We start from the raw sequence: 1,153,433 nt of genomic DNA on the forward strand, positions 1-1,153,433 counted from the left end.
CCTGCCTGGAGAAAAGCAACCACCATGGCACAAGCTAGGGCCACACTCGAGGAAAAGGGTAAGTCCTGCAAATTCCACAGCCTGGCTTTGCTAAGTGTTAAGTACTGGACTAGTCATGCTTCGGTTCATGGGGATGTCTCCGTCAGCTATACTTCGGTCGATGCAATGTGCTATCATTCATGGTCCTTCAAATCAGCCTGCTGCCTGCGCTGTGTGAACCTACTCATGCCACCCACCCTGCCACCTTCCCCTCCTCTGCTGCTAACCATATGTCTGTTCTGTTATATTTTGCAGAACTGGAGGCCAACCCTGACGATGCAGAAGAAGATTCAAACACGGATGAGCCTGAAGAGGAGAACATCTTCCAATCCCACCTTCCAGACGAAGAGCATGGGAGGGAGGGGGAGGTGATAGATGAAGCCCCCCCCACTGTTGTACTCAGTCTGGAGGAGGTGCAGGTACTGCCCATTGAGGTGCCAGCCCCTTTCCTGAGTGGTACGAGTGTTGTTGGGACATTCCATGGTTTCCCACAGTACAAAGCTGAGGGTCTCAGTGGGATGCAGCGAGGCACAACCAGGGCCCCACCATCGCAGGCTGCGGTTCCCAGTGGGATGCAGCAAGGCACACCCAGGGCCCCACCGTCTGAGGCTGCGGGTTCCAGTGGGATGCAGCAAGGCACACCCAGGGCCCCACCGTCTGAGGCTGAGGGTCCCAGTGGGGTGCAGCAAGGCACATCCAGGGTGAGGAGGGGAAGGAGAGCTCGACAGCGCTCTCCTGAGGTGCAGGATCTAAAAGATGTGGTTCAGATGATGGCAATGAGTGCGGAGAGCATTAACCTTACACAATCACTCCTGGACACCATCAGTAGGGTGGGTGAAGTGGTATCAGGATTGTTGGGAGAAGTAACAATGTTCACGAGAAATGGGAACACTGTCCGGGAACATAAGTGAGGGAATGTCTCAGGCAGCTGATACAATGTCGGTGCACATGAGGAACGGAATGTCGCAGGTAGCTGATGCGCTGTCAGTGAACATGAGGGAGGGAATGTCACAGGTAGCTGAGATACTGTCGGCAAACATGAGGGAGGGAATGTTGCAGATAGTTGAGACACTATTAGGGCACATAAGGGAGGGAATGTTGGAGTTAGTTGCTGCAAAAAGGGAATACGCCCAGACGCCACGCCCATTGACATAATCCCCAGACCAGCCTCTGAATAGGCCCAAGCCGTGCCTTAAAATTTACCGCCTGCCACCCCCCATCAAGAAGTGCGCATTACCCAAGATGTTCGAAAGAAAATACTTGGTACCAACCCGAGAAACGCTGTGCCACCGCCTGTGGGCAGGGATGGAGTCAACAAGACCAAGCGCAGCGGGCGGCCTTGGAATAAGTGGAGGCGAGATGGGTGCAGCCTTTCTTTGTTGCTGGTGCTCTTATTATTATTGTTACTGTTGTAACTGTTCTCAAATTAAAAGTTTTTTGTAAGTTAGGTAAATTTACAAGTTTAAAAGTTTTTAAGTGATCTTAAAGTTTGTAAGTGATCTTAACTGAAAACTTTAAAGTTTGATACAAGAATATTTTTATTAAAGTTAAGTACAAACAAATGTTTGTTAAACCTTTGAATAAAATATGTTTTAAATAATTATAACTGAATCATTTCCATGATTTGTTCCAGTATTAACACAACTTTTTGAAGTAAAGAAGAATAATTTCCATTATTTGCTCCATTAAGACAACACAGCATTACTGAACAGGTCCAAACAATAAACATGGTCCATTTGGAATAGTTACCGCTGAGCCTTCAGGCAGCAAAGCATTCACGGATGAACTGTTGGTGCAAGGCTCGAGCAATCATTAAAGGGGCATGAGAGTCTGCCCTCCTCCGCCGTTGTGCTCCGGGTTCAGGTAGTTGCATGGCTTCCTCCTCCTCCTCCTCCTTGTCGTCATCTGCATCTTCCCTCTCACGATCAGCCACTCTCACCTCAGGTGGTTCTTCTACTACCAGCTGCTGCTGCCTCATGATGGCTAAGTTATGCAGCATGCCGCACACTACAGTGAACTGACCGACGATCTCAGGGGAGTATTGCAAGTAGCCTGTGAAATGGTCCAGGCATCAGAAATGCTGTTTCAAGATGCCAATAGTCCTCTTTATTATGCTGCGCGTCGCAATGTGCGACATGTTGTATTCCCGGTCAGCTTCCGTCTGGATTATGTGTAGGGGCGTCATGAACCCTTTGTCTCCCAGTAGCCAGCTCTGCCCTTCTGGCTGCTGCTGAAACATGGCAAATATAGCGCTCTCATGTAGGATGAACTCATCATGGGTGCTCCCAGGGTATCTTGCATTAACTGACATGATGCAATGCATGTTATCACATGAGTTGCACATTAATGGAGTGGAAGCCATTCTGTTCCTGTACATCTCGGAATCCTCCAAAGTTACTCACAAGGCGATGTGGGTACAATCAATGCAGCCCTGTACCTTTGGGAAGCCAGCAATCCTGAAGAAGCCCACTTCCCTTTCACGCATTGCCTGGGCGGTCATGGGGAACTTTATGTAATCATTCTTCCAGGCATATAGTGCAGCAGTCACCTGCTGAATGCAGATATGTGTTGCATGTTGAGAAATGGCACACATCCCCAGTTGTGGCCTGGAATGATCCAGATGCATAGAATGAAAGTGCAGCTGTGTAACCTTTACTTCAACTGACAAAGCAGTCCTCCTGACGCTTCTAGGTTGCAGGTCTGCTTTTACTAACTCACAGATCTCGGTTACAACTTTTTTGCGGAAACGCAGCCTTCTCACACAGTCTGCATCACTCAGGTGCAGGTATGAACGCCTATCTCGATATACCCGACGTGGGTAAGGCCTCCTGCCGATCATCCTACGTGCTATGAGGTTCCTCATGCGATGACGCTGAATCAATTGTCTCCTCTGCAGCATTATCATGCAGAAGGCTTGCACAGGGTATGGCATTGTCACTATTGCCCCCATGATTAAATTGTACCTTTGCAAGAAGCTCAAAGCAGCAGGCAGGACAAGCTTCTTTGTTGTCTCTCTCCCCAAGGTCGACACCCTAATATGGACCACACCCAGGTCTGAGCATGCGCAATAGGCTTGCTTAGATCGGGAAACACCCCCACCCCACCCAACCCCCGGGTTTCATTTGATGCTGCTTGCTGCATAGTGTAAGGGTTCTCATCCCTTCATTTGGCCTCCCCCGCCCCACCCTACGGGCTTCAGTTCAAGCTGCTTGCTGCATAGTACAAGGGTTCTCATCCCTTCAGTTCGGCTTCCAGCCCCCCCCCACCCCCTGCGCAAAGCTGAGCCCGTGTTCGGGTGAGGAATGATTCTGTCGGGCGAGGAACGATTCTGCCAGCCGATGCTCCAACCCTCAAGTCCGGTTTGGAGATGTTCGGTGGTGGCGTGCACTTTTTTAAAAATCCAAAATTATAGAATTGCATGGAACTTCCATTTTCTGCATTTTCAGTTGGAAAAATTTAAGCTTGATGAGGCATATTCAATGTGTTCTTGATTTCCCTCCAAAACTTCACCTAAAAACAATGGCGTCTTTCTACGACGATTTTTTGATGTGTGCTAGTTTTCCTGAAGTGCCCAAAAGGTTTTTTTAGGAGTGGTCACATACGCCGTCCGAGGAGAAATGTAAGTTGGCCAAACTTGCATAAATGTGAAAAACTGGCGGACATCAGGTTACCACCTCATGATGCAAAAAAAAAACGGCGCAGATCACTGGGGAAAATTGAGCCCAAAGACTCCAGTTTCGCCTATTTGAAATCCCACACACTTTGGGAGATATGATTTGTAACACTACGCTACCTGCTTGATTTATGCACTCAGCTTTTGCAACTGCCCTACTCTGTGGCACTAATTTGCAGGTATCTGTCTACTCTAATCCCCGGGGCCTAGAGGATTCCCAAGTGGCATCATGAGGCCTTCAGAAGTGGAAGCATTGAGCTGTGTGAGGTGCAATCATGAACCTGTTATTTGTCAATTGATCTCAGGGTGCTCAGTTGTCTGAAATATGTGGGTTTGAATGAACCTTGTATGGACAGGAAACTATTACATGATGGATGATTTCTAATCATATACAAAAATACTTGTTTGTATCTAACAAGACCACCGAAAAAAAAAGTTAACTGTGACAAAACATGAATATTGGGGAGAGCAGCAGGGTGATTGCAGATTGTTACATTGTTAATGTTACATTATACCTGGAGGGTCAGAGCTGCAACCTCAAAGATACAGTTTACAGTATAACAAGTCTTAACTTCTGTTAACAGAAGGAAGCCTTGTTTAAGTCTTATGTTGTGTGACTGATTCTGTTAAGTGCAAGGAAGGATATAGAGGAGGAGGAAACTAAGAATCTTATATACTCTATGGTTCCTTCTCAATCATCTCCTTTTAAGACATGGATCCAAGTTTTTCCAGCATTTTCTCATAACCCACTCCTCTGAAACGTATCAGCCTACCTTCCCTTCTCTGCACAATCTCTAGGGCTTGGGTATTCCCCCAGATGTGTATCAAACATATTCTATAAGTGGCAGGAAGTTTTGACCTGCAATGCTAATTAACATTGTCATATCATTTTTTGTTATTACCATATTTTAGCCAGAGTGACTATATGCACTTTTTTCTGCGCCTATGTCCTCTGGACTCCGCCCCTGACACCTCTCGCACATGTGCAGACTCCTTGGATTCGAAACTGGATTCGGAAGTGGGGCCCTGACAAGTCCACAAGTATTCCGCTGCTGAAACATTGCTTCCAGCCTTTGCATTATTGTGACCTTCTGTTGGAGAGAAAACATCGGAGGTAGTGGGAGAGAGGCAGGGGGGAAAGAGAGGCGGTGGGTGGGTGGGGGGGAAGAGAGAGGCGGCGGAGGGGGGGTGGGGGGCGAGAGGAGCTTGGGGAGCAGGAGGTGGGGGGGGAGGGGGAGGGAGGGAGCGAGAGAGAGAGCGACATGGGGAGGGTGGAGAGAGATGGGGAAGACGTAACAGATTCTTCCAACCCCCTTTACACCCACAGTGGATGAAATCCAGAAGTCATGACACTCACTATTCACTTCATACCCAATAAACCTGTTAACAATCCGTGACCCCAATCAATGCCCTTCTATGGCAGGGCCGAGGGGGAGGGTGGGGGGGTAAGGTCAGGAACTTGGACTGTGGGGGGCATGAACTTGGGCTGGGGGAGGGGATAAGGAACTTAGGCTGGAGGTGTCAGGAACTTTGGTTGGGGAGGAATGCACTCGGGCTGGGGGTGGGGGAGATGAACCTGGGCTGAGGGTGTCAGAGACTTCGGCTGGGGGAGGAATGCATTTGGGTTCTGGGTCAAGGATTGGAAGGCTTTTGCTGGAAGCTCTATTCTCTCTGACTGCTTGCTGGGGAGTTCTGAAGTCAGAACGGCTCGTATTACACTTTGCAAAATCATTCAGAACTTGGGCTGAGCTTTTCCAATTACACGCTCCAGAGAAACGTGTGTGTGTAACTTATCCTACAATCGGCAATCAGGTCATGTGATAATAGAGTGCCAATCAGCTAGAAACAGTGCAAATAACTGGATCCTATTTTAGCTGCAATTGACCACAGTGCACAGGAAGGGAGTAACTGAGAAAACACAGGACAAAAAGATGTGAGTAACAGCAGAAAACATGTAATGGACACAGGGCAACAGACAGAGATGGGAGAACAAAAGGGGCAGAACAGCAAGCACATGGATGGAGTAATGAGAAGGGGAGAGCAACTTCTACTAACCCTATAAAAACTATCATTGAGTTGGAATTCTGTCCAGACTTTGATTAGTTTAATTAAAAAGATAAGCAAAGCTAGTCTGAATATTATTGCTAAATGCCTGATATTTTTGGTAAAATAAGATGCTAAATTTAACTTATGTTTAAATTTAGTGTCAGCTGTGGCTCAGTGGATAGCACACTCGCCTCTGAGTCAGAAAGTTGTGGGTTCAATTCCCACTCCAGGGACTTAAATAAATCTAGGCTGACACTCCAGTGCAATGCTGAAGGAGCGCTACACTGTTGGAGGTGCCTTCTTTCAGATGAAATGTTAAACCAAGGTCCCGTCTGCTCTCTCGGGTGGACGTCAAAGATCCCATGGCACTATTTCGAAGAAGAGAAAGGGATTTATTCCTGGTGTCCGAGCCAATATTTATCATTCAATCAACATAACAAAAAACAGATTATCTGGTCGTTATCACATTGCTGCTTATGGGAGCTTGGTGTGCACAAATTGGCTGCTGTGTTTCCCACATTACAACAGTGACTACATTCCAAAAGTACTTCATTGGCTGTAAATCGCTTTGAGACGTCTGGTGGTCGTGAAAGGTGCTATATTAATGCAAGTCTTTCTTTCTTAAATTTAAATTTTCCTAAACCTCCCTGTCTCTCTACTTCTCTCTCCTCCTTTAAAATGCTCCTTAAAACCTACCTCTTTACCAAGCTTTTGGTTATCTATCCTGACATCTCCTTCGGTGTCTTGAAGTCAAAATTATTTTTATTGATAACGCTCTTGTTTAAGCACTTTTGGAACATTTTGCTGTACTTACACTGGAATGGACAATCCGGAACTTTTTCTGATGAGTTTAGTGGGTAGCTATCACACAAGTTGTTGTTGTGTGAAGCTGAATTATTCGTATCAATTGTGTTTTTCTGAAACTACATTTCTATCACTCGCCTCTTGTCCAGCCCCGTCTGGTTTTAGTTTTGGAATTTAACAATAGGTGGCAACCAACTCCTTGTCTCTACTGCCAGAAGAGTGGGGTATAATTTAATTCCTCAGTAATTATTATCATAAGCAATAGGCAATTCCTAATCCTACTTACAGAATTGTAATTTCAGTAGTTATTAATGTTTAAAATTTCACAATCTTTTTACATAGCAAACAAGTAAATGATGCAACCTCATCAAGGAGATTTTAATTAATTTGTTATTGAAAGTATAATGTGAGATGTGCAGGTTTGTGAAGAGAATTCATTTATAAAACAGAGTAATAGAATCAGTCAAAGAAAAAAGGAAAGAAAGACTTGTATTTATATAGCGCCTTTCAGGACATCCCAAAGCGCTTTACAACCAATGAAGTACTTTTGAAGTGCAGTCACTGTTGTAATGTAGGAAATGCGGCAACCAATTTGCACACAGCGAGGTGCCACAAACAGCAATGAGATACATGACCAGATCATTTGTTTTAATGATGTTGGTTGAGCGCTAAATGTTGGCCAGTCCTATGCCGAGATTTGTCTATTTTTTTTGTTTCCATCAGGAAGCTATATTTAAGATTCCCAGATGGCTTAACAGATTTGTCAACTGAGTAGCTGAGCCATACAGGATGTTCCTACGTTTGACCCTCAATCTGTGCTGTTAGCTGCCCTCAGCAAAGGCAGATGAAAGGTTTCTGCAATTAGCCACAGATCCCCAGAATTAAAGAGGGGGAAGTGGTCCGGTGTTCCTGTTTCTGACTGCCATCCAGCAAGCCCTGAGGAAAGGGCCCAATTGAGAGGACAGGATTGGACTTGGCGCTGATTCTCCTTGCAGTTAAATGACCTGCCAACACTGACTGCAAATGCTCATACATGAAAATTGTTGCTTCGATAAGGTACTGGAGTCTGACTTAGGCAAAGTGAGAATGCCTTCAGGAGATAAAGGGAGGGTGAAAATTGGCAAGAAAATGCATTTATGCAGGAAACTCAAGTTTAAGCATGAACATAGAAATGCTTATTTTATGACATAATAGTGTAAAAATAGCTACAATGAAAATGAGGAGTAAATCAATAAAGTTAAATAATTTCAAAAGGTCATGCTACTGAAATGCTCTCAAGATGGACTGAATGTATTATATGAACTCGAAATACCACATTGTAAAGGATGAATCTCTCAGCACTTTGTAGTGCTGTAACATTGCCCATATTCATTTAACACTAGTACAGTTTCAAGTACATAAAATAGGATAGCATCCAAAAACAGATCTTTCTGAGCCTCCAGCAGTGATCACAAGTGTCAGCTATTCTGTACAGTATATATCTCTTTAATGTTGCTTTCTTCCTTCAGTGCTGTCTGTGTAGCATTAGCTCCAGTTGGAAGGTGAGGCCGACTGTTCTAATAAAGGAGCTAGCCCATGTAGGCTTTGTGTACATTGAGTAGCATAATATGGAAATGTGTCAAAGACAAACATTGATCAAGTAACTAAACCTTAAAAGGACACTGGGCTGGATTTTTGGTTGCTTAAAGCCTCAATTATCGGGAGCGTAAGAGGTTACTGACCAGGCGCGCAGCTTTTAGTGCCCTGACCAAAAATTTATTAGAGGCTCACCGGGAGCAAGTAGCGTCTGGCTGATGATGATCAGTGCGATCCTGGTGCAATGCCCATGCTTGTGCCCCAATCAGTAAATTAGGTGCAGCCGCCTCATTTAACGGCCGCCAAGAACAACGTCTGGACAAACAATCGGTAAAGGCTTGCAGAGTCGTTAACTGATGGTTACTTGGAGAGATGAAGAAGCACTTCCCTCGGAGATCACGGTCAGTGCAACGTTTACACACAGCACGGTGGTGAGCCTGAGTTTGCGGTGGCAGACATACTAGTTGAGCTCGAGAGAAACTTATTTCTAAACCTTTAACGGAGGCATTATTAGTTCGTCAGCGTCGCATTCTACATGCTCTAGCAAGGCATTGTGAAGAGAGAAGGGCTGTTGGCGGCCAAAGGAGGAGAGCCCCTAGATGTCGGGGCAGGAGGCCTTATCCCCCATGGCTTTACCGGCGGCAACGTTCATACCTGGACCTGTCCGAGGAGCAGTGTGTCAGAAGGCTGCGCTTCCGAAAGGAGATTCTTAGAGATATGCCATATCCTGCAGGAACACCTGCAGCCTCACATTGGCACTAGGACTGCGCTGCCCATCGCAGTGAAGTTCATGGTGGCACTCATCTTCTATGCCTCCGGCTCCTTTCAGGCTGCATCAGGGGGACATATGCGTCTCACAATTCGCAGCACATCGCTGTATCTGCGATGTCACACAGACTCTCTACTCACGCAGAATGGACTTCATTACCTTCCCAATGTCCAGAGAGAAACCAGATGTGTGCACATGTGGATTTGCCAGGATAGCTGGCTTCCTGACGGTGCAAGGAGCAATTTACTGCACACACATGGTCTTGTGAGCACCGTTCCAAAATGCAGAGGTATACAGAAAGGGATACCACTCCCTAAATGTACAACTGGTGTTCAACCACACGCAGCACATTCTTGCAGTCAATGCTCACTATCCTGGAAGCTCACATGACGCCTTTATCCCGCGGAAGAACATTATGCCTCGACAGTTTCAGCCCCCACAGTAAGGCCGAGGCTGGCTGCTTGAGGACAAGGGATAAGGCCTGGCCACCTAGCGAATGATCTTCCCCCGCTCCCTTCCCCCCCCCCCCCGCAACCCCACCACACAGCCGGAGGAACGCTACAATGAGAGCCATTCCTTCACCCGCAACATCATAGCGTGGACAATAGGCGTCCTGAAACAGCTATTCCGATGCCTGGACCGCTCTGGAGGCAGCCGTCATAACTCCCCTCAACAGGTCTCATTGTGGTGTGCTGCACACTGCACAACTTGGCCATCATGAGGGCCCAGGCCTTGCCAGTGGGGATCGCAGGCCCACCACAGGAGGACGAGGAGGAGGAGGAACAGCAACGCGTTGAGGACCAGCAGCAGCCATAGAGGAGTCAGCGTGCCAATGTTGGCGGTGGCAGCGGCTTATCAGGGAACACTTTGTTTAAATAGAGTGAGCTGAGGGATGCAGCTAATAATGAGCGTGTATTGTGGCACAATAATGCCACCTCTCCATTACAAGTCAACAGTCATACACCAGAGGTTGAAGGAAACGTTGAACGTTACATTTTATTGCAAACATATCCCTCAAACCCAAACACCCCACCCCCTCAGAGAAAACAAAATGGGGCACCCGCACCTTCAAATAATACAACAGATGAATTACAGTTAGACCTTTTCAACATAGGGCCCATGCCGACACCTTTGATCAATGGGTCCTGCGTAGATACTTCCCATCCCTCTGTCTCAACCCCCTCCCTCACCTACTGCTCTTCCTCAATGGGTCTTCAGTGCCTGCAGCAAGGCTGCTTGAGGGCTGCTGTGTGTCTGAGGGAGTCAGGACAGATGGCCTAGCATGACGCCCTGGACCAGCTATGGGCCAGGAAGGCCTGACTGTTGACAGCCCCGTCTGAGAATGGGCAGCAGCAGTGTGGGCTGGCTGCGGTACAGACCGCGGCAGGTGGAATGGCAGTGTCAGGAGACTGAATGATGTCCTCCCGAGAGAGGACTTCAGGTACCATCTGAACTGACGGCCTGCCACTCCCCTGGGGCAGAGCCTCAGCATCCATAGTAATCTGGTGGAGTGCAGATTGCTGGTCTACTTCGGCACCAGTACCTCCCAGTTGAACTGATGGGGCCCAAGACGCTCAGGACTGGAACCACATATGAAGAGGTGAAAGGTTCCGGTAGGTGAGCTCAGGCTGGGAGAGGAGCTAGAAGGTAAGAGACGCTTGGATGGGCAGGGCATGTCTGGTGAGGTGATGAGACATCTCAGGCTGGCTTCAGCAATGAGGAGCATGGCCTGGTAGAGATAGAGAAGGGGTAGGCAGTGCAAAACCTTTACATTGTGTGGGACAGTGAGGTTCACATGAAAGCATTGGAAAGTGAATGGAAAGGGTACTTGCCCTGATGACCATAGTGAGGCCATTGAAAGTATTGTGAAATTGGGTTGCTGTTGTGGGCACCACTCTCCAGGCTGTAACATGTTCAGCCACCTCCTTCCAGAGCCTTCTAAAAATCCCAAGGCGCTCGCATTTGTCCCCCTCCAGGCTGGAGGGTACTCCAGCAACTCTCCACGGCCTCCAGCAAGACATCAGAGGCGGTGGGTAGAAAGCTGGCATCCTCCTTGCTCCTCTATTTTCACGCTCTGAAGACCTTGTGGAGCTGGAACTGTGCATGCATGAACGCGAGTTGCCACGCCTTTAAGAGTTGGCTGTTCCCGGGGTCTGACTCGGAGTTCGGCGCGTGCGCAATGGGTCCGCCAAATTTACCGACCAAACTTTTGTTATGGCTCCCCCAGTTCTGTTGTGCAATAGCTGATTTAGGGCTCCTGTCAACTCCTCGCCCGATTCTGACGAATTTCTGCGCGGAGGGCAAACTTTTTCAAGGTGGTAAATTTACCGCTCTGCCTGGGTTACCGCCCCAAATAAGGCGCGACCGAATTTCCACCCCATTGTCTTTAGTGCTTGGCATTGTCTTTCCTATTTAGGGAGGGAGGATTGTCAGAATAGTTAATCACCATTTTTATCACTGGATATCATGTGCAAGTTATTTAAAATGTAATTTGGAGCAGGTTACATCATTGCATTGTGAAATTAGTAACCACATTAAAAAAAAAGCTTGCCAAACACATTGTGGGAGCATTATCACCACAAGGACCATCTCAGTTCGAGAAGGCCCACAAGCACCCTCTCAAGGCAACTAGGGATGAGCACTAAATGTGGTCTTGCTTGTGTCGCCCATATCCCAAGAATAAATTTGTAAAAGGAAGTAAGGTTTCTAGACCACAAGTGTGTGTAGACACAAGCATTTAACATATGTAGTTAGACTTTATTCTTTAATAAAGCTACAACTTATAGTTGCATTGTTTATAATCAGGGCATAAAAATCAATAGTAGTAAAATCCTACCTAAAAAATATTAATTTAAGAGCTTTACTATTTTAAGAAACGTATTTACTAGGCCAATGCATTGGTAAGTGAACAAAATTTTGCACTCTGTTTATCTGCATAGCTAAATGTCAACTGCTTTAAAAATTCAAGAATTAAATAAATGATTTATCTCCAAAGGTAATAGTGAGAACTGAGTGCAGATCCATTGCCTTTGATGCGCTTTCAATCAGACCTGTTGACTTGAACTGAATTTGATTTAGGCTCAATATTTATACAGATTATTCCTCAGACATCAGGCATGAGGCGGCAGTATTGCATCACAATTCAATGCATATGTTTTTCCAATATACTGTGGCGTTTTACTCGGAATTGGTGTACTTGGTCATAGACATTATTTCTTCTGTTGCTGCATACTTGGCTAACTTACCAGAAGGTGCACAGTGGTGTGGATAGTTCAATGTTTGTTGCAATGAGCCAGTCAGGGAGCCTGGGACACCGTATGCTCGAAAATATCATTCACAAAAGCAGTTCATAATGCCCATGGCCTTGGTGGAAATATTGGGTTAGAATGAACCTGCTTCATTACTTTGTGCACATAGATTGATTAACTCCCTCCTTGACTTTGCATCCTTCTTGTTGCCTTCTTCACAGCTTTAGATGGATCATCTTCCCTGCTATAGGTTTCCTTTTCTGATCAGACATCATGAACCACATCATTGTACTAGTAACTGGTGGCCAAAAAGAAAAATTGTGTTCACACAGAGGGTAGTAGAACTTTGGAACACTCTCTCCCAAAAGGCTGTAGATGCTGGGACAATTTGGGCTTTCAAGACTGAGGTAGATAGATTTTTATTAGGTAAGCTTATCAAGGGATATGGAACAAAGGTGAGAAAATGGAGTTGAGGTCCAAATTAGCCATGATCTAACTGAAACAACTGCCCATCCTGCAATTTAAAAACCTGTCACCCGCCTCTGCAGCTGCACCTCGGCAGAGTCCTTCCTTAAAGTCCTTTTAAGCAGTTGATCTTCAGAGAAAATGTTACAATTGTCAATATGTCCAAGTTCCACCACCAGAAGAAAGGGAGAGCAAGGTGAGTGTCTTACCTTGCCAGCCCCAGTCAGGTCACAGAGGTCACGCTGAGATCCAGTGCCTTCAGGCATCTTGGCTAACTTTACAGGGCGACTTGGCCTTCCTGTTCCCGAGCTGCCTAATCTTCCTCAGCTCAATCTCTCCCCAAAAGGCCTGTGCGTCTGTCTCCTAGAAATTGCCAGCCCTCTTCCTGGCTGATGGCTCTTCTGTAGAAGACAGCTCTGTGAAAATGGAGATGCTGCTGAGACACTGGAGACTATTTTGAAATTACTTTTTTTTTTAAAAACCAAGGAAAGAAAACCGCCTACACCTAGCCACAGCAAATCCTCACTCTGAGGAATGCCATTTCTGCTCTCCGCTGCCAACCTTTCCCGGGACACCTGTCAACATTTTTGTCATTTCCGAGATCAGGGTTTTACGCCGCTTTGTACAACGCCGTATGTTAATGAGATTTCCAGGAAACTTGAGTCTAAATTGTTGTCGGCATAATTATCGGCGCAAGTTGCTGATTACAGTGCTCTGGAAATTCCGGGTCGTCGTGATTAAAAAAAAAGTGTCTTTCACAGGATAGACATTGTAGTAATAATAAACACAAATAATTTATACATAGTAGAGTACTGTCATCTTATAGAGCAAATTGTTAAGATACATCTGGGGCTTTAAAGCAAAGAGTGGAGTTGATCTAGTGATTGTTCAATAACGCGCTTTAAAATCTATCAGTGGGCAGGTTGAACAGAAGGATTCTTTTATTTGATAACTTGAAATGAAACCTGTAAGATATTTTAATTGAGGTATCTTTAACTTTAACGCCATGAGAAGAGGATTAGAAATAATTTTGTCAGTAAACAGCTGCATTACAATAATTATGAACCATAGGGAACTAACTCAATACACTACATGGATTTTAATTATTAGATACAGTTCCATATCTCATTCCCTACAGCTGGTTAGACATGATGCCTCTTCCTTTCTACTCCTTTCTTCGTTACAGGTACTGAAGTTTTAGTTTTGCTTAATTTCAGACCATAACCTCTGCCCATATTTTTTTCCCCTTTCCTCCTTTTTGCACCCCCCCCCTCTTTTTTTCTCTTTCCCAGGGCAGCTGGTGATGACCCTGCCATTCACACTCCATCTAGACTCATCTTTTGGTTTCTTAACTTGTGCCATTACCATCTAATTGTTGCCCATCGTCCCTTTTGGCTCTTAAATCTCTTCTGCCTTTCACCTTATCGCAGACCTTCCCTGTTGTTCTTTCCTCCCCTCCCCCTTTCACTATCCCTGCACTTCTTAAGAATCTGTTATATCTCGAACTTTTCCAGTTCTGATGAAGGATCACAGACCTGAAACGTTAACTCTGTTTCTCTCCACAGATGCTGCCTGACCTATTGAGATTTCCAGCATTTTCTGTAATTTATAATTACACCTGCTGCTATAGTTCAAAATGTAATAACATGCAAAAATAATAGAGCAATAGAGCACTATTATTTTTGTATTTCATTACATTTTGTACTGTAGCACCTGGTGTAATTATAACCTACCTTACCACAGTAGCAAGCATGATGGTGGAGCAGAATTTCGAAGCAGACTGCTCAAGGTAGTAATCCTGGCTAAAACTTCAGAAAGAGCAGGTTGCGTTTAACCAATTTACTTTTGTTGAGTAAGTTACTGATTTGTTGGAAAAGGAAGAGGCTCTGGATGTTATCTACTTGGATTTCAGAATGGCATTTGGCATTGTCCCACTTATAGACTAATTTACGAGATGCATACCCATGGGATAGATGGCAAAGTATTAGGTTGGATTAGTCATAGCTGACAGCAAAGAGTTGTGTTGTGTGGGGAGGAATTACAATTGAGTTCAGCAGAGGGCTGTGTTGAAGCTTTTGTTTATAATTTTTGTAAATAACTCGGCATATTGCCCAAGGTGTCCAGGTTTGCTAACCGCATCACATTGGGCACAGTGACCAATGATGCCAACCAGTGTGCAATGATCACACGCTGCGATTTTCAGAGTTGTTAGTTCACACTAAGGAACCAGATGGGAATATTGGATGGGTAGATTAGATGGACCGATGCTCCTCTCCTGCTCAAAACGTTACTGTGTTACTATATTCTGACCTGACATCAGGGTGGAAGTCAGATGAATTGCTCAGAAGGTGTTGGAGTTTGATAGCAGAAGCCATATGCGCAAGCTCCTTACCCCAAATTCTGGGCAGGGTGTTGGAATAGGTGAGTCTGCTGCACACCTCCCCACACCCAGTGCCCGGGGAGTTCCTGGACTACCCAAAGAATTCTGCCCATTACATCCTGATAAGTCCTTAATGGAACTCTTGCCTTCTGAGCACTGGTGTCAGTTTTGTTGAGGCTCTTGTCAAGACCCAAGCTCTTGCCCAGCCAAATGTAATGAATCCTGGAGGGGATTAATTACCTTTTATTTAAAATGATTTGTTCTCCCTTAGCTGGTGAAGAACAGAGACCTTAATTAAAAACTCTTTCACCTGGCACTGGTCTCCAAGTAACTCAGGAGAGCAGCTAGCTGCCATTCTGTCCTTGGAGCTGTGCTCCCTTCTTGTAGCGATGTTGGCTTTGCACATTTATATTTACAGCATGGACATGAATTTTACTTAAAAATTCAAATGTGTAGACTTTCACAATATTAAGAGAAGTGTACATGAAAGAATTTTGCAAAAAGAAATCTTAATCTCAAATATTGAGCCTCTTTAAAAATGTCTTTAGCGTTTCCAACTTTAATTCCACAGGGGGGCACTACTGCAACATCATTTAAGTGTCAGTAAACTGTACAGCCTTTCCATGTGAACTTGTAATAAGAGTGGAGAATTTTACAGTGTGTGATCTTCAATCCTTGTGTATTTATAATGTAATCGGCCTCAGGAGGTACAGTAAATAATCCATTCAGTAAAGATTGTGTAATGTTGATAGTTTTGTCAGTGTTACTGTAATACAATTAATGTAATAATTGCATAATGAACAAAAGCAAAAATAAACTGATCATGGAAATTTACAGCACGGAAGGAGGCCATCTCGGCCCATCGTGTCCAATGATTCTGCATCATGACATTTATTTAACATTTTAATCATACATTTATATTTAAAATGATGCTGAAATATAAGTCAACACTTATTTGGCTGGATTTTCTAACAATATGTGTTCATATGGTAAAAGATGAACAACAACAATAACAACTTGTATTTATATCACGCCTTTAACGTAGTGAAACGTTCCAAGGCGCTTCACAGGTGTATTATGAGATTTTAAAAATTTGACACCGAGCCACATAAGGAGAAATTAAGGCAGGTGACCAAAAGCTTGGTCAAAGAGGTTAATTTTAAGGAGCATCTTGAAGGAAGAAAGAAAGGTGGAGAGGTTTAGGCAGGGAGTTCCAGAGCTTCGGGCCTAGGCAACAGAAGACACGGCCGCCAAATCTTGAACAGTTATAATCAGGGATGCTCAAGAGCACAGTATTAGAGGAGTGTAGACATCTCGGGGTTGTGGAGCTGAAGGAGATTACAGAGATAGGGAGGGGTGAGGCCATGGAGGGATTTGAAAACAATGATGAGAATTTTGAAATCGAAGCATTGCTTAACTGGGAGCCAATGTAGGTCAGCAAGTACAGGGGTGATGAGTGAGCGGGACTTGGTGTGAGTTAGGACATGGGCAGCCGAGTTTTGGATCAACCCTGGTTTACATAGGGTAGAATGTGGGAGGCCAGCCAGGAATGCGTTGGAATAGTCAAGTCTAGAGGTAACAAACGCATGGATGAGGGTTTCAGCTGAGGCAAGGGCGGAGACGGGCGATGTTACGGCAGTAGAGTTCACAGCCTAAACTCAATTTTTAAAATGATGAATGATCTTGGAGAGCTATTTTCTGGGCTTTAATAGTTTAATGTCGAATCAGTGCCATTGGGCTTCAAATGTTCTTTCATGTAGCTTAAAGGTCACATTATATCTTTTGATGTGGATTTAAGTCACTGTTAAAAGTTCACCACTAATAACAGGCAATTATTTAGAGTGGTTCTGATCAAATCAAGTCTCACTTCACATACAATATATGGTAGCCGAAATTCCTATGTGCATTGAGTGTTCACACATTGCCTTATGCTGCATCTTCAAACAATGGGGGAGAAATTCAACTTTACCTTTGCTCGCTTACAAATGTAAAATGATTGCAGAACCAGCAAATTTCGGGTGGCCAACTCCCATGCCTGATCTGCCCTGTAAGTAAGCTGGTTGCGATATTGGGAGCGGGCAGTCTTTTAATTGTCCAGATTTGTCTTAGGGTTGATTTACAAACCAACTTGTAAGGTCAGTGTGGGGGTTTGCCTTTCACCAACACTACATAGTGTAAATGCAGCTAAATTAGGCAAAAATCATTTTCCACCAATGCTAATCTTGTAAATGAACCATTCCATTTATTTTTGTTGCAAGAAGCAACCTCACTGTAAAATAAACAGATTGTGATCTATCAATTATGCTTAACAAATTGGCCCAGAAAATACACAAGAGTTTTGCTGAACTTATACTGTAACTCTGGCAGGAGTCCAGTAGAACCCACCAGAACAAGGCGGAGACCTGGTTCCATTAGGTCCCTGCTGAGTCTGGGAGTTCCCAGTCTAGCCTTGTAAAGGGTGGAACCTCTGTCCACCACTTAAGGCCAATGACACCAAAGGGGCAGAGCCAGGGGTGGGAACTACCTACATAAATGTTTCTGCTTCCCTGGCTCAGTATGTATCTGGCACATTACTGGTATGTCAAGAGACATGAGGCCTCCAGATGGGTGCAAGCAGGCCCCCTTATTGGGGGTCTATTTGACAGGAGTGGCCTGGACCCCAAGGGAAGGTAAGTTTAATAATTATTAATAACATTTGGATCAGCCCCCTTACAAAGAGAGCTGAAGGGGAGATACATGGGTTCTCGGGGCAGGGTGGGCGGCTGGTAGTAGGGGCTTGGGCACCTCTCCCCCAATGGTCACATGGGGCAGGTGGGCAGCAGAGATCTGCTGGCAGCATGCAATTGAGGTGCCTTTCCACAAGCTCTGATAGGTTCTGCGTTGGATACACCAGTGGGCGGAATCCTGATGTAAATGCTGGGATTGTGGCCCATGGATTTTTGGGGCCATTGTAATATCATTTGTTCTTTTTACAGATCTTAGGCAATGGCTTCCAAACATTAAGATGACTCATTGCTCAGAACTTCTGCATAGAGCTCTATTCATAATTAAAGCCATTTCAACAAGAGAACCTCAAAGAATATCTGGTGGGCCCTGCATCCCGGCCTTCAGAGGACATGAGAGATTCTGAATAGCAACATCCAAGAACTGCCCAGAGCAGGTATTCTTCACCATGCTGATTGGAGAACCAGACTTCTATGCCAAGTGAACCTACCTATGTATCCAGATGTCCAGTGGCACATACACTTTACACTGTCTCATGCACAGATGAATGGTCTCTTCTAGTATGCTCTAGGTGTGAGGTGCAAGTATAGAATGACCAATACCTGTCCACTTTTTTATTGACAATCTTAGCCTCACTACCTCCTTTAACCTCAAGTGGAACTTCCATATCCTCTCCATTGCTAAAGTGGTCTCCAAGAAGTTTCCTCTTTTATCCCAAACTAATTATCTCCATGCTTTACTATACATCATTGTCCAGCACATAACAATGAATTTAAAGATGTGAATATGTATTTATGATAGAATAATTTACATATTTTAATCACTTACTAGATTCGGTAACCTCACAAATTGTTTTGAATGGCTTTCCCTTGCCAAGGATTTTCTTGGTAGACAGATGATATGCTTTGAACTTTCTGTGGCACAACTGGTGTGCCTAGCTCAGGTGAGAGAGGGGCAATTCGCTTGGTGTCACAGTGCAAGTGGACTGGCTGCCTGCCCGAGGAATATAAATTTCAAAAGAAGTACTGCGATGTCAAATAATCTGGTTTCCATGCCGCAACCGATTGCTCTGCATCCCTTCCGCTCATGTCGCTATGGCACAAATGTCGAGAGATATGGTGTCTTTTCCCCATTTCTGTGGTGTATTATCTATTTATTATTTATTTACTCCAAATGCAATGCACATTTCGGTGGGAGGAAAAAAGAGCAGGGATCTGGCATAACTGAGTCCTTCCCAAATGTCCACCTCTGTCCAACAGGAAGACCAAGAAATTCTCAGGGTCAAACCCTGGCCTGTGCTGAATTAGGTGACCTTATCTGGCCTACTGTAAGGGGATTGTGCCCTGGGTTAGGGAAGAGAAAAATCCATAGAATTGCAATTTGGGCAAGATTCCAGAGGGTAACTGATAAATGTGAGACAGTGTTCCAAAGAGTTAATGCCTTCAGGAGAGGAAGGCGGAAATTGGCAGAGAAAGGAAGCAAAAAACAAATTACACTTGTTGACAGATGTTTCTCTGGTGTTGCAGTATCCACATTCAAGAGAATACTAGAGCCAAGTGCTCTGGATTTCTTCTCTCATATCCACATATAAACACCTTAATCTGGGTGGAAATTGGGGCAGGGCTCAGTTATGCTGGGTTCCTACTCCTTTTCTCTCATCAGAATTTGCATTGCATTTGAGAGTTGGCACATAATATGCCATGCAAATAAGGGAAATAAATGATACAATGTTTTCCCACCATGTGCATCCTAGGTGCAAGGGATGCCTGTGGGGGAGGAGCATTTACAATTTAAACAATTGTTTTTCCGATTGTAACCAATAGCTCTATTTTAAATTAGGCACTTTTCTTATTTCTTGAATTCCCTGGTGGCACAGCCAGCCCACTTACTCCGTGACAAGGTGCTGTGATGAGTTTCCACACCTGTGGCAGGTGCAGCAGCTGTGCCATAAATGGCTTGGGCACCTGTCCAAAATACATAAATGCTCCAACCCCAGAAAGTGGGCCGGATTGGGGCACAATTAACAGGTGTACGGAAGTCATGCCTATCTGAGGATCGACTGCCATTGTGGCAGAGAGTAAATTGGATGCTTGACATTCAAAAACAATCAGCTGGTGCAGGACAAACCTTGAACACAGCAGTGCAATCTAGCCTTGTTCTTCAGAAACCACATAGCAATAGATATGAGGCTCCAAAAAGGCAAAACTCCAATTCTTCGCTACATCAAAAACAAGGTGATCTTTGTTCTACTGTTTGAAAGGTACAATGCAGATCTAGCATTAGTTTCAACAGAATCTAATAGTCCTCTCTGCTCCACCCCTTGTGTATATGCCACAGGTGGGAGCAGACTTCTGGGGTGCTTAATCTGGATACAATGGGGTTATCCAGAAATTGATATTTTGGCCACTTTCTAAAAATCAGAGGGTAGAATACTTTTGCTGCAGGAATTACAACAGCCAGGCAGTGACAGTCAATAGTCCATCACCTTCTTGAAGGAAATATTTTAACAACACCCCCATTTCTGTTAATTTGTAAGATCCTCTACAAGACTTCAGTGATAATCCTATGCTGGACAATGAAAACTCTGACCTCTTGGAGGTGAGTGTTGGTCAAACTCTGTCTGCTCCACTGCTTCAACCTTCCAGTCAATTGCTGGTAGCCTGCAGATTAATGTTTTGCAATTCTAAATAGGGTGAAAATGTGTTGTGCAGTATTCGCATACGAACATGTTAATGTACTCTTATAACATTCATGTTTCTGCATTTTACCCATTAACCATTAAAACAATGGACAGAGAAGCTTCATAGCAACGTGTTAATGCAATCGCATACTAATATTGTACAAAGGGATTTTACCCCACAAGTGTCATGTTTAAATATGGTTGGATCAATAATGAAATAACTTGCACCTTAGGTTGCAGATAACTGATACAGTCTGAGACTGTATCTGAAGTTTATACTGTATCTGTAGAGTGTGCCCTTCAGTGAAGCATAATGTTTGGAGCATCTTTCTACTGTTTGAACTAAGATTGGTGAAAAAGGGGCACTGAGTGAACTCATGCGTGGATTTCTGCTAAGCTACAAAATTATGAGAAGCAAGTTAACACTAAAAAATAAATGTAAAGTAATATTCTAAACCACCTAGGAAGCCCAATGGATCGCCTGGGCATTTTACAGGTGCAGTTCTACACTAAGCTAATAACGCTGGACGTGTGTCAAACTGAAGCGACCCTCCTGGACTTAGTATTCCGGGGAGAGAGGTCACTGCCATTTCTGCATTGGTGTGAATGCGAGCGCTTTGCATCGAGGTGAAGGTGGCAATATACCCTGAGGAACTGGTCTAGTTCTCCTCAAACCCCATCTCTCAGGGGGTCGAGCACAGATGTAGCAATGGGAAATACTATTTCAGTTACTTAAGATGTATAAAGCTGAAGTTTGTTTTTAAAGCTGTTCAGTAATGATATTAAAGTGCAGTGAGATTCCATGTTCATTGAGTCTCTGTCTGACACGATCTGAGCTGGTGCACGCGTGAGAAAACAATCGCAAAACGCAGTAAGAAAATGAAAACAAGCAACGCTGGGTGACCATGGGCACTGTGGGCTACAGGCTGCTTCCAACAGGACGAGACAGCTCGGCTTTCTCAACGGATGAAATAAATTCTACTCAACCTTGCGTCAAAGTATAATTACAGAGACGCGAAAGAGTAAACTCCCTCCCCACAAAACGCCATACAGTGATAGACAGGGAGTGAAAAGATTTCTTAGCCGCTCAGCAAACTGTACCTTAAACTAAACTAACCATGCTGGATATATGAAATGAGAGCGATCTGAACGTGCTGTCCTTTATTATTTTAATGGGATGTGTTTATGTTCTCGGCAGCAATGTCTGGCTGGTTACGTGCACGCTGCCTGTGGTTTTGCTGTGTACTTTCAGCAGGCCGCCGACAGGGACCGTTAGCCGCTGCCTTGTCCAATAACACGAGCTGCAGAACCCTGAAACCCCCACCGCTCGCCCATAAAAGATCGCGCTGGCGGTCTCTTCTCAATCACACTCCGCCGCACGCCACGTAAACACGCGTTTGGTACGTGCTGGGGTGGTTCTGCGAGAGCCCGAGCCCAGGAGAGCAGAGCCAGCCACTTTATTAAAGACATCGACGCCGCGAATACACTGCCGGGAAAGCTTTAAGCTTTCAGACCCTGCGAGTTCAATTTCCATGAGGTACTGTGGAAATGTTTCCAGTCTGGAACAAGGGTTAATTTTGCATCTAAAAGTGCCGATTATGGGGTGTATAGGCTCCAAAACAACTATTGGTAAGCTTTGCTTTCTTATTGTGGACAGGGGCAGGGTATAGTTCTAATGCACGGCTTCTAAAACAGCCAAGGGTTATTGGCTGCTGCTCCTCGTGATTTGAGGGACCAGCTTTACCAGGTGAAGGGCAGTTTTAAACAACGTGGACCTTTCTGCAGCTTTAATGTTCTCCAGCATTCCCTTGTATCTGCAGAATATTGTTTCTTCTCCGCTATCTATTAAGCTATTATTATAATAACAATTATCCTCAACTGCATCAACCGAAGTATCCAAGTAGCCACCCTCAGCCTAGTCTGGCTTTGGAAGGAATCAACCAGCCAATTAGTATGCGACCATGATTTCCGTTACCAAGTAACAGACCTCACTCAGAACCCTGCAGCCTGTTTATGCCCCCGAAACACTGACCATGTTTTACGCAATAGGGCCAGAATTGCTTTCATTTTGAAATAATTTGTCCAAATTGATTGTTTTTATCTTTCATTTTTCAACAATTGTGCAGCCTAAATCGAGCGTTTCAATATGAAAGTCTCGATTGCGCCCATGGACGCTTTCCATTTACACAGTGGATAGTGAGGCAAAGTCTTCAGATCGCCGCCTTTGACTTTATTTGCCCAGCCTTTGTTGAACAAGCAGCGGGGGTTAAATTGCTTTAGATCGCAAACGGCATTTTACATCCGATTCGAGAGTTTTGGTAACAAGCAAGGGGAAAATGATTAGAAATAGATTACGCTGTGCTGGAACCGAGCGGAGTGAAATCCGTGCCATTAAATGTTTAAATTATCACTTCCCGTTTCGAAGCATGCCACAATACAAGGTGAGATCATCTTACCAGATGCCGTGTACTTCACTTGCCAAGAGCTTATTTACACTTGCTAAGAAAGGTGCTAGCTAGTAGTATTATTTATATTTGTGGGCTGTGTGATATTGTATTGTGAGGCCAAGTCAACACCGGTGCCAGAGTTTTATGAGCAGATATTCGACGTGGTCAAATTAGATGAGGTGGTGAAATGAACTTTACATAACCACAAATTGGGAATATGGGATAAATCAGTCAAAGAAGAGAATCGGCGAGGGCCACAGCTGGCGACATCTTTCCTCTGGGCGTGGCTCATCTTGGAGCCGCCGATTCTTCCATTGATATTTCTCATTCACTGCACATTTGGCCAGATATCCGCGCACAAATGTACAGCGATTGAAAAATGATCCAACGCGGCATTCTCGCAGCAAGGCCAGCAGCTCTGCGGTCCTGAGAACGGCCACCAGTCCAGGGCGGGCTCACAGGATGGCGAGCTTCTGATTGTTGCAGAGATGAGTCGTGGTCGCAAAGCTGGACTTGAGCAGAGCGAATCAGTCAAGTCCGGATAAATGCCATGAAAAAGATATTTTGCAATCGGTAAATGTCATCACCTCATTGTCCAGACTATTGTCCGGAGAGCAGGGCTCGCTCCCTGCCACTACCAGAATAGATGGCGCCGATTTCCTTGTGTTTTTTAATTAGTTCGAATATATTTAGATCAGGTTAACATAATTTTGATACATCTATATTAACACAATCTTGGCTTTTGACCGCCAGGGCTGTGAGATGATTTGATATGGATTATAAATACAGCCGATCACTAAGTGTCCAGTGTTCCAGACTTTCCTCACATATAATTCCTGTTTAATCTTAAAATACCAGGAGCGGTAGTAAGCGGCCATTTTCTCTCCAGGGAGCATTTAAGAATTTACTTCAATAAAGGATCCGGTTACCATGAAAGCGGCTCACAGTTACAGCGGAGCTCGACCTTCCCCCGCGGGAGGGTTTTCTCCCGCCCTTTGTCAGATGATTAGATCCCAGGAGAATACTTTATATCCGTCGCATCGTGTGCGTTTTTTTGTCAAATTGCGAGGATTGCAGATGTGTTAAGATTGCAGGCATTGGATGGAACTAGAGACATTGTCATTCAGCTGCCTACTTTTATTGAAAATATGTCACGTACCGATCTACAGTCATTGCACTGATGGCAACAGAGGATTGCAGATAGCCAGTGGTGCTGATGTAACAGCGAATAAGCTTCACACTGACACTTTGCATTTTTCAGACCGAATATTATTCAGCAATTGTGACAAACCAGAAATGCACGCGACTTCTGTGCTATTCTGTCACTGATAAATGTCCACCTCCAGCTGCTTCTTTCATAGATTCCTCTTTCCCGCCTCCCTTTTTTGTGAATAAAGCCAAATTGTTCATACAGCTGCATTGAGTTGAATTGAAAACGCACGACATGTGGGAGTATTCTCACTACATACAACTTGCGTTAACATTTCAGACTACCTGTGTCGAGGTTTGTGCAGCCGGACTGTGGTGTTGACGCCTGGTGGGTTTGGCAGTATGATGTAGGCCTCGCTTTGAGAATGACCAGACTACCCCATTGACTTAGAAAAGTGCAGAAAGAGCCTATGATTAGGACTACTTGTTGATCTGGCTATATAACTGTGCTTTGTCGTAAAGGTTTGCTACATAGTCAAAGCACAAGACCCTCGTGAAAGATTTGCTGAAACGACAATGATGATTACAAAGGAAAGGATACAAATGATTAACCAGTGCGAGAAGGAACGGATGGGCAAGATTTTAGTGGTTGCATAAATGTGTTCAAATTACAGCTCTGTGCTTGTTCACTTTCTGGGGATCAACTTGAAGTGGAATGGAACGCGTATTTCGGAGTCGTAAGCAGATACAGATATGTTACTTTGTATGATCAATTCACAGACTAGGACTGTTTACGAAACAAGAAAAATCAAGGCTGCGAAGAGGTCAGCGGGTCATTCTCTTAAAATTAACTCTCCCATTCTGGCGTATAATTGTATTTTGAGCAACTTCATTTTTTGCCTCTATTATCGGGTTTTGGCAAATTATTCAAAACATTTATCACTGAGTAAAGAAGTTTCTTCGTGACACCTGTTCCAAAGTTGCTTTTCACTAATTCCATTAATGTAGTTTGATCCTACTTGGTGTACTTTGAGAAAATGGGTTGACCGTATTTATATGTAAATGTACAATGGTGACTATCCAGAACGGGCAGAATAGTTCTATTCATTAGTAATAGCAGATACTTTTTATTTGAATCGATCAGTATTTTCCAGCAGAATACTGTGTTGGCATAAGATTTCTATTGTAACAGATCCATCCAGTTTATTTAATTGAAAACTTCGTGTTTTTGATTTACAGTATGTTCCTCTGTATTTACTGTAGACTGGACCACCGTTGATTTGTGTCAGTAGAAGGCTGTGAAGTGTCCATGTGGACATCTACTGCATGTATACTGATATCATCTTCACTAGGGATCTTCCCACATAGCTTTAACCGACACATTTCTAACCAGAATGGATGAGAGATAAACCATCTCGATCTGATGTGTATATTTAGGCAACAGGGTAAATACAGCACTGAATAAGATGGAGTTTGATTTGTTTAAGCTTCTAGCTGTAAAAAAAATCTTTAATAACAAAATCAATGTTTATTCGACTGTGTTAATTGCCTCATATGAGAACACTGGAAGGAACATTCAGGGTACGTCTCCAGTTTCCTGCTATTTTAGAACCAGTCTGGAAAAGCAAACATCGGCACAGCAGTGTCAACAGCGTTAGTCCGTGATTGATTATTAAATATTATGGATGCAATTCTAAACATTTCAATATTGTTACGTCCAAACAATGTTGTTTCTAACGCGTTGTGTAACCTTTTGCGATTCCAATTAGACATTGTTTTGAGTAGCCCGGTTCTGCAGGTCGAGATTGCTTGCTGTGTCCCTCGCTTCCTTTATATATTGCCTGTGTGGGAGTTGCACATACAATTGCAAATCGATGCGTTTCCTTAGCAACCTGCATTGCCGTGTCCCAGTATTGTGCTAATCTGCCCGGAATCTCAGCATGCTATTGTTTTGGAGACAACAAGTCAGCAAGACTGCTGCTTCGACGTGTGCACACATAGCCATCAGAGATGCTGCGATAACTGCGGTCGCTTTGGGGTTCATAAACAAATTGATTCAAATACACCGAATTAACTTGCAAGGTACTGGAACAAAAAAGTGCCAGTTTATTAAGTTTAATGGAAACACGCATGTATTTCACCTGTTTAAAAACGTGGACCTTGTTCAGTTGGTATTAATCGTGGCGAATGGCTTTAGAGTTAAGCCAAGAGCGGAAGAATCGGGAAAAGTCGACTAATTGCCGTCAGTTTTACCAAAACAATTAATTGTATATTTCTGCGTTGCGAAGCATCTGTTTTCTCAATATCCTGGATGAAGTAGTGTTGCATTCTGTCTTTCACAGTGGCAGTTGATACTACCTTACGCGTGGAGTGGAAGGAAGTGAAGTCAGCCGCAGCTCTCTTTCCATTGGGAAATACTACAACTTCTCTGGTGCGAAGGCTAGCACACCAGACATCAGTAGACAGCCCGGAAACTGTTGAGGTGCTGCTTTTTTCCCTTTTGGATGTGCACTTACAGAACAATAAAGGCATGATTGTAGCACAGTGACACCGATTTTAAACTTCTCTTTGGTAAATCCCTAAGTGACAGCAAATATTTAATCTATCGAGGCGAAATCAGGCAAACTAGATAGATGCTTAAGTCGTTTTAAAATATGTGTAAAAATATATAAATCTGAATATTTGACATAGCAATCTTTTAAGTAAGTAAAATGTCCTATTGATGTGGGCTCTAGTTTGACCTGCTGTTGAAATGAGTGGTCTGGCATTGGAGCGATGGAATGGATGGTCATTTGCTTTTTGGGATGGAAGGCCATCTTTTCAGAAATGTAACTTTTTTAAATGGAATTTCCTTGGATTACAGCAGTCTTGTATTATGAGTTGATCTGATCAAACTTCCACCTTGTACAGTGAAAAATGCACGCTGTATCAAAAGTAATGACGTGACAAGTCTCTCAGCAGCATTTCTGGTACAATGTTATTAGTTGGTTAAAATTATGGTTGATTGATAAGAGATCATTGAACATACCTTAATTAAGTAATGGCACAATAGGTTTGCTAAAGCTAGTAACTTTAGTCTTCTTTGACCCATAGTTTAAATGAGTGCACTGCATTAATTTCCTATGGCTGATTTCTTTCTAAATGTGTTTGTTGTAGAGTTTAGTTTTGGGTTATGAGTGTTCTCTATTGGTTTCATGTGTATAGACCTAGAAATACATGTTTATGCATCAAAAGCCAAGTATGCTAATACCTGTATAACCAACCTATGAAACTTTTACATGTATACTCCAACTATTTCCCACTAACATGTTATTTAAAACTAATTGCTGGAAGAATCATGTATCGCAACAATTTTGATTTTATCCGAACATCATGGGCCCAAAACATATTGCATGTTCCATAATTAAGATTCTACAGTTACAATAACTCATTCTTTACCATGACACCAGTTTATATGGGCAGAAATGCCTACTCATGTCCTCCAAACCTCACAGAGCACCTCAGCTAACTTGAGTGTTTCATTACAGTGCTAAATTGCTCCTTTTTTAAAATAGTTTATGTTTTAACATTTTATAAGCCCAATACATAACCATAAAGAGTGGGTCATAGATCTTATTCAGCAGGGTTTAAAAAAAAATCCTTTGGTAACGCACTCGTGTAACATTACTTTCTATTCTATTTTAATGCAGTTGTTAACTTGCTTAAAATTGCTTCTACAATTTTATTTTCTGTAATGCACCCTCCATATTTCTTAATTTCCACATATTTTGATGGAGTTTGTGCTGATGAAGGAAGTCCTGGAAAAGGGAACACATTCCCATTTCAGGCATCCATTGTTAGCATCCAGGGCAGTGTGAGGCTCCTTCTAATCTACCATAACAATGGCCTAAAAATTACAGTGACAGGCCAATGAAAGGTGCCTGTTTAATGTTGCTGGTATTTTGCGTGGCAACTTGCTGAAAATGTGAGCTGGAAATGGCGCAGCACCCTCTACAAGGCATCTGGGATCTGAGTGAGCAGGGAAAGCAACTGTATTTCCTTAACCAATCAAATTGAAGGATTGTAAAATTAACAGCACATTGTCTGAATGGTGAATTTAACGTTGAGTCAGGTACAGAAAAAGAAAGCGAGGGAAAGAAAGATTGGATTATGAGAGAGAAAAAAGAGACAGTAAGAAAAGTAAAATCTCCAACAACAATTAAAACCTGAAGGAATGAGACGCCACACTTGTAATAGTTAATTTTTCGTGCCAGTGAGGTTGTCTGGCAGTAATTAACACTTATCACATCATTTAAAAGCGTACTTAGATTTGACTACTTTCTGTGGAGAGTTTACTTTGTATTTACCATGCGATTACAGAAACTTCACACCATTCAATGCACTTGAATGGGGAGCCAGACAGCGCAATGCACTTTTCGTGAAGCTAATGGTGGATAGAGCGTTACATCTCTGACAGCAACTTCAGGAGTTTTACATTTTATCGCACCTGAAGTTGCTGTGGCATTTGAACATAAATAACGTCGAGCTATGCTATGCTGTTATTTTGACAAGAATTTTTGGGCCAGTGTGTTTTAGCCCAACTTTATAATGGTACCTTAACTGCTGCACCAAAATGTGATCATTATCTGTTTCCTACACCAGGCATTCCAATGGCTTTTTTCAGCGAGGTTGCTAATTTAGGTAATGGGGGTAATTTTCATCTTCGCCCCTTGGGCAACAAATTGATGGAGTGGATTACCTGTCCATTGTAGAACCCGCCCAATTGTTCATTACCACTACGGTTGTATAATGGACGGACAATCTGCTCCATCAGCTTACCTCCCCAAAGCAATGAAGGTAAAAATGATCCCCATTGTTTCATCAAGCTCTTCTACCTAATGAGCTGCTTTCTTTCCTGGAATCAATTGAGATGAATGAAATAAGGTTTCGCTTTACAACGATAACAGATTCAACTTTTGTATTCCAACTCATGACCAGTTAACAGACTTTTAAAATAGAAATGGATTTTAAGTAATATAGATTGGTGTGGAAGAGGAAAATATTTAATAATAAAGGAGATGATAAAGGAAATGAAGAAGGAGACCGTACAGAGGCAATGTTTTTTATAATTGTTCTCGAGTTTTAATACAATAATAAATGCCATTATTGTTGTAATGTTATATAATTCTTAGACATTGCAGAGTGTGGGTGACGAGCTTAAAATCTTTTCAGGACGTACAACATTCCTTGAAGGTGCCAGCATTTTTAAGGGTTAAAGGAGGGTAACTATCTCAGCTGGGAATAATGCAAAGTTACAATATTTCATAATAAATCATGGAATCTTTCTCATTCTATCTGATCATGGCAATTAACTTATCTAAATTGTATGGCTGCTATGTAGTGCTGAGATCTAGAAAAATATGAATGCCTAGGGGACTTAGCGCTAGTGTGCAAAACAGATTCTTTGGGGCTGATGAGACTGAATCTTGCAGATGAACCACTGAATAAACAAGCAATGAAAGTATTTATATGTTGGTGGATTGCATGCACAAGCTTCTTTAGATTGTTATAATTTGTTTTCTTTATTTGTTACATAATCTGTGAAATTCTGCTATATTAGAAACTGATTACCACATAACCATGAGTATCTCCAGAAAATAATTTCTTGTGTATCATAATTTACAAAAATAGTAATATTATGCTTAAAAATGGTATTTTTCCTGCATAAAGCCACAATTTTAAATTGAAAACATTTAAATTTAGTCTTATATTTTATGTTGTCAGGAAATTATTAGAACTAGGATTGCAGTTGATCGATAATAATGAAGAAAATGCAAGTTGAGGAAAAAGGGAAAAAAACATTTAACGCAACATCTAATTAGCTCCCTAATTTCTGTGTTTTTTTTAGTTATTTGCTCCTCTGAAGGCACTGACCTCTGCGATTATGGTTCTATGGGTGCTGGCATCTTGCACAGATGTGTGAACCTAGGCACCGAATGTTGGTGCACTATTTGATCATAATCTCATGGTAGGATGAATTACGGACGAGCCTCATCCTCTCCTCACCTAGTATCCATGCGTGCTGTTTCCTGCAGTAGTCACTAGTGGTTCTTTCTTTCTTTCCTCTTGTCTATCTGAGGAGCAGGAAATCCAATTAAAGTTAGCTAATTTAGGAGACTGGGATCTGTATTGTCCAGTTTCTCACTGGGCAGTAAATTTACCCACTGGTTTTTAATAGTCAATTGTCGAGATTGAAAATATTTCCTCTCCGCTATATGCAACAAAAGGACTGTTCTGCCATTTGTGATTTAACCACTGGGTGGCTCCTTAAACAAATATTTGTGGAGCACCACAACTGCATTTGCTACTGCAATAAGAAAGCCAATGCCAGATAATGTTTTACAAGATTAGGTTTTAGAAAAGTTGCCTTTCAAATAGTGATCTTAACCTCCTAGTCAGTTTTACATTTTAAAGAGATAGCCAAGTCTATTTAGTTAAAGCCATTGAGAATTAAATGTGTGTCTTGTGACGTCAGTGCAGCCTCTGGGAGAAATCAGTCCATAGTTTCTGGTTACTATGGAAATGTACCATTGTAGCTGGGTGACATCTGTTTGTAGTGAAGGACGAGGCATGTTATGAAATAATTTGAATGCAAATGGTTGACTAAATAACTGATTCAGAGTGTGTCTTGTTTGGTGGAGCTCTTGTTTTGGGAAGTGCCATTTTCTAGTTTTGGTCATATGGTAGGTAGGTGGCTTATCTGCGTTTTTTACAATCAACTGTTGACTAGAGTGGTTGTTTGCTTAGCATTGTCTTTAGAACCTTGAGTGCTGCTGCTTTATGTAGCTGAAATGCAGCCTAAGACTTGCATTATAGATTCTTACAAATACATAATGTAATGCTGTTTTATGACCAGGTTTGGCGCAGATGGTTGTTTCCCTGCAGATAATTACTATTTAATTTATCTTTTAAGTTTTTAGTTTGGTGATAATGTCTGAACAAAGAGTTAAAAATAACTGGTATGCAAATAGTATCATACTGTAATGTTTCTATTTGAAGGAAATAAGATGTGTTTTTATTATAGTTATGTTTTAAACCTTGAGAAACAGAGAAAATAGGTGCAGGAGTAGGCCAGTCAGCCCTTCGAGCCTGCACCGCCATTCAATAAGATCATGGCTGATCATTCACCTCGGTACCCCTTTCCTGCTTTCTCTCCCTTGATCCCTTTAGCTGTAAGGGCCATATCTAACTCCCTCTTGAATATATCCAATGAACTGACATCAACAACTCTCTGCGGCAGGGAATTCCACAGGTTAGCAACTCTCTGAGTGAAGAAGTTTCTCCTCATCTCAGTCCTAAATAGCCTACCCTGTATCCTAAGACTGTGTCCCCTGGTTCTGGACTTCCCCAACATCATGGACATTCTACCCGCATCTAACCTGTCCCGTCACAATCTTATACGTTTCTATGCGATCCCCTCTCATCCTTCTAAACTCCAGTGTATAAAGTCCCAGTTGATCCAGTCTCTCCTCATATGTCAGTCCAGCCATCCCTGGAATCAGTCTGGTGAACCTTCGCTGCACTCCTTCAATAGCAAGAACGTCCTTCCTCAGATTAGGAGACCAAAACTGAACACAATATTCCAGGTGAGGCCTCACAAAGGCCCTGTACAATTGCAGTAAGACCTCCCTGCTCCTATACTCAAATCTCCTAGCTATGAAGGCCAACATGCCATTTGCCGCCTTCACCGCCTGCTGTACCTACATGCCAACTTTCAATGACTGATGAACACCCAGGTCCCGTTGCACCTCCCCTTTTCCTAATCTGCTGCCATTCAGATAATATTCTGCCTTTGTGTTTTTGCCACCAAAGTGGATAACCTCACATTTATCCACATTATACTGCATCTGCCATGCATTTACCCACTCACCTAAGCTGTCCAAATCACCCTGCAGCCTCTTAGCATCCTCCTCACAGCTCGTACCGCCACCCAGTTTAGTGTCATCTGCAAACTTGGAAATATTACACTCAATTCCTTCATCCAAATCATTAATGTATATTGTAAAGAGCTGGGGCCCAGCACTGAGCCCTGCGGCACTCCACTAGTCACTGCCTCCCATTCCGAAAAGGATCCGTTTATCCCAACTCTCTGCTTCCTGTCTGCCAACCAATTCGCTATCCATGCCAGTACATTACCTCCAATACCATGTATTTGATTTTGCACACCAATCTTTTATGTGGGACCTTTTCAAAGGCCTTTTGAAAGTCCAAATACACCACATCCACTGGTTCTCCCTTGTCCATTCTACTAGTTACATCCTCACAAATTTCCAGAAGATTTGTCAAGCATGATTTCCCTTTCATAAATCCATGCTGACTTGGACCGATCCTGTCACTGCTTTCCAAATGCGCTGCTATTTCATCCTTAATAATTAATTCCAACATTTTCCCCACTACTGATGTCAGGCTAACCGGTCTACAATTACCCGTCTTCTCTCTCCCTCCTTTTTTAAAAAGTGGTGTTACATTAGCTGCCCTCCAGTCCATAGGAACTGATCCAGAGTCGATAGACTGTTGGAAAATGATCACCAATGCATCCACTATTTCTAGGGCCACTTCCTTAAGTACTCTGGGATGCAGACAATCAGGCCCCGGGAATTTATAGGCCTTCAATCCCATCAATTCTCCAACAAATTTCCCGCCTAATAAGGATATCCTTCAGTTCTTCCTTCTCACTAGACCCTCGGTCCCCTAGTACATCCGGATGGTTATTTGTGTCTTCCTTCGTGAAGACAGAACCAAGGTATTTGTAAAATTGGTCTGCCATTTCTTTGTTCCCCATTATAAATTCACCTGAGTCCGACTGCAAGGGACCTACGTTTGTCTTCACTAATCTTTTTCTTTTCACATATCTATAGAAGCTTTTGCAGTCAGTTTTTATGTTCCCAGCAAGCTTCCTCTCGTACTCTATTTTCCCCCTCCTAATTAAACCCTGTGTCCTCCTCTGCTGAATTCTAAATTTCTCCCAGTCCTCAGGTTTGCTGCTTTTTCCTGGCCAATTTATATGCCTCTTCCTTGGATCTAACACTATCCTTAATTTCCCTTGTTAGCCATGGTTGAGCCACCTTCCCTATTTTATTTTTCTGCATTAATAGTGTGGCACTAGATTTAAAGAAATTAAGTTTTCTTAGTCAAGTATGCACTACAAACAAAACAAAGTAATTATCAGTAGCTCTGTCCCATTTTTATTTCTTGATGTGGTGTTGCACATTTGCAATCTCAGAAGTTGGCTTTATTTCATGCTGACCTGCTCGCTCACCTATATTGGTTCCTGGTCCAGCAATGCATCAATTTAAAAATTCTTATCCTTGTGTTCAAATCCTTCCATGGCCTCTCCCTTCCCTATCTCTAACCTCCTCCAACCCTACAACCCTCTGAGATCTCTGCATTCTTCCAATTCTGGCCTCTTGCACATCCCCAATTTTCAGCACTCCACCATTGGCGACTGTGCCTTCAGCTGCCTAAGTCCAAAGCTCTGGAATTCTCTCCCTAAACATCTCTGTCTCTGTACCTCCTTTTTAAGATGCTTCTTAAAACTTACCTCTTTGACCAAGGTTTTGGTCACCTGTCCTAATATCTCTACATGGCTCGGTGTCAAATTTTGTCTGATAACTGTCCAGTAAAGCACCTTGGGATGTATTTACTACGTTTAAGGTGCTACATAAATGCAAGTTGTTGTTGTTAAAGATCTAAACTGAAACTGCTTGAAATGTCCAAAGAAAATTATATAATCTGAAGGTTAATGCTAGAATTCTAATCCCTTCTGTTTACATAATTTTAGTAATACCTAAAGGGTTTATGTGCGTAGTGGAGACAGCAGCATTACGCACTGACACAGTCTTAGTTACCAGAAATACTAACTAGTTCTTCTACAGTTTAGTTAATCGAATCAAGATATAAGATAAGTAATAAATACAAATTTTCAGTGGTACTTACCGAGCTATTGTGACTGTAGTACATAAATAACCAATTGGGGTTGTTGCATCATTATATAATTGCTTCTGCAACTGTAGGGCAGTATTCTAATATTTTTGATGCACGGATGCCGCGAAATATTCAACGACAGGTCGGATTGGTAAGTTGGCAATTTAAACAAAATGGTGGCACGCACCTATGCTTTAATTTTTGCCCCACGAGCGGAGTGCAGCCCAGTTTGCGACCTGCAAGGCTGGCGCGAACATCACCCACGGCGGCCTCCCTGGGTGCTACCCAATTTCCACTTCAGGGAGAAAATGGTTCGCTGCGCAGGTGAGCGCAGCGGCCCGGGGCACTACCGGCGGAGGTGCTGCTTGTTTGCGCCTTTGCTAACTCCCGCACAATTTCCCCGGGGGCACTAATGGGAAGTGCAAACAATGCGAATTTCTCCCTCATGGGGTGTTGTATCGATTTATGGTGTAGTTATACATTTATTTTTATCTTTGAATTGATTGTGATGACATGACTTAATTAATGGCTTGGCTTAAATCATTCAAAGGAACACCTGCTGATCAAACTATTCAGCAGCAAGTTTGGTTATTACAAACTTGCAAAGTATTTTAACAATGGCTCTTCTACTGGTTTGTAGGAGTTTCTGCTGGATTCATAGGAAATGTTTATAATTTCACTATGTATCTGTGCATTTGCGCTTGGAGATGTACAGTAATATTGAAATGAAGGTTGGTTGTAATAAAGAATTGAATAAGTTTCCATTCTGGATCCAGTGATAGTATCATTGTACTCACAGATCCAATACGAAGCAACTTTTCCTGTATTGCTAAACAATTTATATTGACCATGAAACATATAAAGGCATACTTGCAGCAGCTCTGGTTTGACCTTTCTATTTGTATAAGCTTTTTGAGCAAGATTGCCAAATCATCCCAAATGGCTAAGTCAGAAAGGATTGGTTTTATGCTGTTGGCCCGTTCAGTTTTCCCTTCCTCCTACGATCAAAGGGCATTTGAAAGTCTTGTATCTTCTAACCAAAATTGCTGATTGATCTCATTTTCACTCCTTAAACATATGGCAGTTTTGGAATTCGGAATTTGGCTGCTGCTCAAGTCCCAGATCCATCCAGTTGAAGGGTTTACATGGGGAGGATTTCCTCTCTGTGCTATATAGAATCATAGAAACTTACAGCACAGAAGGAGGACATTTGGCCTGTCGTGCCTGAGCTAGCTCTTTGATAGAGCAGTTGCGCTTAGTCTCTCAGCCCCGCCTTTAAGTTCCTCCAGTACCTGTCCAACTCCTTTTTAAAATTACTTATGGAATCAGCTTCCACCACCTTTTCAGGCAGAGCATTCCAGATCCCGACAACTCCGAGTGAAAAAAATTCTCCTCATCTCCCCTATAGATCTTTTGCCAATTATTTTAAATCTATGACCTCTGGCTATTGATCCACTTGCCACTCTTATCAAAATCTTATCATCTTGAAAACCTCTATTAGGTCACCTCTTAACCTTCTCTGTTCCAAGGAAAACAGTCTTAAATTTTCCAACCTCAGAACTGAAGTCCCTCATCCCTGGTAAACCTCCTCTGTATGCTTTCTAATGCCTTTACATCTTTCCTGAAGTGGGGTGCCCAGAATTATCCATAATACTCCTGCTGAGGACTAACCAGTGATTTATAAAGTCTATCATGATCTCTTTGCTTTTATATTCTATTCCTCCCTTTTATAAACCCAAGTAACCCATATGTTTTTATAGCACCTTATCAACTTGCCCTGCCACCTTGATCCGTGTATATGGACACCAATGTGTCTCTGTTCATCTACACTTTTCAAAATTGTGCCACTTATAGTAATACAATTATACGGCCTTATTTTATTTTATAAACCGGTTTATGATTCTGTTGCACATAGTGGACACAGGCAATCTCCCATTGTGATTCTCTAGCTGGAGCTAATTGCAATAGGCTCCTGTGCTACTGTTGTCAGAAGAGGAACAGTTCAAAGCTCTATTCTATTAATAATCTCATATGGACAGTGGTTTTGAAGTATTACCAAAGCACTGAGAAAAGGGGAACAGTACAAAATGTTCTACGAAGAACCTACGTTTGGCAGGAATGCAAAGAGCATAGAATATAAATGATGTGTACTAGATCCTACCCAGAGCAGCAAAGCCACCACAACAGTCATGGCAGAAGCTGAGGCTTACAAGGAAGGCTGTGACTGAGGTTTACCACCTGGTCAATGAAGACTTGTAGGAAAATTGGAATACTGTGTCCAATTTTGGTCTCTTCACATGGTGGGCGATATTGAGGCTCTGGAAAGGTTGCAGAAGAGAGCCACTAGACTAATTCCAAGTCTAAAGCATCTTCTTTATCAAGATAGGCTAAAAGAGTTGGAACTTTATACCTTTAGAACAGGAGGGGGAAATTATATGATTGATGTTTATAAGATAATGAAGGGAATAGACAGTGTTCCAGCTGACAGTTTATTTCAATTAAATAGGTTAGGCAGGACCAGGGGTCACACATTTAAGTTGTATAGGGCTATAGCTAGGTTAGACGCCAGGAGGTGGTTCTTTTCCCAGAGAATAGTAGACCTCTGGAACAAGCTGCTGTTTCATGTGGTGGATGCAGACTCATTGAATTCCTTCAAGCGAAAGCTGGATTTGTTTCTGCCTGCAGCGGAGATCTCCTCTTACAGAAGCTGGGTACTGCAGGGAATTTAATAGCCAGAGTGATCTCCTGGATTAGTTTCAATTGCCAAGATGGGTCGGAGAGGAATTTCCCAGCTTTCTCCCCCCCCCCCCCCAAATTGGCCTGGCTTTTTATCTTTTTTTGCCTCTCCCAGGAGATCACATGGTTTCAGGTGGGGTAGAGTGTATGGGCCCAAGTTTCGGGTGGAGTTGCTCCTAGTTTTTTGGAGCAACTAGTTTAGTTTGGAGTATGTTAGAAATTGCAATTCTCCGGATATTAGTTTGCTCCAGTTCTAGTGAGTTAGTTTAGGTTGGCTTTAGGTAAGGTACTTTTTTTTCAAAAGGGGGTGTGTCCAGCCACTCAGGCCAGTTTTGCAAGTTTCGGCAGTGAAAACTTACTACAAACTAACTTAGGATGGAGTAAGTGTCCACTTTTGTAAGTTCTGAAAAACCTTACCTCGAGTTAAGTTTAGTGCAGGCACAGCTAGAGACGGCGGGAGGGAAGCATTAAACACAAAGGACACATCAACATCACAACAGCGGGGGGTAAGGGAAGTTAGAGTTCACAACAACATTAAAGAAGCAAAGTACATTTAAAGCACTAAGCACTAAACAAAGCAGTACATTTAAAGCACCAAGCACTAAATGAAGCACAAAAAGTAATAAGCAATTAATTAATAAAAATTAGAAGGAACCCTGCACCTAAAGCACCAAGACCAAAGTAATAAGAAATCAATCAATAAAAAATAGAAGTCCTACCTTTATGTGAAGGGAAGGTGTCTCTGTCAGTGTCTCTCTCTAGTGTCTCTCTCTCTCTCTCTCTCTCTGTATCTGACAGTGAGGGGTGCAGGTGCGGGTGCGAGTGTGTGTGTGTGTTCTGTGTGTGGGGGGGGGGTGTTGGGGAAGGGTGGGGTGTGTGTGTGTGGGGTGGGAGGGGGTGTATGTGGGGGGGGGGGCGGTGGGAGGGGGTGTGAGTGTGTGGGGGTGGGGGTTGGGGGCGTGTGTGTGGGGGGTGGGGGGTGTGTGTGGGGGTGGGGGGGGTGTGTGGGAGAGGCTGGAAGGAGGCACCCCTGCTCTCTCCGGCCCTTCGATCATTGAGTGCCCCCCATCCCACACTCCCTTCTCTGGCCCTTCAATCATTGAGTGCCCCCCCAACCTACGCTCCTCCATCCCTGTTGCCACGCTCTTCCCCCCCCCTCCCCACCCCGGTTGCCACGCGCCCCCCCACCCCATCCTGGTATCCACGTTCTCCCCCCCCGGTACCCACGCTCTCCCGAGCCATTGCGCAGGCGTGCATGCTCCAGCGCGCCTGCGCAATGCTGCTGGCTCTGGGAAGAAGGCAGGCATGATCCCTAGCCCCACCCCCCTGCAGGCAGTCTCCTCCCCAGGGAGACTACGCTGCGCCACGCCATGGTCCAGGAGGACCGGAGAATTGCTGCAGAATATTCCGGCGCACCTTCGAGCCCAGGCAGGTCACGTAAGTCTCGGAGGTGCGCCGTTTTCACCAGATGCCGAAACTTCGGCCCAATATGTTGTGATACACAAGGTATCACAATTGTGTGGGACAGGCTCGGTGGGCCACATGGTCTTTATCTGTCCATCATTGTTCATATGTTTGTAAAATTCAGTCATCTGCATTACCAATGGTACTGTAGGTCTAGCCATTCGACATAGGCTTCCCAGTCCTCACCCTCCGAGAACTTCTCCAGGATGCCCACAGTTTGCTGCATCTTTGCGTTGGATTCGTATACTCGTCGGCAGTTGTTGTGTTCCTAACACAGATGAGACTGCACACAGGGAGGTTAAAGTGACAGTGAACTCTGTCTTTATTAAGACACTCTAGAGTCAGGAGCAGGCCTTAGGGGCCGACTTATATACAGTGCTCCCAAGGGATGCTGGGATCCCTTGGGACTTCAGGGGATGCGCTCCCTGGTGGCGGAACATGAGAGTGCATGCTTTACAGATCCACAACAAAGGTAGTATCTGAAACCTTTGTATTGTCATGCATCCAGCTATTTTACACCTTAGCACAAACCAGCCATTGCAAACAGAGACAGGTGCACAAGGGTATCTTTGTCCAGTTCTTCCAGTTAGTCTTGTGATTGGCTACTCTTTAATTTTTTGGACATATTCACAAGCACAGAACTGCTATTTGTGACTCCCATTTAGCCTTTGTTGTGTAGCCCCGTGTTTTGCTTGGATTTTAGCTAACTGGTTTATTTTCTGTACAATGAATATATATATTTCTGGAGGAAAATTTCTACTTGTTTCCGCTAGTTTTGCATCCAGATTTCAGTGTAACCAGCAAACTAGCTCCAAAAATTTGGGAATTTATAACTTGGGTGAGTTATGCCCAAAACCGCTTGTGCTCGTGTTTTCCATAATCTTTTACGCTGATTCAAGATTCAATTCACCTGGATCAGGCCCCACCCACAATTGATCACACCCCAACTCGAAATTGAAAGATTCTGCCGATTGTGCTGGTTTGGGAAGGCTTTTCAAATTGGGCTCATTTTCTTGGGCACTAGTAGGCACATTTTAAAAGTTTTTTCATATCAAAAAACATTTAATTTGCAAAGAAACTGACTAGTGTACACCAATAAGAGCATTAAGTGGTTCAGTATAAATGTCATTTTCAATGATTTTAAATCTGGTTACTCAAAGGTGGAGGACTTTATTTTTGGTGATAAACCCATTTTCAACTGTATTAATAACACTGCACCAGGTTGCCACTCTTTAATATATCAAGGAATACTTTTTAATGGGACAAAAATAAACCATTTTATGTTCTGTGATGCTGCCCAATTGTGCTGGTTCATTGTTGATTTTATGTTTGTGATTATGCAAATTAATTTTAGTGGAAACTTGAAGCATAACCTAACCAGCGCAATTTCAAGCTTATTTTGGGTGCAATTTCCTGATTGCATCCAAAGCAGAAATTCCATAATATATATCTACTTTGTTGTATTAAATACTAAAAGTAGTGCATGTGTAATATATTGTGTTGCGAACTTGTTGCTGGTTGCAGATGTCATTATGTATGTGTTAGCATAATATATTGTGCAAATCTTAGAACCTATTATTTAAGGGGGCGGGTGGTGGTGTTTGGGGTGTGTTGTGGATCTCTATGAGGGGGTCAGGTTCCCTTCTGACCAACTTGAGCGGTTTCGAATCGCTCCCCCTCCCTTGGGTTCTGTACTCTGGATTTATTTGGGAGGTGTGACAAAAGTGCAGAGGACGCTGGTTTGATGCAAAGAATTTAGGTTTTATTACAGTCAGGGTAATACAGGCTTATTACTCTAGTAAGAAAATACACGGCCAAACTTATAATCACTCTAACAAAGAACAATACAAGGAAAGGGTACAAGGTCAAACTTAAAATCACTCTAATAAAGAACAATACACTACACATTCAAAGGGGGTTGCAGTAAAATTATACTTCCCACCTCCCAATACATAATTCTAGCTAGGTTAGACTCCAGAGTGGCAGGGACTTATGCTTACCAACCCCTTTGATAGTTAATGGTGGATGGTGATGTTCGTTCTTCCTTCCTTCAGGACTTCAAGGCTGGAGAAGTTAGTTTTACAACTGTCACGTTGGTTTCTCTCCTTGTCTTGATGATGAGGTAGTAGTGACCACCCCTCTCCCCCACTAACCTCTGTTGAAAACAGGGGCAGTTATACGATTTCAGTGTTCTAATCTTGCCGCCCAATCTGTTCACAATCCTTTGTAATATTTTGGTGGGCTCGTTAAAGTTGATATGTCTTGGGTGGGTTGATCTTCGAAAAACTGTTTCCTGATGGCAATATTAGTTTGGTAATTGCAATGTCCTTTAGTGCTTAGTCTTTCGCATACAGGCTGGATTGGGCCTCTTTGTGATGTATATGTTGGAAATGGTTTGTCCAGACCCATGTTGATGGGGAGCTATCTCTGGGTGATGCTGTGATGATAATGTCTCTTGTGGAGGAAGATTTCCAAATACTCATTCTTCGAGACAGGTTACCTCAATCCTCACATCCAGACAGTCCCAATAATCAAGTGGGCTTCTTTTGTTCCCTAGGACTGCCCACAGGCTTGAATTTGTCTTGTAAAAGTTCATAATTCTATTAAAGTTCGTAGTTTCTTCCATAAGCACTTTAGAGTTCCAAACTTTTCGGCAGATAGGCCCAAATTAAATTTCCTTTCGAATGAGCCCAAACATAGTGGGGTTCTGTTGAATTTTGCTCACTGCAGTCCCCCCTGTTGACACTCTACACTCCTTGAGTGTCAATGAAGGTAAGCAAAATTCCTGCTCCTGAGAGTCAACCTTCCCTGCATTTATACTAGCTAAACATTACCCTGCATCCTCCGTTGAAATGCAATGCAATATACAGGCCAAATACAGTCATTACAATTCGGTTATAGCATAGAGGTGGTATGATGTCCCTCGGCAAGTGAGACACCATAAGTAAAGTATAATCGCAAGTTGACAAATAACTAAAGTGTGGGAAGCGATTCGGATCCAGACTGGGACCTCTATATTTCTGAAAAGGTCCCACCAAGGCGGAATGATGATCTCAAGAATCTTTTTCCCTATCTCAATGGTTTTCTGTTTCAGAGTATAGAAATGTTTTTGTGAGATAATTACGGCTTTTAGCTGAGTGGTAAGATGTTCGGGTAGAGGGGGAATTGCAAAGCCAAAATGTACAACATAATCTTGCAGGTTTGTAATGTTTTCCTTCACACTGAGGTGGACAGTGGAGGGTTCAGGAATGGGGACAATCCGTTCCTGGGCCACTTGAACTGATGCCTCAGGTTTGAAGCAAAAACTGCTGTCACTTACCGGACACCAGAAGTGTCCATGTTGGTAGTGGGGTGCACTGGTGGTGACACAATATGTCCCACCCGCTATGTATGCTACCTATGGAAGGACATGGTCGTGTGCCATTACTTCCATGGTGCAGTTAATAGGCTGTGCGCAAGCAGCTTTAAACCCACACTGTGACTTTGAATGGGCACTTAAGTACTGGGGACACAGTATTACATGTGCACCCCGGCTCCGGGACCCGGAGAGGTCAGTACCCGTTACAGTGTGCTCCCACTTTATGACATAGAGTGGGACTGCTGCGAAACGAATGTGTGCACCTCCCTGAATAACTCCAATGTTCTCCACCCGGTATACCCATGCGGGTCGAGCTGTCCCACCCATGACCGGCATCCTTAATACTATCCCCATAATGGTGTGATTAGATTTCCCACAGTCTACTGGGACAGGGTAGGCTTCAGAGGCTAGGCGGAGCTGGCATGGGCTTAGTGAATTGCTGCACGGGTGGAGGACTGCGAGGTGCTTGTTCCTGATCCAAGAGGGGACTACACCTTGTTTTAAATTCTCCAGGTTGCTGCGGCCCTCGCCCAACAACCATGCCCCATACAATACGCACACCTCGTTCTGTGCAGCCCGGTCCGAAGCGTTTCTATCCTCCCGTATAAGTACATTCACTGTGCATGTTTTTCCAGCTCAGCCACTATTTCTTTTAAATGGACAGTCATAGCCTGGTCCTCGTGTAGTTCTGATCCTACTATGGTATTCTGTTTCAGGATTTTTCTCAATTGGGTCTTTAAACTGTTTATCTGTGTTTGTAGTTCTATGTCATCTAGGCTATTTATTACAGAGGATGCTGTATTGTAGGTAGTGAAAATGTCGTTTATGATTCCCCTTCTAGGTCTCCCTGAGCCCATGGTGTCCCTAGCGTTTAGGGTGTATAGGTCTGCTTTGTCTACATTTCCAAAGTCTAACATAAAATTTCTTGAACATGTCTCTAAGTAGGGCCTGGTATAGCAGCTCTGTTTCCTTCCGACACCGTGCAGGCAGGCATATCTTGGTAAGGTTTAATATTACTGAAGCTACTGCATAATGTACCCCCTGATATAACACTTTTTCGGTCGGTACCAATACTAATCCGTTCCCAGGTCCCTTGGTGGTGATAGAACACCTTTCTATCACTGTGCGTATTAGCGGGGTTGTGGGTAGGGGTTTCTTAATGTGTGCTCTTAGTTCAGTGGCGTTAATTGGGAGTGGGGAGTGTGGGACCGCACATCCATGTAGGCTAGAATCCCACCCCATCCCTTCCCCTTCATCTTGCCATTGCCTGGTGAAGGCGATCGATATGCCTGCGGGACAAATACTCTGATCCCCACATGCAAACATAAATTCCTTGTTCGGATTCCCACCATTTGTCCCAACACACTTTTCCTCCTCCCCATGTCCCCGTGATGGTGCGGTACGTATCATTACCGAGTCTTTCCCAGTCTGATTCTTGGTCCCATGTGTCCTTGCTGAGTTTTCTGAGCCACCACCATCTTCCCAGGGGAATATTCCCTTTGCAAGTCAAACACACACGCTTTCCCTCTGTAACACTGACTCGGGAAGTGATGATCCGCATTCGAGGGCATGGAAGTGAGGCCTCCCCGTAGGTAACACCTTCCTGGCTGGAGTAGCGGGCAGAATTAGATCCCAGCCACCCTGGCCATCTTCCCTCGTGGGTGTAAACGGCGAGTTCTTCCACGTCTCGGGGGTCACCACCGGCGGTTACGATCGGTGCTCTCCCTCCTGAACACCCGTAAATGAGGGATTCTTCAACATCTCCTCGGTCGCTGCTGCTCATCCTTATCAGGGCGAGCAGGAACAGGATCCTTCTCATTCTGCTCTCATTCCTGTAGGGGCACATAAAACAGATTGTCTAGCCCTGAGAAAGCTCTCTGGCTTGACAAAGGGAACTGGGTTCCAAGTTGGGCTCATAGTCTTTAATTGACTGGCTGTCTTATTCAGTTCCTTGTGGGCTGATTGCTTTTAACTTTATCTCACAATCGTTCTGCTTGTTATCTCACCGGTGCTTCCTTAATAGCCATACCGGTAGATTCTTCTTACTCCCGGGGATTACCCGGCCTGTGCTTCTTTTAACAGCTGCATAGGTAGATTCTTTTCCTTACCCCAGTTAACTAATACATATATACTTATCATTACACAGATAAATCTTACACTATTCTAAACTTATTCACTAAACATACTTAAATTCATATTGCTAAACATCCTTAAATTCACATCGCTATATATGTACATCTGCCACCCGTCTCTTGGTTAATTCCTGCCCTCTCTTTTTCTTCTTCTCCCGCTGGGTGTCCAGCGAGGTAGGTGATAGGGTTAGACAGTGCAGACCGATCTAAGTACCCTGACCGGACGTGGGTTTGAGTCCCACACTATCGGGGGAACGTCTCCTCTGGTGCTGCAGCACACCGCTCCTTTGGGGGTGGCTGCCTGGTTCGTTTCTTCCCCTGGGGGTTCTGCCTGGCTGAGGGCTACAGGCTGGGGACTCTCACATGGTGGCTGTTCCACCGCTGTCTCTTCTGGGGGTCCCTTGTTGCCCGAGGCTACCGGCTGGGTGTCCCTGCTCGTGGGCTGGTCTCTGACCTTGGGTGCCCTTTTGCGGCTGGTCCCTTTCCCGGGGCTGAACCATTTAAGTTGGTGACCACAGTGACTTTGGCCGTGGTGTGCATGGTGTCCTTCTTAAGGCTCCGGTTGCTGGTGGTGCGTCCGAGTCCCAAATGATTTGGGGGACCGCTCCTCCGGTAACACAGTTCACCGCCCCTCTAGGTGCAGTCTATGGGTCTGCCACGTTCCCTGTGGGATTTCCACAGTCGGGGGTTGTTGGCTGGGGGTCTCTGTCTTTAGTGCGGTTTACAGTTTTTGTCTGTCCCTTATGTTTAGCTGCTGCCTCTGGGTTGAAAAGTTTGCACTGATATATGTGGAGCCACTTTGTTCGGCGGGGCAATTTTATGGCATAGATCATGGGGCTTGCCTTGTCGGCAATGTGGTACGGTCGCATGTACAGTGCCTCAAAGACCCCTACTCTAGCGTAGTTTCTCACCGTAACCTGGTCCCCTATCTCCCACTCGTGGTGCTTGCGGGTTCTAGCAGCAGTCGGTTGCTCCGATGCTGTTTTCCCATGTTGTTAGCAGCCTGCCGGTGAATCTGTTTAAGGTGTTCAAACAGATTCCTGACAAAGCTGTCCCGGTTCGCTTCCCTCAGCTTACCTTCCGTGAGTACCGGGGCTAACACATGGGTGGGGGTTCATATGACTCTGCCAGTCATGAGCTCATACCGGGAGCACCCTGTGCTCTTTGACTGGCTGGCCCGGATCCCCATGAGGACCAGTGGTGCGACCTCTACCCAGCCTTTGGGTGAGTCCCCTGCCTCTTTGCGCAGCCTTTCTTTGATAGTGTGGTTTAAACGCTCCGCAGGCCCGGATGACTGCGGCTTGTGGGCGACATGCCATTTCCCTTTAATGCCGAGTACCTTAAGGGTCTCCTGCATCACCTGCCCGGTGAAGTGACTCCCTTGGTCGGACTCCACGTATTGTGGTAGTCCCCATCGAGAGAACACTTCTTTGACCAAGATCCTAGCTGTTCCCAGGGCAGTGGCTGTTCAGCATAGGAAGGCTTCCACCCATTTGGTGAATACATCCACCAATACTAGGCAGTACTTGTAACTTCCCTGGGCAGTGGGTAGGGGCCTGATGTAATCGATTTGGATCGACTGCCAGGGTCCCTCTACCCTCCTGGTATATCCCATAGACACCTTTCTTTTCTGGGGGTCGGGGTTGTTGGCTGCGCACACCAGACAGCCAGCACAGAACTTGCGAACATCTTCCCTGAGTCCCGGCCACCACCAAGTGGTCTCCAGTCCGGGGTGTCCTGCTCCTGGACCCTCGTGGGCCAGCTGGAGGAATTCTGTCCAGTGTTGTTGCGGTACTACCCATTGCTCCCCCCTGAACATCATGCCTTCTTTAATGGCAATTGCTGCGGTGCCGTACGGGCCGTCTATCCTTTCCCCTTTAGCTAGCATGCTCAGGACAGTTTTGAGGACGGGGTCTTGGGTCGGGACCATTTTTAGGTCCAAGGGCAAAGCTATCCCTGCCTTCCCTGCCGTTTCCATCTTGCCCCTGACTGCTGCTATGGATCCTGAGTTGTACGGATCCCAGAGCTTGCCCGTGCAGGCCCCCTGCTTGGCTAACATGTCAGCCTGCTGGTTTCCCTCGCTACGGGGTTCAGTGGTGGAATGTGCCTTCACCTTATGTATGTAGATATTCCCTTCCTCCCTTATGGCTTTCATGGTCTTTTCCAGTAGGGGCTTAATTGCCAGGGGTCTCCCATCTGCAGATGTGTATCCGTGGCGGGACCAAATAGCCAGGTACTCCGTACACGAATTTCATGTGAACATATTGTCCGAGCAAATCGTGTATGGGGTAGGGAATTCTTCGGGGTTTGTGCTGGCCGCTCATAGTACTGGTGAGTTTAATCGCCTGGGCAATGCCTGCCTCGGGGTCATAAACTCTGCAGCCTGTGAGTTGTTCACCTGCAGATACCGTGCTTGAACTGTCCACATAGATCTCTCGGCCTGTGGGGTGTAACCCAACCCGAAAGCCTATGTTAATTTCCCATACCTCTTCTACGGAACACCGGTGGGCTGTCCCTGGATAAGTCATGTTGGCTGCAAGTCTAGGCTCGCAGAGACCCTTTACCCTTGGGTCCATTTGAGAGAGGAGCAGGGTCCAGCGAGCAATGCGGGCACTGCTCACTGTCCTGTCCTTGATTCTCCCGTCCAGGAGCATTTAGGTGGATGTATGGTGGATAAGGAGTGTGATAGGGGACCCCCCCCTGTGAAGATCACTGATCTTTTCACAGCCCAGTGAATGACTAGGAGGTGCCGCTCACAGTTGGAGTATCCCTTCTCCACGTCCGTGAGTATCCTGGAGGAGTATGGCGAGAAAGCAGGAAGGGGGTACTGAAGCTTCATGTTCAGCCATGAACTCATTGAATGGCGGTGCAGGCTAGAAGGGCTGAATGGCCTGCTCCTGCACCTATTTTCTATGTTTCTATGACCACTGGTCTCAACTGGCCGTGCCGCTCTTACAGCAGTACTGCGCTCAGGCTGTCCCCACTGTCTGCTACCTCCAGGAAAAACTCTTCATTCCCCTCTGGCCCCTAGAGCTGGCGCGGTCTGCAGGTCTTTCTTGAGTTGGATAAATGCTGCCTCGCAACCTTCGTCCCATTCCCACTCTACTCCCTTGTGTAGGAGTCGGAGCAGAGGGGTTGCTGTGGCTGCATAACTCTTAATGAAATCTCTGCAGTACCCGGTTAGCCCCAGAAAAGATTTTACTGTGTTGGGGGCGGGTAACTTCTGCACTGCTTCCCTTCTAGCTTTGTCTATGGCTCTTTCCCCAGCGCGCACAGCCAGTCCCAGGAATTTTACTTCCTTCAGGCCGATCTGTGCCTTCTTTGGGTTTACTTTAAATCCTTCTTCTTTCAGCAGCTCCAGCAGCGGGCCATGCTCCTCCCCCTCATCGGTGAACAGGAGCAGGTCGTCCACATACTGTTGCTGGGGTCTGCTGAAACTCTTTAAACAGTTGGCCATACACTGATGGAAAATTCTGGGGCTTAAAGGTATGGACCAGAACCCGTTGGAAATATCCAGCACCGTGAAGGTGGTCGCGGAGGCTGGGATACTTCCAATGAGGTCGGCGACAGCAGCAACAGTAGGTGCACAGGCGGGGATGTTACGGTTGAGTACTCGATAGTCCACCGTGGCTCTCCAGGCCACAATGGAGAGTTCACATGGGTAGCTATTGGTCTCAATACCCCTTGTTTAACCAGCGAACCCAAGGCTGTTTCCATGTCTGCCTCCGCCTCCCTGGGGAAGTTGTACTGTTTCTGTGGTCGGGTCATGGGGTCCCCATCTCTACTAACCTCGACCCCATTTATTCTCCCACAGTCGTGTTTGTGAGTGGCAAAAGCTGCAAGGTTTTTCCTCACATACTCTTGGTATTCTACAGGGGTGTTACTGACCAGTGATTCAAGGTCGTAACCCTCTTTTGGTTTCATGGTGCACACTGTCCTTTGTCTTTTTTCCCTGTTTTCCCGGGATAACCATCACCTCACTCTCCTGTCCTGTGCAGACTGACCCCCAAAGACAGTGGTTTCTTAAAGCCACTAGGATTCCATGGCCTAGGATGAAGTCAGCCCCCAAGATCCCTCTCCCTTCCTGCTCCCACTTCATCAGGACACAAGTCCACTTAGTGTGGAGTGTACCTAAATGAATGGAGAGCGGAACGGAGAATGAGCCAGTCTGTTCAGTGCCTGTGAAACCCACCAAGCTGTAGGGGATCCCGTTAGACAGAGGTGAGGTGGCGGGGTTAGCTGCATAAACAAGGATGCTTGAGGCACCGGTGTCCAGCAGGTAAGTCCCTTTCACCTTTTCCACTTCCATCTGTACGGTCGGTCTCCCCCACGCATCATACTCGAGGGCACACAGGTGGACAGGCTGCGCTTATCCTAGTCACGGTTTTGCTTGGGAGGGGGCAGATGGGGTTTCGGTACCTGTGGTGGTGGCTACCTTTCCAGGGCCATCTAACATGACTTGGAGCACAGTTTAAAAAGGTCTCAAATGAGTGGGGAAGAACTGGCTTATCTGTCTTGGTCTTTTGGGCAGGGGCTGGAGAATTCTTTCCTGTGCTATTTTTACAATCCTTTCTCCAGTGCCCACTCTTTTCGCACCCAAAGCCGGTACATTTTGCATCGGGGGAGTTGCCCCCCTCGTGGCGCTATTCCCTCTTGTTTGGTTAGGTCGGATTTCGTGAATCTTTCCCTTTTGTGGGTGCTCTTCTGTCCCTCTGCAGTTTCTGTAAGCTAGGGTCAGTTGCCTAAGCACTCCCTGCTCTGTGGCTTGGGGATCTCTGGGGTCGAACCAGGCCTCAGCCTTGGTTCTTATTCTGGGTAAACTGTTAGCTCCCAGGCTTTGGAGCAGTGTGCTAATTCGTCCAGGTTTAAGTGATCTCTGTCTTATGTTCCCACTACAGGCGCTTTTGTACACCGGCCAGTCAGTCTGCGAAAGCCTGTGGGGTTTCTCCTGTGAGCTGCACCGTTTTCTCTACTCTAGAGAAGGGACTCCCATCATTGCAGCCCATAGCTTCTAAAATGTATTTCTGGACGGCAGCAAGTGTTTTCTGTCCTCTTTTCCTCTTCGTAGAGAGGCACTGGCACAGTTTGCTGTCTAGGGATAGGAGAAGCATCTTTGCCATTTCTGCATCATCGCATCCATTAATATCCCCTGCCTGTTCCATTTCCACAAAGTGAACCGAGGGGGTCTCCCTTTGGAGTTAGCTTTCCCAGGTGGCTTATCATAGCCCTAAGCTGGTGGAGAGTGTGGGGGACCACAAACTGACTTTCCAGGGCCTTGGACCCCCGTTCAGGGTGGGCGGGCCAAACTTCTGTTGCCGGACCAAACACATTGGCCCTGGTTCTGGCTCTCCCTGTTCTGACTTGCCTCCCTCTCTTCCCTGTGGCCAAGCCGAGCTGAAACTCGGTGCTACAGGTGGTGGTGGTTCACTATCCCTGTCCGCCGTGCAACTGATTTGCCCCTCCTGCTGCTGAACCGGTGCCACAGGTGGTGGCCAGGTAGTTTCTTCCTTCTCTTCCAGGTTTACCTGGGGCGTACCCGGGCTTATTAGGCATACCATGCCTTTTGCCTTGGACAGAGCAAGGTTTAAACTTTTAATTTGTTGCTGGCAGAGACCGTGGTCTCCCGATTCAAACCCATTAGTGCTAGCTACTTTATACGCTGCTTGTACATCTTTTAATCTTTCACTTGTCGGGTGAGGCGAGTGCTTTTCTCCCTCAGTGACTTTTCATTACTTTTGGCCTCGGTAACCTGACATTGAAAATAGTCCTGACTGTTTTTAAACCTTTCCGTTATTTGGGTCCTTTCCTGTTTTAGCTTACAGACTTCTCCTGATAATCTTTCTTCTGACATAACCCTTTCCTGGTAGCTCTCTGCACATTCCCATAATTCTGCCTGCAATATTTCATTCATTCTGTCTAGCAGTTGGACCTGTCGCTGTAAACAGACCAACCAAATTGCTTTCTCTACTGCTTCTTTGTGTCTTTACTTGCTGCCCACTGGGCTGCAGCGTCAACCGGACGCTCAGCGCGCAGTAGACTGAGCACCCATTCCTTAGTTACATTCACTTTCTTATACACATAGGAGGAAATCCTCTCTTCCATTTTGGTTCTTTGCCCCAAACCAGCACTCTCTACATCACACCCCGTGTACTAGAGTCATGCCATGGTCACCATTTTGTAAGGGGGAGGGGTGGTGTTTGGGGTGTGTTGTGGGTCTCTGAGGGGGTCAGGTTCCCTTCTGACCAACTTGAACGGATTCGAATCGCTCCCCCTCCCTTGCATTCTGTACTCTGGACTTATTTGGCGGGTGTGACAAAAGTGCAGAGGACGCTGGTTTGATGCAAAGAACTTCGGTTTTATTACAGTCAGGGTAATACAGGCTTATTACTCTAAGTTTGGCTGTGTATTTTCTTCTTACTAATCACTCTAACAAAGAACAATACAAGGAAAGGTACAAGGTCAAACTTAAAATCACTCTAATAAAGTATAATACACTACACATTCAAAGGGGGTTGCAGTAAAATTATACCTCCCACCTGCCAATACCTAATTCTAGCTAGGTTAGACTCCAGGGCGGCAGGGACTTATTCTTACCAATCCTTTTGATAGTTAATGGTAGATGGTGATGTTCTTCCTTCCTTCAGGACTTCAACACTTCGAGGCTGGAGAAGTTAGTTTTACAACTGTCACGTTGGTTTCTCTCCTTGTCTTGATGAGGTAGTAGTGACCACCCCTCTCCCCACTAACCTCTGTTGAAAACGGGCAGTTATACGATTTCAGTGTTCTAATCTTGCCGCCCAATCTGTTCACAATCCTTTGTATAATTTTGGCGGGCTTGGTTCTTCTTTGTAATATTTTGTCGGGCTCGTTAAAGTTGATGGCCCCAAGTTTCCACATCATTTGCTCCTGATTTTTAGGAGCAACTGGTGTAGAACGGAGTATCTTAGAAATCGGAATTCTCGCCATTTAGTTTGCTCCAGTTCTAGTCAGTTAGAACAGTTTCACTTTGGAACAGAACTTTTTTTTTCAAAAGGGGGCGTGTCCGGCCACTTACGCCTGTTTTCAAAGTTTCGTCAGTGAAAACTTACTCCAAACTAACTTAGAATGGAATAAGTAAAGATTTTTGTACGCTCAAAAAAACCTTGTCTACACTTTAGAAAATCAGGCGTAGGAATGGGGGGGGGGGTTTAAAGGGAAGTTTACAAACATTAAACACTTCAGTTTTACAAATAAAGAGCCATCATCAATAATAAATGATAAATACATCAATAAATCAATCAAAAAAAATTAATAAATAAAACATTTTCTACTTACCGACTGCAGCATCAGGAGCCCTCCAACAGCGTGCTGGATTGCCCCTCACCCCCCCAGGGTGTCTCTGTCAGTGTCTCTCATTCTCTGTCTGTCAGTGTCTGTGTTTCTGACAGCGAGAGGAGGGGGGTAGAGGGAGAGAGAAGGGGGAGGGGAGGGGAGGGAGAAGGGGATAAAGGGGATATGTGGGGGGGGGAGAAGGATATGTGGGGGGGGGAGAAGGATATGTGGGGAGTGGGGAGAAGGATATGTGGGGAGTGGGGAGAAGGATATGTGGGGGGTGGGGAGAAGGATATGTGGGGGGGGGGCAAGGAGAAGGGGAGGGGGGAAGGAGAAGGGGGAGGGAGGCTGAATGGGCCAGGCCCGTCCCCAGCATCAGATTTACAGGTCCGGAGACGGGGTGCGGCGGGAGTCGGGTCGGGTCTGGGGTGGGGGTGGGAGTTGGGTCGGGTCCGGAGGCGGGGGGAAGCGGGAGTCAGGTCCGGTCCGGTCCGGGGGGGAAAAGAGCGGGAGTCGGGTCCGGTCCGGAGGCAGGGGGGGAGCGGGAAGCGGGTCCGGTCCGGAGGCGGGGAGCGGGAGGCGGGTCCGGTCAGGAGACAGGGTGCGGCGGGAGTCGGGTCGGGTCTGGGGTGGGGGTGGGAGTTGGGTCGGGTCCGGAGGCAGGGGGAAGCGGGAGTCGGGTCCGGTCCGGAGGCAGGGGGGGGGAGCGGGAGGCGGGTCCGGTCCGAGGCGGGGGGCGGGGGAGGCGGGTCCGGTCCGGGGGGGGGAGGGGAGAGAGAGCGGGAGTCGGGTCAGGTCCGGGGGCGGGGGGGAAGCAGGAGTCGGGGGCGGGAGTCGGGTCGGGTCCGGTCCAGGGTGGGAGCAGGAGTCGGGTCGGTGTCGGGTCCGGAGGCGGGAAGCGGGAGTCGGGTCGGGTCGGGAGGAAGCAGGAGCTGGCCATGGGAGGAGCCTTATTCACGCAGCCCCAGTGAGGCCATTGGGCCAGGGCTAGGGGCTGCGTGCTTCGGCCCCTCCCACACAGTTTCGGGCGCCTGGAGCTACTGCACTTGCGCGCCCACTGTAGCGCGCATGTGCAGAGGTCCCGACACTGTTGTCAGCGCAGGGACCTAGCTCCGCCCCCTACAGCTCGTGCTGCGCTGCGCCGAGGGCCAGAGGACCTGCAGGGAGGTGGAGAATCTGGAGGGTTTTTTTAGGCGCACTTTGTGGCGCGAAAAACGGGCGTCCAGGTCAGGACTGCGCCGTTCTAGGCGCGGCTCGAAACTTGGGCCCCATATGTCTTGGGTGGGTTGATCTTCGAAAAACTGTTTCCTGATGGCAATATTAGTTTGTTAATTGCAATGTCCTTTAGTGCTTAGTCTTTCGCATACTGGCTGGAGTGGGCCTCTTTGTGATGTATATGTTGGAAATGGTTTGACCAGACCCATGTTGATGGGGAGCTATCTCTGGGTGATGCTGTGATGGTAATGTCTCTTGTGGAGGAAGATTTCCAAATACTCATTCTTCGAGACAGGTTACCTCTGTCCTCCCATCCAGACAGTCCCAATAATCAAGTGGGCTTCTTTTGTTCCCTCGGTCTGCCCACAGGCTTGAATTTGTCTTCTAAAAGTTCATAATTCTATTAAAGTTCATAGTTCCTTCCATAAGCACTTTAGAGTTCCAAACTTTTCGGCAGATAGGCCCAAATTAAATTTTCTTTCGAAAATAGTTAGGAAGGACATTAGCTTGGATGATGTGGAATCTATATGGGTAGAGCTGCAGAACACCAAAGGGCAAAAAACGTTAGTGGGAGTTGTGTACAGACCTCCAAACAGTAGTAGTGATGTTGGGGAGGGCATCAAACAGGAAATTAGGGGTGCGTGCAATAAAGGTGCAGCAGTTATAATGGGTGACTTTAATATGCACATAGATTGGGCTAACCAAACTGGAAGCAATACGGTGGAGGAGGATTTTCTGGAGTGCATAAGGGATGGTTTTTTAGACCAATATGTCGAGGAACCAACTAGGGGGGAGGCCATCTTAGACTGGGTGTTATGTAATGAGAGAGGATTAATTAGCAATCTCGTTGTGCGAGGCCCCTTGGGGAAGAGTGACCATAATATGGCGGAATTCTGCATTGGGATGGAGAATGAAACAGTTAATTCAGAGACCATGGTCCAGAACTTAAAGAAGGCTAACTTTGAAGGTATGAGGCGTGAATTGGCTGGGATGGATTGGCGAATGATACTTAAGGGATTGACTGTGGATGGGCAATGGCAGACATTTAGAGACCGCATGGATGAACTACAACAATTGTACATTCCTGTCTGGCATAAAAATAAAAAAGGGAAGGTGGCTCAACCGTGGCTATCAAGGGAAATCAGGGATAGTATTAAAGCCAAGGAAGTGGCATACAAATTGGCCAGAAATAGCAGCGAACCTGGGGACTGGGAGAAATTTAGAACTCAGCAGAGGAGGACAAAAGGTTTGATTAGGGCAGGGAAAATGGAGTATGAGAAGAAGCTTGCAGGGAACATTAAGACGGATTGCAAAAGTTTCTATAGATATGTAAAGAGAAAAAGGTTAGTAAAGACAAATGTAGGTCCTCTGCAGTCAGAATCAGGGGAAGTCATAACGGGGAACAAAGAAATGGCGGACCAATTGAACAAGTACTTTGGTTCGGTATTCACGAAGGAGGACACGAACAACCTTCCGGTTATAAAAGGGGTCGGGGGGTCTAGTAAGGAGGAGGAACTGAGGGAAATCCTTATTAGCCGGGAAATTGTGTTGGGGAAATTGATGGGATTGAAGGCCGATAAATCCCCAGGGCCTGATGGACTGCATCCCAGAGTACTTAAGGAGGTGGCCTTGGAAATAGTGGATGCGTTGACAGTCATTTTCCAACATTCCATTGACTCTGGATCAGTTCCTATGGAGTGGAGGGTAGCCAATGTAACCCCACTTTTTAAAAAAAGGAGGGAGAGAGAAAACACGGAATTATAGACCGGTCAGCCTGACATCGGTAGTGGGTAAAATGATGGAATCAATTATTAAGGATGTCATAGCAGTGCATTTGGAAAGAGGTGACATGATAGGTCCAAGTCAGCATGGATTTGTGAAAGGGAAATCATGCTTGACAAATCTTCTGGAATTTTTTGAGGATGTTTCCAGTAGAGTGGATAAGGGAGAACCAGTTGATGTGGTATATTTGGACTTTCAGAAGGCGTTCGACAAGGTCCCACACAAGAGATTGATGTGCAAAGTTAGAGCACATGGGATTGGGGGTAGTGTACTGACATGGATTGAGAACTGGTTGTCAGACAGGAAGCAAAGAGTAGGAGTAAATGGGTACTTTTCAGAATGGCAGGCAGTGACTAGTGGGGTACCGCAAGGTTCTGTGCTGGGGCCCCAGCTGTTTACACCGTACATTAATGATTTAGATGAGGGGATTAAATGTAGTATCTCCAAATTTGCGGATGACGCTAAGTTGGGTGGCAGTGTGAGCTGCGAGGAGGATGCTGTGAGGCTGCAGAGCGACTTGGATAGGTTAGGTGAGTGGGCAAATGCATGGCAGATGAAGTATAATGTGGATAAATGTGAGGTTATCCACTTTGGTGGTAAAAACAGAGAGACAGACTATTATCTGAATGGTGACAGATTAGGAAAAGGGGAGGTGCAAAGAGACCTGGGTGTCATGGTACATCAGTCATTGAAGGTTGGCATGCAGGTGCAGCAGGCGGTTAAGAAAGCAAATGGCATGTTGGCCTTCATAGCAAGGGGATTTGAGTACAGGGGCAGGGAGGTGTTGCTACAGTTGTACAGGGCCTTGGTGAGGCCACACCTGGAGTATTGTGTACAGTTTTGGTCTCCTAACCTGAGGAAGGACATTCTTGCTATTGAGGGAGTGCAGCGAAGGTTCACCAGACTGATTCCCGGGATGGCGGGACTGACCTATCAAGAAAGACTGGATCAACTGGGCTTGTATTCACTGGAGTTCAGAAGAATGAGAGGGGACCTCATAGAAACATATAAAATTCTGACGGGGTTAGACAGGTTAGATGCAGGAAGAATGTTCCCAATGTTGGGGAAGTCCAGAACCAGAGGTCACAGTCTAAGGATAAGGGGTAAGCCATTTAGGACCGAGATGCGGAGGAACTTCTTCACCCAGAGAGTGGTGAACCTGTGGAATTCTCTACCACAGAAAGTTGTTGAGGCCAATTCACTAAATATATTCAAAAAGGAGTTAGATGAGGTCCTTACTACTAGGGGGATCAAGGGGTATGGCGAGAAAGCAGGAAGGGGGTACTGAAGTTTCATGTTCAGCCATGAACTCATTGAATGGCGGTGCAGGCTAGAAGGGCCGAATGGCCTACTCCTGCACCTATTTTCTATGTTTCTATGTTTCTATGAATGAGCCCTAACACGGGGGGGGGGCGGGGTTCTGGTGAATTTTGCTCATTGCAATTATGGTACTGGTATCTCCTCCAACCTTCAGTCACTAAGCCTCTTCAACTCTCACCTCCTTGAAGAAATCAAATATTGTTTCTTCATATGAAGTGAAATCCTTAAGATCTGCTGCATGCTGTGCCCTCCTGTTATGAATTTCAGAAATGGTGATTTGGTCCATTGAAATGCTTTCCTACATGTGTAATATAATTTGTATAACACTGCTATTTTCAGTTCCAACACTAGGGCTCAATTTTCCCTAAAGCTTTTTTTGGGCAAACTTGAAGAGTTATGCCCGTTTTTTGGGGGGCCCAACTACGCCAAAAGAAAAATCCAACTTTCCCCGTTTGAATTGTTGATTTTGGCGCCGCCTATCCTGTCGTTTAGCTTTGGGGGTGGAGCCTAAGATCTGTTCCAAAAAGATCGGGTTGCCAGGGTAACTAAGGACACACTGCGGGCTGAGGCTGGAAAGTGACACATACAACACATTTTGGCCAGCTCACAGCAACCTGCACAAGCATATTGCAGCAACTTATCAGCATTAAATTATTAAAGTATTTATGCTCAAAGTCTATTCTCCACCCCCCCCCCCCCCCACACAATCCGCCAGGTGCCACTACTAATCCTGGCCAAAAAGCCTCCCTCCCCTGCCGGTGCCAGTACCCGCTGCTAGCCCTGGCTGAAGGGCCTCCCCCTCCCAGTACCCGCTGTTAGCCCTGGCTGAAGGGCCTCCCCCTCCCGGTACCTGCTGTTAGCCCTGGCTGAAGGGCCTCCCCCTCCCAATACCTGCTACTAGCCCTGGCTGAAGGGCCTCCCCCTCCCAGTACCCATTACTAGCCCTGGCCGAAGGACCTCCCTCCCTCCTGGTGCCGGTTGCCGCTTCTAACCCTGGCCGAAAGACCTCTTTCCTCGCCCCATCCGCCCTCTCCCCCTCTCCCTTTCTGCTGCTGCTGTCCGGGCCATGGAACTGTATCTGCCGATTTTCTTTACTGCCCGGAAGGTTTTTCCACAGCGGTCACATACGCCGTCCTAAAAAAAATTGGAGTAAATCGGAGCTGGCCAAATTTGCTTAAATGGCCAGAATTGGCGCGGGTGGCAGGTTACGCCCCCAATGAAGTAAAACAATTGTAACTGAGTTACACTGGCGCACAATCTTTGGGGAAATTTAGATATTTTAATTTAGGCCAAAAAAACGGCGCAAATAACTGGGGTAAATTGAGCCCTATGATGCTGTATTCTTGTTAAACTTTATGGAGGCCACAGCAGGAATTTAGTATTTGACATCATGTGAAATGTTGGAAGGAGGGGACAAATGTAAAGGATAAGTTACCATGAGATGGAGTTCAAAAACAGTATTTGGGTTGGAAACAAATGCAGGAGTTTGGGATTGCCTGAACATGTGGACGGAGCCTTCTCTACTAATCCAATTAAAATACCGTCTATAGCCTAGAATTGACTGTTGACAGCATTAGTGGATGAACACAACGTGCTCCAGATTGATATTCCTTTATCTGCTATTGTAGTGTTAACCCATTTAATCTGAACCAAGAACTTGTTTGCTAATATCACCAATAGGAATTTCTAGGCTTGTGACCGAAGCAATTGCTTTAGGCCAAACAGCATCAACTATTATTTGCTATTTAGTCAACATTCATAATTTATTGATATTTATCCCTTTAGTCCCTTGCTGCTGTCCATCATCAGCTTATATTATCTATCAGATAGGAGAGTGTGATGGCTGTGGAATTGATCCCAGTGATGCAGAACAGTGGGTGGAAATGGTCATCCAGTTTTCCCTGCATTCTTACTGCAAATTGCTCTATCCAATAGTTTGGTTGAAAGTTATTTTATCACATTCCTGTTTCCTTTCATTTGTTCTTCATTTGTCTTAGTTCCAATAGCTTTTAATGATAAGAACATAAGAAATAGGAGCAGGAGTAGGCCATACGGCCCCTCGAGCCTGCTCCGCCATTAAGTAAGATCATGGCTGATCATCAACCTCAACTCCACTTTCCCGCCCGATCTCCATATCCCTTGATTCCCCTAAACTCCAAAAATCTATCTATCTCAGCCTTGAGACTCAGCATCCACAGCTCTCTGGGGCAGAGAATTCCAAAGATTCACAACCCTCTGAGTGAAGAAACTTCTCCTCATCTCTGTCCTAAATGGTCTACCCCTTATCCTGAGATGGTGCCCCCCTAGTTCTAGACACTCCAGTCAGGGGAAACAACCTCTCAGCATCTACCCTGTCAATCACCCTCAGAATCTTGTATGTTTCAATGAGATCACTCCTCATTCATCTAAAGTCCAGTCTACACAATCTCTCATCCCAGGAATCAATCTAATGAACCTCCGTTGTACCGTGTCCAAGGCAAGTATATCCTTCCTTGGATAAGGAGACCAAACTGTGCACAGTACTCCAGGTGTGGTCTCACCAAGGCCCTGTACAATTGTAGCAAGACTTCCTTACTCTTGTATTCCAACCCCCTTGCAATAAAGGGCAACATACATTTTCATTCCTTATTGCTTGCTGTACCTGCATGCTAGCTTTGCGTTTCTTGCACAAGGACACCCAAATCTGTTTGAACACCAACATTTTGAAAGCTGATTAAAGCTTTAAGAACTTCAAAAGTGCATGTGCATGGAGATTGAAGGACATAATGTTTCCTGGCTCACTGTTGCTGGTAGAAATGGTTAATAGTGATTGTAATGGTCGCAACACATTGAAAACAAACACTATTTTTCAATGTTACTTTTTTGCTTTTGAGGAAAGTTCTCAAAAGCAAAGGAAAGATCGGCTTGTTCACTGGCCCTGCCCTCCCGAACCATTGTGGGTGATTCTAGATCTGCACATTCTTAAGAGCGTGGCATCACATCCCCTGATCATTCATGGTTAATCACCAATTTAAAGGATTCACTCTCGTGATACTAATAAAATCTTGAGAAATGCACGACAAACCTGCTTAGCTTTGGTAACTTTCTAAAATAAAATTAAATCGTGTCAAATAAGAATTTAGCTGTAATGTTAGTTTTTGTTTTACCAAATGGTGTTCCCTCTGTGGCTTTGAAATTCAATGACCCTTCCAGTGGGTCACACTGCAACTCCAGTGCAAGGACCAGAAAACAGGCAGAGACCCAGGTATACTGGGCCCTGGCCTACACTGCCAGTATCCACAGGCCTTTGCGAGGTGTGAAACCTCTGCCCACCCCTTTCACGGTCACCTGCATCAGAGTTGGCTCGGCCAAGGGTGAAAACTCTCATCGCAGACGGCTTCTATGTCCTTCGCCTCACAAAAATCTAGTTGCCTTGGAAGTCGGTACAAGTGCCAAGGCACACTGGCCTCTTCAAGGCAGTAAGTGGGAACCGCCATTGGGATCCAGGCCAGAGACGTTCCCTGGCCACCTTACCCAGACCTGGAAGCAGAAGCCGGAATTCCCAGCAGCTTGGGTCCATCGGGTGCCTGAGATGTACCCATAGCAGTGAGGGTGCTCCCCAGCCCAATGCTAACTAGGTGCCTTCTCCGATCCCATAGTCTCTGGCGGGATCAGTGCTGGAGGGCCCTGCTGTGCACCATTGTGCAAAGGCCATGGCCCATGCAATTGTGGGGTCTGTATGCATCTGGAAGTACAAGGCAGTAGCAGCATGAAAACCTGTTGTGAATTTTACAATAATGACCATAAAAACAAAATGATCCATTGAGCCAATTCCTTCCAAAAGACCATACACAGTTTTCATTATTATTGGCTCTACCCCATTTACGTAATCTGAAAAACACAGTTAAGACTTTTTAGAATAAAATTCCTGTGATGTGTGTTTGACCCAGTGAGATAATCTAGCAACACTCCAGAATATCTGACGAATGATCTCTGACCTGAAACATTAACTGTTTCTCTCACCACAGATTCTGCCTGACCTGCTGAGTATTTTCTGCTTTTATTTTGGATTCCAGCATCCGCAGTATTTTTCTATTCTCTGGAATATCAATCTGACTTTACAATCTAGAATATTCAGTTTTGACCAGTTGCATTCCATAAAAGAAGCCACCATGGTTCCAGCGTTACAGGCATTGAGTATTTCCTCATGTGATACTGGGCAGGACTGGAACCGATATCCTAGGGGGAATGTTTGCTAGTGCTGTTGGGGAGGGTTTAAACTAATATGGCAGGGGGATGGGAATCTATTAAGGGAGATAGAGGGAAGTAAAATGGGGGCAGAAGCAAAAGGCAAAAAGGAGATATGGAAAGGTGGCGGGCAGAGAAATCAAAGGCAAAAATCAAAAAGGGCCACATTACAACATAATTTTAAAAGGACAAAGAGTGTTTAAAAAAACAAGCCTGAAGGCTCTGTGTCTCAATGCAAGGAGCATTCGTAATAAGGTGGATGAATTAACTGCGCAGACAGCTGTTAATGGATATGATGTAATTGGGATTTCGGAGACAAGGCTCCAGGGTGACCAAGGCTGGAAACTCAACATCCAGGGGTATTCAATATTCAGGAAGGATAGCCAGAAAGGAAAAGGAGGTGGGGTAGCGTTGTTGGTTAAAGATGTGATTAACGCAATAGTAAGGAAGGACATTAGCTTGGATGATGTGGAATCTGTGGGCTAGAACAGCGCACATCGGAGAGGCCCGCCTAATTTGTAGAACAAAAATTGCGCCGAATACTTACCTTGCAATTCTCCGATATCTGTAGGCCTGTTTCCGCTCGGCGCGGCGCAGCAGGAGCTGCTGGGGGCGGAGCTACAGCCCTGCGCCAAAAACCGTGCTGGCAGCTGTGCGCGTACGCGCGCAATGGAGGCTGCGCACCGTGGAGGCTGCGCGCATGTGCAGTAGCTCCTGGCCCTCCCAGCGTGTCCAGTCTCCGGGCAATGACCCTATCCCCAGCCGAAGGGACGTCGCCCCTATCCCGGGCTGAGTGGCCTGACACATCTTACCTCGTTGGCTGTGGGGCCGCCCGCCCGGCATCTCACTGGGGGCGGGCCCTGCCCAAGGTCCTCTGTGGCGGCCCAGCGGCGACGGGGCCTGTTCAGCCTCCCTCTCTCCCATTCAGCAGCCCTCTCCTCCGCCTCCTCTCCCCTCCCCGCCTCTTCTTCTCCCCTCCTCTCCCCCCCCCTCCCCCACCCCTTGCTGTCAGAAACACAGATAGACACTGACGGAGATAGAGAGAGAGACACCGGGGGGGCCCAGTTCCAACATGCTGTTGGAGGGCTCCCGGTGCTGCAGTCGGTGAGTAGAAAGTTAATTTTTTATATATTGATTTTTTTAAATTATTTTTTTACTGTTTAATTTTTTTGGATTGATTTATTGGTTGATTTATTGATTTATTTATCAGTTGTTATTGATGATGGCTCTTTATTTGTAAAAGTGAAGTGTTTAATGCTTGTAAACCCCTCTTCTCCCCGCCGCCCCCCCCCCCCCAATCTCTCGTTCCCTACGCCTGATTTATAAGTGTAGGCAAGGTTTTTCTGAGCGTACATAAATCTATACTAACTCCATTCTAAGTTAGTTTGGAGTAAGTTTTCACTGCCTAAACTTGCAAAACAGATGTAAGTGGCTGGACACGCCCCTTTTGGAAAAAAAATCTGTTCTACAATGAAACTATTCTAACTCACTAGAACTGGAGCAAACTAATTGCCGAGAATTGCAATTTCTAAGATGCTCCATTCTAAACTAGTTTGCTCCAAAAAAATTGGAGCAACTCAGGCCAAAACATGAGCCCTGTATGGGTAGAGCTGCGGAACACCAAAGGGCAGAAAATGCAAGTGGGAGTTGTGTACAGACCACCAAACAGTAGCAGTGAGGTTGGGGATGGCATCAAACAGGAAATTAGAGATGCATGCAATAAAGGTACAACAGTTATCATGGGTGACTTTAATCTACATATAGATTGGGCTAACCAAACTGGTAGCAATACGGTGGAAGAGGATTTTCTGGAGTGTATAAGGGATGGTTCTCTGGACCAATATGTCGAGGGACCAACTAGAGAGCTGGCCATCCTAGACTGGGTGTTGTGCACTGAGAGAGGATTAATTAGCAATCTTGTTGTGTGAGGCCCCTTGGGGAAGAGTAAACATAATATGGTAGAATTCTTCATTAAGATGGAGAGTGACACAGTTAATTCAGAGACTAGGATCCTGAACTTAAAGAAAGGTAACTTCGATGGTATGAGACGTGAATTGGCTAGGATAGACTTGCGAATGATACTTAAAGGGTTGATGGTGGATAGGCAATGGCAGACATTTAAGGATCACATAGATGAACTTCAACAATTGTACATCCCTGTCTGGCGTAAAATTAAAACGGGGAAGATGGCTCAACCGTGGCTAACAAGGGAAATTAGGGATAGTTTTAAATCCAAGGAAGAGGCATAAATTGGCCAGAAAAAGCAGCAAACCTGAAGACTGGGAGAAATTTAGAATTCAGCAGAGGACAAAGATTTTAATTAGGAGGGGGAAAATAGATTTGAGAGGAAGCTTGCAGGGAACATAAACACTGACCATAAAAGCTTCTATAGATATGTGAAGAGAAAAAGATTAGTGAAGACAAATATAGGTCCCTTGCAGTCAGATTCAGGTGAATTTATAATGGGGAACAAAGAAATGGCAGACCAATTGAACAAATGCTTTAGTTCTGTCTTCACTAAGGAAGACACAAATAACCTTCTGGAAATACTAGGAGACCGAGGGTCTGGCGAGAAGGAGGAACTGAAGGAAATCCTTATTAGTCAGGAATTGTGTTAGGGAAATTGATGGGATTGAAGGCCGATAAATCCCCAGGGCCTGATAGTCTGCATCCCAGAGTACTTAAAGAAGTGGCCCTAGAAATAGCGGAAGCATTTTCCAACATTCTATAGACTCTGGATCAGTTCCTATCGATTGGAGGGTAGCTAATCTAACCCCACTTTTAAAAAAAAAAAATGAGGGAGAGAGAAAACAGGGAATTATAGACCGGTCAGCCTGACATCGGTAGTGGGGAAAATGTTGGAATCAATTATTAAAGATGTAATAGCAGCGCATTTGGAAAGCAGTGACAAGATTGGTCCAAGTCAGCATGGATTTATGAAAGGGAAATCATGCTTGACAAATCTTCTAGAATCTTTTGAAGATGTAACTAGTAGAGTGGACAAGGGAGAACCAGTGGATGTGTATTTGGACTTTCAAAAGGCCTTTGACAATGTCGCACACAAGAGATTAGTGTGCAAAATTAAAGCACATGGGATTGGGGGTAATATATTGACATGGATAAAGAACTGGTTGGCAGACCGGAAGCAAAGAGTAGGAATAAATGGGTCCTTTTCAGAATAGCAGGCAGTGACTAGTGGGGTACTGCAAGATTCAGTGCAGGGACCCCAGCAGTTTACCATATACATTAATGATTTAGACGAAGGAATTAAATGTCTCCAAGTTTGCAGATGACACTAACTGGGTGGCAGTGTGAGCTGTGAGGAGGATGCTAAGAGGCTGCAGCGTGACTTGGACAGGTTAGGTAAGTGGGCAAATGCATGGCAGATGCAGTATAATATGGATAAATATGAGGTTATCCACTTTGATGGCAAAAACAGGAAGGCAGAATATTATCTGAATGGTAACAGATTAGGAAAAGGGGAGGTGCAACGAGATCTGGGTGTCATGGTACATCAGTCATTGAAAGTTGGCATGAAGATACAGCAGGCGGTGAAGAAGGCAAATGGCATGTTGGCCTTCATAGCGAGAGGATTTGAGTATAGGAGCAGGGAGGTGTTGCTGCAGTTGTATAGAGCCTTGGTGAGGCCACACCTTGAATATTGTGTACAGTTTTGGTCTCCTAATCTGAGGAAGGACATTCTTGCTTTTGAGAGAGTGCAGCGAAGGTTCACCAGACTGATTCCCGGGATGGCAGGACTGACATATGAAGAAAGACTGGATCGACTAGGCTTATATTCACTGGAATTTAGAAGAATGAAAGGGGATCTCTCAGAAACATAGAAAATTCTGACGGGAGTGGACAGGTTAGAAGCAGGAAGAATGTTCCCGATGTTGGGGAAATCCAGAACCAGGGATCACAGTCTGAGGATAAGGGGTAAGCCATTTAGGACCGAGATGAGGAGAAACTTCTTCACTCAGAGAATTGTGAACCTGTGGAATTCTCTACCACAAAGTTGTTGAGGCCAGTTCGTTAGATGTATTCAAAAGGGAGTTAGATGTGGCCCTTTCGGCTAAGGGGATCAGGGGGTATGGAGAGAAAGCAGGAATGGGATACTGAAGTTGCATGATCAGCCATGATCATATTGAATAGTGGTGCAGGCTTGAAGGGCTGAATGGCCTACTCCTGCACCTATTTTCTATGTTTCTATGTAATACTCTACTTAATCGTGTAATCTTCAATCCTTTTCCAAGTCAGATGTTCATCCATTTCCTTTTCGAAGTAGTTAATCATCATAGAATTAACTGCTTTTGATGGGAATCTGTTTTACATATCCAATACTTTGTAGAAAAAAACGAGGATTGTTAATTTTATACTTGTGTCCTCTAGTTCTGTGATCAATTCAAATAAAATTTGTTGTATCTACATTGTAACATGTCTTTCAGCATTTTAAAGACATCAATATTCTCGTATGAAAACTAGTTCAGTTCTTTGAGGTTGCCTTCATAATTTAGTTATCCTTGACACTCTTCTCAGAACCGTCTTCAATGCCTCAATATTCTTTTGAAGGCATGATGCCAAAGTTGTGATCGTAATAGTTCACATGTGGCTTATGGGTAAAAATACTGTTTTGAGTTATAATTTTAATTCATTCTTGGAATGTGGATGTCTCTGGCAAGGCCAACATTTATTGTCAATCATTGCTTGCCCTGAGAAGGCGGTGGTGGGACCTTCTGCTGGGGAGGGGGGGGGCGGTGGGGAGGGGGGCTTGATAAGTCACTTCAGAGTGAACCACGTCAGTGTCACGTATCGGCTAGACCGGGTAAGGAGAGCGGGTATCCTTCCCTAACGGACATTAGTGTACCAGTTGAGTTTTTAGGATAATCCAGCAGTTTTATAGCCACTTTTACTGATACCATACCAGTTTTTTATTCCTGATTTTTTAAAACTGAATTCAAATTCTCAAACTGACATAGTGGGTTTTGAACTCGCATCTCTGGATTATTAGTCCAGTAACGTAACCACTATATATAGTATCTTACCCGCTGAAGGTATAATGAAGGGCGCTCCATCTGCATCCCAGAAACGTATTAATCTCACATTGCCATAATTTTTATAAGACGCATTTAATGTTATGATGCAGTTTCAAACATGTGAAGAAGCATTATTGGCATCAGGAAAGAGGTTGCACCGACAGAAATAAGACAGGTTCTTAAATGATAAAGGGTTATGGGGAGTGGGCGGGGAAGTGGAGCTGAGTCCATGATCAGATCAAATGGTGGAGCAGGCTCGAGGGGCTGTATGACCCATTCCTGTTCCTGTTTCTTATGTTCTTATGTTGTGTGCTGGCAGGTAGAACATTTTAAGTACGTAGGAGCAGAGATTTGCTTTCCCTTAGTTTTAATAGTTGTACAAAACCTCTAGGTTATGTATAACTGCACCATTAAAGTGAATGGTTGATATTTACATTCAAAACGACTTTATTTTCTACCTAATGGATATTGATACAAAATAGGAACTACTTACTGAGAAAAATTCATACTTCCTGTTTCACTGTGTATTACTTATCACTTATCTGCACCATAGCCCCGATTTTAACCTGAGGCAGCAGTTGTGTGGGCGAGGGCCGAGGCCCAGTTAAGTTCCCGCCCAAATCTGGCAAGAAGCACCATCTGATTGGGGCCTGTCAGGTGGCAAGAAACCATTGCCTGGGACTGAAGGAACAGTCCCCAGCACTCAGTAAGTTGTTGGGGTGGGGGGGGGGGGCTTGTGATTGGGGGAAGGAGGAAAAGCCTGGGCCAGGGGAGGCATAAATCTTTCCTTTGAGGGGCCTGCAGCTGCCCTCCTGCTCCTCCTGGACATACAAGGAAAGTAAGGTTAATAAAAAAAATTCTTTGTGGGTCTTCTCTGGCCTCGGCTCTTCCTGTCAGGTTGGCCTGGTGGGGAAAGTCACAACAACTTCCCCACGCAGCCCTCTGATTAAAACAGCAGTTGGGCCCTGATGACGGCATTGGAACCTGATCATCTTATCTAAAGAAGGAACCCACCGGTTTCGGGCAGGCTGAGAAGAATAGGTTCAAATTGGAAATTTTTCCCCATGGTGCCTCATAAGCAATTTTTACAGGGCTCAATTTTCCCCAAAGCTTTTTTTTGGCGTACTCGAAGAGTTATGCCCGTTTTTTTTAGGGCCCAAGTACGACAAAAAAAAAAGTTCTATGTTGCCCCGTTGGATTTCTTCATTTTGGCGTGGCTTAACCTGTCCTTTAGTTTTGGGGGTGGAGCTTTGATCTGCGCCAAAAAAATCAGGCTGCCATGGCAACCAGGGACACAATGCGGGCTAAGGCTGCAAAGTGAAACATACAGGTGGCTCCCAACACATTAAAATACATTGCATCAATTTAAAAACATTAAATACATTGCTGCAAGTTACCTCCAATTATTAAAGCCAGTCCCACTCCCCACGCCTAGCCCTGACCGAGTGGTCTTCCGGTCTGCTACTGCGCCCCTAGCTCTGGCCGAAGGGCTTGCCGGTGCGCTCCCCCGCCCCTAGCCCAGGCCGACTGGCCTCCTGGTCTGCTTCCCCGCCCCTATCCCAGGCCAAATGGCCTTCTCCCTCCCAGTTCCCGCACCTAACTACACCCGAAAGGCTTCCCCCCCCCACCTCTCTCTTGCCTTTCCTGCTGCTGCTGTCCTGGCCTCTGCTGCACTTACCTGCACCGATTTCCTTACCTGCGCCAATTTCCTTACCTGCGCCGATTTCTTTAACTCTCCGTAAGGTTTTTCTGCAGAGGCCACATACGCTGGCCTAAGCAGAACTGGAGTAACACTCTAGCTGGCCAAACTTGCCTAAATGGCAAGAATTGGTGCGGGTGGCAGGTTACGCCTCCTTTGGCTGAAAAAAAAACTTGCCTAAATAAATCTTAATTGCGTTACGCTGGTGCAAATTGATTGGGGAAACTGTGGATTTTTTAAACTTAGGCCAAAAAAAGCAGCCTGCTCAAAAAGAACGGCGCAAATCATTGGGGAAAATTGAGCCCATAGTATTAATGAAAATACTTAATCAAAAAAAGCTAACTTTACAATAGAATATCACATCCTCCAATTTATCATTCAACAAACAGTATTTTACATTAGTACTGTTATATCCCATTCAACATTTGTTTAACAAATGTGGATGTCCAAAAGAAATGGAGAACACCTTAAGAGATGCATGGACAATTTCCATTATATTTAAAATAGTTATTTAAAATAGTTTAACCAGCAGGAGACTTAAAACAGACCTCTGCTGAAATCTACTGATCACTTCCTCCACATACAGCCTTGTTCACTTATGATCACATTCTTTCTATTGCCAAGTTAGTTGATATTAGAGGCTGAATTTTGCAAGAATTGTCTCTCTCGTCTGCTGCAACTTTGATGATAAACCCTCGCAAAACCTGCTATCGGGGGCTTCCACAGCTCTTCTGCTGAAGTTATGGCAGGTGAGCGGGAGAACCTGTGTGGAAATTTACCCGCAGGTGTCTAATTCAAGGAGCCGCCTTTAATGGCCTTACATGGATTTGTGAAATAAAAGCAGTAAATGCTGGAAATACACAGCAGGTCTGCTATTATCTAAAATGTGAAGAGATAGGTTAACATTCTGAATATAGATAATGTAGATCCTTCATCTTCATGGGGATCTTATTTTAGAAAATTTTAAATGTGATGTTTTATGAAAGGTTTCATACTTCAAGGTTATTATACTCCAAAAAAGCATCATTGGAAAGGTCCTAGTAGACTTGCATTTCCAAAATAGCATTTCACATTGCCAATTGCTGATCTAAATTACCATAATAATGTTATCCCACACTCTTCCCATTGAGTCTTCATAGCTATTTTGAAAGGCAAAGTCCCTCAAATACAACACAAGTACCTGTAGTAAAATCTAAATCCAAAATTATTTACCTTAATGAGAAAATATCCGTGTCAATGTTGTATGTAAGGTATATGGGGCATGTATTTATCAAAATGTTTGGTATGGATCAAGAGTCATGTTTACTACAGATAATCTCATGCAACTTGATCCTCTTGAAATGAAGAAAGATCAGATTTAAAAGCTCACCAGAAAAACCTGTAGTCATTTCAATTGTGACAATTTATTTTTTACCTGTCTACATTCATTCATTCAAAGTCTTTATGTGAAAGTGCAAATTTGAATCCAGTGCACAATCCTATAACCTCTACATAAAACTTTGATCTTCCTTGTAGTTTGATGTGATACAGTTCCACAAGACAGACTACGAAAGCATGACCAATGTAATATAATTCCCCAGATACCTAACTTGGTGCAGTTTTAACTTTATTTCATTGATTATGGCATGCCCCCCTAATGCAAATTGTGGTAGCGAGAGGGTCTGTTGCTTTTATAATGAAGAGTCAAAAGTCACTTGGATTGTTCCCAATCGTCATAGTGAAATTTTGCTCTGCTGCACGGACCTAGTTGTCTTAGGTAATCCTTGCCCCGGACCAAGACTGGCAACGGCCAGCACACGTTTAAAAGAAATCCACGCACAGGCATCTTCCGCCCTTGAGGATGTAGTTCGGGTTCTTCTTTTGAAACACCTGTGAACTCATCCTTTTTTTTGGCGTGGAACTATATAATTAAAATATTAGAGTACAAGTTCAAAGAAGTCATGTTCTGATGAGACTACTCCTCAAACGCTGACTGTTATTGGTCTCTGAAACTCATGGGGCTTTCAAGTGCTGGAGGCAGATCAGAGAATAGCCACAAGGCTGATCTCTAGATTTAGAGCTCTGATGTATGAAGAAAGACTGGCTTGGCTTCACCCTTGAAGGGAAGCATCTGAAAGGTTAATTTGTAGAAGTATATAAGATAGTAAATGGCATAATGGTAAAGGCAAATCTGGAAAATTACTTAAAACTAAATTGTGAGTAACAATAGGTTACAGGTTCAAACTAATAAAAGGCAAATTTAAAGCGGCTATCAAGAAGTTGTTTTTCATACAAAGTGATTAATATGTGGAATGGGTTTCTGGACAGCAGTGGAGGTAAAAATCTTGGGATTATTGTAAAGAAACAACTGGATGTTACAATAGGGGAACTGTAGGGTCTGTCTGTGTGGATGTACTAAGAAGGCCAAATGGGCTTCATTTGTATTCATCACATGGTCTTCCTGTCAGATTGGGAATCTATATTTAATGTACTCTCAGATGTTTTGATTGCAAATGTTTTGAAAATAAATCGATACCCTACTTTAATGGGCACATTTTAATACAGTTGGTAGCACTCTTGCCTCTGAGTTAGAAGGTTGTGGGTTCAGGTCCCACTCCAGGCACTTGAGCACAAAAATCTAGGCTGACACTCCAGGGCAGTGCTGAGGAAGTGCTGTACTGTCTGAGGTGCCGTCTTTCGGATGAGCTGTTAAACTGAGGCACCATCTGCTCTCGTGGGCGTAAAAGGTCCCACGGCACTATTTTGAAGAAGAGCAGGGAGTTAAAGAAGAGCAAGGAGTTATCCCCGGTGTCCTCGACAATATTTATTCCTCAATCAACATCACTGATTATCATTATCTGGTCATTATCAAATTGCTGTTTATGGGAGTTTGCAGTGCGCAAATTGGCTGCTGTGTTTCCTACATTACAACAGTGACTACCCTTCAAAAATACTTCATTGGCTGTAAAGTGCTTTGGGACGTCCTGAGGTCATGAAAGGCGCTATATAAATGCAAGTCTTTTCTTTTACAAAAGTGAAACCATGAACTAGTTGACAAGACAGCAATTAATTTTAACAATATAAACTCCCTAGAAATTACTTGATTTGATGTGTACTGTAGTGCTCTGAGTATAAGTCAAGAAAGCAATAATTCATTTTCTACAGGGTGTATTTTCTGACCAATAGGAACAGGAATTTGAGTGGGTAACCCATTTTGCAGGACTCCACCCAATTGACACATCATTGATCTTCCAGCCAGTCATTTAGGCTCTTGCACAAAATATGATATTTTAGGATTAAAATGCAATTGCATGATAATGTGAAATTAACATGGTGTTCTTTGCAGGTACCCTATTGGTAGGTGTATGTGAGGTGGCTGGCTGCTCTGTTTCAGTAGGTAGCCCTTTGCCTCTTCTGCTGGGTATTAGATAGCCCTGAAACTGCTTCCACCATATCCACTGCTTCAGTAGCTGGCCAGTCCTGCCCATGTTCTTGCACATCTACTGTAATTTGAGCTGGGGTGCGGGAGGGCTGAACGCTGACCAGAGATTCTTTTGCAGCCCAAGCTCTCCATACCAGGAGTGTGAGCAATCACAAGAGATATTCCCATTGTGCAAATGCCTCTTTGATTGAAAATGCCCTTGGAGTTTTCACACTCTATGGTATCTGCAGTTCCGATAATAGATATATGCATGATTGCAGAGATGTGGGTGATGGACTTCTCTACATTCATCACCACACCTTCAATGGTATTTAACACACACTCTGGTGATTGCATGAAACTGATGCTCAGATAGGTTCAGGTACATCTAAATCCTCAAAAACCAGTCATAGCGGTATTTTCTGAATTTATAGCCCATAGATCATTAAAATGTCAGAAACAGGTACAAAAAATAATCAAAAAGGCAAACGATTGCTGGCCTTTATATCTAGAGGACTTTGAAGTTTGGTCAAAGAGGTATGTTTTAAGGAACGTCTTGAAGGAGGAAAGAGAGTTGGAGAGGTTTAGGCAGGGAGTTCCAGAGCTTGAGACTTAGGCAACAGAAGGCATAGCCACCAATGATTGAGCGATTATAATCAGGGATGCTCAAGAGGGCAGAATGAGAGGAGCGCAGACATCGCGGGGGGGGGGGGGGTGGTTGTGGGGCTGGAGGAGATTACAGAGATGGGGGAAGCCATGGAGGGATTTTAAAATAAGGATGAGAATTTTGAAATCAAGCTAGTGTAGGTCAGCGAACGCAGGGGTGATGGGTGAGCGGGACTTGGTGCGAGTTAGGCCTACTAATAATGCTAAATCTGAACCATTTGTCTGTAACATAGAAATCATATGGGGGTAGAAGTTATGTTGCAGCTATTCAAAACCCTGGTTACACCACACCTGGAGCACTGTGAGCAGTTCAGGGTACCACAACTTAGGGAGGATAATGGCCTTGGAGGGAGTGCAGCGAAAGTTTGCCACAATGATACCTGAACTTCAAGGGTTAGGTTACGAGAAGCGATTACACAAATTGGGGTTGTATGCCCTAGAATTTAGAAGATTCAGGGGTAATCTGATCGAAGTTTTCAAGATATTAAGGGAACAGATGGGGTAGATAGAGAAACTATTTCCGCTGGTTGAGGATTCTAGGACTCTGGGCGTAGTCTAAAAAATAGAACCTGACCTTTCTGGAGTGAAATTCGGAAACATTTCTACACACAAAGAGTGGTAGAGTGTTGGAACTCTTCCAAAAATGGCAATTGATGCTAGATGAATTGATAATTTTAAAGCTGAGATTGCTAGCATTTTGTGAGTTCAGGGATATGGGCCAAAGGCGGGTATATTGAGATAGGTCGCAGATCAGCCATGATTTCACTGAATGCAAAATAGGCTCGAGGGGCTCAATGGCCTACTCCTGTTCCTATAGTAACCTCTTAAATGCAGGCCCTGTGAGATCTGAATCTCAGGGTTTTGAAGCTGAGGAAGAACATAAACTGGCCCTCTGACCAGCAAGTTCCTACTCTTGCACCACCTGCTCTTGTTCATGTGTGCACCCCCATACTGAACCTGACAATCCTAACACCTGGATATACCTATCCTGGTGCTTGCAGTGGGTGGAATGGTTAACATCAAGTACTGTGAGATGCTGAGTTGTGCTACATTATTAGGCTGCAATCTGATATTTCTCTTGCGCTGTGCACCACACGCTGTGCTCATAAACAAGCACCCGGTGCTCCCTATGGACTGAAGTGTGATTTCACATACATAATATCTGCTAATGTAGTGTTGCCTCGGGGTTGAAGAGCAACCCTTGTTATATACTTAGCTTACTGGATATGATACAAACCCTCTCGTGATCTCGGCTTTGGAAGATAGAATATTAAGCATTCTATAGGCTATGAACTACAGAACAGGTTTATTAAAAGTATCAGCGAACAGTAGCATAGACACTGTCTCTACAGAACTTATAATTTGTGCACCCTCCTTGGGTACAAGATTAAGATAACTAACACAACAACAACTTGTATTTATATAGCGCCTTTAACGTAGTGAAACGTCCAAGGCGCTTCACAGGAGTATTATGAGATCAAAATTTGACACAGCTGCATAAGTAGAAATTAGGGCAGGTGACCAAAAGTTTGGTCAAAAAGGTATGTTTTAAGGAACGTCTTGAAGGAGGAAAGAGAGTTGGAGAGGTTTAGGCAGGGAGTTCCAGAGCTTGGGGCTTAGGCAACAGAAGGCATAGCCACCAATGATTGAGCGATTATAATCAGGGATGCTCAAGAGGGCAGAATGAGAGGAGCGCAGACATCTCGAGGGGTGGGGAGGTTGTGGGGCTGGAGGAGATTACAGAGATAGGGAGGGGTGAAGCCATGGAGGGATTTTAAAATAAGGATGAGAATTTTGAAATCAAGCTAGTGTAGGTCAGCGAACACAGGGATGATGGGTGAGCGGGACTTGGTGCGAGTTAGGCCTACTAATAATGCTAAATCTGAACTATTTGTCTGTAACATAGAAATCATATGTGGGGACTCAATACTGCCCATCCATATGAGTTGCAGTACTGTGGTTTGAGTGAATATGAGCACTCCACATGGATATAGCAGTTGTACTCTTTGAATTTGGAAACTGCTACAGAAAAAACAAAAAGGTCCAATTTTACATCCTGGCTGGTTTTGGAAGGGTGAGTAGAAGTGTGATAGAAACTCACCCACTGCTCCAGAAATAATGCCTGGGATATTTTAACAAGGACATAAATATAACAAAGACCAGGGTAATAGATTGGAGAAAAGCTGATTTTGAGGGTCTGAGAATAGAACTTGGGAAAATCAAATGGACAACAATATTGGCAAACAAATGACATAGAATAGCAATGGGAAACATTTAAAACTGTGTTCAACAGAGTCCAGGAAAAATATATTCTGTTGAAAAACCAGAACAAGCTAAATACTAATGAGACACCATAGATAAATAAAGCCATAAGGGAAAACTTGAGGGTGGAGAAAGAGGCATACATTAAGTACATGGACAGCAGGGGAGAGTTTGATTAGGAAAATTTAAAGATATTAGGAGAGAAGTCAAAAACACATTGGGAAGGCAAAGAGGAACTATGAAATTAAATTATCAATGAACATAAAACAAAATGGCAAAATATTTTACAGGCACAAACAAAAAGGAAGGTTGGGATGGGAATTGGGGGCCTTGGGGATAGACAGGATAATACCACAGGCAGTGATAGATATGGCAGAAATATTATATCATTACTTTGCTTCAGTATTTACCAGGAAGACAGAACTGGTTGATGTGACATTGGATCATTAAATTAGTAATGAAATAACTGCATTTAAATTAAAAACGGGAGATACATTAAATAAACTAATCAAACTCAAAAACCCTGTTCTGAATACATTTGCATATTTTAAAAGAATCTAGGGAAGAGATAGCAGAGGGATTACTACACATATTTAATCATTTGTTTTTTTTTTTAAAGGTGTAGTGCCAGACTGGTGGGTAACTAACATAATACCTATATTTAACAAGGGAGATAGACGACGTCCAAGGGACTATAGATCAGTCAGCTTGGCATCGGTGGTAGGAAAAATAATGGAATTCCTTCTAAAGGAGAAAATAGAAGAACTAGAAGCCAAAAACATAATAATGAATAGTCAGCATGGATTTCAAAAAGGAAAGTCTTGCTTGACCAACCTCATTGAATTTTTGGAAGAGGTAAAAGAATAGACAATGGTAATGCAGTAGATGTAATTTATCTAGATTTTCAAAAGGCCTTTGATAAGGTACCACATAATAGACTGATGAATAAGGTCGGAGAATGCAGAGTCGGGGAATAAGTAGCAGAATGGATGGCTAGCTTGCTTCAAGACAGAAAGCAGAGAGTAGAGGTAAAAGGTAGCTATTCACACTGGCAGAAGGGAATGCTGGGATCACTGTTGTTCACAATTTATATTAACGATTTAGACTTTGGAATCAAAAACACAATTTCTAAATTTGAGCATGACAAATTTGAAGGGGGATAGGTAATACTGAGGAGTACTGTAACAAATTACAAGAAGACATTAATAAACTTGCAGAATGGTCATTTAATTGGCAAATGAAATTCAACACCGATAAATCTGGGGTATTACATTTTGGTAGGAAGAATAGGGAAGTCATTTATTCCATGGAGGGTGCGAGTCTGGGCGGGGTAGAGGAGCAAAGGGATCTGAGTACAAATACACAAATCACTTAAAATAGTGATGCAGGTTGCAGGCTGTAAAAAAGCAAATCATGCACTAGGGTATATTTCTAGAGGTATGGAATTGAAAAGTAGGGAAGTTATGCTGAACCTGTATCGATCTTTTGTTAGACTACACTTAAGAGTATTGTGTACAATTCTGGTCGTCATATTATAAAAAGGATAGAGGCACTGGAGAGGGTACAGAGAAGATTTACAAGGATGATACCAGAAATGCAAGGGTATATCTAATCAGGAACTGATGAACAGGCTGGGTCTCTGCTTGAAAAAAGAAGGCTGAGGGGTGACCTAATTGAGGTCTTTAAAATGATGACAGGTTTTGATAGAGTGGATACAGAGAGAATGTTTCCACTTGTGGGGTAGAGCATAACTAGAGGCCATCAATATAAGATAGTCACCAAGAAATCAAATAGGGAATTCAGATGATACTCCTTTTACTAGAGAGTGGTGAGAATGTGGAACTCCCTACAATATTTGAGGCAAATAGTATAGATGCATTTAAGGGGAGGCTAGATAAGCATGAGAGCTGCGAGGAGGATGCTGTGAGGCTGCAGAGCGACTTGGATAGGTTAGGTGAGTGGGCAAATGCATGGCAGATGAAGTATAATGTGGATAAATGTGAGGTTATCCACTTTGGTGGTAAAAACAGAGAGACAGACTATTATCTGAATGGTGACAGATTAGGAAAAGGGGAGGTGCAAAGAGACCTGGGTGTCATGGTACATCAGTCATTGAAGGTTGGCATGCAGGTGCAGCAGGCGGTTAAGAAAGCAAATGGCATGTTGGCCTTCATAGCAAGGGGATTTGAGTACAGGGGCAGGGAGGTGTTGCTACAGTTGTACAGGGCATTGGTGAGGCCACACCTGGAGTATTGTGTACAGTTTTGGTCTCCTAACCTGAGGAAGGACATTCTTGCTATTGAGGGAGTGCAGCGAAGGTTCACCAGACTGATTCCCGGGATGGCGGGACTGACCTATCAAGAAAGACTGGATCAACTGGGCTTGTATTCACTGGAGTTCAGAAGAATGCGAGGGGACCTCATAGAAACATATAAAATTCTGACGGGGTTAGACAGGTTAGATGCAGGAAGAATGTTCCCAATGTTGGGGAAGTCCAGAACCAGGGGTCACAGTCTAAGGATAAGGGGTAAGCCATTTAGGACCGAGATGCGGAGGAACTTCTTCACCCAGAGAGTGATGAACCTGTGGAATTCTCTACCACAGAAAGTTGTTGAGGCCAATTCACTAAATATATTCAAAAAGGAGTTAGATGAGGTCCTTACTGCTAGGGGGAATCAAGAGGTATGGCGAGAAAGCAGGAATGGGGTACTGAAGTTGAATGTTCAGCCATGAACTCATTGAATGGCGGTGCAGGCTAGAAGGGCCGAATGGCCTACTCCTGCACCTATTTTCTATGTTTCTATGTTTCTATGAGAAGAAGGGAATAGAGGGTTATGCGGACAGAATTAGATGAAGAAAGACTGGAGGAGGCTCGAGTGGAGCATAAACGCTGGTTGGGCTGAATGGCCTGTTTCTGTGCCATATATCCTATGTAAACTCCTGTCCCTCGTTTAAATCCCCCCCCCCCCAGCTGATTTCCTGCCTGGATGCGAAGCGGCAGACAATAGCGTGGCCCGGTTAAGCCCTCACCGATAACCGGTAGATGGCGGGATTGGATGCTGGAAATGTCCCGTGATGGTCTTGTAATCGGGAAGCGGGGGACAAGTCCAAGGCGGGAGAGGTGTACCCTTTCCTTATGGGGCCCAGATCACCCAGGAAAGTAAAAATACAGTTTTAAAAACCTAACCAGTTTGGGTTTCTCCTGGACCTGGATCCTCATCCCCGCTATCTTCACCTGACACAACCAAGTTAAATTGCAGTTGGATCTCTGTTCCATCATCGAGTCACAACATGCATATGTAAACAAAGAACCCTGCTGGCTTTCGGTATGTACCTTGCTGCCTGCTCAGTTGAGCAGGTTTTAAATTAGCAACAGTCAGCTCCCAGCAGTTCTATGGTGGGTGAGTGACCTAGGCAATTTGAACTGTCCATGTACTTGGGTGGGTAGGGTTCATATTGCCCCTCAATGGGCCCAAATTTCGGGACGCGCCTAAAACGGCGCAGCCCGGACCTGGACGCCCGTTTTTCGCGCCAGAAAGTGCGCCTAAAAAAAACTTCCCTATTCTCCGGCTCCCTGCAGGTGTTCTGCACGAGCTTTTGGGGGCGGAGCTAGGTCCCTGCGCTGAAAACAGTGCCGGGACCACTGCACATGCGCGCTACAGTGGGCGCGCATGTGCAGTAGCTCCAGGCGCCCAAAACTGTGTGGGAGGGGCCCGAAGCACGCAGCCCCTAGCCCTGGCCGAATGGCCTCACTGGGGCTGCGCGCATAAGGCTCCTCCCACACCCAGCTCCTGCTTCCTCCCGACCCGACTCGACTCCCCCCCACCCCCCCGGACCTCCGCGACTCTCTCTCCACCCACCCCCTCCCCCCGAAACCCGACGCCACCTACCTGTAAATCTAGCCCAAGGTCTTGGGCCCGGCCATTCAGCCTCCTTCTCTCCTTCTCCTCCCCCCTCCTCCCTTCTCCTCCCCCCTCCTCCCTTCTCCTCCCCCCTCCTCCCTTCTCCTCCCCCCTCCTCCCTTCTCCTCCCCCCTCCTCCCTTCTCCTCCCCCCTCCTCCCTTCTCCTCCCCCCTCCTCCCTTCTCCTCCCCCCTCCTCCCTTCTCCTCCTCCCCCCTCCTCCTCTCCCTCCCCCCCTTTCCTTCCCTCCTTCTCTCCTTCCCCCTCCTCTCTCCCCTCCCGTCACCCCCTCTCTCCTTCCCTCCCTCCCCCTTCTCTCCTTCCTTCCCTCTCTCCTCCCTCCTCTCTCACTGTGTCCTGCTGCAGTAATGGCATGGATGTGAAGCTATTAAAGAGCTATAATATTGTCTAAGTGTTTGGTATGCAGCTTCAATCCAGTTGTAACAGATTGAGAGGAAACTCTCTTTGACGTTTATACTCTGCTAATTATACTTGCTAAGCAAATCTGCTGGCCAGCCCTACTGTGACCGATTTCCAGAGGCTGCTAAGTGCCTTCCTCATCTAATCCCAGATCTTATATTGGAGACTGCGATACCTCCTCCCATGTAGTCTGCATGACCCTTCTGTCCACGAGCTGTAGGAACAGCTCCACAGTTGCAACACTGAATGCAGGTGTTCATCACTGTTGTTAATTTAATAGCTTGTATAAAAAACAAAGGTTTTGAGCCTGCGATCTCTCATCTACTTGGCAACAAAATGAAGCTCCTTTTTTAAGTACAGCTGAGTGTCTTTTATGAACTGTTGTTGCACACAATTTCCAGCCTCTACATTGTGAGCAGGCCAAACCAGGGGGGGGAACTTGCCATGACTAACTAATAAGGCCAATCCTGAAAGACTGAGCAAAGTCACCATTTCAAACATGTGGATGCAAAGCTTGCAGCATGGCTCTCAGATAGTGGGATTGGAAATGTACCCTTGTAACTCTTTTTTCTTTGATAAAGGTGAACCATTAGATGCATATAAAAATATATTTTAACCAATATTTTCAGAATTGCCACATTCTGAAATCCTATCGAACAATTATTGACAATTTTCACAATTTTGATATCTGTATCTGAAATTGTCACCTTATTTTCTACTGATTACATTGAATCACACTGACTTGACTAGTTGGGGCTATTGTTTACCTGCTTTCAGCTGTTCTTTTCTAGTCCCTTGCTTAAACATTTGTTTGTGTTGCTTCTGATAACCAACTTGTACGCACAGTCTAAGGTAACGTGCAGAAAATGGACAAAATTCAAAGCATTATTTTATGTATACTTGGCATTATTACTTTGTGACTTTCCATTAAATACAGTACAGCTATTCCATTTTCTGCCCTTAGCAGTGTTACATGGTTGGACGGCCCCACCACAATGGGGGCAGAGACTGGGTAACTTTGGGCCCAAGTTTCGAGCCACGCCTAGAACGGCGCAGTCCAGATCTGGACGCCCGTTTTTCGCGCCACAAAGTGCGCCTAAAAAAAACCCTCCAGATTCTCCAGCTCCCTGCAGGTCCTCTGGCCCTCGGCGCAGCGCAGCAGGAGCTGTAGGGGGCGGAGCCAGGTCCCTGCGCTGAAAATAGTGCCGGGACCTCTGCACATGCGCGCTACAGTGGGCACGCATGTTCAGTAGCTCCAGGCGCCCGAAACTGTGTGGGAGGGGCCGAAGCACGCAGCCCCTAGCCCTGGCCGAATGACCTCACTGGGGCTGCGTGAATAAGGCTCCTCCCACGGCCAGCTCCTGCTTCCTCTCGACCCGACTCGACTCCCGTTTCCCGCCTCTGGACCGGACCCGACACCGACCCGACTCCCGCTTCCCGCCCCCAGACCCGACCCGACCCGACCCGACTGGACCGGACCCGACTCCCGCTGCCCCCCCCCCCCCCCCCCCGCCTCCGGACCCGACACCGACCCGACTCCCCCCGCTCCCGGACTGGATCCGACCTGACCTCCCTTCCCCCGACCTGACCTCCCTCTCCCTCCCTCCCCCCGACCCGAACCGAACCGACCTCTCTCCCACCACCCCCCCGACCCGCGCTCCCCCCGATCCGACCCAACGCCACCTACCTGTAAATCTGGTGCTGGGGACGGGCCCTGCCCGAAGTCTCGGGCCCGGCCCGTTCAGCCTCCCTCCCCCTTCTCCTTTCCCCCCCCCCCCCCAATCTCCTTCCTCCCCCCCCCCGCAATCTCCTTCCTCTCCCCCCCCCCCCAATCTCCTTCCCCCCCCCCAATCTCCTTTCTGCCCCCCCCCCCCCTTCCCCTTCACAGCAAGCTACAGAAACATTGGCCCCAAATTTCCACATGATTTGCTCCTGATTTTTAGGAGCAACTGGTGTAGAATGGAGTATCTTAGAAATCGGAATTCTCGTCATTTAGTTTGCTCCAGTTCTAGTCAGTTAGAACAGTTTCACTTTGGAACAACATTTTTTTTTCAAAAGGGGGCGTGTCCAGCCACTTACGCCTGATTTCAAAGTTTCGTCAGTGAAAACTTACTCCAAACTAACTTAGAATGGAGTAAGTGAAGATTTTTGTACGCTCGAAAAAACCTTGTCTACACTTTAGAAAATCAGGCGTAGGGAATGGTGGGGGGGGGGGGGTGTTTAAAGGGAAGTTTACAAACATTAAACACTTCAGTTTTACAAATAAAGAGCCATCATCAATAATTAATGATAAATACATCAATAAATCAACCAATAAATCAATCAAAAAAAATTAATAAGAAATAATTTTTAAAAAAATCAATAAATAAAACATTTTCTACTTACCGACTGCAGCACCGGGAGCCCTCCAACAGCGTGCTGGGATGCCCCCCCCAGTGTGTCTCTGTCAGTGTCTCTATCTCTCTGTCTGTCTGTGTGTCTCTCTGTGTTTCTGACAGCAAGGGGGAGGGATGGGGGAGAAGGGGGAGGGATGGGGGGGGGGAGAAGGGGATAAAGGGGGAGGGATGGGGGGAGGGGGGGAGAAGGGGATAAAGGGGAGATGGGGGGGGGGGGAGGAAGGAGATTGGCGGGGGGGGGGGAAGGAGATTGGGGGGGGAGGGGGGGAGAAGGGGATAAAGGGGAGATGGGGGGGGGGGGGAGAAGGAGATTGGCGGGGGGGGGGGGGGAAGGAGATTGGGGGGGGTGCGGGGGAAGGAGAAGGGGGAGGGAGGCTGAACGGGCCGGGCCCAAGACTTCGGGCAGGGCCTGTCCCCAGCACCAGATTTACAGGTTGGGTCGGGTCGGGGGGAGGGAGGGAGGTCAGGTCGGATCCAGTCTGGAGGCGGAGGGGGGGGGGGGGCGCGGGTGCCGGGTCCGGTCCGGGGGCAGGGGGGGGGAGCGGGTGTCGGGTCCGGTCCGGGGGTGGGGGGAGAGCGGGTGTCGGCTCTGGTCCGGGGGCGGGAAGCGGGAGTCGAGTTGGGTCAGGAGGAAGCAGGAGCTGGTCGTGGGAGGAGCCTTATTCACGCAGTCCCAGTGAGGCCATTCGGCCAGGGCTAGGGGCTGCGTGCTTCGGGCCCCTCCCACACAGTTTCGGGCGCCTGGAGCTACTGCACTTGCGTGCCCACTGTAGCGTGCATGTGCAGAGGTCCCGGCACTGTTTTCAGCGTAGGGACCTGGCTCCGTCCTCTACAGCTCCTGCTGCGCTGCGCCGAGGGCCAGAGGACCTGCAGGGAGGTGGAGAATACGGAGGGTTTTTTTAGGCGCACTTTGTGGCGCGAAAAACGGGCGTCCAGGTCGGGACTGCGCCGTTCTAGGCGTGGCTCGAAACTTGGGCCCATTATTTCCTTACAAGAAGTGGGCCATAGTCCAACACCCACTAAGAACTGGGTTCAGACTGCACCTACTTGATTCATATAGGGCTCTAGCTAGCAGGGAGAGGGGACTGTTGTTTCATCAACACAGGGTGGGTTCTTTCCTAGCTCTTGGGAGATGAAAAGAATATATTAACTTGATGAAGTACTCAGTGCCCTTGATCTATTCATTTTGAAAAATCTTAATTCTTAATTGGCTATTGTGTTTCACTATAGTATAGAACAGGAGATGGGTAATAGTGAGAGTCCTACAGCTTTGCTATAGAATTAAAAACTACAACAGACAGCAAATTATCCTATTAAGGCAATATTGCACTTCTCACATATTTTGAAGTTGACATTATTGTAAATAATTTTTCTATATCGCTCACATTTCCGCAATCATTCTTTTACATCTTTATCCATATCTTTATTGTTTATGAGCCTGCTAAAATCTCTCGCACATCTAAATACCTCAGTGAAGTGGTAATTCTGTTAAATTAGTCACACAGGTTGTTATGTGTGTTATATCATAAACACATTCAAAATTCTGTTCTACAGTTTCACTACAGATAGCTACCAGAACAATTCCCCTTCCAAATACTTTGTTTCTGATCCTGAAATTAAATAAATGTAGACTATGTAGTAGCTTAATATCAGTTAAGCATTCACATCAGCACTATCGCTATGCATCAGTATTCTTGTCCTGCTCCTCGTGAGTAATTGATTTATTGGTGAAATTGATGCTGCAATCAGCAGACTAAATGAGAGAATGTTCAGATCCCAGTCAATTGGCGAATAATGTCAACAACCACTCCTCCTGCCAGCAGGCCCAATGCTGCGAATGCTACAACTTAATTGTTGAGGGTCTCAGCAACGAAGCATTCACACATCAGCACTATCGCTATCCACCACAAGGTTGACATAATACAATAGATTAATTGGGCCTCTGGTTGTTGGATTAGGCTTGGTATGGGATGCACTGTATGCAAAGCATAGCCAAGCAACCTATGTCCTTGGATGCAACTCATGTCTTATCCACTAATCATTGTGATGTTGTTATACAGGTTGGTGGTTTTAAGATGGCAAACATATAAGCCACCAAGTGAAACTTGGGAAAACAATCTATTCCCATCTTTTTCTCACTCAGCTATCCATGTCGACTTTAATAGTCACCATACAGACTGGGGTTACTCTCAATCCAACAAAGACAGTGATCAGTTACAAAGTTGGACATCTGTAAATAACCTTGCCTGGATCCATGACCCTAAACTATGAGGCACCTTCCACTTGGTGAGATGGGGTCAAGACTACTCCCCTGCTGGGCTACATCAACCAGTCACTAACAACCAGCATCATGCACTGTTTTCGATGGCTTTCCACGCAATCAACAACGTCAATCACTTATCCACATCGGCCTATGATTTCCACTTATCAAAAGTACAAAGAAACCCCAATGGAACTTCAGGAAAGCTAATTGAACTTTGTTTGGAGAGACTGTTGACCAAATTGTTACCATCCCACAGCTTAGCATGCCAATTGCCAAGTTTACAAATGCTTTTGTGGCACCATCTACAAAGCTCCAAAACCCACAGCCTCATGTGACTTTCTCCCCCTGTACATGCTGTACCTGGACAAAGACTGTGCTGTCCTATTGAAGCTCTCCGCGGAATCTGGTGACTCTCATAACACAGATCACCTATTTGAATCACTTGATGCTGCTTGGCGACCCTGTTGGGAAGAATCAACTTCATAGATGGACTTTACTTGCTCAAGTCAGATGAGCTGGAGCCTCATCCATTGCTTGGGAGCTGTTCAACGTGCACCAGCACATCTGTGTCACTCAATACCATTGCCTGACACCACTCAATACCATTGCCTGACACCTACTAAAAGTGGCAAGAGCCCACTACAAAAAGGTTTTTGAATAGAAAGTATGTGTTGAACACCGTCACTTTCGTTGAAATGTCCTGAACCAGGACCTTCTTATTCTCAGAACTCAACTCTGTGCTGCACGATATAAAACGTGGTACTGCAGCCGGTTATAACAACATACACCCTTGAAGAACCTTGATCCACAAGCTTGTAATTGGCTCTCGCTTCTCTTCACTCCTGTCGTCCTTAAACTCTCCACTGAAGACCCAAAATAAACTAATCACCAAACGTGCTGACTCTGCTTGGGACCAAATGCCTCCACACTCTGCTGTGGAATATTGTGCACCTGCCTGAGCTTGATCACCGCACACAAAGCTGGTGGATATTCAGCAGCAGACTACTGTGCATTTTGTGTCACGAACATTGCACTCTACTCCCTGCCCATAGGGAACAGTCCTCCGAAACATGGTTCCTCCACATCTTTGTCATTCAGATGCAGTAGCAAAATTGGTGAATTAAAATGATGACAAAATTAAATAAGTTCTGTCCTCCAAGAGCATGACTCTCTTGGAGACACCCACTATGGTCAACCTTTCCCGATTGCCTTACCAATCCACTGATATGAAGAGTGAACAACAGATGCTCTTATAAATCGCCATATCATCTCTGACCCAACAGACCGTCAACTGACCACATCTTATTTGGGTGCTTCTTAACTTCTTTGGAACTGGATAGGGACAGTGTGCCTCAAGGCCTATGGGGCATTCGTGATGACAACAAATGTCCTTGCAGACAAATTCAAGCCATGTCCCATATCATTGAATAATGTCCACCAACCAAACTATCTTGTGACCTATACGCTTTGCATGTTGGTGATGACAATGCTGAAGATGGCTGAAATTTTATGCTGAGATAGTATGTACACATTTTCTACCTAATATAAGGCATTGTTACTGTAAGATTTCACTATAGCTTTCAAAAAGAAAAAAGATTTGCATTTATATAGTTCCTTTCATGACCTCAGGACGTCCAAAGTGTTTTATAGCCAATTAATTAAGTACTTTTGAAGCGTAATCACTGTTGTAATGTAGGTCGGAAGAAAGGCAAAGCCCAGAATGATTGTATGTATGCTGTTTTAACTTGCTCAATTAATACACTAATGTCATTAGAGTTGAAACCTGTTAGATGAAATTCGTAGATTAAAAAAGAATCCCATTCATGGGATCATTCCCATTAATTCAATTATACTGACATTTTCTTTTGATGTGTCCCTTTTATGAAGTAATACCTCATGCCGACTAACTCATCAATTATAAACTATCAAGATGATAGCAGTGCAAAAGGATGACATTATGATCAAAAGCAAAATATGATTTTTATCCAGTGTGTCTCCCAATTGTAACAAGATGAATAAAATTTAGAATTTTACCAAGTGCCATATTTAGATTTTTTTTTTAAAGATTTGTTTTCCTTTATCTACCAGTCCTTGAATCCTTACTGGGGTACAGTTCCCCCCTGGTACTTCGTCCAGGTGACTGATGTTCATGTGTGTGAGTGGACAGTGAGTATCAGCAGGCTACTTGTTCAATGTAGACACCACAGCCACGCCTTCTCCTGTCCTCCCCTCAGTTCCACACACGTGCACTTTCATCAGGGAGGTCGGGTTGCTACATTATAAGGTTCTGACTGTATATAAAATTATGGATTACATTGTAAATTAGTAGTACAGGTAATGTGTATCAAAGGAATTACAAGGCTGGACTTCAACTGAGGCGATCTAATAACACAAAATAAAGGTGGTTGGTTTTCTGAACATTAGCAGAACCTTGAGATTTAATTCGAGCTTTCAACTTTCTCAACTGCAACTGTTCTTGAATATCTTGTACACTATAGCCAAATCTTGTAACTCCTACTGTTAGAATTATTGCTGCTTCTGCCCCTGAGTGCTCTGAGAAGAATGAAACTGCTGCAATCAATGTAGAGGCAACTTTAGTAAAAAGTTATAACAGCCGTCAGTAATGTTTACAGAAAAGATTTTAAAAGGTCACTTATTTCACAGGATGGCAAAATAAGGCTGGCCACCTTTTATTATTTAGGGAAAAATCATATAGTTAGTATTTTGGGTTAGCAAACGGTACAGGATTTTCCAGCTTGGTCAATTATTATCTTGCAGTGTGCAGCACCATCTGACACAGACAGTTAGAGCTCAGACATGGGAGGGAATTTAACAGAATGGATTCTTTGGTGAGAGAGGCAAGTACTCCAAAATCATAGCGTGGGGTGAGCAGATGACCTGTTTCAAGAAACATTTTGTAATATCATTACCCCTGTACAGGAGGATAATGGTGGAAGTGGTCAGGATAATGGTAGGACAGGCAAGCTCTGGGAAGGTGGTAGCAGCAGTGAGGAGGAAAGCAATTGTATAAGACAGGACTGGATGTGAAGGAGTGTGCAAGAAGCTCATACGGTTTGATCCAATTGTTTCTCGATGAATATTGATTTCAGAGGAATTATTGCAAACTGTCTCATAAAAGTTAATGGCTTACCCGATAAGTCTGTACAGTCTATGATATTTTACTAATCTGATCTCACTAGTACTGTTACAAATGAATGACCATGCATATACATCGCTTCTTTTTTGATGCTGAGGATGCCATTCTACTTCTAACAAAATGACCTGAAATTGTTTGGCAGTGTTAGTTGCAGATATTAAAGATCATATTGAAAGCTTACGTAATAGCTGGACGACTAAATAGCCACAATGCAAAAGTTTGAGAGTAACTTGCCGAAACTAGAGTCTTAAACTTAAATAAAACCAATTACATGGGTATGAAGGGTGAGTTGGCTAAGATAGATTGGAAAAATAGATTAAAAGGTATGGCAGTAGATAAGCAGTGGCTAGCATTTAAAGAAATATTTCATAATTCTCAACAAAAATACATTCCACTGAGAAACAAAAACTACACAGGAAAAGTGATCCATCCGTGGCTAACTAAAGAAGTTAAGGATAGCATTAGATTGAAAGAAGAGGCTTATAATGTTGCAAAGAATAGTAGTAAGCCTGAGGATTGGGAGAGTTTCAGAAACCAGCAAAGGATGACCAAAATTGATGATAAATGTAAAAAATAGACGAGGAGAGAAAACTAGCAAGAAATATAAAAACATATTGTAAGAGATTCTACAAATATGTGGCAAAAGTAAACATTGGCCCCTTAGAGGCTGAGGCAGGAGAAATTATTATGGGGAATAAAGAAATGGCAGAAACGTTAAACAAATATTTTGTATCTGTCTTCACAGTAGAAGATGCAAAAGGCATACCTAAAATGGTGGAGAACCAAGGGTCCAATGAGGGTGAGGAACTTAATGTAATTAATATAAGTAGAGAAAAAGTACTAAAGAAACTAATAGGACTAAAAGCAGACAAATTCCCTGGACTTGACAGCCTACATCCTAGGGTTCTAAAAGAGGCATCTGCAGAGATAGTGGGTGCATTGGTTTTGCACGGGCTAGCCCACACTGTGATATGTGTGCGCATTAGGTCTGTGCAATAGAGCAGGTCTCAGTCGTCCTGGTTAACCCTTGCCACTGGATAAAGGCCTAGCTCTATCAAGCCCATGTGATGGCTGATGTGCAACGGTCACCACATGTTAAAAAAATTCATGCATAGGCATCTTCCACCCATTCAATTGGAGTTCAAGACTGGAACATCAGGTCCTTCATTGTAACATCTATGAACTCACGTGGAAGCAAGTCATCCTCGTTTGAGGGACCGCCTATGATGATGATGATTGGTTTTGATCTTTCAAAATTCTCTAGATTCTAGAGCGGTCCCAGGTAGAAAATGTAACACTGCTATTCAAGAAAGGAGGGAGAGAGAAAATGGGGAACTACAGGCCAGTCAGCCTAGCATCAGTCATCGGGAAAGTGCTGGAATCCATTGTTATGGAAGTAGTATCAGGGCACTTAGAAAATCATAGCATGATTAGGCAGAGTCGACATGGTTTTATGAAAGGGAAATCGTGTTTGACACATTTTTGAGGATGAAACTAGCAGGGTAGATAAAGCAAAAACAGTGCAAGTAATATATTTGGATTTTGAAAAGGCCATTCGATAAGGTGCCACATAAAAGGTTATTACACAAGATAAGGGATCATGGGATTGGAGGTAATGTATTAGAATGGATAGAGGATTGGTTAACGGACAGTAAACAGAGAGAAGGGATAAACGGGTCTTTTCAGGTTTGCAGGCTGTAACTAGTGGGGTGCTGCAAGGATCAGTGCTGTGGCCTCAGCTATTTACAATCTATATTAATGACCTAGATGAAGGGACAGAGTGTAATGTATCCAGGTTCGCTGATGATACAAAGCTAGGTGAGACAGTAAGCTGTGAGGAGAACACAAAGCATCTGCAAAGGGACATAGATAGACGAAGTGAATGGACAGTTAGGTGGCAGATGGAGTATAATGCAGGGAAATGTGAGGATATTCACTTTGGTAGGAAGAGTAGAAAAACATATTTTTTAAATGGTGAGAAACTTTTAAATGTTGGTGTTCAAAAAGATTTGGGTGTCCTTGTGCAAGACACACTGAAAGCTAGCATGCAGGTACAGCAAGCAATAAGGAAGGCAAACGGCATGTTGTCTTTTTTTGCAAGGAGTATAGGAGTAAGGAAATCTTGCTACAATTGTACAAAGTCTTGGTGAGACCACACCTGAAGTACAGTGCACAGTTTTGGTCTCCTTATCTAAGGAAGGATATACTTGCCTTGGAAACGGTGCAACAAAGGTTCACGAGACTGATTCCTGGGATGAGAAGGCTGTCTTATGATGAGAGATTGTGTAGCATGAAACTATACTCTCGAGTTTAGAAGAATGAGGAGTGATTTCACTGAAACATACAAGATTCTGAAGGAGATTGACAGGGTTGATGCTGAGAGGTTGTTTCCCCTGGCTGGAGTGTCTAGAACTAGGGGGCACAGTCTTGGGATAGGCCACTTAAGACAGAGATGAGGAGGAATTTCTTCACTCAGAGGAGTTGTGAATCTTTGGAATTCTCTGCCCCAAAGGGCTGAGGATGCTGAGTCTCTGAATATATTCAAGGCTGAGATAGATAGATAGAATCAAGGTGATATGGAGATCGGGCGGGAAAGTGGAGTTGAGGTTGGTGATCAGCCATGATTTGATTGAATAGCGGAGCAGGCTTGAGGGGCCGTATGACCTAATTTGCTCCTATTTGTTATGTTGTGTTGTTTGCACTACACCAGTCAAGTAAATAGCTTGGACCAAAGCTCAAAAAAGGAGTATTAATTTTTAAACTAAATGAATACAGTTGTGATCATTGCAAAAATAATATTCCTGAAATCTATACCTCTATTACTTTTCTGTACTTGACCATAAAAGCAGGAATTCCACATTCTGCAGAAAAACTCTGCATTCTCAGGAGATACTGCCACACATAAACAATGTTAGACGTGTCCAACTTCAGTTATTAAAATTAGCAACTAATGTACATTTTTACAGAAATTGAATTGTAACAAAAGCAGATTAAATTATTAATTCTTGTAAAGTGCAGTGCTTCAGAGGTAGGGAGAAAACTAAACTTGGATATTTTTATTACTGATAAAGTATAGTCAGCAGTATTCAGAAGGATGACACTCCTATCTCACAGATTGACTTCTATTTTTGCAGGTAAATGTTGAAGACACTATTGAAATGTTACCAAAATCAAGACGCGCGCTTACAATCCAGGAGATTGCTGCACTTGCAAGATCATCTTTGCATGGTATGTATGCATTAGTAATAAGCAGGATGCTCATTTGGATAAACACACACTTTGGAATCAGATGATCTAAAATTTGAATTCTCTGAAGTGTGAAAACTCAGACAAATACGATTGGAGATCCTACATCGATAACAATTTGCATTTTTATAGTGCTCCAAGTGTGAAAAATGTTCTCCAAGTGGTTATGATTAGGATGAAAAGGATGCTGTGGATGCACATCATGGGAGAGAAATAGAGGCTAGACAAATGGGAAAACTTGAATGCATTCTCTTTGAGCCCACCCCCTACATCAACCTAACCCACTGGACTCTTGGAATCGAATGCAAATCCAATACCACATCAGGAAATCTTGACAAATTCTCCTGACATCCTTGGTCTAATAGAGATATCTGATATCCCCCCCGCCATCGCCTGCACCCCCCCCCCCCCCCAGATTGTCAAATTAGATATATCCATTGCTTAGCCATGTGATAATTGGGCATAAATCCACCAATAGACTACAATAATATTTGGGTGAATTACCAACCATTAGATTACCATGAAAATCAGGTAGAATAGAAATTTAAAAAAATATTCACGGGTTTTTTGTGACGCAATTGTCAGATTTCACACATGCAAATTTCTGTGTCACACTTTTTAAAAAAAAGAGAAAGTAATCAATTTTTCAATCGTCCGGGAAAGCTTCCAGGTACAGAAATAGCTTTAAACTGACTTCAGGAATCACATGAACATACAAAAAGAGGAATGGGGGAGGGGATCTGGGAGGGATGAACCATTTGTTCCATCAAGTCCACTCCATCCATCATCATATGTGGTCCCTCGAACAAGGATGACTTGCTTCCACACCAAAAGGGATGAGTTCATTGATGTTTCATTGAAGGACCCGATATTCTAGTCTTGAACTCCAGGGGTGTAAGTTGCCTGTGCATGGATTTTTTTAACGTGTGGTGACCTTTGCACATCAGCCACCACACGGGCTTGACAGTGCTAGGCCTTTATCCAGTGGCAAGGGTAAACCAGGATGACTGGAGACCTGCTCTGCTGCACGGACCTAGTGCGCACACATATCGCAGTGTGAGCTGGCCCGTGCTGCCCCTGGGCCCTCTGCTCCTCTGGGCCCCGCACCACCGCCATGATCTCTCGCCGCTCCTCCGCCACAAACATTCGCCGCATCTCCGCCGCGATCTCTTGCTGCTCATCCGCTCCGACCTTCCCGCTCCTCTGCTGTGCCTGGGCCCCGCTGATGTTTCTGCCCATGCTCTAACCGGCGACCAGGGCCATGATGACGTCACCCAGTTGTCCACCTCAAAGTCGTCGCACACTTGGGACGACTCGCGCTGGAAATTGTAGCGGCATGCTCTAGCTCTTTATACTCCCGACCTGCGGTAGTGTCCTCTCGCAGGTTGGAGTGGCCCACGATGCTTCAGGTCCCGTGCTTCAGGTGCCATATAAAAGGTTACTTCCTTCCAACTGCCTGATAGGGTGATGGAGGCAGACTCAAATCACAGCTTTCAAAAGGGAATTGGATAAGTACCGGAAAGAAAAACATTTGCAGGGTTACGGGGAAAGGGCGGGGCTGTGGGATTAGCTGAGGCACTCTTGCAGAGAGCTGGCATAGACTCGACAGGCCTAATGGCCGCCTTCCGTGCTGTAACCATTCTGTGATTCTATGAGAAGCTAGTCTTCAGTAAATTTGATTCACTCCATGTGATGTCAAGAAACAGTTGAGCGCATTGGATACAACAAAGGTTATGAGCCCCACAACATTCCAGCTGTCGTGCTGAAGACTTGTGCTCCAGAACTAGCCGTGCCTCTAGCCAAGCTGTTCCAGTACAGCTACAACACTGGCAATTACCCGACAAAGTGGAAAACCTCCCAGGTATGTGCTGTCCACAAAAAGCAAAACAAATTCAATCTGGCCAATTACCGCTTGCATTCAATAATCATCAGCAGTGTGATGGAAGATGTCGTTGACAGTAGTATTAAGCGGCACTCTCTCTCCAATAACTTGATCACCAATGCTCAGTTTGGGTCCCCCAGGATCACTCGGCTACAGACCTCAATACAGCTTTGGTCCAAACATGGGCAAAAGAGCGGAGTTGTTGAGGTGAGGCGAGAGTGACTGCCCTTGACGTCAAGGCAGCATTTAACCGAGTGTGGCATCAAGGAGCCCTTGTAAAAGTGAAGTCAATGGGAATCGGGGAAAACTCTCCACTAGCTTGAGTCATACCTAGCACAAAGGAAGATAGTTGTGGCTGTCAGAGGCCAATCATCTCAGCCCTAAGACATGCTACAGGAGTTACTTAGGGCAGTGTCCTAGGCCCAACCATCTTCAGGTCATTGAGGTGAAGGTACTTCCACAGTAATGCTAGGAAGGGTGCTCCAGGACTCCGACCCAGCGACGATAAAGGAAAGGCAATATACTTCCAAGTTTTTATTTTACAACAATTCTTACTGTTGTTTTAGAGACTGGATTCAGCAATTTTGTCCATTTTTGCATGAAAAACAAAAAACATGGATCTTGCTGCTAATGTGAATTGGCAAAGACAATGGTTTAAAGTAAATCCTCAACCAAATGGACTTTTAAAAATTCTGACAGTTAATGGATCCTTATTAAAATACACCAGCAACACAACTGAAAATGTACATTCAGTATTTATAATTTTTGTATATTAGAATTTTAAAAGTCTGCCGAGAGTGTTAGGGCTTTACTTTAAAACAAAAACCTTACCTGTATCCATGCTCTCACCTCTATCCCCTTTGACTGCTGGTACGCCTCTTTCTCCTGGTTCTTTGTGGCTTTGCTTCATCCGATGAACCACGTCAGCTTGATCTCCATGGGGAAGTGCTTGATCATCAGCGGTGAAATAATTTAACACGTGCACCTCATCGACTGCATCCAAATGCAATGCAACTATGCAACTATTTACCCACCCATTAACAAGACTTTAAAAAAAGTATTAAACCAGAGAAAGAATCTTCTCATTTCTGGCTAGTTTTTTTATGACCTCTATTGGCCGTAGGATCTGCCAAATAGCAATTATCTTCTAATTGACCTCAGGAATGCAGAGATAAAATCAGATTACACACCATTTACACACAACTCTGCTTTAGCAGCAAAATACTACACGGCGTCCATCAAAAAATATGAACTAAAATTGCTTTGTATGTTTGGTCTGGCTATTACTATTTCTCTATCCTGGTCTGTAAATAAAATCTAACTGCCGAAGAATTTTGATTTTTTTTGTCGTTTACCTGAGGGCTAGATTCTGTAGCAGTGTTCTGTTCGAATTTTTATATGATGTTACAACCTGTTCCTTTCATTTTAACATTGATATCGTTTTTTATTTTGGTTTTCCTGACATCAAAGGCACAGTCTACATTTCTCGATTGCCTTCTGTCCATGGTGAAGCCAAGACTGGGAGAGCTCAGCTGGCTCTTTGGCTTCCCCTCTTGTTTACAGGTCGCATCTGTTGTATCGTCATCCTGTACCCTGATTTGGAAACTGATCACACTTGCTTATTGTGATGCTTGATAACTCCTCTGTACACATGACATTGTTCACACAATGACACATGGTAGCACAGTGTATACATTATTGTTAACATTTACTTTTTTTTTTAAACACAAATTTATTGAAAAGGAAATAAACTGGAATAAGGAAATAAGAGAGATAAATTATTAAAATTAACTGGTTAGTTTGGGGTCTGTGCTGATAAGCTGTACCATTCTTGCACACATTGGCCCCAAACCTAATTTAGGATTGCATACACCTTTTCGATTCACTTGGATTTACTTCACCCTGATTACCTAGGTGTAACTGCCTTACTGATGCAGTTTTAACAGTGACATTGATTGTTTTGTGGGCTTATTCAAAATAATCCCTTTTTCCACATGTCCCTTCGTCTAAACCAATTTATTTTTTTTGTTCAGGTTTTTCCCAGGTGGTAAAAGACCATGTAACTAAACCTACAGCCATGGCTCAGGGCCGAGTTGCTCACCTCATAGAGTGGAAAGGCTGGTGTAAGCCTATGGAGTCTCCAATGACTCTTGAGATTGATTTCAATTCCTACTCAGACTTAAGCGAAGGAGAACAGGAAGCAAGATTTGCAGCAGGTAGATCAACTTTTAAACCCAACCATTAAATATACGTATCATTTGATGGACTACCAGTCCCATATAAACATGTTGACAAAACCTGCTTGATCCTTTGTGATGAAAGCGATGTATATTTTGTGACTTGTCATGTGTTTGATGAGTATTATGAATGATAATTGTGCTGTCGGCTCGTGTGGAATACTGATTCTAAGAACTTGTAGAAAAATAAATAAGGAGATGAAATGACATGTATGGTGTGAGAATTTTATAAGTAATGGGAAGAGCTAGAATAATTTAGCTGGATTATTAGAATTGGTCCATTCATTTTTAATACCATTTTAGAAATCTCCTTTTAAGTGCAGTAATGGATCTTAATTTTATGTCCTCCTTCTAAATATTTCCATTTTCTGAAGATTACACTCCTTTTAAATGGTATTTTCTCCCCTTTTCGTTCCTTTGGTCTCCCCATGCCATACACCATCTGGGCCAATGTGATTTGTTACTTTTATTCAGGCCATTTCAGTACTTTTTGCAGGGGCGGAAACCCGATTGGAGGGATTCAAACATGGAGTTGCAAGAATGATGGGCAGCGATTTCGAAGCGATACTTCAAGTACTTTGAAGTGGAGAGGGAGATTGGAAATGGAATGACAGTTTGCAAAAGAGGGGTCAAGGGTGTTTTTTTTGTGTGTGGAGCGGGTGATGACGCACTTTTGAAAGGGAATGCAACACTACCTGAGGAGAGGGAACCATTTAAAATGTCGGCCAGCATGGGGGCCAGAAAGATAAGTTTGGTGGTCAGTAGTTCAGTGGAAATGCATTTAAGTTAGTAGGAGATGGGTCTCATATACAAGGTGAGGTTGGCGAGGGCATGAGGGTAGATAGGAGAGAAACTAGAGAATAGTGTAGGTTTGGGCTAGGGCAGAGGAGAGCCTGGGGAGGTTTGGTTTGGTGGGCAGCAGGAAGTGGGATACAAATATCAGAGGCAACTGAATGGATGGTCTCAATCTTGGTGACAGAAGCCAATGAGCACTTTGCACTTGTTGTGAGTGAGGGTGGAGAGAGCAGAGGAAAAGGGCTTAAGAAGATGGTTGATAGTGAAGAAAAGAAGCCAGGATTTTTATTCGTTCATGGGATGTAAATGGCGGCCGGCCGCTTGCGGGGTGCAAGTTCAAGGAGAGGTGTGGGCCATTACAAAAATAAATTCCGACGGTTTTGACGAGCGCCCCATTGATGCTATGAACGCGGGGTCTGTGCCACGATCAGTCAGCCCGGCACTCTGCTTGAGTGCCCGGCTGTTGGCAAGGCGGTCCAGATAGGACCATTTTTATAGTGCAGAGTTTGGACCTTGGGGCCTTTCCTTTAATTAAGGGAGGAGCCCCTCCTACGTGGCCCAGTGCGTAGCATTGCACCCCGCTCCTGACGCGTCAGCCTCAGAAAGGAAGTGGAGTGCGTAATTTTGTGCTCCACTTCCTTTTGGGGACGGTAACCCAAAGTTAGCGAGCAGGGCGGGACTTCCGCGCCTGGTGCAAAATGTCCCGCCTCTCAGATGTTACTGCCCCCAAATGAGGCGCAACGGAATTTCCTCCTGCCTCCCAAGTGTTGCTGCCAATTCAGAAATCAAGTTTGTTGGAAAGACTTGTGTTCAACCATTAGTAAACAGTGAAGATAAAGGATAGTGCCTCGTAACTGTTCAGAGGAATGTCTAAACGGCAATTATTTTTCTTTAGTGACTGAATATCGTAAATAATGCCTGTAGCTTTATGAACATATTGCAATGAAAATAAATGATACACTTTATATTCGACCATATTTCTGGATTTTATCAAAGACCTTTTAGTGTGAAGCCCCTTAAAACTCACTTTTTCCTTCCCTTGATGTGTTCTAGCCAGATCTGGTGATTGATTGCTAAACCACTTATGCACCCTTCAGCATTGAGGGGGGAAAATGACCAGAATAGGAGAGAGTAAGGGTTTTACTGGGGACAAGGGCATCAATTGTGGAGGTGAGGTGGACCTCTGTTAGATCTCCCAGTCTTTTTTTGCTCCAGTGGGAATAGTCTGTATCTGAAGTCTCATCATCACAGTACTTCTTGCTTTTCTTCTTAAATATTCATCTGGTATAATAAATTTTTAATTACCTGCTTAATGGGTTTAAAAATAAAGATCTGTATGCACTTTCTATTTTTTAAACCTATAAATGCATCAAATAATTCAGAACCGATGCAGAATGTTTGTGCTTTGCAGGATCTAAAATAGTTGAGTCATGTTTGCCAGACTTAGTGCCGTTTTCTGGAATACCTCTCAGTGCCATTGATGATATCCTCCCTGCCAATCATTTTTATGCTACTTTATTGCCGTACAGAAAATGGTAGCGTACAGACTACTTTGTGTATTACACTAGCTCAAAATTCGGATATGGATTTAATAAAGTGTAAATCTGTTATGTATTTAAAACCATCAATTTAGTCAGCTATAAGAGCTGGATCCATTAAGTTTAGTTATGCTACAAATGCTAAATAGTTATCTGCTGCAACTACTGAATTATAAATCACACTTGATGTAGACCTTAATCTAGGGCAGATGAGTGATCCTATTGAAGTTTAATGATTTTCGCGTACATGCCAACCTACCAAACTCATAAGCTGACTAACAGCTTTAAAAAAAATGTTGACACAGCCCCAAACAAAATGATAACTAACAAGAAAAAAAATGTATTCCTGGAATTCACACATTATTTCTGCGTCAAATTGAATACAGTCTGAGGGCTAGAAATTCTCCAGGTTTGCACCCGTTTTACCGCCATTTTTGAGCGGTAAAAGTGTGTTTTTCGGCAGTAAAAAATTTATCGCCATTTTGCAAGTTTCGCCAGTGGTTTAGCACCAGATAAAAATGATTGCCTGCCTTTTTTGCCATTTTTATGACATCAATCGTGGTGCAACGCTCCGCCTATCACTGTTTCTGCAAAATTCGCCGATATCACCATTTTTATTGCTGGCAAAGAAACCCGACCGAAAAAATCAGGTTGGACTCACGGTGCTAACGGTGCCATCTTGAAAAACGGAGCAAGAGTTCAGTGCAGAAAAGGATTTGGATGGAAGGCTGCGTTTTACAGATTGAGCTTTTTGTGAATTTATACTTTGTTTCTAAGGACATTTACAAGAATGGGGCCTATGCTATCTCTGCCATTATTGCTGGCTGCTTATTCAAGAAGGCTTATTCAACAGCATTATGAGCGTAATCAAAAAGCTCGCAGACGTATGAGGAGGCGGCCTTCCCCCCAACGAATTTACAGGGAAAAGCGCTCATACTTGCACCCGTCTGAGGCACAGTGCATTAGAAGGTTGCGCTTTCGAAAAGAGGTGGTCACAGATATGCCAGCAGAAAAAGGCAGACCTACAGCCTACCAGCGGGAACAGAACTGCACTGCCTGTCGAGGTAGAGGTGACTGTGGCACTTGCCTTCTATGCCTCCAGCTCCTTTCAGGCTTCAGCAGGGGACATATGCTGCATCTCCCAACATGCTACACATCGCTGCATTTGCTAGGTGACTAGTGCACTGTATGTACGCAGGATGGACTTCATAAAGTTCGTTATGACCAGGGAGGCACAGAATGAGAGGGCTATAGGTTTTGCATGAATTGCTGGCTTCCCCAAGGTACAGGCTGCCATTGACTGTATGCACATCGCCCTGCGAGCACCTTTAGAAAATCCAGAGGTTTACTGAAACCGAAAGGGATTCCACCCACTGAACATACAGATGGTGTGCGACCATAATACTCAGCGCATCATGGTAGTAAATGCACAATTTCCAGGGAGCATCCACGATGCTTTCATCTTGCATGAGAGCAGTGCCTCACAGCTGTTTGAGCGACAGCCACAAGGCCAGTGCTGGATGCTGGGGAGCAAAGGTTACGGCCTCGCCACCTGGCTCATGACCTCTCTCCGCAACCCTCAGACAGAAGCCGAGCATCGCTACAATAACGACCATAAAGCCATACGCAATATCGTCAAAAAGACAATTGGAGTGCTCAAGCAGCGCATCTGATGCCGGGACCACTCTGGAGACTCCCTGCAGTACTCCCCACAGCACGTCTCTGAGTTCACTGTGGTGTTCTGCATTCTGTACAACTTAGCCATCATGAGGGGACAGGATTTGCCAAAGGGGATTGCAGGACCACCTCAGGAGAGAGGGGGCGAGGATGAGGAGCCTATTGATGAACCCATGCCACTACCACCCCAACCACGACAGAGGAAGCCTCGTGGAACTTTTGCCACTGCAAAAGCCTTGCGTCAGCAGCTGATAATTCAACGCTTTGCACGAAGGCTGAACGGCACGTTTGATCGTTGACTGCCCATTCTATCCCAACACATTAACTATTTCCCCCTGTTATTCTGCAAACGAGACACTACACAAGATTGGTTAAGGTGAAAAAAACAATTTAAATTTATTAAACATTTTTACATTAATGAAACTTTGTAAACTTTAATTTAGTAACGTCAATAAAATGTTCAATTATAAAATGTTTGTAAACTTTACTTAAATAACATCAGCAAAAAAACAACCCCTGCAGCCACCTTTACCCTCCCCCACCCCCCTCCTAACTTGACCCCCCCCCCCTTTTACCAATGCACCGGGGGGGGGGGAGAAGTAGGAGACGCCATTGGACCCCCTGGAGAAGCTGGGGTTGTGGAAGGCCTGACTTCTGAGTGTTGAGCCTGTTGCTCAGCCTCACCATCGTGCTGTCACTCTGGGTGGCATGACTCTGGGGACTGGAGTGCCGTGAGTTGAGACCGTCAATTGCTGCTGGGCATTCACAGCCTCGGTGTTCTCCTTTGTGTCCGCAGATCGTGCTGCAATGTTTGCGGAGACCCCACCCAGGACCTCGAGGAGCTGTCGGCTGAGCTTGATGCTCTCCCCAGACAGTCCCACCAAATCCAGGTGCACATCTGCCTGCCTTTCACCAGACCGGCTTTGCTGACTCAGCCTCCACAGAGACGGCATACGGGATTCTACCCTAGGGGTTTGTTACTGCAACCCACTTGGACCCGAGGCCTCGGATGCTGGATAACCACGGAATGCGGTGTCCTCATCCGACGAACTGGTGACTGCAGCTGAATCCTTAGGTGCCTGCGTGGGCTCTCCTACACCATCAAATTCTGCCATAGCATCCGGTGAGGTGGGGGCTTCCACTCCTGGATGTGAGGTCTCGGAATCCACATCTGCCAAATAGAAAACAACAGGTGACTGGTTAGCAGCAGGAGAGGGGGCAGGGTGACATGAGTAGAGTCTCATAGCGCAGGCTCATTTGAAGGACCACCACTACTGCATTACATGTCGACGACAGACAGTATATCGCATTACCCGAACCCTGGCCCACAGACAATGCATAACATTGACCCAACCCAGACCGTGGATTTTGCAGGACTTACCCTCACTGTCAAACAAGGGCTCAGCGCCCCCACGGGTAGCTAATTGCTGCGAGGCACCCATCAGACCTGCCACACGACTCTCAAGCTGGCTGAGTGGGAATACTTTGGCCGAACCGCCGCCTGTGCACCGCTACTCCTGGCAGTTGTGCGACAACCTTTCCTGCAAAGATGACAATACAAATGGTTACCAGAGTGCGTTCTGCTCTTGTGGCACACACAGATAGTCATCAAAGCACTTATACCATACTGTGTACATTTAATACAGCCCTGTGATTAATGGCCCTGGTAGTTGCACATGAGGAAGCCATCGAAGTGCAGAAACATCTTTAAGATGTCAAAAAGCAGTCTTTAGACCATTCATGGCAAATAAGTTGCACCACTAAGCCTACCAATACCAACCTGTATTACATTTACAATTTAAGTAATTGAAATGCATCAATAAAAATATTACTTACTCTGACGACCCTGCAATAGTCATTCACCTTTTCCGACACTGGATGTGGTCCCTCCTGATACAGTCGACTGAGGAAACCTCCTCATCCACACTTTTTCACGATTTACACTGGCTGGGGGGAGTTTTGCACGACCCTTCTTTGAAATCTCCCCCCATTTGCTTTCTTCAGCAGTAATGAGGGCCTCATTTGCATCAGGAGTGAATTTCCTGGTCCTCTTCCTATTGAAATCACTCTGCATTTTTAATTTCTCCTCAACTCTGCTGTCTTCCTTCCTGCTGTTTAAAACAACTCTCAAAAATGGCAGCTTCAGCCCTGGCTGTACTGCACATGCCCTGACATGTGACCAGGATCGCGGGGAAAAAATGGCTGAAAAAAATCAGCGGAAAAAATATTGCCACATGGTCCGTTTTTTTTAACTTCGGTAGTTTCGATTTGGGTGCACAAATGTAGTTGTGCAACATTGCTTTTCACCGCCATTTACCATTTGGTGAATTTTGCGAGCTTATTTTATAGTGGTATTCCAGCGATTTTTTTAAAAAACAACAATAACCGCGATTAGCGCCAAAACAACGGTGATAGCGCTAATTGGCAAATTTCTAGCCCAGATCTATATTCTACAAATAAGGCTATGTAAACGTGTTTGACTGCTTCACACAAACGGATTGCAATTGGGAATAGAGATGCTTGCCTTATCACACTACTGTGATGTTTCCATCCATAACACATACTGCAGACTTTGAATTGACAAAATACATCTTAATGAGTGCGCTTGGAGCTTTTGTAGCCAAATTACAAATGATCACATTGCCACTTAGATACCAACAGAAATATGACTATTTCAATAGGTCCCCTCTACATACAGGTGTTATAATAATATTGAGGAGTAAGTTGGAGTTCAAATGATGAATATTGCACCGTTTTCCAGATCGTCTGAACTCTTTGATTCGGTAGCACATACAAGTATTTTTGGTTTTATACTGATTTACTAATCTCTGCTTACATACTGATTTAAAATAAAGTATTTGTATTTCAGGTGTGGCAGAGCAATTTGAAATTGCAGAGGCTAAGCTCAAAGCATGGTCATCTGTTGATGGTGATGACTCAAATGATGACTCGTATGATGAAGATTTTGTACCAACTAGTGACAGCACACAACCAGCTGGTAATGGTGATCCCTTCTAAAAACTTTTGTTCTGATATCATTGTAGTATTTATCACTATTCTGCACATACAAAAGTTGTGATGGTGCTGCTATAGAAGTAATTGTATTTTTCCTGTGTTTACTTGGTTCTCCTTATGTATATTCTCTTGTATGCATTCAAGTGTGAATACAGCAGAAAAAGTATTGGAACAATTGTATTTTTAGATTTCAAACGAAGTTTATAAGTAACAGCGTCTATACCTTATGACTAACTTTTTTTGTTCCCTCTGTTTTGCTCCGGCTTTTTCCACCATATCATTTCAGTTCTCAAACTCTTCCAGGAACATTCACTGTTGCTGCTATTTTAGTAACTTCACTAATCATCACTAACTCATTTTTTTTAATCTTCCTCCAATTCTCTCTCCCCCACCCGCCACCCCAGCCCTATCCTATCCCACTGGGCTATGATTCTATGGCTGGTTTTGAATCTTTTATATCTTACACAAGTAGCTGTTATTTATATAGTGATCCTCAACAATGATTGTAGGTAGACTGGAAGATTTCAAGCCAGGGTCATTCTTGTCCTTATCTGATGTTCAGACACAACCACTTCTAGTAGAAGGTCACTTTCTAATATCAGGAGCCGGACCACGACGAGTTTTCCACACTTTAACCTGGGGACTTGTGGCCAGATGTATCATCAGTACCACATCAAGGCTAGATTTCCCACCCTCCCTCTGCTGATTTTTCAGCATAACTGGAGTGGCAAATGATTTGAAGATCTGATGTGTTGCCTCACTGTCATTTTTAAGTCGGTCTGATTTCCCATCAAAAGTGATTAGGGAATTGTATGTAAATGAGGGAAACATATCATTTTAAATTACTCCAACACTGCCCATAGCAATGCTGGATGTCCAAAACCGATAGATGTCCTTGACATCCACCATTGCTATGGGCCTTGTAACATAAGAACATAAGAAATAGAAACAGGAGTCGGCCATATGGCCCCTCGAGCCTGCTCTGCCATTCAATAAGATCATGGCTGATCTGATCATGGACTCAGCTCCACTTCCCTGCCCGCTCCCCATAATCCCTTATCCCCTTATCGTTTAATAAACTGTCTATTTCAGTCTGAAATTTATTCAATGTCCCAGCTTCTACAGCTCTCTGAGGCAGCGAATTCCACAGATTTACAACCCTCAGAGAAGAAATTTCTCCTCATCTCTGTTTTAAATGGGCGACCCCTTATTCTAAGATCATGCCCTCTAGTTCTAGTCTCCCCCATCAGTGGAAACATCCTCTCTGCATCCACCTTGTCAAGCCGCCTCATAATCTTAATACATTTCGATTAAGATCACCTCTCATTCTTCTGAATTCCAATGAGTAGAGGCCCAACCTACTCAACCTTTCCTCATAAGTCAACCCACTCATCTCCAGAATCAACCTAGTGAACCTTCTCTGAACTGTCTCCAAAGCAAGTATATCCTTTCGTAAATATGGAAACCAAAACTGCACGCAGTATTCCAGGTCTGGCCTCACCAATACCTTATATAGCTGTAGCAAGACTTCCCTGCTTTTATACTCCATCCCCTTTGCAATAAAGGCCAAGATGCCATTGGCCTTCCTGATCACTTGCTGTTCCTGCATACTATCCGTTTGTGTTTCATGCACAAGTACCTCCAGGTCCCGCTGTACTGTGGCACTTTGCAATCTTTCTCCATTTAAATAATAACTTGCTCTTTGACTTTTTCTTCCAAAGTGCATGACCTCACACAACATTATACTCCATCTGCCAAATTTTTGCCCACTCACTCAGCCTGTCTATGTCCTTTTGCAGATTTGTTGTGTCCTCCTCACATATTGCTTTTTCTCCCATCTTTGTATCCTCAGCAAACTTGGCTACGTTATTCAGTCCCTTCTTCCAAGTCGTTAATATAGATTGTAAATAGTTGGGGTCCCAGCACTGATCCCTGCGGCACTCCACTAGTTACTAGTTACCAACCAGAGAATGAACCATTTATCCCGACTCTCTCTTCTCTGTTAGTTAGCCAATCCTCTATCCATGCTAATATATTACCCCCAAACCCATGAACATTTATTTAAATGTCTCTGTTACAATTTGCCATAGTTACCTTCTTTGGTTCAATGGTGTCAGTTGCTCCTATAAATGGTCTGAATGCATTACTTTTATGAGAGCAGCAGTTATGATCAAACTCACTTAATTCAATCAGTACAGTTTATCTTTGTGTAACAATACAAATTAAATAACATGCTTCCTCACATCAGTGGGTCATCTGACTTGACTTATGCACTATGACTTCTAACTGTTTTCCAGCATTTCTAACCTTTTTGGTCTCTGTGAAAGCCCTTGGAGCTTTCTCTTTAACAATCTAACTGCCTGTGCTTTTAGCCCTGAATTTCTGCAGTAGTTTCCCTCTTTGCATCATTTCTCCAGCAGTTCTGCTAATCTCCTACCAAAGTAATGGTGAGAGATTGGGACACTCCCCTGGAAATTCAGGACCCTGGTCTTCCTATGTTTTATCTTCCTCTGTTCATAGTCAGAAAGAAATCGAAGGCTTTTCAAAAAATGTGTACAAGATGTTTTGTGATTGCCGAGACAGGCTAATGAATTGCTTATTACTTTTAGGGCTAGATTTTCAGCTCAGTTGCGCCCCATTTAGCGCCATGGCGGGGCGCAATAATGATTTTTGGCGGGCGTGAAACAAGGCGCACAAGATTTTGTGCCCGGGCGGAATTTTCTCCAATGGTTTTGCGGCGGTGCTAAAACTTAGCGCCCCACCGCTGTTTTTGACCATTTGGATGACGTAAATCATCATGCATCGCTGCGTTAGCGCCCAGGCGGAACATTCGAGCATTTTGCCCAATTTAGTGTCCGCTTGAGTACCCGTCCAGAAAAACCAGTCCCAAGAATGTCACCTCATCCTCCGAGGAGCTGAGTGCCGATGGTAAAACAGGGGTGGATTGAATCTGTGCCAGAGTCGGCTCATCTGTATCCTCCTCTTCTTCCTCCTCCTCCACATGATGGCTTGACGTGGAGTGTTCCCTTGAGGGATGCTGCACCTGTGTCTGGTCATCTGGAAGTAGAAAGCAACAGAAGAGTGGTTAGCAGCAGGGGAGGGGGCAGGGTGACGTGAGGAAAGTCGCATAGCACGGGTTCATTTGAATGACTGCTGCTATCCATTATATCTAGTCCAGAGACACTGCATGACATTGGCCCAACCCTAGTCCAGAGACACTGCATGACTTTGCCCCAAGCTCAGGGTAGGGAGTGTACAGGAATTACTCTCAGTTTTCGACCAGGCATCAGTGCCCCTAGTGGCACTTGCCCGACCTGAGATGCCGATGAGGCCTGGCACGCTCTCCTCGATGTCGGTGAGTGGCAAAATCTGAGGTTGTTCGCGGTGATTGTGTGACTTCTTTGCCTGCAAAGATGAAAATAGGAATGGTTACAAGAGGGTCCATCTGGCACGCTGTCTCGAATCGTCGTCCTCCATCATCAAAATCCAAATGTAAAATAGCTGATTCAGCCCCAGTTGTACTGCGCATATGCACAGACCATGCCCTGCATTAGCGTTTGCGACAGGAGACCTGACCAAAAGCATGGGAAGGAAAAAACAATTTGCGCATGTGCAGAACGGCCGTCTGCGGAAAAATTATAAACATGTTTATTAACATCTTAGCTACCTGTCATCTCGGAGGCCGTTTTTTGTTTTAACTTGCATGTGCTTTATACTACATTTAAAGGCAACTTTTTTTCCCCCCGAAAATCTCTGTTTAAAAAAAATGGTTAAAGGATTCTGAAATGTGACAACCCTTAATGCTATGCAATCAATCGCTGAGTGATTGATTGCATAAACGTAGCTGCCTAATTCAAAATGTTTTTGAAATGTTCAGTTCCCCAGAAGCAGCACTGCGGCTAGCAGCAATGTTATGCAATGCTAACACATCCGAGACCTATCACAGGTACACTCCATCCCCACTCCAGGCGGACTTTCTGGAGCCTCCAAAAAATACTTAAATGATCTCCAGAATCGTCCAGGATTTGTGGTTGGTAGAAGTCCTGCTGTTTCAAGTTATGCTCCACAATAGTGAAGTATTTGGCCCCAAGTGTCCAAATTAGCATGATAAAGGAGCTTGGCACACACGTGCATGAAATGCATTTCAAGAAAACTCTCCCCTCACTGTGGGGTATCTCGGGTAGCAGTGACAGCAATTTGACTATTAGAAAGTCTTGCCTTTGTATGGCACACAAAAAGGAATAGAAGTATCCATTATTAATCCTATAATCAGGGTGACCATAGTATGTCCTTGTATTACAGGATCTATCACTCCCAAAATTGTTTACATAACTAAGTAGTTTTTGTAGCTATTATAATATTTGGTATTGTATTTTGGTCTCCTAGAAGTGCAAATATTTGATCAAAAGAGCAGTTCAGAGCTTCCCTTCACACTGCTGTGACTACGGCTTTAATCCCAAGGTTGACTAAAAACCTCATCTGCCAGACTTGTATGAGATGAATTTCATCAGTCTTTAGCCCTTAGTCCATGTAGTTCATGTGGAATGTATCCTGGGATATCTCGTGAAGCCAAAACAATCTGTAATTTTATCTTTACACCTCAGAGGTTTACCCTCTAACAATAAAACCCAGCTGGGTGGTAGGCAGTGAGGCTCTGTGGGGTGAGCAGCTTTGATGGGGAAAGATACAAATCCACCTCAATAATACATCAGTTGTTCTAGAAGCTGCTTGAAAGAAATGCATTTTGTATCCTATTCAGATTTTATCATTAGAACACATTATCAAATGCTCTACATGGACCTCTTTCTGTTGTGAAGGACTTCTGGCCAGCAAAACTGTGCTAATAATAAGACTATAACTGTACCACTATTTATGAGATGCAATTATCTTATTGTTTCAGATGCAGCAGGGCAGTATCCTCAAGTGAATTACTCGCGAGACATGCTGCATAACCATTTGTGCCAACTTACAATGAGACAGGCATCACCTGAGCAAGAGAGTGATTCCTCCCAAACTGTCTCCCCAGAGACCCTTTGTTCAAGTCTGTGCAGTCTGGATGACCACCCTTTGCTTAAGATGGAGCTAGGGTCCCCCACCGACTTAGCTGCAAAACTGTTTGGTCAGATCAGTGCAATGACTGGTCATGGGGACGTGATCTCTCCGATGCAGCCGAACAGAAACACTGAATGTGCCTTTAGGAACCTTATCTGTGAGGACTCCTCTTACTCTGTGTCTTACGCTGAATCTTGTTTTACTCCGGAAGAAGATGATCTGTCATGCCAAGACTACAAAACCATTTCTAAGGAGGATGGCGAGTATGAAGGACATAGAAAAGTATCAGACGTTGCTTCCTCAGGTGTAGTATCTCTGGATGAGGATGATGCTGAAGATCAATGAATCCTTGTGACCCTGGCATGCATTTCTCCCTTTGATACTGGCCTTGAGGCGTCCAAACAATCTGCCTGTATTTTGTAAAAGACTAAAAAAAAAAGTAACCTTCGCACAAATAATTGCCTGAGGTTTGATGCAAAGGTCCAAGCACTTCATAGGTTTGCATGCTACGAAGTGCCGAAATGAACTGTTTGCTGAAATGTTCTTAGCACGGTATGTAGCTCAAGCTTTGAGAATCTTTCGTACTGATCTTTAAATTACATGCTATGTTATTTTTCATGCTGGAAAGCACTCTCCAGTCACAATGGCATGGCTATGTCTTGTACTCAAATGGCCAAATTATAATCATCCAAGATTAAGCAGCTGCTGGAATGTTCTTAAAAACAGACAAATTATGTCTTTTTAAAAATATTTCACATAAGAGGTATTTGCTTTTAATCTACTAGTTTTATACCTTTCAACATATTACAGTCTGATGAATAATTAATTTTCAGTGGTCTGATGAAACACATGCAAGTGTCTAAATCTTTTAAATTCCCACAGTTGGATCCTCTAATTTTGGATAAAATAGTTTCCACTGATGCAGTAAAGGAAAAGTGCATTATGGTTCAAATTTTATATTTTTGTATTTGTGTCTGCATCGTGTGAGGTATTGCTGTAAATTGGATTGCACGGGGCTTCAGTGTTGCTGTAGGATATTTCTTTGTTATCACTGTGTGATATAGTCTACAAACAAAGAATACTGTGGTATTTCTGACTTTCATTGTCATACTGTTTAAAATGCAAGTGTTTTAACAAACATCTGCTTAAAATACAGGAACCCTTCTACTCAAATAAAAAACCCGTGTGACTGCCTGAAATACTGATTGATGAGGCACATTCAAAAGATAGATGTCTAAAATTCAGAAAAATCTAAAAATAAATTCAGTCTGGAAGCGCATTGATTTGACGACCTCATTGAATAATTTAATGATGACGATACATGGTGCAATTTTTTTCTTTCAAATTCTATTCAGAAAGTTACAGTATACAGGGCTCCCATTATTTTCTATTATACTGCATCAGATTGTGCACTCACACGTGAGGAAGATTTTAGTTGATGACAATTCTCTGCCTACGGCTTCCTTTTTTGTGTTGTTGATGCTTTCTTGGCATGATAATAGACTGGCAGTGGAAAGAAAATTCCCCCATGCAATGTTTTTTGGCAATGGCTGTTTTACTGCAAATTTATCAGCAGCTCATTTGCTTCAGATTGCCCTCAACTATGAGTTTGCTGCACCAACAGTGTTGTTTGAATGGGACTGGCTTTTTATTTGTAGTTTAATGCTGGATATGGTTTGTAAATGTTAATTTTCCGAAGAAACATTGTCTACCTTGAATGTCTACTAAAACATTTCAGGGCTTGAAGTGCTCTCCGATTGTGCAGCATAAATATTCAGTACCCCCATCTTCCCCAAAATTCTAGAGTAGTTTGATTGGAAATGCTGTTCAAGCAGAAACAGAGAGGTAGAATATATTCTTCTCCTGGTAAAACATACACAAACTGAGTAACAATTGTTACAGACCAAAATCGGGATATCAAGCCCTATAATTGGAAAAGCTGCAAGATCCATCACACTTTGGCTGTAGACATTTGATCATGTTGCCTGTTTGTTTTGGATGTATTTGAATCTGCAACTAAGTAATTGCTAGTCTTTGTCATACTTCTATTTGCTAACAGAATTGTAGAGTGGGTGAAAGTGGATTGTCTTTCATTTTGATTAAACGCAGGGCTATTTTGCTATAACTGTGGTTCTAAGAAACCTGGCTGAGTAAACCACTCCAAATTATTTTCCACAGGGATTAGCATAGGTTGCAGATCTCTCCATTACAAGTTGTGCAAAAGTTTTAGTAGCACTAAAGGTTTTAAAAATTCCCAATTCAATGGAAGATGCCACTGTGAATGTTCCTATGAAATCTACTTGCACTCATTTATTTTGCAATATTGTAAATGTAGTATGTGGTACTGTTCTTTAGGATATAACTTGTGTCTTCTTTTGTCTATCATTTTCTTTGTTATAGCAACAATTAAGAATTCCAAATAAACTATCGGTAATGTTCCTTTGTTTGCTTCAAACAGCTTGTGGACTTTTCTTCATAGTTCTTTCAACTACTTTGGTAGATGTAGAGCTTCTCAAACCTTCCATTAATGTCTATAATTAAAAGCAAATATGTTATTTAAACATGAAATTGAGATTATTATGACTTCCTGTGCACAATGGTCCAATTGCTGTCACTGCATTGGAAACAGTAATATTTAGTGAGAAATGTTTCCTCTTTCCGTGGAAAAAGTCTCCAAGGTTGTGGGAATAATTCCATAAGCACATGAAATATGAAAAATTAATGCTAATCCTCTGAGATTTGTTTCTTTTTCTTAGTGACAGTACAGTTCCAAAAAGTAGTGAAAATTAAAAGATCAGTTAAGAAAATCTGCACATGTCAAGCATGGAATGTGCATGCACAAAATGTTGGAGAATGCACATTTGTTCCCGCCTTTCTTTTGAACTCTAGAAAGAGAAGTCACATAAAATGACTAGTCCAACTGGAACTACTTGAACAGCGACTAGGATAAAACTGGAAGGAGAAGAAGCACATGGACTGGTGGCAGCCATGCACCAAAACATTGGGGGATTATCTGCCAGAGTCTGCACTAGAACTTTACATTTCGAGAATTCATAATAAATGCCACTGCCATTTCTCCCTTCCCCTCTCAGTTTAACAGAATCATTCTACAGTATAAATGAAGCAATTTTGCTATAAGAGATACACTACAAACTGTATTTAGAATGGGGCACGATCATAAATACAGGAGAAAAACTGTTTTTGGTTTCAGAAGTAAAACCTGTCTAGTGATTGAGTTGACATGTGTCTCTTTCCCTCACTACACAAAAAAATTCTTCTGTTTCAGTCAGTACATTTTGAACAAAGTATTTCAAGCTTAGTCAGACCTCCTTATAAGATGTGCTACTTGAAAACTCCCATTGTATTTCTTTATTTGATCTAGCTACAGTTCTGCTAAAGTCGCGAGAGGAACTCAAGCCAGGAAAAGATAAGCCTCTGCTATAAAAAGGTACTTTAATCTCAAGTTTGTAATGAGATTTAACTTTAATTTTTTTCTCGATTTAATAATTGTTGATTTCTTAAACGTAAGTCGGTCCACTGAACTATTAGATCTATCTCAAGGGTTTGAAATATATGATCTCGATCACTTGAATACAAAAAAGCTGAAAATACTTCACTAATTTTGTGGACTATTAATCACATCACTTAATCAATCGAAGGCCATCAAATTAACTTTCTACTTTAATGGCACTAATTGGCATTGTTTTTAGACCATTAAAAGGATATGGCCATTTGAAAGCAGAGCTTTGTTCTGCTTTGGAAGGAATATTAAGATTGACAGTGGATGGAAGGTAAATGCTTGAACATCCAAAACAGTATTTTTAAATAACTTGCAACAAATAAAAATCTAAAATAAATTTTAACTTGGATTCTTGCAGTCCTGGCAGCAGGAATCCATTTATTTACACATATTGGCATCAACACCAGGGCTGGAATTTTACCGGCGCTGCAAGTTTGAAGGCGGGTCAGCTGTCAAAATGGCAGTGATTGACAGCAGGGTGGACATCCGCTCTGAACCCGCCTCCATGTCAGTTTCCCAAGTGCCAAGTCTGCCTGCACATCACAGATCCGACACCAAGTGGCGGGGGAGCCAATTCAAATCGTTAACAGCTTGTTTAAAAGTATTTTAAAAGTATTTTACCGGGTACTAACCATTTTTCCAGCTTTTTTTTTACAAAAGGTTCCTGGCACTCACGTCAGGTAAATGTGTCAGGTACTCAATGACTCCATTGCTGAGAATTGTTGACAGCTGCAAAACTGGTATAAAAACCACCATTTCACAACTGTTCCATTTCCAATCTTAGAAGCTGGAATCTTCATGATTTTGAAAACACTTTTTTCAGCTTTATGGAGGTTTGAAGTGTTTGCAGTGAACTCTCTATCCAGTGCCACCTCCTTGGAACAACCTCTCTCACCATTGACAGATCGCTTCTGTCATCTCAACTTCAACTGCCATCTATTCCAACAGCATCATGCCCTTGAAAAAAATCTCACCTTGGTCCTCAGAAGCCTACCACGATCAGCCCCAACACCAACATCACTAGGCAGACCAGCATCAACAACACCAACCATCTACGCAATCACCCGATACTGCACAGGGCATCAGCACCTGACAACACTGCCGCCCGGGAGGCCAGGAATAGCCTTGCGATGGCCAGATTTGCTTCACTTGATGCTGTACACTATGGCTGCCACATGATGCGCCAGGTAGGCACCACACCACACCAACACCATAAAGCATCCCTACAATGCCCAAGCCATTCCTTTCACATGCAGCATCATTGGGGGTTACCGTTATGTCTCACCATTCACTGCAACTTACGAAGACACTTCCAAAGGTGCACACAGACCTTTCCAAGAATGATAAGTGTTGAAAATAAAGATTTCAATGCTTAACAACACATCAACATAAACTTTACATGAACATTGGCTAAAAGACCCAAGTGCCTACCCTTGTGTGTTAGTTGGTATGATTGGACAAGGATGAGTGTAAGGGATGGCTAGCGAGTTGGGAATGTGATCATGTAGATTAGAAAGGGGTGGGTGGAGGTGAAATGTCAGTTGGTGTGAGTGAGGATGTGCAACAGTAGAGTAGGGAAGGCAGAGTGATGGGGATGTGATGAGTGGCACAGCAGGATGAGGTAGACCTTGCATTGCAGTAACGTTTTGTAATGACTGAGATAGGAAGGTTTGCGCCACTGCAGTCAGGTCCTCCTGACGACATACCTGCTTCTGCCCTCCTGTACAATGGTGCATTGGTGTCCTGGGGAGGTCTCTCCGCCCATTGGAAGGAAAGAGAACCTCCTTGCGTGCTGTGACTCCCTCCAGAAGCATATGGAGGGAGTCATGGGAGAGCCTGGGGGCAGCCGTGCACCTCTGTGCAGTGATTATCAAGGCTGCAGAACACTGACTGCACAACTTTCAAAATAATGTGGGCATGGTTCCTTTAAGCAAATGACATCATCCTTTTAATTGGCTGGGAACCTCACAGGGTGGGCTTAACCATCAGAGGAAAGTCATAGGGGAGCTAACATGGAGCCAAGAGTGGGATTGCAGCCCGCACCGGATGTCATCCGCCTCTCTCCCGACCCATTCGGAAAAATCCAACCCCAGAATTCTGCTCCCAGCCAATGCGGTTTACCTCCGGCGTTTTCCACCAACTTCAGGGTAAACAAAAAAGAGAAGCCAGTGAAAAGAGGACAAACTCACCCCTCTTTCAACTAGCCAGCTGCATTTTACATATTGTGAATGTTAACACCCTAGCATTACTAACAAACACACTGGAATCAAATTCTTTTTTGGTACACTAATGCTGACTCAAACCAAAAATTTGTGCCATGTTAAAAAAACAAGCCTGAAGGCTTTGTGTCTTAATGCAAGGAGTATCCGCAATAAGGTGGATGAATTAACTGTGCAAATAGATGTTAACAAATACGATGTGATTGGGATTACGGAGACATGGCTCCAGGATGATCCGGGCTGGGAACTCAACATCCAGGGGTATTCAACATTCAGGAAAGATAGAATAAAAGGAAAAGGAGGTGGGTTAGCATTGCTGGTTAAGGAGCAAATTAAGGCAATAGTTCGGAAGGACATTAGCTTGGATGATGTGGAATCTATATGGGTAGAGCTGCAGAATACCAAAGGGCAAAAAACGTTAGTGGGAGTTGTGTACAGACCTCCAAACAGTAGTAGTAATGTTGGGGAGGGCATCAAACATGAAATTAGGGGTGCGTGCAATAAAGGTGCAGCAGTTATAATGGGTGAATTTAATATGCACATAGATTGGGTTAACCAAACTGGAAGTAATACGGTGGAGGAGGATTTCCTGGAGTGCATAAGGGATGGTTTTCTAGACCAATATGTCGAGGAACCAACTAGGGGGGAGGCCATCTTAGACTGGGTGTTGTGTAATGAGAGAGGATTAATTAGCAATCTCGTTGTGCGAGGCCCCTTGGGGAAGAGTGACCATAATATGGTGGAATTCTGCATTAGGATGGAGAATGAAACAGTTAATTCAGAGACCATGGTCCAGAACTTAAAGAAGGGTAACTTTGAAGGTATGAGGCGTGAATTGGCTAGGCTAGATAGGCGAATGATACTGAAGGGGTTGACTGTGGATGGGCAATGGCAGACATTTAGAGACCGCATGGATGAACTACAACAATTGTACATTCCTGTCTGGCGTAAAAATAAAAAAGGGAAGGTGGCTCAACCGTGGCTATCAAAGGAAATCAGGGATAGTATTAAAGCCAAGGAGGTGGCATACAAATTGGGCAGAAATAACAGCGAACCTGGGGACTGGGAGAAATTTAGAACTCAGCAGAGGAGGACAAAGGGTTTGATTAGGGCAGGGAAAATAGAGTACGAGAAGAAGCTTGCAGGGAATATTAAGACGGATTGCAAAAGTTTCTATAGATATGTAAAGAGAAAAAGGTTAATAAAGACAAACGTAGGTCCCCTGCAGTCAGAATCAGGGAAGTCATAACGGGGAACAAAGAAATGGCGGACCAATTGAACAAGTACTTTGGTTCGGTATTCACTGAGGAGGACACAAACAACCTTCCGGATATAAAAGGGGTCAGAGGGTCTAGTAAGGAGGAGGAACTGAGGGAAATCCTTATTAGTCGGGAAATTGTGTTGGGGAAATTGATGAGATTGACGGCCGATAAATCCCCAGGGCCTGATGGACTGCATCCCAGAGTACTTAAGGAGGTGGCCTTGGAAATAGTGGATGCATTGACAGTCATTTTCCAACATTCCATTGACTCTGGATCAGTTCCTATGGAGTGGAGGGTAGCCAATGTAACCCCACTTTTTAAAAAAGGAGGGAGAGAGAAAACATGGAATTATAGACCGGTCAGCCTGACATCGGTAGTGGGTAAAATGATGGAATCAATTATTAAGGATGTCATAGCAGTGCATTTGGAAAGAGGTGATATGATAGGTCCAAGTCAGCATGGATTTGTGAAAGGGAAATCATGCTTGACAAATCTTCTGGAATTTTTTGAGGATGTTTTCAGTAGAGTGGACAAGGGAGAACCAGTTGATGTGGTATATTTGGACTTTCAGAAGGCTTTCGACAAGGTCCCACACAAGAGATTAATGTGCAAAGTTAAAGCACATGAGATTGGGGGTAGTGTGCTGACATGGATTGAGAACTGGTTGTCAGACAGGAAGCAAAGAATAGGAGTAAATGGGGACTTTTCAGAATGGCAGGCAGTGACTAGTGGGGTACCGCAAGGTTCTGTGCTGGGGCCCCAGCTGTTTACACTGTACATTAATGATTTAGATGAGGGGATTAAATGTAGTATCTCCAAATCTGCGGATGACACTAAGTTGGGTGGCAGTGTGAGCTGTGAGGAGGATGCTATGAGGCTGCAGAGCGACTTGGATAGGTTAGGTGAGTGGGCAAATGCATGGCAGATGAAGTATAATGTGGATAAATGTGAGGTTATCCACTTTGGTGGTAAAAACAGAGAGACAGACTATTATCTGAATGGTGACAGATTAGGAAAAGGGGAGGTGCAACGAGACCTGGGTGTCATGGTACATCAGTCATTGAAGGTTGGCATGCAGGTACAGCAGGCGGTTAAGAAAGCAAATGGCATGTTGGCCTTCATAGCGAGGGGATTTGAGTACAGGGGCAGGGAGGTGTTGCTACAGTTGTACAGGGCCTTGGTGAGGCCACACCTGGAGTATTGTGTACAGTTTTAGTCTCCTAACCTGAGGAAGGACATTCTTGCTATTGAGGGAGTGCAGCGAAGGTTCACCAGACTGATTCCCGGGATGACGGGACTGACCTATCAAGAAAGACTGGATCAACTGGGCTTGTATTCACTGGAGTTCAGAAGAATGAGAGGGGACCTCATAGAAACGTTTAAAATTCTGACGGGGTTAGACAGTTTAGATGCAGGAAGAATGTTCCCAATGTTGGGGAAGTCCAGAACCAGGGGACACAGTCTAAGGATAAGGGGGAAGCCATTTAGGACCGAGATGAGGAGGAATTTCTTCACCCAGAGAGTGGTGAACCTGTGGAATTCTCTACCACAGAAAGTTGTTGAGGCCAATTCACTAAATATATTCAAAAAGGAGTTAGATGAAGTCCTTACTACTAGGGGAATCAATGGGTATGGTGAGAAAGCAGGAATGGGGTACTGAAGTTGCATGTTCAGCCATGAACTCATTGAATGGCGGTGCAGGCTAGAAGGGCCGAATGGCCTACTCCTGCACCTATTTTCTATGTTTCTATGAGAAGTAATTTACTTGACATAGATGTAGAACCTTCCTAGGATGCCTACTTTTGACAATAATCTATTGACTAATGGGAATAACTAGGGCCATCTAAGGGGATGTTTAAGTTACTGAAGAGGCAAGTCCATGTTTAGGATTTCTGTTGGTTTTAAGTTTGCATGCATTTAGACTTTGAAAAAGTAACAGATTTTATAAATAAAGGGAATGTAAGAGCTATAGATTTTTCAGAAGTTTAGGCAACAATCAACTGTATAAAAGATAAATTACTATTGATACTCAAAAGCATCTTGGAAGTTCAGAGAAAAGCTGAATCTAGAAAATGCATGTTGAATTCATTTTAAAATAATAGAGCAGTTTTAACCTGATTACTGGCAGTGAATAGTATCCTGTCTAGGCATTGTGCACAATATTGAGACTGATGGAATATATGGGCACGTTCACTACAAAATTCCAAACGGCAGGAATTTTTTGTTTTCATACTCCACATTAAGGCCACGATTTCGCCACATGCGGCGGAATCGATGCGGCTCGGGTTGGTGGCGTGCAGTAAGCCCGCTCCCGACTCGAGCCCGCCCTCTGTCCCGAATCTTCCGATGGTTGTTCTTGTTAAGCCCGCCCTGCGGGCTTCCTGGCCAATTAAGAGGAAGTGGGTCTGATGACATCATTTGATGATGTGTCATCAGCCATTTTCCTTAAAGGACCCATGCCCACATTGCTTTTGACAGTTGTGCTGTCAGTGTTTTGCAGCATTGAGGTGCTGCAAACACTGACGAGCACTGCACAGAGGTGCACGGCTGCACCCAGGCTCTCCCATGACTCCACCCAGGCTCTCCCATGACTCCCTCCAGATGCTTCTGGAGGGAGTCACAGCATGTAGGGAGGAAGGGACCTCCCCAGGACACCAACACAGCCTGGTTGCACAGGAGGGCACAAGCAGGGATGTCATCCGGAGGACCAGACTGCAGTGGCGCAAATCTTTCAATGATCTCAGTAGATCATGAAACGTTACTGCAAAGGCACACTCAACCTCATCCTGCTGTGCCATTCATCACATCCCCATCACTCTACCCCTGCACATCCTTACACCAACTTACCTTGCACCTCACCCATATATCTATCTCTCTCTCTCTCTCTCTCTCTCTCTCTCTCTCTCTCTCTCTCTCTCTCTCTCTCTCTCTCTCTCTCTCTCTCACCAGTACCAGTTCCCCATTGCACTAGCCACCCATCACCATCACTCTCATCCTTGTCCAATCATAGCAACTAACAACACACAAGGGTAGGCACTTGGGTCCTTTAGCCAATGCTTATATATAGTTAATGTTGATGAGTTGTTAAACATTGAAATCTTTATTTTCAGCACTTTGCATTCTAGGAGAGATTTGTGGGCACCTTTGGAAGTGGCTTAGTGAGTTGTAGTGAATGGTGAGACACAAGGTAACCCCCTCAATAGTGATGAGTGTGAAAGGAATGGGTTGGACATTGCAGGGATGTTTTATGGAGCTGGTGTGGGATGGTGCCAACCTGGCGCATCATGTGGCAGTCAGGGTGTACAGCGTCAAGTGAAGTAAATGTGGCCATGGTGGGGCCATCACTGGCCTCCCGGGCAGTAATGTAATCGTCTGCTGATGCCCTGTGTACTGTGCAGCATCAGGTGACTGTGAAGAAGATTGGTGGTGTTGGCAGTGATGCTGGGGCTGATCATGGTGGGATTCTAAGGGCCAAGGTGAGATTTCTTTTCAAGGGCACCGATGCTGCTGGAATAGATGCCAGATGAGGTTGAGATAACAGAAGCGCCCTTTCACTGGTGAGAGAGGTTACTCAAAGGAGGTGACCGTGAATAGAGAGTTCACTGCAAACACTTCCAAAGTGCTCAAGTCTCTTCCAAAACCTTAAGGCTTCAGCTTCTGACATTGGAAAGTGAATAGCTGTGAAATGGTAGCTTTTATACCATTTCTGCAGCTCTCGACTTGCCAAAGCAATAGAATCACTGAGCACCTGACTCAACTTACCTGGCGTGTTCCCCGGGGGACGACAAACCCCTCAAATGGTTGGTAAAATTGTAAGTGCCTGCTTTTAAGCTTCTTTAAATACCGTTCAATAATGTTAATTACCTGTCTCGTCGCTTGCTGTCGGGTCTGCAATCCAAACGCAGATCTGACGGGTCAGAAACTGACACGGAGGTGGGTTCAGAGCGGGACCCTGGCCCGCTGTCAATCAGGGCCATTTTGACCGTGGGCCCGCCTCCAAACCCGCATTCACAGGGCTGGGACGATTCTGGCCTAACTGTCATTCTGAAACTGAAGGAACAGACGTCTTGAATAATTAAAGTAATGATTTATTACTATAAAATTAACTAGAAATAGATTGTTGTAAAGTAAATGGGCATGAACTTTGGCACTTCAGCGAGGGTATTTAAGGCTGCTATGGAGAAAGAAATGGCATCCACCTCGCTTCCGCCCATTTCCAGTGTGACCTGTATTGGTCGCCATCTTGGTGAGGGCGATAGCGCAGGTGAGACGTGCATGCGCTAGCGGTATGCAGAGTCGGCAGATCATGACATCAGTCATAATTTACATAATTGATGCATGGCCTGCCATTTTCGACATCGCCACTCCAGTCAACGCCCCCCTAAACATGCACAGCTGAATATACGTTCAGCTGTACAAGGGACCCCCCCCACCACCAGCGCTATTTTAAAAGGATGCATCCAACTTGCAGGTAAGGAGAGCATTTCTTTTTAACTGGCTCTTGCAGAGTTTGTATCAATACTGGATTGTTGGAAGACATTTATAAAGTGTGCAGGGAGAGCTGGTGGGCATTGGGAAGGTGTTGGTTGCTACTCATCATCATCGGCAGTCCCTTGAAACGAGGATGACTTGCTTCCAAGCCAAAAAGGGATGAGTTCACAGGTGTTTCAATGAAGGACCTAATATTTCAGGTACCGAACTACATCTTGAAGGGTGGAAGATGCCTGTGCATGGAATTTTTTAATGTGTGGTGGACATTGACAGAGCTAGGTCTTGGTCCAGTGGCAAGGACTAACCAAGACGACTGGAGACCAGCTCTGCTGCGTGGACCTAATGCGCACACATATCGCAGTGTGAGCTGGTCCATGATGCCCCTGAGCCCTCGCCTCTTCTGGGCCCCGAACTCTCGCCTCTCCTGGGCTCCGATCACGTCCCTCTATGAACTCTTGCCACTCCTGCGCCCCGACCTCGCCGCTCCTGTTGTACCTGCCCACGCTCCAATCAGCGACCTGGATTATGGTGAGGTCAAAACAAGTCACCCTCTTCACGGCCGTCGATCTCCTGCAGCAGTACGCACGCTGCTCCCTGCAGTGGCATGCCGCCGTACATAGCTCCCTCTAATGGCCCCAGCCTGCTGATGGTCTTGCAGGCCGGGACCAGCCGATTCCATGCTGGGGTGCAGCACGTTGCTCTCTCTAATGACCCCACATGGACTGGAAAGCCTCTGACTACACCACTTGCTCCCAGTCATGGGGGCTTTACTTGCAGTCACCCTCGCGCTGCAGCATGACCGGGAGATGGAGTAGAGGCAGCAAAGACAAGCTACTCATAGAGGGAGGAGGATAAGGTGGTTTAGGAGGGCTCTCTGTAGAAAGCCTTGCCCACCTAGGGTCTTCAAGGAGCACTTCTCCTACCTACACCTATGCCAGGAGCAGTGTACTTTGCTGGCTCCGCTTCACCAAGGAGGTGGTCACAGAACTCTGCCACCTCTTGCAACCAGACCTGCAGCTGCAGAGCAGGGTGACGAGGGCTCTGCTAGTGGCCCTCAAGGTGAACGTGATCCTAAACGTTTATGCCGTTGGATCCTTCCAGGTGGAACAGGTGACATAGCAAACATCTTGCAGTTAGCTGTCTGGTGCTACATCTGGGAGGTCACAGCGGCACTATACTCGAGGAGAAGCGACTTCATTTTCTTCTCTCTAAACAGAGAGAAGCTGCAGGAGCGTGCTTGTGGCTTTGCTAGGATATCTGGCTTCCTCATTGTCATGTATGTACTTTTGGGATCACTAGCCACTAGGTGGTGTCACTAGCCACTAGATGGCATCACTGTTGGAGGCCATTGGGCTGAATGCACGTGTGTGCAGCCCAAGTATAAAAGGCCAGCCATTTTGTATATTAGTTACTTTTGGCCTTAAAAAAGCAGAGCCAAGGTCATACCTCTTGGAGTTAAACAGTACTCCATCTAACAGTTATTGCATACACAACATTTGGTGACGAGGCAACAAGAACCTTTGCATGCAAAAATGAGCACAATTGGATTGTTGAAGCGATTTGTGGAAGGAGAAGATTGGGCAGACTTTGTGAACCATTTGAGACAGTTCTTCATGGCCAACAAAATGGAGGAGGTCGGTGACTCGGATCGGCGCTGGGCAGTGTTCCTCACGGTTTGCAATCCAAAAATTTATGGCCTGATTAAGAATCTACACCTGCCTGTGAGTCCAACAGAGAAGACATGTGAAGAATTGTGTACACTGGTAGAGGACCACCTTAAGCCAAACGAAGGCATCATCATCATCTCAAGATACAGATTTTACACGCACGTTCGCTCAGAGGGCCAGAATGCGGCAGAATTCGTTGCCGACCTGAGACGTCTAGCGGGATCGTGTAAGTTCGGGGCTGTGTTGGCAGACATGCTGCAGGACTTCTTTGTAATCGGCATCAACCACGAGGTGAGCCTGTGTAAACTACTGGACTTGAACAGGGCCATCACAATCGCTCAGTCATACATGATGACGGATAGAAGTCTAAAGCAGATATCAGTGAAAAATCGAAACTCGGCAAATATTGTAAATATGATTGATTCGGCATTCGGCAGAGTAGCACATGGCAGGGCCTACCCGACTGCTTACGCGAAACCTGTGGCTGCCCAAAGTCCGCCAGCGGGAATGCATCCGATTTTTCCGTGTTGGCGTTGTGGGGAAAATCATCGGCACCAGCAGTGCCGATTTAATCAATATAGTTGCAAAGACTGTCTGAGAGTGGGGCATCTCCAGTGCAAGTGTCCGCAGATGAGGAAGAGTGCTGTGACACACCATGTGGAGGATGATGTTCAGACTAGCGCAGATCTAGATACGCAATCCGAGATACCAGAGGTGGAAGTGTATGGACTATACTCGTTCCTAACTAAGAGCAAACCGATAATGATCAACATGAAATTTAATGGGGTGCTGGTATTGATGGAACTGGACACGGGGACAAGTCAATCGATAATGAGCCAGAGGGCATTCGACAAGCTGTGGGATACTAAGGCTGAGAGGCCCAGGCTGAGTCCAGTCAATCCCAAGTTGCGCACATACACCAAAGAACTCATAATGGTGATTGGCAGTGCCACAATTAAAGTGTCGTATGACGGTGCGTTTCACGACTTACCATTATGGATTGTTCCAGGCAATGGCCCAATGCTGTTCGGCAGGAACTGGCTTGAAAAAAATCAGATGCGATTGGAACGACATCAATGCATTGTCGTCGGAGAAAGATACATGTGCCCAAGTACTGAGCAAGTTCCCCTCACTGTTTGAACCAGGCATCGGCAACTTCACAGGAGCCAAGGTGCAGATCCATGTGGACTCGGATGCAAGACCCGTCCATCATAAAGATCAGGCAGTTCCGTATGTGATGGGAGAGAAGGTCGAAATCGAACTGGACATACTCCAGCGTGAAGGGATCATATCACCGGTTGAATTTAATGAATGGGCCAGCCCCATTGTTCCTGTGCTGAAAAGTGATGGCACAGTCAGAATCTGTGGAGACTACAAGGCTATGATCACAGCAGGGTTTCGAAACAGGATCAGTACCTGTTACCGAAGGCTGATGACTTGTTTGCAACGCTTGCCGGGGGGGAGGGGAAGTCGTTCACCAAACTGGACTTGACGTCGGCCTACTTGACACAGGAGCTGGTTGAGACATCATAGAGATTTACGTGTATTAACATGCATAAAGGACTGTTTATTTATCACAGGTGCCCTTTTGGAATTCGCTCGGCTGCAGCAATATTTCAGAGGAACATGGAGAATCTACTGAAGTCTGTTCCCAGAACCGTCGTGTTCCACGATGACATCCTGATCACAGGTCGTGACTCCGAGGAACATCTGAACAACCTGGAAGAGGTTCTACGTCGTCCGGACAAAGTGGGACTCAGACTGAAACGCTCGAAGTGCGTTTTCATGGCACCAGAGGTCAAATTCCTGGGGAGGAAAATTGCTGCTGACGGCATCAGGCTCACGGACGCGAAAACCAAGGCCATCAAGAATGCACCCAAGCCACAGAATGTGACGGAGCTGCGTTCATTCCTGGGTCTACTCAACTACTTCGGTAACTTCCTACCTAAATTGAGCACCTTATTAGAACCACTGTACATGCTGCTAAGAAAAGGCGACAACTAGTTGTGGGGTACATCTCAAGACAGAGCTTTTAAGAAAGGCACTAATCTGCTTTGCTCTAAAGTTGCTGGTACATTATGACCCATGTAAACGTTTAGTATTGGCCTGTGATGCTTCATCATATGGAATTGGTTGCGTACTCCAACAAGCTAATGAGTCGGGTAAACTTCAACCAGTCGCGTATGCTTCAAAAGGTTTGTCTAAAGCGGAAAGAGCCCACAACATGGTAGAGAAAGAAGCACTAACCTATGTGTATGGGGTTAAAAAGATGCATCAGTACCTGTTAGGTCTTCGGTTTGAACTGGAGACAGATCACAAGCCACTCATTTCACTGTTCTCTGAAAACAAAGGTATCAATACCAATGCTTCATCCCGCATCCAGAGGTAGACGCTGACATTATCCGCTTAGGTCTATGGCGAATGACATAATCATAACACCGAGAATTGTGCCAATGCTTTGAGCCGTCTGCCATTGACCACACTGGAGATGGAAATGCCACAACTGGTGGACCTATTGTTAGTTATGGATGCTTTTGAGAGTGAAGGAACCCCTGTCATGGCTCAACAAGTAAGATCTGGACCAGCCAGAACTCGATTTTATCGGTGGTGAAGAGTTGCATCCTCAAAAGTGATTGGTCTGCCATATCCAAGCGAATGTGCGAGGAGACCAAACCTTACATTCGTCGCAAAGACGAATTGTCTATTCAGTCAGGTTGTATACTGTGGGGCAATCGTGTTATGCCCAAGAAAGGGAGAGAGAAATTTGTGCGAGAGCTACATAGCACACATCCTGGCATTGTAATTGTTATATGTATACTTGTATTTACTTTGTACAGCCACCAGAGGGCTCATCCGCTGGAGTCCCATGGGATCCCATAATCCCTTGGGAGCACAGGTATTTAAGGAGGCTTCACAGATTGGAGAGGCACTCTGGAGACCTGCAATAAAAGACTAAAGTCACACTTTACTTTGAGCTCACAGTGTTCAGTCTGACTCTTTATCCATACACTACAACTGGCAACGAGGATGGGATCCCTTGGCATGCCAGGGGATGAGCCCTCTGGTGGCTGTAAAGAGTAAATACAAGTATACATATATAACAGTAATGAAGAAAGCCATTGCCAGGTCTCATGTATAGTGGCCGGGAATTGACTCTGAGCATGAATCATACGTGCGTCAGTGCAACACCTGCATGCAGCTCAGCAAAGCACCAGCGAAATCACCACTGAGTCTGTGGTCATGGCCATCCAAACCATGGTCCAGGATCCACATAGACTTTGCAGGTCCCTCCTTGGGGAAGATGTTTTTAGTTGTGGTGGATGCATATTCGAAGTGGATAGAGTGTATAATCATGTCATCCAGCACATCCACAGCTACCATTGAGAATCTTAGTGTCATGATCGTGATACATGGTCTGCCTGACATTGTTGTTAGCAACGGATCATGCTTCACCAGTCAGGAGTTTCAAGAGTTCCTGAAACTCAATGGTATCAAACATGTAAGGTCAGCACCGTTCAAACCTGCATCCAATAGGCAAGCAGAACGTGCTGTCCAAATCATAAAGCAGAGTATGAAGCAAGTGACCCAAGGGTCACTGCAGACTCGCCTGTCATGCATATTGCTTAGTTACAGGACAAGACCACACATGCTTACTGGGGTCTCGCCTGCTGAACTAATGATGAAGAGAGGTCTTAAGACCAAGCTATCCCTTGTACACCCTGACTTAAATAATCATGTTGAATATAGAAGACAAAGTCAGCAAGGGTATCATGATCGCGCAGCTGTGTCACGCGATATTTCTGTAAATGATCCTGTATATGTTCTGAATTATGGTCAGGGTCCCAAGTGGATCGCTGGTACTGTCATGGCCAAGGAGGGCAACCGAGTATTTATTGTCAAGCTCAAAAATGGGCAAACATGCAGGAGACATATGGATCAGACAAAGCTGCGGCACACAGATGAACCGGAAGAGACAATCGACGACCAACCAACCTACCCCCAGTCATCAGAGAACTTAGTGGTCATCAGTGAATCGGGACTTTCAATCACTGATATGTTCAATGAGAGTGGACTTTCAATCCCTGACATGGCCATTGCTACTCTCACCAGGCCAGCCACCCAGCCACCAGTCACAACAGACTCTGAACACTCAGCCAAGGCTGGAGTTGAACTGAGATGGTCAACCTGGGAGCGTAAAACACTGGACTGTCTTAATTTGTAAAAGACTCTGTTAATATCTCAGAGGTGGGTATTGTCATGTATGTACATTTGGGCACTAGATGGCGTCACCGTTGGAGACCAGTGCGTGCAGCCCAAGTATAAAAGGCCAGCCATTTTGTATATTAGTCATTTTGGGCCCTAATAAAGCAGAGCCAAGGTCATACCTCTTGGAGTTAAACAGTACTCAGTCTAACAGTTATTGCATACACAACACCCATGGTGCAGGGCACCATCCACTGCACACACATGGCTTTGAGGGTGCCGCATATCATTGCTGAAAACAGGTCCCACTCACTCACTTAATGTGCAGTTGATGTCCAACCACATCATGATGGCAAATGCCCAGTATCTTGGCAGCAGTTATGATGCCTTTATCCTGTGCCAGACCTCTGTGCCAGCAATCTTCCAGCCACCATGTCTAACCTGAGGGTAACTGATAAGCAACAAGGGTTATCTGCTCAACACCTGGGTGATGACTCCCCTCCGCAACCCCACCACTCGTGGCCAGCAGTTATAACGCCAGCCATACTGCCATGGGGAACGTCATTGAGCATTGAGCCGGGGTACTCAAGCAATGGTTCTACAGCCTTGAATCCCCAGAGTGGTTGTCTCAATTCGTCTGTTGCATCCTCCACAACCTGGCCACCATGAGGGTGCCGCCCTTGCTGCTACGGGTTCCGCGACCACCTCAGGAGGAGGCAGCCTGCAAATCCCCATTCTGGACGAGCTGTCCATGAGCGCATCATCAGACTCCAGTTCCTTTGAATGAAACCCCAGATCGCTGTTGCTCAGCAATATCCCACTTCACCATCCCACTGTCACGGAACATTACACCGTCCTCTTGGCCAGAATGCTGAAATGAAAGCCACTACAAAACAAACATAATTTATAAAAGATTATTTTGAATCTTGCATAACAAAGTCAACAAATCACCCTTGAGCATTCCCTTGTCTTTTGTGTGCCTTTGCCTATCCTAGTGTTCCTACACCGAGCTACCCAAGTTGCTGCAGCAAGACTGATGTAAGGCTGCTAACTTTCAGTGGGGGAGACTGCAGATGGCCTCAGAGGATGACCTCCAGCAGCTCTGGGCCTAGAAGGCTTGGATGTGGACTGCACCACCTCGCATGGGCGGCAGCAGTATGGGTTGGCTGGCTGGCTGACAGGCAGCAGGAAGGGCACTGGTGGAGTTGCAGTGGTAGAAGTATGAATGCTGTCATCCTGAGAGAGGAGACAGGTTCCTGCCCCACAGAGTCAATGCCACTTCCCCAGGGCAGCGCCTCAGCAATCCTAGTAAGCTGTTAGAGGACAGATTGCTGTGAGACACTGCAATCCCCTATCCACACTTGTAGACACAGCCACACTGGCAGCAAGCTGAGCCTGCATGAGAGCAGTTTGAGCTTCAACTGCAGCACAAAGATATTGGGTCGCCTCGGCTTGTGCTGCATTGGAAGCTGAGACATCACCCATCACACCCAGCATCATGGTGGAGTCCACATGTGCTCTGATGAAGTTGCTTATCACTTCCATCCTGAAAATCATGGGCTCCAAGCTCTGTGTAAGGTTGGTGCCGGACTCCTCCATGCTCCTTGACAGTGACCAGAGGCTCACTGGCAGGTCTGCCATTGCACCAAGCATTTCTGTGTGCATGCCCATCACCCTTCTTCTGAAGGCTGCCCCATCCCAGTCCTCAGCAGCAGAATGGTGCGCGCCCTCACCCTCCGGGGAGCTGGCAGCTGCGCTACCCTTTCCCCCTGCCCTGGCTGCAGACCACCCGTGTCCAGTGACTCACCACATGCAGATCCCACCTCTATACTGCCCTCTAAAGTTTGCTCAGGGCCATTTTCTAAGCTGGTATCTGGGACTGTCCGATCGAGTGGATGGTGGCTCTTCGCCATCACTCTCCTCCTGTAGTTGTTGATGGACTGGCTGGGCTGCTGGCAACTCTTGGGTATCTGAAAGGGTTGTGATGAGGGAAAAACCAAGATGTGCATGCTTACACCATCCGCAGCTTGTAATTGAGAAGAGATTGTGGGATGAAGGGAGAGTGGGATGCGAGAAGAAAGATTAGGTATGAGCATACTGTCATCATCAACACTTTCAGCCCCGCAGCTGGCCGCATTCTCCATGACCGCCCCTCCAATTATATCCAGACTGTCTCTTCCAGCTGGGTCAAGGTTCTGCAGCTGTGCCTATCCCCTGCCTGTTTGCTGCTGCTTGCACCAGTTATGCACCACCTAGGCTTGCAAGAGAAAGGGTAGTGTGTTTGAGTGTTGTGCCTGTCATGGTTGAATAGTTGGCAGTGTGTGCAAGTTGTGAGATGTGGGTGTGAGGCTTACAGCAGTGGTCAGTGTGTGAGTGTGAGGTGAAGCTATGATTGGGAGGTATGAGTTGTGGTAGGTGAGTAATGGGGGTGTGGTGCATTCAGCAGTTACTGAGGCAGTTGGTGGGATATGGCATTTGACCGCTCGTGTGAGATCATTAAACTCCTTTCGGCACTGGATCCAGGATCTGGGGGAAAGACTGGTGGCACTGACCCTTCAGCAAACTGCTCCCACTGCCTTCGTACAGTCAGTCTGGAGGGCCTTCTGGCCCCTTGCGGGTAGAGGACCTGTCTCCTCCTAAACCCTACAGTGCTGCGTCTGACAACTGAGGTGCCCTTTCTCTGCCTTGTTGCAACATTGGTACCTTCCCCTTTTCTTAACTCCACTAAGAATGAGATCCTTCTTTCAGAAAGCACCTCCCCTTTAAGTGCAGACAGCATTTCACTCTGAAGGCAACCTTTAAATAGAGATCAGACTCCACACAATATTGGGCCCCCTGATGACTGCTGAGCCAACCAACAGCACATTCAGTGCTGGGCTCAGTGCTTCGCTCATTTTTGAGCCTTATCAAATTTATTTTTACAATTGCATCTCCAAAGGCTTCTTCACCTGTGCACATATAATCACCTCTGTCCTTGGTCCCTTCCTTTACATGCTACCCCTTGATTGACATCATTTGGAAGCACAGGTTTAGCTTCCATATGTATGCCTACACACACCCACGTCTACAACTCCACATTCTCCATCAGTCCCAAGGCCGATATAGCGTCCGCCCAGGCACCCGCCAGCAAAAAGCAATCGCACCCAGGGTGCACCCGGCACTAACGGCGCCATCTTTAAAACGGAGGATAAGTTTTAAATCTAATGCTGTTCAAAATTGTTCAAGTTAATAAAAATGTCAAAACTTATTACAGTGGTGATCCTTTTTTCTGTAACTCAAAACCTGAGTATATCTTTGGCATTTGGAAGGAATAGGTAATGCCACATTTGACCTTGCTTTAGTGACTAATGATATGTTGTTAAATTTTCGGTTCTGAGCAAACTTTTTCTTGTGTTTATGGATCACCTCTGTCAAACAGATGTTGCTCAGTTCATTGGTATTATTGGGCTATTTTCTTCTCTTCAAAGCCAATAATGGTTGACCACTGTCCTGGCTGAGATCAGCAAACTTTACACAGGCAACTAGGTTAAGCCTGAGACCTTTATGATCTGCAGACCAGTTGTTAATGTTCTATTTTCTTCATCTAGTGAAAGTGAGAGGAGGGGTGGGGTGGGGAAAGGGGACGGACAGGTGCAGCCTGTTCTGACTCATCATCCATACATGTAGAATTTCTAGAAGGTTCACTAAACCATCTGTCATTGTCTTGGGATATAAGCCAATTATATAGTGGCCATTGCTATCAAAGGATTGGGAGAAGAACGTTATGTTTTTCATAGCGAAGTGTTGTTAAGGACATTTTAAAAGATGGGGGCTATACTATGTTAGCCATTATTCCTGGCTGCTATATTTATACGGCATCAAACTGCAAGAAGGCTTATTGAGGATCATTTTGAACGTAATTGAAGAGGTCGCAGATGTATGGGGAGCAGGTCTTCCCTCCAAGTTTTCAGGGAACAGCGCTCATACCTGCAGCTCTCTGAGGCACAGCGCGTTAGAAGGCTGCACTTCTGAAAAGAGGTAGTCACAGAGATATGCCAGCTCATAAAGGCAGACCTACAGCCTACCATTGGGAACAGGACTGCACTGCCCGTCGAGGTGAAGGTGACTGTGGCATTTGCCTTCTATGCCCCTGACTCCTTTCAGGCATCAGCGGGAGATATATGCTCCATCTTGCAGCACGCTACACATTGCAGCATTCGCCAGGTGACTACTGCACTGTACGCATGCAGGATGGACTTCATAAACTTCCCAATGACCAGGGAGACCCAAAGTGAGAAGGCTATTGGTTTTGGATGATTTGCTGCCTTCCCCAGGGTTCAGGGTGCCATTGACTGTATGCACATCGCCCTGTGAGCACCTTTACCGAAAGGGATTCCACTCCATGAACGTAGAGATCGTCTGCGACCATGCTCAGCGCATCATGGCAGTTCATGCCCACATCCAGGGAGCATCCATGATGCTTTCATTTTGCGTGAGAGCGCTGTCTCAGGCCTGTTCCAGCGTCAGCCACAAGGCCAGAGCTGGATACTCGGGGACCAAGATTATGGCCGCTCCACCTGACTCATGACCCTCCTCCGGAACCCTCAGACAGAAACTGAGCATCGCTATAATGAGAGCCATATAGCCACCGCAATATCGTCAAATAGACAATTGGAGTGCCCAAGCAGCTCTTTTGATGCCTGGACCACTCTGGAGGCTGCCTGCAATACTCCCCTCAGCAGATCTCTGAGTTCATGGTGGTATGCCGCATGCTACACAACTTGCAGGAGAACCTCAGGAGAGAGGGGGAGAGGACGAGGGTGAGGAAGAGGAGCCTGCCGAGAAACCCATGCCACCACCACCTCCTCCACAACTACAGGGGAGGTATCACGGAAATTTCACCGCTGCAAAAGCTTTATGTCAGCAGCTCATAATTGAACACTTTGCTTGAAGAGTGAACGGAATGTTTGACCGTTGCCTGGCCACTCAATCCCACCATGTTGACTATTCCCCCTCTTATTCTGCAAATGAGACTACACAGGAATGGTTCAGGTAAACAACAAATTTTATGAAAAATTTAACTTTGTAAACTTTCAAACATTGGAAACTTTAATAAACATTCAGAACTTTTAGAACTTAATATTAACATGCATCTAGGTGTGACACTGAGGATTCGTGTCACTGGTGGAGGCCATCAGTAACGGGTGGGCAATGATGGCCTCACAGGTTTCGCAGCTCGCACCAACAATCTACGACCCTACCTCCGTAATGGTCGCAGTGAGCTTTTCGATGCTTGCGGGAATCCTACCCAGGGCATCGAGGAGCTGTCGGCTGAGCTGGACGCACCCCCTGGACAGTCCCACCATGTCCAGTTCTGCGTTTGCCTGTCAGCAGATTGACTTTGCCGACTCACCCTCCAGGGAGACAGCATACGGGATTCGACCCCGAAAGTGCGTTGCTGAATGCCACTAGTCACAGGAGCCTTGGATGTGTCAAAGCCCAAGTATGTTACATCATCCTCGGATGACATGTTTCCTGGTGCCAAAAGAGGTGTGGAGTGCATCTGCCCCCTGCCCCCCCCCCCACAGTCGGCTCCTCACTGCTCTCTTCCTCCCCTCCCCCCCCACATCATGGCCTGATGTGGAGGGTTCATGAGAGGCATGCGGCACCAGTGACTCTTCATCTGGAGAAAGACAAGTGGTTAGCAGCAGGGGAGGGGGCAGGGTGACATGAGGAAGGTCACATAGCACAGGCTCAGTTGAAGAACCACTGCTATTCCATTATATGTCATCCAGATACACTGCATAACATTGCCCCAACCCTACTCCACAGACACTGCATCACATTGCCCCAACCCTACTCCACAGACACTGCATCACATTTGTTACGTATGGAAGAACTCCATAAAACTGAGTACTGTGAGTTAAAACTGATGCGACCTTAATCTCTTTAATACAATTCCAGAGTGCCTAAGCAGCATGGCAGACAATCTTTTATACTCCCTTGCATGAGGTGTGCAGGTGACCCTTGGGCTCCAACAGTTGCGTCCTCTGGTGGCAAGTCTTACACAGTTACAATGTTTACATACATAACATCACTCCCCGCCTCTCCCCAAAGTCTTTGATACAAATTATTTACAAGTTGAGATGATCCGGGGCCCTACGCTCCCTGGTTGATCGTCTGAGTTCAAACTCTGGCATGGGTGAGTTGGTCGGACCATTGCTGTACTGCGGCGCGGCTGGTCTGACAGGACTGTTGGGAATGGTGGGTTCGTCATCTTGATTGACAGCGAGGTCAATTGTTGGTTGGGTGTGTGTTGGTGGATCAGTGATGGTGATGTCCTCATCAGGTTGTTCCTGGTTGTCAGTGAACCACAGTTTGGTCTGATCCAAATGCTTTCTGCACGTTTGTCCATTCAATAGCTTGACTATAAACATTCTATTCCCCTTCTTGGCCAAGACAGTGCCAGCAACCCACTTAGGACCATGACCGTAATTCAGGACAAACACAGGGTCATTAACATCAATGTCACACGATACAGCCGCGTGATCGTGGTACATGTTTTGCCGTTGATGCCAGGTTTCCACATGATCATTTAGATCCGGGTGGACTAGGGAGAGCCTGGTTTTGAGTGCTCTCTTCATTAACAATTCTGCAGGGAGAACCCCAGTGAACGAGTGGGGTCGCGTCCGGTAGCTGAGCAGAACCCGAGATAAGTGGGTCTGCAAGGAGCCTTCCGTCACGCGTTTCAAGCTCTGCTTGATAGTTTGGACTGCCTGTTCCATTTGACCATTGGATGCGGGCTTAAGCAGGGCAGACCTGACATGCTTGATGCCATTGTGGGTCATAAACTCGTTGATTTCCGAGCTGGTGAAACACGGTCCATTGTCACTGACAATGACGTCGGGCAAGCCATGGGTGGCGAACATAGCCCTGAGGCTTTCAATGGTGGCAGTGGATGTGCTGGATGAAATGATTACGCATTCAATCCATTTAGAGTAAGCGTCCACTACAACTAAAAACATCTTTCCGAGAAAGGGGCCAGCAAAATCTACGTGGATCCTGGACCACGGTGTGGAGGACCATGACCACAGACTCAATGGAGCCTCCCTTGCTGCATTGCTCAATTGTGAGCACGTGTTGCACTGGTGTACGCATGACTCTAAGTCCGAGTCAATGCCGGGCCACCAAACATGCGACCTGGCTATGGCCTTTATCATTACTATGCCTGGGTGGGTATTGCGTAGGTCACATATAAACATTTCACTGCCTTTTTATGGCAAAACCACTGAGATTACCCCATAAGAGACAATCCGACTGGATGGACATTTCATCTTTGCGTCGGTGAAACGGCTTAATTTCATCTTGTATTTCCCCGGGAACGGCCGGCCAGCTCCCATTGAGGGCGCAACTTTTTACAAGTGATAGCACAGGTCCTGATCTGGCGAGCAGTGACGAGTGACCCCCTCGCTCCCAAAAGCATCCATGACCAGAAGCAAGTCAGCGGGCTGTGACATTTCCACCCCGGTAGTGGGCAATGGTAGCCGACTGAGGACATCAACACAGTTCTCCATGCCAGCGAAATGAGCGGTTCATGGTCAGTTTCAAACTCAAACCAAAGTCCAAAAAGGTATTGGTGCATTTTATTAACCCCCTATACACATGCTAACACCTCTTTCTCGACCATACTGTAGGCTCCTTAAGCCTTAGACAGACTTCGAGACGCGTATGCAACCAGTTGAAGTTTGCCCGATACATTGGTTTGCTGTAACACACAGCCGACCCCGTACGAAGATGCATCACAAGCTAGCACTAATAGTTTACATGGGTCATACAGTACAAGTAACTTATTATATTTACCCCAAACCCAGTCGTCACCCTTACGTAGCAACATGTGCAACGGTTCCAGCAAAGTGCTCAACCCTGGTAGAAACTTACCGAAATAGTTGGAGTGTCCCAGGAACAAATGCAGCTCTGTCATGTTCTGTGGTCTGGGTGCATTATTGATGGCCTCTGTCTTTGAATCCGTGGGTCTGATGCTGTCTGTTGCAATCTTTCTCCCCAAAAATTCGACCACTTGGGCCAGGAAAACATACTAGGAGCGTTTCAGCCTGAGTCCCACTCTGACTAGTCGACTTAGAACCTCTTCCAGGTTGTGCAGGTGTTCGGTGGTGTCACGACCGGTGATCAGGATATCGTCTTGAAACACAATGGTGCGCGGAACCGATTTCAGCAGACTGTCCATGTTCCTCTGGAAGATGGCAGCAGCCTAGCGAATCCCAAAAGGGCACCTGTGATATATAAACAGTCCTTTGTGCGTGTTGATGCACGTCAATCTTTTCGAAGATTCAGCCAGCTCCTGTGTCATGTAGGCGGAGGTTAAGTCCAACTTGGTGAACGACTGCTCCCCCGCTAACGTTGCGAACAGATCATCTGCCTTGGGTAGCGGGTACTGGTCTTGTAATGAGACTCGGTTGATCGTTACCTTGTAGTCTCCACAGATTCTGACCGTGCCATCACTTTTCAACACCAGAACAATCAGACTAGCCCACTCGTTGAACTCAACTGGCGATATGATTCCCTCTCGTTGAAGTCTGTCCAGTTCGATCTCGACTTTCTCCCTCATATATGGAACCGCTTGAGCCTTGTGATGAACGGGCCTTGCATCGGGGATTAGATGGATCTGCACCTTGGCGCCTGTGAAGTTGCCGATGCCTGGTTCAAATAGCGGCGGAAACTTGCTCAGCACTTGGGCGCACGAGACATCATCCACTGAAGATAGTGCTTTGATGTCGTCCCAGTTCCATTGAATCTTTCCCAGCCAGCTTCTGCCAAATAGCGTTGGGCCATCACCTGGTACAATCCACAGTGACAAATCATGCACAGCTCCATTGTACGATCCCTTAACTGCTGCACTGCCAATGACTGGTATGAGCTCTTTAGTGTAGGTGCGCAGCTTTGTCTGAATCAGGCTCAGTTTGGGCCTTTGTGCCTTGTTGCCCCACAGTTTCTCAAAAGCCTTCTGGCTCATAATTGACTGACTCGCCCCCGTGTCCAACTCTATTAATACTGAAATACCATTCAATTTGACTTTCGGCATGATAGGAGGGCTCTTGGTGGTGAACTTCTTCCTCGGGTTGAGTTGCCTCTCTTGTTTGTTCTGCGTGATCCGTGTCGGATCGATTATTCTCTGCCGACTCTGCCACATGATGAGTTGCAGCACTCTTGCACATTCGCTGGAGGTGCCCCATTGTTTCGCAGCCTTTGCACACGTGGTGCTTGAATCCACATTGATGGGCTTGATGATTACCCCCACAGCGCCAACATGGTGCTAATGGATTTGCATTCACGCACGATGGCGGACTCTGAGTCATCCTAGGTCTTGCAGCTGCAGACGTGTAGGCCCTGCCATATCCAGTTTTGCCTGCTAGAGATGTTATTTCATGCACAGTACTTGCTGGTGAACTTGGATACTGGGAAGATATCTGTCTGGTATTATCGCTCGTGGATATGAATGCCTGGGCTATCGTGATGGCCTTGCTCAGGTCTAGGGATTCAGCAGACAGCAGCTTGCAAAGAATGACCTCGTGGCCAATGCCAAGCACAAAAAAGTCCCACAGCATTTTCCCCAAAAATCCAGCAAATTCACAAGTTCCCGCAAGGCGTCTCAGGTCGGCAACATAACTCGCCACGCCCTGGCCCTCGGAGCGGTGGTACATGTAGAAGTGATACCTGGCCATTAAGACGCTCTCCTTTGGCTTGAGGTGGTTCCGAACCACCATGCACAACTCTGTATATGTCTTCTCCGCTGGTTTCTCCGGTGCTAGCAGATTCTTGATGAGGCTGTATATTGTGGACCCACACATGGTGAGGAGAATCGCCCTGCGCTTGATCGCTTTATCGTCCCCATCCAGCTCGTTGGCCACAAAGTACTGGTCGAGACGCTCAATGAAGGCTTCCCAATCATCACCCTCTACAAATCTCTCTAAAGTACCAACGGCAACCATGACCGCGTGAAAGTTCGTAATCTGTTACTCGTCATCAATTGTTACATATGAAAGAACTCCACAAGACTGAGTACTGTGAGCTACAATTGATGTGACCTTAGTCTCTTTAATACAACTCCAGAAGCAGAATGGCAGACAACCTTTTATACTCCCTTGCACAAGGTGTGCAGGTGACCCTTGGGCCTCCAACAATTGTGCCCTCTGGTGGCAAGTCTTACACAGTTACAATGTTTACATACATAACAACAGTGCCCCAACCCAGCCCAGGTAGTGTGCAGGACTTACCCGCACTTTCCAAATGGGGGTCAGTACCCCCAGCAACAGTTGCCCCACCTGAGACGCCGATGAGGCCTGCCACTCGCTCTTCCACGTGAGCCAGTGGGAGAGTGTGAGCCCAACCGTCACCTGTCCGCCGCTGCTCTCGGCGGTCATGGGACTTCTTTGCCTGCAAAGATGAAAATGCAAATAGTTACCAGAAGGTCCATCTGCTCTTGTGGCACACACAGATCGCCACCAAAGCGCTTATACCATACTGTGTGAATGTAATATAGTCCTCTGTTTAATGGCCTTGGAAGTTGCACGTGGTTTATGAGGAGGACATCGAAATGAGGAAACATCTTATGAGAACTCGGAAAGCAATCTTAGTAATGTGTAAAGATTATTCATAGCAAATAGAGTGCCAGACTAAGCCTACCTATGTGTGATGCATTTTAGGAGGCAACCCACAATCTGTTGACCCAGCAACAGCATCAGAACAAATAGTGTGTCAGATTTATAATTTCAGTAATGAACAAGTGCATGAATAAAAATGGTACTCACTCTGACGACCCTGGTCAGATAAATTTTTTGGACACTGGGTGCCGGTTCGAGGAATAGTGCCGGAGGCAGAGACCTCCTCAGCGATCTCCCTCCAGATCTTCTTAAATATTGGTGGGAGGGTCTACTTCCACCTCTCCTGTGGAATTCTGCCCATCTCCTCTCCACAGCACTCACTAGGGCCTTGTTTGCCTCGCTGCTAAACCTCCTCACCCGTTGCCTGTCCTCCTCCATAAATGCTCAATACACCAAAACGAAAGTGAAATGGCTGATACAGCCTCGGGTGTAAAGCGCATGAGTGGGTGCTCCCTGCCTGCATGACCATTTGCGATCGGACAGCTGACCAGAAGCACGGGAAGAAGCAGCACGGGAAGAAGAACCCCTGCGCTCCCCCCCTGCAAAAAAAATCATGTATGCGCAGAAGGGCCGATTTTTGTTCGGGGCGGAACTTTTGGCTCCGGCACACAAAATCTGTTGTGCAATGCCAGAGTTAGCGCTGACGCTCATCGGCAACTCTCATTTGGCGAAAGTTGTGCGCTCTGCCCGAACGCTAACCTGCCGCTAAAAAAAATGATTTTGCCGCGATTTGCACCCGAAAACGAGCAAAATCGTAAAAACCCGAAAATCCAACCCAAAATCATTGATATATACCACAAAAAGCAAGGGACCTAATACTGAGCCCTACTGAACCTCACTGGAAGTAGCCTTCCAGTCACAAAAACACCTATCGACTATTACCCTTTGCTTCCTGCCTCTGAGCCAATTTTGGATCCAACTTGCCATTTTGCCACTTTGCCTTGGATCCCATGGGCTTTTACTTTCGTGACCAGTCTACCAGGTGGAACCTTATCCGAAGCCTTTCTAAAATCCAAGTACACTACATCAAACACATTACCTTCTTAGACCCTCTTTGTCACCTCCTCAAAATATTATCTCCTCAAAAGTTAGTCAGACACGACCTTCCCTTATCATCATCATCATAGGCAGTCCCTCGAAATCAAGGAAAACTTGCTTCCACTCTAAAAGTGAGCTCCCTGTGACTGTACAGTCTGCTGCGAGAATACTGTCTCTGTCACAGGTGGGCAGACAGTGGTTGAAGGAAAGGATGGGTGGGAAGTCTGGTTTGCCGCACATCCTCACTTCTGACCTTATGATGTGGGGGGGGGCGAAGGTCATTGAAGAAGCAGCTGAAGATGGTTAGGCCTAGGACACTGCCCTGAGAAACTTAGTATGACTCCAGCTTGTGGAGAGTTTCCCCCGATTTCCATTGACTTCAATTTTACTTGGGCTCCTTGATGCAACACTCGGTCAAACGCTGCCTTGATGTCAAGGGGAGTCACTCTCATCTCACCTCTTTTGTCCATGTTTGGACCACGGATGTAATGATGTCTGGAGCCGAGTGGTCATGGCAAAATGCAAACTGAGCATCGGTGAGCAGGTTAGTGGTGAGTAAGTGCCACTTGATAGCACTGCTGACGACACTTTCCATCACTTTGCCGATGATTGAGAGTAAACTGATGATATGGTAGTTGGCCGGATTGGATTTGTCCCGCTTTTTGTGGCGAGGACATATTTGGGGAGTTCTCCCAGACCTCTTCATCTAACCCTATCAGCATAACCTTCTAGTCCTTTCTCCCTCATGCACTTATCTAGCTTCCTTTTAAATACATCCAAGCTATTCGCTTCAATTACTCCTTGTTCTACATTCTAATCACTTTCTGAGTAAAGAGGTTTCTCCTGAATTCCCTACTGAATTTATTAGTGACTACATTATATTTATGACCTCTTGTTTTGGACTCCACCCACAAGTGCAAAACGTTTCTCTATTTCTACCCTGTGAAACCCTTTCCGAATTTTAAAGACCTATGTCAGGTCACTCCTCAGCCTTCTTTTTTCTAGGGAAAAGAGCTCCAGTCTGTTCAGCCTTTCCTGAAAATTATATCGTTTCATTTCTGGTATCATCTTTGTGAATCTTGTTTTCACCTTCACCTCTATATCCTTTTTATAATATGGAGACTAGAACTGTTCACAGTGTGGTCTAACCAAGGCTCTATTTAAATTTAACATAACTTCTCTGCTTTTCAATTCTATCCTGGAGCCCAGCTTTGCCTTTCTATGGCCTTATGAACCTGCATCACTACATTAGTGATTTGCTAATGTGTACCACAGACTCTTTTGCTGCTCTACCCCATTTAAATTCATATTATCCAAGCAATATGTGGCATCTTTATTTTTCCTATCAAAATGCACCATCTCCCATTTATCTATATTGAAATTGATGTGCCAATTACAGAGTAGATATAGAGAAAACTGTTCCCATTGGTGAAAGGGTCGAGAACCAGAGGACACAAATTTAAGGTGATTGGCAGAAGAAGCAAAGGCGACATGAGGAAAAACTTTTTTACGCAGCAAGTAGCCATGATCTGGAATGCACTGAAAGGGTGGTGGAAGCAGACTCAATCGTGGCTTTCAAAAGGGAATTAGATAAGTATTTGAAGGAAAACATTTTGCAGGGCTACGGATAAAGGACGGGGGATTGGGACTAGCTGAAGTGCTCTTGCAGAGAGCCGGCACAGGTTCAATGGGCCCAATGGCCTCCTTCTGTGTTGTAATGATTCTATGATTCTACATGCTCATTCTGCAACTTTAGTAATGTCATCTTGTATTTTGTTCCAATCTTCCTACACCCACCCCCCCTCAAATTTGATGCCATCTGCAAATTTTCAAATTGTATTTTCGAGGAAGTCCAAATTGGTAATGTAAATTGTGAATAACAGTGGTCTGCACCGGTCTCTGTGGAACAGCACTTCCCAGTTTTTGACAGTCAGATTAGCTATCCTTCACCCCGACTCTATTTTCTGTTTTGTAGCTAGTAACATAGAAACATAGAAAATAGGTGCAGGATTAGGCCCTTCGAGCCTGCACCATTCATTCAATATCAAGGCTGATCATTCACCTCCGTACCCCTTTCCTGCATTCTCTCCATGCCCCTTGATCCCTTTAGCCTTAAGGGCCATATCTAACTCCCTTTTGAATATATCCAATGAACTGGCATCAACGACTCTCTGCGGCAGGGAATTCCACAGTTTAACAACTCTCTGAGTGAAGAAGTTTCTCCTCATCTCAGTCCTAAATGGCTTACCCCTTATCCTTAGACTGTGTCCTCTGGTTCTGGACATCCCCAACATCGGGAACATTCTTCTTGCATCTAACCTGTCCAGTCCCGTCAGAATTTTAGATGTTTCTATGAGATCCCCTCTCATCCTTCTAAACTTCAGTGAATACAGGCCCAGTCAATCCAGTCCTCCTCATATGTCAGTCCTGCCATCCCGGGAATCAGTCTGGTGACCTTCGTTGCACTCCCTCAATAGCAAGAACATCCTTCCTCAGATTCGGAGACCAAAACTGAACACACTATTCCAGGTGAGGCCTCATCAAGGCCCTATACAACTGCAGTAAGACCTCCCTGCTCCTATACTCAAATCCCCTAGCTATGAAGACCATTTGCCGCCTTCACTGCCTGCTGTACCTGCATGCCTACTTTCAATGACTGATGACACCCGAGTCTCGTTGCACCTCCCCTTTTCCTTATCTGCCACCATTCAGATAATATTCTGCCTTCGTATTTTTGCCCCCAAAGTGGATAACTTCACACTTATCCACATTATACTGCATCTGCCATGCATTTGCCCACTTGCCTAACCTGTCCAAGTCACCCTGCAGCCTCTTAGCATCCTCCTCACAGCACACACTGCCACCCAGCTTAGTGTCATCTGCAAACTGGAGATATTAAGCTCAATTCCTTCATCTAAATCATTAATGTATATTGTAAATAGCTGGGGTCCCAACACTGAGCCCTGCGGCACCCCACTAGTCACTGCCTGCCATTCTGAAAAGGACCCGTTTATCCAAACTCTCTGCTTCCTGTCTGCCAGCCAGTTCTCTATCCACGTCAGTACTTAACCCCAATACCATGTGCTTTAATTTTGCACCCCAATCACTTGTGTGGGACCTTGTCAAAAGCATTTTGAAAGTCCAAATACACCACATCCACTGGTTCTCCCTTGTCCACTCTACTAGTTACATCCTCAAAAAATTCCAGAAGATTAGTCAAGCATGATTTCCCTTTCATAAATCCATTCTGAATTGGACCGATCCTGTCACTGCTTTCCAAATGCGCTGCTATTTCATCTTTAATAATTGATTCCAACATTTTCCCCACTAATGATGTCAGGCTAACCGGTCTATGGGCCCAAGTTTCGGCCTCAGTTGCTCCTGATTTTTGGAGCAACTGGTGTAGAACAGAGTATCTTAGAAATTCAAATTCTCGGCATTTAGTTTGCTCCAGTTCTAGTCAGTTAGAACAGTTTCACTTTGTAACAGAATTTTTTTTTCAAAAGGGGGCGTGTCCGGCCACTTACACCTGTTTTCAAAGTTTCGGCAGTGAAAACTTACTCCAAACTAACTTAGAATGGAGTAAGTGAAGATTTTTGTACGCTCGAAAAAACCTTGTCTACACTTTAGAAAATCAGGCGTAGGTTACAAATCAGGCGTAGGGAATGGCGGGGGGGTGGGGGGGGGGTTTAAAGGGAAGTTTACAAACATTAAACACTTCAGTTTTACAAATAAAGAGCCATCATCAATAATAAATGATAAAAACATCAATAAATCAACCAAAAAATCAATCAAAAAAAATTAATAAGAAATCATTTTTTTTTTAAATCAATAAATAAAACATTTTCTACTTACCGACTGCAGCACCGGGAGCCCTCCAACAGCGTGTTGGGATGCCCCCCCTTCCCCCAGTGTGTCTCTGTCAGTGTCTCTATCTCTCTGTCTGTCTGTGTGTGTCTCTCATTCTCTGTCTGTCAGTGTCTGTGTTTCTGACAGCGAGGGGAGGGGGAGGAGGGGGGTAGAGGGAGAGAGGGGGGGCAGGGGGAGGGGAGGGAAGGAGGCAGAGGGGGAGGGAGGGATGGGGAGAAGGGGGAGGGAAGGGGGAGAGGAGAAGGGGAAGGGGGGGAGGAGAAGAAGGAGAAGGAGGGGAGGAGGAGGAGGGGAAGGGGGGAGGAGAAGGGGAAGGTGGGGGAGGAGAAGAAGGAGAAGGGGGAGAGGGGGGGGAAAGGTAAGGAGAAGGGGGGAAGAAGAAGGGGGGAAAGGAGAAGGGGGGGAGAGGAGAAGTGGGGGGGGGGGAAGGAGAAGGGGGAGGGAAGCTGAACGGGCCGGGCCAGGCTGGGCCCAAGACTTCGGGCAGGGCCCGTCCCCAGCACCAGATTTACAGGTAGGTGGCGTGGGTCGGGTTGGATCCGGGGTCCGGGGTCGGGAGCACGGGTCGGGTCGCGGGGGGCGGGGGGGTGGGGAGGAGGGAGGGAGCGCGGGTCAGGTCGGGTCGGTTCGGTTTGGATCGGCGGGTCGGGTCCAGTCCGGGGGTGGGGGTGGGGGAGCGGGAGTCGAGTCGGGTCGGGAGGAAGCAGCAGCTGGGCGTGGGAGGCAGCCTTATGCACGCAGCCCAGTGAGGCCATTCGGCCAGGGCTAGGGGCTGCGTGCTTCGGGCCCCTCCCCCACTGTAGTGCGCATGTGCAGAGGTCCCGGCACTGTTTTCAGCGCAGGGACCTAGCTCCGCCCCCTACAGCTCGTGCTGCGCCGCGCCCGACTCCAGAGGACCAGCAGGGAGCCGGAGAATCTGTAAGTTTTTTTAGGCGCACTTTGTGGCGCGAAAAACGGGCATCCAGGTCAGGGCTGCTCCGTTCTAGGCGCGGCCTGAAACTTGGGCCCTACAATTATCCCTTTTCTCTTTCCCTGCTTTTTAAAAAAGTGGTGTTACATTAGCTACCCTCCAGTCCATAGGAACTGATCCAGAGTCGATAGACTGTTAGAAAATGATCACCAATGCATTCACTATTTCTAGGGCCACTTCCTTAAGTACTCTGGGTTCCATTCTGCTACCTGTCCCCTGACTCCATTTACTCTGAATTTAGTTATGAGTCTACTATCCAGTACCTTATCAAAGGCCTTTTTGAAATCCAAATATATTGCAATCCGTGTCTTCTCTTTCTGTTACTTCTTCAAAGAATTCAATAAGGTTGGTCAAGCATGACATTTCCTTTTGAAATCCGTACTCACTGCTCTTTATTATATTTTTGGTTTCTAGATGTCTTTCAATGACATCCTTGAGTAAAGATTCCATTATCTTTCCTACCACGAATGTTAAGCTGAATGGTCAATAGTTTCCCGGACTTGTTCCATCTCCCTTTTTAAATATTGGAATCTTGATAGTTGTCCGCTAGTCCTCTGGCACCATTCCCATTTCTAATGACTTTTTACATATACGTAATAGTCTCTCTGCTCTCTCTTCCCTAACATCTTTTAATATGTGTGGATACGATCCATCCGCACCAAGGTTTTTAATCCTCTCTAATTTTAATTAGATTCTCAATTATCTTTTGTGTATCTTAAATGTCTTTATATTCTTTTTATTATCTTCTTCTAATGTCATGCCCACCTGATAAATACTGAAGCAAAGTATCTATTTAATATTTCTGCATTTACCTGTGAGTTTATATTGTGCATCCCTTGCAGGCCCAAACCTATCCTGGTTTTTCTTTTGTTATTTATATGTCTGTAGAATACCATTCATTTTAATATTTCTTGATAATTTAATTTTGTAGTTCCTCTTTGTTTTCCTAATTGTTTTTTTGACTTCTTTCCTAACCTCTTCACATTCCCTTCTGTCATCCTCTCCTTTATTATCTGTATTTAGTATACGCCTTTTTCTTTCGTTTCAATTTTACCCTTGTGCCTTTATTCATCCATGTGTTTCATTATTGGCTAATTTGTTCTTGTTTTTAGAGGAACATATTTCTCCTGAACTCGGTTGATCACCGTTTTAAATATTTCCCACTGCTCTGTCAATTTTATTTATCCAGATTACCCTTCCTAAATCCATTCTCATCTCCACAAAATTAGTTTTTTTCTTATCTACCACTTTGGTCTTTGTCTTACTTATGCCTTTCTCAATCATTATTTTAAAGCTTATGATATTAAAGGCAATGCACAGTCTCTAGCTCCAGAGGAGCTCTATTATTTTAATATTTGCATTTATGTAGTGCCTTATTAATCAAAACATCTCACTGCTTCACACACAGTTACTTTTGAAGTGCAGTAATGGCTATGTAGGTAAATGCACAACCATTCTCTGACGTATAAATTTCTCAGTCTTCACTGTCAGTTCAATAGCAGTTGTTTTAAAAAAAAATCTGAATTTGTAAATTCCCCCTGGTTATCTCTTACTATATGATATAGAATAGAATCATAGAATGGTCACAGCACAGAAGGAGGCCTTACGGCCCATTGAGCCTGTGCCAGCTCTCTGCAAGAGCACTTTTGTTTATCCAGATTATCCTAGTCCCACTCCCCCACCCTTTCCCTGTAGCTCTGAAATTTATTTTCCTTCAGGTACTTATCTAATTCCCATTTGAAAGCTACAATTAAGTCTGCCTCCACTACCCTCTCAGGTAGTTCATTCAAGATCCTAACCAATCGCTGCGTAAAAAAGTTTTTCCTCGTGCCGCCTTTGGTTCTTTTACCAATCATCTTAAATCTCAAAGGGCTTAACACCCAACAAGTACTTTTGAAATCTAGTCACTGTTGTAATGTAAGGAAACATGGCATCCAATTTGCAGCAATGAGATAAATGACCAAATACTTTGTTTTTGGCTGTTGAGGGATAAAAATTGGCAAGGACACCGGGAAATCTCCACAGCTTTTTTCAAATAGTGCCACGGGATCTGTTACAGCCACCAGAGGAGGCAGATTGGGCCTCAATTTAACATCTCATCCAAAAGACATCACCTCTGACAGTGCAGCACTCCCTCAATACTGTACTGAAGGGTCAGCCTAGATTACTCTGCAGTGGTGCTTGAATCCATGACTTTCTATTTCTATACTTTGAGGTTGTAGCAGGGTTTCCAACTCAGGTTGGAGTCATTCCTGGATGTTTGATCAAGCAATATTTTGACAAGATGATATCTGACCACATGACATCTGCAAATGTTATTGCATTTCTCTTATAAAGGATGGGTTCCCTGCAGTTGAGTATTTTTGCTTGTGGTTTTGCGGCAGCAGTTGTTGTGCGAGACATTTCGACAACCAGGAGGCCACCCATGAACTGGTGAAGAAGGGAAACTAAAAGTGGGAGAGCAATTTGCAGAGGGAAACAAGAAGTGGGAGGAACTTTGATTCCACCAGTAACTAATAGTAACTCACTGAAATTGCACCAATAATTTATAGTAATACCGGGAACAAAGGAACAGGAGTAGAGCATTCAGCCCCTATTGTGCCATTTATTAGATCTTGGCTGATCTGTATCCTAGCTCCATTTACCTGCTTAGTTCCATATCCCTTAATATTATGACCTAACAAAAATGTATCAATCTCAGTTTTAAAATTTTCAATTGGTCGAGCCTCAACACTTTTTAGGGAGAGAGCTTCAGATATCCAATATCCTTTGTGTGAAAAAGTGATTCCTGACATCACTCCAGAATTGCTTAGCTCTAATTTTAAGGTCTTGTTCTGGATTCTCCCACCATAGGAAATAGTTTCTCTCTATCTACCCCATCAACTCCTTTAATCATCTTTAATACCTCAATTAGATCATCCCTCAATCTTCCATATTCAAGGGACTAGTCTATGAAACTGGTCCATATAATTTAACCCTTTTAGCCCCGAAATGATTCTGGTGAATCTGTACTGCACACCCTTCAAGGCCAATATATCCTTCCTGAGGTGCTGTGCCCAGAACTGAATGCAGTCCTCCCAATGTGAGCTAACCAGAGCTTTATACAACTGTAGTATAACTTTCACCCCCCCCTTTGTATTTTAGACCCGTTGTGATAAAGGCTAACATTCCATTAGTCTTTTAAATTATTTTTGTACCTATCCACTAGGTTTTTTTAGTGGTATCTGTACATGAACCGCTAAATCTCTCTGCTCCTCCACAGTCCACAGCTTCTCAACATTTAGAAAATGCTCTGATCTATCTTTATTAGGTCCAAAGTGAATGACCTCACACCTGACACTGAACTCTATCAGTCACAGTTTTGCCCACTCACTTACTCGATCAATGTCCCTTTGGAACTTTCTGTTCCCATCTACACAACTTTCTGGGCCACCTAATATAGTGTCGCAGCAAACTTGGACATAGGGCTCTCTATTCTTTCATCTTACCATCATAGGCAGTCCCTCGGAATCGAGGAAGACTTGTTTCCACTCCTAAAGAGAGTCCTTTGGTGGCTGAACAGTCCAATGCGAGTGCCACAGACCCTGTCATAGATGGGACAGATATTTGTCGGGGGAAGGGGGGGATGGGACTGATTTACTGCACGCTCCTTCCGCTGCCTGTGCCTGACCTCTTCACGCTCACGGTGTTGAGATTCAAAGAGCTCAACGCCCTCCCGGATGCACTTTCTCCACCTAGGGCGGTCTTCAGCCAGGGACTCCCAGGTATCAATGGTGATGTCGCACTTTACCAGAGAGGCTTTGAGGGTATCCTCGTAATGTTTCCGCTGCCCACCTTTGGCTCGTTTGCCGTGAAGGAGCTCCGCATAGAGCGATTGATAAATATAGTGAAAAGCTGAGGTCTCAGTACAGATCTCTGGGGGGGGGTCGGGGGGGGGAACACTACAATGCACATCCTGCCAATTGGAGTATATGTCCCTTATCCCTACTCACTATCTCATATCTCCTAACCAATTCCCTATCCATATAATTCAGTTGCCTCCAATTCCATGCACTTTCATTGTTGCGGAACCTTATTGAATGCCTTCTGGAAGTCCATATAAATAACATCCATTGGCACTCCTTATCTACCATGTTAATGACCTCCTCAAAACAATTGACTAAGTAAGTTAGACATGACTTATCCTTTATAAATCCATGCTGGCTCTCCCTGATCAGTCCATATTTTTCCAAGTACACAGTCACTCTGTTTCCAATGATAGATTCTATTAACTTCCCCACAACACACGTTAGACCAATAAGTTTATAATTTTTGGGTTGCTCCCTCCCACCCTTTTTGTCATTGGAAATTTTCCAATCTATGGGGCCAATTCCTGAATTAAGTGAGTTTTGGAAGATCATGACTAAAGCATCTGCAATTTCCTCACCTACTGAGGCAATGGCAGACATTTAAAGATCACATGGATGAACTACAACAATTGTACATCCCTGTCTGGCGTAAAAATAAAACAGGGAAGGTGGCTCAACCGTGGCTAACAAGGGAAATTAGGGATAGTGTTAAACCAAAGGAAGAGGCATATAAATTGGCCAGAAAAAGCAGCAAACCTGAGGACTGGGAGAAATTTAGAATTCAGCAGAGGAGGACTAAGGGTTTAATTAGGAGGGTGAAAATAGAGTATGAGAGTAAACTTGCAGGGAACATAAAAACTGACTGCAAAGCTTTTATAGAGATGTGAAGAGAAAAAGATTAGTGAAGGCAGTCAGAATCAGGTGAATTCATAATGGGGAACAAGGAAATGGCAGACTAATTGAACAAATACTTTGGCTCTGTCTTCACTAAGGAAGACACAAATAACCTCCCGAAAATACTAGGGGACCGAGGGTCTAACGAGAAGGAGAAACTGAGGGAAATCCTTATTAGTCAGGAAATGGTGTAAGGGAAATTGATGGGATTGAAGGCCGATAAATCCCCAGGGCCTGATAGTCTGCATCCCAGGGTACTTAAGGAATTGGCCCTAGAAATAGTGGATGAATTGGTGGTAATTTTCCAACATTCCATGGACTCTGGATCAGTGCCTATGGATTTGAGGGTAGCTAATGTAACACCACTTTTAAAAAAAGGAGGGAGAAAGAAAACAGGGAATTATAGACCAGTTAGCCTGACATCGGTAATGGGGAAAATGCTGGAATCAATTATTAAAGATAGTGACAGTATCGGTCCAAGTCACTATGGATTTATGAAAGGGAAATCATGCTCGACAAATTTTCTGGAATCTTTTGAAGATGTAGTGGATAAGGGAGAACCAGTGGATGTGGTGTATTTGGACTTTCAAAAGGCTTTTGACAAGGTCCCACACAAGAGATTAGTGTGCAAAATTAAGGCACATGGAATTGGGGGTAATGTATTGATGTGGATAGAGAACTGGTTGGCAGACAGGAAGCAAAGAGTGGGAATAAACAGGTCCTTTTCTGAATGGCAGGCAGTGACTAGTGGGGTACCGCAAGGTTCAGTGCTGGGACCCCAGCTATTTACAATATATATTAATGATTTAGATGAAGGAATTGAATGTAACATCTCCAAGTTTGCAGATGATACTAAGTTGGGTGGCAATGTGAACTGTGAGGAGGATATTAAGAGGCTGCAGGGTGACTTGGACAGGTTAGGTGAGTGGGAAAATGCATGGCAGATGCAGTATAATGTGGATAAGTGTGAGGTTATCCGCTTTGGTGGCAAAAACAGGAAGGCAGATTATTATCTGAATGGTGACAGATTAGGAAAAGGGGAAGTGCAACGAGACCTGGGTGTCATGGTACATCAGTCATTGAAAGTAGGTATGTAGGTACAGCAGGCAGTTAAGAAAGCAAATGGCATGTTGGCCTTCATAGAAAAAGGATTTGAGTATAGGAGCAGGAAGGTCTTGCTGCAGTTGTACAGGGCCTTGGTGAGACCACACCTTGAGTATTGTGTGCAGTTTTGATCTCCTAATCTGAGGAAGGACATTCTTGCTATTGAGGGAGTGCAATGAAGGTTCACCAGACTGATTCCCAGGATGGTAGTACTGACATATGAAGAAAGATTGGATCGACTAGGCTTATATTCACTGGAATTTAGAAGAATGAGAGGGGATCTCATCGAAGCATATAAAATTCTGACGGGATTGGACAGGTTAAATGCAGGAAGAATGTTCCCAATGTTGGGGAAGTTTAGAACCAGGGGTCACAGTCTAAGGATAAGGAGTAAGCCATGTAGGACCGAGATGAGGAGAAACATTTTCACCCAGAGAATTGTGAACCTGTGAAATTCTCTACCACAGAAAATTGTGGAGTGCAGTTCATTGGATATATTCAAAAGGGAGTTAGATGTGGCCCTTACAGCTAAAGGGATCAGGGGGTGTGGAGAGAAGGCAGGAGTGGGGTATTGAAGTTGCATGATCAGCCATGATCATATTGAATGGTGGTGCAGGCTCGAAGGATCGAATGAACTGTTCCTGCACCTATTTTCTATGTTTCTATGTTTCTACTTCTTTTAATACCAAGCCAGTAGTCTAATGATTAGTTTTCTTGTTGAATTTAGTTGGGATCAGTAATTGCAGTGAGGGTTTCAGCCAGCCAAAACCCTGTTTGCATTCCTTGGCCTGACTGTAACTGTAACTGCCCTGTTTAAGAAAAAGATTTGTGCATAGTCAAATACATGCATGCACAGACTTCTCACCCAATAGTTACAATTTAAAGGATTAGAGAGTGGGAAGGCAAGAAGGTAAAAGAAAATAAAAAAGATGATTTAAAGACATGTTATTTTACACAATTGTATAAAACTGAAAACAGAATAAGTAAAATAAATAGATAAAGTGCATTTTTGTGTATTTGGGTACCGTACGCATCAATAGATTGGACAGAGTAAAAGCTTCCCTGCAAGATCTGCGTTTAAAGAATTTAAAGACATGTTGATTTAAACTATCTAATTAGACAGACTGATGTCACACGGTTTAAATCATAACAGGGTACAAATTATTTGCCAAGTTCTGATTTGTCTCTGTGGGTTATGCTGTTGTTTAATTCACTGTCTGAAGTTAAATCAGTGTTCTTAATAGCATCATGCTGTTACACAGTGTTTGAAAGAATCTGCACAATTATTGTCTTATTGATGTGGCAGCAAATTTGCCAAAGACCTACAGAGGTATTATAACATGTGAAGCTGTGCACAGAGGAAGAAAATCTATGACAGCAGCATCTAAAAATGCCATTATTTTACTGTTGTTTGTCCCTGCTAATTGTTAACCTTTTAGGATGACAATTTATTAATATGGATCTGGCTTGATTAGCACACCACAGTAAATAACTTAGTTAACTTATCTAACGTATTTACCACAAGGAAAAGTACATTCAAAAAGGTAATTAATTACCATTACAAACAAAGCAGAAAAAAAAACAACAAAAATGATCTTAATTATTTCCACTAGGGCATCTATCCTAATACCATTACGTTTATTTTATGGATGGCATTCATCCATATTTTGATTGTTGCATTGCAGGAAGCAGCAGCAACACAGACCCTCTTCTGGTGAAACATAGAAACATAGAAAATAGGTGCAGGAGTAGGCCATTCGGCCCTTCGAACCTGCACCGCCATTCAATAAGATCATGGCTGATCATTCCCTCAGTACCCCTTTCCTGCTTTCTCTCCATACCCCTTGATCCCCTTAGCTGTAAGGGCCATATCTAACTCCCTCTTGAATATATCCAATGAACTGGCATCAACAACTCTTTGCAGCAGGGAATTCCATAGGTTAACAACTCTGAGTGAAGAAGTTTCTCCTCATCTCAGTCCTAAATGGCCTACCCCTTATCCTAAGACTATGTCCCCTGGTTCTGGACTTCCCCAACATCGGGAACATTCTTCCCGCAACTAACCTGTCCAGTCCCGTCAGCATCTTAAACGTTTCTATGAGATCCCCTCTCGTCCTTCTAAACTCCAGTGAATAAAGGTCCAATTGATCCAGTCTCTCCTCATATGACAGTCTAGCCATCCCTGGAATCAATCTGCTGAACCTTCGCTGCACTCCCTCAATAGCAAGAACGTCCTTCCTCAGATTAGACCACCAAAACTGAACACAATATTCCAGGTGAGGCCTCACTAAGGCCCTGTACAACTGCAGTAAGACCTCCCTGCTCCTATACTCAAATCCCCTAGCTTTGAAGGCCAACATATCATTTGCCTTCTTCACCGCCTGCTGTACCTGCATGCCAACTTTCAATGACTGATGAACCATGACACCCAGGTCTCGTTGCACCTCCCCTTTTCCTAATCTTCCGCCATTCAGATAATATTCTGCCTTCGTGTTTTTGCCCCCAAACTGGATAACCTCACATTTATCCACATTATACTGCATCTGCCATGCATTTGCCCACTCACCTAACCTGTCTAAGTCACCCTGCAGCCTCTTAGCATCCTCCTCACAGCTCACACCGCCACCCAGTTTAGTGTCATCTGCAAACTTGGAGATATTACACAAAATAGAACATTTCAACCCCGATTTCTCACAACAAAGCTCAGGATTCTGCTATTGGCTGAATTATTGACATTCCCATTTTTAAATGAGTTTCAGTATCCACTTAAAGAATAGCAGACTGAGAAAACACCATTCTCATTATACTTGTATGTGTGGAGCTATCACTTTTTGTGAGAACGAGAGTGGTGGTATATGAAGCCCCTGAAAAATCAGTCCAATTGTACTGTATTGGAAGTGAATGAGTGATACACAGAAACCGACGCATTTAAATTTCAAAGTTTTACACAGCAAGTAAATTTCTATTCAGAAGATCTAGCAGATATGCTCAGTGGTGAACAGTAGTGTGGTAAAGGATAAATTCATGCAGGAATACCCTTTTGTTCTTTCCATCATCATCATCATAGGCAATCCCTCGGAATGGAGGAAGACTTGCTTCCACTCCTGAAGTGAGTTTTTTGGTGGCTGAACATTCCAATACAAGAGCCACAGACTCGTCACAGGTGGGACAGACATTCGCCAAGGGAAGGGTTGGGTGGGACTGGTTTACCGTACGCTCCTTCCACTACCTGCGCTTGACCTCTTCATGCTCTCGGCGTTGATATTCGAAGAGCTCCAGGATGCACTTTCTCCACCTAGGGCGGTCTTCGGCCAGGGACTCCCAGGTGTCAGTGGTGATGTCGCACTTTACCAGGGAGGCTTTGAGAGTGTCCTTGTAACGTTTCCACTGCCCACCTTTGGCTCGTTTGCCGTGAAGGAGCTCCGCATAGAGCATTTACTTAGGGAGCCTCGTGTCTGGCATGCGAACTATGTGGCCTGTCCAGCGAAGCTTATCGAGTGTGGTCAGTGCTTCAATGCTGGGGATGTTAGCCTGGACAAGGACACTGATGTTGATGCGCCTGTCCTCCTAGGGGATTTGCAGGATCTTGCGGAGACATCGTTGGTAATATAACCCCAGCGACTTGAGGTGTCTTCTGTACATCGTCCATGCCTCTGACCCATACAGGAGGCCGGGTATTACTACAGCTCTGTAGACCATGAGCTTTGTGGTAGATTTGAGGGCCTGGTCTTTGAATACTCATTTCCTCAGGCAGCCGAAGGCTGAAGGATTCATAGATGGTGAAGGATGATAGCAGTTGTCTATTAAGACAATAAAATAGGAACTAATTCATTTGGGATGTTAAAGAAAATGGGTGGATCTTGTGTCTATAAATATTCCACTTTCAAACACTAATCTGTCGAATGCTAAGCTTGATAAAGAGACTTTGTCATCAGAATCTTGCTACTTTTTGATGGTAGAAAAGCTGAAAATTGTACATGCAAATATTCATATATCTGTAAACTCTTATTCGTGACAAAAGTTTGGAAAAGAAGTCATTATATTTTAACCACAATTTATAGACCCTGGATTCATTAAAAATAATTGAGCAGAGTGGAACTTTCCATCTGTGCAAAACACAAATGTAGACCAATATAGCCCATACACTGAGAACAAGCAGATCATGCACATGTGCAAATAACAAAGGCATAAAAAGGTAGACATACAGTGTAGTTAGAAAATGCCACAATAGCTTTCTTACAATAAATTTATCTACTTCCAAGTACCATTTGCCGGTCCATATAAGTTCCTCTTGTTACGTTTTGAATTCCACGAGTGATTCGATAGCTCTACCATCAATCCCTGTGTACAGAGGACAATAAAAACATTGATTACAGTTTTAGTCGTTGAAATGCTGAATCATTTAGAGGGTCCAATTAATTGTGATCATAGCATAACATTATTACTGTACTGTACACTTTATGTCATTGCCAGAATCACTGGAGTATTATGTTTGCATCTTAACCTCCCAGCTACTAACAAGTAATTTCCATTTACCATTATCTTTATTTCAGGCTCAATTTCCTCAAATTCATCATGATGTAAAACCCTTGCATATGACACACACTACCTGTCCACATACCTTACTTCCTATGATCTGATTTTGAATCACATATTTGTGTCAATATTTAACATTGAACATCGCTATGTAAATATTTGTCATGAGAAGATCGATGTAAAGATTTGGACATCTCTTATGTAAACACTTCGCCATCATAGTTTGTTGTTGAACCAAGAAAATCAGTCAAAATGCTTTAAAAAAATATATATTTCTTGTCTGCCATTTTTTTTGCTCAGTAATTGAAATTTCTAAAGTTCAAAACAAATTTTAAAAAGTTAAAAAATAGAAAATTACATATTTCCCAATAACATGATTAAATGTGTCTATTGTAATTGGTGTCTTTTATACTTTCTTTAAAGTTTTTATTTCAAGACCCCAGCCTTCCACAGAAGCCTCGGCTTCTACTGATTATTTTTATGTTACAACAGTTTCAATCACATCTGGGAAAATGCAGTTTACAGAGTTCCCAGCAAGCTGACGGCGCATCAACAGGAGTAAACAGTAGAAGGGTGCGTCCTCTTGCATTTGAAAGTTTAATAAGAACATAAGAAATAGGAACAAGAGTAGGCCATACTGTCCCTCGAGCCTGCTCCGCCATTCAATAAGATCATGGCTGATCTGATCATGGACTCAGCTCCACTTCCCCGCCTGCTCCCCATAACCCCTTATCATTTAAGAAACTGTAAGAAACTGTCTATTTCTGTCTTAAATTTATTCAATGTTCCAGCTTCCACAGCTCTGTGAGGCAGTGAATTCTACAGATTTACAACCCTCTGAGAGAAGAAATTTCTCCTCATTTCTGTTTTAAATGGGCGGCCCCTTATTCTAAGATCATGCCCTCTAGTTCTAGTCTCCCCCATCAGTGGAAACATCCTCTCTGCATCCACCTTGTCAAGCCCCCTCATAATCTTATACGTTTCGATAAGATCATCTCTCATTCTTCTGAATTCCAATGAGTAGAGGCCCAACCTACTCAACCTTTCCTCATAAGTCAACCCACTCATCCCCAGGATCAACCTAGTGAACCTTCTCTGAACTGCCTCCAAAGCAACTATATCCTTTCATAAATATGAAAACCAAAACTGCACGCAGTATTCCAGGTGTGGCCTCACCAATACCTTATATAGCTGTAGCAAGACTTCCCGGCTTTTATACTCCATCCCCTTTGCAATAAAGGCCAAGATTCCATTGGCCTTCCTGATCACTTGCTGTACCTGCATACTATCCTTTTGTGTTTCATGCACAAGTGCCCCCAGGTCCCACTGTACTGCGGCACTTTATTGCAGTTTATTGAAAGTTTTATTGTAGAAAAGCGATGACATTTATTAAGAAATGCTGTTTCCTGTTATAAACTGATCAGACAATGTCTGTGAGAGACAGCGTTTGTGATTAGCAACATGTGATTGGGTTTCTTTGTTGGTTAGAACATCAACTGTATAGATAATAAGCTTGAGTTTTTTGTTTGTTTGTGGAAATGTATTTATTAAAGACGGTATCGTACACTAAAGGGTGAATTTTCTGATTCTGTGCTCCTGGTGTAGGCCAGGAAATTTTTCACCTCAGCCTGTGATTTTCCCTCCATTCATTTTAAGAATCAGAAAATTTGCTCTTAACTTCTTTAAGGCAGGAAAATAAAGCTAGGAAAGCAAAATACTGTGGATGCTGGAATCTGAAGTAAAAACAGAGAATGCTGGAAATCTCAGCGGGTCAGGGAGCATCTGTGGATAGATAGGAATTGGATGACAATGGGAAGGTTGGAGGGGAGGAGGAAGAGATATCTGAGGGTGTAAAATGGGTTGTGGATGAGTCAGCAGAGAAGGCTAATGCACAGGAACATAGTGGGTGTTGAAGCCTCACATTTCAAAAAGAGCTTTGCAGAGTTCACAGCGGCCATCCCCTTTAACTAAAGGGGAGGGACATTGTGAGGCTTCAGTGCGACCCGCTCCTGAGGACACCGCATCCGCCCCGACCAAAAAAATATTCCAAGTCCTGAATTTCTCCAGATTCTTTGCCCCATGGATTGGGACGGAGAAAAACTTTAAAAAACAGTAGGTGCACCCCATTTGGGGCAGGGCTCAATTTCAGTCCCCTAAACTTTTATAGCTTCTACAAATTCTCAGAACCACCTTCTGCTTGCTGCTGCTATTCAAAGTGACGCTGTTTATATTATCACCACATATTTCAGCTTCTGTATTTATGATGCACTGAGGAGCATTTATACCCATCTATTTTCAACAGTCTGAGCAATGATATGCAACATTCCTAACCCCCATTAAGTTTCTTGTCTCACAAAAATACATAAATTATAGTTGGGGTAATCATTTTACTCTTAAAGTGTTATTTTTTTTTAAATCCTGGTGACTGTGGTCCCTCTATAGAATACTTATGCACTGTATCCATTCAATGGCATTTTGCTGATATCAGAGAAAGCTGAGTTATCTCGCATTCCATGAACACTTTTCCTTTTTTGTTATCATGACTTAAGTAGTTTGAATCGTTAGGCTTATTTGTATTGGACACCATTAATTGTTCCTATATTTGGAAACAATTGAAGACTTGTTTTTGGGTGTTGAGGCATTCCTTCAGAACATTACGGACCATTTGACTTCTAGTCAATACATGTGAGATTTGATGTTATTATCCCTGGTTACTGTCCATACCCAGACTGTGCTTCTCGTGCAGTGCTACAAATACAATGTCATCCCTTAGTTCTTCCTCAACTTTCAGATCTGAGCATTACAGCAATTACAGTCGAAAATCTTCAGGCGATCCCTGTTTCGACCAATACATAGACGCAGCTCGGAATTTATTTGACGATGAAGTGGAAAAATCAACCTTCAGGAATGGCCACTTTGTAAGACCTAGAAATGAATCTTTTGGATATACAGGTTTGGATTTTAATGTTTCTAACTTCCTTGTCTTTGACTTCAGAGTTAAGTAGAAATTTTCCAGATCAATTATAGCCTTTGATTTTGTAATACAAATGAATAAAACATATAGCATATTCTTAAAACTGCTATATTAATTAAAAACAAATTCTGCATCATATCTTTAATATACATGTCGTTACTTTGTGTAATGAGAAATTATTAACTATCAATTCTTACCATATGGCAAAGAATAGGATTGTTTAAATTGCACAGATTGCCAAGTAATTCTTCTATGACACTTTTTAAATTATGACTAGGACAAATGGTTTATTGTAGCAAGTGATTGTTTTTTTATTGCTCGGGGCTGCTCAGATGTTGTCATTTTCACTGCCTCCCAGATATTTTATACAAAATCAAAGTGCGTGGGTAGCAAATCACTATAGGCACTATGGGCTAGAAATTCGGAAAATAGCACTATAACCGGTTTTTGGGCGGTATTTGAGGATTTAGATTTTTTTTAACCGCCGGAATACCGCTATGACGGAAGGCCGCAAAATTCGCCAGACAGCAACCAATGGTAGCGAAAAAATCTGGTCTTGCACGATGGATTTTGTGCGCCGGAGCTGAATTCAGCGATGTGAAAAAAAAAGGATCTTCTCCGCATGCGCAAATATATTTTTTTTCACCAAATTTTTTCCCCCCCACAATTCTGGTCAGGTGTCAGGGTGAGTCCGCACATGCGCAGTACACCCAGCTCTCAATCAGACATTTTTCAGACACAGGAGAAGATGCAGCACGTTGATTAGAGCAGCCAGAGGGCCAGAAAATTTAGCGGATGCGAATGAGGCACTTATAAGAGCCATTGAGAGTAGATGGGGGGGGGGGGGGGGGAGTTTAACAGGAGGGGTCGAGGTAAACCCCCTCCCCCCACCCACTGTAAGAAGATTTTGGACCGCTGTTGCAGAGGTGTCCTCAGCGTATGACATTCCCAGGGACTACCAACAATGCAGGAAGAGGTGGAATGACCATTGCAGGGTCGTGAGAGTAAGTAATATTTTTATTCATGCACTCCTTGATTACTTAAATTGTAAATCTGACACATGTCGCTGTAGGTAGGCTTAGTGTTGCACCTTATTTGCCATGACTGATCGTTACACATTATTAAGACTGCTTTTTGACATCTGCACGTTGATGTCTTCCTCATGAACCACGTGCAACTACCAGGGCCATTAAACAGGCGACTATTAAATGCACACAATATGGTATAAGTGTTTTGATAGCTATGTCTATGCCACAAGAGCAGAAGGGCACTCTGGTAATCATTCCTATTGTCAATTTTGCAGGAAAAGCTGCCCCACAATCAGCACGAGCAGCGACGGACAGGCAGCAGTCCACACAATACTCATCCCTTGACAGACTTGGAGGAACGCATGTCAGTCTTAATCGGTGCCCTTGAGAGATCAACTACCCATGCAGGTGCTGGGCCCATGGTCGGAACTGAGGGTAAGTCCTGCAAAATCCCTGGGCTGGGTTGGGGTTGTAAGGGGATAAAATATGGTCACTAAAGTGGATACTGTAGGTAGTGAATTGATCTGACACATGGTCCAGATTGTAGGGCTCATCAGTATTAGGAGGTTCTGAGGAATCTGGAGTTCCTCTGTCTTACGGTAGGGATTGTAATTGTATGTAAAACTCGCTTATGTATGTAAAGCACACTTATACACTTGCTTGAATGGGTTTTAAGAAGGGGAAGCAGCAAAGCTTGCTATGTTGCAAAGCTTGATGGTTAATGATCCATCCGGTGTATTAACCTTGGTACAGACTCATGGAAACTTACATATTCAGTACAGAACAAAGAGAGTAAAATGTTTGGGAACTAGTTATAGCAGCATGGGAACAGGATGGTATTGATTGGTAGTTTTGACTAGAGTTCTTGGGAGAGGGATAAGGAGGCACCACCCTGAAAAACAAAGTTAATCAACACGTAATGAGGAACTGAGGCAAAGTTGACACCACTGAATAACACATTCCGGGAGGGTGACATGTGATGGGAGATGGACAGGTGGGAAGAACCACTCAGAGCCTGTCTGATAACGGTCAAAAAATCAATATAACTTCGCTGATAGCAGTAGGAGGGTCACACACCTCGAAAATCTGTATAATTGTAATTGTAAAACCTCTGATTGGAGAAGTGTTCATCGGAATTCTTCCCTAGCATGCTTGAATAAAAACCGGTTAAACCAAGGATTCGTTTGAGTGATTCCGTGGTCGCTATATGGACGGGCGGGGTGTCTATTCCTTACATCAGAGAGTCTACCTTGAAGAAGGGAATCTTTCTACCCCAACAGGGTCATGTCATGTAGTGTCTGTGGACTCAGATTCAGGATATGTGATGCAGTGTCTGTTGTTTCGGGTTTAGGCAATGTGATGCAGTGTCTCCTGACGACATATAATGCAGTAGTGGTGGTCCTTCAAATAAGTCAGTAGTGGTGGTCTTCAATAAGCCTGCGCTATGTGACCTTACTTATGTTACCCTGCCCCCTTCGCTGCTGCTAACCATTCATCTGTTGTTTTCTATTTTGCAGATGAGGATTCTGAGGCCTATGCAAGCCTCCACCTCAGTCTGTCATGTGTGGGTCAAGAAGATGATGAGGGGCATGCTGAGGAACACTGGGGAGGAACAACATCCTCAAGCTGTTGCGGAGGGGGGGGGGTTTGTTGTTCGTGGGGGTGGAGGGGGTGCTGGGGGTGGAGTCAGCACGTGTTTTAGCTATGGCCACAAGTTCCTCGGAGGAAGCCACATTTACAGCTTTGTCCCATCCGAGGCAGCGGGTCCAAGTCGTGTGCAGCAACGCACCCCCAGGGTTGAACCCCGTATGCTATCTCTGAGGTGGTTGAGTCGGCAAAGCCGGTCTTTTGAAAGACAGGCAGAAGCACACCTGGGCATGGTGGGACTGTCAAGGGAGAGTGTTGAACTTGGTCGAGGGCTCCTCCAAGCCCTGGGTGGCATTTCCGGCAACATCACCGCACAATCTACGGCACAATCTGTGGACATGTCGCAGATCGCTGCTGCAATCCAGGAAAACACCGGGGCTGTCAATGCCCAGCGGCAATTGATGGTATCGACTTTTGGCACTGCAGTCCCCAGTGTCATACCACCCAGACCGACAGCACCTGTGCGTGGGGAGGCCGAACAAAAGCCTTCTGACTCAGAAGCCAGGCTTTCCATACCCCGAGCTTCTTCAGGGGGTCCAATGGCATCTCCATTGTCTCTCCCCCAACAGTAGCGCTCTGTGCCTTGCTACATACCATCTTGGTCCCAAAACAGGTAGGGGTAGGGGCAAGAAGTGAGGGGGGGGGGGGGGGGGCGGTTAAAATCAGTGGGGGAGGGGAAAGGTGACCGCAGTTAAATAGAAGTTCAGTGCGGAGGGGGGGGGGGGGTGTTGTTGTTTTGTTGCTGTTTGTTTCGGTTATTTTTTTTTTAAAGTTTTACAAATTGTTGAGTAAAAAATTTATTTAAGTTTCAAAATTAAAGTTTACCAAGTTTCAACAATGTACAAATGTTACAAAAATTTTACAATGTTTTACAAATTCTTTTGCTCATCTTAACCATTCTTGTGCAGTGGCTTATTTGTAGAATAAGAGGGGTAATAGTCAACATGGTGCGATAGAGTAGGCAGGCAAAGGTGAAACGTGCCATTCACTGTTGAACAAAGCGTTGATTTATGAGCTGCTGACGTAAGAACTTTGCAGTGGCGAAAGCTCCACGAGGATTCCCCTGTCGTGGTGGCGGTGGCATGGGTTCATCGCCAGGCTCCTCGTCCTCCTCCTCCTCTCCCCCTCCTCAGGTGGTCCTGCAGTCCCCAGCAGCAATTCCTGTCCCCTCATGATGGCTAAGTTGTGTAGCATGCAGCACACCACAATGAACTCAGAGACCTGCTGAGGGGAGTATTACAGGCTGCCTCCAGAATGGCCCAGGCATCAGAAGCGCTGCTTGAGCACTCCAATTGCGATATTGCTTGTGGCGAGATGGCTGTTATTATAATGATGCTCGGCTTCTGTCTGAAGGTTCCAGAGGGGGATCATGAGCCAGGTGGCGAAGATGTAACCTTTGTCGCCCAGCATCCAGCTGTGGACTTGTGGCCGACAGCAAACAGGTCAGAGACAGTCCTCTCACACAGGATGAAAGCATCATGGATGCTCCCTGGAAACTGGGCATTGACTGCCATGATGCGCTGCGTATGGTTGCAGACGATCTATACCTTCAGCGAGTGGAATCCCTTTCGGTTTCAGTAAGCCTCTGGCTCCTCTAAAGGTGCTCGCAGGGTAAAGTCCGTACAGTCAATACCATCCTGAACCTTGGGGAAAGCCAGCAATTCATGCAAAATCCATAGCCCTCTCATTCTGTGCCTTCCTGGTCTTTGGGAACTTTATAAAGTCCATCCTGCGGCGTACAGTGCAGTAGTCACCTGGCGAATGCAGCAATGTGTAGCGAACTGCGAGATGCAGCATATGTCCTGTGCTGTTGCCTGAAAGGAGCCAGAGGGATAGAAGGCAAGTGCTGCAGTCACCTTCGCCTCGATGGGCAGTGCAATCCTGTTCCCGCTGGTAGGCTGTCGGTCTGCCTTTATGAGCTGGTATATCTCTGCGACCACCTCTTTTCGAAAACACAGCCTTCGACCACACTGTGCTTCAGACAACGGCAGGTATGAGCGCTGTAAACTCGTTGTGGGGTGGGGGGTAAGGCCTCTTCCCCATACGTCTGCAAGCTCTTTGATTATGCTCAAAATGCTCTTGAATAAGCCTTCTTCCAGTTCTATGCTGCATAGAAAAAGCAGCCAGCAATAATGGCAGAGATATTATAGCCCCCATTCTTTTAAATGTCCTCAATTGTCCTCAAAATGTCCTCCAATGTGCTCAAATAGCCTCAAGTTGCCTTAAGAATGAACTATGAACTCACATGAAGTTCATTGTGTAAAACGCAGCCTTCTTTCAAAATCCTCTTTAGCAGTGAACTTCTGCTCTGTTTTTCAAAATGGCATTGTTAGCACTGGGTGCGTTGTGGGTCCGAGCAGGTAAGACTTGAGTTTTCACGGCGGGTTCTTTGGCAGGCGATAAAAATGCTGGTCTTGCTGAATTTCCCGCACGTGGCGATAGCGGGTCATTGCACACCGATTTACATCACAAAAACAGTGGGGAAAAAAGGGCGGGAGGTATTTTTTAACCACTGGCGCATAACTGCTGGCGAATTTTCCACTCTGGCACTAAATATTGTTTGGCGCATTTACCACCCAAAAAATTATTTTTTCCACCCAAAAACGACAGTAAAATGGCGGTAAATGGGCACAAACCTGCTGAATTTCTAGCCCTATAAGTGTAGAAATTAGTGGGATTTGTTGCAGGATTTTGTATTGCAACAAATCTTATGATACTGAATATGTCACCTGCTACTCAAGATATTTCCCAGAAATACATTGTAATTAATAATGATTTTTTAAGTCAAAAAGCCACACACTAGTTCTGGTAAAGAATCTACTTACACATAATACAAAAGTGAAGACGACATAAAGCAGGAGAACCAAAGACAAAGTTGGCTAGTACACTGTGCTTCACTTTTGGGACCATTGGATGAATGAGTCTTTCTGATGGTTGTGAGTGCCCAAGATGGCGGGCGGGATGGCAGCTCCCGAGGGAGCTCCGTCTGAACAAATTTCACTCCGGCCATCTGCTGCCAACCTCATTCTTCTCTCCCCCAATCTCTCCTCCCCACTGTTTAAGCACAATAGTGAGTGCATTTTTTTTACCCTAAGTATTTTCCTTACCACCTAAATCCCATGCTGCAAGGGCAAATACCTGAGCCCACTGCCCAGCCCCCACAGGCCTAACTCACACTCCCCGCTGGACGTGGCCAACTCAGATGCTCCACCCGATCCCCGACAGTGCTCGGTGAGCCTCCAAACTGCTCCGATAGTGACCTCTTCACGCGCGAGCCTCCCCTCCACCGGTGACCGGGCCTCTCCTCCTCCACCGGTGACTGGGCCTCTCCTCCTCCACCGCGACTGGCCCTTTCCTCCACCAGCGACTGGGCCTCTCCTCCTCCACCGTTGACTGGGCCTCTCCTCCTCCACCGCGACTGGCCCTTTCCTCCACCGGTGACCGGGCCTCTCCTCCTCCACCGGTGACTGAGCCTCTCCTCCACCGGCGACTGGGCCTCTCCTCCTCCACCGGCGACTGGGCCTCTCCTCCTCCACCGGTGACTGAGCCTCTCCTCCTCCACCGGTGACTGGGCCTCTCCTCCTCCACCGGTGACTGAGCCTCTCCTCCACCGGCGACTGGGCCTCTCCTCCTCCACCGGTGACTGGGCCTCTCCTCCTCCACCGGTGACTGAGCCTCTCCTCCACCGGCGACTGGGCCTCTCCTCCTCCACCGGTGACTGGGCCTCTCCTCCTCCACCGGTGACTGAGCCTCTCCTCCACCGGTGACTGAGCCTCTCCTCCTCCACCGGTGACTGAGCCTCTCCTCCACCGGTGACTGGGCCTCTCCTCCTCCACCGGCGACTGGGCCTCTCCTCCTCCACCGGCGACTGGGCCTCTCCTCCTCCACCGGTGACGGGGCCTCTCCTCCACCGGTGACTGGGCCTCTCCTCCTCCACCGGTGACTGGGCCTCCTCTCCTCCTCCACCGGCGACTGGGCCTCTCCTCCTCCACCGGTGACTGGGCCTCTCCTCCACCGGTGACTGGGCCTCTCCTCCTCCACCGGTGACTGGGCATCCTCTCCTCCTCCACCGGCGACTGGGCCTCTCCTCCTCCACCGGCGACTGGGCCTCTCCTCCTCCACCGGCGACTGGGCCTCTCCTCCTCCACCGGCGACTGGGCCTCTCCTCCTCCACCGATGACTGAGCCTCTCCTCCACCGGTGACTGGGCCTCTCCTCCTCCACCGGTGACTGGGCCTCTTCTCCTCCACCGATGACTGAGCCTCTCCTCCACCGGTGACTGAGCTTCTCCTCCACCGGTGACTGGGCCTCTCCTCCTCCACCGATGACTGAGCCTCTCCTCCACCGGTGACTGAGCCTCTCCTCCTCCACCGGTGACTGAGCCTCTCCTCCACCGGTGACTGGGCCTCTCCTCCTCCACCGGCGACTGGGCCTCTCCTCCTCCACTGGCGACTGGGCCTCTCCTCCTCCACCGGTGACTGGGCCTCTCCTCCTCCACCGGTGACTGGGCCTCCTCTCCTCCTCCACCGGCGACTGGGCCTCTCCTCCTCCACCGGTGACTGGGCCTCTCCTCCACCGGTGACTGGGCCTCTCCTCCTCCACCGGTGACTGGGCCTCCTTTCCTCCTCCACCGGCGATTGGGCCTCTCCTCCTCCACCGGCGACTGGGCCTCTCCTCCTCCACCGGCGACTGGGCCTCTCCTCCTCCACCGGCGACTGGGCCTCTCCTCCTCCACCGGTGACTGGGCCTCTCCTCCTCCACCGATGACTGAGCCTCTCCTCCACCGGTGACTGGGCCTCTCCTCCTCCACCGGTGACTGGGCCTCTCCTCCTCCACCGATGACTGAGCCTCTCCTCCACCGGCGACTGGGCCTCTCCTCCTCCACCGGTGACTGAGCCTCTCCTCCTCCACCGGTGACTGGGCCTCCCCTCCTCCACCGGTGACTGGGCCTCCCCTCCTCCACCGGTGACTTGGCCTCTCCTCCTCCACCGGTGACTGGGCCTTTCCTCCACCGGTGACTGGGCCTCCCCTCCTCCACCGGTGACTGAGCCTCTCCTCCACCGGTGACTGGGCCTCTCCTCCTCCACCGGTGACTGGGCCTCTCCTCCTCCACCGGTGACTTAGCCTCTCCTCCACCGGCGACCGGGCCTCCCCTCCTCCACCGGTGACTGAGCCTCTCCTCCACCAGTGACTGGGCGTCTCCTCCTCCACCGGTGACTGAGCCTCTCCTCCACCGGTGACTGAGCCTCTCCTCCACCGGCGACCGGGCCTCCCCTCCTCCACCGGTGACTGAGCCTCTCCTCCACCAGTGACTGGGCGTCTCCTCCTCCACCGGTGACTGAGCCTCTCCTCCTCCACCGGTGACTGCGCCTCCTCTCCTCCTCCACCGGTGACTGCGCCTCCTCTCCTCCTCCACCGGTGACTGGGCCTCCTCTCCTCCTCCACCGGTGACTGAGCCTCTCCTCCTCCACCGGTGACTGGGCCTCCTCTCCTCCACCGGTGACTGAGCCTCTCCTCCACCGGTGACCAGACCTCTCCTCCTCCACCGGTGACCGGGCCTCTCCTCCACCGGTGACCGGGCCTCTCCTCCACCGGTGACCGGCCTCTCCTCCACCGGTGACTGGGCCTCTCCTCCTCCACCGGTGACCGGGCCGCTCCTCCACCGATGACTGGGCCTCTCCTCCTCCACCGGTGACTGAGCCTCTCCTCCTCCACCGGTGACCGGGCCTCTCCTCCTCCACCGGTGACTGGGCATCTCCTCCTCCACCGGTGACTGGGCCTCTCCTCCTCCACCGGTGACTGGGCCTCTCCTCCACCACCGGTGACTGGGCCTCTCCTCCTCCACCGGTGACCGGGCCTCTCCTCCACCGGTGACTGGGCCTCTCCTCCTCCACTGGTGACTGAGCCCCTCCTCCTCCACCGGCGACTGGGCCTCTCCTCCTCCACCGGCGACTGGGCCTCTCCTCCTCCACCGGTGACTGGGCCTCTCCTCCTCCACCGATGACTGAGCCTCTCCTCCTCCACCGGTGACTGGGCCTCTCCTCCTCCACCGGTGACTGAGCCTCTCCTCCTCCACCGGTGACTGGGCCTCTCCTCCTCCACCGGTGACTGAGCCTCTCCTCCACCGGTGACTGGGCCTCTCCTACTCCACCGGTGACTGGGCCTCTCCTCCTCCACCAGTGACTGAGCCTCTCCTCCACCGGTGACTGAGCCTCTCCTCCACCGGTGACTGAGCCTCTCCTCCTCCACCGGTGACTGAGCCTCTCCTCCACCGGTGACTGGGCCTCTCCTCCTCCACCCGTGACTGGGCCTCTCCTCCTCCACCGGTGACTGGGCCTCTCCTCCTCCACCCGTGACTGGGCCTCTCCTCCTCCACCGGTGACTGGGCCTCTCTTCCTCCACCGGTGACTGAGCCTCTCCTCCTCCACCAGTGACTGAGCCTCTCCTCCTGCACCGGTGACTGAGCCTCTCCTCCTCCACCGGTGACTGAGCCTCTCCTCCTCCACCGGTGACTGGGCCTCTCCTCCTCCACCGGTGACTGAGCCTCTCCTCCTCCACCGGTGACTGAGCCTCTCCTCCTCCACCCGTGACTGGGCCTCTCCTCCTCCACCGGTGACTGGGCCTTTCCTCCTCCACCGGTGACTGAGCCTCTCCTCCTCCACCCGTGACTGGGCCTCTCCTCCTCCACCCGTGACTGGGCCTCTCCTCCTCCACCGGTGACTGAGCCTCTCCTCCTCCACTGGTGACTGGGCCTCTCCTCCTCCACCGGTGACTGGGCCTTTCCTCCTGCACCGGTGGCTGGGCCTTTTCTCTTCCACCGGTGACTGAGCCTCCCCTCCTCCACCGGTGACTGAGCCTACCCTCATCCACCGGTGACTGAGCCTCTCCTCCTGCACCGGTGACTGAGCCTCTCCTCCTGCACCGGTGACTGGGCCTCTCCCACACCGGCGACCGGGCCTCCCCTCATCCACCGGTGACTGAGCCTCTCCTCCTGCACCGGTGACTGAGCCTCTCCTCCTGCACCGGTGACTGGGCCTCTCCCACACCGGCGACCGGGCCTCCCCTCCTCCACCGGCGACCGGGCCTCCCCTCCTCCACCGGTGACTGAGCCTCTCCTCCTCCACCGGTGACTGAGCCTCCCCTCCTCCACCGGTGACTGGGCCTCCCCTCCTCCACCGGTGACCGGGCCTCTCCTCCACCACCGGTGACTGAGCCTTTCCTCCTCCACCGGTGACCGGGCCTCTCCTCCACCACCGGTGACTGAGCCTTTCCTCCTCCACCGGTGACCGGGCCTTTCCTCCACCACCGGTGACTGAGCCTCTCCTCCTCCAATGGCGATCTAGCCTCTTCTCCTCGAGCATGCGGTGAGCACAATAGCTGTGTACACCCTGACCTCTCCTCCTTCAACTCTGAACACCCTGACTGTTATGTATATACTTTTGGGATCACTAGCCACTAGATGGCATCACTGTTGGATCCATTGAGCTGAATGCACGTGTGTGCAGCCCAAGTATAAAAGGCCAGCCATTTTGTATATTAGTCACTTTGTGCCTTAATAAAGCAGAGCCAAGGTCATACCTCTTGGTGTTAAACAGTACTCAGCCTAACAGTTATTGCATACACAACATTTGGCGACGAGGCAACAAGAACCTTTGCATGCAAAAATGAGCACAATTGGATTGTTGAAGCGATTTGTGGAAGGAGAAGATTGGGCAGACTTTGTGAACCATTTGAGACAGTTCTTCATGGCCAACAAAATGGAGGAGGTCGGTGACTCGGATCGGCGCCGGGCAGTGTTCCTCACGGTTTGCAATCCAAAAATTTATGGTCTGATAAAGAATCTACTCCTGCCTGTGAGTCCAACAGAGAAGACATGTGAAAAATTGTGTACACTGGTAGAGGACCACCTTAAGCCATCTCAAGATACAGATTTTATACGCACGTTCATTCAGAGGGCCAGAATGCGGCGGAATTCGTTGCCGACCTGAGACATCTAGCGGGACCATGTAAGTTCGGGATTGTGTTGGCAGACATGCTGCGGGACTTCTTTGTAATCAGTATCAACCACGAGGTGATCCTGCGCAAACTACTGGCTGTGGAGACGTTAGACTTAAACAGGGCCATCATGATCGCTCAGTCATGCATGACGACGGATAGAAGTCTAAAGCAGATATCAGTGAAAAATAGAAACTCGGCAAGTACTGTAAATATGATTGATTCTGCGTTCGGCAGGACGGCACATGGCAGGGCCTACCCGACTGCGTAGGTGAAACCTGTGGCTGCCCAAAGTCCGCCAGTGGGAATGCATCCGATTTCTCCGTGTTGGCGTTGTGGGGGAAATCAATGGCGCCAGCAGTGCCGATTTAATCAATATAGTTGCAAAGGCTGTCTGAGAGTGGGGCATTTCCAGCGTAAGTGTCCGCAGATGAGCAAACGTGCTGCGACACACCATGTGGAGGATGATGGTCAGACTAGCACAGATCCGGATAGGCAAACCGAGATACCAGAGGTGGAAGTGTATGGACTATACTCGTTCCTAACTAAGAGCAAACCGATAATGATCAACGTGAAATTTAATGGGGTGCCGGTATCGATGGAACTGGACACGGGGGCGAGTCAATCGATAATGAGCCAGAGGGCATTCGACAAGCTGTGGGATACTAAGGCTGTGAGGCCCAGGCTGAGTCCAGTCAATGCCAAGTTGCGCACATACGCCAAAGAACTCATAACGGTGATTGGCAGTGCCACAAAATGTCATATGAGGGGGCAGTTCACGAGTTACCACTATGGATTGTTCCAGGCAATGGCCCAACGTTGTTCGGCAGGAACCGACTTGAAAAAAATCAGATGCAATTGGAACGACATCAAAGCGTTGTCGTCAGAGAAAGATACATGTGCCCAAGTACTGAGCAAGTTCCCCTCGTTATTTGAACCAGGCATTGGCAACTTCACGGGAGCCAAGGTGCAGATCCACGTGGACGCGGATGCAAGACCCATCCATCATAAAGCTCGGGCAGTTGCATATATGCTGAGGGAGAAGGTCAAAATTGAACTGGACAGACTCCAGCGTGAAGGGATCATATCACCGGTTGAATTTAATGAATGGGCCAGCCCCATTGTTCCTGTGCTGAAAAGTGATGGCACAGTCAGAATCTGTGGAGACTGCAAGGCTACGATCAAAAGGGTTTCAAAACCGGATCAGTACCCGTTACCGAAGGCTGATGACTTGTTTGCAACGCTAGCCGGGGGGAAGTCGTTTACCAAACTGGACTTGACGTTGGCCTACATGACACAGGAGCTGGTCGAGACATCGAAGAGACTTACCTGCATTAATATGCATAAAGGACTGTATATTTATCACAGGTGCTCTCTTGGGATTTGCTCTGCTGCAGCAATATTTCAGAGGAACATGGAGAGTCTACTGAAGTCCGTTCCCAGAACCATCGTCTTCCAAGATGACATCCTGATGACAGGTCGTGACTCCGAGGAACATCTGAACAACCTGGAAGAGGTTCTACATTGTCTGGTCAAAGTGGGATTCAGACTGAAATGCTCGAAGTGCATTTTCATGGCACCAGAGGTCGAATTCCTGGGGAGGAAAATTGCTGCTGACGGCATCAGGTCCACGAATGCGAAAACCAAGGCCATCAAGAATGCACCCAAGCCGCAGAATGTGACGGAGCTGCGTTCATTCCTGGGTCTACTCAACTACTTCGGTAACTTCCTACCTAAATTGAGCACCTTATTAGAACCATTGCACATGCTGCTAAGAAAAGGCGACAACTGGGTGTGGGGTGCGTCTCAAGACAGAGCTTTTGAGAAAGCCACTAATCTGCTTTGTTCGAACAAGTTGCTGGTACATTATGACCCATGTAAACGTTTAGTATTGGCCTGTGATGCCTCGTCATATAGAATTGGTTGCGTACTCCAACAAGCTAAAGCGTCAGGTAAACTTCAACCAGTCGCGTATGCTTCAAAAAGTTTGTCTAAAACGGAAAGAGCCTACAACATGGTAAGGAAAGAAGCACTAACCTGTGTGTATGGAATTAAAAAGATGCATCAGTACCTGTTTGGTCTTCGGTTTGAACTGGAGACAGATCACAAACCACTCATTTCACTGTTCTCTGAAAACAAAGGTATCAATACCAATGCTTCATCCCACATCCAGAGGTGGGCTCTGACATTATCCGCTTATAATTAGGTCATTCGCCATAGACCTAACACCGAGAATTGTGCCGATGCTTTGAGCCATCTGCTGTTGCCCACACCGGTGGTGGAAACGTCACAACCGGCGGACCTATTTGTTAGTTATGGATATTTTTGAGAGTGAAGGAACCCCTGTCACAACTCAACAAGTTAAGACCTGGACGAGCCAGGATCCGATTTTATCGGTGGTGAAGAGTTGCATCCTCAAAGGTGATTGGTCTGCCATACCCAAGCAAATGTGCGAGGAGACCAAACCTTACATTCATCGTAAAGATGAACTGTCTATTCAGTCGGATTGTATACTGTGAGGCAATCATGTTGTTATGTCCAAGAAAGGGAGAGGGAAATTTGTACGTGAGCTACTTAGCACATATCACATAGCGCATTGTAATGATGAAAGCCATCGCCAGGTTTCATGTATGGTGGCCAGGAATTGACTCTGAGCTGGAATCATGTGTGCATCAGTGCAACATTTGCATGCAGCTCAGCAAAGCACCAGCGGAATTACCGCTGAGCCTGTGTCATGGCCGTCCAAACCATGGTCCAGGATCCACATAGACTTTGCATGTCACTTCCTGGGGAAAATGTTTTTAGTTGTAGTGGATGCATATTCGAAGTGGATAGAGTGTATAATCATGTCATCCAGCACATCCACAGCTACCATTGAGAATCTCAGTGTCATGTTCGGGACACATGGTCTACCTGACATCGTTGTTAGCGACAACGGATCGTGCGTCACCAGTCAGGAGTTTCAAGAGTTCATGAAACTCAATGGTATCAAACATGTAGGGTCAGCACCGTTCAAACCTGCATCCAATGGGCAAGCAGAACGTGCTGTCCAAATCATAAAGCAGAGTATGAAGCGAGTAACCCAAGAGTCACTGCAGACCCACCTGTCATGCATACTGCTTAGTTACAGGACAAGACCACACACGCTTACCGGGGTCTCGCCTGCTGAACTAATGATGAAGAGAGGGCTTAAGACCAAGCTATCTCTTGTACACCCTGACTTGAATAATCATGTTGAATATAGAAGACAAAGTCAGCAAGGGTATCACGATCGCACAGCTGTGTCACAAGATATTTCTGTAAATGATTCTGTATATGTTCTGAATTATGGTCAGGGTCCCAAGTGGATCGCTGGTACTGTCATGGCCAAGGAGGGCAACAGAGTATTTATTGTCAAGCTCAAAAATGGGCAAACATGCAGGAAACATATGGATCAGACAAAGCTGCGGCACACAGACAAACCGGAACAGTCGGAGGAAGAGACAATCACCGACCAAGCAACCTAGCCCCAGTCATCAGAGGACTCCGTGGTCATCAGTGAATCGGGACTTTCAATCACTGACATGTTCAATGAAAATGGACTTTCAATCCCTGACATGTGTTGTGTATGGAGAAAGAGTCAGACTGAACACTGTGAGCTCAAAGTAGAGTGTGACCTTAGTCTTTTATTGCAGGTCTCCATAGTGCCTCTCCAACCTGTGAAGCCTCCTTAAATACCTGTGCTCCCAAAGGTATGGGACCCCTTGGGACTCCAGAGGATGAGCCCTCTGGTGGTTGTACAGAGTAAATACAAGTCCACATATATAACACTCCCCCACCAAAGTCAATAGTGTAACGATTTACAATGTGAGTCGATCTGGGGCCCTTCTTGCCCTGGTTGATTATCTCGGTGTGAAAGCTGGTGTTGTTCAATCATTTGTTGGGCCCTCGCTGGGCTGCTGTGGATGATGGGTTCTGCTTCGTGGTCAACCGTGGTGCCGGTTGCCATTGGTGTGTATGTTGGGGCATCAAAAAAGGTAGGGTCCAAGGTGGGTTGCTCAGGATAGTCCGTGAATCTGAGTTTGATTTGATCCAAGTGTTTCCGGTGAATGAGTCCATTTGAAAGTTTGACCCGAAACACCCTGCTCCCCTCTTTGACCACGACAGCGTCGGGAAGCCACTTGGGACCTTGTCCATAATTTAACACAAATACAGGATCATTGATTTCGATCTCGCGTGACACATTTGCTCTATCATGATATGCACTTTATTGAATCCGTCTGCTCTCTACCTGTTCACGTATATCAGGGTGAACTAACGAGAGCCTTGTCTTAAGTGCTCTTTTCATGAGCAGTTCAGCAGGTGGGATCCCAGTGAGTGAGTGGAGTCTCGTGCAGTAGCTAAGCAGGACTGGGGATAGGCAAGTCTGCAGTGAGCCTTCAGTTACCCTCTTCAAGCCTTGCTTCATGGTTTGCACTGCTCTCTCTGCCTGACCATTGGACGCTGGTTTAAACGGGGCAGATGTGACATGTTTGATCCTGTTACGGGTCATGAATCTTTTGAACTCAGCACTGGTAAAACATGGCCCATTGTCGTTCACCAGGACACGGGTAAGCTGTGAGTGGCAAACATGGCCCGCAGGCTTTCAGTCATGGCAGCGGACGTGCTTGCCGACATCATCTCACATTCAATCCACTTGGAGTACACGTCTACAACCACAAGGAACATTTTACCCAAGAACGGGCCTGCATAGTCGACGTGTGCTCTAGACTACGGTTTGGAGGGCCAAAACCATAAACCTAGTGGCGCCTCCCTGGGTACATTGCTTAACTGTGAGCATGTATTAAAGTCCTGCGTTCACAGATGTAAGTCCGCATCGATACCGGGCCACCACACGTGGGATCTGGCTATCGCTTTCATCATTACGATGCCTGGGTGGGTACTGTGGAGGTCATTGATGAAGGTGTCTCTGCCCTTCTTGCGACCACTACTCGATTGCCCCACAGAAGGCAGTCTGCTTGTATAGACATTTCATCTTTGCGCCACTGGAACGGCTTTATCTCTTCCTACATTTCCACTGGGACACTGGACCAGCTCCCGTGAAGCGCACAGCTTTTGACTAGCGATAATAAGGGGTCCTGGCTTGTCCAGGTTTTGATCTGCCGGGCAGTGACAGGTGATTGCTCACTCTCAAATGCTTCCATAACCATGGCTAGACCTGCGGGCTGCACCATTTCCACCCCCGTGGTGGGCAATGGCAGCCTACTGAGAGCATCGGCGCAGTTTTCTGTGCCTGGCCTGTGGCGGATGGCGTAGTTGTATGCGGACAACATGAGCACCCATCTCTGGATACGGGCCGAAGCGTTGGTATTTATCCCTTTACTCTCAGAAAACAGGGATATAAGTGGCTTATGGTCAGTTTCCAATTCGAATTTAACCCAAACAGGTATTGATGCATTTTCTTTACCCTATAGACACATGCTAACGCTTCTTTTTCAATCATGCTGTAGGCTCTCTCAGCCTTAGACAGACTCCTGGATGCATAAACAACCAGTTGCAGTTTCCCGAAATCATTAGCTTGTTGCAATACACACCTGACGCCATATGCTAGTACCAAACGCTTACATGGATCATACAACACAAGCAATTTGTTTGAGCATAACAATTTTCTCGCTTTTACAAAGGCATTTTCTTGGCTTTTGCCCCAAACCCATTCGCCCCCTTTTCATTGTAAGACATGTAGTGGTTCTAGCAGTGTGTTGAGACCCAGTAAGAAGTTACCAAAGTAGTTCAAGAGTCCCAGAAACGACTGCAGGTCCGTCACGTTCTGTGGCCTCGGTGAGTTCTCGATTGCCTCCGTCTTCGCATTGGTGGGCCTGATGCCATCCGCCGCAATCCTCCTTCCCAGGAACTCCACTTCAGGTGCCAGGAAAACGCACTTCCAGCATTTTAACCTGAGTCCCACGTGGTTGAGTCGACTAAGAACCTCCTTCAGGTTCTGTAGGTGCTCGACTGTGTTCCGACCTGTGACTAAGATGTCGTCCTGGAAGACCACGGTGTGCGGGACCGACTTCAGTAAACTTTCCATGTTTCTCTGGAATATCGCCGCCGCTGATCGGATTCCAAACGGGCATCTGTTATAAACAAAAAGACCTTTGTGCGTGTTGATGCAGGTGAGGGCCTTCGATGATTCTTCCAGTTCCTGCGTCATGTAGGCTGAAGTCAGATCCAGCTTCGTGAATGTCTTTCCTCCTGCCAGCGTTGCAAAGAGGTCGTCAGCCTTTGGTAGTGGGTATTGGTACTACAAGGAGAAACGATTGATAGTTACTTTGTAATTGCCACAGATTCTGACGGTGCCGTCTCCCTTGAGGACTGGGACAAAAGGACTGGCCCACTCACTGAACTCGATCGGTGAAATGATGCCCTCTCTTTGCAGCCGGTCTAGCTCGATCTCTACCCTTTCTCTCGTCATGTACGGTATTGCTCTCACCTTGTGATGGATGGGGCGCTCCCCCGGAATTTGATGGATCTGCACTTTTGCTCCTTGGAATTTCCCGATGCCTGGTTCGAACAGCGAAGGAAATTTGTTTAAGACCTGGGCACACAAAGTGTCGTCAGCGGGCGATAGCGCTCGGACGTCGTCCCAGTTCCAGCATATCTTTCCCAGCCAGCTCTTGCCAAGCAGCGTGGGACCATCGCCCGGTACCACCCAGAGTGGAAGCTTGTGCACCGCTCCATCGTAGGAGACCTTTACGGTAGCACTGACGATTACAGGAATCTGTTCTTTTGTGTAAGTTCTTAGTTTCACGCGAAGTGGAGTTAAGACTGGCCTTGAGGCCTTGTTGCACCACAACCTTTCAAAAGTCTTTTTGCCCATGATGGACTGGCTCGCGCCCGTGTCCAGCTCCATTGACATGGGGAGTCCATTTAGTTCAACATTCAGCATTATCGGGGGACAATTCATGGTGAATGTGTGCACCCCATGTACCTCTGTCTCCTCAATCCAAGGCTCTGGTTCGTTGTGATCCTCCGTGGATCTGTCCTCCTCTGCAACATGGTGGTTTGCAGGTTTAGCAGGCTTTGCAGCTCGCCTGCACACTCGTTGGAGGTGTCCCATTGTACCACAGCCCTTGCAAACGTACTCTTTGAATCGGCATGAATGGAAACGATGGTCACTCCACAGCGCCAACAATGTGTTAATGGCCTTGCATTCATCATCCTTGATGCTGGACTCTGAGTCATCTGCGGACGTGCAGCTGCAGGTATGTGTGACCTGCCCTGTATGTTACAATTCGAAAACAACATCACTTTGCTCACAGTGCTTGTAGCAGCACTTGTGTGCTGAGAGATTTGCTTCATATTGTCACTGGTGGCAATGAAAGCCTGGGCTATCGCTATGGCCTTACTCAAGGTTGGGGTCTCTACAGTCAAAAGTTTGCGAAGTATGGTTTCGTGGCCAATGCCAAGTACGAAAAAGTCTCTGAGCATGTGCTCCAAATGTCCTTCAAATTCACAATGTCCTGCAAGGCGTCTTAGCTTAGCGACATAACTCGCCACTTCCTGGCCTTCAGACCTTTTGTAGGTGTAGAACCGGTACCTTGCCATCAGAACGCTTTCCTTCAGGTTCAAATGCTCTCGGACCAGTGTGCACAAATCGTCGTAAGATTTCTCCATGGGTTTCGCTAGAGTGAGCAGATTCTTCATGAGGCTATACGTTGGTGCCCCACAGACGGTGAGGAGGATCGCCCTTCATTTGGTAGCGCTCTCTTCCCCATCTAGCTTGTTGGCCACGAAGTATTGGTCGAGTCGCTCCACAAAAGTTTCCCAATCATCCCCCTCCGAAAATTTCTCTAGGATGCCCACTGTTCTCTGCATCTTTGGGTTCGCTATCTGTATCCCGTTGCCAGTTGTTGTGTCTGGAGAAAGAGTCAGACTGAACACTGTGAGCTCAAAGTAAAGTGTGACCGTAATCTTTTATTGCAGGGCTCCAGAGTGCCTCTCCAACCTGTAAAGCCTCCTTAAATACCTGTGATCCCAAGAGATTATGGGATCCCTTCGGACTCCAGGGGATGAGCCCTCTGGTGGCTGTACAGAGTAAATACAAGTCCACATATGTAACAACATGGCCATTGCCACTCCCACCAGGTCAGCCACCCAGCCACCAGTCACAACAGACTCTGAACACTCACCCAAGGCTGGAGTTGAACTGAGATGGTCAACCCGGGAGAATAAAGCACCGGACCGTCTCAATTTGCAAAAGACTGTGTTAATATCTCAGAGGGGGGTATTGTTGTGTATGTACTTTGGGGATCACTTGCCACTAGATGGCGTCACTGTTGGAGGCCATTGGGCTGCACGCATGTGTGCGCAATGGCCTCCAACATACATAACACTGACCGCCACCCCACAAAATGACCATCCCAATGCCTGCCCCCAACCAAGCCTCAGATCACCTACCATCTCACCGAAGGGCGCTACTCAGCGCCGAGCTTACGGCCAACATCTCTCCGTAGGCAATTAGCCTGATATAGTAGAGCCTGGTCTCCAGTTTACTTGGATCCCCTTGCCACTGGATCAAGACCTTGCTCAGCTAAGCCCATGTGGTAGCCAGTGTGCAATGGCCACCCCACGTTAAAAGAAATCTTCCACCCCGACAATATGAAGTTCAAGACCTGTAATGTCAGGACCCTCATGGACAACTCCAACAGCGACAGGCTGGAACGCCACACCGCCATAGCTATCCTGGAACTCAGACGCTTCAATGTTGACATCGCTGCCCTAAGCGAGACCCGGCGGGCAGGGGAAGGCCAGCTCAAGGAACATGGTGGAGGTTACACCTTCTTCTGGAAAGGCAAACCAGAGGAAGAACGCCACCTCCACGGAGTCGGTTTCGTTATCCAGAACAAACTGGTCGACCGCCTCAGAGACCCCCCCCAATTAATGATCATCTCATGACTCTCCGACTCACCCTATCCAGGAACCAGTACCCCACAGTTATCAGTGTGTACGCCCCATCACTCAATGGAACAGATGAGGCCAAAGAGGGCTTTTACTCCAGCCTCGAAAAATCCCTGTCCTGCGACTCTACGGGCGAGAAAATGATCCTCCTTGGTAACTTCAACGCCAGGGTCGGCAAGGACACAGTCTTCTGGGGAGGCGTGATCGGTAGAGAGGGTCGGGAAAATCAATTCCAGCGCCAACCTGTTCCTGACAAAATGCCTAGAGCACGACCTTGTCATCACCAACACCTTGTTCCACCAGATGGACAATTTCAAGGCATCGTGGCAACACCCTCTCTCCAAACACTGGCACCTGCTCAACTATGTCATCGTCCGAGTCAGGGATCGCAAGGATGTGCGCAACACCCGCGCCATGACAGGAGCTGATGCTTGCTGGACAGACCAGCGCCTAATCCGATCCATCATCAACATCAACATAGCCCCAAAGCAGCGACGGCAGCAGAAGCAGTGCCACAAAAAAGTCAATGCCGGGGCACTCAAAGACCCAGCTAAGAGAGTCCTATACAGTCAGCGCCTCACAGCTAACCTGGCGTCCCTCGTTGACCCCGAGACACAGAATGCCAACAGCGCTCGGTCTGCCCTCCAGGCCTCCATAACCAATGCCTGCGAAGAAACGCTCAGTCACTCAACCAGGAAACACCAGGACCGGTTTGGTGAGAATGACCAGGAGATCCAAGAGCAAATAAATCGCAAGCGCAGGGCATTTCTGAGCCTAAAACAACAACCCAACTCGGGAGCAGCAAAACAGCATTACAGGCGCTTTAAGGCCGAGGTCTAACAAAAAACCCACGACCTAAAGAACAGATGGTGGGTGTAGAAAGCACAGGAAATTCAGCAGCTGGTCGACAGCCATGATGTGCGAGAATTCTTCACCGCAGTCAAGGCCACCTATGGTCCAAACAGCCAAGGCCCCACCCCACTGCTGGCCAAGAATGGGAAGACACTGAGGCAGTCAGGACCCGCTGGAAGAAGCACTTCGAAGATCTCCTTAACTGAGACTCTGCCTTTGAGTCAAGTGTCCTGGACTCCATCCCACAGCATGCTACCCGCCACCATTTCAGCAAAACCCCAGCCCTGCACAAGGTAGGAAAGGCCATCCGTCAGCTCAAGAACAACAAGGCATCGGGAGCGGATGGAATCCCCGCTGAGGAACTAAAGTATGGCGGAGAGGCACTATTGGCACGAATGTATGACCTCATCTCTCTCATCTGGAAGGAGGAGAGCATGTCGGGAGATCTCAGAGATGCAGTAATCATGACCATCTTTAAAAAGGGGACAAGTCCGACTGCGGCAACTACAGAGGAATCTCCCTATCAGCCACTGGGAAAGTCGTCGCTAGAGTCCTCCTCAACTGTCTTCTCCCTGTGGCTGAGGAGCTCCTCCCAGAGTCGCAGTGTGGATTTCGTCCCCAATGGGGTACAACGGACATGATGTTTACAGCGTGACAACTGCAGGAAAAATGCAGGGAACATCAACAACCTTTGTACATGGCTTTCTTTGACTTTACAAAGGCCTTTGACACTGTCAACCGCGAGGGGCTTGGAGCATCCTCCTCCATTTCGGCTTGCCCCCAAAAGTTTGTCACCATTCTCCGCCTGCTGCACGATGACATGCAGCCCTGATCCTGACTAATAGATCCATTACAGACCCAATCCATGTCCAGACCAGGGTCAAGCAGGGCTGTGTCATCGCGTCAACCCTCTTCTCAATCCTTCCTCGCTGCAATGCTCCACCTCACACTCAACAAGCTCCCCGCTGGAGTGGAACTAAACTACAGAACCAGTGGGAACCTGTTCAACCTTCGTTGCCTCTAGGCCAGTTCCAAGACCGTCCCAACCTCTGTCGTCAAACTGCAGTACGCGGACGATGCATGCATCTGCGCACATTCAGATTCTGAACTCCAAGTCATAGTCAACAGCTTCACTGAGGCATACGAAAGTATGGGCCTTACATTAAACATCCGTAAGACAAAGGTCCTCCACCAGCCTGTTCCCGTCACACAGCACTACCCCCCAGTCATCAAAAGCCACAGCGAAGCTCTGGACAACGTGGACCACTTTCCATACCTCGGGAGCCTGTTATCAACAAGGGCAGACATCGACGACGAGATTCAACACTATCTCCAGTGCGCCAGCGCAGCCTTCGATCGCCCGAGGAAAAGAGTGTTCGACGATCAGGCCCTCAAATCTACCACCAAGCTCATGGTCTACAGGGCTGTTTTAATACCTGCCCTCCTGTATGACTCAGAGACGTAAATCATATACAGTAGACACCTCAAATCGCTGGAGAAATACCACCAACGATGTCTCCGCAAGATCCTGCAAATCCCCTCGGAGGACAGACGCACCAACATTAGCGTCCTCGACCAGGCCAACATCCCCAGTATCGAAGCACTGACCACACTCGACCAGCTCTGCTGGGCAGGCCACTTTGTTCGCATGCCTGACACAAGATTCCCAAAGCAAGTGCTCTACTCGGATCTCCTACATGGCAGGCGAGCCCAAGGTGGGCAGAGGAAGCGTTTCAAGGACACCCTCAAAGCCTCCTTGATAAAGTGCAACATCCCCATTAACACCTGAGAGTCCCTAGCCAAAGACCGCTCTAAGTGGAGGAAGTGCATCCGGAAGGGCACTGAGCATCTCGAATCTCATCACCGAGAGCATGCAGAAACCAGGCGCAGGCAGCTGAAGGAGCGTGCGGTAAACCAGTCCCACCCACCCTTTTCTTTAACCACTGTCACAGTTGGGACAGACAGAGACTATAATTCCCATATTGGACTGTTCAGTCACCTAAGAACTCATTTTTAGAGTGGAAGCAAGTCTTCCTCGATTTCGAGGGACTGCCTATGATGAGGTGGTAGGATTTCAGGCAGCACAAAATTGGCCAAATTTGCAATCTCACTCAAGGATACAACAAAATTGACTGATATGGAGAAAACTCATATTCTTCTGAGATAGGGAATTATTTTAGATTACTTCATTGGATTATAGGGAATTTTATTTTGCACCTAACCCGTGAACCTGCTTTGATGTGTTAGCTTAACAAGAAATACGAGCTTGAATTTTGGACAGAAGCTAAAAAGAGGCCTATGAGTAGGTGCTTGTGTTGACACTAGATGTCAAAATTGAAAAACGATTTAATTTCCTGGCACAAATATGCCTCATTTTGATAAGCATGGAACAAAATGACCAAAGACGAAACAAAACTAGAGTAGTATCTGCTGTTGCCCGTTGATGCTCTGTTACTATCCGATCATATCTGATAACCTTAGCTCATGATTTCAAACATTTGATTTTTCTTCCTCCATAGATTCATTGGTTATTCTTTTTGTTGTTCGCATTCAATCTTTTTCATTTGTCAACCTCAGCTTCATCAATTACTTTTGCCTTTAATGTCTGGTTTTTTTTGTTGCTTTCTCTGCAGTTTGTTTTCCATCTTATTTTCGCTCGTGTGGGATATATTCTTGGTTTGTTATTGGCTTTCTACCCTATTGTGATCGGGCAGAACCTCCTACAATGGGAAGTGTTGGGGGACAATCTTATCTGTCTTCACTGAAAGAAAGAATTGCTTTTAGACTGTGCATAACCAGGTCTTTCAGAAAGATCTCAAAGCATTTCTCATAAAATATATTACTTTGAAGAGCAGTGATTTGTTATATATACAATTATAGTAGCCATTATGAGCAAATTATGAGCAAAGAAAAATCCCAAAAACAGAAATTAGACCAGGGGGCGAAATTCATACCCGCCAGAAAGCTGCCGCCCATTCCATTTTTTAAAAGTTTTTAAAAGATCCTTAAAAGGTTGACGGTGGATAGGCAATGGCAGACATTTAAAGATCACATGGATGAACTTCAACAATTGTACATCCCTGTCTGGAGTAAAAATAAAACGGGGAAGGTGGCTCAACCGTGGCTAACAAGGAAAATTAGGGATAGTGTTAAATCCAAGGAAGAGGTATTTAAATTGGCCAGAAAAAGCAGCAAACCTGAGGACTGGGAGAAATTTAGAATTCAGTAGAAGAGGACAAAGGGTTTAATTAAGAGGGCGAAAATAGAGTATGAGAGGAAGTTTGCTGCGAACATAAAAACTGACTGCAAAAGCTTCTATAGATATGTGAAAAGAAAAAGATTAGTGAAAGCAAATGTAGGTCCCTTGCAGTCAGAATCAGGTGAATTTATAAATGAGGAACAAAGAAATGGCAGACCAAATGAACAAATACTTTGGTTCTGTCTTCACGAAGGAAGACACAAATAACCTTCCGGAAATACTAGGGGACCGAGGGTCTAGCGAGATGGAGGAACTTAAGGAAATCCTTATTAGTCAGGAAATTGTGTTAAGGAAATTGATGGGACTGAAGGCCGATAAATCCCCAAGGCCTGATCGTCTGCATCCCAGAGAACTTAAGGAAGTGGCCCTAGAAATATTGGATGCATTGGTGATCATTTTCCAACAGTCTATCGACTCTGGATCAATTCCAATGGACTGGAGGGTAGCTAATGTAACACTTTTTAAAAAAAGTAAGGAGAGAGAAAACAGGGAAATATAGACTGGTTAGCCTGACATCGGTAGTGGGGAAAATGTTGGAATCAATTACTAAAGATGAAATAGCAGCACATTTGGAAAGCAGTGACAGGATCGGTCCAAGTCAGCATGGATTTATGAAAGGAAATCATGCTTGACAAATCTTCTAGAATTTTTTGAGAATGTAACTAGTAGAGTGGACAAGGGAGAACCAGTGGATGTGGTGTATTTGGACTTTCAAAAGGCTTTTGACAAGGTCCCACACAAGAGATTAGTATGCAAAATTAAAGCACATGGTATTGGGGGTAATGTATTGACATGGATAGAGAACTGGTTGGCAGACAGGAAGCAGAGAGTCAGGATAAACGGGTCTTTTTCAGAATGGCAGGCAGTGACTAGTGGGGTGCCGCAGGGTTCAGTGCTGGGACCCCAGCTATTTACAATATACATCAATGATTTAGATGAAGGAATTGAGTGTAATATCTCCAAGTTTGCAGATGACACTAAGCTGGGTGGCGGTGTGAGCTGTGAGGGAGATGCTAAGAGGCTGCAGGGTGACTTGGACAGGTTAGGTGAGTGGGCAAATGCATGGCAGATGCAGTATAATGTGGATAAATGTGAGGTTATTCACTTTAGTGGCAAAAACAGGAAGGTAGAATATTATCTGAATGGCGACAGATTAGGAAAAGGGGATATGCAACGAGACCTGGGTGTCATGGTACATCAGTCATTGAAGCTCTCATAGAAACATAGAAAATAGGTGGAATAGGCCATTCGGCCCTTCGAGCTTGCACCACCATTCAATAAGATCATGGCTGATCATGCAACTTCAGTATCCCTTTCCTGCTTTCTCTCCATACCCCTTGATCCCTTTAGCCATAAGGACCACATCTAGCTCCCTCTTGAATATTTCTAACGAACTGTCCTCAACAACTTTCTGCGGTAGAGAATTCCACATGGCTGATCTTCGATCTTAACTCCATTTCCTTCCACCTGCCCATTTCCATATTTATTGATTTCCACTAGAGTCCAAAAATCTATCCATCTCAGCCTTGAATATACTCAATGATTCAGCATCCGCAGCACTTTGGGGTAGAGAATTCCAAGATTCTCAGCAAAGATGAATAAATGGTAATACACGTTCAAGTCAGGATGGTGCATGACTTGACAGGGTACTTGGGAGGTTAGAATGGTTATCAAGTCCAATGGCATGGGCAATCAAACAGACAACTCTGTTCTGGATGGTGTCGCAATTCCCGATTAGAGAAACATCCAAGCCAGTGGTGTGTGTTTCATCACTTGAATTATGTAGCTGTTGGAAAGGCATTGAGGTGTCATTGTGACAGAACACCCAGCCTCTATCCTGCTCCCCTACCCTATAGCTGGTCCAGTCAACGCCTCAGATAAATGGCGACCCACACGATGTCTAGGGACAAATTGATCGATTTTCATCTGTTTGTCCTTTTTTTCGGAGCGTACCGGAAGCCAGTCATAATGGGGGTGGAAGTGCGGCGGTAAGTGCTGCTAAGGGGTGGAAGTGGGGGTGTCTGCGTCACCACTTATCTCCCCTGCTTTAAAGGGGAGATAATTGCCGAATATTTAGGATCAGCCACTGGGCCACCAGGGAGGGTTTCTGCTGGGCCAGCAGCCTGGCACCCAAGAGGGGGTGCCATTCTGGCTGTTGGCAGCCCGGCTGAACCCGGGGGCACAACAGACCGGCCGACATGGAAGTCGGCCGGCAAATAAAATAAAATGGCAGCCGCGACAGTGGACCCTTGCCTTTAATGGCCGCTGCGCAGCCAGGGCTCGCAGTGAGACGAGAAGGTGCACCGACAGAAGAAGCTGGCCGGGGCACCGCTCGGCGGGATTCGATTTTTTGGGCTGGATATGGACGGAGGTAGATGATCCCGGTGATGCATGCACTTACAACCGCTCGGCAGCAGCGGGTCAGAAGTGGGGACCGCCAGAAAAAAAAATCCCTGCCTAATTTAGCTTGCAGTGGCCATTTGACCTTAAATCGGCGGCCATTGGATTTCGCCGCAAGGCAGCCGCAAAACGGCGGTAACGGGCTTTATCTGGATCCTGAATTTCGGCTCCCAGATGTTTTACTATGTTAAAGGCACAAGTTGTTGTTATTGTTGTTAGTTGAGGTTGAATATTAACCAGGACACCAGGAACTCCTGCCTTTCTTTGTTAAGCACCTTGTCAACCTGAACATAGGAACAGGATCATCAGAACAGGCAGAAGAGGCATTGGCTTAAAATTCACTTAAGAACAGCTCCTCCAGCAATGAAGCACTCCCTAAGTACTGTACTATAGATGATTTGTACAAACCCTGAAACCATAACCTTCTTATTCAGTGCCAAGTGCACTACCATCTATTGAAGCTTTTGCTGGTCTTGGTTACCTGCTAGGGGCTTGGAAATTACTTTCCTGCTCATTTTTTCCTCGTGGGAAAATGCTGGCCTTCCATGCCATGCATTCCCACAGCAAGAGGCTGAGATTGGGAACCAAGTGACCTGTAAATCAAACCAGCATGACACACCAATGGGGCATTGCCCTTTCCACATTCTATTATGTCTAATGATTTTAATCAGCATGTCTTTGTCAGCAATATACACATACAAGCCTTTCTTTCCCTGTTGCTTTTCACTATGTTTTTTTTCAAACATCACAGCTCCAGTATCTGGGCGTCCAGGAAGCCTTGGAAACGTCAGAACCATTGGGGATGCTTATCAAGTCACAGCTGATGTCAGTCAGTTTGACCCAGAAGAAGTCATTGTCACAATGTACAATTACCATATAGTCATCAAAGCAGAAAAGGTCCAAATGATTATAGCTTGTATTGTCATATATAAAATATTAGAAGTAAAACTTGTAAAAGTTCAGTTGAGGAAAAGAAGCATTTTTATTTATATTTAATAATTTCTCCAATGCCTACCTTTACTGCACAATATATGGTATTACATCACCACCAACAATTGACTACACAAGAAAACATCATACGTTTTAGATGCAGCGCTTTCATTGATTTTCATGTTGGTAAAAGAATCTGGGCATTGAAGAATGAAACTAGCATCAATATAATCTTCAGGGCAACAACTCAAATAATATGTCATGTCAATCAGAGGGTAGAATTATTGAAGTAGAAAATCTCTACATACGTTGGGAGCACTGAAATGAAGGGCTTTCAGAACCTTCGAAACAATGATGAAATTTACAGAGCAGACACATTGGACATTTTGTATAAAGTGGATATGCAGTAAAAACAGCATTGTGAGTCAATCAGACTTTGATTCCCTTTATTCAAATGTAACATTCTGATGCCTTGAGGCTGCTGTTGTAATGTTCAGAGCTGATGAGAATATCATCTGTTGCAAGTGAAAGTTGAAGCATTATTGTGCTTGCAGCACAAAGCTGGATAAAGTAAAATGTACCTTGACAACAAACATGCCACTTAATTTGCCTTTACAAACCCACGATTTATAAACAGAATAAAAAAACATTGACAAAAAAAGAGTTGCCATCTCTTTCACTGGTCTGTGGTTAAACATCCATTCATTTCAACATTATTTTCACACTTTAATTCAGGTTACATTATTTTATTAAACCAATAAATACCATTATTGCTCATGTAGGCTTATAAAATTTTGCTAAGAAACTGTAAAGCATTTGAATGCACGTCAATGATTTTTATGCAAAATTATTGCTTGTTAAATGAAGCATGTTTTTGTTTAGAAGAATTATTTGCAGACCATGACTTCACAAGCTAACTAGATTTTGCTTTTAGGTGGCTGAGGACGGGACCATCATAAATACCTTCACTCACAAGTGTCGGCTTCCTGAAGATATGGATCCTACGTCTGTGAACTGTTCACTGACAGATGTCGGCATTCTTATAATCAATGTTAGAAGGAATCCACTGAAACAAGCAGAATCACCACAGCCAGTTTATAGAAGTGAAGTTAAGATGTAGATGCCTTGATATTGTCTAAGCTGCTTCGGCAATATTAATTAAAACACGATTAATATTTCTACTCAAACTCTGCATAGGTTTTTATTTTAGTGTTATTGTGATGTTCCTGAAGTGTGCACTCAAATCAACACTACTTTTCTTTGGAAGTAAAGAATCGATTTTAACAGCTAAACTCCGCAATTTCATTCATTTTCCTTCTTGCCTTAGTTTTGGTTTTATTTTATCTAAAATCAATGTAGCCAAAAATAATGAAAGTCATATTCAGAAATCCATCACCCAGCAGCCTGATAGTAACGGGCTTGTATCAATATTGCCTATAGGTTGAATTCATGAATGGAGAGAGGAGCTCTCTATTATACATATGATGCATTTCACCAACCATCAGTAATTAGATACTGGGGCTTCCCGGCAAGGAAAATACATTTTTGATGCTTCTAAGAATCTTACAGACAGATGTGCGCAGACTGATTATTTTTCTGGAAGCTTTGGAGGAATCTGGAGTTTTGCTTCTGCTATTTTCTCGGAAGGAGGTTAGCAGTGGCTGTACTCATTGTAGAAAATGCATATTAAAGGGCGTATATTCAGTCAATCTGAATTTAGTAATTATGAAACACAATGGCCTGGATCTTCCGGGACCAATGGTCACATACACACAGCATATGCCATCACAAGTGCCCCGCAAGTTCCGCAATTCTGCAAGTTTCAACTTGACAGATCATACAAATGTGTGGGAAATGGACATTTGCTGACGCTGAGTTGGGCTATTTTCCCAACTACTGCCCAGCAAATGTCCATGAAACTCTTACGCTTGTTAAAAGCATGCATAAGGCCTTTTGCCAGCATATGGGTTTAAATAAATATTAAAATACATTTTTAAAAATCATTTAAACATTCAAAAACCTTTAAAATTAGTTTAGGTTATGTTTGGTCCCTTTAAAAATGTTTACATTTATTTTTCAAAAATTAACATTTTTGTTTTAAATATTTAATTAAATTACATTTTGATTAATTTTTAATGTGATGATTTATTTTTATTCAAGTGGAGTGAAAGTATGTTTTTTAGGGATTCCTATTATCCTTATGGAGATGCAATATGTAAGTGGACTACCCATAAGCATAATAAAAATCCCCCTGTGTGATTGGTTAGGCTGACCCACATGATCCCAGGGACACTTATGAAACGCATGCACCCCTGGAATACATGGGCCTTTATGCAGTATTACGCCTCAGGACCAGAAGAGACCAAAGATATGGAGGTACTAGGTTCGTGCACACTTTTCGTGCAGATTGGAGGCATTCGCCCGCGGGAAGCCTCCGACAGCAATTTCCCGCACAATATTTCAGGATAGAAATAAATCGTAATTTCTTAATATAGAGGCCAAATTTCTAGTGTGGCTCTATGGTATCCTGCAAGAACCAAATTGCACTCAGATCGTAGATGATGCAGATTAGAACATTTCAGGTTAGTTTAGGAATTCCTGAAATTTGTTGAATTTAAGTTGGAATAATGCAGATCTTTAAACAAAATAGCAGTAAAGACAGCAAGAGCTGAGATGGATAAGCACATTGAAACACCATCATGTGGCACAGAGCAGTACAAGTAAAATAAATTATAAAATGAGGTAAAGACATGCTTTAATAGCAATAGCATCTAATCCTAGCCAAGAGGGTATGATGTCAAAAATAACTTGTACCTGTATTTAGAGAGCATCTTTCACATCCTGTCATGTTAAAGTGCTTCACATCTAATAAAGTACTGTTGAAGCGTAGAGACAGTTGTAATGTAGGTAACTGTAACAGCCTACATGGGTAAGGTGTGAGACTGAATACCAATCATGTTACCTGGCATGCAAATTTCTTCAAAAGACTAGGGAAAACATTTACTGATACCAAGGAGTAGAGGCAGCCTGCTCCCCTTTCCCCATTCACCAGAACTGATCAACCCAACAACTTCCAGTGAAACCAAACACATACTCAGCCACCATACTACCATGGCTCCGATGTCACTCACAAACAGCAAGGAAAATAGGCAGACAAAGGATTTGATGAGACACTCATTCAAAAGTCTATCAAGGATTTGATATACTCTTCCACCTGACTACCAAGGAAAATAAACATTTGCTTAGCCAGGGTTCTGTCCCCATCCCTACAGCTCAGGGTGTTACAATTCCAGTTTTCTCTAAAATTGTTAACTTTATATTCACAGATCAAAGGAAATTTCCATAAACAGACCCGAGTCTCCTATCAACTGAAAATCGTGCCCTTGTATATAATGCAAATGAGTTAGCAATACACCCTTTTAACATAATGTTTTGTACCAGAAAACACATGGGATTTATAGCATGCTCTCCAATCTACCTCAAAAAATGTTAAATATGACAGTCAGATTGCATTATTCAGGCTAAAACAAATAGTTGAATTTATTTATCAGCAGGTTAATTACACAGAAGTAGAAACGCATAGCAAGAAACTAGCAGTAAAATGCTTGACTTACTACATAAAGGGCTGGATTTTAATCATTTTTTTGATCAATACCACCCATTTACCACCGAAAATACCACCGGTGATAAATTCATTGCAGATTACCACTGATTTCATAATTTAGCATCGAAATACCACCGGTGTTAAATTCATCAGTGATTTACCACCGGTGGTAAAAAATACCACCAATCTTATTTTTTTCCTGTTTTTATGATATCATTAAGTGTGCAACACCAAAATATCATTGAAATTAACACCAGAGGTGAACTCTTCAAAACCACCATTTTTACCACTGGCCTAAATTACCACCGAGAAAAGTGCATCTTATCTGATCGAATCCAGTGCTACGGACACCATTTTAAAAAAGGGAGCTGCAGTTCATTCCACATGAGAGAAGGCAGTGTTTTACACAGACATCTTTATGCGAGTTCAGAGTTAGATTTTAAGATTATTTGAGGTTTTTAGTGGATTATTTGAGTAAATTGGAGGATATTTTAAGGATATTTAAGAAAATTGGAGAACATTTGAGGACATTTTGAGAACATTTGCAGGACATTTAAAGGAACGGGGCCTAAAATATCTCTGCCAATATTACTGACTACTTATATGATACAGAATAGAGCTGGAAGAAGGTTTATTCAAGAGCATGTCCCTACAGTGTCCCATGTCCTCATGCCCCAAGGGATGCCATGGACGCCGCTAGACCGGGCCGGCTGGACGAAGGGGCCGAGTCAGCAAGGGTGCAGGGGAGCAACGCACCCGTTGGGTGGGCTTTGTAAGCACCTGGTGTAAGTGGTGGTGGGGAGGGGTGTCGCGGGGGGAGGGGGCGGAGAGATTGGGAGAATTTGGAAGGAGAGCATGCTGCCCCAGCCTTGGATAGAGCACCGGAGGCGGCGGGGAGAGGAGGAGCAGCCGGCCCAAGGTAAGGCCAGGTCGAGGAGAGAAGGAGCGGGCGGGTACTGATGACGCATGCACAAAAATATCACCCATTGTACTTCCAGTGTTGCATGTTGAAAAATAAGAGTGAAATACAATTAATCCTCCCACCGGTTTTATTTGATGAAAATAGTGTCTTTTGAGTGAGAGTGGTTTTTCGATGGTTAAAAAAAAAACAATTTTTAATAGCACCGAAATACCACCAGAAAACCAATGGTAGAGCTAAATGATGAAAATACAGCCCAAACTGTTTAAAAACATTAAAGAATGATGAATCTTTAGAAGTCCAATCCAATAACTTTTGAACCAAGCCTCCCGTGAAACATTACATCGATTAACACCAGAGAGCTTATTTTACTGCCTTAATGTAGAAAGTGGGATCTGGAGGTGCAGGGAAAGTGAATACATCTCATATAATTCTTCTGGATTTTCAAAGACATATTTCAATACCCAAGATCAAGTTGTTATATAAAGTAGTGACACTGTATACTAATAAGCAACCCGACTCATTAACATCTGTATCAGATATGCCAAGATTTAAAACAATGCATTTTGAAATTTTGACTGAAGTGCAACTTTGTTGATGGTTCAACCATAAGTGATAATGACTATCATCTGCTGTGTCTGCAAACTTGCATACATTAATGTTTCAAAGACAGGAGGTAATTTATGATGCAATTAATTGTTGAACACAGGAAGTACCATCAGTGTAGTGATTTGACTAGGTCCGATATATATGAAAATATGAATACCTCCAGAGACCTCTGCATATTGCTTTTCTCCTCACAAAAGCAAAAGAACGCTATGTTTCAGCCATAGCTGCCTGATGTCAATTTTGAAACATGTTATTCTGACAATTCTAAAGTGATTAAAAATAAATACAAAGTACATAAGTTTTCCATTTTGAGGCATGGTAAAGCTCTACTTACATCACAAAGGACATTTAATTGGCACATGTGAATAGGGTAAGAATTAGTAAATTAGATCGCCAAGAATCCAATACCACTTACCAAACTAAATAATTAAGAAAATACTGGAAGTTACTGCCATTTTCTTTAGCTTCAACCACACATAACAGCTGCATCACCAGCTGTTGTGATGATAGAAACCTAATGGCAGGATATACACACTGTGTTAGAAAGACTTCACTTAGAAATGATTTGAATTTGGCAAACTTCAGGTACTGGTAAGTTAATATGAAATGAGACCATTTCAAGTAATTTGGGTTGTGAATTTCATTAACTTCTAGCTCTAGCAGTAATCTCATAATAAATTGTTCTACAAATTCCCCAGCTCAAAAATTCTCACACTATCAAATAAAAATTGAGCTGGACTTAAACTTATTTCAGGATTGCGGAATATAAAACTCAAGATTTTGTTTTTTGAAAAATAAACGATTCAGCATCCATTGCACCAGGTAGAACTCATTCTGCAAATTAATGATCTTGGGCTCAATTTTCAGCCCTTCCAGAAATGGAGTGATAGTGCTCCAAAAATGGTAGAGAATGACCTACTTACTGCCGTGACCATGGCAATGTTCACTAGGGCCCACTGCTGGAGTCAGGCGATGGGCCATTTTAAGATGCAACTCGGTGTCCCATAACATCAATAGGACTCTGATTCCCATTTTTGGATTGAACTGAAACATGTGCCGTGCACGCTCCGGCCAGTATCAGTGGCTGTGTGACCCAGGACGATCCCGAAAGGTGAGTTGTTCTTCATTTTTGTGAGGGTGGGCAGCAGAGCTTCTCCCTGCTCCATCAACCCAGCCTGGGCCGCTACCACTCTGGGTCGGTTCACTTGATATAGTGGGGGCCGGAGACCTGTGGGCGCTGGCTTTCTGTCCGCATCCCACCGGACCTGATCCTCGAGATGGATCACAACTCCCGCCTGGAGTACCGGCTGGCCTGTGGCCTGTGCGTTCCACAGGCCAGTTCCTCTGGGGGGGGAAATCCACTCCCTTGAGTTTGAAGCTACTGCTGAAGAGGAAAACTCAAGGGAGCCAAAACAAGGACCAGGTTAATAAATTGTATTGAACCTCACAGTGTAATGTAAGAGGCAAAACCTATTTTTGTTTTAAATACAAAATTGGTTATCTCATTCCCACAAGCAAGTCCCTGCTGCACTGTAGAGGTGATCATTTTAGGATTTGTTGTCTTGTAACTTCATTAATGCTCATGTCCTCATCCAGGCCAACATCTCCAGCATTGAAGCACTGACCACACCCGCTCAGCTCCGCTGGGCAGGCCTCATAGTTCGCATGCCAGACACAAGACTCCCAAAGCAAGTGCTCTACATGGAGCTCCTTCACGGCAAACAAGCCAAAGGTGGGCAGCAGAAACGTTACAAGGACACCCTCAAAGCCTCCCTGATAAAGTGCGACATCACCACTGACACCTGGGAGTCTCTGGCCAAAGACTGCCCTAAGTGGAGAAAGTGCATCCGGGAGGGCGCTGAGCACCACGAGTTTCAATGCCGAGAGCGTGCAGAAATCAAGCGCAGGCAGCGGAAAGAGTGTGCGACAAACCAGTCCCACCCACCCCTTCCCTCAACGACTATCTGTCCCACCTGTGACAGAGTCTGTGGCTCTCGTATTGGACTATTCAGCCACCAAAGAACTCACTTCAGGAGTGGAAGCAAGTCTACCTCGATTCCGAGGGACTGCCTATGATGATGATGATAACTGAGTAAATCACACACCATTTCCAAAAGTTTTGAAGATTAAACTACAACAACAACAACTTGTATTTATATAGTACCTTTAACATAGCGAAACGTCCCAAGGTGCTTCACAGTGGTAATATGCGATAAAAAATTTAACACCGAACCACATAGGTAGACCAAAAGCTTGGTGAAAAAGGTAGGTTTTAAAGAGCGTCTTGAAGGAGGAAAAAGAGGCAGAGAGGTTTAGGAAGGAAGTTCCCAAGCTTAGTGCCTAGGCAACAGAAGGCACGGCGACCAATGATTGAGTGATTATAATCAGCGATGCTCAGGAGGGCAGAATTAGAGGAGCGCAGACATCTGGGGGGGCTGGAGGAGATTATAGAGATAGGGAGGGGCGAGGCCATGGAGGGTTTTGAAAATAAGGATGAGAACTTTGAAATTGAGGCATTGTTTAACCAGGAGCCAATGTAGGTCAGTGAGCACAGGAGTGATGGGTGAGTGGGACTTGGTGCGAGTTGGAACATGGGCAACTGAGTTTTGGATTACCTCTAGTTTACGAAGGGTAGAATGTGGGGGGCCAGCTATCTACAATACAAAAGAGCAGTATTCTGTGGGAAAAAAGTATTATGTTCGGTAAAAGAAAAAACTAGCAAAAAGATCAAATAAACAAATGGAAAGACTTACCATATTTGAACAGTTCAGCAATCTTAGAGGAGATTGTTGCCCTTTCAGACCTGTATCTTCCAAAGTAATTGATACATATGTCTGTATTCTATTAATGTAGTATGATTTATACATTTTAAACAAGCTTCGAGTTTATAACAAATAACTTATTTTAAGTCATCCATTTTATTAAAGTTTTTTCTTTATCTCTCCTACTTTAGCTTCCCCTCCCTACTCCCGTGTCACATCATTACCAGGCTAACATAGTGAGCAAGTGACCAGCTCACAGACCTCTGCCAATGCTGCTATGTTTTATGACAGCATCCCAGGGTGACTCACCAATTATAGAATTTGCAGTGATGTAGGTAATCATTGGAACAAACCCATGTATTGCTCCTATGTGTAGCATACCAACTATCTCTCGAACATTCCAAAATTCAATTAATTAGTTCTTCATTTGTTTGCAATAGAGTAAAATCTCAACAAGAAGAGAATTGATGTGCTACACAAACCTCGTTATTATATTTTACTCTCTGGCATCACAACTATAAGTAATGCTGCCTGACCAACAACATCCAGTTTACATTGTTGGCAGTCAATGGCTCTCCCTGAATCTTAGAGAATCACAACTTATGTGCAGGCATCTGCACATGATGCTTGGTGCAAATAATATATAAAGTGTGTGTGTAGTGGAACAAAGGCACAGGAGTAAGCCATTCAGCCCCTCGAGCCTGTTCTGTCATTCAGTTAGATCATGGCTAATCTGTATCTTAACTCAATCTACAGCCTTGGTTCATTAACCTTTAAAAATCTATCAATCTCAGTTTTGAAATTGTCAATGTACCTAGCCTCAAAACTCAAAGCTTTGGGCTGGTTTCAACTAGCTATACACACATTTAGCTCAGGGGTAGGGATCACACTTACAATACTAAGTAGTGATTCTAAGTCTGTTATGACGTGTATTGGTCTCTGGTGTGCTGTACTGGCTGCAGCTGTTATACTGATGCCGACACAGGTTGAGCCACCTACATAGTAAGTCTCGTTGGAGGGAGAGCAGCTGGATTTTAACACAATTCAGTGGTTCTATATTAGAGTTTTAAAATAATAAATGCCATAGCAGATGTAAATTCCCAATATACCAAGAGCAAACAAAGGTGTGGGGCAGCAGTGGTATCCCAGAGCCAAAGGTTACCCATCATTTTTTTTTCTCGACAACATTAATTATTAACAATTCTGGAACATCTGTTTGAAACTACATCAAACACTTGCTTTGTTACAAGCCGCCTGCCCTGTTTTGTTGATGCTGTTTAGAATTAATGATGTCAATCTAGATGGTAACAAATAAATAGAAATCAAGCTCCCAGATTAGTAAATGTCTCTGGGAAATCATATTAGGGCAACCGTTAATCTCCCTGTCGATAGTAGACATTGGAGAGATTTCTAATGGCGATAAGTATGTATTTAATTTTTAAAATGAAAGAGGGAGGAGCTTTAAATAAATAGTGGAGTGCATTTTCACTGTGTGGAAGAGTTGTTTCTAGTGATCTAATAAAAAAATCAAGTGACAAATGCACATGAAGAAAATCCAGTACCTATTAGATAACTTTTTAACAGCACCTTGGAAGAGGAATGATCCTTGTGACGTAATACGATCACTGTAATGCTTCACCAGTTTCGATCAAAGCAAACGATTGCTTGTTCACCCAAAAATTTCTACACACATTAATACACATCTCTAGAACTGATACAATGTTTCCTCTTGTGAAAGCCAGGTGAAACTCTATTTCTAATGCATGAAAGGTTTTCAATAATAATTAAAATATGACAAGAATGCTTGGAAGATGTTGCACAGGATTGTTTTCTCCTCCAGGAACTTCACTTATCCTGAATGAGAGCAATAACTAGTTGACAGGTGAAACTCGGTAAGCAGGCACACGAGATGATGATGCCGGCAGCTCTCCTAAGGCAATCTCCCAATTCTCTTAAGTACCATTAAGCAATATTGCCAAATTGTTTTGTTCAGCTTGCATTAGAGTTGGCACTGATTACATTTCACAGCTGCAGATAAGATAACCTAATTTTTGATTATATTTGCATTTTCTTCTAACGCACTTGTAGTTGATGTCATAAAGGTGAATGAAGGCCATATTGGGGAATACAGCATTAAATGATGAGGCCTTTGGGCCATATTAACCATTTCTACTATGATGATACAGAAAGTTACTGTTATAATGAAATTAATTTTAAATTTAAAATGTTTTGTGTGCATGTGCTGTAAATATCATCAGGGTAACAGGTAGATCAATGATCAGTCTGAAAAAACAACATGGATTAGAAGCTACCTCAAATAAAAAGGCCAGGAATTTTTTTTTCTTGACTTCAGTGTGTTAGATTTTTTTGTTTGCAGTTATGGGCCAATTTCCCCTGCCAATACCATCAGTAACCCTGTTTCATACAATTTCACTATTTTTAACCAGATGATAGTGATCAACAAATTTAAACACCAACATATCTTTTGCATTACAGGGAGCACTTTTACTGCCGGAGGGTCCTTCCAGTGTGTAAACAGATTTTTATTTAATGTTTTTTATTTATGAAAAATATAGGTGTAACTGGAGTCCTACTCTGCTGATAATATTCTACTGACTGAAAGCAGCCAAGTAGCCATGATAAGCACTTAAAGAAAGACTAGGATATATATAGTACCTTTCACAACCACTGGACGTCTCAAAGAGCTTTACAGCCAATGAAGTACTTTTGAAGTATGGTCACTGTTATAATGTAGAAAATGCAGCAGCCAATTTGCACACAGCAAGCTCCCACAAGCAGCAATGTGATAATGACCAGAATATCTATTTTTGTTATGTTGATTGAGGGATAAATATTGGCGATGACACCAGGGATAACTCCCCTGCTGTTCTTCACAATAGCGCCATGGGATCTTTTACGTCGACTTGAGAGAGTAGACGGGGCCTCGGTTTAACATCTCATCCGAAAAACGCACCTCCGACAGTGCAGCGCTCCCTCAGCACCGCACTGGAGTGTCAGCCTAGATTCTTGTGCTCAAGTTCCTGGAGTGGGACTTGAACCCAGAACCTTCTGACTCAGAGGAAAGAGTGCTACCCACTGAGCCACAGCTGACACTTCGAATATAATACAAAGGCAAAATACTGCGGATGCTGGGATCTGAAATAAAAACAGAAAATGCTGGAAATTTCAGCACGTCAGGCAGCATCTGTGGAGAGAGAAACAGAGTTAATGTTTCAGGTCGATGACCCTTCGAATGGTCATATTACATACATATTAAGTACATATCCTGTCTGCTTCTTAGCTGTTAACCCACAATCTTCTGATTCAGAAGCAAGAGTAATACACACGTTTCAAATCAGAAGGTTGTGGGTTTAAACCCCAAGCTGGTACTTGAGCATATAATTTAAGCTGACACTCTAGTGCACTGAGGAAGTGTTGCATTCTTAGAGGTGCTGTCCCTCAAGGTTATCAGTTTTAAAATAAAACATTTGTAAATAAATAAATTCACTTATACATAAATGGTATAGAATTTAAAGGTAATGAAGTTATGCTAAACTTTTATCGAATCTTGGTTAGATTACATTTGAAGTACTGTGTGCAATTCTGGTTGTCATATTATTAAAAGGATATAGAGGCACTGGAGAGGGTGCAGAGAAGATTTACAAGGATAATACCAGAAATGCAAGGGTACACTGATCAGGAAAGGATGAACATGCTGGGTCATTTTTCTCTTGAAAATCATGAAAGGTTTTGATAGAGTGGATACAGGGAGAGTGTTTCTGCTTGTGGGGAAGAGTAAAATTAGAGGCCATCAACATAAGATAACCAAGAAATCAAATAGGGAATTCAGAAGAAACTTCTTTACCCAGAGATTGGTGACAATGTGGAACTCATTACCACAGGGAGTGGTTGAAGCGATTAGTATAGATGCAATTAAGGGGAAGCAAGATAAGCATATGAGGGAGAAGCGAATAGAGGGTTATGCTGACAGAGTGAGATGAGGAAAGATGGGGGGAGGCTCGAGTGGAGCATAAACGGCAGCATAGCCTGGTTGGGCCGAATGGCCTGTTTCTTTTTTCTATTCATTCCGGGAAGTGGGCGTCGCTGGCCATCCCTAATTGCTCTTGAGAAGGTGGTGGTGAGCCTTCTTGAATTGCTGCAGTCCTTGTGGTGAAGGTACTCCCATAGTGTTGTAAGGGAGGGAGTTCCAGGATTTTGACCCAGCAACAATGAAGGAACGGCGATATATTTCCAGTCAGGATGGTGTGTAACTTGGAGGGGAAATTGCTGGTGATGGTGCTCCCATACGCCTGCTGACCTTGTCATTCTAGGTTCTAGAGGTCACGGGTTTGGGAGGTGTTGCCAAAGAAGCCATGGCGAGTAACTACAGTGCATCTTATAGATGGTACACACTGCAGCCATGGTGCGTCGGTGGTGGAGGGAGTGAATGTTTAAGGTGGTGAATGGGCTGCCAATCAAGTGGGCTACTTTATCCTGGATGGTGTAAAGCTTCTTGAGTGTTGTTGGAGCTGCGCTCATCCAGGCAAGTGGAGAACTTTTCATCACACTCCTGACTTGTGCCTTGTAATGGTGGAAAGGCTTTGGGGAGTCAGGAGATGAGACACTCGCCACAGAATACCCAGCCTCTGAACTGCTCTTCTTGCCACAGTATTTATGTGGCTGGTCCAGTAAAGTTTTTGGTCAATGGTGACCCCAGGATGTTGATGGTGGGGGATTCAGCAATGGTAATGATGTTGAATGTCAAGGGCCGCTTGTTGGAGATGGTCATTGCCTGGCACTTTTATGGCGCGACTGTTACTTGCCACTTATCAGCCCAAGTCTGAATATTGTCCAGGTCTTGCTGCTTCATTATCTGAGGTGTTGCGAATGGAACTGAACACTGTATAATCATCAGCGAACATCCCCACTTCTGACCTTATGATGGAGGGAATGTCATTGATGAAGCAGCTGAAGTTGTTTGGACCTAGGAGACTGCCCTGAGGAACTTCTGCAGTGATGTCCTGGGGATGGGAGTATTGACCTCCAACAACCACAACCATCTTCCTTTGTGCCAGGTATGATTCCAGCCAGTGGATAGTTTCCCCCCTGATACCCATTGACCTCAATTAAACTAGGGCTCCTTGATGCCACACTCGGTCAAATGCAACCTTTGATGTCAAGGGCAGTCACTCTCACCTCAGCTCTGGAATTCAGCTCTTTTGTCCATGTTTGGACCAAGGCTGTAATGAGGTCTGAAGCTGAATGGTCCTGGCGGAACCCAAACTGAGCATCTGTGAGCAGGATATTGGTGAGTAAGTGCCACTTGATAGCACTGTCAACGACACCTTCCATCACTTTGCTGATGATTGAGAGTAGACTGTTGGGATTTGCCCTGCTTTTTGTGACTAGGATATACTGGGCAGTTTTCCACATTGTTGGGTTGATGCCAGTGTTGTAGCTGTACTGGAACAGCTTGGCTAAAGGCACAGCTAATTCTGGAGCAGAAGTCTTCAGCACTATAGCCGGGATGTTGTTGGGGCCCATAGCCTTTGCTGTATCCAGTGTGCTCAACCTTCTTGATATCATGCGGAGTGAAACAAATTGCTTGAAGACTGACTTCTGTGATGGTGGGGACCTCAGGAGAAGGTCAATATGGATCATCCCCTCGGCACTTCTGGCTGAAGATGATTGCAAATGCTTCAGCCTTATCTTTTGCACTTGCGGCTGGGCTCCACCATCATTGAAGATGGGGCTATTCATTGAGCCTCCTCCTCCCGTTAATTGTTTAATTGTCCACCACCATTCATGCCTGGATGTGACAGGACTGCAGAGCTTTGATCTGATCCGTTGATTGTGGGATCGCTTAGCTTTATTTATAGCATGCTGCTTCCGCTGTTTAGCATGCATGTCGTTCTGTGTTGCAGCTTCTGCAGGTTGGTACCTAATTTTTAGGTACATTTGGTGCTGCTCCTAGCATGCTCTTCTACACTCTTCATTGAATTAGGGTTGGTCCCCTGGCTTGATGGTAATGGTAGAATGAGGGATATCCCGGGCCATGAGGTTACAGATTGTGGTGGAATACAATTCTGCTGCTGCTGATAGCCCACAGCGCCTCATGGATGCCCAGTTTTGAGCAGCTAGATCTATCCCATTTAGCATAGTGATGGTGCCACACAACACGATGGAGGGTGTCTTCAGTGTGAAGATGGAACTTCGTCTCCACAGTGACTGTGTGGTGATCTCTGCTAACAATAATGTCATGGACAGATACATCTGCGACTGGTAGATTGGAGAAGATGAGGTCAAGTAGGTTTTTGCCTCGTGTTGGTTCTCTTACCACCTGCTGTAGGCCCAGGCTGGCAGCTTTGTCCTTCAGGACTCAGCCAGGGTGTGCCAGAGATCCAGTGCTGTATATCCATTAATGAACTCATTAATGGATGAATTTATGAACTATTTATTTCTTCATTTTTTCTAGAATGTCTGCTCGGTCTGCGATTGCGCTGGAGGGGCGAACTACTCCTTTGAACTTGTCACCAGTGAAGGAGCAGGGGGGAAAAACCAGAGGGACGATTCCGATTCCATCCCATTCACCCCCGCCTATGAGCAAGTCAGCAGAGCACATCTGAAGTTTTAATTGGCCAAATGTACCCCAGGCACAGACCTGCCCTACAGCAGGGTCCTGTGCCTGCAAATAGAGGCATAGAGGCATCCTGAGTGGCCTGCAGCAGTGGTAACAGCTGCTGTCTTTAGGCCCTTTTGGCTGCTGTCCAAAAACAAAGGTTTTTACACACATAATAAAGGGCAAGTCTTTCTTAGAAAATAGTGACCACAAACTTTTTTTTGCCAAAAAATGTAGCATTTTAACAAACTTTGCATTTGATTTGGTCTGCTGTTCTAGAAAAATAGAAAATAGATGCAGGAGTAGGCCATTCAATATGATCATGGTTTATATATTTCAGGTTTGACTGAGGATTAATTACTGGCAAACCTAGTCAAATAACTAGGGTTTAAACTAGCTAGGGAGATGGGAACCTGAAAATAGATTCAGAAGGGAGGGATGTAAAGCTGGAATTAGAAAGCAAACATAAAGAAAGTGAGTTTGAAGGAGAGAGGAAATAAGCAGGAATAAAGGGTAAAAAAAAACAAACTTAAAGGCACTTTGTCTAAATGCACATAGCATTTGTAACAAAATAGATGAGTTGACAGCACAAATTGAGACAAATGGGTATGATCTGATAGCCATTACAGAGACGTGGTTGCAAGGTGACGAGGACTGGGAATTAAATATTCAGCGGTACTTGACAATCCGGAAGGACAGATAGAAAGAAAAAGGAGGTGGGGTCGCTCTATTGATAAAGGATGGAATCACTGCAATAGCAAGAAACGATATTGGCTCAAATGATAAGGGTGTTGAAACAGTTTGGGTGGAGATATGGAACAATAAGGGGAAAAAGTCACTGGTGAGCGTAGTCTATAGGCCCCCTAACAATAGCAACTCCAACTCGGATCATAAACCAGGAAATAGTGGGAGCTTGTAAAAAGGGAACAGCAATAATCATGGGTGATTTTAACCTCCATATTGATTGGACAAATCAAATTGGTCAGGGTAGCCTTGAGGAGGAATTCTTAGAGTGCATAAGGGATGGGTTCCTTGAGAAGTATGTAACAGAACCAACCAGAGGGCAGGCTATTTTAGGTCTGGTCCTGTGTAATGAGACAGGATTAATAAACAATCTCCTAGTAAAGGATCCCCTCGGAATGAGTGATCATAGAATGATTGAATTTCAAATTCAGATGGAGGGTGAGAGAGTTGGATCTCTAACCAGCGTACTAAGCTTAAATAAAGGAGACTATGAAGGTATGAGGTCAGAGTTGGGTAACGTGGACTGGGAAAATAGATTAAAGTGTAGGACGGTTAATGAACAGTGATGTGCATTTAAGGAGATATTTCATAACTCTCAACAAAAATATATTCCAGTGAGGAGGAAAGGGTGTAAGAGAAAAGATAGCCATCCATGGCTAACTAAAGAAATAAAGGACGGTATCCAAGTAAAATAAAGGCTACAAAGTGGGCAAAACTAGTGGGAGGATGGAAGAGTGAGAAATTTTTAAAAGCCAGCAGACTAAAAAATGATTAAGAAAGGGAAGATAGACTATGAAAGTAAACTCTCGGCGAGAGGCGGGAGTTCCGGGGATCGGAGAGGCCTATAAAGGCCAGTGAGACCAGGAGCAGCACGAGTTCGGCGAGAGGCGGGAGTTCTGGGGATCGGAGAGGCCTATAAAGGCCAGTGAGACCAGGGGCAGCGCGAGTTCGGCAAAAGGCGGGAGTTCCGGGGATCGGAGAGGCCTATAAAGGCCAGTGAGACCAGGAGCAGCGCGAGTTCGGCGAGAGGCGGGAGTTCCGGGGATCGGAGAGGCCTATAAAGGCCTAGCTTGTGCAGCTACAGGGAGAAGGCAAAAAAGAAGTAGAAAGAAATAGAATGGTGACGTCACAGCCAAGGGGGTAAGTGATTGGCTGGTGATTGGTGAGTAGTTTTTCTTTTTTCTCTTCTATAACAATGAGTAAACTTTAGCATTGTTGTTGCCAATTTAAGTTAATCTAAGGGTTAAGTCATGACAGGAGAGTTCGGTCACGTGATATGCTCCTCCTGTACCATGTGGGAACTCAGGGACACTTCCGGTGTCCCTGACGACTACGTGTGCGGGAAGTGTATCCGCCTCCAGCTCCTGACGGACCGCTTTGTGGAATTGGAGCTGAGCGTGGATTCACTCTGGAGCATCCAAGATGCTGAGAACGATGTGAGTAGCACGTGTAGCGAGTTGGTCTTACCACAGGAGAAGGGTTCACAGCCAGATAGCGAATGGAAGACCAGCAGGAAGAGTAGTGCAAGGAAGGTAGTGCAGAGGTCCCCTGGGGTCATCCCCCTGCAAAACAGATACACTGCTTTGAGTACTGTTGAGGGGGATGACTCATCAGGGGAGGGCAGCAGCAGCCAAGTTCATGGCACCGTGGCTGGCTCTGTTGCACAGGAGGGCAGGAAAAAGAGTGGGAGAGCGATAGTGATAGGGGATTCAATTGTGAGGGGAATAGATAGGCGTTTCTGCGGCCGCAACCGAGACTCCAGGATGGTATGTTGCCTCCCTGGTGCAAGGGTCAAGGATGTCTCGGAGCGGGTGCAGGACATTCTAAAAAGGGAGGGAGAACAGCCAGTTGTCGTGGTGCACATTGGTACCAACGACATAGGTAAAAAAAAGGGATGAGGTCCTACAAAACGAATTTAAGGAGCTAGGAGCTAAATTAAAAAGTAGGACCTCAAAAGTAGTAATCTCGGGATTGCTACCAGTGCCACGTGCTAGTCAGAGTAGGAATCGCAGGATAGCGCAGATGAATACGTGGCTTGAGCAGTGGTGCAGCAGGGAGGGATTCAAATTCCTGGGGCATTGGAACCGGTTCCAATGGGGGAGGTGGGACCAGTACAAACCGGATGGTCTGCACCTGGGCAGGACCAGAACCAATGTCCTAGGGGGAGTGTTTGCTAGTGCTGTTGGGGAGGAGTTAAACTAATATGGCAGGGGGGATGGGAACCAATGCAGGGAGACAGAGGGAAACAAAAAGGAGACAAAAGCAAAAGACAGAAAGGAGATGAGGAAAAGTGGAGGGCAGAGAAACCCAAGGCAAAGAACAAAAAGGGCCACTGTACAGCAAAATTCTAAAAGGACAAACGGTGTTAAAAAAAGAAGCCTGAAGGCTTTGTGTCTTAATGCAAGGAGTATCCGTAATAAGGTGGATGAATTAACTGTGCAAATAGATGTTAACAAATATGATGTGATCGGGATAACGGAGATCTGGCTCCAGGATGATCAGGGCTGGGAACTCAACATCCAGGGGTATTCAACATTCAGGAAGGATAGAATAAAAGGAAAAGGAGGTGGGGTAGCATTGCTGGTTAAAGAGGAGATTAATGCAATAGTTCGGAAGGACATTAGCTTGGATGATGTGGAATCTATATGGGTAGAGCTGGAGAACACCAAAGGGCAAAAAACGTTAGTGGGAGTTGTGTACAGACCTCCAAACAGTAGTAGTGATGTTGGGGAGGGCATCAGACAGGAAATTAGGGGTGCATGCAATAAAGGTGCAGCAGTTATAATGGGTGACTTTAATATGCACATAAATTGGGCTAGCCAAACTGGAAGCAATACGGTGGAGGAGGATTTCCTGGAGTGCATAAGGGATGGTTTTTTAGACCAATATGTTGAGGAACCAACTAGGGGGGAGGCCATCTTAGACTGGGTGTTGTGTAATGAGAGAGGATTAATTAGCAATCTCGTTGTGCGAGGCCCCTTGGGGAAGAGTGACCATAATATGGTGGAATTCTGCATTAGGATGGAGAATGAAACAGTTAATTCAGAGACCATGGTCCAGAACTTAAAGAAGGCTAACTTTGAAGGTATGAGGCGTGAATTGGCTAGGATAGATTGGAGAATGATACTTAAGGGGTTGACTGTGGATGGGCAATGGCAGACATTTAGAGACCGCATGGATGAACTACAACAATTGTACATTCCTGTCTGGCGTAAAAATAAAAAAAGGGAAGGTGGCTCAACTGTGGCTATCAAGGGAAATCAGGGATAGTATTAAAGCCAAGGAAGTGGCATACAAATTGGCCAGAAATAGCAGCGAACCCGGGGACTGGGAGAAATTTAGAACTCAACAGAGGAGGACAAAGGGTTTGATTAGGGCAGGGAAAATGGAGTACGAGAAGAAGCTTGCAGGGAACATTAAGACGGATTGTAAAAGTTTCTATAGATATGTAAAGAGAAAAAGGTTAGTAAAGACAAACGTAGGTCCCCTGCAGTCAGAATCAGGGGAAGTCATAACGGGGAATAAAGAAATGGCAGACCAATTGAACAAGTACTTTGGTTCGGTATTCACTAAGGAGGACACAAACAACCTTCCGGATATAAAAGGGGTCAGAGGGTCTAGTAAGGAGGAGGAACTGAGGGAAATCCTTATTAGTCGGGAAATTGTGTTGGGGAAATTGATGGGATTGAAGGCCGATAAATCCCCAGGGCCTGATGGACTGCATCCCAGAGTACTTAAGGAGGTGGCCTTGGAAGTAACGGATGCATTGACAGTCATTTTCCAACATTCCATTGACTCTGGATCAGTTCCTATGGAGTGGAGGGTAGCCAATGTAACCCCACTTTTTAAAAAAGGAGGGAGAGAAAACAGGGAATTATAGACCGGTCAGCCTGACCTCAGTAGTGGGTAAAATGATGGAATCAATTATTAAGGATGTCATAGCAGCGCATTTGGAAAGAGGTGACATGATAGGTCCAAGTCAGCATGGATTTGTGAAAGGGAAATTACGCTTGACAAATCTTCTGGAATTTTTTGAGGATGTTTCCAGTAGAGTGGACAAGGGAGAACCAGTTGATGTGGTATATTTGGACATTCAGAAGGCTCTCGACAAGGTCCCACACAAGAGATTAATGTGCAAAGTTAAAGCACATGGGATTGGGGGTAGTGTGCTGACATGGATTGAGAACTGGTTGGCATTCAGGAAGCAAAGAGTAGGAGTAAATGGGTACTTTTCAGAATGGCAGGCAGTGACTAGTGGGATACCGCAAGGTTCTGTGCTGGGGCCTCAGCTGTTTACACTGTACATTAATGATTTAGACGAGGGGATTAAATGTAGTATCTCCAAATTTGCGGATGACACTAAGTTGGGTGGCAGTGTGAGCTGCGAGGAGGATGCTATGAGGCTGCAGAGTGACTTGGATAGGTTAGGTGAGTAGGCAAATGCATGGCACATGAAGTATAATGTGGATAAATATGAGGTTATCCACTTTGGTGGTAAAAACAGAGAGACAGACTATTATCTGAATGGTGACAGATTAGGAAGAGGGGGAGGTGCAACGAGACCTGGGTGTCATGGTACATCAGTCATTGAAGGCTGGCATGCAGGTACAGCAGGCGGTTAAGAAAGCAAATGGCATGTTGGCCTTCATAGCGAGGGGATTTGAGTACAGGGGCAGGGAGGTGTTGCTACAGTTGTACAGGGCCTTGGTGAGGCCACACCTGGAGTATTGTGTACAGTTTTGGTCTCCTAACTTGAGGAAGGACATTCTTGCTATTGAGGGAATGCAGCAAAGGTTCACCAGACTGATTCCCGGGATGGTGGGACTGACCTATCAAGAAAGACTGGATCAACTGGGCTTGTATTCACTGGTATTCAGAAGAATGAGAGGGGACCTCATAGAAACGTTTAAAATTCTGACTGGTTTATAGACAGGTTAGGTGCAGGAAGAATGTTCCCAATGTTGGGGAAGTCCAGAACCAGGGGTCACAGTCTAAGGATAAGGGGTAAGCCATTTAGGACCGAGATGAGGAGAAACTTCTTCACCCAGAGAGTGGTGAACCTGTGGAATTCTCTCCCACAGAAAGTTGTTGAGGCCAATTCACTAAATATATTCAAAAAGGAGTTAGATGTAGTCCTTACTACTAGGGGGATCAAGGGGTATGGCGAGAAAGCAGGAATGGGGTACTGAAGTTGCATGTTCAGCCATGAACTCATTGAATGGCGGTGCAGGCTAGAAGGGCCAAATGGCCTACTCCTGCACCTATTTTTCTATGTTTCTATAAAAACAGATAGCAAGAGTTTCTATAGGTATATAAAAAGGAAAAGGGTGGCTAAAGTAAATGTTGGTCCGTTAGAGGACGAGACTGGGGAATTAGTAATGGGGAACATGGAGATGGCAGAAACTCTGAACAAATATTTTGTATCAGTCTTTAACGTAGAGGACACTAACAATATTCCAACAGTAGATGGTAAAGGGGCTATGGCGGGGGGAGAGGGGAAGAACTTAACACAATCACTAGGGAGGTGGTACTCAGTAAGATAATGAGACTAAAGGCAGGTAAATCCCCTGGACCTGATGGCTTGCTTCCTCGGGTCTTAAGAGAAGTAGTGGAAGGAATTGTGGATGCATTGGTTGTAATTTACCAAAATTCCTTGGATTCTGGGGAGGTCTCAGCAGATTGGAAAACTGCAAATGTAACGCCCCTATTTAAAAAAGGAGGCAGACAAAAAGCAGGAAATTATAGACCAGTTAGCCTAACATCTGTGGCTGGGAGAATGTTGGAGTCCATTATTAAAGAAGCAGTAGCAGGACATTTAGAAAAGCAAAATTCAGTCAGGCAGAGTCAGCGTGGATTTATGAAGGGGAAGTCCTGTTTGACAAATTTGCTGAAGTTCTTTGAGGATGTAACAAACAGAGTGGATAAAGAGGAACCAATGGATGTGGTGTAGTTGGACTTCCAGAAGGCATTTGACAAGGTGCCACATAAAAAGTTACTGCACAATATCAAAGTTCAGGGGGTTGGGGGTAATATATTAGCATGGATAGAGGATTGGCTAACTAACAGAAAACCGAGAGTTGGGATAAATGGTTCATTCTCTGGTTGGCAACCAGTAACTAGTGGGGTGCCGCAAGGATCAGTGCTGGGACCCCAACTATTTACAATCTATTTTAACGACTTGGAAGAAGGGACTGAGTGTAAAGTAGCCAAGTTTGCCAAAGGTGGAAGAAAAAGCAATGTGTGAGGAGGACACAAAAAATCTGCAAAAGGACATAGACAGGCTGAGTGAGTGGGCAAAAATTTGGCAGATGGAGTATAATGTTGGAAAGTGTGAGGTCATGCACTTTGGCAGAAAAAAATCAAAGAACAAATTATTATTTAAATGAAGAAAGATTGCAGAGTGTTGCAGTACAGCGAAACCTGGGGGTACTTGTGCACGAAACACAAAATTATAGTATGCAGGTGCAGTAAGTGATCAGGAAGGCCAATGGAATCTTGGCCTTTATTGCAAAGGGGATGGAGTATAAAAGCAGGGTAGTCTTGCTGCAGCTATATAAGGTATTGGTGAGGCCTTGGAATACTGCGTGCAGTTTTGGTTTCCATATTTACGAAAGGATATACTTGCTTTGGAGGCAGTTCAGAGAAGGTTCACTAGGTTGATTCCAGGGATGAGGGGGTTGACTTATGAGGAAAGGCTGAGTAGGCTGGGTCTCTACTCATTGGAATTCAGAAGAATGAGAGGTGATCTTATCGAAATGTATAAGATTATGAGGGGGATTGACAAGGTAGATGCAGAGAGGATGTTTCCACTGATGGGGGAGGCATGATTTTAGAATAAGGGCCGCCCATTTAAAACAGAGATGAGGAGAAATTTCTTCTCTCTGAGGGTTGTAAATCTGTGGAATTTGCTGCCTCAGAGAGCTGTAGAAGCTGGGACATTGAATAAATTTAAGACAGAAATAGACAGTTTCTTAAACGATAAGGGGATAAGGGGATAAGGGGTTATGGGGAGCGGGCAGGGAAGTGGAGCTGAGTCCATGATCAGATCAGCCATGATCTTATTGAATGGCGGAGCAGGCTCGAGGGGCTGTATGGCCTACTCCTGTTCCTATTTCTTATGTTCTTATATTCTTATAATTTTTAAAGCTTCGTTGCACTTATGGCCGGAGTTTTCTTTACCTGTGTGGGCTTGGTGTGAGCAGTCGGCATGGTGGGTCGCGACCCCGTTAACCTTTTTATCGCATTCTTCAGAGCTACTTTCCCTTAATGGCGCCCATTAAGGCAGGTCTGTGCATTCCCGTCCCCATTAAATGGTGTAATCGATGACTCATTTCCAGCTGTGATATTTAAAGGAGCCTTGGCCACATTGCATTTGAGGTTCGTGTGCAGGCATTACAATTTAGCATTTGGGTCTTGCCTAGCCTTGCACACATGACTACACAGAGACAGAAGGCTATACCCAGGTTCTCAGATGACTCCCAACATACAAGATCATCTTCTTCCCTTATGATGGGCACAAGACGCCTCCCCAGGAGATCAAAATGCCTGGTTGAAGATAGCAGAGGAGGCCAACAGCAGAGATGAGGTGAGGTGGACCTGGGTGCAGAGGCGGACGGGCTTCAATGATCTCATTAGATCAGGAAAGGTGAGTGCAAAGCCACACAGGGGCCATCGAGAAAGAGGGTAATTCTGGAGGTGCAGCAAGAAGTGCAGAGGGCTCTGACAGGATTTGCGATGTTTGCAAATGTTCAGAGAATGGAGGAATCTAGCTCAAACATGAGCACCACCGTGTCATAGGCGATGATGATTGTAGGCTCTTCCATGGAAAAAATGGTCACCTGCATGAGGCAGCTAATGCGCCACACACATGAGCATATGCTATCTATGGAGAATAGATGGCAGAGGCTTATAGACCTCCTCTCCAGGAGGGATGTCAATGTAGACGTGTGTCCTCATGGCCCCACTGCTCTCCCGTGGCCCTGGACAACGAGGACCATTTCCCATATCTCGGGAGCCTCTTATCAACAAAGGCAGACATTGATGCGGAGATTCAGCAACGCCTCCAGTACGCCAGCACAGCCTTCGGCCACCTGCGGAAAAGAGTGTTTGAAGACCAGGCCCTCAAATATACCACCAAACTCATGGTCTACAGGGCTATAGTAATACCCACCCTCCTGTATGGATCTGAGGCATGGACGATGTACAGAGGGCACCTCAAGTCACTGCAGATAGATCACCAACGATGTCTCTGCAAGATCCTGCAAATCCCCTGGGAGGACAGGCGCACCAACATCAGTGTCCTCGACCAGGCCAACATCCCCAGTATTGAAGCACTGACCACACTCGATCAGCTTCGCTGGGCAGGCCACATAGTTCGCATGCCAGATACGAGACTCCCTAAGCAAATGCTTTATGCGGAGCTCCTTCATGGTAAACGAGCCAAAGGAGGACAGCGGAAACATTATAAGGACACCCTCAAAGCCTCCCTGGTAAAGTGCGACATCACCACTGACACCTGGGAGACCCTGGCCGCAGACCGCCCGAGGTGGAGAAAGTTCACCCGGGAGGGCGTTGAGCTCTTTGAGTCTCGACACAAGGAGCACGAAGAGGCCAGGCGCAGGCAGCAGAAGGAGCATGCGGCAAACCAGCCCTATCGACCCCTTCCCCCGACAAATGTCTGTCCCACTTGTAACAGGGTCTGTGGCTCTCGTATCGGACTGTTCAACCATCAAAGAACTCACTTGGGGAGTGGAAGCAAATCCTCCTCGACTCCGAGGGACTGCCTATGATAATGATGATGATGACTGCTCTCCAGCTCCTTGCTAGCAGAGAAGTGCGAGTGGCCTAAAAGAGGGATGACGGTGAGAGGGGGTAATGACCAGATAATCTATTTTTTTGTTATGTTGATTGAGGGATAAATATTAGCCAGGACACCGGGGATAACACCCTTACTCTTCTTCAAAATAGTGCCATGGGATCTTTTTCATCCACTTGAGAGAGCAGACAGGGCCTTGGTTTAACGTCTCATCTGAAAGATGACACCTCCGACAGTGCAGCACTCCCCTGGAGTATCAGCCTAGATTTTTTGTGCTCAAGTCCCTGGAGTTGGACTTGAACCCACAACCTTCTGACTCAGAGATGAGAGTGCTACCCACTGAGCCACAGCTGACTTGCCCAAGTAGTTGCACAAGGGTAAGCACATGGGTATTTAAACAACTGTTACGGTTGAGGTTCCATTACTCTTATGTCCAAAACTATTTATTCTCACCACTTTCCAGTCATGCCCAATTTTGTCCGCTACTTTGGAAGTGGCTTCATGCGTTGCAGTGAATGGTGAGACACAACGTTACCTCCAGCAATGGGGTCAGTGTGAAAGGATTGACTTGGTCATTATAGGGATGCTTTATGGTGTTGTTGTGGGTGGGGGGGACATAGCGCAGCATGTGGCAGCCATATGGGTGTAATGTGTGAAGCTAAGTAAATCTGGCCATGATGAGGCCATTCCTGGCCTTCTGAGCACCAATGTGCTCGGGTGCTGGTGGGATCTGGACTTCAGGTACCTCCTGCTCCTCCTCCTCCTCCTCTGTAGAGGCTGTGTGCTCAGAGCTCCTCATGCAGCGCTAATCTTTGCTGCTGTTCTATGTTTTACAGCACGTAGCCAACAATGATGATTCTGGAGACCCTGGCTGGTGTGTGCTGAAGGGCTCCTCCAGATTTTTCAAGGTATCTGAAGCGCATTTTTAGCATGCCTATTGTTTGCTCTGTGACACATCTGGTGGAAATGTGGCTTTCATTATATCTCTCCTCGGCCTCAGTACTTGGCCTCCTCAAGGGTGTCATGAGCCACATATTCAGTGGATAGCCCTTCTCTCTAAGCAGAGCAAGTAAGTCTGTTTGGAGGTGCAAAGAGCTGAGAGAGTGTGGACTGGCACAGCACAAAAGAATCATGACAACTGCCAGGGAATTTAGTGCACACATGCGTGTTGATCTTCCTATAGATGCAGACCAGCTGCACATTGAGGGAGGGGAAGCCCTTGAGGTTCACAAACACTCCTGGGTGATGATGGCTGCACCCATGGGAAGCCAGCCAGTGCAGCAAAGCCCAGCGCCTGACCAGTAACACTGGCGTCATCAGTGGCAAAGCTGATGTAATTGGCTTACTTGTCAAACATGGCATCAGTGACCTGCGTGATACAACTGTGGGCAGCCAACTGCGAGATGCCACAAATGTCTGCTGCAGATCCTTGGAAGGAGCCTGAAGTGAAGAAGTTGAGGGTGCTGATGACTTTGACAGCCACGGTTAAAGCATGTCCATCAGATCCTCCGGGCTGCAGCTCTTGATCCAGCAATATGCAAATGTCTGTGACAACCTTTGGCACTGTTGCTCAGTCATATTGAGGAAGCTCATCCTCTGCCTGTATACTCAGTGTTGGGTGTATTGACCTAGCGCAGTGCAGTCCTGCACTGATGCCTCTCTCCTGTGGAGCATCAGATCATTGAGGAGATGGTTGGTGGTGTTATTGGTGGTGTTGGTGTGCCTGGTGTTACTGCTCATCCTGGTCTGATTGAGAGAGAATATAAAAGGCATCCATGCTGATGTAATAGATGGCAGGTCAAGTAAAGATCAGAGAAGCAATCTGTTAATGGTGTGATAGTATCAATGAAGTGACAGTGGTTTCCAAATGTGCAGAAAAGCCTTGCAAACTCTCGACACCTAAATCTGTGCTGAAAATGCACTCATCACAGCATTTCCCTTTGGAAAGTAAGCAGGTGTCAGGTGGCAGTATTTATTGTGATTTCCATGTGATTTCCATGCTCTGCAATAATGAGCTCAATCAAAGGCCACTGAACTTGCGCCTCAGGTTGGCAGACATGGTTCCTGAGCCACGTGATTCCTGTGGTCATGCAGTGAATTTCAAAAGGTGTGGCTAAAAAGATGGTGAAGCTGATAATGACAACAAGCTGATAATGATCTAAATGAGGTCGCCTGCCTCTGCTGTTCGGGTCACGTCCGCGCTGGCAAACACACCCGAGTTAAAGGCACGAGGACGGCGGGTTCCTGACCCGCTCCGATGTATTTCCACTTTTACGCCCGCCCCGCCTCCAATCCCGTACGCACAGCAGCATGAAAATTCCGGTCTATGTTTTTATTGTTGGTCAAAATGTGACATAGAAACATAAAAACATAGAAAATAGGTGCAGGAGTAGGCCATTCGGCCCTTCTAGCCTGCACCGCCATTCAATGAGTTCATGGCTGAACATGCAACTTCAGTACCCCTTTCCTGCTTTCTCGCCATACCCCTTGATCCCCCTAGTAGTAAGGACTACATCTAACTCCCTTTTGAATATATTTAGTGAATTGGCCTCAACAACTTTCTGTGGTAGAGAATTCCACAGGTTCACCACTCTCTGGGTGAAGAAGTTTCTCCTCATCTCGGTCCGAAATGGCTTACCCCTTATCCTTAGACTGTGACCCCTGGTTCTGGACTTCCCCAACATTGGGAACATTCTTCCTGCATCAGAATCTTAAACGTTTCTATGAGGTCCCCTCTCATTCTTCTGAACTCCAGTGAATACAAGCCCAGTTGATCCAGTCTTTCTTGATAGGTCAGTCCCGCCATCCCGGGAATCAGTCTGGTGAACCTTCACTGTACTCCCTCAATAGCAAGAATGTCCTTCCTCAGGTTAGGAGACCAAAACTGTACACAATACTCCAGGTGTGGCCTCACCAAGGCCCTGTACAACTGTAGCAACACCTCCCTGCCCCTGTACTCAAATCCCCTCGCTATGAAGACCAACATGCCATTTGCTTTCTTAACCGCCTGCTGTACCTGCATGCCAACCTTCAATGACTGATGTACCATGACACCCAGGTCTCGTTGCACCTCCCCCTCTTCCTAATCTGTCACCATTCAGATAATAGTCTGTCTCTCTGTTTTTACCACCAAAGTGGATAACCTCACATTTATCCACATTATACTTCATGTGCCATGCATTTGCCTTTTCACCTAACCTATCCAAGTCGCTCTGCAGCCTCATAGCATCCTCCTCGCAGCTCGCACTGCCACCCAACTTAGTGTCATCCGCAAATTTGGAGATACTACATTTAATCCCCTCGTTTAAATCATTAATGTACAGTGTAAACAGCTGGGGCCCCAGCACAGAACCTTGCGGTACCCCACTAGTCACTGCCTGTCATTCTGAAAAGTACCCATTTACTCCTACTCTTTGCTTCCTGTCTGCCAACCAGTTCTCAATCCACGTCAGCACACTACCCCCAATCCCATGTGCTTTAACTTTGCACATTAACCTCTTGTGTGGGACCTTGTCGAAAGCCTTCTGAAAGTTCAAATATACTACATCAACTGGTTCCCCCTTGAAAAGATTTTTTAATTATGTGTCAGAAGTGGGATTCGAACCCACGCCTCCAGTTGGAGACCAGAATACCCAGGACTTTACTCCTTGAGTCTGGTGCTTTAGACCTCTCGGCCATCCTGACACTCATGAATAATAAACACCCCACGTGGGATTTGAACCCATGGCTCCAAAGTAGCTTTTGAACTGAACACAGCACCTTTGACCACTCAGCCATCCTGACTATTGCACATGGTACTATGCAGGCTATTTCATTTAATGGAAGAGAAAGCAACAATTGTTCCACTGCTGGTAATCCAAAAGATAGCTGCAGAGTAACATTACATTTCCAACAGGAATTTATCAAAAAAAAGCTGATTCATAGTTTTAAATAGAGTTTTGCTGGTAGGAAGAGAAATTCTGCTGACATTCTCCCAATAGATCATAATGAATGTGAAATAGTTCATAAATCCATCCATCAGTTAGTTCATTCAGGGATATAATTTTATGAATTTATACAGTTTAAGATGGATTTACAGATCAAACCATTCATGTAGAAGTGAATTTATTTATTTATTTACAAATATTTTTATTTTAAAATCAAGCTATGAATTTTTAATGATAGATATTCTGTGGAACTGAATTAATTAAAGTGCTACATAATTAAATGCTTTTCCTTGCTAATGTTTGCTAATTACAACAGTAGGAATAATTTTTGCATGTGCCACTTTTAACAAATAAAAGCAAATAATCAGGTAGACATATTGCCAAACAATCAGCAACAAGAAGAGTGTGTTCTCAATTGTCTATGCAAGTTAAAACTCAAGAAATTCAAACATTTCTGGTGAAAGAATTTTTTTTTGGATGCCTCTGGTTTATTTTTAAAAACCTGCTTGGTACTATTGTTAAAAGAGCTCAGTTATGAACTCATAACTTTCAAAAATGACTGTGAAATGTTTCACTCTACCCTTTAAAAAAATATAGATTTACATATTTCCCATTCTTTAAATTCTTGCTCCATAATGTGATGATGTAACATGGAGCCATTCTTCCGCATGGTCACTGGTCAGTTGACAGGATGTGTGCTTTAGTGGTTGAGGGAGTGGGGTGGGGTGGACCAGTTCAGCCAGGAGATGTGAAAGGTAAAAAAAATCAATTGGGGGTAAAATGACTCATTCAATATAAGTAAGTACCAGTCTCTATTTATTGTAATTTTTAAAAAATGGCCTGGAAATTGGATTATGCATGTCCCTATTGGAGCCTGCGGCAGGACAGCAGCAAGTTGGTCTGTGGGCCTCATTAGGATAGTTCCGGCAAGCTGCGGGCAGCAGTCACATGAGGGAAACCAATTCGCCCTCGGGTCAGTTCGATGTGGGGAGGGGAAGCAATTTGGAGTGGGGCCGGGCTTTCACCGGCAGCGACCCGCCATTTTAATGTGGAGCCAGGAGGAAGTCTCCATCACCTCCCGCCTCCCCATTCAGGTAAGTAATTTAAAAGAAAACAAACCTTTTTGGTGGCAGCCTCCAGTAGTCCCCTTAAGGATAGCTGGTTAGGCCGAAAGTAGACCAGATAATCCTGAACGCAGCAGGCTCAACACCTTACCACCACCTGGGCAGCACCAAGTACTGTGTTCCTAACACAGATGAGACTGCACACAGTGAGGTTAAAGTAACAGTGACCTCAGTCTTTATTAAGACACTCCAGAGTGAGGAACAGGCCTTAGGCCACCACTACTAGGAACATTTTACCGAAAAACGGGCCCACATAGTCGACATGGATCCTCGACCATGGTCTGGAGGGCCAGGACCACAAACTTAGTGGTGCCTCTCTGGGTGTGTTGCTCAACTGAGCACACACGCTGCATTGCCGTACACAGGACTCTAAGTCAGAGTCGATACCGAGCCACCACATGTGGGATCTGGCTATCGTTTTCATCATTACTATACCCAGGTGTGTGCTGTGGAGATCCAAGATGAACGTCTCCCTGCCCTTTTTGGGTATCACTACGTGGTTACCCCACAACAGGCAGTCTGCCTGAATGGACAGCTCGTCCTTTCGCCGCTGGAACGACTTGATTAGCTCTGGCATTTCAACGGGGATGCTGGCCCAGCTCCCATGCAGTACACAGTTTTTTTTACTAGCGACAGCAGAGGATCTTAGCTGGTCCAAGTCCTAATCTGGTGGGCCTTGACAGGTGATTTATCATTTTCAAACGCTTCCATGACCATCAACAAGTTTGCAGGCTGCGCCATTTCCACCCCCATGGTGGGCAATGGCAGCCGACTGAGAGCATCTGCACAGTTCTCGGCGCCTGGCCTGTGGCGGATGGTATAGTTATACGCTGATAGCGTGGGTGCCCACCTTTGTATGCGGGCTGAGGCATTAGTATTTATCCCCTTGTTTTCAGTGAACAGGTATATGAGGGGCTTGTGATCAGTTTCCAGCTCAAATTTGAGGCCAAACAGGTACTGTTGCATTTTCTTTACCCCGAACACACACGCTAATGTCTCTTTCTCAATCATGCTGTAGGCCCTCTCGGCCTTAGACAAGCTCCTGGAAGCATAGGCAACAGGTTGCAACTTCCCCGCAATGTTAGCTTGTTGTAATATGCACCTGACTCCGTATGATGACGCATCACATGCTAGCATGAGTCTTTTACACGGGTTATACAATACAAGCAGCTTGTTGGAGCATAAAATGTTTCTGGCTTTTTCAAAAGCAATTACTTGTTTTTTTCCTCATACCTAATTCTCACCTTTACGCAATAACACATGTAGGGGCCCTAAGAGGGTGCTTAACCTCGGTAGGAAGTTACCAAAATAGTTGAGGAGTCCCAGGAACAACCGCAGCTCCGTGACGCTCTGTGGCCTGGGCGCATTCCTGATAGACGCCAAGACAGAGGCTGTGGGTCGAATGCCGTCCGCTGCGATCTTTCTCCCCAAAAACTCCTCTTCTGTTGCCAAGACGACGCATTTCGACCTCTTCAGCCGCAGCCCTACGCGATCCAGTCGCTGGCGGACCTCCTCCAGGTTTTGTAGGTGCTCGACGGTGTCCTGACCCGTGACCAATATGTCGTCCTGCAAAACCACCGTGCATGGTACCGACTTGTGTGGCTCTCCATGTTTCTCTGGAAGATCGCTGCAGCCGACCAAATTCCAAACGGGCATCTGTTGTAAATGAACAGTCCCTTGTGCGTGTTGATGCAGGTGAGGCCCTTTGAAGACTCCTCCAGCTCCTGCATCATGTAGGCCAAAGTCAGGTCGAGCTTGGTGAACGTCTTGCCTCCTGACAGCGTCGCAAGTAGGTCGTCTGCCTTAGGTAGCGGGTATTAATCCTGTAGGGAGAAGCGATTAATAGTTACCTTATAAACGCCGCAAATCCTGACCGTGCCATCACTTTTGAGTACTGGAACAATCAGTCTGGCCCACTCGCTGAATTCCACTGGAGAGATGATGCCCTCACGTTACAGCCTGTCCAGCTTGATTTCCACTCTCTCCCTCATCATGTGAGGTATTGCTCGCGCCTTGTGGTGAATGGGTCGTGCCTCTGGGACCAAGTGGATCCGCACCTTCACCCTGGAAAAGTTTCCAATGCCTGGCTCAAAAAGGGAAGGAAATTTGTTAAGAACCTGGGTACATGAGGCCTCATCAACATGTGATAGCGCTCAGATGTCATCCCAGTTCCAGCGGATTTTGCCCAGCCAGCTCCTTCGAAGAAGTGTGCGGCCATCGCCCAGGACAATCCAGAGTGGCAGTTCGTGCACTGTGCCCTCGTATGTGACCTTGACCATGGCGCTGCCCGGGACAGTAATGAGCTCTTTGGTGTAAGTTCTCAGTTTCGTGTGGATGGGGCTCAGGGCTGGTTTGAGTGCCTTGTTGCACCATAGTCTCCCAAACATCTTTTTACTCATGATGGATTGGCTAGCGCCAGTGTCCAGTTCCATGGCTACAGGTAAGCCATTCAATTTTACATTTAGCATTATAGGTGGACATTTCATCGAAAATGTGTGCCCCTGTGTGCTTCAGCATCTGCCTCCTCTCTCTGAGGCTCGAAATTGCTTTCATCCACCATGGACTGATCTTCCTCTGCCACATGGTGGTTAGCAGGTTTTGCAGAGCTTGCAGTTCGTCTGCAAGCGTCCCATTGTTCCACAGCTCTTGCAAACATACCCTTTGAAGCGGCATGAATAGGTTGAATGGAAGTCTCCACAATGCCAACAAGGTGTGAATTGCCTTGCATTCATCTTTTGTTGCAGATTCTGAGTCATCTGGGTCACCTGAGGCCTGCTGGCAGTTGCAGACTCGTGGGTTCTGCCCTGTACATTTCTGCTCGTAAACACAGTTCCAGTTAATTTATGAACATTGCTAGCACTTGTGTGCTGAGAAATTTGTTTGGTGTTATCACTGGTGGACATAAACATCTGTGCTTTCGCAATGTCCTTGCTGAGGGTCAGTGTCTCTACAGTCAAATGTTTTCGTAGGATGGTCTCATGGCCAATGCCCAGTACAAAAAAGTCTCTGAGCATTTGCTCCAGGTAGCCATCAAACTCACATTGTCCTGCAAGTCGCCTTAGCTCGGCGACGTCGCTCGCCACTTCCTGACCTTCAGATCGCTGGCACGTGTCGAACCGATACCTCGCCATCAGCACGCTCTCCCTCGGGTTAAGATGCTCCCGAACCAGTGTACACAGCTCCTCATACGACTTATCTGTGGGTTTCACCGGAGCCAGAAGATTCATGAGGCTGTAGGTCGGTGCCTCGCAGACCGTGAGGAGGACCGCTCTCCTTTTTGCAGCGCTTCCTTCTCCTCCAGCTCGTTGGCTACAAAGTACTGGTCTAACCGTTCGACATAGGCTTCCCAGTCCTCACCCTCCGAGAACTTCTCCAGGATGCCCACAACTTGCTGCATCTTTGCGTTGGATTTGTATTCTCGTCGCCAATTATTGTGTTCCTTACACAGATGAGACTGCACACAGGGAGGTTAAAGTAACAGTGACCTCAGTCTTTATTAAGACACTCCAGAGTGAGTAACAGGTCTTAGGGGCCGGCTTATATACAGTACTCCCAAGGGATGCTGGGATCCCTTGGGACTTCAGGGGATGCACTCCCTGGTGGCGGAACATGGAAGTGCATGCTTTACAGATACACAACACCAAGTACAAGGGGAAAGACAGTAACCACCCCTATCTGCTGAGCTCTCGGAGACAAGGGCCAGAATTTTCCCATTTCCGAGCGTGTGGATTTGGCGGCGGGTCGGCAAAAGAAATTGCCGAACCCGCCGCCATCCCGCCGACTTCCGCATTTAACTCCGACACGTTTCCCAGCGCACCACATACCCGATCGGGAGAGGCGGGTGACCTCATTCAAGTAATGAAATGCTTGTTGAGAGACACTTGAGGGTTTTTAACAGCAACTTTTGGCTTTAACATCAGGAACATCGGATTCGCGCAATTCGGGAACCATGCGGAAACTCAGTGGCCATTAACTGAGAGCTGGAAAAAAACACCTTCTCCCACATTACACCCGAGTACTTCACTAATGGAAAGGCTCTTGTTAGGTCATTTCTACAACCTTGGAAGCTAATCTCACCACATTGCTAGTCACGATCACAACAATGAGGGATTTGGTCTCTGATTTTCACTTTACCCGACATCTATTACATCAGCTAACGTGCCGCTTATACTGCCACAGCAGCAACCACAACAGCAGCTTTCTCCTCAGCGACCTGATGCTCCACAGGAGAGAGGGGGTCAGCACAGAGCTGCAACATGCCGGAGGCGATACCCCCAACACAGGGTATACAGGCAGAGGATGAGCTTCTTCAACATGACTGAGCAGCAGTGCTTAAGGAGGCCCAGGCTAGCACTCCAGGTCACCTCAGACATTTGTAGCTTGCCGGAACAAGACCTGCAGTCCAGAGGACTTGGTGGACAATCCTTACCAATCCTTACTTGATGCCACGCTTGACAAATCAGCCAATTATGTCAACTTTGTCACTGATGAAGCACCCCATTATCACCCAGGAGTATTTGTCAACCGCAAAGGCTTCCACTCCCTCAATGTGCAACTGGTCTGTAACCATCATCATGCATGTGTGCACCAAATTCCCTGGCTGCTGTCATGACTCTTCCATCATGCACCAGTCCACCCTCCCTCAGCTCTTCACACCTCCAAACAGACTTACCGGCTGATTGATGGGAGACAAGGGCTATTTACTGAAGATGTGGCTCATGACACCCTTGACGAAGCCAAGTACTAAGGCCAAAGAGCATTATAATGAGAGTCACATGTCCACCAGATGTGTCATAGAACAAGCTGAAGATGCGCTTCAGAAGACTTGACAGATCTGGTAGAGCCCTTCAGCACACACCAGCCAGGGTCTCCAGAATCAGTGTCGTTTGCTGCAAACTGCACAACAGCGCAGCAGTGAGGATTGGAGCTGCAGGAGGAGCAAGGCGCAGAGTGTACAGCCTCTTCAGAGGAGGAGGAGGAGGAGGAACCTGAGGTGGAGATAGCAGCAATGCACCTTGCTACGTGGGAGACTAGGGATGGCTTCATCATGGCCAGATTTATTTTACTTGCTTAAATGCACCCATATGGCTGCCATCTGCTGTACTAAATTCCTCCCCCCTCCCCCACCATCCCACCCTAAGCAACACCATAAAGCATCCCTGCAATGAGCAAGCCATTCCTGTCCCCCAAACCCCCATTGATCGAGGTTAAGTAATATCTCACCATTCACTCCAAGTGACAGCCATTTCCCAGTTAGCAGGTAAAAATGGACAAAACCGGAAAGTGGTGCAAAAACATACATTTATCTGCATCATAAAGGTAACTGAAACTTAACACTAACATTTGTTCATACACCCACGTGCATACCCTTGTGCATCTAGGATTGTGCCTTTTTTCTTTTGTGAGTGCTTCTACAAAATGCAACCCCTGTGGCTTCAGAGAGGTAGAGACAGGCTGCTCACTTCCCTGCTGCGACTGCGTAGACACTTTTGCCGGATGTCCTCTGGGTTTTGGAGCCAATGAGGCCCCTGCCAAAGTCCGTTCCTCCTGCAACAGTGCAGGGGCAGACTCGGACATCGGGATCCAAGGGGCCATGTGCGGCTCTGACTGAGGGTGTGATATCTTCACAGAGCACAGCACACACAGCTTCCAACATGGCAGGCAGCTCTCTCGGAAGCCTCCGGAATCTGCCTGGTTCTGTTTAATGATTAACTCTGCAGTTGCAGTACACAATACATTCAACATCCTCAGTGTGGAGCTACAAACATTACAAGCTTACAGACATTACACTTCTCCCTCCTTAATGAAGAAGTTATTATAACAAACATCATACATAACTTTCATGTTTATACATAACACAGGATATAAACTTATTTTTTTCCATATTTACAAATTTTAACTTTACCCCTTGTTTTCTGTTTCGAAGAGGATATCTTCGCTCTCGAACAGAACCTTCCAAACCTGGTGTCGATTTCACACTCATCCGAGGCTCATCCTGAGGAACGTTTTCCTCCAAGGAATTTCCTTGATTTTCATTTGAACTCACTCTAACTTCAGACTCTTTGTTTTCCTGACTTGGACTCAGACTTTCATTCTGATTCTCTCCTGGATTTGTTTCCAGTACATTGGATTTAGGATTTGCTACTGGTGTATCAAAACTATCTGATGAGTCAGAAATAATTGAATCATTCCCACCTTCAACTCCTTCTATGTCTGTAGGTAAAATATGATCAATATGAACAAATCTAACCTGTCCATTATCAAACATCTTTACCAAATATGTGTGAGGACCACATATCTTCACCACTCTTCCTGGTAACCACTTTAACCATTTATGGTGATGGTTCTTCACTCTCACCTTCTGGTTTAATTTCACTCTTCTCTCTTTTACTCTACCTCTATCATGATTCTCTTTCTGTCTTAATTGTGTCTCTTCAACGGACTGTGCCAATTTTGGTTTTAACAACGAGAATCTGTCGTGGCTGTCGTTTGAGAAACAACTCTGCTGGTGTTCTACCAGTAGTTGTATGAGAAGTATTTTGATATGTAATCAAAAAATTAGCCAATTTGTGATCCAATGACAACTGTCGTTTCCTTGGATTTGGATCTAACATTTGTTTTATGAGGGCACGTTTTACAATTTGTACAGTGCGCTCTGCTGCACCATTCGAAGCAGGATGGTATGGTGGAACCTTGGTATGTTTCACACCATTTTTTTCTCGTGAATTGTGCAAATTCTTCTGAACGAAATTGTAGTCCATTATCCAAGACAATTTCTTCAGGGAGGCCCAAATGAAGAAAATAATTTTCATAAAATGTCCAATGTTTTATTTGTTGTTATTTTCCACATTGGAAACACCTCAACCCACTTCGAATGGCTATCAATCACAATGAACAATTGTTGTCCTTCTAACTCAGCAAAATCAATATGTAGCCTTTGCTACACCCTGGGAGGCCATTTCCATGGCTGTAATGGTACTGGTGGTGGTTGTTTGCTTGCCGATTGATATGTCGTGCACTGACTCACGATATACTCTATATCTTTATCAAGACCTGGCCACCATAAATAACTGCATGCAAAACCCTTGGTCAAGCACATTCCCAAGTGCTGGTCATGGAGGTCTCCTAATAATTTGGACCTGAATTTATTTGGTATAACCACTCTTGCACCCCACATGATACAATCTTTATTGACAGATAATTCATGCCTACGAATGAAGAATGGGTGTGTATCTTTGTCTGTTACGTGGTTTGGCCATCCATTTGCAATATACTCATACACCTTTGACATCACTGGGTCATGTTTGGTTGCTCTACCAATCTCTTCAGCTGTGACTGGCAGTTCATCAATGTATGAAAAATAAAACACTTCTTCCCTTTCGGGTGTAACTTACGATGGGGAAGGCAATCTAGACATTGCATCACCATTACTGTGATCAGCTGATCGTCTGTATTCAATATCATATGTATATGCTGACAAAATCAAAGCCCATCTCTGCATTCGGGCTGCAGCTAATGTTGGAACTGGGGCCTTTGGATGGAGGATTGCTGTTAGGGGCTTATGGTCCATAACGATGGTAAACTTACGACCATACAAGTATTTATGAAACTTCTTGACCCCAAAAATTAATGCCAAAGCTTCCCTTTCAATTTGTGCATAATTGCTCTCACCGGCACAGAGCGCGTGAAGCAAAAGCAATTGGTCTCTCCTCCCCACTACATGATACATGAGAGATTATTGCCCCAACTCCATACGGAGAGGCATCACATGCTAGCTTAATCTCCTTAGATATGTCACAGTGAACTAACATGGTGCTCTCTACCAATTTGCTTATACACTCCTTGAATGCTGTATCGCATTCTTTTGACCACTTCCAATGGATCTGTTTTTTCAATAGTTCATTCAGGGGATGTAATACTGTAGCCAAATTTGGTAGGAACTTCCCATAATAGTTCAAAAGACCCAAGAATGAACGAAGTTCAGTGATATTCCTGGGAGTGGGTGCATTTCTAATTGCATCCAATTTTTCCATGGTTGGATGTAAACCATCTTTGTCTCTTCTGTACCCTAAGTACTCCACTGAGTTTTTAAATAACTCACACTTACGAGCAGACACTCATACTCTGTGCTTCTCTAGCCGTTTGAGGACTTCATTCAATATGTTATTATGAATTTGCCTATTTGGTGCTGAAATTACTATGTCATCCAAATAACATACTACCCCTTCAATACCTTGCAAAATCTGGTTCATCACCCCTTGGAATATGGCAGGGAGGGAAGACACTCCAAACGGTAGCCTATTAAACTGATATAAGCCTAGCTGAGTATTTATAGTCAAACGTGACTTGGACTCCTCATCTAGTTCAAGCTGTAAGTAGGCATTCGTAAGATCCAATTTTGAGAAGATCTGACCACCTGTCAGTGTTGTGAACAAATCTTCTATATTCGGCAATATATTGGGGACATTACCCTCTCGAACCTGGTTTACGGTTATTTTATAATCACCACACAATCTTACCTTACCATCAGACTTAGGTACAACAACAATGGGTGTAGCCCAATTACATCGATCTATCTTACAAATAATGTTCTCAGTCTCTAGTCTTTTGAGTTCTTGCTCAACTTTCGCCTTGAGTGCATATGGTATGGAACGTGGCTTGTAGTAAACCGATCTAGTGTCCTTCTGTACCCTGACACTCGCCTTGAAGCCTTGGATCGGACAGCCCATTTCACAGAATATCTTTGGATCCTTCTTGATAACCTCATCCGCTGATGAAAATGTCGCTTCCACACAGAAAATCTTACTCCAATCCAGCTTCAGTGAGCTCAACCAATTTCTTCCCAGTAAGGCAGACTTGTCTCCTTTCACTACTACTGGAGGCAAGTTCTGAAATTGATCTTTATATTTCACCGGTACAGTGATACGACCTACCAAAGGAATTTTCTATCCCGAGTAGCCTTGCAGATCTATCTTGGATTTCTCCAGTTGAAAATCACGCAATTTGTCGCGATATAGTAACTCTGGTATTACACTCACTGATGCACCCTTGTCAATTTCCATTGGTATCTTGAATCCCGCAACATCTATGTAGATTTTGATGCTTTCCGAATCGCTGCCGTTAACCTCGTGCTCCTGATGACGTGTAATTCTAACATCTCCTCGTCCTGTTGTTGTTCTTCCATGCTATGTAGTCTCTTGGGATTTCTACTCATAGCTTTGAACGCTGGACTCATAGCTTTAAAAACTGGTTTACCCTTCAGTCTGCATGCCTTCGCAAGGTGCCCAGTCTTTCTGCAGAAGAAACACCCTGCCTTCACGTATGGACAACTTTGTGCAATGTGTTGTCCCAGGCACCTATAGCACGACTTCGGCGCTCTGTTAGAATTTCCAGTTTCACAAGCAATCTCAAAGGTCAAGTCATCCGTCGTCAATAACTTCCTTCTGATCACATCATTTTTCACTCCACAAACAAAATGATCCCGTAATGCTCGGTTTTGAAAGTTTCCAAAATTACAGTGCATCGATACCTTTCTTAATGCCACGATGTAATCACTGATACTTTCATCAGCCTTTTGATCCGGATCCCGAAATGATAGCTTTCAGCAATTTCTAACGGTTTGGGGTTATAGTGCTGCTCCAGCTTCATTAAAATCTCTTTAAGCATTGTGTCCTTTGGCTCGTCAGGCACAAGCAGATTTACAAGGGTTTCGTACAATGTCGGACCCACCTCCGATAAGAAGATCGCTTTCTTACGTTCCAACACAACCTGGTTCTGAACTGCATTGTCTGGAACTTCGATTATGTTATTTGCAGTGAAATACATTTCTAGCCGATCCACATATGCTTTAAAACGTTCCCGGTCGTGTCTATATTCACCCAAATATCCTATTACACCTGCCATTTTAATCTCTAGTTGTTCACACCGTGTGCTATATTTTACCTCGGATTTTGTAGCTTTTTTCCCCAAAGACAGAAACTTCCAAAGTCTCTCTGTCTGCTGGCTAAATCCTTCCCCAACAAAATTTAAGCTTTAATTTATCCGAAAAATCCCATCCCGCCGCCAAATGTGATATCTTCACAAAGCACAGCACACCATAGCTCCTAACATGGCAGGCAGCTCTCTCAGAAGCCTCCAGAATCTGCCTGGTTCTGTTTAATGATTAACTCTGCAGTTGCAGTACACAATACGTCCACATCCACAGTGTGGGGCTACAAACATTACAAGCTTACAGACATTACAGAGGGGGATGCAATGGGGGAGAAGTGCGAGCACTTTGAGAAGAGCCCCCACTTCTATGTCCCCTCTCACCATAAACCCTCTTATGGGCCGCCCGCACTTCCCTGCTAGCAAGGAGCTGGAGAGCACGTTGCTGCATGGCAGCAGAATGGTGAACACCCAAGTCTAAATTTATACCCCTTGTACAGAGGAGGTCTATGAGCTTCTGCCATCTGTTGTCCACAGCTAGTATATGCTCATGTGACTGGCGCATTAGCTACTCCATGCAGGTGGCCATCCTTTCCATGGAACAGCACATTCTCGCCATTGTCTGCGACATGATGTTGCTCATGTTGGAGATGGACTCCCCCATTCTCTGCACATTTTCAGACATTGCGGTTGCAAAACCTGCCAGAGCCTCCTGCATTTCTCAGTTGCCCCTCCAGGATCACCCTCGTTCTCGATGGCCCCCCCGAGGCTCAGCATCTGCATGCAGCTCAGCAGAACTTGGAGCGTCCTGTGCCCTCCGGCGAGGAGTCTCCACTGCTGTCCCTATCAACATCATCTGCTCTTGCTCATTTGTGAAGTGTGAGACACCAGAAGACAACATCATTCTATCTCGCACAGGACCCACGGAGATGTGTGTATCTGCACTGGTGCTGGCTGCCCTTGGGTCTGCTGGCATTGCACCCTCGGAGCTTACTCTGAGGAGTCACCTTCCTCCTCCAGCTGGACAGTGATGGGGGAAGGGAGGGCATCTGATGGACCTGTGGGTGAATAGAGAGATGATTTAAAAATGTTATATTAAGAATGGGTTGCGTTACCATTATGCACATGATGAAAATTCATTGGCTGCTGTCACCCGTCACCATATGAGTGACTGCTGTACACCATGTGGCTGTATGCGATGTAAATCTGTCACCAGGTTTCTGGGATGTCCCCCTCTCTCTGTCTCCTACTGCCAGCAGCTCTGCAACTCGAGGCATCTCCAGGGCCTCCTCCTCTGCTGCAATCAATTGTGTGAATATTGGAGGGCCACCTCCTGTTCTCTGTCTCTTCCTATTGTTCTGGGCTCTCTTCTCCTGCAAGGAGGGAAAGAAGTGAAGTTTGAGTGAGAGTGATGGAATGAGTGTAAGGAATGGATGGGTTACATTTGTAGAGGATGACTATGAGGGAGTGGCGTGACATTGCCAAATGGCCTCCTTCTGTGGTGTTACTCTGCTATGATTGCATTTGGATGAGGCTGAGTATCACTGGTGGTTAGTCAGATGGGGATGTGACTAGGTACATAGACAGAGAGGGATGGGTGGAAGGTTGGTGTGAGGAATGATGCGCAGGAGAAGGCAGAGTGATGGGGATGTGATAAGAGGCTCATCAGGATGAAAGTGAGGGTGACATTGCACTCCCCTTTCCTGAGATGAGTGAATCTTTTCCTGCACTGGCTCCATGTCCTCCTGACAACATCCCTGCTGCTGACCTCCTCTGCGATCTCCAACCATGCACTTTTAATTTCTTTGGGTGGTCTTTTACACCTATCAGCAGGGAAGAGGACCTCCCTGAGTGCTCTCACTGCCTGCACCAGAACATGGAGGGATGCATCGCTGAGCCTTGGTGCAGCTCTCTGCCTTTGTGCATCCCTGAGCGACACTTTTTTCACCTTGGTAATAGTAGCCAGAGCTCTGCAAATGACCTTCCACACTCCTTCATCAACCTTCAAATGAGGTGTGTGCAAAACTGTTTTAAAGATTAGCGCTGGAAATGGGTCATCGATGATGTCAGATCTGCTCCATTTAATTGGACCGGGAAAAGCGCACGAGTCTTTCAATTGAGACCATTAAGTAAAAGTCGCATTGAACAAGGTGCTGCTCACAACGTCGCGTTTCCGACCCACTACGCACCCCGCACACACAAAATCCGACTCCAAGGTTTAGATTCTGGCCAAGGTCATCGAGGAGCATTTCAATTAAATCAGCACCCCCATTTCTAGACAGTCCCACAATCCTTACAACTCTTCTTACAACCAACATCCAATTGTTTTCCTTCACTCCAAACGTATTGGTTTTGCCCACATTTCACTACTAAGAAAAATACCAATACCAAATCCAGATCAAAAAAACAAATTTACCAAACAAATCATGTCAGCATTTACAAAAAAAAAGACGAATCACCCTTGTGCCTCTCGTGTGCTTGTTTCCTTTCCTGGTGCTGTTAAGAGGTGCTTCCCCAATGGCTACAGTTTGGGGTGTGGAAGGCTGCTGAATTTCTATTGAGGATATTTCACACGGCCTTGGAGGATAACTTCGAGCAGCTCTGGGCCTAGAGGGTCCGGCTGTAGACTACAGCATCTGGGCCTGTGCTGCAGCCGTTGGGGCTGTCTGGCTGACAGGCACCATCATTGGCAATGGTGGAGTCTCTGGCAGGGGACATGCTGTCATAAAGAGAGAGGACAGCAAGTGTCTCGCCCATGGAGCCAAGGCCACTCTCCTGGGTCAGTGCCTCAGCCCTCCTAGGGCTCTGCTAAAAGGGAGTGCAGAAGTGAAATTATATCCTGGAAGCCCCTTTCAACAGTGACCCCCAAAGCCAAGATGGCAGATGTCTGAGTTTCCATTTCACCATTGTGAACTGCCATAGTAGCCATCTCAGCTTCAATGGCAGTACAAACTGTTAAGAGTTGTCATAAGACCCTCTTCATTGGCGAGTTCTACTGCAGTGCTGATGGAGCTGATCACTTGGTCCATGTTGGACAGAATGTTCTCCATACTAAGCCTTGCTACAAGTTGGAGCTGGACTCCTCTATGCTCCGTGATATTGGGCGCAAACTCTCTAGCAGACTGCCCAGTGCACCAAATGTTTCCTTGTGTTTGTCCATGAGCTTTCTTTGGTAGGCTAGGCCCTTGAAGTCAGCATCAGAGTCCTCTTGGCAGAACTAGTATGGAACCTCACCTTATGGCGAGCTGTCACCTGTGACACCCTATCCCCCTGCCCTAGCTCCTGCTCACTTGTGCTTGGTGAGTCACCACGTGCCGATCCCTCCTCAAATCGAGCCTCTAAAGTCCATGTGGTGTCAGTATCTGAGCTGGTCCTTGCAACAGTCAGATCAAGTGATGGTGCATCTTCCCCACTACTGCACTCCTCTTCCTCCACATTCTTAGCAGCTGAAAAGAGTGGGACAAGGATTAGTTTATGGTGTGAGTGACAGCAGAGAGAAGTGGGTGGTAAAAACATCTGCAGCTTGTCATATAGTGTGTGTGGTGAGACAGAAGTCAGAAGGGACAAAGAGGATTAGGTATAAAGAAACCCTGCATAGCGTCTCCTCCAGCATTGCCAGCAGCCAAGGCCTCCACTCTGTCCCTTCTCGTTATAGCCAGCACACTCTCTTTAGTGGGAGAAAGGGTGTGCAACAGGCTCTTTCTGCTATTGTGGTGGCTTGTTGCCTGGTGTCGTGTCCAACCGTCTCCAGTAGGAAAGAGTGAAGTGTGTTAGCGAGCGTCTAGTGAGAAGTTTGCCAGTCATAATGGAATAGCTGACAGTGTGTGTTTGTGTGAGTTACATGGAATTACTTAGAATTTACAGCAAAGAAACATACCATTTAACCCAACTGGTCTATGCCAGTATTTATGCTCCACATGAGCCTCATCCCTATCAGCATACCCTTCTATTCCTTTCTCTCTCATGTCTAGCTTCCCCTTAAATGCATCTCTGCTTTTTGGCTCAACTACTCCATGTATCAGCAAGTTCCACAATTTTCTGGGTAAATAAATTTATCCTGAATTCTTTCATTGTGTGAAGCTGCTGTCTTATCTTAATACGTCTAGTTAAATCATTAAATTTTTTTCTGCATTGCAGCCATGTTCTCAGTGATCTCTACCCACTACCTCCTGAGTAGAAGCCTGGAGAGCTTCCTGCCCCCACCTCCCCCAGGGGAAAAGGATGTCCTTCTCCTCTCCACTACCTGCACCAAGGCCTCCAACGAGCCTCAGAGAACCTTAGTGTCTACTCGCTTCCTCCCTCAGCCATTTCTTAATTAGGTTGTGCAATCTTTTCTGTCAGAATGCACCCCCCCCCCCTTTTGGAGGTGCTGACTGTCTTTTAGTAACATCCTGGATATAGGTGCACCCCCAACACAACAACCCCCCCCCCCATTAGACGTGCTGCCAATGAATGGCGTGGGTAACGCTGGCTGCACGCACAAATCAGTAAACAGCAAGTAGCATGGATATCACGTGCTGCCTGCATTGGTTATAACTGGTGCAGTTCGTCCGTATCACACCCCCACCCACCCATTTTCGATCCGATTTCTAGGCCACAGACTTGTAAAGACTTACTAAATTCTAATTTGCCCTAAATATTTTAATGAATGTTTTCACAATATATTCCTTTCCTTTCAACAATGACTGCAAGAGTCACTAATTAACATATGTAAAGTTAATGATGCATTGCACAAAGAAATTCCACTTCTAAGTACTGTACCAACAATAATCATCAATCTTGCACTAGGTTTTTTATAACATTAATTGACCATAACCAAAGAGAATCAATTTTCTCAAATAAGATGACTACAAAAGCAATATATATTGGTTTGAATTTATTATTTCTTGTAGTTTCATGATAAACAAATTATTTTTTTTAAATAACACTGACATTTGTTAAACTCTGAACTGACTCTAATATACAGAAATTATTTTACAGAAGATTCTGGAACAGATCAGAAAAAAGTTCAAACATTGATAGCACAAAAAAAATTTAAAGGCTGAAATTTGATCAATTACAACTGGCAGTTTAAACAAACAACTATCCTTGATACAAAAATGAAGTTAATTGAATTAATTCCAGATATAGAACTGTTAGGCAAAATTTGCCATACAGAATAATTATTGCACAAGTGGTGATTCTGAGGCTAATATTATCAGCATGGAGTACCCATGTAATTTGAAAATTGAGAAAAGCTGCACAAGAACCTGAATAAACACAGCTTCCATTTTAGAGCACTGATCCATATTATGTAGAAAAGATATGTACAAACTAAATTACAGCAACAGAAAAAAACTCAAACATTAAAATGCAATCCAATTGTTATATTTTAGGCAACTTGTTACAGTAGTATTACGTCATACTGTTATTTAGTGTTCTTAAGATTTCATTAAAATATTTCAAATATTTAACACTTTTTTAAAAAAAAGGTTGTCTAAATTGATACCTCATTTTAGAATCACATTTTTGCTCCACTGTTACATAGAATTACAAAAACATTATAATTTTTTCTGTGCATACTACTGGAACCGTGGAAGGGCAGTAGGGAGTGGTCTAATAATACATAGCATTGAATTTTTAATTCTTATACCAACCCTACAGGTTGCAACACTCGTCACAGTATTCATCATAAATTACATAAATTCATGTAAAAAGATTATTATAGTTTCCAGACTTGCAGTTGCTTTCTTGAACTTAGTCACTGATTCAAAGGGAGATTACTTAAGATTCTAGAATATCTGCTCAATTTACTCAATATACATCCAATATTTAATTATCTTAGCAGTGTTTACAACTTTTGTCAAGTTTGAACTTTTCTCAAGTTTATCAATCTTAACAGTGTTTACAAAACTGCAAACTTTTATATTTCTTGTGGATAATCTTAATTCTCCAGAATATCACTGCCACCATTTTGTAAATCGTTAGTTCCATTATTACAATGCTCATCTGTTCTGAATTTAAATTATATTTAACTGATGAACCTTGTCATTACAGGAGGAATTCTTAAAGACAGTTGCAGAAAACACAATGATGTATCTATTATTGACTCCCATTTCATTATGGAAAGGTCTAGTGTAATCATGCAAAACAGAATTGAAAAACTAAATCCAATGAGAAATAAACTAAAATAAATGACACCGTAGAACTAGAATTTTGTAATTTGGATTGAATTAAAAAAAAACATAAAACCACTATTACAGGATGGAACAATCAGAAACACACGCATTGCTGAAAGACCATCCAAGGTAATCTTTTGTATTCCAGGCTTGCTTTTAGCACCACTCACATAATGTTCAACCATTGTTCTTTGTAATCAATAATACTTTTGAAATGATTGCTACAGAAGAGTCTGCAATTGCACAATGCAATTCAAAGCAAAGGATGAATTGTGAGAAATAAGCTATTGGTCAACAATATGAGCAGCAGATTTACTAAAGATATCTTAATTGAAAGGCTCCAGAAAGCCGATGGTAAAAACAAATTCAAGTTTAATTCCAGAATGTATGTTTGTACAACATATGAAAACAGAAGTATGAAGCAATTTAGTTTAGATGTACAGGGTATATGCTAATGGCACCCTACACAGTTAGTAAGAAGCTTAATAGGCAATAAAAAACTGTGAATATATCAGTCAAACCAAACCAGAAGTAGAGCCAAGGTTCCCAGGGATAAAATCTGTCTATTGTGTTTACAGTGTCTGTTTCCATGTGCAAGCTCTAAGCATTAAAAAGGCAGATCTGTATGGGGAGCCAGCAATTAAAGTGATTCTGGCAGTGCAACAGTTAGGAAACCTACTTCAGACTATTAATCATGAAGTGTAAGCTGACCAAATTACCCAACAGTAAATACGCCTCCTATTGGCTAAATGATGAAGTAGGAATGGTACAGTCGTCAGCTGTCAGTTGCTGAAGGGTGCAGATGCAAGTGAGAATGCAAAAGTAGATAAAGTAGGGGGATTAGCACTGTTTTCTTATTTTATATAAAAAAAAGAAAAAAATGAACCAAGCCAGAAAAACTCCACGTGAATTTGGACCAGTTTCTCCTGTGGAATGATTGTTACCTATTAATCTAGTCTGAGCACTCAAAGTGTATTCAGTAGTCAAAGGAATTTGGCAAATATCCAATGAAAGACTGATCATTTCAGAGAGATCATGGATAAGCCAAGTGCATGAGGATTCTGCAAATGAGCTGCTTTGCATTAAAAGGATATACAAGAAAGGAATCTAGGCAAAGGACAGCAAACAAGGTAATAACTTACTGAATAAAAGGAAGAAACATAAAAGGTACAAATCTGCAGTCCATAACTGGTTAGGTATGCACAAATAGTAGTTAAATAAACACCAAGTAATAGCTAAGGATAAGGCAGAAAAATACCAAAAAGGTTTAGGACACATTACTGACACTGAAGTGATGATAATAAGCAAAGCACAGAAATGACACACAACTTATTACATCTGTAATCTTCCCCCACAAGATGTGTGTAGCCGATCTATTTACGGTGTGCCTCTGTCTTTAATTTCGGTCGTTTTTAAATTTTACACTATAATTTTCTTTCCATTTAAATTTCTATTTTATAGCATGTAACATGTTAGTACAACATGCATACATTTCATAGAGTTAGGTAACTGATTTGTATTTATTTCACTTAAGACAGTAATTAATGCAAACTAATATTATTAGGTTCTGAATAGGTACTTTGCTTTTTCAATATCTTTAACCAGATTGATTTCTATAGCTTTATGCAAGTCCAAAGGAGCTCTATTATCACTTTGTAAATTACCATTCCAGGTCTAAATTATTTCAGGATTATCTCTTACATGTCATTTTTGTGGCAACAATCTCTCACAGACATTTAAACAAAGAAAATCTTCAATATGGAAGAAAAAGTGAATAAAAATCTGAACAGTTAAATAGTCTTAGTCGGAACAGTATTGTGGTGAGAATGAACAGAAATGGAATTGGGAGATTACCCTTTAAGTGCAGACAGGGTGCAAGAGAGACAATTCTCATGTCAAGAGTGACAAAAAATACTAAGAGACATAAAGACCATTGTAAAGAGGTACAGAGACAGGACAAACCCATAAACACAGTATATTTGAAGAATTATAGCATGAGATCCATGATATTGTCACAGATCCATTTTGTACATTTCATAAAATATAAGGTGCATTTTTTAAAATTAACAGAATGTCTGAATTGTATAACTGAGAAACATCTATAGAATCTCTTATTAAAAATATGTGAGCTTAGGTTGATAGTTCATAAGAAATGACTATCCCAGAACACATGCTAATTAGTGTAATTATATTATTATAAAAAGGATAGGAAGAGGTAGAAACTTAGAGGATGTCCTCATTGAATATTGGAAAAAACGTAATTTTCTCAAAAAAAAATATTACAGGGTACCATAAATGGTTTGGATATAAGAAACAGCAATATATCTGATTGGTTACAGAAAGGTGGAGCTTAGGTAGATTGCTAATGCAATGTGCATCTTCTTTGCAGCATTGTTTGAGAAACTGCACAAATATTCAGTACTTACAGTGGAGCCCTCAGTCTCCTCAGGTGAATTCTTGTTTGTAAATGAAAAGCTGCTGCAAAACGAACATACTGCTCGCTATGGCCATTACTTCACTTGTTAAATACATCAAGAGTCCCTTTCAAAATGTGCTAAGGACACCCAGTGAAAGTTAATAGTTCTTCATACAGCAATTTGATAAAACCCATCAATGGCAAGAAGTCACCTTTAACACCTTCACTTAACCATTAAAATTCATAGAGAACATTTTGTTACACAAATCTTAATGGTTGAGGTTCAAAAGTTTAATTTTCTGCTCTACACTCCCTATTCAAACAATGTTTTGATTAACCTATGACAGGATTTCTACATTATATTTTTTCACTGTATGGACAAGATAAATATGCATTAGATATTGGGTTCAGATATATCCCTTTGTCTCAATGTCAAGGGATCATTTATATACAAAAGTGACCATCCATACTTCTACTGAGAGTCGTCTAGCCTACTTTGTTGGTGCCTTGGCCTGCATTCATAAACTAATTAGGTCAAAGTTTGTTTGGTGGCTAGACTGGCTCTCTCTTTGAAATATTAAAGTATGTGTGTTCACAGATTGGGGAAGCAGACAATTTCATTATCTCTAACAGTTAACCCATAAGAAAGACTCTTGGGAGGAAGATAATGAATAGGGTAAATTCACTGAAACTCCGCTTTCAGTGTAGAGCCTCATTGGATGGGAGTGTGGACCGAGATAGGTCACTTAACAATTTTGTGGCTCATGCACCCATCCTGTGAATGTGTGTGCTTTGCCCTGCAGAATTTACCCTAATGTCTCAATATTAATACTTATAACAAGAAAGATTTGGGGGGATAAAAAGGCTTAGTTGCTCAACTTTAATTCAGTTTGTTTGTGAAGCTGAACACTGTGGTCGACCTAGGAATCGCCTCATCTATGTATGCATTGCATCCAAAAGTCTGTTTCATTCAAAAATTAGCAAATTATCTGCCCGTCTACTAATAGCTTTAGTCCCACATGGACTGATTTTATCTTTATTGTTTGTACCATCAGTTTCATAGGTTGTCTTACTGCTTCTGATTATTATTGTACTCGTAAATAAATCTGATGATTAGATTTAGCTTGAGCACTGATAGTATGGTATCTATCACCTCTTGCAGAACCAACCACTGGTATATAATGAAGGGGCAACTGTTAGTCCTGTAGCATGCTATCCCAATCACAGCAAGGAAAAGGATGCATGTTTTTATTTCTAGGAGACTTGGTCTGCTTATGGAAACTGGACTGGTCTTCTGCTCTGAGCAGCAGCTAAAAGTGTTGGGAGAAAGCCAATTAAAAATAAAGATTTTGAACATAAATGACACTGGACTAACATTTGAGTCTAAAATCTTTGATCTAAAGCAATTTATCATGAGTCATTTTTGATCGGAAGCTGGACTTGAGCTGATCCTAGTTATGTTAAGTAACCTCTCTGGTTTATGTATAGGTCATGATTATCAGCTGAACTGGATAAAACAAATCCAATGAGGCTGATGAAAATGGCCTTTGATAGTTTCATATTTACCCATTAGTCTGACAATAAGTTTGGATTTCAATATAATTTGTTGTTTGTTGTACTTTATTACTCTATATGTTAGAGGCACTAAAATGTAAAAATATGAAAATCTCTGTACAGTGAATATGAATATATTTCTGCACTAGAAAGACTGAACTGTAGAAATGACAACACATCACATTAAAATTGGTCCGTGAAAAATCAAAGTACATCTACCAATACTGGCTGTCATACTGGGTGTACACTAGGCTTTGGGTGTACACATCACCAGCCCAAGAATAGAATTCCAATATACATTTGCCAATCATTCCCATTATTTAGAGATTTTCTGGATTTTAAATAAAATGAATATTTTACTAGTAAGGGCTTAAAATAAGCTGATAGCTAGATTCCACAGCCAACGATTCATCCCCTGGGTACACAGCACATTATGAGGTATTAGCGTTTAAACAGACCTGCTGCCACGACTGTGGCACTTTGCTCCTTGAAATATGCACTCTGTAATTCAGAGCAGAACTTACAATGGGAATGTTTTGGGATCGGTAGGAGCTTTGCCAAACCATTGGCTGCCACACAAACAGCAACCAGATTGAGTTTCAGTAGTAGAATTTAGTAACTGGTAGGCAAACAAGACCATATATATAAAACCCCTGAAAAAATAATGGTCTTCATTACATTATTAGACAGAGCGATCTGTGTGTTTTACAACTGTGATAAGAATACAACATTTCTTGCAAATTAGCTGCTTGCATTCAAATAATATTCTGGACCCGACTGGTGTGCGTTTCTATGCAAACAAAAACATTGCACATTAATACAGCTCGTGCTATGAGCCTATTTCACTGGTACACGAGAATGTATAGTGTAGGTCGAACAGTACAGTACAGGAATTAGCTTCATACATCACTTCAGCAACACAGCATATTACCACATTTTACTAACTTTCCAGACATGCTTAAATTCAAAATAAGTTTCTGAGTGCTTCTGCCATCATCCCACATTATACAAGCTTGCTTTGTAAACACTGGTACAAACTGAATATGGATATGGATGTAAATTGCGAAGAAATAGTTCTACATATTAATTCCTTGTGGAAGTGAAATCATTTTGTCAACTATTGCATTTCCAAACTCAAAAATTCACGTATTTATTTTTGGACATTAACTTATCAATTTAAAGATTAGGCTTCATACTATTTTGAAAAAAAGATGTTTGTTAACATATGATGACCAGAAAAGCTCTAGAAGCTTGTCAACAAAATGTATAATCAGTGCTTTTAAGGTTTTACAACTTCAAATTACTCTAGTGTTTAGAAGTGCATCATACAATTCCCAAAACTTCTCACAACAGCTGAAAGAAAGATTTCATTTCCTCATCCAAAATCAAGTGCATTAAGTGTGAATAGTGCAGTTATACTGAGGCAATTTGTTCCTCGCAAGGCTTGTTCAGTGTGATTTGTCATCTGTGTCTGATGGACTGGATTCACGGGGAATTGTAAGGCTCTCCCTTCTGTCCCACAGTTTGTGAATCTCTGTGGTGTCGGATTCACTGCTGCTGTTGGCACTTTCCCTGAAACTAGCCAATGGCGGCCTCATCTTCACTCCTTTCGACGTGACCGACCCCTCGATGGCTTTTCTCAGCTAAAATTAATTGAAACAAAGAGAATTGAAAGCTTTCTTCACAAAACAATCATCTAATCTAATAATTTAATTAATAATGGGCACACATACATCTTTACTAAATAGATGAGAATAATAGGAAATAATGAGAATATAAGTAATAGGGACAACAGTCATTTGTGAGTTATGAAGACTGCGGGTTGTGTGTACACAATTTGCTAATATACGCTCCAATAGGCCAGGCTCTGTCCCAGAAGCACGCATTTGGAAAATTAAACCTAATATCATGAGAAATAATCTTGAGCATTGTTGCATGTATTAAGTGATCTGGTACTTAGCAGTTTCGTTTCTTGATATAATTTTTTCTCATGCAATGTCTAATGTGCAAGTGACATTCCTGTTCTATGGCTAACAAGAGAAGTTAAAGATAGTATAAGACTAAAGGACGAGGTTTGTAATGTTGCAAAAAAGAATAGTAAGCCTGAGGATTGGGAGGATTTTAGAACTCAACAAAGGATGACCAAGCAATAGATAGAGAAAATAGAGTAAACTAGCAAGAGACATAAAAACAGATCGTAAAAGCTTCTCTCGGTTAAAAAAAAGGAAAATGTTAGTGAAAGTAAACATAGGTTCCTTACAGGCAGAGACAGGAGAAATTATAATGGGGAATAAGGAAATGACAGACATTAAACAAATATTTTGTGTCTGTCTTCATGGAAGAAGGCACAAAAAAGATTCAGAAATGGTGGGGAGCCAAGAGTGTAGTGAGAATGAGGCACTTAAAGAAATTAGTATTAGTAAAGAAATAGTACTGGAGTAATTAATGGGACTAAAAGCCGACAAATCCCCAGGAGCTGATGGCCTACATTCTAGGGTTTTAAAAGAGATGACTACAGAGATAGTGGATGCATTGGTTATCATCTTCCAAAATTCCATTGATTCTAGAATGGTTCCCACGGATTGGAAGGTAGCAAATGTAACACCGCTATTCAAGAAAGGAGGGAGAAAGAAAACGGGGAACGACAAGCCAGTTAGGCTGACATCCGTAATAGGGAAAATGCTAGAATCTATTATTAGGGACATATTAAAAGGGCACTTAGATAATCATAATATGATTGGGCAGAGTCAACACGAATTTATGAAAGAGACATCGTGTTTGACAAATCTGTTTTTTAAGGTTGTAACTAACAGGGTAAGTATGGGGGAACCAGTTGGATTTTCAAAAAGCATTCGATAAGATGCCACAGAAGAGGTTATTTCACAAAATTTGGGTTCATGGGATTGAGGGTAATATATTAGCATGGATTGAAAATTAGTTAACAGACAGAAAACAGAGTAGGAATAAACGGGACATTGTCGGGTTGGCAGGCTATAATTAGTGGGATACCACAAGGATGAGTGCTTGGGCCTCGGCTATTTATAATCTATATCAATGACTTAGATGAGGGGACCGAGTGTAATGTATCCAAGTTTGCTGATGATACAAAGCTAGGTGGGAAACTAAGTTTTGAGAAGGCCCCAAAGAGGTTGAAAAAAAATATAAACCTGGTTGAGTGAGTGGGCAAGAACATGGCAGGTGGAATATCATGAGAAATGTGAAGTTTTGCACTTTGGTAGGAAAAATAGAATCGTTTTTAAATGGTGAGAGATTGGGAAATGTTGGTATTCAGAGGGACTTGGGTGTCCTTGTACATGAATCACTGAAAGTTAACATGCAGATACAGCAAGCAATTAGGGAGCCAAATGGCATGTTAGCCTTTATTGCAAGGGGGTTGGAGTACAAGAGTAAGGATGTCTTGCTGCAATTCTATAGGGCTTTGACGAGACCACACCTGGAGTACTTGTACAGCTTTGGTCTCCTTACCTAAGGAAGGATATATTGCCTTTGAGAGGGTGCAATGAAGGTTCACTAGATTAATTCCTGGGATGAAAGGACTGACCTATAAGGAGAGATTCAGTAGAATGGGCCTATATCCTCTGGAGTTTAGAAGAATGAGAAGTGGTCTCATTGAAATGTATAACATTTTTAGGGCTTGACAGGGTAGATGGTGAGAGATTATTTCCCCTGGCTGAAGAGTCTGAAACTACAGGTCATAGTCTCAGAATAAGGAGTTGGCCATTTAGGACTGAAGTGAGGAGACATTTCTTCACTCAGAGGGTGGTAAATCTTTGGAATTCTCTACCCCAGGGGGCTGTGGATGCTCAGTCGTTGAGTATATTCAAGACCAAGATCGATAGATTTTTGAATATTAAGGGACCATGGGGATTGCAAAGGAAGGTGGAGTTGAGGTAGAAGATCAGCCATGATCTTATTGAATGGTGGTGCGGGCTTTAAAGGCCAAATGGCCTACTCCTGCTCCTTTTCTTATATTCTTATAGGGATTTTAGACTTCATGAAAAACAATACCAAAATAATTTTTGATGTCAATTAAAATATTAATTCTTAATACTTCAAGGATGTTATGTATGCAACATCTTGTAACCAGCACTCTACCGCTACCAGAGGGCGCATCTGTTGGAGTCCCAAGGGGTCCCAGCCTTGGGAGCACAGCATATAAGCAGGTCTCCCTGTTTCTATAAGATCACCCCTCATCCTTCTGAACTCCAATGAGTAAAGACCCAGTCTACCCAAACTATCATCATAAGGTAACCCTCTCATCTCCGGAATCAGCCTAGTGAATCGTCTCTGTACCCACTCCAAAGCTAGTATATCCTTCCTTAATAAGGTGACCAAAACTGCACGCAATACTCTAGCACTCTAGAGTCAGTATAAAGAGACTAAGGTCACACTTACTGAAGTCTACAGTACTCAGTCACATTGCTTTATTTGTGACATAACAAGGGACATTCAAGTATTAACTTTACATCTAATCAGCTTTGGCCAGATGGGCACCAGCACCATTGTGGGTGAATCTTAGGCACCCATCTGGCCCAGAATGCCAGAAAACGTGCCTCTGCTGCCTGGGGAGCCTTTTGAGAGCTCCTTCTGGAATTGTGAGACTGTGCCCCCATAGGATCCCATTGCCAAGGTGTTCTAAAACATTTTTTTTTAAATTGACTTCATCTCCTGGGGTTCAAGCCATGTCGCAGGCTTGGATTCCCAATGTGGATGCCACTTCACCGTCCATGTGGTCAGTACATCTCATCCTTCTGGGACTAGGTTGGGGTCCCCACCACTGGCGCTGCCCCCTCTGTACCTTAGTATCACTGGCCTTGTAAGGGATGGACGGAGGCTGGGCTCTTTACAAGGCTCCACAGAAATCTCCATGTAATGCTGGGACCTGACATACATTTGTCCCAGTGGTGTTTGTAGCCATTCCAGTGGATTCCCGCTGGAGTTACAGCAGCAATCCACCATAATGGCTGAGGAACTTTTGGCCCCTTAATGTTTAAATAAGATGTTTGAGCAGGCATTTTACTGAGGGAACTGGTCACACATTGTGTGTGGAATTTTCTAACATTTTGTTACCTTTGTTAATAATACTGTGCCAAGAATATTAGTCCAGTTAGGGTTGCTAATAATCCTGAAAATGATTAACATAAAGTCCACGACAGCTGCTTTTATTTTCTGGGTTGAATTTATTCTTGCTGCCAACAAACTCACCTATCAATTGTACAATTTTGCAAAGCCCAACTCCCAGTATGGAGCTTCGCTAGATGGCAGGGTGGATGCAAAATCAACCCTGTGGTGTTATAGCTTTGTATCTGACTGCAGTGCCACCTAGGATGGCTCCACCGTGGGAGTTACATCTCACAAAATAATCTTTTAATATACACAGTGTGATGTGCTGTATTGCTCCAGTTAGATACTTTTGTACTATTTCCCATTTTTGCCTGCTTCAGAATTTACAAAAACACTAGCAAATGCTAGTCTGCATTCTCCTTATAGGCCATCTTTCAGAATTACACATTGCTACATTTTAGCAGTTTGGGCATCATTTCACAAAATTGATCCAGATGGGAGTTATGTTAAAATGTGTTTTGATTTAAAGGTTGCTTTAAAGATGTTACCTTCTCAGGATAGCCCCATGCTGGATTATGAGTCCAAAGTCAGATAAAAGGTAGTTAATATGCTAATCAGAAGTTGTTTTTCCAGAGATCCAACAATAAGCAATTCGTTCGCTTGTTCAAATAGATGATAAATACCCTGCACCTAGTACGTTGAAATGGCAATGATCGATTCCTGACTGTGAATCTTTAACACCCAAGATGGCAAACTGGCATTTGAAATAAGAATTGCAGTCAATCAGGCAGTAAAATGTAGTTTGTTGCTCCATGTGTCTCGGCTTACTGAATAAAGCAGCTCAACGGTCTGTACCAATCTTTGCCTCACCTAGTGTTAACTTGGTCAACTTTCGGAGAGATTGAATAAACACACGTGCAAAGAACATAGATATCGGTCATGAGGGAGTTCAATTGTTAGTTCTCTAGGTTGTGCTACCATACAAGTAGGTATAGTACAGTGTCAGTCAACTCCCATAAAAGATGCACAGACCACTTATGGATGCAACTGACTCCACTGAACCCAAGAAGGTATCTACGGAAGAACTGAATTTGTAACACATGCTATGGGCCAACTTTAGCCTTGGTGATAAGTAGGATGTCACTATTAATTGTGCTGTCTCTGCTTGGTGGTGACAGGAGTTACCACTGTGGAATGTCAGTCTCTGAGTTAGGTCTATAGATGAATGAATCCATCTTCTTTTTGACAATGCGACTAAGGGAGGTGGAAATAAAGTCCATTTGGAAGGTGGTCTTATCTGTTCTCCAAGAGGGTATTCCTGGCCTGACTATTTTGCCTTCTCCATTTCCTGCTCCTGCCCTCCATTCTACACATAACAGAACAGCTGGGATCATGAAATGTGGGGAACAAGAGAACAAGTCTGCATCTTACATTTTCCGACTGAATGGGGTTTAGACAGGAATCCTGTCTGCAGCCTTTACTGCAGACTCTCAACTTTATGTTGCCAATAAAATGTAGAACATCTCACCTCTTTAAGAGCTACCACTCCTATTAGCTTTCCAATGCTGGTGACGTAAGCATGGTTAAGTCCCAAGAGGGAGAACATGGTGTGAGTCTGAAGAGAGACAAGAATCTTTGATCAGATGGTTGATTATAATTCAACAGAGGCTGCATTTTAGCATATTGATTCAATTACTTAGTTTAAAAAAAACTCTTTAGTACATTTCAATAGCAGTTTTGCACCACTTAAAACATGATTTGAATGTTCCATTTTCTTCACAGTGGAGTGCAAAACAATAATCTATGTGCTATTCAAATTGTCCACAATGGTCAGCACAAATTTTTTTGCTGACATCATTTTGGGGCCAAAATAATGGAAATTTTCTTTCATGATAAAATAAAACATCTCGTCAGTCAGCATTGCTAAAGAATAAAGGCAGGTTATGATGTTTTGGATGTGTAACCTTCATTATATGATATATTCACAGAGCACATGGCAGGCAGCTCCTAACATGGCAGGCAGCGCTCTCAGAAGCCTCCGGAATCTGCCTGGTTCTGTTTATTATAACTCTGCAGTTGTAGTACACAATACATCCACATCCACAGTGTGGAGCTACAAACACTACAAGCTTACAGACATTATACTTCTCCCTCCTTAATGAAGAAGTTATTATAACAAACATCATACATAACTTTCATGTTTATACATAACACAGGATATAAACTTACTTTTTTTTCCAGATTTACAAATTTAACTTTACCACTTGTTTTCTGTTGAGAAGAGGATACCTTCGCTCTCGAACAGAACCTTCCAAACATGGTGTCAAATCTAAACTCATTCGAGGCTCATCCTGAGGAACGTTTTCCTCCACGGAATTTCCTTGATTTGTTGTTATTTTCCACATTGGAAAAACCTCAACCCACTTCGAATGGCTATCAATCACAATGAACAATTGTTGTCCTTCTAACTCAGCAAAATCAATATGTAGCCTTTGCTACACCCTGGGAGGCCATTTCCATGGCTGTAATGGTACTGGTGGTGGTTATTTGCTTACCGATTGATATGTCGTGCACTGACTCACGATATACTCTATATCTTTATCAAGACCTGGCCACCATAAATAACTGCATGCAAAACTCTTGGTCAAGCACATTCCCAAGTGCTGGTCATGGAGGTCTCCTAATAATTTGGACCTGAATTTATTTGGTATAACCACTCTTGCACCCCACATGATACAATCTTTATTGACAGATAATTCATGCCTACGAATGAAGAATGGATGTGTATCTTTGTCTGTTACGTGGTTTGGCCATCCATTTGCAATATACTCATACACCTTTGACATCACTGGGTCATGTTTGGTTGCTCTACCAATCTCTTCAGCTGTGACCGGCAGTTCATCAATGTATGAAAAATAAAACACTTCTTCCCTTTCGGGTGTAACTTGCGATGGGGAAGGCAATCTAGACATTGCATCACCATTACTGTGATCAGCTGATCGTCTGTATTCAATATCATATGTATATGCTGACAAAATCAAAGCCCATCTCTGCATTCGGGCTGCAGCTAATGTTGGAACTGGGGACTTTGGATGGAGGATTGCTGTTAGGGGCTTATGGTCCATAACGATGGTAAACTTACGACCATACAAGTATTTATGAAACTTCTTGACCCCAAAAATTAATGCCAAAGCTTCCCTTTCAATTTGTGCATAATTGCTCTCACCGGCACAGAGCGCGTGAAGCAAAAGCAATTGGTCTCTCCTCCCCACTACATGATACATGAGAGATTATTGCCCCAACTCCATACGGAGAGGCATCACATGCTAGCTTAATCTCCTTAGATATGTCACAGTGAACTAACATGGTGCTCTCTACCAATTTGCTTATACACTCCTTGAATGCTGTATCGCATTCTTTTGACCACTTCCAATGGATCTGTTTTTTCAATAGTTCATTCAGGGGATATAATACTGTAGCCAAATTTGGTAGGAACTTCCCATAATAGTTCAAAAGACCCAAGAATGAACGAAGTTCAGTGATATTCCTGGGAGTGGGTGCATTTCTAATTGCATCCAATTTTTCCATGGTTGGATGTAAACCATCTTTGTCTCTTCTGTACCCTAAGTACTCCACTGAGTTTTTAAATAACTCACACTTACGAGCAGACACTCATACTCTGTGCTTCTCTAGCCGTTTGAGGACTTCATTCAATATGTTATTATGAATTTGCCTATTTGGTGCTGAAATTACTATGTCATCCAAATAACATACTACTCCTTCAATACCTTGCAAAATCTGGTTCATCACCCCTTGGAATATGGCAGGGAGGGAAGACACTCCAAACGGTAGCCTATTAAATTGATATAAGCCTAGATGAGTATTTATAGTCAAACATGACTTGGACTCCTCATCTAGTTCAAGCTGTAAGTAGTCATTCGTAAGATCCAGTTTTGTGAACAAATCTTCTATATTCAGCAATGTATTGGGGACATTACCCTCTAGAACCTGGTTTACAGTTACTTTATAATCACCACACAATCTTACCTTACCATCGGACTTAGGTACAACAACAATGGGTGTAGCCCAATTACATCGATCTATCTTACAAATAATGTTCTCAGTCTCTAGTCTTTTGAGTTCTTGCTCAACTTTCTCCTTGAGTGCATATGGTACGGAACGTGACTTGTAGTAAACCGATCTAGTGTCCTTCTGTACCCTGACACTCGCCTTGAAGCCTTGGATCGGACTGCCCACTTCGCAGAACACCTTCGGATACTTCTTGATAAGCTCATCCGTTGATGAAAATCTCGCTTCCACACAGAAAATCTTACTCCAATCCAGCTTCAGTGAGCTCAACCAATTTCTTCCTAGTAAGGCAGACTTGTCTCCTTTCACTACTATTAGAGGCAAGTTCTGAAATTGATCTTTATATTTTACCGGTACGGTGATATGACCTACCATAGGAATTTTCTCTCCCGAGTAGCCTCGCAGCTCTATCTTGGATTTCTCCAGTTGGAAATCACGCAATTTGTCGAGGTACAGCGACTCCGGTACTACACTCACAGATGCACCCGTGTCAATTTCCATTGGTATCTTGAATCCCGCAACATCTATGTGGATTTTGATGCTTTTTGAATCGCTGCCGTTAACCTCGTACTCCTGATGACGTGTAACTCTAACATCTCCTCGTCCTGTTGTTGTTCTTCCATGCCACGTAGTCTCTTGGGATTTCTACTCATAGCTTTGAACGCTGGACTCATAGATTTAAAAGCTGGTTTTGCCTTCACAAGATGCCCAGTCTTTTTGCATGAGAAACACTCTGCCTTCATGTATGGACAACTTTGAGCAATGTGTTGTCCCAGGCACCTATAGCACGACTTCGACGCTCTGTTAGAATTTCCAGTTTCTGGGACTTTGGGCCCCCACCGTCTTTTACTTTGAACCTGCAAGTGACTTACCTCGGTTGACTGACGTCCATAATCATTATTTAATTCTCAGGAATATTGTTCGGCTATGCCCATAGACCTCGCTGTCTGACAAGCAATCTCAAAAGTCAAGTCATCCATCGTCAATGACTTCATTCTGATTGCATCATTTTTCACCCCACAAACAAAACGATCCCGTATTGCTCGGTTTTGAAAGTTTCCAAAATTATAGTGCATTGATAGCTTTCTTAATACTACGATGTAATCACTGATACTTTCATCAGCCTTTTGATTCCGAATCCCGAAACTATAGCTTTCAGCAATTTCTAACGGTTTGGGGTTATAGTGCTGCTCCAGCTTTATTAAAATCTCTTTAAACATTGTGTCCTTTGACTCGTCAGGCACAAGCAGATTTACAAGGGTTGCGTATAATGCCGGACCTGCCTCCGAGAAGAAGGTCGCTTTCTTATGTTCCAACACAGCCCAGTTCTGGACTGCATTGTCTGGAACTTTGATTATGTTATTTGCAGTGAAGTACATTTCTAGCCGATCCACATACGCTTTAAAACATTCCCGGTCGGGTCTATATTCCCCCAAATGTCCAATTACACCTGCCATTTTAATCTCTAGCTATTCACACCTTGTGCTGTATTTTACCTCAGATTTTGTAGCTTTTTTCCAAAGACAGAAACTTCCAAAGTCTCTCTGTCTGCTGGCTGAATCCTTCCCCAACAAAATTTAAGCTTTAATTCATCCGAAAAATCCCATCTCGCCGCCAAAATGTGATATATTCACAGAGCACAGCGCACACGGCTTCTAACATAGCAGGCAGCTCTCTTGGAAGCCTCCGGAATCTGCCTGGTTCTGTTTATTATAACTCTGCAGTTGCAGTACACAATATGGCCACATCCATAGTGTGGAGCTACAAACACTACAAGCTTACAGACATTACACATTAGAATTAGTGTCACTAAAATTCCTGTTAATCTTTCAATCTTTAATTCTGTGAAGGGTAAAATCATAACCCGTCTTTTCTCTTTATAAATGCTGACTGACCTGCTGTGCATTCCCAGCATGCTCGGTTTTAATTTAAGACTTCCAGCATTTGCAGTTTTTACTTCTTATAAGAGACATTGAACAAGTTGAAACATATGTGAGACGACTGTCATTTTAAGGAGTTTTACTAAACTCCTTAAGTGTTACTATTCCTATAAATATATATTACTATTGCACCATTTACTTTTTATTTATGTTCAAAGGAATCTCAGGCAAGGTGCCTTTAAAGATTGCACAAAAGAATTGAAAAGTGCACCTCCTCAAGCAGCTATCACCATTGCTTCCCAGATCAGCAGTCTTGTTCCATCTTGCAACCTCTGTCAGGGAACAGAGTAAGATCGACAGGAACATACAGCGGCTATTTGTTCATCTCACTCACCATTGCAATGGAAGCCAGATAAACTGGTTGGTGCTTAATATTGATGGTGGTACCCTCTATAACAATTCCGCAATGTTTACGCTGTTCATTTGAACAAAGACAGTTTAATTTTTTTATTTTAAGTATTTGAAAATCAGAAATCATCATAAAATACTGGAAGGCACACTATCCTCTCTAGTTAACTGAACAGAAGAAAACATGCCCCCAGTGTTCTCTATTTTAGGACACTCTTGCCTCGACTTTCACAATGTAACTGCTGGTGATGTCTCCGTATATTTTAAAGCATAATTTTCAGACTTTTATGCTTCAGAAATGAATGATATAATTGACAGGCTTAATAAAAGTGCTCTGATATTTCTTTCCGGTCATCCATTTGCACTTTAGTATTGTTAATGGACTATTCATTGTTGTGCTAATCTGACTATTCCCATCCCTCCAAAAATGGGCTAATGAATAGCAGTGAAAAGTGAGAAAAATAGCTTAGTTTTGCCTGTTGAAGTTCTTCTGTACCCAAGGAGCATGATAGAACTGTAGTTTATCCCCAATGGAGAATTCATGGAGCTCCGTTCAGCTTCAAAATTAAAAAGTGCTTGCTCCAGCTCAAACTTTGTGTTCGTGAACTTAATGAACTTGAACAACAACAATTTTCTATTTATATAGCACCTTTAATGTAGTAAAACTTCCCAAGGCGCGTCACAGCAGTGTTATAAGACAAAACATAAATTTGACAATGAGGAGAAGTAGTTATGACAAAAGAGGTAGGTTTTAAGGAGTGCCTTAAAGGAGGAAAGAGAGGGAGAGAGATGGAGAGGTTTAGAGAGGAAGTTCCAGAGCTTAGAGCCCGAGCAGCTGAAGGCACGGCCACCAATGGTTGAGCAGTTATAATCAGGGATGCTCGAGGGCAGAATTTGAGGAGCGCAGACATCTTGTGGGGTTGAGAGGCTGAAAGAGATTACAGAGATAGGGAGAGGTAAGGCCATGGAAGGATTTGTAAACAAGGATGAGAAGTTTGATCGAGGAGTTGCTTAACCGAGCGCCAATTTAGGTCAGCAAGCACAGGGGTGATGGGTGAACAGGACCTGGTGTGAGTTAGGACACGGGCTGCCGAGTTTTGGATGACCTCAAGTCAGGAGTGCATTGGAGTAGTCAAGTCTAGAGATAACAAAGGCATAGATGAAGCTTTCAGCAACAGATGAGCTGAGACAGGCAATGTTACGAGGTGGAAATAGGCGGTTTTAGTTATGCCGCCAATATGTGGCCGGAAGCTCATTTCATGGTCAAATACGACGCTTAGGTTGCGAACAGTCTGGTTTCGCCTCAGATAGATGTTAGGGAGAGTGATGGAATCGGTTGCTAGGGAACATAGTTTGTGGCAGGGACCAAAGACAATTGCTTCGGTCTTCCCAATATTTAATTGGAGAAAAGTTCTGCTCATAGAAACATAAAAAATAGGTGCAGGAGTAGGCTATTCGGCCCTTCAAGCCTGCACCGCCATTTAATATCATCGCTGATCATTCCCTCAGTACCCCTTTTCTGCTTTCTCTCCATACCCCTTGATCCCCTTAGCCATAAGGGCCATATTTAACTCCCTCTTGAATATATCCAATGAACTGGCATCAACAACTCTCTGCGGCAGGAAATTCCATAGGTTAACAACTCTCTGAGTGAAGAAGTTTCTCCTCATCTCAGTCCTAAATGGCCTACCCCTTATCCTAAGACTATGTCCCCTGGTTCTGGACTTCCCCAACATCGGGAACCTTCTTCCCGCATCTAACCTGTCCAGTCCCGTCAGAATCTTATACGTTTCTATGAGATCCCCTCTCATCCTTCTAAACTCCAGTGAATAAAGGCCCAGTTGATCAATTCTATCCTCATATGACAGTCCAGCCATCCCTGGAATCAGTCTGCTGAATCTTCGTTGCACTCCCTCAATAGCAAGAACGTCCTTCCTCAGATTAGGAGACCAAAACTGAACACAATATGCCAGATGAGGCCTCACTAAGGCCCTGTACAACTGCAGTAAGACCTCCCTGCTCCTATACTCAAATTCCCTAGCTATGAAGGCCAACATACCATTTGCCGCCTTCACCGCCTGCTGTACCTGCATGCCCACTTTCAGTGACTGATGAACCATGACACCCAGGTCTCGTTGCACCTCCCCTTTTCCTAATCTGCCTCCATCCAGATAATATTCTGCCTTTGTGTTTTTGCCCCCAAAATGGATAACCTCACATTTATACATATTGTACTGCATCTGCCATGCATTTGCCCACTCACCTAACATGTCCAAGTCACCCTGCAGCCTCTTAGCATCCTCCTCACAGCTCACACCGCCACCCAGTTTAGTGTCATCTGCAAACGTGGAGATATTACACTCAATTCCTTCATCTAAATCGTTAATGTATATTGTAAAGAGCTGGGGTCCCAGCACTGAGCCCTGCGGCACTCCACTAGTCAGTGTCTGCCATTCTGAAAAGGACCCGTTTATCCCGACTCTCTGCTCCCTGTCTGCCAACCAGTTCTCTATCCACGTCAGTACGTTACCCCCAATATCATGTGCTTTGATTTTGCACACCAATCTCTTGTGCGGGACCTTGTCAAAAGCCTTTTGAAAATCCAAATACACCACATTCACTGTTTCTCCCTTGTCCACTCTGCTAGTTACATCCTCAAAAAATTCCAGTAGATTCGTCAAGCATGGTTTCCCTTTCATAAATCCATGCTGACTTGGTCCAATCCTGTCACTGCTTTCCAAATGCGTTGCTATTTCATCCTTAATGATTGATTCTAACATTTTCCCCACTACTGATGTCAGGCTAACCGGTCTATAATTACCCGTTTTCTCTCTCCCTCCTTTTTTAAAAAGTGGTGTTACATAAGCTACTCTCCAGTCCATAGGAACTGATCCAGAGTCGATAGACTGTTGGAAAATGATCACCAATGCATCAACTATTTCTAGGGCCACTTTCTTAAGTACTCTGGGATGCAGACTATCAGGCCCCAGGGATTTATCGGCCTTCAATCCCATCAATTTCCCTAACACAATTTCCTGCCTAATAAGGATATCCTTCAGTTCCTCCTTCTCACTAGACCTACTGTCCCCTAGTACAATCGGAAGGTTATTTGTGTCTTTCTTCGTGAAGACAGAACCGAAGTATTTGTTCAATTAGTCTGCCATTTCTTTGTTCCCCATTATAAATTCACCTGAATCCGACTGCAAGGGATCTACGTTTGTCTTCACTAATCTTTTTCTCTTCACATATTTATAGAAGCTTTTGCAGTCAGTTTTTATGTTCCCTGCAAGCTTCCTCTCGTACTCTATTTTCCCCCTCTTAATAAACCCTTAGTCTTCCTCTGTTGAATTCTAAAATTCTCCCAGTCCTCAGGTTTGCTGCTTTTTCTGGTCAATTTATATGCCCCTTCCTTGGATTTAACACTATCCTTAATTTCCCTTGTTAGCCACGGTTGAGCCACCTTCCCCGTTTTATTTTTACTCCAGACAGGGATGTACAATTGCTGAAGTTCATCCATGTGATCTTTAAATGTTTGCCATTGCTTATCCACCATCAACCCTTTAAGTATCGTTTGCCAGTCTATTCTAGCCAATTCACGCCTCATACCGTCGAAGTTACGTTTCCTCCAGTTCAGGACCCTAGTTTCCAAATTAACAATGTCACTCTCCACCTTAATAAAGAATTCTACCATATTATGGTCACTCTTCCCCAAGGGGCCTCACACAACACGATTGCTAATTAGCTCTTTCTCATTACATATCACCCAGTCTAGGATGGCCAGCCCTCTAGTTGGTTCCTCAACATATTGGTCTAGAAAACCATCCCTAATACACTCCAGGAAATCCTCTTCCACCGCATTGCTACCAGTTTGATTAGCCCAATCAATATGTAGATTAAAGTTGCTCATGATAACTGCTGTACCTTTATTGCACGCATCCCTAATTTCTTGTTTGATGCTGTCCCCAACCTCACTACTACTGTTTGGCGGTCTGTACACAACCCCCACTAGCGTTTTCTGCCCTTTGGTATTCTGTAGCTCCACCCATACCGATTCCACATCATCCAAGCTAATGTCCTTCCTTGCTATTGCATTAATTTCCACTTTAACCAGCAACACCACCCCGCCTCCTTTTCCTTTCTGTCTATCCTTCCTAAATGCTGAGTACCCTTCGACGTCGAGTTCTCAGCCTTGGTCACCCTGGAGCCATGTCTCCGTGATGCCAATTATATCATACCCGTTAACTGCTATCTGCGCAGTTAATTCGTCCACCTTATTCTGAATACTCCTCGCATTGAGGCACAGAGCCTTCAGGCTTGTCTTTTTAATACACTTTGCCCCTTTAGAATTTTGCTGTAATGTGGCCCTTTTTGTTTTTTGCCTTGGGTTTCTCTGCCCTCCACTTTTACTATTCTCCTTTCTATATTTTGCTTCTGACTCCATTTTATTTCCCTCTGTCTCCCTGCATAGGTTCCCATCCCCCTGCCATATTAGTATAACTCCTCCCCAACAGCACTAGCAAACACTCCCCCTAGGACATTGGTTCTGGTCCTGCCCAGGTGAAGACCGTCCGGTTTGTACTGGTCCCACCTCCCCCAGAACCGGTTCCAATGCCCCAGGAATTTGTATCCCTCCCTTCTGCACCACTGCTCAAGCCACGTATTCATCTGAGCTATCCTGCGATTCCTACTCTGACCAGCACGTGGCACTGGTAGCAATCCTGAGATGACTACTTTTGAGGTCCTGCTCTTTAATTTAACTCCTAGCTCCCTCGTCTCGTAGGACTTAATCCCGTTTTTTTTTACCTATATCGTTGATACCTATATGCACCACGACAACTGGCTGGTCATCCTCCCTTTTCAGAATATCCTGCACCCGCTTCGAGACATCCTTGACCCTTGCACCAGGGAGGCAACATACCATCCTGGAGTCTCGGTTGCGGCTGCAGAAACGCCTATCTATTGCTCTTAAAATAGAATCCCCTATCACTATCGCTCTCCCACTCTTTTTCCTGCCCTCCTGTGCAGCAGAGCCAGCCACAGTGCCATGAACTTGGCTGCTGCTGCTCTCCCCTGATGAGTCATCCCCCTCAACAGTACTCAAAGCGGAGTATCTGTTTTGCAGGGGGTTGACCGCAGGGGATCCCTGCACTACCCTCCTTGCACTGCTCTTCCTGTTGGTCTTCCATTCCCTATCTGGCTGTGGACCCTTTACCAGCGGTAAGGTCAACTTACTAAATTCACATTATTCTCAGTATCGTGCATGCTCCAGGGTGAATCCACCCGCAGCTCCAGTTCCGCAATGCAGTCCGTCAGGATCTGCAGGCGGATGCACTTCCCGCACTCTTAGTCATCAAGGACACCGGAAGCGTCCCTGACTTCCCACATAGTACAGGAGGAGCATAACACGTGTCTGAGCACTCCTGCCATGACTTAACCCTTAGATTAACCTAATTGTGCAACAATGTTAAAATGTTACTTACTGATAAAGAAGAGAAAGAAAAACTACTGAACAATCACTAACCCCCTTGGCTATGATGTCACCTTTCGGTTTCTTTCTACTTCTTTTTTGCCTCCCTGCTGCAGCTGCACCGGTAGGCCTCACCAATGAACTCCTGCCTCCATGAACTCCCCAGACTCCTCGTTCACGGGCCTTTATAGGGCTCTGGCTCCTCGATCTCCCGCCTCACCAACGAACTCCCGTCTCTACAAACTCCCCGGACTCCTCGCTCATGGGCCTTCATAGGCCTCTGGCTCCTCGATCTCCCACCTCACTAACAAACTACTGCCTCTACGAACTCCTTGCTCACAGGCCTTTATAGGCCTCTGGCTCCTCGATCAGCCACCACAGCAACGAACTCCCGCCTCCATGAACTCCCCGGACGCCTCGCTGGATGTTGGACAAGCAGTCTGACAATTTAAAGACCATGGAGGGGTCGGTAGAAGTGGTGGAGAAGTAGGGTTGGGTGTCATCAGCGTACATGTGGAAACTGACTCCGTGCTTTTGGATGATATCGCCAAGGGACAGCATATAGATGAGAAATAGGAGGGGGCCAAGGATAGATCCTTGGGGGACACCAGAGGTAATGATGCGGGAGTGAGAGGTGAAGCCATTGCAGAAGATTTTCTGGCTACGATTAGATAGATAAGAATAGAACCAGGCGCGTGCAGTCCCAGCTAGCTGGACGATGGTGGAGAGGCATTGGAAATGGACGGCGTGGTCAACCGTGTCAAAGGTTGCAGACAGATCCAGGAGGAAGAGGAGAGATAGTTTACCTTTGTCACAGTCACAAAGGATGTGAACATTCACAATGGTGACAGAAGTGAACAGTGTATTGCCGATTTACATTAACATGTTTCCTGATCAACTATTCTCATCTAAATGCTGAGTTGCAGAGTTAATGATTAGATAATTCATTAAAGGATCTTTATTACTGTGCTAGTTGTGATTGGCTACTAGTTAGAAAAAGGGCATTCCCACAAAATTGCAGACTTTGTACACAAGCCACCTGCAAAGGCACATATTCCTGTGATATTGTTAGTGGGCCATTGATTCTGATGAAAAATGGACATTAAATCTATTTTGTGACAAAGGGCATATTATTAATTTCCCTCTCACTCTCCTGCAGTTTGGAAAGAGGAATGATCTGAACCTTTAACTTTTCCATGACATCCATTAATAGTATTGTGTGACTATCTGGCAGAAGGAACGCTTCAAATGAAACTGAATGAAACATCATATGCTTCAGAACAAATGAAAACTTTGAGTAGCACTGCATCTTTAAGTAAAAATACTGGTTCATCATCCTGTATGGCTACACGGTAGGAGAAATGTTATATAAAGTGCAATAGTAAAAACACTACACAGAGATGGTAAAATATCAAGAGCTATTAATAACCCTTCATCAGATCAGGATAGCGTCACACTGTTCTGACTAATAGTCTCTGTGAAATATTGCCACATTATTGTATCACTTATAAGATCAGTATTTTAACAAATGCACATTCTCATTAGCATCCCGTTCAGAAGACATTACTGGTCACTTAACTGATTAGACACTGTACACATAGTGCCACATGAAATTTAACACGGTGGCCTTAATAGAATCAATTGTGCATGTTGTACATAGTAATAGGATATCTTCTAATGATTGAAACTGTGCTGTTGAGTTGGTATGTAAAAAAAAAACAGTGCATCGTTCCATTTCAAAATTTATTAATATTGTACTTCCACCCCTCTGTGGAGACAAGGAACATGTTACTTTATTATCTTCCTCTTTTAGATATTTATGACAGTAATTCTACACAGCATTATTTGCAATGTTACTGCACTACATGATGAATAACGTGCCTACTGCTGCAACGCACACTCACAAATCAGAGATTTAAACAATGAGACAGCAACCTCAGTGCTGTCTACATTATGAATTATCCACATTAAGACAATTATTTTTACTTGTAGCAGTGTTTGCTGAAAACCACAGGGAAAATGCATCATTTGCTCTACTGTGCAATATCAAGGCCTGTATTTTTAATAGAATTACGACTAATTTTCACCGTAACCTGCACGTTTCATATATGAAATAAAAAATGCATTTAACCCAGTCAGGAGTTTAAGTTGCATGTTCTGTAGCAGAATCCTTTATGTTTTTCTAACAATAAATCTCGAATAGCAGTGGCAGTAGGTATATATGCCCGTAGCAGAGGAATCATGACTATCAAGAACAGTCTGAGTGGGCACTGCAGCGGCCATCGCATCATTCATCATGCAATGTAATAACCATGCAAATATTAACAAGGTCAAATCTTTCAGACACTACTAAAGGAAACCACTGCTTGAAGAAATATGAACAAATGAAAAGCAAAGACTGCAGATGCTGGAATTCTGAAACAAGAACAGAAAAGGCTGGGATCTATCAACAGGTCAGGCAGTATCTGTGGAGAGATACTTGGGTTTGGGCCCTTCTTCAAAACTGAGAAGTTTGTTCCTGCTCCCTAAGTATTCAAGAGAAACTCCAGAATATCCATCTAATGCTACAATCTACATTACTCATCCTCATTTTTGAAGATTTTTTTAAACATCATTTTCATCTTTACTGCCTGGTGGAGCCGCTTGCCCATCCTTTGTATTTATTCCTACATTACAACAGTAACTACAATTCAAAAGTACTTAATTGGCTGTAAAGTGCATTGGGACATCCTGAGGTCATGAAAAGCGCTGTATAAATATAAGCCTTCTTAATGGGATAAAAATCGGGTGGGCTCTACAACAGACAGGTGATCGACTCCACCACATTACTGCCCAGGTGGCAAAGGTGAATATTACTCCCATAGTTTGAAAAAAATAAGATCTAGTTTCTGGATAATTGCGTATTCATGCAAAACAGTACCCATCTGTCAGATAAAATGCTTCATTGACAATTGTTTCTAAATGTCATAATTAATTTTCAAACACATTTTTATTAAAATTCTAATTGTGTTTGAGTAATATTAAACTAAAACCCACAGCACAGATCAGCTATTTAGCTCATAACCTGTTCTGCAGCAACTTTTGTGGATTTGACGAAGTGGATTTAGCAATGCAGCAAGCAAAAGGAATCTAATGTTTCTTGCCTTGTGTAGAGATGTCCATTCGACAAGTTGGAAGGGTGCTGGGTCGATCTTACAATTGTTGAAGTCCACCTCTTCATCAAGCTCTTTTTCCTCCCATTCAACAATCTAGGGAAATATTTGTAATTATTAAGTTGCTGTTAGGGGTTCACAACTGAATTCAGTGCAGCAAAGTGACACAGAATTCCAATCAGACAATGACTTGTGGCACTTTGCTGTGTGGTGTAAACTTTGGAATACATTCATTTCGCCTAGTATTTCATCTGTTATTACTGGAGATATGAAGTAAAGGATATTAGGACACCTTAGACATTCTAGTTCCTTATAGGGACAAACTCAATATGAATTCAGTAGACACTAATAACTTCACTGATGCTTTGCTGAGATTCTTTCTGACGTTTGTCATCTTGAAAGCAAGTTGGAAATCCCAATCAACTTCTCAGTTCCTTTAACCACTCCAATGCCACACAATCAATCATTGGCAAGGAAGTGGCTAAGTAAAGTTAGTTGAAATAGTTGTTTGTTTACTACTAGCTCTTTAGTTATACATGGAGGCAGATTCCTTATAAAGAAATGCAGTACAAAACAATGGTCACAAGATTTTAAGCCACCCCATTACGTATTGGTGTACTTGTCATTACTTAACCCTACATTGAATTTTATTCAGTTCAAACCAGCAGTTAAATAAGAAAATCAATATTCTATTGGAATTAATCATACTCCACTGACACAGGCTAAATGAATACATGCATAATTACATACATACATACATAATCCCTACCATACTGCATAGAATTAATTTGATCATACTGTCAAAGGTCACCCACAGTTTTAATCAGAGCTGGTCTCACCGACATCAACAGAAGAAGCACTGGTGTATGATCGTTTCTCAGGTGGGTAAAAAGTGGTCATTATGTTGCAAGGTGTGCTGGAACATCAGCATAGATGTAGTTAAAACCAACAAGAGGATCCAGAAGATGTTTGTTCCACTATCTGTCAAACTATTTTAGATTTTATTAGAGAAGCCAGCGTTATAATTACAAGCTAGACACTGACAAACCCTCAGCTCTTTTTATTTCAGCATCTGGCTGTTGAAAGATCATTAACTGCAGGGCTGTATAAATAATATGGTATTAGTCCCACTACACATTTCCCACTTGCTGTGTTATCTTTTTGACAAGCAAGAAGTAAGTAATTTGCCAAAAGGCTCAATCTTCAATGAAAGTTGAAAGGAGGTGGAATTAATTACCTAAATGGAACTGGAGTGGCTTCAGGGGAAAGAAGTTTGCACCTTCACTTTAACAATAATCTTGAAAGGATTTAGAGTGAATAGAAATCTTCGGGGTAGATAATCTTTAAAAGTTACAAATATTATTCTGCCGATATCAAATCGATACAGCTTTTTAAGGTAAAATGTATATATTTGGTATTTTGTAAAAATGGCTATTGTAGCTGAATTCATCTCAATGGCCCGGATTTTGCTATTAGCAGTGAAGGAACGGCGGTTACTGTTCACCTCGCTGATAGCTGCCCACAAAGCTTTCGTGGGGTTTTGAGCAGAGACTTTCTGCTATTGGCTGTCTGATCCAGTGCGGAGTCCTCTACAGGGGATCTGCGGTATCTGTGAGTGGGTAAGCAACAGCAAGGCTCTTCAACCAAGCAGATTGAAGAATCCTCACTGAGACACGCAGAGTCTAAACCAGAAATTATAAACTAGGAAGCATAAATAAGATTTAAATCATTGTAAAATCATGTACAGAAAGCGTAAAATCATGTACAGAAAGCAAAGTAAAGATTGGAAATGAAAGATGGGATTAAGAGAGAGAGATAAAAGATAAGGGAAAAAAAGTGGAAAGAAATTTTAATTAAAAAAAAATCTTCAACACTAATTCAATTCTGAAGGACTGAGACTACACACTTGTAAAATTAGTGAGGTTGTTTCATAGAAATTTACAGCACAGAAGGAGGCCATTCAGCCCATCATGTCTGTGCTGGAACATACGTTCAAGGAAATGCCAGGGATTGAACCCAGGGCCTCATACAGGCAAAGCATGCACTCTACCACTGAGCTACATTCCCACTTCTTAAAAATCTTAAGTCAAATTCCCAAACTGTGAAGTTTGCCAAGGTGGGACATGAATTATTAGGCCATGCTCATGTCTGGACTACTAATCCAGTAACATAACCACTACACCACTGCACTCCTTGGCAGTAATTATGACTTATCACACCGCTAAAATTCACTTACTCCTGAATGCAACACCAGTCACCTTTTCTAGGGTGTTTAGTGGGTAACTAGAGGCTAAGTACCCCAACTTCATGCCCTTCCATTGATTTTAATGGCGAGTCTGTCAGCGAGATACTGTTATAGGGCTGCCTGTGGAGCAGCAGGGTAACTTGGACCGCAGCTTTCGGATTTCGACATTTGTCTCCGCAAGTGTGGACTCCAGAAGTTGCTGTTCGATTACTCCATAATAACAGTGAGCGATGTTAGCCTCAGCGCTACTCTCAATGCAAAATCCTAGACCTTTAATGCAGAATGGTTTATTGCAATATGTGGTGTGGGAGACTGCCATGATGGTTAGTTTAAGAAAGGATTTGTTGAGCTTAGTACCATTTAAAATATTCCCTCAGGAAATTGCACTTCCACTGGAATGGGTATGGATGTAACATGACATTAAAAAAAAGACAAAAAAAAGGTCATTTAGCTCATCAAAGTCATCTAATATCCCATGTTCCGTCACAGCCAACTGTATTTTGAACAACCTGAATGTTTGTGTCTCTACTAACTTCTTAAAGATTAGTCCAAACATTTATCACTCTTTTAAAAAAAAGGTTAGAACCATAGAAGTTTACAGTGCAGAGGAGGCCATTTGTTCCACTGTATCTGTGGGCTCTTGGCTAGAGTAATCCAAAACTGATCCCACTGCTCTGCACTTTCCCCACAGCTCTGTATCTTTCTCTGCTTCAAACATTTAAGCATCCTGCGCCATACAGTGCAGTAGTCACCTGGCGAATGCAACTATGTGTAGCGAACTGCGAGATGCAGCATATGTCCCGTTCTGATGCCTGAAAGGAGCCGGAGGCATATAAGGCAAGTGCCACAGTCACCTTCACCTCGACGGGCAGTGCAGTCCTGTTGCCGCTGGAATGCTGTAGGTCTGCCTTTATCAGTTGGCACATCTCTGTGACCACCTCTTTTTGGAAGTGCAGCTTTCGAATGCACTGTGCCTCAGACAGCTGCAGGTTTGAGTGCTGGTGCCTGTAAATTCTATAGGGGTAAGGTCTCCTCTCCATATGTCTGCGAGCCTTTTGATTACGCTCAAAATGCTCTTGAATAAGCCTTTTTCCAGCTCGATGCTGCATAGAAAAAGCAGCCAGCAATAATGGCAGAGATATTATAGCCCCCATTCTTTTAAATGTCTTCAAATAGCCTTAAAAATGAATTATAAACTCACAAAAACCTCAATGTGTAAAACACAGCCTTCCCTTCAAATTATTTTTTATACACTGAACTTCTGCTCCATTTTTCAACATGGCGCCGTTAGCACCGGGTGCGTTGTTGGTCCGACCTGGTAAGACTTGATTTTGTTCGGGCGTGTTTTTGGGCGGGCAGTAAAAATGGCGATATCAGTGAATTTTCCACCTGTGGCGATAGTGGAGGGTTGCATGCCGATTGACATTATAAAAATGATTTTTAAAAACGGGCGGGCGATAATTTTTATCGCCGGCGCAAAACCGCTGCCAAATTTTCCGCCCGGGCGCTAAATTTTTTGCACCAAGTTTAGCACCCAAAAAATTACCTTTTCTGCTCCGCCATGATGGAAAACAGGCGCAATCCTGCCAAATTTCTAGCCCTGAAAGTCACAAGCTAAGTGGGTTAGCTGATGGGCTGAATGGCCTTCTTCCGTGCTGCAACCATTCTATGATCCTATGATTTATTGCCCTTGGTGGTGGTGAGCCAGCTTCTTGAACCGCTGCAGTCAGTGATATTTCTTTGCAGCGGTTTGGTACAATGGCCCCAAGTTTCGCCATGATTTGCTCCTGATTTTTAGGAGCAACTGGTGTAGAACGGAGTATCTTAGAAATCGGAATTCTCGCCATATAGTTTGCTCCAGTTCTAGTCAGTTAGAACAGTTTCACTTTGGAACAGAATTTTTTTTTCAAAAGGGGGCGTGTCCGGCCACTTACGCCTGTTTTCAAAGTTTCGTCAGTGAAAACTTACTCCAAACTAACTTAGAATGGAGTAAGTGAAGATTTTTGTATGCTCGAAAAAACCTTGTCTACACTTTAGAAAATCAGGCGTAGGTTACAAATCAGGCGTAGGGAATGGTGGGGGGGGGGGGGGGGGGCGGGGTTTAAAGGGAAGTTTACAAACATTAAACACTTCAGTTTTACAAATAAAGAGCCATCATCAATAATAAATGATAAAAACATCAATAAATCAACCAATAAATCAATCAAAAAAAAATTAATAAATAAAACGTTTTCTACTTACCGACTGCAGCACCGGGAGCCCTCCAACAGCATGCTGGGATGCCCCCCCCCCACCCCCCAGTGTGTCTCTGTCAGTGTCTCTATCTCTCTGTCTGTCTGTGTCTCTCATTCTCTGTCTGTGTTCCTGACAGCGAGGGGAGGGGGAGGAGGGGGTAGAGGGAGAGAGGGGGGGCAGGGGGAGGGAAGGGGGAAGGGGCAGAGGAGGAGAAGGGGGAAGGGGGGGAGGAGGAGAAGGGGGAAGAGGGGGAGGAGAAGGGGGAAGGGGGGAGGAGGAGAAGGGGGGAGGAGGAGAAGGGGAAAGGGGGAGGAGGAGGGAAAGGGGGAGGGAAAGGGGGAGGAGGAGGAAAAGGGGGGGAGGAGGAGAAGAGGGAAGGGGAGGAGGAGAAGAGGGAAGGGGGGAGGAGGAGAAGGGGGAGGAGGAGAAGAGGGAAGGGGGGAGGAGGAGAAGGGGGAAGGGGGGAGGAGGAAAAGGGGGAAGGGGGGAGGAGGAGAAGGGGGAAGGGGGGAGGAGGAGAAGGGGGGGAGGAGGAGAAGGGGGGGAGGAGGAGAAGGGGGGGAGGAGGAGAAGGGGGGGAGGAGGAGAAGGGGGGGAGGAGGAGAAGGGGGGGGAGGAGGAGAAGGGGGAGGAGGAGGAGAAGGGGGAAAGAAAAGGGGGAAAGGAAAAGGGGGAAAGAAAAAGGGGGGGAAAGAAAAAGGGGGGGAAAGAAAAAGGGGGGGAAAGAAAAAGGGGGGGAAAGAAAAAGGGGGGGAAAGAAAAAGGGGGGGAAAGAAAAAGGGGGGGAAAGAAAAAGGGGGGGAAAGAAAAAGGGGGGAAAGAAAAAGGAGTGGAAAGAAAAAGGGGGGAAAGAAAAAGGGGGGGAAAGAGAGGGGGGGAAAGAGAGGGGGGGAAAGGAGATGGGGGGGGAAAGGAGAAGGGGGGGAAAGGAGAAGGGGGGGGAAAGGAGAAGGGGGGGGAAAGGAGAAGGGGGGGAAAGGAGAAGGGGGGAAAGGAGAAGGGGGGGGAAAGGAGAAGGGGGGGGGAGAAAGGAGAAGGGGGGGGGGAAAGGAGAAGGGGGAGGGAGGCTGAATGGGCTGGGCTCGGCTGGGCCCGAGACTTCGGGCACGGCCCGTCCCCAGCACCAGATTTACAGGTAGGTGGCGTTGGGTCGGATCGGGATCACGGGTCAGGTCGGGGGGAGCGCGGGTCGAGGTCGGGAGCGCGGGTCGGGTCGGGGGGGTGGTGGGAGGGAGGGAGGTTCGGGTCGGGGGGGGGGGGGGGGGAGCGGGAGTCGGGTCCGGTCCAGAGGCGGGGGGATTGTGGGAGTCGGGTCGAGTCGGGAGGAAGCAGGAGCTGGGCGTGGGAGGAGCCTTATTCACGCAGCCCCAGTGAGGCCATTCGGCCAGGGCTAGGGGCTGCGTGCTTCGGCCCCTCCCACACAGTTTTGGGCGCCTGGAGCTACTGCACATGCGTGCCCACTGTAGCGCGCATGTGCAGAGGTCCCGGCACTGTTTTCAGCGCAGGGACCTGGCTCCACCCCATACAGCTCGTGCTGCGCTGCGCTGAGCTGCAAACGACCTGCAGGGAGGTGGAGAACCTGGAAGTTTTCTTTAGGCGCACTTTGTGGCGCGAAAATCAGGCGTCCAGGTCGGGACTGCGCTATTCTAGGCACGGCTCGAAACTTGGGCCCAATGAATGACTATTTTAGAGGGAAGATAAGAGTTAACCACATTGCCATGGGTCTGGAGTCACCTGTGGGCCAGACCAGGGGTGGCAGCAGATTTCCTTCCCTAAAGGACATTAGTGAATCAGATGGGTTTTTCCGACAATCTGGTAGTTTCACAGTCACTGACACTAGGGGCTAGATATTCGGCGAGGCACAAATTTTTGGAATCTTGAAAAATTGGCACTAGGCGCTAATGATTCTGAGCTTCCACTAATTGGCTAAATCAAACACTAATGACCTCAGTAAGGTGTTAAGGGCTCTACCAGCAGAGCGATAATGAATTTCAGGTGCAATGCAATCAGGAATGATCCTTCACACTGGTTCCTTCCAGCTCTTAAAGGGGAAGTTCCATCATTGTGCGGATCCTCATTATCAACAATGCTGGCTGTGAAGGCGACCTGCAAGCAACTGAATCTGGTGATCGTCATGGCTTATCCCACTCCCAGAGATCGAGCTTGCCGTTTCAGTGACCAGGTATTGGAGGCATTGATAGCAGGAGTGGAATGGAGGAGGGCAGTGCTGTTCCCGGCCACTGGAAGGAGGCCATTGCCACAGGTCTTCAGGGCAACGTGGAGGGAAGTGGCCCAGGAGGTCTCGGCCAGTAATGTGGTCGTCCTGAGCCTAACACAGTGCTGGAAGAAATTCAGCGACCTCACTCAGATGGTCAGGGTGAGTACATGCTTCGGCATGTCCTGCATACCTGCAGCTGAAGTGCAGTCTGTGTACACTGCACAAACCACCACACCCCCACCACTCACCCACCAAGCATCTCCATCCACATCTCCCACCTTGCCTACAATTACAGCTATTCAACTATGGCATGCGTATCTCCCAAACATATAGCTGCTCTCCCACCTTGCCTACAATTACAGCTATTCAACTATGGCATGCGTATCTCCCAAACATATAGCTGCACTCTCACTCACACACATTCATTTCTCTTGCAGGCCAAGATGGCCCACAATAGACGGAGCAGCAGAGAATAGGTGGGGATGATCCGCAGCTCCAGCAGCTTACAGAACTTGAGGAGCAACAACTTGGTGGCAACAACGCTATCTTCATCCCCCTCTCCTTCCACTTCCCCCTCACACTACAAGCCTTTCTCACTTTCTAGCACCAGATACTGTCTGCATTTCTTGCTCCATTCCTGCCTCCCTGTCCTCACCTTAATGCGTATCTTGTGCTGGAGACAGCTTTAAGGTTACAAAAGCTGCGTGAGGTTTTGGTGCTAATTTACAGAAACATGGGGCCCGAGTTTGATCGACTCACCGTGGGCTGCTGCTGAGTTTTCTCGGCGGTCTCAATGTTTTTTGGGCGCTCTCCCCTCCGAGCGAGTTTGGACAGATCCTCACGCCGGCGGTGAGAGAAGACCGCTGGGGAGTGTCTGCTGGTGTGCACCGGTGTGCAACGCCCACAAGAGCCCTCCCGCCCACTGAGTCCCCAGTTTGGTCCGGGCGGTTCTCCGCTCCATCAGCAGAAGAGACCGCCACATGGAAGCAGGTCTTACCTGAACGGTAAGTATGAAGACCTGCAAGAAAAGGTTAGTGTACTTCTTTTCTTTTATTTATTTTGCAGAGAGTTAAGTCGATGGAGTCCTCTGAAGGATTTCTGGTGGGTTTTGTTTGTTTTGAAAATGTTTTAATTTCCCCTGTTTCTCCCCCCACCCCGGCCATCCTCGGCGATAATTTGCCGAGGATCGCATTTGGCGCCCAGAATGGGACCTACCGCCCGCTGCTGCCCAGAATCGGCATGCAAGGCCCATTTTTGCCACGGGGCGGTTTTTCTAACATTTTTTCACAAAACTTCCGCCCAAAGTACCGTCAGGATCTTAGTGGTCCTTTGGCCAGTAATTGGGTGGAACTTAGGTTTCACCAAACTCGGGCCCTTGGAGACTACACTTAAAGTTCTACCAACTCATTTGTGTTTCTTCAGTAGTAAATTTTGCATAGGTCTGACAACCCAGCCACATCTCTCGAATATTGTAGAGGATGTATTCTGACCGAGTCTGTTGGTCTGCAATTGCTCAGGGCTGCACTGAATCAAAGAATTAGATTAGTAAGTAGTTTTTTGCAACCTGCCAATCAAGGTGACAATATTCTAGCACTTGGATGAATTTAGTTTTTTTTAGGATATCAGAGTTGTTGATAATGACAAGTCAAGCCAACATTTTGTGAGGATTCCAATTCTTCTATGAGCTTTTCCACTCACTGGTTTGCTTCAGTGCCGATCAGATGCGATGAACAAGTCGAAGAACTGAAAGTTTGCAATTGAAGAGAGTTTGCAAGCATTTTAGAGGATTAAACATATTAAAAGTATATTGGCTTCATTAATAATCATTGAGAACATAAGCAAAAAGCATGAATGAAGACTACTGGACAAATCAAACCAACTCCTTACAGTGATCTCACATGATTTGCCCATGGTGGACTCCATCAACTTATTCAGTCTCCTGAGAAAGGCATCAATCTAATATTACAGACTAGAATATCCAGCCCTGATCAGCTGTATTGCAAGGTTGACATTTTCTTGATCCTGTTAATGCAAATGTGTTGCCCCACTCCTAATAACATTAGCAGAGAATGTATTCATCATGGTCTATCTTTATCCTTATAACCTTCTATCATCTTCTTCAACAGGTACTGATTCAGTTACTTCTTTAAAAAATGAATTAATTAACAGCGTTTTCTGGAAGTCTATTCTTCATTTGCTAACGTAAGCAAAAAAAGTGGAAGAAAATATAACTCACAATTAAAACTCTATAGATGGCTGGCTTACCTCAGATGCAGTCATGTCATCTTCAATTTCATATTGATCCTGAACCAAAAGAAATAAACATCAATCAATATTTAACAATTTCATATATGCAAGATGTAAGTGGCCTCTTACAATATGCATGCGCATTTTGGAACACATCCAATCTAGAACCTTGCAAACAAAAGTGTCTTGACATAACAATAAAATTAGAGGGCAATGCACAACAGATTGGCCATTAATTCATCCATTGGTGTACGTACCACGCGATGTTCTTCACACATCCCAAAGTCACTCTGGAGATTGAAATAAAGAGAACCTGGCAGCTTCTTTGGATCAGGGAGTACAATGGTAATGATATTTTTAGTACTAAGAATAATGGTTTGATCTAGGATTCTGCAGCTCAAGTCTATTTGTACTCTCAATGGGCTCAATTTTCCCCAGTAATTTGCGCCGTTTTTTTGGAGCAGGTTGCTTTTTCTGGCCCAACTTAAAAATCCACAGTTTCCCCAATCAATTTGCACCGGCGTAACTCATTTAATTACGATTTTTTTAGCTAAGTTTTTTTTTTCATTCAAAGGGGTCATAACCAGCCACCTACGCCAATTCTGTCCATTTAGTGAACTTTGGCCAGCTGTTAGTTACTCCATTTCTGCTTAGGCCAGCGTATGTGGCTTCTCAAAAAAACCCTTGCGGAGAGTTAAAGAAATCGGCGCAGGTAAGTAAATCGGAGGCCATTCGGCCTGGGCTAGGGGCGGAAAGCAGAGCGGACCAGGAAGGCACTTGGGGTCAGGAGAGGGTCGGCGGGGGAGGGAGCGGACTGACCAGCAAGCCTTTCAGCCAGAGAGGTTGTTGTGCAGTAATTAAGACTTACCACACCGTTAAAAGGATACTTAAGACTATAATGGACACACCTTAACATTTTGTGGTGAGTTTAGTCCGCATCTACAATGTTAAAACAGGAACTTCACGCCGTTCAATACAATTCAATAGGTGAGATGCCATTTTTGGGATGCCTCTCCTGGCCCCGAATGCCTTGCCGGTCCACTCCGCTCCCCGCCCCTAGCCCAGGCCGAAGGGCTTGCCGGTCCGTCCGCTCCCTCCCCTAGTGCTTTCCTGGTCTGCTTCGCTTCCTGCTCCTAACCCAGGCCAAATGGCCACAGATTTACTTACCTGGGCTAGTGGCGGGGAGTGGAACACTGGGCCAGGGTCCATGGGGGAGGGAGTGCTTCTCTGTAAACCCTGTAGAATAGAAATAAAAAAATGCGCACTTACCTTAAGCTGCTGCGCCCGCTTGAGATCCTGGTCCCGGTCTGGAGGCCTCTCGATTGCCAACTCGGAGCTGTACTGCGCATGCGCATCCATTGCAGCGATGTCAAAAACGTAAGATTTTTTTCCCGCGCATGCGCAGAAGGCCCAGCTGTGTTTTTTGGCGCAGACCACAGGCTCCATCTCCCCGAGGCGACTGGCCATGCTGCGCGGCTCCGGATTGCAGTATAAAGGTCGGGGAAAGTTTGGACATGTTTTTCTGGCACATTTCTGGACCTAAAAACCCAGCGTAACTCTGGCAATACACCAGAAAAAGGGCTTGGAAAAATTGAGCCCATGGTGCCCAATTTTCATCACTTCAATGTATTCAAGGAATAAAAGGAAAAATTACATTTGGTATAGTAATAGTGTTCTGCTTCAGATGTCTTTCCCATGTTATATAGCAATCCAGTATTTACTTAATGCACTGTTGACACAAACAAAAGTTAACCCTTTCGTTTTGACAGTCTGTCATATCTGGATAGCTTTGTTCCCATCTGTGGTGTCTAACTGAAACGTTAGCAGCCCATAGGCCACCTGGACATGATCTAAACCCACCACTGTTGAGAACTAAGAACATACCAGTGAGAGATCAAAATCAAAATGCAGTAATATTTCATAATAGAACAAAAACAAATTGTTAATAAATATAAATTCAAGTCTTTCTTTCTTTTCTAATTAAAATCCTGTATAGGAAGTTCTTCCTGAACCCAAATACTATTCCCATCATATTAAATTAATATAGAACTGCTGTATCCATAATGAGTGTGATCATTCCTGTTGCCCATATGGAATGTGATACATCATAAACAAAATTTACAATCAAGTGTTTAAATGATATATTGCCATATTGCCTCCATTTTGTCAAAAATTAGTCACCTTTATTAAAATGAGTTAAATATTTGGGGAGCTGATCTATTTGATTTCAGATTTATGAGCACAATTCTCACTATCAAGGGTCGACAAAAACAATACAACAGGAATAGGTTTTGTAGACAGACTGTGGAGGCAGATGCAAGGTTTTCAATATATTATATACAATTCCTCTTACGCTATTTCCTATTGTTATGATAACTTTGATGACATTGGCAACACTTAGAGGTTAATGCCTGAAACATAATGGCGATACCTACTTCTATGATAACATTGATATGCCGACTATTCACGCCCCACCCACTGGTAACGTGAGCCGCCCACACCTGCTTGCCATTTTGTCCTGTTACAACAAATACAGCTTAAAAAAAGGAACATTTCCTCCTCCTAAGTATGAATAAAACCACTGAAGTATTTTCTGCCTTTCCTTGCGAGCTCCACCTCCACAGCTTTGATTTCAGAGGCTGTGGGAAACTGCAATGCCACTTCTGGACAGAAACTGCATCCCAGATAACTCCAGCAACGCCACCAGGACAGTGATACATAGCAGGTAAGCGCTGCACCAACAATCTCCATCCCCCCAGATGAATTTTGTTCAGTTAGTGTTGCAGCCATTAACTCCTTTTACTGGCTAAAATGGATTTCTCTCCCACAGTCTATTTATGAAAACAAGTCTCGCGGTGCGAACACAAGGTGGAAGTGTTGGGATGAAGTCTGAACCAAACACAGGTAAGTTAGTGGAAATATTGGGCTTGAAGTTGTGGTGGTTTCAACAGCTTACGCTGTCAGAAGCCTTCAGAAATTCCTTGCAAGTTACAGCTTTCCGCACGCATTGCGCATGCGCGAAAACCCAGACCTTGCAATCTGTCAGGTTTAGCTTCGACAGATGGTTCCAATCCGCTACAAAAACCCTTTCACTGCCGCAGAGTATTTGCCCAGCGAATGCCCATGAAACCCTTATGCCTAGTAAAAGCAGGTGTAAGGCCTTCTTTTACCAGCGTAATGGTTAAAATAATTTTTTTTAATGGATTAAAACGTACACATACATGAAAAATTAGTTTAGATAAATTTTGGCACGTTTTAAAATGTTTAAATTTATTTTTCAAAATTATTTTTTTATTTTAAATGCTTAATTAAAGGGTCTTTTAATTAATTTTGAACACTGGAACATTATTTTTATTTCAGTGGTGTGAATTCTTATTTATTTGGGGATTTCTAATATGCTTATAGGGATTCTGTACGTAAATGGAATCCCCAAAAGCATCATAGGAATCCCCATTTGTGATCGGATGACTTGGCCCATGTGATCCCAGGGATGCTGGCGAACCATGTCCGCCCCTAAGGTCCTTGGGCCTTTGCGCAGGTGTACGCCTGCAGGCCCGAGAAGGAAACTCTCCGTAGCTGTGGAGCCAGGAGGCAGATATGGAAATATTTAGCGGTTCGGAGGTGTACTCCAGAGGTTTGCCTCCAACAACAAATTCAGGGCCATGATGATTCTTCACTCATCATGCAGATAATGAAAACGGAACTGCTACAAGATACTAAAAACCAGAGTTTTTTTTTAACAAAATTACTAAATGCTTCCACTCCAGAATATAATCAATTTATTTTTGGACTTCTTGAAATTGATTGCACCAACTCCGAAAATCCAAAGTGTGAAAGCCAAGGATGGAATAGCTTAATAGAGTACAAAATACAATCTTGATCTCATTTACAGTGTGGCTCCTGATTAAGAATCTGATTCTTCAAGTTGAAGTATCTATGTTCATTTTAGTACAATCACTCCATTGATTTAACATGGCCCCAATAAGGAGCCTCCACAAATGACCTACACAGTGCATTCACATACATAAATACAGGTAGTAGCTCGCAGTGCTGGCATCTCCGTGTGCTAACATCGTTATTAATAGGCCCCTAGGCCAGGTGCCAGTATGAAGGTCCAGGATGTAGCAACGACAAGACTGCCATGAACTAATTATCACCTAGAAAATTGCTGTGGATAAGGAAGCAGCTCAGAACTTACAAGATAAGATGGAAAACTTATCTAGAATAGACAGAAAAATGGCAGATGAAATAATATAGATAAGTGTAAAGTAGCATTTTGGAAGGAAATATTAACAATGCACATATTCTGTGAATGTTTCTGCAATAGCTAAGGATGAAGTTAAGAGACCTAGGAATCTTAATAAACTCAATGTTCCACATGTCCAACCAATGCAGAGGATCAATCAACAAAGCTAATAGAATGTTGAACAAATATAGCCAAAACAGTAGAATACAAGTCAAAAGAAGGCATTATCAAACTGTATAATGCTCTGGTCTGACCACACAATGACTACTGTGTTCAGTTCTGGTTACTGAGACACAAGGGAGACATTTACGTGCTGGATGCAGTGCAGAGAAGAGCCACGAGGCTGATCCCTAGGACGTGATTTTTCCTACCAGGTCAGGAGCGAGGCGAGCAACTTCAGGTGTGAGCTGGAACCTTGCTTCCTTCTTCATCCACCTCTGTCCAAGTCATTTTACGTGGACGGGGCTTGTTAACCCTGCACTACAAGGTTCCCGGCCAATTAAAAGGAAGCGAATTTGATGACGTCATTTGATGACACATCATCAGCCGGTTTCCTTAAAGGGACCATGCCCACATTCATTTTCACAGTGTGCTGTCAGTGTTCTGCAGCATTGAGGTGTTGCAAATACTGACAAGCACTGCATAAATGTGCATGGCTGCACCCAGGCTCTCCCTTGACTCCCTCCAAATGCTTATGAAAGGAGTCTCAGCATGCAGGGAGATTCTCTTCCCTACCAAAGGGTGGAAATTACCTCCTCAATTGGAAATTACCAATGCAGCCTGGTTGCACATTTTATAGGAGGGCACAGAAAGCATGTTGTTAGGAGGACCTGGCTGCAGTGGTGCAAACCTTTCAATGATCTCAGTAGATCACGAAACGTTACTGCAAAGCCACACTCAACTTCATCCTGCTGTGCCACTCATCAAATTCCATCGCTCTGCCTTCCCTACCCCTGCACATCCTTTACTCACACCAACTTACCTTGCACCTCCACCCATCCCTTTCTCTCTATCCACAGCATCACATCCCCATCTCACTAGCCAGCCCTCACACTCACCCACATCCTACTGCAATCATACCAATTAACAACACACAAGGATAGCCACTTGGCTGTTATCGCCAATGCTCATGTAAAATTTCTGCTAATGTGTTCTCAATCATTGAAATCTTTACTTTCAACAGTTTGCCTTCTTGGATAGTGTGCACCTTTGGAAGTGGCTTATTAAGTTGCAGTGAATGGTGAGACATAACGGTATCCCCCAATGATGCGTGTGAATGGAATGGCTTGGGCATTGTAGGGATGCTTAATGGTGTTGGAGTGGGGTGGTGCCAACCTGGCGCATCATGTGGCAGCTAGGGTGTACAGCATCAAGTGAAGTAAATGTGGCCATGGTGAGGCCAACCCTGGTGTCCCAGGCAGCAATGTGGTTGGGTGCTGATGCCCTCTGTCCTGTGCAGCATCAGGTGATTGCAGAGAAAATTGGTGTTGTTGTTGGTGATGCTGGTGTGCGGGCTGATCGTGATGGGATTCTGAGGACCAAGGTGACATTTTTTTCAAGGGCACCGATGCTGATGGAATAGATGGCAGATGAAGTTCAGATGACAGAAGCGATCTGTCAATGGTGAGCGAGGTTGCTCCAAGGAGGTGACACCCAAGAGAGAGTTCACTGCAAACACTTTAAACCTCCATAAACCTGAAAAGTGCATTCCAAATCCTGAAGGCTCCAGCTTCTAAGATTGGAAATTGAACAGTTGTGAAATGGCAGCTTTTATACCACTTTTGCAGCTGTCAACAGCAATGGAGAGTCAATGAAAACCCGACACACTTACTTGATGTGATCCTCGAGCGCTGGGAACCTCGTAAAAAATATGGAAAAATCGTTAGGACCTGTTAAAATGCTGCTCAAATGCAGAGCCGGCCCTTGAGAAACTGATATGAAGGTGGGTTCAGAGTGGACATCCGCCCCACTGGCAATCACTGCCATTTTGATAGCGCACCCGCCTCCAAACTCGCACTCACAGCGCCGGTAAGATTCCAGCCCTAGTGTAATTCTGAACTGCAATGAAAAACTTAGAAACTTGGGCTTTTCAGCTTTGTGGGAGCGGATATGCAAACAGCATAGAAAATTTATATATTTTTTTAAATCGGGCATTGCTGGCAAGTTCAGCATTTATTGCCCATCCCTAATCGCCCTTGAGAAGGTGGCGGTGAGCAGTCATGTGGTTCTGATGGTACTACTACTGTTAGGGAGGGAGTTTCAGGATCTTGAACCAGCGACGAAGAAGGAACAGCAATATATTTCCAAGTCAGGGTGGTGTGTGACTGGGAGGGGAACTTGAAGGTGATGGTGTTTCTATGAGCCTGCTGCCCTTGTCCTTCTAAGCGGTAGAGGTCTTGGGTTTGTGAGGTGCTGCCAAAGAAATATACATAAAGATATTGGGGAAAATTACTTTAAACTTAATTCACAAATAAGACAAGGGGAAATAGGTTCAAACTATTAAAGAGCAAGTTTAAGACCAATAGCAGGAAATTCTCCACACAAAGAATAAATAATAAATGAGAGACAGTGGAGGTGGAGACCCTTGAATCTTCATTTGTATTACAGGTTGAACCTCCCTTATCTGGAACCCTCAGGACTTGGCCTGTTCTGGATAAGGGATTTTTCCGGATGAGGGGTGGCCACGTTAAATTGGGTGGTACATGTACTGAGCAAGGAGATATCGAGTATCGAGGCTGGCTGGCTTGTAGCTGGGAGTGCGCCATTGAGATCATTGGGGGGGGGGGGGGGGGCGGTGGTGGATCGCGGGGTCAGGCCAGCGATTGCGGGAGTCAGCAGTGAGGAAGGACTTTAATTTGTTCATGTCGGAGAGTTCTGCGCATGCGCCACCCGGTGGCCGGGAATGGTTCTGGACGAGGGGGAGTTCTGGATAAGGGAGGTTCAACCTGTACCTTATAACCTGATTTACATAACTGTGCCTCCAAATGCATGAAACCTACCATGGAAGATGTTTTAGTTAATAATACGTCACACACGGAGCACAGCAACACATACTGTTGTTCTGTGCAATTAGAAGTGAATTCTACAAGGTACTGTTATCATTTCGGCATCAAATTGAAAGTGTAAGTGGCAGATCTATTAAACCTTCAAGGTTTCAGTGGAAGGTTAGTTCAAAACTTTGATTTTAATTTGGAGTTGCTGTAACTACACAATTGACCATAGCTCTGTAATCTAATCTCTGACAGAACCTGGGAAATCTCCTGCATAGCTCGTGAAAATAAACACAGAAGAAACTGCCAGCATACACCAGAGAAAGTAAAAGTCATTGGGATTAACAATTCACGTTCTTCAGTATTAACTTTCAAACTCACTTTTAAACTTACCTTAATGGACAAGGTTTTTAAATAAAAATAAGTCATAAAATTAATTTTTTCTATATTTTAAAACTCTTAACAATGGTAAAAGCAGGCCTTATGCCTGCTTTTACCAGGCGTAAGTGTTTTAAGGACATTCGCTGGGCAGGAGTTGGGCACTCCTGCCCGTAGAGGCCCTTCATTTTCACATTCATACGATCTGTCAAAAGAAATTTTGGCAGATCGCAAGTGCCGAGTTTAGGCGCATGCGCAGTGCACGCCTAGACCCGGAACTTGCGAGGCATCTTCGGGCACGTGTGCACATTGAACGCACCCGGACAGTCCGCAATGTATGGCCCATTAGGACAGATGTAGGTTTTAAGCAGCGCCTTAAGGGAGGAAAGAGAGGCAGAGATTTTTTAATTTTAAATTTTATTTTCACTTAATCAAATTTGTACACCAACAATTGAAAATAATCACCATGCACGTTCAGCCAGTCTCATTATTCAAGGGCTGAAAGGCTATTATGTAGTCAAAAGAGAGAGAAAATTTTTTTTTAAATATACATGGCAATGCTCAATTCAGCAAGTGTTCACTCATTCAGCTGCTACCCAGTTACGTATGTACGAACATGCACCTTAACTTATACTAAACTGATCCATATTCTGTTGAAATCTATAATCAATTTGCCTAGCATCACCTTTATAGTAATGATAGAAAGTGCGATCATGATAATTTTCTGAGCTTAAATCACAAATAGTTATGAATCTATTTAACAAACACAAGTCACACTAACCACCTTAATCAATATCTCCTAACTACCAAATTCCAAATATTCAATCAATTTCATGGATAAAAAGTAGAATGCGAGCAATGATCTAGGCCTTGATGAATCAGGATTGTATAATATTACCACATCAGCCAATACCACGAACTTCTGGTAACCAATATAGCCTTAAGGGCATTACTGTTCTTACACCTCAAAGGACAGTAGAGCGCCATTTTGGACGCAGCCATTATTTCTAAATGTTAAGAGGAAAACACTGTGCACTCAAACCTTGTTACAAAATCCAGTGCCGTAACAAACCACTTAAAACCTCAACAACCCTGATAAAGGCCAGTTCCTGTGCATTTGTATATTCTGGGGGGAAAAAATGTTGGCATAATTTTCACTTTTGTAACAATGACACATAAAAATCAGCGAGTAAATATAAGATGGTAGATTTTACTCTTCTCTGCACCTGTGAAATAATGTTCCCAAGCAAAGCAAAGAGAAAAAAGGGTGGGAGATCCATTGCATCAGGTGCAAATCCCCACTGCACTGCCCTGGGATTTCCTGGTGCTTCCCTGATAGACTGGGCCTGCACTTGCAGTAGGTGCAGCCCCCCCCCCCCCCCGTGTTCCCACATAAATGAGGCAGCAGGTAGCGTTCCTGAACTTCTGCTTAAGCTTCCTCTCTCTACACTGATTGGATGCCCCAGCAAACAGGCACCTTAAGATGGATGTCTCCAGAGCACTGCACACCTGTAGATCTGAAGTTCAGGGGACAGGCTGAAGATAATGCAAGAAAGTGATTAAGTTTTGCTGAATTCCCCCTCCAAAGGATGATCTGAAGTCTCCAGTGGTGGCAGCCAGAAGCATATGGCCCAGCCAGGGGTTGAGAGGCGGAAAAAAACCAAGGTATCCACCGAGAAAATCTACCCTAAGAAGTCTAAAGATCAAATGCTTTGCATCATGCATAACTACATCCTAATCCATAAAGCAAAGATTAATCCATAAATCAATTTTGCCCAAACCCATTTTCCAGAGTTACCAGAGTTACTCTCGTTTTTCTAGGCCAGAAATGTACCAGAAATATTTTGTCAAAATTTCCCCGATGTATAATTCAAATTTGGCGCTGTGCAGCATGTCCAGTTGCCTTGGGCGGTGGAGCCTGCTGCCTGTGCTGAAAAAATGATGCGCGACAAAAAGTGAAGTTTTTCACGTTATTTCAATGGACGCGCAGACGTAGTACAGCTCCACCCCCCAGTCTTGTGACTTCGATCTTTCTCCCCATTCCGCCCCCAACTCATTGCAGTCTTGTGACTTCTCCCCTTCTCCTCCCCTCCCACAAACTCATTGCAGTTTTGTGCCTAGTGCAGCATCCTTCCGATCGGCACCTTCCTCCCCGGGCTCAGTGCAGAAGCCTTTCGATCGCCACCCGCCCCCCCAGCGCTTGTTTTCCAGCCAAGTGTCCGGGCACGGGGCCGATTCTGACACCCGACGCTACGCCCTCCCTCCAGCCCTGCGAGATGACGTTCAGTGGTGGCGTGTAAGTAAAAAAAAAATGAAAACTTCAGAAATCCAAGAAACTTCCATGTACTCCGTTGAAAGGTAAAAAAAGTCGAACTTTATTATGGATATTTCAAGTGTTAGAGACTCCCTCCTAAAACTTCAATGAAAAACAATGGCGTCTTTCAGCGCCGATATTTCAAAGTGCGCTGCTTTCTGTTAACTGACCAGAATGTTGTTCGGGAGTGGCCAGATACGTTGACCTAGGATAAAAAATTTGGGGGGCAAACTGCGAAAAATGCAGACATGAGGGAACTATGACGTCAAAAAAACCTAACCTAGAAAAATCGTAACTAAACCAGTTACACTGGCGCAGATTCCAGGGGAAAACTTTGAATTAAATAATTACGCCAGAAAAAAACGGCACATGCCAAAAAAACGGCGCAAATGACCCGGAAAATTGAGCCCATTGTTACTTACTATAAAGTGGTTGGAGGACATGCCTGACAGGATGTATTATTCAAAAAGTGATCCATGATATGAAATGATTCACTGTGAACCTTATTAGATATTTCTATTATCTTGCTTAAATCCTAGGACAAATTTTGAAGCAGTATTTATATGTTAAACTTTATTACTCACTAAGTGAAAATTGTTTTTGATGAATGTTGAATATATCTGTTAAATATTTAGATAAATGTGCAATACTTTAAAGGGAAGCATAGAAAAAAAATTGTATCCCTCCTTGTAGTATTTTTAAAACTGATGATTTGGTATTTGGTCAAGAACGCTTGGTCGTGAGGTAATGAAAGCTCAATCTATTGTTGTGTGAATTCTTCCTTTGAGTATGATATAAGAATAGATACCGTGTCATCCAAAGGAAAAATGCAGCCTGTTGATATGAATAATATAATGTTCTGCAGTCTCCTGGACATTCCATTCATCTCACCACATTCTATATTTAAAACGTAATTAAAATGTTCTTAAGATTAATGAAATAATTTACCAAGCAAAAGTGAGATGGAGATGTGTAGCTATTGTCACTTATCCACCTCAGTCTGATTGGTATTAACGCACTTCAGACACTTCAAGGAGTGCGTGTTAATGATTGGTTACTGCATGCAGTGTGGGGTCACATTGAATTTGTACCACCAGGTGCTGACTTTGTGTCATACACACATATTTCAGATTATCACAGATGTCTGAAGATATAGCACTCAACGACACAACTCAAAAAGCACTTCAGCGATGATGGAAAATCAAAGTTTTTCTACATTAAAGGGTAGATATAAAAGAAAGTTGTTTGAAAGCACGGACGTGCAAAGCAACATGAACAAAAAGTAATGAGAAGGAAATTTAGCCCATAAAGCTCGCTTCTTCTTCAGATCATTTGAATTTGCACTATCCAACTTTTTTTTTTAAACTCCTGGATGTTGTTTAAAAGGTTCTGCAAAGTTTCTCCCCTACACCTCAAAAGGTAACAGAGTGAAGATCCAGGGTGGCTTTCTTAGCTTACAAACTACATCATTCAACTTCGGTTGCATTCCTTGACATGGCATTTCCACAGTTCATACAGTATTTAATCATCTTGAATCTAAATATTTGTGTGGCTGCCTTTTCCACTCACGACATTTTGATTTCCCCAAGCCCTGCAATGGGGGCAATGAAAATCTTAGCCACGATTTTAAACCCCCCAAGTTTGATGAGAACAGGGGATATGGGGGTTAAAATTGCAGAAGTTCGTGATGCACTATCGCCAGCCAAAACTTTTACACCTGAATTTTATAAGGTGCACTGCAGACAGGCGAGAGCCTCATTCACGTTCATGTCAGGGCCAGATGACATAATTTGGACCCCGAACGAATTTTAAGTCAGGCACAGTGCCGATTGGGTCGAGGAAAACTGTTGCAAATTGATTCACGACCAAGAGGCCCAGATAAGCACTTGATTTTCTTTTTAAAGGTTTTTTTTGTGCACCAGGTGGCGAAGATGTACTCTTGGCCTCACAAGAAAACCTTGGGCCTCCCGTGCCCCAAGCTTTCCTTCCCTTTCCCATGACTGGACCCCGTCCTCCCCTCCATCACTTACCTTGCCAGGAACCATTTCCTAGGTCCCTGGCAGCAGTCTTCTGCTGCATGATTTTCCTCTCCCACCCGCTAGCCATCTTATCATTCCAGCTAGCTTTGGGCAGGAGTCTGATTTGAAAAATTAAAATGAGGCCCGTATCTTAAAATGGCTCGGACCTCTCACTGGTGTGGCCATACTCATGTCAAGTGGAAATCTGTTCCATTCAATGCCTCATAAGCACAGTTTCCCATGTCTCTCAGAAGTCTAACCAACAATTACCACTTAACTTTGACGGACCCATCTTTAGGCCTTCTTCATCTACCTACATTCTTGGCCTCACCATGTTGAATGAAATTCCCAGAGCTTCTCCATTGCTAAAGCTGATTCCAAGAAACACTTTTTTCGCTCGTGTCAACAGTTTTTTCCCCCCTTCAACAACATTTAACTTATAAAAATCTGAAATCCAACCAAGATTTAAAATCTTCTTCCATATCTGGGGAGGCTTCTCTAATGCCACTCTTACACTCTTGACTAAGATACCAGAAAGATCCTGTGATCTGATCACAAGGATTACACCATGGGTCAGCTTTGTTCTATTTCCATTCCTGCATCTATTCTGTATCAAGCGGTCAGGAGTGGCTCACCCCTGACTGGACATGAAGGCAGTGCCAACAATGTATTCTTTTTGAGGTGTGGAGGATGTGTATGTATCAGTGATGTACTCAGTGGCATCCTCTGCCAAGAACAACTGGATCAAGTTATGTGGGTTTTTTACAGGTCTGTGACAAGTTAGTTTCTTGCTGGCAGACCCTTCACTTGTTTGACTCGAGGACGGTTTGCATTTTCTATCCTTGAGTTCAGCTGTGTCCCACGGCCAATGAACCTGATTGAGCTGGAAAAGGCGGCTCATTCTCATTTTGGGAGGTGGTCAGGCTTTCATACTGGGGCAGGGTCTTGGTGATCAACTAGTTGGTCGCCATCATGATATGACACAAGCTATTCACCTTGATTCCTCCCTCAGGTTTTGTCATCAGGTTCAAGAGAAGTTGATTGACTGCTTCAGGGCCCAAGGAAGGTACCTGGTGTCTGTAGGTCTTCTGAGGTTAACCTGTGAGGAGGCTGTATAGTCTCTTATCGGTATACTCTACATAATTATTAGTACATAAGCAGTCTCTATTGCATAATGCACTGGTAACATATTCCGACCTAGCTGCATAGCCTGGGATACAACAGGCAGCTGTTGCCCAATTGAGGTATTTTTATTTGCATCTGCTGAAAGTCTGGAACTTGATAACCTCCACAGCAAGGATACTCCTCCAACCAAAGCACTGGCTTTATTCAATGACTTGATGATTCCCAGTTACCCTGCGCATTTATCTTGTTTGACGAACATAAGCACGTGAGACATACCCTGACTGCAGAGTCACCGGAGCCGCAGATGTATTGGATATTGGACTGAACATCCCTGGAGGTATTAGCTGCCAAGCTGATTTCATGCTCCATCTGTCCTGCCGTGATGACAATATTTTTAAAGGCGTGAAATATATCGCTGCAGGATTATGTTTTGACCAAACTCACAATTCCATCCACCTATCGTAAAAGTAGGACATTTTAACAGAAATATTGCACGCTTCCTGTCGCAATATTTCCTTTTTCCATTTGCTGAGCTTGCCCAAATTCCTTTGCATGCTATCAATTTCCTTTATATTCATTACTGAACTTTATAGCTTGATGTCACAGTAACTCGAAGAAAAATGTCCAAAAATATTAGGGCAGGTTTTGTGTCTATTCAGCACCAGGGTTGTGCAGCCAACTTGCTATGATCAGTTTGTACTGCTGCTGGAGGCTTGTAATGATGGCACACTGGAGGCTCCAAAATTAGGCTCCTGAGAATGCAGGCTCCCTATTTGTCATTTGCATGGTTTTACCCTGGGGAAACATTATCACTGTTGACAAGAAAGAAGATGGCAAATTCTGAAACCCATTTTGGGCGTTTGCTGAGTTTGAGAGATTATAATTCTTTTGGCAGTGTGGGTTGCGTTTGCTGTACTCAGCCAGCTTCATTTGCAATTCAAGAATTCCAGCTCAATAAAATAAAGTGAAGCACATGCCTCCACAAGGATACAAAAACAACATACCACAGACATACGGAAGGAAAGAATGCACCACTTGGAAAGATCTGGTAGTGACATCCAAAAGTGATTGTAATGTGCTGCATGCTCACAATTCTGCTGCCAGAAAAGAAGGCACTGTGTCACAGGTGGAAAAGGACAGTAAGGGAGCCCTGAAGACAATAAGCATGAGGTTGAAGAGGTGCCAGCTGCAGTAGAGCTGCAGGCAGGATGGCAAATCTGGCACCGTCTAATAGAAAATAATTTCAATTACATTTTAAATTAACCCCAGAACAAGAATTGCTAAATACATGTTGCCAATGAAATGCCCTGACAGTTCATGTACTTTATGCCGGTGTTAAATTTCTGATTTGAATTTTTGATGGCTAAAATCAGTAGACCACCAGCTCAGACCAGGCAGGTTGACTGCAAGGGCTTCACAAGATGCAAAGTCTAAGGGGAAAGCATAATAGGCAGTTCCAAGATGTTAAAAGCTTACATAGGTGGAACCATCATATTCGAACACTGACTTCTTTCCCATTGTTAAAGATGGACTATGCATTGAATATTGATGGATACATGTCAGGAGTGTGATGGAATACTCTCCACTTGCCTGGATGAGTGCAGCTCCAACAACACTAAAGAAGCTTGACACCATCCAGGACAAAGCAGCCCGCTTGATTGGCACCCCATCTACCACCTTAAACATTCACTCCCTCCAACACTGATGTATTGTGTCTGCAGTGTGTACCATCAATAAGATGCACTGCAGAAACTTGCCAAGGCTTCTTCGGCAGTATCTCCCAAACCCGCGACCTCTACCACCTAGAAGAACAAGGGCAGCAGGCGCATTGGAACACCACCACCTCCACGTCCCTGACTTGGAAGTATATCGCCGATCTTTCATCGTCACTGGGTCAAAATCCTGGAACTCCCTCCCTAACAGCACTGTGGGAGTACCTTCATCACACGGACTGCAGCGGTTCAAGAAGGCGGCTCACCACCATCTTCTCAAGGGCAATTAGGATGGGCAATAAAAGCTGGCCTTGCCAGCGACGTCCACATTCCATGAACGAATAAAAAAAAACAATGTAATTATGAGAGATGCAGTTGTCTACTGCCTTTTTTTTCTGTAAAATTTCAAAAGGTATAAATCATATTTTTGTGGGCAAGAGCAGTCCCATGTCAGTCACATTAGAGAATAATGGGTGCTTTTCCTTTGCCCTGTTTGGATGGGCACAACACAGAGGAAAATTGAGTGCTAATCCATTCTCCTTGTTCTCACCTGAATGGCTCAAACCTGAATTTCCTCTATGGCTTTTCTGGTCTCTGCACATGACTGTGCTTGAAGAGGATGAAGCAATGTAAAGTACATACAATTATCAGATGAGTTTGCACATAGATTTCCTCCAATAGTGTGAGGTGCAAATCAAGGGCAGACTCCCCCCATAAAAACCTGGTTTCTACTGCATGCTAAGCTGCCATTATATGTTTTCAGGTTTAAAGTGACAGGTTGGTATTGTGAGGAAAGGGCTTCATTTTTAGCTTCATTTTTTGAATAGAAAATGGTATCGTTGTTTCAGAACCTGTTTCTGAATGCTATTAGTCTCATACAATAAGTGATATCCGCCATGTTCAGTACTGTACCACCCCACCGCCACTTTGATGATATGATCTATTTGCAGCATCTTATTGTAATATCCTAAGACGAAGGATGTAGTAGCCACTCCTGAATGAACACGGAAGAAATACTAAATTTTATATCTGTAAGGTCGATTATGCAGGTCATAAAAGGTTCAGCTCTAAAGTTTATAACTTTTTCATTACTTTTTACTGGCAGCGTGACCCAACTTGAATCCCAATTTTGTGAGCTTATTATACAAGTGGGTTCCTGTCTAGGGCACTTGCCAGTAATGCCACAGTTAGATTCTATCGGAGGCAGACTACACCATCTTCAACAATCTCATTTTTTTCTTGTATGGTAGAAAATAAATCAAAAGGTCCCTGAATGTATTGCATTGCTTTAGGCAAAGTGAAACACACTGAACAAAAATATGAATGATCACTATTATGTGTGCTGCAGGAAATCTCACGAAATTTAGCCAGTGCTCAGCCTGGTGATTAACCGTGTATTATATTTTGTGAGTAAGAGATGATTTTCATAGCACTGCTCAGCAAAGTGTTGAAGTATTGATAATAGAACTGTAAATTGAACAGCATATCAGAAAATTAAATTAGATATTTTAGAGCTCTAAATTATTTCAATACAGGCACCATGTTTGGAGCTTCCACCCCTGACAAGGTCCCCAGGAAATTCCCAGTAAAGGTCGTGACCTGGCCTATCTGGGTCCTGACTCACTTCCGGAGTATTCCGCTGCACGTCTGCTGGAGTTATTGTGGGCGTGCACCTGTAGGCTTGTGAATTTTTTTGGGCCCTGATCCCTTAAACATCAGATTCAGTTCAAGACCAGAAAACAAGACTGGAACACAGTTGTGACTAAGTTCACTCGGCAAAACTTTCAACTTCGGGGGAGGAGTGTAAAATGACAATAGTGGATCGGCCGCCCATTGATTTCAATGGAAAGGAAAATTGGCCGAGGCCTATAATGGACTATGAGCCAATATCTTCTGATTTACACCAGCATAGTTGAAAGTTCCAGTGCATTGTTTCACTCGATGTATATTAGACTTTTCAGTTTCAATAAGAGTTAGCTATAATTACAAAATATAGCAGGGTGCATTGGCGACAATATTCACTTATACCTAAATTTAGATTTAATATACATTTTGGCATAATTCATTACTAATTTAGCTATTTTTCCTTGGAAGCACCTTGCTGAAGGGTAGTCGCAGACTAGTTGTTAGCATAAATCTACTATTCATCACTTCTGATTTGATCCTGCCTTTCAACTGATGCCAGGGAAAAACAGCATATTGTCAACCATTTTAGTGAAGCAGTGAAGTCCATTATTGCTTCAGGACCTCAATATCCCCAGTGCTTAAAGCTGGCTCTGCAGCCCCGCATCTGTCTTCAACTATCTCTTTTGAGTCCTATGCTTCAGAGCTACTCCTGGCAAAAAGAAGCACTAAAACCACCATATTTTAAGGAGGCTGATGCTATTTGAACTTAAGTGAGGAAGGCCAGTCTAATCCAAAAGAGCAAAGGCATAATAGGTGTTTATAAAATACCAGTAAGGTCATGTAAAAAATCCTCACAGCTTGCTAAGTTTGTATTTTTTTCTAAAGTTGCAGTCATTGCCACATTAACCTCAGTTCAGCTCTACAAATTAAAACAAGTATTACTATTGTATTTCTTTGCAATTGACAAACAACAGAGTATGACCTATATGGACCTCGAAATCCAATCGCACCATGCCCATTTTTCAGGTGCAAAATGGATGCCTAAAGGGTCCAATCTGGTGAACAGCGTGCACGCGCCTGTCCCACAACCCTGCCATTTTGGATTGGACTGCTCTGTCGGCATCTTGGGCATGTGTCAGAATGATTCACGTATCTCATTATAATATTTAAATAAGTGTGCCATGCTGATTATAGGATCCCTTTGTGAAATTGGTCTGCGGGGTCCAAGGTGCCATAGTCTGCACTCACATTGCCCTCCAAGCTCCGCATTACCAGCCTAACATTTATGTCAATAGAAAGGGATACCACTCCCTGAATGTACAGCTTGTTTGCGACCACAGGCAACGCATTATGACTCTTCGGCCTGTCTCACGACTCCTGTCAGGAATCAGGGCACATGCGCAGAGCATGCCTACAATGAGAGCCATGCCACCAACAGAAATATCACTGAGCAGATCATCAACGTGCCCAAGCAATGCTTCTGCTGCCTGGACCGTTCAGGAGGAGCTCTGCAGCACACCCTTGAATGGGTTTCCAGATTTGTAGTCATGTGCTGAATAACTTTGCTACATTGTGTTGCCAGCCCTTACAATTACCTGAGCAGTAAGAAATGGAGGAGGAGCAGAAAGAGGAGGAAGAGCAGTTTCGACCACCAGTGCCCCTAGCTGCCCGAACTCTGAGGGAGAAGCTCATCCAAGAGTGTTTCACTTGAATCATCCTTCCCATCCCCAGTATACCAATAGTCCTAAAAACTTTATCATCGCCGTCCTTACTACCACCATTCGATTACCTTCCTTCAGTCCAGCCTCATGGGCCTTGCCCTCAATTGATGATAAATATGAACACCAAATTCAAAAAACATACATTTTAATTCAACAACTCACTTCAGATTTGAATAAAAGTTTACTGGAATAATTAAGAATCTACTTTGTGCAAGCACCTAGTGCCCGTTTAGGTGCTCGATTATTATCCAGGGCTCCAAAATGATATTCAGCCATTTCTCACTTCACAAGCACTCTCCGCCTGTCTGCAGCTACAGTGCACCTCCTCTTTAAGAGGTGCTGGCTGCCTTTAAGTGACATCAGAGTGGCCCAATTTCACCCCACTCCAAAACAGGCGCAGAGTCAATAACCAGTTGTTATTGCTTGTTGTTAAGATCCATATGACAAGCTGAAAACAAACCTTTTAAATGATCATCCAGGTGTGACAACTGCTGTCAGATATTTGAGTGCAGCAGGAGACCATGGCCCATCATGCCAGTGCTGGTGCTAGCTCACAAGAAATGTTTTTTTTTCCTGAAATAATTATATAATTCTCACTTGCGTGTTGCCTGATTTGACTTCAATAATTGCTTTGTGATCCATCTTGTATCTTTTGCATAAAAAATCTAACAGCCCCTTTCATGCTTCTTGTACTAACCCTTATTCCTAATTCATTGATTACTGGTAATCATCTTTCACTTTTTACACTCTTGTATCCTTCAAAAATGTTTAACACTTCTATTAGACCCTCTCCCTCCTTTGCTCCAGTGAACAAGCCCTAGCTTTTTCATGTTTCTAAATCATAGCTATATAGGGGAATTCCATGCTCCTGGTGGGAAGTCATATGTGTCTGCTGTGGCTCAGTGGGTAGCACTCTCGCCTCTGAGTCAGAAGGTTGTGGGTTCAAGTCCCACTCCAGGGATTTGAGCACAAAAATCTAGGCTGACACTCCAGTGCAGAACTGAGGGAATGCTGCACTGTTGGAGGTGCCGTCTTTCGGATGAAATGTTAAACTGAGGTCTCGTCTGCTTTCTCAAGTGGACGTAAAAGATCCCATGGCACTATTTTGAAGAAGAGAGGGGAGTTATCCCGGTGTCCTGGCCAATATTTATCCCTCAAAAAACTGGTCATCATCACATTGCTGTTTGTGGGAACCAGCTCGTGCGCAAAAATTGGCTGCTGCGTTTCCTACATTACAATAGTGACTACACTCCAAAAATTACTTCACTGGCTGTAAAGTGCTTTGCGACGTCTGGTAGTCGTGAAAGGCGCTATATAAAATCCAAGTCTTTCTTTCTTTCTATTTAATTGCTTAAACATTGTAGCTCTATCTCCGACCCATACTTCATACAAACGTAGCTTCCTAGCTAAGAGTGTGTGATCAGAGAATCACTTAGTAAATATTTTTCCATTCCTGATATCACCCTAGAAAATCTACATGGCAGCTTTTTCATCTCTCCAATTTCCTTTCCATAACTACATACAGTTTCCAACTGTGGCACAGCCAACATTGCCTTGATATCCATTGCCCCAATATATAAAGCCCGCAGACCAGGGAAGGACTAGAATTGAAAGACATATACAAAACAGTGAGTGACATATTTAAGCTCCCAACCATTGCAGTTGAGATTAAAACCCAGCCCTGATAGATATTCAAACTCTCGTAGCTGTTGGTAGAGTTGCTAATTGGAGCATTGTGCAGCAGTGGAACACTCCATTGTAAATGGGGGAAACTAGCAAGATAAAATGGACAAATCTCATCCTCCCAAAGCAACCTTAGTGGCCAATCAAAAAACAGCATTGAAAGGGGCCTTGGATGAGTCGGCAGTCCAAACAATTCTGTTTCTGTGCCACATACGAAGCAGGGTAGCAGGAAGTGGTAGCTGGAGACTGAAAGCAGTACAATAAGAAAAAGAGCAGCAAAAGATCGTCAATACGTATATAATAATAATACAGAAATTCTGCATGATTTCTTTCATTGAATGCATCAAAGCCAAATGAAATCAAAACATATTAGTAACTATGTGAATAGATGATTTAGAAAAAAATCAAGTACAAATAGATCAGATCAAAAAAAATTGAGAAATCAGCCATGGTCAAAACTGGTCAAACTTTTAAAATCAACTGCATTTGCTCATACATTGATTGATTATTTGGTTATTTTAGATGGAAGCATCAGCATTTCAACAGTCAGCACTACAAATTATGATGGTAGCTATCTCCAGTGCTGATGCTGCCACAGCTTGAATTCAGCCATAGATAATTCTTTTTGAAAGCCTTACAGCGCTGAATAGCATCTCTCCTCTCGACAAAGTATTGGTGCAGCACGAGAGCAAATGTCTCTTTCAGTATGAAAATGATTTTCATGTGTGTAAGTATTTATTGAAATGGTTATCCCTTGAGCTCTAAAGAGAATCTTTTTGTGATGCGTATAAATATTCTATCCAATTAGGTGCCCTCAGATGGAGTAGCTAACCCTTTTGGTTATTGAAATGCATAACATACCATTACAGCTGGTTAGTGTAGATTAGCAAACTGACCAATTTCAACAGTGCAATAATGATCTATAACCGTTGCTGCAATTGGAGATCATGATTAATTGTCAGTCTCAGAGACTGTGGGGGTATTTTTCGGTATTTTTAGCTTTTTCTGTTAGATTTAGGAAAGTGTGACATTTTCCTTACTTTTCCAAACACTAGCTTTTATGCATAAAGTCAATTTTAAAAAGGATAAATGACTGCATTGCATATAATTGTCCTTAAATTGGCCACAAGTGCATAGAACTTTGTGAAAATTATTTGATTAATCGGAGGAGGAGGGAGTTCAGTGTTCTTTGCTTAAACTGATTTTTAATAAACCCCTTCAGCCATCTTGTTTGAAATTAAATATATGAATACATAATGAAATGAGAATTTTGTTGAAGAATTACAGTCACAAAACTATTTACAGAATGTTCTACAGATTCTGCATTGTGTACCACATTCTCCAAACTGCCTCAAGTCATATCAGAAAACAGATACTGGGAGGGGTGGGGTGGGGCACCAATATTGCTGCTTAACTGCACTGCTCTGTTTCTATCTCTACCTCTCTTTTGAGCTCAAAGGATAAAAGTGTAATGATTTTGCAGGTTGTCCTGAGCAAAATAAAAGAAATCTGGATTAATTTTGATTGGACAATGCGGTTATATATTGATGATAATGGTTTGACCGCATGTCATTTCCTCACTTACCACTATAGATATTCGTACACGTTTCGACTTTCTGTGCTCTGACATTGCCTGATTCTTTGATAGAAAGATAGGATAATGCAGGTTATACATCTCATGTAGCATCATCTGGGGAGAAGCCTTACATCTGCTTAAAACTAACTATAACATTTTTGGTCAATAGATGATTTCCTTTTAACAGTTGAATTTTCCAACGGTCTATTTTCCCTCTATCTACCAATCATAATGTTTCAAATTATTTTTTAATAAAACAGCCTGTTGTTGGTGCCCAAAACAACAAGTAGCATTTAGTAGTGATGCATTTCACTGAACATCTCACGTCACTGGAGGTTATGTTACAATATGACAGCATGCCACAATAGGATCTGTAAGCTTTTCTGCTTCAATTTATGAAAAATGACAGATCTCATACAAATATAGCAGCACAGGAGATATATTACATAATAAAAAGCAGGCACATCACATGAGGAGGAGTGAATGGAGCTTTTTTACTTGTCATTCACTAACTGGTTTCACGGAATCGAAAGCAACATGATTTATTCACAGTATTCTCAGCAGTTTGTTTACCCTAATTCTTCATATTAGGGGAAGAATTTAAAGCAAAATCAGATGAAACAAAAGTCACACCTTATTCATTGGAATTTTGTTAACATGTGATCTCAATATCTCAACCTCTTAACAGCAGCCTTCTTATTCCAATAGTCCTATCAACTGTTTCGCTTCATTTGTGGAAAAAAATGTCTGCTCAATTCATGAAGCACGACGCCAATATAGTTATTGGGGTAGAAATTGATGTTTGTTGTGCTGTTTCTTTGGGCCCCACATTAATTTTTACCCCCTCTTTTTCTCCTACTGAAGAGCTACCTCTGGGTTTGCAAAACTAATTTGAAAAAGAATGGAAAAAACAAAACCCATCTGGATGACTTCTTTTCCATCTCCTTTAGAAAAATGCGTATTATTCATTCTCAGTGTGATGAGGACAGCGCTGCTCATCGTTCCCAAAATATTATACAATATTATTCAGCTATCTTACTTCTGACTTCGCTCTCAATACCAGTAAAACTGTTAATCAACTCCACACCCATTAGAGAACTGTGATTCAAAAGGTGCAGCAAGTTGCCCGATAAGTTAGCATCTTTTAAATGAATATTGTACTGTAACTACAAACTTACTAATCGATTTAGAAGAGTTTGTATATGTTATAATGCAAAGAGGTCCATGGTTGCATTGTTGTTATTTGTCAAATATACACAATCCCATTCACAATTCTACTGCACCAAAGAGAAGCCAACTAATAGCTAAATATGATTGCCATCTTAGTTATCAGTTGATATCTATTATGTTCAGAGATAAACTGGAGAAGGTGCAATAACATTGTTGAGAATCAATCATGCATACTTCATTTTCTGCTTATTTAGAGTTGGATGAGACATGTTGAAGTTAATCTATAACCTACAATTAACAAACATTTATTATATTCCAACATAAATTCAAATTATCAACAAGTTAAAAGGTTTCATCATGAAATGGCAAAGTGACAGAAAAAATCCACTACATGTTTGATCAATACCTTGTTAAATAGGATGGAAAGCACTAGCAAATTTGTAGCAAAGCTTACATCAAGAGATGAGGGACAAGGCTTTGCTCAAAGCTCATTTAATGCTGAAAATAGTTTTCATTGCTGGTGGGGAAAATACAGCCTTTTCAAAAAAGATTGACAGATGAAGTCTACTCCTGGGCACCTGCAGAGACATTTTCCAGATTCTCACAGATGTATATGTGCTTTGAATGGCACAGCAAAATTAGCAGGATTGAATATGCAGCTACAGATGATGATGGAGATACCTACCTCTCCTGGTTCATCCATTGGGTTCACACAGAACAGGCTTTTCAGTGCTATTCCCGTTTGATCCAGGGAACCTGAAGAAAAAAAAATCCGCATTTATTAAAAATTCCACTGTGAAAATTGAAATGAACTCATTTTTTAAAATTGCAGTTGTCCAGATCGGGGCAGAAAGTGAGTGGGTAAAATCGATTACTCCATTTTAACTGCCCCTCCCATTTTCGCCGGGCTGGGGGTGGGGTTAAAATTCCCCCCTGTATGCGTAACAGTGGATCAAAGCAGAAATCATTTCACACCGACACTAAGTCTATACACCGAGAGTGGGAGCAAACTATTCATTATTGTATTAAGGCTGATATTTTAAAAAGCAGAAATCTAGTTTAGTCTTGTCTTTTAAAGTTGAAACAATACAGTCGCCAATAACTTCTGCACAGATGACATTACTGAACACAACACAATGTTCACTGCTGCAGATAGTTTTAGAGTAAAATCAAGATCTAAGTCAATGAAATGGAATCTGAGCAGAATTAAAACGGAGAGAGTGCGCTTTTAAACAATCTTTGAAAGAAACTGTCAAGGGAATCCATGATGACAGATGGCGACTGGGAGCAAGTTAAGCAGAGCCATTGGCAACTAAATGATTAAAGGTGTGAATTAGTATTCTCAGCAGCACCTTCTAACCAAGCCTAGATTTGATAACCTCATGCAGACATTTAATTTTTCCTTTACAAGGTGAATCTCTGGCTTGCAAAACCCTAGATGATAATTTGATCAAAAATCATAACTTTTTCACAATAAACTTTTCAAAAAGATTGTGAAAAAAATTTAGATTTTCACACCAAAAGCAATTTTAGCTCCTTCCAAAATAATGTAGGTTTGAAGTTCACACTTAAGCTCCCAGTAACTACTGACATGTATTAATATAAAGTTTATTCGAGTTGTCTACCTTCAAACCTAGAATCATAGAAATCTATTTCCAAACCGAGAATCATAGAAATTTACAACACAAAAGGAGGCCATTTCGGCCCATCGTGTCCGCACCGGCCAACAGAGAGCTTTTCGGCCTAATCCCACTTTCCAGCTCTTGATCCATAGCCTTGTAGGTTACGGCACTTCAAGTGCACATCCAAGTACTTTTTAAATGGGGTGAGGGTTTCTGCCTCTACCACCCTTGCAGGAGTGAGTTCCAGACCCCCACCACCCTCTGGGTGAAGAGATTTCCCCTCAAAACCTCCTGCCAATTAATTTAAATCTATGCCCCCTGGTTTTTGATCCTCTGCTAAGGGAAATAGGTCCGTCCTATCCACTCCATCTAGGCCAGCATAATTTTATACACCTCAATTGGGTCTCCCCTCAATCTCCTCTGTTCTGAAGAAAACAAACCTAGCCTATCGAATCTTTCCTCATAGCTAAAATTCTCCAGTCCAGGCAACATCCTCATAAATCTCCTCTTTACCCTCTCGAGTGCAATCACATCTTTCCTGTAATGTGGTGACCAGAACTGCCGCAGTACTCTAGCTGTAGCCTAACTAGTGTTTTATACAGGTCAAGCATAACCTCCCTGCTCTTATATTCTATGCCTCAGCTAATAAAGGCAAAAAATTCCATATGCCTTCTTAACCACCTTATCTACCTGGCCTGCTACTTTCAGGGATCTGTGGACATGCACTCCAAGGTCCCTTTGTTCCTCTACTTCTCAGTGTCCTACCATTTAATGTGTATTCCCTTGCCTTGTTAGCCCTCCCCAAATGCATTACCTCACTCTTCTCTGGATTAAATTCCATTTGCCACTGTTCTGCCCACCTGACCAGTCCATTAATAGCTTCCTGCAGTCTACAGCTTTCTTCGTCATTATGAACCACGCAGCTGATTCTAGTATCATCTTCAAACTTCGTAATCATAACTCCTACATTCAAGTATAAATCATTGATATAGACCATAAAAAGCAAGGAACCTAGTACTGAGCCCTGCGGAACCCCACTGGATACAGCCTTCCAGTCACAAAAACACCTATCAACCATTACCCTTTGCTTCCTGCCTCTCAGCCAATTTTGGAACCAACTTGTTGCCACTTTACCCTGGATCCCATGGACTTTTACTTTCGTGATCAGTCTGCCATGTGGGACCTTATCAAAAGCCTTGCTAAAATGCATATACACTACATCAAACACACTACACTCATCGACCCTTCTTGTTACCTCCTCAAAAAATTCAATCAAGTTAGTCAGACACAACCTTCCCTTAACAAATCCATGCTGACTGTCCTTGATTAATGTCTTTCTAAATGAAGATTTATCCTGTCCCTCCGAATTTTCTCCAATAATTTTCCCACCACCGATGTTAGACTGACTGGCCTGTAATTACTCGGTCTATCCCTTTCTCCCTTTTTAAACAAAGGTACCACATTAGAGGTCCTCCAGTCCTCTGGCACCACACCTGTAGCCAGACAGGATTGGAAAATGATGGTCAGAGCCTCTGCTATTTCCTTTTTTGCTTCTCAACAGCCTGGGATATATTTCATCCGGGCCTGGAGATTTATCCACTTTTAAAGCTGCTAAACCCCTTCATACTTCCTCTCTCACTATGTTTATCTCATCTAATATTTCACACTCCTCCTCCCTCAATGCAAAGTCTGCATCGCCCCTCTCTTTTGTGAAAACAGAAGCAAAGTATTCATTAAGAACCATATCCATGTCTTCCACCTCCACACACATATTACCTTTATGGTCTCTAATAGGCCCTACTCTTTCTTTAATTATCCTCTTGCTCTTAATGTATTTATAAAACATCTTTGAGGTTTCCTTGCTCATGCTCTCTCTTTGATTTCCTAATTTATTTCTTAACGTCACCCCTGCACTTTCTAAACTCCTCTAGAGTTTCTGCAGTATTGAGCCCTCAGTATCTGTCATTAGCATCCTTTTTTTCCCCTTTATCCTTCCCTGTATGTCCCTTGACATCCAGGGGGCTCTAGATGTGTTAGTCCCACCCTTTTTCCATAAGGGAACATACTTGCTCTGAACCCTCCAGATCTCCTCCTTGAATGTTTCCCACTGCTCTGACACTGATTTACCTTTAAGTAGCTGTTTCCAGTCCACTATGGCTAAATCACATCTCAGCTTATCAAAATTGGCTTTTCCCCAGTTGAGAACTTTTATTCCTGGTCTTTGTCCTTTTCCATAACTAACCTCAATCTAACATGTGGGGGAAATTTAACGGCAACTGATATTGCAATGACATAGTATGAACATTTATAAACACTCTTTTATTTCAGTAAGGTCTTGTTTTGTTCAGGCCAATAGGATGGCTTTGAGCAAAGCTACAAGGTACTAAATGAGCACCTTGCATCTGTTTTCACAAGAGAAGAGGATGCTGCCAATGTAGCAGTAAAGGAGGAGGCAGTAGCAATATTGGATAGGATAAAAACAGATAAAGAGGATGTACTTAAAAGATTGGATGTCTTCAAAGTATAAAAGCCATTCAGTCCAGATGGGAAGCATCCTAGGTTACTAAGAGAAGTAAGGGTGGAAATTGCAGAGGCTCTGACCACAATCTTTCAATCCTCCTTGGATATGGGGGTGGTGCCAGAGGAATGGAAGATTGCAAATGTTACATTCCTGTTCAAAAAGGTGAGAGGGATAAATCCGGCAACTACAGGCCAGTCAGCCTAACGTCAGTGGTGGGGAAACTTTTAGGGACAATAATGCAGAACAAAATTAATTGGCATTTGGAAAAATATTGGCTAATAAATGAAGGACAGCGCAGATTTGTTAATGGCAAATCGTGTTCGACTAACTTGATCGAGTTCTTTGATGAAGTAACATAGAGGGTTGATGCGGGTAATGCAGTTGATGTTATATATATGGACTTTCAAAAGGCATTTGACGAAGTACCACATAATAGAAAGCAGAGAGTAATGATGAACGATTGCTTTTCAGACTGGAGGGAAGTAAACAGTGGTGTTCCCCAGGGGTCAGTATTAGGACACTGCTCCTTTTGATATATATTAATGACCTGGACTTGGGGATATAGGGCACAACTTCAAAATTTTCAGATGACACAAAACTCAGAAAGGTATTAAACAATGAGGAGGATAGTAACAGACTTGAGGAGGACACAGACAGAATGGTAAAATGGACAATGTAGACATGTGGTGGATTAAATTCAATGTAGAAAAGTCTGAAGTGATACATTTTGGTAGGAAGAACGAGCAGAGGCAATATGAACTAAGTGGTACAATTTTAAAGGTGGTGCAGGCACAGAGAGACCTGGGGGTGTAAGTACACACATCTTTAAAGGTGGTAGGATAAATTGGGAAGGCTGTTAAAAAAGCATACGGTATCCTTGGTTTTATTTATAGAAGCATAGAGTACATAAGCAAGGAAGTTATTCTAAACCTTTATAAAACACTGGTTAGGCCTCAGCTAGAGTATGGTGTTCAAGTATGGACACCACATTTCAGGAATCATGTCAAGACCTTGGAGAGGGTGCAGAGAGATTTAGCAGAATGGTACCAGGGACTTCAGTTATGTGGAGAGCCTGGAGAAGCTGGGATTGTTCTCCTTAGAGCAGAGAAGGTTAAGGATAGAGATGTTCAAAAATCATGAATGATAAATAAGGAGAAACTGTTTCCAGTGGTGGAAGGGTCGATAACCAGAAGACACAGATTTAAGGTGATCGGCAAAAGAACGGCAAGCTATATGAGGAAATATTTTTTTTAAACAGCAAGATCTGGAATGCACTGCCTGAAATGGTGGTGGAAGCAGATTCAATAGTATCATTCAAAAGAGAATTGGATAAATACTTGAAGGGAAAAACAATTACAGGGCTATAGGAAAAGAGAAGAGGACCTGCACTCACAACTTGAGAGGATTCTCGATGTATAGATATCTTTGCAGGGAGTGAGGTGGAAAGTCACTAAAGGATGTGCAGGCACACTAGTGACGAACCCACCCTCCCGAAGCAGGAGATCAGAACTCCTACAGAGATCAGGAGAAACCAAGCAATTTTCTTTTAACATGTTGGTGACAAATTCAAGAGGAGGGATCGAATTGACCAACAGGTATCAGAACATAGTTGTTGGTTTATGACCAAGGATTCTTCCCCATAAGAAAGCCCTCAGATCAATCCTGTTCAGTATCTGAGTCAAGCAGAGACTTTCAGCTCCAGTTTGGTCCAAATTGCTAGCCTGACGTCCTCAGTGGAACTTAGATAAACTCCAAGATATAATAGATGGGTGTTCCTCCAGCTGCCCACATGGAGCTTCTCCGATGAGTCTTCCTGCCACTGGCCCACTAAAAGTCCAGAGCACTTAACCCACTCGATCCTTGCAGAGGATGTGACAGATACACCTACTAGCACTTGAGCATTCTCCACAAGTCAACCAGTTCTGTCACCATGAGGGGTAAGTCACTGGTGTGAGCTGAAAGGATGGCTTCCATACCCAGTGCAAACAGAGTCTGTCATAAAGGCCTCCAGTGCAAGCAGTGGAAGAAATGTTCCAAACAGATGTAATACAAATGCTTGGACATGAGGCATCCCTGACATACTCCACTCCTAAAGCAGAGGGGGACCATCAAACTTGGGGAGCATGGAGATGTGGAGGCTTGGCTAGTGGGCGTTGTAGGAGATAGTAGGGAGGAAGTCGCAGTCATGGACTGGCAGGATTGGTCTCTGGCATTTAGGTAAGTGATAAAAGGGGCAGGGCGGGGGCGTGGGAGGCGAAGGTAATTGGGAGGCTTGTGGGAGGGGGGGGAGGGTGGAAGCTCCAGACCAGATGAATGTAAGCAAAGAGAACTAGGGACCATGTTGGATTGATCCCGGTGGATCACGTAGACCAGCACTAAGTGAAGCTGGTGGACATGCTTTTGTTTGCATGTTATAGTCTGTGCTGAAGAGGGGATGTAGTCAATTCCTAGGACGTCCCAGAATACCCTGTAGAACTCTGCGGTCAACCTGTTGAAGGTTCAGTGTTTTGATGTGGGGCATATGTTGAAGTTAAATGGACAGCTCCCTTAGGGGTTGCGGTCCCTCAAACCACCTGACACGCTCCGGGTTGATCTTCAATAGGTTCTTTCACAAAAGTCTGAAGGCACCTTCACTGGTTGGATCCGGAGGGATCTGGGGAGCATCCCTTGCCACTACGGGTTCAGCGACCACCTCAGGAGGAGGGGGAGGAAGATGAGGAGGAGGATGAGGATGAGGAGGGAGAGGAGGGATCTGCTCGTGGTGAGTCACCAGGCACAAGTGGGCTGCAGCCAGGCCGGAGGAAAGGGTAGTGCAGGTGCCAGCTCCCCGAAAGGTGACTTTGCACACGAGCTCTGCTGCACAGGATTCAGATGAGTTCTTCATACATGTTTTACAATTTTTTTTTTGACAGGAAATAAAAATTAGAGAATGGGTCACCCTTTGTCTTCTCTCCTGCATCAACAACAGCAAGGGGTGATGGATGAACGGGACTTGGTGCGAGTTAGGACACGGGCTGCCGAGTTTTGGATGACCTCAAGTTTACATAGGGTAGAATGTGGGAGGCCAGTCAAGAGTAGTCAAGTATAGAGGTAACAAAGGCATGGATGAGGGTTTCAGCAGCAGATGAGTTGAGGCAAGGGTGGAGACGGGCAATGTCACTGAGGTGGAAATAGGCGGTTTTAGTTATGCTGCAGATATGTGGTTGAAAGCTCATTTCAGGGTCAAATATGACACTAGAGTTGCAAACAGTCTGGTTCAGCCTCAGACAGATGCTAGGGAGAGGGATGGAGTCGATGGCTAAGGAACGGAGTTTGTGGCGGGAACCAAAGACAATGGCTTCGGTCTTCCCAATAATTCATTTGAAAAAATGTCTGCTCATGCAGTACTGGATGTCAGACAAGCAGTCTGACAATTGAGAGACTGTGGAGGGGTTGAGAGAAGTGGTGGTGAGGTAGAGTTGGGTGTCATCAGCATACATGTGAAAACTGACAGCGTGTTTTCGGGGCAACATATAGATGAGAAATAGGAGAGGCCAAGGACAGATCCTTGGGGGACACTAGAGGTAACGATGCGGGAGTGGGAAGAGAAGTCATTGCAGGTGATTTACTGACTACGATTAGATAGTTAAGAATGAAACCAGGTGAATGTAGTTCCACCCAGCTGGACAGTGATGGAGAGGCGTTGGAGGAGGATGGAGTGGTCAACCGTGTCAAAGACTGCAGACAGGTCGAGAAGGGATAGTTTACCTTTGTCACAGTGACACCATCTTCTGATTGCCAGCTTAAAAGTAGCATTGGTTGAAACCTCCTGGCTGGGAAATGTGTGGAGGGTTGGTTGGTTGTATAGGGCAGGGACATGAAAAAGTGGGTATATGTTCCACTTGAAGTGCAGCCACAAATGCTTAGCACATTTGTATTATGCTGCTCTGTGTGCTATTCTTAGGCAGCTATCCTGAAATGGTATTAGGGTGGTAAGCATTCATCAATTGGAAAACATATGCTAAAATTACGAGAGAAAACTGATTTTCAACTGACATTTATTAACGTACCATAGTTCATAGGGAATGGCAGAATACATGATCTAGATGATATGAGGGACCAAAAGCACAATTCTAAAGTTCATTGTTGACAAAATATGGTGTGGGATGCATGATACTTAGAGATGATTCAAAAGGGATCTGGAGAGCCTCAGCTGTTGAACTAATGTTGCTTAATGCAGATAAATGAGAGTAGTGCATGTAGATACAAATCAAATTAACTGTGATTACAAGATGAATGGCTGAACTTTGATGGAGGTTATTCAAGAGAAAAATTTCGGAGAGGTTGCAGATCTGTATTTACAAAAGCAGTCTAATGGTCTCACGTAGCACCAAATGAGCAGTTTCAGAGTGGCACTGGCGGAGACAAAGGAATAGATTGCCTGTCTAGCTTCATTGATAGCTAGTAGTGCAAAGCCTTGAAGATGTGAGAAAAGAGCTTACAAAAAATGGTGACAGGATTCTCTTTGTGGTGTGAGATAAAGTAATAACAGATTTTAACTGCATTATTAGGAGCTATGAGCATGGGATCAAGGATTAGGTATATACTCAATATAATAAACATTGAGAGTCACTGTACTTCCAAATGGACATATATGCATTTAGAAAGGAACAAAGGCAAATGGTACTGGAAGATTTTCCCTGTGCTGCGTGTATTGCTGTCTTATCCACAATTATAAGAAACATACTGACAATTGCATTATACATCACACACAAAGGAAGTATTCCTAGCTGGACTTAAATAAACATCCTTGTTTCATTTCAGGATTATTTTGACCGGTGTTGCACAGAAAGAATTTGAAAAAAAGTTATGTTTCCGTGTTGAATTTTTAAATAAAAAGTGGATTTCCACAGGTTTAAAAAGGAAGGCCACAAGCTGCTGAATGTGTATTAAAGTTAGACATTGACATCATTATCAAGAATGATGGGAAGCAAAGGAGCAACTAACAATCAGTAGTGCGGGGAGGGGAATAAAATATTCATGTGCTTTACATGAAGCTACTTTCAAAGAAAGGCTGTGTGGTAGAAGGCTTGTCCAGCAGCTCTTCTGGCCAACCCATACACAAAGGAAAGGGGTCAGGAATGAAGCCCCCATTTCCGGTGGGGACAGGAAAGCAGTGAACAGCAGCAAAGGTTTGTTAAAGGAAAAACTGATGTAGTCATGCAGCAAAGTGCTGCAAGAATGATGCAATACAGGAGGGAGGAGTTAGAAAATAGCCTGAAGTCAAGCAAGATGCTGGCGCAGTGCAGCATGTAAAAATTTTTTATGTCATTACACAAAAAATAAGTTTTACCAATTAAATTAAGTGAATTTGATAACTGTTGCTCTGTATGTTCACCTCATTGTGCACTAAAGTAGCTTAATAATTTATATCAAGCCTTGCCTCATCTTTTTTTTGATCCACTTGGTGGTTTGGTGCATAAGTCATGCATGTTTGGGGTGCAGGATCTCAAGAGGATCTTTTATGACATGGGAGTATGAGTCTAAGCCCATAAAAGAAAAATGCTCAATCTGCTTAAGCGGCGACTGACACCACTGAATGCAGGACGCATCTATGGCAGTCCAAAATTTGCAACAGACCTACTGAAACATACTAAAGGATCTAAGATTATACGATTCAGCAAAATGAAGAGTGAAATGAGAAAGGATCCAGGTTTCTAAAAATAAGGGAGGAGATAAAATTGAATGGAATGAATTATTTGATCTGAATCTGGATTGCAGAAGAGAATTAGTTCTAAGAAGCTATTGATAGAGCAAAGAGTTTAATGGCTTCTTCTTGTACAGGGTTGTTAACTACTAGTTAAATAATTTTCCCACACAGAGCAGAGAATGTTAGGTCTGTACATTGCTTAAAAGGGAATTGAACAGATTTTCTAATGTAGAAGAGGTATGAGTTTATTGAAATGTAGTGATAATTTGTGATTGGATTTTAGCAAATGAGAGGATAATAAAGGATGGAGATGTCTGCCTGCAGCATCGATGTATTATTTGGAATGTATCATAAGATTGATAATAATAAGGAAGGATATTCATTTTATCTTGGCTAATCCAAGCAGAAAGACCCTAACCCAATCACAGATTCCAACTCTCTCAACTGGTTCCAGGGGTTTTGCCTCTATCACCCTTCCCAGAAGTTTACTTTAAGTATTAACAACTTTCTGACATTAGTCTTAGATTTGCATGTCTCCAACTTGAACCTATGCCCCCTTGTCCTATTGCAATGCTTTAAACTGGCCAGTGTTGTAGATTTAACTTATCTATACTGTTTACTATCTTATATACTTCCGAGGCTCCCCTTTAGCACTTTCTTTCAAAACTGAAATGCCCAAGTTTTTTCTTATAACTCAGCCTTCTGACAGGAATCATCCTCACTGACAGTCTACGTTGCCTTCTGTTGTTGCACAGAACCATATGCCCTATACTGTCCCATAATAGGGATGGAGTGTGTAGGGGTTAAAATCCTGGCATATTTAAAACCGGATTCAGAATTCATTCTAATGGAAAGAAGTATGCATAAGACGCTCGGGGCCCGAATTTGATCACCTTACCGCTAGTTGCCAACTCGGTGGTCTCCCTGTTTTTTCGGCGCTCTCCCCTTTATGCGAGATTGGTGAAGCCCTCACGCCGGCAGTTTGAAAGGACCGCTGGGGAGCATCCGCCGGCATGTGCCGGCGTGCAATGCCGGAAAAAAAATCCTCCTGCCCGCTCCCACACGAGATTCATCCGAGCGGTCCTCCGCTCCTGCAGGAGAAAAGACCGCTGCGTGGAAGCTGTACTTACCTGGACGGTAGGTATAAAGACTTGCAAGAAAAGGTTAGTGAGATGTTTTTCTTTAATTCTTTTGCAGTGATTTTGTTTGAAAGGGTCCTCTGAAGTTTTGGTCATGTTTTGTTTTTTATTTGTTGAACATTTTTTTTGTGCTCCCCCTCCCTGGGTCCAACTCCAGCCTCGCATTACTTTGCCGAGGATTGCATTTGCCACCCAGAATCCGACCTACCGCCCGCTACTGCCCAGAATTGCCATGTAACACCCATTTTTTCCATTGGGCATTTTGTTTTTCATTCTTTCACCAAACGTCCGCCCAAAGTACCGTCAGAATCTTAGTGGTCTTTTCGACGGTAAATGGGCGGAACTTGGCTTTGATCAAATTCGGGCCCTTTTTTTCCACATTAAAATATTTCAGGGAAGTTAACAGTGGGCTGTAAACATTGCTCATATACAAAAATAATGTATGTATTAACAAACTAAACACCACAGCAACAAATAAGGGAAAATTCATTTTTCATATGAGTTGAGTTAACATTAATCAGATTTGCATAGAAGTGAATTTCACTGTATTACCTTTTAAACTATTTGACATTTAAATTATACCTCTAAACACATTACAGATTCATCAGACGGTCACCAAATATTTTATAGCTGCCCGTACAGCTGCAATGTTCTGATTTGATTGAATTGCAAATCATCTGAAAACTTATTATATCTCGTTTAAAAGGTTAAGCAGAATAAGAGCTACATTTACATTAGACATGAGAAAGCAGAAAAATAACAGATAAAAGCTAAGTTGATTCAGATGCTTCAGAAGTCCCAGGTTTGACATTAAGGCAAAACATTGTGCATCTGGAAAATTAGCATTAACAAGATTTGAAGAATTTTGTTACTTGACTAATTTTCTATAACATTTTAAATGATATTGCAATTATGAATAAAAGTGACATCTAAAAGAAAATCTGATTTGCTAAAGGTGTAGTATGGTTTGAAATAACGCCCACCTCTCAGTCAATCATGTATTCCCTGCTGCAAGCAGCCCCCCCCAATCTAACAATATTGAGCTTTGGTCACCCCACATTAGAAAGGACATTGTGACTCTGGAGAAGGTAACAGAAGGACAGCAAGGATGATCCCCTGGCCTGAGATCATTGAGCTATGAAGGTAGACAATCAAGCTGTGAATGAGTCGATGATGCAGAAAGAAAGGTTGCGAGCGAGCATGCGGCAGCACACAGTGGAGTGGCAGGATTTCATGAAGCGGTCAGCGGAATGTTGAATATCATGAAGATCCTGGTGATCATTCGTGGATCTGAGAAAAGAGTGAAATTTGAGCCAGAGTGCTTGTGGAATAAGTCGGAGCTGGAGACAGATGCTGCAAAAAGAGATGTGTCTGTGTGATTCCTCTCTCCATCTCTCATGATGAGGGTCTGAGTCAGCACTGCTTTGTCACACTCTTGCTCTGATCTGGAGAATTTCATTTATTATTCTTCAAATTTCCACCCATCCCTTATCTTTACTCTTCCTTTCCTGGACAACTTTCACACTCTATCTCTGGGAATGGATTTTTAGGGCTTGAAATTGGCCTCCTTTGCGCCTCCCGTTAGCACCTCCGGGGTCGATAACAGGGCGCTACCAGCTCTGCGACCGGACACGGCAAGATTACCGATGCCCGCGAACTTGCTGTGGAGGTTTGCGGCGGCGGTAACCCCTAGCGCCATGATCTCCTACACCCCGGAGATCGTGCCGTCATCTGGCTGTGCGGCGCCCAGGATCCAAACTTTGGTGAGCATGCAGAAACCAAGAGCAGGCAGCGGAAAGAGCGCACGGCAAACCAGTCCCACCCACCCTTTCTCCCAACAGCTGCCTGTCCTACCTGTGACAGGGACTGTGGTTCTCGTATTGGACTTTTCAGTCACCTAAGAACTCATTTTTAGAGTGAAAGCAAGTCTTCCTCGATTCCAAGGGCCTGCCTATAATGGAGGATATTTAATGTACAGCCTGCAACGATGGCGCTTCCCTTTAAGGGAGGGAAGGAGCCTCCGATCCCAACAGTGTGCACTCGACATTGTGCAGTGCTGCACTGTTACCGCCCCTCCTGCGTGACTTAGCACTCCAAGGGAAGTGGGAGCGCTTGATTTTGCACTAAACCAGAAGTTTGTATCTGCTGGAATTGGATGGTGCCCGCTCTCGCAAAAGTTATCACCCCAAACATGGCGCTGTGCAATTTCTCTCTCTTAACATCAATTACAAGCCAACCAAATCCTAGAACTACCTGAATTATACTTCTTTCTATATTGCTTCCTGTAAGGACTCTATGCACCTGCTAGTTTCTCCATCTGCTCTTATGATGCCACTTTCCACACCAGAGCTACTAAAATATTCTAGTTTTTTCCTCGGCTTAGGATTCCCTCAACATCCTGATAGGTAGGAATCTCAAGCAGATCCATCCTGTTCCTAGTTCTTCTCCACTCACATTTTAGCCGGCCCCCCTCCTCCCACCACCGTCACTGATCCATGTTAGAATCTCCCTTGTCCTCATTTTCCACCCCATCAGCCTCCGCATCTGCATTGAACAGATCATTCCCACCATTTTGTCCACCTCCAGCATGATTCCATCATCAAACACATCTTTCACTCTCCGCCTTCTGAAGGGATTCTCCACGACTCCTCCACCGCCCTACTATCTGCTCTCCTTCCACAGGTACCTTCCCATGCAAGCTCAGGATGCTGCCTGACCTGCTGAATGTTTCCAGCATGTTGTGCTTATGTTTAAGGTAGTTAATGTCTTGTACTCGCTAGAAATACAGTGACCTAGAGGGGATCCATTATAGGTATTTAATGTTAAAGACATGAGCACAATGCAAGTAGACAGCATGTTTGAGGTGATGGGCTTGGGCAGAAATGGAGACTGCAGAATGATATAAATTGAAAAAGCAGAGAGTAATGTTGAATTAAAAACAGAAAATGCTAGAAAAACTCAGCAGGTCTGGCAGCATGTGTGGAGAGAGAAACAGAGTGATGTTGGATGTTTGGAAGTTTTACTTTTCCCAGACAATGGTCAAACTGTGGAAAAGTATTCCTTAGGAATTCCAGAGAAATCCCCTCCTATTTCCTATCTACATACTGCCCCTCAGCGACATCATCTGAAAACACAATGCCAGTTTTCACATGTATGGTTCAACCTCATCACATCCTCTCTCAACGCTTCCACTGCATCTGATTTGTCACGCTACTTGTACAGCATCCAGTATTGGATGAGCAGAAATTTCCTCCAATTAACAACAATTTGCATTTAACATTTTGAAGACCGAAGCCAATGTCTTTGTGCTCCGCTATAAACTCCGTTTCCTAGCCTCCGATTCCATCCCCCTCCCTGGCCACTATCTGAGGCAGAACTAGATTGTTCGCAAGCTCGGTGTTTATTCATTCACAGGATGTGGTGTCACTGATGCGACCAGCATTTATTGCCCATCCCTAATTGCCCTCGAGAAGGATGTGGTGAGCCGCCTTCTTGAGCAGGGAGTGGCTTTTCAGAGGGCAGTTAAGTGTCAACCATATTGCTGTGAATCTGAAGTCACATATGGGCTAGAATGGGTAAGGACGGCAGATTTCCTTCCCTAAACGGACATTAGTGAACCAGATGGGTTTTTACGACAATCCGGTAGTTACATGGTCACCATTACTGATACTAGCTTTTTACTCCAGATTTATTTAACTGAATTTAAATTCCACAGCTGCCGTGATGGGACCTGAGCCTGAGCTGAGCATCCAATTCCATATCATCGCCATCACTAAGACTGTCTATTTCCACTCCCGCAATATCGCCTGTCTCCACCCTTCCCTCAGCCCATTGGCTGCCAAAACCCTCATCCATATTTTTGTTACATCTAGACTCAACTAATGCAATGCTCTGCTGGCTGACCTCCCATCTTCCCTCTGTAAACTTCAGCTCATCCAAAACTCTGCAGCCCGTGTCCTAACTCGCACCAAGTCCCGTTCCTCCATCACCCCTATGCTCGCTGACCTACATTGATTCCCCGTTCAGCAACACCTCGATTTGAAAATTCTCATCTTTATGTTCAAATCTCTCCAGGGCCTTGGCCCTCCAGATCTCTGTAACCCCCTCCAGTTTGACACATTCCGAGAACTTTGCGTTTTCCAATTCTGGCCTCTTGTGCATTCTTGATTTTAACCGCTCCACCATTGGCGGCCATGCCTTCAGTTGTCTAGGCTCTCAAATTCTCTCCCTAAATCTCTCCACCTCTCTGTCCTCCTTTAAGATGCTTCTTAAAACTTACCTGTTTGACCATGATTTTGGGACACCTGTTCTAATATCTCTTTGTAACTTGGACAAATTTTGTCTGATATTGTTCCTGTGATGTGCTTTGAGATGTTTTACTACGTTAAAGGCAATATATAAATATAAGTTGTTGCTGTTGTAGTGAAGACTGATTCTTTACAGACTTTCGACAGGGCATTAGAGGAACTTCTGGGAAATTAGGTGATCACAACATGTAGAAGGTAAAAGTAAATTATTTTGGAAAATAATTAAAGGATCTGGGACTCGCCTGAATGTCCATGAGGGGTTATGGAGCGAGAATTTTATTTGATGAGGCAACCAATCATTGAACACTTCTAGCAACTTGCAGAGCAAAAAATTTGAATTCAAGGGTGAAGGATAAAGTCCAACTATGGGGTACATTGCGAGATAGCCCGCTCCAGCAAAATCAGGACCATTATTCTCTCACTTTTATGATAATGATAATTATGTAATGTTCTTCTCTATCCACCAACACAGAAAGTTTCCCAAAACAGATCCATGAGTTGGAGCTCATTTAACAAAGGATTTTACATAAGAACATAAGAAATAGGAGCAGGAGTAGGCCATCTGGCCCCTCAAGCCTGCTCCGCCATTCATTATCATGGTTGATCTGATCTTGGCCTCAACTCCACATCCCTGTCCTCTCCCCATAACCCTCGTCTCCCTCATCATTCAAAAATCTGTCTACCACCATCTTAAATATATTCAATGATCCAGCCTCCATAGCTCTCTGGGATAGAGAATTCCAACGATTCATGATCCCCTGAGAAAATAAATTCTTCCTCATTTCCGTTTTAAATGGGCGACCCCTTATTCTGAAACTATGCCCCCTAGTTCTAGGTTCCCCCACAAGGGAAACATCCTCTCTACATCTACCTTGTCAAGCCCACTCAGAATCTTAGACATTTCAATAAGATCACCTCTCAGTCTTCTAAACTCCAATGTGTATAGGCCCAACCTGCTCAGCCTTTCTTCACATGACAACCCCTTCATCTCAGGAATCAACCTTGTGAACCTTCTCTGAACTGCCTCCAATGCAATGGTGTTAGGGAATCCATAACGCATACCTATTCTATAGGATTCATTAATGCTTTTATTCTGGGTGAACCCCTGTTCCTTGAATTACCAAATCTCTGTGAAATCATGTGCAATAATGACAAGGAAGCAAGAAAAACATTTCAGCTTTAGGCATTTTTGTTTATCCCGGGAGAATGCATCACTGTGAAGTAGGCAGAAAGAGTATGAGGCCGCACTATGTTTGCATGGAGCAAGCTTGATGGACCACTTCCCCTTTTTCTGAACCTTTTCTTTGCATGTTCATATGTCTGATAGATTCCTAAGTGATTGATGTACATTTGAAGATTCAAGCTGATAATGCCTTGGTTATTGATATGGTCCAGTGTGGTGGCCTCAGTCACCACAATGGTTATTGGTATGGTCCAGTGTGGGGGGTCTTAGTCACCACAATGGTTATTGGCATGGTCCAGTGTGGGAGCCTAAGTCACCACAAAGGTTATTGGTACGGTCCAGTGTGGGGGCCTCAGTCACCACAAAGGTTATTGGTATGGTCCTTTGTGGGGGGTCTTAGTCACCACAATGGTTATTGGTATGTTCCAGTGTGGGGGCCTCACAAGCCACAATGTCATCAATGGTACAGTGCATACCTCATCAGGACACTTACAGTTATTAAACCAATGTTAAGGATTGCTTTTCAGTTTGAATTATTTGAATCCTTAACAGGCTGTGGATCTTGACTGTTGTAGAAATATTCTTGAATGGCAATTATCTAGCTATAATTTTTAAAGAAAGGTTGGAGTGACCAGCGGTGCAGGAACATTGCATTTGCCATGGGTTTGCAGCTATGATCCCCAATTACTCAGTTCACAATCGCAGTTGTATTGTTGTGAGGAATGATCAGGAAGATCAAAGATGCTTCCCAGAGAGGTGGGAAAATTGAACTGATTCATCTTCTTGCTACTCTTTCATACTGGGTCAGATCAGTAATCGTTGAGGCAGGTTTTCTCTCAGCCCCCGCTGGCGCATGATATGTGTAAAAGAGTACAGGAATTCTTATAGTCATACTTACAAAGAAAGATAAAATACATTATAAACAAGTGATCCATAAAGTACATTTATTAATATCAATCAGGTGCTGTGTATTTCTGCTCATACTGATTCTGATTATAAAAATTATGTACTAATCTTAAGATTTCCAAGACATTATTGAAGACACATATACTATCAGATATTTATTATATGTAAACAATAATTCATGTTGTATCAAAGTCTGAAAGATGAAAAAAGTACTGAATGCTTATCCTTAATTTATGTGCATCAACATATTTGTACTAATTTTATTTATAAAACTTCCATTTAGGGTAGCTGTTAAGAAAGTACTGAAGAATTTGCATGCTATTGTTTTGACCCAGTTTTATTAGCAATTAGCATTGGTGGTTCAGGGGTAGAAACCTCGCCTGCCTAGCGGGAGGCCTGGGTTTGATTCCTGGCCAATACAGAGCTTCTGCATTTATTAAAGGGAAGACGTTACATTTAAAAAAAAAAGTTATATGAGTCGCTGTTTAAAGTGCGGGAGCAGAGAGGAGTGGTTGTTTCAGATCAGCCATAATCTTATTGAATGCCGGAGCAGGCTCGAGGGGCCAAATGGCCTACTCCTGCTCCTAGTTCTTATGTACTTTCATATGGATAATTCTTTTTAACTAAGATTGTGATGAAACAAGACCTCCTCAAGAATTTATAAGTTGAGTGAATGATAAATTAAGTTAATAAATTATTCTAGTTGATCCCCTGTGGCAATGCACACACACAGAGGCAAGAACAAGTATAGCCTTCAGGCGAAGCAGGTTTAGAAGGTGAGAACCAGAACATGCAGACATGATTCAGTTCCCATTTTAAAGTCATATATTGTGACTGTATTTTTGTATTTCCATCCTAAATTCCTATGTCCACATTTGGGGGGGGGGGGGGGGGAGGAACTTAACACAATCATAATCACTAAGGAGGTGGTACTCAGTAAGAAAATGGGACTAAAGGCAGATAAATCCCCTGGACCTGATGGCTTACATCCTAGGGTCTTAAGAGAAGTAGCAGCAGGGATAGTGGATGCATTGGTTGTAATTTATCAAAATTCCCTGGATTCTGGGGAGGTCCCAGCAAATTGGAAAACTGCAAATGTAACACCTCTATTTAAAAAAGGAGGCAGACAAAAAGCAGGAAACTATAGACCAGTTAGCCTAACATCTGTGCTTGGGAAAATGTTGGAGTCCATTATTAAAGAAGCAGTAGCAGGACATTTGGAAAAGCAAAATTCGGTCAAGCAGAGTCAGCATGGATTTATGAAGGGGAAGTCATGTTTGACAAATTTGCTCGAATACTTTGAGGATGTAACGAACAAGATGGATAAAGGGGAACCAGTGGATGTGGTGTATTTGGACTTCCAGAAGGCATTTGACAAGGTGCCACATAAAAGGTGACTGCACAAGATAAAAGTTCACAGGGTTGGGGGTAATATATTAGCATGGATAGAGGATTGGCTAACTAACAGAGAACAGAGAGTCGGGATAAATGGCTCATTCTCTCTTTGGCAACCAGTAACTAGTGGGGCGCCACAGGGATCAGTGCTGGGACCCCAACTATTTACAACTTATAGTAACGACTTGGAAGAAGGGACTGAATGTAACGTAGCCAATTTGCTGATGATACAAAGATGGGAGGAAAAGCAATGTGTGAGGAGGACACAAAAAATCTGCAAAAGGACATCAACAGGCTAAGGTGGTGGGCAAAAATTTGGCAGATGGAGTATAATGTTGGAAAATGTGAGGTCATGCACTTTGGCAGAAAAAATCAAAGAGCAAGTTATTATTTAAATGGAGAAAGATTGCAAAGTTCTGCAGTACAGCGGGACCTGGGGATACTTGTGCATGAACAGCAAGTGATCAGGAAGGTCAATGGTATCTTGGCCTTTATTGCAAAGGGGATGGAGTATAAAAGCAGGGAAGTCTTGCTCCAGCTATCTAAGGTATCGGTGAGGCCACACCTGGAATACTGTGTGCAGTTTGGGTTTCCATATTTACGAAAGGATATACTTGCTTTGGAGGCAGCTCAGAGAAGGTTCACGAGGTTGATCCCGGGGATGAGGGGGTTGACTTATGAGGAAAGGTTAAGTAGCTTGGGCCTCTACTCATTGGAATTCAGAAGAATGAGAGGTGATCTTATCGAAATGTATAAGATTATGAGGGGGCTTGACAAGGTGGATGCAGAGGTGATGTTTCCACTGATGGGGGAGACTAGAACTAGAGGCCATGATCTTAAAATAAGGGGCCGCCCATTTAAAAAAAGAGATGAGGAGAAATTTCTTCTCTCAGAGGGTTGTAAATCTGTGGAATTCACTGCCTCAGAGCTGTGGAAGCTAGAATATTGAATAAATTTAAGACAGAAATAGACAGTTTCTTAAACGATACGGGGATAAGGTATTATGGGGAGCGGGTGGGGAAGTGGAGCTGAGTCCATGATCAGATCAGCCATGATCTTATTGAATGGCGAAGCAAGCTCGAGGGGCCGTATGGCCTACTCCTGTTCCTATTTCTTATGTTTTTATGTTCTAATAGAAACTTGTCACACTGCATTTAGATCTTGTTGCACTGCCTCCACTGGGGGTAGGGTGTAATTACTTCTCCAACACAGTTTCCATTATAATTGTGGATATAAGAGTTCATAATAGAAACTGTTGAGTGGAAGTGTGTGAAGACATTATTCTTTTAACATATTATATAGATATTCAGCACAGGCATTCAAGCAATGGCTTTCAAAATGGTCAGAAACAGATTAAACCTTTGTAACCAGGGTTAATCCCACAGAAAATGTATTTTAACTGTGCATATGAGATTATTGAACTGGCTATCAAATATCTGAATGTGACCTAGTTAACTGATGTACATCAACATGATGAACAGTTTTGCATAATTTCCCACCAGACACAGAAATCAGTACTCTGTGTTATTGTAGGTATATGTCGCCTCAAAGAGCAAGCATTTGAGAAAAATCCAAAGCTCTAACAGCCAATGAGCTGTTTCCAAGGAAACAAAGTGCTCTGAGAACATTTGTCCACTCTCAGTTTATGCTTACCTGTTCCAGATTGAAGATCATAAGAACTGCTTGGCACTCGTTTTAATGCTGGTTTCAGTGGCTTCTGTGATCCACTTCGAGTTGGAGAAAATGTTGACTGCTCAGTGCCAATCTTGGGAGAAACAAATATTAGTTGTTCAGAAAAGCACGTGTTAATGCAGCACCCTTCAAACTAACAATTCTGCAAATCCTATCTTGTGACCTGATGTAACCTTCTAGTGAAACCCCATTTTATAGGTCTTCGTCTTGCGTATCTAATGCAAATCAACCTTAGAGGAGGTTGCTTTCCTTTTAAAAACTGATTTGTGCCTTGGCAGTTTCTAGATGACCTTCGACCGACTTCAAAACATTTGGTAGCAGAAAGAGCTGTGGATTTAAAATATTGTTCATACCAATCCGAGATGTTAATACAGAAATAATGAAAATGGCACCCATCACCACTGAGCTAAATTCAAACTGTAATAACACATTGCAACAACATAAGAAGTGATAAAGACCTATATTCCATAATTTTCTAATGTCACTTCATAAGACAACAATATAGGTGAACAGAAATCCAGAATTCCTAATAATTGTTCCACTGCTGAAAGGACTGCTCCAGCTATTTCAAGTAATCTCATTTTTTTATTGTTATAATATGAAGTAAAGTTTGAGAATATCCAAGCTTCAATTGAGAAAATATGGCAACTTAAATTATTAATGCCTTCTACAATCGTGTTTATTCTCTGCATACACTAAGTTACGTCTATCATCTAACCAAAAGAAATTCACAGAGTCATGCAATCTTCCTCGCTGATACATCGAAGAAAAGCCTTACTCGTAACTAGTCCTACCGATTTTCAAAGCAGATAGCCTATAGTGCAGTCTATGCTGACATAGCAGAAATATCAATTTAAGTATTAAATAATGATAATCAAGTACCCCAAATTAGAGTCAGAAACAGTGGGAAAGTGGTTTGGAGCAAATCATATACAAAATAAACGAAATTCAAAGAATTAGAAAGATCACACTGGATATGGACACATTTACCTTTTTCCTGATTCATTTTCTCTACAGTTCCAGAGAATTAAGCAGTAATGCCAAAAAATGCAGATAAGCTAACTATGATTCAACATAAAGGCTTTCCTTAAAGATTAATGCACCTAGAAAGCCAGACTACTTTGAAAGATACTCTCAGGCAATAATGTTTAATAAAGCTCTATCAGACTACCATAAAATGGAATTTTGAGTGACATAGCCTGCTCCATAGGTCACAGCTTTAGTGAAATGTGATTTAATTTCTTCTGGTGCTTTCCAACCTGTTCATTCAAACAGTTCACAACCCATCACGGAATACACTCCTTAGGTGATGAAACTTGAGATTCTATTACAAGATGAAAGGAATATATATAGATCTATGTAAATATTCAGTCCTATTAGTATCATATCGCAAAATTGCAAAGATTTCTATACAGTGTCTTCGGTGAATTATTTTGCAAGCTTGACTAGCAACACAGTATTTTAAACATCAATATATTTGCAACCCTTGTCCTAACTCTTTTAGCTGGATATTCCATTGAGTGTTACAATTGCTTCCCATTCCACAATAGTTTTACCTGATAGCAATACTTTCCTCCAAGTACAGCAATTTGCTGACATTGGTAAAAACAGTTTCCCGCGAGCATGGGTGGCTTAGAATAATTAAGGGCAAGGTAGAGGAATTCACAATCAATTCCAAGCAACAACACACCATGATGGAGGTGAGAGACTTTGAGTTCAGTAGAAAGTGGCATCTCATGTATAAAATGTAACAGAATCGGCAAACTGTCCCAATTAACATGCCTCTTCCGATGAAGTATGCTTTGAAGCCTAGTCACTGTTGTAATGTCGGGAAATACGGCAGCCAATTTGTATGCAGCAAGGTCCAATAAACAGCAATGAGATAAATGACTAGATAATCTGATGTTGACTGAGGGATCAATATTGGCCAAGATACTGGGAGAACTCCCTTGCTCTGCTTTGAATGGGATCTTTTACATTCAATTGAGAATGCAGACAGGATCTCAGTTTAACCTCTCACCCAGAAGACAGCACCCTCTGACAGTGCAGCACTGGAATGTCAGGCAAGATTATCTGCTCAAGTCTCTGGAATGGGGCTTAAACCCACAACCTTCTGACTCAGAGGTGAGAGTACTATCACTGAGCCAAGTGTGACACCCAATGCTGGGTAACCAGTGTTCCTGCTCCAACTCACAAACACTCCAGAAAGGTCGACTCCAAGTGAAGTATTTTGGAGTCAGACTCGAGATTCAATGCTCATCGCTCGTGAGGAGATTTTGTTGCTCGTATTTAAAAATTCAGCCTCTACAGATGACCCAAAAAACATATTGGGGTACATTTTGAACCTGCTATCCAGGCATAAAACTTGTGGTGTTGCAGATTGGCCGCTCGTTCTCGAACCCCCCGAGGTTCATGGTCATTGACCCACCCTGCCAGTTTACCACCGAAGGAAGGGGCGAGGGTGAAACTTACCCTCGTTGTCCCTTTACGGTCAATTTCACAATGACCTTTTAACAGCTGGTTAAAATCAAACAGCTCATTTGAAATAATATGAAATCCAGAAATGAATGGATTGCTATTATGTGCATTCTTAAGTATTTAGTGATTAAAGGTTTCTTTATTGCTGCTCCAAATCCTCACCTCAAATCTGACCCCAGAATCATGGGCATCATTATTTCCTTCATCAATAATTCTGTGGCTGTCAGCATCCACTTTCTTCTCGACCTGAGCTTTGTGCTTAAGATAGTCCATCCTCCGTTGCCGACTCAGCTGATTATCAACAAGAGCTTGCAGCTGCGTCCTTTCAATGGAGCCCAGCAGAATCATGGAATCTAGCGAGAAAACCGGCCCCAAAAACGTTTAGATATTTACAGACTATAAAGTCAGCACTGAATAAAAGCGAGAACCATGAATATCAGCCTGTCAATTCATCACAGTATCACTCTCGATTAGCTTATATAATCTATACTTGTTACAGACCGGCATCTGTGCTCACCTGCTTCCCTGCTTTCATATTTGCTTTACTAACATAATCCAGAAGACAAGACCAAAAAAAAATCAATATCCAAGAAAACAGAGGTCATTTCAACAGCCAGTGTGTTCAGAGTGCGTTAAAGTTTTAAAGGAAAGGTGAAATGTTTTTACTGAATGCACATGGATTCCGCTGTAATTTAAAGTATACCGTATTCAGAATGGAAAAAAAATAATGTATTTTCAGGCATAGCAATATTTACGAAGAGTTACATTGTGCAACTGCCCAGCTAGATAAATGTTATGCTGTAATAAGCTTACAAAAACCAGGGTGAGACATTGAAAAACACAGGAACACTACAGTTCAACATAATGTGCAGCTTTCAAAGGTGGGTATGGGTTCTTTTATCATGGCAAAAATAATGAAAAATGAAAGTGTTGGATGCAGCATAGTCACCTGTTTTATTCGGAATACCAGATTTATTAATCAATGCAACATTTAAGAGTGCAGCAGTTAGGAACACAGGGCTGGATCTTAAGGAGGAGGGCGGGTTGGGGATGTGGGGGCTCCGAGGCAGTCAGGAAACCCGGGAGGCCGGCAGCCAGACAGACTGAGCGGCTGGCTGGCTGCGGGCGGTTATGCCGCGGCACTCGGCTGCACAGAGGAGGGAGGGAGGGCTGGCTTGCATGGGGGCCGGGTGGTGGAAGCACAGATGATCGGGGTAGGTGGGGGCAGCGGGAGGGGGGCGGAGGGGAAAAAGAGAGGATCGGGGCCGGATGAGCGGGAAGAGAGAGGGAGGTGTGATTGGGGCGGGGGGGGGGGGGGGGGAAAGGATGAAGGGAAGATTGTGAATTCGGGGCCGGCCACCGGAGGATTGGTGGGGGGAGGAGGGAGAAAGAGAAGATTGGGCCCGGCCACTGGGGGATCAGGGCCAGCTCAGCATCATCATTGGGGATGGGGGAGACCTGGGGGATGATCGGAGTCCTCGTGAGGGGGTCTCCGATCACGGGGGGTGTGGGCTAGGCAGGGACCATTGTTGGGCCGACGCAAGAGTCGGCCGACAAAATAAAATGGTGGCTCGGGACACTAAAGGCCTCCTCTTTAAGGGGCACTCTGGCGGCGGATGTCCGCCAGCTTTACAACCCGCAGGGCAATTTCCTCCACTGGGGCAAAGGGGTCGGTGTGGGGGCGGTAAGGGATCTGCGCACACGACGATGGCATCATCGGCAGGTGTGCGCCGCCCTGGGGCACGGCGCTACCAGTACATTGCCCCACAAACCTCCGGGGCAATTTCCCCGGAGGTGCCATCATCCTCTCCCCCGGGCAATAAACCCATTGCCCCCGTTAACACCCCGCCGGAGGCGTTAATGCGGCTATAAAAAGGAGCAATTTTGGCCCCTTTATCTATCTGCATTTATGGTTTCAGAAAAATATGTATTTGAACCCCTTGCTCTCTTCTCTTCATCCACAGCCTTCCAATGTCTTTCTACTAAATTTATACATTTATTCTTTGCTTTTTCCTCCCAAAATGTATTACCTTGCACTTATGTACATTAACCTGCATCTGCTACCTGTCTATTCAATCTGCACACTGGCCCTGTTGTCCTAAAGTATTCCTTGTTGTTTGCCAAATCCCTTACTTTTATTCTGTTAGCAAGTTTTGAGAATCTGTGCCCTACACCCATGTTCCAAACATTTATATACAGAGAACAAATGTGAACCCATCACTGACCCCTGAGGCACCACTTCCAACCCATGTCCAATCCGAATAAGATCCATTTATCTTAACTCTTAGCTTCTTGTCTGTCAAGTGACTTTCTATTCATTGCGTGGCATTTCCTTTTGTACCAAATGCCTGATTTTTTCTCTCAACAAACCTCGTGTGAGCCATCTTATTGAATATCAACAGAAAATCCATACACAATATTACTACTGCATTTCCTTTATTTAACCAGTCATTTCTTCAAAAAACTTATTAAATTTGTAAATTGCAACTTGTCTTTAACAAATCTGTGTTGGCTGTCGTTGATTAAACTATGCAAGGCAAGTTTCTTGCTCCAGTGTCACCATGATGCTCATGGCCACCCTTCTCTAAGTTGTTGTCACTGTCCACCTCATATTTGTCAAACACTATTGGACAATTCCATTCACTCAGTGATTCCCTGTAGCTGTGATTTCTGTCGCCCTCCATTACCTGTTGGATGGTCACCCACTTATCTTTCTACACTATCCCTGTGCCCTTTTGGGTGACCACATTCTGGAGAGTATGATCTAGCAGCCCCTCATCCTTTTCTATGCTGCTCTGCTCCAGAGATTCAATTTCAAGTGCAAATGTGATATTCCTGGATTCACTGAGGATCCATGAATGTGCACATATTGTACGCCACACACATCACAAGCGTTCCTCGCAATGCCATCTCTGTGTCTAAAATGTAGCCTGAACCCCCACGAGCAGCAAATTCCCAAGAATCAAACTCCTCTTACTTCACAACTATTAATTATAGAAAAAAATACAGTAGAATGGCAGCTCAAGGCTGGAATCCCACTGAGGCTAAACTTCGCACTCCACTGGTTTCTTGCAGCTCGCGATTGAGCTTGTGCTACTCAATTCAAATTTATACTGTCTAAATTACCACAATAATCCAACTGCTGCAGGAGAAGACAGTCAGAGAATGGCTAATCACACCTCTCTTGTAACCAATTAATTATCCATTACTGCCTCAATCTGGTCCATAGTTAAGGCACCAAGTAAACAATTTTAAAAGGCTCCTAGTATTGAGCAGCTAAAATGAAGTAAAGAAAAATTAAATTGAACTAAAAAAAAATATCGTAAAACACATCGATGGAAATTTCAATATTTGTGTCCCAATTACTCCTGCTGATGCTAATGGACCTCCACTGTTAACAGAACAGGATACAATTAGGGCAGCCAGCAAATAGGATTGTTACAATTTTACCTATGGGGTAACTTTAGCTTTTGATGATAGTGTAAAATGAATATTAGATCTGCTGCACATTGTACACGTTGTATATGAGGTTTATAACAGCTGTCCAATTATATAATGGCCATTTTATACTATCGCCAAAAGTTTAAAAAAAAGAAATATTTCTTAAGTAACTCCATTTGTCTGCTGCTCTTGCCTTAAAATGGAAATCTCATTCTATAAAAATCTCTTACTTTGTCTTCTAATTATCTTTTCTGTTCTAAAATGATTTCCAGATTGACAAGCATGGTTGATGAACCCACTGAGCAGCTGTATTTCTTGAAGAATTGTTAAAGCAAAGCAAATCTGACAACTGAGAAAATAATTTGGCCTGATTTTAGTATTCTTCAGATAAAGCTCAGCCCTTTTAGCGGAGAGAGATGTCTCTGATTCTTAACCCTATAACATAAATTAAGTGCTGTTCTTTTTCTTACCTGCCGATTCAACAAGAGGAAGGTGTTTAAGTTTTGTGCAGTGAAGGAGATCTTGCAGGTCCCTATACTTGCAGTTTACAATGACAAAGCGGATGTCTCTTACCATAATATCTTCCACACGGATGTTATATTTCCTGAAAAAGAATATTTCAATTAGGAATAATCTGTACAAAACAATATTCTCTCTGTTTTAGGTCAATAGAACTTAAGGGCTGGTGACAGCAAAATTACCCTCTTCACAGATGCTGCCTGACCTGCTGAGTATTTCCAACATTTTCAGTTTTTATTTCAAATTTCCAGTATCCGCAGTATTTTGCTTTTATATGTGAAGTTTGTCACTTTAACTTTCTACCCTTGTAAGTTTTGATTGTCCGTTATCCTTTCCCCAGAATTCGGGTCACTGGTTTCTGTATATCACCAGCATATTTTGTCACTGATGTTGCTCTGACTGACAGTCACGACATGATAGTCACTCAACACATTCAAGTGGAATTATATAACTCTAACTCTGTCAGGTGTCACACATCCTGACAACAATCAACCAATTCTTACAGCAATTGGCTATGGATACTCAGGGATGCTTTAAGATTTGACAACCTATTTAAAGATCAGTGTGCTTGTGATCCTGACACAGAGGAGGTGAAATTGCCCTTTTTTATAGCCCCGTTAGCGCCTCCAGGTTATCGCCTGGGGGAAAGGGTCGATAGCGTCTCTAGAGCCCGGAGGTTTGAGGGGCCAGTGTGGCGTTAGCGCCACGCCCCGCAATTTGCACCCCGGGCTGGCCCACGTACGATGATGGCATCATCGCCATGCGCGCTGACACTTCACCGCCCCACGCCGACCCCTTTACGCCCCTCGGGGGAAATTGACTGCGGGTGGCGGAGATGGCACTGGCCCATTTCACCGCCAGCTTTGCAGGTCATGAAGCTGGTGAACATCTGCCGCCAGGACATCCCTTAAAGGAAAAGCCATTTGCACTGTGGGCGGACATATTTTTCTCTCAGCTGACACTTCTGTCACCTGACCCTCGACCGGGCCACCATCCTGCAGCCCGCACTCCGTTATGGATGCCGGGCTGTTGGCCCGGTTGGTGCATCCCTGGTGGCCCAGTGGCGGCAGCAAAAGGGACTGCAGAGCGCGCAGTGGCCCTCCCTTTAATTGAAGGGGAGGGGTGTTCTGCTGCGTTAGCTCCGGTGCGCGGCCTTGGACTCAGCGCCATCCTACCGCCCCGGGAGCACCTCTCCACGGACGTAGATCGCCTCCGATAGCACTCTGCCTCCGTTGAGGGGTGGAAGGGCCAAATTCCGTGCCGGGGGCGGAACTTCCGGGTCCTGCGATAAATGTCCTTGCCCCAGAAAGGTACCGCCTCCAAACGGGGCAATTTCACCCCCAGAGATCTTCAAATCAATTAAATATCACCACGTACAAAGTTCTTCAGTAATTTGCAATTAGCACAGATTTGAGTCGTCAGAAACATTACTGACATAAAGTTGCTGCTATTTTCCCCCAAACTAATATGTTGTTTCTGATTGGTTCGGCGGCTGTCAGTCAGAAATGGTCTCGCACATAAGGGGAAAAAAATGAATAAATCATTTTCTTCTCTCCATAAGTCGAGCACTTTCTCAGATCAGGCCTGTGTGTTCAATGTGAGCTATTCTACTGGCCCATCAGTTTGTGATGTACAGCTAGAACTCAGCAACAGTCACCATTTCGGCACAATGTTCAGCTGACAGCTCTCAGAGGTTTAAGCTTGTGTCAGAAGATTACAGATCACGAGTGGGCAACTGAAATACCGAAGACTTCAGAAAAATAAAATATGGAAGGAGGATAACATTACTCTGCTTAGGATTGTTTGTGCTCTGGACTTAATAGGCATTTTTTAAAAAGACCAGATAATGTTCAAGATTATATAATGTAGCAACAAAATACAAATAATGCACAGCAATGCAGGGCTTCCCACAGTGCTGAAGGAAGGAAAGCAAAAGTATTTCCTGGCGATGCATTATGCACTGGTTGAAGTTGGTCTTTTAATATTGCCACACTACGAACATGTCAAACACTTAGCAAAGGACTGTGTTTGTGAGCAACTTTTAAAAATGGCCCTTCAAAGAGATGATAGTAATTTTCCAGGAAAGCCACCTGGTCAATATTTGCAGACAGCCAAGTCAAACTATACATGTATTCCTATTCCAGATGAGGAAGAAACTGCCTCAGCCAGAATAGATGAGAAGACGACCCAAATACTTTTATGATGGTTATTAAGCGCTAGAACTGAATAGCAAGCATGTTTTTTCACTGTGCCTGGAATTATTAATAGGCAAAACAACAGGACATAATAACCTGGGTGCTCAATTGTTTGTAAAATGGTCCATTCTGAGTCCACAGAAGCTCACTGGGTCACCCGGCCACAGTTGTCAGATCACTAACCACTAATATAATCCTTCCCCTTTTTTGAGATAAAAACCTTCAGGGGTTAATGCAAAGTAAGCTAGCCTGACACCTTTTACCTCAGAAAATTACTTATTAATTTGATTAATGATGCGTTAGTAGAAGTAGGTCTATAAGACATTTTTCATCCTCAGATTTGCCTGTCACTGTTTAAAGGAACATGTATCTAACCCTGTCACCAAAACAAATTTCAACATACTGAAGTTTTACTGGCTTCACCCTATTTTTCTGTTTCCATCTCTATTTTCATCTTTGGTTTAGTACGAACTTTCACACCTGTACCACATTCTACAAATGAAATAGACATCAACCAGAGGCACCCCAATGGGGAATTTCAGAAAATTATAACATATCAGTAATTGACAGGAAATTAAAAGTTTCAAATGCAGCTTCATAATAATCAGAATGTGATAGCACAGAAAGTTGTAATCAATCACATCCGGCCAGTAGGGGTTAATAGACTGAGTGCAATAGGCAGAAACAACATGGTTATATGGGGCTCAAAATTGGCCAGGAGTTGTTCCTTTTTTTTGGAGCAACTTGATTTTTCTGGACTATTTTAAAAATCCCCATTTTGCACATTCAATTTGCGCCAGTGTAAGTAAGTTAGTTACAATTTTTTTTAGTTTAGTTTAGTTTTTCTCAAAAGGGGGCGTTACCAGCCACCTACGCCAGTTTTGGATATTTAAGCCACTTTGGCCAGCTAATAGTTACTCCAAATCTACTTAGGCCAGCGTATGTGGCCACTTCAGAAAACCCTTGCGGAGAGTTAAGAAATCAGCGCAGGTAGGTACATCGGAGGCCAGCAGAACTTAATGACTTGACTAAAGAATGTGAATAGAATCAAACAGCTATACAGGACATCATATGACAAACTTCGCAAAGTTAATTTACTATACAACAGAAGCATTCATGGAAGCTTAAACTACAAAAATAAAAGTAAAAGATAGTTGAATTGCCCTAATCTCACAACTAATTTAAACAACTATTTGTTTGCAATGATTATACTGGGCCAAAATTGAGCCCATATTACTAAATAAAATGTACTACAATAAATAAGATATTCTCTCAGTGTTCCTCCGTCACTTATGTTCTTCTTTCACAATAGCACCAGGTGAATAAGCTTGACAAATTGTCACCACTATTCACAAGAAACAAAACATATTTGCATAATCTTTTCAAAAGTCCAGGAAAATGACAAGCCATTAAGAAAGTTCAAAAATAGCTACAGTGCATAAAATTTCAAACCTGAAATCGATTGCACCGGGAGGCCACTCGGCCAGGGATAGGGGCGGGCATCGGGACCCACACACACAGCAGCTGCAACACGCACAGAGAGAGGCTGGGGGCGAGGAGCTACTGCACATGCACGGACACTCCACTGCGCATGTGCAGACGTCCCGGCACTGTTTTCACGCAGGACACTGGCACCGCCCCCGACCGACAGGCCACGCTGCGCGAAGACCGAGGAGAGGCTGGACAGCGGCCAAAGTGGGGAGCGATTTTTTTCGGCGCATTTATCAACGGAGAAAAGCATCACATCTCCAATAAGTGCGCCGAAAAAATGGGTGGACCAAATTTGAGCCCATGAAAAGGAAAGTGTGTTTGACAAATCTATTAGAGTTTATTGAGGGTGTAACTAGCAGGGTAGAGAAAGGGGAACCAGTGGATGTAGTCTGTATGGATTTTCAGAAGGCATTGGATAAGGTGCCACGCAAGAGGTTGTTATACAAGATTAGGGCTCATAGGATTGTGGGTAATATATTAGCATAGATTGAGGATTGGTTAATGGACAAAAAACAGAGAGTAGGAATAAACGTATCATTTTTCGGATGGCAGGGTTTAACTAGTGCCGCAAAAATCAGTGTTTTGTCTTGAGTTATTTACAATCGATATCAAAGACTTAGATGAGAGGACCGAGTGTAATACATCCAAGTTTGCTGATGATGCAAAGCCAGGTGGGAAAGTAAACTGTGAGGAGGATACAAAGAGGATATAGACCGGTTAAGTGATTGGGCAAGAACTGGCAGATGGAGTATAATGTGGGGAAATGTGAAATTATCCACTTTGGTATGAAGAATGGAAAAGTAGAATATTTTTTAAAAGATGAGAGATTAGTAAATGTTTGCATTCAGAGGGATTTGGGGGTCCTTTTACACAAATCACAGAAAGTTAACATACAGGTACAGCAAGCAATTAGGAAGCTAATTGATATGTTTGCCTTTATTGCAAGGGGATTGGAGTACAAAAGTAAGGAAGTCTTGCTGCAATTATATAGGGTTTTGGAGAGACCACTTGTACAGTTTTGGTCTCCTTACCCAAGGAAAGATATACGTGCCTTAGAGGGGGTGCAATGAAGGTTCACTAGATTAATTCCTGGGATGAGTAGGCTGTCCTATGAGGAGAGATCGCGTAGAATGGGCCTATATTCTCTGGAGATTAGAAGAATGGGAGGTGATCTCACTGAAATGTATAAAATTCTTATAGGGCTTGACAGTGTAGCTGCTTAGAGGCTATTTCCCCTGACTGGAGAGTCTAGAACTAGGAGTCAAAGTCTCAGAATAAGGGGCCAGCCATTTAGGACTGAGATGATGAGAAATTTCTTCACTCAGAGGGTTATGAATCTTTGGAATTCTCTACCCCAGAGTGCTGTGGATGTTCAGTCGATGAGTATATTGGAGATTGAGATCGATAGGTTTTGAGGCATTAAAGGAATCAAGGGATCTGGGGATAGGGCGGGAAGGTGGAGTTGATGCAGAGGTTCAGTCATGATCTTACAGAATGCCGGAGCAGGTTTGCGAGGCTGTATGGCCTTCTCCTGCTCCTATTTCTTATGTGTTACTTGGGACGGGAGTGACTTAGAGAGGAGGAAGTGCATCAACAGTTCACACCAACAGCACTTCATGCATCAGATAACTTCAATAATATTGCCTTACTTGTCCTCCTAAATTCATCTCTACTGTTCATAGAATGATACAGCACAGGAGGCCATTCGGCCCATCGTGCCGGATCTCTGAAAGAGTTACCAATTAGTCCTACTGCCTTCTTTTTCCCCCACAGCCATGTAGTTATTTCCTTTTCAAGTATTTACCCAATTCCCTTTTGAAATTTACTATTGAATCTACCTCCACCGCCCTTTCACGCAATCCATTCCAGATCATACCAACATGCTGATTAAAAAAGGTTCTCCTCATGTTCCTGCTGGCTTTTTTGCCAATTACTGTAAATCTGTGTCCTTTGGTTACCAACTGTTTCCTGCCAGTAAAACATTTTCTCCCCATCTACTCTATCAAAACTGCATATCATTTTGAACACCTCTATTAAATCTCCCTTTAACCTTCTTTGCTCGAGGGGAAACAACCCCAGCTTTTCTGGTCTCTCTACATAACTGAATTCCTTCATTCCTGGTACCATTCTGGTAAGTCTCTGCTGCATCCTCTCCAAGGCCTTGGCATCCTTTTTAAAGTGTGGTGCCCAGAGTTGGACACAATACTGTAGCTGAGGTTTAACCAATGATCTATAATGGTTTACTACAACTTCCTTATGTTCTTCTCTCTCGAATCCCATGTCCATCTCTGACTGTTCCTCAGAAAATGAACATGTTTCCCAAATACAGAAGTTCCCCAAGAACGAGAAGAACTTCTTAGATGATGTCAAACAACATGTCATTTTTGCCTTTACAGAAAATGCCTGCTTCCTGAACCACCTGCACATATCCAAAGTAATGGGATTTGAGCCACATTCTGAACAACTAACCAAATTAAATTCATTCTACCTACAAAAATAGCGGAACTGGTTGATGCTCATTGGTTGCTCAGCAACAGTATGAACTCTTTTATATAGAAGACAATAATACATCTGCTGGAGATAGATCTGTTGAACAATACACACAAGTATATCAAAATTAATAATAAACTAGAATTAAAAAGCAAAATACTGATCAGTTGTCTAAACAATGAGGGAACAGCATATGATTATTGAAAATACCTCGTAGTAAACATTAATAGCCAGCAAGCTAATAAAATACAATAAAATGAGATCTACTGTCTCCAGACGTTTGTCTGGGTGTTGTTCTATCAGTCAGTTGCCTCCTTGATCAGTCTGGCCAGAAAGCAATTTAACAATATTCTGCTCGAGTTATTTCAATAGTTAAGCTGCAGAGCCAAGTCTTTGCAAATGTTTCTTCAAAAATATTCAATTTAATAATGTGTTGAATTCACAAATGAGTTGTGAATGTTTTGTAAGTCAAATTATATTAACATGCTTCTTTCTGCAATAATCCTTTGTGGACAGTTGTAATATGTGGTAATGTTTCATTTTGTGGATGCTTTTCATGGTCATCAAGTTGGGAAAAGAGAGCTTTGGAAAAGTAAACATTTTCTTTTTACAACTTGGCCAGTATTTCTCCCTCAATATTCATCCATCAATAAAATACAGATCATCTGCTTATTGTAACAAGGGACTTTGCTGTGTCCAAATTGGCTGCCATGTTTCCGACAAAAATGACTACACTTCAATAGTTCTTTAAAACTGTAAAGCGTTTGGGACATCCTGAGGTCTTGAAAGGCGCTATTTATGAGAATACACTATAAATACAGATTTGGTTGATATGGTTTACATCCATTAAATTGCTATAACTAGCAAAATATTTAAATAAACAATTTTTGTGAAACTTAAGACAGTGAGGAACAGGCTGACTGCTATAGGATGAAACTTATTCCTTACTCAAAACAGTTAACTGTTACTCACATTATTTCAAGGGTGTAACAAAGTGCCCAGGCATTCCTCCAACATTTGACATTCAGATTATATTTGACAGAAATACAAGTGAACATTTCACAGAAGGACACAGCTCAACAAATTATGCGCATTTCTGATTCAACAGTCCAGAGCTTTATTAGATTCCGAGCTTGGTAAGGTTTACACTAAAGTATTAACACCATCTTGTATATTACAAAATAGTATTTTAGGTAAACGTTTTGTTCTAAGTAAACCCCTGCTGTATATGCAGACAATAGTATCAACATTTAATATCAATGAAAATGAATTATAAGCTAAAAGAGTGAATGCAGTTTTTTCAATTTCCTTTTAAGAACAGATACATCACAAAATTGGGACTTTTTCATACTTTTTCTATTACATTCAATTGAAACAAATATCATCTGAGGACACAAAAACACTACAAATGAATTGTTCATTGGATTTCTTTTTCTAAATGTTGCCTGTAATTAGCGAGTGAAGTCGGCTTGGTTTGTTTGGTCGCACTCATGCCTTGAGATCTGCTGGTTGTATGTAGTTGTATTTTGAGCCTTTAATCTAGGCTGACACGCCAGTGTAGTACTGAAGGAGTGCTGCATTGCTGGAAGTACTGTCCTTCAGACAAGATGTTAAACTGAGGTAATCTCTGCCTGTTCCTGTGATCCCATGGCACTATTCGAAGAAAAGCAGGCAGTTCTTTTGGCTACTTCACTCGCTAACTTCAACCTCCATCTCAATTCATCATGCTCTCTCTCCTCTGATTTCACTAGCCTCCTATCCTCCCTTAATCTCTCCGTCTATGTAAACTCCCCAACCCACATTCACGGCCACCCCCTCGACCTTGCCATCTCTGCTGGCCCCGCTTCTCCCATTGTATCAATCACAGATAAGGCAATCTCTGACCACCGCCTCGTATTGCTCTCCACCCACATCCCCCTTCCACCCCACCCCCACAATCCCACCTCCTTCTCTGTCTGTCCCTGGAAAAAACTCTCGCCCGACTCTCTTACAACTGCACCTATGGAATCCCAACTGTCCAGTCTTTGGCCCTCCATTCACCATGACATTTCTGCAGCTACCGATCTGCTCAACCACACCCTCACCACCACCTTTGATGCCCTAGTCCCTGTTAAAACAATTACTCTCTCTCACCCTAGTCAATCCACCTGATCTTCGCTCCCTTAAGTCCAAGGAACGCAGACTTGAACAAATATGGCGGACAACTAGTTTAGCCATTCACTGCCAGATCTGGCTGGACCACAAAAAGCATTATCGGGTCCTGCTCTCGTCTGCCAAAATTGCTCACTATTCCAGAATCGTTCTGAAATGTAAAGATAAACCCCGGCTTCTATTCTCTACTGCTAACCGTCTTTTTAAACCCCTCTTCCTTGTCTCCACCCTCACCTCCGACAATAAGTGTGAGGAGCTCATGGACTTCTTTGTCTCCAAGATTGAGACCATCCGTTCGGCTGCCTCTGCCTCTTCCCTTCCTTCCCCTAGCCCACGGGCCAAACTTCCTGTAAGCAGCCCTTTCTGCCCTAGCCCTGACCTCACTTCTTTCTCGAGTTTCTCTCCGACCTCTCCTCATGACCTTTCCAAGCTCATCCTGTCCATGAGACTCACTTCCTGCTCCCTTGACCCTACTCCCACCAAACTGCTAACTACCCAACTTCCTTTTCTGGCTCCCATGTTAGCTGATGTTGTTAACAGTTCTCTCTCCTCAGGTACTGTCCCTCTCTCCCTTAAATCTGCTGTCATTACCCCTCTCCTCAAAAGACCAACTCACGATCCATTTGTCCTTGTAAACTACCGACCCTTTTCCAACCTCCCTTTGTTCTCCAAAGCCGTTGAATGTGCTGTCGCCTCCCAAATCCATGCCAATCTTACTCGCAATTCCATGTTTGAATCCCTCCAATCCGGTTTCCGCGCCTGCCACAGTACTGAAACTGCTCTCATCAAAGTCACAAATGATATCCTTTGTGACTGTGACAAAGGCAAACTATCCCTCCTCATCCTTCTGGACCTGTCTGCAGCCTTTGCCACAGTTGACCACTCTATCCTCCTCTAACGTCTCTCCAGTATCGTCCAGCTGGGTGGGACTGCACTCGCCTTGTTCCATTCTTATCTATCTAATTGTTGCCAGAGAATCACCTGCAACAGCTTCTCTTCCCACCCCCGCATCGTTACCTCTGATGTCCCCCAAGGATCTATCCTTGGCCCCCTCCTATTTCTCATCTACATGTTGCCCCTTAGCAACATCATCCGAAAACACAGCATCAGTTTCCACATGTACGCTGATGACACTCAGCTCTACCTCATTATCACTTCTCTCAACTCCTCCACAGTCTCTAAATTGTCAGACTGCTTGTCTGACATCCAGTTCTGGATGAGCAAAAATGTTATCCAATTGAATATTGGGAAAACTGAAGCCATTGTTTTCGGTCCCCACCATAAACTCCGTTCCCCAGCCACTGACTCCATCCCTCTCCCCAACTTCTGTCTGAGGCTGAACCACACTGTTCACAAGACTGGTGTCATATTTGACCCTGAAATTAGCTTTCAACCACATATCCATAGCATAACTAAGACTGTCTTTTTCCACCTCCATAACATTGCCCATATCTGCCCTTGCCTCAGCTCAGCTGCTGAAGCCCTCATCCATGCCTTTGTTATCTCTAGACTTGACTATTCCAATGCACACCTAGCTGGCCTCCCACATTCTACCCTACGTAAACTGGAGGTGATCCAAAACTCGGCTGCCCATGTCCTAACTCGCACCAAGTTCCGCTCACCCATCACCCCTGTGATCGCTGACCCTACATTGGCTTTTGATTAAGCAATGCCTCGATTTCAAAATTCTCACCCTTATTTTCAAATCCCTCCATGGTCTCGCCCCTCCCTATCTCTATAATCTCCTTCAGCCCCACAAACCCTTGAGATGTCTGCGCTTCTTTAATTCTGCCCTCTTGAGCATCTCTGATTATAATCACTCAACCATTGGTGGCCGTGCCTTCTGTTGCCTCGGGTCTAAGCTCTGGAATTCCCTGCCTAAACCTCTCCTTCAAGACGCTCCTTAAAAGCTACCTCTTTGACCAAGCTTTTAGTCACCTGCCCTAATTTCTCCTTATGTGGCTCGGTGTCAAATTCTTTGTCTCATAATACTCCTGTGAAGCACCTTGGGACGTTTCACTACGTTAAAGGCGCTATATAAACAATGTGACTATTTGAACTGTCCTTTTTTGGTCCTTCTGCGCCTGCGTCCCCTCAAGACTCCGCCCCGATGCCTGCTGCCTGAAACCGGAACCAGAAGTGGGGCCCACAAGCCGGAAGTGGGATCCTGAAATCAGTCCGACCACGTTCCGCGAGCCTCTGCTGACCGGGGTAGAGAAAGAAAGAGAGAGAGAGAGAGAGAGAGAGAGAGAGAGAGAGAGAGAGAGACTGACTGGGCGGGGAGAGAGAGAGAGAGAAAGAGAGAGAGGCTGGGCGGGGAGAGAGAGAGAGAGAGAGAGAGAGAGGCTGGGCGGGGAGTGAAAGAGAGAGAGAGAGAGAGAGAGAGACTTGGCGGGGAGAGAGAGAGAGAGAGAGAGAGTCTGGGCAGGGAGAGAGAGAGAGAGAGAGAGAGGCTGGGCGGGGAGTGAGAGAGAGAGAGAGACTTGGCGGGGAGAGAGAGAGAGAGAGAGAGAGAGGCTGGGTGGGGAGAGAGAGAGAGAGAGAGAGGCTGGGCGGAGAGAGAGAGGGTGGGCGGGGAGAGAGAGGGAGAGAGGCTGGGTGGGGAGAGAGAGAGAGAGGCTGGGCAGGGTGAGAGAGAGAGAGAGAGAGGCTGGGCAGGGTGAGAGAGAGAGAGAAGCTGGGTGGGGAGAGAGAGAGAGGCTGGGCGGAGAGAGAGGTAGAGGCTGGGCGGAGAGAGAGATAGAGGCTGGGCGGGGAGAGAGAGAGAGGCTGGGCAGAGAAAGAGAGAGAGAGAGAGAGAGAGAGAGAGAGGCTGGGTGGGGAGAGAGAGAGAGAGGCAGAGAGGCTGGTTGGAGAGAGAGGCTGGGGGGTGGGTGAAGCTGGGAGAGAAAGAGAGAGAGAGAGCTTGGGGTGGGTGAGAGAGAGTCTGGGAAGGGGAATGAGCGCTTGGGGGGGGGGAGGGATGGAAAGAGAGAGGGCTGGGGGGAGGTGAGGGAGAGCTTGGGGGGGAGGTGGGGCATAAATAGAGAGCCTGGGGGAGAGAGAGAGAGTTTGGGGGTGGGGGGATGGAGAAGAGAGAGAAAGAGCGAGCCGGGGAGGGGGGGGGGAAAGAGAGAGCTTGGGGGTGGGGGAGGGGGGGAGGGTGGAAGGAACAGAGATAGAGCTTGGGGGCTGGGGGGGAGAAAGAGAGAGAGAAAGAGATGGGAGAGGGGTAGAGAGGGGGACGGGGTGGGGGGCGAAGAGAGAGAGAGACGGGGAGGGGGGGGATCGAAGGGTAGAGAGGTTCTTCCAATCCAGAAATCACAAAACTGTCACCATTCAAATCATACCCAATAAACCAGTTAACAATCCACACACAATGCTCTATCTATGGCGGGGGTTAAGGTAATGCACTTGCGCTGGGGTAAGGGACTTCGGCTGGCACTTGGTGGCTTTTGGGGAGAGCTATCCTCTGCGTCTTCTGAAGTCAAAATGGATCAGGTTACAATTTGCGAAGTCAGTCAGAACTTGGGCTGGGCGGTTCCAATTGCACACTCCACAGAAAATTCAGGGTGTGGCTTATCCTCCAAAGGGGACCAATCAGCAATAGGTGCAGTGAAATTGAAGAGTAAATCAGAGACAAGGCAGCCATTTTGGCAGTACAAATAATTGTGCCCCAATATAAATACAAGTTGTTGTTGTTGTCGTGACCAAAATTATTCCATTGTCCAACACCATAATTAAAACACATTAATTGGTCACTGATATCATTGCTGTTTGTGGGACATTATTGGTGCAGAATAGCTGCTGCATTTGTATAGCGAGTTGTGGCACACCAAAAATAATTCACTGTGTGAATTACTTTAAAATGTAGATTTAATAAGGTGCCATATCAAGAATTTCAAGTTTTTTTCCCCCCAAGTACTTCAATCATATTTGGATTGTGGTATATTTTAACTATGGTGAATAAGCAGGCTAACTGGTACGGGAATTTGGAATAAAGATAAAGGAGGTGAAATTTGGTAGTGGCCCATTTGGGGGTGTTACCTTTCAAAAGTTTGAAAAGTTAGCGCCATGTGCAAATGATTGCTAACTTCTGCTAAATTGGGCTTTAGCACCCCTGGAAGTCCTAGATTCCACAGCCAGGGGAAACATCCTCCCTGCATCTACCCTATCAAGCCCTGTAAGAATTTTGTAAGTTTCAATGAGATCATCTCTCATTCTTCTAAACTCTAGAGAATATAGGCCTAGTCGACTCAATCGCTCCTCATAGGACAATTTCCCCATCCCAGGAATCAATCTGGTGAACCTTTGTTGCACTCCCTCTATGGCAAGTATATCCTTCCTTAGGTAAGGAGACCAGAACTGTACACAATACTCCAGGTGTGGTCTCACCAGGGCCCTAAGAAACATAGAAAATAGGTGCAGGAGTAGGCCATTTGGCCCATCGAGCCTGCACCACCATTCAATATGATCATGGCTATCATGCAACTTCAGTACCTCACTCCTGCTTTCTCGACATACCCCTTGATCCCTTTAGCCATAAGGACCACATCTAACTCCCTTTTGAATATATCTAACGAATTGGCCTCAACAACTTTCTGTGGCAGAGAATTCCACAGGTTCACAATTCTCTGAGTGAAGAAGTTTCTCCTCATCTCGGTCCTAAATGGCTTACCCCTTATCCTTAGACTGTGACCCCTACTTCTGGACTTCCCCAACATCGGGAATATTCTTCCTGCATCTAACCTGTCCAATTCCGTCAGAATTTTATATGTTTCTATGAGATCCCCTCTCATTCTTCTAAATTCCAGTGAATATAAGCCTAGTCGATCCAGTCTTTCATCATGTGCCAGTCCTGCCATCCCGGTAATCAGTCTGGTGAACCTTCGCTGCACTTCCTCAATAGCAAGAATGTTCTTCCTCAGATTAGGAGACCAAAACTGCACAATATTCAAGGTGTGGCCTCAACAAGGCCCTGTACAACTGCAGTAAGACCTACCTGCTCCTATACTTAAATCCTCTCGCTATGAAGGCCAACAGGCCATTTGCCTTCTGTACCTGCATGCCAACTTTCAATGACTAATGTACCATGACATCCAGGTCTCATTGCACCTCCCCTTTTCCTAATCTGTCACCATTCAGATAATATTCTGCCTCCCTGTTTTTGCCACCAAAGTGGATAACCTCACATTTATCTACATTATACTGCATCTGCCATGCATTTGCCCACTCCCCTAACCTGTCCACGTCACCCTGCAGCCTCTTAGCATCCTCATCACAGCTCACACTGCCACCCAGCTTAGTGTCATCTGCAAACTTGGAGATATTATATTCAATTCCTTCCTCCAAATCATTAATGTATATAGTCACTGCCAGCCATTCCATTTATTCCTACTCTTTGCTTCCTGTCTGCGAACCAGTTCTCTATCCACGTCAATACATTACCCCAATACCATGTGCTTTAATTTTGCACACTAATTTCTTGTATGGGACCTTGTCAAAAGCCTTTTGAAAGTCCAAATACACCACATCCACTGGTTCTCCCTTGTCCACTCTACTAGTTACATCCTCAAAAAATTCTAGAAGATTTGTCGAGCATGATTTCCCTTTCATAAATCCATACTGACTTGGACCGATCCTGTCACTACTTTCCAAATGCGCTGCTATTATGTCTTTAATAATTGATTCCAATATTTTCTCCACTACCGATATTAGGTTAACCGGTCTATAATTCCCTGTTTTCTCTCTCCCTATAATTGCAGTAAGACACATCTCTCTATAATTGCAGTAAGACATCTTTACTCTTGTACTCAAATCCTCTTGTAATAAAGGGCAACATACCATTTGCTTTCTTAATTGCTTGCTGTACCTGCATGTTAACTTTCAGTGATTCATGTACAAGGACACCCAGGTCCCTCTGAACACTAACATTTCCCAATCAGCAAACCTGAAAATATTACATTTGGTCCCCTCATCCAAATCATTGAAATAGATTGTGAATAGCTGAGGCCCAAGCACCAATCCTTGTGGTATCCTACTAGTTACAGCCTGCCAACCCGAAAATGACCCATTTATTCCTACATTCTGTTTTCTGTCCATAAACCAATCCTCAAAGCATGCTAGTATATTACACCCAATCCCATGAGCCCTAATTTTGTTTAATAACCGGTGTGGCACTTTATTGAATACCTTCTGCTAGTTACAACCTCGAAAAACTCTGAACAGATTTGTAAAGTATGATTTCTCTTTCATAAATCCATGTTGACTCTACCCAATCGTATTATTATTTTCTAAGTGACCTGTTACCACGTCCTTAATAACAGATTCTAGCATTTTCCTTACTACCGATGTCAGGCTAATTGGTCTGTAGTTCCCCGTTTTCTCTCTCCCTCCTTTCTTAAATAGCGGTGTTACATTTGCTACCTTCTAACCCTCGGGAACCATTCTAGAATCTATGGAATTTTGGAAGATGACAACCAATGCATCCACTATCTCTATAGCCATCTCTTTCAAAAGCCTAGGATGTAAGCCATCGGGTCCAGGGGATTGATTGGCTTTCAGTCCCATTAATTTCTATTCATGATTTACATATTCAGGGGCTGAATACCTATTTCAGGAGGTGCCTTGCACACTTAGGGATTGCCGGCTTTGAATTCGACAGCCTTCTGGGGAAAACCGATCATGACCCCAAATTGATCTCCCCAATTGTAATATTTCACTCAAAAAGCAGGCGCATTTCTTCCTCCACATGTCTCTTGATATTTTAAAGACCGATATCTTGATCCTCAAGTCATTTTTTCTGCACTGTAAGGAAGTGAAATCTGCAAGTCTCTCCTCACAACTAAATGGGGTGGATGAAGACAGCCTTCTCGCGGCCTACCCAGTCACGTGATAAGAACATAAGAACATAAGAAATAGGAGCAGGAGTAGGCCGTAAGGCCCCTCGAGCCTGCTCCGCCATTCAGTAAGATCATGGCTGATCTGATCATGGACTCAGCTCCACTTCCCTGCCCATTCCCCATAACCACTTATCGTTTAAGAAACTGTCTATTTCTATCTTAAATTTATTTAATGTCCCAGCTCCCACAGCTCTCTGAGGCAGCGAATTCCACAGATTCACAACCCTCAGAGAAGACATTTTTCCTCGTCTCAGTTCTAAATGGGCAATCCCTTAACCTAAGATCATGCCCTCTAGTTCTAGTCTCTCCTATCAGTGGAAACATCCTCTCTGCATCCACCTTGTCAAGCCCCCTCATAATCTTATACGTTTCTATAAGATCACCTCTCATTCTTCTGAATTCCAATGAGTAGAGGCCCAACCGACTCAACCTTTCCTCATAAGTCAAACCACTCATCCCCGGGATCAACCAAGTGAACCTTCTCTGAACTGCCTCCAATGCAAGTACATCCTTTCGTAAATATGGAAACCAAAACTGCACGCAGTATTCCAGGTGTGGCCTCACCAATACCCTGTATAGCTGAAACAAGACTTCCCTGCTTTTATACTCCATCGCCTTTGCAATAAAGGCCAAGATTCCATTGGCCTTCCTGATCACTTGCTGTACCCGCGTACTATCCTTTTGTGTTTCATGCACAAATATCCCTAGGTCCCGCTGTACTGCAGCACTTTGCAATCTTTCTCCATTTAAATAATAACTTGCTCTTTGATTTTTTTCTGCCAAAGTGCATGTCTTCACATTTTCCAATATTATACTCCATCTGCCAAATTTTTGCCCACTCACTTAGCCTGTCTATGTTCTCCTGCAGCCTCTTTATGTCCTCCTCACACATTACCCTTCCTCCCATCTTTGTATTGTCAGCAAATTTGGCTACATTACACTCAGTCCCCTCTTCCAAGTCATTAATATGGATTGTAAATAGTTGGGGTTCTAACACTGATCCCTGCGGCACCCCACTTGTTACTGAATGCCAACCAGAGAATGAACCATTTATCCCGACTCTCTGTTTTCTGTTTGTCAGCCAATCTTCTATCCATGCTAATATATTACCCCCAATCCTGTGAACTTTTATCTTGTGCAGTAACCTTTTGTGTGGTACCGTGTCAAATGCCTTCTGGAAGTCCAAATACACCACATCCACTGGTTCCCCTTTATCCACCCTGTTCGTTATATCCTCAAAGAATTCCAGCAAATTTGTCAAACATGACTTCCCCTTCATAAATCCATGCTGAATTTGCTTGACCAAATTTTGCTTTTCCAAATTTCCTGTTACTGCTTCTTTAACAATGGACTCCAACATTTTCCCAACCACAGATGTTAGGCTAACTGGTCTATAGTTTCCTGCTTTTTGTCTGCCTCCTTTTTTAAATAGGGGTGTTACATCTGCAGTTTTCTAATATGCTGGGACCCCCCCAGAATCCAGGGAATTTTGATAAATTACAACCAAAGCATCTACAATCCCTGCCGCTACTTCTCTTAAAACCCTAGGATGGAAGTTCCTCCCCCCCCATCTTAAATCACAACTAATGTAATCTCTAAGGACACTGAACTTGTTGCTAAATCGACCTCCCGGTGACAGTAGCAAACCAAGCAAATAGAACAGCCCTCTTCCGGACTAAAGAAAACTACATATAGGCCCAGCCATCCGAATATGCCAACTTAACATTGAAGGGATCTCTCATTCAAAATGCAAATACCTCGAAAGGTTACTGAAGAAGCACAGCGTCAATGTCCTGGTACTTGAAGAAACACACATTGAACACATCCACCAGTTCGACACAAGAGAATGTATCACAGGTGACCTAATCGCTTTCAACCACCATAGCCTGGCGTGCTTATCAAAGAAGGAAGTGAAGGCTGCACTGAATTCTAGCATACCAGCATTGCCGGAGTTTTTACTACAGCAATACTCGTAGGAGAGCTAACAATCTCCAGTGGGATGTGGTGTATTTGGATTCCAGAAGGCATTCGATAAGACGCCACATAAAAGGTTAGTGCACAAGATAAAAGCTCACGGGGTTGGGGTAATATATTAGCATGGATAGCGGATTGGCTAAAAACAGAAAACAGGGAGTTGGTATAAATGGTTCATTTTCCGGTTGGCAAACGGTAACTAGTGGGATGCCGCAGGGACCTCAACTATTTACAATCTATATTAATGACTTGGATGAAGGGACTGAGTGTAATGTAGCCAAGTTTGCTGATGATACAAAGATGGTTGGGAAAGCAGGTTGTGAGGAGGACACAAAAAATCTGCAAAGGGATATAGACAGGTTAAGTAAGTGGGCAAACATTTGGCAGATGGAGTATAATGTGAAAGTTTGAGGTTATCCACTTTGGCAGGAAAAATAAAAAATTTTATTATTTAACTGGAGAGAAATTACAAAATGCTGCAGTACAGAGGGACCTGGTGGTCCTTGTGCATAAAACACAAAAAGTTAGTATGCAGGTACAGCAAGTAATCAGGAAAGCACTTGTAATGTTGACCTTTATTGCAAAGGGGATGGAATATAAAAGTAGGGAAGTCCTGCTACAACTGTACAGGGTGTTGGCGAGGCCACACCTACAGTACTGCATATAGTTTTAGTCTCTTTATTTAAGGAGGGATAAACTTGCATTGGCGGCAGTTCAAAGAAGGTTAATGAGGTTGATTCCTGAGATGAAGGGGTTGACATAAAGAAAGATTGAGCAAGTTGAGCCTATACTCACTGGAGTTTAGAAGAAGGAGAGGTGGTCTTATTGAAACATATAAGATACTGAAGGGGCTCGACAAGGTAGATGCAGAGAGGATGTTTCCCCTTGTGGGTGAATCTGAAACTAGGGGGCATAGTTTCAGAATAAGGGGTCGCCCATTTAGAACTGAGATGAGGAGGAAGTTCTCTCAGAGGATCGTAAATCTTTGGAATTCTCTGCCCCAGAGAGCTGTGGCGGCTGGGTCACTGAATATATTTAGGGTGGAGATAGACAGATTTTTGTGCGATAACGGCGTGAAGGGTTGTGGGGAGTGAGCAGAGAAGTGCAGCTGAGCCCTAGATCAGATCATCTATGATCTTATTAAAAGGCAGAGCAGGCATCGAAACCATGATGGAACTTCAAAAAAGCAGAATGGGAAACCCACAGGGTCCTGTCCTGACACCCATATTATTCAACGTTTACACAGTGACCTGCCCGAAACAGAGTCCTGCAAATTCGTATACACTAATGACATTGCCTTGGCCACGGAAAACATGAATCTGTCCAGCACCAAGGAGACCCCAACCAGTGGTTTAGAGAATGGAGGCTTACTTCCGCTGATGGCGACTTCGGCCAAAACCACAAAAGACCGTCACCTTGGCATTCCACCTCAACACTCATTAAGCAAACCAAGCTTTAAAAGTCTCCTTTTGCGGCGCAGAGGTAAAACACGCCAAAGAAAACTCCTATTTACGAGTCACAGTTGATCACACCTTATAATATTGACATCATCTCCAGAACCTTGGGAAGAAACTAAAGCGTGGGGTCAACTTGATCCAGAAATTCGCCGGATCCACATGGGGAGCAGACGCTCAAACCCTCCGTAAGGCAGCACTCGCCCTGGTGTACTCTACAGCGGAGTACTGCTCTTTGGCATGGCTATCAAGTTTGCATGTAAAATCTGTTGATGCCCAGCTGAATTCTACTATGAAAATTATCACCTGTACGCTTTTATCGACAACAACACCTTGGCTGCTCTTGCCTGCAAACATCATACCACCATACCTACGCCACGAATATGCAGTCTCCAGAGAATACAAATGCTACATGACGATCCAGGTCAACTTGAACAAACTACTACCAACCTATCTCAAATCTAAAAGGCCATTTTGGACCGTCGCCGAAGCCCTTCAGCGATCTCCCCTCAGCCTTGATGACTAATGATGAAATGCTTGGAAGAACTGTGATATATGGAATGGATTCCTTATAGAGAACCCCACAGTACAACCTGAAGGATCAAACTTTCCTCGCAAACAGTGGACAACCATCAACCACCTCAGAACTGGTCATGGTAGATGCTGCCATCTTCTCCTTAGATGGAAGATTAAAGTATCCCCATCAGGCGACTGTAGAGCTCCTAATCAGATCCTTGAGCACTGCCCTCAGAGGAAATTCGCAGGCAGCCTACAAGATATCCATGCTGTTACACTGGAAGCTTTGGCCTGAATATCCAACTTAGATATTAACATTTGATTTGCTTTGCTACTACTATACGAAAGACGACGACAACTAAATGCAGGGGAAAAATGTACAAAGTAAATTACACTTCAAAAGTACTTCATTGGCTGTAAAGCGCTTTGAGACATCCGGGTAATCATGAAAGGCGCTATATAAATACAAGTCTTTTCGTTCCTCCTTTAGAACTAATGTGTTCAGTTGGGACGTAGAGCAAAAATAGACACTAAGAAGAACTAAAGAAAGTCACAAATGTTATTCCAACAGAAAGTAAAGAGAACTGTGTGAGGAAAGACTGTTACCAGAGAAAATAACTGATGTAAATAAAAGACTTAAGTAGGAATAATTAAAGACACAGAACTGATGGAAAAATAATTAAAGCAGAGAATAAAGGAGCAAAAAGGTGCAAATCTTCAGTGTCAATGGATTTTTAGTAGTACAGGGCAAAGGGGTCAAAACTGTATTTAATTTTTTAAATCCTTGAAAAAAATGGGAAGAGAAGCAGGACAAAAAGAAAACCTGGTAAATTCTTTCGTCATTTAATTTTTCTGAAGTCCTATTGGCCCAGATTTTGCAGTCAGCGGAAAAGGAATAGCGCTCGCCGTTCACCTCACCGACAGCTGCCCACAGAACTTTTGCAGGATTTTGAGCACAGTCTTACTGTCATAGGGCATCTGTTTCAGTGTGGCACCTTCTACAGGGGATCCGTGGCTTCTGTGAACAGGTAAGAAATAGTGAGGCTCCTCAACCAATCAGATTGAAGAATCCTCACTGAGACATGCAGAGGCCGAAATTCAAGGTCAGTAAGACCCATTACGGTCCGTCTGCAGCGGCCATGTGGTGGAATCCCGTGGCCGCCCGTTTGCGGTCAACTGGCCGCCCCGACCCAAATTCAGGTCAGGGATTTTTTGGCCTGTCCCCACTTCCGTCCCGCTGCTGCCGACTGCCACAAGCACGTCATAAAAGCGTGCACCGCCACTATCGCTCACCTCCATTTTATTCCGACCGAAATTCAACTAAAAAAATCCACGAGTCGTTGGACGGTGCTCCCGATAGCTTTTTCTGTCGGTGCACCTGGTCTCCTCTCTCTCAGCCCTGACGTTGCGGCGGACATTACAGGGGAGGGCCAAATGCTGCGGCCACCATATCATTTTTTTTACCGGTCGACTTCCATGTTTGTTGGACTATTGTGCCCTCGGGTTCGGCTGGGCCGCCAACAGGCAGCCTGGCAACCCCTCTTGGGTGCCAAGCCACTGGCCCGGCCGAAACCCTCCCTGGTAGCCCAATGGCCGAAGTTAAAAAATTCCCGATTCTCTCCCCTTTAACGGAGAGGCGAGACGTGGTGACGCACACGCGCAGTGACATCACCACCGTTCTGCCGCTGAGTGACAGCGGCGGAGATTCGATCCCGCCTGAACTTCTGCCCCTCAGCCTGACTTACTGCCGCACTTCTGCCCCCTTTATGACTGACTTCCGGTCCAACGTAAAAAATATCTTCAAAGACCTGAAAATGGATCGGATGGCCACCTCCACACTCCCTGTGGTAAAATCAGGCAAGAAATCATAGGAGCACCAGCTTTCTGGCATCCCTGAATTTCAGCCCTGCAGAATCTAAACCCAGAAGTATAAAGCAAGAAATATAAATTAGATTTAAATGATGTACAGAAAGTGAAATAAAGATGGGGAAATACAGATGGGATTAAGGGAGAGAGAAAAACAAAGAAAAGTTAATGTTAATTTATTTTTAAAATCTCCAACACTAATTTTCTTCTGAGGGAATGAGACTCCACACTTGTAAAATTCATTTTCAAGGCCAAAGGGATTGTTCAGCAGTAGTTATCACTTAACACGCTGTTTAAAAATGCACTTATTCCTGAATGCACCAGCCTTATCTTTTCAGCTGGTTTTAGTGTAGAACTAGGGGTCAAGTACCCCTAGTTCATGCCATTGCAGTCATTTCAGTGCTGAGTCTATCGGCGATGACTGCAACAGAGATACCCCACTCCTCTCCTGTGGAGAAGTGGGGTATCTCTGACAGCAACTTCCGGATTTGAGCGTTTAACTGCGGATGCGTGGACACCAGAAGTTGCTCTCCGATTGACCCTGTTATAACGGTGAGCACTGTTAGCCTCATCATTATTCCTATTGCAAAGTTTGCCCCAATGAAACTACTCTAACATTACAATACAAATATTACTTTTTTTATATACCAATTACCATAGGATAGCTGTCACGTCAGTGTTCTTGATCAGGCCAACATCCCCAGCATCGAAGCACTGACCACACTTAGCCAGCTCCGTTGGGCGGGCCACATTGTCCGCATGCCCGACGCAAAACTCCCAAAGCAAGCGCTCTACTCGGAACTCCTACATGACAAGCGAGCACCAGGTGGACAGAGGAAACGTTTCAAGGACACCTTCAAAGCCTCCTTGATAAAGTGCAACAGCCCCACCGACACCCAAGAATCCCTGGCCCAAGACCGCCCTCAGTGGAGGAAGAGCATCCGGGAGGGCGCTGAGCACCTCGAGTCTCGTCGCCGAGAGTATGCAGAAAACAAGCGCAGGCAGCGGAAGGAGTGTGTGGCAAACCAGGCTCCCCACCCACCCCTCCCTTCATCCACTGTCTGTCCCACCTGTGAGAGAGACTGTAATTCCTGTATTGGACTGTAGAGTCACCTGAGAACTCACTTTTAGAGTAGAAGCAAGTCTTCTTCGATTTCGAGGGACTGCCTGTGATGATGATGGGATGATTTACAGCATATTGAACATTTATTTCTAACAATACATTGGTGAAATATCTTGTGAAAAATCCTATGTCTGAATATCATATGCAGCCATCAGTTCACACAGATGACCAATCATCAACTGAAAGGACAGTTTTTAACTTGCAAGTGCAATGTTTCTTTAAAGTGCTATTTAATGGATGTTTACAAATTATTGAGTCTTGCACAAATGACTGCTCAATTATGCAATGCTCGTTATAAATTTTCCTACTGTGCAGTTCAATATAACTGACAGCATTTTGTCTCAAAACAAACCCACAATGCTACAGCAAACCTTCAAGCTCCAAAAACAGATGTTCTGACAGATTTCACATGGACCACAATATTTAAACAAGTTTAGATTCTGAAAATGTGTTGGGCAATTTAAATCAAATATAAATACATTGTCCATGAAGCTCCTTGGGCTATTCATTAATTAAAACCGTTACTTTGGAAATCAATTTGTGATTCATTTATTAAAGTTGTTTGAATGGGTTTATAACTGTGAAATATTTTGATCGGAATTTGTGCAATTTCCAAGCTGTGGACAAGAAAGTCACTGACAGAAAGCTATTAACTCTTCAGACATATTACTAAATTCAATCTATGTGGAGCCCAGTCTCCCTTCCCGAAGCCTGAAGTGTCAGTTCTTACATTTGCAAATGTGATTACAAATATAATCTGAAGACAAAAGTAAACAAAAGTGATTTAACAAAAAAATCATTTAATATTTTTCAATTGTTATTTCATTTAACTGTTGTTCCAGATTTTGCTTTTAGATTATTAAACTCTATTTTCCCCTGAGGGCAAGCAGGGGGTGTGGGGAGACTGTCCCTTTTGTTTTAATAAAGGGTTAATTGGAACCCTTTCACGAGGTAGGTTCTATACATTGACTATATTTACAAGGTTATAGTCTCCCCCATTAATAAACAGAGGCATCGAGCACCTCATTAATTTAAATTCTGACAAACATTACATTTCGTTAAATAAATCAATATGGCTATAATCTGTATTTATGAAATTGTTCTCCAACTAATTCCATTTACTTGTTCCCATGGGAATGGCTGTGATCTGCTGACTGTGAAAGTTGTTTTGAACTAGGTTGGAAAGAATTTGTCACAGTGTGAATTTCTGTGTGACTCTCCTGCAGGACAGCAACGGGCACACATGGATAAAGAAGCATTCAAACTCGCCACTGAGCACTCTAAACTGTATTAATAAACTTTTGTACATGTATACTGGTTTAGTGCTTTGATAGCTGGTGCCTTGGTGAATTTTGTGTTTCCCAGTCGTGTGCTGAAGGCCAAGCTTTCTGGATATGATTTTCACATAGAATCACAGAATAGTACATGTCTGTTCAAATTAGGGGGAGAGACTTCTGTCAGAAAAGTTGGACTGGCCCATTCCCTGCACTACTGACACAAATGCGTCTGCACCACTGGTGCACAGTCCAGTTTTACAAGGTTCACAAAATTAGGCCTTTCGTGTCTAAGGGCGACGTCATACTGCACTTTTGTGTGAACACAATCTGGTTACACACGAATATCACTTGTTCCTCATCTGACACTCGGTTGCAATAAAGCCAAGTGCTATAAGCACGCTCTAAAAGGCCATCTTCACACTGCTTCAAATTTGCACTGGCTATTGGAAATTGCACTGGCAACTTTACACTGACTAGATCTGTGCATTTTAAAGTAGTCCATTTGTATATTCATATTCTTTTTGTGTTTGGTGAAAGCAAACTGTCCCACCCATACTGTCGTAAAATCAGGAAACAGAGCATATATTGAAGTGTGCTGTCACACATGCTCGCACACACGCACCTCTGCGCGCTCACTACCTTGATGCTAGTCAGACTCAGATATGTCTACAGTATAAAAAGGTTTGCACTTCACAGCCAGCAGATACCATTCTCAGAGCAGTGCTGACAGTATAACTGCAGTCTAAATTACTAGCTATTCACATGGTTCTCGGTTTGATTACTGTTGGTGAACTGAACATGGATAAACACCACACTACAGTAATGATGCAGATTAGTTATTTTAAGGAGTGGATTGATATGGTCAAATACTCACACAAACCAATGCTTCATTATAATACACAGCTTCTTCTCAAAGTAATTTGTCCTCTTGGTGATAGATCTTATAATTTAGGCCAATTTTACCAGCAGGAAAGAGTTAGCAAAATCTGAGTGCCCCTCTCGTGCACCTACCACAAGAACTGCTGAACAATCCTTCCCCACTGGTGCACATGGTGTATGTGTGGTTTATAAAACTAAAACTAAATTATTTTTGCATTTTTAAATTGGGCAGTTGATGTCACTTGCCTGGTTACCACAATAAGTCAGGTACGTTGAATTGTGTTGTTTACACTACCAAATGAGATTCAAAAATCATCCATTAATTTGTATAAAATATAAGAAATTTCAGGTCTAAAAGTCATTGTTGCACTTATTAAACATGTTATACTGAATTAATTAATTATTATATCAGAACAGTGAAAGGGAAATACGTTTTTCAAACAAATTCATATAATGGGACAGGTATACATGTGCTCTGAGTTACAAAGTCAATGTTATTTCCTAAGTAACCATATTTGCATTTCTAAATTGTGAAGTTTTGAAAAATAAGATGTGTGAGTATTTGCAGGAAGTATAGATTAGCAATAGTGACACGATCCTATTCTCTGCTATATAGGCATCTGTATAGTTCTGCTGGAGTTTTCAATTTGTTGGTTGGATATAAACTGAGCTTCAAATTTGCCTGGCCTCACACAATAGGTTTAGCCAATGCACAGTCGGCCCTCTAGATGGAGCAATGCACAATACTCAGTCTCAAGAGGAGCAAAAGTTGGCTGCTCTGGGCCTGTGTCGCAGAGTGCAATTCAGAATGGGGGTATGGGTAGGGAAGGTACATCCTATAAGGTGAAAAGGCACAGTTATAGACATGGATGGGATATTTGCAAGTGTCTGCAGTGCTGTGAGATGACATTGCATTATAAGGCAAGGGCAGTGTAGTTCATGACATTGCAGTGCTCCTGGCACACAGTGAAGAATTATGGGGCAGGTTATGTGTCCCCAGCAGCTCTTGAAGGTTCCCCTTAAAGTTTTCTTGCTACTAAATGGAAGAAAAGGTTCAAGCAATTTGACACAGCAGAATGGTTCAGTCCAGCATCAGAGGACCAAGCTCAGGGGCAGTTTCAACTGTTAGGCCCAGGAATCTGGACCTTACAGGGCCTGCCTACAACTGTAGTTTGGTAGTTCTGCATCAGCAGTTTATGCAATCATTTGGGAGTGAGCCATGCAGCCTGTAAAGTTTGAGGACATCTCTGGAGATGTCCACCACCCACAGCTGTGAACTGCTGCATGTCTGCCTAACCAAGCTGCACATCTTCATGGTGAGTGTGACTACCCCAGGGCCCTCTGCAGCAGAGCCCCACCCCCCACCCTCAGCACCCAATAATGTGTGTGCTATCAGCACATAACATTGCATTATTGGTCCTAAAATTCTGTAGCTGTCACAATTTGTCAGCAAGCATTTTATAAAAATCTACCAGATCTGTTCTTAAAATGTTCTCACTAATTTTGTCCTCTCCTTTCCTTCAGGCATTGGCTTTTTGCTGGGGTACAGTTCCACAGGCACCAGTCACATCCAAATACCACATCCAAGTGGCTATTATCTCTACATGAACCCTGATAGTGAGTGATGGCAGGTTATTGAAGTATAGCTGTCCTCACTCACATGCTCTTCCAGCAGGGGTCACTGGATAGCAATCAGGAGCACTAAAGTGAATTGTAAAGCACCTACTGCCTTCCTAATCAAGAACAGCTAACTCAATGACCAAAACTTGCATTAATAATGTAATAAAAAATACTAAAGTGCTTCACAATGGCAAAAATAACCGAACATTGAACAAGTTATGATTAGCAAGGTAGGTTTTGAGGAGTATTTTGAAGGTAGGGAGAAAATTAACACAGCATGGGGTTAAGGGAAAGCATTCCAAAGGATGGGCTTGTGATAGCTGAAGACTCTGCTGCCAAAGGTGGGTTGGTGGGAGGAGGATTGTAAAGGGGGCCAGAGGGACATGGAGGCAGCTTCTGCAAGAGCGTTGGGTGTGTGCTGGAACATAGGGCTAGAGAAGGTTGCAGAAGATGGGAATTATAGGATTGTGCAGCAATTTGTAGATGAGGACAAAGATTTTGAAATTGATGCATTGGGGGATGAACACAAGAACATAAGAAACAAGAGCTGGAGCAGGCCATTTGAACTTTCGAGCCTCAAGATCATGGCTGATCTTCTACCTCAACTCCACCTTCCCACACTATCCCCATATCCCTTAATTCCCTTTGTTCCCAAAAAATTATTGACCTCTATCTTGAATAATACTCAATGACTGAGCATCCATAGTTCTCTGGGGTAGAGAATTCCAAAGATTCACAAACCTTTGAGTGAAGAGATTTTTCCTCATCTCGGTCCTAAATGGCCGACCCTTTATTTTGAGACTGTGACCCCGTGTTCTAGATTCCCCAGCCAGGGGAAACATCTTCTCAGCATTAACCCTGTCAAGACCCTTAAGAATAGGGCTGTATTTTCAGATTTTGGGGCAAAAACGGTAGCGATACGTGAAAATTACCGTTTTCGCTGCATTACCGATTTTAGGCTGAACTTTCAGCCTTTGGGTTCATCACAAAGGGAGACGTTGCATAATTATTCACAGCGCAAAACGTGAGTTTCGGCAACTTTAGTGCGGGGTCATTTGCGTTGCAAGAGAGGCCTTGGGAGCGGGGAAAAAAAATTCAAACAACATCAACAGCCTTAGCTAATAAATCGCTGCAAAAAAATTTAAAAATAAAAGCTTTAATTGACCTTTTTTGCAGATTTTCTAACTTACCGCTGGTGACAGGACTGCACCGACAGGTTTTATCTGTCGCTGTTCTGGGCGCAGTGTGCGGGTCGGGAGAGAGCCGAAACTCGGACGGTAATGCAATCCGCGTCGCTACATGTCCGGCGCAGCTCTCCCCGGCGGTACTTCCCATCACCGCCGCAAACAAGGAGCCGAGGATCCCGCCCGGGCTTTGCGACCGGGTTTTCACCGTGGAGGATCAAAACGCGGCAAAAACCCAGTCGCAAACCTCTCGAAAATCCAGCCCTTTATGTTTCAATTAGATCACCTCTCATTCTTCTAAACTCCAGGGAATATATGCGGGAGGGGGCTTTAATGGGAGACATACCATTTGATTTCCTAATTGCTTGCTGTCCCTGCATGTTATCTTTATTTGATTCATGTACAAGTCCCTCTGAATGTAAACATTTCCTTGTCTCTCGCCATTCAAAAAATATGTTGCTTTTTTGTTTTTCCTATAAAGTGGATAACTTCACACTTCCTCACATGGTATTCCATTTGCCATGTTCTTGCCCACTCAGTCAATCTGTCTATACCTCTCTGCAGCCTCTTTGCGTCCTCCTCGCAGCTTACTTTCCCACCTAACTTTGTATCATCTGCAAACTTGGATACATTACATTCAGTCCCTTTATCTAAATCATTTATAGATTGTAAATAGCTGAGGCCCAAGCACTGATCCTTGCGGTACCCCGCTAGTTACAGCCTGCCAACCCAAAAAAAGTCCATTTATTCCTACTCTCTGTTTTCTGTCCATTAACCAATCTTCAATCCATGCCAATATAGTACCCCCAATCCCATGAGTGGTAAACCAATGAAAGCTACAGAGGACATAGATAATAGAGGAAGATAAGACCGTGTGGGATAGGATTCAGGTGGCTGAATTTTGGAGGAATTGCAATTTATAAAGAGTGGGACTCTATAGGTTGGTAAGGAGGCTGGTGGACTAATTGACAATGGTGACAAAGACATGCATAAAGGTTTCAGCAGCAGCAGTGAGGCAAGGTAGGAACAAAGTCTGGCAGTGTTGTGGATGTGAAAATAAGCTGCCTTGGTGGTGGCTATGATCTGGCTCAAGTCAGAGTTAAACAGGACACCAAGACACACACTTTCTGTCTGGCTCAGCCTGACAGACATGGAAAGGGACAAAGTCAGGGGCTGAGACTTATTGGTGGGAGCCAAACAGGATGGCTTTGGTCGTTCAGGTGTTGAGTTGAAGGAAATTCTTGCTCACTCGAAACTTGATTCTGACTAAGCAGTTGGACAGTATTGAGGTGGTTGAGGCATCAATGGAGGAGACAGAGGTAAATGCAATGTTATCAGCATATATGTAAAAGCTGATCACATGCAAAGGGGCAGCATGTAGATAAGGAAAAGGGGGTCGAGGATAGAGCCTTGGGTCATACATGAGGTGAATGTGTGGGAAGTGTGGGGTGGTGGAAGAGGAAACCATTGCAGGAGACGTGCTGATTTTGTTGTAACGGGCAGGCACTGAACCAGGCTAGGGCAGTGCATGGAGATAACTCAGGCAATGGACTAAACCTAGGATTTCCTGGTCTGTATGGCTAGCTAAGAACTGAATTTTTTAAAAGCTTTAAAATTGGACATTTTAACAAGAGCAACAGAAGTTTCTTTAATATATGTGTATAAACTGAAGATACTGCCTTAAGAGATTCAATATATCTTTGAGATGCTTATTTTGATTGAATTTTAATATTTAATATTAAATATTATTAAATCCATGTGGCTGAGTAATAAATTTATCAATGATGTAACTTTTTATTGCCCAACATGTCCCGAAGGGGTATTATTTTGAAAGGAGTGCAGGTTTTCTACGAAAAGGCAATTTATTGGCACATTTGTCCTCATTTCCTCTTGTTTCTGAATCCTCCATATTGCATCAGAATCCTCCATATTGTTCATCTTTTGTGTTTTTTAGCAGAATGAGAAAGCCTGTGACAGCAGCCCACTCTTTGTGTGATTTAAACATTAACAAAAAGCAATTTAGCACAGCACTCCTGTGAACTACAATTGTTACATCTAGTTCTTGTGAACTTTCAGGATGTTGGCTAAATTATCAGTGCTTTGTGATAAGCTTGATCCTGGAAAGCTAGAGCTCCAGTCATTGCAAGGTTGGTGTGCCTGTGCCTGCAGATTTGATTGCTAGCACCTTGCTGGCTTTTGATTGCCCTGGCATGTTGTCTTTCATTCAATACCACTGAAAGTACGACATACTGTGATTGGGAAGTATCCAGCTTTATAATTCGTCAGACATTCACTTCTTAGTGGTTCCCTCGGGTCTGCTATCTCAGCTTCCTTTGGGAATAGGAACCTCTGCATGCACCAATCATCTGGCAAAGCGAGGTATGTTCACCTCTGCTTTTAGGTGCAAATGATCTTGCACTAATGGGTGGGCACAGAGCACCTCTTATACAGCTTGACGTCTTGATCCCTCTGTCGCTCTTCTTCTTCCAAATGTCGCAGATGGGAATTCGTCGATTTCAAACTCCTCCATGGCCTCGCCCCTCCTTATCTCTGTAATCTCCTCCACCCCCCCCATCCCACCCCCGAGATATCTGCGCACCTCTAATTCTGCCCTCTTGAGCATCCCTGATTATAATCGCTCAACCATTGGTGGCCGTGCCTTCTGATGCCTAAGCCCTAAAGCTCTGGAATTCCCTGCCTAAACCTCTCCGCCTGTTTCCCCCTTTAAGACGCTCCTTAAAATCTACCTCTTTGACCAAGCTTTTGGTCATCTGCCCTAATTTCTCCTTATGTGGCAGGCGGGTAAGTGGAGCTGAGTCCACGGCCAGATCAGCCATGATCTTGTTGAATGGCAGAGCAAGCTCGAGGGGCTAGATGGCCCACTCCTGTTCCTAATTCTTATGTTCTTATGTGTCAACATTTTTGTATTTTGGGATGTTTTACTACATTAAAGATGTTATATAAATACAAGTTGTTGTTGTTGGGATAACCCATTGGTGCCAGTAATGTTAGCGGGGAAAAAAAGACAATTGGCCGAAAGGCTCATGAGAACCTAAGTGCCATCAGAGAAAAAACAAGAATAATGAAAAACTGTTATGAAATGGTTAACATACACTTACCTAATGTTATTGCATCCATCTCATGACTTTTGATTTGCTTATCAAAACCTAACAACCCTGGATGTTCTCTTCCCATGGGTGTAATTTAGAAATGATGTCCTGCATGCCAGAATGTTGGGAAATGGCATGCAGGACATCCTGGCCTCAAATTATTATTTAATTAAAGTTCCTGCTTGTTTAAGGTGGGTAATTTTACCAGCCCATAGGAAACTCCACATGATGCAAAGTGAGCGGAGATCTGACATAATGAATTTCCACCCATTTTACCCAATCAAGTAGACCCATTAGGAAAATCTAGGCTCTTCGCTTCCATTAGGAAGTTATATCTACTGCAGTCTAGGAAGTGGAGTGCAATTTGGGCTTCTACAGAGATGCCATGACCAAGAAAAATACTAATCAGAAAGCATACAAGACCCCAAGGATACTCCTGTGAATTGATTTGTGCTTCAGTAACACACAAATCTGTATATTGTCACTGTATCACCCACTGTTTCTATTCAGTGATGCTGATGTTCACTGAGTAAGGCACCAATTCTAAGTGGCAGCAAATGTGATATGTGATAGATCACTGAGGGATTGAGAACTGAACACAGACTACCAACGATTATTATTTAAGACATGTAGAGAATAAACCAGTGCAATCTACCCAAAGACTGTCGGTTCCAAGTGATTTTAAATAATTTATGCTTTTAATGTTTCTTATGGATAGATGCTGGACTTTAGGAGGCACTTTTTGTCTCTCTATTGCTCCACAATTTCCCGCCGTCTGTACCCGCTTCAAAAGAAATTATTATAATTAATAGTTTTTTATGTGTTATTTTTGTGCCTAGACATTGAGAGATCACAGAATTAATATCAGTCACCAATGTAGAGTGCTTCATTTATCCTGAAACTTCAGCTCTATATATGTACCACAAGGTTCAGTAATTCCCATAATGGTGGGTGGTAAGATTCTATATTGATAAAATAATTGCCTCATTACTGGGGCATGGCTCCATGGTGCTAACAACCCGTCAATATCTTCTCCTTGCCATTCTTCAAGGGCAAGTCCAGGGAGTGCATGTCAAGAGGCTATTCATCTAACAGGGGCATCACACACAAGTCAAAGCCAGTCTATCATTATACAGCAGGGATCATGGAAACAATAAGGAGCTGCAACTTTGGCTGTTATTTTCCCCTCATTAGCTGTAGAGTACTGAGGCCATTATTAGCACCCTTAGTGCCATCTCAGTTAAGATCAGCTAACTCAGCACAAACTAAGGATCAAACCCAAAATCTAAAATCTTCTTGGGTTTATAAGGGTCAGTACTGCACCAGGTGGCATACTGATCCATTGAACCAGAGGGGCCCATATAATGGTTTCAAATACTTAATTAAACATTTACATTTTGTTTAATCTTCCATGTCAATTTTCTCCTCTTCGAGAAGCATTGATTTTTTTCGGGATTACAGTTCCATGGGGTCTGTTTACCTCCAGTACTTCACAAAAGTAACCATTAATAATGAGTAAATCTTGACATTGTTGGTGAGGTATTTTACCATGAAGGCCATTATAGCCCAGCTTGTATCTGCCCTCAACTCTTGTTCACACATGCAAACTTCCAGTAGGGGTCATTGGAAAGCAAGCAGGAGTGGAACCCTGGTAAATATTCCCCTCTGTAACCTAGGAGACTGAGGAGAATTGCAACACCTTATTCACTAGCTGATCTGACACCAGGTAACTCAGCACAGGACATGGATCAAACTTGGGACCATCCTGGTCTGTAGAACTGCAATTACTCACCAGATAAACTGACTGAACGATGCGCTTTCTTTCTAAGTAAGTGCCACACTATCAAATAGGATATTTGCGACTGTATTTTAGCCATAAAGCTCCTTTCATTTTTCCTAAATTTTGAATCTATTGCAACTCCTGCATAGAGGCCAATAAATGGAATAGTTTTAAGTGATGGCAATAAATGGAATAGTTTTAAGTGATGCACATAGTAATTTTATGTGATTTTGTTAAAGTTTTAAAATATAATTCATGACAAGAGATATGTTAATTTGGATGCATTGTTGGAAGTACAAGGCAAGACTTTCAAAGGAAATTAAATAAATTATCAGCTACATAGAAAAGTCATAAATTGTGAAAGTATTGGAGTAAAGGTAGGGGACATCATAGACAACAGCAATAATGGGAAAATGAGTAGAGTTTTAAAAAAAGCAAATGCAGAAAGGTTAAAATGCACGTATTTCATCGTGCAGATTGTGGGGAAAGAATTAGGAGAACTGGAAAGATTTATTTTACAGGAAGATCAAGCTATAATAGCATTAACGGAATCCTACCTGCAAACAGGACAAGAATGGAAAATAAACATATTGGGATTCATATTTATAGAAGATAGATAAGATAAGAAAGGAGGTAGAGTGGTAATATTGTTAAAAGAGGGAATACATGCTGTAGGGAGGGTTGATGAGGACAAGAACGTGGTACAGACAGAGTCTATATCATTGGGCCTCTAGGATAAAAAAAGGGATCGCCAGCAATAACTTGCTCACCGATGCTCAGCTTGGGTTCCGTCAGGACCACCTGACACCAAGCCTCATTGCAGCCTTTGTCCAAATATGATTTTAATGACCCATTATGGAAACAGTTCAGGTTCTGACTCAGGAGGAAATTATACGTTAACAAAGCTTTGAAATCTAGTGCTAGCATGGCTGTCAATAGTTTTAAACATGGATATGAAGCTGGTCTTCCCTTCAAAGTTCTCCAAAATGCATTTCTTCCACCCTTCAGCCTCAGAATTCCAGCTTTGTTGCTCCCTTGGCAACATTAGAAAATGCCAAGATCAAGATGTAGGGTGCTTATTGTTAATTTACCTGCCAAATTACTTCTTCAATTCTGTAATTAAACTCCTTTGAAGCTTTAAATGTCCTGGTATTTCCAATCCCTTTAAATAGTAGTAATTAGTAAGACTACTCACTCAAGGTGTCCCCAACCGAGCTCAGGAAGGTATGGAAGTTTCTTGATGCGAATGATGCTGTCATAGACAGAGGGCTGCAGACTTTGCGAAACAGCGTTGGCGAGGATGACTGCTATCATAACCGGCAGGATGTGGGAGATCTGGCCAGTGAGCTCGAAAACAATCACTGAGGTGGAAATCGTGTGGGTCACTGCACCTGACAATGCTGCAGCACCTGTGGAGAAAACCGGTGAATTAAGCACCTGGCAGGAAAGCCCAGATTCATTTGGCATAAAGTGTGCTCATTTATTCTTCTGTGGTAGCCAAACATAATGATGGCAGACAGAAAAAGCCTCACCTACAACAGCGTATCCACCTGGCACAATACGATAAATACTACCATCTGCATGGATGCCATCAGGAAACCAGGCTGCCATGCTTTCTCCAACAAGGCGACCAAATGCAGCACCTGAAAAAAAACACAAATAGCTGACATGAGAAAGCAGCCACTGTTCACTGATCAAGAAATATATGTATATTTGTTCAAATCCAACATTGAAAGAAGATTTGCCTGATCACTATATATGTAGCAAAAACCCTACACACTTTTTGAATGCATTTACTGTGTTGTTACACATAGCAATCAGAGCAATTCTTCCCCCTTTATTTGTTCCATTCTAATTCCAACTCAAAGGGGCCCTCTCTGTGAAGTACAAATGCTGTAAATACCAGCATTTCTTTCAAATTGAGCATTTAACATCCACATTTTATTCAGAAATTGTTTCAAGTCTGAATTTCTAACACTGAAAGTGTTAATCCAGCAAAAGGAAACCACCTAGACCCTTAGGGCTATGATTCGCCCCATTGTTGAAAGATAATGTAGTATCGAAATACCTGTGAAGAGATATAACATTTTCCTGACAGACTGTGGGAAAGAATAAATGTCTAACACTTGCATTCCATCCTCGCTAAAATTTTATCAAAACTTTTCCAGTAATAAGTATATATAACATTTTTGATTTAAACAAGAAGGTGAGCACTCCCCATATAAAGGGCTCAATTTTCCCCAGTGATTTACGCCATTTTTTTTTTGAGCAGACTGCTTTTTATGGCCTAACTTAAAAATCCACAGTTTCCCCAATCAATTTGCACCAGTGTAACTCAGTTAGTTATGATTTTTTTAAGGTCATTTTTTTTTTCATCCAAAGGGGGCGTAACCTGCCACCTGCGCCAATTCTGGCCATTTAGGCAAGTTTGGCCAGCTGAGAGTTACTCCAGTTCTGCTTAGGCCAGCGTATGTGGCCTCGGCAGAAAAACCTTCTGGAGAGTTAAAGAAATCGACGCAGTGGGGGTGGGGGAAGAGAGGGGGTGAGCGTGGAAGCCTTTCGGGGGTAGTTAGGTGCGGGGACTGGGAGGGAGGAGGCCATTCGGCCTGGGATGGAGCGGGGATCCGACTGGCAAGCCCTTCGGCCTGGGCTAGGAGCGGGACCAGTAAGGCACTCGGGGAAAGGGTCGGGCGGGGGAGCGGACCGAGAGGGCACTCGGGGCCAGGGTCAGGCGGGGGAGCGGATCGGCAAGCCCTTCGGCCTGGTCTAAGGGCGGGGGACCGGGACCAGTAAGGCACTCGTGGCTGCGGGACACACACACACACCGGCAATCCCTTCGGCCAGGGCTAGGAGCGGGGGACCAGCAAGACACTCAGGGCTGGGGGGGGGCGTGCCGGGACCTGCAAGGCACTCCGGGCTGGGGGCGGGTGGGGGAGCTGGAGCTAGACCGGCACAGGCAAGGGGCTCGGGGTGGCCTAAGGATTCGCGGTTCGGCTATAAAAAAGCCGTGGGGGGAGAGGAGAGGAGCGCGAGATAGCCAATCAGAAGGCTTGGTGCCCAGGGAGGAGCGGGGGAGGGAGAGAGAGGTCACTTCCGTAATGTTGTGTTTTGTTAATGGAACATGAATCAGTTTTAATGTAAAATATATTTTATTCAAAAGCTTACAATGTACTTAACTTAACTTTGCTCTTTAAAAATGGCCAATTGCCAAATCCGAGCTGTACTGAGCATGCGCGTCCATTGGAACGACGTCAAAAACGTAACTTTTTTTTCCGCGCATGCGCAGAAGAGGCGACTTCATTTTTTGGAGCAGACAGCAGGCTCCACCCCTCCCCCTCCCCCTCGGAGACTGGACACGCTGCGTGGCTCCAAATTCGATTTATAGATCGGGAAACTTTGGAAAAATATTTATGGTGCATTTCTGGCCTCGAAAACCCGGCATAACTCAGGCAATATGCCAGTAAACGGGCTTGGGGAAAATTATGCCCCAAAACTCTCTATTATGTGGGACTAAAACATAGTGCAAAATCTTCTAATCATCTTTAATTATTGATTTTCCCTCTTATTAAATCCCACCACTGAGTCTACATAGGAGGAAGAAGCTTTACATATATTAGTTGACGCGACTTATATATGTTTGGAGGCCACTCTTAGGATGGCTCCTAATGCTCATCCAGAACTGACTTTTCCTAAATTGTACCAGATTGGATGCCGATCTCTGGAATTTCCCACAGATCTCAGCCCTGATGTGTCTGACACCAGTCTAAGCAAGGAAGGTTTGCCCTCCCATTTCCACTCTGGTCTATTGTTTAACAGTTACTCATTGATCATGAGCTTTCTCACTTATGCTGATTTTGCTCGTGTCAATAATTGGTTCATCTTCAGTAATTTTTTAAACTAACAGTGACTCTGATTGATTTTGACCTAACCTGGTGCCAGTTCCATTTTGATCATTTTCATCCTGCAATTATTAATTAAAGGCCATTGCTGATTATGTTCTATGGATTTAAAACCATCAGTCTGCAACTGCAAACGGTAAGAATGAAAGCAAACAGTGAATTAATGCCGGTGAGAAATTATGAGACAACAGGTTGGGAGAGTGTGGGAAATCAGCAGTAAATCAGTATCAATATGAAATTACAATATGAGGTCAGAAATGAGAAAGCGAGAGCAGGCAAGTCTGAGGAAAGTCATATGAACCACAAAAGAAATGGCATGGGAAGCAATGAAATCACTAAGTCTGGGTGCTGGGTCAAGAGCACTATAGAAGGATACCAAAGGCACTTGAAACTCAATTCAGGTCTTAGTATGGTTGAGCTTTTCAGAAAGAGAACTGTTCAATATTTATTGAATATAAAGCGAAGGAAAGAGCGCATGGGCATGTGTGTGCTTGGAGGTGCATTTGTGTGTTTGCATCAGTGCAAACTGTGTTTGTAAATTGCCTGAATTTGTGGTGGAAGTGGTGGAAGGCTACATTCAGGAGGTAGTCTTCACCACTTTGACTTCACACTGGCTGTGATAGATCTGGAATCTGTGCAAAGCGCTGTTGAAAAAAAATCATTCACATGTTTTTTAACATTAGTAGCGTGCTGACTGTCTCAACCTAAGGCTTTGCTTTCTTCCTATAGTCTACAGATTTTTAAAATCTAAGATGGGTGTCTCTCAACTTCTAGATTTAGCGTTACTTCTCTCGTAGTCTTTCCAAACTAGGTGGCGTGCTACACAATGGGTTTTGGCCGTTCACCAAAATTTGTAAAAATTCAAAACATTTCATTCAGCCCCAAGACTGATAAAAAAGATACTTATTTTAATCCTTATTTTGAAATCCCTCCATGGCCTCGCCCCTCCCTATCGCTGTAATCTCCTCCAGCCCCACAACCTCCGAGATGTCTGCGCTCCTCTCATCCTGCCCTCTTGAGCATCCCTGATGATAATCGCTCAACCATTGGTGGCCATGCCTTCTGTTGCCCAAGTCCCAAGCTCTGGAATTCCCTGCCTAAACCTCTCCGCCTCTCTACCTCTCTTTCCCCCTTCAAGACACTCCCTTAAAACCTGCCTCTTTGACCAAGCTATTGGTCACCTGCCCCAATTTTTGTTTATTTGGATCGGTGCAAAATTGTTTTATCTCCTATCACTCCTGTGAAGTGCTTTGGGACGTTTCACTATATTAACAGCGTTATATAAATCCAAGTTGTTGTTGTTATTAAATGGATGGAGGGAATCTGAAGCAGTGCTCCAGACATACTGGGAAGGGGGGGGGGGGGGAAATCACAAAATTGCTGTTTATTTTTTTTAGTTACCATGCATTCTCATGAAGTGAGAGTTGCCTCCTATGAATTTCTTTTCTTTTAATGTAAAGAGCAGCAAAAGTCCAATTTCTCAGCTTTTTCTCCATTTTTGACAGGTTTTTTTTGTCCAGTAGTGAAAGTTTCACAGTAAAAGTTCAAAGTGGGTTGATTCCAGTATATGCGAGTGTTGAAATAAATACTTTACACTATAACTACAAACTGTGGGAGTACCATCAGAACTACACAACCATAGTGGTTCAAGAAAGCACGAGCTTCTCAAGGGCAATTGGGTATGGGCAATAAATGTTGGCCATGCCAGTGACGCCCACATCCCATGAATGAATTAAAAAGGAACAAGGGAATGCCACAAAAATTAGGTCAAAAAGTGGACACAAAAATGTATTTAAAATCTATGTACAAAAATGAATACATAAACTAATGATTCAGAGACACTACATCTAAATCTACAGAACCTAAACAAACAGCTTGAAAAAAGGCTGATGCTAGAGTGTGTGAGCGAGTGTGAGAGAGAGTGTGAGAGAGAATATGAGAGAGAGAGAGAACGAGAGAGAGAGAAAATATTGGCTCTGAAATTGCTGGAATGGGGCATCTCAGGTGAGTTAGACTTGTTCCTACATCCTTTAGCTCAAAAATATTTTACCTACAGAGTTGCTGGAAATGCGAGCTGATAACGGCGTGGCGAGGGCAACAGGGATCTGGGACCATAATGATCGATGGGATCAACAATGTATCTCCTTAACAATGAGATTTAACGATTGAGAAATAAACAGAGGAATGACAGAGAAGGAGGGTGAATCAGAGTGGGTGAATTAATGTCAAATAAGGTATGGAAAGAGAAATAAAGTGAGGGAAAAAAAGACTGGATTAAGAGAGAGAGAGAGAGAAAAAGAAAAAAAGACAAAGGAAAATAAGTAAAAGAATTAATCTAAAATTTGACACTTAAAAAAAAAATCTCCAACAACAATTCACTACCTGAAGGAATGAGACTCCACACTTTTATTTGTTCACTTACTGAGCCAGAGAAGTTGATTGGCAGTCATTAATAATTATCATGTCCTTAAGAGTATTTATGCTATTAATTACTAGACTTAACTTTCTGTGGTGAGTTTAATGGGCAATTTATGTGCAAATACAGCAAATTCATATAAATCTTGGGGAGGTTGAGGGCGAGATGCCGTTTTCACAAAGCTAATCACGAAGTGGCACAAATCAGCCAGCAACTTGTGGCGATTCGCAATTCACAGGGTATCTCTTCTTCAGTTGCTGGCTGATTTGTACATTAGTAACGGCGTTCGGCGTTCTCGTGCTGTTATTTTTTTGACAAATTCCAGCCCTTTTGAAATAATTGTACATATTATTCCAAATGAATGCTGAGGCCTCACAATAATTGAAATAATTTGGCTTAATACAATTTTTTAAGTATCTTTCTAAGCTCCACATCCAGTCCTATCCAGTCAAGTTTTGAACTTGGGAAAAAGTAGCAGCCCTACATGAAGACTTGGACAGGTTTGCCTCTAGCCAGCAGTCACTGAAGAGCAATTGCTGCCTCTTCTGGATCTAGTGTTGATCCTAACACTGAATTACAATTGAAAAGTTCCTTATAGCCTTTAGAGCAAAACACTAAAGAAAACAAAATATGAAATAGGAGGCATGGCAGAAATTTTCCAAACATTCATTAGAAATATGAAGGATATAAGAGGCCTGGATAACAGAAAAGGCAAAGGAATGATCAAGGTAAACATCAACTGCAGGAAATGTTTTAACAGTGATTGTGGGGATGAATTACTGAGCTTTCAGGTGGATTAAATTTGATAATTAAAGGGCCATGTGGCTTTAATAAAGGTCATAACTCAAATGTATTAGATCTTTCTGAGAATGTGATAACGTTGATAGATAAAGCTAATTCAATCAGTATTATTTATTTAGACTTTTGAAACAAAACATTAGCTTTTTTGGCTCATGAAATTTAAAGTTGTATAGAAAAATTGAAATAGGAAAAAGGACGTGGTTGTAAATTGCTGCGTGACCTCTCTTTGAAGCAGTGTTTAGTGGAGTTCCTGCAATTAATCCTTGCCTCGCTGCCTCTCTTTATCTACAAGCTGCAGAAGAGAATTAAAAGCCCATTCCAAAAGTTGCTGACAATTCAACATTTATGTTGGATGCCTAAAATGTATGAGGATGGTGGAGATTATACAAAGTGGATTTACAGAGACTTAGCAACGATCAGATGATTTGAAAAATGACACAACGGCATATTTTCTAAGTTTGTGCTATTGATGAGGAGCCTCATCTTCAGGCTACACATATCGGAACATTGTGATGTGCTGCCCTTGATGTTCTGTCCATTAACATTAATGAATGCAAAATTGTGGGAAGCATAACCACGATTTCTTGATGTGGACAAGTAAGGCTCCCAGCAATACAGATGTGGGAAATTATCAGAGTAAATCAATGTGAGGAAGAGGGCATCACTGCGAAAAACATAAAAAATGATTTAAAGTATAAAGGATGGAACCTTGCCGGCTAATACAGATACAAGAATTTGCTCAGCGTAACAAACTCTCACGCCAACAGGCACCAGCTCCGTGCACTCGCACACCCAGCTCTGCGCACCCGCTCGGCGCACACCCAGCTCCGTGCACCCGCTCGGCGCACACCCAGCTCTGCGCACCCGCTCGGCGCACACCCAGCTCCGTGCACCCGCTCGGCACACTCACCAAACTAACACACTGCAGTTCTACATTATCACAAAAAATCTGCAAGATAGGATAACATATTATCCAATATATTTAGAGATTCAATAAGATCTCTCTGGGGGACCACTTGAGAGGCAACTTGAAAAAATACAGCAGTCAGAAAAAAAGTATAGAACAATGTGACAAAGTAATTCCTGAACTGCTCTTTTATGATGACTGGCAAAAGCAATTTTGAATTAATCTGTTCAGGAAAGACTGTGGGAAACCAAGATCTACATATTTAAAACAACAGGGAATAATGGACAGGACACTAATGTGCTCTTTGTATTAAAGCTAGAATACAGATCTAGGTAAGATGACTCAAAAAAACATTAAAGACAAAACTCTCAGAGGGCTTTTAAATTGAGGAATATATTTGCCATCTATTGCACTGGAGATTAAAACTGAGTTATTAATAAAACAGGCTCATTTTCACAACCAGGAGAAAATTGGAGTGTATGTGTTTTTATCTCAACCGCAGTATAATAATGTTTAATTCATGTCTCCTTGTTCTACATTTAAAATTTAATATTAGAGTTTATAATATCCACACTGTGTATATACTGTGAAGCCCGAGGACCAGGAGTGGTAAGGAAGATAAATTAGAAATGATTACGTGTGACATTTGATCTATAGATCTGGATTAGATAGAGACAATCTCAATGGATTAAATCGTCATATTGTGCATGTGTGAATATCAACATAAGACTCCCACACAAAGTGATGTACAAATTTGCTTTTATATTATATTTCTGCAGCCCTGCTTCTGTTGATGCATTTCTTTAGGTTTAACAAATCTTTTATTATAAATAAGGACTTTTAAAGTCAGTTTATATTGCTAATTTAAAAAGCTGGGTTGCTCGGATGTTTTCCAGTTTTTATTTTTCGCATCAAACACGGAGAAAATTAGGGGGGCAAGCACCCCAAAAAACAGAGTAACTTGGGAGACTATCAGTGAATATCACTTACTATTTTGAACAGCATTAAACCTCAAGAAAACAAGCAAGGTGCTACCAAAGTACAGTTGAGCTAAATGACAGCCTACAATTATTTAAACAGTTCACAGACAATAGCTTTAATCACCGTTCAACCCACCTCCCAATCCCCCCGCCACACCCTGCCCCCACTGTCTGATGCGAACAGGTTACTGGCCCACAATGTCTTAACTTACCAATCAAGCATGTATGGGCCACCCTCCCCAGAGAAGCGGGAACATAATTTAAATGGCGAAGTTGTGGTCTGATTACATAATTTGGACATGCACGCCATTTTAACTGTAGGCTGATTAAGGGCCACACAGTCACAGGCTACCAACAAAAGGCGGTGGCAGGCAGTAAGCTGGAGCCAACAGAAACGACAATCAGAGTGTACCACAGGCAGGGATTCCAAAATCGCCCATTTTACACTCCTGTCGACATTGCAAGTTCCGCCCTTGGAACTGACTGTCACCTGGGATATTGTAAATACGAGTCTTTGCCCATTCAAAAGGCAGTCGAATGTTGTGGAGGAAGGGGAGAACTTTCACTTTCAGGACACTTTCACTAACAAGGCCCAAAAGGCTTTCCCTTCATCTTGTGATCATACTGGATTAATTGGGCCAAATCAGTTAGACTAAATCTTCAGCCCAGTCCCAGTTTTACACAGGCAATAAGTTCAACCCAGACTTCTTACCTGGTTTAAATTCAATGTTTTATGGCATATTTGATGAATTTTCCTTTCCATGAGAAAATATGGGAATTGGGAGCACATATTGGAAATTCAGATGAGAGGTCAGTGCATTCAGTTTAATGGATGGAAAATCACGTGGTCTACATTCCTGATACGCACTCTTGGTGCACACCTGGTGCATAAAACTGCATACCATGAGCACAAATTCGTACGGCCAACCCTTTTGTGTTCTGTGAAGCTTGTCCACAATCATTATGCCCAAGATTAAATTCTCTATAGTCTGCATCGGTATTTCAAGGTTCATAAAAGGACTTTAAGACAGAACAATTCATTTATTGTTGAACGTCACACCAGGGGTTCCATATAAACAATGAACCTGTTTATACTGGCAGCCTCAAAAACAAGTCTCACTTTAAAAGTTGTCTATAGACACAGTCAGATGAAGTAAGGATGTTTCCGTATATAGAGAACTTTGATGGAAAACAGCCAAGAAAGGAGTCTCTGCCTCTGGCATACAAGGATTTCAATCTTTGAAGTTTGAATTATACGTAGAGCATGGTGCAACAAACAAGCACTGGACGACTTAGCAGAAAAACCTCACTAAATTAAAGAGTATCTAATAAATGCATCAGCTTTGAGGTATATTGAATGAGTTGGTTATACAGAAATTAAACTGATAAAATTTCAACTGCTCTCTAAACAGAGTTGTGCTATTTTAGTAAAATATAAAATGGAAGCAAATTCTGGAACCACAAAGGTTGAAGGGCAACGTAACTGTGTACTTGGAATGGTACAATAAGTATTTACCACTGGATGTGTCCAGAGTATTTTCTTCTTTTAAAAAAAAAACATAGGGCTGATTTGGGTGTTGCCACTGCTTGTGGTTAAAAATAGGGCAGCAACGGAACCAAAACCAAATGGTGGGTAGTCACACCGACACACTGGTGTTGGCGTCCATCCTGATTTTCAGGTGGATCTGCATCCTGGTGACTGGATCTCTGTCGAAAACAGGTCGGAGCCTCATGAATATATGCAAATAGAGATCAAGTGATGCAATTAAAACTGCAGCACCATTTTCATCTCTGCCTGCTGACTACTGCCAGTTCTTGTTTCCACCCACCAACCCTGGGCAGTACGAGACAGCAGGTGGTCATCTCCAGTGATAATTGAACATTGAACAGATCCTCAGCTGTCAGATAAGGCTGGATGGAGCCTTTGGAGACATTATTCTGACAGTCCCTTGTGGGTTTTGCACCTTAATATATTTGAAATGTTATGCCATTGCTGCCGTAGGTTCTGTACACATATTGCTTATTGCTTCACAGTGCTGTTTATTTTTGATCCCAACACTAAATACACTGCCCTGCCCCATTTCCCACCTCCAAATTGATGAACTGTCTATTGGGTTGCGCGTTTTGTGCTGGCGACTTGACCCCCGCGCTTTAATAGAGGCTCACCACGAAAATCCATTGGGTCCCACCCACGCTGCCTCCCCCAGGTGGCAGCCCCACTCATCTAATTAATGCCAACCAAAATCACCCTCATTATTCTCATCTTCAGTGCTCCTCCATGGAGCCCTTTATAGCCTCAGCAGCTAGATATACTGGACATAATGTAAACTGGGCAAGTGCCCGTTTCTCACTGACAGTCAGTCTGATTGGTCAGTTCTCAGACCATTGCCTGTCTTATTTTTCACTTTCTGCTAATTATTGGCTCAAACATAACTGTTTCAGCACACAGATACCAATGTAAGTACATGCACTCCAAAAGGGCTTACATCACTCTCCATCTCATGCACTGTATGGTACAGCTGCTGAAGTGGATAATGTGTAGAGTTTCATAGAGAAACTTGTTCAGTGGGGATGTTTTATTTCGAACACATATTGTAATAATATCATTTAAATTTATATTGAAGTCCAGAGATTCTAAATATACAGCTCTGGACAAAACAAAAGGCTGAAATATGGAAGGGTATATAAATTCAGTGAAAAGCAGTTCTTATATTTATCATGTTTACTCAATACAATAATGGTAAAAGGTAACAGACCTACAGCCCGTTTAAATAAGTTACGAATATATAGTGATCATGATACTTGTTATTTCAGGGCTAGAGCTCCACCGATACTCAGCATTGCCAATCGTAATGCAATGAGATACCAAGCTGACCAGCTACAGTGACAGAAATCAAGGAGGACTCTACATGCTATTCATCTCAGTTGAAGAAAGGACATTTGAAAACATAGCTAAAATGAAGGATGGTCCAAAATGATAAATTGAAGAGCAAATGGATAAAATTAGGGCTAAATAAAAAGGAAAAAATACAATTGGATATCTCATGCGCTTTACATAATTAAAAAGCATTTCTAAAGAATCCAATCCATCAGAAAGAAATTAGCTCACCAATAACAAAGACTGGCATGAAGGCCCCACATGGTACAGGAATAGTTGTGGCCAGTGCAGACATCCAGAACTGAAAGAAAGAAATGGTTTCATTGCATTTAAAAAAATGAAAAAAGACCTTAAAGGCAAACAATACAACTCAAATTAAATAAGCTAATAAATAAATTTAATGTCACTGTGGTCAGACGATATAATCGAAATATAATAGGAAATTCAGAGACACATTTATCAGATTAAATAACAGGATCCTAATCTGTTGTTCCATCACAGGCGGTTAAAAGCACAGAACGAACATGAAAACAAAGCCCTTGTCGTAACTGTGATCACATACCTTAGGTGGATACTTACACAAAGTAATGAACGATTTAATTTGCCACCCTACCCTTCATAATTGAAATTTTCCACAGAATCTGCTTGCATACAATAAGGCTACTGTATCTTTGAAAGAAATATAAGATTCAAATGCAACATAGCATGAAAATCTGCTATATAATTTCTAACATCTCTATCAACCAACAAGCCTACGTAGCTGTTGGAGGGCATTTCCTAAGGCAAAGGCATCTGCAAGGTACATATAAAATGGCTGCCAGAGATTCCGCAAAGCATTAGGGGGACTTAGCTAGCCGACTTGACTACATTCCTAGTTAACTGACATAACTGCATTTTCTCTCACAGGAACACACAAAAAGGCACGTTCAGCAGAATGTCTCAAATCAACAACCTCCAGACTCCCAGACAAGATGTCCTGGTAAAATGCTAAACAATGGTACTCCTGTAACAGTGTTAAAATAAGGAGGCTATGCGCACACAGAACCCAAGGACAGTAGATAAAGGGGGGCATGGAAAACATCACGAGACCATGAGTAACCCCCTAGCTGAACATGAAGTGATCACGCAGTCCCCTGCTGCTTAGGGGCCAATTCCATTGGCCCAAATAAACCTGTATGTAATCTCTAACCGTTATGACTGGATTGTGTCCAGCCGAAATGGGCAGAGTAACTGTTGTAAAACATATAAGTATCGATGAATTTCTGTGTTCCGCGGAGAGGAGTGCCTGGTGATACCCAGAGGCTTTCTCCCCGCCGGCGTAAATAAAACCGTTTTGACATTTGGAACCGACCCGAGTGATGAGTGATTCTTCCAGGATTCATTTACGCTAACAGTAGGTGAGAGAGAGATCCTGAATTGTTATATTGTTTGACAATGCTGTTGAATTGTACTTGGGCCTAAAAATGCAGGACTGGTGCTCTTCAATAACATGACAAACTAAGCTGTTATTTTATAAATGAATTTAATAGCACAAAATTCAAGCACCTAGGGGTGGGCGTGGAATTGATGACATTGCATGTACCGGAGATGAGGGGGTTGACTTATGAAGATAGGTTGAGCCTATACTCATTGGAGTTCAGAAGAATGAGAGGTGATCTTATCGAAACATATTAGATAATGAGGGGGCTCGACAAGGTGGACGCAGAGAGGATATTTCCACTCATAGGGGAAACTACAACCAGGGGGCATAGTCTCAGAATAAGGAGCTGCCCATTTAAAACTGAGATGAGGAGGAATTTCTTCTCTCAGAGGGTTGTAAATCTGTGGAATTCTCTGCCCCAGAGAGCTGTGGAGGCTGGGTCATTGAATATATTTAAGGCGGAGATAGGCAGATTTTTGACCAATAAAGAATAAAGGGATATGGGGAGTGGGTAGGGAAGTGAAGCTGAGTCCATGATCAGATCAGTCATGATCTTGCTAAATGGCCTACTCCTGCTCCTAGTTCATATGTTCATTAAATATTCAATATTTTTGGTCCATCCCAAAACACCATCCTGAAGAGCAGTTCTGCTTTTAGTGACACAGTTACAGAACCACATTTCTAAATTTCAATAGTTCTTCTTCATAGCCCTCAACAGGACAAAAGTACAAAATGGAACAAACTGAATGGCACCAGGTCACACCACACAGCAGCAGCTTTTGTCAGCCTTAATACAAGTACCTTATTTCCGTAATTCAATACTACTCCAGTGTAGGTTTTAGTTTTACAATACATCCTTTTGTTTTTGTTTTAAATAATAGTCTGCTCCTCTTAATTAAATGTTACTCAATAAATCTGGTAAATCAATTTTCTTGGCACTACATTCCCACTTTGCTGAGTAATTTACATTGTTAATTTCAATGTTTTGGATAATCCAAAATTTTTACTGCAAATTTGAATTACCAGGAGCAGATTGAATTGGGTGCTCCTTACTCAAATGTTTAAGATTTTTGCATTGTCTAGTGCTGTGGTAACTTGGTAATGTCGGTGGGTTCTTAGTGGAAATGTACTCGAGGTCAGCATCATCAGCATCTATGGGCCCTGAAATTCCGATCGAATGTTTCCTTCAGACGAACGCCTCTGACCCGAGAATTTTTTACAAAAGTACCTGGTGGTCCCGGAGGTGCCTTCGATTGCGGTGGGAGGCCTTCTCTTCCCGCGCTTCTGAGAGCGCCTCCGTCCTCGAGGTACACACGTGGAAGCTGGAGTCACGTGTGATTGGACAATCAATCACGGTACAGTATTCTCATTGATAGCAATGGGAACTCCGTATCTCCGAGTTCTCATTGCTAACAATGATTTTTTTTAAAAACACCCAAACACAACAACAAACAATAAAAACACTTCACAATTCCAAAAGAAATTGAAATTAAAGTTAATCAAATGTTGTATAAAAAATATTTTTTTTCCCGATTTTTAAAAAAATGTCTTTTAATAGGGTCCAAAATAAACTTACTTAATGGACAGGGCCCCCACTCTAAAAATGTGTGTTTAAATTTTATTTTTGTGTGTTTTAAAACTCTTATGCTGGTAAAAGTAGGCTATGCACCAGACACAAGAGTTTTAAGGACATTCGCTGGGCAAGAGTTGGACAAACAGTCCAATCTCGCCTGCGTGAATGGCCTGGCTGCGGGGATGTGGAGGATCTGTCAAGACAAATCTTGACAGATCGGATAAGCCGGTTTTCGGCGCATACACATTGTGTGCCGAAAACCGGCTTTTGCGAGGCCTCGCCGGATCCGTATGTATTCCGCATGGACCCGGTGAGGCCGGGATTTTTGCCCCATGGCAACAGCTTGCCCTGTTCACAACAGGGACCTTCATAGAGCGAAACAAGAATGAAAAACGAGGGACAAAAAGGCTCTGGGGTGATAAGATCATTTTCTTTTTTGACTATGTCTCTGTAATCCAACTTGGGATATTTTTCTACAACAACCACAACTTGCATTTATATAGCACCTTTAACATCATAAAACATTCCATGGCGCTTCATAGGAGTGCTATCAAACATAATTTGACACCGAGACACATAAGGAGCTATTAGGACAGTTGACCAAAAAGCTTAGTCAAAGAGATAGGTTTTAAGAGAGGAGAGAGAGGTGGAGAGGTTTAGGAAGGGAATTCCAGAGTTTAGGGCCTCGGCAGCTGAAGCATGGCTGCCAATGGTGCAGCGATTAAATTTTGGGATGTGCAAAGGTGCTATATAAATGCAAGCAGTTGTTGATGTTGAGTGATAAAAAAAGGACAAATGTTAAAAAAAGAAAAACTTGGATTTATATAGCGCCTTTCATGACTACCGGATGTCTCTCAAGCGCTTTACAGCCAATTTGCGCACTGCAAGCTCCCACAAACAGCAATGTGATAATGACCAGATAATCTATTTTTGTTTGAGATTTTCAGCATTTTCTGTTTTTATTTCAGATTCCAGCATCCGCAGCATTTTGCTTTTGCAATCTATATTTGTTATGTTGATTGAGGGATAAATAATGGCCCCAGGACACCAGGGATAACTCTCCTGCTCTTCTTCAAAATAGTGCCATAGGATCTTTTACCTCCACTTGAGAGCAGACAGGGCCTCGGTTTAACGTTTCATCCGAAAGGTGGCACCTCCAACAATGCAGCACTCCCTCAGCACTGCACTGGAGTGTCAGCCTCGATTTTTGTGCTCAAGTCCCTGGAGTGGGACTTGAACCCACAAACCTCTGACTCAGAGGCGAGCGTCCCATAGTCAGAAGACGCACTTGCATGCATGAAAAGAACAAACCAGGAAAAAGGTCAGCAAGCAGCAGGAGAAAAGGCACCATCCGCCAGCAGGCTAGTGAAAGCTATTATGGTCGGGCCAGGAGTGGCGTGTGATCCATAAATCACAACACTAGAAGACAGGAGGAAGAAAATGTGACTCAGCCCTTCTAACTTGCCCTCTCATTGAGGTCAATGTTCAGCACATCATTTTCCCAGACAGCACATGATAGGCAAAACCTGGAGACAGAGGCTTGGAAAAACAAGGTCGACTGGATTAGGTTTTGTTAGTGCGATTCTAAGATAGAAATAAAAATAAAATAAAAATAATGCTATGTAGTTAGATGAGGGTTGTTTAAAAATTACAAAAGTTCAAAGTAGTGTGCCTTCTTTTTGTTTTACCATCAAGAGCAATCTTTCAGAGCACCAGATAGAGCCGAGTGTTTACTGAAATTGATGTTAAATTATTTGTTTCTATAATTACAGCTGAAATGACTTGGACAACTTATATTCATCAGCCTATCGTATAACACAGCAGTTACCGAAGCTTGACATTTTATTAAGATCCAATGTTTTGTGAATCTCACTATCTTTCGGATAATAAACGCTTATTTATTAATGAATTAATTTTAAGTGGATAATGCCTTTAGAAACAGACAAGCTGGAACAAATCCAGTGGAACCCCACTGAATCCATTAAATCTTCGCGATACATATTTAATTCTAGCATGGGTTTTGCATCAAAAAGTTAATTGAAGTCACTTAACATTAAACTGTTATGCCATGTCGTATCTACGGTGTAATCTTCTCCCTCATATTTACAGCAAATGTCTCAAAATTGCATCTCCATTCATGACCAGTGCTAAGAGCTAGCTGTGAACAAAGAAAATAAATATTTACAAGCTGATAAATGGAGAAGGCAAATAACTATAAAATCTGTTGAAGCACTCGGAGGCTGAAATTGCCCCCTTTTTAAGGCCTGTTCCGACTGGGGACAGGCGGATAGTGCGACCCATCCGTAATTGCCCCAGGGCCGGGAGTGGCAGAAATGGGTTTTCAATCATGCCCCGTGTTTCCGCCCCGCCCAGCACTCCGACCCATTGGCGGCCGCATGCCGACCCCATACCAACTGGCGGCAACCCCTTTTCTGCCCCGCGGGGGAAATTGTCCCGCGGGAGCGCAGTTGCCCCCGGTTGGTGCCCCCGACAGCTTTGCACGGCGGGAAGCTGCCAGTGGCTGGGTGGCGTGTCTGCCATTTTCTTTTAATTGTCGGCCGACTCTGCAGTCGGCTTGACAATGGCGACCACTGGTTCAACCAGGCCACCAACAGGCAGCCCAGCACCTCCACTTGGTGCGCCAGTGAGTGCCATGGATGCCTCGCAGCGACCCTTCCCTTCAAGTAAAAAATAGTGCATTTTACTTCCTGGTTTGCTGTCTGTGAAAATTGTTCATTGTTATTGGCTGCTTAGCCAGCTTGTTGCTGGATGCTGGAAACCCCCTTGGCTTGGCGCCAGAATCAAATTAACGTCGGGACAAGTGAAATTCATGCCACAGAGATCTTCGAGGTCAGCGGCGAGTGTTGTTGCTTCACCGATGACCGCTAAATCCGGGCCATCATCCCAAGGCGCTTCACAGAATAAGCATATACAAAGTGTGCTATGTCAGGTACAGTACCAAATATGGAGAAATTAAGTTGGGTCACTAAAAGCTTGGTCAAAGAGATTGGTTTTGAGGAGGTATTCAAAGGCGAGAGAGGTGGAGAGGCAGAGATCTTTAGGCAGAGAATGCCAGTAGGTTGGAACGAGCAATTAAATGCCCTACCACTGATAGTGAGCCAAAGGGATGGGAATAGAGACTGGAGTTAAAGGAACAGAGTCTTCAAGGAGGGGGATATAGTGCTGGAGGAGATTGCAGAGGTAGGGTGTGTGGTGAGGCATTGGAGGAATACACATTGAGTTACATCGAGGCTACAGCACAGAAACAGGAAATTCCACCCAACTGGTTAATGCTGACATTTATGCTCCATACATTTTCTTTACGTCTGCCCTATCAAACTCTTTCATAATCTTAAAGACCTCTATCAGGTCACACCTCAGTATTCTCTTTTCGAGACCTGTTCAGCCTTTCCTGATAAGTATATCCCCTTCTAGTTCTGGTTTCATCCTTGTGAATCATTTGTGCACCTTCACCAGTGCCTCTATATCCCTTTTAAAATATGGAGACCAGAACTGTGCACAATACTCCTAGAGTGGTCTAACCAAGGTTCTATTAATGTTTAGGATGAATTCCCGGCTTTTGAATTCTATCCCTCTAGAAATGAACCCCAGTGCTTGGTTTGCTTTATTTATAGCCCTATTAACCTGCATATTTACGTATCTGTACCTCTAAGTCCCTTTGCTCCTCTACCCTATTTACACGCTTATTATCCAAACAGTACGTGGCTTCCTTATTCTTCCTATCAAAATACATCACCCTCACACTTATCTATATTGAAATTAATTTGCTATTTAAACATCTATTCTGCAAGTTTATTAATGTCTTCTTGTATTTTGTCGCAATTTTCCTCTGTATTAATGACACTCTCCAATTTGGTGTCGTCCGCAAATTTAGAAAATGCACTTCCAATTCCCGAATCCAAATTGTTAACGTAAATTGTGAACAACAGTGATCCCAGCACCGATCCCTGTGGAACATCACTTTTCACCTTTTGCCAGTTTGAATAGTTGTCCTTATCTGTTTTCTGTTTTGTAGCCAGCTTGCTATCCAGAATATCACAAAACAAGGATGACATTTTTAATTTAGTGTTGGAGGAATAGGGGACTGACAAAATGTATTTGTGCATTTCTCGTCCTCATACCCATTTCAAATATCATTTTCTCCATTATCGATTCATTATTCTCCAATCAAAAGATGGTTCAGTGACCTACAACCTGGTCTTTGCAATTACTGCTTAATTCAGCCACTCGGCTCGCAGGTTGACTTCTTCTGTTTTCCTGCTTTTCCCGTGAGAAAACACATTGCCCCAAATTTCCACAGGGGCTGTTCTGATCTCCCATCACAACTTTGGTGGGGAATTGGGACAACCCCGCAGAAATGCAAGGGCCTGGTCTGTAATATTGGTTAGCAACAGAAAAAGGGAGATTTGTAGTACAAATAGTCTTTGTTCAGTTGTACTTGAAAAAAATGTATGAAAAGACATAAGCTAACAACTGTTGCCATGCTGTTATAAACCTGGTGCAAGTGCCCCCCTCTCCCTCATTCCCCCTACACCTAAAAACATAAATAAAAGAAAAGTATGACTGTAACCAAGAGAAGGCATTTATTTTCAATACAATTTGTTCACTCGAAAATTGAGGTAGTTAAGGTTGGCTTCGTACAAGGGGCAATGGGTACATTCAAATGACTTACAATTAAATAATTAGGTAGCAAAAACAGTCCCTTGGCTAATCGCACAATTCTGACCAACGCAGGTAGTTGCTGATCATTCCAAATGCATCAGCGTGACATTATTTCAATATAAAATATTCAATGCCTGACTGGTTAAGTTGTATATTGCACTTTTATAAATAGAGAGACTCAAAGGACATTTCCTGCCATTAGCAAAAGACAGATTTGAAAATAATAGCTCACAGAGAGATATATAGAATATTCACACAAGGTAATTTGCAGGAGATCATTTGACAAAATGTTGCCTTTAATTTGCGGATTGTTCAAACATCAACGCATGTTAAAGCATTCGTGCATTTTAAGCAGGGTGAATAATTTTCTGATGCATGAACATGCACTGAAGCTTCAATAATATCTATTTTGACAGGTCATCTTCAAAAGATTGCTTCAAAGTCTATCAAAACACAGCGAACATACATGGACAGTTAAATTTATTTCCACTTACAAAAGGTACTTCTGTAAAAATGAAACATTATTTCGACATATTATTGAGGAAGTAAGGAACAATGTACAAATTATAATGCTGATTTCACAGGTATGTTTCTAAATTCAGCCTTTTAATGAAGTGTATGCAGCTGTTAAAGCCAAGCCTGAAACAAACTGATATCTTTTTTTTTTGATTTTCAGGTTCCTTGCACTGTATTAAAATAATAGTGCATCGAACCAGCAAGTCCCCAAAACATCCCAGTCACTGAGTAGTCCAAATAGTACTTACTGTTTTTCTAGGAGTAATTTTTGCAAATAGAAATAAATAGCGCATTTACACTGACAGTAGATGCAGGTTCATTAATAGTTTGACAGCATCCACATCCAGCATATTGTGAAAAGAGTATATCTACTTGCTGTCACTGATGTAAAATGCAAGGAATTGAGATATTAATATAAAAACATTTGCAAAGGAATTGTGTCTACAGGACGAAAGTTGGAAAGGATGGAAATATTGAATATTTAAATGTGCCAGTGTTCAAGGCTGATGTTACATTAGAGATAATGGCCAGACACTGATACATGTACAGAGTGATCCACAGCTGGTAGACTCAAGTTATTTTTATGATTGAACCTCATTATAAGTCGCACTGAGCTTAGAGACAAAAGAGATCTGCATGTGCATGTTTCATTACACAAGTCGCGCACAAAGGTTAAGAGTTCCCAGAAGATCTAATCAACCACCTGGGCACTTTTACAATGCGACTCTGCACTACACGACAACTGATGCAAATCCCAAGTAGTTTAAAACTACCTACTAGGTGTTCTCATAATGCTTGGCTTCAGAGTAGTTTGGGGTCATTTCAGTTCCCATTCCTGGCTCAGTCCCCACTTTGTGGTAATGTGCACCCATACAGAACTGGTAACACAAACAGCTCAGAGGTGCATTATGGGTGTTAGCCATATCTGCATTCCTGATACATTTCTGACCTCATTTTAATTAATCAAAGCAAAATAAAGAAGATAGAATCATATAATAAAATACTGTGGTTTGATCAGCGTAAATTAAATAGTTTTACATTCATTCGATCGATAGATTTTTGGACTTCAGGGTAATCAAGAGATATGGGGATTGGGGTGGGCGGGAGTGGAATTGAGGTAGAAGATCAGCCATGATCTTATTGAATGGTGGAGCAGGTTCAAAGGACTGTATGGCCTACTCCTGCTCCAATTTCTTATGTTCTTAGTCGTGAGTAGAAGTAATGATAAGAGATTAATCCAGATTCCAATTTCAGATTTGTTAACTGTGATTAACCTGTTGTAATGGGACAGAATTAGCCAGCTCAAGATAGCTGACAAGGGTAACAGAAATTGGTCATGTGTGTGATGAATCCTGGAGTCAGAGTAAACAATTTCTAACATAGACTATTACTGCATCCCTGTGGAATCTCTGTTGTACTAAGCAGTGAGTGTTAGAACTGCATTTTTTCTCATAACACAATATATTACTGTAGAGACACAGACATTTTCACATTGGGACAGATTCTGCTGTCAAAATAACAGTGAGGCTGATGGAGCTAGCCGTTATTTATGGGTAAACGATACAGCAATTTCAGGCAAGGAATAGATGCGCGGTTAAATGCGACCATCCAATAGTTGTTGTCCGAGATGCGCTGCTCTTTCGTTAGCTTTGCGAAAATGGCAGCTAGCTGTCTGCCTTATCATTGACATATATCATGAAGTTGATTTGCGCAGTATATACAACTAAACTTGCCAAAGAAAGTTAAGCAGTGTCATTACAAGTGTAAGTGCCCTTTTAATGACATGATAATTGTTCATTACTGCCAATTAGCATCTCGAACTGAAAATTAACTATTACAAGTGTGGAGTCTCATCCTTCTGGTATTAATTATTTTACTTTTCCTCTCTGTCTTTTTTTTCTCTCTCTTAATCCATTCCTACTTTCACTCTTTTGATTCCTCTTTCTGTACCTGAATTTACTTTTCCTTCTCTATCCTTGCTCTGTTTATTTTTCAATCCTTTAATCTGATTGGATAAGGAGATACCCAGTTGATTGCCCATGTCCCAGATGCCCTATTGCTCTCGCTGCGCTGTTATCAGTTCATACTTCCAACAACTTGCGATGCAAAAAACTCTTAAAGCTTAAACGTGTGCGAGCAAGTCTAACTAATGGCAGATATTACAGCATAGTCTAGGCCATTATTTTCTCCTTTATTGCTGGAAATACAGAAATTAATTTGATGTTTACACAAAATAATTAACTTAAATTTCAGTACTTGTTCTGCTGTCCCAGTGATGTTAGCAGATTTCTAGAAAAGGTCTCAACAACAATACCTGTATTACATAGTATTTACAGCACCAAAACAGGCCATTTGGCCCAACAGGTCCATGCCTGTGTTTATGCTTCATTCGAGCCTCCTCCCACCCTTCTTCATCCATCCCCATCAACATATCCTTCAGTTCCTTTACCGATATTGAAGGATCCCCACTGTTCTGAAATACTGTTGGGAGACCAAAGGAAAATTGAATAAATATTTGAGGCAGAGAAAAATACAAGGATATGGAGAGAGTGCACGCCAGTGGGATTAGTTTTAGATTGCTCCAGAAACTAGCTGTATAGATGAATAGCCTCCTTCCGTTCTACAGGCATGTATGGTTCTAAGGTCAAGAGAAATTAAACAGGAGTGCCTATTGGTCACAGATGGCAATAAACGTCAATTGGCAAAAGTGGATAAAGAAAAGGCATAATTATCAATCATTTGAAAAATAGTGAATATAAGGTTCAGGGCTAATCCAGTACAATAAATGTCCCTTAAAGAGTTTAAATGAAAACAAATATTTTAACTGTTGAACTTATTGTTAAAGCCAAATTAAGAATACCTTGGAAAGGAAATTGACAGGAACTGGGTGGCACTGTAGGTTAGATACTCACCTTTCACCTTTTGAGACCCGAGTTTAAATCCAGCCCAGACGAATGGAATACAAGTCTCTTCTGTTTGCTGGCTGCAAGAGTCCTATGAAATGAGTGTGGGCCTAGTGGGCATACAACACCAGCTGGGCAGAATTCAGCATTAATTGGCAGTCTCACTCAGAGAGACCCAAAGGTGGTTGGTATGGGAAAAATGTCACACAGCTACCGGAGGGGATGATCTTCTGAGGTAGGGGCTAGGGCATGTTACTGGGGCAGGGTAGAGGGAGCTTCATGCTGTACCTGTGATTGCTTGATGCTGATATGGGTGGGGGAGGGGGGTCTTTAATCCAACCCACCCAGTGAGAAACTGATGCAATTAGGTCAGCCATACTTCCCAATTTTACTTTCCATTTACTTGGAAAAAAAAGGCTCAGAGAAACGTTGTAATTTTGGGCGTTTTGCTTTTGGGTATTGGCTTCCTTTTAATATAAAATAAAGTGGTCAACATCCATGATGGTGCAAATGGTTTGTTAGTAGTGGACCTGATGGGCCAAGCTTGCTTTGAACTCTTATTGTTCCATGATTTTTTTGTTCCTACATTTTAATTCTTAATCTTGACCGTGAAAGCTTATCAGTATTCAACAATCCACAGCATATTTTTCCAACCTTGTGATTAAAATGTTTGCAGTAACATGCTGTCTTTGCTCTGATCCCCATGAGAAGTTTGTGTTATAAATGAGTCCCTGGTGAGTAGAATAAGTTTGCACGAATAAGGTTGGACTTCAAATTAAAAGTCAAGAAATTGACTTGTTAAAATTGTTATCTTCCGAGGATTATTTATTACAAAGATGTTGATGCTTTTGCAGAAAAGTCCAATTTCAGTAATACTCAACCTTATGTAGTGATGCATTTGCCCTTCGCTCTTTGGGCTGTAGGTCTCCGGCTCTGGGATAGGAAAGGAATTCAGGAACTGCCAGCAAGAGTCAGAGGCTTGAGGACATTTCTGGAATTTAACCATTGAAAAAAAATCCTGCCTTCATAATAAAGACATTTACTTGAAGTACACATACAGATACGAAATAAAATAACTTTATGCCATCAGGTATTACAACATCACTAAAATATGATGCAAAAATAGGCTGTGTGGTTGATAATGAAGAAGAAAGCTGCGGACTGCAGGAAGATATCAATGAACTGGTCAGGTGGGCAGAACAGTGACAAATGGAATTCAATCCCGAGAAGTGTGAGGTAATGCATTTGGGGAAGCTAACAAGGCAAGGGAATACACATTAAATGGTAGGACACTGAGAAGTGTACAGGAAGAAAGGGACCATGGAGTGCAGGTCCACAGATCCCTGAAGGTAGCAGGCCAGGTAGATAAGGCCTACGGAATATTTGCCTTTATTAGTCGAGGCATAGAATACAAGAGCAAGGAGGTTATGCTTCAACTCTATAAAATATTAGTAAGGCCACAGCTAGAGTACTGCATGCAGTTCTGGTCACCTCATTACAGGAAAGATGTGATTGCACTGGAGGGGTACAGAGGAAATTTACGAGGCTGTTGCGTGATCTGGAAAATTTTAGCTATGAGGAAAGATTAAATAAGTTGGGTTTGTTTTCCTTGGAACAGAGGAGGCTGAGCGGAGACCTTATTGAGGTGTATAAAATTATAAGGAGCTAGATAGAGTGGATAGGAAGGACCTATTTCTCTTGGCAAAGGGTTCAACAAACAGAGGACATCAATTTAAAGTAATTGGTAAGAGGTTTAGAGGAGATACGAGGGGAAATTTCTTCATCCAGAGGGTGGTGAGGGTCTGGAACTCACTGCCTGATAGGGTGGTAGAGGCAGAAACCATCACCACATTTAAGGGGTGCTTGGATGTGTACTTGAAGTGCTGTAACCTGCACAGCTATGGACCAACAGCTGGAAAGTGGGATTAGGCTGGATAGCTGTTTGTCAGCCAGCACGGACACGATAGGCCAAAATGGCCTCCTTCCGTGCCGTAAATTTCTATGATTCTATGAAAAGATTATTTGGCCATTATCTCATTACTGTTTGAGGAACCCTGCTGTGCGTAAATTAGCAGCCGCGCCTCCTACATTACAACAGTGACTACACTTCATAAGTACTTAATTGTCTGTAAAGTGGTTTGGGACATCCCGAGGTCATGAACAGCGCAATAGAAATGTAAGCAATTCCTTTTTTATTATTACTTGTTTAATGACAGGCATAATGGTCATTGAAAAGAAATAGAAAAGAGTCAGTATGTAAATCATGTACCGATTTGCATAAATTTGGAGTAGGTTTTGCATGCTTCTTCAACTGTTTATAAGCAATATCTCAACTGTCCAAAACCAAACCAAACAAAATTAATTCCCACCAGAATTATTCTTCTGTGGGTTACACAAATATATTTTGTTCTGCAATTTCAGTCTGCTATTTGCAGAATAACATTGAGAAGGCTATTTCGGAGCATAAATATTGTGAGAGGGATTACGACTGCTAAAGGAATGAGCAGATCCACATTATTCAATGAATGAAGGTAATACTAACCCAGCACCAATTGACTGGATGATAGATGGATTTATTTTTCTGTCAATACCATGATTTAATTATAAACAATATTATGTATATATATCATAAATCATCACATCCCTCAGATAACAGGTCTGCCTACTTCTATTAATTAGAGTGAAAAGGTTTTAGAAGAGAGTTCCAGAATGTAAAGTCATGAAGGTTGAAGGCTTCTGACACAGATAGTGGAGCAGATATATAGTAAACTAGATTAGCAGATGACATGAGTTGCGATTTATGCCTGGATGAGGTTGCAAGGGTAGGGCATAGTGAACTCGTGGAAAGGATTTTAAATAACAATGAGAATTTTGATGTCAATGCTTGAATGGTATCCTGATGCATCTTCTTAGGCGTCTCACGGAGTCAAGGATGACTTGCTTCCACAGTAAAATATGTTCTCAGGTGACTAATGAATGTAATGCGGGACCTACAGTCTCTGTCACAGGTGGGGCAGATGGTGGTTGAAGGGACAGGTGGGTGGGGTGCTTGGGTTGTCATGCGCTCCTTCCGCTTGGCTTCCGCGTGCTCCCGGCGAAGAGACTCGAGGTGTTCTACGCCTTCCTGGATGCTTCTGCTCCACTTTGGGTGGTCTTGGGCCAGGGATTCCCAGGTGTCGGTGGGGAAGTTGCATTTTTTTCCAAGGAGGCTTTGAGGTACTCTTGAAGCATTTCCTCTGACCACCTGGGACTCGCTTGCCGTGTCAAAGCTCTGAGTAGAGCGCTTGTTTTGGGAGTCTAGTATCGGGCATGCGGACGATGTGGTCCATCCATCAGAGCTGATTGAGCGTGGTCAAAGCTTCGATGCTGGGGATGTTGGCCTGAGCGAGAACACTAATGTTGATGTGCCTATCCCGCCAACGGATTTGCAGGATCTTGTGGAGGCAGCGTTGGTGGTACTTCTCCAGTGCTTTGAGGTGCCTGCAGTACATAGTCCATGTCTCTGAAGCATATAGGAGGGTGGGTATCACTACTGCTCTGTAGACCATGAGCTTGGTGTCGGGTTTGAGGTCCTGGTCTTCAGACACCCTCTTCCTCAGGCGACCGAAGGCTGCACTGGCACACTGAAGACGGTGGTAGATTTCGTCATTGACATCTGCACTTGTTGACAGTAGGCTCCCGAGGTATGGCAAATGGTCCACATTGTCCAAGGCCTCGTCATGGATCTTGATAATCGGGGGGCAGTACTGTGTGGCGGGGGCAGGTTGGTAGAGAATCTTTGTCTTACAGATGTAGTGTAATGTCCATACTCTTGTACACTTCGGTCACGGTATTGACAATGATTTGGAGTTCGACCTCCGACTGTGCACAAATGCAAGCGTCGTCTGTATACTGTAATTCAATGACAGAGAATGGGACGGCCTTGGACACTGGACTGGAGGAGACCGAGGTTGAACAGTTTCCCGTTTGTTCTGTAGATTAGCTCCACTCCAGTGGTGAGCTTATTGAGGGTGAGATAGTGCACTGCAGCAAGGAAGATCGAGAAGAGCGTTGGTGTGATGACACAGCCTTGCTTGTACCTGGTACGCACGTGTATTGGGCCTGTGATAGATCCATTGGTCAGGATCACGGCTTGCATGTCACTGTGAAGCAGGCCGAACTTTTGAGGGCAGCTGAATCTGAGGAACACGCTCCATAATCCCTCATGGTTGACAGTGTCGAAGGCCTTTGTGAGGTCAAAGAAGGCCATGTACAGAGGGTTGGTGCCGCTCCCTGCATTTCTCTTGAATTTGACGCACGGTGAAGATCATGTCCATTATGCCCCTTAGTGGGTGGAATCCGCATTGCGACTCTGGGAAGAGTTCTTCAGCCACTGGGAGAAAGCGATTGAGGAGGCTTCTTGTGATGACTTTCCCTGTGGCAGACAGCAGGGAAACTCCTCTTTAATTACCGCAATCGGACTGGTCACCTTTCTTGAAGATGGTCACAAGTACAGCGTTTACAGCTCCCGATTACAGGATCCTGGTGAATTCGGCCAATTGTAATGTGCAGCCGGTTCGCAGGCAAGTCCTGCTGGAGAGGGAGTGAGTGCAGGTTGGCAGTATTGCTGTGGAGCCAGGAGGAGCACCTTTTCCTCTCCTGGCTCCACATTAAGGCAACTTAAAAAATGAAACTTAACTGTTCTTTGGCGGTCTCCAGTGGTCCCTTTGAGGCCCCTGTAGAACCAGAAAAACTGAGTGGAGCACGCATGCACCACCCAGATTTTGCTGAATGTGGCAGTGAGATCCCCAAACTAACATTAGGCCCGTGTAGCAGTGCTGTTCCTGTAGACGGGTTTGACCTCATGCCACCTTGCAGCACATGGCACAACTTATTCACAGTCTCCCTTGTGAATCGCAGCTTTACTAACAGTTGCGAGTAGTGCATCTCAGTCTGTAAAATGCCAATACCAGTGAGTGGGTGGGAGCAGAGCAAATTTGGTCCAGCTGGGCCTGTCCTCTTCTTATTCTTCTTCCTTCTCTAAAAAGTACAAATATGAAGGGTTTCCCGGGGAAACCTTTGTGACCCTTTTGGGGAAAACAGGCTATACCACAAAAAAAAACAAGACAATGTTTAGAGTAATGGGCATCTTGTCACAGGGCTCTTTGCATGAACTTCTGTACACGTTTGTGCTTAATATGTTATAAAGGCAAATTGCAATAGCTGTAGGTTATTAATAAGGTTGAAAATAATTTACTCAAAAATAGAACTATTGTTACTGTATAACATTTGCAATGTTATTTGACATTAATCACTCAATAATTTTACAAAAGATTTAGCATTGTAAAATTCAATTGCAGACTGAATTGCACTATTTTTGTACAATGGATTCTTGTGTAACGTACAATATCGTGGTTCAGAAAATGAAATATAAAAGAATGACTTTTGACCTAATTACTAATTGATTTATGTAGGGTCTCTTATATTCTTAGCAGTTGACGAGACTCGAGTCCGGTGGTAGTATCCAGGCAAACTTTATTGGCTCAGTAACGTTCAGTTACATCTTGCAATTACTAAGAATAAAGCGCACTCTACCGCGTGTTACAGCTTCAGTTATGGTCGTGAATGTGGGGTCTTCCCATTCACTGATTGGCCCCCCTGCTGTTACTGGGATCAGTTTGTCGACTCCGGACTGGCCGCTGGTTATGACCCAGCTGTCCATTACAGATAGCAATCGCCTTGGTCATGATATGATTCCCACATCATGCCCCTTCCTCCTGCTGTTCACTGTTTCGCAGCATGTTCCTGTTATCTGGTTGGAACAGTGCTTAACCCTGTGACTGTGCTTTGGCCTCAACCACGCTGCAACCTTTTCCATTGTTAGTGAGCAAGTAAGTACACAGCACACAGCTACTCTATAATTATAAATTAATAGGTCCCACAATTTATAATGCTCCACACTGCAACCTACACTGATCAGGGGTGTAAAACAGATTGTAACTTGGAGTATGTGGTTGTAATGATAGCAAAACTGTTAGCATTCGCTGTCATTAGTCTGTGAAAAAAATTGACAGCAACCTCTGGAGTCTGCACATGTGCATTTAAATGTGGAAATCCTGACGTTTGTATCAGTCATACCCTGCTCCTCCACATGGTGCATTGTTGCAATCCTCTCAGATGGAATCAATTAGAAATCACTTAATCTCACGTGAACTTCCACATTTTGCGCTCGATTCTTGCTGTAAAAACCCTTGAAAAAGTTAAGCCATGTTGAATGAGGCATAACTGAGTGTTTAACGGCATAATAAGTCATAATTACTGCTGAATAACTTCTCTGGCCCTGAAAAATTAATTTTATATTTGTGGAATGTCAAATTTCTCCATTCCATGATAAAAATTCCATAGCTTTTTAAAATAATAAAAATTCATTGTTTTTTTAATTGTTTAAGCTTCTACCTTAATCCCATGTTTATGTCCCAATCTTTATTTTGTTTCTGTAAAATTATAAAAAGTGGATGACCAAATCTGCTCATTACTTCCTGGTTTGCTGTCTGTGAGAATTCTTCAATGTGATTGGCTGCTTAGCCTGCTTGATGACATCACTGTTGCTGGATGTCAGAGATCCCTATAGATGGCGCCAGCATGATATTAACGTCAGGAATGGTAAAATCCACACCACAGAGCACACTGAATGTTTGTGGGCAACTTTCTTCGAGGTCAGTGGCAAACTCCGATACTTCGTCCCTGACCGCAAAAATCGCGTACATTAAACCACCTCAGGTCTGCAGAAATTCTAATCAACACATATGCAAAAAAAGAAACAACACCACCGTAGCAGACGTTGAAAATTATCTTGATATATAGATTCACTTCAATTGGTCCCCCGTGTGAAGTTCACAAATAAGAAATGAGAGCAGAAGTAGGCCATACAAGTAATGTTTAAACTCTGGTCACATAAAATTCAATAAAATGCAAATAACAATAGCATGTGCTACAGAGCAATTACACTGCTTTAAAATAGTCAGGAGGAAACAATGTAATGGAATAGGCTCACAGCAAATTGATTTTTCAGTGTTGTTGGCAGTTGTGACTGGGGCATCAAATCCAAATTCAATAATATCTCACTTCAGCAGGAGTGTTTAAAATGCACAGCATGCTGCTCCTGCGGCGAGCTGGATCAAGAATGCGTCTTTGGCTAAAACTCTGATGTCAAAGGGGGGAAAATTTTGCCGACCAAAATTAGCTGTCTAAGCAGGAATGTAATGGTTTCTCACGGGTTCTGAGGCATCTGACTCAATTGTCCTTGTAGAGAATAAATGAGAGTGAAGCTAAAGTGCATTTTGGGTTCCTGAAAATTAAGCAACCTTGAAACCCCTCAGGCTAAGAAGAAAAAAATCTGAGGTCAGAGCAGAAATGTTACTCTGCGATGCATTTATCCAGACATTATCCTTACAAACTAACCATGAGACACAAGTTCAAAGCAAGATTAGCAATCCAAAATTGCTCAAATTCAGTTGTTTCAGATCAACATAAACAAATTGGATTTTAGAGGATTTCTGATTTACATTTCATTTTACCCAGCTCGAATCCATAGCTCCCAAACAGAAAAGAACGGTAGAGTATGCATATAATGGTCACCTCAATATTGCTGTGGTTACATGGTAGTGTCTTTTCACCATTAGTTAAATAATGTCAAACATCATGTGACCAAACACATTTTGGCATTTGAGTGATGATCTGTTTGAGAAGCATATACTGTCAACTTGTTAGATTAACATTTAAAACACTTCAACCTGGATCTACCTCTGTACAGTAATGCTAACCTTCAGTTACCTCTGATTCTGGTATGATAGCATGAGCAACAAGCCAAGTGTTGCTAATTAGCCGTGCTCCAGACTGAACTGAATTGTAATGAAATGCCACAATTTAATTAAAATTAAATAAAGTAGAAAGTCAAACTTGTATTTTCTAAACTTTTTGAGACAGTAAATGTGTTATGAAAAAGTTACATTTGGAATAGAGTTTGACAGCTCCCATTCATAATGCTGCAAATCTCTAACCATTAATCTGCTATGAATCATACAATTATAGGGCATTATTATTATTTACCTTCATGTTAAAACGAATGTATTTTAGGCAACATGAGTAACAATATTTAAAGACCAATCACAAATATATTAGAGACTAGAAACTACATTAATGGCTGAACACAATGGGGGGGATCGTTAACCGACCCCGCTCCCCTTCCCCCTTCACGGGCGGCTGAGTGTCAGAGTGGGAGTTAAAAATTCAAAACGTAACGCAATCCCAACCTACCACCAACCATTTATATGGTGGTGGACTGGATGGCGTACCTATATCCCACTCTTGAGAGGCAGGACACCTCAATATTTAAATCAAGCTCCCATAGTGCAGTTGGCAGCCTGTTTTAAATTTAATGCTGGCTGGCCTGGTTTCCCAGGTAACTGTATTTTATAGCACTGCTTGTGGGCCAGGAGAAGCAGGAGTGTTCCCTCGAGCCCGTCAAGCACATCTACTGCCGCGATCAGCTGACCCGCCCCCCCACCCCACTCCAAACCCACATTCCCGAGCATTCTGCCACGTGATTTCTCCTGGTCCTCCCCCTCTTTCCTAAATGCCAGTCCAACCCAGCCACCCGCTCCCCCCACCCCCGATCTTTCCCGGTTTCCGGTGACTGTCCCCAATGGTCCTTGGCTGCAGCCTTCTACCACTGCCATTCTCGGCCGCTAGCTTGCCAGCCTGTCAATCTGGCTGGCTGCTGGGTGGGAAACTGAATTAAAAAAAATGATAACAAGGTCCTGCTGTTAAATTCGGTAGAACTTCCACGTTCCAGGAATTTTCGGGTCTTCCTTCCGCAACCACGGGCCCCCCTCCCCATAAATATAAGTGCCAATGGACCCAAAATTCCACATTGACGTTTTTTGGCGTTATTTCAGATTAACGGCCGTTTTTTTAGTCCGAAATAATGCCAAAAAAAGTCACCAAAATTATTTTTCATTTTGGCGCAGCGCAGAAACACCTCTGGTTTTGAGGGTGGAGCTAATTTTTTGCGCCGAAAAAGTGAGGCCCATTCTGCACATGCCCAACTATTTAGGTTTCCAGGGTAACGCGAGACACAATGGGAAGGAAGGAGCTGTCTCTCTCCGGTTCCCGGGCATGGGAGGAAGGAGGTGTGGACTGAGGGCTGCTTTTATATAATTGTGTAGAGGGAGCTTTAGTCTGTAGCTAACCCGTGCTGTACCTGCCCTGGGAGTGTTTTGATGCTGAAACGTGAACTCCCTGTCTGAGCCACCAGACTCTGTCGATGGCTCGCAAATGGCCCGCTGCGGCCGTCCCTATCCCTGGCCAAATGGCCCGCCAAGTGTTTTATCACAGTAAATATTAAGTCCTAAAATCAAAATAACTTTCTTTTATAATGAAGTAATTCAATATTGCATCACTACATTCAATCGGAACATAACAAATACAGATCAACAGAACAAATCAATCCTAAGCCTCTGTTAACGCCGATTTCGATCGGACTCCAACTTGGTACGGTAAGGTTTTAAAAAGTGGTCCTTAGCGCTGTCCTTAAAAAAAAAAAATCCTTATTGGTGAAACTCGCAAAGAACGGCGTTATGGGTGGGTTTGACCCCGAGTGACATCAGAAAAATGGTACTTAAAAAAGCAGCCATTATCTGTTAGGATGCCATTATACCATTGGCGAAACTTGCAAAATTAAGTTAGTTCAAAAAAAATGGAGCTAAATGGTGGCGAACTTTGGGCCCATTAATGTGTTTGTATATTCCTTTGTCTGCTATTTAAAGCAACTGTTACCCCACTTACATTAGATGAATTAAGTTAAGCCTATGCCAAAATAGCAAAAAAAGGAACATCTTGCTTAGCTTTTGTTTGCTAATATTAACAGTCATTTCTTGGCTTACCTGACAAATGTGTCCAAAAAGGGAAAGAAGAATATTAACTTAATTGGACATTTCACATTAAGCATTGGATTGCACAAAATTTGTGGCTTGCTAATTGGTGGCCCAGCACTATTCTTGCAAGTCTTTCATTGTTTCCAATAATGATCAGGAGGAAAGTCATGAGATGTGTGTCCTTATTACTGTTGTTTCCATTTTTGCTTTCTTATTAGTTGCTTCACCAAGTATATAACAAAATCTGTCACATCTGAGAATTAGGCTTGAACCTCCAAAGTCTGCTGCACACTCGCGTTGTCTGTCCTAATTAGTAAACAGCAGTTTAGCCAGCCAGCATTGTCTCTGTCCGTTCGCACTTGACATGCACTTTACACAAGTTGACCATTAGCTGTTTCAGTTGATGTTTCGATGTCATTAGTTTAATCTTTGGACACATATCCTAAAGTCTTATCAATTCCCTTTTCGTCAGGTAATAATTTTGTCTGCAATACATCTACGCAAATTCTTTCTCTTTCGTCCTATAGGGCTGATTTTAACTTGTGCTGTAGACTTAGCATCCTGTTAACACTGACAATTGGCCTCCTGCTATTTTCACAGGAGCCTAAATTGGGCGGCTGAAGCATCTATCAGTTGCAGCATGCACTGTGTACTCTCCGACCAGTTTCTCCAGTGATAGAGCCAAAGAGGTGCTAGAAATCCTCACTAAAATAAATCTGGGCTGCTGCCATCCCGGGCTCCCTGCTTTGTAATCGCCTCCCAAACTTACCTTGCTGCTGGCCCTGCGGCCTCTGAGGCTGCCCCCGTTATTGGATCAGCCAGAGTCCAGTATGCTGCATTGGGATGTCCGTTGAGCACCCAAAACCGATTCAGTCTAAATGAGACCGAGATGTCGTCTGTCCAAAAGTTAAAATTGACCCCAAGGTGCTTGTGTGCTGGGCCTGAACCCCTATTGAACACATACCACCCATGCTGGACATTTTACAAAATACTTAGGACTGTCCCAGAACTACAACTTGGATAAGATGATGAAGTTTGCACACGTACTTCTATTAAGCGGTGCGTGAGCTCCAGTCTAAGTAAGCTTCACTGCGCTGAATCATGTTGTGAGCAAATTATTCTCCAAACTACCTGCATCCTGATCAGGGACTATACAAGTCTCAGTAAAGAGTGTTCAGACTCCTTCATGATATTGGAACTCTATCCAGAGATACACAAACTACAAACATTTTAACTGCATTGAAATAAAAACTAATGCAGATGCTCGTCTCTAACACAGACTAATTAAAAAAACAATTCCCAATATTCCCTGGTCCTTTCTGTCAATAATCTAGTATCCACTGTCTAATTTACTAGTATTCCACAGAGTCAATCCGTGTATTCTTTCGACTATGGCAAAGGCAAAAGAAAAGCGTCCTTCTGCAAATTCTCAGTAATATCCCTTCAGCAGGTTCCGTCAGGAATGGGGGTAAAACTAATTAAAAGCTGAGGCAGAGTGTAATGTATGAGACAAGCTTCTCAATTCTGGTATAGAATTGCATTATAGTCCTAATTAGATGACCAGTATCAGCCTTTTAAAAAATATTTTTATCATTCAGTTTTTTTTGCATCATGGCATGCCCAAGTCTGATGAGCTGACTAGTGGTTATTTAGAAAAAAAAGGACATTTATAGCTGCAATGAGTGCGTATTTTATGATGTCAAAGCAGTATTATGATGATGGTTGGTGAAAAAATGGCTGATAACTGAGTCTGCACAGCAGGTTATTCTGGAGTGCAATTACTGGGAATGCTTTCTGGCACAAGTATTGCGTTCCTGGTATTATTTTCATTAGACTCGTAACACACATCCATAATCTGTTGACTAATGAATATTATTGATTTGATTGGCTGTCCAGTGGACACTAACTTCTCGTAGATTCATAGATATTCAGAACTTAATAACAGCAAAACATAATGGGGAAGAAATTGGTATATGTTGTGCCCGATTTGCGGGAGTAAAATGGGCACAAAGCATACCAATTTAGTAGTGGGACGTCCTGCGCCCAATTCATGGGGCCCATTCTTTAGGCATCCCGGACAGACACCTAAACAGGCATTATTAGGCCCCTTGAATGTGCAAATTAGAGGCCTAACGCCTTTTAAAGGACCCCTTGAAAAATTAGTAACATATGAGAGGATCAGGCCTGCCCCGGTCAGAATTCTTCAGCGGCGCCTACAGCTGCAAACTAAAGGCAAGTTTGAAGGTAATTGGCAAATGAACCAGAGGCCATATGAGGAAAGCATTTTTTTCATGAGTTATGATGATCTGGAATGCTCTGCCTGAAAGGGTGGTAGAAGCAAATTCTAAAGGGGCTTTGATAAATACTTGAAGAGGAAAAGGACTAATTGTATAGCTCTTTCAAAGAACTGGCACAGGCAGAATGGACAGAATGGTCTGTTTCTGTGCTGCATCATTCTATGATTCTGTGAGGTACTTAAAACATTTTTTTTAAAGAAACACTTTTCCTGTGGAGTCAAGAAGAGTAGGGGAGGGGTGCTCCCTTGACTCCATAGGAGTCGTGATCTTATCCCTCTCTTCCCACCCCCCCCGCCGCCACACATTTGTAGCCTGCTCCAACCCCCTTGTGGGACATGCCTGAAGGCTGCTGCCAGTGAGGCAGGGGGCCCAAAAGTGAAGTCTCCCACTGGATGAGCTGCCTGTGGAGGCACGACCAGTGCTGTCAGCTCATCCCAGTTATTCAGATTAGGCCCGAGGACCAATTTTTAACACTCCTCGGGCTTTTTGCTTCAGGTTGCTTCTGTAGCACTAAGTCTGGGCCCGTAAAAAGGCCCAGACTAATGTATACCCCAATGTGTTTGGAGTGTTCTTTTAAAATTCAAACTGACGCTACACACTTTCTAATATAGCTCCCCACTAATAGCTACAGATTCAAAATATGCAGATTCAGTCCTGGAATAATACACCTTAAGCAGATTCAGTCCTGGAATAATACACCTTAAGCAGATGAAAACAAAAGTATATTGAGTTAATTAGTCCTCTGCCATTTACTCCTGCACAGAAACTGCCTGTTGACACACTATAGCCATATCAAAGAAGTTAGTAATTCAAATTTAAGCATTTGATTGTTTAACATGTACTTACATGTCATGTCTGTATTTCCAACTTAACTTAAACAATCATGTGGCTTCCTAGTCACTCTTGTCTCATTTTACGGTGATTATTTAGGTGATCTGTAAGACTCATTAAATTGTTAACACTGGCAATCTTCTCCACTTTTGGCATTCAGTGTCAATATTAAGCACTCGCAGGCTTGATACATCATAGGTCACAACTAGGCTAAGCTCCCTCTGTTCTGCCTTAATGCACTCTAATGCCAACCCCAGAAATTGATGATCTGACTGAGCATCAATCCAACTGCAAACATTTCCGGTTTCCACACTAGCCTTCGCTGTGGTTTCTAAGTGAAATTGCTAATTTCATGCCAATTCATGTTTAATTCTGGGCTCATGTCGAGCGGAAACTGTTTAAGACTATTCAAACTGATTTCACGTAGGACCCTGACAGTAAAGGAGAATCTTATAGCTTAAAAATAAGACATATTCAGACACAGGCTTCAGGGAGTTAAAGCAACACCTGAACCCTACAATTCCTAACTGGAATATGCTGAACTATCCACAACCAGAAGCTGTACTGCAAAATAAGGGAGCGTGAACTAGTTAAAGCATTAAAGGAATTGGTTTGCTCCCTTTTTCAGCATTGAATCTCACATTCCTAATCTAAAATCTTTATTAAAAGATTCAATGGCCCAGAAATCCCTGTTTTTCCTTCCCACGGGCGTTCAAATGGATTTTAGAAAAAAGATGCCCACCTACCTGAAGCAGCTGTGGCCACGCGAGTTCCCGGTCCTGAGGCCTCTCCTGACTGCGCACCACAGCGCGTGCACGTCAGGACATGCGCAGGCCTGGAGCTGGAGTCACATGGCTCTGGGCAGCCAACCAGATGTAGTATATTCTCATTCATAATAATGGGAACTCCGTAAGTTGGAGTACCCATTATTATGAATGAGAACCCCCCTAAACACCAAAAACCAATAAGATAGAAAAAATGCACAATATATTTTTATTATTTAAGTTAAAGTTATTTATGTATTTAAAAAATATATATTTTTCCAATTTTTAAAAAAAGTTTTTTTTATTATAAACTTACTGTAGTGGGAAGGGTTTTTAATAATAACATGTGTTTTAAACATTTTATTTAACAATGTTTTTGTATGTTTTAAAACTCTTATGCCTGTAAAAGTAGGCTATGCACCTGCTTTTATCAGGCTCAAGAGTTTAGAGGACATTTACTGGGCAAGATATGCGTAAATCCCGCAATCTTGCCCTTGCAAATGTCCTTGCTCCCGATATGCGTGAGATCTGTCAAGCCAGAAACGTGACAGATTGGAAAAGCCGGTTTTCAGCACATGCGCATTGCGCGCTGAAACCCGGCTTTTCCGATGCCTTCCCGGGTCCGTATTGTCCCGGGGAGGCGGGGATTTCTGAACCAATATTACAAAGCCCTTGCTCTAAAATCTTAGAATAGAGTTACATGACAATGACAAAAAAAAATCCTAGGCTTTAAATCAGATTAAGCTGTTGCTAATTTATTGAAAAACTGAATTAGTAAGCTTAAATGTTTATCAACTGTCAGCTTTTCATTTAATTTAATTATGTGGTTTGAAAGCATGAAGCTATTAAGTCTGGGCCAGATAATTTGCTATGATACTCTCTGTAAACACATCAGTGGCAGCTGTAACACCCATGCAGAGTTCTGATTCTGCACCCTTTGTTTGCTGGATGAGATTTTAATACTCAGGTTTTGGTGGGCTTGACATAGAAAATCAGTGAAAATAAGCTTTGATCTACTTTACAGCCTCCTCATTTCCTACATTACAACAGTGACTACACTCAAAGTACTTCATTGGATGTAAAGCGCTTTGAGGTGATCGTGAAAGGCGCTATATAAATCCAAGTCTTTCTTTCTTTCTTCCAACCTATGTGCCAGTGAGTGTTCTCCATTCTTCGACTCTAGCTTCCTTGGCATTACCCCCTCACCACATATTTTGTGGTAGAGCTTTCAGCTATCTTGACCCCTACACTCTGGAACTCTTTCCTTAAACTTTCCTACCTCATTCCTCACCTTCAAAAGCCCCCTCGAAACCTACTGCTTCAACCACCATTGCTTTCCCAACACTAATACTCACCATCCATTTTAATATCTTTATAAACAAATCAGTATCTCAGTAGGTTAGTCAATGAAAAGGAAACTAATTACAACTCACCAAGTTTGTTCATGCAAGTACAGACAAATAAATCACAGGAACTGATTTGGGATGTGTTACACTCATAATAAATGGTGAGACTGAGTACTGTGTGTAATGAGCAAGTGTGACCTTAGCTCCTTTAATAAGACTCCAGAGTGCAGGTACCTCGTGGATGGCCTGCTTATATACTCTGCTCCCAAGGGATGCTGGGATCCCTTGGGACTCCAACAGGTGGGCCCTCTGGTGATCAGGTGTGATGCAGGTTACAAAGGGTTAAATACATAACAGTATGTGAACTCCTAAAATGCCAATTAGTACCAAGTACACTTGGTGAACAAGACTTCAACCCTCCCAAATCATTTTTCACGACCAAAAACCAATACTTGGATTCAAATGAATCCTAAAAAAAAAAGAATACTTTTGGCATCAGCTAGTCAAAAGACTATGGAGGAGCCACAATAGATTCGAAACATATCAGATACAGTTGAAAATGAGAAAGTGAAACAATAAAAGATTCCCAATGGATAAACAGGTGCTTTGTTTTCAACTCGTAAGCAGCTCACCCCAAGATTCAGTATATATTTTCCAGCTCTATTTATTATTTTTTAATGTTTTTGGTAATCCTAAAGACGATTCCTAAAGATTTACTCATATTCTGCGATTGAATGTTATGTAGCTATACCAACATTCAGGCAATTTGATTGGATGACAATGAATGGATTCCTTTTCTGAAATATATTACCAAGGGTTATGACTTCTGTATAATACTTATAACAGTGACCTGTAGTTGGTAGATCGCATATGAATTAACAGTTTAATAAATCAATATTTTAACTTGAAACTTTAACATGACTTTGTTTATGTTTCCACTGGCAGGCGCGTCAGTCACCAGAGGATACAGATTTAAAATGATTGGCAAAAAAACAAGGTAAAGATGAGGAGAAATTGTTTTACGCAGCAAGTTATGATTTGGAATGCGCTGCCTGAAAGGGTTGTGGAAGCTGATTCAATAGTAACTTTCAAAAGGGAATTGAATTTCTACTTAAAAACTAAAACAATTCCAAGGCTACAGGAAAAGAGCAGAGGAGTGGGAGTAATTGGTAACTCTCAGAGAGCTAGCTCAGACATGATAGACCGAATGGCCTCCTTCTGTGCTGTATGATTCTATAATTTATACTAAATTTACTATGGGGTAACACAATGTTGGACCGTGCCCATTCCTTCAGCTTCAGTGTTGGATTTCATTATCAGGCAAGTCAAATATGCATAACCACCAGGATATCCTGTGGTTCGAACAGTTTAGGTGCCAAGTTCAACAACTATAATCATTTATATGAAAATTTATTTCCTGTGGAAGCCGATGCCTGCATCTTTTCTGTGTCTAAACTTTGCTGCTATGACGCATTAGCTATTCCAATTAGTAATTCTAATTGCAGTTTATCATGCAAAACAATCAAAGTTAGTTGTATCTTCTGTTTGTAATATATAGTATTAAGTGCAGTCCAGACTGCTTGTAATAAGTCACGTCGATGATCAGTGCTAAATGGACATTAATAACAAAAATGTGAAAGCAGATCATTTTCCTCAAAATACATAGTTTCATGATTATTCTGTTACAACCATTACACAATATTTCAGATTATAATACATAATTTTCAATATCTATGTCTATTAAAAATCTTACATCTGCCGCATTTTCTATCTGCACAACCAGAATCCCTATTGTCATGTTTTTGATGCATTTTTTATGTCAACCTTTTACCATTATAAATTCCTGTGTCCACATTTATTAATTTTGCCTATGTAAACTTTTATCATTCAGATTGTGTAGGTTGGCCACGGAGTTCCTACAAATCATTCAAAATGCTTTCTGAATTTCTTTTTATCAGCCTTTATTCCCTCAGTAATTGAAATTTCTAATATCCAGAATAAGGGTTTAAACAACATTTCAAAAATTCAACAAATTACATGTTGCATAATAGCTTGATTAAGTATATTCTTTGAATTGTCCTTTTGTCTTTTAATAGGTTTGGTTTTTGACCCGACCCTCAGCCTGGCCCAAAGGCCTGGACTCAGACCGGTGACTCTTGAGCTGAATTTGGGTTGTACAGGCTGAACACAGCAGTAGTGTAACTAATTTCCCAGGTTGCATCAGTACTGTTCAGTCAGCTGTATTGATGCAATATTGTAGCAGCTTCTGTTCAAAGGCTTGTCAAAATTATTTGAAGAAAAGATAAAGGCCAAATTTCAAAATCTTTATTCAGGGATAATTTCTAATGAGTATTTTTTTAATTGAAAGGCCGTGGGGCCGAAATTGCCCCTTCCGATAAGGCCTCTGACCACCTGAGAGCGGTGGCCATGGGGTGGTGCAGTATGACCGGCAACTCTCTGTGCAGGGGCCGCCATTTTGTAAATTGCTGTTCCTCAAATGCGAAGCGGTGTCCGGGATTACTCCGCCCGTTTTCACACCATGGCATGCACGCGCTGACCCCTTACCATCTGGTGGGGATCCCCTCCCGAAATTGCCCCTTACCTGAAATTGTCCCTTATCTGAAATTGCCCCATCGGAACGCCGCTACTAGCCGATGCACTCTCTTTGAAATGGCGGCGGAGCGCCCTTAAACTGAAGGGGAGAGACGTTGTGACGTGCCAGCGCAATGACGTCATCAGCGCGGTGCTGATGACCGACAGCGGTGGACATTCCATCCCACCCCCACTTCCGCCCCGCTAGCGACGGCCACTCCGCTCCACCCCCACGATGAGGGCCACTTCCATCCCGCTGGGAAAAAACCCATGAAGAGCTGAATTTCGACGGATAGACCACTTCCATTGCAGCGGCCAGAACATTTCATAAATGGTAGGTGCGACCTGTTTTGAGCAGAGGTGAATTCTACCCATGTGTTTTTACTTAAACAGGAGCCTATGTGGTGAAGATGAAAATTACTCGCAATAGGTCTCACTGAGCTTAATACCCTTTTATCAATTATATAGGACACAAATTAAAAGTTACCACAAGTGTGTAATCAAGTAGCCTGTCTTTTTTTTGTATCACTCACACTGTTTAATTAAAAACACGGCCTCTCAAATACAATTAAATTCAGCAGAACCTGAGAGAACCCCGCTCCCCCAGGTTTCCTGACCGCTTTCTAGTGCCTCCGCTTCCAGCCCACATCCAGATTAAAATTTGGTCCATTTTGTGAGTCAGTGTCAGAGGCACGTCATGGAAGTGGTGATTTTAATTCTGCTCTAATGGAACTACAATTTACAAGAGTTACTGTGGCAACCAGGCAGAAAATGAATGAATAATAACTGCAAGGCTCAAGTGCCAGCACTTAAAAATGAAAAGATTTTATTTCTTTCCTGGGTATTATATAATATAAGCAAGTTCATAAATATTCTGAGTTAATGATATTGTTTGGGAAGATAGTTTTTGTGTGTCACTGAGGGGAATTGTTGTTTGTACCAGAGCTAGAGGGGAATGTTTTTATGGAATACTTTGATACTAGCTTTGGACATAGAGGCTGGAGTCAGTCAGCTAGCCAGGCCCGGAACCATGGTAAATGATTACCTATTCCTATGTTGGTGATTGAAAACTCAACAGTGTGATCAATCATGCTGGACAGTGCAAAACCAACCACACAGCTTCAGGTGTGCACTCCCCACAATATTCAGAACATTACAGAGAATAGATAAAGGGAATCCACACAACAATGTTCAATACTAATACAAGCTCTACGCCAACGGGACATGTTAGTTGAGAAAAGTCTCACGTTCATCTCTTTCAAGTTGCTTGTTATTATTTTATCTACTAGTGATGTCAACCTCAGAGCTCTTGGTTAATACTAGGATACAACAATTTCTTCATGTTGAGGGTAGAGATTATGTGGTATAGCCTCTTCAGGAACACAGTGGAAATGGAGGACGCTATAAATTTCAAGAAAGCGATAGGATACATTTTTGGCAGACACAGCTAATGAACGGTGCAGGACATAATGTGGGTTTGTAAGTCTGTGGGACTGTCGCAATGGAGAGAAATGCTCTTTTCCGGTGCTGTATAACTACTATTTTCCGAAGGAAATTGGTAGACTTTGGAGGAAAAGTTAAGTACACCCAGTGCTGCATTATGGACAATCATGATGTCCTGATCTTACAAAAATTCCCAACCACAGTATGTAATGGCATTCAATCTCCTGGAGCAGCAACAGGAGGCAGGAGACCAGCAATGGCACGGAGCAAGGAGGCTGACCCTAAGAGCAACACCGATCTTTATTCATTAACCTAACGGGGCAAATCTTCATCTTCAGTGCCTAAGCAGTAATCTTGCAGATCGGATCATCTGCCCATTATAGAATCCACCCAATTCTCAATCCATTGATTTCTAGGATGTAAAGATGACTATCTACCACAACAAAGGCACAGGTTCTTGAAAACACATGAAGTGGTCACGAAGGCATAAAATGGAAAATGTCAAACTGGTGCAATTGGGAATGATTTTCTGATGTTAATGTTGAGACATTCTTTTAATGCAGTTTAGAGAGGCCTTACTCTTCACGTACACAAGGTATACTCAATATCGAGAGTGCTTGATGCCAATTACAATCAGATTAGCTATCACCTTCATGTGCAATGAGCTCCACTGAAATTTTGCAACTACACATCTTACGTCTACTTAATTTATTTTAAAGACTTGGATGATTTTTATTTGTGGCTCGAGCTTTATAAATCTTCAAGTACTTAATCTTGATAAATATTGTTGGCTGCCATTAATTTGTCAGCTTGGCTCAGCTGGGCAACATTCATGTCGGAGTCAGGAGGTTTTGGGCTCACTCCAGGTCTTGGGCGCTGACACCTCAATACAGTACTGAGGGTGTGCCACAGTGTCAAAGTTGGTGTCCTTCAAATGAAACATGACCATATTTGCATGTTCCAGTGGTTCAGGTGGTCATAAAGATCCCATGGTACTTTTCAAAGAGGATCAGTTATCTAATTAGCTGTTTGTACGACCTTGTTATATGCAATTAGTACTGTCTTTGTCTGCTGGCCAACAGCGACTGCCCTTGAAAAAGTAATTATTTGAATGCAAAGCACTTTGGGATGTCCAGACTTGCCCCAAAGTGCTACAAGGCACTAATTATTTGCAAGTCCATTCTTACCTTAATTAATTCCGATGTGTTCTTTACTCACCTGCTTGGGAATATTTCCTACATCTTTTCTGTTGAAAACCACCAGAAAATCATTGAAAAGCTCTGCCATAGTGTTAGCATTCTGTACTCACACTTTCCTCACTTATTCTTCACTTGATACAGGTGTTCCCAAAGGATACTTTTTGTTTCCCCAAGACATCTTCCTCTGTTATTTGGAAGATCTGTCTGGCCCCTGAAATTTAGTATTTTTTTTTAAAAACAGAAAACTATCCAGTGCAAACAAAGGTTTAAAACATAGGGCTCAATTTTCTCCAGTGATTTGCGCCACAATTTTATTTTAGGTTTTTTTTTCAGCCGAAGTGGGTGTAACCTGCCACCCGGGCCATTTCTGGCCATTTAGGCAAGTTTGACCAGCTGAGAGTTACTCCAGTTCTTCTGAGGTCAGCGCATCTGCAGAAAAACCTTCTGGAGAGTTAAAGAAATCGGCGCAGGTAAGTGCAGCAGATGCCCGGACAGCAGCAACACGAAAGGTAAGAGAGAGGGGGAGGGGGAGAGAGAGAGAGAGAGAGAGAGAGAGAGAGAGAGAGAGAGAGAGAGAGGTGGGGGTGGGGAAGCCTTTTGGATGTAGTTAAGTGCTGGGACCAGGAAGGAGGAGGCCAATCGGCCTGGGATAGAGGTGGGGGAGCGGACCGGCAAGGCACTCGGGGCTGGGGGGAGGGGGTGACCGGGAAGGCACTCGGGGCCAGGGTCGGGTGGAAGAATGGACCGACAAGCCCTTCGGCCAGGGCTAGGGGCGGGGGAGCGGGACCGGCAAGGCACTCGGGGCTGGGGGGAGGGGGTGACCGGGAAGGCACTCGGGGCCAGGGTCGGGCAGGGGAACGGACCGGCAAGCCCTTTGGCTAGGGCTAGAGGCGGGGGACCAGGACGGCAAGGCACTCGGGGCTGGGGGGCGAGCTGAAGCTGGACCGACACCGGCAAGGAGCTCGGAAAGCAGACCGGCAAGCCCTTCAGTCAGGGCTAAGGGTGGGGGAGCGGGACCGGCTTTAATAATTGGGGGTAAGTTGCTGCAATATATTTAGTGTGTTTTTAAGTTGATGTAATGTGGTTCAATGTATTGGGAGCCACCTGTATGTTTCACTTTGCAGCCTCAGCTCGCATTGTGTCCCTGGTTACCGTGGCAACCTGATCATTTTGGCGGAGATCAAGGCTCCACCCCCAAAACTAAAGGATAGGTTAGGCTGCGCCAAAATGCAGAAATTTAGAAAAAAAATGTTTGCCGTTCTTGAGGCCCCGCAAAAAACGGGCGTAACTCTTCAAGTACGCCAAAAAAAAGCTTTGGGGAAAATTGAGCCCATGAAGCTGTTAATCGGTTTGTTTCTTATTCCTAAACAGGTATGCCACAGGGAAAGATCCTCAGAAAAAAACATTCATGGAATGTGAACAAATTCCTGTAGAAGTTAATACTATAGAATGGATAGCACGGGTTTTAAAAAAATATATACTAGGGCTGAAATTTAGCCTCCTGATAAGGCCTTTGCCTGTCGGAAAGTGGCGGCTACGCAGCAGTGTCGAATTCCGCCGATTTTTCGTCGAATGGCTGCTACTTGCTAAATTCTCAAGGGTTTTTCCAGCGGTGACCATATCCACCCCACTCCCCGCACTTCCGCCCCGCTGCTGCCGAAGCCTCCTAAGTGCATCAACAAAGCCCATACCGCCAATGTCCTGCCCCGGAAGCTAAATTCAGCTGGAAAAGTCTTCCGGCCGGTGCCCCCGACAGCTTTTTTCTGTCAGTGCACAGTGTGTAAAATGGCGGTGCGGTCACCATTAAAGGGGAAGATGCACTGACTGCCAGGTCGGACCGACAATTATGCCCCCAGGTTCTGCTGGGCCGCCAACAGGCAGCCTGGCACCCCCCCACTGGCCTGGGCGAAACCCTCCCTGGTGGCCCAATGGACCTAACTTAAAAATATGTAGAGCTCGTAGCGGTTCTCCCCTTTAACGTGGGAGAGATGTTGTGATGCGCCAGCACAATGACGTCACTAGCCCGGTGCTGAAGATTGACATAAGAACATAAGGAGTTATGGGGAGCGGGCATGGAAGTGGACCTGAGTCCATGATCGGATCAGCCATGATCGTATTAAGTGGCGGAGCAGGCTCGAGGGGCCAAATGCCCTACACTTGCTCCTATTTCTTATGTTCTTAATAGTATAAATAAACATGACTGAAGAATTACAAATATTTAAAGACATCTGATACTAACTCCACTTTCTCCTCAGCTTTGATTTAGTGAAGGGGGCAGGCACTGACTTTTTCTTGACTCCGTGAACAGTCTTCTGCATCAGTGGGATGATTGTGAAAGAAAATTGAGGTTTTAATGTTGGACTACTTCAAATCTGATGCGCTCCCTTGCTTAAAAGATGACAAAACCTCATACCAAGGTTTTCCATTTATACAAGCAATCATTACTGTCACTCATACTGATTTATTGAAATGTGCCCTGAATTTTGTATTAGAAAACACAACGTTTAAAAAAAGAAAATGCTAGTTGGGGCTTTTAAAGCAAAATAGTGAAGCTGCTATGAAGAACCCAACAGATTTAGCAAAGCAGTGTTATTATGGGTACTGTTTCTATCTTTTATATGTATGGTTACTAAAAAGGCATAGCTTCTGGTAAATGACAAAGTTTGCAGATTTTTAAACTTTCTCACAATACCCTTTAAAAATCAGTGGGGCCAAAATTCAGCCCCGCCAGAAGTGGGTTGCACCTACTGTTTTTGTAGTGTTTTGGCCGCCACAATGGATGCAGTGGCCCATGTGCGAATTTCAGCTCTTTGTCGATTTATTTTGAGCGGGGCAGATGTCGGTCATAAAGGGGCGAAGGTGAAGCCGGGACTATCATTGATAGTACAAGTGCTGCAGTTAAAATCTGGAACCCTCAGGGCCGAGGCCGTTCCGGATTCCGGGCTTTTCCTGATTTTCGAATCCGGAAACACCCGAGCCCTGTCAAGGAGGTGTTTGGGCGGGCCCCGCCGAGGAGGTTGTCGGGCGGGCCGGCAAGGAGGCCCAGAGGTAAGGGCAATGGCGGCGAGGCGAGCGGGGTGAGACTCCGAGGTCGGGAGGGTTATCGGGCCCAGATTCCGGAACATTTTACGGATTTCAGACCACACTGCCACCGATCAGTCCGGAGTCCGGAACTTCGGATGCTCGATGCTGCACCTGTAATGGGAACTCGTAGAGAGTTCCCATTTTTATCAATGAGAATACTGCTTAGTGATTGGTGGTCCAGGCCCACATGACTCCAGCATATACGTACATACCTCGAAGTCAACTCCCCGTACGCTGCGCAGAAAATCTCGGCCTCCGCCTGGGATCTTACATTCCTCCAGGACCATCAGGTACTTTTGTAGATTGTTTTGGGTCAGAGGCGTTCGTAAAAAGGAAATCTCCGACCGCAATTTTCCCCCCATAATGTTTTCCCTTTTAAAAATGTTTCCGTCCCTCCATGCACTGTGCCCTTGTCCACGATCACCAGACGTGAGTAGACCACTGGATGTCAACCCAGAATTCAGAGTCAGAGTTACGGTCTACAATTGCTGGGAATGTCTGGAGCGGGCTTTGAACATTGTACCTTTTGGTTTAGAGGTGGGAATGCTCCGAATAAGCCAAAAAGCTTACTCACATGACTCTTAGAGACTACTTCACTGAGTGAATCTGATTCAACAGTAAAGAAAAATAGCAAATGCTGGAAATATTAGTGTGTCAGGCAGCATTCTGTGGAGAGAAAGCAGAGTTAACGATGACCCTTCGTCAGAACCCCCTGTCAATTCTCCACAGGTGCTGCCTGAGCCGCTGGGATTTCCAGCATTTTCTGTTTTTATTCCAGATTCCAGCACCCGCAGTATTTTGCTTTTGTAGTAAAGAACAGTTAATTGAGGAAGGAGAACAAAATACTTTAATGTTTCTTGACCTTTTCCAGCTTAAAAGCACTTTTAATTGGGATAGAATTTAAAAAAAACTCTTGCCAGCTGACAGATTATTTGATTCTTACATCGGCAGTATTTATAGCCCAATTCAGAGCAATTTAATTTCCGCTGCTTGAAATACTAGTCACAATAACCTCCACACAGTAAGAAAGTATTTAGGATGTTAATTAGCCCCAAGGAGATCAGAGATTCAGTAGCTTCTGTATGGGCCACATCGTCCGCATGCCCGACACAAAACTCCCAAAGCAAGCGCTCTACTTGGAACTCCTACATGGCAAGCAATCCCCAGGTGGGCAGAGGAAACGATTCAAGGACACCCTCAAAGCCTCCTTGATAAAGTGCAATATCCCCACCGACACCTCGGAGTCCCTGGCCTAAGTGGAGGAAGAGCATCCGGGAGGACGCCGAGCACCTCCAATCTCGTCGTCGAGAGCATGCAGAAAGCAAGCGCAGGCAGCGGAAAGAGTGTGTGGCAAACCAGACTCCCCACCCAACCTTTCCTTCAACCACTGTCTGTCCCACCTGTGACAGAGACTGTAATTCCCATATTGGACTATACAGTCACCTGAGAACTCACTTTTAGTGTGGAGGCCTTCCTCAATTTCGAGGGACTGCCTAATGATGATGATGATGTATGAAAATAGGCTCTATATATTGCAAAAGCTGGTGTGCTTCGAGACATGTCGCAGGTAAAGCCATTTCAGAGGACAGTTAAGAGCAATGATGTGGGACTGAAGTCACAGTTAGGCCAGAGCAGGTAAGGATGTCAGGTTTCCTTCCCTAAAGGACATTAGTAAACCAATTGAGTTTCAAGACAATCTGATAGCTTCCGGATCACTTTTATGCATAGCAGTTTTTTTATTTCCAGATTTGTAAAAATCACCATGGTGGAATTTTAACTCATGTTCTCTGGATTATTAACCCAGGCTTCTGAATTACTAGTCCAACTCCCAACTATCCAGCCTTGGGCCCTCCATTCACCATGACATTTCTGCAGCAACCGATCTGCTCAATCACCACCTAGTCCCTGTTAAAAGAATTACTCTCTCTCACCCTGGCCGTTCCACCTGGTACAGCTCCTCATCTTCGCTCCCTTAAGTACAAGGAACGCAATCTTAACGGATATGGTGGACAACTGGTTTAGCCATTCACCGCCAGATGTGGCTGGACCACATAAAGCACTATCGGGTCCTGCTCTCATCTATCAAAATCATTCACTATTCCAGAATCAGTCTGGAATGTAAAGATAAACCCTGGCTTCTATTCTCCACTGCTAACCGTCTTTCCAAATCCCTCTTCCCAGTCTCCACCTCCGACAATAAGTGTGAGGAGCTCATGGACTTCTTAGTCTCTAAGATTGAGACCATTTGTTTGGCCACCTCTGCCTCTTGCCCTCCTTCCCCAAGCCCACCGGGCCAAACTTCCTCTATGGAAGCTCCCTGCCCAAATCCTGACCTCACATCTTTCTCGAGTTTCTCTCCGATCTCCTCTCATGACCTTTCTGAGATCATCATGTCCATGAGACACACTTCCTGCTCCCTTGACGCTATTCCCACCAAACTGCTGACCACCCAACTTCCTTTTCTGGCTCCCATGTTAGCTGACATTGTTAACGGTTCTCTCTCCTCAGGTTATGTCCCCCTCTCCCTCAAATCTGCCGTCATCATCCCTCTCCTCAAAAAATAACCCTTGACCCCTTCATCCTTGCAACCAACCGCCCCATCTCCAACCTCCCTTTCCTCTCCAAAGTCCTTGAACATGTTGTCGCTTCCCAAATCTATGCCCATCTTTCCCGCAATTCCATGTTTGAATCCCTCCAATCCGATTTCCGCGCCTGCCACAGTACCGAAACTGCTCTCATTAAAGTCACAAATGACTGTGACTGTGACAAAGGCAAACTATCTCTCTTCATCCTTCTTGACTTACCTGCAGCCTTTGACACGATTGACCACTCTATCCTTCTCCAACACCTCTCCACCATTGTCCAGCTGGGTGGGACCGTGCTTGCCTGGTTCCATTCTTATCTATCTAATCATAGCCAAAGAATCACCTGCAACGGCTTCTCTTTCCGCCCCGCATCGTTACCCCTGGTGTCCCCCAAGGATCTATCCTTGACCCCTGCTATTTCTTATCTACGTGTTGCCCCTTGGTGACACAGTGTCAGTTTCCACATGTACTCTGATGACATCCAGCTCTACCTCATCACCACTTCTCTCGACCCCTCCAAGGTCTCTAAATTGTAAGACTGTTTATCCGACATTCAGTTCTGGATGAGCAGAAATTTTCTCCAATTGAATATTGGGAAGACCAAAGCCATTGTTTTCGGTCCCCGCCACAAACTCCGTTTCCTAGCCACTGATTCCATCCCTCTCCCCAACTTCTGTCTGAGGCTGAACCAGACTGTTCTCGCAACCTTGGCATCATATTTGAACCTGAAATTAGCTTTTGACCACATATCCGCAGCATAACTAAGACTGCCTATTTCTGCCTCCGTAACATCGCCCGTCTCCACCCTTGTCTCAGCTCATCCGCTGCTGAAGCCCTCATCCGTGCCTTTGTTACCTCGAGACTTGACTATTCCAACGCATTCCTCGCTGACCTCCCACATTCTACCCTCCCTATCTCTGTAATCTCCTCCAGCCCCACAACTCCTCCGAGATGTCTGCGTTCCTCTAATTCTGCCCTCTTGAGCATCCCTGATTATAATCGCTCAACCATTGGTGGCCATGCCTTCTGTTGCCTAGGCCCCAAGCTCTGGAACTCCCTACTTAAACCTCTCCGCCTCTCTACCTCTCTTTCCTCTTTCAAGATGCTCCTTAAAACCTATCTCTTTGAATAAGCTTTTGGTCACCTGCGTTAATTTCTACTTATGCAGCTTGGTGTCAAAAAACTTTAATCTCATAATACTCCTGTGAAGTGCCTTGGGACGTTTCACTACGTTAAAGGTGCTACATAAATACACTTTGTTGTTGTTGTTGTCCAGTAATATAACCACTACAGCACCATACCTGAATCATATATTCTCTATCACAAAAACCTTGATAACATCATTTGGCTTTGCGCTGACCTTAGCTCATCTCTTGCTGAAAGCTTCATTCATACCTTTGTCACCTCCAGATTCCTAGCCAGCCTATGATCTTTCACACTCAATAAACTTCAGCTCATTCAACACTCTGTTGCTCGTATACTGTCTGCAGCAAGTCCTGCTCACCCATGACCCTTGGCTTCACTGACCTATGTTGGCTTTCAGTCCTCAATAGCTCAAAATTTTAATTCTCTTTCTTGTGTTTAATTCCCTCAATTCCTTGCCCCATCCTATCTCTATAAACTCCTCCAGGGCCAGAATCTCCCAAGCTCTCTGTACCTATGACTCCAGCCTTTTGTGCACCCTCTCCCTTCCCTTTGCCACTGGTGTTCATGACTTCAGCTCCCTAGACTCCATGTTCTGGAATTTCCACTCTAAACCCCTCTGTGTCTCATCCTTTATGACCCTCTTTAAAATCCACCTCTTTGATCAAGCTTTTGGTAACACTTTACAAACTTTTTTGCTTGTCTCAGTGTCTGTTTTTCCTTATACTTCTGCGAAGGTCCTAAAATGTTTTTCTACTTGAAAGGTGCTATACAAATGTTATATAATGTTTCCAGAGGGAAGGCAAATACAACAACTACAAATATAATATTATAGCACCATGCTTTGCAAATTAAATTTGAAGAGATGACAGTTTAACTAATATAGGTGCCTTATGGGAGCAGTTAGGTGTCATTTTTCTACATTCCATCCACAATGGTATGTCTTTGTTATCACAACACATGCTAATTTGAACCTTCTTAATGTACAAATATATTGTCTTTCAACGGCCACCACACATTAAAAAAATTCACGCACAGGCATCTTACATCCTTTAACATGTAGTTCAGGACAGGGAATATCAGGTCCTTCGTCGAAACACCTGTGAACTCATCCCTTTTTGGTGTGGAAGCAAATCATCCTTGATATGAGGGACCGCCTAAGAAGGAGAAGAAGATATTGCCCTTCCATATAATTAGTCTTAGCACTTCACCACTTGTTAGATGTCCTTGATAACTGCATGTGTTAAGCTCCTTTAATTTATTGGTCCTAAACTCATGCTTCAAGCCATGTTTAATTACAAGCTCAACCTGCAGGGTTGCTTCACACAAGCTCCAAAATCTGACAGAGTATTAATACTAGGGCTGCAATAATTAGGCAGTTATAGCCCTGCTGTGACTGACGTCAGTATGAACCAGCAGTGAATCAGGGGCATGTATAATTAGCTTCATTTTAGGGAGGACATTTATACCCTCAAATACTCCAAATTATATAAGGAGAACCTGAACCAAGACAAGACTGACGAATATGTAAGTGATTTCAAAGCAACTTAAAACTGAATTTAAATTATAGTTTAAAGTTAAGGTTTTATCCTTTTTAATAATCGACAAACTTTTTCTTCAATAATTAACACCTCTTGAAGGCAATTCTATGCATCTATTTACTATCAATCACTGAAATCGTTTCCCACGGAATATTTTGCATAACTCGAGGCTGCCAGTAATTTTGCCGAGACACTTTTGAGACATTTTGCTGGGGGAAGTTTGATTAATCATGTCAGCTGTAGCAAAAGGTAATTGCTGTAATACAGCATTTCTCATCTCAGGAAGCACAATAGGAGATCAGCTTATAATCACACTTCATACCAAGTAGAACAAAACGACATAAAAATTTAAACACAAGAAAACAAAATTTAACAGAAAATATGGAAATTCCAATTGCTTTCAGCAGCCTCTTTTATACTGGTGCTGTTTTAGTTCAGGTTCCAGCATCTGTGATCTGACTCCCTGCTAATTCCAGCTCACTTATCTGAACAGCAACCAATAATTTGCATTTGTTTAGTGCCTTTAAAGTACAAAATATTCCAGGGTGCTTTATAGAGGGGAAGGGGAAAAAAAAGAAGAAATAAACAGAATGGATAACAAGCCACGGTGTGCATTAGGCGAGGTTACCAAAATTTTGATTAAAAATATGTGTTTTGAGAAGGTTTTAAAAGGTGGAAAGCAATTTTGGAGAGGGGAGTAATTTAGAGACAGAATTCCAGAGAAGAGCAGAGATAACTGAAGGCTCGACCACCAATGGTGGATAAAGGAAGGAGGGCATGAACAAAAGGACAATGTTGGAATACCGAGGGGGACAGGAGAGAGTGTAAATCTTGATGAGGTTGTAGAAATACGATGTGGTGAGACCTTGGAGAGATTAAGTGGTGAGGATGAGGAGTTCAATTCAAAGGATTGGGGCAAAGGAGCCAATGTAGGTCGGAGCGGACAGGTGTGATGGACGAGTGGGATTTAATGCAGGGCAGAACATGGGCAGCTGAATTTTGAACATGTTGACGTTTATGAAGGATGAAGTACAGGAGGCTGGCAAAGAAGACATCAGAGAAATCAAGTCGAGAGGTGACAGATGTGTTTCAGTGGCAATAGAGGTAAGAAGGGGGCGGGGGCCGGTGATGTTGGAAGGGTGATCTTGTTGATGGATAGGATGTGGTGCTTGAAGTTCAGCTCTGGGTTGAACAGAGTATCAAGGTTTTGTATGGTCTCCTTCAGCCTGAGCAAGCCATTGGTGCAACCAATAGGAAGGAAGCAGAGATAATGGTGGAGCCAAAAACAATGGCTTCAGTCTTCTCAATGTTCAGCTGGAAGAAATTTGACTCATCTACAACTTCATATCTGAGAGTGCAGGGGTGGTTATTGTTGAGGGACATTTGATCCAGGGAAAGAGTGGAGCACCAGAATGAAGCCTAGGAAGCGAGTGGTTAGGATCTGGAACTCACTGCCTGAAAGGGTGGTGGAGGCAGATTTAATTGTGGCTTTCAAAAGGGAATTGGATAGGTGCCTGAAGGAGACAAATGTGCAGGTTTACGGGGAAAGGGCGGGGGAGTGGGACGAGCTGAAATCAGAAACAGAGACCAGCCCAGCAAACCAATGGCATGGTGAAGATCAACCCAGGAAACCATCAGATTGAATAGAGCAATAGACTTCTGCCCAAGAGCCTATACAACAGCAAAGTAAACCCTGTAACCAGAAACAGACTCGTAGATCCATGAAAAACAGAATCTACCTTTTCCGGATAAGGGAGGCAGCTTTAGCAAGACTTGGCCTAGAAATTCAGTTCTTGTAAGCGTCTCTGAGGGGCAATAATGGGGCTCTACCAGCTTTGCGAGCTGGCGCGGCGAGAGTACCGACGCAAGCGAAATTCCCGTTGAGGTTTGCGGTAACCCCTAGCGCCATGATCTCCTGCGCCTGGAGATTGTGACGTCATCGTGCTGCGCATCACCCCGGTAGCACCCCAGATCTGAACTTCAGTTCCGCCCCTGCAGCATTGCCGGGCGACAACACCGACAGCTGCAGGAGGAGTTGTTAGGGAGGCTGGGAGCTTCTGGAGCACTGTTTAAAGGGGATGATGGTTGTGTGAAAATGCTTTTTTTACCCTAATGCCTAACGACCACTTTGAGCATTTTCTTCGGCTGCAATCGATCAGCCTGCACTCTGCTCGAGTGCTTGGGGCTAATCTGGCCGGGTCACGGCTGCCAATGGTGACGAGGTACCTTGTTCCAATGCAGAGCCTGCAGCGATGGCCCTTCCCTTTAAGGGAGGGAAGGAGCCTCGGTTCCCAGCAGCGCTGCCCTTGACATTGGGCAGTGCTGCACTGCTACCGGCCCTCTTGCCGGCTTTCGCACTCCCAGGGAAGTTGTAGCGCTTGAATTTTGAGTTAGCGCTCCACTTCCTTCCTGGAGAGCTAAACCAAAAGTTCGTGTTGGAGTCGCTCGCATAGCTACCAGAAAAGTTAGCATCCCGTTTCAATTTCTCCCCCAAGGCTTTTAGATGTTGGACTCTGGGAAACCGAATTCAAACTGCGCCAGTATAAAAGTAGTCTGGACATTGTGCAAGGTCTGGATTTAAACTCAGGGGGAAGACTGATAAAGCAGAATTTTATTCACAGTGAAAGTTTACAAAATATACTGAATAGTTATTTTGTTTTCCAGTAGGGAACTATCAATCAATGGTCACTGGGAATATGGTCATCATTTATAATTTACAGATTTTGAATGGAGAAATAGCACTTCCCATACTGTGAACACCAGAGAAAGCAAGACTGTTATAATGCTCATTTACTGAAAAAATTGGTCATTGTTTTTCTTTTGAGGAGTACATTGAAGACAGTGAATGATTTTCCAATATGCTGGAATTAACTCATTTATATTTGAAACACCACAGCATACTTAGATCAATGTCATTAAAATTAGACTCCACACAAACCACGTACATTTATATATAGTGGGGGAAAAATTCGGTCATGCCTCTGTTGCGTCATTGTCCTGGGCGGAGTGGTAAATTTTGCAACGGCAAGTGGATTGTGTCTGCCACTGCAAAATTCAGCAGCTGGGCCTGGAATTTGGAATGGAGCTCTAAGGGAGGTATTGCGCACCTCTTCAAGGGCGCTATGCAGGCTTAGCAAGTGAAAATTCCGAGCTAAACAGCCAGCCTTAGAGCGCTCTAAGAGAGGTCTCGCGGGAAAAATAAACCTGAAAAAAAACACGAAAATCTTTCCCAATACATAACTCATGCCACCACAACATAAATCGCAAAAAATTAAAAAAAACACTCACACTTACCTGAGGTAGCCATTACTCACCTTGCTGCTGCCGTTACAGCTCAGACCTCCAGCTTTCACAGGCAGTCCCAGCAGGGGGCGCTCTACGGAGTGCCACGGGTCAGGTGCCAACCAAAAATTGAGCCGGTGTCGCAACCAGGGTCATTGCACACCAGCTCGCCACTTCCGGGCGGTAATGCTCCGTGTTCCCTCGAAACCGGCACTAAATGTCCCGGGGCACACTGGAAGCCGCCCCTCTGGGGTACCAACAGGGGCGGCTGAAGATTGAAAATCCAGCCCACTTGTCTTTGTTGTAGAAAAACAGTACAAATCACTGCCAGCCCCACAGGTAAAACTAAAGCCATTACCTGTTTTCACTTTTCTTTCTGCTGGCCAGTTTGCAACTTTTTCAAACAGTTTGTTTGATTTATGGCACCATTCTGCTTTTTAAAAATAACACCGGCTTGAGGGTGGTTTTTATCTTTAATAGAGTGCCGCATCAATTTCACCCACAAATCTTAGCACATCCCTGTATATTCAATACAAAAAATTGGATTGCTATTTTTGTGTGTCTAGGACACACATCATTTGAACAATCTGATTGAAGCAATCTGTTAGATGAGGTCCTTACTACTAGGGGGATCAAGGGGTATGGCGAGAAAGCAGGAATGGGGTACTGAAGTTGAATGTTCAGCCATGAACTCATTGAATGGCGGTGCAGGCTAGAAGGGCCGAATGGCCTACTCCTGCACCTATTTTCTATTTTTTCTATGAAGCCATGAACTTGCAGCTACTGAAGCAGCATGTAAGCTTACTTTTACACATGAGTGTGAGCAGACAGCTTTGATACAAACAGCCTTCAATGTATAATTTACATGAGATTGGCATTAATGTATATGGAGCTTGAGGGACAACAGTAATAATAGTAACAGACAGCAGAAGGTTCTTAAGAATGTGAGAGATAGACACTAGGTCCATAAATATTAGCTGCAAAAATGACAAAAGTAGTAATCGGATTCAAAATCCACCCCGGGTTTGCCATTTTGGAACAGAATTGTGGAGTGAAACTGAAACCCAAGAAATTCTATTTGCCGGGAGGGAAACTGCAAATTTTACACTCAGCATTCTTAAATTTGAATCAATTGGCTCAATTCCCCGAAAGTAAACTTTAGGTATGTCAAGGAGTCACACTCCCCAGAAGGGAAATCATTCTGCTTTTCTGACACTTTGGCGCAGGACCCATCCAACAATGACAGAGGGCGATAGACGGTGACTTTGAATGGATATTAATCCTATTGTTAACCCGAGCAACTATATAGTACCTCATCACATCAAACCAACAACTTGCAGTTATACTGTGTCTTAAATGTAGAAAAGCATCCCAATGTGCATTAGAAGCATAATCTGAGACAAAAATGGTGCCAAGCCAAACAAAATCTCAAAGGTGATCAAAAGCGTGGTTAAAGAGGTGGGTTTTAAGGAGGATCTTAAAGGAGGAAAAGGGGATGGAAAGGCAGAGGAGTTTAGGGAGGCACTTCGAGGAAAAAGGGGGTAGGATGCACAAGAGGCCAGCGTCAGATAAATGTGTGTTCTGAAGAGGTTACAGAAATAGGGAGGGGCAAGGCCACAAAGCGATCTAAACTCAAGGATGAGAATTTTATATTTAAGGAGTTGGGGGGGACCAGAAGCCAAAGTAGTTCAACAGGGTTAGTAGTAATCGTTGAGCAGGACATGCTCCGTGAAAGGATATCAGCAGCAGAATCTGTAATGAGCTGAAGTTTACAGAGCATGGAAGATGGTGGTGGTGGCGGGGGGGGGGGGGGGGGGCGGGGGATGGAGGGCGGGCCGAGCAGGCCAGGAGAGCATTGGAGAATCTGGAGGTGACAAAGGTATGGATGTGATTTCAGCAGCAGATGGGCTGAGGCAGCAGTGGAGGCAAGCCATACCCGAGACATTGTCCCAATGCTAACAGACAGCAGGATTCTACTAGTGAACGCAACACCATATTTCGTCCCCCCCCCTCCCCCACCTCCCCATTTCTGCAAACTCCAGGTTTCTCCTCCACAAAATGTCCTAACAGGCCTTGACCTACAAATCCCAGGACCATACCTCCATTGGCATCACTCTTCAATGTTGCTAAACTCCACGACCTTTCTCCGTCCCCTCAGTACTGCTAAACACCAGGTACTTCCCTCCATCCTGGGACATCTTAATGTTCATCCTCAACTTTAAAAAGGTACGGGTTAAAAATTAAATACACAGATAAAGGCATATATATAAAATAAAGGCTGCTCTTATTAATCACGATCATTGATGTTCTTTACATAGACTAATGAACAGTATTGGAATTCAATCCCCCAAAGCACTGATATCTCAGAATACTATGTAATAAAACATAATAGGACTTATTCAATCAATGTACATGACCCTGATAACAAATTGGGCGCAAAATTGCCCTGCGCCCAGGTTGGGGGCGGTAACCTTCCGGGGCCGGGGACTTTTAGCACCCGGCGAGGAAGACCCACCCCTGCCGCTGAATTGGGCTTAACCCCCCTTAAAGGAAGCGGAGCGCTATCTCCGGCGCTACAGTTCTTTTGGGGGCGGGCCTGAGCGCTATTGTGGTGAAATGTTCAGCGCAAGGCGGATGCTCTGCGTAACGCCAACGTGCTTCAAAGCCCCTCCCCTTCGATTAAAGGGGAGGGCCGCTGCATATCCTGCACAGACTCTGATGGCTACCATTGAGCCACCAGGGCAGCGTGCAACCAGGCCTGCAGTCCGGCACCCAAGACGGAGTGCCAGGCTACACAATGGCGGCCTGGATTATGCTAGAACTACCATGGTCGAGCTGACCTGAGAGTCGGCCAACAAAAAAAAATGGCGCCCTCCCCTTTAATCACCATCCCGAGAGCGGATGTCCGCCAGCTTCGCGACGCACCAAGCTGGCATTGACATCTGCTCGCAAGGCAATTTCCCCTGTAGTGCGTTAAGGGATCGGCGTGGGGCAGTAAGGGGTTGCGGCGCACGGTGATTATGTCATCACCGGTTGTATGATGGCTTGGGGCGCTAACCTGGGGCGTGGCGCTGCCGTGCCAGTGCCTCTGTACCCTCCCCCGGGCGAAAAGTATCTTGTACCTCATTAGCACCCCCCTGGAGTCGATAACAGGGCTATAAAAAGTGCCAATTTTGCCCCCATTGTGTTTTATATAGCAAAACACCTCTACTGTTATAACACAGTGCATCCTCTGACTCAGGTGAGCAATCCCACTGGAAATCTGCCTGTTTGTGTAAGTGTGTTTGTTGCATATCACATTAACATTTTAGGCAAGGAATCTTCTATCTTGTGGCAGAGATCACCACTTACAGAAGGCAAGTACTGCAGGGAATTTATTGGCCAGCACGATCTCCTGGACTAGTTTCGATCGCCTAGATGGGTTAAAGAGAAATTTCCCGGATTTTTTTTCCCCGAATTGGCCTGGGTTTTTTAATCTCTCCCAGGAGATCACATGTTTTCGCGTGGGGTGGAGTGTATAAGTTGTGATACACAAGGTCTCGCAATTGTATGGGACAGGCTCGATGGACCAGATGGTCTTTTCCCGTCCATCATTGTTCGTATATACTACTCAATGTAGAATTAATGCTGTACATCCTATTATAACTTAAGCAGAATCAAGGTCAGCAGATTATTGACAGTTAGTCAATAGTGGATTTTCATTCTGTTTAGAAAGCCACAAATCTGGAAATACTAGGGGACCAAGGGTCTAGCAAGAAGGAGGAACAAAAGGAAATCCTTATTAATCAGCAAATTGTGTTAGGAAAATTGATGGGATTGAAGGCCGATAAATCCCCAGGGCCTGATAGTCTGCATCCCAGAGTGTTAAGGAAGTGGCCCTAGAAATAATGGATGCAGTGGTGATCATTTTCCAACAGTCTATAGACTCTGGATCAGTTCCTATGGACTGGAGGGTAGCTAATGTCATCGCACTTTTTAAAAAAGGAGAGAGAAAACAGGGAATTATAGACCAGTCAGCCTGACATCGGTGGTGGGGAAAATGTTGGAATCAATTATTAAAGATGTAATAGCAGCGCATTTGGAAAGCAGTGACAGGATCGGTCCAAGTCAGCATGGATTTATGAAAGGGAAATCATGCTTGACAAATCTTCTAGAATTTTTTGAGGATATAACTAGTAAAGTGGACAAGGGAGAACCAATGGATGTGGTGTATTTGGACTTTCAAAGGCTTTTGACAAGGTCCCACATAAGAGATTAATGTGCAATATTAAAGTACATGGTATTGGGGGTAATGTACTGACATGGATAGAGAACTGGTTGGCAGACAGGAAGCAAAGAGTAGGAATAAACAGGTCCTTTTCAGAATGACAGGCAGTGACTAGTGGAGTACCGCAAGGTTCAGTGCTGGGTCCCCAGCTATTTACAATATACATTAATGATTTAGACGAAGGAATTGAATGTGATATCTCCAAGTTTGCAGATGACACTAAGCTGGGTGGCAGTGTGAGCTGTGAGGAGGATGCTAAGAGGCTGCGGGGTGAGTTTGGTGAGTGGGCAAATACATGACAGATGCGGTATAATTTAGATAAATGTGAGGTTATCCACTTTGGTGGTAGAAACAGGAAGGCAGATTATTATCTGAATGGTGACAGATTAGGAAAAGGGGAGGTGTCATGGTGCATCAGTCATTGAAAGTTGGCATACAGGTACAGCAGGCGGTGAAGGCGGCAAATGGCATGTTGGCCTTCATAGCGAGAGCATTTGAGTATAGGGGCAGGGAAGTCTTACAGCAGTTGTACAGGGCCTTGGTGAGGCCACACCTTGAATATTGTGTACAGTTTTGGTCTCCTAATCTGAGGAAGGACATTCTTGCTATTGAGGGAGTGCAGCGAAGGTTGACCAGACTGATTCCCGGGATGACAGGACTGACATATGAAGAAAGACTGGATCGACTAGGCTTATATTCACTGGAATTTAGAAGACTGAGAGGGGATCTCATAGAAACATAAAATTTTGACAGGATTGGATAGGTTAGATGCAGGAAGAATGTTCCCAATGTTGAGGAAGTCCAGAACCAGGGGTCACAGTCTAAGGATAAGGGGTAAGCCATTTAGGACTGAGATGAGGAGAAACTTCTTCACTCAGAGTTGTGATCATGTGGAATTCTCTACCACAGAAAGTTGTTGAGGCCAGTTTGTTAGATATATTCAAAAGGGAGTTAGATGTGGCCTATAGGGCCGAAGGGATCAAGGGGTATGGAGAGAAAGCAGGAATGGGGTACTGTAGTGCATGATCAGCCATGATCATATTGAATGGTGTTGCAGGCTCGAAGGACCGAGTGGCCTACTCCTGCACCTATTTTCTATGTTTCTATGTTAAACCTGAAAGCCATTGATGCATTGACAGTCAGTTCACTGATGTGTGCGGCATGCTGCATAACTTAGCCATCATGAGGCAGCAGCAGTTGGTAGTAGAAGACCCACCTGAGGCGAGAGTGACTGATGAGGAGGAAGATGCAGATGACAAGGACGAGAACGCCATGCAACTATCTGAACCTGGAGCATGACGGCGGCGGAGGGAGGGCGGTCGAGCCCCTTTAACGATTGCTCGAGCCTTGCGCCAGCAGCTCATCCGTGAACGCTTTTTTGCCTGAAGGCCCAGCGGCAACTATTCCAAATGGACCATGTTTACTGTTTGCACTTGTTCCATTATGTTGTGTTGTGTTAATGGAATAAATAATGGAAATGATTCTTCTTTACTTCAAAAAGTTATGTTAATAATGGAACAAATAATGGAAATGATTCAGTTATAATTTAAAATGTATTTTATTCAAAAGTTTAACACTTGTTTGTAATTAACTTAACTTTAATAATAATAGTCTTGTAGCAAACATTTAAGTTTTCAGTTAAGATCAGTTACAAACTTTTGAACTTGTAAATTTACATAACTTACAAAAACTTTTAATTTGAGAACAGTTACAACAGTAACAACAATAATAACATCAATAATAACAGCAAAGAAAGGCAGCACTCATCTCTCCTCCACCTTATTCTAAGACCGCCCGCTGCGCTTGGTCTTGTTGACTCCACCCCTACCCGCAGGCGGTGGCACAGCATTTCTCGGGTTGGTACCAAACTTATTCTTTCAAACATCTCGGGTAATGTGCACTTCTTGATGGGGGGTGGTGGAGGGAGGGGAGCGTGGGCAGGCGGTAATGTGAAAGGCCCGGCTTGGGCCTCCTCAGAGGCTGGTCTGGGGAATGGAGCGGAATGGCAGTTGATTCTGTCAATGGCTGCAGGGTCTGGGCGTGTTCCCTTATTGCAGCAGCTAACTCTGATATTCCTTCCCTCATGTGCCCTGACACTGTTCTCAACTACCTGCTACATTCCCTCCCTCATGTTCATCGACAGTGTACCAACTACCTGCGACATTCCCCCCCTCATGTGCCCGGACAGTGTTCCCATTTCTCGTGAGAGTGTTGTTACTTCTCCCGACAGTCCCGATACCTCATCAACCATTCCACTGATGGTATCCAGGAGTGATCATGTAAGGTCAATGCTCTCCACACTCATTGCCATCATCTGAACCACATCTGTAAGATCCTGCACCTCAGGATCTCCTTCCCCTCCTCACCCTGGATGTGCCTTGCTGCACCCCACTGGGACCCGCAGCCTCGGACAGTGGGGCCCGGGGTGTGCCTCGCTGCACCCCACTGGAATCCCCAGCCTCGGACTGTGAGAAACAGTGGAATGTCCCAGCACTCGGAACACTCAGGAAAGAGCCTGGCACCTCAATGGGCGGCACCAGCACCTCCTCCAGAGTGAGTACAGGAGTGAGGGCTCCATCCATCCCCTCCCCCTTACCCCCATGCTCCTGGTCTGGAAGGTCGGATTGGAAGATGTTCTCCTCTTCAGGCTCGTCTGCATCTGAATCTTCTTCTGCATCGGCTTCAGCCTTGTCAATGTTGGCCTCAAGTTCTGCAAAACATAACAGAACACAGACAAATAGTTAGCAGCAGAGGAGGGGGCAGGGTGGGTGGTATGAGTAGGCTCACACAGCACAGGCAGCAGGCTGATTTGAAGGACCACGATGAATGATAGCACATTGCATCAACTGAAGCGTAGCTGACGGAGACATTTCCATGAACCGAAGCATGGCTAGCCCGCACAGTACTTAACATTTAGCAAAGCCAGACTGTGGAATTTGCAGGACTTACCCTCTCCCTCGAGTGTGGTCCCAGCTTGTGCAGTGGTGGTTGTTTTTCTCCAGGCAGGACCCATCAAAGCAGCGACCCTGTCTTTCAATGGTGTCAGTGGGTGCAGATTTGCCGGGTCTCCTCCTGTTCGAGTTCTTTCTCGTTTGTTGTGTGCCACCTTCCTCTGCAAAAATGAAAATCTAACTTTTTAGAGAGGGGACGTATACAGCTGGTCATATTTATAATTGCAATTCCAGTGAATAAATGAAAATATTACTTACACTAACTACTTGACCAAGGTCCTGCCACTTCTTTTTGCACTGGCCTCCAGGCCTCGGGATGGTCACCATTGCACAGTAATCTTCTGCAAGTTGGTTCCAGTGTTTCTTCATTTCTTTTGGTGAAACTTTTGTGTGACCTCTGCTGGTGTCCAGCTCATGCCATCTGACCTCAATTACAGTAATTAGTGCCTCCACTTCATCCTGTGAGAAATTCTTGGTCCTTGAGCCACGTTGCATCTTGTATTGCAGCTCAGATTTTTCCACTGAGAATTAAAGTTCTCACACACAACTGGCTCTTTAAAAATGGCCGAATGCAGACCGGGAGCTGTACTGGGCATGCACGCCCATAGCAATCACGTAAAATGCATCATTTTTTGGCACAGACATTAGGCTTTACCCCCATGAAGCTAAAGGACAGGCTGCATGGCGCCAATTTCAAAAAATAGAACGGGGAAACTTGCTACTTATTTTTTTGGAGTAGACGGGGCCAAAAAAACGGGCGTAACTCTTGCAATACGCCAAAAACAGCATTGGGGAAAATTGAGCCCTATAAATGTAATTTAAACAGGAATTGGAAGGAAGAATATAAAATGATACAGGAAGCACAGGATCATCAATGTTATTTATTATTTGCCAGACTTTGCTGTAGCAGGGCACCTAACAGCATTTGCCACGAGTTAGATTTGCCCCTGCACCCTTCAACTCAAACAATTTTGGCCCACAAAGTTGCTGAAAGTGTGAGCCGATAACGACGCAGTGAGGGAGACAGTGTACCTGGGACCTGAAGAAACAGGGCAACCAACAGGGTATCTCCTTAACCAATGAGATTTAAGGATTGGGAAATAAACAGCGGAAGGACTGAGAAGGAGGTTAAATTAAAAGGGGTAAATTCAATGTCAAATCAGGTACAGGAGAAGAAATAGAGGAAAAGAAAGATTGGATTAAGAGAGAGAAAAGAGACAGAAAGGTAAAGCAAGAACATTTGACATTTTTAAAAGCTCCCCAAACAATTCAATACCTCAAAGAATGAGACACCACACGTAATACGTAATTTTCAGTGCCATAGAGGTTGATTGGCAGTAATTAACAATTATCTCGTTGTTAAAAGGGCACTGATGTTTGTAATTATTAGCTCTAAATATTGTCACAGTGAAATGCCATTTTCCCAAAGCTAATGGTGGAGCAGCCCAACTCTGAAAACAACTTTTGGATATCCGCATTTAACCACACATCTGTGTAACAATGAGGTAATTGTTAATTACTGCCAATCAATCAATCTCTATGGCACTGAAAATTAAGTATTACAAATGTGGTATCTCATTCCTTGCCTGAAGTAGCTGCACCATTTACCCATAAAAGTGGCAAGCACCATTATTCTCACCGTTATTTTGACTCCAAGATCTGCCCCAATAAGTTCTTATTTCTGAACATTTACCATTAAGGTTCAATATATAACCTTCTTTATTAATATAACACTGTTATATTAATGCCCTATTTTTGACTCGTCATACAAAATCTAATGGCAAACCGTGCCCACTACAATATTTTAAGGAACTAACTAGGATATCATTAAAAAAAAAAGTTATTGTTCTTTTACTGAAAAAACAGTGCAGTATCATTGTTTGTTAATATTCACAGTTAGAAATAATATATTCATGGCCTACCTTCATCAGGATGAATATCACTAGGGTTACAAAGACATTTGCTCGAGGATTCTTCCAGGCCTCTGAAATCCCAATGTAGTCAAATTCCTCAGCAATTCCTTGCTTTGCCCAAGTCCTGTTATCAAACAGGGTGACCAGTGTTTCCTTCTGGGTGAGCTACAGGCCAAACACAGTTAACTCACTTAATAGATTTGACAGAAACATACCAACAAACAAAAAACAAGCAAAAGCTGAGTGAATTACAAGAATGTGCTCAAGACATCTGGCAGCTGAGGATCCAGATGAATTGGCTTTGAGACTGAACATCAGCTCTCCAGCTGTTTAACAACTGGGCACTTAATAAAATAAACTAAAATCAGCTTAACAACATCACTTTAAAATGCAACAATGAACATAACAAGGCTGCATGATGGCATAATATTGGGTTGTACCCTCCTCTGTTCATTAATTCCATCAAAAGGTAAATGTGAGTGTAAAATGGAGAACACAGAAGAAAATATGTCCCTCTTACCAGGTCAAAACCATAACAAATATTTATCTCAATTATTTCAGATCTTCATTTTATCCCTCAGGGTAGTCTACAGGGAACACTGGAACTTATGTTACATCTGAAGTGGAAGTGATCAATGTTGACACTGGATTCCAAACCTTCAAAAATGGTTCAGTTCTCCAGCAGCAGTATCACTAACCTCGAGCAGCTCAACATTATGCATTTATAATGTGCGTGCAAATATGTGTCAGTGGATATAAAATATATATTTCCATTAATATTGAATCATAGTGATAAGTGATGAGGACTGCTGGTTAGGATGTATCCTCATATTATATACACACACCACTTAGGTTTTTGGATTTTTTTTGCACATCAAATCTGTTCTGTCAGAAATATATCTTGCAAATACCAGTCTTCTTGTTGACGATGCCTTCAAAGGATTGTAAAGTCGATTTTAAACCTGTCTGTCCAGGCAGTTAAAATGGCCAGTGGGTCTACCCATTCCGAGCCTGCTGCCTTCCCGCGGGTTTTGATCTTAACTTGCTCTTCTGAGCAGGTGAGAAGGCCAACGGGACGTTTTTTAAATGTTTAGATCAGGCTCCGATGACATCAGGCCTGACACCCATGCATGAACAGAAGCAATTCTGGCATTTTATAGTACACCTCTCTTCCCAGGATTTCCAAAATAATTGTGGTGTGGTGCATGCTCCACAACTTCAACAACAACAACTTGTATTTATATAGCACCTTTAACATAGTGAAACATCCCAAGGCGCTTCACAGGAGTATTATAAGACAAAAAATTTGACACTGAGCCATACAAGGAGAAATTAGGGCAGATGACCAAAAGCTTGGTCAAAGAGGTAGGTTTTAAGGAGTATCTTAAAGGAGGAAAGAGAGGTGGAGAGGTTTAGGCAGAGAATTTCACAGCTTAAGGCCTAGACAACAGAAGGCATGGCCACCAATGGTTAAGCGATTACAATTAGGGATGCTCAAGAAGACAGAATTAGAGGTGTGCAGATATCTCCGGGGGGGGGGCTGTGGGGCTGGAGGAGATGACATAGATAGGGAGGGGCGAGGCCATGGACGGATTTGAAAACAAGGATGAGAATTTTGAAATTGAAGAATTGTTTAACCAGGAGCCAATATAGGTCAGCGAGCACAGGGGTGATGGGTGAACGGGACTTTGTGCGAGTTAGGACACAGGCAGCCGAGTTTTGGATGACTTTAAGTTTACAAAGGGTAGAACGTGGGAGGCCAGCCAGGAGTATGTTGAAATAATCAAGTCTAGAGGTAACAAAGGCATGATAAGGGTTTAGCAGTAGATGAGCTGAGGCAGGGCAGAGACTGGCGATGTTACGGATGTGCAAATAGGCGGTCTTAGTTATGCTGCAGATGTGTCGGAAGCTAATTTCAGGGTCAAATATGATACCAAGGTTGCGAACAGTGTGGCTCAGCCTCAGACAGATGTTAGGGAGAGGGATGGAGTCAGTAGCGAGGACTGGAAACAATGGCTTTGATCTTCCCAATATTTAATTGGAGAAAATGTTTGCTCATCCAGAACTGGACATCAGACAAGCAGTTTGACAATTTAGAGACCGTGGAGAGGTCCAGAGAGTGGTGGCGAGGTAGAACTGGGTATCGTCAGCGACACGTGGAAACTGGCGCTGTGTTTTTGTATGATGTCACCAAGCATGTAGATGAGAAACTGGAGGGTGCCAAAGTTAGATCCTTGGGGGACATCAGAGATAACGATTTGGGAGTGGGAAGATAAGTCGTTACAGGTGATTCTCTGGCTACGATTAGATAGTTAAGAATGGAACCAGGCGAAAGCAATCGCACCTAGCTGGACGATGGTGGAGAGGCGTTGCAGAAAGATAGAGTGATTAACTGTGTCCAAGGCTGCTGACATGTCAAGAAGGATGAGGAGGGATAGTTTACCTTTGTCACAGAAACACAGGATTGATGAGAGCCATTGTGATACTGTGGCAGGGGCGGAAACCTGATTGGATGGATTCAAACATAGGAAAGACAGGCACAGACTTGGGAGGCAACAACATGTTCAAGGACTTTGGAGAGGCATGAGGTCTCAGGATGTGTCTTGATGACCAGGATGGCATAGTCATGGCACAGTAAGGAGGTGAAAATGCCAGTGTGCAATTAACAGCTGTACTAGCAAAGCAGCAAAGAGGACCTTTGCACCAGTCACAGTTCCAGATGCATTTGATGGAGTACCACAGCTACCCCATTTCTTAAAAAGAGCAAATCACCTCTGCCAAGTAACTGTATTCAAATCACTTTGTCCCACATTTTACTCAATTCTTCAAATGTCATCTACTGCCGTAACGTTCTGGGATCCACGAGATTATAACCAATGACAAATAAATATTCAGTACAACATTCAAGTCACGTTCATTACTATGTATCGTGTGAATGCGAGCAGCTCAAGTTACAATGATGCTGCCCCTTACTGCATGTGCTTTGTTTTAGATGTGTGACATCTAACCTACCATTTCTTCAAAGTAATTTCCTTGTGGAAGGGGAAGTATGTTGGCTAGTTACGGGATTTCATCGACATTTCACAGAAACATAAGGGGATATAATGCATGGTGAGCCAAAGAAAGAGATAATAGGATGGTTAGCCAAAAGCTTGGTTGAATAGGTGGTTTTTAAGAAGAATCTTAAAGGAGCAAAAGTGTGTGTAGAGGTGGAGGGCTTTAGGTTGTTAATTCCAGAGCATGGGGCCTAGGCAGCTGAAGGCATGGCAGCCAATGGTTGGAAGGAAGTGAAAGAGCTGATGTGCACAAGAGGCCAGAATGAGAGGAATGGAGTGTTTGGGGGTGGTTGTAGAGCTAGAGGAGGTTACAGAGATAGGGAAGCCGAGGTCATGAAGGGATTTAAACACAAGGATGAGAATTTTAAATGGCAACAAGGTAGGAGCAGTGACAGGCAATGTTACGGGGGTGGAAGTAGGCGGTTCTTGTGATGGAGAGAATACTGGGTAGGAAACTAAGCTCAATTTGCAAACATTCCAGCTCCACCTGAGGTAGTGTCTAGGGAAGGGGATGGAATCTTTGATAAATGTATGGAGTTTATGCCGGGGGCTAAAGGTGATGGCTTCAGTCCTATAAATGTTTAGCTGGAGGAAATTGAGGTTTATCCAAAACTGGATGTCGGATAAGCGGTCTGACAACACAGAGGCAGTGGAGGGGTCAAACCAGGTGGCCAGCGTATAAATGAATGCTGACCCTATGCGAGTGGATGATGTCATGAGAGACAGCATGTAGATGAGGAAGAGGAAGGGGCCAAGGCAGATCCTTGGGACACTCCAGAGGTAAGAGTGGCGGGGTGGGAATAGAAGAGAAGCCATTGCCGGAATTTGCTCTAGCCATAATTGGATAGATAAGAATGGAACGCAGTGAGGGCAGTCCCACTAGGCTAGACATGGAGTCGAAGTGTTGGAGAAGGATGGTGCAATCGACCAGGCCAAAGTCTCGAGAGAGGTCAAGGCGGATGAGGACGAATAATATACATGGTCACAGTCACAGAGAATGTCATTTATGACTTTGGTTTTATGACGTTTCCGTGCTGTGGCAAGGGAGAAAACCTAATTGGAAATACTTAAACAGGGAGTTGCAGAAAATATGGACACAGATTTGGCAGGTAATGACATGTTCAAGGACTTTGGAAAGGTGAGAGCTATTGAAGATGGAATGTTAATTTGCAAAGACTATAGGTTCAGGGTGGGTTTTTTTGAAGAGGGAAATGATGGCAGTGGTTTTGATGGAGAGTCACAATACTCGAGGAGAGGGAACAATATCAACGTACAGAGCATCAGCAACCAAAAGTTTCATAGGTCAAAAACTATGGGAAATACACCATATGGGCATATGGCTGGGTGGGGGTAGTCACTCAAATAGGAGTTGTGTGCACAAATGTATTTAGCTTAAGGAATACAACAAATGCTAGAAACACAAATCAACAACAATTTCCAGCTTTATAAACACGCTGCCAACTTTTATCAAATTCTTTTACATGCAGATTTTTAGATCAGTGTGTAAACACTGCCTTCTTTGTTGGCAAACTCCAATAATCTTTGCAAATTTGCACATAACCTTGTTTTACTCTGACTGTTTAACAAATACAATGGCATTTCAAAATGTTGCATTCACCAATGTTGCAATTCTAGAGGATAAATAGCCTTCATTTTCACATTTTACTCTGAATAATTGGATTTATCAATCTATAACAATGAAAATGCTGTTTCTATTGATCAATATTTTAGTCTGTGTGATAGCCCCTCATGAGCAATTCTATGCAGACATGTTAACCAATCACAGATGGTGTTGGGCAATCTCAGCTCATTGTTTTGCATTCTCTTCTATAAAATGCTTAATTATGAAACAGCATAATAACCTGATTGTAGCCATCTGCTCCAATTTGCAAGAAATATGCATTTATTAGTGACTTCTAAAATGAAAGAATATGGGTTTAAAGTCGATTTGATTAAAATAGTGCCCAAGGCAATCTGAGAAAGGGATTTCAAAAAAGGGCACTGCAGTGATGAGTCACCAGGCAGATAACTGAGGAACAGGCTGCCAACTAGCCAGCTCACATACCCGATGTTTATTGCAATGATAGATTAAAGGCTTAAGAAAATCCTTCATTCCAGCCGATAGTATAGTATATTCAAATGTCACTCGCACAGGAAATAAGGGCACTAATTCATTTCTTTCAGACAAGTTAAGTAGGATTTTAATAGTTTATATATTTGAAATTTAAAAGCTGGCTGTGTTTCCTTCCAAAAGCTGCAAATGAAATAATTAAGTCTCCTTGCTGCAGCCGATAGCTGCAGATATATTTACAGCACTTGCATTAAACACCTGTGCTTTGTATAATATACAACAAAAATATTTTAATAAAATGAGCGAACAACAGAGCATTTTATGAATTAAAGGGACACTAGGGAGGTGAAATTGCCCTGCACTCTGATTGGGAGTGGTAGCCTGCTCGGGGCAGTACTTCCTGCGCCTGGCGGGGAAGTCCCGCCCCGGCCGCTGAATTGGCCTTACCGCCCCACAGAGGAAGTAGAGTGCATTCTCACATGCTCTACTTCCTCTTGGGGTAGGCCCACATGCGCTAACGGTGCAAGATCGGCAGCGCTTTGTGGATCATCTGCGTAGCGCTAACGCGTTTCAATGCCTCCCCTTTACTTAAAGGGGAGAGCCGCTGCACAGCCTCTGATGGCCTCCACTAGGCCACCAGGGCAGCGTGGTACCAGGGTTGCAACGGAGTGCCAGGCTGCACGATAGCAGCCGGGACCATGCTAGGAGACAAGAGTTGGAGCTGACAGGTGAGTTGGCAGAACTGCCAAGATGGTGGCGTGGGTCTTTTGTAACCACCCTTTTAACTTCCACCCCTCCGAGCAGATGTTGGCCCGCTTCATGACCTGCGAGGCTGGTGCTGCCACACGCTCCTGCCAGCCTCGCGGGGCAATATTCTCCGCGGGGCAGAAAGGGGCCGGCACGTGGCACTAAGGGTTCGCTGCGCACGGAAATTATGTCATCGCTGTTTGCAACGTGGCTCGGGGCAATATCCGCGGGGAGCGGTACTACCATAGCAGCGCTAACTCCTGGGCAATTTCCCGGGAGCCGGTAGCCCCTCCCGCCCTCTCACCGGGTAAAAAGTGTTTCGCGCCCCATGAATACCCCCGGAGGCGTAACAGGTGTCGCTAAAAAGGGCAATTTCGACCTCGTATTTCTTTTGGTGGTTTACACAGATTGGATTTTAACTTAGTAGTTATCAACAATTGAAGTTATTAACTGCCCTCTTTTGCACATTTCTTCCTCAATGTTCAAGGTACCACAGATAATTTGGTTTGAATAGATGCTCTGTTTAAATTCAGCCAATTTTAATTCCAGAAACTGCCAACTTTTAACTACATGAAACTTTTCACAAGGTTTGGTCTAGGTCTTTGAGGGTGCACTTAAACTGTCTGTTCAGCATTAGTGTGAAGCAATTTTTGCTTTGCATCAATATTAAACCTGAGTCGAGGTTCAACCTGACTCCGGAGGCAAAGCAGATCAAGACCCTCTGGAGGAAATGGCCTTACAATGGAATAGGAGTCAGTCATTGAGCCCCTTGAGCTTGTTCCGCCATTCAATGAGATCATGTCTGATCTGTGACCTAACACCATATACCCGCCTACGGCCCATGTCCCTTAATATCTTTGGTTAACAAAAATCTAGCATCAATTGTCATTTGCGGAAGAGTGTTCCAAACCTCTACCACTCTTTGGCATCCACACCGACAACTGCAGGAGGCGTTGTTAGGGAGGCCGGCCGCTTGGGGAACGGTAGTTAAAGGTGATGATGGTCAGGTAAGTAAAAAAATCTCTTTTCAGCTCTTAGGTTTTGTTTTCTCTTTGAGTGCTTGGGGCTGATCATCGCGGATCGCGACTGCCGTTGGCGACAAGGGACATTGTTCTTATGCAGAGCCTGCAGCGTTGGCTCTTCTCTTCAAGGGAGGGAAGGAGCCTCGGATCCCGGCAGCGCTGCACTCGACATTGGGCAGCGCTGCACCGCTCCCGCCCCTCTTGCCGGCTTTAGCACTGCAAGGGAAGTGGTAGCATTTGATTTAGCACTCCACTTCTTTCCTGGAGCGCTAAACTGGAAGTTTGCGTCAGATTCACTCGCATAGCGTCCAACAATATTTTTGCACAACCGCAAAGGTTATCACCCCAACCGGGGTACTGTGCATTTTCTCCCCCTTTGTGTGCAGAAGTATTCCCTAATTTCACTCCTGAAAGGTCAGGCTCTAATTTTTATACAATGTCCATAGTCCTTGACTCCCCAAACAGCAGGAATAGTTTCTCTCTATCTACTCTATTTGTTCCCTTTAATATCTTGAAAACATTGACCAAATCACCCCTTAACCATCTAAATTCGAGGGAATACAACCCTAATTTGTGTAATCACTCCTTGTAATTTAACTCAGAGTCCAGGTATCATTCTGGTAAACCTACACTGCACTCCCTCCAAGGCCAATATATCCTTCCCAAGGTGTGGTGCCCAGAACTGCTCACAGTACTCCAGGTGTGGTCTAACCAGGGCTTTGTATAGCAGCAGCATAACTTCTACCCCATGTATTCTTGTCCTCAAGATATAAAGACCAGCATTCCATTAGCCTTTTTGATTATTTTCTGTAACTGTTCACGACATTTTAATGATCTATGTACCTGGACCCCCTTGTCTCTTTGGACCTCCACTGTTTTTAGCTTTTCACCATTTAGAAAGTACCCTGTTCTATCCTTTTTAGGTCCAAAGTGGATGACCTCGCATTTACCGACATAGAAATCCATTTGCCACAGTTTTGCCCATTCACTTAATCTATTAATATCTCTTTGTAATTTTATGCTTTCATCTACACCGCCTATCTTTGTGTCATCGGAAATTTTGATATGTGGCATACACTGCCATCATCAAATTCGTTAATAAATACTGTGAATAGTTGTAGCACTAAAACAGATCCCTGTGAGACACCACTAATCACATCCTGCCAACTAGAAGACCTGCACATTATCCCTACTCTCTGTCACCTGCCGCTCAGCCAATTTCTGAACCAGGTCAATAATTTGCCTTCAATCCCATGGGCTTCAACCTTAGTTAACAGTCTCTTGTGAGAGACTTTATCAAAAGCCTTCTGGAAGTCCAAATAAATAATATCCATAGCATTCCTGTCCACTACTTTAGTCACCCCTTCAAAAAATTCAATCAGGTTTGTCAGGCATGACCTACCTTTCACAAATCCATGCTGGTTCTCTCTGATCAGCTGAAAATTTTCAAGGTGTTCAGTCACCTTATCCTTAATTATAGACTTGAGTAATTTCCTGACAACAGATGTTAGGCTAACTAATCTATAATTCCCTGGTTTCCCTCTCAGCATTCTTAAATAGCGGAGTGACATGCGGAATTTTCCAATCTAAAGGGACGATTCACGAATCGAGAGAACTTTGGAAGATTATAGTTAGGACATCTGCAATCTACTTCCTTTAAAACCTTGGGATGGAAAGCATTTGGTCCTGGTGATTTGTTAACTCTTTAGAGCCCTTATTTTCTTCCATACTGTTATTTTGCTTCAACAAATTTTATTGAGTCCCTGCACCTGATTCAATATTAGTTTCCTTGAGATTTACGGCACGCTATCCTCTTCTTCTACTGCAAATACTGATGCAAACTAATTGTTCAGCATGTCTGCCATTTCTTCATCATTGACAATATCATCAACATTGCTCTTGACCACCCTTTTTTCCCTAATATAATACAAGCCCGCTGTGTAAAATGATTTTCCCCTATTGGGTTTGTTAAACCCACTCAGTGCGTTTCCCAGCAATTGAAGGAAGCGGGTCTGATGACATCATTTGATGACGTGTCATCAGCCGGTTTCCTTAAAGGGACCATGTCCAAATTGATTTGACATTTGTGCTGTCAGTGTTCTACAGCATTGAGGTGCTGCGCTGCACCCAGTCTTTCCCATGCACGCAGGGAGGTCTCTTCCCTTCCAATGGGTGGAAGAGACCTCACAAGGAGTCCAACGCAGCCTGATTATACATTGGACAGGAGGACACAAGCAGGGATGTTGTCAGGAGGACCAGGCTGCAGTGGTGCAAATCTTTCAATGATTTCAGTAGATCATGAAACGTTACTGCAAACCCACACTGAACCTCATCCTGCTGTGCCACTCATCACATCCCCATCACTCTGTCTTTCCTACCCTACACATTCTTACTCACCTTACCTTGCACCTCCACCCATAGCTCTCTATCTATATTATCACTTCCCTATCTCACTATCCACCCCTCACACTCATTCTGGTCCAATTATACCAACTAACAACACACAAAGAAAGGCACTTTTGGGTGTTTTAACCAATGTTCATGTGAAGTTTCTGTTAATAAGAACATAAGAAATAGGAACAGGAGTAGGCCATACGACCCCTCGAGCCTGCTCCGCCATTCAATAAGATCATGGCTGATCTGATCATGGACTCAGCTCTACTTCCCCACCCACTTCCCATAACCCCTTATCCATTTAACGTTTAAGAAACTGTCTAGTTCTGTCTTAAATTTATTCAATGTCCCAGCTTCCACAGCTCTCTGAGGCAGCGAATTCAACAGATTTACAACCCTCAGAAGAAATTTCTCCTCGTCTCTGTTTTAAATGGGCTGCCCCTTATTCTAAGATCATGCCCTCTAGTTCTAGTCTCTCCCATCAATGGAAACATCCTCTCAGCATCCACCTTGTCAAGCCCCCTCATAATCTTATACATTTCGATAAGATCACCTCTCATTCTTCTGAATTCCAATGAGTAGAAGCCCAACCTACTCAACCTTTCCTCATAAATCAACCCCCTCATCCGCGGAATCAACCTAATGAACCTTCTCTGAACTGCCTCCAAAGCAAGTATATCCTTTCATAAATATGAAAACAAAAATTGCACTCAGTATTCCAGGTGTGGCCTCACCAATACCTTATATAGCTGTAAGTAAGACTTCCCTGCTTTTATACTCCATCCCCTTTGCAATAAAGGCCAAGATACCACCGGCCTTCCTGATCACTTGCTGTACCTGCATAGTATCCTTTTGTGTTTCATGCACAAGTACCCCCAGGTCCCGCTGTACTGTGGCACTTTGCAATCTTTCTCCATTTAAATAATAACTTGCTCTGATTTTTTCTGTCAAAGTGCATGACCTCACACTTTCCAACATTATATTCCATCTGCCAAATTGTTGCCCACTCTCTTAGCCTGTCTATGTCCTTTTCCAGATATTTTGTGTCCTCCTCACACATTGCTTTTCCTCCCATCTTTGTATCGTCAGCAAACTTGGCTACATTACACTTAGTCCCTTCTTCCAAGTCGTTAATGTAGATTATAAATAGTTGGGGTCCCAGCACTGATTCCTGTGGCACCCCACTAGTTATTGGTTGCCAACCAGAGAATGAACCATTTATCCTGACTCTCTGTTAGTTAGCCAATCCTCTATCCATGCTAATATATTACCCCCAAGCCCGTGAACTTTTATCTTGTGCAGTCACCTATTATGTGGCACCTAGTCAAATGCCTTATGGAAGTCCAAATACACCACATCCACTGGTTCCCCTTTATCCACCCTGTTCCTTACATCCTCAAAGAACTTCAGCAAATTTGTCAAACATGACTTCCCCTTCATAAATCCATGCTGACTCTGCATGACCAAATTTTGCTTTTCCGAATGTCCTGCTACTGCTTCTTTAATAATGGACTCCAACATTTTCCCAACCACAGATGAAAGGCTAATGGGATGAGGTCCTCCGAGACGAATTTAGAGAGCTAGGAGCTAAATTAAAAAGTAGGACCTCAAAAGTAGTAATCTCGGGATTGCTACCAGTGCCATGTGCTCGCAGGAAAAAGAGTGGGAGAGCTATAGTGATAGGGGATTCTATTGTAAGGGGAATAGATAGACGTTTCTACGGCCGCAACCGAGACTCCAGGATGGTATGTTGCCTCCCTGGTGCAAGGGTCAAGAATGTCTCGGAACGGGTGCAGGACATTTTGAAAAGGGAGGGTGAACAGCCAGTTGTCGTGGTGCACATTGGTACCAACTATATAGGTAAAAGAAACGGGATGAGGTCCTACGAGATGAATATAGGGAGCTAGGAGTTAAATTAAAAAGTAGGACCTCAAAAGTAGTAATCTCGGAATTGCTACCAGTGCGACGTGCTAGTCAGAGTAGGAATTGCAGGATAGCTCAGATGAATATGTGGCTTGAGGAGTGGTGCAGAAGGGAGGGATTCAAATTCCTGGGACATTGGAACTGGTTCTGGGGGAGGTGGGACCAGTACAACCAGGACGGTCTGCACCTGGGCAGGACCGGAACCAATGTCGTAGGGGGAGTGTTTGCTAGTGTTGTTGGTGAGGAGTTAAACTAATATGGCAGGGGGATGGGAACCTATGCAGGGAGACAGAGGGAAGTAGAATGGGGGCAGAAGCAAAAGATAGAAAGAAGAAAAATAAAAGTGGAGGGCAGAGAAACCCAAAGCAAAAAGCAAAAAGGGCCACATTACAGCAATATTCTAAAGGTGCAAAGTGTGTTAGAAAGACAAGCCTGAAGGCTCTGTGCCTCAATACGAGGAGTATTCGGAATACGGTGGACGAATTAACTACGCATATAGCAGTTAACAGGTATGATGTAATTGGCATCACGGAGACATGGCTCCAGGGTGACCAAGGCTGGGAACTCAACATCCAGGGGTATTCAACATTTAGGAAGGATAGACAGAAAGCAAAAGGAGACGGGGTGGCATTGCTGGTTAAAGAGAAAATTAATGCAATAGTAACGAGGGACATTAGCTTGGATGATGTGGAATCGGTATGGGTGGAGCTACGGAATACCAAAGGGCAGAAAATGCTAGTGGGAGTTGTGTACAGACCACCAAACAGTAGTAGTGAGGTTGGGGACAGTATCAAACAAGAAATAAGGGATGCGTACAATAAAGGTACAGCAGTTATCATGGGTGACTTTAATCTACATATTGATTGGGCTAACCAAACTGGTAGCAATGCGGTGGAGGAGGGTTTCCTGGAGTGTATTAGGGATGATTTTCTAGACCAATATGTTGAGGAACCAACTAGAGAGCTGGCCATCCTAGATTGGGAGATGTGTAATGAGAAAGGACTAATTAGCAATCTTGTTGTGCGAGGCCCTTGGGGAAGAGTGACCATAAATATGGTAGAATTCTTTATTAAGATGGACAGTGACACAGTTAATTCAGAAACTAGGGTCCTGAACTTAAGGAAAGATAAGTTCGATAGTATGAGACGTGAATTGGCTAGAATTGACTGGCAAATGATACTTAAAGGGTTGAAGTGGATAGGCAATGGCAAATATTTAAAGATCAAATGGATGAACTTCAACAATTATACATCCCTGTCTGGAGTAAAAATAAAACGGGGAAGGTGGCTCAGCTGTGGCTGACGAGGGAAATTAAGGATAGTATTAAATCCAAGGAAGAGGCATGTAAATTGGCCAGAAAAAGCAGCAAACCTGAGGACTGGGAGAAATTTAGAATTCAGCAGAGGTGGACATAGGGTTTAATTAGGAGGGGGAAAATAGAGTAAGAGAGGAAGCTTGCCGGGAACACAAAAAACTAACTGCAAAAGCTTCTATAGATATGTGAAGAGAAAAAGATTAGTGAAGACAAACGTAGGTCCCTTGCAGTCAGATTCAGGTGAATTTATAATGGGGAACAAAGAAATGGCAGACCAGTTGAACAAATACTTTGGTTCTGTCTTCACGAAGGAAGACACAAATAACCTTCCAGAAATACTAGGGGACTGAGGGTCTAGTGAGAAGGAGGAAATGCTGGAAATTCTTATTAGGCTGGAAATTGTATTCGGGAAATTGATGGGATTGAAGGCCGTTAAATCTCCAGGGCCTTACAGTCTGCATTCCAGAGTACTGAAGGAAGTGGCCCTGGAAATAGTGGATGCATTGGTGATCATTTTCCAACAATCTATCGACTCTGGGTCAGTTCCTATGGACTGGAAGGTAGCTAATGTAACACTTTTTAAAAAGGGAGGGAGAGAGAAAACAGGTAATTATAGACCAGTTAGCCTGACATCAGTAGTAGGGAAAATGTTGGAATCAATTATTAAGGACAAAATAGCAGCACATTTGGAAAGCTGTGACAGGATCGGTCCAAGTCAACATGGATTTATGAAAGGGAAATCCTGCTTGACAAATCTTCTAGAATTTTTTGAGGATGTAACTAGTAGAGTGGACAAGGGAGAACCAGTGGATGTGGTGTACTTGGACTTTCAAAAGGCTTTTGACAAGGTCCCACACAAGAGATTGGTGTGCAAAATTAAAGCACATGGTATTGGGGTTAATGTACTGATGTGGATAGAGAACTGGTTGGCAGACAGGAAGCAGAGAGTCGTGATAAACGGGTCCTTTTCAGAATGGCAAACAGTGATTAGTAGAGTGCCGCAACTCTCAGTGCTGGGACCCCAGCTCTTTACAATATTCATTAATGATTTAGATGAAGGAATTGAGTGTAATATCTTCAAGTTTGCAGATGACACTTAACTGAGTGGCGGTGTGAGCTGCGAGGAGGACACTAAAAGGCTGCAGGGTGACTTGGATAGGTTAGGTGAGTGGGCAAATGCATGGCAGATGCAGTATAATGTGGATAAATGTGAGGTTATCCACTTTGGGAGTAATAAAATAAAGACAGATTATCTGAATGGCGGCAGATTAGGAAAAGGGGAGGTGCAATGAGACCTGGGTGTCATGGTACATCAGTCATTGAAAGTTGGTATGCAGGTACAGCAGGCGGTGAAGGCGGCAAATGGGATGTTGGTCTTCATAGCTAGGGGATTTCAGTATAGTAGCAGGGAGGTCTTACTGCAGTTGTACAGGGCCTTGGTGAGGCTTCACCTGGAATATTGTGTTCAGTTTTGGTCTCCTAATCTGAGGAAGGACATTCTTGCTATTGAGGGAGTGCAGCGAAGGTTCACCAGACTGATTCCCGGAATGGCTGGACTGACATATGAGGAGAGACTGGATCAACTGGGCCTGTATACACTGGAGTTTAGAAGGATGAGAGGAGATCTCATAGAAACATATAAGATTCTGACAGGACTGGACAGGTTAGATGCGGGAAGAATGTTCCCGATGTTGGGGAAGTCCAGAAACAGGGGACACAGTCTTAGGCCATTTAGGACTGAGATGAGGAGAAACTTCTTGACTCAGAGAGTTGTTAACCTGTGGAATTCCCTGCCGCAGAGAGTTAGAAACATAGAGACATAGGGCCCAAGTTTCCACACGATAAAAAAACGGGCGCCACTCCAAGCTGGGCGCCCGTTTTTTGCGTGATTCTGGAGCGCCCTGCAGCTCCATGTCTGCTTGGCGCGGTGCCCAGGGGTGCAGAGCCACCACTCGCGCTGATTTTGTAAGTGGGAGGGGGCGGGTACCATTTAAATTAGTTTTTTTCCTGCCGGCAACCCTGCGCGTGCGCGTTGGAGCGTTCGCGCACGCGCAGTGTGAAGGAAACATTGGCACTCGGCCATTTTTGTAGTTCTTTGTAGCTGTCTAATTTTTGAACATTTTTTAATAAAAGCACATTGCCATCAGCCCATCAGCACTGAGGCTTCCTGCAGCAGTGAGAAGGCTGCAGGAAGCCTCAGAAAGTTGAGGCAGCCGTTTCCCTCCACCCTCCACCCGCCCGCCGTCGGGAACGGCTGCCTCCTTCTCCCCCCCGCGGGAACGAACGGCTGCCTCCTTCCCCCCCCCCCCCGCGGGAACGAACGGCTGCCTCCTCCCCCCCCCCCCCTCCCCGCCGTCGGGAACGGCTGCCTCCTTCCCCCCCCCCCCGCGGGAACGAACGGCTGCCTCCTTCCCCCCCTCCCCCTCCCCGCCGTCGGGAACGGCTGCCTCCTTCCCCCCCCCCCCCCGCGGGAACGAACGGCTGCCTCCTTCCCCCCCCCCCCCCGCAGGAACGAACGGCTGCCTCCTTCCCCCCCCCCCCCGCGGGAACGAACGGCTGCCTCCTTCCCCCCCCCCCCCCCGCGGGAACGAACGGCTGCCTCAACTTGTGAGGCTTCCTGCAGCATTCTCCCTGGCTGAAGCACTTTCACACAGGTAGGAGGATGGTTTATTTAATCTTTTCTTTGCTTATAAATTTTTATTTGTATTTTATGGATTTATTTGTATAAGTATAAATAAGGATTTATTATAGAATTTAATGACTTCCCTCCCCCCCCCCCCCCCCCTCGTTCTGGACGCCTAATTTGTAACCTGCGCCTGATTTTTTAATGTGTCGATAAGGTTTTTTCAGTTCTACAAAAATCTTCACTTGCTCCATTCTAAGTTAGTTTGGAGTACGTTTTCACTGTGGAAACTTTCAAATCAGGCATCAGTGGCCGGACACGCCCCCTTTTGAAGAAAAAATTCTGTTCCAAAGTGAAACTGTTCTAACTGACTAGAACTGCAGAAAAAAAAATGTGGAGAATTGCGATTTCTAAGATAGTCCGTTCTATCTTAGTTGCTCCTAAAAATCAGGCGCAAATCATGTGGAAACTTGGGCCCATAGAAACATAGAAAATAGGTGCAGGAGTCGGCCATTTGGCCCTTTGAGCTTGCACCACCATTCAATGAGTTCATGGCTGAACATGCAACTTCAGTACCCCATTCCTGCTTTCTCGCCATACCCCTTGATCCCCCGAGTAGTAAGGACTACATCCAACTCGTTTTTGAATATATTTAGTGAATTGGCCTCAACAACTTTCTGTGGTAGAGAATTCCACAGGTTCACCTCTCTGTGGGTGAAGAAGTTTCTCCTCATCTCGGTCCTAAATGGCTTACCCCTTATCCTTAGACTGTGACCCCTGGTTCTGGACTTCCCCAACATTGGGAACATTCTTCCTGCATCGAACCTGTCTAAACCACTCAGGTTTCTATGAGATCCCCTCTCATTCTTCTGAATTCCAGTGAATACAAGCCCAGTTGATCCAGTCTTTCTTGATATGTCAGTCCCGCCATCCCGGGAATCAGTCTGGTGAACCTTCGTTGCACTCCCTCAATAGCAAGAACGTCCTTCCTCAGATTAGGAGACCAAAACTGAACACAATATACCAGGTGAAGCCTCACCAAGGCCCTGTACAACTGCAGTAAGACCTCCCTGCCCCTGTACTCAAATCCCCTCGCTATGAAGACCAACATGCCATTTGCTTTCTTAACTGCCTGCTGTACCTGCATGCCAACCTTCAATGACTGATGTACCATGACACCCAGGTCTCGCTGCACCTCCCCTTTTCCTAATCTGTCACCATTCAAATAATAGTCTGTCTCTCTGCTTTTACCACCAAAGTGGATAACCTCACATTTATCCACATTATACTTCATCTGCCATGCATTTGCCCACTCACCTAACCTATCCAAGTCACTCTGCAGCCTCATAGCATCCTCCTCGCAGCTCACACTGCCACCCAACTTAGTGTTGATGCCAGTTCATTGGATATATTCAAGAGGGAGTTAGATATGGCCCTTACGGCTAAAGGGATCAAGGGGTATGGAGAGAAAGCAGGAAGGGGGTACTCGGAATTATCAGCCATGATCTTATTGAATGGTGGTGCAGGCTCGAAGGGCCAAATGGCCTACTCCTGCACCTATTTTCTTTATTCTATTTTTGTTGCTTTTTGTCTGCCTCCTTTTTTTTAAAATAGGGGTGTTACATTTGTAGTTTTCCAAACTGCTGGGACCTCCCCATAATCCAGGGAATTTTGGTAAATTACACCCAATGCATCCACAACCCCTGCTGCTACTTCTCTTAAAACCCGAGGATGAAAACCATCAGGTCCAGGGGATTTATTTGACTTTAGTTCCATTATCTTACTGAGTACCACCTCTTTAGTGATTGTGATTGTGTTAAGTTCCTCCCCCCCCATAGCCCCTAGACTATCCACTGTCGGAATATTGTTAGTGTCCTCTACCGTAAAGACTGATACAAAATATTTGATCAGAGTTTCTGCCATCTCCATGTTCCCCATTACTAATTCACCGGTCTCATCCTCTCAGGGACCAACATTTACGTTAGCCACCCTTTTCCTTTTTATATAGCTATAGACTCTTGCTATCTGTTTTTATATTTTGCGCTAGTTTACTTTTATAGTCTATCTTCCCTTTCTTAATCATTTTTTTAGTTGTTCTTTGCTGGCTTTTCAAAGCTTCCCAGTCTTCTGTCCTCCCACTAGTGTTGTCCACTTTGTATGCCCTTGTTTTTAATTGGATACCATCCTTTATTTCTTCAGCTAGCCACGGATCGCTATCTTTTCTCTTACACCCTTTCCTCCTCACTGGAATATATTTTTGTTGGGAGTTGTGAAATATCTCCTTCATAGTCTCCTTTATTTAAGTTTAGTACGCTGGTTAGAGATCCAACTTTCTCACCCTCCATCTGAATTTGAAATTCAATCATGCTATGATCACTCATTCCGAGGGGATCCTTTACTAGGAGATTGTTTATTAATCCTGTCTCATTACACAGGACCAGATCTAAAATAGCCTGCTCCCTGGTTGGTTCCGTTACATACTGCTCAAGGAACCCATCCCTTATGCACTCTATGAACTCTTCCTCAAGGCTACCCTGACCAATTTGATTTGTCCAATCAATATGGAGGTTAAAATCACCCATGATTATTGCTGTTCCCTTTTTACAAGTCCCCACTATTTCCTGGTTTATGCTCTGACCAACAGAGTTGCTATTGTTAGGGGGCCTATAGACTACGCCCACCAGTGACTTTTTCCCCTTATTTTCCTTATCTCCACCCAAACTGTTTCAACACCCTTATCATTTGTGCCAATATCTATTCTTACTATTGCAGTGATTCCATCCTTTATCAATAGAGCTACCCCACTTCCTTTTCCTTTCTGTCTGTCCTTCTGGATTGTGAAGTACCCCTGAATATTTAATTCCCAGTCCTGGTCACCTTGCAACCACGTCTCTGTAATGGCCATCAGATCTTACCCATTTGTCTCAATTTGTGCCATCAACTCATTTATCTTGTTACAACTGCTACGTGCATTTAGACAAAGTGCCTTTAAGTTTGTTTTTTTACCCTTTTTTCCTGCTTGTTTCCTCTCTCCTTCAAACTCACTTTCTTTATTTTTGCTTTCTAATTCCAACTTTACTCCCCTCCCTACTGAACCTGGTTTCAGGTTCCCATCCCCCGGCCAAGCTCGTTTAAACCCTCCCCAACAGCACTAGCAAACCGCCCCCCCCCCCGCGTGGATATTGGTCCCGGCTCTGTTGAGGTACAACCCGTCTGCCTGGTAAAGGTACCACCTCCCCCAGAAGCGGTCCCAAAGCCTCTGAAAACTAAAGCCCTCCCGCCTGCATCATCTCTCCAGCCAAGTACTCATCTGCTCTAGCCTCCTATATCTGTACTCACTAGCTCATGGCACTGGGAGTAATCCGGAGATTACTACCTTTGAGGTCCTGCTTTTTAATATCTCTCCTAACTCCCTAAACTCTGCCTGCAAGACCTCATCCCCTCTTCCGACCTATGTCATTGGTACCGATGTGGAACACGATCTCTGGCTGTTCACCTTCTCCCCAGAATGCCATGCAGCTGCTCAGTGACATCCTTGACCCTGGCACCAGGGAGGCATCATATCATCCTGGAGTCATGTCGGCGGCCGCAGAAACGCCTGTCTGCTCCCCGACTATTGAATCCCCTACCACTATAACTCTTCCATTTTTCTTCCTCCCGTCCTGTGCAGCTGAGCCACCTGTGGTGCGGTGGACTTGGCTCTGGCTGAACTCCTGTTATGTATTTATGCTTGGGGTCACCAGACACCAGGGGGCACCACTGTCGGAGGTCATCGGGCTGTACGCGCGCGTGCGCGGTCATTGTTATATAAGTGCGGGTACCATGCCACGCGGGTTACTTTGGGCGCGAATAAAATTGGATCAGATTTACAACTGAGGCAGTTGACAGTAACAAGTCTTTTGAGTCATTACATTCATTACATTTGGCGACGAGGAAACTTAAGAACCTTTGCATGTACAATGGGCACAATTGGAGTTATTCGTGGATGGCGAGGATTGGGCGGATTTGAGCGACCGCCTGGATCAATATTTTGTGGCTAACAAAATGGAGGGAGAGGCCGACGCAGTTCGGCGCAGGGCAGCTTTCCTAACCGTTTGTGGTCCAGAAATTTACGGACTCATGAAGAATCTTAGAAACATAGAAAATAGGTGCAGAAGTAGGCCATTCGGCCCTTCGAGCCTGCACCACCATTCAATAAGGTCATGACTGATCATCCACCTCAGTACCCCTTTCCCACTTTCTCTCCATACCCCTTAATCCCTTTAGCCGTAAGGGCCATATCTAACTCCCTCTTGAATATATCCAATGAATTGGCATCAACAACTCTCTGCGGTAGGGAATTCCACACTTTAACAACTCTCTGAGTGAAGAAGTTTCTCCTCATCTCAGTCCTAAATGGCTTACCCCTTATCCTTAGACTGTGTCCCCTGGTTCTGGACTTTCCCAACATATTCTTCCTGCATCCAAACTGTCCAGTCCCGTCAGAATTTTATATGATTCTATGAGATCTCCTCTCATCCTTCTAAACTCCAGTGAATGCAGGCCCAGTCGATCCAGTCTATCCTCATATGTCAGTCCTGTCATCCCTGGAATCAGTCTGGTGAACCTTCGCTGCACTCCCTCAATTGCAAGTCCTTCCTCTGATTTGGCGACCAAAACTGAACACAATATTCCAGGTGTGGCCTCACTAAGGCCCTGTACAACTGCAGTAAGACCTCCCTGCTCCTATACTCAAATCCCCTAGCTATGAAGGCCAACATCCCATTTGCCTTCTTTACCGCCTGCTGTACCTGCATGCCCACTTTCAGTGACTGATGAACCATGACACCCAGGTCTCATTGCACCTCCCCTTTTCCTAAACAGCCACCATTCAGATAATATTCTGCCTTTGTGTATTTGTCACCAAAGTGGATAACCTCACATTTATCCACATTATACTGCATCTGCCATGCATTTGCCCACTCACCTAACCTGTCCAAGTCACCCTGCAGCCTTTTAGTGTCCTCCTCACAGCGCCACCCAGTTTAGTGTCATCTGCAAACTTGGAGATATTACACTGAATTCCCTCATCTAAATCGTTAATGTATATTGTAAATTGCTTGGGTCCCAGCACTGAGCCTTGCGGCACCCCACTAGTCACTGCCTTCCATTCTGAAAAGAACCCGTTTATCCCAACTCTCTGCTTCCTATCTGCCAACCAGTTCTCTATCCACGTCAGTACACTACCCCCAATACCATGTGCTTTAATTTTGCACAACAATCTCTTGTGCAGGACCTTATCGAAAGCCTTTGAAAGTCCAAATACAACATCCACTGGTTCTCCCTTGTCCACTCTATTAGTTACATCCTAAAAATATTCTAGAAGATTTGTCAAGCAGGATTTCCCTTTCATAAATCCATGTTGACTTGGACCGATCCATCACTGCTCTCCAAATGTGCTGCTATTTCATCCTTAATGATTGATTCCAACATTTTCCCCACTACCGATGTCAGGCAACCGGTCTATAACTACCCGTTTTCTCTCTCCCTCCTTTCTTAAAAAGTGGTGTTACATTAGCTACCCTCCAGTCCATAGGAACTGATCCAGAGTCGCTAGACTGTTGGAAAATGATCGCCAATGCATCCACTATTTCAAGGGTCACTTCCTTAAGTACTCTGGGATGCAGACCATCAGACCCTGGGGATTTATCGGCTTTCAATCCCGTCAATTTCCCGTCTAATAGGGATTTCCTTCAGTTCCTCCTTCTCACTAGACCCTTGGTTCCCTAGTATTTCCGGAAGGTTATTTCTGTCTTCCTTCGTGAAGACAGAACCAAAGTATTTGTTTAACTGGTCCGCCATTTCTTTGTTCCCCATTATAAATTCACCTGAATCTGACTGCAAGGGACCTACGTTTGTCTTCACTAATCTTTTTCTCTTCATACATCTATAGAAGCTTTCGCAGTCAGTTTTTATGTTCCCTGCAAGCTTACTCTGATACTCTATTTCCCCCCTCCTAATTAAACCCTTTGTCCTCCTCTACTGTATTATAAAATTCTCCCAGTCCTCAGGTTTGCTGCTTTTTCTGGCCAATTTATATGCCTCTTCCTTGGATTTAACACTATCCCTAATTTCCCTTGTTAGCCACGGTTGAGCCACCTTCCCCGTTTTATTTTTACTCCAGACAGGGATGTACAATTATTGAAGTTCATCCATGTGATCTTTAAATGTTTGCCATTGCCTATCCACCGTCAACCCTTTAAGTATCATTTGCCAGTCTATTCTAGACAATTCACGTCTCATACCATCAAAGTTACCTTTCCTTAAGTTCAGGACCTTAATCTCTGAATTAACTGTGTCGCTCTCCATCTTAATAAAGAATTCTACGATATTATAGTCACTCTTCCCCAAGGGGCCTCGCACAACAAGATTGCTAATTAGATCTTTATCATTACACATCACCCAGTCTAGGATGGCCAGCTCTCTAGTTGGTTCCTCGACATATTGGTCCAGAAAACCATGCAGAATACACTCCAGGAAATCCTCCTCCACCGCATTGCTACCAGTTTGGTTAGCCCAATCAATATGTGGATTAAAGTTGCCCATGATAACTGCTGTACCTTTATTGCACGCATCGCTAATTTCTTGTTTGATGCTGTCCCCAACCTCACTACTACTGTTTGGTGGTCTGTACACAACTCCCACGAGCGTTTTCTGCCCTTTGGTATTTCGTAGTTCCACCCATACTGATTCCACATCATCCAAGCTAATGTCCTTCCTTACTATTGCATTAATTTCCGCTTTAACCAGCAATGCCACCCCACCTCCTTTTCCTTTCTGTCTATCCTTCCTGAATGTTGAATACCACTGAATATTGAGCTCCCAGCCTTGGTCACCCTGGAGCCATGTCTCCGTGATGCCAATTACATCATACCCGTTAACTGTTATATGCGTAGTTAATTCGTCCACCGTATTCCGAATACTCCTCGTATTGAGGCACAGAGCCTTCAGGCTTGTCTTTCTAACACACTTTGCACCTTTAGAATATTGCTGTAATGTGGCCCTTTTTGCTTTTTGCTTTGGGTTTCTCTGCCCTCCACTTTTATTTTTCTTCTTTCTATCTTTTGCTTCTGCCCCCATTCTACTTCCCTCTGTCTCCCTGCATAGGTTCCCATCCCCCTGCCATATTAGTTTAACTCCTCACCAACAACACTAGCAAACACTCCCCCTACGACATTGGTTCCAGTCCTGCCCAGGTGTAGACCGTCCTGTTTGTACTGGTCCCACCTCCCCCAGAACCGGTTCCAATGTCTCAGGAATTTGAATCCCTCCCTTCTGCACCACTCCTCAAGCCACATATTAGCTGAGCTATCCTGCGATTCCTATTCTGACTAGCACGTGGCACTGGTAGCAATCCTGAGATTATGACTTTTGAGGTCCTACTTTTTAATTTAACTCCTAGCTCCCTAAATTCGCCTTGTAGGACCTCATCCCATTTTTTACCTATATCGTTGGTACCTATGTGCACCACGACAACTTGCTGTTCACCCTCCCTTTTCAAAATATCCTGCACCCGCTCAGAGACATCCTTGACCCTTGCATCAAGGAGGCAACATACCATCCTGGAGTCTCGGTTGCGGCCAAAAGCGGTGTATCTGTTTTGCAGGGGGATGACCGCAGGGGACCCCTGCACTACCTTCCTTGCACTGCTTTTTCTGTTGGTCACCTATCCCTTATCTGGCTGTGTACCCGCACAAGAGATTGGTGTGCAAAATCAAAGTTCATGGTATTGGGGGTAATGTACTGACGTGGATAGAGAACTGGTTGGCAGACAGGAAGCAGAGAGTTGGGATAAACGGGTCCTTTTCAGAAAGGCAGGCAGTGACTAGTGGAGTGCCGCAGGGCTCAGTGTTTGGACCCCCAGCTATTTACAATATACATTAATGATTTAGATGAAGGAATTGAGTGTAATATCTCCAAGTTTGCAGATGACACTAAACTGGGTGGCGGTGTGAGCTGTGAGGAGGACGCTAAGAGGCTGCAGGGTGACTTGGACAGGTTAGGTGAGTGGGCAAATGCATGGCAGATGCAGTATAATGTGGATAAATGTGAGGTAATCCAGTTTAGGGGCAAAAACTCGAAGGCAGATTATCTGAATGGCGGCAGATTAGGAAAAGGTGAGGTGCAACGAGACCTGGGTGTCATGGTTCATCAGTCTTTGAAAGTTGGCATGCAGGTATAGCAGGCGGTGAAGGCGGCAAATGGGATGTTGGCCTTCATAGCTAGGGGATTTGCGTATTGGAGCAGGGAGGTCTTACTGCAGTTGTACAGGGCCTTAGGTGAGGCCTCACCTGGATTATTGTGTTCAGTTTTGGTCTCCTAATCTGAGGAAGGACGTTCTTGCTATTGAGAGTGTGCAGCGAAGGTTCACCAGACTGATTCCAGGGATGGCTGGACTGTCATATGAGGAGAGACTGGATCGACTGGGCCATTATTCACTGGAGTTTAGAAGGATGAGAGGGGATCTCAATAGAAACGTATAAGATTCTGATGGGACTGGTCAGGTTAGAAGCGGAAAGAATGTTCCCGATGTAGGGGAAGTCCAGAACCAGGGGACATAGTCTTAGGATAAGGGGTAGGCTATTTAGGACTGAGATGAGGAGAAACTTCTTCATTCAGAAAGTTGTTAACCTGTGGAATTCCCTGCCGCAGAGAGTTGTTGATGCCAGTTCATTGGATATATTCAAGAGGGAGTTAGATATGGCCCTAACGGCTAAAGGGATCAAGGGGTATGGAGAGAAAGCAGGAAAGGGGTACTGAGGGAATGATCAGCCATGATCTTATTGAATGGCGGTGTAGGCTCGAAGGGCCGAATGGCCTACTCCTGCACCTATTTTCTATGTTTCTATGTTACCCTTTACCTGCGGTGTTACCAACTCACTAAACGTGCTACTCATGACATCCTCAGCATCGTGGATGCTCCAGAGTAAATCCACCCGCAGCTCCAGTGCCACAATGTGGTCTGTCCGGTGCTGCAGGCGGATGCACTTCCTGCACATGTAGGCATCAGGGACACTGGAAGCGTCCCTGACTTCCCACATAGCATAGGAGGAGCATGACACGTGTCCGAGCTCTCCTGCCATGACTTAACCCTTAGATTAGCTTAATTTGGCACAATGCTAAAAGATTACTTACTGATAAAGAAAAGGAAAAACTACTCACCAGCCAATCACTTACCCCCTTGGCTGTGACATCACCCTTCTATTTCTTTCGACTTCTTTTTTGCCTTCCCTCCCGCTGCAGCTGCACTAGCTGGCCTTTTGTAGGCCTCAGCGATCTCCCCCTCCGCCTCCTGACTCGACGCTCTTTTCTCTCGCCTTTACATCCAACGAACAAAGAATATGGGGATGTGTGTGCTTTGGTGCGTGACCATCTTAAGCCAAAAGAGGGGATCATCATCTCACGCTATCGTTTCTACACGCATGTTCGTGCTGACGGCCAGGATTTATCGGCATTCGCCATCGACCTGCGACGTCTTGCTGAACCGCGTAAGTTCCGGAACGTGTTGGAAGACATGCTGCGAGATTTTTTCATTATGGGCATCAACCATGATGTGATTCTTCAGAAGTTATTGGCCGAAGAGAAGCTGGATTTGCGCAAGGCCATCACGACAGCCCAGGTATATATGATGACTGATGATAATTTGAGGCAGATATCATCAGAGTTGGAGCTCCATGGCAAGTACTGTAAACAAGATTGTGTCGTCATCTGGCAGAGCTGCTTATGGCAGGGCCTACCAGACTGTTTATGTGAAACCTGTAGCTGTTCAAAGTCCGCCAACTGGTACGAATCCGATTTCACCCTGTTGATGTTGTGGGGGCAATCATCGGCCTCATCAGTGTCGGTTTAAACAGTACTCCTGTAATGGCTGTTTGAAAGTGGGGCATCTTCAGGGAATGTGCCCACAACTGAGCAAGCTTGCTGCCGCTCATCACATTGCTGATGATGACCAGTCCAGTGCTGGCCCAGATACACAACCCGAGGAGGAAGTGTATGGTGTGTATTCATTCTTGGGAAAGAGCCAGCCGATAATCGTTCACATGAAGCTGAATGGCGTGCCTGTATCAATGGAGCTGGACACGGGTGCGAGTTAGTCGATAATGAGCCAAAGGACATTCGTCAAGTTGTGGGACACTGAGGCTGTGAAGCCTAAGCTGAGTCCAGTCAATGCCAAGTTGCGTACTTACACTAAGGAACTCATACTGGTGATTGGCAGTGCAGTAGTCAAGGTGTGATATAATGGTGTGGTTCATGATCGACCATTATGGATCGTCCCAGGTAAATGGTCCAACGCTGTTCGGCAGGAATTGGCTTGAGAAAATCAAGTGGAATTGGAATGATATCAAAGCCGTGTCATCACTTCATGTGCTCGTGTTGAAGAAGTTTCCTTCTTTGTTTGAACCGGGCATTGGTAATTTTACTAGAGCCAAGGTGTAAATTCACTTGGATTCTGATGCAAGGCCTGTCTATCATAAGTCTCGGTCTGTTGAGGGAGAAGGTTGAAATTGAGCTTGACAGACTCCAATGTGAAGGGGTCATATCACCGGTCGAGTTTAACGAATGGGCCAGTCCTATTGTTCCTGTGTTGAAGAGTGATGGCACGGTCAGGATTTGTGGAGACTACAAGGTTACGATTAACCGATTTTCAAAACAGGATCAGTACCCATTACCCAAGGTTGATGACCTGTTCGCCATGCTAGCTGGTGGAAAGTTGTTCACCAAACTGTATCCGATGTCGGCCTATATGACACATGAGCTTGTCGACACTTCGAAGAAACTCACCTTCAACAACACCCATAAAGGACTGTTTGTCTACAACAGGTGTCCTTTTGGAATTTGTTCGGCTACAGCCATATTTCAGAGGAATATGAAGAGTCTACTGAAGACCGTTCCTAAAACTGTCGTGCTTCAAGATAACATTCTGGTCACAGGTTGCGATACTACTGAACAATCTTGAAGAAGTCTTACATCGTCTGGACAAAGTGGGACTCAGGCTGAAACGTTCAAAGTATGTCTTCATGGCACCTGAAGTTGAATTTCTGGGGAGGAAGATTGCTGCTGATGGCATCAGGCCTACTGATTCGAAAACCAAGGCCATCAAAAATGCACCCAAGCCTCACAATGTGATGGAGTTGCGTTCATTCCTTGGGCTACTCAACTACTTTGGTAATTTCTTACCCAGATTGAGCACTTTGTTAGAGCTACTGCACGTGCTACTCAGAAAAGGCGACAACTGGGTATGGGGTGTGTCTCAAGATAGAGCCTTTGAGAAAGCTAAGAATCTGCTCTGTTCAAACAAGTTGCTTGTTCATTATGATCCGTGTAAGCGTCTTGTATTGGCCTGTGATGCTTCATCATATGGGGTTGGCTGTGTACTCCAACAAGCAAATGAATCGGGTGAACTACAACCTGTTGCGTATGCTTCGAGAAAGGCAGGAAGAGCTTATAGCATGGTAGAAAAAGAAGCTTTGGCCTGTGTGTATGGGGTCAAAAGATGCATCAGTACCTGTTTGGTCTTCGTTTTGAACTCGAAACGGATCACAAGCCACTTATTTCATTGTTTTTAGAAAACAAAGGGATTAATACCAATGCATCATTCCGTATCCAGAGGTGGGCGTTAACATTGTCTGCCTATGATTAAGTTATTCGTCATAGACCTGGCACTGAGAATTGTGCTGATGCATTGAGTCGTCTGCCGTTGCTCACACCTGAGGTGGAGATGCTTCAGCCTGCAGATCTACTGTTAGTAACGGATGCTTTTGAGAGTGAAGGAACATCTGTCACTGCTCAACAAGTTAGGATCTGGACCAGCCATGACCCTATTTTATTGGTTGTGAAATGGTGTGTACTCAGTAGTGATTGGTCTGCAATACCTATGGAAATGTGTGATGAGACCAAACCTTACAACCGTCGCAAAGCTGAACTGTCCATTCAGTCAGATTGTTTACTGTGAGGTAATCGTGTTGTTATGCCTAAGAAAGGCAGAGAAAAATTTGTATGTGAACTACATAGCACTCATCCTGGTATTGTCATGATAAAAGCCATTGCTAGGGCTCATGTATGGTGGCTTGGAATTGACTTTGATCTGGAATCATGTGTGTATCAGTGCAATACTTGCATGCAGCTAAGTAAAGTACCAGCAGAATTTCTGCTGAGTCTTTGGTCGTGGCCATCTAAACCATGGTCGAGGAGCCACATCGATTTTGCGGGCTCCTTCCTGGGAAAAATGTTTTTTGTTGTGCATATTCAAAGTGGATAGAGTGTATTATTATGTCATCCAGTACATCTACAGCTACTATTGAGAGCCTTCGTGTCATGTTTGCTACTCATGGTTTGCCTGACATTGTTATGAGTGACAACGGATCTTGCTTCAAAGTCTGGAGTTTCAAGAGTTCATAAAACTCAATGATATTAAACATGTGAGGTCAGCCCCATTCAAACCTGCTTCTAATGGTCAAGCAGAGCGTGCTTTTCAAATGATCAAACAGAGTATGAAACGTGTAACTCAGGATTCACTGCAGACTCACTTGTCCTGTACACTGCTCAGTTACAGGGCCAGACCTCATCCGCTTACTGGGGTCTCCCCTGCTGAACTACTGATGAAGGGAAGTCTCAAGACCAAGCTTTCTCTTGCTCATCCTGATTTGAGTGATCATGTTGAAAACAGACGTCAAAGTCAGCAAGGGTATCATGATCGTGTTGCTGTCTCACGTGACATCTGTCAACGATCCGGTTTATGTACTGAACTATGGTCAAGGTCCAAAGTGGATCGCCGGTACTGTTACAGCCAAGGAGGGTAACAGAGTGTTTATTGTCGTGCTCAAGAATGGGCAAACATGCAGGAAACATCTTGATCAGATAAAACAGTGGCACACAGATGAACTGGAACCTCTTGAGGAAGATGCAATCAGTGACCAACCAACCAATGTTCATTCATCAGAGGACTTTGCTGTCACTATTGAAACTGGACCTCCAGTCTCTGATGTGGTCATTACCACTCCCATCAGATCGGTTACTCAGCCTTCAGTCACAACTGACTCAGACGCCTCGCCTCGAACTGAAGTTGAACTGAGACGATCAACTCGTGAGCGGAAAGTCCCAGACCATCTTAATTTGTAAAAAGACTGATATTAAGATCTCGAAAGGGGATGTTGTTATGTATTTATGCTTGGGGTCACCAGACACCAGGGGGCACCACTGTCGGAAGTCATCGGGCTGTACGCGCGCGTGCGCGGTCACTGATATATAAGCGCGGGTACGATGTCACGCGGGTTACTTTGGGCACGAATAAAGTTGGATCAGGTTTACACCTGAGGCAGTTTACAGTAACTAGTCTTTTGAGTCATTACATTCATTACAACTCCCGTGAGCCACCATCGCCCCCACCGGTACTCAGAACAGAGTACCGGTTGGAGAGCAAGATAGACTCAGTGGACTCCTGCACTACCTGCCTAGTCCTCCTCTTCTGTTTGGCGGTCACCTATTCCCTCTCTGCCTGCACACTTTTAGTCTGGGGGGTGACCGCCTCTAGAAACGTGCTATCCATGTTGCTCTCAGTCTCACGGATGCACCGCAGTGACCCCAGCTGTCGTTCAAGCTCCAAAACACGGAGCTCGAGTCGGTGCAGCCGGAGACACCTCCCGCACACGTGGTCGCCCGGCTGCGTGAAGCACCGGGACTTCCCACAGGATGTGCAATCCACGGGACTGAGCTGCCCTGCCGTCCCCCTCTAGTTACACTCGCAACTATCGAGTAGAACTAAACTCTAAACCTTAGCACAACACACCCAACTGCTACTCAGCAAACAGCCGATTTAATTAACTGGCTCTTCTTAGATAATAAACATCACATATATTTACTGGCAGATGCTACTTGCAACAATGCCAAAGGTTTCCTCCCGAAAGGAAAAAGAAAAATACTCACCAATCCACCAGCCAATCAATCACTTACCCGCTTGGCTGTGACATCACATTTCGATTTTGATTTAAAAAAAAAACTTTTTGTCCCTGCACCAGCTGGCTCCTCTCGATCCTCCCACTCCTGCTCCTGTGGCTCCTCCCGACTCTCGGGCCCCTTTTATGGGCCTCTTGATCCCTCCATTCCTGCTCCTGTGGCTCCTCCAACTCTCGGGGCCCCTTTTATGGGCCTCTCGATCCTCCCGCTCCTGCTCCTGGGCTGTCAAACATTGACATCTTTATTTCCAACACTTTGCGTTCTTAGACAGATTTGTGTGCACCTTTGGAAGTGGTTTAGTCAGTTGCAACGAATAGTAAGACATAATGGTACCCCCCGCAATGCTGATGAGTGTGAAAAGAATGGTTTGGGCATTGTAGGGATATTTTATGGTGTTGGTGTGGGGTGGTGCCAACCTGGCACATCATGTGGGAGCCAGGGTGTACAGCATCAGATGAAGTATATCTGGCTATGGCGAGGCCATCCCTGGTGTCCCGGGCAGTAATGTGGTCGGGTTCTAATGCCCTCTGTCCTGTGCAGCATCAGTTGATTGCAGAGAAGGTTGGTGGTGTTGTTGTTGCTGCTGGTATGTCTGATGATGCTGGTGTTTGGGCTGATTGTGAAGAGATTCTGAGGATCAAGGTGAGAGAGTAGAAAGTGCTGATGGAATAGCGGGCAGGTGAAGTAGAGATGACAGAAGTGATGTCAATGGTGGGCAAGTTAATGAGGTCAGATTGGATGGAGACTTGAGTACAGACATACAAAATGCTGAATCTGTAGTAAAAATGCGGTTTAGAGAAGCTAATGGCTAAGGGAAGCTATCAGAATCAGCTGGGAGCTTTGACTTGACAGCTGAACTCATCAGCTGAAATAATGGCAAGTGACCTCCCAGCTCAGCTTCACAGACAAGGTTCAGGCACAGCAGGAAACCGGTTGGCAACCTGTCAAATTCAAAAAGCTGGGAAAACCCATTGTTAAGTGACTGTAAACAAGCCACTATTGATTTTAATTGCCTCCCCCGCCGCTGCATATCGGGTACGCTCAGCACTGGCAGCCCCAACATTTGGTAAAAGTACGTGGTGGCAGGTCGACAGCGGGGTCCCGACCCATTGTCAACAAAAAACTTTCCACCTGACCTGCCACCGATCGTGCCCACTGACGCCCCGGAAAATTCCACCATTAATTTCAAGTTCAATATTTAGTCTCAGAAGCAATAACGCCATAAAACCTAAAATGTTACCAAGATCACTAATAGTTCAACAAATCCACGCAGGTTTTGAAATCTTGAGTATCACAGACCTAACTGCTCCCCCGAGTGAACAATTCTTTTTGCCTCCATTCTGATCCTGCTTTTTATTTTATATATTATCTGCAACGAGTGCAGTCCTTTAGAATTGTATGCATCAGTGTCTCAGATATATCTTAGATTGCAGCTTGGGTCATGTAGAATACCAGAACTTTTAGGATCTTGAAGGATCAAACCCCTGGCCTACCACTTTGCATTTCCCACCTTTAACATCGGCCGATACCTTCATCCCCAGTAAATCTTCCTTAGCTTGAAAAGTCTGGAAGGCTTTTTACCCAGTCTCTCTCCTGCCTCCCTGTCACAATTAATGCTTTGGATGGTTTGTTATATTTTGCCTTCCCTAGGTTGAGTTTTCATATTGCTCAACTCAGTCGTTCAGAATTCCATCACGATGAATGCAATCATATTCTTCTATCACAACAGAAATGTAGCAGTGGTGCCCTGCTTGCTTCCAAAGTTCATGACTCATTCAAAGAGGATTGATTTATAAAGATCTGTACGTACAATACAAATAAAAAATAAAATGTACCTCTCCGGCCATGAATTGGCCAAACCCCGGAGGAAATGAAAGGGTGGCAATCAGCAAAGTCACCAGTGCTGGATAAAGCAACCGCCTAGGAAAAAGAAGTTTCATTGAACACCATATAAACCACCAGACAGTATGTTTGTACATGTATTTTTCCAGACATTATTCTCAGACCAAAACCCCATACCCTCTACTTTGTCCCAAGTCCTTGGCAGCCTACACAAAACTGATATTAATATTTGAAAGTTGGTCCAGTTCAGTAGCGTACTTTGAGAAGATCTACCAGAGCAGATAACATGTTTTGGTTTTCAAAAAAAAAATCATTTATTATAAATTTAATGTACTGGGCGCAAAAAATTACAAATGGCTTTCCGAGAAATTATTATAGCACTCAGACATTTGTAACAGCTATTTTTAATGTTAGTTTTAGTTTATCTCCAGCTCTGCAAGCTAATTTAGAACACGAGCATACTCAAAAGATCTGATTTTAAAAACCTACTGCACAGAGGTAAAATAATATCAAGCATTTCATCATTCCAAATGATCCAAAGGCTTTCTGAGATGGCTTTCAATACAGTGACTAAGTTAGGCATTACATTTTAAACTTGAAGGTCAATTTTGTTTCATTCTCCCTTCAGTATATTTGGTTCAATTTATTCTTGAACTTATATTATACAGAAATAGAAAATACACAACTGACCACATATTGAACAGCTGATAAAAAGCTGCAAGTTGGCTATACTGGCCAGATGATATAAACGCCATATATGATACACATGCAAAAGTGCCATTTCACTGGCATCAGGTTTATTTTTAACATCAGCTTTGTGCAAATTGTGCTTAAGTTGCATCTAAAAGCAAATAGATATTTTCTAATTTGGAATTGGTAAATGCATATTTATAATTAGTAAGTCTATATTTATTGAGTCTCATATTTAATTCAGATTTGGGAACATGTGCTTGCAAAAAAAAATGGAAAGTTAAACAATATGGCAATTACTCATGCTCATCTGTGTTTGGAGCAGCAGCAATCTTGTTTCATTAGAAGAGAAAACTTGGGTAAATCCTCTTTTTGGCCCAAAAAGTTACATGGGCTCATTTTGGTTTTATCTGCAATGTGGTTGTGGGTAAACACGAGAGGAAAATGGTTGCTGGCCTTAAACAACTTCCCTTAGCTATACTGCTGGCATTTGAGTGACAAAGCAGGTCTGGTGAAATGAAAACCTTGGCCAGCACCATTGGCACACCCGCCGGAAAACTGTTCTTGCTGGTGGAGCTAACATGAGTGTGACTACCACCAGGGGAAAATTGAAGTTATGTTGAAAATTTAAACAAGCCTTAATAAATTAAGAAAAGAAACACAATTTAGTACTTACTTTTTCATCAAAAACTTATTAATGGTTTTTTGTTTTCTCATGATTGCTACTATCTTTCTGTGGAAGTAGACAAACAGGGCTCCACCAAAACCACTGGCAATCCTGCAAGGAACAGGAAGAGTGAAATTATTATTTTTTTAATTATTTATTTCTGTAACACACTGCGACTGATTTCCCTCTGCTCTCGTAACACAACTTGCAAATGCAAAGCAAAAGAAAAAGTAGGAAAGATCCATTACACCAAGCCTCTGCCCCCTTTGTGCTCCACTCTCATTTCCAGGGATTTCCTTGGGCGCGGAGGCAAGTGTATTTTTGCCTGGATCAGGTGGAAGCAATCAAACTGAATGCAAATGAAGCGAGTGATGCCACCGTCTCCTTTTCCTGCACCTCCACCTGGTAAAGGCCCAAGTGGCATAACATCCACTGAAAATGGGCCCTGGGAGGTTTCAAACATCCCATTCAGACTGGAGCATCAAAGGAAGGATCAACAGAAACCTCTTCCCACCTCCGACCATGTAAAGTGTTTGTTACTTCAGGGGCTGCAGGAGTATCATAGGGACTTGAGGCTTTCTAGCTTCTGCTTTTGGACAGAAGGAGGAAAGAAAGACAAAAAGGAAAGAAAGAACAAAACTTCCATTTATATAGCGCCTTTCATGAATTAAGGACATTTCAAAGTGCTTCACAACCAAAGATTTACTTTTTGAAGTGTAGTCAATGTTATAATCTAGGGAAATTTGCACATAGCCAAGTCCCACAAATAGCAGTGAGATAAATGATCCAATTATTTATTTTTCTTAGTGATGTTGGTTGAGGGATAAATGTGGGCCAGGACTTTGGGAGGACTGCCCTGCTCATGCTTGCATAGTGCCATGGGATCTTTTATGCCTATCTGAGAGGGGAGACAGGGCTTGGGTCCAACAACTCATTTGAAAGGCGGTACCTCCGACAGCACTCCCCTTAGTACTGCACTGAAATGGCAGCTCAGAACTGGGGCGTGAACCCATGCTGTTCTGACTGCTACCGCTGGGCCAAGGCTGACACCCAAGACCCTAAAACTGGTGGTTATTACCTCCTGCACTTTTGGGCACAAGCCCCTTCCATAGTGCATTCCTGACACGCTCAGGTGGAGAGGAGGTGAGGAAAAGTGGTCCTAATAAGTTCAGTCACTGACAATCAATGTATAAATCTGCATTAAAATATTTCATAGGATCTTGGAGAATATACCACATGGAATCTAAAGGCTATTTACAGACATTGTTATGCAAGCTATCAGCACAAAATGTTAGTGAAACAGTGATGGGCAATAATTCTAGGAATGTTCAATTTGCAGATATTTCAATAGATATTGAGATACATGGGTGGTGTGTTGATAGAATTGGTTTAGATTTATCAAGATCAGCAGAGAATCTTTCAGCATACTTTGCAGACTTCAATAACACTCGAGCCAAAGTTTCAACCAGCATCTATGACCTTCCCCATATAAACACTTCAGGTTGCAGAAATGACCAAAGCAGTCAACATAATTCAATAAAATCTTTAATTCTAAAAAGAAAAGGTGCACAAGTTGAAACATCTAAACTTCAAACAAATTGATTGTTACCATTGCAACACAAATAGCTGGATAGTTCCAGAGGTGACTGAAGGACAAAGCTTTATGTACATCTAGCAATATTCCTAAATCGGGTATGATGTGGTCAGCATGGCAACGGCAGTCACTTGTAGCGTTACTTCAATTAATGTATTCTAGGCTCAGATTGTTGTGCCAAGTGACTCATTCTCAAGTCAACACATTCATGTCAACCTCTTGCAAAAAGACAATCAAATCAAAGTGGGTTTTGCACTCTGGCCAGAAATACATTATATACAAGATAAAAGTTGTTCAGCTTGCACAATGCTGCTCTCATTTCACTTTCCCAACCCCGGCAAATGTTACTCACTCTTGGACTGGATTTTGTTTAGGAGAGGAGCGTTACATTAACGTTTTGGACAGTGTTATTAAATGTTTGATAAATTGTACTATGTTGCAATTGAATGTTATAATATTTAGGATTTCTTTTTGAGTGGATATGGAAAATATTGCATAAAATAGACTTTATCTGCAATATTCCTGGCATTGAATTCCTTAGTATTTAAGAGGTCTAAAAGTGCATAAAAATCTTGATGTACTTTGGCTGCACCTGTGTACATGGCTGCAGCTCTGTCTAAAATCAAAAGAAAATAACAGGAACAGATCCCAATCCCGATCAGGGTTAAAGTAATGTCATATCAGAAGTAGTTCTGTTTAAAAACAACACTTTGAACAAATTTTAGAAATAAATGGACTTATGATTGGTTGTGTAGACATGTGTCTATACACCCCATTCACCGAGATAGCCATGACTGACACCAATGGATGTGGTGTAGTGTAAGTGCACCCAGCTACAAACAAAGAATTATTTCAAGATATGTGACTGGATGCAGAATAGATCATCAGAAACAACAAAGTTGCTCAGTCTGCACAATAAATATAAGATGTGACTCAAAGGGGGAATTTTAACGCTGCCCACCCGGCAGATATCTGACCGAGTGGGAGTTAAAATGGAATGATTTCAAAGCTGCAGTTTTTTCGGGCGGCTGAGGGTCCTAGCTGAATCAGACAGCAGCCTCATACATTAATGAAAATGGAGTAAGATGGCATTTTAACTGCCGAATTTCTGATATGTGCAGTTGGTGGGTGAAACTCTCCACCCACAGCATGGATTTGTACAATAACCTCTTAACAACCAGCATGCTGCAAATTAGACGTATGAAAGGAATATGTAGAACAATGAATGAAGTAAAACACCCAGTTCATATTATCCGTCCACTCTGCAGTGCCCTGTAAATGCCATGCTCCCATTATCCTGAATGAATCCATGACATGCTCAGCCTGACTTAAACCGAGCTCACTTTGTGGGTGACTTCTTTCCTTTCTCAGATGCTGTGCCACCTGTCTACACATTCCACAATGTTCCTCACAAACTGCCATGGTAATGAATTGGCTGTCTGCTCCATTTCCCATCTTGAGCTATCTCCATATTCCTCCAAAATGTTACTCCTGTTTTGAGACTTCATCCTCCACAACCCCTCTTTGCTTCCCTTTGCACTCCTTACTTTTACTGCACTTCCAAGTGCCCAGCAACTTCCTCATCAAAGTGTCTTGCCTACTTTCCACAGTTAGCCCGTGTGAAGGGACATCTCAATCTGTGAGTTCAACCTACATGATGAGACATCCCTGTTCTCTCTCCTCCTCCTCCTGCTTTTACTCTATACACACATCCAAAATCATCCCCTAAATCTCATCATCACCCAAGGCATCACAAGCTCAGAGGTCTGGCCCTCCACTGCTAGATCAATCCTGAGTAGGGCAAACACCATCACCTCTCCCTCTCTGCTTCTAAATCTTTCTAGAATTGCAGAATCATTCTGGAAGGTTTGGGGACAATCCCAAACTTATTTTTTCCACCACAAGCCACCTCCTTCAACTGCTTTTGCTTGTTCTAACCATCTTCACTTCTGATGCCAGGTGCGAGGGATTCGTGGATTTCTTTGTCTCTAATAATTAAATCAACTGCTTTGCTGTCTCACCTGTTGCGCTATCTCCCCGTTTTCTTGTTCTCATTGTCGTTCAATTCTGCCCCATTTCTCACATTACTGTCGGTTTGAATCCCTTCAGCCTGCCTTTCATCCATCTAACTTCATTTCTACAAACACTAGCATGTACCACTAAATGGTAGCTGCATTAGCAAAACTGTGATGTCACCAAGAGAGCAACATTGGGCCAATGTATTTTAAGATAAAAGTAATTAGAAGTACAGTCAAGTGTCCATGGCTGTGCTCATCTTCAAACATTGATGCATTTTGATTTTCTGCGCTATACATGTCCTCATTTATCGCATTTGTTAGTAAGTACTTTAAAAAAATCACTTCATAAGCTTTAAGTTCTCTTTCAAACTCAAAAAACCTTGCACGAGTGGGAAAGTTCAAAGTTAATTTATTTCTTTCATGAATTTATCTTCATATATTGCAGAGAAGTCATTTTGACCGAACCTGCTCATTGAAAATATACAGGACATAGCAGGTTAAAGTTTCTGTACAACAAAAAACGTACTTGGTTTGGCTCCCTAAGTGGAATGCTGTGCCATTGCAAGGTACCCTATCTGGTCAAGACCTGAAAAAACACTTTTCAATTGCTTGGCAAATTATGCTAAGTTTTAGAGTATCTGCTTCAAACTTAGCTCTAGCCTCGGTCCATGTTATCTTGCTGGGAAGTGCATGATTCTATTTAGACAGAGATAAGTACTGTGTCCACTCTAGAAGTCAACACACACATGTATATATCAGAATATTGGTGTTTTAAGACATCACAATGCAATTTCCTCCACTGACACAAAACGATGCTAATGCAGATTTATTTACCCTGATATACACATTTACGTGTATGTCTATCTGAATAATGCCATTTTGGACCCAAGTGATAAATATACTACTTAAAAGAACGCATCTGAACATGCAACTTCAGGACTTGAATCTGGTGTCTCTGGATGGTGAAGTGTGTACACTGAGCATGTCCATCCACACCTACACTTGATGTAATTTCAATATTCAAGAAGTTTTACAGAGTTCACTCTTACTGCAGGTCTGTGGTGATTTATACTTTCTCAAATTAATATTTATATATTATTACATAGCAAGTGGAAGAATTGCAACACTATAATTGGCAATCGGTGTTGTGAAGGCCTTTGGACACAAGGTCAAAACATTTGGTTGAATTGCTCTGGTCAAATTCCAGTTCTTCTCTCTATACACCTTCTTGCAGTTATTTGTTTGTTTCTTTCAATATTTTCTTATTTAAGTTGGTTTTAGCACTCTGCTCTATCCTGGATCTGACATGCCAGCAATTTTATCAGATGCATGGTTTGCTGTTTATTATTGTCCAAGTATTTCGTAGTATCTCAGTCATTAATTAATAGGCCGCGATTTTGCAGTGGTAATGACGATGAACTGTCAGCGTTTACCGTCATTACCACTCTGAAACTGACCGTTTATCAAGATTTAGCGCATGCGCACAAACGTGGAAATCCTGAAGTTAGAGTCAGTCATTTCCTGCTCTGCCACAGGCTGCGGTGTGGAACTCCCCATAACCAGCAATCACTGAAATGAGTTGAATTGATGAAAATTTAAGCTTTATTGGAATAAGTGTAACTGGGGTTTTAACTGTGTATTGACTGCTAAACAACTGTTCTGGCCCTGAAAAATTAATTTTATATTTGTGGAATGTCAAATTATGATAAAAATTACTAGATTTTTAAAATATATATTTTTTATTTTTTTAAGTTTATGATATTTCAGCATCTACCTTAACCCCATGTGCATGTCCCAATCTTATTTTGTTCTCTAAAATGTTTTAATGTGAATTCATAATCTGTGCTTTTTATTTTCTGGTTTGCAGTCTGAGAGAATTCTACAATGTGATTGGCTGCTTAGACAGGTTGATGACATCACTGCTGCTCTATGCTGGGATCCCCTTTTGACAGCGCTGCAATCAAATTAATGCCGAGAAAGCTAAAGTTTTCACCACAGATATCGCAAAATCTTTGTAGGCAGCATTCTTCGACTGCAAATTCCGGGCCATAGAATTTAGTTTGCAGCCATTTTCTTGCATTGTGTTTATATTCTTATTATAATACTCAATCTCCACTGATGCATTTATTTGCTCTTAGTTTAACAAAAGACAAAAAAGAAAATAACCAGAATAGGCTGTTAAAATCTTCAACATTATCCTATGGGATTTTACCACTGCATTTAGAATTCCTATGTATCTGACGTAGCCTACTTTAAAATTAAATGACAAACCACATTTCAACAAAACATGCATCTTTAATTTCATTTGGATAGCCAACAACCTATGTAACTGCTGAGATGAGATTTAAATCAGGATTACTGTGGATCGTAGAGATGACTGATGTTGGCAATGAGTTTAACTCAAGCAATTACAGAAGCTGCATTCTTCCTACTGAAGCCTACCGCTTGATATACTCTATTATACATGATAATGTATGAATGACTTTTATGAAAAATAATCAAATAACCTTTACTTTAAAAAAAATCCTAAAAGCTTTACTCAGTCACACTAAGCTAAACTATCCTGACAAATTGGCTCAAATGTACTTGTGTCCTTCATGTTTGTGCAAATCGAGTTTTCCATCAGCATATTCAAGGTATTTTTTTTGTCTGCATCAGCATCAATGTTAGGAAGCTACATATGAAACAGATCAGTCAATGGTGGAGAGTGTAGGGATTCCTTCCATCCACTTCTCTACTTGCTGCCATATAATAACCTAATTGATGAAAATCACCATTCACTACTGTTTGGTCTGAAATATTGTTATGGACTATCTAACTTTAATGTGCCTTTTGTTTAACTAAACTTGCTAATAGGCAGTTCATGTACACTGGCTGAATTTTCCAATGTGCAGCCAGAAAGCGTTCACTGCCGGTGGTGAATTTGAATATTTATTGCTGATAGCTAGTTTCAGCTCCTGCTGGAAAGCCCCGTTTTTGAATATTCTATTCTTGCACCAGCAGTAATCTGTGTTTGTTTTTTTAAAATGGCAAAAACAAAGGAAAAATTCCTAAAAAGGAAAAATAAGAGGCACAGTGGACAAGTCTTTGCCATTTTTAATAATCTCTTAATTCATTTTAAAATTAGATTCTTCAAGGGTCTCCAAGATAACATCAGATCCTCCAGTCCTCGGTTATTATAGACTCACGTTATTTCGGAATCTTGGTAGCCATCATGAAAACAAAAATATGTTGAGGCTCAGTCAGGGGGTGATAAGGGAAGAATAAGAGAATGAAAAAAAGACAAATGGAGAAAGAAGGTGTAGGGCTGAAAGCAAATGTCCACATGTTAAAATATATCCTTACATCCAAATAGTCTCACAGTTTAGTAGCTACCATGCTATTCTGATGTCTCTTCACTCGTGTGGATCCACAGGAGTAACACAGAACTTAAAACAAATCCATGAGATAGAGATAGAAGCCAGCATCACCTGGGAGCTTTGAATTCGACTTCACCAAGCAGCTAAGATCTGGGGCAAGATCCCAAAATACTGGTCATGTGTTTTGATTGTAATTACTTATTGAAGGAATGCATGGCAAACAAGTCTTCTGCTATTCTAATGGTTACTTCCTCCTGTCCCCACACCGCTCTCAAATTTACATTTTTATGTTGAAGCAGTGTAGTGAATTCTGAGGCTTTTTAAAAAATGTCAATATTCATCAAGAAAATATTCAAAAGCAAATGATGAAAAATGAAATAGCTGAAGCAGATCTCAGACAAAACCATTATTAATAATACCACACCACCTTTCTCCATTTGTCTTTTTTTCCATTCTCTTATCCTTCCCTTATCACCCCCTGACTGAGCCGCAACATATTTTTGTTTTCATGATGGCTACTAAGATTCCGAAATAACATGTAAATGAGATGGAAAGGGGAAAAATTCTGACAAGTTGCAGTGTTTGAACCACCACTGTAAATTCTGTGCACCCTTCAAATGCTTTCACAGGCTGATTAACACACTGAGTAGACTGCATTTAGAATTTCTTTTTTAAAACTATTTTCACTTTTAGGTGAATATAGCAAAACAGCTGATCAAGGACTTTCAGGAAAAATACAGGAAAACTGTGCAGTATATACGAAAAGCATGATTACATTCAAGGAGAAAATCTATATTACTCAGCTTACCATTACATAACACAAAAGGTTTTGAATGCTAAAGGATGATTAATTGCCCAATATGCTGATTCTTCAATTTGCTCTTTAAAGTTAATCACAGCTAACATTTGCAAAGCTGAGGCCTTGATCTTCTTCCCCCGCTTCCTCACTAGGAGAACAAACTCCACCTCCGTATCTGGGTTTCTATAGTAACTTTCCATGGTAATTATTGCATATGCCCAGGTAATAAAAACAATATTTGATCATCATTTTACTGCTGAGAATGAAGACAGTCTCTTTTAGTTGTGGAGTACCCACCGATCCTGTTTCCATTGTTGAACAGTGAGGAGATATTGTCTGGAATTTGCTGCTATGATGATATTGGCGATGGATACCATGCGAGACCGTTGTGTGGCCAATATCCAGAAACAATTATAATAACATTTCTAATATTTTTTTCTATTTGCAGAGGATCTTGGTGGGGCCAGTACCTCAATTCCAGAATAATGAAAGCTATTATTCATTTGTGTAAAATTTTAATTTCAGGAATCTCTGTCTCCGTCCAAAATGGCAATGGGCTTTTTAAGGGCAGGGCTTTAAGTGGGTTTTGCAGGAAACTGATGTACCATGACACCCAGGTCTTGTTTCACCTCCCCTTTTACTAATCTGTCACCATTCAGATAATAAGCTGCCTTCCTGTTTTTGCAACCAAAATGGATAACCTCACACTTATCCACATTATACTGCATCTGCCATGCATTTGCCCACTCACCTAACCTGTCCAAGTTCCCTTGCAGCCTCCTCGCAGCTCGCACTGCCACCCAGCTTAGTGTCATCTGCAAACTTGGAGATATTACCTTCAATTCCTTCGTCCAAATCATTAATGTATATTGTAAATAGCTGGGGTCCCAGCACTGAACCCTGCGGCACCCCACTAGTCGCTGCCTGCCATTCCCACTCTTTGCTTCCTGTCTGCCAACCAGTTCTCTATCCACCTCAATACACAGAAAGTGACTATCTGTGATCAGGGTTTTGCTTGGATTCATGGCTCCGTGAGTCAGGCCCGAAATTGGGTTTTGGGCTTTATCTAAATAGTGTGGACAAGCTGCCAGCACCAGTCATGCCTTCACAGCAAGTTGCTGGTTTGAATTTCATGTCGTCTGACTTGCCAGCACCAGCCTTCAGCCGGGAGGAGCAGCACTCCACAAGAATATTTTTGGGGTGCAAGACAGCGGTCGCTGAAATTGGGCCACATTTCCCCTGATGTACAGTCGTAAATTTCTACCCCCACCCTCACAGCCTGGGAAATAAATCTTCCGGCTTCCTCAAATACAAATCACATTATTGTTCAGCTGCAGCAGCGTGAAGAATGGCTTAAATGCATTAACTCGCCGTCGATTTTAAGGGGATGAAGCCATGATAATTACTGTATAGCTGTTTTCGGCTGCGCCCCAGGAAATTATGGCGTTGTGTAAGTAATCGGTATGCCAAACAATTTCCTGGAACTTTAAAAAAAAAATTCAATCTTGGGATTTGGGTGTCATTTATTGCCCATCCCCAGTTGCCCTTATAATAGCAGTTTGATACAACTGAGTGGCCACGTCAAAGGGCAATTTGGTGTGGAATTGGAGTCACATATAGTCCAGACTGGTAAAGGTCAGTATTTCCTTTCATGAAGGACATTAGTGAACCAGTTGGGTTTTTACAACAATCTGACAGCTTCACCATCACCTTTACTGATAATGACTGTTTATTTCCAGAGGTTTTAAACTGAATTCAAATTCTCAGTCATTGTGGGATTTGAACTCACATTCTCTGGATTATTGGTCCAGGTCTCTGGATTGCTAGTCCAGGAACATAACCACTATGTTACCATACCCAGTTTTCCTTGTACTTCTGTCCTAGAATATAGCCTTACACCCTAGATGCGCCATTACTATGGCACAAGTTTTCAGCAAGTCCCGGGCCAGTACTGCCACAGTACTTAGACCCCTGTTCTCTTCACACATCCAAAGATATGGTATGGCTTTTTTATTTACATTAGCAGGTGGTTAGGTCAAAACAAACTCTACTGGGATTCATGTTCAAGACCTTCTGGTCTCGAGTTCAACCAACTGATGTACCTGACCGTCTTTTCACTTTTACATGTATCTCTAATCCCAATATCTGAAGTAGAACTAATTGCTAGTAATGAACAAATGTTCTGCCCCCCCAACCCCGACACCTATTAACCCATTACATGGTTGTAAATTAATTTTAAATCACTCTTTAGCTGGGGAGAGGTGCGCCAATGTGCAACGACACGGAGTGCATTTGCGTCGAACTTTTGGCTCTCTCCCGACCCGTACACCGCGCCCAGAATACCGGAGCAGCCCTACCAACAGAAGTAAGTATGAAAACCTGCAAAAAAGGTAAGTTAAAGTTTATATTTTTGCATTTTCTTTCAGCGATTCGACAGTTAAGGGACTTGTAAATGTTTTTTGGAATTTTTTTGTAATTTTCACCCCGACCGATCCCCACCCCCACCGATCCCCACCCTCCCCCCCCCTCCCACCGCGCTCCCAGCTCTGGACTAAATTTGTTGAAACTTGTGTTCTTGCGCTGCGAATCCTCGTGCAATGCCCCCTTCACCGATGCGCCCTGGCGCAGACGTAAAACCCAAAAGTTCGGCCTAAAAACGGTAGCGCAGCGAAAATGGTAAGTTTCATGTATCGCTACCGTTTTCAACAAAACAACCCGAAAACTGAAAATCCGGCTCATAAAATTAGATTGTAATCAAATTTATTTGAACATTTTATATGAGCACAGTAAGAAGTGAAAAAACTATTTAAAATTGCAGGGACTCCTGTGAATATTTAGGATGTTTACATTTAAACTGCCAGGCACCATTTTGATTTAGCTGCTGACTCTTGAAGATATCTGACCACTAACACTATTCAGGCTGCGAGCACTATTTCATCAGCTGTCACTGAGCTCACCAATAAATGATTTAAATTCTATACTAAACTGTTTATTTGTTCCACTGTATGGCGTCTTTGGCTGGTTCTTTTCTGTTGATGCTGATCACGACCTGATGATGTCAAGCTCCTTCCCCTTATTTGGTTACAGAACCAGATTAAGGTACTGGCAAGCCATGGCTTTTTTCAGCAAACAATTGGAAGGTTGGTGACACCAAATTCAACCTATAAAATCTAAGATGTTGTAATATGAGGCACATATCATGCAACATTTAAAGGTCGAGATTTTTTTCTGGGTGAATAAAAATAATTTTTTCTGGGCGTCAACGTCAGCAACATTGCCACTGCTGGCTCGTCCCATTTCCTCCTTATCTGGCATCAACATAGATGTCAACTGTACAATTGTTTCACAGATTGTCAGATTTTTTGAGGTGCTATGTGTGTGCTAGTGTTTGCTACCTAATATCCTATTTTGTTCTTCCCCAGCAGCACTTTGGGCGGACATGTGAAGTTCCAAACACTTATAGATCCCGTGCTCACTCATCCCTGTAGGTAGGATTTAGAAGCAATTTTTCTTCTTTAGTTTATCCCTTTCATTGGGAAGGTCAATACTTTTTCCATCTTGGATTTCAGTTTGAGAAGCTTCTTGCTGTCGGTTATCAGCTTCTCTGTTGCTCTATCATTTTGATTCATTCCAGCTTCAACTTTTCAGGTCATTAACTTTTTTTCCACCCAATATAACTTTTCTGCCATCCTTCTTTCATCTGCCAACATAACTATAAATCATTTCAACTTTTTCAAGTCATCTTAAGATTCATTCACTTTCTCCCAATGTAGGACTTTTGACAACTCCAATTCTTTCACTTGGGCTTTCACCACTTCCAACTCATTGACCAAGTCATTTACTAAAGAAGATATCAGAGAGGAGGTGAGTCCTGAAGGGGTTGAGTGAGAGCAGCGATACAATGATGGAATAAAAGATTATTTTAGGTAAGTTAGTTAGGCTAAAAGATGACAAACACCAGGATCCAACAGGATGCATCTCATCATCCTGACAGAGATGAGGGAGGAAATTGCTAAGGCCCTAGAAATTATATTTCAGGGCTCTATTGAGTGTCAATGTGTGTTGGAGGATCGGAAAGTTGCCAATGTAGTACCAATTTTTTTAAAATGGAGACAGCGCAAATCTGGATTAGGGAAAACTTTAGAGTCTTTAATTAGTGATAAAATTACTACGTAATTGAAAATTGAGAAACAGAGAAAATAGAAGTAGACAGCATAGATTTCAAAAGGGACAATCATGCTCGACTAGATCCCTTTGAGAGGGTAACAGACATGGTAGATGGGGGAAATGCAATGGATGTTGTATACATGGGCCCAAAATTTGCGCTTGGAGGCTTCCCATGGGCGGATGCTTTTACCGGCGTAAAAGTTTCATGGGCATTCGCTGGGCAAATAGCTCAACTCTCCGCCCGCAGGCGAAGAAGGCAAATGGTATGTTGGCCTTCAAAGCTAGGGGAGTTCCGTATAGGAGCAGGGAGGTCTTACTGCAGTTGTACAGGGCCTTAGTGAGGCCTCACCTGCAATATTGTGTTCAGTTTTGGTCTCCTAATCTGAGGAAGGACGTTCTTGCTATTGAGGGAGTGCAGCGAAGGTTCACCAGACTGATTCCCGGGATGGCAGGACTAACATATGAGGAGAAACTGGATTGACTGGGCCTGTATTCACTGGAGTTTAGAAGAATGAGAGGGGATCTCATAGAAACACATAAAATTCTGACGGGACTGGACAGGTTAGATGCAGGAAGAATGTTTCCGATGTTGGGGAAGTCCAGAACCAGGGGTCACAGTCTAAGGATAAGGGTTAAGCCATTTAGGACCGAGATGAGGAGAAACTTCTTCACTCAGAGAGTTGTGAACCTGTGGAATTCTCTACCGCAGAGAGTTGTTGATGCTAGTTCGTTAGATATATTCAAGAGGGACTTAGATATGGCTCTTACGGCTAAAGGGATCAAAGGGTATGGAGAGAAAGCAGGAAAGAGGTACTGAGGTGAATGATCAGCCATGATCTTATTGAAAGGTGGTGCAGGCTCGAAGGGTCGAATGGCCAACTCCTGCACCTATTTTCTATGTTTCTATTGTGGTCTCAGACAGCCCACAAATGTTTCCTCTGACTTTTCTCCCAACAGAACCAGGCCAGGCCATTCACCTGCACCCTGAGGTGTTTTGAAACCAAGCATGTGACTGTGTTTCATTTTAATTTTTTGGAAAAAGTAAGTGCTTGTGGTGGTTACGTTGGAAAAAAAAGTAAACAGATTACTGAAAAATTTGGAAAAAAGCCCTGCAATTTATTTAGAATGCTCATGTTGTACGATACATTTTATTCTAGATGCTTATTTGCTGAGCTGCACTTTATATTCTGTTTTTGGAATATTAGTTCCGTCTTCTGTTTTCAGTACTCGATTACTGCTCTGTGTTTTGTTTTTTGATACTCATGTATTGCATAATGCAATTTGTCTTGTGACGATAACATTTATTGTTTCGATGATTTGATAGTTTTATAATAAACTGAGGAGTAAACAGATTGAGTGCCTTTGACATTGGAATAGAAGATTTATTTGATGCCTTGAGTTAAGTCTACAATGTTGACTGGAGTATAGTGGGAAGATATGGCCTGTGGGATAAGGGACTTGGTTGCATATTGTGCCGAGGGCCACACAAGTCCTTTAATCAGGCTGCTTGGCTGTCACGGTTTCTGAATATACCCTACAGGAAAGAGAATAAACACTTTTCTAAGTAGAAAGTATTGATTCTGAGGCTCTCAGCACCTTGGGGAGGGACTGAAAAAAATAAACTGCACTATTCATATATTTTAAAAAAGTGATGACATTACCATATTTGGCTTGTGTAAATTCCCCCAAATTTTATCCTCTCCTAAGGTGCTGACTAAGTTGCAGTGCAGTTTCACTGATGTCCAAGTGGCCACGTGCCAGCTTAAACTATGGGAGTCACCAGTTTATTCAACAGGAAGGAGCATAACTACTTCGTCACATTCTACATTATATTTCACACACACACACTTTCCAACAGGGGTTAATGGGATAGCCTTTGTGTCATGTATGTAACCACAATGTAACACCACTGTATTACTGTATACACTCAACCTAGATGCGCACCTTGACCACAAGGGGTATACTTGTGGGAGACACTCCTTACCTGATCACACAGGTTTAAAAAGGGAGGTCCCACGCAGGGTCATAGTCTTTGGAGTCCTGTGAATAAAGAGTTAAGGTCACAGAGTAACCTTGTCCCCAGAATGTGCCTCGTGTGGTTTCATATTGTAGAGTAAGGACTTTACATTGGCAACAAGAAACGGGAATTCACGACCCACGAGAATGGCCACCGGTAGCACAGAGGAACGGGACTGTGTTGGGGAAGACTGGGACGATTTTGTCGAGAGGCTTCAGCAAAGCTTCATCATGAAAGAATGGCTGGGGGATGCAGCGGCCGACAAGCGAAGGGCTCATCTTTTGGCCAGCTGCGGATCAAAGACTTACACGCTCATGAAGGACTTACTAGCACCCAAAAAGCCAGCGGACAAAACCTTTGGCGAACTTAGCAAATTGATCGGGGAGCACCTCAAACCGGCGAGTAGCATACATATGGCCCGACATAGATTCTACACCCACCGACGTCGTGAAGGACAGAGCATACCGGACCTCCAGCATTTGGCCAGCCTCTAAGTTCACAGACGCCTGCAGGGGGGAGATGCTAAGGAACTTCTTTATCGAGGGCATCGGTCATGCGGAAATTTTCTGCAAATTAATTGAGACCAAGGATTTGACCTTGGAAGCGGCGGCGATAGCTCAAACTTTCATGGCGGGGGAGGAAGAGACGAAAATAATATACACGCACAATTCTGCCTCTAACGTGGTGATGGATCAGGGAGTCAACATCATCAATGCGACTCAGAGCCCCGCAGGCAGGCAGGGGCAGTCCGACACTCCCCAGGCAGCAATAGACCCCAGAGTAGGACTTCAACAGAGACAATGGCAGGCTGAACGGACATTCACGCCATCACAGTGGACAATGCGGCCCACGATGGGGCCATTGACACCCATTAATAGGATACTTAAGAGCAGTCAAAGGGACAGTCAACGCGGAATGCCTGGCCATAGTCCCTTTGTTCCCAACAATGGAAACTTTAACTCATGCTGGAGGTGTGGGGGAAAACACTCAGCTAGATCTTGCAGATTTCAACAGTTTGTCTGCAGGAACTGCAATCTCAGTGGCCACTTAGCTCGAATGTGCAGGAAGTCTGCAACCAGACTAATATATGAGGCGGATGGACCAGAAGAGAGTTCTTTGAGGCAGGATGACTTTTGGGGCAAATCGATGGACGCCGAGGTTCAGTGGGTCCATGTGGCGAATATTCAGTTCATACACCAAAACGCCACCAATGATGATGGTTTTATTAAACGGTATCCCAGTACGCATGGAGCTGGACACTGGGGCCAGCCAGTCACTCATGGGCGTACAGCAATTTGAGAAGCTATTGCCACTTAAAACCAGTAGACCCAAATTAGCATGTATTGAGACACAATTACGGACTTACACTAAAGAAATCATTCTGGTGCTAGGCAGTGCAATGTTGGCTGTCACACACAATGGGTTAGTGAATCGGCTGCCGCTCTGGATTGTCCCGGGCAATGGTCCCGCACTGTTGGGGAGGAGCTGGTTAGCTGAGATGAACTGGAAATGGGGGGCTGTTCACGCAATGTCATCTGTGGAGCGAAGTTCGTGCTCACAAGTCCTACAACAATTCGATTCACTATTCCAATCTGGCGTCGGGACTTTCAAACGCACTAAAGTAGTGATACACATCACCCCAGACGCCAGGCCAGTGCACCACAAAGCCAGAGTGGTGCCGTATGTGATGTGGGAAAAGATCGAGAGCGAATTGGACCAGCTGTTGAGAGAGGGCATCATCTCGCCTGTTGAATTCAGCGACTGGGCGAGCCCCATTGTTCCCGTCCTAAAAGCGGATGGCTCTGTCAGGATCTGTGGCGACTACAAGGCCACCATCAATTGGGTGTCCCTACAAGATCAATACCCGCTCCCGAGAGCGGAGGACCTCTTCGCCACGCTGGCAGGCGGCAAGCTGTTCACCAAGTTGGACCTCACTTCAGCCTATATGACCCAGGAACTGGCCGACGAATCTAAACTACTGAGCACCATCACCACACACAAGGGACTGTTCGTTTATAACAGGTATCCGTTTGGCATTTGATCAGCGGCCGCGACTTTTCAAAGAAACATGGAAAGCCTGCTTAAATCCATTCCTGGAAGAATCGTATTCCAGGACGACATCCTTATCATGGGTCGAGACACCGAGGAACACCTCCACAACCTGGAGGAGGTGCTACACCGACTGGACCGGGTAGGCCTGCGATTCAAGAAGTCTAAATGTGTGTTCTTAGCTCCTGAGGTTGAGTTTCTGGGCAGGAGGGTTGCTGCAGATGGGATTCGGCCCACCGAATCCAAAACAGAGGCGATTCGACGAGCACCCAAGCCCTGCAACACATCGGAGTTGCGTTCATTCCTGGGACTGTTGAACTATTTCGGGAACTTTCTGCCGAACTTGAACACGTTGTTGGAGCTGCTACATATGCTCCAGTGTAAGGGTTGTGAGTGGTTTTGGGGGGACTGTCAGGAACGGGCTTTTAATCAGGCGCGAAACCTACTTTGTTCAAACAAGTTGCTGACCCTGTACGACCCCTGTAAAAAAAATTGGTTCTGACATGTGATACATCGTCCTATGGGGTTGGGTGCGTGTTGCAACAGGGCAATGCTGAGGGTCAACTACAACCTGTGGCTTATGCCTCTAGGTCGCTCTCTCAAGCAGAACGGGGATATGGGATGGTCGAGAAGGAAGCACTTGCATGTGTCTATGGTGTTAAAAAAATGCATCAGTACCTCTTTGGTAGGAAGTTTGAATTAGAGACGGACCACAAGCCATTAATATCCCTGTTGTCAGACAGCAAGGGTATCAATGCCACGCATCAGCTCGCATACAGCGATGGGTTCTCATGCTGGCAACTTATGACGACTCCATCTAGCACCGGCCCGGCACTGAAAATTGCGCTGACGCGCTCAGCAGGCTTCCACTGGCCACCACTGAGGGAGCAGCGGAGCAAAGCACCGAGATGGTTATGGCTGTCGATGCCTTTGACAGCGCAGGCTCCCCCATCACAGCCCACCAGATCAAAATCTGGACAAACAGAGATCCCCTCCTATCCCTGATTAAGAAATGTCTGACTGGGGATTGGACGCCCGCACACGGAGCATGCCCTGAGGAGGTCAGACCGTTCCACAGACGGATGGATGAGCTCTCCATCCAAGCCGACTGCCTACTATGGGGCAGCCGGGTAGTTATGCCCCAGAAGGGCAGGGAGGAATTAATCAGGGAACTCCACAACGAGCACCCAGGCATTGTGCTGATGAAAACCATTGCCCGGTCACACGTTTGGTGGCCTGGAATTGATTCAGACCTGGAACGGTGGTGGATGACGTGCATGAATTCAGAATGATGCACTCGATCCATTTCGAGTACACATTTACCACAATAAGGAACATCTTTCCCATGAACGGGCCCGCGTAGTCAAATTTTAAAAGATTTAGGACATTTAGAGGCTCACCTTTTAATATTCTAGAATTTAAAAAATTGATGCAAATATTACATTTCTCAAGAATTTTATGGATTAATTGAATCTATTTGAGAGCAATGTTGTGTGATCGTTTTCAAGGCTGCTGACTTCATATGGCATGGCTGAATTTCAATCTTTTCAGTCTTTAAGACTTAAAAACAGATTTATAGGTAAGGTACATCACATATTCACTGTTACTATGAAGTAGTGTTGACATTATAGAACCACTGTGGTTACACCAGCATGAATTCAGCAACTTTCACTTTGAGAACACATGTGCAGGCCTTTGCTTTTTCCTGATCAGAAAGATCTGCAAACAAGACAGTATAACTCACTGTGCAAACTCATTTGTCTAGAGCAGATATTACTCCCAAAGGTTACCTGCGGTACCATGGCAGCAATGGAGTTCCGTTACTAAAATCGCCTGCTTTATATTCTGAACAGTTACAAAGGACAATATTCCCAGATTGCATAATAAATCATTTTAATTTCCACACCTATTCCATATTGATATTATATTGGGCTGAAATTTGCGCACACACCCGGTGAGGCCTCACAAATGCTGGTTCTCGGCGCGCAATGCGTATGTGGCGAGAACTGGTCCATCAAAGGAAGGACATCCGCTACTTGCCCAACTCTTGCCCAGCGAATGTCCTCAAAACTCTTATGCCTGGTAAAAGCTGGTGTAAGAGTTTTAAAACATATAAAAATTAAATGTAAACACTCACTTTTATATTAAAAACCCTGTCCATTAAGTTTTTTTAACCCTATTAAAACACATTACAAAAAATTGTTTTTTTAAATTTTCTAAAACATTTAATTACATTCAATGTCAATTAATTTTAAATATGTGAGGTGTTTTTTTTAATTTATTGTGTTGTGTTTCTTGTTTTAGGAGGGTTTTCTCATTGATAGTAATGGGAGGTCCGTACAAACAGAGTTGCCATTATCAATGAGAATACTAGATAATGATTGGTGGTCCGGGCCCAGATGATTCCTGTATATGCGTGCGTACGTACCTGGAGGACATGTTCCCATATGCTGCGCAGCGAATGAAGGCCTCTGACCGGAATCCTACGTTCCTCTGGGACTGCCAGATATTTTCATAGATTTTTTTCGGGTCGATGGTGTTCGACTGAAGGAAGCCTCCGGCCGCAATTTTCCCCCCAATAAACTAAATTATATATTATATTAATGATATGATCACTTTCAATCTATTTATATAAGAACATAAGAATTAGGAACAGGAGTAGGCCATCTAGCACCTCGAGCCTGCTCCGCCATTCAACAAGATCATGGCTGATCTGGCCGTGGACTCAGCTCCACTTACCCGCCCTCTCCCCGTAACTCTTAATTCCCTTATTGGTTAAAAATCTATCTATCTGTGACTTGAATACATTCAATGAGCTAGCCTCAACTGCTTCCTTGGGCAGAGAATTCCACAGATTCACAACTCTCTGGGAGAAGAAATTCCTTCTCAACTCGGTTTTAAATTGGCTCCCCCGTATTTTGAGGCTGTGCCCCCTAGTTCTAGTCTCCCCGACTAGTGGAAACAACCTCTCTGCCTCTATCTTGTCTATCCCTTTCATTATTTTAAATGTTTCTATAAGATCCCCCCTCATCCTTCTGAACTCCAACGAGTAAAGACCCAGTCTACTCAATCTATCATCATAAGGTAACCCCCTCATCGCCGGAATCAGCCGAGTGAATCGTCTCTGTACCCCCTCCAAAGCTAGTATATCCTTCCTTAAGTAAGGTGACCAAAACTGCACGCAGTACTCATGGTGGGGCCTCACCAATATCCTATACAGTTGCAGCAGGACCTCCCTGCTTTTGCACTCCATCCCTCTCGCAATGAAGGCCAACATTCCATTCGCCTTCCTGATTACCTGCTGCACCTGCAAACTAACTTTTTGGGATTCATGCACAAGGACCCCCAGGTCCCTCTGCAACTCAGCATGTTGTAATTTCTCCCCATTCAAATAATATTCCCTTTTACTGTTTTTTTTCCCAAGGTGGATGACCTCACACTTTCCGACATTGTATTCCATCTGCCAAACCTTAGCCCATTCGCTTAACCTATCTAAATCTCTTTGCAGCCTTTCTGTGTCCTCTACACAACCCGCTTTCCCACTAATCTTTGTGTCATCTGCAAATTTTGTTACACTACACTCTGTCCCCTCTTCCAGGTCATCTATGTATAATATTGTAAACAATTGTGGTCCCAGCACCGATCCCTGTGGCACACCACTAAGCACCGATTTCCAACCCGAAAAGGACCCTTTATCCCGACTCTCTGCTTTCTGTTCGCCAGCCAATTCTCTATCCATGCTAATACATTTCCTCTGACTCCGCGTACCTTTATCTTCTGCAGTAACTTTTTGTGTGGCACTTTATCGAATGCCTTTTGAAAATCTAAATACACCACATCCATCGGTACACCTCTATTCACCATGCTCGTTATATCCTCAAAGAGTTATGAGTTATATCTGCCTCAAGTACAAAAACATACCCAATTACTGCAAAGGCTGGCAGTTCTTGAAGATCGAATGGAAAATCCAAACGAAATCGAGTTTTAAACAAGGCAGTGATGGTTTCTGCAAAAGATGGATGCAAGTTCATATCTTATTAGATATCAATATAATAAGGAACAGATGGTGCAATATTTCTCTAGAATAGAACATAACAGTATTATGTTTTCACAATCTATTTGCAGCTTTCATATACCTTCATCTTTGTTCCAGACAGCCAGTACTCTGAATATAAAGGCACTGAATGTAGCAGCAAAGAAGCCACGCCAGTAATTTCTGACAGCAAAAAATGTCGATGTTACTTCAATACTGAAAAGGACACCTATTGGAAGGAAGTCAGAGAAAACTTATTAGTAATTAACAAAATGGAAGATTTGGGATTAAAACTCATCCTATGTTTTTTTAATACAGATAGGTACAGGACAAACATTCGAGGAAGAAAACGTAAAAATAAAATTAAATCTCAGGCAAACATGTAACTTGCCCTTTTCAAGGACAATTGCAAACTCATGCAAATAAAGTTGTGAGCAGCCACAGCAGCACCAGAGCAGTCACAGCAGCACAGGTCAAAGGGCAAAACATTGCCAACAATCAAATATGGGAACAACTCGGCACTCCTAACCTAAAAGCATAAGCTGCAAGATCAGAGAAAGCCACAAGCTCACTATCTGCAGCCATTAGTCAGGATTGTAAAGAGGTTAACTGAAGAAAGGATTAAAAATACTGACTTTGCCAAATGAATTAAGAAATCGGTATGGTAAGTAAATCATTGCTGTTGTTAATCTGTTAAACAATGAAAAGGGAAGAGTCAGAAAGAGAAAAGTAATATTAACCAGTGACTAAGTTGCTCTATTAACTTCAGCTAAATTTAACTTAGATGGGCTACATTTTTACTTGACTATTGACGACCCTAAATTATCTGTCATTCTTTTAAAAATTGCTGGAGTTCTTTGAGGATGTAACGAGCAGGATGGATAAGGGTGAACCAGTGGATGTGGTGTATTTGGATTTCCAGAATGCATTCAATAAGGTGCCACATAAAAGGTTACTGCACAAGATAAAAGTTCACAGGGTTGGAGGTAATATATTAGTATGGATAGATGATTGGCTAACTAACAGAAAACAAAGAGTCGGGATAAATGGGTCATTTTTCGGTTGGCAAACAGTAACTAGTGGGGTAATAAGAACATAAGAATTAGGAACAGGAGTAGGCCATCTAGCACCTCGAGCCTGCTCCGCCATTCAAAAAGATCATGGCTGATCTGGCCGTGGACTCAGCTCCACTTACCCGCCCGCTCCCCGTAACACTTAATTCCCTTATTGGTTAAAAATCTATCTATCTGTGACTTGAATACATTCAATGAGCTACCATCAACTGCTTCCTTGGGCAGAGAATTCCACAGATTCACAACCCTCTGGGAGAAGAAATTCCTTCTCAACTCGGTTTTAAATTGGCTCCCCCGTATTTTGAGGCTGTGCCCCCTAGTTCTAGTCTCCCTGACCAGTGGGAACAACCTCTCTGCCTCTATCTTGTCTAGCCCTTTCATTATTTTAAATGTTTCTATAAGATCACCCCTCATCCTTCTGAACTCCAACAAGTAAAGACCCAGTCTACTCAATCTATCATCATAAGGTAACCCCCTCATCTCCGGAATCAGCCTAGTGAATCGTCTCTGTACCCCCTCCAAAGCCAGTATATCCTTCCTTAAGTAAGGTGACCAAAACTGCATGCAGTACTCCAGGTGCGGCCTCACCAATACCCTATACAGTTGCAGCAGGACCTCCCTGCTTTTGTACTCCATTCCTCTCGCAATGAAGGCCAACATTCCATTCGCCTTTCTGATTACCTGCTGCACCTGCAAACTAACTTTTTGGGATTCATGCACAAGGACCCCCAGGTCCCTCTGCACCGCAGCATGTTGTAATTTCTCCCCATTCAAATAATATTCCCTTTTACTGTTTTTTTTCCCCCCAAGGTGGATGACCTCACACTTTCCGACATTGTATTCCATCTGCCAAACCTTAGCCCATTCGCTTAACCTATCTAAATCTCTTTGCAGCCTTTCTGTGTCCTCTACACAACCCGCTTTCCCACTAATCTTTGTGTCATCTGCAAATTTTGTTACACTACACTCTGTCCCCTCTTCCAGGTCATCTATGTATATTGTAAACAGTTGTGGTCCCAGCACCGATCCCTGTGGCACACCACTAACCACCGATTTCCAACCCGAAAAGGACCCATTTATCCCGACTCTCTGCTTTCTGTTAGCCAGCCAATTCTCTATCCATGCTAATACATTTCCTCTGACTCCGCGTACCTTTATCTTCTGCAGTAACCTTTTGTGTGGCATCTTATCGAATGCCTTTTGGAAATCTAAATACACCACATCCATCAGTACACCACTATCCACCATGCTCGTTATATCCTCAAAGAATTCCAGTAAATTAGTTAAACATGATTTCCCCTTCATGAATCCATGCTGCATCTGCTTGATTGCACTATTCCTATCTAGATGTCCCGCTATTTCTTCCTTAATGATAGTTTCAAGCATTTTCCCCACTACAGATGTTAAACTAACCGGACTGTAGTTACCTGCCTTTTGTCTGCCCCCTTTTTTAAACAGAGGCGTTACATTAGCTGCTTTCCAATCCGCTGGTACTTCCCCAGAGTCCAGAGAATTTTGGTAGATTATAACGAATGCATCTGCTATAACTTCCGCCATCTCTTTTAATACCCTGGGATGCATTTCATCAGGACCAGGGGACTTGTCTACCTTGAGTCCTATTAGCCTGTCCAGCACTACCCACCTAATGATAGTGATTATCTCAAGGTCCTCCCTTCCCACATTCCTGTGACCAGCAATTTTTGGCATGGTTTTTGTGTCTTCCACTGTGAAGACCAAAGCAAAATAATTGTTCAAGGTCTCAGCCATTTCCACATTTCCCATTATTAAATCCCCTTTCTCATCTTCTAAGGGACCAACATTTACTTTAGTCAATCTTTTCCTTTAAAATATCTGTAAAAGCTTTTACTATCTGTTTTTATGTTTTGCGCAAGTTTACTTTCGTAATCTATCTTTCCTTTCTTTATTGCTTTTTTAGTCATTCTTTGCTGTCGTTTAAAATTTTCCCAATCTTCTAGTTTCCCACTAACCTTGGCCACCTTATACGCATTGGTTTTTAATTTGATACTCTCCTTTATTTCCTTGGTTATCCACGGCTGGTTATCCCTTCTCTTAACGCCCTTCTTTTTCACTGGAATATATTTTTGTTGAGCACTATGCCGCAGGGATCAGTGCTGGGGCCTCAACTATTTACAATCTATATTAATGACTTAGATGAAGGGACCGAGTGTAATGGTGCCAAGTTTGCTGATGTTACAAAAATGGGTGGGAAAGCAAATTGTGAGGAGGACACAAAAATCTGCAAAGGGATATAGACAGGCTAAATGAATAGGCAAAAATTAGGCAGATGGAGTATAGTGTGGGAAAATGTGAGGTTATCCACTTTGGCAGAAAAAAATACAAAAGCAAATTATTATTTAAATAAAGAAAAATTGCAAAGTGCTGCAGTTCAGAGGGACCTGGGGGTCCTTTTGCATGAAACAAAAAAAGTGAGTATGCAGGTACAGCATGTAATCAAGAAGGCAAATGGAATGTTGGCCTTTATTGCAAGGGGGATAGAGTACAAAAGCAGATATGTCCTGCTACAACTGTACAGGGTATTGGTGAGGCCACACCTAGGGTACTGCGCACAGTTTTAGTCTCCGTATTTAAGGAAGGATATACTTGCATTGGAGGCTGTTCAGAGAAGATTCACTAGGTTGATTCCGGAGATGAGGAGGTTGACTTATGAAGATAGGTTGAGTAGGTTGGGTATATACACACTGGAGTTCAGAAGAATGAGAGGTGATCTTGTCGAAACATATAAGATAATGAGCGGGCTAGACAAGGTGGATGCAGAGAGGATATTTCCACTCATAGGGGAAAGTAAAATTAAGGGGCATAGCCTCATAATAAGGGGCCGCCCATTTAAAACTGAGATGAGGAGGAATTTCTTCTCTCAGAGGGTTATAAATCTATGGAATTATCTGCCGAGAGTTGTGGAGGCTGGGTCATTGAATATATTTAAGGCAGAGATAGACAGATATTTGAGCGATAAGGGAATAAAGGGTTATGGGGAGCGGGCAGGGAAGTGGAGCTGAGTCCATGATCAGATCAGCCATGGTCTTATTAAATAGCGGAGCAGGCGCGAGGGACCGGGTGGCCTACTCCTGTTCCTATTTCTTATGTAAACTTGAAAATATAAAGTTTTTTGTGTAGTTACACCTTCAGACACTTTTCACTGTCCTTTAAGAGCAGTAACTGTGCTTTGCTTGTAGTTTCTAGTGTTTCTCCTGTGTCTCCTTTAGGTAATAACTTATGAGGCACAGCTCAACTTGCTATTCTTCAGGTGTGAACTTGGAAAATGAGTGGGATATCACAGCCATGCCCGCTCTTCACTTATTTTCCAGCCAGAGTCACTGGATAGCAATCCAAATCAGAGGCTTCTTCCTTTTTGTAACCCAGATATGATGAAGTCAATTAGCATAGTGGTTATGTAACTGGACTTGTAATCCAGAGGCTTGAACCAATCCAAAGAATGAGTGTTCAAATCGCACCATTAATTCAGTTAAAGAAAAATTGGAAATAAAAAGCTGGTATCAATAAAAATGACACTGAAGCTGTTGGACTTCAGTTACTCTAATGTCCTTCAGAGAAGAATATCTGAGGTCGTTACCTATACATGGCCAACGTGGTTGACTCTTAACTACCCTCTGAAGTAACTCAGTTGTATAGCTCATCACCACCTTCAGGCAGATGGACAATCATACAGCGACTTTAACATAAGCATCCCAATCTGACACCGAGCCACATAAAGAGATATTAGGGCAGATAACCACAAGCTTGGTCAAAGAGGTAGGTTTTAAGGAGCGTCTTGAAGGAGGAGAGAGACGTAGAGAGGCGGAGAGGTTTAGGGAGGGAATTCCAGAGAGTAGGCGGCTGAAGGCACGGCCACTAATGGCGGAGCGATTAAAATTGGGGATTGGAGGAATGCAGAGATCTTGGAGGGTTGCTAGCAATGTTCCCTCACATTTCCAACAACAAGCTTTTACATCAGAAATACCGCTCATATGCAGAAATTTGAAGGGACCGTGCATTGAAAGTAACAGGCTGCACGGAATACAGTGCAGCCTACAGGGAACATTGGTTGTGGGGCTGGAGAAGATAACAGAGATAGGGAAGGGTGAGGCCACAGAGGGATTTGAAAGCAAGGATGAGAATTTTAAACTCGAGGCGTTTCCGCACTGGGAGCCAGTGGAGGTCAGCAAGCACAGGGGTGATAAATAAAACACCACCACCGTGCTTCAGATCATGGGGGAAATAGCCGCTCACCCTGGATTCATGACAAAATGATTATCAAAGTCTTATAAATCAGGAAGGCTCCCAATTTGATCCCAGGCTTACACCGAGTTGGTTGATCTCAGTCTGGCAGTGATAACAGTGCTACAGCAGGCCTCAGTGCTCTTGGATTAAGGAGGCTAAAAATCAGCTCGGGTTCCCATTCCTGATCACTATCCAACAATGCTCCAATTGTCCTAAATTATTTTCCTCCAGTTCCATATTGGTATTCATAGGTTTTCCAGTGAGAAGTTCTTCACTCCCACCCCCATCTGAGGTGTTTGGAAGAGGAATGAAGGGATGGCAGGAAGTTCAGACTGTACCAGAGGTGCTCTGTTATCATCCGTCGCTATCTGTCAGCCACATCTGGAAACAGAGGTGAACACCATCACTGTGGCAGACGATTAGTGGATGCTCTTATTCCCAAAGGAAGCTGGCACAGCAAACCCGATGGCATCACTAAGATATACGATTGCCTAACTAGAGATAATGTTGGATGCTTCCTTGAAAGCACCCTTATCACAGTACATCATGCTGTCAGAGGTAATGCATGAAAGGAGGCCTGCAAAGATGATCAACATCAAGTGTAGCCGAAATTGTTGCACCTGTCAAGATACTGCCAACCATAAGTGCAGACCTTGTCACACCTACCCAGCAACAAGCATTGATAGGTCCTTACAATGCCATATAAATGCACACGAGGCCCATGCTTGAGAGGTCAGTCTGTGACCTGTCCTTTATTCCATAGCACTCAAGAGATGAAGGTGGGTGGAGCTTCCCCTTTTATACCTGAAGGTCCAGGTTAGGAGTGTCTCCCACAAGTTCACCACCTAGTGCTCATTGTTCTCACAGTGTACAACTTAGGTCAGATTATACATGGGTTACAATGCTGGTTGAATACATGACATCGCCTCCCCCCGCAAAGTCTTATTGGGATCACAGGTTGAGTCTCTCTGGTGGTTTACGCTCCCTTGTAGAGCGCCTGAGTTGGGGCTCCGGTTGTTGGCCGCTGGCCTGAGTGTCTGCTGTTTGCGGTGCCTCAGGCCTGTCCGGACTGCCCACAGTGACTGGGCTCTCCTCCCTTTGGTTCCTGTGTTCGGTCACCTGTAGTGGAGTGAACTCTACATCGTGTTCTTCCTCTGCTTCTTCTATGGGGTTGCTGAACCTCCTTTTTGTTTGATCCACATGTTTGCGGCAGATTTGTCCATTGGTAAGTTTAACGACCAGAATCCTATTTCCCTCTTTGGCAACCACAGTGCCTGCGAGCCATTTGGGCCCTGCAGCGTAGTTGAGGACAAAAACATGGTCATTTACAGCAATACATCGCGCTCTCGCATTCCGGTCATGGTAGTCATATTGTGACTGGCGCCTGCTCTTGACAATTTCTTTCATGGTGGGGTGTATAAGGGATAACCGGGTTTTGAGCGTCCTTTTCATTAGCAGCTCTGCGGGTGGAACCCCTGTGAGCGAGTGTGGTTGGGATATGTAGGCCAACAGGAAGCGTGATAAGCGGCTTTGTAGGGAACCCCCTTGGATTCTGAGCATCCCCTGTTTGATTATCTGCACTGCTCGTTCTGCCTGGCCGTTTGAGGCCGGCTTGAACGGTGCCGTTCTAACATGGTTCATTCCATTGCCTGCCATGAAGTCCTGGAATTCAGTGCTTGTGAAGCACGGGCCATTGTCGCTGACCAAGATGTCCGGTAGACCGTGGGTGGCGAACATTGCCCGTAGACTTTCTACGTTGCAGAGGATGTGTTTGAATTTAAAATGTCACACTCGATCCATTTGGAGTAGGCGTCTACTACAACCAACAACATTTTCCCCATGAAAGGATCTGCGTAGTCCACATGGATGCGTGACCAAGGCTTGGCGGGCCATGGCCAGGGGCTAAGGGGGGCTTCCCTGGGCGCATTGCCCAGCTGGGCACACGTGTTGCACCTGTGAACACAAAGTTCCAGATCTGCGTCTATCCCTGGCCACCAAACGTGTGACCTTGCAATTGCCTTCATTGTGACAATGCCCGGGTGCCCATTGTGGAGTTCTCTGATGAACACCTCTCTGCCCATCTGGGGCATGACTACGCGGTTTCCCCACAGTAGGCAATCGGCCTGAATCGAGAGTTCATCCTTGCGCCTGTGAAATGGTTTAAATTTCTCAGGGCATGCCCTGTACGTGGCTGCCCAGTCCCCATTCAGGACACATTTCTTGACTAGAGACAATAGCGGGTCTCTATTTGTCCAGACTTTAATCTGACGGGCTGTCACGGGTGAGCCTTCGCTTCCGAAAGCTTCAACAGCCATGACCATCTCAGCAGCATGCTCGGTAGCCCCCTCAGTGGTGGCTAGTGGGAGCCTGCTGAGTGCATCGGCGCAGTTTTCGGTGCCCGGTCTGTGCCGAATTGTGTAGTCATAAGCGGCTAACACGAGTGCCCACCTCTGTATGCGGGCCGATGCATTTGCATTTATGGCCCTGTTGTCGGCCAAAAGGGACATTGGGGGTTTGCGATCTGGCTCCAGCTCAAATTTCCTGCCAAACAGGTACTAGTGCATTTTCTTTACCGCATATACACATGCGAGCGCCTCCTTTTCTACCATCCTGTAGCCCCTTTCTGCCTGGGACAGACTTCTGGAGGCATAAGCTACCAGCTGTAACTGACCCTTGGCATTGACATGCTGCAACACACACCCAACACCATAGGACGACGCAACGCACGTTAACACAAGTTTCTTACATGGATCATATGGCGTTAACAGATTGTTGGAACATAACAAATTGCGTGCTCTATTAAAAGCCCTTTCCTGGCTTTCCCCCCAGACCCATTCACGACCTTTGCATAGGAGCACATGTAGTGGCTCTAGCAGCGTGCTCAATTGGGAAGAAAGTTACCAAAATAGTTCAGGAGCCCCAGGAACGAACGCAGCTCCGTCGTGTTACGGGGTCTGGGTGCTCTCTGGATCGCTTCCGTCTTGGACGCAGTAGGGCTGATCCCGTCTGCTGCTACCCTCATCCCCAGGAATTCTACCTCTGGAGCTAGGAAGACGCACTTCGCCTTTTTCAGTCGCAACCCTACCTGGTCCTGTCTGCGTCGCACCTCCTCCAGGTTGTGGAGGTGTTCTTCAGTATCGTAACCCGTAATGAGGATGTCGTCCTGAAAAACCACCGTCCCTGGAATCGACATGAGGAGGCTTTCCATATTTCGTTGGAAGATCGCGGCGGCCGAGCGAATCCCGAACGGACATCTGTTGTACTCAAACAACCCCTTGTGTGTCGTGATGGTGGTCAGCTTCTTCGACTCACTCGCCAGCTCCTGGGTCATGTAAGCTGAGGTCAGGTCCAATTTTGAAAAAAGTTTGCCACCGGATAGCGTCGTAAAGAGGTCCTCCGCTCTCGGTAGCGGGTACTGGTCTTGGAGTGACACCCGATTGATGGTGGCCTTGTAATCGCCACATATCCTGACCGACCCATCCGCCTTGAGCACCGGCACAATCGGGCTCGCCCAGTCACTGAATTCGACTGGCGAGATGATGCCTTCCCTCAGCAGGCGGTCCAATTTGCCTTCTATATTTTCCCGCATCACGTACGGCACCGCTCTGGCCTTGTGGTGTACTGGCCTGGCGTCCGGGTTTATGTGACTCACTACCTTGGCCCCCATGAAAGTGCCGATGCCAGGTTGAAATAATGAGTCAAATTTGTCCAGGATCTGTGAGCATGATACTCGCTCCACAGAGGAAATTGCATTGACATCGCTCCATTTCCAGTTCATGACAGCAAGCCAACTCCACCCCAGTAGTGCGGGACCGTTCCCTGGGACAATCCAGAGTGGCAGTCTGTTCTCTGAATCTTTGTGGGTCACGACTACCGTGGCGCTGCCTAGCACCGGAATGATCTGCTTTGTGTATGTCCGTAGCTGTGCGTCAATCAGCGATAATTTTGGCCTCCTGGCCTTGGACGCCCACAACTTTTCAAACTGTTTGATACCCATCAGGGACTGGCTGGCCCCCGTGTCTAGCTCCATTGATACTGGGATGCCATTGAGGAGCACTTTCATCATTATCGGTGGCGTCCTGGTGTATGAACTGTATACGTGCTCCACATGAACTCGCTGAACTTCAGCTTCCAGTGATTTCCCCCAGTGTTCATTTCTGCAATTACTGCAGGTATTTTGCTCATCTCTGCAAACTCCGGTTGAGTATGTGTCTCCACGCCTCCAGCATGAGCTGCTGTTGGAAACAAAAGGTCACTTGCCAGTCGATCGTCCCTGACTGCCCGTTATTGCCCTTGAGTGCGCCATTAACAGGTGTTGATGGCCCCATTACTGGCCCTATTGTCCCTTGCAATGGCATGAATCGTCGTTCAGCTTGCCATTGTCTCTGTCGAACTCCCCCTCTGGGTTCGACTACATGTTGGGGCATGCCCGACTGCCCTTGTCTGCCTGGAGAACTGAGTGCTGCTTTAACAATGTTGAATCTCTGTCCCAACCATTCCTTAACACAGTACCTCTCGTCTGTTCTGCTAGTGGTCATGCTCGCGTGGTTTAAATCCGAGTTTCTTGTCGCCATTGATAGGTCCTTACTATGCAGTATAAATGCACACGAGGCCCATGCTTGAGAGAAGGTCAGTCTGTGACCTGTCCTTTATTTCATACACTCAAGTGATGGAAGTGGGTGGAGCTTCCCCTTTTATATCTGAAGGTCCAGGTTAGGAGTGTCTCCCACAAGTTCACCACCTGGTGGTCATTGTTCTCACAGTGTACAACTTAGGTTAGATTATACATGGGTTACAATGCTGGTTGAATACATGACAAGCATGGAGACATATATTCACAGTCCAGTTAGAACACTCCGGTTGGGGTGGAGTGTAGAATGTTGCAGTGCAAGGGGTGTCGCAGTTGTGTGGGGCAGACTGGTTGGGCCGGATGCTCTTTACCTGTCCACCATTGTTCATAGGTTTATATGTAACCTTCAGGGCTGCTGACCGAGGCCTGTGTGACTCTTTGTCGGCCGGCGCGAACACGATGGGCCGAAATAGCCTCGTTCTGCACTGTAGATTTCTATGTTTCTAAGACAGCCAGGTACAGCACAGGTCTGGCACAGCTAATGACAGTATCAATCTGCAGTTGCCTACAAACTATTTTCTCTTCCTTCCGTCTATGCTGCAATGTTGACCAATGGGGACAGTGCCTTGCACAGGCAGAAAGGGCAAACCTTCCTAGAGCCACCTCATGCAGCACCATCTGCACTTGAGCTGTCATCAAACAGAGGGGCAGATACTGGCTGCAGCATCACTTACCTGCACCTTGGGTTTCTTTGCACTTTTTGCCTGTCACTTCCTAATCCTCATTTATTATATTTATGTGCTGATAGGGTGAGATGGAGTTAGCAGAGCGGGAGGGGGCTCTTGTGAAGCATAAACACCAGCCGAGTGGCTTGTTTCTGTGCTGTAAATTCAATGTAATTATCTTCTGCTTCAGCCTTGGGAAAGACTCAATGGGTTCAGAAGCTTATTCTTTAATTGTTTCCATACCTTCAGACAATTTTCCACTCCCACAACTGGTATGGTTTCTGAATATGCCCAAATCTGCACTTGGAACTATGCTAATGAGCCGACTTCAGAAAACTGCAAACAAGCAGTAACTTAGACCAGTCTGTTTAAAACCTACTTTGAACCATTTTGAACTGTGCCTACAGAAAAGATAGACCATAGTGTGTTATCTGCAGCTTTAAGAAGACCATATCAAGAAATATGGTGATTGCATTTGATTTATTTTGGGCCAGATTAGCAGCAAACATAGCTGGAAAAGCTGATAAAAGAATGGAAATCCTCAAGAAAGCTTGGTCTTATTTGTTGCTATTGGTAACTTTAGTGTTTTACAATCTGTACATGCCAGTGAAAATTGTGACCATGCTTAGCAAATTGTAGAGAAAAGCATATGAGATTTTTTTTGAAGATAGAGAGAATGCCTTTCAACAAACAAACAATGATGGAAACAGAATCCACATTAGCTTTTAAATAGGTGGATAAATGTTGGGCAAATTGCGGGTTTTCCGGGTGCATACGATGTGCACAAACGCCCGAAGAGGCCTCACAAGTTCCAGGTTTAGACCTGCACTGCGCATGAGCCTAAACCCAGTACTTGCGATCTGTCAAAGGTTCCTGCCTGACGTAAGGCCTGCTTTTACCAGCGGAAGAGTTTTAAAAGATAGAAAAAAATAAATGAATACTTTTTTTATATAAAAACCCAGTCCATTAAGGTAAGTTTCTTTTTAACACTATTAAAACATATTTTTAAAAATTTCAAAAAAATATTTTTTTTCTAAAATGTTTAATGTAATTCAATTTTTATTCATTTTAAATAAGTGAGGTGTTTTTTAATTTATGTATTGTGTTTTCATACAAATGGAACTCACCATTACTATCAATGGGAATATTACATTTTCATTAGTGGTCCAGGCCCACGTGATCCCAGGATGCCCGTACGTTCCTGGGATGCGTGGGTCTCTGGCACTGGGCTGCGCATCTAGGCCTCGGAGCGGAAGTGTTCGTTCTTCCAGGACCACCAGGTATTTTCGTAATTATTTTTTTTAATGGTCGGAGGCATCCACCCACGGGAAGCCGCCGATTGCAATTTCTAGGCCATTTGCACAGTTCAAAGCCTTGTTGGACTTGTTGAGAATTCAACGCAACATTCAGGCTGTCAGTTCTCTACACGCGTATAACTGGAGCACATAAATTGTGTAAGAGAAATTTGGCATTTGGAGTATCAGCGAAAAAAAGAGTTAAAGTGCCGGCTTCTACATCGGCTCAGCAAAAGAGGCAAAAAGTCTCTAGCTGACCTCACACATTCCAGTACCAAGGACCCAGAGGCTTCTGATTCAGCATTGATATATTAGGGATTAGATAACATTAAGTTACGTCCAGTCCGACAAGATAAGACACCATGGAAGACTCTAAACAAACTTTTAGGCGCCATGTACGATCAGCAAATTCTAATCCAATGATGTCATCCCAGTTAAGGTCTGAGGTTGCCTTGAGATCCTGGTCTGTCAATCCAAAATATTACTAATAAGGTAACCCAATTAGAGATCGAGGGAGGTCGTACCGGGGAGCGAAGGGGTCTATGAAATGTATAAATGATGTATGATTTTGCTATTCGGAGAACATCTCCACTCACAGGCGGCTGTGATGAGAGGTGTTCCCGGGCACCCGTAATTAAAGATCGTTATACCTTGCCATCCGTCTCCGTCGAATAACTTTAAGGGCTGCCACGGGGGTTGGGACGAGCGGCGACTCTTTATATCAGAGGGCCCGCTCATGGGAAGAGAAGCCTTCCCATTTACCCCTTCAAATTGTTAGGGCGGCAGTCGGCGAGAGGCGGGAGCAGCGTGAATGAGGCCAATAAAGGCCCAGCGGGTGTTCCTGAGGCGGCGGCAGTCGGCGAGAGGCGGGAGCAGCGTGAATGAGGCCAATAAAGGCCCAGCGGGGGATCCTGAGGCAGCAGCAGTCGGCGAGAGACGGGAGCAGCGTGAGCGAGGCCTATAAAGGCCCAGCGGGTGTTCCTGAGGCAGCAGCAGTCAGCGAGAGGCGGGAGCAGCGTGAATGAGGCCAATAAAGGCCCAGCGGGTGTTCCTGAGGCAGCAGCAGTCGGCGAGAGGCGGGAGCAGCGTGAATGAGGCCAATAAAGGCCCAGCGGGTGTTCCTGAGGCGGCGGCAGTCGGCGAGAGGCGGGAGCAGCGTGAATGAGGCCAATAAAGGCCCAGCGGGGGATCCTGAGGCAGCAGCAGTCGGCGAGAGACGGGAGCAGCGTGAGCGAGGCCTATAAAGGCCCAGCGGGTGTTCCTGAGGCAGCAGCAGTCGGCGAGAGACGGGAGCAGCGTGAGCGAGGCCTATAAAGGCCCAGCGGGTGTTCCTGAGGCGGCGGTAGTCGGCGAGAGACGGGAGCAGCGTGAGTGAGGCCTATAAAGGCCCAGCGGGTGTTCCTGAGGCGGCGGTAGTCGGCGAGAGACGGGAGCAGCGTGAGTGAGGCCTATAAAGGCCCAGCGGGTGTTCCTGAGGCAGCATCAGTCGGCGAGAGACGGGAGCAGCGTGAGTGAGGCCTATAAAGGCCCAGCGGGTGTTCCTGAGGCAGCGGTAGTCGGCGAGAGGCGGGAGCAGCGTGAGCGAGGCCTATAAAGGCGGGGCTTGTGCAGCTGCAGCGGGGACCGAAGGCAAAAAAGCAGAAAGAAATCGAAAGGTGACGTCGCAGCCAAGGGGGTAAGTGATTGGCTGGTGATTGGTAAGTAGCTTTTCTTTTTCTTTTCTATTTCAGTAAGTAACCTTTAGCATTGTTGTTGCCAAATCAAGTTAATCTAGGGGTTAAGTCATGGCAGGAGAGCTCAGACACATGTTATGCTCCTCCTGTACCATGTGGGAAATCAGGGACGCCTCCGGTGTCCCTGACGACTAAGTGTGCGAGGAGTGTATCCGCCTCCAGCTCCTGACAAACCGCGTTGCGGAACTGGAGCTGCGGGTGGATTCACTCTGGAGCATGCACGATGCTGAGAATTATGTGAATAGCACATTTAGTGAGTTGGTCTTACCGCAGGTAAAGGGTCCACAGCCAGATAGGGAATGGAAGACCAACAGGAAGAGCAGTGCAAGGAAGGTAGTGCAGGGGTCCCCTGCGGTCATCCCCCTGCAAAACAGATACACCGCTTTGGGTACTGTTGAGGGGGATGACTCATCAGGGGAGGGCAGCAGCAGCCAGGTTCATGGTGCCATGGCTGGCTCTGCTGCACAGGAGGGCAGGAAAAAGTGTGGGAGAGCAATACTGACAGGGGATTCGATTGTAAGGGGAATAGATAGGCATTTCTGCGGCCGCAACCAAGACTGCAGGATGGTATGTTGCCTCCCTGGTGCAAGGGTCAAAGATGTCTCGGAGCGGGTGCAAGACATTCTGAAAAAGGAGTGTGAACAGCAAGTTGTCGTGGTGCATATAGGTACTAACAACATAGGTAAAACATGGGATGAGGTCCTACGAGACGAATTTAGGGAGCTAGAAGTTAAATTAAAAAGTAGGACCTAAAAAGTAGTAATCTCAGGATTGCTAACAGTGCCATGTGCTAGTCAGAGTAGGAATCACAGGATAGCTCAGATGAATACATGGCTTGAGCAGTGGTGCAGAAGGGAGGGATTCAAATTCCTGGGACATTGGAACCGGTTCTGGGGGAGGTGGGACCAGTACAAACCGGATGGTCTGCACCTGGGCAGGACCAGAACCAATGTGCTAGGGGTAGTGTCTGCTAGTGCTATTTGGGAGGAGTTAAACTAATATGGCAGGGGGATGGGGACCTATGCAGGGAGACAGAGGGGAATAAAATGGAGACAGAAGCAAAATATAGAAAGGAGAATAGTGAAAGTGGAGGGCAGAGAAACCCAAGGCAAAAAACAAAAAGGACCACTTTACAGCAGAATTCTAAAGGGTCAAAGTGTGTTAAAAAGACAAGCCTGAAGGCTCTCTGCCTCCATGCAAGGAGTATTCGGAATAAGGTGGACGAATTAACTGCGCAGATAGCAGTTAATGGATATGATGTGATTGGCATCACAGAGACATGGCTCCAGGGTGACCAAGGCTGGGAACTCAACATGCAAGGGTATTCAGCATTTAGGAAGGATAGACAGAAAGGAAAAGAAGGCGGGGTGGTGTTGCTGGTTAAAGAGGAAATTAATGCAATTGTAAGGAAGGACATTAGCTTGGATGATGTGGAATCGGTATGGGTGGAGCTATGGAATACCAAAGGGCAGAAAACGCTAGTGGGAGTTGTGTACAGGCCACCAAATAGTAGTAGTGAGGTTGGGGACAATATCAAACAAGAAATAAGGGATGTGTGCAATAAAGGTACAGCAGTAATGATGGGCGACTTGAATCTACATATTGATTGGGCTAACCAAACTGGTAGCAATGCGGTGGAGGAGGATTTCCTGGAGTGTATTAGGGATGGTTTTCTAGACTAATATGTCAAGGAACCAACCAGAGAGCTGACCATCCTGGACTGGATGATGTGTAATGAGAAGGTACTAATTAGCAATCCTGTTGTGCGAGACCCCTTGGAGAAGAGTGACCATAATATGGTAGAATTCTTTATTAAGATGGAGAGTAACAAAGTTAATTCAGAACTAGGGTCCTGAAATTAAGGAAAGTTAACTTTGATAGTATGAGGCGCGAATTGGCTAGATTAGACTGGCAAATGATACTTGAAGGGTTGACGGTGGATAGGCAATGGCAAACCTTTAAAGATCATGTGGTCGAACTTTAATAAATGTACATCCCTGTCTGGAGTAAAAATAAAACGGTGAAGGTGGCTCAACCGTGGCTAACATGGGAAATTAAGGATAGTGTTAAATCCAAGGAAGAGGCATACAAATTAGCCGCAAAAAGTAGCAAGCCGGAGGACTGGGAGAAATTTAGAATTCAGCAGAGGACGACAAAGGGTTTAATTAAGAGGGGGAAAATAGACCAGTTAGCCTGACATCAGTAGTGGGGAAAATGTTGGAATCAATCATTAAGGATGAAATAGCAGCACATTTGGAAAAAAGTGATAGGATTAGTCCAAGTCAGCATTGATTTATGAAGGGGAAATCAAGCTTGACAAATCTTCTGGAATTTTTTCAGGATGTAACTGGTAGAGTGGACAGGGAAGAACCAGTGGATGTGGTGTATGTGGACTTTCAAAAGGCTTTTGACAAGGTCCCAAACAAGAGATTGGTGTGCAAAATCAAAGCACATGGTATTGGGGGTAATGTACTGACGTGGATAGAGAACTGGTTGGCAGACAGAAAGCAGAGAGTCGGGATTAACGGGTCCTTTTCAGAATGGCAGGCAGTGATTAGTGGGGTGCCGCAGGGCTCAGTGCTGGGATCCCAGCTCTTTACAATATATATTAATGATTTGGATGATGGAATTGAGTGTAATATGTCCAAGTTTGCAGATGACACTAAACTGGGTGGTGGTGTGAGCTGTGAGGAGGACGCTAAGAGGCTGCAGGATGATTTGGACAGGTTAGGCGAGTGGGCAAATACATGGCAGATGCAGTATAATGTGGATAAATGTGTGGTTATCCACTTTGGGGGCAAAAACACGAAGGCAGAATATTATCTGAATGGCGGCAGATTAGGAAAAGGGGAAGTGCAGTGAGACCTGGGTGTCATGATTCATCAGTCATTGAAGGTTGGCATGCAGGTACAGCAGGCAGTGAAGAAGGCAAATGGTATGTTGGCCTTCATAGCAAGGGGATTTGAGTATAGGAGCAGGGAAGTCTTACTGCAATTGTACAGGGCCTTGATGAGGCCCCACCTGGAATATTGTGTTCAGTTTTGGTCTCCTAATCTGATGAAGGACGTTCTTGCTATTGAGGGAGTGCAGCGGAGGTTCACCAGACTGATTCCCGGGATGGCAGGACTGACATATGAGGAGAGACTGGATCGACTGAGCCTGTATTCACTGGAGTTTAGAAGGATGAGGGGGAATCTCATAGAAACATATAAAATTCTGACGGGACTGGACAGGTTAGATGCAGGAAGAATGTTCCCGATGTTGGGGAAGTCCAGAGCCAGGGGACATCGTCTAAGGATAAGGGGTAAGCCATTTAGGACTGAGATGAGGAGGGACTTCTTCACTCAGAGAGTTGTTAACCTATGGAATTCCCTATCGCAGAGAGTTGTTGATGCCAGTTCATTGGATATATTCAAGAGGGAGTTAGATATGGCTCTTGCGGCTAAAGGGATCAAGGGGTATGGAGAGAAAGCAGGAACGGGGTACTGAAGGAATGATCAGCCATGATCTTATTGAATGGTGGTGCAGGTTCGAAGGGCCGGATGGCCTACTCCTGCACCTATTATCAATGTTTCTATGTTAGAGCGTAAGTCAGATTTAAATGTTTATGCTAGAAACTCAAGAGCTGCTGCAGCTGTACCTCAACGTTTGGAAACTTCATACAGAGTACTAGTTGTAATTCTTTGCATAAAACTCTCACTGCCTGTGGAGAAATCTCCTAAGCATTGTTATTTCCTGGAACTCTGTCTCTTGTATGCAACAGTTCCAATGCAGAGCTAACCATCACCTACTGAAACAGAGTTGCTTTACCATGTATTAAGCAATGGACAATCTCTTTGCCTAATTTCACCAAGTCTTTCGGATCTCAGCAATGCCCAGGGTTGTTGCAAGACACCTGTTGTCACAGCTGCCAAAGCTTCATCCGGTTATGCCACTCATTAGCTAAAGACAAATACTGGCAAGCAAGCATGCTTCTTTACTTGAAATCAATTTTACTTTCAAAAATTTTAAATCTATATTTGAATTGTTGAGCGAATCAAAATATTAGTTAATCTTTAACGGAGGTATACAATTAATTTTAATAAATTCGTAAAATGGCTGATGAAGTGTTGTTCATTTATCTCCTTTGACACCCTTATTTGAAGATTTCTGTGTAGTTGTTCAGTTTTAATGATTCAGTGGTTAGACGTATAGTACAAATCACTCACTGATCCATAGCACAATCATCATACAAATCAGGAGGGGTCTGTGGTGAAAATCAGAAAATAGGTGGCTAACCTCAACCTTCTTCACTTTTAATAGTATAATTTGTACTGTTATATTTGAATCACTTTTAATTCACTGCAATTATTATATTTATTACATATTTTTTAAATACAGTAACCAATTATGCATTCCTCCATTGGTCAATTTTACTTTATCCTAGAAAAATGTATCAAATTTTTAGCAGATTTTTTAATAAAATGGCTTTTTGAATAAGAGTTTTAATCCCAATGAACTTTAAAGTGTGTGTATCTTACATGAAGGGTCTCATTAGGCAACCAGAAGCCACAACTACCTATGCCTGTAGACTAAGTCAAATTCCACTTTAATGAATTGATTGTTTTTTTTTTAAACCTGTGAAAATAGAATACAAATTTCAAACATCAATTATAACAATTGACAGATAATGCTGCTAGCATTAATATGCAGACTAGATATCTTGTAAAGGAGTCCATGCATTTTAGATACATTTTACTCTTATGGAGAAACACAATATTCTTACCTCCTATTGGTGCAGCAAAGCAACAGCCAACTCCGACAGCACAGGCAGCTGCCAGCATCTCAATGTTTCTAGATTCATTCTAAAAGAAAAGTAAATAAAGTTGTAATTAAAACACGTTGTTTTCTGCCCATTGGCAAAAAGATAAGCTTATCATTGTTTAAAAGTACAAGGGTTTTTTGCATAATATACTACTTTTTTTAAACAAAAGAATAAAGTGGACAAAATAAATAATATTTTAAGCATTGTGAAAATCTAGGAGAGTCAAAAAAAAGTTATTGATATTTGCTGAAATGATGCAGTAGTGCCAATATAAGCTTTCAGGCTTTGGACTATAACATTTTGTGCTGAACAGGTTTCAGATCAGTTCAACAGGCATCCTATAGCTCCATCTCTTTGCAAACATTTAATCCTCTTTCGGCCTGGTCAACCTTCGAGCACGTATTAATCGAGAAGTCAAAGACCTTTTACTGAATAAAACAGCCATCTGTAACAAACAGATTCCTGTGACTGAGTATGTTTTAGTTTCTTCAGCATTACTGTCAGATTTCCAGGGACCTCTATCATTAGATTCAGTCATTTACAATCATAGGAACTCCAGACGCACATCCGGGAAGAGTGTCAAAGTTAAAATATTTAAAGAGCTGCCATTTCCATTACAGATGAGATTTGTAGTGTGTGCATAGAGGCTTTGCAATTGTACGGAGATGCTGTCCAAATATATAACGAGGGATGGTACTGCCTGCATATTTACTCCCAGAGACAAGTGCAATCAGGGCATAAAGCAAATGCCCAGCATAAAAGATCGAGGAAACTCAGGGTGCAAATGTATTATACGCAATTACACTACGCCTGAATTACAGGTAATCAAGTCCTGTGATGTCCTATGATGCAATTCTCAAGTACCAATTGGTGGAGCATGTAGGATGTGGGCTCCACGCACTGAAACTGAACAAAGAGCAGCGTCAGCAGTGGAAAAAGACCACTGGAAGCCACTCCAAACTCAGGGCAGGTAGGATTTTTAAGCAAACTTTATGCAGCTAGAAGGAGAATAAATGTTCCGCCCGGTCCCACAGAAATCGACCCACCGAAGGGACAACCCTCTGCAGTCCTTCCCTGGCATCACCTCCTCAACCGGCTCAACTCCATGGAGGAGCCGCTGGAATTCCAGCCCTCGTCCCATTGGCGAGCTGCAAAGGCAGGACAGTTCTACGCAAACATGGTAATGAGGCTCCACTATCAAAATGGTTTGTGCCTCTGACCATTTTCATTGGTTGGTTAACTCCACCTGATAAAAGAGATCACATCAAAATTGGCCCTCTTGTTTAGAATTAATATTGTAGTGTTGCAATATTGTAACCATCCATGCAAGCAAATTTTATACAATGCCATTTTAGATTTTTTACAAAAGAATAAAGTGGAAGTGAAACATATATCTGAGAAATATGAAGTTGCATTTCAACATGTCTAAATAAGGTGTGGGTTATGAACATTGATATCAATAACTTTTTTTAATGCATTTATATATAATCTCATCCGTACATGACATTCCTATTGTTAAATGTGTGTACAGCTCTTGTCATCAACTGATTTTTCAGAATTGAGATGGTTGTTATTTGGAGATGGTGCGGTCATCCATTGCTGCTCAGAGAAGCTTCAACCTGTCTACACAACCAGGTGTTCAGACCATTTGACAGCAGACACCCGTTTCATGGCTGTGGACACACATTGCATAAATCCTAGAATTGTCTCACAACATGGGAAGAGAGGCAAGAATTGAAAAATGTAAGGGCTGATAGGAAGAAATATATAACACAGGGACTTTTAGGAGGAGAGAAAAGCCTTTAGGCCTAAACCTTTTTCATAGATCAGCTCACCAACCAATCTCCTGACTAGATCTCGTAATCCCTTCTGTAACAGTCTTTTAAATTTACTGCTCAATTACTTTCCATGTTAACTTGCTCCACAACTATTACCATTTGGGTGAAACTTGACTCCTTTCTTAGGGCCCAAATTTTCCCAACCCCTTTTTTCGGCGCACTCTCCTGAGATGCACCGACTTTGTGCGCTGGAAACGCGCCGAAAAACTTGCTCACGATCCTGGCCACTCTTGTGTGTGTCCCAGGTCCTGGCGTGGCGCTCCTCGTGGAGTGGGGGGCAGAGCTACAGCCCTGCACCGAAAACAGTGCCGGCAGCTGTGCGCATGTGCAGTAGAGCCGTCACACATGCGCAGTAGCTCCGTCCCATGATGATGATGATGATGCCTGCAGAACGCGTCCAGCCCCTATCCCAGGCCGAATGCCTGGTCGCACAGGCCGGCCACTGAGGTCTGCAAGAAGCAGGTTGGTGCGAATGAGTTTTGATCGGGACGAGGGGGCGGAAAGAGATTGGTCGTCTTTGGCTGCAGTCTAGTGGTTTGGACCGAGGATAGCTTGTCGTGCAGCGACGTCGCTTGCCATGCTGGGCTGGCTTTGCGTTCGTTTGGTTGGGTGGCGGTCTTGTAATGTTAAAGAAGCACATACACAGTGACAGCCATGTGCTTAACCTACATCCCATCCTGTGTGTTAATAAATAACCAGCAACATGCAGTTAGATTGTATTACAAATAATTTATGTGTGAAGTTCTTTCAAGATGTCAGTGTGCAAAGATGCTTAGAATCATAGTGCCGTGTGTTGCGCTGGACCTCGGTGTCCTTCCACACGTGGCCCGTCTGGCTCAAGCACACTTGCCGACCGTTGAGCGGCGCCCAAGTTAATCCCCATACGTCTCGCCGCCGTTGTTGCTGCGTGCTTTTATCCTCCGATACTCCGCGCTGCCCAGCCACTGCTTCTGGCCTTTCTAGCTCTCTCTCTCTCTCGCTCCGATGTCACCTGTCCCTCTGGCACTCTCGCTCTCTCTGAATCGGAACTCCAGAACGGTGTGAGCAGAGCCCGGGCTCCAGTGCACTTGTGCACCCACCCCCCCCGTCCGTCTGCCTGTACTAGCCCGCCCGGGTTGGGGCTTGAGGATAGCGGTGTGCGTGTTGTTGTGGTGGAGATGCCGGCCAGCGCCGACAAAATACCTTTCTGCCTACGACCTATGACCCCAGGGCTGAACTCGGGCGAGTCGGCCGATCTCCAAACTCCTTTCGGGGCTAAATGGAGTTGTCTGCTGTTCCTCACGCGAGGGAGCCGAAGCCCCATGCCTCTGCCAGGTTTCAGGCTGCCATTTTTAAGGCTTGACCAAAAACCCGAAAAATAGGCAAAAAGGGAAAAAATTCCCGCTCGAAAAGGGTTGAAAGTCGGTGGGTGGCAGCCACTTTCTCCCTCCCCTATCCCAGACCGAAGGGACTCTCGCACGGCCAGCTGCCGAGTTTAGTTGAAGGTAAGATTTACTTCAGTTCTTTATTTGTTAATTTAATTATTTACTTCAGTTCTTTAGTTTTTATTGAATGGTTATTACTGCTTGTGCTTTGTTTGGTGCTTGAAATGTTGTTAGTTGCGCCGATTCCTTAACTGTAAGTAAGGTCTTTCTGTGCGGACAAAAGTGGACACATACGCTGCCCTAAGTTAGTTTAGTACAACTTTTTTCTGGCCAAATTGGCATAAATGGTGTAAGTGACTGGGAATGCCCCCTTTTGGAAAAAAAAAACTGACCTAACAAAAAACCTAACTAACTCACTTACATTGGCGCAAATTAAATGGCCATATTTGCAACTAAAAAGATACACCAGAAAAATCAAGTTACACCAAAAAGAACGGTGCAACTCATGGGGAAATTTGGGCCCATGCTCCTTAATTCTTAATTTTTAATTTGTGTCCCCGGTTTTTGAACTTGTCATCATGTTGAACAATTTGCCAGGATCAATTTTGTCATTTCTTCTCAATCATCAATTATGAAGCTTTGAAATTTTCCCTTTTCAAAAGAAAACAACTCCACCTTTGTTAAACTTTCTTCTTAACTTAAATTCTTGACACCCAGAATTATCTCTGTTGCTTGTATTCATACCCTCTCAAGGGCAATAATATTCTTCCTATGAGTAAGTTATTCTGAGTTACATATAGGACTCCAAATGAGACGTCACTGTTTTCGCACCGGAGGGGTAGTAATGGCAGCGGAAAGCATTGGGTATTGGGAAGTTTTTTCCCCAGATTTCTTTTCTCCATGGAAGCCTTAGGGCACCCCGAGGTCGGCTGTTTAGCTTGGGATTTTCAATTGCTCAGCCAGCCCAGCACCCTCAGAGAGGTGTGGAACGCTTTCCTTACCGCTCCGCTCCACACTCAGGGCCCAGTTGGTGAATTTTGCGGCTGGAGACCCAACCATTTCCCGGTGCAAAATTTACCGCTCTGCCTGGATTAATGCCGCAACAGAGGCACGACCGAATTTCCGCCCCTATCTGTGTTAATCTAATCCATTTTCTTACTTGTCTTTTTAATTACAGTTATAAATACTGGAATTATGCATAATGAGTTTAGCCATTATAATCCCTAGGATCTCATTTTGGATCAGCATGTTCCACCTAACACATTTTTGCTCTTTTGGTACCTTGTTCCCATAGTAATTATTTTACATTTCTCCACATTGAACTCCATCTGGCACCTTTTCCAGTTACCTAAAAGATCTAAATCCCTCTGAATGTGGTTCATTGTTCCTCATCATTTGCTCAGTCTATTATTTTCTTATCTGCAAGCCTAGAAATTCTGTGTCTATATATTATTAAAACCTTGTGTATGGCACACACTTCCTGTTTACAGACCTTACTGCCTATGTCACAATGTTGTCTATCAGGGACTATAAAACAAGGTAAATGCGGGCTGGAATAGAGAGCTAAGAAACCACAAGTCACTTCATGGATCGATCTCAGAGCCATTACAACCGTTTCTCGGAGCCTAAATCTACATTTCACGTGGTTGCATGGGAAGTGACAGTAAAGTCGTCAGCAAATCAGCGGGAGACCCAAGCTCCAATTTCATGTGGAGGAGGCAAAAGAGAGACCATCAGTGAAGCTTGGGAAGTAGAAGTGAATCTTAAGTGGATATGGGCTGCAGGGTTTCTAACGAGGTGACGTTTATGAAGAGTGGAGGAGGCCAGCTGGAGAGCATTGAAATATTTGAATCTGATGATGACAAAGACATGGATGAGATTGTCAGCAGCAGATGGGCTGAGGCAGGGATGGAGATGAGCTTCCATCCTCTGTCAATTTCAGCTGATCCAAAACTCTGCTGCCTGTATCATATACTGTACTAAATCCTGCTCAAGTCCTGTCCTCCGTGACCTACATTGGCGGCTGGCCCCCAACCCTTCGAATTTAAAATTCTCATCCTTAGGTTTAAATCTGTTTATGGTCTCACCCTCTTCCTATCTGTGTAACCTCCTCCTGCCCTACAAACCTCCTGAGGTCTCCATTTGTCGGACTCTGGCCTCTCGTACATCCCTCTCTGCCCTTGCCCAGCACTGGTGGGCATGCCTTCAGCCACCCAGGCCCCCCCACTCCAGAACTCCCTCCTTAAACCCCTCTGCCAATTCACCTCGTTCTCCTCCTTTAAGGCACTCTATAAAATCCACCTCTTTGACCAACCTTTTGATCACCCTACCAAATAGCTCTTTCTTTGGCTCAGCATCCATTTTTTTTATTACGCTTCTGTTAAGTGCCTACCAAAATAAGCCAAGACTTCCAGCCTACCATGTTACACCAGAAGTAATAAATACTACTGGCAGAAAAGTATAGAGGGCTATCTTGTCCCACAAAGTATGGTATGGAAACAATTTAGTGTTTTTTAAAATAAAGATGTAAACAGCCTCCTGGTTGCTATGACATAGCTGAAGTCATGACCAATTGGGCGAGTTCTTCAACAGGCAGGAAATCCTCTCTGCCAGATTACCGCCCAGGTGAAGACTGTTATGTATGCATGCCAATGATGTACTGTACACTAGATCTGAATGTACCTTCACCCTGTATATACCTTACCTGTACACCAGAGGGTGCTGCTGTTGGAGACCTAAGGGTCATTTGTACACTGCAGGTAACCCAGTATAAAAGGGAGCTCACCTCTTGGTGTCCTCACTCTAGGAGCTGCAATAAAGGACTACTGTCAATACAGTTCAAGTGCCATACCTCTGCCTCGTGGAGTCATTAATAGAGTGCCGACATACACAATAACTGGCGACGAGATCACGAATTCCACGTACATGTCTAATCTCAGCAACTTCCAACAAGTCACCGATGGGGAAGATTGGGATGCCTTCGTGGAAAGGTTAGAACACTTTTTCATTGCCAACGACCTGGATGGGGACTCATCGGCCACACTGGCAAACAAACGCAGGGCCATCCTGCTTAGCAGTTGTGGGTTATCCACAGCCTTGTCAGGGACCTACTAGCCCCAGCGAAGACAACAACCAAAAGCTATGGGGAGCTCGTAACATTAATACAAAGAGCAATTGAAACCCAAAGAGAACATCCTCACAGCCAGGCACCGGTTTTACACTCACCGGCGACCCGAAGGCCAAGAAATTGCTAAGTATGCTACAGATTTAAGAAGGTTGGCTGCACCGTGTGCTTTTGGCGACCAGCTCACCGAATTTTGTTATCGGAATCGGCCACGAGGGCCTCCTCCACAAACTGCTCTCTGCGGACATCACAGTTACCCTGCAGAAGGCAACTAAAGTGAGCCAGGCCGACATGATTTCAGTCGGCGACTCCAAACGAATGATGAGCCAATACCCAGGACTCTAAACCAACGTGTGCAGTGAACAGAATGGCGACTTGCAAAGGCAGAAATGCTGCCCTGAGTCCCGCAACCCTGAGTCCACCACATGGGGCCAACTGGCTAGCCCCGTGCTGGCGCTGTGGAGGAAACCACGGGGCCTACCAGTGCCGCTACAAAGACTATACCTGCAAAGGCTGCAACGCGAAAGATCACCTTCAGAGAATGTGCAGAAAAAGCTTTACTCATCGCGTCTCTGAAGAGTTGGCTGATCACCTGGGCTCCAACACTGATGAAGACAAAGCTGCTCAACCCCTGGAAGAAGAGTACGGAACTTATACCTGCTCCACCAAAAGTTCCCCATGGAAGATGGAAGTGGACATCAATGGAGTCCCAGTTTCTAGGGGGATCGGCACAGGGGCGAGCCAGTCTTTGATGAGCCAGACGACCTTTGAAAAACTTTGGATCAATCCCGCCAAACAACCAAAACTGTCTGCTGTCCAGGCAAAGCTGCTCACCTACACCAAAGGCACCATTCCAGTCGTTGGCAGCGTGGACGTCCAGGTCTCCCAGGGCGGCGCGATGAACAAGCTCCCTCTGTGGATTGTTGCCAGCGATGGTCCAACATTGCTGGGAAGAAGTTGGATGAAGCAGGTCCAAGTCGGTCGAAGCAACGACAGCCTCTGGGCTCCAGCGATCGACATCCCATGCAGCGCCGAACTTGGATCCATCGCTGCACCTAGAAATCCTACCGTCCAGCTCGACTGCGCGACGACGACTGCACAACACCATGACGAGATCACCCAAACCAAACGTCCAGACCTCACCTTCCGGCCCGTGGCAGGACTCCGAGGGAAGAAGATCGATGAGAAAGGTGGATTCCTGTCGTCTGTGGCCGAACCCGAGAAGATGATGATCACCACAGCCTACCTCGAGGAGAGCGAGAAGATGGCAGCTGCACCACGAGGCTAAGAACCCAGAATCAAAATGGCCCGCGACCAGACCACGACGGGCAGCGTTGGAGGAGCGACACGTGGCACCAAGCGGTGAACCGGATTGGAAGGCCCCCTTAAGGGAGACCGGTAACCCAAAGAAATTAAAGGGACATTTTCACTCTAGGCACAGTGATGCAAAGGACTTTAAAGTTAAAAGTGCAGTAAGCAAATGCAGGTATGCAAATGTAACTTTGAATTGTGATGCCGGAGTAACCGATGAAAAAAAGGTAATGAAAGCTTGTGACAGTGATGTTAGCAACAAGTTTGTACTGTTAAATGATGATGATAGATCTTTTAATGTGACTAATGTAACCCTGTATGGAGACACTGATACACAAGAAAGGGTTGTAAGTGCTAAAGTAATAATGTAAAGAGAGATAACAGTGTAAAATCGACTCAGTGTTTCACGTATGCAGAAAGTAGACTGTTAAAGGACACCCGGTTTCTACATGTACAATGCAAATGCCAGAAGTATCCCCCCGTGGGAGACCCCCAGGTCCAGCGGGCTACCTGACCATGTAAGCCTGGACTTTTGGGACAAATGTGATGCCCCAGGAAGGCTCACACACACCCAGTGGGAGCAGACCCACTGCAGGGACAGTGGCCAATGGGCAGCACAGCCACCACCACTGGCAACCTGCCCCAGATCAGCCCTACACCCCCCCGGCCACCAGGGCCAACACCAGGAAAGAGAGGCCAGTATCCTCCAGCTTTCCTGGTGGACCCTGGGATGACCAAACTTCCACCACCAATGGAGGACAAGGAGCCCACATAGTCCTGTGGCCCTGTCCACCACCACTTACCCACTCTACAGTGTATGTATCTTACCTATTGCCCTGGCTCTCCCATTGAGGGATCCTACAACAGTGACACCCACATGGTGTGTGTGTGAGGGAGGGGCGGGGAAATGCATGAGGGCAGCCTCAAGCACAGGGATCACATCTGGCACCCACACAACCCTCACCACAACCTCCCACAGCCCACAACTGATCACCTCCCCAGGTCATAGCAATAAGGACTTGGAAAAGGCTTAGGAGGGAGTGTTGTTATGTATGCATGCCAATGATGTAATGATGTACTGCACACTAAACCTGAATGTACCTTCGCCCTGTATATACCTTATCTGTACACCAGAGGGTGATGCTGCTGGAGACCTAAGGGTCACCTGTACATTGCAGGTAACCCAGTATAAAAGGGAGCTCACCGCTTGGTGTCCTCACTCTAGGAGCTGCAAAAAAGGACTACAATCTATATAGTTCAAGTGCCATAATCCTGCCTCGTGGAGTCATTAACAGAGTTCCTACATAAAGATGAGGAAAATTTATCCCGGTATCTCTTTATAACTGATAATAAAACATTTGGATCACATCCATTTCTTGGTTTAAATACTAATCAAGTCAGTACATTGCATGATAGAGTCCGGCACTCTCCTCATTCAGAGGTTATTCTGTGTTTACTCAAACATTCAGACCTCATTACATGCTGCCAATCTGTTCGTACTTGCCACATTGATATACATCCCTAAGGCTATTACCAAAACAAGATTGTAATTCTGATTTGGGTGAAATAACTATAAGAAAGACAGGTGTTTGGTTTTCAGAATACGGATTCCTCAGGTTCCAGGTAGAATAACTAATTTGTGCTCCTGTGTGAACATTGTTGTGAAGGTAGGAGTGTTGCTAGGAACATTTTGAGGAGTTACATCATGCTGTTTTTCTTTGGAAATTAAATTTATGATAGCGAATGGGTCATATGATTCATGATGATTTGTACTATTACTAATTCCAACAATATTTCCAAGGGAAATAATTAAGCCTAATTTTGCAATCCATTGATTTCACGCAGCTGTGCCCCAGCTCAGTGGTCTCTGAAGTCGTGCTATACAATGTAATTTGCAGAAATATGGGGTAGAATTTCTGCTGGGGGTCTCCTGATCTCCCAACATAAATTCGGCGGAAACCCCCAGAGAAATGGCATAAGTGACCACTTACACCACTTATCCAGGGTTTCGGCCGATCTTCCGCCAAAGTTATGCCAGGAGATCGGGAGAACCGCTGCAGAAAATCCAGGATTAGAAAACCTGGCATTGGGCATGGCAGAGTGCAGTATTTACAGAAAGAAAGACTTGCATTTATATAGCGCCTCTCACGACCATCAGATGTCTCAAAGAGCTTTACAGCCAATGAATGTACAATGTAGTTACTATTGTAGAACTTAACTATACATTTTAAAAGAAAGGAGGACCATGTATGCAGTATAGTGCTATGCATGGAAGGTCACCAATAACCTGCTCATCTATGCTCAGTTTGGGTTCCGCCAGGACCACTCGGCTCCAGATCTCATTACAGTCTTGGTCCAAAGATGGACAAAAGGGGAACTGAATTCCAGAGGTGAGGTGACGGCCCTTGACATCAAGACAGCATTTGACGAGTGTGGCATCAAGGAGCCTGAGTAAAATTGAAGTCAATCGGAATCAGGGGGAAAACTCTCCACTGGTTGGAGTCATACCGAGCACAAAGGAAGATGGTTGTGGTTGTTGGAGGCTAATCATCTCAGCCCCAGGACATTGCTGCAGGAGCTCCTCAGGGCAGTGTCCTAAGCTCAACCATCTTCAGCTGCTTCATCAATGACCCATCATAAGGTCAGAAGTGGGGATGTTCGCTGATGATTGCACAATGTTCTGTGCCATTCGCAACTCTTCAGATAATGAAGCAGTCCATGCCCACATGCAGCAAGACCTGGACACATTCAGGCTTGGGCTGATAAGTGGCAAGTAACATTCACACCATACAAGTGCCAGGCAATGACTATCTCCAACAAGCAAGAATCTAACTACCTCCCTTTGATATTCAACGGCATTACCATCGCCAAATCCCCCACCATCAACATCCTGGGGGTCACCATTGACCAGAAACTTAACTGGACCAGCCACATAAATACCGTGGCTACAAGAGCAGGTCAGAGGCTGGGTATTCTGCCATGAGTGTCTCACCTCCTGACTCCCCAAAGCCTTTCCACCATCTACAAGGCACAAGTCAGGAGTGTGATGAAATAATTTCCACTTGCCTGGATGAGTGCAGCTCCAACAACACTCAAGAAGCTCGACACCATTCAGGACAAAGCAGTCCGCTTGATTGGCACCCCATTCACCACCTTCAACATTCACTCCCTCCACCACCAGTGCACTATGGCTGCAGTGTGTACCATCTACAAGCTGCACCGCAGCAAGTCGCCACAGCTTCTTCGGCAGCACCTCCCAAACCCTCGACCTATAGCACCTAGATTACTTATGTGGCTCAGTGTCAAATTTTCTGTCTCATAATACTCCTGTGAAGCACCTCGAGACATTTCACCACATTAAAGGGGCTATATAAATACACGTTGTTGTTGTTGTAGAAGGACAAGGGCAGCAGACGCATGGAAGCACCATCACCTGAAAGTCCCCTCCAAGTCGCACACCATCCTGACTTGGAAATATATCGCCGTTCCTTCATTGTCGCTGGGTCAAAATCCTGGAACTCCCTCCCTAACAGCACTATGGGAGTATCTTCACCACAAGGACTGCAGAGGTTCAAGAAGGTGGCTCACCACCTTGTTCTCAAGGGCAATAAATGCTGGACTTGCCAATGACCCCCACATTCTGGAACGAATAAAAAAAATAACCACGCCAGATTGAGCCATTCATGATCTTACAATCTGTCAAATGTATGCAGCATTCACATATTGTAGAATACCACAAATGTTGCTTTTTCCTTTATATTTTACATATTGCAATATTTTCTGTACTTCTATCCCTTCCAACTTTCATCTCCATCGACATTATTAATGTAGCAAATACTGCCTCATTTCCCACAAATGAATACCCTTCCCATATCACCCTGCTAAGAGTACTTTTACCTACTCACTAAATACATTTAAATCCTCATCAATCCTGGATGCCTTCACATTAAACCCCCTGGGCCATTCATCTGTTTCTATCTCTCATTCATTGTATCAAACAGCCTAACATCCCTGAAACTCTTGTACATAGTCCCTTGCAGAAGAGGCTATTCTGAATAAATAGACATGCAAGAGTAGTAAAAGAATGATCTCAAAGCAAAAATCTGCATCATATATACATTCTAAATATAGCAATTTATCCTAATCGTAGCCAGAAAATCAACTGCAATGGCTTCTCTTCCCACTCCTGCATCATTACCTCTGGCGTCCCCCAAGGATCTATCCTTGGTCCTCCCTCCTATTTCTCATTTATATGCTGCCCCTTGGCAACATCATCGAAAACACAGCATCAGTTTCCACATGTACGCTGGCGACACCCAGCTCTACCTGACCACCACTTCACTCGACCCCTCATGTCTGACAGTTTGTTCAATATCCAGTACTGGATGAGCAGAAATTTTCTCCGATGAAATATTGGGAAGACCGAAGCCAGTGTCTTTGGTCCCCGCCACAAACTGCGTTCCCTAGCCATTGATTCCATCCCTCTCCCTAACATCTGTCTGAGGCTGAACCAAACTGTTCGCAACCTTGGTGTCGTGTTTGACCCTGAAATGAGCTTCCGACCACATATCCGCGGCATAACTAAAACTGCTTATTTCCATCTCCGTGACATCGCCCGTCTTTCGCCCTTGCCTCAGCTCTTCTGCTGAAGCCCTCATCCATGTCTTCGTTACCTCTAGCCTTGACTACTCCAACGCACTCCTGGCTGGCCTCCCACATTTTACCCTACATAAACCTGAGGTCATCCAAACCTCGGCAGCCCGTGTCCTAACTCACACCAAGTCCCGCTCACCCATCACCCCTGTGCTCACCGGCCTACATTGGCTCCCGGTTAAGCAACACCTCAATTTCAAAATTCTCATCCTTGTTTAAAAATCCCTCCAGGGCCTCACCCCTCCCTATCTCTGTAATCTACCCCCCGCTTCTCCCCCTCCCCCCCCTCCACAAGATGTCTGCACCCCTCAAATTCTGCCCTCTTGTGCATCCCTGATTATAACTGCTCAACTATTGGTGGCCGTGCCTTCAACTGCCTAGGTCCCAAGCTCTGGAACTCCCTCCCTAAACCTGTCCGCCTCTCTACCTCTTTTTCCTCCTTTAAGACGCCCCTTAAAATCTACCTCTTTGACCAAGCTTTTGATTATCTACCGTAATTTCTTCATATGTGGCTCGGTGTCAAATTTATTTGCTTTGTCTTAAAATTGTATTATGGCAGGTAGCCTGATGCACTATTTTGCTGCACTAATCATCTATTAAATTATATCCTAATGTACTTTTCGGGAAATAACTGAAGGCAAAGATACAAATTTTTAGATTGTACTCAAGAGGAATAATCAGACGTACTGGTGAATTAAAGTTTAATTCTTTTTCACTTTTTCATTAGTCATCTAATGATAAATTCCAGATCCATGGCACTAGCTTTCGGTTTTGAATAAAATCAGAGTCAAATCCTTTGTCGATTATTTAAATTGCGTAGCTTGCCACATTTGTATTGACAGATTTTCCGATTAACGTTATTTTAATGCCTACAATAAGCAATTTATTTTTAAATTTATTTTATTGCTGGCCTAAAAAAACATTTGCACTGCACTGCAGACAAGCACTGCTGCTAAAAAAAAATTAAATAGCTCTTAGTGCCATTACCTGTCAACTGAATGAGGACAAATGAGAGCTCAGTGTTACAGTAATTCATCACATTAAAGCTTTGTTTTGTTTTTATAAATCAAACATTATGCAACTATTAGAAGAAAAGAGAAAGCTGATCTCAAGTACTATATAGTCTTTCATTCAGAACATGGGCTCATTTCCCAAGGTTCATATTCCTTAAGCGCCCTCTGGGCATTGAGACCGACATTGCAAAAACATTATTTTGTATATTCCACTTGTCTCGTCCCAGTGACTACATCACGTCAATTCTCAAATCTAGCATAAAACAGAGAAGACAGTAAAATAATTTTAATGAAAGCTTTATCCCAGTGAACCCACCAACATAATGTTTCAGAGCAACAGCTCTGCAATTAAAACAGCAATTCTACAAAACTGAGTAATCACAGCCACATTCTAAAGAGCTTGTCATGGCCCAGTAAAATGATGGCGAAATGTTGTCCAATTGAATACTGGGAAGACTGAAAGCTATTGCTTTTGGTCCCTGCCACAAACTCTGTTCCCTAGCCACTGATTCCATCCCTCTCCCCAACTTCTATCTGAGACTGAACCAGACTGTTTGCAACCTTGCTGTCATATTTGACCCTGAAAAGAGCTTTCGACCACATAGCTGCAGCATAACTATTTCCACCTCCGTAACATCGCCCGTCTCTGCCTTTGCCTCAGCTCATCTGCTGCTGAAGCCCTCATCCATGCCTTTGTTACCTCAAGACTTGACTATTCCTATGCACTCCTAGCTGGCCTCCCACATTCTACCCTACGTAAACAAAAGGTGATCCAAAATTCGGCTGCCTGTGTCCTAACCTACACCAAGACCCGCTCACCCATCACCCCTGGACTCCGGTTAATCAACACCTCGATTTCGAAATTCTCATCTTTATTTGCAAATCATTACATGGCCTCGCCCCTCCCTGTCTGCATAGAGTGGATTTAAAGGGCCCAAGTTTCCGACATCGACTACAACGGCGCACCTCTGTGAGGTCTGCCTATTTTGTGGTGGAACAAAAAGCGTGCCAAAAACTTACCTCGTGATTCTCCAAGTGCAGCAGGCCTGTTCAGCAGTCAGCGTAACGCAGCACAACAGCGGGGGGCAGAGCTACAGCCCTGGGCCAAAAAGAGTGCCGGCAGCTGCCCACGTGCACAATAGCTCCTGGCCCCCAGATTCTTTGTGCATGTGCTGCTGGCTGTGTGGGAGGGGCTGCTGGCTGTGTAGGAGGGGCCCCGAAGCACGCTGACCCGAGCCCTGGCCAAATGGGCTCCTGGAGCGGGAAGAGTGCCGATTTCCAGCCTGCAGCACATAGTCCCTTGCCCTGGCTGGGATCCCAGACGGTTAGGTTAGGTAGGAACTTTCTATTTTTTATTTATTGATTTATTAAATGATTTTTTTAATTTTTATTTTTTTTTATTTTTTATTTATTGATTTATTGATTTATTTATTATTGATGATGGTTCTTTATGTTTTAAAAGTGAAATGTTTAATGCTTTGGAAAATCCCCTAACTTCCCTTCCCCCCCCTATCTCTGGCTACCTGCGCCTAATTCTAAAGTGTACGCAAGGTTTTTCTGAGCGTACAAAAGTCCGTTCTAAGTTAGTTTGGAGTAACTTTTCGGTGCCTAAACTTGCAAAACAGGCGTAAGTGGCTGGTAATGCCCCCTTTTGAAAAAAAAAGGAACTAAAATGAAACTAAACTAACTCACTAGAACTGGAGCAAACTAAATGCCGAGAATTGTGATTTCTAAGATACCCCAAACTAAATTAGTTGCTCCAAAAAAATAGGAGCAACTCCACCCAAAACTTGGGCCCACTCTTTGGGAATTTGGAAAGAGTGGGAATTTGGAGAAGAGGGGGAAGGAGTTGTAGCTTTTGCCCACACTATTTGTAGTGCTTTGTGTTACAGGTAGATATTTAATTTCATTACCCATTACTTAATCCAGATCAATTAAGAAGTCAAGGAACTAAACTGTAAACTAACTTACTTAAATACAAATTTAATTACAGTTAATTAAATAGAACAAGGTCATATTGGGATGACAGTGCAGGTGGTGTGCCGCAACTGCAGTATGTGAGAGTTTGTGGAGAGCATTGTGATGCTGGATAACCATGTTTGTAGTAAGTGCCTGCATCTTGAGGAACTTCAGCTCACAGTTGTTGAGCTGGTGTCTGAGGTGCTGACATTGCGGGGCATCAGGGAGGGGCAGAGTTACCTGGACACTTTGATCCAGGTGGCAGTCACATCGCTTGGGTTAAGTAGTGGTGCAGGTCTGGTTAGTGGTCATGGACAGGAGGGTGTGACTACAACTCAGGCAGGTAAGTGGACCCCAGGTGCAGTGCTGGAGGAGCCTCAGCCTTTGCCCTTATCCAACAGGTATGAGGTTTTTGCTGTCTGTGTGGCTGAGGGAAAAGCCTGCAGGATGGACGAGCAGGCTGACCATGGTGGAGGAGGTCATTCAAGTGGGGGGAGTGAAAGGGAATGTAGTTGTGGACAGTTTAGTCAGAGGGATAGATACTGTTCTCTGCAGTCACGACCGGGAGCGTCGAAGGTTATGCCAGGTTAAAGACATCTCCTCGTGGCTGGAGAAGAACTTAGAATGAGAAGGGGAGGATCCAGTTGTCATGGTGTAGGTAGAACTAGGAATGAGGTTCTGTTGAAAGAGTTTAAGGAGATGGGGTCCAAATTAAAAAGCAGAACCTCAAAGGTAATAATCTCTGGATTGTTACCTTAGCCACGCACCAATTGGTATAGGGATAAGCAGATTAGAAAGTTAAATGCGTGGCTCAAAGAGTGGTGTGGGAGGCGAGGGGTGGGGGGTTTGCTTCATGGGGCACTGGCACCAGTACTGGGGAAAGACAGAGCTGTTCTGTTGGTGCAGGCTCCACTTGAACCGGGCTGGAACCAGTGTCCTGCCGAATCGAATAACTAGGGCAGTAGACCGGGCTTTAAACTAATAAAGAGGGGGTGGGAGGATTCAGGAAATAATAATTTTAAAAGCAGCAACTAAAATGTCAAGGCTCCAGAGAAGAGCAGAGATCTGGGTAAAAATAAGCAGAATGGGTCAGGAAGAGACAGAGAGAGTAACAAAGGTTATTGACTAAGGTGACTTCAGGGAAAAATAAACAAAGGTCAGAGCTAAAGGCACTAAATCTGAATGCGCAAAGCATTCGCAACAAAATAGATGAATTAATAGAGCAGATTGAAATTAATAGGATTGATCTAATAGCCATTATGGAGAAGTGGTTGCAAAGTGACCACGGTTGAGAACTAAATATTCCAGGATACTTTATTTTTAGAAGAGACAGGCAAAATGGAAAAGGAGGAGGGGTAGCCCTGATAATAAAGAATGGGATAAAGACAGGAGGGAGAAAGGATCTTAGCTCGGAAAATCAAGAAGTAGAATCAGTTTGGGTGGAGCTAAGAAACAGCAAGGGACAGAAAACAAGGGCGGGAGTTGTTAATAGGCCCCCGAACAGTAGAGGTAATATAGGGCACAGTATAAATCAGGAAATTAGAGGTGCATGCAACAAGGGGAATACAATAATGATGGGGGACTTTAATCTACATATAGACTGGGCAAACCAAATTTACAATAATAGTGTGGAGGACGAACTTGTGGAATGCATACAAGATGGTTTTCTAGATCAGTATGTTGAGGAACCAACTAGAGAACAGGCTATTTTAGATCTAGTATTGTGCAGTGAGAAAGGGTTAATTAAAAACCTTGTAGTAAAGGGGCCCTTAGGGAAGAGTGACCATAATATGATAGAATTTTACATTAAGTTTGAAAGTGATTAAGTTAAATCTGAGACTCGGGTCTTAAATCTAAACAAAGGAATTTACGTAGGTATGAGTGGAGAGTTGGATAAGGTAGATTGAGAACTACATTAAAAGGTATGATGGTAGACAAGCAATGGGTAGCATTTTTAAAGAATTAATACATAATTTACAACAACCATACATTTCTTTAAGGCAGAAAAACCCCATGGGAAAAGTGGTCCAACCGTGGCTAACAAGAGAAGTTAAAGATAGTATTAGATCAAAGGAATAGGCTTATAATGTTGCCAAAAAGAGCAGTAAGCCTGAGGATTGTGAATATTTTAGAATTCAGCAAAGGAGGACCATGAAATTGATAAAGAAAGGGAAAATTGAATGAGAGTAAATTAGTGAGAAACATAAAAACAGACTGTAAAAGTTTCTATTGGTATACAAAAAGGAAAAGATTAGCAAAAGTAAATGTGGGTCCCCTACAGGCTGAGACAGCAGAAATTATAATGGGGAATAAGGAAATGGCAGAGAAATTAAACAAATACTTTGTGTCTGTCTTCACGAAAGAAGACATGAAAAACCTTCCGGAAATAGTGGAGTACCAAGGGTCTAGCAAGAATGAGGAACTGAACAAAATTGTATTAGTTAAAAAATAGTACTAGAGAAATTTATGGGACTGAAAGCTGATAAATCCCCTGGACCTGATGGCCTATATCCTAGGGTTTTGAAAGAGGTGGTTATAGAGATAGCGGATGCATTGGTTGTCATCATAGACCCACAGATTCTAGAACGGTTCCCGCAGATTGGAAGGTAGCTAATGTAACCCCGCTATTTAAGAAAGGAGGGAGAGAGAAAACGGGGAATTACAGACCAGTTAGCCTGACATCAGTTGTCGGAAAAATGCTAGAACCTATCATTAAGGACGTGGTAATAGTGCACTTAGAAAATAATAATAGGATTGAGCAGAGTGAACATGGATTTATGAAAGGGAAATCATGTTTGACAAATCTGTTAGATTTTTTCGAGGTAACTAGCAGAATAGACAAGGGGGGGACCAGTGGATGTGGTATATTTGGATTTTCAGAAGACATTCGATGTGATGCCACACAAGAGGTTATTTAACAAAATTAGGGCTCATGGGATTGGGAGTAAGATACCAGCATGGATTGAGGATTGGTTAGCGGACAGAAAACAGAGAGTAGGAATAAATGGGTAATTTTTGGCTTGGCAGGCGATAACTAGTGGGGTGCTGCAAGGATCGGTGCTTGGGCCCCAGCTATTCACAAGCTGTATCAATGACTTGGATGAGGGGGCCAAATGTAATATATCCAAGTTTGCTGATGATACAAAACGAGGTGGGAATGTAAGCTGTGAGGAAGATGCAAAGAGGCATCAAAAGGGATATAGACAGGCTGTGTGAGTGGGCAAGAACATGGCAAATTGAATATAGTGTCGAGAAATGTGAATTTATCCACTTTGTTAGGAAAAATAGAAAAGCAGATTCTTTTTTTTTTAAATGGTGAGATTGGGAAATGTTGGTGTTCAGAGGCACCTGGGTGTCCTTGTACATGAATCACTGAAAGTTAACATGCAGGTACAGCAAGCAATTAAAAAAGCAAATGGTATGTTGGGCTTTATTATAAGAGGATTTGAGTAAAGACGTCTTATATAGGGCCCTGATGAGGCCACACCTGGAGTATTGTGTACAGTTTTGGTCTCCTTACCTAAGGAAAAATATACTTGCCATTGAGGGAGTGCAACAAAGGTTCACCAGACTGATTCCTGGGATGTGGGGATTGACCTATGAGGAGAGATTGAGTAGACGAGGCTTATATTCTCTAGAGTTTAGAAGAAAGAGGTGTGATTTTATTGAAAGGGTAGATGCTGGGAGGATGTTTCCTCTGGCTGAGGAGTCCAGAACCAAGGGTCACAGTCTCAGAATAAGGGGTCAGCAATTTACATAGAAACATAGAAAATAGGTGCAGGAGTAGGCCATTCGACCCTTCAATGAGTTCATGGCTGAACATGCAACTTCAGTACCCCATTCCTGCTTTCTCGCCATACCCCTTGATCCCCCTAGTAGTAAGGACTACATCTAACTCCTTTTTGAATATATTTAGTGAATTGGCCTCAACAACTTTCTGTGGGAGAGAATTCCACAGGTTCACCACTCTCTGGGTGAAGAAGTTTCTCCTCATCTCGGTCCTAAATGGCTTACCCCTTATCCTTAGACTGTGACCCCTGGTTCTGGACTTCCCCAACATTGGGAACATTCTTCCTGCACCTAACCTGTCTATAAACCAGTCAGAATTTTAAACGTTTCTATGAGATCACCTCTCATTCTTCTGAACTCCAGTGAATACAAGCCCAGTTGATCCAGTCTTTCTTGATATGTCAGTCCCGCCATCCCGGGAATCAGTCTGGTGAACCTTCGTTGCACTCCCTCAATAGCAAGAATGTCCTTCCTCAAGTTAGGAGAAAAAACTGTACACAATACTCCGGGGTGTGACCTCAACAAGGCCCTGTACAACTGTAGTAACACCTCCCTGCCCCTGTACTCAAATCCCCTCGCTATGAAGGCCAACATGCCATTTGCTTTCTTAACCGCCTGCTGTACCTGCATGCCAACCTTCAATGACTGATGTACCATGACACCCAGGTCTCGTTGCACCTCCCCTTTTCCTAATCTGTCACCATTCAGATAATGGTCTGTCTCTCTGTTTTTACCACCAAAGTGGATAACCTCACATTTATCCACATTATACTTCATCTGCCATGCATTTGCCCACTCACCTAACCAAGTCACTCTGCAGCCTTATAGCATCCTCCTCGCAGCTCACACTGCCACCCAACTTAGTGTCATCCGCAAATTTGGAGATACTACATTTAATCCCCTCGTCTAAATCATTAATGTACAATGTAAACAGCTGGGGCCCCAGGACAGAACCTTGCGGTATCCCACTAGTCACTGCCTGCCATTCTGAAAAGTACCCATTTACTCCTACTCTTTGCTTCCTGTCTGACAACCAGTTCTCAATCCATATCAGCACACTACCCCCAATCCCATGTGCTTTAACTTTGCACATTAATCTCTTGTGTGGGACCTTGTCGAAAGCCTTCTGAAAGTCCAAATACACCACATCAACTGGTTCTCCTTTGTCCACTCTACTGGAAACATCCTCAAAACATTCCAGAAGATTTGGCAAGCATGATTTCCCTTTCACAAATCCATGCTGACTTGGACTTATCGTGTCACCTCTTTCCAAATGCGCAGCTATGACATCCTTAATAATTGATTCCATCATTTTACCCACTACTGATGTCAGGCTGACCGGTCTATAATTCCCTGTTTTCTCTCTCCCTCCTTTTTTAAGAAGTGAGGTTACATTGGCTACCCTCCACTCCATAGGAACTGATCCAGAGTCGATGGAATGTTGGAAAATGACTGTCAATGCATCCGCTATTTCCAAGGCCACCTCCTTAAGTACTCTGGGATGCAATCCATTAGGCCCTAGGGATTTATCGGCCTGCAATCCCATCAATTTCCCCAACACAATTTCCCGACAAATAAGGATTTCCCTCCGTTCCTCCTTCTTACTAGACTCTCTGACCCCTTTTATATCCGGAAGATTGTTTGTGTCCCAATCTCACCATTTAGGACTGACATGAGGAGAAACTTCTTCACTCAGAGGATGGTGAATCTTTGGAATTCTCTACCCCTGATGATTGTGGAGGTTCAGTCTTTGAGTATATTCAAGACAGAGATCGATAGATTTTTGGATATTAAGGGTATCAAGGGATATGGGGATAATGCAGGAAAGTGGAGTTGAAGTAGATGATCAGCCATGATCTCATTGAATGGCAGAGCAGGCTCGAGGGGCCGAATGACCTACTCCTGCTCCTAATTCTTATGTTCTTTCTCTGTAATCTCCTCCAGCCCCACAATCCCCACCCCCCCACCCAAGATGTCTGCGCTCCGTTAATTCTGCCCTCTTGCGCATCCCTGATTATAAATGCTCAGCCATTGGTGGCCGTGCCTTCTGTCACCTGGGCCCCAAACTCTGGAACTCCTTAAAACCTCTCCGCCTTTCTACCTCTCTTTACTCCTTCAGGACGCTCCTTAAAACATACCTCTTTGACCAAGCTTTTGGTCACCTGCGCTAATTTCTACTTATGTGGCTTGGTGTCAATTTTTTAAAATCTCATACTACTCCAGTGAAGCATCTTGCGACGTTTCACTACGTTAAATGCGTTATATAAATAAATACAAGTAGTTGTTGTTGATGTAAGTGGCAAGTTACTTGGGCTAAATTAAGCGGCTGTGATCCAACATGGACAATTTCACAGTCGGTGTACGAACAAATATTAACAAGAATCATTTGATACGAACTGGTCTTATAGCTGTAACCAAGCATTCTGGTATTTAATGTGCAACATCATCAATTTTGCAGTCTTATGAACGTGATGTATATGATCAAAAATATTTTCTAACGATAGAAATACTTAATAAGGGTTCTTTTATGCCAAACTGTATAAATGGAATAAAGAGATAACTTTTGAAAGGACCTATATGGTGATGGTAAATGCATTCTTTTGTTGTTTTTATCAAGTTTGTCCTGTCTTGGAATTCCACAGCCACTCAACACTGAAATATAAGAATATAAGAAATAAGAGCAGGAGTCAGCCACCTGGTCCCTTGAGCCTGCTCTGCCATTTAATAAGATCATGGCTGATCTGATCATGGACTCAGCTCCACTTCCCTGCCCGTTCCCATTAACCCTTAATTCACTTATCGCTCAAAAATCTGTCGATCTCCACCTTAAATATATTCAATGACCCAGCCTCCACAGCTCTCTCGGGCAGAGAATTCCATAGATTTACAACCCTCAGAGAAGAATTTCCTCCTCATCTCAGTTTTAAATGGACGGCCCCTTATTCTGAGATTATGTCCCCTAGTTTTAGTTTCTCCTATGAGTGGAATATCCTCTCTGCATCCATCTTGTCGAGCCCCCTCATTATCTTATATGTTTCGATAAGATCACCTCTCATTCTTCTGAACTCCAATGTGTATAGGCCCAATCGAATCAATCTATCTTCATAAGTGAACCCCCTCATCTCCAGAATCAATCTAGTGAACCTTCTCTGAACAACCTCCAATGCAAGTATATCCTTCCTTAAATACGGAGACCAAAACTGTACGCAGTACTCTAGGTGTGGCCTCACCAATACCCTGTATAGTTGTAGCAGGACTTCTCTGCTTTTATACGCAAGAACATAAGAAATAGGAGCAGGAGTAGGCCATTCGGCCCCTCAAGCCTGCTCCGCCATTTAATACAATCATGGATGATCCGATCATGGACTCAGGTCCACTTCCCTGCCCGCTCCTCATAACCCCTTATTCCCTGATTGGTTAAGGAATTGTCTATCTCGATCTTAAATTTAGTCAATGACCCAGCTTCCTCTGAGGCTCTATCACCTTTGCAATAAAGGCCAACATTCCATTTGCCTTACTGATTACTTGCTGTACCTGCATACTAACATTTTGTGTTTCATGCACAAGGACCCCCAGGTCCCTCTGTACTGCAGCACTTTGCAACTTTTCTCCATTTAAATTATAATTTGCTTTTCTATTTTTTCTCACATTGTACTCCACCTGCCAAATTTTTGCCCGCTCACCTGTCTATATCCCTTTGCAGATTTTTTGTGCCCTCCAACCAATTTGCTTTCCCACCCATCTTTGTATCATCAGCAAACTTGGCTACATTACACTCGGTCTCTTCATCCAAGTCATTAATATAGATTGTAAATAGTTGAGGACCCAGCACAGATCCCTGTGGCACCCCACTAGTCACTGTTTTCCAACTGGAAAATTACCCATTTATCCCAACTGTTTTCTGTTAATTAGCCAATCCTCTATCTATGCTAATATATTACCCCCAACCCTGTGAACTTTTATCTTGTGCAGTAACCTTTTATGTAGCACCTTATCGAATGCCTTCTGGAAATCCAAATACACCACATGCACTGGTTCCCCCTTATCCAGCCTGCTCGTTACATCATCAAAGAACTCCAGCAAATTTGTCAAACATGATTTTCCTTTCATAAAATCATGGTGACTCTGCTTGATTTGAATTATGCTTTTCCAAATGTCCTGCTACTGCTTCCTTAATAATGGACTCCAGCAATTTCCCAACGACAGGTGTTAGGCTAACTGGTTTGAGGGCCCAAATTTCCCCAACCCCTTTTTTTGGCGCACTCTCCCGAGATGCGGCGACTGTGTGAACTGGAAACGGCGCCGAAAAACGTACTCACAATTCTGGCCGCTCTGCTGTGTGTCCAGGGTCCTGGCGCGGCGTTCCTCATGGAGTGGGGGGCAGAGCCACAGCCCTGCGCCGAAAACAGTGCCAACACCTGCGCGTACGCAGTAGAGCAGTCGTGCATGCGCAGTAGCTCCGTTCCATGATTGTGATGGTGATGCCTGCCGAACGCGTCCCGCCCCTATCCCAGGCTGAATGGCCTGCCGCACAGACCGGCCGCAAGAAACAGGTTGGTGCGACTGAGTTTTGATCGGGGCGAGAGAGAGGGGGAGAGGTTGGTCGTCTTTGGCTGCAGTCTAGTGGTTTGGACCGAGGATAGTTTGTCGTGTAGCGACGTCCCTTGCCATGCTGGGCTGGCTTTGCGTTCCTTTGCTTGGGTGACGGTTTGCCAAAGAGTCTCTGCAGTGCCATGTGTTGCGCTGGACCTCGGTGTCCTTCCACACGTGGCCCACCTGGCTCTAGCACACTGGCCGACCGCTGAGCGTGCGCCCAAGTCAGTCCCCGTATGTCTCGCCGCCGTCACTTCTGCCTGCTTTTATCCTCCAACACTCCGCACTGCCCAGCCACTGCTGCTGGCCTTTCTATCTCTCTCTCTCTCTCTCTCTCTCATTCCAATGTCGCTTGGCCCTCTGGCGCTCTCTCTCTCTCTCTGAATCGGGACTCCAGAATGGTGTGAGCCGAGCCCGGGCTCCAGCACACTCGGGCACCCACCCCCTGTCCGTCCGCCTGTACTAGCCCGCCCGGGCTAGTCTTGAGGACAGCGATGTGCGTGTTGTTGTGCTGGAGATGCCGGCGCCTTTCTGCCTATGACCTACGACCCCAGGGCTGAACTCGGGCGAGTCGGCCGATCTCTGAACTCCTTTCGGGGCTAAATGGAGTCGTCTGCGGCCAAAGCCCCATGCCTCTGCCAGGTTTCAGGCGGCTAATTTTAAAGCCCGACCAAAAACCCGAAAAAAGGGCAAAAAGGAAAAAAATTCCCGCCCGAAAAGGGTTGAAAGTCGGTGGGGTGGCCATGCGGGAGTCCCTATCCCAGGCCGAAGGGACTCTCGCACGACCAGCCGCTGCCGAGTTTAGTTAAACGTAGGATTTACTTCAGCTCTTTATTTGTTAATTTAATTATTTACTTCAGTTCTTTAGTTTTTATTGAATGGTTATTACTGCTTGTGCTTTGTTTGATGCTTGGTGGTGCTTGAAATGTAGTTACTTGCGCCAATTCCTTAACTGTAAGTAAGGTCTTTCTGTGCTGAAAAAAAGTGGACACATACGCTGCCCTAAGTTAGTTTAGTACAACTTTTTTCTGGCCAAATTGGCATAAATGGTGTAAGTGGCTGGGAACGCCCCCTTTTAAAAAAAAAACTGACCTAACAAAAAACCTAACTAACTCACTTACACTGGCGCAAATTAAATGGCCATATTTGCAACTAAAAAGATACACCAGAAAAATCAAGTTATACCAAAAAAAAACGGTGTAACTCATGGAGAGATTTAGGCCCATAGGGCTCAAATTTCCCCAACCCCTTTTTCTGGCGCCCTCACCCGAGGTACGGCGCTTTTGTTCGCCTCCAAGCGCGCCGAAAACCTTCCTCCCGATTCTGACCGCTCCCCAGCCACTCCTCGGTGGTAGCGTAGCGTGGCCCAGTGGATTGGGGGCGGAGCCAGGTCCCAGCGCTGAAAACAGTGCCGGGAACTCTGCACATGCACGCTAGAGTCTGCGCGCATGTGCAGTAGCTCCTGGCAGGCCGAATCTGTGAGTGCGCGCTGCAGGCTGTGTGGGAGGGGCCCAAAGCATGCCGTCCCTAGCCCTGGCCAAATGGGCTCGCTCATCGGCGGCCCGCTGTGTTCCCTAAGGTAGGACTTCTATTTTTTAATTTGTTATTTACTGATTGATTGCTCATTACTTTGGTCTTGGTGCTTTAGGTGCAGGGTTCCTTCTATTTTTTGTTTGTTAATTAATTGCTTATTACTTTTTGTGTTTTGTTTAGTGCTTGGTGCAAATGTACTGCTTTGTTTAGTGCTTGGTGCTTTAAATGTATTTATGCTTCTTTAATGTTGTTGTGAAGGTATTTAGTGCTTTGCAAGGTCCCTTCCACCACCCTCCACTCCCCTACTCCGACCCGCCACCCGCCCCATCTCTGGCTGCCTGCGCTGATTTCTTAAGTCACCGCAAGGTTTTTCTGAACGTACAAGAGTGCCCACTTACGCTGGCCTAAGTTAGTTTGGAGTAACTTTCAGCTGCTAAACTTGCTTTAATGGCCAAAACAGGCATAAGTGGCTGGTAATGTCCTTTTGAAAAAAAAACACTAAACTAAAAAAAAACCTAACTAACTCACTTACACTGGTGCAAATTAAATGGCCAGAATTGCACCTAAAAAGATACTCCAGTAAAATCAAGTTGCTCTAAAAAAACCGGAGCAACTCCTGGGGATATTTGGGCCCATGATTTTACCGAGTACTAAGTCATTAGCGATGGTGATTGTATTAAGTTGCTCCCTCCCTATAGCCCCTTGATTATCCCCTATTGGGATGTTTGTTGTTAGTGTCTTCAACTGTGAAGACCGATACAAAATATTTGTTCAACGTCTCTGCCATTTCCTTGTTCTCCATCATTAATTCCCCAGTTTCACTAATTCCTAGAGGATCCTTTACTATGAGATCATTTATTAATCCTGTCTCATTACACAGTATCAGATCTAAGATAGCCTACTCCCTGGTTCATTCCGCAACGTACTGTTCAAGAAACAGTAACGATGAGTCCTGCTGCATGTTTACATAATGAAAAATAGTAAAACAATGGTACAGATGGCTAATACGCAAAAATTTATCAAAAGAAGAAAAGGTCATTGCATCCAATAAGTCTATCCTTTTTGATTGATCTCAACCCAACTAGCCTCCTCACCATATCCTTAGATCCTTCTGTCTCTGAAAACTCATTTAATTACTCTTGATTCCAGCTATACTATTTGATTCAATGGTCTTCCCTGTAAAAAAAAAATGCTTACTTTAAAAAACACTTTATCCAACTCCTAAACTTCACTCCATAATTACTGCAGTGGAATTTGCGGTGGGAAATAACCTTGATGACCCCGAGACGCAGAATGCCCACAGCGCTTGATCTGCCCTCCAAGCCTCCATAACCAGTGCCTGCAAAGAGACACTCAGTCACTCAACCAGGAAACACCAGGACTGGTTTGATGAGAATGATCAGGAGATTCAAGAGCTAATAGGTTGCATGCAAGCGCAGGGCATTTCTGAGCCTTAAACAACAACCCAACTCGAAAGCAGCTAAACAGCATTACAGACTTCAAGACTGAGGTCCAACAAAAAACCCGTGACCTAAAGAACAGGCGGTGGATGGAGAAAGCAAAGGAGATACAGCAGCTGGCTGGGAGGATTCTTCATCGCAGTCAAGGCCACCTACGGTCCAAACACCTAAGGCCCCACCCCGCTGCTGGCCAAGAACGGGGAAACACTCATCAAGGACACCTTGGCAGTCAGAACCCGCTGGAAGGAGCACTTTGATGATCTCCGCAATTGAGACTCTGCCTTTGACTCGAGTGTTCTCGACTCCATTCCGTAGCATGCTACCCGCCACCACCTCAGTGAAACTCCAAAACTGCATGAGGTAGAAAAAACCAGAAGCCAGCTAAAAAACAACAAGGCTATGGGAGCGGATGGAATCCCTGCTGAGGCACTGAAGTATGGCGGAGAGGCACTGCTGGCACGAATACATGACCTCATCTCTCTCATCTGGAGGGAGGAGAGCATGCCGGGAGATCTTAGAGATGCAGTGATCGTGACCATCTTTAAAAAGGGGACAAGTCCAACTGCGGCAACTACAGAGGAATCTCCCTGCTATCAACCACTGGGAAAGTCACAGCTAGAGTCCTCCTCAACCGTCTTCTCCCTGTGGCCAAGGAACTCCTCCCGGAGTCACAGTGCGGATTTCGTCCCCTCTGGGGCACAACGGACATGATTTTTGCAGCGCGACAGCTGCAGGAAAAATGCAGGGAGCAGCACCAGCCCTTATACATGGTCTTCTTCGAACTTACAAAGGCCTTTGACACTGTCAACCGCGAGGGTCTATGGAGCGTCTTCCTCCATTTCGGATGCCCCCAAAAGTAAGTCACCATCCTCTGCTTGCTATATGACGACAAGCAAGCCGTGATAGTTACCAACAGATCCAGCACAGACCCAATTCACATTCGGACTGGGGTCAAGCAGGCTGCGTCATCACCCCAACCCTCTTCTCAATCTTCCTCGCTGCCATGCTCCACCTCACAGTTGACAAGCTCCCTGCTGGAGTGCAACTAAACTACAGAACCAGTGGGAACCTGTTCAACCTTCACCATCTCCAGGCCAGGTCCAAGACCACCCCAACCTCTGTCGTCGAGCTACAGTATGCAGACGACACCTGCGTCTGTGCACACACAGAGGCTGAACTCCAGGACATAGTCGACGTATTTACTGAGGCGTACAAAAGACAACAGCAGTAACATCAGGAAGACAAAGGTCCTCCACCACCAGCCTGTCCTCACCGCAAAGCATTGCCCCCCAGTCATCAAGATCCACGGCGCGACCCTGGACAATGTGCAACACTTCCCTTATCTCGGGATCCTCCTATCAACAAGAGCAGGCATTGATGACGAGATCCAACACCGCCTCCAGTATGCCAGTGCAGCCTTCGGCTGCCTGAGGAAAAGAGTGTTTGAAGACCAGGCCCTCAAAACTGTCACTAAGCTCATGGATTACAGTGTCGTAGTAATACCCACCCTCCTGTATGGTTCAGAGACATGGACCATGTACAGTAGACACCTCAAGTCGCTGGAGAAATACCACCAACGATGCCTCCGCAACCCCCTGGGAGGACAGACGCACAAAGATTAGCGTCCTCGTCCAGGCCAACATCTTCAGCATTGAAGCACTGACCATACTTGATCAGCTCCGCTGGGCAGGCCACATAGTTCGCATGCTAGATACGAGACTCCCAAAGCAAGTGCTCTACTCGGAACTTGTCCATGGCAAACGAGCCAAAGGTGAGCAGCAGAAACATTATAAGGACACCCTCAAAGCCTCCCTGATCAAGTACGACATCCCCACTGACACCTGGGAGTCCCTGGCCAAAGACCGCCCTAAGTGGAGGAAGTGCATCCGGGAGGGCGCCGAGTTCCTTGAATCTCGTCGCGGAGAGCATGCAGAAATCAAACGCAGGCAGCGGAAGGAGCGTGCGGCAAATCAGACTCCTCGCCCACCCTTTCCTTCAACCACTGTCTGTCCCACCTGTGACAGAGACGGTGGTTCTTGTATTGGACTGTACAGGCACCTAAGAATTCATGCTAAGAGTGGAAGCTCTTCCTCGATTCCGGGGGACTGCCTATGATAATTCCCTGTAAACATTTGTCTCTAGGCTGTTACTCTTCACATTAAAAAAAATTCAAGCAAACTTCCTTTCCTACTCGTAACTTCCTATTTTTTTTAAACTTGTACCCTTGGTATTTGAATCTTTACTCAAGTGAATGACCCACATTCGCAACGTTTATATCCATGTTTATTGAAACATGGGTTATTCAGTTACTTCATAAACAAGTGCAGTCCATATACAGCACAGTTCTTGTGCCAATCCATTTGTGTTATAAGCAAGGTGCTACAAACTCCAGATACTTTTTCTTGTGTCCTGTGCAGAAGTCCATTGCCAAAAGCAAACCCACACTCCTTATGATCCAAAACGTGACAGTATACGTGAAATTCTTTTAAATAGCAGACCCCATGGTGAACAATGAACCCTTCAGATATGCACCGGAAATAGTAGAGGGTTTACCATAAGCTGTTGATCTTTTTGACTGACAAGAGTCACAAAGCAGGACATGTAAGCAACCTGAAAATAGGAGGACATTTGGAAATGGTGACTATCACCTAAAAATAAATCCACACTGAAAATAGATAAAGATAAAGTGGCATTGGACTGAAAATTAACCAATTTCAATGGGACGAAAGGGTACGTAGCCCAGAGTACTTGGTTGCAAAATAAATGGTGGAGCAAATATCGGACCAGCAGTGGGAGATATTTAACAATGAAATGGATAAGCTATAAGTGATTAGACGTAAAGGAGGTGGGTCAAAGTTCGGTGTTCCATGGATAAATCAAAGGGTTGGAGCAAAAATAAGGCTAAAACATTGGCATATGATAAATAAAGAGGGATAATATAAAAGTAAATTCTGAGAAAAAGTAGGTTAGCAAAATGAGAAATTAAGAAAGCTAAGGAGCATGAAAGAAGTATGATTGTGAACATAAAAGGAAACGGTAAGCACTCAAGAAGTAAAAGGATAGTTAAGAGAGCTGAAAGCACAAAGTCAAAGGGCACCATTTTGTATTCGAGAATGAAGGAATGGCTAAGGTGTTAAATATTTCACCTCAGTGACATTGACAAGAGCTGAGAGGATATTTATGTTCTGAACCACTACACAGTCTCGATCAAAAAAAAAGTAACCCAAATTCTGGGGACTGAGAGAGAAGAGAAAATTGGGGAAAGGATAAAAATGACAAAATTAGAAAAAACAAATAATTGTATTACTAGAATGTCAATGTTATTTGCTTCTTAACTTTAAAAGAAACAAACAAGGAGGAATATCCAATACTCAGCAAATTAATTGCACGAATCCTGGATTTGAGGAGAGCACGGTCAACATAATTTATTTATCTGAAGGATGTAGTTTACCAAAAAAGACAAATGTAATACACTGAAAAAATATGAGCCTTCATTTCCATATGAGGGTTCGTTTATGAGCTCTGTCATAAGCGATATTAGCATGTGTAGTATCCTTACCAGTCCCCATCTCCCACCGCCCCGTCTATTTCAGGGTTCAGCATCATTTACATAGTGTGATCGAGTCAAAGCTGTTAGTAATAACTCTTATTGTTTAATGGCTTCATTAGACATGCCAAGATAGGCGATCCCACAGTTACTGAAAATAATGCTACATCTCACACAGTGACCTCACACCCGTATAGCATGTCCCGTGAAAGCCAATTAAAATCATACCAAACTTAAAACTGTATTTTTTTGCTTGTGATGCAATGATTAATCACTCTTAATATGTCTCAACTTTTCTGTTATAACCTGTACAAAACATATACATATATATTATATGTATTATATATATCACATAACAGACACATGAGCTGAATCAGGTGGGCGACCAAATGGTCATCCTCTGCTCGGTCTATTGTTCTATTACCGATTACACCAAATACATCAGTTTTTCTTCCAGACCGATCATGTATACCACTTTCACAGCCTTGACATTTACTTATTTTTCTATAGCATTGTTTCCTCCCTCATCCTCTCTGCAAGACACCTTCCAGAACATTATAATGACCATTAATCTGCCTATGTTTATTATTGTTGGTTAGATTATGGGCATTCTTTTAATTTTCCACTTGTATGGGTCACTCCCCTTCAGATTGTATTCCTTATGCATACCTTCCTTCTTAAATCTAAGCAGTATCTGCCCAAGTGTTTCATACATTCAGACATACAAATCCTTGTACTACTGCACAAGCACCTACTTTTACTGCTGGCACATCTTGTTTGACATTCTTCCAGAATCTTACCAGCCCTGACATGTGCGGGTTTGGAGGCGGGACCCCTGTCAAAATGGCCGTGACTGACAGCGGGGCAGAAGTCCGCTCTGAACCCGCCTCCTTATAAGTTCCCAAAGTGCCTGGTCTGGCTGCGGTTCACAAAACTGACACCAAGCAGTGGGCCAGCCAATTAACATCATTAAGATATACTTTAAAGGTATTTAAAAAATAAATTTTGAGGTATTTACTATTTTTCCAAGTTTTTTTACGAGGTTCATGTCCTTCGGGAAACAGGTCATGTAAGTGTGACAGATTCTCAGTGACTATTGCTTTGACTGGTTGACAGCTTCAGAAGTGATATAAAAGCTACAATTTCACATCTGTTCACTTTCCAATCTCAGAAGCTGAAGCCTTCAGGATTTAGAAGACACTTTTGAGCTATATGAAGTTTGGAAGTGAACTGTCTATCCACTGTCACCTCTCTCATCAGTGACAGATCGCTCTGTTATCTCAACTTCAGCTTGTTCCACAAGGTTTCACCCATTGATTTACTGACCCACAACTCGCCCCCGGCCCCTGGTCTACTAATGGGCAAAAAATGAAAGTTTAAAAGAAGAACCTTGGCAAAGTAGGAATGGGGGGAGGGGTTAGTCAATGTTTAGTCATTATTGGTATTAATGGTACAGGCCTTGATGTGGGATGATAATTACAAAAGGACGAATGCCTCATAACATCAAATAGTGTTGATTGCATGGTACTTTTTCAGGATTTAACAATCTCTCCCACTCATTGATACATCTATGGTGTGAAATTTCATGGTGTTGTTCCCACTCCACTGCCATGATTTTGCCAGAAGTGCAGTGAAAGATCCCATCTACGTGCACCAACGGGTTTCCGTCGCACTAATGCAATGCTAGCAGAGCAGGAGCAGTGGTGAGGAATTTCCCTGCCTACGTCACAGCAAAATATCTTCCTACCTGCAGAACCTTGCTTCTAGTGTCATGATTTTAAGTCATGATTTTCATGGTAACATTTAACATTTGAAAATCCCTATGCAAACACCAATGGGAAACGAGAAAATTTCTCCCAGTCTATCACAATGTAGTTGCAGGCCTCCCACCACTGGGGGCCCTGTCGTGCTGATTCCTTGTCTCTCAGCGATTCAGTCTGTGAATAAACTCTACAGCCTCTGCTTTACAAAGCAATAGTAAGTTTGTCATTTTAGGTTTACAGTATTCTTTAAACTGTCCAATGAACTCACCAGCATATTCTGGCTCTGTTGGCCCTGATGTGGCTGCATTATATAAATATATTTAGAAACGAAACACTGGCTCATGTCTGACACCTTGCTGCTCATGCTGGCCCTGTCCACATACATACTCCCCTGTACCTGGTCTATCGCTCCCTTCTCCAGTTTAGCTCCCCTACTACCTTGCTTATGAATCCATTCCTTAACTTTGTCAATGGGTACTGTCACATCAACCTTTATAATAGCTACCTTCTCCCACTCCCCAAGTGGATGCCATTGCCTATTAACAAGCTGTTTTCTTGCTTTCCCTTGGCTCTTAAGGTGTCCCTACTCTTCGCATTGAGAAACTGTAAACTACTCTCTGGTCGACCCTTGAAATGCTGGTTCTCCACATGTTAAATAACTCCTCCTGCCATTTGGAGCTGCTTTCTTGCTCCACTCCGGTCCTAATGGCACTCACTGATCAACCTATAAAAAGAATTGAAAGCCTCAAGCTGCCGGGTTCCACAACCTGATTTGGCTCTGCCTGGTTCTACCCTCCATAAACTTGAAAGAAAGAAAAAAGAAAGCCTTGCATTTATATAGTGCCTTTCACCCCCACCAGACGTCCCAAAGCACTTTACAGCCAATGAAGTACTTCTTGGAGTGTAGTCACTGTTGTAATGTGGGAAACACTGCAGTCCATTTGCATACAGCAAGCTCCCACAAACAGCAATATGATAATGACCAGATAATCTGTTTTAGATGTTGATTGAAAGATAATTATTGGCCAAGACACGGGGGATAACTCCCCTACTCTTCTTCGAAATAGTGCCATGGGGTCTTTTACGTTCACCCGAGAGAGCAGATGGGGCCTCATCCAAAAGACGGCACCCTCAGTACTGCACTGGAGTGTCAGCCTTGATTTTTGTGCTCAAGTCTCTGGAGTGGGATGTGAACCCATAAACCTTCTGACTTAGACCGAGAGTGCTACCCACTGAGCCACAGCTGAGGTGATCCAAAACTCTGCCGCCCGTGTGCTAACGCGCACCATCTCCTCTGAGCTTGCTGAACTACATTAGCTCCCAGTCTCAATTTTAAAATTACCATCCCTGTTTTCAAATCCCTCCATGGCCTTGCCTCTCCTTATCTCTAATCTCCTCCAGCCCTATAATCCCCCTAGACCTCTGCGCTCTGCCTATTCTGGCCTTTTGAAAATCGCTGATTTTAATTGCTCCACCATTGGTGGCGGCCTTCAGCTGCCTAGGACCTAAGCTCTGAAATTCCCTCCCCAAATCTCTCTGCCTCTCCACATCTCTGTCCTCCTTTAAGACTCTCCTTAAAACCTACCCCTTTGACCAAGATTTTGATCATCTGCCCGAACATCTCCTGATATGGCTCTATATCAAATGTTTTTTTTTTTAATAACACTCCTGAGAAGCGCCTTGGAACATTTTATTACGTTAAAGGTGCTATATAAATATAATTTGTTGTTGTTGTGTAGCCCATCAGGCAGCTCTCAAAGTGTGTGCCATTCCAAAATACTACCAATCTATCTTTTTTATTATTATGAAATCAAAGTGAAAGTGCAAAATATTTAGTGCAAGACATCATCATGGTTAAGAAAGGTAGGACAGGAGATAAATCAGGAAATTATGGTTAAATGACAGCAAGTTTGGATTTCAAAAGTCTTTTGATTGCAAAAATTTTAGTTAGAGATGGTGAAATAAATGAAGACAAAGAAGCGTGTGTAGAAACAAGAGTGTGCAATGGCTGTAAATAAAATGGGACATGACTGTCCTTCTTTCAATATGTAACAAGTCTTACCTCATAAATCCCACCAAACAGGGACATGAATTTACTCAGCAATGCAGCACACATACTTGCAATGTGAACGAAAGGTCCCTGCGGATTGGAGGGAGAAAACAAAGTTAGATATAAATAACATCAACCAAAGCATCCAGTCTATAAGTAGAGGTCAAACAATGTAAAATTACCAAGGTAAAAATAAAGGTGTTATCTCAATTGGAGCCACACCAAAGGCTGATGCCCACAAGCTAATATACAGAAAAATCTAAATATCGGTCACATGGCTCCGGTTGGGGTGGAATGTAGAATGTTTTAGTGTAAGGGGTGTCGCAGTTGTGCAGGGCAGACTGGTTGGGCTGGGTGCTCTTTACCTTTCCGCCATTGTTCATTGGTTTATATGTAACCTTCAGGGCTGCTGACCGAGGGCCGTGCGGCTCTTTGTCGGCCGGCACGGACACGATGGGCCAAAATGGCCTCCTTCTGCGCTGTAAATTTCTATGTTTCTATAAAGATGTTAGTGTAGCTTGAGGGAATTTCTTCAATACAATATCCAGGTCGATATGATTAACATCAAATTTCAAATAAATAAAATATCAATTACTGTAAGGATTTTGAATTTAAAAGTGTTGAATGAAGTATACTAATGTCATGGCATTTTACATTTTGAGCCAATTTATACATTGAAAAGTACATCATGCTAATTGCTTGCATGAAAGGTTTTAATGTTTGAAATATACATTTCTTTGAATATTTTACCCATCTTTCCACGAATACAAATAGAACTGATATGTCCCCCCAAACTCTATTTTAACGGGCCACTGTTGTCATGAAAGAACACTTGATACACATTTGTGTATATGTTTGTAAGCAGATGAAACAATAACACTACTTCAGGAGTATTCTGGAGATCCAAGAAAACCTTGGTTCCTTTTCTCCATTACCAACCATCATCTTAAACTCCTCTTCCTTGCCCCCTCCACCCTCACGTCTAACATGTGCAAGGACTTTTTGTGACTTTTTTGTCACTAAGATTGAGAGCATCTGCTGCTTCCCTGCCCTTCCCCAAAAACCAAACCTTCCGCTGCTCACCTGCCCGAGCCCTGAACCCACATCTTTCTTTAGTTTCTCTCCTTTCTCCCTCATGCCCTCACCGAGCTAACTTTATCCATGAGATCCACCTCCTGCTCCCTTGATCCCATTCCTACTAAATTGCTGTTCATCCAACTTCCCTTCCTGGTCTCCCTGCTAGCTGACATTGTAACTGACTCCCTCTCCTCAGTTACTATCTCCTCCCTTTCAAAATCACTAACACTCCTTTCCTCAAAAAATCATCCTCCACCCCTCTGTCCCTGCAAACTACCACGCCATCTCCAACTTCCCTTTCCTCTTTGAAGTCTCTAAACATGTTGTCGCCTCCCAAATCTGTGCCCATCTTTTCCGCAATTCCCATGCTTGAATATCTCCAATCAGGTTTCTGATTCTGCACCTGCCACAGCACTGATCAAAGTCACGAATTACACCTTCTGTGGCTGTGACAGTATTGTATTATCTCCCTTTTGTCCTCTTTGATATTTCTGCAGTCTTTCATATGGCCGACCACACCATCCTGTTCCACTGCCTCGCCTCTGTTGTCTGCTCAGCGGGGTTGCCTTCGCTTGGTTCCATTCTCACCTATCCAACCATAGGCAGAGCATCTACAGAAATGGCATCTCTTCCCAAACCTGCATTGTTAACACTGGAGGCTTGCAAGGAATCATCCTTGGCCCACTCCTCTCTCTCGTCTATATGCTGCCCTTTGGCAACTTCATCCAAAGGCATGGGCCAGAATTCTAATTTGGAGGCAGGAAGGGAGCAAGAGGGCTGGAAATCGGTTGGGAAACCGGGGAAAATGGGTTTCTCTCAGGCCCTACTGAATTTAAAGGCAGGATTTTTAGTCTCCGTTTCCCGCCAGCAGTTGGCCCAATGGAAAGGCTGTCTCTCTGTTGGGCGGGTAGGCCTGTGGCACCAGGCCACAGAGAGGAGTGATGGGGGGATTGGGGGGGGGGGGGCGGAGAAGGCCAGGGATTGTCGGTGAGGTCGGAGGCTGGATCGTTGGGAGGTGAGATCGAGGGCTGCAGATCGTTGGAGGTGAGATTGGGGGCTTGGTCATTGGAGGGAAGGTTGGGGGCTGCAGATCATTGGAGGGGAGGTTATGGGCTGCAGATTGTCGGAGGGGTCAGGGGCTGGAGGTTGGGGGGGGTGGTTGGAAGGCTGGATTGGGAATCGGAGACATTGTGGGGATGTGGGGGGGGGGGGGGGGAGTCGATGGGAATTCAGAATGGTGGGAGGATTATCTGATCACAGGGAGTTGGTGAAGGAGGAACACTGGATCCAGCAGATAAATGGATAGGCACATACCAACTGGATCCAGCAGATAAATGGATAGGCACATACCAACTGGATCCAGCAATCCTTGTCTTCCTCCAGCTGGCGGGTTCCCTGAGGATTGGAAAACCTGGCCAGCCAAAGTTAAATTTAAAAATGTGCTTCTAAATGGGGCACGGAAGCCCCATTTGGAGTGGGTTGGCTGCCCGTCCCCTGTTCTGCCTCTGTGAAAACTGGAAGTGGGTGGGTTGGGGAAGTGATTCAGAATTTTAACTCTTTACTCTTCCATCTGACCCCAAACCATCCAATTTTGGGGGTTAAATTTCCCAATGGGGTCAGATAAGCTGACAACACCCACCTCTACCTTTCCCCTTTCCCAATGGGGTCAGATAAGCTGACAACACCCACCTCTACCTTTCCCCTATCTCTCAACCACCCCACTACCTTTGTGTTTTCACATTGATTGCCAGCATTTGGACTTGGCCGAGCTGCATATTTCCTCCAGTTAAACACTGGGAAGCTCCATACCCTTTCCACAGATTCCATCATCCTCCCCAACAACTGTATCAGGTTAAAGCAAATTGTTCACAACCTTGATATCCTTTACAACCCCAAGCTGAGCTTCCGATCTCCATCACAAAGACTGCCTATTTCCATCTCCATAACCTTGTCCGCCTCCACCCCTGCCTCATCCTATCTGCTGCTGAAACACTCATCTGTGCCTTTGTCACCTCCAGGCTTGACTATTCCAATGCTCTCCTGGGCAGCCTATGATTCTCCACCCCTCTGTAAACTTCAGCTCAACCAAAATTCTGCTGTCTGTAAACAGTCACCCATCACCCTATCCATGCTGACTTACATTATCCTTTAAATCCCTTTATGGATTTGCCCTGCCCTATCTCTGCAATCTTCTCCAGACTTACAACCCCTCCACACCAGACCACTCCATTTCTTTGACAGATTCTTGTGCTTACCCTCCCTCCTTCCCCCTTGTATTAGCAACATGTATTCAGCCATCTAAGCCTAAATGCTCTGGAATTCCTTTCTAAGCCCACCTACCTCTCCACTTCCCTCTCCTTTAAGAACATCCTTAAAACCCACCTCTTTGACCATCCCTCTTAATATATCCTTCTTTGTCTTGCCGTACATTTTTTGTCTGATTCTGCCTCTGTGAAGTGCCTTGGGATATTTTTCTATGCTGAAAGCACTATTATGCAAGGTGTTGAAATGTATCACTTGTGAATTTTTTTTCTGATCCAAACAAAAAGAGCTTCCAAACATTTTGTCATGAGAATGGAGTCTTCGTGAGAGGTTAATCGGATTTGCTTAGGTGATTGAATTCCTGTAATCATTTCAACTTGAGCATTAAAATAACTTAAAAAAAAATACCCTACTGCAGTAATTTATTCAAGAATGATTCTGGCTCATTGATTTTTGTATTGATGAAAATTGGCAAGCAGATCACTAGAAAAAAAATCCTGCAGCTAAGAATAGCTCCAAATATCCATCACTCAATTCCACAATGAAACTGCACAATATTCCGAGTCAAAATGATTTAGAAATATCAACCAATTACTCAGCAATTTAGCATCTCATTGAAGATGATTACACTGAGATATTTGCTGATTTTATATAGTAACAGTTATAAATATTGGTTTCACAAACAGAAGGCCTATGATGAAGTTAAAACATTATATATGCACTATTGCTGCAAGCTTACCATAATCCAGGCTTTGGAACTCTCAGAAACCTCATGATGAGCCAACATTTAAGCTTGGTGTTTGCTAACATTTAGACTAATCATGAATTCTTAATCTGATAAAGTTTCCTTAAGGTCATAAATTCTACAAGCTTAGCAGATTGAAGCTTACAAATTGCTAAAGCTGCCAATCAGCTTGCAGCTGGTTCTCGTGATTGGCCAGTATAGTTTTTATGCAGGCAAGCTCCAAGCACAATGGGGCCTGCCACAGGAAGTGCAGGAAATCCTGCAGTAGCAGCTCACATTTTCTTGTGGAAAAATTAAAAAGTATGCAGCCACTTAAAAGGTAAGTGGCTACATATATGGAGACAAATGTGTAGAGCTTTTATAGAAATTGTACTGATGAAAGCAACTTTTTTTTTTAAAAAAAGCTTTTATAAAAGATTACATGAGGCAAAGCATTCACTGACAAAAACCAGCGGTGGAAAAAATATATATAAACAGGAAATGGGAGTCTGTGGCCAATGGATGGAAGGGGTGCGGCATCAGAACCGCCTGTGAAAGTGCTACTACATGAGTTGGACGTGAAGGTTGTCCTGTTTGGCATTCCTCTCAGAGTAAAACTCTGTAACATGGGGTAGGAGATACGATTTGGCCTGGACGCTGTGCCCATTATTCACAAGACCTGGGAACAGATGCAGAGGAAGATGGCAAAGATATTAAAGAAGCCTACCGAATGGTGCCACTTACCAGGCACATGGTCCAAGTATGAGTTCCACTAAAAAATGCTGCTCGGCAATATGTAACACATTTACTTCTAGCGCTCTGTACTTTGGGAAAAGTAGCACTCCGGTGGCATTTGGCAGTTAGATTATGCTCCGGGTACTTGCCAGTAGCAAAAAGAGATTAAAATAAAGCTGATTATGTTGATACAGCATAAAGGATCCCTGTCCACTTTTACATGGACAGTTTATATTATAAATGTGGGTATAAGAATTTATAATGGGAAATGTACACGGTGCCAAGATTTTTAATATAATTCAGGTGATTAGTGTGAATGAATTAAAGTGAGTGAAATTAATCATTCCATTTCAATAGAGATATTACAAAAGTAGGCCCTTGTATTTAAATCTTATTTTAACATGAATTTTGAAGAAATTTGTATGCTCTTACATTAATTCTCCTTTTCCCTGGTGCGTCTATATTCCAGTGGTATTAAGCACAATATTTCTTGAACTGTTCATCAGTTGCCAGATTTAATGAGAGGAAACAAAGGTTGCCTGGTAATTGACCCTGAAATGAGCTTTCGACCACATATCCACAGCATAACTAAGACTTCCTATTTCCACCTCTAACATCGCCCATCTCCGCCCTTGCCTCAGCTCATCCGCTGCTGAAGCCATTATCCATGCCTTTGTTACCTCTAGACTTGACTATTCCAACGCCCTCCTGCCTGGCCTCCTGTAATATAGAGCTCCACCTAGTGGACTACTGTGGTAATGCAACCGCTGCTGTAAATACAATAAAAGTCACATGATGTATTGGAGCCATTTTATAAAGTGTGTTTGTTCATGATGTCGTAAGAATATAGTACAATTGGCGAATGATGATAGGATAACTGAATTTCTTAGCTGAAAATGTTGTTGGTGGATGATCCAGCCAAACAACAGAGAGACTTTGAGAGGTTATTTGTTTTGCAGCACAGCTAAAAATCCAAGGTCAATTTCAAGCACACTGTCAACATTGCCAGAGTCCAGATGGTCCCGCCTATGGGAATAACAGGGCACTCGGGTGAGTTCCATTGCAACCGAGAAACTTTCAAAACGTATGTGGAGCGGCTAGAAGTTTTTTTCACTGCAAAGAGTATCGTCCAAGTCCTCGATGATGAAAACAGTGAACGGGTAGTGATCGAAAGAAAACAGGCTATTTTTCCTGACTGAAGCAGGCCCCGAGATGTATGAAACCTGAAAAATGTGCTTGTTCCAGTCAAGCTGAAGGACACGCCACTGATGGAGATTCTATACTACAGTCTTGAGCCCCTGGAAATTGCTGAAAGTTATCGTTTCCGAATACGAGATCAATTCATTGACGAGAGTATCGGTGAGTACATTGTAGCTTTAAAAAACCTATCCATTCACTGTCATTTCAGAAACTTTCAGGACCGAGCATTGCGTGACCGCTTTGTATGTGGGATGAAAAATGAAGCAATCAGAAGAAACGTGTTGACAACCCCTAACTTGACTTTTGATTTAGCTTGTCAGACAGCTATGTTAATGGATATGGGCACCAATACTCCCGAGAATTTCGTGCCATTTCTAGTTGTCAGTCAACCAGTGAATCACCTGCAGGATAAAAGTAAAAGGCAGTTGGGCCCCCAAGGCATCAGCAACTTGCCAAGGTAACAGTATATTGAAGTCGTGCTATTGGTGCCTGGAACAGCACATTGCTCAAAGCTGTCCATATGTGAAGGCAGAGTGTTTCTTCTGCAAGAAAATGGGGTATCATGCGAAGGCATGCCGACTGAAAAGTAAACCAACTTTCAATGCTATAAGTAGAAATTGGCAGACACTACATAGCATTGAAGAGAAGCAACACAACAAGAAGGTTCTGGAGATACATGTCATCAGGAGCACGAGGATATCTAACAGCGATTCGCGAAGTATCGGCATCCAAGTAGACTTTGCAGGAACAATTGACACTGGCACATCCGTGAGCATAGTACCGGAATCACTATATTTCAACAAGCTGAGTGATTTTCCGCTGGAGAAATCCAAGATAGAACTGCGGGGCTACTCAGGAGAGCAAATCCCTGTTGTAGGACGTATCACCATACCGGTGAAATTTAAAGATCAGTTTCAGAGCTTGCCTCTCTTAGTAATGGCAGGAGACAAGCCTGCCTTGACAAATAGAAATTGGTTGGGATCACTGAAGCTGGATTGGAATGAGATTTATCGTGTTGAAATGAGATTTGCATCAAAAATGTCATCAAGCAATATTCAAAGGTGTTCCGCGAAACAGGCATTCTGATCCAAGGCTTCAAGGCCAGTGTCAGGGTACAGAAGGACGCTAGGCCAGTTTACTGCAAGCCATGTCCCATACCATACGCATTCAAGGAGAAAGTTGAGCAAGAACTCAAAAGACTAGAAACTGAGAACATTATCTCGAAGATAGATCTAAGTAACTGGGCTACAACCATTGTTGTTGAACCTAAATCAGATGGTAACGCTGAAGCTATGTCCAGGTTGTTATCCCCATCACAAGTTACACCCAATAGGGAAGAAGTGTTCTATTTTTCATATATTGATGAACTGCCAGTCAGAGCTGAAGAGATTGGTAGAGCAACCAAACGTGACCCAGTTATGTCAAAGGTTGCATAGCAAATGGCTGGCCAAACCAGGTATCAGAGAAAGATATTGATCCCTACTTTGTTCACAGGAATGAATTATCAGTGGATAAAGATTATATCATGTGGGATGCAAGACTAGTTATCCCAAATAAATTCAGGTCCAAATTGTTAGGAGATCTTCATGACCAGCATCTGGGAATGTGCTTGACCAAGAGTTTTGCACGCAGTTACTTATGGTGGCCAGGTTTAGATAAAGATATAGAGTACATTGTTAGTCAGTGTACGACATGTCAATCGGTAAGCAAGAAACCACCATCAGTACCATTATAGCCATGGAAATGGCCTCCCAGGGTGTGGCAAAGGTTACATGTAGATTTTGCGGAGCTCGAAGGACAGCAATTGTTCATTGTGCTTGATAGCCATTCGAAGTGGGTAGAGGTGTTTCCGATGTGGAAAATATCAAGTAAAACACTAGACAATTTGCTAAGATTGTTTTCTTTATTATGTCCGATAATGGGCTGCAATTTTGTTCAGAAGAATTTGCAGTTCATGAGCAGAAATGGTATGAAAAATATCAAAGTTCCACCATACCACTCTGCTTCAAATAGTGCAGCAGAGCATACAGTACAAATTGTAAAACATGCTCTCATCAAGCAAATGTTAGATCCAAATCCAAAGAAACGGCAATTGTTGTTCGACCACAAATTGGCAAATTTTCTCATTACTTATTGTAATACTCCTCATACAACTACTGGTAGAACACCAGCAGAGCTGTTTCTCAAACGACAGCCACGAACCAAATTTTCGTTGTTAACGCCAAACTTGGCACAGTCAGTAGAAGAGAAACAATGAAGACAGAAAGAGAATCTTGATAGAGGTAGAGTAAGAGGAGAAGTTAGAAATTGAATCAGAAGGTTAGAGTGAAGAACCATCACCATAAATGGTTAAAATGGTTACCAGTAAGAGTGGCGAAGATATGTGGCCCTCGCACATATTTGATCAAGATGTTTGTTCATGGAACTGTTAGGTTTGTTCACATTGATTATATTTTACCTACAGATGTGGATGGAGTTAAAAGTTGGAATGATTCAATTATTTCTGATGAGTCAGATAGTCTTGTTACAGAGTACCAATAGCAATGCCTACATCAGATATACTAGAAACAAGTCCAAGAGAAAGTCAGAATTTAAGTCTAAATCCGAGTCAGGCAGACAGACAGTGTGAAGTTGTAGAGAGTCAAAATGTAGATCAAGGGTTGCCCTTGGAGAAAAACTCTCCTCAGGCTCAGACTAGAATGAGTCTAAGTTCAACACCATGTTTGGAAAGTTCTGTTCGAGAGCGAAGGTATTCTTTTCGAAACAGAAAACCAGTGGTTAAGTTTGAATTGTCAATATGACAAAATAAGTCCATATCTTTTGTTGTGTATAACCATGCACGTTATGTATGATGATTAGTTTGTTGTGATTATTCTTCATGAAGGAGGGAGAAGTGTAATATAGAGCTCCACCTAGTGGACTACTGGGGCAATGCAACTGCTGCTGTAAATACAATAAAAGTCACATGATGTATTGGAGCCATCTTATAATGCGTGTTTGTTAGTGATGTCGTAAGAATATATCATACCTCCCACATTCTACCCTACGTAAACTAGAGGTGATCCAAAACTCGGCTGCCCCTGTCCTAACTCGCAACAAGTCCCGCTCACTGACCTACATTGGGTTCTAGTTAAGCAACACTTCGATTTCAAAATTCTCATCCTTATTTTCAAATCCCTCCATGGCTTCACCCCTCCCCATCTCCAATCATTTCTAGCCCCACAACCCCCCCCGCCAACCTCCCCTTCCCGCCTCGCCCTCAGAGATCTGCGCTCCTTTGAGCATCCCTGATTATAATCTCTCAACCATTGGTGGACGTGCCTTCTGTTGCCTAGGCCCCAAGCTCTGGAACACCCTGCCTAAACCTCTCCGCCTCGCTATCTCGCTTTCCTCCTTCAAGTCGCTCTTTAAAACCTACCTCTTTGACCAAGCTTTTGGTCACCTGCGTTAACTTCTACTTATGCAGCTCGGTGTCAAATTTTTATCGCACAATACTCCTGTGAAGCGCCTTGGGACATTTCACTACATTAAGGCACTATATAAATACATGTTGTTGTTGTTATTGGGGGTTTATAGAATACCTTAACGTTCAGTAAAACTGACTCCCAAGAGGAACGCACTGTCAAGAGCTTGAACTTTATAGGCCAGATTTTCCTCCAATATTCCAGTTGAAATCAATAGTATGAAAACAGTATGGTAGCAAAAAATGAATGAAAATTGGTGGCTGCAATATCCCTCCTGAAACAGCTCACATAGCTAAAGTGGACCCTGTTGATCTGCTGCAATGTATGTGAGTGAGTACGAATGGAGGAAAAATAACAAGGAAAGGATGCTACCAGCCCTGAGCCATAGGGAAGCTACCAGTTTCATCAATTCTCGTTTTATGTTCTCAGCATAACCTGTATCTCTCGATTGAAGGGACTTAAATGAGGGGCACCCCATTGGTCTTGGTATGCTCTGTCCTGTTATACAGTGAATTGTCTTGTGAACAGGGAAGTAGTGCTGAGAAATTTGGAGAATAGATGAATGACAGTCAAATAGCCAATCTGTTTCCCAGCTTGTGTGCATGTTGGCAAAGATGCATCATGCCAGGTAATTTTCTAGTAAGCTTGCTTTATGGGGGGCACATTTCTAAATGGTCAAGTGACAACAATTCACATTTGAAGTAGCAGCAATAAAGTGTGCTCTGCTGTAGAATGGGCAGGTGCTTGGAAAGTGCTTTTTTTTTGTGAAGACTTTGCATACAGACAAATCAAAGTCGAAAAGGATCAGAGGAAACAGTTAGTGGCCTGCCTACTTTGCCCATCTACTTGATGCATTATATTGGTAATTGTTACCTTGGCAGACTTCCTGAATTTATTAACCAGTGGGCCCAATTTGGGGGTGAGAGCTTGCAATGAATAGTCAATGAGGTCTACCTCAAAAAACCTGCAAGGTCAGGAGTGAGTGAGTGTTAACGTTTCAGATCATTGACTTGAAATGTTAACTCTCTCTCTCTCTCTCTCTCTTCCCACAGATGCTGCCTGACCTGCTGAGTATTTCCAGCATGTTCTGTTTCTATTCAAGAATCCAATATTGGACTTCTGCAAATTGACAGGGTATCTAAATGGACTCAAAGAGCTAGAAATTCGGATTTCAGTGAAAATGGCATTTTTACACCAAAATTACTGTTTGAGCTTCACTACTGTTTTCAGGCCCGATATTCGGCCTTTAATTTGCACAGTGGTAAAAATCAATGTTAGTCGTAGACCAATAGCGCTACGAGAGAGGCCTTCAGAGGGGGGAAAAACAAAAAAAATTGCAAAAAACAAAAAAAAACTTTCACAAAACCTTACCTACTAAATCGCTGAAAAAGAATTAAAAAATAAAAACTTTAACTTACCTTTTTCGCAGATGTTCATCTTACTGCTGTTGGCAGGGCTGCAATGCAGGTTTTTCTCGGTCAGTATTCTGGACGCAGAATACGGATCCCGAGAGAGTCAAATATCGATCGCAAACGCTATTTTGGGTGTTGCACGTCGCCGGCGGTACGTGGAAGCGCCACCGCAAAAAGGTCCCCAAGATCCCACCGACTGGGTTTTCAAAAACCCGGTCGCAACTTCAGCGAATTTCTAGCCCTATTTATCATACCTGATTTTCAAAGACTGACAAATTCAGTGCTGGGAATGGCTGATCAGCCCAGCTAACCCACAGCCCACTGAAGTGACCATGTCCACTTTGCAGGACAAGCTCACTTAAATAATTAGTAAGTCTCAAAGCACAGCTTATGTGCGCAAAATCTCAGCAACAGTTTAAATTTAAAGAGATTTGCACACTTAAGGGCTGCATATGAGGCAAACATTATTTATGCCTTTATAAAACTTCAAAATACAATATGGAGACATTCAGCAAAGTCTGTGGCAAGTGACCTTGACCCTCCTCTTGCTGATTAAGTAGACTTGCTAGTGCATGAGCGGTTGTGAGGAATGTTGCTGTTGGGAATTCAGTGCACCTTGCTTATCAGGAGATGTCAGCCAGCTTAGTGGTCAGTACAGTATATAAGTGCCATCTATCATGTCATATCCTCTTTGGATGCTAGCACCCAGGAAATGCTCTGTTGAACTGATGCTTTCTTTCCACAGGACAAATGATGAGCATGTTGCTCCTTCCAAGACTGTGTCATTTGCTTGATGGATTTGGACAGTCAACTGACTTGATTTGGCATACATTACCAGTGGCATTGGAAAGAACTGATGACATAAGATTTTAATGAATTCCTATGGAACCAGTTGTTTGCAGGATGATCTCCAGAGATGGCATAGCTATGTGGCAGCCTCAGTCTGAAGCAGAGGTACAGAGGATATGCCCAAGATAGGACCTCCCATTGCACTTCAAGGCTAATTAGTTACTTATGAAAGATAATCACTGTTGTGCTGTAGGCAAATACGACAGCTAATTTGCACACAAGGTCCCACGACCAACAAGGTGATAAATAACCAGTTGATGTGTTTTTGTTGGTGTTGGTTGAGGGATAATTGTTGGCGTGGAATAATGTCTTGGTCAGTAAATGTGAGTTAAGGATGGGTGCATAAATATCTGACAAGGTGCTGAAAATGTTAAAAAGATATGGAAAAACTATTTCTTCTGGTGGGGGAATAAAGAACAAGGAGGCATAAACTTAAAATGAGAGCGAAACCATTTAAGAGCAAAATCAGGAAGCATTTTTTTCACACAAAGGGTAGAACAAATCTGGAACTCTCTTCCTCTAAAAGGCTGTGGTTACTAGGATATTGCCGATCAGCCCTGGTTTGATTGAATGGCAGAGGAGACTTGATGGGCTGAATGGCCTGGCCATGTTCCCGATATTAGGAATGTAAAATACCATGGGGGAGAAATTCAGTATTGTCCCGTTTGGGGGCGGTAACTGTCGGGTGGCGCGACACTTAGCGGCAGGCGCTGAAGTCTCTCCGCTCTCAAGAAATTCGGGTTACCGCCCCGGAAGGAAGTGGAGCGCTCAAGCAACGCTACACACTTGGCCATGCAGCGCTCGAGGGACGTGAGGAAAGGGCCCATGCTGCTGACTCTACAGAAAAAAAAGGGACCTAGCTGGACCACCAGGGAGCAGGGATGCCGTGCGATTAGCACGGCATTGAAGCAGAGTGCCAGAATGAGTGATTGCGGCTGGCACCCAGAGAAGAAACCAGATTAGAAACGGCAACAAAAAGGCAAGTTTTTCTGTTCACTCGGCCACCTCACTGTTAATTTTTGTCTGGGTAGCGGCAAGCCGCCCAATACACGTCCCCTGTAGCTGTCGCTGTTATCGCCCGGTGCTGCTGTAGGGGGTGAAAGCCTATTTTGGGGCCAGGGCGCTAAAGGGGCAATGTGCACGGTGATGACATCACTATCTCCGGGGTGCAGGAGATTGGCACGCATCACCATACACTGCCACTAAACAACCGCCCAATATGGCGGGAGTTGTTAACATCGGTCGCTAACTTATTTGTGCCCAGTTAGCAACCGCGGGGGCACTAATGGGAGGTTCAAATGCAACCAATTTCTCCCCCTATTTATTCAAAATTATTTGTTGTAATATTTGATAGCATTGTGGTAAAATAAGATACTAAATTTAATAAATGTCAGCAGCTACATTGTTCACATCAGTGATTTCTCCTGAAACCACATTCCTGCGACTTGCCCATCACCCCACCAACTGCCTGGGCCTATCTGCTTTTGAATTTGGCAAAAGGAGGAACTCCCGAGTTGCTCTATTGGTTGCGCCCATCCTCTTCGGAAACTATAATTAAAGCCTACTTTCTCCAACTTGCATTTTTAAGATGATGGCTTTTACAGAGATTTTATTTGCGTGATGTTTTTATTTGTGGTGGAGATTTGAGATTGAGAGTTACCTGGATTATTTACTCATGTTACTGATATTTAACCTTCACCTCTAGTTCCTAGTTATATCAAACATAGCAATCAGTATTGGGTTCTAGTACTGTAATGCTCAGCAAATGGACTAAGAGGGCAGAAAAGCTAATTTTCTAATAAACTGGTAGAACTTGGTCTATTTTTAGAGTTCTAGCATATATTGTTTATCTATTTTAGAGACAGTAAATAGAATTGCAATTACTTAATTGTGTTGATCCTGGGGAATAAAACCATTAGTGGCCATAATCACACACATCTCGTATTTTAAAGCTGTGCTTTATTACATTTGAAAACAATGTATATGGACTTGTAACATTCAAGCAATTTCTCCATTAATTGATTGACTAGTGATACTTCTCAGCACTTTTAGGACAGATTGTAACATTATTCTTATTGCCACTCTCCATAACTCCACAAATGTTCTGAGCCATAAAATCAATTATGTCTGAATCAGTTATGTTAGTGAAGGGGCAATGCTGGTAGATTTCATCAGTAAAGCATCATTGTATCCCAATTAGTGAACTAAGTATACTTTTATGACCACCAATTTCTCAGAAGCCAGTGGGCATTAAGTACACGTACTATTCTAACACTTGCACAGCCTGCTAAATCCCACATCATCAAATGCATCCTGAGTAGACTGTGATGAGGCCTGTCGTCAAACATCCTTAAGCCTAAGGGACATTCAGATGTGTTACAATATGTATCGGAACCTATGTAATTCTCTCTCAATATTCTATTTGCCTAAAACATTTCTTTAATGCACTGCTGCAGTTCTGCAGAAATATACAAAGATTACATTACACCATTTCAACTGGATTTTCCATTGCAATTCCCATTCCCAAAAAATGACATTTGGGAAACTTAAAATAACAGAAGCTAGCAAGACCAAGAAAACAGATAAATAGTGCTTAAACATCTAACATATGTAACTTGGAGTAATCGAATAGCTGGATGGAGAGAGGAGCCATTTCTAAACTGTCTTCTTAAATAAGTACAATTACTGTAAGAATTATTCACAAGCTATTAAATTGATCTTTGTTACAAATCTCGAGTCTGCACGTTATAATCTCTCAGGTTCATCCGTCCATCCCGTAAGCAAAGCCCTTATAATCAGAAGTTTACCTTTACTGTCCAATATCTGGGCATGCATGACCTGAGGGTTACAACAATAAAAATCCCTTTATTACATGAACTGGGTGCCATGATCTCACACACACCCTCACGTGCATTTCTCCTATCTTCCAGTAAGCAGATTGATGAACACTCTATTGCAATGGAGCCAACTATAAATAAGGCTGCTTTATTTTACATATAAATAAAGGAACAGACAGAATAATGTTTACAATGGATTTGAACCTAATGCCCTTCATCAATAGAAAATAATACATTATCGATTTTTGTGGACTAGTAATTTCTCAGAAACAGCTTGCTTTCCTTCCCTAATCACATCTCTCCAAACAGCCGGTTCCTATGTCCTTTCTTGACTAAGACTTATCTCAGACCCCTCCCGAGCATCTCTTGTTCAGTAATGCCAGCTGAGCTGCCAACTAAACGCATCTTGGATCAGAAACCCACCCTTTTCACTGTATCTACATGGTCTGTTCAGGCAAGTCCCTGTTGTGCTGATAAAAAGGAAGCTATAACATAAGAAATAGAAGCAGGAATAAGCCATTTCGCCCCTCAAGCCTGCTCCGCTATTCAATAAGGTCATGGCTGATCTGATCCTGGCCTCAACTGCACTACCCTTCCCGTTCTCCATAACCCTTGACTCTCTTATCGTTCAAAAATCTGTCCATCTCCACCTTAAATATTTTCAATGACCCAGATTTCACAGCTCTCTGGTGTAGAGAATTCCAAAGATTCACGACCCATTCAGAGAAGAAATTCCTCTTCATCTCAGTTTTAAATGGGCGACCCCTAATTCTGAAACTATGCACCCTAGTTCTAGATTCCCCCATGAGGGGAAATATCCTCTCTGCATCGACCCCGTCAAGCCCCGTCTGAATCTTATGTTTCAATAAGATCACCTCTCATTCTTCTGAACTCTCATAAGTATAGGCCCAACCTGCTCAAGCTTTCTTCATAAGACAACCCCTTCATCTCAGGAATCAATCTCGTGAACCCTTTCTGAACTGCCTCCAATGCAAGTATATTCCTCCTTAAATAAGGAGACCCAAACTGTACGCAGTACTCCAGTTGTAGCAGGATTTCCCTCCTTTAATACTCCATCTCCCTTGCAATAATGGCCAACATTCCATTTTCCTTCCTAATTACTTGCTGTATCTGCATGCTAACATTTTATGTTTTGTGTACAAGGACCCCCAGATCCCTCTGTACCTCAGCATTTTGTAATCTCTCCCCATTTAAATAATAATTTGCTTTTTTATTTTTCCTACCAAAGTGGATAACCTCACGTTTTCCCACATTATACTCCATCTACCAAATTTTTGCCCACTGACTTAGCCTGTCTGTATCCCTTTGTAGAATCTTTGCATCCTCCTCACAACCAATTTGCTTTCCCACCCACCTTTGTATCATCAGCAAATTTGGCTACTTTACATTCGTCCCTTCATCCAATTCATTAATATAGATTGTAAATAGTTGAGGCCCCAGCGCTGATCCCTGTGGCACCCCACTAGTTACAATTTTCCAAACTGAAAATTATTCATTTATCCCAAGTCTCTATTTTCTGTTAGTTAGCCTATCCTCTATCCGTGCTAATACATTATCCCCAACCCTATGAGCTCTTATGTAAAGAGAAAAAGGTTAGTAAGGACAAACGTAGGTCCCCTGCAGTCAGAATCAGGGGAAGTCATAACGGGGAACAAAGAAATGGCAGAACAATTGAACAAGTACTTTGATTCGGTATTCACTAAGGAGGACAGAAACAACCTTCCGGATATAAAAGGGGTCAGAGGGTCTAGTAAGAAGGAGGAACTGAGGGAAATACTTATTAGTCGGGAAATTGTGTTGGGGAAATTGATGGGACTGAAGGCCGATAAATCCCCAGGGCCTGATGCATCCCAGCGTGCATAAGGAGGTGGCCTTGGAAATAGCGGATGCATTGACAGTCATTTTCCAACATTCCATAGACTGTGGATCAGTTCCTATGGAATGGGGGGTAGTCAATGTAACCCCACTTTTTAAAAAAGGAGGGAGAGAAAACAGGGAATTATAGACCAGTCAGCCTGACATCAGTAGTGGGTAAAATGATGGAATCAATTATTAAGGATGTCATAGCAGCGCATTTGGAAAGAGGTGACATGATAGGTCCAAGTCAGCATGGACTTGTGAAAGGGAAATCATGCTTGACAAATCTTCTGGAATTTTTTGAGGATGTTTCCAGTAGAGTGGACAAGGGAGAACCAGTTGATGTGGTGTATTTGGACTTTCAGAAGGCTTTCAACAAGGTCCCACACAAGAGATTAATGTGCAAAGTTAAAGCACATGGGATTGGGGGTAGTGTGCTGATGTGGATTGAGAACTGGTTGTCAGACAGGAAGCAAAGAGTAGGAGTAAATGGGTACTTTTCAGAATGGCAGGCAGTGAAAAGTGGGGTACCGCAAGGTTCTGTCCTGGGGCCCCAGCTGTTTACATTGTACATTAATGATTTAGACAAGGGAATTAAATGTAGTATCTCCAAATTTGCGGATGACAGTGTGAGCTGCGAGGAGGATGCTATGAGGCTGCAGAGTGACTTGGATAGGTTCGGTAAGTGGGCAAATGCATGGCAGATGAAGTATAATGTGGATAAATGTGAGGTTATCCACTTTGGTGGTAAAAACAGAGAGACAGACTATTATCTGAATGGTGACAGATTAGGAAAAGGGGAGGTGAAACGAGATCTGGATGTCATGGTATATCAGTCATTGAAGGTTGGCATGCAGGTACAGCAGGCGGTTAAGAAAGCAAATGGCATGTTGGCCTTCATAGCGAGGGGATTTGAGTACAGGGGCAAGGAGGTGTTACTACAGTTGTACAGGGCCTTGTTGAGGGCACACCTGGAGTATTGTGTACAGTTTTGGTCTCCTAACTTGAGGAAGGACATTTTTGCTATTGAGGGAGTGCAGCGAAGGTTCACCAGACTGATTCCCGGGATGGCGGGACTGATATATCAAGAAAGACTGGATCAACTGGGCTTGTATTCACTGGAGTTCAGAAGAATGAGAGGGGATCTCATAGAAACGTTTAAAATTCTGACTGGTTTAGACAGGTTAGATGCAGGAAGAATGTTCCCAATGTTGGGGAAGTCCAGAACCAGGGGTCACAGTCTAAGGATAAGGGGTAAGCCATTTAGGACAGAGATGAGGAGAAACTTCTTCACCCAGAGAGTGATGAACCTGTGGAATTCTCTACCACAGAAAGTTGTTGAGGCCAATTCACTAAATATATTCAAAAAGGAGTTAGATGTAGTCCTTACTACTAAGGGGATCAAGGGGTATGGCGAGAAAGCAGGAATGGGGTACTGAAGTTGCATGTTCAGCCATGAACTCATTGAATGGCGGTGCAGGCTCGAATGGCCGAATGGCCTACTCCTGCACCTATTTTCTATGTTTCTATGTTATCTTGTGCAGTAACCTTTTATGTGACACCTTATCGAATGCTTTCTGAAAATCCAAATACACGACATCCACTGGTTCCCTTTTATCCACCCTGTTCATTACATCCTCAAAGAATACCAGCAAATTTGTCAAACTTGATTTCCCTTTCATGAAACCAGGCTGACTCTGCTTGACTGTATTATACGGTCGTTATAGCCTGCATTTTTCTGACATCATCGGTAAAATGATGGGTTGGGAGCACTGCCCACCCACATGATCCTGCTGGCACCTTACCACATTTTTTCTTGAAGCCTCATTTAACAAACAAGGTGGGATTTCAGTGAGAATCTTATTCTTGACTCGGTCTTTGTCTTCTGGCCCTCAGATCTGCTGACATTATCTTTGGGACCTTGGTCATTACAGACCTTCCCACTCCACTCAAATGGTGCGTTTCCTCCTTCCATTGCATTACAATGTTTAAGTGTGTATGTATATCCCTCTCCCCCATTTCTTCTCCCTCTCCCTTTTCCTTCTGAGTCACTTGCTGTGTTTTTGGCCATTTCTGCTGCTGGCTGCCCCAATTTTTCTCCCAGCAAGCAGCAGAAGCCTATGAAGGACCTCACTCATTTTTCTTTGACACTATGTAGTCCTGGATGGTATTGTAATTTCTTCTGTCTCTGCCTCCAAGGAACCCAGAAACAGGACATTCAACCCAACAGGCCCATGTCAGTGTTTATGCTCCAATACAAGCCTCCGCCCACCCCTCAATATCTAACCCCGTCAACATATCCATCTATTCCTTTCTCCCTCATGTGCTTATCTACTTGCCCTTGAATGCATCTATGGTATTCGCCTCAACTACCCCATGTGGTAGTGAATTCCACATTCTAACTACTCTCTGAGTAAAGAGGTTTCTCCTAAATTCCCTGTTGGATTTATTAGTAACTAACTTGTATTTATGGCCCCTAGTTCTAGTCTCACCCGCATGTCCTCATCTGCCTCCTGCTCAAAGCACCCAAGCAATAGAATCTCCAAGGCAAAATCCATTACTTCACTGTGGTGAGATCCACTTCAATTCTCAGCAGGTTTCACACTATGTACCTTTAAATGCTCAGAAACTGCTGCTTCAGAGTAATGGAAGTGACCCACAGCTAAAGCAGTTTTGAAGAATTGCACTCCTGTGTAACCTTTCACCTTCCTTATCCTTTCCCACCTGTGAGGCACCATACAGGCTCAGCTTTACAGTGGCAGTGGGCAGAAATACAGGGAAATCTCGGGGATGGCGGGGGGAGGGGGCATGTGTCCACTGAACCCTGCTTCATTTAACAACAGCATGTATTTATATAGCGCCTTTAATGTAGTGAAATGTCCCAGGGTGCTTCACAAGGAGCATTATAAGATAAAAATTTTATACCAAGCCACGAAAGTAGAAATTAGCGCAGGTGATCTAAAGTTTGGTCAAAGAGGTATGTTGATGGTGCGTATTGAAGGAGGAAAGAGAGGTAGAGAGGCAGAGAGGTTTAGGCAAGGAGTTCCAGAGTTTGTGGCCTAGGCAACAGAAGGCACGGCCACCAATGGTCAACAGTCGCAAAACATGACTGACTGTAATCAAGTCTCTTACCTCTTTACTTAATGACATCCTACTTCCTATTGCAAATTTAAGCCAATCACTTTGGCTACAAAAGTTTTTAAGGTGATTATGATCGGGGATGCTCAAGAGAGCAGCATTCGAGGAGCGCAGACATCTTGGGGGATTGTGAGGCTGGAGGAGATTATAGAGATAGGGAGGGGCGAAGCCATGGAGGGATTTGAACATAAGGATGAGAATTTTGAAATGTAGGAAGTCCAGTTTTGGAAGGCAGATCAGGGGTACACTGAGGTTGTATGAAAAATCCAAGTCTATATCTATAAATATTACTGGGAGATGTTGGAATGACCACCACCAATTCTCTCAAACTGATTTGGGTAACAGTTTTGATAATTGGACCATTTCCTTTAGTGATATCTTATCTAAATATCTAGTATCCCTTATGTTCCAGCAACTCTAGCCTTTTTTTCCCAGTCAAGTAAAAAAAGAGGATGTTGGACTTTTAGGAATGAATCCTGGAATACTGAATCTAACTTTATATCAATAGTTTGAACCACAAATCATTTATAGAATTATAGAATCAGAGAATAGTACTGCACAGAAGGAGACTATTCATCCCATCGAGTTTGTGCCGGTTCTTTCGAAGAGCAATCCAGTTAGTCCCCCTCCCCCACTCTTTCCCCATCTCGCTGCAACAACATTTCTCCTTCAAATATTTATCTAATTCTATTTTGAAGGCTACTATTGAAACTGTATCCACCGCCCTATCTGGCAGTGTACTCGTTGCATAAAAAAGTTTTAGAAACATAGAATAGGTGCAGGAGTAGGCCATTCGGCTCTTCGAGCCTGCACCACCATTCAATAAGATCATGGCTGATCATTCCCTCAGTACCCCTTTCCTGCTTTCTCTCCATACCCCTTGATTCCTTTAGCCGTAAAGGCCATATCTAACTCCCTCTTGAATATATCCAATGAACTGGCATCAACAACTCTCTGCGGCAGGGAATTCCACAGGTTAACAACTCTCCGAGTGAAGATGTTTCTCCTCATTTCAGTCCTAAATGGCCTATCCCTTATCCTTAGACTGTGTCCCCTGGTTCTGGACTTCCCCAACATCGGGAACATTCACCCATCATCTAACCTGTCCAGTCCCGTCAGAATCTATGTGTTTCTATGAGATCCCCTCTCATCCTTCTAAACTCCAGTCAATAAAGGCCCAGTCGATCTATTCTCTCCTCATATGTCAGTCCCGCCATCCCGGGAATCAGTCTGGTGAACCTTCGCTGCACGCCCTCAATAGCAAGAATGTCCTTCCTCAGATTAGGAGACCAAAACTGAACACAATATTCCAGGTGAGGCCTCACCAAGGCCCTGTAAAACTGCAGTAAGACCTCCCTGCTCCTAAAACCCCTAGCTATGAAGGCCAATATACCATTTGCCTTCTTCGCCGCCTGCTGTAGCTGCATGCCAACTTTCAATGACTCATGAACCATGACACCCAGGTCTCATTGCACCTCCCCTTTTCCTAATCTGCCGCCATTCAGATAATATTTTGCCTTTGTGTTTATGCCCCCAAAGTGGATAACCTCACATTTATCCACATTATACTGCATCTGCCACGCATTTGCCCACTCACCTAACCTGTCCAAGTCAACCTGCAGCCTCTTAGCATCTTCCTCACAGCTCACACCGTCACCCAGTTTCATGTCATCTGCAAACTTGGAGATATTACACTCAATTCTTTCATCTAAATCATTAATGTATATTGTAAAGAGCTGGGGTTCCAGCACTGAGCCCTGTGGCACCCCACTAGTCACTGCCTGCCATTCTGAAAAGAACCCATTTATCCCGACTCTCTGCTTCCTATCTGCCAACCAGTTCTCTATCCATGTCAGTACATTACCCCCAATACCATATGTTTTGTTTTTGCACACCAATCTCTTGTGTGGGACCTTGTCAAAAGCCTTTTGAAAATCCAAATACACCACATCCACTGGTTCTCCTTTGTCCACTCTACTAGTTACATCCTCAAAAAATTCCAGAAGATTTGTCGAGCATGATTTCTCTTTCATAAATCCATGCTGACTTGGACCAATCCTGTCACTGCCTTCCAAATGTGCTATTTCATCCTTAATAATTGATTCCAACATTTTCCCCACTACTGATGTCAGGCTAATTGGTCTATAATTATCCATTTTCTCTCTCCCACCTTTTTTAAAAAGTGGTGTTACATTAGCTACCCTCCAGTCCATAGGAACTGATCCAGAGTCGATAGACTGTTGGAAAATGATCACCAATGCATCCACTATTTCTATGGCCATTTCCTCAAGTACTCTAGGATGCAGACTATCAGGCCCTGGGGATTTATTGGCCTTCAATCCCATCAATTTCCCTAACACAATTTCCCGCCCAATAAGGATATCCTTCAGTTCCTCTCTCACTAGACCCTTTGTCCCCTAGTACTTCCGGAAGGTTATTTGTGTCTTCCTTCGTGAAGACAGAACCAAAGTATTCGTTCAACTGGTCTGCCATTTCTTTGTTCCCCATTATAAATTCATCTGAATCTGACTGCAAGGGACCTACTTTTGTCTTTACTAATCTTTTTCTGTTCACATATCTATAGAAGCTTTTGCAGTCAGTTTTTATGTTCCCGGCAAGCTTCCCTCTCATACTCTATTTCCCCCCTCCTAATTAAACCCTTTGTCCTCCTCTGCTGAATTCTAAATTTCTCCCAGTCCTCAGGTTTGTTGCTTTTTCTGGCCAATTTATATGTCTCTTCCTTGGATTTAACACTATCCTTAATTTCCCTTGTTAGCCAAGGTTGAGCCACCTTCCCCATTTTATTTTTACTCCAGACAGGGATGTACAATTGTTGAAGTTCATCCATGTGATCTTTAAATGTTTGCCATTGCCTATCCACCGTCAACCCTTTAAGTATCATTTGCCAGTCTATTTTAGCCAATTCACGCCTCATACCATCGAAGTTACCTTTCCTTAAGCTCAGGACCCTAGTCTCTGAATTAACTGTGTCACTCTCCATCTGAATAAAGAATTCTACCATATTATGGTCACTCTTCCCCAAGGGGCCTCGCACAAGATTGCAAATTGGTCCTTTCTCATTACATATCACCCAGTCTAGGATGGCCAGCCTTCTAGTTGGTTCCTCGAGATACTGGTCTCGAAAACCATCCCTAATACACTCCAGGAAACCCTCCTCCACTGCATTGCTACCAGTTTGGTTAGCCGAATCTATATGTAGATTAAAGTCGCCCATGATAACTGCTGTACCTTTATTGCACGCATCCCTAATTTCTTGTTTGATGCTGTCCCCAACCTCACTACTACTGTTTGGTGGTCTGTACACAACTCCCACTGGAATTTTCTGCCCTTTGGTATTCTGCAGCTCCACCCATTCAGATTCCACATCATCCAAGCTAATGTCCTTCCTTACTATTGCGTTAATTTCCTCTTTAGACAGCAACGCTACCCCACCTCCTTTCTGTCTATCCTTCCTGAATGTTGAATACCCCTAGATGTTGAGTTCCCAGCCTTGGTCACCCTGAAGCCATGTCTCTGTAATCCCAATTATATCATATTCGTTAATAGCTGCCTGTGCATGTTACCTCTGGTTCTTTTGTCAATTACCTTAAATCTATGCCCTCTATCAGTCATTGGAAACAGTTTTTCTTTATTTACTTGTTGGCCAAATAGTCAACAGTCACAAAACGTGACTGACTGTAATCAAGTCTCTTACCTCTTTACCTAATGGCATCCCACTTCCTAATGCACAAGTTAAGCCAATCACTTTGGCTACAAAAGTTTTTAAGGTGAGGTATTCTTTTAGCACCACCCCACGTAGGATTGTCTTCATCTCAGGTATCCCAGAACCTGTGAAAAAAGAACATGCAACAATTGTTTGAAAACGCACAAGGGAAAAGGTCTGTATTTTTAATCCATAATGAGTGTTTGCCAAAAGTATCACACTATTATTGAAATACTGACTTTAAATAGTTTAGTGCATTGAAATGTGGTATCAATGCTATTTAGCAATGTGGTATTTATATCTGTAGTATTCCCACCACATATGCACATACCAATCCTTATCAAGTGCTTGCAATTTAATAGTATTTTATTTGCTGGAGCATATAATCTATAGCATGTGGTCATTATCACAATATCATATGCTATTAGTTATTTAGCCACTCTGCCTCAGTTATTATCCAGGTTCTGTTTTTGAATTCAGTCTGACCAATTATGATCTTTTTCCTAACCCAGATCAATATCCCTTCGCCTACTATCTACTGAATCAAAAACTGATCCAGTTCTCCTAAGTGCTTTAAACAGGGCCAGTATTTACTGCACTGGTTGCAGCCTACTGCATAAGTCAATGTAGTAGATTTTCATCGATACCACCTGGGTGTAAAGTATTGCCTGGCAAAGAGTTAAATTGAGTTGGGAGGATCATACACTCGAAATAAAGCCTACTCAATTTTCCTTCCATTTAAATTTGTATCTTCTTTGTATTTTTGTCAATGCACATTCAGAAGTCTAAAATTACCTGCATTTTTATTGCAATCCAGTTCATAACATGTAGGGCTCACTACTTGCTGCACATTAGAAGCTTTTTAAATGCAGTATACGGAGAACCATCAATTGCAACAATGCAAGTTTCCATTTTCACCAGCATACTGTAATTACTTCAAAAAAACTCAAAAGGGGACTACACAGCATAGGCTGCCCAATAGCAGTGGGGACAGTGATCGTTATCTGAATTGTGAATTTATTGTAATCACTTCATTGATTAGTGATCTACTTTAGTGGCATCGACATTGATAGTTGGAGAATAAATTCCCTTTGTGTATAAAACGATACATTGCACACTGACCGACGTCATTTGTTTTCTGTTTATCAACTGTATAGTAAGAGATAAGAAAAAAGTTTGATGTACAGGACAAGATTCAACCTCTCTCATTAACATGTGCATTAATGTCACTGTAAATAGAGAACATAACCACTCCACAATGCTACCTCGAAATTCCAGTATTGACTTCGTGGTGTGTCAAAAACTTATTTATTTGCATTCACTAAATTTTCACTTCAGGTGTCAATTTTTTCTCATGAATATTAGATTATATTCTGATAAGAAGACATCAACTGGCTGAAGAATTTGACCTCAAGTAATTTTATTCTAAAAGATGAGAATTGTATTATATTGCATTGGCATTTAATGACCTAGCAATGGTTTACAAAGTCTATTCCGCACATATTTCAGGATTCTTGCACATATCTTGTGAGCCAAGGTGCAAAAAGCAAAGAATCCAAGGGAGCATAGTGATCAGGTAGGACATACACAGAACTTTTTGGAGTCGAACCTTCAAAAAGGGTTTGCTCATTACAGATGGTCTGCAAGACAAATGAAATCCAGAAGAAAGATGTTCAGAAAGGGCAGAGTAAAATTTCTCATTAAGCCAACATTTTCTCTCCATTGGAGCTTCAGCATTAATTCCAACATCAACAGTTAAAATTACAGGAGCATGGGCTAAACCAACCAAAAGCCCAGTTAAAAGAAAACCTGTACATCATTTTCTAGGAGTAAGCAGATCTAACACTGCAATGGAAGAAGTTACATGGGGCCCAACTTTGCCCAACCCCTTTTTAAGTGCGGCGACTTTGCGCGCTGGGAAGGGCGGCGGAAAAAAGAGGCCCATCCTGGTCGCTCTTCCGAGTCCCTGGAGTCCCGGCGTGGCGTGCATTCTGAAGTGGGGGAGCGGCGGGGGGCAACAGGCCAGCGCTGAAAACACTGCCGGCACCTGCGCGCATGCGCAGAGAAGTCTGCGCGCATGCTCCTGCCCTCCCAGCGTGTCCTGCGAGCTGTGAGCAGGACCCGATACTTGCGGCCCCTATCCCCGGCCGAAGGGACGCCCCGATCTCGCCGCACCTTATCCCCGGCCGAGTGGTCTCCCGCACTGGCCGGCCGGCCTGCTGAGTTCCCGGGCGAGGTAGGACTTCAGTTTTATTTTTTAATTATTGGTTGTGCTTGAGAGTTTTGATTGGGGGGGGGGGTGGGAGGAGGAGAGTTTTTTTTGGTGGGGGGGGGTGAAAAGAGAAAGAGTGTTTTTGGGGGGGGGGGGGGCGAGGGAGAGAAAGTGTGTTTTGGGAGGGAGGGGGAGGAGAGAAAGAGTGTTTTTGTGGGGGGAAGGAGGGAAGAGTGTTTTGTATACCAGCATCTCTCTCTGGCTACCCACCCCCCCACCCCTTCCCCGGTGACATCCCAGCCAGCAGCTTGCATTTCTCCGGTCACTCTGTGTAGCAGCACCCCCGGTGACATCGCGGTAGGATTTACTTCATTTTTCTTAGTATTTTAATTGTTTGAGCTTTTCCTTGCAATGTTTGGTGCTTGGTTGTTGAGGTCGTCTCCAGTTCTCTTCCCTTCGCTATTACTGCCCCTAACGTCTGCCGAATGTGTGCTGCTTTTACTTCACTGCCCGCAAGATTTTTCAGAGCTGGCCACATATGCTGACCTAAGTCGATTTGAAGTAAGTTTTTGCTGGCCAAAGTGGCATAAATGGCCAAAACTGGTGTACGTGTCTGGGAACGCCCCCTTTGAAAAAAAAACTGACCTAAAAAAAAAAATCGTACCTAACTGACTTACTTGGGAGTAAATTTTGGGGGGAAAATGGCATTTTTTTTTAAACTTACGCCAGAAAAAACAACTTACTCCAAAAAAAATTGATGCAAGTCATGGCCAAAGTTGGGCCCATTGAGTGGGGAGACAGGTTAATTTCATCTTTCAATTTGCATTGAATGGACATCACACTACAGTATTTAAAAATATTTTTAGCTCTCTAAATTGCCTCAGTATTAGTTTATTCTTAATTGTTCGAACTGTTGAACCTATAAATAGATGCATAACCTTTCTATTGCTCTTCATGGACCATTGACTTGAATGGAAATAAAAATCGTGAGTGATGTAAAACAGGCGTCAGTTTCACCAAGACACATTTTACACTATCATACAAAGTCAAAATTAGCCCCAAATAAATGATTTAAGAATGATAATGAAGGAGGCAAACAGAGGGAGCATGTTCTAGGGAAGGAGGAGGGAAATGTCATGCAGCTATTAACCGAGAAGTATTGTCTGATGCCTAGAAATGGATCATTCACTCACTGTACTGACCGCATATGATTGATCTCTTACAGCACTCTTCCACCACTGACACAAATATTCAACTGAAAAGAATTACAGATTGGGGATAATATTCTGACTTCAACCCATAATAATCTGACAGTTTAAAGGAAAATGTAGGCCTTTGGTATGATCGTCACTCCACCATATACCATAATTAGGAGCAATCTTTGAATCCTGGGCACATTATCTCAGACACAGCATAAGAGGGGCATGTTTCAGATTATAGGTGAGTCGATCTATTAATGGAAACAGCCTTTTTGCCATGAACAAAAGCAAAAGTGTTGGTGTAAAGCCTTAATCGCAACCCTCATTCAACGCAATTTATTTAGCTGTACCCCTAACCAACGTCACAAACAACATTCTCTCTGACTGTGACCGTGGTGGATTATCCCCCCTGATATCTCTGCCTTTAACACGGGTGACCACAGCATCCTATACCAATGCTTCTTCTCCACTGTCTAGCTCAATAAGATGGCCCTCACTTGTTGGTTCCACTCTTACCCATCCAATCATAGCCCAAGCATCTTTACCAAAAGCTTCTCTTCCCAGCCTGCACCATCACCTTGGGACTCCTGCCCATGGTTCCTTCCCTTTCCTCAACTACATGCTGCCCCTTGTTGTTATCACATGCACACTGATGATATCCAGCTCCATCTAGGCATATGGAATACTTTCCTTTATTAGCCTAGGCATAGAATACAAGAGCAGCAAGGTTATGCTTGAATTGTATAAAACACTAGTTAGGCCATAGCTAGAGTACTGCGTGCAGTTTCGATCACCACATTACAGGAAAGATGTGATTGCACCGGAGGAGATTTACGGGGATGTTGCCTGAATTGGAGAATTTTAGCTATGATGAAAGATTGGATAGGCTGGGTTTGTTTTCTTTGGAGGATGCTGAGGGGAAATTTTATTGAGGGGTATAAAATTATGAGGGGCCTAGATAGAGTGGATAGAATGGACCCATTTCCCATACCAGAGGGGTCAAGAACCAGGAATCAAAATAATTGGTAGGAGGTTTAGAGGGAATTTGAGGGGAAATTTCATCACACAGATGGTGATGGATGTCTGGAACTCATTTCCCAAAAGACTGGTAGAGGCAGAAGCCCTCAACACATTTAAAAAGCACTTGGATGTGCACTTGAAGTGCCGTAACCTATGGACCAAGAGCTGGAAAAAATGAGATTAGGCTGCATACCTCTTTGTTGGCCAAAATGGCCTCCTTCTGTGCTGTAAATTTCTAAGATTCCATTTTCTCCACGTCTCTCAGCTTCTCCACTACCTATTTACTGGCAGTTTGATTGTAAACTGGAGCCGGGTTTCTCACAGACCCTGCCAATTTTACCAGCCTAATTTGCATGTGACGCTTCAGTTTCTTGCCGCAACCAGCCAGCTCGAGAAGCTGGCTGGCTGCGGGCGGGTAGGCCACAGTTGCGGGGGGTCGGTCCAGGGGAGGGATCGCGCCGGGGGTGGGAGGTGGGCAGGAATCGGGGGGGGGGGGGGGGGAGGGAATTGAGAGGGGTGATCGAGAATTGGCAGGAGGGGGGGTTGGCAATCGGGAGGGGGAGAGAGGATCGGTGGTAGGGGTTGCAGGATTGGCAAGCAATGGGGTGATCGGCAAGCAGGGGGTGGGGGGGGGTCAGGAATTGTGGGGTAGGCCAGAGATAAGGGGAGCAGAGGATCTAGACTGGCCTTAACATCATCGTTGGGGTGGGTGGGTGGTCGGTCTGGGAATGTGATTGGAGGCCTCGTGGGGTAGGTATAAATCCACTTACCTCCTGGATGCAGCAGTCCCCACCTTTGTTTAACTGCCGGGTAACCGGTCCACAGGCAGTGAAATTCAAAATGGAGGGGGAAATAGTGGATTTCAGCCTCACTACAATATTTAAATTAAGGTTGTGCCCCCTGGGAGCGGGTTGATCACCCGCCCTCCCAATTTGCCTCCAGCAAGTGGGATCAGGTCAGGAATACTCCCACTGAGCCAGGCTGACACTTCTGCAGCACATTCTCTTGAATTTTAAAGAAAGTAATAGTTGCGTAATTAAAGCACCATCAGTATTGACAAGAAATACATTTTAGAATCATAGGATGATACAGCACAGAAGGAGGCCATTCAGCCCATCATGCCTGTGCCGGCTCTTTGAAACAGCTAACCAATTAGTCGCGCTCCCTTTCCCCATAGAATTGCCAATTTTTTACCATTCAAATATTTATCCAATTCCCTTTTGAAATTGATCATTTGAAAGGTGCTTCCACCAGCCTTTGAGGCAGTGCATTCCAGATCGTAACAACTCGCGTCTCTGGTTCTTTCTCCAATGTCCTTACATCCGTGTCCTCTGATTATCAGCCCTTCTGCTACTGGAAACAGTTTTCAAGGATACAGGTAAAATACTATACAATAACTGGCTTGCCCATTTGATATTACTTTCAATTATTTCTTATGGTCTTAAAATAAAGGATTATTGGGAGCGGCAGGGAAGTGGAGCTGAGCCCAAGATCAGATCAGCCATGATCTTATTAAATGGCGGAGCAGGCTCAAGGGGCCAAATGGCCTACTCGTGCTCATATTTCTTATGTTCTTAAATCATGTGGTAAACAAATCCATTGCTCGTCATTATCTTAGAATATGTTTTGTAAATCTTATTCCTTCTCAAAGGATGAATTTGAAACAACTTGGATTTTCTATTGTGATACTCTTTTGTAATTCCCTTTTGTTGTCAAATTCTCCAATTATCCACACACAATATTATTTTCCTGATGCATGGCTAAAATGAAAAATAAACTTCTTAATTAACATCCTAATTAGGATTTTTTTTTATTGGCTAATAACTCATCAATTCTTGTAAAACATTCAGATGAAAGCTCCTCAACAAAACCACAGATTGAATGTTGACCTACCTTTCTCTGGCATTTAGGCAACATTTTCTCGAAAAATAAAGGTCAACATAGATTCCAGCCCTTTTAACCCTCTTCATACTTTTAGGAGTTGGTTCTTGAGAGGTCAACACATATTCCAACACACCACAGGGGATATTTTGGAAAATTGGGCTTGGAGCTGGGAACTTACCAAAGGAAAAGCTAAGATTTAAAGGGATTATAGCCACAAGGTTGTAAATTGAAGTATTGTATAAATGTACTGCTCTCTGAGCAGGTTCATCTTCCTTTGTAAAAAGGGACAGGATGGACATTATAGGGTGACAATACATCATACTGATTCTCTGACCCACATTACCTTCAAGCACAGTTGATCACTGGGATATAGGATCAGTGAATTTACCCTCCTATTTTAGTCTTGGCAAAATGAATGTATGAGACAGGAAATGGAGTCTGTGCCACAAGACCCAAACCCCTGATGTTTGCGAAGTGGAGGTGCAACCTTACAAGGGAGATGTGAGGAAGTGTTTCAGGCCTGCAGATATGATTGGTGGCGTAACACGAGATGTGAACAATCTGGCTCTGGTACGTACTGATCTTCCTTGTTCTTCCAAACTTCTTTCATCATTTATGGACATTTGGAAAAGCATAATACAGTCAAGCAGAGTCAGCATGGTTTTATGAAAGGGAAATCATGTTTGACAAATTTAATGGAGTTCTTTGAAGATGTAACGAACAGGGTGGATAAGGGGGAACCAGTGGATGTGGTGTATTTGGATTTCTAGAAGGCATTCGATAAGGTGGCACATAAAAGGTTACTGCACAAGATAAAAATACACGGGGTTGGGGATAATATATTAGCATGGATAGCGGATTGGCTAACTAACAGAAAACAGAGAGTCGGGATAAATGAGTCATTTTCCGGTTGGCAAATGGTAACTAGTAGGGTGCCGCAGGGATCGGTGCTGGGGCCTCAACTATTTATAATCTATATTAATGACTTGGATGAAGGGACCGAGTGTAATGTAGCCAAGTTTGCTGATGACACAAAGATGGATGGGAAAGCAAGTTGTGAGGAGGACACAAAAAATCTGCAAAGGGATATAGACAGGCTAAGTGAGTGGGCAAACATTTGGCAGATGGAGTATAATGTGGGAAAGTGTGAAGTTATCCACTTTGGCAGGAAAAATAAAAAAGCAAATTATTATTTAAATGGAGCGAGATTACAAAATGCTGCAGTACAGAGGGACCTGGGGGTCCTTGTGCAAGAAACACAAAAAGTTAGTACGCAGGTACAGCAAGTAATCAGGAAGGCAAATGGAATGTTGGCCTTTATTGCAAAGGGGATGGAGTATAAAAGCAGGAAAGTCCTGCTACAACTGTACAGGGTATTAATGAGGCCGCACCTGAAGTACTGTGTACAGTTTTGGTCTCCTTATTTAAGGAGGGATGTACTTGCATTGGAGGCAGTTCAGAGAATCTTCACAAGTTTGATTCCTGAGATTAAGGGGTTGTCTTATGAAGAAAGGTTGAGCAGGTTGGGGCTATACTCATTGGAGTTTGGAAGAATGAGAGGTGATCTTATTAAACATATAAGATTCTGAGGGGGTTTGACAAGGTAGATGCAGAGAGGATGTTTCCCCTCATGGGGGAATCTAGAACTAGGGGGCATAGTTTCAGAATAAGGGGTCGCCCATTTAGAACTGAGATGAGGAGGAATTTCTTCTCTGAGGGTGGTAAATCTGTAGAATTCTCTGACCCAGAGAGCTGTGGAGGCTGGGTCATTGAATATATTTAGGGTGGAGATAGACAGATTTTTGAGCGATCAGGGAGTGAAGGGTTATGGGGAGTGGGCAGGGAAATGGAGCTGAGCCCACGATCAGATCAGCCATGATATTAAATGGCGGAACAGGCTTGAGGGGCCAAATTTCTTATGTTCTTATATTTTTGTGTTTACCATTTCAAGCATGAAATAATGTATTTGTGATACTTCAAAACCAAGCAGAATCAATATTTGACTTGCCGATTTCCACAGTAATCTTCACTTCAATCCCTTGTCATTCCCCAAGGCCCCGTGAAAGTTTGTATCTCCATTATAATGCTCTCTTTTTTGAACTATCTCTGTTCTATGAAAGTCTTTGACACTATTCACACTCCAGCAGATTTCAGATAATCTTACATCCCTGATGTGAAGATCGCTATTGCACTATTCAAAGAACATATAGTCCTCCCAGTGTCCTTGCCAACATTTCTTTCATAGCCAACAACACTAGAAAGCCAGATTAACTAGTTGTTTATCTCATTTTCTGTTTGTGGGACCATGCTGGGTGCATTTGCTGCCACATTTGCCAACATAAGAACAGTGACTTCTAACACTTCCAAAAATAATTCATTGGTTGGGGCAAAAATACAACAGCTTACATTTATATAGCACCTTTAATGTAGAAACATGCAGCAAGGCTCTTCACTGAGGCAGAAGGAAAAAAAAGTGACATTCTTGATTAAAAAAACGAATGCCAGTTGACAGGAATGTCCAGTCACTGAGCAAGTGAGGGCATAGCCTAGCTAGCCTGCCGCAGATGTGTTTTGCAGAGCTGTGTCTGGTCGCTGAATGATGGATTCTATTAGGCTACAAGGCCAAGACAAAGATGACAGCTAAGGGTGCTATAAAACATTGGAGAAGTGAGGTAAAAATCACAAGGTCCGGCCACAGCTATCTGTTTCTGTGCTATGTTTCTGTTTTGTTTGGAGGGGAGGGGGGGGGGGGGGGAGGGGGGCATGGGACACAGAGGTGGGAAGTGCATTTAAAACCCTGCTACAATTTGGACAGTGGGAAATGCAATTCACCTGACTGGCAGATGTGCGGCTTTAAAGCACGAGACCGAGTGAAGTTTATAAAGGCTGCAGTTCTCATCTCATTGCTGCTGCTTGGGAATGCCAGTTTCATATAGAGCTTATTATTTAATTTGTTCCTGAAAATGAAATGCAGGGAGCAAACAGACTATAGGAGGTAATGTGTCTGCTACTCATGCAAGTGTAAAAGACATTCAACTGACAGTAAAGGAATAATAATATCCCATTACACATGCTCTTTCTTGCAGACATTGGTAAAATTGGGTCTCAACTGAGTGGTGTCCATTGGAGCTACTGGGGAATGCTAAGGGTATACAAGAGGTCTGGCAAATTGCATGGGCCTGTGTTTGAAAAAGCAACTGCAGCTATGCAAGATAGGATGGGTTAATGACAAGCCAAGATTTTACCTGATTTGTTGAATTTGTGTGTGTTTATTATAATATACATGTTATTTTTAAGGCTGCATAGTAGTGTGGATGAGCAATTGTCATGGCAACTAGATCTAGATTTTTTTTTAAACTGTAATGTGAGTGGGAAGAATTATTTTTTGCCACGATAGGCACAGAAACTTTATACTTAAGATTTGCTATTGAGGGAGTACAGCGAAGGTTCACCAGATTGATTCCCGGGATGGCAGGACTGACATATTAGGAGAGACTGGATCAACTGGGCTTGTATCCACTGGAGTTTAGAAAAATGAGAGGGGATCTCATAGAAACATATAAAATTCTGACGGGATTGGACAGGTTAGAGGCAGGAAGAATGTTCCCGTTGCTGGGGAGTTCCAGAACCAGGGGTCACAGTCTAAGAATAAGGGGTAAGCCATTTAGGACCGAGATGAGGAGAAACTTCTTCACTCAGAGAGTGGTTAACCTGTGGAATTCTCTACCGCAGAAAGTTGTTGAGAGCAGTTTGGTAGATATATTCAAAAGGGAGTTAGATATGGCCCTTGGGGCCAAAGGGGTTAAGGGGTATGGAGAGAAAGCAGGAAAGGGGTACTGAGGTTGAATGATCAGCCATGATCTTATTGAATGGCGATGCAGGCTCGAAGGGCCAAATGGCCTGCTCCTGCACCTAATTTCTATGTTTCTATGTTGCTGGAATTCACATGGTAGTTTCATGCAGCTCCAAGCTAATGGGAGAAATTCTTCTCAGTGATCGCAGCAGAGAATCTGACAACATTCAGTTGGAGAGGCCTCCCAGCACTGCACCACCTGAATGGGATCTCCCTTCCCCCAGCCCCCGCCAGGACAACCTGCTGTTACCCCAGCCACTGCATGTAAATGGTGGTGGGGGAGTCAGGCCCTGGTTTCCAGTGGATTTGCCTTCTTTCTGCTCCACTTACTGCCACTTCCTACAGCTACCAGGCTCTTTTTGGGAGCCTGTTATGCATCTATAATGAGTCCTGACCCAGGAGAATGTGTCGGGGTGGGGTGGACGCAGAAGAGAGGATGGAAGTAATGACTGAAACTCAGCCCCAAAGAGGAGAATGTCTCTCATAGTTTTTGCAATTAGTGGACATCATGGCAGATACTAATGGACGATGCACTGTACATCATTAATATATGTAGCATAATCATACTCCACCACCAAGAGATTCTTGAGAGATAATGCACTGTTGATTATTAGGAAATAATTTTCTCATTAAATATTTTAAAGTGCATTTCAACAGTTGCAATAGGATAACAAAAAACTAACCATCTGTTTGTATTAAGTCAACTGCAGTTTACAAACACAAAACCTTTACTTTAGCAAATGTAAGTTTTAAGCTTGTCTTAGTGGTGGTGCACTCAGAAATGACAATTTCACAAAGACAACCTCTGTTAACAAGTATCTGGATGTGAATCGGTTAATACTGCATGGAATATTGTGTAGACATGATTACTTTTGAGCACCAAGTTTCACTTAGTACATTTTTATAAAATAAGCAATTTTCCAGTTTACCCAAGCATTGTAGTGATATCAGAAAGGTTTGTTATGCCTGTGCCCTTTTCAGTATAATATTTAAGATGACAGAGTGGATTCTGAAGAAACAGAAAAACCAACAGCACCAAATACTCTTATAATCATGCATCAAAAGATATTCCACAATAATCTTACTCCGTCAAAAATAAGTGAGCACAACAGATAATTATAAAGCAAAATAAAGCAGCATACAATTAGGTCACTTAGCATCCGTAAAGAGAAAAGACAGGTTATGATATTACGGGTGTGTAGCCCTCATTATCTGTTCTTGTCTTTTCTCCTAACAGATGCTAACTGAAAGGCTATTTATTTCCAGCTTTTTCTGTATTTTATTTCAGATTTCCAGCATTTGCAGGTTCTCCTTTTTAATTTACAGTTATCTAATTAAATGTATCGGCACGTGGTTTGTTCCCATCACTTCATACAACAGTTCATTTTCAGTCCCAGACTATTGAACAGATTTGGAATTTATAGACAACACGTTTTGTTAATGTAGACTGTGGTGCAGAACTTCTGCTAATCTAACCTCTTGCTTAATGGAACATACAGTACAAACCACATAAACTGCATTATAAAGATTCAATTTTCATTTCTTTTCCAAATAGGATCAATAATACATTACTCGAGCAAGACCCCGGACTGCCACTCTTCATCAGTCACACGCCATCACAACAGCAAGAAAATAATATGGCCTGTGCAATCAAGATTAATGAACCAATAAAGTGCATAAGAAATGGAAACATTCCAGAAAAATATCTTGAGCTTATCCTCAATAATAATTTGAAACGTTCTTGTGATGTGTGTCAGAAGCATAATTGGCATTCATGTCTTTTTATTTACAAGAGCATAAGAAATAAGAACAGGAGTAGGCCATGTGACCCCTCGAGCCTGCTCCGCCATTCAATAAGATCATGGCTGATCTGATCATGGACTCAGTTCCACTTCCCTGCCTGCTCCCCATAACGCTTTATTCCCTTATCGCTCAAAAATATGTCTATCTCCGCCTTAAATATATTCAAAGACCAGCCTCCACAGCTCTCTGGGTCGGTGAATTCCACAGCTTTACGACCCTCAGAGAAGAAATTCGTCCACATCTCAGTTTTAAATGGGTGGCCCCTTATTCTGAGACTATGGGCTGGAACCTCCACTTTTTTTGCATGCTTAACTTAATGCCCATTTTACCGCTGAAACGACGTATAACGCCTATATAATCGCCCATTTTGGCACAAAATAGAAACTGACGGGCATTTTTAGGAAACTTATCGGCGAGCGTTACTTTCCCCAAATGCTTAACGGCGAGAAAAAATATTACCGCTCGCCCACTTTTTTGGGGCGGAATCAGCAGAATCGGCGAATTCAACGCCCATATCATCCAGCGTTACTTTCCGCATGGAATTAACACCGAGATTCAATATTAACGCCCGCCCACTGTTTTTTGTCGTAAAGAGCATATTTACCTAAACTAGCGGCCATGGAGATCGTCCATCGTCAATTTCACCACCTCGCACACATATCGCTTGCCCAAAAAACCGCCCACAAAAAGTGGAACTAACCGGAACGAATCACAGCACTATGGACGCCATGTTCTAGATCACAAATTGAGTCCTATAAAAGGCTGCTGTGCTTCAACCTCAGCGAGTTCAGATGTACTCTGCAGGTCGTTGGAGTTGATGTGAACATTTGTAAAAACATCTTGACCATACTGTGACCGATTGGAATTGAAAAAATGTCTTCATCGGGACATTCTTTGTTTGTGACCAATCGGTGGAAAACAGAGAGCTATTTGCAATGGGGCCTGTTCTTTCTCACTCTCTCTTGGTGACCAAATACATGCAGCAGACTCGACATCGCCGAAGGAACGCTCCACTGCATTATGTGCCCAATGTACAAAGTGACAGACAGATGAGGAGGACCAGACGTTACACCACCCGCAATACACCTTGGTGACAGTTAAAGTTTAAGTTGATTGAAGTTAAGTGTGATTATATCCTTTGATGTTAAGGAATCACCAACGTGTAACGATGCAGCGATCTAAGCCAATGTGTTACAAGGTTTTGTTAAATAAAAAACACTTAAACCAAACATTAGTCTGAAATCATCAGTATTTCTACACAAACCAACCCTTCCCCCCCGCCCCCTTCCCCCCCATCCCCCGCTTCTCCTCCCCACCTCTACCCCTTCCCCTCCTGACTCCAAGCCGCTTGGCCGAGGAGGTCCTCAGGCGATGCTTCACTGGAGGGGGGGGGGAGCGGGTGGGGGAAACGGCCGAAGTGCTGTTTGGACGGAAATGGGAGAGGACAGTCCTGAGGTGGGAACGTGCTCCAAGCCAGAAGCAAGATGTTGCTGCTGGCTCTCATGTGTGGTTGGCAATGGGGGTGCGGCACCTTGGGGTGCAGTGCCGCGCTCCGGGACCACAGGGAGCCCTCTGCCACCAGTGTTTCTGGCCACCAGCTCCAGGGCCTCCTCCATCCCTTCCATGTTATATCTTATTTGTTGGACAAAAACTTGGTGCCAACTATGTTCTTGGTGCTTAGTAGGCTTTATGCTACTGGTGAATCTCTGTCGTGCCTCCCACAACAGCCAGACAAGCACACACCACAGCCACACACGTTTTCGGTGCCTCTGAGCTCCCTCTCTCTCTCTGTCTCCTCTTCTGCGCATGTCATGGTGACCCTTGACCTCCAGAATCGCGGGAATCGAGTGTTGCCATGCCGTTGCTAAGGACAGCCACACTTTACGGCAGAAGATCAAAAAAATTTAACGCTACCGCCCATTTGATATCGCTCGCGGTAACGCCCATTTTCAAAAATGGAAACTAGGTGTTTTGAGAATGGGCGAGAAGCCCGCAATCAGAAAACTCTTTTTTAACGCCCACGCCAGAAATAACACCCATTTTTGGGCGATAAGCACAAAAGTAGAGGTTCTAGCCCTATGCCCCCTAGTTTTAGTTTCTCCCATGAGTGGAAATATACTCTCTGCATCCATCTTGTCCAGCCCTCTCATTATCTTATATGTTCCAATAAGATCACCTCTCATTCTTCTGAACTCCAATGAGTATAGACCCAACCTATTGAGTCTATCTTCATAAGTCAACCCTCTCATCTCCGGAATCAAACTAGTGAACCTTCTCTGCTTAGTGAACCTTCTCTGAACAGCCTCCAATGCAAGTATATCCTTTCTTAAATACGGAGACCAAAACTGTACGCAGTACAAGCAGGCTTCGTTTCATTAACTTTCTTCAACAAATACAACACAGTTATATCCACACTCCAATGCCTCCCTGTGAGTGCAAAAATAGCACCCAGGCAGGACAGCCGAATTGGTGTAATATTATTATTTTAACGATATTCAGTTATCTGGAATGGGATTTGGATTTAATGCAGTGACACACAATTTAATTCACAGCATGAGGTTTGTTAAATGAAGCCCTGTCCTTATACTATAGTTCACCATTTTGTTTTAAAGTAATGCTATCATTCAAAGTTAATTATATTAAAGATATATGTTGTGTTTGTGATGCATGGACTATATGGAACAAAGGCTGGAAGAAGGCCTATGATATTCCGGTGATGTAACAGGTGGGAAAAGAGGAATGGAGTGGTAATGCAAGGAACAAGTCGTATGTTGGAGTGATAGGAACCAATAAATCAATCAATCAATCAGGATGTCTAAATTAGTCTTCCAGTGATTCACAGAATTAAAACAATGTCAAAGTTTGAATCTAATTGGTGCAATTATAATGGATTTCGACACCATGATCTATGGCATAAACTTAGCTCTTTAATTTTTGACATACTCTATGAAGCCTCTGCATCAGTTCAGTCTCTCCATGTGTGATTGCGCATTCATTGTTGTTTTAAAGAGCAACCAATTTTCCCTGGCTATGCAGTGGTTTGACTTCATATTGCTCAAGGCTGCCATGGCACAAATGCTATTTGGTGCCATCTCAACATGCAATTTTTAAAATCCATTATGCATTTTTAATCTAAGGTATGCACCTCTCTGCTGCTGAGAAGGTAGGCTGCCTGTTCCCAGACTTCCACAAATGGTCTTGGGCTGGCTGGTAGGAAGATATGGCATCACCCAAATAGGATATCCTAGTCTGATTTTGTCGCTTCACCCACTCCCCCCACAGGACATATTATAGCTTCTGACTGATTCAGAGCTGGAATCGAGCGGAATATGGGAATGAAATTGTGATCTTCCCATTCAATGTTAGATTGTTTTATTTCATGTTATTCCTCTAGAAATGTGTAATTTTTTTTAAACACTTGACCAACTTCCATTTGGTCTACTAGCAGAGAAAGCACCCTTTTCCCGCCCCTTGTCATCTCTGTAACAGCTGTACAGAGAAACATATGGGGGACAATTTTAGTTTCACAATCGTCACCTTTTTTCAGCCCGAATGGGGCAGTAGCAAGCCAGATTTTCTTTTGATACTTCACCACTGATTTGCTACACGAGACCCACCTGATGCGATTTTCAAGTGGGCCTCGATTTAGGTCACCAGCATGCCTGTCTGAAACAAAGTATTTAGGATCCTGATGTAATTCTGATCTTCTATGGAACTGAAAGTAACCAGCAGTCCCTAATAGGACCAGTGGTGGCCCACCTTAAACATTAATTCCTTCAACATCCATAAGTAATTTGCTTCATGAAAGTGTCTCGTCAATCCATTGCTGGGCCATGTACACTGAGCTCTGTAGTCAGCATTAAAAGATGTAGAAGAGTTGATTCAATCTTGAGCTTTCCCTCTTTTCCTGTGCAGGTTCTCCTTTGACATATCAGCCAAGATCTTTAAATCATAGTGCAAACAAACTTACCACTGATCCATGTCAAAATGTATTGATTAATGCAATTCTTACATCAATAGTCTGCTTCACAGGGCCTCTGCTTGTAAGTATATTCATGCATGTCAGTGTATGAAAGCCAATTCAAGTTTGTATCAGAATGTGCCTGAAAAGTTATTTTTCACATTGTGAATGAAGTTCGCTGGATTTTCCACTTGTTGCTGTCTTCGCCCCGGAGAGGTGGCAATGACGGCGGTAAGCTCTTCCAGGCGGGCGGCCAGCTTCCAGCGCCCCGCCGGGGTTTTCAGGGCCGGTATCGGTGGGACGCGGAGCATTACCGCCCGTGTGTGCCTGTGTGCAATGTCTCTGGTTGCGACACCGGCTCGATTTTTGGCTCTCACCCGATCCGTAGCGCTTCATAGAGCGGCGTGCTAGGGCCGCCTGTGAAAGCAGATGGTCTGAGCTGTAGCAGGTGCAGTAAGATAAGTGTGATTGTTTTTTTTTTTAAAAACGATTCATGGTGTGGTGGGCGTGACTTACTTATGGGCATGTTTTTGGTGGGCGTGTTTCAGGCTTTTTTTTCTCCCCAGGCCTCCCCAGCGCTCCAAGGCCAGCTGTTTGGCTTAGGATTTTCACATGCTTAGCTGGCCTAGCACTCTGCCCCACACTCAGGGCCCAGCTGCCCAATTTTGCTGACTGAGGCGCAAACTTCATCGCCCCGCCGCTATTACCGCCCCGAAATGAGCAAAGCCCAAAATCCAGCCCTTTAACTCTAGACTGCCAGCAGGCGGTGCAAACATCCAGGCTCCCCATGATGGTCATTTATAAAGATCTCACAAAGCATGTCTTCCAACATCCACCAACTTGTAACTTCCTCAAAACATTTGACTAAATTGAAGAGACAAGACAGTGATAGATCACATGGTTGGGTTTTATACAAGTTAAACAAACAACTTTTGGCACTCAAGGTAAGATCTGAATATCATATTATTCTTACAATCTCCAGAGTTTTTTCATTCTGGAGTTAGCAACACTATACATTCTGCTTTGTGCATTGATTTTTATTAAGGCAAGAGTAAAACATTTTTTGGGTGGGGAGAGGGAAGAACATTAGTAGTTCCCAGTTGTGGCATGGACTATAATACTTATTCTGAATTAACCTCAGCATGATTTATAGCATTGTGTCAGCATCAAGGAGATGTTAGGAGTGATAGTTATTGTTGTGTATCTGTAAAGCATGCACTCCCATGTTCTGCCACCAGGGAGCGCATCCCCTGAAGTCCCAAGGGATCCCAGCATCCCTTGGAAGTACTGTATATAAGCCGGCCCCTAAGGCCTGTTACTCACACTGGAGTGTCTTAATAAAGACTGAGGTCACTGTTACTTTAACCTCCCTGTGTGCAGTCTCATCTGTGTTAGGAACACAATAACTGGCGACGAGTATACGAATCCAATGCAAAGATGCAGCAAACTGTGGGCATCCTGGAGAAGTTCTCGGAGGGTGAGGACTGGGAACCCTATGTCGAACGGCTAGACCAGTACTATGTTTGCAAGAGCTGTGGAACAATGGGGCACCTCCAACGAGCTTGCAGACGAGCTGCAAGCTCTGCAAAACCTGCTAACCACCACGTAGCAGAGGATGATCGGTCCAAGGTGCATCAAAGCAATTTCAGAGCCTCAAAGAGAGGAGGCAGGTGCTGAAGTACATGGGGTGCACACATTTGACGAAATGTCCACCTATAATGCTAAATGTAAAACTGAATGGCTTACCCATAGCCATGGAACTGGACACTGGCGCTAGCCAATCCATCAGGAGTAAAAAGATGTTTGAGAGACTGTGGTGCAACAAGGCACTCAGACCAGCCGTGAGCCCATCCACATGAAACTGAGAACGTACACCAAAGAGCTCATCACTGTTCTGGGCAGCGCTATGGTCAAGGTCACCTACGAGGGCACGGTGCATGAACTGCCACTCTGGATTGTCCCGGGCGATGGCCCCACACTGCTTCGAAGGAGCTGGCTGGGCAAAACTGAGATGACATCCAAGTGCTATCACATGTCGATGAGGCCTCATGTATCCAGGTTCTTAACAAATTTCCTTCCCTTTTTGAGTCAGGCATTGGAAACTTTTCCGGGGCGAAGGTGCGGATCCACTTGGTCCCAGAGGCTCGACCCATTCACCACAAGGCGCGAGTCCCCGGTACCTCACATGATGAGGGAGAGAGTGGAAATCGACTGGACAGGTTGCAATGCGAGGGCATCATCTCCCCAGTGGAATTCAGCGAGTGAGCCAGCCCGATTGTTCCAGTACTCAATGGTGATGGCACGGTCAGGATTTGCGGCGATTATAAAGTAACTATTAATTGTTTCTCGCTACAGGACCAATACCCACTACCTAAGGCATACGACCTATTTGCGACGCTGGCAGGAGGCAAGATGTTCACCAAGCTCAACCTGACTTCGGCCTACATAACGCAGGAGCTGGAGGAGTCTTCGAAGGGCCTCACCTGTATCAAGACGTACAAGGGACTGTTCATCTACAACAGATGCCCGTTTGGAATTCGGTCGGCTGCAGCGATCTTCCAGAGAAATATGGAGAGCCTACTCAAGTCGGTACCAAGCACGGTGGTTTTTCAGGACGACATATTGGTCACGGGTTGGGATACCGTCGAGCACCTACAAAACCTGGAGGAGGTCCTCCAGCGACTGGATCGCGTAGGGCTGCGGCTGAAGAGGTCGAAATGCGTCTTCATGGCAACAGAAGTGGAGATTTTGGGGAGAAAGATCGCGGCGGACAGCATTCGGCCCACAGACGCCTAGATAGAGGCTATCAGGAACACGCCCAGGCCACAGAACGTCACGGAGTTGTGGTCGGTCCTGGGACTCCTCAACTATTTTGGTATCTTCCTACCGGGGTTAAGCACCCTCTTAGAGCCCCTACATATGTTATTGCGTAAAGGTGAGAACTGGGTATGGGAAAAAAAAACAAGTAATTGCTTTTGAGAAAGCCAGAAACATTTTCTGCTCCAACAAGCTGCTTGTATTGTATAACTCATGTAAAAGACTTGTGCTAGCATGTGATGCGTTGTCGTATGGAGTCGGGTGTGTATTACAACAAGCTAACTTTGCAGGTAAGTTGCAACCTGTCGCCTATGCCTCCAGGAGCTTGTCTAAGGCCGAGAGGGCCTACAGCATGATTGAGAAAGAAGCATTAGTGTGTGTGTGTGTTCGGGGTAAAGAAAATGCATCAGTACCTGTTTGGCCGCAAATTTGAGCTGGAAACCGATCACAGGCCCCTCATATCCCTGGTCGCTGAAAACAAGGGAATAAATACTAATGCCTCAGCCCGCATACAAAGGTGGGCACTCGCGCTATCAGCGTGTAACTATACCATCCACCACAGGCCAGGCACCGAGAACTGTGCGGATGCTCTCAGTCGGTTACCATTGCCCACCATGGGGGTGGAAATGGCGCAGCCTGCAAACTTGTTGATGATGGCGCAGCCCGCAGACTTGTTGATGGTCATGGAAGCGTTTAAAAATGATAAATCACCTGTCACGGCCCACCAGATTAGGACTTGAACCAGCCAAGATCCTCTGCTGACCCTAGTAAAAAACTGTGTGCTGCATGGGAGCTGGGCCAGCATCCCCGTTGAAATGCAAGAGCTAATCAAGCCTTTCCAGCGGCGAAAGGACGAGCTGTCCATTCAGGCAGACTGCCTGTTGTGGGGTAACCGCATAGTGCTACCAAAAAGGACAGGGAGACATTCATCTCGGATCTCCACAGCATACACCATACATATAGTAATGATGAAAGCGATAGCCAGATCCCACGTGTGGTGGCCCGGCATCGACTCTGACTTCGAGTCCTGTGTACAGCAATGCAGCGTGTGCGCTCAGTTGAGCAATGCGCCCAGAGAGGCACCACTAAGTTTGTGGTCCTGGCCCTCCAGACCATGGTCGAGGATCCATGTCGACCATGCGGGCCTGTTTCGCGGTAAAATGTTCCTGGAGGTGATGGATGCTTTTTCAAAATGGATTGAATGTGAAATAATGTCGGGAAGCACCGCCACTGCCACCATTGAAAGCCTGAGGGCCATGTTTGCCACCCACGGCCTGCCTGACATACTGGTCAGTGACACGGGCCATGTTTCACCAGTGCCGAATTTAAAGAATTCATGACCCGCAATGGGATCAAACATGTCACCTCGGCCCCGTTTAAATCAGCCTCCAATGGGCAGGCAGAACGGGCAGTACAAACAATCAAACAGAGCCTCATACGAGTCACAGAAGGCTCACTCCAAACCCACCTGTCCCAAGTACTGCTAAGCTACCGCACGAGACCCCACTCGCTCACAGGGGTGCCCCCCGGCTGAGCTACTCATGAAAAGGACACTTAAAACCAGACTCTCGCTGGTTCACCCCAACCTGCATGATCAGATAGAGAGCAGGCGGCAGCAACAAAATGTAAACAATGGCTGCGTCACTGGAAATTGATCCGAATGACCCTGTGTATGTGCTAAACTATGGACATGGTCCCAAGTGGATCGCGGGCACGGTGATAGCTAAAATAGGGAGTAAGGGTGTTTGCAGTCAAACTAGACAATGGGCAAATTTGCAGAAAGCACCTGGACCAAACGAGACTGCGGTTCACAGACTGTCCTTAACAACCCACAGCAGACACGACCTTTTTCGAGCCCACAACACACACCCAAAGGATCAACGACACCACCCCGGATCAGGAAATTGAACCCATCATGCCCAACAGCCCAGCAAGGCCAGGCTCACCCAGCAGCCCTGCAGGGCCAACAACACGCCAGCCCAGCGAGGGCACAGCCAACACACCAGAACAGACATTTGGACCGAGGCAGTCCACCAGGGGAAGAAAGGCTCCCGACTGCCTCACCTTGTAAATAATTTTCACTTTGACTTTGCGAGGGGGAGTAATGCTGTGTATCTGTAAAGCATGCACTCCCATATTCCGCCACCAAGGAGCACATACCCTGAAGGCCCAATGGATCCCAGCATCCCTTGGAGGCACTGTATATATAAGCCGGCCCCTAAGGCCTGTTACTCACTCTGGAGTGTCTTAATAAAGACTGAGGTCACTGTTACTTTAACCTCCCTGTATGCAGTCTCATCTGTGTTAGGAAGTCAATAGTTATGATGGACGATTATTCAGAGATTTAAAAAAAAACATTTAAACAAAGGGAGCTATGTTTACTTTTCATAGTTACATGCATGTAAATGGGTTATATTGGCCTGGATTCTTCTAAGAACAGCGATCACCTCGCATCCAGTTGCCCAGAGACTTCGCGGGCTTGTCAGCAGAGTATTCTAGTTATCGGGTGTCCAAGTATCTCAATGATACTGCAAACACTGACAAGTGCTGCACAGAGGTGCACCACTGCACCCAGGCTCATGCTTGACTCCCTCCATATGCTTAAAAAAACATGGAGTTGCTGACAGCGCCATCTCCCCTTTAAGGGCGGCCATGCCGCCAAGCCACAGAATTGACACCGAGACAAAAAGATGTCAGTGGCTCCGACCAGCGGCGACGCCGCTCCCGCGGACCAATCCCGGAGAGAGGAAATTTCCCAAGGGGCAATTTCAGGAAGGGGTCGCCGACAGTCGGTAAGGGTTCGGCCTGTGCACGCTGCGGCGGGGAATCGGGCAGCGTGGTCCCCTACATCGCACCAAAACGGAGAAAGGGCAATTTTTAAAATGACGGGCCCTCCGTGGAGAGTTGGCAGCCAGCCCGCACTGACCTATGGCCGTCGCTTTCAGGCAGTCACAGGCCTTATAGAAAGGGGCAATCTTGGACACGCCAATTCATCAGCTGATTCAATGGCAAGTGACCTACCGCCTCAGCTTCACAGACGAAGTCTAGGCACAGCGAGAAACTAGTGGGCAACCTACCAAATTCAAAAAACTGGGAAAGAAGCATTGTTAATTGGCTGTAAACAAGCCACTAATGATTCGAATTGGGTCCTTGCCGCTGTTTCTCAGGTCTGCTCAGCACTAGCAGACCTGACATCATAAAATGCAGGTGTGTGCGTTTTGACAGTGGGTTCCTGACCCGTTGACAATCATTTTAAATTTCACAGCTGACCCGCCACCCATCCCATCTGCTGAGTGCTGGCAAAATTGTAGCAGCAGACTGCAAACCAGGAAGTAATAAACAGGAAAGATAAATTACATTTAAATTATTATGCATGAAGCAAAATAAACGTTAGAACATACACACGGGATTAAGGTAGAGGCACAAAAAAACCCGACAAAATTTTAAAAAAATAATCTGTAATATTAATTGTCTTCCGAGGAAATGAGACTCCATACTTGTAAAAGTATTTTTTGAGGGACAGAAGAGGATGTTCAGCAGCAATTATCCCTTATTATGCTGTTAAAAACTCAGTTACTCCAGATTGAACAAGCCCTAACTTTTTCATCTGCTTTTAGCACGAGAATTGTGGGTAATTAGCCTATATTAGTGATATCTATGCAGGTTCCATCGGCAAAGACTGCAGTGGTGCAGCCTTTGGAGGAGTAGGGTATCATTGACAGCAACTTTCGGATTTCCGCGTTTAACTGTGCATGTGCAGACACCAGAAGTTACGGTCAGTTTTACCCAGAATAACGGCAAGCACCGACAGCCTTGCCGTTATTAGTACAGCAAAATTCAGGCCAATATCAAACCAACAGAGTGAGCACTACTCCTAATGAGTGAGAATGCCAGGTTAATGACAATTACAACTAACCTTCACAATGAAGATCTCCATAGAGTAAGACTGCCATTATTTGTTATTCAGAGTAAAATGGTAAATGTGAGTACACTTACAAAAAGAGAGGGAATATTCCCCCATATGGTCAAAAGCATGTACACGGGTAGACAACTGAGCTGCCAACTATTATTAATTTCGCAGTAATCATTGGTAACCTAGGGATAATGTGAATTTTAGCCCTGTTTGAGATGGTCAGAAACAGGAGCAAAGCAGAGGCTTGGCCAGCATCACCCGTCTGGGTTAATGTAGTGTACGATCCATTCACCAGTCCCCCCATTTTTCATTACAGGACGAGATTCTTGGTATTTTAAGTTATTTTAAGATAATGTATAAAGTACGGTATTAACAATTATGTCAGACACTTCATCGGCACTTTGCAGTTCAGATCACTGAAACAAGCATCCATTAACTAAAGGCCACCTTCAAGGGCAATGACAAAATTATGTTGATGAAAGGAAAAGGTATAAATGATTTATAGAAGAGTCATAACATAGAAATGATCAATGCTGTGTTACTTTTAATCATTGCAGCATAAACATCAACACCTTTTAGATCTTTCGTGATATGAAAAGTGGCACATACCTACAGCCTGAGGAGCAATGATCTGAACAAATCCTGCTGAGAAGGTTATAAGAACAACAGGGTAAGTGACCCAGGCCAAGTATTGCAGAAAGACATTGTGCTCCAAGCCACCGTACATCCATTTCTGAGCTGTGGAAACAAGCAATTATAATTAATGTCAAACTGAAGTCCAGGGAGTTCCAAGAGCATATATCTTTAAATCTTACTTGTTTAGTATGCTGTGATATACCGCATCACTAATTTGTGACAATTTGATTAAAAAATGCACATTAATAAGGCCATTTTTGCTGCCCTGTTTGGCATGCTCAAAGAAATTGTCAGCAACAACTTATGTAAGCAGTCTCATTTTCACTGTACTAATTGAACAATCATTTCATTCTCAACATAAACTTAAGCTCACGTTTCAAATGAATAGTGTAATGACATTGATTAACTGCTTTAAATGAATATTAAAGCCTGTTTTAACGCGTCTAAATTTGTCTATGCTATATGAAAGCCCACAGTACCTCGAATACCCCATTATCATGGTTTTCCAGGTATTGATCAACCTGTCTCTCGATTTTGCTGGTGCAGTCTGGGACATGCATCCCTCCCACTCCCACAGAATGTCATTTTTGACACTTCATTTGATGTTACCAACAATACAATTATGATGTGTATATAAGTCTCAATTGAATTAGATTATTTCAAGTTGTACAGATTGAAATGTTTTAAAGACTAAGTTTATATCTGTTTTGGAGGACCATTTCATTTTGACTGCAGTGTGATTTATTTCTTGCTTTTGAAAGACAAGCTTCCTTTATCATGGCGAGGTTACAGATATTTTAACTATGAAACTAAAAGTAGATGCAGGAACACCAATATAACTTTACCGTGTCTGTTTCATTTTTATTGGGAATCTAACCCTAGACATCATGTTAATTTATGAATTGAAACCTTTTAAAACACACACCTACAATAATCCCTACTACCAGTGCAATTTACATTCAGCAGTAATCTATCCCTGTCCGGCACCCATAGTGGGCTAGATTACCTGGATAGAAGTTATGCTGATTTAACAGTTAACAAACACTATAGGACATGATTAGCTGTCAAAATAACAGTGAGGCTGATGGCCCTTGCTGTTATCTATGCACAAATGGTGCAGCAACTTAGGCTAGGGGCAGATGCGCCATTAAACTAAAAAAAAATCTAAAGATTCTGTACGGGTTGCACCACTCCGCATTTAGCTTGTGAAATCGGCATCTTGCTGCCTGCCTCACCATTGAAGTGCATTGAATAGCATGAAGTTGCTGTATTTGCATGGTAGATATGAACTAAACTTGCCCCAGAAAGTAAACTCATGTCCATTTCAATCTCAGTACCCTTTTAACAACCCGATAAGTTGTTACTGCCGAATTACTGCCAAACAATCTTTTTGGCACTGAAAATTAACTGAAAAGTGTGGAGTCTCATTTCTTCAGGTGTTAATTGTTGTTGGCAATTTAAAAAATGTAAAATTAAGAAAATTTAATTTATTTTTACTTCTCCTTTCTGTCTCCTTTTTTTCTCTCTTTTCATCCAATCTTTCTTTCCCACTCTTTATTTCTCTTTCTAAACTTGATTTGGCATTGAATTCACCCACTCTAATTTACATTTCCTTCTCAGTCCTTGCATTGTTAATTTCACAATCCTTCAGTCTGATTGGTGAAGGAGATGCACAGTTGCTTTCCCTGTTCTTTCAGGCCCCAGATGTCTGATTTCCCTCGCTCGCACTTTCAGCAACTTACTGGGCAAAAAATTAAAAATTAAATGTGCAAGGGCAAGTCTAGCCAGCAGCAGATATTGTTCGAGACCCTGCTATGGTAAATTATGGCGGCATATATTTGAAATAGCTTCAAGAGGGACAATGATGAGTTGAAATCATTCAAACAAAAGCTTAGAATTGAGTATTGATAAAAGGTCACATCCAAACATGAATTTGTCTTTTCCTCTTTTAGATGCTGGATGCTGATCTGCTGTGCATTTCAAATGTTTTTTGTGTTTAAAACACATTGGTGATAACCATAGATGTTTAATGCTCTCACATGACAATCCTCTTTTTCATATGTTAACAGAAGCATTAACCTAACTAGAATAAAAAGTGGCTATGATTGGTTTCAATAGCTTCCAGTCTTGCCCTCCAACTGATTTCTTTGGCTGATGACCTCCAATCCCAATGGAAAAAAAAGCTAATTTTTCCGGTGAATGCTGAAAGGCTGACGCATGGATTGAAGTGCTACTGTCAACTTGAAAAACTGATAGTTGGCATGTATGAGTTAGAGAGTCCATTCTGCTGTAGTGGATGAGTCACTGATTTATGCACTGCAGCCAGATAAGGTACTTTGTTCATTACTTAAATTATTAGATTCTAATTTTTCTGACAAGTGCCTCTCATCTTAAGACTGTTTCCAGCAGAGTGGGACAGTTGGTTAAAGTGACCGGTTCTGGTGCGCGGCTCTAAAACTGCAAGAGGTCAGTGCGTGGTCCTCACATGAAAATACAGGCTGGGGAAATGCCAAGGTTGAGAGTTCAAGCCTCACCTAGAACAAACAATCCTTTTAAGATACATGATCGGCTCTGTCGTGCAATGGATAGTGCATATGGACTTCAAAAGCATTTGATAAAGTACCACATAACAGACTTCTTCGGAAAATAGAATCAGGTGGTTTTAAATAGACGGTGGTAACCTGGGTACATAATTGGCTAAGGAATAGGAGGCAGAGAGTAGTGGTGAACAGATGTTTTTCTGACTGGAGAGAAGTATACAGTAGGGCTCCCCAGGGGTCAGTATTAGGACAATTGCTTTTCTTGTTATATATAAATGACCTACCTGGACTTGAGTAGAGGGAGTACAATTTTTAAGTTTGCAGATGGTACAAAACTTACCAATGTAGTAAATAGTGAGCAGGATAGTAGCAGACTTCAGCAGGACATAGACTGGTGAGATGGGTAGACAAATGGCAGATGCAATTTAATGCGGATAAGTATGAAGTGATGCATTTTGGAAGAAACAACATGGAGAGGCAGTGTAATCTAAATGGTACTATTTTGATGGGGGTGCAAGAGCAGACGGGCCTTGGTAGTACATTTCACAAATTCTTGAAAGTGCCAGAGGAAGTTGATAAGGCAGTTAAGAAAGCATATGGGATAACTAGCTTTGTAAATAGGGGCACTGAACACAAAAACAAGTCATGCTAAATCTTTATAAATCACTGGCTAGGCTTCAGCTGGAGTATTACGTACAATTCTGGGTACCATACTTTAGGAAGAATGTCAAGGCCTTGGAGAGGGTACAGAGGAGGTTTACCGGGATGATATCAAATACAAGGGACTTCAGTTATGTGGAGAAATTGGAATTCTTCTCCTTAGAGCAGAGAAGGTTATGGGGAGACCTAATAGAGGTATTCAAAATTATGAGGTTTTTTGATAGAGCAAGTAAGGAAAAACTGTTTCCTCTGGCACTCTAACCAGAAGTCATCGATTTAAAATCATTATGGCAAAAGAACGAGAAGTGAACGGAGGAGAAATAATTTCACACAGAGGTTTGTTATGATCTGGATCGCACTACCTGAAAGGCTGGTGGAATCAGATTCCATAGGAACTCTCAAAAGGCAATTGGACATGTATTTGAAGATAACTAATTTGCAGGGTTATGGGGAGAAAGCTGGGGAGTGGGACAAATTGGATAGCCCTTTCAAAGAGCTAGCACAGACAGGATGAGCTGAATGGCTCCCCTTCTGTGCTGGATGATTCTATGATTCTATAACTGAAACGTAAAAGTGTCTCGAATTTCATGTTTACAGAGCAATATCTCAGAGAGGAACAAGGCAACAACAGCTATAATTCTGTCACATTTCCTTAACAGAAGGGGGGGGGGGGAAAGAGAGGAAAAAAAGGTTTCATTGGAGCACGAACCAAGTATTCTCAAATGGCATTACTTAACTAATGCAAGAAATGATCACCTGCTTTGCAAGAGATATGCGTTTTTTAAATGATGTAATGAATACTTTGTACCAAAAATACTGCTGCTCCTTTATGAAATCTGAAGGACATAATATACTATTGCAGATAGCAGGTGCAATAATTGGACACAATTTGTATATACAAATTGGGTTAATTAGAAAAGAATCTTTCCATTTGAAGCCAACACCCATCAATCCAACTTATGTAAAACTGGAGAGATATGGGTAAATGATCTCGCCCAAGAAAATAGACGACTGCAGTATAAGATTTCAATCCTGCAAATGCTGTAGTTCATTAAACGTACTTTTTATACAGCACATCACTGTCAAACAGAGAGAATCTAAATAATGGTTACATGGCATCACAACGTTCATGCTCATTTTATTACAACCAGACATGTCTCAATATGGCATCCTGTGATCTTTTGTATTTATCTTGTGATTCGGTGTAGCTTTTTCCAAACAGATGAGCTTAGACAGGCTGAATGTCTGTCTCCCTCCATATTTATCTTATGATCTGAGCTTAACATACATTTAAAAAAAAAATACATTTTGATGAGAGTCACTACCTCCATGATCTAAGAGAAAATTGTTTTCACTCATTCTCTAAGTACAATATTAACTTGATCAGCTCCAAATAACTGATTTGCCAAAGCTATGTGGCTATATGTAACAAGTTTTATCAAAAAAAAGTATTTTAAGATTTATAGCAAAAATGGATGGAGATTTATGTTTACATCTAAGGTTGTATGTGTGATTTTTGAGCTTTCTGACATAAATCAGCTCAAATAAAAAGAAAAGAAAAAGAAAAATATTATCGATGCTGGAAATCTGAAATACAAACAGAAAATGTTGGGAGCACTCAGCAGATTAGGCAGCATCTGAGGAGGGAGGAAAATAGGGTTAGTGTTTCAGGGCTAAATGACTCTCGGTCAGAACGGGAAGATAATTATAAGGAGGAATAAAAGATCCAGTCAGAAGCTGGCCTATACACAGAATGCAACAGAATGAAGGGTTCTGTAATCTTCTATCCTGGCTCACGTTGTTCCTAACTTGTAGGTATCCTTGCACATACTTAAACTGTCACGCTATATTCCTTATGCTTCTACTAATTTATATTTCTGAGTTAACTACTGGATTAGACCTCACTCTACATTACATACATCTGCTTCTCCTTCCCTTATTCAAACCTCAAAATGAATCTTCATATTTCGAGCATTCTTCACACCAGCATGAGTTCAGCCAGTCTGACTAATCACTCCGTTAAGATTAGGTTGGCAATTAAAACTTGCAGAAACATAGACTTAAAATGTAATTGTCCAACCAATTATACTTTGGAAGATTCTTCACATCCACACTTCATTAAACGTCAACAACGTATATATTATTACCATATTGTCCCCAAGACTTGTGTCCACATGCCCACGAGTGTCAATCTGAACATAGACAGAGAAAGGTTGTTTGTCTGATAAATCTTTTTCTTATCAATAGCTGGTCATCAGATTAGGTGTGCCAGCAGGTTAGGACATCAACATCTTGTCGTGAAGTTAACCCCATAGTGTCAGATTTGTTTCAGCTTTACCTACACATTCTTTAATTCACATAACAGACTCTCAAAACAAAACCTGGGGCTCAATTTTCCCCAATGATTTGCGCAGTCTTTTTGGCACTCGCCGCTTTTTTTGGCCCAAATTTAAAAATCCAAGTTTCCTCAAAGTTTCTGTGCCAGCGTAACTCAGTTCGTTACGATTTTTTTAGGTTAGATTTTTTTTTGTGTCATAGATTGTTTTTTGTAACCTGATGCTTGCGCCAGTTTTTCACATTTATGCAAGTTTGGCCAACTTACATTTCTCCTAGGACGGCATACGTGACCACTCCCAAAAAACCTCAGCACTTAAGAAAAACCAACGCACATCAAAAAATCGGCGCTGAAAGACACCATTGTTTTGGAGGGATTCAGGAACACATAAATACGCATCATCAAGCTTAAATGTTTCCAACTGAACACTCAGAAAACGGAACTTTCATGCAATTCTTTAAGTTTGGATTTTTTTTTTTTTTAAGTGCCATGCCACCATCGAACGTCTCCAAACCGGGCTCGAGGGTCAGAGCGTTGGCCAGCAGAATCAGTCCCTCGCCCGGACTCAGGGGCTCAGATTCAAAAGAATCTCAGGGGTGTGTGGAAGCTGACCTGAAGGGACGAGAACCCTTATACTATGCCACTATATATCAAAAGAAGCCAGGGTTGGGGTGGGGTGAGGGCGGGTTGTGGAAGTCGAACTGAAGGGATGAGAAGCCTTACACTATGCAGCAAGCTGCATCAAATGAAGCCCGGAGAGGTGGGGGGGGGGGGGGGGGGGCGGCAGTGTGTTTCCTGATCTAAGCAAGCCCATTGCGCATGCTCAGATCTGGGTATGGTCCATACCAGGACATCGATCTTGGGGAGAGAGACAACAAAGAAGCTTGTCCTGCCTGCCGTTTTGAGCTTCTTGCAAAGGTACAATTTAATTATGGGGGAAATACGGATAATGCCATACGTCGTGCAAGCCTTCTGCATGATGATGTGGCGGAAGAGACAACTGATTCAATGTCATCGCATGAGGAACCTCAGAACACATAGGATGATGGACAGGCGTTCATAACTGCACCCGAGTGATGCAGGCTGTGTCAGAAGGCTGTGTTTCCACAAAGAAGTTGTAACCAAGATCTGTGAGTTAGTAAAAGCAGACCTGAAACCTAGAAGCGTCAGGAGGACTGCTTTGTCAGTTGAAGTGAAGGTTACAGCTGCACTTTCATTCTATGCCTCCGGATCGTTCCAGGCCACAACTGGGGATGTATGCGCCACTTCTCAACATGCAACTCATATCTGCATTCGGCACGTGACTGCTGCACTATATGCCCAGAGGAATGACTACATAAAGTTCCCCATGCCTGAAAGGATTGTGGGCTACTCCAGGATTGCTGGCTTCCCAAAGCTACAGGGCTGCATTGATTGTGCCCACATTGCCTTGCGAGCATCTTTGAAGGATTCTGAGATGTACAGGCTTCCACTCCGTTAATGTGCAACTCGTGTGTGACGACATTCATCGCATCATGTCATTTGATGCAAGATACCCTGGGAGCACCCGTGATGCGTTCATCCTACGTGACAGCACTATATCTGCCTTGTTTCAGCAGCAGCCAGAAGGGCAGATTTGGCTACTGGGAGACAAAGGGTATGGCCTCGCCAGCTGGCTCATGATGCCCCTACGCGTAACCCGGACGGAAGCTGATCGGAAATACAACATGTCGCACATTGCAACGCGCAGCATAATAGGGAGGACCATTGGCATCTTGAAACAACGTTTGATACCTAGACCATTCCCGGAGGCTACTTGCAATACTCCACTGAGATTGTCAGTCAGTTCACTGTTGTGTGCTGCATGCTGCATAACTTAGCCATCATGAGGCAGCAGCAGCTGGTAGTAGAAGACCCACCTAAGGTGAGAGTGGCTGATGATGAGGAGGAAGATACAGATGACGAGGAGGAGGTGGAGGAGCACAAGGAAGCCATGCAACTACCTGAACCTAGAGCACGACGGCAGAGGAGGGTGGGCCATCGTGCCCCTTAAACGAATGCCAGCAGCTTATCTGTGAAAGATTTGCTGCCTGAAGGCTCAGCGGCAACTATTCCAAATGGACCGTGTTTACTGTTTAGACCTGTTCCATAATGTTGTGTTGTGTTAATGGAACAAATAATGAAAATGATTCTTCTTTACTTCAAAAAGTTGTGTTAGTAATGGAAAAAATAATGGAAATGATTCAGTTATAATTTAAAATATATTTTATTCAAAAGTTTAACATTTATTTGTATTTAATTTAACTTTAATAAAAATATTCTTGTATCAAACTTTAAAGTTTTCAGTTAAGATCACTTACAAATTTTTTAAATTGTAAATTTACATAACTTACAAAAAACTTTTAATTTGAGAACAGTTACAACAGTAACAACAATAATAACAGCAGCAGCAGCAAAGAAAGGCTGCACCCATCTCTCCTCTAGTTTATTCTAAGACCGCCCGCTGCGCTTGGTCTTGTTGAATCCACCCTTGCCCGCAGGCGGTGGTGCAGTGTTTCTTGGGTTGGTACAAAGCTTATTCTTTCAAACATCTCTGGTAATGTGCACTTCTTGATGGGGAGGTGGGGGGTGACAGCCGATAATGTGGAAGGCCTGGTTTGGGCCTCTTCAGAGGCTGGTCTGGGATTGGAAGGGAGTGGCAGTTGATTCTGTCAATGGGCACGGGGTCTGGGCGTGTTCCCTTATTTCAACAGCTAACTCCGACATTCCCTCCCTCGTGTGCCCTGACAGTGTGTCAACTACCTCTGACATTCTCTCCCTCATGTTCCCGGACAGCATTCCCATTTCTCGTGAGTGTGTTATTATTTCTCCCGACAGTCCCAATACCTCAGTGTGTCCAGGAGCCATCATCTGAACCACATCTGTTAGATTCTGCACCTCAAGAGAGCACTGTCAAGCTCTCCTTCCCCTCCTCACCCTGGGTGTGTCTCGCTGTATACCACTGGGACCCATAGCCTCGGATGGAGGGGCCCTGAGTGTGCCTTGCTGCATCCCACTGGGACCCGCAGCCTCGGATGGTGGGGCCCTGGATATGCCTCACTGTACCCCAGTGGGACCCACAGCCTCGGATGGTGGGGCCCTGGATATGCCTCACTGTACCCCAGTGGGACCCTCAGCCTCGGATGGTGGGGCCCTGGATATGCCTCACTGTACCCCAGTGGGACCCTCAGCCTCGGATGGTGGGGCCCTGGATATGCCTCACTGTACCCCAGTGGGACCCTCAGCCTCGGATGGTGGGGCCCTGGATATGCCTCACTGTACCCCAGTGGGACCCTCAGCCTCGGATGGTGGGAAACCAGGGAATGTCCCAGCAACACTCGTACCATTCAGGAAAGGGGCTGGCACCTCAATGGGTGGCACCTCCTCCAAAGTGAGTATAAGAGTAGGGGCTTCATCCATCCCCTCCCCCTCCCCCTCCCCCCCATGCTCTTGGTCTGGAAGGTAGGATTGGAAGATGTTCTCCTCTTCAGGCTCGTCCACGTCTGAATCTTCTTCAGCCTCGTCAGGGTTGGCCTCAAGTTCTGCAAAATATAACAGAACAGACAAATGGTTAGCAGCAGAGGAGGGGGCAGGGTGGGTGGTATGAGTAGGCTCACACAGCACAGGCAGCAGGCTCATTTGAAAGACCACAATGAATGAGAGCACATTGCATCAACCGAAGCGTAGCTGACGGAGACATCCCCATGAACCAAAGTATGGCTAGCCCGCACAGTGCTTAACATTTAGCAAAGCCAGACTGTGGAATTTGCAGGACTTACCCTCTCCCTCGCGTGAGGGCCCAGCTTGTGCAGTGGTGATTGATTTTCTCCAGGCAGGATCCATCAAAGCAGCAACTCTTCTTCCAAGTGTGTCAGTGGGTGCAGATTTGCCGAGCCTCCCCCTATTCGAGTTCTTTCCCATTTGTTGTGTGCCACCTCCCTCTGCAAAGATGAAAATATAACTTTTTAGAGAGGGTGTCTTTCTGCTGGGTGGGACATACACAGCTGGTCACTTTTACAATTGCAATTCCATTGAATAAATGAAAATATTACTTACACTGACCACTTGACCAAGGTCCTGCCACTTCTTTTTGCACAGGCCTCCAGACCTCGGGGTGGTCACCATTGCACAGTAATCTTCTGCAAATTGGTTCCAGCGTTTCTTAATTTCTTTTGGTGAAACTTTTATGCGACCTCTGCTGGTGTCCAGCTCGTGCCATCTGATCTGAATTACAGTAAACAGTGCTTCCACTTCATCCTATGAGAAATTCTTGTTCCTTGAGCCACGTTGCACCTTGTATTGCAACTCTGATTTTTCCAATGAGAATTAAAGTTCTCACACACAACTGGCTCTTTAAAAATGGCCGAATGCAGACGCGGAGCTGTATCGGGCATGCGCGCCTGTAGCAATCACGTCAAAAAGTCCTTTTTTTTGGCGCATGCGCAGAAGGGAGGCATTGTTTTTTCGGTGCAGACATAAGGCTCCACCCCCCCCCGGAAGCTACAGGACAGGCTGCGTGGCGCCAATTTAAAAAAATAGAACGGAGAAACTTGCTACTTATTTTTTTGGAGTAGTTGGGGACAAAAATAATCGGACGTAACTCTGGCAATACGCCAAAAAACAGCATTGGGGAAAATTGAGCCCCTGGAATTGCTGAAGATTAATCACCTTTTACGTATAATGATCAAGTTAACAAATGCTATATCAAATTACACCATAACTGCTCAAATAATTTATAAAAAGCAGTCAGTTTCAGCTATGCAAGTTATGGTCAGCTGCTAGAAACCTAATCAACATCTGAATCTAAAAGTGACAAAGCCTTGTCTATTCAATTTATTATGGGGGCCTGGTGAAGCGGGCTTGAAAATTAGCAGATAAAAGAACAAGGGTGCTTTGTAAAGCCTAATTGTGTAGACAGCACTTTGAGGTCCTGCTTTCTATCCAAATTATAAAAACAAGAGATATAGGTTAAAAGGACTATATCATCAATAAAACAAAAGACACCAAGAAATTGCTCACTGATTTGTAACAACCATCGAGAAGTTGATAATAATCATATTATTAGATATAACTCTTCATATCCTGAATAATGAGATTCACCATATCACCAAACAGCAGCAACTGCTTCCTCACAAAATAAAATAGACTGAATTTCAAAGCAACTATTGAAAGAAATGATGCCATCTATAATGGTAGATGTTGATAACCAATATCAGATGAGAAATAAAGATCTGTCAAACTGATGTATTAAAATTAAAAGCATCAGCATAGGGTAAAAAGAATTGTAACACAAAGGGGGCTAAATTCAATCACTCCCGAACATGAATGTGGGGCTCACGATCCATGATTATCCCACACTCGTTGCTTCTGATGCAGGCAACACGTAAACTTCGTGCTGCCTGCTAGCTTAAATGATTGCAGCATTGAGGAAGCGCTAAATGTGCTATTGAGTGGTTGAGCGCCTCAACAGGGAGCCCGAGTTCGTGCGAGGTTAGTACCACTTAAATCTAGCCTGCACCACACCCCTATCACTCACCTACCAACAATCTCTATCAATCAAGACTTATACCCCACATTCACATGCTCCATCTCATCCTCACATACTTGGCACTGCTGCAAGTCTCACACTCACATCTCACAGCTTGCACACATTGTCAGCTATTCAATCATGACAGGCACATCACCCACATTGCACCACACTCACTGACTTCCTTCTCTCTTGCAGGACAAGTTGGCACAATGGCAGCGGGAACTAACTGGTGGGGAACAGGCATGGCTGCATGACCTTATCCTGATGGAGGAGACGGTGGTCACCATCATTGGAGCGGCCATTGCTGAGGCCGTGGCCAGCAGTGAGGTTGAAACAATCGCAGATGACGGTATCCTGCTTACCTAATCTTCCTTCTCGCATCCCACATCCCCCTCATCCCACAATCTCTTCTGACTTACAAGCTGCACATGGTATAAGCATGCACCTCTTGCATCTCCCCTCACCACAACCCTACCCTTGTGCCTTTCTCCTTTCAGATACCCAAGAACGCAACTTGGCTAGGCAGTGGTGAACGAGCAAGAACTGGAAGAGGAAGAAGTTTGTAGTGCTGAGGACACAGCACAGTCACTCGACTTCACACTCACAGCCACCAGCTCAGAGAGTGACACTTTAGAGGATAGCTTCGAAACAGGATCTGCAGTCAACGGAAGTGCAGGTGCCAGCTCCCAGAGGGCGAGGCCGCGCACTAATTCTGCTACAGAGCACTCAGATGAGGTCTTTGATCGAGCAGCCTACAGAAGAAGACTGATGGGTGCACAATGAAATGCTTGGCGTATTCGCAGGCCTGCCACAGAGCCTGCGTGCAAAGAGCATGGAGGAGTCCAGCACCAACTTGGCACAGGGCTTTGCACAAAGCTAGGAAGTGATGGCCAACTCCATTAGCACACCTGCGGACCAAACCAGGATGCAGCGTCTGATGGTTAATGTCTCCGCTTCCATTGCAGCACAAACAGAAGCTACATAACATCTGGGTGCTGCAGTGGAACCTCAGACTTCTGTCATGCAAGCTCAAACTGCTGCCATTGTGGCCGTGTTTACCAATATTCAAAGGGGCTTGTAGGGTGTTACAGCAGTGCAGCAATCTGTCCTCCAATTAGGATTGTTGAGGCGCTGCCCCGGGGTGTGGCAGTGGCTCCGTGGAGCACCAACCTTCTGTCTGCTCTCAGGGTGACAGCATTCGTCCTCCCACCACTGCCACTCCGCCAGTGTCCTTGCTGTTGCCTGTCAGCCAGCCCAGACTGCTGCCGCTTATACTGAGATGGTGCAGTCCGAAGCCGAGTCTGCAGCACCTGCCACACCACTCCCTGTAGACTTTAGCAGCTTGAACTAACTGTACAAACCACCAATCACTTCTACAAGCGCAGCAACAGCCAGTAGAAATCAATCATCAAATAACTGGCACTGGTGGGGTGTTCTTCCTGTTCCCGAATTTGTGTTCAGCAGTGCGAGCTTCAGGGAGGCGGTTAGCTGGAGTGTTCAACTCCAAGATAGCAGCGCTGGCCACTCTGCCTACTTTGCACACTTCTGACGCACGCTCCTTGCGTCCACACTAATGGCATTCGGCGTCAAGTGGAACCAAAACATCATGACCAAACAACGGGCCCTACGGAACCAAATTTAGTGACCAGAAGTGCTATAAGGACCCCTGAATAACACCGTGCAAATAGAGCACCCAAAGTTTGACATGCATTACCAATTAAACTTAAATTGGTCCATTTGGTGCCTGCTGATTCCAAGAGGGCAAGAGGTGGAAAACAACACTGATAAGTCACAGAAAAGCTCACTGCTTCCTCCTGTTTATATGGGATAATACAAAGCAAACTGCAATTGGTGCGCTTGAAATGAATCAATCTCAAGACCAACTATATTTTCTGTTCTGGAAGAATTTCCCTATCACTTGAACTGCAGAGCTTTTTCCAAAGACTAAGACCGCAATTTCCCCTCCCTCGGCAGGTGACGCCGGTGCTAGGTCCCGACCTCGCTGCTGGCTCCAGCCTGCTGTCCAAAATGATTTTACCTTGATTGGGCCTATTAAACCCGCCCAGCATGTTTCCCAGCCAACTGAGGAAAACCGGTCAGATAATGTTATTTTATGACACGTCATCAGCCGGTTTCCTTAAAGGGACCATGCGCAAATTTGCTGTCAGTGTTCTACAGAATTGAGGTGCTGCAAACACTGACAATCACAGCACAGAGGTGCAGGGCTGCACCTAGACTCTTCCATTACTCCCTCCATATGCTCACAGAACACAGGGAGATTCTCTTCCCTTCCCATGGGCAGAACAGACCTCCCCCAGAGACCAACACAGCCTGGTTGCACATTACACAGGAGGGCACAAGCAGGGATATTGTCAGGAGGACCTGGCTGCAGTGGCGCAAACCTTTCAATGATCTTATTAAATTAGGACACGTTACTGCAAAGCCACACTCAATCTCATCCTGCTGTGCCACTCACCACATCTCCTTCCCTACCCTACTCCTGCACATCCTTACTCACACCAACTTAGCTTGCACCTCCACACATCCCTCTCTATCTACATTATCACTTTCCCATCTCACTATCCACCCCTCACACTCACCCTCATCTTAATCAATCATGCCAACTAATAGCACACAATGGTAAGCACGGGTGTAATGTTCATGTAAAGTTTCTGTTAATGTAGTGTCAAACATTTCAACACTTTGCGTTTTTGGACAGATCAGTGTGCACCTTTGGAGTGGCTTATTGAGTTGCAGTGGAGAGAGAGACATAACAATACACCCACCCCCACACTCCCGACCCCCCACGCCCCGCCCCGCCCCCTCCCCCCCGCCCTAACGGTAATGAGTGTGAAAGGAATGGCTTGGACATTGTAGGGTTGCTTTATATGTTGGTGTGGAGTGGTGCATGCGCCAGGGGGTACAGCGTCAAGTGAAGTAAATCTGGCCATGGTGAGGCCATCCCTGGCATCCTGGGCAGCAATGCGCTCGGGTGCTGATGCCCTGTGCAGCATCAGGTGATTGCATAGAAGGTTGGTGTTGTTGCTGGTGCTGCTGGTGTGGGGGACTGAGGACCAAGGTGACAGAGTGTAAATGGTTCCCATCTTGATGGAGTAGATACCAGTTGAAGGTGAGATGACAGCAGCACTTTGTCAGAGGTGAGAGAGGTTGCTGCAATGAGGTGAGCCTGGCTGGAGAGTTTGCTACAAAAACTTGCAGCCAGCATAAAGCACAATCTGTCTTCCAAGGGGATAAGCCAAAGAGTCTCTGGGTTTGGAAAGTGTGCAGGCATAAATAGTGAGGTTTTATACAAGTTTTAATGCTGTCACCTATCATTTGCTTCAATGGCCATTCAACCTCCGCCTCAGGAGCAGCATGAAATCCATGAGCAACCTGGTAAAGTTAAAAGGTGAGTAAAATATCACTGTTAAGGGCTTCTAAACAAGCCAATAATTGGCTCAATTATCTTCCCCGCACTGTGTATCAGGACCGCCCAGCACCGACAGAGCTGACATTTGGGAGAGACGCATTACGGCGGCCTGAAAGCTGGGTCCAGACCCGCTGTCGAAAAACATTTTTTCCCCACCCGACCCACCACCAAAGCGTCCTTTGACCCTCCGAAAAATTCCTCCCTCTGTTCCAGCAGGAGAGTACGTTGAGTGAAAGATTTTAAGCAAAAGCCTAATGACAGGATATGCAAAATGTGAAGCCTAGTGCAGACATATGAACAAAAATAATAGTATGCTCCTGTAGGGATATTTAATCAATATTAAAACTGAGTCAAGGCAAAAATGGCAACAAAGCTCCTCAGGCTAGAATGAGACAGTTCAGAAATTGAAAATTATTTGATAACATTTTTTTTTCTTATCGGGGAGCTACAGCAATAATACACTGCATGAAAAACAGAAAGAATTGAAGACTAGTCTGTGACATCCCATTAAGATGTATCCAAGGACCACGTTGGAGGAAGCCAATGAATGAGGAGGAAAATAAATATTTTTTTTCAGCAAAATAACCATTGGAAAGCTTTGTGATGACATAATTCAGTAATGTTATTCTAACTTACTTGACATTCAGGAAAGCTAATCGAAAAGGCAACTTAAGGGTTAAACAGTTTGACTGATGACACACTGCAATGCTTGAGCCTAGGCAGACCTCAAATATTGACTGGAATGTTTTAAAGTAAATAAAGGAATTATCACAATCCTGCTGGGTTGATTTATAAAATACAGTTGTTGTGCAAATAGTTCGTGTAAGATCGTTCCCTTCAAATAATCTTCAGAACTTTGGGCTACACATCAGCCAAGTTTGGTTCTGAAGGGTGTGGAGTGTAGACAATAAGAGATTTTTAAGTGCACTGTACCACTACAGCTTGTCCCACATTCTTCCATCTCCCTCCTCCTTCCACCTACTTCATAGAATTATAGGGCACAGATGGAGGCCATTTGTCCCAGCTCTTTGAAGGAGCTTCCCAATGTCTCCATTTACACGTGGGAAAATTTCTGTTTCTGGCTTTGTGACACGAGCTTTACAACTAACTATCGAAATAAGAATTGTTAAGTTTAGCAACTATTGACAGCAAAGGGGCCCCGAGTGCAGCAGTAGGTTAGACCATTATCCTTCTGAATGTATCACCTGGGTTCAAATTCAGCCCAGAAATATAAAACAAAAGTAATTAATCAAACTCACTTAACAATGATGTGACATATAACACTATCCTGCCATCTCTGGAACCTGGGATGAAATTTCAGTCCAGAATACAGGGTAAAATGTCATCTGGCAAACCGTGAGGGTACGAAACATCCATTCATGATTGTTAGTTTCTACTACAGTAGGTTTAATATTTCAGGGTCGATGGAGGGAATAGCTGTACATCATTTTTCCAATGTGCATTTTGTAGTGAAGTTAAGTAAAGTTTTCAAACTCATGTACAAAGTATGACAATTATGGATGGCTTGTAAATTAAATTAAGTTTGGGCAATCTGGATCTGGTCCCAGTGGAAAGTTCAAAGCACAAGATTATTCATAATTCAGAACTAATTTGTCAATCTCACTCAGTGGCCGTAAAGGTTAGGCAAAACAACAAATGGAAATGTCATGCTTGTCCAATACTGATGCATTTCTGAGGTTGAGGGCTGAAGCTCATTAATATAGCACTGCTTAGTACATCTGACTTGTTCAAAACCTGAATTGTCAATGTTTGATGCAATCGCTGGTTGCAGACTGAAAGCATGTGTTTGTTCCATTCCCCAGCACAGACAACCCTTGTCTTTTAATTAACTACCCCTGAAATAAATTAATTACATTTTAAGAGCATCACAGTTCTGTACTATTAGTACAGGAAATATATATACATAAAAAATTTAAACTAAATATATTTGTTAGCTTTAGGTTATGTTTTAAGTTCCTCCCCCCTCAAAAATATCCTTTCCTCAATTCAACACCTACATCCCCAAGTACAGTCACAGAGAGCTCCAGCCAAATTCCCCAACCGCTGCCTCTCTCAGAATGCTGAGTACAGAGTGAAATTACAGATCTTCATAATGTTTCAAAGGAACGTCAGAGTGAAAAAATATTGCACAGAACTAATTTTTGGGGCGGCAGGGGAATAAGATTGAGAAGTGGAGATAAAAGTCTTGACATTTCACTGTAGGGATGTTAGTATATGAATGCTGAACATGTTAAAGTACCCCTACTTAAAAAAAAGAGGCAGACAAAAAGCAGGAAACTATAGACCAGTTAGCCTAACATCTGTCGTTTGGAAAATGCTGGAGTCCATTATTAAGGAAGCGATTTCGGGATATTTGGAAAAGCATGAATCAATCAAGCAGAGTCAGCATGGTTTTATCAAAGGGAAATCACGTTTGACAAATTTGCTGGAGTTCTTTGAGGATGTAACGAGCAGGGTGGATAAGGGAGAATTTGGATTTCCAGAAGGCATTCGATAAGGTGCTACATAAAAAGCATGAGATAAAAGTTCATGGGGTATAGGATAATATATTAGCATAGATAGAGGACTGGCTAACTAACAGAAAGTAGGGATAAATGTGTCATTTTTCGGTTGACAAACAGTAACTAGTGAGGTGCCGCAGGGTCCTCAATTATTTACAATCTATTAATGACTTAGAAGAAGGGACCGAATGTAATGTAGCTGATGATATAAAGATGGGTGGGAAAGCGAGTTGTGAGGACACAAAAAATCTGCAAAGGGGTATAGACAGGCTAAGTGAGTGGGCAAAAATTTGGCAGATGGAGTATAATGTGGGAAAATGTGAGGTTAGCCACTTTGGCAGAAAAAATAGAAAAGCAAATTATAATTTAAATGGAGAAAAATTGCAAAGTGCTGCAGTACAGAGGGACCTGGGGGTCCTTGTGCATGAAACACAAAAAGTGAGTATGCAGGTACAGCATTAATCAGGAAGGCAAATGGAATGTTGGCCTTTATTGCAAGGGGGATAGAGTATAAAAGCAGAGAAGTCCTGCTACAACTGTACAGGGTATCGGTGAGACCACACCTAGAGTACTGCATACAGTTTTGGTCTCTGTATTTAAGGAAGGATACGCTTGCATTGAATATTCAGAGAATATTCACTAGGTTGATTCTGGAGATGAGGGGGCTGACTTATGAAGATAGGTTTAGTAGGTTGGGCCTATACTCACTGGAGTTCAGAAGAATGAGAGGTGATCTTATCGAAACATATAAGACAATGAGGGGGCTCGACAAGGTGAATGCCGAGAGCATATTTCCACTCAGGGGAAGCTAAAACTCGGGGACATAGGGCCCAAGTTTCGGCCTCAGTTGCTCCTAATTTTTTGGAGCAACTGGCGTAGAACGGAGTATCTTAGAAATTCAAATTCTCGGCATTTAGTTTGCTCCTGTTCTAGTCAGTTAGAACAGTTTCACTTTGGAACAGAATTTTTTTTTCCAAAGGGGGCGTGTCCGGCCACTTACACCTGTTTTCAAAGTTTTGGCAGTGAAAACTTACTCCAAACTAACTTAGAATGGAGTAAGTGAAGATTTTTGTACGCTCGAAAAAACCTTGTCTACACTTTAGAAAATCAGTCGTAGGTTACAAATCAGGCGTAGGGAATGGGGGGGGGGGGTTTAAAGGGAAGTTTACAAACATTAAACACTTCAGTTTTACAAATAAAGAGCCATCATCAATAATAAATGATAAAAACATCTATAAAGCAACCAATAAATCAAAAAAAATTAATAAGAAATAATTTTTTTTAAACAAAATAAATAAATGAAACATTTTCTACTTACCAACTGCAGCACCGGGAGCCCTCCAGCAGCATGCTGGGATTGCCACCCCAGTGTGTCTCTGTCAGTGTCTCTATCTCTCTGTCTGTCTGTGTGTGTCTCTCACTCTCTGTCTGTCAGTGTCTGTGTTTCTGACAGCGAGGGGAGGGGTAGGAGGGGGGTAGAGGGAGAGAGGGGGGGCGAGGGATGGGGGAGGGGGGGGAAGAGAAGGGGGGAGGAGAAGGGGAAAGGGGGGATGAGAGGAGAAGGGGAAGGAGAAGGGGGGGAAGGAAAGGAGAGGGGGGAGAAAGGAGAAGGGGGGCAAGGAGAAGGGGGTGGGGGGAAAGGAGAAGGGGGTGGGGGGAAAGGAGAAGGGGGTGGGGGTAAAGGAGAAGGGGGTGGGGGTAAAGGAGAAGGGGGTGGGGGTAAAGGAGAAGGGGGTGGGGGGAAAGGAGAAGGGGGTGGGCGGAAAGGAGAAGGGGGTGGGCGGAAAGGAGAAGGGGGTGGGGGGAAAGGAGAAGGGGGTGGGGGGAAAGGAGAAGGGGTGGGGGGAAAGGAGAAGGGGTGGGGGGAAAGGAGAAGGGGGTGGGGGGAAAGGAGAAGGGGGTGGGGGGAAAGGAGAAGGGGGTGGGGGGAAAGGAGAAGGGGGTGGGGGGAAAGGAGAAGGGGGTGGGGGGAAAGGAGAAGGGGGTGGGGGGAAAGGAGAAGGGGGTGGGGGGAAAGGAGAAGGGGGTGGGGGGAAAGGAGAAGGGGGTGGGGGGGAAGGAGAAGGGGGTGGGGGGGAAGGAGAAGGGGGTGGGGGGGAAGGAGAAGGGGGTGGGGGGAAGGAGAAGGGGGTGGGGGGGAAGGAGAAGGGGGTGGGGGGGAAGGAGAAGGGGGTGGGGGGGAAGGAGAAGGGGGTGGGGGGAAGGAGAAGGGGGAGGGGGGAAGGAGAAGGGGGAGGGAGGCTGAACGGGCCGGGCCCGGCCGGGCTCAAGACTTCGGGCAGGGCCCGTCCCCAGCACCAGATTTACAGGTAGGTGGCATTGGGTCGGGTCGGATCCGGGGTCCGGGGTCGGGAGCGCGAGTCGGGTCAGTTCGGGGGGGTGGAGTGAGGTCGGGTCCGGGGGGGGGGGGGGGGCGGTCGGGAGCACGGGTCAGGTCGGGGGGAGGGAGGAGAGGAGGTCGGTCGGGTTGGTTTGGGTAGGGAGGGAGCACGGGTCGGGTCAGGTCGGTTTGTGTCGGGGGCGGGGGGAGGGAGGTCAGGTTGGGTCCGGGTGGGGGGTCGGGAGTGCGGGTCGGGTCTGGAGGGTGGTGGGAGGGAGGTCGGTTCGGTTCGGGTCGGGGGGAGGGAGAGCGCGGGTCGGGTCCAGTCCAGGGGGTCGGGTCCGGGGGCGGGGAGGGGAGCGGGAGTCGAGTCGGGTCGGGTCGGGAGGAAGCAGGAGCTGGGCGTGGGAGGCAGCCTTATGCACGCAGACCCAGTGAGGCCATTCGGCCAGGGCTAGGGACTGCATGCTTCGGGCCCCTCCCACACAGTTTTAGGCGCCTGGAGCTACTGCACATGCGCGCCCACTGTAGCGCGCATGTGCAAAGGTCCCGGCACTGTTTTCAGCGCAGGGACCTAGCTCCGCCCCCTACAGCTCGTGCTCCAGAGGACCAGCAGGGAGCCAGAGAATCTGTAAGTTTTTTTTAGGCGCACTTTGTGGCGCGAAAAACGGGTGTCCAGGTCGGGGCTGCGCCGTTCTAGGCGCGGCCCGAAACTTGGGCCCTTTGTCTCAGAATTAGGAGCTGTCCATTTAAAACTGAGATTAGTAGGAATTTCTTCTCTCAGAGGGTTGTAAATCTGTGGAATTCTCTGCGCCAGAGAGCTGTGGAGGCTGGGTCATATTTAAGGCAGAGATAGACAGATTTTTGAGCGATAAGAGAATAAAGGGTTATGGGGAGCGGGCAGGGAAGTGGAGCTGAGTCCATGATCAGATCAGCCATGATATTAAATGGCGGAGCAGACTCAAGGGGGCCCAATGGCCGACTTCCGCTCCTATTTCTTATGTTCTTATATTCTTATGTTCCTCCTGTCCTCCTTCATTGCATTCAAAATCTCAGTGAAGAGCAACAATCTGAAGTATTCAGTTAATTAATCTGATGTTAAGCTTTTTCTCTGAAAGAACAGATGACCTGAGTCACCATGATGATGACGACATGCGAATTTTGCTTCCAGACTTTCTCCCAGAAGATTCAAAATTAAATCATTTTAACTCAGCAGAGGCTTAAGGCAGAACAACAAACTGTACTCCTCACATAAATTAATGGCACGTTTAAAATGACTTAGCAAAGCCTTTATATTTTAGGTGATAAGAGCTTTATAGTTTGCATACTTTTGGGTAACCACAGTGAAGATTTATTTATAAACCAGGACTATGAATGCTAAAAGAGAAATAAAGCATGTCCGACCAGTTACAGAAAGTCAATTTACGTGGTGCTCCAGTACAGCTGTTTACTGGACTGTTACTGGCACTCTACAGTAAAACCGAGATGTTTCATGCTTTGATGCCTCAATTGGACTTGAGACTTGATTAGCAGAATGTTGTCTTTCATTTCCATTACATTTTCAATGCCATGTAGAAGCACTACAAAGGAACAACATCAGAATGCAGCTTAAAACCAGAGCAAGTGTTACAAGGAGTAAGTGTAGTTTGTTGTCAAAACCAAGAATGAACCTATCACTCCATCGGGGCTTTCAGATTTAAAGAGGAGAAATAAATTTAACAATATATTCTGATTTTCCAAGGAGATACACTGTGCAAAATAGGTTTTTAACACAGTTGTAAAATATTTCTGGATGAGCAGCAGGAGATACATTTAGTCTGCACTGAGACACTGGTGTCTGTCGCTCAAAACATGCTGAGCTTTATAAGGCCAAATCCCATTTATTGTTTTATTTATGTTTTAGTTATTCCAATGCTTTTGAATGCTTCTTGACTGTACTGTCTTCCTTCAGATGAGAGGATGGGAGATACCAAGCCTTGAATTTCTCTACCATCCATGTGGCAGCAGACTTCGGAGAGAATGGGGTTGATATTAACCCCCTCCCCCCAATGATGGATGGGAAAGGGTCAGTGCCGGTGGGGGTTAAAAATTTAAAATCAGGTAATGCTTCCCCATCCTCCGCTTATGCGCCTGCCACCATTTTTACGGCAGTTGGTAGTGTGGCGTGTGTGTGTGTCCCGTCTTGGAGAGGTGGCAGCACTCCTTATGGATCAGGAGATCCGAGCACCACCCCTCTAATCCCTGATCTCCGATCGGCCAACCCCTCCATCCTAACCCCAGCTCTCTGGCCTGCCCCACGATCGGTGGATTCCACCCCCATCCAAACCCCAATTTTCACCGTCCACCAGGCCCGGCCAGCAACCATCCTCCACCAGGCTCACCGACAACCACCGTCCACCCGGCCCGGCCAACAACCATCGTCCACCAGGCCCGCGAACAACCACCGTCCACCAGGCCCGGCTAACAACCATCCTCCACCAGGCCCGGCCAGCAACCATCCTCCACCAGGCCCGGCCAGTAACCATCCTCCACCAGGCTCACCAGCAACCATCCTCCACCAGGCCCGGCCAACAACCACCGTCCACCAGGCCCAGCCAGCAACCATCCTCCACCAGGCCCAGCCAGCAACCATCCTCCACCAGGCTCACCAACAACCACCGTCCACCAGGCCCGGCCAGCAACCACCGTCCACCAGGCCCGGCAAACAACCATCCTCCACCAGGCCTGGCCAACAACCACCGTCCACCAAGCCCGGCCAGCAACCATCCTCCACCAGGCCCGGACAGCAACCATCCTCCACCAGGCTCACCAACAACCACCGTCCACCAGGCCCGGCCAGCAACCATCCTCCACCAGGCCCGGACAGCAACCATCCTCCACCAGGCTCACCAACAACCACCGTCCACCAGGCCCGGCCAGCAACCACCATCCACCAGGCCCGGCCGACAACCACCGTCCACCAGGCCCGGCGAACAACCATCCTCCATCAGGCCCGGCCAACAACCATCCTCCACCAGGCCCGGCCGACAACCATCCTTTACTACACCTGGCCAACAACCATCCTTTACTACACCTGGCCAACAATCTGGCCGGTTGTCGGGCAGGAAACGGAAGAAGAAAATGATAATGAGGTCCAGTCATTAAATTCAGCAGGACCTCCGTGTCCCCGGGATTTCCAGGTTTTCCGCCCGCTGCCACCCTCTCACACAACTTCCCTGAAAATATCAGGGCCAATATGTTCTTTGAAGGGCAATGCAAGTCATGCTGTCGGCTTTCTGTCCTCTCCCTCTGTCTGATGACCTAAAGTGAAATGCTTTGCTCCCAAGAGGTTAACATTTGCCATTCTAGCTTAAATCAGTCAATGTTTATAGAGTCAGGGTTCGGTGCTCTTTCACTTTTTGCCATTCATTGTACCATATGACCATGTGCAATCATTATAACAATGGGTTAGAACTCCCATTTGCCTTTGATAATCTTGACACGTGCACCAATATCCTAAACGCAGGCAGTGGAAAGAGCGTGTGGCAAACCTGTCCTACCCACCCGTTCCGTCAATGACTATCCCACCTGTGACAGTGATTCTCGTATTGGACTGTTCAGCCACCTAAGCACTCATTTTTAGAGTGGAAGCAAGTCTTCCTCGATTCCGAGGAACTGCCTATAATGAAGATGAGTTAATGTTTGTACAGTCTCTTTCCTGGGAAGAGTGCAACCAATTCTTTATCATTTTAGTCTACTTATCCATACTGAAAGAGGCATTTCACAGCCAGATTCCCAGTGTCTGAGAGGTATAAGGAATAGCTGGATAAGCTAGGGCTGTGCAGCTTGAAAAAGACAGAGCACAATGAAGTATAAAGTTGAGGAGTTTTTTTTTAAAAAGCAAAAGAAGTATTCAGAGACTGAAGATGTGTATTTTACTGAGGAAGAACTAAGGAACATGAATGATGCTTGTATTTCAGCAAGTGATAAGCATCACTAATCGATGTACTGTTTTCTGAGCTATGACTTATTCATAGCTGTTGTAGGCATTAGGCACCTGCTGAATATATCTATATGCATATATGTTTAAAATGGCCACATATAATAAAATGGCTGCCCAAGCATGATGGGAACTCAGTTAGTCAAGCAATGAACTGTTGACTGAGGCTGACCAAGCAATGACCCTGTGAGGCCCACTACCGGGAATGCCTTGGATCATCCACTTGAGACAAGATAACTATAACGAACCATTATAGTACCTGGTATGAAATGTCCTTAATCAATGACTTCACACAGCCGAGCCCCGAGGAACAGAGATAAGGGGGGAACCTGCCTCACATAACAAGGTCATTAATCAGCCTGAGCTGACAAGAACCGAACATACAGCCCCCTGAGGTATCAGGGGAATTCTATTGGGTTAAAGAAACGTATATGTAATCTATAATCGTTATGATTGGATTGTGTCCAGCCGAAGTGGGCTGAGTAACTGTTATGAACTATTGTAAAACATATAAATATCGATGAATTGCTTTGTTCGGTGGAATGGAGTGCCTGGAGTTGGACCAGAGGCTCTCTCCCCGCCAGCGTAATAAAAGCCGTTTTGGCGTTGGAACCGACCCAGAGTGTCGAGTGATTCTTGCAGGAAAACATTCGCGCTAACAATAGCCAAATAATCATTTGGCCACTGCCAGCTTGCTGCAATGTACCGAACTCCAAACAGGATTGGGTACAGTCAGAAGAATCCAAATCCCAATTTTAGATTTAGATTAGAAAGCCACTTTGGGTTATCCAAAGCCAAACATGGGATTGGGATACTGATTCTTTCACATGATGATTCCATTTCTCCATGAGGAGAAACTTCTTCACCCAGAGAGTGGTGAACCTGTGGAATTCTCTACCACAGAAAGTAGTTGAGGCCAATTCACTAAATATATTCAAAAGGGAGTTAGATGAAGTCCTTACTACTTGGGGGATCAAGGGGTATGGCGAGAAAGCAGGAAGGGGGTACTGAAGTTTCATGTTCAGCCATGAACTCATTGAATGACGGTGCAGGCTAGAAGGGCTGAATCGCCTACTCCTGCACCTATTTTCTATGTTTCTATGTTTCTATGTTTACTGCAGTCTCATCTTGGAGCCATATTCAAAATCTTGAAGTTACACTTTCCTGAGCTGCCTCATATAGATGTGTCATCTGAAGTTCAAACTGATTCAAACTTGGCAGATTCAGAATTGTTTGAAAACAGCTAAAATTGCCTGATTCAGATAAAATTTCAGAAGTAAACCAATTTTTCCAGGCTATTTTAGTACCTGCTGAGTCTATTCCAAACACCAACCAACCACCCACTGACAAAAGTGCACAGAAACCCTACCCTCTGTCAACTGCAAGGAAGCAGACACTCATTGATGTCTGTGAATAGGATAACATCTGCAGATGCATCAAAGTCATCAGAACAATCCAGGTGGTGGAAGGTTGGCAGCATTTTTAGATGAATGTGTTTCTGTGGAGCTCAATTTTTTCATTGATCATTAGCAATGTTCTAATCTTACCTTGCAAGCACATAGCAATTGCAAAGTCCATGGCCCAGCTCACCAAGGCCATCAACAATCCCAGCAGAATCAGGAAAATCCAGTCTTCCCCCACTTTCGAGATGAGGAATGTCTGACATCGCACACTGCATACTGCAGACAAAAGAAATTGAAATTATTATAGAACACAGTAGATTATCAATGAGACAATTTGCAACTACTGATTTAATAGGTGACCTGCCAACCAAGTAACAAATAATAAAGTCTTTATCTGCATCAGTAGAGAACAGCTTCATTAGCTTCCATATTTTTTTTTCAATCCTATTACAGACTGTGAGTGCAAAATTCCCTCATTTGCATAGTCATTATTTAATAGGAAATTGTCGTCATTACGGCATGTCCAGCAAGACACATAGCAAATATAAATGGAGAAAGATGTCAGGAATACAAAGTTGTCAATGGGGCAGTATTCAACATAAGAAATAGGAACAGGAATAGGCCATACGGCCCCTCGAGCCTGCTCCGCCATTCAATAAGATCAAGGCTGATCTGATCATGGTCTCAGCTCCACTTCTCCGCCTGCTCCCCATAACCCCTTATCGTTTACGAAACTGTCTATTTCTGTCTTAAATTTATTCAATGTCCCAGCTTCCACAGCTCTCTGAGGCAGCGAATTCCACAGATTTACAACCCTCAGAAGAAATTTCTCCTCATTGCAGTTTAAATGGGCGGCCCCTTATTCTAAGATCATGCCCTCTAGTTCTAGTCTCCCACATCAGTGGAAACATCCTCTCTGCATCCACCTTGTCAAGCCCCCTCATAATCTTATATGTTTCGATAGATCACCTCTCATTCTTCTAAATCAAATACCAGTATGCCTTTTTATTCCAACTAAAGATTTTTTTTTTAAGAAGAATGCAGCTAATCTATAATCTGCATGAGCATAGTTTCCAGACCAGACGATCTGCCTGTTCTAGGAACTAAACCTGCTGAAAACTCTGAGTTGATAATATGCTTTAAACATCCAGAAAGTTTACATTGTTCCACAGTGCTGTAGACTTCAATGACAGATTGGGAGATTGAACAAAATTAGAAGTAGATTGGTTAATTCTCTCTATGATCTCTGCTCATAATCAAATGCCCTTTTTGCAGTAAACCTTTGTCACTGGGTATATGGGGCTAGAAATTGCGGTCGGAGGCGTACCTCTTCGACTGAAAAAGGATTATGAAAGTACCTACTGTCAGCCAGGCTGCAAAAACCTGCGGTCTGAGGCCTCGAGGCGGAAAGCACGTAATGGCCCATGGATCCCAGGGACGCAGGCGATGCAGATGCGTACCTGGGATCATGTGGGCCTGGTCCTCCAATCACAAAGCAGAATTCCCTTGTAATCATTTACAAAGGGAATCTTCGAATGAGATGCAATGGAATCCCGAAATCTAATAATTATACAATTTACAGAAATGAAATTTTATTTGTAATTACCTTTATTCCACCAACCTCATTAAAAATTAAATATTTTGATAATTTTATACATTAAAACTGTAATCTAGGCCAATATTTGCATAAGTTCATTTCATGCAGTGTATGTGCATAATTTAGGATATGAAAAGGTTTAATTAATGGGTTAAATATCCCCTTACACTGATGCAAACAGGCCCTGTGCCTGGGTCTGTCGGTGGACAAATAGCCCAATACTGCATCAGCGATTGCTTTCTCGTGGCACCCGCGAATGGCCTGTCAATGTGTATGTTGACAGGCTGCAAGTTCCAGATTTCATCCATACGCAATCGCATGTGGAAATCTTGAACTTGCTGTGAATTTCAAAGGGAATTCGATGGCGTAATCTGTTCGTCATACATATCGCAATTTCAGGGCTATGGTATAATTTGCTAAACTTTGATACTAAAACTAATTTAAGTACTGGTGACTGGCACTCTCCTCATTATCCTTGGTAGGAAAATGACTCGCACATCTTGGTGGATGCCTGTTGCACAATAGCAGTTGCCATGCAGGCACAAATATAGTATAAATGAATGGTAATATCCATTTGCTAGAATCAGCAATATTAATTAAAATCTTGCTAATTTAGTCTTGAGTGTTTTTCAAACTGCTGACAAATTATATTTTTCTTTGTGGTATAAAATATATTCAGAATCCCTTCAATACAATTTGTTTGGAAATAGCCAAAGCTGGAAGATATTTATTTTTAAAATGTACTTACAGTAAATGTCACAGCATTATCTTTCTAGCTGTAAAAATGTTATGTGGTTCCCTATGAAGGGAGTTAAAGTAGAGTGTACAGCAGTGCTCTTCAATGATTCAACATGTGTCTGTGATCACTAATGTGCTGGTCCGGAACAATAGAAACCAGAGCCTCAAATGCATGTGTGGGATTTAACATTCAATGCTGCTTCTCTGCCAGCACCTGAGGTACATCTGAGGGAATTCGATGGCGTAATCTGATCGTCATACACATCGCAATTTCAGGGCTATGGTATAATTTGCTAAACTTTGATACTAAAACTAATTTAAGTACTGGTGACTGGCACTCTCCTCATTATCCTTGGTAGGAAAATGACTCGCACAAAGTAATGGTTAAGATGCCATCTTGGTGGATGCCTGTTGCACAATAGCAGTTGCCATGCAGGCACAAATATAGTATAGATTTTATATAGATTTTACTTTCGTTAGTGGCCTACAAAATGTTGCCAGGTACATTACTGATCATTTTTATTACATCACAATTATTAATTTGTTAGGAAAAATAAGGGAGAGAATGATCATGAAAATAATACTTCACACTGGAAAGCAATATCTATAACTTTTCTAAGACGTCTGATACTATGCTGGATTGATATGGTAAATGTATGTCTGTTAGAGACAGACATTGCCAGAATTTATTTCAGTGACTGCAACAGGAACCAGTGCAAAGTGTTCTTCATCACTCAGCCCAAGGTTGGATTGGAATAATGTTCTCATCTAAGTTTTCAGAACCAGACCTGCAAGAACACATCGGAGTAGAAACTGGTTATGGCCTGTTTTTGGGAGCATAACCAACTGCGCAAACCGCAACCAGGTGGCCCAAGACTCACCCAGAATTGGGCATTTGTCCTCAGTTCAATCATTTGGTTGAGCTGCCGGTGCCCGTTGTGCCTCCTGAGGCAGCTTGCCCCTTTCAAGAGGATGACTTTTGGGCCTTTTGCCTTGCTGGCAGCAGCTTTAGGCAAGTCCCAGGGAGGTGGGTGGACAACGGGAGAGCCCGTTTTAGGTGGCCGCAAAGGATGCCCCGACCCGATTTGATACAAAGCATTAATATTTACTTTCCAATTTATTAATTCCTATTAAACCATGGAAGTCAATGGGTGGTCAATTGACTAGTTAGGTATAAGTGAAAACCAGCAAAAACAGTCTTGTGATCACATTTATTTGGTGTTTTAATACAGAAAAAACATTAATCTTCATGTCAACTGATCATCGCTCTTTTCATTAACTTTGACACTGCTGAATGTATGACTAATGAATAAAATGGACAAAGAGGAATTGTACATGCTGTGCACATCATCGACCCCTGGCACAGAATTTGACAGAAAACAGTAAAAAAAACACCTACTGTGTGATAATATGCAAGGGAAGCTCCTTCCTCCATTGTCTTCAACAAATTACAAAACTAATTGATCCCCATGACATCGTTCATGGACAAAATATGCAGGATCAGAATAACAGACCTGAAGTCATAAATTAATAAATTCAGATAGAATTCATTCTCAGTTCTATTGTGAATTGGCGCCAATTTATAAAATATTCTGTAGTAATGTAATTATCAAATGCAGACAGTTAGTTATCTAATAAATGTAATGGGTAACTTGATTATTAATATATGCAGTAATGACACTGAACTACTGAATTATAAAATTTAATGACTGATTTAATAAATTATAAAATTTAGACACCTTACTGAATTATAAAATTAGGTCTGTCAAGCAATTAAAAAAATGATTCATGATTAATTTCATGACTAAAAATATTAATCCCAGTTTATCTTGGTAGCAAGGGCACAGAAAGTACTCTGGGTGGGGGACTTCAATGACCAACCCAAGACTGGCTCGGTAGCACCACTGCTGACCAAGCCCTGAAGGACATAGCTGCCAGACTGGGTCTGCGGCAAGTGGTGAGAGAAGCAACATGGGAGAAAAGCCTATTTGACCTCGTCCTCACCAATCTACCTATCATAGATGCATCTCTCCATGACAGTATTGGTAGGAGTGACCCCCGTACAGTCCTCGTGGAGACGAAGTCCCACTTTCACACTGAGGACACCTGCTATCATGTTGTGTGGCACCATCACCATGCTAAATTGGATAAATTCAGAACAGATCTAGCAGCTCAAAACTAGGCGTCCATGTGGCATCCTGTGGGCCATCAAAAGCAGAATTGTATTCCACCACAATCTGTAACCTCATGGACCAGCATATTCTTCATTCTACCATTACCATGAAACAACAGGACCTTGCTTCATTGAGGAGTGTAGAAGAGCATGCCAGGAGCAGCACCAGGCATACCTAAAAATGAGGTGCCAACCTGGTGAAACTTCAACTCAGGACTACGTGCATGTTAAACAGCAGAAGCAGCATGCTATAGACAGAGATAAGCAATCCCACAACTAAAGGATCAGATCAAAGCTCTGCAGTCCTGCCATATCCAGTTGTGAATGGTGGTGAACAATTGAACAGCTAACAGGAGGAGGAAGCTCCATGAATTCCTGAATGATGGCGGAGCCAAGCACGAGTGCAAAAGACAAGGCTGAAGCATTTGCAACAATCTGTAACCAGAAGTGCCGAGTTGATGATCCAGGTCAGTCTCCTCCTGAGATCCCCACCATCACAGAAGCCAGTCTTCAACCAATTTGATTCACCTACGTGATATCAAGAAACGGCTGAGCTCATTGGATACAGCAAAGGCTATGGGCCCCGACAACATCCTGGCTGTAGTGCTGAAGCTCCAGAATGAGCTGTGCCTCTAGCCAAGCTGTTCCAGTACAGCTACAACACTGGCATCTACCCAACAAAATGGAAAACTGCCCTGTTTTGTCCTGTTCACAAATCCAATCTGGCCAATTAACGCCCCATCAGTCCACTCTCAATCAGCAAAGTGATGGAAAGGGTTGTCGACAGTGCTATCAAGCGGCATTTACTCATCAATAACTTGTTCACCGATGCTCAGTTTGGGTTCTGCCACTCGGCTCCAGACCTTATTACAGCCTTGGTCCAAACATGGACAACAGAGCTGAATTCCAGAGGGGAGTGATTGCCCTTGACATCAAAGCAGCATTGGGCCAAGTGAGGCATCAAAGAGCCCTAGTAAAATTAAATCAATGGGAATCGGGGGAAAACTATCCACTGGCTGGAATCATACCTTGCACAAAGGAAGATGGCTGCCATTGTTGGAGGCCAATCACCTCAGCCCCAGGACATCGCTGCAGGAGTTTCTCATGGCAATGTCCTCGGTCCAACTATCTTTAGCTGCTTCATCAATGACCTTCCCTTCATCATAAAGTCAGAAGTGCTGATGATTGCAGTGTTCAGTTCCATTCGAAACTCTTCAGATAATGAGGCAGTTCGTGCCTGCATGCAGCAAGACCTGGACAACATCCAGGCTTGGGCTTATCAGTGGCAAGTAACATTCACGCCACGCAAATGCCAGGCAATGACCATCTCCAACAAAAAGAAAGTTTAACCACCTCCTCTTGACATTCAATGACATTTTCATCGTCAAATACCTCACCATCAACATCCTGGGAATCATCTGCGGCTACAAGAGCAGGTCAGAAGCTGGGTATTCTGCGGCAAGTGGCTCACCTCCTGACTTCCCAAATCCTTTCCACTATCTATAAGGCACAAGTTAGGAGTGTGATGGAATACTCTCCACCTGCCTGGATGAATGTAGCTCAAGCAACACTCAAGAAGCTCGACACCATCCAGGCCAAAGCAGCCCGCTTGATTGGCACCCCATCCACTACCTTCAACATTCAATCCCCCCCCACCACCGGCGCACCGTAGCTGCAGTGCAACTCGCCAAGGCTTATTCGACAGCAACTCCCAATCCCGCGACCTCTACTACCTATCCCGCGACCTCTACTACCTAGAAGGACAAGGGCAGCAGGCCCATGGGAACACCACCATCTGCAAGTTCCCTTCCAAGTCACACACCATCCTGACTTCGAAATATATCGCCGTTCCTTCTTCTTTGCTGAAAAATCCTGGAACTCCCTCTGTAACAGCACTGTGGGAGTACCTTCACCACAGGGACTACAGCGGTTCAAGAAGGTGGCTCACCACCACTTTTTCAAGTGCAATTAGGAATGGGCAATAAATGCTGGCACTGCCAGCGATGTCCATTTCCCGTGAATGAATAAAAAATGGGAAAAAAATTGCCCATTTGATTGCTCCTGTATCCATGTTATAACTGATGCTCATCATCATCTATAAAACATCCCAGCATAAAAACTCTATTTTCCTATCTCTGGATTCATTTTGCTGGTTCCTCTTTATCGTTTCATATTTATTTACATGGAATTATATTGAGAAACTCAAACTGAACTTTTTATTCCAAAGAGATCAAAAACTTTTGAGTCATCATACCTAAAAGTATAAATTAAAAAGGAAAATTGTTAGGCTTTACATAGCTACAGGCAACAAAAAAATGCAACAGTCTAAAAAGAACTTCAGTCTATTTCTTGCTGTCACTTAGCCAGTTGCTTAGACCAACAAAATTGATGACATTTTCTGACAATAATTCTGCTTGCTGCTTACTTACAAACTGACTGGAAAGTGAGAAAAGTCATTCGCATCGGACTGTAGTTGCCAGCGTTGCCAAATAGTTCCATGCCTGCTTTGGCAAGCTTTGCTAGGCAGCAACATGCTTCGCCCACCAATTCAAAGAACAATCTTCCGTGTTGATGACTGGTTCTACTTTATAATGATCAAAGCGGTGTTGGTTGATTTTATTCCTTCAGATGTGTCCTCTAAATCAGATGTCGCGAAGAGGAAGTTCATTTTCTTTTTTGGTGGTTCAGCTTCTGTGTGACGCTTCTGACAACAGTAAGATACGAATTAACTTCCACACTTCATCCCGCTTGCATGTTGGAAGGTATTTCAGGTCCTTGTGTGCAGCCCTGTCGCTATCTTCATCCATGTCTGTTTACGTCTGCAGTGAAAGAGTTCTTAACGCAAACGCCACACACTGGGTCATCGACCTGAAATGTTAACTCTGTTTCTCTCTCCACAGATGCTGCCTGACCTGCTGAGTATTTCCAGCACTTTCTGTTTTTATAAGCTAGAATTGAAAAATAGGTAAGTTATTTTAAACCTATATCGAACCTTGGTTAGACCACACTTAAGAGTACTGCATACAGTTCTGGTCGCCATATTATAAAAAGGATATAAAGGCACTGGAGAGGGTGCAAAGAAGATTTACAAGGATGTACCAGAAATGCAAGGGTATATATATATATCAGGAAAGGATGAATAGGCTGGCTTTCTTTTCTCATGAAAAAAGGCTGAGCTCTTTAAAATTTTGAAAGGTTTTGATAAAGTGGATAGAGAGAGTATGTTTCCACTTGTGGGGAAGAGCATAACTACAGGCCATCAATATAAGATAGTCACCAAGAAATCCAATAGGGAATTCAGAAAAAACTTCTTTACCCAAAGAATGGTGAGAATGTGGAACTTGCTACCATGGCGAGTGGTTGAAGCGAATAGTATAGATACATTTAAAAGGAGGCTAGATAAGCATTTGAGGGAGAAGGGAGCGATACAAAGATGGGAGGAAAAGCAATGTGTGAGGAGGACACAAAAAATCTGCAAAAGGACATAGACAGGCTAAGTGAGTGGACAAAAATTTGGCAGATGGAGTATAATGTTAGAAAGTGTGAGATCATGCACTTGGGCAGAAAAAAAAATCAAAGAGCAAGTTATTATTTAATTGGAGAAAGATTGCAAAGTGCCGCAGTACAGCGGGACCTGGGGGTACTTGTGCATGAAACACAAAAGGACAGTATGCATGTACAGCAATTGATCAGGAAGGCCAATGGAATCTTGGCCTTTATTGCAAAGAGAATGGAGTATAAAAGCCGGAAAGTCTTGCTAAAGCTACATAAGGTATTGGTGAGGCCACACCTGGAATACTGCGTGCAGTTTTGGTTTCCATATTTACAAAAGGATATACTTGTTTTAGAGACAGTTCAGAGAAGGTTCACTAGGTTGATTCCGGGGATAGGGGGTTGACTTATGAGGAAAGATCGAGTAGGTTGGGCCTCTACTCATTGGAGTTCAGAAGAATGAGAGGCGATTTTATCGAAACGTATAAGATTATGAGGGGTCTTGACAAGGTGGATGCAGAGAGGCTATTTCCACTGTGGGGAAGACTAGAACTAGAGGGCACGATCTTAGAATAAGGGGCCACCCATTTAAGGAGGAGAAATTTCTTCTCGCAGAGGGTTGTAAATCTGTGGAATTCGCTGCCTCAGAGAGCTGTGGAAGCTGGGACATTGAATAAATTTAAGACAGAAATACAGTTTCTTAAACGATAAGGGGATAAGGGGTTATAGGGAGCGGGCGGGGAAGTGAAGCTGAGTCCATGATCTGATCAGCCATGATCTTATTGAATGGCGAAGCAGGCTCGAGGGGCTGTTTGGCCTACTCCTGTTCCTATTTCTTATGTTCTTATATAAGGGAATAGAGGGTTATGCTGATTAGATTTAGATAAGGAAAAACAGGAGGAGACTCGATTGGAGCATAAACGCCGGCATGGACTGGTTGGGCCAAATGGCCTGTTTCTGTGCCGTATATCCTATGTAATCCTATGTAACACTGGGTAATCATCTGAGACAACCACAACACAAAATAAATGACACCATGCAAGTAAAACCACAGAGATGGAAACATGCATCTTTCCCTCAAAGAGCTGGGTCACATACCTGCAGGGCTCTGGAGTTTGCCAAATTCTGCAGGAGTGGGCGATGCTAGATGGTGCTTCTGAAGAGCTAGCATGGCTGTGATGACAAATCTATTGCTAAGCAGTTGCTGACCCATCTGCAAAGTGGAGTTCCATCTAGTTGAACCATCTTGTACAAGAGATTCTTGTTTCTGCCCATTTGTGGCCTGTTATATTTCTACTTCTGCACTATTAGCTGGACTACATTTGAAATGGCTCATGAATTTTCTACCTGTTTCCAGTAAGTGTCTGAACCCGGCAGCAGTAAACGCTACTGTAATCGATCGCAGTAGACTGTGAGCGAGGCATGGCATATGTTCAAATGGCAAATGGTTGGCTGCTCCTATGTTATTGAGTGCGTTTGTCAGTATCAATTGTTGGCACCTTGCCATGTATATCACGCTCTTTTGCCACATGTAAGAAATGCTCTGCACATGTTTCAACATAGTGCCTTTACTGATAGCACAAAAGACTGTTGTATCCAAGCAGCAACAATCATCAATGCAGAGGGGAGCCTCTCGTGAATATAGAAAGACTGGACAACATACTTTTTAACCTTTAAAATAGCTTTTAAAAAAAAGAGTACCAAGGCAATATACAAGACTGACATACATGAGATGGAAGTGCTCAACAAGCTGAAAGGGGGTGAAACAAATAAATCCCTTGGGTTAAATGGTATTTATTCTGGAGTGTTGAAAAATCTGACACTGACAATCATTATAAGGGAGTTGGTGGGCACTGGAAAGGTACCAGTAGATTAGAAACTGCCTTATGTGAAGCCTATATTCAAAAGGGTGGCAGAGTAGACACATGTAACTACAGACCCAGTAGTCTTATTTCCATTCCATGTCAAATAATGGAATTGATTATCAGGAGCAATGTTCCCGTTAAGCTGCGAGGCCGTGCAGTGGTCTGGAGGTCCTGTCCAGGCGCCTTGCCGACTGCGAAATGGAAAGAAATGTGCATGTGCGATAATTTGAATGGGCTGCACAGCCCAGTAAAAGGGCAGCACACCCAAAAAAGAAAATTGTGGGAGCATTGATCAGGAGTAAGCTTGAAGATTATCTGTACAACAACAACTTAGTAAAAGGCAGTCAACGTGTCTTTTGACAGGAACGATCCTGCCTGACCAACCTCATTGACTTCTTTGAGGAAGTGACAACCCAAGTAGAGTGTGGTAAACCCTGCAATGTTAAGTACTTAAAACTTCTAAAAAGCATTTGTTAAAGTTCCACACGAAAGGCCTCTAGTTAAACTCAATATTGTGAGGATTCAGGGAATGGATAAGAAATCGGCTGAAGGGTGGAAAACAATGGGCACTGATTAGAGAAATAACGTCAGAGGATGTCCCAAGTGGGAACCCCACAGCACAGTGTTGGGACCACTGCTGTTTTTAATTTATATCAATGAACTGGATTCAAAATCCAATGCAAATTGGACAAATATGCAGACAATACCAAACTAGGAGGGTCAGTGGAATCAAAGGAGGCAGCCAGAAATAGCAGAAAGATGTAAACAAAATGTATAACTGGGCTGATCAATGGCAGCTGAAAATGTAATGTAGCCAAGTGTAATATACTGGAAGGAAAAATAGCCAATATATGCACTCCATGGCTGCGATCTCACCGACCATGGAGAGACCGGGACAGCTGGGGTACGTGGCGGGTGGTGAAGTCGCTCCTCGCTCCAGGCCGCACTATATGAACAATCTTTCTTTGATGAGGCTTGTTAAGCCCATTCTGAAAGGTTTCCAGCCAATTAAAAGGAAGCCAGTCTAATGATGTCATCTAATGATGTGTCATCAGCCGGTTTCCTTAAAGGGGCATGTCCACATTCATTTTGATAGTTGTGTTGTTAGTGTTCTACAGCACTGAGCTGCTGCAAACACTGACAAGTACTGCACAAAGGTGCACGGCTGCACCCAGGCTCTTCCATGACTCACTCCACATTCTTATGGAGGGAGTCATAGCAAGCAGGAAGATCCTCTTCCCTTCCAATGGGTGGAAAAGACCTCAGGAGATCAACACAGTCTGGTTGCACATTGCACAGCAGGGCACAAGCAGGGATGTCGTCAGAGGACCTGGCTGCAGTGGCGCAAACCTTTCAATGATCTCAGTAGATCACAAAACATTACTTCAAAGCCACACTCAACCTCACCCTCCAAGCCATTCATCACATCTCCATCAGTCTGCCTTCCCTAACCTATTACTGCACATCATACTCACGCCAGCTTACCTTACATCTCCACCCATCTCTCTCTATCTACGTTATCATTTCCCCATCTCACTAGCCACACCTCACACTCACCCTCATCCTTGTTCAATCATTCAAACTAACAGCACACCAGGATAGATACTTGGGTGCTTTAGCGAATGCTCGTGTAAAGTTTCTGTTAAAGTGTTGTCAAGCATTGAAATATTTTCACCACTTTGCCCTTCTTGGACACGATTGTGTGTACTTTTGAAAGTGTTTGAGTCAGTTCCAGTGAATGGCAAAACATAAGGCCCCCACCCTCCCACCCGCCCCCCCCCCCCCACCACCAATGGTGATGAGTGTGAAAGGAATGGCTTGGACATTATAGGGACGCTTTATGGTGCTGGTGTGGGGTGATGCCAACCTGGCATATCAACTGGCAGCCAGGGTGTACAGTATTAAGTGAAGCAAATCTGGACATGGTGAGGCCATCACTGGCATCCCGGGCAGCAATGTGCACGGGTGATGATGCCCTGTGTCCACTGCAGCATCAGGTGATTGCGGAGAAGGTTGGTGTGAATGCTGATGGAATAGATGGCAGGTGAGGTCGAGATGACTATCTAAATTGGCTGGCCCGCCGCTTGGTGTCAACCGCAGCCACACCCGACAGTTTGGAAATTGTTAAGGAGGCGGGTTCAGAGCGGAATCCTGCTGTCAATCTCGGCCATTTTGACAGCGGGCCCGCCTCCAAACCCACACTCACAGGGCTGGTAAAATTCCGACCCAGAAAATGTGTTGAAAAATCTCGGGATGAAGTTGAAAGGAACCTAGGAGTCTTAGTAGACGCAACACTAAGCATGGCCAACCAATCAATAAAACCAATAGAACATTGAACTGTATAGCCAAACAGTGGAGTGCAAGTCAGAGGAAGTCTTGATCAAACTGAACTCATGTACAAATCAGCCAGCAACTTGTAGCAAGGAAGAGATAGCCCATGAATTGCGAATCACCGCAAGTTGCTGGCTGATTTGCACCTGGGTAAAATGCCATCGGGGTCTTATTGACGTCATGTGACCCCAATTATCATACATGCATGAGTCCGGTGGGCACCCTATCGCCACCAAAACTAACGCCATTAAAATCAGAGATTGGCGAGTATTTGAGCAAGAACTGGAGCAACTCCATTTTAATTGCTTCTTCGCTCCATTCCCAGTGAGCGGGGAAGAGTTAAAATTCCACTCAATGGCTCTCCAGTCTTTCCTCATAACTCAGACCCGATATTCTCTGCACTTCTTTCAATACTGGTTTATTCTGAGTTTACTGATCGTTCACACACCATTCATTTTTAGCAAATTCTGGACCAATAAGTGATCAACACCTGGAATGGATTTTAGGACATTGCGCTGGAGGCGAAAACCCTGGAATCATTTAAAAAATAATTGCATGCAGCAAAGGTGTGGGGGAGGGGTGGGAATGTAGCTTTATTCTGAATGGGTGAATTTGATGCACTGAATGGCCTTCTTCATCCGCAAGTATCTTGTGGTGACAGGTCTATCACTTGGATAATATATTAATATTCTGTCATGCATCTAATGTTGAATTAATAATACATACCCCGGGGGATAGTTAGTACAAGTCACCAAAAATGATCTGATACATTAATTATTTGACCCTCGCATACTTTATTAAGGGAGTCAGGTACATCTGTGGCATCTAACTGCAGGCTTCACCTTTTAAAAAAAAATTCTGAAGTCATTTGACTTATATTTGGAACTGAAAGGTTGTGCACTCAGAACCGTTGGCATCACCAAGTACACGTTTAACCATGACATCAATGACTGGTTCAAAGAAATTACTATCTCCTTGGGCTGACTGTTTTTGGTTTCAGCTCAGACATTATGGTGCCAAATATATCAAAATGACAGTAATAAAGCAACAGTAATAGCTTTATTACTGTAACATTAACTATTTCTGTAATATTAACCCTGAATTAGCAAGTTAAATGTCTAAGACATAGAGCCCGAAATCGCGCTCCCCACGGGTATGTACGAAGTTTCGGGTTTAGGTATGCGAAGCGCATGCGCCTAAATCCGGCACTTGCAATCTGTCAAAAATCGCACACATGCGAAGGAAAAGGGCCTCCACGAGCGGAGAGTTGGGCTATTTGCTATTAGGCACAAGGCCTGCTTTTACCAGCATAAGAGTTTAATAAAATAAAATGTCATTCGTTTATATATTGTTTATATATTAAAAACCCTGTCCGTTAAGGTAAGTTTATTTCTAGCCCTATTAAAACATTAAAAAGAAATTTAAAACATTTTTTTGCATAAAATATTTAATTAAATTGCATTTTAATTCATTTTAAAATGTAATGTGTTTTTAAAAATTTATTTTCATTGTGTGTTTTTGGGGGTATTGCCATTCATTCTTACCGCAGTTCCGTATATATGGAATAACTAAGTGTGAAAGGGGATCCCCGACTCTGATAGGTTGGGCTGGCCCACGTGATCCGAGAGATCTGTACGAAACCCGTACGGTCCTGCGATACGTGCGCTCCAACGCTGGCCTTCGCATAGCACCTCAGGACCCGAAGTTGCCGAACCTCCAGGACCACCAGGTAATTGCATAGAAAGTATTGCAGTCGGAGGCATCAGCTGTAATTTCTTTGCTACAATCGTGCATTAAAAATAAATACTTTACTTGCACTCGGTTCTTTTTCCACTTTATCTCATCCATGGGCTCTCTCACTCTTCATTTTTTATATTTATATCATTTTAACCTGTTAGGCTCCATTTTTCAAATTTAGCATCGATAAATTACTTTTTTGAACCTCCCTGTTCCTGCTTTCCATTTTGGAGAGCAGGTTTTTTTTGTCTATTTGTATTAGAAGTGAATAAGCCTGCTTAAGAAAACAGCAATCTACCAACATTGAATCGAGACAGCTACAAGTCTTGTCAGAAGGACATCATTTCAGTGTTTTCAAAGTAGCTTCTTAGTGATTAATGAATCGGAACTAGCTCTATATATCAACATAGTATAAATTTCCCTCTGTCCATTGTGTGCATTCACTGTGGCTAAGCAATGCACTTTGCATACATGATTTATGATGGGATGTTCAGAGTGATGTACATGAGAACAGAGGAAAGCTGTAAAAACTTCTGTTGTGGCTTTATGCTCAATCAATTTAATTCTCCTACAAATTTATCATAATAAACACATACTCATATCCATTTTTATTAAAAAAACATTTCATTTATTAGTATTTCTCCATGTTGTTGAATAACTTCGAAAACTCACACCAGAATTGATTAGATCATGATTTCCCTGGGATTAAAGACAGTTACTACAGTTATTATTAGTGTTTATTTCAAACCCAAAACATACAAAATTACTTCTAGTTGCCAAATGCTCCTCTTCCATCTGCTTATTAAATGTGCTACACTTTTAACATAAAAATCCAAATGAAAAAGCAATGTTCTCTTAGAAATTTCACTCCCTGCAAAAAGTAAACGTCAGCTTATTATTGTCACTGAAACTTGTGGGAAATGTTAATATTCTATGCAAGACGGAGGAAGAAGAGAAAGCAACAAAAACACAAAAACAAGTTATTGAAGAAAACAAATGTTGCTATTAGCAGTAAAATCTGAGCAAAAACTTAGCTGAATGCACAACACCTATGTGAGAATATTAACTCTCAGTTGTGACGTGCCTCTATCACTGCTGCAGTTTGTATCAGAGAGCTGTGGCTCAGTGGATAGCACGCTCACCTCTGAGTCTGAAGGTTGGGTGTTCAAGTCCCAAGAAAAAAATCTAGGCTGACACTCAAGTGCAGTGCTGAGACATTAAGCTGAGGTCCCGTCTGCTCTCTCAAGTGGACGTAAAAGATCCCATGGCACCATGTCGAAGAACAGCAGGGGAGTTATCCCCGGTGCCCTGGCCAATATTTATTCCTCAATCAACATAACAAAAAAAATTATCTGGTCAGCATCACATTGCTGTTTATGGGAGCTTGTGCTTGTGTGCAAATTGGCTGCTGTGTTTCCTACATTACAACACTCCAAGAGTACTTCAATGGCTCTAAAGTGTTTTGAGATGTCCGGTGGTCGTGAAACATAGAAACATAGAAAATAGGTGCAGGAGTAGGCCATTCAGCCCTTCTAGCCTGCACCGCCATTCAATGAGTTCATGGCTGAACATGAAACTTCAGTACCCGCTTCCTGCTTTCTCGCCATACCCCTTGATCCCCCGAGTAGTAAGGACTTCATCTAACTCCCTTTTGAATATATTTAGTGAATTGGCCTCAACTACTTTCTATGGTAGAGAATTCCACAGGTTCACCACTCTCTGGGTGAAGAAGTTTCTCCTCATCTCGGTCCTAAATGGCTTACCCCTTATCCTTAGACTGTGACCCCTGGTTCTGGACTTCCCCAACATTGAGAACATTCTTCCTGCATCCAACCTGTCTAAACACGTAAGAATTTTAAACGTTTCTATGAGGTCCCCTCTCATTCTTCTGAACTCGAGTGAATACAAGCCCAGTTGATCCAGTCTTTCTTGATAGGTCAGTCCCGCCATCCCGGGAATCAGTCTGGTGAATCTTCGCTGCACTCCCTCAATAGCAAGAATGTCCTTCCTCAAGTTAGGAGACCAAAACTGTACACAATACTCCAGATAATAGTCTGTCTCTCTGTTTTTACCACCAAAGTGGATAACCTCACATTTATCCACATTATACTTCATCTGCCATGCATTTGCCCACTCACCTAACCTATCCAAGTCACTCTGCAGCCTCATAGCATCCTCCTCACAGCTCACACTGCCACCCAACTTAGTGTCATCCGCAAATTTGGAGATACTACATTTAATCCCCTCGTCTAAATCATTAATGTACAATGTAAACAGCTGGGGCCCCAGCACAGAACCTTGCGGTACCCCACTAGTCACTGCCTGCCATTCTGAAAAGTACCCATTTACTCCTACTCTTTGCTTCCTCTCTGACAACCAGTTCTCAATCCACGTCAGCACACTAGCCCCAATCCCATGTGCTTTAACTTTGCACATTAATCTCTTGTGTGGGACCTTGTCGAAAGCCTTCTGAAAGTCCAAATATACCACATCAACTGGTTCTCCTTTGTCCACTTTACTGGAAACATCCTTAAAGAATTCCAGAAGATTTGTCAAGCATGATTTCCCTTTCACAAATCCATGCTGACTTGGATCTATCATGTCACCATTTTCCAAATGCGCTGCTATGACATCTTTAATAATTGATTCCATCATTTTACCCACTACTGAGGTCAGGCTGACCGGTCTATAATTCCCTGTTTTCTCTCTCCCTCCTTTTTTAAAAAGTGGGGTTACATTGGCTACCCTCCACTCGATAGGAACTGATCCAGAGTCAATGGAATGTTGGAAAATGACTGTCAATGCATCCGCTATTTCCAAGGCCACCTCCTTAAGTACTCTGAGATGCAGTCCATCAGGCCCTGGGGATTTATCGGCCTTCAATCCCATCAATTTCTCCAACACAATTTCCCGACGAATAAAGATTTCCCTCAGTTCCTCCTCCTTACTAGACCCTCTGACCCCTTTTATATCCAGCGCTATATAAATACAAGTCTTTCTTTCTTATTCAGATGTAGAGAGCTGGATAATTGGACACCAGGTTGATTTCAGCCCAGTGTTAGAGGCGAGCAGGGGCAGGGTTGTGAAATGCACTTACTGCCCGTGGTATTTTAACTCCTGGGACTCAATTAACTGCTATTGCTCCACTTCATGCCCAGAACGGACAGGAGGAGGGCACAGAGTTGCTGCTGGCAGGTGAATATCAGACAACCTTTGGCTTGAAGAAGGCAAGGGTGGGGAGAGACTCGGGCAGTGAAGGCTGTGACTCACCTTACAGGGCTGCTGCTGCCTGGTGGTAAAACCACTGCAGCTTCTCCACTCAGGCCCTGTTTAATACTGCATCAGGATCCTTCTGACATAATAAGATCTCGATTTGCGTAAATTTGAGGCTCCCGCATGCTTTAAGTGGGCATCTCAACTGGCTGCATAATCTTGCAGGTTAAAATGTGTAATGGTAGGGTTCTGAGCAGGTAAGTAATCTACCAACCTGCCCCCACTACCTTCTGACACTGTGGCTCAGTGGGTAGCACTCTGATACCAACTGCGGCAGTGATAGAGTTCTCTATCAACCTTCCCCCACCTCACAGTACTGCCCCCCGATCATCAAGATCCACAATGAGACCTTGGACAGCTTGCCATAACTTGGGATCCTCCTATCAGCAAGGGCAGACATTGATGACCAAACCTAACACTGCCATCAGTGTGCCATGCAGCTTTCGAACACTGAAGGAAAAAAGTGTTTGAAGACCAAGATCTCAAACCAGGCACCAAGCTCATAGTCTACAGAGCAGTAGTGATTCCCGTCCTCCTTTATGCTTCAGAGACATGGACAATGTACAGTAGGCACCTCAGAAGTACCACTAACGTTGCCTCTGCAAAATTCTGCGAATCCATTGGTAGGATAGGCGTACCAACGTCAACGTACCAGTGTTCTCTCTCAGGCTAACATCCCCAGCATCGAAGCATCGATCATGCTCAATCAGTTCTGATGGACAGGCCACGTAGTCCACATGCCTGATACAAGACTCCCGAAACAGGCATTCTACTCTGAGCTCAGTCACGGCAAGTGTGCCCCAGGAGAGCAGAGAAATGCTTCAAGGCCACCCTCACAGCCTTCCTAATAAAATGGAACATCCCCACCAACTCTTGGGAATCCCTGGCCCATGATCGCTCAAAGTGGAGAAGAAGCATTCGGGAAGGCTTCGAACACTTTGAGTTTCTTCATCAGGAGCACTCGGTCAAGTACAAACAGCGGAAGACGTGTACAACAAACCAAGCACCCCACCCACCCGTCCCTTCAACCACCACCTGCCCCACCTGTGACAGAGCCTGTAGATCCTGCATTGGACTCATTAGTCACCTTAGAACTCATGTTAGTGTGGAAGGAAGTCATCCTCGACTCCGAGGGACTGCCTAAGAAGAATTTACTTGTTTTTCACTGCCACCCCGCCCAGTTTCCACCGGACGGGCAGGGTTAAAATCGACCCCCAATTTAATGATTAGGTACCTTTCTGCTGGCAATAATACATAGCTTGCAAATTGAACATTACACAGTTAGATCTAGGCTTGGAGCAGCTATGTAGGCAATAATCAGCCACCCACATGAGTTTACTGTTTCCCAGACAACCACTAGATTATATTACTTTCACACGCAACACAACCAAGAACTTGTATTATTTTTAGCAATGTTAACGTAGTAATACATCACACGGCGCTTCACAGGAGCGTTATAAAACAAAATTTGACACCGAGCCATACAAGGATATATTAGGGTAGAAGCTTGGTCAAAGAGTTGGTTGAAGAACCGTTTTAAAGGAGGAAAGAGAGATGGAGAGGTTTAGGGAGGGAATTCCAGAGCTTAGGGCCTTAGCAGCTGAAGGCACGGCCACCAATGGTTGAGCGATTATAATCAGGGATGCTCAAGAGGCCAGAATTAGAGGAGCGCAGATATCTCAGAGGGTTGTGGGACTGGAGGAGATTAGAGAGATAGGGAGCGACGTGGCCATGGAGGGATTTGAAAACAAGGTTGAGAATTTTAAAATCAAGGCGGTGCTTAACCAGCAGCCAATGTAGATCAGCGAGCACAGGGGTGACTCGGATTTGGGATGTGGCCATCCAAAGGGCAATCCTAGACAGTTCAGGACATGGAATGTTGTAGAAAGGAAGAAATGAGTGACCATCCAGAGGAGCATCAGAGGAAGAAGGGATTCAGAGGTGGAAGGAACTGGAGAATTATATATAATGTCCATTCAATACTTGGGGACAAGTTAAACATTCAAACACTAAAGCTTGGTGGGAAAGGCCCTGCCCTTATCATCTAAACAATAATATGCAACTAGCTATGAACATTGCCTTCACGGCTTTAGTTCATTTATATACATTTCGTGTCATTTTTGAATGTTTCTTCCTCGTTTCTTTTTTGCCTCTAGATAGAACACCTCTACTGATTTGGTTATTTTCGATGGGCTTTATTTTTGATCAGGCTGCTGCTCATACTTGCTTTATTAATTTATAATTGTTTAGTTTCAAAAGAAGAACAAAGACATTTCAGGGATTTTTAGTTCATGGAATAGGCAGGAACAATCTTCTTGAAAAATCAGTTTGAAGCTGACAGCTGGCTTGCTATCACACATTTATATTGCAGCAGATCCAAGAGCTACTTCAAAATATTTTTCTTTCTTCAACTTTTCAATATAGTTTCCAATTTCAGTTCATCACATTATGACGCTGCTTTAGTTTAAGATTGTTGATCAACCCTACTCTGATAATCTGATGCACCTCAAAAACACTGTCGATACATAGAATCATAGAAAATTACGGCACAGAAAGTTTAATGTAATTAAGTTTGCTGATGATACAAAGATAGGTGGGAAAGCAAATTGTGAGGAGGACACAAAAAATCTGCAAAGGGATATACAGGCTGAGTGGAAAAAATTTGGCAGATGGAGTATCATGTGGGTAAATATGAGGTTATCCACTTTCGCAGAAATAATAGAAAAGCAAATTATAATTTAAATGGAGAAAAATTGCAAAGTGTTGCAGTACAGAGAAACCTGGGGGCCCTTGTGCATGAAACACAAAAAGTTAGAATGCAGGTACAGCAAGAAATCAGGAAGGCTAATGGAATGTTGGCCTTTATTGCAAGAGGGATAGAGTATAAAAGCAGAGAAGTCTGCTACAACTGTACAGGGTATTGGTGAGACCACACCTAGAGTACTGCATACAGTTTTGGTCTCTGTATTTAAGGAAGGATATACTTGCATTGGAGGCTGTTCAGAAAATGTTCACTAGGTTGATTCCGGAGATGAGGGGGTTGACTTATGAAGATAGGTTGAGTAGGTTGGACCTATACACATTGGAGTTCAGAAGAATGAGAGGTGATCTTATCGAAACATATAAGATAATGAGGGAGCTCGACAAGGTGGATGCAGAGAGGTTATTTCCACTCATAGGGGAAACTAAAACTAGGGGACATAGTCTCAGAATAAGGGGCCGCCTATTTAAAACTGAGATGAGAAGGAATTTCTTCTTTCAGAGGGTTGTAAATCTATGGAATTCTCCACCCCAGAGAGCTGTGGAGGCTGGGTCATTGAATATATTTAAGGCAGAGATAGACAGATTTTTGAGCGATAAAAGAATAAAGGGTTATGGGAAGCGGGCAGGGAAGTGGAGCTGAGCCCATGATCGGATCAGCCATGATCTTATTAAATGGCGGAGCAGGCTCAAGGGGCTAAATGGCCTACTCCTGCTCCTATTTCTTATGCTCTAGGCCATTCGACCCATCATGTCCATGTCGATAGAAAAAGAGCTCCCCAGCCTAATCTCACCATCCAGCTCTTGGTCCACAGCCCTGTAGGTCACAGCTCTTTAAGTGCAAATCCAAGTAATTTTTAAATGTGATCCACGACCTACATGGTGAGGGTTTCTGCCTCTGCCACCCTTTCAGGCAGTGAGTTCCAGACCTTCCCCCTACCCCCACCCCCCACCCCCCCCCCCCCCCCACAACCACCCTCTAGGTGAAAAAAAAATCCTCATCTCCCTTCTAATCTTTCTCCCAACTACTGGCTACACAGTTTCCCACTACTACCATTCACTTATTTTTGTTGTGTCTCTCACCCCCCACCTGAACTGGATAGTCTCTTGCTCCAAGGTGCTGAAATCTTGCTCAGGACCACATTCGTTCGAGTCATTATCACTGTCCATCTCATACTTGTCGAACACCAATGGTGTGAAATTGGACAAGGATGGGGGATGGACAAGGACAGGGCACCAAACACCCGGTATCGTATTGGTTGCCTGTTATGCGCTCCGCTCCATATTCTGTTCCATTGACTTCAATCAAATTGAATATCGGGCGTGTCGTATAACGGGCAGCAAATGTGATTCTGGCTGTTTTGCGGCTCGCCCATGTTTAAGAACATTTGCCTGGTTTGATGCTGTGTTGAATCAGGTGCCATTTTATCAAGGTATCATATTTGACCCTGAAAAGTGCTTCTGGCCATATATCCGCGGCATAACTAAAACGGTCTATTTCCACCTCTGTGACATTGCCCGTCTCCGCCTCTACCTCTGCCTCAGTGCATTTGCTGCTGAAACCCTCAACCATGCCTTTGTTTTTTGGTGGTAAAAACAGAGAGACAGACTATTATCTGAATGGTGACAGATTAGGAAAAGGGGAGGTGCAAAGAGACCTGGGTGTCATGGTACATCAGTCATTGAAGGTTGGCATGCAGGTGCAGCAGGCGGTTAAGAAAGCAAATGGCATGTTGGCCTTCATAGCAAGGGGATTTGAGTACAGGGGCAGGGAGGTGTTGCTACAGTTGTACAGGGCATTGGTGAGGCCACACCTGGAGTATTGTGTACAGTTTTGGTCTCCTAACCTGAGGAAGGACATTCTTGCTATTGAGGGAGTGCAGCGAAGGTTCACCAGACTGATTCCCGGGATGGCGGGACTGACCTATCAAGAAAGACTGGATCAACTGGGCTTGTATTCACTGGAGTTCAGAAGAATGAGAGGGGACCTCATAGAAACATATAAAATTCTGACGGGGTTAGACAGGTTAGATGCAGGAAGAATGTTCCCAATGTTGGGGAAGTCCAGAACCAGGGGTCACAGTCTAAGGATAAGGGGTAAGCCATTTAGGACCGAGATGCGGAGGAACTTCTTCACCCAGAGAGTGGTGAACCTGTGGAATTCTCTACCACAGAAAGTTGTTGAGGCCAATTCACTAAATATATTCAAAAAGGAGTTAGATGAGGTCCTTACTGCTAGGGGGATCAAGGGGTATGGCGAGAAAGCAGGAATGGGGTACTGAAGTTGAATGTTCAGCCATGAACTCATTGAATGGCGGTGCAGGCTAGAAGGGCCGAATGGCCTACTCCTGCACCTATTTTCTATGTTTCTATGTTTCTATGTTATCTCTAGACTTGATTACTGCAACGCAGCCCTGGCTGGCCTCCCACATTCTACCCTACATAAACTTGAGGTCATCCAAAACCCAGCTGCCCGTGTCCTAACTCGCACCAAGTCCCGCTCACTCCTCACCCCTGTGCTCGCCGACCTTCATGGGCTCCCGGTTAAGCAACACCTCGATTTCAAGATTCTCATCTTTGTTTACAAATCCCTCCATGGCCTCGCCCCTTCCCATCTCTGTAATCTCTTTCAGCCTCACAACCTACCCAAGATGTCTGCGCTCCTCAAATTCTGCCCTCTTGAGAACCCCTGATTATAGCTGCTCAACCATTGGTGGCCATGCCTTCAGTTGCGTAGGCCCCAAGCTCTGGAACTTCCTCCCTAAACCTCCCCACTTCTTTTTCCTCCTTTAAGATGCTCCTCAAAACCTACCTCTTTTCTGCCATAATTTCGTACGTGGCTCGGTGTCAAATTTATTTGTTTTGCCATTAAAAACTCTTGTGAAGTGCCTTGGGATGTTTTACTACGTTAAAGGCGCTATAAAAATACAAGTTGTTGTCGTTTTCAGAATGGAATATTGACAGCTGAGACATGTCGCGTTTTGTAACTCCTGGTGGGTGCTAGCTAATGGAGTTTATTTTAAGAGGCTGCTTTTAAAATATTACCTCAGTGCACAATTAGGAGGTGATTGTGCAACTCATGCTTCCAGCAAGAACATGTATCTCAGGGTATGCGGGTGAAGAATCAGGGCTGCTATAATATTTTGAACATACGTTCCCTGCGATTGTAGCTTTCCTGCTCAAGCATGAGGTCCGCCTTTACTGTTATAAACGTGCAGTTCTAAGGTCTCACTTCATGTATAATCATGAAAAGTTTGTGGGTTGTGACAAATGTGAAAATTGAGATAATGCATAATAAATACTTTTATCATGATGGTTTTACTTAAAAATAACTTCTTATTTGTATTGGCAAGGTGACATTGGGCCATTACTAGTGAGCAGCCTGCACCATAGAATATTTGCTTATGGCTGAAAACAAATGAAGAACAACTAGAGAATGCTCATGAACATTTTCATAAGGTATTGACGATTTAACATAGTTTATTAAATTTCAAAAGTCAATATAAAGTTTACACAAGCTCTGAAGGAGCACAGATATTGCAGACAGAGTCATAATTATTAGGCCGAGGTTTTACCTCCGTCACCTCCAGCAACATTTGACTTGGTCCTCGCTCCTTATGTGCTAACTGTCAGACTGGTACACTGGAGTTGTTCCAGCTCTTCATTTCTCACTGGAAGTTTTTATTTGATAAAATCTAGAGATCTGCGAGAAATAACATTGTCTGGGTTCAGAGGGTCCATTGTAACTCATGAAGTGCTATGTAATAGAGATGATTTAGGACTTCACAACACAACTGGATAAGCAAAGGATAATATCAATTCAGAAAATTGCTAGATCAGACACTTTCTTCCAAACCCCATCAAAAAAAATAATTATTTGTAAAAAGCACCACAATTCCCAAATCTCTGAAAGCCACCTTTGGTTTTTGAACAATTGGTCAGATCCAGTTCTTAGAATGAATCTAATTGTTTATTCCAACCTATTTAATCCCTTTACGAAAGGATTAAAATATGAATAAAAGTACAACTGCAATTAGTTACGTGGTAACCTAAATAAGAGTATTATAATACAAGACTCAGAGCATCTTAAAATTGAATCACTTTGAATAAAAGTGACCAACAAAAGTTGCCACTCAGTCCAATATTCTGCATCTGAACTGTAAACCCAGGACAAGACCTTGCTCAGTAAATATAGTCACAATTCCACAGGACTGTACCAATAAAACTACACCTATTTCATTGATATTTGGAAGCTGTGATGAAGACACTGCAGGAACACTCAAAGCATTATTGGAAAATACAAAAATATCATAAACCGGATTACCAATCAACTATAATCCATCTGACACACATGGCGTTGTAATCTTCCGAAGTTTGCCAAATGAATGAACTAATCAGTCCTAAATACGATGGCACACTAATCTAACCGTTGCAATCTATTATCCTTCAAGATAGGCATGAAACTTTTAATCTTACTCATCACCAATCCAGTTGCAATATTGCAATTGTTGTACATTTTATTACAAGCTTCTGAAGGCTATAGTAGCAGCTTGGCATCTTTTTTTGATACAAATGTATCATGTCCTGGTTTGTTAATTCTACTCCTTCACCCCTCTCCCCCAACAAAGCACTCGCTCCATCTCACTCTGCCCCCCTCCATTCAAAATTGCTGGTGAAGGTTGATCTACCATTGCTTATCAAGGTTACCATACCAAGAAATGACATAATTCTAAGTGGCCATTTTGAATTGACAAAATACAATGGTTTCTTGTAACCCTACCCATGTTCCTCAGCTTAGCTGGAATCATGTAAGTAATACATTAGCAGTTAAATAAAATCTTCTTTGGGGGGGGAATTCTGCAAATATTGACACACTCACAGGAACACCCAGTCCTAACATCTAATGTCAACTAGAATCATAGAATCGTAGAATAGTTATAGCACAGAGGGAGGCCATTCAGCCTGTCGAGCCCATGCCGGCTCTCTGCAAGAGCACTTCAGCTAGTCTCACTCACCCGGGCCCTTCCCCGTAACCCTGCAATTTTTTTTCCTTCAGGCATTTATCTAATTCCTTTTTGAAAGCCATGACTGAGTCTATCTCCACCACCCTTTCATGCAGTGCATTCCAGATCCTAACTACTCGCTGCGTAAAAAAGTTTTTCCTCATGTCGCCATTAGTTCTTTTGCCAATCACCTTAAAACTGTTTCCTCTGGGTCTCGACCCTTCCGCCAATGGGAATAGTTTCTCTCTATCTACTCCGTCTAGACTCCTCATGGTTTTGAACACCTCTACCAAATCTCCTCTTAATCTTCTCTGCTCCAAGTAGAACAACCCAAACATCTCTAGTCCAACCACGTAAATGAAGTCCCTCATCCGTATAAACATTTTTGTAAATCTTTTCTGCACCTTCTCTAAAGCCTTCACATCTTTGCTAAAGTGCAGTGCCCAGAATTGGACACAATACTCCAGTTGAGGTCGAACCAGTGTTTTATAAAGGTTTATCATAACTTCCTCGCTTTTGCACTCTAAGCCTCTATTTATGAAGCCCAGGATCATGTAAGCTTTTTTAACTACTTTCTCAACCTGCCCTGCCACCTTCAACGATTTATGCATGTATAACCCAAGGTTTCCCTGTTCATGCCCCCGCTTTAGAATTGTACCCTTCAGTTTATATTGCCTCTCCTCATTCTTCCTACTAAAATGTATCACCTTGTACTCTTCTGTGTTAAATTTCATCTGCTACATGTCAGCCCATTCCACCAGCCTGTTTATATCATTTTGAAGTCTATCGCTATCCTCCTCACTGTTCACTATACTTCCAAGTTTTGTGTCATCTGCAAATTTTGAAATTGTGCCCTGTACACCCACATCCAAATCATTAATATAGAGCAAGAAAAGCAGTGGTTCTAGTGCCGACCCCTGGGGTACACCACTATATACCTTCCTCCAGTCCGAAAAACAACCGTTCACCACTACTCTCTGTTTCCTGTCACTTAGCCAATTTCATATTCATGCCTCCACTGTCCCTTTGATTCCACAGGCTTCAACTTTTCTGGAAAATCTATTATGCGGCACTTTATCAAATGCCTTTTGGAAGTCCACGTACCACATTGCCCTCATCAACCCTCTCTATAACCTCATCAAAAAACTCAAGTTAGTTAAATACGATTTTCCTTTAACAAATCCGTGTTGGCTTAATTAATCCACACTTGTCCAAGTAACTGTTAATTTTGTCCCGGATTATTGTTTCTAAAGCCGCAATTTTTCATACCGGGTCAGGAGCAAGGCGGGCAGGCGACTTCAAGTGCATGTTTGAACCTTGCTTCTGGTTGCAGCTTGCTTTGTCCAAGTGATTTTACTAGGCTAGGGCTTGTTAAGCCGCCCTGCGAGGTTCCCGGCCAATTAAAAGGAGGCGTGTCTAATGACGTGTCATTTGCCAATTTCCGTAAAGGGACTGTGCCCACATACATTTTGACATTCTTGCTGTCAGTATTCTGCAGCTTTGAGGTGCTGCAAACACTGACAAGCACTGCACAAAGATGCAGGGCTGCACCCAGGCTCTCTTATAACTCCCTCCAGATGTTTATGGTGGAAGTCACAGCATGCAGGGAGGTTCTCTTCCCTTCCAATGGACGGAAGAGACCTCTCCAGGACATCAGTGCATTGAACCGGAAGGCACAAGCAGGAATGTCGTCAGGAGGACCTGGCTGTAGTAGTGCAAACCTTTCAATGATCTCAGTGGATCACGAAAGGTTAATGCAAAACCACACTCAACTTCATCCTGCTGTGCCACTCATCATATCCGCATCACTCTGCTTTCCCTACCCTACTCTTGCACATCTGTACTCACACCAACTTACCTTGCACCTCCACCCATCCCCCTTTCTCTATCTACATTATCACATCCCCATTTCACTAGCCAGCCCTCAAACTCACCCTCATCCTTGTCCAATCATACCAACTAACAACACACAAGGGTAGGCACTTGGGTCTTATCGACAACGCTGATGTAAAGTTTCTGCTAATGTGTTGTCAAACATTGAAATCTTTATTTTCAACACTTTTTCTTCTTGGACAGATCTGTGTACACCTTTGGAAGTGGCTTAGTGAGCTGCAGTGAATGGTGAGACATAATGGTACCCCCCGCAATGGTGAGGAGTGTGAAAGGATTGGCTTGGGCATTGTAGGGATGCTTTATGGAGCTTGTGTGGGTGGTGCCAACCTGGCATATCATGTGGTAGCCAGGGTGTACAGAATCAAGTGAAGTAAATCTGGCCATGGTGAGGCCATCCATGGTGCGCTGGGCAGCAATGTGGTTGGGTGCTAATGCCCTGTGTCCTGTGCAGCATCAGGTGATTGTGGAGAAGGTTGGTAATTTGGTGTTAGGGCTGAATTCTGAGGACCAAGGTGAGATTTTTTCAATGGCTGATGGAATAGATGGCAGCTGAAGTTGAGATGAGAGAGCAATCTGTCAATGGTGAGAGAGGCTGCTTCAAGGAGGTGATACTGGATAGAGGGTTCACAACAAACACTTCAAACCTCCATAAAGCTGAAAAATGTATTCCACTTCTGAAGGCTCCTGCTTCTAAGGTTGGAAATTGAACAGCTGGGAAATGGTAGCTTTTATACCACTTCTGCAGCTGTCAACTAGTTAAACCAGTCAAACCAATCCAGAGTTGTCGAGAACACAACACACTTACCTGATGTGAGCCCCAAGGGATGGAAACCTCGTAGAAAACTTGGTCAGGACCTGGAAAAATGCTCTTTAAATAGCTTTAAGCATCTTCTTAACAATCTCAAATTGCCTGACACGCCGCTTAGTGCCAGGTCTGCAAACTGCAGGCAGAGCCAGCACACTCACTGGAGACAGGTTCAGAGCGGACTTCGACCCCACTGTCAATCACAGCCACTTTGACAGCGGGCCCGCCTCCAAACGCGCATTTGCAGCGCTGGTAAGTTTCCGGCCTGAAAGCTTCCTCACTACCAAGGTTAAACTGACTGGCTGCTGCGTTGATCCTTACATCCCTTTTTGGACAAGGGAGTAACATTTGCAATTCTCCAGTTCTCTGGCACCACCCCCGTATCCAAGGAGGATTGGAAGATTATGGACAGCAATTTCCACCTTTATTTCCCTCAGCATCCTAGAGTACAGTCAGCCTTTCTAGTACCTCCTCTTTATCAATTTTTATCCCAACTACCCACAACAAAAGAGATATAACTGCAGATGTCAAGTAGTAGAGAAATCAGATCACAGAACTATTGTGTCCTATTATGTGGCATGTTATGTTAGATATTAACTGGTTCATCCTTCGTTCAATAAATGTGCTTATTAGTTAATGCCTGAAATGAGGTCTGATTTTCTGATACACTATCCCTTTTCAAAGACAAGGGAAAGGTCCTGTGGAGGTAGTTCCAGCAGCTAAATCAATTGATAGATGCAGGTTTTTTAATTTATTATCCAGCCATGTTACTAAAACAAATGTCCAGATATCAGGACCAGTGAAGATACTCCTGAAACCAAAGAGAGCTAAGACTTAGCTCTGAGAGCAATATTAGAATAGGAAAAGTTGTTCCTATTCAGCCCATCAAGCTTGTTCTGCCATTTTAGTTAGATCATGACTAATCTGTATCTTAACTCCATCTACCCACCTTGGTTCCGTAACCCTCAATACCGTTGCTTAATAAAATATATCAATCTCACTTTTGAAGTTTTCAAATGACCTAGCCTTAACAGCTTTTGGGGAGACAGAGATGCAGATTTCCACTACCCTTTGTGTGAAAAAGTACTTCCTGACATCACCTCTGAACAGCCTCGCTCTAATTTCAAGGCTATGCCCCCTTGTTCTGGACTTCCCCACTAGCAGTAATAATTTCTCGTTATCTACCCTATCAAATCCTTTAATCATTTTAAAAACCTCAATTAGATCACCCCTTAATCTTCTATAGTCAAGGGAATACAAGCCTACTTTATGCAACCTATCCTCATAATTGAACCCGTTAGCCCCGGTCTCATTCTGGAGAATTTACGCTCCATCTCTTCAAAGGCCAATATATCCTCCCAGAGGGGTGGTGCTCAGAACTGAATGTAGTACTCTATATGGGGTCTAACCAAAGCTTTTAAAACTGTAATATAACATCCATCCCTTTGTATTCCAGCCCTTTGAAATAAAGGCTAACATTCCATTAGCCTTTTTAAATTATTCTTTGTACCTGTCCACTGGCTTTTAGTGATTTCTGAACTGGGACCGCTAAATCTATCTACTCCTTCACAGTTCCTAGCTTCTCAACAGTTAGAAAATACTCTGATCCATCTTTCTTAGGTTCAAAGTGGATAACAGCATTAGGATACAGAAATATAAAAATGTAGACTAAGAGAGGTAGGAAAAACTCCACAACACAAGTGTTTTATTGTGTCTATCAGAAGTGCACGCCTTGTGATTCATGAAGGCAACTGGGTTGTGTGAAAGTGCCCCAAGGGAACAAAGGTGTAGTCAATGACACCATTAATTGAGGAGATACCTGCAATATGTATGAACGCCAGAGCCAGAGCCGATCCTGCTCTTTCCATTTTTCTGTGGGGAAAGTGATAAAATCGTTTACTCAATCATGCAGACTGATGTTACTAATATTCCCTGTGGCAACTTAGAAGGAGCCAGAGGCAAAGTGGCTCAGGGCTGCAGCAGGCAATGCTGTGCTAGTTGCAGCAGTTGGTTGCAAGTCTTAGAAACATAGAAATTTACAGCGCAGAAGGAGGCCATTTTGGCCCATCGTGTCCATACCGGCCGATAAAGGTCAGCAGCCCTGAAGGTTGCATATCATCATCATCATAGGCAGTCCCTCGGATTCGAGGATGACTTGCTTTCACTCCTGAAGTAAGTTCTTTGGTGGCTGAATAGTCCAATATGAGAGCCACAGACTCTGTCACAGGTGAGACAGATAGTCGTTGAGGGAAGGGGTGGGTGGGAGGGACAGGTTTGTCGCACGCTCTTTCCGCTGTCTGCGCTTGATTTCTGCATGCCCTCGGCGTTGAGACTCGAGGTGCTCAGCGCCCTCCCGGATGTACGTCCTCCACTTAGGGGAGTCTTGGGCCAGGAACTCCCAGGTGTCAATGGGGATGTTGCACTTTATCGGGGAGGCTTTGAGGGTGTCCTTGTAGCGTTTCCGCTGTCCAACTTTGGCTCATTTGCCGTGGAGGAGCTCCGAGTAGAGCACTTGCTTTGGGAGTCTCGTATCTGGCATGCGGACTATGTGGCCTGCCCAGCGGGGCTGATCGAGTGTGGTCAGTGCTTCAATGCTGGGGATGTTAGCCTGAGTGAGGATGCTGATGTTGGTGCGCCTGTCCTCCCAGGGGATTTGTAGGATTTGCGGAGACATATTTCTCCAGCAACTTGAGGTGTCTACTGTACGTGGTCCATGTCTCTGAGCCATACAGCTACTGTACATGGTCCATGTCTCTGAGCCATACAGGAGGGCAGGTATTACTACAACCCTGTAGACCATAAGCTTGGTGGCAGTTTGGAGGGCCTGGTCTTCAAACACTCTTTTCCCCAGGCGACCGAAGGCTGCACTGGCGTACTGGAGATGGTGTTGGATCTCGTCGTCGATACCTGCTCTTGTTGATAGGAGGCTCCTGAGATTTGGGAAGTGATCCACGGTGTACAGGGCCGTGCTATGAATGTTGATTACTGGGGTGCAGTGCTGTGTGGTGAGGGCAGACTGGCGGAGGACCTTTGTCTTATGGATGTTTAGCATAAGGCCCATGCTTTCATACGCCTCAGTAAATACGTCGACTATGTCCTGGAGTGTGGCCTTTGTATGTGCGCAAACACATATGAACAATGAACAATGGCAGAAAGGTAAAGAGCATCCGGATGTCATGAATAGCACATTTAGTGAGTTGGCCACACTGTTTTGAGTACTGTTGGGGGAGATGGCTCATCAGGGGAAGGCAGCAGCAGCCAAGTTCATGAAAGGGAAATCATGCTTGACAAATCTTCTAGAATTTTTTGATTTAGTAACTAGTAGAGTGGACAAGGGAGAACCAGTGGATGTGGTGTATTTGGACTTTCAAAAGGCTTTTGACAAGGTCCCACACGAGAGATTGGTGTGCAAAATTAAAGCACATGGTATTGGGGGTAATGTACTGACGTGGATAGAGAACTGGTTGGCAGGCAGGAAGCAAAGAGTAGGAATAAACGGGTCCTTTTCAGATGGCAGGCAGTGACTAGTGGGGTACCACAAGGTTCAGTGCTGGGACCCCAGCTATTTACAATATACATTAATGATTTAGACGAAGGAATTGAAAGTAATATCTCCAAGTTTGCAGATGACACTAAACTGGGTGACAGTGTGAGCTGTGAGGAGGATGCTAAGAGACTGCAGGGTGACTTGGACAGGTTAGGCGAGTGGGCAAATGCACGGCAGATGCAGTATAATATAGATAAATGTGGGGTTATCCACTTTGGTGATAAAAACAGGAAGGCAGAATATTATCTGAATGGTGACAGATTAGGAAAAGGGGAGGTGCAACGAGACCTGGGTGTCATGGTACATCAGTCATTGAAAGTTAGCATGCAGGTACAGCAGGTGGTGAAGGTGGCAAATGGCATGTTGACCTTCATAACGAGAGGATTTGGTCTTACTGCAGTTGTACAGGGCCCTGGTGAAGCCAAACCTTGAATATTGTGTACAGTTTTGGTCTCCTAATCTGAGGAAGGACATTCTTGCTATTGAGGGAGTACAGTGAACATTCACCAGACTGATTCCCAGGATGGCAGGACTGACTATTGAAAAAAGACTGGATTGACTAGGCTTATATTCACTGGAATTTAGAAGAATGAGAGGGGATCTCATCGAAACATAAAATTCTGATGGGATTGGACAGGTTAGATGCAGGAAGAATGTTCTCGATGTTGGGAAAGTCCAGAACCAGGGGTTACAGTCTAAGGATAAGGGGTAAGCCATTTAGGACTGAGTTGAGGAAAAACTTCTTCACTCAGAGAATTGTGAACCTGTGGAATTCTCTAGCACAGAAAGTTGTTGAGGCTAGTTTGTTAGATATATTCAAAAGGGAGTTTGACGATCCTTTTAGCCATAAGGGCCACAAGAGGTATGGAGAGAAAGCAGGAATGGGATACTGAAGTTGCATGATCATATTGAATTGGTGTTGCAGGCTCGAAGGGCCGAATGGCCTACTCCTGCACCTATTTTCTTTGTTTCTATGTTTCAACCAGTCCGCCTCACACAACTGTGACACCCCTTATACTAAAACATTCTACACTCCACCCCCGGAACCATGTGATCTCCTGGAAGAGGCAAAAATGAGATAAAAACCCAGGCTAATTGGGGGGAAAAAATCTGGGAAAACTCCTCTCCAATCCATCCAGGTGATCGAAACTAATCCAGGAGATCACCTTGGCCATATTTGATTCCCTACAGTACTTACCATCATATCTGCGCCAGCCAACAAGAGGTTGTCCAGTATAATCCCAATTACCAGCTCTAGGTCCGTAACCCTGTTGCAGGAATTGACATAACATTATGACAGGCTCTCTAGAGAAGCACAGGCTCCTTTATGCACTGCTCTTCAGAGAACTGCATGTATTTTGCTCTGGGCCGACAACTTATTTTGGAAGGATAACGATTCCTATCATCAGGTCTCCTATTTTCTCTATCTAACTAACCACAACATTCTTCTTTTTCTTACAATGTATTCAGTCCAGCTCACCCATCACACCAGTGCCTTCTTACCAACATTGGCTCCCTGTCTGTCAATGCCTTAAATTTAGTCATTAGCCGTGAAATTCCTGGGCCTGGGGGGCAGAAAGTCCGGGGGGGGAGGGGGCGTGGAAAATGTAGTTTGGGTTCTGCTGGGTCTCTGCTCCTTTAGTTTTAATATTTGAAAAATTCTGATGTTAGGGGTCAGGCACACCTTGCACTCATCATCTCCTCTTGTGGTAATGAAGAGGGCCCCAACCAGTCCCACCTTTACTAGGATCAATTTAAATAAGGGGTCATCAACCATTTAGGACTGAGATGAGGAGAAACTTCACTCAGAGGGTGCTGAATCATTGGAATTCTCTACCCCAGAGGGCTGTGGAGGCTCAGTCGTTAGGTATATTTAAGACAGAGATTGATAGATTTTTGAATAATTCTTACATCTGTACGGAGTATGTATGTACTGTATGTTCAGCCATGAACTCATTGAATGGCGGTGCAGGCTAGAAGGGCCGAATGGCCTACTCCTGCACCTATTTTCTATGTTTCTAAGCATACTTGCTTTATGAATGTGGTCGCAGTGGCCCAATGCTAACTTCCCAGCGACAGCTGCAATTTAGTTTTTAATATTGACTTTTTTGGCTGTGATGCCCTAACCTTCCACTTCAGTGACATGTCCTGGCTTCCACTGAGGGCTTAATGTCCAGATAGCACCATAACTGGTGCAGACAACTGCTCCTTTTATGTTACATAAGAACATAAGAATTAGGAGCAGGGGTAGGCCATTGATCTACTACCTCAACTCCACTTTCTTGCACTGTCCCCATATCCCTTGATTCCCTTAGTATTCAAAAATCTATCGATCTCTGTCTTGAATATACTCAAAGACTGAGCCTCCATAGCCCTCTGGGGTAGAGAATTCAAAAGAGTCACCACCCTCTGATTGAAGATGTTTCTCCGCATCTCAGTACTAAATGGCCGACCCCTTATTTTGAGACTGTGACCCCTGGTTCTAGACTCCCCAGCTAGGGGAAACATCCTGCCTGCCAAGCCCTGCAATAAAGAACTTGTGTTTTGGAGTCTTTTCTACCTCTCAGTCTACATTTTTATCTTTCTGTATTCTAATGCTGACATCCATTTTGAACCGAAGAATTTTGTATGTTTCAATGAGATCACCTCTCGTTCTTCTAAACTCTAGAGAATATCGGCCTAGTCTACTCAATATCTCCTCATAGGACAATCTCCCCATCCCAGGAATCAGTCTGGTGAACCTTCATTGCACTCCCTTCTATGGCAAGTATATCCTTCCTTAGTTAAGGAGACCAAAACTGTTCACAATACTCCAGGTGCGGTCTCACCAGGGCCCTATATAATTGCAATAGATGTATTTACTCTTATACTCAAATCCTCTTGTAATAAAGGCCAACATACCATTTGATTTCTCAATTGCTTGTACCTGAATGTTAACTTTCAGTGATTTGTGTGCAAGGACACCCAGGTCCCTCTGAACACCAACATTGGTGGATTGCAGGTCCCTTCCCCAATTAGTGAGACAGTTCGATGTATTCAAGCAATTCTACAGCTTCATAGTTATTTGGTGCCAGCCCACAAGTTAGGAGAAGAGCAGACTTTCATCTCACCACACTGGGTAGGATTCAGAGCCAGATATATCGCAAGTTGCTGAGATAAGAAAGGGTGGAAATAGTGGAGACTTTGCCACAATCTTTCAATCCTCCTTGGATATGGGAGTTGTGCTGGATGACTGGAGGGTTGCAAGTAATACAGCTCTGTTCAAAAAAGGAAAGAGATATAAACCAGGCATCTACAGGCCAGTCACCCTAATGTCGGGGATGGGAAATTTTTTTAGAGCCCATAATCCTGGACAAATTAAATCGTCACTTGAATAACATGGGTTAATAAATGACAGCCAACATTGATTTGTGAAAGGCAAATTGTGTCTGACAATGTTGATTGAGTTTGTCAATGAAATAATGGAGAGGGTTGATGAAGGTAGTACAGTTGATGTTGTGTTTATGGACTTTCAGAAGGTATTTGATAAAGCGCCACATAATAGACTTGTTCGCAAGACTGAAGCCCATGGGATTAAAGAGGCTGCATGGATTCAAAGTTAGCTGAGAGACAAAAAGCAGAGAGTAACCCAAAGATGTTTTATAAATATATTAAAAGCAAGAGGATAACTATTAGAGACCATGAGGGTAATCTGTGTGTGGAGGCAGAAGATGTGCGTATGGTTCTTAATTAATACTTTGCGTCTGTTTTCACAAAAGAGAGGGGCAATGCAGACACTGCTATCGAGGAGGAGGAGTGTGAAATATTGGATGAAATAAACATAGCGACAGAAGCGGTATTAAGGGGTTTAGCAGCTTTGAAAGTGGGTAAGTCCCCAGGCCCAGATGAAATATATCCCAGGCTGTTAAAGCAAAGCAGAGGCTTTGACCATCATTTTCCAATCCTCTCTGGCTTTAGGTGTGGTGCCAGAGGACTGGAGGATTGCTAATGTGGTACCTTTGTTTAAAAAGGGAGAAAGGGATAGACAGAGTAATTACAGGCTAGTCAGCCTAACCTCAGTGGTGGGAAAATTATTGGAAAAAATCCTGAAGGACAGGATAAATCTACATTTAGAAAGACATGGATTAATCAGGGACAGTCAGTATGGATTTGTTCAAGGAAGGTCGTGTCTGACTAACTTGATTTAATTTTTCGAGGCAGTAACCAGGAAGGTCGATGAGGGCAGTGCGTATGATGTAGTGTCTATGGATTTTAGCAAAGCTTTTAATATGGCAGACTGGTCACAAAAGTAAAAGCCCATGGGATCCAGGGCAAAGTGGCAAGTTGGATCCAAAATTGGCTCAGAGGCAGGAAGTAAAGGGCAATGGTTGATGGGTGATTTTGTGACTGGAAGGATGTTTCCAGTGGGGTTCCGCAGGGCTCAGTGCTAGGTCCCATGCTTTTTGTCGTATACACCAATTATCTAGATTTGAATATAGAGGATATGATTCAAAATGAAGAAAAAAGCTGCGGACTGCAGAAAGATATCAATCAACTGGTCAGGTGGGCAGAACAGTGGCAAATGCAATTTAATCTGGAGAAGTGTGAGGTAATGCATTTGGGGAGGGCTAACAAGGAAAGGGAATACACATTAAATGGTAGGACACTGAGAAGTGTAGATGAACAAAGGGACCTGGGAGTGCATGTCCACAGATCCCTGAAGGTAGCAGAGCAGGTAGATAGGGTGGTTAGGCCACAGCTGGAGTACTGTGTGCAGTTCTGGTCACCGCATTACAGGAAGGACGTGATTGCACTGGAGAGGGTACAGAGGAGATTTACGAGGACGTTGTCGGGAGTGGAGAATCTTAGCTATGAGGACAGATTGGATAGGCTGGATTTGTTTTCCTTGGAAGAGGAGGTTGAGGGGAGACCTCATTGAGGTGTATAAAATTATGAGGGGCCTAGATATAGTGGATAGAAAGGGCCTATTTCCCTTAGCAGAGGGGTCAACAACCAGGGGGCATAAATTTAAAGTAATTGGTAGAAGGTTTAGAGGTGATTTGAGGGGAAATTTCTTTTTAAGCAGAGGGTCGTAGGGGTCTGGAACTCACTGAAAGGGTGGTAGAGGCAGAAACTCTCACCACATTTAAAAAGGTACTTGGATGTGCACTTGAAATGTCGTAACCTGCATGGTTACGGACCTAGAGCTGGAAAGTGGGATTAGGTTGGATAGCCTCTTGTTGGCCGGCACGGACAGGATGGGCCGAAATGGTCTCCTTCCATGCTGTAAACTTCTATAATTCTATAATGGTGAATGGTTGTTCATCAGACTGGAGGGACGTATACAATAGTGTCTCCAGGGGTCGGTATTGGGGCCACTACTCTTTTCGATATATTTCAATGATCTAGCTGGGTTTAGTGGGCATAATTTCAAAGTTTGCGGGTGATACAAAGATTGGAAATGTAGTAAACAGTGAGGAGGAAAGTAGTAGATTTCAGGAGGACATAGAAAGACTGGTGAAATGGGAAGACACATGGCAGATGAAATTTAATGCAGAGAAATGCGAAGTGATTCACTTGGAAGGAAGAATGAGGAGAGGCGATATGAACTAAATGGCACAATTTTAAATGGAGTGCAGGAACAGAGACCTGGGGATTCACATACACAGATCTTTGAAGGTGGCAGGACAAGTTGAGAAGGCTGTTAGAAGAGCATGTGGCTTTATAAATAAAAGCATAGAGTACAAAAGCAAGGAAGTTATGGTAAACCTTTATAAGTCACTGGTTAGGCCTCAGCTAGAGTACTATGTTCAATTCTGGCCACCATATATTAAGAAGGATGTCAAGGCCTTAGAGAGGGTGCAGAAGAGACTTACTAGAATGGTACCTGGAATGAGGGACTTCAGTTATGTGGATAGACTGGAGATGCTGGGTCTGTTTTCTTTGGAACAGAGGAGGCTAAGGGGAGACCTGATTGAGTTGTATAAAATGATGAGGGGCTGGATAGAGTAGATAAGAAGAACCTGTTTCCCATGGCAGAGGGGTCAATAACCAGGGGGCATAGGATTAAAGTAATTGGGGGGAGGTTTAGAGGAACTATGAGGAGAAATGTTTTCACCCAGAGGGTGGTGCGGGTCTGGAACTCACTGCCTGAAAGGGTGGTAGAGGCAGAAACCCTGGCCACTTGAAATGCCGTAACCTACAGGGCTACGGACCAAGAGCTGGAAAGTGGGATTGGCCAGCGCAGACACGATGGGCCGAAATAGCTTCCTTCCATGCTGTAAATTTCTATGATTCTACGATAAGCTGGGGTTGTTCTCCTTAGAGCAGAAAGGGTTAAGGGAAGATTTAATAGAGGCGTTCAAAATGATGAGGGATTTTCATGGAATAGATTGCAACAAATGGTTTCCACTGGCAGGATGGCTGATAACTGGAGGACACAGATGTAAGATAATTTGCAAAAGATCTAGGGGGAAAATTGAGAATTTTTTTTAACTCAGCGAGTTATGATGAGCTGGAATGGATTTCTTGAAAAGGTGGTGGAAGCAGATTCAATAGTAACTTTCAAAAGGGAACTGGGTAAATACTTGAAAAGGAGAAATGCACAGGGCTATGAGGAAAGAGCAAGGGGGTGGGACTAATTGGATAGTTGTTTCAAAAAGCCAGCACAGACATGGTGGCCAAATGGCCTCCTTCTATGCTATATGATTCTATGAGGATTCAGAGGTGAGACAAGAATCTTAAACAACTGCACATCAGTACATTAAAATATGTGTCCGCACATATACCATTCTTTTACTGTGCAACATTGTTTTTCTCATTAGCTCCATAAATAGTTTGGAAGCTCATAGAAGGCCGTTACTGTCAAATCACATCTCTTCTCAGCTATTAATCTGCAATACTTTTTTGTGTTAGCCATGTGTATTGTGGGTCAGTGGCCCATTATACTTAACAAGACATCATCAATAACTGCCCCACACTATGAATAATTTCCGAATGCACTGGTCAGCATTGGAGTTAACTCCTGCTGTTATAAGTTAACTTCCTCTACAGCCCATAATGATAGAGTGACGAGCCAAAAGCTCTGCAGTGCCACTCTCTGGCAGTGCTACATCACGTGGAACCTAAACTCAAATTGGATTACACAGATAAATTGATCATAACTAAAAAGGAAAACTAGAAGCAACAAATAAATGTATTTATTATTTGTTGATACATTATAAAACTATGAGGCCAAGTTTCGGCCTGAGTTGCTCCTGTTTTTTTGGAGCAACTGGTTTAGAATGGAGTATCTTAGAAATTGCAATTCTCGGCATTTAGTTTGCTCCAGTTCTAGTCAGTTAGAACAGTTTCAGTTTGGAACAGATTTTTTTTTTCCAAAAGGGGGCGTGTCCGGCCACTTACGCCCGTGTAAAAGTTTAGGCAGTGAAAACTTACTCCAAACTAACTTAGAATGGAGTAAGTGTAGATTTTTGTACGCTCAGAAAAACCTTGCCTACATTTCAGGCGTACAGAAAATCAGGCGTAGGTTACAAATCAGGCGTAGGGAATGGGGGGGGGGGGGGGGTTAAAAGGGAAGTTTACAAACATTAAACACTTCAGTTTTACAAATAAAGAGCCATCATCAATAATAAATGATAAATACATCAATAAATCAACCAATAAATCAATCAAAATTTTTAAAAAATCAATAAATAAAACATTTTCTACTCACTGACTGCAGCACCGGGAGCCCTCCGAAAGCATGCTGGGACGGGGGGCCCCCCCCCCAGTGTGTCTGTGTCTCTCACTCTCTGTCTGTCAGTGTCAGTGTCTCTCTCTCTGTCCGTCAGTGTCTGTGTTTCTGACAGCAGGGGGGGGGGGGGGGGGGGGGGGATGGGGGGGGAGAGGAGAGGGAGGGGGGGGGGAGAGGAGAGGAGAGGAGAGGAAGAGGAGAGGGAGGGAGGGGGGCAGAGGAGAGGGAGGGAGGGGGGCAGAGGAGAGGGAGGGAGGGAGGGAGGCAGAGGAGAGGGAGGGAGGGGGGAGAGGAGAGGGAGGAGGCTGAACGGGCCCGGCTGATGTGAAGAAGCCGGGCCCAAGACTTCGGGCGGGGCCCGCCCCCAGCAAGATGCCGGGCGGGCGGGCCCCGCCGAAGGAGTTAAAGGTAGGTGGCCGGGGGAAGCGGGAGCTGGGGGTGGACGGTCGTCGGGTTCATCGGATCAGCGCGGGGGGGTCTGGGGGGAAGCGGAGCGGGAGCTGGGGGTCGGAACGGGGGAGGGTCGGAGCGGGAGCTGGGTAGGGGGGTCGAGGGAGCCAGAGCAGGAGATGGACGAGGGAGGTGCAGCCTGATCCTCGCAGCCCCAGTGAGGCCATTCGGCCAGGGCTAGGGGCGGCGTGCTTCGGGCCCTTCCCACACAGTTTTGGGCACCTGGAGCTACTGCACATGTGCGCCCACTGTAGCGCGCCTGTGCAGAGGTCCCAGCACTGATTTCAGTGCAGGGACCTGGCTCCGCCCCCCCACAGCTTGTGCTGCGCCGAGCTGCAAAGGAGCCGGACAATCTGCAGGTATTTTTTAGGTGCACTTTCGGGCGCGAAAACTGGGCGTCCAGGTCGGGGCTGCGCCGTTCTAGGCGCGGCCCGAAACTTGGGCCCTATGGCTGGTCTGAAAGATTTGTTGAATGAATCAGACATGTGGTTCAGTACTTGGTATTTATAGTACATTCCTCACATCTTGCAGATGCGATATATTCTAAAGAAATTTTAATAGTTCAGTAAAAATTAAAACGATTTTAGAATGGCATGGTGAGCAATGCAATGCCATCATATTGCACGCTCCAAAGTAAAGGTTCTTTAGTTTCGGATTCCTTTCAGAAACTTCAATGCTGCATACAAATAAGTATATCAAACTTTCTTTGATAGAATTGCCAGTGGGTTTCAGTGAGCAGTAGCTGAGCTCTATTCTTTAAGGGTTTTATTTGCCTGTAATAGCAACCAACAGATAAGGCCATTTTCCTAATGAAGCAATAATGGCGTATTGTTCCTTTTTGACATATAGACAAATCTGTAGAGTCTCCACCCATGCCCTATTCCACAATGAAAATGACAAAATAGCATCAGTTGCCTTTTTGATATAAACAAGAGCTGGAACTATGCCCTTTGGATAGTTATGCATTTGTGTTTTAATGAAACCACATTTTTCTTTCTTGCCTGCATTTTGCTATTGCACCAGACCTTCCCTTTCAATCATGCTTCACTTCTGTACAAGAATGTCTGAATATCGTTTTCTTAAGGGCATGCTTCTAGCAGATAATGTAACAATTTCATGTAAGCACTATTAGCGTGAATAAATAATAAAAATCACCATCCCTGGCTGCCATGGACCCAGCCAACTGGAATCACTCATTTTTGTTCACACGCTAAAGAAGCACTTCAGTGGATAGGATTTAAGTCCTTGCATCCTTCTGCTCAACAGGCCACAAAAAAAACATTTTCTTAATACAGTCAGAGCAAGCAGGAGCAGGGAAGCCCAGTGAGAGGGCTCTACGGGTATGCCTGAGAGAGACAGGCAGTGGGCACGTTGAAGCATCAGGGTAATCCCCTGAAGGTCCATAATAATGAAAAATAGTAACTTGAAAAACTGTAGCAGCTGGGGAATACCATTTCCCGCATGCAACATAAGCAAAGTGAGAAACACAAACTGTAGATGCAAAATCATATAATCAGTGATTATTTTTAAATACGATAATAAAACAAAATGAATTATATTTTTGGTGGCATTCAATAGAATACTTTATGAAAGATATATAAATAGAATGGTTATTCAGCAACTCGATTGAATAAATAGGAATTGTGAAAACAATTTTAGAACTAGCCATTTTTTAAAAACTTTTTTTTAACATTTAGCTGGCGGTTTAATGATTTGGAATGCATTTTATAATTTGTACCATGACGAACTGACAGCAGTGTTTCTGTCTGTAATCTCATTATAGTCTTTTCACACAGATTTATTTATGTTCTAATCACAAAATAAACCACATAAAAAGTGACGGCTGGGAGTTTTATTTTGAATTTGAAAACTCAACGAACATAAAAGGCAAGGATGAGAAAAATTCCCCCATAGCTCATCATTCTTGTATGTTAACTCAATTTTCTTTGCCTCCATAGCCATGCTTTGTAGATTATTTCAGCAAACCTGTGAAACAATCAGCCACTTAGAACATATTGGGCCTGAATTTGCGCTCCCCACAGGCGTGTAGGAGATGTGCACACGCCTGTGGGGTCCCTGAAAGTTCTAGGTTTAGGTATGCGAAGTGCATGCGCCTAAACTCGGCACTTGCGATCTGTCAAAAATGATTGTGTCAGATCCACCACACTTGAAAGTAAAGGGCCCCCAGAGGTGGAATTTGCCCAACGCCTGCCCAGCGAATGTCCTTCAAATTCCTACGATGAATGAAAGCAGGCATAAGACCTGCTTTTATCAGTGCAAGACTTTGAAAGCACAGAATAATACATTTTTTCAATAATTTAAACTTTTAAAATCCTATTAAATAAAGTGAGTTTATTAGACGACCCTTTAAAATATGTAAATGTATTTTTCAAAAAATTAAATCTTTGCTTTAAGTCATTAATTACATTCCATTTTGATTAATTTTAAATATTTGGTGTTTAAAAAATATATATTTTCAGTGCTTGTATTTTTTTGGGGGTATTCCTATTCAAACCTATGGTGGTTCCACAGAACCAGCATAAGTGTTAATGGGAATACCCCTACTCTGATAGGTTGGGCTGGCCCACGTGATCCGTACGAAGCCCATACATTCCTGGGATACATGTGCCTCAACGAAGGTCTTCGCATAGAGGCCCAGGACCACAAGTCTCCGAACCTCCGGAACACCATGTATTTCGTTGAAATTTTTGCGATCAGAGGCATCCGCCTGCGGGAAGCCTCCACCCCAAATTCTGGGCCATTATATCCATTACTGCATGACAACGGCTGTGTATACACAGGCATTTTTCAAAAGCAAAATACTGCAGAAGCTGGAAATTAAAAATCAAAACAGAAAATGCAGTAAATACTCAGTAGGTCAGGCAGCAACAGTGGCAAGAGAAACAGTTAACGTTTCAGGTTGATGACCTTTCGTCAGAATTGGAAAAAGTTAGAGATGTAACAGATGTTAAGCAAGTGCAACAACAACTTATATTTATATAGCGCCGTTAGTGTTGTGAAACGACTCAAGGTGCTTGACAGGAGTAGTAAGAAATAAAAAAATTGACACCAAGCCGCATAAGTAGAAATTAGCATAGGTGACCAAAAGCTTGGTCAAAGAGGTAAGTTTTAAAGAGAGTCTTGAAGGAGGAAAGAGCGGTAGAGAGTCGGAGAGGTTTAGGCAGGGAGTTCCAGAGCTTGGGGCCTAGGCAACAGAAGGCACGGCCACCAATGGTTGAGCAATTATAATCAGGGATGCTCAAGAGGGCAGAATTAGGGGAGCGCAGACATCTCAGGGGGTCGTGGGGCCGGAGAAGATTACAGAGATAGGGAGGGGCAAGGCCATTGAGGGATTTGAAAATAAGGATGAGGATTTTGAAATCGGGGCGCTCCTTAACCGGAAGCCAAATGTAGGTCAGCGGGACGTTGCGAGTTAGGACACGGACAGTCGAGTTTTGGATCACCTCTAGTCTTGGCTCACCTCTCGTTTATGTAGGGTAGAATGTGAGAGGCCAGCCAGGAGTGCATTGGAATAATCAAGTCTAGAACGAACAAAGACAGGGATGAGGGCTTCAGCAGCGGATGAGCGGAGGCAAGGGCGGAGATGGGCGATGCTACGGAGAAATAGGCGGTCTTAGTAATGCTGCGGATATGTGGTTGAAAGCTCATTTCAGGGTCAAATATGACTAAGATTGTGAACAGTCTGGTTCAGCCTCAGACAGAGAAGTTGGGGTAAGATGGAGTCAGTGGCTAGGGAACGGAGCTTATGGTGGGGACCAAAAACAATGGTTTCGGTCTTCCCAATATTCAATTGGAGAAACTTTCTGCTCATCGGACAAGCAGTGTAGCAATTTAGAGACCATGGAAGGGTCGAGAGAAGTGGAAGTGAGGTAGAGCTGGGTGTCATTAGCATATATGTGCAAAATGACGCTGTGTTTTCAGATGATGTCGCCAAGGAGCAACATTTAGATGAGAAATAGACAGAGGCCAAGGATGGATCCTTGGGGGACACCAGAGGTAACGATACGGGAGTGGGAAGAGAAGCCACTGCAGATGCAGGGGCAGGGAAAGGGGGGGAGGGGAGGAAAGAACAAAAGGGAAGGTCTGTGATAGGATGGAAGGCAGGAGTGATTAAGTGTCAAAAGGGATGATAGTACAAAGTAAAACAAGAGGGTAATGGGACAGATAAAGAAACAAAAGATTGGTCTAAAAGAAGTGTAAATATAAATAGCAAAATCAGCAGCAGCTTCCATCTGAAAAACATAAGAAATAGGAGCAGGAGTAGGCCACCTGGCCCCTCGAGCCTGTTCTGCCATTTAATAAGATCATGACTGATCTGATCATGGACTGAGCTCCACTTCCCTGCTCGCTCCCCATAATCCTTTATTCGCTTATCGCTCAAAAATCTGTTCATCTCTGCCTTAAATATATTCAATGACCCAGCCTCCACAGCTCTCTGGGACAGAGAATTCAATGTTGAGTCCAGAAAGCTATAAAGTGCCTAATCGAAAGATGAAGTGCTGTTCCTCCAGATTTGTTGGAACAGTGCAAGAGGCCAAGAACAGAGAGGTCAGAGTAGGAGGGGAGCTGAGAATTAAAATGAAGCTCTGGGTCAAACTTACGGACTAAACAGAGGTGTTCTGCAAAGCGGTCACCCAATCTGCATTTAGTCTTCCCAGTGTAAATTTGACTGCATTGTGAGCAGCGAATACAGTATATTAAATTGGAAGCACAAGTAAATCACATTTTCACCTGGAAGGAGTGCTTGGGGTCCTGGGAAGTGGGACGGGAGGAGGTAAAAGGGCAGGTGTTGCAGCTCCTGCACTTGCATGGGAAGGTGCCTTGGGAAGGGGAGGGGTTGTTGGGGGTGATTGAGGAGTGGACCAGGGTACTGCAGAGGGTGCGGTCCCTGCAGAATGCTGGGAGGGGAGAGGAAGATGTGATTGGTGGTGGGATCACGCTGGAGGTGGCGGAAATGACAGACGAAGATCCGTTGAATGTGGAGGCTGGTGGGGTGGAAGGAGAGGACAAGGGGAACCCTGTCGTGGTTCTGGGGGGTAAGGGGAGCAGAAGTGTGGGAAATAGAATGGACATGGTCAAGAGCCATGTAGAGGAGAATCCTCGGTTGAGGAAAAAGGAAAACATATCAGAATCACTAGTATTGAAGGTGGCATCGTCAGAAGCAGATGCAACAGAGACGGAGACTTTAGGAGAATGGAATAGGGTCCTTACAGGAAGCGGGGTGGAAGGAAGTTAATCCAGGTAGCTGTGAGAGTCAGTGGGCTTACAGTAGATGTTTGTCGATAGCCTATCCCAGAAATGGTGACAGAGAAGTCGAGGAAGGGAAGGGAAGAGTCGGAGATGGACCATGTGAAGATGAGGGAAGGATGGAAATTGGAAGCAAAGTGAAGTGAAATTTTGCAATTCAGGGCAAGAGCAGGAAATGGCACATGTACAGTCAACAATGTAAAGAGGTGAGGGAGGGACCTGAGTATGACTGGAACATATCCCACGAAAAGGCAGGCATAGCTAGGACCCATCCAGTTTCCCAAAGCAATACCTTCTATTTGGAGGGTGAGTGGAGCCAAAGACGAAGTTGTTAAATGTGAGAACAAGTTCAGCCAGGTGGAGGAATATTCAATTTCTGCCAATGAAGAATATTAATTACCTATACAGAGTTTATCTGATTAAGGATATAATTGGTCTCTATACCAAAACATTGTGAAATAGTCAGACTCCAGATATGTGCACTCAGTTGAGGACATGCATGAGAAAAGGTAATTTCCAGGAACAACAACAACTTTTATTTATATAGTGCCTTTAATGTAGTAAAACATCCCAAGGCACTTCACAGCAGTGTTATAAGACAAAACAGATACATTTGACACCGAGCCACAATTATTAAGGATGTCATAGCAGTGCATTTGGAAAGAGGTGACATGATAGGTCCAAGTCAGCATGGATTTGTGAAAGGGAAATCATGCTTGACAAATCTTCTGGAATTTTTTGAGGATGTTTCCAGTAGAGTGGATAAGGGAGAACCAGTTGATGTGGTATATTTGGACTTTCAGAAGGCGTTCGACAAGGTCCCACACAAGAGATTGATGTGCAAAGTTAGAGCACATGGGATTGGGGGTAGTGTACTGACATGGATTGAGAACTGGTTGTCAGACAGGAAGCAAAGAGTAGGAGTAAATGGGTACTTTTCAGAATGGCAGGCAGTGACTAGTGGGGTACCGCAAGGTTCTGTGCTGGGGCCCCAGCTGTTTACACTGTACATTAATGATTTAGATGAGGGGATTAAATGTAGTATCTCCAAATTTGCGGATGACACTAAGTTGGGTGGCAGTGTGAGCTGCGAGGAGGATGCTGTGAGGCTGCAGAGCGACTTGGATAGGTTAGGTGAGTGGGCAAATGCATGGCAGATGAAGTATAATGTGGATAAATGTGAGGTTATCCACTTTGGTGGTAAAAACAGAGAGACAGACTATTATCTGAATGGTGACAGATTAGGAAAAGGGGAAGTGCAAAGAGACCTGGGTGTCATGGTACATCAGTCATTGAAGGTTGGCATGCAAGTGCAGCAGGCGGTTAAGAAAGCAAATGGCATGTTGGCCTTCATAGCAAGGGGATTTGAGTACAGGGGCAGGGAGGTGTTGCTACAGTTGTACAGGGCATTGGTGAGGCCACACCTGGAGTATTGTGTACAGTTTTGGTCTCCTAACCTGAGGAAGGACATTCTTGCTATTGAGGGAGTGCAGCGAAGGTTCACCAGACTGATTCCCGGGATGGCGGGACTGACCTATCAAGAAAGACTGGATCAACTGGGCTTGTATTCACTGGAGTTCAGAAGAATGAGAGGGGACCTCATAGAAACATATAAAATTCTGACGGGGTTAGACAGGTTAGATGCAGGAAGAATGTTCCCAATGTTGGGGAAGTCCAGAACCAGGGGTCACAGTCTAAGGATAAGGGGTAAGCCATTTAGGACCGAGATGCGGAGGAACTTCTTCACCCAGAGAGTGGTGAACCTGTGGAATTCTCTACCACAGAAAGTTGTTGAGGCCAATTCACTAAATATATTCAAAAAGGAGTTAGATGAAGTCCTTACTGCTAGGGGGATCAAGGGGTATGGTGAGAAAGCAGGAATGGGGTACTGAAGTTGAATGTTCAGCCATGAACTCATTGAATGGCGGTGCAGGCTAGAAGGGCCGAATGGCCTACTCCTGCACCTATTTTCTATGTTTCTATGTTTCTATGTAAGAAGAAATTACGGCAGATGAGCAAAAGCTTGGTTAAAGAGGTAGGTTTTAAGGAGTGTCTTAAAGGACGAAAGAGAAGTAGAGAGGCGGAGAGGTTTAAGGAGGAAGTTCCAGAGCTTAGGGCCCAAGCAACTGAAGGCACGGCCACCAATGGTTCAGTAGTTATAATCTGAGATGCTCAAGAGGGCAGAATTTGAGGAGCACCGACATCTCGTGGGGTTGTGAGGCTGAAATATATTACAGAGTTAGGGAGGGGTGAGGCCATGGAGGGATTTGTAAACAAGGATGAGAATTTTGAAATCGAGGCATTGTTTAACTGAAAGCCAATGTAGGTGGGCGAGCACAGTGGTGATGGGTGATCGTGCCTTGATGTGAGTTAGTACACTGGCTCCTGAGTTTTGGATGACCAAATGTAGAATTTGGGAGGCCAGCCAGAGGTGCATTGGAGTAGTCAAGTTTAACGGTAACAAAGGCTTGGATGAGGGTTTCAGCAGCAGAAGGCTGAGGTCGGCTGAAGGCGGGCAATGTTACGGAGGTGGAAATAGGTGGTTTTAGTTATGCCACGAATATGTGGCCGGAAGCTCATTTCAGAGTCAAATAGGACACTTAGGCTGCGAACAGCCTGGTTTAGCCTCAGATAAATGCTAGGGACAGGGATGGAGTTAGTGGCTAGGGAACGCAGTTTGTGGTGGGAACCAAAGATAATGGCTTTGGTCTTTCCAATATTTAATTGAAGAACATTTCTGCTCATCCAGTACTGCATGTCGGACAAGCAATCTGACAATTTAGAGACCATGGAGGGGTCGCGAGAAGTGGTGGAGAGGTAGAACTGGTTGTTGTCAGCGTACATATGGAAACTGATTCCGTATTTTCAGATGATATCGCAAGGGGCAGGATATAGATGAGAAATAAGGGGGGGGCTACGTATAGATCCTTGGGGGACACCAGAGATGATGATGCGGGAATGGGATGAGAAGCCATTGCAGGAGATTTTCTGGCTATGATTAGATAGATAAGAATGGAACCAGGCGAGTGCAGTCCCACCCAGCTGGACGATGGTGGAAAGGCGTTGGAGGAGGATGAAGTGGTCAACTGTGTCAAAGGCTAACGACAGGTGCAGGAGGACGAGGAGGGATGGTTTGCCTTTGTCACAGTCACAAAGGATATCATTTGTAACTTTGATGAAAGCCGTTTCGGTACTGTGGCAGGGCGATAAACATATTGAAGGGATTCAAACATGGAGTTCCGGGAAAGATGGTCACAGATATGGGAGGTTTATTTGATTCACTGTAACTTAATCTTGTTTGAAGATAGTGGTTTTGGCAACTGGTTTTGCACAGAAGTATTCTTTAAGGCAACAGCTATGTTTCTATGTGTTACTGTTTTCTACTGAAGTTATAGTCAGTCTGGATTTACAACTTTCATCATATTTTCACTTAATCTGTAAATGAGTAGAACAGTGGCAGATGGAATTTAATACAGACAGGTGCAAGGTTATGCACATTGCAAGGAAAATGAATATCAGATGTAGACTATGGATGATTTAGAACAAATTGAAAGAGATCTGAGGGCAATAGACAAAGCTTGGCATGCTAAATCATTGCAGAGCAGCAATAAAAAATGAATTGAATACTGAACTATATTGCTAAATCAGTAAAACATATGTTGGAGGATGTGGTGCTAAACCTGTATTGTGCTCAGATCAGAATCCACCCAGAGTGTTTTGTCCAGTTTTGGTCATCAAGGCACAAGGGAAACATTCAAGCCCCACAGGTGGTTCAGAGAAGAACCACAAGGTTGATGCCTCGTATCAGATTATGAACGTATCAGATTATGAACGTATCAGATTATGAAGTTGAGAAGATGAGAGAAATTGGGGCTCATCAGATCTTTAGTTGACCAACAGGATAATTTAAAGCAGATATATAGAAGATATGAAATGGTACAGAAGTAGCAAACCATGACAGTAGAAAAAGCTGGCATTAGCTAAGGCAGGCAAAAGGCCAAATTAGGACTGATGTGAGCAAGAATTATTTCACATTCAAAGTGACCAACATTTGAAATGGTCTCCTGGTCGGGAAGTGGTGAAAACCATAGATTCAGTCAAGATCCAGTTGGATGATGTGTTGGCTGGGAGGGGAGGGTGACGAGGTTATAAAATATTTGTTTTTTCCTCCCCTAGACAAATCAGCTAAAATGGCCCCTCTCAATTTTATTTATCATATGATGTTGTAATCAGCCATCTTAATTCTCTAATACTCTCTGCTCAGTGATCTACTGAGTATGGATACTGACTGATCTACCATACATAATGCATAATATTGCTGAGCATAAATCCACTAAGAAAAGTAAGAAAATTCTAATCAATCATACAGTTGCCATTCTTCAAAATTGCAAATGTATTTTGTATCAACCTGCATCAGAATGCTAATGGCTTACATCACTGCCATGAAAACGTAATGGTATCTTTTCCAGAAATTGCTTACATTTTATTGGGAACCCACAAAACATGTACATTTGATCCCACACCAAGAAAACTTAAGCACATAACAGCTGGAGTCTATGCTAAGCAATACTTGTTTAGTAGGAACATGGCACATAAGAGAAACCAATTTTATTCCCTTTTAAATCCACTCCATTAATCTCACTTGCGGAACATCATTTGCACTAATCTCCTCAAAACAATTTGGGCATATGGCATTTTCACAGGTTCCTCTACTCTATCCTCTTTATTGCCCATTCACCTTCCTTTATGAAGAAGCTGAAGTCTCTTGCAGTGGCAAATGGAATTTAATTCAGAGAAGTGTGAGGTGATGCACTTTGGGAGGGTTAATAAGGAAAGGGTATACACATTAAGCGGTCGGCCACTTAATAGTGTAGATGAATAAAGGGACCTTGGAGTGCTTGTCCACAGGTCCCTGAAAGTAGCAGACTAGATGGATAAGGTGGTTAAGAAGACATATGGAATGCTTGCCTTTATTGGTCGAGGCATAGAATACAAGAGCAGAGAGGTTATGCTTATATTGTATAATACTTTGGTTAGGCCACAGCTGGAGTATTGCGTGCAGTTCTGGTCGCCGTAGTATAGGAAGGACGTGATTGCACTAGAGAGGGTGCAGAGGAGATTTACTAGGATGCTGCCTGGAATGGAGAATCTTAGTTATGAGGACAGATTAGATAGGCTGGGTTTGTTCTTATTGGAACAGGGGAGGTTGAGAGGAGACCTCATTGAGGTGTACAAAATATTGAGGGGTCTGGACATAGTGGATAGTAAGAGTCTATTCCATTAGTGGAGGGGTCTATTACGAGGGGGCATAGTTTTAAGGTGGTTGGTGGAAGGTTTAAAGGTGATTTGGGGGGGCTTCTTTACGCAGAGGGTTGTGGGGATCTGGAACTCGCTGCCTGGAAGAGTGGTGGATGCAGAAATCCGCACCACTTTTATGAGATGGTTGGATGGGCACTTAAAGTGTCGTAACCTGCAGGTAATTGGGATTAGACTGGATGACCTTTTGTTGGACGGAGCAGATATAATGGTAAGTACTGCAGGGAATAGAATACGGCCAGGATGATTCCTGCACTAGTTTCGATTGCCTGGATGGGTCAGAGGAATTTTCCCAGATTTTTTCTCGCTAAATTGTCCTGGGTTTTTTTAATCTGGTTTTTGCCTCTCCCAGGAGATCACATGGCTCCGGTTGGGGTGGAGTGTAGAATGTTTCAGTATAAGGGGTGTCGCAGTTGTGGTGAGGCGGATTGGTTGGGCTGGGTGCTCTTTGCCTTTCCGTCATTGTTCATAGGTTTATATGTAACCTTTAGGGCTGCTGACCAAGGACCATGTGGCTCTTTGTCGGCTGGCGCGGACACGATGGGCCGGAATGGCCTCCTTCTGCACTGTAAATTTCCATGTTTCTATGTTTCCATGTTTCTATTTTCAACTTAGTTGCCGAGCATCTAGGTTTTGCCAGAATGCTGAAGCAGATGGTGGCCTTGCCAAAATGTAGTCATAGATGGCATTATTTTAAAACAGGGTACAGTATCATGAAGCGTGACCCATAGAAAGAAGCCTGGACCAAACGTTTGAGAGCATATTTCTCAAATTATAACATACTGAACCAACCCATATAGTCTTTGTTCTTTCTAAATTACTGCTTTTTTCTTGTTTAATTTACTGTTTATGCTCTTTATTTTCACCACAAATAAAGTACTCTAACTTGACATCTGACTATTCATAAGAACATAATTAGGAGCAGGAGTAGGCCATTTGGCCCCTCGAGCATGCTCTGCCATTCAATAAGATCATGGCTGATCATCTACCTCAACTCTATTTTCCTGCACTTTCCCCATATCCCTAGATTCCCTTAATATCTAAAGATCTATCTATCTCTGTCTTAAATATACTCGAAGACTGAGCCTCCACAGCCCTCTGGGGTAGAGAATTCCAAATATTCACCACCCTTTAGTGAAGAAATTTGTTCTCATCTCAGTCCTACGTGGCCAGCCCCTTATTCTGAGACTGTGATTCTTGGTTCTAGACTCCCTAGCCAGAGGAAATATCCTCCCTGCATCTATCTTGTCAAGCCCTGGAAGAATTTTGTATGTTTCATTAAGATCATCTCGCATTCTTCCAAGCTCTAGAGAATATAGGTCCTGTCTACTCAATCTCACCTCAATGAATTGGATATCAAAAGAAGAAGGAAAGTAGGACTAAAGTCCATTGCAGGTCCACAATATCGATTTTCTTGGACCAGTTTTTCTTTTGCTCTCTTGTACTGGACATTTGCAGGAGAACTGGAAATTTGCAGTGATCCAACAAGAAACCTGCTGCCTTTATCTCTAGTCCTGCCTTGTTAGTTTTTCCATTAGCCTTTCTATTGCTCGATCCCATGGTTACTCAGAATTACAAGACTCAGTGAATGAGAATTCCATTGAAGTGCAGAAAATGGCCTGGATTTTGTGGTCGGCAGCAAATTTACATGTACACTTGCCCACAGACTTTTGCACTGGAAGTTGTGGTGGTTAGAAATCCAAAACAGCGCAGTGCCCCCTACAGGGGATCTGGGGCGTGTGTGAATAATACAAGCAAATGTGCATCTCTTTAACCAATCAGATTGAAGAATTCTCACTGAGGCACGCAGATTGTGAACCAGGAATTGTAAGTTAGAATATTTAATTCAATGTCAAATCATGTACAGAAAGCAAAATAAAGAGGGAAAGAAAGATGAGATTAAGAGAGATAAGAGAGACAAAGAATACGTTTTTTTAAAGTATTTAATTTTTTTATTCTTTTTAAATCTCCAACAATAATTAAAATCTGAAGGAATGAGACTCCACACTAGTTAAAGTTTAGTTTCAGTGCCAGAGAGGTTGTTTCGGAGTAATTAAGGGCTCAAGATTCCCCAAAGTTTCTGCGCTGGCGTAATTCACTTAAGTAGGATTTTTTAAGACTATGATTTTGGGGGGGGGGGGGGGGGGGGTAACCTGCCACCTGCGCCAATTCTGGCCTTTTAAGCAAGTGTGGCCAACTCCGATTTACTCCAATTTTTCTTAAGGCGGCATATGTGACCGCTCTGGAAAAATCTTCTGGGCAGTTAACAAAATCGGCGCAGGTAAGAGAATCAGTGCAGAAAATCCAGTTCCACGGCCGGGACAGCAGCAGCAGCAGAGAGGGGGAGGGGGAGAGGGGAGGCCTTTCGGTCAGGGTTAGGAGCGGCACTGGGATGCTGGTAAGCTGCTGCAATGTGCAATGTGCTTGTGCAGCTTGCTGTGAATTAGCCAGAACGTCTTGTATGTTTCACTTTCCAGCCTCAGCCCGCAACAGCCCGCAATTTGTCCCTCGTTACCCTGGCAACCCAATCTTTTTGGCGCAGATCATAGGCTCCACCCCTAAAGCTAAAGGACAGGCTACATAGCACCAAAATCAATAATTCAAACAGGGAAAGTTGGATTTTTTTTTTGCTGTAGTTGGGCCCCCAAAGAAACGGGCAAAACCCTGAGCCCCTAGGACTTACCACACCGTTAAAAAATTCACTTACTCTTGATTGGAGCAACCTTAACATTTTCTGGTGAGTTTAGTGGGCATCTAACACGCAAGTACAGTAACTTCATGCTGAATCTCTTGTCGAGATAACAGTATAGCAAAGCTTCTGGAGGGGCAGGGCAAGTCGGACAAAAGAACTTCCTGATTTCCGCGTTCAACTGCGCATGTGCCATCGCCAGAAGTTGCTGCCCCACTTATACTTTAATAACAGTGAGCCTCACATTAAATTTACTGCAAATTCCAGGCCGTTGTGAATTAGCTGTACTATCTGTGCCCATCATCAGTAAAAGGAATTAACAGACCACTGTGTACCTCATTAGAAATAAGTTGTTCAGATGGTTGCCAAAGATTCTGCTAGATATTGTCATTTTTGAAGTGAATGAAAGGTATGTCAGCTTTTAACTTCAGCACAAACTTCCAAAGGAGTCCAGGGTGATGAAATTCGATTTGAAACAAGATCTCTGTTGACTCATCAAGTACAAAACACAGTAGCACAGCAAAATCTGTTTAAAAATAGATTTTTCCAACTGGACCAAAATTATAAAAAGCAAAAAAAGTGCTCTAAATTGGAACCTCAGCCTGACTGGGACTTCACCGATCCCATTAATTCCAACACTCATAAAAATTGGTATATAAAGGAAAACTTGTCCTCAAACTAGTACATTTATACAAAGTCAAAGGAAAATATATAATTAGAAATTTTACCGCTGAGGTAAACTAACAAATTCAATCACGCACACAAGCTCTGAAAATGGAATCTCCAGAATCATCAACATTCAACATTTATCAGTTCTTTACTGCCAAGAATTTTCTCCGATGGCAGATGCAAGATTATAATGTGTCCTTTTTTTTGTTTCTTTTCTAGTATCATTTCACTTACTAGTATTCTTTAGTGTCTATTAACATGAGAAAAAGTACTGCCAGAAAAGCCTGAAAGAACTCTTTGTTATTCTTTATAATACATACTAGATAGTATTAATGAATTTGATTTGAGATACTATTGTATTTTTTGTCGTGGCACAGTTAGTCCTCCATTGCAGAATGAAACCCAAAAACAATGTCGGTGATGGGGCAACATGGATAAAAGTTGCAAACCTGACAGTATATAGCAAGATATAACTAGAACTGGAACAATAGCAAGTTTTCTTGTAGTTGCAGAATGGAAACTAATATTTGTGAGGTTAAATTGCCATTTTGTGCACTGCACTTCTGGCTAAATCAACTCTGTACTCGTGAAAAAGATGAAAGTTATGAGTGGCACTTACAATTTATTGAAAGTTAGTCACCAAAATGAATGCTTGTTTTAAATTGGAGTGTTCTATTCAAAAAGACAGTGTTAGTCAGCCACAAATGCATAAAATTTTACAATATGCATTAAAGCATTTAAGTACACAATAAACCTGCAAGACATCATTTACCCAAAGTGAACAGAATGTATTAATTCATCAAACTCTAGTACTTCACAAGTACCACATGTAAAATAATGTTCACCCAAATATCACAGTGTGTTAGAAATGTGATTGTAATTCTCAGCAAATTTATAATGCAGCAACCCTTTTATCTGCTGAGCTCAAGCATGATAAACAGTCGACAGTGATTAGCCTGATTTCCCTGGAGCATCTGCTTTTGTTGCCATGGAGACAGAACATCTACTGCTTAGTATTAGTCTTTGCATAGACTCCCATTCCCACAGCAGCGGCAGACATCCACACTAAGTTGCCACAATCACCTCAACTCAAGTGTGGCAGACTGGGATCATTTCTTTAAATCTCGAAGAGAGCTAGCTCCTACGGAGGTCCCTCTCCCTGGCAACTACTTCAGTTGTCATAGGGACGACCTTTAATAAAATGCCTCCAATGTTGCTGTTAATTTAGTGATGCCTTGCAACTTGTACAGTTCTCTGCCAAGACAACAGGCCAGATGAACAAAAGAAAGGAAATGCATAAACTGAAGAAAATTAAAAGATGTTTATAAATGGTACATGATGCTAGTAGGCGAAAATCCCTATTGACGACAAATGCCAGCTTTGGCCATAGATGAATTGTAAACTATACAAAAACATGCTGCTTGCCTCTTATGGAACTTGTTTTGTAAATCTCTTCCGGCTTGAATTTCTCCTCAGGACTTGCACTGGCCTAGATTGCAATCACTTCTCATTATAGAAGGTGCACATTATAGAGGAAGACCGGAGTCACATGACAAGCTGTAGTGGCCGCAATCTGTTCAGCCCGTGCTCATTTATTGAACTTTTTAGGCCAATAGACACACTAGAGAGCCTGTTGCAGCAAGCAGAGACAACATGATGAATTACACCATTTCGATTCCATTTGCTTCCAGATCAAACATGGACAGTACAGGGGAATGAGGAGCATGTGCCCATAATGTACACAACAGTGATCTGCAGCATCCAGACTATTAAACATATTTGCTTTCAACTAAACAGAGGGGAAAAAAGTGTACCTAGCCTATATTACACAGTCAAAGTCAAACCTGAATCACCTTTGATAGAATTGCTTTGCAAATGATTTCAAATGCTGTATCACACTTCGAAATCAATAGCAGCTGCAATAATTTGCTTGCAGTATATCCAAAGTTTTCAAATGACACTAGCAATTCTGCACCCAAGTTAAAATTATTTTAAAAATTAGCGACGTTTCAATTATTCCACAGTTCTTTACAGCTCTATCTATATTGTACAATATTAAAAGCTCACAGTTGTGGATGCTGCAGCATGAAAGAAAATTGTGTGTATGTTGATATCTGACAAGGTCTATCATTACCCAGGTGGCTGATACAAGGTGTGTATAGCAGAGCCCTCATGACCAATTTCTGTTTGCCAAAAAGAGATCGAAAGGATCTTAAGCAGATTTAATTTAAGACAGAGGTTAATACTGTTTTTTAAGATAAAGTCATACTGTTGTGATTTGCTGCATGCTGTTCCACCACCACCACGTTAATTCTTTGAATAGTGCACTTGTGCCTAAAAATGTAAGCGAGAGGCAACAGCAATATATACGTCACACAAACAAAATGGCCCAGAACTTGCAGTCAGAGGCGAAGCAACGGAACTTGCACGACCTCGAAGAAAGCTGGCCCACAAAGATCTAGCAATTCCTGTGGCAGGAATTTCACTTCTCCGGACATTAGCTTGAATCTAGCGCCAAACCAAGATAATCTCCAGCGCCCAGCAACAGTGATGTCATCAAGTAGGCGAAGCAGCCAATCACACTGAAGAATTTTCACAACCAGGAAGTAAAGTACACAGATTATAATTTACTTGTTATAAATTTTACAGAGAGCGAAATAAAGATTGGGACAATAGGATTAAGGTAGAGGCTGAAATATCAAAAACAAACCTTTTAAAACAAAAATATGAAAAACCATGTACCTCTTATCATACTAATGGAAAGTTTTCATATTCCACAAATATAAAATAAATTTTTCAGGATGAGAACGGTTGTTCAGCAGTCAACATGCTGTTAAAAAACCCAGGGCTAAACTTTCCTTTCATTTTCGGCGGGTTCTCGATGGTACAGCTCTTTTTGGTAGAGAAACCGCCCAGCGAAAGTTTCCCCCTTAATGGTACCGGCCAAATCTCGAAACGCCCGCCCAGAGCAAACCGCCAACGTGAGAAGAAAATCACCAGGGCATAAGTTTGGCCTCCACAGAAGCCTGTCCAGATCGCCGAGGGAACCGCCCTGTGAAAGCTGCTTAAACAGGGCCATAGGTGAGTACTCTGCAAAGAAAGGCAAGTTAAAGGTTCTTTATTTTTTAAATTGTAAAATGGCGATTAGATTTAAAAGTGTCTTGAGAATGTTTTTTTTTAAACTTTTAATTTTTATTCAAATGAATTTTTTTGGAATTTAAAAAAAAAAGTTTTCCCCCCTCCCTAGGCCCAACCGCAGCCTCGGACTAATGTTTTTTTAAATTTTAAGAACCGCCCATTTTATTTACTTTCCCCTTTAACCGCCAAGAAACAACATAAGAAATAGGAGCAGGAGTAGGCCATACGGTCCCTCGAGCCTGCTTCGCCATTTAATAAGATCATGGCTGATCTGATCACGGACTCAGCTCCACTTCCCTGCCCGCCCCCTATAACCTCTTATCATTTAAGAAACTGTCTATTTCTGTCTTAAATTTATTCAATGTCCCAGCTTCCACAGCTCTCTGCGGCAGCAAATTCTCAGGGAAGAAATTTAATCTCATCTCTGTTTTAAATGGGCGGTCCCTTATTCTAAAATCATGCCCTCTAGTTCTAGTCTCCCCCATCAGTGGAAATATCCTCTCTGCATCCACCCTGTCAAGCCCTCTCATAATCTTATATGTTTCGATAAGATCACCTCTCATTCTTCTGAATTCCAATAAGTAGAGGCCCAACCTACTCAACCTTTCCTCATAAGTCAACCTCCTCATCCCCGGAATCAACCTAGTGAACCTTCTCTGAACTGCCTCCAAAGCAAGTAAATTGCCGAGAATAATGGTGCAAGAGCCATTTTCTCGCCGGGCGATTATTTTTTAACTTATTAATGAAAATTGTCGCAAGCGTTACTTACAAAACGTTAGTGTTTTTTCTGGGCGGGTCATCGGGCGTTGAGGGGCTCTCAGGAACGTCTAGCTCCCAGTTACACCTCTTTCAATAAGGCGTAATTTTTTTTAAAAACAGCGATATTCCAGCGTAATAGTGGAAGTTTTGGTCAGGAACAACATTTCACTGTGATTGGAATTGATTTCCAGCTCCGAAGAGTTCCACGGTGCAGCCTGTGGAGAAGTGTAGAAGCACTGACAGCAACCTCTGGATTTCCACGTTTATCTGTGCATGTGCGGGCTCCACTTTCGGAGGAATAATGATGACAAACGCTGACAGTTTCGGCATCATTACCACCGCAAAATCTGGGCCAATATTTATGTTATCAATAAACTGATCATTGTTTAAAAAAAAAGGCAAGACAGAGGGGGCAAAATTGCTCAGTATTTGTTTAATTTCTCTGCCATTTCCTTATTCGCCATTATAATTTCTCTTGTCTCAACCTGTAAGGGACCCACATTTACTTTTGCTAATTTTTTCCGTTTTACATACCTATAGAAGCTTTTACAATCTGTTTTTATGTCCCTCGCTAGTTTACTCTCATATTCTATTCTATTTTCCCTTTCTTTATCAATTTCTTGGTTCCCCTTTGCTGAATTCTAAAATCTTCCCAATCCTCAGGCTTACTGTTCTTTCTGACATTATAATTAGCCTCTTCCTTTGATTACATAGAACCTGCTGCATCTATGCCAATATTAATACTCCACACGGATGTCCTCGCACTCTAATGACCTCTTCTCACCCTTCTGCCTCCCTCCCCCCCCGTACCCCCCCCTCGTATTTCTCTACCCCCTCATCCCTCAAATATGCTTCAAGGCTCCCCTTAAATACACCAATGCTATGTGCTTCAATCATTATGTGGCAGCAAGTTCTAAATTCTTACCATAAAATATATATAGAAACATAGAAAATAGGTGCAGGAGTAGGCCATTCGGCCCTTCAAGCCTGCACCACCATTCAATAAGATCATGGGATATATCCTTGCTGTTTCAGACTTTCACTCTTCCTTTCCTTCTTTGTAGTATTGATTTTTTTTGATGTTATGGCAAATACACCTGCTTCATGCAGGCATATTTTACACTGGCTGCAGAAAAGGCAGATGCGGAGGGTTGGAAGAGGAGGGGGTCAGCGGTGAAGGCATCATTCAGCCAGTTCCACCTTCCTTGCACCTGGCTCCTCCTGTCAGAACCTTTAATGACCATGAATCCACCCCCAGTCAGTTCAACTTGCATCATTGTACCACTCTCCCAGACCCAGGAATTTTGGAACCATTACATACAAACGACAGAAGCTTGTTAAAAGTTTAAAAGGCAGAAAAAAGAATTTAAATCTTTTTTTTAATTTCAATGTATTTATTTTTCAGTGTTCGCAGAAACACCCACTGCCTGGATGGCTGCCACCAGCATACTGCAACTCACAAAGATCATCTTTACATACATTTAAATTGTAGATGGGGAACAGTCTGATTCCAAATGTAACTGCTGCTCTCAGGCTGATATTTGGAATAATTTAAACTCCACCAAAAGCATGTGCCAGTTTATTTTGAAACGCTTTTGAAACTAGTCAATTTTAAGTGTTCTGCCAGCAAGATGCTGTTGGCAGTAATTCAAAGCCTGACTTCTGTACTTAAGGGGTCAACGTGGCTCAAGTGAAAACATTCTCAGCTCGAGTCAAAAGGTCTGAGCTGCCACCTCAGACTATGCTGAGGGAGTGTTTTATTGTTGGAGATGGTACCCTTCAGATGAGACATCAAACTCAGACCCCATTTGCCTCTTCTGATGGATGTTAAAAGTCCCTGGCCACTATGCAAAGAGTGGGGAGGAGTTTGCTTGATCCATCCCCCTGCCACAGGACTTCAACAGGTAACCCCCACAGGATGCACTGCAGCATTTCACCAAGGTTATTTCAACAGCGCCTCCATTCCTACGCAACCTCTACCACCAAGATAGACAAGAGCAGCAATGCTGTGGGAAAAGACATCACCTCCAAGTTGCACACCATCTTGACTTTGACATACATTGTAGATCGTTCATTGTTGCTGGATTAGAATCCTGGAATTCCCTACCTATCATCATTGTGGGAGCACCAGTCACCACAAGAACTGCAGCAGTTCAGGAAGGTCCATCACCAGCTTCTTATGATAACTTGGGACCCTAAAATGTGACTATTGGGTAACATCTATTTCCCATTTCAATAATTAAGTTAATTTTGAGAAACGTGCTATTATTAATTTGTCTTATAATTATAGTGTGGTTTATCTATAAATGTTGTTTTATTAAATTTCATTAAGAACAATTGGCATTGATATGATTTGCACAATCAAATTGATTCAGTGGAATGCATCTTGTGTTACAGATGAAAAACGCCTTCATTTGCCCAGAACTCAAATAGAATGAGTCAAAGCAGCTCAGAACACTGTGCTGATTGTTGTTGCCCATGGCAAAGGATTCCTCAGATTTCTAAAAGCTCTAAGCTGTTATCATTTTACTGGCAGAAACTCAAACCTGGTGCAAGGTTACACATGCAAGATTCAAAATAAAAACCAATTGGACCGTGAACCATTTCTTACAAACTCGGGCGAAAGCCCAACTAGAAGCAGAGCTGTTTGAGAAGAGCACCTGCATGACCCACCACAGATTCCTGAGGACAGCAAAATATGCATGATGGAGGTGAACTCCCAGTGTGAAAAATGCCCACTGGAAGGTGGCGATTCAAGTGCTGCTGCAGTAGCTTAAAGGGGTAGGCATTATGGGGCAGATTTTCCGTCCTTTGCACTCTGTTTTTGCCCCAGCTCTATCTTGCAACATGATTAGACTGGGTTTTTATTTGGTTTTATTTGTTCTCGGGATGTAGGTGATGCTGGCAATGCCGCATTTATTGCCTATCCCAAGTTGTCATAAGAAGCTGGTCAGCCTGCAGCGCCCTGTGGGCGTTTTCGGGGAATGTTTTGTGACGGCGCAAAGCAGTACCGCCTGGAAGAACTGCACCGGTCTTGACACTGGCGTGTTTTTTGAGTCCCGTGCACCCCACAGGGCACCCCGCTGTGACTGCCTGGGAAAATGGGCGGTTCAACCTATACCAACTGCAGAGAGGTAAGTAATGCCGTCCTAAGGTAAGAGTGATTGTTTTTTCTTTAAAGTTTTTTTTTGCGATTTATGTTGTGGTGGCATGGACTATGTATTGGGAATGTTTTTTGGGGGGGGGGGGGGGGTGTTAAGGTTTTTTTCACTCCCCCCCCAGGCGTCTCTCGGAGCGCTCCCAGGCTGGCTCTTTCACTCAGGAGTTTCCCATGTTAACACCCGAAGAGGTATACAACGCCTCCCTTAGCGCTGCGCCCCAGACTCAGGGCCCAGCTGCCCAATTTCGATAACTGAGGCGCAAACTGGTCCCGGATGCAAAATTTACCGCCCCACCGCCATTACCGAAATCATCAAAGCCAAAAATCCAGCCCCAAATTGGCTAGTAAGGCAGCCGCACTGTATTTGGAAACATGTCTGCAAGTACTTCAGAGTGCCCCATTTCTCGAATGGAACATGACAATTCTGATGCAAGATGTGAAGCACAGGGAATGCCTCTCTTTGGAACAAAATATGCAGCCATCCAGGCAAGCTACTCAACAACAGCAAGGATGGCAACTGGTGTATATGCCAAGAGAAATATACGGTGTACCCAGAAGCAATGTAGGAAGAAGTTTAGTGATCTTACTAGGAAAGCTAAGATAAAAGGAAACACTTCCATGGCAATAATTCAGTGTACGCTCACACTATCGTAAATTAATTTTCAATGCTCGGTGTGAATGCCCATTAAATGCAAGATGCACTTAGTACCACCAGCCTTCCCACCCTTCACTTGTATCCTTGTATGCATTCAGTCAAAGTACTCATCCCATCTAATGTAATTGCATAATGCATGCACACGTAATCATGCCCACTGTGAATAGCATGTTTACCCCTACTCTCCAATAGCTGCAAACTTTTTTCAAGTAACATTCAACTCCTTTGCAAAGGAAGCTGGAAAAGCTCGAAGAACAGCAAAAATTCTTTTTAAAAATTGGTCAGCATCCATCAATCTCAGTGTTCTATAAAACTATACATTTAGCCAGTGATTAAATAGTGGAGCCCTGTTTAGCAGGCTGTTTGCTCCTATGTTCAGTACAATCCAAAAATCATACAGTTCAGTGGACTTGATAAGGCCAACCTAACATATGCTACAGCATTGTAGAAATAAGGCCAGACCATCAATTTTCTACAATGAAATATTTCTAAACTTTCCATGTCTCTGTCAAGAACAAAAGATTTTTTTTTACTAAAGCAATACCTCCAAACTCTTAATCAATACAAAAATAGCATTAACATTTCAGACTCCATTTCTGCTGCCAGTGTCCTGGAACACTGCGCCTTGTATGCAGAAATTCAAATACAGGAGTTAACTTGTGGATCATGCACCATGATATGAGAATTGTGGCTTGCCAGTTGCAGCCCCTGTACAATTTCTCTAAATATCTCCGTGCTCTCAGCAGCCAAGCGGGTCAAATGTGTTAGACAGCTGTCCCGATTACAGTTACTTCCGTATACACCCTGTTGTTATGCCATCTGAAGTACATTAAAAAAAAACAATCTGTTACTAATGTTGTTTAGCAACATGCAAAAAGCAATGTATTTCATCCCTCTGCCTCCCCATTGGCAGCAACACAGGAATTTCACACTGAGCAGCTATTAAAGGGGCAGGGTGAGTCAGCGACAGAACTGCAGATGGCACAAATTGCCTCCACCTGGCTCAGGCTGAGGTTGCATACCAGAAATCAAAGCTGATAATTAACATTGCATATCATCCCCAAGGAGAAGGAATGGGTCCTTTTACTATGATACAGGAATCAGCACTGCATAGGCCTCCACTATCAACACTGATAAAAGCCCACCCTAGAGGTGGCCCAGTGGTGTGGTTGCATTTAACAGTTTTACTGACTGAAGTAACACCAAGACTGGGCAGAGATCCCAAAAATATATGGCAACTCCTGCCACAAATGAACCTATTTTTCCCCCTAAAATGAACCTTACTGGGGTTGGTGATTTTAAACAATGGCATTCTATGTGGCCATTTCTCCCCAGCATTCCAGGACAGTAACAGTAACACTAAAACGCAATCCAAGCAGGGCTGGAAATTCCCCAACCTTGCACTGGGTTTTTCAGTGATATTTTTGGCTAAAAATGGTAAACCGGGAAATTCACTGAAGTCTTGCGCGAGCAGTTTTTAAATACCGCTGGCGTGTAAGGCTCGAGAAAGCGCTTTCGCCCGATATTTAGCTCACAGCGCACCCATAGATAGGACCAAAAAAAACGCCCGGGAAACATCTATCGGTGCAGCCCTTGGAACAGCATGAAGACCTACAAAAAAGACAAGTTAAAGTTTTTATTTTTTAATTCTTTTGCAGCGATTCAATTGAAAAGGGTCTTGTGAATGGTTTGTGATTGTGATTTTTTTTTGGTTTTTGGAATTTTCTGGAGGGTGTTTCCCCAGTCCCTAAGGCCCAATTCACAGCGGTATCGGCCTCGGAGATCAGTTATAGAGAATTCACCATTTGCGCCACGAATCTTCGTGCAACGCCGATGGGTGCATTTTCTCCCAAATGTTAAGACTCGGAATCATAATGGAGTCATAGTAGTATTTTTGCCAGAAAAATACTGCTATGACCAAAGATGGAATTCCTAGCTCGTAGACTTTTAATTAGGTATTAATTATTCATCTGGTAGTGCAGAATTCGACATCATGCTAGTCTAAAATACATTAAACATAAATTCTTGCTCTACTTCTCCCAGCAGCTAAGCCACAGAGTAAGATTGGATCTCTTCCCAGGCATCAGATGCCAAGTCTGGTGATGAGTGAACATTCAGGTATCCAACTCTGCTGAAACATGTGAACTTCGGATTATTCAAACGGAGGCAAAACAGGCGAAATGGAAAATATTTCCAAAGTTTCTTTGCCCCACACCCCCACAAAAAGAAATTAAAAATAAAAGTGTAAAGTCCCACAAATGCATCAAGAGTATGTACTTATAGTCTTGAAAAATGTACTTTTGCTAATGCTTTGATTTCCAGCAAGTTATCAGGTCAGTTTACAAAGGAGATACAAATCAAACCCCATGGGTTCTTAATGTGTCCTTGATATCCGTCTCCTTTCATTCTCTCTTCCCTTTCCTTCACCACCCCCCACCCTTCCCCAAAAAGAAACACAACTAAGTATTTCTGGGGACTTGCACACATGCAGTTACAATTTAAGATTGTTGTGGAATATTTTATTCATCAATAAACTGTTTTGCAGCCTCCCAATTTGTTGCTATGTTGTGATTTTTTGGGATCATCACTGTGCATGCGCAGGACACCACATTAACAAACGTCTATTCTTGGTTAGGTGTTTTGGGACAATTCAATTGAATCAAACACGTTTCAATGGGTTTAGTTCTCTGTCGTGGATTGACATTCTAAAGCCATTCAGGCACCACTCTGGTAGAAGACTATGCGCAAAGATACTTATAAGGGCACCAGAGGGGGAGGAATTGGATCACTAATTCTGCATTGATTGGAACATACAAGGCTTGTTATCCAATTATTTTTACATTTCTATTTACAGTTGAAATCACAGGCTATTGTAGACCTGTGATTATATTTGTTTTTCTATGTTTTAAATTAAGGAGTCATGAAAAGTGATGCAGGATAAAGGAAGACATTCGTGAACCACGAGTCACACTTGTATGAGATACTTCCTGATTTGTTCCTTTGAGGAGCTGCATTCACTTGCTTGATTGCCGTCGGGGATCAAAGAAGGATTTCCCAGACTTTTTTTTCCTAATGGCCTTAGGTTTTTTTCAATTTTCTCAGGAGATTACACGACTGGAAGGAGAAGGGGGTTGATGGTGCATGCAGGCTCCACTATGTTTGGATGGGATGGGCTTGATGGACCAGTTGGTCTTTTCCCATCCGTCATTTTTGTATATTCGTAAGGCAGTTAAGTGATGGATCTTGATATTCCAAGTGGTCTTTCCATGCTTTTAAAAAAAAACCTCTGGTCTATCTTCTTCCATTGGCTTGTTGATATTGATCTGTAATTCTAGCAATATCTCACAAGTAGCAAGCCCTTACTGACGAGCTTGTTTATTTATTAGCCCTTTAGCATCTATGGCCAACTGCCCGGAAAGGATTACTCAAACTTCAGGCATGAAGCGGTTTCCCTGAAACACTGATGCTTTGCACAGTTTTACGTATTTGTCCATGTTAAAGATTTCTTTTAATAATAGAGACAGACACAATAAATAGTCACATAGCTGTTTACATTGCCATTGCAATTTAGAGCAGCCAGATCTGTGAGAAAGAGATCAAATCACATTAACAGCAGATTAAAGTTTTAGGCTGGGAATTAATGGACCAAAACCCGAGGACCTCTGAGTGACAACGTGACATGATAAATGAAAATGTAAATAATTACTTGAATTACAAAAAGCCTAAGGGAGTGATATTCTTAATGCAAGAATAATAGAAGATGAAAAGAAACTGTTGAAGAAACATATGTGTAGATGGATTTTTGATTGATGATTAATGAGCAGACATTAATTAGCTTATAACTCATGACCAGCTCTGAAGAATCGGTGTGGAAGGGATGGCCACCTGAGACCTTGGGTCACAATTTGGCACAATCACAAACTCAACCACTAGCAACTATCATGCCTGTGTTGTATTTGAATGCTAACAAGTAATTTTCATCGCTGATACCAAGACCAGTGCTAGAACAGTATGTAAATTAGATGATGACCAGTGCAATGCTATGCACAGTATTCCAACACATGTGGTATCAGCACAAGTGAAGCATTTAATGACACAGTACTTATTGACCAGACTGTTATTTTAAAAGGATCTTGAGAGTTTGGGGAAAGGTTGATTTTTATCTCAGAACTTTTGTACCTTCAGGAACGATAGAGTTGCTTTATTTATTTGTGTGTTTGGAATCATTTGTACATTTGTGGTGTCAAATCTACATTGCACAGCATCTGCAAGGATTCTGCAGTTAATCTACTTTAGTTGCATTAGAATCAAAAGCAGACGGTATCAATGCACTGAAGATGACTACAGATCCCAGTGATGAGAGCTGCACCAATTTAACACGAATCCTGCAAGCACTCTCTGCCAAGTGTACTATAGAGTTGCAGTCCACTTTTTGAAATAGCTACTGTATTGCTCGGCTATTTTCAATTTCCAACTCAGCATCTCAATAGTGGTTAATCACAAATCAATTTTCAAATGTCAGCTGGCAACCTTTTAAAGTTTGGGGGTTGTGATGTGATCAGCTGCTGTTTGTAACCCATACAACTGTAATCCATACAACTGTAATCCATACAACTGTGCTGAAGATAACTGTGACCTAAAGCTCTGGCACTTTCAGCAATGTACAAAGGATTGTCAGATGTAAATAATGGTCAAGCGGTCTACTTGAGAAGCTCAACTGCTATTGAAAGGGTTATCCAAGCCTTTCTCCCATTTAGACTCGACTATTTCAGTGCTCTCCTGACCGGCATCCTACCTTGAGCCATCAGTAAACTTGAGATCATCCAAACCGCAGCTGCCCGTATCCTAACCTGCACCAAGTCTCATTCGTTCATCACCACTGGGCTCACGGTCCAGCAAGGCCTAAATTTTACAGTCTCATCCTGGTTTTCAAATCCCTCCATGACCTCACCCTTCCCTACCTCTGTAACCTCCGCCAATCCTACAACCTTCTGAGATCTGTGCGCTCTTCCAATTCTGGCATCTAGCACATCCCCAATTTTAATTGCTCCATCATTGGCGGCCATGCCTTCAGCTGCCTAGGCCCTAAGCTCCATAATTCCCTCCTAAATCCTCCCCACCTCTCTCTTCTTTAAGCTGCTCCTTAAAACCTACCTCTTGTGACCAAAAGCTTGATCAATGTCCCAATATCGCCTCATGTGGCTTGGTGTCATACTTTGTTTGATATCGCTTCTGTGAAGCACTTTGGGACACTTTACTACATTAAAGGCGTTATATAAATGCATCATTTTGTTGTCGTCATCGCAATTCCCAGGACAACTCCACGTTGCTTCAATGGCCTGTCCCAGGAGAGAAAGACTTGCATTTCTATAGCACCTTTCACAACCACCAGACATCCCAAAGTGCTTTGCAGCCATTGAAGTACTTTTTGAATGTAGTCACTGTTGTAATGTAGGAAACAGGGCAGTAATTTGTGCACAACAAACTCCCACAAACAGCAATGTGATAATGACCAGGTAATCTGTTATTAGTGATGATGATTGAGGGACAAATATAACTCCCTTGCTCTTCTTCAAAATAGTGCCACAGGATCTATTACATCCACCTGAGGGGGCAGCTGGGGCCTTGGTTTAACATCTCATTTGAAAGGCAGCACCTCTGACAGTGCTGCACTGGAGTGTTAGCCTTGGAATGTCGTGGTCAAGTCTCTGGAGTGGGACTTGAACCCACAACCTTCTGACCCAGAGGTGAGAGTGTTATCCACTGAGCCACGGCTGGCACACAATACATTTTCTTAATACGTTTCACTGGAGTCTCTGAATTGCAGATTTCTCAATTTGCCAACATGGTTCAGCCTCCTTCTGCTTGTTGTTGTATTCCATCATTGGGGTTGAATTTGCAGCCCCCATGGGCACGTACGAGGTGCACACATGCTCGTGGGGGCCCCACATGTTTTGGATTTAGGCATGCACTGCACATGCGCTGAAACCCGGAATTGTGATCGGTCAATAATCCTCTTGAAGATCGTTCGAATCTGAATGAAAACGGCATTCACTGGCGGAGAGTTGCCCAACTTCTGCCCAGCGAATGCCCGTGAAATTCTTACGCCTGGTAAAAGCAGAGGTAAGGCCTACTTTTACCAGTGTAAGAGTTTTAAAAATTAGAAAAATAAAATATCACTCATTTATACATTTAAAAACTCTGTCCAGTAAGGTAAGTTTATTTTTAGCCCCGTTAAAACATACCGGGGCTGAAATGAGGGCGGGACTTCCTGCGTCCGGCATGGAAGTCCCGCCCCAACAGCGAAATTGGGGTTACATGCTCTACTTCCTCTCGGGGGCAGGACTGGGGCACTAACCGCGGGAATTTTCCAGCGTAGCAATGGTGGGAGCACAGGGCCCTCCTCTTCCATTTCAGGGGAGGGCATGCTACCGACTCTGTATCGGAGAGAAAGGGCTGCCACTTCACCACCGGTGACATGGCAGCAGCCGAGTGCTGAGCTGCAACATCGCGGCACGGACCCCGCAAAATTGACAAGGCAAGGCCGCAACTGGAAAGTCGGCCATTTTTTTTTTAAAGCGTGCGCGTCGCAACTTCCCTTTAATTTTCACCTCATGAACTGAGTGTGGCTCCGGGGCGAAAACGGGTCACTGCGAATAGTGATGATGTCGTCATGGCTGGCGCAGCGGCCCGGGGCACTACTGGCAAGAGCGGGGTGCTACCGGTTTGCACCTCCGCTAACTCCTGTGGAATTTCACGGGAGGCGGTAACGGCCCCGCGCCCCGGGCAAGAAGTAGTTTGTGCCCGCTAGCCTCCCCCGCGGGCGCTAATGGGACGCGCAATCAAAGCAAATTTCTCCCCAAAATTGTTTTTTTTAATAAATTAAATGTTTGTTTAATATATTTAATGAAATGGCATTTTAATTAATTTTAAATATGTAATTTTGTAAATTTATTTAATACGTTCATGTATTTTTTTTAAAGCGATGCCCATTCATACTTATGGGAATTCTGTACCACGGGAACCTAATAAGTATGAAAGGGGATTCCCTTCTTTTATTGGTTGGGCCGGCCCACGTGATCCATGGGGCGATTGCGAACCGCGCGCATCCCTGGATATGTGGGCCTCTGCCCGCAGGTACTCGGAGAGCCCAGGACCGCGGATCTATGAACCTCCCAGACCACCAGCTAAATTCGTAGATATTTTGCAGGTCGGAGGCATTCACACGCAGGAAGTCTCCGACCTCAATTTCTACCCCATTATTAATTGTTAATATGTGACTGTCCAACTGTTACGAATGCATTCAAAAAAGAATCAGACTTTCAAAAAGTCCTCATATTGTCCTCATCAGAAATGCACCAGAGAAGCACAAGTCCTGATTTCAACCAGGAATGGTATTCTAGGGGGTATTGACATGCTAAGCACCCCCACACTTTACCTTGGCAGAATGGGGCCTGGACAACTTTAACTCCCGGGCCTCACCTGCATGCCACCGACAGCTGGGAGATGTGGGAGCAGACTTTTGGGCAGCAGGAGGACACTGGCTGGCACGAAAGGAATGCTGGCAACAAGGTAAGTGACCGGGAGGGGGTTGCATTCGGGTCTCACAGGAAGTGGGGAGGCCAGGATAAGGGAGGCCTAAACATTCCTTGTGGGGCCAGGAGAAGCATTTCTGTCATTGATATAATCGCATTATAGGTGTCCTTAAATATACAAAGCTGCAAAGACGCCTGCCCCCAATAGTTCAGTGAGTAAATACAGCGCATGGTTATCATCATCATAAGCAGTCCCTCGGGATCGAGGATAACTTGCTTCCACAGGTGATTGATGAACTCATTTTAAATGGTGGAAGATGCCTGTGCATGAATTCTTTTAAAGTGGGATGGCCGTTGCACACCAGCTACCACAGCAGCACATGGTATAAAGGGTAGGAAGGCACCTAGATTTGATCCATAGGTTGTGTTGAGTTAGTGGATCTTGGTAGGCCAGCTGTACAATTGGCCAGACAGATCACCGGTTAAGCAGGAAAAAAAAGCATTGTGCTCATTCCCTTTCGTGATGTAACAAACTCTTTTCAAACTGAGCAGGTATAAACACTGAGTAAGCACAGCAATGTACTCAGCTGTATTGGCCATAACAAGCAAATAGCCGGTCATTAAGAGTGGCCTAAAATAAAAACCGAAAATGCTGGAAATCTCAGCGGGTCAGGTAGCATCTGTGGAGAGAAACAGAGTTAACGTTTCAGGTCAATGACCCTTCGTCAGAACTGATTAAGATTGGCCACTTGGACAGGATATCAACAGTGTCACCACCATCCAAAGAACCATGAGACACTAAGTTATGTAGCAAAGTAAGTCGTAAAGATGGCAGCAGAAAGGTGCAAAGGGACATTGATAAATTGGGTGTGGGCAAAATTGTGGCAGGTGGGGTTCAAGGAGGGAAAGCGAGAGGCCATCCACTTTACACTCAAGAAAGATAGATCAGAGCATCTTTTAAACGGTGAGAAGCTAGCAACTGTGGATAGGCAGAGAGAATCAGGGGTCCATGTACAGAAATCACAAAAACTAATGGGTACAAAAACTAATTTAAAAGGCTAATGTAATGTTAGCCTTCATCTCAAGGGGGCTGGAAGTTATTCTGCAGTTGTAAAAAGCTCTGGTTAGACTGCATCTGGAGTATTGCTTTCAGTTCTGGGCACGGTACCTCAGGAAGAATTGGCCTTTGACGGGGTGCAATGCTGATTTACCAGAATGATATTGGGGCTGAAAGGGTTAAATTATGAGGACAGGTTGCATAGACTAGGCCTGTATTCCCAAGAGTATAGCAGATCAAGTGGTGATCAAAATTGGGGTGTTGAAGATGATTAAAGAATTTAAAAGGATAGGGAGAGAGAAACTACCTCCCCTGGTGGGTGAAGTCTAGAACATGGGTCTAACCTCAAAATGAGAGTTAGGCCATTCAGGGGTGATGTTCGGAAGCACTTCTTCACACAAAGGGTAGTGGAAATTTGGAAAACTGTTGAGGCTAGGTGAACTGATAATTTCAAAACTGAGATTGATATATTTTTTTTAGGCAAATATAATAAAGGATATTGAATCAAGGTGGGTAAAAATGGAGTTAAGATACAGATCAGCAATGATCTAATTGAATGGTGGAATAGGCTCGAGGGGCTGAACGGCCCAATGCTGTTCTTGTGTTATGCTGACAATGTCCCTTAAGTTGCACAGTTGAAGGAATCTTGGATGATGCTAGCCCCAGCTCTCATATTTAGGTCATGGACCTGTTAATATAATAAAATTTGCTTCATTTTTGCTCAACATTAGAAAAGGCCTGGAATTAACTGAAGACCCAACTGAGCTAAAATTACTTACAATTACAAATAGATATAGAAACATAGAAAATAGGTGCAGGAGTAGGCCATTCGGCCCTTCTAGCCTGCACCGCCATTCAATGAGTTCATGGCTGAACATTCAACTTCAGTACCCCATTCCTGCTTTCTCGCCATACCCCTTGATCCCCCTAGTAGTAAGGACCTCATCTAACTCCTTTTTGAATATATTTAGTGAATTGGCCTCAACAACTTTCTGTGGTAGAGAATTCCACAGGTTCACCACTCTCTGGGTGAAGAAGTTCCTCCGCATCTCGGTCCTAAATGGCTTACCCCTTATCCTTAGACTGTGACCTCTGGTTCTGGACTTCCCCAACATTGGGAACATTCTTCCTGCATCTAACCTGTCTAACCCCGTCAGAATTTTAAATGTTTCTATGAGGACCCCTCTCATTCTTCTGAACTCCAGTGAATACAAGCCCAGTTGATCCAGTCTTTCTTGATAGGTCAGTCCCGCCATCCCGGGAATCAGTCTGGTGAACCTTCGCTGCACTCCCTCAATAGCAAGAATGTCCTTCCTCAGGTTAGGAGACCAAAACTGTACACAATACTCCAGGTGTGGCCTCACCAATGCCCTGTACAACTGTAGCAACACATCCCTGCCCCTGTACTCAAATCCCCTTGCTATGAAGGCCAACATGCCATTTGCTTTCTTAACCGCCTGCTGCACCTGCATGCCAACCTTCAATGACTGATGTACCATGACACCCAGGTCTCTTTGCACCTCCCCTTTTCCTAATCTGTCACCATTCAGATAATAGTCTGTCTCTCTGTTTTTACCACCAAAGTGGATAACCTCACATTTATCCACATTATACTTCATCTGCCATGCATTTGCCCACTCACCTAACCTATCCAAGTCGCTCTGCAGCCTCACAGCATCCTCCTCGCAGCTCACACTGCCACCCAACTTAGCGTCATCCGCAAATTTGGAGATACTACATTTAATCCCCTCATCTAAATCATTAATGTACAGTGTAAACAGCTGGGGCCCCAGCACAGAACCTTGCGGTACCCCACTAGTCACTGCCTGCCATTCTGAAAAGTACCCATTTACTCCTACTCTTTGCTTCCTGTCTGACAACCAGTTCTCAATCCATGTCAGCACACTACCCCCAATCCCATGTGCTCTAACTTTGCACATCAATCTCTTGTGTGGGACCTTGTCAAACGCCTTCTGAAAGTCCAAATATACCACATCAACTGGTTCTCCCTTGTCCACTCTACTGGAAACATCCTCAAAAAATTCCAGAAGATTTGTCAAGCATGATTTCCCTTTCACAAATCCATGCTGACTTGGACCTATCATGTCACCTCTTTCCAAATGCACTGCTATGACATCCTTAATAATTGATTCCATCATTTTACCCACTACCAATGTCAGGCTGACCGGTCTATAATTCCCTGTTTTCTCTCTTCCCTCCTTTTTTAAAAAGTGGGGTTACATTGGCTACCCTCCACTCTATAGGAACTGATCCAGAGTCAATGGAATGTTGGAAAATGACTGTTAATGCATCCACTATTTCCAAGGCCACCTTCTTAAGTACTCTGGGATGCAGTCCATCAGGCCCTGGGGATTTATCGGCCTTCAATCCCATCAATTTCCCCAACACAATTTCCCGGCTAATAAGGATTTCCCTCAGTTCCTCCTCCTTACTAGACCCCCCGACCCCTTTTATAACCGGAAGGTTGTTTGTGTCCTCCTTCGTGAATACCGAACCAAAGTACTTGTTCAATTGGTCCGCCATTTCTTTGTTCCCCGTTATGACTTCCCCTGATTCTGACTGCAGGGGACTATTAATATTGAAGTATCAGTTTTCACTGAAAGTATCAGGAATCATCTATAGAGTGACAGGAAGTACAATGGCCATTGGGTGTGCTACTTCGGATCCATCAATATGCTCGCTGCAGTGTAATCTAATCAGTTATCCAGAAGATTTTGGTGTAAATTAATCACTGGTGAATCGGGACGCACAGCGAACTAACTTATGGCATTCATCGCCAATATAGCAGTTGCAGGAAATTCCGGGCCAATACTTTGATGCTGTGCTAGACATATGCATAATAGCCACAAAGATGCTGTTACTTACAGAATTAAATTACAGGAGTTTAATAAACTGGCTTTCAGAAAGGTCTCGGTCCTTGATGTTCATCACTTACATCAGCTCCCATTTAGAAGATTACATTAAAAGTGTTCAGATACCCTCCAAGTCAACAGTCATACCACCAATGGCTGCAATATACATATCAATAAAGCATAATGCATATGTTGGCAGTGTTGCTGTTTATTTTGTAGAATAACTTAATATAACAGGTCAACTAACAGGTGGGACTTATTCTAGTTTACAAGTAACTGCATAAAATGGCATGAACCCAATTTAAATGAGAAACTGATGACTATTAATCTTGTTACCTTTAATGGTGTGCACAAAAATAGCTGCAACAGCCAGACATTACTTTTAATATTCTTTAAGAAATTTCAATAGCAGAAAAGGTCTTTAACAAATAACTCAAGCAAAGAATGCTGACAATATATAGTTCAACCACAGCAGTAATATAACTGGATGAGGCAATTGTTGTACAGCATCTGCCTAGTCAGGTAGTAAGAAATGCTTGTTTTGAATTTTTTTAACTCCATTTTTTATTGCTCACTGCAATGTTGATCTTCCCACTTTTCCATGTGTTGCGATTTTCCTGGATCAGAGGATTACACACCAATTTGAAACAAGACAAATAAAAGGTCATGTTTCTTCAAGCCTGTAATTTCCTACACACCAGTGACTACATTTCAAAAGCAGTTAATTGAATGCAAAACACCTTGGATATCCTGAGCAAGTGAGAAGGATTCTATGGGCCCAAGTTTCCGCCCTCTATAAGAACGCTGCACCTCCCCCCCGCTCCCGCTCCCGCTCCCCTGCCTCCCGTACAGCTCCCGCTCCCCCCCGCTCCCGTTCAGCCGTTCCCCCTCCACGTTCTCGGTGGGGCCCACCCGCCCGCCCGGCATCTTGCTGGGGGCGGGCTCCGCCCAAAGTCTTCGGCAGCGGCCCGGCTTCGGCGGCGGTGGCGGGGCCCGTTCAGCCTCCTCCCCCACCCCCTTCTCTCCCTTCCTCCTCCCTCCTCTCTCTCTCCCTCCCTCCCCCCTTCAACCTGCCCTAATGTCTCCTTCTTTGATTCGGTGTAAATGTTTTGGTCTGATTACATCCTGCGAAGCACCGTGGATCATTTTAGGACATTAAAGGTGCTTTAGGTGCTGTTGTAATTAGTAACCTACCCAGCAGATGGTAAAGTAAGCATCTAGGGGCTATTGGGCTCCTGAAACCTGTACCAGTTCCTTTTGCTGAGAAACATGACACAATACTTAAAAGGACATTTGAATTTGTCAGTAGTATTACTGAAGATGTTTTGGCCTCAACCAAGTTTAAGTTCAATTCATATCTGAGCTGTTTTGAATCTGCAGCTGAGCTGCACTTGTGTGGTCAAGCGTAAATGTTCAGATTTGTTTACTTTCGTCAAGATTTTAGAATGAAAGCACCTGCTGCTTGACCTCATCTTTGAGAAAAACTGTGAATCAGGACATTCATATCAAACAGATATCAAAGGCTGGTGTGAATATTCTGCCCTTTTCTGTACGGAAAGCAAATATGAATAAATGAGTCAGACCAGTAACGTAATACAACCCTGAGCATGCACTTTTATGTGTAGCCTCAGTATCAATCCCTTGAGGTCATGTCCCATTCGGATTAGCTGGATATGAATTGAATGTGAATTTTACAGGAATTTCAATATAAACAAGGTGGGGTGGGAGTGAAACCAGGATGTGTTTTTAATATTCCTGTTGTTACAGTTCAGGCCTTCTCTTAACACTTTTGTCCTGGATTCATAGCAAAAAGGCTGTGTCCAGAAGCAGACCGAGTCTCCCATGAACTGAAACCTGTATGGTATACATGCCATAAGTGGGATAGTATGCCCAGGATTAACAACTGACTCTTAATTATGGTCTTAACTGCTGCAGATCATGTGGGATGCCCACTATGTTTTGAGCCTCTTGCAAAAGAAAGAAGTTACCATTTTGCAGACCAATGTGTATGGGTTAAACCTAAAGTCACATTTATTTACATCAGGAAACAAAGACACAACAGGATATAAATATTACTGAAATTTGAAAACAAAGATAAAACAAGTTGCCAAGAAATCAAAATACCCCTTTTAAGATTTAATACTTTACGCAGCTTTTGGGTGAAAGAGTCTTTTATAGACCTTCGTGTGGGTAGCCAAATTTCAGTCAGCCCCCCCTCAAGTTCAGACCTTTAGTCAGAAGTAAAGCCTATGGTAGTAATCCCAAGACTGGAAGAATCCCAAAGCCTCCAAAACCAGACTGGTCAACCATGCTTAATTAGCAACACAATGTTCGGGAATAATGGATATCCTGTTAATAAGTTTACACTTCATGAAGGTCTCACATCTGCTAATGATTTGAACATGTATAGTTTGAGCAGCACCTATAAAAAAGCCACTGTATACTAACTTCACTCCCTTAAGTCCAAGGGACGCAGACTTGAACAGATACGGCGGACAACCGGTTTAGCCATTCACCGTCAGATCTGGCTGAACCACATAAAGCATTATTGAGTCCTGCTCTCGTCTGCCAAAATTGCTCACTATTCCATAGAAACATAGAAAATAGATGCAGGAGTAGGCCATTCGGCTCTTCTAGCCTGCACCGCCATTCAATGAGTTCATGGCTGAACATGCAACTTCAGTACCCCATTCCTGCTTTCTCACCATACCCCTTGATTCCCCTAGTAGTAAGGACTTCATCTAACTCCTTTTTGAATATATTTAGTGAATTGGCCTCAACAACTTTCTGTGGTAGAGAATTCCACAGGTTCACCACTCTCTGGGTGAAGAAATTCCTCCTCATCTCGGTCCTAAATGGCTTCCCCCTTATCCTTAGACTGTGTCCCCTGGTTCTGGACTTCCCCAACATTGGGAACATTCTTCCTGCATCTAACCTGTCTAACCCCGTCAGAATTTTAAACGTTTCTATAAGGTCCCCTCTCATTCTTCTGAACTCGAGTGAATACAAGCCCAGTTGATCCAGTCTTTCTTGATAGGTCAGTCCCGCCATCCCGGGAATCAGTCTGGTGAACCTTCGCTGCACTCCCTCAATAGCAAGAATGTCCTTCCTCAGGTTAGGAGACCAAAACTGTACACAATACTCCAGGTGTGGCCTCACCAAGGCCCTGTACAATTGTAGCAACACCTCCCTGCCCTTGTACTCAAATCCCCTCGCTATGAAGGCCAACATGCCATTTGCTTTCTTAACCGCCTGCTGTACCTGCATGCCAATCATTCTGGAGTGCAAAGATAAATCCGGCTTCTTTTCTCCACTGTTAACCGTCTTTTTAAACTCCTCTCCCCGGTCTCCTCCAACCTCACCTACGACAACAAGTGTGAGGAGCTCACGGACTTCTTTGTCACTAAGATTGAGACCATCTGTTCAGCTGCCTCTGCCACTTTCCTTCCTTCCCCTAGCCCACCGGGCTAAACTTCTTCTAAGGTTTCCCACTGCCCAAGCCCTGACCTCACACCTTTCTGCAAGTTTCTCTCCGATCTCCCCTCATGACCTTTCTGCGCTCATCCTGTCCAGGAGACCCACTTCCTGCTCCCTTGACCCTATTCGCACCAAACTGCTGACCACCCAACTTCCTTTTCTGGCTCCCATGTTTGCTGACATTGTTAACGTTTCTCTCTCCTCAGGTATTGTCCCCTCTCCCTCAAGTCTGACGTCATTGCCCCGCTCCTAAAAAAACAACATTCAATCCCTCCATCCTTGCAAACTACCGCCCCATCTGGGTGTTATGTAATGAGAGAGGATTAATTAGCAATCTCGTTGTGCGAGGCCCCTTGGGGAAGAGTGACCATAATATGGTGGAATTCTGCATTGGGATGGAGAATGAAACAGTTAATTCAGAGACCATGGTCCAGAACTTAAAGAAGGCTAACTTTGAAGGTATGAGGCGTGAATTGGCTGGGATGGATTGGCGAATGATACTTAAGGGGTTGACTGTGGATGGGCAATGGCAGACATTTAGAGACCGCATGGATGAACTACAACAATTGTACATTCCTGTCTGGCATAAAAATAAAAAAGGGAAGGTGGCTCAACCGTGGCTATCAAGGGAAATCAGGGATAGTATTAAAGCCAAGGAAGTGGCATACAAATTGGCCAGAAATAGCAGCGAACCTGGGGACTGGGAGAAATTTAGAACTCAGCAGAGGAGGACAAAGGGTTTGATTAGGGCAGGGAAAATGGAGTATGAGAAGAAGCTTGCAGGGAACATTAAGACGGATTGCAAAAGTTTCTATAGATATGTAAAGAGAAAAAGGTTAGTAAAGACAAACGTAGGTCCTCTGCAGTCAGAATCAGGGGAAGTCATAACGGGGAACAAAGAAATGGCGGACCAATTGAACAAGTACTTTGGTTCGGTATTCACGAAGGAGGACACGAACAACCTTCCGGTTATAAAAGGGGTCGGGGGTTCTAGTAAGGAGGAGGAACTGAGGGAAATCCTTATTAGCCGGGAAATTGTGTTGGGGAAATTGATGGGATTGAAGGCCGATAAATCCCCAGGGCCTGATGGACTGCATCCCAGAGTACTTAAGGAGGTGGCCTTGGAAATAGTGGATGCGTTGACAGTCATTTTCCAACATTCCATTGACTCTGGATCAGTTCCTATGGAGTGGAGGGTAGCCAATGTAACCCCACTTTTTAAAAAAGGAGGGAGAGAGAAAACAGGGAATTATAGACCGGTCAGCCTGACATCGGTAGTGGGTAAAATGATGGAATCAATTATTAAGGATGTCATAGCAGTGCATTTGGAAAGAGGTGACATGATAGGTCCAAGTCAGCATGGATTTGTGAAAGGGAAATCATGCTCGACAAATCTTCTGGAATTTTTTGAGGATGTTTCCAGTAGAGTGGATATGGGAGAACCAGTTGATGTGGTATATTTGGACTTTCAGAAGGCGTTCGACAAGGTCCCACACGAGAGATTGATGTGCAAAGTTAGAGCACATGGGATTGGGGGTAGTGTACTGACATGGATTGAGAACTGGTTGTCAGACAGGAAGCAAAGAGTAGGAGTAAATGGGTACTTTTCAGAATGGCAGGCAGTGACTAGTGGGGTACCGCAAGGTTCTGTGCTGGGGCCCCAGCTGTTTACACTGTACATTAATGATTTAGACGAGGGGATTAAATGTAGTATCTCCAAATTTGCGGATGACACTAAGTTGGGTGGCAGTGCGAGCTGCGAGGAGGATGCTGTGAGGCTGCAGAGCGACTTGGATAGGTTAGGTGAGTGGGCAAATGCATGGCAGATGAAGTATAATGTGGATAAATGTGAGGTTATCCACTTTGGTGGTAAAAACAGAGAGACAGACTATTATCTGAATGGTGACAGATTAGGAAAAGGGGAGGTGCAAAGAGACCTGGGTGTCATGGTACATCAGTCATTGAAGGTTGGCATGCAGGTGCAGCAGGCGGTTAAGAAAGCAAATGGCATGTTGGCCTTCATAGCAAGGGGATTTGAGTACAGGGGCAGGGAGGTGTTGCTACAGTTGTACAGGGCATTGGTGAGGCCACACCTGGAGTATTGTGTACAGTTTTGGTCTCCTAACCTGAAGGAGGACATTCTTGCTATTGAGGGAGTGCAGCGAAGGTTCACCAGACTGATTCCCGGGATGGCGGGACTGACCTATCAAGAAAAACTGGATCAACTGGGCTTGTATTCACTGGAGTTCAGAAGAATGAGAGGGGACCTCATAGAAACATTTAAAATTCTGACGGGGTTAGACAGGTTAGATGCAGGAAGAATGTTCCCAATGTTGGGGAAGTCCAGAACCAGAGGTCACAGTCTAAGGATAAGGGGTAAGCCATTTAGGACCGAGATGCGGAGGAACTTCTTCACCCAGAGCGTGGTGAACCTGTGGAATTCTCTACCACAGAAAGTTGTTGAGGCCAATTCACTAAATATATTCAAAAAGGAGTTAGATGAGGTCCTTACTACTAGGGGGATCAAGGGGTATGGCGAGAAAGCAGGAATGGGGTACTGAAGTTGAATGTTCAGCCATGAACTCATTGAATGGCGGTGCAGGCTAGAAGGGCCGAATGGCCTACTCCTGCACCTATTTTCTATGTTTCTATGTTTCTATCTCCAACCACCCTTTCCTCTCCATAGTCCTCGAATGCATTGTCGCCTCCCAAATGCATGCCTATCTTTCCCACAACTCCATGTATGAATCCCTCCAATGAGGTTTCCACCCCTGCCACAGTACCGAAACAGCTCTCAAAGTCACAAATTATATCCTTTGTGACTGTGACAAAGGTAAACTATCCCTTCTCATCCTTCTTGATTTGTCTGCTGCCTTTGCCATGGTTGACCACTTCATCCTTCTCCAACACCTCTCCACTATCGCCCAGCTAGGTGGGACTGCACTCCCCTGGTTCCATTCTTATCTATCTTTTCGTAGCCAGAGAATCACCTGCAATGGTTTCTCTTCCTGCCCCGCATCGTTACCTCTGGTGTTTCTCAAGGATCTATCCTTGGCCCCTCTTATTTCTCATCTATATGCTGCCCCTTGATGACACCATCCGAAAACACAGCATCAGTTTCCACATGTACGCTGATGACACCCAGCTCTACCTCACCACCATTTCTCTCGACCCCTCCACGGTTTCTAAATCATCACACTTCTTGTCCGACATCCAGTTCCAGATGAGCAGAAATTTTCTCCACTTAAATATTGGGAAGACCAAAGCCATTGTCTTTGGTCCTCACCACATCTCGTTCCCTCGCCACTGGCTCCATCCCTCTCCCTAACATCTGTCTGAGGCTGAATCACACTGTTCGCATCCTTGATATCATATTTGACCCTGAAATGATCTCCCGACCAAATATCCACGGCATAACTAACACCACCTATTTCCACCTCTAACATCGTCTATCTCCGCCCCACCTCGGCTCGTCTCCTGCTGAAACCCTCAGCAATGCCTTTGTTACCTCTAGAGTTGATTATTCCAATCTACTCCTGGCTGGCCTCCCACATTCTATCCTAAGTAAATTTGAGGTCATCCAAAACTCGGTTGCCCATGTCCTAACTTGCACCAAGTCCCGCATACTGACCTACATTGGCTCCCAGTTAAGCAATGCTTCGATTTCAAAATACTCATCCTGGTTTTCAAATCCCTCCATGGTCTCGCCCCTCCCTATCTCTGTAATCTCCTCCAGCCCCACAAACCCCACCCCCCCCGCCCCCGCATCTCTGTAATCTCCTCCAGCCCCCTCCTCGAGATGTCTGCGCTCTTCTAATTCTGCCCTCTTGAGCATCCCTGATTATAATCGCTCAACCATTGGTGCCCATGCCTTCTGTTGCCTAGGCCCTAAGCTCTGGAACTCCCTGCCTAAACCTCTCCGCCCCTCTTTCCTCCTTTAAGACGCTTCTTAAAACCTACCTCTTTGACCACCTGCCCTAATTTCTCCTTATGTGGCTCGATGTCAATTTTTTTTGTCTTATAGTACTCTGATGAAGTGCCTACACATTACAACAGTGACTACACTCCAAAAGGACTTCATTGGCTGTAAAGCACTTTGAGATATCCGGTGGTTGTGAAAGTCGCTATATAAACGCAAATCTTTCTTTTTTCTTTAAAGGTGCTATGTAAATACAAGTTGTTCTTGTTATTAACTGATCTCCAGAACCAAGAACTTGACTTGGCTCGTACAGACAATTCATTTCCAGACCTCCATTTTGGCCTTTAATTTTAGCTCTAGCTATTTTGACGTGTCTGAAGTAAAGACACAACAGTAGCATGAATCAGCAGCCCATTGCAATCAATGGAATTCAAAATCGTGCACGGTGGAAATCATGCTCAAAAATGGGTTCCTCGTGAATCAGCAGCAACTAGCTCAGATCAATTGCACCCCAAATTTCCTTATTTAGCACAAATCAAAAACTCTTTGTTGCACCTGTTTCTGATACTGATAAAAATGAATAATGTTATCTGGCTGTTTTGCTTACTGATATATAATCAGAATGCACTTGTGCCTTAAAGCAAAGAATATTTTGAGATATTTCAATATATACAGCAGACGTTGCTGTGTTGAACAGAATACAAAATAATAATGACTACAGTCTTGAATGACACAATATTGCCGATTTTACAAGTGGCTGGAAGTGCACATCAGGAAATGGCAGGACTGCTCTTCATGATCTTACATCCATTACGGCAAAACTTGGCACCTGGAGTGCACATTTGGAATATCAGCTGCAATGTTTCATAACTTTAATAAGATAATAAAAATAACAATGGGGTCAATTTTAGGAAATATACAGCCAAAAATTACTGCGCGATATTAATGTTGGATATGAATATTTAATACGTTTTAACAATTGCTATTTAACTCAGCCGTTAATTCATGTAAAATGGGTTGACATCTCTATTAAAATAACAGGTCAAGTAGTGTCCTAGGAACATATTAAGTGTCCTTTAACTAACTTCACCAACAGTCATTTCTAGGCTTTTTAAAAAGTCAAGCGAGAAATTTTAAATTTCAGACTAAAAGGTTACATTTTTGGTGCTTCCATTCTATCAGAGCCAATTATCTGGATTTATCAATAAAGATAAAGGCTTCCATATTTGCAAAGCTTTTCCCTTCAACATGCTGTTGCTAGGTTGAAGGATTCCAGTATGAGTCTGATTCCAGAAAGGCCTTCTTAATCTTACCAAAAGCAAATAGAATGATTACCCTGCTGAAAGGACCCAATTTTGTCAGAGCGCTAAACGCTGAGGTGCACATTATTCAGCAGTCTTTGCCTTCTTATCATCAGTGCTAGCAGCAGCTTTGATTTTTAGAGAGCTGTCCAGCTCTCTGGAGCCTGAACTTATACTGAGATTTTCCTGTGAATAAATATTTTGTTCTACTGCATTTCTGTACAAGTCCTGATGGGGATAGAGAACATACTGACGTGTTTGGACAAACACATTAACTTGTTTGGACATATTCACATCAGCTTCAGGAGAACCACTGTGTAATGGTGCTGCCAAAATCTGTCCTCAAATAGGTCTCTGAGTGTTGTTGCATGATGAGCTGAGCACTTTGGCTGCCACCTATATGTTCAGGGTTATTTTGTCCTAGGGTTGAAGCAATGGAGATGTCTTACATCTGGAATTTGCAGATACATCCCATTTCCTTTTGTTAACCATTTGGTGGCTGCACAAATTCAGAACGCACTGTGAAGCCAAACAAGCAACACAGAATCTTTTTCCAACTCAGTTTTTAGTTTCAGTTTTTCATTCTGGTCAGATTTCTGCTTTTGCAGTACTACAGGAGGTTCTGAACACTCAACAATTCTGCCTATGCGTCCTGGTTTTATTTTTTCTGCTGCCTTTTGGATGAAAACATGGTTGCTTCTAATAGATCCAAATACATTGGAATTACTTTTGAAAATAATCACTTAAATTTTGTTGCCCCAAAACTCAGTCATATCATAACGTGCTTCTCCGCCCCTCCCCCCCACCTCCAGTTACACTAACCAGCACAACTCAGTTATACTTTTCTGCTAGAAAGAAGGACAAATCCTTTAAGGAAAAATAACCAAACAATAAATTCAAATGTAAGAGGATTCCCTGTTTTCAGCACCGCACAGCAGTGCAGTGGTATGAGAGAAATGCTGAGAGCAGGAACACCCGTTGCATTCAAATTTAACTTTTTGGCGTTCTTCCTTCTTCATTAACATTTACCATTCCATCAGATAACTTCAATTAAATGATACTGATCTTTTTCTTTAGGAAAGCATACATCCATTTCAGGATTGCAATTGCCATTCAAACTACTCAGCTGCCATCTTTGGATACTGATCATTCAGTTGCACTGATCATTTACGGACCTGCCCTAACTGATTAGAAATTCATTAAAATCCTGCACAGTAATACGCAAAAACACAGATGAGTCCATACACAACAGATCTGCTAATCTATTCCTAACAAAATCTTCCTTTCCTGGCCCCAAGCTAGCTGACATTGTAAATGTTTCTCTCTCCTCAGGCACTTTCACCCTTCCCTTTCATTAACCTGTGAAAACCAACTCCCTCCTCAAAAATCTACCTCCAACCCCTCTGTCCACATCAAATATTGTCCCATCACCAAGGATCTTGAACATGTTGTTGCCTCCAACAGGTCCATTTAAACCCTGCCCTATCAGCCTCCTTGGAATCATCAGCAAAGTAATGGGGGAAAAAGTCATCAATAGTACCATCAAGGGACATCCACTCATCAATACAAAGGCAAAATACTGCAGATGCTGGTATCTGGAATAAAAACATAAAATGCTGGAAATCTCAGCAGGTCAGGCAGCAACTATGGAGAGAAAGCAGGGTTAACGAAAGGTCATCGACCCGAAACGTTAACTCTACTTTCTCTCCACAGATGTTGCCTAACCCACTGAGATCTCCAGCATTTTCCACTATCAATGTTCAGTTTGAGTTCCAACAGAACCACTACAATAGTGTAATCCAGAGTGTAACAATAAACACCCCTTTATGACCTGAACCAGATATCGCTATCTTTCATATATAGGGGCAGAAATTGGGAAGAGTCCCGTTTGGGGCTTTAACTTTTAAAAGTTTCAAAAATTAGAGGCAGACAATAATGTTTTCAAACTTAAAAAGATTCGGGGTTTGCGCTCCAGGAAGGAAGTGGAGCACTAAATCAAGCTCTCCACTTCCTTCCTTGAGCGCAAAAGGCAGCCGGCGGGGCAGCAGCGCTGGTCAAGGCTGCCACATTGGAAGGCTCCTTCTCTCCCTTAAAGGGAAAGGCCATCGTTGCAGGCTCTGCAAAAGATTAAGTGTCAACTGTGGCTCAGTGGGTAGCACACTCGCCCCCGAGTCAGAAGCTTGTGGGTTCAAGTCCCATTCCAGGAACTTGAACACATAAATCTAGGCTGACACTCCGTGCAATGCTGAGGGTGTGCTGTACTGTCGGAGGTGCCATCTTTCGGATGAGATGATAAACCAGTTATTATTAGTGTCTATCTCAAACCCAAAATTACTTTTCGTTTCTTCAGTTCATTACTTGCCAAATACACCTCTTCCATCTGCTTATTAAATATGTTACACTTTCAACATAAAAATCCAAATGAAAAAGTAAACATTCTCTTGGAATCTTTGCTCTCCGCAAAAAGTAAATGTCAGCTTATTATTGTCACTGAAACTTGTGGGAAATGCTAATATTTTGTGCAAGATGGAGGAAGAAAAGAAAGTGACAAAAATACGAAACCAAGTTATTGAAGAAAACAAATGTTGCTATTAGCAGTAAAATCTGAGCAAAAACTTAGCTGAATGCACAGCACCTATGCGAGAATATTGTCAGTTGTGACATGCTTTTTATCAGTGCCGCAGTTAGTATCAGAGTGCTACCCACTGAGCCACAGTGTCATTTGTGCCCTGTCATTGCCCCCTTGAGGTGCTAATGGGAAGCGCAAAGAGCCCAAATTCTCCCCCATGTAGTTCTTCAATCTCTCCAAAGGCAAACCAGGCAAATACTTGGTGAGTTGAGGTCTAATAAAACCTGCCTGCTTCGCAACCTTGCGGTTTCAAAAAAAAGTGTGCGTCCCTCTCTCTCTCTCTCTCTCTCTCTCTCTCGGTCGGTGTCCCTTGTCTCGTTTTAGCTCCCTCTTCAAAAGCAGACAGGCGTCAAAGGTTTCCCAACACAATGGGTGAGAGGTGTTTTTCAACAACCTAGATAAGCTACCAAATTATGTTTTGTTTAGACTCTGGGGGGTGAACAACTTCCATTTAGCTTATTACCACCATTCATCTTGGTGCATTTTTTTTTCCAAAACTTGAGTGCGCACAATTAAATCCCTTCCGTGGAAAAAGTCAAAAAAGATTGAAATGTGACCGTGACATACACTTTGCACGTTCGATGCTTTCAAATGTGACATATATTATCTCAGCCACTACATCTACACGTTACGTGCAAAACTTAGTCCTCGCAGGTGGAAATCTTAAGAAATCACTCGAATTGACGTCAACTTCAAATTGTTGTGCTCTGTTCACGCTGTAAAAATCCTTTAAACAGTGAAGCTTTGTTGAATGAAGTGTAACTGATTTTTTAAAGGAGAGCTAAATCATAATTACTGTTGAACAACCTCTCTGGCCCTGAAAACTAATTTTATATTTGTAGGTCGGTCAAATTTCTCCATTATAATAAAAATTCCTAGATTCTTAAAATAATTTTTTTTAAATTTAAAGTTTATGATATTTCAGCTTCTACCTTAATCCCTTACGTATGCTCCAATCTTTATGTCACTCTCTGTAAAATGATTAAAAGGTGAAGGATAATCAGTGCTTTTAACTTCGTGGTTTGCAATCTGAGAGAACTTTTCAATTAGCCTGCTTGATGACATCGCTGTTGCTGGGCAGTGGAAATTCCCTATAGATGACATCAGAATGAAATTAACATCAGGAAAACTGAAATCCACACCACAGAGACTGTTGATTTTTATGGGCAGCTCTCTTCGAGGTCAGCAGTGAACACCGTCACTTCACCACTGACCGCAAAATCCGAGCCATTAACTTGTGTTTCTCTCTCCACAGATGCTGCCTGACCTGTTGAGTATTTCCAGCATTTTCTGTTTTTATTTCGGATATCCAGCATTCAAAGTATTTTGCTTTTGTGTTGACATACATTCAGTCCACTCATCAACATGTTTGGCCCCACAGATCAGTATTGTCATCAGGTCTACCGAATCTCACTCATTTGATGTGAGACTCAATTCATTTGGACAGCCCTCCCGGCAATACCAGAAACCGTCCTGGGAGAAATTTCACTCCAGAGTAAATAATCTGGACAAACTGCACACATCACTACAATCATGTGAATGTTCTGAATGAGACGAGCCTGGAGTATGCACAGATAACACATAAACCATTTCAGATAGCCGATACATATTTGCTAACTTCACAAAAACAGGTACAGTGTTACTGTACAGGTGAGTCAGCACAATTATTGATATACTCTGTATGCACGAGCACATGAATAGTAAATAACCACAGAAAGTTCCATTTAAAATAACCTTGAACTAGCTTTGTGCCAGTCACATAACCTCCATTTTGTATTTTCTTAAACACGCAGGTCAACCTAGTTATCTAGCCAATATCTTTAAAACAAAAGCAAGCATGATCCTCCAAAATAATTAAGCTCAAAATCAAGTGTGAGCAATGACACAACGAAGACAAGGAATTACACTCAAAGTGAAGTGGGACACAGGATTGTCATAACTAAAAGGACATTAGAGAACCAGCTGGGTTTTTATGACAATCTAACAGCTTAATTTTCACGTTTACTAATACCAGATTTTATTCCAGATTTTTTTATAAATTAAATTTAAATCCTCAAACTGCCATGGTGAGATTTGAACTCGTAGGCCAGAATTTTGTTGGCGCTCAAAGGACAGGATTGGAGGCGGGTCAGCTGTGAAATTTGAAATGAAATGGTCGGGACCCCGCTGTCAACTCACCATCATACTACTTTACCAGATGTTGGGTCTGTCAACACTGAACAAACCCGACATGCAGCAGCAGGGGAGGCAATTTAGGTCATTATAACCTTGTTGAAAGGCTATTAAACACAATTTTGAGGTCAGCTTACCATTTTTCCAGGTTATCTATGAGGTTGCTGCTGCGCGGGGATCATGTCAGGTAAGAACATCGGGAGTTCTGTCAACATGAATTCATTTCTTTACCAGACAGCTACAAGTGTGCTATAAAAGCTCCCAACTCACAGCTGTTCATTTTCCAAAATCAGAACCTCTTGGGTACTGCATTTGAAAGGCACCTTTATGCAGGTTGCAGGTCTTTGCAGCAATCTCTCAAGCCAGCGTCACCTCATTGCAGCAACCTCTCTCACCTTTGACAGAGTGCTTCTGTCATCTCAACTTCAACTGCTATGTGCTCCATCAGCATAGGAACTGTCATGTATTCAACTATCATTTTAATCCATGCATAAGCTGACCTTGAGAACATTGACCACAAGGGGAGAACTTGTGGGAGACACTCCTAACTTGGACTTTCAGGTATAAAAGGGGAAGCTCCACCCACCTTCATCACTTGAGGTCTTGGTAATAAAGGTAACTGGTCACAGGGTGACCTTCTCTCAAGTATGGGCCACGTGTGCATTTATACCGTATAGTAAGGACATATCATTGGCGACGAGAAACTGGCATTTAAACCACACGAGCATGGCCACTAGCAGCACAGAAGAGAGGTACTGTGTTGATGATGATTGGGACGACTTTATTGAGAGACTACAGCAAATTTCTGTCACTAAGGAATGGTTGGGACAGGATTCGGCCGACAAACGCAGGGCTCATCTCCTGACGGTTTGTGGATCCAGAACGAACTCCCCGATGAAGGACCTTCTAGCGCCACAGAAGCCGGCGGACAAGACGTTCGAAGAGCTTCGTAAGTTGATCGGGGAACACGCGAGCAGCATGCACATGGCGAGACACCAGTTTTACACGCACCGGCGGCGAGAAGGGCAAAGCGTTCCAGACTTCGTGGCAGATCTCTGGCGACTGGCGAGCCTATGTAAGTTCACAGATGCATGCAGAGCGGAGATGCTGCAAGACTTTTTTTTATTGAGGGCATCGGGCACACTGGGGTTTTCAGGAAACTTATTGAGACCAAAGACTTGACCTTGGAAGTGGCAGCTCTGATAGCCCAGACATTTATCTCAGGGGAGGAAGAGACCAGAATGATGTATGACAAAAATCTTGGCTCAAATGCGGCAAACGACCAGGAAGTCAACATTGTTAACGCAGCACAAAGTTCTCTAGGCAGACAAGGGCAATCGGACATGCCCCAGCATGAAGTCGAATCCAAAGGGGGAATTCAACAGAGACAATGGCTAGCTGAACGGTGATTCATGCCATCGCAATGGACAATGCGGCCAGTAATGGGGCTATCAATACCTATTAATGGTGCGTTTAAGGACAGTCACAGAGACAGTCAGAGACGATCGACTGGTAATGGACGTTTCGTTTCCAACAATGGGGCCTCCAGCTCATGCTGGAGGTGTGGAGGTAAACACCCAGCTAGAGCTTGCAGGTATCAGCAATATACCTGCAGAAACTGCAACGTCAGCGGTCACTTGGCGCGTATGTGCAGGAAGCCTGCAGCCAGGTTGATGTACGAGGAGAACGGGCCCGATGTAAGCCCTATGAGGCCAAATGAATACTGGGGGAAATCGCTGGAAGCTGAAGTTCAGCGAGTTCATGTGGAGCACATATACAGTTCATATACCAGGACGCCACCGATAATGATGAAGGTGCTCCTCAATGGCATCCCAGTATTAATGGAGCTAGACATGGGGCCAGCCAGTTCCTGATAAGTATCAAACAGTTCGCAAGGTTGTGGGTGTCCAAGGCCAGGAGGCCAAAAATTATTGCCGACTGACGCATAGCTACGGACATATACAAAGGAGATCATTCTGGTGCTAGGCAGCGCCACGGTAGTCGTGACCCAAAAAGATTCGGAGAACAGGTTGCCACTCTGGATTGTCCCGGGGGACGGTCCCGCACTACTGGGGAGGAGTTGGCTTGCTGTCATGAACTGGAAATGGGCCGATGTCAATGCAATTTCTTCTGTGGAGCGAGTATCATGCTCACAGGTCCTGGACAAATTTGACTCATTATTTCAACCTGGCACCGGCACTTTCATGGGGGCCAAGGTAGTGATCCATATAAACCCGGATGCCAGGCCAGTACAGTACACCACAAGACCAGAGCAGTGCCATACGTCATGCGGGAAAAGATAGAATGCGAATTGGACCGCCTGCTGAGGGAAGGCATCATCTCGCCAGTCGAATTCAGTGATTGGACGTGCCCGATCGTGCCGGTGCTCAAGGCAGATGGGTCGGTCAGGATATGTGGCAATTACAAGGCTACCATCAATCGGGTGTCACTCCAAGACCAATACCCGCTACCGAGAGCGGAGGATCTCTTTGCGACGCTGTCCGGTGGCAAACTTTTTTCAAAATTGGGCCTGATCTCAGCTTACATGACCCAGGAGCTGGCGAGTGAGTCGAAGAAGCTGACCAGCATCACGACACACAAGGGGTTGTTGGAGTACAACAGATGTCTGTTCAGGATTCGTTCAGCCGCTGCGATCTTTCAGTGAAATATGGAAAGCCTCCTCAAGTCGATTCCAAGGACGGTAGTTTTTCAAGACGACATTCTCATCACGGGTCACGATACTGAAGAACACCTCCACAACCTGGAGGAGGTGCTACGCAGACTGGACCGGGTAGGGCTGCGACTGAAAAAGGCAAAGCACGTCTTCTTGGCTCCAGAGGTAGAATTCCTTGGGAGGAGGGTAGCAGCAGACGGGATCAGACCTACTGCTTCCAAAACAGAAGCGATCCAGAGAGCACCCAGACCCCGCACCACGACGGAGCTGCGTTCATTCCTGGGGCTCCTGAACTATTTTGGTAACTTTCTTCCCAAATTCAGAATGCTGTTAGAGCCGCTACACCTGCTCCTACGCAAAGGTCGTGATTGGGGCTGGGGGGACAGCCAGGATGGAGCTTTGATGGAGCATAACAAATTACGTGCTCTAACAAACTGTTAACGTTATATGACTCATGTAAGAAACGTCGTCCGATGGGGTCGGGTGGGTGTTGCAGCATGTGAATGCCAATGGTCAGTTACAGTCGGTAAGCTTATGCCTCCAGAAGTCTGTCCCAGGCAGAAAGGGGCTACGGGATGGTAGAAAAGAAAGCGCTAGCATGTGTATATGCAGTAAAAAAAATGCACCAGTACCTGTTTGGCAGGAAATTTGAGCTGGAGACAGATCACAAACCCCTAACGTCCCTTTTGGCTGACAAGGCCATAAATGCAAATGCATCAGCCCGCATACAGAGGTGGGCACTTACATAAGCCGCCTATGACTACACAATTCAGCACAGACCAGGCACTGAAAACTGCGCCGATGCACTCTGCAGGCTCCCACTAGCCACCACTGAGGGGGCAACTGAGCATGATACGGAGATGGTCATGGCTGTTGAAGCTTTCGAAAGCGAAGGCTCACCTGTGACAGCCCGTCAGATTAAAGTCTGGACAAATAAAGACCCGTTACTGTCTTTAGTTAAGAAATGTGTCCTGAATGGAGACTGGGCAGCCACGTACAGGGCATGCCCTGAGGAATTTAAACCCGTTTCATAGGCGCAAGGATGAACTTTTGATTCAGGCCGATTGCCTACTGTGGGGAAACCGAGTAGTCATGCCCCAGAGGGGTAGAGAGGTGTTTATCAGAGAACTTCACAATGAGCGCCCGGGCATTGTCATGATGAAGGCAATTGCCAGGTCACACGTTTGGTGGCCAGCGATAGATGCAGGCCTGGAACTTTGTGTTCGCAGGTGCAACATGTGTGCTCAGCTGGGCAACGCACCCAGGGAAGCCCCCCTTAGCCCCTGGTCCTGGCCCGCTAAGCCATGGTCACGCATCCATGTGGACTACGCAGGTCCTTTCATGGGAAAAATGTTTTTGGTTGTAGTAGACGCCTACTCCAAATGGATTGAGTGTGCCATTTTAAATTCAAGCACATCCTCTGCCACGGTAGAAAGTCTACGGGCAATGTTCGCCGCCCATGGTCTATCGGATGTCTTGGTCAGCGACAATGGCTCGTGCTTCACAAGCACTGAATTCCAGGACTTCATGGCAGGCAATGGAATCAACCATGTCAGAACGGCACCGTTCAAGCCGGCCTCAAACGGCCAGGCGGAGCGAGCAGTGCAGTTAATCAAACAGGGGATGCTCAGATTCCAAGGGGGTTCCCTACAAAGCCGCTTATCACGCCTCCTGTTGACCAATAAATCACGACAACACTCGCTCACAGGGATTCCACCCGCAGAGCTGCTAATGAAAAGGACGCTCAAAACCATGTTATCCCTTATACACCCTATGAAAGAAATCGTTGAGAGCAGGCGTCAGTCACAATGTGACAACCATGACAGGAATGCGAGGGCGCAATGTATTGATGTCAATAACCCTGTTTTTGTCCTTAATTACGCTGCAGGGCCCAAATGGCTTGCAGGCACTGTGATTGCCAAAGAGGGGAATAGGGTTTTTGTAGTTAAACTTACCAATGGATAAATCTGACGCAAACACGTGGACCAAACTAAAAGGAGGTTCAGCAACCCCATAGAAGAAGCAGAGGAAGAACACGACGTAGAGTTTACTCCACCACAGGTGACCGAACACCGGAACCAAGTGGAGGAGAGCCCAGTCACTGTGGGCAGTCCGGACAGGCCTGAGGCACCGCAAACAGCAGACACTCAGGCCAGCGGCCAACAACCGGAGCCCCAACTCAAGAGCTCCAGAAGGGAGCGTAAACCGCCAGAGAGACTTACCTGTGATCCCAATAAGACTTTGGGGAGGGAGGTGATGTCATGTATTCAACTATCATTGTAACCCATGTATAAGCTGACCTGAGTTGTACACCTTGAGAACATTGACCACAAGGGGGTGAACTTGTGGGAGACACTCCTAACCTGGACTTTCAGGTATAAAAGGGGAAGCTCCACCCACCTTCATCACTTGAGGTCTTGGTAATAAAGGTAACTGGTCACAGAGTGACCTTCTCTCAAGTATGGGCCTCGTGTGCATTTATTCTGTATAGTAAGGACATATCAGGAACCATTTACACTCGGTCACCTTGGTCCTCAGATTCTGTCCACGATCAGCCCCAACACCAGCATCATCAGGCACACCAGCAGCACCAACAACCACACCAACCTTCTTCGCAATCACCTGATGCTGCACAGGGCATCAGCACCCAACCACATTGCTGCCCGGAACGCCAGGGATAGCTTCACCATGGCAAGATTTACTTCATGTGACGCTGTACACCGTGGCTGACACATGATGCGCCAGGTTGGCACCACCCCAAACCAACAACATAAAGCATCCCTACAATTCCTAAGCCATTCCTTTCACATGCCACCATTGCGGGGAGTACCATTATGTCTCACCATTCACTGCAACTCACTGAGCTACTTCCGAAGGTGCACAGAAAAAAGTGTCCAAGAAAGCAACGCGTTGAAAATAAAGATTTCAATGTTTGACAGCACATTAACAAAAATTTCACATGAACATTGGCTAAAACACCCAAGTGCCTATCTTGTGTGTTGTTAGTTGGTATGATTAGACCAGGATGAGGGTGAGTGGGAGGGGTGGCTATTGAGATGGGGAAGTGATAATGTAGATAAAGAGGGATGGGTGGAGATGCAAGGTTAGTTGGTGTGAGTAAGGATGTTCAGGAGTAGGATAGAGAAGGCAGAGTGATGGGGATGTGATGAGTGGCACAGCAGGATGAGGTTGAGTGTGGCTTTGCAGTAACATTTTGTGATCTATTGAGATCATTGAAAGGTTTGCGCCACTGCAGGCAGGTCCTCCTGATGACATCCCTGCTTGTGCCCTCCTTTACAATGTGCAACCAGGCTGTGTTGATCTCCTGGGGAGGTCTCTTCCGCCCACTGGAAGGGGAGAACCGCCCTGTGTGCTGTGAATCCCTCCATAAGCCTGGGTGCAGCCGTGCACCTTTGTGCAGTGCTTGTCAGTGTTTGCAGCACCTCAATGCTGTAGAACACTGACAGCACAACTGTCAAAATCAAGTTTGACATGGTCTCTTTAAGGAAACTGGCAGATGAAGCATCATCAAACGTCATCATCAGACCCGCTTCCTTTTAATTGGCCAGAAACCTCGCTGGGCGGGCTTAATAGGCCCAGTCAACGTAAAATCACTTCCACAGCGCGGGATGGAGCCAGCAGCGGGTCCGGACCTCGCTACCGACCCTGGCTGCATTAAAACCGCCTCAGTAAGTAAAATCACAGCCATAGGGCTGGATTTTACCAACCCCGGCGGGTCCGCGGTAGACGTTGATGGCAGGTTCTGGCCTCGCTGCCGGCTCCAGCCCACTGTCCAAAATGATTTTCCCCGAGATGGGGCTCATTAAGCCCGCCCTGCACCTTTTTTGGCCAATTGAATTGGCAGCAATGTGCTCGGGTGCTGGTGCCGTGTACTGTGCAGCATCAGTTGATTGCAGAGACGGTTGATGTTTTGATGCTTCTGGTGTGTCTGGTGCTGAATGTGGTGAGATTCTGATGACCAAGGTGAGATAGTTTCAAGGGCACTGATGCCGATGGACTGGATGGCAAGTGAAGTAGAGATGACAAAAGTGATCTGTCAATGGTGGGAGAGGTATGAGTTCAGACAGGATGGAGACTTGAGTAAAGACTTGGAATGTTCTGAATCTGTAGGGGAAATGCAGTTTAGAGAAGCTAGTGGCTAAGAGAGGATATCTGAATCAGCTGAGAGCTTTGACTTGACACTTGAAGCAGTCAACTCATCAGCTGAAACAATGGCAAGTGACCTCCCACCTCAGTTTCACTGATAAGTCCTAGGCACTGCGGGAAATCGGTGGGCGACCTGTTAAAATCAAAAGGCTCGGGGAAAAGCATTGTTAAGTGGCTGTAGACAAACCACTAATGATTTTAATTGCCTCCCCCGCCGCTGCGTGTTGGATCTGCTCAGTGCTGGCAAACCCGACATTTGGGAAAGGCTGGTTGACAGTGGGGACCCGACCTGCTGTCAAAAATACAATTTTCCCTCCCGATCCGGCACCAATCGTGCCCGCTGACCTCCTGAAAAATTCTGCCTGTAATCTCTAGATTAGTCCAAGCCTCTGGATTATTAGTCCGTTCATATAACCATTATTCTATGATACTATACATTGTACCATTGTGACAGTCTCCAGACAGCCTCTAATCACAGTGAATAAAGTTGATTTTCCTGTAAAATAGTGTATGGTAATGTAGTGGTTCTAGTGTTGTACAAGGAATCAAGAGGTTGTGAGTTGAAATCTCACCAAGGCAAGCTCTGAAAGTGAATTCAAAAAATCTAGGAATTTGTAGGCTAGCGCCATAAAGAATAACCTCGAAAGCTGCCAGATTGTCATACAACCCAACTGGTTTACTAGTGTCCTGTAGGGAAGGGAACTTACCCCACTGGACTGATCTATATGCAATTCCTCACCATATTATGTGGTTGACACTTAGTGCCCTTGGAGAAATTAGAGTTAGGCAATAAATGTTGCCTTCCCAGCATTGCCCACATCCCAAGAACACATTCAAAAACTGTAGATGTTAGTGCTGAAACTCTGATTGTCACCTAAAAAAAACAGGTGATTAATTGTTGTACATTTTCCTCACAAAAACTCATTTGTACATCAGAACAAAAGTTTCCAAGTAAATCATACATTCAATTTTGTCACTAGACACTTGAAATTTTTTGTGTATCAAACATTTATGGTAACAAATATAGAAGAGCACCTGAAGATATTAGCACTGAATTAGCCAACTGCTTTGTAACTACCATCTATTATCAGAAAGACATTCCACTTCAGAAACAGCGATTGGAAATGTTTACAACAGTCTTGAACAACTTTTGCTGTTTTTCCTTTAGGTCCAATGCGTAACACACAAAACAAGCCTTTGCGCCCTTCAGTTTCTTTCTTGTTGTTTAACAACATTCACTGGACATGCAATTGGTCCAAACATGTTTTTGGTTGGTAGGATTTAAAACCACAGACAAAATATTGAAATCTGATTGAAGAAAAGTCTAATGACTGCACAGTCAAACAGCCTGCACACTATCAAGGCTCACACATGGGTGATATGTGATTATATGTGGTTCATTCAAGAAAGTATAATTGCATTATAAATCAATAACTAACTTCATTTTCAACAAAGATTTTTTCAGGTAAAAATGCCAAGCTAGTGATTTTGGACTACCTTGAAAAATATATAGATATTTTCTTCAAACATTGCACCAAAACAGTGTACAGGTGTATCATGATGCTGAAACTATGCAAGGTGGAGTTAAGACAGGTCACCTATACATATATCATGAGTATTATCATCTGCCATTTTGACTACTGTACAATGCTCATCTTATGCAGGTGAAGGTTAGAAAGCTTATTAGGAATTTTGCCCATGTAAAGAAGTATGAGTAAGAAATCTGTAAAATGCACACGGTGGACAAATACAACATACAATTTTCACAGCAGACTTTAAATTCAGTGACAAGTTTTACAACCACAGAATCCCAGAAGCCTTCATAATAATAGTGTGACATACCTTAGCTTCTCTTTGTGTCACAAGAGTAACACTGCTAATGTGATTAATTACATGGCAGAGTTTCTGAACAAAAGGTAATAATATACTTTTTGTTTTTCCTTTTTGGAGCTATTCCCGAGATAACTTCTGCAACAGATCCTGTGGTGTGTGCTTAACTTTTGGATATTGCAGTTTACTTTTTTGTTCATTTCCAGAATAAACTTTATTTCTGCACTTTTGTGTGAAGAAACGGTGCATTTCAAGAGCAAGAACAAGAGCATTATACAGCACCTCAAACATAGTAAAACATTCCTAAGCAGTCCAGAGGTGAAAAGCGATGCTGAGGAGAAGATTAGGAGAAGTGACTAAAGACACAGTCAACACGTAGGGTTTGAGGAGCTTTTTGAAAGAGGGAAGGAGACATAGCAAGAGAGGAGGGCTTCGGAAGATGAATCCAGAATGTGTCACTGAAGGCTGCGGCACTGAGGTGGAACAGAACACGGGGCGCTGCAAAGGAGGCCAGGGTTAGAAAAATGGATGACGTAGTATTTGATGAGCAGTCAAAAAGCACAGTGGTAGTTATAAAGTTGACAGTAATGTCAGAGAATAGAGCTGGGCGTCTTCAAAATACTCATGGGAAATGACCACATGCCTCTGGCTACATGATGCTACTTGGTGACAAGAAACAGCGAGTAATTTGAGGGTGATCCCAAGGTGATGCTGCAAGCATGAGAGGAGAAGCCATTCATACATCACAACCTACAAAATTCAGATAACCTGATGAACAGGTACAAAAAAAGCTGACAAATCAAAAAACATACAATTGAAAAAAATCCCTGAATGCTTTTATAGGTGCAATTTCCAGTGTGTGAAGGTGTACCGTGATTTAGCATTTCAAATCAAAAATTATTTATTCTTCAAATGATTTATCATACAGTTTTCTTTTTTTCTTAGGCAATCCCCTGGAGTCGAAGATGACTCGCTTCCATGCTAAAATTAGTTCCAAGGTGACTGAGGAGACCAATGCGAGATTTACAGTCTGTCGCAGGTGTGGCAGACAGTGGTTGGAGGGACGGGTGGCTGGGGTGCTACATTTGTCGTACGCTCCTTCTGCTTTTTATGCTTGGCTTCCGCATGCTCCTGGCGAAGAGACTCGAAGTGTTCAGTGCCTTCTCGGATGCTCCTCCTCCAGTTTGAGCGATCTTGGGCCAAGGATTCCCAAGAGTTGGTGGGGATGTTGCATTTTTTCAAGGAGGCATTGAGGGTGTTCTTTAAGCGTTTTCTCTGCCCTCCTGGGGCTCACCTGCTATGACGTAGCTCGGAGTAGAGTGCTTGTTTCGGGAGTCTAGTATCGGACATGCAGACAATGTGGCCCACCCACCACAGTTGGTCGAGCGTGATCAATGCCTCGATGCTGGGGATATTGACCGGAGAGAGAACGCTGATGTTGGTGCACCTATCCTGCCAATGAATTTGCAGGATTTTGCAGAGGCAGCATTGGTGGTACTTCTCCAGTGCTTTGAGGTGCCTACTGTACATAGTCCATGTCTCTGAAGCATATAGGTCAGGTATCACTACTGCTCTGTAGACCATAAGCTTGTTGCTGGGTTTGCGATCGTGGTCTTCGAATACTCTTTTCCTCAGGCGGCCGAAGGCTTCACTGGCACACTGAAGGCAGTGTTGTACTTCGTCATCGATGTATGCCCTTGCTGATAGTAGGCTCCCAAGGTATGGGAAGTGGTCCACATTATTCAAGGACTCATCGTGGATCTTGATAACTAGGGAGCAGTGTTAATGTGAGGCCCAGACTCTCGTATGCTTCAGTGAAGGTGTCAATGTGGAGTTTGGACTCTGAGTGTGCACAACTGCGTGTCATCTGCATATTGTAATTCAATGACAGAGGTTGGAGCAACCTTGGATTTGGACAGGAGGCGTCAGATATTAAACAATTTCCCACTTGTCCTATGGGTTAACTTCACCCCAGCGGGGAAGCTTGTTAAGGGTGAGATGAAGCATCGCAGCGAGGAAGATTGAGAAGAGCGTTGGTGTGATGACACAGCCTTGCTTGACCCCAGTCTGCACTTGTATTGGGTCTGTGGTGGATCCATTGATAAGAATCATGGCTTGCATGTCATCATGAAACAGACAGAGAATGGTGACGAATTTTTGAGGACAGCCGAATTTGAGAAGGACACTCCATAATCCCTCTCGGTTGACAGAGTTGAAGGCCTTTGTGAGGTCAAAGGAAACCATGTAGAGAGGTTGATGCTGCTCCCAACATTTTTCTTGGATTTATCACGCGGTGAAGATCATGTTATTGTGCCCCTTAGTGGGCGGAATTCGCATTACAACTCTGGGAGGAGCATTTCAGCCACTTGGAGGAGATGATTGAGGAAGATTCTTGCAATGATTTTCTCTGCGGTAGACAGCAGGGGAAACTCCTCTTTAATTACCATCGTTGGACTTGTCCCCTTTCTTGATGATGATCACGATTACGGCATCTCGGAGATCTTCTGGCATGCTCTCCTCCTTCCAGATCAGAGAGATGACATCATGGATTCGCACCGAGTACCTCTCCGCCATGCTTCAATACTTTGACGGGGATTCCATCTGCTCCCAAGACCTTGTTGTTTTTCAGTTGTCGGATGGCCTTTTCAACCTCATGCCGGGCTGGGATTGTGCCGAGGTGGTGACGGGTAGCATGCTGTGGGATGGAGTCAAGGACACTCACGTCAAAGACAGAGTCTTGGTTGAGAAGATCCTCAAAGTGCTCCTTCCAGCAGGCACTGACTGCATCTCTGTCCTGGATGAACACCTCTTCATTCTTGGCCTGCACTGGGGTCGGACCTTGAGTGCTTGGGCCATAGGTGGACTAGAATGTGCTAAAAATTCCACGCAGGTTGTGACTGTCTGCTCGATGTTGGATCTCCTGCACTTTTTTGACCCACCATTTGTTCTTTAGGTCACAAGGTTCTCATTGGACCACGGCCTTTAGTTGTCTGTAAGTCTGTTTTCTTTCACTTGAGTTGTATCGTACATAGTGAGGCAATCTTCCATGACATTGCACACAGGGAGTGACAAACACATATAGTCTTCAGGTGAAGCGGTGTTAGAGGGAAGGGGTTAATTGAACCAGTGTACAGATGTAATTTAGTCCTCATTCTAAAGTCATATATTCCGTCTACTGAGGGTGAATGATGTAGTTGTAGCGGACAGGTTTTACGGAGGCAGTTTCCATTCTAAATGTAGATATAGAAATTTATAATGAAAAAAATCTTAAGATTTTTAATATGCTTGGAGTGCAGCGAGCTAGCTCAACCCAGGGTTATCAAGAAATATTTCTAACAGTGCACGCTGGAACCCACAATTGTTGCCATTACGCAACAGGTAACAAGTAGGCTTCTGGAACCTCTCACAGAGTCAATCAATTAAACTAAAAAAAAAATTGTGATATACTTGCCTGCTGGATCTATTTTAGCCTGGTTTACAGAGCACAAGGCTAGCTTAAACCACAGAAATGAGAAATATTTCCAACAGTTTTTAAACAGGGCGCAGTGGGTCTCATAGCCACCCATGTCAAGCACAACATTTAGTGAGTCTTCAGTGGCTCTCCTCACAAGTTAAGAAAATTAAATTATCCTCATCCATGCTTTTGTTATCTCTAAACTTGACTATTTCAACACACTCCTGGCCACGTCCCATGTTCTACCCTCCATAATCTTGAGGTTATCCAAAACTCTGCTGCCCGTGTACTAACTTGCACCAAGTCCCTTTCACCCATCAACCCTGTGCTCGCTGACCTACACTGGCTCCTGGTTAAGCAATGCCTGGATTTTAAAATTCTCATCCTTGTTTTCAAATCCCACCAAGGCCTCACTCCTCCCTATCTCTGTAATCTCCTCCAGCCCCATAAACCTCCAAGATATCTGTGCTCCTCTAATTCTGGCCTCTTGAGCATCGTTGATTTTAATCACTCCACGATTGGTGGCCGTGCCTTCAGCTGCCAAGGCCCCAAGCTCTGGAATTCCCTCCCTAAACCTCTCCACCGGTCTTTCCTCCTTTAAGGCTCTCCTTAAACCTACCTCCTTGACCACACTTTTGAGCATCTTCCCTAATATCTCCTTCTGTGGCTCGGTGTCAAATTTTGTTTTAGAATGCTCCAGTGAAACACCTTGGGACATTTTACTGTGTCAAAGGCACTATATAAATAATATATCTCGGTTTCCAATTCAACCCACATACATAGAAATATTTTCTATATGATAAACAATATGTCCCAGTGAAGCTCTCCCTGGCTTTAACCGAGGAATTTGATGTTAATAAAGAATATGAAGTAAGGAAGTACAGTAACAAACCAGAAATAATCAGGTGCAGCAATAGCTGAGGAGGAAGGCAAGTAGTGGTTGATGGTAGGAAGCATATACTGGCCATCACTTTTCCTTTGAGCAATCCCATCATTTTGCAATTTTCATATATCTCTTAGTGAAACAAAGGTACATCCAGAAGTCTGGGAAAGTAATGGGTTGATAGTATTAACCATCTAATAACCTTCACTCTATTTTCTTTCACCTGGAGTAGTTGAGGCAAATAGCATAGCTGCATTTAAGGGGAAGCTACATAATCACAAGAGGGAGAAAGGAATAGAATTTTATGATGATAGGGTGAGATTATTAGGAGAGGGGTGGGAGGAATCTCATGTGGAGCATGAATACTGGCATGGACCAATTGGGCCAAACTGCCTGTTTCTGTGCAGTACATTCTATGTAAATCAAGAATATAAAGATACTGCAAAAAAAAAAAAATTAACTATGGGGCTGATAGACAAAAAAAAATTCAAAACTTTTACTGTTTTAAATTCAACCATCTTTTCCTTAGAATCATGATTTTCACCTCTTACTGTACTCCACAATGCTTCCAAAGAGCATTTTAATCTAAACAGCAGCCTATCATGTCACACTGGGGGTGGTCCCACTTTAGTTATTAAGTCACATAACGTGATTATCACAGCAACACCTACAGGGGCCAGACCAACAGAATATTGTAATAATTCACCAATAGGCAACAGCAAACTCTATTTTCAGCTCACCTTCAGAGTTTACCAGGTCACCCACGGGGTCCATGCTGCTCGGGAATCACGTCAGGTAAGCAGGGCGGGAGTTGAATGGCCATGGAATCATCTCCTTACTTGACAGCTGCAAATGTGCTATAAAAGCTCCCACCTCACAGCTGTTCACTTTCCAAGCTCAGAAGCTGTTGCTTACTGCATTTGGAAGAGAGATTGAGCTTTATGCAGACTGCAAGTGTTTGGAGCAAACACTCTATCCAGTGTCACCTCATTGGAACAATCTCTCACCATTGACGAATTGCTTGTGTCATCTCAAGTTCACCTGCCATCTCTTACATCGGAATGGGTACGGTTTATACTGTCTCACCTTGGTCCTCAGAATCGCACTACGATCAGCCTCAACACCAGCAGCACCAAGACACCAACCTTCTCCGCAATCAACTGATGCTGCACAGGACACAGGCTGAAAATAGTTCTTAATCTAGTAACAAGGTCATAATGACCTGAATTGCTTCCCCCGCCACTGCGTGTCGGGTCTGCTCAATGCTGACAGACCCAACATTTGGGAAAGGCGCATGGCAGCGGGTTGACAGTGGGGTCCTGACCCACTGTCAAAAAAAACATTTCCCCACCCAATTCTGATCGTGCCCGCTGACACGCCCAAAATTTTTTGCCCAAAGATATTGTTGAAGCACCCTTAAGTCAATGTTCGTTTCCCAACTGATTATATTTCAGCTCCTTTGTATACCGAGCACTATAATTCCATAACTAAAAATTATCCACTTGTTCCAGATGGACTGACAGCATTTTTGGAGAACTATTTACCTATCCGTATTGAAAGGAAGTCAGCACTGCTCCCACTCGACCCATCAGCACCACTCCCTGCTCCTCCTGAAGACAAGAGTTCCCATGGGATCAGAAATTTCCGCCCATGGTAAGGAGCCAAAAGTGCTGGATAAAAGAGGAAAGGAAAGTGGTATAGGGGGTAAAGGAGGGCCTCCATGAAATGGAAAGGGAAAAGATCAGTGTCAGCATGAAGTGGGCGAAGAGAAACAAGTGCCAACATGAACCGAGTGTGCCACTCTCCATCTGAAACAGTGAACATAGACTAGAGTGGGAGGGGGAAAGCAAATTCCAGCATGAACTGAGGGGAAAAGATGAAAACTGCCGGTGTGAACTAGGAGGGTGGAGATGAGGAATGCCAGGGTGAGCTGTTGAGGAATGAGAAGAGTTCATCCATGAGCTGAGGGGAAGGGAGAAAAGAGTGCCTCCATGTCACTGTAACAACCATATAAATACTTTTTGAACTATCTGATTTAGCAACGGCAAGTACCAAACATATCTATTATGGCCCATATTTCCTCCACCGGAAATGAGGAAAAATTCCGACATTAATTTTCACATTCTTCCACTGTAAAAGTGATAAGCCGGTGGCCCGTTGTATTTACAATGCAACTGACTTATACGCAAGGCTGTGTTTAAATTGACTGCTTTTTTGAGGTGTTAGTGAATTTTCCAGTGTGGAAATTATTCACATCATTGCCACCAATAGCATCACCAGGCTTCACAGATAGAAAGCCAGGCAAAGCAAAAATAAATAAATGTTAGCATTAATCAAAATTCTTATTAAAATTTTGGATTTTTAAAATGAAAAAATTCCTTCCTTAAATAAGTATTTAATATTTCAAGTTAGCAGGAGTCCTATGACCAGTGAAAGAATATAGAAAAGTATTGTACTGATTATTTATATATAAGGTCATTTTAAAGAACAATGACTGGTTCATACAAAGTAGATTTAAACAGGAAGGAAACACTCCTGGACTTGTAGATTATAGCAAACATCAAATTGCTGTGGGTAAAGATTTACAATTCAGGCACACTAGAGTTTGGTTGTATTATATGTTTACAGCATGTGTGATTTTCAGCCTAACAGCACACTTAAATTTGGCTGTTCTTTTGGAGATGCAAATGTAGTGAATTAGTTCTGAAGCAAACACAGTCACTGACTATAATGTAATTAAATGCAACAGAGGGTTTCAGAGATGTGCTAGACCAAATTATCACATAAGCAACGTCACCATTTATACCTGGCACACATGCAATTTGAGATTAGTATAATGCCAGAAAATAATTTTGCTAATACTTGTGCTAGGAAATGAGCAGTGTGTCATTTTAGAAGGAGCACAGATTTTAAATAAAGGGAGAACAAGTAACAAAATTTTCCAAGCAGCTGCTGCTACCTTGACTGTGTCACTGTCACAGACTGGTTCACTGATGCGAGATAGTTCAGTTTCTTTGCGGCATGGGCCAGAATGCAATAAGACAGAAGTATAATTCAAAAGGGAGAAACCTGGGAACAGACTCCTGTCTCCAAGGGAGAAATAATCAAAAGCTAAATTTTAAAAAGAGAGAACAATAAAGTGTTCCCTGTAATTGGTCCTCCAACACGACACAGCACACTGCGAGTCATATGTTTCATTTACTTACATGCAAATTCAGTTCTACACGAATAGAAAAATCCAGCACTTTGACAAGTGGGTATAACTACGCTGGAAACTGTAGCTGTGCTCAAGGACAGCTACCCTTTACATTGAAATTAGCAAATGCATCCAATTTCAACTAGTAGCAGGAACAAGGATCTCCCACTCCTGTACAACACATACATCATTAAATATTTAGAACAGCCGCCAAGAATTGCACAGCCTCATTATCGCGAATCATTATTTTTATATAAAGGAATTCTATAAATATTTAAATTTACCAAAAACATGTTGGAGAAACTGTCAGCAATATTCACATGTCGGACACAGCGACAAACAAATTTTCAGTCTAAATAATCAATTCATCATTTTACACCCATGTTAAAATGCTGGATTCATGTCTTCACTTGTGGTTAAAAGATTAAGCAGGGATATCAACTGTCTAACTACACTCTGCCATGCACAGACAGGAATCCCTTGTCTGTGAGGATCCCAGAATGATATCAAGGAATTACTGTCTAATTCAGGGCAGGTAGTTGTGTCAATGACTTATCAAGATTCATAGAATATTAGCGAAATAGATGGGCAGAAGAAAAGGGAATGTTGTAAAATTTAAGATAAAAGCAGGGATCTAGCAGTTTGGAGTCGTTGATTTAGCTTGATGGCGGATTGGGGTGTAGTATCATTAAATGATGGTAGCAACTAGTTTTCTTACGGAAGCTGCAACAAAATATAAAAGACAGAATTAATTTATTTGAAAGGAATTAGTGAAGTTCTAAAATTATTGATGGATCAAAAATATGTAGCTCAAGATTGTGATACAAAAAATATTTTTGATTGAGAGAGAAATAATTTCAATGCACTGACTTCTCATCAAAAAGCTATTTTGAGGCAATTTGAATGAGGTGGACTTCATATTACCCATGGCAGGCACAATCCGAACATGATGTACCTCACAGAGACATACATTATTCTGATGAAGCACAAACCAAAATACAGGTGACATGGCAAACTTCATAGCAAGTTATATATTTTTTAGTGCAATTTTAATGTATCTTGCGGAGTATTCCTTTGACCTAGCTTTTTAAAAATAAAATTGGTCAGAATTTCACATAGATGATGGCAAAAAAAGCCTTTAATTGCGTTATCCCAGCAATGTTATCAACCTAGCTGCAATAATTAATCTACTCCTTAAATACCTTCAATTATAAACACTCCACGATAATAGAGGGCAAGTCTCAATTATGGGGAAAAACATGGATGTTACAAATCAGAAAATGGGGGGGGGGGGTGCGAAGAGGGGGGCAGGGGTGGGAAGAGGATAAAAGATCAGGTTTACTGGGCCTCCACCTATTTTGAACTTCATACACATTTCATGTTCTGGGTTACACAGGTGGAGTAAGCTCCCACCTGAAACAGACAGCAACTTAATTGTAATATTGAAATGAAATCCTCATGACATCTGTCATGTGTGTAGACCATATATACTAACTGTATAGTCACATAATGTGTGCCACCAGAGGGCACTGCGGTGGGAGACCCGAGGGTCACCTGCATAGTTGTGCAGGGCCCAGTATAAAAGGCTGCCCTTCATGCTTGTACCTCACTCTGGATGGGACTAAGTCTCAAATGGGACTAAGATCACAACAGCTCAAGTACAATACTAGGCCTCGTAGAGCCATTCATAAGAGTATTAAAGACATAACAACTGGCAACGAGATTACGAACTTTCACGCAAAAATGACTAACGTTGGTGCATTAGAAAAGTTCTCAAAGGGTGAAGATTGGGAAGCCTTCACGGAGTGGCTCGAGCAATATTTCGTGGCAAACGACCTGGTAGGCAATGATCCAGCCATGCTGGCAGATAAGCGCAGAGCTATCCTATTAACCAGTTGTGGGCCATGGTCTACGGCCTCGTCAGGAACTTGCTTGCACCAGAGAAAACTATGACCAAGTCATACGAGGAGCTGAAATTGCTAATTCGGGACCAACTCAAACCGAAGGAGAGCATCCTCACGGCCAGGCATCGATTTTATACACACCGCCGCCCCGAGTGCCAGGAAATTGCAAAGTACACTGTCAACCTCAGGAGACTGGCAGGACCCTGTGAATTTGGCGCATCCCTCGCCGATGCGTTGCGGGACATCTTCGTAATTGGCATCGGTCATGAGGCCCTGCTTCACAGGCTACTGTCTGCCGAAACCACAGTCACTCTGCAGAAGGCCATCAGCATCAGCCAGGCGTTCATGACCTCAAGCTGCAGCTCCAAACAGATGACGACTCACTCTCAGGACTCAAACCCAGCAAGTACTGTAAATAGAATGGTGCCTTTCATAGGCAGAACCGTTGAACGTGAACCTGCCCAGGGCAGAGCGTACAGGCCCCCCGAGTCCATTAACTCAGAGTCACCCGAGGGGTGCAAATGTAAGTCGAGTAGCACCATGACCTCATGCGGAGGTAATCACAGAACTCATCAGTGTCGGTTCAGAGACTATGTGTGCAAAGGCTGCAGCACTAAGGGCCACCTCCAGCGAATGAGCTGTGACTCACCACGTGGAAGAAGAGTCAGCAGATGGCTATGAATTCAGCGCGGATTACGAGGAGATGGCTAGAGAGGCAGCTCAGTCCCAGGACAAAGTGTACGGAGTATATACCTGCACCATAGATTGTCCTCCAGTGATAATGGACATCGAGATAAATGGCGTTCCAGTCTTCATGGAAGTGGACACGGGAGCGAGTCAGTCAGTAATGAGCCAGGAATGAGAGGCTATGGAACGATCAAGCTGAACGACCCCAGCTGGTCCCGGTTCAGGCAAAGCTGCGCACCTACACCAAGGAACTGATATCAGTTGTTGGTAGTGCGGGTGCAAGTGTATCCCATGATGGCGCGGTGCACAATTTACCATTGTGGATTGTTTCAGGTGATGGACCAACACTACTTGGAAGAAGATGGATGGGGAAGATTCATTGGAACTGGGAAGACATCATCCCTCCAGCGATCAACGTCCCCCGTGCTCAGAGGCAGAGCAAGCCCCCACCTTCAGTTGGACCAGGCACCGGGGAGCAGATCCGCGCAGCCCCCGAGGCACAGACCGCTCATCACGACTGCGTGGCAATGATCCGGCCGAGACGACCCGAACGCACCTTCCCGGTTTCAGTGGCAGGACTCCTGGGGAGGAAGATTGGATCCGAGGGCGTCTTCCCAGCTTCAGTGGCAGAATCCCTGTGAAAGATGATCGTGGCAGTCGGCATCATGGACAGGGAAAAGATGGCGTCCAAACCACAAGGTGCAGCACGAATGAAGCAACGACACGTGGTTCCACGCAAGGAAGACGATTGGGGTAAAAGTAGTAAGGCCATTTTAAAGGAGGCCAGCAACCCACTATTTTTGAATGAACTGCTTGAAATTGGAAACCAATGTATAAGTCCAGCCGTAACAAGCAAAATGTTGTTGAGCGATGTCGGGTGCAAATTGCAATCAGTCAATGTAGCGGGCGAACACCTAACGGTCGTATACAGGTCCAGCAGGCTACCCAATGCTGCAGCCTGCGTTCCCGGGACCAGAACGATGTATCATAAAGTGTCCCCACAGCTGACAGAAATAGACCAGCCACAGAGTAAACGATTCCAGAGAGCAGAGGCACCGGTAGCGATACCCTGCCTCAGATCGGTTTAACATTGCAGGCACCCGATGGCATGAACCGCCACGGGCCAGAAACAGTAAACTGCGTCTATGCTCGCAATCGGCTACCATCGCCCACCACCCGGGGGGGAAAAGGCGCAGCCCACAAACCCACTCGCCACCACGGCAATGCCCAAGAGCGAAGGGTCACCCGCAACGGCTCTTCCGAACGGGACCTGGACCAGCCAGGATCCCAAACTAGAGAGTGCTCACAAAGGTGCCCCCTCAAGGAAAGCGAGTCAGCGAACTGCTGGACAAGACGAGGCAGCCCCACCGTCGCTTAGACGAAATGCTCACTTGCTCAGACCGCTTCCCGGGGAGCAGCAGCGACACTGTGCAAACGAAAAGGACAGGGAAGTCACAGACACATCAGCTGTCTTTGGGTCTGCCCAACACTACAGGAGTAACGGCAAGAGCCCTGAGCTCTGGCAACTCGAGCAAAATGAGCTCACCTCGCCCACAGACCCACTAGCATGGGGCGCTGCACCGCCACCAGACGACCCGGACCTCATCCGGCTGTGCTGGAACTAGACTGTCCTTGTGTACCTGTACTGAGATACCTGTACTGATCATGTAAATGTACCACACAAAAAGAAGCGCAACTGTAATCCACCCAACAAATGTACCAAGATGTAAATGTAAAACCCATGTGATGAACTTGAATGCAATATGCATGTAAAGGGCCATTAGCATGATCACTGTGGGGGGTGGAGAATGGAGTAGTCATGCACTCACAACCAGAAACCACTGGGACCTCCACTGGCAACAAATCTCACTACCAACCCACCCAAGCTGGAAGCGACCCTCCAATGGTCAACCAGGAAGAAAGTCCAGGTCACCGTCAATGTACGAATCAATTTGCATTAAAGACTTGGGGGGAAGTGATATCATGTATGTAGACCATGTATACTAACTGTATAGTCACATAAGGTGTGCCACCAGAGGGCACTGTGGTTGGAGACCTGAGGGTCCCCTGCATAGGTGTGCAGAGCCCAATATAAAAGGCTGCCCACCATGCTTGTGCCTCATTCTGGAGTTACCATAAATGGGACTCAGGTCACAATAGCTCAAGTACAATACGAGACCTCGTAGAGTCATTCATAAGAGTATTAAAGACATAACAACATCAAATAGAAGGCAACATGATTTTCCAGAATGGCCGCTCATGCAATCATGTTCAATACACTGAAAATGAAAATGTGTGTCTATGGTTGCTCGGGAGAGAAAAATGTGGAAATGGGTTTTGAGAGCCTTTTTTGTAGCTCTGTAACTGAACAGAATGATTATTTTATACTTGTTCAGAGTGCCTTGTTCAAAGGCGGTCAGATTAGTCACAAAACACAAGAGTATTGAAATTGCCAGTGTCAAGTCAATACATCACCTAGTTAATTATACAACTGCTAGAAGTATTAGATCCTCTTGTTGGATGGGAATGAGAGAATAATGAAGTATAAGGGCCTTCATGATCTTGCCCTTCCGTATCTCTGTAGCCTCTCCAACCCGAGATCCCCCTCACATTATTCCTCTAACTCTGTCCTCTAAGGCAGACGCCACCCCCGACCCCCCATTTTTTCACCCCACCCTTGGAGCCTGTGCCTTCAGCCGTCTAGACCCATGCTCTGGAATTCCCTCCCTAAATGTCTCTGTCTCCCTCTCCTCCTTAAGGACCCTTCTTAAAACCCACCTTGACCAAAAATTTGCCACATTTCCTAATATTGTCTTCTTTGGCTCGGTTCCGTTTTTGTCTGATTATGCCTCCGTGAAGCACTTTGGGACATTTTTCTACATTAAAGGTGTTATATAAATACAAGTTGTTATTGTATTCATTAAGATGAAAGCAAATGCTTAAAATATTCTATTAATCAGAACTGATGGATTCGAGAGCATCAGCAATTTGTAAAACAATGATTCAAACATTCCCCGACAGCACCTGCTGAAAGCATCGTAGTAATTACTGCCAGCACACCAATGAAGTGAGCTTGTGTTTTTTTTAAATATTTTATATTGAATCTTGACACACCTATCAAATCTTTAATAAATCTGATCATCAAGAGATCTCTTTTTCCAATTTGCATTTGTTACAACTAAAGTTCTTTAAACTAACTGTAAACATATGCCTTGAGATATAGCTGACAGACAATCTTCCAAAGCGAAGGGAACTCTTACTTCATGAAACACAAAAGGATAGTCTACAGGGAAAGCAAGTGATCAGGAAGGCCAATGGAATCTTGGCCTTTATTGCAAAGGGAATGGAGTATAAAAGCAAGGAAGTCTTGCTACAGCTACAGGGTATTGGTGAGGCCACACCTGGAATACTGTGTACAGTTTTGGTTTCCATATTTATGAAAGGATAAACTTGCTTTGGATGCAGTTCAGAGAAGGTTCACTAGGTTGATTCCGGAGATGAAGGGGTTGACTTATGAGGAAAGGTTGAGTACGTTGGACCTCTACTCATTGGAATTCAGAAGAATGAGAGGGGATCTTATCGAAACGTCTAAGATTATGAGGGAGCTTGACAAGGTGGATGCAGAGAGGATGTTTCCACTGATAGGGGAGACTAGAACTAGAGGGCATGATCTTAGAATAAGGGACTGCCCATTTAAAACTGAGATGAGGAGAAACTTCTTCTCTGATGGTTGTAAATCTGTGGAATTCGCTGCCTCAGAGAGCTGTGGAAGCTGGGACATTGACTTAATTTAAGACAGAATTAGACAGTTTCTTAAACGATAAGGGGATACGAGGTTATGGGGAGCGGGCAGGGAAGTGGAGCTGAGTCCATGATCAGATCAGCCATGATCTTATTGAATCGAGGGACCGTATGGCCTACTCCTGTTACTATTTCTTATGTTCTTATGTTCATGGGATTGTGCCAACAACAACTTGCCTATATATTGCTTTAAAACATCCCAAGACACTTATTCTTTGGTGGTCAAGTTAGGTCGAGCAATAATAACCAGTGAGAATTATTAGGTAGTTCAGTTTGTGGAGCAACATGGGGATGATAGAGGAGGGAATGGTTTATTAATTGCCAAACTGTGGTTTAGTTTCTTTCGAGCATTATATTAGAAAAGTGGTTGGTAAGATGTCTCACGGCAAGGCCAGTGAGCCATTACATTTCAGTATCATTCACATAATTCTCTTTCAATAATTCATAATGTTGATTTTTCTCGCAAGGAACACATAATCCTACTGATTTCTTGAGTAGAAGTGACAGTGCTTGACAATGCAGACTCAAAATCCAAGTATTTATGAAGCTAAATCTGGACCAGACAAGTGCAATCAATTTGAGTAGTGTTCCTTGGGCCAGACAGATACCTTGTTAAATCAAAGCTGTATGTTAACTATAAGACAATAAGAGATCCTGTGGTCTCGTGTAAAATTACCCCCTTAAATCATGGTTTCAATTTAATTAGTGTGAAAATTAAGAAAGCTCAAATTAGATCATGCTCTGTGATTTTTAATTCCTTTTATCAAAGACCCAGAGCTTCCTGAACTCCACATCATGAATAAATTTGCACCTTCCCAATATAAGAACAACTTCATGAAACAAACTCTTAATTAGCACTTGCACTGAACCGCACAGGGCCCGGTGGTAAAGGTCTGTGCAGTTTTGCTTTGGCCATCACTACACATGTACAAGCAGCTTATCTGAACTTTTTTATTGAATCTTCTGGTGATCCGTACAACACCATGCCAATAGAATCAATAAAGCTAAAGCTGTGAGGCTATACACATAGGGTGTTTAATCTGTTTGAGCAACAATTAATTGGATCTACAAACATGACTATAATAAGTATACAAAGTGTTTTTTTTTTAATATGGGATAGAAATGCATTTGGGCGCAGGCAGTTTGCCCCAGTTGAGAATCCCAAGGCTAGCCCGAAACTGTGTCTCAGGCCTCATTTCAATAATTTATGCGAGCTGTCAACAAGAGTCGCACCTTCACAGGCAACTCGCCCATTTCAGCAACTGAATCCCGGGCCGCTTGCTTCACTGGCAGTGGCTCTTTGGTTTGTCCCAGAGAGGGGAGGAAGGAGAATGGGAGGGGCACAGATTACAGGTCGGCAGTGAGACTTGGGAGTGGCGTGGAACAGGGAGAAGCACTCCTACTCCTTCTGGCTCCACATCAAAGTTAGAATAAATATTTGGCTACCTTTTTGCTGGCAGCCACTTGCTAAGCAGCATCCACGCCGAGAAAACATGAAAGGAGCAGGCCCGATGTCTGCTCCGCTCAAGGCAGCACAATTTCTTGGCGAGGACCTAAAGCAGGTGTTAGGCCCTTCGCAAATGTTAATGAGGGCCCTGTTTTATGTGGCTGCCTGAAAATCATCCAAGTGCACTGGGTGATTTTCAGGCCCCTTTGGGCACTGGGAATAGCCCTTCAAAATTTGGGTATTTTTGCCCCAGCAATGAAGCTTTCCTTCCCCTGTTTTTTTGGAAAATCAGGGAGGCCCAGATGCTCTGGGTCAAGATTTTAATCTGGGTCAATTAGAAATGTGAAAGTCATTTTCTTACCAATATAATAAATCTAGAAAGAAAACATGGGATTTCAACACCAAAACCTATGTATAATAGATTTTGTGTTGTGAGAACAGGGTTTATTTATACGTGATAAAAACATTCCTGTGCAATTTACCAACTGAATTCCACACATTGGTTAGTCGTAGGCAATCAGATAGTTTAACCATTCTGCTCTTTCAGATCTTCTATCTCCACATCAAGGTCAGTACCGCTGCTGGCCAGGATATATATGCTTAGGCTGCCTACTTCAAACTTCAAAGACACAAAACGCTACGACTGACACACTGCACACCACAATGAACCGAAGGGAAAGAAAATCATAAATATTTACAACTCGTGTGAAAGCAATGGCTGCCCAGTAACATTTCTTTTTATAAATTGATAGCTGACAAATTAAGCATACTTGGACCTTGTCATCATGTCCTTTTAGTTGCTATGGAGACCATGACTATTGCCTGTGTTTTTTTCCCCTCTCCAAAGTGGCTTCAATCTCTGGCACCTTAATTAACTGTGGGGCACAGAAGTTGCCATGGTTACATCAGATTCCATGTTGCTTTGTTAATGATATTGGGCCTCGAGAAAAAGTTTCACCTGCCAAAGAATTGCAACCTGTTCACATGGACAATTGGCAGAGCTATAGATCAGCACTACTTGCATCTCTTCCAAGGTTAGCTTAACCTTAAACATTAAAGAAATGGAAGCTAAACAATATCAAACAGTCATTTACTGAGGAGTAAAGCACTCTCGTCAAGATCAGTAACTAGATGCTGTTGACTCAAGGTCATTTATTCTAGGATGGTAAGAGGCGTTCGCACTGATTTTTCTGCAACAACAGTATTGAGAATAGAAACATGTTGTTCTACAAACCTAGCTATACAGGAGCGGGAATCCATCCTGCATTAACTAATTAATTAGCCAACTAAATTTGCAATGTTTTCTTTTTGTTTTTAAATGTTGATGTTGAATATTCCATTGTAAATGTTGTTCCATCAATCCTTTCATTTGTGTTTAAAAAGGGAATTCTTAGAAAATGATCCATTGTAAATTGTAACTGATGTTTCAAAAATTCTGAAAGCAAACCTGACAGGTGGCATCAAAAAGCCTCTGCAAAATCCACTGCGCACTTTAATTTAACATCAATAATCATTATCTTACATGATATACACTACTGCCTGCAAAATGGCGTGAAAGAAATTCATCCAAGTCCATTAAAATGCACCAAAAGCACATACATATAGAACAGCAACGGAGGGCATTTAATAATATGAGAAACATGTTCTTTTATGAAGACTTTCAATCCTTCTGTTCTATATAAAATACATTTTTTCAAAGGTTTCTCATTGAGGGATGAAGAAATGTACAAACCAACCTATTTGCATTGACATACTGGGTTTAATTATGAAACCAATCATCCACCTATCAATAGGACTGTAAGTTCTGTTCTTTGTCTGACATGGTGATGAAGGGAGAGTTTGCAGAAAGAGTAGTTTGCATTCACTAAATACCCATATTGATGCCTTCAGTGACACTTTTCCCCCCAAAGTTTTTGCATTTGTTATTATGACCTGTATATTTCTTTAATTCTTCTTTATGATCTTCAATATTAACTATTTAGAGACAAACGAGAGAGAAAAAAGGGTACTTTCCGTGTTCCTCCACTCCCAGGGAATCGCACTCGAGAGCATTGATCTGCAAATCAAGGATACAACACTGCAGCCCTTCAAGTCCAGCTTCCCTGCTGAAAGTACAGGATCGTGGAACTTGCCCTGTATTGAGGTCTCTGTTACTGAAGCCATTTTCAAGTTGCATTGGGGAAGACTCGCTGCACATGAAGTTAATGGAAGACTATCCTTCTCCTTGCCAAAGTATCAGCAGGTTTTGAAGAGGTTGAGATTTTAGAAAATAACTATCAATTTCTTGACTTTTAAGGATGGAAGTTATATTATAAAATATATTGTTTCTTCATTTGGCCAATTGTCCTGCAGATTTTATGTTGATTCAATGTAGTTTTTGTGCTGCACTAAATCTGTAGTATAATTGCAGCTTAAGGCAACCAGTCTGAGAGCAAATCAATTCTCCAGAAGTGATCTTGGGACCATCCATCAGAAGGTAGCCTCACTCCACCTCAGCTTTGCCACAGCTGATGCATAACATATGAGAAAAGTACAGGAAAAGACAAACTGGTCCACCTATGCTGTCCTATCGGGAATACAGCGCGAACCACCAACAGCCATTTTAACAACCCGCCCCGTCCCATTAGCGCTGGGTTAAAATTCGAGGCCAGTAATTTCCTTCGAACTATAACAAAACTTGAACACCCAAAGGGTTTAGCTGAATTTGGATTCCAATTACTGTACACCTGTAGAAGCTGCCAGTTCATGAACATCTGGTACTGATCAATGTAAATGTAAAAGAAAATTAACAATCTCTACTCATTTAAGTGAAAGTGCTCCTGTAATATTCATTATAAAACTTCCCACAGGGAGGAGTGTTATTTACCTCACTTTTATATTAAAGTTGGCTCTGAATGCAGTTAATAATGTTATTAATTAAGGTCTGCAGCTCTGGAGAGAAAAAAACTTAGTTGCTGATGCTCTGAGGAATTTAGTTCATCTATTGACACTATTAGCAGTACTGGAATCTTCAGCAAGAGATAGATTCTCCTCCCCCCCCCCCCCCCCCAAACACAGGGCATCTGTCAACATTTGTATGCTTAGAAAGCTCGAACCCTGCAAAGTACTGGTCTTGAATAATTATCTCTTGCCTTATACACAGCCATTTCAGAACTTTAAACCTTTTTCAAAATCAGCACTTCTCTCATGCTCTGTTTTATGATGATGGTTTTGCAAATACAAATAATATGGAATCAATGCCACTTTTCACAGAATAAGTAACACTTTGTATTAAACCAATCTTGGCTCCTGTGTACAATGCAGATGGTCATTAATGTGTCTTTCAATTGTAAAGTTATCTCCTGCTCTCACTTGGGAAATATATTTAGAACAAAAACTCACAGCATGAAATGAAACCCCTCTCCAGACACATAAGCAATAAAGGTAGTGTAATAAATAAATAATGTAACACACTCTTCATGCTGACACATCTGGAGGATCCTGGAGCATGCATACTAAAATTTGTTTCTTGGTGAATAAGAATCTCAATTGACAAAAATACATTCCTTTCAGCATTTCACACACCAAATTATTCACAACAAAAGCTACATTTTGTGTGACCGAACATAACTGGTGAGCTTTCTCTGCTTTAATCTGCATCACAAATTGGGAGGAGGAGGTCTATGACTAAGAACCAATATTGTAGGCATTAACTTTTTAATATGGTAGATTATTGAGCTCATTGAGAGAGTGCCGGAGAATGGGACATATTCCCATTTTTGGCACCAGTGACAGAACCTAGTTCTCCCAAATCAGACTACTGGCATAGACATATCTAGATTAAAGTTCACTTTACTCTGCCCCCAAAATGAGCCTCAAGTTTAACTTCAGAAGATTATTTTCATTTTCCACATCCTTGCCAGCTCAGTGAAAGTTGTGTTGATAGTGTTCACCTTGGGGTTCTGGGCCCATGCCTGTTATTAACTGTCCTAATTAATTTCAATTAGGACCTATACATCTGGCACAAAGAATGGGAATTTCAACAAACAAGGCCAGGTCCCAAGACAATAGGACAGTTTCTAACCCATTATGACATTTAGTTTCTACTAAATTTCTATTTGGAGAAAACTCCCAACTGCTGGTAGTCTGAAACAAACACTTAGAATTCTGGAAAGACACAGTATCTTTGAAGTCAACAGACAAGTTAACGTTTTGAGGGTAACTTTTCATCAGAACTGGAAAAATAAAGAATGGACAGCATTCAAAGAGGATCAGAACAAAGGGAAGTGGGAGGGTGAGGGAAAACTCACATATGTTTTTTTTTCTTTGTTCTGGGATGTGGACGTCGCTGGCAAGGCCTGGATTTATTGTCCATCCCAAATTGCCCTCGAGACGGGGGTAGTGAGCCACCTTCTTGAACCGCTGCAGTCCGTGTGGTGAAGGTACTCCCACAGTGCTGTCAGTCCGTGTGGTGAAGGGACTCCCACAGTGCTGTCAGTCCTTGTGGTGAAGGGACTCCCACAGTGCTGTCAGTCCGTGTGGTGAAGGTACTCCCACAGTGCTGTCAGTCCGTGTGGTGAAGGTATTACCACAGTGCTGTCAGTCCGTGTGGTGAAGGGACTCCCACAGTGCTGTCAGTCCGTGTGGTGAAGGTACTCCTACAGTGCTGTCAGTCCTTGTGGTGAAGGGACTCCCACAGTGCTGTCAGTCTGTGTGGTGAAGGGACTCCCACAGTGCTGTCAGTCTGTGTGGTGAAGGGACTCCCACAGTGCTGTCAGTCTGTGTGGTGAAGGGACTCCCACAGTTTTGTCAGTCCTTGTGGTGAAGGGACTCCCACAGTGCTGTCAGTCTGTGTGGTGAAGGGACTCCCACAGTTTTGTCAGTCCGTGTGGTGAAGGGACTCCCACAGTGTTGTCAGTCAGTGTGGTGAAGAGACTCCCACAGTGCTGTCAGTCCGTGTGGTGAAGGGATTCCCACAGTGCTGTCAGTCCGTGTGGTGAAGGGATTCCCACAGTGCTGTCAGTCCGTGTGGTGAAGGTACTCCCACAGTGAAGTCAGTCCGTGTGGTGAAGGTACTCCCAACAGTGCTGTCAGTCAGTGTGGTGAAGGTACTCCCACAGTGCTGTCAGTCCGTGTGGTGAAGGGACTCCCACAGTGCTGTCAGTCAGTGTGGTGAAGGTACTCCCACAGTGCTGTCAGTCAGTGTGGTGAAGGGACTCCCACAGTGCTGTCAGTCCGTGTGGTGAAGGGACTCCCACAGTGCTGTCAGTCAGTGTGGTGAAGGTACTCCCACAGTGCTGTCAGTCAGTGTGGTGAAGGGACTCCCACAGTGCTGTCAGTCAGTGTGGTGAAGAGACTCCCACAGTGCTGTCAGTCCGTGTGGTGAAGGTATTACCACAGTGCTGTCAGTCCGTGTGGTGAAGGGACTCCCACAGTGCTGTCAGTCCTTGTGGTGAAGGTACTCCCACAGTGCTGTCAGTCCTTGTGGTGAAGGTACTCCCACAGTGCTGTCAGTCAGTGTGGTGAAGGTGCTCCCACAGTGCTGTCAGTCCGTGGTGAAGGGACTCCCACAGTGCTGTCAGTCCTTGTGGTGAAGGGACTCCCACAGTGCTGTCAGTCCTTGTGGTGAAGGGACTCCCACAGTGCTGTCAGTCAGTGTGGTGAAGGGACTCCCACAGTGCTGTCAGTCCTTGTGGTGAAGGGACTCCCACAGTGCTGTCAGTCCGTGTGGTGAAGGTATTCCCACAGTGCTGTCAGTCCGTGTGGTGAAGGGACTCCCACAGTGTTGTCAGTCCGTGTGGTGAAGGGACTCCCACAGTGCTGTCAGTCCGTGTGGTGAAGGTACTCCTACAGTGCTGTCAGTCCGTGTGGTGAAGGTACTCCCACAGTGTTGTCAGTCCGTGTGGTGAAGGGACTCCCACAGTGCTGTCAGTCCGTGTGGTGAAGGTATTCCCACAGTGGTCAGTCCGTGTGGTGAAGGTACTCCCACAGTGTTGTCAGTCCGTGTGGTGAAGGTACTCCCACAGTGTTGTCAGTCCGTGTGGTGAAGGTATTCCCACAGTGGTCAGTCCGTGTGGTGAAGGTACTCCCACAGTGTTGTCAGTCCGTGTGGTGAAGGGACTCCCACAGTGCTGTCAGTCCGTGTGGTGAAGGGACTCCCACAGTGCTGTCAGTCCGTGTGGTGAAGGGACTCCCACAGTGTTGTCAGTCCGTGTGGTGAAGGTACTCCCACAGTGTTGTCAGTCCGTGTGGTGAAGGTACTCCCACAGTGCTGTCAGTCCGTGTGGTGAAGGTACTCCTACAGTGCTGTCAGTCCGTGTGGTGAAGGGACTCCCACAGTATTGTCAGTCCGTGTGGTGAAGGTACTCCCACAGTGTTGTCAGTCCGTGTGGTGAAGGTACTCCCACAGTGTTGTCAGTCAGTGTGGTGAAGGTACTCCCACAGTGTTGTCAGTCCTTGTGGTGAAGGGACTCCCACAGTGCTGTCAGTCCTTGTGGTGAAGGTACTCCCACAGTGTTGTCAGTCCGTGTGGTGAAGGTACTCCCACAGTGTTGTCAGTCCGTGTGGTGAAGGTACTCCCACAGTATTGTCAGTCCGTGTGGTGAAGGTACTCCCACAGTGTTGTCAGTCCGTGTGGTGAAGGTACTCCCACAGTATTGTCAGTCCGTGTGGTGAAGGTACTCCCACAGTGTTGTCAGTCCGTGTGGTGAAGGTACTCCCACAGTATTGTCAGTCCGTGTGGTGAAGGTACTCCCACAGTGTTGTCAGTCCGTGTGGTGAAGGTACTCCCACAGTGTTGTCAGTCAGTGTGGTGAAGGTACTCCCACAGTGTTGTCAGTCCGTGTGGTGAAGGTACTCCCACAGTGTTGTCAGTCCGTGTGGTGAAGGTACTCCCACAGTATTGTCAGTCCGTGTGGTGAAGGTACTCCCACAGTGTTGTCAGTCCGTGTGGTGAAGGTACTCCCACAGTGTTGTCAGTCCGTGTGGTGAAGGTACTCCCACAGTGCTGTCAGTCCTTGTGGTGAAGGTACTCCCACAGTATTGTCAGTCAGTGTGGTGAAGGTACTCCCACAGTGCTGTTAGGGAAAATGTTCCAGGATTTTGACCCAGTGATGATGAAGTCAGGATGGTGTGTACGAGGGAAAAAGAGGACATAAGGGTGAAATAACTTGTAATGTATGTCAAAGACAAAAATGGAAATTGTGGGATGGGACAGAAGATATTTTATGACTTTATGGAGATTATGATAACATTACCCATTTAGAGGAAGCTGCAAGTACTTATAATTGATATAAAAGTAATGGACATAAGAACATAAGAAATAGGAACAGGAGTAGGCCATACGACCCCTCGAGCCTGCTCCGCCATTCAATAAGATCATGGTTGATCTGATCATGGACTCAGCTCCATATCCCTGCCCACTCCCCATAACCCCTTATCTTTTAAGAAACTGTGTATTTCTGTCTTAAATTTATTCAATGTCCCAGCTTCCCAGCTTTCACAGCTCTCTGAGCCGGCGAATTCCACAGATTTATAACCGTAAGAAATTTCTCCTCATCTCAGTTTTAAATGGACGGCCCCTTATTCTAAGATCATGCCCTCTAGTTATAGTCTTCCCCCATCAGTGGAAACATCCTCTCTGCATCCACCTTGTCGAGCCCCCTCATAATCTTATATGTTTCGATAAGATCATCTCTCATCCTTCTGAATTCCAATGTATGAATAGATCCTGCATAAAAAAGGTGATAAACAGAGGTACTTGGTAAAGAATTGCTGGCATCTATTGAGAAGTACTCTGACTGGAGGGGAAAATTACAATTTAAAAAGGGTCAAGAGGACAATGTAAGAAGACCACTATATTGTGGTTTGTTACACACACATAGGCCGGATTTTTCTGGCGAGGTAGCGGGCGAGATCAGTGGTGGGTCAGGTGGGAAAGGTGTTATTTTTGACAGCGGGTCAGGATCCCGCCCCCACCCGCCTTTCCCCCAGGCATGTCTATCACCGCGGAGTTAACCTGACTAGCAGCGGCGGGAGACCCAATTGGGATGATTAACAGCTAATTGTCAGACCGATAACAGGCTTTTTAAAACTTACTTTTAAAATTTAACTGCATGTCCATTTCAACCATGCTGCTCGGGAACCACTTGTATCAACCTGAGGAGGGGGTTCTGAGGCTACTGATCCTACTCATTACTTGACAGCATGAAATGTACAGTAAAAGCTCCCACCTGACAGATGACCACTTCCCTCAGGGAGAAGCTGTTTCAAGCACAGATTCTACAGGCTGCAAGTCTTTCCAGCAAAGTCTCCATCCAGTGTCACCTCATTGGAAGAATTCTCTCACCATTGACAGAATGCTTCTGCCATCTGTACTTCACCTGTCATCTATTCCATCAACGTGGGTGCCACTTATACTGTCTCACCTTGGTCCTCAGAATTGGGCCATAATGAACCCCAACACCAGCAGCAGGAGGCACATCAGCAACTCCAACAACACCACCAACCTTCTCCACAATCAATTGATGCAGCACAGAGCACAGGGCATCAGTACATTGCTGCCCCGGAGGCCAGGGATGGCCTCACCATGGCCAGATTTAGTTAACTTTATGCTGTACACACATATGGGGCTCAAGTTTCGGATCCCCGCTAGAATGGCGCACATCGGAGAGGCCCGCCTAATTTGTAGAACAGAAATTACGCCAAATACTTACCTCGCGATTCTCCGATATGTGTCGGCCCATTTCCAGCTCAGCGCAGCGCAGCAGGAGCTGCTGGGGGCGGAGCTACAGCCCTGCGCCAAAAACAGTGCCAGCAGCTGCGCGTGTTCACAGTGGAGGCTCCACGTGTGCGCAGTAGCTCCTGGCCCTCCCAGCGCGTCCTGTATCCAGGCCATGACCCCATCCCTGGCCAAAGGGACGTCGCCCCTATCCCGGGCCGAGTGGCCTGACAGCCCTCATCTCGTCGGCAGCAGGGCCCACCATCTGCCTGAAGTGGCGTCGGTGTCGAGGCCCACCCGAAGACCTGGGTGGCCATCATTGCTGGGTGCGGGCCCCGCCCTAAGTGCCGGCAATGGTGGGGCCCCGCCCGAAGTACTGGTCGGCGGCGGGGCCTGCCTGACCGGCATCTCCTGGGGGCGGCCCATCCCAGCATGCTGTTGGAGGGCTCCCGGTGCTGCAGAAGGTGAGTAGAAACTTAATTTTTTATTTATTGATTGATTTTTTATTATTTTTTTATTTTTCTTTGATTGATTTATTGGTTAATTTATCTATCATTTATTATTGATGATGGTTCTTTATTTGTAAAAGTGAAGTGTTTAATGCTGTAAACGTCCCTTCGCCCCCCATCTCTCGTTCCCTACGTCTATTTTCTAAAGTGTCGGCAAGGATTTTCTGAGCATACAAAAATCTACACTTACTCCATTCTAATTTAGTTTGGAATAAGTTTTCGCTGCCTAAACCTGCAAAACAGGCGTAAGTGGCTGGACACGCCCCCTTTTGAAAAAAAAACTGTTCTAAAATGAAACTATTCTAACTCACAAGAACTGGAGCAAACTAAATGCCGAGAATTGCAATTTCTAAGATGCTCCATTTTAAACTAGTTGCTCCAAAAAAATAGGAGCAACTCAGGCTGAAACGTGAGCCCTTGGCTACCACATGATATGCCAGGTTGGCATCACCCCACACCAACACCATAAAGCATCCCTACAATGCCCAAGCCATTCCTTTCACACTCATTGCCATTGGGGAGGGGTGGGAGGGGGGGTACCGTTATGCCTCACCATTCACTGCAACTCACTAAGCCACTTCCAAAGGTGCACATAGATCTGTCCAAGACCGGAAAGTGTTGAAAATAAAGATTCTTATGTTTGACACCACCTTAACAGAAACTTTACATAAACATTGGATAAAACACCCAAGTGGCTACCCTTGTGTGCTGTCAGTTGGTATGATTGCACTAGGATGAGGGCGCGAGTGTGAGGGCTGGCTAGTGAGATGGGTCAGTGATAATGTAGATAAAGAAGGATGGGTGGCGGTGTAAGGTATGTTGGTGTGAGTAAGGATGTGCAGGAGTAGGGTTGGGAAGGCAGAGTGATGGGGATGTGATGAAAGGCACAGCAGGATGAAGGCGAGTGTGGGCTTTGTGCTAACGTTTTGTGATCCAATTAGATACTTGAAATGTTTGCGGCACTGCAGGCAGGTCCTTCTGAACTGAACACATCCCTGTTTGTGATCTCCTCTGCAATCTGCAACCAGACTGTTTTAGTCTCCTGGGGACATCGCTTCCGCCCATCAGAGGGGAAGAGGACCTCCCTGCGTGCTCGGAATCCCTCCACAAGCATATGGAGGGCGTCATCGGAGAACCTGGGTGCAGCCCTCTGCCTCTGTGCAGTCATTGTCAGTGTTGCAGCACTCCAATGCTGTAGAATGCTGAAAGCACTTCGATGAAATGTCAAATCTAATGTGGCCATGGTCCCTTTAAAGATCGTGGTAGAAAACACATCATGAATGACATCACCAGGCCCGCTCCATTTAATTGGGCTGAGTAGCATGCTGGGCTGGTTTAAAAGGCCCTATTAATGGAAATTGGTGTTCAGCAGCCGGATGGAGCGACCCACCACAGACATCGCCCACACTGGACCCATCGAGGTAGGCAAAGTTCCAGTCATAATCTAACAGGTAACTAAAGTGTGGGCAATTTTAAAGAAAAAAAGGGAATAAATTTACTGTGTATTCAAAAATTCCCTTTCTAAATCACTGAGGGAAGAACATCTGTTCTTAGGCATGCCCGGACGCAGTACCTTCTTCCACATCCCTTTGTTTCCACATGGACTATTGGTTAGATCATATTTTTCACCATGACCTGCAACTTTAAAAGTACAAATGCACTTCGATACCATTTCCCCTTATGCTAAGAAGCATGGGGTAGATTTTCAATTTGCTGCCGGTGTATAAAACTGGTGTTGGTGGTCGACCGCCCGTTCTAGAAACCGCCGGATTTTAGTTTTCAAGTTGAAAATCTATCCCATGATTAACAATTAAATTTCATTAATGGATGGAGTAAAGCCATTAGAAAGGTATGAAAGTCACCCCAGCAGCAAGCCACCTGTTCATCAAATTCCTTTCATTAATGACCCTTTCTAATGGCTTTTTCCCCCTCCATGCATTACTTCTGCTTTTCATTATTCTGCGTAAACTTTTCCCTTCAGTTTCTTTACTCCATCCATTAATGAAATTTAATTGTTAATCATGGGATAGATTTTCAACTTGAAAACTAAAATCCGGCGGTTTCTAGAACGGGCGGTCAATCACCAACGTCAGTTTTATACACCGGCAGCAAATTGAAAATCTACCCCATGCTTCTTAGCATAGGGGGAAATGGTATCTAAGTTTCACCTGTATTAAGTAACATATGCAAAAACCATTATAGTTTGTAACTTCATATTATTTCCTTGAGCACAATCCCAGCAATGCAGACAGAATGTCACTAATAGCAACCTACAACGCGGGAGATCGTGGCAGACATGCAGCGAGTGTTTTGTGGCAGAGAAGCGCTGAGAGATCATGGCCGAGGTGCGATGAACGTTTGTGGCAGAGGAGCAGCCAGAGGTCGTGGCGGAGGTGCGGCAAATGAGAGTACGGGGCCCAGAAGAGCCGAGGGCCCAGGGGCAGCACGAGCCAGCCCACACTGAGATATGTGTGTGCACTAGGTCCATGCAGCAAAGCAGGTCTCCAGTCATCCTGGTTAACCCTTGCCACTGGATAAAGGCCTAGCTTTATCAAGCCCGTGTGGTAGCTGATGTGCAACAGTCACCACTCGTTAAAAAAATCCACACACAGGCATCTTCAACCCCTTCAATTGTGTTCAGAACTGGAACATCGGGTCCTTCATTGAAACATCTGTGAACTCACGTGGAAGCAAGTCATCCTCATTTGAGGGACCGCCTATGATGATGATGACAACAGATATGAAAAATGTAAAAGATCGGTATTAGAGTGTTTTAAAATCTACACAGAAAATAATGAACCTTCATGACATTCTGATAAATCTCAAACAACATTTATCACTAAATCTGTGCAACTTATCTTTCAGATTCCCACCTGCTGAAATATAATGGTCTGGAACTTGCTGATAAAATAATGACATATTAATGACCTTTGCCATTATTCATGTGCAAAAATGGCCAGCAAGTTCAGGGGATTAAGAGATGCGTCATGAGTTGCGAATCTCCAGAACCTGCTGCTCGATTTACACAGCTCTGCCATTTGCTTCACACAAATAGCATCTCGTCTTTAGTCTCCCCATTATTTTTAAGAACTTAATGGATTTGCTCATTAATTACCCATTAAACTCACCTCGGGAAGTTAATTTGAGTAATTAATAGTGCAAGTACCCTTTTAATGGTGTGATGACTGTCAGTCAACCGCTCTGGCCCAGAATGTGAACAATTTAAACTGTTTCTTCAGGTAGCAAATTGTTTTTGGAGATTTAAAAAATGTTAATAAAAATGTCTCTTTTTTTCTCTCTCTAATCTTTCTTCCCTTTTCTTTTATTTCTTTTTCTGTAACTGATTTGATTCTAATTCACGCGCTCTAACTCACCTTCCTTCTCAATCATTTGTCTGTTTATTTTTCAATCCTTCAATCTCATGGGTTAAGGATACAGTGTTGGTCCGGCCATCCACTAATGTCCCAGATTGCCCTCACCGCTATCAGCTCGCACTTCCAGCAAGTTAGGGCACAGGACATTTTTGAGCTGAAGGGTATTGCAGGAAAAAGTCTAATATCGTATAATCAAGGTGTGTAGGAGCTGAAGTTATACATGAATTATGTACAATTCCTACCATTTAAAAAAAAAGCAATTTAACAAAACACTTCAACACTAATATAAAGCCAACATAAATACCATAAATATTCTTGGATGTCTAAAGTGTCAGGAAATACAGGATGTTCTCAGCCATTCCCAAATGACTATAAGGAAATTTATGTCGGCAGCAGCTAGAAAAACAAAATTCAGCCTCTGATTCCATTTTCTCCAATGACTTCAGTACATGGAATGTGTTAAAGACTAATTGCACCTCCTGCTGGAAAATATAGGTATTATTATCCTGCCCAGTTATAATGTATGTTTGTCAAGATTTCTTCTCTAAAGGTTAATTATAAATGTAGAAACTAACAAATTACATCAAGACTTAAAATTAGGATATATGAGTAAGTCATTACATTCATATTAACTTGTTAGAAAATGATTAGCTGTCAATTAAATTAAAAATAAACACTTGATACACAGCCTGTATTTGCTTTCAATCTTCAATATGCCACATATCACTTTCATTACATTACAACATTACCCACATTACAACAGTGACTACACTTCAAAAAGTACTTCATTGGCTGTAAAGGGCTTTGAGACATCCAGTGATCGTTAATTCAAAATCAAACCACTTGTGATAAATTTTTTTTAAACAAAATTCCAGTCCAAAGGCAGCCTTGGAAAAGGATAACTTTCTTGAGACTATTAATCAATAACCTGAATAATCGAAAATACTGCAAACTTGAGGGTTCCTGACTTCTGTTGAAGGAAACGCATTCCAGTCACAACTCCGACTTGCTGGTTATTTTGATGGTGGCTACATCTATTACATCTCACACACATTCATTGTGTCACACCTCAAAAGTGTCACATTTCAGGGCATAGGGCAAAAATAGTGATTCGTTCCAATAACCTTTTGTCTGGAGCCGGGGGCTCAGGTTTGTAATTTCACCTCGGCCTGTGTGCTGTTGTCAAATTGTGTGCATCAACATGCATGGTGCACAAAAGGAAGCACATACAAATTGTTTTCACCTTGCTCCAGTGGCGCTGCAACAGTTGAACAAGACAGACATTTGCATCTTAAGCAAAGACAGTCTAATCTTCTTTGTTCAAACTCACTTAATTTAATTCAGATGTTTTAAGCACTAAATTCTCACTTTTATGCATTATTTAAAAAACTTAAATTGCATTACTGGATATTATTTTTTTCATTAGAAAAATGACTTTGAATGATCAAGAATAGATTGGACTGAAAATCCACTGGCAGTATAACAAATACAGGTTCAGGTCCTGGTGAGAGGCTAACAGTTCTGACAACTCAAAAGGAGGCAAGCCATTTTATCCGAACATCTCTCAATTTGCGTTCCAAAAAGCACTGCAGGGATCCAACCGGCTAGTTAAGATCATTTTAAATCATCTAACAGGATAAAGTGGTGATTTTAAATTTTTTTTTTAGATCTAATTGAATCCAGTGTAAATCCTATTGGCATCAGATTTATTTTAATAAAGACTTGCATTTATGTAGTACCTTTTACGACCACCGAACATCTCAAAGCACTTTACAGCCAATGAAGTACTTTTGGAGTGCAGTCACTGTTGTAATTTGTAATAGGCAGAATCTGTAGCATTTATTGAAATACTTTGCTTGGAAAAACAATTATCTGACTGTAGAGTTGATGGCCAATTTAATTTTAAACACTTGAAGGAGCTTCAATAAACCACTGGTTTATTGCTACAAATGCAGTTCATTATCTGCTATCACATGATTCAAATAAGAATCATTAGGCCAAATTATCCTTGTCATCTTATTTGTATTACAGGTAGAAAGGCCAGATTTGCACAGTTTAGAGTTTTAAAATGCATACCCACATTGGAGAAAGTAGAAATGTGTTTTACAGAACTAAAATATGGTACTTAGAAAAAGATTTGTCTACTTATTTAATACTTCTAACCATCCAGTTACTGATGGCCAGTAATAAGGCAAAAACATTTTTAAATGAGCATGTGAACACAATTATCATATGAAAATGTAAATTATGCAGTGAAGGTCGTCATAAAGATTGCTGCAAGGGTAACCCACCAATAATTCAAAGCTAGAATCCTACAGCAGTTCCAGTGGGATTTATTGTAATTGGATTGTGCGAGACTAATGAAACAAAGTAATATATTGCAGGATCAAATCTAACTTGTAATTTTTGCTAAGTGTGTATAACCCACATTTCCATATTTTTAAACCATGGCTGATGAATACTTGCACATGTTTCCCCTGATAAGGATTGTGCCAGTGTACTTGCAGTAATGCTCAATCTTTTATCTTTTAGCCCTGAATGTTCAAAGTATGCTGTAATCAAGTGTGAATCAATTTGAAAGAGAGTTAACAAAAATAGGATTTTGGAATTCCTGTGCCACTTTCAACGTGGTTTCTCTATTATATCTGCAAAAATGAATTTCTGCAATCATCCTGATTAACATTATAAAGAATACTGAACCAAAAATAGTTCTTTCCACTGGATTTTTTGTCTGAGTAAATTGCGAGATATTGGGTTTGTAAAAATGGCAGTATGGAATTTAAAGGGTTAGCTATTACCAGGCTGTTTCTTTCAATAGATGAAGCCTGTCAGTCACTAATTCTCCATTAAGCATGGAAATTACTCCCACAGACACATGAACGTGTATCCAGTAAGCAGTCATTCCACGCTGAAATGTACCTTCAGCTGGTGAAAAGGCAATATGACACATACAATAAAGATTACAATTAGAGGCTAAATATAGACTCATCAAGGCTAACACTAGACATTTCACTTAAATGCCAAGTTTTAAAATAGGAGAGCATATAAAGAGTAAAGACACAATAGTGACTGCTGCATCTGTATGAGATTCTAAAATTCAATGGGGGTGAAATTCATATTGGATAGTGAATCAGTCGCCTGTTTTACACTCCAACCCGTTTTTGTTTTCAAAGATTAATTTAACCCTCAGTACACCAGAATAAGAAATTAGAAACATCACAATTCGGGCTTTAAAAAAAATTCTATTTTGATACACTTCCACTATTGCTCCGCCTAAGTTATCTTTTCATTTCTGAAAATGCAAAGTACTCTGGAGCCGAAATTGCCCCTTTTTTGCGCCTCGTTAGCTGGGAGGCGCTAACAGGGCGCAGTTGCCCTTTCGCCCGGGAGCTGGCAGTGGTTGCGCCTGGGGCGAAATTGCCACCTTGATTTTGGGGACAATGTGAAGTTAGCACTGCACCCCGCGATTTGTACCCCAGGTTGGCGTGCAAGCAGCGATGATGTCATCGCCTTGCACGCCGACCCCTCACCGCCTAGCGCCGACCCCTTTGCACCCCACAAGGGAAATTGCCCCACGGGATGCAAGGCTCGCGTGGGCTGATGTCACGGAGCGCCCCTTATAAAGAGAAGGCCGTGTGCGCCTCGAGCGGCCATTTTTTTTTGTCGGCCGACACTTCCATCGGCCCGTCAATGGCGGCCCTCATCTCGACCGAGCCGCCATCATGCTGCCCAGCATTCCTCTTTGGGTGCCAGGCTGCTGACCCGGTCGAGATTGTCCCTGGTGGCCACCAAAGGACTTGCAGAGTTCGCAGCAGCCCTCCCCTTTAACTGAAAGGGAGGGGCGTAATGGCGTGTCAGCACTATGAGGGGCACAAAGGGCATTTCCATGTCGGGGGCAGGACGTCCCATCCTGCCGATAACTACTCGAGCACGGAAGCTCACCGCCCCCGAACGGGGTGCGGGACAATTTTAGCCTCTGACTTTGAACACACTTTAGATACTGTGCTCCCATCAATGGGACTATGGGAATAACTTAGAACAACCAATATTGTTTCCTTTGTCGTGGTATTCTGACAGGTCTAGCAAAGAGGGTGGTAGAGTTGACGTCCATAAGAAGAATCTTTGGGCAATCTCTTCCACCAGCATTTCCAACCATGTTCACCATTTACTTTCCTTGTAAAAATGTGATTACCAGGTCTGGGAGCTGATTATTCAGTTTAAAACAAAGCTTCCAACCACCAAAGTGATGCAACCACCAACAATGCTTGGGATGCAGGATGTCCTGCCCCCACCCGAGATAAGTTCATTGGAAACCTACCTTTGCATATTGGTTGCTAAGTCTCAGAATTGTAATCAATTGGCTGCAAGGACAACAGTTAAGGCCCAAGTTTCTACAAGCGTCTAGAACGGCGCAGTCCCGACCTGGACGCGCGTTTTTCGCGCCACAATGTGCGCCTAAAAAAATCCTCGGTATTCTCCACCTCCCTGCAGGTCTTCTGGCCCTCGGCGCAGCGCAGCAGGAGCTGTAGGGGGGCGGAGCCAGGTCCCTGCGCTGAAAACAGTGCCGGGACCTCTGCACATGCGCACTACAGTGGGCGCGCAAGTGCAGTAGCTCCAGGCGCCGAACTGTGTGGGAGGGGCCCGAAGCACGCAGCCCCTAGCCCTGGCTGAATGGCCTCACTGGGGCTGCGTGAATAAGGCTCCTCCCACGGCCAGCTCCTGCTCCCCCCCACCCCCCTCGACCAGGCCCGACACTCGCTCCCTGCCCCCCCCCTGCCTCCGGACCAGACCCGACACCCGCGCCCCCCCCCCCCCCCCCCGACCAGACCCGCGCTCCTGTTCCAGCTCCCCCGACTGGACCCGACCCGAGGTCCTGTTCCCGCTCCCCGCCTGGACCCAACCCGACCCGCGCTCCCGCCCCCCGCTCTGGATCCGACCTGACCGCCCTCTCTCTCTCTCTCTCTTCCCCCCGACCCGACCCGACGCCACCTACCTGTAAATCTGGTGCTGGGGACGGGCCCTGCCCGAAGTCTCGGGCCGGCCCGTTCAGCCTTCGGTCCAGAAAGGCCTGCCTGAAGCACTTTCACACAGGTAGGAAGATGGTTTATTTAATCTTTTCTTTGCTTATAAATGTTTATTCAGGTTGGATTTATTTGTATAATATTTGTATTAGTATAAATAAGGATTTATTATAGAATTTAATGACTTCCCTTCCCCCCCCCCCCACCTCGTTCTGGACGCCTAATTTGTAACCTGCACCTGATTTTTTAATGTGTAGAACAGGTTTTTTCAGTTCTACAAAAATCTTCACTTGCTCCATTCTACTTTAGTTTGGAGTACGTTTTCACTGTGGAAACTTTCAAATCAGGCGTCAGTGACCAGACACGCCCCCTTTTGAAGAAAAAATTCTGTTCCAAAGTAGAACTGTTCTACCTGACTAGAACTGCAGAAAAAAAATGTGGAGAATTGCGATTTCTAAGATAGTCCGTTCTCCACCAGTTGCTCCTAAAAATCAGGCGCAAATCATGTGGAAACTTGGGCCCATAGTCCTTTATTTAATTAAGGTTTCTGCAGCATGGGGGGGGGGGGGGGGCATGCAAAATCAAGCTGCTGTTGAATGATACAGAATCGAAGACAGATTTATAATTAAATATTTCACTTGGTGGAATAGCAGTTATATATACTAAGAGAGAAATTGATTTAAAAAAAGGAGTTATACTGATCTTGTTAGCCCAATGCAAAAAAAGGAGCTGGTTAGTAAGGAAATCGGCTTTTTAAACTGAAGGAATTGATATGGTATAGATCCAATTAAATTCTCCTTATGCAAAGTTCTATTTTAACTGTGGATATAATCATGTAATGTGGAAATGAATAGTAGGGGTGAGACAAGAAACCTGAGATAGTAGAAAGCAAGATGTTTACATCTTCCCCCATGTCAATCAATGGAAGTATTGTAAAATGACCCATTAGTCACTACTCTGCAGTTTAAGGATGTAAAGCTATACATGCAAACAAGATATGATCAGGTCCGTGTAGCTTGCCATATATAGACATTTTGATAAGGAACTTGTAGCTCTCAAAAGGTATAAAAAGTGGCAGACTGTAATAAAATTTAGCTTCACAAAGTTTGATCAACCAGAATACTGAACTTAAAACTGTAATGCATTTGAGTCCCCAGCCCTTGGGTATGGATGTATGTACTATATTTTAAGTGTATGCCTAAGTACTATTGCATGTATGCTCAATAAAGCTACGAGCGCTTCACCCCCACAATTAAAGAACCTTATTGATTTTGAGGAACAGACAGAACATCTAATCATATATAAAAAAAACATCCTCCTACATTCACAAATGACTTGTTAAATGCAGTTATTGTCTATGTACAATTTTAAAAGTAATTTAATAAAAAAATTAATTTGTTATCTTGGATTAAGATTAGTGGCAAAAATGTGAATGTACAAAAAAGTTACTTAATAGTTCACTAATGACTAATAATATTGTTATGTATGCAATGAAGGTTCAAACTGAGTACTGTTTAACTAAGCAAGGTAATGACCTTGCCTGTGCTTATTTAGTCCCAAAGTGCCTGACTCTCAAAATGGCTGGCCTTTTATACCTGAGCAGCACCATGTGCGTGCTGCTCAGTGTCCTCCAACAATGACACCATCTGGTGGCTACAAACAGCATGTGCATAAATGACAAATGCAACATACAAAAATGAACAGGAACAAACCTACTGGTCCATCCAACCTGTCCCATTACTGTTGCACTGCCTTGTGCATCATAATGCTCTCCCACCCCACCCAGAGCTACAAAATCTCCTGCGAGAGGCAAAAAACAGATAGAAGCCCAGGCCAATTACGGGGGATAAAAATGGAAAATTGCTCTCCGACTAGTCCAGGAGATTACGTTGGCCCTGATTTACATTACAGGATACCTGCCTCTAATAGGTAATTTGTTAATCGATGCCCTAAGGATAGTATGCAGGTACAGCAAGAGATTAAGAAGGCCAATAGAATCTTGGGCTTTATTGCAAAGGGGATGGAGTATAAATGCAGGGAAGTCTTGCTACAGCTGCACAGGGTATTGGTGAGGCCACACCTGGAATACTGCGTGCAGTTTTGGTTTCCATATTTATGAAAGGATATACTTGCTTTGGAGGCAGTTCAGAGAAGGTTCATTCCGGAGATGAGGGGGTTGACATGAGGAAAGGTTGAGTAGGTTGGGCCTCTACTCATTAGAATTCAGAAGAATGAGAGGTGATCTTATCGAAACGTACAAGATTATGAGGGGGCTTGACAAGGTGGATGCAGAGAGGATGTTTCCACTGATGGGGAAGACTGGAACTAGAGAGCATGATCTTAGAATAAAGGGCCGCCCATTTAAAACTGATGAGAAATTTCTTCTGAGGGTTGTAAATCTGTGGAATTTGCTGCCTCAGAGAGCTGTGGAAGCTGGGACATTGAATAAATTTAAGACAGGAATAGACAGTTTCTTAAATGATAAGGGGATAAGGGGTTATGGGGAGCGGGCGGGGAAGTGGAGCTGAGTCCATGATCAGATCAGCCATGATCTTATTGAATGGCGGAGCAGGTTTGAGGGGCCATATGGCCTGCTCCTATTTCTTATGTTCTTATGTTAGTGGGAACCTTTAAATAAAATTGTTTTTCCAGAACATATGAATTTCTACGTATATTTTATATAATTTGTTTTGCTGGATAAAGATGTTGAGCTTGCCCAAGACTGTTCTGATCAAGAGATTTCCAGTTTAACAAGCTAACACTCTATTAATAATTACATCACAAATTAGTGTTTTTGGAAATGTGTCTTTTCTATACATATAATTTTCCATTGCATTCATAAATGTGAAATTAAGATATTGAAACAATACAAAAAATGAGAAAAAGCAGTGACAACCATAATGAAAAAAAATCAAGCGTCATGTTAAATTCAGTAAGGAAATTATATAATTCTGATTAAAAGAGCTTGTTATTTGGTTTTACGAGCGTATTTATTTTTGTTACTATGTTACTTCATAATAGGGCACCGAGATGAAATGGTTGTGCTCCTTATTATTTGCTTGAAAAGGCTATAGTTGGAAAAGCAGGCTCAGCCAATAGTTTTGAAATAACCTGCTTTCTTCAGCAGTAATTTAATGAACTATTATAGCTTCAGTGATTCATTTGTTTAGTGCTATTGCCGCCTTCTTCAGTTAAATTCTTTCTCCTGCATATTGGTAACGTGGGAAGAAGAAAATAGATTCTGTCTGTTGCCACACAAAGGCCACTGGCACCACTGACAAATCTGAACAGCAAGCAGTAAGGCACGTGATTGCAATAACCAAACCCACCCCACAAAAAGTCTGACAAGTAGCAGACATTGGCAAAGCAGATTGGGAAACGTTGGCTGGAATTCTTCCAAATTGTGTTTGTGCTACAGAGAACGGAAGTGGGTGACAATGTCATTGTTAACCTTCATCCACAAAGTTATTAACTTGGTTGGTCACATACATCTCTTCTTCCCAATATCCATTCTGCCAATATTTGCCTGTGGTTATTTAGTTGTCACTTGTCACTGAGGTGATCAATTAGCTTCAAAGCACAGAAGTCCAATGTACTGATGAACCTTCATGTATTCATATTTGAAGAAGAAAGGATATCAGGAAATCACTTGAGAAGTTTTACAACAAAAAAAATCAAGTAACCCTGATCAGATGAGAGTCAGAACAGGATATAACAGTGATTCTAATAGATTCATCTCCCATTACTCAGGTGGGTGAGGATCAAATGGGGCAGGTAGCATTTATGATGCAAAAAGGGAGGATATTAACCAAATCAGATATCATCTGGTTTTGACTCCGAGTTTTTCTGAGGTGATTTTGCTTTTTAATGTGAGCAGGACACAGGAACAATTCCAATGAATCACATTTTCAAAAGGAACTGAGCATTCAGCGAGGAAATGCACCAATACGAAGGGGAAGAATTAATTCTTATGGGCAGACAGAATCAGAGAGTGATAATGCAAATGTTGAAGAAGCTTTTCTGTATTCTTCAATGAATCACTACAGACATCACAAAAACAATAAGTAAATGAAGAATAGAGCATGCATTCTGATCCAAAAAAATCATTTCTATTCATTGTGCTCTCTTTTTATCGTTACATATCTGGCTTCGGGTTGGAAATCGGTGGTAAGTGGTGTGCCACAGGGATCGGTGCTGGGACCACAACTGTTTACAATATACATAGATGACCTGGAAGAGGGGACAAGAGTGTAGTGCAACAAAATTTGCAGATGACACAAAGATTAGTGGGAAAGCGGGTTGTGTAGAGGACACAGAGAAGCTGCAAAGAGATTTAGATAGGTTAAGCGAATGGGCTAAGGTTTGGCAGAATGCAATGTCGGAAAATGTGAGGCCATCCACCTTGGGGGGGGAAAAAAAGAAAGAGTAAAAGGGAATATTATTTGAATGGGGAGAAATTACAACATGCTGGGGTGCAGAGAGACCTGGGGGTCCTTGTGCATGAATCCCAAAAAGTTAGTTTGCAGGTGCAGCAGGTAATCAGGAAGGCGAATGGAATGTTGACCTTCATTGCGAGAGGAATGGAGTACAAAAGCAGGGAGGTCCTGCTGCAACTGTACAGGGTATTGGTGAGGCCGCACCTGGAGTACTGCGTGCAGTTTTGGTCACCTTACTTAAGGAAGGATATACTAGCTTTGGAGGGGGTACAGAGACGATTCACTCGGCTGATTCCGGAGATGAGGGGATTACCTTATGATGATAGATTGAGTAGACTGGGTCTTTACTCGTTGGAGTTCAGAAGGATGAGGGGTGATCTTATAGAAACATTTAAAATAATGAAAGGGATAGACAAGATAGAGGCAGAGAGGTTGTTTCCACTGGTGGGGGAGACTAGAACTAGGGGGCACAGCCTCAAAATACAGGGGAGCCAATTTAAAACCGAGTTGAGAAGGAATTTCTTCTCCCAGAGGGTTGTGAATCTGTGGAATTCTCTGCCCAAGGAAGCAGTTGAGCCTAGCTCATTGAATGTATTCAAATCATAGATAGATAAGATTTTTAACCAATAAGGGAATTAAGGATTATGGGGAGCGGGCGGGTAAGTGGAGCTGAGTCCACGGGCAGATCAGCCATGATCTTGTTGAATGGTGGAGCAGGCTCGAGGGGCTAGATGGCCTACACCTGTTCCTAATTCTTATGTTCTTATGTTCTATGTTCTTAATAATTGAATGTTGATGCATGTTATGCAATAGCCAAGACACATAAAAACTTGCACATAAAACATTCTTTGTTTTCAAGCTCATGATACCTGAGTGAAGGGGCTGGAACAGATGAAAGTCCCCCCGAATCTCTGACCTTTCATCCAATGAGGCAGGAGAGCCTATCCTGGGGAGTCTAGACAATGTTAAAGATAAGGGAAGTAGGAAGGCATGCTATGGGTTCATGATAAACTTTTGCTTCCCCTTTTTTTTCTTCTTCGTTTCCCACATTACAACAGTGACTAAACTCCAAAGTGCTATGAGACGTCGTGAAAGGCGCTACATAAATCATCGGGCTCAATTTTCCCCAAGCCCATTTTCTGGCGTACTGCCAGAGTTACACCTGCTTTTCTAGGCCAGAAATATTTTGCCAAAGTTTCCCCGATGTATAATTCGAATTTGGCGCCGCACAGCGTGTCCAGTCGCCTCGGGGGGGGGGGGGGGGGGGGGGGTGTTTGCTGTCTGTACCAAAAAAACAATGCCGCACCTTCTGCACGTGCACAGGGGGAAAAAAGTTACATTTTTGATGTCGGTCCAATGGATGCGCATGCACAGTACAGTTCTGATTTGGCAATCAGCCATTTTTAAAGAGCCAGTTGTGTGTGTGTGTGTGAGAGGAGTGCTGTGTGAGAGCGCATGGAAACATCACAGCTGCAGCAATACAAGATGCAACGCAGTGCAAGGACCAAGAAATTCTTATAGGGAGAAGTGGAAGCACTAGTTACTGTGATTGAGAACAGGTGGACACCAGCAGAGGTCACAAACGTTCCACCAAAAGAAAAGAAGAAACACTGGAACCAAGATGCAGAAAATTTTACTGCGCAGTGATGAACACCATGAGATCTGGTGACCAGTGTAAAAAGAAATGACAGGACCGTCGTCAAGCAGTTAGTGTAAGTAGTATTTTAATTTATTCAATGCAATTGTAAATATGACCAGCTGTATATGTCCCACCCAGCAGAAAGACACCCTCTCTAAAAAGGGTTCCAGTGGTGTGGTGCGAACCAGACCCATGGGGAGGAGGGGAAGGAGAGCTCGACCACACTCTCCTGAGATGCAGGATCTAACAGATGTGATTCAGATGATGTCAGAGTGCAGAGAACATTGACCTTATGCGATCACTCCTGGACACCATCAGTGGGGTGAGTGATGAGGTAACGGGACTGTTGGGAGAAGTAACAACACTCTCTCGAGAAATGGGAATGATATCCGGGACCATCAGTGAGAGAATAGTGGCCATGAGGGAGGGAATGTCAGAGGTAGTGCAAACCACGTCACTGGCCATGAGGGAGGGAATGTTGCTGGTCGTTGAGACAGTCAGGGCCCATTGACAGAATCAACTGCCACTCCCACTCCAATCCCCACACTGACCTTTGAAGAGCCCAAAGCCAGGCCCTCCAACTTGTCGCCTGACGCTGACACCCCCCACCCTCAAGAGGTACGCAGTACCCAAGATGTTGGAAAGAATAAGCTTGGTATCAAGCCCAGAAACGCTGTGCCACCGCCTGCAGGCAGGGGTGGTAGAGTGTCCAAGACCCAGCGCAGCGGGCGGTCTTAGACTAAGGGGTTGAGAGATGGGTGCAGCCTTTCTTTGCTGCTGCTGTTGTTATTGTTATTATTATTGTTACTGTTCTCAAATTAAAAGGTTTTTGTAAGTTATGTAAATTTACAAGTTTATAAGTGATCTTAAAGTAAAGTTTGATACAAGAATTATTTTCTTAAAAGTTAAGTTATTGTAAACTTTTGAATAAAATATATTTTACATTAAAACTGAACCATGTTCCATTAACTCAATACACAATATTACGGAACAGTCCAAACAATAAACATGTCCATGTGGAATAGTTGTCGCTGACTTAAATTTAACCTTTTGAAAGCAGCTCCAAACGGCAGGAAAGCGGGCAGCACAGGTTCGCAGTTGTATCTCTACCGATCTATATGGATGGACCACACTCAAAGGTCTTGTGACTTTTCTCTCTCTCTCTCTCTCTCTCTCTCTCTTCTCTCTCCTCCCCCCTCCCCAGCTCGGTTTGTAACCGAACCCCAAGCTGCTGTGTCCGGGCACGAGGCCGATTCTGCCAGCCAAACCTACAACCCTCCAGGCCTTCTTCAAGGCGTTCACTGGTGGCGTGTGAGTGAGTAAAAAAAAAAACGAGAACATTCTGAAATCCAACAAATTTACACTTCTACGTTGACAGGTTTAAAAAAAAAAGTTTAACTTTATTATTGATTTTGACAGTGTTCTTGACTCCTTCCAAAAGCTTCGATTTAAAAACAAAGGCGTCTTTCAGCGCAGATTTGTGAATGTGCGCTGGTTTTCTTAACTCACCAGAAGGTTTTTCGGGAGTGGCCAGATACACCAACCTAAGAGAAAAAAATGTTGGCCAAACTGCGAACAATTGAAAAAACCGGCGCAGACATGAGGGAACCCCCTATGACGTTTAAAAAAAAACTGGCCTGCAAAAATCATAACTAAGGCAGTTACGCCAGCGCAGATCGCAGGGGGAAACTTAAAAAAAATAAATACGCCAGATAAAAAGGCGTGCGCCAAAAAAATAAACAGTGCAAATGATGGGAAAATTGAGCCCCAAGTCGGTCTGTCTTTTTATCCTATTATACCCTACATTACCTGTCAGCAAACCATATAATGAATCCTTCAGATCACTGCTTTTATGTTAAGTTACATGTGAACCCTCATCAGAACATCATTATCGAAACATATAAAGATAATGAGGGAGCCCCTCAAGGTGGATGCAGAGAGGATATTTCCACTCATAGGGGAAACTAAAACTAGGGGGCATAAGAGGCCGCCCATTTAAAACTATGAGGAAGAATTCTTCTCTCAGAGGGTTGTAAATCTGTTAAACTCTCTGCCCCAGAGAGCCGAGGAGGCTGGGTCATTGAATACATTTAAGGCGGAGATAGACAGATTTTTGAGCGATAAGGGAATAAAGGGTTTTGGAGAGCGGGCAGGGAAGTGGAGCTCAGTCCATGAGTAGATCAGCCATGATCTTATTAAATGGTGGAGCAGGCTCGAGGGGCCAGGTGGCCTGCTCCTGCTCCTATTTCTCTTCCTCCCCTCGATCTGCCTGAGGAGGCCACTCTGCATTGGATGCTGTCAGCACTTCACACCACATGCGGGTTGCAGACCTGCTGCACGTTGAGAGAGAGTAATCATTTTCCGTTGACATCGGTTGTGGTAAATGTGGAGCACATAAGATCACATGGGTGCAATCCAGAACTCCTTGGTCCTTGAAGAATAATGACTGCCTTTTTTATACTTTGAAGTGTAACATCTGGAGAGGTGATGTCTGAAGCGTGACTGACATTTTCAAAACCCTTATATGCACTAAACAGATATAAATATCTTTATGTTTAAACTATAAAATATAACAGACTATTTTACTAGGATTTTAATCTGCATCCCAAAACTATTCTTTTTCTCATTTTTCTCCAGGAGCAACATCACACAAGTCAAAGAACACAGGGTGGGAAAGGCTGCCCCCGCGGCTCTGTGAGACATAAAGGAAGGTCCCAGGTTCGATCCTGGACTGGGACCTAGCGTTTCCATTAGTTTGCGCCGGTTTTATTAGCGCAATCCGTCTGAAATCAGCCAAACCAGCATAAAAGATCACATCATTTTAAATACTTTGTCAAGCGTAAATCGTATTTCCTCTGGTTTAAAAAACGTTACGCTGGAAGCCGACCCCATCCACAAAACTGGCCTGCCCCCGATCAAAATAATGAGCATGGTGGGTTTCCACCGATTGTGTCCATTCAAGAAGGCTCTTCAAATTGGGCTTGTGTTTTTTTGCTGCATAGGAACCAGTGCTCATGTATTAAAGGTTTTTAAATATTAAAAATTATGTAATTTATTAAGAAGCTGACTAGTGTACACCAATGAAACTAGTAAATGGTTCAGTATAGTTGTTTTTTTTCCTCAAGTCATTTTCAGAGATTTTAAATTCGGTTACTCACTCTTATTAAAAATGCCAATTTTTTGTGATAAACCCATTTTCAGCTGTATTAATAAACTGTACCAGGTTACCGCTCTTAAATACATCACTGAATATATTTTAAATGCAAAGAAAAAAAAAAATAATTACGTTCTACAGGTATTTCGCTGACTGATTGCACTGGTTCAAGGAAAATTCTACATTTGTGATTATGCAAATGAGTTTGGACGGAAACTTGATTCATAACTTCACCTCAGAAAAACAATTTCAAGCGCAATTTGTGCCCACTTTGCCCAAAGTGGAAACTCTACCCCTGGGAATCATTTCAAATGCAGCAGGCTCCTTTATCTTTCTGCTCTAAACACTATTTATTTAAAGGCATTATAGATGAAGTTGAATGGAGATAGTGGAACAGCAGGTAATCTGTAACATAGCAGCATTGCTCATAAAATATGACAGATTTTCCAACAGCAGTTGCTTTATTACAAAGCAGAGATCCATGAATGGCAACACTATCTTAATTCCATATTTAAACCTTATTGGACCTCTACTTGAAGAAGCAGGTTGCATAGCTGCAAACATGCAAGAGAGATATAAAGGGCAGAGGACCCGTTATTAATAATAATTTATCAAATGTCCTTAATCCCTCTGCTTGTGCCTTGTCCCACAGTTATGACAGAAGGACCATACTCGAATTATGTAACATTTTGCATCTTTTGTGCAGTTGTATTATGGAAAATAACACTTCACAGTTTTTACTATTCATCAGTAAATGCCTCACGAGGTATCCGATACCTTCGCGAATTTCCTTCAACATCTATGAATTTTTAACATTTAGCAAAGCATCCTTCTGAGCTTACATTTAACCCTCAGGATTCTGTGCTGATAAAGTTACATTATTGACTTTCATATGTCAAAACCTGTTAGCTCAGCATAGCGGTTGATGTGATCAGAAACTCTTCTCTGCAAACACAAGAAAAGTCAATAGCAGAATGACAACATTGATAAGTCTCAAAACATTAAAACACACGTAATGCGAAAATGTAATATATTCTATCAAATAAATGTCCTGTTGTTGTTTCTCTCCCTCATGCATCCATAATCACAACATGAAAGCAGTTTACTGAAGCAAAAGGATTCCCCAAGTGCTGGCTATGGGGTGGGAAGAGGGGGAAAACGAAGAACCCATAATAAACAAACATTACGCCAGGAGGGCTTTACATTGATATTATTCAGGACATACTTTCACATTTTTCTCCAAAATGCTGCAACGAAATGTTGTCGTTTGTGGGTTCATCAGAACTCCATTTTTACTTACAGTCGTCTAACTCATTTCCAGTTATCTACTGTTCTATGGGGGCAGTAACAATCGCGAGACGCGAGACTTCATGTTAGGCGCAGGAGTCTCGCCTCTCGAGAAATGGAGCGTAAAATAATGTGCTCCACTTCCTTTCTGGGGCGCTAGCGGGGTGGACACGTCAGGGGCGGGGCCCAGCGCTACGCACTTGGCCGTGTCGCGCTGCCGCGTGGGAGGTTCTCTTCCCTTAATTAAAAGGAAGGGCCCAAGTTGCAAACTCTGCATTATAAACATAGATCTACCTGCACCACCGGGGAGCGGGGGAGCCGTGCCAATAGCCTGGCACTCAAGCAGAGTGCCGGACTGACCGATCGTAGCACGGACCCCGCATTCAAAGCATCGGACAAATTTTTAAAAATATCACCCCGAGAGCGGCCTGCCACCTGGTTCATGTCCCCTGAAGCTATCGCTGGCATTGTCCGGTGTAGCTTCAGGGGATGATACCCAATTTAGGGTCTGGGGCGCTAATGGGGCGCTGCGCACAGTGGGGTGCGAGGCACTACAGGTACCACGGAATTTAGGGGCGTGGTTAGTGGTACCGCAGCCAGGCGAAAAGTCTTTTGTGCCCAGTTCACCGCTTCCCCCCCCACCCCAGCGGGAGGCACAAACAACCTGAATTTCTAGGCTTAGGCCTTTTTCCCCTCACACACTTTCATTTTCTGAAATTTAAACATTTCAAGGTGCTTGCTGTTAGCTCAGGGATACTAATTTTCCATTAATTAATCAAATTTTTTATCTCACAATACTCCTGTGAAGCACCTTGGGGCGTTTCACTATGTTAAAGGTGCTATATAAATACAAGTTGTTGTTGTAACTAAAATCCACTGCCTTTTTCCAACCCATTGCTTGGTTATGCCTCCACCATGATATTTCCCCCCTCCCCCCCTCCTTTGTTGTATGGCTTCCGCTCAATCCAACCACGGATCTATCTCAAAGACCACCTCTCCTGTATAGACTAGTCATCCTCACTTGTCAGCATCACACAGTAAACTTTTTAATTATGTAATGCAAGATAAAGAGAGTGATACAGAGGTGTATAAAACAGGCTGTTTCAGGACCTGTAGGTATCTCAAAAGCTACATATAAGCTAGTAACGGTTCACAAGGATTCTCCTCTTCAGTCTTCATCAATTATTTAGCTTAATTTCACATTAAGAACAATGAAAACATGAAACAGGAAGAACTGAATTTACTTGGATACAATTGCTTGCTGGATGCACATTCACTATGCAAGATAAACTGTCACCATTGCAAATCACAGAATAACATGTAACTGGTGCCAGCAAATCATAATCTCAAGTTCATGACACTGAGCAAGACAAGAATATGGGCCCAAGTTTCCACAAGAAAAAAAACGGGCGCCCCTCCGAGCTGGGCGCCTGTTTTTCGCGCCTAAAACGGCGCCTAAAAAAATCCTCGGTAGTCTGCACCTACTTACAGGTCCTCTGGCCCTTGGCGCAGTCAGCACGAGCTGGGGGGGGGCAGAGCCAGGTCCCGGCGCTGAAAACAGTGCCGGGACCTCTGCACATGCGCGCTACAGTCGGCACGCAAGTGCAGTAGCTCCAGGCGCCGAACTGTGTGGGTGGGGCCCGAAGCACGCAGCCCCTAGCCCTGGCCCAATGGCCTCACTGGGGCTGCGTGAATAAGGCTCCTCCCACGGCCAGCTCCTGCTCCCCGCCTGACCAGACCCGATACTCGCTCTCCCCCCCCCCCCCCCCCACCCCACCACGACCCGACCCGACACCCGCTCCCCCCCCCCGACGACCCGACACCCGCTCCCCCGAGACCCGACACCCGCTTCCCCCCACCCCCGCACCGACCAGAGACCCGACACCCGCTCCCCCCACTCCCCGCACCGACCCGAGACCAGACACCCGCTCCCCCCACCCCCCCCCCGACTGACCCGACCCGCACTCCTGTTCCCCGACCCGACGCCCCCCCCCTCTCTCTCTCTCTCTCTCTCTCTCTCTCCCTCCCCTCTCCCTCCCTCCCCCCCCCCACCCCCCATCTCTCTCCCCCTCTCTCTCTCTCTCAGCGGTACGAATGGCTGCAGCATTCTCCCTGGCTGAAGCACTTTCACACAGGTAGGAAGATGGTTTATTTAATCTTTTCGTGGCTTATAAATGTTTATTCAGGTTGGATTTATTTGTATAATATTTGTAGAAGTATAAATAAGGATTTATTGTCGAATTTAATGAGTTCCCTTCCCCTCACCTCGTTCTGGACGCCTAATTTGTAGCCTGCGCCTGATTTTTTAATGTGTAGAACAGGTTTTTTCAGTTCTACAAAAATCTTCACTGGCTCCATTCTACTTTAGTTTGGAGTACATTTTCACTGTGGAAACTTTCAAATCAGGCGTCAGTAGCCGGACATGCCCCCTTTTGAAGAAAAAATTCTGTTCTAAACTAGAACTGTTCTACCTGACAAGAACTGCAGAAAAAAAAATGTGGAGAATTGCGATTTCTAAAATAGTCCGTTCTCCACCAGTTGCTCCTAAAAATCAGGCGTGAATCATGTGGAAACTTGGGCCCTTAGTGTTACAAGATGTGCCGGTTGAGTAATTGGCATAGACAAAGGTTCCTAACCAGCAATTCCACGTCTGAACTTCTACAAGGGCAACCTGTGCTTGACATCAGTAACCGGTGCTTGATATCTTCTGTATTTTCAGCTGACAAAAGATTAGGAACCAGGTTAAAAGAGCATCAGCACTTTGGAAAGCTAGTCAAAATTTTAATGCCAAGGTTACTATTGTCTCAATACTGAAGCACAAGGTTCTGCCAATCAAACTGCTAAATCATATCCTTCTATATTAACATACATATAATCTACCCATTCCCCTTTCAAGGGTGGATATATAGCTCTTCCACAACCATTAGGCTTTGTCATCAATTCAACAATTACTTACTGACCCACATCAAGACATTTCAATCCAATCGCTCATCTAAATCAACAAAGCAATGTCCTTCGACTCTATGAATCTCAGATTTAGTGATTTAATTCAGGATGTGCATGACACTGGCAAGGCTGCATTTATTATCCATCCCTAGTTACGCTGAAAAGCTGGTGGTGGGCATTGTCTTCGACCCGCTGCAGTTCATGTGGTGGTGACGATGCTCCCGTGAGCTCCGTTGAGATGGTGCTCCTTCTTCTGCAGCATCCTTGCCTTCACCCTGGTCGTCGTCTTCGGATGATGGCCACTGCTCTGCCTCTTCCAAATGCAGGCCTCAAAGGTAGTAATAAGAACATAAGAAATAGGAAAAGGAGTAGGCCATATGGCCCCTTGAGCCTTCTCCGCCATTCAATAAGATCATACTCAGCTCCACTTCACCGCCCGCTCCCTCTTATCGTTTAAGAAGCTGTCTATTTCTGTCCTAAATTTATTCAATGTCCCAGCTTCCACAGCTCTCTGAGGCAGCGAATTCCACAGATTTACAACCCTCTGAGAGAAGAAATTTCTCCTCATTTCTGTTTTAAATAGGTAGCCCCTTATATTCTAAGATCATGCCCTCTAGTTCTAGTCTCCCCCATCAGTGAAAACATCCTCTCTGCATCCACCTTGTCAAGCCCCCTCATAACTATTATACGTTTCGATAAAATTGCGCCTCATTCTTCTGAACTCCAATGAGTAGAGACCCAACCTACTCAACCTTTCCTCATAAGTCAACTCCCTCATCCTCAGAATCAACCTAATGAACCTTCTCCAAACTGCCTCCAAAGCAAATATATCTTTTTGTAAATATGGAAACCAAAACTGCACGCAATATTCCAGGTGTGGCCTCACCAATACCTTATGTAGCTGTAGCAAGACTTCCCTGCTTTTATACTCCATCCCCTTTGCAATAAAGGCCAAGATACCATTGGCCTTCCTGATCACTTGCTGCACCTGCATACTATCCTTTTGTGTTTCATGCACAAGTACCCCCAAGTCCCGCTGTACTGCAGCACTTTGCAATCTTTCTCCATTTAAATAATAACTTGTTCTTTGATTTTTTTCTGCCAAAGTGCATGACCTCACACTTTCCAACATTATACTCCATCTGCCAAATTTTTGCCCACTCACTATGTCCTTTTGCAGATTTTGTGTCCTCCTCACACATTGCTTTTCCTCCCATTTTTGTATCGTCAGCAAACTTGGCTACGTTACACTCAGTCCCTTCTTTCAAGTCGTTTATATAGATTGTAAATAGTTGGGGTCCCAGCACTGATCCCTGTGGCACCCACTAGTTACTGGTTGCCAACCAGAGAATGGTCTCTGGAGCTATGCAGGATGCAGCACACCATTATGATCCGGGAGATCCTTTGTGAGGATGTTGTAGGGAGCTTTCAAGTCTGTTGAGGCATCTGAACTTTTGTTTGAGGTGGCTTATTATTGTGTGCTCAATTATGATCTTGATGGTCCACTGGCTTTGATTATACCCGTGTTGCTTAAGCATACTGGGGTTGTCGTGGGGCATCGTGAGCCATGTATGCCGTGGGTATTCCTTGTCCCCCAACACCATGTTTCTGGAAGGCCTGGATAGTGCGGGTATTGTTGAACGTTGCACGATAAAAGCAACATGACAGCTGCTTGGAAAGATCGTGTTATCCTGTTTATGAATTAAAGAAGTGGTGGCCTTTCCTATTCACAAAGGCTACTGGCTGACATTCTGGTGCTCTGATAGCAAGTGACTAGTCACCCGGAAGGAGAGGAAGAGGCAGGCAGTGCAGGAATCTTCCGAGAGTGTGGCATTCTCATACCACTATTCAGCATTGAATACTGGCGAGGTTGATGAGACTGCAAAGGAGAACAGTCCCAAGCCTGGCACCGTGAGGCAAAGGACTGCGCAGGGAACTACAGCAAAGTGTAGGAATGCAGGAATAATTGGGGATCAACAGTCAGGGGGACAGATAGGCAGTTCTGCTACCATCAACATGAGACCTGTATGGTATGTTGCCTCACTGGTGCCAGGGTGAGGGACATGACTGAGAAGGTGCAGAACATTCATGGGAAGAAGGGGAAGAGCGAGAAGTCATGGTCCATGTCAGAACCAATGACATAGGGAGGAAGTTAAAAACCAGGACCTCAAAAAGGAAGTAATCTCTGGAGTACTCGTGCTAGTGAGAGTAGAAAAGGGGAGAATAGGCAGGTTAATATGTGGCTAGAGACACGGTGCAGGAGGGAGGGCTTCAGATTCCTGGGACATTAGGACCAGTTCTATGGCAGAATGGACCTGTTCAAGATGGACTGGTTGCACCTGAACAGAGCTGGGACCAATATCCTTGCAGGCAGGTTAACTAGTGCTGTGGGGGTGAATGGAGGCAGGGAAGGAAATATTGGAGGAGGGGTAGCAGTTTTGATTAAGGAAAATATTACAGTGGTAGAAATAGAAAATGTTCTTGAGGGATCAAAGACAGAATCTATTTGGTTGGAGTTGAGAAACAATAATGGAGCTCTTACAATACTTGGTGTATTTTATAGGCCACCAAATAGTTGGAAGACAGAGGAGCAGATTTGCAAATAAATTACAGAGAAGTGCAAGAACTAGAGAGTAGTGATAATGGGAGACTTTAACTACCCCAATATTGAATGGGGCAGTGATTGTGTAAAGGGCAGAGAAGGGGGTGGAATTTCTTAAATGCATTCAGGAGAATCTTCTTGATAAGTATGTTTTCTCCCAATGAGGAAGGAGGCATTTTTGGATCTAGTCCTGGGAAATGAAGTGGGTCCAATAGAGAATGTCAAATTTGGAGAGCATCCTGGGAATTGTGATCATAATATCGTACGGTTTAGATTAGTTATGGAGAAGGGTAAGGAGCAGTCGAGAATAAATAAATACTTAACTGGGGCAGGGCTAATTTCAACAAACTGAGGAGGGATCTGGGTTGGGTAAATTGGAGTCAAAGACTGGCCGGCAGAAATGTAGTGGAGCAATGGGCGACCTTTAAAAGGGAAAATGGTTCGGGTACAGTTTAAGTACATTCCCTCAATGGGGAATTGAGGACAACCAAAGTCAGAACTCCCAGGATGACAAAGGGGTTAGAGAGTAGAATGAAACACAAAAAGTGGGTATATGACAGACGTCAGCTTGATAATACAAGGGAGAATCGGGCTGAATATAAAAAGTACAGAGGAGAAATGGAAAAGGAAATAAGAGGGGCAGAGAGACAGTATGAGAATAGATTGGTGGCTAACATAAAAGGGAATCCAAAGATCTTCTATAGGAGTATTAACAGTAAAAAAGGGTTAGAGAGGATCTGTGGGGCCGATTAAGGGCCAAAACTGAGAACTATTGGTGGAGGCAGAAGGCATGGCTGAGGTAATAAATTAATACTTTGCCAAAGCTATGGTAAACGAGGAGGTTGCTGGGATACTGGATAAGATGAAAATAGATAAAGAGGAGGTACTAGAAAGGTACTAGACTTTCAAAAGTTGTTTGATAAAGTACCAGATATTAAGCTTGTTATCAAAATTGAAGCCTGTGGGATAAAACAAACAGTAGCAGCATGGATACAAAATTGGCTAAGGGATAGAAAACAGAGACTTGATGAGAATCACTGTTTTTCAGACTGGAGGGAGGTATACAGTGACATTCCCCAAGGTTCAGTACGAGGACCACTGCTGTTTTTGATGTACATTAATGACTTGGACTTGGAGGGTACAGGGCACAATTTCAAAATTTGCAGATAACACAAAACTTGGAAGTATAGTAAAAAGTGAGGAAGATAGTAATAGACAGGCTGGCGGATTGGGCGGACACATGGCAGATGAAGTGTGAGGTGAATGTAGGAAGAATGAGGAAAGACCATACATATTAAATAGTACAATTTTAAAGGGGGTGCAAGTACAGAGAGACCTGGTGGTACTTATGCACAATCTTTGAAGATGACAGGACAGGTTAACAAAGCAGTTAATAAAGTATATGGGATCTTGGGCTTTATAAATAGAGGCATGGAGTGCAAATGCCAGGAAGTTATGCTAAATCAATATAAAACACCAGTTTGGCCCCAGCTGGAGTATTGTGTCCAATTCTGGGCACCACACGCTAGGAAGGACATGAAGGCTTTGGAGAGAGTACAGAAGAGATTCACTAGAATGGTTCCAAGGATGAGGGATTATAGTTACATGGATAGACTGGAGAAGCTGGGGTTGTTCTCCTTGGAGGAGATTTGATAGAGGTGTGTAAAATATGAAGGGTTTAGATAGAGTAAATAAAGAGAAACTGTTTCCAATGGCTGAAGAGTTGATAACAAGGCGGCACAGATTAAATGTGATTGGCAAAAGAACCAGAGATGACATGAGGAAATATTTTTTTATGCAACGAATGGTAGGATTTGGAATGGACTGTCTGGTAGTGTGGGTGGTGGATACAGATTCGATAATAGCCTCCAAAAGGGAATTAGATAAATACTTGGAGAAAACATTGCAGGGATATGGGGAAAGAGCTGGGGAGTGGGACTAACTGGATTGCTCTTCGAAAGAGCCGGCGCAGACTCGATGGGCCGAATGGCCACTTTCTGTGCTGTACTATTCTATGATTCTATAACATGTGTGCAGTCTCTGATACACTGGATGTGAGCTACTGCTTGCAAATCCCTGAACTCTCTCCTGTTGATGTCAACGGGGTAATTGGTGTAATGGTTAGCCCCGGCGAACAGGGCATTGGTGACTTACTTAATGCAGCTGTGCACTGCAGACTGGGATATGTGGGATATGTCTCCTGCAGCAGCCTGCAATGAGCCAGTGGTAAGGAAGTTAAAGGCTGTGACACTGGCAGCCACTGGCAGTAGCACTCCTGGAGAAGTGCAGCTCCTGATGCACTGCACCTCAGACTGGTCCAAGAAATTGACTCTTTAATAACAACAACTTCTTTAATATAGCGTCTTTAAGATAGTAAAACGTCCCAAGGAGCTTCACAGGAGCATTATCAAATAATATTTGACACCGAGCCACATCATGAGATATTAGGGCAGATGCTTGGTCAAAGAGGTAGGTTTTACGGAGCATCTTAAAGAAAGAAAAGAAAGACCTGGATTTATATAGCGCCTTTCACGACCACCGGATGTCTGAAAGGGCTATACAGCCAATTAAGTACTTTTAGAGTGTAGTCACTGTTGTAATGTGGGAAATGCGGCAGCCATTTTGCACACAGCAAGCTCCCACAAACAGCAACATGATAATGACCAGAGAATCTGTTTTTGTTATGTTGATTGAGGGATAAATATTGGCCAGGACAGTGGGGATAACTCCCCTGCTCTTCTTCAAAATAGTGTCATGGGATCTTTCATGTCCTGAGCGAGCAGACGGGACCTCGGTTTAACGTCTCCTCTGAAAGACGGCACCTCTGACAGTACAGCACTCCCTCAGTACTGCACTGGAGTGTTAGCCTAGATTTGTGTGCTCAAGTCTCTGGAGTGGGACTTGAATGCACAAACTCAGAGGCGAGGGTGCTACCCACTGAGCCACAGCTGACAAGGAGGAAAGAGGCAGAGAGTTTTAGGGAGGGCCTTGGCAGCTGAAGGCAAGGCCGCCAGTGGTGGAACAATTAAAATCGGGGATGCTCAAGAGGCCAGAATTAGGGGAATGCAGATATCGCAGAGGGTTGTGGGGCTGGAGGGGATTATGGAGACAGGGAAGGCCGAGGCCATGGAGGGAATTGAAAACAAGGATGAGAATTTTAAAGCTGAGGCATTGCTTAACTGGGAGCCAGTGTAGTTCAGTGAGCACAGGGGTGATGGGTGAATAGGACTTGGTGCAAGTTAGGACACGGGCAGCAGTTTGTGACGAAGACCGAAGCCAATGGTTTTGATCTTCCTAATATTTAATGCTGAAGGAAATTTCTGCTCATCCAGTATTAGATGTTGGACAAGCAGTGACACAATATAGAGACAGTGGAGGGGTCGAGAGAGGTGGTGGTGAGATAGAGCTGGGTGTTGTCAGCGTATATGTGGAAATTAAAGCTGTGTTTTCGGCCGATGTCGCTGAGGGGTTAAAATAGATGAGAAATAAGAGGGAACCAAGGATAGATCCTTGGGGGGGATACAAGAGGTAACGATGCAGGGGCGGGAAGAGAAGCCATTGCAGGTGATTCTCTGGCTACGACTGGATAAATAAGAATGGAACCAGGCAAGTGCAGTCCTACCCAGCGGAACAATGGTGAAGAGGCACTGGAGGAGCCTGGTGTGGTCAACTGTGTCAAAGGCTGCAGACAGGTCGAGAAGATGAGAAGGGATAGTTTACCACGGTCACAGTCACATAGGATATAATTTGTGATTTTGATGAGAGCTGTTTCGGTACTCTGGCAGGGGTGCAAACGTAGCTGTTTGTGGGAGCTTGCTGTGCGTAAATTGGCTGTCATATTTTCTATATTTCAATAGTGACCAGACTTCAAAAAGTACTTGATTGGCTGTAAAGCACTTTGGGAAGTTCTGAGGTCATGAAAGGTGCTATATAAATCCATGTACTTTATTTCTTACATCTTTCTATGGTACATAGATCCTATGACCCAATTACCTGCTGCTGAGTGACCCTTTGAACACCGCTTCCTTCACCCAGAGACCAATTCCACTAGGTTTTACTGGCGGGCGGTTTCCCATTTTGCAAGTATTAATGAGGCCCCATGAGTAAAAAAAACTGTGCAGTTAAAATGATTAAGGGCAGGAACAGAGTGCCAGCAATTTTAATTGTCCACCAGCTTTGTTCCACTTGGGTGGGGTGGGTTAAAATCTTTGACGTTACCCCACATATTACTGAAATCCAGGTGATACTGCACTAGGAGTTGAACACAGAACAGGTAAGAGACAATCATGCTCACTGAACAGAACATTAAATTAATGACTGAGGAGAGGGGCGATGCAGACGTTGCAATGAGGGAGGAGGAGTGTGAAATATTAGACAAGATAAACATAGTGAGAGAAGAAGTATTAAGGGGTTAGCAGCTTTGAAAGTGGATAAATCCCCAGCCCGGATGAAATGTATTCCAGGCTGTTAAGAGAAGCAAAAGAGGAAATAGCAGAGGCTCTGACGATCATTATCCAGTCCTCTTTGGCTATAGATATAGTGCCAGAGGACTGTAGGACTGCTAATGTTGTTCCTTTGTTTAAAAAGGGAGAAAGGGATAGACCGAGTAATTATAGGCCGATCAGCATAACCTCAGTGGTGGGAAAATTATTGGAAAAAATCCTGAGGGACAGGATAAATCTTCATTTGGAAAGACATGGATTAGTCAAGGAGTCAGCATGATTTGTTAAGGGAAGGTCATGTCTGCCTAACTTGATGGAACTTTGAAGAGGTAACCAGGAGGGTCGATGAGGGCAGTGTGTACGATGTAGTGTATATGGATTTTAGCAAAGCTTTTGATAAGGCCCCACATGGCAGACTGGTCATGAAGGTAAAAGCTCATAGGATCCAAGGCAAAGTGGCAAGTTGGATCCAAAATTGGCTCAGAGGCAGGAAGGAAAGGGTAATGGTTGATGGGTGTTTTTGTGACTGGAAGGCTGTATCCAGTGGGGTTCCGCAGGGCTCAGTGTTGGGTCCCTTGCTTTTTGCGGTATATATTAATGACTTGGACTTGAATGTTGCGGGTATGATTAAGAAGTTTGCAGATGGCACTAAAATAAGCTGTGAGGTTGATAATGAAGAAGAAAGCTGCAGACTGCAGGAAGATGAGTGGGTCAGGTACTGGTGGGAGGCAATCGGCCATTTTTAAAGAGCCAGTTGTGTGTGTGAGATGGAGTGCTGTGTGAGACCATTGGAAAAATCGGAGCTGCAGCAATACAAGATGCAACGCGGTGCAAGGACCAAAAATGAAGTGGAGGCACTAGTTACTGTGATTGAGAACAGATGACACGAGCTGGGCACCAGCAGAGGTCACATAAAAGTTCCACCCAAAGAAATGAAGAAACGCTGGAACCAAGTAACAGAAGACTACTGCACAATGGTGACCACCAGGAGATCTGGAGGCCAGTGTAAAAAGAAGTGGCCGGACCTTGGTCAAGTAGTTAGTGTAAGTAATATTTTCATTTATTCAATGGAATTGCAATTGTAAATGTGACCAGCTGTATATGTCCCACCCAGCAGAAAGACATCCTCTCTAAAAAGTTATGTTTTCATCTTTGCAGAGGAAGGTGGCACACAACAAACGAGAAAGAACCCAAACAGGAGGAGACCCGGCAAATCTGCAGCCACTGACACCCTTGGAAGAGAGGGTCGCTGCTTTGATGGGTACTGTCTGGAGAAAAGCAACCACCACTGCACAAGCTGGGCCCACACTCGAGGGAGAGGGTAAGTCCTGCAAATCCACAGCTTGGCTTTGCTAAACATTAAGTACTGCATGGGCTAGCTATGTTTCGGTTCATGTGGGTGTCTCCGTCAGCAACGCTTCGGTTGATGCAATGTGCTATCGTTCATCATGGTCCTTCAAATCAGCCTGTTGCCTGTCCTGTACTGTGTGAGCCTACTCATGCCACCCACCCTGCCCCCTCCTCTGCTGCTAACCATTTGTCTGTGTTCTGTTATATTTTGCAGAACTTGAGGTCGACCCTGACGATGTAGAAGAAAATTCAGACGAGGACCAGCCTGAACAGGATAACATCTTCGAATCCAACCCTCCAGGCCAAGAACATGGGGGTGAGGGTGAGGGGATGGAGCCCCTAATGTTTTACTGACTTTGGAGGAGGTGCCGCTCATTGAGGTGACAGCCCCTTCTGTGACTAGTGGTTTGAGTGCTGGTGGGACATTCCATGGTTTCCGAATGTCCGAGGCTGCGAGTCCCAGTGGTGTGGTGCAGCAGGGCACACCCAGGGCCCCACCTTCCGAGGCTGCAGGTCCCAGTGGGGATGCAGTGAGACACACCCAGGGCCCCATCGTCCCAGGCTGCGGGTCCCAGTGGTGGGGTGCGAGTCACACCCATGGGGAGGAGGGGAAGGAGAGCTGGACCATGCTCTCCTGAGGTGCAGGATTCAACAGATGTGCTTCAGATGATGGCAATAAGTGGGGAGAGCATTGACCTTACGCGATCACTCCTGGGCACCATCAATGGGGTGGGTGATGAGGTAACGGGACTGTCGGGAGAAGTAACAGCAATCTCCCGAAATGGGAACGATGTCGGTGACCATGATGGAGGGAATGTCACAGGTGGGTGATGTGCTGTCAGTGAACATCAGGAAGGGAATGTCACAGATAGTTGAGACAGTTTTGCTCAACATAAGGGAGGGAATGTTGCAGGTCATTGAGACACTGTCAGGGCGCATGAGGAACGGCAGGTTGGAGTTAGCTGCTGTAATAAGGGAACACGCCCAGACCCCGTGCCATTGACTGAAATCAACTGCCACTCCCACTCCAATCCCCAGACCAGCCTCTGAAGTGCCCCAACCGGGCCCTCCACATTGCTGTCTGCCGCATCACCCCCCCACAACAGGTGCGCACTACCCGAGATCTTAGAAAGGATAAGCTTGTTACCAAGCCCAGAAACACTGCTCCATCACTTGGTGGAGTCACCAAGAACAAGCGCAGCGGGCGGTCTTAGAATAAGGTGGAGGAGAGATGGATGCAGCCTTTCTTTGCTGCTGTTATTGTTATTATTGTTACTGTTGTTCTCAAATTAAAAGTTTTTTGTAAGTTATGTAAATTTACACGTTTATTAGAAAGTGATCAAGTTTGTAAGTGATCGTAACTGAAAACTTTAAAGTTTGATACAAGAATAATTTTATTAAAGTTAACTTAAATACAAACTGTTAAACTTTTGAATAAAATATATTTTACATTAAAACTGAATCATTTCCATTATTTGTTTGATTATTAAAACTCCTCACTTCCCCCCCCGCCCCCCCCTGACTAATTGCAATCTTGTGATTTCTCCCCTTCTCTCTCTTCTCCCCCCCCCCACCCCCCTCCCTCCTCTTTCCCCCCCACCCGCCCCCCTCCTCCCCCAAATGTATTGCAGTCTTCAGAAGTCTTCCAATCGGCATCTCGCTTCCGAGGCTCAGTGCATAAGCCTTCCAATTGGTCGGCACCTCCCTGTCTCCTCTTCTCCCCCCCGTCCCCACCCTCCCTCCCTCTCTTCCCCCCCACCCCCCCCCCGGGCTTGTTTTCCAGCTGAGCTCCAAGCCCCTGTGTCCGGGCGCGGGGCCGATTCTGAAATCTGAAATCCCAAAAACTTCCATTTACAACATTGACGGGTTAAAAAAAGTTGAATGTTATTATTGATTTTCAGTGCTCGTGACTCCCTCCAAAATCTTAGATTAAAAACAATGGCATCTTTCAGCGCCAATTTGTCAATGTGTGCTGCTTTCTGCTAACTCACCAGAAGGTTTTTCGGGAGTGGCCAGATATGCCGACCGAGGACGACATTTTTTTTGGCTGAATTGCAAAAAATTATGAAAACCGGCGCAGACAAAAAAAAACTCACCCAGAAAAATTATAACTAAGTTACACCGGCGCAGATCGCAGACGGAAACTTTGAAAAACATAAATACGCCAGAAAAAATGGCGCGTGCCAAAAAAACGGCGCAAATGACCTGGGAAAATTGAGCCCATGGATAGCAATTTCGGAACATAAATGAACGAAAGTTTTCCAACACCGTATGGCTCAAGAACAACTAAAGAAGGTGAAATTCCTCTGATCCAAATTGTTCAGATTGCTGGACACAAATATTTAGAGAATATAAAATCATTCAACAAAATAAAAGGAAAATATCAACATACTTTAGGATTACCTGAGCATTTGACAAATAATTTATCCTAAGTATTTCAAATGTGAAGCTTCCTGGATCTTACGTAAACCAAATTATTTCTAATTATGTAGTCACTAATAGAACATTTAATGTATGGATCTACCAAAGAAAACAAAAAAAAAATCAACTCTAACCAAACAGCCATGAATAAGAGGATCATATATTCTAGTTCCTTTCTCAACAGAGGACAATTAACACACCAAACAAAAAACTTATTCCAGTTTCTTATGGATAACTAAGAAAAACTTACAAGTTATTTTCCCACTTACTTGTGTATATTTTGAAAATGTGATACTATTTCCTCAAATATGCCATCATCTTGCTTTTCCCTGTATTCTCATGCTCTGCAACGTTACTATTCACGCTTTCATTTCAAACCGATGCCGAAAAAACAAGACTAGTTCATGTGACCTCAATATCTGCATCATTTCACAAATAAATAGTAAGTGTGTGCAAAATCTACAATGAGAAGTAACCATAGAGAGCAAACAAAAAATTATGTATTGCATATCCCAACTATATATATACATGGGAAACCAAAGGTTAATGTAAAATAAAATATTAGACAATATAATGATTTATTCTCCATACACTTTTAGTCAATGACCCGTTTCTCTATTTTGCCTTGCATACCAAATTCTAGCAGAAGAAATCATATATAGCTTGGAGTAATATTGTCTGCTCGGTCAGGATTTTCCAACCGAACATGAATAAATATTCAACATAGATGTAGACTTCCAGTTTATTCATTACCAGTAAAAGAAAATCGATTATGTGGGTTAAAGTGTTTCCCAGATTAGACTTTCAAACAGCCAGCATTCACAACGGACAGATTATTGGTTTATTAGGACGTCAGATTCTTTGAGTATTTGGAAAGCTAACTTAATGCTTAAATTAGTTAATGCATTAAAAGAATTGGACTGAAGATGATCGTTTATTATATAATTTCCCCATTTTGCATATTCTAAAAACTGCAGTCGAGCTAAGGGAGCAAAACTAAAAATGGACACTGGAAAATACTGAAGTCAGGACGTTCCTTTTCATGGCAATGTGCTGATATCTGCCGAAGGGAACAGAACAGCAGCATCATCAATACGCAAGTACTGCTGGATGAAAGAGGATCTTTTCAGTAAGACAGATAACAGAGAGGAGATCAGCCCAGCAGGACTGCTACTTACACTAATTTACTTGCACACAATTAGATCAAGCCCATAACTAGTCTTCGCTTTGGGTGGAAAATATCAAGTACTAGATTAAAGAAACTGCATTTGCCCTTAAACATTAAAACAATGCATTGGATTGTCACAAGGATTCAAATGGAGGATTGCTCCAAAGCAGCTATAGAGTTGAATTTATTTAAGTGGTCATAACTTCATATTAAGGGCCATTTTTTGAATGAACGTGTGTTTGGAGCAATTATTTTATTGTAATACTGGCAGATTTCCCAAGGGGCAGCTTGTGGTGAGTTTGGAAGTTATGACATTACAATGGGGAGTGAGCAAGGGCTCACAAGGCAGCTGAAAGGATCGCAAAAAAAGTTTGAGATGTATGTTCCTGGAAAATTTGAGCTAATCAGGATTTCATGCATCAAAGACATTTTTCATGCTAGTTACAGAAATATACATGCACATTATATATAAACATATAGCATTGATACACACACACTGATCCCCCTGGGGCATTGCTCAAAGTACATTGGACAATACACTTTTCTTATAAATGACAGGAAAGTTCCATCATGTAAACAGAGTGCATTCTTATGTTGTTCGTGAGTGCTGCTTATCCTTTTAAGGCTAGAAAGTCTAATTTCTATAAGTGAAGGCAGTGTGAAGTCAGAGTTTAATATAGATGTAATTTTTAGGATCTTAAATATAAGGGATCTTTCTATCAGTCACAGATAGCATGGTTTTCTGGGGGACGCCACGTAATTCAGGGGCGAGGGGGGGCCAGGTGGGGCCAGGAGGAGCTCTCCTATTCCTCATGGCTCCACATTCAGATAAGTAAAAAACATTGGGCCCAAACTTGGTCAAACCCAAGTTCTGCCCGTTTTTCAGCAGTCCCCGGGCGGTGCATGATTTTTTACCGCCCGATACCGCTGGGGCCGAGAGCTTCATCCCGCTTTTCTCAGCGGGAGCAGAGTGCAGTGGGTGGTGGCAAGTGGAGGAGGCCTTCCGACTCTGGAATCATTGACTCGAGTTGTGCGCAAATGCGTGCGGCTGTTGAGCTCTGCCCCCTGAGAAGTACCACCGAGGGGCCAGAAACTGCCGATCGGAGATCACTGTAGTGGAGGTAGGGTGGGGTGGGGGGTAGGGGCAGGCGGGGAGAGAGACCGAGGGGGGCGGGGAGCGAGACCGAGGGGGGCGGGGGGAGAAAGAGACTGAGGTGGGGGGGGGGGGGGGGTAAAGAGAGACTAATAACATTTTTATTATAGTTCATTAATAAAGGAGTAAATGTGGCTTTATTAGACCATTTATATTATTAGCTAACATTAGAAAATATTGCAATCCATTTAAAAATACATGTAACTGTGGAGAATGATAATGATCTGTGTAATATCAAACAAACCTGTCAGCTTTGTGTATATACCGCTCACTTAAGATCCACTTAAAGGCACCTTCTTCAGGCCAGTATGCTGCTTCGGCGGTATGTCATGTAACTTCCAGTTTTGGGCGGCGTGCATACTGCCCGGCGTTAGGTCACTCATCAATCTTCGGCCGGACGGTATGTAGCCGTTTTTTAACGAAACTTGGATTTTCCTGCGTTTAGCGGGCAGTAGTGGGTGGTATGTTGATGAATTTCGGGCACATTAAACTTTAAGAACCGTTGTTTTGGCTGCTGTGCATCTGAGGAAACTGATCGCAACATGCACGGCGAATGCTGTGGTCAGTCACAAACCAATTTCACAAAGGGGCTTGAAACACACGTTAGACCCAGTGCTCAGGAGTGAGATGAGAAGTAACATCACTCAGAGGGTTGTAAATCTTTGCAATTCTCTACCCCAGAGGGCTGTTGATACTCAGTCGATAAGTATATTGAAGACAGAGATTGATAGATTTTTGGTCACGAAGGGAATCAAGGGATTATGGGGATAGGGCGGGAAGGTAGAAGTTCAGTTGTGATCTTATTGAATGGCGGAGTCGGCTCGATGGGCAGTATGGCTTACTATTGTTCCTATTTATAATGTTCTTATGCAACTCGATGCTTGGTGTTGTAGGACCCAATATGGCATGCAACGCGAGTGTGCTCAGTCTGCACTGGAAATGTACCTCATGCCATATTGATGAGGTGCCCTATAGTTGCCCCGTGTACCCAGTGCTGGTTTCAGGCAGGCATCCTGAGCATCTACAGGGCACCCTAACCAATATGGCGTGTGGTGCACTTCCAGTGCAGACTGAGCATGCTCACGTTTGCAGGTCATGTTGGGTACTGTTTGTTGCCCGAAATACGGGTGCTACACTATCAAATTTCTAGGTGTAGATATCTGGGAGGGATTGCTCAGCTGCTTTTACCAACCATTTACATTTTCAGTAATGCAGCGTAAGGTTTTTAAAAACTATGATTAATCAACATTTATTTTAAGGTATTCATTAATCTTTATGTTAAAGATATGCCCAAGTAAGTAAAAGAGGAACTCAATAAAAAAAATGATCAGACTGCAGCTGATGGTGTGAGAATATATGCTGAACACCCAGCAATTGAGCAGTTAAGTTTAATTAGATTGACTTCTTCAGATGTGCCAATGGAACTCTGTGATACATTAGGAATATTTATTGCATGACAAACTTCATAATTTGACATGGTTACCAAAGGACAGAAAACACTTAGGCAAATCCCAATATGGTGAAGGCCTGGTTTTCAAAAGGCATGTTCTGCTTTGAACATCTTCGCAATGTAAGAACTTTGTATCCATGGCAGCTCTCACACAATTTTAAAATCAGGCTTTACTTATCCATCCCTTTTTCATTTATGGAAAACAGAAATTCATCAATAAAAAGCCCAAAAAAGGAAGAGACACTGGGGCAGAATTTGTGGTCAGTAATGATGGCATACTCTCGACGTACTACATATGCCATCATACCGCCTTTTAAAATGACCGCAAGTTCGGGATTTATGCTTGCGCATGCACTAAATCCCGAACTTCCAATCTGTCAAGTTCATCCACTGCGACGGTCATATCCTCATTGCTGGCGCAGAGTTGTGCTAATTGGCCACCAATGGCGCAGCAATTACGCAGGAACATTTTATGGCTGTGCAAACAGATGCAGGAGCCTGTTTGCCAAGCGCAAGGGATGGTGGAGGGGGTAGTAGTCCAGATGGTTTTAATATTCAACATAGCTTTGATTTGCCGAATAAAAGCTGCCATTACTTTGTATTGTTCTCACACTGCTGTCCAGCACTCTGATTGCAAATTATGCCCAGCCACCAGACTTTTTGCGCGATAAATTAATCGGATATTGTTGAAACAAGATTTATTGCCTAATATTTCTTTGCCGTACCTCGCTTTGAATTGTTTTTATTAATTTCACTCTATGTTAAGTAAAACTGACAGATCCTCGAAAAAGGATGTGTGTTTATTTTACAATTAAATATTCCTTGACAGTTTAGCTTGAGTGTCATAATGATTATTATTGAGTAGGAGTGTTATTCATCAATTCAAATTAATATTCACACAGTTTAATTTAAACTTTGATTGATGTCAGGCATCGGCGATTTCGGTTTCCTGATTGGAGCACTGCCCCACATGATCCTAGGTACACTTACGCACACGGTGCGTCCCAGGATCACTACACTCAGTGGGTCACTACACTCTGCACAACTCCCCGGGATCAGTGGGTCACTACACTGTGCACAACTCCCCGGGATCCCTGGGTCACTACACTGTGCACAACTCCCCGGGATCCGTGAGTCACTACACTATGCACAACTCCCCGGGATCCGTGAGTCACTACACTGTGCACAACTCCTCGGGATCCGTGAGTCACTACACCGTGCACAACTCCCCGGGATCCGTGAGTCACTACACTGTGCACAACTCCTCGGGATCCGTGAGTCACTACACTCTGCACAACTCCTCGGGATCCGTGAGTCACTACACTGTGCACAACTCCTCGGGATCCCTGGGTCACTACACTGTGCACAACTCCCCGGGATCCATGGGTCACTACACTGTGCACAACTCCCCGAGATCCGTGAGTCACTACAGTGTGCACAACTCACCGGGATCCATGGGTCACTACACTGTGCACAACTCCCCGGGATCAATGAGTCACTACACTGTGCACAACTCCCCGGGATCCATGGGTCACTACACTCTGCACAACTCCTCGGGATCCGTGAGTCACTACACCGTGCACAACTCCCCGGGATCCATGGGTCACTACACTGTGCACAACTCCCCGGGATCCGTGAGTCACTACACTGTGCACAACTCCTCGGGATCCGTGAGTCACTACACCATGCACAACTCCCCGGGATCCGTGGGTCACTACACTCTGCACAACTCCCCGGGATCCGTGGGCCCCCGTACACTGTGCACAACTCCCCGGGATCCGTGGGCCCCATACACTCTGCACAACTCCCCAGGATCTGTGGGTCACTACACTGTGCACAACTCCTCAGGATCCGTGGGTCACTACACTGTGCACAACCCCCCCGAGATCCGTGGGTCACTACACCCTGCACAACTCCCCGGGATCCGTGAGTCACTACACTGTGCACAACTCCCCGGGATCCATGAGTCACTACACTCTGCACAACTCCCCGGGATCCATGCGTCACTACACTCTGCACAACTCCCCGAGATCCGTGAGTCACTGCACTGTGCACAACTCCCCGGGATCCATGGGTCACTACACTCTGCACAACTCCCCGGGATCTGTGGGTCACTACACTGTGCACAATTCCTCGGGATCCGTGGGTCACTACATTGTGCACAACCCCCCGGGATCAGTGGGTCACTACACTCTGCACAACTCCCCGGGATCCGTGAGTCACTACACTCTGCACAACTCCCCGGGATCCATGGGTCACTACACTCTGCACAACTCCCCGGGATCCGTGGGTCACTACACTGTGCACAACTCCCCGGGATCCGTGGGTCACTACACTGTGCACAACTCCCCGGGATCCATGGGTCACCACACTCTGCACAACCCCCCGGGATCCGTGGGTCACTACACTGTGCACAACTCCCCGGGATCCGTGGGTCACTACACTGTGCACAACCCCCCGGGATCAGTGGGTCACTACACTGTGCACAACTCCCCGGGATCCATGGGTCACTACAGTCTGCACAACTCCCCGGGATCCGTGGGCCCCATATACTGTGCACAACTCCCCGGGATCAGTGGGTCACTACACTCTGCACAACTCCCCGGGATCTGTGGGTCACTACACTGTGCACAACCCCCCCGAGATCAGTGAGTCACTACACTGTGCACAACTCCCCGGGATCTGTGGGTCACTACACTGTGCACAACTCCCCGAGATCCGTGGGTCACTACACTGTGCACAACTCCCCGGGATCAGTGAGTCACTACACTGTGCACAACTCCCCGGGATCCGTGGGTCACTACACTGTGCACAACTCCCCGGGATCCATGGGTCACTACACTCTGCACAACTCCCCGGGATCTGTGAGTCACTACACTGTGCACAACTCCTCGGTGAAACAATGCAGGTTTTCAAAGGGGGCTTCACACCAGGTAAGTGCGGATTTATTTCGGAGGTTGGCAGCTTACTCCTGAGCCATGCCACCGACCGCAATTTCAGGCCATTGTTGTGATATGGGAAGCTAAAGTAATATAGGTCACAATCCAAATATACAGGCATGAATCAGGGAAATAATTAGATCAACTAAAACGTCAATCAAAAGCATATTCTATAATGAGAAAAAGATTGAAAAATCTTTCTTAAAAATAATGAAGTGGAATTATTGCACCGTCTTGCCCTGTTGAATATATTAATATTACATAAATAGTAATTTATTTGTTTTAGAAACAAGCTGATAGTTGCACGGTAAGTTTTGCAAGATACTTATAAGGGCTAGAAATTCCGCAACCTTGCGCGGGTTTTTCGGCAGTATTTCGCAGTTTTGGCGGTAAACAGTGTGGTGGAAAATTCGCTGAAGTCTTGCGCCAGCGGTTCTGAAATACCGCTGGGGAGCAGAGCGTCGGCATGCAAGACCGGAAAAAGCGCTTTTGCCCGATATTTGGCTCAGCGATCACCCGTAGATAGACCAAAAAAACGCCGGGGAAAAACCTGTCTGTGCAGCCCTTGGAACGGAGGTAGGTATGTAACCCTGCAAAAAAGGTAAATTAAAGTTTTTATTTTTAAATTCTATTGCAGCGATTCACGAGGAAAGGATCTTGTGAATGCTTTGTGATTTTTTATTTTTGGAAAAAAAGTGTGTTACCCCCCTCCCTAGGCCCAACTCGCTTATGGGTGATATCGACCTCTGAGAAAAGTTGCAGAAAATTCGTGGTTTGTGCCGCGAATCTTCATGCAACGCCGATCTTTTCCACCGGGAACTATTTTCCCCCCCCCGAATGTTCGATTCTAAGCCATAATGGTTTCTTTTCTGCCCAAAAAGCTCTGACCCAAAACCAAATTTCTAGCCCTTAATGTTGTAAATTGCTTAAAAAGGAATCTACTGAACGGCTTACATTTAAAACATAGAAACATAGAAAATAGGTGCAGAAGTAGGCCATTCGGCCCTTCAAGCCTGCACCACCATTCAATATGATCGTGGCTGATCATGCAACTTCAGTACCCCATTCCTGCTTTCTCTCCATACCCCCTTGATCCCTTTAGTCATAAGGGCCACATCTAACTCCCTTTTGAATATATCTAATGAACTGGACTCAACAACTTTCTGTGGCAGAGAATTCCACAGGTTCACAATTCTCCGAATGAAGAAGTTTCTCCTCATTTCGGTCCTAAATGGCTTACCCCTTATCCTTAGACTGTGAACCCTGGTTTAGGACTTCCCCAACATCAGGAACATTCTTCCTGCATCTAACCTGTCCAATCCAGTCAGAATTTTATATGTTTCTTTGAGGTCCCCTCTCATTCTTCTAAATTCCAGTGAATATAAGCCTAGTCGATCCAGTATTTCTTCATATGTCAGTCCTGCCATCCTGGGAATCAGTCTGGTGAACCTTCGCTGCACTCCCTCAATAGCAAGAATGTCCTTCCTCAGATTAGAAGACCAAAATTGTACACAATATTCAAGGTGTGGCCTCACCAAGGCCCTGTACAACTGCAGTAAGATCTCCTTGCTCCTATACTCAAATCCTCTCATTATGAAGGCCAAAATGCCATTTTCCTTCTGCACTGCCTGCTGTAACTGCACGCCAACTTTCAATGACTGATGTACCATGACACTCGTTGCACCTCCCCTTTTCCTAATCTGCCACCATTCAGATAATATTCTGCCTTCCTGTTTTTGCCACCAAAGTGGATAACCTCACAGTTATTCACATTATACTGCATCTGTCATGCATTTGCACACTCAACTAACCTGTCCAAGTCACCCTGCAGCCTCTTAGCGTCACTCTCACAGCTCACACCGCCACCCAGCTTAGTGTCATCTGCAAACTTGGAGATATTACAATCAATTCCTTTGTCCAAATCATTAATGTATATTGTAAATAGCTGGGGTCCCAGCACTGAACCTTGCAGTACCAGTCACTGCCTGCCATTCAAAAAGGACCTGTTTATCCCAACTCTCTGCTTCCTGTCTGCCAACCAGTTTTCTATCCACGTCAGTACATTACCCCCAATACCACGTGCTTTAATGTTGCACATTCTACTAGTTACATCCTCAAAAAATTCTAGAAGATTTGTCAAGCATGATTTCCCTTTCATAAATCCATGCTGACTTGGACCGATCCTGTCACTGCTTTCCAAATGCGCTGCTATTACATCTTTAATAATTGATTCCAACATTTTTCCCATTACCGATGTCAGGCTAACCGGTCTATAATTCCCTGTTTTCTCTCTCCCTCCTTTTTTAAAAAGTGGGGTTACATTAGCTACCCTTCAATCCATAGGAACTGATCCAGAGTCCATAGAATGTTGGAAAATGACCACCAATGCATCCACTATTTCTAGGGCCACTTCCTTAAGTGCTCTGGGATGCAGACTATCAGGCCCTAGGGATTCATCAGCCTTCAATCCCATCAATTTGCCCAACACAATTTCCTGACGAATAAGGATTTCCTTCTGTTCCTCCTTCTCGCTGGACCCTCGGTCCCCTAGTATTTCCAGAAGGTTATTTGTGTCTTCCTTAGTGAAGACAGAACCAATGTATTTGTTCAATTGGTCTGCCATTTCTTTGTTCCCCATTATAAATTTAACTGATTCTGACTGCAAGGGACCTACATTTGTCTTCACTAATCTTTTTCTCTTCACATATCTATAGAAGTTTTTGCAGTCAGTTTTTATGTTCCCTGCAAGCTTACTCTCATACTCTATTTTCCCCCTCCTAATTAAACCCTTTATCCTCCTCTGCTGAATTCTAAATTTCTCCCAGTCCTCAGGTTTGCTGCTTTTTCTGGCCAATTTATATGCCTCTTCCTTGGATTTAACACTATCCCTAATTTCCCTTGTTAGCCACGGTTGAAACATAGAAACATAGAAAATAGGTGCAGGAGTAGGCCATTCGGCCCTTCTAGCCTGCACCACCACTCAATGAGTTCATGGCTGAACATTGAGCCACTGTTTTATTTTTACGCCAGACAGAGATGTACAATTGTTGAAGTTCATCCATGTGATCTTTAAATGTCAGCCATTGCCTATCCACCATCAACCCTTTTAAGTATCATTTGCCAGTCTATCCTAGCCAATTCACGCCTCATACCATCGAAGTTACCTTTCTTTAAGTTCAGGACCCTAGTCTCTGAATTAACTGTGTCACTCTCCATCTTAATGAAGAATTCTACCATATTATGTTCACTCTTCCCCAAAGGGCCTCGCACAACAAGATTGCTAATTAGTCCTCTCTCATTACACAACACCCAGTCTAGGATGGCCAGCTCTCTAGTGCAGCATTTCCCCAATATCCAAACCCCAATATCCAAACCCCAACACCATGCTTACATTTCACTTCATGAAAAACAGATTTCAAAGTGATGTCTACAGGCTGTGTTGGGGAGTTGTAAGAAACCTTTTATTTCCAAACAGCATCAAGGGGTCGAGCTGCTGCAATAAACGAGAAGCCAGAAGCTCTACGTCTTTTCAATTTTTTTCCCCTATCTCAATGAATTGCAGGATCTTCTGATTAATAACAAACATATCCCTTTCTCGGATATGTCCCATTTTAAAACGATTACACTTTTTTCCCTCACATGCTTCGGCTCGCAGCTGCAAGCAGCGGAACATTAATATGGTGTCACAAAGTTCCCAACAGCATGCGTGCAAAGTTGGAACGACTGACAAATAGTTTTTAAAAAACTGACACAGCACCTAAAACTCTGACATCTCTAAAAACAAAATACAACTGAAAAGCAGCCTTGAATAAAGTCCGATGAACAATGCCACTGCTTCAAGATTTGTGTTTGTACTAGTACGTTTATGCCTGCCTTTTGGAATTGAGCAGCAGTGACTCTTAGCAACAGTGGATCAGTTGGCAGGCTGGGAAACTGATGCACAGGGAAACATGGCGAAGCAGGTTGGTGTATATAGTGCAGTTAAGTATCAAAAATGGGAGCTTATTAGCTCAAGTTGTGGGAAAAGTACTTTTGTGGTCCCAGTTCCCAGTCCAGCAGCCAGACACTTCGCTCAGTGCTGCAAAAGCAGATCATCTTGCTAAGTAGCATATTATCTCACAAAAATCAGGAAATCCTGCAGCACAGATATCGTTGTATGGTTGTGAAAGCTCGAGTAGGAGCATGTGGAGAACTATGATATTGGTCTGCGACATCCCTCACATGCTTCGGCTCGCAGCTGCAAGCAGCGGAACATTATTACAAAGGGGGTGGGCAGATGGATGGGATTGCTCTGTATGGTGCTGAAATTCTCCCTATTTCTGTAACCTCCTCCAGCCCCACAAACCTCCCCTCCCCCCCCCCTCCCCCTTCTCAAGATATCTGCACTCCTCTAATTCTGTCCTCTTGAGCATCCCTGATTATAATCGCTCAATCATTGATGGGACGTTTCACTATGTTAAAGGCGCTATATAAATACAAGTTGTTGTTGTTTCTTCTGTTGAGTTGCCCAGATATTGAACATTCCGTTTGTCAAGTCTCTTCTTGGATTACAGAAACTGGGAGAAAGTGACAGACTCAACCATCATGGGTTGGCCCACAAATTAACAGCATCATGAATCCACAAACGGGAGTAGCTTGCGATTGGATCTCACTGAACATTATTTCCAGCTGGAATGCCCTGCGGTTTGCTAGTTTAAAAAAAATGGTATGCTCTATTTTGTGGTTTGCACAATGCCTGACCAAGAGAGTTGTAGAGCAATCAGCGGTCAGTTCCTTAGCAAAGGCAGTTAATGCCCGAGGGTGGTATGTTTGTACTTGCCCGTTTCTGCCTCCTTCAAGGAGGGTGAAATTACCCTGTCTTCAGCACACGCCATAATGTATTGGAGGTCAAAATCACGATGTGGGAAATCATGAGCATAAATACATGGCCCAACACGCCATGTGAACAGTACAAAAGGAACAGTACCAACTGGTGAATTCTGCTGCTTTTCCTTCCAAGCTTTCACTTTTGTCTTCCTTATGTATTGCATCGATTAATTTAGTCCGTGGGTTTTCGTCCCACTGCCCCCCCAAATCGGCAGCTTTACCCATCACTGTTCGATGTGAAGAGTTCAGAGATGTTTTCCCTGCCTTGTGTTTTACTATGGCTCACTGGTCTCCATTTTCTGGTTAGCTGCACTGCAGGTATTACTGTCATCGTGAGCCGCTCAGATGTACATAACTGTTGTTGGGTGCACAGCTGTGAACCTGTGTCACTTAGATAAGGAAAGGACATCAAGACATTCCAGGTCAGCATTTACAGCAGGCAGTCATGCAGCATTATGGAGCGATTGCAGGTATGTTCAATGGCAATTTCCATTCAAAGAGTGGGTTGTTGTTTTTGTTCAAGCATGTGCATAACAAGTTCACCTAAAATTACAGGATTGACAATTGTCGAATGCAGGATATACTTTCCCACATGACAGGATGTCTCGCTGTCTCTGACCTTTATCTAGCAAAGGAGAACATGATTTGTGTCAAGGGGATTGAAAGGACAACCTTTGGTCAATAAAATACGAGTGAAGAGTGAATTTTGAAAACTGAACCAACAAACTTTTTTTTAATACCAAAATAAGGGCAAGTGTTTTTAAATTGATTATTGAAATGTCGATGGAAAGTATTGCAGCATTATTCTTCAATGAAATTTTAGTATATATTAATAGTCATAAAATGCCAGAAAGCCATTCTTACTTTATAAATTTTCTCTATTAACGCTGACAAAAGATAATCCTGTCTGGTTTTGTGATATTTGAGTGATGCATGCCAAAAATAAACTAACTTAAACAGCCAGTCAGAGAACCAACATTCACAACGGCAACTGCATCATATCAGTGTATGATATTGTGTCCTCAGATTCAATTAAAACATTAATCTTTATTTGCACATTAGGAAAGATTGGAAATTACCAATGAATTACCAGCTTTATTTAATATGCAATATTGGATATTACTACAGACACGAATATGCAAGGATAGCTAAGGGAGCTTAGATTAAGACCAGCACATTGGCTCAGCACAATGTAGCTTGACCATTCTGGGATATCTCTCTCAGAATGGTACCCAAACAAGGCCAAGGGCTCCACTCACAGGTAAGTGTCCAACACGTCAGACGCTTCCTCACATGGACAGAGGGGGGGAAAATCAGAAGAACAGTCACATGACTCTGTTCTCATGTCCCTCCTTTCAGCTAGATAAAAAGCGGCACTAAGGGAGGCCTGACAGCACAAGTTAAAATTTCATCGCAAAGCAGAGATGGGACAGACACGGATAGGGGTGTGAAGGGTTAATAGCGTTAGTGCAAAATTGCTGTGCTTTCGAAAATGTACTATATGACAGAATGAGATAAGCAATTGCGAAAAGGTCACAAGACGCTGAGCAAGAAAGAAACCAACCACACCAGACGTTGGCCGAAGAGAAGGAAATAAGCTGGACAAAGACGAAAAAAACTCGTTGTGTAGACACTTTTTGCAATGCCAGATGTAGAAGCAGTGACATGTGACCTTTGCGGTTTACGACTTTAAATACTCATTTTTTGTGACCCCAAATTGAGTTGTTGCCTGGTTGAGGGACCTACATACAACTCCCCTGGTACCTTGTATTAATAAACTGTGTGTGTTTTCAACTCTCTAACGTAGTCTCGGAATAGATTTATTTCTACCTCGGAGTTTTCCCCCCCCCCAACAGTTTTGGCGCTGCGGGCAAGGTGTAAGCCCTCCTGACCGAAACTCGAACGTACGGGGATAAGGTCGGATTTCATGACATCCCAGAAATTGGAACGTCGAACCGGCAGGGGTGAGGCTGCCGGACACCCAACGAACAAGTGAGACTCGGGGAGGTTTGATAACAGACACAGTGAGTAGAAATTAAGATAAAGTAGAATATAAGAAAGATAAGTGATGTGTAAGAGAAACGAGTGTCGCCATCACTTCAATTGTCACAAACTATCTCAATCACCTAACTTCAGCCGGAATTAAGAGGGCAAATGCCCCACATGATGGCCAAGGATTAAGGTCGAAGGGAACACCGGGAGAACAAAGTGAAGGTGGAAACCTGTGAGTGACTGTGATACACATGAACTGTGTGAGAGTTGAGGGATAATCCCATCACAATCAATAAGTGACGGAGTAGAAGAAGGCTCGCGTGAAGAGACTCATTCGGAGAGGAAGCGAGGAAAGTTCAGATCACATAATGGCGTCGGGGGAAGACCTTGAATGGGGGCCGGGAGGGTCTCTTCGTAGGTTCTATGCAGACGACCAGAAGGGCTTAATGGATAAAATGATTAAAGACGGGTGGGATCCCTCGGCTGTCCCCAAAGAGCAAAAGAATTGGTGGGAGAAACAGAAACAGAAAAAGGCAAAGAAAGCCGGAGTACTTTTAGTATATCAATTATGTGTGTTACAAAGTAAAACTAAACAATTAGTAGAGAAAAGTAAGGAGACAGAAGCCAAGAATAAGAAATGGAGAGAGTGGTATGAACAAACCGGCAAGTGGGGGGGGGGGGGGGGGGGATCAGATTATGACCTCCCTCCGACTTATGTTGCCGCAGTAGCGGCCTCGGCTCCTCCCTTTGATGAGGAGACCGGGATGGAAGGGTCAAATTCAGCAAATACAGAAAGGGCAGCCCCTCTTAGGGTAACCCAGGGCCTTCAGGGAGGGAACCCCCGATATCAATACTACACTTCCACCCCTACAGAAAAACAAAAGAAGAATCAGGATTTGGGGAGTCTACAACCACGGAAGAGAAATGTAGGATTTTGGCAAAAGTTAGAAGAATTGTATGAGACCCACAATATGCATGAGCGAGATGTCCACCAAATAGTTCGGGCTAAGTGTCCAAAGGACCAGTGGACAGGGCTAGCACCCCCTCACAGTGACGACACATGGATACCTGCCGTGGGTGCCACAAGGGCACAATGGGACGCTGTCAGAACAGGGTTCGTCCAGGATGTACAGGCCTTAATGGGAGCATCCACTCCAAATTGGGGATTGATAATGCAGACCCGCCAGAAAAAGGGAGAAAACGCCAATGACTACGGAGAGAGGTTATGGTTCCAATACCAAGAATCCTTGGGACAAGCAGCCCCGAACAGAGACGACCCAGTCTTCGTGAAAATGTTTAAGGACGACCTTTCGGCCGATCATCAAAAGATCTTAAAAATGGGGGTGGTAGTCGCAGACACCTATGACCAAACTGTCCCGTGGGCATGCCACATTAACTCTGGGGGAATAAAGCAAGAAGTGGCCGCGGCTAAGAGTAGTAAAGAGTGCGGGCCGAGGGGAATGCTACAACTGTGGCAAGACGGGTCATTTTGCTGCCGACTGTAGGGGCCCCAAAAGACCAACCGTCCGATGTGACAATTTGCATTCACAGTCAGGGATAGGCAGTACACTTGGACACGAGTGCCCCAAGGTTTTCACAACAGTCCAGCCATAGTTCACCGAACTATGAGTCGAGACCGTAGATTTAACCCCCTACCGAAATACCATCCTCCAATATGTGGACGATCTGTTGATTGCCTCAGAGGACGAGAGAGGATATATGGGGGCTCTAGAAACCCTAGAAGCCTTAAAGAAAGCCGGATTTAAGGTAAATCCCAAGAATGCTCAAATCGGATTGAAGGAGGTACAGTACTTGGGACATCAACTGTCACAGGGGACAAAAACAATGCCCCATGACAGAAAGGAAGCAATTCGCATTATGCCCCGACCGAAAATGGTCCGAGGAGTGCGTACAGTATTAGGACTCTTTAACTACTGTAGGAACTTTATAGCCAACTTTGCGTCAATCGTGGAACCCATACAGAGACTAGTTAAGGGAGGAAAACCAGCTTTAGAAAGTGTGGAGTGGGGCCCGGAACAAGAATCAGCATACAGCCAGATAAAGGAAGCCCTGATGTTGGCACCAGGCAGAGGACTGCCAAATATGAACGCACCGTTTCACATTCATTGTGAAAATGAGGGCAGGTTTTACGGAGCAGTAGTTACTCAAATGCATGGAGACCGAGCCCGCCCAGTAGCTTACTATTCCACCCAACAGTCGCCCATGGCAGGAGGTCTGTCAAGATGTGTAGCAGCCTTGGACTGCGCAACATGGGCGGTGAAAGTTAGTGAGCCAGTAGTAATGACAGGGGAGGTTATACTACATACCAAGCATACCTTGGTGGAAATGCTCAACACCGGGAAATTGCGCTCCATGTCCAATGTACGCCGGGCCAAATGGGAAGCAGTATTACTTCCCTTAGATGGGTCCATAAAAATTGTACGAGACATGGGGGAGAACCCAGCAGAGGGCCTCTTATCTGTGGATGAGTCTCATAAGTGCCAGTCACAGGAATGGGAGGACTCACCGGGACACATAAGTGAGATTTCCCCTTGAAAACCCCGAGCTGATCCTGTGCGTGAATGGGTCCCGGAAATATATTCAGGGGTCTCCGCATACGGGATGGGCGGTGGTAGACGAAGTGCGAAACACTGTCCGAAAGGGAAGGTTAGACGGAGGACTGACGGCCTAAGTAGCTGAACTCACTGCCCTGACTGAAGTCCTCCAACTGGCTGAAGGCCGGCGGGCAAATATATATACAGATAGCTGTTATGCCTTCGGGGTAGTCCATGACTACATGACTGCCTGGGCCAGGAGAGGGTCCGTCACTTCGGGCGGGGAGGCTTACAAACATGAGGGCCGAATCAGACTACTATTAGACGCCGCCAGTAAACCCACAGAGGCAGCAGTGATCAAGGTTAAGGATCACCAGAAAGTAGCAAACAATGTCCAACGGGGCAAAGAAGCAGCGGATAAAGCGGCACAGGAAGCAAGTGCAGGAAAAAGTTGTATGTAGTATCATTACCAGGACAGATATAGACATTGTGAGATTACATGCCGATGTGGATTGAGAACTGGTTGTCAGACAGGAAGCAAAGAGTAGGAGTAAATGGGTACTTTTCGGAATGGCAGGCAGTGACTAGTGGGGTACCGCAGGGTTCTGTGCTGGGGCCCCAGCTGTTTACATTGTACATTAATGATTTAGACGAGGGGATTAAATGTAGTATCTCCAAATTTGCGGATGACACTAAGTTGGGTGGCAGTGTGAGCTGCGAGGAGGATGCTATGAGGCTACAGAGTGACTTGGATAGGTTAGGTGAGTGGGCAAATGCGTGGCAGATGAAGTATAATGTGGATAAATGTGAGGTTATCCACTTTGGTGGTAAAAACAGAGAGACAGACTATTATCTGAATGGTGACAGATTAGGAAAAGGGAAGGTGCAACGAGACCTGGGTGTCATGGTACATCAGTCATTGAAGGTTGGCATGCAGGTACAGCAGGCGGTTAAGAAAGCAAATGGCATGTTGGCCTTCATAGCGAGGGGATTTGAGTACAGGGGCAGGGAGGTGTTGCTACAGTTGTACAGGGCCTTGGTGAGGCCACACCTGGAGTATTGTGTACAGTTTTGGTCTCCTAACCTGAGGAAGGACATACTTGCTGTTGAGGGAGTGCAGCGAAGATTCACCAGACTGATTCCCGGGATGGTGGGACTGACCTATCAAGAAAGACTGAATCAACTGGGCTTGTATTCACTGGAGTTCAGAAGAGTGAGAGGGGACCTCACAGAAACGTTTAAAATTCTGACGGGTTTGGACAGGTTGGATGCAGGAAGAATGTTCCCAATGTTGGGGAAGTCCAGAACCAGGGGTCACAGTCTAAGGATAAGGGGTAAGCCATTTAGGACCGAGATAAGGAGAAACTTCTTCACCCAGAGAGTGGTGAACCTGTGGAATTCTCTACCACAGGAAGTAGTTGAGGCCAATTCACTAAATATATTCAAAAGGGAGTTAGATGAAGTCCTTACTACTCGGGGGATCAAGGGGTATGGCGTGAAAGCAGGAAGTGGGTACTGAAGTTTCATGTTCAGCCATGAACTCGTTGAATGGCGGTGCAGGCTAGAAGGGCTGAATGGCCTGCTCCTGCACCTATTTTCTATTTTCTATGTAAGTGATGAAGAAAAGAAAGATTGAGGCACAAAAGGGGGGAGCCAGGGTGACAACTTCGTATGGAGGAAAGATGGGAAGGTAATAGCCCCGGCTTGTATTCGACAAATGCTCATGGAACTACACCACGGCATCAGTCATGTCGGACAGAACATCATAATAACAAACATAACTGGGGATTGGTGGTGACCAGGAATGGGACGGGACTTAGCTAAGTATTGTCAGCAGTGTGTCCCCAGCACAACCCAGGAAAGGCCGTTAAGGTTAGAATGGCTCACCAACCATGACCAAGGGGGCCGTGGGAATGTATACAGATAGACTTCGCGGGACCTTTACCATTCTCAAGGGGCAAGAAATACTGTCTAGTAATAATAGATCAGTTTACGCGGCGGGTAGAAGCGTTCGCCACGCGAAGCTGCACCGCAATCACGGTGGCCGAATATTGGCAGAGGAAGTAATCCTACGTTGGGGCGTCCCTATCCAAATCGATTCCGACCAGGGAACCCATTTTACCGGACAAATAATGAAGGAGGTGTGTGCTATGTTGGGTATTAGACAGAAGTTTTATATCCCCTACCACCCGCAAAGCTCTAGGATGGTAGAACGTATGAACAGGACACTTAAAACAGCCCTAGCAAAAGCCATCCAAGAGACGGGACAAGCTTGGGCGGATTTACTCCCCACAATCTTGATGAGACAAAGGGCAATTCCTAACCAAGTGACGGGATTAACTCCATGAGTTGATGACAGGCAGGGCGATGAACCTGCCGGTAGGAATCATAACTGGGGATCCGACGTAGGACCCCTGTGGGATCGGATTAGAAAGTACGTCTTGGAACGGAGTAAGCAACTGAAAGAATTGAGGAAGGAAGTGAGGGAACGGCAAGCAGGCAGGGATGAACAGAAGGAATTGGAGGACCAGGGAGAGGTCCCACAGGTAGGCACAAAGGTAATGGTAAAATGCCTGGCCCATTTGAAGCCCTAATTAGCGGAGATACGTGCGCCTGCATAGATATGGGTGGGGTTGGCCGATGGAAACATTGGTCTCACAGCTCAAAGAATATGAATCCAACGACCCCAGCACAAGCGAACAAAACAAATAACCCTGCCTTCATACACATTCTAGGAAACTGAAGGCGGACGCATCAGCAGAAAATGCTGGAAGAAATAAAGACGATCCAAGATGAATGTGTTACGCGATATTATGTGCAGTTTGCTTTTTGTGCTATTGTAATATGTAGCCTAGGGAGGATTCAGGCCAGAGTACCTCCACGGACCAAGAGAGAGTTGTATGTGAACACCTTTTTGTACGTGTTATACACCTATGCCAAGAAAGCCAATGTTGCCAGCTGTTGGGTCTGTGCCCATGTCCCCACACACTCAAAGGAAGGAATCTCCCTACAATCAATCTCATTTAGTGATAATGAGACGGCCAGCTGGATGTTTGGAGTTAGAACAGGATCTAATGTCATAGAGGCAGACGGCAGCACCATAATAAAACTTAAAAGTCATGGGTACAATCCAGAACAGTGTAGTGGGTGGAGACGATCAACCTATAACGATTCCTATCTACCACCGTTCCTGAGAACAAGGTGTAAGAAGGGACAGGGAGGGGGGCTATGTCTCAAAAGGCAGGGACAACCGGAAGATCCTATTGTGGTGTACAGTAACTGTACATATAGCCTTACCTTACCTGCCGAAGGGGGTAGGGTGACACTCCCGTCATTAAACGGAAATGGTGACTTTTCGGTCCAATAGGACCCCCCAGCGATAAATAAGTTCTCCTCCAACAACGGGACTCATTTTGTGTGCGGTCACAGGGCCTACCCCTGGTTGCCCCGAGAATGGACGAGTTCTTGTTATCTGGCTTATATCGTACCCTACCATGTATCACCTGGGTTCTCTGAAGGACCTCCACCGGAGAGCCAGACGAGCCATCATGGAGACTGAAAGATTCTGGGCCATTGCGTTTCCCTGATATGGAGTGGGTAAATTAGCAAGGGTCCTGGAACAGGTGGCCAGTGATACAGCTGAAGCCTTAGTTAAGGTTAATGCAGAGATAGATGGCAGCCCTCCGCACAGTAGCTCTGCAAAATCAGATGGCTCTCGACTATGTGTTGGCAGAAAAAGGGGGAACCTGTGCCCACATCGGGGCCGAATGTTGTACATACATCCCGGATAGCTCGGAAGAAATTACCAATCTGGCAGAGCATATCCAAGAAGAGATTTAAAAGCTTAAGCAACCACCAGCCTCCACGTTGTGGGACTGGTTCTCAGGGTGGTTAGAATCTATGGGAACGTCACTAATCCAAGGTCTGGTTACCTTTGTGGTGGTGGTAATAATGCTGTATTGCCTATGTATGTTACTTAAATGTTGTATAAGCAAAGCACTGTCATCTTTACTATCGAGCAGACCTGTAACCCAACCGCCCTCAAACTACGAGAACCTAGCGGTGTCTCAGAAGGTGGCGTACACACGCCCAAAACACCTTTATGATGAGGTTTTACTAGCAGCAGAATGAGGTGCGACAGGAGATGGGAACCTGGACCCCGGAGTGGAGACCCCGGGGCTCAGGAACCGGCACATCACATCACCAATTTCTGCACGAAGACCGGGTATACGTTGGCCTAGAATTATGTATATGAAAAATTTCGGCCAAATGAGTGATTGAAGGGTTAATAGCGTTAGTGCAAAATTGCTGTGCTTTCGAAAATGTACTATATGACAGAATGAGATAAACAATTGCGAAAAGGTCACAAGACGCTGAGCAAGAAAGAAACCAACCACACCAGACGCTGGCCGAAGAGAAGGAAATAAGCTGGACAAAGACGAAAAAAACTCGTTGTGTAGACACTTTTTGCAATGCCAGATGTAGAAGCAGTGACATGTGACCTTTGCGGTTTACGACTTTAAATACTAATTTTTTGTGACCCCAAATTGAGTTGTTGCCTGGTTGAGAGACCTACATACAACTCCCCTGGTATCTTGTATTAATAAAGTGTGTGTGTTTTCAACTCTCTAACGTAGTTTCGGAATAGATTTATTTCTACCTCGGGGTTTCTTCCCCCAACTCTGGATATATTTTTGAAAATGTCGCTTTCTGAAGTCTTAATGGTGTCTGATTGATCCCCCTAAAATGGTACATAATAGTCTAGGGAGCACTTCTTTAAAATTAGATTGGAGCAATCAGAGGGTGAGTGTGTGTGATTTGCATTTCTATTTAAAGAAAATCTTGCCACATTGGCTTGGATGGAAAAACTAGCCTCAGTTCCTAGAACTGCAGGGCAGTTCCTAGAATAATAATTCAGTTACATATATGGGGCTCAATTTTCCCCAATGCTGTTTTTTGGCATACTGCAAGAGTTACTCCCTTTTTTTTGGCCCCAACTACTCCAAGAAAATAACTTGCAAGTTTCCCCGTTCTATCTTTTTGAATTTGGTGCCACGCAGCCGGTCCTTTACTTTCAGGAGGTGGAGCCTAATGACTGCACCGAAAAAACGATGCCCACCACCCCTTCTGCACATGCGCAGACGTTTTTGACGTGATTGCTACGGGCGCACATGCCCAGTACAGCTCCCAGTCTGCATTCGGCCATTTTCAAAATGCCAGTTGTGTAAGAGAACTTTAATTCTCATGGGAAAATTGGAGCTGCAATACAAGATGCAACATGGCTCAAGGACCAAGAATTTTTTACAGGATGAAGTGGAGGCACTAATTACTGTAATTGAGGCCTGATTGCACGAGCTGGACACCAGCAGAGGTCACATAAAAGTTTCACCAAAAGAAAGATAGAACGCTGGAACCAACTTGCAGAAGATTACTGTGCAATGGTGGCCAGTGCAAAAAGAAGTGGCAGGACCTTGGTCAAGTAGTTAGTGTAAGTAATACATTAATTTATTCAATGGAATTGCAATTGTAAAAATGACCACCTGTACATATCCCACCCAGCAGAAAAACACCCTCTCTAAAAAATTATATTTTCATCTTTGCAGAAGAAGGTGGTACACAACAAACGAGAAAGAACCCGAACAGGAGGAGAGCCGGCAAATCTGCAGCCACTGACACCCTTGGAAGAGAGGGTCGCTGCTTTGCTGGGTCCTGCCTGGAGAAAAGCAATCAGTACTGCACAAACTGGGGCCACACGCGAGGGAGAGGCTAAGTCCTGAAAATTCCACAGTCTGGCTTTCCTAAATGTTCAGTACTGCGCGGGCTAGCCATGCTTCGGTTCATGGGGACGTCTCCCTCAGCTACACTTCGGTTGATGCAATGAGCTATCATTCATCATGGTCCTACAAATGAGCCTGCTGCCTGCACTGTGTGAGCCTACTCATGCCACCCACCCTGCCCCCTCCTCTGTTGCTAACCATTTGTCTGTGTTCTGTTATATTTTGCAGAATTCGAGGTCAACCCTAATGAGGCTGAAGCCAATGCAGAAGATTCAGACGTGGACAAGCCTGAAGAGGAGAACATCTTCCAATCCCACCTTCCAAACCAAGAACATGAGGATGGCAGGAGCAGGGGTAGAGGGGGGGAAGGAAGGTGATGGATGAAGTCCCCACTGTTGTACTCACTCTGGAGGAATAAATCCATGCTGACTGTCCTTGATTAATCTGTGTCTTTCTAAATGAAGATTAATCCTAGCTCTCAGAATTTTTTCCAATAATTTTCCCACCACCGAGGTTAGGCTGACCGGCTTATAATTACTTGGTCCATTCCTTCCTCCATTTTTAAACAACGATACAACATTAGCAGTCCTCTGGTCCTCTGGCACCAATCTTTAGCCAGATAGAATTGGAAAATGATGGTCAGAGCCTCTGCTATTTCCTCTCTTGCTTCTCTTAACAGCCTGGGATACATTTTATCGGGGCCTGGGGTTTCTCCACTTTCAAAGGTGCTAAACCCCTTAATACTTCCTTTCTCACTATGTTTATTTTGTCTAATATTTCACACTCCTCCTCCCTGATTGCAATGTCTGCATCGCCCCTCTCATTTATAAAAACAGAAGCAAAGTATTCATTAAGAACCATACCCACGTCTCCGCCTCCACACACATTATCCTTATAGTCTCTAATAGGCTCTACTCTTTCTTTAGTTATCTTCTTGCTCTTAATGTATTTATAAATCACCATTGCGTTTTTCTTGATTTTACTTGCCAATATTTTTTCATGCCCTCTCTTTGCTTTCCTAATTTCCTTTTTAATTTCACCCCTGCACTTTCTATACTCCTCTCGGGTTTCTGCAGCGCTCGGTGTGTGTCATAAACCTCCCTTTTTTTCTTTATACTACCCTGTATGCCCCTTGACATCGAGAGGGCTCTAGATTTGTTAGTCCCACCCTTTTTCTTTAAGGGAACATACTTGCTCTGAACCCTCACTATCTCCTTCTTGAATTCCTCCCACTGCTCTAGACCTGATTTACCTTCAAGTAGCTGTTTCCAGTCCACTTTGGCTAAATCACATCTCAGCTCAGTAAAATTAGCTTTTCCCCAATTGGGAATTTTTATTCCTGGTCTTTGACCTTTTCCATAACTACCCTAAATCTAACTGAATTATGGTCACTAGCACCAAAATGCTCTCTCACCGATACTCCTTTCACCTGCCCAGCTTCATTCTCTAAAACTGTCCAGAATCGCCCCCTCTCGTGTTGGGCTTGCTACATACTGGTTAAAAATTTATCCTAAATGCATTTTAAGCAACTTGCCTATAAACCACAGTCTGGGGGGAAAGGATTGGAAAGGAAGGCATTAGACAGTAAAGATCGAGAAAAATACTGAGAAGAAGTGGGGAAAAAATGTTTATGCCAAAGGGTTTTAGGAAAAATAGTCATAAAGCTTCCAGTTTATGCCTGGAGCATTACCTAGATGTAGTCGGAAGTATAAATGCCATTAGATGAAAGAAAGGCAAGTGTTAAGCCAACTCAGACAGTATCACTCATGCACAAGGTGGGTTCAGGTCACAACTGAAGATCCAAGTGGAAGGGATAACCTTACTATCGAAAAGAATCAACCACACCGCACATAAAGACATGGTCACGTAAACTCTCAATATTGCTACTCACACTTGTAGAGTTGAGCTATTTGATAAGTTGGCAGCTTTAAACAGCCAGTCTATCAGCTGTCTAAGGATTTATTCTTAAAGTAATCTCACCAATTTATAACTTTAGACTCTGGTCACTGCTAGTGATGACTTAGTGTTACACTGAATTGCCCGTGTAATCTTTGCTACTTGTTTTGTTTCCGAACTGTTCATTAATGATTTGATACTCAACTACTAGGTAACTCTGATTATACTGAAGTATGTCCGTTAAGTGTTCATGTGGTCAACTTTAAATGTAAGTTGTGACTCGTAACCAATAAATAGTGTTCAGTTCATGACTTGTGGTCTGGCTTCTTCCTAGATGATTTGGCAAGAGTGATTTCACTCATTCCGTAGCTTGAGGGCAACCTAAGCAAGGATTAGTAAATTACATTCATTATGATCCAAAATGGGTTACTTACAAGACAATTTGGTGAGGCAAGTCAGGTCTCATTAATTCCTAGACCTCGGCCAAGAGTTAAAATCCAAGACAATTCCTTATAAAAGGTGTTACAGGAGGGATTTAAGAACATAAGAAATAGGAGCAGGAGTAGGCCATTTGGCCCCTCGAGCCTGCTCCGCCATTTAATATCATGGCTGATCGGATCATGGACTCAACTCCACTTCCCTGCCCAACCCCCATAACCCTTTACTCCCTTATCGCTCAAAAATCTGTCAATCTCCACCTTAAATATATTCAATGACCCAGCTTCCACAGCTCTCTGGGGCAGAGAATTCCATAGATTTACAACCCTCAGAAGAAATTCCTCCTCATCTCAGTTTTAAATGGGCGGCACCTTATTCTGAGACTATGTCCCCTAGTTTTAGTTTCCCTATGAGTGGAATATCCTCTCTGCATCCACTTTGTTGAGCCCTCTCCAGAATTCATCTGGTTCCTTAACATATACTTGTCAGGTTACTGAAACCCAGCACATTCACCTGCCCAGTTCTGTCAATTGGAGTAGATGTGACTCACATAATGATCAGGGTTGTTGGTTTAAAAAGACACGTGTCCCCTGAAAGTGGCTTCAAAAGATTGAAACCAAATTAAAATTGGATTTCTTTTTATCATCAATGTTCGCTCAATGTTACATCTTTGGTTATTTACAAGGAGGAGTTGGGTAACTTTCGCTTCCACCGTTCAAAACCAACCAAAATAGTACCGCCACTGATTTTTATTTCTGAAGCTTCGATTGAGCTCGTCCTCGCACTAAGATTTTCAACATCAAGGAGCAGTGTTCAGTCGGGTTTAAAAAAAAATTCTACTTCAATGCTCCCAGTCAATTTACAGCAACGCTATTACAAGTCACTTCCTGGCGAACAATGTGCCAAATCTATTGCAATTCAAGCAGCTAATTACTTTTTGATCATTTAATTATCGACTAATGAAATTTAAAACCCTTCATTGCCACTGTCTCTGGTAGTTTTAATTACATATTTTTATACTTATTTGCAATCGCTGCTGCTGACAGCCAAGATATTCTGTATCCTACAAATCAAATCATCAGGTAGGTTTCCTTCGAGCAGGATGGCCAAATTAAGAGAGAATCCCTCAAATGGACTTTCTTTTCCTATTAGTACTCATCTGCAATGCAACATCTGTACATCTGTCAAACACAAGTAACTTCCCATCAGGACAGACTTGCAGATCAGTTATACTGCACGGCTCGCTGTGGGCAAATAGTTTTCACACCGCACCAATCAGAAATGACTGGGTAAATGCGGCTGGATGGGGTGATATACCTGCAGCATGACAAGTCAAACTTTACAACTTTTAATATTAAAGACAGTTGTGAAGACTCCCTGGATTCTTTTAAAGATTCTAATGATAGAAAGAGCCAACAGCATACTCCAACCTTTACCCATTTTTTAAAGCTTCACCAAAGGTTGAGTTCCAGTGAACAAAGCTCAGTGCTTCCATTTCCGTGTGTGTGTGTGGAACTCTGCTTTTCCTGATTCAAGAAGAGTGCTCAGTATTACTCTGTTCAGTCACTCATATTGCTCCAAAAATAGGATCGGTATCTCGCCAGAATCAACAATACGCTGAATAACCAGACCGACTTCAACTGCTAAGAAGGCGCAGCTTTTATGAAGGTACAGTGCTGCATACTTTATCCATTCAAAGACAGCTGCAATATGTTACATCATGTACAAAAATAAATCAAGATCACTAGTTTACTATAGATTACATCACAGAGATGAGGGATTCACCGTGTTTTTATCTTTTATTCTCACAGTGCTCTCCAATATTATAAGTAGCCATTTTTTTTAAAGCACTGTCTTAAAAATCAACTATATATCATTGAAAGGCTAATATTTAAAGCCATTCAGACCTTAAATAGCATGAAAGTAGCAGTAAAAAGCCAGAGTTTTTTCTTCTATACATATGCACGAGACATACCCAGGTAGAACAGATAAGTCAATGTTGTTTACGGTCTTAAATATTCAGCACGTCAGTTGCAAATGAATTCTGAAAATTATTTAGAACTGAAAACTTTACTGTGCTGGATAGTACATTAGTACTTAATATTGCTGCAATAATAGCAGTCAGCCAGCAGGTGGCAGGGTGTACACAGCCTTTACCAGCAATGAGAAGGCACTTGGTTTTACCCATCAATAAACACATCAGTATATGGTATAAGGAACGGTCAAATCATACGGTTCCGCCTTCAAACAGACAGTGTACAAATTGTACTGTTATGGAGGGCTGAGGATGAGCACTTTCATAGCAAAGCACTGTCTGCTGTCAGCTTGAATTTTAAAACACTAAAATGCACCAGATGGAATTATTGTAAAAGATAAGAAATGTTCAATGAATTGTCCACAAATGAAGACACAAACAAACAAATTACAGATCCAGTTAGAACTGGCTTGGGAATCTAGGACAGAGAGCGAGAGAAGTCAGTATGGAAAACAAAACTCAATGAATTAAATATAGACAGGACATCAGAACCCTCAAGGAACCAGCAGAGATAGAGACACCATTGAAAATACACAAGGACAAGGACTAGGGGATAGAAAAATGTTACTGTGATCTTCACAAAGGAAAACAACAAGAATTAAAGAACTATAGTCTAACCTCTGTAGTGGGGAAAAGGCCACTTTGCCAGACGATATTGCCATGTATCATCATCACAGGCAGTTCCTCGGAATCGAGGAAGACTTGCTTCCACTCTTAACATGAGTCCTTAGGTGGCTGAACAGTCCAATATGAGAACCACAGTCCCCGTCACAGGTACGACAGATAGTCGTTGAGGGAAAGGGTGGGCGGAACAGGTTTGCCGCACGCTCTTTCTGCTGTCTGCTCTTGCTTTCTGCATGCTCTCGCCATTGAAACTCAATGTGCTCAACGCCCTCCCGAATGCACTTCCTCCACTTAGGGCGGTCTTTGGCCAGAGACTCCCAGATGTCAGTGGGGATGTTGCACTTTATCAGGAAGGCTTTGAGGGTGTCCTTGTAACGTTTCCTCTGCCCACCTTTGGCTCGTTTGCCGTGAAGGAGTTCCGAGTAGAGCACTTGCTTTGGGAGTCTCGTGTCTGGCATGGAACAATGAGGCCTGCCCAGCAGAGCTGAACAAGTGTGGTCAGTGCTTCAATGCTGGGGATGTTGGCCTGGTCGAGGACGCTAATGTTGGTGTGTCTGTCCTCCCAGGGGATTTGTAGGATCTTGCGGAGACATCGTTGGTGGTATTTCTCCAGTGACTTGACGTGTCTACTGTACATGGTCCATGTCTCTGAGCCACACAGGAGGGTGGGTATTACAACAGCCCTGTAGACCATGAGCTTGGTGGCAGATTTGAGGGCCTGGTCTTCAAACGAACTTTTCCTCAGGCGGCCGAAGGCTTGACCCAACACTTTACCTTTCACTAATCTACTGGGCGTTTTTGAGGAAGTAACTGAAATAGTAGATAAGAGCTATCCAATGCATATAACTTGTGTGGTTTATTAGAAAGCAATTGAGTAATTTCTCAATGCTAGACCTTTAGCTGGATTTGATTCTAAGTATAATCATAAATTTGTATAAATCATCTGTGAAGTTATAATTGGGAACAAAGAATTTGTCCCAATCCCTTTGAATGCTATCCATCACTTTCAGGCTCGTCACCTGGGCACCTAGCTTTTGGGTGATGGTTTCCAAACTTCTGTGTATGTACAGACACGAGACTCCCTTGCAAATATAGACACACACTCAGAACAAATCTGATCATTCAAATTATTTGCCCCAAACCCAGCGCGGAGCAAGTTCACCCCTAAAGTCTGTTAGCCAAAGAAAAGCAATCCTTATCGTGGAAAATGTTAGTACACTACAACATAAACAACATTAGTTCCTTAACAAATACACTAAGAAACAAAGAATACAGAACTCTCAAGACAATGTGCTCATTGGTGCAATGCATGCAGTGTGTACCTGCCCCACAACAGGAAAAAATAAAGAATGAAGGACTCAAATGGGGTCTATGGATTATGACATCACCTGGCTAAATTCATTTGCAACTGGATAAGTGATGCAATAATCTGAACTACATGCAAGTCCCAAAATGATATCATGAAAATAAGCAAAATATAGATAAAAATGAAGAATTTTAAACTGAATCTGCAGTAGGTGGCTATTTGATGAATAATAAGATGGCTGAGTATGTGTTAAAACTTGAACATATTAGAGATGTTCAGAGATCATAAAACATAAGAAGTAAACTTCAACAATTTATTTTCTGAACTCCAAGCACACGTTATTGGAACACTGGGAACAGGATTAAGCCTTCGAGCCTGCTCCGACATTCAATTTGATCATGGCTGATCTGCACCTCAACTCCCTTTACCCACCTTTGCTCCATATCCCATGATACATATTTTTGTTATGCAAGGGTATCATGTCTTGAAAGCTCCAAGTGTCTCAGGATCCACAGCCTTTTGGGAGTGAGAGTTCCAAATTTCTACTACCATGTGTGTGGAACAGAGCTTCCTGATTTTGCTCCTGAATGGCCTAGTTTTAATGTTAAGATTACATTCCCTTGTTCTTGATTGCTTCCAGTTTCTATGTATCTGACATCATCAAGTGTATAGCACAGAACAGGCCATTCGGCCCAACTAGTCTATGCTTCACATGAGCCTTCTCCCACCCTACTTCATCAACATATCCTTCTATTCCTTTCTCCTTCAAGTGTGTTAATCTAACTTCGCCTTAAATGCATCTATGCTAATTACCTCAACTACTCATTGTGGTAGCGTGTTTCATATTCTTACCACTCTTTGCGTAAAGAGATTTCTCTTGAATTCCCTATTGGATTTATTAGCGACTACCTTATATTTATGACCTCTAGTTTGGGACTCTTTTCGCACAAGAAGAATCATTTTCTTTATGTCTATTCTATCAAACCCTTTCATTATTTTAAAGATCTCTATCAGTTCACCCCTCGGTCGTCTTGTTTCTAGGGAAAAGAGCACCAGCCTGTTCAGCCTTTCCTGATAAATATGTCCTCTTAGTTCTGATGAATCATTTTTTGCACCTTCCACAATGCCGCTATATCCTTTTTATAAACATGGAGACCAGAACTGTGTACAGTACTCCAAGTGTGGTCTAACCAAAGGTACGATACAAGTTTAACATAACTTCTCTGCTTTTCAGTTCCATCCTCTAGAAAATGAACGCCAGTGCTTGGTTTGCTCCCCCTCCCCCCTCCAACCCCCAAATGGCTTTATAAGCTGGTGTCTCTACATTTCACAATGTGTATCTGGAGCCCCAGATCCCTCTGTTCCTCTATCCCATTTAGACTATTATCCAATCAGAATAAGGCCTCTTTATTCTTCCAACCAAAACGCACCACCTCAAACTTATCTATATTGAAATTAATTTGCCAATTACACATCCAGTCTGCAAGCTTATTAATATTGTCAATATTTTGTCATGTTCTTCCTTTGTATTAACTAAACTTCCCAATTTGGTGTCATCCACAAATTTTTTTTAATTGTACTTCTGATTAGAGTTCAAATCATTAAATGTAAATTATGAATAACAGTGGTCCCAGCACCTATCTCTGGAACGCCACTTCCCACCTTTTGCCAGTCTGCATATCTACCCTTAACCCCTACTCTGTTTTTGAGCCTGCTTGCTACCCATTCTATCTGTCCCGACTCCACATGCTCTGACCTTGGTTACGAGTCAACTATGGGGTACCTTATCGAAGGCCTTTTGAAAATGAAAATCAATTACATTAACCTTATCTACTCTTTGTTATTTCTTCAATACGAGTCAAGCAAGTTCCCTTTTGAAATCCGTGGTGACTGGTCTTTATTATATTTTTGGTTTCTAGATGTTTTTCTATTGCATCTTTGAGAAAAGATTCCATTATCTTTCCTACCACTTACATGAAGCTAACTGGTCAATAATTCCCAAGACTTGTTCTATCTCCCTTTTTAAATATAGGAATAACATTAACTACCTATCAAATCCTTTCAACATTTTGAACACTTCAATCAGATCACTCCTCCAGCTTCTACACTCAAATTTAACCCTCTAAGCCCCAGTACAATTCTGGTGAATCTGTGCTGCACCCCCCACCCACCCCCGTTATATTCCAGCCCCATTAAGATAAAGGCCAATACTCCATTAGCCTGGATTTCTTTTTGTACCTGTCTGCTAGTGTCTCACCATTTAGAAAATACTCCGATTTATCTTTCTTGGGGCCAAAGTGGATGGTTTCACACTTTCCCCCATTCAACTGCATTTGCCATAGTTTTACCCACTCACTTAATCTGTCATTGTCCCTTTGCAACATCCTGGTCCCATCTGCAGTATAACAGGGGGGGGGGGGGGGGGGGGGGGAGATGATGTGCTTCAGTTGAGCCTTGGTCAGACCCCATCTGCAGTACTCTCTTTGGGCAACTTCCTGGTCCCATCTGCACTACTTATTGTGCCTCCTATCTTAGTGTGATCTGCAAACTTGGATATGGTGTACAACATTTGGAGCAGAGGGAGAAAAGAGGAGTGAGAGAGGAGCAACTGGAGGTAAAGGTAAGTCTGAGAGCCCAGAGGGAGCGAGGGAAGTGATGTCAGCACAAGGGAATGAGAGTAGCTGGAGATTTTTTTTTCCTCAAGTCTTGAGTTTATTTTTGTTAAGTTAAATACATAGCGGCATGGCAGGGCACCTCAATCCCTTGGAATGAGCATCGTGTGCCATGTGGCAGCTCCAGGACGCTTCCAGTATATTGGAAGTGTCATCAGCTGGAGGAGCTCAAGCCCCAGGTTTCAAAATTTGAACAGCAGATGGCATCACTGCGGTGCATCCGTGAAGCTGAGCGCTATGTGGATAGCACGTTTCAGAGAGGGAATGTGAGACCGCCAGACATACAAGGAGGACCAGGCAGGTCATGCAGGAGTCCCGAGTGCATCTCACTCTCTAACCGTTATTCAGGGGAGAGGGCGATTGTTTCCTCTGGGGAGTACAGCCAGAGCCAAGTCCGCTCAGCTATACAGAGGGGGGGGGGACGGACAGGAAGGGAGGAAGTTCAGGAAAGCAGTAACGATAGGAGTTTCAATAGTTAGGGGATCAGACAGACGTTTCTGCGGCCGTAGAGGTGATTTCAGGATGGTATGTTGCCTCACTGGTGCTAGGGTCAAAGATGTCACCGAGCAGGTGCAAGGTCTGGCAGGCAGATTTTAAGCAGCTAAGAAAGAGATTAAAAAGCAGGACCTCAAAAAAGCTAGTAATTTCCAGATTACTCCCAGTGCTATGAGCTAGTGAGTATGGAAATAGAAGGATAGAGCAGATGAATGCATGGCTGGAGAGATGGTGCAGAATGCAGGGCTTTAGATTACTGGAGACATTGTGACAAGTTCTGAGGGAGGTGGGACCTGTACAGGCCAGAAGAGTTGCACCTTAATAGAGCTGAGACCAATATCCTCATTGGGGGGGGCAGGGGGGGGGGGGGGGGGGTTTAAAAACGAATTTGGCAGGGGGATGGGCACCAGGACGTAGCATTAGAAAAGGAGCAACTAGGTGCACAAAGCATTGGGAGAGACATATAGCATGAGTAAGAAATAGTACGGTATTATGTGGGGTCAGACTAAGAGAGAATACAAGATCGAAGATAGGTTTACAGTGCAGGTGTGTAAACACAAAGCATGATAAATATGTTTGGTGAGCTGCAGGTACAAACAGCCACATGGGGAAATGATAGTGACATTAACAGAGACCCTGCTCAAAAAAGGGCAGGATTGGGTACTAAATATTCCTGGATACAAGGTGTTCAAGAAAGATAGGGAAGGAAGGGAAGGAAGGGAAGGAGGTGCAGAGGCAGTATTAATTAAGGAGAATATTACAGTGCTGGAGAGAAATATCCTGGAGGGGTCAAGAACAGAATCGATTTGGTTTGAGTTAACAATAGAGGTACCATTAAACTACTAGGTGTATTCTATAGGCCACCAACAAGTGGGAGGGATATAGAGTAGCAAATTTTCAGTGAATTTACAGAGAGGTGCAAAAAACAATAGATTAGTGATCATGAGGGACTTCAATTATCCTAAAATAGACTGGGGATAGTGTAAAGGGCAGAGAGGGGAAAGAATTTTTGAAGTGTGTTCAGGAGTACTTTTCTTGATCGTATGTTTCCAGCCCAATGAGGAAGGAGGCATTGCTGGATCTGGTTCTGGGGAATGTGGTGGATCAAGTGGAGCAAGTGTCAGTAGGGGAGCATTTATGGAACAGTGATCATAATATCATAAGGTTTAGATGAGCTATGGAAAAGGACAGCAAGCAATCTAGAGTAAAAATAATTAATTGGAGGAGAGCCAATTTCAGTGGGTTGAGAACGGATCAGGCCTGTGTAAATTGGAATCAAAGACTGGCAGGCAAAACTGTAATTCGAACAATGGACTGCCTTTAAAGAGGAGATGGTTCAAATGCAGCCGAGGTACAGGGGTGAAAAGGTAGGGCAACCAAAGCCAGAGCTCCCTGGATGATAAAAGAGATAGAGTAAAATGAAGCAAAAAAAGGGAGCGTACGACAAATGTCAGGTTGAGAATACAAGTGAGAACCAGACTGAATATAAAAAGATCAAAGCAGAAGTGAAACAGGAAATAAGAGAGGCAAAGAGAGAGCATGAAATAGATTGGATTTATTTTTATGTTGGCTGCCAAAGTCTTCTAAAAGGCATATAAATAGTAAATGGGCAGCAAGAGGAGGGATGGGGCCAATTAGGGACCAAAATGGAGGTCACGGGCATGGCCGATGTACTAAATTAGTACTTTGTATCTGTCTTTACCAAAGTAGAAGCTGCTGCCAAAGTCATAGTTAAAGAGAAGATAGTTGAAATACTGGACGGGATGAAAATTGATAAAAGAGGTACTAGAAAGGCTGGCTGTACTCAAAAGTAAATAAGTCACTAGGACTGGACGGGATGCATCCTAGGATGCTGAGGGAGGCAAGGGTGCAAATTGCAGAGGTGCTGGCTATAATCTTCATATCCTCATTAGATACCGGAGTGGTGCCAGAGGACTGGAGAATGACAAATGTTGCACCCTTTTTTTGAACAAGAGTGTAAGGATAAACCCAGCAATTACAGACCAGTCAGGTTAACCTCGGTAGTGGGGAAGCTGTTAGAAACGATAATCAAGGACAAAATTAACAGTCACTTGGACAAGTGTGGATTAATTAAGGAAAGCCAGTACGGATTAATTAAGGCAAATCATATTTAATTAACGATTGAGTTTTTTGATGAGATAACAGAGAGGGTTGATGAGGACAATGCGGTTGATGTGGTGTACATGGACTTCCAAAAGACGTGTAATAAAGTGCCACATAATAGGCTTGTCAGCAAAGTTGAAGCTCATGGGATAAAAGGAACAGTGGAGGCATGGATACGAAATTGGCTAAGTGACAGGAAACAGAGAATAGTGGTGAACGGTGTTTTTCATACTGGAGGAAGATATACAGTGGAGTTCTCCAGGGGTCGGTACGAAGACCACTGCTTTTCTTGATATATATTAATGACTTGGACGTACAGGGCACAATTTAAAAATTTGCAGATGACACAAAACTTGGAATATAGTGAACAGTGAGGAGGATAGTGAGAGACTTCAAGAGGACATAGACTGGCGGATACGTGGCAGATGAAATTTAACGCGGAAAAGTGCGATGCAATACATTTTGGTCAGAAGAACAAGGAGAGGCAGTATAAACTAAAGGACACAACTCTAAAGGGGGCACAGGAACCAAAAGACCTGGGGATATATATCCACGAATCACTGAAGTTAGCAGGGCAGGTTGAAAAAGCAGTTAAAAAAGCATACGGGATCCTGAGCTTCATAGGTAGAGGCATACTGGGCTTCATAAATAGAGGCGTAGAGTACAAAAGCAAGGACGTTATGATGAGACAGTGGTTCCGCCTCAACTTGATTAGTGTGTCCAATTCTGTGCACCGCCTTAGAGAGGGAGCAGAGAAGATTTACGAGAATTGTACCAGGGATGCTGGACTTCAGTTACGTGGATAGACTGGAGAAGATGGGGTTGTTCTCCTTGGAGCAAAGAAGGTTGAGAGGAGATTTAATGGAGGTGTTCAAAATCATGAGGGGTCTAAACAGAGTAAAGAGAAACTGTTCCCATTGACAGAGGGGTCAAGAGCCAGAGGACACAGATTTAATGTGATTGGCAGAAGAGCCAAAGGAGACATAAAGAAAACCTGTTTTATGCAGAGAATGGTTATGATCTAGAATGCACTGCCTGAAAAGGGTGGTGGAGCCAGATTCAATCGTGGCTTTCAAAAGGGAATTGGATAAGTAACTGATGAAAAATAATTTGCAGAGCTACAGGGAAAGGGCGGGGCAGTGCGATTGGCGAAGTGCTCTTGCAGAAAAATGGAGCCAAATGGCCTCCTTCTTTGATCCTCGTCTCCATGGCACAGCATATTGAAGCTCTAATGACCCAATGCTATCCCCTGCTCTGGCACTGCCCCCACCCCACCCAATCTGGCATTGCCACCCACCCCGCTCTGGCGCTGTCCCTCCCCCCACCCCCCCAACCCCCAACCCCCCTGCTCGGGGGCTGCATCCCACCAGCCCCTCTGTTCTGACGCTGTTCCCCCCCCCCCCCAATCCCCCTGCTCGGGGGCTGCACCCACCAGCCCCCCTGTTCGGACGTTATTCCCCCCACCCCTCTGCTCTGGCACTGCCTCCCCGCTCTGGCACTGCCCCTGCCCCTCCCACCCACCCCGCTCTGGCGCTGCCCTTCATTGTCATTTCTGAGTTTTCTCAGCCAAGTTTCACATCTGCATTTACAGTCACTAGTTTTCACTTGCTGTCATTACCAACAACCTTAAAAAGAGAGAAGGACGGGGACAAGGAGAGAAGAAGTGCGAAGAGAAACAGCGAGAAGCAAAGAGAGAAAACATTCACTGTCGGCGAATTTATTGTGAAACGCTTTTTTTTTTAATTCATAAGCACAATTATTGCGAGATCAAAAATACATAATTGAAATTCTCCCAAACAGCTCACTCTCTCTCTCTCTCCCGCTCTCCCGCTCTCTCTCTCTCTCGCTCAGAATTGTTAAAATGTTTGCCTCAAAGACCTCACCCAATGCCAACAACCGCTGGTATCTCTAGGCTGAATTGATGGGACCTCTTCTGAGCTATTCATTTGATTACACAACCCCAGACCTGTGCTGGGGTTGGAACTAGCCCCAGTACTTTCAATTTATTAGCTTTGCACCCAGCGTCGTTTTACAAGAAGCAACAGTTTCAAATGTTGACGGGCATTGTGATTTAGTGAAATAAGACATTATTTGAAAGGGACTGGACAGATTAGTGAAGTGCCCACATCCCCAAATCGTAGACTAAGGAGCACCCAGAATGTAGAGAGCTCGCAATGCCCAGGAGTGTTTCCCCAAGAAAAAAGCTTTAGAGTGTCCCAGAAACAGGATTGTTCAACTGAAACATTTATGAGAAGCAACAGTTTCAAGTGTTGACAGACATTGTGATTTGGTGAAATAAGACATTATCGGAAAGTAGGCATCTCTGGGTATCTTACATCTGGCAACCTGAAACTAGGGCCCTGTATTTGTTTAAAATGAACTCGAAAGAAAATCCATGGTTAAATGGATAAATGCACTGTGTAGTGTGGTAATGCACCATTATAGGCAAAGAACATCACAGTTCCATCCTCCAATTGTGCCTAGTTAGCTGATCTCAGCTGGAATAGCAGTGCATTGCTACAGTTGCCTGTAAAAGTGCCAAAACACTCATGGGGGTCCCTGCTGCTAAAAGGTGAGCCCTGCTGGAATGTGCCCACGTGTGGCGATCAGGCGAGAGAAGAATTGGGGTTGTTGGCAATTCTGCTGCATTTTGCATTATTATTTTGAGTTGCCAAGAGGGAAAAAAAAGTAAGTGACCTTTCTGTAGTGAGTGGCCATAAATGGGTAAAAAGGCAGCACTATAGGTACAGGAAAAATCCTTACTACACAGGAAATAAATGAAATTAAAGCAATAGTAAACTGTGGCCAGGCATTAATGAGTGGCATCACTGAATGAGATCCAGTTCACAGGAGAACCACAAATGAAAGCAAAGAAAGTCAAATGTACATGTTATAATTATTGTAAGTGTTAGGAATTTAAACAAAACTATTTGTTAAGAATTGAAACCTTGACAATGTGGTCCCTAGTCCTAGCCCAGTGCCAGTTCTTGCCATTCAATCCAAAATTAGATAATTTATCAAAGACCCATTGGCACCAGCAAAACAGTGATGAGCATAGCTGGAGATATATCACCAACGATGTCTCCGCAAGATCCTGCAAATCCCCTGGGAGGCCAGGCACACCAACATCAGTGTCCTCATCTAGGCCAACATCCCCAGTATTGAAGCACTGACCACACTCGATCAGCTTCGCTGGGCAGGCCACATAGTTTGCATGCCAGATACGAGATTCCCTAGGCAAATGCTTTATGCGGAGCTCCTTCATGGTAAACGAGCCAAAGAAGGACAGTGAAAACGTTATAAGGACACCCTCAAAGCCTCTCTGGTAAAGTGCGACATCACCACTGACACCTGGGAGACCCTGGCCGCAGACCGCCCGAGGTGGAGAAAGTCCATCCGGGAGGGCTTTGAGGCTCGATGCAAGGAGCACGAAGAGGCCAGGTGCAGGCAACGGAAGGAGCGCACGGCAAACCAGGCCTACCGACCCCTTCCTCCAATGAATGTCTGTCCCACCTGTAACAGGGTCCGCTGCTCCCGTATCGGACTGTTCAGCCATCAAAGAACTCACTTTGGGAGTGGAAGCAAGTCCTCCTCGATTCTGAGGGATGCCTATGATGATGAAGTCTTCCTCTGCTGAGGGTGAAGAGTCGGTTTTTGGCTTAATGAAGATGGATTGATTAGATTCTGAAGTGTAAATATCCATCAGTTCTGCAGAAATAATGTTTATGTAATCTCATACCACGGCTGAGGGGCTTCAGATATGTAGAGAGATTAGACAAGCTGGGATTGCTCACCTTAGAGCAGAGAAGGTTAAGGGGAGATTTAATAGAGGCGTTCAAAATTATGAGGGTTTTGATATAATAAAGAAGAAGAAACTGTTACCACTGGCTGGAGGGTCGGAACCAGAATTAAGGAACTGGACAAAAGAACCAGCGGCGACTTGGGGAGAATTGTTTTAATGCAACGAGTTATGATGATGTAGAAAGTTCTACATGAAAGGTTGGTGGAAGCAGATTCAATGATACTATTTGAAAGGAAATTGGATATATGTACATGAAAAGGAAAACATTTTCAGGGATATGGGAAAAGAGCAGGGAAGTGGAACTAATTGGATAGTTCTTTCAAAGAGCCAGCACAGGCTGTGCTGTATGATTCTCGAATCGGAAGCAGAGAATCGGGATAAACGGGTCCTTTTCAGAATGGCAGGCAGTGACTAGTGGAGTGCCGCAGGGCTCAGTGCTGGGACCCCAGCTATTTACAATATACATTAACGATTTGGATGAAGGAATTGAGTGTAATATCTCCAAGTTTGCAGATGACTCTAAACTGGGTGGCAGTGTGAGCTGTGAGGACGACGCTAAGAGGCTGCAGGGTGACTTGGACAGGTTAGGTGAGTGGGCAAATGCATGGCAGCTGCAGTATAATGTGGATAAATGTAAGGTTATCCATTTTGGGGGCAAAAAACACGATGGCAGAATATTATCTGAATGGCGGCAGATTAGGAAAAGGGGAGGTGCAACGAGACCTGGGTGTCATGGTTCATCAGTCACTGAAAGTGGGCATGCAGGTACAGCAGGCGGTGAAGGCGGCAAATGGTATGTTGGCCTTCATAGCTAGGGGATTTGAGTATAGGAGCAGGGAGGTCTTACTGCAGTTGTACAGGGCCTTGGTGAGGCCTCACCTGGAATATTGTGTTCAGTTTTGGTCTCCTAATCTGAGGAAGGACATTCTTGCTATTGAGGGCGTGCAGCGAAGGTTCACCAGACTGATTCCAGGGATGGCTGGACTGTCATATGAGGAGAGACTGGATCAACTGGGCCTTTATTCACTGGAGATAGTAAGGATGAGAGGGGATCTCATAGAAACATACAAGATTCTGACGGGACTGGACAGGTTAGATGCGGGAAGAATGTTCCCGATGTTGGGGAAGTCCAGAACCAGGGGACATAATCTTAGGATAAGGGGTAGGCCATTTAGGACTGAGATGAGGAGAAACTTCTTCACTCAAGAGAGTTGTTAACCTGTGGAATTCCCTTCCGCAGAGAGTTGTTGATGCCAGTTCATTGGATATATTCAAAAGGGAGTTAGATATGGCCCTTACGGCTAAGGGGATCAAGGGGTATGGAGAAAAAGCAGGAAAGGGGTACTGAAGGAATGATCCTCCATGATCTTATTGAATGGCGGTGCAGGCTCGAAGGGTCGAATGGTCTACCCCTGCACCTATTTTCTATGTTTCTATGTTTCTAATACTTTGATTCCAGGAATCCAGTTTCTGACAGGTACAAACTTAAGCAGAAAGTTGTAAAGCAGATTACCATTACTTGTTCAACTACCCAAGTGCAGCAGACACAAAAGTAGCAGTTGAGAATGTGGATTAGACAGATAATTGCATACCTGATGCACTTCAGATCCAGCAGGGGTCAGGTGGGGTCGGGGCAGGGCGGGTCGGGTCGGGTCGGGTCAGATTGGGGTTGCGTCTGGGTAGGGAAGCCAGTAGCAGCCAGTTTTGAGCTCACAATAAGAATAAGGTTAATAATGGGAGCCACAGCTCCCTAAATTTGCCACTCCCTGGGAAGTTTCTCAGATGGTATCCTTAGCCATGAAGTTTACGATGCATTTCAATAATGCAATTTAATGGCAGTTCTATGTCCAGATCTCTAAAATGAGCTTTGCAAAAACTGTTGTTGCGCTATTTCAGTTAATCTTTGTGCATTTCTTTGTGCTGGGTGTATGAAATTGGTTATGTGCAAATTTAAGTGCTTGAGCTGTGTAAAAACATTACAGATGGGTTCTGAATGGCCAACCAGTTTCCAGCTGTTACACCAACTGATTCAGGTTCGAAAGAAACTTTGTAAGCAAAATGGCATGCTCCCACTACCTAGATTTGGGTCCAAAAAGTTATACAAACAACATATATTTGAGAAGAGAAATATGTATCCAATAACAGCAAAGGATGCATTGCTCTACCTTCCTACAAGCAACAAATTAGTAACGCAATGGTGAATTCAGACAAATTTTTAGAGACTTTACTTCGCTAAGTAAAACAAAATAAAACAGGCCAAGTTATTGTTTTTTATAAAAACGGAAACTCTAGGTTAAACTAAATGTGGAATGTCATTCTTAAGTACCCCTGGAAATATGTCGGTCAGAGTTATCTTCTTGTGATTACTTCTAATAGTCAATGTCTGTCAAACACGATAATAAGCCAGGTTTTTATTACTGTTAATCAAATTGATTTAGACCACTAATTTATCATTCATCTCAGTGAAACTGAAACAGCTGTAATAACAACAGGAAAACCCCTATTAGGAACTACTAATTTCTTTTTAAATTCATGTTCGATGCAAAGCTCCACTTCCATAAACAAGCACGTTTCCTGTGAACTGAAACTTGGCCTTGTGTGGAAGGTATGTGGGATAGCAGGCCCCAGGGTAAACAATGAAGCATTTTACCGCTGAGATGTGGTATGGGGTTACACATAAGAAATAGGAGGAGAAGGCCATACGGCCCTCCGAGCCTGCTCCGCCATTTAATACGATCATGGCTGATCCGATCATGGACTCAGGTCCACTTCCCTGCCCATTCCCCATAACCCCTTATCGTTTAAGAAACTGTCTATCTCTGTCTTAAATTCAATCAATGTCCCAGCTTCCACAGCTCTCTGAGGCAGCAAATTCCACAGATCCACAACCCTCAGAGAAGAAATTTCTCCTCAATTCAGTTTTAAATGGGTGGCCCTTTCGTCTAAGATTATGCCCCCTAGTTCTAGTCTCCCCTATCAGTGGAAACATTCTCTCTGCATCCACCTTGTCAAGTCCCCTCATAATCTTATACATTTCGATAAGATCATCTCTCGTTCTTCTGAATTCCAATGAGTAAAGGCCCAACCTACTCAACCTTTCCTCATAAGTCAACCGCCTCATCTCTGGAATCAACCTTGTGAACCTTCTCTGAACTGCCTCCAAAGCAAGTATATCCTTTTGTAAATATGGAAACCAAAACTGCACGCAGTATTCCAAGTGTGGCCTCACCAATACCCTGTATAGCTGTAGCAAGACTTTCTTGCTTTTATACTCCATTCCCTTTGCAATAAAGGCCAAGATTCCATTGGCCTTCCTGATCACTTGCTGTACCTGCATACTTTCCTTTTGTTTACTCCTCGAAAATCGGTGGAAATCAGCACACCCAGAGGCCAATTCAGACTAAAAATTAAACTGTTTCTATTAAAAGACAGAAATGACAAAAAACCAAAATAGTTCAATTAGCAGAGTAATTCACAGCACTGAAACAGCCTTAATTACAATTGCCAATTACATCCTCGGTGACTGTGACCATGGCACATTATCCCTCTTTGTTCTCCTTGACCTCTCTGCAGTCTTTGACATGGTCGACCACACCATTATCCCCCAACATCGCTCACTTGGTTCCATTTCTACCTATCCAATGTAGCCTGGGCATCTCCAGCAATGGGTTGTCTTCCTACCCCTGCAATAGTCTCACAAAGATTTATCCTTGTCCCCATTTCCCCCCCCCACTCATCCTCAGCTATATGCTGCCCCTTGGTGACATGATCCGAAGACATGGGATCAAATTCCACATGAACGCCAACATCTAACTGTACCTCTCTACTAGCTCTCGTGACCCCTCCGCTATCTCGGTGCTGCTGGACTGCTTGTCTGACATCAGTCTTGGCTGAGTCTTGACATCCTCCAGTTAAACATTGAAAGAACTGAGGTCAAAATCATCGGTCCCTGCCATAGACTCTAGCCCCCTCCCTGGACATTGTCTTAGGTTGAATCTGATGGTTCCATTCTCGGTATCCTCTTTGATTTCGAGTTGACTTTTTGACTCCATATCCTCTTCATCACAAGGACCACCTACTTCCACCTCTAACATTGCCGGTCGGTCTCTGCCCCTACCTTAGCTCATCCAATGTTGAAACCCTCTGTCATGGCTTCATCATCTCCAGACTCAATCACTCCAATGTTCTCCTGGCTGTCCTCCCACCCTCCATAAACTTCTACTCATCCAAAACCTTGCTGCTCATACCTTGTCCCACACCAAAGTATTGCTTTCCATTCATCCTTGTCCTTGTGGATATCCCGGTCCCTCAATATCGCAAATTTAAAATGCTCCTCCTTTTAACCTTTCATAACCTTAGCCCTCCCTATTTCTGTAACCTCCTCCAGCCACACAACATTCCAAACTTCCTTTGATTCCAGCCTTTTGTACATCTCAACCTTTCACCCCAGCATTGCTGGCCTTGCCTTCAGCCACTTCTGCCCCATGCTCTAGAATTCCCTGCCCAAACTCTTCTGCCTCTCCACTTCTCTAGGGCCCTCTTTAAAGCTAAGTTTTTTGGTCAAGCTTTTGGCTACCCCTCTTAATTGCTCCTTCTTTGGCTCAGTGTCTGTTTCTCACACACCTCTGCCAAATGTTTTAGGACGTTTTCTACATTACAGGTGATTCTTAAATGCATGGAGTTGCCGTTAATAGCTGGATCCGGGATAATTATATTTTTCTTCTATAACCAGGAAATACTCATTCTCATCCGACGGGCAGATAGTTGGCTTTTAAAGTAACAATAGCATCACGTCTCTGAGTGGCAACCTTACATATGTTACCATGTCACCAGCCTTGGATGCTTGCGAACTGCCGGCTTATTTAGAAAATCTCAAGATTCGTTCCCCAATTGCATATGCGATTGCCATCACCATCAGCAGCTTAGAAGCAATGTGCTTAGGACTCCCACTCATCCACAAACTTTAAAAATTGATGCATTGCATGAACATCCCAATTCCGAGAGCAGTCGGTAGCCAACATCACTTTTGGATGGTTACTGTGAGTTCCCAGGCCTCTCCCTTGGCCTAGAACAACCCTCACTGCACTGGAGGTCGAGCACACACCAGTTTCATACTCCTGAAATTTGAAATCAGAGAAAGCACACGACTACATTTTACGTGACTATCCAAGGTAGGGAATCCTTGGTGATAAAGTTTCAAGTCCTGATGCTGATATTGACCTAGCCAAGTTTCCAGTCAACTGAAATGAAGGCTCGTTTTCAACTCCCACCCAGCACCATTTTAGCTGCTGTGTCTGGGCCGCCCACCACAGGCAGGCAGGGGCCTCGTTAATATTAAAATGTCAATTTATCCTTTGGCGTAATTAAGACCGCAATGCGATTTTAACTGATGATCCCGGCAGTCAAGCACAGTGCTAGACTCACCTGTGAAACCTGGTGACAAGCAGGATCTGGGCCAAAAAAATAAGTAAAATTACATTTGTTTTGCTGCCGTGTGAGTTGGGAGGATCAGCAGTGTACCGCCAGGCCCCACAATGAAATCTTGGGTCTCCCCTGACCCCAAGCTTCCCTTCCTACTCCCCGACCGCATCTGCCTCTGAATCCTCCCCTCCCCCACCACCCCCAGGCGGGAGACCGACTTCGAACGTGGAAGTTAGACCTAGGAGTTAAAATCTCTTGGGGTCTCAATGCAGTGCTCGACTCTCCCGTCACATGCCACACTCACGCCCAGCTTCATAAAAGGACAAATTACCCAGATTATATACCATTGTAGCATCTTCATTCTTATAATATGCATCCTCCACACACACTTGGAGTAAAGCTTAGCTTGATTGGGATTTTTTTGTGCATTGCAGGCATGTTGTTTGCCCAGAACCAATGACATTTTTGATGGGTAACAACTTGTTTTATAAATGCAAATTCCATCGTTCTTTAACCATGTATGATCTCCTATTCCCATCCCGTATAAAATCCAAGAGCTGGAGCCATTATGCCAATTTATTTTGTTTTGGAACTCAAAATAATATTTAAATGGATGGAATATTCACAACCTCAAATGGAGCAATTACTAATTCTTTAGCGACACTCACATGCTGCTCCAGGGCCGGAGGAGACATGTGGATGGGATTGCTGCATGCCGAGGATGCATGTCATTCAAAGAATGAAGATGACCTTACAAGATAATCTATATGATCAATCTCGCTTCTTCGATAAGCATACCTCACATAGCTTACGAGTACACCAAAGTGGTACAACTCAGGAGGGCACAGGCACCTGTAGCAGGCCCACACCACCAGCAGTCACGACAGATCTGCCAAAGGCATTATTGTGTAGAGCTGTCAATCCAGACAGTAATGATTGTAAAAGATTCATCCAAACATGATCAACTGGAATCCAGGATAGAGACGCCAAGGAAGCAACTGTGGAACAGGGGACATAGCTGAGCTGTAAACTGACTTTGAAAAATGCTGAAGACACCCCCGAATGTGAGACAGATAGATGAAGAGACCACCACATCACAAGTGATTAAAAGCCCTGTTTTTTGCACATCCTGCAAACACCGATCAAGGAGTCCACTACCAAAGGTTCAATCAGTCATCGATAACCAGGTCAACAAACAAATGGTTTCCAGGTTTGTATGTAATACTTTCGTCCTCACCCAGCTCCGCACTGACAAGAGATCTCTCCTGGATGACAATGGAAATCTGGTCCTGTCCATTCTCAGGTTGTCGAAGCAGTAAGTTTTGAAGCCAGCATTGCGCCACCTGAATAACTTTCGCCCTCTCTTCTATCTTTCGAATTAATCATGAGATCAGGGAATGGAAGAAATATGTACCAAAATTATGGAAAAAAGGAGCCATCCAGCCTCCAGGCCATCTCTGTCCTCAAACAAAAATATGAGCATTGATTGTTGGAAGCAGAATCCACTTGTAATGACTACAAGGGCTATCGAATGCATCCTAACTTTTCCCTATTTTTCAAGCGTCCCAACTTCATCCACAGTAGCTTACCATCAACTCGGCTGAAGCCACTGGGTGAGCACAATTATAAGTAGCAGAGTGAGTAAATTTTTTTAAAATGGCACTATGGGCTCAAACCTGGGTGATTCATAATTTGAAGTAACTGATGGTTTTAATATGCACTCAAACGCATTCATCACTTTGATCGGCAGTGTGTTATGAGCCTGCCTTGTCAGTAGTTTAAACATTCACTCCCTCCACCACCAGTCTACCATGGCTGCAGTGTTTACTATCTACAGGATGTACGGCAGCGAGTTGCGATCTCCACCATCTTGAAGGTGGTCAAGGGCAGCAGGTGCTTGGGAACACCATCTCCTCCAAAATCCACTCAAAGTCTCACAGCATCCCATCTTGGCCAGTCCTTCATTGTCCCTGGGCCAAAATCCTGGACTTCCCTACCTAACAGGACTGTGGGCGTACCCCTCACCACATGGTCTTCAGTGGGTCAAGATTGTTCACTGTCATCTTCTCAAGGGCAACTAGGGATGGACAATAAATCCCAACCTTGCCAGCAACGCCCATATCTCGAGAATTAATATATATATATATATTTTTTTAAAGTTGCCCAAATGATTTCAATGTTATATAATGCAGGAATAAGAGTGGCGACTGGGGCACTGAGGTAACCAGGACTGTTGCTGCATAGGAGGCCGGTTTCAGTTTTCATGGCAGGGAACTGAGCACATCATCTGAAGCGTTGAGCAATTCATGTATCACTTTCATTTCTGTCTGCAAAGTGCTGTAGTGGCCTTCCTTCTGCTGCCTCTCCCTCGCATCACCCGCTGGTTCCTCATTACAGGACGACTCCTTGCCTATCTGCTTCCTCCAGCTGCAATTCTCTCTGGATAGTGATATTGTGCAGGAGGTCACAAGAATGCAGGAGACTCTCTCCGGAGCATATCGCAGGGAGCCCCCAGACCCATCACGGCACCTGAATCTTTGCTTTAGGAGTCAGAGAGTGAATTTGATGACGCTCCTTGTGGAGCCATGTTAGAAGGGAATATAGCTCTTGTCCCCAAGCAGCCATCCTTGAACATTCCTGACAAGTTGGAAAACTAGGGGGGGGCTATCTGACTGCTACAAGGCGAATGTGCTGTGAAAGCTGCCTGGAAACCGAGCACAGACTTGCACAATCATTTTGTTTTGATCGCATTCAAGCTGCACATTAATTGAGAGGAGCCCCTTGGGATTTACAAAACCTCCTGGCTGGTCTTGTGGTGCTCTGATGGCAACATGAGTGCAGTCAACAGCACCAGCCATTGGTGTGAACCCCAAAACACTCTCATTTTGGCAGTCCTCCTTTCTGATTCAGGACATGCACTGGTCCGCCTTGGTAAAGTGGTCACCTCCTTGATACACTTGTGGACCGCCGACTACAACATGTGCGAGATGTCCCCAGTGACCTTGGAATGACCTTATGGTGAAGTAGTTCAGGGGGGCTATCCCCTTTACAGCCACTGGCTTGGCTTAGCCTCAATGATGCAGTCAGCAACAGGTCTTCTTTCAGGAGGCTGTCGAGGTGCAAAACAACCAGCCTTGATAAATATAGCCTATTCAGACAGATCTGGAAAAGTCATCCTTGGCCTATGGATCCTGCCGGCTGGGTAAGGCATTCTTGCGAGCTGGCCTCCACATCTGCTGTCTTCTCAGAAGCCCACCATCAGCTCTTCCTCCATGTGGAGGCCTCTGTTCTTGTTGTTTCTCCTGCTCTTCTTCCTCCTCCTCCCAGTACAGTGCAGCAAGAGCACCACCCATCATAAACTTTCATTGTTTATTGAGGGCGAGTAATCAATATAGAACAGAACAAATAAGCAATACTGAAAGTGCCAAATTACTCCAAGCTCATTAGCACGCACATGCCAATGATGTGAATGCTTGGAACTCATGACATCTTTAAATCCCGCAACCTCGGAATCAATTTTGTTGGGCTTTACCAAGCGGGTCAGGCAATTGGCAGCACTTTCGATTCTTTTGGTGAGCATCATGTTGGGGTTCTAATTGCCTCATAGGATCCCAATTTTCATACCATTCATGAGGCTTCCGCCTGCCTGTAGCAGAAGTCTCAGCCACCTGGAAAATTCACATGGTGTCGGATGCGAACTGAGCAACAGCGGGCAGTAAGTACCTCCGCCCTATGTTTACCCCAAACGCCCGCGGGGGGGGGGAGGGGTGTCAATAGACCCCCATTGTCTCGCATGCCCTGTTGTGCAGTAGGAGCAGACATGCATGTCGAGGGCAGACCGAAGGCCAAATCAAAGGACCATTCTCTGTACTAGCACCATGTGTCCACCGCTTGTGATCTGAGCAAGGCAACAGATACATCAACATTTTTCAACCTTTGTACTAAACTTCCGAAATTGACAAAGTACTTTTTTTACTTTGAACTGTCTCTCTCACCAGTTGAAATCTTGGATTTGAATTTTAAAGCCATTTCCCAGCTTTTCCATACAGTGTCCACAGAAGGTGTATATAAAAACATGGTCAAGAGCCTAGGGCTCCAAAGTCAATGGTCTTGACTGTGTGAACTTTATTAGTCGCCTTAGAGGACTAACATCAGCCTCGTTGTATCTGAAAGCTGCAGCCAAAGTAAAACCCTTTGCAGAACGAGGGTGGTTTCCTCAGCTTGACCACAAAGCAAATCATTGCTTCAGACAGTGAGGCCTGGAGATTCCACTCAATTGGGCTGTTTTTTCGGGGCAGTTTAAAGTGCAAATTACGTTCAAACGCAAATCGTGTTTCCACGATCTTTTACACTAGTTGGGAAAAAAAATCGCGCTAGAAGCTGGCCCCGCCCATAAAACTGGCCACGCCCCAAATTGAATCAATCACCACTGGGTGTTTCCGCTAATTGTGCTCGTAGGTGAGCCTTCAAGGAGGCTCTAAAAAATAAACATTTTTTTTTATAAAAAGGCACATTTTAAAAGCTCTTGAATTTTTAAAAAATTTACATGGAAACTGACTACTGTACACTAATATAACTAGCAAATGGTTCCTTTTTTTTATAAAGTCATTTTCAGTCACTTAAAATCAGGTTACTCACAGTTGGTGGACTAGACACAGGTTAAAATGCTTTTTGGGTGATAAACCCATTTTCAGCGGTATTAATCCAAGTGTAATAAGTTACCACTTAAATATATCAAGGAATATATTTCTTAAAAGCAATTTAAAAAAAAATTACATTCTTAAACATTGCCCAATTGTGCGGTTCATGGCAGATTTTGCATTCGGCAATATGCAACAGCAGCTCGGGAGGTGGGGGGGAGGAACACACACACCTCTCAAAACTAGCGCAATTTGCGCCCGGATTGCTCATTATGCCCAAAGCGGAAACTTTACCCCTCATTCTCTATCTTATCAGCTTCCTGGGCTGTTGTAGAGCAATTTCAGGCATAATTCACCATGAACAAAGTCAGTATATATAGTAATGCACTTGAGGCACAGATTGTGACCCATGGTAGGAAATAGAAATTGTGATTCCAGGGCATCGTAAAAATCAACCTTTTCATAACATACCTGAAGTTTGAATTAACTGTTCTAAAAATAAGTTTAGCTGACAGAGGAAAAAGAATATCTTTTAAAAGTTACTAAAATGCGAGAAGAGTAAATAACGATGCCATAGAATAATGTTTGGTGAGGAATATAGTCACGTTGTGGAGAGGAAACAAATCACTTCCATTCACAGGGATTGTCCCATCCTTCCTGTTTGGGTTTCCTCATTATTCATTTAACTTTCGCATAGGATGGATAAATCACTTTCCTTCCTTTCCCACTTCCCTTTGGTAGAGAAAATGGTCCATGGCCAGATTAAACAACAAATAAATCCCCCCCCCCCAAAATAAAAATCTGTTAATATTGTATCAAAAACATATTTTTTTAAACAATACATCTCTATTTAGGATTAGGACAGGTTTCAATTATCGCAAATAACAGGTGTCGGCTTAGAAATGGGATGAACTTTCCTCCAGTAAACATTTTGTATCATTACCGTAAGCTCAGGTAAGACCAGGAAAAAACACTCACACTGTCTGCCTGTTAAAAACTTTACACATGGGCTTCTTTACCACGGCATAACTGCTGAAAGATTTTTTGCTAGAGCAGGACACACCAATGAGCACCCCTATTAAACATCAAACAATTACTTTTTAACAATGAAACCCTCATATTGTGAAAAACCATCATAAAATGTTGTTGACAGTGACATTTTTAAAATATTCAACACACTTAATGGAACCATTGTCACCCAATCCTCTTGCAATGACATATTAAGGCAAACAGTAGTTTAGTTTAAGAACTTTAATTGTGTTACATCGTTATCCAGCCAAATAGTCTGTACCAAATATTAACATTTGCTGCTGTATTCTAGTTAGTTTGCCACACAGCCACATATATATATACGGTTTAAAGTGACTTACTTCTACATCTAGCGCAACAGCTTCGATCATACTCTATCAACTCAGCACGCCTAACTTGTTCTCTTGAAAATACTCTTACGTGGTCCTTTTCTTGGCGCAAACGAGCTGCTTCTTCTTTGGCAAATACACCCAAGTCTTGGGTATATCTGCCATACATCTAGTAATAAAATGGAAAAACAGAATCAAGTAAATAGCATAAACAAAAAAGAGGCATTGTTAACATTATAATAATGAAGGGCCACATTCCCATCCTAAATTGAAACTTCTGTTTATCTTGATCACCTCTGTTGATTTGACAAGCATTCAACCAAGTCAACTTCCTTCCACAATGGACCCAGCTGCAGAGAGTTTCTCAGAGGGATGCGTGGAATTACTAGCTGGCTGCATTTGCTGTTGACAGATGTAGCTGAGATGCATGATTATAGTTACATTACCACTGCACTTTTGGCACATTTTGTGGACTGAAATTATCACTTTTTGTGACAAAACACCAGTTAGGTACCAGGACAAACCCAGTTTTAATTTTCATTTACTCGATAAAAATGCACACCCTGGCTGTTGCGAATAAACAAGTTAATGGGTGGGAACTACAAATAAAAAAAGGGTTTTTATAGAGGCGGAGAGGGTTCGGCACACAAGAAAAGTATTATGTTGCAATCAATGCCAGACAATGTGTGGGGAGAGGTTGGAGTGGAGAGCACTAGAATATTATCCAGCGATATTCACATTTCGAGGTTGTGTTGGCAAGTGGTAACATCTCTCACCGGAGTCAGAAGGTCATGAGTTCAAGTCCCATTCCAGATACTTGGAACAAATAATTTAAGTTGATAAAGATTATCTGATCATTTATCTCAATGCTGTTCATGGGAACTTGCTGTGTGCAAATTGGCGGCCACAATTCCCTACTTTACAACTATGACTACACTTCAAAACTTATTTGATGCACTTTGGGAAATCCTGAGCACCTGAAAGGCACTAGATAAATGCATGCTCATTCTTCTTTTAGTAATATCTGGCTTGCAAGCAATTTGCTTGACGGTTAAACTCCTATCATCAATCACAAAGTCAAAGTCATTTATCTGAACAGGAATTTGTTTCTTTTTTAAAAAGTTACAGTCATTGCAGTGGGGAAGGGGGACAGAGAAGATATTTTCAATGCTATGATGTCACATGTAAGTGGCTGGATAACATTCCCATGGCATAATAATATGTTTCAGTGTGATCTGCACCATCGTGTTACAGCATTTGACAAACAGAAAAAAGCATGCTCGTTTCTCAAAAATGCATTGTTCATTTAAATTTAACTGACAACACAGAATTAGACAAAATAAAATGCAGAAAATAACTTAATTTGTTTTCAAAACAAACTATATTATAACCTGTGCAGCAGTCACTGCTTGCTGTCGCCGGGTCTCTTCGTGGTGGAGATAGAGGTACTTAAGATGGACTTGACCTTTTGCAGTGTGATGGATTTATCTTGAGGTCCAATATGACTGGACTGAGAGACTATCAAAAAGATAGATGAATGGGAGCTTACTCCTCCACAGCCTCTCCAAGACTGATCCACAAAAACCAGATGTGGCATGCAGCAGGTATGAATAAGAATTTTCAGTTGCCCCACCTGCATGCAGAACCTTCCAATCCTTATTCAAAAATCATACAGCTAAGATTGACTATCCACATCTTTCACACAACGAGCTCAGCGCGTCTGTCAAAATCAATATAGAAGAGGATGGTTAAGTCAACTCATCCTCCTCAAAACTGCAGGATTTTAAAAAATGAATTCAAGGGATATAGGTGTTACTGGCAAGGCCAGCATTTATTGCGCATCCCTAATTGCCCTTGAAAGGCTGGTGGTGAACCACCTTCTTGAACCGCTGCAATCCAAGAGGTGAAGGTATTCCCACAACGCTGTTCGGGTGGGAGTTCCACAATTTTGACTTAGTGACAATGAAGGAACGGCAATATATTTCCAAGTCAGGATGGTGTGAGACTTGGAGGGGAACATGGAAGTGGTGGTGATCTCGTACACCTGCTGCCCTTGTCCTTCTAGGTGGTAGAGATCGCGGGTTTGAGAGGTGCTGACGAAGAAGCCTTGGTGAGTTGCTGCAGTGCACCTTGTAGATGGTACACTGCTGCATGGTGTGCTGGTGGTGGAGGGAGTGAGTGTTTAAGGTGGCAGATGGGGTGCCAATCAAGCGGGCTGCTTCGTCCTGGATTGTGTCAAGCTTCTTGAGTGTTTTTTGGAGCTACACTAATCCAGGCAAGTGAAGCGTATTCCATCACATTCCTGAACTGTGCCTTGTTGAAAGGCTTTGGGGAGTCAGTAGGTGAGACACTCATCGCAGAATACCCAGCCTCTGAGCTGCTTTTGTTGCCACAATATTTATGTGGCAGGTCCAGTTAACTTTCTGGTCAATGCTGACCACTAGGATGTTGATGTTTCCTTATCAGGGAAGTGCGGAAGAAACAGAGAAATGAGGTTAGCACATTAAGTGTTGAATTGTTCATTCGACCACACCCAGACAAAACACTACACAGAATCAAACAGTTGGAACAATTTTCACTCCCTGCACGCATCGAGCTTTTTCAATTTTAGAATCGAGACCCCCCCCCCCCCCAACAAACACGCTCGCACTCAAACACCACACAGTCTCACCCAAACATGGAAAGGTCTCGCAGAGAATCATATGGCACAGAATGAGACATCTACCAGCCTGTCCGACAACACATCTGTGACATAACCAAGACCGTATATTTTCATCTCCGTAACAGCATCAGTCTCCAGCCTTGCCTTAGTTCATCCACTGCTGAAACCCTCATCCATGCCTTTGTTACCTCCAGACTTGACTATTCCAAATCACCCTTGGCCAGCCACCCACGTTCTATCCTTCGTAAATTTGGTCATCCAAAACTCGTCTGCCCAAGTCCCAACACATCAAGTCCATCCATCACCCCCTGTGCGCGCTGACGTACATTGGCTCCTGGTTAAGCAACGCCTCAATTTCAAAATTCTCATTCTTGTTTTCAAATCCCTCCATGGTCTCGCACCGCCCATTATCTCTAATCTCCTCCAGCCCTTCAATTCTCATCCTCCCATTCAAATCCCTCCATGGCCCTCTCCCCTCCATCTCTGTAATCAAAGGCAAGCAGTGCGGAGACTGCATTCAGCACGGCGGCCCTGACCAGCGAGGACCATCAGCGGCAGGTCGGGACCTTCAAAGGCGAGCACCACTTTAAGGAGCAGCGCGTGCTGGTGCAGGAGAGCGACAGCTGTGAAGAGGGTCCCTGGATTGGATGTCACCTTAATCCAGGTCGGTGATTGGAGCGTGGGTAGGCACATCAGGAGCAGCGAGGTCGGGGCGAAGGAACGGCGAGAGATCGTGGAGCGACGTGATAGGGGCCCAGGAGAGGCGAGTGCCCAGGGGCAGCATGGGCCAGCCCACACTGCGATATGTGTACGCACTAGGTCCGTGCAGCAGAGCTGCTCTGCAGTCGTCTTGGTTAATCCTTGCCACTGGACCAAGACCCGCGTGATGGCTGGTGTGCAACGGCCACCACACATTAAAAAAATCTACGCACAGGCATCTTCCACCCTTCAACATGTAGTTCGGGACCTGGAATATTAGGTATTTCATTGCAGGACCTGTGAACTCATCCCTTTTTGGCGTGGAAGCAAGTCATCCTCGATATGAGGGACTGCCTATGATGATGGTGGGGGATTCGGCAATGGTAACCTCATTGAATGTCAAGGGGAGGTGGCCTAACTATCTCTTGTTGGTGATGGTTATTGCCTGGCACTTGTGTGGCTCGAATGTTACTTGCCACTTATAAGCCCAAGCCTGAATGTTGTCCATACGAACATAAGAAATAGGAGCTGGAGTAGGCCATTGGCCCTTCGAGCCTGCTCCGCCATTCAACAAGATCATAGCTGATCTTCTACCTCAACTCCATCATCCCGCACTATCCCAATATTCCTCAATTCCCTTAGTTCCCAAAAGTTTATCGACCTCTGTCTTAAATATACTTAATGAAAGAGCATTCGCAGCTCTCTGGGGCAGAGGGTTCCAAAGATTTACAACCCTGAGTGAAGAGATTTCAGTCCTAAATGGTCGACCCCTTATTCTGAGACTGTACCCAGTGTTCTAGATTCTCCAGCCAGAGGAAATATTTTCTCAGCATTAAGTCTGTCAAGCCCCTTAAGAATTTTATACGTTTCAATTAGATCACCTCTCATTCTTCTAAATTACGTAATATAGTCCCAGTCTACCCAATGTCTCCTCATAGCGCAATCCCCTCATCCCAGGAACCAGTTTACTGAACCCTTTTTGTTCCACTCCCTCCAAGGCAAGCATGTCTTTCCTTAGGTAAGGAGACCAGATCTGTACACTGTATTCCAGGTGTGGCCTCACCAATGCCCTGTATAATTATAATCCAGCTCTTGCTGCATGCGGGCATGGATTGCTTCATTATCTGAGGAATTGAGAAAGAAACTGAGCACTGTGCAATCATCAGCGAACCTCTCTACTTCTGCCCTTATGATGAAGGGAAGGTTATTGATGAAGCAACTGAAAATGGGTGGGACTAGGACACTGCCCTGAAGAAATCTTGCAGCAATGCCCTGGGGCGGAGATGATTGGCCTCCAACAACCACAACAATCTTCCTTTGTGCTAGATACAACTCCAGCCATTGGAGAGCTTGTCCCCCAATTCCCATTGAGTTAAATTTCACGAGGGCTCCTTGATTCCACACTCAGTCAAATGCTGCCTTTGTCAAGGGCAGTCACTCTCACCTCACTTGTGGAATTCAGCTCTTTTGTCCATGTGTGGATCAAGGCTGTAATGAGTTCTGGAGCCGAGTGATCTTGGCGGAACACAAACTGAGCATTGGTGAGCAGGTTATTGGTGAGTAATTGCTGCTTAACAACACTATCGGCGAAACCTTCCATCACTTTGCTGATGATTGAGAGTAGACTGATGGGGCGGTAATTGGCCAGATTGGATTTGTCCTGCTTTTTGTGGAGAGGACATACCTGGGCATTTTTCCATTGTCGGGGTGCCAGTGTTGTAGCTGTACTGGAACAGCTTGGCTAGAGACACAGCTAGTTCTGGCGCACAAGCCTTCAGCATAGCAGCCGGGATGTTGTCGGGGCCCTTAGTCTTTGCTGCGCTCAGCCATTACTGGATATCACTGGAGTGAATCGAATTGGCTGAAGACTGGCTTCTGTGATGGTGGGAACCTCAGGAACAGGCTGAGATCATCCAATCAGCACTTCTGGCTGAAGATGGTTGCAAATGCTCAAGTTTTGTCTTTTGTACTTGCATGCTGGACTCCGCCATAATTGAGGATGGGGATGTTCAAGGCGCCTCCTCCTCCCGTTACTTGTTCAATTTTCCACCACCATTCACAACTGAATGTGGCAGGACTGCAGAACTTTGATCTGATCCATTAGTTGTAGGATTGCTTCGTTCTGCCTATAGCATACTGCTTCTGCTGTTTAGCATGCATGCAGTCCTGTGTTTCAGCTTCCCCAAGCTAATTTTCAGGTACGCATGGTGCTGCTCCTGGCATGCTCCTCTACACTCCTCACTGAACTACGGTTGGTCCTCTGGCTTGATGGTAATGGTAAAGTGAGGGATATGCCAGGCCACAAGGTTACAGATTGTGGTGGTATACTGCTACTGGCCCACAGCAGCTCATGGATACCCAGTTTTGAGCTGCTAGATCTGTTCTGAATCTATCCCATTTAGCATGGTGGTAGTGCCTCACAACACGATGGAGGGTGTCCTCCGTGTGAAGACGGAACTTCATCTCCACAAGGTCTGTGCGGTGGTTGCTGCTACCAATGCTGTCATGGACAGATGGATCTGCGACAGGTAGATTGGTGAGGACGAGGTCAAGTCGGTTTTGCTCGTTTGCTGGTTCTCCCATCACCTGCTGCAGGCTCAGTCTGGTAGCCATGTCCTTCAGGCCTCAGCCAGCTCGGTCAACAGTGGTGCTACCGAGCCAGTCTTGGTAATGGACAATGAAGTCCCCCACCCAGACTACCTTTTGTGCCCTTGCTACCCTCGGTGCTTCTTCCAAGTGGTGTTCAACATGGAGGAGGAATACTGATTCATCAGCTGAGGGCGGGCGGTAGGTGGTAATCAGCATGTTTCCTTGCCCATGTTTTATCTGATGCCATGAGACTTCATGGGGTCTGGAGTAAATGTTGAGGACTCCCAGGGCCAGTCCCTCCTGACTGTATACCACTGTGTTGCCACCTCTAGTGGGTCTGCTCTGTCGGTGGGACAAGACCTAGCCAGGGATAGTGATAGATGATTCTGGGACATTGGCTGAAAAGGTATGATTCTCAGAGTATGACTATGACAGGCTTTTGCTTGACTAGTCTGTGTGACAGCTCTCCCAACTTTGGCACAATTCCCCAGATGTTTGTGAGCTGTGAGCTGGACTTTGTAAGGTTGACTGGGCCAAGTGTGCCTTTGCCATGTTCGAATCCAGTGCTGAGGTCGTTGCCGGGTGGTCTGTCCAGTTTTTAAAATTATTATTGCTTTGCTGGGCCATTTCAGAGGGCGGTTAAGAGTCAACCACACTGCTGCGGGTCTGAAGGCGCATCTACGCCAGACTGGGTTAGGGTGGCAGATTTCCTTCCCTAAAAAGGGTATTAGTGAACTGGATGGTTATTAGGACATTCCAGTAGTTTTCATGGTCAGTATTACTGATACTAGCTTTTTATTCCAGATTTATTTAATTAACTGAAGGTTGGAATCTGGGAATCTGGGTTCCTCTAGCATGAAAAAGGTTTACAGATATGGAGATAGCTACAAAGTTGGAGATAACTACAAAGTCACCAATTTAAAAGAGAATACTTGTCTGTAGGAAAATGAATTATTGGATCAAACCACTTTTCATCAAATGGGATATACCCCACCTATAGAAACAACCCATGTTCCCCCCTAACATTGAATCAAGACATTCAGTGTCAGCTGTGACGCAGTGGGTGGCACTCACACCTCGGACTCAGAAGTTTGAGGGTTCAAGCCCCACTCGAGACTGGAGCACAAAATCTAGGCTGACATGCCAGTGCAGTATTGAGGGAGTGCTGCACTGTCGGAGATGCCGCCTTTCAGATGAGACGTTAAACCGAGGCCTGTCTGCCCTCTCACGTGAATGTAAAAGATTCCAAAGCATTATTTCGAAGAAAGGCAGGGGCGTTATCCTCCGTGCCCTGGCCAATATTTATCCCTCGATTTCCTATATTACAACAGTGACTACACTTCAAAAGCTATAATGCATTTTGGGCCATCCGGAGGTTGTGAAAGACGCTATATACAGCAAGTCTTTATTCCTGATTATTCCATAGGAGCCAGATACATGCCCTATCAATGTGGCAATCCATGTCTCACAAGATCACATGACTGTGACCAAAACAAGATGAGACTTACCCACACTGGGAAACAATGAGTATCTTACAAAGGGCCAATCATGAATTAGAGACAGTTGTTGAAAATGCCTGTTCATTCTCTATCCATGGATGTGCACATCAGGTAGGGGTCTAATCCTCAAATGAGTTTCGTTGCAAAGCACAAAAATAATACAGACAAACATAATCATTTGGGCATTGCAGCTGCTGATCTGTAGACATCAGCATCCATGAATTGGAATTACCATCAATATGTTTTAATGAATAAGATTAATTTTAGCTCCCTTCCCCTTTAAGTTCCAGAATTTAAGTTCTAGAAAGATATTTGATCAGGTTTGAAACTACTGTTCACTTTTCTGGCTGCTCGGGTTATCTGATGATGCAGTTATATGATTAGTCTCAGCGGGATACCAATACCTTTTTTGAAGCAGCAACAACAACTTGTATTTTTATAATGCCTTTAACGTAGTAAAACATCCCAAGGCGCTTCACAGGAGTGTTATAAGACAAAACAAATAAATTTGACACCGAGCCACATAAGAAAATTATGTCAGAGAGGTAGGTTTTAAGGAGCATCTTAAAAGGAGGAGAGAGAGGTAGAGAGTGGCGAGGTTTAGGGAGGGAGTTCCAGAGCTTAGGGTCCAGGCAGCTGAAGGCACGGCCACCAATGACTGAGCAGTTATACTCAGGGATGCTCAAGAGGGAAGAATTAGAGGAACGCAGATATCTCTGGGGGTTGTGGGGCTGGAGGAGATTAGAGAGATAGGGAGGGGCAAGGACATGGAGGGATTTGTTGAATGGACAGCATTCCTATGTACAATGCTCGAGGAGGGCCAATGGTCACCTATTCAGGAGTCCTGTGTACACATGGCCAATTGCAGATATCGCACATTAACACATCCATGCATGTTAAAATGATGCATTATAATCAGAGTGTAGTGCTTGTGCTGTAAAGTCATGTATTCCAGGTGATGCTGCTACAAGGACTATTTGTCAGATTGCTAAGAAATCAGCAGTGATAAACTGCTCTTCAATTGTAGTTTGGTACAGAAGGTAGGATGGCGCATATACATTTAAAACAGTAAGTTCTAATGATAGCTTTAGGATATGCACCTGCAATGGTCATTGCATTACAGAAGAACTCATCCACTTTCGGTGTGGAAGCAAGTCATCCTCGTTTCGAGGGACTGCCTCTGATGATGACAGAAGATGGATTTGCCAATAAAGTAACCTGGGTTATTAACTGCAACTCTATTACAATTGAATTTAGCTACCTCATCAGTATGTCCAATGAGATTATAATAATACTAACTTTTATTTATATAGCACCTTTAACGTAGTAAAACTTCCCAAGGCGCTTCACAACAGTGTTACAGACAAACAGATAAATTTGACACTGAGCCACAGAAGAAATTAAGGCAGATGATCAAGAGCTTGTTTAAAGAGGTAGGTTTTAACGAGCGTCTTAAAGGAGGAAAGAAAGGTAGAGAGGCGGAGAGGTTCAGGGAGGGAGTTCCAGAGCTTAGGGCCCAGGCAGCTGAAGGCACGTACACCGATGGTTGAGCAGTTATAATGAAGGATGTTCAAGAGGCCAGAATTTGAGGAGCGCAGACATCTTATCTTGTGGGATTGTGAGGCTGAAAAAGATTACAGGGATAGGGAGGGGTATGTCCATGGAGTAAACAAGGATGAATATTTTGAAAACCGAGGCGTTGTTTAACTGGGAGCCAATGTAGATCAGAAAGCACAAGGGTGATGGGTAATCTTGACTTGATGCAGGTTAGTACAGGGGCTGCTGAGTTTTAAATGACCTCAAGTTTATGTAGTGTAGAATGTTGGAGGCCAGCCAAGAGTGAGTTAGAAGAGTCAAGTCTAGAGGTAACAAAGGCATGAATGAGGGTTTCAGCAGCAGATGAGCTGAGGCAGAAGCTGAGGCAGGCAATGTTACGGAGGTGGAAAAAGGTGGTTTTAGTTATGCCACGGATATGTGGCTGGAAAATCATTTCAGGGTCAAATATGACATCTAGGTTGCGAACAGTCTTGTTCTCCCTCAGATTGATGCCATGGAGATGAATGGCGTCAGTGGCTAGGGAACGCAGTTTGTAGCGGGGACCAAAGATAATGGGTTTGGTCTTCCCATATTTAATTGGAGAAAATTTCTGCTCATCCAGTACTGGATGTCGGACAAGCAATCTGACAATTTAGATACCAAGCAGGGGTCGACAGAAGCGAATGGGAGGTAGAGCTGGGTGTCAGTGTACATGTGGAAACTGACTCCGTGTTTTCGGATGATATCGCCAAGGGGCAGCATATAGAGGAGAAATAAGAGGGGACCAAGGACAGATCCTTGGGGGGACACCAGAGGTAACGATGCAAGAGTGGGAAGAGAAGCCATTGCTGGAGATTTTCTGGCTATGATTAGACAGATAAAAATGGAACCAGGCGAGTGCAGTCCCACCCAGCTGGACATTGGTGGAGAGGAGTTGGAGGAGGATGGAGAGGTCAACTGTGTCAAAGGTTGCAGACAGGTCCAGAAGGACGAGGAGGGATAGTTTACCTTTGTCACAGTTACAATGGATGTCATTTGTGACTTTGAGGAGAGCTGTTTCGGTTCTGTGGCAGAGGCGAAAGCCAGATTGAAGGGATTCAAACGTTGAATTCATGGAAAGATGGTCACAGATTTGGGAAGCAACATCACGTTCAAATACTTTGGACAGGAAAGGGAGGTTGGAGATGGGGCAACAGCTAGCAAGCAAAGTGGGGTCAAGAGTTGTTTTTTTGAGAGGGGTGATGGCAGCAGATTTGAAGGAGAGGGGAACAATACCTGAGGACAGAGAACCGTTAACAATGTCGGCTAACATGGGAGCCAGAAAAGGAAGTTGGGTGGTCAGGAAATTAGTGGGAATAGGTTCAAGAGAGCAGGAAGTAGGTCTAATGGACAAGATGAGTTTGGAGAGATTAAGAGGGGAGATCAAAGAGAAACTAGAGAAAGATAGGAGTTTAGGGCTAGGGCAGGTGGGAGCGTCAGATGAGGTTTGGCCCTGTGGGCTAGGTGAAGGACGGGAACTGGCAGAGGCAGCTGATCGGACGGTCTCAATCTTTGATACAAAGAAGTCTATGAGCTCCTCACATTTGTTGTTGGAGGTGAGTGTGGTGGAGACAGGGGAGAGGGCCTTAAGGAGAGAGTTAGCAGTGGAGAATAGTAGCCTGGGGTTATTTTTGCAATCCAGAATGATTCTGGAATAGTGAGCAGTTTTTGTAGACAAAAATATTAAAATAAAATTAAGAAAATTATTGAACTTTAAAATCAGCAACACCAATAATACGGTACAGTCTAGGAAAACAGTCTGCAAACATTCCAATAACACTCAAGAAGCTTGACACCATTCAGGACAAAGCAGCCCATTTCATTGGCACCCCATCCACCACCTTAAACATTTACTCCCTGTACGACCAGCGTACCGTGGTTGCAGTGTATACCATCTACAAGATGCACTGCAGCAACTCGCCAAGGCTTCTTCGACAGCTCCTCTCAAACCCACGACCTCTACCACTAAGAAGGACAAAGGCAGCAGGCGCATGGGAGCACCATCACCTGCAAGTTCCCCTCCAAGTTACACACCATCCTGATGTGGAAATAAATCGCCATTCCTTTGTTGCTGGGTCAAAATCCGAGAACTCTCTCCCTAACAGCACTGTGAGAGTACTTTCACCACTGACTGCAGCGGTTCAAGAAGGTGGCTCACCACCACCTTCTCAAGGGCAATTAGGGATGGGCAATAAATGCCAGCGATGCTCACAACCCAGGAACGAATTTTTTAAAAAGTATTCTTATAAGGAAACACATGCTCCTCAAATGAACAAGGAATTAATAAGAACGAGCAAAAACAGCCATCTAGTTATCAAGCTACATTCACTGAATGATGGTTGGGACAGATACAACTGGTCACCACAGACAGGTGGCCTTCAACACATCTTTTTCAGTACACTGATGGCTTTCGTCTAGATTATATAACCCCAAGTCAAGAATACTCTTTCTTTGAAAATTATACAAATCAGAACATTGCAAAAAGGCCGCTTCACAATTCATGAAGCAAAAAGAAGCAATCGATTAATCCAGTTATTCACTTTACAACATGGACACTGGTAAGACAGTAAGACATTGTACGATGCACTAGCATAGGTGGAGTACCCTCCCTGCTGTTAAACACCAGGTAAAGTATACAAACAAATCTGCAACAGATTCAAGTGGAACATTACAAGCACATTCATCAGACAGAAGAGGTTTTGCTAATTGCAAAGAGCGTGTGAAAATTATATATTGTTTCAAATCCCAACAGGAGATAAATTTGGCTCCATTGTATTTCAAACTTTTTGCCACCAAACATATTCTATATTTTGGGCTTGAAACATTAAGAATATTCCCCGTACGTACAGCATTGGAAAATTAAAATGACATGGTCACCATGTATGGTTCACAATGCCTGCATTCTGGCAACAGCTCAAATGGGTCGCCCCTCGCTTTCCCGGATTAAGACTCCATTGGAAATCTTTTAACATACAGCTAATCTTTTCTTTGGTCATTACTTACCGTGCTTACGCCCACTGCCGGCAGTGGCTCGATGACAACTACATCCCAAAAAACCATCTGTCCTCAAAAAATCAATGCGCATTTCTTAATGCATGTTACAAAGTCACTGCACGGAACCAACAGACAAGGCAAACTATGTAAATGCAGAGGGGAGAAAAGCACCATAGTTGATGGAATACATTTACAACAGTGAGGACATCATTAGGGATTTCCAACCATGAACAGTTTGAATTACTATTATGTTCAAATGATTAACAAGTCAAACCTAGACGACAACATATTTGGTTACTTCCTGTAGATAGTGCATGAGCAATGATAATCACTAATCTCATTTCCTAGTGCACGTTTATAATTCAGAATGAAATACAGCCTTTTGTGTGGAGCAATTTATTTTGGCCCGAGAACAATGAATGTACATTGGGTCCCCAGGGCAATATATTTATCTGAAATTTAAACCTCTGGTTTGAAAAGCTTTGGCTTAAATAATAAAAGACTCCAGAGATCAGAAAAAAGGTCCACCCACAATTAACCTACTGCCCTGCATTATACAACCACGAGCAAAAATAAAACAATTATTACTACTTAGCATGGCATATTTTTTCTAAAGCTTGCTTAAAAGTACATCATCGATGAAGAGGCAGACATTTTTCCTGTTCCTGTAGATGCATTTAATTTTTTCTCCATTAACTTATGGTCCAGGGTTCTAAAAGACTTGCATTTATATAGCGCCTTTCACGATCATCCGATGTCCCAAAGTGCTTTACAGCCAATGAAATACTTTTGAAGTGTAGTCACTGTTATAATGTGGGAAACGCAGCAGCCAATTTGCGCACAGCAAGATCCCACAAATAGCAACGTGATAATGACCAGATAATCTGTTTTAGTGATGCTGATTGAGGGATAAACATTGGCTAGGACACCGGGGATAACTCCCCTGCTCTTCAAAATAGTGCCATGGGAACTTTTACATCCACCTATCCTCCGACAGTGCAGCACTCCCTCAGTACTGCACTGGCGTGTCATCCAAGATTTTTGTGCTCAAGTCTTTGGCGTGGGACTTGAACTCACAACCTTCTGACTCAGTAGCGAGAGTGCTACCAACTGAGACATGGCCAACACTAGAACTAAAAGCTCTGCATTAGATTCTGATACATGTACTTACTGTTAGCATAGATGTGCATTTAAACTTGAATTGCTTTAAGGTTAATGAGAAGGTATTGAAAGCTTCCACGATTGTCCCGGATTCACTTTTAATTTGTACATGGATTAAAAGCTAGAAACTGACTGATGTGAATAGGAAAGCACGGTATCAATGCGATACAGGAAAGATTAACCCAGGTACTTCCACCTCCACACACATCCACCACCTCACACCTACCCACAGATGCACGCACACACACAAGGAATGAATGTTGGGAACATCCAAGACAAAAACAAAAAGTGTCAAGAGTCAGACTTCCTTAGTGGTACTTTCCCAGCACCAAACAAGTCCACAATTAATCCTCGTCTAAATCCTGAACCCCACTAAAAAATGGGGTCATATTTTGGCGATGCCAAACTCACAACTTCAAGGGCACTGTTGGATAAAAATTCCATACTACTGTGTCAATGATGCATGTACAGGTCAGGAGCTGAGGAGCAGAAAATTGGGGACTGTAGTCGTGCGGCAGATATATGCTATGGACACACTGCCCAGGGTTTTCTGGCTGGGCAGTGTTAAAGGAGCAGGTGGCTTGTGCTGCTCCAGGGCACGAGCCTCATTAAACCTTCAAAAACTATTTAAATGAAGGGATGGCTTCCCTGCCACACAGTTTCCAGTGGGTTGTTCCACCAGCATTAAGTTGGCAAGTACTTCTGTATAAACAGGAGCATGGTGCCACTCAGCAAGCGCAAGGTCATTGGAACTGACTTCCTGTTGCTCTTAAAGCTGCATCTCCCTAGGTTTGGTGAATACCTTGCTTATGTATTTTTAGCTTTTTTGGTTTTACTTCAATTAACTTATTTAGAAGCAGTTTTTAAATTACATTTCAGTTTAATACAATCTTTTCTTTTCCTCCTTTCCTACCAATCAGAGGAGTCTCACAGTGATTTGCATCAGCCCTTGCTGGTAGGATGGGCTTCCTAGAAACTGAAGAACAAGGAGGATTTCTGGTCGGTTCATCAGAGAGCGTTCTCCTTGCACTTGAGGTGAATAGCACAGATACCCCATTACCCAGATAGGCTGGTTCAAAGATCCTGCTAAAGCTGCTTAGACATGTCAGAGGAGACTTGACAAGGGCAAGCCTGGAGCAGTTGGAGGGAGATTTAAACATCAGCATCTCCCTGATAACGGAGGCAGCGCGAGCCTGGAGCAGCTGGAGGGAGATATAAACATAAGCGTCTCCCTGATAACGGAGGCAGCTCGAGCCTGGAGCTATTACAGGTCCTATCAAGAGGACAAATGAGAAATAAAAAGTAATAAAATGATGACAACACAAGGATGGAGGACAGTGATTGGTTCTTCCATGTGGGTTCTTCCATATTCATTGAATCACTGGACAGGGAATGATTCTTAAAAGAAAGCTAATAACAGATTTAATTTGATTCAATTGCTGATTTTCTAATTTTAAACTTAATTTATAATTATGGTATATATTATTTAATTTTGTTTAATTATAATTAATCTTTATTATATTGATTTTACTATTGTATACTCCTTATTATATTATTTACAATGTAATTTGAATTTCTTTTTTTAGTTTTTTCCACCTGTGTCTATCTGCGTGCGCATTTTGACTGCCGCTTTGGACCCGAGCCTTTAACTTATTTTTACACTTCCTTCTCACGCTTTTTCTCTCTTTCCCTCAAAGGTCAATATCTAATGTGTTATTTACAATATACATTAATGATTTAGATGAAGGAATTGAGTGTAATATCTCCAAGTTTGCAGATGACACTAAGCTGGGTGGCTGTGAGGAGGATGCTAAGAGGCTGCAGGGTGACTTGGACAGGTTAGGTGAGTGGGCAAATGCATGGCAGATGCAGTATAATGTGGATAAATGTGAGGTTATCCACCTTGGGGACAAAAACACAAAGGCAGAATATTATCTGAATGGCGGCAGATTAGGAAAAGGGCAAATGCAACGAGACCTGGGTGTCATGGTACATCAGTCATTGAAAGTTGGCCTGTAGGTACAGCAGGCGGTGAAGGCGGCAAATGGTATGTTGGCCTTCATAGCTAGGGGATTTGAGCATAGGAGCAGGGAGGTCTTACTGCAGTTGTACAAGGCCTTGGTGAGGCCTCATCTGGAATATTGTGTTCAGTTTTGGTCTCCTAATCTGAGGAAGGACGTTCTTGCTATTGAGGAAGTGCTGCAAAGGTTCACCAGACTGATGCCCGGGATGGCAGGACTGACATATGAGGAGAGACTGGATTAACTGGGCCTGTATTCACTGGAGTTTAGAAGGATGAGAGGGGATCTCATAGAAACATATAAGATACTGATGGGACTGGACAGGTTAGATGCAGGAAGAATGTTCCCGATGTTTGGGAAGTCCAGAACCAGGGGTCACAGTCTAAGGATAAGGGGTAAGCCATTTAGGACTGAGATGAGGAGAAACTTCTTCACTCAGACAGTTGTTAACCTGTGGAATTCCTTACCGCAGAGAGTTGTTGATGCCAGTTCGTTGGATATATTCAAGAGGGAGTTAGATATGGCCCTTAGGGCTAAAGGGATCAAGGGGTATGGAGAGAAAGCAGGAAAGGGGTACTGAGGTGAATGATCAGCCATGATCTTATTGAATGGTGGTGCAGGCTTGAAGGGCCAAATGGCCTACTCCTGCGCCTATTTTCTGTGCTTCTATGTTTCTATGTAAAATTGTTATGAAGCGTCTTGGGACATTTTATTACGTTAAAGGCGCTATATAAATAAAAGTTATTATTATTAAGGGAGTCCTTTCTCAGATTGGGACTGCGCCCTTGAGATGCCATCTTGTTGTATCACCAGAAAAGGAGACCACGTTCAACATTGACAGGAATGTGCAGAGTGTTTACAAAGGAGAACGATATTGGGGAGGAGGGAAATGCTGAATTGGTTAAAAGCGAGATATTATAATAAATAAAAGAGAAGTGTTGGAGAAGATATTTAAGCTAAAGGGAAACAAAGTTCTGGGAACTGATGGGATACATCCATGGACCCAAAGAAAAATAGGAGTAAAAAAATCAGCGTAGACTTTAGAAATTATATTTCAGACTTCTATTTAGAGTGGAGTGGCCAATGTAACACCCATTTTCAAAAAGGGAAACAGAGCTAACCCGGATAATTACAGACCAGTTTAACACGAATGGCTTTACAGGGCTTTGGTGTGACCACACCTGGAGTACTATGCACAGTCCTTATCTGAGAAAGGACAAGCATGCCTTAGAGGCGGTGCAATGAAGGTTCACTAGATTGATCCCTAAGATGAGAGGGTTACATAAGAACGTAAGAACTAGGATCAGGAGTAGGCCATATGGCCCCTCGAGCAGGAATGTGGAGTTGAGGTCAAAGATCAGCCATGATCTTATTGAATGGCAGAGCAGGCTCAAATGGCCATACATCCTACTCCTGCTCCTAATTTTTCTGTACTTAAAATCAAGATGTAATCGTAAATCTACATAAAACCTTAGTAAAACCACAGTTGGAGTATTGTGTGCAGTTCTGGTCTCCACGCTACAGGAAATGAGAGAGAGGGTACTGTACAGATTTACTAGGATACTGCCTGGTGTGAAGAAATATAAATACAAAGCAATAATTCAAAAATTAGGGATGTTTTCATTACTGCTGAGGGGATTAGAGGGTGATTTGGTAGAGTGGGATAGGGAAGATAAAAACAGACTGTTCCCAGTGTTTGAGAACAAGACGACATGATTATAAGATTAAATGGAAGAGATTTAGGACAGAGAGCAGGAGAAACATTTTTTTACACAGAGGCTGTGGCATGCACGACTGGAGTTAATGATTAAAGCACAGACCATGTCAACATTTAAGAAAAGTTTAGATATGTGTTGAAGGAAAGGGAGATAATGGGAACTGGGAACAGGGTGGGCACGTGGGATTAGGACTACTGCCTGTGTGGAGAGTAAACATCAACATGGACTGCTTGGGTTGTTTATTTGTTGCACTATGTAATTCTATGTAACCAGCACACCAACTTGGATGTTAATAAGTGATTATGCATCACATAACTAGGTTGCTTCACCGCAAAGTGAAATTTTATGGTCATTAGTTTTTCAGTTGTGCATTGCATTGTGAAAGTTCTCCTGAGGTACAAGTATTCATGAGATTCAAAGTATGAGTTGTACAGTTGGGCTTGGCAGGAATGTGGAGTACATGTGAAATAGGCAACAAGTATGCTTTCATTCTTTTTTTGGTGAATTTGTGCTCATTTCTTCACTCAGGGGGTTGTGAATCTTTGGAATTCTCTACCCCAGAGGGCTGTGAATGCTGAGTCATTGAGTATATTCAAGGCTGAGATAGATGGATGTTTGGACTCTAGGAGGATCAAGGGCTACGGCGATCGGGTGGGAAAGTAGAGTTGAGGTCAAAGAACAGCCATGATCTTATTGAATGGCAGAGTAGGCTCGAAGGGCCGTGTGGCCTACTCCTGCTCCTAATTCTTATGAGGGCCGACATCACTGGAGAATGCAACATGATTCCATTTTGTTCATCCCCATCAACCAGGTCAAAAGTCATAAAATTACTAGCCTTAACACATCAGTGTAGTTACGGGTAGTGCTGTCTTTTTAGATTAAACATTAACACTGAACATAAAAGTTCCCATGGCACTATTCAAAGTTCTCCCAAAGTCCTCACCAACACCAACAGATCAGCTGCTCATTTATCTCAATGTTGTTTGTCGTACTTGGCTGTGCACAAATTGGCGGCGGCATTTGCCTAAATAACAACGGTGACTACATTTTTAAAGTAATTAATTAGCTGTTTAGTGCTTTCAGCGGTCCTGAGGATATGAAAGGTGCTGTATAAATGCAAGTTCATTCTTTAGAAGCAGGATAAAGCATCCACTATATTGCTTTAATTTCATCTGCCATCATGTTTGACTTTCCCCATGCCAACTAATCTCAGCCTGTCAACTTATTGCCAAATCATGGCCAATTGTATGCTGTGATCTCACTCCTGATAGAAGTTAAACAGAGACAAAAAGCAAGATCAGAGGTGAGTAAAATGTATTCAAACCTGTTCCACTACCCAGTAGCTTAAAACAAAACTCACATTATTGATTCAATCCACAATGTATTACTACAGGACACACATAGATCTTAGAACAAAACTTACTCCAACAGAAGTGCAGTTATGGGACTTCTTTTACAGCCAGTAAGTTCTGCTGGAATTGCAGATATTTTTAGAAAGGTTCAACAATTATTTTTCAAAAAGAGTATGATATAACTATCTAGTTGCACTGCAGTAATACAATCCATCATTGTAATCAATTGTTCCATTACAAGATAAGTTAATTAAAATGTAGAGGACTTTGTTTTAAGGTTAGAACTTTAATCAAATAAATAACTTGTCAAATAAAATCTGGAATCAGAAAAGTTAAAGGGCAGTTCTGCGGTTTAACCATTTCCATGCCAGTACTACTCTGGTGATGGCTCTGAAGCAAGTTAGCATTACACAGATCAAAAATATCAGAGAATAAAGGAATGAAACAATCTCAGCATACCTCTTCAGAAGAACCACAACAAAAGCACAAGATTTAGTTGATAACATTAACTAGAAGCTGGACTTTGGTTATCTTGCCATCAGTTGAAAAATATTGACCATTAAAACCAAATGTCCAGCCATTATTATTAATTAAAGACAACAATAACATGCATTAATATAGTGCCTTTGCAATAGCAAAGCATCCCATGGCACATCACAATTAGAGGTCAAACCTGAACAGAGAGTGGGATGGGGGTGTAGTTTAGCTGAAGTAGCCAAAGGCACCATTAAAGTGTTAATTTTTCAGGAGGAACTTAAGGATAGGGGCAGTTACAGCAAGTGAAAGAGATAGAGTGCCAGAGTGTGATGCAAGTTAGCTGAGCATTCTGCCACTGATGGTAGAGCGGAGGGCAAGAGAGGGAATACACAGTTAGCCACAGCTGGAACAATGGAAGGTGTGGGCAAGACCTTCCATTGCAAAGACAGGAGGAAATGAAGCCACGGAAGGATTTCAAGACAAACATGGGATTTTGAAATCAACATATTGGGGAACAGGGAGCCAATGAAGGTCAGCAAGGATTAGTGCCCTAGGTCAGTGACATTTTGTGTACAGGAGTCAAGACCAAGTGCAGTCTTTAAGTGTAGCAGGGCTAATTGGGTGTGCAGGATATAATTCAGTAAACATTTTAAAATCATAGGCCTATAAAATCTGTGGAGGCGCATACAGGCATAAGTGCTAAGATGCACCCACTTGGGATCTTTGCTGCTGGCCCCATAGGAGCAGGAGTAGGCCATTTAGCCCCTCGAACCTGTTCCATCATTCAACGAGATCATGGCTGATTTTGCGACCTAACTCCATATACCCGCCTTTGCCCCATAGGCTCTCAATACCATTGAATTTGAAATTTCTACCGCCCTTTGCATGTAGAAGTGTTTCCTAACTTCACTCCTGAAAGGCCTGGCTCTAATTTTTAGGCGACGTCCCATAGTCCTAGACTCCCTAAGCAGCAGACATAGGGTAGAGAGAAACTATCAGTTCCCCTTAATATCTTGAAAAATTTGATCAAATCATGCCTTAATCTTCTAAATTGTAGGGAATACAACTCTGGTTTGTGTAATCTCTCCTTATAATTTAACCTTTGAAGTTTTGGTATCATTCTAGTAAATCTATGCTATACTCTCTCCAAGGCCAATTTTCTAAAATTCATTCATGGGATGTGGGGGTCACTGGCAAGGCTAGAATCTATTGCCCATCTCAAATTGCACTTGAGAAGGTGGTGATAAGCCGCCTTCTTGAACCGCTGCAGTCCGTGAGATGAAGGTACAGTGCTGTTGGGGAGGAGGGTGTTCCAGGATTTTGACACAGTGACGATATATTTCCAAGTCAGGCTGCTGTGTGAGTTGGAGGGGAACTTGCAGGTGGTGGTGTTCTGCTGCCCTTGTCCTTCTGGGTGGTAGAGGTCGTGGGTTTGGTAGATGGTACACACTGCAGCCACGGTGTGCCGGTACCGGGTGGATGGTGTGCCGATCAAGCGGGCCGCTTTGTCCTGGATAGTATCGAGCTTCTTGCGTGTTGTTGGAGCCTCAATCGTGGAGAGTATTCCATCACGCTCCTGACTTGTGCCTTGTAGATGGTGGAATGGCACCATTAGGGAGTCAGGAGGAGAGTCCTTCATTATAGTATATCCAGCCTCTGACTTGCTCTTGTAGACACAGTATTTATATGGCTGGTCTAGTTAGGTTTCTGGTCATGATGACCCCCAGGATATTCATGGAGGGGAATTCGGCAATAGTAATTGTTATATATGTGTACTTGTATTTACTCTGTACAGCCGCCAGAGGGCTCATCCCCTGGAGTCCTAAGGGATGCCATAATCCCTTGGGAGCACAGGTATTTAAGGAGGCTTCACAGGTTGGAGAGGCACTCTGGAGACCTGCAATAAAAGACTACGGTCACACTTTACTTTAAACTCACAGTGTTCAGTCTGACTCTTTCTCCATACACAACAGTAATCCCGTTCAATGTTAAGGGGAGAGAACTAGAGTCTCTCTTGTTGGAGATGGTCATTACCTAGCAATTGTGTGCCACAAATGTTGGTTGTCACTCATCAGCCTAAGCTCGAATGATGTCCAGGTCTTGCTGCATGCGGGCAGGGATTGCTTCATTATCTGAGCAGTTGTAAATGGAACTGAACACTGCAATCATCAGCGAACAACCCCACTTCTGACTTTATGATGTTGGAGGGGGTGGCCGAAGGTCATTGATGCAGCAGCTGAAGATGGTTGGTCCTAGGACACTGCCCTAAGGAACTGCTGAGTTGATTGGCCTCCAACAACCACAACCATCATCCTTTTGTGCTCGGTATGACTCCGCCAGGGAGAGTTTTCCCCCCCGATTTCCATTGGTTTCAATTTTACTCGGACTCCTAGATACTCGGTGAAACGCTGCCTTGATGTCAAGGACAGTTACACTCATCTCACTTCCTTCCTAAGCTGTGGTGCCCAGAACTGAACACTGTACTCCAGGTGCATTTTAACCAAGAGCTGAAGCATAACTTCTACCCTTTGTATTCTAGTCCTCCAGATATAAAGGCTAGCATTCTATTAGCCTTTTGATTATTTTCTGTACCAGTTCTTGACATTTCAATGGTTTATGTACAGGGACCCCCAAATCTCTGGAGATCTGCTGTTTCTAGCTTTTCACTATTTAGAAAATATTTTGATCTATCCTTTTTTGTTCCAAGGTGGATGACCTCACACATGCCTACATTGAAATCCATTTGCCACAGTTTTGCCCATTCCCTTAATCTATTAATAGCTCTTTGTAAATGTTATGCTTCCATCTACACAGCTTACAATACAGTATCTTTATGTCATCAGCAAACTTTGATACGTGGCTCTCTATCCCATCGTTAATAGTGTGAATTGTTGAGACTCCAACATATATCCCTGTGGGACACCACTAGGCACATCTTGCCAATTAGAGTACCGGCCCATTGTCCATACTCACCGTCTCCTGCCACTCAGCCAATTTTCTAACCAGGGCAATAATTTGCCCTCAATTCTATGAGCTTCAATTTTCGCCAAGTCTCTTACAGGCTGTATTAGGATTTTATAGAATGCCAACTGGAAGTCCATATAAATAACATCCATAGACATTCCCCTGCCCACTACTTTAGTCACCTCTTCAGAAAATGCAATCAGGTTCATCAGACATGACCTACCCTTTACAAATCCATGTTGGCTCACTCTGATCAGCTGAAAATGTTCAAGATGTTCAGTCACCCTATCCTTAATTATCGAATCTAGTAATTTCCCGACAACAGAGGTTAGGCCTAACTGGTCTACAATTCCCTGGTTTTCCTCTCTCACCTGTTTTAAAATAGCAGAGTGACATGTGCAATTTTCCAATCTAAAATGGAGCAATTTCTGAATCGAGAGAACTAAAACCCTGGGATGAAACCATCTGGTCCTTGGGATTTGTCACTCTTTAATGCTACTATTTTCTTCATTACTGTTAATTAGCTTAAATTAATTATGGCGAGTTCCTGTCCCCGATTCAAAATTACTTTCCTTCCTCTACTGTAAATACTGACACAAAGTAATTTTTTAACATGTCTGCCATTTTCTTACTTTTTTTTTAACAATATTACCATAATCAGTTTTCAAAGGACCTGCAATGCTCTTGTCTACGCTCTTTTTCCTAGTGTAAAAAATTGTATTGATTTTGATATCCCTTGCAAGTTTCTTTTCATACTCCCTTTTTGTAGCTCTTACTGTTTTGTCACCCTTTGCTGTTCTTTGCATCTTTCCCATTCGCCAGGATCTGTGCTAGATTTGTATTTTTGTATGCTTTTTCTTTTAGTTTTACGTTGCCCCTTAACTCTGCCATCCATGGCTGGTTTTTTTTGGCAAGTAGAGCTTTTGCCCCTCAGGGGAATAAACTGGTTCTGTATCGTGTTAAATTATTTTTTGAACACCTCCCACTGATCTTCTGTCATTTTACCCATTAACAGATTTGCCCAGTTTACTGTGGACAGTCTCGGTCATATCTCATTGAAGTCGGCCTTACCTAAATCTAAAATCTCAGTCGCTGTTTCACATTTCTCCCTTTCAAATATAGCATTGAACGCAATCACATTATGGTCCCGATTAGAATAATGTTCACTCACTGTTCAGCTGTTCACTAAATCTGGCTCATTGCTCATTATTAAATCTAATATGGCCTGCCCCCAGTGGTTCTCAATCGGGAAGGTTTCAGAAGGATTTGCCAGTTGGTTTTTCCCATCAATATGCAGAGGATACTACCGATATTCATGGCATTTAACTATTAAATAAAATGTGGAAGTTATAACTTTTTTCCAGGGGATTAAAACCAGAGTTGGGGGCGGGGGGGGGGGCGGGGAAATCTGCAAGTTAGTTTGGCATGGCCGAGGTAGCGCAAGCCTTCCTTTTGACCCTTTTATTTCCCCTGGTGCGGAGCCGCCCTGTATCGGCTGGAAGTCGCTCACACGTTTGAAAAGAGCGCCACCAGTGGCGAGAGTGCATACGCGCCATGTGACTTTGGTGGAGGCGGGGGGGGGCGGGCGAGGGGGCTGGGGAGAAAGGAAAGAAAGAAACTTTCCAGTCTCTGGGCCTGCGGCAAAGCTGTAATAATCAGGATTTGGTGTGACTCTCTCCTTCAATATCTTCAGTCTGAGTTAATAAAATAACTGACCGTGTTATTGTGATTTTCCTTGTACCTTAGACTTGGAGCTTTATATTCATGGCCATGTGCTTCTCTGACAGACGGATAGGCCGCGTTGGGTATTTGTGTCCTTTGAGATACCCCTGGCTACTTGTGAAAAGGTTGGTGAGGAGGAAGGAAGTGGGCTGCCTTTGTCACTGAAGGACTTATGGCAATGAGTCCGGCTGGGTAAAGTCGCTCAGGGCCCTGTTTATTTCTCCATTTCTCTCAGGTGCATCTGACACAGCCATTAATGCTGTTAATTCAAGTCTCTGGCTTTCACCGCCATGTTGGGGTTTGGTATCAAAATAAAAGGGAAGTTCTGTTTCCAAAATGGAGGATGTGGACCTGGAATTTGAGTGTAGTCTGACCGAGTGTGCACCGAAATGAGCCTGTAGTGAGCACTGCGTTTGTTGCTCCTGGTTCATTTCCTGTTAAGCAAATGGTTGATGGGGTGGAGCAGACTTTAGATAGCAAATGGGCACATAATGTAAATTCAGCATAAAAATACTCAGCAGGTCAGGCAGCATCTGTGGAAAGAGAAACAGAAACAGAATTAACTTTTCGGGTCACTGACCTTTCGTCAGACCTGAAACGTTAACTCAGTTTTGCTCCCCACAGATGCTGTCTGACCTGCTGAGTATTCCCAGCATTTTCTGTTTTTATTTCAGATATCCAGCATTCACAGTATTTTACTTTTGTAAATGTAGGACTTAAGGCAAGGCGTAACAGAGCTATCAATAACTTTTATAAACAAAACAAATAAGTGTGTTGTGTTATGGTGGTCCGTAGAATTTTTATAACACGGGAGAGGGGCCTTAAAGCAAAAAGGTTGAGAACGCTGGTCTAGGACACATTGTTGCAGAAAACTGTCCCAAACCCACAAGAAATTTGGCATCATTCGGACACAAGCTCGCCTGCTTATCCCAATCCATATGGAAGTTAAAAATCCATCATTAAAACCACTCTGCTTTTGTTACCCTAATGTTCTAGGGTCAGGAAAGGGTCCCATAATTACATTGCCAATGGCAGAGGCTCTGCCACTAGGGGTGCATCTGGGGCACCCAGTGCAGAGAAGGTGGACAAGTCAGGATTTCCCCCAAGAAACAAAGTATCGTTGTGCCTTTCCCATCCCCCACTCTTCCTCTTAGTATGGAGGCCATTTGAAACATTAAATCAAATCTATAGAGCTCCAGGCCACTGTCTCAGCCTCCCACCCCGCCCTGGTGGTCCTCATATCCTCCACGATGTTGGCTGGTTCATTTGGTCGCTCTAGCCACGCTTGCACCAAACAATTACTGGGCCCCTTTGAGGACCAAGGTTGCAAAACTTCCAATGTAGGGAATCCTCGCCTCTACAACGATGGCCTTAAGGGGCGCATAGAGGCTCTGCTTCCACAAAGCCATCCCAGAATGTTTGCCATAAGGTTGGGAACTAGCGCACCTGTGTCACTGCCCAGATACCCCCCCCCCCCCACCTTTGACAGAGTATGCTAGAATGGCTGCAGATTTCTGAGCCTATACATTTTCTTTATGGTCATATTTCCACAACAAACAGTGTGTTTAATTTAGATTATAAACTGACCATGTAAGTCATATCAAAGTCAGGTACACCGAAACTATTGGAAAATGTACAAAAATGGAAATACAAAAAGGAAAAGGAGAGCATGTATGATTTTAAAATGGAGAATGAATTACATTTGCTGGCCCTGGTCCAATTATTCATCATCCTCTAATCACACTCCACCTGATGCCTACACTTGGTCTCGACTCGCTAGGAAATCAACTAGTATATTAAAAAATTTACATCTGCAAGCATTTCCTGTCAACTTTTTCCATTATAACCTCCTATGACCACATTTATAATGGAAACTAGATAAACTTTCACAATGTAATTACACCCTTCCCCCATTGGAGATGCTACACTGTCACCACTAGTAAAAGGGCTTAATTACAGTGTTCAAAGTTTACATAAGCAGTTTCCATTATAAATGTGGATATAAGAATTTACAAATGAAAGAAGTTGGCAGGAGGTCCATGTAGATAATGACCCGGACTTTGCAGCAGAAATAACAGTGAGCCTACCAGCACTCTCCTTTATTAAAGAGTAAATTGGACAACAACTTCCAACGACTGCACATGCGCATTTAAACACAAAAATCACGAAGCTGCTGTCTGAGTTGCCTTGCTCATCCAAAAGCTCACCCATAGACTCAGCATTCAAATACATGGACCAGCGTGAAGTTGTGGTACTTATGTGATAGATGCCCATTAAACTCCCCAGAAAAAGTTAGGGCTCATTAAATCCAGTGTAAGTAATTCTTTAACGCTGAAAATTAACTTTTACAAATGTGGAGTCTCATTCTTTCAGATTTTAATTATTGTTGAAGATTTTTTTTTTAATGATTTTTTAAAAAACTTTTTCTTTGTCGCTCTCTCTTAATCCCACCTTTTGTTCCCTCTCTTTATTTTGTTTTCTGTATCTGATTTGGCATTGAATGTGTTATTCTAACTTAGACTTCCTGGTTCAGAGTCTGCGTGTCCCATGAAAGATTTTCCAATCTGATTGGTTAAGGAGACACACCGTTGCTTGTCCTGTTCACACAGGTCCCAGATCCCCTGTAGAGGGCGCCGCGCTGTTTTGAATTTCTAATAACTGCAAGTTCCAGTGGGAAAGCCTATAGAAAATCTGTGGGCAATTGCAAATGTAATCAACAGGTGACTATAGAGATATATATATATATCCTGTGATTATGGAACCGTACCCAATAAGAGTCAGCATTTTCAAGAGAAGGAAGAAAGTTGGAATAAAAAAAACAGACTCAGAAAGCAGGACCAGTTCAGTACTATTTATCCGCCTCATGTATAGCAAGATTACAGTTTATTTAGAGAAACTAGGAACAGGCAAATGCTCTGCAATTGTATACATTTTCAAATAGTGAATGACAATGGACAGTTTTGAGGATCAATTAGCTTGTTTTAATTCTCCACACCCCACCATCTCGAGGGAGATGTTGCTTCTCAGTATCTTGGAAGTTCTTGACCTTTTAAATAAACACAATTTGCACTAAAAAGAGAGGTTGCTCTGCAGACATCAGATATTTTCTTTTTTCTTCCAAAAGGAATGAATGTGACTCAATTATGTTTTTATAAAATTGCCGACAGTTAAAAAGTGTTATTTCTGGTCCAAATAAAAGACTAAAGACATCAACACTTAAAGGGGAAATGAAATCCAAACAGGCATTTATTCACTCTGGACTGTATGTTCAGTACTCAAAAGGGTTAAAGATCATGCGTCAGAGATTTCCAGTTTGCATGCCAGAACCCAGCATTTACAAAACATTCATTATCTGGTTACATTAGGGCTCACCAGACTGCCAGCTTACTGGTATCAAAAGAAGTAGAAGAGAAAAGAAGTAGAAGAGAAATGAATGTGAAAATCCCAATGGAGTCAATTCAGCTGTTAGTTCTTTTGCGAATAAATTGTTGCCCAGGAACTCGGGCGCTTCAACATTGACACTGCCGCCCTGCGAGACCCAGCGGGCAGGGGAAGACCAGCTCAAAGAACAAGGTGGTGGCTACACCTTCTGGAAAAGCAAACCGGAAGCAGAACGCCACCTCCATGGAGTTGGCTTCACCGTAAAAAACAAACTAGTGGGCCATCTCAGAGACTCCCCCTGCATGATAAACAAACGCCTCGTGACTCTTCGACTCACCCTAGCCCAGAACCAGTGCGCTACGGTCTCCAGCGCATATGTCCCAACACTGGAAGCTACAGACGAGACCAAAGAGGAATTCTACTCCAGCCTCGAACAATCCCTGCCCAGAGTCCCAACGAGCGACAAGCTGATCCTTCTTGGCGACTTCAACGCCAGAGTCGGAAAGAACACTGACCTCTGGGGAGGGGTGATCGGCAGTGAGGGGATAGGGAAAGCCAACTCCAATGGCACTCTCCTCCTCACGGAATGCTTAGAACACGGTCTCGTCATAACTAATACCCTGTTCTGTCAGAAGGACAAATATAAAGCTTCATGGAAACACCCTCGCTCCAAGCACTGGCATCGGCTAGAGTACGTTATCATCCGAGCGAGGGACTGCAAAGACGTGCGCATCACCCGCGCCATGACAGGAGCCGCCGACTGCTGGATGGACCATCGCCTAAATCGCTCTGTCACCACCATCAACATTGCCCCAAAACAGCGACGACGACAGAAACAATGCTGCAGTAAAATCAACGCCGGAGCATTCAAAGATCCTGCTAAGAAAGCCCTATTCAGCCAGCGTCTCGCTACCAACCCGACGACTCCCAGTGACCCAGAGACGCAGAGTGTCCACAGTGCCTGGTCAATCCTCAAGGCTTCCATAATCAGCACCGGCGAAGAGACGCTCGGTCACTCGACCAGGAAACACCAAGACTTGTTCGACGAGAACCACCAGGAGATCCAGGAGCTAATATGCCGCAAGCGCAAGGCATTCTTGCACTGGAAGCAGCAACAACTCGAGGGCAAGAAAGCAGCTCTGAAGGCTGAGGTCCAACAGAAAACCCGCAACCTAAAGAACAGATGGTGGGTGGAGAAAGCTCAAGAAATCCAGCAGCTAGCCGACAACCACGACGTGAGAGGATTCTTCAGCGCAATCAAGACGACCCATGGCCCAAGCACCCAAGACCCTACCCCACTACTGGCCAAGAACAGAGGTGTGCTCATCAAGGACAGAGAGGCAGGCAGTGCTCGCAGGATCTCTTCAACCGAGGCTCTGTCTTCGACGGTGAGTGTCCTCGACTCCATCCCACAGCATGCCACCTGTCACCATCTCCGCACAATCCCAGCCCGGCACGAGGTTGAAAAGGCCATCCGACAACTGAAGAACAAGTCACCAGGAGCAGATGGAATCCCCGCCAAAGCACTGAAACATGGTGGAGCTGCACTACTGGCACGGATCCATGACCTCATCTCTCTTATCGAAGGAGGAGATCATGCCAGGAGATCTGTGATGCTGTAATCGTGACCATCTCCAAGAAAGGCAACAAGTATGACTGCGATAACTACAGAGAACTCTCCCTGCTGTCGACCACCGGGAAAAGTCATCGCAAGAATGCTCCTGAATCGCCACCTTCCTGTGGCTGAAGAACTCCTCTCAGGAGTTGCAATGTGGATTCCGCCCACTAAGGGGCACAATGGACATGATCTTCGCCATGCAGTAGATACAAGAGAAATGCAGGGAACAGCAAAACCCCTGTACATGGCCTTCTTCGACCTCACAAAAGCCTTCGACACTTTCAACTGTGAGGGATTATGGAGCAAGCTCCTCAGATTCTGCTGCCCTCAAAAGATTGTCACCATTCTCCGCCTGTTCTACGATGACATGCAAGCCGTGATCCTGACCAACGGATCTACCACAGACTCATTCCACGTTTGGACCGGGGTCAAGCAAGTCTGTGTCATCGTACCAACGCTCTGCTCAATCTTCCATGCTGTAATGCTCCATCTCACCCTCTGAAAGCTCCCCACTGGAGTGGAGCTAAATTACAGGACAAACGAGAATTTGTTCAACCTCAGCCGCCTCCGGGACAAATCCATGGTCGTCCCATCCTCAGTCATCAAACTACAGTGCGCAGACAATGCCTGCGTCTGTGCACACTCTGAGGCCGAACTCTAAGCCATCGCCAACACCTTCACCGAGGCGTACAAGAGCATGGGCCTTATACTATACATCTGTAAAACAAAGGTCATCTACCAACCTGCCCCCGCCACACAGCACTGCCCCCCGGTAATCAAAATCCACGACGAGGCCTTGCACAATGTGGACCATTTTCCATACCTCAGGAGTTTACGGTCAATAAGGGGAGACATAGAAGACGAGGTCCAACACCACCTTCAGTGTGCCAGTGCAGCCTTCGATCACCTGAGGAAGAGAGTGTTTGAAGACCAGGACCTCACACGCGGCATCAAGCTCATGGTCCACAGAGCAGTGGTGATATCCGCCCTCCTAGAGACATGGACTATGTACAGCAGGCACCTCAAAACACCGGAGAAGTACCACCAACGCTGCCTCAGCAAGATCCTGCAAATCCATCGGCAGGATAGGCACAGCAACGTCAGTGTCCTCGCTCAGGCCAACATCCCCAGCATCGAAACACTGACCACGCTCGATCAGCTCCGCTGGACGGGCCACATCGCCCTCATGCCTGACACGAGACTCCCAAAGCAAGTGCTCTACTTGGAGCTCCGACACGGCCAGCGAGCCCCAGGTGAGCAGAGGAAACGCTTCAAGGACACCCTCAAAGCCTCCTTGAAAAAATGTAACAACCCCACCGACACCTGGGAATCCCTGGTCCAAGACCGCCCAAAGTGGAGGAAAAGCATCCGGGAAGGCGCTGAACACCTCGAGTCTCTTTGCCGAGAGCAAGCTGAAGCCAAGCGTAGACAGCGGAAGGAGCACGTGGCAACCCAGGCACCCAACCCATCCTTTCCTTCAACCACTGTCTGCCCCACTGTGACAGAGACTGTAGGTCCCACATTGGACTCTTCAGTCACCTGACAACTCACTTCTAGTGTGGAAGCAAGTCATCCTCGACTCCGAGGGACTGCCTACGATGATGATAATATATTGACAGCTCTTTAACCACAAAATTATATTCTTGAACTGCTGCACAAGTTTCCTGCTTACAAATCGGAGGGCACATCAGGAGATTTTGATATGCAGTTCTCCCATCTGGAGCAGGTTTTCAAAATTAGCATAAAATCAGGCACCCAAGAACAATGTGCAGTAAAAGGTCTCAGACTACTTATTCCTAAAGCATTTCATGACAACCAAAAAGCTACAATTCACACCTTTACAACAGTTGGTGAGTTAAGGTAGGAAAGAAAAAAACAAAATTATAACTTATACCCATTCTTCATGGGCTCTATTTTCCTCTTTGTCGATTTTTGGCGCCCAGGAGGATGTACAGCCAATTTTTTTTGTGCCCGATTGCACCAGGAAAAAAAAATACAGCTTTCGCCAAAGTAAAATTTAATTTTGGCTCCTGTACCTGAAGTTAAATCTGGGGGTGGAGCTTCAAATGTGCGCCGAAAAGTCAGTGAGCACGCGCCGGGGAAAAAAACCTTTTTCCATGTGACGGGTGTGTCCGCGCATCCAGTGAACTTCCTAGTCTGGATCAAGAGCTTGAGAGAACACGTTGGGATCGGAGCTGGATCTGGACATTTAAATTTTAGCTGCAAAGATTGATCCAGGGGAAGGAGAAGGGCCAAGAGATTTCTAGCAGAAGAAATTGAGCCCCTGGTAGATATCATTGAGAGGAGATGGGATGTGCTTGAGAACAAAGGAAGAATGGGACAAAAGAAACTGAAACCCTCTCTACTAGCAAAACTTTGGGAACAAGTTACAGAAGTGTTCAATGCAGTGGCCATGACCCTGAGAAGCGGTACGCAGATCAAAAAGAAGTGGCAGGACCTTGGCCAAGCAGTTACTATAAGTAATATTTTTCAATTATGTGGTGTGTGTGTGTGTGTGTGCGCGTGTAAGTTATATTTTCTTCTTTACAGAGGGTGTCACAGATCAACAGAGAAAGGTCAAAAACTGGAGGAGGTGCGCCAAGTAGGCTGCAACTAACAGCTGTGGAACAGAGGATCGCTGATATCATTAAATCTCACAAGAGAAGATCGACCACCAATGTGGACGCTGGGCCCAGGTTACCAAGGGTAAGCCCTGCAAATTGCACAGTCCGGGTTGGCATCGTGGTCTTTGAAAAGAGCCTGCGCTGTGTGACCCACGTATTCATGTCACCTTGCTCCCTCTGCCCCCTCCCCTGCTGCTAACCAAACATCTGCTCGGTGTTGATGTTGCGCATTAGGAAGAGACAGAAGCTGAAGATCAGGAAGCTGTCAGTCCAGCTATTCATCATCAACTTCAGGGCGAGGATGAGCTGGACAATGAAGGGCAGCAGGAAGATCCCAATGATGAGATGGTTACATTACAATTGGAGCCGGTGAACCCCCTGAGGATGCCAAGCCCTTTGCTGAGCGATACAACCGACGCGACATTTCATGGGGTACAGTCTGAGGCTGCGGGTCCCAGTGGGTTGCAGCAAGCCACACCTGGGAGACAGCCGAGCAGGATGGGAAGGAGAGCTTAATCTGAAATGCAGGGGACATAGGACAGATCATGGGCATGAGTAGGGAGAGCATTCAGTTAAGCAGATCGCTCCTGGCCACCATGGATGGAGTGAGGGTAGAATTAGCGGGACAGTCAATAGAAGTAGCAACACTGTCTGGAGGAACGAATGCAGTGTCGGGACAGATGAGGGCGGGGATGTTGGAGATTAGTTGGGGGGGGCGGGAAGAAGGGAAGGGAGTGTCAGAGATAGCGGTTGCAATAAGTGGACACACCCTGGCTGTCATTGCCCAACAGCAACTGGCAGCATCAACTGCTGACACTCACTTTCCAATCCCCAGACTAAGTCAGGTAGTGTGCTGGGGGTTCATTCACAGGCTGAAGAAGAGTCTGAAGAGGAGCCCGGGCCTTCCACAATGCTGTCTGCTAGGCCTGTCCCTGTCCAACCTCAGCAACAACAAAAGCACCTTTGCGCAGAAAGCAGAAAAAAACCTTGGGGTCAGGGTGAGGAAGCAGAAGTCTGAGACAATGGGCACAGGTAGAGGTAGAGGCAATAACAGGGGCAAGAAGGGCGCACAGCGCTAAGGTCTTTGAATAAGGGGGAGGAGAGATGGCTGCAGCTAGAGTTTGTTTGTTACTGGTACTTGTTGTTTCCATTGACAAGTTTACAGTTTGATACAACATTTTTTATTAAAGTTAAGTAAAGTTAACCTAATTATTTTTCAAATTTAAGCAGAATCCTGCATGTTATTTTTTGAATTAAAGCAATATAAACCAACACAACATGACGTACAAGTGATGTACATTATTTTTTCACACTAACAGGTGCAGAGAGTCAACACTATCGGGCCATTTAGCCTTCAGGCAGCAAAGTGATCACGGATTAGCCGCTGACCCAAGTCTCTAGCTATGGCTATCGGTGCACGAGGCCGCCTCCTCCGCTGTCGTCCTGCGGGTTGAGGTGGTGGCATGGGTTCATCGTCCTCCTCTTCCTGCTGCTGGTGATGGTCCTCCTCGTTGTCAGCCTTCTCGTTCTCCTCTCCCCTCCACCCCCCCACCTTCTCCCCTCAGGAGGATCTTCAATGTCTAGGGCCTGGCACCTCATGATGGCCAAGTTGTGCAGCATGCAGCACATGACAGTGAAGTAACTGAAATGGTGAGGGGCGTATTGCAGGTAGCCTCCAGAGTGATCCAGGCATCGGAAACACTGCTTCCGTATGCCAATTGTCCGCTCTATGATGCTCAGTGTCGTTACGTGCAACATGTTGTACCGATGCTCTGGCTCAGTGCAGGGATTGCGTTGGGGGGGGGGGGGGAAATCATAAGCCAAGTGGCGAGCCCATAGCCTTTGCCCCTGAGCAACTGGCTGTGGCCTTCTGGCAGCTCCTGAAACATCGTAAATATAACACTCTCACGTAGGATGAAAGCATCATGGATGCTACCTGGGTAATTTGGCATCCATTGCCATGGTCCGATGCAGGTCATCGCAGACGAGCTGCACATTGAGGGAATGGAACCCTTTCCTGTTGCGATAAACCTCACAGTAGTCCCAAGGTGCTCTCATGGCGATGTGGGTACAGTCGATCGCATTCTGTACCTTTGGGAAGCAGCAATGCTGGAGAACCCCACAGCTCTGTCTCGCATTGCATGCATGGTCATAAGGAAATTGATGAGCTGGTCACTTTTGGCATACAGTGCAGCAGCCACCTGTCGAATGCAGCAATGTGTGCTGTGCTGCGTGATGCAGCACATGTCCCCAGTTGCTGCTTGAAATGAGCCAGAAGCGTAGAAGGCAAGTGCTGTAGTGACCTTCACTTCCACAGGTAGGGTAGTCCTCCTGCACTTCTTGACTATGTTCGCCCTGACTAGCTGGCAGATCTCGGTGATGATCTCCTTTCTAAATCGCAGCCTGCGAATGTAGTCTGCCTCACTCAGGTGTAGGTATGAGCAACTGTCCCTGTAGATTCGATCAGGGTATGGCCTCCTCCCCATTAATGCCCGAGCGATCTGGTTTGTGCGACGGGGGCGTCATACTTTCCGTCGCCTCTGCATGGTATGCATGTAAACCAACCTTACTACATGAGGCATAGTAATATTTGCGCCTATAATTATTCTTAACTTTGTTATTCTTGTCATTGAGAGATTACTGAAGCACAGTACACACACCTTTGCTGGGTGCCCTAGTAGAACGGACCACACCCTGGTCTGTGCGCAAGCGCAACACTAGGTTCTGACTCTATGGAAACACGACGCACAGTGATTTATGGCACTGAGCTTTTGCCGAAATGCGTATGCATGGGCTTCTTTACAAGCTGAGCTCGGGGCGGGGAGGGTGGAATCCAAGCACCGAGCTCCTGTGCTTGTGTCCGGCCGAGGGAGTGATCCTGCCGGCGGCCGGCACTCCTCCGACCCGTGCCTGGATCCCCGTGAGCAGAGATTCTGTAGTGGGGTGGAGTCGCAATTTGACTTCTCACATAATATGGAAAAAATTTAATTTCTAACATTCTATGGAAAAAATGAACTTTGAGTTATTTTCCAAGTTCCCTCTGCAAAAATCATCATGAATGTGTGTTTTAAATTGTCTTCCCTCGCTCCAAAAGCTCAGAAATATACTCAGTGACGATTTCCTTCAGTTAATGTAGGGTTTTTCTGATCAGTACTTAAGGCCACTGTGCGCCGTCCTGAAAAAAAAATTGGTGTTGGCTAAAATTGGTTAAATAGCCAGAAATGGCCAAAAAAGGAGCGAAAATCAGTTTTCAACCAGACCTGCGGCAAAAAATCTGCCGTACTAAAAGTCCGCCGCTGACAATCGCTGCCGGCGTACAAACTTTGAGGAAAGTTGCAAAATCAAGATTGCTCAAAAAAAAATCAGCGGACTCAAAAAAAACGGCGCACAGTGCTGGCAAAAATAAAGCCCCATAAGTTCAGTTCAAATTCTGGTGAAGGTTGAACGTAAAATGTATGGGTGTGTGCACGTAGTTTCCAGCATTCATAGCTTTTATTTTTATCTTTGTTACAAATTCCCCAATTGTATTTCAGTCCACACATGTGGCAAATACTCGAGTTTAATAATTATAACAGAAAAAGGAGTCTGGCATTAGGATTTTAAAAAAATGTGCTGTTTCAGTTATGTTCCCGGTTATGAAAACCAATCATTTTCCAATGACACAGAAAAGTAGAAATAAAACATGTTGCTGATGTGGCAATTGCATAAAACAAAATGTAAAACCGTATTTCGGAAAGAAGTTTACATTTTGACAAATGTCAGTTTGACATTGCACTGCCAGCAACATTTTCGTACTTGTTTGAAGACTGGCACAGTTTGATGACATCCACGGAAATTTAAGTTCTTAAAAGTCCTCCTGTGTCTTGTTGAATACCTCATGCGGTAAAGGATTTAGGTGTCTGCTTTCAGGCGAGCTCAGTCTTTCATTGTTGTCTGATGCACTTTACTGAGCAAGTGTTCCACATCAGCACTCTGTGTTGCTACACAATCAACCCTGAATTAGACATGGGTAGTAAGGAGGGGGAAAGGGAGTGTTTTCATTCCTGGGATTGTTTTTACAAGTGTGGGCCAGAGTTTCCATCACGTAATCAAAAGCTTTTCTTCAAGGCTTTCACCTAACATTTTCCACTGCTGCTGTTGTGAATGGGGCCGGGGGGAAGAGTCTGTCTAAGGCCTTGCATGCTCGAACAAACCCGGGGTAAGACAAGGTCACCATCACCAAAGGAAAAGCTCGAAAACTGGCAGTCTATTTTCTTTAACTCTGCTGGTGACACCCATCAGTGTCTATTCTGCTGTGATGGTAAACCAGTAGCCAAAAGATTTAAGCAGGAATAGGAAATTTTGCTTATCATAAATAGGTCAGAAACCCATAATATAGCAAAATCGCCAGAGGCAAGTCTTTTTCTTTTGTTGCATAGGAACAGAAGGTGATCGTGGCTGATCTGAACCTCAACCCCATTTACCTGCCTTAGTTCCATTTTCCTTGATACCCGTAACTAACAAAAATCTCTCAATCTCAGTCTTGAAAGCTTCAATTGACCTAGCATCCACTGCCTTTTGGGGAAAGAGAGTTACAGATTTCCACTAGTCTTTGTGTGAAGAACTGCTCGTAATTTTATTGCTGAACGGCCTGGCTCTAATTTTAAGATTATGCCCTCTTGTTCTGGATTCCCGCGCCATAAGATATAGATTCTCTGTATCTAGCCTATCAAATCCCTTTAACAATTTTAAACTCCTCAAATGTACTATACTCAAGGGAATACAAGCTAGGTTTATGCATTGGTTCTCAAATTTAACCCTTTAAGCCCCAGTATCATTCTGGTGAATCTGCACTGCGCCCCCTCAAAGGCCAATATATCCTTCAGGAGGTGCGGTGCTCAGAACTAAACACAGTACTCCATATTTGGCCTAACTAGAGCTTTCTATAACTGTAGCACAACTTCCTCCCCATTGTATTCCAGCCCCTAGAGATAAAAGCTAACATTCCATTAGCCTCTGAAATTATTTTTGTACCTATCCACTAGTTTTTAGTGATGTGTATGCATGGACACCCAAATCTTTTTGTTCCTTCACAGCTCCTAGTTTCTCACCATTTAGAAAATACATAATGAATAATGGCGCTCATGCAATGAATTCTGGTGCTAATCAACCATTCATATTTCAACACTTTGTCCTTCTCGATCAGCTCGGATTGTAATCGGATTGCCCTGTCATATTAGGAAACAGTAAAAAGATAGTGGGGTAGGGGTAGAAAATTCTCCCTTTACTGGAGGGAAGATGTGAATATTTTGTCTCCTGTCGAGGACAGGCAGATTGTTCTAAACGTTATTCGCAAAATGCTGCATAAAGCTTGAGCTACAGTGTCAGAAAAATTCATATCTCTTGCTTCTAGATACATCAACTTGTATTTATATAGCACCTTTAATGTAATGAAACATCCGAAGGCACTTCACAGGAGTATTATGAAATAAAAATTTTGACACCGAGCCGCATAAGTAGAAATTTGCGCAGGTAACCAAAAGCTTGGTCCAAGAGGTAGGTTTTAATGACCATCTTGAAGGAGGGCAGAGGCAGCGAATTTAGACAGGGAATTCCAGAGCTTAGGGCCTAGGCAACAGAAGGCACGCCGCCAACGGTTGAGCAATTATAATCAGGGATTCACACGAGGGCAGAATTAGAGGAACACAGAGATCTCTGGGTGGGGGGTGGGGGGGGGGGGGAAGATTACAGAGATAGGGAGGGGCAAGATTATGGAGGGATTTGAAAATAAGGATGAGAATTTTGAAATCGAGGCGTTGCTTAAACGGAAGCCAATGTAGGTCAGCGAGCACAGGGGTGATGGGTGAGGGGGACTTGGCGCGAGTTATGACATGGGCAGCCAAGTTTTGAATTATCTCTAGTTTACATAGGGTAGAATGTGGGAGGCCAGCCAGGAGTGCGTTGGAATAGTCAAGTCTAGAGGTAACAAAGGCATGGATGAGGGCTTCAGCAGCAGATGAGCTGAAGCAAGGGCAGAGACGGGTTATGTTACGGAGGTGGAAATAGGCAGTCTTAGTTATACAGGTTGAACCTCCCTTATCCACAACCCTTGGGACCTGGTCTATTCTGGATAAGGGATTTTTCCGGACGAGGGGTGGTCACATTAAATTGAACGGTACAGGTACTGAGTAAGGGGATATCGGGGCTGGCTGGCTTCGGACTGGGAGTGTGGCAGAGAGATCATGGGGCGGGGGGGCGGCGGTGGATCACGGGGTCAGGCCAGCGATTGCGGGAGTCAGCAACGAGGAAGGGCTTCAATTTGTTCATCTGAGAGTTCTGCGTATGCGCCACCCAGTGGCCAGGAATGGTTCTGGACGAGGGAGGTTCAACCGGTACTGCGATATGTGGTCAAAAGCTCATTTCCGGGTCAAATATGACACCAAGGTTGCAAACAGTCTGGTTCAGCCTCAAACAGGAGTTGGGAAGAGGGTTGGAGTCAGTGTCTAGGGAATGAAGTTTGTGGCAGGGACCGAAAACAATGGCTTCAGTCTTCCCAATATCCAATTGGAGAAAATTTCTGCTCATCCTGAACCAGATGTCAGACAGGCAGTCTGACACTTGAGAGAGCGTGGATGGGTCGAGTGAAGTGATAGTGAGGTAGAGCAGGTTGTCATCAGATAACTAACGCTGTTTTTCAGATGGTGTTGCCAAGGGGCAACGTGTGGATGAGAAATAGGAGGGGGCCAAGGATAGATCTTTGGGGGGCAGGATGGGCAGCCATTGCAGGTGATTTGCTGGCTACGATTAGATAGATAAGAATGAAACCAGGCAAGTGAAGTCCCACCCAGCTGGACGATGGTTGGAGATGGATAGCAGAAGGGAATGAGATTCAGTGAGCATGTTGTTTTGATAGTGTAGAAGGATAGTGACTTACTTGATCTTATTCTCTCCAAAAGGTTACATTAGAAAGGTTAAAGCTCAAAAATGTGGTGATGAGGTAATTTATCTGGAACAGTGTTAATATCAGCCAGCACATTATTTGTACAATCAGCAACATGGTGCTCTATTTTTAGTTTGAGAATATTTTTTTAAAATCATTTGATAAAAGTTAATGCTTACATAATGTATACTTGTGATCTTGTATTGCTAATATCAAACTCCCAAATAATTTTATGAGCTACAGATGTAACAGAAAAAAATTATCTTTGCACTTTGAGATAACGATAAATAAGAAAAGTGCTAATGTATATCACGGTCCTTAGGTATCAATAATACCTCCTGCATAAAAACTTAGAAATTCATCTTTGGACATTTAATCTTTGAAGGAAAGGATGTAATGTACCAAGACTGTATGGAGCAATTACATTAGTATCCATCAGAGGGAGCTGGTCATAGAGCTACTGCAGTATTTCATTCAGTAAACTCTTGGCTGATAAATCAGCAAGTTAGTGAATGTACTGCAGCAGCAGCAAGCTATAAAAAGGTAAAATTTCTCCTTCAGTTTATTCAGAATCTACCCCCTACACAAGATGCACCCCCCCCCCAATGCAGATATTTTTTCTATTTGCCACATCAGCCATACTTGTGGGCAATGGGTGGGAATTTATCAGATAAAATAAAATATCAGAGTTCAATACATTTACAAAAAGAGACACAAGTACAAAATTATCAAGCCTCAAATGAGATACAAAATTAAAATAAATTCTGCCTCCCCTCAGACTATGGCATTTTTGTGTGTAAGAGTCCCATCAAAACATTTGGTGCTCTGTAAATCAATTCCTTAAAAAAAATTAAACTAGATTATTAAGAATAGGACTAAACCCATCGGCGATAAGATGTAGCTGATCAGATGGTCGTATGGAATCTGGTGCTTCTAAGATCATTGAAACATCACTTGTGGATTGCAACCGATCAGGGTTAAAGATATACATTGTAATGTTGGGTTGATAGCCAGAGAGTTTCACAACATTGCCTGGGAGATCCGGAACGATCTCACATAGCTTTATTTTCTTTGAAGTTTTATCTATGCCTAGATATGTCCTTCAGGCAAACAGAGAACAAGAGTACAAATTAAAACAGGATCTGTTTTGAACAAGCTTGATGGCACAAATATTTAGTAATGCCATGTTTCTATATTTAATCACTTTCCACAGAAACACAGCTAGATGTTTAAAAACCAAAACAGAGCAATGCTTTTCCAAACTTTGCCCGTCACCAATCATCATCATCATCATCATCATCGGCAGTCCCTCGGGGTCGAGGATAACTTGCTTCCACACGAAAAAGGAGTTCTCAGGTGACTGAAGAGTCCAATGCGGGACCTACAGTCTCTGTCACAGGTGGGGCAGACAGTGGTTGAAGGAACAGGTGGGTGGGGTGCTTGGGTTGTCGTGCGCTCTGCAAGATTCCAAAATTCGTGGAAACCCCCCAGTGTTTGGACTCATTGAAAAGGAAATTCGATTTGGGACTATTAAGCAGGAAGTTTGGGATCCTAAAATGCTTATGGAAGAAATCTACGAGTTTTAACTAAGTTTGGGATTTTTTTTTTTTAAAAAGGTGAATGTTGGGTCTATGAGAAAAGTGCTGCAAGAAAAGGGGTGGATTCAACCTCTAAAAGGCCAGTTTGGATATTGGAGCTAATCAAGCTGTCTGGGGAACTGTTTACCCTCGAAACCTGCCCGTAGAAGTCATTTACATTTTAACAATTGATCCAAGGAAGTACACTTTCAATCCAAGCACAAAAACCCATCTAACACATGCATAATGCTAATCACTTTTCCGGCCTGCATAGAAAGCTGGGACCCAGGCAGACAGCTCGACACCAGAAACTAACTAACAATTGCGACTCGAAACCCACAGATAATTCCAGCAATTGACCAGAACTCGTCAGCTCAGAAAAGTCCATCAACGCCAGATTAAAAATACTTAATCAAGTTTCAGTTAGCTGGGCTGCAAAACTTAAAAGAACCAAGGTTGATTTGGCGGGCAGACAAGGAAGCCTCTACGAGTATAAATGAGGCCTGTTTTATACAGTCAGGACTGCACTTTGCTTCTACACCAGCTTTGTTTGCTTCAGACCTGGCAGACTTCAAGACCAGCATACCAGCTTCGTTAACCTGGTTCTTCAGATCAATCACCAAGACAGTATCTCAAGCAACCAGGACACCAAGCACGCCGCGGCAGCAAGAGGCTCACAAAACAACCACCAAGATATTACCAGCAACCAAATTGGTAATATTGAGCCACCGCGACCAACGATTTCCAAACCGAAGTCAACTTGACGAAAACCCAAAGATTCGCAAGCTGTTTCCACTCTACAAGCTATCCCTGAGCTACCAACGGGTAAAACATTACCTAAAAAGAACTTTACAACCTACTGCTGAAGGAAGAAAGTGGCTACTTATCCCATAAATCCAATACGCGCCCTACCACATTAGCGGACACCAACTGAGGAACACGCAGCAAGAAGTCCTCTCCTACTTTCGGGGTACGGCTAGCCGAATCGACAAAATCCAACAAACCCCGAAACCACGACCCATTAACCGACTGTCAAGGAAGGATTGGTGAGCATAGTCCCTGAAGCCCCAGAGCCTAACCTAGTTAGATAGGGGGAATTGGGAGGTGTTGTACTGCTGTGTATTCTCCTGTGTTTGAGTAAAGGATTCCCCATTAGAGTGATAAGTTTTCTCAGTTTTAATAAAAGGTGCATTCATTCTTCTTGAATAAAATCTATATCTTCTTTGTACAAACGGTTGTCTGCTGCACTTTCACACCCTGATTAATAAATCCAGGCTCGAGAACCAGGGAGTGGGAGCGACGCGCTCTGGGTCAGGCAGGCAAGCTGACAGACCCACCACCCCCTACAGCTCCTTCCGCTGTCAACGCTTGGCTTCAGCTTGCTCTCGGCGATGAGACTGTTCAGCGCCTTCCCGAATGCTGCTCCTCCAGTTTGGGTGGTCTTGGGTCAAGGATTCCCAGATGTTGGTGGAGATGTTGCATTTTTTCAAGGAGGCCTTGAGGGTGTCCTTGAAGCATTTCCTCTGCCCACCTGGGGCTCGCTTGCCGTGTTGGAGCTCCGAGTATAACGCTTGTTTTGGGAGTCTTCTGGTCGGGCACGCGGACTATGTGGCCCGCCCAACGGAGCTGATCGAACGTGGTCAATGCTGGGGATATTGGCCTGTGTGAGAACACTGATATTGGTGCGCCTATCCTGCCAATGGATTTGCAGGATCTTGCAGATGCAGCGCTGTTGGTACTTCTCCAGCGTTTTGAGCTTCTACTGTTTCATCACAGGCAGTCCCTCAAAACGAGGATGACTTACTTCCACACCAAAAAACGACGAGTTCGCAGTTACAATGAAGGACCCAAACGACATCCTGAAGGGTGGAAGATGCCTGTGCGTGAATTTTTTTTTAACATGGAGTGGCCGTTGCACACCAGCCACCACACGGACTTGACAGAGCTAGGTCTTGGTCAATGGCAAGGGTCTACTGTATATAGTCCATGTCTCAGCCATATAGGAGGACGGGTTTCATTACTGCTCTACAGATCATGAGCTTGGTGCCAGGGTTGAGGTCCTGGTCTTCAAACACTCTCTTCCTCAGGTGACCGAAGGTTGCGCTGGCACACAGTGTTGGACCTAGTTGTTGATAGGCTCCCGAGGTATGGAAAATGGTTCACGTTGTCCAAGGCCTCGTCGTGGATTTTGATAATCAGAGAGCAGTGCTGTGTGGTGGGTAGAGGACCTTTGTCTTACGGATGTTTAGTATAAGGCCCATGCTCTCGCACACCTCAGTGAAGGTGTTGACGATGGCTTGCAGATGCAAGCGTCGTCTGCGTACTGTAGTTCAATGACAGCAGATGGGACAACCTTGGATCTGGCCTGGAGGCGGCGGAGGTTGAAAAAATTCCCATTTGTCCGTCTAATTTAGCTCCACTCCAGCAGGGAGCTTGCTGAGGGGGGAGATGGAGCATTGTAGCAAGGAAGATCAAGAGCAGCGTTGGTGCGATGACACAGCTTTGTTTGACGCCGGTAGAACTTGAATTGGGTCTGCGGTGGACCCATTGGTTAGGATCACGGCTTGCATGTCATCATGGAGCAGGCGGAGGATGGTGATAAACTTTTGAGGGCAGCCGAACCGGAGGAGCACGCTTCATAATCCCTCATGGTTGACAGTGTCGAAGGCCTTTGTGAGGTCAAAGGCGGCCATGTACAAGGGTTGGTGCTGTTCCCTGCATTTCTCTTGTAATTGCCACGCGGTGAAGATCATGTCCATTGTGCCCCTTAGTGGGCTGAATCCGCATTGCGACTCAGAGGAAGAGCTCTTCAACATCAGGAAGATGGTTGAGGAGGATTCCTGCGATCCCTGTGGCCGACACAGCAGGGAAACTCCTCTGTCGTTACCGCAATCGGACTGGTCACCTTTCCTGAAGATGGTCACGATTAAAACATCTGAGATCTTCTGGCATCCTCTCCTCCTTCCAGATAAGGAGAAATGAGGTAATGTATTCATGCCAAGAGTGCTTCGCCAACATGTTTTAGTGCTTTGGCGGGGATTCCATCTGCTCCTGAAGCCTTGTTGTTCTTCAGCTGTCGGATGGCCTTTTCTACTTTGTGCCGGGCTGGGGTTGTGCTGAGGGTGGTTGTCGGCTAGCTGCTGGATCTCCTGCACTTTTTCCACCCACCATCTGTTCTTTAGATCACGGGTTTTTTGCTGGACCTCGGCCTTCAGCCGTCTGTAGAGCTGCTTTCCTACCCTCAAGTGGAGTTGCTGTTTCAAGTTCAAAAATGCCTTGCGCTTGAGGCTCATCAGCTGCTGGATCTCCTGGTTGTTCTCGTCGAACCAACCTTGGTGTTTCCTGGTCGAGTGACCGAGCGTCTCTTCGCAGGTGCTGATCATGGAGGCCTCGAGGGCAGACCAGGCACTGAACACACTGCGTCTCTGGATCGCCGGGAGTCTTGGCAGTGAGGCACTGGCTGAATAGGGCTTTCTTATCAGAACCTTTGAGAGCACCGGCGTTGATTTTCCTGCGGCATGGTTTCTGTTATCGTCACTACTTTGGGGCTATACTGATGGCGATGACAGAGCAGATTAGGCGGTGGTCCGTCCAGCAGTCGTCAGCTCCAGTCATGGCGTGGGTGATACGCACGTCTTTGCGGTCCCTCGTTCGGACAATGACGCAGTCGAGCAGAAGCCAGTGCTTGGAGCGAGGATGTTGCCATGAAGCCTTGTACTTGTCTCTTTGACGGAGCACGGTGTTGGTTATGATAAGGCCATGTTCGAAGCATTTTGTCAAGAGCAGGGTACCGTTGGAGTTGGCGTTCCCTGCCCACTCTCTGCCGATCACACCTCCCCAGAGGTCAGTGTCCTTTCCAACTCTAGGGTTGAAGTCACCAAGGAGGATCAGCTTGTCACCCGTTGGGACTCGGGACAGGATTGTCCGAGGCTGGAGTAGAATTCCTCTTTGGTCTCATTTGTAGCTTCCAGTGTCGGGGCGTACGTGCTGATGATCGGAGCGCACTGGTTGTGGGCTAAGGTGAGCCGAAGAGTCATGAAGAATTAGTTTATCCCACAAGGGGAGTCTCTGAGATGGCCTACTAAATTATTCTTTACAGTGAAGCCTACCCCATGGAGGCGGCATTCTTCTGGTTTACCTTTCCAGAAGGTGGTGGCGCTGGCCTTCCCCTGCCCGCCGGGTCTCGCTTAGGGCAGTGATGTCGATGTTGAAACACCCGAGTTCCTGGGCAACTATGGCAGTGCGACATTCCGGTCTGTCGCTGTTGTGGTTGTCCATGAGTGTCCTGATATTCCAGGTCTCGAACTTCATTTTGAAGGGTGGAAGATGCCTGTGCGTGAATTCTTTTAACGTGAGGTGGTCGTTGCACATCAGCTACCTCACGGGCTTGGCAGAGCAAGGTCTTGGTCCAGTAGCAAGGGGACTGGAGACCAGGCTCTGCTGCATAGGCCGAACTTCACCAATACCATATACACCAGATCTATATATAGGCCGGGATCATCCCAGCCCTGCGACTGCAGGTTTGGAGGTGGGTCCGCTGTCAAAATGGCCCTGATAGACAGCGGGTCGGATCCCATTCTGAACTGCTTCCATGTGAATTTCTCAGCCGTCAGATCTGCAGATAGCATACCCAACAACAAGCGGCAGGACAGGTAATTATTTAAAAAAAGAGACTTAAATGCTAGGTAAGAGGCTTAAAAGCAGGCACTTACAATTTTACCAACCTTTTGAGGGGTTTCAGGCCAGGTAAGTGTGTCGGGTTCTCAATGACTCTCAATGACTATGGCAAGTTGACAGCTGCAGAAGTGGTATAAAAGCTACCATTTCACAGCTGTTCACTTTCCAATGTCAGAAGCTGAAGCCTTCAGGATATGGAAGAGATTTTTGAGCTGTATGCACTTTGGAAGAGTTTGCAGTGAACTCTCCATTCGCTGTCAGCTTCTTGGAGCAACCTCTCTCACCACTGACACGGCACTTCTGTCATCTCAACCTCACCTGCCATCTATTCCAGCAGCATTGGTGTCCTTGAATAAATCTCACCTTGGTCCTTAGAATCCCACCACGATCAGCCCCATCACTAAACACACCAGCATTACCACCACCACCAACCTTCTCTGCAATCACCTGATGCTGCACAGTACACAGGGCAGCAGCAGACGATTACATTGCTGCCCAGGAGGCCAGTGATGGCCTCACCATGGCCACATTTACTTCACTTGACGCTGTACACCCTGACTACCACATGATGCGCCAGGTTGGCACCAACCCACACCAGCTCCATAAAACATCGCTGCAATGTCCAACCCATTCCTTTCACACTCATCACCATTGTCGGGGGGGGGGGGGGGGGGGGGGAACCCTAATGTCTCACCATTCACTACAACTCACTAAGCCACTTCCAGAGGTGCTCACAAATCTGTCCAAGAATGCAAAGTACTGAAAATAAAGATTTCAATGTTTGACAACACATCAACATTAATTATACATGGATATTGGCTAAAAGGACCCAAGTGCCTACCGTTGTGGGTATGATTGGACAAGAATGAGGGGTGAGTGTGAGGGATGGCTCGTAGAGGGAGAGGGAGAAGAGGGATGGCTCGTAGAGGGAGGGGGAGAAGAGGGATGGCTCGTAGAGGGATGGGGAGAAGAGGGATGGGGAGAAGAGGGATGGGGAGAAGAGGGATGGGGAGAAGAGGGATGGGGAGAAGAGGGATGGGGAGAAGAGGGATGGGGAGAAGAGGGATGGGGAGAAGAGGGATGGGGAGAAGAGGGATGGGGAGAAGAGGGATGGGGAGAAGAGGGATGGGGAGAAGAGGGATGGGGAGAAGAGGGATGGGGAGAAGAGGGATGGGGAGAAGAGGGAGGGGGAGAAGAGGGAGGGGGAGAAGAGGGAGGGGGAGAAGAGGGAGGGGGAGAAGAGGGAGGGGGAGAAGAGGGAGAGGGAGAAGAGGGAGAGGGAGAAGAGGGAGAGGGAGAAGAGGGAGAGGGAGAAGAGGGAGAGGGAGAAGAGGGAGAGGGAGAAGAGGGAGAGGGAGAAGAGGGAGAGGGAGAAGAGGGAGAGGGAGAAGAGGGAGAGGGAGAAGAGGGAGAGGGAGAAGAGGGAGAGGGAGAAGAGGGAGAGGGAGAAGAGGGAGAGGGAGAAGAGGGAGAGGGAGAAGAGGGAGAGGGAGAAGAGGGAGAGGGAGAAGAGGGAGAGGGAGAAGAGGGAGAGGGAGAAGAGGGAGAGGGAGAAGAGGGAGAGGGAGAAGAGGGAGAGGGAGAAGAGGGAGAGGGAGAGGGAGAGGGAGAGGGAGAGGGAGGAGAGGGAGGAGAGGGAGGAGAGGGAGGAGAGAAAGAAGACAGGTGGAGGTGCAAGGTAAGCTGGTGTGAGTAAGGATGTGTAGGGGTAGAATAGGGAAGGCAGAGTGATGGGGATGTGATGAGTGGCACAGCAGGATGAGGTCGAGTATAGCCTTGTAGTAACATTTTGTGATCGACTGAGATCATTGAAGGGTTTGCGCCACTGCAGCCTGGTCCTCCCGACGACGTCCCTGCTTGTGCCTTCCTGTATAATGTGCAACCAGGCTGCGTTGGTCTCCTGGAAAAAGACTCTTCCATCCATTGGAATGGAAGAGAACCTCCCTCCGTGCTGTGACTCCTTCCATAAGCATCTGGAGGGGAACATGGGAGAGTCTGGGTGCAGCCGTGCACCTTTGTGCAGTGTTTGCAGGAACTCAATGCTGCAAAAGACTGACTGATGAATGGTTAAAAAAAAAAGTTGGGAATGGTCCCTTTAAGGAAATCGGCTGATGACGTCATCAGACCCACTTTCAGTTAATTGGCCGGGAAACCCGCAGGGCGAGCACAACAAACCCCAGCCACAGAAGACTGAAGGGAGTGAGCGGGCCACACTTTGGAGTGGGTTTCGCACGCTGCACCAATGCCGCCCGCATCAAACTCACCTCTGTTGGCGAAATCCCGTTCATAGTGTGCTGACATCCAGGACACTTCTATATAAAAGCTTTATTTCCCCAAGCTACTGAAATACCATCAGATTTACAATCAAAGTCATTGAACTGAGGTCAAGTGCCCACCATTTACAAGACTGACAATATCGTCAAGGCAGTGTATTCTCCCAGATCCAATTAACCAACAGATAGTCTTTTGTAATCCCACTTTCAAAAACTCATTGAATTATTTGAGTTTGGCCACAATTAAGTACTGATTGGCAGAAACTTTGATACATGTATGAAATAGACATGGAAAAAACTGCACCAATAGCATTATTTCCAGAATTCATGTCATGCTGAATGTTCTCTGAAGATAATACATCATCTTCAACTGAGTTGAACTGATTCAACTCAGACTGCTTCTGCAATTTTAATTAGAGGCCCAAGTAGTTTTAACCATTGTAATTACTATCCATCCCCCCAAAAATTTTAAGTAACCAATACCAGCCATAATGCTAAACATTGAGGTTGTCAATAGTAAAGCATTGGATATATTCCACCAGTTTGGCATGCATAAAGTGTATTGCATCATCTGATTCAGCACTGCAAACAGCATTGGGCTATTTTATTAAAAATACAATTAACTGCATTTCAACTTTGCATACAATTTAAAAAAAAAAATTCTGGAAGCTGATGCTTACTAAAAAGAGAATACATATTCTAACACTATCCCTATGGAACATGATTATTTTAGCATGTTTGCTTGTGGATAAGGGAATCATTGTATCTCAAACATCCACCAAGCCCAACAATCAAATCAAAATTCAGAAGGATCTGAATGAGAGCCGATTTAGGCCTTCTTGGATCTGAATGCACAGCTCCTGTTTCCTGTTTTAAAAGAGTCACACAAGAGGACAAAGATTTGCAGTGATCCATTTGAAACCAATTTAGTGTCCTTTCAAATAATATTCCTTTCCACAACAGTTAACATAAATGCCTGAGCTGCTGAAACAGCAATTGTTCAGTCTCCCAGTAGGTGTAGAATAATAATTAGGACTTTGATAAACTAACAGGGCAGTGAATATATTCATAAATGTTTGGTGGCAATATCATTGGGGCCTAGGTATAGTTGGGGCAGAGGAGATATGGAATTGTCTGCTGGTAGTACAGTATAGGTAAAAGTCACTTCTCTGTTCAATCACCAGCCTCACGATTGAAACTACAGATCCTTTGGCTTTGAATAGACCTTAATGATGTGCACAGTCTTTATTAAGGAATCACCTGTTATTTGACTGATCACAGTAATATGCAAAACTCTACAGCCCAGTTTGCATTGGCCTCCCAACTATGATGGTGAAAGTTCTTGTAGCAGAAAGTAACTCTACAGGCACACATCATCTCAGATATGGAGGACTGTTCAGGCTTGAAAGTACTCTCAGCTTGAAAGAACGGTTTTAGTTTCCTTCGCCCCACCATTGGTGGCCATACACTCTGCTGTCTCGGCCCCAAGCTCTGGAATTCACTCCCTAAACCACTCCGCCTTTCCACCTCTCTCTCCTGCTTTAAGACACTACTTAAAACCTAGCACCTGTCCCAATACCTCCTTCTGTGGCTCGGTGTCAGATTTTGTCTGATAATGCTCCTGTGAAGCATCTTAGGACGTTTTACTGTGTTAAAGATGCTATATAAATGCATTCTGTTGTTGTTGGTTATCTATAATTAGAGTTTTTCTTGAAACTGATAGACAGGTGCATGGAGTATCAGCTGGACCGAACCCTGTCAGTGTGCTTTCTCCTATCCTTTGGCAGTGTCACAGAGAGCACGTAAACTGGAACTTATTTTCTCTCTCCCTCCCTTCCCCATCATACAGAATAAAACACTTTTACTGGAGAGTCCTATAAATGAAAATGTCGACCAAGATAAAAGCTCTCACCAACTCTAACTACTGAGGAACTCTCCTAGTCCTGTAGCTACTTCTGGTGTGCTTACTGAGATATAGATTTTCCCATTTTCATTTCCCACAAAGTAAAAAGGGGCATAAAGGGTAATTTTTATTATTTATTCAATTACAAAATAATCATCAGATCATTCTTTAAATCTATTCACTGCACTTGTGAACTAATGATCACATCATGTCAAAAATAAATCGTATTAACAAAGCCATTATTAATAGATGGAATCTCAAGATTGTTTGCTTTCAGAAAATGAGCCATTTTATTATAGGGCTGGACATAAAACTTGTACAACTGGTTTTGCTCCTGCTAATTGGCCAGCTTGGTTCAGTGTAGCTAAACAAATACAGAAGACCAGAAACAAGACAATATTTCAACAAATAACCTCCCAAATGTTGCTTTCTATGAGCAAGAGGTGGCCACTGATAGCAACAGTGCTCCTTTCACACCGAAAGAAGGGCAGAAGAAAAGGAGAGAGAGAAAAGACCGAGAAAGTGAAAGAAAGGGTGAGAGAAAGCATATAACATTACTTTGAAGATATCATGCGTATGGGTTTGATGTGACAAATTTATAATTGTAGTTTGTAAAACAAATTATTTGCCTTTTGCTTTGAGTTGGCAGCTGCCAGTGGAACAAGGGTTTGTAAATATGAGTCAGAGCGAAGGTGAAAGGGTGAAATGAGGTCACGTTTCTTCCAGGCCCTCTGAACACTGAGCTTCCTAATGCTTTGTTTTTCGAGGAACTTTGCAGTAAATTAATTTGTCAGCGGAGAAATCCCTTTACACAGCTGTCAAATCAAAACCAGCCAGACTGTGTCACTTCCAGCACAAGCCAAGTAAAGTGGTGGTCTGGCAGGGCAGAACGTTTCTGCAACCTCAGCGAAATACTCAGAGCAAGGGCAATACCCTGTAATTTAAAGGTGGTCATGATGGCGAGAGCAAGAGTAAGGGGGGTGGGGGGAGAAGGGAAGAGTGTAAGAGGGAGTGGGGGGGGGGGGGGATAAGAAAGCAAGAGTAAAAGGGTGGATAGGGGAAGAAGAGAAAGAGTGTAAGAGGGCAAGAAAGAACAAGGGGGTGAGAAAGAGTAAGGGGGGGGGAGGAGGGAGAGGAAGGAGGAGGAGGAGGAGGAGGAGGAGGAGGAGGAGGAGGAGGAGGAGGAGGAGGAGGAGGAGGAGGAGGAGGAGAAGTGGGAACAGAGTGGGTTGGGGAGAAGAGAAAAAAGAACAGAGTGTGGGTGGGGAGAGAGAGAAGAGAAAGGAACAGAGCGTGTGGAGAGGGGGGGGCAGTAGGAACAGAGTGGATGGGAAGGAACAGATTGTGGGGGGTGGGGGGAAGTGAAAGGAACAGAGTATGGGGGGGGGGGGGAGGAAAAAAAAGAGCGGGGATGGGGGGGGGGGGAAGAGAGAGGAAGAGTGCATAGAAAAAGAAAAGGAGACAGATGAGAGAGAGAAAAGGAGTGAGAAAGAGAGATATACACAAGGTGAGAAATTAGACTTGGTAGTGCCCATTTTTGGGGTGCTAAGAGTGCCGTTAGGGATCCAAAATGATGTATGAGGCGCACTTGCCACTCCTGAGGCGAAGCGTGCCGAATGCCATCTTGGTAAAGTGCGTGCAGTTAACGTCTGCCGAAAGTATGCACAGCATGAAGTCGACCAGCGTACAATGCTGATTTGACGTCAGCGCTGCCACGTTGAAGCTCCACACTCCAGCCGACACCCTCAAACTCACACAGCTGAACATGTATTCAGCAGCAAGAAGGACTTCACACCAGCGCTATTAAAAAGGGAGCATCAACAACTTACAGCTTGGTTGCTGGTTGATTTCTTCTGGCTGTTGCCACACCACTCATGTCGAATTGGTGCAAGTGCTGAAGTACTTTTTGCTGATGTCAAGGCTTTTGCACAAACCAGTTGCTCCCAGACATGAGTGCACTAGTCGGCCTTCCTCTTGAAATCGAGCACGACTGGGAGAATGAACAAAGGACGCTCAGAGCAGGATAAGCTGTTAGAGGAGGGAGGAGGAGGATGGGGAGAAAGGCCCTCAGCAGGATGCCATATCGCCCAGGGTGTTTAGGGAGCCATTCTCCTAGCTGAACCTCAGCAACGACCAATGTTTGAGATATCTGTGCTTCACTAAAGAGATCCCCGCTGAAATCTGCCAACTGCTGCAGCCGCAGCTCCATCTTCAGAGCAGGGCAAGGACAGCATTGCCAGTGCTGTGAAGATGGTTGTGGGGGAAAGGGAGGGGGGAAGAGAGTAAGAGGAGGAGGGGGAGTGGGGAAAAGAGTATTCCGAGGCTATGAACTTTTATGCCTCTGGCTCCTTCCAGGCTGGTGCTGGAAATATTAGCAACCCGAGGCTCTGTAATCAAAGAGAGATAACTCAATTCCATTCCCTCTTGCCAGAGAGAATCAGGTGGGGCGAGCACGAAGGTTTGCAGGCTTCGCCATGGTGCTGAGTGCCATTGACCACACACACACATTGCTTTGTAGGCACCCGACGTCAACTCTGTCATGTGCCAGAACCGAAAGGGATTTCACTCCCTCAAAGTCCAGCTGGTGGGTGACCATAGGCAGTGCACCATGCAAGTCAATGCCCAGTATCCTGGCAGCAGTCACGATGCCTCCATTCTGCGGCAGTCCGCTGTGTCACCTGTATTTCTGCCACCACGGTAAACCAAAAAGGTGGCTATTGGGCAACAAGGGCCGCTGACGACATGAATCATGGTTCCAGATCACAACCTCCGAACACGTGCATAGCATGCAGACAATGAGAGCCATGATGCCACAAGAAATCGGAGAGCAGACCAGTAGCGTGCTGAAGCAACTATTCCGCTGCCTGGACCACTCTGGAGAAGCCCTGCAGTACTCGGTTGAGCGGGTCTGAAGATTTCTGGTGGTCTGCTGCAGACTACCCTACCTTGGCATCATGCGGGAACAGCCCGTGCCACCATCGATCATTATCAGGCAGGAAGCTGATGAGTAGGAGCACAAGGAGGAGGAAGAGGTGGAAGAGGAACGGAGGCTGCAACCTAGACAGCCTCTTTCTGCCCAGGCTGTATGTGAAGAACTAATTCAAGTGCGATAATATTAACCTCAACCCCAATTCCCCATTCACCCGCAGTTTCACACTCTTTACCTTCCCTCTGTCGCTGACCATCACATCATATTCTTGGCCACAATGCTAAAATAAAAGCCAATACAAAGGGCTGGATTTTTGGGACGTTTGCAAGCCGGGTTTCGCCGTGTTTTGACCCTCCGCGGCGAGAAATGGGGCAGCGAGGTCTATTACGTCCAGTCACGATCCTCAGGTTGGGTTTTGCGGTGGCACTTAGAATCACCACTGGGGAAAGCTACGCCGGGTGTGCAATGTTTCTTCTTGTGACACCGGCAGTAGTTCGGTCTCACACCCGACCCGTACGCCCTAAAACACACCCTGTGATAACCGCCAGGGAAAACACAGCGGTCCAGCCCTGACGGCAGCGGTGAGGTAGATAAACTGTAAAAAGGGCAAGTTCCAGTGTTTATTCTTTTATTTTTTTGTAGCAATGTGTGTTGTGGTGTGGGCAATGTGTTTGGAATATTTTTGTGAATTTTGTTGGGAGGGGGGGGCGGGGAGAGGAGGGTTCCTTCCCAAGGCCTCTCTTGGAGCGCTCCCAGCCCCGCACTTTAGTTGGCGAGGTTCCCATTTTTGGGCCGCGAAAGTTGTACAACACCTCCCTTTGCGCTGCATCCCTGGCGCAGGACCCGGGATGTCTCCGCACAGTGCAAACGTTACCCGGTAGCTTTCCCGCCCCGTAGACGGCAAAGCCGAAAATCCAGCCCAAAATACATATTGCAAACCAAATTTATCAATTAAACCATGACATATTACATACAAAATAAAACTAATTACCATTGTGCATTCTTTTAGTGTCCGCCTTCCTTGTACCTTTGCCTGACCTGGTGCTCCTCCCAAGTGCTCTCCCGGTGGCTGCAGCGTGGTTCGTGGATGGCGGCTGACTTTCAGTGGAGAAGATGGCAGATGGCCTTGGAGGATGACCTCAAGCAGCTCAGGGCCTAATAAGGCCTGGCTTCAGATGGCACCATCTCGGCATTGGTGGCAGCAGTCTGGGCGAGCTGGCCTGAGAGGGGACAGCAGGTCCATGCCCCTCGGAACTAATGCCACTCCCCAGGGGCGGTGCCTCAGCAATCCTAGAAATCTATTGGAGGACAGATTGCTGGACTGCTGTGACATTCTGCAAGCCCCTTTGAACACTGGTATCCACAGCCATGATGGCAGCAAGGTGACCTTGCAGGACTTCAGTCTGAGGTTCCACTGCAGCACTCAGACTTTTGGTGGAAGCCGCTTGTGCTGCACTGGAACCCGCGACATCGGCCTTCAGGCATTGCGTCATGGTTGGGTCCACAAGTGTGTGATGGAGTTAGCTACCAGCTCGATGATAGAAAGGATGGACTCCTAGCTCTGCGCAAAGCCCTGCGCCAAGTTGGTGCAGGACCGCTCCATGCTCCTCTACACTGAACGGAGGCTTTCTGGTAGGCTTCGCAATGCACCAAGCATTTGGGTCTGTAGACCCATCAGCCGCCTTCTGTTGTCTGGCCCATCAAAATCCTCAGCAAAGTCCTCTGCAGCAGAACTCGTGTGCAGCCACACTCTGATGAGCTGACACCTGCGCTATCCTTGCCCCACTGCCCTGACTGTAGCGCACTTCTGCCCAGTGTCTCACCACATGCAGATCCCGCCTCTGTGCTATCCTCTAAATTATGCACAGTCAGTATCTGAGCTGGTGGCTGCAAGTGTGAAATCAAGTGACGGTGTGTCTTCATCATCACTCTCTTGTTCTTCCCTCACTGCCTGGCTAGTTTGTAGTTCTTGGGTATCTGAAAGGGAAAAAGGGACAAGAGATGGGTTGCAGTGATGGGAGAGGGGAATGCAAGAAGTGCAAGCTTACAATATCTGCAGCTTGTAAGTCAGAGAGATTGCGGGATGAAGGGGAAGTGGGATGTGAAAAGGAGTATTGGGTATAAGGATCCAGTCCCACCGCTGGCCACAGGTAATGGTGCTGGCCATTCCGATAATGGCCAGCACCATCACCTCCAAGGGAATTAGAACATGCAGATGTGCCTGTCCGCCGAGTTCCTGCTGCCTGCGGTTGTGAGGCACCTTCTCCAGCAAAAGAGAGGGAAGTGGGTCAGTGAGTGTTGTGCAATCTGTTCGGATAATGTGATCGTCATGGTGGAATGGCTGGCAGCGTATGCAAGCTGTGAGATGTGGGCATGAGGCTTGCATCAGTGCCAAGTGTGTAAGGGTGAAGAGAAGCACATGAAGGTATGAATCCTGATCGACAGAGAATGTTGGTAGTGATGGGGGTGCGTTGAATTGAGCAGTGGCTGAAGCTCGTGGTGCAGTTGGTAGGTTATGGCAGTTGAAGATGACCTTGACCATTCATGTGAGGTCATTAAACTTCTTGTGGCACTGCATGCCTAGCATGGACTTTCACGGATATCGGTTCCTACTGCCTTCTCATCCTGTATCCGGAGGGCCTCCTGCGCCCCTGCAGATATAGGGCATCTCTCCTCCTTTCCACCTCCTCCACTAAGACCTCTAGTGCAGTGTCAGAAAACCTTGATGCCCGCTCTATCCCATGTTCAGCCCTTCTTCTCTCATTCCCTGGTCAGATTCAGCTCACAAAGGGCTTCCGACACCTGCTCCAGCCACAATGCACTTCCCTTTTAAGCGGTGCAGGCTAGCTTTAAGTAGTGCTAGCAAGTTACGATTTTGGGCCACCTGCTGATGCATGCAGCCAATCAACAGCGGAATTAGCGCTGATTGCACACAGAAAATATGAGCAGGCAGCCCGAAAATGCCATGCTGCCTGCAGTACATTGAACGGGCACGAGGTAAACCCATTTAGCCGTCAAGTTGTCCAAATAATTATTCATATTGGTGTGGTATTAATTAGCTGCTTTTATTTCCAGACTTCCTAGAATCTTTTCAACAAAGAATAACAGAAGCATTACAAGAGTGAGAGCTTGGAGTGTAATTGCTACAATGTACTTACTACCAGCAGGGGGCCATCTAGTGATTTGTGTAAGTACTAAACACATGATTTTCTCACTTCAGAACTACAAGGTGAAAATCATCTCTAAGAATGAGCAAGTACCATAGAGAGAGAGAGAGAGAGAGAGAGAGAGAGAGAAAACAGAAGAGACAAAGAAAAAAAAAGTGCCATGAAATCTTTTATGCACACCCAAATAGATAGATGTGGCCTCAGTTTAACATTTATCTGAAGAATGGCAGCATCAGCAATATAGACTAGATTACGTGTTCAAGTCTATAATGAGGCTTCAACCCACAACTTTCTAACCCAAAGGAGCGTGCTACCTGCTGAACCAAGCTATAATATCCAAGATATAGTTTATACCCACCAGCATAAGACTAATTTTTCAAGTTGGCAGATGATATGCCAACCAGTCAGTAAATATAATGTGCTGGTCAGGGCATAAGGGTTGTTGCAGCTTTCTGAAAATCACAGCATCACTGCTGAGCCAAGCTATAATATCCAAGATATAGTTTATACCCACCAGCATAAGACCAATTTTTCAGGTTGGCAGATGATATGCCAACCAGTCAGTAAATATAATGTGCTGGTCAGGGCATAAGGGTTGTTGCAGCTTTCTGAAAATCACAGCATCACTGCACACGCACAGACAACGGGTTCTACAGTCAATAGGTGTGGGACTGCACAAGGCAGCCCAGGATTGATTTAATTACAATTGGATAAATCCAGAATTTTAATTTAACGAGGCATTTGTGGAGAACATAAAGACTGCACTAAGCTACTGAAAATGCAGCAACAGAACAATCTCCATCCTATTAAAATGTGGCAGCCTTTATCAGGCAGTCCTGAACTCAAACCCCATGACTTAAAAAAAAATTAATTCATGGGATGCAGGCATCGCTGGCAAGGTCAGCATTTATTGCCCATCCCCAATTGCCCTTTAGAAGAGGGTGGTGAGCCGCCTTCTTGAACCGCTGCAGTCCATGAGGTGAAGGTGCTCCCAAGGTGCTATTCGGGAGGGAGTTCCAGGATTTTGGCTCAGCGACGATGAAAGAACGGCAATATATTTCCAAGTCAGGATGGTGACTTGGCGGTATTCCCATGCGTCTGCTGCCCTTGTCCTTCTAGGTAGTAAAGGTCGTGGGTTTGGGAGGTGCTGCCAAAGAAGCTTTGGGTGAGGTGCTGCAGTTCATCTTGTAGATGGTACACACTGCAGCCACAGTGTGCCGATGGTGGAGGGAGTAAAAGGTTTAAGGTGGTGGATGGGGTACCAATCAAGTGGTCTGCTTTGTCCTGGATGGTGTCGAGCTTCTTGAGTGTTGTTGGAGCTGCACTCATCCAGGCAACTGGAGAGTATTCCATCACACTCCTGACTTGTGCCTTGTAGGTACTGGAACGGCTATAGTATGTGGTTGGTCCAATTAAGCTTCTAGTCAATGGTGGCCCCCAGGATGTTGATAGTGGGGGATTTGGCAATGGTAATGCCATGGGGCAGTGGTAAAATTCTCTCTTGTTGGAGATGGTCATTGCCTGGCACTTGTGTGGGGCAAATGTTACTTATCTGCCCATGCCTAAACGTTGTCCAGGTCTTGCTGCATGTGAGCATGGACTGCGCCATTATCTGAGGAGGTGCTAATGGAACTGAACACTGTGCAGTCATCAGCGAACATCCCCACTTCTGACCTTATGATGGAGGGAAGGTCATTGATGAAGCAGCTGAAGATGGTTGAGCCTAACACTGCCCTGAGGAACTCCTGCAGCGATGTCCTGGGGCTGAGATGATTGGCCTCCAACAACCACAACCATCTTTTTTTGGGCTAGGTATGACTCCAGCCATTGAAGAATCTTCCCCCCCTGATTCCCATTTACTTCAGATTTACTAGGACCTTGATGCCACACTTGGTCAAATGCTGCCTTGAGGTCAAGGGCAGTCACTCACCTCACTACTAGAATTCAGCTCTTTTTTCCATGTTTGGCTGTAATGAGGTCTGGAGCAGAGTAGTTGTGGCGGAATCCAAATTGAGCATTGTGAGCAAACGCCATTTGATAGCACTGTCAACAAAACCTTCCATCACTTTGCTGATGATTGAGAGTAAACTAATGGGGTGGTAATTGGCTGAATTGGATCTGTCTCGCTTTTTGTGGGCAGGTCGTACCTGGGCAACTTTCCACTTTGTCGAGTAGATGCCAGTGTTGTAGCTGTACAGGAACAGCTTGGCTAGAAGTGGAGCTAGCTCTGGCGCACAAGTCTTCAGCACAACAGCTGGAATGTTGTTGGGCCCATAGACTTTGCTGTATCCAGTGCGCTCAGCCATTTCTTGCTAGCACGTGGAGTGAATCAAATTGGCTTAAGACTGGCTTCTGTGGGGACCTCAGGAGAAGGCAGAGGGGGATTATCCACTCGGCACTTCTACTGAAGGTGGTTGCAGATGCTTCAGCCTCGTCTTTGTACTCACCTGCTGGGCTCCGCCATCATGGAGGATGGGGATGTTCATGGAGCTTCCTCCTCCAGTTAGTTGTCCAATTGTTGCTCGCCATTCACGACTGGAAGTGGCAGGACTGCAGAGCTTTGATCTGATCCGTTGGTGTGGGATCGCTTAGCCCTGTCCATAGCATGCATGTAATCCGGTGTTGTAGTTTCACCAGGTTGGCACTTCATCTTTTGGTTAGACTGGTGTTGCTCCTGGCAGGCTATTCTACACTCCTCATTGAACTCGTTGGTTCCCTGGCTTGATGGTAATGGCAGAGGGGTATGCCAAGTCATGAGGTTACAGATTGTGGTGGAATACAATTTTGCTGCTGCTGCTGATGGCCCATGGCGCCTCATGGATGCCCAGTTTTGAGCTGCAAGATCTGTTCTGAATCTATCCCATTTAGCATGGTCGTTGTGCCAGACAACATGATGGAGGGTGTCCTCAATGTGAAGATGGGATTTTGTTTCCACAAGGACTGTGCGATGGTCACTCCTACCAATACTGTCATGGACGGATGCATCTGCGACAGGTAGATTGGGGAGGACGAGGTCAAGTAGGTTTTTCCCCTCTTGTTGGTTCTCTCACCACCTGCTGCAGGCTCAGTCTGGCAGCTATGTCCTTCAGGACTCGACCAGCCCGGTCAATAATGCTGCAACTGAGCCACTCTTGGCGATGGACATCCAGAGTACGTTCTGTGCTCTTGCTACCCTCAGCTGTTAGTGAGGTGGACTTTGCAGGGTTGACGGAGCTGGATGTGCCTTTGTCATGTCCGGTGCCAAGGTCGATGCCAGGTGGTGCGTCGGTTTTATTCTGCGTACACTACTTTGTAGCAGTTTTGTACATATAAGTGGCCATTTCAGAGTCAACCCTATTGGGTCGGGAGTCACATGTATGCCAGATCAGGTAAGGACAGCAGATTTCCTTCCCTTAAGGACATTAGTGAACCAGATGGGTTTTTAAACCACAATCAGAGTTTCATGGTCACCATTACTGATTCCAGATTTATTTATTTGAATTTAAATTCACTAGCTGCCGTGGTGGGATTTGATCATATTTCCGGATTAATCCAGGCCTCACATAGCTAACTACTTTGCTACTGTACCGGTGTCAAATGGCTGCCGGTTTCGAACCAGCAGTGTAACTGCTCAGTTGTTTACACATCAATCCACACGAATATTTGTAAAATCTTTGGGCAGAATTTCCAAAATCCCTAATTTACATCAAACTCTGTTCCTTGAAGTACCGGGAGTATTTCCATTCCTCCACACCTGAAGACAGTAAGGTAGATTTACATCTTCAAAGCCTGAACAAACACGAAAAGGAAGAACTTATAGATCTTTAATGGAAGGTTTGCACGATGGTAACGGAACAGGACAGATTTTTATTCCATTGAAGGGAATGGAAGGAAAATCTGGCGGGTTCTGTAAGAGGCATCTGATCATCGCAACTGGATTCTTCTTCCTGCGCTCCGTCCAGGCAATGCTAAAATTGGCCAGGCAGTAAAGACAAATGACTCCTGGAAACCCCTCCACTATCTCACCCAACTGGCTATTCTTCATGCAGAAACCCAGACGATGAATGTCAGCTATTTGACAACAACAACTCGTATTTATATCGTGCCTTTAACGTAGTAAAGCATCCCAACATGCTTCACAGGAATGATACAAGCCAACAAAAAAAAAAGTGACACCGAGCCAGACAAGAAGAAATTACAGCAGATGACGAAAAGCTTGGTCAAAGAGGTAAGTTTAAAGGAGCGTCTTAAAGGAGGAAAGAGAGGTAGAGAGACGGAGAGGTCTAGGGAGGTAGTTCGAGAGCTTTGGGCCCAGGCAGCTGAAGGCACGGCCACCGATGGTTGAGCAGTTATAATCAGGGATGCTCAAAAGGGCAGAATTTGAGGAACGCAGAAGCTCGGGGGATTGTGAGGCTGAAGAAGATTACAGAGATAGGGAGGGGAGAGGCCATGAAAGGATTTGTAAACAAGGATGGGAATTTTGAAATCAAGGCGTTGTTTAACCGAGAGCCAATGTAAGTCAGCGAGCACAGGGGTGATGGGTGAGCGGGACCTGGTGCAAATTAGGATACGGGCTGCTGAGTTTTGGATGACCAAATTTACGTAGGGTAGAATGTGGGAGGCCGGCCAGGAGTGCATTGGAGTGGTCAAGTCTAGAGGCAACAAAGGCATGGATGAGGGTTTCAGCAGCAGATGAGCTGAGGCAGGGGCAGAGACAGGCAATGTTACGGAGGTGGAAATAGGTGGTTTTAGTTATGCCATGGATATGTGGCCGGAAGCTTATTTCAGGGTCAAATATGACACCTAGGTTGCGAACAGTCTGGTTCAGCCTCAGACAGATTCTGGGGAGAGGGATGAAGTCGGCGGCGAGGGAACGCAGTTTGTGGCAGGGACCAAAGACAATAGCTTCCGTCTTCCCAATATTTAATTGGAGAACATTTCTGTTCATCCAGAACTGGATGTCGGACAAGCAGTCTGACAATTTAGAGACCATGGAGGGGACGAGAGAAGTGGTGGTGAGGAAGAGCAGGGTGTCGTCAGCGTACATGTGAAAACTGACGTCATGTTTTCGGATGATCTCGCCAAGGGGCAGCATATAGTTGAGAAATAAGAGGGGGCCAAGGATAGATCCTTGGAGGGCACGAGAGGTAACGATGTGGGAGCGGGAAAAGAAGCCATTGCAGGTGATTTTCTGGCTACAATTAGATAGTTAAGAATGGAACCAGGAGTGTGCAGTCCCACCCAGCTGGACAATGGTGGAGAGACGTTGGAGGAGGATGAAGTAGTCAACCGTGTCGTAGGCTGCAGACAGGTCGAGACGTACGAGAAAGTATAGTTTACCTTTGTCACAGTCACAAAGGATGACCACAGGGAGCATTACTGCCAAATGTAATCCGGTCCTCATCCAGTGCCATACACACACACGCACACTTTTCAATAATCAGGAGTGGGAAATCTGGTTCATCCTTCCTCTTCCCTCTTCTCTTCCACACGCGAGGAAAGCCAAGACCAAGAATAGCACCCCTATTGCCGATCTGGCTAAAATCAGACCTCACAGACTAGGAATCAAAGCAGAGAACTTCCTGATCTCTGACTCAGTAGGAACATAATCCAATGTATTTACTCACTGAACTATTCAAAGAACCTTGAGAGCACCTTTTCAACAAATTCACTGTGACTTACAGGCAGTTACATCTAAGCAGCTCATTACTATGCATAGTGGATATTAAATACACAAATAGCACTGAAATACTTTTGGCAAGTGATAAATTTCACATAAATCAAGTCGAGCAAACCACTTAAGAATACACTTCCACCCCAGTCTTTCCAAGTGATGGTATAAATCATGTGGCAAGGCTCAACTCCAACTGGAACAAGCGATTCACTGCAATTTCTACATTTGCCAGGCATCTGTATATCGGCATGGCAGTTCTCCTGGCCGAGATTTATCCCTCAACCAACACCACCAAAACAGATTATCTGGCAAGTTTGAGACACCCTGCCTTGCACAAATTGGCTGCCCTGTTGCAGTACATTACAATAGTGATGACATTTCAAAAGTACTTCACTCGGCTGTGAAAGATGTCCTGTGATCACAAAAAGTGCTTTACAAATGCAAGTTATTTCTCTGCCCTTTGCAACCAAAAATATGTCTGTTGGCCTCAACCATAGGCTCTAACAACAAAGTGGTTGTACAGAAAGTTTACAACAGATTTCCAATTCAATCTCAACATTGCAACTGTTTTAAAACTGACACACAGCCATAATGAACAAAGTAAATCTAGAAAACCAATCAGGTAAAGTCATTTGGAGATGGTTAAAATTATAAAAAGAAAATGGGGTTAGTAAATGTTATAGTTGATACCTTGGGAAGAAATAGTAGATGGATAAATGATGACTGGGAGGGGTTATCAAGACTCAGATAAGATCATGAAGCAATGACAGAATGAGAATAAAGCTCGAGTGACCCAGTGGGTAGCATTCTCACCTCTGAGTCAGAAGGTTGTGGGTTCAGGTCCCACTCCAGAAACTGGAGCAACAACAAAAAAAAAAATCTTGGCTGTACGGTGCTGAGGGAGTGCTGCATGGTCGGAGGTGCCATCTTTCGGATGAGACATTAAACTGAGGCTCTGCCTGCTCTCTCAGGCGGACGTAAAAGATCCCACTGCACTATTTCAAAGTAGAGCAGGGAAGTTGTCCTGGCCAATATTTATCCCTCAATCAACACAGCAAAAACAGATCATCTGCTCAATATCACTTTGCTGTTTATGGGAGCTTGCTATGCACAATTGTTCTACATTACAACAGTGAATACACTTCAAAAGTACTTTATTGACTGTAAAGCACTTTGGGACATCCTAAGGTTATGAAAGGCATGATATAAATGCAATTCTTTCTTTCCACAGTTATTCAAAAACCTGAGTCTTAAACAACAGGGACACAGTTTATTTTATTTACCACTGAGTTTTTCTATTTCAGGTTTATTTACAGTCTGCACCTTCCATTAATAATCATCATCATCAGAGAGAGTGTGTACATTTCCATATGATCAAAAAATAATTATGCATCAGGAAGGCTAATCAGCTCATCTTGGTTCATCCATCCTGAGGCACCTTGCATTCCTCACATTGCAACATTCATTTGGTTCCAGGATTGTAGCCTTCACTTATCCATCCAGCATTCCATTCTATATGTTAATCATTCTCTGTCTGAAGTAGAATATCCTGATAGCAATCCTAAATTTGCCTTTTACTAGCTTAAACCCATGTCCTACTCTTGAAATTTGGTGTAAAGTAACATTCTAGACAGACCTTTTTCATACCTTTATTAACCTGTATATGTCTATAAGATCAGCTTTAAACGACACCTCCTTTCGAGATGGAAGAGCCCACGTTTCTCCTGCCTTGCCTCATAACTCCAACCTCTAGCACTGAAGGTTGACCTTGGAAATTGCTGTGCTGCTTTCAGCACTTGAAATGCCCCCCTGTACGACAGTGATCAGAATTGGATGCAGTACACGAGGGAGCCTGAAGTTTCCGTCAGATTCCATAGATGTCTTTTAATGCAATTTGCCCGAAAAAAAATTGGCAAGCTCAGTGCAAAAGATTGTGGAATTTTAAGCGCAAATTACGTTCCGTACAACTCGTGTTTCTGCTAGTTTAAAAACATTGTGCTCGAAGCCGGCCCCGCCCAGAAAACTGGCCATGCCCCCAGGGTGAATTAATCACCAGTGCGAGTTTTTGCTAACTGCGCTCGTTTGCAGGCCTTGGAGGAGACTCCAAAAATGAAGCTGGATCTTTTGGGTGCAAGGACACCAATAGAAAAGTTTTAAAAGCTGACGAATATAATTATTTTTAATTTACGAAGAAACTGACCACTGTACACCAATATATTTTCAGTTATTTAAAATCAGATTACTTACAGATGATGAATTAGACAGGATTAAAATGCTTATTTTTTTTGAGATAAAGCCACTTTCTGCTGTATTAGTCAAACTGCGTATAAGGAGGCCAAGGTTAGTGGGAAACTAGAAGATTGGGAAAATCTTAAACGACAGCAAAGAATGACTAAGAAAGCAATAAAGAAAGGAAAGATAGATTACGAAGGTAAACTTGCGCAAAACATAAAAACAGATAGTAAAAGCTTTTACCGATATATAAAACGGAAAAGAGTGACTAAAGTAAATGTTGGTCCCTTAGAAGATGAGAAGGGGGATTTAATAATGGGAAATGTGGAAATGGCTGAGACCTTAAACAATTATTTTGCTTCGGTCTTCACAGTGGAAGACACAAAAACCATGCCAAAAATTGCTGGTCACAGGAATGTGGGAAGGGAGGACCTTGAGACAATCACCATCACGAGGGGGGTAGTGCTGGACAGGCTAATGGGACTCACAGTAGACAAGTCCCCTGGTCCTGATGAAATGCATCCCAGGGTATTAAAAGAGATGGCGGAAGTTATAGCAGATGCATTCGTTATAATCTACCAAAATTTTCTCGACTCTGGGGAGGTACCAGCGGATTGAAAGCAGCTAATGTAACGCCTCTGTTTAAAAAAGGGGGCAGACAAAAGGCAGGTGACTATAGGCCGGTTAGTTTAACATCTGTAGTGGGGAAAATGCTTGAAACTATTAAGGAAGAAATAGTGGGACATTTAGATAGGAATAGTGCAATCAAGCAGATGCAGCATGGATTCATGAAGGGGAAATCACGTTTAACTAATTTACTGGAATTCTTTGAGGATATAATGAGCATGGTGGATAGAGGTGTACCGATGGATGTGGTGTATTTAGATTTCCAAAAGGCATTCAATAAGGTGCCACACAAAAGGTTACTGCAGAAGATAAGGGTACATGGAGGAAATGTATTAGCATGGATAGAGAATTGCCTGGCTAACAGAAGGCAGAGAGTCAGGATGAATGGGTCCTTTTCGGGTTGGAAATCGGTGGTTAGTGGTGTGCCACAGAGATCGGTGCTGGGACCACAACGGTTTACAATATACATAGATGACCTGGAAGAGGGGACAGAGTGTAGTGTAACAAAATTTGCAGATGACACAAAGATTAGTGGGAAAGCGGGTTGTGTAGAGGACAGACAGAGGCTGCAAAGAGATTTAGATAGGTTAAGCGAATGGGCTAAGGTTTGGCAGATGGCGTGAGGTCATCCACCTTGGGGGGAAAAAAAAACAGCAAAAAGGAAATATTATTTGAATGGGGAGAAATTACAACATGCTGCGGTGCAGAGGGACCTGGGGGTCCTTGTGCATGAATCACAAAAAGTTAGTTTGCAGGTAATCAGGAAGGCGAATTGAATGTTGGCCTTCATTGCGAGAGGGATGGAGTACAAAAGCAGGGAGGTCCTGCTGCAACTGTATAGGGTATTGGTGAGGCCGCACCTGGAGTACTGCGTGCAGTTTTGGTCACCTTACTTAAGGAAGGATATACTAGCTTTGGATGGGGTACAGAGACGATTCACTAGGCTGATTCCGGAGATGAGGGGGTTACCTTATGATGATAGATTGAGTAGACTGGGTCTTTACTCGTTGGAGTTCAGAAGGATGAGGGGTGATCTTTTAGAAACATTTAAAATCATGAAAGGGATAGACAAGATAGGAGGCAGAGAGGTTGTTTCCACTGGTCGGGGAGACTAGAACTAGGGGGCACAGCCTCAAAATACGGGGGAGCCAATTTAAAACCGAGTTGAGAAGGAATTTCTTCTCCCAGAGGGTTGTGAATCTGTGGAATTCTCTGCCCAAGGAAGCAGCTGAGGCTAGCTCATTGAATGTTTTCAAGTCACAGATAGATAGATTTTTAACCAATAAGGGAATGAAGGGTTACGGGGAGCGGGCGGGTAAGTGGAGCTGAGTCCACGGCCAGATCAGCCATGATCTTGTTGAATGGCAGAGCAGGCTCGAGGGGCTAGTTGGCCTACTCCTGTTCCTAATTCTTATGTTCTTATGTAAACTGCACCAAGTTACCACTCTTGTATATCAAGGAATATTTATTAAAGCAAAATTTTAATTTTTAAATAATGTTCTAAAACCCTGCCTGATTGTGCTAGTTCATGGGAGACTTTGCATTCGGCAATATTCAAATTAGTTTGAGCTGACACTTGAGGGGGGGGAAAAAACACTTCTCAAAACTCGCGCAGTTTTGGGCGCGATTTGCAGCCAGATTGCTGCTTGCGTCCCAAGCGGAAACTCTACACTAGGATATTTATCTGACCAGAGCACTTTTACAGTTAGATCACGACCTCCTCTGACTTGTATTCAATTGTTTTGGCTATATAGTTCAATATTCTATTGGATTTTTTGATTGCTGCTCTGCAGTGCTTGGACAGGTTTATCATTGATTCTATTAAGACTCCTAGGTCTCCTTCAACTTCAACCCGAGCTACTTCAACACTGCATGCTGCCTACATTCACTTGAATTCAATTTCATCTGTCACCAATATACCTGTGCAGGATTTAGTTGCTTCCCTTCCCTCCCCTCCAGAGTTAAAATGACACTGTTTGCTGCCTTGTAAACATAGAAACATAGAAACGTAGTAAATAGGTGCAGGAGTAGACCATTCGGCCCTTCGAGCCTGCACCACCATTCAATGAGTTCATGGCTGAACATGCAACTTCAGTACCCCATTCCTGCTTTCTCGCCATACCCCTTGATCCCCCTAGTAGTAAGGATTACATCTAACTCCTTTTTGAATATATTTAGTGAATTGGCCTCAACAACTTTCGGTGGTCGAGAATTCCACAGGTTCACCACTCTCTGGGTGAAGAAGTTTTTCCTCATCTCGGTCCTAAATGGCTTACCCCTTATCCTTAGACTGTAACCCCTGGTTCTGGACTTCCCCAACATTGGGAACATTCTTCCTGCATCTAACCCGTCTAAACCCCGTCAGAATTTTAAACGTTTTATGAGGTCTCCTCTCATTCTTCTGAATTCCAGTGAATACAAGCCCAGTTGATCCAGTCTTTCTTGATATGTCAGTCCCGCCATCCCGGGAATCAGTCTGGTGAACCTTCACTGCACTCCCTCAATAGCAAGAATGTCCTTCTTCAAGTTAGGAGGCCAAAACGGTACACAATACTCCAGGTGTGGCCTCACCAAGGCCCTGTACAACTGTAATAACACCTCCCTGCCCCTGTACTCAAATCCCCTCGTTATGAAGGCCAACATGCCATTTGCTTTAACCGCCTGCTGTACCTGCATGCCAACCTTCAATGACTGATGTACCATGACACCCAGGTCTCGTTGCACCTCCCCTTTTCCTAATCTGTCGTCATCATTCAGATAATAGTCTGTCTCTGTTTTTAACCACCAAAGTGGATAACCTCTCATTTATCCACATTATACTTCATCTGCCATGCATTTGCCCACTCACCTAACCTATCCAAGTCACTCTGCAGCCTCATAGCATCCTCCTCGCAGCTCACGCTGCCACCCAACTTAGTGTCATCCGCAAATTTGGAGATACTACATTTAATCCCCTCGTCTAAATCATTAATGTACAATGTAAACAGCTGGGGCTCCAGCACAGAACCTTGCGGTACCCCACTAGTCACTGCCTGCCATTCTGAAAAGTACCCATTTACTCCTACTCTTTGCTTCCTGTCTGACAACCAGTCCTCAATCCATGTCAGCACACTACCCCCAATCCCATGTGCTTTAACTTTGCACATTAATCTCTTGTGTGGGACCTTGTCGAAAGCCTTCTGAAAGTCCAAATACACCACACATCAACTGGTTCTCCCTTGTCCACTCTACTGGAAACATCCTCAAAAAATTCCAGAAGATTTGTCAAGCATGATTTCCCTTTCACAAATCCATGCTGACTTGGACCTATCATGTCACCTCTTTCCAAATGCGCTGCTATGACATCCTTAATAATAGATTCCATCATTTTACCCACTACCAATGTCAGGCTGACTGGTCTATAATTCCCTGTTTTCTCTCCCTCTTTTTTAAAAAAAAGTGGGGTTACATTGGCTACCCCCCACTCGATAGGAACTAATCCAGAGTCAATGGAATGTTGGAAAATGACTCAATGCATCCGCTATTTCCAAGGCCACCTCCTTAAGTACTCTGGGATGTAGTCCATCAGGCCCTGGGGATTTATCGGCCTTCAATCCCATCAATTTCCCCAACACAATTTCCCAACTAATAAGGATTTCCCTCAGTTCCTCCTTCTTACTCGACCCTCTGACCCCTTTTATATCCGGAAGGTTGTTTGTGTCCTCCTTCGTGAATACCGAACCAAAGTACTTGTTCAATTGGTCTGCCATTTCTTTGTTCCCCATTATGACTTCCCCTGATTCTGACTGCAGGGGACCTACGTTTGTCTTTACTAACCTTTTTCTCTTCACATATCTATAGAAACTTTTACAGTCCGTCTTAATGTTCCCTACAAGCTTCCTTTCGTACTCTATTTTCCCTGCCCTAATCAAACCCTTTGTCCTCCTCTGCTGAGTTCTAAATTTCTCCCAGTCCCTGGGTTCACTGCTATTTCTGGCCAATTTGTATGCCACTTCCTTGGCTTTAATACTATCCCTGATTTCCCGAGATAGCCACGGTTGAGCCACCTTCCCTTTTTTATTTTTACGCCAGACAGGGATGTACAATTGTTGTAGTTCATCCATGCGGTCTCTAACTGACTGCCATTGCCCATTCACAGTTAGCCCCTTCAGTATCATTCGCCAATCTATCCTAGCCAATTCACGCCTCATACCTTCAAAGTTACCCTTCTTTAAGTTCTGGACCATGGTCTCTGAATTAACTATTTCATTCTCCATCCTAATGTAGAATTCCACCATATTATGGTCACTCTTCCCCAAGGGGCCTCGCACAACGAGATTGCTAATTAATCTTCTCTCATTACACAACAACCAGTCTAAGATGGCCTCCCCCCTAGTTGGTTCCTCGACATATTGGTCTAGAAAACAATCCCTTATGCACTCCAGGAAATCCTCCTCCACCGTATTGCTTCCAGTTTGGTTAGCCCAATCTATATGCATATTAAAGTCACCCACGATAACTGCTGCACCTTTATTGCATGCACCCCTAATTTCCTGTTTGACGCCCTCCCAAACATCACTACTACTGTTTGGAGGTCTGTACACAACTCCCACTGACGTTTTTTGCCCTTTGGTGTTCTGCAGCTCTACCCACATCATCCATGCTAATGTCCTTCCTAACTATTGCAATAATCTCCTCTTTAACCAGCAATGCTATCCCACCTCCTTTTCCTTTTATTCTATCCTTCCTGAATGTTGAATACCCTGATCATCCTGGAGTCACGTCTCTGTAATCCCAATCACATCATATCTGTTAACATCTATTTGCACAGTTAATTCATCCACCTTATTACAGATACTCCTTGCATTAAGACACAAAGCCTTTTTTTAAACACCCTTTGTCCTTTTAGAATTATGATGTAGTGTGGCCCTTTTTGTTTCTTGCCTTTGTTTACTCGGCCTTCCACTATGGCTTTTTACCTTTCTACCATCTGTTTCTGACTCCATATTACTTCGTCCTATCTCGCTGCATAGGTTCCCATCCCCCTGCCATATTAGTTTAAACACTCCCGAACTGCATTAGCAAATGTTACCCCTAGGATATCAGTTCCAGTCCTGCCCAAGTGCAGACCGTCCCTTTTGTACAGGTCCCACTTCCCCCAGAACTGGTTCCAATGTCCCAGGAATTTGAATCCCTCCCTCTTGCACCACTGCTCAAGCCACGTATTTATTCTAACTATCCTGCTCCCTCTACTCTGATTAGCACGTGGCACTGGTAGCAATCCAGAGATTACTACCTTTGAGGTCCTACTTTCTAATTTAACTCCTAGCTCCCTAAATTCAGCTTGTAGGACCTCTTCCCACTTCTTACCTATATCATTGGCACCTACATGTACCACGACAACTGGCTGTTCACCCTCCCTCTCCAGAATGCTCTGCACAAATTTCTCTGCTTCTACGTGATTTAGATGTGGCCCATTGCTCCTGTATCAGTCTTGTTTAATATTTTAAATGTGTTCCTAGTTATTTACAATGTTTCTAGCCACTCATTGATCTCTGTTTTCTTTCCCAAACACCAGGGCCTAGAAAATAGTCTTGGGCGGCGGCACAAAACAGGCGTATTGGATCGATCGTGATTATACGCAACGCCTGATATTTAGTTGCATTGTCTGGCAATGGAACGGACTATTGGGTGTTGCATAGAATGGGCGGCTGATCCAATACCACCGTATTGCACCACTGCCCGAGACAAATTTCAACCTGCAGGTGTATCATAGAACAATTCTGCATCCCTTATCTTTGAGATTTTAGGCTATTTTTTTTTTTTAATAAATATAAACAGGACAGAGTTAAGGACAACTTTTTAAAACCTTACCAATTTGGAGTCCAATCAAAATCAGCGTCAACAGGGGCTCAAGATTGATTTGTTGTGTTGATCTGTATTTACTAAGTTCCTATTGAATGTAGTGATGCAATATTATCTTTGAATTACTTCATTATAAAAGTTCTTTTATTTTTAGGACTGAATATTTACTGTGATAAAACACTCGGCGGGCCATTTGGCCAGGGATGGGGACAGCTGCGGCAGGCCAGTTGGTCCATGGCCCCTAGTTCTGGTCTCACCCGCAAGTCAAAACATCATCTCTACGTCTGCCCTATCAAACCATTTCAGAATCTTGAAGATCTCGATCAGGTCATCCCTCAATCTTCTCTTTTCTAGAGAAAAGAGCCCCATCCTGTTCACTTTTTCCTGATACTTATAACCTCGCAGTTCTGGCATCATCCTAGTAAACCTTTTTTGCATGTTCCCAATGCCTCTATATCCTTTTTATAATATGGAAACCAGAACTGTTCTCAGTACTCAAAAGTGTGGTCTAACCAAAGGTTCTATACAGGTTTAATATAACTTCTCTGCTTCAATTCTGTTGCTCTAGAAATGAACCCCGATGCTTGGTTTGTTCTTTTTAAAAAATGGCCTTATTAACCTGCGTCACTACTGTTAGTGATTTGAAGATCTGTACCCCCAGATCGCTCTGTTCCTCTATTCCATTTACGCTCATATTTTCCCTAAGGACTTTGTGTCCTCCTTATTCTTCCTACCAAACTGCATTACTTCGCACTTACCTATACTGAAATTAATTTGCCAATTACACATCCATTCTGAAAATTTATTACCATATTCCTGGATTTTCTTGTCGCCCTTCTCCACATTAACTGCACACCGCCCCCAATTTGGTATCATCTACAAATTTTGAAATTTTACTTCCGATTCCAGAGTCCAAGTCGTTGATGTAAATGGTGAACAATGGTCCTAGCACCAATCCTTATGAAATAGCACTTCTCAATCCGAGTAACCATCTTTAACCACCTATTCTGTTTTCTGTTTTGTAGCCAGCTTGCTATTTGTTCCCTGACTCCACATGTTCTGACCTTTGGTATGAGTCTACATGAAGGCTTTATGTAAATCCAAATATATATTATATCTACTGCATTACCCTTAGCTACCCTTTCTATTATTTTGTCAAAGAATACAATAAGGTTGGTCAAGCACGACCTTCCCTTTAGGAATCCATGCTGCCTACTCGATTATATTTTCAGTTTCTAGCTGTTTTTCTATTACATGTTTGATTTGGGATTAAATTATCTTTCCTACCATCAACATTAAGCTAAATTAGTCTTTAGTTCCCTGTTAATGCAGTTAATGATAATGCAGCAGAAAATCAGAATTGCACATCCAATAAAAATAAAAGCCATCACCTTAGTTAGTCCGTGCAGAGAATTCAGAGAAAAGGTACCATGAACCCAAACCTGAACATATCCAAATCTGCACTTGGAGCCGTGAATTTTTTTTTATAAATGGAAATTGAAGCGTAAAGCAATGTCAGAGAGAAGCACTTACAAAAGAACACAAGTATGTATTAAGAACTTTTCATTGACACCCATTACTAGGGCTTTGCCAGAATTTATAAATTTAACACTCCCTGAAAAAAGTCAGAGATCCACAAATTGATTCAATTTATCCTCTATTGCAGTGGGACAGGATTCAATTTCTGTTGAAAAATAGCATCTTTCTCAAGCAGGACTGGCAATCAGACTAATACAATGTATGCAGTCACTCAGTCAGAAATATCTTGATTACTGTAAGTTATATAAACTTGATTACCACATTGTCTGTTTTAATTGTGCACACTAAACTCAGGAAGCATTATATCTCACATGAGCAATCGGTACTTTTTAGATTTTATATGTGTTCATAGTAAAGTAACTTCATCATCTTTTACAAAAAGTAAAATAATCAAAATTTGCTCCAACTTTATTTAGTATAGCGAGTCTCTTGGGGAGTAAGCTACAACTGGATGGTATGGCCCTTTCCCAACAGAAAAACTCTTAGTTCCCCCTCTAGTTTGTTGATGTACACACTACACAAGGGCAGAGCAAAAGTTAATTTACTGGCTTGAAGGGTTGCAAGCATCAGGTACAAGTTGGCTACATATAGTGACCCCACTATTGCCAGAAAGAATGGAGATGATTAGGTAATTCCCCTGTCAACCATGCCTGGAGAGCTACTGCAAGTGTCTGGGATTAATTTCCACACATAATTTGTATGTAGAGACTCTCTTTAAATTGACTCTGCAGACTGTTTGCTGTGGTAGTGTCAATAGACACTCTGGCACAAGGTAGGGGAGTCTATAATGGAATGCAGTGGGGGGGGGGGGGGAATGTACCAGGATTGTCATTTCAGAAGTACAATGGAAATAGGTCAAATTTGTAGACAAGTCAAAATGGGGAGTAGAGAAGAGAAAGGGACAGTCAATGAATATATAAGACAGTTGAATAAATGCAATGTAGATGAAGCATTACACAATGGAAGAAAAAAAAAATCAAACGATCGATGTACACCATGAATGGGTCAAAAATAGCTCACCATTATTTGAAATATCTAGGAGCTATTATGGTCATTGGTTCACATGTGGAATCCATGCAAAGGAGCAATCAATTAAGCAAATAGAATTCTGAATTATATAGCCAAATTAGTAGAATGCAAGTCAGAGAAAGTCATGCTAAAACTGTATCATGCTTTAGTCAGACTGCATCCCGAATAGTCCAGTTTCGGTCACTGAGCCAGATATTCAAGCTCCAGAAGCAGTGCAGGGAAGAGCCAAGAGTCTTATCCCGAGTCAAAAGGAGACAGAGGAAATGAAGGTTCAGTGATGGGAACCCCATAGCATATTCGAAAGTGCTGCATCACAAAGACTCTACAGTCTCTCTGGCCAGCCCCAAAATCATTACATCTCAATTAGCCACTCCCTCAAATACCTATCCAATTCTCCATTAATTTTCACACTGCCTCCCATGTCTTTGGGCAGTTCATTCCACAAATTCACCATCTTCTGTGCAAAGCAGTTAAATCTAAAGTGTCTGTGCACCTTCCATCTCCCAAGCTTGAACATGTGGCCCACTGGTTGCAGAAAACATATCAAGGTTTGTTATATGCCTTTCTCAAACCTCTTTTATACTTTAATAAGAGCTTGCCTGAGCCTTTGCTTCTCCAGAGTTAACAATCCAAATCACTTCAACCTATCCTCAGCTCACCTTTTCCTGCAATGCACACAGTACTCTGGGTGTGGCCATGCTATTATATGGAATAGAAAATGTAAAGCTGGAACATGATTAAACCACAATAGGAGGCAAGGCAGGTTCAGACTGGCAGAACTGAAATTTAGGATGGATATCAGGAAGTTCTTTTTAAAAAAAAGTGTGCGCAGCACAGGAAATTAACTTCGACTTAGTGGAGGTAAAAGCCCTGCAGTGACTCAAGATGGATACGGTGATGGGGGTGGGGGCAAGAACTGCTTAACTGTTCTGGATAGATGAGCCAAGGTAGGTTGAAGTCACCTCATCTACAACAATCATGGCGATCTTCAGTTATGGATATAGTAATGTAGTGGCTGTATTACTGGACTTGTAAGCAAGAGGACTGAACTAATAATGCAAAGAGTAGGAGCTCAAATCCCACTATGGAAGTTTGAGATTTTGAATTCAGTTCAATAAAAACTGGAAAATAAACTTATCCGGTCCTTACTTGGGCTGGTCTACAAGTGAATCCAGTCCCACTATACCCCTAACCGTCCTAGTAAGCCACTCACTTGTATCCAACTGGTACAGAAGGCCCACCACCACCTTCACAGTGCAACTAGGGATGGGAAATAAATGCCAGCAACATCCAGAACATGAATAATAAAATAAAACCGTTGTAAAATTTATAGAATTTAACAGTAATCACAGACATTGCAAATCTTGATCAAAAGAGCTAGCGCAGATTCGATGGGCTGAATGGCCTCCTTCTGTGCTGTACTAGTCTATGATTCTATAGATGACATTCCCAGAATTTGAAAGTCACTCTAGTATTCTGCCAATGGGTGAGAGATCGTGGCGGAGGAGCAGCAAATGGGGGTACGGAGCCCAGAAGTGCCATGGGGCAGCACGGACCAGCCCACACTGCAATATGTGTGCGCACTAGGTCCGTGCAGCAGAGCGGGTCTCCAGTCGTCCTGGTTAACCCTTGCCACTGGATAAAGGCCTAGCTCTGTCAAGCCCGTGTGGTGGTTGATGTGCAACGGTCACCACACGTTAAAAAAATCCACGCAGGGGCATCTTCCACCCCTGGAGTTTAGGACTGGAATATCGGGTCCTTCATTGAAACATCTGCAAACTCATTCCTTTTGGTGTGGAAGCAAGTCATCCTCGTTCGAGGGACCATCTATGATCATGATGAATGGAAATAGGGGGTGGGGGGTTTAAAATGGAAGAGTCAGAAATATAGGATTATTATTTGGGGCATACAATTTTGGAAAAGAGCCAAAAATACAACTGAAGAAAAATACAGTGTTCCTCTGAATCTGCCAGCTCTTTTTCCAAGAACAAATGAGAGTTTTCTTTTCTGAATAATAGCTGTGACTTCTCAGAGCAATAGAAAGCAAAATATCTGACGGAATCCAATGTCCTCAATTTCCTGAGTTCAATATCAAGAGAGAATTTGCCCATTCAGAACTGAGATGAGGAGGAATTTCTTCTCGGAGGGTCATAAATCTGTGGAATTCTCTGCCCCAGAGAGCTGTGGAGGCAGAGTCATTGAATATAGTTAAGGTGGAGAGAGACAGATTTTTGAACGATAAGGGAGTGAAGGGTAGGGTTATGGGGAGCAGGCAGGGAAGTGGAGTTGAGGCCAAGATCAGATCAGCCATGATCTTATTAAATGGCGGAGTATGCTCAAGGGGCCAAATGACCTACTCCTGCTCCTATTTCTTACGTTAAGAGGGCTTTTTTGAGGAAAGAAAAATATAAAATAATCCATCTCTTTATAAGGGTAGTTTGGTCCCTTAGTGTTCTATGTAACCAGATTGTGCTCTCATTGTTAATAAGTAAATAAGCGAATTAAATATAATTCCAAGATAATATTTAGGAATTTCACTACCATAAACAAATATCAGTCCAGAAGGTAGTCTTGAGTAAATAATGCAATCAACCAATTTGTGTGGAATAGCTTTACATATACAAAAAAAATACTTGTTTATCATCACTAACAAATCATCCACTTCCCTGTGCAAAGTGACTTCCCCATCACGCAAATATAGTCTGTCCTTAGCTTACTAATAACTCAGGCACAAATAATGTACCACCTAACATTCCGACAAGAGGTCAAAAACTAATCAAAAGCACAGCACAAAATAAAATAAGTATTTCAGTTTCAGCTCTATTTTGACAAGAGGTCATCCCTCATAGGACAAACAAAAATACCTTCTTCCACATAATTACAGTTAATCTCTCAACCACTCCCCACCCAATGAGGTCACTCATTACAACTCTATAGGAGCTACAAAATCAACATAATGCACCAAACATGAAGTTATTCCAGTCTTCGTTTGTATTGTCTATTTGTTCTCATTCATTGCCCATCCGTAGATTTTTTTTTTGTTAAAAACAACTGAGTGGCTTTCTACGACACTTCAGAGGATGTCAAGTGTTATCCAGATGGTATGGGACTGGAGTCACAAGTAGCCTCGCCCAGGTAGGTCTGCCAGGTTCTCTTCCCTGAAGGACATTAGTGAACCAGCTGGGTTTTAAAACAATCCAGTAGCTTTCATGGTCATTTTGTTCTGGTGCCAAATCTCAAATTATCCGACTTATTGAATTAACAAATTTATTGAGTTACATTTGATAACTTGCCATGGTGGGATTTAAACTCTTGACCCCTTGGGAACTAGTCCTGCACCATAACCATTACACAACTGGGCCCAAATATAACTAACATATCTACTTAAAAGACAGAAGCTACAAGTTCCTTATACAATATAGGAAATTGAAGGGCAAAAAGCAGGAAGGTATTGAATACAAAAACACAAACCGAAAATTAAAAAAGGTTGAGTGGGAGTCCATTGCAAGTCACACCAGCTAAAGGGTCGCCTAAACCTTTTACTGTTGTAGACCACATTGGGGAGTATCATGGATCCGCTGGGGCAATGTACCCCAAGTGCAGACAGAACTGAATTGCCTGGACTTCATTTGACTGGATTGCCACAGTTTGGATGCTGCTGACTTAAGAATTCCTGTGCAGCACTTCCAGCTGATTGCTATTTTCTACACTGCATTATAAAATCCAGACATGGGGTACAGTCCAACAAGTTGAACAGTGTTACAAGCTCAAATACTGGCCTTTAATGCCCTTTATACCCACCTGTGCTCTTTAAGGGAAGTTCTGCCAGCCCAGTTGTTACTACACAAGGCACCTCCCTAGTGATACAACCCAAAACTATCAGAACCGGATGCCATGTTCATAGACCCTCAATGGCGGAGAATGGGGAGAAGCTCTACACCCAGATTATCCTGCACTGCTGGATGAAAAGCCATGCTAGTAGGAACCAGATATCCACCAAACTGAAATAGTTCAAAAAGGGAAAGAAAAATAAAATTGCAAAGAGGCAAAAGTATGGGCCTATTATACAAGTTAAGATAAATTTGCACTCAAAAGAATGAGATAATAGGATTTTGTCTTATTTAATCTTTCAGGATTAAAGTTTAAAGCACAAGAGGTTTTTTTAATCTGCCTGGTCATGGCACTAATCCTCAATTACAAACCTCACACCTGGGGTGAAGCCAATGGTTTAAACAACTGAACCAGTTCACCTTTCCCACTGAGTAATTGATCACAGTAGCGACACGGATCCCAACAGAGAACTTTCAGGGGTTTTAATGATCTCAGGGTCACAGGCAAAATGTTCTATTCAAACCCTCATTTTCTCAGGTGATAAGAATATTCTCTGTGGTGATGTTTCATGAAAGTGCATGTCCTCCACCACCTCCCCACCACCCTCCTCCTGCCCCCAATTAATGCAATAAACAATCTAGTATGTTGAACATCCAAATTGTGCTTTTCCATTCAAATGTTGTCCCATCAAATCTCAAAGCAAGACCAATGCAAAGGGTCCCAGAACTGGCACTGAAGAGCAATGTAAACCATGGCAACTACATGTCAACTTACTTCTACGCAAATCAACTAAACAAAATGAGAATCCAAATGACATTTTCTCACATTTTGTGTTACAGGAAGGGACACTCCAGGAGTAGACTATCCATCAAAGCACAAATTTAACTCCCCACTCCCCTGGCAGTGCAAGAATAATGATCATTAAATCTCCTTCCAATGTGAAGTGCAAATGAAAAAAAACACAAGTTTCTGTGGGGTTATTTATCTTACGGTTGATTTGTTGAAAATTATATTGGGTTATGGGTAGTTACTGGACCAGACCAGGAGGCCGCCATTCAAATCTCAGTTTCTTGGGGTCTTTTCTAAAGAGAAAGCTATGCTAACTTCTGCTAGCAAATTAGTCGGGGAGTCCTCTTCACACTTCTCTGAGATCCAAGGAGTGAAACTGAAAAGTGTCTGTGGAGAAAAGTTATGGGCTGCACAGTACTGTACACTGACCAAATACAACATGGTGGAAGGAAAGAACTTGGAAAATAAGTGTTGAGATACAAAATTCATGTAAGAAAGTATAAAATTGGTTTACACTGAAACACAAAGCATTATTTCTATACAGAATGCATTTGCTGAGAAACTGTGTTAAGTGCAATTATAAGTTACACAACAGAGCCATCTTCTATATTATAGTATCTAATTTTCATTATTTCTTTAAACAGCTTTTGACTTCTATTCTGCACGAATGTACCGTTTGCTTCCATTATGTAGTAGAGACAAAATATTACCTACATCACAATCATGATCTCCCTTTTAAACATTTAATTTGCTCTTGGTTCTGACTTTGCACGATTTGGGAAGCACTGATGGTAAAATATAGTATTCATCTGATACAGCCACTGATAGTCTGTTCCATATTAAATTTCATCTTCTCTTTGAAGGCCCTCATCAAGCAAGTGGGGCTCTGTAGAGGAAGTGATATTTAGATTTTCTAATATAGTTCTGTTCCTTCTCCACATTTCTAAAGTGTAAACCAGCTGAGGTTGAAAAGTTTTAAGCAAAACCGTATTCTAGGAGTTTAGAATATCTTGAATGAAGCATACTTAAGCATATTGTTCCGTTGGCAATATTGGTTGCTTTTGATTAAAATGTTTTACAAAAGATGTCAAAGATTACAAAAGGGTGAGTGAGTGTGAGTGAGGACGTGTTTGCCTATTTATTATACCAAAGTGATCTTCAATTGTATAAAATGATAGATTTTATATTTTAATTGATTCCAAGTTGTTAGTTTCAGCAACACAAAATCAGTTCTAATAAGGTGAGTGAATGAGATATTTGAGTATATATTTTTTTTTAAAAAAGGACTATTTTTAACTTTAGGAAACAGGTAAGAAAACAGGTTTTTTTAAAAACTGGATGGCTCTATAGATAAATGCATCATGGGAGATGGCACTAGAAAGGTCCTAAATTCAATTCACAAGAAAATCTCAGTAGGGTGGCAGTCAGAGCATTCAACTAGCCTCAGTTTGCCCTGCCTTGGGAATGTAAAATTAGTCAAGAGTTTCCACTCCTGATCATTATCTCGTGACATCTGTTGGAAAGTGCAATTATAGACTTCTAGCAAAGACAGGAACACGCAATTCTCGGAGGCTCCACGCCCCCACGAATGAATCTTCTGCCGACACTCATGTTTTAAGGTCACTTGGGTGCTGGGACCTGTGCAACTATTTCCTAGTAGGAGTCGCTGCCTACAGGAGGGGAAACGGTCAACAATTCTAGCCTCAAAATATACACCTCACCAGGAAAAGTCATTTCTACATTCTGTAAATAAAGTAGCTTTCAACAAAAAAAAGGGTACAATGAGAATTAAACAACAGTCACTGTTTTAAGTCTTTGGCACTGAAGAACTAAATAGTAACCAAGGAGTATCTGTGGTAAAGAGAAACTAATCTATAGTTAATATGTAGTTTAACTAAAGGGGATTATCAAAAGGTTAAGGGCTACGCAAAATATTTTGTTTTTGTTCCTAGCCCTTTCTTGTCCTGACAGATAGTCACAGTGCCTTAATGCAGGGTTTCCTTTTGTCTAACTGCGCATTCAACTGGTCAAAGTTGCTGCTTTATACAAGTGAAAAACAAGCAACTATTATGCTGGTAAAAATAAATTTTATTCAGCTTTCACATGCACTCCAGTGACAAAATGACATAAGAATGTACACATCAGTGTTCAGCATCCTTCCCACACACTTCTACCCAAAGGTCAAGTTACAGATAGAACAAGTGTAGAAGCTGTGAGTGCAGTGCCATATTAAACCACCTCCACCAATCCAACACAATTTGCCTTCAAAATCTGTGTTCTAAACAGCTAACTGTTTGTTTCTGTATTTATTCAAACCCACTACTTCATTAGCTAGTCAATTAACTAATTAGCAACGGTTCAAGCATTATTAAGTGGCTCTCACATCTCCATTGCTCGCTGCATTTTCAATAAAACTACATTTAATCTAATTTATCAAATTTAATTCATTCCATTATCTAATAATTATAAATAAAATTACAGGCAAGAATGCGTGGCATTGTCCAATACTGATGGGAAAGGCAGTAAAGACCAAATTGTTCACTGGGTTGTAGTGTGCGCCTAAGGAGTAGCTGATCAGTTGTTGTTTTATAATTCAACCTGTCATTGTCCAACCTGCTCCGACCACCTTCCTGCTTACAGGTCTAAGCTTTCCTCACTGCCCAAACAATGAGCCTGTTCGATTATAAGCAGCATCAGAGCCATGGCCAATCTGGTCTTCCCCGGACATCCATGCACATACCAACCCTGGATGATCTTACCTTCCCTATCAAGAGAAGAGCAAATTATAGCAATCCTATTACTGTCCCAGCAAAGATCAACTGACCCAGTACAGCCCAGAGACTGGATCGAAAGCCTTTCTTGTCAATACAGCAGCTACTCACTGGATAAACTCAATATGCCATCAGGGGATCTTTTTAAAAAAAAAAAGAGATGTTTTTCTTTTCCTATCTGTCTGTATTCTTTGTGCACGAGAGAGAGAATGTGCGAGTGAGAGAATATAGATGTCGTGATATCACAGTCTGGCTCAAATTGGAATTCTTGTTCTATTATATCAAGAAATATAATTTGTTTGTTATCTACAAAGTAGCATTTGGCACCCTTGGGTACAATTATTTTTCAGTTATGAAGGAAAGTCTACCCCCGAAAAGTCAACTGGTTTGTTCTCTCCACAGATGCTGATGGACCGGCTGAGAGATTCCAGCACTTTGTTTTTCTTTGATTTCCAGCATCTGCAGTATTTTTGCTTTTACTTGTACAATAGAATGCATTATATTCAACAGCACTGCAATTAAAAAAAATATCACACTCTAATGTAACCATGTTGCAGACTCACTGATGCCTGCACACGGAGATGGAAATGGTCTCATAAGGCACAGGAATTTAAAGTCTTTGTACAACTACCAGACATACTAGATGTCCAATGTACTTTTATCTTTTAGCAAATGCCAGATTCCTGTACAGCACATTAGGCTGAGTTTTTTTTAAACCTCAATTATGTGCATTCTCACCTCAGAATTAGAAGGCTGTGCATTCAAACCCCACTCCATGACGGGAATACATAATCTAGGCCGACACTTCTGAAAGAGCACTGCATTACCAAAGGTGCCACTTTTCAAGTGAGAGATTAAACCAAGACCCTGTATGTATTTTCAGGTAGATGAAAATACCATGACACTTTTTTGAACAAGATCAGGAATTACAAGTGCTAATTATGGAATTTTTTAAAAAAATAGAAAAATTCAATCAGGTTCGTGGATTTCTTGTGGTTTGAGCTGCCTTGCCTTCTTTGGCATTGGTCCCCACCTTGTGCAGACAGATACAAATCCAAATGTAGAAAAGCAAATCCTGATTTAAATACATAATATATATATATTTTCTATTCAAAGCTACAAGACTAAAGTTGTAAAAATATATTTTGCTCAAATCACAGAGGATGTGATTAAGCTATTCAGATTTTCAAATTACAATTTTTTTCCTCCTGATTTGTACAAGTAGGATCTAAAAATTCCTCATTTCTTAAACAATTTAAACATTTATTATGAAGGTATCCGGGTAAACGGTAGTAAATTGGCAAATTAATTTCAATTTAGACAAGTGTGAGGTGTTGCATTTTGGTAAGAAGAATAAGGAAACCACATACTCCTCGGAAAACAAGGGGTCAAGTTTCGGGCCGTGCCTAGAACAGCGCAGCCCCGACATCGACGGCAGTTTTTCACGCCCAAATGTACGTCAAAAACTTATGGAGGAATTCTCGGCCTTCCAGCAGCTCGATGCGGCGCGCAGAGATCAACGGGGGGGGCGGAGCCACAGCGTCGCGCTGATTTTGAACGTGCACGGGGGGCGGGGCTAACTCTGATCAGAGGATGTCGTGCCAGCAGCCTTGCGTGTTGGAGCGTTTGGTTACAAACATTGGCACTCGGCCATGTTTAAAGGTACAGGAGGAAAAGTGCTGATTTGTTTTGTGGAGCTGTGGAAAGGCTTGAGATTGAATCTGTGATTTTTTTGTGCCTGAAGGAGTGCTTTTAGCAGCACTGTTGAAGAAATCACCTGCTGAAATCAGCGAGTGCTACTTTTTGCTGCTAAACTTCCAGAATATGTGCTGCATAGGTGCATGCAAATAAGGACTGTGAGTTTTAAAAAATGAGTGTCAATTCAATGTCCACCAAGAACAAAGAATTTCTTGCATGAGGAAGGGGAGATATTAGTTAACGTCATTGAGCAGAGATGGCAGGAGCTGGATACCAGCAACAGAGGTCGCATAAAAGTACCACCTAAAGAAATGAAGAAACGCTGGAACTAAGTTGCAGAAGATTACTGCGCAGAGTTGCATACCATGAGATCTGGAAGACAGTGTAAAAAGAAATGGCACGACCTTGGTCAAGTAGTTAGTGTAAGTAATATTTTCATTTTTTAATGTAATCGTAATTGTAACGTGACTATCTGTATGTCCCACCCTGCAGAAAGACGCACTCTGTAAAAAGTTATATTTTACTTTTTGCAGAAGAAATTGGCCCACAACAAAAGGGAAGCAACTCGAACAGGAGGAGGCACGCCCAATCTGCATCCGCCGACACCCTTGGAACAGAGGGTAGCTGCTATGATGAGTCGTACATGGAGAAAAGTAATCAGTACAGCACAAGCTGGGCCCGCACGCAAGGAAGAGGGTAAGTCCTAAAAATGCATCGTGGCTCTTTAAATCAACCTGCTGCCTGGCCTGCTATGTGTGAAAGTACTCATGCCACCCATCCTGCCCCCTCCTTTGCTGTTAAACATTTGATTGTTCGGATATATTTTGCAGAAGATGATGATAATGATGATGCCAACCCTGAAGATCCAGAACAAGAACCAGTAGAGCCAGATGCGGACGATCCAGACTGGCTGCAGGTGGCGATGAGTGAAATGTCTACAGGGCAGACCGTCCAAATTAATGTTTATGAGCCCACATTAAGGGGCATCAGAGTTTCAACCCCTTGCATAGATTCTGGTTCAACCACTGCTGCTGGTGTAATCCAGCAGTTTACAGCCAGTGCCCCACCATCCCAGCCTGCGCCTCCCATTCGCATAGGTTCTGGTTCCACCTTCCATGGTTTTGATTCCGATGTTGCGGGTCCCAGTGTTGCTGGCGATATAATGGAGCAGTTTACACCCATTGACCCATCATCCCAGCCCACGGCTCACACTCAAGTGGTGCCGGATGCAAGACCCAGGGCCGCACTCTCCCAGCCCGAGGCTCCCAGTGTAGTACTGCCGTTTGGAACACCAAGCATCCCACCATCCCAACCCACGCTTCCCAGTGTAGTGGTGCCACGAGGCAGACCCAGAGGAGAAGGAGATTGGTGACACGCTCTCCTGAGATGCAGCGTGCAACAGATGCGACTCAGGTTGTGGCATTGGGTATGGAGACCGATGAGCTTACCCGATCACTCATCGGTGGCGTCAGTGCAGTGGGTGAAGAGGTGACGGTCCGGACGGGAGAAATAGCAGTAATGACACGGGAACTTAGGGAGGGAATGTCCGAGGGAGTGCAATCAACGGCACAAGCCGTCAGGGAGGGCATGCAAGTGTCGGCACAGGCCATCATGGAGATAGCTGCTGCAATAAGGGCACACAGCCCGGCCAATCAAATGACACCCCCATGAGGAAGTGAACATTCACTGAGGTGTGGATGAGACATGGTTGCAGCCTTTCTTTGCTGCTTTTGTTCTTGTTCTTGATGTAACTGTAGTAGCGTTATTCAAATTGAAATTGTTTAAGTTTTGTAACTTTACAACTCAAGTAATCTTAGGGTTTTTAAAGTGATCTTAGTGTAAATGCTCTCACATTTCATATCTAATTTAATTTTGCACCTAAAAAGTGATCTTGAAGTTTAAGTGATCTTGAGTGTAAGATTTTTCACATTGAAATTCTTTTGTAACATTTGTAACTTTACAAATTTAAATGATCTTAAAAGTTTGTGATTTTCAAGAGTCATACTAAAAAGTAAAGTTTGATACAACAAATATTTTATTACACTAGCATTAACTTTTCAATAAAATATGTTTTCATTAAAACTGAATCATGTTCCATTAACACAAAACATAGGAACTGCAAAAAATAAACATGTCCATGCGCAACAGTGGTCGCAGTGCCCTCAGGTATCAGTAGTTGAAGTGTTCACGGATGAGCTGCTGGCGCAAGGCTCGAGCAATCGTTAAAGGAGCAAGATGGACCGCCCTCCTCCAACCTCGTGCTCCGGCATCAGGCACTTGTATGCTTTCCTGATCGTCGTCATCATCCTCATCCTGCTCTTCCAAATTACTATCATCAGGCACTGGCCCCTCATGTGGGTCTTCTGGTTCCACTACCAGCTCCTGCTGCCTCATGATGGCTAAGTTATGCAGCATGCAGCACACAAGTGAAGTGACCGACAATCTGAGGAGAGTATTGCAAGTGGCCTCCGGAATGGTCCAGGCATCGGGAATGCTGTTTCAAGATGCCAATGGTCCTCTCTATGATGCTGCGTGTCGTAATGTGCGCCATGTTGTATTGATGGTCAACTTCCATCCGTGTCACACGTAGGAGCGTCATGAGCCAGGTGGCCAGGCCATATCCGTTGTCTCCCAGTAGCCAGCTCTGCCCTTCTGGCTGCTGCTCAAACATGTCAGATATAACGCTGTTGTGCAGGATGAACGCATCATGGGTGCTGCCAGGCTATCTCGCATCGACTGACATGATGCGCTGCTTGTCGTCACACACGAGCTGCACATTAATGGAGTGGAAACCTTTTCTATTCCTGTCCTGCTCGGAATCCTCCACATGTGCTCGCGAGGAGATGTGGGTACAATCAAATGCAGCCCTGTACCTTTGGGAAGCCAGCAATCCTGAAGAAGCCCGCAGCCCTGTCATGGATTGCTTGTGCGGTCATTGGGAACTTGATAAAGTTAATCCTCCACGCATACAGTGCAGCCGTGACCTTGTAAATGCAGGCATGTATTGCACGTTGAGAGATGGCGCACACATCTCCAGTTGTAGCCTGAAACGATCCCGAGGCATAGAAGGCAAGTGCAGCTATTACCTTCACTTCAACAGACAAGGCAGTTGGCGTTCTGCTTCTGGGCTGCAAATCTGCTCTCAGCATATCACAGATCTCAACGACAACTTCTCTGCGGAAAGGCAGCCTTTTGACACAATCAGCCTCGCTCATGTCCAGGTACGAACCGCCTGGCTCGATATTGCCGACGTGGGTAAGGTCTCCTGCCCATCAGCCTATGGGCTATGACGTTCCTGGTGTGGTGAGCTCTAATCAATTCTCTCCTATGCAGTGAATTGCTGGAGAACCATTGCATAATTCGTGGTGTTGATAATGCAGCACCCATACTTGAAGTACAAATTTAACTTTTAAACTGGCTGACTGGCTCTCCCTCCCGGTGCTTTGCACGCCTACCCTGTCTCCTGGCCGAACGGCCTGCAGCCTATAAAAAATAAATTCACAGCTGTGGAGGCTGCTGCGTTGCCGGTGTGTGTGGCCCCAACCGTGTACCTCCCCTCTCTCCTGGCCGAATGGCCTCAGGCTCCTCCGCAGCTTGAATGTTGCTTGCTGCCTCATGGCCTTCCGTCGTTCGACTGACGCGGCCCGTCTCCTGGCCGAATGGCCTCCAGCTCCTCCGCAGTTTGAACGTTGCTTGGTGCCTCTTCGGCTGCCGTTGTTCGACTGGCGCGGCCCGTCTCCCGCATGAAAGGCTTGAAGCTCCGCAGCTCGAAGGCTGCTGCTGCTTCACAGGTAGGAAAATTCTGTATTTTTTTTTTTTTTATTTGCTTTATTTCTAATTTTTTAATTCAGGATGGCTCTTTATTATTTAAGTGAGACTGTTGAATGCTTGTAGAACTTAATTACTTCTCTTCCCTCCATTCTAAACTAATTGCTCCAAAAAAAATAGGAGCAACTCAGGCTGAAACTTGGCCCCTACTCTAAATAGGGTGGAGAAGCAAAAAGGATCTAGGGTACAGATTCCACACATCACTAAAAGTAGCAATGCAGGTAAATAAGGCTATTAAAAAAACAAACCAAGCACTGGGGCTCATTTCTCGAAGGATAGAATTGAAAAGCAGAGTTATGTTAAACTTGTATAGAAACTTGGTCACAGTTGTGTTCTCCATATTATAAAAAGATATATAGAGGCATGGGAGAAGATACAAACAAAAACTGACACGAATTTATCAGAACGGAGAGGTTATACCCATCAGGAAAGTGAACAGACTGAGGCTCTTTTCTCTAGAAAAGAGAAGGCTAAAGGGTGACCTGATAGGAGGTCCTTTAAGATTATGAAAGGGTTTGATAGAGTAGAAAGAGATGTTTCCACTTGAGGGAGACAAAAACTAAGCCACAAATATAATAAATCCAATAGGGAATTCAGTAGAAACTTCTTTTACCCAGGGAGTGGTTAGAATGTGGAACTTGCTACCTCAATAATATAGATGCATTTAAGGGAAAGCTGGATAAACACGAGGGAGAAAAAGAATATGGTTATGGTGATAGAGGTAGATGAAGAGGGGTGAGAAGAGGCTCATGTGGAGCATAAACACGGACATGGACCAGCTGGGCTGACTGGCCTGTTTCTGTGCTGCAAATTCTATGCAAGTTCTCCCGGTACCCTGGCCAAGATTCAGCCCTCAAACAAACTTCATTTCTATCTGTGGGACCTTGCTTTGTGCAAATTGGCTACTGCATTTGCCTACAAAACAATAACTACATTTCAAAAAATAAGGAAGTGGCTGTGAAGCACTTTCCAATGGTTCTTTCACTCTTAATTAACCGTACTGTATTATCCACAACAATGTTTATGGGAGTCAGTTTTGCATAAGCAATTGAGCATTTTTAATTGATTTTTCACAGTTCTGAGTTCTTGATCCAGCAGGATAAGTAGTTATTATCTGGATATCCTGTACCTGGTAGAGCACTTCAAGTCAGGAGTATAACAGTCATTGAAATCCAGAACACCACTAAGAGCCAGACTGGCAATAATTTTGTAAGAATCTCATTTTTAAAACGGTAGTGAGAGTCTTTTCATCACATGCTGGGAATGTGATTAGGTAATCGAAATAGACCGATCAGAAGCTTTAAAATTCTTGTCAGATTAAATGTAGGGAGACTCCTGATTAGCCACCAATCTCCACTATCTGCCAGAGGGCTCTCCATTTGGCAGATAATTGAGGTTCCATTTTAAACCACAGCAATGATCAAGTTAGCAGTGGCCGGAGAGTCACTGGGCAGTTTCATCCTGCGTGTCTACCAACAATAGCACAAAAGACTGTGATGTGAGCTAAAGACAGACATGAAATCCTGAAATATTTTACCTCAGTTTAAATAATTACACAACAAGTTTATTGCTGAGTCAAGGGGCTTCACAGAAGCCAGATTACAGTGAACTTTAATTTCTTTATACCACAGCAGCAGATCAGTCAATTAAAGCAGAGGTTTAACATAATAAAAGGTTTGGGGAATGCAAATAGTAAAAGATTCTTCGCACTCATTGATGATTCAGTAACAAGGCTCACAGTCAGAATTATTACTAGAAGAACAAAAAGGTGAATATTACAATATTTTTCATTTATTAGAAAAGGCAATGCTGTACCACAAGTGCCTATTCAGGCAAAAGCTATTTAAAAGGGAATCCGATAATTATTTGAAAAAAAATATAGAAAGGTATCAAGATGTGGGTGGCAGGGAAATGGGATTATAGTAGACAAGTCAGGATGAAGTGTGGCTTGGAGGGGAACTGGGAGATGGTGGTATTCCTATGCACCTGCTGCCATTGTCTTGTAGGAGGCTGCATAGATCTGCACTAGCCTGCCTGGTGAAGCATAATCTTTTGATGCTGTGGTCCAGGAGAGTGCCTATAGTCCTTGTGGGCTGGGCAAACCACCCCCCCCCCTCCCCCCGCAAAACCCATGTCCTCGAGCAGACTCACCTGCTGGTTGAGGCTGCTGCCACTTCTTTCCCTCCATCTGTTCCTCTATCCAAAATAACGAAGGAAAAATGGCACCCATAATAAGCTGTGAAAGCTTAATCAGGGCGAGTAAGGAAAAAATAGAGGCACAGAAACAAGCAATCTCCAAGCTCAAAAGGTTCCTTGGAAATCTACTAAGCGCAATAGCATACAGATCTCTATAATCAGAGTGCCTGGTGCCTCTTTAAATAATGCTTCCAGTCACAGTGCCTGAAGACAAATCTGCAAGATTTTACGCAGTGGCTTTGCTGCTGGCTGGGGCTTCTGCCTCGCCCAGTTAAAAATCACATCAGGATCCAAATTACATCATAGGATCCCAATGTGCATGTATCATTCTGCTTCTGGTAGCTCCCCCAGCCACCTAAATGAAAATGAGAAACTAAAATGGCCACCACACGATTGCAGTAAGAAGACACGAAGCTGAAGCAATCAATTTTTACAGCCCCCTCACTTTTGTTCCCAACAGACAAGATGGGTTGGTATTTTCAACAAAAAACTGAACCAAAGCTAATTGAATCAGCCAAGCTTGGGACTGGCGTTTTTTCCCTTGCAGGACATCTCAGCCCTGCTTCAATCATTCATCATGACACCATTGGGATAATAGGACACCCAAGTCTCTCAGTAGACACTCTTCCTGGAGTTCAAGCTGGTTCACGAGTTACAGTCTGGATCACAAATGATTATTATTGCATTCACACAGACTGTACTCATGACATATGTTTGGAATCCCCATGATTAAACTGGCCCAATGATGTTAGCATTTAACTAGTATCCAAGTTGTTTGTTGTCTCCTAAACTGGAGTTCAAATTATTGTTCAATATCAGTGCCTGCAGAAGGATCAGATAATGACAGTTTGACTGCATACTCAGTCAGTCACTTCGAACATGCCATTGGGTATTGGAGACTGCACACAGAAACAACACAGCTTTTCTGAGGTCTATGCCAGGGGTGAAATGATGCAGGTTTACGCCTGCAATTTTCCAAATACTGATTGTCGTTATATCATTTTAGGAGGGGCACAGTTCAAGTGAGGTTCTTTCTGGAGAGAAGATTTCTCAGCTGTTCTCATGCACAGGTCAGCTCAAGAGTACAACTATGGATGGTTCAGGAGATTCACCTCAGAGGCCTGGGTATAAATCCCACCCTTACCATCTGATGAAAATCACTCAATGTCAGCTGTTCAGCAGACTAAAGTTTGGGTCAGTCTCAACCCAGGTTCTATTGTGTACAAGTCCACAATACAAAACTGCCCAGAGCTCTTTAACTGCTGAGCAGTGTGCCCACTGTGCTCAGTTGGTAGCTCAGTCTTCTTGGAGCCAGAAGGTTGAGAGCTTGAGCTCAATCTAGATTGCCACTCCTGTGCATTACTGACAGGTTGCTGTTTTGTAGGTATCGTCCTTTGAACAAGATGTTAAGTCGATGTTCTATTTCCCTGTTCTGGAGAATGTCAAGGGACTCCATGGCACTATTCACAGCAGAGCAGGAAGCTCTGGTGGTATTCTGCCTAATAGTCCTTCCTCCAACAATATCCTGAATAAGCAGATTAACTGGTCATTCATTGCAGAACTGTTTTATGTTATTGTTACTGGCACAAATTGTTGCCACATTTGTCTACATGACAATCACAATTGAAAAGTAATTTATTGAGCAATAGTGTTTGGTTATGTATTGACTTGGTGGTAATTCCTGCATTTATAAAAGTATATTATATTATAATTTACTATAAAAATAAATGTATTCACACTGGTTCAGTTAAAAAAGGTCCTCCTCCATTTGTTGGGGAAAACAGACAGAATCATCATCATTCTGCAAGTGGCCCAACTGGTTCTGGGATTGATTAGCAGTTAACGGATATGATGTAATTGGCATCACGGAGACATGGCTCCAGGGTGACCAAGGCAGGGAACGCAACATCCAGGGGTATTCAATATTCAGGAAGGATAGAGAGAGGGGAAAAGGAGGCGGGGTGGCACTGCTGGTTAAAGAGGAAATTAATGCAACAGTAAGAAAAGGACATTAGCTTGGATGATGTGTAATCGGTATGGTGGAGCTGCAGAAAACGCTAGTGGGAGTGGTGTACAGATCACCAAACAGCAGTAGTGAGGTTGGGGACAGTATCAAAGAAGAAATAAGAGATGTGTGCAATAAAGGTACAGCAGTTATCGTGGGCGACTTTAATCTACATATTGATTGCTACCAGTTTGATTAGCCCAATGCGATGGAGGACGATTTCCTGGAATGTATTAGGGATGGTTTTCTAGACCAATATGTCGAGGAATCAACTAGAGAGCTGGCTATCCTAGACTGGGTGATGTGTAATGAGAAGGGACTAATTAGCAATCTTGTTGTGCGAGGCCCCTTGGGGAAGAATCACGATAATATGGTAGAATGCTTTATTAAGATGGAGAGTGACACAGTTAATTTGGAAAACTAGGGTACTGAACTTAAGGAAATGTAACTTCGACAGTATGAGGCGTGAATTGGCTAGAATAGACTGGCAAGGATACATAAAGGGTTGACGCTGGATAAGCAATGGCAAACATTTAAAGATCACATGGATGAATTTCAGCAATTGTACATCCCTGTCTGGAGTAAAAATAAAACAGGGAAGGTGGCTCAACCATGGCTAACAAGGGAAATTAAGGATAGTGTTAAAATCAAGGAAGAGGCATATAAATTGGCTAGAAAAAGCAACAAACCTGAGGACTGGGAGAAATTTAGAATTCAACAGAGGAGGACTAAGGGTTTAATTAAGAAGGGGAAAATAGAGTACGAGAGGAAGCTTGCAGGGAACACAAAAACTGACTGCAAAAGCTTCTATAAAATATGTGAAGAGAAAAAGATTAGTGAAGACAAACGTAGGTCCCTTGCAGTCAGATTCAGGTGAATTTATAACGGGGAATAAAGAAATGGCAGACCAATTGAACAAATACTTTGGTTCTGTCTTCACAAAGGAAGACACAATTAACGTTCCGAATGTACTAGGGGACAGTGGATCTAGTGAGAAAGAGGAACTGAAGGATATCCTTATAAAGCGGGAAATTGTGTGAGGGAAATTGATGGGATTGAAGACCGATAAATCCCTGGGGCCTGATAAGTACTCTGGGATGCAGACTAAGGAAGTGGCCCAAGAAATAGTGGATGCATTGGTGATCATTTTCCAACAGTCTATTGACTCTGGATCAGTTCCTATGGACTGGAGGGTAGCTAATGTAACACCACTTTTTTTTTTTAAAAAAGGAGGGAAGAGAGAAAATCGGGAATTATAGACCGGTTAGCCTAACATCAGTAGTGGGAAAAATGTTGGAATCAATCATTAAAGATGAAATAGCAGCGCATTTGGAAAGCAGTGACAGGATCGGTCCAAGTCAGCGTGGATTTATGAAAGGGAAATTATGCTTGACGAAACTTCTGGAATTTTTTGAGGATGTAACTAGCAGAGTGGACAAGGGAGAACCAGTGAATGTGGTGTATTTGGACTTTCAAAAAGCTTTTGACAAGGTCCCGCACAAGAGATTAGTGGGCAAAATCAAAGCACATCGTATTGGGGGTAATGTATGGACGTGGATAGAGAACTGGTTGACAGATAGGAAGCAGAGAGTCGGGATAAACGGGTCCTTTTCAGAATGGCAGACAGTGACTAGTAGAGTGCCGCAGGGCTCAGTGCTGGGACCCCAGCTCTTTACAATATACATTAACGATTTAGATGAAGGAATTGAGTGTAATATCTCCAAGTTTGCAGATGACACTAAACTAGGAGGCGGTGAGAGCTGTGAGGAGGATGCTAAGAGGCTGCAGGGTGACTTGGACAGGTTAGGCGAGTGGGCAAATGCAGTATAATGTGGATAAATGTGAGGTTATCCATTTTGGGGGCAAAAACACGATGGCAGAATATTATCTGAATGGCGGCAGATTAGGAAAAGGGGAGGTGCAACGAGACCTGGGTGTCATGGTACATCAGTCATTGAAAGTTGGCATGCAGGTACAGCAGGCGGTGAAGGTGGCAAATGGTATGTTGGCCTTCATAGCTAGGGGATTTGAGTATAGGAGGAGAGGTCTTACTGCAGTTGCACAAGGCCTTGGTGAGGCCTCACCTGGAATAGTGTGTTCAGTTTTTGTCTCCTAATCTGAGGAAGGACATTCTTGCTATTGAAGGAGTGCAGTGAAGATTCACCAGACTGATTCCAGGGATGGCTGGGCTGTCATATGAGGAGAGACTGGATCAACTGGGCCTTTATTCACTGGAGTTTAGAAGGATGAGAGGGGATCTCATAGAAATGTGTAAGATTCTGACGGGACGGGACAGATTAGATGCGGGAAAAATGTTCCCGAAGTTGGGGAAGTCCAGAACCAGGGTACATAGTCTTAGGATAAGGGGTAGGCCATATCTAGGACTGAGATGAGGAAAACTTTTTCACTCAAAGTTGTTAACCTGTGGAATTCCCTGCCGCAGAGAGTTGTTGATGCCAGTTCATTGGATATATTCAAGAGGGAGTTAGATATGGCCCTTAGGGCTAAGGGGATCAAGGGGTATGGAGAGAAAGCAGGAAAGGGGTACTGAGGGAATGATCAGCCATGATCTTATTGAATGGCGGTGCAGGCTCCAAGGGCCGAATAGCCTACTCCTGCACCTATTTTTCTATTTCTATGTTTCTAAGTGAGTGTCCCAAATGGGCATGGCTTCTCACATTGCCTGATGGATGAAATTATGGCCCCAAGTTTCCACATGATTTGTGCCTGATTTTCTTTTTTTTTGAGCAACTGGTGGAGAACGGACTATCTTCGAAATCGCAATTCTCCACATTTTTTTTTCTGCAGTTCTAGTCAGTTAGAACAGTTTCACTTTGGAACAGAATTTTTTCTTCAAAAGGGGGCGTGTCCTGCCACTGACGCCTGATTTCAAAGTTTCCACAATGAAAACGTACTCCAAACTAACTTAGAATGGAGCAAGTGAAGATTTTTGTAAAACTGAAAAAACCTTGTCTACACATTAAAAAATCAGGCGCAGGTTACAAAACGAGGTGGGGGGGGGGGGGGGGAGGGAAGTCATTAAATTCTACAATAAATCCTTATTTATACTTATACAAATAAATCCAACCTGAATAAAAATTTATAAGCAAAGAAAAGATTAAATAAACCATCTTCCTACCTGTGTGAAAGTGCTTCAGCCAGGGAGAATGCTGCAGGAAGCCTCACAAGTTGAGCAGCCATTCCCAACGGCGGGGGGGGGGGGGGGGGAAAGGGAGGAGGCCATCGGGAAACGGCTGCCTCAACTTGTGAGGCTTCCTGCAGCCTTCTCACTGCTGCAAGAAGCCTCAGTGCTGATCATGGAAGGGCAATGTGCTTTTATTAAAAAATGTTCAAAAATTAAACAGCTACAAAGAACTACAAAAATGGCCGAGGGCCAATGTTTCCTTCACACTGCCCGTGCGCGAACGCTCCAACGCACACGCGCAGGGTTGCCGGCAGGAAAAAAACTAATTTAAATGGTACCCAACCCCTCCCGCTTACAAAATCGGCGTGAGTGGTAGGCTCCGCGCCCCCGGGCGCCGTGCCAAGCTGCCATGGAGCTGCAGGGCGCTCCAGAATCGTGCGGTTTTTTTCCGGTGCCGTTTTCGGCGCGAAAAATGGGCGCCCAGCTTGGAGGGGCGCCCGTTTTGTAGCATGTGGAAACTTGGGGCCATCGAGTCCTCTTTCACAAGAATGCTTTCCATTGTTCCAGATATTGCATGTCGACATGCACTTCAAAGGTCAGATTGGATGCGCAATTAGACCTTAAAACACTATCTCACATTTGTTTCAGTTTGTAGGTTCCAAATTAGTGCTGTGTACAAGAGTTCAGCAATAAAAGCCAGCAGCAAAGCAGAGGCTAGCAGTGCAGCCATATCGTTTATTTCGTGCTGCTGCACAGCAGTTACGGTGTTGCAGCGACGAGGAGCAGATTACTGCAGACAAAGCCACATCAGTTCAATGTGTTGCATTGCTGCAAAACTAACTTTAAAAAAAAACTAATTTTAAACATCTGAGAAAGGCCTAGGTCACTCAAGAATACCTTTTAAGTTTCTAATGTACAAAATGATTCTGGAAGGGTCCCAGCGGATTGGGAAGCCGCAAATGTAATGCCCCTATTCAAGAAAGGAGACAGAAAGCAGGAAACGACAGGCCAGTTAGCTTATCAGTCATTGGGGAAAGAACATAAGAACATAAGAAATAGGAACAGGAGTAGGCCATACGGCCCCTCAAGCCTGCTCCACCATTCAATAAGATCATGGCTGATCGGAGCATGGACTAAGCTCCACTTCCCCGGCTGCTCCCCATAACCCCCTTATCGTTTAAGAAACTGTCTGTCTTAAATTTATTCAATGGTCGCAGCTTTCACAGCTCTCTGAGGCAGCGAATTCCACAGATTTACAACCCTCAGAGAAGAAATTTCTCCTCATTGCAGTTTAAATGGGCGGCCCCTTATTCTAAGATCATGCCCTCTAGTTCTAGTCTCCCTATCAGTGGAAATATCCTCTCTGCATCCACCTTCTCAAGCCCCCTCATAATCTTATACATTTCAATAAGGCCACCTCTCATTCTTCTGAATTCCAATAGAGGCCCAGCCTACTCAACCTTTCCTCATAAGTCAACCCCCTCATCCCCAGAATCAACCTAGTAAACCTTCTCTGAACTGCCTCCAAAAGCAAGTATATCCTTTCGTAAATATGGAAACCAAAACTGCACGCAGTATTCCAGGTGTGGCCTCACCAATACCTTATATAGCTGTAACAAGACTTCCCTGCTTTTATACTCCATCCCCTTTGCAATAAAGGGGAAGATGCCATTGGCCTTCCTGATCACTTGCTGTATCCGCATACTATCCTTTTGCATTTCATGCACAAGTACCCCCAGGTCCTGCTGTACTGCAACACTTTGCAATCTTTCTCCATTTAAAATAATAACTTGCTCTTTGATTTTTTTTCTGCCAAAGTGCATGACCTCACACTTTCCAACATTATACTCCATCTGCCAAAGTTTTGCCCACTCACTTAGCCTGTCTATGTCCTTTTGCAGATTTTGTGTGCCCTCCTCACACATTGCTTTTCCTCCCATCTTTGTATCATCAGCAAACTTGGCTACGTTACAATCTATATTAACGAATTGGAAGGGGGGACTGAGTGTAAGTAGTTGGGATCCCAGCACTGATCCCTGTGGCACCCCAATAGTCACTGGTTGCCAACCAGAGAATGAACCATTTATCCCAACTCTGTTTTGTGTTAGTTAGCCAATCCTCTATCCATGCAAATATATTATCCCCAACCCCCAACACAAAAAAAATGCTGGAATCCATTATTAAGGAAGTAGTAGCGGGACATTTAGAAAATCATAATACAATCAAGCAGAGTCAATGGTTTTATGAAAGGAAAATCGTGCATGACAAATTTATTAGAGTTCTTTGAGGATGTAACGAGCAGGATGGATAAAGGGGGACCAGTAGATGAAGTGTATTTGGATTTCCAGAATACATTCGATAAGGTGGCACATAAAAGGTTACTGCACAAGATAAGAGCTCATGTTGCTGGGGGAAATATATTAGCATGGATAGAGGACAGGCTAACTAACAGAAAACAGAGTGTCAGGATAAATGGGTCATTTTCAGGTTGTCAAACTGTAACTAGTGGGGTGCTACAAGGATCAGTAATAGAGCCTCAACTATTTACAATCTGTTTTAATGACTTGGATAAAGGGACAGAGTGTAATGTAGCCAAATTTGCTGACGATACAAAGATAGGTGGGAAAGCAGGTTGTGAGGAGGACACAGAGTCTGGATAGGGATATAGATAGGTTAAGTGAGTGGGCAAAAATTTGGCATATGGAGTATAAAGTCAGAAAATGTGAGGTTATCCACTTTGCTAAGAAGAATAGAAAAGCAAAATATTATTTAAATGAAGGGATATTACAGAATGCTGCGGTACAGAGGGATTACGGTGTCCTCGTACATGAAATACAAAAAGATAGCATGCAGGTACAGCAAGTAATCAGGAAGGCAAATGGAATGTTGGCCTTTATTGCAAGGGGGATGGAGTATAAAAGTAGGGAAGTCTTCCTACAACTGTGCAAGGCGTTGGCGAGACCATATCTAGAGCACTGCGTACAGTTTTGGTCTCTTTATTTAAGGAGGGTTATACTTACATTGGAGGCTGTTCAGAGAAACTTCACTAGGTTGATTCCTGGGATGAAGGGGTTGTCTTATGAGGAAAGGTTGAGCAGGTTGGGCTTGTACTCATTGGAGTTTAGATGAATGAGGGGATCTTATTGAAACACAAGATTCTGAGGGGGCATGATAGGTTAGATGCAGAGAGGATGTTTCCCCTCGTGGGAGGATCTAGAGCTATGGGACATAATTTCAGAATAAGGGATCGCCCATTTAAGTCAGAAATGAGGAGGAATTTCTTCTCTTAGAGGGTCGTGAATCTTTGGAATTCTCTATCCCAGAGAGCTGTGGAGGCTGAGTCATTCAAAATATTTAAGGCAGAGATAGACAGATTTTTGAACTATAGGGGAGTCAAGGATTATGGGGTACAGGCAGGAAAATGGAATTAAGGCCACGATCAGATCAGCCATGATCTTATTGAATGGCGGAGCAGGCTTCAGGGGTCATATGGCCTACACCTACTCCTATTTCTTATGTTCTTAAAAAGGGTTCTATTCTAAAATTAGAAAATTCACTAACTGACCATGCAACTCTCCACAGCCTAGGAAATTGGAATCCACTACAAATACAGGTAAACAGCCAGGACATTCCAACAATGAGACCACCTGAGCAACACAAAACTAATCACCTCAGAGAACCAGTGACCGATGGGGCAACTCCCTGGATTACAGGAAATTGAAATCTGTTGATGTAACTCCAAAGCAGGTTCTGGCAATGAGCCGACATCAAGCAAAGCAAAGGGAGCCATCTCAGATTGTGGGGTGTAGTGCTTTGCTTTGCCTAAACAGCGAGTAATGGAGAGTGCAGCCACATAATACTGGGCTGTCTATTCACACCACTGTAATTACTACCAATGTCAAACCATACAACCCTCCACTTCTAAATCGCAGTTCAGTCTACAAGTCCTTCCCATTACAAGTGCTTCAAATACAAAAGAAATTATCTGGAAATAGCTTGCTATTAGCTGTGAAGCTGTCTTTCTCACTACTCCCAACCAATATATATGGTGGAACCAGAGTTGCTCCAATTTACTTCAACAAATTCAACACAATGAGCCCCAATTACATCTGCAGTTTCTGTCTAATCTTCTCAGGCTAGAGAATTGATAAGCACATCTCTGACACACAGCTAAGTGCTAAAGGATTCTTTCCAACACTAGGATATCCAAATTCAGCTGAGGAAGGACATTCTTGCTATTGAGGGAGTGCAGCGAAGGTTCACCAAACTGAGTCCCGGGATGGCAGGATTGACATATGAAGAAAAACTGGATCGACTAGGCTTATATTCACTGGAATTTAGAAGACTGAGAGGGGATCTCATAGAAGCATATAAAATTCTGACGGGATTGGACAGGTTAGATGCAAGAAGGTGGTTTCCGATGTTGGGGAAGTCCAGAACCAGGGGTCACAGTCTAAGAATAAGGGGTAAGCCATTTAGGACCGAGATGAGGAGAAACTTTTTCACCCAGAGAATTGTGAACCAATGGAATTCTCTACCACAGAAAGTCCAGTTCGTTGGATATATTCAAAAAGTGAGTTAGATGTGGCCCTTATGGCTAAAGGGATCAGCGGGTGTGGAGAGAAGGCAGGAGTGGGGTACTGAAGTTGCATGATCAGCCATGATCATATTGAATGGCGGTGCAGGCTCAAAGGGCCGAATGGCCTGCTCCTGCACCTATTTTCTATGTTTCTATGGCAACTTATTTTGGTCCAACGAGCAACTCAGATTTTTTAAATCCAAAAAACAGAATTGTCTTCTGATTTGCTCTCAGCACAGAACCACAGGCAAGTAACGTGAACGCTATTACTGGACAGCACTGTTGATTCTCAGTGGAAATGCACAGGCCTAACATATTCTTCCAACTTCCAGCACTTCTCAGGGAGAGCGAAGAAAGGAAGGTGAAGGAGTATATGGGGAAAGGGAAAAAAACAAAGTAGCTGGGAGAAAAAGAAAGATGAAATGAAGGAGTGAATGTACAAGTAAAAAGGAATTGGAGACGAGAAAATAAAGCAGCCGAAAGACAGAACAAAGGGAATAAAAGGCAAGAAACTAAAGTAAAGTAAAGGAGCAAGAGAGCAGAGGGAAGACGAGAGAGGCAGGAGAGGAATAGCTTGGTTACAACAAAACAGTTCTACCACTGTTCCCGATTAGGATTTCATTTTTAAAAATCAAGTCTGATTGGTTATTTTGCTGTTATATTCAGGATTGGGGTCATAGGCTCCAGACTACTGAAGGACTACGGTCAATACATTTCTGGATAACATGATTTGCACAACTGGAAACAGTACAAATGGATGCAGAATGCCTATATGCATCTTCTTCCATTGGAAATAGACAATCTTTTATTATCACAGCCATTCAGTGTTGGGGATTCAAAAAGGGATTTGTACACAAATCTGAAAGCTAGTGCAGTAATCAAAAAAAGACTAATGGCATGTTGGCATTTATTTTAAACGTGTTGAAGTACAAAAAGGGGAGAAAGTTGTACAGTGCCTTAATCAGAACCCAGCTGGAGAACTTGTTGTGTTCCTAACACAGATGAGACTGCACACAGGGAGATTAAAGTAACAGTGACCTCAGTCTTTAATAAGACACTCCAGAGTGAGGAACAGGCCTTAGGGGCCGGCTTATATACAGTGCTCCCAAGGGATGCTGGGACCCCTTGGGACTTCAGGGGATGAGCTCCCGCGTGGCGCAACATGGGAGTGCATGCTTTACAGATACACAACAGAACTGTGTTCAGATTTGTCACCAAACCTCAGGAAATATATACTGACCCTGGAGGAGTACAGTGCAGATTCATCAGAATGCTACCAAGAAATCAAAGGTTAAATTATAAAAAAAGGACAGGACAGGTTACATAAACTTGGCTTGTATTCCCTCAAGTGTAGAAATTTCAGGGGTGATCTAATCAGGGTGTTTAAAATGAGAGATTTGACAGGGAAACTATTACTTCAGGTGGGGGAATCCAAAACAAGGGGAAAATAATCTTAAAATTACAGCTAGGCCTTTTAGGAGCGAAATCAGAAAGCATTTTCGCAAAAGGTTGTCGAAACTTGGAACACTCTCTCAAAAGGCTATGGATGCTGGGTTAATTGAAATTTTCATGACATAAATGGATACATTTTTGTTAGGAAAGGATATCAAGGGATCAGGAACATAGGTGGGTAAATAGAGTTGAATTACAGATCAGGCAAGATCTAACTGAATGGCAGAACAGGCTCAAGGGATTGAGTGACCTACTCCTATGCCTAATTGAGGGCAGTCCCACTCAGCTGATCAACGGAGGAGAGATATTCGAGGTGGATGGTGTGGTCAGCCAGGTCAAAGGTCGCAGAACCTTCAAGAAGGAGGGGTAATGCACCATGGTCATTTTTGGGTGGCAGCATTCCTGCCAAAAAGAGAAGTACATTGCTCCATTGCTAGATCATCATACTCCAGCTCTTTAGCAGTCTTATCTAGTGAAATATGTGGTCCAAGGACTACAAGAAACAAAATAAATTGTACTTCTTCCTGACTGATAAGTGATTTAATCACACACATCTAGTTGCCACACACAGATTAGGGCCATTTCCCCATACTGACCCCTTCCCTAATACAGTTCTTTATTTCAGATGTTCCATGTCATCAAGTAAATATATCATTAACATTTGGAGGTCTCAAGGTCCCACAGTGCCAATGCCTGCAGATGAGGTAGAAGTTATCACCATGTAAATGGAAATCAAGCAGTAGGCAGGTCGGTTCTGGAACATCCGAATAGATTGCCTTCTGTAGACCTTAAGTCTACAGAAGGCAAGAGATTTGGTTTATTTTAATTTCTCAAATAGATTTTCAAATACTATTTGGATTCAGCAATTTAAATAGAAATTGTATATAAAATACATTGGGAAATGTTCTTAAACAAATCTCACTTTGTAATCACATGGCTGGAGAAAACAAGGGAACCTGTGTGTGACTTCAACATCACCCATTAATCTGAAGCCATCTTTCAACATGCTGAAGGGGCTCTGTTGGCTCTGCATTTCCACCAACATACAGCATTAATCTGTATTTAGTGGAACATTCTGTGCCAAGGCATTCACAGGAAGCCTTTTACACCAAAGCATAAAAGGTTTTTTTCTACAGTAATGCACTAAAGCCAAATCCTTAAGAAACAAAACCGTGAAAAAAATCAAGTGTTGCAAAATCACACGTGTGTACAAGCTCTGAAGACTTCAATTATAGAAATCACAGAACAGAGAAACCATATTAAAGGAGGAGATTCTATATAAGTTCATCAGATATTCAACATGTAACCACCTAACTTCTTACCCTTTCTATGATATTTTCTACAAAAAGCCACATTTAATCAGCCTTTCAGCAGCGAAATGTATTGGAACCACAAACTATTATTAAGAGCATTGCATCTTATTTCTGAAATATTAAGCAGTAAAAATGGAAATGTGACATTGGTATAAAAGTCATGGTCCTTCGGAAGAGAAAATATCAACTATAAAACACTAAAAATATTTTGATTTAAGCAAGGGCGTAAAAGATTGATACGGCTTGGAAATTCTCCTTATTGGAATGAAAGCTGCATGTCCCTGTAAATCAGACTGCTGGAAGCTGTAGCAATTCCTGGAGTTGGGCAGAGATTGTGCAAATGTCTTTGGCTTTCTGTTCATCTACAGTCTTGGACTACCTCGGAATCCAAACAAGGAACTTCACTAAAGATAACATTTAGATTAACAAGGAAACATTACACTGCTTCCAGCAGATTGGGAAAATTAGTTTGGAATACATGCAATAGCCGGAAGCCAAACTATCAAAAAGGGACACATATTTATTCCGAGTTACCAGACACCGATCTCGCTGGCAGCTCGCCAGCTCAAGCAGTGAAGGACTAGACTCCCAACCAGAAGGTCATGTGTTTGATTTCCAAGGCTGCTTGGCACTGGATGCCATAGTTGGGAGTGTTAGTCAATTCTGGGCTGGCACCTCAACTGGCTTTAGGTGGAAGTGGGGGCAGATAAACAGACATTGCATAACTCAACAAGCTTACAATCACATTTGGTGGTCAACCATGAAACCACTATGGCAAAACAAGGCCAATCACGTCTGTTAATCTGAAGGAAATCACTGAGGCAAAAAGTACCAAGTATTTTTTTTAAATAGTCTTGAGTGACCTCCAGTTATGATGCTGGAACAATACAATGTTGCAGTGGGATAGTTGATAGTACAGGCAGATGAACTGAAGAAAGGAAATTATTTGCAAAAATTCTGGCACAGATGATAGTACTGGGGAATTATTTTTCTACAGTAAAGTTCAAATGTGATTAATAAAAATAAACAATGATTAAACTACGGCACAAGCTTCAGCTTTGACTTTTAGAATCAACTCCAAGCAAAGGTTGCAACAGTTAAACTTTGAAAAAACCCATAAATCATTCAGCTAAGCGCCTCCCCATTCATGTGACCACCAAAAATATATTCCCACGGCAAAATTCTTACCTGAATTTAGGAGCAGATTAAGAAATGTGGGGGTGACCATTGTGACTTCAGCAAACAGTAAAATGCCAAATGGTCATCTCAAACATCTTACACAGAACACCCAAGTGAAGGTTTAAGTGGTGAATGGGGTGACAATCAAGCGTGTTGCTTTGGCCCTTTTGGTGTCAAGCTTCTTGAATGTTGTGGGAGCAAGTGGAGAGTATTCCACCACACTCCTGACTTGTGCCTTGTTGATGGTGGAAAGGCTTTGGGGAGTCAGGAGGCGAGACACTCACCACTCACCCCCACCCTCCCCTCCCCCCACACACATTGACTTCAGTTTTAATAAGACTCCTTGATGCCACACTCGATCAAATGCTGCCGATGTCAAGGCAGTCACTCTCATCTCACCTCTGGAATTCAGCTCTTTTGTCCAAGGCTGTAATGAGGTCTGGGGCAGTGGTCCTGGCAGAACCCAAACTGAGCATCGGTGAGCAAGTTATTGGTGAGTACGTTATTGGTGAGTAAGTGCTGCTTGAGAGCACTGTCGATGACACCTTCCATTACCTTGCTAATGAGAGTAGACTGATGGTGCAGTAATTGGCTGGATAGGATTTGTCCTGTTTTTTGTGGAAAGGTCATACACCTGGGTAGTTTTCCACATTGTCAGATAGATGCCAATGTTGTAGCTATACTAGAACAGCTTGGCTAGAGGCGCGGATAGTTCTGGAGTACAAGCCTTCAGCACGACAGCCGGGATGTTGTCGGGGCCCATAGCTTTTGCTATATCCAGTGCGCTCAACTGCTTCTTGATATAATATGGAGTGAATCGAAAACACGAAAAACATCCCAATAGTGGATAATGAAGGGGCTATAGGGAGGGAGGAACTTAATACAATCACTAAAGAAGTAGTACTCAGTAAATTAATGGGACGAAAGGGAGGGAGGAACTTAATACAATCACTAAAGAAGTAGTACTCAGTAAATTAATGGGACGAAAGGCAGACAAGTCCCCTGGACCTGATGGCTTACATCCCAAGGTCTTAACAGAAGTGGCTGCAGAGATAGTGTATGCATTGGTTGTAATCTACCAAAATGCCCTGGATTCTGGAGAGGTCCAAGTGGATTGGAAAACCATAAATGTAACGCCCCTATTTAAAAAAAGAGGCAGACAGAAAGCAGGAAACTATTGACCAGTTAGCCTAACATATGCTGTTGGGAAAATGCTGCAGTCCATTATTAAGGAAGCAGTAGCAGGACATTTGGAAAAGCATGATTCAAATCAAGCAGAGTCATCATGGTTTTATGAAAGAGAAATCATGTTTGACAAATTTGCTGGAGTTCTTTGAGGATGTAACGGGCCCGGATAAAGGGGAACCAGTGAATGTGGTGTTTTTGGATTTCCAGAAAACATTCGATAAGGTGCCACATAAGAGGTTACGGCACAAGATAAAAGTTCACAGGGTTGGGCACAGATAGAAGAAGATTGGCTAAAACAAACAGAGTCGGGATAAATGGGTCCTTTTCTAGTTGGCAAACAGTGACTAGTGGGGTGCTGCAGGGATCGGTGCTGGGGCCTCAACTTTTTACAATCTATATTAAATGACTTGGATGAAGGGACCGAGTGTAATGTCGCCAAGTTTGCTGATGATACAATTTGCTTTCCCTCACATCTTTGTGAGGACACAAAAAATCTGCAAAGGGATATAGACAGGCTAAGTGAGTAGGCAAAAATTTGGCAGTTGGAGTATAATGTGGGAAAATGTGAGGTTATCCACTTTGAAAAAATAGAAAAGCAAATTATAATTTAAATAGAGAAAAATTGCAAAGTAGAAAGGGACCTGGGGGTCCTTGTGCATGAAACACAAAAAGTTAGTATGCAGCAAGTAATCAGGAAGACCTTTATTGCAAGGGGGATAGAGTATAAAAGCAGAGAAGTCCTGCTACAGCTGTACAGGGTATTTGTGAGGCCACACCTAGAGTACGAAGGATATACTTGCATTGGAGGCAGTTCAGAGATGGTTCACTAGGTTGATTCCGGAGATGAGGGGGTTGACTTATGAAGGTAGATTGAGTAGGTTGGAGGTCAGAAGAATGAGAGGTGATCTTATCAAAACGTATAAGATAATGAGAAAGCTCAACAAGGTGGATGCAGAGAGGATATTTACACTCAGGGGAAACTAAAACTAGAGGATATAGTCTCAGAATAAGGGGCCACCAATTTAAAACTGAGATGAGGAGGAATTTCATCGCTCAGAGGGTTGTGGGTCTATGGAATTCTCTGTCCCAGAGAGCTGTGGAGGCTGAGTCATTGAATATATTTAAAGGTGGAGATAGACAGATTTTTGAGATAAAGGAATAAAAGGGTTATGGGGAGCGGGCAGGGAAGTGGAGCCGAGTCCAGGATCAGATCAACCATGATCTTATTAAATGGCGGAGCAGGCTCGAGGGGCCAAATGGCCTACTCCTGTTCTTATTTCTTATGCTCTTATGAATTGGCTGAAGACTGGCTTCTGCAATGGTAGGGATCAGGAGGAGACCGATATGGATCATCCACTCAGCACTTCTGGCTGAAGATGGTTGCAAATGCTACAACCTTGTCTTTTGCACTTGCGTCCTGGGCTCCACCATCATTGAGGATGGGCATTTTCATGGAGCTTCTTCCTCCCATTTGGTGGTGGACAATTAAACAACTTTCACAATTGGATGTGGCAGGACTGCAGAGCTTTGATTTGATCCATTATTGTGGGATCGCATACGCTGTCTATAGCATGCTGCTTCCGCTGTTTAGTGTGCATGTAGTCCCGTGTTGCAGCTTCCCCAGATTGACACCTCAATTTTAGTTACTCCTGGTCCTAACATGCTCTTCTGCACTCCTTATTGAACTAAGGTTGGTCTCTGGCTGGATGGTAATGCTAGAATGAGGGATATGCCAGGCCATGAGATTACAGATTGTGATGGAATACAATTCTGCAGCTGCTGATGGCCCACAGCGCCTCATGAATGCCCAGTTTTGAACTGCTTCCATTCTGAATCTATCCAATTTAGCACATGATGGAGGGTATCCTCCATGTGAAGATGGGACTTCGGTTCCATAATGATTGTTTGGAAGTCACCGTTACCAATGCTGTCATGGAAAGGTTCATCTGAGACAGGTAGATTGGTGAGGACAAGGTCAAGTAGGTTATCCCCTCATGTTGGATGTCTCACCACCTGCTGCAGGTCCAGTCTGGCAGCCATGTCCTTCAGGACTCAGCCAGCTCGGTCAGTAGTGGTGCTACCAGCATACTCTTGGTGATGGACATTTTGTGCCCTTACTACCCGCAGTGCTTTTTCCAAGTATTGATTCAGCAGCTGAGCGAGGGCGGTAAGTGATAATCAGCAGGAGGTTTCCATGCCCATGCTAAAGCCATGAAACTTCAATGTGGAGTCAATGTCTAGTACTCCCAGGGCCACTCCTTCCCGATAATACTAAATGTGCCATCACCTCTGGTCTGTTCTGCCGATTACAGGACATATCCAGGGATGGTGATGGAGGAGTCTGGGACATTGGCTGACATTACTCCACATATTCTAGATGTCCTTTCAGCCATTCTTTATGGACAACTGTACTAGAGTCTACAAAAGGACATCAACAGGCTATGGCACCATCTAAGTCCATATCTGCTTTCTTATTACGGAGAGGCTCATGCAACCTTCACCACTGATCAGCACATTAAATCAGTCTCTGCCTCTTCTCTTTGCAGCATCCAACACCAAGAGGAGACAATCAATTGATCTTTTGGCTGATATGGTGGTGGGTATCACCCGCCAGGATGCTCCATGCAAGCGATTCATTCCAATACCCTCATTGAAGGGGTCAGAGTTTTGATGTAATCTATAATCTGAGCAATAACCTGCAGTACAAAATGACATCATTGATACACAGGTCAACAACCACAAAAAACCCTTGTCTGTAGCAGAGATGCACTCAAAGAGCATTTCAGCTCATTTTATTGCATTCTTGTATCTGTGCCTCTGATAGTTTTGGCTGTTTTTACACTGCAACTGTTGTCGGAGACTGCCAGGCTATAAATTTAATTCTCAGAGCCAGAAGAGACCACTGCACAAGTGTTTATATATATATTCATTCACAGAACTCTTCTTCCAGCCAACAAGTTTTAAGTGGTTTCAGAGCACTTGAACTCTGAAACCCTGAGGGAAGAAAAGCCCTGCTGTGCCCAGGAGGTCCAAGGGTTGGACACTGCAGATGTTTCCAGTGGGGTTCTGAAGGGCTCAGTACTAGGTCTCTTGCTTTTTGTGGTATACATCAATGATCTAGACTTGAATGTAGGGGGCATGATTAAGAAGTTTGCAGATTATGTCCCCTGGTTCTGGACGTCCCCAACATCGGCAACATTCTTCCTGCATCTAACCTGTCCAGTCCCATCAGAATTTTATAGGTTTCTATGAGATCCCCTCTCATCTTTTTAAACTCGTGAATACAGGCCCAGTCAATCCAATCTCTCCTCATATGTCAGTCCTGCCATCCCAGGAATCAGTCTGGTGAACCTTCGCTGCACTCCCTCAATAGCAAGAACGTCCTTCCTCAGATTAGGAGAACAAAACTGAACACAAGATTCCAGGTGAAGCCTCACTAAGGCCCTGTACAACTGCAGTAAGACCTTCCTGCTCCTATACTCAAATCCCCTAGCTATGAAGGCCAATATACCATTTGCCTTCTTCACCGCCTGCTGTAGCTGCATGCCCACTTTCAATGATTGATGTACCATGACACCCAGGCCTCGTTGCACCTCCCCTTTTCCTAATCTGCCACCATTCAGATATTCTGCATTCACGTTTTTGCCACCGAAGTGGATAATCTCAAATGTATCCAAATTATACTGCATCTGCTATGCATTTGTCCACTCACATAATCTGTCCAGGTCACCCTGCAGCCTCTTAGCATCCTCCTCACAGCTCACACCGCCACCAGTTTAGTGTCATCTGCAAACTTGGAGATATTACACTCAATTCCTTCATCTAAATCATTAATGTATATTTTAAAGAGCTGGGGTCCCAGCACTGAGCCCTGCGGCACTCCACTAGACACAGCCTGCCATTCAGAGAAGGACCCGTTTATCCCGACTTTCTGCTTCCTGTCTGCCAACCAGTTCTCTATCCACATCAGTACATTACCCCCAGTACCATGTGCTTTGATTTTGCACACCAATCTCTTGTGTGGGACCTTATCAAAAGCCTTTTGAAAGTCCAAATACATCACATCCACTCCCTTGTCCACTCTACTAGTTACATCTTCAAAAAATTCCTGAAGATTTGTCAAGCATGATTTCCCCTTCATAAATCCATGCTGAATTGGACCGATCCTGTCACTGCTTTCCAAATGCGCTGCTATTTTATCTTTAATATTTGATTCCAACATTTTCCCCACTACTGATGTCAGGCTAACCGGTCTATAATTACCCGTTTTCTCTCTCCCTCCCTTTATAAACAGTGGTGTTACATTAGCTACCCTCCAGTCCATAGGAACTGATCCAGAGTCGATAGTCTGTTGGAAAATTACCACCAATGCATCCACTATTTCTATGGCTGCTTCCTTAAGTACTCTGGGATGCAGACTATCAGGGCCCGGGGATTTATCGACCTTCAATCCCATCAATTTCCCTAACACAATTTCCCGCCCAATAAGGATATCCTTCAGTTCCTCCTTCTCACTAGACCCTCGGTCCCCTAGTATTTCCGGAACGTTATTTGTGTCTTCCTTCGTGAAAACAGAACCAAAGTACTTGTTTAACTGGTCTGCCATTTCTTTGTTCCACATTATAAATTCACCTGAATCTGACTGCAAGGGACCTATGTTTGTTTTCACTAATCTTTTTCTCTTCACATATCTATAGAAGCTTTTGCAGACAGTTTTTATGCTCCCAGCAAGCTTCCTCTCATACTCTATTTTCCCCCTCCTAATTAAACCCTTTGTCCTCCTCTGTTGTATTACAAAATTCTCCTAGTCCTCAGGTTTGCTGCTTTTTCTGGCCAATTTATATGCCTCTTCCTTGGATTTAACACTATCCTTAATTGCCCTTGTTAGCCACGGTTGAGCCACCTTCCTAGTTTTATTTTTACTTCAGACAGAGATGTACAATTGTTGAAGTTCATCCATGTGATCTTTAAATGTTTGCTATTGACTATCCACAGTCTATTCTAGCCAATTCACGTCTCATACAATCGAAGTTACCTTTCCCCAAGTTCAGGACCCTAGTCTCTGAATTAACTGTGTCACTCTCCATCTTCATAAAAGAATTCTACCATATTATGGTCACTCTTCCCCAAGGGTTATGCTTGAACTGTATAAAACACTGGTTAGGTCACAGCTGGAGTACTGTGTCCCAGCATCATCACAGACAGTCCCTCGAAGCGAGGATGACTTGCTTCCAAGCCAAAAAGGGATGAGTTCACAGGTGTTTCAATGAAGGACCTAATATTCCAGATCCCAAACTACATCGTGAAGTATGGAAGATGCCCATGCGTGAATTTTTAACATGTGGTGGCCGTGGCACCTCAGCCACCACACGGGCTTGACAGAGCTTGGTTTTGGTCCAGCAGCAAGGATTAACCAAGACGATTGTGTGCAGATCTGGTCACCGCATTACAGGAAGGACGTGATTGCACCGGAGAGGGTACAGAGGAGATTTACAAGGATGTTGCCAGAGTGGAGAATCTTAGCTATGAGGACAGATTGGATAGGCTGGGTTTGTTTTCCTTGGAACAGGAGGCGGCTGAGGGAGACCTCATTGAGGGGTATAAAATTATAATGGGCCTAGATATAGTGGATAGAAAGGGCCTATTTCCCTTAGCAAAGGGAACAACAACCAGGGGGGCATCGATTTAAAGTAATTGGTAGAAGGTTTAGAGGGGATTTGAGGGGAAATTTCTTCACGCAAAAGGATTGTGGGGTTCTGGAACTCACTGCCTGAAAGGGTGGTAGAGGCAGAAACCCTCACCACATTTAAAATGTACTTGGATGTGCACCTGAAGTGCCGTAATCTGCAGGGTTACAGAGCTAGAGCTGGAAAGTGTGATTAGGCTGGATAGCTTCTTGTTGGCCGGCGCGGTCACGATGGGCTGAAATGGCCTCCTTCCGGGCTGTAAACTGCCATGATTCTATGACTGCACTGGAGTTTTACTCAAAGTGTCAGATTCGGACTCCCTGGTAAGATGCTAATTTTTGCATTGCTGCAAAGCAGAAAAGGCACAACCATTTAAAAAAAAAAGTTACACCATTGGGATTTCATCAGTGATTTCCTTCTGCTTTAGTGCAATATTTACATTTCATTTCAAACTCACTTTCAGTAAATCTGTATGGGTTCTACTTAATCATGACAATCATGAAAATACTGTCTGTACCCATATCAAATTATGTAAAAGGAATGCATGAGGGGTATGGTCCATATTTTAACCTCATCTTTTCAAAGCTTCACAAAAAAAAAGCCTTTGCTAATCTGAAGTTATTGCAGAGAAAGAGAAAAGAACCAGAAGAACAGTGCAGCATTTTTGTCATAAATGACAAGGTGATCCAGAGACAGAACTTGCATTGAATTGCATCAGGTTTCTGATCAAATGGGTCTCAAATTCAATCCCTGGTCTGTCCAGACTTTGTTACCAGCAGTACGGGCACTACAACTGACATTGGCACTCGTTAGTAATCAGGAGTTCAGAAATGTATAAAACTGACACAAAGAATAATAATGCTGTGTTTTAAATTGTTGTTTTGAACTGGAGTCGAAATGTTTACTCAGAATGCTTAGAAATGCTAGTGTTTTGGTACCCTGCTGAGATGTTATAGCATTCTGCATTATGACAACCATTATCTGTGGTTTTCAACTTAAAAGTTTCAGCTTTGTTTATGTATCTTTAAGACAATTTGTTACAGAAAGAATTAGAATGGATGGAAGTTGAGAGTTAACGTAAACATGTTGCTTCGTCTTAAAAGGAGATAATGACACTGAAGGAGCAGTTTTCTGGTTTGGGCCTCATAGTTCAAGGGGTAGAGAGCTAAGGCTTTGTATTGATTGTACCCGAGAGAATAGGGACAAGAGAGATGAAACCCTGGGTTAATGTAAACAGAGAATAACATGTGGCCAAGAATGCAAGACATCTTTAGGGTGGGTTCTTGAAACAAGAATCGAAACAAAGAATTGGAAGCCTTATTAAATATTAAGTTTTATGGGGAACCTCTATAGGTCAAAAGGTCTTGTCAATATCGCAGGTCAGGCCCACGCATAAAAATAGAATAAAGGTAGCCTCCTCAGGTTGCTCTCACAAATGGAGAGAGGAGAGAGAAACAGAAGTTGGGCTGGTTGAACACTCTTCGAGTGATCCCATGCTTTACCAAAGGAAGCTCTAGGCAGAGAAAGGGACTGCAAGCCAGAGAACTGCTCACGTGCAGCAGGCATTTGTCCGATCAGGATTGGTATCAACTACCTGTTACAATTGTATGTTTCTGCTGTATAAAACATCTGTTATATTCCATCTTAAACAGTCAATCCTGATTATTAAAAAGTGACCAGAGATAGCCTTAAACTTGGCTATTTCTAAACACACTCCAGCTAGTAAGGAGAAGGGGGGGGGGGTGGAAGTCAGATAGCATTTCAATTCCTGATGGATGTCCAGTAACTACCACACACACACACTTCCGAGCAGGAATCAGGCAGAGACAGAATCAGGTTCAGCTGTGAAGCCTCCACAGAGGAAGAGCCAGCCGACACTCACAGTCTAGAGCTACAGATGAGGAATGGTCACTCATTTTTCATCAGTGCCCCTTTCAAAAAAATCTAATTTTAATCAGTTGTTGCACAAAACGACACACAATTTCCTTAGAAGAAGAGTTTGATCTCTGAGTCACAGCCTGTGGAGTACTGTACTTATTTTTCTGTGACGATTGATTAAAAGCAAAATAAACAGCGACCATCTCTAAGATTCCATGAGCAGGTTTATGGCTACTTACTCAGGAATTTACCCATAAGCTTTATCTGGAAGAAATCCAGCAAGCTCTTAAACCAATGTTTAGAAGTAGTTAGTCCATAAAAGCTAGAGCTTAAACCATAACTTGTGATAACAGCCAGCTTTTTATATCTTTCTTTAAATAGATGTGATCAAATTCCATCTAGTCATCATACAAGTCTAAATTTTTTTTCAAAAATCACACACAAAAGGGGGGTGAAATTGAGCCTGTGTGGAGTTCGATAGAAGCCAACGGAACTCAATATGGGACAGAGCATCCAATGGGCGACAAGATGCGATATTGGCCAAGGCCAATTTAACCCCCGCAAAACCTTTATTTGCACATTACATGCACAGTGCTGACACTCTGAAAGGAATACTAATCAAGAGGCCTTTTAACTATCTGCTGCAAATACAAATATTGCATTTCAGTGTGAACTGAAAGTTTAACAACTTTTAAAGGCATCTAGATACAGCAGCCTCAATTTTAAACCGTGCCATCCCTCCCTCCCAGACAGGCAGGCAAGGATTGGGTGTTGGGTGTTGGGTGTTGGGGCACTCGGGATAGTCGGGTCTGCAGGGAGCCTTCCGGCACGTGTTTCACGCTTTGCTTGATGGTGTGAACTGCCCGTGCTGCCTGGCCATTGGATGCGGGCTTGAACAGAGCAGATGTGACGTGCTTGATCCTATTGCGGGTCATGAATTCAGCACTGGTGAAACACGGCCCATTGTCGCTGACTAGGACGTCAGGCAAGCCGTGCGTGGCAAACATGGCTCGTAGGCTCTCAATGGTGGCAGTGGACGTGCTTACAGACATTATTGCACATTCAATCCATTTCGAGTCAGCATCCACGACAACCAAGAACATTTTGCCTAGAAATGGGCCCGCATAGTCCACATGGATCCTCGGCCACGGTTTGGAGGGCCACAACCACAAACTTTGCGATGCCTCTCTGGGTGCATTGTTCAGCTGAGAGCAAGTGTTGCACTGGCGCACGCATGACTCTAAATCTGAGTCGATACCGGGCCACCACACGTGGGATCTGGCTATGGCTCTCATCATTACAATGCCTGGGTGGGTGCTGTGCAGTTCACAAATGAACGTATCTCTGCCTTTCTTGGGCAAGACCTCACGATTACCCCACAACAGACAGTCCGCCTGCAGGGACATTTCGTCTTTGCGCCTGTGGAATGACTTAATCGTCTCCTGCGTCTCCGCTGGGATTCTGGACCAGCTCCCATGGAGGACAGAGTTTTTTTTAAAAACCAAGGACGGTAAAGGATCCTGGCTAATCCAGGTCTGATGGGTGACTTTTCATTTTCGAATGCATCCATTACCATGAGCAAGTCCGCAGGTGGTGCCACTTCCACCCCGGTGGTGGGCAATGGTAGCCGACAGAGCATCTGCGCAGTTCTCTGTGCCCGGTCTGTGGTGCATTACATAGTTGTATGCAGACAGTGTGAGCGCCCATCTTTGGATGCAAGCAGAGGCATTGGTATTAATCCCAATGCTCTCAAAGAACAGCAATATGAGCAGCTGTAGTCAGTTTCAAGCTCAAAACTTGCCAAATAAGTACTGGTGCATTTTCTTTACCCTGTAAACGCACGCCAGAGCCTTTTTTTCCAATCATGCTGTAGGCCCTTTCGGCCTTGGACAAACTCCTGGATGCATAAGCGACCAGTTGCAAAATCCCCGATTCGTTAGCCTGTTGTAACACACACCCGACCCCGTATGATGACGCATCGCAAGCTAACACTAATCGTTTACAAGGGTTATACAGGACAAGCAGTTTGTTTGAACACAACAGACTCCTTTCTCAAAGGCAGCCTTTTGTGAATTCCCCTATACCCAGTCGTCTCCCTTGCGCAGTAGCGCATGTCGGGGTTCTAGCAAGGTGCTTAACCCAGGTAGGAAATTACCAAAATAGTTAAGGAGTCCCAGGAATGACCGCAGCTCCGTCACGTTCTGTGGTCTCGCGCGTTCTTGATGGCCTTCGTCTTGGTGTCGGTGGGTCTGATGCCGTCTGCTGTGATTCTTCTTCCCAAGAACTCCACCTCCTGCGCCAGGAAAATACACTTCAAGCGTTTCAACCAGAGTCCCACGCGATCCAACCGACTAAGAACCTCTTCCAGATTCTTCAAATGCTCAATGGTGTCCTGACCTGTAACCAGTATGTCGCCTTGGAAAACCACAGTGCAAGGAACCGACTTTAGAAGGCACACCATGTTCCATTGGAAGATTGCTGCGGCCGACCGAATCCCGAACGGGCATCTGTTACAGATGAACAGGCCTTTTGCATGTGTTGATGCAGGTGAGGCCTTTCGATGACTCCTCCAGCTCCTGCGTCATGTAGGCCGAGGTCAGGTCCAGCTTGGTGAATATCTTACCTCCAGCCAGGGTTGCAAATAGGTCGTCTGCTTTAGGTAGCGGGTACTGGTCCTGTAGCGAAAAGTGGTTAATCGTTACTTTATAGTCCCCGTAAATTCTGACCGTGCTGTCCTCTAAGTACTGGGACAATCGGACTGGCCCACTCGTTGAATTCCACTGGTGCGATGATACCTTCTCACTGCAGCCTGTCCAGCTCAATTTCCACTTTCTCACACATCATATATGGTACCACCCGTGCCTTGTGGTGGATGGGTCGCATTCCGGGAACCAAATGGATCTGTATTTTCATGCCCGAGAAGCTTCCAATGCCTGGCTCGAACAACGATGGAAGCCTGCTCAGAACATGGGCACATGAGTAGTCGTCGACTGACGAAATTACTTGGATGTCATCCCAGTTCTAGCGGTTTTTTCCCAGCCAGCTTCTGCCAAACAAAGTGGGACCATCCCCTGGCACGATCCACAGCGGGAGTTCGTGTACTGCTCCACGATAGGAGACTTTGACTTCTGCACTGCCAATTATAGGGATTAGTTCCTTGGTGTAAATCCTTAGTTTGGTGTGAATGGGGCTGAGCTTGGGCCTGTGTGCCTTGTTGCCCCACAGCCTATTGAAGGCCTTTTTACTCATTATGGACTGACTCACAGTTCCATACATACTGGAATTCCGTCCAATTCAACTTTCAACATTGGTGGAAATTTCATGGTGAATGTGTGTACCCCGTACCTCAGTATGGGTCTCCAATTCAGCCTGATCCACAGTGGATCGATCTTCCTCTGCAACATGGTGGTTTGCAGGGTTTGCAGCTCGCCTGCACATTCGCTGGAGGTGTCCCATTGTTCTGCAACCTTTGCACGCATAGTGCTTGAAGCGGCATTGATGGAGCCAATGATCACCTCCACAACGCCAACAAAGGTTAACAATTGATGGCAGACTCTGGGTCATCTGAGGTCGTGCAGCAGCAGTCGGCGTATACATTCTGCCATGTATATTCCTGCTCGAAAACAACGTTACTTTGTGCACAGTACTGGCCGAAATTACTTTACTCTGCGAAATCTGTTTGCTGTTGTCGCTGGTGGACATAAATGCCCGGGCTATTGTTATGGCTTTGCTTACATTCGAAGTATTAACAGTCAATTGTTTGCGAAGGATTACCTCATGGCCAATGCTCAGTACAAAAAAAAAGTCTCCAAGCATTTGCTCTAAGAATCCCTCAAATTCGCAATGTCCTGTGAGGCGTCTTAGTTCAGCGACATAGCTCGCCACTTCCTGGCCCTCCGACCGTTGACACGTGTAGAACCGATATCTCGCCATCAAAACGCTTTCCTTAGGATTTATGTGCTCCCAGACCAGCGTACACAATTCTTCGTAGGATATAGTTGTTGGTTTTACCAGAGCTAGAAGATTATTCATGAGGCCATAGGTTGTTGCCCCACAGACAGCAAGGAGGATTGCCCTTCGTTTAGCAGCATTCTCGTCCCCTTCCAGCTTGTTGGCCACAAAGTATTGGTCGAGTCTCTCCAAGAAGGCCTCCCAATCGTCCCCTTCTGAGAACTTTTCCAGGATACCAACTGTTCTTTGCATTTCCGCGCGGTTGTTCATTACCTCATCGCCAATTGATGCGTTCATAATAAAAAGGATGAAACTGAGTACTATGAACAATGAACAAGTGTGACATTAGCTCCTTTAATAAGACTCCAGAGTGCAGGTACCTCGGGGGTGGCCTGCTTATATACCGTGCTCCCAAGGGATGCTTGGATCCTTTGAGACTCCAACAGGTGGGCCCTCTGGTGGTAGTGTGATACAGGTTGCAAGGGGTTAAATACATAACAAAGGGAGTCCCACACAGCCTGCTCCCCTGCAACAGAAACATGGCAGGAGGGTCCAACTGGCCATGGTAAGTTTTAAAAACGAACTTCCCTTTGGACACGTGGGCCAAGAGGAGGAGTGTTCCTGCTGGGCCCTCAAGAAGTCCTTGGGCCTCTCCAGCCTCCCACCACCCCCGATCCTCAATGAGAAAGGAATCCGCAGCCCGCCCCAATCGGATCATGATTGCACTAGAACCCCTCCACCCACAGACTACCAGGGACTTTTTTTCCCCTGGGTTCCAGGGTGCAGTCGCCAACAGTCAAATCCCACCGGCCAGGTGTCATTTGGGAGTCTGGGAAACTTTATTTAAGAGGCCCTGCTGTTAAGATTGGCAGGACCTCTGCTGACATGCCATAATTTTATTAAATGCATTTTACTTTGCTTTTAATATTTATCTATCAAGGTGATGGTTGTCAGCTCTGGAGCCTTATATGTCCCATTTGGTTTTAGCATCAAGCATTACAAATCATGGGCCAAAAGGTAAAGCTGTTTTTATATTGCAGTCTAAATCTTGGAGAGCAAACTAAAGTGTGTTGTTGACACATTTAGTTGCGAGAGCTGGTCTTCCTGCAAATGGGTGACATTACATGGCTCGCTATTGCATTCACATGCAGATTGACTATGATGCTTTAGTCATGCCTTTGCACAAAGTATGGAAGTCATGAAGCTATGATAGAGAACATAAATGTGTGATAACATCTTGATGTTACATCATGACGACACTACGGTAATGTGCTGCTGACACTGAAATAGCACACTGGCCTCAGAAAGCCAGGTAGCCACAGTAAAAAATAAGTTTTAAAATATCCAGCAAGTTTATTCTCACATTGCCATCAGATATACAAGAGCTGCACTAAGTGAGCCATTGTCTGAGGACTAATGCAAAAGCTAACGTTAATGTATAAAAGCCAATGTTAAAATAATACAAATTGGCAGAATTCAGAATGAATTGTAGATCCTGGAAACGCCAGTTAAATTATTTAGAGCCAACAGTCTAAAAGAAAAGTTTTTGAAAACTGCAATATATTAAAGGCTTTAACTTTATAAAAAAGTTAACTTGTGCAAGTGCAAAAAAAAAATGTAAGATGTCTGTAAGTGGTATTTTATGCAGACATATGCCATGTAGCTTGGGCTGGAGCACAATCAGCATTAATCAAGGGTTCCAGCATTTTGCAGCAAGCGATGAGATTGTGTAGAGTGACAGGCTGTGTTTATCTCCAGATGAGATTATCAAAACTATTCCAACTGTGCCAATCATGAGACATCCAAAAAGGCAAAATAAGGCACGCAATAGTAATAGCATTTGGTGACCAAGTAGTAAATACTTAGTGAAAAACAAACATCAAGGAAATGTATTTCACAATAACACTGCAACTGGTGTAAACAGCCACACGGTCACAATAAATAATATCCAGCATCTCTGAACATAGAGTTCCACTGATTTCAAATTGAGCACTTGCTGTAAAATTTACTCTAACTGGCATGTGTTATATTATCAGTACAAATGAAAGTTAAGTTTAAAAAAAGTCTTGCACACATTAAATGTCAAGGCCACAGGACGATGAAACGCCATATACAGTAGTAAATTCATCTCGGAAAAGAATGGAGTGGTGCTAAAGTCCAGAGGGTTAGCTTCCACAAATAGATACAAGTTTAGACTGGGGATCTGCACTGTTGGTCCCCTTATAACAATAATGGAGGGAGTTGTTTAATATTAAAATGATTAGAGACTGAAAGTTGAAATCTGAAAAGATGTCAGATTTAAAAAGAAACAAAATATGAAAATGGTGTAAAAGTAACAGTACATTAAAAAAAACTGATGAACATTTTATTGCTGTAATGAAAAGGGCCCCGAGTACTTCAGGTCTAGAGTTATTGCCTTGTTCAAGTTTAAAGTGTAATTAAATAAACTATAGCTAAAAAAATGGTTCCGTTGTCATTATTGATGAATAGTGAAAAATTACCTCGTGGTTATTAACAAAACTTTAGAAAGCAGTTGCAAGCATTACAGTCATGTAATAGATTATTTTTCCTTCCCTCTCAAGATCCATGACTTTCATGTGGTTCTTTTTCCTTTCAACTTAGATTTTGCTTCCATCTCCTATTTAAAATCAGTCTCCTCTCCTGCCCCCACACATTTTTTCTTTATCCTTGTAATCATTCCCCTAGTTTGTTTTGTCAGTTGGTTTCAACTTAGCTTCTTTCTCAAAACTCTCAATTTTATTTTGCGCTATACTTTTATTTTATCTGAAGTTGCTTTGTAATATTCAACTTTGTCTTAAATTTTAATCTTGCAACTTAAAAAAAACCCAGCTTTCTTGTTCTGAACTTTACTGGGCAACAAAATACATGATAGAGAAAAGATCACATGGAGTTACAGCAAGCTTAAGTGATACAATAACCTTTCTATTCTCCCCAAACTCCCAAGTAAGCTAGAACAATTTGCGTAAATTTTTTTTCTTGCCGATACAGAAGTACACACTGCATACATTACACTGGGATCTGCTCTATGTTTGAAGAAATTTAAAAAGTCAACAGTTGCGCATGTCTGGTAAATTCCACCAGTCCATTCACAGAATGCATTTTCCTTTCTAGTCTAAGAGCATCCCATTCACCACTCCATCACAGAATGCATTTTTCTAAAAAGTGTTGTGTACCCCATTCACTAGTCCATTCACACAATGCATTTTCCTATTTAGTGTAGAGTACACCACTGAAATAGCAGAGCATGAGTATCCCATTCAAATGATCGTGTTACTGAAACCTAAAAAGTGTGAAGATATAGAATTGGAGGAATATTCCAAGTTAGCAGTAGAAAAATATATATGTGTGGGGGCAGGAGAGGAGACTGATTTTAAATAGGAGATGGAAGAAAAATGTTCCTATCTTTATGAAATGCCAAATGCAAACATAAAAGTAGCCAAATCCATGTTACCATTTTTCCAGCTATTATCCCACTGTTAGGTTTTTAAAGAGAGCAACATACTGCTCTGACAAAGAGTCTAAATTGCATTAAAGGCAAAGATGTTTCACAGTCCATCAAATGCTCCCTCTGAATTCGTAGGTTAAGGTCAAATGGAGACTCGCTTTTACAAAAATAAGCTCGACAATACTGATACTGACTACATGCAAAAGTACTGTTTTTTTTTATAAACTTTCCTTACATCAAGAAACAGAGCTCCATCTCAGTTCCAACTATAAAATTTCTGTACATATTTCCATAGGAAGATTTAGATAGACCAATATATTAGTGATATAAAAAGGTGACTCCAATTAGCTATGTTCTTCGGAAGAGTTCCTTTGTCTATTTGGGTGAAGAATCTGTCTGCAGATTAATTTTGGGGAAGGCAGCCAACCATTGGTGGTTTTACTGCCTATAATCAGATCCTTAATGAGGTCAAATTTGTTCAGCTATTACTTTGCGTTTGGATGTATGCAAGTTTCCAACTGTGGGAGAAGACAGAACTTGTTGGGCGGAACTTCAGTGGGGGCATAAAACAAGCAATGCACCCAGTTATGCACCCTGCCCAATTTTCCTTTGTATTGACTTGAATGGAAAGACGGGGTGTATAATGGACAGCTAATCCGACATCAGCTGTTTCACGTCCCACCAAAATTGAAAGTTCGGCAGTTATCTGCAATTGCTGCAGCTGTTAAATAAGTGTAACGCTAGAAGAAATTCCAATGAGCTCGGTCACAGGACCTGACCAAGTAAGTGACTCAGGACAGCTAGGGGCTGCTGTTCATGTACTATCTAGCCACCGGCATATCTAATGGGAAAAGCACTGCTTTTAGTTGGAGTTTGAAAGGAAGTCACCCGTCACCTCAAAAACATCCGTAGAGAACTGGCCTGGGGTGTTCAGATCACCATTTGGCTGCCAGTTACTACATGGGAAGTGCTCCAGGAACTTGAAAGATATTTACAGATTTAGTTAAAAGATTCTAAAAAGAATACTAACATTTTCAGGATAAGTTAAAGTGTTATGCAAGTTAAGCATGGTTTCGCCATTTAATTGCTATATTTTTTTCTGGTGTAATCATATTCCTTCTAAATAAATTTAACACCTAGTTTTAGCTTTTACACAAGAGTCTGACAGTGTGCTGACTTCTGCCTTTCAGAGTGGGCAAGAGTGCATGTTTGTAATCTAGATGTATTGCCAGTGTTCAACAGTATGGCAGAGTAATTGTTAATCCTGTAACACACTCAACAGGCATAATGTTGCATGCTTCATGTTGTGTATCTGTAAAGCATGCACTCCCATGTTCCACCACCAGGGAGTGCATCCCCTGAAGTCCCAAGGGATCCCAGCATCCCTTGGGAGCACTGAATATAAGCCAGCCCCAAAGGCTTGTTCCTCGCTCTGAAGTGTCTTAATAAAGACTGAGGTCACTTACTTTAACCTCCGTGTGCAGCCTCATCTGTGTTAGGAACACAATAACTGGCGACGAGTATACGAATCCAACGCAAAGATGCAGCAAACTGTGGGCACCCTGGAGAAGTTCTCAGAGGATGAGGACTGGGAAGCCTATGTCGAACGGCTAGACCAGTACTTTGTAGCCAACGAGCTGGACGGAGAAGGAAGCGCTGCAAAAAAGGAGAGCGGGCCTCCTCACAGTCTGCGGGCACCGACCTACAGCCTCATGAAGAATCTTCTGGCTCCGGTGAAACCCACAGATAAGTCGTATGAGGAGCTGTGTACACTGGTTCGAGAGCATCTTAACCCGAGGGAGAGCGTGCTGATGGCGAGGTATCGGTTCTACACGTGCCAGCAATCTGAAGGTCAGGAAGTGACGAGCTACGTCGCTGAGCTAAGGCGACTTGCAGGACATGAGAGTCTGATGGCTACTTGGAGCAGATGCTCAGAGACTTTTTTGTGCTGGGCATTGGCCATGAGACCAGCCTACGAAAACTTTTGACTGTAGAGACATTGCGATAGCACAGGCGTTTATGTCCACCAGTGATAACACCAAACAAATCTCTCAGCACACAAGTACTAGCAACGTTCATAAATTAACTGGAACTGTGTTTGCAAGCAGAACTGTACAGTGCAGAAACCATAAGTCTGCAACTGCGAGCAGGCCTCAGGTGACCCAGATGACTCAGAGTCCCCAACAAAGGATGAATGCAAGGCAATTCACACCTTGTTGGCGTTGTGGAGGCTTCCATTCAGCCTATTCATGCCACTTCAAAGGGTATGTTTGCAAGAGCTGTGGAACAATGGGGCACCTCCAACAAGCTTGCAGGCGAGCTCTGCAAAACCTGCTAACCACCACGGGGCAGAGGAAGATCGGTCCTTGGTGGATCAAAGCAATTTCGAGCCTGAGAGAGAGGAGGCAGATGCTGAAGTACACGGGGTGCACACATTTGCGATGAAATGCCCACCCCTTTAATGCTAAATGTAAAAGTGAATGGCTTACCCGTAGCCATGGAACTGGACACTGACGCTAGCCAATCCATCACGAGTAAAAAGATGTTTGAGACTGTGGTGCAACAAGGCACTCAGACCAGCCCTGAGCCCCATCCACACGAAACTAAGAACGTACACCAAAGAGCTGATCACCATCCCGGGCAGCGCCATGGACAAGGTCACCTACGAGGGCACGGTGCACGAACTGTCACTCTGGATTGTCCCAGGCGATGGCCCCACACTGCTTGGAAGAAGCTGCCTGGGCAAAATCCGCTGGAACGGAGATGATATGCACGCGCTATCACATGTCGATGAGACCTCATGTACCCCAGGTTCTTAACAAATTTCCTTCCCTTTTTGAGCCAGGTATTGGAAACTTTTCTGGGGCGAAGGTGCGGATCCACTTGGTCCCAGAGGCATGACCCATTCACCACAAGGAGCGAGCAGTACCTCACATGATGAGGGAGAGTGTGGAAATCGAGCTGGACAGACTGCAACGCGAGGGCATCATCTCCCTAGTGGAATTCAGCGAGTGGGCCAGCCTGATTGCTCCAGTACTCAAAGGTGATGGCACGGTCAGGATTTGCAGCGATTATAAAATAACTATTAATCATTTCTCGCTACAGGACCAATACCCGCTACCTAAGGCAGACGACCCATTTGCGACACTGGCAGGAGGCAAGACGTTCAGCAAGCTTGACCTGACTTCGGCCTACATGAAGCAGAAGCTGGAGATGTCTTCGAAGGGCCTCACCTGCATCAACATGCACAAGGGACTGTTCATCTACAACAGATGCCCGTTTGAAATTCAGTTGGCTGCAGCGATCTTCCAGAGAAACATGGAGAGCCTACTCAAGTCGGTACCACGCACGGTGGTTTTTCACGACGACATATTGGTCAAGGGTCGGGACATTGTCGAGCACCTACAAAACCTGGAGGAGGTCCACCAGCGATTGGATCATGTAGGGCTGCGGTTGAAGAGGTTGAAATGCGTCTTCATGGCAACAGAAGTGGAGTTTTTGGGGAGAAAGAGCGCGGCGGATGGCATTCGGCCCTCAGACGCCAAGACAGAGGCTATCAGGAACACGCCCAGGCCACAGAACGTCATGGAGCTGCGGTCGTTCCTGGGACTCCTCAACTATTTTAGTAACTTCCTACCAGGGTTAAGCACCCTTTTAGAGCCCCTACATGTGTTATTGCGTAAAGGCGAGAACTGGGTATGGGGAAAAAAAACAACTAATTGCTTTTGAGAAAGCCAGAAACATTTTACGCTCCAACAAGCTGCTTGTATTGTATAACCCGTGTAAAAAACTTGTGCTAGCATGTGATGCGTCATCGTACGGAGTTGGGTGTGTATTACAACAAGCTAACATTGCGGGGAAGTTGCAACCTGTCGCCTATGCCTCCAGGAGCTTGTCCAAGGCCGAGAGGGCCTACAGCATGATTGAGAAAGAGGCATTAGCGTGTGTGTTCGGGGTAAAGAAAATGCATCAGTACCTGTTTGGCCTCAAAGTTTGAGCTGGAAACCGATCACAAGCCCCTCATATCCCTATTCGCTGAAAACAAGGGGATAAATACTAATGCTTCAGCCCGCATACAAAAGGTGGGCGCTCGCGCTGTCAGCATATAACTATACCATCCGCCATAGGCCAGGCACCGAGAACTGTGCAGATGCTCCCATTGCCCACCACGGGGGTGGAAATGGCGCAGCCCGCAAACTTGTTGATGGTCATGGAAGCGTTTGAAAATGATAAATCACCTGTCACGGCCCGCCAGATTAGCCAAGATCCTCTGCTGTCCCTAGCAAAAAACTGTGTACTGCATGATAGCTAGGCCAGCATCCCCGTTGAAATGCAAGAGCTAATCAAGCCGTTCCAGCGGCAAAAGGACGAGCTGTCCATTCAGGCAGACTGCCTGTTGTGGGGTAACCGCGTAGAGCTACCCAAAAAGGGCAGGGAGACGTTCATCTCGGATCCCCACAGCACACACCCGGGTATAGTAATGATGAAAGCGATAGCCAGATCCCATGTATGGTGGCCTGGTATCAACTCTGACTTAGAGTCCTGTGTACGGCAATGCAGCGTGTGTGCTCAGTTGAGCAACGCGCCCAGAGAGGCACCATTAAGTTTGTGGTCCTGGCCCTCCAGACCATGTTCAAGGATCCATGTCGACTATGCAGGCCTGTTTCTCGGTAAAATGTTCCTGGTGGTGGTGGATGGCTTTTTCAAAATGGATTGAATGTGAAATAATGTCGGGAAGCACTGCCACCGCCACCATTGAAAGCCTGAGGGTTATGTTTGCCACCCACATTCTGGTCAGTGACAACGGGCCATGTTCCACCAGTGCCGAATTTAAAGAATTCATGACCCGCAATGGGATCAAACAGGTCACCTCGGCCCCGTTTAAACCAGCCTCCAATGGGCAGGCAGAGCGGGCAGTACAAACAATCAAAGAGAGCCTCAAACGAGTCACAGAAGGCTCAATCCAAACCCGCCTGTCCAGAGTACTACTCAGCTACCGCATGAGACCCCACTCGCTCACAGGGGTGCCCCCGGCTGAGCTACTCTTGAAAAGGACACTTAAAACCAGACTCTCGCTGGTTCACGCCAACCTGCATGATCATGTAGAGAGCAGGCGGCAGCAACAAAATGTAAACGATGGTCGCGCCACTGTCACGGGAAATTGATCTGAATGACCCAGTGTATGTGCTAAACTATGGACATGGTTCCAAGTAGATCGCGGGCACGGTGATAGCTAAAGAAGGGAGTAGGGCGTTTGTAGTCAAACTAGACAATGGACAAATTTGCAGAAAGCACCTGGACCAAATGAGGCTGCGGTTCACAGACTGCCCTGAACAACCCACAGCAGACACCCCCTTTTGAGCCCAAAACACACACCCAAAGAATCAACGACACCACCCCGGACCAGGAAATCGAACCCATCACACCCAACAGCCCAGCAAGGCCAGGCTCACCCAGCAGCCCTGCAGGGCCAACAACACGCCAGCCCAGCAAGGGCACAGCCAACACACCAGAACAGACATTTCTACCGAGACGGTCCAGCAGGGAAAGAAAGGCTCCCAACCGCCTCATCTTGTAAATAGTTTTCACTTTGACTTTGCGGGGGGGGGATGTCGTGTATCTGTAAAGCATGTACTTCCATGTTCTGCCACCAGGGAGCTCATCCCCTGAAGTCCCAAGGGTTCCCAGCATCCCTTGGGAGCAGTGTATATAAGCCGGCCCCTAAGGCCTGTTCCTCACTCTGGAGTAACTTATTAAAGACTGAGGTCACTGTTACTTTAATCTCCCTGTGTGCAGCCTCATCTGTGTTAGGAACACAATACTTCAGATCATAGAAGATGCAGCTCTGCTTATAGAAAATACCTATGTTCTGTAAGCAGGAGCTTAAAACATTTCTGGGAGAAAGCTCAAATTGTAACAGGTAGGCTCCAACACAACCAAGTAAATGGGTGTAAATCAGATCATGTTGAACCATCAGAAGTCGATTACAATTGTTGTCCGAATACTCCAAATGCAGCTTTCAAACTTGTTACCATGTTATTGGACTGTGAAAGGCTGAGACATCAGCCAAGGATTTATTAGTGAGAGCCAGGAAGGTATGGTGCCAGAAAGAATGAAGGACTCAAATGGGGTCTATGGATTATGACATCACCTGGCTAAATTCATTTGCAACTGGATAATTGATGCAATAATCTGAACTACATGCAAGTCCCAAAATGATATGATGAAAATAAGCAAATATAGATAAAAATGAAGAATTTTAAACTGAATCTGCAGTAGGTGGCTATTTGATGAATAATAAGATGACTGAGTATGTGTTATAACTTGAACATATTAGAGATGTTCAGAGATCATAAAACATAAGTAGTAAACTTCAACAATTTATTTTCTGAACTCCAAGCACACGTTATTGGAACACTGGGAACAGGATTAAGCCTTCGAGCCTGCTCCGACATTCAATTTGATCATGGCTGATCTGCACCTCAACTCCCTTTACCCACCTTTGCTCCATATCCCATGATACATATTTTTGTTATGCAAGGGTATCAGTGTCTTGAAAGCTCCAAGTGTCTCAGGATCCACAGCCTTTTGGGGGTGAGAGTTCCAAATTTCTACTACCATGTGTGTGGAACAGATCTTCCTGATTTTGCTCCTGAATGGCCTAGTTTTAATGTTAAGATTACATTCCCTTGTTCTTGATTGCTTCCAGTTTCTATGTATCTGACATCAAGTGTATAGCACAGAACAGGCCATTCGGCCCAACTGGTCTATGCTTCACATGAGCCTTCTCCCACCCTACTTCATCAACATATCCTTCTATTCCTTTCTCCTTCAAGTGTGTTAATCTAACTTCGCCTTAAATACATCTATGCTAATTACCTCAACTACTCATTGTGGTAGCGTGTTTCATATTCTTACCACTCTTTGCGTAAAGAGATTTCTCTTGAATTCCCTATTGGATTTATTAGCGACTACCTTATATTTATGACCTCTAGTTTGGGACTCTCGCACAAGAAGAATCATTTTCTTTATGTCTATTCTATCAAACCCTTTCATTATTTTAAAGATCTCTATCAGTTCACCCCTCGGTCGTCTTGTTTCTAGGGAAAAGAGCACCAGCCTGTTCAGCCTTTCCTGATAAATATGTCCCCTTAGTTCTGGTGAATCATTTTCTGCACCTTCCACAATGCCGCTATATCCTTTTTATAAAAAATGGAGACCAGAACTGTGTACAGTACTCCAAGTGTGGTCTAACCAAAGGTACGATACAAGTTTAACATAACTTCTCTGCTTTTCAGTTCCATCCTCTAGAAAATGAACGCCAGTGCTTGGTTTGCTCCCCCTCCCCCCTCCAACCCCCAAATGGCTTTATAAGCCGGTGTCTCTACATTTCACAATGTGTATCTGGAGCCCCAGATCCCTCTGTTCCTCTATCCCATTTAGACTATTATCCAATCAGAATAAGGCCTCTTTATTCTTCCAACCAAAATGCACCACCTCAAACTTATCTATATTGAAATTAATTTGCCAATTACACATCCAGTCTGCAAGCTTATTAATATTGTCAATATTTTGTCATGTTCTTCCTTTGTTTTAACTAAACTTCCCAATTTGGTGTCATCCACAAATTTTTTTTAATTGTACTTCTGATTAGAGTTCAAATCATTAAATGTAAATTATGAATAACAGTGGTCCCAGCACCTATCTCTGGAACGCCACTTCCCACCTTTTGCCAGTCTGCATATCTACCCTTAACCCCTACTCTGTTTTTGAGCCTGCTTGCTACCCATTCTATCTGTCCCGACTCCACATGCTCTGACCTTGGTTACGAGTCAACTATGGGGTACCTTATCGAAGGCCTTTTGAAAATGAAAATCAATTACATTAACCTTATCTACTCTTTGTTATTTCTTCAATACGAGTCAAGCAAGTTCCCTTTTGAAATCCGTGGTGACTGGTCTTTATTATATTTTTGGTTTCTAGATGTTTTTCTATTGCATCTTTGAGAAAAGATTCCATTATCTTTCCTACCACTTACATGAAGCTAACTGGTCAATAATTCCCAAGACTTGTTCTATCTCCCTTTTTAAATATAGGAATAACATTAACCAGCTATCAAATCCTTTCAACATTTTGAACACTTCAATCAGATCACTCCTCCAGCTCTACACTCAAATTTAACCCTCTAAGCCCCAGTACAATTCTGGTGAATCTGTGCTGCACCCCCCACCCACCCCCGTTATATTCCAGCCCCATTAAGATAAAGGCCAATACTCCATTAGCCTGGATTTCTTTTTGTACCTGTCTGCTAGTGTCTCACCATTTAGAAAATACTCCGATTTATCTTTCTTGGGGCCAAAGTGGATGGTTTCACACTTTCCCCCATTCAACTGCATTTGCCATAGTTTTACCCACTCACTTAATCTGTCATTGTCCCTTTGCAACATCCTGGTCCCATCTGCAGTATAACAGGGGGGGGGGGGGGGGGGGGGGGAGAGAAGATGTGCTTCAGTTGAGCCTTGGTCAGACCCCATCTACAGTACTCTCTTTGGGCAACTTCCTGGTCCCATCTGCACTACTTATTGTGCCTCCTATCTTAGTGTGATCTGCAAACTTGGATATGGTGTACAACATTTGGAGCAGAGGGAGAAAAGAGTGTGAGAGGAGCAACTGGAGGTAAAGGTAAGTCTGAGAGCCCAGAGGGAGCGAGGGAAGTGATGTCAGCACAAGGGAATGAGAGTAGCTGGAGATTTTTTTTCCCTCAAGTCTTGAGTTTATTTTTGTTAAGTTAAGTACATAGCGGCATGGCAGGGCACCTCAATCCTTGGAATGAGCATCGTGTGCCATGTGGCAGCTCCAGGACGCTTCCAGTATATCGGAAGTGTCATCAGCTGGAGGAGCTCAAGCCCCAGGTTTCAAAATTTGAACAGCAGATGGCATCACTGTGGTGCATCCGTGAAGCTGAGCGCTATGTGGATAGCACGTTTCAGAGAGGGAATGTGAGACCGCCAGACATACAAGGAGGACCAGGCAGGTCATGCAGGAGTCCCGAGTGCATCTCGCTCTCTAACCAGTATTCAGGGGCGAGGGCGATTGTTTCCTCTGGGGAGTACAACCAGAGCCAAGTCCGCTCAGCTATACAGAGGGGGGAGGGGGACGGACAGGAAGGGAGGAAGTTCAGGAAAGCAATAACGATAGGAGTTTCAATAGTTAGGGGATCAGACAGACGTTTCTGCGGCCGTAGAGGTGATTTCAGGATGGTATGTTGCCTCACTGGTGCTAGGGTCAAAGATGTCACCGAGCAGGTGCAAGGTCTGGCAGGCAGATTTTAAGGAGCTAAGAAAGAGATTAAAAAGCAGGACCTCAAAAAAGCTAGTAATTTCCAGATTACTCCCAGTGCTATGAGCTAGTGAGTATGGAAATAGAAGGATAGAGCAGATGAATGCATGGCTGGAGAGATGGTGCAGAATGCAGGGCTTTAGATTACTGGAGACATTGTGACAAGTTCTGAGGGAGGTAGGACCTGTACAGGCCAGACGAGTTGCACCTCAATAGAGCTGAGACCAATATCCTCATTGGGGGGGGCGGGGGGGAGGTTTAAAAACGAATTTGGCAGGGGGATGGGCACCAGGACGTAGCATTAGAAAAGGAGCAACTAGGTGCACAAAGCATTGGGAGAGACATATAGCATGAGTAAGAAATAGTACGGTATTATGTGGGGTCAGACTAAGAGAGAATACAAGATCGAAGATAGGTTTACAGTGCAGGTGTGTAAACACAAAGCATGATAAATATGTTTGGTGAGCTGCAGGTACAAACAGCCACATGGGGAAATGATATTGTGACATTAACAGAGACCCTGCTCAAAAAAGGGCAGGATTGGGTACTAAATATTCCTGGATACAAGGTGTTCAAGAAAGATAGGGAAGGAAGGGAAGGAAGGGAAGGAGGTGCAGTGGCAGTATTAATTAAGGAGAATATTACAGTGCTGGAGAGAAATATCCTGGAGGGGTCAAGAACAGAATCGATTTGGTTTGAGTTAACAATAGAGGTACCATTACACTACTAGGTGTATTCTATAGGCCACCAACAAGTGGGAGGGATATAGAGTAGCAAATTTTCAGTGAATTTACAGAGAGGTGCAAAAAACAATAGATTAGTGATCATGAGGGACTTCAATTATCCTAAAATAGACTGGGGATAGTGTAAAGGGCAGAGAGGGGAAAGAATTTTTGAAATGTGTTCAGGAGTACTTTTCTTGATCGTATGTTTCCAGCCCAATGAGGAAGGAGGCATTGCTGGATCTGGTTCTGGGGAATGTGGTGGATCAAGTGGAGCAAGTGTCAGTAGGGGAGCATTTAGGGAACAGTGATCATAATATCATAAGGTTTAGATGAGCTATGGAAAAGGACAGCAAGCAATCTAGAGTAAAAATAATTAATTGGAGGAGAGCCAATTTCAGTGGGTTGAGAACGGATCAGGCCTGTGTAAATTGGAATCAAAGACTGGCAGGCAAAACTGTAATTCGAACAATGGACTGCCTTTAAAGAGGAGATGGTTCAAATGCAGCCGAGGTACAAGGGTGAAAAGGTAGGGCAACCAAAGCCAGAGCTCCCTGGATGATAAAAGAGATAGAGTAAAATGAAGCAAAAAAAGGGAGCGTACGACAAATGTCAGGTTGAGAATACAAGTGAGAACCAGACTGAATATAGAAAGATCAAAGCAGAAGTGAAACAGGAAATAAGAGAGGCAAAGAGAGAGCATGAAATAGATTGGATTTATTTTTATGTTGGCTGCCAAAGTCTTCTAAAGGCATATAAATAGTAAATGGGCAGCAAGAGGAGGGATGGGGCCAATTAGGGACCAAAATGGAGGTCGCGGGCATGGCCGATGTACTAAATTAGTACTTTGTATCTGTCTTTACCAAAGAAGAAGCTGCTGCCAAAGTCATAGTTAAAGAGAAGATAGTTGAAATACTGGACGGGATGAAAATTGATAAAAGAGGTACTAGAAAGGCTGGCTGTACTCAAAAGTAAATAAGTCACTAGGACTGGACGGGATGCATCCTAGGATGCTGAGGGAGGCAAGGGTGCAAATTGCAGAGGTGCTGGCTATAATCTTCATATCCTCATTAGATACCGGAGTGGTGCCAGAGGACTGGAGAATGACAAATGTTGCACCCTTTTTTTGAACAAGAGTGTAAGGATAAACCCAGCAATTACAGACCAGTCAGGTTAACATCGGTAGTGGGGAAGCTGTTAGAAACGATAATCAAGGACAAAATTGTCACTTGGACAAGTGTGGATTAATTAAGGAAAGCCAGTACGGATTAATTAAGGCAAATCATATTTAATTAACGATTGAGTTTTTTGATGAGATAACAGAGAGGGTTGATGAGGGCAATGCAGTTGATGTGGTGTACATGGACTTCCAAAAGACGTGTAATAAAGTGCCACATAATAGGCTTGTCAGCAAAGTTGAAGCTCATGGGATAAAAGGAACAGTGGAGGCATGGATACGAAATTGGCTAAGTGACAGGAAACAGAAAATAGTGGTGAACGGTGTTTTTCATACTGGAGGAAGATATACAGTGGAGTTCTCCAGGGGTCGGTACGAAGACCATTGCTTTTCTTGATATATATTAATGACTTGGACGTACAGGGCACAATTTAAAAATTTGCAGATGACACAAAACTTGGAATATAGTGAACAGTGAGGAGGATAGTGAGAGACTTCAAGAGGACATAGACTGGCGGATACGTGGCAGATGAAATTTAACGCGGAAAAGTGCGATGCAATACATTTTGGTCAGAAGAACAAGGAGAGGCAGTATAAACTAAAGGACACAACTCTAAAGGGGGCACAGGAACCAAAAGACCTGGGGATATATATCCACGAATCACTGAAGTTAGCAGGGCAGGTTGAAAAAGCAGTTAAAAAAGCATACGGGATCCTGAGCTTCATAGGTAGAGGCATACTGGGCTTCATAAATAGAGGCGTAGAGTACAAAAGCAAGGACGTTATGATGAGACAGTGGTTCCGCCTCAACTTGATTAGTGTGTCCAATTCTGTGCACCGCCTTAGAGAGGGAGCAAAGAAGATTTACAAGAATGGTACCAGGGATGCTGGACTTCAGTTACGTGGATAGACTGGAGAAGATGGGGTTGTTCTCCTTGGAGCAAAGAAGGTTGAGAGGAGATTTAATGGAGGTGTTCAAAATCATGAGGGGTCTAAACAGAGTAAAGAGAAACTGTTCCCATTGACAGAGGGGTCAAGAGCCAGAGGACACAGATTTAAGGTGATTGGCAGAAGAGCCAAAGGAGACATAAAGAAAACCTGTTTTATGCAGAGAATGGTTATGATCTAGAATGCACTGCCTGAAAAGGGTGGTGGAGCCAGATTCAATCGTGGCTTTCAAAAGGGAATTGGATAAGTAACTGATGAAAAACAATTTGCAGAGCTACAGGGAAAGGGCGGGGCAGTACGATTGGCAAAGTGCTCTTGCAGAAAGCCAGTACGGGCTCAACATGCCAAATGGCCTCCTTCTTTGATCCTCGTCTCCATGGCACAGCATATTGAAGCTCTAATGACCCAATGCTATCCCCTGCTCTGGCACTGCCCCCACCCCACCCAATCTGGCATTGCCACCCACCCCGCTCTGGCTCTGTCCCTCCCCCCACCCCCCCAACCCCCCTGCTCGGGGGCTGCATCCCACCAGCCCCTCTGTTCTGACGCTGTCCCCCCCCCCAATCCCCCTGCTCGGGGGCTGCACCCCACCAGCCCCCCTGTTCTGACGCTGTTCCCCCCACCCCCCTGCTCTGGCACTGCCTCCCCGCTCTGGCGTGCCCCTCCCACCCACCCCGCTCTGGCGCTGCCCTTCATTGTCATTTCTGAGTTTTCTCTGTCAAGTTTTACATCTGCATTTACAGTCACTAGTTTTCACTTGCTGTCATTACCAACAACCTTAAAAAGAGAGAAGGACGGGGACAAGGGGAGAAGAAGTGCGAAGAGAAACAGCGAGAAGCAAAGAGAGAAAACATTCACTGTCGGCAAATTTATTGTGAAACGCTTTTTTTTATTCATAAGCACAATTATTGCGAGATCAAAAATACATAATTGAAATTCTCCCAAACAGCTCGCTCTCTCTCTCGTTCAGAATTGTTAAAATGTTTGCCTCAAAGACCTCACCCAATGCCAACAACCGCTGGTATCTCTAGGCTGAATTGATGGGACCTCTTCGGAGCTATTCATTTGATTACACAACCCCAGACCTGTGCTGGGGTTGGAACTAGCCCCAGTACTTTCAATTTATTAGCTTTGCACCCAGCGTCGTTTTACAAGAAGCAACAGTTTCAAATGTTGACGGGCATTGTGATTTAGTGAAATAAGACATTATTTGAAAGGGACTGGACAGATTAATGAAGTGCCCACATCCCCAAATCGTAGACTAAGGAGCACCCAGAATGTAGAGAGCTCGCAATGCCCAGGAGTGTTTCCCCAAGAAAAAAGCTTTAGAGTGTCCCAGAAACAGGATTGTTCAACTGAAACATTTATGAGAAGCAACAGTTTCAAGTGTTGACAGACATTGTGATTTGGTGAACTAAGACATTATCGGAAAGTAGGCATCTCACATCTGGCAACCTGAAACTAGGGCCCTGTATTTGTTTAAAATGAACTCGAAAGAAAATCTATGGTTAAATGGATAAATGCACTGTGTAGTATGGTAATGCACCATTATAGGCAAAGAACATCACAGTTCCATCCTCCAATTGTGCCTAGTTAGCTGATCTCAGCTGGAATAGCAGTGCATTGCTACAGTTGCCTGTAAAAGTGACAAAACACTCATGGGGGTCCCTGCTGCTAAAAGGTGAGCCCTGCTGGAACGTGCCCACGTGTGGCGATCAGGCGAGGGAAGAATTGGGGTTGTCGGCAATTCTGCTGCATTTTGCATTATTATTTTGAGTTGCAAAGAGGGAAAAAAAAAAACTAAGTGACCTTTCTGTAGTGAGTGGCCATAAAATGGGTAAAAAGGCAGCACTATAGGTACAGGAAAAATCCTTACTACACAGGAAATAAATGAAAAGTAAAGACAAACGTAGGTCCCCTGCGGTCAGAATCAGGGGAAGTCATAACGGGGAACAAAGAACAAAGAAATAGCGGACCAATTGAACAAGTACTTTGGTTCGGTATTCACTAAGGAGGACACAAACAACCTTCCGGATATAAAAGGGGTCGGGTCAAGTAAGGAGGACGAACTGAGGGAAATCCTTATTAGTCGGGAAATTGTGTTGGGGAAATTGATGGGATTGAAGGCCGATAAATCCCCAGGGCCTGATGGACTGCATCCCAGAGTACTTAAGGAGGTGGCCTTGGAAATAGTGGATGCATTGACAGTCATTTTCCAACATTCCATTGACTCGGGATCAGTTCCTATGGAGTGGAGGGTAGCCAATGTAACCCCACTTTTTAAAAAAAGGAGGGAGAGATATAACAGGGAATTATAGACCGGTCAGTCTGACATCGGTAGTGGGTAAAATGATGGAATCAATTATTAAGGATGTCATAGCAGTGCATTTGGAAAGAGGTGATATGATAGGTCCAAGTCAGCATCGATTTGTGAAAGGGAAATCATGCTTGACAAAGCTTCTGGAATTTTTTGAGGATGTTTCCAGTGGAGTGGACAAGGGAGAACCAGTTGATGTGGTATATTTGGACTTTCAGAAGGCTTTCGACAAGGTCCCACACAAGAGATTAATGTACAAAGTTAAAGCCCATGGGATTGGGGGTAGTGTGCTGACATGGATTGAGAACTGGTTGTCAGACAGGAAGCAAAGAGTAGGAGTAAATGGGGACTTTTCAGAATGGCAGGCAGTGACTAGTGGGGTACCGCAAGGTTCTGCGCTGGGGCCCCAACTGTTTACACTGTACATTAATGATTTAGACGAGGGGATTAAATGTAGTATCTCCAAATTTGCAGATGACACTAAGTTGGGTGGCAGTGTGAGCTGCGAGGAGGATGCTATGAGGCTGCAGAGCGACTTGGATAGGTTAGGTGAGTGGGCAAATGCATGGCAGATGAAGTATAATGTGGATAAATGTGAGGTTATCCACTTTGGTGGTAAAAACAGAGAGACAGACTATTATCTGAATGGTGACAGATTAGGAAAAGGGCAGATGCAAAGAGACCTGGGTGTCATGGTACATCAGTCATTGAAGGTTGGCATGCAGGTACAGCAGCCGGTTAAGAAAGCAAATGGCATGTTGGCCTTCATAGCGAGGGGATTTGAGTACAGGGGCAGGGAGGTGTTGCTACAGTTGTACAGGGCCTTGGTGAGGCCACACCTGGAGTATTGTGTACAGTTTTGGTCTCCTAACCTGAGGAAGGACATTCTTGCTATTGAGGGAGTGCAGCGAAGGTTCACCAGACTGATTCCCGGGATGGCGGGACTGACCTATCAAGAAAGACTGGATCAACTGGGCTTGTATTCACTGGAGTTCAGAAGAATGAGAGGGGATCTCATAGAAACGTTTAAAATTCTGACGGGGTTAGACAGGTTAGATGCAGGAAGAATGTTCCCAATGTTGGGGAAGTCCAGAACCAGGGGACACAGTCTAAGGATAAGGGGTAAGCCATTTAGGACCGAGATAAGGAGGAATTTCTTCACCCAGAGAGTGGTGAACCTGTGGAATTCTCTACCACAGAAAGTTGTTGAGGCCAATTCACTAAATATATTCAAAAAGGAGTTAGATGAAGTCCTTACTACTAGGGGGATCAAGGGGTATGGTGAGAAAGCAGGAATGGGGTACTGAAGTTGCATGTTCAGCCATGAACTCATTGAATGGCGGTGCAGGCTAGAAGGGCCGAATGGCCTACTCCTGCACCTATTTTCTATGTTTCTATGAAATTAAAGCAATAGTAAACTGTGGCCAGGCATTAATGAGTGGCATCACTGAATGAGACCCAGTTCACAGGAGAACCACAAATGAAAGCAAAGAAAGTCAAATGTACACGTTATAATTATTGTAAGTGTTAGGAATTTAAACAAAACTATTTGTTAAGAACTGAAACCTTGACAATGTGGTCCCTAGTCCTAGCCCAGTGCCAGTTCTTGCCATTCAATCCAAAATTAGATAATTTATCAAAGACCCATTGGCACCAGCAAAACAGTGATGAGCATAGCTGGAGATATATCACCAACGATGTCTCCGCAAGATCCTGCAAATCCCCTGGGAGGACAGGCGCACCAACATCAGTGTCCTCATCTAGGCCAACATCCCCAGTATTGAAGCACTGACCACACTCGATCAGCTTCGCTGGGCAGGCCACATAGTTCGCATGCCAGATATGAGACTCCCTAAGCAAATGCTTTATGCGGAGCTCCTTCATCGTAAACGAGCCAAAAGGTGGGCAGTGGAAGCGTTACAAAGACATCCTCAAAGCCTCCCTGGTAAAGTGCGACATCGCCACTGACCCCTGGGAGACCCTGACCGAAGACCGCCAGAGGTGGAGAAAGTGCATCCGGGAGGGCATTGAATTCTTCGAGTCTCTATGCAAAGAGCGTGAAGAGGTCAGGCGCAGACAGCGGAAGGAGCGCGCGGCAAACCAGCCCCACCAACCCCTTCGCTCGACGAATATCTGTGCCACCTGTGACAGAATCTGTGGCTCTCGTATTGGACTGTTCAGCCACCAGAGAACTTACTTTGGGAGTGGAAACAAGTCTTCCTCGATTCCGAGGTACTGCTGATGATGATGGAGACAGCAGCATGCACTCGACCCATTGTCACGATCAGGATTTGATCCCCATGTGCACCCGCAACTCTTCCTCAATATTAAATTCCACCATGCACAATGTATACTGTGAATGTAATGTATGTCACTGTGTTGCATCCAAAGAACAAATGCAACAAACTAAAATTCTCCTGTCATTATAGTTGAGGAGGTTTCAGTTGAAGAATCCAGTTTCTGGGACACTCCAAAGCTGTCTTCTTGAAAAACACTCTCCCATGGGCATTGCGAGCTTTGTACATTCTGGGTGCTCCTCAGTCCATAATTTAGGGGCATGGGCACTTTACTAATCTGCCCAGTCCCTTTAAAATAATGTCTTATTTCACCAAATCACAATGCCCGTCAACATTTGAAACTTGCTTTGGTTAAAAAGACAATGGGTGCAGTGCTAATAAATTGAAAGTACTGGGGATAGTTCCAACCCCAGCACAGGTCTAGGGTTGTGTAATCAAATGAATTGCTCAGAAGAGGTCCCATCGATTCAGCTTTGTGACACCAGCAGTTGCTGGCATGGGTGAGGCCTTTGAGGCAAACATTTAACAATTCAGAGAGAGAGAGAGAGAGAGAGAGAGCGAGCGAGCTGTTTGGGAGAGTCAATTGTGTATTTTTGTTCTCAAAATAAATGTTGCTATGAATGAAAAACTGCGTTGGACAACTTGTTGTGAATGGCGCGATTATTCGCCTACACTTCGCTACCAAGAAATTATTACAGAACAGGACAACACAAAATATCTGTATTTCTGTGCTTAAGTCAGCCTCGACTCCGATGGGCTGCCTATGATGACTTCTGTGCGCTCGCTACATGTTAACTCTTATCAAGGCCGGATTGTATTGGAGAAAGTGCACGCGTTCTCAGCACATTAGGAGCGGTGTTTACATCTGACAAAACACCACTTAGTTCACTGATAATGTCCCATCGGGACGGTGAACACTGAGCGCTAAATGACTGCAGCGAAACTCTCACCAGCGAGTGGGTTTGAACAGCTGGACGTGTAAACCGAAGTCAACCTAAAGCGACGGGGAAACGCTGAGCTGGCTCGAGTGGCCCGGGGCGTGCTACTGAAACGCTTCACTGCATGTATACTAACAACTTTTTTAAAAAAAAAGTTCTTACCAAAGTTTGCTCGTACTGGAGCGCCCCCCGGGTTGCTTCCACTCCAGCCATGTCTGCATCTGCCGGCGCAGCCCGCACGCTGGCAATTTGAGCCGTGGAGCGCACCACTTGCCGCAGCGAGAGGGGGGGATCGCTGCCTGTCAGCCGCACCCACACACGGCCCCGCCGGTGCTGCGGGCCGGGGGACACCCTGTGCTGACCAGTGGCGAGCTGCTTGCACAGCCGGCGGTCGCAGGCAGCTGCTGGCGCGAGTTAGTTTGTGATTGTGAGCGATTCGAAATCACTCTTCCTCACCCACATCCTTCGCTGGCTAACAATGCACAACACCGCTTTGTAAGGGAGCAGAGTTCCGGATATTTATTGCCATCGCCGCAGGAGGGACGCGCCGAGATCTTTTTTTCCCCCCTGAATAGAAGCACTTAGTCACCAAACCGTGCCACAGGCAATATTGTGCAAATGTGCTTGTAATCACATTGCAATGATACCAATGTATGCAACATTAAAACTCCTGGCGTTTTATCATATTGTTGTTGTGTCATGCGACTACCGGGAAGGCGACCTCTACATGGACCCTGGTCTTTTATTCGTCTAGCAATTCCTATGTTTTTACATTTCTCTGCAGTTTCATCGTACTGCTTTTTATGTCATTGTGCTTCATACAGGAGAGTCGATGGCGAATTAGGTCAATTCCTCATGTGGTTCGTGTCGGTGCTCTCACATTCTGACCACATTCTTTCTGCACCTTGCAACTTTTCCCACGTACTTTCACAAGGCAGGTAAAGGTGCAGTTTGTTTTTCTCTGTTCTGTGCATCAAGCCAAGTACAGCAGTGGCCACAAACTGAATAACCTTCCCTCTCCTGTGCTAAAAAAAAATTGATTTAAGGTGGGCAATAAGGTCAATGTAAAGGGGCTAATTTTAAAATAGACAAAAATCCCTCAAGAGCTACTGTGGGGGAGGGAAGGCCTGTCATATTTCAAATCGTAGAAAACTACATTTTTCAATGTGGGATCTTGGTAGCCCCTTTACTTTGGTTGCTGCAGATTTACGCAGGAATTTCCTCAGATGTTCTCCCGATTGGCCACTGTAACGTTAGGAAAAGGTCGGCAGGAGCCCCGGACAGAAGCGGGTTTCCGCCCTCGATTTTCCTGCCGTGAGGACCAATTTTAACCCTAATACAGGTGGGGAGTTAGACTGGGCCAGGTGACATGCCCATTGACACCACACACTGATCTGGCTGGCTTCCATTTGAACCTGCTCATCTAAACAGGCGACAAGGACACCTGCCTGAAGCCGGCAGTGACTGAAACTGTGGTCTGAGACTGGAAGCCATTGTGGCTTTCCCAGAAGGTGGACCGCAGGAAGAGAATTTGGGGCCAGAAGAGACACAAATAAGCACATTCTTTACTTTCTTTGTGAAGCCAGGAAGAGAAGGAGTGCTACTCTGGCCCCACCAGGAAAGTTTAGGCCACAAGACTGTCAAAATCTCGACCTCCGATAAATGACTCCAGACACCTTCAGCTCCGGCAGAAGTTTCTTTAATTTACTTGCTAACAAGGGAAAGGTCACACTCAGTCAATGGCTAAGTGAACACCTTCGAAATGGTACAATTTCACGAGATATTTATACAGTAAAACCCAAGTTATGGCCTCTCCCTGTGTATTGGCTCTGTCTCACAGTCAGTGAATATAGATAAAGAGTTAATTACTACATCCTTGTCCTGACATGGTTTCCAGATATTTCCTTTTGTCAGATTTATTAGTTGGCCAGCCGGCCATTACTCGATGAGAGTGTGGTAATGAGCTATTACCTGCATTGCATTGTGTCAGGATTGTCCAGTTTCCTAGTCAGTTATCTTTTTGCATTAAATGGATGAGGTCTCTACAAGAGATAATGGCTGGTGGTTTGAGTACTTCGAAAAGGGTGGGGTGGAGTGGAATTGGTGTTGTATAGACAATAGGAGAGCACCATGGGGAGGTACTTGTCTCAGCAGGACATGCCTCCTAGCTGTCTGGTGGCTATCAACCATTTCAAGCCAGGTTTAGCTGTTTATGCCAGCCGACTGCTTGTTGCAGAAATTCCTGGAAGGACCAGGACTCCATTTTGTTTTACATTAAAAAGGGCACAAAAATACCGTGTGGTACAGCTTAGATAAAAATACATTTCCACATTCCCCTATTTTGTCCTTCACAAGGACAACTTAATCCATTCTGATCTTGTACAGTCTCTCTATTTCCATTTCCACACAAGAGCCTTCAGCAGTTGTTGCTACCATAATTCTAGCCGTGCTCTCGGTAGGTAACATGGTTTTTCCCACCCTGGCACAGCAACACTTAAGCAAGACAAGTAATAGATATAGGGCGAAGACTATCAGCAGGAATATGATCAAACCCTGTACCACAGATCTCCCTAGGGATCCCAACCATCCCGATGCCCAACCCCACAAGGTGATACAGTCCTGGCCAACTGTGTGTTTATACTCTATTACTTTTTTCCTAATGTATTCAGCTAGACTGCCGATTTCTTCTGATTTATCCGGGATATACGTACAGCATTCTCCACCTATTAATGCGCATGTCCCTCCTTCCTTGGCTAGGAGATAATCTAAGGCCATACGATTTTGGAGAGCCACTGTTCGAATAGCTACCATTTCATCATTCACACCTTCAAAGGCTTGGGAAGTTGCGTTGGCTACTGATTCGACTAAGTTAGCCAGTTCCCGTAACTGCCATTCGGTTGATGCTATTCCATAGGGTGGCACCATTACCTTGAATATTCCATTTAGCCATGTCAAATCCCGTTTAAATCTATGACTTCCATAGGCATCCCCTAGAGTCTTTATTGATCTGATAAAGGGTACCACATATCCTAAGTAACAGGACCCTGTCCAGTTGGCTGGTAACCATGGGTAGGCTTTATGGCCACAAATAAAGTAGGTGCAATTATAGGACGTCAGCTCCTGGTTCTTTCGCGCTATCCATACTCGAGTGGTCTCACCTTCCCACCCTTCACCTGGGGCTTTGTTATGGACTATTGTCCAGCCAACGGTTGCTATCTTTCTCCCAGCAGTGGGATTAGTTGTGACTTGCCATTTAGTCATTTGGGAACACTTGCTACGTCCCATTTCTGGTCCTTTAGTCTCATTACTCACTCGGCATATTATACCTTCAGGATTTCCTATTCTGGGAGTAATGCTTAAGAAGGGAGGCTGACGGTTATTATTATGATTGGGCTGGTACCATCCCTGGAAGGCTGTAAGTTTATACCCTGCTGACCTCCATTCTGTTTGCTCCTTCGTTTCTGACACCTTGGTTAGGTTTGTCCTATTTTGCACTACCAACCATTCTACCATTTCTGATTTGTTAAAGGGGATAGATCTCAGGGGAATATGCCCTTCGGAGTGGGCAGGTACATGGGAACATATCCAACAACTCGACAAGTTTCTTTCTTGAGCATACTTATGACTCAGTGCCATAAATACGTTTACTTGCAGTTTCCTTCGGTGGCGTGTCTGTACCCCTGGTATAATCAATAATGCAAAATAAAACCCTGTCAAGCCCAGCACCATCAGTCCCCATAGTCCATACAGTTCCTTATTCAGTCTTCCTTTTTCTGTTCCTCTGGTTCCTTCTTCTTCCCTTCCTCCTGGTCGGGTGCCCTTTTGCAATGGGACGCATGGATCGATGTTGGTCTTTCCTTTACCTTGATTGCAGTATTAGTCGCCAGCAAGACCTGGTATGGTCCTTCGAATCTTGGCTGTAGACTGCTTTTTCTTTTAAAGATTTTGATGTAAACGAATTCCCCGGGCTCCAGGTTATGACACTTCCCTTCCGCTGGCTTGACTTGAGCTTCCTTTACCTGTGAATGAAAATACATTTGGAAATACAATAATTCAACATATTTTCCTCCATTTTGTGGATGTCCATTTGTTTTGCAGTAAATGGTGCTGTAAAATGGGGATGTCCCATTAACTATCTCATGCGGTGACAGGCCTGTTGTTCTGTTGGTTGCAGATCGCATTACCATCAAAGCTAAGGGCAGCAGTTCTGTCCATTTCAGTCCAGTGTAATTGCATAATTTTGCCAGCTTATTTTTTAAGCGTTCCATTATATCTTTCAACAAGTCCAGCTGATTTTGGATGATAACTGCAATGAAAACGTTGATTAATCTGAAAAGCTTTACACATTTCTCTTATCACTAGAAAGCTTAGCAGGGATTCCGAAGCGCAATACGATTTCTTTTAACAAACATTTAGCAACAGTAGTGGCATCGGCCTTTTTACATGGAAAGGCTTCAATCCATCTAGAGAACACATCTACAATAACTAATACATACTTGAATCCCACACACATAGGTAATTCAATAAAATCCATTTGTAAATGTACAAAAGGCCCCACTGGATTTGGGTGGGAGGCAGATTCTACCTTTTCCGTCTTACCCGGATTCATTGTCTGACAGGTAACACATTTTTCACAGATTTGTTTTGCAATTGCCGAAATACCTGGTGCATACCAAGTTGCCAAAATATAATCTGCCATCCCCCTTTGCCTGCATGTGTGAATGTATGAACACATCGGGCAATCCATGGAAGTAAGGATCTGGGCACCACCACGCGGCCGTCGTGGTGAACCCATATTCCTTCTGGATTTTTATAACATTGATCCTTCGTCCAGGTCACCACCATCTCCATACTGTCCTGTGTCTGAAAAGTCAGCACATCATTAATAGTGGGTGGCGGATCTGAGCAATTATTTTTCCTTAGTGGGAACAATGACACCTGCATCCCCCCTTTTGACAGAGCTGCTGACTTAGCTGCATTATCAGCTCTGGCGTTCCCAAGTGCCACCTCATTCAACTGGCCTGTATGTGCTTGGCATTTGATAATGGCAAGTTTCAAGGGGCATTGAATGGCTCGCAGGAGATTTTCCACTTGTTCTGCATTTTTGATAGTGGTTCCTGAAGAAGTCAGGTACCCACAAATGTTCCAAATTTGTCCATAGTCATGTGATACCCCAAAAGCATACCTGGAGTCAGTGTAGATATTAACTGTTTGTCCTTCAGCCAGAATACAGGCTCGAGTTAACGCAAACAATTCAGCTTGTTGGGCTGAAAAGGAGTCTGGAAGAGAGGCTGTTTCAACAGCATTAAACTGGGTTACAATTGCATAAGCCGCTCTAGGTTGGCCCCTATCATTTCGTAAGGCTGATCCGTCAACATAGTACACTCGATCAGGGTTACACATTGGTACATCTGTTAAATTGATACATGGTTTAGTCACTAATTTCGGTTACCATTTCACATGAATGGGGTTCGCCGTCTTCTTCCATGGGGAGTAGAGTGGCTGGATTTAAGATAGTACATCTTTTGATGATAAGGTTCGGATTTGATAACAGTTCGACTTCATACTTAGTGGTTCTTGCAGAAGTTAGGTGTTGGGTGGCACATTTAGTAAGTAAAATCTCGACAGAGTGTGGGATGTATAGAATGGTCTGATGATTTAGAGTTATTGTCTGAGCCTGTTGTATAGCATAATAAGCTGCTGCCAACGAAGGAAGACATCCTGGTAGTCCGCGTGCCACTGGGTCTAGTTGGGCACTGAAATACGCTATCAGTCGCTGCCTGTCCCCATGTAACTGAGTCAAAACAGATTATGCAAAACCCGACTTGTGATGAACAAATAAGTTGAATGTCTTAGTGTAATCTGGTAATCCCAAGGCTGGTGCTGAAGTGAGGGACTGCTTAAGACTCTGGAAAGCATTCCGGGATAATTAATTCCAAATCCTTCTTTAAGCATTGAGAATATATAGTAGATTCATTCACAGCTCGTAGGTCTTGGACAAACCTCCATTTGTCACTATTGGGCTTCTGAACCGGAAGAATCGGTGTGTTACACGGACTTCTCATTTATGCTGATAGTGATTCACAGATCACAGAATATAAAGTATTTGTTTTATAATTTTATTAAAAGGCTTCCAAACCCAAGATTTTTCCAATACACCCAAAATGTTGATCAAGGAGATCACCTGAAATATCTCAAAATCCCAATTCAAATATTGTACTGCCACTCTTTATCTAAAAAACAAATCCTCTTACTGAGCTAGAAGCTTTCGCGTCAAGATTTTACACCAAGGACAATGGGAGCGTACTCCCCCAGCCTGCAGCCTTGAGAGACCCACAAAGGCTTTTAAAAAAAAAGGCATTACAACTTCCCTTCCCTGTTCTTTATCTTACTCCTAGACTAAATTTATGTCTTTCATACCAATATAATCAATGATTGCCTGTCTTCTTTCGACAAGTAAGTGAACGTGTCAAATAAATTCTCTTTTTTTTTAAAACCACTGGGACCATGTCTCAATAAACCTATCCTTTGTGCATTTCCTAGCTCCGTAACTTCTCATCCGAATAAATTCAGACCTGCGTTTCTAACTTAAAATGTCTTAAACTTCCCACATACAGGACAACACTACGAAGGGTTAAAAAAAACTTCACTCTGTTTGAAAAAGTGGGTGGAGCTAAAACAAACAGGTAGTTGCACCACCTTTCCAAACAGGCTTCCAGACACATGAGGAAAAAAACACAGAAGCACTCTCATTCAAAGACAGACATTCACAAAAGTCTCTCTTCATTCAATAAAGCTTTTTTTGTTGGCCAGCTTTATTTTTTATTGAATCCATAAGTCACTATCAGGTTCTCTTTTTTTTTACATATTGATTTACTTCCTCTGTTAATTTTACATGGGCTTGGAGAATCGGAACTCAGGCCTTTTCTATTACTTTCCTTTTTTTTACTTTACCTCTTCTACCTGGATCTCTGTTTATAAGACACTCCTCTAGACATGTTGTTCTCTCTAAATTAAATGAACCATCGGGTGGAAATGGCCTGTTTTCACCCTTAGTCCACTTTACCCATTTTTTTTTGTGGTCAATTGAAGACTGACCACAATTCTGCAGCATAAAATAGGCTGGTATGCCCTTTTGTGGTGTTTTAACTTGCTCCGGCACCCATTCTGGATGATTAAGATTTTCCACAGTTTCTGATCTCACAACCCTTTCGGTCAACCGAATTCTCTACGCCCACTTCGCCTGGCCGTTACGTGGCCTGAAAAGGCTCTTAATTTGGGCTCAGTCTGGGTGTGTGAGATATGTTGGCACGAACCAACCTTAGCTGATCAATCAGTTACTGTTTCTTTTCTCAATCAATCCTTGTTTTTCCAAATCACAATTTTCCCTAGTGACTCTTCCCGTTTCTCTAATTGCAATGTCGCTCACAGGTATTGAACAACAGTATAACAAGGACAACTAGGACAAACAACAGTCACACGAGTATACAAATCATAACCTTAAACTCTGTCTAAACAAATAATCAATTCTCAATCTGCGTTGTACGCCACTACAGACCGAGTCCTTAACTTATCTTAATAAAACTTATAAAAATGATGGTCCCATTACCTTAACTCTTATCACATAAGAACCTTCGATCGACTAGCGCTGTTTTTACCTTTTCCTACTGAAACCTTCCCCGGGCTGTTTCAAGATATTTCCAGAACCAGATCTCTTCTGCCTGCGAGCTGAGAAAGAAATGATCATAAAAAATAACTTTAGCTTTTAAATGTCGAGTCTCGTAGATTCAGTACCTCCCCTGTGGACAACAGATTACATATGCGATTCAACAGTGAAGAAACCTCTTGTGAGCAAAAGGCTCACCTTGTTTTGGCCACTGAAGCCTTTCACTGGAGAGGCACTATGCCTGTATCCATTTTACTCACAGGGCAGAGTGTATGCATTTCGGTGGAACCTCCAAGAAGTAACTGTCGAAATCTCGACCTCCGATGAATGACTCAGACACCTTCAGCTCCGGCAGAAGTTTCTTTAATTTACTTGCTAACAAGGGAAAGGTCAACTCAGTCAATGGCTAAGTGAACACCTTCGAAATGGTACAATTTCCCGAGATATTTATACAGTAAAACCCAAGTTATGGCCTCTCCCTGTGTATTGGCTCTGTCTCGCAGTCAGTGAATACAGATAAAGAGTTAATTACTACATCCTTGTCCTGACATGGTTTCCAGATATTTCCTTTTGTCAGGGTTATTAGTTGGCCAGCCGGCCATCACTCGATGAGAGTGTGGTAATGAGCTATTACCTGCATTGCATTGTGTCAGGATTGTCCAGTTTCCTAGTCAGTTATCTTTTTGCATCAAATGGATGAGGTCTCTACAAGAGATAATGGCTGGTGGTTTGAGTACTTCGAAAAGGGTGAGGTGGAGTGGAACTGGTGCCGTATAGACAATAGGCGAGCACCATGGCGGGGGGGGGTACTTGTCTCAGCAGGACTTGCCTCCTAGCTGTCTGGTGGCTATCAGCCATTTCAAGCCAGGTTTAGCTATTTATGCCAGCCGACTGCTTGTTGCAGAAATTTCTGGAAGGACCAGGACTCCATTTTGTTTTATATTAAAAAGGGCGCAAAAATACCGTGTGGTACAGCTTAGATAAAAATACATTTCCACAAAACCTTCCTGAAACCTCCGCCCCGTGATGTGCCTTGTTACCAGTGACTATCTTTGGTGCTGGCTGGCAACCTCCTGACACCGAAAATGCCACTCCTGCTCGCTGGCCAGCTGCCATTTCCTGCCCTTTAGGGTGAGCAGCAGACGGGGGTATGCAGATCAGGCCCGGGAGTTAAAATCATCTGGACGGTTTGGCATTCACCCACCAACAGCCGCCCCCACTTCCTTCACCCCAATTCCTATTCCTGGTTAAAATTGGGGTTTAGGTTTCTCTGGGGTAAGTTGAACCAAACCTGTCCAGTGGGAAACTGACTGAATCAGATCAGCCACCTGCAGTCAATGGAAACTAAAATCAGGCAGAGTGTAAGATGGGCAGCCGAACCAATCCAGTCAGTTTCCCACTGCGCAGGGTAGGTTAAAATCACTGCCCAGGACCTTCCCATTATCCAGGGCCCCAAATATTCCTTCCAGGTGAAACAGCGATTTACTTGTACTTCTTTCAATTTAGTATACTGTATTCACTGCTCACGCTGTGGTCTCCTCTACATTGGGGAGACCAAGCGTAGATTGGGTGACCACTTTGCGGAGCACCTCCATTCAGTCCGCAAGTGTGATCCTGAGCTTCCAGTCACCTGTCACTTTAATTCGCCACTGCATTCCCACTCTGACTTCTCTGCCCTCATTTGCAGATGACACAAAGATTAGTGGGAAAGCAGGTTTTGTAGAGGACACAGAGAGGCTGCAAAGAGATTTAGATAGGTTAAGCGAATGGGCTAAGGCTTGGCAGATGGAATACAATGTCGGAAAATGTGAGGTCATCCACCTTGGAAAAAAAAAACAGTAAAAGGGAATATTATTTGAATGGGGAGGAATTACAACATTCTGCGGTGCAGAGGGACCTGGGGGTCCTTGTGCATGAATCCCAAAAAGTTAGTTTGCAGGTGCAGCAGGTAATCAGGAAGGCGAATGGAATGTCAGCCTTCATTGCGAGAGGGATGGAGTACAAAAGCAGGGAGGTCCTGCTGCAAGTGTACAGGGTATTGGTCAGGCCGCACCTGGAGTACTGCATGCAGTTTTGGTCACCTTACTTAAGGAAGGATATACTAGCTTTGGAGGGGGTACAGAGACGATTCACTCGGCTGATTCCGGAGATGAGGGGGTTACCTTATGATGATAGATTGAGTAGACTGGGTCTTTACTCGTTGGAGTTCAGAAGGATGAGGGGTGATCTTATAGGAACATTTAAAATAATGAAAGGGATAGACAAGATAGAGGCAGAGAGGTTGTTTCCACTGGTCGGGGAGACTAGAACTAGGGGGCACAGCCTCAAAATACGGGGGAGCCAATTTAAAACCGAGTTGAGAAGGAATTTCTTCTCCCAGAGGGTTGTGAATCTGTGGAATTCTCTGCCCAAGGAAGCAGCTGAGGCTAGCTCATTGAATGTATTCAAATCACAGATAGATAGATTTTTAACCAATAAGGGAATTAAGGGTTATGGGGAGCGGGCGGGTGGGTAAGTGGAGCTGAGTCCACGGCCAGATCAGCCATGATCTTGTTGAATGGTGGAGCAGGCTCGAGGGGCTGGATGGCCTACTCCTGTTCCTAATTCTTATGTTCTTATGTTCCCTACACTGTTCCAATGAAGCTCAACACAAGCTCAAGAACAGCACCTCATCTTTCGTTTAGGCACATTACTGCCTTCTGGACTCAACACAGAGTTCAAAAATTTCAGAATGTAACCCTCCCCGCCTCCCCCCTCCTCAGAGCCTGTTTCTTTTTTTCTCCTTGTCTCTAATGACAGTTGGTCATAATCCCACCATTCACACCTTATCTCGATTAATGTTTTTCTAACTCCTGGCATTAGCATTTGAATTTGGGCCATCATCCCTTTTGTCTTTCTAATCTCTCCTGTTTTCCAACCTATCACAGATCTTCCTTTTTGTTCTTTCTTTCCCCCCCCCCCCCCCCCTTTCAGTGCTTGTTAAGAATCTGTTCTTTCCGAACACTCTCCAGTTCTGACGAAGGGTCATCGACCTGAAACATTAACTTTCCCTCCACAGATGCTGCCTGACCCGCTGAGATTTCCAACATTTTCTGTTTTTATTCCAGATTCGAGCATCCGCAGTATTTTGCTGTTGTGTTACAATCAGTGTGTTGGAAGAGAATCCACATTACCATGTGTGATGGGGAATACCACACTGTGTCAGTTTACCTTTTGTTCAGGCAGGAGCCTGGAAGCTTACTTCAACTGTTTTGATTGTTTATGCAAATCTCTTCAAGCTTTTAATAGTATGTTTTAGGTTGGATGCTACTGGCACATACCATAATTCCTAATAACTGGGATATATTTCTACAAAAAAGCCAGCCCAGTGCCATTGTATTTTTTAATTTGATGAGTTGTAATCTCAAGTACCTGCAAAACATGAACTCCAGTAACTTGGTTCTCACGTCAGGTAATATTCCACAGGGTTTCTATGGGCAGGAAGGGACTGATTGTCAGCTCCATGCCCAAGAAGAGAAGCTATGTTGTTTCCCCCAGCTCATCAGTTCTTGTTCTATTGATGTTGAAATGAACACATAAAGGCTCTGTGAGAGAAAACCTTACTCACGACTAAGTTTTGTCTTAAGACACTGGTCTATTACTGTTCAGGTTCAGGATAAATAGAAGAGTTAATGATGAGCCATGTCTTTCATTATTTTGTAAAATAAGAAGTTATAACCTAGTGAAATTTGTTTTTTGATAATGTGTTACAGCTTCACTCTTACTTTGAATAAACCTGATTTGTAAATTGTAGACAACGAGTGAATTGCTTTTGTCAGTCAAAGAACCCAGAACAGATGATGATTTGTGTCATTCCCAGTTTCATTGTACAATAACAAAGAAGTTCCTTTTGATCATACGCGATGCTATATCATGTGTGTATAAGGGCACACAATGTGTGTATAAGGACATTCTTCAGTTCACAAGGAGCAGTGTTCCTTGGTGTTAGGCAAATATATGGCAAGAGGCCAACGATCATAACAGTGGTGGCACCAAAGTGGGGTAAGAATATCACTTACAGTTCACATTTTCATTTTAAATGTAGTAAATAGCAGCACCTTAAAATTATTACAAAGAGCCCAGTTTGTGAGCTAGAACTTGCCCAACTAAGTAGTGGTGAAGGACAAAGAATAGGTGTAGCAATTAGAAGTGCTTAAACTCTGGTCACAAAGGAGCAGTACAAATTTGAGGAGCAGAAGGAAAAGGGGAACAGTGAGAGCACAAAGGCTCTCCACAAATATAACACAGAAAGAAAGGAGAAGTAGTGACAGCCACTGAACCCATGATCAGCCACTATGAGTTTATTCTGTCAAATTGAAACAAATTGATATCAAGTGAGTAGGATCCAATCAATTGAGGTCGTAATCAGGTACATGATAAACATAGTAAATCTAATCAAATAATGATCTGGATGACAATTTTTTTTGTGTACATTTGAATTGCTGGCAGACCAGAAAAATAGGACCATGGAACATTGACAGTGACTTTGTTGCCAGGACTAGAAAATTTTAGCTGTAAGGAAAGATTGGATAGGCTGGGGTTGTTTTCCTTGGAACAAAGGAGGCTGAGGGGAGATTTAATTGAGGTGTGTAAAATTATGAGACCCCCAGATAGAGTGAATAAGAAGGACTAGATAGAGTGAATGGGAGAGGCTAGAGCGAGAGGGCATGATCTTAGAATAAGGGGTCGCCCATTTAAAACTGAGATGAGGAGAAATTTCTTCTGAGGGTTGTAAATCTGTGAAATTTGCTGCCTCAGAGAGCTGTGGAAGCTGGGACATTGTCCATTTGTCTTAAATTTATTCAGTTTTTTAAACGATAAGGGGATAAAAGATTATAGGGAGCAGGCAGGGAAGTGGAACTGTCCATGATCAGATCAGCCATGATCTTATTGAATGGCGGAGCAGGCTCGAGGGGCCGTATGGCCTACTCCTGTTCCTATTATGTTCTTATGACCGGTTTTCCTTAGCAGAGGGGTCAATAATCAAGGGGCATAGATTTAAAATAGGTGGTAGAAGGATTAGAGGGGAGATGAGGAAATATGTCTTCACCCAGGGGTTGGTGGGAGGCTGGAACTCACTGCCTGAAAGGGTAGTAGAGGCAGAAACCCTCAACACATTTAAAAAGTACTTGGATGTGCATTTAAAGAACCATGACCTACAGGGCTACAGACCTTGTCATGTATGTACATGCTGTTTGTAGCCACCAGATAGCATCATTGTTGGAGGCCACTGTGCAGCACACACATGGCACCGCTCTTGTAGAAAAGGCCAGCCATTTTGTGAGTGAGTCACTTTGGGACTAAATAAAGCAGAGGCAAGGTTGTACCTTGCTCAGTTAAAAACAGTATTCAGTTTGAATCTTTATTGCATACATAATATTTGTCGACGAGAATACAAGAATTTTTGTTTGCTAAATGAGCACGATTGGATTTTTAGAGCGATTCGTGGAGGGAGAAGATTGGGCAGATTTTGTGAGCCATTTGAACGAGTACTTGGTGGGCAACAAAATGAAGGGGGCCGACGATGCAGACCGGCGCCGGGCCGTGTTCCTCACTGTGTGTGGTTCAAAGATCTACTGTCTGACAAAAAAATCTACTCATACCTAGTGATCCAACAGAGAAAATGTACGAGGAGTTGTGTACATTGGTACGGGAGCACCTCAAGCCAGATGATGGTAGCATCTCGAGATACAGGTTTTATACAGACGTTCGAACGGAGGGCCAGAGCGCAGCGGAATTCGTTGCTGACCTGAGACGTCTAGCGGGACCGTGCAAGTTTGGGACGGTGTTGGCAGACATGCTGCGGGACTTCTTTGTTATCGGTATCAACCATGAGGTGATCCTGCGCAAACGTCTGGCGGTGGAGGGGTTGGATTTAAAAAGGGCCACCCAGATCACTCAATCATGTATGACAGACAGCAGTTTAAAGCAAATATCGGAGAAGAACCGAACCTCAGCAAGTACTGTAAATGCAATTGATTCGACGTTCGTCAGAGCGGCACATGGCAGGGCCTATCCGGCTGCATTTGGGAAACCTGTGGCTGCCCAAAGTCTGCCAGCGGGAATGTATCCGACTTCTCCATGTTGGCGTTGTGGGGGAAATCATCGGCGCCAGCAGTGCCGATTTAAGCAATATAGTTGCAAAGGCTGTCTGAGAGTGGGGCACCTCCAGTGCAAGTGTCCGCAGATGAGCAAACGAGCTACGAATCACCACGTGGAAAATGAGAGTCAGACTAGCGCGGATCCGGATACGCAATCCGAGATGAGAGAGGAGGAAGTACTCTTTCATAACCAAGAGTAAACCAATTTTGATTAAAGTGAAGTTTGACAGGATACTGGTATCGATGGAACTAGAAAAAGGGGCGAGTCAATCGATCATGAACGAGAGGGCATTTAATAAGCTGTGGGATACTAAGACTGCGAGGCCCAGGCTGAGCCCTATTAACGCCAAGCTGCGCACGTACCCCAAAGAACTGATAAAGGTGATTGGCAGTGCACAAATTAACGTGTCGTATAATGGTGCGGTTCACGAGTTACCGCTGTGAATTGCTCCAGGCAATGGCCCATGCTGCTCGGCAGGAGCTGGTTGGAGAAAATCAGATGCGACTGGAGCGACAAAGGCATTGTCATCGGAGAAAGATACATGTGCCCAAGTATTGTGCAAGTTCCCCTCGCTGTTCGAATCGGGTATCAGCAACTTCACGGGAGCCAAGGTGCAGATCCACCTAGATTCAGATGCAAGACCCCTCCATCATAAAGCTCGGGTAGTGCTGTATATGATGAGGGAGAAGGTTGAAATTGAACTGGACAGACTCCAGCGTGAAGGGGTCATAGCACCGGTCGAATTTAATGAATGAGCCAGCCCCATTGTTCCTGTGCTGAAAAGTGATGGCACAGTCAGAATCTGTGGAGACTACAAGGCTACAAATCAACAGGGTTTCAAAACAAGATCAGTACCCATTACTGAAGACTGATGACTTGTTTGCGACGCTAGCCGGAGGGAAGTCGTTCACAAAACTGGACTCGACGTCGGCCTATATGACGCAGGAGTTGGTTGAGACGTCGAAGAAACTTACGTGCATTAACACGCACAAAAGGACTGTTTATTTACCACAGGTGCCTGTTTGGAATTCACTAGGCTACTGCAATATTCCAGAGGAGTATGGAAAGTCTACTGAAGTCCGTTCCCAGAACCTTCGTGTTCTAAGGTGACATCCTGATCACCGGTTGTGACTCCAAGGAACATCTGAACAACCTGGAAGAGGTTCTACTGCATTTGGGCAGAGTGGGACTCAGACTGAAACGCTCAAAGTGCGACTTCATGGCACCGGAGATCGAATTCCAAGGGAGGAAAATCAGCGCTGATGGCATCAGACCCACTGTCGTGAAAACCACAGCCATCAAGAATGCACCCAAACTGCAGGAAGTGATGGAGCTGCATTCATTCCTAGGTCTACTCAACTACCTTGGTAATTGAGCACTTTACTACGTATGCTATTGAGAAAAAGCAACAACTGGGTATGGGGCGCATTGCAAGACAGAGCTTTTGAGAAAGCCACCAATCTGTTTTGCTCAAACAAGCTGCTGGTACATTATGACCCATGTAAATGTTTAGTATTGGCCAGTGATGCTTTGTCATATGGAATTGGTTGCGTGCTCCAACAAGCTAATGAGTCGGGGAAACTTCAACCTGTCACGTATGCATCCAAAGATTTGTCTAAAGCAGAAAGAGCCTACGGTATGGTCGAAAAAGAAGCTTTAGCATGTGTGTACGGTGTTAAAAAGATGCATCAATACCTATTCGGTCTGAAGTTCAAATTAGATACCGGTCACAAGCCGCTCGTTTCGTTGTTTTCCGAGAGCAATGCTTCATCCCGCATCCAAAAGGTGGACGCTGACATTATCTGCCTATGATTGTCATTCGTCACAGACCTGGTACAGAGAATTGTGCCGATGCTTTGAGCCGGTTGCCCACAATCAGCAGATTTAATGTTAATCATGGATGCTTTTGATAGTGAAGGCACCCCTGTCACGGCTCAACAAGTTAAGACCTGGATCAGCCAGGACCCGATATCATCGATGGTAAAAGGTTGCATTCTCAAAGGGGATTGGTTGCCATAGGAGGAGGAGACCAAACCGTACATTCGTCGCAAGGACAAACTGTCTATTCAAGCAGATTGCATATTGTGGGGCAATCAGTTGGCCAGCCGGCCATTACTCCATGAGTCATAGGTAATGGGCTATCACCTGTCCTGTATTGTGTCAGGATTGTTCCAATTTCCTGGTCAGTTTATCTGTTTGCATCAAATGGATGAGGTCTCGGAAAGAGATAATGGCTAGAAGATAAGGGTGGGGTGACATGGAACTCCTGTAGTGTAGACAATAGGAAAGCACCATGGGGGGGTACTTGTCTCAGCATGACTTGTCTCCTAGCTGTCTGATGGCCATCAGCCATCTCAAACCAGGTTTAGCTGTTTATGCAAGCTGACTGCTAAAATGCAGAAAGTTCTGGAAGGGCCAGGACTCCATTTTGATCAAAAGGCACACAAATACCGTATGGTATCAGCTTAGATAAAAATACATTTCCACAGTAGCTAATGTAACACCACTTTTTAAAAAAAGGGAGGGAAGAGAGAAAACGGGGAATTATAGACTGGTTAGCCTGACATCAGTAGTGGGGAAAATATTGGAATCAATCATTAAGGATGAAATAGCAGCGCATTTGGAAAGCAGTGACAGGATCGGTCCAAGTCAGCACTGATTTATGAAAGGGAAATCATGCTTGACGAATCTTCTGGAATTTTTTGAGGATGTAACTAGTAGAGTGGACAAGGGAGAACCAGTGGATGTGGTGTATTTGGACTTTCAAAAGGCTTTTGACAAGGTCCCGCACAAGAGATTGGTGTGTAAAATCAAAACGCATGGTATTGGGGATAATGTACTGACGTGGAGAGAGAACTGGTTGGCAGACAGAAAGCAGAGAGTCGGGATAAACGAGTCCTTTTCAGAATGGCAGGCAGTGTCTAGTGGAGTGCTGCAGGGCTCAGTGCTGGGACCCCAGCTCTTTACAATATACATTAATGATTTAGATGAAGGAATTGAGTGTAATATCCCCAAGTTTGCAGATGACACTAAACTGGGTGGCAGTGTGAGCTGTGAGGAGGACGCCAAGAGGCTGCAGGGTGACTTGGACAGGTTAGGTGAGTGGGCAAATGCATGGCAGATGCAGTATGATGTGGATAAATGTGAGGTTATACATGTTGGGGGCAAAAACACAAAGGCAGAATATTATCTGAATGGCGGCAGATTAGGAAAAGGGGAGGTGCAACGAGACCTGGGTATCATGGTTCATCAGTCATTGAAAGTGGGCATGCAGGTACAGCAGGCGGTGAAGGCGGAAAATTATATGTTGGCCTTCATAGCTAGGGGATTTGAGCAGGGAGGTCTTACTGCAGTTGTACAGGGCCTTAGTGAGGCCTCACCTGGAATATGGTGTTCAGTTTTGGTCTCCTCATCTGAGGAAGGACGTTCTTGCTATTGAGGAAGTGCAGTGAAGGTTCACCAGATTAATTCCACGGATGGCTGGGCTGTCATATGAGGAGAGACTGGATCAACTGGGTCTTTATTCACTGGAGTTTAGAAGGATGAGAGGGGATCTCAAACGTAAAAGATTCTGACGGGACTGGACAGGTTAGATGCGGGAAGAATGTTCCCGATGTTGGGGAAGTCCAGAATCAGGGGACATAGTCTTAGGATAAGGGGTAGGCCATTTAGGACTGAGATGAGGAGAAACTTCTTCACTTAAAGTTGTTAACCTGTGGAATTCCCTGCTGCAGAGAGTTGTTGATGCCAATTCATTGGATATATTTAAGAGGGAGTTAGATATGGCCCTTACGGCTAAGGGGATCAAGGGGTATGGAGAGAAAGCAGGAAAGAGGTACTAAGGGAATGATCTGCCATGATCTTATTGAATGGCGGTGCAGGCTCCAAGGGCCGAATGGCCTGCTCCTGCACCTATTTTCTATGTTTCTATGTAACCGATATCTCGCCATCCGCACGCTCTCCCGCGGGTTAAGATGCTCCCGAACCAGTGTACACAGCTCCTCATCCGACTTATCTGTGGGTTTCACCGGAGCCAGAAGATTCTTCATGAGGCTGTAGGTCAGTGCCCCGCCGACAGGGAGGAGGACCGCTCTCCTTTTTGCAGCGCTTCCTTCTCCCTCCAGCTCGTTGGCTACAAAGTACTGGTCTAGCCGTTCGCCATGGGCTTCCCAGTCCTCACCCTCCGAGAACGTCTCCAGGATGCCCACAGTTTGCTGCATCTTTGCGTTGGATTCGTATACTCATCGCCAGTTATTGTGTTCCTAACACAGATGAGACTGCACACAGGGAGGTTAAAGTAACAGTGACCTCAGTCTTTATTAAGACACTCCAGAGTGAGGAACAGGCCTTAGGGGCCAGCTTATATACAGTGCTCTCAAGGGATGCTGGGATCGTTTGGGACTTCAGTAGATGCACTCCCTGTTGGCGGAACATGGGAGTGCATGCTTTACAGATACACAACACTGACCAACATTGTGAAAAGTATGATCCTTACTAGTTTTAAGCACAGAAGCAGCATACATGGGGCTCATAGGAATGAATTGAAGATTTTGTGTAAAGTGTCTAATCATTCACACAGAAATTAACACTGGAGATGCAGGTATGAAAGCTATGGTCCAAAGAGAACACAGTGTAGAGAGAAGAAATGTAATCTTGCGCTAAGGAACCAGTTTCAAACGATTGTTCCAAAAGATCTATGATTTCAGTTACTGGACAGTAAATATAAAATGCAAAATCAATTGGTTGGAACACAGATCATTTTGTGGCCTCAAGTGCAGGGATATCAATAAGCAGGTGGAAAGACAAATACTTCGCACCAAGCATCCTTAGGTAGTTAATAAGACTAACGTGTGAGCATGTGCTGGTGCAACCGAGCAGATCGCAGAAATGGAATCCTAGTTTTAAATATAACAAATTAGGACACATCCCAACTAACAGCTGTTCCAAGAAAGGTAGGCAGTACAGACTGGGAAACTGTATCTGAACATGAAATATGAGATTGCTTGTTAATAATGGAATTTCTATTCCATTATTAATTGACAAATTCTTAATTGTGGTCATGACAACCATCACCATGTAGATTAATTTAGAAAGAAAAGAATGTGCATCAATGTAATGCATTTTGCAACCTCAATATGTTACAATGCACTTCACAGCCAATTATGTACTTTTGAATTGTAGCCACTTGTATTGTAGGGAAATATGGCAGCCAATGTGAATGTAACAAGGTCCCACACATAGCAATGAGGTAAACGACTAGATATTGTTTTAGTAGTATTGGTTGAGGGAGAAATGTTGGCGAGGACTTCAAAAAAATTCCCTTGCTCTTCTTCGAATAGTGCAATGGGATGTTTTATGTCCACCTGAGGGGGAAACAAGGCCTTGTTTTAACATTTCATCCAAAAGGCAACACCCAGATAGATCATGGTCATGCTCCCTTGGTAATTCACTGAAGTGTAAGCCTAGATTTTGTGCTCAAGCCTCTGCAGAGGTGAGATTGAGCTAACATACTTTAGACCCAGGGGTGGGAATGCTACTACTAAGCCAAGCATGACAATGTAATAATTCTGTATGCTATTAAATTTTCCACTAAAACACTGCTTACCCAGGAAATTCTTTTCACTGGGGAGATCACTTGAATACAGTGTTTAATGTCTTCCTCTAGTTTGTTGCATTTTTTTTGGTCAATCATTTGCTTTCGTAGGTATGCAAAAGGGGAAATTAGACAAAATCTATTGGAGTTATGTATGCATGTCTTTGACCTGCTTTTAATATTCTATTCAGCATGGCTGATAATTTCACTGCTGATGGGACTGATATTTTGCATCAGGGTTAACACTTGACAATCAGCAATCAGATACAGTGTTGAATAGTTAGCTGGCACTCAATGTCTAGGCTCACAGATGAAGAATGGACACTTGGAGGAATGCTGGTGTCCACTGAAGTGTTCCTCAGGAAGAGACAGTTCCTTTAGGAGAGTCCCATCAACTAAACAGAGGGTGACAAAGCACATTTGTCTGAGGGCCCCATTAAGTACTGCAAGAATTCAGGCATCCATTTATCACAACCGAATGTTTGTGCACTGTTGTTTTGTAATGATCTCTGTGCTGGAACTATTATTGTATATCATGTTTAATTATTATTGATGCAAGAGCAATAAACATGCAATTTTATTGTATTTTATCACAGAAAATTGACATTTTCTTTAAGTCAATAGTTGAAATCTGCTGTTATTAACAAGTTTCTGTTGGAGAGGTGATCTTGGCGTTAGTTGGCATATACACAATGGCCCAAAGATAGTCTGCATCCCAGAGTACTTAAGGAAGTGGCCATAGAAATAGTGGATGCATTGGTGATCATTTTCCAACAGTCTATCGACTCTGGATCAGTTCCTATGGACTGAAGGGTAGCTAATGTAACACCACTTTAAAAAAGGAGGGAGAGAGAAAATGGGTAATTATAGACCGGTTAGCCTGACATCAGTAGTGGGGAAAATTTTGGAATCAATCATTAAGGATGAAATAGCAGCGCATTTGGAAAGCAGTGACAGGATCGGACCAAGTCAGCATGGATTTATGAAAGGGAAATCATGCTTGACGAATCTTCTGGAATTTTTTGAGGATGTAACTAGCAGAGTGGACAAGGGAGAACCAGTGGATGTGGTGCATTTGGACTTTCAAAAGGCTTTTGACAAGGTCCCACACAAGAGATTGGTGTGCAAAATCGAAGTGCATGGTATTGGGGGTAATGTACTGACATGGATAGAGAACTGGTTGGCAGACAGGAAGCAGAGTGTCGGGATAAACTGGTCCTTTTCAGAATGGCAGGCAGTGACTAGTGGAGTGCCGTAGGGCTCAGTGCTGGGACCCCAGCTCTTTACAATATACATTAACGATTTATATGAAGGAATGGAGTGTAATATCTCCAAGTTTGCGGATGACACTGAACTGGGTGGTGGTGTGAGCTGTGAGGACGACGCTAAGAGGCTGCAGGGTGACTTGGACAGGTTAGGTGAGTGGGCAAATGCATGGCAGATGCAGTATAATGTGGATAAATGTGAGGTTATACATTTTGGGGGCAAAAACACGAAAGCAGATAATCTGAATGGCAGATTAGGAAAAGGGGAGGTGCAATGAGACCTGGGTGTCATGGTTCATCAGTCACTGAAAGTGGGCATGCAGGTACAGCAGGCGGTGAAGGCAGCAAAAGGTATATGTTGGCCTTCATAGCTAGGGGATTTGAGTATAGGAGCAGGGAGGTCTTACTGCAGTTGTACAGGGCCTTAGTGAGGCTTCACCTGGAATCTTGTGTTCAGTTTTGTTCTCCTAATCTGAGGAAGGACGTTCTTGCTATTGAGGGAGTGCAGCGAAGATTCACCAGACTGATTCCAGGGATGGCTGCGCTGTCATATGAGGAGAGACTGGATCAACTGGGCCTTTATTCACTGGAGTTTAGAAGGATGAGAGGGGATCTGATAGAAACGTATAAGATTCTGATGGGACGGGACAGATTAGATGCGAGAAAAATGTTCCTGAAATTGGGGGAAGTCCAGAACCAGGGGACATAGTCTTAGGATAAGGGGTAGGCCATTTAGGACTGAGATGAGGAGAAACTTCTTCACTCAAAGTTGTTAACCTGTGGAATTCCCTGCCGCAGAGAGGTGTTGATGCCAGTTCATTGGATATATTCAAGAGGGAGTTAGATATGGCCCTTATGGCTAAGGGGATCAAGGGGTATGGAGAGAAAGCAGGAAAGGGGTATTGAAGGAATGATCAGCCATGATCTTATTGAATGGCGGTGCAGACTCCAAAGGCCGAATGGCCTACTCCTGCACTTATTTTCTATGTTTCTATGCAATCTTCCATTGTCGGGGGTGTCACCTTGGAGCCAATTTGTTAGCTGGTACCTACTTTCAATCGTAGCCAGAGAATCACCTGCAATGGCTTCTCTTCCCACTCCCGCATCATTACCTCTGGTGTCCCCCAAGGATCTATCCTTGGCCCCATCCTATTTCTCCAACATGTTTCCCCTTGGCAACATCATCCGAAAACAGTCAGTTTCCACATGTATTCTGATGACAGCTCTACCTCACTACCACTTCGCTTGACTCCTCCACAGTCTTTAAATTGTCAAACTGTTTGTCCAATATCCATGGATGAGTAGAAATTTTCTCCAATTGAATATTGGAAAGACCGAAGCCATTGTTTTCAGCCCCCACCACAAACTCTGTTCCCTAGCCACTGACTCCATCCTTCTCCCCAATTTCTGTCTGAGGCTGAACCAGACTGTTCGTAACCTTAGTGTAATATTTGACCCCGAAATAAGCTTTCGACCACATATCTGCAGCAAAACTAAAACAACAACAATTTCTACTTATATAGCGCCTTTAACGTAGAAAAACATCCCAGGGTGATTCACAGGAATATTACGAGATAAAAATTTGACACCGAACCGCAAAAGTAGAAATTAACACAGGCGATCAAAAGCAAAAAGAAAAAGAAAAAGAAAAAGAAAAAGAAAAAGAAAAAAAGAAAAAAAGAAAAAGAAAAAGAAAAAGAAAAAGAAAAAGAAAAAGAAAAAGAGAAAAAGAAAAAGAAAAAGAGAAAAAGAAAAAGAAAAAGAAAAAGAAAAAGAAAAAGAAAAAAGAAAAAGAGAAAAAGAAAAAGAAAAAGAAAAAGAAAAAGAAAAAGAAAAAGAAAAAAAGAAAAAGAAAAAGAAAAAGAAAAAGAAAAAGAAAAAGAAAAAGAAAAAGAGAAAAAGAAAAAGAAAAAGAAAAAGAAAAAGAAAAAGAAAAAGAGAAAAAGAAAAAGAAAAAGAAGAAAAAGAAAAAGAAAAAGAAAAAAAGAAAAAGAAAAAGAAAAAGAAAAAGAAAAAGAAAAAGAAAAAGAAAAAGAAAAAAAGAAAAAGAAAAAGAAAGAAAGAAAGAAAGAAAGAAAGAAAGAAAGAAAGAAAGAAAAGAAAGAAAGAAAGAATGAAAGAATGAAAGAAAGGTAGAGAGGCAGAGTGGTTTAGGCAGGGAGTTCCAGAGCTTGGGGCCTAGGCAACAGAAGATACAACTACCAATGGTTGAGCGATAATTAGAGATGCTCAAAAGTGCAGAATTAGAGGAGCGCAGATATCTCGGGGAGTTCTCGGGCTGGAGGAGATGAGAAATAGGGAGCAGTGAGGCCATGGAGGGATTTGAAAACAAGGATGAGAATTTTGAAATCGAGGTGTTGCTTAACCTGGAGCCAATGTAGGCCAGCGGGCACATGGTGATGGGTGAGCAGGACTTAGAGAGAGTCAGGACATGGGCAGCCAAGTTTTGGATCACCTCCACTTTATGTAGGGTGGAATGTGGGAGGCCAGCCAGGACTGCGTTGGAATAGTCAAGTCTAGAGGTAACATTATCATAGGCAGTCCCTCGGAGTCGAGGATGACTTGCTTCCACACTAGAAAGGTGTTCTCAGGTGACTGAAGAGTCCAATGCAGGACCTACAGGCTCGGTCACAGGTTGGTTGAAGGTACAGGTGGGTGGGGTGCCACGTACTCCTTCCGCTGTCGACGCTTGACGTCAGCTTGCTCTCGTTGAAGGTGTTCAATGCCTTCCCGGATGCTTTTTCTCCACTTTGGGTGGTCTTGGGCCAGGGATTCCCATGTTGGCGGGGATGTTATGTTTTTTCAAGGAGGCTTTGAGGATGTCCTTAAAGCATTTTCTCTGCCCACCTGGGGCTCGCTTGCCGTGTTGGAGCTCAGTAGAGCGCTTCTTTTGGGAGTCTCATGTCAGGCATACGGACGATGTGGCCTGTCCGACAGAGCTGATCGAGCATGGTCAGTGCTTAGATGCTGGGGATATTGGCTGGAGTGAGGAAATGGAGATTGGTGCGCTTATCCTGCCAATGGATTTGCAGGATCTTGTGGAGGCAGCGTTGGTGGTACTTCAGTGTTTTCAGGTGCCTGCTGTACATAGTCCATGTCTCTGCACCATATAGGAGGGCGGGTATCACCACTGTTCTGTAGACCATGAGCTTGGTGCCGGGTTTAAGGTCCTGGTCTTCAAACACTCTCTTGCTCAGGCAACCAAAGGCTGCACTGGCACACTGAAGGCGGTGTTGGACCTCTTAGTCAATGTCTGCCCTTATTGACAGTGGAAAATGGTCCGTGTTGTCCAAGGCCTCGTCGTGGATTTTGATAACCGGGGGCTAGTGCTGTGTGGTGGGGGCCTTTGTCTTACGGATGTTTAACTGTAAGGCCCATGTTCTTGTATGCCTCGGTGAAGCTGTTGACGATGGATGGGGTTCGGCCTCAGGTGTGCGCCGACGCTGGCGTCGTCTGCGTACTGTATTTCGACGACGAAGGATGGGACAACCTTGGATCTGGCCTGGAGGCGGCGGAGGTTGAATAGATTCCAGTTTGTCCGAGAATTTAGCTCCACTCCACTGGGAAGTTTGCCGAGGGTGAGATGAAGTATTGCAGCAAGGAAGATCGAGAAGAGCATTAGTGCAATGACACAGCCTTGCTTGACCCCGGTCCGAACGTGGAATAGGTCTGTGGTGGATCTGTTGATCAGGATCACGGCTTGCATGTCATCGTGGAGCAGACGGAGAATGGTGACAAACTTTTGAGGGCAGCCGAATCTGAGGACGCTCCATAATCCCTCACAGTTGACAGTGTCGAAGGCTTATGCGAGGTCGGAGAAGGCCATATACAGGGGATGGTGCTGTTCCCTGCATTTCTCTTGTATCTGCCGAACGGTGAAGATCATGTCCATTGTGCCCCTTAGTGGACAGAATCTGCATTGCGACTCTGCGAGGAGTTCTTCAGCCACAGGAAGAAAGTGATTCAGGAGGATTCTTGATGACTTTCACTGATGAAATGCTCAGAACATGGCCTCATCATAACTAATACCCTGTTCCATCAGAAGGACAAATATAAAGCTTCATGGCAACACCCTCGCTCCAAGCACTGGCATTTACTAGACTAAGTCATCGTCCAAGCGAGGGACCGCAAAGACATGCACATCACCCACGCCACGACAGGAGCTGACAACTGTTGGATGGACCACCACCTAATTCGCTCTGTTGTCACCATCAACATTGCCCCAAAACAGCGACGACAACAGAAACAATGCCGCAAGAAAATCAATGCCGGTGCACTCAAAGATCCTGCTAAGAAAGCCCTATTCAGCCAGCACCTCACTACTAACCTGACGACTCCCAGTGACCCAGATGCAGAGTGTCCAGAGTGCCTGGTGAACCCTCAAGGCTTCCATAATCAGTACTTGCAGAGACTCAGTCACTCGACCAGGAAACACCAAGACTGGTTCAACGAGAACGACTAGGAGATCCAGGAGCTAATATGCCGCAAACGCAAGGCATTCTTGGACTGGAAGCAACACAACTCTAGGGCAAGAAAGCCAACGTCTGAAGGCCGAGGTCCAACATAAATCCCGCGACCTAAAGAACAGATGGTGGGTGGAGAAAGCTCAAGAAATCCAGTAGCTAGCCGACAACCACGATGTGCGAGGATTCTTCAGCGCAGTCAAGACGGCCTACGGCCAAAACACCCAAGGCCCTACCCCACTACTGGCCAAGAACAGAGAGGTACTCATCAAGGACAGAGGGGCAGTTAGTGCCCGCTGGAAGGAGCACTTCGAGGCTCTGTCTTCGATGGTGAGTGTCCTCGACTTCACCCCACAGCATGCCACCCGCCACCATCTCCGCACAATTCCAGCCTGGCACGAGGTTGAAAAGGCCATCCGACAACTGAAGAACAAGTAGTCATCAGGAGCAGATGGAGTCCCCACCGAAGCACTAAAACATGGCAGAGATCCATGACCTCATCTCTCTTATATGGAAGGAGGCGATCATGCCAGGAGATCTCAGGTGCTGCAATCATGGCCATCTTCAAGAAAGGTGACAAGTCCGACTGCGTTAACTACAGGAGGAATCTCCCTGCTGTCGACCAAGAGAGGCAACAAAGGCATGGATGAGGGCTTCAGCAGCAGATGACCACCTATTTCCACCTCCGTAACATTGCCTGTCTCTGCCCCTGCCTCAGCTCATCCGCTGCCGAAGCCCTCATCGAGATGTGTATTCATCAGAACTGTTCGGTTAAAGTGTTCACACTCTAAACATCATAACCTGTCATTCCTCATCACAAATCATAACTGACAGACTGTGTATTTCCAACATTTTATTTTTTAATTTCATATTTCCTGCATTTGTAAATTTAAATTTTATTTCAGTTAAAGGAGTGCTTTGCTTCAATGGAGGCTTTTCAGGCAATGGAAAAAATACAGCAGCAAACTAACTTCTTCAATTAGATAGGTTGGCTGTCATTTTGCAGTTTTAAAATAGACAATACTTGCAGACATGCCTGGCTCCCCTTGTGGTACAGAAGCTTCAACTTGAAAAACATGTTCAGTTAAGATATTAACCTGTATTATCCATTGGGTCAAAATTCAGATCCATATTAATTAGCTGTGGCCTGTCTGACTGAAATGTATTCCTGTACCTTTCAAAAACAGCTAACAGAAACTAAAATTAGTGCTGTGCCTACTGTAGGCCACAATGAAGAGGTCATTGGATAAACAAGCACAGAGAAAATGTTTCATTTTTGTTGCAATAATTTACCTGCTGGGAATATTCTCAAGGATTTTTGACAAATTGTGTTTCATTCATCCTGATGTAAAACGTGGAACTGGCCAAACCTTGATTCCAGGAATAAATCTGCAAAAACTGAGAGAAAGCATTTTTTTTTTTTTTATAGTTAGCACTCAAAGATTTGGTGGCGATGAATAAAATAAAAATACCCTTTGCCCCTCACCTGCTTTTTTTGATTACCTGCTTTACTTTAACAAAGTCTAGTATTATTTAATCGCATTATCTGTTTTATTGGTTTGAATTTCCTTGCAAGAATTTGCTTGTGTAATCATACTTTGGTTTTACAGTTATTGGCTGGGTAATTATGGAAGATTATATTGCTAATATCAGCTGTACAAACCTGAACTCTACATGACATCCTGGGGCCGAAATTTAATAGCGCAGGAAAGCTGGAGCACCGAGGATTTTATTTTTATGTTCCCGCACGGGGTTTGGATGATCCATTTTCAGGACTTTGAAAAAGTTTCAAAGGAAATCTGTCATAGTGGAGGCAGGACATAAACAGGAAGTCAGGCTGAGGGGTTTAATTTAGGGCGGGACCAGGACTCCGCTGCTGTCAATCAGCGATGGAATAGTGATGACATCACAGTGTGTGCGCATCACCACGCGCTCTCCCCTCCGTTAACGGGGAGAGAATCTGTCAATTTTCATCTTCGGCCACTGGGCCACCAGGGAGGTTTTCAGCTGGGTCAGCGGCCTGGCACCCAAGAGTGGGTGCCAGGCTGCCCATTGGCAGCTCAGCCGAATCCGTGGGTACTGTCTTGCTGGCCGATCGGGAAGTCGGCCGGCTAAAATTATTACATGGCGGCCGCGGCAGTGGGCCCTCTCCTTGAATGGCTGCCTCACTGCTGGCCCGCACTTACTCCAGATAAGGTGCATAGAAATCTGTCGGGGTCACCACGTGGCGGGGGATCGATTTTGCGACCTAAATTTCAGTCGGTGGATTTTTAAGGTAAGAGAAAGCGACGGTGCACATTCTGATGAGGCGCTTGCAGGGGTCATCAGCATCGGGTGGAATCGGGGTCCAGGCTGAAAAATCCCCAACCTGAATTTGGGTCGGGTCGGCCAGTTGACCACAAAGCGGCGGCCACAGGATTCCGATGCATGGCCGCCGCAAACAGACAGCAATGGGTCTTTCTAAGACCCAGAATTGCAGCCCCCTCCTCTTTCCTGGACCTTTCTTACCTAAAATTAAAAGATGGTAGTTATTTTCTGATAACGATGATGATATAAATGGTTTAATAATTGTAGTTACTTATTTGAGAAAGTTTTCCAAATTATTCAAGATACTCAAAGCATGCTTTAGTGCATAGCAACACGCAGCTCAAAATCTGGCAGTCATATTTATATCCAAATAATTGAGGGATAACTTTTACCAAGTCAAAAACAAAACTTACCATGGTTAGATGTCCAGTAAATGTTTTGAATTGCAAGTCATAAACTATGAAAACAATGCCATTTTATTTTATGCCTTGGAGACTGTTCAATGTAAACGGATGTACATTTTTGAATGTCAATAAAAGACCGGAAACAACTCTGAAATCCAGCAAGAGTGGGATAGGGAAAGAACATTCCTAATTGATTCCACTCTTTCAATCCAATGTGTAGGGCCATCAAATTGCTCCAGTCTGGAAGAGCTGCATATCAGAGATCATTTCTGTTAGATCTTAGGTAACAAAGTATTAGTTATTCTATTCACCAAATAGTTCACTTATTAAACTGCTCAAGTTGTTTCAAGTAATCACATTCATTTCTGGACATTAAAGTAATATCTTGTCGATTATCTGCTCCTGTTTAATTCAGCTTTTAAAAAAATATATTGTGCACAGAATTCACCCTAGCATTAGCATCCATTCCATTAAGGAGCAGTAGCTGTAAAATTACTGCTGTCATTAGGGGTAATGATGGTGCAGTAAAATTGGGAATCTTCCCAAATGGTTTTAAAGGGGAAGAGGCTTTAGTGCAGAAATGCACACTCCTGGTCCATTAGTGTAACAGAAACATAGAAAATAGGCGCAGGAGTAGGCCATTTGACATTTCGAGCCTGCGCCACCATTCAATATCATGGCTGATCATTCACCTCAGTACCCTTTTACTGCTTTCTCTCCATACCCCTTGATCCCTTTAGCCGCAAGGGCCATATCTAACTCCCTCTTGAATATATCCAATGAACTGGCATCAACAACTCTCTGCGGTAGGGAATTCTATAGGTTAACAACTCAGTGAAGAAGTTCCTCCTCATCTCAATCCTAAATGGCTTACCCCTTATCCTTAGACTATGGCCCCTGGTTCTAGACTTCCCCAACATCGGGAACATTCTTCCTGCATCTAACCGGTCCAGTCCTGTCAGAATTTTATATGTTTCTATGAGACCCCTCTCATCCTTCTAAACTCCAGTGAATACAGGCCCAGTCGATCCAGTCTCTCCTCATATGTTAGTCTTGCCATCCCAGGAATCAGTCTGGTGAACCTCTGCTGCACTCCCTCAATAGCAAGAACGCCCTTCCTCAGATTAGGAGACCAAAACTGAACACAAGATTCCAGGTGGGGCCTCACCAAGGCCCTGTACAACTGCAGTAAGACATCCCTGCTCCTATACTCAAATCCCCTTGCTATGAAGGCCAACATAACATTTGCCTTTTTCACCGCCTGCTGTACTTGCATGCCAACCTTCAATGACTGATGAATTCTGACATCCAGGTCTCGCTGCACCTCCCCTTTTCCTAATCTGCCGCCATTCAGATAATATTCTGCCTTCGTGTTTTTGCCCCCAAAGTGGATAACCACACATTTATCCACATTATACTGCATCTGCCATGTATTTGTCCACTTGCCTAACCTGTCCAAATCACCCTGCAGCCTCTTAGCGTCCTTCTCACAGCTCACACCACCACCCAGTTTAGTGTCATCTACAAACTTGGAGATATTACACTCAATTCCATCATCCAAATCATTAATATATATTGTAAAGAGCTGGGGTCCCAGCACTGAGCCCTGCGGCACTCCACTAGTCACTGCCTGCCATTCTGAAAAGGACCCGTTAATCCCGACTCTCTGCTTCCTGTCTGCCAACCAGTTCTCTATCCATGTCAGTACATTACCCCCAATACCATGTGCTTTGATTTTGCACACCAATCTCTTGTGGAGGACCTTGTCAAAAGCCTTTTGAAAGTCCAAATACACCACCATCCACTGATTCTCCCCTGTCGACTCTACTTGTTACATCCTCAAAAAATTCCAGAAGATTTATCAAGCATGATTTCCCCTTCATAAATCCATGCTGACTTGGACCAATCCTATCACTGCTTTCCAAATGTGCTGCTATTTCATCCTTAAATGATTGATTCCAACATTTTCCTCACTGCTGATGTCAGGCTAACTGGTCTATAATTACCAGTTCTCTCTCCCTCCTTTTTTAAAAAGTGGTGTTACATTAGCAACCCTCCAGTCCATAGGAACTGATCCGGAGTCGATAGACTGTTGGAAAATTGCATCCACTATTTCGAGGGCCACTTCCTTAAGTACTCTGGGATGTAGACTATCAGGCCCTGGGGATTTATCGGCCTTCAATTCCGTCAATATTCCTAGCACAATTTCCCACCTGATAAGGATATCCTTCAGTTCCTCCTTCTCACTAGACCTTTGGACCCCTAGTACATCAGGAAGGTTATTGGTGTCTTCCTTTGTGAAGACAGAACCAAAGTACTTGTTCAATTGGTCTGCCATTTCTTTGTTCCCCCATTATAAATTCACCCGAATCCAACTGCAAGGGAACAACGTTTGTCTTCACTAATCTTTTTCTCTTTACATATCTATAGAAGCTTTTGCAGTCATTTTTTTATGTTTCTGGCAAGCTTCCTCTCGTACTCTATTCTCCCCCTCTTAATTAAACCCTTTGTCCTCCTCTGCTGTATTCTAAATTTCTCCCAGTCCTCCGGCTTGCTACTTTTTCTGGCTAATTTGTATGCCTCTTTCTTGGATTTAAAACTATCCTTAATTTCCCTTGTTAGCCACAGTTGAGCCACCTTCTCCGTTTTATTTTTACTCCGGACAAGGATGTACAATTGTTGAAGTTCGTCCATATGATCTTTAAAGGTTTGCCATTGCCTATCCACCGTCAACCCTTTAAGTATCATTTGCCAGTCTAATCTAGCCAATTCACACCTCATACCATCAAAGTTACCTTTCCTGAAGTTCAGGACCCTAGTTTCTGAACTAACTTTGTCACTCTCCATCTTAATAAAGAATTCTACCATATTATGGTCACTCTTCCCCAAGGGACCTCGCACAACAAGATTGCTAATTAGTCCTCTCTCATTTCACATCACCCAGTCTAGGATAGCCAGCTCTCTGGTTGGTTTCTTGACATATCCCCAATACATTCCAGGAAATCCTCCTCCACCGCATTGCTACCAGTTAGGTTAGCCCAATCAATATGTAGATTAAAGTCACCCATGATTACTGCTGTACCTTTATTGCACACATTCCTTATTTCTTGCTTGCTGCTGTCCCCAACCTCACTACTATTTGGTGGCCTGTACACAACTCCCACCAGTGTTTTCTGCTCTTGGGTATTCCGTAGCTCCACCCATACCGATTCCACATCATCCAAGCTAATGTCTTTCCTTACAATTGCATTGATTTCCTCTTTAACCAACACCACCACCCCACCTCCTTTTCCTTTCTGTCTATCCTTCCTAAATGCTGAATACCCTTGGATGTTGAGTTCCCAGCCTTGGTCACCCTGGAGCCATGTCTCCGTGATGCCAATCACATCATACCCGTTAACTGCTATCTGTGCAGTTAATTCGTCCACCTTATTCCGAATACTCCATATTAGTTTAACTCCTCCCAAACAGCACTATCAAACACTCCCCCTAGGACATTGGTTCCAGTCCTGCCCAGGTTCCAGTCCTGCAGACCGTCCGGTTTGTACTGGTCCCACCTCCCCCAGTACCGGTTCCAATGTCTTACCCTTAGACTGTGACCCCTGGTTTTGGACTCCATTCTTCCTGCATCTAACCTGTCCAGTCCCATCAGAACTTTATATGTTTCTATGAGATCCCTTCTCATTCTTCTAAACTCCAGTGAATGCAGGCCCAGTCGATCCAGTCTCTCGTCATAGGTCAGCCCTGCCATCCAATTGTTGCCAGCATAATTGGTCATTATTGGAGAAAGCACACCAAGTTGCAATGCTCTTGCAACACACCTGTGTTAAGTTCCTATTGCACATGTTGATCAGGTGTTATATCTGAGCCAGAATATCATTAAGAATTGATGAAGAAACTGATGCACTTTGAAATTTCAGAACACAAATGTTCACTACAATGGACTTGCTATTCAGTGTTCCACCTGCATTTTACTTGGCCAAGGAAGACCAGCAAGAAAGCAGGACAGGCTGAGTGTGACCACAAAAATACACAGTCCGGACTCTCTGCGATACCAGCTATCCCAAGCACGATTACCAGCGATTCGCTGACGAATAGTGGCTTAGGAGGCTTGAGATCTGTCTCCTCCTGCAGGAAGACCTCCAGACAAGAGGGGTGATTCCAAGAGTTGGTGCTCCCAGAGAGGAGTGGCGTGCACAGGGAGAGGATTTCAGAAAATTCCAGGTACAAATTATTAATTTTAGAGGTTGAAAAAAAAAATCGATAGGAAATTACAGACTGTGCATCAGTGATTTCCCAAAATGTACTTCCTACAAGCACCAGTTTTCACTAGGATAATCCAATCGAAGAATTACCCTCAATATCTGCAATCTGGTCTGCACTACCAGACACCATGTCAAGGTCACCATGCCCTTCATTTTTTGCGTATTCAAGTCCTTCCATAAGCACTCGGGATACTTGCAGCATTCCCTAGTTTACTGCCCACGGATGTATCAAGAGCTGACAAATGCATTATTCATCACATGTGTCATGCAACAGAAAAGGGCTGCCTATTTCTATCAAGGTTGCTGGGTTTCCACCAGTACAAGATCATGCATGCCAAATGCCAGCTTTTCTATGAATTCCCACAATGCTTTCATTTTACACCAATTATCTATGACAGTCTTATTTGAAATAGAACTAAGAGTGGAAGCACGGCTCCAGGGAGTTTAAAGCTACCCAAGCAGCTGTGCCTAATGATACTGTTGCGGCAACTAGAGACACAACAGAATGCAAACAACCTGCTACCACCGGGATTAATACAGAACATACAATTGCCATCTTGAAGCAGCACTTCCGATGTCTCAACAGATCAGGGGTTACAATCCAGTACAATTCTCCCACTGTCACCAGAATCATCATCTACTGCATGTTGAACGACTTTGTTCTGTAGAGACCTCACTATGGAGCAATAAGCCATGCCAGAACACCAGGAAGTAGCTGCCGAAAGACCACAGCCTGAAAGACTGGTATACTAGGCACTAATACAAGACACATTCCTGTGTGGCACAGCTCCATCATTTTTTAAAGCTGTAAAGTAACAGTGTCCAAACCACCTTCAACAAGCGAAAGCACAACCATCTCCCCCTTACTTTCAGATGGTATCTAATATGTCCTTACCATACAGTACAAATGCACACGAGGCCCATACTCGAGAGAAGGTCACTCTGTGACCAGTAACCTTTATTAGCCAGCACTGAAGTGGAGAAGATGGGTGGAGCTTCCCCTTTAATACCTGAAAAAGTCCAGGTTAGGAGTGTCTCCCACAAGTTCACCACCTAGTGGTCAGTGTTCTCACGGTGTACAACTTAGGTCAGTTTATACATGGATTACAATGACAGTTGAATACATGACATCACCTCCCCCCCCCAAAGTCTTATTGGGATCACAGGTTAAGTGTCTCTGGTGGTTTACGCTCCCTTGTAGAGCGCCTGAGTTGGGGCTCCGATTGTTGGGCGCTGGCCTGAGTGTCTGCTGTTTGCGGTGCCTCAGGCCTATCCGGACTGCCCATAGTGACTGGGCTCTCCTCCACTTGGTTCCAGTGTTCGGTCACCTGTGGTGGAGTGAACTCTACATCATGTTCTTCATCTGCTTCTTCTATGGGGTTGCTGAACCTCCTTTTTGTTTGATTCACATGTTTGCGGCAGATTTGTCCATTGGTAAGTTAACTTCCAGAATCCAATTCCCCTCTTTGGCAATCACAGTGCCTGCGATCCATTTGGGCCCTGCAGCGTAGTTGAGGACAAAGACAGGGTCATTGACATCAGTACATCGCACCCTCGCATTCCCATCATGGTAGTCACATTGTGACTGGTGCCTGCTCTCAACAATTTCTTTCATGGTGGGGTGTATAAGGTATAATCTGGCTTTGAGCGTCCTTTTTATTAGCAGCTCTGCAGGTGGAACCCGTGAGCGAGTGTGGTCGGGATCTATAGGCCAACAGGAGGCGTGATAAGCGGGTTTGTAGGGAACCCCCTTGGATTCTGAGCACCCCCTGTTCGATTATCTGCACTGCTCGTTCCACCTGGCCGTTTGAGGCCGGCTTGAACGATGCCGTTCCGATATGGTTGATTCCATTGCCTGACATGAAGTCCTGGAATTCAATGCTTGTAAAGCACGGGCCATTGTCGCTGACCAAGACGTCCGGTAGACCATGGGCAGCGAACATTGCCCGTAGACTTTCTACCGTGGCAGAGGATGTGCTTGATTTGAGAATGTCACACTCGATCCATTTGGAGTAGGCGTCTACTACAACCAAAATATTTTTCCCATGAAAGGACCTGCGTAGTCCACATGGATGCGTGACCATGGCTTTGCGGGCCAGGACCGGGTGGATAAAGGGGGCTTCCCTGGGCGCATTGCCCAGCTGGGCACAAGTGTTGCACCTGCGAACACAAAGTTCCAGGTCTGCATCTATCCCTGGCCACTAAACGTGTGACCTGGCAATTGCCTTCATCATGACACTGCCCGGGTGCTCATTGTGGAGTTCTCAGATGAACGCCTCTCTGCACATCTGGGGCATGACTACTTTGTTTCCCCATAGTAGGTAATCGGCCTGAATAGAGAGTTCATCCTTGCGCCTGTGAAATGGTTTAAACTCCTCAGGGCATACCCCATACGTGGCTGCCCAGTCCCCATTCAGGACACATTTCTTGACTAAAGACAGTAGCGGGTCTCTATTTGTCCAGACTTTAATCTGACGGGCTGTCACGAGTGAGCCTTCGCTTTCGAAAGCTTCAACAGCCATGATCATCTCAGCAGCATGCTCGGTTGCGCCCTCAGTGGTGGCTAGTGGGAGCCTGCTGAGTGCATCGGCGCAGTTTTCAGTGCCCGGTCTGTGCCGAATTGTATAGTCATAGGCGGCTAACGCGAGTGCCCACCTCTGTATTCAGGCCGATGCATTTGCATTTATGGCCTTGTTGTCGGCCAGAAGGGACGTTAGGGGTTTGTGATCGGTCTCCAGCTCAAATTTCCTGACAAACTGTATATACACATGCAAGCACTTCCTTTTCTACCAGGGACAGACTTCTGGAGGCATAAGCTAACGGCTGTAACTGACCCTTGGCATTAACATGCTGTAACACACACCCGACTCCTTAGGACAATGCATCGCATGTTAAAAAAAGTTTCTTACATGGGTCATATAGCGTTAACAGATTGTTGGAGCATAACAAATTGCGTGCTCTATCAAAAGCCCTTCCTGGCAGTCTCCCTAGACCCATTCGCGACCTTTGCATAGGAGCACATAGAAACATAGAAACATAGAAAATAGGTGCAGGAGTAGGCCATTCGGCCCTTCGAGCCTGCACCGCCATTCAATGAGTTCATGGCTGAACATTCAACTTCAGTACCCCATTCCTGCTTTCTCGCCATACCCCTTGATCCCCCTAGCAGTAAGGACCTCATCTAACTCCTTTTTGAATATATTTAGTGAATTGGCCTCAACAACTTTCTGTGGTAGAGAATTCCACAGGTTCACCACTCTCTGGGTGAAGAAGTTCCTCCGCATCTCGGTCCTAAATGGCTTACCCCTTATCCTTAGACTGTGACCCCTGGTTCTGGACTTCCCCAACATTGGGAACATTCTTCCTGCATCTAACCTGTCTAACCCCGTCAGAATTTTATATGTTTCTATGAGGTCCCCTCTCATTCTTCTGAACTCCAGTGAATACAAGCCCAGTTGATCTAGTCTTTCTTGATAGGTCAGTCCCGCCATCCCGGGAATCAGTCTGGTGAACCTTCGCTGCACTCCCTCAATAACAAGAATGTCCTTCCTCAGGTTAGGAGACCAAAACTGTACACAATACTCCAGGTGTGGCCTCACCAATGCCCTGTACAACTGTAGCAACACCTCCCTGCCCCTGTACTCAAATCCCCTTGCTATGAAGGCCAACATGCCATTTGCTTTCTTAACCGCCTGCTGCACCTGCATGCCAACCTTCAATGACTGATGTACCATGACACCCAGGTCTCTTTGCACCTCCCCTTTTCCTAATCTGTCACCATTCAGATAATAGTCTGTCTCTCTGTTTTTACCACCAAAGTGGATAACCTCACATTTATCCACATTATACTTCATCTGCCATGCATTTGCCCACTCACCTAACCTATCCAAGTCGCTCTGCAGCCTCACAGCATCCTCCTCGCAGCTCACACTGCCACCCAACTTCGTGTCATCCGCAAATTTGGAGATACTACATTTAATCCCCTCATCTAAATCATTAATGTACAGTGTAAACAGCTGGGGCCCCAGCACAGAACCTTGCGGTACCCCACTAGTCACTGCCTGCCATTCTGAAAAGTACCCATTTACTCCTACTCTTTGCTTCCTGTCTGACAACCAGTTCTCAATCCATGTCAGTACACTACCCCCAATCCCATGTGCTCTAACTTTGCACATCAATCGCTTGTGTGGGACCTTGTCGAACGCCTTCTGAAAGTCCAAATATACCACATCAACTGGTTCTCCCTTATCCACTCTACTGGAAACATCCTCAAAAAATTCCAGAAGATTTGTCAAGCATGATTTCCCTTTCACAAATCCATGCTGACTTGGACCTATCATGTCACCTCTTTCCAAATGCACTGCTATGACATCCTTAATAATTGATTCCATCATTTTACCCACTACCGATGTCAGGCTGACCGGTCTATAATTCCCTGTTTTCTCTCTCCCTCCTTTTTTAAAAAGTGGGGTTACATTGGCTACCCTCCACTCCATAGGAACTGATCCAGAGTCAATGGAATGTTGGAAAATGACTGTCAACGCATCCACTATTTCCAAGGCCACCTCCTTAAGTACTCTGGGATGCAGTCCATCAGGCCCTGGGGATTTATCGGCCTTCAATCCCATCAATTTCCCCAACACAATTTCCCGGCTAATAAGGATTTCCCTCAGTTCCTCCTCCTTACTAGACCCCCCGACCCCTTTTATAACCGGAAGGTTGTTCGTGTCCTCCTTCGTGAATACCGAACCAAAGTACTTGTTCAATTGGTCCGCCATTTCTTTGTTCCCCGTTATGACTTCCCCTGATTCTGACTGCAGGGGACCTACATTTGTCTTTACTAACCTTTTTCTCTTTACATATCTATCGAAACTTTTGCAATCCGTCTTAATGTTCCCTGCAAGCTTCTTCTCATACTCCATTTTCCCTGCCCTAATCAAACCCTTTGTCCTCCTCTGCTGAGTTCTAAATTTCTCCCAGTCTCCAGGTTCGCTGCTATTTCTGGCCAATTTGTATGCCACTTCCTTGGCTTTAATACTATCCCTGATTTCCCTTGATAGCCACGGTTGAGCCACCTTCCCTTTTTTATTTCTATGCCAGACAGGAATGTACAATTGTTGTAGTTCATCCATGCGGTCTCTAAATGTCTGCCATTGCCCATCCACAGTCAACCCCTTAAGTATCATTCGCCAATCCATCTCAGCCAATTCACGCCTCATACCTTCAAAGTTAGCCTTCTTTAAGTTCTGGACCATGGTCTCTGAATTAACTGTTTCATTCTCCATCCTAATGCAGAATTCCACCATATTATGGTCACTCTTCCCCAAGGGGCCTCGCACAACGAGATTGCTAATTAATCCTTTCTCATTACATAACACCCAGTCTAAGATGGCCTCCCCCCTAGTTGGTTCCTCGACACATTGGTCTAAAAAACCATCCCTTATGCACTCCAGAAAATCCTCCTCCACCGTATTGCTTCCAGTTTGGTTAGCCCAATCTATGTGCATATTAAAGTCACCCATTATAACTGCTGCACCTTTATTGCACGCACCCCTAATTTCCTGTTTGATGCCCTCCCCAACATCACTACTACTGTTTGGAGGTCTGTACACAACTCCCACTAACGTTTTTTGCCCTTTGGTGTTCTGCAGCTCTACCCATATAGATTCCACATCATCCAAGCTAATGTCCTTCCTAACTATTGCCTTAATCTCCTCCTTAACCAGCAATGCTACCCCACCTCCTTTTCCTTTTATTCTATCCTTCCTGAATGTTGAATACCCCTGGATGTTGAGTTCCCAGCCCTGCTCATCCTGGAGCCACGTCTCCGTAATCCCAATCACATCATATTTGTTAACATCTATTTGCACAGTTAATTCATCCACCTTATTGCGGATACTCCTTGCATTAAGACACAAAGCCTTTAGGCTTGTTTTTTTAACACCCTCTGTCCTTTTAGAATTTTGCTGTACAATGGCCCTTTTTGTTCTTTGCCTTGGGTTTCTCTGCCCTCCACTTTTCCTCATCTCCTTTCTGTCTTTTGTTTTTGCCTCCTTTTTGTTTCCCTCTATCTCCCTGCATTGGTTCCCATCCCCCTGCCATATTAGTTTAACTCCTCCCCAACAGCACTAGCAAACACTCCCCCGAGGACATTGGTTCCGATTCTGCCCAGGTGCAGACCGTCCGGATTGTACTGGTCCCACCTCCCCCAGAACCGGTTCCAATGCCCCAGGAATTTGAATCCCTCCCTGCTGCACCATTGCTCAAGCCACGTATTCATCTGAGCTATCCTGCGATTCCTACTCTGACTAGCACGTGGCACTGGTAGCAATCCCGAGATTACTACTTTTGAGGTCCTACTTTTTAATTTAGCTCCTAGCTCCTTAAATTCATTTCGTAGGAACTCATCCCTTTTTTTACCTATGTCATTGGTACCAACGTGCACCATGACAACTGGCTGTTCTGCCTCCCTTTTTAGAATGTCCTCCACCCGCTCCGAGACATCCTTGACCCTTGCACCAGGGAGGCAACATACCATCCTGGAGTCTCGGTTGCGGCCGCAGAAACGCCTATCTATTCCCCTTACAATTGAATCCCCTATCACTATCGCTCTTCCACTCTTTTTCCTGCCCTCCTGTGCAACAGAGCCAGCCACAGTGCCATGAACTTGGCTGCTGCTGCCCTCCCCTGATGAGTCATCCCCCTCAACAGTACTCAAAGCGGTGTATCTGTTTTGCAGGGGGATGACCACAGGGGACCCCTGCACTACCTTCCTTGCACTACTCTTCCTGCTGGTCTTCCATTCCCTCGCTGGCTGTGGACCCTTCTCCTGCAGTAAGACCAACTCGCTACACGTGATACTCACGTCATTCTCAGCATCGTGGATGCTCCAGAGTGAATCCACCTTCAGCTCCAGCTCCAACATGTAGCGGCTCTAACCGCATGCTCAATTTGGGAAAAAAAAGTTACCAAAATAGTTCAGGAGCCCCAGGAACGAACGCATCTCCGTCGAGTTACGGGATCTGGGTGCTCTCTGGATTGCTCCCGTTTTGGATGCAGTAGGTCTGATCCCGTCTGCTGCTACCCTCATCCCCAGGAATTCTACCTCTGGAGCTAGGAAGACGCACTTCGCCTTTTTCAGTCGCAGACCTACCCTGTCCAGTCTGCATAGCATCTCCTCCAGGTTGTGGAATTGTTCTTCAGTATCACAACCAGTGACGAGGATGTCGTCTTGAAAAACCACCGTCCTTGGAATCGGCTTGGAGACTTTCCATGTTTCGTTGAAAGATCGCGGCGGCCGAGCGAATCCCGAACGGACATCTGTTGTACTCAAACAACCCCTTGTGTGTCGTGATGGTGGTCAGCTTCTTCGACTCACTCGCCAGCTCCTGGGTCATGTAAGCTGAGGTCAGGTCCAATTTTGAAAAAAGTTTGCCACCGGATAGCGTCGCAAAGAGGTCCTCTGCTCTCGGTAGCGGGTATTGGCCTTGGAGTGACACCCGATTGATGGTGGCCTTGTAATCACCACATATCCTGACTGACCCATCCGCCTTGAGCACTGGCACGATCGGGCTCGCCCAATCACTGAATTCGACTGGTGGTGGGCGGAATTCGACAGCAGGCGGTCCAATTCACCTTCCATCTTTTCCCGCATCACGTATGGCACCGCTCTGGCCTTGTGGTGTACTGGCCTAGCGTCCGGGTTTATGTGAATCACTACCTTGGTCCCCATGAAAGTGTCAATGTTGGGTTGAAATAGTGAGTCAAATTTGTCCAGGACCTGTGAGCATGATATTTGCTCCACAGAAGAAATTGCATGGACATCGCCCCATTTCCAGTTCATGACAGCAAGCCAAATCCTCGCCAGCAGTGCGGGACCGTCCCCCGGGACAATCCAGAGTGGCAACCTGTTCTCCGAATCTTTGTGGGTCACGACTACCGTGGCGCTGCCTAGCACCAGAATGATCTCCTTTGTATATGTCCATAGCTGTGCATCAATAATTTTGGCCTCCTGGCCTTGGACACCCACAACCTTTCAAACTGTGATACTCATCAGGGACTGGCTGGCCCCCGTGTCTAGCTCTATTGATACTGGGATGCCATTGAGGAGCACTTTCATTATTATCGGTGGCATCCTGGTATATGAACTGTATATGTGCTCCACATGAACTCGCTGAATTTCTGCTTCCAGTGATTTCCCCCAGTGTCCATTTAGCCTCGTAGGGCTTACATCGGGCCCGTCCTCTTCGTACGTCAACCTGGCTGCAGGCTTCCTGCACATACGCACCAAGTGACCGCTGACGTTGCAATTTCTGCAGGTATATTGCCGATATCTGCAAGCTCTGGCTGTGTGTTTGCCTCCACACCTCCAACATGAGCCGTTGTTGGAAACAAAAGGTCCATTACCGGTCGATCATCTCTGACCGTCTCTGTAACAGTCCTTAAACACACCATTGATAGGTGTTGATGGCCCCATTGTCCATTGCGATGGCGTGAATCGCCGTTCAGCTAGCCATTGTCTCTGTTGAATTCCCCCTTTGGGTTCGACTACATGCTGGGGCATGTCTGATTGCCCTGGTCTGCCTGGAGAACTGTGTGCCACGTTAACAATGTTGATTCCCTGTCCATTTGTTGCATTTAAACCAAGATTTTTGTCAAACATCATTCTGGTCTCTTCCTCCCCGGAGATAAATGTCTGGGCCATCAAAGCCGCCGTTTCCAGGGTCAAGTCTTTGGTCTCAGTTTCCTGAAAACCCCAGCGTGCCCGATGCCCTCAATAAAAAAGTCTCGCAGCATCTCCGCTCTGCATGCATCTGGGAACTAACATAGGCTCACCAGTCACCGGAGATCTGCCACGAAGTCTGGAACGCTTTGCCCTTCTTGTCGCCGGTGCGTGTAAAACCGGTGTCTCGCCATGTGCATGCTGCTCACTGGTTTAAAGTGTTCCCTGATCAACTTACTGAGCTCTTCAAAAGTCTTATCCGTCGGCTTCTCTGGCGCTAGAAGATCCTTCATCAGGGAGTACGTCCTGGATCCACAAACAATCAGAAGATGAGCCCTGCGTTTGTCGGCCGAATCCTGTGCCAGCCATTCCTTAGTGATGAAACTTTGCTGTCATCTCTCAATAAAATCGTCCCAATCACCAACACAGTACCTCTCGTCTGTGCTGCTAGTGGCCATGCTCGCGTGGTTTAAATCCCAGTTTCTCGTCACCAATATGTCCTTACTATACAGTACAAATGCATACGAGGCCCATACTAGAGAGAAGGTCACTCTGACCAATAACCTTTATTAGCCAGCACTGAAGTGGAGAAGATGGGTGGAGCTTCCCCTTTTATACCTGAAAGTCCAGGTTAGGAGCGTCTCCCACAAGTTCACCACCTAGTGGTCAGTGTTCTCACGGTGTACAATTTAGGTCAGTTTATACATGGATTACAATGACAGTATCACCATTTTCAAGTCCCCCCACTATCAACATCCTTGAAGTTCCTATTAACCAGAAGCTTAACTGGATGAGCTATAACAATACCTTGCCTACTAGAGTTGGGCAGAGTCTGGGTGCTCTGAAATAAATGGCTCATCCTGACACCAAATCCTATCCACCATCTGCAAGCCTCAAATTAGCAGTACGAACCAGGGCAACAATCCACAAGCTGGACATGCTCCAGGACAGAGCAGCCCATTTAATTGGCACCCCTGACACTGGACTCAATTTCAAACACCATCACTGGCACATTGTCTGTGTTCTTATGTAGTGACGAAGTATGTAGCAAGATGGAAAACCTGCAAAGTCACCTGTTCCAATCAAGTATGTTATGGAGGTGGGTGGGGTGGCTTGACCCATCCACCTCCACGGAGGTGTGTGGGGGACCTGACCCATCCACCTCCATGGCACGAACCTGGTATTGCAGTACTTCCAGGAACGGTGCAGTGGCTCTAGGCCTTTTGGCTAAGAGCATTGGCGCAGTGATCCTTGAATGGGCCCAAGGTGACCTCTGGCGTTTGTGATTTGACAAAGAATTGGAACGATTGGCTACGAATTTCCAAAAAAAAAAAAAAAAATTTCATACATCATGTCTCAAATTATTTATATACTACCACCAGTTATCCCAAAATATTGTTTTCTGAAATAAATCCATTCAATTTGAATGAAACAACACTTTCTGCCTCCATCATCTTCCTGGGTAGCCTGTTCCATAGATTTACCACTCACTCACTGATGGTCCAGATCGTGTAAGCATTCACCTTTTGCTTTCCCCATCGCACCCCCCTCCCCACAGCTCACCACGACCTTACCCTTGTGCCTTTCTCCTTTCAGATATCCTAGACCTGCAATCTCATCAGGCAGTGGTAGAAGAGCAACAAGACACTGATGAAGTCACTCAATTTCACACAAAGCCACCAGCTCAGATACAGACACTGCCGGTAATTTAGAGGATAGTATAGAGGCAGGATCTGCACATGGTGAGTCACCGGACACGAGTGGCCTGCAGCTAGGGCAGGGGAAAGTGCCGCGCAGGTGCCAGCTCACCAGAGGGCGAGGTCATACACGAGTTCTGTTGCAGAGGACACAGATGAGGACTTCAATGGGGCAGCCTAGAGAAGGCGGCTGATGGGTACGTACAATTAAATGCTTGGTGAATTGGGAAGCATGCTAGAAAGCCAGCGGCAATATTTTGGACCTCTAAAGGCACTCGTTGCATTTAAAAAACAGGTGCTACGGATCCGAATTGTGCACCCAGTCCTTCCTTCACTATTTAAAAACAAATAAGAGTAAGGGAGGTATTGGACTCTCAAATAACGTACTGTAAGGAATCTTTATATGATAAGCCACCATATTTCAACATGTACAATAAAGTGAAGCTCATTTTCTCTTTCCATACCTCGAGTGTTCATGTATTTGCTCGCACAATTTAAATTATGCTGGCACCTTTGTACCATTGATCAATTTTACTTTGTGATACAAGTCATGTCATGTATGTAACACCACTGCAATACTGTATATACTTAAGCAATGTAGACCTTGACCACAGGGGATGAACTTGTGAGAGACACTCCTTACCTGGTCATCCAGGTATATAAAAAGGAGGTCCCACGCAGGGTCATCACTTCTTGGTCCTGTGAATAAAGGTTCAGGTCATAAAAAGTGACCTTATCCATAGAATGTGCCTCGTGTGGGTTTTGTGCCATTGAGTAAGGACATTACAAGTCAGCTTAATCATTAGTTATTGATTGGTGATGCGGTACTGGCTGCCACTATTATCTGGGGGAACCCGAGCCAGACAAAAAAAAGTTCTTAGTGGCTGAGTGCACAATAACTAATGGCTAAAAATGCAGCTCTGTGTAAGTTTGTAGAAGTGTTTGATGCTTTCCAGGGTTTTTTTTTAAAACATTGGTGAAGTGACAAGTTGTGCTGCAAGTGGAGAAGACCTTAGTTCTCACTTCAAGGGTTCTGGTCAGACCACTTGCTCCCAGTCATGGATGCTCTAGTTGTCATCCCCCTTGGCCTGCAGCATGAGGGGGAGGGAGGGGGAAAAGAGGGAAAGGGAGGAGGGAACAGACAACCAGCACATCCCATCTCTGCTCAGACTGTCAGTGATCTTCTCATTTGATTACAGTTCCATTGAACACAGTTCCAAATTGCCATGGTACAAGTCAGACACCTTACCATCCCAGCATCCTCTTAGCCACCAAAAAAGAAACACTCCAAACCAACCTTGTACATCAATCCATCCAATATTACATAACAAAGTCAACTAATCATCATTGTGCATTCCCTTAATACCGGTCTACAGTGAGCCTTTGCCTATCCTAGTGCTCCTACGAAGTGCTACCATGAAGTGCTGCACCATGGCTGCTGACTTTCAGTGGGGGAGACTGCAGATAGCCTTACAGGATGACTTCAAGCAGCCCTGGTCCTAGAAGGTCTGGCTTTAGACTGCACCATGCCAGCATGGGCAGCAGCAGTCTGGGTTAGCTGGCTGACAGGCAACTGCAAGGCACTGTCGGAGTGGCAGTGGTGGGATGATGAATGAGGTCATCCTGATAGAGGACAGCAGTGCTCCACAGAGCCACTGCCACTCCCCGGGGCAGCGCCTTAATCATAGTATTGTGTTGGAAGGCAGATTGCTGGACTGTTATGACACCCTGCAAGCTTCTTTCCACACCAGTAAATATCATAGGCAGTCCCTCTGAGTCGAGGATGACTTGCCTCCACACTAAAAATGAGTTCTTAGGTAACTGAAGAGTCCAATGCGGGACCTACAGTCTCTGTCGCAGGTGGGGCAGACAGTGGTTGAAGGAACGGGTGAGTGGGGTGCCTGGGTTGCCGTGCACTCATTCCACTGTCGACGCTTGACTTCAGCTTGCTCTCGGTGAAGAGACTCGAAGTGTTCAGCATCTTCCCGGATGCTCTTACTCCACTTTGGGCGGTCTTGGGCCAGGTGTCGGTGGGGTTGTCACATTTTTTCCAGAGGCTTTGAGGGTGTCCTTGAAGAGTTTCCTCTGCCCACCTGGGACTCGCTTGCTGTATCGGAGCTCCGAGTAGAGCATTTGTTTTGGGAGACTTGTGTCAGGCATGCGGATGATGTGGCCCATCCAGCAGAGCTGATCGAGCGTGGTCAATGCTTCGATGCTGGGGATGTTGGCCTGGGTGAGAACACGGATGTTGGTGTAGCTATCCTGCCAGTGGATTTGCAGGAGCAACGTTGGTGGTACTGCGCCAGTGTTTTGAGGTGCCTGCTGTACATAGTCCATGTGCCCGAGCCATATAGGAGGGCAGGTATCACCACTGCTCTGTAGACCATGAGCTTGGTGCCGGGTTTGAGGTCCTGGTCTTCAAACTCTCTTCCTCAGGTGACCAAAGGCTGCACTGGCACACCGAAGGCAGTATTGGTCCTAGTCGTTGATGTCTGCCCTTGTTGACAGTAGGCTCCAGAGGTATGGAAAATAGTCCATGTTGTCCAAGGCCTCGATATGGATTTTGATAACCGGGGGACATATTGGTAGAGGACCTGTGTCTTATGGATGTTTAGTTTAAGTCTCATGCTCTCATACGCCTTGGTAAAGGCGTCGACGATGGCTTGGAGTTCAGCCTCAGAGTGTGTGCAGATGCAGGTGTCATCTGCGTACTGTAGCTCGATGACGGAGGATGGGATGACCTTGGATCTGGCCTGGAGGTGGAAGAGGTTGAACAGATTCCTGTTTGACCTGTAATTTAGCTTCACTCCAGCAGGGAGCTTGCAGAGGGCGAGATGGAGCATTGCAGCAAGGAAGATCGTCTTGGGCCAGGGATTCCCTGGTAAACAACCACAATGGCAGCAGTCTGAGCTTGCGTGACAGAAGTCGAAGCTTCCACTGCAGCAGATGGGCAGCTGCTGCTTGTGCTGCAACGGAAGCTGAGACATTGGTCATCAGAGGTTGCATAATGGTTCGGTTCACAATGGAGTTGCCCATTACCTCCATGTTGGAAATCATGGTCTCCAGGCTCTGCGCAAAGCCCTGTGCAAGGTTCGTGTCAGACTCCTCCATGCACTTTGACATTGCACTCAGGCTTTTTGGAAAGCCTGCCAATGCACCAAGCATTTCATTGTGCATACCCATCAGCCTTCTTCTGTAGGCTGCCCCATCGAAGTCCTCATCAGAGTGCTCTGCAGCAGAACTTGGGTATGATCTCGCCCTCCAGGGAGCTGGCACCCGAGCTACGCTTTTCCCCTGCCCTGCCTGCAGGCCACTCGTGTCCGGTTTCTCACAACGTGCATATCTCACCTCTAACCTATCCTCTAAAGTACATGTAGTGTCAGTATTTGAGCTGGTGGCTGAGAGTGTGAAATCAAGTGAAGATGCTCTGTTTTCAGCATCATTATCTTCTTCCTCTTTGATTTCCTGCTCCTCCATTCGTGCCTGGCCAGGTGACAGTCCTTGGTTACTTGAAAGGAGAATGGTACAAGGGCAGAGTTGTGGTAAGGGGAGCAGGAAAGCAAGCGGTGCATGCTTACACCATGTGCAGCTTGTAAATCAGAAGACATTGTGGGATGAGGGGGAAGTGGGATGTGAGGAGGATGATTATGTATGATGATACGGTCACTTTGTATTGTTGCAGCCCCGTCGCTGGCCACGGGCTCAGCGATGGCCCTCCCTAGAATGACTTGCACTGTCTCCTCCATTGGGGTAAAGTTATGCAGGTGTGCCTGTCCCTCACCGGTTAGTTACTGCTGCCTCTGGCATGAGCCACCTTGTCCTGCAAGAGAAAGGGAAGTATGTCAGAGTGTGGAGCAAAACGTGTTTGGGTGATGCTCGTCATGGTGGAATAGCTGGCAGTGTGTGCAAGCTGTGAGATGTTGGTGTGAGGCTTGCAGCAGTGGTAAGTTTGTAAGGATGAAGTGAAGCGATGAATGTGAGGTATGTGTTGTGCTGGATAGAGATTGTTGGAAGGTGAGTGACGGGTGTGTAGTGCATTGAGCAATGTGAGTCTAAATGGTGCAGATGGTGAGATATGGCATTTGAAGATGATGAATTCACTGACCTTGACCACTCATGAGGTCATTAAACTTCTTTCTGCACTGCGTTCAATTCCTTGGACTGTTGGCATTGACCATGATGGCTATCTGCTCTCTCCGCCTTGTTTGTCAGAAGGGCCTCCAGGCCCTCTGTGGAAAAAAGAACTCGCTCCTCCTGTCCACTTCCTGCACCAAGGCCTCCAGTGCTGTATCCGAGAACCTTGGAGCATGTTCTCTCCCGTTGTGCCATCAGTACTACTTCTTCCTGCTCATACTCTGTTGACTAGCCAGTTGAATCAACTGTTGCAGCCAGAATGCACCTCCCCTTTAAAAGGTACAGGCTGACCAAGAAGTGCAGGCTAGTTATAATTGGTGCTAGTGTCACAAATTTAGGCCTCCTGCTGAGCGTGTTCAGCATGGGCTGCATGCCACAGTCATGTTAATCAGCAGGTAGCACAAAGTTGGTGTGCTGCCTGCATTACTTTGAACGGACACTGGTTGATCCCGCATCATGATCCATGCGCCCATTTTTGGGGGCAATTGAATTTCTAGCAGTAGATGTATTTAGGTGTGTCTTACCTGCTGAATATTCATTGCGCAATATCCATTGCATATGAGTAAGCACAGAGGGGAAATTCCAGAGATATTGAAAATGCAAACCCTTCATCTGGATCCTGCAATATCAGGGATAGAAGCTTTGCTCCAGCCCACATAGCATTAACACAACTATTGTAAAGTAGTTGATTACAATTCCTCCACAATATAGATTTTAAGGTTTTAGCTAACCTCCTTCATCAAAGTAACTATTTAATGAACAATGGACAGACTCACTACATTCAGGGCTTGTGAATAGCAAGTCAGGTGACTTGTGATGAAGGTCAGACATTTAGCATTCCTTGTGATGAAGGCCAGATATTTTACATTCCTTTAGTAATTCCTTTATAAATTAAAATGCACTAAAGTTTTTGAGATAAAATTGCATTAGTATTGATGTACATTGTTGTTGAGAAATTGGTATTTGTTCTTTTGTTCTGGAAATTTTACATTCATTGCAATTTAAAAAAAAAAGTTGCTGGCAAGACTGATATTTAATGCCCAACCCTTGAGGTGGTGGTGGTGAGCTGCTTTCTTGAATTGCTGCAGTCCATGTGGTGAAGGTACTCTCACTGTGACATTTTCATTGAGGTTTTGATACAACTGAATGGCTTGCTAATACATTTCAGAGGGCAGTTAAGAGTCAACCACATTGTTGTGGGTCAGGACTTGCATATAGGCCAGACCAGGTAAGGACTGCAGATTTCCTTCCCTTAAAAACCAGTTGGGTTTTTAAGACAATCCGGTAGTTTCATGGTCACCAGTACTGCTACTAGCTTTTTAATTCCAGATTTATTTAACTAACTGAATTGAAATTCCCCAGATTTGAACTCACACCTCCAGACTATTAGTCCAGGCCTCTGGATTACAAGCCCAGTAACATAACCACAACGCTACCATACCCTGACATTCACTCGACTGCAGCTAAAGAAAAGGTGGTGGCAGGGTAGCCTATTATTTGGTTGTTGTTTGTGTTGACCTTGGATCCCATTGGTATTGGTTTTCATGCCTAGTATAGATGAACATAAACTGTCACTGTACAGCTGAGGGTGAAGTCAGCATTCTATGTTCTACAAGGTTAATAGTGCAAACCAAGTACTGGGGTTTATTTCTAGAGTAATAGAATACAAAAGCAAGGACGTAATGTGAAATTTACATTGAACCTTGGTTAGCCCACACTTGGAGTACTGTGTGCAGTTCTGGTCTCCATAGTACAAAAAGTGTGTTGAAGCATTGGAGAAAGTGCAGAAAAGATTTGCAAGAATGTTACCAGAATTGAGAGGATGCAACTATCAGGAAAGATTGAACAGACTGGAGCTCTTTTCTCTGGAAAAGAAATAAAGAGGAGACCTGATAGAGGTCTTCAAAATTATGAAACGGTTCAATAGAGTGGATGTGAAGAAATTGTTTCTACTTGTAGGTGAGTTCAGAATAAGGAGGCATGAATACAAGCTAGCCACTAACAGTTCAAAAAAGAGTTTAAGAGGAATTTCTTTACACAGAGTGGTGAGAATTTGGAACAAATCACATGGTGTAGTTGCTGCAGATAGCATTGATGCATTTCAGGGGAGACTGGAGCCCAATGGCTTTATAACAACAGTTTAAACATTCAGGTGAGATAATCTGACTGTGCTTAGGACTTGTGGCATTGGGGGCTCTGCTGAAGATGCCGCTGGACTTGCCACGCACCATATGATAGACCGCAGTGCAAGCAACCTCTTGTACATACCTGCGCATATAGAAATGTGGCTTTGTCAGTGTCACCTACACTCAGAAGATATTTTTCAAAAGACAGCAATCTCTGTTTATAGGCAGGATCTATGAGGCCAAGATTTTCAGGCAGTACATCTGAGGGAGGAAACAGGCTGGCCTTCAGTGGCAAGTGCCTACTACTCCTCTCTCCACCACTTGCTCCATTTTACCTTGGCAGTGTATCTCGGCTGGTATGACTTTTGAGCTTACTATCTAAATCCTCTGGGTTGTGTAACGGTGCTGTTGTTTATGAACATTGTTAGGAGTGATCTAGTGTGCTAGAAGCTGTTGGCTTGCTCAAAGCCACTAGCAGCAGTGGCAAGTAATTCTTTCAGGCCTATAACAAAAGAGGAATATATATCATAATGTTGGCTAAGAGAGTCACTTTGATAGTGCTTGGGTTGTGCGAGATGTTTTTGTGGTTGAGTGCATGTCTGTGTGTCAGTATAAGACATAACGAGAACAGGATGGTACCAGCCCTGAACTTGTTTGTGGGGTGGGGGTTGGGGGAGAGGGGAAGAGAACTCTGGCTTTGCCCTCCCCTATTTCCTTTATGTTCTTATATCCAGGGTGATCTCCTCAAAGGAGTCAAGTGCTTGTAATGCACAGGTCCTCCTGCAGTTTGGGTATGCTTCCTTTTATTGAATGCCATGTTGTACTGCAAGCAGAGAAGTAATCTTGAAAGATTGCAGGTTTAACAACATAAGAAATAGGAGGAGTAGGCCATACGGCCCCTCAAGCCTGCTCCGCCATTTAATACGATCATGGCTGATCCGATCATGAACTCGGGTCCATTTCCCTGCCCGCTCCCCATAACCCCTTATCGGTTAAGAAACTGTTTCTCTCTGTCTTAAATTTATTCAATGACCCAGCTTCCACAGCTCTCTGAGGCAGCAAATTCCATAAATTTACAATCCTAAGAAATTACTCATCTCAGTTTTAAATGGGCGGCCCCTTATTCTAAGATTATGCCCTCTAATTCTAGTCCCCCCTATCATTGGAAACATCCTCTCTGCATCCACCTTGTCAAGTCCCCTCAATCTTATACGTTTCGATAAGATCACCTCTCATTCTTCTGAATTCCAATAAGTAGAGGCCCAACCTACTCAACCTTTCCTCATAAATCAACCCCTCATCTCCAGAATCAACCAAGTGAACCTTCTCTGAACTGCCTCCAAAGCAAATTCTCTCTTAAATATGGAAATCAAAACTGTACACAGTATTCCAGGTGTGGCCTCACCAATACCCTGTAGAACTGTAGCAAGACTTCCTTGCTTTTACACTCCATCCCCTTTGCAATAAAGGCCAAGATACCATTGCCCTTCCTGATCACTTGCTGTAACCTGCATACTAATCTTGTGTGTTTCATGCACCAGGAGCCCCAGCTCCCTCTGTACTGCAGCACTTTGCAATTTTTCTCCATTTAAATAATAACTTGCTCTTTGATTTTTTCTGCCAAGTGCATGACCTCACACTTTCCAACGTTATACTCCATCTGCCAAATTCTTGCCCACTCACTTAGCCTGTCTACGTCCTTTTGCAGATTTTTTGTGTCCTCCTCACACATTGCATCTATGTGTCGTCAGCAAACTTGGCTACGTTACACCCTTCTTCCAAGTCGTTAATATAGATTGTAAAGGCACCCCACTAGTTACTGGTTGCCAACCAGAGAATGAACCATTTATCCCGACGCTTTGTTTTTTGTTAGTTAGCCAATCCTCTATCCATGCTAATATATTACCCCCAACCCTGTGAACTTTTATCTTGTGCAGTAACCTTTTATGTGGCACCTTGTCAAACGCCTTTTGGAAGTCCAAATACACCACATGCACTGGTTCCCCTTTATCCACCCTGTTCGTTACATCCTCAAAGAATTCCAACATATTTGTCAAACTTGACTTGCCCTTCATAAATCCATGCTGACTCTGCCTGACCAAATTTTGCTTTTCCAAATGTCCTGGCTTTAGTCTCTCTGGCTCTCTTCCATACAATAGTATATTGGGAGAAGCTGTAGTATAGTCTTCACAGTTATCTACGGTGTTTCACATTTTACCTTCCTGGAGCCATTTGCAAGTCATCTGATGTTGATAAGCTAAATATGGATTAGAAAGACCAAACATCTTACTTCATTCATCTGGATAGACCCTACATTTTCCTCATTGTAGCATCTAATTTTTTTAAATGATTCCAGTATTTCTACTTGCACTACTCCATATACTGATCACTCTTTCTGATGTTGCCTTCAGTGGTTATATTTGTACCAATGCAGAAGGAACATAAAACTGCATTTAATCCATGCAATGCCTGATATGCAGCTGTTTAATATCATCGCCACATGCAAAGAGAAAAGATACTCACTTTCATAGCTCTGTTGTACCTCATTTTGATATACACAATATTGACAAAATGAATATTACTTTTAATAAAATTGGCTTGTAGATTGTCAAACGAAAAGCATTTATCCAAGTGACTGAATTGGTACCTGTTACAATTTTAACCAGGAAAAGACAACTTGCTTTTGAAAGATAGAGATATAGATATAGATATAGATATAGATATAGATATAGATATAGATATAGATATAGATATAGATATAGATATAGATATAGATATAGATATAGATATAGATATAGATATAAGATTCAGAGTTCTCCCTTTCAGAAAAATATTGGTGTTGTTTCCATCCAACTACCTCCGCTGGTAAAGGCAGTGTGTAATAAACCCATACAGACCATAACATTCCCGTTTCAATCCCCATTCTGTGCTGAGTTTTCCAAAAAAGGAATCATGCACATTTTTGTTAGTCAGAAAGAAGTTATTGATTTGCTTAAAAATTAGTTTTGTGGTCATTTACACAAGGAATAAGACAATAAACTCAGCCTGTAGAATAACTTAACTATGGAAACTTGTTCATGTTTCTGCAATTTGTATTGGATCCAAGATGAAATAAAGTGTTCAAAGGAAATGTTTCTTGCATCATTTGTGTCTTTTGTTAGTTATTATTCATGACAGCATTTATGAAATGTAATAATTCATTGCACCGAATGTGAAGAAACAAGCAAATACTGATGATTTGTAGTTTTAGCCTGAATTAAGTGACCTGGTAGTCTGCTATCGTTCTGCCTTGCAAAGAGATCAGGTGGGCATTCCTGAACACTTTCAGTCAATTAGCACAAGAGTATATTGTTAACCTTGAGGCACATTATTCCCATTCAGTGCATGATAATAACATATAGAAACTGCAGTCTTCCATGAACACCAATAATGGATGCGGAGAGAATTATAACATCGCCTTTATTTTAATTGGGGCACAGCTTTTACATGGAATTTACAGCACAGAAACAGGCCATTCAGCCCAACTGGTTTGTGCCAGTGTTTACGCTCCATACGAGCCTCCTCCCATCCTATTTCATCTAACCCTATCTGCATAAGTTACCCTTTGCAACTTATTGAACCTTGAGGATATTTTTACTGGCTGCTTTTGAACTAATCATGATAAAGAATGGGAAAGGTGATGCTGAGCTTTATTGCACCCAATGGAGCTTCTTATAGCATCAATAATATTTGTTGTCTTTGGTGTTGTATTGTTTTATTAGCTAGGGTATCAAATTGAGGCTGTTTCTTCACTAAGAACAAAATGGTGAACTGCAGATATTCTATCTGAACACCAGGTAGAGTTGTTCATAGTCAATAATGGGTTTGTTTTGATGAATAATGATTAAATGTTAATGGCTGCAGCATTTGTCAGACTAATATGTAATTTCAATCATTGCCATACGTGAAGATAGTCACACTGGAACATAGGATGAGAAATATAATGGTCTCAAGCCATTGTCATATTACCTACCAAAGTGTGCAGATTTTGTTTGCTTGAGTCTATCAGAGAAAGCCCAAAAAAATAAATGACTCAGGTCTGGTTGTTTGTCTTGATTCCTGGTGAAAATGCATCAACTCCATGGGTGTACATCTCATCCCAACACAACTCAAGACTGCATGCTTTGTACTAAGAAACAAGAAAATACTCATCTGATTTATCCATAGAAACAATTTCATTACAAGAATCTGAAAGCAGCATTTGCAAAAAATATATATTGACCCTTTGTGGACTGTTGCCACTTCTCTTAAACAAGTGCTGTTTATTTTATCTATAATTGTGCTTCTGTAAATCATTTTTATTGTAAAATCCAACTTGCTCAGTGTAGTTTGGATTGTAATATTTTCTATCTTACAAGTTAACCTAAGATGTGGTCATTCTACATGTTCTCCACCAAACAATTTACCATAAAACAAAAAGAAGCATTAATTGCTAAATGTGGGCTGTGGCAATTTGGCACAAAATAAAGAATGTCAGTCACAGTTTGCAGGTAATGCCATATCTGCTTATGGAACTTGTTGTCAAGTCACATCAGAAAAAAGGCTCGGAGAAAACCCCAATATAACATTACTCACTGATAGGTCCTGTAGTGAATGTCAACTGAATGGCTTCTTAGTCGATCTAAAGACCTAAAATGGTAGATTTCCATGAGGGAAGCAAAATAACTTTTAATATAAAGATTTCCTAATGGACAATAACCTTATCTCTGGTTGAGTACTCTAAATTAAAAGCATCCTCATGCCCTGAGACTTTATTTTATGTTTAATTCAGTCACAAAATGCAACAATAATAATATACGAATGCACATAAGTTAAAATGTGTAACAAGCCTGTATTACATCAAAATGGTCAGAAAATGTCATAAAATATTATGGAAACCCTGAGATGTGTTTGAATCTTTCTATTGTATATGCAAGCACTCTGTTAATGACTCCACGAGACAGGGGTATGGCACTTGAACTGTGCAGACTATAGTCCTTTATTGCAGCTCCTCGAGTGAGGACACCAAGAGGTGAGCTCCCTTTTATGCTGGGTTGCCTGCAGTGTACAGGTGACCCTTAGGTCTCCAGCAGCAGCACTTTCTGTTGTACAGGTATGGTATATACAGGGCGAAGGTACATTCAGGTCTAGTGTTATAGGCCATCATTGACATGCATACATAACAACACTCTCCCTAAGCCTTCCCAAGTCCTTATTGCCATGACATGGGGAGGTGATCAATAGTGGCTTGTGGGAGGTTGTGGTGAGGGTTGTGTGGGTGCCAGGTGTGATCCCTGTGCTCGTGGTTGCCCTCATCAATTCCCACCCCTCACACAAAGACCATGTGGGTGTCACTGTTGGAGGATTCCTCAGTAGTGGAGCCAGTGCAATGGGTTTTTCCTGCCAAAGTGCATGACCTCTCACTTTCCAACATTGTACGCCATCTGCCAAATTTTTGCCCACTCACTTAGCCTGTCTGTCCTTTTGCAGGTTTTTTGTGTCCTCCTCACATATTGCTTTTCCTCCCATCTTGGTATCAACAGCAAACGTGGCTACATTACACTTGGTCCCTTCATCCAAGTCGTTAATATAGATTGTAAATAGTTGGGGTCCCAGCACTGATCCCTGCAGCACCCCACTAGGTACTGATTAACAGAACAGAGAGCCGGGATAAATGGTTCATTCTCAGGTTGGCAGTTAGCCAATCCTCTATCCATGCTAATATATTACCCCCAACCCCATGAACTTTTATCTTGTGCAGTAACCTTTTATGTGGCACCTTGTCAAATGCCTTCTGGATGTCCAAATACATCCGCTGATTCCCCTTTATCCACCCTGTTCATTATATCCTCAAAGAATTCCAGCAAATGTGTCAAACATGACTTCCCCTTCATAAATCCAAGCTGACTCTGCCCGACTAAATTATGCTTTTCCAAATGTCCTGTTACTGCTTCTTTAATAAATGGACTCCAACATTTTCCCAACCACAGATGTCAGGCTAACTGGTCTATAGTTTCCGGCTTTTTATCTTCCTCCTTTTTTTAAAAATAGGGACATTTGCAGTTTTCCAATCTGCTGGGACCTCCTCAGAATCCAGGGAATTTTGGTAAATTACAACTAATGCATCCACTATACCCTGCCTTTACTTCTCTTAAGGTCCTAGGAGGCAAGCCATCAGGTCCAGAGTATATCTGCAACCCATTCTGCTGGTTTATTAATGAACATGCATTATGCGGCTAGAAGGACATGCCTCTTTACAGTTAAATTGCAACTTGTACCATCCTGCAGTAAGATCGTGGACGGTAAGCATTCAGTGGGCTCCGATTGTATGAAAGCTTTGTACGAGGCAGCAGAAAGTAAGTAACATGTTATCAAGAAACAAGTTTGTGGTATGCAAACTTGGGCCAGCTACTTGGCATACCAAGAAATAGGGCATACATTTGGCCCTTTGTACTGTTCTATAGTTTTAACTTGGCAACTTTCTTCGAACTTGTCGTCTACTTCCATGTTTGGATCCAAGTCGCCTGGGTAATGCAGACAGCATTGACGGTCATGTATTCAACCAGCATTGTAACCCATGTATAATTGGACCCAAGTTGTACACTGAGAGAACAATGACCACTAGGTGGTGAACTTGTAGGAGACACTCCTAACCTGGACCTTCAGATATAAAAGGAGAAGCTCCACCCACTTCCATCACTTGAGTGCTATGGAATAAAGGACAGATCACAGACTGACCACCTCTCAAGCATGTGCCTAGTGTGCATTTATACTGTATAGTAAGGACGTATCAATGGCGACGAGAAACTGGAAATTAAACCACGTGAGCATGGCCACGAGCAGAATAGACGAGAGGTACTGTGTTAAGGAATGGTTGGGACAGAGATTCAACATTGTTAAAGCAGCACACAGTTCTCCAGGCAGACAAGGGCAGTCGGGCATGCCCCAACATGTAGTCGAACCCAGAGGGGGAGTTTGACAGAGACAATGGCAAGCTGAACGGCGATTCATGCCATTACAAGGGACAATGCGGGCACTAATGGAGCCATCAACACCTGTTAATGGCACACTCAAGGATAACAGGGGCAGTCAGGGATGATTGACTGGCAAGGGAGCTTTTGTTTCAAACAGCAGCTCATGTTGGGGGCGTGGAGGCATACACTCAGCCAGAGTTTGCAGAGATGAGCAAAATACCTGCAGAAATTGCAGAAATGAACACTGGGGGAAATCGCTGGAAGCTGAAGTTCAGCGAGTTCATGTGGAGCACGTATACAGTTCATACACCAAGATGCCACCGATAATGATGAACGTGCTCCTCAATGGCATCCCAGTATCAATGGAGCTAGACACGGGGGCCAGCCAGTCCCTGATGGGTATCAAACAGTTCGAAAAGTTGTGGGCGTCCAAGGCCAGGAGGCCAAAATTATCGCCGATTGACGCACAGCTACAGACATACACAAAGCAGATCATTCCGGTGCTAGGCAGCGCCACGGTAGTTGTGACCCACAAAGATTCGGAGAACAGGTTGCCACTCTGGGTTGTCCTGGGGGATGGTCCTGCACTATTGGGGAGGAGTTGGCTTGCTGTCATGAACTGGAAATGGGACGATGTCAATGCAATTTCCTCTGTGGAGCGAGCATCATGCTCACAGATCCTGGACAAATTTGACTCATTATTTCAACCTGGCATTGGCACTTTCATGGGGACCAAGGTAGTGATTCACATAAACCCGGATGCCAGGCCAGTACACCACAAGGCCAGAGTGGTGCCGTACGTGATGCGGGAAAAGATAGAATGCGAATTGGACCGCCTGCTGAGGGAAGGCATCATCTCGCCAGTTGAATTCAGTGACTGGGCGAGCCCAATTGTGTCGGTGCTCAAGGCAGATGGGTCAGTCAGGATATGTGGCGATTACAAGGCCACCATCAATCGAGTATCACTCCAAGACCAGTACCCGCTACCGAGAGCGGAGGACGGCTTTGCGACGCTATCTGGTGGCAAACTTTTTTCAAAATTGGACCTGACCTCAGCTTACATGACCCAGGAGCTGGTGAGTGAGTCGAAGAAGCTGACCACCATCACCACACACAAGGGGTTGTTTGAGTACAACAGATGTCCGTTCGGGATTCGCTTGGCCGCTGCGATTTTCCAACGAAATATGGAAAGCCTCCTCAAGTCGATTCTAGGGACGGTGGTTTTTCAGGACGACATCCGCATCACGGGTAACGATACTGAAGAACACCTCCACAACCTGGAGGTGCTACTAGGACTGGACCGGATAGGGCTGCAACTGAAAAAGGCTAAGTGCTTCTTCCTAGCTCCAGAGGTAGAATTCCTGGGGATGAGGATAGCAGCAGACGGGATCAGCCCTACTGCATCCAAGACAGAAGCAATCCAGAGAGCACCCAGACCCTGTAACACGACGGAGCTGCGTTCATTCCTGGGGCTCCTGAACTATTTTGGTAACTTTCTTCCCAAATTGAGCACGCTGCTAGTGCCGCTACACGTGCTCCTACGCAAAGATTGCGAATGGGTCTGGGGGGACAGCCAGGAAAGGACTTTTAATAGAGCACGCAATTTGTTATGTTCCAACAATCTGTTAACGCTATATGATCCATGTAAGAAACTTGTGTTAACGTGCGATGCGTCGTCCTATGGTGTCGGTGTGTGTTGCAGCATGTCAATGCCAAGGGTCAGTTACAGCCGGTAGCTTATGCCTCCAGAAGTCTGTCCCAGGCAGAAAGGGACTACAGGATGGTAGAAAAGGAGGCGCTCGCATGTGTATATGCGGTAAAGAAAATACACTAGTACCTGTTTGGCAGGAAATTTGAGCTGGAGACAGATCACAAGCCCCTAACGTCCCTTTTGTCCGACAACAAGGCCATAAATGCAAATGCATCGGCCCGCATACAGGTAGGCACTCACGTTAGCCGCCTATGAATACACTATTCGGCACAGACCGGGCACCGAAAACTGCGCCGATGCACTCAGCAGGTTCCCACTAGCCACCACCGAGGGCGCAACCGAGCATGCTGCTGAGATGGTCATGGCTGTTGAAGCTTTCAGAAGCGAAGGCTCACCCATGACAGCCCGTCAGATCAAAGTCTGGACAAAGAGAGACCCGCTACTGTCTTTAGTCAAGAAATGTGTCTTGAATGGGGACTGGGAAGCCACGTACAGGGCATGCTCGGAGGAATTTAAACCATTTCACAGGCGCAGGGATGAACTCTCGATTCAGGCCGATTGCCTACTGTGGGGAAACTGCGTAGTCATGCCCCAGATGGGCAGAGACGTGTTCATCAGAGAACTCCACAAGGAGCACCCGGGCATTGTCACGATGAAGGCAATTGCCAGGTCACACGTTTGGTGGCTAGGGATAGACGCAGATCTGGAACTTTGTGTTCGCAGGTGCAACACGTGTGCCCAGCTGGGCAATGCACCCAGGGAAGCCCCCCTTAGCCCCTGGCCCGCCAAGCCTTGGTCACGCATCCATGTGGACTACGCAGGTCCTTTCATGGGAAAAATGTTTTTGATTGTAGTAGACACCTACTCCAAATGGATAGTGTGTGACATTTTAAATTCAAGCACATCCTCTGCCACGGTAGAAAGTCTACGGGCAATGTTCGCCGCCCACGGTCTACCGGACATCTTGGTCAGCAACAATGGCCCGTGCTTCACAAGCACTGAATTCCAGGACTTCATGGCAGGCAATGGAATTAACCATGTCAGAACAGCACTGTTCAAGCCGGCTTCAAACGGCCAGGCAGAACGAGCAGTGCAGATATTCAAACAGGGGATGCTCAGAATCCAAGGGGGTTCCCTACAATGCCGCTTATCACGCCTCCTGTTGGCCTACAGATCCCGACCACACTCGCTCACAGGGGTTCCACCCGCAGAGCTGCTAATGAAAAGGACGCTCAAAACCCGGTTATCCCTTATACACCCCACCATGAAAGAAATTGTCGAGAGCAGGCGCCAGTCACAATATGACTACCATGACAGGAATGCGAGGACGCGATGTATTGATGTAAATGACCCTGTTTTTGTCCTCAACTACGCTGCAGGGCCCAAATGGCTCGCAGGCACTGTGCTTGCCAAAGAGGGAAATAGGATTCTGGTAGTTAAACTTGCCAATGGACAAATCTGCCGCAAACATGTGAATCAAACAAAAAGGAGGTTCAGCAACCCCATAGAAGAAGCAGAGGAAGAACACGATGTAGAGTTCACTCCTCCACAGGTGACCGAACACAGGAACCAAAGGGAGGAGAGCCCAATCACTGTGGGCAGTCCGGACAGGCCTGAGGCACGGCAAACAGCAGACACTCAGTCCAGCGCCCAACAACCAGAGCCCCAACTCAGGCACTCTACAAGAGAGCGTAAACCACCAGAGAGACTCAACTTGTGATCCCAATAAGACTTTGTGTGGGGGGGGGGGGGGAGGTGATGTCATGTATTCAACCAGCATTGTAACCCATGTAGAATCTGACCTAAGTTGTATACTGAGAACAATGAGCACTAGGTGGTGAACTTGTGGGAGACACTCCTAACTTGGACCTTCAGATATAAAAGCGGAAGCTCCACCCACTTGCATCACTTGAGTGCTATGGAATAAAGGACAGATCACAGATTGACCTCTCAAGCATGGGCCTCGTGTGCATTTCTACTGTATAGTAAGGACGTATCAGACTCCGTCAACAATCTCCTGCCAGACTAGTTTTAGTGGCGTGTGCCCTTCAGTCCCATAGAAAACACCCTCTTTCCTCACTTCCTGCATCATCAAGTCATGGGGGTGAAGCCTCTATTTTCTTGTCGCTGACAAATACCTTCCCTGCTATCCCATGTGAAAATGCTGCAGTTTAATGGCTGCTCACGACATTTAAATGTGCCACATCAATTCAACTTGTGCACGTTCCATGGACAGGAGCTCACATGAAGTTCACTTTCATGCAAACTATGAAAATCCAAACAACTCACAATATGGCGTTTACACCAATTTGTGCAGGAGTAGGAATTTCCAATGGCTGAAGGGCTGATAACCAGAGGGCAAAAGAACCAGAGGTGACATGAGGAAAATATTTTTACGCAACGAGTGGTTAGGATTTGGAATTCACTGCCTGATCAGGTGGTGGATATAAATTCAATAGTAACCTTCAAAAAGGGAATTGGACAAATACTTGGATAGAATTGCAGCGATATGGGCAAAAGCGCAAGTGTGGGACTAGCTAGATTGCTCTTCGAAAGAGCCGGTTCAGACACGATGGGCCGAATGGCCACCCTCTGTGCTGTACTATTCGATGATTCCATATGATTATAGCTTTGAAAAGAATGAATGAGACACTTGAAAGAAGTCAAGAAGAAATATGATCCAAAACAATGTCAGAAGAACTGGTAAATATATGAGCTCTCTGCTGTCTTTCTCTATGAGCCTCTTGGGGCTGAAGTGTCCCTTGTCTTAGAGCAGCCAAATCTCAAGAGAAACCTACTAAAAGCTGCATCGCTTCTTCTGCTATAGGGGCAGCTTGGCCCTGACTCTTCCCTTCCTTCCAAAGAGAAAAATCTAACTCCTAGTACCCATATAAAACACTCTCCGGTTAGGTATAACAGTTAAATGCAGAATAAAACATGCTATGCCCAGCTCAGCAGTGTGGAGTTTTACATTTCCCACAGTAGTCATCCGGTGTCTGCTCCGGGTGAGATTTTCCAATTTATGCCAAACTAGGGACAGTACTGCCCTGGGGCCCATGCTCACTGGATACTTTATTGAGACAGTAACCTTTTCTGATTAGATAGAAGAATATGTTAGTGATTATGATGAAGCAGATAGAAGCACGCTGTGGGGGAGCACATCATGCTGAACAGAGACTAGAAAATAAATCAGACAGCTGAGGAATATCAACACTATATAATCTCCCCAGTCAAAGAAAAGGAAAAGTATTGAATACAGAAGGAAATGTGGCATCTCTCTGATGTCTGCTGTCAATCATTGGGAAACATTGGCACTTACGATTCTGGAAAGAATCAGTCACAGCTGGACAGAGGAAAATTCTGAAAACATTTGCATAAGTATTAGCATTCTGACTGTTACTTCAATACTTTTCAGAGTTTCTCTTTTCAATTTTTGGGAACTTTATCACTTTCAAGGCTCCCTATTACTTTCATAAAACACTGAAAAATCTAACTTTCTTTGGTAGCCTAAAGACTCCATCCAGTAGAACATTAAGATATGGAGATCAAAAGATTCTAGGTTTGATTCCCAGTTTGTGTTGAAGTAGCTAATTTGCAGATATTATAAATGATGATTTCCTTACACGACCTGTTAGGGAAGAAACCCGGAGCCTAGTTTTTACTAGTGATCCTGATACAGTATCAGTCCTCCATGTGGGAGAACACCTGGGCAAAACTGACCACAATATCATTTGATCAGTCAAATTAAAGTTGCTAAAAGTGTACTGGGAGCTCCAGATAAGGCGGCTAAATTTGCAAAACTAGCAAAGGATGTGAATTAGGTGGATTGGGCAACCCATTACCAACACAGAAGAAAAATGCAATACTTTTAAAACCATTCTGGTGCAAAAGCAAGCCATATATGCCCTTAGAAATTAGAAGGACACATGTAGAACAATGCCAAAGTGTAAGGACAAATCAGATCTAAGCAGAAATACTTGTACAGACAAAAGGAAAATAACTCAAGAGAACAGGGATAGTTATCGAGCTCAGTTAAAGGCAACAAAAGCTACTATCAGAGCGGCCAAAAAAGGTAAATAGAACAGAAGGTAGTAGATAACTGATAACCATGGTAAAGTCCCTTTCAGCCATGTTAGTATTCAGATGGCAATAAAAGACTGCACAGGCCCATTAAAGGATTCCTCAGGGCAGAAAATTTGCAAATGTTAAAGTGAATGCAGATGTAATCCTGGAAAGAATAAAGGGTCTTAAATGAGATAGGGCTGCTAGTCCTGACAGCATGCTCAGATAGGTGGAAGCTGTGCTCAGTGAGCTTTTTACTTACAAGAATCATGGATTGTCCTCATGGACTGGAGGGAGGCTACTGTGAAAATATTCAAATATTCAACAAGGTAGAACCAGGAAATTAGAGGCTCATTAGCTTGACTTCAGTTATATGCAAGTTGCTAGAAGGAATCATTAGAGATACATTGTATGATCACCTGGATTGAGAAGGAATTATTAAAGACTTGTTACATGGTCCCTGGAAAATAAAATCATGTCTTACCAACTTGAATTTTTTGAGGAATTTACTGGGTTGGCGGATGACGGTAGCTCAGTCAACATAATATATTTGGATTTTTAGAAAAACATTTTGACGAGCTGCCGCACAATAGGCTGATTGAGAAGACAAAATCCTGTGGGATTGGAGGGTAGATACTGGAGTGGATAAGGAATTGGTTGCATTTTTGCAGGCAGAGGATTACTATTAATAGTAGTGGTTCTGCGTGGTTGTTTCAAAGTCTGCTGTTTACAAATTTTCCTACGGGAAAGCTGTCTTGCTTTATACCAGTGAGCAGGAATAAAACAAATTCATTATCCAGAATGGGGAGGCAGCAAATGCATGAGTGATTTAAACAACAGCTAAAATGTGATCACCTTTGAAGGCACTCTGCAGTCAGAGGCACACGTCCAAATGATCTTCTTTGGTGGTTTACACTACTCCAGTAGCACTTGCACCACCTCATTTAATTCAAAAGATTTTGAAAATGGAAAGTTCTTTGAGTAGAAGAAATGCTTGATCTCATCCCACCTGAGCAGCCTGGTTTGTTAAAACATTTCTTTTTAAGAAAAGATCTCATCTCAAGTGATCTGAATTGGAAGTCCCATCTGCTAAATTCGGAAATGAGCAGATTGTAAACAGAATTACAGCTTCAATCCATTAGCATGGGATAATTATGATAATCCACATAGAGGACAGTGTGCATTGACTTTACAGTGAAAATCAGGTCACAGAAATGATTAAATTGGATGAAAATCAAAAAGTTATTGATTGAGCTTTCGGCTCCTCAGGCTGGAAAGTAATCAGAAAATATACTGTAAAATGCTCAAGTAAAGAGATAGTAAACCTTGATAATAAATCACATTATGCTGGTCTGGAGGAAAATACTTTGCAAAAATTGCATGAGAAAGTTAGTCCATGTGTGATAATCAGTCTACATAATCAATCTTCCTAGCCAACATTCCTCCCCCAACCAACACCACCAAACAGATGAACTGGTCAATCATCTCATTGCAGTTTGATCTTGCTGTAAGCCAATGACTGCTGCATTTGTCTACATAACAGTCACTGTGCATCAAAATAATTCATTGCATATGAGGTACTTTGAAACGTCGGAGAGAGATGTGATAAGGTATTATACGTGGAAGACTTTTTCAGTGTGGTGCGCTGGCCTGAGACCAGTATCTGTAACACAAATATGTCCCTAAATGGTCTACTTCTCTTATTTGGATAATATGGTCTCAAGATCATATGGTTAATAGAATTATGTGATCATATAATCGGCTAACACACAGATGTATTAATTATAACAACCAATTACAGGCCCAACATCGCTATCAGCAGTAATGCAGCGCACAACTATCATAGCAATAACCAGTTACCACCAGTATGAGGCAGATGGCTGGTAGCCTGCTGGTTAAATTTGCACTGGCTGGAGAGGGGGTTTTGGCAGGATCTCACGGGTGGGGGAGGGGAATGGGGCCGCCTTAGCCAAGACTTTCCTTTTGTGGCTTCTTCAGTCTTCAGAGTTGCTTTCACTGAGGGGGTGGTCACGGTTGGCACTGCACCCAGACCGCGGTTAAAAAGATTATTGATGTCAATTGGGCCTCGATTTACATACGTGTGAGGTTCTTGCCTGGATTAGGCAGGCGCCTCATCCGCATCCAAAAGAGTGGTGTTGAAACCCCCAGGGAGCATCATCTTCTTAGACAGTCCCTCGGAGTTGAGGATGACTTGCTTCCACACTAACATGAGTTCAGAGGTGGCTGATGAGTCCAATGTGGGATCTACAGACTCTGTCACAGGGGGCAGGTGGTGGTTGAAGGGACAGGTGGGTGGGTGCTTGTCGTATGCTCCTTTCGCAGTTTGTACTTGACTTCTGTGTGCTCCCGATGGAGACTCAAAGTGTTCGGCACCTTCCTGAATGCTTCTCCACTTTGAACGGTCATATGCCAGGGATGTTAAATTTTTTTCCAAGGAGGCTTTGAGGGTGTCCTTGAAGCGTTGTCTCTGACCTCCTGGGGCTCGCTTGCCGTGACGGAGTTTGGAGTAGAGTGCCTGTTTCGGGAGTCTTTTATCAGGCATGTGGATTACATGGTCTGCCCATTGGAGCTGATTGAGTGTGATCAATGCTTTGATGCTGGGGATGTTGGCTTGAGAGAGAACATTGAAGTTAGTACGCCTATCCTGTGAATGGATTTGCAGAATTTTGCAGAGGCAGCGTTGGTGATACTTCTCCAGTGCTTTGAGGTGCCTACAGTACGTTGTCCATGTCTCTGAAGCATAAAGAAGTGCGAGAATCATGACTGCTCTGTGGACCATAAGCTTGGTGCCGGGTTTAAGATCTTGGTCTTCAAACACTCTTTTCCTCAGGTGACCGAAGGCTGCAGTGGCACACTGAAGGTGGTGTTGGGTTTCATCATTAATGTATGCCCTCGCTGACAGGAGGCTTCCAAGGTATGGAAAGTGGTCCATGCTGTCCAAGGTCTCGTCATGGATCTTCATAAATCGGGGGACAGTACTGTGAGGCGGGGGCAGATTGGTAGAGAACCTTTGTCTAATGGATATTTAATGCAAGGCCCAGACTTACTCGTACGCTTCAGTGAAGGGGTCAATGATGGTTTGTAGTTCGGCCTCCAAGTGTGCGTGAACGCAAGCATTGTCTGCATACTGTAATTTAATGACAGAAGTTGAGACAACCTTGGTACTCGACTGGAGGCGACAGAGGTTGAACAATTTCCCGCTTGTCCTGTAGATTAGCTCCACTCCAGTGGGGAGCTTGTTAAAAGTGAGATGAAGCATTGCAGCAAGAAACATTGAGAAGAGCATTGGTGTGATGACACCGCTTTGCTTGACCCCAATCTGCACTTGTATTGGATCTGTTGGTAAGGCTCATGGCTTGCTTGTCATCGTGAAGCAGGCAGAGGATGGTGACAATTTTTTTTTTTTTTGGAGGACAGCTGGATTTGAGGAGGACACTTCATAATCCTTCTTGGTTGACAGAGCCAGCCTTTGTGAGGTCAAAGAAGGCTATGTAGAAGTTGGTGCTGCTCCCTACATTTTTCTTGGATTTGTCACACGGTGAAAATCATGTCTGTTGTGCCTCTAAGTGGGTGGAATCCCACGGAGCAAAAGAAAATAAGAACTAGGAGCAGGAGTAGGCCATTTGCCCCCTCGAGCCTGCTCCACCATTCAATAAGATCATGGCTGATCTGATCTTGGCCTCAACTCCACTTCCCTGCAGGTTCCCCATAACCCTTGACTCCTTTATCGTTCAAAACTCTATCTCCACCGTAAATATATTCAATGACCCAGTCTCCAGAGCTCTTTGGGGTGGAGAATTCCACAGATTCAGGACCCTCAGAAGAAATTCCTCCTCATCTCCATTTTAAATGGGTGCCCCTTTATTCTAAAACCATGCCCTCTAATTCTAGATTCCCCCATGAGGGGAATCTAAAACTATGCCTTCTAGTTCTAGATTCCCCCATGAGGGGAAACATCCTCTCTACCCTGTCAAGCCCCCTAAGAATCTTATACGTTTCAATAAGATCACCTCTCATTCTTCTAAATTCCAATGAATATAGGCCCAACGTTTCTTCATACAACAACCCCTTCATCTCAGTAATCAACCTTAAATAAGGAGACCAAAACTGTACGCAGTACTCCAGGTGTGGTCTCACCAATGCCCTGCACAGTTATAGCAGGACTTCCCTACTTTTATATTCTATCCCCCTTGCAAAAAAGGCCAACATTCCATTTGCCTTCCTAATTACTTGCTGTACCTGCATGCTAACTTTGTGTTTCATGCACAAGGACCCCCAGATCCCTCTGTACTGCAGCATTTTGTAAGAATGGAGCTGGTGATTGGCCTGCTCCATTTTATCCGCCCTCCACCTGGTTTCCACTAGGTAGGGAGGAGTTTAAATTCTCTCCACCTTTAAGAAAAAATTCTTGCCAAAGGTTTTTCTATGTTTACAAGCATGTGATCTAATGACATAAAATTGTGTTGAAATGCATCATTGCACGAGGTGTACACTCCATGATGATGATGGCTCTTCTGCATCCCTAAACAACAAACACGGCTCCGAACACTTTTTTCCCATAAAGACAGAGCCACTTAAAGGAATTAACATTTACTGGAAGAAAACCTATTTCCCAAATCAAACAATTAGATCATTATTTGGCATGTTGCACTGCATTATACATTAGGCTCATGAAGCTAACAAATTTCTGAAATGACTGAAAGAATCAGATTTTTGTTTTTCCTATCGTAAACTATGGGTCCACCTTTAAAGTGTTAAGTTTAAAGGCATGGTGGTTGGGTGGGAGGGGATGTAACGTTCTTCCATGTTGCAGACAGAACAACATTGTTTGTTAATCTCCACTGAATTGTCTTCAACAACAAAGTGTTCCGCCAACAGAAAAGTGAAAAGGCAAGAGATCTGAGTAGCATTCTTTTTACAGAAAATTACCATCTTACCTACTGGAAGTATGTCACTTTTCTATGCAAATAACATTTCTCACTCTGCAGTGGTAGTAAGGAGTGGAAAATGGCATCAAAAGAAGAATGGGGAGAAAGCTAAATTCTCCATAGTTGCCTTTAGGAATATTTGTAAAACAACGAACAACATTTACTTTATAGAAGGCACAATGAGCAAAATACCTGCCATAGAGGATTGTCAATATGGGGGAAATAATGAGAAGTGGATGCTGGATTCTAATGAAAAGCGATTGAAGCTGAAAAGAATGGGTGGCATATATGTATATATGGTTTGTGTGTGGGGAGAGGAAGTGAAGGCAAGTGACAGATGAAGTGGACAGTGAAGTGCAAACTAGAACATCTCGACTTTTTTTTCTTGCAATTTTCTGGAGATATGATTCATTGATGGGGCACAGTTCCACAGGTGCTGATTACTCTCCAGTACCTCAACCGAGTAGTTGCTCTCCCAGTATAAGACTTGACAGTGGGTGTTGCAGGACTTTTGCCCACAGAGTGTGTAGAGAGTGGGGTGGGGGAGGAACCACAGTTCAGCCCATTCCTGCCTTCATCGGATTTCCAGTAAAGTGCAGTTCTGGCAAGGGTCGCTCATTGGACAGTAATCAGCAGTGGGATATTCCCCCTCTAGCTCAAAAGTGCTAAGTGATAACTCAGCAAAGATTGGGAATCAAACCTGGAATCTTCCTGTTGTGCATAGGTCAGCTACTCACTGAATAAACTTGCTGATATATTAGGGAGTAAGAACACTCAAAGCACTTATTGCTAATCAAGTGTTACAATGATCAGTTCTGTTTGATAGCTCCTTTAAGAAATGTTTTGATGTAGGATAATGCAAGTTTCTCTTTTTTCCTTTGGGATAGCTGTATACAGTGGTTGCTGTCCCAGTATAAGTCTTACACTGGGAGAGCAACCACTTGGTTGAGGTATTGGAGAATTGACATTCATTTTCTGTGTTGCATACCATAAATCAAACCATTAACTGTACTGTCCTTTATTCTACTTTGCTAACTAGATTACAATTATAGTTCGTTTCCAAGGGTTTGACTAATTTAAAAGATGCACAACATGAATGATCATTTAACATATTTCTATACTATAACTATTGCTTTATTTATACATTCCAAAAGATTTTTATTTCAATCAGCATACATCCATGCACGCAGTTTGCCAGCAATAAATCAAACGGACCTCAGTACAATGCTGAAAATAGTTTTTTCTAAAATGTTTAATTTTTATCTATTCTATTCCAGACTGGCATTGGGAGTGTTTATTTTAACAAATATTATTAAAGCTGCTTCTTAAAAGCCTCCAGCAAAAGCTAGTGTGTCTAGAAGGATTTCACAATCATTCTGAAGTAAAATATTTACATTGATACAGAATGAACTGTAATATATAAAAGCTGGAAGAATAGAAAGATTAAGTGGACCATTTCCCGACTCCCTTATGATGCTGGTGCCTGTTTTCAGATCTGATCATGTGACTCCAAAACAACAGTGCTACAGTTTACGATTAATTGTCCATTGTTCATATTTCAGACCAGTATGCGAAGACTGTGTGATGCATTCGCTTTAGGCAAAGTCAAACACTGCTAGACTTCTCTTGTCAGTTCTCCATGGCCATTGACAGTTAGGTATGTCAGGGCATGCAGATAAAGTTGGTGGCATATTACCAGGTGCAGCCATCCCACTTTGTACCTGCTGTGCATGTCTTCCTTCTGTCTTGGGTCACTTTATTTCAACTTTGAAATATTGTATTTGTGATGGTTCAAAACCAATCCACATCATTAATTTAATCTCGACATGCCAACTTTCATGGGACTTTTAATGTAGATGCCTTGTTTCTCCCTGAGCTCCTGTAAACGCTTATATTGTAAGAGCTCCTAAAAGGGCGTGGGGAGTCGGAGGAACAACACATGCTGAGAGATTGAGGCCGAAGGTAAAACAAAGTAGTAAAAAGTAGTAAGACGACGTCACAGCCAAGCAGGTAAATGATTGGTGAGTAGTTTTTCTTTTTTCTTTTTCTTATCAGTAAGAAACCTTTGGCATTTTGCCAAATTAAAGTTAATTTAAGGGTTAAGTCATGGCAGGAGAGCCCAGACCTGTGCTATGTGGGAAAACAGAGATGCTTCCAGTGCAGGAAGTGTATCCAGCTGCAGCTCCTGACAGACCGCATTGCGGCACTGGAGCTGCGCATGGATTCACTCTGGAGCATCCGCGATGCTGAGGATGTCGTGAATAACACGTTTAGTGAGTTGGTCACACCGCAGGTAAAGGTTACAAAGGCAGATAGGGAATGGGTGACCATCAGGCAGAGCAGCAGAAGGAAGGAAGGTAGTGCAGGGGTCCCCTGTGGTCACCTCCCTCAAACAGAAATACCATTTGGGGTAATGTTGGGGGAGATGGCCCATCAGGGGAAGGCAGCAGCAGCCAAGTTCATGGCACCATGGGTGGCTCTGCTGCACAGGACAGGAGGACAGGAAAAAGAGTGGGAGAGGATTCAATTGTCAGGGGAATAGATAGGTGTTTCTGTGGCCCCAATCGAGACTACAGGATGGTATGTTGCCTCCCTAGTGCAAGGGTCAAGGATGTCTTGGTGCGGCTGCAAGGCATTCTGAAGTGGGAGGGTGAACAGCCAGTTGTCGTGGTGCATATAGGTACCAACAATGTAGGTAAAAAAAAAACAGGATGAGGTCCTACAAGCTTAATTTAGGGAGCCAGGAGTTAAATTTAAAAAAGTAGGACCTCAAAAAGGTAGCAATCTCAGGATTGCTACCAGTGCCACATGCTAGTCAGAATAGAAATAGCAGGATAGTTAAGATGAATACGTGGCTTGAGGAATGGTGCAAGAGGGAGGGATTCAAATTCCTGGGACATTGGAACCGGTTCTGGGGGAGGTGGGACCAGTACAAACCGGATAGTCTACACCTGGGTAAGACTGGAACCAATGTCCTAGGGGGTGTGTTGGGGGGGTAAACAAATATGGCAGGGGGATGGGAATCTAGGCAGGGAGACAGAGGGAAGTAAAATGGGGGCAGAAGCAAAAGGTAGAAAGGAGATAAGGAAAAGTGGGGGGCAGAGAAATCAAAGGCAAAAATCAAAAAGTGCCACATATAACATAATTCTAAAAGGACAAAGAGTACCAAAAAAATAATCCTGAAGGATCTGTGTCTCAATGAGAGGAGCATTCGTAATAAGATGGATGAATTAACTGCGCAGATAGCTGTTAACGGATATGATGTAATTGGGATTACAGAAACATGGCTCCAGGATGACCAGGGCTGGGAACTCAACATCCAGGGGTATTCAATATTCAGGAAGGATAGACAGAAAGGAAAAGGATGTGGGGTAGTGTTGCTGGTTAAAGAGGAGATTCACGCAATAGTAAGGAAGGACATTAGCTTGGATGATGTGGAATCTGTGAATTCAGAGGAGGACAAAAGGTTTAATTAAGAGGGGAAAAAGAGAGTACGAGAAGATGCTTGCCGGAAACATAAAAACTGACTGTAAAAGCTTCTACAGATATGTGAAGAGAAAAAGATTAGTGAAGACAAACGTAGGACCCTTGCAGTTGGAGTCAGGTGAATTTATAATGGGGAACAAAGAAATGACAGACCAATTGAACAAATACTTTGATTCTGTCTTCACAAAGGAAGACACAAATAACCTTCTGGAGTTTAGAAGGATGAGAGGGGATCTCATAGAAACATACAAGATTCTGACAGGACGGGACAGGTTAGATTCGGGTAGATTGTTCCCGATGTTGGGGGAAGTCCAAAACCAGGGGTAGGCCATTTAGGACTGATGAGAAACTTCTTCACTCAGTTGTTAACCGATGGAATTCCTTGCCGGAGAGTTGTTGATGCTAGTTCATTGGATATATTCAAGAGGGAGTTAGATATGGCCCTAATGGCTAAGGGGATCAAGGGGTATGGAGAGGAAAGCAGGAAAGGGGTACTGAGGGAATGATCAGCCATGATCTTATCGAATGGTGGTGCAGGCTCGAAGGGCCAAATGGCCTACTCCTGCACCTATTTTCTATGTTTCTATGTACGGGTAGAGCTGCAGAACACCAAAGGGCAGAAAACGCTAGTGGGAGTTGTGTATAGACCAACAAACAGTAGTAGTGAGGTTGGGGATGGCATCAAACAAGAAATTAGGGATGCGTGCAATAAGGGTACAGCAGTTATCATGGGTGACTTTAATCTACATATAGATTGGGCTAACCAAACTGGTAGCAATACCGTAGAGAAGGATTTCCTGGAGTGTATAAGGGATGGTTTTCTAGACCAATAGGTCGATGAACCAACTAGAGAGCTGGCCATCCTAGACTGGGTGTTGTGTAATGAGAGAGGATTAATTAGCAATCTTGTTGTGCGAGGCCCCCCTTGGGGAAGCATGACCATAATATGGTAGAATTCTTCAACAAGATGGAGAGTGACCCTGTTAATTCAGAGACTAGGGTCCTGAACTTAAAAGAAAGCTAACGTCGATAGTATGAGACATGAATTGGCTAGGATAGACTGGCGAATGATACTTAAAAGGGTTGACGTTGGATAGGCAATGGCAGACATTTAAAGATCACATGGATGAACTTCAATAATTGTACATCCCTGTCAGGCGTAAATATAAAAATGGGGAAGGTGGCTCAACCATGGCTAACAAGGAAAATTAAGGAGAGTGTTAAATCCAAGGAAGAGGCATATAAAATGGCCTGAAAAAGCAGCAAACCTGAGGACTGGGAGAAATGTAGAATTCAGCAGAGGACGATAAAGGGTTTAATTAGGAGGGGGAAAATAGAGTACGAGAGGCAGCTTGCAGGGAACATAAAAACTGACTGCAAAAGCTTCTATAAATATGTGAAGAGAAAAAGATTAGTGAAGACAAATGTAGGTCCCTTGCAGTCAGAATCAGGTGAATGTATAATGGGGACCAAAGAAATGGCAGACCAATTGAACAAATACTTTGGTGCTCTCTTCACTAAGGAAGACACAAATAACCTTCCGGAAATACTAGGGGACCGAGGGTCTAGCGAGAAGCAGGAACTGAAGGAAATACCTATTAGTCAGGAAATTGGGTCAGGAAAATTGATGGGATTGAAGGCCAATAAATCCCCAGGGCCTGATAGACTGCATCCCAGAGTACTTAAGGAAGTGGCCATAGAAATAATGGATGCATTGGTGGTCATTTTCCAACATTCTATAGACTCTGGATCAGTTCCTATGGATTGGAGGGTAGCTAATATAACCCCACTTTTTAAAAAAGAAGGGAGAGAGAAAACAGGGAATTATAGACCAGTTAACCTGACATCAGTAGTGAGGAAAATGTTGGAATCAATTATTAAAGCTGTAATAGCAGCGCATTTGGAAAGCAGTGACAGGTTCGGTCCAAGTCAGCATGGATTTATGAAAGGGAAATCATGCTTGACAAATCTTCTGGAATTTTTTGAGGATGTAACTAGTAGAGTGGACAAGGGAGAACCAGTGGATGTGGTGTATTTGGACTTTCAAAAGACTTTTGACAAGGTCCCACACAAGAGATTAGTGTGCAAAATTAAAGCACATGGTATTGGGGGTGATGTATTGACGTGGATAGAGAACTGGTTGGCAGACAGGAAGCAAAGAGTAGGAATAAACGGTTCCTTTTCAGAATGGCAGGCAGTGACTAGTGGGGTACCACAAGGTTAATTGCTGAGACCCCAGCTATTTACAATATACAATTAATGATTTAGACAAAGGAATTGAAGGAATATTCTCCAAGTTTGCAGATGCTACTAAGCTAGGTGGCAGTGTGAGCTGTGAGGAGGATGCTAAGAGGCTGCAGGGTAACTTGGACAGGTTAGGTGAGTGGACAAATGCATGGCAGATGCAGTATAATGTAGATAAAATGTGAGGTTATTCACTTTGGTGGCAAAAACAGGAAGGCAGATTATCTGAATGGCGGCAGGTTAGGAAAAGTGGAGGTGCAACAAGACCTGGGTGTCATGGTACATCAGTCATTGAAAGTTGGCATGCAGGTACAGCAGGCAGTGAAGGCAGCAAATGGGATCTCATAGAAACATAAAATTCTGACAGGATTGGACAGGTTAGATGCAGGAAGAATGTTCCTGATGTTGGGGAAGTCCAGAACCAGGGGTCACAGTCTGAGAATAAGGGGTAAGCCATTTAGGACCGAGGTGAGGAAAAACTTTTTCCACTCAGAATTGTGAACCTGTGGAATTCGCTACCACAGAAAGCTGTTGAAGCAAGTTAGTTGGATATATTCAAAAGGGAGTTAGATGTGGCCCTTACGGCTAAAAGGATCAAGGGTATGGAGAGAAAGCAGGAATGGGGTACTGAAGTTGCATGAACAGCCATGATCATATTGAATGGTGGTGCAGGCTCAAAGGGCCGAATGGCCTACTCCTGCACCTATTTTCTATGTTTCTATGTCCCCTATTGTTTTCATAAAAACATAAGAAATAGGAGCAGGAGTAGGCCATTTGACCCCTTGAGCCTGCTCCACCATTTAATACAATCATGGCTCTTCCTCTTCTGCTGAATCCTTATAAATGTTCCAATTACAATTGGCTTTCTGGCGAACTAGCAGACAATTCAACTATTTTTGGTTACACAAACATATACCGTACCATTAGGAGAAAAAGAAATTCTCAAAAACATTTTGGAATAAAAATGCCAAGAATGAACAAAAACACACAGTAAAACCAGAAAATATAAAGATAGCTGAAAAGCTTCTCATCCTTTCAGAGTTCCAGTGCCCATTATGCTTCCCTTAGGCCAACTCCAGATGGATAAAGAGAATATAGGCCCACTCTCCTCCTCAGCAGATGGGAAATCACACTTCATTTAAATTCCATGTATTATTTAAATGAAGCAATGGCTCCCTTTGGCAAGGTCACTTCAGGTCAGTCTAAAAGGCTGTGAAAGATTGTGTTATATATAATCGCAGCCACATTTTGAACTTCATCAGTGCCAGTTTCGCTCCTGTGGCACCAACCACAGGTATGGAAAATATACCCTTATGTTCAGTGTTTCAGTACACAGTTCTTGCAAGATATTGTGAACTGATTTCAATGTATCCTACCTAGTAAAAGGTCAGTAATACTTTGATTGAGGACTTATGATTTACAGTTGCTAACATTCCTGATCAGGTTTAGCAAGTTGTAATCTGCTGTATTTAAAAAGCCCATCAGCAGCCTCTAGTGTCAATACACTGTATTGTGGCTATTAATTACTATGGTCTTTATATTTTCTCTAGGATTTCTTTGGAAAAATCCTATCTAAGATTTTACCCCCTGACAAATTGAAACCTTCTAGTATTCCAGTGCCTCCAGATGTCTGTGTTGTTGCTGCTTTGACATAGTTTGGCAACATTGCAGCACTTGAATGAGATAGGATATTAGTGTTTCAAATTGCCACAAGACAAATGGTTTTTAGATTTGGTTCAACGTGTCCTTCAATGTCAGCATTCCAATACTACTGCTACAAAGCAGCTAAATGCTACAGCCTTTTCAGGACATCGCGGAGAAAGATTGTTGAACAATTTGCTTCTGGGTGTAATAATCCACTTTTTCCCCCCCCAATTTTCTCCCCTCTTCCCCTGGTGCCACTGACTCAAGTATGGTTCTATGGGCACCATGACTTCACCTAGTTACCCACTCTTCATGTGTGAGCAGTTGGCAGGCTGTCTGAACAATAAGCCCAAGCCTGTCTTCATCTTACATGTACATTTTCCAGCGAAGCTCACTGAAAGGAATTTAAAAAAAAGGGAAATAGAAACTGCCATTCTCCCTGCGATGCAAACACATTTTCAAATTTCTCCAGTGTACATTTCCTATAGGGGGATATCATACTGCTAGCTTTCTAATTATTTCCAGTTCACATCCATCACTACATAATTTCCTTGTATTCTGGAGTTTCCTGTCATAGCATCATAGAATGATACAGGAGGCCATTTGGCCCATTGGGTTTGTGCTGGCTCTTTGAAAGAGCTATCCAATTAGTCCCAGTCCTCTGGCATTTCTTCATCACCCTGGAAATTTTCACCTTTCTAGTATTTATCCAATTCCCTTTTGAAAGTTATTACTGAATCTGCTTCCACCAGATCCTCACCTTTCAATTAGAACATTCCAGATCAGGACAACTCGCTGCGGGAAAAAAAATTCTCATTATCTCGCCTCTGGTTCTTTTGCCAATCACCTTAAATCTGTGTCCTCTGGTTCCGGACCCGTCTGCCACTGGAAACAGTTTCTCCTTATTTATTCTATAAAAAACACTTCATGATTTTGAACACCTCTATTAAATCTCCCCTTAACTTTCTCTACTCTAAGGAGAACCACCCCAGCTTCTCCACATAACTGAAGTCCTGAATCCCTGGTACCATTCGGGTAAATCTCCTCTGTACCTCCACTAAAGACTTGACATCCTTCCTAAAGTGTGGCGATCAGAATTGCACACAATACTCCAGTGGGGGCCTAACCATTGATTTACAAAAGGTTAACATAACTTTCTTGCTTTTGTACTCTTATGCCTATGTTTATAAAAGCCAAAGATCCCATTTAAAAAAAAAACAGTCTTCTCAACTTGTCCTGCCGCCTTCAAAGATGTGTGTACATACAACCCAAAGTGTCTCTGTTCCTGCACTCTTTAAAATTGTACCATTTTGTTTCCTCTCCTCATTCTTCCGATAAAATGAATCACTTCAGACTTCCTTGCATTAAATTTCATATGCCTGTGTCCTCTTGGAGTCTGTTGATATCCTCCTCATTGTTTATTATATTTCTGAGCTTTATGTCATCTGAAAACTTTGAAGTTATTCCCTGTATAACCAAGTCCAGGTCACTAATATATATCACAAGGACCCCTGGAGGACACCACTGTATACTTCCCTCCAGTCTGAAATAAAACAGTTCACCGCTATTCTCGGTTTTGTGTCTCTTAGCCAATTTTGTATCCACGCTGTCACTGCCCCTTTAATCCCATGGACTTCAATTTTTCTAACAAATCTATTATATGGTACTTTATCAAATGCTTTTTGAAAGTCCATATACACAACATCAACTGCACTACTCTCATCAGCTCTTTCTGTCACTTCAGCAAAGAATTCAACCAAATTAGTAAAAGACAATGTGCCTTTAATAAATCTGCACTGGCTGTCATTTATTACCTCATATTTCTCCAAGTGACAATGGGGCAGAAATTCCAGGGCCCAGGGTCTGTATGGAGTGCGTAGACCCAGGAAGGCATCGCAAAAGCTGGCTTTCGGCACACAATGCGCATGTGCCGAAAACCGGCTTTTCCAATCTGTCAAGCTCTGGCTTGACAGATCCTCCATATCCCCATAGCTAGGACATTCGCATGGGCAAGATTACGGTATTTACCCACATCTTGTCCAGCAAATTTCCTGAAAACTCTTGTGCCTAGTAAAAGCAGGCACATAGCCTACTTTTGCCAGCGTAAGAGTTTTAAAATATACAAAAACATAGTAAAATAAAAAATTTAAAAAACATTTTAATGTTTAAAAACTCTGCCCATTAAGGCAAGTTTATTTTAAGCCATAATTAACAATTTTTTTTTTTTTTTTTTTAAATTGGAAAAATATTTTAAGACTTTTATTAACTTTAATATAAATTAATCTTAAATATGTGATGCCTTTTTTCTATTAAAAAAAAAAGTGTTGTGGTGGGGGGGGGTGTTTCTCAATCATAATAATGAGAACTCCTACTTACGGAGTTCCCATTATTATGAATGAGAAAATACTGTATCTGGATTGGCTGCTCCAGTTCCAGCATACGGACATACCGATATGCACACACTCCAATGTGCAGGGAGGAGGCGGCCTCAGGACCAGGGTCATTGGTGGGCGCAGCAAGAAAAGGTAGGTGCGCATCTTTTTTACCATTTTCTGTCGAGCGCCCGCAGGATGCAGAGGAGCAGGATTTCAGGGCCAAGTAATTTTGTCTTGCATTATTGTCTCTAAAAGTTTCCCCACCACTGATGTTAGGCTGGCTGGTCTGTAGTTGCCAGGTTTATCCGTCTCCCTTTTTTTTTTGAACAGGGGTTTAGCATTTGCAATCCTCCAGTCCTCTGGCACCGCTCCCACCCTTACTTCCCTCAATCTAGGATGCATCCCATTTGGACCGAGTGACTTTTCTACCTTGAGCACTGCTAACATTTTAAGTACCTCCTCTTTATCTGTTTTTATCTTATCCAATTTCTCTTTTATGACCTCCTCCTTTACTGTGACATGGGCAGCATCCTCTTCTTTAGTGAAGACAGGTGCAAAGTACTCATTTAGTACCTCAGATATGCCCTCTGCTTCTTGATTATTTCCCTTTTGGCCTCTAATCAGCCCCACCCTTCCTTTGATTGCCATTTCACTATTTATATGGTTTATAAAAGACTTTTAGGTTCTCCTTTATGTTCGCCGCAAATCTATTCTCATACACTCTCTTTGCCCCTCTTATTTCCTTTTTCAGATCTCCTTTGTACTTTCTACAGCTTGGTTCTCTACTGCATTATGAGCCTAACATTTATCATAAGCTTCCTTTGACTGTCTCATTTTAATCTCTATAACCAGCCAGGGAGCTCTAGCTTTCTGCCTCGTGGGAATATATCTAGTCTTTACCCAAACTATTTCCTCTTTGAAGGCCTCCCATTGCTCATTAACTATTTTAACTGGCAATCTTTGATTCCAATCCACTTGGCCCAATCCCCTTTCAACTCACTGAAATTAGCCCTCCTTCGTTTGAGTATTTTCACATTTGATTGTTCCTCATCCTGTTCTTCACCTACTTTAAACCTAATGTCCTCCAATTTAACAATCATTAGCCAATTTAACATTTTAGTCTGTATTTGGTGTCCCATTGGCCAGCTGACATAGGGGGTATCAAACAGCATTGCTTTTTATTTGCCATTCACTGACACAATCCTTCACCCAGCTGAGTGCTAGTCTTTAGGTCGAGATAGGTTGTAAGAGAATACTAATGTTTCTCTCCCCAAGGATGTGACTATCCCATTCTGACATTCAGTAGGTATGGTTTAAAAGGTGGAATCCATGCTAGATCTAGGTCTTTTGGAATCTACGAATGACTTGCCTCCTGCCCAAATGCTGGTGGCATCTGTATGGAACATCTAGTCAAAAGAAAACCCAAATTCTGTGTCTGTTCCTCTTACACTAGGTTGCAGTCTAATGGAATGATTCAGACTCTTGATACTAATATATAAATCACTGTTCTTAAGTGTCAATGGTATTGGGTAGAATAATATGGGTAGCTTCTTATAACCTTCATAATAGTGCAATTGACTCATCTCACCAGGTAATCCAGAGAGGACAGTAGTGGAGACTCTCAGAGATCCCAGTTGATGTTAAATATGTTACCATGCAGTTAGGTAGGATGGGTCTCATCAGGAGAACATCATTCCTTGATTTTTTGTAGAACCAGATTGACCACAATTACAGAGACTGACAACCTCTGTAGCTAAATCAAACATGCAAGTATGCACAGCACTCTATTCTTCACTTTTCTTCAGCTTAGCGGTCATTTTTAAAGGCAATTTAGAATGTTATAAACTTAAGGGTAAAACTCCTTTTTTTTAATGAAAGTAAGGAATATAACTATTTTTCCCTAATTAATAATCCACTACCAAAATCATGTTTTCATGCTTCACTTTTCCAGACATCAAGGGCGAGAAATTTGGTTTTTGATCATAGCATTTTTTTCCCGCCAAAAATACCGCTATGACTATGATTTTGAGGCTTAACATTCGGGGGGAAAAATGCGCCCAGTGGTAAAAATCACCTTTGCATGAAGATTCGTGGCGCAAACCATGAATTTTCTGCAACTTTTCTCCGAGGCCAATACAGCTGAGAATTTGGCCTAGGGAGGGGGGAAAAACACCAAATATGTTTATCCAAAAAACAAAGTAAAAAAAAAAAATCACAAAAAACATTCACAAGATCCTTTTCTAGCAAATCGCTGCAAAAGAATGAAAAAACTTTAACTTCACTTTTAAAAAAAAAATACAGGGTTACATACCTACCGCAAGGTCTGCAATGCAGGTTTTTCCCCAACGGTTTTTTTGGTCCTATCTACGGGTGACGACTGAGCCATCATCATCATAGGCAGCCCCTCGAAGTGAGGATGAGTTCACAGGTGTTTCAATGAAGGACCTAATATTCCAGATCCTGAACTGCATTGTGTAGGGTGAAAGATGCCGGTGCTTGGATTTAAAAAAAAACGTGTGGTGGCCATTGCACACCAGCCACCACACGGGCTTGACAGAGCTAGGTCTTGGTCCAGTGGCAAGGATTACCCAAGACTAACTGGAGACCAGCTCTGCTGCACAGACCGAGCACGTATACATATCGCAGTGTGGGCTGGCCCGTGCTGCCCCTGGGCCCCCGAACTCATGCCTCTCCCGGGTCCCGGTCACTTCCCTCTATGGACTCTTGCCGCTCCTTCATCCCTCCTGCTGTGCCTGCCCGCACTGCAATCAGCGATCTGGCTTTGTAGCTGCTGCCCTCTGCAGTGATATGCCGCCGCACGCTGCTCCCTCCAATGGCCCTGGCCTGCTGATGGTCTTGCCGGCCAGGGCCAAGCCGCCAAGCAAACAAATATCGGGCTTTTTCCAGTCTTGCACGCCGGCGGTCCACTCCCCAGCGGTATTTCAAAACCGCTAGCACAAGACTTCAGGGAATTCCCTGCCACACCATTTTCCATCAAAAACGGCAAAATATTGTCGAAAAACCCAGCTCAAGGTTGGGGAATTTCCAGCCCCATATTCCTATGATTTCATTCATGGTACTAAAGCAGACAGGAGTATGTTAATTTTTAAACTTGCATTGGATCAAGGAGGTGTTATTTCACAATAGACAGACAGAGACAGAGGCATAGGCATAGTTCTACTACATCAGACATTTCTTTTCGGTTAAAGTCAGTGGGATTGATGGGGACAGCGATTATTGCGTTCATTTTAAATCTAGCAGCCCAGCTGTTTGGGTGTGAAGTGAGAAATACCATTTAATTCCAAAATGACAAGTTTCCTTACTGAAGTGTTCAAAATGAACTGCTCTAGAATGAAATCCTAACAAAATAAGTCAATGAATGTTTTGCAGCGACTCCTAGGGATATATGAAGAGGGTCCACCAATCCTTAAGAAAACAGTGGCACCAAAATATGGGAAGGGCAAATGCTGGTTTCCCCCCACCCCCAACCTGATTCACAATGACAAGCAATTACACTGTATTGGACAGCAAATGCTTTGGCATAGTCGGAGGACATTTGCTACACAAGCGCAGGTTCATTTCTTGCTGTAAAACTATACCAATAAACAAAATGATGGTGTCTGACTCATTATAATCAGATCTAATCTTCTGTATTGTCTGTATATTCTCTTTACGCAAGTGTCAATAGGCAAGCCAGCATACAATTTTTAAAAAATCTTAATAAAAGGCAATACTGTAGATGCAATGAAACAAGTCAAACCAACCTGTTTAGAGCACCACCTTGTGGTCGCATCCAACCTGCACATGATGGATGAAAGCAAAGGCTGAAGAGGATAATTATAACAGAGAAGCATGTTAAAGAGAGTGCACAGCAGGGGTATAGTAAAAGATACTGGCACCAAAGTCATATTGTGAAAAGTGGCATGCTGTCAGTTTAGATTCAATAAAACCTTAGCACTCAGTCACAGCAGAACTGAAGGAGTGACCTTGGTGCAGCTGAGGGTAAGTCTTCTCCAGCAATCTGCACAAATGAAGTAATTCTGTTTACCTGTCAGTAAATTTGATTCAGCTGCCATTGCATGTCATTATAATTATCCCCTTCTCCAATAAGGTGCCAAATCTCCTTTTGCATAACTGGACAAGCATGTGAAAATCACATCCAATTAAACATTTACTCCATCTGCCTGCAATATACCAAGCTCTGCAATTTCTAACCCAGGCAAGTGCATGGAGTTGGAGTAAAACACATGTCATCATCATTGCCTGTTGTCAAGTTTTGATTTAACTCTGTCACCATGATAACCCAGACCACTCATCTCTGCCCTGTACAATCTGTAGTCTCGGCTGTCTAACATCTGTTATCCATCTGATAAAATCAAATGCTCGTGTGTACTGGATTCTGCAATTTCTGGTGACACCAATGGGAGTACTCGTTGTGTATACTGCGATTGTATATGTAGCCCAGGTACTGTAGATGCCTTTTCACAATTCTGTTAACCAGAATTGTTTCCATATTGACCTGGTTTCATTGATGCTGCTGTTTGTTTTTATTCAGTATTCCTCAAACAGGCATCTTGAAAATGGTGATCTTTGATTTCCAGCTTTTTCAATTGATCTGACACTTTTGAAATTCCTCACTTGATGTTTCCTGTTTACCAACCGATGTAATGGTCCCATCCATAGTAGAAATCTAGTTATTTTAGTGGTATTTCTCCCTTTAGCAACCATACTATTTCAATGTTTATGGTATTGATACAGAGCAGGAAAGTTCTACCTACAGTACCTACTGCTATTGTCACCATCATTATCTGTAGTCAGTGTTATAGTGTCTGCAAAGCAAAAGTTATTTGGGCATTTTGTTTGGGCAATGAACCAAAACAAAAGTGATAATGCTCAGGCAGCCTTTACCCTGACATTTGCTTTAAACTAGTCAACCTGCTTCCTGCCTGTATTGTAATTCAGGAAATACTGTACAACTTTTTAGTAAGGCAGACGAGTGTTTCAGCCCTTATTACTCTAAACAGAGGCTTTTGCCAAATCGAGTCGAAGGACTGCTTAAAGTCAATAAAATTGATGAAGTACTATTGTATCTTCCACTCAGTTGTGGAAGTGTGAATAGTTGATCACTCATGCTGTGGTCCTTTCTGAACCCTGCTTGTTCTCACAAGATCACTTCCATCTTGGCCACAATCTTTATTGAATACATCAGGGAAACACTTGGCTGATCAACCTGATTTACTTGTAGTTGCATAGCTCATTCTATGCTTTTGTAAATCGGTACAAAGATCGGCCTTCCCCATTCCTCAGAGTATTTTCACTTATTTCGCCTCAGAATCAGAAGATTGTAGGGTCAAGTCCCATCACAGAAACTTGAGCACAACACCTGGGCTGACATTTCAGTACTGAGGAAGTGCTGTGCTGTTGGAGGTGCCATCTTTTGGATGTGACGTTAAACTGAGGTCTCGCCTTCCCTCTCAGGTAGACATAAAACATCCCATGGCACTATTTAGAAGAAGAGCAAGGGAGTACTCCCCGGTGTCCTGGACAATATTTACCCTTCGACAAACATCACTAAAAACAGATTAGCTGGCCATTATCTTATTGCTTTTGTGGGTCATTTTAAATTTCTAAGATGCCGCTGAACTTGGAAAAGGAGGATCGTCACAATTCCATCTTTCTAAGCACAGCGAGATCTACTCTCTCCCTCTTCAATCTCTTGAGTGAGAAAAGAAAGAAAAAGCAGTTTCGATGAAAATCAGTGGGTAGCATGATTGGAGTGTGGGCAAGTACAGCGGGAACGGCGAGGTCAGGGCGAAGGAGCGGCGAGAGATTGTAGAGTGATCGGGGCCCAGGAGAGGCGAGGGCCCAGGGGCAGCACAGGCCAGCCCATACTGCAATATGTGTGCCCTCTAAATCTGTGCAGCAGAGCTGGTCTCCAATCATCTTGGTTAATCTTTGCCACTGGACCAAGACCTAGCTCTGTCAAGCCCGTGTGGTGACTAGTGTACAACGGCCACCACATGTTAAAAAAATCCAAGCACAGGCATCTTCCATCCTTCAATATGCAGTTTGGGACCTAGAATATTAGGCCCTTCATTGAAACACCTGTGAACTGATCCCTTTTTGGTGGAAGCGGGTCATCCTTGATTCAAGGGATCGCCAAAGAAGGAAGAAGCTTTTGTGGGACCTTGCTGTATACAAATTGGCTGTTGCATTTCCTACATTGCAGCAGCGACTACACTTCAAAAGTATTTCATTGGCTGTAAAGTGCTTTGGGATGTCCTGAGGTTGTGAAAGGCGCTATATAGATGCAAGTCCTTTCTTTCTATTGAATTCAAATTTCATACATCACTTCTTCCATTCTCCTTCCAGCAGCATTTCTGCTCCAATAGCATCTGTGCTGATAGCAGTTGCGTCCTCACTCTCTCAACGCCTGTAGTGACACTTACAAGTCACAAGTGGGTTCTGTGCTGCTTTAGACATGGACTTTGATGATTTAGACTCAAATAAACTTAACCAAGATGGACAATGTTCACCCAAAGACCATTCAAGCTGTGGAGTGTTGGTGTTCCTGTGTGTACAATGAGGATGGAAAATAACATCAACATTTTAACCTGTTCATATGTGTCATATGAATTTATCAGTGTTCAGACCTGAAGGCCTTGATTGCCTGAATAAGTGTTTTTCTGTGACCAGAGAACCAAAGGTAAAACAGGTAAGAAGCATTTTGTTTTAATTGTTTATTTATAAAAGAAAATTATAGATGAAAAGAAACCAGAGGAAATAAATAGAACTGAAAAGTGAGAAAGGAGAGAAAATTAGGGAAAGAGAGGTGTTGAGATATAAGATGGTGAAATATGATTTTAAATAAAAGTACATTTCTGTAGTATTTCAGTAGTATACAATTAATATAATGGTAATAGAGCTACAAATATCAAAATAGCTTTATTAATGTAATATTGGTGTTAGTTTCAGTTTTATAGTGTGTGTGCTAGAAACATTTAGAAAAATAGCCAGCTCAGGGAAACTGGAATTCCCCGAAGGGTTGAAATCTCAAAGTAGCGCAGTATTTGAGATGGATGCTTTTCAACTGTTTCCGCGATTTAAAATTTTCACAGCTGTCTAATAGATCAGCCACAGAGCATAATGGTGATGGGTTTTAGCAGTACTTTATTGGTAATTATGTAAATACTTCATGGCAATTAATCTTGGGTGCACAGAGATTCACTATACAACTGCTGCTGATTTAGCAATGAGCAGCATTGCTGTCAAAATCATTCCAAAGTTCAGACTTGATTTCAGGACTTGAGTCAGTTTCTGTTCCTTTGATTTTAACCTGCTGTATATAGAGACATTACTGAAACATGTGCACGTATTGAACTGTCTTAAGTAGAAAAATGAGAAGCGATTGTTACATTATTATATTAAAGGTATATTTTGTTTTATTGTAAAGCCAAGTGAAAGGCCAAGGTTCATTGTGCAAGCCACTATCAAGGTTGAAAAGAGTAAATGAGAAGCCGAAATAAATCAGAATGTATTGATTAGGTTTTAAAAACAATGGAGGAGATGCGGACGTTCAATTTGAAGCCAATGAAGATACCAAGATGAAGAACTAAGGGTAATCACATCAAAGTTAAGAAATCTTTTTTAAAAAAATGTTAATTTCCCCATTGAAGGTCACAGAGGAGATTAAGATGTAGCGATTCAGCCATTGCACTGTGAAAGCTGCGGAGGTGGCAAATATTGAAGAAATTAATTAATATAAAGTGGAATAATCAGAAACAGAGTTGAATGATGACTGGAGCAGATTATTTATATTAAGAAGGAACAGAGTAGGAGAGAGGATGTCTCTTAGGAACCCTTGAGTTCTTGGAAAAAGAATCAGAGGATAAGCCATTAACTACAGCACTGATAAAGTGATTTGAGAGGAAATTAGACTGAATAAATGTAGCTTTTGGTGATACAATGTTAACTTGTTCAGAAGACTATAGTGCCAGACCTTGTCAAACATTTGAGGGATGTCCAAGACAATTACAGATGATTCATCAAAGCATTGAAAGGTGAAGACCTGCAGATGCATAATATAAACAACCAGTTTACCAGCAGATTTACCATGCCAAAAACTACACTGGCAACCATTGATTAGGGTAGAACTTTCAATGCAATGGATAATTTGAAAGTTAACAATAGCTTCTATAACTTTCGAAAATAATATTGTAACATCAATCAGGGCAGCAATTCGAAGGGTGAAAGAGATCACCGTTCATCACAAATCAGATGAACACAAACACATTTCCACAGGAAAGGTGGATTGGGAGTAAGATATAGTGGAGAGATACAAACATATGAAAAGAAGTGCAAGGAAAGACCATGAGGTCCAAAAAGCTCATCCCATCCAGTTGACGATGTAACCATGCACACTTTCCTCCTAGAAACACAAATTTTGTGGGCCACAGGAGAGAAATCATCAGGACAGAGGTCTTCCCAAAGTTCAATGAGCAGATGTTCTGACAGACCTGGTGAGGTTAAATTTTGGCATCCGATAGAATTAATATGGCGCTGGAAGAATAATGGTGAACGTGAAATCCTAATTTTGACTGACACAAAATCACAGGATTCCCATTATGCTGACTTTTCCAGTTTTGGATAGATTATCTTGGAGAAAGAAAACTGATTAGGGATGAATCCCATTCTACATCATGCATCTGTTGCAGGGTCAACCATGGAAAAGAAATGACCATGACCGTGGGTGGGACCATCCTTCCTCCCACCTAACAACTGTGATGTAAATATAGAGGGGGCTAATCAGGAGAAAATAGAGGAAACAACTATAAAAATACACATTTACAGGTAAATACATATTTTATATTAATATATAATATATAGAGAGAGCAAGAAATAGTTCATCATCATAGGCAGTCCCTCGAACCAAGGATGACTTGCTTCCACGTCAAAAAGTTCATAGGTGTTTCAATGATGGACCTAAAATTCCAGGTCCGAACTAAATTTTGAAGGGTGGAAGATGACAGTGCTTGGATTTTTTTAACATGTGGTGACCGTTGCACACCAGCCACCACACAGGCTTGACAGAGCTAGGTCTTGGTCCAGTAGCAAGGATTAACCAAGATGACTGGAGACCAGCTCTGCTGCACAGACTGAGTGTGCACACATATCGCAGTGTGAGCTGGCCCGTGCTGCCCCTGGGCCCTTGCCTCTTCTGGGCCCCGAACTCACGCCTCTCCTGGACCCCGATCACATCCCTCTACAATCTCTCGCCGCTCCTTTGCCCTGATCTCGCCGCTCCTGATGTACCTGCCCAAGCTCCAATCACCGACCTGGACCTTGGTGACATCCTTTTTCACTGCCGTACTCTCCTGGTCCAGCACGTGCTGCTCCCTGGAGTGGTACACCGCCATGCTGCTCCTTCCGCTCCCCAGCCTGCTCCGATGGTGCTCGCAGGCCGGGGGCCGCGTGGAAAACAGAATATAAATTTCAAACTGAAATGAAATCTCAATCATGGCTCGTACATTCCCTGTCAAGGTCATTCATTCTAGTTAACCTTTATCATCCATGTTGCAACTTCTAGATAAGAATTGTTTCTAATTCCATCCTCTTTCTCTGTACTGATGAAAGGAACCCATCCTTTCACTAAAGATTTAATATTCCCATGCTCCCATTTATTGTTTTAGGACTCCTCATTCAGTAATTAGCTGTGTGCTAAAGAAAAACAAGTGCATTTGAACAGCTGGGGCTATTGTTACAATACATAAATCTCGACATTTTGACGGCTATTATAGAGAATGTGAACAATGATAATTGCACTTTACAGTAAATGTCCAGAAAATAATTGCTTTTCAAATAGTCTTGCATTCCCTGGGAATGCTTTTGTTGATTGACTTGTAAAACTGAAAATGTTTCCTTTCTAAGCTTCAGTTTTGTTCTTTCCTCCTGTTTAGTGCTACAGTGTATTCTTTTCTTTAGGAATCTGCTTTGATTGTGAAATGAATATGATAGCATTGAGCTCAAATTATTCAATTTTCCTTTGCATAAACATTACAGGGAGGATTATTGTGTCTGAGTCTGGCCCCTGTTAGGAACAGAAATGTTGGTACAGTATACTCTGAATATTAAGCACCTTCTGCCAGAATTTGAAGTTATTAGAATCATTGGTATAAGTTATCCAGAATGAGACTGTAGTATTTATTTTGTATTGGCATAGCAGTAACTAGATTTTATGCAAGGATTTTAAACTGACATCGTGGTTAACAGTCTCCTTACCCAATATTTAAGCCTCATTTAACACATGGTAAAAGCGTTTGTATTGACAGTAGTTATATTTTCCTGCAACAAAAACAGCAGTTATAGAGCAATTTTAATGTAGCAAATATGCTAAGGCATTTCACCTGGGGAGGGGGTGGGTATGGAAGGGGGACATACACTGAGTTGGAAAACGAATTAGGGCAGGTGACTAAAGGCATGGTTGAAGAGGTAACCTTGGGGAGGCTTTGAAGGCAAGAGAGATGTAGTAAAGCAGAGTGGTTGTGGAAGAGGATTCCAGCATGGAGGTGTGTAAAGCTCTGTGGATCTGTCACTGAGGGTGGAGTCGAGGGAGGGGAGATACACAGCAGCTGAAGGGCTGTGGGTGTGAGCTGGGACGTAGAGCTGGAGAAGGATGCAGATATAGGGCAGAGTGAGGCGATAGAGGCATTTATAAATAAGAAGGATTCTGAAATTAATACACTGGGGACAGGAAACCAGTGTAAGTCTGAGAAAATAGAGGAGATGGGTGAGCAGGATTTAGTACAGCAGACATCTAAGGTGTGGCTTGTGTATCAGATCCAGCCCAGGACCATCCACTGCCTGGCCTGGGAAGCCTCTGTCGGGTTTTCATCTTTATGTAGCTGTACATATAACCTTCTGCTGCTCATCATCTTTAAACTGCAATGGTCTGGGGGACAGTGACAGCTTACGCCATGATTTACGGATTTATATCAATTGGAGATCTAGCAGTTCTATGGGCCGGAAGATTTAAAAAGCTTCTCCGTGTTACAGGTACAATGTCCGAAATCCGGAATCCTCGGGACTGAGTCCGTTCTGGCTTCTGGGTTTTTCCGAATTTCAGACAAGAAAATCGATAGTCTGAATTCCGTAATCTTCGACTGAATCCGTGCCGGGTTTTGAGTGGTGAGGTCCGAAATCTGGCAAAACCCAAAATCCGGCATGGATTCAGTCAAGGATTCCAGATTTCAGACTTGATTTTCTTGTCTGGAATCCTCGACCGAATCCGTGCTGGATTTTGGGTATTGCCTCAAAAATGACCAGTTTCCGGACAATAATTCCGGATGATTGCATCAGGTATGCGCAAAATGTCCGTTTTTTTGGTCAATTCCGGTTTTCAGAGTTCTGGATTCCGGAGTACAGGACGTTGCACCTGTGATACTCAGAGATTGAGCATGGTGGCAGCAGGCCAATGATAGCAAGTGATGCAGAACAAGTGACATTGAAGTATGACCGGCGATAAGCTAGCGAGGTGGAGGCTGACTGGCAATTTCTTTTGCAAATGAGTCTGGAATGTTTGTGCTGTGAAAGGGGTTACATTTTTTATTTATCACCGTTTAATGTTTTTGTGTGTAAATTTCAATGAGGAACAGCCCACTCAGTCTTCTCAATATTCATAAATTCTCACATGTTTGCATGCATTGGTCCTGAAATTCCTCGGGATACAAACCCTACGGTTATGCTGGGATCACATACACTGGTAATTTCCAGTGCTGACCTCACTGAAGTCTGGGGGGGGTCAGTGGAAGGGCACCTCACTTGCAAACTCCATTATGGTTGCATCGTCAGCACTTACCTGCCCCATGTGACCGGAAAATCTGGCACCCACCCACCACTGCCTCTGTGTTGTAAGATTGCCTGTCCAATTTCCAGTCTTGGATGAGTTGCAATTTCCTCCAATTAAACATTGGAAAGACTGAAACCATCGTCTTCATCCCCCACCACATACTCTCTATGGTCACCACCAATTTCATCCCCCTCCCCAGGCATTGTCTCAGGTTGAACCAAACTGCTCGCAATCTCAGTGTCCTATTCGACCCCGAGCTAAGTTTCTGACTCCCATATACACTTCATCGGAAAGACCACTTCCTTCCACCTCCCTAACATTGCCTGCATCCACCCCTGCCTCAGCCCATCTACTACTGAAACTCTCATCCATCATCTCCAGACTTGACCATTCCAATGCACTCCTGGCAGCTTCCCATTATGCACCTCCCATAAACTTTAGTTCATCCAAAACTCTGTTGCCTGTATCCTATCCCCCGCACCATCCCACTCACCCAACACTCCTGTCCTTGCTGACCTGCATTGGCTCCCTGTCCCCCAGTGCCTCAGATTTCAAATTCTTATCCACATGTTTAAATCTCTTCATGGCTTCCTTCCTCACAATATTCTATTGGTGAACTTGACAGCATTGTAAGCCTGTAACAGAGATGGATGTTGTTCACGACAAGAGTATGGAGTCTTGTACTATTCCATGCTCAGTACAGACACTTGGATAAAATTTTATCAAAGTTAATTCTACTATTTTTCTCCTTTACTTTCTTCAGACATAGCTCATTGCCATACAGAACACTGATAGGGACATCTGACTACTGGTCTCCTCCACAGCTATTGTCAAGCATCATACCTGTAGCAAATGCAGCAGATACACATATCCATCTGGGCTGAGAAGAGGTGCACTCACGGAAAGTCAAGGCAATTATTTGCATATCTCTCTTTCTCTGTGCCCTGCATTATTAAAAATAAGATGCACAATGTTTGGAACATGCTATCATTTATTGTGTACTCTGAGGAATGTGGGGCATTTATCTTCATTATTTGATCAGATGAAGTCCACAAATGCTACTTGAAACCCTCAAGTTGAATTATAGCTGATGCCTATAATTAATATCAAGACTAGCCTGATTGTATTCAGGGTCAATAAATGTTTTTGTCACTGTCAGAATATTAAGTTAGAATAAAATAGAATATTTCATTTGTGACTATATAATTCATGTCCTCAAAATAATGATTGTATGAAATTGTTTAAAAGGAACATCTGGAACTTTGATTGATTAACAATTTATATTACTTGGCTAAAGGTTCAATTCCAATCAGTATAAAAAGAACATTTAAATAAGGGGAAATACATTTGTCATAAAATCATTAAAGTATTAAGCCTTGCGAAAACCACTTTGAAGATTTTCAAATGTTCTTTAATAAAACGATGATAAATACTTTATTTGATAAAGTTTAGCTAATTTTATAATGGATAATGTCTACCATAGTCTAATATTAAAAATAGCAGAAGTTAGTCCCATCTCCATTCTTCACTCTTGGACCCCAAGATGATCCGTGGGATAATAATGGATAGTGTACAAACCCTTAGGCATCTGTCTGAGATTTCTCTCTCAGCTGTTTTAATGGAGACATTTATTTTGAACAGGTTAACTCCTCTGGCAAAATAGCAGAGAGAGGAGTTACTGACAATGCATCAGGGCTTGTATTTTTTAAAAAATGAAAGAATTTGTATTTCTGTAGCACCTTTCACATCCTCAGGATGACCCAAAGTGCTGCACTGCCTAATAATTATTTTTGAAGTGTAGTCACTGCTGTTGTGTCTGCAAAAATGGTAGACAATTTGCACAGCAAGGTACCACAAACAAATATGAGATAAATGGTCAGTTAATTTGTCAGTATCCCATAGATTCATTTCAGGACCTCAATGTGGATAACTTTTAAATTAAATCAGTTTACAGTGAACCATAAATAATCTGACCTACACCCAATATTTCATTATTCCATTACTGATATGAATTTATTTGTGTTTAATACACTCCTCAAGTTCTGTTATTAAAAATATTTGACAATTTATGAATACTATGCAAAAAGCAGCCAGGTTTCACTACTGATATATAACAAAATATTATACTTTAGGCTTTTCTGTGAATACTCGTAAAGAACACGAATAAAACACCTGTGATAGTGCTAGAGAACTCAACTCATGAACTAACCCGGGCTGTGATTTTTCTAGTTTCACTGCACTGAAACACAGTGTAAAATTCTCATCCTTGTTTTCAAATCCCTCCATGGCTTCACCGCCTCCCATTCTTTGAAATCTCCTCCAGCCCTACAACTCCCCCCGCCACCCCCCCCCCCCCCAACCCCCCAACGAGATATCTGCGCTCCTCCATTTTGGTCGCTTGAGTATCCCTAATTTTAATCGCTCCACTATTGGCAGCCATGCCTTCAGCTGCCAAGGCTCGAAGCTCTGGAATTCCATCTCTAAATCTCTCTGCCTTTCTACCTCTCTTTCCTCCTTTAAGACGCTCCTTAAAACCTATCTCTTTTCATCTGCCCTAACATCTCCTTATGTGGCTCGGTGTCTAATTTTGTTTGATAACACTCCAGTGAAATGCCTTCGGATGTCCTACTACATTAAATATGCTATATAAATACTAGTTGTTGCTGTTGTTACTCACCAGCTGGAACACTGTATTTTTTTCCTCTCTGATTTTCTCTCCTTTCCCATCCTCTGCTGGACATGGTAATTTAAAGTGGGTTCGAATTATATAGGTCACCAGTGGACCCTTGGTTATCTGTCCCAGTAGCTTTTCTTCATGTGTGAAGTTATTTAGGGTATTCAAGTATTACAGCTCATCCTGATCTTCCCCTTCCTTGGCATCCACCTCTAGGTATTTTTAGTAAAGATCACTGCAAAATGATCAGGAGCAGGAACTCTTATTTTATTTCTCTCCTCTTTAACTCAAAGATATTAATGAAAGAACACCAAAAAAAGAAGTGTAACAATGCTGAAGAGCTCAACTCACTAAGTAATCAGATATTCTCTGGCTACGCTGTTCAGAATAGATCAGGAGAAAACCTGAAATCTGCCTCATCCCTGTGGTTTGGCACCACATGACTGTGTACATTCACCCACTGAACTAATGGTGGTGGTGGTGGGGGGCATTAATGTGTTTAAGCTTCGATGTTCCATTTATCACTATTTCTTCATTATCATATGTGTTGTGTCTCTACCCTTTTTCACTGACAACCTCTGTCTCAAAACTAAAGGTAGATTTTTATTTATTTATAACTAATTGAAAGTAAAGGTGAACAAGCAGCAAGTAACCGTTCAAACATGTTCCAGCATTGAGTTGTGATTTGTTTACTATTTTACTAACAAGTACATCATTGCATTCTTCTGTTAAATAACAAAATATTGATGGAAACAATGAAAACTGAAGCACTTACATTATTTACATTCCACAACTTCACCTGCAGCAGAGCCCAGGTGGCCATTCACATTAATACAGCTACATACAGTACAGACAGGGAGGACATACTTCTATTTATACATTGTGATTTACAGTGAATGTTGGCAGGTGGTCCTCAGCCACAGTCCTGTACCCATCCTTCTTTATTTTCACCACACTCAATTTATTCCATAGTAAGACTTAAACCCCTCAACAAAAGCCTCCTTCCAGAGGTTTACAAATGAAGTCTCTATGAGGAATTTATGAAGAATGCAATTGGTGCTTGCTGATGGTATGCATGCGAATCACCTCGTACACATAATCTAACACATCAATTATCCGACACTTTCATCCCTGGGGTTTCACATACGCAAATGGCAATCACAGAAGCAGCATCCCATTCACAGTGAGGATAAAAAAGGTCAATTGTAATGGAGATCAAGTCACGTGAACCAAGCAGCTTCTCCCACTTGGAATTTGCAACAGAAACTTAACAGCAAATTGTTAAAAGAAAACGAAAGATATCATCTTCATTCGTTCAGCTGTGTTCTGAGCTTCCTTCTCAGGAAGTCCCTCACTGGATAGAGTTCACACTTCCATGTGATTTTCTTGGCTTTAATAACATGATTGTGGATTTGCACTTCAAGAAACATTTAACGTGTGGATGAGAAGCACAACATTTTGTCATTTTTAAATAAAAATGTCTAACAATATGAAATAAATCCACACCCCATATCATCAATATCCCTTGAATAGAAGAGAGAATTGGTGATAACGATTCACCGAGCCACTTTAGGAATGAATATGTCATCTTTAGCCTATCCATCCAACTTTTGAAAGCTCTTGAAACCTAGGCTTCATGTAACTGATAGGATTCTTGCAGGTTATGACGGTCTTCCTTCACACCAGGACTGGAACACATGAGGTACGCACTTAAGAATTCAGCACGAAGAGCAAATCACGGATTTGCCAATAGTGTTCAACATCTTTATTTTTCTTTCATTAACTGCACTGAGTGCTGAATCTACTGAGTGCATTTAAATGAATAATTTTTCATCTATCTTTCAAATGAAGTTCTCAAAATCCCTGGTCGGTGAACTGAAGAAGGCATCATAGCATATATCACATGCATACTCAGTCCATTGCATGTGGAGTGCATTCATACAAATTCAGTCAGGTTATGGTTTAGAGCCCCAGCTGCTCTTCCCCTTCTTTTGGCCTTTTAATTTCTCTCCATCTTCATCATAATACGAAATCAGATCTAAAGATATAAACGGTATTTAGTGTTTTGGAATAACCCTGTTGGAGGCAATATTTTAAAGGTGCCTGAACAGAAACCATTGAGCACACCACCATTTATAACATAACAGAAGCAGATGGAGATAATTGTTTGCATTTTAGCTCTTTAAGAGGATTCCTTTCTTGCCTTCCACCCAATACGCCACCTTTAAAGCTGTTGCCTCCTGCACTATTTTGATGATAATGCAACTTTGGTTGTTCACTTGTTGGAAGCATCCGTCTACTCTAAAGGTATATATGGATGAGATGAATTATCAGTCCTGGTCAGTCTACAGAACAGCTTAGGTATTTCACATATAACCATACTGAGAAATAGCAATGTGGTATATTCTGCAGGTAGTCTGTAAAACTAACCTACAAGTTGCAACCAACTATAGTCCCATTTCTTCCTCTGACTTCTTTCTATTTTAAGAAGCAAAATTTTGTAAACTTAGCAATTAGCAAGATGGCAGACAATCTCTGCAGTATATTCTTAGATTCATTAGACCAGACATCCATTGGTGCCCTGCCTATTTCTGATGGCCAATGTATGTTGGGTACTCTGGGGTACCTTTTAATATGTTGCTACTCCATAAGCATCCAAGGCACGTGCCAGACTATGTTGAACACTGATTAAAATATTTAAATAAGGGTCCTATGCTCATAAATTCCTTTTGTGATATTGGTCTGCCTCATTCAGCACGTAATAAAATCGCTCAGCGACTCATAATGCTAACAGGCAAGAGGAACCTTCAAGGGCGCTATTTAAATGCATATAGGTTCGTTACTGGCTTATCCTTTAGGCTGCTTGTTAACTTCTGGTGTTATTTGTCTTTTAATCTGGCTTATAATTCTGAATTCTGAGAAAAAGTTTTTGTTGGACTGCTTTTGTCTGTCTTCACAACAATTTGACCTCACTCATGGGTAGTCTGGTAGGGCTGTCTTTGGGGCCTGAGGTCCAGGGAGAGCAGCAAAGAAGAGAGGGAACAGCAGCAGCAGCTGGGGGAAGAGGCAGGAGGTGATCACTGCGCAGCAGGTCATACCCACAGCGAGTCTCCAGGGAGCACTTCCTACATAAACCTTGCGGAGGAGCACTGTCTCAAATGCCTCCACTTCATAAAGCAGGCTATCGCTGAGCTGTATCAGCTGCTCCAGTCACAAGCCAGGGCAGAAACAGCACTGCTTATGGCTGTCAAGATCACTGTTGCCCTTAATTTTCTGCAACAAGCTCGCTCCAGGCTGCAGCAGGTGATATGAGTGTCATCTCACAATTTGCAACGCACCGCTGTTTCAGAGAGGTGACCGAGACTCTCTATGCCACGAGGAACCCCCAACATCACATGCCCCATGGAAAGAGTGTCAAATCAGGACGAGAGAGCACCAGCCTTTGCACGCAATGTAAGCTTCCCCAGGGTGCAAGGTGCCATGCGTGCTTCCCATCACCAGTCTGGCACCTTCTTGAATTGAAATGGATTCCACTCCCTCAACGTCCAGCTTCAGAAATGTTTAACAGAATACAATTGTTTTTAAATGGTTGAAATATGTCTTAGCTAAGTTATTTTAAAGTAAATGTGCTGCGTTTTACCTTCACACTCTGGACAGCACTTATGCTGTCGCTTCACAATGCTCTCACAGGTGAGGACTGGACACTTCTCTCGTTGACACTTTGTGGACCCTTCCTGAAATTTCAAATCAAAACACAATTATAGAAGTTTGCTACAGCATTCCTGTCCTGTTTGGTAAGTCACTGTTACATTCAGAGTTTCCAATTTTATTATTAGTTCCAATTCTAGCTAAATTGGTTTCAGCCTTGGCTCAGTTAATAGCACTCCTGCCTCCGAGTCAGAAAGTTGTGGGTTCAAGTCCCACTCCAGAGACTTGAGCACATCATTTAGACTGACACTTCAGTGCAGCATTGAGGGTGTGCTGAACTGTTGGAGGTGCTGTCTTTCAGATAAGATGTTAATCTGAGGCACCGCCTGCCCTCTCAGGTGGATGGAAAAGATCCCATGGCACTATTCAAGGAAGAGTAACGGAGTTCTCCCCTGGTGCCTTGGCCAATATTTATCCCTCAACCAACATCAGCAAAACAGATTATCTGGTTATTATCTCATTGCTGTTTGAGGGACAGCAATGCTGTGTGCAAATTGGCTGCCGCATTTCCTACATAACAGCAGCGACTTCAAAAGTATTTCAGTGGTTTGGAAGTGCTTTGGGGTGTAGAGGACCTGAAAGGAGCTATATATATGCAAGTTCCTTCTTTAATTTATTTCTAAATAATTCTTAAATATGATGTATAATGTATTACATTTTGACTATTTCATAAACAGTCATACTTTTAGAGGGTAATTGCACTCTGGTTTTCTTTTCTGTCTTATTTTTCTTCCCTCTGATCTCCCGAAGATATACACCAGCTAAAGCCAAGTGGACAGGGGACCACCAAGGCTTCCACCAACACTGCCCTGAATCAGCTAGAAGGAGGTACAGGAGTGGTTCAGTCTCTGATTTCCCTCCTTCTCAGTGAGGAAGCTCTGCTATGTTAATGCCTCCTGACATCAATGTGTCTAAACTCTGAAACTCAATAAGGTGAGGACTGAAACAGTGTCCCATTAATCCAGTCTGACACTGTGCACTGATGCTCTAATACACGATATAGTCATACTTTCTTCGGCGAACTATCAAAAAAATACATTCATTATTTATTGTATAGAACTGCCAATATAATTATTCATAAATCTCACAGGAAACCTTTGAACTAAGTTTCACTTTTTTACTTTGCAAACCAGTTGAACAAATTATGCCTTTAATGGAAGCTAACTCCTTCACTAATAACTCAACATTTCAAGCAATATCAGCACTTTTGATGTGGTCTGAGGTATATGATTCTTAATGTTAAATAGAATACCTACATCACACCAGCAAGTAATGCATTTCATTTCCCCAAACGGAGGAACTTCAGGATGCCATTTATTATTGTTCATGTATATATGACGCCCAAATTTGCAGGGCCTGGGCCCATCAGCCTGCATCATGTCTGTATGGTCAAAAGGGGGAATCTCTGTAACTGTGGTAAAAAAGCAAATTTCAGAAGCAAGTTCAGGGTATCTGTCCACAACTATGTACAGTCTATTTCTTATGGGCAATGTACGTTGGGTACTCTGGGGGTACATTTTGATACGTTGCTGATGTTGCCTGACATTAATATTTGAGCAAATGCCCGTTCAGTATTTGCTAAATAATTTCAACTAATTCATTTGGACCTCAATAGATAGATCCTTTAATGATCTCCTATGTTACAACAGTGACTACACTTCAAAAGTACCTCATTGGCTGTAAAGCGCTTTGGGACATCCTGAGGTCGTGAAAGGTGCTATATAAATGCAAGTCTTTCTTTCTCTTACATACAAGATAGTAGAAAATTAAAACAGTACAAATTACTAACCTGGGCACTCCTTGCAGCAGTTTGATGCATTCCTTCTAACAGGTTGGCTACAAGGCAGAAGAGGGCAATGAACCTTCTCACAGTGAACCTCCCCAGTTGCACCCTATGAATGAGATATAAGAAATGCTCTGATATTAAATGATACATAACCTACATCATTGTAAACTATGACTACATATCGTATTGGTAATATTTATGCAATTGATAATTTTGTTGCTTTTCAGTAAAATTATTGCATTCTCAATCTAGATACATAGGGGCTGAATTTGAGACCCGGCAGGTGCGTATGAGGTATGCACGTGCCCGTAGGGACCCCGCAAGTTCCGGGTTTAGGCATGCACTGTGCATGCATTGAAACTTGGAACTTGTGATCTTCAAGCACCTTCTTGACAGATCGTACAAATCTGAAAGAAGAGGGCCTCCGCGGGCAGCGAGCTGGGCTATCTGCCCGAGGCCTGCTTTTACCAGTAAAGAGTTTAAAAAAATAGAAAAATAAATTTTTATCACTCATTTATTAATTAAAAACAATCTCCAATAAGGTAAGTTTATTTTTAGCCCTGTTAAAACAGACAGGGGGAGAAATTGCCCCTCGCCCGGACTTTTATCGCCCGGCCCAGAAGTCCCGCCCCCGACGTGGAATTGGGCCTTCCACCCTTCAAACGAAGCGGAGTGGTGTCTCCGGCACTCCACTTCCCTTGACTGGCGTTCTCAGGGCGGTAGCGCGACACTGAGGTCAGCGCTATGTGGATGCTCCATTTAGCGCTAACCGCCCCTCTCCTTCCATTAAAGGGGAGGGCCTCTGCGCACTTGGCACAGCCTTTGGTGGCTGCCACTAGGCCAACAGGGAGGTGTGAGACTGGGCCAGCAGCCTGGCACCCAAGATGGAGTGCCGGGCTGCATGATGGTGGCCTGGTCCAAGCTAGAGCCACCATCGTCGAGCCAACCCAAGAGTCGGCCAACCAAAAAAGATGGCGGCACGGGGTGCTGCAGGCCTCCCCCTTTAATTCATGTCCCGACAGTGGATGTCCACCAGCTGGCATTGTCATCTGCCTGTGCCAGCCTCAGGCCCACGGGGCAATTTCCCCTGTGGGGCATTAAGGGGCCGGCGCGGGACGGTGAGTGGTCGCTGCGCACGGCGATGATGTCATCTGCATTGCGGCCCGTTAACACCTCCAAAGGCGCTAACAGGACGCAAAAAAGGGGCAATTTCACCCGCATCATTTTTTTTCAATCAAACAGCTGTTTAAAATATTTAATTAAATGACATTTGAATTCATTTTAAATATGTAATTTTTTAAAGTTTATTTTATGTGTTTGTGTATTTTTTAAGTGATTCCCATTCATACTTAAGGGGTTTCCATACAAACGGAACGCCTCATAAGTATGAATGGAGACTCCTTTCTTTTATTGGTTGGGCGATCCCAGGGGCGCTTGTAAAACGCGCATGTCCCTGGATATGTGGGCCTCTGCCCGCGGGTACCCGGAGAGGCCCAGGAGCATGAATCTACAAACCTTCTAGACCACCAGGTAAATTCGTAGATTTTTTGCAGGTTGGAGACATCCGCTCGCGGTAAGCCTCCGACCACAATTTTTACTCCATGGTAATTTCATCCTTAAATAAAAACTCCAAAATTTTCCCTACCACAGATGTTAAGTTAACTGGCCTGTACTTATTTAGAATAGCTCTGTCTACCTTTTTAAAAATTGATAGAGCATTGGCCACTCTCCAGTCCTCCGACACACATCACATTTAACCAAGCCCAGAGATATTATTTCTTGGGCCTCTGCCATTCCTTCAACTTCTTCCGGATCGCAGGATATATCCTGCCGGGTTTGCCCGCTTTGCCTTCCCTTAGCTTAACTAACTTAACGAAAATGTTCTTTTTATCCATCACAATATCGCTCATCTTACTCTCAACCACTTCAGGATTCACTCATCGCCAATATCCTTCACTTTAAGAAAAGGCCGAACTCTCTTTACATGTATAAATGGAGTTCCCACCACATTTCCGGTAAAGTTACTGCAGCGGAGCGTGAGCAGCTCCAAGGAACTTCCCAGTCATTATGTTCACTAATTAGATGTTGCTGAAGTAAAAATAATTGTTCATTTTATCACTTACTCCTTCAAAACATTATAACTAACATTATAGTTACATTTCTCAGGAAAAAGGTTAATCTGATTTGCAAAGGTTTAAAAGAGTCTGAAGGAGGTTCCTACCTTACAAGTGCACACTGCACATTTCACATAACCAAAGGGTGGTATAAATGGATGCCAGGTTGTCCCAGCAGGATGCCATTTCCTGTCCCCATCAAAATAGCAGCCTGAAATATAATGGGATGGATAGTTCATTAGAATAATTGTGGCTTCATTTGCTCTGTCTATGATCACTGCAAAACTGTATCCAATACTAACAGTTACAAATACCTTACTATCCCAATGGTAGAATTCTGTTTGAGTAATCATCAGAATGTTCTTTTTAAAAAAATCAACAATGAAACCATCTCAATGGAGAAGAAAATTGTAATGTTAGGAATTAGCAAGCTTAAATAATGAAAAAATAAGGCCATACTGCAATTAATCACTGTTTTTTGACCTAACTCGTGACATATGACAAAATAATGCATGTTTCCAAATCTGTGCTACACACCGAGACTTCCTGAGTAAGTGTAGAAGAGAGATTGCCTGCGTGTGGCAACTGCCTACATATAGAAGATATTTGCATACACTATCCTAATATTATGAACCACAATGTGGGTCAATAAGAATTGAATTAAATTACTTGATCTGTTTTAATTTTTTGATTGTATCAGATCAGAAAAATATTCATTATAAACAAAACAAAAGATTAAAGGGGAAAATTTCTGCTGTTTGCCATCAACAGTAAAATCAGAAACAAATGTCAAAGAACCATAGGAGTTTACAGAAGAGAAAGAGGCCATTTAGTCTATTGTACTTGTGCCGGCATTTTTAATAGAACAATTCAAAAACTAATCCCACTGACCCACCCTCACCATAGAACATAAGAATTAGGAACAGAAGTAGGCCATCTAGCCCCTCGCGCCTGCTCCGCCATTCAACAAGATCATGGCTAGCCCTTATATCTTCCTCTGCTTCAAAAATGTAGAAACATAGAAACATAGAAAATAGGTGCAGGAGTAGGCCATTCGGCCCTTCGAGCCTGCACCACCATTCAATAAGATCATGGCTGATCATTCCCTCATTACCCCTTTCCTGCTTTCTCTCCATACCCCTTGATCCTTTTAGCCGAAAGGGCCATATCTAACTCCCTCTTGAATATATCCAATGAACTGGCATCAACAACTCTCTGCGGTAGGGAATTCCACAGGTTAACAACTCTCTGAGTGAAGAAGTTTCTCCTCATCTCGGTCCTAAATGGCTTACCCCTTATCCTTAGACTATGTCCCCTGGTTCTGGACTTCCCCAACATCGGGAACATTCTTCCTGCATCTAATCTGTCCAGTCCTCATAATTATGATTTTGTTATATATAGTGAACACTGAACTCTTCCCCCTAAATTGCCTGTCAGAGTTTTGACCATTGCCTCAATAAATATCAAATATTTACTTAACAACAGCTCCTCCCTGATTGGACTATTAACAACATTATTTTTTAATGAAATTATATTATAAGCTTACCTTCAACCTGGTCTACCTCTGTTTTCTTTTCATCTTTTGCTTCTATTTTATCTGTTAAAATTATATTGAAAATATCAAAAGCAAATAAAAAATCAAAGTTACCACTGCAGTAGTAAATACCTAAAAAATATATATATTTTCAGTAGCTATGAAAGGAATTAGATGTTTTCTCTGATTGTCATCATTCTGTACTCACGTAAATTCCATATTTAAACCATATGTGAGCAAATGATGTGGCATCACATACAGCAATTGAACATTTGAAAACCGAATCGCAATAGTATGCAATATAAATCATATAACTAACTTATAATCTGGGGCTTTGCAGAGAAAGGAAACTAATACATGATGTAGAATCTAAGTAACCCACCAAATGGTTAATTAATTAATATAAACCTTCCTTTTACTGACTTTCTGTGTGTTGTTTTCACTGCATGGTGATTGCTTCAGTACAAACTGCAGCCTCCACTATTTCTCACAAAATATGTAATGATGCTTTATTTAAAATTATACAGACTAACTAATTCATTTTGGCAAATACAGTTCAGATTTATTTTCAAAAATAATTTCACTCTAACTTAAAATGTAATTTAAGCAAAGCACTAAACAAACCATCGCATTAAAAGGTTCTTGGAGTAATTAATTAAAACTTTCCATCAATTTGACTAATAGCTGTAGCAATCGATTAATATTTAAATAAATATATAAATTACAAGAGTCCAGCTGCTTCATTTTCTTGACTGAGATTAGCAGTGATGCGTTTTGACAGTTTCTGTTATTTGCATAGCACATCACTTCCCACTGATTAAAAACATACCTTTGCAAACAGGGCAGCACTTATCTTCAACATGAACAATTTCTGAACAATTCAGAAGGGGACATATGATAGGGTCACATATCACGGTCCTTTTCTGAAATAGAAAGAAAATGTGCGGAATTTGAGTAAATCAGATCGTGCTAAAAAGAATTAGTAAAATAAATTCAACTAACACATCACATCATTCAAGCTGGCTTTCATTATGTCACCTGGCAACTACAGATGGAGCATTTCCGGTCATAGTCTGGTGCCCATTGAGACCCATGGGCTCTCTGTTGCCCTTCAAAGAAACAAGAATTTGGATCTTTCTTCAACTCCTCTGGATCAGGTTTCATTTCCTGAAACAGATCGTCTTCATACTCGGGTTCTTTAGGTAGAACAAATCCTTTCGACTCGCACTGGTTTTGAATCAGCACCTGAAGAGGATGACAGCTTTAATAAGACCAACAGTGATTTTGAATTCGGAGCCCTGTTAATAATGGATACTGTACAAAATCACAGCCTGCAAGGAATGTTTCAGTTACTTGGATTGAATATCTGGACTTTATCCAGCTGAGTACTTCATTTAAGTGGTGAGATATTTCAATGACTATGTTATGAAACAGAGTGTTTGTAAAACATTTCTGCAGTGTCTTGTTACCCATCATTCACAATCCAGTGACTTTTTACAAGTCTTATTAACCAAGATTCAAGTGAATTAGCTCCAAACAACAGTTTAGTACAGGACAATGCTCCTCCAACTTTAGCATTCAGCAGTTTGTTAAACATAGTGGATATTTCTTTAACTGATCCTTCTTTAATTTTCCATGTCAATGCCCTTATTTACTCTGTTCTAAAAGAGCACTTACATTAATAAAGACACTTATACATACCGGCCCTCGTATCTCTCCTTTGGGATTAAGTTTTGTGCTAACTTGAATAAATGCGGTCCCTCTGTTAAGATGTCTCAGAAGTTCTGTGCTGATATCCTTTAATATTCCTTGGGCCTAGAAGACCGTTACAAAGTAAATTAATTAAGTCTAATGTGAAAATCTAAGTATCAGTACATCATAAAAGGACTAGTGACTTGCTGAGAAGTTATTGGATTTTTAAAAAATCATGAATTAACTTTACCAACTATAAGATTTATGGAAGTATTATTTTGCAGAGAGCCAATGCAACTAATAACATTAGCTTGTTTAGTAATGGATCAGTAGCCGAATGGCCTGCTCCTGCTCCTATTTCTTATGTGCTTTTAATTATTCATCTTTCAGTCAAACACAATCACAGGGAGCCAGGAGTTTTGATCATTAAAATGGACTGTAAAATGGAGTGAATGCCCAGTTTACATACAGAAATAGCCAGGACCAAAAGCCCAGCCACTTTACAACAGAATTAGTATTATAATTAGTGTTAGAATGAGAATGGGATATGCAGATTTTTATTTTTGAAGCAGGACAGTTTCTGGGTTTTTTTAATTCACATTTTCTCCCATCCTCTACTGAAGGGGTTGACTTCTTGCTGGGGTTTGATTCCTCAAACATCTGCAGATCTTCAGATCCTCGAGCTAGTGGTGGAGCCTCGATAGAGTGTGTTGGCAGGCTGTTTTTAGCATGGAGGGCATCGCAGTCCAATCTGTTCTCACCCGACATCTACACATGATCACTTTGCAGTCACTGGATCTATGGTTGGAAACTCAGCTACCATCTCTCTTCTCTAGTCCATGGACATTCAGTCAATATTAACACCTCGACTGCTGCCCAAGGTCAGCAAACTCAGAACAGATCAGGAATTGAAGGAATAGTTTAACGTCTCAGTTATACAACAACGTGTCAGTTGTTGTCAATAAATAACTTTCTGAAGGTGACCTCATGAAAATGCTGCCTTGAGTCGAATTCCCCCCTCCCATTGGGTTGCAATGATTTTGCTTAAATAATTGAAGTGCTATTTAAACAGCATAGTACCTCTGATCCATAAAAGCCTTTAAGGAGGCGCTTGTGTTCCCCACTGTTATCATCCATTTCCCCAATCTCAGCAAATCCGTGGAGATGTGCATTAATGGTAATATCTTCAGCTTTGCTAAGCCCAGCCACGGCTATCTCATAATGCAGGTGGCAATGCTCATCCAAGGACACCCACGCATGCCCTGCTGAACCAGTCTTTATAGGGGGCACCACAAACTGTCCAGCTAGAGGAATTGGCAGCTCTGTGGAGGAGAGATTTCTTGTGTTAGTATTTCAACAACAACAGCAACTTTTATTTATATAGTACCTTCAACGTAGTAAAACATTCCAAGGCGCTTCACAGCAGTGTTATAAGACAAAACAGATACATTTGACACTGAGCCACACAGGAAGAAATTACAGCAGATGACCAAAATCTTGGTTAAAGAGGTAGGTTTTAAGGAGCGTCTTAAAGGAGGAAAGAGACGTAGAGAAGTTTAGGGAGTGAGTTCCAGAGCTTAGGGCCCAAGCAGCTGAAGGCACAGCCACGGATGGTTGAGCAGTTATTATCAAGGATGCTCAAGAGGGCAGAATTTGAGGAGTGCAGGCATCTCTTGGGGTTGTGAGGATGAAATAGAATATAGAGATAGGGAGAGGCAAGGCCATGAAGGGATTTGTAAAAAAAGTTGAGAATTTCAAAATTTTGAAATTTTCATGTTGTGATTAATCCCAAAGAGGTTGAATTTTGCAGTTGTAACATAGAGCCTATGGCCTGTCACAAGAGTTAACAACAGGGTTCGCAATCATTCGTGACCATCTTTTTAAAAAAAGGGACAACTACAGAGGAATCTCCCTGCTATCAGCCACTGGGAAAGTCGTTGCTAGAGTCCTCCTCAACCGCCTTCTCCCTGTAGCTGAGGGAGAAGACGGTTGAGGAGGACTCTAGCGAGTCACAGTGCGGATTTCGTTCCCTACAGGGCACAACAGACATGATTTTTGCAGTGCGACAGCTGCAGAAAAAATGCAGGGAACAGCATCAGCCCTTATACATGGCCGCCTTCAACCTTACAAAGGCCTTTGACACTGTCAACCGTGAGAGTCTATGGAGCATCCTCCTACATTTCGGATGCCCCCAAAAGTTCGTCACCATCCTCCGCCTGCTCCACAATGACATGCAGGCCGTGATCCTTACCAATGGATCCATTACAGACCCAATCCACGTCCGGACCGGGGTCAAACAGGGCTATGTCATCGCCCCAAACCTCTTCTCAATCTTCCTCGCTGCCATGCTCCACCTCACAGTCAACAAGCTCCCCGCTGGAGTGGAACTAAACTACAGAACCAGTGGGAATCTGTTCAACCTTCGCCATCTCCAGGCCAGGTCCAAGACCACCCCAACCTCGAGCTACAGTATGCGGACGACGCCTGCATCTGTGCACATAGAGAGGCTGAACTCCAGGACATTGTCGATGTATTCACTGAGGCATATGAAAGCATAGGCCTTACGCTAAACATCCGTAAGACAAAGGTCCTCCACCAGCCTGTCCTCACCGCGCAGCATTGCACCCCAGTCATCAAGATCCACAAGCGGCCCTGGACAACGTGGACCATTTCCCGTACCTCGGGAGCCTCTTATCAACGAGAGCAGACATTGACGATGAGATTCAACACCACCTCCAGTGCGCCAGTGCAGCCTTTGGCCGCCTGAGGAAAAGAGTGTTTGGAGACCAGGCTCTAAAAACTGCCACCAAGCTCATGGTCTACAGGGATATAGTAATACCCGCCCTCCTGTATGGCTCAGAGACATGGACCATGTACAATGGACACCTCAAGTCGCTGGAGAAATACCACCAACGATGTCTCCGCAAGATCCTACAAATCCCCTGGGAGGACAGACGCACCAACATTACCGTCCTCGACCAGGCCAACATCCCCAGCATTGAAGCACTGACCACACTTGTTCAGCTCCGCTGGGCAGGCCACATTGTTCGCATGCCAGACACGAGACTCCCAAAGCAAGCGCTCTACTCAGAACTCCTTCACAGCAAACGAGCCAAAGGTGGGCAGAGGAAATGTTACAAGGACACCCTCAAAGCCTCCCTGACAAAGTGCAACATCCCCACTGACACCTGGGAGTCCCTGGCCAAAGACTAAGTGGAGGGCATCTGGGAGGGCGCTGAGCACCTCGAGTCTTATCGCCGAGAGCATGCGGAAAGAGTGTGCAGCAAACCTGTCCCACCCACCCTATCCCTCAACGACTATCTGTCCCACCTGTGACAGGCACTGTGGTTCTCGTATTGGACTGTTTAGCCACCTAAGGACTCATTTTAAGAGTGGAAGCAAGTCTTCCTCGATTCCGAGGGACTGCCTATGATGATGACGCAATCAGTAAGCACAACTACATAAAAAAGAAATAAAATGAACAATAGAAAATGCTGAAACAAAAACACAGCTAATGTTTTTGGCTCTGACCTCAATCCAAACTGATATGGTCAAGAGAACCTCTTTATAGGGCCATAAATGGGCTCACACGACTATTTCAATTCTGATGAGGAGTCTTGCCCGAACACACAAGCCTGTCCTCTTTTAGGTACTGACTGCCCCACTGTGTAACAGTAATATTTTGAGCAGGAAAAGACTCAATGAGCCATCCAAACCTCCTACCTGATCCATTACTGTGAACCTATTGACTAACAAGAATTTATCCAGCCCTTCTTTAAACCTGCCATGTTGTTTTGTTGCACCACTTCCTGCTGGTAATCTATTCCATATTTCTATCATCGCCACTCCTCCCCATGCACCACCTCCCTTTTGCTGTCTACCTTGCAGCCACTGCCAATCCAGCATAATACTTTGCCATGTACCCTGTGGGCACGTAACATGAATTAGTATGTTATGTGGGATAATGTAAAATGCCTTCTGAAATCCAAATTGGTAATAATAACAACCTATTCAGCAGATGTGCAAGCTCCTCATAATAAATGCAGTGAATTGGTCAAAGGCGACCTGCCTCTTCTGAACCCATGCTAACCAGCCCCTGTCCTTCCAGGTGTCTCTCATCAAAGTCTTGAACATTTTCCCATAATCGAAGGAAGACTCACAGCTCTCCAATTTGAAGGACCACTCCTTGCTACTTTTTAAAAAATATAGGAGTCACATTCAGAAGCTACCTGATTGCGGCATTTTCTGTTTTGATTGCATAAAATAAAATTGAACAAATGAAATCACAGAATTGCTGCATTAAATATAATTTTGTATAAAATTTCTAACTGAATACATTTAGGGGCCGAAATTGCCCCTTTCTATAAGCCTCAAAGCGACGGCCACGAGACTGTGCGGACTGGCCGCTGAGGCCCCGTGGAGGGGTCGCCATTTTTGAAATTTCCATTCCTCCGTTTTGGAGCAGTGTAGGGGACCGCTCGCCTGTTTTCCCACTGCACGTGCACACGCCAATCCCTTACCGACCAGTGGCGACGCCTTCCTGAAATTGCCCTGTGGGAAATTGCCCCTCTCAAAAATTGTCCCGCAGGAGCGGCACCACTGCCAGTCGGTGCCCCCGACAGATTTTTGTGTCGGTGCCCTTTCTGTGGCTTGGTGGCACGGCTGCCCTTAAAGGGGAGGTGGTGCTGCCGGCGACCCCATTTTTTTTTTTGTCAGCCAACTGCCAGGTCTGGGACGACAATTATGGCTGTAGGTTCAGCTGGGCTGCCAACAGGCAGCCTGGAACCCCCTCTTCGGCCGAAACCCTCCCTAAAGTGACTGCAGAGTTTGCAGCGGTCCTCCCTTTTAATTGATGGAGAGGGACGTTGTGATGCGCTAGCGCGATGACATCATCAGCATGCTGCTGATAACTTGCAGCGTCGGCCACTCTGCCCTGCCCCCACTTCCGACCTGCTAGTGACAGCCACTTTGCCCCACCCCCACTTTCGCCCCGATGATGAGGCCACTTCCACCCTGCTTCAAAACAAAGCACTAAGTGCTGAATTTCTCTGGTTTGGCTGCTCCATGCATTGGGCTGGCCAGGACACTTCAAGAGTGGTAGGTGCGACTTGTTTCCGGTGGTGGGCAATTTTGGCCCCTTATTGTTTGAATCAATGGCAGCCATTAGATGGGCATTGAGCTTCCTGCTCTCAGCTGAACAGTTGTTGACTTACTATAAGATATGACTCCATTTTCCTTACCATAGTATCTTGCTTGAAGACCACTATAGAGTAAAGAACTGATTTGTCCTCTTAACTCTCCCTCTTCATAATCCTTTGTTGCAATATTGATAAAAAGCTCATTCTGTAGCAGCATATGAACATCTCTGGCATTTAGCCTATCGCTAATTCCAATTGCCTAAAATTACAAAAGAGAGTTAGAATTTAAAACACAAATAATTGTTTATCAATGGCTGTGTACTTTCTTGTCAGAAGAGATGCTAGTACTTACAAAATTATTCCTGTAATCAGCAGTTATGTCGTGCAAAATATTACGTCTGTTCCTGCGCCGAGGTTTCGTTTCAATTGTGAGTCCGATGACTTCACTGGCTGTGCCGGCTACTTGTACCTGGAGCAAAATAACCATTTGCCGTGATTATTTCCCAGTAATGTTTGCAATTGACTATAATCAAATATTTAGAGTCCTCTGCAATTATATTTCAAAGCCATTATCATAGACAGCCCCTCGAAGCGAGGAAAACTTGCTTCCACGCCAAAAAGGGATGAGTTCACAGGTGTTTCAATCAAGGACCTAATATTCCAGATCCCGAACAACATCTTGCACGGTAGAAGATGCCTGTGCGTGGATTTTTCAATGTGTGGTGGCCATTGCACACCAGCCACCACACGGGCTTGACAGAGCTAGGTCTTGGTCCAGTGGCAAGGATTAACCAAGACGACTGGAGACTAGCTCTGCTGCACGGACCTAGTGCGCGCACATATTGATGAATACAAAGAGTTAGACAGACAATGCAGAAAATATATTGAAGGAAGAATCCATGTCATTAGATAAACTGTTTTTAAATGGTTCCTTGTGCAGTTTCTTACACAATAAACTGGAACAAAATGTAAAATTTTACCTGGAATTCTAGGGTGCCATTATCATGCAAAATAAATTTTGCTGAGCCAACAGCACCAGTTTTGGTTGGTGTAAGAGCGTTTCCACCTGATAGCACACTCTGAATAGCTAATTGAGAGAAGGAAAATGAGCTGTTTAAATCAGATTTAATGTATTCAACAAAGTTGGATTATATACAACAGTTCTGCAGTAGAGAATTGTTAAAAAAAACAGTGGGATAATCTGAGTCAAGAAGAATATGAACATTAATGTTACTCAAGTATTAACCAATAGTTGACACACATCTGTGAGGGAGGGCTGGTTTTCCCAATTTTTGCTCTTCTGCCAACCCTCACCCCATTCCCAAAGCGTTTGGTTCTGATGGAGCAATATGGCCAAATACTCGACAAACTTTCCCAGATTAAAGAAGTAAGATTTTGAATGGCAATTAAAGCTAGGATTCAAACTCAATAGTCACTTTTGCATGAATTGCCAGTTTGTTTGCCCACAAAACAACAGTGACTACATTTTAAAAGTAATTCATTAGTGATGAAACGCATTAGGATGTGAAAGGCACTATATAAATGCAGGTTTTTTCTTAGTGATGGGCACACTACTTTACTTTACATTACAACAGTGACTACACTCCAAAAGTACTTCATTGGCTGTAAATGCTTTGAGATGTCTGATGATCGTGAAAGGCGCTATATAAATCCAAGTCTTTCTTTCTACTTCTTTTCTTTAAGGATGCATTTACATTGAAGCATTGGTGCAATACTTTTCTTTTTATTGGGTCATCTGGTAGGCAAATCCAGCAGGTACATTCTGAAGTTAATGCCAGCTTGTGAAACAGATGCATCAGGAACTGCTAACCCTAGTATCTCACCAAATGCAATATTAAAGCAACTATTATTATAGTGCCAATCCAGAATCAGGACCCGACCTGGTTCCAGTGAGAAGTCATGCAAGATTCCCTCCATTGCAGAATCCTCACATATGAAAGTGAAGATCTAGAGAGTGAACAGAGGAGGATGACAAGAATGATATGAAATCTTCATTATAAGGATAGGCTCTGAGAGTTATGGTTATTTACTCTAGAAAGGTTCAGACTGTGGTTTTTTTGATTGAGGTTTATTGATGGGATTGGTTCAGTCCAGTAGGAACATTATTTGACATGGATAAGGATGGTAGGATGAGGTCATGCCTATTAAAGAGACAAAGAGTTAGGTTAGATGCCAGGCATGATTTCCTTTTCCAGCCCTCTGGAACACATTTCTGCAGAATATGGTGAATATGCAATTGCTACAGTTCTTTGAAAAGGAACTTGAGAAGTTCCTGAAAGAAGAGGACATTGCAAATGATAGGATGTAAGTAATTAGTTTACATTGTGATGTGTCCTGGCCAATCGAGGTCTCCTGGACTTTACTTGATTGCCTTAGGAAGTTGGAGCACAATTTCTCGGCATTTTCTCAAATTAGCCGTAGGTTTTTGTCTCTCTCCCAGGAGACAGCATTGCTTGGGAGGTGGTGGCTGGTGCACAAGGTTACAATACCTACTGGATTGAATAAGCTTGATGGGCCTGAAGGTCTTTTCTCACCCTTCCTTTCAAATATTTGTATCAGCTCTGACTCCAACTTTATACCACAACATTTGACATTAGTGCAAAGTGAAATTGCTTCAAACCCCTTTTACACTTGTAGCTTAAATAGTAGTCTAAGATGAAGGGAATTTTTTCACTCGGCTGCTGTAACTTCAACTGAAGAGCCTCAGAAACTCTGGCCGAGCAGAGTAAATGGCATTTGCACCATTTTACCGGGGTTTCCATTGCTCTTCCGCCTAAGTTACAGTGGACTAACGGGACACTCCCTGCGGAAATTCACCCCAAACTCTCATGTATTAAAGTAGTTTCCAGTTAACTAGATTTTCCACTTACTATCACATGTTTTCTTGCCTGTGATGAATCCTGAAATACGATCTGGATTTCTGCCCTCAGTCTCTAGGGCAATTTCTAACTCGCCACGTGAAAGCAAGAACATCTCCTTGTTACTGAGATCAGTCAGCACTTCAGCAAAATCAGAGTCCTGGCAAAAAATAAAATATATTTTTCCCAGCTTCATATAAGCTAATAACATCATTGTGTGTTAGGTCTTTGCTCGTAAAATGAATCAAATTCCTAAGTATCAGTAAAGCAGCGAAAGTTTTAAATATCTTGTCAGATAAAAATTCATACTAAAAATTACCTTATATTTGTTATCAAAGTTAGGATTCTACTTGTGCAGTGCAATACTAGAACCAAGTTCAACCTCAGGGTAGATTTTAGGGTTACAGAGTTAAGATTATGATCACAAAAGTGAGAACAGTCATTAAAATCAATTTGGTGATGTGTTCAAAAGCTCCAATGAGATTGCAAATTCAGTGTAAAGCTTCGCAAGTGTATTACGGTTCAGGCAAGGCATTTATAATTCGTGGTTTAACCCACTCTTGAGCCCAAGCCTTGCGTGTTTAGTTCTAACTGTACAACTTGCCGCACTGTAAAATTTGGGAAAACAAGGTCTTACATGGGTAGTTATGTTGGCTCTGACTTCTCTCAGTGGTCGGTTCCTGTACAGTAACTGCACTCGCACTGGGACCAGGCTGTGATCTGCAACGAACAACAGAACTCTGAGCAGGCAATGCACCACAAGGTTATGTGGCGATAAAGGGGGCGCTTGCATTACACTTTATCTATTGGCCAAAGCCACAACATGGAAAACTAGTAAATAAAACATAATTATCAAAACCTAAATAGAGTTCTTAATGTGTAGAACATCACTGTCTTCAAAAACTGCAATTGTGTTGCCAGATATCACCTGTACATTATACCTAGGAGGCTATGATGTAGAATTGTATTATGATGGAGTTTTATAAAGCCCCCTGTTAGTCTTTTTGAACGAGTATTTAAATTCAATAAATAACCCAACAGTTTGGTAAATTGTTTTACCTTTTTCACTCTTCTTCAGCAAACCCTCAAACATAATGATGAAGTGCAAGTTATTCTCAACATCGCTGAGTGTCAGCATGGCAATACCACCCAGTCCTGAGCGATCAAGGTCAGTCGAGGTCAGAACAGAACTGAATGTTTCTGTGGAAATAGAAACATGTTCAGCACACCAGGTCCCTCAGACTTGCCCATAGTTTGGTTAAGTACATGAAAGAGTTTTTGAGTTTTTTTTGAGTGTTATACACTAACCAGCGAAGAGTGCCCTGTGTTTGACGATCTTGCCCTGGATGCCAGCATCTGGCCGGGGCTGTGTCATCAGAGCAACGTGGAGCTGATCAGACTTGAGGAGTTTGATGTAAGGTTTATGCACATTCCTCCACATGCCACAGATCTACAAATGAAGCCAGATGCCCAAGTCAACATCAGTGCACATCAGAACATATAGGGCCCGAATTTGGTCGACTTACCGCTGACCGCCGCCGCGTTTTCTCGGCGCCCTCCATGTTTTCTGGGCGCTCTCCCCTCCGAGTGAGTTTGGTGAGGTCCTCACGCCAGCGGGGAGAGAAGACCGCTGGGGAGAGTCCGCTGGCATGCGCCGGCGTGCAACACCGACAAAAGTCCTCCCACCCGCTCACTCCCCAGATTGGTCCGGGCGGTTCTCCGCTCCAGCAGCAGAAGAGACCGCCGTGTGGAGGCAGGTCTTACCTGAACGGTAAGTATGGAGACCTGCAGGGAAAGGTTAGCGCACTTTTTAAATTCATTTCTTTTACAGCAATTTTGGTGGATAGGGTCCTCTGAAGGATTTGGAAAAGTTTTTTTTCCATTTGGTGAAAAAAAATTATTTTTACCATTCCCTCTCCCTGGGCTTGACTCTATCCTTGGTGTTACTTTGCCGAGGATCGCATTTGCCGCCCAGAATGTGATATACCGCCCGCTGCCACCCAGAATCGTCATGAAAGGCCCATTTTTCCTGCCGGGCGATTTTTTTCCACATTTTTTCACCAAACTTCTGCCCAAAGTACCATCAGGATCTTAGCGGTCCTTTCAACGGTACGTGGATGGAATTTAGGTTTGACCAAACTCTGGCCCAAAGTATCAATGCGGTAATGGGTGAAAGATAACATGTGGCTTACCAGATTGTTTTGAGGTGAAGATGTCTTGTGAACTGGATGTTCAAATAAAACAGTACCATCATGGTCCCGAAAGCTTACTCTGATAGGACGGCTGAGTCTACAGGACAGAGAACAACAGATCATTTTCAGATTAATGGGGAGGATTTCCCCAACAACCAAGTTTCTATCCATTAGTTAACAACACCATCATATTGACCTGTTTTCCCTAATCCCTACTGCTTTGTTTTTAGTATGAGATACTGAGCCAAACTTTTAGATATTAATGAAATACAAATTTGTATCCATCTCTGGAACATCAAACATAACTTTTTTTGGAACTTTTTGTCCTTTTTAAACATGGATATGTATCAGGGGTTGTGACTGAACTTCTGACATTGCTTGAGGGACCCAATACATGAGATTACGCTTTTTAAAATGTCTGCAAGGCAGGCATGTGCTGAAGCACTTACTGAGAAGTCAATTTTATTAACCAGAAAGCAAATGTAAAACGTGCACATTACTGCAAACAAACTCAAAAATCCTCAATACCCTGTTTGTATAGTATCCCATTTACTTTCTCCCTATTTCATCCAATTTATAAAATTCTAACAAATGCAAAATCTGTGCATGCAGATCTGCTACAAATTCACATTTCCCACTTCATCATTTTCTGTGTGGACTTTCCCCCCGTGTGGATCATCACATCATCGGCCTATATAGACCAGCTGAGAGTTCTGGCTGGCAGCAGCCAGAATAAAATGCAAGCAAACAGCCTTTGCAACTGGAAGCACTTTAGCTCCAGAGGCAGTGAATGTAGGATTTTGATAGGACAAATAGAGAAAGACTGCTTTCCTCCGATTGGATAATGAAGAGAGGTTAGGAGATATTTCTTTACAACCGAGACTTGATGGAGCATAGAATGTTTTGACGCAGAAAATGTCATAATTTTAAGGGGAAATTGGATAAATATTTGAAGCAGCATAAGATGCAGGGCTATGGGGAGGGAGCAGAGCAGTGAGATTAGTTTTGGATTACTCACCAAAGAGCCAACACAGACATGATGGGCCAAATGGCCTCCTTCTGTGTGTAAACTTCTATGGTTGTGGGATTTGGGACATGGCCAAAGAGGCCAACAAACGGTCCAGGCAGCGGGCAGTTGAGGGGATTGTTCAGCCTGATTGCCTGTCTCTCTTCCACGGTTACATCCGAGCCAGGGTGTCCCTGGAGATGGAGCACGCGGTGTCCATAGGTATGCTCGTGGCCTTCCGTGAGAGGTGGGCACCGGAGGGACTGGAGTGCATCATCATCCCCGGCAATCAAATTTTAATTTGATCCACTAATGTCTAAAGTTTAATTTGTTTAAGTTTGTCGGTTTGAGTGCCCCCCCCCCCCCTTTAATCAGGGGGCACTTGATTCATGGTCTCAACTGAAATAGTTGTGGGATTTGGACAGGCACATATGGCTGGAGAGGATAGCTGGGGAGCAAGGCTGTGGGGCGATTTGAAAATTAGAACAAAGGTATTGAAGTCAATTTGATGGAGCGCAGGGAGTCAATGGAACTTGGCAAGAAGAGGGATGATAGATGTGGGGGACTCAGTGCAAAGCAAGCAGGAATTGTGGCGATCTGGATCGCCAGAAGTCCTTGTGAAAAGTGGAGTTGAGGAGGTCAGTGAAGAGAGCTCTTGACAAATAAATCCTGAAGTTTTGGCAGCAGAGGAAAAAGTAAGGCACATAAGAAAACAGAGTTCTGGAGGTGAATGAATGCTTAATGATGGACTGGATGTGGGGTGAAAAGCTAAGTTCTTGTCATTTGACTCACCCAGGAATTAATGTCAGGCAGGCAATTAACAATTATGGTGATAACCTTAGAGCCAGTGACACAAGGAGTGGGTGGAGTTGACTATCATCAGCATACTTGTGGAAACTGAGCTTGTGGTTGTGCGTGGTGTCACTGTGGGGTAAATGATACTGGACAGGACCAAGGATGGGTCCCTGGAGCATACAAAAGATGGCTGTATGGGCACAGAAAGAGAAACAATTTGAATGAGATGTAGTGACTCTATGAGGACAGATAGGAGTGAAATCATAAAAGAACTGTGGCACTAACCATTATTTAAATCTCGCACTTATGAGATTGCCATTTTTTTTGCTAAATTCTGGTCAGTTTTGTTCCATATGGAACTGGTTTAAGGCTGCTGAAACCTATTTCACATAGAACCCTTACTGCCAGCATAGAGATGAGGCTTTAGCTAATCTGCCTCAAACTGGGTTACTAGAACTTGTATTTATATAGCAGCTTTAACATTGAGAACTTCAAACAGTGCTTTACATGAGGGGGAACAAAGGAATATAGGAGCAGACTCTGAGCCTTGGTATTGAGTGGAGAGGTGACCACAAGCTTTGTTAAAAAAGGGGTTTGAGAAGGTATTTGCAAGCAGAGAGAGTCATAGAAGGGTGACGGGGTTTACAGAGGAAATGCCAGAGAAAGGAGCCAAGGCAGCTGAAGGCTCTGTTCTCAGAATTTAACCCTTTGTTACAACAGTGTCTATACTTCAAAAATCACTTCATTGCTGTAATGCACTTTGGGGTGTCCTGAAGTTGTGAAAGATGCTATATAAATGCAAGCCTTTGGTATCATTCTGATGAATATATGCTGTACCCCCTCCAAGATATAGCTTTCCTGATTTGCAGTGCCCAGAACCGAATGCAATACTCCAGATGAGATCTAACCAAAGCTTGGATTAACTGAAGAATCATTCACTTTTTATTCCAAACCCCTTAAGATAAATGCTGACATTCTATTAGTCTGTTTTGTCATTTTTCTACACTAGTTTTTAATGATTTGTGTACATAGACACCTACATCCCCTTGCTCCTGCACATCTTCAATTTCTCCCCAATAAAAAAATATTTTGATTTGCCTTTCACAGATCCAGAATAGAAAACCTCACACTTCCCCACATTGATCTCCATCTGCAGCTTCCTCATCTATTTCTTTTAATACCCTGGGGTGGAAACCTTTGGATCGTGTCGATTTCTCTAACTTAAGGCACCTTATTTTCTCCATTACCATTTAAAAATTTATATTAAATCCGCTAAGGTCCTCCCATTGATTTATTTTGTCCTCTTCCTCTACTGTGATTGCGGATACAAAGTATTAATTTAGTAAGTCTGCTATTTCCTTATTGTTCATTATAATTTTAGCTGTATCTGTCTTTATTGGGGCCACATCCCCTTTACTACTCTCTTTTTATTAATATATTCATAATATTTTTGTTTTTATATTGGCTGGCAATTTTTTTCATATTCCTTTTTACACCTCTAATTACTTTATTTGTATCCTTTTGTTCATTTTTTAGCTCTTCCACTGTTCCTTGCATTTGTGTAAATCTTTTCTTTTTACAGTCTGTTACCTCATTTGTTGATCATGGTTGCTTAACTATACAAGTGAAATCTTTGCCTTTTAAGGGTATGCCATGGTTTTGTATCGTACAAAATATTTATTTGAACACTTCTCACTGCTTGTCTGTAGGTCACCCATGAACAGTTCAGCACAATTTACTGTGGTCAATTCATTTCTCATCCCTTTGAAGTTACTTAAGTATAAAACCTTGGTTTGTAATTCTCCCTTCTCTCTCTCAACCCTAATATCAAATTCAAACATATTATGGTGGCCATTATGGTCAGATTGTTAACTAATTTGCTTTGTTACTCATCACTAAATCTAGTATGATCTGTTCCCTTCTCAGTTTTAACAGATTGACCTAGAAAGCTGTCCTGAATACAATCTATAAATTCATTGCCTTTACTACTTGAGTTACTCTGCCTCTCCCAGTTTGTGTGAAAATTAAATCCCCCTTACTGAAATCCCTTCTTTCTGCTGCTGCAACTGTGTACTTTATCAATATTGCTGGTCCCCCTCCTTTTCCAATTTTCTTGGCCTTTTTAAATATCATATAGCCTGAAATATTTAGCTCCTAATCATGCCCTGCTTATCGCTAGATCTCTGTAATGGCTATTACACCATACCCTTAAGTTTAATTTAAAGGGTAGTCTTCATACATTTTAAATTTAATTTGTCTGTCAAACTCACTTGCTTAATTTCTTACGCTATGTGCATTTGATTACTAAACGTTTATTTGGGTTACTGTCTCCACCCTGCCTACATGTGGTCCTGGTCTTTTCCTCACATTTTTTGGCACTATGATGATTTTTCTCCCTCACTCCCAACTAGTTTATTTCTTTTCTAATGCCTTATTTGCCCACTGATTGAGCACAAAATCTCCTCTCCAATTAAGACCATCCCGTTTGCACAGCCTTCCCTGGCCCCAGAGGTCCTGAGGTGGAAGTTAGCAGTCTTGGTGATGCACAAGTTGCTGGTTTTCGTCAGCTCTGAAATGAACAGAACGGAAAGGTTTTCCATGGTTTAGTTGAGTCTGAGCAGTTGGCTAGGGAGGGGTTGGAGTCGGTGGAAAGGGAGCAGAACCTATTGGCGGGGGGATGGCCTCAGTCTTCCCGATGTTCAGTTGGTTATGGGAAGTGAAAGAGCTATGTGCTGACCCATTGCACCATACAGTTACCTTGTGTTCTTTAGTTTTCTGGTCTGAGACTGATATCTGCATGGCGCTATCTGCAGCCCACAAACGGAAGTTCACGGCCTAATACACATACACACAAATTTTGCAGTCGAGTATCTCGCATTTGGGGACATCACAGGAGTCAGCACACCCCAAGTGCAATGGGCTAACCTCGTCCTGGGAGAACCACCTCCCTGATCATGGTTACTCCCCTGCCAGGTAAGTAAGCCAGAAGGAGCTCGGCACATGCATGTTTGCACAAGTACCCAGGTTCAGCTCCCTCGGCAGTTCCGTTTTAATATTATGAGACGGGGAAAGAGGGGGAGCCTCAATTTATTCCTAACATTAAGATACCCTGCTAGTTTTTTTTAAGTACCTGGATCGGTCCAAGTACAGCCTAGGCACATGTTGCATTAACTTTGGTACCCTGCGGAGTTACATCACATCTGTTGTGTGAGGCTGGCTACTGGAGGACAATTGTATGGTAGCTGGCCTCTTTAGTTTCCACAATATCCCCTTTCCCTCTTCCCGCCTCGCCCCCATTTACAATACCTTTCATAGTGAATGGCGAATATGAGGTTGGATCGGACCAGAGTAAATCGGGCTTTGGCTACTCCTTTGGATGCTGACGATTGTGTAGATGTCTCCGTGAGCAAGGCTACGAAATCTACACAGAAAGCACAAAGCCTGGTGAATCGTCCGCCACAAACACCGTGCCATTATTGCACACAAGTGCTGCCGTCTAAATGTGAACGTTAATACCTGTCCTGCTGTCGTCCATTGAAATGTCCTCAGAGCTGATGTAAGAGCGATCGTTATGACTTTTCTGCAGATCGTCCTCTTTTTCAAGAGGAAAATATTCAAATCCATCGAATATGTGCTGGGGCTTCTTCTCTGAGCTGCTGGCGCTCTCTGCAAGTTAGAAAGGACGCTCTGTTAGACCGGCCTGCAAACTTAGGGCGTTTGTGTAATCTTGTGTCAAGAGTCGGGTAGTTGTAAATTGATCACCATAGCGAATTATCCTCACCTTTCGGGCAGGTTTTGCAGCAGTGGCCGGGCAGTAAGATGGGGGCACGGCAGGAGGGCTCGGGGCAGTCGTGTTTAATATTCCTGCAGCTTACTTTGCCATTAACTTTACCTCTTCGATTTCGTTGCTGTAAAGGGCGAAGATTTTTTTTAAATCTCATATTTCATGTTTGAAAGCAGATTAGAAATGTACACAACATAAAGTAGCATCAAAAGCCTTAGATAAATCTACGACAAATACTGAAATAAAACACTTCCAATATCTACTGATAGTGCCGTATCCACTGGCGAGATCCCACTGGACAACTATAGCTTTCCCCCTCATGTTCAAAAAGAGAAATTAACCTTCCTTGTCAATGTTACTATATGTAATAATTATTTTGTTTTCCTGTTCTATAATTCAAGCTGACAAGACTTACCCAACACGTAAATATCAGCTCTGATTAGCAGCATTACAGTAACACGTTCGTTTATCAAATACACACTTATCTTGGCAGAAAAATGCAATCAGACGGCACCTAATTAGCGAAGTGAGTGGAAATTGGAGAGGTGGGCGTCTTCCTAAAAACTGAAATGTATACTGCTCTCCACACAGCGCATAATCTCTTGCTAATGAGGAAATAATACATTGTGTAATTGTTTGTGGATAATTTGCAAGACTGGTCTGAAGGGTCGTTGAGTCAGATTGGTTTATGTCAAATGTACTGGAAAATTAGGTCTTGTTAATTCGCGGCCTAGGCGGGGACATGGGCATGACTGTGGATCGTGGGTTAACCCTCTGACTACGGAACTCAATTCACAGCCTTCAAAATACCAACGCTTGTGTCGCATAATAATTATAGAAACGACCTACTGTAAAATGCTACAGTTGGACCTGATAAAATAGAATGACAAAGGAACGTTCAGACCCATTATATACACTTTCTTCTGTTGATTCACAGAAAACTCAATCCAGACACTTGACTTTTTTTCGAAGCGGACCCCATACCAGGAATGCCGTGAAGCAGACTCTGGACCCCCCAGAATGAATACCGTGAAGGGAATCTCTGAATACTGTAATGGAGATCTCATATCATAACTGTGAAGAAAATCTCACAACATGAACACTGTGAAGGAAATTTCAGTACAGGAATACCATAAAATACTTATGAATACTGTAAAGGAGACTCTGCAGCAATAAAGTAGGCCCTATATGATAAATATGATAAAGGAGAACCACAACTCAATGTAGTGACAGCTCCCTAGAATGAATAGTGTAAAGGAGATATCATGATGTGAATACTCTGATGAAGACCCCAACATGTTATCTAAAGACAATAAAATACGTGGACTGAATTTCCAGTTGGCACAACACGCAGTAAAGGATCGCACTGGTTATATAAACTCAAAGGATGCATTTTTCTTCAAAGAAACTAAAACAAAAATACAAACACAATGGCATTAATTTATATTCTTTAAATAGACAGGGGTCAGGATAAACATACCGGTTCACAATGGCAAATGACACAGTGCATGACTCCGAAGGGCTGTCCCAAGTCTGGATGCCAGGTATCCTCGAGCGCGTACTGTTTCCCACCGAAAGAGCAGCCTACAAAGAGACACAAGAGCATCTGTAATCCCGGCCTTCCACCAACCGAAATACGTCCCACAAATAACCAGAATGACTCCTCTTTCCTTTTAATGCAAATGTAACCATTATTAGTCCGAATTCAGAGAGATTTGCCAAAGAAGAAAAGGTGAAAATGCTTTTTTAAATTAGCTCCAGGATTACATTTGATGTTGGAGTATGGGGGATAGTTCATGGAGAGAATAGAACGATAATTCGGAAAACAAAATCTGATTAGTTATTTTCTCTGCCCACCCTCGAAGTGCCATGAAAGATGGGCAGGTAAGAAACTATTTCAGTCGAGGAGAATTACCTGCGGCTCCTTTAGAATGGATGATGTCTTCTTCTGCTTGAATGGGTAAAGAAGGAATCTTCGGTCGGTAACTGGCTGCTGCAGACATCAACTTAAAAATAAAAACTAGATGTAACACAGAAACTAGATAAACTGTTTTCATTGTGTCCACTGTATCCAACGAAGTGACAATTCACTTTCTCACTGGGCAACAGTTCCTTCCAACTAACAACAGCCAGTTGAGAGGCCTTGAGAAGTTCTCGAAAGCTGCGTCAGTTTGTTGTGGCTACAAGAAATCCTACCCTTGCAATCCTGCCTTGTGCACGGACCCTCTGTTTTTATATTCTCTGAACAAAGCCCTGAACATGCATCAAAGTCAACAAAGCCTTAATCACTGGAATATTCAAATCGACTCATAGAAAGATGATTAGCAGACACAGCGTGAGACCCTCTTCAAACTCACTAGGAAAGTGTTAAAACAATGAAAAACAGACGTGGGTCGACTGGGAGTCGAGAACCAAGTGTGTATTTTAAAACTGAGAACTCTCACTGTGAGATTGAATCAATTGAGCAGTGAAATACACTTTTACAAAGCCCTAGGCGGTGTTTGCATTTGTCTAAACCGGAGCAAGACTGGGTGAACACTGTAAATTGTCTGTGAAATCAAGTCCAGAAAGTTGCAAAGTACATTGTGTTTGATTGTGTTACTGCACAGGGTGTCTGCTCTTTTTCCATGTAGCTTTTTCCATGTAGCTGATGCGAAACAGGAAGAATTGGTACTCGTGGGAAGGTAGGCAGTTTAGTCATTTAAGTACAGGCAACCATTCTGCGCTGATTACATGTCCCTATACATTTTAGATCCGAATTTTAGACTCCACCTCAGAGGATGGCCCATTGGGTATATTATGATACAGGTTATTCAAAGTGTACAATGGCAGAAATTTGAGTTCAGGTCTATTTTCGTGTTCCTATTTACTTGGCTTGAGCTTAAATTAAGCCGTGTTGTGCCGACGCTGTTGGAGGTTTCATTCCCACAGAACTTAAAGGAAATCACAGATTCTTTCATTTTAAGAGCAGTCCCTCCCGTTCACTGAAGATTAACCCAATTTTATTTCGCCTGCTCAAATTTGTACGGGAGCCATGTGGGAGATATTTAGATATTAAATATTCTAGATTGGGACAAATATCATTTGCATGGACAAATATTTCCAATGAGAAATTCTTGTGAACGAGAGCTGAAGCCAAGACAATACCTGGGTGCAGCGGGATGAGATGGCCTGGACTCTGAGGGGTCACATTGCGCGAGGTTTTTTCCTCAATCCAATGTTCCAAGCATCTTTGGCAAAGTAACAATTCCGCCTTCAGAAACTGTCCGCTCAGATAGTTACAAATAATCACATTTTATACATTTAAACGAATTGTCAGTCAGCAGAACTTCATTACGATATGAAATACATTGATTGACATCACAAAAAAATCCTAAGAATAATATGAGGTAAATGACCCCCCAAAATCAAACAACTAACTGGATATATTATACGTTTAACGGAGGACTGCCGGCTATAATTCAAGCATATACATTATTTTTTATTACCCTTTGTCATTTGTCTCAGGGAACCTTTTATATAATCGATGAACTTCGGCGTTCCTTAAGTCATGTTGATTTAGTTCAATTTAAACGTCATGTTTTCACTCCAAAATACCCGAGCAGAATTCTAATCTTTGTCTTATCCCATCTTTGCTCACTGATGCCCAGCACTCTGAAAACGTGGAATTAGAGGGCAACAGATAGTCCAGCTCATAGAAACATAGAAATTAGGTGTAGGAGTAGGCCATTCGGCCTTTCGAGCCTGCACCACCATTCAATAAGATCATGGCTGATCATTTTTGCAACTTTACTACCCTATTCCTGCTTTCTCTCCATACCCCTTGATCCCTTTAGCCGTAAGGGCCACATCTAACTCCCTTTTGAATATATCTAACAAACTGGCCTCAACAATTTCCACAGGTTCACAATGCTCTGAGTGAAGAAGTTTCTCCTCATTTCAGTCCTAAATGGCTTACCCCTTACACTTAGACTGTGACCCCTGGTTCTGGACTTCCCCAACATCAGGAACATTCTTCCTGCATCTAACCTGTCCAATCCCGTCAGAATTTTGTATGTTTCTATGAGATCCCCTCTCATTCTTCTAAATTCCAGTGAATATAAGCCTAGTCGATCCAGTCTTTCTTCATATGTCAGCCCAGTATGACAAGGGCTAGACTTGTTTAATCTCTGAATGTTATAAATAGTTGAATCATAAATAAGAATCCATCATAAGGCTTGACATTTGCCCTCAACAAACCACCTTTTTGGAGACCTGCGTGATCACGTGTCCGTTTCCATTCATGCTTCTGATCAGAGCCAGTCATAACTTTATTCAGTCAGTTAATTCTTTAAAGGAAGATTGTGTCCCCCTCTCCGGACAATTTTCCTCTGCCAGGTTAAGTAGTCTGAACTCACTTCCACTTCTTCCCAACGCACTTTTGCTTGGCATAGAAGGCAAGTCGTTAACTCGAGAGTCCCTTCGGGGGGGCTGGCCCGGGAGCCCATTACAGCTTGAGGGATGAAGTCTCCCTTCTGTTGTCAGCTGGAGTCCATAGATTGGAGAGGTCGAATCAAAGGCAATTACATGGGAGTGGTGATCCCCCCCACCCCCGCCCAAGTCCAGTATTTTTACTGCGAGTTGTTACTATTACCCACTCCAATCTGCATCACATCTTGAGAAGTTGGCTGTACCAGCCAATGTCCAGACATCAATTACACGCACATGGTCAGGAAGCTAGAAACAACTTCACAGCACAATAAATTCACCTGCGCAGAGAGATGGCAGGACGTCGGTCCATCCCACCTGAGCGCACAGTCTTTGATCAGCACCCGTGGCCTAACGGCACCTTTTTACTGATTTAGCTGCCAGACCCGTGTTACTCTCTGTAGCCCTCTCTCGTGATGTTTCTCCTAAGCTGTTCAACCAGTGGCTAGCCCTGCACTATGGCCTTGACCCTTCACCCAGGTTCCTCAATGACTAAATCAATTTGAGAATCTGAGGGGCAATAATATTTGGGGAGAAGAACCTCTTCTAAACCAATACATTAATGCTTACTTCCAAGAGCATTGTCGATGTTTCCATTTACCAGGGATGTAATTTTCAATGTCACAGTAACCCGGCAGGTTCTGTATACCGGGCACACTATCTTCAAATATCACCTTTGACTGACTCAATCTAATTCCCTGTAACTCACCAACGACACAAGATATCGTCTGTAAAGGCAGTTTATATGTTGTCTCGATTGCCTACTTGCAACACTTTGGCCAAACGTGTGGCTAGAAAATGTACGCCGTTCGGTAGGTGTATTGTGTAGAATTGTTTTAGGTTAATCGTGTCATTTTATGGGCCACAGTGTACCAAAATGCAATTTCAACCATTTACTATACGTCGACAACTATGGCCCTCATGTGGTTATGATTATGGGCCTTGCTGTAATGTCAATGCAGATGGGAACTTGGGGACAGATAAATGTGGAGGATATTACAGAGCGAGCGCCTCTCCAGTATACTGCCGTATGCAGGTAAAGGTCCTGCATATTTAGCATTTCTGGGGAATAATGGTTAGCGGAACGGGCGCGGAGAAACCGTTCATTGGACGGGAAATCCGGGTTGTGAGGATGTCACATCTCCTGTGTGATGGATGGTTCCCAAATACGAATCAGGCAGTTGACGTGTTCTCCACACTAAAACATCTGCCTCCGAAAATCTATCCGTTATTCGGTGATTCCCGCCAATATTTTAAATTCTAATCCGAAATACAGATCACTATTTGATAATTACATGAGACTCGTTCACAGCAGCCGAAGTGAAGGATAGGGACATTGCCGCAGAAAGATTGTGCGGAAACCGCCACCTGAACTGATAAATCGAACAGTACAGGTGGCCATGTGCAGCTCTCACTTTGCGCCCAGTAAGTGAGCTATTCGCAGGCACAGTGTGTGGACTTAAAGCAGTAGCAGAACCGAGAGGTTTCATTCAAAGTTTGAATTGATAGAATGGTTACAACACAGAAGGAGCCCGGTCGGTGTTATTTCTGTTGTCTAACGATTTTTTGTCCACTGTCGAAGTGTTGTTTTTTAACATCCTGTTTAGTTACACACGTTCGACTCCGCGCACAAAATGCCAGGGGAGGGCTGACTGTGAATGTGCGGAGGTGTGAATGAGAGTCTTTCTCGGGGTTCGGGGATGTTTGCGGCCAGCTGTGAGCCCCAGATGTGGGACACACAGCAGCGCCACACAAGTAGACAGAGCGTGGCGACAAATATTTGTTCCAGAACTTCACAGTACAGTGGCAGGAATTCATCCCGTCCTGACAACCGTACAACTTGCCTTTATCTTTCATGCTGAATTAGAAAGAGAGGTCTCCTTTGTTTGAGACCGGCCCAGTCCAAGAAGGCACGATGACAAATCCGACGAGTGCTCTTTGAAATTCAGTTCCGATGCTCCAGAGCTGTCTGTAAGAGCCTGTTAATAAATAATAGGGCGAATTTCTGAGTGCGATTCAACTCTCACATTGTTTTACAAAATGTACTCAAACATGTTCGACCTATAAGGTCACGAAGAGAAAACAGATGTTACATTTTCTCAGTCTATTAGCTGTTAGCACATCGAGCCTGCTTTCAATATACAGACGTTATGGGAGCTCAGTTGCTGGCTTGAGATAAATGCAGAATACAAACCAGCTTGAAACCTTTCAAACATCAAGTGATAACGTGTCCACCAAAGCGAGTGTCTATAAATACATTACCAAATGCCTCCATTACAACACAAAGTCTGTTAGAAGCGCATGTGGGTCAACCCAAGAGCTTAGAATACTTTAAAAAATACAATTATTCAGTTCAGTCCCTTAAGGCTATCGATCACTGTTCCCTTCCACACGAGGAAAGAGGAAATAACATCTAGATAACGTGCAGTGAAATCCTGTCAGACGCAAAAGATTAGACAAAAGTTATTAAGAACCAGATTCCGATTGCGGGGCTGATATATCATCACTGATCTGTAAGAAGCAGTAATTGTTACTTGTAAAAACGAACTGAGACTGTTACAAGGAATGGCTATTGTGGATTTGATTATTTATTGAATGTGTTTATTTTCATCCCCGCGACCTTCCCATAACATATTGCAGGCTTAGACGGCACATTTTGTTCTGTTCATTTTGCCCCTATACATTTTAAAAAGGTCTGTACTTAAATAACTGTTTACAAACTGTGCATCCAATACAAAAATATCGCACTTTCTGTAATTGCCGGAGATCTGTGGGTAAGCAGTTCAGCGCCAACATGGAAAGTAAGTCGACATCACATCTTACATTAACTCTGAGCGAGATGTTTTAAAATTCATAGGGCAGTTCGAAAAATAAATGAGCAGAGATGAGTGATTAGCAAAACAGGCTCCATACTGTGCTCATATCTTGAACATCATTTGCAGCAACTATAAGGTCAATATCGACCTCACAAACCTCGTGTGCAGGTTTGTGAAATGATAAAGATAACGATGTTAAAGAAATCCAGTTAATGGAAACATTGAAGAACTGCATGATTATCCTTTACTGGTTGTGTGAAAACAAGCAGTTGTCCCGCTTAAAACTATTGGAACCCAGACTGTTACAGCCGCTTTCCTGCACTCTTTTGATATAAGCATGACACTTTGGAGTTATTTTATTGTCACATTCCAGTTTAAATAATCAATGTAAAATCGACAAATGGGACGAATACACCTAATATTTTAAGGCTACATTGCAAAAGACCGGCCGAAAGCCTTGAACGGAATCTTCAGAGAAATGCAGGATTGTCTTTTTTAAACTACAAATATTTTAATTATTAATATTATTTGTAATATGTCGCGATGCAGTTTGACAACACTTATTTGGTATGTCTGTGTACGCTTTTTGTTATGTTATTTTCTCTCTTTATTTTTGAATTTGTTACAATAATTTATCTGTTAATTCGGCAAAGATTGGCACACGATCGAATGAGTCCCAAACTATTAGCAACCCTTAAAACAAATTTGTATTTTACAGCTTCATTTTTAAAAAGTGATGAACAGTAACATTTAATGTCCGAGATCATTCCTGTTTTGTAGTTTGCTGCTTGCAAAGTGGAACAGGATAGACTCGGCTTAAACTTGCAAATTAAATGTAAAACTTGTTCAAAAGCAAATATGTTCTACTAATAGATGTTTATTATTAATTTGCAAATGCTAAAAGCGACTCGTATGAGTAAAACGTGTGAATCGCTGACATACAGCCGCCAATTGCACATCTCCAAAATTAATTTCCTACAGCTGCCCTTCTTTGTGTGTACGGGCGATGCCGACACTTCCAACACTTTCCTTCAGGATAACGAGGTGTTTATTGATTGTAATTAGGAATAATTTGTGGTTTGGTGCGCATCCTAGCTCGGGACGGGGGAGGGGAAATCACATTGGAGTTAGTCAAATCCACATTCAAAGGGACATTCAACAAATGGTCAATGTAATCACGTTCTGATTAAACACTTCCATTAGACCCAAAGCCTTTATTGGTTATTATGTGTTCCCCTTTCCAACTAGAAGTGATGGACACAACACCGGGAACAGTAGCATAGTGGTTATGTTACGGGACTAGTAATCTAGTAAATTCTCAATAATGGTGACCATGAAACTACCAGATTGTCATAAAAAACCCATCTGGTGCATAATCTCCCATAATGTCCTTTAGAGAAGGAAATTTGCTATCCTTACCTGGTCTGGCTTATAATGTGACTCCAGACCCACAACAATGTGGTTGACTCTGAAATGGCCTTGCAAGCCATTCAGTTGTACCAAACTGCTACTGTGGGAGTACCTTCACCACATGGACTGCAGCGATTCAAGAAGGTGGCAATTAGGGATGGGCAATAAATGCTGGCATTGTTAGCAACACCCACATCCCATGAACGAATAAAAAAAACGAAGATCTAATGTAAAAACAGGTGAAAGGAAATAGAAAATGTATTTGAAAAAGAGTATCCAAAAACTTATTCAGACTATTGATCATCTGGCTTACTTCTCCCGTTGTTCAGCTGCTGCAACATTCTCCAAATGTCCCACAGGAAGCACCGTACAAAATTTAGGTCAACGGACCGGAAAGCACCTACAATTTGTTAATACAACTCCTGCACAGCTTCAAAAGTGCAGCATATCCTGCTTAAGCATTACTCGCTGTTCAGATGGGAGCATTTTGCTTTGTAAATGCTGGGTATCTGCAGGTGGGTGCCAAACGACTCTTGTAATGCCTGAGCAGCATGGCCTCCCTCAGTTCTTCCTACTCATCCTCGTCTTCATCTGAACAGCACAAATAGTGAGGGGAAGACGCAAGATACAAAAAAGGAAGGCCCAGCGCACAAGGAACAATGCTGAAACTAGCAGCAAAATTTTGATTTAAAAAGATACTCCCAGTAATTAGAAAGAAGTAACTTGTGATTATATAGAACCTTTCACATTCTCAGAATATCTCAATTGCCCTTCATAGCCAATGATTTATTTTGAAATGCAGTCACTGTTCTGTAGGCAAACACAGCAGCCAATTTGTACCCAGCAATGAGATAAATGAGCAGTGAATCTGTTTCTTTATGATGTCGGTTGATGGATGAATGTTGATCAGGACACTGAGAGAATTCTGCTTCTTCAAAAGTGCCCTGGAATCCTTTACATTCACCTGAACAGGAGACAGGATCTGGTTTATCATCTCATGGGAAAGACAGCACTGCCAGCAATGCAACAATCAAGCAGTGCACAGAAGTATTGCCTTGATAAGCGTCTGGAATTTCCATGATGGGGGGGGGGGGGTCCAATCATCCAACATAAAGTCAGCAGAAGATCAGTAGAAATGTCATTTTTCTGGGGTTTCCATTGATCTTCCATATAAGTTATGGCACGAGATCAGGGATTCCCTGCAGAAATTCAACCTCCTGGTGGTTAATCCTGGAGTGGGCCTTTGAACATAAGAACATGAGAAATAGGAGCAGGAGTAGGCCCCTCGCCCCTGCTCCGCCATTCAATAAGAGCATGGCTGATCTACATCAACTCAAAATTCCCACCCTATCCCCATATCCCTGATTCCGTTAGAGCCCAAAAATCTACCAATCTCAGTCTTGAATATGTTCAACGACTGAGCATCCACAACCCTCTGGGATAGAGAATTCCAAAGATTCATAACCGCTTACATAAGAACATAGAAATAGGAACAGGAGTCGGCCATTCGGCCCCTTGAGCCTGCTCCACCATTCAATAAGATCGTGGCTGATCTGATCCTGGCCTCAACTCTACTTCCCTGCCTGGTCCCCATAACCCTTGACTCCCTTATCGTTCAAAAATCTATCTATATTCAATATATTCAATGACCCAGCCTCCACAGCTCTCTGGGGTAGAGAATTCCACAGATTCACGACCCTCTGAGAGTAGAAATTCCTTCTCATTCCCGTTTTAAATGGGCGACTCTTTATTCTGAAACTATGCCCCCTAGTTCTAGAAACCCCATGAGGGGAAACATCCTCTCTGCATCTACACTGTCAAGCCCCCTCAGAAACTTATACGTTTCAATAAGGTCACCTCTCAGACTTCTAAACTCCAATGAGTATAGGCCCAAACTGCTCAACCTTTCTTCATAAGACAATGCGTGAAAAAATTTGTTCTCATCTCAGTCCTAATTGGTCGACCCCTTATCCTGGGACTATGACCCCTAGTTCTATATTCTCCAGCCAGGGGACCTACAACCTTCTTATTCAGAGATGAGAATGCTATTATTGAGCTATGCTGACATAGAAGAAAACTTTTAATAATTTAAAGTTGTTAGGAAAGTTGCCTTTTTGCAGCCAGCCGCTAATGCTGAATACGTCACTGACCCATTTTCCTCTTCCAGCTACCTAGAAAACACTCAAAACTGGGCAGTAAAATGGTGGAAAATTCAGCATTATGTGCGGAAAAATAACATTGCCCACTGATATTGTACAGTGAAGGGCACCATTACTCAGTATTGACATGGATCCATTGGATTGTCAGGGAAATTTAAAAAGTTTGCTTTTCACTAGTTGCAATTATTTCATGGACGATGTACAGAAGACATCTCAAGTTGCTGGAGATATATCACCAACGATGTCTCTGCAAGATCCTGCAAATCCCCTGGGAGGACAGGCGCATCAACATCAGTGTCCTTGCCCAGGGTAACATTCCCAGCATTGAAGCACTGACCACACTCGATCAGCTTCACTGGGCAGGCCACATCGTTCGCATGCCAGACACGAGACTCCCTAAGCAATTGCTCCATGCGGAGCTCCTTCACGGCAAACGAGCCAAATATGGGCAGCAGAAACATTACAAGGACACCCTCAAAACCTCCCTAGTAAAGTGCGACATCACCACTGACACCTGGGAGTCCCTGGCCGAAGACCGCCCTAGGTGGAGAAAGTGCATCCGGGAGGGCGTTGAGCTCTTCGAATCTCAGCGGCGTGAGCGTGAAGAGATCAGGCGCATACAACGGAAGGAGCGTGCGGTAAATCAGTCCCATCCCCCTTTCTCCCGGCGAATGTCTGTCCCACCTGTGACAGGGTCTGTGGCTCTTGCATTGGACTGTTCAGCCACCAAAGGACTCGCGTTAGGAGTGGAAGCAAGTCTTCCTCAATTCCGAGGGACTGCCTATGATGATGATGATTATTTCATGGCTGGTGCAAAACTGAAGGGATGTCAAACTATTTCCTCAAGGTTATTACAGACTATTTTGCTGGTAGATGATCCCAGGAATGTCACTCTCCAGTTATATGACACAATTTGTGTTGATGCAAAATGGTTTTAACTTTGCGGTGTATCTGATTTACAAAATAATAACAACAATTGTTTTTATATAGTGCCTTTAATGTAGCAAAACATCTCAAGGTGCTACACAGAAGTTATATGAGATTAAAAAAATTGACACCGAGCCGAGTAAGTAGAAATTAGCGCAGGTGACCAAATGCTTGGTCAAAGAGGTAGGTTTTAAGGAGCGTCCTTAAGGAGGAAAGAAAGGTAGAGAGGCAGAGAGGTTTAGGCAGAAAGTTCCAGAGCTTGGGGCTAGGCAACAGAAGGCATGGCCACCAAGGGTTGAGCGATTATAATCAGGGATGCTCAAGAGAGCAAAATTAGAGGAGCGCAGACATCTCAGGGGGTTGTGGGGCTGGAGGAGATTACAGAGATTGGGAGGGCTGAGGCCATGGAGGGATTTGAAAATAAGGATGAGAATTTTGAAAACGAGACGTTGCTTAACCGGAAGCCAATGTAGGTCGGCAAGCACAGGGGTGATGGGTGAGCAGAACTTGGTGCAAGTTAGGAATCAGGCAGCCGAGTTTTGGATCACCTCAAATTTACGTAGGGTAGAATGTGGGAGGCCAGCCAGTATTCCCTGCAAAGCTGAAATCAATGCAAAATGTGCAGCTTAATTGATCTATTATACTTTATTTTATAATGAATGACATATTAGGCCAATATTTAGTTTAATTCAGCAGTTTAAAGGGAATAAGTAATTTACCCAATATTTATTGTTGACATTCAAGTATTTAGTGCTAATGCTGGTTATGAATGCAACTTTAGTTAACATTCACTCGATAATCAGACTTTTCTTTAACTAAGGAAAATATTTCTGTTTTTTGGAATTAAAGGGTTCTATCCATTACTTCTTTGTTCTGTGATTTTTGTTTTTCACCATTATGCCAGCTCTGTCACTTTTCATATAGAATGAATAGATCAGCCTCAAGCTGTTAATGCAATTTAATATGCTCCTGTTGAACACTTCCTGAGAATCACTGGCCAGAATTTTAGTCTGGAGGTGGGTAAGGAGCAGGGGGTACTAGAATGCAGTCAGGAAATCTGGGAGAAGGGGTTTCCCACAGGCCCTGCCGAATTTAACGGCAGGGCCTGGTTAACATTTCAAAGCCCTGTTTCCCGCCCGCAGCCAGCCAGGTGGGGAGGCTGGCTGGTTGTAGGGCGGGTAGGCCTGCGGCACTTGGCTGCAGAGAGGAGGGTGGGAGGTATTGTGGGGAAGGGTGAAGTGAGGACGGAGGAGGATCAAGGGGGTTTAATCGTGGAGAGGAGAATAGGGAGGGGCAAATCGGGGCTAGGGGAGGATTGGGGGGGTGGTCGTGAATCGGGGCCTGAGGAGGATTGGGGCGCGGGGGGCGGTGGTGACTTGGGGCCTGAGGAGGATTGAGGGGATGGGGGAGAGGGGTGAATCGGGGCCAGAGGAGGATTGGCGGGGGGGTGAATTGGGGCCTGAGGAGGATGGGGGCACGGGGGGGGCAGTGGTGAATTGGGGCCTGAGGAGGATTGGGGGGTGGGGGAGGGGGGTGAATCGGGCCCAGAGGAGGATTGGGGGGGGTGGTGAATCAGGGCCTGAGGAGCATCGGGGCCAGAGAAGGATCGGCGGGGTGGGGGTTGGGGGGGGGGGGGTGGTTGGAGGCTGCAGGAGGATCGGGGCAGAGGAGCATTAGGGCTGGAAGATGGTGACTTGAAGCCAATCAGGAGCTGGAGGGAGGAGGTCAGAAGATCATGATGGTGATGGGAGGCCGGAGGGGGGACGTCAGAGGCTGGATCTGAGGCCACGTGGGGGGAGATCAGAAGCCACAGCGGGGAGGCCAAAGGCCTCGGCGGGGAGGTCGGAGGGGAAATCGGAAGGGTCAGGGGTTGTCTGATTGCAGGGGTGGGTGAGGCAGTGATGCTGGATTCAGCAGGTACGTGGAAAGACACTTACCTGCTGTATCCAATAATCCTCACCTTCCTTTATAAGAACATAAGAACATAAGAAATAGGAGCAGAAGTAGGCCATTTAGCCTCTCGAGTCTGCTCCGCCATTCAATAAGATCATGGCTGATCTGATCTTGGCCTCAACTCCACTTCCCTTCACGCACCCCATAACCCTTTACTCCCTATTTCTGTACTCACTAGCTCATAATCCGGAGATTACTACCTTTGAGATCCTGCTTTTTAATCTCGCTCCTCGCTCTTTAAACACTGCCTGCAGGACCTCATCCCTCTTACCGATATGGACCACGACCTCTCACCCTCTCGCCGCAGAATGCCTTGCAGCCTTGACCCTGGCATCAGGGAGGCAACATTCCATCCTGGAGTCACGTCTGCAACCACAGAAACGCCTGTCTGTTCCCCTGACTATTGAATCCCCTGCCACTATAGCTCTTCCAATCTTCTTCCTCCCGCCCTGCAGCTGAGCCACCCGTAGTGCTGTGGACTTGGCTTTGACTGCACTCCCCAGAGGCACCATCGCCCCCACCGGTATTCAGAAGAGAATACCGGTTGCAGAGCAAGATGGACTCAGGGGACTCCTGGCCTGCCTGCCTAGTCCTCCTCTTCTGCCTGCTGGTCACCGACTCCCTCTCTGCCTGCACACTTTTAAGCTGTGGGGTGACCACTTCTAGAAATGTGCTATCCACGTAGCTCTCAGTCTCGCGGATGCACCGCAGTGACTCCAGCCGCCGCTCAAGCTCCAAAACGCAGAGCTCGAGTTGGTGCAGCCGGAGGCATCTCCTGCACACCTGGTCGTCCAGGCTGTGCGAAGCGTCCAGTATTTCCCACATGACACAGGATGTGCAATCCATGGGACTGAGCTGCCTTGCCATCCCTCTCGTTAGACTCGGAACTATCAAGCAAAAATAAACTCTAAACTTAGCAAAACACACCTAGCAACTACTCAGCAATCAGCTTTATTTAAAGACTGAGGCCCAGGAAACCCAACCAGGCAGAGTTAAATTTGAAACATTATAATATTTAAATGTGTGACTCGCCTCCTGAGAGCGTGTTGGCTGCCCGCCCCTCGCCACCGCCACCACCCCCCCTTCCCCCCCACCCACCTCCGCTGTCCCAACTACATTAAGACTGGAAGTGGGTAGGTTGGAGACAGGTTCTGGTCGGGATTCCGTTTTTTAATTCTTTAACCTCACCCGTTTTTTGGCGTTAAAATTCCCCCCATTAGTTCCATGTTTTATACTATTATTCTTTTTTCAACAATGTAGGGTTGGACTGTACCATTTTATAGGTATTTAGATTGTTTCACACCTGTAAATTTTACCTGCATATTTTATAAATGTCAAATCCTAGCATTACAACAGTAACTACACTACAAAAGTACTTCATTGGCTGTAAAGTGCTTTGAGACGTTCAGTGGTTGTGAAGAGCGCTATGTAACTCCAAGGGCTAGATTTTACACTTTTTTGCTTATCGCCCAAAAATGGCGATTATTTCCAGCGTGGGCAGTAAAAATGGGTTTTGAGATCGCCGGCTTCTCGGCCATTCTCAAATCACCTAATCTCCATTTTTGAAATTGAGCGTTACCACGAGCGATATGAAATGGACGGTAGCATTAAATCTCGCTGACATTCTGCCATAAAGTGTCGCTGTCCTTAGCAATGGCATGGCAATGCTCGATTACCACAATTCAGGAGGCCAAGGGTCATCATGACATGTGCAGAAGAGGAGACAGAGAGAGGGAGCTGAGAGGGACTGAAGGCGTGTGTGGGTGTGGTATGGCTGCTTTGGGAGGAAGGAGGGATACTTTAGAGCTCTACAGCAAATAGGAAAACAAAAATTAGCTGTAACCAGCCAGATATTTGCCTGAATTTGGCCTATAATGGAGGGAGAGGAGGAGGCATCACTTTGTGGAGACTGATGCTGGAGAGAGCAGTGAGGTGGGAGAGGAGCACATTGGAGGGCGCAAAAGAGCCAGGAGGTTCTCAGACAAGGCAAATGCCTCCATCCTGCAGGAGGTCAAGTTAAGCTGTGGTGATTTGACCCAGGGAGGGCGTGGGAAGCCCACTCCAAAGGCCTATCAGAAGATATGGACCGAGATAGCAGAGGTGGTCTTGTTGGCGACCAACGAGGTGCGTGAGGGCAACCAATGCCGCAAACAATGGCACGAACTTGTGGGATCTGCAAGAATAAATATTACATCTATTTACATGTACTTATGTAATTTATATAATTTGATTTGTAACAGTTATGAGTGACTATCAGCAGATGTGAGGTCTTCCACTTTTACCGGGAATGTTTTACTCAAAGCCTGCGGTCACGCTGCACGTCTTTAGATAAAGAATGATAATTATCATAATAAGCATGATTACATCTGTCGGTTATGTGTTGTATCCATCTCTGTGACAGTACCTAGCAATGATATCACGCAATGATCTCATGCCATGTCATCCTGTCACCTTTTACAGAAGAAGCTATCGACGATGAGGTCCATGCAAAGGCGAACGGGTGGGGGGCCACCAGTCCCCAGCAACATCACTGACATGGAGGAGCGGGTGCTCGCACTCGTGGGGAAGCACACCCAGACAGCCATGGAAGCATCTGCAGACCCTGAAGTGATGCCACGTGAGTAAAGCTTACACCATTGCGTGATGTGAAATCAATAGATGCCACACCCACTCATATCCGAACAATCATATAGGATAGATGATTTCTAAAATTGGCCTAGAAATAATGCAGGCCTAATGAAAATCATTGCAATGCAAATGTGTTGATGGTCATGAAATGTGATGTCTGCGACGATTCTGATGGCAGTGGTGCTTTTGTCGTGCATATGCCGTGTGTAGCGCCGGGCTCACCTTGTGACCCTCGCACCCCCTTCGCCTCTAATAACCTCATTTGTGTTTTGCAGCTCAGCCAGCAGCGCAGCTCCAGACAAGACCACAGAGGCCAGAAGGTGGGGGCGCGGGGCTCGACTCTCCAGACGATCCTACACCTGGTGCTGAGGAGCTCCGATTCTCGCCCGTCAGTCCACTGGGTCTGTTCTCCATGGATGAGAGCACCGACTTCGAGGAACCTGCATCGCTGCACTCCAGAAGCCATTCCACCCCAAGGCCATCTCGTGGTCCTCTGGTCATTCCCGCCTCCACTCTGGAGGTACTGGCCCAAGCATCTTGCCACAGGGCACCCCATTTGTCCCCAGGACGGCGCCGACCCCGCGGAGGCCTCGTGGACGTGGCAGGTCTGGTCCACGAGCACCATATGAGAGCGGAGAGATGGTACAGTTGTCCAGGAAGACTGTAGACATTGGTGACCAGCTCATTGAATCATTGCGAGGCATAGCCCAGCTGCCCACCATGACCGAGTACATTCTGCGGATGGCGGAGGCCCTGGATGCAAAATCCAGGAACACTGCTGGCACAGGCCTCCCAATGGTCCCCGAGCGTGGCAGTCCACCCCAAGGTTCCGCACAATCACTGTGAACAACAGGTGAAAGCAAGGACCAAGATCCTGCTTCTGCATCAGAGAATGTTGCCCCCTCGGCACGCCCCGCTCCCGTACCCGTGCAACCACTGCCTCTGCCTTCATCCCCTCTAATGAGGCACCACCTGAGGAGCTCCTCGGCCAGGCGCCGTGGAGCGAGGAGGGGAAGGGGTAGAGGTGGGGAGAAGGAGGGGCAGGAGGAAGGAAAGTAAGGTGCATGTCCGCTGTGTTATATCTCCATCTGGGTGTATGCTATTTGTTGTATTGTATGGGGGGAGGGGACCACCTCCTGCTTTGCATTTGTATTCTGTGTTGCTGGACATGTTGAGCATTTGATTGATGTCAATGGTGGAAAAAAATGGGGTGTGAGCAGGGGTTGGGTGTTTTTGCCTGTGATACTTATGATTTCAGACCAATGTTGGTATAATTTTTTTTTAATTGAACATAACCTTGTTGCGCATTGTCTCAGACAGCTGGACTGTTACACATGGTGATTCCTTACCATGAAAGGGTTAAATAAAACTTAACATCAATCAATGTAAACTTTAACTGGCACCAAGTTGTTGGACACCATTGATGTCTGAGCTGCACACACACAGCAGTGTTTCAGCATTGTCACTCAAAGCAACATTCTTTCAGGCAAATTGTTCAGATATCAGCTTCTCACATAAGAGTCTTGCAGCTATGTCGCCACCACGAGCCCTTTCCTGTGGTCCGGAGGGGGTCGTGGGCATGGTTGCATAGCCAGCCTGACTGTCTGGCCCTAGGCCAGCATCCAGCCTCTCATCGTCCTCTTCCTCTCTCTCCTGAGGTGGAGCATCAGTCCCTTCTGGCAATTATTGGCCCCTCCTGATAGCCAGATTGTGCAGCATGGAGCACACGACCACGAATTTACCTACTTGCTCAGGGTTGTATTGTAGCTCCCCTCCTGAGTGGTCCAGACACCTGAAGCGCTGCTTAAGCACAGTTATTGTTTTCTGGACCACATTGCATATGTCTCTGTGGTTCTGGTTGTATTGCTTCTCAGCTTCGGTGTGGGTGTCACTCATGGGGGTCATCAGCCAGGTGGCTAGGCCATATTGGTTATCACCAAGCATCGGGCATTGTCCTTGTGGCTGACTCTTAAAGATGTCAGAGACAGCGCTCTCATGCAGGATGTGAGCCTCTTCGAAGGTGCCTCAACATTTGGCATTCACTGCCATGATGATCTGGTTGTGGTTGACAACTAGTTGGACCTTCAGGGAGCAAAATCCTTTACTGTTACGAAAACGCTCTGGGTCCTGACAAGGTGCCCGCATGGTGACGTGAGTGCACTGTATAGCTCCTTGCACCCTGGGGAACTTAGCAATGCGGTAGAATGCTCCAGCTCTGTCAGTCTGAGCCTCCGTGGTCATGGGGAAGCTGATAAAGTCCATCCTTCTCGTGTACAGGGTCTCCGTGACCTGTCTAAAGCAACGATGGGTTGCATGGTGAGACAGAGGGGAAATCTCAACCGCGGAGGCCCGAAAGGAACCGGACACGTAGAAAGACAGTGCCGCGGTGACATTGACCTCGACCGACACTGATGCCCTGATGACAAGCTGCATAGGTGGCCTGATGAGCTCACATATTTCATTGATCACCACCTTGTGGAAGCGCAGTCTCCGAAGGCAGGTGTGGTTGGAAACGTTGAGGTAAGACCTCTTTTCCCTGTACTTGTGGGGTGTGTATGGTCTGGCCCTCCTCCTCATTCTTGCACATCTTAAATTGGGGACATAATGATGTGCATCACACATTGAGCCATCTGCACTCTGCAGCATCTGCGTATTAATCGATGCAGGCTGAGAAATGGCTGGCCCCATTGCAATAAAAGTATAATAGCGATTGATCAGAAGCAATAATTTCTTCATTAAAATACACCTAGAGTAAACCCCCAATAGTCCACAGTCTGAAAATATGTCTGTTGAGATGGGCACTTCACCTGAGAAGAACTCCAGAGTCAATCCAAACTCTCCCGAAGTTGAAGCAGCCTTTTGAATGAAGTGACATGCGATTTTAAAAATGGCAGCCACACCGCTGGCTTTAGTTCAGAACAGTTCCACTTTTTCTGGGCGGTTTTTTGGGCGAGCGATATTGCGGGCGATATGTGTGCGAGGTGATGAAAATGACAGTGGGCGATCTCCTGGGCGTTAGTTTAGCCAAATGTTGTCTTTATGACAAAAAGAAAATGGGTGGGCGATATTATAGGATCTCGGCGTTAATTCCGTGTGGAAAGTAACGCTGGACGATATTATGGGCATTGATTTTGCCCATTCTGATGATTCTGCCCAAAAAAAGTGTATTATTTTTTTCCCGGCGTTAAGCACATGGGGAAAGTAATGCTCGGCAATACGTTTCCGGAAAATGCCCGTCAGTCTCCATTTTGTGGCTAAATGGGCGATATCTGAGCGTTATACGTCACTCCAGCGGTAAAATGGACGTTAGGTGGGCGTTAAACATGCAAAAAATGTGGAAAGTCTAGCCCTAAGTCTTTCTTTCTTTCTTCTTTCTAATAATGCAGTTATAAAGTAGTACTGATAAGATTTGGTATAAATTTCATCACCCAATTTGTGAAATATTCTTTGGTTTACTATTTAATGAAAAGTTATAAAATGCATTTTACTGTAAGTTTAATGCTAAATTTAACAGAAAAATACCTATTATCTGTCTTGTAAAATGCTATAATTCCTTTCATTGACCCTTAACCCTTAGAGCACTAAAGACAAAATGAAACTTCTCGGCCTCAATTGGCTGAAAACTGGCCTTCACAGCCAGCCCAGGGCAACTTTTCCCACCAATGATTGTTCCAACTTCAAAATAAACGGAGAGACATAGAACAGAGATAAACAGTCAAGTTGGCGTCTACACTCCATTCATTAATTTTAGTAAAACAATTGCTGCTGTTTTCTGAATTTTAGTAGCAACTATATTTTTGCTAACATTAGTCAATGGAGAAGAATATAGTCTGTCAACTTTAAAAAGGAGAGCGGATTTTCCCAATTGTCCGCCATAACATCAGCGGAATATTGACAGAAACCAATAGAGACATGGCATAAATGGCGTTTAAACCATTTCTCTGAAGTTTCCACTGATCTTTTGCTGTAGTTATGGCAGACGATTGAGAGAACCCTCGTGGAAATTTAACTCCAGTTAGAATAGGAGGGGGGGTGTAATAAAATTGGTAAAATAACAAAATTAAATTAAAAGATAGTGTGGGGGAGCAGGGAAAACAGGGCAAGTAGAAATAAATGTTAGAAAATGTAATTTTAAAGTGTTACAGTTAAGTAGGTTTTTATTATAATAAAGCTATTTCTGATACCCAAATAACTTTTATTACAGTAATATTTGGTGTTTGATTCAGCATCGCAGCATTCAAGTCAAAAACTTTAAGTCAAAAATTGCTAGCTGAGGGAGACTGGAATTCTCCAGTGCAGACAGTCGTTAAAAGATTGATTGCAATCCCAGGTACGGCTAGTAAATAGTTACACTGAAAAATGACAACCACAACATTCATGAACGTGTCCCGAATAAGTATGGTTTTTAAAGCTGCATGAGAAACATTTACTGGCCAACATAAGACTGGCAGGAAATCTGCCGCAATAGAATTTCCATCCCTCCATCTGAATTAAAACTGAGAATTTACTGACATCTGGAAAAAAACTTCTGGATTCCCTTTTCAGCTACTGTAGAACTTTGGCAAAAAAAAATCAGTCAATCAATTGTGATTTTTCTGTACTATATTATAAATATTTTCCCACAAACTAACATTTCAGAAATGTGCACGAAGCATTCTGTAAATGTAATTTATAATTTCAGAAATCAGAATCCCTAGAACCCGCAGAAATGAAGGTTGGCATGCAGGTACAGCAGGCGGTTAAGAAAGCAAATGGCATGTTGGCCTTCATAGCGAAGGGATGTGAGTACAGGGGCAGGGAGGTGTTTTTTTTTTTGAAATTCGTAGCCAATCGTTCCAATTCTTTGTCAAATCACAAACGCCAGAGGTCACCTTGCACACGCCAAGGATCACTCTGCGCCAATGCTCTTAGCCAAAAGGCCTAGAGCCACTGCACCGTTCCTGGAAGTACTGCAATACCAGGTTCGTGCCATGGAGGTGGATGGGTCAGGTCCCCCACACACCTCCGTGGAGGTGGATGGGTCAAGCCACCCCACCCACCTCCTGTTTCCAAAAAAGCAAGCATATACCTTCCTGATCCAGGGAGAACCACCCGGAGGTCATGGTGGCTACTCCCCTGTCAGGTCAGTTACGCATGATCTTAGCCAAAAGGCCGAGGGAGGTGTTACTACAGTTGTACAGGGCCTTGGTGAGGTCACACCTGGAGTATTGTGTACAGTTTTGGTCTCCTAACTTGAGGAAGGACATTCTTGCTATTGAGGGAGTGCAGCGAAGGTTCACCAGACTGATTCCCGGGATGGCGGGACTGACCTATCACGAAAGACTGGATCAACTGGGCTTGTATTCACTGGAGTTCAGAAGAATGAGAGGGGATCTCATAGAAACACATAAAATTCTGATGGGTTTAGACAGGTTAGATGCAGGAAGAATGTTCCCAATGTTGGGGAAGTCCAGAACCAGGGGTCACAGTTTAAGGAGAAGGGGTAAGCCATTTAGGACCGAGATGAGGAGAAACTTCTTCACCAAGAGAGTGGTGAACCTGTGGAATTCTTTACCACCGAAAGTTGTTGAGGCCAATTCACTAAATATATTAAAAAAGGAGTTAGATGTAGTCCTTACTACTAGGGGAATCAAGGGGTATGTCGAGAAAGCAGGCATGGGGTACTGAAGTTACATGTTCAGCCATGAACTCATTGAATGGCGGTGCAGGCTCGAAGGGCCGAATGACCTACTCCTGCATCTATTTTCTATGTTTCTATGTTCTATGAATTGGACGTAAGCCTTTGTTATAACTTGGTATTTGGGAGCTAGCCTGATATAACATTTATTTGTACAGATAGTTTCAGAACTCTGTCGCTGGGAATATTCTCGAGAAACCTTGTTTATGGGTTATGTGTGTAAATGGATTTCCCACCGAACTGCCAAAGTTAAGGCGGGGAGCGGAAGAACTCCAGAGGATAATTCTGGCCAACAGGAAAATAGTGCCATATTTCGAAGGAAATCTTACTTTTGGGTATATTTGATACTCGTTGCAGGGGGTTGGGGAGAAAGAAAACAAAGGGAAAGGAACGTAAAAATTTCAAATAAAACTGAAAAATTGGCACCAAAGTCCCGATAATTGTTTTGAGTTCCAATTTTTTTTTGAACAACTTATCTTTGCTGTCCAGAGAAACAATTCAGCCTGGTTTGTAGCTTTAAGAGCCTGATAGGTTTACAACATAACTGAGAAGTATGGTGTACCTTATTGTAAAAGTAAATTTGCTTTTAATTTGCAAATCAAAAATCGTGGCTTCCAAGATACTAGAGCTCTGAGTGGGGCACACGGAGGTGGATTTTGAAGTGACTGCTTCCATTGGATGGGAGGCAGGTGGAGCAAGCCTGCCGGGCCGCTAGCGCAATGGAAGCAGTCAGAGGCACAAACCATTTTCATGGCCTGGCTTCATTTGAATTCTGTTGGTGAGCTGCTTGAGCCTTTGGAGCGAAAGTGTATCAGGGTCTTATTCACATCAGAGGACCCTAATTTGGACGGCTAGTGAGATGCCCACCACTCTCTGGGAGGCACCTGGACTGCCCATTTCAAGGCATCCACCAAAATCATGGTGGCCCTGATGTCAGCAGGAATGGGACTGTAGATGCTGCAACATCATTTTCATTGCACTACTGCCCCATTCCCACCTAATGTCATGGCCAATATTTATCCCTTAATCAACATAACACAAACAGATTTTCTGGTCATTATCACATTGCTGCTTGAGGGAGCTTGCTGTGTGCAAAATGGCTGCTGTGTTTCCCACATTACAACCCTCCTGGTTCTCCTTCTCACCCTGCTCCTGCTCCTGAGGTGGTGGGGCTGTGTCTGGTGGCAATGGCTGTGCCCTCATGATGGGCAGGTTATGCAGCTTGCAGCAGATGACAACGAATAGGGACATCCGCTCAGCCGAGTACTGGAGGACTCCTCCCGAGCGGTCAAGGCAGCGGAACCATTGTTTTCAGCACTCTGATGGTCTGCTCAATGATGTTCCTGGTGGCGGCATGGCTCTCATTATACGAGTGCTAGGCAGGAGTGGTGGGGTTGCGGAGGGGAGTCATGGGGAGAGGTGGATAGTAGATAGTTCTTGTTTCCAAGTAGCCAGCTGCAAGCTTCATTTGGGGGCTGGAACAGAGCTGTCATACCGGTCTGGCGCAGGATGAAGGCATCGTGGCTGCTGCCAGGATAGCGGGCATTGACGGTGAGTATTCTGCGTGTATGGTCGCACATTCAGCGAGTGGTAGTTTTTGCGGTTATGGAAGATCTCTGGATTGTGCTGCGGTACCCTCAAAGCAACATGGGTGCAGTCAATGGCGCCCTGCACCATGGGGAAGCCCGCTATCCTTGCAAAGCCACATGCACACTCCAGCTGCTGCTCTCTTTGGACAAGGAGATGTAGTCCCTCCTCCTTCTGTACAGAGCATCTGTGATCTCACGGATGGAGCAATGGACGGCAAACTGGGAGAAGGACTTTCTCCTCATCTCTGTTTTAAATGGGCGGCCCCTTATTCTAAGATCATGCCCTCTAGTTCTAGTCTCCCCCATCAGTGGAAACATCCTCTCTGCATCCACCTTGTCAAGCCCCCTCATAATCTTATACATTTCGATAAGATTGCCTCTCATTCTTCTGAATTCCAATGAGTAGAGGCCTAACCTACTCAACCTTTCCTAATAAGTCAACCCCCTCATCCCCGGAATCAACCTAGTGAACCTTCTCTGAACTGCCTCCAAAGCAAGTATATCCTTTCGTAAATATGGGAACCAAAACTGCACGCAGTGTTCCAGGTGTGGTCGCACCACTACCCTGTATAGCTATAACAAGACTTCCCTGCTTTTATACTCCATCCCCTTTGCAATAAAGGCCAAAATACAATTGGCCTTCCTGATCACTTGCTGTACCTGCATACTATCCTTTTGCGTTCCATGCATCAGGAGTGTATTGACTGTTATTTTGATAAATGCAGCAACCATTCAGTGCCAGAAACGACCCACAACAAATAATGGGATTAATGACCAGTTGAACTGTTTATTATGCTGTCAGTCAAGGGAGGAATATTGTCTTTGACCTCAGGAAAACCATCTGCTCTTCTTTGAAAGGATTCTGGGATCTTTAACTTCCGCCTAGGACCTCGGTTTCATGTTTCATCCAAAGACTGGTGTTTCTGAAAATGCAAGAAAAAATCTTTGTGGAAGCTGTAATGAGCACCAAACATTAAATTTCTAAGCATTGTTTTGTTAGTTATTAAAAGGCATAACAAGACATTGAACCTGAAATTGTGTGGGCCAACAATCTGGCACTTATGCTGAGACTGAATCTGCTCGTGCTCACCACTGCTGACCCCACGGAAATATGCAGGGTCAAGGAAGGATCCCTATTTAACATATAGATGGGAGGTGTCCACCTCACTCAGGTGCATCATAGGCTCCCACCAATTCCGGGATACCGCAAAGACGGCCTTGGTGCCAAGCTAGGCATGGTGTTGCCGCCCCCAACAGAAATAATTAATGTGGTGCCCCCTTGGACTACTTTCAATCAAAATGCACAGGAACTTGCCCATTGTTTTTGGAGGGCTGGTCACTTCCCTGACCTAGATTTCCACCTCCACCTCCACCTCCACCGATCCGGAGGCTGGTCTGCCTTTTTTATTCCAGGTGTACCAGCTTCTGAAGTTATATTAAGCACCTGAGAGGCTGAGGTCATGAAGCTCTTTTTCCTCTGACATTTGTGTCCTTGTAAGTGGTGCACGAAGTCTCTAATCGTTACAAAGCCCCAGAAATCCTAGCAGCATAGACCGAGACCCAGTGTATTCAGGGTCAGGCCTGTTTTGCAGAACTTTCGCTGCACTTGCTCCTGAATTATAGTGGGAGTTCGCCAGAATGGCTATGGAATTTAGCCCCTGATTTTGAATGTAGACTCGAATGAATATCTCAATATTGTTTCCACCAGAGGGCAGTCACACATGCATTAACAAGTAATTGGCATACTGGTAAACCTATCTGTAAATCTGGAAATGTAAACTAGGAAAAAGACTAACTGCTCTCAATGATTGGACAAACAGACAGTAAATAGACAATAAAAGCCACTGAATTGATGTTAAGCTGATAACTATAATGCATTGGTGCGCATGATATATAATCTCGTAGTGAGAGATTGAGATTCTGGATAAAACAATTAATCTATGATCAGCAACTTAACCACTGCTTGGAACAATAATCTGTTGAATAAGAATTATTAATGCTGTGACAGATAATTCTGTCAAGTAAATAATAAGTGAGTTAATTTTAGGTGTGACATGATCGGAGACTGCATTATATAGTGTATTGTACAATGAAAGGAAATGTGGACATGCAAAACATAAGTTCTAATACATTTAAATAACTCTTAAAAAGTATTAGGCTTTACATTTTACAAAACATTATTGGATGGAGACTGGGTGGCACAGTGAGCTAAGCAGACCATCTTTTCACCTTTGTACCCTGATTTGTATCAAGCCCAATCCGATGCAATGAAAGGCTTCTTCCAGGAACTGTAAAAGTCCTACATGAAATTGAAGCAGAAAGTCTCAATCCCATTTCAAGTGAGCAAAACAAACTACTCATATATTGGCACTCTCTTTACAATCTCACTGATGCCAATTGTGCGATTCATTTTTCAAACCTCATCTGCTTTCTGGTTCTGAATTAAGAAAAACAGATTTCTGAAATTGGTCACAAATGTGGATTGCCACACAATGTCACAAATCTATGAACTACTACATCACTGCGTAATATACCACCACAAGTCATTGCACCATCGCACAATGAATTCTGAGACAAGCGATGCAAACCTGAAAGCAGGTCTGCAGCAACCAACGGCTGGAGCACGAGATGGGCCCTTATCCTCACTGCCACTAAAGCTCCTGTCTGCATAGGACTCGTTTTAGAAAAAAAGATTTTCTGAAGGTGGGTGAAGGCATATTGCTGGGGCAGAATAGAGGGAGCTTTATTCACCAGGCTGCACCATATATAATCCAACAGTGGGTGTGGAATATGGAAAAGGTATTCCATTTCCCAGCAATTTGATGAACACAAAATTTCAGCAAAATTATATCATGAAAATTTACATGCAGAATTTAAGTGAGACAGTGGCACAAAATACGTGTACTGTAATATTTTGAAGCCGTCCCACATATTTGGCTTCTTTTATCTTATATTCTTCAGAAGGAGTTTAGAAAATGTTATATTCAATATATTTGCAAACAAAAACATACAGATCTGAAGCTAAATGTTTATTTTACTCCTCAAAAAGCTTAGTATGAGAAATGGCAAGCTTTGTATTGTCTCAATCAGTTACAGATCCTACAATTTTGATTTTTACAAAGACCTGGGTGCAATGATTGCCCCTTAAAAATAAAAAAAATGCATACAAGTATTTTCCCCTCAAAATTCTGCCCCCTCCCCCCCCCGCCCCATCTCTCCTCAGGGAGTTGCCTCCTTTCTGGAATACCTGTCACTCTTCATCTTATCCATATGACCATTATTCTCTTGTTAGCTTTCACAGTGGTTGAACTGTCTGACCATCGAGGAGCATCCCAAGCAGGCCCAATCCTGACCTCACTAAATGTCCAGATATGTGCACTTTCTCCAGCGGTCACTGGATAGCAATCCATTCCTTCCCTCCCCTCCAGCCCACCACACCTCACCCAGGACCACTCAAGCCAATTGCAGAAGCCTTATCATCACCTGGCTGAGATGAGCTAATTCATCATAGTCTGGGCATCTAATCTGCATCTAAGCTGTATGGTTTTGCCATTCACCAGATAAAACTATTGTGTGATCCAGCAAGCACACCAAACTGTTCATATACAATCAGCACTGCTGCAAAACATCGCACTAAAGCAGCAGTTTGAAAAATCAGCTTTAAATATTGTTCAAAACATTATTCACACAATGATTGGATGAAAAAATTGGGGCTTCTTCAATCAACTTGCACAGGGTGTCTTCATTCTCAGCCAATTTCTTCAGAACATCAAAGGATTTTGGGATGGGTACCACCAAAAAATAACAAATACTCAAGCGAAATTCATTAATTATATATTTTATTATGAGGGTCGTTTTCGAGTAAAAACTGTACAATTATAAATAACCCATTTAATTAAGTTCTGAGGCAAAGGTAGAATTTCAGAAACATGTAGATACAAGCAACTGGTTTGGAGAAATACATTTATGGCTGTCTGCCAAGCCACAAAAGCCAAAGGTCAGAGGCATAAAAAGTATTTTAACATACCAACAGCCCTAGATGTGGGGAATAAATTATCAACACCAAACATAGCATCTAATGCAAAACACATGAAACCCATGCATACATAGAAAAAAAAAGTATGTATGTTGAACTCATCCTAAGTATAAATTTTTTGCACAATATCATCTATGAACTTAATGCTCTAATTACATATAATCCAACCATAACCATTATTCTGAACATGCACATAGCTGATTAATGCAGTCCAGTTTGTCCCTGGCAAATACAGAAATATGCAAAAGTTACAGCATGGAAACAGATCATTCAGCCCAATCAATTGACCTTGGCAGTTGCCCTCCATGTGAGCAACTAATCTTAAGCACATCCTTACAACTCTGTGTAAAGATGTTTCTCTTGTGAATAATCAAGATCATTGAATTAAACAAGAAAAAATCAGGATATATTCCTGTTCCACAACTCAATACCTGATGTTTTGCAGGTTCATCAAGGTTGATTTTTTTTAGCATGGCACATTTCCTTGTTCAGAATCAAGCCATATATGAGGGATAACATTTAGAAAGTACGGGGCCGTAATTAACACCGCCCCAAACGAGTCTCACCTACCGTTTTTGAATGGTTCCGTCTACCCCAGAGCGTGGGGCGAACAATCCAGAGAAATTCAGGTGTTGGTGCTTTTTTTTAAGCGGGGCGGAAGTGGCCTGATCATCAGGGCAGAAGTGGGACGGGGCGGAGTGGCCGACATTGCAAGTCATCAACACTGTGCTGATGACGTCATCGCACTGGCACGTCACAACGTCCCTCCCCTTCAGTTAAAGGGGAGGGCCGCTGCGAACTCTGCAGCCACTTTAGTGGCAAATACTACGCCACCAGGGAGGGTTTCGGCTGGGCCAGTGACCTGGCACCCAAGAGGGGGTGCCAGGCTGCCTGTTGGCGGCCCGGCCAAACCCGCGGCCATAATTGTCATCCACGACCTGGCAGTCGGCCGACAAAAAAAAAACGTGGAGTCACCGGCAGTGCCACCTCCCCTTTAAGGGTGGCCGCGCCACCAAGCCACAGAAATGGCACCGACGCAAAAAGCTGTTGGGGGCAATGACCGGCGGCAGCGCCGCTCTCACAGGGCAATTCCGGAAAGGGGCAATATCCCACAGGGCAATTTCGGGAAGGTGCCGCTGCCGGTCGGTAAGGGGTCGGCGCATGCGCACATTGTGACGGGAAAACAGGCGGAGCAGTCCCAAACATTGTTCCAAAACGGAGGAAGGGAAATTTCTAAAATAGCGGCCCCTCTGCGGGGACTCGGCAGCCAGTCCGCACCAACCTCTGGCCACCGCATTCAGGCTGCCACGGGCCTTATAGAAACGGGTAATTTCGGCCCCTACGTGTCTACTCGATGGTGGAAGCAGTTTAATCAAGGTTGAATTTTGTTGAATTGTGGAGATTTGTTTGATAAATCCCTATCAGCTATCATATTTTAAAAAATTTATTTAAAATTAGACACATTTTGGGAAAAGAAATTAAAATTAGAATCTCAATCACAGCAACACAGATAAAGAAGTCATTCACAGAAATACTACTGCCAAATTAAAAAGCTGATGGGGTCGGGGTGGGGGGGTGGTGGGGTGAGGGGAAGCCATATAAAAGTCATTTCAAAATACCCACAATCATAGATGCAAGGAGTGAATTACCCAAACCAGTAAATTTCACAGCATGTACTACAATTGGAACTTTTGACGCAATGCCTGCACCACTTGATTTGGAATTTGAATCAGGAAAGGAGATATTTCTGATATAATGTATCCCATCAATTCTTCAATCATTCTTGTAACATCAAAAGGAACACTGCATTCAAAAGCACTCCCCAATAAAAACAAGGATTTGCACACTTTGGCAAGTCTAATCGCAACCTTATGGTTTAAGTGATCAAGCCAAACAGAAGATGAAACAAAACCTGGAACTTTGGGAGCCGAAACTACCCTGTATTCATTTAAAGAGGGTCATATAAACCGGAGCAGTGATGAATTCGAAATGAATAAATGTTTCCCACTCCTACACTAAATGATGCTTGAATAATTGATTGGGAACATTGAACATAAATTATCAACTTTCTCTGGGAATCAAATCTTAAGAAATCTACTACTCCACCCAATAATATAAAGACTGTAAACTAGTTAACTACAACACATGATATGTATTGTGATAGTGTTCAGACACGAAAGGAACTTCCAAAATCTACTTCACTCCTTACAAGAAGACAACAAAATGACCAGAGATAGCGGTGGATATCTCATCCTTAAATAGAAAATTTGCATAATATTCACATACTGACATATACTATGCCTGGATTTTTCAACCTGGTCAGGTTGTAGTGTAACTTTGAAGTCCGGTTGTAATTGTGTAGTTGAAGCCCTGGTTTTGAGCAGGACACTATGAGCTAGAATCTCCACTTTTGTGCTTATCGCCCAAAAATGGGCGTTATTTCCAGCGTGGGAGTTAAAAAAGGGTTTTCAGATCGCTGTTTCTCACTCACTCTCAAAGTACCTAGTCTCCATTTTTGAAAATGGGCGTTACCGCGAGCGATATGAAATGGGCGGTAACGTTAAATTTTTTTGACCTTCTGCCATAAAGTGCGGCTGTCCTCAGCAATGGCATGGCAACGCTCGATTCCCACGATTCAGGAGGACAAGGGTCATCATGACATGCGCAGAAGAGGAGACAGAGAGCGAGGGAGCTCAGAGGGACTGAAGGCGTGGCTGGGAGTGGTGTGGCTGCTTTGGGAGGAAGGAGGGAGTCGGCAAACAAAAAGTAGCTGTTACCAACCACATATTTGACCGAATTTGGCCGACAATGGAGAGAGAGCATCACAATGGCATCACAGCATGCTGTGGAGACTGACACTGGAGAGAACAGTGAACTGGGAGAGGAGCACATTGGAGGGCGAAAAAGAGCCAGGAGGTTCTCGGACGAGGCAAATGCCTCCCTCCTGCAGGAGGTCGAGTTATGCTGGGGCGATTTGACACAGGGAGGGCGTGTGAAGCCCACCACAAAGGCATACCAGAAGATATGGACCGAGATAGTAGAGGTGGTCTTGTCGGCGACCAACGATGTGCGTGAGGACAACCAATGCCGCAAACGATGGAATGACCTTGTGGGATCCACAAGAGTAAGTATTACATTGATTTACATGTACTTATGTATTTATATAATTTGATTTGTAACAGTCATGAGTGACTATCATCAGATGTGAGGTCTTTCACTTTTACCAGGAATGTTTTACTCAAAGCCTGTGGCTATGGTGTACGTCTTTAGGTAAAGAATGATAATTTTCATAATAATCATGCTTACATCAGTTATGTGTTGTATCAGTCTCTGTGACAGTACCTAGCAATGATATCACACAATGATCTCATGCCATGTCGTCCTGTCACCTTTTACAGAAGAAGCTATCGACAATGAGGTCCATGCAGAGTCGAACGGGTGGGGGACCACCAGTCCCCAGCAACATCACTTTCATGGAGGAGCGGGTGCTCACACTCATGGGGAAGCACACTTGGACAGCCACAGATGCATCTGCAGACTCTGAAGTGATGCCACATGAGTAAAGCTTACACCACTGTGTGATGTGAAGTCAATGGATGCCACACCCACTCATATCCGAACAATCATATATGATAGATGATTTCTAAAATTGTCCTAGAAATAATGATGGCCTAATAAAAATCATTGAAATGCAAATATGTTGATGGTCATGAAATGTGATGTCTGCGATGATTTTGAAAGCGGTGGTGCTTTTGTTGTGCATATGCTGTGTGTAACGCTGGACTCACCTTGTGACCCTAGCACCCCCTTCTCCTCTAATAACCTCATTTGTGTTTTGCAGCTCAGCCAGCAGCGTGTCCCAATGCAAGACCACAGGGGACAGAAGGTGGGGGTGGGGGCCCGACTCTCTGGACGATCCAACATCTGGTGCTGAGGAACTCCGACTCTCGCCCGTCAATCCGCTGGGTCTGTTCTCCACGGATGAGAGCGCGGACTTCGAGGAACCTGCATCGCCACGCTCCAAAAGCCATTCCACCCCAAGTGGTCCTCCGGTCATTCCCACCTCCACTCTGGAGGTACCGGCCCCAAGCACCTCGCCACAGGGCACCCCATTTGTCCCCAGGACAGTGCTGACCCTGCGGAGACCTCATGGATGTGGCAGGTCTGGTTCACGAGCGCCCATGAGAGCGGAAAGATGGTACAGTTGTCCAGGAGGACTGTAGAAGCGGTGGGGGGCATATCCTGACAGCTGGCCACCATGACCGAGTACATTCCGCGGATAGCGGAGGCCCTGGATGCGATAGCCAGGAACACTGCTGGCACAGGCCGCCCAGTGGTCCCCGAGCGTGGCACTCCACACCTAGGTTCCGCACCACCACTGCGAACGACAGGTGAGAGCAAGGACCAAGATCCTGCTTCTGCATTAGAGAATGTTGCCCCCTCGGCACCCCCCACTCCTTTACCTGTGCAATGACCGTAGCTGCCTTCACCCCCATAATGAGGCACCACCTGAGAAGCTCCTCGGCCAGACGCCGTGGAGCAAGGAGGGGAAGGATAGAGGTGGGGAGAAGAAGGGGAGGGGGGAAGGAAAGTGAGGTGCATGTCCGCAGGTGATGGCTGTGTTGTATCTCCATCTGGGTGTATGCAATTTGTTGCAATGTATGGGGGCTAGGGACCACCCTCCTGATTTGCCTTTGTATTCTGTGTTGCTGGACATGTTGAACATTTGATTGATGTCAGTGGTGGAAAAAGTGGGGTGTGGGTGGGGGTTGGGGGTTTTTGCCTGTGATACTTATGATTTCAGACCAATGTTGGTATAAAATTTTTGTTATTGAACATAACCTTGCTGTGCATTGTCTCAGATAGCTGCACCGCTACACACTGGTGATTCCTTAACATGAAAGGGTTAAATACAACTTAACATCAATCAACGTAAACTTTAACTGGCACCAAGATGATGGGCGTGATTGATGTCTGAGCTGCACACACACAACAGTGTGTCAGCGTTGTCACTCACATCAACGCTCTTTCAGGCAAATCGTTCAGATATCAGTTCCTCACGTAAGAGTCTTGCAGCTATGTAGCCACCACGAGCCCTTTCCTGCGATCTGGAAGGGGTCGTGGGCATGGTTGCATAGCCAGCCTGATTGTCTGGCCCTGAGAACAACTCCAGAGTCAATGCAAACTCCCCTGAAGTTGAAGCAGCCTTTTGAATGAAGCGACCTGCAATTTTTAAAAATGCCGCCCACACTGCTGTGATTCGTTCAGAACAGTTCCACTTTTTCTGGGCGTTTTTTTGGGCGAGCGATATTGTGGGCGATATGTGTGCGAGGTGGTGAAAGTGACGGTGGGCAATCTCCTGGGCGTTAGTTTCGCCAAATGTGGTCTTTACCACAAAAAAAATTGGGCAGGCGGTATTATTTTTTCTCGGAGTTAAGCACATAGGGAAAGTAACGCTCGGCGCTAAGTTTCCTGAAAATGCCTGTCAGTTTCCATTTTGCCAAAATGGGCGATATCTGGGCATTATACATCATTTCAGCAGTAAAATGGGCATTAAGTGGGCGTTAAGCATGCAAAAAAAGTGGAGGTTCTAGCCCAAAGAGCCTACAGAGGGATATAGATAGGTTATTATTGAATAGGCAATGAGGTGGCAGATGGAGTACAATGTGAGGTTATTCACTTTGGTAGGAAGAATAGAAAAACAATAATTTTAAATAGTGAAAAACTATTAAATGTTGGTGTTCAGAGAGAATTAGGAGTCCTCATACAGGAAACAGAGAGTTAGCATGCAGGTACACCAAGCAATTAGGAAGGCAAATGGCATGTTGGCCTTTATTATAAAGGGGTTGGAGTGCATTTGGCCCATCGAGCCTGCTCCGTCATTCAATGGCTGATCTGATCTTGGCCTCAAGATCTTCCCTGCCCGTCCCCCTGTAATGGTTGACTCCCTTATCATTCAAAAATCTGTCTATCTCCACCTTAAATATATTCAATGATCCAGCCTCCACAGCTCTTTACAGTAGAGAATTCCACAGATTCACGAACCTCTGAGCGAAGAAATTCCTCCTCACCTCCATTTTAAATGGGCGACTCCATAGTTTTTCAGCCTACCTTTCGAATTTCCCTGGTTGCCCACAGGATTCACGCAGCTCAGGAACCACATCTGTCAGCCTGAGGCGGAAGTTGAGTGGCCATTGCTCCAACTGATTAGATGACATCATGAAATGTACTATGAAATCTCCCACCTCACAGCTGATCTCATTCCTCAGACAGAAGCTGTTGCTGACTGCATTCCCAGCACATATTTAGCTTTCCACAGACTGCAAGTGCTTCCAGCAAATTGATATCCGGTCTCACCTCATTGTTACAACCTATCACTCCATTGACAGCTTGCTCCTCTGATCTCTAGTTGACCTGCTATCTATTCCATCAGTATGGGTGATGGAATAGATGGCATTCTATTCCATCACTTTGGTCCTCAGAACCGGACCACGATGTACCCCAACACCAGCAGCACCAGGCACACCAGCAACACCACCAACCTTCTTCTCAACCACCTGATGTGGCAGAGGACAGAGGGCATCAGCGAGGGCTGCACTACACTGGAGGTGGTACCCCCAATGCAGGGTATACAGGTAGAGGACGAGCTGCCTCAATATGACTGAGCAGCAGTGCCAAAGAAGGGTCAGGCTATCACGCCAGGTTGTCGCAGATATTTGCACATTGCGCGAGCAAGACCTCCAGCCCAGAGGAGCAGGTGGACACGCCTGACCAGTGACTGTCAAAGTAACCAGCACCCTCAACTTCTTTGCCTCAGGCTCCTTCTAGGGATCTGCAGCAGACATTTGCAGCATCTTACAGTTGGCCACCCACAGATGTATCACACAGGTCACCCTCTTTGACAAGTCAGTCAATTACATCAGGTTTGCCATTGATGACTCCAGTGTTACTGAGTGGGTCCTGGGCTTTGCCACTCTGGCTGGTTTTTCACAGGTGCAGCGCATCATTGACTGCACATAGATTGGGCTAACCAAACTGGAAGCAATACGGTGGAGGAGGATTTCCTGGAGTGCATAAGGGATGGTTTTCTAGACCAATATATTGAGGAACCAACTAGGGGGGAGGCCATCTTAGACTGGGTGTTGTGTAATGAGAGAGGATTAATTAGCAATCTCGTTGTGCGAGGCCCCTTGGGGAAGAGTGACCATAATATGGTGGAATTCTGCATTAGGATGGAGAATGAAACAGTTAATTCAGAGACCATGGTCCAGAACTTAAAGAAAGGTAACTTTGAAGGTATGAGGCGTGAATTGGCTAGGATAGATTGGCGATGGGCAATGGCAGACATTTAGAGACCGCATGGATGAACTACAACAATTGTACATTCCTGCCTGGCGTAAAAATAAAAAAGGGAAGGTGGCTCAACCGTGGCTATCAAGGGAAATCAGGGATAGTATTAAAGCCAAGGAAGTGGCATACAAATTGGCCAGAAATAGCAGCGAACCCGGGGACTGGGAGAAATTTACAACTCAGCAGAGGAGGACAAATGGTTTGATTAGGGCAGGGAAAATGGAGTACGAGAAGAAGCTTGCAGGGAACATTAAGACGGATTGCAAAAGTTTCTATAGATATGTAAAGAGAAAAAGGTTAGTAAAGACAAACGTAGGTCCCCTGCAGTCAGAATCAGGGGAAGTCATAACGGGGAACAAAGAAATGGCAGACCAATTGAACAAGTACTTTGGTTCGGTATTCACTAAGGAGGACACAAACAACCTTCCGGATATAAAAGGGGTCAGAGGGTCTAGTAAGGAGGAGGAACTGAGGGAAATCCTTATTAGTCGGGAAATTGTGTTGGGGAAATTGATGGGATTGAAGGCCGATAAGTCCCCAGGCCTGATGGACTGCATCCCAGAGTACTTAAGGAGGTGGCCTTGGAAATAGCGGATGCATTGACAGTCATTTTCCAACATTCCATTGACTCTGGATCAGTTCCTATGGAGTGGAGGGTAGCCAATGTAACCCCACTTTTTAAAATAGGAGGGAGAGAGAAAACAGGGAATTATAGCCTGACATCGGTAGTGGGTAAAATGATGGAATCAATTATTAAGGATGTCATAGCAGTGCATTTGGAAAGAGGTGACATGATAGGTCCAAGTCAGCATGGATTTGTGAAAGGGAAATCATGCTTGACAAATCTTCTGGAATTTTTTGAGGATGTTTCCAGTAGAGTGGACAAGGGAGAACCAGTTGATGTGGTATATTTGGACTTTCAGAAGGCTTTCAACAAGGTCCCACACAAGAGATTAATGTGCAAAGTTAAAGCACATGTCATTGGGGGTAGTGTGCTGACATGGATTGAGAACTGGTTGTCAGACAGGAAGCAAAGAGTAGGAGTAAATGGGGACTTTTCAGAATGGCAGGCAGTGACTAGTGGGGTACCGCAAGGTTCTGTGCTGGGGCCCCAGCTGTTTACACTGTACATTAATGATTTAGACGAGGGGATTAAATGTAGTATCTCCAAATTTGTGGATGACACTAAGTTGGGTGGCAGTGTGAGCTGCGAGGAGGATGCTATGAGGCTTCAGAGCGACTTGGATAGGTTAGGTGAGTGGGCAAATGCATGGCAGATGAAGTATAATGTGGATAAATGTGAGGTTATCCACTTTGGTGGTAAAAACAGAGAGACAGACTATTATCTGAATGGTGACAGATTAGGAAAAGGGGAGGCGCAACGAGACCTGGGTGTCATGGTACATCAGTCATTGAAGGTTGGCATGCAGGTACAGCAGGCGGTTAAGAAAGCAAATGGCATGTTGGCCTTCATAGCGAGGGGATTTGAGTACAGGGGCAGGGAGGTGTTGCTACAGTTGTACAGGGCCTTGGTGAGGCCACACCTGGAGTATTGTGTACAGTTTTGGTCTCCTAACCTGAGGAAGGACATTCTTGCTATTGAGGGAGTGCAGCGAAGGTTCACCAGACTGATTCCCGGGTTGGCGGGACTGACCTATCAAGAAAGACTGGATCAACTGGGCTTGTATTCACTGGAGTTCAGAAGAATGAGAGGGGACCTCATAGAAACGTTTAAAATTCTGATGGGGTTAGACAGGTTAGATGCAGGAAGAATGTTCCCAATGTTGGGGAAGTCCAGAACCAGGGGACACAGTCTAAGGATAAGGGGTAAGCCATTTAGGACCGAGATCAGGAGAAACTTCTTCACCCAGAGAGTGATGAACCTGTGGAATTCTCTACCACAGAAAGTTGTTGAGGCCAATTCACTAAATATATTCAAAAAGGAGTTAGATGAAGTCCTTACTACTAGGGGGATCAAGGGGTATGGCGAGAAAGCAGGAATGGGGTACTGAAGTTGCATGTTCAGCCATGAACTCATTGAATGGCGGTGCAGGCTAGAAGGGCCGAATGGCCTACTCCTGCACCTATTTTCTATGTTTCTATGCATACATGTGGCCAGCAGGGCACCCCCTCATCACCCAGGAAGTTTGCCAACCGCAAGGCTTCCACTCCCTCAACGTGCAGCTGGTCTGCAACCATAGGAAGATCATCATGCATGTGTGCACCAGATTCCCTGGCAGCTGTCATGACTTTTTCGTGCTGCGCCAGTCCACCCTCCCTCAGCTCTTTGCTCGTCCAAACAAACTTTCCAGCTGGCTGTTTGGAGACAAGGTGTATCCACTAAATCTATGGCTCATGAAACCCTTGAGCAGGCCAAGTACTGAGGCCCAGTAGAGATATAATGAAAGCCACATTTCTACCAGATGTATCATAGAGCAGATAATAGTGATGCTCAAAATGCGCTTCAGCTGCCTTGGCAGATCTGGAGGAGCCCTTCAGTACGCGCCAACCAGGGTCTCCAGAATCGTTATGTTCTGCTGTGCCCTGTACAACATAGCGCAGCAGCAAAGATTAGCACTGCCTGAGAAGCAAGGCTCTGTCTGCACAGCCTCTTCAGAGGAGCATGAGAAGGAGGAGCCTCAGCTGAAAGACAAGGAGAAGCAGGAACTGGGGGAACCTGCGGCCCAGATCCCACCAGCACCCGAGCACATTGCTGCTGGGAGGCCAAGGATGACCTCATCCTGTCCAGATTTATTAAATTTTATGCTACACACCCATATGGCTGCCACATGCTGCGCCAGGTTGACAGCAAACCACAGCAACACCATAAATGATCCCTGCAATAATCAAGCCAGTGCTTTCACACTGACCACCATTGCTGTAGGTACCGTTATGTCTCACCATTCACACAACTATGTCCGAGAGGGAAAGTGGTGAAAATAAAGATTTTAATGGTTGACAATACATTAACGGAAACTTGCCATTAACATTGATTACAACATCCAAGTGGCTACACTTGTAAATCTACTTGTGTGTCATCTTTCTCTTCCATGTGCTTCTACGACGTGCTACCCCTGCAGCTTCAGCAGAATTACATATCAAACAGCTCCATGGCAGAGGTTGAGACAGGATGGCTCACCTCCCTGCTGCGACTGCTTAGACACTTTTGGCAGAAGTCCTCTGGGTTTTGGAGCCTCTGATGGCCCCTCCAAAGTCTGCTCCTCCTGCAGCTGTGCAGAGGCAGATTCGGCCATCGCGAACCGAGGAGCCATCTGGGGCTCTGACTGAGGGGGTGGCAATGGGAGAGAAGTGTGAGCTTTGAGAAGAGCCCACACTTCCCTTTGTCCTCTCACCATCATGCTCTCATGGGCCACCCGTACATCCCTGCTAGCAAGGAGCTGAAGAACACCTAGCTGCACATCAATGGGGCCATGAGGACCCACATCTACACTGGCATCCCTCCTAGACAGGTCTATGGGCCTCTGCCATCTATGCTCCATAGAGACCATGTGCTCCAGTGAGTGGCACATTAGTTGTTTCTTGCAGGTGGCCATTCTATCCATGGAAGAGCCTACAGTCACCTTCGCCTGTGGCATGGAGGTGCTCATGTTGGAGATGGACTCCTCCATTCTCTGAACATTTGCAGACATCGCGGTCGCAAAACCTGTCATCGCCTCCTGCACTTCTTCCTGCACCTCCAGGAGTGCTCTCTTTCTGGGTGGCCCTCGAGGTTCAGCGCCTGCATGCACTGAGCAGAGCTGGGAAGTTCCTGCACCCTCCGGTGAGGACTCTTCGTTGTTGTCCCTGTCTCCACCACCTGCTTGTGCTCACTTGAGTTGTGACGGATCCGATGACAACACTATTCTATCTTGTGTGGGACCCACTGAGGTGTGTGTCTCTGTGCTGGTGTTGGGTGCGCTCATGTCTGATGATGCTGCACATTCAGAGGTTGGAGGCTCCTCTGAGGAATCGTCTTGTTCTTCCTCCTGGGGTTGGGGGGGGGAGAGGTGGTCTCTTGATGGGCCTGTGGGAGAGTAAAGAGATGAGTTAGATATGTCATATGAAGAATAGATAGATACCATTATGCACATGATGACCAATCAGTGGCTGATGACATCAGTCCCCATATGAGTGACTAATGTATGCCATGGAGCTGTTTGATATGTAATTATGTCACCAGGTTGCTGAGATGTTCCTCTCTCTGTCTCCCACTTTGAGCTGCTCGGCGAATCCCAATACTTATAACTCAGCCTCTTCTGCTGTTGTGAGGGTGGCAAATGGTGGCGTCCCATCTCCAGTTCTCTCCCTCTCGCTCTTATTGTGTGCTCTCTTCTGCTGCAGGGAGGGAAAGAAGAGGTTGAGTGAGAGTGATGGAATAAGTGAAAGGAATGGATGTGTTACATCTTTAGAGGGATCAAGTGGCCTCCTTGTGTGTTGTTAGTTGGTATGATTGCATTAGGATGAGGGTGAGTGTGAGGGGTGGTTTGTAAAATGGGGATGTGATAATGTAGATAGAGAGAGAGGGATGGGTGGATGTGCAAGGTATGTTGGTGTGATTAAGGATGTGCAGGAGTAGGGTTCGGAAGGCAGAGTGATGGGGATGTAATGAGATACACAGCAGGATGAAGGTGAGTGTAACTTTTTACTCACCTTTCCTGATCTAATGAGATCATTGAAACATTTCCGGCACTGCACCCAGGTCCTCCTGACCACATCCCTGCTGTTGACCTCCTCTACAATTTGGAGCCAGGCTCTTTTTTCTCTTGGGGAGGTCTCTTCCACCCATTGGAAGGAAAGAGGACCTCCCTGCCTGCTCTGACTCCCTCCACAAGTATATGGAGAGAGTCATTGGAGACCCTGGGCGCAGCCCTCTGCATTTGTGCAATGAAAAGCTCCAGTACACTGGACACTGCTGGATGAATCTTCAAATGCAATATGGCCATAGCTCCTTTAAATATTCTGCTGGGCAGGCCACATTGTTCAGACATGAGACTCCCAAAGCAATCGTTCTACTCAGAACTCCTTCATGGCAAACGAGTCAAAGGTGGGCAAAGCCTCCCTGATAAAATGCAACATCCCCACTGACACCTGGGAGTCCCTGGCCAAAGACGGCCCTAAGTAGGGGAAGTGCATCCGGGAGGGCGCTGAGCACCTCGAGTCTCATCGCCGAGACCATGCAGAAATTACGCGCAGGCAGCAGAAAGAGCATGCACCAAACCAGTCCCATCCATCCTTTCCCTCAACAACTATCTGTCACACCTGTGACAGGGACTGTGGTTCTCGTAGTGGACTGTTCAGCCACCTAAGGACTCATTTTTAGAGTGGAAGCAAGTCTTCTTTGATTCCGAGAGAGAGAGAGGGAGAGAGAGAGAGAGAGCCCAGGGATCAGAGAGAGAGATATGATGATGATGATGAAATATTCTGGATGATGTCCGGATTATATGGCCGGGTAATGCGCAGGGTGGATTTAATAGGCCCTATTATCGCAAAATCAATTTCTGCAGCGGATGGAAGCAACAATGGGGTTGTGACCTGCCGCGCTGACTACCCACACCCAACCCGCCCAGGTACAGAAAATTCCTGCCGACATGTTTGATTCCTAATCCCCTTTGAAGCGGCTTAGCCAGTCATTGTATAAACAATCACTATTCAAGCAAAAGGCCCCCTACCACCTTATCAGGGCAACTAGGGATGGGCAATAAATGCAGCCTTGCCAGTTATCCCCACATCCACAGAACAAAGAAAAAAATAAAACACAGTGACATTCTAAAAGCAGAAACAAGATATCAATGTCATTTAAAACTCTGTCAGAGGCAGAATGAAAAAGGAGAGCAAATTTCCAGCCGGACCATTACTGCTACAAAAGAGAACTTCAAGCAATAAGTTCAAACTGTCACAGGACAGAGAGTGGAGAGCACCAGTTCCAACTGTCGCAGGATGGAAGAGTGGAGAGCACCAGTTCCAACTGTCACAGGATGGAAGAGTGGAGAGCACCAGTTCAAACTGTCACAGGACAGAGAGTGGAGAGCACCAGTTCCAACTGTCGCAGGACGGGAGAGTGGAGAGCACCAGTTCCAACTGTCACAGGACAGAGAGTGGAGAGCACCAGTTCCAACTGTCGCAGGACGGGAGAGTGGAGAGCACCAGTTCCAACTGTCACAGGAGAGAGAGTGGAGAGCACCAGTTCCAACTGTCACAGGACGGGAGAGTGGAGAGCACCAGTTCAAACTGTCACAGGACAGAGAGTGGAGAGCACCAGTTCCAACTGTCGCAGGACGGGAGAGTGGAGAGCACCAGTTCCAACTGTCACAGGACAGAGAGTGGAGAGCACCAGTTCCAACTGTCGCAGGACAGAGAGTGGAGAACACCAGTTCCAACTGTCACAGGATGGGAGAGTGGAGAGCACCAGTTCCAACTGTCACAGGATGGGAGAGTGGAGAGCACCAGTTCAAACTGTCACAGGACAGAGAGTGGAGAGCACCAGTTCCAACTGTCGCAGGACAGGAGAGTGGAGAGCACCAGTTCCAACTGTCACAGGACAGAGAGTGGAGAGCACCAGTTCAAACTGTCACAGGACAGAGAGTGGAGAGCACCAGTTCAAACTGTCACAGGACGGGAGAGTGGAGAGCATCAGTTCAAACTGTCGCAAAACAGGAGAGTGGAGAGCACCAGTTCAAACTGTCACAGGACAGAGAGTGGAGAGCACCAGTTCAAACTATCACAGGACAGAGAGTGGAGAGCACCAGTTCAAACTGTCGCAGAACAGGAGAGTGGAGAGCACCAGTTCAAACTGTCACAGGACAGAGAGTGGAAAGCACCAGTTCCAACTGTCACAGGACAGAGAGTGGAGAGCACCAGTTCAAACTGTCACAGGACGGGAGAGTGGAGAGCACCAGTTCAAACTGTCACAGGACAAGAGAGTGGAGAGCACCAGTTCAAACTGTCACAGGATGGGAGAGTGGAGAGCACCAGTTCAAACTGTCACAGGATGGGAGAGTGGAGAGCATCAGTTCAAACTGTCACAGGATGGGAGAGTGGAGAGCACCAGAGTGGAGAGCACCAGTTCAAACTGTCACAGGACAAGAGAGTGGAGAGCACCAGTTCAAACTGTCACAGGACAAGAGAGTGGAGAGCACCAGTTCAAACTGTCACAGGATGGGAGAGTGGAGAGCACCAGTTCAAACTGTCACAGGACAGAGAGTGGAGAGCACCAGTTCAAACTGTTACAGGACGGGAGAGTGGAGAGCACCAGTTCAAACTGTCACAGGAGCATCCAGTCGTGCCCCGGTAACTGCCCCCAAAGGAAGTGGAGTGTGGGAAATTGCACTCCGCTTCCATTGAGGGGTGGTAAGGCCAATTCTGCGGCGGGAGCAGGACTTCCACGCTGGGGGCTAAAATTCCCTGCTCCAGAAAGTTACCGCCCCCAAGATGGGAGCCTGTGCGGGGAGGCAGAGAGATGTTGAGGGGAGACGGGGGCGGTGGATGGAGGGGAGAGTGATGAAGGTGGGGGGGCGGAGAAACCCAGGGCGGGGGACAGGAGGGGCCACATTGCAGCGGAGGTCTGGGGAGGGCGAAGTGTGTTGGAGGGGCGGGTCTGGGGGCTCTGTGCCTCGGTGCGGGGAGTGTTCGGAGTGGGGTGGACGGGTTGACTGCGCGGGTGGTGGTTGGTGGATGTGGTGTGATTGGCGTCGCAGGGGCGTGGCTCCGGGGTGGCCGGGGCTGGGGGCTCGACATCCGGGGGTGTTCGGCATTTGGGAAGGATTCTGACGGGACGGGGCTGGTTGGGTGCGGGGGAAGTGTTCCCGGCGTTGGGTGGGTCCGGAGCCGGGGGGGGGGGGGGGGGGAACGCTCTTGGGATGGGGGGTGGGCTGTTTGGGGCTGGGATTGGGAGAGACTTCTTCACTCGGGGAGTTGTTGGCCTGTGGGGTTCCCTGCCGCGGAGAGTTGTTGATGCCAGTTCATTGGATGTGTTCGGGAGAGAGTTGGATGTAGTCCTTGCAGCTGGGGGGCTCGGGGGGTGTGGAGGGGGCGTGGGGGGGGAGGTGCTGGGGTGGGTGATCAGCCATGATCTTGTTGAATGGCGGTGCAGGCTCGAAGGGCCGAATGGCCTACTCCTGCACCTATTTTCTATGTTTCTATTAATATTCCCTTTAATTAAACTAATAAAGAAGTTCAATCCTTTGCGCTGTCCTCATCCATTTAAAACCACTGTGTACAATTAAACACAACTTTCCCTTTTCTCGACAGGTGTACTATTTGTATAGAACATTAACTTGTGCATAACCTAATTCCGCTATATAAACAATAGAAATTGGTTGATAAGCAACTAGGTGTTACGTTTTCCTCTGTTCAAAAAGATTGGAAGAAATGTCCATTTTGCTGTAGTTGACGGCCTGTGAATGAAACTACTGGAATGTGCAGCTTGGAAACATGCAATTCCTGAAGAAAGCATTGTTGTTATTGCTTATGGAAAAGTAACAGCCAATCACAACACACCTAACAAGACAATTGACCAGACTGAATGATAAAAGTTGGTTCATCAGTGGGGGAGTCTGCAAAGTTTGTTGAAATGGGGAAAACCTGTTTTCTAGGCCCAGAATACATTGGTTTCCGCGGCCAGTGGGCACTGCAGGGTATAGTTTGCATCCTGGGTTTAAGTACCACTCCAGGAACTTGAGCACATAAATCTAGGCTGACACTCCAGTGTAGTGCTAAGGGAGTGCTGCACTGTCAGATGAGCCATTAAACCGAGATCCCTTCTGCTCTCTCAGGTGGATGTGAAAGATCCCATGGCACTATTTCAAAGAAGAGCAGATGAGTTAATCCCCGATGTCCTGGCCAATATTTACCCCTCAATCAACATAACAAAAACAGATTATCTGGTCATTATCACAAAGTTGTTTGTGGGAGTTTGCTGTTCGCAAGTTGGCTGCCACATTTCCCACATTACAATGGTGACTACACTTTAAAAATACTTCATTGGCTGTAAAACGCTTTGAGACGTCCGGTAGTCATGAAAGGCGCTATATGCATGCAAGTCTTTCTTTCATAACAACAATATAATTGAATTCTTGTTTGAGTTTTATTTTGTTATTATTGTTTATTTATTGTATTTGTGGTGCCATTGGGAGATTGCAATCATGTTTATTGTTTCCGTTCGGTGACACTGGGCAAACTCACTGTCACCTTTCTGCCTCCTCCCCATCCCCCCTACCCTCACAAATGTACCAACAAATGGCCCAGCATTTATTGGTAACCACTGTAATAGAGAAACTGTGAAGCAGGGGTATGCAAACCTCTCGTCTTTGTGAACCAGATAGGTACATACTGTACAGGCTCAGGGGCCACATCTATAAATTTTAAATCCACTTTCTATTTAATTTGCATTTATCTCAAATTGTTGATAATAACAGATCTTAATGTTCAATTTATAATCTATCTACCAATGAGTCAACAGTGCTAAGAACAATGGCGTGCATTTTGCGTTCTCCATGATGGCCTAAGCTATAAGCTTTGTCGTTGTAAGCTTTGTCAAAGGCCCCGCAAGTTCCAGGTTTCCGCACGTGCCGTGCCTGCACGAAAACCCGGAACATGCGATCTGTCAAGGTGTCAAGGTGTACCTTGATAGATCATCCGCACTGACCCAAAAATCATTTTCGCTCGCGCAGCGTTATGTTATTTACCCAACTACTGCCCAGCAAATGCCCACAAAACCCTTACGCCTGGTAAAAGCAAGCATAGGGCCCGCTTTCACCTGCGTAATGGTTAATACAAATCTTAAATAAAAATTTATAAATAAAAAACCATGCACAAACATTTAAAGTAGTTTATGTAAATTTTTGCCAGGATTAAAATGTTTACAATTTTTTTTTAATTACATTTTTATTGTAAATGCTTTATTGAAGGGACTTTTAATTAAGTTTGAAAATGGGAACATTTATTTTTATTCCAGTTATATAAATTATTTGGGAATTCCTCATATGCCTATGGGGATTCCATTTGTAAATAGAATCCTTATATGCATATTAGGAATCGTCCTTTCTGATTGGAGAACCTAGCCCATGTGATCGCAGGGATGCTTCCTGCATCACTGGGATCCATGGGCGTTTGCACAGGCGTATGCCTGGAGGCCCAGGACCTGAAGACTCCAATGCCCGGGAGCCTAAAGTTGGTGTGGATTTTTTGATCGGGCCGGAAGCGCACTCCGGAGGTACGCCTCCGACCGCAAATTCCGGCCCAATGTATTTCAAACTCATGACCTTCAGAATTCAAGCAGGAAAACCAGCAAATAAGAAATTGGGCTGGAAATTCCTCTCAAATCGCCCATTTACCGCTCATTTTCATAAAAATATAAATTACCGCCCGTTTCTGCTCCCAATTAGCGCTGGCGGTAACTTGGGCTGACCATCACCAACGGTGGTGCTGCAAATTGCTCGCCCACTTTGGAAATCCAAAAATGTCGGAAAATTCACTCACTGCTAAATTCCATTAAAATCTGTTTTTTAAGGCACGCGATCGCCCGTTAACGCTGCGCTGGAAACCGCCCATTTTTGAAGTATTTACCTGACTTGGTCCAGTGTTATCACTCCCTCCATTTTGCTTGCAGCTTCACAGTGGCCCAGAAGTTCGTGGATAATCAAGAAAAGCAATTTTGGATGCAAATGTAATGATATATGCTGTCATAGTAACAGATATGTGAGGTTTCTTCCTCTTAAGTGATTCTATGCAAGAAATTAACTTTTGTATCATTTGAAAGGTGGGAGAATTAGGAGAACCTTTTGTTCAGCAGGCTTTGGGCTGACATATATGCTGAGTTTCTGCTACAATTTGGTTCTGTGTTAGCTGATTGACACTATGACTCTATGGTGGACTGAAACATCACCTCACCAACGTGCAAACATTGTATCAGGAAGTCTATGAAGGATTGTGACCTCTAAAAGCCTTGCAAATTATTGGATTGTGTAATTAAAAAATTCTCATATTCTAAGAGGTATTCAAAGAGACTCATTGTCTCAGACATGCACCAGGCACTGAATTAACTCCCAGTACAGGATTACAGAGAGAAAGGGGATCACTGTCTCACACGGAGGGGCGAGGTGTTGTGGGGCCTCATCCAAGTCACTGTGTGTACATGACAACCTGAGGGGATGGGGGGCTGGGGGGAGAAGGGAGTCAATCACTGGGTGTACAAGGAGACCTGGGGCGGGAGGGAGAAGGGAGTCAATCACTGAATGTACAAGGAGACCTGGGGGACGGGGGGTGGGGGGGCAGTTGAGGAGTCACTCACTAGGTGTACATCTAAGTATGCATTCTTCACATGGCTTGACAGTGTGGTTGAGGGGCTATTCAACTGTAGCAGGCATCACAACTGTAATGTATGCACCTGTGAGAATGCTCACAGGTTGGTAGAGCTGTTGCCCCAAAAGAGTTGTGGTAGAGCTATTGCATTGTGAATGGCATACACAGTTACGTCATGTTCATAAGACTCAAGAAAACCCCAGTCAGTTGTGTCTAGGTCAGCCACGATGAGATATGAGTTTACAAGGGACACCGTCAATCGCACATTTAAAGTTGTCTTTCCTAAGAGTTGTTAAATGGGAGATATTTTCCCCTTCCCAGAAGTGAGTGAGACACCCTTGTACACCCAATGATTTAGTTGAATAAAATTTTATATAAAAGTTGTAATTTTTTAAAATGTTAACAACATAATAAAATAACATATTTTTCATCAATACAAATTTTGACAACAACAAACATTATAAACAACAAACAGCAACAACAACAACAACAACATCAACAACAGTATAAACGCCACTGAAAATGCCCTGCACCCTCCCACAATTCTACCTGCGGCCACCTTTCCCAACACCTTTCCTTCCCAATCCTCCGCTGACCCCTGGCCCTGATCCCTTCCTCCTCCTCCCACTAACAATACCCCTGGCCCTGCCCACATCAGGACAAGAACGTCCTGCACCAGCAGAGCACCTCGAGTGTGACTGCTGAGGGGGGTGGGGGAAAGAATGGCAGCGTTATGTTTGGGGGTTCTGGAGCAGATGGAGGTGCTAAGGACCTATTTTCAAAGTCGGAAGAAACCGGTTCCTCCCGACGATCAGGTGCTGTCACCATTGGTGGTATGGCACCTTGGGGTGCAGTGCTATATCCCACAACCTTCGATTGCCGCATTGCATTGGCATCGGCAGTCTGGGTGTTCTCCCTCACTGCGGCAATCAGCTCCGCCATGTCCTCCAATTGACAGACTGCTAAAGCCGCAATGTTTTCGGATAATCCAGCAATGGACTGGAGGAGCTCTCAATCAAGTTGATGCTCATCCTGGACAGTCCCACTATGTCCAGGCTTGCATCTGCCTGTCGCGCAGCATTCCCACTTTGGCGGATCAGCTGACGCGGATTCACCATGGGGGTCGGTGTGCGCGGTTGCAGTCCGCTTGGTCCCGCTTCCTTGGACTGGAATCCAAGAGAGTTGGATTCCGACGAGGAACCGGTGGCCGCAGGTAGAAACAACCCTTGAAGTCCTGCCATCCCTCCCTCCTCATGCAACACCAGCATTACAACGTTTTGAGGAGTGCTCTCCTGCAGTTCCTCCAGCTCCATCTCCTCCGTCTCCTCCACCACCATCTTTTTATTTTGTCTCCCCTGCAGTGACTCCTCTCTGGGAGTGGCAGGCGGCTCCACCTCTGCAACTGTAAAAACATAACATTAATGGTTGGCAACAGGGGAAGGGAGGGGCCAGAGGTAACATCAGAGCAAGTCATGTTGCACAGGTTTATGTGGAGAACAAACATTTTTTACTTAGATTCATTACATCAAAGTACCATAAGCAAAGTATAGAGAAAATACATGACATAACAAAACTTCAGCCCAAAACAGTTTGGTTTCCAAGTGACACAGTGTGATCAACCAAAAAATCATGTCACAACTAACAACATTTCTTGGTCCCAGCATTACATTACATTCTACATTATATTGCCATAAGATTGAATTACATGACCGCAGTACAGTCCAGGGATTATGCAGACTTACCCTCTGGGACAACTAGTTCGGCACCAACCCACGTGGCAGTGCGATCATATGCCCCTGTGAGGGCTGCAGCATGTTCATCGAGGTCCGTGAGAGGAATAGTCTAGGGCGGACCACCGCCCGTTTTGCGTAACTCTGCCCAATTGCCAGCTAGTTTTTTCTGCAAAGGTCACAAAAAATGTGTGTGAACTAATTTGACAGCTACTAATACCGAGCACACGCACACATACATACATACACAATATATTGGTACACATCCCCAATTAACCTTCTCCCAGTCTTTTCGTCAACGAGTGCACGATTTAAGTTTTGTTAGCATGCAAATGTTGCTTGATGAACACATTAACATACAGAGCACTAACACAATGAGATCGATGATGGGAAATAAAAATGACACCAACATAATAAAACGTGTCACTATTTAAGAGTGAATTGTCAATACATGATAAAAGTTAGTACTTACTCTCGTAAATCCAACAATGTCATTCCACCGTTTGCGGCACTGGTTCTGTTATGTATTTAATCCTTTGTAATCTGCATCACACCTGGCCACCAGAGGGCCCAGCTGTTGGAGTCCCAAGGGATCCCAGCATCTCTTGGGAGCACAGTATATAAGCAGGCCATCCATGAAGTACCTGCACTCTAGAATCTTAATAAAGGAGGTAAGGTCACACTTGCTCATTACACACAGTACTCAGTCTGACCATTTATTATGAGTGTAACAATTGGCGACGAGGTAACGAACAACCGCGCAAAAATGCAAAGAAAAGTCGGCATCCTGAGAAGTTCTCAGAAGGGGATGATTAGGAGGCCTTCGTGGAGAGACTTGACCAATACTTTGTGGTCAACGAGCTAGAAGGGGACGAGAACGACACCAAACGAAAGGGCGATCATCTTAACTGTCTGTGGGGCAACAACCTATGGCCTCATGAAGAATCTACTGGCCCCGGCTAAACCAACAGAGAAATCCTACGAAGAATTGTGTACGCTGGTCCGGGAGCACCTAACTCCCAAGTAAAGTGTTTTGATGGCGAGATATCGGTTCTACACGTGTCAACGATCGGAGGGCCAGGAAGTGGCGAGCTATGTCGCCAAACTAAGGCACCTCGCAGAACATTGTGAGTTTGAGGGATTCCGAGAACAAATGCTCAGAGACTTTTTCGTACTGGGCATCGGACATGAGACAATCCTTCGCAAACTGCTGACTGTAGAAACTCTGAATCTGAGTAAAGCAATAACGATAGCCCAGGCATTTATGTCTACCAGCAACAACACCAAGCAGATTTTGCAGAACAAAGACGTTTCGGCCAGTTCTGTGCATAAAGTAACGTCGGTTTTGAGCAGAAATGTACAGGGCAGAACATACACGCCGACTGCTGTGGCCCGACCTCAATTGACCCAGATTCCGCCATCATCTGTTAATGCGAGGCAGTTAACACTCTGTTGGCGCTGCGGAATTGATCATCAGCCCCATCAATGCTGCTTTAAGCACTATGCGTGCAATGGTTGCAGAAAAATGGGACACCTCCAATGAATGTGTAGGTGAGCTGCAAACCCTGCAAACCCTGCAAACCACCACTTTGCAGAGGAAGATCGATTCCCAGTGGATCAGACTGAATTGGAAATTCGTAATGAGGAGGCAGGCAGACAGATGCTGGGATCCCTTGGAACTCCAACAGGTGGGCCCTCTGGTAGTCAGGTGTGATGCAGGTTACAAGGGGTTAAATACATAACATCACTCCCCCGTGAAGTCAACAATACACTTATTTACAAGGTGAGGCGATCTGGGGCTTTGCGCTCCCTTGTCGATCGTCTCAGTACAAATGCTGGTGTGGGTGGATTGGTCAGTTCTTCACCGGGCTGCTGGGGATGATGAGTTCGGTTTTGTGGTCAACTGTGATGTCAGTTGCCACTTATGCGTGTGTTGGAAGGTCAAGGTTGGTGGTGTCCTCTTCAGGTTGTTAGTAGCTGTTGGTGAACCGCAATTTGATTTGGTCCAGGTGATTTCTGTACGTTTGTCCATTGGTCAGTTTACTCCCCTCTTTGGCTGTGACCGTGCCAGCGAGCCATTTGGGACCATGTCCATAATTGAGCACAAGCACAGGATCATTGATCTCAATATCGTGTGACAAGTTTGCGCGGTCATGGTACACACTTTGTTGATGCCGCTTGCCCCCCACGTGATCATGTAGATCAGGGTGGATCAGAGAGAGCCTTGTTTTAAGTGCCCTTTTCATGAGCAGCTCAGCTGGGGGAATCCCAGTGAGTGAGTGGGGTCTGGTGCGGTAGCTGAGCAGTACTCTGGACAACCGGGTCTGCAGGGAGCCTTCCGACACGCATTTCAAGCTTTCCTTGATGGTCTGAACTGCCTGTTCTGCGTGGCCGTTGGATGCAGGCCTGAACGGGGCAGACGTGACATGTTTGATCCCGTTGCGGGTCATGAATTCTTTGAATTCCGCACTGGTGAGGCACGGCCCATTGTCGCTGACTAGGACATCAGGCAGCCGTGCGTGGCAAAGGTAGCTCGTAGATTTTCAATGGTGGCTGTGGCTCTGCTTACAGACATTATTGCACATTCAATCCACTTTGAGCAAACGTCCACGACAACCAAAAACATTTTGCCTAGGAATGGGCCCGCAAAGTCTACATGTATCCTCGACCACGGTTTGGATGGCCAGGACCACAAACTTAGCGGTGCCTCTCTGGCTGCATTGCTCAACTGAGACCAAGTGTTGCACTGGCGCATGCATGACTCTAAATCTGAATCAATGCCCGGCCACCACACGTGAGATCTGGCTATGGCTTTCATCATCACGATGCCTGGGTGGGTGCTGTGCAGTTCTCAAATGAATGTGTCTCTGTCTTTCTTGGGCAATACTACGTGATTGCCCCACAAAAGACAGTCTGCCTGCAGGGACAGCTCATCTTTGCGTCTGTGGAACGGCTTAATCACTTCCTGCATCTCCACTGGGACACTGGACCAGCTCCTATGGAGGACACAGTTTTTTTACCAGGGACAGTAAAGGATCCTGGCTGGTCCAGGTCCTGATCTGGCAGGCCATAGCGGGGGATTTCTCGTTCTCAAATGCCTCCATGACCATGAGCAAGTCCGCTGGCTGTGCCATTTCCACCCTGGTGGTGGGCAATGGTAGCCGACTGAGAACATCTACGCAATTCTCTTTGCCCGGTCTGTGGCGGATTACATAGTTGTATGCCGACAGCGTGAGCGCCCATCTTTGGATGCAGGCAGAGGCATTGGCATTAATCCCTTTGCTCTCTGAGAATAGCGATATGAGCGGCTTGTGGTCAGTTTCAAGCACGAACTTGAGGCCAAATAAGTACTGGTGAATTTTTTTTACCCTGTAAACGCACGTCAGAGCCTTTTTTCAACCATGTTGTAGGCCCTTTCAGCCTTGGACAAACTCCTGGATGCATACGCAACTGATTGCAAAATTCCTGATTCATTAGCCTGTTGTAACACACACCCGACCCCGTATGATGATGCATCGCAAGCTAACACCAATCGTTTACATGGGTTATACAGGAGAAGCAGTTTGTTAGAACACAATAAATTTCTGGCTTTCTTAAAGGCGTCCTCTTGTGAATTCCCCCAAACCCAGTCGTCTCCCTTGCGCAGTAGTGTATGTAGGGGTTCTAGTAGGGTGCTTAACCCAGGTAGGAAATTACCGAAGTAGTTAAGGAGTCCCAGGAACGACCGCAGCTCCGACACGTTCTGTGGTTGTGGCGCGTTCTTGATGGCCTCCGTCTTGGCGTCGGTGGGTCTGATGCTGTCTGCTGTGATTCTCCTTCCTAAGAATTCGATGTCCTGTGCCAGGAAAACACACTTCGAGCGTTTCAACCTGAGCCCCATGTGATCCAACCGCCGAAGAACCTCCTCCAGATTGTTCAAGTGCTTCATAGTGTCCCGACCTGTAACCAATATGTCGTCCTGGAAGACCACTGTGCAAGGAACTGACTTTAGCAGGCTCTACATGTTCCGCTGGAAGATCGCTGCGGCCGACCGAATCCCGAACGGGCACCGGTTGTAGATAAACAGACCATTGTGCGTGTTGATGCAGGTGAGGCCTTTCGAAAACTCCTCCAGCTCCTGCGTCATGTAGGCCGAAGTCAAGTCCAGCTTGGTGAATGTCTTCCCTCCAGCCAGGGTCGCAAATAGGTTGTCTGTCTTGGGTAGAGGGTACTGGTCCTGCAGCAAAAAACGGTTAATCGTTATTTTATAGTCCTCGCAAATTCTAACCGTACCATCCTCCTTGAGTACTGGAACAATCGGACTGGCCCAGACGTTGAATTCCACCGGCGCAATGATGCCTTCACATTGCAGCCTGTCCATTTTTTCACTCGATTTCCACTTTTTCACGCATCATGTACGGTACCACCCGAGCCTTGTGGTGGATGGATCGCGTACCAGGAACCAAATGGATCTGTACTTTCGCCCCCAAGAAGCTTCCAATGCCTGGCTCAAATAACTAAGGAAATTTGCTTAGAACCTGGGTACATGCGGTGTCGTCGATGGACGAGAGCGCTCGGATGTCATCCCAATTCCAGCAGATTTTCCCCAGCCAGCTTCTGCCAGGCAACGTGGGACCATCCCGTGGCACAATTCACAGCGGGAGTTCGTGTACTGCTCCATCATAGGAGACTTTGACTTCAGCACTGCCAATTACAGGGATTAGTTCCTTGGAGTAAGTCCTTAGTTTAGTGTGAATGGGGCTGAGATTGGGCCTGTGTGCCTTCTTTCCCCACAGCCTGTCGAAGGCTGTTTTATTCATTATGGACTGACTTGCCACTGTGACCAGCTCCATAGACACTGGAATACTGTTCAGTTCAACTTTCGACATTATTGGTGGGCATTTCATCGTGAACGGGTGTACCCCATACATCTCTGCCTCCTCCGCACGAGTTACCAATTCCATCTGATCCACTGTGGATCGATCTTCCTCTGCAACGTGGTGGTTTGCAGGGTTTGCAGCTCGCCATCAGGTTCGTTGGAGGTGTCCCATTGTTCTGCAGCCATTGCACGCATAGTGCTTAAAGCGGCATTGATGGGACCGATGATCACATCTGCATCGCCAACAGAGTGTTAACTGCCTCGCATTAACAGATGATGGTGGACTCTGGGTCAATTGAGCTCGGGCCACAGCAGCCAGCGTGTACGTTCTGCCCTGTACATTTCTGCTCAAAACCGACATTACTTTATGCACAGTACTGGCTGAAACTTCTTTGTTCTGCGAAATCTGCTTGGTGTTGTCGCTGGTGGACATAAATGCCTGGGCTATTGTTATGGCTTTACTCAGATTTGGAGTTTCTACAGTCAACAGTTTGCGAAGGATTGTCTCATGTCCGATGCCCAGTACAAAAAAGTCTCTGAGCAATTGTTCTAGGAATCCATCAAACTCACAATGTCCTGCAAGGTGCCTTAGTTCGGCGATGTAGCTCGCCATTCCCTGGCCCTCCGATTGTTGACACGTGTAGAACCGATATCTCGCCATCAAAACGCTTTCCTTAGGATTTAGGTGCTTGCGGACCAGCGTACACAGTTCTTCGTAGGATTTCTCTGTTGGTTTAGCCGGGGCCAGGAGAGTCTTCATGAGGCCATAGGTAGTGGCCCCACAGACAGTTAGGTCCCTTCATTTGGTCGCATTCTCGTCCCCTTCCAGCTCGTTGGCCACGAAGTATTGGTCGAGTCTTTCCACGAAGGCCTCCCAATCGTCCCCTTCTGAGAACTTCTCCAGGATGCCGACTGTTCTTTGCATTTATGCGCGGTTGTTCGTTACCTCGTCGCCATTTGTTACAATCAATGGTCAGACTGAGTACTGTGTGTAATGAGCAAGTATGACCTTAGCTCCTTTATTATAGTTCCAGACTGTAGATACCTCGTGGGTGGCCTGCTTATATACTGTGCTCCCAAGGGATGCTGGGATCCCTTGGGACTCCAACAGGTAGGCCCTCAGGTGGTCAGGTGTGATGCAGGTTACAAAGGGTTAAATACATAACACTGTCCTTCTCTTTGCGCATGTGCGGGGTCACCCTTGACCCTGAAATCGCGGGAGAATGGCCGCGCATGCGCAGAGAAGCTTTTCTGGCCCTTTTGGACAGCGGCTCTGCTTTCCTTCATACAGGTAAGCTGATCGCCGACTTTTGTCCCGGTTTGGCCGCCCGCTGCATTCTGCTATCGCAACGCTTCGCCGCTGCTGACATGGACCACCCGAAAACCTCGGGAGCGCACACCAGCAGTATTCCGGTGGTTAAAAAAACACAATTGCCGGAATTGCGAGGGCAATCGGCATGCAAATTCCAGCCCATAGGCCTGAGCTTCAAGAGCTAGATCACCAGGGTTGAAGGCTGCATGTAGCTGATGGGCCACAGGTTGGACATCTCTGCTGTAATGCCTCTGTCTTTATAATTGACTTCTGACCCAGTGAGGTGTGAACCCACATCCTACGTGTTGTAAGGCTGCTACTTATATACTCATGTAATATGTAAGACAATGCTATACTGTCAGATTATAATATGATGAATTCAAGGAGCTTAAAACGTGCACTATTGCATGAAGTGTACTCAATAAAAAAAAAGGTTTTAGAAATCGGAACTTGAACAGAAAACTAAAGAGATATTGTGTGAAATAAGAGACAAACTCCCGGACTGCAGTTTAACTGCACATCACTTTGTTGCCACGGATGCAACCCAATATTTAATAACCACTCTACTGCAATATATTAAATTGAATTTTAATTAAAAAAATTGCATGCTGATTAAAACACTGATTTATCTAGCTATTTTTGAGTGAATCGTAGAAAAGTAGGCCAGAATACTATTATCTACAGGTTTTTGGTTTTGCAAATCAGATTTGATGTAATGTTTGATTAGTATGGCTTCACCAAGCTCACCATGTAGAAAATATTCCACGCTTAACAGTAAACATGAATTGCTCACATACATGTAAAACTCAAACTGCCCTTAATCCCTATAAATAAATGATCCCCCACTTCACCCTTGAACTAATTGCAAATATAATTGCTGATTTCTTAAAATCAGCTGCAATAATGTCAAATCCTGAACTCCATTTTCTCTTAAAATTGAATTCTTGTTAAGATTAATATTTTTTGGACAAAATATTTTCTTTGATCTCATTAGGATTGCGCTTAATTAAGACTTTCCAGTTGTTGTTTTCCTTACATTGTCTCTTCTAAAGTAAATGTTATTAACTCATTAACAATGCTATAGAGGATAAAGGTTGGATCAGAATGACTCCAGGATAGTTTAGCACTGCCATCGTTCTTACTGTGCACAAAATCAAATTTCACATCTGCATGCCAAGAAAATAAATGTAAAACAGATTAGCTCAATAAGTAATTTAAAAGAATCTTTATTAAACCTCAGTCAATCAATAAATAATTGTGAACTTCAAACCCTTACTTCACAGAGGGGATAACTTAATACCAGAACTTGTCCATTACCAAATTGGACCAGCAAAGGGATTAATGCAATATTTCATGGTGTGTCATGTAGCATTTTTCAAAATGTCACAAAGTGATTTATTTTGTTAATGAATCATAAGCTCTCAACACTAAATACTGCAGTTTGTCAATTATATTGAATTTTTTCAGAAAATGTTAATAAAATAGATCAAAGGAAAAATTGTGAATGCTACAAATCTAAAATTAAACTGAAAATGCTCGAAATACATAGCAGGTCAGTCAGCTTCAGAAAGGGAAAGAAGGGTTTATATTTCAAAACTTTCAAATGTAACTACCATTGAACCTCAAGTGTCACCTTTGGTCTGTCAAGCTCTGCTCCAGGATTTGCACATCCAAGCACAGAATCAATGTTGTCACATCAGTGCAGTTTTGAGGGAGTGGGGGATTTGTTGTAAGTGCTCTCTTCCGGATGAACTGTTAAATCAAGATCTCAACTGCCTTTTCAGATCTCAGAAAAAGGTCTCATGGTACAATTTGAAGAAGAGCAGGGGAGTACTAACAATGTGCAGACCAATATTCTTCCCTCCACCAACAGCACTAAAACAGATTCAATGATCATTCATCTTATGTGTTATTTGTGGAACCTTAGGTCATGCAAATTAGGTGCCACATTTGCCCACATAACAGTAGTGACTATACTTCAGTTGCAATTCATTGAACGTGAAGTGCTTTGGGATGTCCTGAGGATGTAATAAGATGCTCTAATAATGCAAAGTCTTTCTTTTTGATATACCGTGACTTCAGTAGAATAGACATTTTATGGTATTTCACCAGTAGATAAAATATATAATATCGCTCAATAATATGTCATTAAAAAAAACTTCATTCATGGGATATGGGTGTCATTGGCATGACTAACATTTATTGCCTATCCCTAATTGCCCTTGAGAAGGTGGTGGTGAGCCATCTTCTTGAACTGCTGCATGTGGTGAAGATACTCCTAGGGAGGGAGTTCCAAGATTTTGACCCAGCACCGATGAAGGAACAGCAAAATATTTCCAAGTCAGGATGGTGTGTGGCTTGGAGAGGAACTTGGAGGTGGTGGTGTTCCCATGCACCTGCTGCCCTTGTTCTTCCAGGCAGTAGAGGTCGCGGGTTGAAGAAGCCTTGACAAGTTGTAGCAGGGAAGCAAGCAGGGAAGTGGAGCTGAATCCATGATCAGATCAGCCATGATCTTATTGAATGGTAGAGCAGGCTCGAGGGGCCTTAAGGCTTATTCCGGCTCCTATTTCTTATGTTCTTATGTTCTTATATAACCTACTCAACCTTTCCTCATAAGTCAACCACTTCATCCCTGGAATCAACCTAGTGAACCTTCTCTGAACTGCCTCCAAAGCAAGTATATCCTTTTGTAAATATGGAAACCAAAACTGCACACAGTATTCCAGGTGTGGCCTCACCAATACCTTATATAACTATAGCAAGACTTCCATGCTTTTATACTCCATCCCCTTTGCAATAAAGGCCAAGATTCCATTGGCCTTCCTGATCACTTGCTGTACCTGCATACTATCATTTTGTGTTTCATGCACAAGTACCCCCAGGTCCCGTTGTACTGCGGTACTTTGCAATCTTTCTCCAGTTAAATAATAACTTGCTCTTTGATTTTTTTCTGCTAAAGTGTATGACCTCACATTTTCCAACATTATGCTCCATCTGCCAAATCTTTGCCCACTCACTTAGCCTGTCTATGTCCTTTTGCAGATTTTTTGTGTCCTCCTCACACATTGCTTTTCTTCCCATCTTTGTATCGTCAGCAAACTTGGTTTCGTTACACTCAGTCCCTTCTTCCAAGTCGTTAATATAGATTGTAAATAGTTGGGGTCCCAGCACTGATCCCTGCGGCACCCCACTAGTTACTGGTTGCCAACCAGAGAATGAACCATTTATCCCGACTCTCTGTTCTTTGTTAGTTAGCCAATCCTCTATCCATGCTAATATATTACCCCCAACCCTGTGAACTTTTATCTTGTGCAGTAACCTTTTATATGGCATCTTGTCAAATGCCTTCTGGAAGTCCAAATACACCACATCCACTGGTTCCCCTTTATCCACCCTGTTCCTTACATCCTCAAAGAACTCGAGCAAATTTGTCAAACATGACTCCCCTTCATAAATCAATGCTGACTTTGCCTGACCGAATTTTACTTTTCCAAATGTTCTGCTACTGCATCTTTAATAATGGACTGCAACATTTTCCCAAGCACAGATGTTAGGCTAACTGGTCTAGAGTTTCCTGCTTTTTGTCTGCCTCCTTTTTTAAATAGGGGTATTACATTTGCAGTTTTCCAATCTGCTGGGACCTCCCCAGAATCCAGGGAATTTTGGTAAATTACAACCAATGCAACCAAGGTGGTGGATAGCATGGCTATCAAGCAGGCTACTTTGTCCTGGATGGTGTTGAGCTTCTTGAGTGTTGTTGGAGCTGCACTCATCCAGGCAAGTGGAGAGTACACTCCTGATGTGTGCCTTGTAGATGGTGGAAAGGCTTTGGAGAGTCAGGAGGTGAGACAGTCGCTGCAGAATACCCAGCCTCTGACTTGCTCTTGTAGCCACAGTATTTATGTGTCTAATCCAGTTAAATTTTTGGTCAATGGTGACCCCCCAGGATGCTGATGGTTGGGGGGATTCAATGATGGTAATGCCATGGGGAGATGGTTAGGCTCTCACTTGTTGGAGATGGCCATTGCCTGGCACTTGTGTGGCATGCACATTACTCGCCACTTGTCAGCCCAAGCCTGGATGTTGTCAAGGTCTTGCTGCATGTGGGCACAAGCTGCTTCATTATCTATGGAATTGCAAATGGAACTGAACACTGTGCTTTTTTCAACGTATATCCCCTCGTCTGATTTATGATGGTGGGAAGGTCATTGATGAAGCAGCTGAAGATGGTTGGGCCTAGGACACTGCCCTGAGGAACTCCTGCAGCGATATCTTGGGGTTGAGATGATTGGCTTCCAAAAACCACAACCATCTTCCTTTGTGCTCGGTATGACTCCAGCCAGTGGAGAGTTTTCCCCCTGATTCCCAATGACTTCAATTTTACTAGAGCTCCTGAATGCCACACTCGGTCAAATGCTGCCTTGATGTCAAGGGAAGTCACTCACACCTCATCTTACCTCTAGAATTCAGCTCTTTTTCCCATGTTTTGACCAAAGCTGTAATGAGGTCTGGAGCCAAGTGACCCTGGCTGGACCCAAACTGAGCATCGGTGAGCAGGTCATTGGTGAGTAAGTGCTGCTTGATACCACTATCGAAGACACATTCCATCACTTTGCTGATGATTGAGAGTAGACTGTTGGGCCAGTAAATGGCTGATTGGATTTGTCCTGCTTTTTGTGGACAGGGTATACCTGGGCAAGTTTTCACTTTGTCGGTTAGATGCCAGTATTGTAGCTGTACTGGAACAGCTTGGCTAGAGGCGTGGCTAGTTCTGGAGCACAAGTCTTCAGCATGACAGCCGGGATGTTGTTGGGGCCCATAGCCTTTGCCGAATCCAATGCGTTCAGCCGTTTCTTGATAGAACGTGGAGTGAATTGAACTGGCTGACGACTGGCTTCTGTGATGGTGGGGACTTCAGGAGGAGGCCAAGATGGATCATCCATTTTGCACTTCTGCCTGAAGATGGTAAATTACAGAAAATCCTCTTTACAATACCATATATTTGGAAGTTTGCTGTAATGTGTTTTGTATGACTTCCAAATATATAGAATTGTAAAGAGGCTTCTCTGTGATATAAACATCTGTTGATAATTTTAATTAGCTTAACTAAAGACTGAATACATCAATTAAATCCAGACCTTAATGTCTATCTAATTAAACTGCATAGGTATAATGTGTATTCCAGGGCAGCAGCTGTATAATCTTTTAGAAAAGTATGTTATGTATGTAGTAAACTAGCCATCATCATCATTGGCAGTCCCTTGAATTGAGGATGACTTGCTTCCACGCCAAAAAGTTCACAGGTGTTTCAATGAAGGACCTAATATTCCAGGTCCCGAACTAAATCTTGAAGGGTGGAAGATGCCTGTGTGTGGATTTTTTTAACGTGTGGTGGCCATTGCACACCAGCCACCACGGGCTTGACAGAGCTAGGTCTTGGTCCAGTGTCAAGGTTTAACCAAGACGACTGGAGACCAGCACTGCTGCACGGACCTAGTGCGCACACATATCGCAGAGTGGGCTGGCTCGTGCTGCCCCTGGACCCTCTCCTCTTCTGAGCCCCAAACTCACGCCTCTCCTGGGCCCCGATCACATCGCTCCACGATTACTCGCCGCTCCTGCGCCCCAACCTCGCCGCACCTGCGCCCCAACCTCGCCGCACCTGCCCACGCTCCAATCATCAACCTGGATCTTGGTGATGGCCAATCCAGTCACCCTCATTGCTGCCGTTGCTCTCCTGCTCCAGGACGTGCTGCTCCCTGAAGTGGTATGCCGCCATGCAGCTCATTCCGCTCCCCGGCCTGCTCCGATGGTGCTCGCAGACCGGGGGCCGCACAGACTGCTGGGCCAGGCTGCCACGCTGCTCATTCCGCTCCCCGGCCTGCTCCGATGGTGCTCGCAGGCCGGGGGCTGCACAGACTGCTGGGACAGGCTGCCACGCTGCTCCTTCTGCTCCCCGGCCGGCCTAAACTAGTACTCTGCTTTTGACCACTATACTGGGCTCTTGTGGGTTCACAGTTGGCTGAATAAAAGAATCAAGCATCAATGTATTTTCTTGCATATTTTGCAAAATCATTCAACTCAAAAGGGCAATATTCTAACTTCACATCCGCAAATTCTCCCTTGCATAAAATATATTCTAGTAAAAAACTAGAATGAATGGTAGCCAACAGGTATTCAGAAGGGAAAGATTGTGCCTGACCAACCTCCGCAACGTCTTTGAGGAAGTAATACCTCAAGTAGACAGTGGAAATCACGACAGCAAAGTGTACCTAGACATCTAAAAAGGCATTTGACTAAGTCCCTCATAAAAGACGATTAATTAAACCAAATTGATGGGGATTCCAACAGGGCCTTGTACCTGGAAACAGAGGCACAGCTGCAGGCCCGAGAGCCCTGCAGAAGTGGAACAGGCTGAGAGGCGCTGGCCTCCACACTGCTGTTGGAGAACAGCAGCCAGAGGGTCTCCAGGTTGGAAGATCAAAGGGTCTTTGCAACCAAAAAAGATCAATCATCTTTTGGGCCTCTTTTGCCTTACTGCCTGGTCTCCTCAGACCTACTGATCTGAGGAGGACCAAACCTCAAGGCCCACTGTTAACTTGTTCAGCTGCCCCTGCATCTGGGCACTTCTCCAAGACAAAGACAAGTGAAGCGGGATGGTCGGGAATGTCCCCTTCCACCTCATTTCTACAGCAGCCCCTGGCCTGGTCCTCAGAATGTAGAAGGAGAACAGAAATTTGACAAAACCTTGTTGGCCAGGGAATAGGCACTCCAAGAGTCAGGACCCCTCTCATTTCCCGGATCAGAGATCAATGAACAATTGCAGGGCGAGGGACCCTGGGGGACTTTCCCAGTTTCATTTGTTTTGGCTTTTAGTCTGTTGTGTCCATGGTTTCTCTTTTTGTCTGATCCATCCTTCACCTCACTTTACTTCCAGATTTGAGATTCCTCACTGTTGCTGCATTTATTCTGTGCATGGATATTTTTGCATTGCTCAGTGAAATTGTTCTTTTCAGCTCCGATTGCTCCCTATGTTTACATGTTTATGACCATTTATCCTTATTGTGTCTAGTTCAGTGTATTTTCCCTTGGGTCTCTGGATTAATTATCCACGTGTTTACATATGTTCTCTGCAGCTGTCATAACACAGCATTCTTACATCCCTTAAACACTATAACAACATGTTTTTGAAAAATGAGCGAACTGATACAAATGAGGAAAAAAAATCAGGAGATTTGAAATATATCTTGAGTTTCTCGAGTGCAGAGTATTCCCTATATTAAAGGACTCCTGCTGACCTAGACATGATCTATCAAACATGAATAATGATTGTGGAAAAATTCTAATTGTCATCTTCACTTTGGTTCAACAGGAAGTTAGAATGGTGTTATAGGCAAAAACATAGGAAAATCACATTAATGTTAATCAGGCCAGTCTGAGACCAATCTCCTTGAGCTCCACAGGTAGCAGAGATTTACAGCACCATCTGATGCACCATTAGTCCCATCTTTTTTCACCTCTCCAATCGCTACTGACATTCAGTTCTACAATCTGGCCTGGAAATTATATTTGTTGCCTGTTCTCCACTGTCTAAATTAAAAACATTCAGTGTATCTACATATATTTTAAATGGCATTGGATTTTTATAAACAAGTTAGCCAATATTTTATTGACACCCTTCTGCAAGAACTAAGAAATGTCTGAATAAAGTTTGCAGATGAGCACACCTTTGTCGGCTAAATTACTGAAGAAATATTGGCATAAGGTGCAACATAAATATTTATCTTGGCCATTTAGATTAGTCCGATAGATGACAAAAACCCCATAGACCTGAGCACAAAGAGTCGTTGGTAATCACACTGTCCTGGTTGATTTTGCTCCAAGGAAAGCCTCCTAGTACTATAGACCCCAGCACCCCAAGATCAAAAAAGAGGCGCACAATCTCACTGAGCTACCCCAGTTAAATATCTTCATAGAAATAAACTGACTTGTTGTAAGTTTAATAATTGTTACAAGAAAATTCCAGCCTAGCTGTGGCTGTCTGAGGAAAAAATACGAGACATCCAAATATATTTTTGCAAGTACAGATCTGCTATCTATTTCTGTATAAAGCAGCAATTAAATGACCAGCCTGCTGCTGATATATTGCATCAGCTTCTTGAACCATTGTAGCAACATGGGGTGTATTTTCTAAGCAGTAAAACTAGCAGCTCAGTTGGAAAAGGATGCACAATTTCACAAGCAATATCAGACAATCAGTGACATGCTGATTTCTGATCCTCTTTTTCAGTTTAGTCTGACAGGAGCTGGCTAAGAGGAACCAGGATGGAAAGTCTTCTACTCACAGGTTAGTAACAATTTGACCTTTTTCAGATACAGCTACAGTTTTAGAATTTTCAATTTTTTCAAACCAACATGACATGCAGCCTGATATTCCTCTTGTATGCACCTTGGAAACGCTCCCAGGTGCAAAGCAAAGGAAAAGACAGCGGAGACCATCCGCCAGGTCTCCACCATTACCATTTGCAAGCAGTTCTGCAAGGTATTTGAAGACCTGCAATGGAGTTTCAGCTCTATCGCTGGAAGTAGAGAGGAGTCCGATTCCAGCTTGGGTGCTGTCATCTCACATAGCTTCACCACTCTGCATTCCATCTTGGAGCATCTGGCCTGCTCCAGGGATGCTGCAGCTGGGCCCTCACAGCAGAAGGTCATGATACCAGCCTTTGCAGCTTGGGAGATATTTCAAACGGCTGCTACCCAGAATCTGGGGCCCACCTTGGTGCAATGGGCCCAGTACATGTTGCCCTCTCACAGGATGTCAACAGGTCTGCTCCGTCACCAACCCCTCAGCCAGTACCTGCCATGGTGTTCGAAAGCCTAGTGCTGCAGTCTGCACCCAGTGTCCTCACAAATATGAGCACTCAGGATGCCAGCCACAAGCTTCCCAGAATGCCAACATGAGCAACAACAGCCTTCCACTATGCTTTAGTGAAACCACTACGGGAGCACCTCTTAGGAGTAGTAAAGTTAATAAACCTTCTTTTAAGAAAAGCACTATGAGTTGGCGCTTGGGTGAGAGATTCTTGTGTTTGGCATTAAATTATGCACCTTTGTCACATTTTGCACTTTGATCTGCAGTGTCTTTTCACAGCAATATTGTCTTTTCTGAGTCTGCATTGTCAGTATGTCATTCATGTAAAAGTTGGCTGAATGGTTTTGATATTCTTTAATGCAGAATTAAGGGAGTGGTGAAGGGGATATATCAAGGAAAGTGGCTCAGCCTATAGACCCTGTGGGCTGGGTATGAGCAGCCCCACCATTATTTAAGAAGGGAGGAAGGGAGAAGCCAGGTAACGACAGATCTGTCACTTTAGCATTAATTGTGGGTAATTTGCTGGAATCTATCATTAGGGACAGAGTAACTGAGCCCTTGGACAATTATCAGCTGATCACGAGAGTCAGAATGGATTTGAGAAGGGTAGGTTCATGGCTGACTAATCTAGGTGAATTTTTTGAGGCGGTCACTAACATGGTGGATAACGGAGAGTCTATGAATGTTATCTGTATGGACTTCCAGAAGCCATTTGATGAAGGTTCTGCATTAAATTATTAGCAAAAGTGAAAGCACGTGGATTTGGAGGTAACCTTATGAGTGGGTTGGTAATTGGTTGGGGGTAGGGGACAGAGAGTAGGGACAACACGATACAGTTTCAAGATCATAACAGAGGCCCCAAATTTCCCCAGCCGCTTCGAGCAGCATAGTTAGATGTGGTGCACCAACATCGTGGGGGAAAAAAAGCGGCAAAAAGTTACCTCTCAATTTGGCCGCTCCCTTTCTCCCTTGTCGTTCGGATCCATCAGCGTGGCGCTGCAGAGCCTGGGGGGGGGTGGAGCTTTGGCCGTGCTTGCTCAGCTAGCCCGCCAGGGGAGCGAGGCTTGGGCCCAGCAAGCAGGGGGACGCATGACCGTTTCAGCATGCGCAATGGGCGGTCCAGCTTGCGCGCATGCGCAGTGCAACAGGAAGCTTGCCAATCGGCCAACTAAAGGGAGAACGTCATCAGAATCATTGGTAATGGAACATAAAGGTGAGCTTTGAATATTGATCTTTGTGTGGCTGAGGGAGTGGACAGGAGTGCTGGATAGGTGGAAGAAAGGTGTGATGTGATTTTTGAACATTACCTGCGTGTGAGTCCAATAGATGAATGGCGCAAGAGCGTACAAGACGAACCAAGAATTTCCTCCATGAGGAAGTGGAGAAATTAGTGACTGTAATTGAGGAGAAATGGCTGGAGCTGGATATCAGCAAGAGTGGTCCGTCAAAAGTTTCACCCAAGGAAATGAGAAAAAATGGAACCTAATTGCAGAAGAATACTCTGCTGGGGTCAACACCGCAAGATCTGGAAGCCAGTGCAAGAAGAAATGGCAGGACGTTGGTCAAGTAGTGTAAGTAATACCTTCATCTTTAAATTGAATTGCAATGGAAAATGTGACCATCTGAATGTGTCCCACCCATCAGAAGCGCACCATGTCTGAAAATCAATTTTTTCATCTTTGCAGAAGAAATTGGGCTCACAACAAAAGGGAGAGAACTAGAACAGGAGGAGGTCCGCCAAATCTGCACCAACTGGCACCCCTGGAACAGAGGGTTGCTGCCTTGCTGAGTCGCACCGGCAGAAAAAGAATCAGCTCTGCACAAGCTGGACGCACACGCGAGGGTGAGGGTGAGTCATTAAAATGCACAGTCGCCCTTCAAATCAACCTGTTGATTGGCCTGCTACGCGCGAGACTACTCATGCCACCCATCCTGCCCCCGCCTGTGTGGCTAACCATTTGACTGTTATGTTGTATTTTGCAGAAGAAGAAGACACTCCTCAAGATCCTGAAGATCCACCTGAGGGTTCAGATGCGTGCGCTCCAGACCAAGACGGGTGGGGGGAAATGTGTGCTTGAGAGAATGTTGACCGCAATCTGGATCAGGACATAGAAACATAGAAACATAGAAAATAGGTGCAGGAGTAGATCATTCGGCCCTTCGAGCCTGCACCACCATTCGATAAGATCATGGCTGATCATTCCCTCCATACCCCTTTCCTGCTTTCTCTCCATACCCCTTGATCCCCTTAGCCGTAAGGGCCATATCTAACTCCCTCTTGAATATATCCAATGAACTGGCATCAACAATTCTCTGCGGCAGGGAATTTCACAGGCCTAGCACAGGGCATCACACTGCTAAAACCCTCCATGAGCTCCTCGGCAACATTCCATGGGTTCACACCTTCCGAGGTTGCGGGTCCCAGTAGCGGTCGGGAAATGCATCTTGGGACACCCAGTCCCTCACCGTCCCAGCCTGCACCTCGCACTGGAGGGGTGCCACTAGGCAGACCCACGGCGAGGGGAAGGAGAAGCCGACCAGTCTCTCCTGGGATGCAGTCCTCAGCAGAGGTTAATCAGGTTGTTTCATTGGGTGAGGAGACAATGCCCTCACAAGATCACTCGTGGTGGCCATGCGTGATGAGGTCGAGACACTGTCGGGTGAAATCTCTGCACTGAAATGGGAAGTGAGGGCGGGCATTTCAGAGGGTGTGCAGATGATGGCAGATGCCATGAGGGAGCTGGCTTCTGCAATAAGGGCACAAAGGCCGAAGACTCAAGTGCCACTCCCACTTCAATCCATGCACCGGTCAGACCCAAGCCAGGCCCCCAACCCCCCCCCCCCCCCCACCACCACCATCACCGACCCTATGAGGAAGTGCACTTTCCCCGAGATGTGGGTGAGGGATGGGTGCAGCCTTTCTTTGCTGTTGTTGCCGTTGTTGTTGTTGTTGATGTCGTTGAAGTGCATTGTAAAATTTCCAATAAAAGATATTTTGCATCAAAACTGAATCATGCTCCACTAGGACATTGCAACATTTAGGACCAACTGTAAAAAGTAAAAATCCCCCACCCCTACAGTCACGCGTGCCTGTTGCCCCTAGCCCTGACGGGAGGGCTAGCCGGTGTGTTCTGCAGTCGGCAAGGTAGGACAGCTCTATTTTCAGTAGCTGATTTATCTTTCTTTTATTTTTGATGATGTTGTGCAGCTGTTGTGCGGTAGATGTTATAATGTTGTGCTGATGTTGTGAAGGCCTTTAGTGCTTTAGAATCCTCTAACTCATCTTCCCCATCTTCCCCCCCTTCCGCACCCTATCTCTGGCTACATGCACTGATTTCTTAAATGTAGGTAAGATTTTTCTGTGCCTACAAAAGTGGCCACATACACTGGTCTAAGTTAGTTTGGAGTAACTTTCAGCAGGCCAAATTTGCTTCTATGGCCAGAAGAGGCGCAAGTGGCTTGTCACGCCCCCTTTTGGAGAGAACAAACTAAACTAGAAAAAAACCTAACAACTGACTTATATTGGAGCACATTAAATGGGCAACTTGCAATTTTTAAGTTACTCCAAAAAAAGCTACTTACTCCAAATAAAACGGGGCAACTCTTGCAGAAATTTGGGCCCAGAATGTCTCCAGGATGGTTTAGCACTGCTATCTTCCTTTTTGTGCAAGCACTCACATTTCACATCTGTATGACATGAAAATACATGTGAAACAGATTAGGCTCAATAAGTAATCATTTGTTAAAGCTCAGTCAATCAAAAAATAATTGCGTATTTCAAACATTACTTCACAGCAGGGATAACTCAAAACCAGAAGGATTTGGCTATTAACAAACCAGCAAAGGGATTAAAGCAATATTTCACATGTGTAACCATTTGAAAGGTTCCCAGAATGCTTTAGTTAACAAATCACAAGTTTACAACATGTAAAATTTAGTTAGAAATTTTATCAAGAAGTGCTGCTATTGAACCCTGATATATTGTGCTTTCTGGTACAAAAGACTTTTTATAGCTCTCTCCTTGACACATTAACAATATCAAATACCTTGTCTATAATATACCCTGAATCTAACTCACACTTAGTTTGGATATCATAGCTTTCCACTTGTGAGCTCATCAGCGCTCGAATTTCTACCTATTCATTTTAAAGGTCAGGAAACTTGCAGGTTGACAAGTACAGAATCAGAAAACCATGGAAGGTGTGTATTCTAGTGCAGGTAACATAAAGGAGTTGAGTTTCCGTTTGTTTCCGTTAGTTACATCAACACATCGGATGAATCAGCGCAAAAGATCGGGAGATATAAAACAAGAGCGATTTACGCCCAAAACACTTTATGCTCGTGTTTTCCACAATCTTTTATGCAAGTTTAAAAATCGCTTTGCCGAAAGCAGGCCCCGCCCACAAAACTGTCCAGGTCTCCCAAGTCAAAATAGCAGGGGGAGCGGATTCCCGCTGATTGGGCCTGTTCGGGATGGGTCGTCAAATTACATTTGTTTCTTTCAGTGCACAGGCACCAGTCGACAGCCACTACTCTTAAATTTATGCATTAATAAATTAAAATTAATTTAAATCAATCATATCAATGCTCTTAAAACTATAAAGGCAGGGCAGATGGCAGTAAAAGTTTGCAGAGAGGAGTGTTCTTATCTTTTGATCTTCAGCCTCACTGAAGGAAAATTTATTTCAGCGCGCTTGTTTACTCTGCATTGTTGTGCTGATATGGGAAATTTGACGGTTGCAATTACACAAAATGATTTGGGCGGAAACATGAAACGTAACTTCAAATTGGAAAAACAATGCAATTTCAAGCGCATTTTAGGCGCAATTTCCCGATCGCGTTCAAATTGGAAACTCATACATCTGATTTGGAGCTCGCCTGTTGGGGGCACAGGAACTATCGTGCTGAAGGAATTAAAGGCTTATAGCAGCTTAAAGGGTCAGACAGCCATGTAAACAGATTTGCAGCAGAGCAGAGAGTTCACTTTCTAAGTAATATCTAGCGTGTCTACAGGAGGGCAGAGAAACACTTGGTTCTCGGATTCAGCTGAGCAAATGAGGAAGAGAACAGAAGGCCTGTTTGCCACAGGATAGTAGAAAGAAAGACTTGCATTTAGTGCCTTTCATGACCTCAGGATCTCCCAAAGTGCTTTACAGCCTATGAAGTACTTTTTGAAGCATAGTCAATGTTGTAATTTAGGAAACGTGGCATCCAATTTGCAGACATAAATGTCCCTCAAACAGCAATGTGATAATGACCAGATAATCTGTTTTTGTTATGTTGATTGAGGGATAAATATTGGCCAGGACACTGAGGAGAACTCCCCTGCTCTTCTTCGAAATAGTGCCATGGGCTCTTTTATGTCCATCTGACAGGGGTCTCAGTTCAATGTCTAATCCAAAAGACGTCACCTCCAACAATACAGCTCTCTCTCAGTCCCGCACTGGAGTCGCAAACTGGACTTGAATCTAAGTGGAGAGTTCTACCATCTGAGCTACGGCTGACATTGTCCTAAGAGAGCCCCAAGATGAACAACACAGGGTAATGAAGGAAGTAACTAGGAAAAGGCAGTGTTCACACAGCTACTCCATGCACAGCAACATTCCATGCCAGAAAATTTTAATAACCTTGCCAAGTTAGGCAAGGTAAGAAGAGTCAGTCACATTTTCCAAGAATGCAGAATATTAAGCATATCTACCACCTAGGCAGTACAAGTACCATGCATCACCAGTCCAAAACACTCCATTCTAGTAAAAGTGCTTTAAATTAAAATACACTAATATGAATATTTTCAATGTAATCTATGACAATTTGGCCTAAAAATTGGTTTGCGCCTAAACATGGTGTAGAGAACGATCCTTGTGCCAGAACAGGTATGCCCGAGACACACCCAATATTGGACCATGGGCCTCACTTACATTGGACCACCGAGCTGTGGACACCTGTTGGGCACCCCCAGGCAACCTGCCGGTGAAGAACATTTGAATTTGCGACCACTGCATCGCCAGTAGATCTTGGGAGTGGTGACCAGGTGAGGGGTCGATTGGGAGACTGGCAGTCGGGAGGTGGGATGTCGGGAGGGGCGTGATCGGGAGATGGGACAGCTCCATTCAGGCCAGGCCAATTTGGTAAAGTTGCATTAAACAGCATAAGGCTCCTTATTTGCCTATGCAAAAGGACAAATGCTTGTTTCAGGCGTGGGTCTTGGACGCCTCTTTTGATGCCTATACCAATATGGCAGGCAACACATGGCCAGCGTCGACTGTGCTCACCCTGCCCACCGTACTGGATGCTTTGGAGCAGATTTTACAGCTGAAAAACAGGCACAGCATCATTGAATTTCTAGGCTACAGTTCTTATTGAATAACTGAAGACAACAAAATTCCAGTGATCGTTTTTTAAAAAAAGGTTCAATAATCCCAGCAGATAACAAAATTCCAAATTTTCAGACAATAATTACTGAAACACCATTACGAGTAGTAATGTGTCCCTTGTACTCGAGGATGACGGTGCCAACAAAGAAAGGAGCATTAGTTCATAGCACGGCACTGGAGCGCAAACCATTCACTCCATCTCTCACATCAGCACACCATTGCGTTTGTCGGTGGCTAGGTGTTCCCAATAGTCAACGACCATGTTGCACTGCTTCAAGTGAATCTTCCGTATATCTACGTAGTGCCTTTGTTATCCACCTTGCTTTCTTCTGCTATCCACCATTTCTCCATAAAGCTTCTGCTTTCATAACTATACGTTATCTGTCCTCACAACATGTCCAGCTCAATGGAGCTGAAAATTAATGATCATGGCCTTAATCCTGATGCTGTCAGTGTGTCCCTGTGCTTCATTGCTAGTGACAATGGGCTAGATTTTACAGTTTTGTGCAGATCGCCCAAAAATGGGCGTTATTTCTGGTGTGGGTGGTAACAATGGGTTTTCAGATCGCTGGCTTCCCGGCCATTCTCAAAGCACCTAGTCTCCATTTTTGAAATTGGGCGTTACCGCGAGCGATATGAAATGGGCGGTAGCGTTAAATCTCTCTGACCTTCTGCCGCCATCCTTAGCAACGGCATGGCAATGCGCGATTCCCGCGATTCAGGAGGTCAAGGGTCATCATTACATGTGCAGAAGAGGAGATGGAGAGAGAAGGAGCTGAGAGGAACTGGAAGCATGTGTGGCTCTGGTGTGTGCTTGTTTGGCTGTTGTTGGAGGCATGAGGGAGATTCACCAGCAGCAAAAAGCCTACTAAGCACCAAGAACATAGTTGGCACTGAGTTTTTGTCCAACAAATAAGATATAACATGAAAGGGATGGAGGAGGCCCTGGAGCTGGTAGCCAGGGACACTGGTGGCAGAGGTCTCCCAGTGGTCCCGGAGCGTGGCACTGCACCCCAAGGTGCCACACCCCCATTGCCAACGACACGAGAGCCAGAAGCAACATCTTGCTTCTGGCTCGGAGCATGTTCCCACCTCAGGACCGTCCTCTCCCGTATCCGTCCAAGCAGCGGTTTGGCCGGCATCCCCCGCCCCCCCCACCCCCCCAATGAAGCATCACCTGAGCAGCTCCTCGGCCAGGCAGCTTAGAGTCAGGAGGGGAAGGGGAAGGAGTAGAGGTGGGGAGGAGAAGCGGCTGTGGGGGGGATGGGGAAAGGTTGTTTTTTACAGAAATACTGATGATTTCAGACAACTGTTCAGTTTAAATGTTTTTTATTTAACAAAACCTTGTTGTGCATTGGCTCAGATAGCTGCACTGTTACAACTGGTGATTCCTTAACATCAAAGGGTATAATTACACTTAACTTCAATCAACTTAAACTTTAACTGTCACCAAGCTGATACCCACCATTGATGTATGAATTGCACACCCAGCAGTGTGTTAGCCCTGTAAATACCAAATAGCCTTGTAAATGTTCTTTCAATCAAAGCACTCATTGATGAGCTCCTGACGTAAGGCTCTTGCAGCTATCATGCCACCATGGGCCCTTTCATGTGGTCTACAGGGGGGCGGGGGCATGGCTTCAGCATCAGCCTGATTGTCCGGGCCAATGTCAGCATCCGCCTCCTTGTCCACCTCTTCCTCTCTCTGGTGAGGTGGACTGTCAGATTCTTCAGGCAATTCTTGTCCCCTCCTGATAACCAAGTTGTGCAGCATGGAGCAAACCACCATGAATTGAGCTACCTGCTCAGGGTGGTATTGGAACTCGCCTCCTGAGTGCTCCAAGCACTTAAAGCGCTGCTTAAACACTCCAGTGGGTTTCTCCACGATATTGCAAGTGTCTCTGTGACTCTCGTTGTATTGCCTCCCAGCTTCAGTGTGGGTGTCACGCAGGGGGGTCATCAGCCAGGTGGCAAAGTTATATCCTTTGTCACCAAGCATCCAGCATTGACCTTGTGCTGATTGTTAAACAAGTCAGATACAGTGCTCTTACGCAGGATGTGAGCATCATGGATGTTGCCCGGAAATTTAGCATTCACTGCCATTATAATTTGCTGGTGGTCGACAATGAATTGGGCATTCAGGGAATGGAATCCCTTGCAGTTCCTGAAAACCTCTGCATCCTGAAAAGGTGCCTGCATCGCGATGTGCATACAGTCTATTGCTCCCTGCACCTTGGGGAAGTTTGCAATTCTGGAGAATCCTAGAGCCCTTTCAGTGTGTGCCTCCCTGGTCATAGAGAAGTGTTGATCAAGTCCCTCCTGCGTGAGTACAGGGCTTCAGTGACCTGTCTAATGCAATGTGTGGCATGCTGAGACAGACCGCAAATGTCACCAGCTGAGGCCTGAAAAGAACCCGATGCGTAGAACGATAGTGCCGCGGTGACTTTGACCTCGATGGACAGTGCAATACTGATGGTGCTGGCAGGCTGCAGATCTCTCCTTATGAGCTGGCATACCTCAGTGATAACCTCTTTGTGGAAGCGCAGTCTCCGAAGGCAGGTGGTGTCGAGCAAGTCGAGGTAAGACTGCTTCTCCCTGTACTTGCGGAGGGTGTAACGTTTGATCCTCCTCATCAATCTGGCATGTCTTACATTGGGTACATAATGCTGTGGAGCGTACCTTCGGGCATCTTGAGTGTGCAGCACGTAATTGGTCATCAAGAGAGGGTGAGAAAGGACAGGCCCCATTGCAATAGCTCTCTGTTTTCCACCGATTGGTCGCAAAGAATGAATGTCCCGATGAAGACACCTGTTAAATTCCAATCGTTCACAGCATGGTAAAGATGTTTGTACAGATGTTCACATCACCTCCAACGACCTCCAGAGTACATCCGAACTCCCCCGAGGTTGAAGCAGAGCAGCCTTTTAAATGATGCGACATGTGATGTAGAACATGGCGTCCATAATGCTTTGAGTAGTTCCGGTTAGTTCCACTTTTTCCGGGTGGTTTTGTGGGCAAGCGATATTTTGGGCGATATATGTGCGAGGTGGTGAAAGTGATGCTGGCTGATCTCCTGGCTGTTAGTTTAGGCAAATGTAATCTTTATGGAAAAAAAAAGTGGATGGTTGGTATTATTGAATCTCGGTGTTAAATCCGTGTGGAAACTAACGCTGGGCGATATTATGGACGTTGATTTTGCCCATTCTGATGATTCCACCCCAAAAAAGTGAGCGGGCGGTACTATTTTTTCCCGGCATTATGCACATGGGGAAAGTAACGCTCGCCGATAAGTTTCTGAACAATTCCCGTCAGTTTCCATTTTGTGGCTAAATGAGCGATATATAGGCGTTATACGTTATTTCAGCGGTAAACTTGTCGTTAAGTGGGAGTTAAGCATGCAAAAACAGTGGAAAATCTAGCCCCTTGTCCTGTACCTAATACAAAGTAAGGTGCAAAGGGGTCTTTGGTGAAACCTTTCCAGCTGTTGTGTGTCTTCTATAGATTGCCCATGTTTCACATCCGTACAGGAGACCAATAAGGACAACCACCTTATAAACCTTCACTTTAGTGGCAACCAATAGTTACACTAATAGCTCAGTGAGAATATAACCACAACAAAATACGCCTACTTTGTACGAAGTACAGCCAAGTACATGTTCAGCATGCAATGTGGTGAGTGAGCAACGGCACCGAGGAAAGTAGTGAGTGAAACCTTGTGACTTCACTGTGAATCATTTAGAAGATTTTGGGGGAGAAATTTAGTCGCTTCTCAGCTGGGGCAGAAACCCAAGCGGAGCGGTAATTTCAGCGCCTTGAAAAAGTTTGCACTGTCCGCCGAAAAATTTGTCAGATTCGATCAAAGAGCTAACAGGGGGCTAAATCAACCATTGCACACTACAGCTGGGGGGGGGCGATAACAAAAGTTTGGTTGGTAAATTTGGTGGACCCATTGCGCATGCACAGAACTCTGAGTCAGACCACGGGAACAGACGAGTCTTAAAGGCGCGGCAACTCAAGTTCATACATGCGCAGTTCCAGCTCCACAGGGTCTTCAGAGCGTGAAAATGGAGGAGCAAGGGGGACATCAGCTATATACTCGCTTCTCAGCCACCGCCCTTGATGCCTTGCTGGAGGCCATGGAGAGTTGCTGGAGTGCCCTCCAGCCTGGAGGGGGACGAATACTAGCGCCTCGGGATTTGGAGGGAGGTGACTAAGCATGTTACAGCCCGAAGCGCAGTGCCCATAACAGCGACCCAATGTCGCAATAGATTCAATGGCCTTACTAGGGTTGTCAGGGTGAGTACCATTTCTATTCACCTTCCAATGCCTTCATGTGAACCTCACTCTCTCACACAATGTAAAGACTTTGCAGTGCCTAGCCCTTCTCTATATGTACCAGGACATGCTCCTCATTTCTGAAGCCAGCCTGAGACCTCTTTATCGCCTCACCAGACATGCCCTGCCCATCCAAGCGTCTCTTACCTTCTTGCTCCTTACTCAGCCTGAGCCCACCTACCAGCACCTTTCAACTCTTCATATGTGGCCCCAGTCCTGAGTCTCATACGTACTGGTAGTTGCTTGTGCCCCAGACCCACTGTGCACACATCCACTGTGTGATGCCACGCAGGATGAAATGCAGATATGCTCACTTTGCTTTATCCCCTTCCCGTATCTTCTCAAAGCACATTGATGATGTTCGTGAGTCATGCTGCAGCTCCCGTTTCTCCATCTTCCCTCAGCTTCAGTCGTGGCCAGTGTCGTCCTGACAATCATACGGATCTGTATCATGGTCTGTGGGAAACAAGATCAGTGTCGTATTTACTCTTTGGCAGTTTTTAACTGATTAATGTGAAACCATTTCTTGTACTTAACGCCTCTTTTTCCCGGTAACTGGATTAAATAGACCGCGGGGTTCAATCGGTCTATAATCGTATGCGGTCCCCACCACCTGGGCTCAAAGGCAGCTTCTTTTTCCCATAATTTGGAATCATCACTGAGTCTCCCACCTGATATACAAAGGGACGTACTTTCTTGTCAAAGTACCTTTTAATTTGTCTTTTTGACTTCCCCAATTTGGTGGCCACAAACCGATTCATGTGATCTACCACTTGGTCCAGCCATTTGCAACTACATGGTTTCATTGTCAAGGGACTCATCCCTGTTAGTGTTAGCTGGCCTGGTGTTCTCATGAGCCTCCCCGTCATGGCCTGATATGGGGAGACCCCTGTTGTTTTGTGAGGTGTGGACCTCATTGCCATTAAGCACATTGGCAGCATGTTAGCCCATTGAGTGGGGTGGTCTGCGCACAATTTTTTAAACATTAACTTGAGGGTAGTGTTCCCTCTTTCGACCCTCCGGATGACTGGGGGGTGGTGAGCAATGTATAACTTGTGCTTTATCCCCAACATTTCCTGCATTGGGTAAACATTTTACCGGTAAAGTGTGAATCTTGATCACTGTCAACTTGTACTGGTACACCCCACCTACAAAACACATGATTTAATAGTGTTTTGGCTGCGGTGATTGCGGTGTTGGAGCAGCAGGGGAATGCTTCGATCCATTTAGTGAATTGATCCACCACCACTACGACATACTGAAAATTGCCCTGCGCCTGTGGAAGTGGCCCAATGAAGTCTATCTGGAGGTGAGTCCATGGCCCTTGAGGTGGGGGCACGCTTTGAAGCAAGGCTCGGTTAGCGCATGTGGGAGGATTGTATTGCAGGCATTGTGCCACATATTGGTTAACTGTTTCCCTCATGGAACACCACCAAGTTGTGGATGCTATCTTATGGAAGGCTACCAGGACTGTGGGGTGGGAGTGAAAGAGGGAGAGCAGTTCCTGACCCACCTCTAGTGGAACACACACCACCGGGCAGGCATTTGGCTTTCTTTTGAACATCAGCAACTGCTCCACTGAGTCAGGGGCAGTGGCTAGTATGGTATTGGGAGCCCAGGCTGTTGGTTATCAACAAAAGCAGACATTGATGTGGAGATTCAACACTGCTTCCAGTGCGCCAGCGCAGCCTTCGGCCACCTGAGGAAAAGAGTGTCGAAGACCAGGCCCTCAAATCTACCACCAAGCTCATGGTCTACAGGGCTGTAGTAATACCTGTCCTCCTGTATGGCTCAGAAACATGGACCATGTACAGTAGACACCTTAAGTCACTGGAGAAATACCATCATCGATGCCTCCGCAAGATCCTACAAATCCCCTGGGAGGACAGATGCACCAACGTTAGCGTCCTCGACCAGGCCAATATCCCCATTATTGAAGCACTGACCACACTTGATCAGCTCCGCTGGGCAGGCCACATTGTCCGCATGCCAGACACGAGACTCCAAAAGCAACCGCTCTACTCGGAGCTCCTTCAAGGCAAACGAGCCATGGGTGGACAGAGGAAACGTTACAAGGACACTCTCAAAGCCTCGCTGATAAAGTGCGGCATCCCCACCGACACCCAGGAGTTTGGCCAAAGACTGCCCAGAGTGGAGAAAGTGCATCCGGGAGGGCGCTAAGCGCCTCGAGTCTTATCGCGGAGTACATGCAGAAAAGAAGCGCAGGCAGCAGAAGGAACGCGTAGCAAACCTGTCCCGCCCTCCCTTACCCTTAACGGCTGTCTGTCCCACCTGTGACAGGGACTGTGGCTCTTGTATTGGACTGTTCAGCCACCTAAGGACTTATTCTAAGAGTGGAAACAAGTCTTCCTTGATTCTGAGGGACTGCCTATGATGATGATGATGATGATGTCGGTTGAGGAAGGAGTCTGCCTTCCTCGTACCAGACGCTTACAACAGTATGTGGCCAGTATTGCTGCTGCAGGGATTTTAAATCTAGGTGATCTGTTAGGGAGGCCTTGCTAACAGCATTGCAGGGCTTAACAACTATATCCTCTATCTCTCCATCAATCGCAGCATCCTTGGCTGTTCTGTCTGCTCTGGAATTTCTCTCACTATGTGGACCCCCTTTTCTATGGGCTGCTACCTTTCCTATGAATCAGGGCTAGGATCGCTATTTAAGATATGACCAGAGCAGGCGTAACCAGGGCCCATGGACCAGGACCTTACAGTTTATCATACGGTAGTCATTTGTGTGGTATAGGGGCAAGGAGAGCATGGTGTTTATAGCATAGGCACTATCGGGCCAAATATTCACGGGTCTATTTGAGGTTTCCTTCACAGCAGTTAGAAGTGCGACGATTTCTACATGTTGTGAAGACTATCTGTTGCATCTTCGCTGGATGGTTCTTTCTGGCAATACCACAGCATAACCAATGTGGGGGGATCGCTCAAATTGACATGAGGACCCATCGATGTAGACATCTGGGGCACCCTGTCTGGGCTCTTTCTGCACAGGATGGGTCTCAAAGTTAATTAGGGGTAACGGACATTCATACGGGTCCCCCTCATAGATCAGAAATTGTGGCAAGCAATGTGGTGGCTTTGCAAATGATATCAATGTCTCGCTCCATAAATTCCAATGTCCATTTGCTGAGGCGCTGCGAGGATACTAGCAAATCTCCAGGTTTCATCAGTAGTTTCAGAGGTGTGTGTCCGCTGTGCAGGCTTGTAGCTTGTAACCCGGTAATAAAAGTAAAGTGATGTACCGACCAGAAGATGGCCAGTAGGTGGCGCTCGCGTGCGGTATATGTTTTTTCTGAAATAATATGGTGGGAGTTCTCTTACGAACAATGAGCAGGCTGGTGTTACAGAATTTAACTTTCTGTAATCAATAGTCAGTCGCCAGCTGCTATCAGGCTTTTTAACCGGCCATGTGAGTGAATTGGTTGTGAAAGTGGCTGTCCTAACAACACCATGCTCGACTAGGGATTTTATGGTGTCTCGGATGTAAGGGTGACTCCCTCTTGGGATGGGGTACTGTTTAGTGAATGAGTGGGGGGGTCCCTGAATCGACTCTTCGCCTGCCATTCCTCCACAGTGGCGAACACCGCTAGGTGTTCCTGAATTAGTTTTGCCACAGCTTCATTTTCACTCCCCGGAGGTTCATACTCAGATGGCTTTTTAATAGCAAAAACCGAGTGAGCATCTGAAATTTCTATCACTCCTGCCTTATCTCTCAATACCATCCAAACACAGTCCTGATTGTAATCTATCACCGCGCCATACTGATCCAACACATCAGTCCCTACGATTCCCTTTCCGTCAGGGGTGGTCATCAGCATCGGCGCTGAGACCTCACAGGTGAGGCCTCCCAACTGAAGTTCAGCGGCCTTCCCTGTATACGCGGTGATTGCATCACCATTAAACCCTTTAAGGGTCATACAACCCTTGCCTGCTGCTGCATGGCGTTCGGGGTATGGGGTGTGGATGCTGGTAAAAGCTGAGCCAGTATCGATAAGCATAATCTGCTGCCGGCCTCCTTTTAAGACAACAAGGACTACTGGTCTCCCGCTACCATCATGTCGGAACCCCACTTCTGACCAATCTTTGGGTCTGGAACCTGTCATAGAGTGGATTCTTGAAGGGGTCTCTCTAATGAGTGTGCATCGGCGATTGCGTGCATCGGTAAATGATTTTGCATCCCTCCAGTGGCAATTTGAGTTTGTATGAGAGTTATCAACTGGTCCAATCATTGATCCATCCCAAAGGGCTTGGATTCGTCCCTCGAGAGGTATATATGCTTTGCACTGTGGTCTGGTGCCTGTCTGGGTCTGCTGCAGTCTATTGCTAGATGGCCTACCTTCTTACTGTCCCTTAAAGGGGTAACATCTAGATCCCTCCACCATTGACACTGGTTTATTTGCAGTGGGTGGTGACTTCAACATTAACTGGTCTTTTACCACCTCCCAGGCTATTTGAGCGCTGATCTCTATATCTGTCCACTGATTGGTGGCCTTATGGCTATGCCCAGGGTGGTTTTAACTAAAGAGTGGAGTTGGATCAGGAACATCGATTTAAATTGTTCCTGATTCTTTCCTACTTCAGCTTTTGCAGGTGCATGGTTCTGTGTACGCTCATAGATATCGTACAGGTGATTACTGAAAGCTCCAGGGAACTCTTCTGGGCACTGCTTGGTCTGATTAAGCAGAGCCACTAAGTTTAAGTTTTGGATCCCTAAATGGTTTAGGATCTCGGTCATGACTACATCAGCCGTTGTGCCAGGCTGGAGGACTGCGCCTGGCAAATTATCTTTTAGGGAAGTGGAACAGGCCAAGAGGAGGATTCGTGTTAAGTCTCTCTCTTCTAACTCGGGGTGACTTCTCCTGAAATTTGCCCACCTCCTGTTAACTCCCAGTGGGTCGTCCGCATCATTAATGGGCCCCAACTCGTGGCTACCCGCCGTGGCGTCAGCACCAGGTATGGGCCGTGAGTCGGTATGGTTACTGGTGATGTAACCATGTGGATTACGTGGTAAAGAAGTGGTTACTACTGCTATGGTTGGCCCTCGTGTCTCCAAGGTATCCCATCTTTCACTACCCTCCTGGGGATTATACTGACTGCCTTCCTCTTCCCAATCTGTCCCCTCCTTGTCCCCTTCTGTTGTCTCTGTTATCATCATCATCATAGGCGGTCCCTCGTATTGAGGATGACTTGCTTCCATGCCAAAAATGGATGAGTTCACAGGTGTTTCAATGAAGTACCTAATATTCCAGGTACCGAACTACATCCTGAAGGGTGGAAGATGCATGTTCGTGGATTTTTTTAACGTGTGGTGGCCGTTGCACACCAGCGACCACACAGGCTTGACAGAGCTAGGTCTTGGTCCAGTGGCAAGGATTAACCAAGACAATTGGAGACCAGCTCTGCTGCACGGACCTAGTGCGCACACAATCGCAGTGTGGGCTGGCCCATGCTGCCCCTGGGCCCATGCCTCTTCTGGCCCCAAACTCACGCCTCTCCTGGGCCCCAATCGCGTCACTCCATGATCACTCGCCGCTCCTGCTGTACCTGCCCACGCTCCAATCACTGACCTGGAACTTGATGACGTCCAATCCAGTCGCCCTCTTTGCTGCCATCGCCCTCCTGCACCAGCTCGCACTGTACCTTACAGTAGTATGTCACCATGCTGCTCCAGGGGCTGCTCACTGCTCCTTTTAAGGCCCTGACCTGCTGCTGATGGTCTCTCGCAGGTCGAGACCACCAGGATCTCTCTGTTATGGCTCCCCGTGATACTGCAGATACCAGGGCCTGCTGCTCCCCTAATTTATTTTTTTAGTCTCGCTATTTCTAGCTGGCACCGGGAGTAGTCTGCCTCCCTATGTGACTTCTTAATTACTCCCCTTAATGCTACCTAGCATCTTCTACCTCTTGCTGGAGCCCCAAGTTTTCCAATTTATATTTTTTTAACTCTAATTTGTTTTCATTCGCATCGATGACGGCTGCTGTGGCATTTAAATTTGAGAGGCTTTGTTGCTGAAGCAACAAAGCTGCCTGTTCGGTCCCTCTTTCTAATTGCCTAATGCTGTGGTTTAATCGATCAATTTCTTGTCTTGAATGCTGTATTTCTCCCTCCTTTAACTGTTGAATAAGTTGAAGGCTTTCTTCCTTTTGTTCTTTTATATTTTGAATCTCTTTTTCATTTAGTTGAACCTCTTTCACGTGTGATTCTTTTAAATCATGTATCTCTTTTGCACTTTGGTCTTTTAAATCTTGTATCACTTCCCTTAAATTTTGATAATCTTTTGCATCCAGCCCCATTAATTCTTCATCTCTCTGAGCACAGTAAGGTGTGCAGAATACAAAGAGACTGTTTGCCCGTTTTGGCCTTAGCTCTCCTTAATTTACTTTCTCCTGGATAAATGCCACAAGCTCCCCAAAGAACGCATGTTGGCCCTTACAGAAGTACAGTGCCCGTGCCTGTGACTCTTGTATGTCCTTTATTGATATCTTTTCGTATACTTTCTCCTCATAGACTACCTGTATATCTTTTGCTGGTTTTTTGTACATGACTGATCCCTTCATCCTGTGTCTTTTGAATCTAACTACTGGTGGGTCCCCACTTAAACAGTTCCAACTATCGAGATGACTGCTCCTTAAGATGCAACTTCTCCCGATCCGTTTAAAAGTTTATAGTTCAAACTTCGCAACACAGGTTAGAATCGCAACTCTTGAGATTTTCAATTGTTCAAAAGAATGATCAAAAGCGGTCTCGTCAGATCCCGGCTCTGAGGTGGGGTTGCGGAGTGTAAGATTTCTAAATCCCTGGTATCAAATTGACAGCAAGACCGATTCTTTTAAAACATTTTGGAATAGTTTATTAAACACACAGACATGCACATCTATCAGCAGTCATCAGCTATCCTACGGATCTACTTAGCTACAACAGATACAATGAAGTTACAATAAAAAATGGTATTCCCTCTGGAAAAGCATATGGCCTGCTTCTTTGTCTGAAGAGGAAGATCTTGCTTTTGCCGTGTGCTTAAGAAAGGAGAGAAGAAGAAGCAGAGAGCCAGCAATCTTTGGCTTGACTTATTATACCCCTTAAGGCCATTGTTTCTCAGAAAGCCTCAGGATTGGATCTTGGTTCCAGGGCCATTCCTGATTGGCTTCTCCTCATACATGTATCTGTCTGGAGGACCAGTGCCATTCCTTGATTAGGTTAATGGCTTTCCAATTACATCTTTTATAATTTGGTGAGTTTCAAAGCTATGGAGACATGGAGCTAGAACCTCCACTTTTGCGCTCAAAAATGGGCGTTATTTTCGGTGTGGGCATTAAACAAGGGTTTTCTGATCGCCGGCTTCTTGCCCATTCTCAAAACAGCTAGTTTCCATTTTTGAAAATGGCCGTTACCACGAGCGATATCAAATGGGTGGTAGCATTACATTTTTTTGACCTTCTGCCGTAAAGTGTGGCCATCCTTAGCAACGGCATGGCAGCGCTCGATTCCCGAAATTCTGAAGGTCAAGGGTCACCATTACATGCGCAGAAGAGGGGACAGAGAGAGAGGGAACTCAGAGGGACTGAAGGCATGGCTGGGTGTGATGTGGCTGCTTTGGGAGAAAGGAGAGAGACTTTAGAGCTTCACAGCAAGTAGGCAAACAAAAAGTAGCTGTTACCAGCCACATATTTGACTGAATTTGGCCTATAATGGAGAGAGGAGGACGAGGCATCACAGCACGCTGTGGAGACTGATGCTGGAGAGAGCAGTGAGGTAGGAGAGGAGCACATAGGATGCCGCAAAAGAGCCAGGAAGTTCTCAGACGAGGCAAATGCCTCCCTCCTACAGGAGGTCGAGTTATGCTGGGGTGATTTAACACAGGGAGGGCGGGGGAAGCCCACCCCAAAGGCATACCAGAGGATATAGACCGAGATAGCAGAGGTGGTCTCGTCGGCGACCAACGAGGTGCGTGAGGGCAACCAATGCTGCAAACGATGGAACGACCTTGTAGGATCCGCAAGAGTAAGTATTACATTTATTTACATGTACTTATATATTTAGATAATTTGATTTGTAACAGTCATGTGCGCTTCCAGGATAGCGAGCATTGACAGCAAGGATGCGCTGCATGTGGTTGCACACCAGCTGCACATTTAAGGAGTAGAATCCCTTTCTGCTTCTGAATACCTCTGCATTCTGGAATGGTGCTCGCAAGGCCACACACATGCAGTCAATTGCTCCTTGCAGCCTCAGGAAGCCCACTATACTGGCAAACCCACATGTGCGCTCATGCTGTTTCTCCCAGGTCATCAGGAAGGTAATGAAATCCATTCGACCAGTGTAGAGAGCCTGTGTGACATCGCGAATGCAGCGATGTGCTGCGAATTGAGAGAAGCTGCAGATGTCCCTTGTGCAGGTTGGAAGGAGCTAGAGGCATAGAAGGTGAGTGCCACCATGAGATCACTGCGATGGGCAGCGCAGTCCTAGTGTCAATGTGAGGCTGCAGGTGTTCCTGCAGGATATGGCATATCTCTGTAAGAACCTCCTTTCGGAAGCGCAGGTTCTGTCACACTGCTCCTTGGACAAGTCCAGGTATGAGCGTTGCCGCCGGTAAAGCCGTGGTGGGGGGGGGGGGGGGTAAGGCCTCCTGGGGCCAGGGGCTCTCCTCCTTCAGCCACCGACATAGCCAACAGCCCTTCTCTCTTCGACGCCTTGCTAGAGCATGTAGAATGCGATGCTGACGAACTAATAATGCCCCCGTTAAAGTTTTAGAAATAAGTTTCTCTCAAGCTCAACTGGTATGCCTATCTGCTGCTGCAAACTCGGAGGCTCACCACCAGGCTGTGTGTAAACGTTGCATTGACTGTGACCTCTGAAGAAAGCGCTTCTTCATCCATTTAAGTAGCCTCCAGTTAACGGTTCGGCAAGCCTGTACCGACTGTTTTTCCATACATTGTTCTTGGCGGTTGCTAAATGAGGCGGCCGCACCTAGTTTACCGACTGGGGCACAGGCGTGGCGTTGCACCAGGACTGGCGTCAGGATCGCACTGGTTTGTGCCCCCGGTAAACCTCTAATGAATTTTCAGTCACTGTGCTAAAGTTGCACTCCCGGTCGGTAACCTCTTACATTCCCATTAACTGGCTGCTAATTGAGGCGTTAGACAACCAAAACTCCAGCCGAAGAATTTTTAAAATATGACTTTTTATTGATAACGGATTGCAGGGTTTCACAGTTAGTCATACTGAAGTGTTGAAGCTTTGCTTCATATAACTAACCATAGGTCTGACTGTGAGTTAAGTTAGTTTTTCTTGTTCTCCCTGTGCCATCCAACGAGAGAATCTCTTGATTGTTAAGGTTTTGTATGTAAACAACTTTATTTTGGAGGGAAACATTTTTTTAACCTTGGAGGAAGAATCAGAGTAATAACTGGCAACAGTTTGGTCATCTCATTCTACCAGTCTTGCTCACCTATTTATTCCCATTTATGGTAAATAATGGCCAATAGAGGTAATTATGGTCCCAAGAGAGCAGGATAAATCTGGCTGTTAGACATTGTGAACACATTGTGCAGCCTGTGAAACAGGTTGAACATTTCTTAATTACAAGTCAAGAAAGTAAGATCAGCAACCATATTTTAAGATGTTTTCCCTCCTTGAAATGCTCCTTTTTGATCCTTGCAGCAGTTGTAATCTTCAAAAGGTTTGTTCTCGGCCCCCAGCTGTCCCATCGCGGCAGTAACCTTTGAGATACTCATTCTGGCTCAGTCTCACCTAAGCTAATGTGCTCAGTCACAAATCCAGTGTGTCAACTCTGGTCAGGAGCCCTCTTACTAATTATCATCTTTATTTTTGTTTAACAGGAAGTTAGAATGGCGTTATAGGCAAGAGCTTAGGAAAATCGCATTAATGTTAATCAGATCAGTCTGAGACCAATCTCCTTGAGCTCCACAGGTAGCAGAGATTTACAGCACCTGCTGATACACAGGACAGGCCACAGTCCCATCTTTTCTCACCTCCCCAATCACCACCAGCATCCAAGATCAGTCTTTGGCGCCGCTTTGACAGATGCTAACCCCCGATTCTCTCCTGGTTTAAGTCAATCCAAATGTTTAATTTATACACGTGTGGTGAATTTAGATATTGAGATGCTGCTGCCATCATGTTTTCTGCTTTTTCTAACCAAAGATTTATTGATATCCTGCTGCAATGAGAAGAGAGATTTTTTTGCTAAGAGATGAATATTTATTGTTTCTGCTTATTTCTCAGGCCCAAGTCAATCAGATGTGCCAATCTATTGAGCTGCCCGAGTTCAATATTTGAAAAAGCACAGATTGAGTAAAGTAGAAAATCCTGTGTTTATTAATTAATTAAAATATTAGCCCGAAATCCGCTGCCAGTGCGATATTCGACCTTTGTGCTCTCCGATGCTCCAACAGCGTTTACATCAAGATGTGCTGGAGAACTCATTGCAATACGCCACAGCGAACAGGGCAGTGAATCAGAAGTGGCACACATCTGCTGAATGTCCCTTACAGCACACATACAGTCATCTGCTGATTGTCCTTATGGCACACATACAATCATCCACTGAATGTCCCTTACAGCACACATACAGTCATCTGCTGAATGTCCCTTACAGCACACATACAGTCATCTGCTGAATGTCCCTTACAGCACACATACAGTCATCTGCTGAATGTCCCTTACAGCACACATACAGTCATCTGCTGAATGTCCCTTACAGCACACATACAGTCATCTGCTGATTGTCCTTATGGCACACATACAGTCATCCACTGAATGTCCCTTACAGCACACATACAGTCATCCACTGAATGTCCTTATGGCACACATACAGTCATCCACTGAATGTCCCTTACAGCATACATACAGTCATCCACTGAATGTCCTTATGGCACACATACAATCATCCACTGAGTGTCCCTTACAGCACACATACAGTCATCCACTGAATGTCCTTATGGCACACATACAGTCATCCACTGAGTGTCCCTTACAGCACACATACAGTCATCCACTGAATGTCCTTATGGCACACATACAGTCATCGCTGAATGTCCCTTACAGCACGGATACAGTCATCAACTATATGTCCTTATGGCATGCATACAGTAAATCAGATCAATAACATTGATGTGCTTTATGCACACAATTTAGCAAAAAGGTTTGACCCTGTTTGTATTTAACGAATGCATGGAGCAAATCTGGCACCAAGCTTATGCTCTACAGGGCTGTAGTGATACCCGCTCTCCTGTATGGCTCAGAGACGTGGACCATATACAGTAGACACCGCAAATCGCTGGAGAAATACCACCAACGATGTCTCCGCAAGATCCTGCAAATCCCCTGGGAGGACAGACGCACCAACATTAGTGTTCTTGATCAGGCGAACATCCCCATCATCGAAGCACTGACCACACTTGACCAGCTCCGTTGGGTGGGCCACATTGTTTGCATGTCTGACACAAGATTCCCAAAGCAAGCGCTCTACTCGGAACTCCTACACGGCAAGTGAGCCCCAGGTGGGCAGAGGAAAGGTTTCAAAGACATCCTCAAAGCCTCCTCGATAAAATGCAACATCCCCACCGACACCCGGGAGTCCCTGGCCAAAGACCACTCTAAGTGGAGGAAGAGTATCCGTGGAGGGTGCTGAGCACCTCAAGTCTCATCACCACGGGCATGCAAAAAGCAAGTGCAGGCAGCGGAAGGAGCGTGCGGCAAACCACCCACCCTTTCCTTCAACAACTGTCTGACCCACCTGTGACAGAGATTGTAATTCCCGTATTGGACTGTTCAGTCAGCTGAGAACTCACCTTTGGAGTGGAAGCAAGTCTTCCCCGATTTCGAGGGACTGCCTATGTTGATGGAGTGCATTACCTTAACCAAAGCCATTTCTCATTCACGTCTAATACCAGTTGATTTTTTGACCTGATTGGAACATACACATGCATTCTATACACTGTGTGCACACATTGTAATCAGTCCTCTGACCCAAAGACTTTCCCAAAAATTAATAATAAACATTTCAGAGTTGGCATTAATAAATTAATGTGTTTAATATGATTCTAATCAGTTTTCTCTGAAAAAAGTCTTTAAATTGCTTTGAAGCGCACATTAAAGCTTGAAATAAATATAGCTTGAACTAAGTGAATTATCTCATCCATGGTTCCAATTATTTCCCTTCTGTTAATTTCTTTGAAACACTGGCCACACACAATCCACTGTCTTATGATGAATGATTTCGATGTGTCTGTTTAATCAGCTGACTACAATGCTTGAACTGATCTTGGAGCAGTAAATCTCGCCACAGCCAGGAATTCAGCAGCAAGAAAATAAGCTTCCAATCAGGAAATTCGCCATCGCCATTCACTTTAATGGAGGGCGGAGCTATGAGAATTAATTTGAATACTGTTTCGGTGAGAGTAACGGCAGAGCGGCACATAAGTCCAGGAAATTATGGCGTGCTATAAGTAACGGCGTAAGTCACTGTGCCACAATTTCCTGGGACTTTTTTGTCATAAAACAGGCCCTACTCCAAATAAAATATGTGCCAATCACTGGAAATATATTATAATACACCTAGACCCTAAAATTACACCATAGTCTACTAACATATGGACACTCAGCTGAAATGTCTCCTTGCACTGCTTTAGCAAAAGGATTAAACTATTAAGATAAAATAAATAGGTTAACTCCTCCACTAAAATCTTAAGTGACTACATTACCCATTTGTACGTTAGTATCCCATGGCATAATTTCAGAGTCTATATAGGAATATATAAAGTGTGACAGTCTGAGGAAAGAATACGAGACATCCAAACTTATTTTTGCTATCTATTTCTGTTTAAAGCAGCAATTAAATGACCAGCCTGCAGCCGATATATAGCATCAGCTTTTTGAACCACTGTGACAATAGTAGATTCCCTAAACAGTAAAACTAGCAGCTCAGTTGGAAAAGGCTGAACAATTTCACAAGCAGTATCAGACAATCAGTGACATGCTGATATCTGATTCTCTTCCTCAGTCTAGTCTGGCTGGGGCTGGCTAAAAGGAGCCAGTATGGAAAGTCTTCCAATCTCAAGTTACTAACAACTAGCACCATTGTAGATACAGCTACAAGTTTGGAATTGTTCAAAATTCTTAACTCTTTCAAATAAAAATGACTATTTAAATATTGCACGTGAACTTATTTCAATAGTGTTGGGGAGTTATCCTTCCTTTGAATAATGAAAAAGGAATGAAAACCTTCATTTTCTCTCTGCACCTTTTGCTTTTTTTAAGCAGCTTTCTGAGCTTTTCCATGGAGGCCTATTGAAAAGTTACATTTTTCAACAGCACATTGTGGACATGGTTTCTACAATACTGGACAGATAATACTCAAAAACAGAAAGCTGCCATCCATTTAATGCACCTTGCTACTGAGCTAGCAACTTCATTCAAAGAGGGTATAAAGATGACTAGTGTGGGAAATGGAAACATTTACTCTGATGCAGGGTGCAGTGTTTATTTGAGATTTTTGGTGAAACATATTGGGGGCGATTTTCATGTTACGCGTATATCAGGCGGGTGGTGGGTGGGGCAACAGCTCAGAAACTGGCACACCACATACTGTAGGTAGTGAGTTAGAGGGGTCTGCACTGGGTGAATCATCCATCACAAGTGAGCAGGAGCAAGTGCAGGTGGAAAGGACAGCCCAAGAAACAGCTCGCCAGAGGGCAAGTTCGTATCCTAACTCTGCCGCAGAGAACTGGGATGAAGGCTTTAGAGGAAGGAGAACCAATTTCTCAGTGCATTGGACTGCCTGCCAGAGAGCATCTGCAGCATGTCAGTGCATGTGGAGGACTCACTACCAATTGTGTGTGGATTCTGTTGCATGGCGTTGAAACTCAGTAGTCATCTACGAAGCATATGGTCACCTCAATGGATGTTGCAACTGTGCAAGCGCCGCCTAGTTGTACCAGGACTTGAGCGGCCTGACCAGAGGTCCTCAAAGGGACCGCTGGAGGGTATATAGTAGTAGTGAATGATACATAGTCAGTAAATTACTAGAGCTGCTGGTGAAGAAACTCCTATCTGCAGCACACAAGTTGAATATCATATATTCAAACCTTATATGACACAATCAATTTACTGAAACAAATAAAAGAATGGATAGACCCATATTAAATGTCCATAGGAAATACTTCAGGCTCCCTCATACATTTACATATTGTTTTTTGTCTTCTGGTGCATATTTCTTTAGTATACCTTTGGGCCAAGGGTTTATTTTTTCAGATAGAAGTTGTTTCTCTCAGATGATGTGACATCAAGTCATAAAAAGGACATGGTATTATGTCATTTACTTGCCCTTCAGGGTGACATCTCAGAAGGTTTTTTCGCTCTGTAAACGGAATTTTCTTTTGATTTTTCTGGTCTGTACATTTCACCTGGTAAACTAATGGTCTAAACGCAAAGTACCAGGCCAGAAATTGTGGCTACAGCTGGAACCATTTGGTGAAATAAGAGCCAAATCTGTGTCCGTTACTGGGAGGTCTTCCAAGTTTTCTACATATGGAACAATAGAGGGAGAATGCACATCTTGATCCCCTGTGTTTACTTTTTTTCTTGTTCAATCCCTTATAGGCAGAGACTCGAATTGTGAAAAGATATTCAGGCAGAGGCAGACCACAGTAAATCAGTTTACTCTGGGATACACCAAAGGGCTTACAGTTTGGGTAAAGATTGTTGGAATAGCATAAATATGTTCTTGTGCAATAACATTAGTGAATATCAGGGTTCCTCCAGTGTAGTTAAGGCATACATCTATTTTCTTGATATGCAGAGGAATATTGTTCAAATTTCACACTCTTCATCATAACAGGCAGAATATATTGTCCCACTGCAGTCCAGATATCAGGACAAAAGGTGTTGCCCCAGACCGAGGGCATGGGGTATATCTCTGGCACAAACCCTACAAGGAATTGGAGACAGAAAATGAGGAGATAATGCATTTCTATCTCTGGACGGATAATAGGAGCAGGGATAAATGAAGTTCCACTGTATTCTTTCCTATTGTGACCAGGTATATTCTCAGGTATAGTTTATGTAGCATTTGACTAGAGATGATTACTGGCTGTGAAATGTCTATGCTCCAGTCACGAGCAGCACAAATTCAGAAATCTTTTTTCTGAGGTGAAGGTTTATAAATACCTCAGTGGAAGTCATGCAAGCTGACAGATGTATTAAAGCATCGTTATTGTGTAGTAGTTGGCTGATATTTGTTCGATAACACTGAGAAAATCTTTTTTTTGCTGAAATCATGTTATAAAATAGTGTTTTCACATTTTTGTTAGCAGTTGGGAATATTGAAAAACAGTTGGTACATAAGAACATAAGAAATTGGAACAGGAGTAGGCCATTGGGCTCCTTGAGCCTGCTCCGCCATTCAATAAGATCATGGCTGATCTGGTAATCTTGGCACTTTTTAGGAAAGGACTAATTTTGCTCCCATTGATTGCGATGTGGTCTGTTTCAGGAGGTGCTGAAGTACCCCTTAAAGAGAATGATGAGAATTCTGTCCAAGGATGTATATCAACAGCTCCCCCTGCAGGTGAAATCGGAACATTTCACAGTGCAAGTAACAATCAGTCAATGGACAGTGCATTTAAAACAGTTTTAAGGTTTCTGTATTTTTACTTTTCAGTTGTTTTTTTTACATTTAAAGGCATTCTATAGGTAAGGATGCATGTATTAAATAATTGTTAATCATTTGCCCTGGTAAAACTGTTACGTCACTGAATAAACAATGAATGACAATGGGGCTGAATTCATGGCCCCTATTTACGAGGTGCGCATGCGGCCGTAGGGGCACCCGCAAGTTCTGGGTTTAGGCATGCATTAGGAATCCTCTTGACAGATCGTCCAAATCTGAAGTAAATGGGCCTCCGCTGGCGGAGAGTTGGGCTGTTTGCTCAAATTCTGCCCAGCGAATGCCCGTGAAATTCTTACACCTGATAAAAGAAAAATAAAAACATTTCAATAATTTAAACATTTAAAAACCTGTGGAATAAGGTACGTGTATTTTTAGACCTTTTAAAATATGTAAATTTATTTTTTCAAAAAATTCAATTTTTGTTTTAAATAATTAATTAAATTCCATTTTGATTCATTTTAAATGTGATTTAAAATATATATATTTTAAGTGTTTGTGTTTTTTTGGGGGTATTCCCATTCATACTTATGGTGATTCCGTACATACAGAACTTACCAAAAGTATAAATGGGAATACCCCTACTTTGATAGGTTAGGCCGGCCCATGCGACCCCAGGGACACTTGTGAAACACCTGCGCCCCTGGGATACGTGGGCCTGTATGCAGGCCTTTGCGTAGAGACCTGGAACCCACGTCTCCGAACCTCCCGGACCACCAGGTAAGTTCATAGATTTTTTTCAGGTCGGAAGCATCCGCCTGCGGGAAGCCTCCAACCACAATTCCTGCACCAATGTGTAATTGATTGTTTAGTTATGATCAAAAAGAAATCTCCTATGCATTTTGAAATGATTCAAACTTTTGAAAAATTCTGCTGTGTTGTAGAGGGACTGGATAGTGCAATGATGTCATCTCTGGGACCCAGGTTTGTATCGAGGTCAGACTGGAAGCCCCTTTTATCAACTTTGAAATAAGTTTAAGAAGTCTGAAAAACCATTTCCTAGTGTACATGGGCCTCTGTAGCACAACTATCAACAATATGGCACAAATTGCTGCTGAATTGGCAATCTCAGTCAGAGAGAGATACAAAAATGACTAGTGTGAGAAGTAGAAACATTAACATTTGTGCAGTCGAATCGGAGCCTTCTGTAATTAGGGTGAATCCATGTTCATCTAGTTTTCTAAAGTAGGACTAATATATTTTGTGGGAACAGGCCACTCTGGACTTTGGCAAGCTATATCTCACCTGGGAGTGTTTGATGCTTACTCTTGGTGCCAAAAATGAACAAGTATTCTATTCCCTCGTGCTGTGATTGCAGACTAGGCAGCATGGAGACCATCAATTGATTCATGATGACCTAAATCAAAATGCTGGTAACATTAGGGCCAATTTACCAGATGTGTGTTACTAGTTAGAGCTTAATAGTTTGAATTGTCATGAGATTTTATGGAAGTATAGATATATCATTGCAGATTAAAAGAATGAGGGTTTTTCTATTTGTTTCCCTGTCATATCATTGTGAAATAATCGAGAGTAAAAAGGTAGAAAACAGCCAAAATGTAACAAGGATTATAAGACACATTGGCTTTGGTAATATGTGAATAGCCATGCTGCTGCGTTGATAACACGATAGGAAAGAATACAGTGAAACATCATGTATCCCTGCTCCTAATATCCATGCTCCTGATAATCTGGCAGGTGGCAGCAGATTGGGACTCAGTTTAGGAGATCACTGAGTTCTGGTCAAGAGACTATCAGGGCCACGCCGTGAATGACAGTACAGAAATTAGTTTAGAATGAAAATGGACAAAGAGTCAGGAAAGAAGAGATTACAAGGGATGGTTGAAACTTTGGTCAAAGAGAAAGGTTAACAGGAAAAAGAAGTGGTGAGGTGAAAAGGTTTACACAAATAACTCCAAAGATCTCAAGGTAAGAATAGGCGCACGTGAAGATTCAGGGAGTTGCCCATGACAGTAATCTTAAATATACTAGGGGTGGATTTTCGAGAAGTTTGCGACCGGTTTTCGTCGTGATTTGACCCTCCGCGGCGAAAACCCAGTAGCAAAGCCAGCCAGGATCCTCGGGTATCTGTTTGCAGCGGGACTTTCAAGTACCGCCGGGGAGAAGTGCGGCGACAATTAACGACGCGGATTGCATTACCGTTGTACTTTCGGTTCTCTCCCGACCCGTACACCGCGCCCAGAATATCGACAGGTCAAACCTATCAGTGCAGCCCTGCCAGCAGCGGTAAGTATGAAAACCTGCAAAAAAGGTAAGTTAAAGTTTCTGTTGTTTAATTCTTTTTCAGTGATTTGCTAGCTAAGGGTTTTGTGAATGTTTTTGGAATGTTTTTTGCAATTTTTTTTCCCCCTCCCAAGGCTTCTCGCGCAGCGCTCCAGGCCCTGGACTAAATTCGGCGAAACCTGTGTTTTTGTGCCACGAATCCTCATGCAACGCCCCCTTGCCGACGTAAAACCTGAAAGTTCGGCCTAAAAACGGTAGCGCAGCGCAAACGGTAAGTTTCACGTAGCGCTACCATTTCCGCCGACAAAGCCCTGAAAGCCGAAAATCCAGCCTTGGAGCTGAAATAATCAAGAGTAAAGTGGTTGAAAACAGCCAAAATGTAGCAATGATTATAAGACACAATAGCCTTGGGAGTATGTGAAAAGCTACTGTATTGGTAACATGTGCTGATACTATTGCATTCAGCAGCATAAAGTATTTTAATCATTTCCATGAAGAAAGCCCAATGTTGTAAAGAGGAAATTCCAAAGGAGGTATCCCAAAAAGTTTATAAATCAACAAAATGTTTTCCACCATTTTAGAATATATTGTTTGAACAGTCACTTTGTATGCAGATGTTTCAATTCTAGATTACGAGGGATGACTGAAACTGGAGTCAAAGGGAAAGGTTAACAGAAAACAGAAGTGGTGAGGTAAAAGGGTTTACCTAAATAATTCCAAAGAGTGGTATCGAGGCTGCTAAAAGCTGTACCACCAATGGTAGAGCTTTGTACAAATTGGAGTTTACAGAGGGTGAAGAGTGGGAGGCCAGTAAGGCGAGTGTTGGAGTAGTTGAGCCTGGGGATGACGGTTAATAGAAAGATACAGCACAGAAGGAGGCTATTCAGCCCATTGTACCTGTGCTGCCTCTTTGAAAGAGCTATCCAATTAGTCCCAGTCCCCCTATTCTTTTCCCATAGTGCTGCAAGTGTTTCCATGAAGTAGTTATCCAATTAACCTTTGAAAGTTATTATTGAATCTGTTTCCACCACCCTTTCAGGCAATGCATTCCAGATCACAGCAACTCACTGTGTAAAATATGTTTCTTTGTGTCATCTCTGGTTCTTCTGACAATTACCTTAAATCTGTGACCTCTGGTTACTGACCCTTCTGCCATTGGAAACAATTTCTCCTTATTTACTTTATCAAAAGCCTTCATGATTTTGAACACCTCTATCAAATCTCTGCTTAACCTTCTCTGCTGTAAGGAGAACAACCCCAGTCTCTCTAATTTCTCCACATAACTTCAGTCTTTCATCCCTGCTACCATTCTAGTAAATCTCTTCTGCATCCTCTCTAAGGCCGTGACATCCTACCTAAAATGTGGTGTCCACTTCTGGACACATTACTCCAGCTGGAGCCTAACCAGTGTTTTATAAAGGTTTAGCATAACTTCCTTGCTTCTGTACTCTAGGCTTCTATTTATAAAGTCAAGAATCCCGTCTGCCTTTTTAACAGACTTCTCAAGTTGTCCTGCCGCCTTCAAAGATTTCTGTATGTACTCTCCCAGGCATTACATTTCATCTGCTCTGTGTCTGCCCATTTCAACCGTTTGCCTATAGCTTCCTGGTGTCTGTTACTATCCGCCTCATTTTTACTACAGTTTTGTGTCATCTGAAAACTTTGAAATTATGCCCTGTATACCCAGGTCCAGGTCATTAATATCAAAAAGAGCAGTGATCACAATACAGAACCCTAGGAAAAACGACTGCACATTTCCCTTCAGCCTGAAAAACAACCATTCATTACTACTTTCTGCTTCTGTCCCTTAAGCAATTTCGTATCCATTCCTTCAATCCCATGGGCTTCAATTTTGCGAACCAATCTATTATGTGGTACTTTGTAAAAAGCCTTTTGAAAGTCCATATACACAACATCAACGCATTATCCTCATCAACTCTCTTCATTTTTACATTAAAGAACCCAATCAAGTTCGTCAAATATCATTTGCCTTTAACAAATCCATGCTGGCTTTCATTTATTAACACATATTTTTCCAAATGCCAATTAATTTTATCTCGCATTAATGGCCCTGAATTTGCAGTTGCGGCATAGCTAATGCGTACGTCACTGACATCTGAACAAAATCCGCACTTATCTCATGCAAAGCCCCAAGTGAAAACTTGCTTTCAAACGCTGCAGAGATGTGCACAGCGTAGCGACCACAGATCCCAGGGACGCACCATGTGCGTCTGCGAACCTGGGATCTGTTTAGTTGCTATTTTATTAATAAATGATGGTCATTGCAATAATATTTGATACACAAACCAAAATTTCAATATACATAGAATTCGATCAAACACTGAAAAGTCTTGAGACACTTTTTACTGAAGGTGTTCTTAAAACCATAAAACTCAATTAGGATGCGTTTCAGGGGCTGTAGCATAAACCTCGCTCAAAATTAATACAATCTTCTCATCTCCCTTTCCCCTATATTGTGCAACAGGTTCCTGCGCCCGTTTGCACCAGCTGTAAAAATGTTCAGGGGAATTAATGCGCATTAGGTGGGCAATTAGCCCAACTTTTCGGCAGCACGTTGATTTCAATGTTTAGGTGCAACGTGCAGCGAAGCTGATGCAGAGTCGGAACTTGACAGATCGCAAGTTCGGGATTTAGCACATGCTCTGAAAGTACGTCATCATACTGACCACAAATTCAGAGCCAATGGGCTAGAATTTCCCTAACCTGTTTTTCTGGCGCTCTCACTCGAGCTGCGCCGCTTTTGTCCGCCTCCAAGCGCGCCGAACAAAGACCTCTGTATTCTGGCCTCTCCCCCGTCGTGGTGTAGCGTGACCCAATGGATTGGAGACGGAGCAGGCCGTTTCTGCAAATGCGCGCTGCAGGCTGTGTGGGAGGGGCCCGAAGCACGCCATCCCTAGCCCTGGCCAAATGGGCTCTCTCATCGGCGGCTAGAGTGTGCTCTGCAGGTTGTGTTCTTCCCCTCATGTCAAAAGATGATTTGATTCCTTTCAGCCTTGGATTAGGGGATTTACAGATTAGAAACACTTTAAGAAAATCAAGATGGAACTTTGGCCTGGGAGGGGCCCGTGGTGATGGTTCTTGAATCTACCAGTGGCGACGCCTCTGACCGGATTGTAAAATTCCTGAAGAGTTTCTGGAGGTCTGGGGTTGTAACTCTCGACCAGATGAACCGGGAATTCATGCAGGTGTTTGATGCCATTCCGGACATCAGTCTAGACATGCTTCGCAAGTGGGTACTTCAACCTCCCCACCTTCTCTCCCCACCCTCCCTACCTTCTCTCCCCACCCTCCCTAACCCCCTCCTCCTCTCCCCCCCATTCTCTCCTCTCTTTCCCCCTCCTCTCCTCTCCACCCCCCCCATCCTAGCCCTGGCTGAATGGGCTCCCTCATCGGTGGCCCACTGTGTTCCCTAAGATAGGACTTCTATTTTTTATTTGTTATTTACTGATTGATTTTGGTGCTTTAGGTGCAGGGTTCCTTCGATTTTTTTATTTGTTATTTATTGATTGCTTATTACTTTGGTCTTGGTGCTTTAGGGGCAGGGTTCCTCATATTTTATTTATTAATTAATTGCTTATTACTTTTTGTGCTTTGTTTGGTGCTTGGTGGTGCTTTAAATGTAATTACTTGCGCCGATTCCTTAACTGTAAGTTAGGTCTTTCTGTGCGGACAAAAGTAGACACATACGCTGCCCTAAGTTTAGTACAACTTTTTTCTGGCCAAATTGGCATAAATGGTGTAAGTGGCTGGGAACGCCCCCTTTTTAAAAAAAAAACTGACCCAACAAAAAACCTAACTAACTCACTTACACTGGCGCAAATTAAATGGCCATATTTGCAACTAAAAAGATACACCAGAAAAATCAAGTTACATCAAAAGAAACGGTGCAACTCATGGGGAAATTTGGGCCCAATGTCTCAAAGTATTCCTACCACTGACATTGGGCTTACTGGCCTGTTGTTAGTTGCTGGGTTTATAGCTCTCCCCTTTTTTTGAACAGGGGTGCAACATTTGCAATCGTCCAGTCCCCTGGCACTACTTCTATGTCTGAGGAGGATTGGAAGATTGTGGCCAGAGCCTTTGCAATTTCAACCCTTGCTTCCCTCAGCTATCTAAGACACATCCCATCTGGACCTTTCCTACTCTGAGTGCTGCCATTTAATACCTCCTCTTCATTTATTTTTATTCCATCCAATTTCTCTACCACCTCCTCCTTTACTGTATCAGACAGCATCCTCTTCTTTAGTGACGACAAAGGCAAAGTATTATGTATGTATGCAAACTTCACCAATATGTAAGACTTGCCACCAGGGGGCACACCTGTGGGAGACCTAAGGGTCATTTGTGCACCCTGGACAAGCAGGTATAAAAGGTAATCCACCATGCTGCTTCCTCACTCTGGAGTCACATTAAAGAGACCAAGGTCACAACAGTTTAAGCTTACAATACAGTCTTGTGGAATTATTCTGAACATAACAAATTGGCGACGAGTAACGGATCACGAACTTTCACGCGGTAATGGCTGTCGTTGGTATTCTTGGGAGATTTGTTGAGGGTGATGATTTGGAAGCCTTCGTTGAGCGTCTCGACCAGTACTTCATGGCCGACGAACTGGACAAGGCTGAGATGGCAATCAAGCGCAGGGCGATTCTCCTCACTGTATGTGGGTCTTCGATATATGGCCTTCTCAAAAATCTGCTGGCACCGGACAAACCAATGGACAAGACCTACACAGAGCTGTGCATGCTAGTTCGGGAATACCTCAAGCCGAAGAAGAGCAAATTAATGGCCAGGTATCGCTTTTACATGCATCATCGCTCCGAGGGCCAGAACGTGGCGAACTTTGTCGCCGACCTAAGATGCCTTGTGGGACAGTACGAATTTGCAGGATCTTTGGGGGAAATGTTGTGGGACTTTTTCGTGCTTGGAATCGGCCATGAGGACATTCCTCGCAACTGCTGTCTGCCGAATCCCTAGATCTGAGCAAGGCCATCATGATAGCCCAGGCTTTCATATCCACGAGCGACATCATGAAACAGATATCTTCACAGAATCGAAGCTCACCGGCAAGTACTCTGCATAAAATAATGCTTTCAGCAGGCAGAACTGTACATGGCAGGGCCTACACAATCGCAGAGGCCAGACCTAGGCCTAGGGTGACTCAGAGTCCGCCGTGGGGCGTGAATGTGTATCCATTAACACCATGTTGGCGCTGCGGGGGCAGTCATAGAGCCCATCAATGTCGATTCAAGCACTATGTGTGCAAGGGAACAATGGGGCACCTTAAGTGAATGTGCAAACAACCTGTGACTCACCATGTGGCAGAGTCAGGAGAGGACGACCGATCCAGCAAGGATCACGCTGAACGAGCAAGAGAGGCAACTCAACCTGAGGCTGAAGAGGAAGTATATGGAATACACATCTTCACCACCAAAAGACCTCCGATAATGTTCAAAGTTAAACTCAACAGCGCTCCAGTCTCCATGGAATTGGACACGGGGGCGAGTCAATCAATAATGAGCCAGAAGGCATTCGAGAGGCTGTGGGGCGACAGAGCACAATGACCCAAGCTGATCCTGATTCAGGCAAAGCTACGCACCTACACCAAGGAACTGATACTAGTTATTGGTAGTGCAGACATAAGAGTATCCCATGAGGGAGCGGTGCACGATTTACCACTGTGGATTGTGTTGTATATGCTGACTATGGATGTACTCTATGTGTAGTCACTGTGAGATTGTATAAGATGGAGACTTGTTCACCTGATGCACTATCAATAAGGTTCACATCGTGTACATACATGCTGGCACCACTAGAGGGTGCAACTGGTGGAGACCAGGGGTTTCCTGCCCTGGTGGCAGGGTCCTGTATAAAAGGCTGCACACCATGCTTGCACAGCACTCTGGAGTTTGGAATAAAGGACCAAGGTCACTACAGTTCAAGTATAATACATTGCCTTGTGGAGTCATGCATAAGTACACTATAGACATAACAGATTGTTTCAGGTGATGGGACAATGTTGCTTGGTAAAAGGTGGATGGGGAAGATTCAATGGAACTGGGAAGACCTCTGTGTACCTTCTCCGGTGAACGACATCTCCCTTGCTCAAAGGCTGAGCAAGCCCCCACCTTCAGCTGAACCAGGCATCGAAGTGCAGATCCATTTGCAGATCCCCGAGGCACAGGCCACTCATCATGACCACGAGGAGGTAAAGATCAACCAAGCAGCGGTACAGGCCACCACCCAAAGCTGACGACCTCTTCGCGATGCTGGAAGAGGCTCCAGGTTGACCAAGCAGAGTGGGACTCTGGCCGAAATGATCCAAATGCGTCTTCCCGACGCCAGAGGCAAAATCCCTGGGGAGGAAGATCGCGGCAGTCGGCATCACGGACACGGACGAGAGTGCGTCCAGACCACGGAATGAAAGAGCATCCAGACCACGGGACGAGAGAGCGTCCAGACCACGGGATGTCGCCACAACGAAACGCCAGCAAGGAAGGCGACTGGCCTTGGGGCAAAGGTAAACGGGCGGCCACTGAGAAGGCCAGGAACCCATTATGTTCCAATAAGTTGTTTGCACTGTGTAACCCATGTGAGTGCTCCTTCGCGGCTAATGATGTATTATCATATGGGGTTGGGGGTACCTTACAACAAGCCAAAGTAGCAGGCAAACACCATCCGGTCATATATGTATCTGACAAAGTACTTGTAGCAAGTGATGTGTTATCACATGGGGTCGGGCGTGTTGTACAGCAAGCCAAAGCAGCGGGCGAGCCCCAACCGGTTGTACATGTATCCAATAAGTTAACCAAGGCAGTAGCCTGCATTCATGGGACAAAAGAGATGTACCAAAGAGTGTCCCAATATTTGCTCGGGTCAGACGCTGCCAATCTCAGTTTTTGGAGAGCAGAGACACTATTATCAATGCTTTGTTTCGAATATGTCTAACACTGTCTGTGCGCTGTAACATGATCCGCCACGGGCCAGGCACTGAGAACAGCGCTAATGCCCTCAGATGGCTACCGTTGCCCACCACCGGGGTGGAAACGACACAGCCCGCAGACCTGCTCGTCATCATGGAAGTGCTAGAAAGCGAGGGGTCAACTGTAATGGCTCCCCAGTTTAGGACCTGGACTAGCCAGGATCCTACATTACCACCTGCTAACGGTGAACCGCTAGACGGGATGTTGCAGCTTATCCATTGCAAAGACGAAATGCTCATCCCATCAGATTGCCCCCTATGGAGCAAGCTGCAACGTTGCAAAGAAAGGCAGGGAGGCTACACACTGTCGGTGGTCTGAGGCCCCCATACCATGACCCAGGATCCACAGGGACAATGCCACCTCCCGCCACTACTGAAAGTCTCAAGGCCATATCGGCCATCCTTGGCTTGCCAGACCTCAGGGTCAGTGACAATAGTCTGAAGCGGGCAGCCCAATTCATAAAGCCAAGCACCACACGTGTCATGACCCTACAGACCCGGCTATCCCGGGTGCTACGCAGTCACCAGACAGAATCACTCAGAACCAACGCTTCCGCATGCTATCAGCAGGGAATGTACCATGATCGCACTGCTCCTCCACGCGACATCAGAATAAATGATGTAGACCATGTTCATGGCCCCAGATGGGCTGCTAGCACTGTATTAGCCAAAGAGGGGAATGGAGTGTTTGTGATGAAAATGGAATGTTTGTTGTGAAACCATGTAATGGGCAATCGCAGAAAGCATTTGGACTAGACCAAACTGGGAACTACAGATAACCAGGAACCATTGTGAAAGGACCTGGCCCCCAGCGACCCACCAACACAATTGACCTCGCTGTCAACCACGAGGATGAACCCACCATGCCCGTCAGTCTGATCAGACCAGCCGCACGGCCATGCAGCAATGATCTGACCAACTCACCCATGCCAGGACTTCAACTCAGGCGATCGACCTGGGAACGCAGAGCGCCAGATTGCCTCAACTTGCAAATAACTTGTACATAAGACTTTTGGGGGGGGGGGGTAGTGATGTTCTGTATGTATGCAAACCTCACCAATATGTAAGACTTGCCACCAGGGGACACACCTGTGGGAGACCTAAGGATCACCTGTGCACTCTGGGCAAGCAGGTATAAAAGACAATCCACCATGCTGCTTCCTCATTTTGGAGCCACATTAAAGAGATCAAGGTCACAACAGTTTGAGCTCACAATACAGTCTTGTGGAGTTATTCTGAACATAACATAAAAAATATTAATTTAATATCTCATCCACGCATTCTGCCTTCACAAGAAGATCTCTTTTTTCGTTCTTAATCGGCCCTACCCTTCGTTTGACTACCTTTTTACTATTTATAAGATTATAAAAGACTTTTGGGTTCCCCTTTATGTTACCCGCTAATCTATTCTCATATTTTCTTTGCCCCTCTTATTTCCTTTTTCAATTCTACCTGGAACTTTTTGTATTCAGCTTGATTCTCTATTAAATTTTGAACCCAACGTTTATCATAAGCCTCCTTTTCCTATTTAATTTTAATCTCTATCTTTGGTCATCCAGGGAGTTCTAGCTTTGGTTGTCCTTTCTTTTCCCATAATGGGAATGTGTTCAATCTGTACCCGAACGATCTCCTCATTGAAGGCCTCCCATTGCTCATTTACTGTTTTACCTGCCAATCTTTGATTCCAATCTCCACCAAGGCCAGATCCCTTTTCAACTCACTGACATGAACTCATTTTGATGTAATTCAATATTGACCAAAACTCAACTAGATGTCAGGTGAAACAACGATTTACTTGTACTTCTTGCAATTTAATATACTGTGTTCGCTGCTCACGATGCAGTCTCATTATTAGGGCACAATGCTATTTTTACTGTACGACTATCTGTAAGGATTTGTACCCACTTACAAAAGGGATTTTATTGCATCTTTCAGTGGTGCGGAATCTGGTACCCCATCCCTGGAGTAGGAACCCCCTGCCAGGATTCCCAACCTTGACCTGATTGGCACACACTCAAGATGCACCCCTATTGGCACGGACACCCACTATTGCTATTATAATGAGGCATCCTCCCCCCAATCCCACACACTTTGACAGGGTCAGGACCCGAGGTCACCAGTGGGTGCATCCAGGCATTTACACTAGGAAGGATAGACTACTGACCTTGGAGATCATAATTCCCTGAAAGTGTGGCAGGTAGATAAAGCCATCAAACAGGTCTGGATCATTTTGGGTTTTATAAATAGGGGTAGAGAATACAAAAGTAAAGAAGTAATGAAAATGTATACCAAATATTGGTTAGGCCACAGATAAGGTACCGTACCCATTATGGAAAGGATATTAAAGCTAGAGAGTGTAGATTTGCCAGGAATGGGAAATTTGTTCTGAGAGATTCGAGATACCGGGACCAATTCCACAGCATCAAAGAAGGCCGAGGAAATTTAATAGCAGTTTTAAAATGTATGAAGGGTTTTGATAGAGTGAATAGGGAAAGACTGTTTCCTATGTTTGGGGAGTCATTGTCAAGCAGTCATCAATTCAAAATTGTCACTAAGAGCGCGAAAAGAGAGCTTCGGAGAAATTTATTTTATGCAGTGTGTTGTTGGAGCATGGAATACTTAGACACAGGATTAGTTAAGGCAGAGACCATTGCATCTTTTAAGGAAAATTAGGTAAATATTTGAAGCAGAGGAAGATACCAAACTATAGGGAGAGAGTGGGGCAGCGGGTTAGTTATGGATTGATCTAGCAAAGAAGCTGGCATCGATATGATGGGCCGAATGGCTTCCTTCTATGTTGTAAACTGTATGATCCTCATTTTCTGAAATTTCCTTCGCTTTGGTAAAGTGCCCTGCCCACACTCGCCACTTGTAACTGCTAGCCTGGTGGAGACTGAAAACTCACTGTTTGCAGTATTAACTGGTACAAGAAATCCATGAGGTAGTGCATTGTATGTTAAAGCAATATGCCACAAAGCTAGCTTTATGAATGTTTTCATAGCATTTTTCAGATTAGCCTTGAAGATTTTATGATTTCCTGGACCAGATTATATGATCTTTGGAAGATCCCTGTTCTGTCATAATGTGCTGTGTGGAGGATGACACCAGGAAAACAGATGGGTTTAGTCTCACTACAACTTTCTGTCAGAGATGCAGCATGCCTGTGTTTCTATTTGAAGTGGTAATAGACTGGGAGATGAGAGCAGTAGCTAACATAACTATCTGTGGTATTGTTGTGCATGCAATAACTGTTAAGACTGAATACTGTTTAACTCCAAGAGCTATGACCTTGGCTCTGCTTTATTAAGGCCCAAAGTGACTAATAAACAAAATGGCTGGCCTTTTATACTTGGGCTGCACACACGTGCATGTCCAATGGCCTCCAACAGTGACGCCATCTAGTGGCTAGTGATCCCAAAAGTACATACATGACAATACCCCCCTCTGAGATATTAACACAATCTTTTACAAATTGAGACGGTCCAGTGTTTTACACTCCAGGGTTAACCGTCTCAGTTCAACTCCAGCCTTGGGTGAGTGTTCAGAGTCTGTTGTGACTGGTGGCTGGGTGGCTGACCTGGTGGGAGTGGCAATGGCCATGGCAGGGATTGAAAGTCCCGATTCATTGATGACCACTGAGTCTTCTGATGACTGGGGATAGGTTGGTTGGTCGTCGATTGTCTGTTCGTCCGACTGTTCAGGTTCGTCTATGTGTCGCAGCTTTGTCTGATCCATATGTTTCCTGCATGTTTGCCCATTTTTGAGCTTGACAATAAATACTCGGTTGCCCTTTTTGGCCATGACAGTACAGGTTGAGCATCCGAAATCCGGAGTTTCAAAATTCAGAATGTTCCGGAATCCGGACATTGGGCCGATCCGTGGCGGGATCGTCCGGATACCGGAAAATGTTCCAAAATCCGGGCTCCCCCCCGCCTCGGCGACGCGACTTCGCTCCGGCCCTCGGCGGCCCGACCTCGCCCCAGCCCTCGGCGGCCCGACCTCGCCCCAGCCCTCGGCGGCCCGACCTCGCCCCAGCCCTCGGCGGCCCGACCTCGCCCCAGCCCTCGGCGGCCCGACCTCGCCCCAGCCCTCGGCGGCCCGACCTCGCCCCAGCCCTCGGCGGCCCGACCTCGCCCCAGCCCTCGGCGGCCCGACCTCGCCCCAGCCCTCGGCGGCCCGACCTCACTCCAGCCCGACCTCGCTCCGGCCCTCGGCAGCCCAACATTGCCCCGCCCCAACTTCGCTCGCTCCGGCCCTCGGCGACCCGACCTCGCCCCGGCCCCGGCTCCCCCCTCGCCCCCTCTTCTCCCCTCTCTTCCCCTTACCTCGGCTGCCCGACCCCACAAACCTCGGCCCAGGCAAAGATGTTCCAAAATCAGGAAATATCCGGAACGGCCTCGGTCCCGAGGTTTCCGGATTTCGGACACTCAACCTGTACCAGCGATCCACTTGGGACCCTGACCATAATTCAGAACATATATGGGATCATTTACAGAAATATCACGTGACACAGTTGTGCGATCGTGATACCCTTGCTGACTTGTCTTCTATATTCAACATGATTATTCAAGTCAGGGTATACAAGAGATAGCTTGGTCTTAAGACCTCTCCATCATTAGTTCAGCAGGCGAGACCCTGGTAAGCATGTGTGGTCTTGTCCTGTAATTAAGCAGTATGCATGACAGGCGGGTCTGCAGTGACCCTTGGGTCACTCGCTTCATACTCTGCTTTATGATTTGGACAGCACGTTCTGCTTGCCATTGGATGCAGGTTTGAATGGTGCTAACCTTACATGTTTGATACCATTGAGTTTCATGAACTCTTGAAACTCCTGACTGGTGAAGCACAATCTGTTGTCACTAACAACGATGTCAGGCAGACCATGTGTCGCGAACATGACACTGAGATTCTCAATGGTAGCTGTGGATGTGCTGGATGACATGATTATACACTCTATCCACTTCGAATATGCATCCACCACAATTAAAAACATCTTCCCCAAGGAGGGACCTGCAAAGTCTATGTGGATCCTGGACCATGGTTTGGACGGCCACGACCACAGACTCAGCGGCGATTCCGCTGGTGCTTTGCTGAGCTGCATGCAAATGTTGCACTGATGCACACATGATTCCAGCTCAGAGCCAATTCCCGGCCACCATAGAAGAGACCTGGCGGTGGCTTTCATCATTACAATGCTGGGATGTGTGCTATGTAGCTCACGTATAAATTTCTCTCTCCCTTTCTTGGGCATAACAACACGATTGCCCCACAGTATACAATCCGACTGAATAGACAGTTCGTCTTTGCGACGAATATAAGATTTGGTCTCCTCGTACATTTGCTTGGGTATGGCAGACCAATCAATCACCTTTGAGGATGCAACTCTTCACCACCGATAAATCAGGTCCTAGCTGGTCCAGGTCTTAACTTGGTGAGCCGTGACAGGGGTTCCTTCACTCTCAAAAGCATCCATAATTAACAAAAGGTCCGCTGGTTGTGGCGTTTCCACCTCCAGTGTGGGCAACGGCAGACGGCTCAAAGCATCGGCACAATTCTCGGTGCCAGGTCTATGGCGAATGACATAATCATAAGCGGATAATGTCAGTGCCCACCTCTGGATGCGGGATGAAGCATTAGTATTGATACCTTTGTTTTCAGAGAACAGTGAAATGTGCGGCTTGTGATCTGTCTCCAGTTTAAACCGAAGACCAAACAGGTACTGATGCATCTTCTTAACCCCATGCACACAGGCGGTAGGCTCTTTCCGCTTTAGACAATCTTTCTGAAGCATATGTGACTGGTTGAAGTTTACCCGACTCATTAGTTTGTTGGAGTAGGCAACCAATTCCATATGACGAAGCATCACAGGCCAAAACTAAATGTTTACATGAGTCATAATGTACTAGCAGCTTGTTAGAGCAAAGCAGATTAGTGGCTTTCTCAAAAGCTCTGTCTTGAGACGCACCTCACACCCAGTTGTCGCCTTTTCTTAGCAGCATGTGCAGTGGTTCTAATAAGGTGCTCAATTTAGGTAGGAAGTTACCGAAGTAGTTGAGTAGACCCAGGAATGAACGCAGCTCCGTCACATTCTGTGGCTTGGGTGCATTCTTGATGGCCTTGGTTTTTGCGTCCGTGAGCCTGACGCCGTCAGCAGCAATTTTCCTCCCCAGGAATTCGACCTCTGGTGCCATGAAGGTCTGAGTCCCACTCTGTCCAGGTGATGTAGAACCTCTTCCAGGTTGTTCAGATGTTCCTCGGAGGCACAACCTGTGATCAGGATATCATATTGGAACACGACGGTTCTAGAAACGGACTTCAGTAGACTCTCCATGTTCCTCTGAATTATTGCTGTGGCCGAGCGAATTCCAAAAGGGCACCTGTGATAAATAAACAGTCCTTTATGCGTGTTAATGCACGCAAGCCTCTTCGACATCGCGATCAGCTCCTATGTCATGTCGGCTGACATCAAGCCCAGTTTGGTGAACGACATCCCCCCCGGCTATTGTTGCAAACAAGTCATCAGCCTTCTGTAACGGGTACTGATCTGTTTCGAAACCCTGTTGATCGTAGCCTTATAGTCTCCATAGATTCTGACTGTGCCATCACTTTTCAGCTGTAGTGGGTGGTGTCAGTGGGGTCAGCTTGCCTTCCCTGATCCAGATTAGGAAAAGGGGAGGTGCAATGAAACCTGGGTGTTATGGTACATCAGTCATTGAAGGTTGGCATGCAGGTACAGCAGGCGGTTAAGAAAGCAAATGGCATGTTGGCCTTCATAGCGAGGGGATTTGAGTACAGGGGCAGGGAGGTGTTGCTACAGTTGTACAGGGCCTTGGTGAGGCCACACCTGGAGTATTGTGTACAGTTTTGGTCTCCTAACTTGAGGAAGGACATTCTTGCTATTGAGGGAGTCCAGCGAAGGTTCACCACTCTGATTCCCGGGATGGCGGGACTGACATATCACGAAAGACTGGATCAACTGGGCTTGTATTCACTGGAGTTCAGTAGAATGAGAGGGGATCTCATAGAAACGTTTAAAATTCTGATGGGTTTAGACAGGTTAGATGCAGGAAGAATGTTCCCAATGTTGGGGAAGTCCAGAACCAGGGGTCACAGGCTAAAGATAAGGGGTAAGCCATTTAGGACCGAGATGAGGAGAAACTTCTTCACCCAGAGAGTGGTGAACCTGTGGAATTCTCGACCACCGAAAGTTGTTGAGGCCAATTCACTAAATATATTCAAAAAGGAGTTAGATGAAGTCCTTACTACTAGGGGGATTAAGGGGTATGGCGAGAAAGCAGGAGTGGGGTACTGAAGTTGCATGTTCAGCCATGAACTCATTGAATGGCGGTGCAGGCTAGAAGGGGCGAATGGCCTACTCCTGCACCTATTTTCTATGTTTCTATGTTTCTAGAGCGGTTGCGAGTCGCTCCCACTAATGGTTCTTGAACCTGGATTTATTAATTAGGGTGTGATAAAGTACAGCAGACAAGTGTTTTGTACAAAGAAATGTATGGTTTTTATTCAAGAAGAATGAATACACCTTTTATTAAAACTGAGAAAACTTATCACTCTAATGGGGAATCCTTTACTCAAACACGAGAATACACATCAGTACAACACCTCCCAATTCCCCCTATCTAACTAGGTTAGGCTCTGGGGCTTCAGGGACTATGCTCACCAATCCTTCCTTGACGGTCGGTAATGGGTCGCGGTTTCAGGATGCGTTGGAGTTTGTCGATTCTGCTAGCCGTACCCCGAACGTAGGAGAGGACTTCTTGCTGCATGTTCCTCAGTTGGGTGGTGTCCGCTGATGCGGTAGGGCGTGTATTGGATTTATGGGATAAGTACCCACTTCCTTCCGCAGTAGGTTATAAAGTTCTTTTAGGTAATGTTTTACCCATTGGTAGCTCAGGGATAGCTTGTAGAGTGGAAACAGCTTGCGAATCTTCGGGTTTTCGTCGAGTTGACTTCGGTTTGGAAATCGTTGGTTGCGGTGGCTCAATATTACCAATTTAGTTGCTGGTAATATCTTGGTGGTTGCTTCATGAGCCTCCTGCTGCCACGGCGTGCTTGGTGTCCTGGTCGTTTGCGATGCTGTCTTGGTTGATGTTCTGAAGAACCAGGTTAACGAAGCTGGTGTGCTGGTCTTGAAGTCTGCCAGGTATGAAGCATACGAAGCTGGTGTAGAAGCCAAGTGCAGTCCTGGCTGTAGGCCTTAATTATTCTTTGAGAGACTTCCTTATCTGTCCCCAAATCAACCTTGGTTCTTTGTTCAGATTTTGCAGCCCAGCTAACTGAAACTTGATTAAGTTTTAATTTGGTATTGATAGACTTTTCTGAGTTGATGAGCTCTTGTCCATTGTGATAGCGCTGTTTTTTGCTTCCAGAAGTCTGGCCTGAGCCAGATATTTCTATGCCTGTTGAAAAGGTGTTGGAATATGTATGTGACATTTGGTTCCTCTGGGTGGGGTGGATAATGTTTCTTCCATGGTCGATTGTTTAAATGCTAATGTTTTCTAGGGGCAGGTTTCGGTGGTAAACAGTTCCCAGACAATTTGATTAGCTCCAATGTCCAAACTGGCCTTTTAGAGATTGACCCCACCCCTTTTCTTGCAGATCCAACATTCACCTTTTAAAAATCCCAAACTTGGTTAAAACTTGTAGATTTCTTCCATAAGCATTTTAGGATCCCAAACTTTCCAGTAGATAGTTCCAAATTAAATTTCCTTTCCAATGAGTCCAAATACTGGGGGGTTCTCCCATGAATTTTGCAACTCTGCACAGCACAGGAACAATGGGGCTGGCCCATTCATTAAATTCAACTGGTGATATGATCCCTTCACACTGGAGTCTGTCCAGTTTGATTTCGACCACCTCCCTCATCATATATGGAACTGCCAGAGCTTTATGATGGATGGGTCTTCCATCGAGTCCACGTGGATGTGCACCTTGACTCCCGTGAAGTTGCCGATGCCTGGTTTGAACAGCGAGGGGAACTTGCTCAGTACTTGGGCACATGTATCTTTCTCCAACGACAACGCCTTGATGTCGTTCCAATTGCATCTGATTTTTTCAAGCCAGTTCTTGCCGAACAGCATTGGGCCATTGCCTGGGACAATCCATAGCAGTAACTCATGAACCGCACCGTCATATGACACTTTAATCGTGGCACTGCCAATCACCGTTATGAGTTCTTTGATGTACGTGCGTAACTTGGCATTGACTGGACTCAGCCTGGGCCTCACAGCCTTAGTATCCCACAGCTTGTCGAATGCCCTCTGGCTCATTATCGAGTGACTCGCCCCCATATCCAGTTCCATCGATACTGGCACCCCATTAAATTTCACTTTGATCATTATCGGTTTGCTCTTAGTTAGGAACGAGTACAGTTCATACACTTCCTCCTCTGGTATCTCGGATTGCAAATCCGGATCTGTGCTAGTCTGACCATCATCCTCCATGTGGTGTGTCGCTGCACGCTTGCTCATCTGCGGACACTTGTGCTGGCGATGCCCCAATCTCAGACAGCCTTTGCAACTATATTGTTTAAATTGGCAGTGCTGGTGTCGGTGATTTCCCCCACAATGCCAACATGGATAAATCGGATGCATTCCAGCTGGCGGACTTTGGGCAACCACAGGTTTCGCGCAAGCAGTCGGGTAGGCCCTGCCATGTGCCGCACTGCCGAACGCTGAATCAATCATATTTACAGGAGTTGCCGAGTTGCGATTTTTCACTGATGTCTGCTTTAGAGTTCTATCTGTCGTCATGCATTACTGAGCGATCGTGATGTCCCTGTTCAAGTCCAATGTCTCCACCGCCAGTAGTTTACGCAGGATCACCTCGTGGTTGATGCCGATTACAAAGAAGTCCCGCAACATGTCTGCCAACACAGCCCCAAACTTACACGGTCCGGCTAGACATCTCAGGTCGGCAACAAATTCTGCCGCATTCTGGCCCTCTGAGCGAATGTGCGTATAAAATCTGTATCTCGAAATGATGATGCCTTCATCTGGCTTAAGGTGGTCCTGTACCAGTGAACACAATTCTTCATACGTCTCCTCTGTTGGACTCACAGGCAGGAGTAGATTCTTTATCAGACCATAAATTTTTGGACCGCAAACCGTGACGAACACTGCCCAGCGCTGATCTGCGTCGCCGATCTCCTCCATTTTGTTGGCCATGAAGAACTGACTCAAATGGCTCACAAAATCTGCCCAACCTTCTCCTTCCATGATTCGCTCCAACAATCCAATTGTGCTCATTTTTGCATGCAAAGGTTCTTGTTGCCTCGTCACCAAATGTTGTGTATGCAATAACTGTTAGACTGAGTACTGTTAAACTCCAAGAGATATGACCTTGGCTCTGCTTTATTAAGGCCCAAAGTGACTAATATACAAAATGGCTGGCCTTTTATACTTGGGCTGCACACACGTGCGTGCAGCCCAATGGCCTCCATCAGTGATGCCATCTAGTGGCTAGTGAACCCAAAAGTACATACTTGACAGGTATCAAATGTAAAAAAAAAAGGCAAAATTGTTATCTGTGCAGAAGGACCTAGACTACATCAAGTATATTGAATTTCTGGGTAAAATGAGGAGCTACATTTAATACCCGCATATTGCACTTTTAGGGCTAGTTCTGTGTTATGATTTCCTTCATGCCAGCCTGAAAGATTAATATAATGCTACCAGTCTGACCATTAATATAATGATCTTGATGTGAATACCTCCAAGCTGTTCTCAACCACATGCAATAGAGTTCCAGACTATTCAATGCATACGTATTCTTTGATTATTATTAAAATGCCCTTTTACCTGTCTTTTTCAGCTTAGCTCATTTTAATCAGATTGGAAGCTGTATAAATTAAGTCCTTGGGCTGGATTTTCAGTCTTCTGCCGCCCAGGATAGGCGGCAATGGCAACAGTAAGCATTTCCAGGAGAGCAACCAGCTTCCAGCGCCCCGCCGGAATATTTGGTGCTGGTTTTGGCAGGGCACAGAGCATTACCGCCCGGAAGAAGCGAGCTGGTGTGAAACGCCCTTGATTACAACACCAACTCGATTTTTGGCTGCTGCCCAATCCGTAGCACTCCGTAGAGTGCCGTGCTGGGACCGCCTGTGAAAGCTGGCAGTGAGGTAATTAATATCAACCTTAGGTAAGTGTGTCTGTTTTTTATTTTATTTTATTTGCAATTTATGTTGTGGTGGCGTGAGTTATTTATTGGGAATGTTTTTGGTGTTTTTCTTTCAGGTTTTTTTTCTCCCCAGGCCTCTCTTAGGGCGTTCCAAGGCCGGCTGCCTAGCTCGGGATTTTCACTTGCTCTGCCGGCCTAGCGCCTTAAAAGAAGTTTTTAAGCATCCCTTAGTGCTCCACCCCACACTCAGGGCCCATCTGATGAATTTTGCTGACTGAGGCGCAAACTGTTCCCGGACGCAAACTTTCCTGACCCGCAACGAGCAGAACCGAATATCCAGGCCCATGTGTGCACAGGACTGAGCAGACATGTATTGAGCTGCATTCTCTTCTACATCGCCATGAGGTGATCAGTATAACTTTGTACTCCCTGCTCACACAATACAGAAATTAAGATAGGACTGTGTAACAATGGTATAGAAGAACAGGGTCATGCTGAAAGAGAGAAGGAAGAATGGATTTTTTGACATGACTACAGATGAGATGCAACACTGTCTAAGGGCAAAGTTCTGAATCAATTCAATATTTCAACCTTCTCTTCAGTAGCAGTGTGAGGGACACCAGCATCTGCCATGGGGTCTGAATGTGGATACAAATGGCAGCTGGAGCAGCCAGAAATTTGCATATATAAAAGTGAAAGTCTACATTGTAAGAGTACTGTATGAAAAAAAATTCTGCTGACGCTGTCTTCGGTGATTTTCCCGATCAGCTGCCATAATTTTGGCAGAAGATGAGCAGAAACTCCATTTACACGACTGTAGGCTTTAGGTTGAAACAAAAAATAGCAAAATCACCCAGATACCGACTGTAATCAAAGCATTTTCAAGAGATCAACAACAACAACTTGCATTTATATAGCGCCTTTAACATAGAAAAACATCCCAAAGTGTTTCACAGGTGCATAATCACACAAATATTGACAACGAGCCAAAGAAGGAGACATTAGGACAGGTGACCACAAGCTTAGACAAGGAGGTCAGTTTTAAGGAGCATCTTAAAGGAGAAGAGAAAGATAGAGAGACGGAGGGGTTTAGGGAGGGAATTCCAGACCTTAAGGCCTAGCCAGTTGGAGGCACAGCCATCAATGGTGGGGCAAAGAAACACAGACTTCTCGGAGGGTTGTAGGGCTGTAGGAGGTTACAGAAATAGGGAGGGGTGAGGCCATGGAGTGATTTGAGCACAAGGATGAGAATTTTAAAATCAAGGCTTTGATGGAATGGGAGCCAATGTAGATCAGCGAGCACAGGGGTGATAGGTGAACTGGAGTTAGGATACCGGCAGCAAAGTTTTTGATGAGTTCCAAGTTTATGAAGAGTGGACGATGAGTGGCAGAACAGGAAAACGATAAAAGAAAGGTGGACATGACAAGTGGCTCTTACTATCATTCCAAAGTACCATGCCAGGTGGCAGGACAATTTAATATTAATTATGGAATTCATTTCAAAACTCCTAAATCATGTGGCTGGAATGATCTATGATGAAAGATTAGCAGGCACCACAGCAAGACTGCCACACCCACCATTATATTACCAACTGTATATAAGCCCTGGAACACATACCTGGCAGTCATGGTCGATGAAGGGGTTAAAAATCATTAGCATTTCTAAAAAGTTTGTGGCTAAGCTTAAGTTGAGCATGGGACCATAACGTATAACTCTCGGGAAGGGAGTATTTGGCAGATGTACTAGCATAGACAGAATTACATGAGATAACGATAAACACCCCAAGTTTTGTCTGTCTATTAACAGAAGATTTGGTCAAGGACAAGTAGGTCTGGGAAGAAGTACTTTCACAGGAATTGCTTAACCATAGAAAAGTAATGATGTGGTATGTAACTCATCAGATAAAAGGCGCACAGGGGAGGTAACGCAGCTTGCTGTCAATATAATTGTATTAACCAATTAATATTTGTAATTATAGTAGTTAGGCAAAACTTTGTGACGCAGCAGGGAAACAACAAATGGAAAGCTTCCGCGCGGAACTTCATGATTTTGTATGCATTTTGACTGTACAAAAACAGTAACCCGACAATTGTTCGAAGAGAACGGCTGGTTTGGGTCACCGAGTTACTGAACTCATGTAGAAGCCGGGTCTCCCTTGATCGATCGAGCAAAATAAACAAATCTTTTCTCCACATACAGACTTGTGTCGAGTGTTATTTAAATACTCCACAACAGTCGATAACTGGTTCTGCGGGCTTCAGGTCAATACAAAACCAGTTGCACATTGTGCCATCTACCACAAGGACTCCTGCAGCCAACCTGCAACATGGGCACAGCAGTGACAGTCAAGGCCACCTCCACTCTCCTTTCAGGCTATCATAGGTGTCATTTATAGCATCAACTAGTGTGCTGCCCTCATCTATATCAAACAGATGACTGATGCTTTGGGCGGCATAGCAGGCACTCTTATCTCAATTCCCATAGAATAGCAACTGCAGCATGACACTACTGCCCAATATAACCATAGATTGCTGTATTTCTAAAAGTACTATCATCAATAAGGCAGTTTATTCCTGCTTCTCTGTTGCCATCCCCACTTGCTCTGGGCATTGAGACTCACCCAATGCTACCTCCTCAAGCTCAGTGATTATCCAGGATGCGCATTTGTGGTATTGCCTATAAGTGTTGCTGAAAAGGACACATAGTGATATAAGGTTCTGACCTCTTGGGAGCAATGGGACCTGCAGCTGGTTCTTGGGTGACACCTATAGAAAGAGAAGAGGAACAGACATTAGCATACTGGCTGCATAACACCCCTTCAAATACCATTTACTGGGCAATATATATATATATAGGGGGCAATAATATGAATGCATTTAGAGAGGGCTCGTAATTTATAATTTTTTTCATGAACATAAAGAGCCTTGTGCACAGCCTGTGTCCAGATTCCCAGCACCCTTTGTATTGGCCAGCCATAATGCAGCATGCTAGTCACCTCAAGCATTTTGCAGGCCTCAGAACTCCACACTTGCCATCACATTAATTGGCCCCATGGTGTTATACCTGAATGTATACATGGATGACAGCAAGTGAAGAAAGATCATGATTAGCCCAATGGCTGGAGGATGCCTTTGGCTTCTCCCAGCTCCTTTGCTCCATGCTTTCAGTCCCAAGGATTATCAATGTGACCTCCACAAAAGGCACTGGAAATAATTTTGGAACCCTCCTCTCATTCTGATCTGCTCCCATGTGTTATGTGAGGCCTTGTCCGACAAGCAGAGAGGTAGTTTTAAGATGTTGTAAGTTTCAGGAGCACATAAAATGGCACCTAATTATTATCCTGCATCCTATCATGTGAGTACAGAAGCATACATCATGCAGCTAGGTTTGGTTAGATGGACTTGTTGCATGAAGTCCTTTTCAGGAGTCAGTGTACAAAGAATTTCAGTTGCAAGTAAAACCCAAAATTTGTGCATCAACATACGGGCGTGTGTGGTGCGGATTCAAAGGGTTGGCAGGCACAGTGCACCCGCCTCGGCCATGCAAATGACCCCATTCCCAGAATTTGGGACAGGGTTTAGACCTTGGCATGGACCAATGAGGGTTCCCTCGCATTTGGGGCCGTAATATCATCTGCGAAAAAAGCATTGCAATTCATTTAAGAATGTCAGGAACAGATAGTTCAAGTCCATCCCTTAGAATGTCCTCCAACACATCATTAATGAAGACACCAGCTAAGATGGATTACAATGAACAAACTTGATTTAGACCTCTTTTGAAAGAGGAATGATTCGTCTCTCATCCACTCTTGTATGGAGCTTGGAGCTGGAGTAAAAATCCTGGATAAAAGCCAAGATTTAGCCATATGGTCCTATACCTTTCAACTTCTCCATGAAGGCTGTAGAACGCAGGCTGAAGGTCAAAAACTTTACAGAATTTGCTGAAAGCAATTGCAAATGGGTTTCCCCAAACTACACATTTCTCACAAAAGTGGAATCCAGCCTGATCCTTTCTGATTACTCCGCATGTTTCCAGGGCACCTGACCTGTTACAACAAACTGAAAGATCCCATTAACAGTGATATCAGCAAGATTCGAGTCGTTTTTGAGATAGGAGGCGCCCCAACTATGCTCTGGAGGACCAAGAATATGCATACCTCAAACAAAATTCTAATCACCAATCTCATAAGGGTAGCTTCAAGGTGAGTTGATGGTTCCTAGCATTGTTCAGTTATTCCTCCTCTCCTCACCTTGAACAGCTTTTAGGAATAAGCATGGATATTGTCCATAAATGCAGCCCTACCATTAGCTAGGTGACACAGTATAGAGTCCACGTCCTTCCAACAAGATTGTTCATCAATGCCTTCTATCTGCAGCAAGTTTCATCAGTTTCATATTACCTCCATGCAGGTAGGTTTTGCTTTGACCCACTGAATCAGAGACAAACTCAGTATAATTCTCTTTCTAGACCGCATGGATGCCCTTGTGGGTTTGTTCATCAACACTAAACTTCTCAGTATTTGGCATTAGCCTAGAGGAATGTGGTTTTGGGGAATGAAGAGGGGCAGGTGGAAGGGGTATCAGTGAAAGAGCATTTTGGTGCTAGTGATCATAATTCAGTAAGATTTAGGGTAGTTATGGAAAAGAAAAAAGGGAGATCAGGGATAAAAGTTCTCAATTGGGGTAAAGCCAATTTTGCTGAGCTGAGATGCGTTTTGGCCAAAGTGGACTGGAAATTGCTACTTGATGGCAAATCAGTATCAGAGCAGTGGGAGGCATTCGAGGAGGAGATCCTGAGGGTATAGAGCAAGTATGTTCCCTTAAAAACAAAGGATGGGGCTAACAAATCTAGAGCCCCCTGGATATCAAGAGACATACAGGTTAAGATAAAGAAAAATAGGGAGCTTAGGACAGATAACGTGAACTCAACACAGCAGAAACTCTAGCGGAGTATGAGAAGTGCAAGGGTGCAATTAAAAATATCAGGAAAGCAAAGATAGAGCACAAAAGAATGTTGGCAAGTAAAATCAAGGAAAACCCAAAGATGTTTTATCAATACATTAAGAACAAAAAGATAACTAGAGAAAGAGTAGGGTCTATTAGAGACCATAAAGGAAATGTGTGTGTGGAGGCGGAAGACGTGGGTATGATTCTTAATGAACACTTTGCATTCATTTTCATAAAAGAGAGGGGCCATGCAAACTTTGCAATGAGGGAAGAGGAATGTGAAATATTAGACGAGATAAACATAGTGAGAGAGGAAGTATTAAGGGGCTTAGCAGTTTTGAAAGTGGATAAATCCCCAGGCCCTGATGAAATGTATCCCAGACTGTTAAGAGAAGCAAAAGAGGAAATAGCAGAGGCTCTGACCATCATTTTCCAGTCCCATCTGGCTACAGGTGTGGTATCAGAGGACTGGAGGACTGCTAATGTTGTATCTTTGTTTAAAAAGGGAGAAAGGGATAGACCGAGTAATTACAGGCCAGTCAGCTTAACCTCGGAGATGAAAAATTATTGGAAAAGTCCTGAGGGACAGGATAAATCTTCATTTGTAAAGACATGGATTAATCAAGGACAGTCAACTTGGATTTGTCAAGGGAAGGTCGTGTCTGACTAACTTGATTACATTTTTCGAGGAGGTAACCAGGAGGGTCGATGAGGGAAGTTTGTATGATGTAGTGTATATGGATTTTAGCAAAGCTTTTGATAAGGTCCCACATGGCAAACTGGTCACGAAAGTAAAAGCCCATGGAATCCAGGGCAAAGTGGCACATTGGATCCAAAATTGGCTCGGAGGCAGGAAGCAAAGGATAATGGTTGATGGGTGTTTTTGTGACTGGAAGGCTGTATCCAGTGGGGTTCCGCAGGGCTCAGTGCTGGATCATTTGTTTTTTGTGGTATATATCAATCACTTGGACTTAAATGTTGGGGGTATGATTAAGAAGTTTGCAGTTGACACTAAAAATCGATGTGTGGTTGATAATGAAGAAGAAAACTGCGGACTGCAGGAAGATATCAATGTACTGGTAAGGTGGGCAGAACTGTGGCAAATGGAATTCAATCTGGATAAGTGTGAGGTAATGCATTTGGGGAGGTCTAACAAGGCAAGGGAATACACATTAAATGGTACGACACTGAAAAGTGTAAAGGTACAAAAGGACCTTAGAGTGCAGGTCTGCAGATCCCTGAAGGAAGCAGGCCAGGTAGATAAGGTGGTTAAGAAGGCATATGGAATACTTGCCTTTATTAGTCGAGGCATGGAATACAAGAGTTAAGGAGGTTATGCTTGAACTGTATAAAACACTGGTTAGGCTGCAGCTTGAGTACTGTGTGCAGTTCTGTTCACCACATTGCAGGAAATATGTGATTGCACTGGAAAGGGTGCAGAGGAGATTTTGCCTGGACTGGAGAATTTTGGCTATGAGGAAAGATTGGAGATGCTGGGTCTGTTTTGTTTGGAACAGATGAAGCTAAGGAAAGACCTGATTGAGGTATATAAAATGATGAGGGGCCTGCATAGAATGGATAGGAAGGACAAGTTTCCCTTGGCAGAGGGATCAACAACCAGAGGGCATAGATTTAATGTAATTGGGGGGAAGTTTAGAGGAGATATGAGGGGAAATGTCTTCACCAGAGGGTGGTGAGAGTCTGGAACTCACTGCGTGAAAGGGTGGTAGAGGCAGGAACACTCACCACATTTAAAAGATACTTGGATTTGCACTTAAAGTACTGTAACCTACAGGACTACGGACCAAGAGCTGGAAAGTGGGATTAGGCTGCATAGCTCTTGGTCGGCCAGAGCGGACACGATGGGCTGAAATGGCCTCCTTCTGCGCTCTAAATTTCTCTGATTCTATGATTCTACGAACCCCTTTGATCTTGAAGACTACAGACTTTAGCCAATGAAAATGATTTTTAGGACTCCTTTGGGTAATTGCGGGCCTTTGCAGATGAAAGCAATCTACCAATCCCATTGGACCCGCCTGGCTTCCTGTATCATGACCTCCCTTTGGAGGAAGTCTTGGTTGCTTCAAGTATTGATTTAAAGTCCCTTTGCTTTTGCCGAGTTGCTCTCCTTCTTTTCAATTCTATTCACTCCACATAATAACAGCTGAGTGCACTGGATACAGCAAAGGCTATGTGCCCTGACAACATTCCAGCTGGCGTGCTGAAGACTTGTGCTCCTGAACTAGCTGCAGCTCTAGCCAAGCTGCTCCAGTCCAGCTACAGCACTGGCATCTAACGAACAATGTGGAAAATTGCCCAGGTATGTCCTGTCCACAAAAAACAGGACAAATCCAACTGGCCAATTACCACCCCATCAGCATACTCTGAATCAGCAGCAAAGTGATGGAAGGTGTTGTCGACAATGCTATTAAGTGGCACTTACTCACCAATAACCTGCTCACTGATGCTCAGTTTGCGTTCTGCCAGGATCACTCCAGACCTCATTACAGCCTTGGTCCAAATGTGGACAAGAGAGCTGAATTCTAGAGGTGAGGGTGACTGCCTTTGACATCAAGGCAGTATTTGACTGAGTGTGGCATTAAGAAGCTCAAGTAAAATTGAAAGTAATGGGAATCAGCGAAAAATCTACATTGGCTGGAGTCATACCTCGCATAAAGGAAGATGACTGTGGTTGTTGGAGGCCAATCATCTCAGCCCCATGACATTGCTGCAAGAGTTCCTCAGGGCAATGTCCTAGGCCCAATCATTTTCAACTGCTTCATCAGTGACTTTCCTTCCATCATAAGGTCAGAAGAAGGGACGTTCGCTGATGATTGCACAGTGTTCAGTTCCATTTGCAACTCCTCAAATAATGAAGCAGTCTGTGCCCGGAAGTAATACGACCTGGACAACATTCAGGTTTGGGCTGATAAGTGGCAAGTAACATTTGTGCCACACATGTACCAGATAATGGCCAGTTCCAAAAGCGAGAGTCTAACCATCTCCCCTTGACATTCAACGGGATTACCGTCGACAAATCCCTCACCAACAACATCCTGGGGGTCACCATTGACCAGAAACTTAACTGGACCATCCACATAAATACTGTGGCTACAAGAGCAGGTCAGAGGCTGGGTATTCTGCAGCGAGTAACTCACCTCCTGATTGCCCAAAGCCTTTGCACCATCTACAAGGTGCAAGTCAGGAGTGTGATGAATACTCTCCACTTGCCTCAGTGCAGCTCCAACAACACTCAAGAAGCTCGACACCATCCATGACAAAGCAGACCACTTGATCGTTGGCACCCCATCCATCACCTCAAACATTCACTCCCTCCGCCACTGGTGCACCGTGGCTGCAGTGCTACCATCTACAAGATGCACTGCAGCAACTTGCCAAGGCTTCTTCGGCAGCACCTCCCAAACCCATGACCTCTACCGCCTAGAAGGACAAGGGCAGCTGGCACATGGGAACACCATCACCTGCAAGTCCCCCTCTAAGTTACACACCATCCTGACTTGGAAGTATATCATCGTTCCTTCATAGTCGCTGAGTGAAAATCCTGGAACTCCCTCCCTAACAGCACTGTGAGAGTACCTTCATCACACGGATTGCAACGGTTTAAGAATGCAGTTCACCACCATCTTCTCAAGGGCAATTAGGGATGCGCAATAAATGCTGGCCTGGCCAGTGATGCCGACATCCATTAATGAATAAAAGTTGTTTTAGCTCTGTGCTGCTGAATGGATGAGTGACAAGCAGACTCTGGCTTCAATTTGTTCATAACTTAGGCTGCAGAGGCAAAACCAAAAGTTGCACCATTGTATCTATGTCCATAGGTCCTTCTGCTATCTGGTAACTATGGAACCTGTAAGGAAAGAACAAAAATCTGTTCCTGAGAGAAAGAAAAAATCCAATCTCAAGCATCTTAACACCTTACACTTGGTGTTTCAGATGGGAATAGAGAGACAGCTGGCCTCTGTGTCTTTTCTGGTTCTTGTGTTCGTTTATTCTCATTTTCAATCTGATTTTCTATCTTAAAGTGGAAAATATCCTTCTTTCTGCTTTAATGTGTTTTTTTACTTGGAAATAATCAAAAGTGTGTATAATCTTATGTTTTATTCTCCTGTTTTAATGTAGAATTGTTTCTAATAGAGGGGCTCAAGGCAGTGAAATGAAGAGAGGGCTGCAGCAGTCCAGTAGAAGGACAACACTTTATTCAACTGTATGAGAAAAATGATTTCAAAATTCACCATACCACACTTCTCAATGGTTGAGTGAGTCATAAGTGTTTTGCTTTAATTGTCAATTACTATTCCTCCAATAGATGGCAGTCCAGAGCTTCTGCGAACTTATGGCCCATCATATTCAGGCATTACCAGTAAGTTCAATACTCCAGCCTTTGCCTGATGAGATTCAATTGCTTAGCGTTATTATCACTGAGTTTAACAAATTTTAAAGTGTGATTATATCCACATCATCATGTTTGCTTTGCTGCACAAAGGGTCATGTCAAACTGGTTTCAATCCAAATTTCCAACAATGCAGTATTATCAGCTTTTTATTGTTAGAAAGCATTGAATGTACATAGATTCATGTCAATAAGCAATGATTTGTATAAAATATCGCAATGCTTGCCTTCTTAATTCAATACCACATCACATGGAGAAGAATACCCAGTGAAAACCAATGTCATGGCTGGGACGTTTTGAAACCCACTGTGCACTAACATTTATTTTCTTAATAATGTACAATTTAAGGTATTTCTTTTAAATTGTCAGTACTTTTCCAAAATGTTCCCTTTAAAATACTCCATCTAGCATCATCCCCACTGCAATCCCTGGTCCTATAAAAATGCCACATGGCATTTCCTTTGTAGCTGTGCAGAGCAGCCTTTCGCAATGTTGGCATACAGTATTTTCATGACTACCGAGTATTTTTAACGCGTATAACCAGCATGAGTCACATCCTGAGTCACATCCCAATAGTGACTACTCGCCAGGCTACAAGTGCCTGTAACTATCTGGGCTGGATTTTCAGCTCATTTGCGTCTCGGTTAGTGCCCTGGCGGGTCATTAAATGCTGTTTCTGGGCGTTATGCCGGGCGTCCAGGATTTAGCGCCGGGCTGAAAGATTTGGCTATTGGTTTGCGGTGGCGCAAAAACTTACCGCCTGCCCTCCGTTTTTAGATTGATTAATTGGACTAGATTTTCGGTTTTCGGCGAAAAGGGTAGTTTTTGCCAAAAGTCGGCATTTCACGACAATTCGTGGCGCAAACCGTGAGTTTCGGCAACTTTAATCCGGGGCAGGTAACACTGCGAGAGAGGGCTTGGGGGGAGAGGGGGGGAAATTGCAAAAAACATTCACAAAACATTCAAAAAACCCTTACCTACTAAATCGCTGAAAAGGAATTAAAAAATAAAAACTTTCACTTACCTTTTTTGCAGATCTTCATACTTGCCGCTGCTGGCAGGGCTGCACCGACAGGTTTGACCTGTCGGTATTCTGGGTGTGGCGTAAGGGTCAGGAGAGAGTCGAAAGTACGAAATAAACACAATCTGCGTCGTTGCACGTCGGCACACCTCACCCTGGCGGTACGTGAAAGCGCCGTCACAAAGAGGTACCCGAGGAACCCACCGACCGGGTTTTCGCCCCGGAGGGTCAAATCGCAGTGAAAACCCGGTCGCAAACCTGCCGAAAATCTAGCCCTCATATAATTACGTCAATTGTCGTGCAAGGCTGTGCTAGAGCACCGGAAGGAACTTTCGGCCTTAATGCCTCATTTAATGCCCGCCCCAGGAAACATATGAAAAAAACAGGCGGTCCCAAGGTGCAGCTTGCACTATTAGCGGCATATTTAACGGAGGCTGCACAATCTTATATCGCAGTTATCAGTGACTGCCACGGTTGAGCGCAGGATGCTGTGTGAGGCTCCGAGTTGCAAACGGCACTTTTATGTGCCATGATATTTTGCTTACAAGGTCAGAGAGAGATTTCGATGGGGGCGATACCAGTTCGCCAGTGTTGCTATTGCTGGTAGCTGGTTACTATTGGTAGGCGGCTTCAAGCTGGAAGAAGGGTTCTTGGCTATGTTGGCCCACGGATTTGAAGAGGTCGCAGACGTATGGGGAGGAAGCCTTACCCCCCACAGATTTACAGGAATCATCGCTCATACCTCCAGCTCTCTGAGGCGCAGTGTGTGAGAAGGTTACTGTGATATCTTCACAGAGCACACATACACAGCTCTTAAGATGACAGGCTCTCTGTCCGGAAGCTACCAGAAGCTGCCTGTCTGTTTATTATAACTCTGCAGCTACAGTACACAATATGTTCACATCTACAGTATGGAGCTACAAGCATTACAAGCTTACAGCACTTACAGACATCACACTTCTCCCTCCTTAATGAAAAAACCATCATAACAAACATCATAAATAACTTCATTTTTATACATATTTACAAATTTAACTTTACGCCTTGTTTTCTGTTTCGAAGAGGATACCTTCGCTCTCAAACAGAACCTTCCAAACATGGTGTTGATTTCACACTCATTTGAGGCTCATCCTCAGGAACATTTTCCTCCATGGAATTTCCTTGATTTTCATTTGCACTCTCTCTAACTTCAGGCTCTTTGTTTCCCTAATTTGGACTCAGACTTTCATTCTGATTCTCTCCTGGATTTGTTTCCAGTACATTGGATTTAGGATTTGCTACTGGTATATCAAAACTATCTGATAAGTCAGAAATAATTGAATCATTCCCACCTTCAACTCCTTCCATGTCTGTAGGTAAAATATGATCAATATGGACAAACCTAACCTGTCCATTATCAAACATCTTTACTAAATATGTGCGAGGACCACATATCTTCACCACTCTTCCGGGTAACCACTTTAACCATTTATGGTGATGGTTCTTCACTCTCACCTTCTGGTTTCATTTCACTCTTCTCTCTTTTAGTCTCCCTTTATCATGATTCTCTTTTTGTCTAATTTGTGTCTCTTCTACAGACTGTGCCAAATTTGGTTTTAACAATGAGAATCTAGTTCGTGGCTGTCGTTTGAGAAACAACTCCGCTGGCATTCTACCAGTAGTTGTATGAGGAGAATTTCGATATGTAATCAAAGAATTAGCCAATTTGTGATCCAATGACAACTGTCGTTTTCTTGGATTTGGATCTAACATTTGTTTTATGAGGGCACGTTTGACAATTTGTACAATGCGTTCTGCTGCACCATTCGAAGCAGGGTGATATGGTGGAACCTTAGTATGTTTCACACCATTTTTGCTTGTGAATTGTGCAAATTCTTCTGAACTAAATTGTGGTCCACTATCCAAAACAATTTCTTCAGGGAGGCCAAATGCAGAAAATAATTTTTGGAAAATGTCCAATGTTTTACTTGTTGTTATTTTCCACATTGGAAACACCTTAACCCATTTTGAATGGCTATCAATTACAATGAACATAAGAACATAAGAACATAAGAATTAGGAACAGGAGTAGGCCATCTAGCCCCTCGAGCCTGCTCCGCCATTCAACAAGATCATGGCTGATCTGGCCATGGACTCAGCTCCACTTACCCGCCCGCTCCCCATAACCCTTAATTCCCTTATTGGTTAAAAATCTATCTATCTGTTATTTGAATACATTCAATGAGCTAGCCTCAACTGCTTCCTCGGGCAGAGAATTCCACAGATTCACAACCCTCTGGGAGAAGAAATTCCTTCTCAACTCGGTTTTAAATTGGCTCCCCCGTATTTTGAGGCTGTGCCCCCTAGTTCTAGTCTCCCCGACCAGTGGAAACAACCTCTCTGCCTCTATCTTGTCTATCCCTTTCATTATTTTAAATGTTTCTATAAGATCACCCCTCATCCTTCTGAACTCCAACGAGTAACGACCCAGTCTACTCAATCTATCATCATAAGGTAAACCCCTCATCTCCGGAATCAGCTTAGTGAATCGTTTTGTACCCCCTCCAAAGCTAGTATATCCTTCCTTAAGTAAGGTGATCAAAACTGCACCAATACCCTGTACAGTTGCAGCAGGACCTCCCTGCTTTTGTACTC

At 44.2% G+C, this 1,153,433-nt stretch overlaps 4 protein-coding genes, 2 long non-coding RNA genes, 3 other non-coding genes and 1 pseudogene across 10 annotated transcripts; 4 read left to right on the forward strand and 6 right to left on the reverse strand.

Annotated features, from left to right (window-relative positions):
- Positions 1 to 21,935: 21,935 nt before the first annotated feature.
- Positions 21,936 to 104,491, forward strand: fam131ab (family with sequence similarity 131 member Ab). Its single transcript, XM_070882279.1, has 6 exons — positions 21,936 to 22,032; positions 26,342 to 26,481; positions 87,839 to 87,932; positions 91,866 to 92,048; positions 98,949 to 99,077; positions 103,995 to 104,491. Exons 1-6 carry the CDS (start codon positions 21,936 to 21,938, stop codon positions 104,489 to 104,491), a joined length of 1,140 nt encoding a protein of 379 aa, XP_070738380.1.
- Positions 104,492 to 151,072: 46,581 nt separating this feature from the next.
- On the forward strand, positions 151,073 to 179,634 carry LOC139265313 (heat shock protein beta-7-like). Its single transcript, XM_070882280.1, has 3 exons — positions 151,073 to 151,378; positions 178,269 to 178,414; positions 179,382 to 179,634. The coding sequence occupies exons 1-3, from the start codon at positions 151,186 to 151,188 to the stop codon at positions 179,565 to 179,567; spliced, it is 525 nt and encodes a 174-aa protein (XP_070738381.1). The 5' UTR covers positions 151,073 to 151,185; the 3' UTR covers positions 179,568 to 179,634.
- On the forward strand, positions 152,285 to 154,059 carry LOC139265312 (uncharacterized). Its single transcript, XR_011593525.1, has 3 exons — positions 152,285 to 152,404; positions 152,704 to 152,863; positions 153,946 to 154,059. It is a non-coding gene; the product is annotated as an uncharacterized lncRNA (long non-coding RNA).
- A 26,468-nt stretch (positions 179,635 to 206,102) lies between the features above and the next one.
- On the reverse strand, positions 206,103 to 206,203 carry trnal-caa (transfer RNA leucine (anticodon CAA)). The gene is given in 2 exon segments: positions 206,103 to 206,148; positions 206,166 to 206,203. It is a non-coding gene; the product is annotated as a tRNA-Leu (tRNA).
- Positions 206,204 to 228,825: 22,622 nt separating this feature from the next.
- Positions 228,826 to 913,343, reverse strand: LOC139265315 (chloride channel protein 2-like). Of its 2 annotated transcripts, XM_070882282.1 has the most exons (23): positions 913,300 to 913,343; positions 779,031 to 779,187; positions 578,535 to 578,666; positions 553,627 to 553,755; positions 530,347 to 530,480; positions 507,068 to 507,145; positions 473,020 to 473,098; positions 454,702 to 454,827; positions 454,487 to 454,571; positions 434,572 to 434,673; positions 433,199 to 433,283; positions 402,230 to 402,385; positions 350,205 to 350,274; positions 339,625 to 339,735; positions 339,288 to 339,501; positions 306,053 to 306,186; positions 302,304 to 302,494; positions 299,625 to 299,736; positions 279,895 to 279,965; positions 256,669 to 256,707; positions 247,697 to 247,801; positions 234,238 to 234,324; positions 228,826 to 229,267 (listed from the first exon to the last, which is right to left on the reverse strand). In XM_070882282.1, exons 2-23 carry the CDS (start codon positions 779,185 to 779,187, stop codon positions 229,073 to 229,075), a joined length of 2,592 nt encoding a protein of 863 aa, XP_070738383.1. In that variant the 5' UTR covers positions 913,300 to 913,343; the 3' UTR covers positions 228,826 to 229,072. The 2 variants fall into 2 exon arrangements, with proteins under 2 accessions (XP_070738383.1, XP_070738384.1); XM_070882283.1 differs by lacking the exons at positions 228,826 to 229,267; positions 234,238 to 234,324; positions 247,697 to 247,801; positions 256,669 to 256,707; positions 279,895 to 279,965 and adding an exon at positions 291,284 to 291,470.
- Positions 249,701 to 249,772, reverse strand: trnaa-ugc (transfer RNA alanine (anticodon UGC)). The gene has a single exon. It is a non-coding gene; the product is annotated as a tRNA-Ala (tRNA).
- Positions 833,266 to 855,199, forward strand: LOC139265314 (uncharacterized). The gene is made up of 3 exons (XR_011593526.1): positions 833,266 to 833,349; positions 833,428 to 833,539; positions 855,114 to 855,199. It is a non-coding gene; the product is annotated as an uncharacterized lncRNA (long non-coding RNA).
- An 86,325-nt stretch (positions 913,344 to 999,668) lies between the features above and the next one.
- On the reverse strand, positions 999,669 to 1,069,192 carry chrd (chordin). Its single transcript, XM_070884060.1, has 24 exons — positions 1,068,682 to 1,069,192; positions 1,032,446 to 1,032,550; positions 1,032,011 to 1,032,114; positions 1,030,509 to 1,030,654; positions 1,030,263 to 1,030,399; positions 1,030,053 to 1,030,167; positions 1,024,946 to 1,025,042; positions 1,024,062 to 1,024,203; positions 1,023,813 to 1,023,953; positions 1,023,391 to 1,023,473; positions 1,022,766 to 1,022,913; positions 1,020,855 to 1,020,961; positions 1,020,227 to 1,020,343; positions 1,019,977 to 1,020,133; positions 1,015,817 to 1,016,058; positions 1,014,746 to 1,014,859; positions 1,014,083 to 1,014,289; positions 1,013,874 to 1,013,967; positions 1,013,057 to 1,013,107; positions 1,011,618 to 1,011,721; positions 1,009,400 to 1,009,502; positions 1,008,867 to 1,009,021; positions 1,007,543 to 1,007,636; positions 999,669 to 999,724 (listed from the first exon to the last, which is right to left on the reverse strand). The coding sequence occupies exons 1-24, from the start codon at positions 1,069,190 to 1,069,192 to the stop codon at positions 999,669 to 999,671; spliced, it is 3,330 nt and encodes a 1,109-aa protein (XP_070740161.1).
- LOC139266501 (U1 spliceosomal RNA) lies at positions 1,029,566 to 1,029,727 on the reverse strand. The gene has a single exon (XR_011593744.1). It is a non-coding gene; the product is annotated as a U1 spliceosomal RNA (small nuclear RNA).
- On the reverse strand, positions 1,051,815 to 1,052,054 carry LOC139266454 (U2 spliceosomal RNA; annotated as a pseudogene).
- Positions 1,069,193 to 1,153,433: the final 84,241 nt, after the last annotated feature.

The sequence above is a fragment of the Pristiophorus japonicus genome, chromosome 6 (genome assembly GCF_044704955.1).
Source record: "Pristiophorus japonicus isolate sPriJap1 chromosome 6, sPriJap1.hap1, whole genome shotgun sequence".
Lineage (NCBI taxonomy): Eukaryota > Metazoa > Chordata > Chondrichthyes > Pristiophoridae > Pristiophorus > Pristiophorus japonicus.

Coding starts and splice junctions, on each gene's coding strand:
- fam131ab (XM_070882279.1), top strand. CDS start 21,936: ATGAGGTACTGTGGAAATGTTTCCAGTCTGGAACAAGGGTTAATTTTG. Junction 87,933..91,865: donor TGCAAGATCATCTTTGCATG/GTATGTATGCAT, acceptor TTTTTTGTTCAG/GTTTTTCCCAGGTGGTAAAA. Junction 92,049..98,948: donor GGAAGCAAGATTTGCAGCAG/GTAGATCAACTT, acceptor TTTGTATTTCAG/GTGTGGCAGAGCAATTTGAA.
- LOC139265313 (XM_070882280.1), top strand. CDS start 151,186: ATGTCATCCCTTAGTTCTTCCTCAACTTTCAGATCTGAGCATTACAGC. Junction 151,379..178,268: donor TGAATCTTTTGGATATACAG/GTTTGGATTTTA, acceptor CAAACATCACAG/CTCCAGTATCTGGGCGTCCA. Junction 178,415..179,381: donor TAGTCATCAAAGCAGAAAAG/GTCCAAATGATT, acceptor TTTTGCTTTTAG/GTGGCTGAGGACGGGACCAT.
- LOC139265315 (XM_070882282.1), bottom strand. CDS start 779,187: ATGTATGGCAGATATACCCAAGACTTGGGTGTATTTGCCAAAGAAGAA. Junction 530,481..553,626: donor CATTGCTCCTCAGGCTGTAG/GTATGTGCCACT, acceptor CTTTTTTCACAG/GTTCTGGGATACCTGAGATG. Junction 279,966..299,624: donor TGATCTTCAATCTGGAACAG/GTAAGCATAAAC, acceptor TTTTTTCTTCAG/GTTCCCTGGATCAAACGGGA.
- chrd (XM_070884060.1), bottom strand. CDS start 1,069,192: ATGTCTGCAAATGTTCAGAGAATGGAGGAGTCCATCTCCAACATGAGC. Junction 1,030,655..1,032,010: donor TCATTTGCCATTGTGAACCG/GTATGTTTATCC, acceptor CGCCCTTTACAG/CAACGAAATCGAAGAGGTAA. Junction 999,725..1,007,542: donor GTGCTGTCCAGAGTGTGAAG/GTAAAACGCAGC, acceptor TTTTTGTTGCAG/GAAAATATAACTACTGTCAA.